This window comes from Phascolarctos cinereus, unplaced genomic scaffold (assembly GCF_003287225.1).
Source record: "Phascolarctos cinereus isolate Bilbo 61053 unplaced genomic scaffold, phaCin_HiC Scaffold_4;HRSCAF=312, whole genome shotgun sequence".
Lineage (NCBI taxonomy): Eukaryota > Metazoa > Chordata > Mammalia > Diprotodontia > Phascolarctidae > Phascolarctos > Phascolarctos cinereus.
Window position 1 is genome coordinate 644,114,068 of NW_027555847.1, and position 1,054,799 is coordinate 645,168,866.

Here is a 1,054,799-nt window from a genome sequence, read left to right on the forward strand (position 1 = left end):
TTCATCTTTCCATCTGAGTTCCTTTCTCTGGGACCCTGCTGCATCTTTCAGCCATCAGTCCTACTGCTGACTCCTCTTGCTAGGTGCTATCCCAACTCTGTCCTCCACTACCAGTGTCAGGAGAACAAAAAGCATGGCTCCCTAGCTCTTCAGCCCAGCCCAGACATGCTCACATTCCAAGAAAGGGCTTGATTGTCCTTTCCTGTTGAAGTTTAGATACAGGCCTCAAACCTCCAAACTTTTCTGATATCCCATGAATAAATATACTACTTTACCTTTGTTAGTCATTGATGTTAGGGGCCAAAACACTTTTCTTTCTCAGTTTCTTCCTGAGTGAGCCTTTTGCCTCTCTGTTACCTCCTCCCTCTCTTCACTTTTTCTCTTGCTTTCTTCCCCTTTTCCCTTTTTCATTCTCTCTCTTGCTTTTCTCATTCATCTCTCTCTCTCTTTCCTCTCTCCCTTTCCCTTATTCATTTCCCCTGCCTCTATTTCTCTCCTTTTCCTCTCTCCTTTTCTCTTCATCTGTTCTCCCTTCACAGTGTCTTCTCTCTCTTTTTTTCCTTCTCTTTCTTATCTTTCTTCCCTCTTTCTCGGCTTCTCTCCCTTCCTCTCCTTCTTCTCTCCCCTTTCACTTTATCTCCCTTTTCTTACCATCTTTGCCTCTCTTCTATCTCTTGCTCTTTCTCTCTCCAGTTTTCCACTCATTCATCTCTATCCCCCCACTTTTCTACATGCTCTTCCCTCCCTCCTTATTTTTTTCCTCACTGATCTCTTATTCTCATAAAATCTCCAAGTGAAAAATCCGAGCCCTTTAAAAGCACATCATGCTGATTCCAAGCACTGCCCCCCCCATTTGTTGTTCAGTCATTTTCAGTTGTACCTGACTCTTCACGCCCCCATTTAGGGTTTTCTTGGAAAAAATACTGGGGTGGTTTGCCATTTCCTTCTCCAACTCATTTTACAGATAAAGAAACTGAGGCAAACAGAGTTAAGTGACTTGCCCAGGGTCACATAGCTAGCAAGTGTCTAAGGCCAGATTTGAACTTAGGAAGAAGAGTCCTCCTGACTCCAGGCCCAGCACTCTTATCTACTGCATCACCTAGCTGCCCTCATAGTGCACCCTCTAATTTACTCCCCCAGCTATTTTTTCAGATTCCCAGCTTTGTCCTTTTAGCTTACTTAAATGACCCCCTCATACCCCAAAAGGGCTCTATATTGCAGGATCCTTCAAAAAACCCTCCCACCCCACCTCTCCCCCACTATAATGCATTCAGTGAGTTAATAACCAAGGACTCAACCTGACCCATTGGCCTTGGGGCCCTGGATATTGACGTCATTTTTTCTTTTATTGGTATTGCTGCATTTGCTGAAGTTTTTCCCCCAAACACCACACCTCTCCTGCTTCTGGATTTGTTTCCTAAGTGTATTTAAGCTCTTTGGACTCCTGTTAAATGAGCTCCAGTCAGACTTACTTCATACCACTTTACATCAGGCCTTCTTGCAAGCCGCAGAGAGAAGATTGTCTTTACAGCAATTAGCCCATTTCATCACTCTCTCCCTTTTGCTCATCTCCTTTCTTTCCAAGAGGGATCTCTGTCATATTGACCCTCTCCTTTCCACTGCAGACACCCTAATGCAGACCTTCAGGACCCCTAAATAGGATTATTGTTAACAACCTTCTAATGAATCTCCCTGCTCCTCTCTCCAATCCATCCTTCCCTCCTCGTGATGTCTTCCTGAGTGAGCCTTTTGCCTCTCTGGTACCTCCTTCTCTTCCTCCTTCCTCTCTTGGTAATTCCGTATCCACAGGTCCAAATCCCACATATTCGGAGACAAAGAAATGAGTTCAAATCCTTTTTCTCTTGCTTTCTTCCCCTTTTCTCTCTTTTCATTCTCTCTCCTTCCCTTCTTGCTTTTCTCATTCATCTCTCTCTCTCTTCCCTCTCTCACTTGAGCCTGCTACAGAACCCTTCAGTGGCTCTCTGTTGCCCAGAGGAGAAACTACAAATGTACGAATGCCCTAATCTGGCATTGGAGGCCTGGCACAATCTGGATTTCACTACCCATATCTCTTATTACATCTTCTTGTTTCAGCAAAACCAGACTGCATTATTCCCGAACTAGAGGTCTGGGGTTCAGGTCATGCCTCTGCTACTTATACTTATCTAGGATACTATGACTCTTTATAATCCAACATTATTCTACCATGGTTAAAATGAATTTCCTTTCTCTTTACCTATTTAAATCCCTCTTTCTCCAAAGCTCAGTTCAAATGCTGTGGTTCTCCATGAAGTTATCCTTAATTTCTCCAGTTTGAAGTATTTTCTCCTTCCTCAAAGTAGCCTGGTTTTGAGGACTTTGCCTGGCTCTCTCCTTTCAATTAAGCAAGCAACAAGAATGTATGTGGTAAGCACAAGAATTACAAATCCAAAGAATGAAACAATTCTCATTCTCAAATGAGTTTTGTCTACCTTGATCTCATTTATCTGCATATATTCCACATCTCTCTGTCACAAACTAGATGAGGATGAAAGCTGTGTCCTTTTTTCACTTTTATATCATCAGGCCTGAGCCTGACAGAGCCCTCATACACAAAGTTAGCTTAAATTGGGGGTGGGTGAGAAGGGTTGATCGAGGAGCTCCTTAATCAACTTGATAAGCCTACCTGGCAGGAGGTGAAAGCACCTCAGGGGAATTTCCCAATCAACTACTCTTACTTAGACACTTAAATGTTGGTTGAATTGAATTGAATTAAAAGTTGACATCTTGGATTCCTCCCTCTATAGATAAAGAGCTGGGAGGAACCTCAAGCCATTCATTCCAAACCCCTCATTTTACAGATGAAGAAACTGAGAGGGTCAAGAATGAATATGACTTGCCTAAGGTGCTTGGGTAGTAAACAATTGATTTAGGATTTGAACTCAGGTCTTTGTCTCCAAATTTGTGGGATCTGGACCCTCAGTAGGGGATTACCAAGTGAAAGAGTATAGAGGGAAAAGAGATCAATACCTAGGACAGATAAATGGGGGACACTCACAATAAGTGGGCACGCTAGAGATGAAAATCCAGCAAAGGAGACATATCAGGAATGGTCAGACAGATAAGAGGACAACTAAGGGAGAGCAATGTCACTAAAACCCAGAGAAAAGGAAGCACTCAGGAGGAGAAAACAACCCCATTTGAGTTTTCTTTGGAGCAAAGATACTGGATGGTTTGCCATTTCCTTCTCCAGCTCATTTTACAGATGAGGAAACTGAGGCAAACAGGGTTAAGTGATTTGCCCAGGGTCACACAGGTAGGAAGTGTCTGAGGCCAGATTTGAACTCAAAAGAATGAGTCTTCCTGACTGCAGACCCAGCACTTTATCCACTGTGTCACTTAGCTGCCCTTTAGAATCCTTGGCTTCCTTCAAGTTCAAACATTACCTTCTTCAAGGTGTAGTTCTCAGTTACCCTAGCCAGTAGCACTTCTATGGCACTCTATGACTCTAGAGTTGCCTCTAAGGTGACTTTCCATTTACTCTGTATTTATCTTGTATGCACTTTACTGTATATGATGTCTCCCATTAGAATATAAGCTCAGTGAAGGGCGAGGGTTCTTTTTGCCTTTTCTTTGTATCTTCAACCCTTCTTGGGGCCGTTTTCAATAGAGTGCCTCAGCCTAAAGAGATGAAGCTCTGTCAGTGAAATATCAAGCATTTTGGAAAGGAATTTAAAAACTACATTTGCTAAAGAGAGGTTGAACTAGATGAATTCTTCCTTCCCTTCCATTAAAAGAGTCTATGATTTTTTTTTATGGGAGAAACTAGGTGGTGCAGTGGACAGAGTGCTGGGCCTGGAGTGAGGAACTCATCTTCCTGAGTTCAAATCTGGACTCACACTCATTAGCCGTGTGACCCAGAGCAAGTGACTTAACACAGTTTGCCTCAGTTTCCACATCTGTAAAAAGAGCTAGAGAAGACAATGTCAAACTACTCCAGTATTTTTTGTCAAGAAAACCCTAAAAGGGGTCATGAAGGGTCAAACATGACTGAACAACAACAACCACAACCACTACCATGACAATAACAATACCAACAGCAACAAGATTTTCATATTGGCCAGCAGCAGGAGACAAGGTTGGGTAGATAAGGTAGATTATATCATGGTGGGATTCGAATGGTAGAAAAATTTTGATTTTGATCCAAAACACAGTAAAGAACCATTTTAATACAATCCTAGCCCTCATGTGAATGGTAAGGTTCTCTAGATGAATATATCAAGCCCTCAATTAGTACGGAATTGCCTGGATTCATATCCTGTCAAAAAGAGTTCAGCCTAACTAGTCACGGAACAAAAACCAAGTAGATGAAGAATGCCTGTGGTCTAGATCAGAGGTCAGCAAACTACAGCCTGTTAGCCAAATCCAGCCCAATGACTGTTTTTTGTATGGCCCATGAACTAAGAATGGCTTTTTATATTTTTAAATAAAATTTTATAGCATTTAAAAGTATATTAAAAAAAAACATTCTTAACTTGCAGGCCAAACCAAAATAAGCTTGGCTCTCAGCCTGTAGTTTGTCCGCCCCAGTCTAGATTATGATGTGCAATTAAATGGACAATCTATAGAGCTTATCCAGTTTGTGGGGGGGAGGGTTCCGTGGGGGGAACGTGTCTGGAGCAGACTATACATATAAATAATGTACATGTGTGTGTGTATATATATATATATATAATATTTATGTATGTATAAACATACACACAAATGGAAAACTTGGGCCCAGGATTAAACAAGAGGAAGAGAGTAGATTCTTTAGAAAATGGCAAAGCTTCTTTAGTGACCCCAAACTTGTCTCAAAAACGATGGCTTATATTTTTCATGCCAGTATTCTACTGGTGGTGTATGACTGCAAGTCACAGAATTCTATGCTCTCTAAAGAACTAAAAAAAAAAAAAATGAGTGTCTTCTGAAGGACAACTAGGAAGGACATGGTAGGTGATGGCAGGCTGCAATGCATAAACAAGGTACTTTGAAGAAAGCCTGGAGTAAAGTTCTCAACAAAGAAATATGTAAGTAAAAAAGAAGATGGGTTAGTGAGGTGGTGGGAATAAGGGATAACTTTGTGTGGCCCTTTTGCCATGAACTGATGTTGTTGATGATGGTGGTGGAGGTGGTGGTAGTGGTGATGGTGATGCTGGTGATTGTGGTAATTGTGATTGTGACGATGACGATGTAGATGTTGTTGATGCTGATGATAATAGAGTTCTCTAAGGCTTGTATATATTTTGCTTAAGTTTTCTGATTTGATCAAACTGAATTTGTGGGAGGACTTGATAAGAGCCACTTGAGATCAGCAGGTGGCCATGCCTCTGGGTTGCAATTTGCATTGTTGGAAAAAATCCCCAAATCAGTGAAAACACAGCTTCACAATACCACTACTAGGTCTGTATCTCAAATAGATAAAAAAAAAAAAGGGATGAACCTAGTTGCACAAAAATATTTATAGCAGTCTTTTTTTGTGGTAGCAAAGAATTAGAAATTGAGGGGATACCCGTCAAATGGGGAGTGGCTGAACAAGTGATTATAATGCAACACTATAGTGCTGTAAGAAATGACAAGCAGAATGATTTCAGAAAAATTGAACAGACTTATATGAAATGATGACGGGTGAAGTGAGCAGAACCAGGAAAACATTGTACAAAGTAACAGCAATATTGTACAATGAACAACTGTGAATGAGTTAGCTATTCTCAGCAATACAATGATCCAAGACAATACCAAAAGATTCATGATGAAAACTGTTATCTGCCTCCAGAACTAATGGAGTCTGAATGCAGACCAAAGCATACTATTTTTCACTTTATTGGGAGTTTTATTCCACAAGATGATTAATATGGACATACGTTTTACATGATTGCACATGTATAACCTATATCAGATTGTTCACTATCTCAGGAAGGGGACAAGGGAAGGAAGAAGAGACTTTGGACCTCAAAATTTTAAAAAATGAATGTTGAAAATTGTTTTTTCCATGTAACTGGGGAAGATAGATAGGTAGATAGACAGACAGACAGACAGACAGACAGACAGACAGACAGACAGACAGACAGATAGATAGATAGATAGATAGATAGATAGATAGATAGATAGATAGAGATATATATAAAGAGCTTCATTTGAGTCTCTCTCATAAAAGTAAAAATAGAAAGAGGGTCAGGAACTAGACCTAGGATTTCATTGATATAGGGAGCTCCAGTATGAGAAAATTCCTGCTACCAATGCAAATTGGCACTTAAAAAAAAAAAAGCAATTTCTTAGTCTTAAGGGAGTTGCCTAGGGCACTCAGGAATTAAATGACTTGCCTAGGACCACACACCCAGTTCCAGTCCCGCCCAGCTCTGAGATCGTTCTTCTATCCACTAAGATCCTCTACCTCTAATACAATAAAAATGACACTTTTACAGTTTTCAAAGCACTTTATATATATTTTCTCATCTGAACCTCACAAAAATCTTGTGACATTGGTCAAGTAGCACTATTTTCATGGTTTCTGTAAAAAGGGGATAATAATAACAGAACTGGGATTCAAATACAGGTCTTCAGACTCCAAATCCACTGATATTTTATGTGGCTTCATCCTAATTTCAGAATAGCACCCCCTCCCATCTTGGCAGCTAACTCCCAGGGTTGTTGAGAGAATCAAATGAGATTCTTTACAAATTTACAATTGTAAAGCCATTTGAAAACTTTAAAGAGCTATGTGAATGCTAGCTACTATTATTAGGGCAGTGAGGTGGTGCAGGAATAGAGCTGCAGGCTTGAAGTTAGGAAGTTGCTGCTGTTGTGACCCCATCTGTAGTTTTCTTGGCAAGGATACTGAACTATTTCCTTCCCTAGTCATTTTACAAATGGGGAAACTGAGGCAAATAGGGTTAAATGATTTGCTCAGATTTGAACTCATGAGAATGAGTCTTCCTGGTTTTAAGCCCAGTGCTCTATCTACTACACCATCTAGTTGCCCAGATTCAGGAAGACCTGAGTTCAAATCCAGCCTCAGACTCTCACTAGCTATGTGACCCTGGGCAAGTGACTTAATACCGTTTGCCTCAGTTTCCTCATCTGTAAAAAGAGCTGGAGAAGGCAATGGCAAACCACTTAAGTATCTTTGCCAAGAAAACCCCAAATGAAGTTACGAGGAGTCAGATCTAACTGAAACAACTCAACAACAATGACAACAACCATATTAGGATGGTAGTTGTTGTTACAGGGGAGAAAACTGACATTCAGAGGCAAAGTGATTATCCAAGGTCTCACAACTAAGAATTAGCTAAGGTGGGACTCAAGGTCAAGTCTTCTGACTCTAAAACTAGTTCTCCTATATCACTTGCCAGTCAATCCATAAGCATCTATTAGTTGCCTACTGTGTGCCGGATGCTGGGCTTTCTCATAAGAAGTCCTTTATGTTACAAAAGTTCTTCCCTAGAGTCCACATGAGTCTTCCCTGACCCCTCCTACTGCCAGTGATATTGGGTTTCCTGCAAGGAGGCCCTCCTTCGATTCCTAAACAGGCTGTCTCCTATAGTGTCGCCCATGACACTTATTTTCCTTAATATATTCAATTCCCACAGAAAGAAATAATTGAACTAGGTCAGAGATCTAATAATAACTTGAGCCTCTATCTTGGCATCATCTTCATTTAAGTCAATGAGCTCTTCATCTGGCTAAGGCTTTGAGGGGAAACTTTCTGTGGCCCAGTGAAGCACACTCCACCCCCAGGCTGTGCAGCCATCCCATCTTTGCAGATCAGCCATTAGAAAGCTATGCCCTTGCAGTAGGATCATAGATATGACTCTTAGAGCTGAAAGAGAACTAAGTCCACACTCCTCATCCTTTTACAGATGAGGAAATGGAGGGTCAGGATAAAATGACTAGGCTATATATATATATATATATATATATATATATATATATATATATATGTATATATATATATATATATATGTGTATATATATATATATATATATATATATGTGTATATATATATATATATGTAGCAAAATGGGGATTCAAACCCAGGTCTTCTGACTTCAGTCCCACCAATACTTTATGGGACCTTGTCATAATTTCAGAAGATTGCCACCCCATTTTGGCAGCTGATTCCCAGGCATGACAATACTTCCAGAACAAAGATGGAATATTTTATGAGAATCAGAGCCTCACTATCATTCCCCGTTGCCTATTTGGTCATATCAAAGCTCCTAAGTTTGGTATTCTAGGACGTATATGATCTAATATCACTCTATAGGCTCATGGATTGGTAATAGGAGCATAGAGACACAGGATTACATAGTGGCTAGCAATCTAGATTGCCTAGGCTCAAACCCTGCTACTCTGGGCCAAAAAAAAAAAAAAAAAAAATCACTTGCCTCAGTTTCCCCATCTGTAAAATGAGGACTTTAGACTAGATGATTTCTGAGGTTTTTTTTTACCTCTATGTCTAAAATCATCTCTTCCTCTTCCCCTTGCTCCATTAATAGATAAGAAACAGAGGCGTAATGTACTTTGCCCAAGATTACACAGCTAGTAAGTGGTAGAAATAGAACTCACACCCAAGTCTTCCATACTCCAAGTCTAGCACTCTAGCCACTATACCACACTGTCTCAACTTGTCTATCAAAACTACTCTTCTCTCCCTAACACAGACTTTCCAAAACACCCAGTTAAACCATCTTCCAGGTTTCGGCACATTAATTCTCACCTCTAGGCATTTGCCCAGACTATTTTTTATCACCTAGGATGTCTTCTCCCTTCTTTCTGCCCCTCTAAAATTGACTTATTCTTCAACTAAAATCCCCTCTCCTTCAGAAAACTTTTTCTGACCACTCTCTACTATGTTTCCCTACTTACCTTTCCCTTTCTTGATTTCTCTGAACCAACTAATAGTTGTTGATGCCAATACCTTCAGTTATCAGACTGATATATTAGTCTTAGATGTAGAATACTTAGATTTTAGCAAGGCATTTGATAAAGTAATCACCCCTTTGCTCGCTAATGCTAATCAGCCGTCCCTTTCATAACATAGAGATTTAGGAGCCAGCATGGCTTTGTCAAGAGCAGGTCATGCCAGACTAATCTCATTTTCTCTTTTGGCGGTTACTAGATTATCAACTGCTTTGCTGAAATCCAAATATACCGTGTCTAAGATATCCTTCTGATCTATCAAAGTCTCTCACACCATCCTGAAGAAACCTGGACCACTTTGTTATACAACTAAATAGATTAGAAACTGGACCCATAGAATGGATTGATGCTAATTTAGAGGAAAGTCTCTAGTGGAGCGCCTCAAGGATCTGCACTTGACCTTGTGCTGTGCAATACGTTTATCAAACACTTGGATAAAGGTATAGAGAGGACATTCATCAAATTTGCAGATTACACAAAGCTGGGATCCATCTAACCTAACGAAATCACCAGAATTGAAATCTAAAAAGATCTTGACAGGCTAGAACAATGAACTGCATTTGACAAAATGTAGTCATACAACTGGATTTACAAAGCTTGATTTACAAGTACAAGATGGCAGATGCATGACAAGGTAGTGGTTCGACTGAATTGAGTGACAAAGAATTTGGGGTTTTACTTACAAAATACTTTACCTACAAAAATAATAGTAGCTAGCACTTAAATCATACTTTAAGTTCTGCTAAGCACTTGGCAAATATTATCTCCTTTGATCCTCATGGAAAACATGGGAGGTAAGTCCTATTATTATCCCAAGTTTACAGATAAAGAAACTGAGGCAGCCAATGGGTAAGCGACTTGCCCAGGGTCACACAGCTAATAAGTAGATGAGGCCAGATTTAAACTCAATTCTTCCTCACTCCAGGTCTAGCATTCCACCCACTGAGCCCCATAGTTGCCTGTTCAAGTATTTGAAAGTCTGTCCCTGAAATACTGTACAGGACTGTGGGGTGATAGTGCTACTACCCTTTACCCTGAAGTATTGTGTTATAGACAAGCTGAAGAGCATTTAGAGGAGAGTGATCAGGAGACTGAAGGGCCTCCAAAATATCTCACCATAAGGATCAGTTTAAGTGCCTGGCAATATATAGTCTGGAAGAAGACAAGACCTGCATAGAGGGCATTATCTTGGTCCCCAAGGATCTGAAGGAGACGTGCATTTTCTGACTGTGGATTTATTTTGTTCGCATATATATTTGCTACAAAAGAATGTTTTTATTCGGGGGAGGGCTGGAGACGAGTTAGTGAGTAGTGATAGAGAGGCAAGAACAAGAAAGAAGCATCAACTAAATATTAAAAATACACAGAAGAGTGAAGACGTTCCAAAGAGGACACAATCAGGACAATTTTGTTACTACCTTGGGAGATGTAATGTCTACTTTAACAAAGTAACCACATAACAGAAATTCACAGTTCCATTTGAAATTCCCTTTTTTGTTCTTTGCATATTGAAATACTTGTTTGTTGATGATTGTTAAATCCATAATAAAAAGGAAGATTTATATAATAAACTCATTAGAGTTTTTCTGCTTGGCTCCAAAGGCTCCAGAACTAGGAATAGTGAGTACAGTGTAAAGAGGCAAATTGAGTTCAATATATGGAAATTTTTTCCTGACAATTTGCTCTATAAAGGTACAAGGAGTTTTCTGCATTCCCGTTCCCCAGAGGTTGGATGACCATTTATTGGGTATGATGGAGAGGAGATTTTTATTTAGATATGTGTTGGATTAGATGACCTCTGAAGAGCTTCCTGACACCAAATGCTTCCATTCTATGTCTGGGGGATTAGACCTGTTCTTTCTGGTCCCTAAGAATAGAATTCAGACCAAGGGGCAAGTAACAGGGAGGAGCATTTTGGTTCAGCGTAACAAAAATCTTCCTTAGAGCTAGACGTTTCCTCAAATGGAATGAGTCACTTCATCAGGTGGTGAGTTTCTGGTCAGTGGTGGTATCCAAGTGGAAGTGGGTTAGAAAGGAATTTCTCCTGCAAGTAAGGGTTTCTGAGGTCCCTTTAAACACAGATTCTCTGACAACTTAAGATCTATGTTTCTCTATTATTCTCTAATAATACCGAATGAGATGTTTGCAAAGCTAATATTTTAAAAAATAGCACAATGCCTGGAACATAATAGATATTTAATAAATGTTTGTTCCTGTCCTCTAATTGCTTAATGGAAAGTGCATCTAGCTCTCTAAGTAAACTGTCTCTTTAAAGCCGAGGCATCCTGCTTTTGACTTTTATATCCCCTACAGAGTCTTGAACAGTGCTAGGCATACTGTAGAGGCTTAATAAATACATATGGAATGGAAGGGAAATGGAATGTAATTATAATGGCACAGGATCAAATATAATTAGAATCAAATGAAATAGAATTCGAAAGGAATTGGAATGAAATGGAATATAATGGAATTCAGTCTAGTTTCCTCGTTTAGTATCATTCTCGGTACCCTTAAAGACATAGGTGTCAACTCACTTTGGTTTGAGGAATAGTATTAGGGTTCCTCGATGGGGTTTCTCTCTCTCTCTCTCCAGTTCAAGTCAGGGTTGGCTTTACTTATAAGCAGAATGACTGCTTTATGTGCCATGATTTGAAGCACATTGACTCATCACTAACCCCAAATTATCTGGCTTGAAACTTCCACTGCTAGAAAAATTTCTCTGTCTTAAAGTATTGTGTCTCTAGAAGGCCACTGTTACAAAGCAATTTTGTTGATTAGAATCTGTAACACATTTAACAAGTCAGACTATTAAGGCCCATTATCACCCAAACACAGATTAGTTTATGAGGTTCTAGCCTAGAGGTTGGCCCTGAGGGAATGAAATTTGGTTTTAATTGAAAGGGGAGTTCCTAGGAGGCTAGGAACAGCAGATCAGTTAGGATACTTGAGTTGGGTGAAATGGTATGCTGGGAATGAAAAGAAAATGGGGCCAGTCTATGCTCAGCCAGGAATCTGTTGTGCGGCCTTAGGCAAATTCTTTTCCCTCTCTGGACTTGTTTTCCTCATCTTAAAGGGAGTGGGTTGGATGCTCAGGTCTCCTCCAGATCTACCAGTTTATGTTCCAAAATCTTTTCCAACTGTAATTGTTACATCTTAACATCCCTTTCAACTCTGTTGTTCTAGGATTGTAGGGTTCCTAAATATTTCCTCTGCAGATGGTCTCTCCCTCCATCAGCTCAGTCTGTATATGATGATTTACTGCTAGTTAGGAGAGGAGACCAAATTACATGTCTCTTCTGGTTTCCTTGGCAACCACGGGCACCTCATTATCTCTCAATCAGCCCGTGGCTAATCTTCCTCTCCACCCCTCTCTTGCCCTTGCTACTGAGGGCATGGATCACCTCTCATTCTGGATCTCCTGACCCATCAGGCAGGCAAACAACAGAAGGATGCCAACTTTGTCAGGTCCCTCATTCTGCTTTTGTCTTCTCCTAGGCATAGACCTTCAGTGGCTCCCTATTCCTACTGGGTCAAGTTTGAATTTCTGCCACACATTGTAGAGTTGCTCGACAATGATGCGTCACCCTGCCTTTCTAGACTTCTCTCTTAGGTTGCTCTCCCTCATATACTCTAGAAAGCTAGCTCACTTTGTGTGATAGGCCTCTCTCACTGTGCTGTCATCTCTCCCTCACCTTCACCTTCCTTGTGAAGTTAGAGGAGACTGTGGATTGTATTTTCAGGGGCAGAGGAAACTTTCCCTCTCTCTACCCCTCCCCTAAAAAAAACAGGCCACAAATATTTCCTTGCTGATCACTCGACCGAAGTCCACTAAGTAGGACTTACCCTTCACTACATAATGAGAGAGAAGGCTTTGAACACCGGTTGTCCTAGGCGAGGCCATCCATTGGGAATTTGAGGAGGCCAGGATGTCCCTAGGTGTGTCTGGGACCCAGAGTCAAGCCTAGACACTCTGAGGGACTCAGAACAAATCCAGAGAGTGACAGTAGCCCTGGGTATACTTAAGGAGCTTGAGCACTTAGTTTAGTACCTGACACATAATAAGCACTTTATAAATACAGGAATCAATGTTTATTTATTGATTGATTGAGGAAGCCAATACTATGCTTAGGGGAGTGTGGGGCCTAGGGCATGGGAGTATGTGTATCCAGAGCTGTTTCTAAGGGTACTTAAGCTAGGGATGGGCAGCTAGGTGTTGAAGAGGATAGAGTGTCAGGGCTAGACTCTGTCAGAAAGACTAATCTTCATGAGTTCAAATCTGGCCCCAGATACTTACTAGCTATGTGACCCTGGGCGAGTCACTTAACCCTGTTTGCCTCAGTTTCCTCATCTGTAAAATGAGCTGGACAAGGAAATGGCAAACCACTCCAGCATCTTTGCCAAGGAAACCCCAAATGGGGACACGAAGAGTCGGGACATGACTGAAACGACTGAACAGCAAGAAGCATGGAATTCTCCCCAGGAAGATCATCCTGGGGGTCTCATTTTTTCCTCAATGTTTGTATTTGGGTGAAAACCATGTTAACAATGCCTTCCGAAGGTTACCTAGAAGTCATAGACTCCCTGAGCCAGAAAGGACCCCGGAGTATAGCTAGTCGTTACCCCCACAAGAGCAGGAATCCTCTCTGCATCAAGTTAGCATCCAGATGATGCTTGAAGACATCTAGTGATGGGAAGGGCAGCCCCTTCCACTTTGGGGAAGCTCAGGTTGTTAGACTGAAATCAGTCATCACTCTCCTCCTCAACCCTCCTCCTTCCCCCCCCCCTGCTCTGAGCTCTGCCTTTTGGGGCTAAGCAGACGAAGTCTAATCTTTTTGCCCAGGCAGGCCCTGTGGAGAATCCCTTCCCACAGTTGCCAGCCACGGTGCTAATTTATGCGCCAACATTCTGGGGTCTGCACATGGGAAGAATATTTATTCTCACATCCCCGCCTGCCTGTTCCGTGGCTGGGAAGCTAACTTGATTAGGGAATGCAGATGAGGTCCCATCATTATGCAAAGCCCTTCTCCCTCTTCTGTGAGTACATGATATGGGGTGGGGGGAGGGAGGGAGGAGAGACAGAGAATCCCTCCCTGTACCAGCAAGGCTGACCCTTGAAGAAGAGGGGAGAGCAAAAAAGAAGCAGAACAACTTGGAGTGCATCTCTAGAGAGCATTGGAAGTGTTGTGTTCTTGGGGTCAGGTCCAGGCACCACATTCAGACAGTGGAATTCTAGAGATGCAGCCTGCTTCCCTAAGGTGGCCACAGCCCAGGTCTGTGGAATACTCATCCAAAGATAAGCCCCAAAACTAGAGGTGGCACCTCAGATCTCTCAAGTGGCCACAGCCAAGGTCTGTGGAATGCCCACCCAAAGGTCAACCCAAACACTAGAGGTGGCACATCTGATTCTTGGGGTCAGTCCCCATGGAATGGTCCCTAACCACTGCTCGGAGTGACCTTACACATAGGGTTAGGGGGAGGAGTGAACTATAAAAACAAAGGGCTGAGACATCCCTACCTTCCCCAATGTATGGACTTCCCAGGCTAGAAATGTCACCTTATGAAATTTAAGACTTTAGCTTCCCAGGGAGTATTTCTTTCTGGCTGGGATGTTAATGACTGTTAAAAGGGCTTAATTCTTAACCAGTCCTTGAGCACTTTGCATCCCTATGGGGGACCAAAGCAAGGGATTATCTCTTACCTTTTTCTTTTTCTCCCCTCTCCTCAGGGGAAAGGAAAGCTTTACCACTGCACTTGAATTCAAAAGATTTGAACTTCATCACTAAACTCTGCACTAACTAGTTGTATGGTCAAGCCATTTTTTTTCCCTTAGCCTTTTTCTTCGTTAGGAAAAGGGGAGAGCCTCTATGTGGAGAATATCTAGAATAATAAGACATTAGATCCTGAAGGCACCTCAGAAATCAATCCACCCTCCAGGCAGCATGAGTCTTACTATGACATGATCCTATACAGTAATCTTCAGTGACTCCCTACATCTAGAATTGAATATATAAGTTCCTCTGCTTGGTATTCAAAGAACTGAATCCGGCTTCAATTTACCTTCCAAACTTTATTACCAAGGTGGAAACAGTAGAGGCAGTAAGGTGGCCTTATTAGATTAGATAGATCTAGGTTCAAATTCTGACACAGGTCTGTATGACCCTGGGCTAGTCATTTTAACTTTTCATAGCCTCAATTTCCTCATCTGGAAAATGGAAATAATAATACCTACCTCACAAGGTTGTGAGGATCAAAGGAGCTAATTTATGTAAAGTACTTTGCAAACCTTAAGGCACTATGTAAATGCTAGCTATAATTATCTCTAAGGTCCCTTCTAGCTTTAACATTAAAAAAAAAATTTTTTTTTGTTCTGAAACACCAAAAAAAGTGAGTATTTCAATATAGGGAGCAGAACACAAAAAAAGTAACTATATGAAGCCATTAATCTTCATTTCATACCATTTGCTTTAAACATCTAAATATAAATATATAATGAATTGCATGAGTTACTTTCAAAACTGTCCTGCTTGGCTATGGGTCCTCCTAAATTTCCTTCTATTCTCCTCAGTTCAAATCCTGCCTCAGACACTTACTAATTACATCACTCTGGGTAAGTCACCTAACCTCTCAGCCTCAGTTTTCTTATCTGAAAAAGCGGGCAGCTAGATGGTGAAGTGGATAGAGTACTAGGTCTGAAGTCAGGAAGACTCATCTTCCTGAGCTCAAATCCAACCTCAAACGCTTACTAGCTGTGTGACCCTGGGCAAGTCATTTAACCCTGTTTGCCTCAGTTACCTCATCTATAAAATGAGCTGGCAAAGGAAATCACAAACCACTGTAGTATATCTGCCAAGAAAATCCCAAATGGGATCACAAAAGAGTTAGACACAACTCAACAACAACAAAATAGAGATAATGATAGCGCCAACCTCTCATCAGGTTATTGTGAGAATCCAATGGAATAATATAGGTAAGACCTTTGCAAAACCTAGAATGACACATTATAATTGTTATTACCTCCATATTCTGCATATCCCTAAACATGTAAATGTCTCCCCTAGAAGAATATAAGCTCCACAAGGGCTGAGACTATTTCCACTCTCATCTTTGTGTCTCCAGCACCTAGCACAGGGGGAAAAAATTGATGCCCAGAGTGAGGAAGTAACTTGCCTTTAGAAGGAAGCAAAGCTGGGTTATTCAGGTCTTCTTACTAAACCTAGATGTCTTTCTAGGGAGATCCTCATCTTTGTTCTACTGAAGAAACTGAGTCCCCAAAAGGTAAGCTGACAGTCAAGATCCTTAAATATCTGGATGAGCCAGAATGTTGGGCCAAATCTAATAAGATGGAATTTAAATGGGCAAAACATAAAGTATTGAACTGATGAAACTGCTTTTTGGAACTCATTTGTAAGATCCAAGACACATGGGCAGGCAACAATTCCTCTGGAGGGAAAAAAAAAGCGGATGCCTTTTTTATTTTGAAGAATATTTTTAGGGGCAGCTAAGTGGCTCTGGCCTTGGAGTCAGGAGGACCTGAGTTCAAAGCCGACCTCAGACGCTTGACTCTGGGCAGTCACTTAGTCCCAATTGCCTCACCAATATAAATAAATAAATAAATAAATAAATAAATAAATAAAAATTAAAGAATGTTTTTCTTTTATTTTTTTCTCAGCTACATGTAGAAACAATTTTTAATATTTTTAAAATATTTTTTCAGTTTCAAATCCCATCTCCTCCCCCCTCTTTGAGAGGGCAAGCATTTTGATATAGCTTATACATATGCAGTCATGTAAAACATATCTCCATATTAGCCATGTTGCAAAAGAGAACATAGGCAAAAAGAAATAAAGAAAAAGAGAGGAAGAAGGAAAGACAAACAAGAAAAATAAAGTTAAAAAAAAGTCTGCATTCAGAATCCATCAGTTCTTTCTTTGGAAGTGGATTGCAAAAAATCTGGTGTTTTAGTGGACTGCAACTTCAACGAAAATGTTAGTATCTCAGGCTCCTATTCACATGCTGCAAGCTGGAGAAAATCATGAAACATGTGCTAACCGTGTCTCTATAACTATATGTCACATAATTCCAACTGGACCCTGACTGAGGCAAGGTAATCCTTTTATCCCTCCTGACTTGATTCACTCTTCCATTTACCACCACTGTTTTGCCAATCCAATCCAATCCAAGAAATATTTTATTAAGTAACTGCTAAGTGCCAGGCACTGTGCTAAGCACTGGTGAAACAATAAAAGAAAGAAAATCTCTGCCCTCAAGGAGCTTACAGTCCAAAGGGGGGGGGCAACATACAAAAGGAGGCAGGAAAGTGGGGCTCAGGTCAGGGCTGGCGGTCAGGATGCAGTCGAAACCAGGAGGAGCAGCAGATGCCAAACCGGGGGAGCCAAGAGTCCAGTTTCTGCCCTCTGTAAAGAAGGCATAGAAAGTAGTTTTTGGTACTCTTCCCTCCAACGAGAGGAGAGAGGAGCCTGAGGGAGGAGGTGGAAAATGTTTTCCAGACCTTTTCTTCCCTTCTCATACCTCCCATGGTCCTCCACCGCACTCATCTAAAGAAGAACCTTACCTCTTTAGTTACTGAAAAAATTGAGGTCGTTCACTGAAAGCTACTTCTCCTCTCTTCTTCATTTCACATAAATCAGATGCCTTCCCCCACTATCTTTTCCTTCGTCCCTGTCTTGCACGAAAGGGCAGCCCTTCTCTTTGCCAAGGTAAACATTCTACACACACAAGCGATCCCATTCCTCCTAGTCTTCTCCAGAAGATGGTCCTCCTCCACTGTCCCCAACAACATCATCAGCTTCTCAATATTCATAAATGTCTTCCTGTCTACCAGTTGCTTCCCATTTGTGTACAAACATGACTATGTCTTCCTGATCCTCAAAAGTCCTTCACTTGATCTGACCTATATCTCTCCTGCCTTTTTATCGCTAAATTTCTTTAGAAAGTCATCTAGAATAGGTGGCTCCACAACCTTTCCTCCACATCTCATTCTCTTATTAATTTTCTGCCGTCTGTCTTCCAGCCTCATCACTCACTTGAAACTATTCTCTCTAAAGTTACTAATCATCTTACATTTGCCAAAACTAATGGAATTTCCCCAACTCTCAACCTGGATCTCCTACAGCCTCTGACATTGTAGATCACCATCTTCTTGACACTCTTTTTTTCCCCACTAGGTTTAAATGACATTGCTCTCGCCTGGTCCTTCTTTTACCTGTCTGACCACTCATTCTTGGTCTTCTTTATTTCATTTTCATCTGGGGCTTATCTACTAATTCTGGGTGCCCCTCAAGACACTGTCTTGTGCTCTCTTCTCCCTCTATACTATTTCACTTAACGATCTTATCAGCTGCCACAGATTCAGTGATCATCTTATAAAGATGATTCTCAGATCTGTTTATCCATCTCTAACCTCTCTTTATTTCATGTCTTGTATGTTCAACTGCCTACTGGACATCTTGAACTGGATTTGAATAGCCACCTTAAACTCAACATGTTCAACTGAACTCATTATCTTTTCCCCCAAATCCTCCCCTCTTCCTAATTTCCTTATTATTGTCAAGGGTACCACCAACCTTCCAGTCATGCAGGCCTGTGGTTAGGTGTCTCCTCAACTCCTCTCATACTCTCAGCCCATATATCCAGCCAGTTGCCAAGTCCTGTCAATTCTACTTTACAACATCTTTGGTATAAGCTCCCTTCTCTCCTGTGACACCCTCATGCAGACTCTTATCCTCTCATGCCTGGACTCTTGAAATGGCTTTCTGGTTGGCTTCACTCTCTCAAATCTCTCCTTATTCCAGTCTTTCAAAGTGTTCTTCCTAAAGAACAGGTCTTACCATAGCACCCCTTTATTCAACACACTCCAGTGGATCCCTATTTCCTCCAGGATCAAGTATAATTAAATCCTCTGTTTGGCTTTTATAGCTCTCATAACCTGCCCCTCTCTCACCTTTCCAGTCTTTTTACCTTACTCTTCTCCACATACTCTATGATCCAGTCACACTAGCTTCTCTGCACACTTCCCCGAACATTGCACTCCATCTCCAGACTCTGGGCATTTTCACTGATTGTTGTCTTAGTCTGGAATACTTTCCCTCCTCATTGATGCCTCCTGGATTCCTTCAAGTCTTAGCTAAAAAAATCCTACCTGCTACAAGAAACCTTTACTAGTCTCCCAAAATGCTAGTGCCTTTACTCTGTGATCATCCCCATTTTATCACATATGGATGCATATGTGCATCTATTACAATATGTTTTATATATAATATATACATATATCTGTATCTACATATCTCACAGTAGTCTTCATGTTGCCTCTATTAGACAGTGTGCTCCATGAGCGTAGGGACTGTTGTTGCATTTTTAAAAAAAATCTTCATAGTGCTTGGCATACAGTAGGTGCTTAATAAATGCTTGTTGGATGACTTTTCTTTGTGGGAGAGTATGCTCTGAGTTTCTGGGAGAAGAGTTTTAGTTTTTGCTTTTACCTCGCCATCTTCAAAATGTCTTAGTTATTGTTTTTATCACACTATATAAATGACCTTGTTTTGAGCTGATTGTGCTTGCTGGCTGACTGTAAAAGGAAAGACCACTGGTAGAAATTTATGAGTAGAGTTTTTTGGAATGTGGACCCACGGAGCATTCCCTAACAATCTGGGGTAGTAGTAGTTGACCCCCAAGGGATCTAATCCAAAAACCTGAGTGTCCAGTTTGGGAAGTATTCCTAGAGACGGTGCTTCTGAACAGAGGAGAAAACAGAGTTTCAAAGAGGTCAAATGATTTACCCAAAGTTGCCAGGAAAGAGTAGGACAGATGGGACTCAAACCCCTACCTTCTGACTCCAAGTACAGCAATACCTATAAACTTTATCTTGGGATGGGTGCTCTGTTCACAGTAGGCATTCAGAAAATGTTTCTTGAATGATTGACTGAATAGTTAAGTAGAATTTCAGGCATTGGCAAGTGATGTATTTTGAGGCAGAGAAACTTTTCTTGAATCTCTCAAAATCCCATTCTCTAGGCTGGCCCTGCTTTTGCAGTTAGGTGGGTATATCTCAGTAATAAGTTCAGGGGCCACTTCTCCAATCACAGAAGCTGAAGGTACTCCTCTCCATTAATTAATTGGAAATATAAATCATATCTCAGGACCTCAGGGAACTCAAAGTCTGGTTGGGCAAGCGAGTCATGAAATTGACTAGACAGTGTATAATCAAGGACCAGGTTGAGTGCTAAAAACAGTTGAGAGCTATAGGTGGTTAATACAGGAGGAGGGACAGTGCAGGGATGTAGGTGATCATTGGCTTTTGCTAGGAGGAAAATTAGGCTCACAGATACGAAATTATCTTACTCAAGATTCCATGGGTAAAGTTAGTAGGATTTGAACTCAAATTTGCCTCCAAATGCACTCTTCTTTCTTCTGCTCTTCACATCTTTCAGGGAAGGTTCAATGGAGAAGTAGAGACGCTACTTGATGTGGTTTAAGAAAAAAAAAAGTTCTGGACCTTGAGCCAGAAAACTTGGGTTTGAATTCTGGTTATGTCACTTGCTATGATACTACTTGTAAGCCTTAATGTCCTCATCTTTAAAATGGATATGCATGCATGCATGCATGCATGCATGTATGTATACACATATATGTGTGTACACATATGTGCACATACATATATATACATGCACACACTACCTACATGCATACATACACACACACACTTGCCTTACCTATCTCATGTGGTTGTAAAAAGCAAATAAGCTCATGGCTGTGAAAATGCCTTATAACCTTAACATGCTGTACAGATGTGAGTAGTTATTTTTTACTATTTTCCTCAACCCATCAATTTATGTCGGGAGGCCTGGACTTGCTCAGAGAAAATTCATTTTCCCCATACTAGCAGCATTAACCTCAAATAGAATCAAGCACCACTATTCTGCATCTGACTTGCTCACACCACAGAACTTTAAAAACCCAACTGAGAGCGACTAATAATGACATTTGGTGGCTGTTCCTGCTTCCAAAGCCCCACAGGATTTCATTACGGTTAATGTAATTCTCCTGTCCTCTAATGATAAAAACATACTCTTCAAATCATATTTATTTCCTTAAATACACACTGTACCAATGAGCAAAGTGAGGTGGCCATTTAAATTACCTGGAATTCTAGAGCTGGAAGGAACCCTAGGATATGAACAATTAGGACATCAAATGTTAAAGACAGAAGAGACCTCAGAACACAGAATATTAAAGCAGAGCAATGTAAGAGCTGGGATGGACTTCCGGGATCATCTATCCCAACTTTTTCATTTTGAGGATGAGGAAACTCAGGCCCAGAGACCTGTGCAAGGCCACACAGAGCTAATGAATGGCAGAGCCAGGAAAAGGACTCATGCCTTCTGACTCCAAGCCCAGAGCTCATTGTCTTCCTTTTTTTTCAATTGGTGCTCCATCTTACATCATTTTCACTGCCTGATAATTTTCCCTTCTGTAAGGAGGTTCCCCAATGAAGCTAAAGCAAAAGATGACGGTCAGTAGAGGCTAAAAGGCAGAGACAATGAAAGGGAAAGGGGAAAGTCTTCGGATGCAAAATAGATATTTCATTGTAGAAAGGATGGGAGGTTTGAGGAGTTTTATGGTTTAGCCAGGGGCCATCAAGTGGTTGAGCCTGTCTCCAGGGCACAGACTGCATTCACACCTTGGTCCCTAGCCATTCATCTACATTAGATTCCCAAAGAAGAAATGTGACAGATAAAAATGAGGGACTTGACACTAATCACCTTGGGGGAAGAATTTGCTGATAGGAGAGGCCAACTTTCTCCTATCTCCAGTCTAGAAATTACTAAACAGCCTCAGAGTAGAGACTCTAAGAAAATCAGTCAGTCCAGTCCCTCAATAAACATATTAAGCACTTACTACATGCCAGTCTGTGCTAAATGCTGATACACACATACGTATATGTCTGTCTGTCTGTCTGTCTGTCTGTCTGTCTGTCTATCTATCTATCTATCTATCTATCTCTGCTCTGAAGGGGCTCATAGTCTAATGGAGAAGACAACATGCAATCAAATATATACAGAGCAAGCTAAAAGCAGGATAAATACAAAGCAAGTTAAAACCAGGATAAATTGGAAATAATCAATAGAAGGAAGGCTCTAGAATTCAGAGGGTTTGGGAAAGACTTCCTGTAGAAGGTGGGATTTTAGTTAGGGCTTGAAAGAAGTCAGGAAAACCAGGAGGTTGAGATAAGGAGGTAGAGTCTCTTAGAAGCCTTCCTCAACCCCTCTGTTAATTATTTCCCATTTGTCCTGGTTTTAGCTTGTTTTGTACATATTTGATTGCATGTTGCTGCTCCCACTAAATTGTAAGTTCCTTGAGGACAGGGGCTTTCTTTTGCCTTTTTTTTTGGGGGGGTATCCCCAGCGCTTAGCAGAGTGCCTGGCACACAGTAGGTGTTTAATAAATGTTTATTAATTATTGATTGATTAAAGAATTCTAGGTATGAGGGAGAGCCAGTAAAAATGTTCAGAGTCAGAGTCAACAAACATTTATTAAGTGCCTACTGTGTGCCTACTTAGGCACCCTCCTAAGCGCTGGGGATACAATGAAAGGCATAAGACAGTCCCTGCTTTCAAGGAGCTCACAATCTAATGGGGGTAGGGGAGGGGAGGGAGGGTACCAGGTTGGAGGGGAAAGGGGAGATGATGAACTTATGCAGCTGGGGTGGGAAATGATTGAAGAGGTTTCAGTGTATGAGTTGATTTCATCTTGCAAAATGAAGTTTCTAGAGCTGATACAATCCAGGAAAGTAGCTGAGTGGGAAAAGATGAGATTTCCCCAAATGCCAGCCTTAAATGGAGGAAATAGATGGATTTGGGAGATATATGTGTTGTGGCAGAAGACGAGTGGGGAAACTCCTCCCTGTCAAGAACTAAGAGTTTTTCTCCTGCCGGAAAGGACTTTGTAGCACTTTAGCTCAGAAGATAGCAAGCAACACTCTAGTTGAAATGCACCCAGCCCAGCCAATGACTGACGGTAGAAAAAGACTTCAGCTATCCACTGAAGTGAGCTTCCCAAATCCACCCAGTTGCACCCTCAAAAAAGTCCAGTGACCAAGTAGCCTGCCTGATTCAGCCTGGCTGCAATCACCCAGCAGCAACATGCAGGACCGGTCCAGCTGCCAGCAGCAGACAGACCTGGCTCGTTCTTGCAACCATTGCCCACTTCCTGCCTGATTCCACACCTATTGTCTACTATTTCCCTTGAGGAGAGGTCGGATGCGGCATGTTGCCCTAATCATCCATCAGACTTCTAGATTCCTATTGTTGTCCTTCACATTATTGTGATCCTTATGGAAATTGTTCTCCTAGTCCAGTGCTCTTCCCATGTTGCCCTCTCAAAACCCTTAATTTTACAATCACTGTTTTCCTAGTGGAACTCTGTGGCAATCCAACTGATCCATTCCCCACTATCAGAACAAGTTCTGTGCACTCTGGCTCTGTGTCCAGTGCAGATAAGGACCCTCAGGGCTGTTTCCATTCTCCTCCCCTCACCATACTTTGCTGTGCCAGAGCAGCCACCCATAGGCCTTTGCTTCTGTCCCTCAGGGCCCAGGGGTTGGAAGACTTCTCCAGGCTGCCTTTTCAACCTGGGTCTCTCTCACTCCTCCCTATCTCTGCTTTCCCCTATCTCTCTCATTCTCTCTCTCTCTCTCTCTCTCTCTCTCTCTCTCTCTCTCTCTCTCTCTCTCTCTCTCTCTCTCTCTCCCCACACACACACGTCTCTCTCCCTCTGTCTGTCTCTCTGTGTCTCTATTTCTCCCTCTCTGTCTGACTGTATCTGGCTCTCCAATAGCTCATCCTAATTTTGAATAACTCCTTTCTTCACTTCTTTAAGGTTTACAAGGGTTTTTTCCCCTTCATAGTATGAAGTGTGAGTATTATCATCAACCCCATTTTGTAGATGAGAACACTGAGGCTCTTCGCCTATTTCCACGTGGATAGTAAGAGTCATAGACAGTCTGGGGAAAGGAGTGGAGAGATAGACCTGAAAATCAAAGTGGTGTTAAGAAAAGAGATGTCAATTTTTAAGAAGTCAGTCAGTATTCAAATCCAGGTTTTCAAGTGTAGAGTTTTTCCACTATTGTGGGCCATTTGAAGCCAGCATGAAGTCCTCAGGGGCTTTTTTCAGATTGTTTTCTGCAGGGAAATGAAGATCTGGTGTAAAAATAACAAAGAAACTTACCAGATGCAGGAAGTTTGAAATACTGAGCTAATTTTCCCTGGTAATGACAAGAGGACCTTTCTTACAGACCAGAGAACACTAGAACATAGGATATTAGAGCTGAAAGGGATTTTGGAATATAGAATGTTAGAGCTGAAAGAGCAAATGACGTTAGAATAGAGAATGTTGGAGCTGAAACAGACCTTTGAAGCTTAAAAGAACTCTAGAATATAGAATGTTGGAGATTAAAGATACCCTTGGAATATATTATGTGGGAGCTTAAAAGGACATTGGAATATAGCATGTTGGAGCTGAAAGACACCTTGGAATACAGAATGCTGGAGCCTAAGGGGACCTTGGAACATAGAATGCTAAAGGAGAGCAAACTCTTGAATTTCATTGGGCCAATGAGAGGGGAATATTTTGTAAACTGCAAATGAGCATCTCTTCTCTTAATTCCTAATGGTCTCTTTACTAATTTCCCTCTCCATTGTTTTCCTGAGAGGCCTGCTGGATACCTCTAAACTTGTTTTGTTCTATGAGATGGTGTAAGCATTAATAATAATAAATTATATATTTCCATATCACTTTACTAAGCCCTTTGCTTACAATAATCCTATGAGGTAAATACTAAATATTTGTGGAAAGATTGAATATTTTGAAGTCAAGGATCACATCCCACCTGAAGAAAAGAAGACTTGGGGGGATGGATTATCAGCTCTGTCTCAATTATTTGAAGGGTCATCAATTAGAGAAGGAAGTAATTTTACTTTGCTAGGCTTCTTGTTAAAGAGAGGCAAATGTTAGCTCATTATGAAGGGCTCCAAAACAAATGAAGCTGTCCAGTAGGAGAATGGGCTGCTTTGTGAGACTGTGAGCTCCCCATCCCCAGAGGTGCTACCACAGAGGTGATTCCTACAATCGACTTCCATTTTCTAGGTGTTACTGTTACCTGCTCTTCCTTCTCTTGCCTCCTACGTCCAATAATGAATGGGCTACTCATCCCAATTCCTCTTGCTCCCTCTCCAAGGCATTCTTCCCATGCTCCAGGCCAGTTCTGCACCTAGATAATAACTTCCTTTTATTCAGGTGCCAGAAACCTAGTGCATGCCCAACCTAGCCCTGGGCACAGCGCTGTGGGGAATATGAGAGAAGACTATTTGCTTCCACTGGACTAAGAGTCAGCAGATCTTGGCTGTGCCATTTAATTGCTACATTATCTTTGGACAAGTAATTTTGCCCTTCTGAGCCTCAGTCATCTCAGCTGTGAAATGGGCAGGATATTACACTGCCTCCCCCTCAGAGTAGCTAAGGAAAGGGCTTGGTAAGCCACACAGTTCTGTAGGAACGTGAATTCTTTTATGCTGTCAATGGGAGTGCTGGGAACAAGGCTTGTGACAACGGTCTTGAACAAAGATGGCTATGAGGTTACTTTGTTCTTCCTGTAGAATACTGTGGATTCCTCAAGCCAAAGAGGGTCAGGGCCAGACTCTGAAACTATACCCAGCAAAGCACATGGACAACTGTTGTTGTAGCAAGGTAACAGTTTTATTTGGATAGTTGAACTTAGATGGGACCCATATTTACCGAGAGCAGATGTTCTGAGTGTTACAACAAGCAGGACAATAGCCTTTGTTTCCAGAGAGGGCCAAGAGCCCAGGATAATCCTCATCTTTAGCTTAACCTCACTGCTGTGTCCTCACTCTGCTAAGGGCTCCATCACACACTGCATGCATGGGCTCTGGTTCTCCCTCAAGAACCATTCAAAAATCCTCTCTACTACTGAAGGAGGACAAAGCCATATCTCTGTGGGCAGGGCAGGGCAGGGTAATATGGCCAGAAGCAGCATCAGAAGATGCTTTGCTTGGGGAGAATGGTTGAAAGTGGGCCCTGATAGGATTAGATGCTATAGGTGAGACCCCTACTTCCTCTACACTAACAGCTGGCTTCTGCTTCTGATAAAGGTGCCTAGAAAGCAAATGCATCAGTGGGTTGGGCCCTGAGAATGAACTGGGGAACAGGAACAGGAAAGCCTGGCTTGAGATTTTTCAAATTTACTAGGTGGTCTCGTTTTAAAGTTTGCTAAGTACCAGAACAGGAATGTGGCTGGGTGAGGCTATGGGAGGTGAACAGGACAGGGGCCCGAGAGGGTGGGATATGACGCCATCAAAAAAGAGACTATTCTCATCCTTCCTTGGCTCTGAAGCTTGGCTGAGCAGGGAGCCGGGACAGGGCCCTGGTTTTGTTCAGAGCTCTCCCATCTGCTAATAGTGGGTTCCCAGAGAATGAGCCCTTTCTAGCACTGTGAGGTCCTTGCCTTTGCCTCCTGACAATGCTCAGAAGGACTTTTTGTTTCTTTAAACTGGGGACCTTGAGAGTCCAGCTAAGGCAAGCACACATCTTCACCGTTCCATGTGGTAAGTGTAGATTACGTGTTTTTCCCTCTATTGTGAACATCGAATTATTCAGACAAATCTGACTACAGTAAATGAAACCCCTCCACTTTCCCTCTCCCAGACCACTATGTATTTTTACAGAAAGTAAAAGGAAAACAAAAATATCTGGAAAAAATGAATATCACAAGGGCTCTGGAAGTAGTGGCTAGATCTACTAGGCCAATTCTGTAGGAGGCAGGTTGACATGAGGTTGCCAAAGCCATGTTATGCTCAGATGGTTCCAGAGGGTTAGGTGTTAGGGCAGCTTGGTTCAAACAAAGTGGTCTTTTCTTTTTCTCACACAAACATACAAATATAGTAATCGTGTAACATCTAGTTAAGGTCAACAGGACCCTTATCCACATCCTTGAGTGCTCCTGCCTCCCCTGGGCACCCAGCAACTAGAGGCATAGTTCCGGGGGTGGAGAAGCTGCAGCCTCGAGGCCAATGTGTCCCTCTAGGTCCTTAAATGTGGCCCTTTGACTGAACCCAGACTTCACAGAACATATCTGTTCTGTGGCCTCAAGGCCACAGGTTCCCCACCCCTGCGCCTAGGCTCTACCCAGGGAGGGAAGGCCCAGAGACAGGCCTTTGTGGTGGAGGGAAAACTGTTCTTATTGATAATAACCTCTCCTCCCCATTAGATGGCATAAGGACTCCCACAATGACTGGTTAGCTGTCAATCTGGAAGAAGTCTGAAATTATCTAGGGAAGCCCTGAACTTTCCAGGGAGAAATGAGAAGTGTTTAGCTTGATTCCTTTCTCTGGGAAGAAGCTGCTCTTCTTTTAGGTGTAACCCCTAGGGAAGCTGCCTTTAGAAATGACCATCGTGCCCACCCCAACCCTCACTCTGCCTTTTCTCTGGGGCTCTGCAGCCCAAAGGGCTGCTTGTCAGTTGGGAGAGTAGTTTCTGCCTAGAACCAAGCAACAGTTGGGGTCAAGGAGGTGTAGAAACACCAAGGCCCTCTAAGGCTAAAGCTATGTTTGAGCTGGCTAATCGCTTGGCCATGGCAGGCTCTGGGGTGATCCCCTAGCCCGTATTTAAAAAGCTAAGGCAGGCAGCCCCGAGTTTAAAAGGCTGAGCCCTAATTCTCCCATCTCAGGGGTGTGGGGTGATGTGTTGCTGACCACACCAATGCAGGGCATAGCCCATAAACAGATTCCTCAGGCTATGAGCTAGAACAGCATTGCCCTGCCGCCAGCATAACTCAGGGGCTAAGGATATTTTGTATGAAAATGCAGAAAGGAGGAACAAGATATAACCCGCCTGTCACTTTGGGTAAAGATTGAGAAACCCCAGGGTAAGGGGACAGGGACAGAGATGGGGTTGGGATGGCAGTCCACCTTCTGTTCCTTCATCCTGGCTTTCAGAGAATGCTTGTGTTGGGCAGAGAGGACCCACGTGCGTGTGCACCCTTCAGAACATGTGGAGTTTGGGGACAGGTTACTGGTGCAGCTGCCTCAATGACAGACTTCTCTTACTGCCCTTTTTAAGGATGTTGGGGACAGCCTTGGGAAGAAATGGAGGTTCAGATGTCAATGTGGGGTCCAAATGGCATTTGGGCAAGGCAGTTTCCAGGCTGCCTGAGCCCATGTGATCTTGGCCTTCAAGCCTGGAGGTCAGGCCCTTGGGCTCGGATGTGGATGCTGGGCAGGCAGAACCAGGACAACGGCAGCTCTTTACTGGTGGTGTCTTCGTGGAACTTGATGTTTAGATAGAAGTCACCGGTGTAGAGGAAGAGGAGGGCGCCCAGGCATACAGAGTTTTCTGTTGGTCGAACCTGTTGTGAGATCAAAGATGGAGCCTGTTGAAATGCTACTGTAACAATTAATACAAGTGCCCAGATGGTGTTTTAGAAAGCATTTTGCATATGATACCATGGTAAGTTTTAGACAAGCAGGATTACTCACTGCTCCCGCCTGCCCTGTAGGAAACACTTAATAGATGTTTGTTGACTGACTCATTGACTGTTCCTGAATTGTCTCGCGCTCTCCAGTCTATGTACATTAACACAAGCCATCTCCCATGCCTAGAAATGTACACCCTTCTCCTCTCCACCTTTTGTAATCCTTTTTTGCCTTTAAGACCCAGCCCCATGAAGCCTTCTCTGATTCTTCAAACTGAAAGAGACCACTTCCTCCTTCAATTTTCTTGGCAGTCATCAGAATCTCTTACAGAATCTCCATATCTTAGCATAGTGCTTAACACTTAGTAGGTTTCTTAATAAGTGACTGAATGGATCCTTCCCTAACAGATGAGAAAATTGAGGCTTATAGAGGTGGAATGATTTGCCCAAAGTCATAACCTCATGGAATTTTCATTGGAAGGAACCTTACAGATCAACTTGGCCAATCTTTCTCATTTTATAGATGAGGAAAATGAGGTAAAGGGAAGAGAAATGGCTTGTCCGAAGTCATACAGCAAGGAAGCAGAAGAGTCAGGACTAGAACTCAGAGCTCTTCACTGGCCTACAGGGCCCAAATCTCTTTCCACATACAACAAACTGCTGTTCGCACAGTTAGTGAGTGACCACAGCCAGGACTAAAACTCAAGTTTTCTGATACTAAGTCCAATGCTTCTTCCAAAGGACGCCATGACTACTCTCACCTAATTCATAAGAAAGAATTGGTCCAAATGGTCTAAATCATTGAATGTTAGAACTGGAAGGGACTCTAGGGATCATATGTCCAAATTATTCATTCTAGAGAGGAGAAATGACTATTCCAAGGCCACATGGTTAGTGATTGGCAGAGCCTAGGTCTCCTGATGACTAGTCCAGGGCTCTTTTCATTACGCCATGTTGACTCTTCAGAAATATCACCACTGGCTTCACTCTGCATTTAAAACCAAGTTTCTTTTAAGAAATTCAACCAAGAGGCAATTAATTTGCACCTCAAATTGGGATCCAGCTTCACATTTCTTCCTTCATAAAGGATTGAACTTTTGACTTCTCAAAGTTATTAAAAGGGATAAAAAAACCTTTGTGAAAATCTAAACAAATGTGATTCCATTAAAAAAGAAAAAGATGAGATCTGAGCCAATCTCCCTTTAGAGCATATCATACAGGCAAATATAAAGGGATCAACGAGAACAGGGAAGGATGACCAAGATCTCAAGACAAATATTTCTCTACCTTCTGTTGGTTTCAGTGGTTTGGGAATCAAGGCAAATTACTTCCCTCCTCTGAGTCTCATCATCTAAAATAAAGGGGCTGGATTAGATAAGGTCTCAGATTACATCCAGAACTAACATTCTAGTCCTTTCCAGATCTTCCATTCTAAAGGCAAATCATTTCAACTTGCTTGGTCACAGTTTCCTCATTTATAAAATGGGGAAAATAATAGCACCAACTTCACAGAGTGACTGGGGGGGATTCAAATGAGATTATATCTATCTATCTAGTTTATGTGTGTGTATATATATATATACATACACATACATACATACACACACATACATACATACATACATATGTATGTATGTATGTATGTATGTGTATGTATATGTGTATATGTGGTTCTTGGCAAACCACAAAGTGCTATATTACTGTTAGCTACTATTATTGTTCTACCAATGAAACTTTCATATTATGGGAGCACATGCAAAAGAGTCACAAAGTTGCTAAATTAGGTATTAAGACTTTGAATTTATGACTGATGGCAGGACTTTGTTTTGGGGAGTTAATCCTTTTTTCCTCCTTTATTATTTTCTAAATGTAAAGTTCAGTCTAGTAGATGCCACTGATAAAAATTTATTTTACATGTGAGAATAAGCATAGATGGGTTGTTATCTGAATCACTGAAGAGAACTCATGAATAAATGAGATCATGGACCCATGTGGAGTAATTGTATGACTTATGCCCTAAGACCCCATCCAATCCAGTTCTAATGTTCTCGGATTCTCATTTGGAGGAAATGAATTTTGTTGTGGTGGGAGGAATCAGAGGAGTCAAGAAAAATTCTAGCTATTCTTTTCAAGCTGGCAAGTTTCAAGTATGTGTCCAGTGTTAGACACGTGGAGTCTGACACCAAAGATAAGTCTGGCTAATGACAATGATAATAATAAAACTAATAATTAAAGCAACCACTAAGCATTTATATGATGTTTTAAGGTTTGCAAAATGCTTCACAAATATTACCTCATTTTATCTTCAAAACAACCTTGGGAAGCAGGTGCTAACATTATCCCTATTTTACAGATGAGGAGAATGAAGCAGAAAGAGGTGAAGTTGACTTGCCCAGGGTCATACAGATGGTAAGTATCTGAGGCCACGTATGACTTCAGGTCTTCCCTACTCCAGGCTCAGTGTTCTATCCACTGCACTACCTAGGTGCCTTAGAGAGGCTCATTACTAGAAGAACGAATGCAAGTTTTGTTCAGACACTCTAATATTCCAATAAATCTGTGATCTCATTGATGGGTGGGATGTAATTCCCTCCATTGATGCAAATGACAACCCAACCATGCCTAGCTATCTTGTACGCCTCTCATCCATATCTTCCCATGTGTTCCCTAGAAGGGCATCTGTCCAAAGTGCTGGGAGACTTTCTTGTTTGCTCTTGTCATTGGGAGAATGCCAAAGGAGCACATGGGCTGTCCAGGCAGGAATATACTTCCACCTATTTTTATATTTTCTTTTGGTTTATTTTAAAATAAAAGAACAGATCTTTAAAATAGCATTATATTAAATCAGTCACCCCAAGCAGAATGGAACACACTGCTGCTCATCCTTTGCTCTCACTACATGATCCACCTATCTTCTTTTTCAGCCACATATTTCTTTGATAATATCCTTTTCCTTTGTAATTCCTTATTCATAATGTGTTGTAGGCTGCTGATTCCCACCATGCCCTCTCCTTTTTAGCATCCCAATAGGTGATCATCCTTTGCAGGAACTCTTTCAGTGTTATGGAATTCATTACTGCAAAAGGCATTTTGGATAGCTGTGACTGTTAAATTCTTCCTTCTGTTAGGTGTCCCTATAACTTCTACTAAATGGTCCTAGTTCTTACTCTGGAGGCAGGGATCAAATCTGTTTCCTTTTCCCCAGTCCTATCTGCACACATTTGATGGCAGCAATTATGTCTCTTCTAAGTCTTCTCTTTTTCAGGCTAAACATCTTGGTTCTTTCAAATAATTCACACAGCATGGTTGTCAGTCCCCTCACTACACTTCTTTGGACATCTTCCTGTCTGGCACTGTCATTCCTGAAATGTGGTGACCAGACCAAACTACTTTAGATATGGTCTTACCAGACAACATCAGGATGATCCCCACCATATATCTTGGTGGAGTCTATGATTCAATTAGTGTTTTTGTTTTTTAAGAAAAAGCTGCCATTTCATATAGTTGATTCATATCAAACTTGTCATCTCTAAACCCTTTACATCTTATCCTCATGTAATGCAGATAGAGGCACCTAATAAATACTTCAGGAAGATATAACAAATCTATGATGGGAACTCTTCAGGCATGGGGACATTAGGTGAAACTAGAGAGCAGGGCTGGTCGTACAAGGTCAGGCACCTATAGTTAAAGTGAATTCTGTTCTTAGTGTAACTTACGACCATGATTCCTGAAGCTCAGGCCTCACCTCTTCCTCACCTGCTCTAAGACCCTGTTGTTATGATCTGTGGTTTTGACCTTGTGGCTATTTCTGGCACAGACTCTTACATCTCTACCATTCGTCAGCTCCGTTCTTATCCACCCTATCCCCTTTCCCCCATCAGCATGCACAGAAACTTCTGGACTAATAATCTCTTTCCTTACTCTCTATACTGAATCAAGGCCAATCAGCACCATGGATAGCACTCAGTTCCATCCTTTATTGAGACTTCAAAAGGTACAGTACAGGAACATGTTGTTATGTGACCTTGAAGACTGATCTCCCACAGCCAAGATCCAAAACTTCTTTCTGCAGTCATTTTTTCATCTTCCTCGTCTATTCTGGTTGCATGGCAGCAACATGTGCTGCCCTTTCCTCTTGGTCTCTTTTTGACCTTCCCTAGGTACAGTTTTTGTTCTTTACTTCTCAATTTCTGGTACCAGTGCCTCAGCATTGGCAGTGATCCATTTCAGGAGCCAAACAGCTTTCTGAGAGACAGGACTTTGTGCAAACTTGTGGTAAGGGCTTTGGTCTCATTAGTCTAGCAACACACCTGGCTTTACAAAAGGTTCTTCAAGAAAATGAAAAATAATGAGGCAGGGCTTGAGCTGTAGATGACTACCCTCTGCATCAGGCATGGATTTGATTAGATGACCTCAGAGGCTCCTTCCAACTCAAACATTATATGAATCAGTGCCTCTGTGATTCTAAGATTCTACAGTTCTGTGATTATAAAATTTCAAGTTCTATAACTGAAAAATTCTATGTGTCTTGGATTACAAAATTCTATGCATAAGAAGATGAGAATTCAGGACTAGATAGAGCCATGGAGGAGCACTGGGCCTAGAATTTTTTTTTCTTTCTGTTTTTAAACAGAACAAACCAACTCACCGAATCAATGTAGAAGGTGTTGGAGCCCACAAAGGTGATGGCATCTTGAAGCTCATAGTTGTGCACACCATTCTGGTAGTCTTGATAGGGGATCACCGTAAGGGCAAAGGGTCCCACATTTCGCTTGCTCCAGTTGGTTAGCCGTACTTCAAGTGGGATGGGGTCACCGACTCGGCAATCTGCCACAACGTCACAGTCACACAGCTGTCCATCCACTAGCACATCTGGAAGGCAAGATGAGAAAACCGCCAGTGGGTGAATAGCTGCATGAATGCAAATCAGTACATCTTTACTGAGTAATCACCGTGTATCTAGCCATATGCTATGCGCTGGGGTGGGAGATATGTAAGAGGGAGGGCAGAATCAGAGGATTAGAAGAGATAGTCCAGGACGTCCACCCATATGGAAGAACAAATCTTAACATATGTCAAGCAGTCAGCCTTTATTGGACATAGGACTTGACTTGTTGAAAAACAGACCCCTAAAATCACATTAAAAATATGTGCAGTTATAAAATTTTTTTTTTATCAAAAAGTGTCTCACATGACACAGGGTGTCAAACTCAAACAGAAACAGAGGCATTGCACTTTACAAAAAAGATTCCTGCAAGCTGCATATTGACTTAGAAAACTACATATTAACATTTTCTATGTTCTACTGTATTTTTATTTATCTTGTTAAATATTTCACAATTACATTTTAAGGTGGTACGGGCAGCACTTGAGAATGTTGTGGGCTGCAGGCTGGTTGTAGTAAGCCAAGTGTCTTACACCTCTGCTGTATGTGGTGAGAGTTTAGTGAATCCTTTTTTTTTTTTTGGTGAGGCAATTGGGATTAAGTCACTTGCCCAGGGTCACACAGCTAGTGAGTGTTATGTATCTGAGGCTGGACTTGAACTCAGGTCCTCCTGACTCTAGGGCCAGTGCTCTATCCATTGTGCCCCCTAGCTGCCTCATAAATCATTTAAAAAATTAATGACAAATGGGAGCAGCTAAGTGGGCAAGTCACTTAATCCCAACTGCCAAAAAAAAATTAATGACAAATATAACAATGTAATAATACTATAGACCTATCTCAATCAAAATCATATGTTTACTAAGTGACCTTTTTTGTGCTAGGCACCGGAAGATAACAAAACATAGACTAATAATAAATGACATTTACTAAGAATATAGATATGATCATTGTTGTTGTCGTCATTCAGTCTTGTCCGACCCTTTGTGATCCCATGGACCACAGCACACCAGGCCCTTCCAAACAGAGGGACTCATCTATTGATGTCATATCTTTTAGCATTTTAACACTGTAGTGGGGTTTTCTTGGTGAAGATACTGGAATGGTTTGTCATTTCCTTCTCCAGTGGATCATCTTTTGTCAGAACTCTCCACTATGATCTGTCTGTCTTGGAAAACCCTTCTTGGCATAGCTCATGGTTTCATTGAGCCAAGCAAGCCCCTTCACCAGGACAAGACTGAGGTTTAAAGTTTATAAAGAACTTTACATACATTATCTCATTTAAGCATTACAAATATTTGTACCTTAAGTATCAGAAGAAGGATTGGAACCTAGGTCTTCCTAATTCTAAGTCTATCCTTCCACTATACTAGATAATTGATTATACCTAAGTTTTCCAGGTATTCTCTATGCCATGCTGCACATAATTCTTACTTTAAAGAAGCTAAGAAGGTGAGATTTACATGCATAAAACAATGAGAGAGTAGTTAGGGACTAGCTGGTCTAATGGAAAAAGTACTGGATTTAGTATCACAAAATCTGGGCATCAGCTTTGGCTCTATAATTTCATAGCAGTATGACCACAGACAAGTCACTTTACCTTTCTGAGCCTCAGTTTCCTTATTTGCAAAATATGGATTGTAGCTCACATTTCTAAATAGTACTAGGTTTCCTCACTATAACCCTGTGTTGTGGCTAGTGCAACAATCATATGCCATTAAACAAACAAAAAAACCCACTGGCATTGGGAAGGCCTGATGAGGAACCTCCTTCTATCAATATGAATCAGCACCAGTTCTGCAATTTTGAGGCAGATGCCTTGGGCACCTAGAAGTTAAGTGATTCACTCAGTATTACACAGCCACCATTTGTCAGAGGCAGGACACTGAACTCAGGTCTTCCTGACTTAAAGGCTGACTCTTCTTACTATCCTACAGTGTTGATGATCCCCATTGCAAAGATGAGGAAACAGGGGCCATGAGAAGTGTCTTGCTCAAGGTCATGTAGCAAAGAAATATTGGTGATAGTAAATACTTGTGCTGTTGTGGGGGCAATGAAGATAATGTAGGTCAGCTGCTCTTTAACCAAAATGTACTATAAACATCTGCAATTGTATGAACTACTATTGAGTCTAAGTAGAATAGGGCAGAGAGGAGAGGATAAAAGGGCATTGGGTACTTGGAGGAAGATAAGCCAAAACTTCACTCATTTTACAATTGTGTTGAGCCCTGGCCCCATTTTATATCTCTAATGCTTACAGTTCAATGCTTATGTCTGAAAGTAAAATGTTTTGAGATCCCATTGGTGATAGACTCCAAACTGAATTTAGGGTAACCAGGGAAGCAGAGAACGAACTTCATTGTTTTACTTTAATCTACTCAGAAAATACAGCCTTTTCTAATGAGAATCATTTTACTTCTCATTTTTCTTGACAATGATTTTATATGGCATTTAGATATGGCTTGGACTCAATACCTGGATCTGCCTTCTCCTTTCTACTCTCATGACTACAGCTCTAATTCAGGTATCATTTCCTCTCAATTCATTCAATTATTATGATACCTTCCTAATCTGTCTCTAACTTTGCTCTTTTCTAATCCATTCCTTATGGCACTACCAGCGTTATCCTGATGTGGAGGCCACTGTTTAGATCCAATGTCTTCAGTGGTACCCCACTGCCTACAGGAAGGAGAAAATGCAAATTCCTTTGCCTGGCATTCAGTGTTTTCTATGATCTAACTCCATGATTACTTTACACTTCAGGTATTCTCTCTTCAGGCTGTATGCACTACCAGATATTCTTTGATTTTACTCTACCCTCTCTAGCCTTGGTGCATTTTAAGCACACAGTACCCCCTGGGATGGACTCCTTCCACACTGAGCCCCCTGGCATGGACTCCCTCCAATCACCACCTCTTGAAATCCTTCCCTTCTTTCAAAGCCCATCTCACAGGCTGCATCCTTCAGGAATCTCTCCCTACAGCCCCCTGTTAGAAATGATTCTTCCCTGTCCAATTTCTCATAATCTCTCCTATTCACTTACCACACTCTGATTGTATTGTACTTCTTTTTTTATGTCTCATCCTCATATCAGATTTTAAGTTCCTTGAAGGGTAGGGATTTTGCTGTTTTATAATCTTTGTATTCCCTGTGCTGAACATAGGCTCTTTAACATATCAGGTTTTATAGTCAATGTTTGCTGACTCGTTTGTGGAACTGAGTTCTCAAGACCTATGCTTGTGAACTGAATGTATTGCAACCAAGTCCAGCATCCCAGCCTTCAACGACTGCCTTCTTAGGGCTGATCAGCTGGTAAACCCAAGAAAAATCATAAATGGACCTTCTGTATGAAGTATTTCATTTTTACTGATGCAGGTCACTGAATTTAATCTGAAGTAACCAAAAAAACCCCCTTTTTGTTGCTTAGATGGGCAAGCGTCAGTTATCTGGAAAAGCCCTGTTTTCTGACAGCACTGGGTAAATGAGGTTTGACTGTGTTATGTGTGAATGGGCTAATTTTATATTTGTTGACACAATGCTCTGTAGTCATTCTCAAGTAATTTCTTATATTCATGCTTTGTTTTCCTACAGACTCCTCTGGGGAAGTGAGGAAAATCATCACAGAATCCTGGGATCACAGAGTTGAAAGGAACCTTAGTGGTTATCTAGTCCCACCCCTCCCTGATGGATGATGCTTTCTACAATACCTTTGACCATGGCCACTCCATAAATGCTTGCTGACGGTGTTCTCCAAAAAGTAGCAGCTTAGGCTAGGAATGATGATTAACCTTGTGTTGACACTCAGCTGTGGTGCCCCTGCCAGCATACCAGAATGAGAATGATCTTTGAACTCGAACTCCAAAAGCTGTACTCAGAGGGGGTAGGAGGGGGCTCAGATTCTATGCAGGGATGGAGTTAATTACATTTGTGGCTTCTGCATCCAGAGCTCCTAGGAGGAAGTCAGGCCCTGCAAACACTCTGCAAATGGAATTGGCTTGCTTGGAATGAAACTGATTTTTGCTTATGTTATTTATAGATCTCCTTCAGCATTTCTTTCCCTGGAAGGAGGCTGAGAAGGGGAAGGCTATTAGGGCTATGTTAAAGTCAGTGTGGTGTAGTGACAAGTGTGCTGGATTCAAATCATGACCCTGTTATTTGCTACTTGGGTAATGTTAGGCAAGACAATTTGCCTCTCTAGGTCTCAGTTTCCTTATCTGTAAAATGAGAAGACTGGGCTACATGACCTTTAAGGTTATATCTAGCTCTAGATTCTAAAATACTACCTTTTAGCTCAGGAGACTGGGTCTATCTTAACACACCCTCTGTCCAAGGACCATGGTGGGGAGGCAGGCAAATGTTGGTACAAAACAGAGGAAATTAATGCTGAATTGCCACACAATGTATGTTTATACACACACACACACACACACACATTTCACACTTAATTTCTTAGAGGAGAAAACATTAGTAGCAAAGAAATTTTCTCATTGCAGCACTATTCACACCAGGCAGATCTTCTGATTTCTAACCTGGGTCCCAGTTTGGGAAATGCTGCTCTGCAGCCCTGCACCTGTCAGCAGGAGCCTTGGATTGGTGGCCTCAGCTCTACCACTTACAGTTGTGTGACCTTATTTACCACTCAAGTCCCTTCAGCAGTGTGGTGCAGGGGAAAGAACACTGGATTTGTAGTCAGTCACTGGGTTTGAATTCTGTTCCTTATTACCTGTGACCTTTGGAAATGGATTTTTTTTCTCTTGGTCTTTTTTTTTTTTTTAAAGACTGGGGGATTGATTGGATTAAATGATCCTGTAATACTTTGGTGGATGCGTGATCTCATCTGTGTTGGCAAGGACTTTCCCCAGCAAGGAAGATCAAAAGCCACCCAAGTCTTCTTTATCTGTGAAGCCCTTGTCTACGTCCTCTAGCAATTCCTCCACAAGGGGTCCACCTAACACTGAAGGGACCTTCCTTGAGGTTTCTTGACATTGCATAGGTGTGAGTGGAGTGTAAGGCTCCATTGTCACACCATGCTCTCATTACAGGACCAGCCCACATACTTTTTGTTCATACATATATGAAGATATCTTGCCTATATGTCACTTGCACAGTGTAGTCTGCTTTCACTTACCATGTGCCTCCCCAGTGCTTTCTGAGTGACCCAAAGCTTTAATCCTTCAGAAACCCGCACCAGAACAATACCCGTATGGAAAAAATCCTGCTCTAGAACTCATAAATTCTTTCTTGTTGAACCTCAGCTTTCTAATCTGTAAAGTGAGGATAATCATTGGACAACCTACCACCCAGTAGTGCCGTCAGCTTGCGTGACATAATAGCTGTTAAAGCAGCAAATTTGTAAACATAAGTTGTGATATAAATATGAGATATAGGAATGATGGTATCACCCAGGAAGACAAGCCAAGGTGATAGTCTGTGTGAGTGGGATTGTACTGAGGTACCTTTATACAGGGACCATGTTTTGAACAGTGTGAAGAGGGCATCAAGGGCCACAGTAAAGTCGCTGTCTGTGCCTTGTTATCATCAGGCAAGCAGACTGAATGATGATAACAGCTGGCATTTATATATTGCTTTAAGGTTTATAAAGTGCTTTATTTAACATCATCTCATTTGAAGAATGGTGGTTATTGATACTGTCCACAGATAGTGTTTGCTTCAAAATCTTGGAAAGGCCTAAAAGTCCTGGCTATAAAAGTTATAGTTCTTCATTTTTGTTTAGTAATTTATAGTTTAATGACACATTTGCAGAAGGACCCTGACAAATTGGAGCATGTATTCAGAAGAGAACCAGGATGGTGAAAGGGTTGGAGACCAGGCAACATGAGGACAGACTGAAGAAACTGGAGATGTTTAGCCTGGAAAAGAGATTTGTTGGGGGACATGGCAAATTTCTTTGAGTATCTGAAGAGTGTTCACAGAAAAGAGAGCAGCTTTATTCTGCTTGGCCCCAGAAGGTACAACTAGGATGAGTAATGGGTGGAATCTGGTAGAGAGGTTGATTTAGACTACGTAAAGAAAAAAAATCTTCCTAATGATCACACCTGTCAAAAGTGGCATAGGTTGCCATTCCAGGGAAGTGGTATATCACTTCGTGCAGTGTTTAGATAACCACTAAGATCAACTAAGATGACGATGATGATAAAAACAATAATATTTACATTTTTGTAGTATTTTAAGGTTTACGAAGCACTGTACCAATATTATCTCATTTTATTCTCATAACAACCTTTGGAGGTAGGCACTATTATTATTCCCATTTTATAAATCAGGAAACTGAAGCGGAGTAAGTGACTTGCCTCTGGTCACCCAGCTAGTAAGTTTCTGAAGCCAGGTTTGAATTCAGGTCTTGTCTCTAGGCCCAGTACTCTATCCTCTGTGCTACCTAGCTGGTGTAAAGGGGATTCCTTATAAACTATGACTGAGGTCCCTTTCTTCTTTGCTATCTTGATTCCAATCTTCTAAATCCATCATTTTATTTGACTCTCACTGCAATTCAGTGAGAGGACATAAAGTAGGGTTTCATATTGTCTCAGAGAGGTGAGGTAACCTGGACAATGTGACAGTAACAGGGTCTAGGGAAAATGACTATATTTTTAAAAACCTAATTTTATTTTAAAGGAAAAAAGCCCTACCCTTTCAGATACGCTGTTAAATATTAACTTGCCAGGCAAATACAGAGTTAAAAAGCCAAGCCCTAGAGAAGACAGTATAAACCTCCAAAGCTTTTCTGTACAGGCACACTTAGCCAAATGGAGGCTGTCCTGTCCTGTCCTGACCAACTGAGTGATAATGCAAGTCATCTCATTCTGAGGGGTCTCAAATTTTAATGTCTTCTCTAGGTTTATGCTTGTCTCTTTTCAAATCAGAAGCAGATTCTGAGATCTTTCCATTCCAGATATAGCAAGCTGATCTTATAGAAGAGCTTAGCTAATTCCCAGTGCTCAAATAATCAAAAGACAGATAGAACTGCTGTTATATACTCATACAGATGGAAGAAATTGAGGCTGAGAGAGGCTGTGACTCTAAAATCACAGAATTTTAGAGGTGGAAGGGACCTTAGAGGTTGGTCAAACAGCTTTCATGAGCTCGTTAGGAATCCCCTTTATAGCAATCCTGACAATCTTCTAGCTTGAAAACCTTCAGAAAACTCACTAACTCCCAAGACAACTTATTTCACTGTGAGGCAGCTTGGCGTGTTATGAAATTCTTCCTTGTGTTGATCCAGAACCTGCCTCTTTATGATTTTCCCTATACTGGTGCTAGGGCTACCCGCTGGAGGTGTGCAGAGAACATCTAACCCCTCTCCCACATGCTTTACAAGTAGCTCTAAAAAATTCTCAAATCATGAAAAACTGTGAGGAACACGTCATCATTTCTACTTCAGTCAGTGTTACTACCCCCTGCAAATGGGGCCATGATGGCCACACACCTCAGGAAAACTTAGGGGACGGACAACAGATCTGAGGGAAATAAATTCAGATCTCTCAGTTAGCCACAAATCTCACTGCAGGATAGATTAGGAACAGTCCAGTAACAGTTCATTTAACTGGGCCGATTAACCATCTTCAGATACACAGTGAAAGAACATCAAAAGCCTAAAATTCACCTGCAACACCATCAAATGCAAACTTTAAATACCCTTATTTTCATTCCTTTGTTCTTGAATCTAAGCACAAAGGAGTTCTTCTTCCTCCCACCTTATACAATGCTTCCATCTTTGCTATACATTTATCGTGTCCATGTCCTATCCTTCAATTACAATTATATATACTCCGTGAGTGCAGGGAACTTGCTCTATTTATCCCTCTCATTTCCACACATACAAATGGTCCTAGTTATTGTCCTTTGCCATGATCAGACTATACCTGTGTTCAGTCTGGGGACTACATTTTAAGAGGGATACTGACAAGCTGGAGTGTGACGGAGGTGATGGGGAGGGTGACAAGCACAGTAAAGAGGTTAGACAACAAGTCATTCAAGGACTGACTGAAGGGGAGGCAACACAGTATGTAAGAGGCATGGACTCTTGAGTTAGGTGACGTGGGTTCCAATCTCACCTCTGTAAATCACTTACTTTTCTGTGCAATGGTTTCCTCATCTGCAAAAGGAGGTTGCTGGCTTCTCTTGTATATGGTTGCAGAACCGTAGCAAACAGAATTTATGGTACTAGACAGAGATTAAGAAGAGCTTACTGGCAGGGTGGTGAAGTTTGAACTGCTTGGGCTACCTGGACATTGTGATTCTTCTAGATGATGGAGAAAAAAATGAGCTCAAAGCCTAATTCCCAGCTAAACTGTGAGATATTCACTTCTGACCACACCTTCCTTCCTACTTGGTTTTGGAAGGAAGAGACAGAAGGAGAAACAGAGGTCTGTCTGTCCCTCATGACTGCTAGCCCAAAGCAGCCAGTGCTCACTTATTTATTTCTGACCATACCCTTCTGCATTCTTATATATGTCAATGCGTCTGATAAATGCAAATCTGGCAGCCACCTAAGAGAAATGAGGGGGTTGGACTGAATGGTCTCTAACAGAGTCTCTTCCAGCATTTAAATTCTAACACCTATTAGTTTATATTTAGTTTGGAGTGGAGAAAAGAAGACTTAAGGATGACATGATAACTGTCTCAAGTGTCTGAAGTGCTGCCATGGAATAGAGAGATAAAATTTCTTCTGTTTAGTGCCAGAGGGCAGAACTAAGGGTAATGAAGTCACAGGGAGGAAGATTTCAGTTGTCCATAAATGGAACAGGTACCTCAGAAGGGAGTACTTCAGTGGCGACTGGTTAGGGATGTTTTATGGTGGATCGATTCAGGCTCAGGATGGACTTGATGACTCCGGGGAACCTTTCTAATTCTGAAATTCTCTGGATATGAAATACTGTGCTTCTCACTTCAATGATCCCTTTGATTTCACAACTTTAAGAAAGAGCTTTTGACTCTTTGTCGGTAGACCCTGATTCTAATCCTGGCGCAACCACTAATTGCCCCACTAAATGTTCCGAGAACTCCTGATTCCAGTCTGAGGAAGGAGGCCTGAGAGACGACCTTACCCAGTTTCCAGTCCTCTTTCTTTCAACATCCTAAACCCTTTTTTCCCATTTTTTATGTATTTTCTTCCCTAAACCTGTTCCTTCTGCTCCCTCTTCATAGCTTCCCCCCTTTTCTGACTCCTCCAGCAGGTAGCAGGCACTACATCTTCTTTTCACTCCCTGAATGGAGGCTTCAGATCACATACACACACACACACACACACACACACACACACACACACACACACACCCCAGCCTTGCTCTATTTGTTTGCCTATTCTAAGCTTGCCAATGTTTTTTTTTTAATTGTAAATTCAATTCAAACAAAAGACAGACATGATAGCTGTCAGCTTCAGGTGTCTCCCAGGGACGGTCACCATGCACATGCTGAATTAGTGTTATTGCTGTCCTTGGTTCCCGTCAGACAGCTTTGAGCACAGAGCAGGTCCTCTGGCCCAGCCCAACACCTGCCCTTTGTACTGGGAGACAAGGGCCCTAACAAGCTCACTCCACAGCAACTGCAAATATTGTCAATGGAGTCACCGAGCTGGTCATAATTGAGCATCAGGACTGGAATCTAACTCTTCGCATAAACACAACACTAATAATAATAACTAACATTTCTAGGACAGTTTACAAAGCACTTTCACAGACATTATCTCATTTGATCTATGTTCTAATGCCCCTTCCAGTGCTGACATTCTATGACTCTATGGGCTGAACTGCGAGCCTTGGAAACAAATGCCACCCGCTCCTTATTAGTACAGCTTGATCACTAGTACCTGACAACAGACATATCAATCGACAAGGAATACGGTGCAATTGATGGCAACTAAATGTTTCTTTCATAAAGGGAGCTTCAAAGGTGCTAGATGGGGTGGGAATCAAGAAATGAATACAGCCACAGTCAGGAAATGGAAACTGATGCCTAAGGGAGGTCAAGATACTCCTGTGATTTATCATGATCTCAGAGCACAAACTAGAGGGGTCCCCTCCAGTTTTAACATGATACATTCTATGATTCTATACGGAGAGAGAACCATCAGACAAACTCAAGAGTCGGAAGGGACCTCAGAGGCCATCTAATACAAGACGGATCAGGAACACTCAGTACAACATCCCACGTGAGTGATCATCTAGTTGCTGCCTGATGATCCCTAGTAATGAGGAACTACTACTTCTCAAGGTAACCCAGCTCATGAGGGACTACTTTGATTGTCAGGAAGTTTTTGCTTTTATCTAGTGGAAATTGGCCTTCACATAATTTCTATTCATTGTTCCTCTTTCTGCTTCCTGGGGCCAAGAACAGCAAACATAATTCTTCTTTCAAATGAAAACCCTTTGGATACTTAAAGACAATATTTGCCCCCACCTCTACCCCTGCCTCCCACTTCTTGGCTGGAAAGCTGTAACTATTGATTATAGGTCTAATGATATACTGCATGAGGATTGTTTGAGGACAAGCCCAGCTAGGTTTGGAGAGGTTCATCAGGTTGGCCCCTTGCAATGATCTTTTGGGTCTTGATAACTCACAGAGACCATCTACTAAGTTAAAGACTGGTTCTGATCTTCGTTGGTGGAGGGATCATCCATACAGATAAAATTATAGTTTCCTCAAGTATTGAAGCATGTAAGACGAGCACTTTTGTTTGCCATTTAACATCTATTAGTGGAACTGTAGTTGAGATTCTTTTATCAGGTAAGACATTGGACTAAATATTTTCTGAGGCCCCTTCTAAGTATAGGATGCTATGACTCCCACTGTAGGTAGTACTCTCAGAGATGACCCACAGGTATACATATGGTGCACTACTTCTTACCCTACCAAGCCTCTCCCATGTGTGCAGACAGCTTTAGAGTTTAGATTTAGAGAATCAATTTAGGAAGGGATTCTTGGAGATCAGTTGGTACAATACTGTCATGTTGCAGATGAAGAAACAGAGGCTCAGAAAAGGAGTAAGTTTTAGCAGACCCTAGGTCTTCTGAATCCTTAGTCTTCTATTTTAGACCTTCCCACTCTTTTCACTGCACCTCACTGCCTCTTATTGGAAGCCAGTGGATTGACCTTGATATAGGAAAACAAAAGCCAGGTAAGTCCTGGACCAGCACTACCACCAAGGGAAACTCAGTGAGCTTAGATGCAGAAGCAACAGAAAAGGAGATCTAAACCTTTGCTCTCAAATTTTTTTCATAAGAAAAGGCACAAGGCAAAGTTGAGTTACTTGCCCAAGTCTATAAAGCCAGAAGTTCTGAGAAACCAAAAGCAATAATTCATATTTCTATAGCACTCAACTGTTACAAATTGTGTGCATAGGCATAGATAGTATCATTGATTCTCACAGTTCTCCTTTTCTGAGTTTTCCTAGAGAACTATCTCTGGATTTCCCTTTTACTTTCTTCCCAATCTACCTTATGTCATTTGTTTAAAATGGACATATAGAATGTATGCTCTTTGAGAGAAGGATCATAGATAGGATCACGCATGTAGATCTAGAAGGGACATTAAAGGTCATTCATTTCAACCTCCTTGACACCTTTTCTTTTACAGATGAGGAAACTAAGGCTCAGAAAAGTTAAGAGATATGCCCAGGATCACACAACTTGTAATTGTTGGAAGCACGACTTAACCCCAGGTCCTCCTAACTCTAATGTCAGCATTCTACCCACTGCACCATGTCTTTTTTCCCCCTATCTTCTTATCTCTCAAAGAGATACACACAGCCTACAGCCTAATAAATATTTTTTTTCATTGAATAAGCCTATAAAGTAGGTATGGCAAGTATTGTGTCCCCCATTTTACAAAAGGAAAAACCTTACTGAACTGAAGTGGCTTACCTTGGGGCAAATAGCTAGTAAGTGAATGAGCTGGGAATTGAACCCAAATCTCAGGTCATCTCTAAGAGAGGCTTGAGTCTCTAGTAGAGAAAATAAAATTCATCCATCAACACTCAGAATCTTTGGAGGGTCATATACCAGATTATTTTTCTCCTACTGCAGGCTCTGCTACATGTTGAATCACTTTCCCTAGAGCTTCCTTAAGGCAAATGTTGGGTGGCCATCTCCTCTAGAGTGTCCATCATTTGAACAAATGGCAATGGAACAGTTCTGAGGATGAAGATATGTTTATCTTTTGCCACACTCACGCAGAGTAACTGGTTTCTTAAATCTGCCTCCATCAGAAACTCTGACTAATCTTGACCCTCTCTCTCTGAATCCCTAGAATATTGATCTACTAAGCCACAAAATTTCATATTTGATTCTATGCCATCTTTCTTGTTTTCTAATCATTAAATATCCCATCACCCTAACTATAACGAAAATCACTTGAGAGAGGGAGAGTCTGTCTTCACCTTTTTTTTTAGGAAGGCAGCCAGGTACAGGATTAGTGTAGGACAAGAAGTCAGGAGCCTGAGGCTATGGTCTTAGTTCTGGCACTGTCTTGCAGTGTGATGTGAGGCAAGCCACTTCATTTTTCTAGGCCTCAGTCTCCACCTCTGTAAGATGAGAGAGTTGAATTCTTTGATTCCTAGGTAACCTTTAGGATTTAGAGATGGAAGGAGTTTTGGAAATCATTCTAGTCTAACTCCCTTGAGTTACAGATGGAAAAAATGAGCCCAGAGTGAATTGTCTATTATCACATTACCAGCTCACTACCAGTGCAAGGATGTGACTCAAGTTCCCTAAATCAGTGCTCCTGCCAGAAAATTGTGGTTTCTATGAGGAACTTTGAGTACGGTGCCTAGCATAGAGTAGATGCCTAATAAATGCTCAAGGAATATAACTGAATATGCTATAAATTGGTCACAACAGCCACCACATGTTTTGTCTCTTTCATTAGAACATAAGTTCCTTGAGGGCAGAAACCATTCAATTTTTGTCTTTGTCTCCCCAGAACTGAGGAGAATATCTAATTCACAGTGAATGTTTAATAAATGCTTATTGATGGATGGATTACTTTGGAGCTTTTTAGCTCCAAAAACATTTCACATTTATTACTAAATTTGATACTTAGAAAAATTTATGCATTTATTGGGACAGCTATCCTATCCAATCCAATCAGCATTTATTAAGTGTCTATTCTGTTTAAGGCTCTGTTACACACAAAGATAAAATGAAAAACAGTCCTTATTCTTAAGGATCTCATATTCTGTATCTGAAGAAACTGAGGCTCAGATAGAGCTAAGTGACTTGCCCCAGGTGACTGTCAGACCTGGGATTCGGTCATGTATCTTCTGACTCTAAGACCAATGCCCTTCTCATGCTACTACAGACATTACTCAAGGCAACAACTTCAGAAAACCAAATTCCCCTAGTGATCTGGTGCTACTTTTCTCCTCCACTGCTACAAATGGATTCCTCTGTATCATGCTCCTGGAGACTTGCTCAGATTTCATGCTAGGTCCAAGGCTATAAAGGTCATTTGATTCTTCCTGACTTTTTCTCCATCAAGGGAAAGAAAAGACAGCAACAGACTGAGTGAGCATAAACAGTTCAATAAGAAATAGATTTCACTTGAACTTTTTCAAGGAAATTCAAGATCTGCTTGATACCGAGTTCCTGACTTTGATACTAACAATGTGACCCTAGGGACACAACTTCACATACTCCTCCTCCCTACCCACCTTACAGAACCATCATGAGAAAAAGCACTTTGAAATCTTACAGCCCCATTTAAGTGTGAGCTGTTATCATTGTTATTCTTATGACACTCCATTTTATCTTCAAGGGAAACGATTGGTTTTCCATGAGATAACAGTATAGACGGCAGCTGGGACAATTTGTGGTTGGTTCTGAGATAATAAACAATTAATCACAATATCCTGGCCAGACCCTATGTGGAGTAATGTGTCTAGTCCTAGATGCTACATTTCAGGAGGTAAACTGTCAATCTGGAGTCTGCCCAGAGGATGGTGAGGAGACTAAATCTTACTAGGATTAGCTGAAGGAACCAGGGGTGTTTAGCTTAAAGAAAATTTAGTGGAAACACAATGGATGGAAGGTCTGTACTGAGAGGAGAACGCATTGTCTTGTATTGTTTCAAGGAGGATAGTTGGAAAGTTCTAAGGTGGAAATATAGGCATATTTGAGTTCAACAGAATCAACCAGTTAATTAATCAATGAATACTGACTGTCTGCCTTCTAAGCCAGGAGGAAGAAAGTATTTCCCAAGAAACTGAAGAAGCTCAACAACAGGAGGGCCTCAACCAGGGAAGAGTTTCTTGTTACTTGAAATATTTAAAAAGAGGATGGGTAACCATCTGGCAGGTATGGACTTACAGAAACTAGACCACAGGACCTTTCAAATGTCTTCAAGATTTAATGTGTGGCTTTTCTCTCTGTTGTGGGCCTTCTCCCTCTTTCTATTTGAGCCTTTCCACTGTAATGACCACGTTCTTGTAACTTCATGTTGAGTGCGATTTAGCAGAACCGAGGTGGTTTTGTTTACTTCTGGCTGGCACCTGCATCCTGGAACGCTAAGGCATTCTGTCATGGGGGAGGGGGTGAAGGAGCTGGTGGGGGATACAAAGTCAAGTAACTTACACAAACAGGGAACATGGATAAAATAGACTTGGAACAGGAAGGGGCCACAGTGGTAATGTTGGCCACCCTCAGGTAGATAAAGAACCGCTTGAAGTTACACAGGTACTAAGTGGCCATGTAAGGATTCAAATCTGTTTCTGCTTACAAATCCAGCGCCCTTTGATGACACCAGGTTTGGAACAGAGATATAAATGCCGAAAACAAAATGTTACCACTTTCCCCACAAATGGCTGCTCTCCCCACTAAACAATAAGCTGGCTTCCTCAAGTCCAATTTGTTTACTTGTATGACCTAAAGTCCAGCCAATCAAATTCAAAGAAGCTTGTCTGGTCACCTGAATGAAAAGGAAAGAGCAGGTGTCACAGTCTGGTTTGTCGTTGCTGGTTCTATTAAGTAAAAAACACAGTCACGTGCAAATCAGTGGAGGGTGGCTGGATCATCGAGCCTTTTTCTCCTAGGAATTATTTGTGTACTTCTGAGAGGCAGAGAGGCCTGGGTCATCAGATTATCTGCAGAACAGGATACTCACAACTATTGGAGATTGGCGAAGCCCAGACACTACATTAGAAGATATAGTGATACCTTATTAACCCTTGACCATTCACTGTGGAGTTAACCAATGATTTATCTGGATGCTAGGAAGATGAGAAAGGGATCTCTAAACCAGAGGAATTTCAGTTCTCCTTATAAGTGAGGCTCAAAAATGATGTCTAGAGAGCAAGGACCATGGCTTCCATTTCTTTTGAATGGAAGGTGCCTGGTATATAAAGGTACCTAGTAACTCACATTTATATAGCACTTGTAGGTTTAGAAAACACTTTATTACAACCCCATAATGCAAGTAGCATAATTAATGGAATTATTATTATCCCCATTTTACAGATGAGAAAACAGCCTCAGAGAGGAAGATGTTTGCCAAGCACCACATACCTAATAAATGTTTGTGATGGGATTTAAACCTAGGTCTCCTGACTCCAGGATTCTTTCCACTACACCATGTTAACTCTCTAGAATAAGAAGGTTGTTTATTCCTGTTTCCACTTCTTCAGTCAAGCTAATAGTTTCTTTAAGATAAAGGTGTACCTTCCTGTGCTCTTTGTGCTCTCAAGATAGCTTCTTTTTAATTTGAAAAAAAAAATCTTAACTTAAGAAACATCAAATAAAAGGAGCATTTCCATAGACATGGAAAAGAAACAAGAGAAGATTGCATATGAAATTATGAATCCATATGTAAAGCTTGTTTTTATTTTTTGGTATAAAATAATTCAACATGTAATTTTCAAAGCTGGACTTCTTTCTGTTCTCTTCTCATTTTTCTTTTTTGAACCCCCTTTCCTCCCTTTTCCTTTCTCTCCCACCTCCACCAAACTGAAAAGCAAAGTAAAGCAAAACTCTGTTAACAAAAATGCACAAACGAAACAAATTCCCACACTAGGCATATCCCAAAATGGATGATGTGTCATTCCACAACTTGGGTCTATCACCTCTCTGACAGGAGGTGGGTAGCATACTTTGTCTTTGGTACTGGGGAAGCATGATGGCTATTCCAATGACGAAGGTTCTTAAGTTCAAGATAGCTTCACTACAGTCTCTGCTAGACAGACTGAGTTGAGAATGCATAAATTCTGGGATCTGCTTAAGGAAGAACCTAAATAAGCTAAAGATGGAACAGGAGGGTGACTAGGATGGTCAGAGGCCAGGCCATATGATTGTAAGTTGAAGGCACTGGGAACTTAGGCTAGAGAATATTTAGTAGGGGGCATGATTGCTGTCTTTAACTATTTGAAAGGTTTTAAGGTGGGAGAGGGAGCAGAATTAATAGGTTTTTAAAAAAAATTATTTTCAGTTCTGAATTCTCTCTCCACCTCTTCCTCACCCATTGAGAAAGTAGAAATATGATACCCATCAAATATGTGAAGTCACGTCAAATATATGAAAGAATTATTCTGTATGTGTGTAGAGGGTAATTTGTAGGGAAGCAAATGTTATTTAATCTAAAAATGAGCTACCTAAAAATTAGAACTGATCAAAAGTTTCTGCCTCTGGATGTAGTATGTTCTGTGTCCCTGGAGGTGTTCAAGCAGATGTGGACGTTCTCTCATTGGGGCATGTCTTAGAAGGAAATGCTTCATGAGAAACGGGACTTTGAGAAGTTGATATCTCAAGTTCTTCCAACTCTGTGCTCATCATTCTGATTCTAAAATGAATGTCTTGGCCCAGAAGAGCCTCACCATCTTTCCTCAGGTTAGAGAACAGGAAAAGAAAAACAATATCGTCTAGGGCAGAAGTTCTTAACCTCAAGTCTATGAATTAGTTGAAAAATTTTTTACAATTCAAAATAATTGGTTTCCTTTGTAATCCTATGTATTTTATTTTATGCACTTAAAAATATTACTCTGAGAAGGCATCCATATAAGTGTCACTAGACTGCCAAAGGGGTCCCTGATACAAAGGATGAAAAGGACCCCTGGTGTAGGGGCAAAAACAAACGAAAGAAAGGAAACAACAGTCTAGGCAAAAATAATAACTCAAGGGGAAAAACTCCAGTTCTAATCCTGTCACCATGTCCCTTCTGTAGGTAGCACCCTTTCCCCCTATTGGATTCTCCATAGTGTTTCCAGTAGAGCTCTGGGAGCCACTTACTGCACCACGGAATATGATTCAGGGCGCCCACTGTGCTCCTGACTTAATCTCCCCCTCCCCCCAACTCCAATCTGTGAGTTTCAGGGGGGTAAGGAAGTGTGTTTAAATTTTGGATTTCTTCCTGTGTTTGGCATGGACTCTGCATGGAGTGAATGCTTGTTGAATCTGGACAGCCTCCTTGATCTGTAGGGATGTGTGAACCTTGGCTAACTTTCAGACCCAGTTAGGCCCCTGCTTAACATTCTGCTGGCTGGAAAACTGCTTTGTCAGGGCAAAGGTCTATTTTCTCTGACACATCTTTTGGTCGTGATTTATTAAGAATATCATGGCATTCTCCTCTGGGGCCTGCAGAGTTCTCTCTAAGAAGTACAGTAAAACCCACATGAGCATTAATAATAATAGTTCCCATTACTTTTTCAGGTTTAAAAAGTGTCTTCTTCACAACAACCCTGTGTGGGAGGATCATAGGATTTACAGCTTGAAAAGACCTTAGAGATCCTCTGGTCCTAACTCCTCATTTTATAACTGAGGAAGTTGAAGCCCCGAGGGCAAGTGACTTGCCCAAGGTCATAGAGCTGCCAAATGGCAGAGCCAGTTTTTCTAGCTCCAAATACAGTGATCTTTTCATAAGAGCATAAATATCATTATCTCCATTTTCCCAATGAGATTTCCTTGGCTGGGAAAAAAATTTGATAACTCTATTTCCACATAATTGTTTTCCTTGCAATCCAATGTGCTTTACTTCATGCATATAAAAACATTAATCTCATAGGTGGTTCGTAGGCTCCCTTAGATTGCTAAAATAGCTCATGATACAAAAAAGGTAGGAACCCCTTCCTTAGGGAATAGAATGCTAGAGTTGAAAGGAATTTTTGAAAATAAAATGTTGGACAAGATGATCTCGAAGGTTTCTTTCAGCTCTAATAATCTGTTGATCACAGACCACAGGAGGATTGCGTGTAGCCTTTTTGTTGACAGTAGGTTTTATTTGTCCAGCCTGTGGGTGGATGGAGGGTAAACAAATTACCAGGGGTTTCTAATGAAGCCAGACTATAGATTCTGACACCTTGTAAGAAGTTTGACATTTTACACCCTTCTTTCCTGCAGCCCTCTGGGTATCCACAAAGTAACGATTTGGAGTCCCTGTTGCTTTTAGAAAACAGCGGTCAGCACAGGTTTCATGCTTTCTGGGTCACCTCCCGCTTTGTGTCTGACCAGAGCATGCTCCTTACTGAGAAATATGAGTGATGTAAGGCACCCTGGTGTAGTGCAAACAACAGTGGCCTGAGGTCAGGAGACTGGGGTTCAGGCCCTGGCTCTGACAGCTCTTGTGAGCTGTTCAGGGCCTAACAATCAGAGACATCCCAAGGTCAAACGATTTGTCTGAGGAGTTAGTGAGGAGAGGCCACGGGTGTCTCCACATTGGAGGCCTTCCATCAAAAGCTGGATGACCACTTGTTAGGAATTTTCTTGAAGGCATTCTTATTTAGGTATGGGCTGAATTAGACAGCCACTGACATTCCTTCCAGTTCTGAAATTCTGCGATCCCAGAAGTATGGACAAGTCACTGAATCCTGCTATGTCTGAATTTCCTTATCTGGAAAGGGCACATAATAACATTTGCAATACTTATCTCACAGGGCAGTGAGGGTCAAATGACATAATGGTACAACAGCTCTGTTGTTACTCCTGCTCCACCATCCGTATGGGAGATCCAGAGAATGTGCCTGTGAGGAGCTCACCCCTAGGGACCGTGATTCTTTGGGCCTGGCCATTTTCTGCCCTGCTGCAGTACAGATCCGGCACATCTCATTCTGCCCCCACCTCCACTCCCCTTGCTCTGAGAACTGTAATTCATTCAACACTACCACTGCCTTTGGAAGGGGGATGTCAATGGACTGTTATATTGTTCCATTTATAATCCCTGGAACTTGCGAGACCAAAACATCCTTCCTTGTCTATCTTTCCCCTATTTGTACTGTCTCCCTTTATTAGAATATAAGCTCCATGAGGGTAGGAGCTTTATAGCTTTTGTAATTGTGACCCTTGTTCTTAGCATGGTGCCTAGTAGATAGCAAATGTTTAATAAATACCTTTTCATTCATCTATGAATTCATTAATCGATTTATTATTTCAACAGAGCTATGACCTCACCATGTGAGTATTCTCTCCAGCAGTGAATATCATAAATCCTTCAAGACTTTCTTATTCTACATGGTTCTTAACCATGTCTTTCCACAAGTCCTCCACAGATAATCTTACCTACCACATTATTGGCTTTTTCAGGCAGCCAGGTGGTGCAGTAGTTAGAGCACTGGGCCTAGAGTCAGGAAGAGCTGAGTTCAAATCTAGTCTCACACACTTACTAGCTGTGTGATCCTGGACAAGTCACTTAACCTGTTTGCTTTGGTTTTATCATCTATAAAATGGGGATAATAATAGCACCCTTCTCCCAGGGTTGTTGTATGGAGCAAATGAAATAATATTTGTAAAGCATTTAGTATAGTGCCTAGAATAAAGTAGGTCCTATATAAATGCCAGTTATTATTATTACTATTATTATTATTTCTCAAGTTTTTACAAATAGTGTGAATATCAGTGCAACACTCAGGCTATGCATTTGTTATTCCTTATTCTTGCTACATTTTTGCTCCAGTTATACTCATTCTTAATGATGTAATTTATTCTACTTTGTTACACAGACACACACACAAACATATATGTGTATGTAAGTTATTATCAAACTGCAGAATTATGGAGGCAGCACAATAGGGTAGAAAGTGCACTAGGTGTGGAGCAATGACGGCAGGATTTGAGTCCTGGCCCTGCCACTCTGTGTGATCCAGGGCAAATCTTTTCTCCTCTGTGGGCCTCAGTTTCTTCCACTGTGAGGACCTCTTTTTAAGATCAAAAATTTTCAGAGATCCTCGTGTGATTAGTAGTTGAACTATGATTATCTGTTCATTAAAATCATGATTCCAAAAAGCTATCACAAATTCAGTGTTATTTTTCAATTAATGTGTATCCTAGAAATTACAATAGCATCTACATACATTTGAAAAATAGCAAGACATAAATATATGCACAAGATGTTTATTCAGTTCTATGGAAGGTATGTTTGCTTATCTATTGTGCTGGATCCTGCTACATATTTTGATAGAGCTAAACATAGATAAAAACGACACTTAATTGTGTGCATATGTTTTAAGTATCTCTTTTGACAATTTGGAACCCCCTAAGATCAATGACGCCCTCATTGAGGCCCACTGGACTTACTGTTTCTAAGATCCCTTGCACCTATACTATGCTCTAACTGGAAGGTACCTTCCAGGCCTGACCTTCTAAATTCTAATGCCTCTTCCAGTTCTAACATGTCATCTCTATATTCTAACAGTCTATATTTTAGTGTCCTTGGCATTCCCATCATTCTTTGCTCTAAAGTCTCCTCTAGCTCTAACATTTCCATGATTCTCTGAACATTTTGTCCATTGCTAGGCACCTGAAGCTATCTGAATCAATCTCTGTGCAGAAGAGACCAGGAGGAGCATCCAGGGTGGAAGTTCCTGGGCTGTCCTGTGAGAGTCACAATGCTCCGTTTTCCTGAGGGACCCTCTCTATGCTTGGCTACAACAATTACCACTTGACATGATGAACTTGTAGTTCTGCCAAGGGAGCCTGCACTCTACTTTTCCTTTTCTCTTTATCTCATAGCCACTCTCCCAGTCAATGGAAAGGTTTTCATCATCCCAGAAACCTGATTTCTGTTTTGGACAGAAGGATCAAACAGCAATCCATGGTCATGGGCCATGCACTCACAGGCCTTCACTAAGGCAGCTAATGGCATAGCCTAGTTTTAGCTGGATGTTTAACTACTACCCCTAGCTTTAACTGGGGTTGAAAACATGAAGGAATAAATATCTTTCAAAGTTGAAGGAACATGACTAACAATTGCTTAGTTGTACTTCAGTAAATATATGTTAGGAAGGCAAATTTCAGCTCAAATAATTAAAGTCCAACCAAGGAAAAGGCAGTATTGAACACCTTGTCATGGGAAGTATTCAAGGACATGTTAGATGAGCACTTGTCAGGAAGGTTTTCTTTGGGATTTCTAATAATTCTAGGATTGTTTGATTCTATGATTTTGTAATAATTTGCCATATAACTTTGGGTTTCCACATCCCTATCAAATCAGGATTTGCCAGATGTCACAGCGCTACTAAGTGGAAGATTTGAACCTGGGTCTTGTCTTTTGACTGTTTTAATTTCAAGCCCACTGCTTTTTCTACTATACCTTGTTTCCTTGAACTGGAATGATTTAACATTTCCATAGGGACAGTGAAGGAACGTCATGATTTTACAATCCATTACTGACACTATGAATAACACATTTTAAAACTTTGTTAAGTGACTAACCTAATGGCCTCGGAGGAGGTTCCTTCTAGCTCTGAGATTCTATGATTTGTTACTCACAAAAAACCTCTCAGGGGCAGGTATCATTATTATTTCCATTTGGTGGACATAAAAACTGAGGCCTGGAGAAGTTAAAAGGCTTCCCTAAAGTTTTACAATAAGTTAATACAGAATCATAGACCCTTAGAGTTAGAAGAGGCCTTAGAGGTTAACTATTTTAACTTCCTAGCTTGCTTGTGAATAAATCTGTATTGCATCACTGAGAAACCTGTTTGAACATCACTGGTCCATGCTCAATCTAGGAAACTTGCTTCACTGTGAAACAATTGGGTTATTTTTCTTTATTTTGATCCACAACATTCCTGCCACCCCTAACTACAACTTCTCCCCATTAGTCCCAGTTTTGCTTTCTAAAGCTATTTTGGGTACATTCAATCTCATTTCTATAAACGTGGCAAGTAGCCACACAGAACACTAAAAGTTAGAGCAGAAAGAAACCTTAGAGATCATCTAATCCAGTGGTATCAAACTCAAATAAAAATGAGGCCCACCAATCTGTAGATAAAGATGTCTGTGGGCTACATATTGACTTAGCTTTAAAATGTAATACTATCTATATTTTATTATATTTTTATTTATCTTGTTAAATATTTCTCAATTAGATTTTAATCTGGTTTGGGCTGCATGGTGTCTTCAATACCTCTGACCTAATCTAATCCCCTAATTCTAAAGATGAAGAAATGAAGGCCCAGAGAATTGATGTGACTTCTTACCTGGCCAATGCCATGTTCAGGCCATGCTCCTGCACTACAGACTCTACCTCATCGTCTCGGGTTAGTGCTTCTAATTGGTGATCCTTTATAATTTTGGTCTGTCCTAGAACCCTACACTACTGTTCCCAGGCTTCCCAGGCTGCCTAAGCCATCTCTACACCCTGTGGTTGCAAGCTTACAGTACACTCTGCTTTCCTGAACCCTTTTATATCCCTTATTCTAGGAATGATAATTAAATCAATACTACCGGTCCTGGAAAAAGATGTGCCAATCAATAGTTCTATGACTCCATTCTGTGATTTCCCTGACCACAACATTCCTCCCTGGTCAGTAACTCCAGTATTTTAACACACACACACACACACACACACACACACACACACACACACACACATACTTTTTTCCCTTACCATTAGAATGCAAGTTCCTTAAGGGCAGAAACTGATTTGCCTTTTCTATTTGTGTGACCAGGACTAAGCATATAGCAAGCAGTAAGCACTTAATACATGCTTTTTCTTTAATTAGTTAATAATTCAAGGTCACAAAGTGAGTGGTTTTATTTTCATTATCATTTCCCACCTGGTACTCCTCTGGATTTCATCATACCCCAGGAACCTCCTCATCCTGCAAGATCACATCAAAACTGGAACTCACACCTCATCAGTACCCCTGCCCCTAGGGTCCTTCTGTGTCCATCATTGGAGAGGGTGGAAAGTAAAGAGCTACTTCCAGGTTCTCCATTTAAGAAGGGCGCCCAGCCAGCCAGCTGCATCCTGACCCGGTATTCCAACCACCCCCCATCACTTTTCAGCATCTTTTTATGTGTTGTCTTCCCCCATTAGACTGCGAGCTCCTTGACTGCACAGACTGTCTTTTGCCTCTCTGTATCCCCAGCCCTTAGCACACACTGCCTGACACATAGTTGGTGCCTAATGAATGCTTATTGGTCAACTAAAATGGCAGAGCTGGTACATGAACCCGAGTCTTTTGCAAGTCCAGTCCTTTTCCTACCATACTAGGCTTCTTTTAAGAGGGATGATTTACTGTTTTCAGATGGGACGGTGAGGATATGCCACGTACTTAAAATTCATTCCCAGCAGTTATCAAGAGAAATCTTTAAATAGCTTGATGTTTACTCTTCTTTTCCTGAATCTAGTGATAGAAAAAGTAGATTCTTTTCTCTCTGATTTCACATAGTGCTTTACATGCATCCTCACTATAAGTTCATCTTAATCTATTTCTATTTATTAAGCATCTTCTTTGTTAAGTGTTGGGCATACAAAGAAGGTGACAATAGCCTTTGTCCCTGAAGGCCTCATAATATATTTGGGGAGATAAAATGCAAACAATTATTATATACAAACAAGGTAGATACAAGATAATTTGGAGATAACCACAGAGAGAAGGCACTAGTACTAAAGGGGGGCAGCAGGGAAAATCACTGCATTAGGTGAGATTTTAGCTGAGAATGGAGGCACGGGTAAGTAGGGAGAGAATTCCAGGGATGGGGGACAACTGATGAAAACATACAGCTGGGAGCGTCATGTTGGTGGAACAACAAAGCCAGGGTCACTGGATCACAGAGTACTTGAGGGTAAGTAAGGTATAAGAACATCAGAAAGGTGTTGGGGGGGTAGGGGTGCAGGTTGTGAAGGGCTTTGAATGCCAGACAAAGGGTTTTATATTTGCTTCTGGAGGTGATAGGAAATCACTGAATTGGGGATGGGGGTGTTACATGTTGAGACCTGTGCTTTTAGAAGATCAGTTTGATAGCTGAGTATAGGATAGACTGGAGTAGGAAAGAGATTCGAGTTTGGAAGACCAACTAGATGGCTACTGCAATGGTCTGAGAATGAGGCGATAAAAGACCTTTGGAGGTGGGGGTGGGAGAGTCAGAGAAGAGAAGGGGGATGAATGAAAGATGTTGTGAAGGGAGAATCAACAGGATTTGGCAACAGGCTTGACATGAGAAGGGGAAGAGAGAATGAGGACTCAAGGATGACACTTAAGCCTGGGTGACCAGGAAGTTGATGGTAAATCTCAACAGTGATGGAGAAATTAAGAAGACAGGAGGGTTTGAGGAGAAAAATCAGTTTTAGACATGTTGAGTTTAAGATGTCTATAGGACAGGCAGTTCAAGATGTCTAACAGGCACTTGGAGATGCGAGACTGGAGGTTAGGAGAGGTGAGAGCTGGATAAATAGATCTGAGAATCATCTGCACAGAGGTGATAATTGAATCCATGGGAGCTGATGAAATCACTAAGAGAAATAGTATAAAGGAGGAAGAGAAGAGGGCTCAAGACAGAGCCCTGGTGGACATCCACAGTTAACAGAGTGCAACCTGGGTGAAAATGCAACAAAGGAAAGGGAGAAGGAGTAGTCAGATGGGTCGGAGGAGACAGGAGAAAGTAGTGTCAGAAAAACCTAAAGAGAAGAGAATATCAAGGAAAAGGTCATCAACATCCCATTCACACTATGACTTTGGTTGAATTTCTTCTCATAGGAGTATCATATTTAGAGATAAAGGGGACCACAGAAATTATTAAGTTAAACCTCTTCATTTTATAGTTGAATATTAAAACTATTAATAATAAAAGTGACTGACATTTTTGTGGCATTTGAAGGTAGAACAAAGCACTTGAGCCACATACCTTTTTGTATTAATGAAAACCACTCATATTTACATTCCACTTTAGGGTTATAAAGCACTTTATATATTATTTAATTTGATTCTCACATTGAACCTATGAGATAGGTAGGTAGTAAAAGTATTTTTTTCCCCAGTTTGCAGATGAGGAAAACAAGCTGAACTGAAATTAAGTGACTTATAAAGAGCAGAGGGAAGACTCAAAAACCCATGTCCTGTGACTCCTAGCCCAACATACTGGGACACAGAGCTGGAGCCTCAAACTCTTGTTTCTTAAGTGTTTCTCTTCTTTCCTTTGCTCTTTCTATGCCAGTGAGCTAAAGAACTAACCTGCTGGTAATTACAGATGAATACAAGTTCCAAAGAAGCGTGTATGTCGTTTGATCTAATTTGAAATCTGTGGACATCTTGATGGTAATTCCCGGAGGAAGTGAGGTGATAGCCACTGCCAAGTGAGAATGACAGGAGAGCACCGATCACCAGGTGTTAACTGCAGAAGGCTTTCATGTGAGCAAAAGAATCATCGCCATAGACAGTCAGAGAAAAGACAGGCACATTTCAATTGTCAGATGGAGGGGAGCATCAAGCTGCAGCTTCAGACTGAGACGACAGTAAAACCACGTGTCTCTCCCTTACGTGATTAGAGAAGATGTCTAATCAGCTCAGCTTTGGAATTTAGTCTGTCTTGACTGACGGATGAGTGAGTGAAGGCACAGGCCATCAGAGCAGACCACGCTTCACACACCACCGACCTACCCATCTTGCCATCTTCCCCATGTGGGCATCCCTTCACGCTCCCTCAACTTTCCACCTCTTGCTCTGAGCTCAGTAACCAAAGCAAAACAACCGTCTGCCCTATGGATCAACTCATCGTCCAAGGGACTCATCAAAACCCTCCCTTCCTGGGCCACCATATCCATACATACGTTCTCTCCCCCATTTGAATGTACGTTCACCGAGGGAAGAGGGACAATCTCACGTCTGTGTTTGTATCTCAGTGCTAAGCATAATGCTGAGCACACAGTAAGCCCTTGAGAAATCCTTTTTCATTCATTCATTCATTCATTCATTTTGTATGTGCTCAACTTCCTAAAACTGTTCCTCTCCTGCTTAAGAACCTACAGAGGCTCCCCATTGTCTTATCTCTCTGGCTGCAGTATCCTCATCTGTAAAAAGGAAGTGATTAGACTACATGAGCTCTATGGTCCCTTGCAGCTCTGGCATTCTATGTTCTATGGTCCCTCATTAGCATCTAGTATATTGTAAGATTTGATGAAATCAAATCCTCTCTAGTAGCACCCAAAAACTACCTTGCTTATTCAACCTTTTCCTCCAGTGCTCCAGTTAGGTTGTTCTGCTCAATCCCAAATCTAGATAGAAAGGTAAAGCATCTGGCAATGTAAATATATGCACACAAAACAAGTTCCTGTCCTCACAGTGCTTACAGTCTGAGGAGCGGGGCGGGGGGGAGGAGTGAGAAAGACAATACATCATGATAAGTTAAAGCTGGAAAAATAAAGTGAAGACTTTTTTATGAGAGCCCAAGATCTCTGGGAAGGAGCCTAAGTTTGCAGGACAGGGAGATGAAGAATGTGGCCAGAGGATAGGTGGCATGGTGAGGAAACAATTGGGAAGTCAAAGCCCATTCTAAACCTATGCTTCTGCCCTCTCTGGAATTTTTTCTCTTCCAACTATGTTAGTTCTATACATATTTCAAGTCCCAGCTTAAATTCTCATTTTTTTTTCCTTTTCTGATAACCTAAAGCTAACCATTGTCAGCTCTCCACAATTGACTACATGTATTACTTGCTATCTGGATTTCCTATTTTGGTGCTGGTTATGTGCAATGTAGCATCTTACTGATGCCATACTATGCTACAAATCCTCTTTCATGGGTACTGGTATTGCTTCCCCAGTTAAGACTGGGTGTGCTTTGAGGCTGCTACACTGCCTTCTACTCCCCTTGCCTACCTAAAGTTTGGTACCAGAGGACTCGAGTCTAGGTTCTGTCACTTACTACCTGCATGGTCTTGGGGAGGTCACAGCCCCTGTAGGCTCGGTCTCCTGCTCTGCAGATTGTGGGGGATGGCCAGAAGACTCCTTCCAGCTGTACATCCCTGAACATAACATGATCCATTGCTTAGCACAGGGCTTGGCACACTTGATCACTCAGATTTACATGATGCCTTACAGCTTCCAAAGTGCTTTCCTCACAACAGTCCAGTTATAACATGTAAATATCACCCTCCCTATTTCATAGATGATAAAACTGAGACTGAGATAGGTGAAGTGACATCGTGGTGGGTTACATACAGAGAGTTTCCAGGAATAAAAAGAATGATAAGCTGCTGAACTCTACTTTGTTCAGAGCACATCAGGTCTAAGAGGCTCAGTTTGGGGGCATTACATTTTAGGGAGGGCATTGACAAGCTAGAGAGTATCCAGAGGAGTTGTGTCTTAAAAGAAGTGAGGGATTCTGGGAGGTGGAGGTGAGGAAGGAGTATATTTCAGGCATGCAGGCTGCCTGTGCAAACGTATGGAGAGAAGAAATGGAGTGCCGCTTAAGGAACAGAGAAGGAGGGTCTGATTGGACTGAGGAATGTGGGAAGAGGAGTACTGAGGTGGCGAGGACAAGCCAGGGGAAGGCTACAAAGGGCCTGCAGAGTCAAAGAGAAGTTTGCATTTTATCCTAGAGGCAAACTGAAGTTTATTGAGTAGGGGAGTGACCTGGTTTTTGATATATACTTACAGGAAACCACTCTGGAAGCTGTTAGAATAGAGAATGTTAGAGCTGGAAAAGACTAGAGACACCATGTAATCTAACACTCTTCCATTACAAATAAAGAAAATGAGTCCAGAGAGGAAAATACTGTAGCAGATTCTGGGTACCAGCCACTGCACACATTAGAATGCTTATTTCTACAGCTTTTGTTGATTTTTAATTACATCCTATGTGTAAGTATTGCCTGCCCAATAGGATGAGAAATTTCTTGAGGGCAGAGAACATGTCTGATTCTGTATCTTCACACGGTAGGAAGGCACATAAGATTTTTTTTTTCCCATGGAAGTGGGAGGAGTTTTCCCCTGGAAGCAGGGAGAATCCAGACCTGTGGTGATGCACTATGTATCAGCACAAAGCTGGCAACTCATGTGTAGCCTGCAAGAGTTGGTGTCAAGAAGTAATGCCACTTTGGAGGAGGCCAACTCTCGGAGAGCTGGTCAGCCCACAATTACACAGCTTATGAGCACACAGTCAATATATGTCCGAGGCAGGAATAAAACACAGGTCCTTCTGTCTTGAAGGCTGCCTTCTATCCAGCATGATTTTTCACCTCTTATACCACAGATGATGTACAAAAGTCCTCTGACTAAAGGAATTTTCATGGCACAGGAAATATGGTTGTATTGAGAAGTGGAGAACCTATGATCATAGATCTAATCCACATTTCTAATGCTCCCCCTAACCACTACCCCAGAGTGGCATGAGGAAGCACCTGTAAATCTGTGATCCTAAGGAATAATGGACAAATAATTAGGAGGTTTGGGTTCAAGTCTCACTCTTCAGTAACTCACCATAGGATCTTGGGCAAATCACTTTCCCTCTCTGTGTCTCACTCTACTTAGGTGGAAATAATTTCTAGAGTAGCAGTGTGGCACAGTGGATAGAGGAACGGTCGTGGAATCAGAAAATCTTGGGTCTAAATCCTGACTCTGACACAATGAGACCGAGGGCAAGTCACCTTTCAGCACTCCTAGACAACTTTCTAAGACTCTAAGTTATAGGAAAGGTGCTGATATATATCAGAAGGAGTTTCCAATCAGGGAGATCCCCCTATCAAAAATGAAAAACAAATCAAAAAACCTGACCCTCCTAGCTTACCTACAGTATAAAGTTTGATATGAAGAAGAAACATGTGCAGGAGGACTTTGAAAAGTATTATGTCCCATGTAAATTTTATTTTTAACTACTCATATGATAGAAAGCTAGAAGAGACCTTAGACTCCATTTAGTTGTACAGCTGAGGAAGCTGAGGCCCAGAGAGGTTAAGTGATTTGTCCAAAGATACACAGCTATTAAGTAGCAAAGTGAGGTCCTCTGACTTTGAATCTAGAGGTCTTCCAACTACACATGCCTCTGCCACAAAAGGATCTGAACTTTGCATCTGTATTAAAATGGCTTTCCTGCAAAGCTCCAGAGGTGACTTTACATTGTTCTTGCCAGAAGTTCCACTTTGGGAAAGCTTCTGCCTAGTGTAGGTCAAATAGGACAGACTGGGAGATAGAGTTGGTCCCTGTACAGCCGGCTGTTAATCCCCATTGCAAATAAGAAGATGGCTGTATGTATATATATTCTCTTCAGATCTTTCATGAAGAAGTTGTGTTCTGATTTTTGGTAAGGAGTGGAGGGCAGGTAAGGGTGTGTGGGGTGGGGAAGGTATGGTTAAACAAGCAAAGGAATGGGAAGGGAAGGGAATGAGCATTTACATAATACATAATATGTGCCAGGTACTACTGTGCTAAGTGCTTTTTACACACATTGTTTCATTTGATCTTTACAACAACCCTGTAAGGGAGGTGCTATTATTGTCCCCATCTTACATTTGAGGAAAATGAGGCAAAGATTAAATTACTTGACCAGGGTCACAGAGTTAGTAAATATTTGAGGTTAAATTTGAACTCAGATCTTCCTCACTCTGGGCTCAGCTCTACTCACTGTGCCACCAGCTGCCTCACAAGAGGCAAAAATGAACTTAACTGGAAGAAATTCCAAAGATCAGACGGGCCCTAGCCTTCATCACTACTGCAGGCCGTATCAGACAGTTTACCTGAACATCTGGGTAAAGAATACTATTCTTAGAGCCAGATATTCTGGTTCTGACACTAGCCAGCTGTCAAGTCACTTAAAATTTTTGAGCCTCCTTTATAAAATGGGATACTACCCACCTTACAATTTGCAAATTTTAACACTCCTACAGAAATGTGTGTGAATATTATTATTGCTGTGGTGGTAGTTGTTGTTAGCAAATTCTGATCCAAGGCATCAGCACCACACTGTGCTCCTGGGCAGCAGGTCTCAATTTGGCCCCTAGACTGGGGTCTCAGTCTCTTAACCATTATGGTCACCCTTACCTGTCAACGTCCTTCATAAAATATGACCACAACGCTCCCATAATTTACTTAATTCTCTTGATGGCATATGATCAGGACAGAGAACGGTGAGTCGGAAATGGCATGAGATATCATTCCCAATGTAAAGTCTGAGAATCTAAGAGAAAAGGCGATCACAAACCATACATCATACAAATGTCTTTCATACTGGCAGGCCTCTCTCAAACCTCCTCTTCTTCTTGATGAATCCCTATTTTTAGCATGCCATCAGCTGCCTCTAACTAACATCTTTCCTATTGACTCTGCTGTTTTGGACAAGCTGACCTCACAGTCACTCAGCTGAAGCCGTGGGCCCTGAACATGGGCAGCTGAACTCTGTCTGGAACTGGAAATCACACTAGGCTTGTCACAGTGTCTACTTTCTGAGGCGTGAGGAGACAGACTCATGTTAGGGAACTCTTCCAGGCCCAATGCAGCCTAGGGAAGATATGATCTTAGGAGGAAAATCTTGGTGTCTATCTATACAGAAAGGGCTCCATTTAGGACTTAGAAACAGTAGAAATGGGGCAGGGATGGTTGGTAGGGGCAGGGATGGAGACTAGGACTAAGGCATAGGTCAGGCAGGAGGGCTCTGGCATTAGTAAGAACATATTAGCTTTCTTTAAGTATTTGTAGGATTGTTATAAGGAATAATAGGGATTAGACATGTTCTACTTGACCTTAGAGGGCAGAACAGAAGCAATGGGTGAAAATCGAAGAATGGCAGATTTTGGCTCAATGGAAGGAAAAACTTCCACTGACACTGCCCCAAAGTAGAATAGGCTATTTCATTAGGCAGTGAGCTTCTCACATCCAGAAGACTTCAAATGAAGCCTAGATGACCAGTTGTGGATATTGTGGAGGGGATTCAGGTGACCATGGAGGTTCTTTCTCATTCTGAGATTACGTAACCAAACAGAACTAGATAGAATCTAGGAAGGTTGGAAGAGCCAGAAGGGGCAAGGCGAGCCCCTAAGACAATCAGGTCATAAACCAAATCCAAAGAGGATTAGGAAGGTTTGAAAGTTGGCTTCTAGAGTCTGGGAAGTGAGAAGCACAAGCAGAGGGGAATGAGAAAGGGAACTCAAGTCTCAGCTCAACAATTTTCCAGCTCTAAGATCTTAGATAAGTCACTTAGTTTCTTTGATCCTCCCTTTTTCTTTCTGGAAATCGGAATAATAATACTGGAAATGACTAACCTCTTAGGGTCATTGTGAGAATCAAGTGAAATAAATGGATATAAAATACTTTGTGATTATAAAGCACTAGAGAAATATAAGAGCTCACTTAGAGTAGTGAGCAGGAGGTCCCAAGATAAGCTCTGATGCTGGTGCTGCTCTCTGTTCCCTGACATATGTTTTTGCCAGGTGTGGGCTAGGTTTGGTTTCTAGGTGTTCAACAAGAGTTGGGAGGTTCTACTTATGTACAAGATGCAGAGCTGGAAAGGACATTAGAGACCATTTAGTTCAAACCTTTCATTTTAATGAGAAGGAAAATGAGCGGTCTAATTAAATTAAATAAACATTTATTAAATACTTACTATATGAAAGGCACTGCGCTAGGTGCTTGGAGCTATGAAGACAGAGCTTATCTTGTTCCATCTTCACTGTTTAATATAATTCCAAGATGTTAAATGTCAGAATGGTCATATGTGATGAAGTTTCAGAAGTGTAAACAAGATAGTTTTCACCTTGGGATCTCTTTATTAAATATGAATCCCTCTTTAAGTAGGTTAAAAAGGGAACACCATGACTGGCTGATAATGCAAGCCAACCATACCCCTGAGACTGTAAACAGCAGATAAATTTCAAGAGTGACTTATCTCAGCATTGTCCATCAGGTTCCTATTCCTTGAGGAGAAAGACTCTTGTGCCTATATCACAGACAAAGAGTGTGTGTGTGTGTGTGTGTGTGTGTGTGTGTGTGTGTATGCGTGTGTGATCCCAGAGGAAATGCTACACTCCCTCCCTTCCCCACAACTGACCATGTTATTGAGGAGACTGGACCAGTAATAGACACTACATCCAGAGGACACAATGAGAATCCAGGACTAGACAGATAGAAAAAGAAACACACACACACACACACACACGAGGAAAAAGCTTCAAGGATCTTAATCCCTACCACTAGGGAAGAATCCTGGCTGCGGATTCAAGAAAGGACTGGTTTACCCTGTGGTCACATGACGTCTCTATACTCTCCCATTCTCCCAAGCATCTGTGTGTCCTTGTGTCCTTCAGACTTCTGCGAGGGTGTTTTGTACCAATTATAATTACTATTTCACCTTTTGGTAAATCCCTTAAAAAAACAGTAATTGAAGTCTGATGGCTTATGTTAATGGGAAAAAAAATTGTAGGGCCTCGTGAATGACAGTGATAGAAACTCATCCTTTTAGGGTTACCTCTAGAGTTGTAATGGGAATAGTGGTCGGTCCCCTGCTTGAGAGCTGGCCGGCTACTGGGAGTGCAAATGGAGTGAATGGCCTCAGAGGAGATGTTGCCTAGAACCTACAAAGGCTATATTTTTTTTTATAACATTGCTGTGAGATTGTTATGTAAGTATTATGCTCCCATTTTACAGATAATGAACTTGGGGCTGAGATGAGTTCAGTAGCTTGGACCAGGTTATATGTCTAGCAGAATCAAGACTCAAAATTTAGGAACCATGACATTAAGGGCAATGTTCCCTCCATGAACCACATTTTCTCTGAGTTGGGGGTGGGACAAGGTCCTTCCTTTACTAATCATTTTTCCTATTTCTCTGGAATTGCTGACTCTTAATTCATACTTCAGTACAAGAATGTTTATGCAGGCAAATCTCATATTGTGAGGGTGCCCTGGGAAAGGATTAAAGCCTCTTATTTCGGAGCATTAAACTAGGGCACAGATGATGTTTTCCTTCCCTTGTTCTCTTCCTGTTTAATATTAGCTAGCTATAGACTCCACTTTGTCCTGCATAAAATTCCTCCTGAAAATCACTGCCATGTTTATGCCACAGCACAAGAGATAGTTTTGTAAAAATACCCTGCTCTAAACAGATAATGAACTCGAGAAAGATGCTGGTCTTGATCCCTTTTCTCTGGGTAGGGAAGAGTTTGGCTTTTCCTGGCATTCTTCTTTGTTTCCTCATGTTCAGGAATTATACCAGAGGACAGGATTTGAGGAAAAGGCTTTCTGTGGATCTCACAAGCTTAGGACTGGAAAAGCTCACAGAGGCCCAGTCCAAACCCGTACCTCAAGGGGGAACCTCTTCTTGGTCTGTGTTGTCAGGTATGTTTACAAACAGGCTAGGAAGCAAGGCCCCCAGTGAAAAACTCATTATGAAATAGTAGTAACAATAACAGTTAACATTTATATAGCATTTTAAAGCTGGCAAAGCCTGTTTCTTGCAACAATCTCATGATGTAGATAGTATGAGAACTCACACCTCCATCTTACATTTGAGAAAACTGAGGCACAAAAATTGAAGTGACTTGTTCAAAGTCATGCAGTTACTAAATGTCAGGGCTTGGACCTTATGTCTTCTGATTCCCAGCCTGATGCTCTTTAAATGATAACATAGGCACCAAGAACTCCCTTGGACACTGGCCTGATTCTCCACAGCTTTTCCCCACTTACCTGACCTGGTCTGATTCCAAGATTTTCCCACTGCCCTATTCACCTCTGTGTGGGGATCAGGCTCTTGGCCAGGTTCTTCACATCTGTGATGTACAGATGTGAGTCTTTTGGCAATCATTCCAGAAACCCCAATATTATGGTATACTGGAAAGAGGAGAATGGCAAAAAGCTTACCTGTATGTCACTGGTCATCTGCTTTGCCAGCTGTTTCTCATTCAATACAGCAAATATTTATTGAAAATCTACTATATGATACAAACAAGACCATGTCTGCCCAAAGGGAGTTCACCATGTAGTCAGGGTGATAAGATATGGGCAAAAGTAACTAGGATAAAAACAAGAGAGATTCTTCGGATCCCGGCAGAGAGGTCATGTTGGGATCTTGAAGGCCATGTCAGCAGAACTCAAAAGCTAAGGGAGGTTTGAGCAAGTTTTTAAAGATTGAGAAGCACAATTCATCACTGAGGACCAGCTTAGCAAACATGGAAGCTGGAAATCTGGGTGGCCACCAGGGGATATTTTGGCCATAGCCAGAGAAGATGAACTGACTGAGGTGTGGAGGGGGTTGTGATCAGCATGGATGAAGGGGAACCTCAAATGTTGGTGGTGAAAAGGACCTAAGAGATCATGTAGTTCAATCCTCTCATTTTATAGATGAGGAAACTCCGGCCTAGAGAGATCAGTGAATCGCCTCCCCCAAACAGACACTGTGTCCCCACGCGTCTGTGGTTTTGTTCAGCCAGGTCCTTTTGTCTGGAATGTGTTCTTGTTCCCGTCTGCCTTCCTCCATTCTGATCATCCCATTAAAGTAAAAAAAATCATGACACCGTCTCCATAAGGCCTTTCCTAGTTCTCTAGGTCTTTAACAACTTTCTTTCTCAAACCTCTCATAGCATTTTATTTTGTGGCTCTGATGTAATATGGGCAGCTAGGCGGCCAAGTGCCTACAGTGCTGGGCTGGGAGTCAGGAAGACCTGACTTCAAACCCAGCCTTAGACACTTACTAGCTTCTACTTTTTCCTCATCTGTAAAATGGATACATACTGAAGAAGGAGATGTCAAACTACTCCAGTATCTTTGCCATGAAAATCCATGACGTCACATAGAGTTGGATTGGACTGTAGGACTGAACAACAACAATAAAATTATTCAATACAGTGATCCGGGCCGGCGTTTTAACCCCGCCCCAACCCCACTAGAAAATAAGCTTCCTGAGGTCAGGGATTATCTTACCTAAACTTTATTATCTCCCCTAGTGCTCAGCATTGTGCTCTATATTCAACAGTATCTTGCTAAATGTTTATTTCATTATAATAGATTATGCGAAGTTACATAGGAAGAAGTGGCAGTGTCAGAACTTGAACCCAGTGCTCCTTGAGTCTTAGACAGTCCTTTTCATAATATCATGCTGACTCTATAGACAAGGATAAGTACTACACAAAGTGTCATGCTAACTCAGAGGAGGGAAAGACCATTTCCAGCTCTTGGAAGGAGAAGAGGAAACTTCTTAGAGTAGGTAATATGAGTGGAGTTAAGGATGGGCAGGATTTCAATGGGTAGTAATAGTGGGGCATATCACACAAAGGGGCAGCTTGAGACTGGGGTAAAGGTGGAGAAGTTAAGGAATACATTCAAGGGAGTGTCCATAGTGCAGTCTGGCTGGGGTATAGGATATAGTAGGGGAGGACAGAGCACTAGGCCAAGAGTCAGGAAGACCTGAGTTCAAATCCAACCTCAGACACTTACTCTGGCCTACGTGATCCTGGGCAAGTCACTTAATCCTGTTTGCCTCAGTTCCCTCATCTGTGAAATGGCAAATCACTCCAGTATCTTTGCCAAATGGGGAAACAAAGAATCAGACAAGACTGAAACTACTGAACAACAAAAGAGGAGCATTGTCTCCCACTTGATTCAATTTCTTTGGTTCTACTGTCTGTCCACAGACTACACGTACTCTCCTTGAGGTTCCACAGGACTCTGGGATAGGCAGGCCTTATAGAAGATAGTGTGTTGATAAGGGTCAGGAGATCTGAATTTGAATCCCACCTCCTATGCCTATTATTAGTATCACTTCTCTGAGCCCCAGTTTCCTAGGATGTAAAATGGGGTTAATAATATTTGGGAAATCTACCACCTACAGTTGTTTTAAGCAAAGCTTTTTAAAAACTTTCAAGGCTACAAACATGGGAAATGACAATTAAAATGCTATTTATAGTGCATCTTGCACACTACTCCATGGCATGGCACTAGCTGTGGCCAGCCCCCTTTAGCGCAGTTGCAGGGAGTACCAAGCAGGGGCAGAGGACCTTTGTAAACAGGCCTCTTGAATGAAGGAACTGAGGCTTCATTATCCATATTACACCTGAGGTCTCAAAGTAGACACAGGAATTCTGCAAACAAAGTTCCCCTTAAAAAAAAAAAGTTGGGGCAGCAAGGTGGCACAGTGGATAGAGCACTGGCCCTGAATTCAGGAGTACCTGAGTTCAAATCCAGCCTCAGATACATAACACTTACTAGCTGTGTGACCCTGGGCAAGTCACTTAACCTCATTGCCTAGCAAAAACAAAAACAAAAACAAAACCAAAACCAAAAACAAAACAAAAAAAAGTTTAAAAAAGTTAGAAGTTCTCTTTTGCTAACATGGCCTGAGACTGGAGTGAGAAGACAGAAGGAGCCAGGGAACAAGCCAATTTCTCTCCCTGCCTTCAATTCTGCTCTCCAGCCCTATAGTGACAATGATACTTACATCTTAACATTTTTTACATTGTTCAGGCTGTCCCCTGTGTCTGACATGCCCTTCCTTCGTTGTTGTTGGTGTTTTTTAAAAGGCAATTGGGGTTAAGTGACTTGCCCAGGGTCACACAGCTAGTAAGTGTCAAGTGTTTGGTCTGAGACCTGATTTGAACTCAGGTCCTCCTGACTCCAAGGTGGTGCTCTATCCACTGCGCCACCTAGCCGCCCCTTGTTGTTTTGTCTACTACTGAATTCCTACCCATCCTTTGAAGTCCACTCATTTATTTCCTTCTCTAGGAAACCATTCCTGATCCCCTCAGTTGACTTCATAAATAATACTAATAACCCTGATAATGACAGTCATAATGTGTTAGGTAAGGAGTTTGCAGATACTACATGAATGATTTCACTTGAATCTGCAAACTGAGTTTCAAAGGGTGACTTGCTAGTAATGTCAGAAACAGGATTTGATCCCAGGTGTCTCCTGACTCCATGTCTATACTCTTTCCACTGTACTATGATGCCTCTCACAGAGCAGTGGGCTTGTACCTCTTTAATGTTCTCATCATCTTAACACTCTGCATTATAGATATCTCTGTAGGTGTATCTTATATGACTGTAAGCTCTATGAGGGCAGGCACTTCCTCACATAGAAATTTGCTATTTACTCTAGGTCCAGAGTACCATGTTCCATGGTGGGTGATCAATAACAACAACAAAAATTCACTGAAGACAGAACACATTCACCTCTCTCAATTTTTTAGAGCAAGGAGGGACCTCAGAGACTACTTATCACAACCCATATCTCAACAAAAACCCTCTCTGCCCTCTAGCTGAAAAGTGGCCATTCAGCCTTTGCCTGAAGACCTCCAAGGAGGTAAAAAGCCTAATTTACTTTTACTCCCAGCAAACAATAATGGTTATAATTTGTATTTGGACTGGACTGATTTGATTTGTATAGGCAACTCCCATTGCAAATGCAGATCAGTACTTCCTCTGCAACCTAGAGAGTCAGAGTTGCCTGGGGCACAAGGGGTAAATGACTCTCTTTCTCAGGGTCACATAGCCAGAAACAGATGTCAGAACTGGGCTTTAATGGACGTTGAGGCCTGTTCACTATTTTCTATGTCATGCAGCCTCTTATTGTTAACAAAACACTACCTTCCACAGTTGCTGATCAAAAAGGAAGAGGATAGCTAAGTGTTCTTAGAGAACAGAAGAAAAAGGTTTAAAAATGTGCAGAAATACTTTTGAAACCAATGGATCTCATTTAACAAGGCAGTAGTAAAGGCTGACAACAAGTATACGACACTGAATTTTTTGAATGCAAATGAAAGTGATCATTTTTGGATGGAGCCAATGAAACAGTGAAGATCCTAGAGTGGAATCAAAAGGTGCTCCATGGATGACATCCACATGAACTCAACCCAGAATATGTCAACCAGGAAGCACTGAACAAATGGTTGAGTCAAGCACATTTGCTTGTAAGAACAAAGAAGTTTATGATAGAGATTTAGGGTCAGGTCGTTGCTATCAAAAATCAAAAAAAGTTATCCTTAAGGAGCTTGGACTTACTGATCAGTGTAGATTATGCAATGAACTGGTGGAAACTGTATAAAATATGAATGCAGGTTGCAAAACTTTAGTTATCTAGTGGATATCTAGAAAGATAGGATCAGTTGGCAAGAATTATACACCAGAAGTTTGCAATCCTTTATAAATAAACAGATGACAAATATCTGTACTACAAATACAAGTCCCAAAATACCCCTGAGAATTCAGGAAATAAACGTCACTGGAAATGGATCAGTATTAGAACTATAACCTACAAATGCCCAGACATCCCAAATGATCCATAAAAACTTACCATTCCAAATACCCAATCTCTAAACTACAAGGAATGAAAGGCTCTCCAAATACAGACAATTCAGAGAAAAAATAAGACCATATGGGTATGGGAGAATGTGAATCTATGTCATCCTATCTGCAACTCAAGTTGCCTTAAAGATGTTTTCAGTAAGCCTATGATAAATGAGCTAAGACCCCAATATTCATTTGATTACAAAAGAGGTCATTTTATCCACCTGTGCAAATCAACAGAACAGTAAATATTAAAGACTAATGGTAGGAGATCAACTTGTCCTCAAATTTTTCTATATTAACGTCATAAAAAAGATAAGAACGAGACAGTCCTTTATACAGTGCTTTAAGACTTACAAAGCACTATGTACATTATTTTACATATTCCTGAAGTTTATAGGATGAGAATTATCATTCCTATTAGACAGGTGAAGAAACTGAGGCCCAAGGATATAAAGTGACCTGGGTAGAATATAAACATTATAGAGGGAGTTCTAGAATGGCACAGTATGACTTACAGCCATTATTTCTATATCACTTTGAAATTTAACAAAAAGCTTTCCTCCCCACAAAAGTAAGAGTACAAAGATTACGCTCCATTTACAGACAGGGGAATTGAGTCTCAGAAATGCAAAGCTACTTGTCTAAATCCACAAGGCATCAGGGTTGGTTGGGGGTGAGGGTTCTAAATCAAGTCTTTTGGCTCTAAGACCAGAGCTCAATGGATCATTAGAATCCATGACAAGTAGTGTTGGCCAGGGAAACGACATCAACAGTAAGCAGAGAAATGGACAGTTATTCATATCCTGTTTGCATTCAGCTCGTGTGAAAATACTAGGGTTTGATACTTCTTTATAAATGATCCTCACCATTTCAGAAAATCAGCCAGGGCTGGTTTTTAAATTGCATAGCAATCCAACTTCCTCAAAGTAGGCAATTAGGAGACAAAATTCACAGAACTAATTATCAGAGTGGAACCATAATGCTGTAAATGGAACACAGAGGGCTCCAATGTATGTCTCAGTGTGTGTGTGACTATTGACAATTCCTATAAGAATTCCATCATGGAACTCTCATTATGGTCTTTCAAGTAGGATTGAGAGTCTACTGTGTGTGTTCAGTACTGAGTAAGTTTCTGTCTGGAGATACATAACTCAAGATTTCCTGACAGTTCTGGGTATTTTGGTAAGGATATTAACAAATTGGGATGCACACGGAGGAAGGTAACTAAGATGGGAATACTGGAAAGCAGGCCCAATGAGGACTTGTTGAATGAAGTGAGAATATTTAGCCACAAGAGGAAATAGAAGATTCACAGATGGAGGGGCAGGGGAGAGGGAGAGATGAAAGTTGTCAAGTATCTGGAGAGCTGTGACATGGAAAAGCAGATTTATTCTGTCAGGCACCAGAGGAAAAAACTGGGACTGATGGGCAGAAGCAACAGGAAGGTAGATTTTTGGCTAAGTATGAGAAAGAACTTTAACAACAGGACCATTCAACATGAAGTATGAAGCCTCATAAAGCAGTGAATTCTTCATCACTGGAGGTTCCAGTAGGCTATACAACCACTTCTCAGAGAAGCAGCAGAGAGGATACATGCATTAGTTAGAGTTTGGACTAGGTGCCCTTCGAGGTTCTAGTCAACTCTAAAATTCTGTGATTTTGCAATCTTTTTAGAAAAAGAAGATACAGTCCTTTCTTTTGAAATTACAATTTGGGTGGGTGGTTGGAGAAAAACTTCTAAATGAGAGTCTGGGGGTGATTAGGGAATGGATAAATCTTTGTATTTCTCAGGGACTTAACATAATGCTTTGCATGCTCCAGAAATATTTGTGGATTATTGCTCTATGAAAAGTCATTTATCTAGGGGCAGCTAGGTGGCGCAGTGGATAGAGCACCAGCCCTGATGCCAGAAGGACCCGAGTTCAAATCCGTATTCAGACCAAACACTTGAAACTTACTAGCTATGTGACCCTGGGCAAGTCACTTAACCCCAATTGCCTAAACACAGAAAAAGTCATTTACTGAAATAGATTTCCTCATCTTTACCTGCAAGTTACATGGGGTTCAATTTAGAGACCACAAGACCTCAAAGGAAGTAAATCTTGATTAGTTGAGGGTAAATCACAGTTAAGTAGGATCTCACTCCTACTTAACCAGGAAAAAGTATTGCTTTTAAATTTTCAGGCCAGATTTTCAATAGCGTTCTTAATCACTTCTCTTTATATTGACAGCACTGAATTACTTGCTTTGTTGACACCAGGATCCTTTTCCTTTACATTTACTTTTCCTGACACTTCCTTAGAAGCAAGGACAACAACAGGGACCCTCCCCTCCACCCCAGTTCTATACCCACGCCCATATACTCACACATTCTGGTGGCTCATCAAATCTAGAGCTGGAAGTTCCTAGAAAGGTTTGGCATATGGGTAATGGATCGTGTTTCTGTCATGCGAACACCAGTCTAAGAGGCTCGTCATAAGACCAATCACCAAGTAATGAATCTTTTTGAACACAACAACTTCATAAATCATGAGGTGGCTTTGACTTGTACTGGTAGAAGAGGTACTGATAAGTCACAAATATTTCAAACTGTCAAAGTAAAGAAAAGTAGGGCCAATGAAATCAAAATCCTTAACCAGACCTCTGCTTTAGCCTGAGGACTGCAGTGGGTGGCAAGAATAGATAGAGCAAAAGTCAGGAATATAGGAAAGAGAAGCTTCTCAAAGCCACCTGAATCAGGTCTTCACCAGCAATGGCTTAGTTATGTGCTTTGAAGACTATTAGAAGCACTAATTGTAACTAAGTACAAAACCAATATGCCACTGGCCGCTAAACAATATTGGTCCATCTGCAGGCTGAAATTTTCTCTCATATCTGATTTGTATAAAAGCTAAGTCTAACCTATAACTGGTGCTATTTTCTAGTATATGTGTGTGTATGTGTACACACACCTTCCTTTATCATTTTAGGAGTGAGTGGCTTATGTTAGAAAAAACATACATAAATGGTTGTTGAATTATATGCTAATATGGTTCACTTTTATTTATTGAAACTTTTTTGGGATACATTTTGTTTTTTACACCAGTAATTCCCTAGCAAAACTCTTCCCCACTGAATCTCCTCTTGAACAAAGGGAAAAGAGTTATGCAAGCCCCCCCACTTTTCTACCAAGAAGAGGGAAGCTTTATCATCTGTTCCTGGAACCTGGCTTATGTTTACTAAAACTTTTCCTGGATTCTAAGCAAAACAAGATATTTAAAGTTTTCTTTGTAGTGCAAGAAATCAGTAATAGGCAACATAGTATGATGGAAAAAGCAGTGGATTGGAAATCAGGATACCTGGCTTCTAGTGTTAGCAGTTATTTGAGTAGCTTCTTTCTGGGCCTTAGTTTTCTCCTTTGTATAGTAAGGGAGTTGGCCTAAAGCATGTTTAACTTTCTAGAATTCTGAGAATACCCTTGACACACCCCACTGCCCTCCTCTTCAGTCTAGTCATAATTCACATTGGGTCACTTGATCCAATGCCAGAAAGTACAAATGCAAAGTAAAATTAAAAAATTAATTTTGTTTTTTAAAATACATTATCTAAGGACAACAGAATCCATGTAAATTAATTGTGGACCCAGGAACTTTCAGAGTCATGTGTTCTGAACTTCCAGAGAGCCTGTTTCAGCTGAAGTATATTTAAATTTTAAACTCCCGGACACACACATTTCCCTTGCCAACATAAATCTTCAGCAGGTCTCCATTCTTAAACTAAATTTTATTCCAGCAAGGTTTGCCTTTGGAGTTAATCAAGAGGCTTTGTCATATTCTAGATGAGGCGAATGTCGTGTTTCAGGAGTTTAATGAAGAAGGCCATACAAAAAAACCCAAAAGACAAAAACCAAAAAAACAAAAACAGAAAACAGAAAACATGGATGGAGAGTTAGAGATGAGAGATGGGGGATAGGATCTCAGACCACTAGCTCATCGCTATAAATCCCATAGTACCGTCCCCTTCCACTGAAGGAAAAACAAAGTTGTTAATCTCTATTGGGGAAATAAGACTGATTCAGCATAAAATCCATGAATATACATCTTAGGTGGAGCCCAAATTGCCAGGATCAAGCCCTTGGTGGTCTTCAAGGGATACCAAAAAACTAATTGTTTGTCACTGGAAATGTCCAAGATGGGGTGTAGTATTCTCCAGCAGAGAACAGATTTCTGCTTTGGGCAGATGCAGGACTAGATGACCACTCTGGTAGCTTCCAATCCTGGGACTGATCCAGTCATCCAAATCAAGCAAATCCAGAGGGTGGGGAAGAAGGGGATGGAGAGGAAGACAGTTTGGCAGTGTGTAGACAAAACAACTGGGAACTAAATGATCACATAACTTCTCTAATTGTACTTAGGTTGTTGGATACACAACATTTAATGATACAATAAATACTTCAAGACAATAAGGTCTAGAATTCAAGGGTGGGGAACCTGTGGGCCTCAAGACCACATGTGGCCCTCTAGGTCCTCAAATGTGGCCCTTTCACTGAATCCAAACTTCACAGAAAAAATCCACATGTGGCCTCCTGGCCACAGGTTCCTTACCCCAGTCTAGATCATCAATCTATAAGTGTGCATATTGCTTGGGTATGAGAGGTCCTGGGTTCTAGTCTTAGTTTAGGAAAGTTGGCTCCCATTTCTGGATCACAATTTCCTTCTCTGCAAAATAAGATAATTGGTCTTGATGATCTTTAAACTCCTTTCAGCTTTAAAATACTATGGTCTGTGTTCTAATATTTTGCATTCTAAGGGCCTTTATAGCTCTAACACTATGCTTGAAGACCCTTTCCCTTCAGAGTGATAATATGAAGGAACACAAAAAGATAGCAGACCTCTGAATAATCTCTCCTAGGTTCTGGGAACTCAATCTCACACACACACACACACACACACACACACACACACACTTTTTTTTGTAAAAGTTCTTATAAAATTGTCCAATTTCTCTTTCATTAGCAGGTGATAAGAGTTGATCAGATCTCCTTCTTATCCTGTCTGGACAATACCTTTGTTGCATTTTGAACAGATTAGGAAATCAAAGAGACGCCTGCTTAACATAATTGCTACATTCTGGAAACAACCTGAGCCCACGTTCCTAATGACAGTCTGACAAGGCATGATATGCTGAGAAGAGAGAAAAACAAGCAAAAAATACTTTACTCTTTGGGGCAGTGTATGTTGGATCCCATCTTGGTTTGGAGATGAGGGCGAGTCTAAGGAGTGAGTTTTCTAGATTTCTGACATCCTTTGGAAGTGTGGAGTGAGACGCAAGTTGTTTAATCTCTACGACTAGCTGGTCTCTAAGCTTCCTTCCAGTTCTAAATCTATAATCATGTGATCTAAGTATAATGTAGTGGAAAGTGGACTGACTTTAGGGTCAAGAGACATGGCTTTGAATCTTAGCTCTGCCACTTACTGGCTATTCACTCGTGGGCAAGGAAGCTCTGGAGTTTATTTGCTCATCTGTAAAATGGGAGCATTAATCCGTGCCCTCCATCCATCTCGGTCGGGGCTATTGTAAGGACTGAATCAAATGATGCCTGTGACAGAATTTTGAATATCTTAAGGCAATATATAAATTTCAACTATGATACTTGTTAATTTTTGGGAGGGGGGCAGGGAGCATGTTCTGTCAGAATCTGAACTGATGACCACTAATGAATCTGTTTCTCTTGGGGAGGTGGGGTCGCTAAGATGTTTGCTTTAGGCCCTAACTGAACCTATTCTCTTTTGACAGAGGTGAAAATTTAGACCTAGGGAGTTTTAAGTGACAGGCTCATTTTCATGAGCTACTTCATATCAGAGCCAAGAGAAGAACAGATGAGATCATAGATCACAGAACCACTAATTCTAATGCCAAATACTAATTTCAGGACCTGGTGCTGGACAAGGGATTGGTCAATCAATAAAGTAAGTAATAAATTAAGTAAGTGCCTACTATGTGCCAGGCACTGTACTAAGTGCTGAGGATACAAAAAAAAAAAAAGGCAAAAGACAGTCCTTGCCGTCAAGGAGCTCGTGATCTAATGGGGAGACAACAAGCAAAAAAAAAAAGTACAAACAAGCTATATAAAGGACAAATAGGAAATAACAGAGAGAAGGCACTACATAGTTAAAGGGGGTATACATATGTATAAATACACGTCTTCACATATATGACATACATATGTTTTATATATACACACATGAATGTAAACACCATGCCACAAAGCACCTTTAACAGTCTTTGACTTATTAGGAAGAAACTTGGAAGCACCGACAGCCCCACACCATGCATTATAGACCATTCTGTTCATTTTAGTTTTGTATATAGCCCATGTCTATCTGCAGTGACTGTTAAAGATTTCCATAGTTATGATCTAACTCAATGGTCTCTTCATTCAACTATGTGGCAAAGCCTAGAGTATCAGGCCCAGTGCTCATGGATCTCATTTGAGCAGTCATGGTCTCACTGAGGAGGCCCTATAATATTTAGCAGTTTGATGGAAATAATGCTATGTCATCCACAGACAGAAGCATCTGGAAGATGTCAGCATCTTTAGCAATGGTTTTTAACCTGATGTCCACGGACTCCCAAGGAGTCCCATGGGTGGATTTCAGGGGATGTTCAAACTTGGATGGGAAAAAAAATACATCTTTATTTCTATGTAATTATTTTCCTTGGTAACCCAATGCATTTTATTTCATATATTAAAAACACAATTCAGAGAAAGAGCTCATAGGTTTCATCTGGTTGCTATAAAGTTTCATGATACAAAAAGGTTAAGAATTCCAGATTCCCTCTTCTAATTGGAAGCTGGGCAAGACATCTTCTGGGAAAGTAGTTCACAGCTTTGCTGGACACAAATCTCCTTGTTATTTGTCTTTCTTCTTATCAAGAATCACAGGTTTGTTGAATAAAATATCTGGGTGGTGGCATCCATTAAGAAAACAAGCACAATCTTAACACATTCAGATGAGACACTTTGTTGGAAGATAACCTTTAAGGTTGTGTTTTGCTCTACTGAGTCAAATGTTACTTGATAATCAACCAGCAGTAAGCACAGTGGGATCTTGTATGCTCTATACCTTTCAGTCAACTGCATGACTGTGAAGATGTGGTTCACTGGAGAAAATCATTGACAAAAGCCTGCCTGTTCCTTTCTCATATTTTTTAAAGAATTTTTTAAACACTAATATTCTTCTAGTGATGCTGTATGGCTCTAAATTATGAGACACAAAAATTTCTTAATGATCAAAATTGTGGGTGACTGGAAGGGCAATAGAAGGAGACATGACAGGCAGGCATAAGAAGGTTGTCTCAAGAATATTACCAATGCTAACTTGTGGGAAGAAGTGGCAGAGAAGATATCATCCAGGAGTGTACGATCAGAAAAAGACATGGGTCAATCACAGAATATGAACAAGGGGTAACAGATGGCCAATCTGAGTGCTATACTGCTGCTTCCAGAATGTAAAAAGGCCTAGACAAAAGCACCTGGCACATTGGAAGGATCCTCTGTGGAGAATTTATGAGAGGAGATGGACAATGAAAACTCAGAATAAAAATATGTCAGTGGGCTGTGACTGGTATTCTGGGTGTGGTCTATATCATGGATCCACAGAAGTGTTTAATTCAAACACCTTTGATAACATCTGATGTTGAAAAGACACTACCCTGGAAGCCTGGACAAATGGGGAATAATTGTATACAGTGTTGATTACTTGGCCATATTACTGTCAGCTAGAGATAGTACCAGAAGCTACCACCAATATTCCTGCTAATCAATCCTTTCCCTTTTTCCCTTCTTGGCTGGACACTGACTTCCAAACAGAATCCACAATCCCCTCCCCCATCTGTTTCCCCAGCATCATCATCAACTGCTACTCATGGGGCAGGAAAGACCCCCTGAGAGAGAACCAGGAGGTAGCACATAGCAAGCAAGTCAAACCAAACCACCATCCCTTGGACCCTGGTGAAGACAGTCCAGGGAACTGCAGTACCTCCAGTCCCTGGTCCTGCTTCCAACTTAGCCCCCACAGCCTTCATTAAGGGGAGAAATCCTGCTGAAAAATGGACCTGTCAACCCCACAACCATCAATATAAACCACTGACCAGTTGCCACGGACAGAAAAGTAAGACCCAAAGCCCTGGGAATAGCAAATGCCTTCCTACAACCATCATTCAGGATCAATTCTTGTCCGATTAGACTTGTCACCAGTCTGTATATTCTGCAAACCCATCCTCCTAAGCAGCCACAGCTACTGAACACCACGAAAAGAAAGTTATTTCCACTAAAGCCCTTGGCATTGTCAAATGGTTCAACGTCATAGATAGAGGTGTTTTATATCAATGGAAATGAGATGAAAGAAGATGCACGACTCCCTGCTTTGCTGTTGTATTTGAAGATCACTGGGCCTTTCCATTTGACTTGAAGTTGAAACCTCCAAAAAGGGTTATCTCACGTGAGCTCCTTGAAAACAGGGCTTGTCTTGCTTTTCTATTTGTGTTTCCTCAACTTAGTAAAGTGCTTTACACATAGTAAGCACTCAACAAATGTTCATTCATTCATTCAATGTTAATTCAGAGGGAGGTCTCTAGTGCCTGACCAAAAGCTCTGACTTCTCCTTTGCCCTCACAGAATCTTAGAGTTTGGAAAGAGCTTCAGAGATCATTCAGTCTAGGCGTTACCCAAATAGGAACGTTTGCTGTAGCATCCTTGGTAAGGGGTCATACACCCTGACAGGGAAGCAAGCTCATTTCTAAGGGAGTTCAATTTACTGAACAGGTCTAATTGATGGGAAGGTTTTTTTCCCCCTTACATTGAGCCAAAATCTGATGGTGGTAACTTTCACTTGTTACTATTAATTCTTCCTGATGTGGTCAAGGAGAATCAGTTTAATCCTTATTAGGATTATGTGGAACAGTGGATAGAACACTGGGTCTGTAGTGAGGAAGATTTGAGATCAAATCTGGTCTCAGGTACTTACTAGCCGTGTGACCCTGGGGGCAAGTCAAGTAATCTCTACATGCCTTATTTTCCTCAACAATAAAATGAAGACAATAACAGCACCTACTTCTTGAAATTGTTGTGAGGATCAAATGAGATAACATTTATAAAGTGCTTATCACAGTGCCTGGCACATAGCAGATGCTTAATAAATGAATCCTTCCTTCCTTCCTTCCTTCCTTCCTTCCTTCCTTCCTTCCTTCCTTCCTTCCTTCCTTCCTTCCTTTTCCTTCCTTCCTTCCTTCCTTCCTTCCTCCCTCCCCTCCTATCACAGCCTTTTAAAAATCTTGAAGACAGTAATTATGTGGCCTTTGTCTTCACACCTTCTGGTTTCTCCAGCAGAGCTGTTGCATAGTAAGGTCACAGGACCAGAGGTTCATAGATTTAGAAGGGGATCTTGGAAATCATCTAGGCCAGTGCTTCTTAAACTGTGGGCAACTCCATATGGGATTGCATATCTGAACATGGGGTGGGGATTGTGAAAAATTTGGCAACAGTAAAAGATTTCTGGTTCAAATTCAGCCTTAGACATGTACTAGCTATGAGACCCTAGGCAAGTCACTTGACCTCTGCCTTAGTTTCCTCAACAGTAAAATAGGTTTACAAATAGCACCTATCTCCCACGGTTGTTGTGAGGATCAAATGAGTTATTTGTAAAGTGCTTAGCAGAGTATCTAGGCACACAGGAAGCACTATATACATGTTAGTTATTATTGTTATGAATTAAGAAATTACTAAAAACAAAAAAGCTAATGTCATGGAAACTATATGTCCACTGGCACTGCTGATCTGATTGAGTCTATTCTTCTCAAAGTTCCAATATTATATGCTCATGAACTCAAATCTTAAGGACTTGTACAAAATAGTAGAGTAACAGGAAAGACATTTCCCAAAGAAAGGAATTTTACTACCCTCTCAGTGTTGATTTTGCTTCAATTAAGGCTGTCCTGTCATTCCTGAAGTTGTTAGCTGTGGGACGTTAGCTTCACAGGGTACATATATCTCACTTGGCCAAGATATCACAGCAAGAGATGTGGATGTAATTCCACTGGCTAAATGTAATAGATGTAATCAAATGTGTCCTGCTCTGGAGAAAGCTAGTGCTGCTTAAGTGGGGGGAAAAGGCTCCCAATTAGTCTTAAATGGTTCTGTTCTGTTTAAGAGTTCACCAGAAATTTCATTGTCTCAATGACTGAATAAAATTAAAGGAAGTAAAATATGTGCAGCTGGGGGAGACTCTGGAGACGGTGAAATCATAGTCCTCTGTTTCACAGCTAGATGGTGTAGTAAGTAGAGTTTTGGATTGGAAGGCAGTGAGATGTGAGTTCATATTCTACCTCAGACATGAACTGTGTGATCCTAGTCAAGTCATTTCTCAGTCTTAGTTTCCTCATCTATCAAAATGGAAAGAATAATAGTACCAACCTCAAAGGACTGTTGTGAAAATTGAATGAATGAGTTAAGATTTATGAAGCACTTTGTATACACTGAAGTGCTCTATAAAAGTTTTTATTATTATTATTATTATTATTATTATTATTATTATTATTATTATTATTGTATTACCATTGCAGATGAGGAAATTGAGGCTCAGGGGAGCAACATGCAGAGCCACGCACAAAGCTCAATGTTGTACCTAGGTCCTCTGACTCTAGTTCTGATGTTCTTTCTTCTCTTCCACACTGTACATACTTAAAGCAGATCTCCAGGACCCCTTATAGCTCTAGCATTCTATGATTCTAAGATACATAGATTCTAGTTCTAATGTTCTTTCTTCTCTTCCACACTGTACATACACTTAAAGCAGATCTCTAGCATTCTATGATTCTAAGATACATAGTTCCAAGGCTGGAACCAAAGTCAGAGGACATGGGTTCAAATCTTGGCTTTACTGTCTACTACCTTATAAAAATATAACTTCTTTGGGCCTCAGTTTCCTCAATCATAAAGTTGGATTTGAGGATCTCTAATGTCACTTCTGAACTAAGTCTTGGAATCTATGATTCCAGGTTCACTGAGGGGTCAGTTGCATGTCATATTCCTTCTATTCACTATGAGATCTAGACCTGGGTTTGGGTCCATGCTTCACCACTCACAGGCTGGATTACTTTAGCCAGGGCTCTCTATCTCTGAGTCCGAGTTTCCTTATGTGTAAAATGAGAATAATGATACTTAGACCACCTTTCTGAATAGTGGTGTTGTGAAGAGAGTGTTTTATCAGTCTTAAAGAAGGAAGTATCATGGTATCAGGATACCATGGTATCATGGATTTGGAGTTGGAGAACATAGGTCCAAATTCATACTCTGTTACTTATTACCTGTATTTCTGGGGCAATCACCTCACCTTTCTGGGTTTCAATTTCCTTATATAGAAAATGTAGGGGTTGGACTAGAGGTGACCTGTAAGGCCCCTTCCAGCTCTAAATATCAGACCCATGATACTCTACATATGAGTTATTACTTACACAGACCATTCATATAGTATAATGAATGGCCTACATTATATAGTGTAGTATCCTGAATAAAAGTAGTCAGTGTGTCTATATATAGTGAATGGACTAATAATACATATTGATGGGTCCATGATTGCATCCTACCATCTGTACAGATTAGAATTAATCTATATCTTTTCATTCTGTACAATTCTTATTAATGTCCTTCCATGAATGGAGTATCTCAATACTCATTCATTTGGTAAGCTCATAAGCTCCCATGGTTCAATGATGATCTCTATGGAGATGACTCCAAGACTGATTATATATAATCTTTCTCTTGAGCTCCAGTCTTCATCACCCATTAGGCCCTTCAAACAGGATATCCCAAAGGCATCTCAAACTTCTCCCCTTCTTTATTGCTGTCAAAGCCACTATCACCCTTTTAATTCTCCACATTTACCACATTATCCTAGACCTCACTCACTCCAGATACAATCAGTTGCCAAAGTTTGTTTTTATCTCTACAACATCTTTTCTATATATCTCCTTCTCTCTATTTACCCTGCCACCCCTCCCCCTGTTTCAGGATATCATCACTTCTCATCTGTTCTTGTATAAAATATAACAGCCTCCTAATTGATCTCCCTGCCTCAAGTCTCTTCCTATTCTGATTCACCCTCCACACAGCTGCCAAAGCTCAAGTCTGACCACGTTACCCCTTTCCATTTCCTCCCACTTGCCCTAACTATAAACTCCAATGGCTTCCAATTACCTCTGTGCTCAAATATAAACTTCTTTGTTTGACTCTTAATGGAATCATTTCAAATACCATCATCTGTAGGAGACTTTTCCTGTTCCTCCAGGATGCTAGAGTCTTTCCCTCTAAGACTACTTTCCACCTACTGTATATGTATCTTTTATATGGAAGCAGCCAGGAAACTAGCAGATAGCATGCTGGACCTGGAGCAGGGAAGAGCTGAATTTGTGCTAAGCTTGCATTTGATGGCACCAATCTCAAAGTCCTACACACTTTTCTCCATTTGGTTGAATACTGTAAAGAACCATAGAATCCCTGATTGTTAAAGATGGAAGGAACTTTAAGGATTACATAGTCCAAACCCTCATTTCGCAGATGAAAATACTTAAGGTGTGAAGAGGTCAAGAGAATGTCACCAAGACTGCACAGTAGTAAGTAGTAAGAATTATAAATCCCTTTCCTAAAAGAGACTCTCAAGAAAGGATGTAAAACTCATTCCTGCTATTGTGTAAATAACAGAGAACAGTATCAAGTATGTCTTCTCCCATGGCTACTGGAATTTTAACAGGGATCAAACTGTGAACATTTTTTTGTATCATGGAACTCTTTGGCAGTATGGTGAAGCCTATGGACCTTGCCTCAGAATAGGGCTTTAAGTGTACTGGAAAAAAAAAAATCCCAAACAACAAAAACATAAAACCAAAAACCAAGTGTCCAGATCCCAGGTAAAGAACCCTTGATTTAAAGGTATGAAGCTCATATGGTGGGATTTCAGGGATAAGCAGATATTCAGGGGGATTTGGGAGGGAGAGGTGGAGAATAAAGACTTCCAAAGGGCCCTAAAATCATTCTCTCTAATCCTCTGTCTTTCTTTTCCCTTTACTCTTCCCCTTGCCCTCGCCTCTCTCTTTCCCTTTTTTTCTCTTCTTCTCACTTTTTTTTCCCATTAAGTTTTTTTCTTTTTCTTCAAAAGTCTCTTTTATGAGTATATCTTATCATGAGTTTCTTTAGATTCACCCTCACATCTCTCCTCCATGGTCTCCTCTCCTCCATCCCAGTTCCTCAGGAAAGGGTCAGCAACTAATACAGACTGTAGGATAGGGATTTAATTGGGCATAAAGTTGCTTTGCAGAGGGTAAGGGCAGACACTAGAAGTGACTGTAGGAATCTGTAACTGATCAGATGAGTAATGCAACACCAATAATGTAAAAGTAAGAAAAGTACAATTCTGCAATATTACAGTTAGAAGGGATCTTAGAATACAGAAAATTAGAACACAGAATATTTGATTGAGGAGAGACTTTAGACATCATCTAATTTGAATTACCTAGTTTAAAGATGACAAAGTAGGGCTGAAAAAGGCAAAGTGACTTGCCTAAAGTCAGTCAGTCTCTGTCTCTCTGTCTCTGTGTGTGTGTGTGTGTGTGTGTGTGTGTGTGTGTGTGTGTGTGTGTGTATTAGATCTATAGCATATAAGAGCTTAGTGGCAAAACTGGGGTTAGAATCCAGGTCTTCTGACTCCCTATTTAAGATTCTTTTGACTACAATATAAAAAAAAGAGATGCTTTTCCTGGGTGCCCAAATCCAGTTTGACCTTGATTTCAGGAACACCACAGAAAGAAATCCATCTCTCTACCCGGGAATGGAACTTAGTGCAGTGGAAAGAATGCTAGATTGAAGTTAACAAACTTGGGTTTGAATCCTGGCTCTGCCACTTATATCTTATATGACCTTGGATGAGTCATGAGGCCCTCTCTGGGTCTCAATTTACTTAACTAGAAAATAAGGGTATTAGACTGAATGACTTCTAAGGCTCCTTCTAATTATAAATCTACTGTATGATCTGATCTAAGACAAGAATTCTAATTTTGATTCAGTTATTCAATTGTTGTATGATCTTGAGACTCACTTCCAGAGTGGGTCTCAGTATCCCAATGTGCAAAATGAAGGGGTTGGTCTAGATGATCTTTCTATGTTCTTTGTTCTTTCTATGCTATAAAGGCCTTCCAACTCTCATTCAACAGTTCAACAAACATTTTCTAAGTGATTATTATAAGGCAATGTGCTAAATATGAGGAATACAATGAAAATGGAACAATTTCTGCCCTGAGGGCATATACAATATAATATAATATAATAGTATAATTCAAGGTAGGAAGATAGGGGTAAAGGAACAACAAAAACCCCCTAGGAATATTTATGTTCTGTATTTTCTTACATTCTATATACTAAGGTCTTCTCCCAGCTCTAAGGTACTTTAGTATAAATGGACTTTGTTTTATACATCTATAACTTTAAAAAAAGAAAAGAAAAAGAGAAGTCACTTTATTTGAGTAGCAAAGAACAATAGAGAAGAATGATAGATGGACTCAAATATGGTGTGTGATCAGGTAACTGAAGAGGCTGGGTACACAGCTCTTTCTGAGAATCTGAAAGCACCAGGTGCCTTGTTTTAATGAGTAGGTGTGGAAAAGTAGATAGAGTCCCTATCACTGGACAGGCCTAGGATAGTGTAACTGTCACACGACATCTGCCTGGGTCAGGCCAGTTTGAGATGTTAGGGTTCATTGATCAATAAAAATATATTAAATGCCTATTAGGTCATCACTTCTTAGGGATGTGGTGGAGGATTCCTCTTCAGCTACAATTTGGACTAGACTCTTTCAACTTGGATTCTATTGACTGCTTTCACCTGAGTATGTGAGTAGAGGGCTCAGGAATGGCTTTAAAGAAGAGGGGGCACCTAAGGGGCCTTGAATCATACTTGTATTACTCTACCCCCAGGGGTGATATTAAGAAAATATTTTACCCCCCAAACAACTGAAATTAAATCAGAAACATCTTCAGTTTGGTTTGGGGAAGAGAATTTCAGTGATAACTGAAGTGAAAGTCTGCCTCTGACAAATTCATTTGTATAACTACTGAACCCATGAGTGGAAAAACTTCTACCTGCAAAAGTGTTCCTTAAACTTTAGAAAAAGTAACAAGATCAGATAATCCTGCAGGTCAAATGTAAATGATTTTAATGGGGCTCTTACACTTTTACTTCTCCCTATATCTGGGTCCTGCAGTCTTTTCTGTCAGATTCGTGTCTTCCAGACTACAGGCCATTCACCTACAGTTGGTAGCAAACAGTGGGTACCAGCCAATATCCCCCCATCATCCCTTGGATGCAGCCTGTGCTCAGTTCCAGTCAACCTCCTCTTTGGGACCTTCTTGAGTCAGGGACAGCTCTACGCCCCTTGCCAGCAGGAAGCAATTTCAAAAGCCAAGACCTTTGTCCCTTACCCCAAAAGAATTTGGGTCCCATTTGTTTGAAGGGGGAATGATAAGGATGGGATTTGAACCCCTAAAAGGAAAAGATCATGTCTTGTCTTTGGAATGTGGCACCCCAAAAAGGAAAAACCTTGGACTTTCCCACCTGGCCAAATCTCTGGCATTCACCCGAGGCTATAATCCTACCAAATGGCCTTTCATTGTGGCTAAGCCTCATCTCCCAATTCTGTTTCTTAACTCCCAATAGTCGCTGGCCACTTCTCACCCTTAATCCTATCTAGACTCCATTCTCCTTTGGATTCCGAGATCTCTCCTACAGTCTTTCTTGTCTCCATTAAGGTACTCAGATTCCTAAAATCTAGCCACTAGCTCAGATTCTTAAAATCTGGCCCGCTTGCATTAGCGATACAAATGTTTAGATTCCTTAAAAGAGTCTGGCCAACACGGTGGATGTTCTAATAAACCTTGTCTTCGGCGGAAAAAAAAATTTTTTGTTACCTGCAAACCTTTATTAAAAAATGAGGAGCTGTGATCATCACGGGGCCAGCTCTCTGCTTTCAGGTTGGACTGGACCAAAACCAGGTCTCTTAGCAGCAAGGTCTTTCTGCTATATCAAGAAAGCCAAGGTGCTTAATTTTTCTGGGCAAGTTTCCTTATCTGTAAAATCAGGTCAAGGGGTTCTCCCAAGGGAATCTCTATGGTGCTGCCCAGCTCACTGCTTTGGATAGTTCTAGACTGCAGAGACTGGGTGAAATATAGCAATAGCAACGAATATATTTTATCTTCCCAATGATCTACTTTTTGACATGTGAAACAAAACCTTCATTCCTAATCCACTCAATCATATGCATATTTAACAATTACTGAAGTACATAATTAGTTCAGAAACCCCCATGCCTCTTACTGCTTTGCAAGCAGGCAGAGTGCCGGTGGAGATATTTTTAAAAGGTCTGTATAAGTGTAATTACCCTCAAGTCTAGGACTACTCCTCAGGAGCTATTTGGATCTCTTGGGTAAATAATTTACTTTTACAACTTTCCATTAAAGATTAAAGGGAATTAAATTAACATTAAGATGCATTAGAGTTGGAAAGGAAACCGGAAACAGAGCTGAGAATTGCACTACTTATGGCATGCTACTGGTTCACTCTTGCAAAGATACTAGTTTGGAGCTAATTCCCAGATCTGACAATAATTTTTCCACAGTGTTAGCAGCCCTCTTTCCTCTGGCCGTTACCAAATAGCTTGAGATGTGAACTTCCTTCCATAAGGGAGAAGTAAAGGTCAAGGATGACTCAGGCTGTGAAACTGTGGGACCAGAAGGATATCCTGGTGGTGTCCTCAAGACACATAGCTTAGCGGATGGGAAGGGTTTTTTTGAGGAAATTTGAATTTGAGATCCTGATGACATATTTAGATTAAGATTTCCAGCAGAGATTTAGCAAGAAGGGGCTAGAATCTGGGAAAGGGATGAGAGTTAGAAATATAAGTTTCAGAGTCATCTGTGTAGGAAAAATAGTTTAACATATTGGAGCTGGTAAAATTACCAGGAGAAATGAGACACACATACAGAGAGAGAGAGAGAGAGAGAGAGAGAGAGAGAGAGAGAGAGAGAGAGAGAGAGAGAAGGGGGGGGCAAGCAAGAAACAAGCTTGGGGAATGCTACTTGTAGTTGATGCAAATTGCATGATGACCCAGTAAAATAAGAGTTGGACTGGTAGCAGGAGAAGCAGGAGAGAGGAGTGCCTTAGATGCCATGGAAGAAAGGAAGAAAGGAATAAGAAGTGATGGACAACAGCAAATGCAAGTAGTAGAGAGGAAAAATGATGATAAGAGAAAAGCCCATCAGATTTAGCAGTTGAGAAAACAGTTTTAGAGAGTGATGGGACTGGTAGATAGATTATAAGGGGTAGATAAAATAGAAGGAAGTGAGAAATGGAGACAATGACAGCAAAAGGAGAATGGTGAGCCCAGAGTAGGAATGATGGACTAGACGAGGAAGTGGTGGAGAGATACGAGGTCACAATGAGGACATAAAGTTGAAAGAATGATGGAAAGGGAGAGGTGGAGAACAGGGTATTATTACCAGAGACTATGATTGCATTGAAATATTATGTAGGAAACATAGTGCCTGTCACATAGTAGGCAATTAATAGCTGTTTTCTGATTGATCAAGTGGGTGGCTGAGATAGAGTGAGAGTTGAGGCTGATAAACTAGGAGGCAGGGGTATTAAAAAGATGTCAATGGGCATATTGAAGCACCTGTGTTTGAGTGTAGGAGAGGAAGATGGTAAATTAAATATTGGACTCCTTATGAAAGGAGGAATCAGAGGACCTGCCTTCACAGTCTAACTCTACTACTTATGTCTTGTGTGACTTCAGGCAAGTTATTTTAATTCTCTGGATATCAGTTTCTTCATCTAAAAAAGAAGGGAATGGAACCAAATAACTTCTAAGATTCCTTTCAATTCTAATTCCTATTCTAATTCCTAATCCTAATCATCTACAGTCCTGTAATGATTATGACAAGAATATTAACTGAGTGATATAGACCAGAGGTGTCAAACTTGCAGCCAGGAGTGAATCCTGCCCAAACCAGATTAAAATGCAATTGGGAAATATTAAAAAAAAATAAATCAAAATACAACATAGATAATGTTAATTTGTGATTTTCTAAATCAATATGTGGTCATTTCTATTTGAATTTCACACCATTGATATAGGCTGAGAAAATTAATGTCAAAGGAAGAGAAGCTATTGGAATTATGGTCACAGGATGGTCTGGTTGTGACAAGGAGAATCTAGGAGAATACCTAATTTTGTCGTCATCTCAAGGACAAGAGAGGAGTTCCAGACTTAGAGATGGTGGCCAAAGATGCAGGGTCTCCTGGAAAGAGCTAGGTTTCCTTGAGTTCTACATGGAAAGAATATGTGATTAAACAAACAAACAAACAAACTAGGATTAAGGGGAATTTATGAACAGCACAGTGGAGATTTCAGAGGCCACAAAAGAAAGTGAAGGCAGAGAAGGAAATGGATTGTGGATCAGATAGAGAGTGTGTAAAGAGCTTTGTAAATCCTAAAATTATATAAATGCTAACTATTACTATGGAGAGAAATAGCAGAGGAGAAAGAGTTTTGCCTTGGCAGACAGTGATTCTGAATTGTAGGGATTAGAGGAACAAGAGGTGAGATTCAGAATGGAGGAAGAGCCAGTTGATCAAAAGTATCAACACCGAGGGTCCAAAGACGACTGAACAGAACTAGCAAAAGTAAAACTAGTTTCTTTCTCAAGAGAAGTAATCCACACATAAAATAATCTTCTGATCACCATATTAGGGACTCCAGTCAAATACCTCACAGGGATCCAGCAAAAGGAGACAGTGGATTTGTCCAAATCCAGCCTCAGATATTTACTAGCTGTGTGACCCTGGGCAAGTCATTTAACCTCTGTTTGCCTCTGTTTCCTCAGTTGTAAATGGGGAATAATAATAGCACCTACCTCTCAGGGTTGTTGTGAGGATCAGATGAAATGATACTTATAAAGTATTTAGCACAATCCCTGATGGCACACAGTATGCCCTATATAAATGCTCCTCATCATTACATCACCTAAATTGTGTCAGTTCGAGAAGCAGAAATTCTAAGAAGCCCTCTTCTGGTAAGTAGCAGCTTTGAGGTGACTTCCCCAGTGCTGATGATTCGGTTATTGTCTGAGAAATACTCATAGGATTTAGAAAGGTAAGAGACTTTAGAGATGAACTAGCCAAGTTCTTCATTTACAGAAGAAAAGACTGAGGTTCAGAGAAGGGAACTGATTTGGCCTTGGTCACACAGATAAGATTAGAGAATTTAGATTTGGAAGAGATATCCAGTTTCCTTTCATTTTACAGACAAGGAAAATAAAGATTGTGGAAAGAAGAAATGAATTTTCTAGGGCCACACAGGCACTATGTAGAAAACACCAAATTGAAACCCAAATTTATTCTCTGATTCCAGAAACAATGGGAAATAATAATAATAATAATAATAACTCACATTTATATCTATTTATAGCCAGAAATAATTTTCTATCCACTGTCTAATTGCAGTTCGATTCAACAAGCATTTCTTAAGCACATCTTCTGTGCCAGGCACTGTGCTAGGTGCTGTATATACAAATAGTGAAAATGAAACAGTCCCTGGCCTAAAGGAGTTTTCCTTCCAGTTTGACTAGTAGAAATAAAACATGTACAGATATGAAAACATAAAATATTACAAAATAAAGACAAAATGGGGTGGAGGCTAACAATTGGGTAAACCAGGAAAAATATCTGAAAGGAAGTGGCACTGGGACTGATCTTTGAAGAGATCCAGGGATTATGAGAGATGGAGGTGAGAAGGGAGTGCACACCAGGCATGGGGAACAGCTAGAACAAAGGCATGGCTGTCAGATACAGAAGAGCAGCAGCCCAGTTTGGTTAGAATTAGAATGAAAGGCAGTAACTTGTGATCACCGTGGAAAGATAGACTGCAATCAGATTGTAAAGATAGACGTGAACCAGAAGAGCCTGTATTCCACCCCAGCAGCAATGTGGAGCGACTGAGGCATCTTGAGCAGGACAGTGATACGGTTAGAGCACGTGCTTTAAGGATATCAATGTGCCAATTATGCGAAGAATGAGTTTGAGAGAGGAAATGGATCCAGGTAGACAGATTAAGAGGCTACTGCAATAGTCTAGAAAAGAGGTGAGGAGGATCTGAATGAGGCGATTGTCATGTGAATGAAGAGATGTTGATAGACGTGAAAGATGTTCTAGAAGTAGGACTGACATGACTTAGCAGATGGCTGGATATGGGGGTGGGGCAGGGAGTAAACATAAAGAATTGAAGATGACTCCAGGGTTACAAATCTGGATGGCTAAAAGAATGATGGTGCTTTGATAAAAATAGAGAAAGTAGGAGGAGGGGGTGGTTTAACGGGAAATTGAATGATCTCCCCAAAACCTCTCTGAAGTTGTCAGGGTAGGAGCCCTTATTCCTATTTGAAAGGGGAGGAAATGGATGCTCAGAGAAAGTGATTTACCCAGGGCCATACAACTGCTCAGTGGCACAGCTGCACATCGAACCCAGGTCTTCTCATTCCAGTGTTCTTTCCATTCTATCTCACAAGAAAGAACACAGGTGGGTATCTAAGAATGTGATGTCACTGAATGATCTTTCTCCAGTGCCCCAAATTCCACCATTCCTCATTCCTAAAGGGATTATTACTAATTCCAGGGCTAGAAAGGACCTCAAGAGGTTATTTACTCTAACCTCTTACACACTATAGAATCTTCAGTAGCATCCCTAACAACAACAACTATCAACCATAATAATAGCTATCATTTACATAGCACTGCGTGCCAGACACTGTGCTAAGAGTTTTATAAATATTTCATGTCATCCTCACAACAAGTCTGAGAGGTAGGTGACATTATTATTCTTATTTTACAGAGAAGGAAACTGAGAAGTGACTTGCCCAGGGTCACATTGCTAGTAGGTGTCTGAAGCCGAATTTTGAACTGAAGTCTTTCTGTCTCCAAGTCTGGCGCTCAATCCGCTGTGCCACTTAACTGCCTCAATCCCACCACTTCATCGTGTCTCACTATTTCATAGCCTAGGCCTGCCATTACTGGGCAGCTCAGATGATTAGAAAAATCTTTAGGACAAGCCAAAAAATGTTCGTCTCTACATCTTCTACCCATTCACGGTTTGAGGTTCTGTCCTAGGGAGCTACTTCTAGATGACAGTCCTACGATATTTGGAGACAGAGATCTTGTCATGGCACAGTGGAGAGAATGCTTCTGATTTAAGAGTCAGAAGATGGGTTCCAGTCCTACTCTGTCAGGTACAAGTTGTATGGCTTCTCCTGGTGCTTCACTTTGCTCCTCTGTGAAATGGACCATAAAAGAGGAGAGGGAGATAGGGACTTGTGTAAGAAATCCCATGAGAAAACTAGGAGATTCCACTTAATTCTAGAACATTTCTCTTTGGAATGCCTGTGATTTTCCTTTAGATGGTCCAAATACTCAGGACATTCCCTTGCTTTACAACGCGCCGGCAGCATAAGGTAGTGGAAGGGACACTGGCCTGGGAGTCAGTCAGGAGAACTAACTAGGTTCTAGTCCCAACTCCTCCAATAATTCATGACATATTTCTGAGTACATTACTTCATGTCACTGGGTCTTAGTTTATCTAAGCGGATTGGATGAAATGATCTCTAAGGTTTTTTCCATTTCTCACATTCAATGTTAGAGCATCCCGTTCAGCTCCAAGTACTATGATGTTGTGATTCTACAGCCACTTTTGCAAACAGTTGGCTCAATTGAAGCCCTGAAGATAATTTATCTCCTTTTGTCTGCTCCCTGCCAGGCAGAGCTCCAGCTTCCAAATGAACCTTCCTTAGGTTGCTGGCAACCCTCAGTCGTGCTAATGCAAGTCATCCTTTTCTCCTTGTTGGTTCTGATTCACCTCCTCCTCCTGACTCACCAAAGTCCTCAGGGTAGGGGGACATGGAGAGCACTTTTAAAAAAATTCTGTTGTGCTAAGAGATGGGGGGAAGGGTTATAGGAGGACACAATATATAGTGATTTAGACAGAATGAAGAGTGAGCTTCCCTATGGGATAAACTGAAGTGGGGAGAGTAAGGTTTCTGACAATGATTATGCCATTCAGTCCTTTTAACTTTTCAAAGCACTTTTTCATCTACTAGGTCATTCCAATCTTGTGATTTGGCAGAGCAGATATCATACCCATTATACATAAGATGAAACAAGGTGGAGGGAAAGGTGTATGGTGTAGTAGAAAGCTCACTAGGTTTGGAGTTAGAAGACTTGGATTTGGGATAATAAGATCTGGATTCAAGTCCTGGCCCTGCTCCTTACTAGCTGTCTGAGCTTGGGTTACTTACTTCATTTCCCTGGGCTTCAGTTTCTTCTCTACGGCATGGGAAGGGGACACTAAGTGATCTGTGAGGACATTTTCAGTTCTAACATTTTGTAATTCTAGGGAAGTTATATGCCTAAGGTCATAGAGGACATTAGACTCAAATCTAAGACTAGAATCCAGGTTCCTGGCCCATTGTTTCAGTATGTTGTACACATCTCAATCAACCAGTAAGCATTTTTAAAATGCATCCTCTATATGCCAGGTACTTCATCAGATGCAGTCCCTGCCTTCGAGGATCTTACCTTCTACAGGAGAAACATAACATGTTCACAGACAAATACAGATAGACATTTACCAACCAAATATAGGCATTTACCAACCAAATACAGAGTGATTTGAAGCTGGAGAAAATCAGGAAAAGTCACTTGAAGAAAGTGGCACTTAACCTGAGCCTTGAAGGGCGCAAAGAAATGGAAGTTACAAAAAATGCAGGTGAGGAAGCAGAGCATCCCAGGAATGGGGGATATAGCCTATACAAAGGCTACAAACCTGTATTCTTAAAAATATGAGCAAGATTATGAGGATCATAAGTATTCTATGTAAATTATGAGTCAGTTGGCTAAAAATGAGGACCTATCAGTCCTTTTCTACAGAGTACAGAGCAAGCGTATCCAAGCTTGCCTTTGTGAATACTACTTGAACAATTCAGAGGCCTGGTGCAGGCATTTATTCCAGATGGCTAAAGACTGTTGGAAGCTTCATCTTCAGATCAGAGGGTAGCACTTTACTTGTGGGACTGTGATGTGAGAGATTAGGTTTGTCCTATCTGGCCCCTGAAGGGAGGACTAGGAGCAAAGTGGAGAAGTTGTGAAGAGAGAAATTTTGGCTCATTTAATGAAAAACTTCCTACTCACTTACTGAGAATAATGTAGAAAGAGTTTTTGTGTAGGGCAAAGGATTAGACTAGATGCTTTTTGAAGTCCATTTTTAACTATGATATTCTGTGATTCTAAAACTCCACAGGTTTAAGACTAGAAATCTAAGTCTAGGATTTTATGATTTTAAGGCTCTGGGATTCTAAATGCCTGATACTTTACAATTTTAAGATTCTTTAATTCTAAGTTTCTATGCTATTAAAGACATCTGACTTCAAGGTTCTATGCTTCCAAGGTCCTAAAAGTTTATATTCTAAAATTCTTTGAGTCTAAGATGCTAAGAGTATAGAATTCTAATTGGTGAAATTTTAAGTTTCACAACACAGTGATAAAATTATGCGTATTAAACTGATAAATTTGAAAAGCCATTTGCACAAGATCCAATAATGCCCTTTCAATGGCCTGCCACCCTGAACCATTCAATGGGGCAACTAAGTAAATAAATACCTTCTCGTATGGTTCTTATGTTCCACTGTGGTAACTTCTTTTCCCTACATGAGAGAAAATGAAGGCAACATTGAAAATGCATATGTAAAATAGAATGACCAGAGTTCGGACAATGAGTCACATGAGCAAAGCTTGGGTAAGACATTTTTAAGACCTATAGACCTATATTAGGTCTAGAAATTATGTCCCTTCCCTCTGCCCACCTGGGTTTATTACCCATAGGAGGGTGTATTCACTGCATCACATTACTTTACTTAACACAAAATCAATCTCTATGGGCCACAGAGGCAAGATTTCACAGCATTAAAATTATGTGCATTTATAAAGAGTTCTAAGAAGAGGTATCTCTTGTTCTCCCCCGACAATTGCAATGTATGGTGGCTGCCTATCTTGCTTTATCTTTAGCAACAAAGCTGCAAATGAAGATGGGAGAAAAGACCTATGGGGGAGAGAGGGATGGGATAGGGAGCAAAATTATCTTCAAATATTTGAAATGTGATGGAAGAGGGATTAGATTTGTTATGCTTTGTCCCAAAAGCATAAATGCTGAAACACATGGGGAGAGAGAAGGAAGAGCCTTCTGACAATTCAAGCTATTGCAACAATGTAAAGGAATCCTTCATAAGATAGTGAGATCCCTATCAATGGACATGTTCATTGGACAGCTATTTGTCAGAGATGTTCTAGACACAATTCATGCTTTGGATAATGATCTGAATAAAAGATGTCTGAGGTCCTTTCCAACTCTGAGATTCAATGATTTTATATGTGGGTAGTTGGTCCTGGGAAAAAATATCCAGATCTGAATCATCACTCCTGTGTCATCCTACTTGTTGCAAACAAGTCCTCCAAGTAATATCAACGATCATCTTTTTCACATTTTTATAGCACTTCAAGGTTTATGAAATACTTTCCTTATATTAACTCTGGGAGACAGATAGTGAAAATACCATCATCTTCACTTCACAGATGAGAAAACTGAGGCTCAGCTAGGTCACACCAACTAGAAGATGTCAAAGGCAGAATTCAAACTCTGATCTCCTCACTCTAAGTGCAAGATGCTTTCTTCTCCCTCGTGTAGTCTTTGGGCTCAGGAGAAGCTGCTGGGGCTCTGATGCCTCACATGCAGGCAGAACAGCTGATTAAATTATGAGACAAATTGATGTAATGTGAAAAGATGGGAGCAATTACCCAACAAGCAGGCTCTGAAAGATCTCGAGTTAGAGAGTGTCTTCAGACCAGTCTAGGCCTAAGCACTCTCACAGGGCGGGAAATGAAACTGGCTAGAGTGTACTGAATGAGGCTGTGATATTATGGTTATTAATAAGAGTAATAATCATAATTATATACAACACTTAACAATGTGTTGAGCCTCATGCAGCAGTTAGTGAATGGTTTCCTGGGAATTCATGCTCACCTATGTGAAGTGGATGGATTGCTGCAGGGCCTCTGTGTATGTATGTGGGTGTGCATTTAATCCAAGTGCATTTGATTTTATAGAGTGGACCAGTCTTTGAAAAGCTATTTGCAAAACACATTTGGGGAAGCCAGAGTATCCTAGAATGAACTTTTAGAGATCATCTAGTTTAGCCCCTTCATTTTATCTGTGGGGAAACTGAGGTCCATAGAGAGGAAGACTTGTTCAAGGGCCTACAGCAACTAAATTATAGAATTAGGACTCAAAATCAGGTCTTTTGACTCCAAATCCAATACTCTTTTCATTCCACCCTCTTGCCTCACTAATTCAGATCAAGAAGGGCAATTCCTGAGATAGACCCTACTGAATTGTTCATTCATTCAACAAACATTTATTGAGTAACTGCTGTGTGCAGAGCACTGGGAAGGAACTACAATAATTATGAAACTGCAGCTCATCCCCTCAAGGAGTTCACAGGCCTAGCAGGAGAAGCTAAGATCTGTATAAATAACTAACGCAAAGATTAGAATGTGAAAAGCCTGAGGGATAACACACAGCTAATAAACGCTGATTGATTGATGAGCCCAGAAAGTCCTTCTAGCTTGCAGGGAAAATTGGGGAAGTTGTCATAGGATGAGGGTTGGAAGGGACTTTTGAGATCAGTTGTCCAAGAGCACATAGCTTAATAGTGGGCCTGAGATGTGAGCTCAGATACTCAGATCCTCTGAATGAAGTCGCTATTTTATTTGGTTCTTACGGAACAGACAGGATATAAGCAGGGGGCTGAGAAGTGAGATAGGAAGAGGATGAAAGGGACAGGATTAGAGTAAAGTTTGAGATGCATGGGATAGAGAAGTAGGCAGTTTGGTTGAAGCACACAGTATGTGAAGAGGAATATTGAGGGATGATGCTGGAGAAGTAGGTTGGGGCTACATTATAAAAGTCCTTGAATGTCAGCACTCAGTATATTATAGGAGCTTAAGAAATATTTGCTGAATAACTAAATGAACAAATATTTAATTCAACTGGGTTGAATGCAGGTCTTGAGCTTTTGAAATTCTTTTCTGATTGATGTTTAGTTTGCTGTTAAAGTACTTTAACAATTTATGAAGTCATTCAGTTGCCCAGGAGAAAGCAGCTTCCTATTCATCTGTTCTGACCTGAATCTATGCTATGAAAACCCAGAAGAAGATTGATCTTTGATAAAAGCATAGAATTCATTATAGAACTTTTTGGTTCTCAAAATAGAGCCTAGCTTCAGAGAGGGGAAACAATTGTAACCAGCTACTGTTAGATACCTATATGCCAAAACCTCAAAAGATTGGCCAACTGCCTAGTAGTAATCTCTTGCCAATGGCATTACCTGTTATGAATTATTAGTGTTATTATTATACCCAGCATGGCCAAGTGAATAGAGAATCGGCCTATGAGTCAGGATGGCCTGGATTCAAGTACCGCCTCTGACACATATTTCTTTGTGACCCTAGGCAAGCCACGGAACCACTCAGTGCCCCCAGGAAGCTTTCTAAGATTGTAAATTGCAAAGTAATTGCCAATCTGCATTGGTAGAGGGAGATTCCTCACCAGAAATTCCCAACATCAATGAAATGCTTTATATGTGTATATATTTTTTAACTTTCCCAAATGCTTTCATGCCTATTATTCCATTTGATGCTCATAACACCCCCTGTTTGGTAGGCAGAGCGGGGAGCATTTCTCCAACTTGACAAATGGTACAACTGACTGATATTCATATGTTGAGGCCCGCTCTTTATTTGTTGAAAAAGTTTTCATTGTGTGAATATTGCCACTTCAGAGACCACTTGAAGGAAGTGGAAATTTTGAGAAGAACTGGATATGTGATGACATCAATCATGCCCTTCTTATGGATTTTCATAAAGAAATGCAATTAAATGCATCATGTGTTGCTTCAGAGGACAGAACTAAGAGGAGTGGGTAGAAGTAACTGGTAGTGATCTTTTATCTTAATAGAAGAAAGAAGTCTCTAAAAATTACAGCTATCCAAGAATAGAATCGGCTGCCTTGTGAAGTATACTCTCCACAAGGAGAGGAAAGGAGAGGAGAGGAGAGGAGAGAAAAAGAGAGGAGAGGAGAGGAGAGGAGAGGCTGAATGACGCTTGTTCTCCTACCTCTCCCTGCCAGTTCTCCTCCAGATTCCCCACACCCCAACCAGGGAAATCATGGAGTAGATTCTTGTATGAGGTGAAAGGTTGGTCTAAGTAACTTCTGAAGTCCCTTGGAGTTTTGGAACTCTTGTGATTTCATAACTTCCTGAAGGAAGGTGTCTGGTGACGTAAGGGAAAATGAGATTCAGGGAGAGGAAGCCAGTCAGCACTGGTAGCTTTATAGAAAGGAATACTAAAGATGCTGTGTTTGGTCACCTAACAAATATATCATTCAATGAGCTAAGCCTGGACACGCTCTCTTTAATGAGGTGACCCTGTGACTACCCTATGTTATACTTAAATCTCAAGACTGATTCTGTCTGGGTTTATTATTTGAAATAAAAACTGAACTTTTGGTCCTGAACATATGATCAGCCAAAATAAAATTTTCAGTGGCAAACAGAAACATGTCTGTCTGTATCTTAGAAGTCAGTTAGCCAGATCAGACCTTCCTCTGGAACTTCAAATTTCTACATTTGATATTCCCAGATGCGTGTCTAATGGGCACCTCAAAAATCAGAACACACAAAACATAACTTATTTCCCCTAAACCTGCTCCTCCTTCTGGTTTCACTATTTCTACCTATAACACTAACATTCACAACTCTCCAATGTTCACAAAACTGAGGCTAAGACTTCCCTTTTCCTCCTCTCTCATAGTTAATCAATAAACAGTAATTATGGATTCTACCTACTTAATATTTCAGAACCACAGAATGTTAAAGCTAGAAGGCAACTTAAGGGTTTTTAATTAGACATAATGGGGAAAAGAGAATTTTAAAGAAAGTTTTCTTTTTAAAGTCAAATATTTTTTAAAAGAATGATCAGAGAATGGATAGGGCCACCGGATATAAATGAGATTTTGATGATAATAGGGATGCTATGATAATGATTATGAAGAAAAGGTAGAGCTGTTCAACTCCTTCTCTTTTCTTCTTTTCTTTCTTCTTTTCTTTCTTTCTTTCTTTCTTTCTTTCTTTCTTTCTTTCTTTCTTTCTTTCTTTCTTTCTTTCTTTCTTTCTTTCTTTCTTTCTTTCTTCCTTCCTTCCTTCCTTCTTCTTCCTCTTCTTTTTGGCTTCTGTTTATCTGTAAAAGAGCATGCTCTTTGGACTGTAAAAGACAGAACGAAAATGACCAACAGGAAGTTGATACTCAAGTAAAAAGATGGAGAACACCTAGCTGCCACTGATGAAAAGATCAAGTCATTAGACCAGAATTAACTGTAACCCAGAGTGCCAAAAGTGATGTGATTGCTGATCTACCCATAGTAAACTTTGAAAGATTACAGGGACAATGAATAAGTGGTCAAAAAATATAAACAAACTATTTTATAAAAATTAAAAACTTTAAAAAATGATATCCAAGATTGCTCTAAAACATGAATAATATGAGGAATGAAAGTTGAAATAATTCTGTTTTCATCATACACCCAGCAAATGAACAATGATGAAAAAAATGGAAAGAATCAACATTAGAGGAAATACAGGCACACTAGTACACTGTTGGTGGAGCTGTGAACAGGAACAATTATTTTGGAGAGCAATTTGGAATTATACTAAAAGAGTGATGAAAATATCCATAGCTGAACATTCCACTGCTAGGCATATAGCTTAGAGAGGTAAAATCCAGAAAGCAAAGTCCCATATAATAATAATTATAATGATAATTATCATGATAATAGCTAACATTTATATAGTGTTTTAAGGTTTGCAAAGTGCTTTACATGTATCATCTTACTGGATCCTCACAACAACCCTATGGCAGGGTATTGGGGTGTGGGGTGGGGGAAGGAAGCCAAGATGGAGGCAGGGACCCACCTGAGCTCTTTCTCAAACCCCTACAAATGTCTTTTAAAAATGATTCTAAACAAATTTTTAGAGCAGCAGAACCCACAAAAAGACGGAATGAAACAAATTTCCAGCCCAAGAGAACTTGGAAGGTTGGCAGGAAAGGTCTTTTGTACCAGGGTAAATGAGGAGTGCAGTCCATCACAGGTCACTGGCCCCAGCAAACCCGGAGCAGGCCTCAGGGTGACTGAATCACTGGCAGTAGTGGTGGTTTCCAGACCTCTCAGTCCACAGATACCAAAGACAACTTAGAAGGTCAGCAGGAAAGGTCTGTCACACCTGCCTGGGTGAGAATGGAACACAGACCAGCACAGGCCATGCCAGCACAGTCCCAGCCCCAGAAAACCAGGAGTAGGCCTTGGAGTGACTGAATCAGCAGCGGCAGTGGCAGTGGCTGCTTCTAGAGCTCTCAGTCCACAGATGGGAGGGGTCCAAAAAGCTGGTCAGAAAAAGATTTCAGGGGTCTTTTTGCTAGCTCTGCGGCAGGATTCTGTTACTTTGCCCATATCTAGATCTGGGTTGCAGTCCTGGGTGGCAGTCTCAGGGAAAGGAGGAGCACTAACACAGCAGAACTTGTGGCCACGGTGGAGGGAGGATACTCCTCACAGTTCCAGGGCAGAAAAGAATGCTTATGGTCGCTCACAGATCAGAGCACAGGCCAAGAGAGTAGTAAACACCACTCCTCAGATCATACCACCTTGGAAGAACTGAAAACTTACATATCCCTAGAAGTACTTCTGAAAACAGCTGCACAAAACCCCTGAAGCTTGGAATAATTCATCCTCCATCCTGGAAGCAGAGCCTCACCTTAACAAAGAGGTAAAAAGTAAAGTCTTAGGCTGGGAAAATGAGCAAACAATGGGAAAAAAACCCCTCTGACTATAGAACGTTACTATGGTGATAAGGAAGATCAAAACACACACTCAGAAGAAGACAAAAAAGTCAAAGTTCCTACATCCAAAGCCTCCAAGAAAAATATGAATTGGTCTCAGGCCAGAGAAGAGCTGAAAAAGGATTTTGAAAATCAAGTAAGAGAAGCAGAGGAAAAATTGGGAAGAGAAATGAGATTGATGCAAGAAAATCATGAAAAATGAGCCAACGGCTTGGTAAAGGAGACACAAAACAGACTTGGCCAAACGGTAAAAGAGGTCCAAAAAGCTAATGAGGAGAAGAATGCCTTAAAAAGCAGAGCTGGTCAACTGGAAAAGGAAGTCCAAAAGCTCACTGAAGAAAATAATTCCTTAAAAATTAGAATGGATCAAATGGAAGCTAATGACTTTATGAGAAATAAAGAAACAATAAAACAAAACCAAAAGCATGAAAAAATAGAAGACAATATGAAATATCTCACTGGAAAAACAACTGACCTGGAAAACAGATCAAGGTGACATAATTTAAAAAATTATTGGACTACCTGAAAGCTATGATCAAAAAAAGAACCTAGATATCATCTTTCAAGAAACTATCAAGGAAAACTGCCTTGATATTCTAGAACCAGGGGTAAAATAGAAATTGAAAGAATCCACCAATCACCTCCTGAAAGAGATCCCCAAACGAAAACTGCCAGGAATATTATAGCCAAATTCTAGAGTTCCCAGGTCAAGGAGAAAATATTGCAAGCAGCCAGAAAGAAACAATTCAAGTTTCATGGAACCACAATCAGGATAATATATGATTTAACAACTTCTACATTAAAGGATCAGAAGGCTTGGGATATGAGGGCAAAGGAGCTAGAATTAAAACCAAGAATCACCTACCCAGCAAAACAGTATAATCCATGAGGGAGAAAAATAGACATTCAATGATATAGGGGAATTTCAAGCATTCTTGAGAAGAGACCAGAGCTGAATAGGAAATTTGACCTTCAAATACAAGACTTAAGAGAAGCCTAAAAAAGTAAACAGGAAAAAGAAATCATAAAGGGCTTATTAAAGTTAAACTATTTACATTCCTACATGGGAAGATGATATTTGAAACTCATAAGACCTTCATCATTATTAGGATAGGTTAGAAGGAGTATATATAGACAGAGGGCACAGGTGTGAGTTGAATATGAAGGGATGGTTATCTAAAAAATAAAATTCAGGGGTGAGAAAGGAATGTATAGGGAGAAAGAGAAAGGGAGAGGCAGAATGGGGTAAATTATCTCACATAAAAGAGTCAAGAAAAAGCTTTTACAATGGAGGGGGAAAGGGGGGAGGTGAAGGGGAGTGAGTGAACCTTACTCTCATCAGAACTGGCTCAAAGAGGGAATAACACATACACTCAATTGGGTATAGAAATCTATCTTACCCTACAGGAAAGTAGGAGGGAAGGGGATAAGAGATGGGGAGGTAGAAAGGAGGGCAGATTGGGGGAGGGGATAGTTAGAAGCCAAACACTTTTGAGGAGGGACAGGATGGAAGCAGAGAGAAAATAGAATAGTTAGCCATAGTGAAAAAAAATTTAAAGCAAGTTTCTCTGATAAAGGCCTCATTTCTCAAACATATAGAGAACTGAGTCAAATTTATAAAAATGAGAACCATTCCCCAATTGATAAATGATCAAAAGCTATGATCAGTTTTCAGATGAAGTAATCAAAGCTATCTATAGCTATATGAAAAAATACTCTAATTCACTATTGATTAGAAAAATTCAGATTATAATAATTCTGGGGTACTACCTCATATCTATTAGATTGGCTAACAGGACAGCAAAGGTAAATGACAAATTTTGGAGGGGATGTGGGAAAAATGAGACATTAATACACTGTTAGTGGAGTTGTGAACTGATTCAATCATTCTGTAGAACAATTTGGAACTATGCCCAAAGGGCTATAAAAACACGTATATACTTTGAGCTAGCAATACCACTATTAGGGCTGTGTCCCAAAAGAGGTTAAAAAAAAAAAAGGAAAAGGACCTATATGCACAAAAATATTTATAGCAGCTCTTTTCTGAGTACAAAGAATTAGAAATTGAGGGGATACCTATCAACTGAGGAATGGATGAACAAATTGTGGTATGTTTTGCATGACTACACATATATAATCTATATCGAACTGCTTGCCTTCTCAATGCGGGGAGGATGGGGAGGGCAGAAGGAAAAGAATTTGGAACTCAAAGATTTTAAAAATGAATGAAAAAAATTATATGTAACTGGGGGAAAATAAATCACTTAATAAATTTTTATTAGAAGAAAAAAACCAACCCTATGAGGTAGATGCTATTACTATCCACATTTTTACAGATGAGGAAGCTGAAGTTCAGAGATGTTTAGCTACTTACCCAGAGTCACATGCTCTCACCTGAGGATGTGAACTCAAGTGTTCCTGACTACAAGTCCAGTGTTCTACCCACTCAGTACCCATGCACCAAAACATTCACAGCAGCATCCTTTTGATAGAATTTAAATGGAAACAAAGTAGATGCCCATCAAATGGCATATGGCTAAATAAACTGTGGTATGTGAATATATTATTATGCTATAAGTCAAATTGATTAGCATTTATTAAGGCTTACTACATGTCAGGCACTACACAAAGAGCTGGAGATACAAATACAAACAAAAAGAAAGACAGTCCCTTCCCACCAAGAGCTTGCATTAGAATTGGGGTAGGCAACATATAAAATGGAGCTTAGAAGTGGGAAATAGGAGGGAGTTGAGAATCAGAAGAAGAAATGGAAGAGGAATGAAGGATGGCAGGCCTGGGTCCATTCTCAAGATGGAGGTTTCTGGAGTTTATCAATGGGAGAAAGGGGGCCCTAGGGATCGAGGGATGTTCTAGTGTGAGATGGCTACAGGAGATGAGTGAATTTCCAGGGTGAGAAGGTAACTGAGACATGGTAACACAGACCAGAGAGTCAGAAGCAGAAACAAAAGAATTCAGAGACACAAGATAAGGTTTATTTGAACTCATGCAAAATAAAGAAACCAGGATCAGGAAAACAAGGTACATGATAACCACAGCAATCCAAATTTAAAAAAATAAAAATTTATATTCAACATAAGAGATGATAAAATGCACATTAGAGACTGAAGTCCCATAAACATAGGAATCCAAGCTAGTTTAGCCCATAAGAAAAGATGAAAAAAATTGTACCTCCTTCCCTTCTTTGAAGAGGATTTGGAACACTATATATGCTATTAGACCTAGTTTATGCATTAATTTTGCTGAACTGTTTTTTCCCCTCTTTCTTTTTTGTTTTCTACTACAAAAGATGGCTCACTGGCTAAGAAAAAGGGAGGGATATATTGGAAATTAAAGTGATGTTAAAAGATATCTTTATCTGTCTCTATATTTCTTTCTAGCCATCTAGTTTTGTGATAGGATTTTGTGAAAAGTTCCCTTGAAAGAATCACTGCGTCCATTACTAGTTCTTACACTGATTCACCCAATATTCTCTCCCTGTAGAGGCGTAGGACATCTACACCTGTCTCTTGAGGGAATCCTTCTAGTCCTACATCTTCCCTCATTTCCAATTTGGCTGGGGCTTTGCAGCCCATCGTCAAATACCTACCCCATAGACAACTTAGGACATCAACCTGCCCAGTGATAGGGATCAATCATCCAGTCACAGATGCCTTGGGTGATTTTTTGAGATGAAGATTCATTGGATATAACGCGTAACCCTATTCCTGCTGAGTGAGAAGAACAAATGTGCCAGAGATAGCTCTCCTAAAAGCACAAGGTCAGCCCTTCTAAAGCCGCTAAGGCTCTTATCTGATGATTCTAGCAAGAGAGAAATTGCATGTAATTACGTTCAATTAATAATGAGATTACCTAAATTGCTTAAGATCCCCTACTTCCCCTTCACAAATTCTTCCCCACCAAGGACCATTGCCTCTGTAGTAGAATATTCATCCTTCATTGAAATGTCTTGAAAGAGGATTAACAGAATTGACAACTATTAGGATAGACATACAACGAACATTTAACTATAGAACTATCTATCTGTCTATCTATCTAAAAAAGAGTAGAGGGCAGGAGATATGCTGTAGGATTAGAAAAGGGCAAATCTTCTTATTTTCATAAAAGGAAAGAGAACAGATTCTGCAAACTGTAAGTGTCAATTCCTGGCAAAATTCTAGTGTGTTATTAAAGGGAGAGTTGATGAACATCTCAAAAAGGAAGCATTATAAAAAAGCAGCAGTGCTTGATCAATCAATCAACTGATGATCGTTATCGCATAACTGCTCTGTGCCAGGCATTGTGCTAAGTGCTGGGGATACAAACACAACAGCGAGATAATCCTCGCCCTTGTCTGGAAGACATGAATTCAAGTTCTGCCTCTGGCACATACCAGCTGTGTGACCTAGGGCAGGTCACTAAACCTCTAAGTGTGCCATACAACTCAAACGGTATGAGTTGCAGAGAAAGTCCCAATCTTCATTGATAGAAGGAGTTCCTTATCAAGAACTCCCTAAGTTGGTAAAATCATAGGTTCAGTAAAAGAAGAGTGCTGTACATGCTTGTATTATGGTAGTCAGAACCGTGGTAGCCAACTAGCTGAGAACTGAGGTAGGCAGGTAGACATAGACAAGTGACTTATTCTGAGTAACATAGTAATTGTTGCAATGTAGAAGCGGAAGGAAACACCAGTCCTCTCAAAGTTACAGATTTTTGAGGTATTGGCATGATGAGAATAATAGTAAGATCATAATCATCATAATCTCTATATCAGTTTATACAATATTTCTCTCTCCATATACATATATATATATATACACATATATATGTATATATAATATACACACACACACATATAATCTCATTTGATCCTTTCAACCATCAAATAAGTCAGGTAGCCAACAGATTAGTTTGTCAACAGATTGGAGTGCTTCTCTATGCATGAACAGTTTGTTGCTAACTTGGAGGGAAAGACAACCCAACACACAGTTTGCAGCAGTGGAGCAAAAGAAGAGTGGGCAGCTTTCACAGATTTGGTGTACAGCACTGCATTTGCTCATCTGGGCCACAATACTTGCAAACATCAAGACTGGTTTGACAAAAATGACAGGAAAATTCAGAAGCTGGTAAATGAAAAACGAGAACTCCACGGGGTTTACCAAAAGAATAGTTAATCTGTCTCCAAGAAGGCAGAGTTTAACTCCAACAAAAGTAAAGTGCAAGAAAAGTTTAGAGATGAAGGATCCTTGGCTCAATAAGAAGGCACATGAAATTCTATTTTACACTGATAGTAACAATCCAAAGTGCTTTTTTGATGCCCTGAAGGCTATTTATGAGTAAAAAACCTATGGTGCATCTCAACTACTCAGAGCTGATGAGCCACATTGATTAGTGATAAGGATGTGATCCTGGAGAGATGAACTGAACACTTCCATAGTGTTCTCAACAGACTGTCATAAGCCAATGCTGAAGCCATTTATCATATACCTCAGGTTGAAGTCAATCCCTCTCTAGCTGAATTTCCAACTGGAGAAAAGGTTTTGAATGCCACTGGGTTCCTTTCATATGGCAAAGTGCCTGGTGCTGATTCTATTTAAGCTTAGGTTTACAAGACAGGGTGTCCACTGCTCATACAAAGGCTGACTGAAATTTTCCAGGTTATAGGCAAGAAGAGGCTATCCTTCAGTTCAAGGATGCTTCTATTGCCCATCTCTATAAAGGAAAAGGAACTGGTTGTCCTGTGACAATCACAGGCGTGGTGTGGGGTGAGGCATCTCTCTTGGTCATTGCTGGCAAGTTTGTAGTCAGAGTCCTCAATAGGTTGATCCTTTACCTGGAAGATGGTCATCTAACTGAGAGTCAGTGTGGCTTCAGAAAGGGCTGACAAATGGTGCTGTGCTGACTGCCCAAAAACTCTAGGAGAAACAACAGGAACAGAACAGAGGTCTGTACACAATATCTGTTGATTTGACCAAGGCTTTTGATACTGTCAGATGTGAGGGCTTGTAGAAGATTATCGTCAAATTTGGTTGCCTGGAGAAGTTCAACAGTATTGTATGCCAGTTCTACGATGGCATGCTTGCACAGGTTCTGGATAATGGAAAATGTTCTTACACTTTCCCAGTCACCAATGGAGTGAAGCAGATCTCCCTTCCTGTGCTTGCTCCCATGCTTTTTAGCATGATGTTTTCAGTGATGTTGTCTGATACCTTCAATGGGACAAAAATGGCATCAAGGTCAGCCACTGATGGTAAATTATTTAACTTGAAAAGGCTTACAAGCCAAGACTAAAGTGGAAGGAGAGTTGGTGCGCAATTTTTTGTTCTCAGATGACTGTGCCCTCAATGTAGTCTCTGAGGACAAGATGCAACAGAATATGGATTGATTCTTGGCCACTTGTGCTAATTTTGGCCTGACATTTAAGGGGAAAAAAACAGAGAAAGAAAAGAAAGAAAGGAAACAGAGGTTCTCCACCAGCCAGCTCTGCACCATCCGTATGTGGCTCCACTGCTTATAGCATATGGAGAAATTCTGAATGTGTTGGATGAGTTCACTTACTTTGGCAGTATACTTACCAAGGATGTACACAGAGATGATGAGGTTGACATAAGCATTGCCAGAGCTAGCTCAGTTTTAGGAGGCTTCAAAGGAAAGTGTGAGAGAGAAAAGGTAATAGGCTGCCTACCACACTGAAGATCTACAGAGCCATTGTGCTGACCTCATTGTTGTATACCTATGAAACCTGGACAGTATACCAGTGCCATGCCAGGAACTGAATTGCTTCCATTTGAATTGTTTTAGGAAGATTCTGAAGATCACCTGGAAAGATGAGGTACTGAACATTGAGGCCTTTTCTCGAGTTGAATTGCCAAGCATTCAAACTCTACTGCAGAGAGTACAACTTCGATGGGCTGGCCACCTTGTTCAAAAGCCAAATACACATTTGACTAAGAGAAAATTTTATGAGGAGAATGCACACAAAACAAGCTCTCATATGGAGGTCAGAAAAAGTGACAAAAGAACACTTTCAAAGTCTCACTGAAGAGCTCTGGAATTGATTATGAGACATGGGAGACACTGGCATAGGACCGCCCAGCATGGTGTGTCTGCATCAAAGAAGGCTCAGGGCTCCATGAGCAAAGCAGAATTGCAGTAGCTCAAAAGAAGCATGAGATGTGCTAATTTAGAGACATCTCCATTCCAAATGTTGATATGGACTATTTGTACCTGTTCTATAGCAGAGCCTTCTGATTCTGTATTGGTCTGATTGACCACAGTCAGACACACTGTACTACTGATGTCAGCACTGACATAGTGCTGTCATTTTAGTCCTCTCTGAGCATGAAAGACAACAACCAAGTCAAGTAGTTCAAAAATTGCTGACTCCATTTTACATATGGGCAAACTGAGACCCATGGAAGTGAAATGACCTGTCCAAAGTTACATAGCCAGAAAATGGCAGTGTTAGGACTTGAATCCAGGTCTTCTGACTTTAAGATCAGTGTTTTTTTTCCATTACATCCCATTACTCATCTTATGACTGCTACTTTTGGGTGCTTAATTCCTTGGGTTTGGTGCTAAAAGGCTCTGGCAAGTGATTACAAATATGGCATCACTAGAAGAGGGCTCATTTTTTATGCTAAACAAATGTACCCATTGTAATTGTACAGGGAAATGCTATTTCATCCTTTAGAGAATGCTGCAATTAGAAAATGAATTAAAAACAAATTAATCTTTGCCCTCTCCCACTTGGATTGGGCTCATAAGTTTCACAGGGGGACACATGCTTCACCAAAGAGCACCCTTATCCATCCAATAAATCTGGGATTGGGCAGGGAGGTAGGTTTACATATTACACTTTATTTGCCAGCAAAAGGCAGGAGCAGAGGCCAATGCCTTCCTTGGGCCCAACGATAATTTGAATTGCACTGCCGAGAACTGAGCTAAAAAGTTTTTGTCTTCCTGGCTTTTAAAGTCTGAATTAAGTGGCTGACATTTAATGAGAACAAAAAAGGGATTCTGGTCACAAACAGTAACAGTTCCAGTTTTCATAGTTCTTCGCAGTTTGTAAAGTTCTTTTTTTTCCTCAACAACACTGTCAGATAGGTAGTATAAAGATTATTACCCCCATTTTATAAATGAAGATACAGAAGGTCAGGGAGGTGATCTGAATTGCCAGAGGCAATAAGGGTCAATATCAATAAGCGGCAGAGATGGGAATTGAGCCAAAGATTCCTAGGCCAGTGCTCATTCTGTTACACCACACTGACCTTCAAGCACGCCACACAAATTCTGGAATTGCGTGCTGAGGAATACCGGACTGGTAGTCAGAGGAATCACAGAATTTCAGAGTTTAAAAAAGTTTTCAGAAGTCATGCAGTCCAACCTACACCTAACAAAGCACCAACCAATCCACAAGTATTTGTTAAGCGACTTCTATGCACTGGCCTCTGTGCTGAGCTCCGGGGATACAAAGACAAGGAAAAAAACAATCCCTGATGACAAGGAGCAACATCGGAATGGCGGAGACTCTATGTAAGCCAACATAAAAGATACACACAGAGTACAAGGGAGTTAGAGGAAAAGCTCCAGCAGCTGGCAAGACCGGAACAGGCCTCCAAGAAAAAGGCTGTATCTGATCTCAGTCAATAGGAGTCATGCAATCTTTCCTTAAAAAGGTCCAGTGTCTGAGAACTCATTGCTTCTTGAGACTGCACATTTATTTCACTTTTGGACGATTCTAATTGTTAGCATATCTTTTTCTCTAGAGAGCGAAAATCTTTCCCCCTATGACATTCATTTGTGCACTTCTCCCCCTGGAGCCACAGAGTAGGTCTGTTTTTTCTTCCATATGACAGTTCTAGCAGCAACCAGAACCCAACTTGCTCTGATGTCTTCTCTATACTACACAGAGCCTGGCCCCTCACTGTCCTGGTCACCTTCCCCTTTGCTGTTTTGGTTTGTCTAAGTCCTTTCAAATGTGGCACCTAAAACGGAACACAATATTCCAAATAAGGTTTTGCTTTCAGGGTCTAGATTAGGTTATACTCTTAGTTCTGTCCCTAAGTCACTACATGAAACTGAGTAAGCTTCATCCTTGATAAATCAAGGGAGCTGACCTAGACCTAGAGCATGGGTTCTTAACATTCTGTGTCATGGATCCTTTGTCAGTCTGGTGGAGCCTATCGAGCCTTTATCAGAATATTTTTAAATACACAAAATATATAAGATCACAAAGGAAACCAACTGTATTGACATATAGCTATCATATTATTTAAAAACAAAAGCCAAAAACTTCATGGACCCCAGTCTGAGAAACCCACTGTAAGGGATCTCTAAGGCTCTTTCCACGAGGAAGAAAAAATCTTAGCAGAGAAGTGAGGTTGGTGGCAAATTGTTCAAGACAAGCTGGGAATTCAATAAGAAGTGAAGAAGTTTGGATTTCATTCTGTGGTCACTGGAAAGCCATGATTGAAATTTGACAAAGGGGAGAAACTGGAGAGAATGTTTAACGAGCAGGTCTATTTTACTGAGGTAACAAGCTCTTAGGGAAGATCTCAAACTGTCTTTGAATGATAATGTCAGGTAGCAGGTGACTTTTTTGGGATTTCACCTGCAATACTGAAAGCCAATTCCTCTTTTCGTAGCAAGTCTTATTGTCCATTTTTGTCTGAGGGTTCAACCCCAATTCTGAACTCTCCCTTATGTTCTCAGTTCCTGCAGTAATAACACCACCATGTAAATATCCAATACAGTCTGGCACCCAGCAGAAAAATGAGGCGCTTGGGTTGCTAGAATGGACTTTATCAGATCCCTTTTGGTAACTCTGGACAATGCCTAAAGTAGCATAAGATAGAATTGTGAAGAGCTATATATGAAGAATTACAAGTTAGTGGAAAGAACTGGCCCAGGAAGTAGATTTCGGTTGAAGGTCTAGCACTGTCAGGAACTATTCATATGAACATATTCAAGTCACTTCTCTCTGGACCTCAGTTTCCCCCTTTGTAAATGCAGAAATACACTATTTTCATTTTATGGGTGGGAAATTTGAGGCGAAGAAAGATGAAAGTACTTAACTATTGGCCAGATCAGGTTCCACTTTTTCCTGTGGCAGTGTGTAGAGATGCTGGACTTGGAGTCAGAAAGACCTTAGTCTGAATCCTGCCCTCAGACACTGACTCCTGAGACAATATTCACATATGTTAGATCATGGATGGACCCAAGCGCCTTTTATTTAAGCATGTGTCCTCAAGAAGTTCATGAATTCAGTCCGGGTGGGAGAAGGAAAAGATTAATTAGTTTTTAATTCACTTTTGATTTATAACATTTTCCAAAAGTATTAAATAGTATTTCCCAGGACAGCTATAATGGGCATAAGTATTACTGTCCCTATTTTACAAATGAGGAAATAGAGGTTCAAAGAGGTCATGTGAGCTACACAAGGTCATGCAGCTTCAAAGTGGCTGAGCTGGGACTTAAATCTAGATATCCTGAGTTCTACTTTTATGAGCTGTCCTCTACTATACTGCAATTTTCTCCTTTTTTTTTTATTCCTAAATGAGATTCCCAAATCTCATATTATGATTCCCGAAGCTCATGATAAATGAGCTTTCATCACAGTTGCTTTGGTTTTCGCTTTGTTACACATATGGAAACACAACCTTTAAGTGCTACCACAAGATGCATCACGTTGACTTATAGGAGGCGTTGCAAGGAGTACAAAAAAATGAATGTCACATTATTTACTCTTCTCTCCCTTTGGCTCTCCAGCTTAGGAACTGGATCAAACTATTTAGAACAAAAGCCCATTTGAAAATACACGTATTATGTATGGCATACAGTTTTTTGTATTTCCTCCACAGGGCCATACCATAAGGAATGGAAATGATGGTTTAGTAGCCACACACATTTAGAAATGGCTTTTTCGAACTGTGGAGAGCACTTCCCATGAAAGCATCATGTCTAGAAAATATGTGATAGCAGGACAGTTTACCTACCCATGACATTCAGATTCTGGATAAACATCATCAATTAAGTTCTTCAAGAAGAATCTGGATGGCAACTCATCCAGGATGCCATATAGAGGATTCTTATTTCAGGTCAGAATAGAGGACCTTGATATCCCTGTCAATTCTGATAGTCTACGATTTAGCAAAGGGATCTAACATAGCTAACATTTATATAGGCTGTTTATCACGCATAGGATGAAGGCCTTTCCTCATGTCTATCAAAATTCTTAGTGCTTCACCTTGCTAGGTCTGTTTCCTTATCTGTACAAAGAAGGGATCAGACTATATACTAGAAAGTCCCTTTTAACTCTAAACCTATGATCCTATGATCCCTTGATCTTTCTTCAAGGATCAGCTTGGGTGGTACCCCTTCTGTATAGTCTTTCCTGATTTCTTCTCTCCCTCCCCTGTCATACTGCCCTCACCAAGCCATTGTTATTCCCTCTCTCCTCAAATATTCCTATAATACTTTTATGTTAGAGCTTTCATTACTTAACTGTATTACATTCATTTGTTTATGTCATTCCATCCTCCACCTGCCCCACTCCCAGAATGTGAACTCCAGAATGGCAGGGATGGTATCATTTTGTTTATGTATTCCCAGTACAGAATTTTCTGCATAATAAGCCCTTATTAAATGCTTGTTCAATTGAACTGAATAGAATCTTAAGAACTGGAGAAGATTTCCTAGGTCATCCAGTCCAACTCATACCTAGGCAAAATTCCCATATCAGCATTCCTTGATAGTCTCCACAGTAGAGTGGTAACCACTAACTCTGACTGAGGGGAGCCAAGGACATTCCCCTTCCTCAATCAATCCTCATTTCCCCATTGCCCAGTTCTCACTGTCAGCTAGATGCTGACCCCCCACATTCCCACCTCTGCTGGAGGTATCTCAAGGCCCAATCCTACTCTAACCTATCCTCTTCATAGAGGACTGTCTGCCCCGTCATTGCTCCCCAAATACTCAGGCCTTGCCATCTGACCTAATGATTTCTCTGCTTAAATGCTACCTAGCATTTTCATCTGCCATGAACTGAACATGAACCCTTATTCATATGCTGTCTTTACCATATAAGCTTCTAGAGATGAAGGATTGTCTCAAATGTCTATTTGTATCCCCAGTATTAGCACAGTGCTTTGCATACAGTAAGCACTTAATAAATGGTTTTTAATGCAATTTCATTCCATAACAACCCTTTCCCCTTTTAGCTAGCTCGAAGTGTTAGAAGAGTTCAAAAAGAGCCAAAGTCTATCTTTGAAACTTCCAGTTCTGGCCTTTGGGGTAAAGTAAAACAAGCTTAATCTCTCTTCTATAGGACAATCCTTTAATACTTGAAATGTTATCCTGTCCCCACTAAGTCTTTTCCAGGACAAATATTTCCGGCTCTTTAAATTCGTCCTTGTGTAGGACTAGTTTGAGTCTCTTTTAGAGAAAGCTAGGTAGTGCAGTGGATAGAATGTTGGGCCTGGCATCAGGAAGACCTGAGTTCAAATCCAACTTCATATACTTACTAGCTGTGCGACCCTGGGCATTTAACTTAACCTCTACTTGCTTCGGTTTCCTCAACTGTAAAATGGGGATAATAACAGCACCTGCTTTGTGTGATTGCTGTGAAGATCAAATGAGATCCTCAAGTAAGATATTTGTTGAGAGTTCAGCACAGTGCCTGGCACAAAACAGGTGCCATATAAATGTTTATTCCCTTTCCTTCTCATCCTGGTTGCCCTCCCTTGACAGTATTCCAATTTGTTCCTAAAATGTATTTTTCCTAAGAAGTAGCACCTAGCAGTAAACCTTAATATTGTAGAAATGTATTCTGACTGAGGTAAGAGTATAGTAGGACTATCAGACCCCCCTGTTCTGTAACACTATCCTTCTATTAACGGAACAAAAAGGTGAATTAGCTTTTCTGGGCTACTCCTGTGCATTCTGTCTGTACTAAAAATCCAGGGCAAAGTCTCTGTATGAGTTTACTTTGGGGAAAGGGAATATCTCTGGGGAGCTCACACTACTCTTGTCTGTCTGCTGATTACAGGATGAGATTGAGCAAGAAACCAAACTTGTTTACTCCTCTTAAGGGGTTCTGTTTCCTGTCAGGGCCCTGGGGAATATTTCTAGGAAAGGGCAGCATGTTTACTGTGTCACCTGGCAAGTTTCCTTTCTGAGTCTCTGCTTGTCTATATGTATCTAGGTGGGACTAAACTTGTCCTAAGCTAACCAAGACACGAGGAGTTGGAACCCAGAAATGAGAACAGCCTTAGGCTGGTCTTATGGAGGGTACTGGGGTGGCTAGGTGGCACAGTGAATAGAGCGCTAGGCCTGGAGTCAGGAAGACTCATCTTCCTCAGTTCAGATCTGATCTCAGACACTTACTAGCTGTATGACCCTGGGCAAGTCACTTAACCTTGTTTGCCTCAGTTTGCTCATCGATAAAAGGAGCTAGAGAAGCAAGTGGAATATCCCTCCAGCATCTTTGCTGAGTAAGCCCCAACTGGGATCACAAAGAGCTGGACACGACTGAAAACGACCGAACAACAATGACAACATGTGAGTGCTGCTATCACTCAGCTATAACCTGTAATAAGAAATGGAACCCAGGCTTGGCTATGTAACAGAAAATTCATTAGTTTCTGGTGAGGTGATTTTTGTCCTTCACAGTAAATGTATAAAACTGGAAAGAAGGTGGTTTAGCATATATTCTCTATAAGGCTTTTTTTTTTTTGGCATAGCTTCCCATTGTGATGTTCCATAATGAATGTAGCCAGTTCTGTTTTCTCCTTAGAGTAGCCTCTACAGAACTGAGAAACTCAGGTTCTATCTTCAGAGTAACTAGTGTCAATATAAACAGTAACGAATAAAAGATCCTTGTTGGTCTTATCATTAAATAATAACTCACATTTAGGTTAAATATTAGAGAGTATGAAGGGAAGTAACATGCAATAAGGTTAGAAAGGTAAGGTGGGCTTGGACTGTGAAGATCTTTAAATTCCCAAAAAGGGAGTTGATATCTGATCATAGTGTCAATGACCTGAGTTTAGTAGGGGACTGACATGTTGATGTCAGCATTTTACAAAACTCATTTTGGCAGCTTCAGTTGCTTCTTATATAGCATGACCTCAAGGTCTATCAACAACCTGATTGCTCTCTAGCTTACATATATCCTTCCTACAATGGTTCCCAGAAGTGAATATAATACTCTTGATGGGCTGTGACCAAGGCAGAGTACAGAAAGACTATCACAGCTCCTTATTTCTAGATAATATAACTCTCTCATTGAAGGCTAACTTTCTATTATTATTATTTTTTTTTTTAGCTACCATGTCACACACTATTAACTCAAATTGAGAACACAGTCTATTAAAAAACACTTGATATTTTCAAAATTAACTACTTCTAGGCATGACTCTGCCACTTTATTCTTGTGAAGTTTTTTTTCTAAATCATAGATTAAAACTTTACATTTATCATTATGAAACAAAATGTAGAACACAGACATTTAGAGTTGGAAGGGGCTTAGAGTACAGGATGTCAGGAAATGGAATGTTAATTCCTGGATGACCTTTGGCAATCATGGCATATTAGAACTGGAGAATGAGAGATCTGAGGTAGAGTGTAAGTGACTTGCTAAAGGTCATACTGTAAAGTACAGGAAGAGTGAGATTAGAATTAGGGTCTCCTACATGCCAGGCCATTGCTTGAACTGGAATGAAGTCAGTTTCTCTTCCAACCACATATTTCCATCACTCTTAGTACCCATAATCTCACCTCTTATACATTGGTCTGTTTCAGTAAACTTTAACAGTGATTTTATGCTTTTCCTCCCTGGCAGGAGCAAACATTGCCTCAGCCCCTAGTCTGAAACCATAAAGCTGCTGTCAAACTGAAAGCTGATATTAGCTCTGTGGAGGTCCTATGTGTATCACCTACACAAAGAGCAGACAGCATATCATTGGCAGGTGGTTGGCCATTGGCCTAATGGTGAAGATTGTGGTTATTTAAGTTTTAAAAGCCTGCTTTCACCCCTAGTCAGTGTTCAAAGATGCTGGGAAGAAAAATGACCATAGGCTCCATGCCAGGCCTTCTCAGTACTTTGCTCTGCATGCCCAGAAAATGCCTTGATGGACAAACAAGTACAGTCCATAAAGAAATAAGAATTCACTGATGCAGGGTGTTATGGACAGGGCCAGTGGTGGCCAATTCAATTCCAAGAACTACATCACACCTAAATATAGGAACATGGAAGAAAATGATGGCTGGAGTGGTTAAGGGGAATGTGTATCAGACTGGAAGGCAGGAGACCTAAGATTCAGCCTAGTCTGCTCTGTTGCCTTCAGTAAGTCTGGGCCTTAGTTTCCTCATCTGTGAAATAGGGATGTTGGAGTAGATGACCTCCAGAATCAGATGAGGAAACTGAGGCTTGGTGAAGTTAACAGATTTGCTCATGGTCACAGGGAAAAAACGTATTAGAGGTAGGATTGGAACCCAGATCTCTCCTGATCACAAGTCCAGGGCTTTCCCCACTATACCATGTTTGCCCTATTTCAGGAAAATTAGATTTGGAAGCAACTTATCTAAGATCACAAAGCTAGAGTCAGAGCTGGAATTAGAATCCAGGTTGTGATTCCCAGACTAGGGCTCTGGATTTCTCTCTTCATTATTATCACTGCAGTATTATTATTCATTACTGAGCTATGGAGTCTCTAAAAATATCATGTTTCTCTAAGGAAGGACACCCATGTCTTTTATTTGGAAATCAAGAGCAGAGAAAGCATTTCCAGATGACTAACTGCCAATCAGGAGAAGAACAAAACATGATTCTGTTTCTTCCTCAAGCAAATCCCTCAAAGCAGAGCCATTTGTAACATGGCGCTAATGAAATAAGCCACAGGGAGTCTATCCATTTGGTGCTCAGGGTACTGGGGAGGATACTGAGAACAACGTGTTCCTCCCTGCGGCACCCACCTTATGAGGCCTATTCTTCTCTTTCCAGTAACAAGCCTGTCAAACCACCTACAGTGAGATGGCCACACCTGGAACCCTCCTAGAAAATGTCCTGAGTTGTTCCAGGGTTTGCTACTTGAATGTAATATGCTGTGTCATAGGATCACAGAATGTTAGAATCTGCTTAAGTCTTAGAACACAGATTGTTACAACAAAGAATGTATGGACCTTGAAATATAGAATGTTAGCATATGGAATTTAAGATCTGGAATATACCTTAAAACATAAGATCTTAGAACATATAAAACTGAAAGTTAGAGCTGGAAGGGACCTTGGAAATCAGTTAGTCTAATCCTCTCACTTTAGAGATTAAGAATTTGAGGTAAAGAGAAGAGGTGAGACTTTCCTAAGGTCACACAGATATAGATGTGCAGAACCAAGCCCTAAATTGAAGTCCCCTGACTCCCAGGAGAGTCTCCACTATGCCAATGTACTAAATCATAAAATATATAAAAATCATTACATATATGTATATATATTCATATACATATGAAATTATCTCTACAAAGAGTTTATAGTTTAGTGATATGTATATTGTACATAGTGTAATATGTATGCTACATATATACATGCACATATAAACACATACACAATTAACTAATATAGTGTGTGTGTTAATTACCATAGAAGAGGCAATGACAAAATCAGACAAGTTCAGAAATGGAAGACATCACAAACTACCATCTAGGGATCAAGGAAGGCTTTCTGGAAGAGGCATAACTAGAGCTACATCTTGAATAATAAGACAAATAGCTAACACTTCTACTGTACTTTGAGAATTGCAAGGCAGTTTACAAGTATTATTTCATTTTATCCTCACGACCACTTGTGAGGTACATAATATTATCTCCATTTTGGAGATAAGAAAACTGAGGCTCAGAGAGACTGAGTGATTTATCCAAAGTCACACATCTAGTATCAGAAACAGGATTTGAACTCAAGTCTTTCCTTAACTCCAAGTTCAATTCTGTTTCCACATTTTGGATCTTGTCAGGCAGAGATAGTATGAAATTAAGTCAAAAAACATTTGCTAAGCACTTATTGTGTGCCATGTACTGTGCTAAGCATTGAGAATGCAAACATAAGCAGAAAGGCAATCATCTCTGCCCTCAAGGAGCTTACACTTTAATGGAGGAAGACAGAACATTAAAAGGAACTGAAAAGGGGTGAGGAGAAAGTACCCAAATGGAGGTCCATTACAGAGAAAGTCTGGAGAGTCAGAAGCAGAGCTTGGAGAGGAAAGAGTGAGATGCATTCTGTCTGGAGAGAATGATGAGAGCAAATCCATGGAGTTAAGCATGTTTACCCAAAATGATGAGTATAACATCCTGTACATAGCAGTATGGTACCTAGTACAAGCACCAAGTGCTTATTACGGTCTTTCTCCCCATTTATACTATCACTTCCTTCAAGAGAAGGGCCATACATAGTTATAAAAATATTGATTACAAACTATGATTCAGCCCAAAGAAATTAGAAGTCCTCTGTACATTATTACGGGCCCACAAGAAACATATGGATGATAGATTTGTTATTGGCTGGAGATAAAAAAATCTAAGCCCTTCAAAAGTTTCACTTAGTCATCAGCTTCTCTAGTTCTCTAACTACCATCACAGATTCCAGCAAATGCTATCTCTACATATTTGTCACCATCCATTCTCTACTAGCAAGTCAGTCCCAATTATCCTTCTTAGAGAGTACTTTCCTGGGACATACACATGAACACTATCTGAAATCATCAGGCAATTTCATGATACCATACTACTCATGATACCATAACTCAGTTTATAGGAATAATTCTATAATTGTCAATTATATTTCTAGATAGTCAAATTTAGACTAAAATAACAGCTCTTTCAGAGACCCAAAATTAATTTTTTAAACAACCAAACCAACTCTTTGCTTCTATTGGTAGGTGAGTAAGAAAGAATGACTCCCTATATTTCCCTCTGTTTTCTGCAATTAGAGGTATGGGTTTAGGGGTGGCGAGAGGGAAAACGCTCAGGCTATACTTCCCCAGCTACTAAAGCTTCTGGGGAGACCGATGCAGGGCAATACAGAAGCCAAAGCAAAGAAGATGCCCCTTAGGATTGTGTTAATATCATCCCATGATTGCACAGGTACTGGGTTTTTTTATGATTGGTTTGATTATTAAAGCCCTATGGACTACTCTCTGCTTTGGAACAATCAGAATGAATGTGACTGAATGAGTGAAGAAAGCATTTATTAAGTGCTTGTTATGTTCCAGGAACTGTGCTAAGTGATGAGAACGCATATGTAAGCACATATAAGCTTTCAAAGAGTTTACAATCTTATAGAAGACAACACATACAGAGGAATGGTGGTCAGGGAGGAATGTTCTGGACAAGGAAGTCAGAGGGATGGTGAATGGAGTCACATGCCACTTTATTGAAATATCCCTTCTAAGAATGGCGAGATTGATTTGATTACTGTTCTTAGCATTTGAGTTAAAAAAAAAAAACCATGGCATGAAAAGGAAGGGTTTGAGTGTGACAGCATGGCAGCAAGAAGATGCCTGGAAAGTAGCATGGTGTGTCTGGGTTAGGTCTAGATATGGTGAATGACCAGTAACAAAAAAGGCCAAGGTTTCAGGGAAGGAGCTGGAGTTGCAGGTGGAGACTAGGATGAAGGAATATGGTAGCATTAAGATGGCTGAAGAATGAATCAGAAGGTGAAAAGTATTTATATCTCATAGAATTAGCTTCCCTTACAGAACTCTAGTTACTGTATCTTGGAGTGGGGCATTCATTCATGCTTCCTCAGTTCATCCAACAGACATTTATTAAGCACAATTGTGTACAGGGTATCATCTTAAGCACCATATGGTACTGCCATAATGCAGCTTAGTCTAGGAAATAACTTACATTTCAAGAGGACTTAAAACTTAGTATTAACTTACAGGCTTCATCAATCAACTAGCATGTATTACAGCTGAAAAGGATGTCAAAGGTTATATACTCTAATTGCTTCATTTGACAGACCAGGAGACTGAAGCCCTGAAATAGAGAAATGAAGTGATTGGCCCATGGTTGTACAGCCAGTAAGTAACCAAAGAATTTCCCCCATGATAGCTCTTGGAGGTAGGTAGTTTAAGTACTATTATCATCCCTATTTTATAATGGAACAATTAGAGGCTCAGAGTACCAAAGGTCCCTAAGGTCTGAAACTCAAGCCCAGGCCTTCTCACTTGGTGATGATGTATAAACAACATTGACTGGTACAACCTGACTTCAGAATATAACTGTATTGGACAATGGGATCAGTGGAAACTCTCCTTGTTCTGATATTGGATATATAATAGTCAACAAGAGGTGGTTTCTTGACAAGGCGGGGGAGCAAAAGTAGAAAACTTCTAGCTTCCTTCTAAGGAAGAGAAATCTTTTTCAGAAAGGTGATTGGGAAGTATATCTCACTCCCTGGGAACATTCCAAATTATTGTTGCCTTCTACTGTTGGGACCTACTTTGCATTCCCTAATGTGCTGACTTCTACTCCTTTATAGGAAATGGAGACTAGGAGGATACCTCTGACTCCATGGGACAATGTGGAACAGCTATCCTTCTGGAGATACCGCTTCAGGACAGATGTTTCTATGGCTATGATTTCCAAAAGGAAAACAAAGTGGAAATACATTACCTGTGTCCCTGAGGATGAGTAACTACCCAATCTACACCAAATTATCTGCTGTCTACCAGGCCAAGAGGAGATGACTCATTTTCTGCTGACTCAGGGCTGGATAAGGAAAGAGGCTGCCTATAATATAAATGTGTTCAGAATTAGCTTACAGAATGTTAGAGCTGGAAGGACCCTGCCAACACGAAACAGAGAATATCAGCAATGGAAGAGACATTAGGAAACAGAATGTTAGAACTTAAAGGATTTTAAAATAAATACTACTAGAAGGATAGAACAAAGAATGTTAGGGCTGGAAAGATGTATGAACTGGAAGAGAATTTAGAATATAGAAAGCTAGGACACAGAATGTTAGCACTGGACGTGGGCCTTAGAAATAATTTTATCCAAATTTTCATTTTATAGACAGGGAATGGAGACACAGAAAGGGGAAACTACTTGCCCAAGCTCACAGAGTAACAGAGTGAGGACTAGAACTTATATACCCTAAATGTCAGTCTGATCATTTTTCTGCTATAATCCACTGTTCTACTCTGTTCTCAAAGAACTAACAAGGACTTCATGACATGGAAATGAAAAGCAGTTAGTGTCCAACTAAGTAGAAATGTTTCTTCAAAAATGTAAATGGAAACAAAAATCTGGGAACTGACTCAACATTTTTTCTTAATTTTTATTTAGCTTGCCATGTATCTATAGTAGCCCATATTAAACTTAGAATGAGGAGACAGGTTATAAACCCAAGCTGATTACCAAGCCACTGCTCCTCTCTGAGGCTCAGGCTCCTCTTTCATAAAACAAAGGGGTCAGATTAGAAGATATCTAAAGTCTCTTCTACCTCTAAAATGTTATGATTCTATTCTGTTTGGACAAAGAGAGTTAAACTAGAATTAAATGAGAGAAATCAAAGGGAGAAATATTACAGTTGCAATGTCTTTTCCTTTATATTTGAAAGTCTTTCTCCTAGTTGCTCGCAAAAGATATTGTTTGTTATCAGAATTATTAAATTTAACCACTATTTTCTTGTAGTTTGAAGTGTATGGCCCTTTTTTTTTTCTGAAAGTGATCTATGTATCCTTTAGATTGGCACTTTTTCCTGTATTCAGAAGTTCTCAGCACTTTTCTTGTTTTGTTTCTTGCATTATGGAATTCAGGTTTTTTGACTTACCAGATTCTTCTAGGGAGGCCTATTCTTAAGATGCCTTTATACATCTTGTATTTGAGAGCAATGTGTTTTACTTGTATAGAGATCTTTTAATGTTATTACTTTTTTGGTTCTCTGCTTACAAATTATTCTCCACTTCAGTATACTTGCATTGTCAACGTGTTCTCTTTTGCTTCTTTGTAAAAACTAGCCACTATAGATTCAAGTTTTCTATTTTTAAATTCTACTAATTATTTCTGCTTTTCAGGACACAAATTCTGACATTTGTTCTCCTATAAGTTGCTTTTTCAACTTATATTATGATTTCAACTTCCATTATGATTTCTCTCTTGAACCATTATGAAACTTGCTGCTGAGGTAGCATGCTTTCTTGGGATTCCAGGGAATTCTGTTGTACCACTTTCCTTTATCTTGTAAAATTTATTTAGGGATGTTTGTAATCTTTTAGATGTCTTGTTACTCATCTTCCCTAATTTTGTTCTTTTCCCTATTCATTTATAAGACTGTGATTCAATTTCATCAAAACCTACTTCTTCCTACCAGCGTCTTTGTGATTATACTTCCTACTATGTAGTAGAATTGACAATGTTTTATCTCTTTATCAAAAGTTTTTAATTTAACCCATTGGAAGAAATTTGTTATTGTATTGTGGAAATATAGCTCTGATTTGCTAAGAGAAATTGAAAAAAATACAGGATTAGTTTTAGAGAAATTAACCGAGACAACTTTGATAGAAGCCATCTATTTTCCAAAGAAATGGATCTGTATTTTCACTTTTAAAAACCATAAAATTAAGAGCTAAAAGGGATCTTATCAACTCCTCTTATTTTAAAAATGAGGAAAGGGAGGCTAAGAGAGGTTAGGTGACTTATTAAACATCATAGGATTAATAAGTAGCAGAAATGGATTTTGGACTGACTCAGATAAATATTTTTTCTAATCTAATCTAATCAAACTCAGGTCCACTAACTTTAAACACAATCACAGAACTTTTGGAGCTAAAATGATCCCCAGAGCACCATGTCCAATGGCCTCATTTTGTAAATAAAATTCATTCACAAAGTGACTTTTCCAGGTCGTACAGCTACAGGAAGAGTCAAGAACTAGAACCCTTTCTCCTAATTCCAAGTCTAAATATTCCTCCTAATATGCTTACTATATTAACACTTAAGTGACACATCCCTCTTCAGTACACTCCAGTAGCTCCCTATTACCTCCAGAATCAAATTTAAAATGCTGTTTGGCTTTTAAAGCCTTTCATATCTTGGCCCCTTCTTGCCTTTCTAGTCTTATTACCACCTACTCTTCTGCATGTACTCTGCCATTCAGTGACACTGGCCTCTTTGCTGTTCCTTGCATAAAACACTCTATTTCTAAACTGAATGTTCTTAATGGCTGTCCTCCATGTCTAGAATGCTCTCCCTCTGCATCTCTGCCTCTTAGCTTCCCTGTTTTTCTTGAAGTTTCAGGTTCCACCTTCTGCAAGAAGCCTTTCCAGGTCCTCTTTAATCTTAATGTCTTCTCCCTTTTGATTATTTACCATTTGTCCTATATATAGTTTGTTTCTACATAATTATTAGCATGTTGTCTCTTTCATTATACTATGAGCTCCTGGGGAACAGGGACTTCCCCTTTCTCTCTTTTATTTGTATCCCAGAACTCAGTATAGTGCCTGGCACACAGTAGGCACTTAAATGCTTATTGATTGACTAAACTGAGTTTTCTCCCTCCTGAGATTTTTTTATTTTAGTCTTGTTGCCCCCTTATATTTTTCTGTTGCTCACTTTCTTACTCTTTCCCCTTTGATGGTAGGTTCAAAGCTGCCTAAACCTTCTTCCATATTGGGTAATTTACTTTTCACTGGCTTTGGTTCTTGCCTCATATAACTTGTAGGGGGACAGGACTGGGCCCAGCTAGATGCCAGTTCCCTTTCCCCTAACCCAAGTATATCTGGGGCCCTTTCAAGCAGGGCCCTTGTTCCAATTTCATATGTGTTTTAATTCTCTAGTTGGACCAAATCAGTGCTGCTACTTTTTGTGGGTATAAGGGAGGGTGGAATGAATATTCTGGGAAGGGTTTCCTTGTTGGGTTCCCTAATGTAGGGGATGCCTCGGACAGAGTATGGGTCATCCCTGGATTTTTCCCTCCTCTGTACATGGCTGGGCAGAATTGAAGCTCACTGCTTTTTGCCACAGAATGTGGTCAGGGGTGATGTGCTGTGGCAAAGACTGCAGCAGGAGGGAATTTCCAGAGTGGGACCCAAAGCATGAGTTGATGGATACATTTGTGTACCTCGTTGGAGAATGAAGGATGGTGGGGGAAGGGTACTGAGTAAGAATTATAGATTATTGTTCTCTGCTATCAATTCATAAGGCTGTTACATTATTGAGCTTCTTGCTTTCTTATCCAGTGGGGCCAGTTGTAATTGCTTCACCACAAGTGCATAATTTCTCTTTTGAGGCTTTTTTTTTAAAAAGAGTTAATGGGAACTAAAGAAAATATCTCCTTCTCCATCTTGCTGGTCACATGACCCAGAAGTCTGATTTCAACTCAATAGAAGGAAGAGCTTTTTAACAATTAGAGCTTTCTGTTGATCAGACCACTAATGTAATGGGCAAGCAGACATTTGTTGATCATTCATTAGGACTGCTTTTGAAGAATATTATGCTTCAGTTTGGGGATGCACTACTAGATGATTTTTAAGATCCCTTTCAATTTTAACATTATGTCATAAGGTCCCTTCTGGCTCTAATATGCTACTTTCAATATCATATGCCCTCAGATCTCTCCCAGCTCTAGCATTCTATACTCCATTTCAATGTCCCCTTTTATCACTAACATTCCATGGTGCATAATGCTTTCTGATTTCTGGTACTTGTCCCCAGATCAGGCCGTTGGAAGAAATGTGTTTGGCAAACTTCCATACTTCCTTATGAACACCACTCTCTTTGCTTTTGCTTTTTCTACCTATGTGGCCCAGTATCCTACTTCCACTTCCCACACTGCCTCCCTGACCCATGGTGCTAAGCAAGATATGTATGTGTGTGAGTAAATAGTTTAGGATCATTTACAAATTGCCTATCTGTTGTCAGCATTTATAAGGGTGCTTATTTATGTACCTAAGGGTAATAGGAAATAATTTGTTCTTTTCAGGAGCTTAACCATTACTCCTTCAATTCAATTTATATTCTTAATATACATTACCATGAAGGAAGCAGGGAGAAAAGTTTGTAGTTCATGTGAATGGTGGCTAACTTGCTGGTGGTCCTGTGAGCTGATATTCTGATATCATAATGGAGTTATCAGCACAACAGACAGGAGGACGCTTTTAGCTTGTTAGAATTTCTGTTATATGAAGTTGTCTAAGTTTATTATTACATCTTGTAGGATAAAGAGGCTATCAACTTAGCAACTATTAATGACTCCTCCTCCCTTGTCAAATCCAATCCAGCCTATAAATACCAACCCAAGTTCTATCTCTTTCAGGAAGTCTAACCTGACTATTCCATGGTTCAAATTGATCTCTCTCCTTTTCTAATTCTGTTAACATTCATTCCATTGAGTCACAGAATGTTAGAGCTTGAAGGGATCTTAGAAACCACTTAAGCCAAAGCACATATTTTATAAAGGAAGAAATTTAGGGCCAGAGAACTTAAGCGAATCATCTAAAGAGGTAGCTTAGTGGTGCAGTGGACAGGGTGTTGAGTCACAGAATGTTAGAGCTTGAAGGGATCTTAGAAACCACTTAAGCCAAAGCACATATTTTATAAAGGAAGAAATTTAGGGCCAGAGAACTTAAGCGAATCATCTAAAGAGGTAGCTTAGTGGTGCAGTGGACAGGGTGTTGGGCCTGGAGTTATAAAGACCTGAGTTCAAGTTCAGCCTCACATACTTAACTAGTATGATGCTGGGCAAGTTGCTTAACCTTTGTCTACCTCAGTTTCCTCAACTGTAAAATGGGGTTAATAATGGTATGCATTTTCTATGGTTCTTGTGAGAATCAAATGAGGTAATAATATAAAGTATTTAGCACAGTGCTTGGCATATAGTAGGTGCAAAATATATGCCTGTCTCCTCTCCCTTATTCCTCAAGCTAATAATCACCGGAGCTTACTTGAACTCAGGTCCTCAAGTTCAAGATTCCTCACTCAACACCACAGGTGTTGGCTTAATACGAGTTAACAGATGATAACTATTTATTTGAAGGCATCTAGCCATAAAAAGCGAAGAATCAAAACTGGAGGGGGGCAGGTATGGATAATGGAAGTAAAGAAGAAGTATGATGAAAGAGAGCGAATACTGGCTGGCGCATTAGGAGATGTATTATAGTCCTGCTTTGCACCAACTTGTATGACCTTGGGAGAGTAAGCCCCTTCCCTTTTGGGAATTCAGTTTCCTCTTCTGAAAAATAAGGTTGTTGGACTAGAAAATCTTTAAGGTTTCTTCCAGCTCTGAAAGGCTATGAAAGCGCTAAATCATGGTGAAAACCAGGAAAGCCTGAGAGAAAGGAAGTCATAAGATGTTATGACAAAAGGGGTCAAACAAAGTAGAGGTAAGAAAACGTTAACGGCAGGTTTTCACAATGGAATAAACACACAGGATTGGGGCTTAAGAAAAAAAACCAAAGCTCAATGGTGCAGCAAAGTTGAAAACACCAAAGAAGTTAACCAGCATAGGAGGCTCAGGGCTGTCAAAAGATCAGTTCCCTTTACTCACTGTATGTTCCTGTCCCGAGTCATTTTAATAACAACTCACATTCATGTTGTATTCAAAGTTTATGAAATGCTTTCCTTATAATAACTCTGGGACATAGTCAGTACAAGTATTATAATTTCCATTCTGGAGATATGGAACTTGAAGTTCAAAGATGTGAGAAGACCCCACACGTGGGCACATAACTAAAAATTATAGTGGCAGAGGTTTGAATTCAGGTTTCCTGACTCCAAGTCCAGGCCCCTTTTCACTATGCCATGCTTCCTCACTTACATTGGAGCTAGGGCCTTATTGGCCACACAGTCTTCTGTCCCTTAAAGATGAGGCTTATCAGAAGTCAGAAGCCAATTTTGTATCATCTGTACTACACAATTTAACAATATTTAAATACATAGGATATTAGAGGTTAAAGAGAACTTAGAACAGAGTATGTTAGCAATGTGTAAACTGGAAAGAACCTTAGAACAAGACTGTCAGTGCTATAAAGGGCCTTGTTAGAGCACAGAATATAGAACATTAGAACTGGAAAAACATGTTAGGTATCATCTCATCATATCTCTCCATCTTATGGTTGAGACAACTGAGGCACAGAGAATCAAATTGATTGTCAAAAGTTATAATGATCTACATCTTCATATTGTTCTTTGTTGTTTCCAGTGCGTTAATCTGCTTTTTCCCAAAAAGAATGCAATCAAGCAATCAATGAAGAAGTCTTTATGGAGTGCATATTACTTATGTAGCTCTGTTTCAGGCATGTTTGTTGACTGAGTGTGGGTACGACCTACTGCAATGCTTTCTTTATATCCTCCACAGTACCTAGCATTGAGGTCTAGTGGATGCTCTGTAAAAAAGAATGAACTATAGGTGGCTTGTTTGTACCTAGTTATTTATGTGTTGTCCCCCCCATTTGATTACGACCTTCTTGAGCACAGGGACTATCTTTTACCTTTCTTTTTATAAAAATGTTTGTTGACTGAATGACTGATTTGACTTACCTGATCCAGAGCATTGTTAAAAAACAAAAGCTTCCTAAGTGGTTAAGTGCTATAAAAACATTAGCTGTTATCACATAGGTTATGTTAATAACGTACTTTTTTTATTTAGGTGGGAAGTACCTCCAGTTAAAACTTTATTCATCCTGCTATTTGAATTAAGATCATTGTTAGGGATAATAACCTTTATGAAAAGCATTTCTTTAAAATTTGAGGCAGTTTTAATTTTAAGTTTTTGCTCCTAACAACAATATGTTGGCATCAAAGAATCACAGAAACTAAAAGCTGGAAGGAGATCTCAAATATCAACTAGTCCAACATATCCCTGACTAAGAGCACATTCCTAGGTCCTATGATTACTCCTCTCATCTGGCATGCACTTCACTGCTCACAGTTTCCTGAACACAGTCCAGCTTAGATAGCTATATAACCTTACTTTGATACACAGCCTTAGTACTTTAACAGTGTTAATGACAATGGACATTGATACATTGTGTTAAATGTTGTAGTGCCTTGAAGTTTGTATGATGCTTTATTTTCCTTAACAATTTATTTATTTTTAATTTTGAACATTCACTTCCATAAGATTTTGAGTTTTAGATTTTTCCCCCTTCCACTCCTCTCCCCTCTTCCAAGAAGGCGTGCAATCTGATATAGGCTCTACATATACATTTATATTAACTGTATTTCCCCATTAGTCATGATGTAAAGAACAATTAGAACTAATGGGAGGAACCACGAGAATGAAGCAATAAAACAAAACAACAAAGGAAAAGGAGAGCAAATAATATGCTTCCGTTTGCATTCAGACTCCATAGTTCTTTCTCTGGATATGGATAGCATTTTCCATTATGAGACTTTTGGAGATGTCTCAGATCCTTCCATTACTGAGAAGAGCCAAGTCTACCAAAGTAAGTCATCCCACAATGTGGTTGTTACTGTGTACACTGTTCTCCTGGTTCTGCTCATTTCACTCTGCATCTGCAGGATGCTTTAAATTTGTGATCTCATTTTAGCCTCATTAGTAAGTTACAATAGCAAGAACTTTACAGATCAGGAAACTGATGCTCAGAGAACATGGTCACAAAGCTTGCAGCAGCCAGAAGTAGAGTAGAATCTGAACCCAGGACATACTAATATAGGTCCCTTGTACTCTGCCATGCTTATGTTTGCAGTTTCTGTTAAAGAATAGTAATAAGGGGAAGTAAAAAGAGCTAAATGAAAAAGTACCTTCTCTTAATTGGAGAAAAAAGCCCACTCACTTGTCAGTAAGATAACCTATATGCTAACAGTTAGCATTTTTATAGCACTGAGGTTGTATGCCTAGGGGACTAGAAAGACGGTAGTACCCTTGACAGTAAGAGGGAAGTCGGGAAGGGTGGATAGTTCTGGAGGAATGATTTACATTGTGGATATGCTGAATTAAGATGTCTACAAGGCAGGATATCCAGTTCAAGATGTCTAAGTCAGTTGGAGATGTGGGACTAGAGGGAAGTAGAGAGGGTAGGGCTAGATAAGTAGATTTCAGAATGATCCCCACAGAGATGATCCATGAGATCACCAAGTGAAATAGTATAAAGTGAGATGAGGGCCCTGGACAGAGCCCTGTGAGACACCCATGGTTAGCAGGCATGACATGGCTGAAGATGCAATAAAGGAAACTGAGAATGCACAGTAAGAAAGGTAGAAGAAAAACCAGGAGAAAGAAGTGTCCTGAAAACTGAGAGATGTGAGAATATTAAGAACAAGAGGGTGATTTACAGCATCAAATACTGCAGAGAAACCAAGAAGTACTTAGAATGAAGAATAAGGAAAAACAACTATATTTAACAATTCAGAGATCATTGGTAACTTTAGGGAAAGCCATTTCAGTTGAACAGATGAGGTCAGAAGCCCATTTTACAGGTAGCAAAATGGGTTTAGAAAGTCTAAATGACTTATCCATAGCCTTTTATATAGTAAGTATCCAATTCACAATTTGGTCCTTCTGAATCTATGTCCAATGTTCCTTGCACTCTTCCACATTACCTGTCCTGGAGTTATTTCTTTTTCATGTTTCCTCCTGAAAAACACTGGATGGAAATTTTACACTATCCCTCTATTAGGGCCTAGGGCTATAAATATGAAAGAGAGGAAATCCCTGCCCTCATGCATGAGAGGTAGTAGTGTACAATAGCCTGGAAAGATAATCTAGGTCCAGATTATCAAAGTTCTTTAAATGCCAAATAGAAGATCTTATCCTAAAGGCAATGGGAATCATTGAAGCTTCCTCAACAGGGGAATGCTATGATCATCCCTGTGCTTTAGATTGGAGAGGGGAGGTGATGAGGGCCTGAGATTGTGGTGAAATCAGAGATTAGGGAAAAGATGTGAGATATGTTGAAGAGGTAAAATCAACAAATTTTGGCAATAGATTAGATATGTGCCTGGCACATAGTAAGTGCTGGCTGACTGGTATCTGACTAATCTCTCTGATTAGTTTCGGAGAAGCCACAGTACTATGATTAGGGGACTCAAAGCTGCTGGCAGTGGAAAGACTTTAGACAAATTACCTGACCTTTCTTTCTATGCATTAGTTTCTTCACAGATTAAATTAAATGGTTTGGGCTACAAGATGATCTCTAAGGCCCTTTTAGTTACAATATTCTGCAACCTTATGATTCTCTACATGAGAGAGGATATTGATGTCATACCAATGTGGGACAAAGAGAGCTAACAAAAGGCCCAAGAAGCTTTAGGAACCAATTTAAGAATCATGGTATTATAAAAGAGTTTGATCATAAAAGTCTGTGTAAAATCAGTATTAGCTTAAACTGTGATTTAATGAATCAAGGATTAGTGAAACAGGTAATGAATTTCAACTTACTGTTTATTTTAGAGATTATTTTATAATATTCTGCTTTCCTTAATAAATCCAAAATTGTTTAATAACTTTAATGGAGTTATAGGACATTTTTATAATAAAGGTCAGAAAAAGCATCTTAATTTTCAATAGAATACCCCTGTTTTATGAGAGTAAATTGTAAGCTATTTGGAGGATGGTTACATTTTTGTCTTTGTCACTCCAGAAACTAGTACCATGGCTAGTTCATTGTAGAAAATTTAATTAATGTTAGTTAAATTGAAAAAAAAAATTGCCTTAGTGTAAAGACTTAGTAAAGACTCCTGTGTAAACACAGGAGGTGATAGTATACTTCTACTACCTGATGGTTGTGAACCTAAACTATAGGGTTAGTTTATTTCTGAGAAACAAATAAACATTTTAATAGTAATAATACCTAGCTTTATATAGAGCTTTATGGTGCTTTACATATGTTATCTTGCTAGACTCTCATAACAACCATGTGAAGTAGATATTATTATTATCAGCCCCATTTTTAGATGAGAAACTGAGGCTGAGAGAGGTTTAGTTACTTGCCCAAGGTCATACAGCTAGAAGTGTAGGAGACAATACTAGAATTTAGGCTTTCCTGACTTGTCCAGTGCTCTATCCACTACAACACCTAGCCAAAGCTAGGTGCACATTTAAACACTAACCTGAATTTCAGGAGATTGGCAATCTAGCACTGGTTCTTTTAGTAAAAGAACTGTGTAAGTTTGAACAAGTCCCTTTGTTTCCCAGGGCCTCAATTTCCTCTCTGTATAGGCCCCTGTTACGTCTCAAACAGGGACTTGGTTAAATTTGACATTCTGTTCTTAAGATCTCTTACTGTTCTAATGTTCTATGTTCTAACCTTCTATGTTCTCAGGCCCTTTATAGTTCAAACATTCCACGTTGTAGCACTTTGTATTCCAGGTTCTAACATTCTATGTTCAAAGGTCTCTCCCAACTGCAACATTCTAAGATTCTGATTTGCTCTGAGTAATGGCTCTATCTGCACTTACAATGGTATAGAAAGTTTCAACAATCTACTAATCAATGTACTTTCTCAGTTTGCCTATTGTAATGGAGGCAGAATTAAACCAATGAGCAATAACTGCTAGAGTCGCAAGTGAACGCTTACATTTGTTAAGTGCCCAGAGGAAAAAGTACAGGCTAATGAGCAGCCTAACTGGTATCTGCATATACTTCCTTTTCTTTGGACTTAGGAGCAGAAGGAAGATCAATATGGAGCTGTACCTACAGATGATCTGTGGCACAGATTTAAAATCTCAGTTATATCTGAATCCTGAGCATAGATATGAGGGTTGTGTTGACCCTGGGGAAATCTTTAAGCCAGAATATTGAGGTGACACCCAGGGTGGCTGTGCCATGTAAAATCCTGACTGTGAAAATCAGTGCTGTGGTAAAGAGGCCTATGGAGCCCACAGATGAAGTCAATGGGATACACTTCTAATTGTTTTGTATATAAGAAAGCAGCTTAATTCCAGGGGATTTTCAGCTATCTCAGACAGAAATATTTTGGGACAATTAAGGTAAGATAAGGAGGCTGATGATGGGAACCAGAGGCATTGAATACTCAAAGACCATCTGGGAGACTTTCTTTTTAGTAACCTGTTATTAGAAAGTTTTGTCATTCTCTGGATTTTTTATAAGATCTTTTTTTTCTTCCCTTTTAGCCATATAATTTTACAAACTCTGCACATTCAAGACTAAGGGGATGAAATGACTGGCCTAAGGTGTCTCAGCTAACAAAAAGAACAGTTGGAACTTGAATTCAATCCTCTAGTTTCCAGTTCTCAACCTCTCTCTTTCAATGTCTTCTTCCTACTCCCCTTCCCTTCATCCCAAACTATGAGTTGTGGACTATAGGCAGAATTCTTTTTTTTTTTTGGTGAGGCAACTGGGGTCAAGTGACTTGCCCAGGGTCACACAGCTAGTAAGCATCAAATGTCTGGTCTGAGACCAGATTTGAACTCAGGTCTTCTTGACTCCGGGCTGGTGCTCTATCTACTGCACCACCTAGCTGCTCTGGCAGAATTCTCATATAAAATGAAGAAGACCCAATTCCCTCATGGACCTTATAGACTAATTACAGGGGATAAGATGCATATGTAAATATACCATTCTAAATAATAATAACGAAGGAAGAAAGGAAAGAAGGAAGGAGGGAAAAAAGGAAGGATGGATGGACGGATTTCTGAAATGTCTACTATGTGCCAGACACTTCACTAAGGACTTTACAAGCATATCTCATTTGATCATCACAACAACCCTGGGAGGTAGGTGTTATTATTATCTCCATTTTATAGTGGAAGAAACCAAGGCAAACAGGTTAAGTGATTTGCCTAGGGTCACACAGCTAGTAAGTGTGTGAGGCTAGATTTGAACTCAGGTCTTCCTGACTGTAAACCCAACATTTAATCCATCATACTACCTAGCAGTCTCTATGTCTTCTCTTTAGTAGTAGTCTTTAGGAAAGGCTTTATGGAGAAGGTGGGCCTTGAATACTATCATCTATGATTTAAAGAGGTAAAACTGCAGTAGGGCCAGACTCATGGGGAAAAATGGAATTTCCAAAAGTAACTGATAAATGTACTTTCAGAGACAGTTGGATGTGAGAGATTGCGGTGAATACCAAAAAATGTTTAGATGGGAGTCAGTAGTTATTGTGGTTAGAGTTAACCAAATGTGCACAGGAAAAAGACAGGTAAATGTTGGGAGGTGAAGTGTGATGTAGTTGGGATAGTACTCGTGGTGTTTGGCTGTGGGTCTGCTCCCCTTATGTCATCACTATGGAGTGTGTGTGTGTGCGTGTGTGTGTGTGTGTGTGTGTTTACAGGTGATTGTTTTGGTTTTGGTTCATAGCTTGGGCTGCTCTAAAACCTACCCTGCAGAAAGAAGCATTACTGAGAATTTTGACAAGATCCTCTTTTTGCTACTGTCGTTCAGTCATGTCCAACTCTTTGTGACTCTGTGGACCATACCATCCATAGTGTTTTCTTGGCAAACATGCCAGAGTGGTTTTCTGTGTCCTTCTCCAGTGGCTTAAGGCAAACACAGGTTAAGTGACTCGCCCAGGGTCCCACAGCTATTAAGTGTCTGGGGCTGAATTTGAACTCAAGTCTTCCTGATTCGAGGCCCAGCACTATATCCACTAAGCCACCTAGTTATCTCTGAGATCTTTAGTTCTGTTTATCTGAATTGAACCAACTGAACATGTTTCAATTTCCTATCCCTAAAGAAAGATACAGTGCGTGCAAGTACCAACAGAGGTAACTGCCCTGGTCTCAGCCAGAACTGCTATCCTGGGATATTGATATCTCCCAAGAAGCCCCAAGTGACTCACAGTCTGTCCCAGACTTGAGAATTTAAATTCACTTTTTCTTCTTAGTTTAATCCTTCCTCTGGAAGTTTTATTTACACTATTTAGTTCCTTAAGTAAATAGAGATAATGCAGAGAACTCAGGTCTAGGTTAGAAAGATCTGGTACTTTTTGAATTCACTTAAGAACTACATGCCCTTGGGCAAGTCACTTAATCTGTGGTTCTTCAAAAAAATCAAACAGGCATGGTATTGTGGCTTCTGCCTCCTTCCCACTGAGAGGATCAGATGAGATACTGGGTATTAACACCGTCTGAAAAGCATCAATTAAACTATCATTATGATGATTGTTCACCTGGCGGTAACAATAGAAAAGAAAGCACAGGTCTAGGAGAGAGATATGCATTGGAACCCCAACTCTGCTGTCATTTACTAGCTGGCCGCCCTTGGGCAAACCCCCGTTCCTCTCTGCAACTTAGTCTCTTCTACAGAATAAGGATGATTTTCCCCGCCCTCTCTTTCTTACAGGGTTGTGGTGAGGAGCATCAACTGACATAACGCCTGCCTAGAAAGCATTTTGTCAGTTACTGTGATTTTTAGTCATAAATCTGAAATTGGTTGAGGCTAAATTGCTGCAGATTCCTTGGCCATCTAATACCTGAAGACTATATCGTCCCATTTTTCATTGAAGGCATTAAGGCTTCCTGATGATAGAAACACAGGCAACAGCCCAAGAAAAATAGTGAATTTAAACATACACAACACACACACACACACACACACACACACACACACACACACACACACGTCTCTTTCACAGAAAGGACTTATTTTCTTCTGTAACCTGCTGATAAGTGATAGGTCAGTTTTCATTATCTTGGAAATGCTGAAGAAAGATTCAACATCACCTTAAAGCTCTAGGACAATCAATACTCCATGCTGTACCAGAGTCTAGAGGCCAGATAAACACATACCACATTTTCTAGGCATAGTAGGATTAGGCGCTTCTGGCCTTTGCCCTATCTTGTTTTCAACTCATCTTTCAAGGTAGGTTTAAATTAACTATAAATAGCAATTTTCAGTTTTTAATTGGGAGAATCCCTTTTTCATAGATTCACAGAATCAGAGGCTGAGAAATGACCTCAGAGTACAGCATACTAAAGCTGGTAGGTACCAGAATATACCACAGCATATTATAATATAAAATTCTAAATATTGTGGCTTAAGGAGATATTAAAAAGAAAATAGAATGTTAGAACTAGAAAGGATCTTAGAGATAATCTTGCTCTATCCTTTCATTTTTCAGATTACAAGAAAGAAGTTAAGGGACTTGCCCAAGGTATTATAAGGATTCAGTGGCAGAGCTGGCTCCCAAAACAAAGCTCTTTCTAGTCATTTAAAGGAATGAGTTTCCCCTCCCTCTTCCTCTCTCTTCCCAGTCTCAAATTATTGCCTAGGTGTTCAACCAATTCATCAGTCAAGAAATCTTTACTGAGTGTCTCCTATGTGCCCAGCATTGTGGGAAACAGAAAGCAGAACATTCCAAATAAGTCATCATCGAGCCTGTGCTTGAAAAACTACAGAGAACTCACTGTCATATAAAGTAACCTATTCCAATCAGTTAGAAATCTGCCTCCCTATAATGTTCACCTATCATTCTTAATTCTATCTCTTAGACCAAACAGAACAAATCCAATACTGTTTTTACACAACAGCCCTTCAAATGTTTGAAGAAAGCTATTATATATCCCTTAAGTTCTCTCTTCTCTAGACTAAACATCCCTAATGCCCTGAATGATATATTTCAATACCCTAATCATCCTGGTCATTCTCTTCTGAATGTGTTTGAGTTTATCAATGCACTTCCTAAACTATGACCCTGAAAAGAAAATCTATATGTACAAAGATTTTTACAGCAACATTACATGCAATCCCCCCTCAAGCCCCAATAATAAAATGGCTAAATAAACTCTGGCATGTTGAGGCAGTGGTATACTTTAATGTGATTGCCTGACAAGTATGAGGTATATAAATATATCTGGAAATATACTCTTTATGAAATAATGCAAAGAAAAAAAAGCTAAACTCTAAGAATGATGTACACACAAACCGTGGTTACACTAACAGAGAAAAGTGAATGAGAAGGAATGCAAGCTAATTCTGATAAAGACTTAGAGATAGTAACAAATGTATTGTGACATTTTCAGCTTGGAAATTAATACATTTAAATGCAAATAGTTACTAAGGAAGTTTAGTAGGCTGTATTGACATTCAATGTAAAATTTTTATTAAAATATTTTAAAGCTGTGTCTCTGAGACCTAAACTAGAGTATTAACTATGCAATATTCCTCTTTAGTAACATCAACCTACAACATCAGCCCGGAATGTCTGGTTCTTTTTGTTTTTATGTACTATCTACATATGGCCCTATAAAAAGAGAAAAGATTAGTGTAGTCTTCAGAAGAACTGTTAGCAGCTGCTGCATCAGCACTCTCACAGCTCAGCTGCCATGGTATAGTAGTTACGGTTAGTATAGTACAACTAGATCCTTGGGGTCTACTTAGTTCTTATTAGTCCCATAAAGAGATGTCCAGTCTGTAAGCCCATTGAAGAACAGAGACCTCCGGGTTTACATACTTCTAGTTTTTTCTCTGTGAGCAAGAGGAAGAAACCAGAGAACATATTGAGAGAGGAAGCAGTCACTAAAGAGAACTGACTGCAGTCCAGGCTCCGTGTCAGCACCATGGACAGGTCTGCAGCAGCCAACTTGGACGCAGTGAGAGTTAGCACTTTGATAAGGACAACACTGAGCAGAATTCTAGAATCTGAGAAGCACCCAGTTATGAAGAAACAAGAAGATGGGAGATTTAAGGGGGAACAGTGAACCATACTGATGTTTGCACCAGACTAGCTACTATTATGGAGGCTTGTGAAAGATTCTATCATTTACAAAAAGTGATTCAGATCCAACAAATACACTGTGATTCAGTGAAGCTTCACTGTGATTCAGTGCAGCTGCACTGTGATCCCTGGGAATCTTCTCTGAAATGGGCATTTCTGCATATTTCTGGTTACATCAACACATGAGAAGATGGTTAGGGCATTCATGTGTATTGTCTCTTTCCTTTTTGATGTCTTTTTGCTGGGCTGAGGACCTTAGGGGTCAGTCTTTTGACACCTGTGAACCAGTGACAGGGTATTCCTGAGACAGTCTAGGCTGGATTTCTGATATACCTGAGACCTTATTCTATCAATCTGTGGTACAGTTTAAGAGGTCCAAATATAATCTCTACTACTTCATTTTCACAGTCCCTCCTGGGGAATAAGTAAGCAAGAAAATACCTGTGATTGTTTCTGAGTTTTGATAGCAGTCATGTTAGGGCAGAGGAGAAGGGGACAAAATACTGTAGAGAGGATAGATCCTGAGTTTGTAAGTGGAAGTCAACATTTCTGAAGAATGCTATTTGTGGACCCTAACTCAAGCTTTCACCTAGCAATATGGTAGGAGCAAACAAACCAAGCAACAATTGGAAAATGAACAGAGTTTTACCAATGAATATCAGCCTCTGTGTTTATTGGCCATTTCAATGGGTCTTCAAGCAATTTCCCTAACACTCAAATTGTCTGAACACTCTCAGACTATTTACAGCTTGGATAAAGCAAGCTATGCAGGGAACCATGTATTACCTCTTATTTGGTCTGTGCCAACAAATATCAGATATTGCTTCCACAGACCAGCCCTGCTATATTCTGTCCCCATTTACTGTTCTCCTCAACCACTCTTTCAATCTTCCAGTTTGAAGAATGTTAGCTTGAGGGCCATAAAATGTTTTTTCCCCAATCTCGATTTTTACTGATGTTGTTATTAACAATGTCTTTCTTTCCCAACCTTGTGATTATATCTAAATTTTTCATTAACAGTCTAAGTCCACAGTCTTCCTGGAGTGCCTGAGTCGAAAGGTGAAATGGTGACCTGGTCTGGGACTGAGCTAACACAAAACTGAAGAAGTAGGGAATATAAGGGGCTGACACAAAAGACAAAAGCTTTAAAGAGGTAGTTAAGTCAAGTAGATGGCCAGCTCCTTCAACACACCCTATATCTTGATCTAATGCTGACCTACCCAGCAGCCTCATTTTATAGATGAATCTCTGTTCCTACAATCATTTTTTTTTCCACTTGTTTTAATCCCTTGGATTTGGATGCTCTAAAGAAATCCAGGTATTGGCTAGCTGGAGGCTTTATATTTATGTGGATCTACATTTTACCTGTCACCTCTCTTCCCCTCACTGTCTGTCCTCTCCGGCCCCCAACTATGAGGATCACCTTTCTCCCTATTTAGCTAATAAATGGCAAATGCCAGACTTCCCTGGGTAGGATCATACAACAGACCTTTAAATTACAGGGAACTTCTATTTTCATAATCTCCATATTTTCCAGCTTCCTCCAATTACCAAAGGCTATATGAGGGGACTGTTTTCTTCCTAAGACTTTTTTTTTTGATGAGGCAATTGGGATTAAGTGACTTGCCCAAGGTCACATAGCTAGTAAGTATCAAGTGTCTGAAGTCACATTTGAACTCAGGTCCTCTTGACTTCAAGGCCAGAGCTTTATCTACTGTGTCACCTCGCTGCCCCCTTCCTGAGAAATTTCAATAAATGCAACTTTATTTGGATTAGTCCTAGCTCTGCAACTAACCAAGCTATATAGCTTGGAGTACGTCACTTCACCTCTCTTGGCTTCAATTTCAGCCTCCACAAAATGAGGGGGTTGGGTTAATTGACCTTTAAGTTAGCTTATCTTCCAGCTTTATGAGTCTATGACTCTTTCGCTGTAGCTGAGACCAATAAGTGTAGATAAAAGTTTTAAGAAAGCAGATTTCCATTCAGTATAAAGAAAGACTTCCTAATTAGAGGAGATATTCAATAATAGACTTCTCTTTCTGGAATGTTCAAAAAGAGATGCGAGATTGATCTAGAAAACTTGCCAAATTACATTCTTCTTTTGTATTCTAGACTATTTACACATGGAAAGACTTGAGGGGAGGTGTTTTAATTCAGGGAAAATTATTTTCTCTTGCTCAGCAAAGAAAAAAGGCAAAACAAACCAAGATACATGCATAAAAATGGAAATTCCTTGGGAAAGGGAGCAGAGACATGAAAGAACAAGATCTAAATCTACTCTTTGGCAAGGATTAGGAACTTCTAATAAAAGCAATGGCTATGTTAGCCTAAAATCAATCGAAAAGAGATAAACACTGGCATTTTCCTTCAGAACTACTTTGCACTTCAGAGGAAAGCAATAAGCCCCACCTTGCACTGATAGCTCACTTTCTCTTCAGAATACTATCTGTCTAGAAAGATATGAGTGCAGCCACCAATGGTTTTATTATTTATGAACCAATGAAGCATCTCTTGGGTGAGTAAGAGGAGTGTGGTTGATAGTTGCTGAGCAAAGCTGACAGAGGCATCAGGATAAATCCTAAAGGCATCATAAGCCTTGATAGTCTGTCTCTTCCAGATCACCTAGTTCAGAGAAGTTAAAGTCACACAGCTAACAGGTTCTGGAGCTCTAACTCCAATTCCAAGAAATCTGACTCCAAGCCCAAGTCCACTTTGCCTCCCTCAATTCCAGGACCTGAAGTGATGGTGGGTTGAGAGGTAAAGGTGACAAGTCTATCCATAAAGTCCACAAAACAAAACAATGAACTTAAAGCCAATAGAAACCTGGAGCTCAAAAACTGATTCTGACATCTACTAGTTGCATGACTATGGGTAAATTACAAACTTTCTAAGCTATAGAATCTTCATCCATAAAATAGGGACAAATGTACCTGTAATACCTACCTTACTGGTCAAATGAGACAATACGTAGAGCTATTTGTACACATCAAAAATTGGTTTAAAGGCGAGCTTCCTATTTCTTTCTTTCTGCCACCACCAGCAAATAATAAATAATTGTTTGGAATTCTCTGCAATTGTATACACAATGGCCTTGTAAGAAATCATCCACAACTATGTGTATGTATTTGTGAGTGTAGTAGGAGGGATCTGTCAAATACCTAGTTTGAGAAACAATAGAGTATAGTTTTTTTTATAGTAATAGATGATTCTACATTGCCAGTAACCCACAAAGGTGGGTGAATGTGTGTGTGTGTGTGTGTGTGTGTGTGTGTGTGTTTAAAGAACACATAAGAGGCAAAGAATACTTAGAACAGTTATAAAATTATAGATAATAAAAAATAAAATGTTAGAGCTGGCAGGGACTTTGGACCTTACAGAGTTAGAACACAAAACATAGACTATTACAGATGAAGGAGACAATAAATGTTATCTAGTCCAATTCCATCATTTTAAAGATGAGAAAATTGATGCCCAGACAAGGTAAATGATTTTCCCAAGATCATAAAGACAGTTAGGGGTAGATATGAGACTACTAATACTACTACTTAAGAATAACAATAACAAATGTAATTTCTATAGTGATTCTATAGAGACAAAGCACTTTACACATATTGTCTCATTGGATCCTCACAAGAACTCTTAGAAAGGTAATGCAAATATTATAGTTTCCATACTACAGATGAGGAAACTGAGGTCCAAATTAGGGAACTGACTTGTCAGAGGTTACACAGGTAAGATCGTAGCTTTAAACCCAGAAGAATCCTTAAATGTCATGTACCCTCTCATTTTATAGATAAAGAAACTGATGCCTGGAGAGGCTGACTTTCCCAAGGTTCCACAGGCAGTAAATAGCAGGGCAGAGATTTGAACCTAGGTCTTATGACTCTAAATCAAGTGTTCCTTCTATCTCACACTCACTTCTACAGCACGAATATGTATTATATTCTAGATGTGCCTGAGATCAGAGATGAATAGGTTAATGGTGACAAATCCTTTGATGAAAGTTTCATTCTGATGTATGAGCTGGATCCCAGTAATCAAGGTTAAACCACTACTACACATGATATGAAGATTCAAATGTTGCTAATAGCTATCAATTTCTTAGGGCTCACCAGGAGTCATGTATAGCTTACTGATGAAATCAGTTGGAATTAAGACATAATACAATCATTTATCAAACCAACTGTGTGTGTGTGTGTGTGTGTGTGTGTGTGTGTGTACGTACACATAAACAATTCCAGGGAAAGCCAATATCAATGTTAGAATGTCAAGTTTCTATGAACTGGCCTCAAAAGACCCATTGATATAGTTCTCTCCAATGCCATAATCTTATTTCTTTCTAACTTAACTGAACACTTTACTTGATTCACACCAAGTCTAATAACTCACACTGTGGGGCTAGAGCAGACAGAGGACACTCTTTACAATCATCTAAAGGATGACAAGCATGGAAGGCAAAACAATAAACTAACCAAAAAACTAGACTCAGAATCTAAAGGCTGAGGTTGTAGACCTGGGGCTACAACTAATTTGCTGTGGAACTTTTGGGCAGGACATTTCACTTCCCAGAGTCTCAGTTTCTACTTCTATGAAGCAACAGGGTTGGTCACTCCCAGTTCTGCCTCTAACTAACTGCATTCTCTTGTCAAATTACATGAACACTCAGACTCCATTTTTTCATCTATAAGATGAGCAGGTTAGATCAACTGATCTTAGAATTATAAGCATTATGACTTGACCTCAGAGATCAAATAGTTTTGATTCCTCCTTTTAGAGGTTAGAAAACTCAAACCTAGAGAACTTTGGCAACCTGCCCGAGGTCATATAACTGTAAATGGCAGAGTAGGGTCCAGCCAGGAAATTGAGGCAGAGAGAAATGAAATGACTTGCCTGAGATCACACAGCAATTTGGTGGCAAAAAGAGATCTAAAATCCAAGCAATTCTGACTGATCACTCCTTTTGCAGCTCTGGTTTCCAGATCTAGTATGCCATATTTTCAGATTCCTTCTAGTTCAGAATCCCTTCTTTCCTTCAAATTTCAGTTCAGACAGCAGCTTCTCCATAAGACCTTTCTTGCTCCTCCTAGCTGCTAATTTCTTCCCAACCAAGATGACCTTGTATAGCCTTATATACATGCTATCTTCCCCTATAGAATATAAGTTTTTTGAAGGCAAGTATTGTTTCAGTTTGTGTCTGTATCCCCAACATAGTGTTTGGCACATGGTAGGTGCTTAATAAATTATTGATTGATCAGTGAAGATCAAATGGACTAGGAGTTGAACTAGGTACTTTTTAAGGACCCTTCCAACTTTAGGGTTCTATGACTGGCTGACTAACTACTGAGCAGAGTTGTGCTATTCTCTTGAGATATTAAAAAAAAAAGGCATGAATCAGAGCTCCTCCCCTCCAGAAGCTCTCAGTATACTTGTAGAGATAGGACATATGCATAAAAAAGAAAAAACTAGGCTGGAAGTGATAAGTGGCAAGTGTGCTGCTTTACAGAAGCCACAGGACTTCATAGCCACATGCCCAACATGAGAACCACAGAAGACAGAGCTTCCTCCCCTGGACTGTCTGAGTGAAGTGAGATACTTCCTGGCCCGTATCCAACTGTTGCTGTGATGACATAGGTGCCCAAAAGGCCTGTGAATATCAAGGCTACGGAGATGGGGATGACATTACAACAGATGGATGTCTACAGGCCAAAAATAACTCTGGTTAGACCTCTGCCACTTCCTGATAAACAGAGAATAAATGCCAAGCTAGCTGCATAAGGCAATAGTAGTTTGCTCGCTTTGGGATTCACGAACAATTTACCATTTTGTTAGCATTTTCTTTCTACAAAATAGGCCTTTCCTGGCTATCCCATTCTGATCTCTTCCTCTTCTGACTTCTTTAAGAACTCACTATATGAATCATGGAACCAGAGGAACTCAGACTTGGAAGGCCATTCAATTCAACTCTTCTCCTGATGCATGAGAATGAGTGGGTCATTAATCTCTTGAAGTCCTTCAAATAACAGAAAGTTCACTATGAGTGAGGTCAGTCTCTTCCACTGGGGCTTGCTTGGGGTAACACAGCTAATAAGAGTCACAGGCAGGATCCAGCCCCCGATTTTCTGAATCCAACTCCAGTACTCTTTCACTATAACCATCTTGCTGCCTCATTAAAGAAGGAAGAAGAAAGACACTGGAACAGGTAATGAACAGTCAAATATCTGAGTTCTGCTCCCGAATTTCTCACTAATTCACCCTCTAATTAATCATGTGCTTGGAGAAGTTACTTAGCCTAGTTCTCAATTTAATTACCTATAAAATAAGGAGTTTGGATTAGATGATCCATAAGTTCCTTTTCAGAACTCAAATCCTCTAATTCTACAATTCTAGGGTCACATGACAAGATAATGTTGATAAATGTCATTATGATTTTCAGAATCTTTTACATGTAAAGCTATTTAGAATGTCCAAGGATATATAAAATTTCATTCGCATCCAACACTAACCCTGTGAATTAGCCACAGCAAGGATTATTATTATTATTCAGATTTTCCAGATGATAAAACTGAGGCTTAGGTAGGCTCAACAAAATGCTTGAGGTCACAATTAGTAAGGTAGCAAGTGGTCAGTATAGTCATAATAGAAAAAAGCACAACACTGAATTCAGACTTAGAATCCCTAGGATCTGAGCTTGGTAACACCTCTCCTAGTTCTGTGAGTAGACAAGTCATTTTATCACACCAGCCTTGATTTCCTTATATTTAAAATGGAGATGCTACTTGCACCTTAAAGAATTGTGAGGAAAATCCTTTGTGAAAACAAAGTGCTTTAGAAATGCCATTATTATTATCATGTGCTTGCTGCCTTCATACATGAATACAAACATGATATGAAAAACCCATTTGTCTTGGATGGAAGGTTCAGGGCATGGGTTACTTCAGCTAAATAAAGTGATGCCATTTCTTCTCTAAGAATACAAATCTACAGAAAACTGCTCCAAAGTAAGAGCACCCTTTCCCTTATTCACTAAATGATATCAACTGATGTGCCTCCCACACACACAGTGAAGGAAGCATCATCAGAAATGACCAGCTGGCCAAGAGCTTCTGAAAAACGACCTGCTCCCTGCAGCGCTGTTTGCTCACTGAACCAGATGGACAACACCACATACTGCTGAAAATCAACCTCCTCTCCTTCCAAAACCAACTGACAGATTTGGAAAAGCCTGTGGATGTCTGCCAAGCTGACTGGCAATTCTGGTCTGAGGGTAGTCTCTTCAGTGGCCCCTGCCAGGGGAGTTGTTGGGGGCGGAATAGGATAATAACACATCCTCAGCCAGTACAACCCAAATTACCCCTTCAGCCAATGGTTTAAATGGCTGTGCCTGGAACAGGATTGTGGGCCAATGAATGATTTTAGGCATTTTTGTCCAATCAACATTCTTAAATAGAGTTTGCATCACGCCCAAAAGCTTTACCTACATACTTATTCTCACTCACTTATGCCCATCTTCAAAATATCTACTTAAACATCTACCCATGCCCTCACTTTCACCCCCTGACACATCTCCTTATAAAAAGTCCACACACACACACTTTCATACATGTGCCCACGTATAGACATAATATAATACCTAGCCTCACAGCTATACTCCCATCTCCTCACTCATTGATTATCATACCTTTTGTGCAGCTGCATACAAAGATATATGTATATGTATATATACATACACATATGTACATATATATAACACACATACTTATACACTTTTGTACGTGCTTTCTCTGTCTCTCTGTCTGTCTCTGTCTCTCTCTCTCTCTCTCTCTCTCTCTCTCTCTCTCTCTCTCTCTCTCTCTCTGTCTCTCTCTCTCTTCATCTCTCCCTTCTCTCCTTTCTCTCATGCAGCCCCAAATCTCCTCCCATAAGTACTCCTCACACCTGCTAATATCCATCCCCTAACATGCATACTAACCTGCAACCTCACTTGTATGCACAAAACCATGTTTTCATAGGCATACACTCTCTACCCTCCTACCACTGTCCCTCCTTCCCTCTCCCCACCAAAAGAAAAAATAAACAGATAATTCAAGGCTTTGAATGTTGTGGAAATGAGTAAATTATGGGAGGGTGGGGGAAAGAGACAGCAGGAGAGGGAGATGAAGGGGAGAAGGGAGGAGTCAGGACAGTCTTAGGATAAACATTTTAACTATGAAGTTTCTATTTCATTTCACTGAATCAAAAAAAATATATAACCTTAGAATTTGAGATTGAAAAAAGCCTTAGAAGATAAACTTTAATCAAACCCAATCCCTAACTACAACATCCCTAACAGAGAGCCATTCAGACTTCATCTGAACACCTCTAGTACCTCTAGTGATAGAGAATTCAGTGCTTTCTGCACGTAGGCAATCCATTCTACTTACGGATGTATATCTATTAGGAAGATTTTCATTGTTCTGAATTTTAATCTGCCTTTTCCATAACTTCCTCCTATTTATTTCCCTCATTCTTTCCTGTAGGGGATGAATCTGCTCCCTCTACCTCAAGAGAGCCCTTCAAATGACTGAAGGCGGCTTTTACCTACCTTCCCCTACCCCTCCAAAGCTTTCCCCTCTTCAGACTGAAATATCCCCAAACTCTTGGCCATCCTTACATGGAATGATTTCAAAGCCCATCACCATCTCAGACCAGAAGCTAGGTCTCTGGACACTCAGTCCTCTGATACCAGTGCTAGCCTGAGAACTTCCCTTCTGCCCACTCTGGAAGTCAAAGGATTTCTTCACATTCCTGCACAACAGATAATTGCCTGTCCCCTCAGAGTCAGCCCTTCACCCTTGGGCCTTGACCCTGATGACGCTAGTTTATGACTGATATTTCTTTCAAAATCCCTGCAGGTTGGCTTTGTCCCAGGCACGGTTACTGGAGATGTTGTCTTGCCTTTGATGCTTACTAAAATAGCCCAATGCCTTCGTAGGGCCTCTGATTTTTATAACAGACCCTGCTTTCACACCAATAACAGAGATCGGAGGGCAGATTATCAGTTATTTTAAGATTCTCCAGGGGCAGACAAAAGTTCAGCTCTGAGCGTGCTTTGTTTGCTAATCTCAAAGACCCTTGCACAGTCAAAGAATCATAGAATATAGAATTTTAGTGCCTAAAAGGACTTTAGAACACAGGTTGTTGGAATAAAAAATATTAGGGCTAGAAGGAAGCTTCTATAACATAAAATGTAAAAATAAAGAATGTTTGAGCTGGAAGGAACTTGAGCAATATCGTAGATTAACTCCCTCCTTTTGACAGAGAGCCCAGAACGATTAAGTCATTTGCCCAAAACACAGCAAGGTGGAAGAATCAAAGGTAGAACAAAGTTAGTATCCTGATTCTTGGGCCAGTAATTTTTTTCAACATGTCATCTTTCCCATTGTATGGAATTCACTTTATGTCTCACTGAAGTATCATGACCTAAACTTGAGTTCAGTGATCACTTTTGTGAAGACGGTCCTGAGATCTAGATATCCAGTGCCAGGCTCTCTTCTGAACTCCAGTACTGTATTACTGCCTATTGAACATCTAGAACTGAATGTTTTATAAGCATCTCAAACTCAAAATATACAAAACTGAACTTGCCTGGACTATCACAGTACCCTTCTGGTTGGTCTCCCTGACCCAAAGCTCTTTCTGCACTAGTTTATCCTCCACTTAGCTGCTAAAGCGATTTTGCTAATGCCTAGGTCTGATCATGTCATCTCCCTACTCAGTAAACACCAGTGAGTCTCTATTACTTCCAGAATCAAATATAAAATATTCTATTTGCCATTTGAATCTCTTCAAAATTTTGACCTTTCTGTCTTTCCAGTCTTTTTACACTTTACTCCCTTCTGCTTTGGCCAATGGGGTGTCACAGTGGATGCCTGGTATCAGGAAAAACTGAGTTCAAATGTGGTCTCAGAATCTTACTATCTGTGTGACCCTGGGCAATTCACTTAACCCTGTTTGCCTCAGTTCCTCCTCTACAAAATAAGCTGGAGGAGAAAATGGCAAATCACCCCAATATCTGCCAAGAAAACCCAAATTAGGTCGTGAAGAGTTGGACAAGACTGAACAAATGAATAACAATCCTTCTGCTTACTCTATAACATAGTGATTTCAGTTTATTCCTTTCTCTTGGCACATCATCTCCCACCTCCACATCTTTTCACTGGCTGTCCATCATTCCTAGAAGGCTCTCTCTCCTCATCTCTATCTACTGGCTACTTTGGTGGCCACCGAAATTCAGCTCAAATCTCACCTTGTGCAGATGGCCTTTTCAGGTTCCTTTCCCTATCACTACCTAGTTTCTCTTCTCTGAGATTACCTTCCATCTATTCTGCATGTATCTTGTATGCACAAAGTTGTGTACGTGTTCCCTCCCCCAATAGAATATGAGCTCATTAAGGGTAGGGACCATGTTTTGTGTCTTTCTATATCCAAAGCTCAGCAGAGCTCCTGGCTTATAGTGCTTAATAAATGGTTGGTGACTGACAGACTGATCATGTTACTCTGCTGCTCAAGAAACCTAGTGCTCCCCCTTGCTTTAGATACAAACATCCCTGTTTAGTTTTTATATGGCTTGAGCTTATCTTTCTAGGACTATTGTATGTTATTTTCTGCAGCCCAGCCCTTTTGCTCTTGTCCAATAGGCAGAAAAGGATATTACTTGGACCCTAGGTGAGGGAAGGAGTTGTAGCCTAAACAAGATACTGTCCATACTAGTACAATCATTTCGACCCTTCAAGGATAACCTAGGAGGAATGGGAAAGGACTAGCAAGCACAGCTGGTGTGTTTCCCTCCGTGTCACCTTGTTTGAGCACTACTGTTGCTGCCCTCTCCTAGAGAAGGCATCTGGTACATTATTTTGTGTCTCTTCCCTTGGCCAAGTCTTGACTGTCCATGTCAGTAAACTGCTTGGGAGTTCAGTCATGCTATAGCGATATGGAAGTGGCACACGATGAGATGCATCCCTGCAGGCACAGCTGATTGCTCCTTGCCTGATATTTTTTCCCAAGAGCATCCTTCCTTTCCCTAAGAACATGCCTACTGTAGAGGCCACAGACTCTGATAGCATCCATATTTATTCTGACTTTACAGAATATTTTGCATAGTTCTTATGCATTTATTATTTTCTATTTTACATGCTAGACTTGTATATAGGTATAGTATCTCCCTTAATAGACTGCATGCCCTTTGAGAATAGGGAATATATCTCAATCAACTTTGTATTTTCCATGCAATACAGTAGGCACTCAATAATTGCTTGGTAGCATAATGAATAGAGTGCTGGGCCTGAAGTCTGAAGACATCTTTCTGAATTCAAATGTGGTCTCAGACACTTAACAGCTGTGTGACCCTCAGCAAGTCACTTAACCCTGTTTGCCTCAGTTTCCTCATCTATAAAATGAGCTGGAGAAAGAAACAGGAAATCATTCCAATATCTTGCCAAGAAAACCCCAATGAAGGGTCACAAAGAGTTGAACATGACTGAAAAGACTAAACAATACTGAATTCAGCTACAAAACAAATAAGATGAAGTAGAGGCAGGACATTGGGGTAGAAAATACAGTGGACATGAAGTCAGGAGATCTGGGTTTGAGTCCAATCTGTGCCATTTACTGTATATATGTCTGTGGGTATGTTACTTAGCACTTCATTGAACTTCAGTTTCCTTATGTGTAAAATGAAGATAATAATACTGGCACTGCTTAACTCACAAGCTTATTAACTATGTGTCTTTGAGCAAGTTGCTTAATCTTTTGAGCCTTATTTTCAATATTTAAAGGATGTAGATATCATCTGTCCCGTCACCCTTAACTAGATCATTGCAAGAGTCCAATGATTTGATGTATGTAAGGCACTTGGTAATAATAATAAAGCACTACACAAATGTCAGGATTATGGCACCTTGTCTGACGTCTCACTGTGTCATGGAGGTGACACGGGGTTCTCAAAGGCTATGTCTATGTTGGAAGGTCTCAATCTCCAGAGAGTTGGCCATCAGGGGAAGAATCTGCTTTGGTTCTGACAATTTGAGAAACCATGCTTTCAGGCGTGGCTGATTTCTGATCTAGGCAGGTGAATGGACTCTCTGCCCCAACAAAGTCATAGCTCTTTTAAAGTATTATGACTAATATTAGTAATCATGAGATAAATATGATTCAAAAAATAAGTAAACATGCTTGCCAATTTCATTACTGATGAAATGATATTTGGAACCTCCCTAGCTTCCCTCTGTCCTCACAGATCATGCATGTCCCTTGATTTCCCTACTAACCAACCTCTGTGCTTGCCCAGGTCCAGTGAGGACTTATTGCCCACATTTTCAGCCATGTGCCAAGACATGCTGGGCTGGCTTGGCTGCTGATTTCATCCCTCCTGGTCTGCCCTGTCCCCCTGCTATCCATGACCCTCACTATGCTGACACTTCACTCTACCTAGGGATGGATTAATTTTTAAAGACAATTTGCCTTCCTTTTCCACAGGGGAAAGGAGTACGGACAGCTTTCTAAATTTAGCCCAGCCTGTCATAACGATTAACTATCACATGGGGCAGGGCAAGGGGCTGATCCAACAGGGAAAGCAGCAAAGAAAGGGAAAGGCAAAGAAGTGATGAGGAGATAAAGTCCACCCTGCAGCTGGACAAACATCTAAGCCAGATGGCAAACATACCCAATTAGGGAGTGTTCTGATGAATGTCCGTGGCAGAACCATGAAAAATAGGAATTTCATAGCTCACCATTGTCACACTTGAGTAGCAATCACTCGCTGTGCCAAATGGGGGCTCTGACAAATCTGCATCTTCCCACAGGATTAGGCATATTCACAGATATGAAGGTTGGAAGGGACACAATTATAACTGTATATCCTTTGTGTAGCCTATGAAGATGACCTTTGCTTTGCAGAGCACTTCTAAAGTAAAAACTTGCTCACTGCTTTCCTCAAGTAAACTCTCTGTTTCTCAGGGTTTTTTGTTTTGGGTTTTTTTTTCCCCTCTGCAAGATGAGAGGTTGGGATAGAAGCTCTCTTAAGCATCCTTTTAGTTGGAAGGGACTTCAAAGGTCATCTGGGCCAACTCTTAAGTAAGGCATGAATGCCCTCTACAAAATCCCCACTAAGTGCTTGTAGACCTTCCATAACAGAGAACACATTAATTATCAAGGATGTTTAATTATTTGGAGGCTTTTTCATATACTAAACTTCATATAATCTGCCTCTTGTTAAATGCTACTACATTACTCTTAGTTCTGCCCTGTGGGAACAAGCTGAATCAGTATAATTCCTATTTTACATGAGATCCCTTCAAAAACCTAAAGAGAGTTATCATGTTTCCCCTAAGCCTTCCCTTCTCTGGGATGAACGCTTTCAGTCTCTTCATGGCCCTGCTTCTCCACCATGATAATGATAACTGATGTTTCTATAGTGCTTTTAAGGTATACAAACCACTTTCTTTACAATTCTGTGAGGGAGGGACTATAGATACTACCAATCCCTCCCTCCTTCCCTTCCTTCCTTCCTCTTCCCCCACCCACCAGCCCTCATGAGAAAACCAAGAATCAGAAAAGTTAAGTGATTTGCCTAGGATGATACAAAAAAGCCAATAGGAATTTGAACCTGGGATCTCTGACTCTAAGTGTAGGCACTTCTTCCAATATAGAACAGTAACTTTCTAATAATAAGCCATAAAAGACGGACCAGGATTTGGGGAAGGTATTAGGAAGGGGACTCCTGAGCACAAGTATTAGAAAGGAAAAGAAAGGAAGAGGGAGAGCATCTGGAAAATGCTCATCTAGAGAGATAGCTCACTTAATTTTAGAATGGTAATTTTAGAATGTGTCCAAATAAATTACTCCAGACATTAAATAAAACTGCATAGAACAGTTCACTCAACTTCTCCCAAGCCTTCTGAGATGGCCTTCGAGGTACATGCCTGTCCCTGGAACACTGGGGAAAAAACCAGAAAATCAAATTAATGGGATCCTTACTTGAGGAACAACTGCCAAAGTCTATCAGTTTGTAATAACAGAGGGGATGCTATGACATGAGCAGGGCGTGTTTTGCCAGAATGGAGATTTAGGGAGATGAAAGTGATCACAGGAATTAAGATGGGATTTGGATTCAAATCCCAGTCCCACCATGACACTAGGAATCACTCTACCTCTCTGGACCTCAGCTGAGTCATATGTAAAGTGAGGGAGTTAGACTAGTTAATCTTTAAATCCCTTTCAGATTGTGCAGTTGGAATTTAGGATTATTCTTCCTAAAATTTCCTCTGATAATTTTTTTCCTAACAAAATGTAGTCTTATCATCATTGAGTACCCATCATAGTTTTAGAAGTAGAGTTGACATTAGAGGAGATCTGGTAGAAACTTCATTTTACAGCTGAGGAAACAGAGGCACACAGATTAAATGGTTTATCCAAAGTCACACAAGGAGTAAGTCAATCAGAATTTATTAAGCAGTAATTATCAAAGGAAGGATTTAAAACCAGGTCCTCTAAATCCAGAGCCTTAAAAGGTAATTGCCATGTGGTATCACAATGAATGGCATGCTGGACTTGAAGTCAGCCCTGAGTTCAAATCTTAGTATCTACTTAGCTGTATGACAATAGACAAGTCTGTTAAACAAAGACTGCCTTGATTAATTTTTGCGGTTTCCATGACATTTTCTCTGTTACATATATAACTTGTAATATGTTTGTTTCTTAGAAGTTAGTAAACGTGTTGTGTCTTTCCTCTGGGAAATGTAAATGAACTAATATTGCTTCCTAGAGAATATATATATGTATATACACATTTATACATATGTATATTAATAATCAAAATTTCCCCCCTCCTCATTAGGATCTTTGTACACTAAAAGTTAATTCCCTCTCTTTTCTCCTACACCACCTCAAACAGAATGTTAACATTCACTTGTACTATGGAAAAGGAAAAAAAGTTTGAAGTATCTCTATCAGAGCCCTTTGATCCTTACCTGAGAGAGTAACTCAAGGTAATCTTCGAGACAATGGTCAGACCATTTGGAGGCAGAATTCCCTAGAAAGACTCAAGCCAATGCTAATTGGCTACTCTATTTTTGTATAACCCTATCATTTTAATTGTTTCTTGCTTTTGTTTTGCTTTTCCCCCTAAAACAAAGGAAGGCTCTCCAGCCCCACTCCCAGTTTCTAATATCATAACTGATATATATATGTTGACTGGAGAGGACAAATGGTCCCTATCACTCCAAGAATTACAGATAAGATCCTCAACAATTCTCGTTACCTCATCTCAAATATATTGAAAAACATTTCAATCCAGTAATTTCATCCTACTTAGTCAATTGCTGAGCTCAAAGATCCCAAATTGTGAATCTGGAAATGAAGAAAACAGATAACACCTTACTACCCCAATTAATCAACACCCTGGAACTCTTGAAACAGAGAGAGTACCTCTCACATGCACCAGAGATGAAATTTTTCCTACACAAAAAGGGAAAGGTGAGAGACCCTCTTTGGAGCTATGACAGCACAACCACAAAGCAGATGCAGATTTGGAGGACAACATCCCTACTCCCAATTCTAGCTAATTTCTAACTTGACTAATACATCTAAATTGGACATGCAAGGCTTGTATGTGTCTTCTCCTTTTTCCTTGTATATGTTTTTCTCCAGACACAGAACTACCATGTAATCATGCACTGGTGGTAAGTAGCCCTAATTAGACAAGTCTCTTAGCTTTTCTGAATCTCTGATTTTCATGTCTGCAAAATAGGTATAATACTGCTTGTGTTATGTAGCTCTGAGTTGAGAGGAAAACACCTTGTATACTTTAAAACACCATGGTATTGTTAGCTCTTGGTATATATGAGCCTAGGGAATTTTACAATGATCAATAAGCCAAAATTATTACAAAATACATTATTGGAAAACACAACAAATACAATATACAACAAATACAATAAGATAAATGTTAAAACCCTTAGTTATGCCACTTTTACAGAAACTGTTGCCAAACAGAAATCACACATTCAACCCTCCTTCCAATGGTGTTTAAACAATTTCAGATTAGATGAATCCTACCTAAGTCTAGGTTATTTCACTGAGGTAACCAGAGTATGATAAGACTAGTACATAAAAAGTGCTTAATAGACGTTGGTCAATTGGTTGGTTGGCTTTTCAACAAACAAATCAGCTTTTCCATCAAGCAATATGCCTATCCCAATGTTGCTGACAAAGCTCAGAGTACATCATCACTGCTTTTTAGGACCTGCACTTCAGGGGTCGATGCAAGGCCTCCTGAAGCCATCAAGGGTGATGGCTTATTCTCCCATTAGGATGGACTTAATTTTTGGAAGGAACCAAGAAGTTATTTGAAGCCAAATCAAAAATAACAAATATGGAAGGGAAAGAGATGGAAGGGGCAGTAACATAAAATCTCAAAAGGGTTCTCAAAAGATATCTAGTCCAATCCATAGCTAAACAGTAATTCCTTCTACAATTTACCCAACAACTAGACATTCAGACTTCACTTGAAAAACTTTGCTAAAGGGAATTCCCTACTTCTTGAAGCAGACCATTCTATTTTTGGAATCATTTGGAAGTTTTTTTCTTAATAGAACTTAAATTTCCCTTTGCAACTTCAATGGATTATTTGTAATTTTTTCCTCTTGGGTGAAGCAAAATAAGTCTAATCCCTAGTCTTCAAATACTTGAACATATAGGTACTATGTTCTTTCCAAGTCTTTTCTTCTCTAAGCTAAACATACTTTATTCCTTAAAGTGATCTTCATATAGCATGATCTCAAAGGCCATTCACTACCCTATTCACCATCCTCTGTACACATTCTAACTTTCAAATGTAATTCCTAAAATGTAGCAACTAGAATTGAATGCAGTATTTCAATATCTCCAGTCTGATGAGGGCCAGGTACAGTAGAATTATCTCCTTCCTAGTCTTAGATAATACATCTTTCTTAATGCAGTCTATGATCAAATTAGGTTTGTTAGCACCCATATCAAACTAGTATCTTACACTGAGCTTGCACTTCACTAAAATCAGAGATCTTTTTCATATGACCTGCTACCTGCTATCTTGTACCTATAAAGCTGATTTTTTGAATCCATGTAAGACTTTACATTTATTCTAACTAAATTTCATCTCATTAAATTTACTCTAATTATTCTAGCCTATTGAAATGTTTTTCACAGAATCACTGAGACAGAAGGGATCTTGAAAGCAATCTGGTTCAAGATATACCTGAAATATGACTCTTTACTAACCTACCAAAAAAAGTAGTGATACAGTTTCCACTTACATACCTGCAAGGATGGGAAAGTTATGACATAATAAGGCAGTCCATTTAACTGTTAGATAACTCTGACTTGTAGCTGATTTTCTTTACATATCGCCTTTTAAAATTCTTTCATATATTAGCAATCCCTGTCAATCTTTATTTTTTTTTGTCATTGGCAAATTGACAAGCATATCATCCCTTTAACAACATAGAATTTTTCATTGTGAAGTTAAGTATTAGAACTAGAAATTGGAATGGAGAATATTAGAGGCAGAATAGACTTTTAGAACATTAAATCTCCATATATAGAATATAGAATGTCAGAGCTGTAAAGCAATTTAGAACACAGAATGTTAGAACACAGAGTACAAAAGAACGCCCAAACTGGAAGAGACCTAGGAAATCATGTGGCTTAGCATCTTACGTTTCAGAATTGAGAAAACTGAGATCTAGGAAAGAGAAGTGACATTCCTAAGATCAGACAATTGGCTAGAAACTAAGCTATGGCCAGAACCCAGGTCTGCTATTCCTCAGTCAGGGCACTGTGCCTAGTAAATAGCAGTAATTTAAATAAATGTTTGATGATTGATTGACCTACTCAGTATAACGGTGTTTTTCTGGTAAATAAGGTAGCTGATTCATGGAATAATACTACTTTGGTCTAAAATGAAGTATAAGTATAACAAAACTGTTTTTCTTATATATTATAATATTTACCTCATAAGGTTATCATGAGGATCAAATGAAATAATGTACGTAAATTTAAACTTTACAATGATATACAAAAGTAAGCTATTATTGTAAACTGGCTCTGATAGTCATTCCTCTTCCCTCCCCCTAACAAATGAGTTTCAAATTTTTTTGAGTGTTTCTTTGAAAAATTAAGCTAATCTGAAAGTATAAAATTTTGTATTATAGCAAAGCCTGTCCATACAAAACTTCTGCCAGAGGAGAAGGGTGAAGGCAGGGGAAGTAAAGAAGATACAATCATGTTATTACGAGACAACAAGAGTATAACCTTATTGAATGGGGATCTTACTCTGTGACTAACACATTCATTTTATTAACAGGCCTGAATTGGTACATTTGAAAACAGTAATCTGATTAAGCCAGGCTGCCTCTCTCCCCCCACCTCCTGTGTTAAGGAAATTATTTTGTGTGTATCATCTTTTCCAATAATGGTTTTTTTTTTCCATTGCCTGGTTGGAGAACATTAAAGTCCTGCCTTGCTAAACTGGAACACCAGTTGTTTGGGGCTATATTTGTACAAAATGGTAACAGTCCAATCTTCAGATCAGGACAAAACACACAGTTGTGCATGCACACAGACATGAACACAGCAAAGACAAGGGAAAATTGAATCTTATCACTATTTCATGGAGCTAACACCTATCATTAGGTCTCAAACACAGTATGTCTTCCAGGAGATAAGTTTAGCCCTGTTTGAACAGAAAAATGAAGTGTCGTTAAAACTGATTCTAAACTACTTAGTAGAAATGGCACTAGATTCAGAAGACTTGGGTTTGAATTCCAGCTCTGCAAGGCATTTAACCTTTCTAGGCTTCAATATCCTCTTCTGTAAAATGAGGAGGTTGTATTAGATGCTCTCTGGGGTTCCTTCCAGCTCCAAATCTTTTGTTAAGAACTACCATATAGTCTCCAATGTTACCAGGTCCCTAAACGGTACACAGGAAATAGAACCTGAGAAACTCAAATGCATTCTTACAATTCAACTTGGCTCCATATAATTGTCTTTCTCCTTCAATGCAATGCACTTAATAGGAATTTTAATAAATGGTTGGATAAATGAGTCAGGGAATGAAAGCTCCAGGTAAATAACAGGTAGCCACTTAAATACCTTCCTCATCAATTCCCTGTGTTTAACTTAAATCCTGCATAGACCTGTTTCTTACTGTCTATATTGCTGATTGGTAACTTTAATGGTGACAGAATATTTTGAATAAAAATAGAGATAATTACCCTAATAAACAGAAAATTCTACTTGCAGCCTCCTCCAACATCTGACTGTGGCATGGAGGTGGTTTTAGGTCTTCAAAGGCTAAGGCAGCAGTGGAATACAAGCTCTAGCTTGTATTCAGCTCAGAAGCTCAGAAGATTTCAGATTTAGGCCCAGTAATGGACCCAATGGGTAACTCAATTTACTTTAATTCAATTCAACATCTTGACATTTATTAAGTGCCTACTAAGTGCATGTGCAAAAGACAGCTAGGTAATATAGTAGATAGAGCCCTAGGTCTGGAGTAAGGAAAATCTGAGGTCCAATCTGGCCTCAGATACTTGCTAGCTGTATGACCCTGGGCAAGTCACTTAACCCACATTTGCCTTGGTTCTTCATCTGTAAAATAGGGACACTGGAGAAGGAAATGGCAAACCATTCTAGTGTCTTTGCCACTAAAACCCCACGGACAATGTTTATAGGGTCACAAAGAGACATCACTGAACAAATTAATGACCGTAACAAACCACAAGGCATAATCTTTAGGGATAAATCATTTTAAAGAAACTTACGCTTAGAACACTGGCCACCAGGTGAAGTCATAAGGCCATTTTTGGCTACAAGTCATAAATCCATTAACTAAGGTATGGCATGGGCAATACTAATAAATGACATGTATATAGTGCATTAAGGTTGGCAAGGGGTTTTACATATGTTAGCACATTGGAGTCTCAGAACAACCATGTCAGATAAGTACCAAGAATACTGTAATCCCTATTTTAGAGATGTGGAAACTGAGGCCCAGAAATATTAAGTGATTAACCCATGTTCACAGAACCAGTTAAGTGTCAGAGCTGGAACGTAAGCCTAGGACTTCTTGATTCCAAATCCATCACTCTAACCACTATGCCCTGGTACCCCTCAATATGGGCAGGAGGATTAGAGAGGCAGTATGGCATTGGCAAAATAAATAAATAAATGGATGAATGAATGAAAAGGTCACTGGTCCTGGAGTCAGATGATTTGGATTCTGCCTGAGACATTTAATACTTGCATGACTTCAGACATGTTATCTTCCCAGGTCTCAATGACTTCACTGAGGTTGCTTCCACTTAAAAATCTACTGTTCTGTGTTCCTAGGATTATCTGCACTTGCACAATTATGAACCCCTGGGGTACTGAAATAAACAAAGATAATTACCCCTAAGAAACCTAAAGAATACATCTATAAACTTCTTAAGTGGCAGTCTTTAGTAGTTGTCCATAACCCTATATATTCTACCATTAAAAATACCACCCAAATAGCCTTTTAATTGGAGGTGAGCCAGAGGATTAATGACTGACAGACTCTCACAGTTGGAGAGAAATCAGTCTTTCTACAAATCCAACTCATATGTATTTTTTTTCCATAACATTTAAAAAATTTAACATTCATTTTTAAAAATTCTGGGTTCCAAATTTTCCCTCTCCCCTACCCATTGAAAAGGTAAGCAATATGAATCAATTATTGCATGTACTTTTTATAACTTCTTGAAAGAGTATTGATCCATTCTCCATTAGAAGACCTACAATGAAAGCAACTCTGATGGGGCAGCCCATACTACATTGGCACAGATCTTTTAGGAAGCTTTCCCTTTCATCAAACCTAAATATTCACCTTTGTAACTTTTCTTTGCTGTTCCTAATTCCATTCTCTAAGGACAAACAGAATAGGTCTAATCCCACTTCATTCCACTTCCATATTATAGTTATGAGACTCCTACAACCCTGACATAGACCTTCTCTTCTTCTGACTAAATATCCTTAGTCTTTTAACTGATTCATTTATGGCATGGTCTCCAGTCTTTTCATTACCCTGACTGTCCTACTATGGACATTTTCTAGCTTATCAATGTCCTTAAAATGTGATAACCAGGTCTGAACATACTACTTCAGTTGGAGTGTGATGAGGGGAGAGGACAGTTGGAATTGACATTTCCCTCATTCAGGAGGCAGGGCTTCTGTTATTGAATGAATGATGATGCATCCTCTGGGGAGGAAAGCATACCTTAAAAATGCAAATTCCAAAAGCTCTTCTATAGTTGTTGGCTTATCTGATTTGTAGCCCCACAAGAAGAGGGAAACAAAAACTCTTGCCAAATATTGAAAAGGAAAAGAAATGAAGTTTGTCATCTGTTATCCAATTATGCCCCTGTCTGACTCTGCTGGATAGCCTTCTGGAGACAGCCAAATGAGGAAAAGGCCAAGGCCACTTCAAACAGGTCACCTCAGGCCATAGTCGTGTAGAGCCAGTGTGGTGTGGCAGAAATAATAATAGCAGCTCACATTTTTATAGTATTTTAAGGTTCATCTAGAGTTTTGCTCAAAACTTAACTATATGAAAAATAATACACAAGTACCCTACCCATTTTGCAGAATAAGAAGCTGAGGCTTTGAGAGATAGATTAACTTGCTGTTAGTTACAATGCTAGTGTTAGAACCATGATTTAAACATGAGTTTTCTGGCTTCAAGGTCAGTAATATTTCCATTACAACCAGGAAGTCAGAAAATCTAAGCATAAGTTTCTGATGCTGTCACTGCAATATTTGCTGCTTCTGCATTTCTTCTCCAAAGGCTGTTGTGTGCCAGTGCAAGTGGTATGGAAGAGAAGGGTGAAGCAACAAGCAGACAGATGTTTAGAGGCAGTGTGGTACAGTCGGAATGGGAAGAATACTAGAAGTGCTTGGAGTCAGGAGGCATCAGAAAAGTCCTCATCACTCCATAAACCCCTCCCCCCCAACAAACAAACAAACAAACAGAATTGTTCATGGAGGACAATATTCCAAGGCACCATAAAGATAGAAGCAGATTAATATCTGGAGTGCCCAATCAAGCCCCTGAGTCATTAACAACATGGTGACTATTACAGTGGGGTTCCAGGAAAAGACATACACTCAAGTGAGTTTTTAAAAATGTGTTTGTCTTATTCTTGACTTTTGCTTTCCTAAAACAAAAATAAAGTACTGATTCTTGCTCGACATTAGTATATACAGACTAGGTTGGTCTCCCAAGGTAGTTGTGTCTTCCCCATGCTCATTCCCAACTCCAGAATGCCCTTTCTCTGAGTGTAAAATCCTACTTTTCCTACAAGGCCCAACCCAACTGCTACCTTCTCCAAGGAGACCTTCTTGTCTGCTCCAACCCATGTTTATCTCTCTGACCTCTTCTAGAAAATCCTGCTGTGCTAGTTACTGGGACAATGGAAAGCTGATCACAGGATTTGAGAATTGGAAATCATTTTAGAAATGTGCTAGCGCAATTTCCTTATTTTGCCTGATAAGGAAAATGAAGACCAGAGGCTAAGCAATCTGTCCCAAGTTTTGTAGATAGTTAATAACAGATCCAGGATTCAAACTTGGCTTGTTTGACTCTGAACTCTATTCTCTGCCTCCATAAATTTACAATAAGTAAGGTGGACATCTATAAAAAAAATTTAGCATTACATATAACTGTACAACAAATACAAAGGAAAATAAAATGTGTAGTTTTATCAAAACATGAGATTCAAAAAGTGTGATTCAAAGTTCTAAGAAGAAAAGTTAATATCCAAATGAAAGGAATACAGGAAAGCTTCCTGGAGGAGGAAATATCTGAATTGGGTCTTGAAGGGTATGGCATATTTGCAGTGACAGATTAGAGTGGGGAGAGGATTTTGGGCATGGGGGAATAATTGTAGAGGAAGGACCATGAAAGTCTGCCAAACAAGAAGGATTATCTAACTATGCCATGTGCTACTATCTTGTCTCCATATTATGCTTATTGGGGACAAGAAAACTGTTTTATATTCATCTTACTATTCAATTCAATTCAATTCAATTCAATCAACATTTATTAAGCACCTGGGATGTAAGAGATGTTCAATGAGGTCTAGTACCTCTAGTGTGACAGCTTGTGAGAGCCCTTTTCAAGGCTGTTCATCCATCCTTGGTGCCCACCTTCTCTCTTGGTGTCCACTCAACTCTCACCTGTGGCTCCAAGAAGTTGTAGCATATACCATGACCGCACACTGGTAAAACTGGGAGGGGCTAAATAAACCAGGTTGAGGATAACCAACAGGCTTCAAACCTGTTAGTGAGTTGGGGGGATGTGTATCCGAAGCATGTGAAGACTTTTCCACATGGAATGGGTAGAAGAAAACAATTTGTTTCAACAGCCATGAAGGTGGCTGAAATGGGCACTGTAGAGCACTTAGAGCTTGGTCAGGCATCAAAGATACCAAGGTTATCCACTGTATTCTGGGTCATCACCACTTGTGTTGACTTTTTCCTAGCCACTGAACTTCCATAATTCAGGAAGAGGGTTGAAGACTCCCTGCAACTCTGCCACACTTAAATCCAATTCACAAGCAAGTCAAGACATCATCCTGTGAAGTCATTGATCCTTTTCAAAAATAAAAGACAAATAACAACTAAACACCTACTATATACCAGGTACTATGCTAAATGCTAGATATGCAAAAAGAGGCCTCAAGGAGCTTACAATCTAAAAGGGAAGACAACATGCAAACATATACAAAGCAAACTTTATATAGGATAGATAAGAAATAATTGAGAGGCAAAAAGTACTGGAATTAAGAGGTATTAGGAGAGGCTGTAGAAGGTGGGGTTTTAGTTGGGATTTAAAGGAAGCCAGGAAGTTCAGCAGTTGGAATGGAGGAGGGAGAGCATTCCAGGCATGGCAGACAGCCAGGGAAAATGCTTTGAGCAAAGGACTAAACAAATAGAATATGCTCAATAAATGTTTATAAAATTCAATCACAGAACCATATTAGAGCTGACAGGGCACCTTAGAATATTGAATGTTCCAAGGTCTGAGAAAGCACCAGACTAGGTTTGCCAAAAGTCAGGGAGAATAAAGCAGCTACAAGGACATCTGAGAGTGGCTGCTCTCACCAGAGAAATCCGTAAGTCAGCCCATTGGTTTCTGCTGGACTAGACCTGTAGTCCATCAGCCAGTATTACCCCTTTCTTCATTTTAATCTAGTCTCTTTGATGGCAGTCAGCTTTGCTAAAATGGAAATGTAAGATGACTTTGTAGAAAGGGAGGTTTAAAAAAAAAAAACAAAACCAAAAACTGAAGACAAAATGTCCTAAAGTTTATAGCCAATGTAAGTCCTTAAGTAGATACCATAAGTAAATATCTTATGAGGACTGAATGGTGCATAGCCCTATTCATCTTCTGGGCTACTCATGGATAATAATGGATGACCAAAAAAAAAAAAAAGGTCATTTTAGCTAATATTTGATGACAGAAGCACAAGTTCCAGTTAATTTTCTTTGAAATCGATTGCAGTTCAAGAGTGCAGAGCTGTGGAAGAGCTATGGGAAAGGTAGCAAAGGAAGGATATGAAAGAAAATAACATGATGTGGTAGAAGTTATGTTGGAATGTGTGGCAGAAAACCTGGACTCAGGTTCCATCTTCATCAGTGATTAGGTCAGCTTCCCCTATGCCTTAATTTCCTTAGCTGTAAAATGGAGATAATAATCTCTGCCCTGTCTTCCTTATGGGGTATTGCCAGGAAAAGCACAAATTGTAAAATGCTATGGAAATGGAGCCATTAATGTTGTTGTGTCAATGGCAGACTGAATCAATCCATCCATAAGTGTTTTTATGGGACAGGCACAGTGCTGTCCTCAGGGAGCTTACATTTTAATGGAGGAGACAACTAGAACAGATTTGAGTATGTACAAAATGTGTACAAGGTGATTTTGTTGGGGAATCAGGAAAGGCTGTCTGCAGGAGGTGACATGTGAGCAGAATTCTGATCTATTTATAAACATCTGCCATAGTCTGTGGCTCTTCACAAAGAAAGCTGAAGACACAAAAGTGACTTTAGTATCCTCACAGCAGTGTCTATTTTAAGAAGGTGAAATCCAGGGGCTAGAAACCTGGACCCCAGCAACTGTCATATCATAATAATGTCTCTTTATGAAAACAAGGTCCTCTTCCCCAATTTTGCCCCAGACACAGAGATCCTGTCTCTTCTCAGAGGGATCTTCCTGTGCTCCAGCCTTTTTTCAGAGCCAATGTCTGGCAGAGTTCAGGATGTTCAACAGGTTCTCTGGGCTGCCCATTCTCTCTCACTGAAATTCTCAGACTTCAAAGAGATTCATTCAATGAAGCTGAATTAAGCATCCACTTTAGGAAAGAATGAGACATGCTGGTGGCATAGTGGAGAGCTGGCCTCAGAGCCTGCCTCTGATACATACTGTCTATGTGACTCCAGGCAAGTCACTTAATCTCAGAGTGTTACTCAGAGGCAACTCTTTAAGTCTATAAATTTTAGAGACAGTGCCAACCTAGACTGGCAGAGTCAAGACTGGTCCTGGTTGTTGTCCTTTGTTCTCAAAGAGGACCAAAATGACATCATTATGTTGGGGTCACGGTAAAGCGTGTCTACCTGCTTGATCACACCAGAAGAGCTCAGAAGGCTCTACCACAGAGCACAAATGGCACAAACAGTCTGTGTCAACACTTGCAATGGAGATGTCTCTAAATTTCTACATCCCATATTTCTTTTTAGCTACCGCAATTCTCCTTTGTTCACAGAGCATAGCACCTTCTTTGATGTGGGCACACGATGCTGGCAGTACTGTGCCAGTGTCTCCCATGTCTCCCAAGACTACAAGGATAAGAACTGGTCCCTGACCTCTTTAAACTAAGAATCTAGTGATCCAAGAATAATAATTTACAGACCATCTAGTCCAACTTTTTTAGGGGGGTTGGAAGAGAATAATAGGAAAGTGCTTCATACACCTTTTTTTACACTACACCCTGCTGCCTCTGGCCCTTCAGCCCTTCACAACCCAGCCCCTTCTTACCTTTCTAACCTTCTCACACTAAACTCCCCTCCATACACTCTACTTCCAACCATCTTGTTCTACTTGCTGTTCCTTACACGGGATCCTCCATTTCTTGGCTCCAAACCTTATTGCTGGCTGTTCTAGTGTCTGGAATGCTCTCCCTCCTCACCTCTAGCTCTTGGCTTCCCAAGCTCCCTTCAAGACAGCTCAAATGTCACCTTTCCCAGTTCTCTCTATACACCCCACCCCGACTCCAGTGTCTTCCTCCCTGAGATTACTTTCCATTTAGACTGGATATATCATATATATCATATAGATGTTATATGCAGTACATATAAAGCATATATACACATCTCTAATATACAAGCATACATGTATATATATATATATATGTTATATGTGTATGTGTGTGTGTGTGTGTGTGTGTGTGTGTGTGTGTGTTTTCTCTGGAAATTTCTAGTAAGTTTGGGTCCTTTATTTGCACATATTTTCCCTTTGGGAGCCAAGCTGTTTAGTGTGAGATTTTACACACACACAAGCAAACATACAGACACACACATATACCTACATATATACGAATATATTTATATAAACATATAGACACCCCCTCCCACAGAGTTATTTGCACATTCTGTCTCTCTTACTAGGAAGTTAGCCCCTTGTGGGTGGGAACCACTTTTTTTGGGGGGGAGGGAGCTTTCTTTGTATCTGCACTGCTTAGCATGGTAAGGCACATCGTAAGTATTTGATGTTTTCTGACTGGTTAGTGTGAACATTGGAGGCAATTTATAAGCAACCTCAGAACACAGAATATTAAAATATAGGATATTAGCACTAGGAAAGACCCTCTGAGATCCTCAAATCCATTTCTTTCATTTAACAGAGAAAGAAACCAAGGCCCAGAGCGGCAAAGGCATTTACCCAATATAACACACAAAATTAGTGGCACAGTGAGGACTACAAAGCAGCTTACCGACTCCCAGTACAAAGTTTGTGCCATTACAGTACACACTAGTTTTCAAAAAGAAGATACCAAGGCCACTTCAATGAGGGCCAGGAGTAGAGACTCCTGGACAGCCACAACCAGTGTTTTGGTAGGATGGAGTGGAGGTGGGGACAGCACTGGCCTCCAATACTCCTCTACTGGGAAGCACAGCCTCTGGTACAAAAGAATACTTAACAAAAGGATGCATCCCATTAAAATGATAGAGATTCAGTCCTAGCTGAAAAGAAGCTTAGACTTAATTTAGTCCACACAGATTACTTTACAGATGAGGAAACTGAAGCTCAGAAGGGTCACCTGACTTGTCCAAACTCTAGTGGCCAGCAAGTGTTGAGGCTGGAGCTTGAAATCAAATCTAGCTCAGAATTCAGCTACTCTGTCCCTTAGAATTCTGTAATTCTGTGATACCACTTACCACATTGCTTCTATACAACTTGGCAGAAAGCCACGCAGATTCTCAAACAGCGAATCTCAAAGTCATATCTGACCTCAAGGGAAAATGCCTGGGTGATTTTTATCAGCTTCTATAAATAGATTCCAATTGAAATGCAAACTTGAACCAATTAAGGATGACTCCCTTTCTCCAGGAAATCAGGGACTGGGCACAGAAGCAGGTGTGGTCTGCCCTCCCCTTCTCTAACCAGGCAGACAGTATACCAAGGCAGCACCACCTGTCTGGGCTATGAGTTAAAGTTCTCATTAGCCAGAAAGGATTTCCTCCCCCATCCCTAGGAAACTTCAAAGGAAGTAAGAAAAAAAATTACACTTTTAAAAAACTGCTATTTAATGAAAAGCCAATTTTGTATGTATAGTGTATCTGAAAGAACACTGGACTTTAGCCAGCAAACCTGAATTCCCACCCAGCAATGCCATTTATTAGCTGTGTTGACCCTGGCCAAGTCTAATAACCTCTTTGTCCCTCAGTTTCTTCATCTATAAAATCAGGATAATACGAATAGTTACTATTAACCCTGCAAAGCAGTTGTAAGAAAAGCATTTTGTAAACCTTAATGCACTACAGAAGTGTGTGTGTGTGTGTGTGTGTGTGTGTGTGTGTGTGTGTGTGTGTGTGTTCTCTGGCAATTTCTGGTAAGTTTGGGTCCTTTATTTCCCCCTATCTTCCTTGGGGAGCCAAGCTGATGGCTGGCCTGGTAAAGGACAAGATTAATGTAGCTAAAGGGAATATTAATAATAGTAATAATAAGAATACCCACGACCACCATCCAAAACACTTTTAAAAATTCAGTGAGATAGGTAGCCCAAGTATGATTGTACCCTTTTAAAAGAAGTAAACTGAAGTCTGCTATCACTTAGCTAGTAAGTGTTAAAGTTGAGATTCAACCCCATATCTTAGGTTTCTGAGTCTTGTGTTCATGCTGCCTCCAGGCTCCCAGGGAAGCAGGGCCTGGGAAAGGAATGCTTCTCTGGAAATTAAAACACCGAGGAAACCCTCATATAGAGTGGCCTGCAACAAGAAGGCATGTTGTATACTCTAGTTTCTCAGAGCAGGGATGGAGAAGGACAGGAAATAAGCATGTGTGGCAGAAACAAACCTAGGTTCATATCTTTACAGCTAGAAGGGATATCAGTGGTCATCTAGTTGAGGCTCAGGCAGCTTGGTGGTACAGTGGATTAAGACTTAATTTCCCCGAGTTCAAATTTGTCCTCAGACACTGCACAAGCCACTTAAGCCTGTCTGCCTCTGCTTCCTCATCTAAAAAATGAGCTGGAGAAGGAAATGGCAAACCATTCCAGTATCTCTGCCAAGAAAACCCCACGTGGGGTTACGAAGAGTCAGACACAACAGAAATGACTGAACTACAACAGCTGAAGTTCACACTTAAGTAGAAATGGGGGCCACTAACCCACATATAAGGTTCCCCATGGATATATATAAATGTGGAAAACTACATGTTAATATTATCTCTGTTTATTGTGTTTTTATTTTTGTTGAGTGTTTCCCAATTACATTTTCACCCGGCTCAGGCAGCACTCAGGAGTGTTGCAGGTGCATGTGGCCTGTGGGTTGTGGTTTTTACATATCTGATATGGTCCCATCTTCTCAGGTTACACAAGAGGAAACTGAGGCCAAATGGAGGGAAATGTCTTGCCCAAGGCCATACGGGCAGTAAGAATTAGAGGCAGAGTTTGAACCCAGGTCCTCTGACTCCAAAGTCAAGGATTATTCCATTGTATCACAGAGAGGTGAAAGGATTTGGATTTTTTCCTGCAGCAGAGGATAAATGTTAGTGTTGTTAGCAGCACTTGCTTGGAGATGACATTATCCTAGGGCCAGATGGGGCTACCCTACTTCTAAGAGATCTGATGAAAATTTGTTGAGGACTTGTTATTCAGGAGGAAGTGCTGCTTTAGCAAAAATACACAGATAAATTCAAGAAAGTTTAGAGGAAACACTACCACCAACAAACTTGGGAAGCCTGATTTATAAGCTTTCTTCAGGTAAGCTCAAGATGAATAGCTTCCCTGAGCAATGATGAAAAGGGAAGATGCTTTCGTGCAAATGTATGAAGGATGGGGAAAAATAAATAAAAGAAATCTCAGTGCGGGGAAACTGACAAGGGCAGCTGTGAAGAGGAAATTCTAGAGAACTTGTACCACACAGTATCTGTGCCATTGTTTTCTGACTGGTGCATGGCCACAACAGTAAGAAATATAATAATGATAATTGTAATAGCTGCATTTCCATGGCATTTTCTAATTCATTGGGCACTTTCCTCACGAGCATGCTGAAATAGACAGTGCTCATGGTTCAATGATTTCATATGAACAATTACAATTAATTTTTCTAAAGTCCTTTGAGATTTACCAAGTTCTTTTTCCATCATTGCCCTATCAGGTAGTATAGTGTGATTATCTCCATTTAATCCTTAACCTTTCACAAATCACTTCATTTTTCTAAACCTCAGCTTCCTCATCTGTAAAACAGAAATAATAACTCATATTTCTAAAGTGTTTTAAGGCTTACGAAGTGCCTTATGACAATACTTGCAGTTATGACCTCAGGGATGTTCTAGGGGTTCAAAAGAGACAAAAAGGTATCTATAGATGAATATTGCTACTGCTCCTACCTTCCTTCAAGACCCAACCCAAATACCCTAGTCTTCTTTGATCTTCCTTGGGAATTGGATAGATAAATGTCTATCAATTGGGAAATGGCTGAAAAAAATGTGGCATATCAACATATGAATATTATTAAAAGAAAAATTACTTCAATTATATTATTATATTTTACAATCATATTATATTAGAAATACTGTTATAACAAAATAAGCAATAAATGTAGAGAAATCACAGAGATGTGGGAAGACTTTTAATAAGCGATGCAGTATGAAGAAAACAGAACCAAAAGGATAACAGATACGATGATTACTATAATGTAAATCACAATAATACTAAAAAGCAATCCAACTGTCATGAATAATACTGGTCCTGGAACACTGATAAGGAGATATACCTTGCTCCTCAGAATGGAAAGGTGAGGACTACAGACGTTGAATGTAGTAAACATTGTTAGAAGAGGATATGGAGATTGACTTTATTTAAGTGTTTTTCTTTGTTACCAGGAATGGTTCAATAGTGGTGATGGTAAGTGGTTAAGGAGAACTGGCTATGATGTAAAAATAAAAGGCAGCAATAAAAGTCTTAAAAAAAATTAATTAAAATGTAGATGAGGAGACAAGAAAATTGTTTGAGGTCACATGGGCAGCAATAAGCAGAACTGGGGTAAAAACCCAATTCCTCTGAATTTGAGGCCACTGCTATTTGTACTATTATTGCACAATATCTTTCTTATCCATCCTCTGTCACAAGTAGATAATCACTTGCTAGGGATGCTAAAGAGGGGATTCTTTTTTTTTATTTATGCATTAGACTATCTGTCTGTGATTGTGGAGGTGCCTTTCAAACTCTCAGATTCTATGAGTCTATGTGTTAGTGACTTGTTTGAAACAATAGAGAATACTGGATTAAGACCCAAAACCATGTTAAAGCTCAAGCAGACTTCCAGACTATAAGGTTCTTAAGGGCAGGCACTCTAATTCATGCTTGTATGCCTCACATCAAAGAATCCTTATAGGCTGGCCCTTACTAGCTGTGTGATGACAGGCAAGTTGTTTAACCTCTCTAGGACTCGGGCATATCATCTATAAAATAGGGACAATAATATTTATACTACCTATCTCAACTGGTGGCATTGTGGAAGGTGCTTTGAAAACATTAAAGGACTCTAGAAATGTGATTTGTCATTATTATTACTACCTTCCCAGGGCCTAGTATAGAGTCATGAACACAGGCAATACTTCCCAAGTGTTTGTTGATTTAAATTGAAGACTCTAGCCAACAACACAACAGAGTGAACACTGCTTTGAGCCCTAGGGAAGAAAAGTGCTCTAGAAACCTAATAAATGAGCAGCAACGTGGCTAACATCTATCATTGTGTCTAGATACTTCCAAATCAATCCATTAATATAGCATTGATTGTATTCATGTAAAAACTTGGCCTTGCTGGGCCATGCTTTATAGGATCAGCATCTTATTTTTAGATGGCTTAGGAATCTAACATTTTCCTTCAGATGAAAATGTTTGGCAAAGGAAGATTACAGACACTCCTGTTACAGGAGTATAGCGAGAAAGTATGCTGCAAATACTAAGGAATGCCCATGATGTATGAGGGCCATGCTTCTCTAGCACTTTGGTCAGAGTGGGTTCTAGGCTAAATGGGTAATACTGGGGTTCGGTGTCATTTCACATTCCTCTCTACAAACCCTTCCTCCCTTTCAGTACTTTTCTTAAGCCTTCTTCCAGGCACGCAGTGCCTTCATATTATCTTATCTCCCGTTAGACAAATTGAATCTATTCTCTGGGACAATTTCTTCCCCTATAAAATGAGGGGGCTGGATTATGTTATTTCTAAAGCCTCTTCCAGCTCTGACATTTTATGATTTATCATTCTCAATCTTTAAGTCCCTTCCAGCTCCAATGTTCTCTTCTGAATTCTAAGGTTTCTTCCAGCTTTGACATTGTACATTCGGATGGAGAGGCAGCCAAGGATCATGGAAAGAATGGGCTGATCAGGGGACAGAAGGTCTGGGTTTGAGTCCAAGCTCTGACACTTACAAGCTGTGTGACTCTCACACTTAGCTATTTGGATATGACAATGCTTACAATATTCAATTCAACAAGCATTTATTAAGTACCTACTATGTGTAAGGCACTGTCCTAGGCACTGAGCATACCAAAATAATGAAGTTATCAATCTCACAGGGGTGGTGTGAGGAAAGCACTTGTAAGCTTTAAAGCATTACAGAAATATGAGTCCCAGGTAGTTAAGCCCCTCTCAGCTCCAAAATTACAGGATTTATACCATTTAGAAGTAGGTTATACTGAATGCATACTTTATAGTACACACTGCTATGCCTTACTGCTTTCTAATTATTTCAAGTGTGTTTGGGTTTTTTCTCCTTAAAATACGCTAGTTTTTTGTGGAGCATCACTGCAAGCCTTTCTGAACTTTCCCAAAGTAGTTAGTCCACTGCTATGGATACTCCATAAATGCTTATCGACTGCAGTGAAATATAAGCACACATTTTTTTAAAAAAGAACCTTTTTTTGTTTTGTTTGTTTCAGCAGTGCTCACGGACAGAGTTTTGAACACATGTCTTCTAAGAAGCTGAAGCCTGGATCAATATCTAGCCCTTCATGATTTAAAAATACCATGGAAGAATCAAATAACCCTCTCATTTTCAGCTGTGAAACTTCCAGGGAATTGAAGCATCAAACTGTAGGGAAGAGGAGTCTGACCTTATAATCTGAGGCTCTAGTTTATCAGTGAGGAAGAAGATGTGGTCATTTAGCAAACATGGTCATGTGGACATGTCATTTAGCAGACTGACTGATCTGCTTCCAGTACTTTCCAAAATGTGGCAAAAAGCAATTGAGGAATGGATCCAGATGGGATCCCAATTTCAAGGAAAACAGTGAAGGTTTCTAAATGCTGTACGGCATTTAGATGTTTACTTATGTAATAAATTCATTCCCCTTTTCTCTGCATCACTCACCACCACCCACCTCACCACTATGACCCCAGCCTCAACAATAATAGCTTTTATTTCATTTCAAACACATCAATGTCTTTGGATCCCCCTCTTTGAAGCAGCACCTTCTCTATTTTAATCTTCTTCCTTCATGGAAAATGGTATTGGAATAACACTTAAGCACACATCTGTGAGAGTAGAATAAATCATTGTAAAGACTAGCTTACTATGTCCTCTCTCTCTCTCTCTCTCTCTCTCTCTCTCTCTCTCTCTCTCTCTCTCTCTCTGTCGCTCTGTGTGTGTGTGTGTGTGTGTGTGTGTGTGTGTGTGTGTGTGTCTGTGTCTGTGTGTCTGTCTGTCTGTCTCTCCTCAATGTTGTTCCTCTCTTAGCTCATTCCTGGAAACAAAAAGAACCTAAACATTTCAGAATTAGAAGGGACCTTAGAGATCATTTAGTTTGCCATCCTCATGTTATAGAGGAGGAAACTGAGGCCCAGAAAGATGTGTCTTTCCCAAGGTCACACAGCTTGTGTGGCAGAGCCAGGGTCTCCCAATTCCCAGTCTAGGATTCCTTCTGCAAAAACATAACTATATTTGCCACCCATTTCCTAGACTTGAGATGTCTTTGTGAACAAGGTCAGAGTGAATCTATCTTTGTAGTATTCCTTATACTGGGCACATGGTTTTGTACACAGTAAATCCCTATACATTTTTACAGAACTGAAGTGAATTATCCCAAGCCAAGGCAGGAAGATGGGTTCTAAAATGGGCTATCTCATACCACAGCCCCCAACCAGAGTCTTCTTCCTTTCCTCTATTTCCCTGAGCTATCAGAATAGGGGAGGACAATGACTCATCTCCATCTCTGCATCTCTTTCTCTCTCTCTCATAATGGCAACTGGAAGGGATTTTGTAGAATACACATTCTAACTCCCATTATTTTAAGGATGAGTAAACCGAGACAGAAAACATTTAAGTGATTTGATAGAAGTTATATCACTATTGAGTAGAAGTGGCAGAATTGGTATTTGAACCCAGTTCTATCTCCACATCCAGAAGTTTAATGCTGCCCCAGCCAGGAATGGTTTAGTGTAGACACTCCTTTCTTTCCCCTTAGTGTACCAGAGACAGGAGATTGCTTAGTGACTAAGGGAAAAATTTTGTTCAAATAAATTCAACAAACATTGATTAATTTTCTACCATGTATAAGGCAGTGTGTTAGACAAGGTAGCTACAAAGACATAAGGAAACAGTAATCTCTGCCCTCAAGGTACTTGCATTTTACTGGGGAGAAAAAACAAACAAAATGAAAAAAGAACCAAACGTGTCAACCATAGATTCTAAGGTCCTCTTAAGGTGGCCTAATAGAGAGCAGTTTCCTGAGATAATAAACCTTCTTTCCATTTGGTTAGCCTTTATATCTGGCCTAGTCAGAGAACAGCCACCATGCTTTACCTGGAGAATCCTCAGCATATCCTTGACCTGGATGAATCAAACCTAACTCTCAGTTCAGTGAATGGAGTGTTTGAGCAATTACTGATTCCAGATCTTTTGCCACTACACTATATTATGTGTAAATCAGGATAACTGGGAAAAGGTTGGCAGAATTCTGGGTTATCCACATATTTACTGAATTCTAGATTTGTTGGGGTTGAAAAGTATTTCAAGAATTTAGTCCCATTTTTTAAGGACTTTGACATTTCAGCCCTCTGGAGTCCTATCCCAAGATCAGACTTTCACACAATTATCATGTATCATTCAGTATTATACTTATCTATTGTCATAGGTAATAAGGCCTAAAGCTGAAAAAGACCTTTGAGATCATTGAATCAAATGCCTCCAATTTTATAGGTGAGGACACTGAGGTCCAGAGGAGAGAATGACTTATCTAAAGTCAAAGGCAATAAGATATCTAGCAAAGATCCAAACACAGGGCTTCCCAAAATCAGAGAATTTTACAGATACAAGGGACTGAGACAAGCAATCTAGTCCAATCTGCACCTGAACAAGAACATGTCTACAATAAATCTAAGAGAAGACAGCATGACATGTTGGAAAGAGGGCTAGAACTGGTCATGGGAACCTAAGTTCAAATTCTAGCTCAACTATATACTGTTTCTATGACCTTGAACAAATCATTTAACTTTCCTATCTCTCAGAGATAACCAAAGAGGGAAGAAATTATCTAAAAACTCACAGAGAAGAGATGAACATTTGGCTACACAGTTCATACTTGGATGGATATGATGTCATTGTTATGGGCATTCTTTCTACTGGTGCAAACTGCCGCCCATCTTTCCCTTTGAATCCTACATGCCTTTCCTTAAATATTTTCTAGAAGCTCCACACCTGGGTTGAAGCCTTTCTCTGGCTCTTTTCACATCTCAAAGACAGCACAGAGCCACAGAATCATCTAAAGTTACATGTTGAAAGGGACCTCAGAAATCATCTACTTCAACTCTACCTGAATGAGAAGCCTCTTCAGCAACCCTGATGAGAGGTTGTCCAGCCTCCACTGGAAAGGCTACCAGAGTACTAGTCAAGCTGTCCATTTGTTGCCTCTGATTCCTGATAATGACTGGCCCATCAATTGGCTGCTGGTTTTTAGTATCTAAAAAAAAAATCTCTGTTCTTTTGATTTTATATAGAGAAGATATTTCCTACATGGAATAGAAGATTATGAGTTTCTATAGTAGTCTATAATACTATAGGGGTTTTCAGAAGAAGTCTACTTTACATACAGACTGGTTTAATTCCTCTCCTACCCTTATTCCAAATGATTCTAACTGCATTGAATAGTGTTTCCTGGGCTCATTCCAATGAACATCATCTTCAGTTTTATTTTAGTTCTTATGAATTGTTGTAATAAATTTATGCTGCTATTAAAAAATCTTTTGCTCTTCCCAAAATATGCTAGTAAATATGCATTAGTAATTACAGAAGCATCTAGTACATATTAGACATTTTGAGCATCAGAAGAATTAGTGACAGAAGGGAGTGGGATTCTCAATTGTCAAGGTAAGGAGTCAAATCTGCAAGTTATTATTTGATCTTCCTGCTGCAATGATCAAGATATAGGAAAAGGAAATACTTCAGAAGGACACTCTTAGTTCTATGCTAGTCAGCAGAACCTGGGGCCAAAATATCATTACTGGAAATTCCCCTTCACTATCATTGCAGGCAATTTCTGCAGTGATTTTAACCAACCCAGGTCATGTTCCCAGCTAATCCCTACAAGCAGCAGACAAGCGAGGCTGGTGTATCTCCAGAGACTGCCATCTTCCTTAAATAGATACTAATAAGATGAGATATCAGAAGTTTGCATACCACAAAGGACCACAGCAATGCACAAAGGAGGCAAGGAGAGAACTAAAACCCACAGCTAGTATAAATGAAGAAGTGACTCAGAATCCTATATCTAGTCTCAGTTTTTTATCTCTGAAATGTATTTTAATGAGGATCTAAAGTGCTTTATCTTTGTTAATTGTCAGAGGTAATGAGAGACTGACGTTGCTTTTTACATATTATCTTTAATCACCACTTGAGGATGTAAATGAAGTTAGCTGACCTCAGACTTTTGGTTAGTATTTTCCCCATTCTTTTGGGTTTCTTTTAATGTTTGGTGCTCCTGAACTATTCTAAGGATGTTCTAAGTTACGATTGTACTCTTTTTACCTGTATTCCTGACAGAGGCCAAGGAGAAAAATCCAGAATGTAGGTCAGATTCTAGCATGGACCAGATAGAAGAGGAAAGCTCAAATTCTCACAAAATAAGGGCCAACAGAATGCAGTCAACTTTTGACCTAGCCGGGATTTGAAACCTTCTCATATTTGTCTTTTTTTTTTTCCTAGAAGATTTTGTTAAATGGTACACCAGAAGGGCTTCTTACCCACTTCTTCCCAGGCTTCTAAAGGTGTCAGCCCTTCATTGGGTACTGCTAATTGTAAAGCTCTCACCTGACCTACTCTGATTCATCCAGGACACTAGACACAATCAAGTGTCTCAAGAGACTTAAAATATCTCAGTGTTCAGTGGGAAGAAAAGGAACTAGGTGCACATACAAACCAGTCCTAAATCTGAAGTAAACCTTAATGTTTACAAATCGTGAAACACTTCAGTTTTTTTTTTAATACATTTGTTTGATTCATTTTCACAAAATAAGGTTAGCAACTCATCAATATCACACACGGTGCACTTAAATGGTATTAAGATGGAACGCAGAATTAATCTCTTGTTTGTAAGAAGCTTTGAAATGCTCAATAAGCAAATCTAAAAAACACTGTAATTTGCAGTTGGCAAGACTCATTCCATTAAAGCAATTTTCCCAATTCCAGGGGTGGGTGAGTCCCCTGAGCCAAAATCCATCAAAGTTCGCTTTGCTGACATTAGCACCAGCCTGCAGGAGGACCTATGCAGAAACTGCATCTTTGCCACTTGGGTGATTTCTTAAAGGACATTCATAAAGTATAGACTTAAGTGAAGAAGTGAGGGGATCTTGGCAAGAAGATCTGATCCCCACATTTCACTAGCAGTTGGGGCTGCAGTGAGAATAACGATAACCTTTTTTGAGTTATGATGTCAGGTGAGGCATTAACCAAAGAGACAAACTTATCCAAAGTGTTAGGGAGGATTTTTTTTTTGCATGATTTAAAAAATAGAATTTGCTATGGAAGGTAAGGCTGTCCAGATAGTCTTTTTTCAAAAGAATCTGGTAATAATTGAAAGAAGCTCTGAATATTAGAAAGCTTCTTCAGTGAAATCCACATTGATAAGAAAGAGGTCTTTTTAAACATCTAGAGTGCAAAACCAAAATGGATGAAAAACACATCTCATCCAGTCTATGGCATATGGTACATGGATTTCCATTGAATTACTATAGCAATATATCTATCTTAGACAAGCCCTGAAGACAGACAGTAAGCTGGGCCCTGAATTTAGTAGTAGGGTGAGAAAAGGAAAAAGGAGACAAAGCTAAATTATATTTGGGAAATTGCATAGCGTTTTAAATGATCTCAAGTTGCTGCTGAGAAACTTGCTATAAAGTTTTTTTGATATTACTTTGATGTTGGATTCTGGTTCCTAATCCATTCTGCTATCTACTTCTGTTTTATGGCTGAGAACATCCCATTCACATTCAAAATTATGATCATTGTGTATCTCCCTCCAACCCATTTTCATTTGTTTAGCCTCTCTTTTTATCCTGTTCCTTCTCAAAAGTTTGTTTTGTTTCTGACCACTACCTACTTTGATCTGCCATCCTTTATATCACTGCCCCCACCTCCTTCTCTTAACCCCTTCCTCTCGTATTTCCTTATTAGACAAGACAGATTTCTCTACCCAACTGAGTGTGTGTACATATTCTTCCCTCTTTGGACCAATATCAATGAGAGTGAGGTTCAAGCATTGCCTTCTAGCTCTCCCATTTCACCCTGCAATGTAAAAGCTCTTCTTTGCATGCTTTTTATATGAGAATTTTTTTCTTATTCTATCATGTCCCTTCTCCCATTGCATCCCTCTGTCTCATCTCTCCATTGTTTTATGAGTTAATTTCAATATAATCAACTTACACCTACGCCCTCTATCTATGTAGACCTTTTCTAACTGCCCTAATAATGATAAAGGTCTTAGGAGCTACATGTATTATCTTCCCACATAGGAATGTAAAAGTTTAAATTTATTGAATCCCTTATGATTTCTCTTTCATGTTTACCTTTTTATGCTTCTTCTGAGTTTGTGTTTGAATGTCAAAATTTCTGTTTAGCTCTGGTCTTTTCATTGGGAATGCTTGAAAATTCTCTACTTCATTGAATATCCATTTTTGCCTCTTGAATTATACTCAGTTTTGCTGGGTAGGTTATTCTTGATTGTAATACCAGTTTCTTTGCTTTTTGGAATATCATATCCCAAACCCTTTGCCCCATTAATGTGGAAGTTGCTAAATCTTGTGTGATCCTGACTGTGGCTTCATGATATTTGAATTGTTTCTTCTGGCTGCTTGCAATATTTTCTCTCTGCTTATAATATTCCTGGGAGTTTTCAATTTGGGATCTCTTTCAGGAAATGATCAGTGGATTCTTTCAATTTCTATTTTACCCTCTTGTTCTAGCATATCAGGGCAGTTTTCCTTGATGCTTTCTTGCAAGATGATGTCTAAGCTCTTTTTTAAATTATGGCTTTCAGGTAGTCCAATAATTCTCAAATTATCTCTCCTCAATCTATTTTCTAGGTCAGTTATTTTTTCTGATGAGATATTTTACATTATCTTTTTTTTTCATTTTTTGACTTTGTTTTATTATATCTTGTTATCTCATGGAATCATTAGCCTCCACTTGTGTAGTTCTAATTTTTAAGGAATTATTTTCTTCAGTGAGCTTTTGTACCTCTTTTCCATTTGGCTAATTTTGCTCTTCAAGGAGTTATTTTCTTAAGTGAATTTTTGGACCTCTTTTTTCATTTGGCCTATTCTTTTTAAGTAGTTCTTTCCTTCAGTGAATTTTTATGCCTTTTTTTTTTAACCATTAAGTCAATTCTGCTTTTTAAGGAGTGGTTTTCTTCATTATTTTTTGTGCCTCTTTAACCAAGCTGTTAATTTTCTTTTCATAATATTCTTGCATTACTCTCATTTCCCCCCCATTTTTTCCTCTAGCACTCTCATCTCTTTCTTTAACTCTTCCAGGAATCATTGTTGGGTTTGTGTCCATTTAGCAGTTTTTCTTTGAGGCTTTGATTGTAGTGGTTTCCACATTTGTTGTCTTCTGAGTTTATGTCTTAGTCTTTCCTGCCACCATAGTAGCTTTTATTAGTCAAGTTCTTTTTTTGTTTCCTTGTTTGCTCATTTTTCCAGCCTATTTCTTGACTTTGATCTTCATAATAAAGTTGGGCTCTGCTCAACTGAGAGTGAGGAGGCAATGTCCCAAGTTCATGCTTTTTTGTGCTGCTGTTTTCAGAGTTAGTTCTGGGTGTCTACAAGATTTTAGTGCGTCCATGGTGGTATAATCCAGGGAGAGGTATGGTCACTGCTCTCCTGGTCTTCTCTCTGGTCTTTACCCAAGAAGGCCCCTGCTCCCCTGCAGCAGTAAGCACTAACACTCCTCTGGGCCCTGAAACTGTGACCCAGAACTGTGAATGGGCAATAGAGCTGATTGGCAAATCAGCATCAGATACACCTAGTCCCTATAAAAGAGTACCTTGTAATCTCCTTCTGACCAGTTGTGTGGACTGCTCCTCCCCCCTTTACTATCTCTGGGCTAAGAGCTCCAGAAGGTGCTGCTGCTGCTGTTACAGTCACCTTGAAGGCCCAGGCATGAGCTCACTCTGGGCCAACCCCCACCTTAATGTCACAAATCTCTTCTGCTGACTTCCTAGTTTTCTTAGGCTAGAAAAATATCTCACCCTGACCTTTTGTTGGCACTGCTGCTCTGAAATTTGATTTGAGGTGTTATTTTAAAGTTGTTTAGAGGCAAATGTTGAGAGAATTCAGCTAGGTGGCTGTCCCTAATTCACCATCTTGGCTCTGTCTATTCAACAATATTCTATTAAAGCTAGATGGATGTGGATCATGAAATACTATTATCTTAGAGGAATTAAAATGACAACCCCCAAGGAGAATGGGAAGACTCAGTATCTAGGCTGTAGCATGCTATCAACCATCACTTGTATATGAGAAATGGCATAAAAGGCATTGAATTTAAGATTGGAAAGGATTTTCAACGTCATCTAGCATTGATAATACATGACTGGAAAAGGAGGTAAGTCTCCAAGTTGGTAATGGCCTTTTCCACCTTGGACCTCACAAAGAACTTTATTTTTACCTCTCAGATGTACTTATCACCTCTGAGTCTAGATGATAACTTATTTCCTTTGTGTTATGCTATGAGAGGTATTGTGGGTTATTGGTTACAGAGCTAAGGCTTCAGCCAGAAACACCTAGGTTCAAATCTATCTCTGACACCCCAGCTGTGGGACCCTGGGTATCTCTCAGTGTCCCACACAACTCTTTAAGGCAATAAGTAGCAGAGCACCTAACAATCTATGTCAGTAAAAGAATTTACTATGCCAATGAAATCAAAGATTTGGTACAAAAGGAGTTATCCTCCAAATGGAATGTAAGCTAAATGAGAGCAGAGACAATGCCTTATCTAAACTTTTTCTGTTTCTCAGAAAATAAAAAAAAATAACTGGATATCTTTTGACCCAGCAATACCATTATTAGGTCTGTTTCCCAAGGTAAGCAGGGAAAAAGGGAAAAAAATTCCTATATGTTCTAAAAGATTTATAGCAACTCCCTTTGTGCTGGCAAAGAACTAGAAATTGAAGAAATGCCCATCAATGGGAGAATGGCTAAATAAGTTGTAGTTTATGATTGGGATGTAATACTACCGTGCTATTAAAAAATGATGAACTGGTTGATTTTAGAAAGACATGGAAAGACTTGCATGAAATAATGAAAACTTAAATGAGCAAAACCAAGAGAACGTTGCATACAGTAACACTGATATTGTTTGAAGAACAACTGCAAACAACCAAGTATTCTGAGTACTATAAATACTCAAATCAACTACAAAGGACCTAAGAAGGAAGATGCTATCCATTTCCAGGAAAAGAAATGATAAATAGAAATATGCGTAGTATGGTTTTACATATATTTATAAATCTGTGTCAAATGGTAGCCTTCTTTAGTGCAAGATGGGGAGGGAGGGAGAGAGTCAGTTCAGAACTTAAAATGTAATAACAAGAAATGTAACTTAAAAAAATAAAAAAAACATTTCAATAAAAAACCATAAAAATTAACAGATTAATACTATAAAATGCTACACTTGAACCATTTCCCCCTCTCCATAGTAACAAAATAAGAGAAAGATCTTCATTGCAATAGGTAATTCCTTTATGAAGGATTTATGGAAAAATGTGGACAAGAACCACACAGGATTATGAGCCTTGGTTTGAAGAAGTTGAAATTTGCAACAATTGAGGAAATGTGAGTGAGGTTTCCTCCTGTGGCCCTAAATTCTTCTATTCTGTTAACTCTTAAGATGATTTTCTCTATGCCTCTGTTCTAGCAGCACATTAAAAAAGTTTACACATAAATTTCGCACAATAACTTAAGTTACATTAGGAAAGGTGTGGAAACTATTGTCAACATAAAATTCTCTTTGCCTTATGTCCTTGTAAGCTGTAGGCAAGACAAAGACTCTCCATGAAGAAACTCAACTCTTAGCATCCAAGGTTACAGAAAGGGAAGATTTCAACTTTAAAAGCATCAGTCTCAGAAATCTGCTCAAGAGACCTCAACAAAAGCTAGGGTTCCAGGGCAACCTCGATTTGGGTATCAAAGAAGTACAGAATGCAAAGAACTACTAGTAGTTGAGTGGTTGAAATCTTGGGATATAAACTCAAGGACCCATTTTCCAGCTGCCCCCATGCTCCTCCTGTGCCACCCCATCTTCAACTCTCTCTGTTCCCTCATCTGGCCATTAACCTCTGCCATGACTAGTAGACTTGTTCCACATTCTTGCATCATCTTAGAATTAAGGGAGATGAAGAAGGAAATACTCAACTGTGAAGAAGGAGAAGGCAAGAGACCGGATGACCTGGGGGACAGGTATCTCATTCCCCCACCATAAGTTGCTCATAGGAAAGCCCTGAAGGAAAGCCAGGTAGGAGAGCCTTTTAACATCTAATTCTAGTGATTCTCTTTTCTATTTTCAAGGCTAGTATGGGGTTTCTCCTCAGGTCCTCCCATCACCTTACCTCAGGAGCCAGAATTCCTAGTTACAGCTCTAGATATGGCTACACAGCAATATTTAGCTCTTGCTCATTCACTCAAGTGAGATGCCTTCCTGAAACAGGAAGATAGAGTTCTTCTGGCTATCTGAAGAGTGTTTGCTCTTTACAATGCATTGTAAACTCCATGCCACTTTTGGATGGCTCTGATTGTGAGGGAATTTTTCCTGAGGTTGAGCCAACATCTGATTCCTTCCAGCTTCTACCTAGAAGCTTGTCTAGGGCCCAGCAGAAGGAGCAAAGTGGTGACTCACAACATTTGACTCTACATTTTTACAGTCTTTTCAGGTTTGCAAACCCTTCATGGTTTTCATCACTGCAGTCCAGTGAGGGAAGCAATGACTATTTCCATTTTGCAGATAAAGAACTTAGAATTCAGAGGAGCCCAAAGTTACATAGTTAGTGTGGTATGATACTGAGATTTAAAACTGGTTCTTCACATTACAGATTGTGTTCTTTCCACCACCAAAACACACTGCCTTCTTGAAATTCTCCTTCAAATGCTCAAATCCAATGATCGTGTTCCTCCCTAGACTTCTATCCTCTTGGCCAAACATCTAGTTCCTTCGACTGATCCTTATTTGGCACATCCTTCATGCTAGGCATTCGCTCTCTCAACAAACTGAACTGCAAAGAAGCACAACCAAAAAATAAGAGAGTACCTGTGAAATTCTGACTTCAACTCCCCAGAGATCTGGTGGTCCTCCCCATGCCAGCACTAACTAGCACACCTCCATGCTTTGGCAGACTGTCTTGAGAGTGGCTGTGGTAAACAAAGTCATCACCCTGATACCCTTAGAATTAAACTAGGCTGTTCTCTGAATGACTGAGACCCAGGCCCTGGGCCCTTCCTGGGCCTTTCCTACCTAGGAGACATGCCAGCACATTATGAGGCATCAGATAAAAGGACTTTAGTGTCCTAGAACAATAATAAAACAATGTGCCTTTGAAGTAAGAGCTGCCTAATATAACATTAACTCTAGCTGGGACAGTTCTCTTTAATCTTTTCTTCTGTTTTTATATGTGTCTATCAAGAATAGAAATGTAAAAAACAGCTAGACTAGCTTGCAGTAGTTATTGTTTTCCATAGCATATATAAAAAGAATGCATGAATATGTGGGCTCCTTTCAAAGGAACTCATTTTTCCTACTTAACCCTGGTTAGGTATAGGGACAGAACACACTTCTTTTCTTACATGCTAAGGCCCCAAAGTCTCCATCTGGGAGACTTCATCTCTATGATGGCAATGATGATAACAATTTTTATTTCATCCACCCACAATGTGTCAACTAAGAAGCCAGAAATTAGTCCCATACTGTATCTTCAGATAGGTCTCTAATATAAAACTTTTCACAGATAACAACTCTCGAAAGGTGATTAAAGAACAAAAACCTCAAACAACAACAACAACAACAACAAAAGTCTCCTACCTACCACCCCTATGTGTTTATACAGACAGAGCACAGGGTCAGGTAATAATCTCTTAGGAAATGAATCTTACACATTTGAGAGACTGGAGGAATCTCTACAAAGGTCTTCCAAGAAACAATTTTAATTGAGTCATTTGTACTCTTCGGGTGGGAGACAAGGTAGAAGCACAGAGCTCTAGGCTTTTAAGACCTGGATCATCCATTCAAGCGGATCATCCATTCAAAAGAACATAGCTTTAGAGCTGGAGGGGACTTTAGAGGTCATCTAGTCCAAGCCCCTCTAAGGCCTCAGAAGTGAGGTGACTTGCCCAGAGCCATGAAGGTGATAAGGGGCAGAGCTCGCATTCTGACTTGGATTCTCTAACTTCAAATCCAGTATTCTACCCACTGTGCCAGATTGCCTCTAAAGAGTATACAAAACCCCTCATTTTACAGAAGGGGAAAGTGAGGGGTCCCAAGAAGGGAAGTGATTGTTCAAGGTCATGCAAGCTAGAAATAGAATACAATAGCCTCATTTCACCATTAATAGGCACCATTTATTAATGTTGTTAATTTGAACATAGGATCTTAAGGAACAACTAGTCCTACCCTCTCATCTCATAGATGAGAAAACTGAGGTTCATAGAGAGCAGTTACCTGACTTGATGAGGTCACACAGCGTATAAGTAGAAGAACCCCATAACTTACAAGCTGTGTGATTCTAAGCAAGTCATTTAACCACTTTTAGCCTCAGTTTATTTTTTTTCATCTATAAAACAGGGATAACCATAGCCTCTAACAAGAATATCATGAAAATCAAACTAGAAAATATATGTAAAATATTTTGCAAAATCTTAAAGTGCTATAATAAATGTGAGCTATTTATTATCATTTCTCATGATATTGGCAGCTAGGTGGCCCAGCAGATAAAGTGCTAGGTCTGGAGTAGGAGACCTGAGTCAAAATTCTACCCAGACACTTACTTACTAGCTGTGTGACCCTGGGCAAGTCACTTAATCCTGTCAGTCTCAGTTTCCTCATCTGTAAAATGAGCTGGAGATGGAAACGGCAAACCACTCCAGTATTTTTGCTAAGAAAACCCCAAAAGAAGGTCACAAAAAGTCAGACACTTCTGCAATAACTGAACAACAACTCACAGTATTACAAAATAATATTATTCTTTACATCAATTTGATTTTAGCACTTCACTGAATAACCATGGAAAAATCTTGACTCTCTGAATCACAGCTGCCTCCTTGACTGCCTGAATCACTATAAGGCCTATAGTACCAATCTCATAAGGATTCTTAACCTTTTTTGTATTTGGGATCCCTTTGGCAGTCTGGTAAAACCAATTGACCTCCTCTCAGAATGTATTTAAATGCATAAAATAAAATAGCATTACAAAAGAAATCAATTACAGTGAAAAGCAATTATCAAGATAGTTTTCCCATCAAAGTTCATGGAACTCCCTAATATCTATCCATGGATCTCTTGGTAGGGGGAGGGGTCTGTGTATCTCAGGATGCATATAAAATAATTTGAAAATCATAAAGTGCTATATAAAGTCAACTATGATTACTACAATTGAGATACTACCATTGAAAGTATAAATATTTATATTAATGACTCTCTAGTAATAATCAATTTTAAAATGCTCCTGTAAGAACCACATCTAATAACCCAGGGTTTCTTAAGTGATCTCTGTAATGATATGCTGAACACTGAATCTGCCTAGGAGAGTTTTCTTTTAAAATCTGTCACAGTTTCAGCATGTCAGAGTGATGTCTCATAGCTCATCCAAAGACTTCAAATTATGGGATTAAAAGCTCTACAAGCCAACTGATCTCAGAGTTTGGCTCCCTACCACCATCGCTGCCAAATAGCAACACACTTGCTTTTAAGATGGTAGATTTTTCTTCCTCTCAGAGATAGAAGTAAGCAGGCATTTGCTAAAAGTACAACACCCAGGTCTAAAGAATAACAATAAGACTTCACATTTACATATTAAGGCTTACAAATCATTTTACTTATGTTATCCTATTTGATCCTTATAATAACCCAGCAAAGTATGTTCTCAATTTTCAAATGAAGAAACTAAGGTTCAGAGTGGTTGTGTCTTGCCTAGAGCTATGGAGTAGTAAGTGTTTGAGGCAGAATTTGAATCCAGGTCTTCCTGACTCAAGTCCAGTGCTATGTCCACAAGGCTATGCTTCCTTTCTACTTAGTTACTTCAAAACTCTGCATTATGCCATACACCTTTTATGTCTGTCCTAGTCCTCAAAAGGACCTCAAAGATGATCTCCTCCAACCTCCTCATTTGACAGTAAAGGAAACGGCAGCTCATGGAGGCTAGGTCATTAGTCTAAGGGCACACAGGGCATAGGCATCCAAAACTCCAAGCCTCTGACTTCAGAACCAGTGTCCTTTCCCCCATACCCTGCTGCCTCCCAAAGTCCAGCTAAGCTATTCTAAATAGTACCTACTCTATCACTATACTGGGCAGCTAGGTGGCGCAGTTGAAAGAATGCCAAAGTTGGAGTCAGGAAGATTTCTCTTCCTGAGTTCAAATCTAGCCTCAGATACTTACTAGATGTGTAACCAAGGGCAAGTCACTTAACCTTGTTTGCCTAAGTTCCTTCATCTGTTAAATGAGTTGGAGAAGGAAATGGCAAACCACTCTAGTATCTTTGCCAAGAAAACCCCAACTGGGGTCATAAAGAGTTGTACATGTCTGAAAACAACTGAACATGACTAAACAACAATTATTACTGTACCTACAAGGGGTATTGCTGATGACAGCAATATACACATGCTTACTCAGGGCTTGTAACAATAATTCCTTGCATCTGAACAGCACTTTATACTTTTCAAGTCTCTTATAAATACAACTGTCTCATCTTAAACAACACCAGGATAGGAACCATTATCTAATCTAAACCAGGGGCAGGGGCGAAGAACTTGCAGCCTGGAGGCCACATGTGGCCTTCTAGATCCTCGGGTGTGGCTTTTTGGGGATTTGTTCTGTGAAGTTTGGATCCAGTCAAAGGGCAGAACTTGAGGCCCTAGGAGGCCACAGGTTCCCCACCCCTGATCTAAACTTTTTCTCCCCTAAGATCTCTTGGAGACTTTTCTCTCAATGGCCCCTTAAACTGAATTTGCTGAATGGAAACTCATTTGATCATCACCACAAGCCTTTCAGGGTTGACAGTCATTTTACCATTGAAGAAACCAAAGCCTGTACAAAAGCAAAATGGTTTGTTTGGTGCCACACAGTGTGTTAGCTGTGAACTAGAACTCTGGGCTGCTGACCCTAGCCTTGTGCTCTTTCCATTCAACCATAACAGTTCCCACTCATGGAGGGCATAGAACAGAAACAGAAGGACAATGACTATAGTGATAAAGAGGCATCTGAGAGTGTGTATAAAGGTTATTGTCAGGATACAATATCTACATTATATGAAAATTCCTAAAAATAGAGTTTGATTTATGATACCAATAAGAGGTTTTTATGTAGCACAGGAAAAAAAATAGCAATTGCTTGAGAAGAAACACCAAACAATAATGTTTATTTTTTTCCTCAAAGAGTAAAATGTAAAACTAATCAAAAATAGCAATTATGTATAATGTCCTGCAAGAAATAAGATGAGCTGCAATGATTATTCCCATTTCTATCGAGCTCTAAGATTTGTAAAATACTTTCTTCACAGTAACACTATAGGGTAGGTATGAGTATTCTTATCCTTGTTTTATACATGTTCAAATTGAGGCTACTCCCCCTCCATGTTCTTACTCTGTGATCCAGTGACATTAGCCTGGTTGCTGTTCCTCACACATGAACCCCCTCCCCCCCATCCTTGGATTCTGTCTTTTCAGCTTCTTGGTACTTGGAATGGAATGCTCTCCTTCCTCACCTTTAGCTCCTGATTTCCTTCAAGACTTCAAGTTCAAATCCTCCCTTCTGCAAGAGGACTTTCCTTGTCATTCCTTCTCCATGCCATCTCCCCACCCACCCACCCCCACTATGCCTTCTCTCTGAGATTGTCTCTCGTTTACACTGTAGATATCTTATATGTTCACAGTTGTTTGGATGCTGTATCCCCCAACAGAATGTGAGCTCCTTGAGGGCAGGGACTGTGTTTTTACTTTCCTTTTTATCCCTTGTGCTTAGTCTAATATCTGGTACAAAGGAGGCTCTTAAACGCTAGTTGACTGGCTGACTGACTGACTTGCTGACTGAGTAGCTGACACACTCATTTTACAGATGATGAAACTGAGGCTCAAGTGACTTACCTAAGACAGTGAGTGTTAGGGCTGGGATTTAAGCTCAGGTCTTCTAAGACAAGTACTATACAAATATCTAATCTTGGAACAAAGTAGAACCTCCTATTAAGAGCAATAATCTCAGAATTTTTGGATTCTTTTCTGGAGATGACTAAGCTTACATGCTCATCCACATCTTGGGTCCAGGCTCTTCAGGCTCTATGCTGCTATCCAAGGCAAATTAATATAGTGGAAAAAACATTGAGTTAGAGTCCAAAGACCTGAGCTATGGAAAATGGGCTTGCATTTGTAGTCAGCAATTTCTAGGGTGAGGATAGAGGATGGACTGAAGAAAGGAAGGTCCATCAGCTGGTGTCACAAGTGACTTGGGATGCCTTTATGCACATATACATACCAGAAAATTAAAAAGAACCCAATCTAGAATACACTTATACCATCATATGACAAAAATGAGTATCACCACCAACCCCTCTCATCCCCTGCCTTTCTAACCTGTCAGGTCACTTATTTTTCCTTTTAAATGACAAAAAAACAATAGAATAAGCTCACATTTCTACAAAACTTGACAGTTTATAAAATGTTTTGTTAAAAACAATCTCAGGTGGTAGGCAAACATCATTAGCTTCTTTTAAAAACATGAAGAAATTGAGGCTCAGAGATGCAGCTGACTTTGAGCCTCAAACCTAGTTAGTGATCATTCCATTTTACTGCACTATCTCATAAGGTTGCCCCTGATATTCACTATAATTTGCTATGGCAGGAACCAACACTATCTTATTATCCTCTGTTAACATCTACCTCCAAAACTTCATCATGGAATGAAGATGACTTGTGAGGCTTTAAGGCTATGCCAGAAGAGTACAAAATGGTAGATTCTAGTATGCCAAATCAAGACATAGCAAATGACTCTTGTGTCCGTCACCTGAGGTACATCCTAGCTAAATTTGGAGATGCTTGTCACCAAAGGGTTGGTCAAGAGATGACAATTTATTTCAGACCCAGAAACTCACAAAGACCATTTCCTAAAGCACTAAAGGGTTACAATCTGGATATGTAGAGGGAGGGCCTACACCAATGATATCATACTTTTTTTTGTTTGAAGTTATAACAAAAATAATTTTGACTATATAGAGACTTATAAAGCATTCTCCATTAATCCTCAAAATGGTCTTGTGGAGAAGACAGGGCAAGTATTATTAAGCCCATTTTACAGACAATGAAACTTAGGGTTGGGGTAGTACGAGGAATAACTTAATCAAGGTTATATGGTGAATGAATGGTGGAATTAGGACTCAGGTAATCTACTGCTCATCTCACTATTTTCCCATAGAACAACGTATGTGCAACTAAGTAGAAGAAGGAGAAGAGATAGTGGCTGATCTATGGTGTGAAGATGTGTACTAGGACTTTGGATTCCAAGTGAGAAAAAGAGGTCATTCAATACTTTCAGGCCTCCAGAGTCCTATTAAGGATTCCAGAAGACTGCAAATCCTTTCAATTTGCCAGGACTTGCCAGATCTTAGACTCAACTGGCACAGCCATGGAAAATTTGGAGTTCCCTCCATGCCACCAGGAGGCATGGGTAGAGAACTTTCAAGGAGGTCAATAATACATCGGTCAAAAAAAGATCACAATTTGAAGAGCTAATTTCTTGTCTCTGACCCCACAGCCCCTGGTATGAATTTGCCAGACTGAAGCTAAACTCTATTATATAGGTTGTACTTGTTAGCTCCATTCTTAAAACCCTTTCTTCTTAAACTTTTGGAGGGCCAATTAGCAAACAAAGAGGATTTGCCACGCACACACGTACAGTGAATGTCAACCACCACAAAGTGATTGTTCAGGCTGTTAAGCAATTGCTACTTAAGTAACCTTTCTAATCAAAGATATTTACACTCAGAATTCACTAGCAGGCTAGAAAGAATTGACTTTTTCTTTTCAATAAGCCCATTGCTAGCATGGGAAAGAACCTTTACCACCTAAAGCCTTCTAAAGAGAAGCCAAATCAAAAGAACTGAACTACTGCAAATACATCAGACTTAAAAGATAATTGGCTGCTCGACTTGCTTATCCTTAGGTATCCTCATTCCTCCATCTTCAGGCCAATCATGCAACAAGGAATACCATGGACAAAATATGTCTTGGCAAAATATAGAACCCTACTTTTCAAAGAAAGAAGGAACAATAAGTATGTCTGTGAATTAAGTTCTATTCCTCCAAGAACATACCCTTCTGATGCCTTTGTGTGCTAAGCAAGTGGTCCTGGCCTCTTACATCTGGGACTGGTGACATCAAGCAGTTTCTACTAAACTGGAAAGAATTAGCCCTGCCATACACTATGTGTCTGTCATCCAGTGACTGGCCTAGATAGCTGGGCATGAAGAAAAGAACATCTGAATATTAGCCTCCAGGGGATGATTTGTTTTTGGTTTTTTGTTTTTCACTACTGCAACTCATAGAGGCTGTCAAAGTGTGGATGAGTTGCAATCTGCATCAGTGGCTGGAGTATTCCCTAAATGATGAAAGTATGGCTCTTCTGAAGTACTGACACTCATAATTCAATAATTGTACACAATAATCATGTGTTATTTTAACTGAGGACTTATGCTTCAATAACATTGCAGTAATGGAAAGCGTTGGCTGAATACTGTTCCCGCTGCTCATTAGAACATAGACATTTTAAAATCAATATGTCAAAAATTCAACTTATTATCTTTTCCCCAAAAGCCTCTTCTGAACTTCACTATTACTGCTGAAAGTACTACGGATCTTCCCAGTTACCCAGACTCACAACCACAGTGAGTCATCTTCAACCTCTCACTCTCTCTCATTCCCCATTATTTAATCTGTTGCCAAGTCCTAACATCTTCATAACATCTCTTATACACAACCCCTTCTTTCTTCTGACACTGCCACTACCATGGTTATAGGTCCTCATTATCTTACATCTTTGTTATTGCAATAGCCTGTTCATTGTTCTCCCTGCCCCAAGTCTCTCCCTACTCTAGTCCATCAACACTCAGCTGCTGAATTAATCTCACCTCCCTATCAAGAAACTCCAGGGGTTCCCAGTCACCACCACAATCACATATAAAACCTTCTGTTTGGCATTTCTCCAAAGTTACTGCTTTGGTAGAATGTATGTAATTGCTCTACCTCTCATTATGGTACTGTAAGAACAGATAATGGACTTTCATTACATTCTACTCGCTGTAGAAAAATCTGTAAATGTGGAACAAGAAAATCTAATCTATAGAGTTGTTGGGTGATCCTGTTGGTGAGAATTTTTAGAAAGTTCAAATTTCTGGCAGTTGGTATTTTCTAGATGCTCCCCTGTCCTAATTCCTGTGGAGCTCCACCTTGTGAAATCCCTGACAACTTCTAATCCTACCAGGACAGTCACAAAACAACCAGAGGACTGCAAAAACAGAGGGTAGGTTTCACTATGGTCCAGAAGCATTCCAAGCACATACAAGGCATCTGAAAAGATGGTAAGAAGGAGGCAAGTAGAGAGAAGAAGGAATGCTGACTTGGAATCTTGAAAGACAAATTGGCTGGTCTGGGGAAAGTGATAAGAGATGATGAAATCAAATAGCTGGCATCTTAGAAATCTGATTGGACTAGATGAGTCCTAGAATACAAATACTGACACACACAACTGTCTCTGGATTTATCCATTTTCTCTAGCAAGCACAGCTAAGAAGGCAAAAGAGAGATTGTATGTTTGAAACATATCTTGGTGATTATTAGAGTGCTATCCCACGAGTGTTGGGGAAATACCGATTAATTATACTGCTTTACAATAGGTGGGAAGCAGAGTGGGATATCAGGAAGAACACTGACCTGGGAGACAGGTGATCCAATTCCTATCTTAATTCTCATAAAAACTGTTTGGGTAACTCTCAGCAGCTTTCTTTGCCTTTCTGATTCTCAGTTTCCTCTTCTGTAAAATGAGAGGGTTGGACTAGACTGAATAAACTCTCCATTTCTTTCAAACTGTAAGATTCTATGTCTATTTTAGAACTCTTCTAAATCTAATATATGATATTCTGTATTCTAATACGCTCTATCTTCTGAGATCCTTTCTAATTCAAACATTCTAGGATTCTGTTACACTTACTCATAAATGAGGTTAACTCCACTAAGTAAGCTCACATTGGGAAGAGAAACTACAGAAAGAGGCTCTGAAAAGCTCTGGCAAAGCACACAGAGCTACATCAGAGGTTGGCCACTTTGCAAAGAAGGATGTCAACATTCTAACCCTTTTCCTTCTGGCATGCCAAAGAAGGATGGGGAAGGAATGCTACAGATTGACTCCTGGCTCTAAGGAGTGGGAATGTTTGTTGGAAGTAAGGATAAAGTGTGGTGGAAGGTCTTATCAGGTCAATAAAAACCAGCAGGCATAATCTCCTGGGTTCAGATTCCAGAAGCCTGAGCTATATTCCAAAGCAACTTTAATTTCCAATTATTTCTTTATTTTATATCATATCTGATAACTCAGGAGGGTGGCCAGGAGCTTTAGTTTCCATATACACACTATAACACAGCTCATAGGCTGCAACCTTGCAAGGTCTTATTTTCACTCAGATTTTATAGACGAGGAAACAAATGTCAGAGAAGCTAAAGGACTTGCTCAAGATTATATAAGGAGTAAGTGGACTACACAGTGCTCAAACCAGTCTATGCTGTCACTCACAAATGTCCAATATCCCACACAGACTCTACATTTGGTCAAAACCACATAATTACTACCAATATTAGGAAAAAGGTAATTTTTAGCACCAACCCTTGGTTTCCCATTAATTCTTAGAAGTTCTGATAAAAAAACATTTATCTCTCCTTTTCAGTTCAAATAATTTCAATTCAACAAATCTTTATTTAATGTTCACTTTGTTCAAGGCACTAAGCTAGGTGCTAGGGATACAAAGACCAACAAAACAAAACAATCTTTCCCCAAAGGAGCTTGCATTCTATTAGGTGGATAGAATTTATATATTGCTACATAAATGCAAGTTGAGAAGGGACAAGGCACTCACAACTGGGAGGCCCAAAGATAAATGAACCATGCTATCTCCCCTGCGATTGGCTATGAGGGTAAGGAAGACACTAAGGAACTGAATAGTAAGAAACTGTAAGATATAGTGGAAAGGACCCTCCACCTAGAATCAGGAGACCTGGATTCAATTCCTAGATTTAACATACACTAATTGTGTGATCCCACCCCATTCTTGGACCTTTTTCTTTATCTGTAAAGTGACTAGAAATATACTTGTAGAATCACTACTAGGAATTATCTTACCTGGGGCAAAAACATTTGATGGTGGGCTATTGGTGACAGTTCAGTGTGGATGGGGGCCAAGATGCCAGAGTTTCGTACACTGGAAATTCTCACAGCGCAGGAATGAGGCATGGTGGCAGTGAAAAGTACAGGTTGTACAACCATGAGTGCAGTCACACCAAGAAAAACTATGGCTTGTATTCCAGAGAACTTTCTAAGGGATAAAGGAAAGGCTGGTCCTGGAAATGGGGTTCTGCAGTGATAGAACTCTAAGGGTGGTTGCCACGGCCTGTATAGCTCAGGCCAGTGGAGAACTGTACATCACAAGGTGAAGTCAAGAAACTGTCCCAAAGAGGAGGTGATACCCTCCTTCCTTCTCATATTGGTGCCGTGGGAAATGCTCTAGTCACTCCATCCAATTGTAACTCTAAAGACCTATACTCCCATCTTCATTGGGCTCTTTTGACAAAGGCACTTTACAAACTTGAAAGCATCATATAAATGTGAGTAATATTAAAGTGAGGGCAGGAAGAAGAGAAGGAGAATGATAACCTTCTCTCCTGATTCTTCTTTGGGATAACTCAGTGATGCCTGTAGAGAGAGGGGTTCAGGAAAGCTACCTTTTCTCCACTGTGCCAAATGTTTCCTCTTCTGAAATCAGCAGGGGTGGCTTGAAACAGCTGCAGGTGTGTGTGGCAGATGGCTTTCCACATGGGGCCCTTCCCTTATTAAGTAAGGACCTTACAGATATGACTCCCATAAATCAGGGTTAGTGTAGATTGATTCATTGAGGAGGCTAATTGGTCTAACAGGTGCTGAGAATGATTCATTCCCAGCCTCACTAGGTCCCAGCAGTCTCTTCTCTTGTTCATGGACCTTTGAAGGTACCAGGCAGAGTTTTCTAACTCTTCCAGCAATGAAGGCTTAATCTCACTAAATTGAGGCTCTTGCTTTTCTGAAGAGCTGAGATTTAGGGAAGGAAGAGGCTCTGTACTTCTCATTTAGCAAAGCATTCCCAAATTCATTTAAGCTAGATCTGTGTCCTTAAATATAAAGGGTAAAAAGGTAACTTCTTTTAGTACTATCTGTAGGTAATATCCAGCATCAATGGCTTCTTTGCTAATATAGTAATAAGAAGAATAATAAAATGGTAGCAACAGTTCACACTTATATTGTAATTCACAGTTTATGAAATGATTTCTCTATGACAATTCTGCTATAACAACTATTAAAATTAGAATCTTGAGAGTTGGAAGGGGCCTTAGAGGTGGAACGAACCACTGAGGTTATTAAACCATCAATTACTGAAGAGGAATACCTTGTACAATATCCCTGACATGTAGATAAATATCTTCTCTTCTCCAACCTAAATATCTTTGGTTTCCTTAACCATTTGTCAGGTACAGTGATTTAGGATTCCTTCCTAATTCTGGTCATTCTCCTCTGGACACATTCCAATTTGTCAATGTCAATGTTCATTTAACACTTGATCAATACCTTTTTCTCCTCTTCTTCCTCCTCATAACAGCTAACATTTATAGATGTTATATCTATAGGTAAGCCCAGGATCATAATCAGTATAAGAGTCTGAGGCAGGATTCAAGTACTGGTCTTTCTAACTACAAGTCCAGAATTCTTATCTATTATACCACAATGTCTTCTATTCTGCTATATATTGTAATTATTGGTAAGAAACAATTTCAGACAAGAAAGGTCTCCTTAAATCCAATACATTTGGATTCTGGCCATTGGATCTGGAGTAAAAAATCTGGGCGCAATCTAGAAAGATAGTAATCAGGAACCATGAGTGAGTTGAAGGGTCATGTCAGGGCTAGTGGTCAAAGAGGAAGATAAATAAATATCAAAAGAGGTGGGAAAAAAAAGTCATGAGGAAAATTATAAACTCTCTCTCTCTCTTACACATGCACACACACACACACGTCTAGAATGTAAGATTTCCTCATAGAACACTTTGAGATTAACAATGCAAGTACTATTATCCCCATTTTTATGAGGAGTAAGCAGTCAGCAAGATTAGAAGATCTGCCCCAGGTCATAGACTTAGAAAATGGTGGAGCCAAGACTTGAGTCCAGGTTGGAAGATCATAGGAGATGGAAAATTAGAGATCATTTAATCAGACTCTCTCATTTTATAGTTAAGGAAATTTAAGACTAGAGCAGTGAAGTCCTAGGTCACAAAGGTAGTAAGAAACAGAGCTGGGATTATAAACCCATATCTTCCCAAACCAAGTCCACTGTTATTTCCAGTACAAGATAACAAATTAACTCACAGAGTATCCCATAGCAACAGAGAGACCTCTTTCCCCAACTTCTTCTGTCTTTAATCACCTTTTCTCAGCACACACAACTAATACATGAAAAAGAGGAGACTGAAAAGGCAGGTGTAGCCAGGGTCTTGAAGGCAAAGTCACCCACTTCAGTGTTTGGTCAAGAATTGACTTTGGCTATGATTTTTGGACAAGATCAATCAATAATCATTTATTAAGTTCCTCCTATGTACTCAGGAACTGAACTAGGCACTGGGGATACAAATGCAAAATAATGAAACTATCTTCACTGTGGTAGGAGCAATACCCTAACCCTTTCTTCCATGCAAGTTAAGGATAGTTTTTTCTTAAAAGGTATTTTGACAATCCATCACACTTGGTTGGTTCAGAAGACCTAGGGAGCACCAGGTGTTCTCTGATGCTTGGCTGGTGGATCATATGAGACAATTAAGGCAAGGGAAATTCACTCAGCTGAATCCACTGGAGGTGTCCTCAATGCCTTATCCTCATTGAATGTCCTTTTCCTGCTATGGCAAAGTAAATCTCTTTGTCTTAACTTTTGAATAACCTAGGTGTCTCATTTTGTTCTAATATTGAACCTAAACCACCAAGGGAATGCTCTGAGAGATACTGAGGCCAGAATACCCACTCACAAGGAGTTAATAATGGGGAAGACAACAAGGAAATAAGTGCATGCAGGATAAGCATAAAGACAATAAATGCAGCTAAATACAAAGGAGTTAGATTCAAGTTATTTTGAAAGGGAGGGCATAAGCAGTTGAGGGAATCTGGAAAGACTTCATGTCTTTCCAGATAGAAAAGAGGCAGTCATTCTATAAGGCAGAGGGGAGGAGAGAGCACATTGCAGACACGATGGAGAGCCAGTGCAAAGGCATGGAGATGGAAGATGGAATGTCATGTGACAGCAACAGAGAGAAGGCCAGTCTGTCTGGATCACAGAGTATAGGAGGAGGAGAAGTGTACAAGACTGGAAAGATAGGTTGGGGACAGACTACAAAAGGCTTTAAGAGCTACTCAGGGCAGTTTATAGTCTATTCTAAGGGCAAAAGGAAGCTGTTAGAGTTTGAGTAGGATAGTAGTGACCTGGCCGGAACTGTGCTTAGGGAAAATTACTTGGCAGCACAGTGGATAATGAACTAAAAGTGGGGAGATACTTTAGGTAGCAAGATCAATTAGGAGACTGTTAAAGTAATCTAGGAAAGAGGTGATGAGAGTGAACTAATGTGGTAACTGAATGAGTTAAAGAGCAGGTCAGATGTGAGAGACATTGTGGAGGTAGAAAGAGGAAGATTTGACAACTGACTGGATATATGGGAAGAGGAGTAGAGAATAATATCATGGTTAGAACATGGGGAGACTGGAAGATGGTGGTGTCTTCAACAGAAATAGGGACCTTCAGAACAAGCATGAGGAGAAAGAATAAGGTGACAGTGAGAAGTCAGGCAAAGAAGTAGCCCTTCCTAAAAATTCCCTAATATGTAGCTGTAAATGGTCCCATCTCCCACCTCATTGGTCCCTTGTTCCTTCCCGTCTCACATATCCTTAGGGGTTGAATACCAGTTAATCAGTCGACAAGCCATAACAAGGACATATATAGGTATAGACAGAATAAATATAAAAATCATAAAATAAATTCAAAGTAGTTAAATATAAGGTAGAATGAGCACCTTATGCCAGGTATTGTTTCAGACACTGCTGATACAAAGGGGGAAAAATAAAATAAAACGATCCCTACTCTCAAGGGGATTCAGTTCTATCAGGAGAGAAAAAAAGTGAATTATAGATAGATAGACTTTACACATACATAAGTACAAAATAACTGTGATAAAAACAAGGGAATTATGAAGGGCACCAAGAGTTGGGAGAAGGAAGGGTTTCATATAGAAGGCTGTGCTTGAGGTAAGTCTTGAAGGAAGTTGAGGGTTCTATGATCAGGAACTGAAGGAGTGAATTTCAGGCATGGGAGATGACTGGTGCAAAGGCAAAGAGAAAAGAGAAGCACCATCTTTGAGGAACAGAGAGAAGACCAAATTTGGCTGTCCCACAAAGCATAAGAAAGAGAATAATGCATGATACAATGAGGTTAGAAGGGTAGGTTGGGGCCAAGTGAAAAGCACTTTCAAATCCAAACACTGAAGTTGTATTTGATCATAGAGGTAATAGAGAGCTATTGGAGTTTATTGTGTAAAGGAGTAACATGACTAGATCTGTATGTAAGAAAAATCACTTTGGTACTTCAGGCGGAGGATGGATTGGTGTAGAGAGAGATATGAGGTATCAGAATGGTAGAGGTGACAGGTGATAAGAGCTTGGAGTAAGGAGAAGAGAGAAGGGTTAAGTGTCAAACCAATGTGCATGTATGTTCATTTATGCAGGAGACCCACAAGCCCTCAGTGTCAAAAATAAAATTGTTGTAGTAAAAATCACTTTTAAATGCAAAAAAAGACATTTTTAAATTCACAAAATTTTTTTAAGAACAAGAGAAACCTCACAAAGTCTGAATCTAAATTAAACAGCAGATTTCTTGAGGTTAAATATTATTCCAGAGGAAGGAGACCAGCGGAGCACAGAGATTCAACTAGAGAGAAGTGTTACTATTTTTAAAAGACCACTCACATCACCATAGCAACCCCAATAAACTTCTTAGAGGCCCTATTTTAAAAGCCTTTATTGGTTTTAGCTCTAAGATAGTCATGTATTTTATAGTAGAAGGAGAATTGGGCCTGAAGTCAGAGGACCTAGATTAGAGTCCCTGCTCTGTCCTTCACTACATGTGGGACTTTGAGACAAGTCACTTTACCTTTCTTTCTGAGTCTCTAGCTTTTTCATCTGTAAAATGGGGATACCTGTATTACCAACTTCCCAGAACGTAAATTAGTTATGACTACAGTACCTTGTCAACTATTATCAGGGCTACAGAAAATATTGCTATTATTCTTCTTTCACTGTCAAGGCTCGTGCTTGTTTTCACTCAAAGCCAATCACTGGCCTCTTAAGCCAATTGGTCTTGTAAGTCATTGATTTCTTTCTTTGATTTACTGAATCCCTAATGAAAATAGTGAAACAAACTGATTACTACAGTGCTAACAATACACAGGCACTAACCATTCCACAGACTTTTGCAAGCATGGGCAGAATCAAGGTCTCTAGTTTTTGGAAAGAACAGTAGACTGGGAATCTTGAGACTTGGGAGAAGCCTAGGCATTATTGAGAAGTTTCCATTAACCAGAATACCCCAGTCACCAGCTATGGATAAATATCCTTTCTGTTTCAATTAGTGGGAACTATATATAGGCATGGCAGTAAGTATGATAATATGTAAAGGGGACAATAAATAACTTTAGAAGACTGTCTCCTAAGATGGAAGTAGATATAACCTGAAAACAGAGGAAACACCCAGATTTAGGATATCACAATTCTATCCAATTTGACAAATATTCATTAAGCTTCTCATGGTATAGCAATGAATACTCTAATGGGGTCTCATGACTTCCAATTTGTACTTATATAAGGAACACAAGATACCAAGGATACAGACAAAAAAAGAAACAGTCCTTTCAAGGATCTTAATTCTACTGGGAAGAAATAGCACACACTCAAGTTACATACAAGGTATAGTGAAAGGAGAGATCCAGAAAAAAAAAAATTTCAGGAAAACACGAGAAAGGAGCCAGCATTAAGAACTGGTGGGTGGGGTGAGGGCATAGAAGCCTCCACAGAAGAGGTGGCTCCTGAGCTGAACAACCATTGAACCCTGGGTCCTGCACACACAAGTCAATTACTCAACATTTGTGGAGTAAAAGTATTTATAGGGGAACGGAAAGAACACTGGACTTGGAGTCAAAAGACTGATCTTGTAAAAGGTATATGAGAAGGGAGTACATGTGGATGAAGGGCTGGAGAAGTATTATTAGTCTAATCAATGGCTAGGTTGCAAAGTATAGCTGAACAATGCTAGAGAAGCTCAAAGAAGAAAGGCAGTAACGTGGGCTGGAAGATGCTTTAGGAAAGGCTTTATAAAGGAGGTGAAAGTGGGAACTGGTCTTTGACTATGTGATATTCCCAGATGCTAGTACCTTCAAAGACATTACTGTTGATATTTTTTTTTGTTTCAACATATTGCTTCCCTCCAATAGAATAAGGACATTTTCCTTTTGTCTTTATATTCCAAGTACCTAGCATAGTACCTATTCTAGCACAGTACCAGGCACACAGTAAATACTTAATAAATGCTTGGAAAATGAATAAATGATTAGTAAAAAGAAGAGAGATAAAGTAGTAGGCTGGGATAATCAAAGAAGGCCTCACTGTCCTCATTTTTAAAGCAGACTTGATCTTCATGGTTCATTTCAGTTGACATTATAGGATCCTCACAACAACCCCTCCATCATACAGATATATCCTCTCCATCATACAGCTGGGCAAAGTGAGGCCCAGAAACAGGACATTTGTTGCATAAGGTCACACAGTTGCCACATGGTAGATCCAGACTTGAGCTGATTAGTTTCCTAATTACCAATATCTAGTTCTTTTTATTTTACTATATTGTTTGCTTTAAAATTATAAGTATATCATAAAGGTGAGGTATTATTGAGGGAAAAGGAAAGGAAAAGGAATGTCTTCATATAGTGCCTACTATGTGTCAGGCATTATGTTAAGAGCTTTAAAACTATTATTTTATTTCCTCCTCAAAACAATCCTCCTCACACTTGCACTCACTGTTATTATCCCAATTTATAGTTTAGTAAATAAAGGTTAAGTGACTTGCCTAGGGTCACACAGCTAATAAGTATCTGAAGCCAAATTGGAACTCAAGATTTCCTGACTCCAGAGTTAGAGCTCTATCCACTTTACTGCTTACCTGCCTCAAATAATAGTTGTACATTATCTATTGAATTTTTGAACATAATTTACTGGGGGTATGGGGAATGGAAGGGAACAAATTCTTATATAGCACCTACAATGTGTCAGGCACTATGCTAGGCACTTTACAAATATCTCACTTGATCATCACAAAAAGCTAGGGAGGAAGGGGCTATTATTACCCTTATTTTACAGTTGAGGAGACTAAGGCAGATGGAGGCTAAATAACCTGCCCAGTGTCACAGAGCTAAGAAGTGACTGAGGCTGGATCTGAACTCAAGGCATGCTGATTCCAGGTCCAGCGCTTTAGCTGATGTGCCACCTAGCTGCCTCTTCTTGGATGAGTTCTGCATGCCTACCGAGCTAGTTCTGTCCCTGGGGAAAACATTAATGGCATTTTAGTAAGAGCAGGCTCTTGGGAAGCGGGTTGGTATTCAAACATGCCCCATTGCCTAGAGCTAGGCCAGACCTCTGCATGTAGCAGAAAGCCTGTCATATGATAGGAGAAGAAACAAAATCTTTCAGGCCCCCCAAATGAGTGAATATTTATATCTTGCTGTGAAATGTCTGCTGTTCAAGCCCTAGGGAAAACTTTTAAATAGATGCTGTTTCTGAAACAATCAGTCTTAACCATAGGGGCTATTGTGAATTGCTCTTTGTTTGGAAAAGTAAGAGAGATTTTGCCTGTGCATGTGTGTGTTGGGGGGTGGGGTGGGGGTGGGTAGAGGATCTGTCTTTTCCACTGTGCCGATCCACCTGAAGTCTTAATTCTCTTCCTGACCTCACAATTGGCTGCTGGGGGACCAGATAAGCAATTAGGATGTCAATCCCACAGGACTAGGGCTGCCTTTCAGAAGAAGCAGCAGGTGTGCATGAACTTTCTCAGCCAAGATGCCGTTTCCATGCCAATGACCTTCCTATCAGGAAGCTGAGGAATGAAGACACATGCTACATGGATAGCCTGAATACCAAGCTGTGTAAAAAGAGGTAGAGCGATTACCATTGTAAAGGCAGAAGGGAGAACCTACAACAGAGAACACAGAATGTCAGGGTTCTAAGGAACCTTAGAATGGATAACATAGCTCAAAGGGATATACAATACAAAACATCATCCAGCACTTGGAGGGGCTTAGAACAAAGCATGTTAAAGAGACACAGGATGCAGAATAAAGAATATTTGACATAGGCCTTCAGAACATAAAATGTTAGAAACAGGAATCATAAAACATGAACTATAAGAAAAGAGAAAATAAAATGATAGAGGTAAAATGGGATCTTCGACATAATTTAGCTTAATTCATTAGTTTTGTAGAGGAAGAAAACAGGCTTAGGCATTAGAAGTGACTGTCCTAAGGTCCACCATATGCTGGTAGCAAAACCAGGAAGCAAAATCACTTTTCAGTTTGGTTTATTGGGTGAGTGTTAGCAAGAATGAAAATTATCAAGAGCAGACTCCATCCAAAGAGCACTGAGGGCATTAAAGGCTCTTATCTCCTGGCTCAGTTCACATAATTCTCTGTTGAACACTGCTTCCCCTTCAAAAAAAACCACCAGAAATTTTAAAAAAAAGAAGCTTTCAGCTCCACACTGCCTACCAAATAAAACCCAAGTTCCTTAGCTTGCTATTTAAGGTCTCTACAATCTGTCTTGACCCTATCATCCCAATGCTCTTTTACATTAGTCCCTAGTATAACAGTTCCCACTCCACTCACACCAATTTGCTGCCTGTCCTCAGAATACAACATTTCTATTCTTCTCATTTGGTACAGCTCCTCCTTCCTTAATCTTAATCATTTAAATTTTCCTTGTTCATTTCTCCTCTGCTATGGAGAACATATCAGTCTATACAGATTTCTGCTTCTTCCATGATCCTGTAATTCAATTCAATTCAACAAGTATTTGTCACCTGTTTTTTTTTTTAAACAGGGTCTTGTAAGATGCAAAGGTTATATAAATCAAGCCAAAAAATCAAGTTGACAAACATTTATTAAGCACCTACTTCATGCTAGGCACTGTGCAACACACTGATAATGTGGGGTCCCTTGTTCTCATGCTGCTTAAAAGGTGCTTTCCTTATACCAATACAGTGAGTTAGGTAGTACAGACATAGTTATCCTATTTGATAGAGAAAGAAACCAACCTCAGAGAAGTTAAGTGAATTGTCCAAGATCACACAGCTTGTTAGTGGCAGACACAGGACTTAAATATAAGTGTCCTGACTCCCAGTTTACATAACCTCCCACTCCAGTCCTCTGGTTCTGTTTGCATAAGGAAGCAATGGAAAGGAAGGAGGAGTGATGCTCCAACTTTTTAATATCACAAAAAGCTATTGCAATGATACTGAAGGCAAAAAAAATAAAGCCAGGAATTGCTGCCATGCCCATGATCTAGCTCTAAAATCATTCAAAGCATTTAAAGTACACAATATGTGCATTTTACACAGTCCTATAACTAAGCAAATAAAATTCAAAGGTGCCATGCTAATTAACCTCAGGCCATTTACTTTATAGAAAAGGCTATTTTCTACCAGTTGCTGTGAAAACGATTCAAAAGGAGACTGCTATCACTCTATCAGTGGGCAGGCAAATGTTCACAATGACTTGTGCTCCAAATCAGGTGACTCCTCAGACACTCACTTTCTTATGCTGATCATGAACTCCAGGAAGCTAATGGCTCCTGATGCTGCCCCACTAATCGCCTTCTTTCTTATTTCTTTCCTGTGAGAAGACAAGAGCTTTGAGATATGGAGCAATGGAAGGGCAATAACTAACGAGTATTGAAAATGGGCAGTATCCTTAATTTTAGGGAGAAGTAGACTACGATAGTAACTAATCTGAGGACATTATGGTAATCACACAATAATAAGGCAGTAATACAGTGCAAAAGAGCAGTGGTCTTGGAATGCGGAGATGTGACTAAGAGTCCTGGCTCAGCTACATGACCTGGATAAGTTACTTCAGTTCTTGTGACTCAGTTTGCTCATCTGTAAAATGGGGTCGATAACAACTGCACTATGTAACTCAAGCAGTTGCTGTCAAGAAAGAATTTTTGTAAATAAAGCTATATATAAATAAGAACTATTATTATTACACTTAGAATCACATGATAGAGTTGGAAGGAACTTCATGAACATCTAGTTAGGACACAAAATTCATTCAGATCCTGGACAGATGGTCATGAAGTCTTTTCTTCAAGATCTCCTCTGTGGGCTAACTCAAATGTCTATCCTACTATTGGACAGCTCTGATGATTATGAAAATTGTCCTTCCATTGAATTGAAATATGACCCACTGGTGCCAAGCAGAATAACCAAATGCCTCTTCCACATGGTAGCTCTTTAATATTTAAAAACAAAAATTGTTGTAGTCCAGAAAAACAAAACAAAACAAAACCGCTCTGGATTTCCTGTCTGCCTTTTCTGTGCTCTAGTTGTATCTTCTTTCTCTGTTTCCTAGCTAAATGATGTCTCTCTGATGGTGACTGGAGAGTTGGGAAAAGAAACAAGTATATGTAGAGGGCTGTGGAAAGCACAGGGCTTCTTGCTATTGTGAATTTTGTAAACTGATTTATTACTTTACAGTCAGACCTCATGTATGCATTACAGATACATCTTTCAACACCCAGGTCAAATAGTACTGGTTGATTGGAGAGAATACTGGCTCTAGAGTCACAGGAGTTGGGTTCAAAACTTACCTCTAATGTTTACTACCCATGTAATTTGGCCAACTCATTTAACACCCCTGGGCTTCAGGGAAAGGGTTGTATTACATGGCCTCTGAGGTCAACAAGTCTATGATCTTATTATCTGTTGCTAGAAGCCTTCCCTTATCCCTCCAAACTGAACTGATTTTTCCTTTTTTAGGCTTGGCACTTGGTACCTTTCACCCTTTTCCTGGGTTCAGACAAGGAAAGCACTTTGCAAACCATAAAGTACATGCAATTAGAGCAGGGTTTTATGGTTCACTAAGTACTTTCTTCACAATAATCCTGTAAGGTAAAGAGCATAAATGATATCCCCATTTTTATAGAAGAAATGGATATTTTGAGGAATTTATGTGCTTGCTCATAGTCACAGTTATCTAAAAGACATTAAAACTATAATAAGAAAAAAAGCTTCAACATTTGGGGTAGTTTTTGTATGGAAGAGTTATGTAAAACATGGGCAGAAATCATATAGCATGAGGAGATGGGCTTGTGACCTACTTTGGCGGAAGATGAGTTAGCACTGGTTTTTCAAAGTAGCATCACAGCAAAGTGTTATGCAGTTACTGCTTATATGACTCTATGTACTATTCCTACTTCTAATATGCAGGCTTCATAAAAGTAGGGGTCAAGTCTTCCTTTGTCTGAACATACTTGAATAAGGATAGCACGGTACTTAATCAAATGTGAAAGAAAGAAAGTAGGGAATAAGGGAAAAAGAGAGATATCAGTTTCCAATATTAATATCAGCAATTTACTTGTCTCTCCAGAACTCATTGATTTATGATGTCATTGTCAGTAGGATCCTTAGAAAATAAGATTTTAGATTTAGAGCTGGAAGAGATCTTAGATCTGCTTTACAAATAAGGAAAGTGAGGTGCAGGGAGGTTGTAACTTGCCTAAAGTCACTCAACTCCATGCATTCTGATCCCAATCCAGTATTCTTTTGAGTATTACTATGTTGTCTGTCTATGAGATCTTTGGACATTTTTTTTTTGGAGTAATAATATATATTTTTTATTTTTTATTTTATTTTATTTTTTTAATATAAATTTATTTATTTTTAGTTTTCAACATTCACTTCCACAAGTTTTTGAGTTCCAAATTTTCACCCCATCTCCCCCCCCCCAAGATGGCATGCATTCTCAATATCCCTTCCCCTAGTCTGTCCTCTCTTCTATCTCTCTCCCCTTCTCTTATCCCCTTCCCCTTCTATTTTCCTGTAGGGCAGGATAGACTTCTGTACCCCATTTCCTGTATTTCTTATTTTCTAGCATGTGAAAACATTGTTTTTAAACATATGTTTTTAAAACTTTAGGTTTCAAATTTTCTCTCTTCCTCCCTCCCCACCCACCCTCATTGAAAAGGCAAGCAACTCAATATAGGTTGTACAAGTGCAGTTATGCAAAACACGGCCATAGTAGACATGGTGTGAAAAACTAACTCTATTTCTGCCCTCCCATTTATTCTGTTCTTTCTTTTGACCCTGTTCCTCCTCAGAAGTATTTACTTCTGATTACCCCTTTTCCAATCTGCCCTCCTCTCTATCATCCCCCTGCTCTCTTGTCCCTTCTCCCCTATTTTCCTGTAGGGTAAGACAGATTTCCATACCCAATTGAATGTGTATGTTATTCCCTCCTTAAGCCAAATCCTATGAGAATAAGATTCACTCATTCCCTCTCACCTTCCCCGTTTCCCCTCTACTGTAAGAGCTTTTCTTTTCTTTTTTTTGTGAGATAATTTACCCCATTCTACCTCTCCCTTTCTTCTTCTCCAGTATAATCCTCTCTCATCCCTTAATTTTTTCTCCAGATATGACCCCTTAATCTTCAACTCACCCTGTGCCTCTATCTATCTATCTATCTATCTATATCTATATCTATCTATCTACATATATTTTTTTCCTCCAACTACCCTAATACTGACAAAGGTCTCATGAGTTATAAATATCATCTTTCCATGCAGGAATGTAAACAGTTCAATCTTAATAAGTCTCTTATGATTTCTCTTTCCTGTTTACCTCTTCATGTTCCACTTGAGTCCTGTATTTGAAAGTCAAATTTTCTATTTAGCTCTGGTCTTTTCATCAGGAATGCTTGAAAGTCCTCTATTTCACTGAATGACCATTTTTTCCCCTGAAGGATTATACTCAGTTTTGCTGGGTAGGTGATTCTTGGTTGTAATTGTATCTCCTTTGCCCTCCAGAATATCATATTCCATGCCCTGTGGTCCTTTAATGTAGAAGCTTCTCAATCTTGTGTTATCCTGAGTGTGTTTCCACAGTACTTGAATTGTTTCTTCTGGCAGCTTGTAATAGTTTCTTCTTGATCTGGGAACTCTGGAATTTGACTACAATATTTCTAGGAGTTTTTCTTTGGGGATCTCTTTCAGGAGGAGATCTGTGGATTCTTTCAATTTCTATTTTGCCCTCTGGTTCTTATCAGGGCAGTTTTCCTTGATAATTTCTTGAAAGATGATGTCTAGGCTCTTTTTTTGATCATGGCTTTCAGATAGTCCAATAATTTTTGAATTCTCTCCCTTGGATCTATTTTCCAGGTCAGTTGTTTTTCCAATGAGATATTTCACATTGTTTTCTAATTTTTCATTCTTTTGGATTTGTTTTACAGTGTCTTGATTTCTCATAAAGTCACTAGCTTCCAATTGCTCTATTCTAATTTTTAAGGAAGTATTTTCTTCAGTAATCTTTTGGACTTCCTTTTCCATTTGGCCAATTTTTCTTTTTAGGGCATTTTTCTCCTCATTGGCTTTTTGGACCTCTTTTGCCATTTGGGTTAGGCTATTTTTTAAGGTGTTATTTTCTTCAGTATTTTTCTCCTTTAGCAAGCTGTTGACTTGTTTTTCATGATTTTCTTGCATCACTCTCATTTCTCTTCCAGTTTTTCCTCTACTTCCCTTACTTGCTTCTCAAAATCCCTTTTGAGCTCTTCCAAGGCCTGGGACTGATTCATATTTTTCTTGGAGGCTTTGGATGTAGGAGCTTTGACTTTGTTGTCTTCTTCTGGTTGTATATTTTGATCTTCTTTTTCACCAAAGTAAGATAATATAGTCTGACTTTTTTTGCACTGCTTGCTCATGATCCCAGCCAATTACTTGAGTTTTAAACTCTTTGTTAAGGTAAGAGTCTGCTTCCAATGTGGAGAATGTATGTCCCAAGCTTCGGGGTTTGTAGCTGTTTTCAGAGATACTTGTAGGGACCTGTAAATTTTCAGTTCTTCCAAGGTGGTATGATAAGGGGCGAGGTGTTTACTCCTTTCCTGGCCTGTGACCACAAGTATTTTCTGTCCGTAACTGTGAGGAGGGGTTCCTGTCCACAGCCACTACAAGCTCTTCCATGCCAGCATTCCTCCTCACCCCAGCACCGCCTCCAGAACTGTGACCCAGATCCAAATACGGGCAAAGCAAGAGATTCCTGCCTCAGCACTGGCAAAGAGATCCCTGCAATCCCCCTCTGATCAGCCACTGGATTCCCCCTCAGTCTGTGGGCCAGAAGCTCAGGAAGCAGCTGCCCCCCCCCCCAGGGCCATGCTCTTGGGGAATGGAGCTGAGACCCTGCCTTGCTCTCTCAGCACTACCCACTGACCTTCTAAGTTGTCTTTGGCATTTGCGGATTGAGGAGTCTGGAAACCGCCACAGCTGCCTGTGATTCAGTCCTCTGAGGCCTGCTCCAGGTTCACTGCGGCCTGTGCACCCACACTGTGCTGCGCTGCGCTCCCAACCCGGCGCAATATACCTTTCTGATCAATCATCCAGGTTGTCTTGGGCTGGAAATTTGTTTCACTCTGTCTTTTTGTGGGTTCTGCTGCTTCAGAATTTGTTTAGAGCCATTTTTTATGAGTATTTGGAGGAGTTTGGGAGAGAGCTCAAGCAAGTCACTGCTTTCACTCCATCATCTTGGCTCTGCCCCATCTTTGGACTTTTCTATGCTACCACATTATTGAAATTTACTCTCAAAGGCTTGTCATGACCACAGGCTATGAATGTCTTGACTATCCATATGACCATGTAGAAGTCAACCATGTCAAAGTAGTCATTTCCTAGCTGCATGGCCCAGGAAAATCACTATATGTGCTTGAACCTCAATTTTCTGTATGTGTAATATGGGGATAATTACACTGAACAGACAGTTCCAGGGACTGGGAGAAAAGTACTTAATGCATTTTAAAGAGCTATAGTGAGTGCCCTTAGCAACCATTCTGCTTTATAGACAGGAAAACTGAGGCCAGAGAAGTGAAGGGACTTGTCAAAATTCACCTACAAAGTTAATACAGATGTGGAATGGATAATAAGGTTAGCTCTTGTGGTTTGTGGTTACAGGCATTCAGCATTTGCATGAACATATCCCTGGAATTGACTCCTATAAAGCTCAATTTTTATATCATATTTTTGGAGCAAAATGGACTGTGTGTATTTTAGCCTACAACTGCATTGCTTTCACTTGAATTTAGTCGGTTAAGGAGTGGAGGAAAGGGAGGTGCTTACTAGTACAAATTTTTCAAGGGACACACTGATACTGGTAAAAAGCCCTTACCCCTGTTTTCTCTGTGTTGCCTTCCTAACCCCATCTTTATGTAAACTTTCCTGCTTTTGACCCTTTTATCCTAAATTCTGAGCACATTTTCCTTCTTACTCCTTTGTTTTGGTTACCTGGTAGATTTCTTTTCTTTTCTTTTCTTTTTAATTTGGACTGTCACATCACCGGTCACTTGATCCCTGGAGCCAAGCATCGTGCTTGGACCAGCCCTACTCTCTAGGACTTCTTAAAACTCTTTGGCCTGTCAATCACCCACCACTACCAACTCCTCTACCTCCTCTCCAGCCCCCTCCCTCCAATAACAAACACTGACAGCTACTCCATCCTACAGGAACCATACATTTCAGAAAAATGAGTTAGTAAATTCCAAAACAGTATGTGATTTTGACTTTGGGAAGAGATAGCAGTTTAAAAATAGAAAGTTTCTTCTGCCTAGTGCTCACACTGGAAACCAGCTCTCCATCCTGTTCTCACCTTGAGACTCCCAATGGAGTGCAAAGAGTGCTTTATACAGCTAAGAAACACAAGGGAACGAAGGCACAAGAGGGGAAAAGGGTTAATAAAGTTCACCAATGAGAAAAATGTCACAGAATCCTGTAACGACACTGTTGTTTATTCAACACTCAAGAGCTCTGTATAGGAGCTTCTGGAAATTCAAAGAAGGATAAAATATGGTCCTATACTTAAAGGACTCATAATCTAGTTAGGTGTTGGGGTGAGGAATAAAATGTGAACGTAAAATATGTATTGAATCCAAAAGTGGAAGAGAACATTTATGACAGGGAGAACGAGGGCAAGTTTTACTGATGAGGCAGCATCTGAATTAGGCCTTGAAGGAGATGTAGGATTCTAATGGAGCAAAGACTTGGGGGATGGAAGAATTAAAGATGTAGAAAACAACATGGGAACAAGTAGAGTTCAAAACATAAATAGGATATAGAGAACATTCCATAAGGATTAAACTTGTTCTCCTTAGCGTCAGAGAACAGAAGTGGGACCCATGGGTAGAAGTTACAGGGAAAGAGATTTTTGGCTCAGTGTAAAGAAAAACTTCCTAACAATCAGGGCAGACAGAGTAGATCAACAATGGAATGAGCAGCTTCAAGAGACAGTGAGCTCCCTGTCAACGTAGTGAAAATTTTCACTGGATAACCAGTTGCTATGAATGATGTAGAAGACATTTCTGCTTCTAGAGGGGATTGGACTAAATGATTTCTGAAGCCTTTTCCAGTTGGAGGATACTATAATTCTCTTTGGCTGAGTATAGAGTAAACGACACAAAGTAGTGGGAGATAAGGCCAAAAATCAATTTTAATATAACGGAGACTGAGAGGTTTTTTTGGTGGCCAAAATACCACATCAAAGCAAAGGAGTCTTGTAGCTGAGAGATATGCATAATAAAAGACATAATTCTACATTAGGTGGTAGGAGGATTATGGACTTGTCTCTTTATCCTACCTCCTTTTGTTCAGGATCAAATTCATTTGTATGCTAAACATGAGAGGATTTTTAGGAACGTATAATTCTAAATTAGATAGTTATCTATAACTTAAGGGATCTCCATAGAGACATAGGTATTCGAAAGACTTAATCTTTGCCTAGGGACTTTTGTTAGCTGGTTTATTCCCTATTACTAAAGAGTTGTTGGCTGGTCCTTGACAAGGAGTGGTTCTAGCCACTCTATCCAAGCAAACTGAAACAAAATATTGCTAGCAGGTGGCCCTGAAGAGATGAGACAAGAAGTTGGTAGCAGTGCCAAGAAAAGTTTACATGCCCAGGAGATACCAGGTACCAAGAGACTTAGGAAAACAACATAAGCCTATGCCAAGCAGTTACCACAAAATTAGTTAGGGACGAAGAGAGCAACTTGCCCAATAGTCTAATCAGACCTAGACAGGAGCAAGGCCAGTGAAAAAATGGAGCAATGACATCACCAGAAAACAATGAATCAATTAAAAAGCATTTAGTAAGCACTTACTGTGTGCCTAGCACAATGCTAAGAACTGGGTTATCAGTGGTGCTGAAGATTTGGAGGTATGAGTTGTCTACTACATTTGTACTCCGCTCACATGTAAATAAACAGCTAGCATTTATATAGTGCTTTAGGTTTGCAAAGCATTTTAAATATGCTAGCTCATTGGAGCACAGTCCTATCTGTGTGCCCCTTGCACGTGATTACTATGGACATCTACTCTCCCCAGTGATAGTGGGTAAATCTGTGGTAGAACGTGCCCTAGCTTTATGGGGAGAATATTCCATTATAATTTTCTTACTATGCTATTTCATTGTTTCATTAAAACCTTTGTTCTGAATTGTGTCCTTTGACTCACTAAAGAAAAAAAAGCAAACACATCAGCGGGAGGCTTGTGAGCTATGTTTGTGAATGGATGCAGACTTACAGAGTATCTTGAACATGATATATATTCTGGGATCTCTATGTGTAAGAGGTGGGTGCCCCAAGTATTACATGAATTGATTCATTATTACTGATTGTTTCCTAACTTTGTGTTCTAACACTAACACTAAGTATTGTTCATTAAGTGAGGAACTTATCAACAAAGAGGCTGAATAAACTAAAAGCCGCTTGTTGAACGGATTACCTCAGTTACACTCTCAGAGTTGAAAGGGACCTCAGAGACCTCATTTAGTCCAATTCAACAGGAATTCCCTTTACAACATCCCTCACAAGTAGACTCTCACTTTTGCTTAAACATCTTCAGTAATGGACTTTCAGCCTCCTGAAGCAGGATCATCCACTTTTGGACTCCTCTGGTAGTTCGGAAATTTTTTCCTTACAACAAGCCTAAATCTGCCTCTCTCACTTCTACTGATTGATTTTAGCTCTGCTTGCTGGGGAGCTAGCAATAAGTCTAATCCAGGGGTGGGTAACCTTGGGGCCACACTAGAGGACCCAGAGGGCCACACATGGCCTCAAGGCTGCAGGTTCCCTACCCCCGCTCTAGTTCAACTTGAACCTGAATAAAGAATGTCCTTTACAATATTCCTGACAAGTAGCCATTCAGCCTTTGCTGGAAGGGACATAAAACCCCTCAGCACCAGAGAAGGACTGGTTACTCGATATATGAGAGTTATGTCCTGCTATTGATCTCTACTTCATCTGGTTATTCAGGGTTTCTCAAACTCCTAGAGCAAGAATCAGGGATTTGAACTGATTATGATGAGAGGATTAATGACCAGGGAGATCCTTCTACTGTCTCTGAGGGAGCTGCTGCTAAATGCCAGAAGTACCCTATGCCTCCTTAAAATAAATAAGTCTATTTCATTTACTTATTTGTCTTCTTTTCAGAAGTCATTAATACAGCTCTTTTGAGGGCTGACACCTCCCTTGACCTAGAACTTATGTTCTTGGGCAAAACAAAGAGTGCGACACTGGACCCACATTTGAATCCTTTACATTTTGGTGGGCCCTGACACAGCTCCCAAACAGAAGACACAGCCTTTAAGAACTCAGGGTTACTACTATATCATGATTAGGCATCAAAGCAGGTCTTCAGGAAAGGATTATTATTATTAATGAGAGAATGAATGTGAATAATGTGAAAATACTTTGTGATCATAATAATCTAAGTAAAAGTCAGTTATTTTTGTCATACTGATATTTTGTGAAAGGTTACTTTTTATTTTGTTTTGTGTAATATCATTGTTGCTACTGCTATTACTATCTCATTAACTAGTGCGGAGAGACCTTGTTGCAAAAGGTCTTTACTACCTGAAAAACCAACACTGCCACCTCATGGTAACAACCACAAACTGCAGGGTCCAGGTTAGCTGGGATGAGGAGGAGGCTTTGAAGAATGTGCCTCACTTCAGTGAGACAAACACTTCAGTCACATGACTACTAAAAATGAGTGATACAGTCTTTGGTGAGAGTTAACTCTCCTCTAGAATCCACTTGGTACAGTTCTTCTAAGACATCCTTTCGGTCCTCTATTTCTAAAAGGGCCAGTACTATAACCTATATGAATCCTCTTTCATTTTTTAAAGCACTGGATAGTCTATATTTTCTAGTTCTCAGAAAGGAAAAATTATTATTGGATGCAGTGGTTAAATTAAAACCACAAAAATAAGAAAGAAAAAAAAAAGAGAGTTGGGGAAACAAATGGCAAAACTTTTTGCAAATATCTTGGCACTGTATTTTTTTAAGTGTTGAAACTTGATTTGCTACAAACCTGTCATCAAAACTCTCAACCTTTACTTCAAAGTGTCTCTATGTGCAATCCCTATGGGATCAATTAATCTTCACAATAAAAATGGAAATTTAATTTCCATAATAAGTTCTAAGGAAAAGGTCAGTTGTACCTCCCAAGGGAAATTCATTTCCCTAGTTTGTTTTGTTTTAGATGGCCTTTCAAAGACATGTGAATGAAGACAAATATTTTATAGTTAAATATTTTGGGGTTCCATTCATCCCCAAAGAAAAAAAATTAATTTCAAGAAAAAAATCTCTTTTCTGAAACACTGGAGACTTTCTACTTTCTATGCTGAAATCTGTATAAGGAGGGAGTCTACATCTTAGCTTCTCTAATAATTCACTCATCAAGTATTCTTTAACATTTAAAGGCAATGTAAGATAATGAAAAGAACATTGAACTTGAAGTTAGAAGATATGTGTTTAATTTCTTGCTCTGGGGGCAGCTAGTTGGTGCAGTGGATAGAGTACCGGCCCTGGATTCAGGAGGACCTGAGTTCAAATCCAGCCTCAGACACATAACATTTACTAGCTGTGTAACCCTGGGCAAGTTACTTGATCCCATTGCCTAGCCAAAAAAAAAAATTCTTACTCTGACAATGATGAATTGTATGGTTCTTGGCAAGTCACTTAACCTTTCTTAACCTCTTCTGCAAAAAAAGTGATAATGTGAGTTACTGTTATTGCTATTATTACTGTCTTCTGTAATACCCAAACAACTCAGTATCCATTTAAACAATTTCCCATTTCCTGACTTTTAAATAGAGGAACTTTTTAATTTTTTAAAATACAAGAACCATATAAAGAAGAAAATCTTTAGGAAAACTGAGTCTAGTTGAGTGAAGATTCAAAGTCATAATGAGATGTATGATTAAGGCACCTGGCATATTGGAGACTGGAATACTGAGAGGAAGAGAAGGTCAAGGACAAACTACTAGGGAACATATACATTCAGAGATAATGAGGTATTGAGAGAGAAGAAGCTGTTAAAGATATGAGTAGAGTATCATATCTTTGAAATGGAAGGAGAAGTTATTACTTAGAAGTGGGTCAGCAATAGTTTCAAAAGCTCCAGAAAAGCAGAGGATGCTGAAAAAAAAAAAGATTATTGGGTATGATCACTAGTGATCTGAGATAGTACAATATAATTGTAGGAATAGAAGGCCAATTTCAAGGAGTTGAGGAGAGAGTAGAAGGTAAAGATGTATGGGCACTGGGGATAGATAATTTTTTTAAAAGAATTTTAACGAGGAAGAGGGAAGAGAGAGATAAACTAAATATGCATATCTGGGCAGTTAGGTGGCACAGTGGATAGAGTACCCAGCAAGAAGTCAGGAAGATTGCTGTTCCTTAGTTAAAATCCAATTTCAGACACTTGTTAGCTGTGTGACCCTGGGCAAGTCACTTAACCCTGTTTGCCTCATTTTCCTCAACTGTAAAATGAGCTGAAGATGGAAATGGCAAGCTACTCTAATATCTTTGCCAAGAAAACCCCAAAAGGGGTCACAAAGAGTTGGATATAAATGAAAAGCAACTAAACAAGAATATGTATATAAGTAGAGGAGAAGAAGTTGGTGAGAGAAAATAAAGATGCATGAAAGAGAAGGGTTGACTATAGGAGCAAGATCTGGGAGAAGGCACAAAGGAATGAGATCAAGATGAAAGAGGGATTGGCCTCAGTGAATAATATTATTTATTTTGTATATATTTACATCATTAGCTTTGAGCCCAGGAGGAAAGGATGGAAGCTGATGTTAAAAAATTTTAAAGGAGAAGGAAGGAAGGTGATGGAGTTCATAGTTAGAAAATGTCAAATAGTTGTCTCTAGGCTTCTTTCCTCTGGATCCAGTGTTCTTTCTTCTATAGTATTCTGTCTCCCAACCCAAATGGGATACCACCCCTTCACAGGATGTGAGGAAGTTCTTCCTCATAATGGTCTGAAAACACTCTAAAGAATTCAGGGAGGTTTTGGTAACTCACATCTAAAAAATATTTGGAAAAATGACTGTTTTCCACAGCATGACTATGAAATATGTCTCATCACTGACATTTGAAGACTGTGGAAACTAATATCCAGAAAGATTAAGTGATTTGTCTGAGGTATAATGACTCAGCGGAATAGTTAGACGTTAAACGCCAGGACAGCTCAAGGACTAAACCCTGGCCAACCAAATCTCACTATGGATGAAGTGTCTATGCCTGTGTTTAATTGGGAAATTATGACAGTGCTGCAAACTCTTCCAAAGAAAGGATCATAATAAGCCCACTCAACAGCACGCAACTTGAGTAAGATGAGAGGCCCTAATTATGGACCAAATGGATAAGAATGAACTGGCTCTTGCAACAGCCATTAGTAACACAATGAAGGAATACTTTATAAGTATTCTTCAGCCACAAATGTGAGAAATTTCATTAAGAGCATGGTACGAAATTGCTGCAGCCTTTCCTGACGCCCACGTCTCTAAGTGCATCAGTTATTTAAAATGCCACAAAAAGAGCTTATTATATTTACTGGCACCGACCAAACCTTGTCAAAGTTATTTGAAGAGTTCTCCATGTTACCTGTAGAAGTAAATCTTGGGCCACTTTACTTAGCAGAGAGTTACTGCTAATTAGATTCTTGAGATGAGAATCTCAGCTTTGGAAGGAACCTAAAGTTTACCTAATTCAAGTCCTGGTTAAAGTGCAAAACCTACATAGATATTCTTGCAATTTGTCATCCTGTCACCACCTGAATACTAGCAATGTAGAACTCAATCACTTGTAAGGCAGCCCAGTCTACTGTGGAATATTTCTGATAGTTAGAAGTTCATGCTAGCACTGGCCTAAAATCTAACTTCAATATTAAACATCTAATGTACAGACCACTCTGCTAGACACAGGGGGAGACATAAAGACTGGATAAAATAGAGGTTCTGCTCTATTGTAGTCAGCACTGTCAAACAATAAAGATAATTCCTCACATTTTTATAGTACTATAAGGCTTACAAAACTTTACTCACAACAACTTTGTAAGGTAAATAGAGCACTACATTAGAAAGAATATTATACTTGCAATCAGGAGATATGTATTTAAATTTGGGCTCTAATACTTACTAGCCATGTGACAATGGGTAAATACAAAACCTCAAATTTCCTCATTTGTCAAGTGGGTATAATAATCTTTGTTCCTCAAAAGACTGTCATGAGGAAAACATGTTGTAAACCCTAAAGTCCCATATAAACATAAGTCCTCATTACTCATGGAACTTCTAATCTGGAAAGGGGTTAGTAATTATACAATGTTTTTAGGGGTGAGGGGGAACTGGATCTGATTTTATTGGTATAGTGAAATCCCTGTAAGAAAACTCGTTCCACCAGCATGGAACAGCACTTGCTTTGCAACCTACAGTCTTAAAAGACTGTCTGCAGCTGGAAGAGGTGAGGTGATTCATCCAGGACCATAAAACTAGTTATGTGTCAGAGGTGGTGCTTGAACCTAGGTCTTATAGATTTTGAGGCCAGTTCTCTATTCACTACATCAAACTGTGTCTCTGTGAGGTAGGTAAAGAGCACTGTGCACAAATAATTGTAAAACAAAATAATATTATGTGGTTGTGAAAAGTGCAAATTTCCATGCACAGTCTGACAGGGAATGGAGCATGCAGTGATCAGGAAAGCTTCCTGGTGGAGAGGACATTTAAGCTAGGCGTTAATTTCACAGTACTCCTATGGTATCATTCACAGTTTAAGATTGAGGCAACAAATAATCCAAAAGATTAGATGATTTAAGGCAGGTGGTTTCTGAAATTGGGAGAAAGACTACTACCAAGTAAATTCAGTGTATTATCAAGCAGGAAGAAATATACCCGAGGGGTAGACAACAGTCTGGTTTTTCTAAGCATAGGGTAGGTGGAGAGAGCAATATGAAATAATGCTGAGAAAGTAATATGGCATTAGATTATCCATGGCTTTGAATACTAGACAAAGTAGTCTGAACTTTGCTCAGTAGGCTAAAGGGAGTCACTAAAGACTTTTAAGCAGATGAATGATGTGACAAAGTCTTTACAAAAGAAAAGGTTCATCTGCTGCATATACAGGAAGGAGCCAAGGAACAAAGAACAGAGGTAGGCTGACCAGCCAGATAGAAGGCTACTATAATAATCTATCCACTTGTCTGGTTTGACCCCTGGACTGTGCAGAATATGTCTAAACCCTCTTTCCCATGACAACCCTTTATATTCATGTCCTAAACTGCCTCTTCTCTGAGGTTTAATAAACATCTCTTATAGATGGGTCATGCAAGGATTGACCCATCAGTGTATATGATATTGATAACATACACTGACAGAAAAATGCTGGACTCAGCTATTTAGAAGTTTCCTTGCTGCTCTGCCCACTCTAGTACATTTTCCACATTTACCAGGGTAAACATTGTTTAATCAGGTCATGTTTCTGATAAGGATTCCATAATAGCTACTCATTGCTTATTGGAGCAAATTAACTTTTAAGCTGAGCATTTAAGGTTATATATCAGTTTGTCCCATCTTGGCTATACAGGTTCATCCTTTCCTCACCTCCCAATAGAACTATTTATTCTATCTAAGTCTGATACAATGGAAAAAATACTAGTTTGGAATCAGAAGATTACAGGGTGATAGGATTTAGGGATTGAAAGGAACATTATGAGCAATATGGAAATATGTTTTACATGACTGCACATATTTAACCTATATAAAATTGCTTACTGTTTTGGAGAGGGAAGAGGGAGGGAGAAAAATTTGGAACTCAAAATTAAAAAAAAAGAATGATAAAAACTGTCTTTACATGTATTGGAAAAAATAAAATATTATTTAAAAACAAGAAAGAAAGGAATGTTATAGGTCATTTAGTCTAACTTCTCATTTTACAGATAAGGCTCAGAGAGGGAACAGTGATATACCCAGTGACACAGAGGTAGTATACAGCATTCATTCCTTTTAATAAACAAACATTTATTAAAGGCCTTACTGGTATGCAGTTCTGGCCTAGGCACTGGGGGAAAAAGTTCAGAAAAGAAAGTCTTCTCTCACAAAGCTTACAGTCTAATTAAATTAAGATACAAACATAGACAGCTATAATAAACATTACATAACAAGTACAACAGAGTTGCAAAATAAACTGTTAAGCCCCCAAGTTTATCTTACCCTATCTACTAGTTCTGTCCCTACTGCCTATACACATGCCAAATTCTCCCATCTTTAAAAACAGCAACAGCAGCAGCAACAACAACCACCACCACCACCACCACCAAACAAACTTCAATAGATTACTGGCCCCTTTAGTTACCATCCTATCTACTTTCTCAGCTAATTTCCTTGAAAATGTTGTCTCTACTCTACTTCTCTGCTCTTAGCTCCTTCTCAATCCTCTGAAATCTGGCTTCTGATGCCATCGTCCAACTTAAACTTCTCTTTCCAAAGTTATTAATCATTTCTTAATTGCCAAACCTAATGGCCTTTTAAAAATCTTCATCCTTCAGGAACTCTCTGAAGCAGGCGACACTGCCAACCACTCTTTCCTCCTAGATCTCCTCTCTGGGTTGCATGACACTGTTCTCTTTTGGTTTTCTTCTTATATGCCTGACTGCTCCCTTTCAGTGTTCTTTGCTGGATCTTCATCCATGTCCCTGTGCTAACTATCCTTGGCCCTCTTCTTTTCCTCATCTCTATTCTTTCACTTCGGCATACTCATTACTTTAAATGAGTTTAACTGTTTTTGCTATTCAGATGACTCCAAGATCTATATATGCAGCCCTAGTCTTTCTCCTGAGTTCTATGATACCACCAACTGACTACTGGAATTTCAGATGAGATGTTCTATGATCTCAAATTCAACATGTGTAAAACAGAATTGATTTTTTTCTTCCCAAATCTAATCCTCTTGTGAATTTCCCTATTTCTGTTGAGATCCACACCATCCTTCTAGTCACCCAAGTAAACAACTTCAGTGCCATCCTAGATTCCTCATTCTCACCTACCCCACACATCTACTCATTGTTTCTATTCCCATAGCATCTTTTGAATACAGCTCCTTCTCTCTGCTCACACGCTAGTTGAGACACTCTCTACCTCTTACCTAGAATATTGCAAGAGCCTCCTAATTGGTCTTTCTGTCCCAGATGGCACCAGATGGCATAACAGAGAGAGCACTGAAACTGAAACTAAGAAAGTCTGAGTTCCAATCCTAACTCAGATGCTTACAATGTGATCCTGAGTAAATCAATTAAGTTCTTTTAGACTCAGCTTCCTCACCAGTAAAATGAGGATAATGCTAGAATCTTCTTCATAGGTTTATTGTGAGGTTCAAATGAAAAAAAAATTATGTAAAGCATTTTGTATACCTTAAAGTGCTATGTAAATGCTAGCTATTATTACTGAGTCTCTCCTACTATAATTCATATTCCACAGAGCTGCCAAAATGTCTTTTTTAAAGCTCAGGTTTAGTCATTTCATCCACCTACTCAATAAACTCCAATGGCTCTTTATAACCTGCAGAATCAAATATAAACCTTTCTCTTTGACACTTAAAGCTCTTCACAACCTGGCCACATCTTACTTTCTCATACTAATTACACATTCCACACACTCTACGCTGCTACCAAACTGAACTTCTTCTTATTCTTCACGTACAATGCTCCTTTTTCCATCTCTGTGCCTAAATACTGGACTAGGCCTGCTGTCGACTCCCTTCCCACCTCCTTCTCTTGCAATTTCTGGTTTCTATCTAGACTTGGCTTACATATCACCTTGCGATGCCTAGCTGATAATGCTTTCCCTTTCAAGGTTACTCTGCATCTGTTTTGTACATGTTTCTGTATATACCTGTATATTTTGCAAACATATGTGCACACATACACATGTGTATATATACATACACACATACATATACTGCATATTATTTCCTGATAGCATGTAAGCTCCTTGGTGGCAGACATTGTTCCTTTTTTGCCTTTGTATGCCTAGAGTCTACCTGACACATAGCAGGTATACTTGTGGACTTATGAAAAGGAGAAAATTGTTGTGGAAAAATTTCAGGATAGAGTAGTATTTAAGTTGCCTTTATCAGATGAGTAAGAATTCAACAGATGAAAAAGGAGAACATTCTATACATACATAATGTTGCTAAAAATAAATAATCAAAGTCATGGAGGGTCAGAGAGTAGAATATTTTGGCTGGAACATAGAATATGTGGAGCATAATAATATGAGATAAATCTGGGTAAATAGGATGGCAACAGGTCAGAGTAAACTTTGAATGCCAAGTAAAGTAATTTGAATTTTACTTGGGAAATGATGAAGAATCAATTGATGATTTTTGAGTGGTATAACCAGCTCTCTGCATAAAAGAAATTATTCTGGCAACAATGAAAGAAATATATTAAAAGAGGCAAAAGTCAGGAAGAGGAGTCAGGTAGATCTATTACAATAGTTCAGGCATCTGCAAAATTATCAATATGGAGAGCTTGTGTGAGGGTGGCAGGTTCTGTGAATCAAGAAGAACCCATAGAATTTTTTAAGTTGATCATGTATGAGAGATGAGAAAGAGGGTGGGAAGACTCAAAGATAATCCCAAAGTTGCAACAAGAGAGACTTGGGAAACAAAAATAATTTATTATTTACTATGTGCCTAGTATTGTGCTAAGCATGAGGGTCACAGAGAGAAATAATGAATTCAATAGAAGGGCATGTTTTTGGACATGTTGAGTTTGAGTAGTTGTGGGACATCCAGGAGGAGATGATCCAAAGACAGCTGTAGGATTGATCTACATAGATGTGACAATTGAAATTCCGAGAATGAGTGTGATTTCCAAAGGAGAGAATGTAGCAAGAGAGGAGAAGAGGGCCAAGGAAGAACTTTAGGAAAATCCAAATTAAGTAGTCAGAAAGAAGAAGAGGAAGCAGAAGAAGGGTGGGAAGATATGTAAGATAAAAACTTTCAGAGTGCCCCATCTCTGAAGATAAGAAAGAAAAAGTTGAAAAGAATGGTCAATTGGGTTAAAAATAGCAGAGGTACCTAGGACGATAGGGACTGAAAAAGAACCATAAGATTTGATGAAAAGGGAGACAAGGTGGTCCTTTGAGAGAACAATCCCTAAGGAGAGTATTGGCTGGAAGCCAAATGAAGAATTAAGGAGGTAGTACTGGGTGGTGAATAGTGGAGGCACTTTGGAGAAAAAACTTAAAAAAAAAAACTAGCAGTGAGAAGGAAGCTAGAGATGGGATAACAGCTAGATGGCATAGAAGGATTCATGACAGTGGATCTGGAGTTCCAATACAGATCGTGTCACTCACCAGGACAAGGTCACCCTGTGTGACTTTGGGTTCCCAGTTCCTCAATTGAAAAATGCAATATTGGGATGAAATTACTTCTGAGCGCCTGTCTGGTTCTAAAACTTTAATTCTACTTTTTTTTTAATTAGAGAGAACTAATAAGTATTTTTTGGCAAATTAAGTTGGTCAATCAATAAACATTTATTAAGCATTTCCTGCATTCCAAGAACTGTGCTAAGGGCTGAGGGTAGCAATAAGAAATTTAAGAAGTCTTCCCTGACTTTCCTTGACCAAGGGTGACTACCCCCTTGATCTGAGTTCTTAAGTATTTTTATTTGTCTGTATATATTATCCTTTGATTTTAATTCTGCAACAAGATGGCCCTCAAGGGATAACCTCTTCACTTCTAAACTCACCACTAACTCAAGCCTTGATTAACTCAACCTCCCTCAGTCTCCTCTCCCCTCAGATTAAAGGGCTGGAGGGCAGAGTACTAGACTCCTTTCTATGCCTTCTCTTACAGAGGGCAGAAACTGGACTCTCAGCTCACTCCACTTTGTATCTGCTGTTCTGTCTGCTTCAACTCCCTGGAACAAGATACCTCAGAGCCAGGTACTTGCTGATAGAACCCTTACCCTGCTTTCCTGCTTCCTTTTTTATGTTGTCTCCCCATTTAGAGTATAAGCTCCCTGAGGACATGGGCTATTTTTCAAAAATAATTTTATCCCTACAGGCCTGGCACATAGTAGGTACTTAACAAATGCTAATTAGATTGGACTGGATCTTTTACTAGGTTGTAAACTACTTAAAGCTAAGACTTTCCCATGGAATTTAGCACAAACTATGGGAAAGAGGTGTTTCTCTTTCTCTCTCTCTCTCTCTCTCTCTCTCTCTCTCTCTCTCTCTCTCACACAAACACACACATATACACACAATTATTAGTTGATTACTTATGATTTCTTATATTTTTATTCTATTTTATTGATAAGAAGAATTTAAAATTTCTTAACAATAATAAAACCCTTTGTTTCTTTGGCACTGAGGGAGATATGAAAAATCAATAAACCATAGTACCTGCCCTCAAGTAGCTCATAATCTCTTGTGGGCATGGAGCTAAGGGAGAGATAAGAGAACTAGCCAGGCAGGATAAGAATGAAAGAGAAAGAGAATAGAGGTAGTTTTGATATATAGATTTGTCTTATCTCCAAATTAGGCTGTGCTTCAGAGGAGGGATGGTTGGTTTAATGAAGTAGAAAAGTGCTGGGTCCTAATGCTAGCTTTGCCATAAACTCATTGAGTGACCTTGAGAAAGTCCTGTCACTTTGCCTGACTGATTTTTTTTTAAAGAGTAAATGAATGAATGAGAGCTTATGATGCTATACCTGATAAATCTAATGACTTTCACCACTTCAGAAGTGATATTTGTTACTATAGAATCACACTCTCCTCCATTCTCTCACAGGCCAGTACCTCTTTTCTCTATAGCTACTCTTCACATTTGCCACTTAGGGGAATGAGTCATCACCACCAATTGTGAAGTATTGGCTGACTGGAGGCTAAGGAAATCACTTTCCAGCCCTGTATTGTTAATTCTGAGATACAATGAATGGTGAAGGTTAGATAAATATTCCTGAACTGCAAGTAGAAGATATATGTATGTATATATGCATGTATGTGTATGTGTGTATATGTATGTATATATGTACATGCGTATACCCACATATAATTATATTTATATGTAAGATATATGTAATATATATATATAATATATAATATATATGTACTATATATATTCTTTTACAGATTCATCAGTACTTTTCATTTTGTTCCATTGTATTTTTCCAGAGAGACCAATTGGATTGATTTGTTGACTATTGAAGCCAAAGACCTTGGAGTAATATTGGGAAATCCTGGGGCTATCTTTTGAACCCAACCTCAATGTTCCTGGATCACTGCCATTTCTTCCATTTTATTGATGGAAAGAATCTAAAATTTCATAAGGGTACTTAAACCAACCTAAGAAGCATGATTTCTAAGGAGCTAAATAATTTTAAACTTAATTGCTTACATAGATGATTTCTACTTTCTACATGCACTCATCCTCAAATCATGGAATAATAGCATCTGGAGTTACAACAGACACTAAAGAGTATCTTATCTAACCCATGCCTCCATAAGAATTCTTCTACAATACCATCAACAAGTGTTTGCATAGCCTTAACCTGACAAGGTTAAGTGATGGGTGATTTACCATCTCCCATGGTAGCAATTCTACTTTTGGACAACTGCAGATACTAGCATCAAAGGAGCTAAAATCTTCCCTCTTCTAACTTCCACTCAATTCACTGGTCCTAATTCTACACTCTGGGGCAAGCAAAACAAATTTAATCTTTCTTTCATAGGACAGCCCTTCAAATATTTTGACAAATATCACCCCCCCACACATACACACACATACACACTTCCTGACCCTGACTGGAGTGAATCTTTTGGCAAAACATCTCAAATTGAAGAAAGTAGTGACCTTTTCTCAATTCCAATCCTATTTGACCTCTCTGTAGTTTTTGACACCACTGACCACACTCTTCAAAATATTCTCTTGAGAGAACACTGAATTTGGAGTCAGGGAGTCTGATTGTGAGTACTAACACTGTTACCCTGTAACTCACTAACCACTCTTTACCTTTTTCACCTTGATAAGGCTACTTCCTATTTTGTAAAATGGAAACAGCTTCACAGGTTTGTTATGAGAATCAAATGAAATAATATACTTAAACTCCTTTATGATTGCATTCTACAAATATGGTGTCTTCACCATGATCAAGCATTATTATTATTTTTTAAAAGAGCCATTCATTTGTCAATTTTTTAAATTCCTCCAAACTTTTCTAGATATTAGAAAGCACTCATTCAGGATATGCCAATAAATTTCTAGGATAAGAAAAGATCAGGTCAAGGTTTAATCTTCTCAGTGACTTTCCCTCTTATGAACAGAGCAATTATAGCTGAGAAATCTAAATATAAAGGTCAGAAATTTAGAGTGCTAATCCTAGCTCTGACAGGGACAACACTCAATTGGATATTTAAATTCTGGCTCTTTGGTTTAAAAAAAATAATTAGTGACCTGAAGAAATTCATGCTTCCTCCTTAATGCAGCTAAGAACTCCTTCAGCGTTTATGAGGGGCTGGGGGAGAAATTTAATAATTTCTTATCCTTACCATGATTAGTGTTGGGAACAGTATCTTTCTTTTTCCTGGAAGAGCTCAAAAAGGATTTTTATTTTATCTTAAATAGTATTTTATTTTTCCCCAATTACATGTAAGGACACCTTTTAGCGTTCGTTTTTTTCTTAAATTTTGAATTCCAATTTTTCTATTTCTTCCCCTCCTCCTGCTTCCTAAAACGGTAAGCAATTTGAAATAGGTTATGTGTGTGCACTTATGTAAAACATTTCTATATTAGTAATTTTGTGAAGGGAGAAACAGACCAAAAGAAAAAAAAACATGAAAAAAAATTAAAAATTGTATGCTTTGATTTGCATTTAGACTCCATCAATTCTTTCTCTGGATATGGACAGCATTTTCCATCATGAGTCCTTTGGAACTGTCTTGGATCATTGTATTGCTGAGAAGAATTAAGTCATTCATAAGCTGATCATTGCACAATGTTGCTGTTACTATGTACAATGGGGAACAGTATCTTTCAATAGAGGGGACTGCCATATATAAAGCATGGGTTGGTGGATAGATTCAGAGAATGGGAGCTGGAAGAGACCTTACACACAGAATATTAGAGTTGAAGAGGACGTTGGCACATAAAATGTTACGGCAAAGAACACAAAGAGGGAACCTAAGAGATAATCCTAACTCCCTCACAAAAAACAAAAAAAAAATCCCAAACTGAGGATCACAGAAAAGGAATGCCTTACCTAACGTCATACAATCAGACTCACTTACCTTTCTAGGATAGTTTTAGTATCAGAACTTTAACCTGGATCTCCTTATTACTGCTCTAGTATTTACTGGTCCACAATGTAGGTATAGGTGTGATCACATGGGCACTTGGAATCTTTTACCCGAAGAAATATCAACTCACCTCTTTTTATGAAACTTCCCTAGCAAAGAGCCCTGCATTTGTTTGTTGAATTGAATCTCTCTTAATTCCCTCCAAAATGTTGCCTTTGAATACCTGAGGGTACTGATTTCTTATGGAAGATATTGTTTTCTGCTATCCATTTTTTTTCACCTGAATGCAGTGTCACAGAAGAGCCACATGCCAGTCTATAAATAAGACCATGATTATGTGTTCTGACATCATAAATATGAAAATTCATGCAGAGTTAAGCTGAAGGTTGACATCTGAAGATAATGGTTAACATTTTCTACTAAGTAGGTCAAAGGTAGGGCCTCATTGACAAAAAGTGCAAGGAAATCAGGAAATGTTTCATTGAGGCAACATCCTGCCATTTTTCAGTATGCAGGTGGCCAAGTCAATTAATATTTATTTACTGAGAATCTGTTATGGGTACACAGCACAGGGACGTAACATAATGTCCAAGGCCTACCAGGAAAGAAGCATTTTGTCATACTCCTGTTAATCACCACTATGAAAACCCAGTGAGAACAAATCTAATAGGATTATAAATTGGTTTGACAAAAAGTTATTAAATAATTACAATGATAGTTAATAATCCGCATTTATAAAGTGTCTTATCATTTTTCAGCACTTTACAACTATTATCCTAACGTCTTTTAAACATTTTGGCCACATTACACTTACGGGATTGTAATACCATGAAGGAATCCACCCTTGTCAGTCCAGGGTTCAGAAGGGGAGAGATATTGGGGAATCCTTGAGCAAATGAAACAAATTAAGCCTATTTTTACACTGAAAATTTATCACATGCAATAAGTGTTTTATATATATGCTACCATTAATATATTAAACATGAACAAAATATCATTTAAAATATTTCAGAGAGTACACCATCATTATTATTGAAATATTTTTATTGAATCATATTATACTTGACATTTAATAATAGCATTCTTTGGAATTTTTTTCCCAGCCTCATAGTAGTCATGTGAAGAAAGAAAAGCAGGGATTATGATTACCATTTTATTGATGAGGAAACCGAGGCTCAGAAAAATTTACTGACTTGTTTATGGTCCCATAGTCTGGAATTGAATTCAGATTTTCTGAATGAATGTCCAATGATTTTCCTATTTTATGTTGCTGCCTTTCAAAGATTCCTGAGTTTAGCAAATGTGACCATTACATTTCATAAATTCACAGTCCAGTTGGGAAAATAAATAAATAAAGTATATGTGTGTGTGTGTGTGTGTGTGTGTGTGTGTGTGTGTGTGTACACATATGCATGTGTGCATATACACAGAGACTACAAAAACATACCACATATATCTGAATTTAGAGATGGTAGGAGTAGTAGTGTGAGGCTGCAGAATGCTTAGAATTGGCTGCCAAAATTGCACTGAATTTGAGTTTTTTTAAAAAAAAACCAGATGGTTAGGTAGATTTTGAAACTACATGGCATTTCTTTAATGCAAGAGTAAACTCTATTATGAATGAAGCTGTCACCCTGAATGGCAAGCTATCTGATTTACTGTTATTCACCTTCTGCTTTTCCCAGTTCCTTTAAATTGTTTCAGATAAGCTAACACTACTATGGGTGTGTAAGTCTCTGTTCAAATCTTTAACAATGACATATATAAAGGATGTGAAAGACAAAAAGAGAGATGGAAAGAGAATGCAGGAATTGGCTAAAGAGGAAATACAGAAAATAAACTGTTGATGTGAACAATTAAGCTCCAAGTAATTATTTAATAGAAGAGACAGGATACAAGGTCTTTACCTTTACTAAGGTCATAGCACGTCAGAGCCAGAAGGAATCTTAAACAAAGAATGTTAGACATGGTAAAAAATAAAACAAAACAATATCAAGCTCCTTTAGTCCAGGGGTTCCTAATAGGTTTTGCATCCTGAAGTTCTTTGGCAGGCTAGTGAAGCCTATGGACCTCATCAAGACTAACGTTTTTGGTGTTCAGTCATTTCAGCCTTGTCTGACTCTTCATGACACCATTTGGGGCTTCCTTGGCAAAGACACTGGACTGGTTTGCCATTTCCTTTTCCAGCTCATATTACAGATAAGGAAACTGAGGCAAACTGGGTTAACTGACTTGCTCAGGGTCACACTTAAGTGTCTGAGGCTTCAGATGAGACTTTCTGACTTCAGGCCCAGCATCCTGTGCCACCTAGCTGCTCCAGCACATCAATAAAATATATAAGATTATAAAGGAAACTAATTATATTCAGCTGTAGTTATCAAAAAAAAATTGATTCTGTAGTCTAGTTTAACCCGTTGTAGAGATGATAAAAGGGAGGTGGAGAGAAGGAAGTAACTTGCTAAGCACATAGTCCATGTAGTAGTAATAGCAGCAGAATTTGAGGATGGTGGTTGGGGCCAAAAGCAATTTAAAAAACATAAGTTGAAAGAACACAGATTCTCAATCCAACATTCATTCCACTATACCACACTCTGCCTTTACTTAAGATGTTCAGAGTATCTGATAAATTCTTGCTGTACCTTGCTGACAATTTTGTCTTTCATAGAGTGAGCTCCCTGTCATTGGAAATGCTCAAGGGAAAAACCATTTTGTCAAGCATGGTGTAAAAAGGATTCTACTACTAGATGGTGTGTGTGTGTGTGTGTGTGTGTGTGTGTGTGTGTGTGTGTGCACATGCGCGTGTGTGTGTGCACATGTGTGTGTGCCCCCACGCCTGCAGAGGGGAGGATGGAATAGATAATTTAGGAGTTAGTAACAAATCTGTTATAGAGTTCGAAGGGAATTCTGAGAGCATTTAGTACAAACACTTTCTTGACAGGAATACTTTTTACAGAATTACTGACAAGTGGTACCAGAAGGCTAAGGGAGGCAAGCAAATCCCAGGAAGTCAGCCAGCAACCAGGGATTGTGTAGTTACTGAGGGGATTGGGACCAGACAGAAGGAAGGAAGACAGGGCACAGATTGCAAGGAAAGGGCCCTGAAACTGAGGCAACTCACCAGCTCAGCCTCAGTTGCCTTTATTTTCCTCTCCCTCCAAGAAGTCCCAGTATTTCTTGACCGTGGCTTAGAGGCTTACAGAATGAGAAGGGAAAGAGCTGGCTGGATAATATGAACATGAAGGAAAGGATATGGGAAAAGAGAAAAGACAACTTCCTGACTCCCAAGCCTTAGCATATTACCTGCCAATAAAGGCACACGATCAACTTTCCCTACCTTTCCACTCCCCAGTCAAACACGATCCACCTAAAAGTAGGGAGAGATGGTAAGAGAGGTTCTGACCAACTCACATCATGGATGTGAGGAACAAATGATGAGAAAATATCTTGAAAAGCAGAAAGCTCTGTACAAATGTGTGGCATTATGAATGTAAAGTAGAGGTACAAAGATTTAGAAGTGGAATCTATCTTAGTGGTAATCCAATCCACCTTCCATTATATTCACATGAGGAAAATGAGCCCGAAGAGGTTAATAGACTGTTTACATAGGATACCAATAGCAGAGCCACAATTTGAACCTCATGAGGTCTTCTGACATCAAATCCAATTATCTTTCACTTCACCATGATACTATAATCGTGGTGAAAGGGAAAGGGAAAGAAAAAAGGGAAATAAATTAAGCTTTGAATCCTGGCTCTACCATGCATCATTTAGGTCACTTTGAGTAAGTCAAGAAACATATCTGAGCCTCAGTTCTTCATCAGAAAAATGAAGGGTTGGACTAGAAGACTTCTAAGCTCCCTTCCAGTTCTCTGTCTATGATTCAATGAAGTTTTAAGGGACCTTTTGAGTATTTCAGAAACTTGATGATACTTTGAAGGAAAACTGACCCCAGCATGTCTGTAATGTAGAACCACTGTTCCCAGTGCAGCAAAGAATTGTAAGTTAATGGTTACCAGAATCTAGAATCAGTGATTAAGACAGAGAGAGACCTTGGATTCTTTCCAGCTCCCCCTGGTCCACAATGACCTTTTAACTGGGATCTCAGATAGCACTTATTTTTACATTTTTCTGCTTCACTTACTCCATAAACTGTATTGTACTCATCTGAGTTTGTGCTTGATGCCCTGGTGAACTCTATGAAAGCAGGGACTATATTTTATCTAAAATCTATTTCTTCATTACCTAGCCCAAGGTTATGGCCAGACATGGAAGGAAAGTAGACAGGTGGAGGAGAAGGCAGTCTGGATTAAAGGAGACTTGAGAGGTATCTTCAAATGTTAAAATGGTTGTTGTGTGGAAAATGTTAGATACATGAGAATAACCTTAGAAGGCTTAAGAACTCTCATCAATGCAATAACCAGTTGAGAAGATGGATGCTATAGCATGCCCCCTGTCTCTAGAAGACAGGTGATGGACTAGAGGCACATGTTGGGCACAGTCAATGTGTGAAAATGTTTGCTTGAGTATGCTTATGTGTTACAAGGGAGGGCTTCTATTTGGGGGTGTTTTAGAGTGGGGAAAGTTATTGTGAGAAGAGTTTTTGGATAGTGATGTTGAAGCAAAAAAAGGAAAGAAAAAAGCATCCATGAAGCATTAAAAATACACAGATGAGAGCAGAAGGAAACTCAAAAGCAAGCAGACAAGCAGGGCAGTTTTGTTATTATTATGTCAAATTTAATACGTATACTGGAAAAACACTTTATAATAGTTTACAGTTTCATATTAAATTAACTTTTCTCTCCTTTGTATACTGAAATGTTGATATTTGTTGACATTTATTAAATTCATAATAAAAAGAAAATTGGTATAAAAAAGGGGGGAGCTTAAATTTCTTCAGTTTTATCTGGGAAGGTGGAACTAGGAGCAAGGGAGTAGAAGTTGCAGAGAGACATATTTATACTTAATAAAGGAAAATGACCGAATGAGAAGGGAATGACGAATGAATTTTGAAAAAGAAAGGAGAAAACCAACCTGCATTGAAAGGTATTACATATATATAATGCTCTTTAAATTTCCTATTGAGAACTACATCTAGGAACTAGCTTCTTTGGGTCCCCATAGTGAAAGAGGCATCACAGAAAAGCAAAGGCCTGAAGAAAAAAACTGACAAATGGGTCTTTCTTCTCCCAGTCTTGATCCATAGAGACCCTTCTGCAGCAACTGGAATGGCTGAGCAACTTCTCCTTCTGGAAATTCTTTCCAGGTTTTTGTAATATTGTTATGAACTGACAGAAACTTCTAGGTTTCCTTCACTAGTTCTCCCACCATCCAGGTCAAGCTCACTAATTGTCCACACAAGGTTCTGTCCCATGCCCTCTTTTCTTCTCTCTTTATACTGACTCACTTGGTAAACTCATGGTTCAATATCATTTAGCAGATGACTCTCAGAACTATATATCTAGCCCTAGTCTCTCTCCTGAGTTCTAGCCCCACATCACCAGGCCTGAATAATCATATTAAGTTTGAATCAAAAGATTTCTACTAATGGTGGAAATCCTCCATAGCAGGCATAAGGAACTTCTGAATGGTGGCAGAGGTCAGGTTCTGAAACCCTCAGGGGCACTGGGATGAAGTACAGTGTGGAGATTGTGTAGATGTCAATGCAAGGCAAGGACAAGTTTCTTATAAAATAGGACCCCTTGCCTTAATCTGAGGTGCTGAGCAATAATATCAATCATACCTGACATAAAGTAATAGTTTGCTTAATTTATATAATAAGAGTACTGTTCACAAAGTGCTTCATAGATGTCTCATTCAGTCCTCACAACCCCACAAGGTAGGCAATTCAATCGTTGCCTACTTATCCCTTCTTTCCAGATGAGGAAACTGGAGCTCGGAAAGGTTTTGTGACCTCAACTGCATTCAACAAATAGTTAAGTGACTATCATGTACAAAGCAATATGTGAAATACGAAAGATAAAAAATGACAAAGTTCGAGCCTGCAAGAAGTTTATAATCTACTACAATAAGGGTAAGTGCATGCCACATTTATACAAATAAACATAGTAGAGAGTGAGATGGAAGCAAAAGAGCCAGCCAAAATTTTCTGAGAAAATTTAAGAAGTAAGAATAGGAAAGGCTTCCTGGATGAGGTGGTACAGTGAGCTGAATCATGAAAAAGAGGAAGCATTTCTATAAGTAAAGACAAGAAAAAAACAGATTACAGACACCAGGTATAGGGGGTTGTAGGTGGGGGGGGTGGCTCATTTGATAAAGAAAAGAAAGACAAAGCAGAATATCTGGGAACATAGTACATAGTGCTTAGAACATAGACTAGAAAATAATGATTCTGATGGGGAGCAGTATAAGAGAAAGCTACAAAGGTGAGCTGAAGCTAACCCTGAAGGAGCTTAAATGCTAAGACAAAGAGTTTATGTTTTATCATGGAGGCAACAATAGGTTCACAGAGATAGTAAATGGCAGAGCTGGGACACAAACTAGCTCCTAACCATTATGGAGTAGGCCTAATTCTCCAGTAGCCTCACCTAAGTTGTCCTACCAAGTCTGATATATCCTGGGCACATTTTCTAATCAAAGTACAAAATGAACTCCACTTCTTGGCCTTCTTGCAAAAATAGACACGCTTGCATTGATAACATCTGATTACCATCCGACTCTGAGAATGTTTTTAATACTTAAGATCTGACAAGGCTTATACAACACAGAGACAGAATGCTCAGAATATCCTGGCAAGACTGGCTCATGGAGCTGTGATTTCTTTGGGGTGGCTCAGGGGCTTGAGCTTGAGCAATGTAGGGGTGGGGGTGGAGTACTCATCTAGTTGTAAATTGATTCTTTTCCCCAAAACAGACCCAATGCCTATTTTATTTGGCCAGTGTTGATGAATTAGTAAATACCTCCTCAAGAAGCTGATGATGATGATGATAGTGAAAGGTATTATTATAGTAACAAGATTTATATAGCACGTTTCAGTTTTCAAAGTGTTTCTTGTACAAGTATGAAATGAATGCTTGTTGAATGAATGAATGGTCACTTGACCTTCACAACCCTGGTAATTAGGTAGTATAAATATAATTCTCCTCATTTTACAAATGAGGAAACAGAGGTTCACCATAGTTAAATGACTTGCCCATGATAATCATGACCATGCTCCAGTATTGGAGCTGGGCTTCAAATATAGGTTTCCCCCAATTCCATTTTCACAGCCAATTCCACTACTACATGCTGCCTCTCAGTGAAGTTTGGTATAATGAGAAGAGCAGTGTGCTTAGGATTAGGAGAAAGAGGTTCTTAATAGTTCTTCCATTGACTTGAGGCCAATTGCTTCTCCTCTTTGGGCCTCAATTTCCTGATTTGTTAAATAGGCAGGTGGGACCAACTAGGTGATTCCTGCCAACTCTAATTTTAATTCAACAAACACGCATTAAGTGCATACTATACTCAACACACTTGAGGTCGACTCTTAGGAAGCATGTTGTCTCATGGGCTGAAAGGATACATAACTAAATAAATGCAATACAAAACAGAGTGAGACAAATGCCTCCTATTTGAGAATAGGCAAAGAGCTAGGATTCTACAGGACAGGCAGCTAAGGACAGGATTAGCATACAGCCCAGATGGGAGGGGAGCATGAAGAAGGGATCACTTCTGCCTTCTGGCTTCCTTAGCTTCCTTCAAGTTCCAGTTAAAATCTCACCTTCTACAAAAAGCCTTTCCAGATACCTCTAAATATTAGTACCTTTCCTCTGAGATAATTTACAATTTAACCTCTCTTGTTAATCTTGTTTGTACACAGTTGTTTTCATGTTATTTCCCCCATCATATTACAAGTTTATTGACAGCAGGAACTCTCTTTTGCCTTTCTTTGTATCCCCAGCACTTAGCACAATGTCTGGCAAATAGTAGGCACTTAATAAATGCTTACTGACTGACTGAAATGAGACTATCAATTATTCAATTATAATTATTATTATAGCAGTCGAGATTTGTATAGTTCTTTGCTGCTTTCATCCATTATTTGATTTGATCTTCATAGCCCTATGAGGTAGGTAGTGTAAATATTGTCCTCATTTACAGATTAAGAATAGAAGGGCAGTATGGTATAGGAGAAAGAGTACTGGATCAGGAGTTAGAGGACCTGGTTTTGAGTCTGAACTTTACTTTTTAGCTGTATTTACTTTGGGCAAATCACTACCAATCTCTGGGCCTCTGTGTCCTAAGCTGTTGGATGTGAGGGTGAGTAAAGAGCTGGGGTTCTTAATCTGGGGTTCATGGATATGTTTCAGGGAGTCTGAGAATTTGGATGGGAAAAAAATTACCAAACACCTAACTGAAATTTAGCATTTGCTTCCACTACGTTTAAAAAACATTATTCCATTGGCTTCCATAGGCTTCACTAGACTTTCACAGGGGTCCATGATACATAAAAAGGTTAAGAACCCCTAAACTAGAGGATCTCTAAGATTCTTTCCAGCTCTAGGTCTGGGTGTGCCCAACCTCTGAGGTTCCATTCAACTCCAAGAGTCTACAATTCTCAACTAACTCTCCATCCTTCATATGCTTCTCTTGGGCCAGTCTTGTGGACCAAAGATCTGCCAGAAGCAGCAAAAGGCCCCTGGAAAATGAAGCCACATCCTCTTGAAAGCAGGCTGGCTAATTTGGAAGCCCTCTGCCTTCCCTGGGATCTGTCACTCCCTGTGGAATAAATTGGGTAGGTGGTGCATTTTCAGAAAGAGCTCAGATGAAAATAGAAAGCTCTTTTAATAGAAAGAGAAACTTGAAGGAGGTCTCAGCACATCTTCCCATGCTGAAGAGCGAGTGCTATTTACTTTTTAATTAGAAGAACTGAAAGGCGGGCTGCCTTAATTGTTTTGTTTTGGTTTTTTTAGCCTCAGTCTCTCTGCACATTCAGAAACTTGAATGTGGGGGTTGGGGGAGGGGAAACAGAACATTTTGTACTTGGGCTTACAGTAGATAAGGATAACATCGTGTTTCCATAGTTACCTTGGGCTCCCGTAGGTTAAGTGATTAAACTGGCCAAGCTGGATTTCCCAATATGACCTATAACACTGCTAAAAGCCCTGGTTTATGATTCTGATTGACTCTGAGGTAAGTGGTTCTCTTCTTAGATAGTAAACTCATCACTGGCTACGAGGGGACAATCAAGGCAATTCCTTGGTATTGTAGGTCTAGCTCAGAAAGGTTTTAGCCAAAATTATAAGAATGATAATACTTAAAGTCATATAAACTCAGAGCAGAAAAAGAACCTTTAAACACAGAAAGTCAGAATACAGAATGTTGGAGTTGGATAGAATCCTAGAACACACAATGTCATCCAAGAAGAGAATGAGAGTATTAGAACTAAGAGGGGCCTTAGAATTCATCTGGTTTAATCCTTTCATTTTATAGAGGAAGACAATGTAGCTCACAGACAGGAAGTTACTCCACCAAAGTCACAGTCAATTAGTGGGTGGACAGATGACTAAGACCCAGGACTCCTGGCTCCTGATCAAGAGCTCTGTGATCCGATATAGTTTCCCTTCTTGTCATTCTTTCTAACCGAGTTGAACCTTTTGATCTAGTCATTCCCAAATATCTGGTCACCTCCTATAGTTTCTTTTCCAACTACTTCTCTAGACCTACCCCAGAGAAACTTCTACTACGTGGCCCTATTCTCCTTGCTGGTGACTGCCTCTCTGAACACTTTTCAAGAAAAGCCTTAGCCATGCTTTACTTCAGTCCTTCCTCTCTGGCTACCTCCATAACCTCCTTGACAATCACCTTGTCTTTTGGAACCACATACTCTGAGCAAATCATCTCTACCATTATCCCTGGATGAGGTATATAAATCTAATCTCCTGTGGCCCCACTTACCATTCCTATAAGTTTCTGGACAAAAGTGCCTCCCTCCACTGTCCACCATTCACTCACTCAATCAACAAGCATGCCAGCCTAGGTGAAGCAACAGAGAGTCCTTTTGGGGAGAAAGAGGAGGTGACCTGTCAGGTAACTCAAACAACCAGTATCACTTTAACCACCTCCCACTTCAAGATCCTGATGGAAATAGCATAAGGGCCTGAACCAAGAATCCTGAGAGTAACAGTGACTCCCAGACTACCAGCCCAGTTTCTAGCCTGCCCCCTGCAGTCATAATGAGGAGCGAAATCTCTGTAGAGAAGGTGCCCTCTTTTCTCATCACCAATAGTAATTACTGTCCAAATTCTACCTATGGACAGATAATCCAAAAACTCATGGGAATGGCAGTGCTTGCCCCCAAAAGCATTGGTCCTCCTTTCAGCTCTCCAAGCCCAGCTATAAAACCATCGTTCTGGAAACCAACTACTGCAGAGATAGATGGGAACCGGAAACTGCTTCTCTGTAGGTGCTGAAGGCACCATCTCCTCAATAACCACAGCTACTGAAGTTCCAGAAAACAAAATCCTCAACATTCATGTCTTTGGCACTGTTAAATGGTTTAACATAAAATGTATACATGATTTCATCAGTGGAAATGACATTAAAGAAGATACATTACCATCTGCTTTGCTTCTGTACTCCAATGATCATGGTAAGCACTTAGTAAATGTACATTTCTATTAAGCAAAAAAACAGCCCCTGTTGTAAAGAGCTTAGATTCTATCGGGGGCATGGGAGGTGTTACATGACAGCATACATAAATGAGAAAATAAATACAGAGGGGTGGAAGGTAACTTTAGAGAAGATGGTACTAGTCAATGAGGGGACCAGGAAAGGTCTCCTGGGGCAAATGGCGCTTGAGCTGAATTTTATAGAAGTCAAGGATTCTACAAGTCAGAAGTTGGGAGGGAGAGCATTCTAGGCCTAAAGAATAGACAGTACAAACACATGAAGTCAGGAGATGGAACACTGTATGCAAGGACCAGTCAGCAGGTATGGACTTTTAGGTTACAGAGTGTGAGAAGGGGAATAGAATATAAGAAGCTTGGAAGAACAAGAAGGGGCCAGGTGCTGAAGAGCTTTAAATGCCAAACAAAGGACTTTATTTTTGATCTAAATGGAATAGTCATAGGAATTTATTAGCAGAGGGGTCAGTACATAGTCAAATCCAGACTGTAGGAAAATCACCTTGACAGCTGATGAAGAATTAGAATGCGTAGAGTTGAGGCAGGGGGACCATTTAGAAGGTTAAGTGCCTCATGTATTTTCCCATTAGATTATGAGTTCCTTGAAGGAAGGGAATGTCTTTGTTTTTTGTATTTGTTATCCCCAGAGCTTGGCATGCAGGAAGCACTTAAATGCTTTTTTTATTCATTCATTTGGTCATTTATTCATTCAGTGGGTGTTCTTCAATCACACCAAACTCCCTTTTTGTTTTGGGTCTTGGCTTATGCTGTATCTGGCATGTCTGTTTTTTCTCTCTGTGACTTTAACTTTATCCAATTTTCAAGGTCTACCCAGATCTGCTTCCTCCAAGAACCACATTCTAGTCTATGCTGATTCTTCTTTTTTTTTTTTGAAACTTCCAGAGCACTTAGAATCTATAGCACACAATGTAGTTCTCAATTTAATTCAAGAATCATTAAATGCTTACTACATGCAGGCCACAGATTGAATATTGCTTGTACTCTTGTACTCTTTTCAGTTGTCCCATATGAATATAAAGTCTTATCTCCCTGGCGGTACTAAGCACCTTTTGGACAGGAAATGGGTCTTTGACTTCCCGGATGTCTTTTTTTGTTTGTTTGTTTCTTTGTTTTGGCTAGGCAATGGGGTCAAGTGACTTGCCCAGGGTCACACAGCTAGTAAGTGTTGATGTGTCTGAGGCCGGATTTGAACTCAGGTCCTCCTGAATCCTGGGCCAGTGTTCTATCCACTGGGCCACCTAGCTGCCTCCTTCCCTGATGTCTATGGGCTATATAAAAGATTTTTTTCTTACTAAAGTGGATTCAAAAACAGTTATAAGACTTATAAGTTACTGGCTGGCTGTTCTGTTAATTTGTATTAGTCTAGACAGTATTAATTTTAATAAGTTGTGATATCATTGCTGGCTAGCCTGATACTGTCTGAAAGGTCAGCCAGTTAATGACAGGGAAGGAGTGTTACATGACATTTGACACACCTTACCCTACCTCAGTCCTCCTGTGATTCAATACAACAATGTGTATCAGGCAACTATCTAAGGATTCAAAGTGAACCTGAGTTCAAAGTATCTACAACACAAGTAACAGGATGTGAGAAGCATGGCTAGACAGTAGTTTGCTTAAAAACATCTCCACTCTGCATCTGCTGCTCTGCCTGGTTTCAAGTCCACCGCATAAGACACCCCTTTGATCTCCTCTTGCCACTTTCCACCTCTTTTTGTGTGTTGTCTCTTCCCTGTGAGATTGTAAGCTCCTTGAGGAAAGGGACTGTACTTCTTGTTATCACTTGTATCTCCAGTGTTAAGCACAGTGCTGGCACATAGTAAGTGCTTAATCAATGCTGACTGTTTTGGATTGGAGTTTTACTAGCATGCAAGTCCAAAATGAATGAATAGGAAGATTTGGCAGTTAAGAAAGCTAATGTGAACTCAGGATGAATTAAGAGAAGAATAGTGTCCAGAACTACAGAGATGACAGCTCCACTATTCTCTGCTCTGGTAAGACTACATTTGGAGGCAACACTATCTTGCTTTGGAATGAAGAAAGCCCCCAGCAGGTGGAACTTCTCAGCTAAATTCAGCAAGGGCAATGAGAAGCAGTTCTTGGCTTCCTACTACAGGAGCCAGGGACAGAAGTAATAACAGATTAATTAGATGGTAATGATTCTATCAATCTTGGGGGGGAAAAAATCTCTTATTGTTCATGGAAGACAGATTTGCAAAACAAACAAACAAACAAACAAACAAAAAACCAAACCAAAACCAAAAAGAATATTTCCACTGAAGCTGGCTCCAAAATTCTGCATTTCCTCAGAATCCACTTAAGGACTCCTTAAGTTTTAACCGAAAATTTTTCTGTGCAAAGCAATTCTGTATACACAAATGAAGATATGTATGTATGTGTGTATGTACATATACATATATGTATGTATACATATATATATTTGAGAGTCCTAAGCACAGAGATGATTAAATTCATAGGAACTGTTGAGCTTATCAAGTGAGAGAGTATAGAGGAAAAAAGAAAAGATGCCCAGAACAAAGCCTTGGAGTACTTCCAAAGTCAGTGGGCAGAAGAAAGGGTCAGAAGATAGGGAGAAATTAAAGACTGAGGATAGGAGATGGATTTGATAAAGAAGGCAATCTGCTAGAGAAGATGGTAGTGGATAGAATCAAGCAAACATGTACAGGGATCTGCCTTGGTGAGAAGTCATCTCATCAGATACTAGAGTAAAGGAGGATATATTGGGGGACAAAACCAAGGACTTGTGAGGTAAGAAGAGGAGAAGAGGAGTGCTTTTCAAACAGTCTGAATTTTTTTTTTCTGTAAAGAATGAAGCTAGGTCCTTAGATGAACAGATCAAAGAAGGCTGAGGAAAGAAGAGCTCTGGAACAGCCCCAGTAGTGAGCAGGATAGAGAATTAACTGTGAAGAATTATGAGAGTAACCTTAGTACGGTGAGGGTACAGCTAAGAGAGGACAGGATAACATAAAATTTTAATGCACTTACAGTAAGCATGGCTCTGAGACTTCTTCCAATTCTGTTTTAGTAGCACATAAATAGGAGTGGAGGACACAGATAATGGGAATAATCTAAAATTGGGGTGTGGCAGAGCTTTATCAGAGACAGGTCTAGGGAGCAAGGGTTTTGGGAGTAAAGCTTACTGCAGAGCTGAAACCATTCATTAATGAGTCAAGACTGGGAAGACAAGGAAGAGTAGGTAGAGTAGGGAAGATGGCTTTGGAAAGAACTGACAGCTGGAGAAATTGAAGGTCATGGTGAGGATGAAGACTAGGTTTAGGAGAAGTAAGTCATAGGAAGAGATGGAATGATGGGAAATTATGATCAGATCATGGAAGTTCAGAGTATTTAAGGAGGTGGGTGATGGAAAAATCAAGGGCATGACCATCTCTCTGTACGTATCTGAGGTAAAGGAATAGATCACGGGAGTTGAGTTGACTGAGAAACTGGAGTGTTAAGGCACTTAAAGAAATATCAACATGCATACTGAAGTTCCCTAGAATGAGGGCAGGAGTTGGGGCATAGAGAAAAAACACTGATGCACTGAATTTCAAAAAGGAAGGAACACGTCTTTTGGTTGTGCAGATGATATACACCAAAATCTGGATTGAGTGATATATTTGGATAGAATGAACCACAAAGGAGGAGAGAGTGATGGCAGTAGAGGGAGGTAGGGGGCAAGGAGTATCCATACTGTCCCTCTAGGATCAGTAAGTCAGTAGTACAAGAGGAAATATGGCTTGTACTGGAAAAGATGGTCATAGATGCAGTGTCATCTGGGGAGAGTCAGGTCTCAGTAAATGCAAGAGGATGAAAGGGGGGAAAAAGGGAAGAGGTCTAAAATAAAAGTAAGTTTGTTGATTAGAGAGAAGAAGTTCCAGGGAGCACAATAAAAAGGGTAGGCAGAGTTGGATTGGAAGGGAAGTTTGTTGATTACAGAGTAAAAGTTCTAGAAGTCACAGTGGAAAGGGTAGGCAGAGTTGGATTGGAAGGGAAGTTTGTTGATTACAGAGTAAAAGTTCTAGAAGTCACAGTGGAAAGGGTAGGCAGAGTTGAATTGGGACATGGAGGAGGTTGCAGGATTGAGGTAGATGCGGATGATGGAGCAGCAGCAGAGGCTGGAAAAGAATGTTTGCTCTTGGGAAGTTGAGAATGCAGTTATTACAAGGACTGAGAAAGTAAGAGGGAGAAGGAGTTTGCTAATTATTGGAGAATGAGTCCAAACATAGTATCAGGGGATGGGAGGAGTTAGGCTGAAGAAGGTAGATAAATAAAATATTCAAGGTCACAGCTCAGCCTCACAGGCCCCTGCCCCTGAGTCAGGAACCTTTTACCTCATTTCCCAAGATGACTTGGCTCTATCTGTCCAGTAGCATTAGCCTACTGTGTTGTTTGTTTGTTTGTTTGTTTGTTTGGGGTGGGGTGGGGGGAGGGATTTCTTTTTTTAATTAATTTTTTTTTGCACATGAAACTGCAAATCTATTATGTATAACTTGCTATTCCTTTTAAATATATAATAAAGTTATCATGCAAATTTCTTTTTTTTGCTTTTTTTCCCTCCCCCACTCTGCCCTAGAGACAGCTACCATTAAGACACAAATATCTACATATAAGGACATATGAAGGAAGCCTGCTTTCTAAAGTCTATCAATAAAGAACTTCTAGCTTAAGGCAAAACAAGTCTTTAAGAAGAGATTCATATTTCAGGTGGCAATTAAACTAGATCATCTCTGAGGCTCCAGGATTCTAGGTCTTTTACCAAGGACATACAGGTAATAAGCAGCAAACCTATGCTCTGAATCCAGAACCTGACTGCAAATCCATTGCTCTTCCCATTGTGCTTGGGTTGAAGGTGGGGGTTTTGACAAAATTACTTCAAAGGTTCCTTCCGTTTCCAGAATTTTATAATGTAATAACTAACAATTCCAGGATGTTTGGTAGAAAAGTGAGTCCAATTAGTTCAGTTGCTGGAAATTCATTAACTCTTAAAATGGCATCAGAGATAACTGACAGGCTTACAAAAGACAGGTTTTTTTCCATTAAACTTGAGATTGATAACAGCTGTCAAAATAAAATGAGGTGACTTCAAGCCTCATTTGGTTTCTAGAACTGCGCTGGAAAATTAGAAGTTTCTTTATTAGAAAGCCTACAGAAGTCTTAAAAGGAAATAAACAGATATGAAATGCTAAAGAGCTGATTTAACTCATATCCCAAAGTCACCAGAGGGGGAAAAATTTGAACGATTGTTGTCAGCCCCTCACACTGACATAATTTCTATCAATGGGAGCAAAGACATTACAAAGACAATCTGTCATTCACAAAGTGGCCTGTGTTCTCCCTCTTGCAGGTCTTTCTTTGTTCATTCTATTTCTTAAGCTCAGAAAAGCCTCCTTTCCCTTGTTCAGCCTGCTGACTCCTTACTTAGCCTTTTTTGATGAATCTTTTCTGATATCGTCTTCCTCAACCTTCCCCAGTGACCAGACATAGAAAGTTGCTTGTATCTCTCTAATACACTTGTTATGTGTTATTTTAAATTTAGATTTATATTTGACTATAAAATAGTGGTAGTCATGGCAGGTGTTGGCCAGTAAGGGCCCAATCCCTAGATTCCATGCTAGGATTTGCCTTTTAGAAGGGAATAGGGATATATATACATAAAGTGCATATGCAAATATCCTTCTTTGATTCTATCTAATCCAACACATGGAATTTCTGGCCATGAGTGACTAGAGGGGCTAGGACTATGAGATGGCTTTCAAATGGCTTCTAACTATAAGAACTAATGACTCAGGGGAAGCTGAAGTGGAGCTGAATGTACATACAAAAAGTCAGGATGATTATCTCACTCTCTCCTGGTGGATTTTGAATGAGGAATGCAGTGAGCTGTTGGGTGGGTAAAAGAAGCTGGCTAGTTTTTCTTCCTTTCTGGTTGTTAGGTATCTCTGAGAACATGGAGCCTCTGTTTTGTTTTGTTTTGTTTTTGTTTTTGTATGTTTATTCTTTCCTTTTCTTAGGTGAATGTTTATCTTGATGTAGGGCTACCCAGGTGGCCAGTGTATTTAGGAGATACTGAGGTCCATCAGAGATTCCATCAGCAATCAGAGTCAGTACTGGAGTCTCCTAGAGTCTCTTAGAGTGATGGTGGACAGATAACATTCCCATAGACACAGAAATGTAAAGACCATTCCCCCAAGCATGGTGGTAATTTCAGAAATTATGACCTTCCTTGATAGAAATACTGGCTGTGGACTTCAAAAAGGCACCAATTAATCAATCAACATTTCTTAAGCACCTACTATGTGCCACACACTGTACTAAGCAGCAGATCTACCAAGTCCAGCTACATTCAAGGGAAACTTTATGAGACTCCATGAAAAAAGAAAAGGACTTCCAGGATCAGGAACTGGGAGATCACTTTGGCCACTACTCTTTACATGTGTTCCTCATTACCATTTTACTTTAAGTTTGAGCCCACTCTTTCCAGGAACCTTATGCGTAGAAGGGAAGAGTGTGTCCCTGGGTTGGGGGGAATGTTTTGTATATAGCAAGAATTGCTGTTGTTGCTGTATCTTCTCAGTAAATCCCCTTTCCTAAAAGCTAACAGTTGTATTGGTTGATTGATAGTGGGGATCACATTAGATGGGGATTCATATGCAACAATACTGCAAAACTACAACTCATCAGAGTTATCCCTAAAACCCAAAAGAAAAGTAATTATTAGTAATCCCCTCTGTGAAATGAGGAATAACAAAATAGCACCAAATTCACTGAGTTGTTGTGGGGGCCAAATAGGATAACATAGGTAAGGTGCTCTGTAAACCTTGAAGCAATATATAAATGTTAATTATCATTATTATCAGTATTATCATTATCACCATCACCACCATCACCACCACCACCATCGTCATCATCATCATCATCATCATCATCATCATCATCATCATCATCATCATCAGTATTACCATGAAGAACATCTCCTAAGGTAAAGAAGAATACCCTCAGTGGACGAAGCACCCATACTATTAAAATCCTAGATGTTTTAATATGAAGTATCATCACTTTTTTATTTTTCATATCCCTCTATTATAAATTCCATGAGAATAGAGATCATGTCTTTTCTAAATTTCATATTTTCACTCAGAACCTAGTACAGTGCTCTGTACATAGAAAATACTTAATAAATATTTATTTAATTGATCTGTTGAATTAAAATTGAGTCCAACTGGTAACTATGACTAAATATCACATGGAAGGGCAAAAATGCTAAGAGCAACATGGTGGTAATGGTGGGGGAGGGGCAAAGAGAAAATGTACCCGTCTTCCAGAAAGGAACTGAATCTAGAAAGAAGACCACATTCCTGGCAACTATTCAGAGCATTCTGCTGAATTCCCCTGAGCACAGGCCAGGGTTCCGAGAAATGCCGGTTTATTCATCATTTATTGTAAAAGGCTGTTTCAGGAGATGGCTTTCAATGGAACCTATTTCATTTTGTCAACTAAAGCACATATCCTTTTAAAAAAGTCTTAATTTTTTGTTGTTGCTGTTGTTGCAAAAATGATTATGCCATAGGCCACTGGGGAGTTCCAAGAGGCGCTACATTCACTACTTCCTCTCCTGCGTATTTAGTTCTTCTTTTGTGGAAAGAAATCATAATAACAACTCCCAATTCTATAGTGGTTTACACAGTTCTTACCTTTGAAAAATAGATGATGCAAAGATTGTTATTTTCTAGAATGAGAGAATGCTAGAATTAGAAGGATACAGATTATTAGAATATAGACTCTTAGAGCTGGTAGGGGTCTTAGTATGTAGAATGTTAGATGTGGAAAGCGCCCTAGAATATGAGCTGTGTCAGAACACAGAATGCTAAAACTGGAAGACACTTTTGAGATCATCATCTGACCACTATCACTTTATCAGTGAAGGCATGGACGAAACTTGTTTAATGTCTGATAACTTTAGGAGGGAACCTGAATTCAGGTTTTCTGACTCAGTCCAGTGCCCTCTCCATGATATTCTCTTCCCAAACACAAGAAATCCATCAACAAAATCAGTTTCCTTTTATTTCTTCAAAAAAGTCTTTATTGGGAAACTCAGGGAGATTTAAGTTGCACATCAGGCTTAAGTAATTTATATGGAACAATAGAAAAAGAACTAATATGCGTTTTTCCCCAAGGCTACATATTGCTATTCACTTGCTATCTTCTAGATTCCGTTAAACTCAATGGTAAAATTGATTATCCAAGCTGATATTAAAGATTCCTTTTCTTTTATTTTAATTTAAAAGATCCTCTGAGTCAGCCAACAATATGTCTCTATGTTCACCTACATCATCAATAATATTTTTAAAGTATTTTGAGCTTAGGGCCAATGCTAAAGGCGAATACTCTGGCCAATGGAGGATGCAGAGTCTGGAAAAAGGAGTCTTTATTTAGAAACACAGAATCACCCCAGTGGAAACACAGACTATTAAAGATGGAAGGGCTTTGAGAACATAGAATGTTAGAGCCAAATGGGTCCTTAGATAATTTGATCCAACAAGCATTTATTAAAAAATCTACTGAGAGCAAGGTGCTGTATTATATTAAGTAATGTACAATTAGGTAATGCTGTATTATATTAGGTAATGGGGACACAAAGACAAAATTTAAAAAAAAAACCAGTTTCTGCTTTCCAGAGGCTTTGCAACATAAGTAAATAAAAGAGGTTTTGAGGAGGGAGGTAACACTAATACCTACAAGGGGATTAAGAAAGCCTTTTCATAAGAAGTGTCACCTAAGTTACTCTGAAGGAAGTTAAGGATTATAAGAGATAATGGGGAAGGTCATTCTAAGCCATAGAGGGACAGACTATCAAAATGTCCAGCAGGGGTAGTAGATGGAGTGCATATTAATGTTAATGCTGGAAAAGACCTTAGTACATATACTATAAAACATTAGGTCTGGAAGGGATTTTAAAACATGGAATATGGAATTTTAGAGTTGGAAGTGAATTTAGAGATTGCTTAGGTCGACCACATCATTTTTACAAAGGGATTTTTTTATTTTTTATTTTATACTCTATTTTACAAATGACTGGGACTTAAGAAAGAGAACTGAATTGTCTAAAACCATGTAGGGGGAATCATTCTGAGCCTTTGTAAATTCTCACCCATAGGAAACTGAACTAAGCACAAAAAATAGCTGTGTCATTTGGGAGGAGAGGGTGGGGAGAAGCCAAAACATCATTTACAATACTAGGACTTTTTTTTAGGATAGTAAAATTATCCTCAGCTTTCCTTAGAGTAGGGAATTAGTACTCAGAATTCTCAAAGAAGGATCCATATTGGCCCAGTGGCATTTTTAAAATGGTTCTAAAGGCATTGATGGAGAAGTCATACAAATGCAACAAAACCAAGAACTATAGGATTTTAAAGCTGGAAACTCAGGAGTAAAATTATTTGTTCTACCACTAATCTACTGTATGACCTTGGATAGGTAACTTCCCCTCCCTAAACCTCAGTATTCTCATTTGTAAGGAGGAGAAAAATATAATGACCACCTACTCCACAGGGCTGCTAATAGGAACAAATGAAATGCTGGATGTGAAAATGCTATATAGAGTGTAAAACATCAGAAAATTAAATATAAGGTGATATTAACATTATAATCATTCAACTTAACCCACTCAAAGGCATAAGGATCACAGAATCATAGATTTAGAACTAGAAGGGGCCTTAGGAATCATTTTGACATCAGAGGTGTAAAACACACCTGGCCTAATGTGTCCAGCAACATTCAACCAGATTAAAATGTAGTTGTGAAATATTTAACAAAATAAATAAAAATGCAATAGAAACATAATTATTTATGGTGTGATGGTTCTGTTTCTACTTGAGTTTGACACCACTGGACTACACTAAACTCCTTCCCTTGACATTTTACAGATGAGGAAAATGAGCCCTAGAGAAATTTAGTAATTAGCAGAGTCAAGATCCAGATTCAAGCCTTCTGACTCCAAATCCAGCAGGGTATCACAGGGGCATAAAGAAACAATGAGATCAGAGAATGGAGGGTCAGAGGGCACACATTCATTTTACAGATACAGAATCAGAGTCCTGGAGAGATTAAGTGATTTATTCAAGGTCAAACATGTAATAAGAAGTAGAAACAAAATATGAATCCAGATCCGAGGCTCACATGACATGACTTAAAACTTCAGTACAATAAATACTTATCAGGTGCCTACAATATGCAGAACTTCCTAGGAAGTCAACCGCACTTTTAGGGTCTTCAGGTATTTGTATCCTTAGGTAGGATGCAAATATGTACCAGACACGGTCCCTGCCCTTTAATAACTTTTAAATTGAATAGGGGAGAGGTGAAGTAAGGGAACAGCAAAAATGCTAGAGAGGCATGAGGGTACATTGGAAAGAACACAAGACTACTTGGGCTTTAATCCTAGGTCTGTTACACCTTAACTCTGTGACCTTGAGTTAGCTACTCTCAAGGCCTCAGTTTCTTTGCTTATGAAACGAGGGCTCAACTAGATGGTTTCTTCTAGCTCTAACATTCTATAACACGGGGAGGTGATCAGGGAAGCCTCTAGATCTCTTAAACTGGCATACCTGCAACCTGGGAATGTACTGTGACTCCTTTCTGGGGGAAATATACACAGGCTCTTTGATGAAAGGAAGAACCCTTGCAGAGATGACACAGCAACTCTTGATTCCATTCTCTTTAATTCAGCACAAATTCATATTTACTAGTGCTTACTCTGTGCTAGACACTGTACTTGGCACCAGGAAGGTACAGAGTTTAGGTAACATACTGACCTTATAGAGTTCACAGTCTAGTAAGGGGTATCACTCACACACACACACACACACACACACACACACACACACACACCCTCTAAAATAACGCATGGCAGAGGCATTAGAGAAGTACAAAACAATATGCCATATGAGGTCCAAAAAGGAACGCTGTTTGTAATAGAAGAGATCTGAGTAGGCCTTTCTGAAGGAGGTAGTATTTAAGAGGGTCTTTGAAGAAAAGCATAAAAATTAAATAGGCAGAGAGGGGAAGGAAGGACATTCCAAGTCCAGGGAATAAGATCACAGATTTAGAGATGAAACCAAATATAAACTCCACTGGCATTTAAAGCCCTTCATAACCTTGCCCCAACCTACTTTTATAGCCTCATTATACTTTATTCCTCTTCATGTACTCTAGAGCCCTGACAAACTGGCCTGAATACAAACAACTACACTTCTGGTCTCCATGTCGTTCCATTTTCTGTCTCCCTAGCCTCATCTCTATCTCTTAGGATCCCTAGTCTCCTTCAAGTCTCACCTGATTTCTCCCAAGTCACCTTTTATCTTACCTCTACTGTACAGCTTGTCTCTCTTGACAGACTGCAAGTCTCTTGGGGTCAGAAGCTATTTCATTTTTGTCTTCTATCCCCAGAACTGAACAGAGAGTATAGAGCAGGTGCTAAATAAATGCTTGTTGTTTAGTTAGAGGTAGCACAGAGTACTACAGGCATGAATGTTTCCCCTCAAGCCTCATAAGATACACTTGAACTTTGGACTGTGAAGACCAGGAGAAGGAAAGGAAGATGCTCTGGTCAAATCCCATCTGCAGTATTTTGTTCAGTTGTGTGTATCTCATTTTAGGAAAGATGTTGACAAATTGGAACATATCCAGAGGAGAGTGGACAGGATGGTAAGGTGACTAAAGTCTTACAAGGACTGTTTAAAGAAAGTGGACATTTAGCCTGAAGAAGAAAAGACTTGAGAGAAATATCATGGCTATTTTCAAGTACCTGAAAGGCAGCAGTTCTCCAAAAAAAGAGGTTAGACTTGTTCAGCTTAGCCCTAAGGGGAAGAATTAGGATCAATAACAGTGGTGGTGAGAGTTGAAAGGAAATACATTCTAGCTTCAAAAAGAAGTTTCCTAACAATAGGAGACATTCAAAAGTCACAGCAGGTACTGAGAAAGTAGTGGGCTCCCATGAGAAGTCTTCAGATGTAGGCTGGACAATCACTTACCCTGTGTGTTGTAGGGATTCTTATTCAGATATGGATTGGGGAAGGGAAAAAGGAGAAAGGGAAAGGTAGGAATAATCACTTATATAAAGTGTACTATGTGCAGTCAGTCAATGAATTTTTATTAAGTGCCTACTATTGGCCAGGCACTGTGCTAAGCACTTTTACAAATATGATTTCATTTGTACTGGACTGTCTGGCCTCTAAGGTCCCTTCTAGCTCTTGAAAGTCTAAGAATGGAGCCCCTAGTTAAGGTGGCAGCAGCAGAATAACTGGAATAGATGTTTAGAAATCTAGATAACAACAGAAAGGACAAGAATTTGGCACCTCAAAAGTTGGGTTTTTGAGGATCAGGGAAAATGCAGAAAAGAGCAAAAGGTAAAAGCCATGGAACCAAAGGCAAGAGTTCCTCTGAAGGAGCTCTAAGGAAGATGAATGCCCTGGGGAAGTAGCCCCAAGCTCTGGTTGCCAGAGAGTGAGGTTCTCTGAATACTTTTCTATTCCACTACTTACTTGACATTCAAATCTTTGTATAACTGCTGACTTAAACTTTAAAAAAGTAATCCTCAAGAGGATTCTGGGAAGATGCTGCTGGTTGTGGGCACTTACAGGAGGCTGGAGGTCTTGGTTTTGTTTCCAGGCCAGAGGGGAGAACTGAAGGAGGATCTGAGGCAAGAGGCACCATCCCCTATACCTTAGGATTAGAGGTGACTACAAAAACTAAGCAACTACAAATTATAAAAAAAAAAAATGCACAGGCAAAGAATCCAAACATAGAGAGATTGAAGAAAAACTTAAAAAAAAAAAGAGACAGAGAGAACAATCCAAGGAAAATGATAAGATTAAGAAAAAAAGTCAATCAGTTAGAAAAGGAGATCCAGAATCTTAAGAAAGAAAATGACTCCCTGAAAATCAGAATTGGTCGGGAGGAAGCCAGTGAAGTTATAAGAGATCAAGAAATAATAAAACAAAATATAAAGAATGGAAAAATAGAAGAGAATGTGAAACATCTCATAAGAAAAACAACTGATTTGAGAAAAGATGAAAAAGATAAAATATAAGAATAACCAGACTACCTGAAAGCCATGATCAAAAAAAGAATCTTGACACAAGAAATAATTAAAGAAAATTGTCCTGAAGCATTAGAACAAGAGGGTAAAATAGAAATAGAAAAAAATTCACTGATCACCACCTGAAAGAGATCCTATGAGGAAAACCCACAGGAATATTATAGTCAAATTCCAAAGCTCGCACCTCAAGGATAAAATATTACAAGCAACATGAAAAAAACAATTTAAATATGGTAGTGCCACAATTAGAATCACATAAGACCTAGCAGAGGCAACACTAAAAGACCACAGGTGTTGGAAAACCATATACTGAAGAGCAAAAGAACTGGGGTTCTGGCCAAAAATATAACACTCAGAAAAGCTAAGCATAATCCTGAATTTAAAAAAAAAAAGGACATTTAGTAAATTGTCAGACTTTCGGGACTTTGTTAAAAAAAACAACAACAAAATCTGAACTTAGTAAAAGATTTGACATACAAGAGCTAAGAGAAATATAAAGTACATACCAAAGACTAATTACAAGGGATTCATTAAGGACAGATTGTTTACCTTTTATGTATGTAAAATGTAAAATGTATATCTAATATTGTTATTAGTAATTGGGTAGTTTGTAAGACAGACTGGGTTATACCTGAGTATGATAAGACTTTAAAAAGTAAAACCATTTAGGAACAGCTAAAAAGGATAATTATCTTATATAAATGAGGTGTGAAAGGAATTAGATGGGGGAGGAGGGCTGTTAGTTCTGGAAACCTACTTTCATCCAGAATGGGTTTAAGAGGAACAATACATATATATCTGGAAGAGGATAAAAGTCTTCTAAATTCAGAAAGAAAAAAAATGCTAAGGGGATAGGGAGGGGGGAGGGAGGGTGAGAGAATAGGCTAAAGGTGGGTGTAGAATGGTGTTTAGATTAATGGGAATGGGAGGATAAGAAAGGGATCATGGGTGGAGGGTGCAGGTTAAATAACAGGAGGGAAAGGTAGTGGGTAGAAGTAAAATAGAGGAGTCAGGAAGGATAGGAAGTAAGGCATACCCATAAACATAAAAACAAAGATTAGGAGTAGAATGTGTTAGGAAAAGTATATATCTATCTATGTATGTATGTGTATATATGTATATGTGTATATCTATATCTATGTCTATATCTATATCTATATCTACATCTATATCTAAATATATCCATGCTCAGTTGTAGCCTGGTGGGGGAGGGACAGAACAAAGTAAAAAGTGCATAGCAGACAGCTCTCAACACAACATGTAATATTTATTATATAGGTTTCTGGAAATGGAAATTTATTGCTACATATTTCGAATCCTCTCTTACATTCTGCTGTGCACATGACACTTTTTTTCTTATTATTTAAGTTTTAATATTTAAGTTTATAATATGTCTCTTTTTCTTTTCTCTATTACGCATTTAAGTTTTAATATTTATGTCAAAAAAAAAAAGTAAACCTCTTCCCCAGCAGCAATTTCTGTTGACCTGCTAGAAATTGGTCCTAACTTGTGAAGTCAAAGACTGGATATTTATTGGCCACTACCTAGTTCCTTATCTATGATGCTGGAGGCCAGGGAGAAAATTGGTTCTTTAATGCTATAAAAAGTCAAGACAACTGTGGATAGTTGAGGTGTCTGTGGTGGAAGCAACAGGAACACAGATGTTCCACATATCAACTAGAAGTAAATCATGTCAATTTTACAGGAACTGGGTGTGCTAAATCTGAGAGGCCCCTTCAAATGACCATCATTCACTCTTCATGTTGTGGTCTGATGACCACCATTCTTGGAATTCTGTCTACTGACTCCCCTAGCGACCTAAAAGACCTAATAATATCCTTGTGCTAAATCCCTCTTTCCTAATTGACCCTATTCTCCCATGTCCCTAGGCATTCCCTTGTGTGGCTTAAATACATTACAATGAAGGCTCATTGCTTTACCATCTCATCTTGTTCTTCCTGAAAATTTCCTAGTCCCTGGGGAAAACAAGAAATTGATAAATTTCAAGATGGCCTAAGATCCTGAGTAGGAGTTTTCAGTCCCTGTCCTAAAATTCTCTCTTCAGAAATAATTATGTGATGAAAAATATTTTAAACAATTCAGTATCTCTCCTGCACCCTACAAAGAGCTTTCCAAGATATTCCTTGGCACAGAGATTTAGGTCATAAGCAGGCATAAGAAGAAAGAAAAATCCTGGGATAACGGTACTTCTGTGGAATAGTTTAGATGGTGCTTTTTGTCTCCAGATGGGAAGAGTCAAGAGTGAAGGGTGATAAGATGAAACAAACTGATGTCCGAGTTCCTAAGCAACCCCTCAGACATAGGCACTCATTTAAAGACACCATCTGTCATGTACAGCAATAAAAATACCTTCTATAGGGTTGAGCTGCCAAGTCACTTCATGCCAACATTTTACTTCAACTAGCTGGGGCCAGGACCCAGCCGGGAGGCAGTCATAAGTGAAATGAGATCAGCCCCACTGCCCCTAGTCAACATTTACCATAGCATAAACATCACCTTATTGCCACAACCAGCAGGCTTCCCTGCAGGGCTCTGCTCAGTCTTGTGGAGAAGCTTGTACAGGCACTTCTTGTCCACTGAATGGTTCACAAGGCATTCCATAAAGCAAGGATTATAAAAGAATTCTTCTCTCAAAAGATTCTTCCCAAAATGAATAGAAGTCACATACATCAGGATGACATTCACGTAGGTAACATGGTAGAGTCAAAAGGAAAATGACTTTGGTCTTTTCACAGTCTTCATCCTTCTTGACCCCTCTGCAGTATCTGATATTATTGACCACCTTGAACGCTCTAGCCTCTCTGGGTTTTCATCACACTACTGTCTCTCGGTTCTTCTCCTACCTAATTGTTTTTTATCAGTCTCCCTTTTGCTAGAATGTCATGTGTGTGCATGTGTGTGTATGTATACACACATACACATGAATATTATACATGTATATATAACATATCAATAATACATAATATATGGAATTTATATATACACATATACATAGATGTGTGTGTGTGTGCATATATATGCATATGTGTATGTATATATATATACATATATATTTTTATATATATATACATATATATATATATATATATATATATATATATACATTGTGTGTGTGTGTGTGTGTGTATCCATGTCCTACCCCCTAACTGTATACCTAGCACCACAATGCCAACTGTCTATTGAACATTTTGAACTGGATGGCCCACAGGCGTATCAAAATCCATCTGTTCAAAGAACTCATCCTCTTTCCCCAGCTCCCCAAACTAGCCATCTTTCAAAGTCTGTAGACTTCACAATCTTTCCAAGAATTCATATTTGCAAACTTGCTGGCAAGTCAGGTGGCACGGTGAATTGAGCACTAGATCTGAGGTCAGGAAGATGTGAGAGCAAATCCATCCTCAGATACTTACTAGTTGTGTATCATTTAACTTCTGTCTGCCTCAATTTCTTCATCTGTAAAGTGGTGATAATAACAGCATTACTTTCTGGGGTTGTGGTGAGGATAAGATGAGATAATATTTGTAAAGTGGTTCGCAAACCTTAAAGTACTAAATAAATGCTATCACCATAATCATTATCCTTAACTCTTTACTTTCACCCCAGTCAATAAGCAACTAGCATTTATTAAACGTTTACTATGTGACAGACCAAATATAAGCAAATAAAACCCAAAAACCCCAGCCCCTCCCCCGAAGGAGTTTACATTCTAATAGAGGAAGTCAATACATAATGGGGAGCTGTCCTGGCCCTCGACAACTGATATAACTTAAAGCATTCTCTCCACAGGACAGAACAAAGTCTAATGGGTAGAAAGTACAGAGAGGTAGATTTTAGTTCAATGTAAGGAAAAACTTCATAATAATTAGAGCTGTACCACCAAGGAATATAGTGAACTTACTACTCACAGTGGAAGCATCCAAGAAAAAACTGTGTGAGCATTTAGGAGACAAGAGACTCTTCTGAAAAGGGGCTGAACCAGGGAAGCAGTGTGGTATGATAGAAAGATCATAGGATTTAGAGTCATGTCATGGGTTTAAATCACATCTCTGGGACCTTAGGCAAGTCCCTTAACTTCTGGGGGTCTCAGTTTCATCATGTGTACAGTGGGAGGTGAACTAGAAATGGCCTGTCAGGTCACTTCTAGTTCTAAGTCTATACTCTTAAATGCCCTTTGAGATCCCTCATGTTCTCAAATTCTTTGGTCAAGGCTCTGTCTCAGAGATTCTATATTCTAATGCTCCACAGTCTAAGATTTTGGTTCCAGAAGGCTTTGTTTCCATGATTCCTAGGTTTATTGGACAGCCGATGCATGAAATGATACTGTTCTTTGTTCACTCCTCTGATGGCTTCCTGCTGTGTTGAAATTAACACTAACTGGGCATCTTCTGTTCATGTCCCAGCCAGCTTCTTGGCAGTGTGTTTTCTTTCTTGTGATTATTTATCGCCACATTTTTTTCCTCCAGTCAAGCATCTCCATTTTCTGGTGCTGGAAATACTCTAATCCCGTCATTTTCAATGGAATATTTTGCATATTTTCAGCCAGCAATCTGACTTTCATTCACAATCATCACAATCATGAGACTGAGAAAGGAACTGAGACAAATTTGCTTAAGTAAGCAATTTCATTAAACTAGGGCCATCTCTAGGACATAGGGCTTAAAAAAATCTATAGTTACCATAAAATTGACACTTAAGTAAACACATTTTATATGCTACTTATAGCATTTTAGACTACTAGAGGATTTGGGCTAATCCATCTTTGGCATGGCTACTTACAGAAATTTATTCTAGAGCTATGTGGAATTTGATAAAATGAGATTCCTCCATACAACAAATTTACTTTTAGGGGAAAATTATTCTTATGGTGTATAAAGAAATTCACTAAAGTCATTCAAGCAAGGGTATTGTAGAGTGAATTATTTTTCAAGTATCAAATGGACTATGAATAAAGAGGCCTCTTTCAATACTGACATGCTGTCATTAATATTTGATGAGAAATTTGATTACAGGTGAAAAGACATTGCAATGAAAAAGTTTATTGTACTTAAAATCCAAAGTCCTAGATTCAATGCCTGGCTCCACTACTTACTTTCTAAGAGATCTTTGCAATCATGGAACCTCTCTGGGCCTCAGTATCCTCATCTGTAAAATGAAGGAGTTCAGCTCGGTCATCTCTAAGCTTCCTCTAAGTTTCCACCAGAACGCTCATCCTGTACCTGGAGACCCTACGCTCTTATAAGAGAATCTTATCTTACCCAGAACCAGGCCACCACACCATCTGCCAGACATTCCTTACTGTTCCGCCTAAACTCTGGTAACCCTCCTCTTCACATCAGGACTCAGTCTTAGTCCCTGGGACCCTGTGATCTCCCCAGCCTCCACCTTTCACCTTCTACCTTTCACGTACTATCTTCTCCTGTTAGAATGGAGCTCCTTGAGGGAAGAGACAATCTTGCTTGTTTGCATTTGTATCCCTAGCACTTAACACAGTGCCTGAATTTAATAAATGCTTTTTCATTTTTTCATCCTTCCTTCCTTCCTTCTTTCCTCCCTCCTATGATTCTGTGAAAGGCAGTTTTATAGGAATACTGTTATAAATGGATGATTAGCTAGAACTATAAAGATTTCCAATATTGTAGTTAATTTAGACAAAGGATATTAGCAGTATTATTATGATATGACACTTGTTGGAGCAATGTCATACCAGATAAGCCTGTATCTTTTCTTAATGCATTCCCTTACACCTGGAATGTGTTTCCATACCTATTACTTCCCTTTGCTAAAGTTCTAGTACCCTTCAAGAACTTGCTTAAATATCACCATTTGCAGGAAGTTTTCCCTAATACTTGTAGTCAGAAGTAATTGTTCACTCCTCAGACTTCAAAGGGTACTTTGCTTAAATCTCAATTATCTTTTTCTCAGTTCATAATGGCATTAAAGAAATGGCATTACTACCTGCCTTGATGCTGCACCCTAAGGATCATGGGACCTTTCCATTTGACTTGCAGGTGAAACCTTCCATATGTGTTGTTTTTCCCATTAGAATGCAAACTCGTTGAGAGCAAGGACCATCTTAATTTTCTCTTTGTATCTCCCATGCTTAGCACAGTGTTTTGCACAAAGTAAGCACGTAATAAATGTCTCATTCATTTTTTTTATTCACATTCCCCTTTGTATTATATGTCTGCTCTGCTACATGCTCCTGTTTCTTATCTAACTCAGAATTTCCCTAAATTGCCAGGCACAGTATTCTTTGCACATAACAAATACCATATGAAATATATGTGTGTGTGTGTGTGTGTGTGTGTGTGTGTGTGTGTGTGTGTGTGTGTGTGTGTGTGTGTGTGTATATACATATATGTAATTGAATAATAAAAAATTGTGGCTGGTATCTATACTTCTTTATAACTCCCAAAGTGTTTTCTACCTGTTAACATCACAGAATCATTTCTGTTATGGGATTTACAGACCTCCCAGATCAACCTGTTTAATCCCCACTTTGGACAGGGAAGAAAATAGAGACCTAGAGATGGTGAATGATTTGCCCAAGGTAATTGCCACTGCATTTCTATGAGACAGAGAGTATATGTACCGTTATCCATACTTGACAAAGGGAGAAACTACAGATAAGGAAGGATGAGTGACTTGTCTGATGTGACATAGCTAATAAATGTCATTTCTGGGAAGTTTCCTCAGGTGCTCAGGGACTTCCTCTTTCAATCTCCATGCACTGTTGAATGGATGATTAATAGATGAATGAATGGCTATATGGATGCTCCTTCTTACTCTAAAACATTATGACTGTTTCAATGTTAGCTTACATACTCTCGTATGATGGCTCAACCCTGAGCATGGCATTCAAACTAGCTACACAGAACAGATGGTCTCTTCATAGCATACACAATGACATTTATTTGTATCTAATGGTCACTACCTCTGACACTGGGATTTCTAGGACATCACTGACTAATATCTGGGATCTGGATGAAGTGAGTTATCTCTAATGCTCATTTTTCTCAGTCACTTGAGGAAAAGATTTAAAATAAACAGAACCAACAAGCTTTCTGCCTTACTTAAATGTAACTCAAAGGCAGTGTCATACAAGAGGAAGAGTCATGGATTGGGAATCACAGGACATGGGTCTATTGCTGTGGCTTTGCTATCCTTAAATATCTCACAACCAAGCATAATGGATCCTATCAATTGGGGGAACAGAGACACTGAAAGAGGAGAATCACTTGCTTTGCTGGGCCCGGTCATAAAAATTAAAAACAAAAATTTTTTTTTTGTTTAGAGTTTCTGTCTTTGGGTCTCAGTTTCTATATTTGTAAAATGAGAAGGTTGAACTAGATGATCTCTGAGGTGTCTTTTAACTCTACACCTCATGGTCCTATAACATTCAAATGTAATACTCAACAGTTGCATAAAGGTCATAGATAAAGGTGAGGAACTGTGGTCTGCTATGGGATATAAAACTATTTTGCTAGACATTGGATGTTACATTTCTAAATGCAAGTCAATTAAAAGACATTTATTAAGAGCCTACTACATGCATAATAATGTGCTGACAGCTGAATTCAACAGCAAATTCAGCAAATATTTGTTAAGTGATTTCTGTGTATAAGCCTATTATGCTACACCTTGGGGGAACAAAAAGAGATTAAAAAAAAAATCTGGTCCCTGCCCTCATATCTAGTAGGGAGATAACATAACCATAAATATAAAATATTATAAAATATATCAGAAAAGTACAGACTACTCTGTGAGGTCTTATATAGGGGCCTGTAGCAGCATTGTGGTACATAGTGGTACATAGATTGCAGATTAGGGCAAGGCTGGGAACCGGGGCAGCTTTTTAATCATGTGCTTTTGATTATTCTTCTATCATGAAGCCTTGAAGGAGTTTATGTGACTCTTTCCTTCTTTAGGATTTAGATCAGGAAAGAGGTGTCTGTATGCTATCCAGTAAAGTACTGATTCCTAGGGAAGAATACAACTGGTCTTTTCTATCTGGGAACTCAACCAGAGTCAGATAATAGAAAACAGGTGTGGGAATTTGACTATGTTAAGATGTGTCCCAGAATCTGCAGACTAATATGTACCTTAGAGTGTCTTTCTATGGGGCTCACTAACCTACTTACAGAATACTAGCAGGAAAAGAGAGCAGTAGGAGATACCTCAGGCCAACTCAAAGGCCAATTTATGGGTCTTCCCTTATTTTCTTTCACATTTTCTCAAATATGACTAAGTAGAAGTGTTTTTCACCAGCCACCCACTTTTGGGGAGAACAAATGTTTTTATGGCTGAGATGATCATGATTTTGAAGTTCCAATCCCTTAGAAGTTTGCTTTTTGTTGAGAAACTGCAAAGACTGGGAGGGAATGAATTTGTGTATGGTATTTGGAAGACTGCATTAATAGTGATGGAGCCTCCTGTTCCAGATCATGAACTTGCCACCTCCATCTTCCTAGCCCCACAGCAACAATATTTCTCTCAGCCTTCTTTCCTTGGCACCCACCAGGATACCTATTAGCACAACAGGGGCTGCTCTGGCTAAGGCAATCAGGAAATAAATTAACACAATTAGGATCAATAAACCCACTGTGCTCCCTCTCTGATTTATTAGCCTCATTTTTTAATCCACCAAATATGAAGGTTTCTAAAAGGTAATTTGATATATGATTCAGTGCTTATCTACTAGAACTACAATTACTTTTTTATGTAAAAGTAGGCACACTGTGTCTGAAGGATGTATGTATTTTAAATGTTTCACATTCTTTTTCCTTCACGTAGGCCCCCAAAGTATTAAACTAAGAATAAAAAAGCAAAAGAATCAAAGAATGTTAAAGTTGAAATCCTCTTAGAAATCATCTAATCCAACTACTCATTTGGGACAGAAGGAAACTGAGGCCCAGAAAGAGGAGATGGCATCCAAGGTTACATGACTAATAGCAGCACCATGAACATAATCTAGTTCCTCTGATTCACAGGCAAGGGCTCTTTCTATTATTCTAATGCAAAGTACATCTTTTCTAGTACTTTGAGTTTTCAGAGTATCTTCTCTTCACCCCAATTGCCTAAGTGTACTTACATTTTCTCTGTCCAGGCCAAACCATCTCAATTGAAATATGCCCTCAAGAAAGGATTTGTTAAAGGCACTGACACTTAAGTTTAAATGTTTGACAGAAGTTTAATAAGTTACTTCTGCAGGGCAGGAGAAGTATTTAACTTACCAGCAGATTTTCCAAACCTTTTTTATCCCTCTTCAAGCCCCTATAGCTCCCCTATTCCACCCTCCAACTCAGCTGAGAACCTTGCCTCATCATTCACTGAAAAAAAAGCCATTTTCTAAGAGTTCCTTCTCTCCTCCTTACTTCCCAGCATTCAGATGCCTTCTGCTACTTTCTCCTTCTTCACCACTGCCTGACATAATGAAGGGGCCCTTTTGCTTATCTAGGCAAATCTCTTTACATGCCCAACTGATCCCATTTCATCACATCTCCAGCAGATTGCCCTTTCTATCATCTCTACTTTCTCCCTTACCTTTAATCTCTCTGTTTATTGGCTGCTTCTCTACTACCTACAAACATGCCCATGTCCCCTGCATCCTCAAAAAATCCTCAAGTGATTCACCCATTCCTGCTAGCTATCGATCCTTTTGTGACTAAACTCCTTTAGAAGGGTATCTACTGGGTGCCTCTACTTCCTTTTCTCTCACTTTACTCTTAACTTTGTTGTCTGGCTTCCAACTTCATCATTTAACTGAAATTGCTCTCTCCAAAGTTACCAGTGATTTATTAATTGCGAATTCTAATGACCTATTCTCAATCCTCATCCTTCTTAATCTCTTTACAGCTTTTGACACTGTTGATAACCCTCTTCTCCTCGATATTCTTTTCTGTCTAGGTTTTCATGACACAACTTTCTCATAAGGTGTCATTCAATCTGTCTGATTGCTTCTTCTCAGTCTCCTTTGTTGTGTCTTTATCAGGGTCATATCTTCCAACCATAGGTGTCACCCAAGGCTTTGCCTTGGGTTGTCTTCTTTTCTGCTTCTATACTCTTTCACTTGGTTATCTCATTGTCTCCCATATATTCAACCACAATCTCTATGCAGATGATTCTCAAATGTATTTGTCCAGCCCTAACTTCTGTCTTTGCCTCCAGTCTTACATTTCCACTACAAACTGTAAATTCTTGAATTAGATGTCCACAGATTATTTAAATTTGACATTTCTAAAAGTGAACTCATCTTTGCTCCCAAACCTTCTCTTCTTCCTATTTTCCCTATTACTATCGAAGGTAGTGGGACAAAAAATTTTACATACATTACCATCTCATTCCATCCTTTGGATGATCTTCTGAGGCAGATGCTATATTATTATTATTATTATTATTATTATTATTATTATTATTATTATTATTATTTCTATTTTACATATATGAATGAGACCTGAAGACGTGAAGTGATTTGCTCATGGTCACACAACTGGTCAAGAAGTAGAATGCAAATTCAAGAGCCAATTATGTCTCCAGAGGACTGACTGATATAGCATTTCACCTACTTCTAGGTAGAGGGTGAGGGAATTGAGATGCAAGCAGTCAATGAATAGCTTTGTTCTATTTGACTATCAATACCCATTTTCACAAAGTCATGTTTTTTTTTTAATTTGAATGGGGGGGCAAGTTCCAAGGGAAATGAGTAATGTTGGCAAAAAAAGAAAAAAAAAGAAAAGAGGGTCATTGAAGCATTTAAAAATGCACAGAAAGAACAGATCCAGAAGGAGACATGGATAAGAAGAATAGCTTTTAAAACAGTTTGAATTTATAATTTGCTTTTTAAAAAGCAAGACGTAATAGAGATATGTGATTTCATATACAATCTTCTTTCTCTATATATGGAAATGTTCATATTAACTAGTATTTACCAAGAGCAGAATAACAACTTTTTAGAAAACAGAATTCAAATTCAGGTCTTCCTAATTCCCAGACCAACACCTTTTTTGTCTACTACATTCCGACTACTTCTCCCTCCACATGCAGTCAGAGGGCTCTGGAGTTTTGAAGGTAGATAACTAGAAGGACAGTGGTGCCGTCAACAGAAATGTGGGATTTAATCCCATACCTGGCATTTAAGATCTGCATGATCCAAGGCAAATAATATTGCTTCTTCTAGCCTTGACACTTAGTAGTTCTGTGAATAAGAACAAAGGTGAGCTGTTGTTAAGTGCCTAAGCCTCAGTTGTCTCATCTGTAAAATGAAGATCATTATCTTGCTCTACATAACCCACAGATCTATTGTGTAGAAAGTGCTCTGAAAGCATTAAAGCTCTAAAAAAATCTGAATTACATTATTTTTTAAAACTCCTTTTAAATACCTAACATAGGAAAGGAGCTCTTGTCTGCCAGCACAGTAGCAAATTAAAAGCGAACAAGAGTTTATAAGGGGGAAAATACTTCTAACTCCTTTTGAGCTAGATTCTGGCTTCGATCTGCTCATACATCCCCCACTGAGATCCGTCTTAACAGCAGGCCTGGCAAATAAACAAAAGCAGCAGGCATCTCAACACATTTGTAAATTGAATCAGTGCCTTGGCTACTCTTGCTACCTGGGGCCATGACCACTAATTCCCTAAGAAACCACTGAGGAGGTGAAGGCAGTGACAGTCAGCAAGGGAGGCCAGCAGCCCACCTGCAGGGAAGAGGACAAGATGACAGCCTATCTACCTTCCAAAAGCCCAACCACTCCAAACCTCAATAGAGAGAGACTTCATGTATTGTTATGGCTGGAAAAAACAAAAAACAAAAAACATCCCCTAAGAGTTAACCCTCTGGAAACGAGTCTTTCTGTACTTAACTGAAGTTACCCAGTTTATCCTTGTGGTATTGTTCAGTCATTTCAGCTGTATCTGACTTTTTGTGATCTCATTTTGAGGTTTTCTTGGCAAAGATATGAGAGTGATTTATCATTTTCTTCTTTAGTTATCTTACAACTGAGAAAACTGAGGCAATCAGGGTTAAGTGACTTGCCCAGGTTCACACAGTTAGTGTTTTGAAGCCGATTTGAACTCAGGAATATGAGTCTTCCTGACTCCAAGCGTGGCACTTTATCCACTGTACCACCTACCTGCCCACTCTTTTATCAAACCTAAATCTGCTTTTCTGTAACTTCCAGATGTTGGTCTGGAACTAAGCAGAATAGGCTTCATCACTTTGCTGAAAGATAACCCTTCAAATATTTGGAGACTATTATTATGGCCTTCTGAAGTCTTCCCTTTCTAGATCCTTAAATTGATCTTTGTATGGAAGGTTTCTGGTCTCCTTACTATCCTGGGTATTACTTACCCTCCTCTGAATTAAAATGTAACAACCAAAATAGGACCAAATATCACAAATGCAGAGTATGTTCTGATCAAGACAGAGTATAGAGAAATTACCTACTCATGTAGTACCTACATTACTGGGTTGTTATGGGGACCAAATGATGTAAGAGGTGTAAAGTCCTTCATAAAAGTTAACATGCTAATTAATGTCAACTATTATCGTTGCTGTTCAGAGATTTTCTGGAGGTACTACCTTTTATGCTAGTAAGCTAGTTCTACAATTCAACAACAGTTTCATTCTTTCAGTTCCTAGCCCATGATACTCTATCTCCCAACTCTCTTCCTCTTCACTGGCTGTCCCCACCCCCATGCCTAGAATGCTCTCCTTCCTCATCTCTGCTTCCTGGCTTCCTTTAAGTTTTAGCTCAAAGGCCATTTTTATGCCAGAAGCCCTTCTTAGTCCATGCTACTGCTAGTACCTTCCTTCTGAGATAACCTTCTATTTACCATGCATATGTCTTGTGTGTAGCAGTTTTTCATATGTTGTCATATATTCATATGTTATTTCATGTCATATTCCCCATTAGAATGTGAGTTCCTTTGGGGCAGAGATTGTGTTTTCACCTTTCTCCGTATCTCTAGAGTTTAGCACATGCCTGGCACATGGCAATTGTTTAATAAACACTTGTTGATTGAGTGTGCACTTCACCCATGCCCTTTGCTCTTTGCTATATTTTGCTTAATTTCAAAAAATTTAAAAGTATGTAAGTCTCAGGCACTTGTCCATTTTGGTGTTTAGTGAATCTGCATTTTCACCTTGTTAAGCAACAATGAATCCAAATGAAGGAGTGAGTGATTACTGTTAGCAAATGGTAAAACTATAGAACATATCACATAGAAAGGAAAACTCATTTACTATGAAATTCTGAATTAGTAGTATTGCAAGGGACACCTCTTTACCAGAAACAATGTCCTTAACCATGTCTGATTTAAATAAATGAAAATGTAGAAGGAGGAAAAAAAAACCAAATGAAGTAGGGAGAGAGAGAGAGAGAACCAGAGGAAAGGAGTAGGGGAAGGGAGAAAGAAAAAAAAGGAGAAGAGGGAGGGAAGAAGAGGAAAGAGGGAGAGACAGGCAAATGAAAAATAAAATATAGAAGAACCACAAAGTGTTACCTTTAAATTATTCATGCTAATAAATGGGAATGATCAACCAGGTTTTTAATATATATATAGATAGATAGATATATAGAGATATAGATATAGATATAGATATTTATAGATAGATAGATAGATATAGAGATAGAGATATAGAAATAGAGATAGATAGATAGATAGATAGATAGATAGATAGATAGATATCTGAGCTGGGATTTGAAATATATATATATATATATATATATATATAAAAGAGCTGGGATCTGAATTCAATCTTCCTGACTCTGTCCATTGCAAGGCCCAGTTGATAGACCATTGAACTTTTGAGTCAAGAAGACCTGGGTTTGAATCTGCCTAAGACACTTACTAGTTGTGTAATCTTGGACAAGGCACTGAATCTTTCAGCCTCAATTTCTTCATCTATAAAACGGGGAGTATATCTCACAGGGTTATTGTTAAGGACCACATGAGATAACACATGTAAAAGCACCCTGCAAACGTTAAAGTGCTATATAAATGCTATTATTATTATGAATATCATTACTCTTATGACTTCTACCTCACAAAGTTCTTCTGGGGATTAAATGAGAAAACATATGTAAACTACTTTGCAGACCTTAAAGCACAATATAAATGCTAGCTAATATTATACCATGCTGCTTATGTTAGCAGAGAATATAAGGCTAAGGAGATGTCAGTAACCTACTTTACTCTAGAGGGAAGGATTAGACATCTCTGTCTCATCAAGACATTCCATCACCTTTTTTTTTCTTTCTCTGAAAAATATAGTGGCAATTAATTTCACCACCAGAAATGTCATGTGGAAGTTTATCTTCTTATATGTCACAAGAATATATGGATAGCAATATTTAGACATATTAGAGTTGGGGTTGACTGAAAATTCTTTCTTTAGAGATGTGGTTCTTGCCTATATGGCCCAAATCCAGGAAAATCCATACTTTACTTATTGAATAGAGACATGCACCACATTCCTCACCTACCATGAGAGACAGCTCTTTCAGTTTTGATGCTTGGCAGAGGAATGGGACACCTACCCCCTAGCATGCTTCCTCTTAACTTTTCCTAGCTCCTTGTCATGATGGAGATAGATACATATTGCACAGCTGGTAAAGAGATCTCCCTTTCTACCACACACAATGCACGTCTAGGAGAGGAAGTTAAATATGTCAGGCCAGAGAAAGCACTTAGGCACAAGTGCAGGTCAGAAAAACAACAGTAGTTACACAGCTGTTTTCATTAACTCACAGCATTTCCTTTCCTCTAACCCTATGAAAGCCATTAGTCTATAAGAACACGGGCAGGGGCATTCTGACACACGTGATATGACTCTGACACTATTATAATACCTGGTGCGTTGTAAGAGCTTAACAAAGGTTTGTTGATTGATTGGGTGAGACCAATTACAACCATAGGAAAATAGGATTTAGAACTAAAAAAAGACCTTAGAAGTCATTTTGCACCCCCTCCCTATTTTCCAAGTAAAGAAATTAAGGCCCACAGAAATAAAATGATTAGCCCAAGTCTTAACCATGTGTTGTTAGATTTTGCAGGTGGTACACTCAAAGACCAGCACGAAACAGGGAATACTTTGCCTAAAGGGCTGGAATTCCACCTCCAATTAGTTGGTTGATATTTAGTTAATTAGTTGATATTTCTTCCTTGGAACCCACATGTTTGGGTTTAGGTATCTGTCTGTGTTCCTGGGTTGAAGATTGGAAGGATCCAGATGAATAAGACAGACTAAAAACAAAATACATTTGTTAAGACTTTATCATTACAAGGAGCTTTAATTATTACAAAGTGTTTTGCCTATACTACCTAACTTCATCCTCACAACAATCCTTGAGGTAATGTAATATAACATCACTATTTTATAACTATAATTCTTATCTTTATTTTTAAATTAGGGCAATAAGGACCAGAGAAAGGAAATTACTTGCCCAAGGTCAAACAAATAGGAAGGCCAAGAATCAAACGTTAGTCTTCCAACTATACTGTGACTGATATATCCCCAAGTAAAATTCACAATTATGTCTGACATTCCTATAGCACTGTATGGTTTACAAAGCCCTTTTGCAGATACACAATTTGATCTTTAAAACATCCCTGTGAGGACATCAATGCAAGTTTTATCACCTGCATTTACAGATGAGCAAACTCAGGATGAGATGTGAGGTGACTGGCCCATGTTTACATAGCTACTAAGTACCAGAATCTCAACGGTGCCCCAGTCCATTTGACTCCAGGCTGGGGCTCCATCCACACATCATGCTACATCTCAAAGAAACACATACCCCAATACCAGCTATGTAGAGATCATATGTGTTGTCTGTGTTGAAAATTTAAATATTTTGGGTTAAACACAAAAACCCAAACAATTGGATATTGGCTCCTCAGCTAGCTTTTGCTGTTTGAGATTATGCTGACTTCACATACAGAAGGCCAGGTCATTATTTACTATGTGGACTGGAACTGGATGTGCCATATAATGCTGGAGACAGATTTGCTACATACTAAATATTTTGCAAACATCCGAAGTCGAAGTTAAAATTATATTGGAAAGGTTTCGCCTCATCAATTCATAACTTTTGATGGTAGATTTCAGGGCATGATACAATCCCTTCAAAGGGAAAATGTGGCTGGATAGAAGTTCATAAGATAAGATCTGTGGCCTTTGGTTTACTTCAAGATCAATGTGTGTCAATAATGTGATATCAGAGTAAAAAAAAAAGTAATGCAAATTTAGGCTGCAATTAAGAGAGGCATAGTTTTCATTCCAAAAGAGGTCATGAATTTTCAGTCAGACCAAATCTGGTACATTGTGTACAATTCTGGAAACCACATTTTAGGGGACACTGACAAGCTGGAGCACATTCAGGAGGTGAGTAGGATGGTAAGGGGCTATAACTCCTGCTATATGAGGATCAACTAAATAACATTCAGCCTAATTAAAAGAAGAGACAGGTGAATACATCTTTTCAATTATTTGATGGGTTATAAATAATGTAATATTTATTACACACTTACATTGTGTAAGGCACTGTGCAATATACTTAGGTTACAAATGTTAAGAAAGGCAGTCCCTGCCTTCAAGGTTAGATTCTAAACAGAGGATGAGAAAACATAAAGGGCAGCCAAAGCTGGAAGGGGTGCACCATGGATGGTGTATTTGTGGCAACATGGCTCGTGGGTCTAGAAATGGGGGGGGAGGGAAGGGTTTAGCTCAAGAGCGCTGGGGCACATTGTGGAGAATTTGCATTCTCACTGGGAAGCCTAGGAAGAGGCAAGAGTGCAGAGAAATTTGATACAAAGATTTTTTTTTCTTTATTTGATCACTTTCCTTCTTATCCTGTTAGGTACATTAATTTTGTCTGTGCAGTAACTTTTCAGTTTCAAGTAACTGGAGTTATCTATTTTATCTTTTGTAATTATTGCTATCTCTTCTTTGGGTAGGAACATATCTCCTACCAATAGCTTTAAGAGTAACATGATCTGTTTCTTTTCTGATTTTTTTATAGTACGATTTTTAATATTAAGGTCATATATTCACTTAGAATATATTGTGGACCATGGCATAAGATGGTGGTCTAAGCCTAATTTTTGTCAAACTGCTTGCTAATTTTTCTTGCAGTTTTTATCAAATAAGTTTTTTCCTAGGTAATTTATGTTTTCCACTTTATTGAACTGAAATATTTTTGATTCTCCCTTATCTAGTCTGTTCCTTTGACGTAACTCTCAATTTTTTAACCACTACCAGACGTACTTGAGGACTGCTGCTTTATAATATATTTTGACGTCTGGAAGAGCTATTCTTTCTTCATTCCTACTTTTTTCATCATTTCTCTTGGTACTGTAGAACTTCTATTTTTCCAAATGAATTTTATTATTATATATAGTTCTATAAAGTATACTCTTGGCAATTTGATTAATATAGTATAAAATGTGTAAATTAATTTTGGCAATACTCTTAATTTTATCACATTGGCATGGCTTAGCTAGGAGCACTGAATATTCCTCCAGCTATTTTAGTTATTCTTTATTTCTTTACGGACTACTTTGTAATTGAATTTATACAAGTCTTTGGTGTGTTTGTAGATTGATACCCAGATAGTTTAGCATGTTGTAAGTACTTAGAAGGGGATTTCCCTTTCTATTATTGCTTCTTATATTTTGCTATTATCATGTAGAAATGCTATTGATTTCTGAGGATTTATTTTGTAGTCTGCTACTTTGCTGAAATTATTAACTGTCTCATTTAGTATCTTTGCTGATTCCCTAGGATTTCCCAAATAAACCATTATGTCATTAGCAAAAAGGAATAGTTTTAGTTCTTCTTTACCTATCTTTATGTTTTAAATTTCTTTCTCTTGTCTTATTGCTGTTGTTAGCATTTCCAGAGCTATACTGAATTACTTTGGGGGGAGCAGACATCCTTGCTTTACTCTGTATTTACTAGAAAAGGTTCTAGTGTATCTGCATTGTATACAATGCTTTTAAAAAAAAATTTAGATATGATACTTTAAAAGGTCCTTCTATGCCTATAATTTGCAGCGTTTTTAGCATAAAAGAGAGTTGTACTTTATCAAAGGCTTTTTCTGCATCTATTGAAATGATAATATTGTTTTAGGTGTTTTGGTTTATAATGTAATTATAATGTTGATTGTTTTCCTATAGTTGAATCATCTTTACATCCCTGGTATAAATCAACTGCGGTCATAATGAATTATTTCTTGGACAAATCATTGGACAAGATTTTGTTTAAAATTGAGTCAATGTTCATTAATTACATTGTGCTATACTTTTCTTTCTGTGTTTCATCTTTCCTTGGTTTAGGTATTAGAACTATATTTGTCTCAGAAAAGGATTCTGGTTGGGTGTTTTTCAATTTTTAAGAATAATTTCTGAAGTATGGGTACCTATTTTTCTTTAAGTTTGATCAATTCTTCTGTGAATTAACCAGGAACAGATTATTCATTTGGTAGTTCCACTACAACTAGATCTATTTCTTTTTCTGAGATTGGATTATTTAAGATCTTTGTTCTTCTGATAATTTTAGGATTTTACATTTTTTATTCTTTAAAAATTCAAAATTGATTTTTAAAGGTTATTTACTTATTTAAATATTTTTTAGATTTTGAGTTCCAAATTCTCTCCCTTTTCACTTACCTGTTGAAAAGGCAAGTGATATATCAATTACGCATATTAAATCATGCAAAATATATTTTATATTAGCTATGTTGCAAAAAAAAGAATAATAAAGAAAGTGAAAAAAATATGCTTCGATTTCTACTTATAGTGAATCAGTTCTTTCTCTACAGGTGGATAGCATTTTTCATCATGAGTCCCTTGTAATTGTCTTGGGTCATTCCACTGATCATAATAGCTAAATCTTTCCGTTAGTTTTTCAGTTGATTCTCTAGGGTTTCCTTAGTAAACCATCATATCATGTACAAATAGTGACAGTTTTGTTTCCTCATTGCTATTCTTATTCTTCAATTTCTTTCTTTTTTTGTCTTAACTGCGATATTTAGCACTTTTAATACAAGACTGAATAACAGTGGTGATAATGGACATCTTTGCTTCACCCCTGATCTTACTGTGAAGGCTTCAAGTTTACGCCTATTAGAGACAGCTGCTCTTCATTTTAGGTATATTACTTATCAGTTTAAAAAAATTCCATTTCTTCCTATGATTCTTTGTGGTTTTCATAGGATTGGATGTTGTAGCTTGTAAAAAAAATTCTGCATGTATTGAGATAATCGTCTGATTTTTGTAGGGGTTTTTTGTGATTATCACGATCAATTAAAATTACAGTTTTTCTGATATTGAACTAGCCCTGCATTCCTACTATAACTCCTGCTTGGTCATAGTGTATGATTCTTGTAATACATTGCTATAATCTCCTTGCTAGTATTTTATTTAAAAATTTCGCATCAACATTCATTAGGGAAATTGGTCTATACTTTTCTTTCTCCGTTTTCATTACCCTGGTTAAGGTGTTATAAACATATTTGTATCACAAAAGGAACTGGGTAAGATACTTTACCTATTTTTTCAAATAATTTATATAGTGTTATAATTAATTATTCTTTAAATGTTTGGTAGAATTCCCTTGTAAATCCATCTGGTCCTGGATATTATTTCTTAGAGAGCTCCTTAATGGCTTAAATTTCTTTTTCTAAGATAGGGACAATTAAGTTTTCTATTTTCTCTTGTGTTAATCTGAGTAATTTATATTTTTGTAAATATTCATCAATATAATTTGCATTGCCAGGATTTTTTGGCACACACTTGGGCAAAATAGCTCCTTATAATTGCTTTAATTTCCTCTTCATTGGTGGAGTATTCACTTTTTTATTTTTGATATTGGTCATATAGATTTCCTATTTCTTTTTAAAAATCAAATTAACTAATGGTTTATCCAGTCTATTGTTTTCCCCCATAAAACCAAATGCTGGTTTTATTTATCTGTCCACTATTTTTTACTTTTAATTTTATTAATTTTTCCTCTGGTTTTCATGATTTATATTTTGGTGTTAAATGGGGATTTAAAATTTTTTTCTAGGTTTTTTTTTTAATACATGCACAATTCATTGATATGCTCTTTCTTTCTTTCAATGGTATGCGTTTAAAGATTTTTTAAAAATCCCCCTTAAATTATTGCTCTGACTATATCTCACAAATTTTCGTACGTTGTCTCACCATTGTCATTATCTCTAAAGAAATCATTGTTTCTGTGATTCGGTCTTTGACCTACTCATTTTTTAAAATATTAGATTATGTAGTTTCCCATTAACTTTTAATCTATGCTTCCAAGAACCTTCTTTGAATGTCGTTTTTACTGCACTATGGTCTAGAAAGGGTGCATTTGATATTTCTGCTCTTCTGCATTTGGTTGTGGTTCTTGCATTGTGGTTCTTTTTATGCCCTAATACATGGTCAACTTTTGTGAGGGTGCCACATACAGCTAAGAAAAAGGTAGACTCTTTCTATTCCTATTTAATTTTCTCCTGAGATGTATTACATCTAATTTTTCTAAAAGTCTATATCTCCCTAAATCTTTTTTTATTTTATGATGGGATTTATTTATGTCTAAGAGGGGAAAATTGAGTTCCCCTACTGGTAAAGTTTTACTGTTTATTTCTTCCTGTAACTCATAAAACTTTTCCTTTAAGAATTTGGATATTTGGGGCAGAGCTCAGGCCTTGGAGTCAGGAGGACCTGAATTCAAATCCGACCTCAGACACTTGACACTAGCTGTGTGACTCTGGGCAAGTCACTTAACCCCAATTGCCTCACCAAAAAGCAAATAAATAAATGACTAAATAATTAATTAAATGAAAAGAATTTGGATATTCAACTATTTAGTCCAATTTATGTATTTCCCCTCTAATTTTTTACATCTTCTCTTTGTGCTTATTTTACTTTTGCTTATTTGTTGACTTTCTAATTTTTTAAATGCATATTCAGTTCATTAATCCCCCCTTTTTTGTATGTTTGTAAGGATATAGTTTCTCCCTGAGGATTTATTTAGTTGCATCCCAGAAATTTTTAAATAGTTTTTCACCATTATGATTTTCTTTTAAATAATTATTAATTGCTTCTAGGATTTGTTTCTTGACACACTCATCATTTAGGATTTCATTGTTAAGTCTCCATTTGGGTCTGTACCTTTTGTTTATAGTCCCTGACCAATTATTATTTTTATTGCATTATGCTCATTAAAGCATGTACTAAGTATTTCTGCTGTTTTATTTCTGTTTGTATCATCTCTGTGCTTTGGTACACGGTCACTTGTAAAAGTTTCAAATGGTGCTGAGAAATATGCATATTCTTTTGCTATCACATTTACATAACGTATCTTTAAACTCTAGTTTCTCCGGCAAACTTTTCAGTTATTTTTCCCTTTTTTTTTTAATCTTTCTTTCGGAGGAGGGATACTGAAGTTTTTTGTCACTATTGTGATTCTGTCTATGTGTTCTTGAAGTTCAGATAATGTTTACTTTATGGATTCAGTTGCTAAGGGATTTGTAATGTATAAGTTTATTATTGATATTAGTTTGTTGTCTATTATAACTTTCAGAATAATATAGTTTCCTTGTTTATTCCTTTTTGTATTTTAAATGTTTTGCTTTTGCTTTGTCAGACAGCATGATTATAACTCTCATTTTTTGGATTCACTTGATGTATAATAAATTTTTTCCATTTCCTCAGTTTTATTTTGTGTATGTCTTTGTTGTTTGTTTGTGTTTTTTAAATGAGTTTCTTGTAAGCAGCATACTGTAGGGTTTGGGTTTTTTTCCACTGACAATTAAAGTTATGACAGTATTTGTCAAACCCTCCCTATTACAGAGAATAACACTAATAAGATTAATTGATGTGATGTGATACATTCAAAATTACAGTAAGTGAACCCAGGTCTCCTAACTCCCAATACTCTTTCCAATACTCTCTTTCTACAGATGAGGAAACCGAGGCAAACAAGGTTAAGTGACTTGTCTAGGCTCACACAGCCAGTAAATGTCTGAGGCCAGATTTGAACCTCCTGACTTCAGGGCTAGCACTCTCTCCACTGTACCACCTACCTGCCATCCAGTAAGGTGTCTTCTAAGGACCACATATGTAATTAGCATATTATAATGCTAGGCCTAAAACCCATGTGCTCTATCATGCTGGGTACTGCCTGCATTGTATTTAATGCTGGGAACCACATTTTGGCAAGGAAATTGATGAGCTGCAGCACATTCAGGAGGTGACTAGATGGTAAGGTGTTATCATCAAAACCAAACTTATTAAAAATCTAAATGTTATCGAAGTGCCTACTATTTAGTTTCTCCGTTTTCTTTACTGTAGCTATTTTAAAAAATTCCTGGGAAATCCTCATTATTAAAATTTTAGTCTGGAAATATTAATTTTCTAGAATTGTAGACTCTTAGGGCTAGAAGCAACTTCAGATGTCATTCAGTTTGATTATTTGTCCAAAATAGACGAATTAATTCTATAATATCTCTCTGACAAGTGGTCATGCAAACTCCAAAGCATAATTAACTTTGCTTTACCATCTTATTTCTAATTTTGTATAAATCTTGACATTTCAAGTGTGTTTCTCATAAACAATATAATTTTTGGATTCTGCTTTCTAAATCATTCTGTTGTCCTCATTTTATGAATGAGATCATCTAATTCATATTCACAGTTATGGTTGTTAATTGTGTGTTTCTCTACAATTTATCCTCTTGTGTTTTTTCCTTTCTCTCCCCAACCCTTCCTTTCAAAGAAGATGGTGAAAGAGTTCTTAACACTAGTGGTCTATAATCAAAGTAATCTGTTTCTGCTTTCCTTTTCCTTTCTTACCTTTACCTTCCCATAACAGGTTTTTATTCTTTCCTTGATTCTTTTTAATCCCTCCTTTGTGATCAAGCTTCTGATAGTGGATTTTGTATCATTTATGATTAATTTTCTATCTTACTTTACCTCTTAATCTCTTCCCAACTTATTTCTAAATTGAATTTGACATATTTCTGTATGTGTGTATGTGTGTTCCAAACTCCTCTGCCCAATTCAAATGAAAGTGAAGGTCATATTTAGCCTAATTATTACTACATATTGTATAATTTTCATCTACGCACCTCTATTATATGAGATAAGTAAGTTTTACTTCTTTACTTCTCCTTTATTCCTTAATACATTTCATTTTCTTTCTTCTCTGAATACTAACAAAAAGCCTGAGCTTCTCTGTTTGTCTTATTTAATTCTCTTTGCATGTTTTGATAACATTAGAGTTTCTAATGTTTACTTGTTTCTTCTCCCTCTACTAAGAGGTAAGTAATTTATCATTACACATCCCTTTTCAAATGCTCAAATTTATTTACCTTTTTATATTTCTCTGATTCTTATATGAAAATTTCAAATTTATCTTTGGCATTTCCATCAGACCTTCCTGAGAGTCTTCCATTCTATTAAAGACAGATTTTTTTCCCTTTAAGATTATAATGAATCAGGGGGCAGCTAGGTAACGCAGTGGATAGAGCACTGGCCCTCAAGTCAGGAGGACCTGAGTTCAAATCTGGTCTCAGACCAAACACTTGACACTAGCTGTGTGACCCTGGGCAAGTCACTTAACTCCACCTGCCTTAAAAAATATATATATACTAAATCCTTGGCTTAAGGAAAGAATAACATACACACTCAATTGGGTATGGAAATCTATCTTACCCTACAGGAAGCGGACAAGAGAGCAGAAGGATGATAGAGGGGAGGGAAGATTGGGGGAGGGGATAATCAGAAGCAAACACTTCTAAGGAGGGACAAGGTTAAAAGAGAGAGTAGAATAAATGGGAGGGGCAGATAGGATTAAGGGAAATACACTTAGTTTTTCACAATATGATTACTATGGAAGTATTTTGCATGACTACATATGTATAACCTGTATCAAGCTGCTTGCCTTCTCAGTGGGGGAGGGGGGGAGGAGGAAGGGAGAAAATTTGGAACTCAAAGGTTTAAAAACAAAAATTTAAACAAATTATTTCGACACGCAACTGGAAAATAAGATATACAGGAAATGGGGTATAGAAATCTATCCTGCCCTCCAGGAAAAATGAAGAAGGGGATAAGAGAAAGCCGGGAGAGACAGAAGGGAGGGCAGATTTGGAGGAGGGGTATTCAGAATGCATGCCATCTTGGGGTGGGGGAAGGGACGAGACAGGGAGAAAACTTGGAACTCAAAATCTTGTGCAAGTGAATGTTGAAAACTAAAAATAAACTAATTAATTAAAATATAAAAAAAGTTTAAAAAAAAAGATTACATGGGGGCAGCTAGGTGGCGCAGTGGATAGAGCACTGGCCCTGGATTCAGGAAGACCTGAGTTCATACCCGGCCTCAGACACATAACACTTACTAGCTGTGACCCTGGGCAAGTCACTTAACCCCACTGCCTAGCAAAAACAAACAAACAAAAAAAGATTATACGAAATCTTGTAAGGTAAGTTATTTCTGGTTGCTACTCTTTATCTTTTACCTACTAGAATGTCATATCTCTATTCATAAAGGTAGTAACTATGAAGTCTTATGTGATCATGGTTCTGGTTACTTGATATTTGAACTCTTTATTTCTGATTTATTGTATTATTATTATTATTATTGTTTTTACCTAGACTTTATCTATGACATTTCTGAGAGTTTTCATTTGAGAGTTTCTTTTGGGAAGTGATTGATTGGTGGATTCTATTTTCACTTTTCCCACTTGTTCTTAAAAATAAAACTTGCTAAATTTTTATTTAAGATTTCTTGAAATAGAGTTTCTAAGCTTTTATTTATTTTTAGTCATGATTCTCAGGGATTCCAAAGATTCTTAGATTAAATCTCCTTAACCTGTTTTCCATGTCATTTGTTTTTAATAGTATATAATCTTTTATTTTCTTCTTTTTAAAAATCTTTGATTTTATTCAAATATTTCTTGTTGATTAATGGGGTTGTTGTTTTCTGTTTGGCCCATTCTAATCTACTCTAAGCAATTAATTATTCTTTACAAACTTTCTTCATTAGCTGACATTTCAATAATTATGTTTTATATCTCTTGTGCTTTTCTTTTTTTAAAAAAATTTTCCTTTATTTATTTTTAGTTTTGAACATTCACTTTTATAAGATTTTGAGTTCTAAATGTTTCCCCTCCCTTCCCCCTTCCCAAGACAGCATGCAGTCTGATATAGGCTATACACATACAATCATATTAAACATATTTCCACACTAGTCATGTTGTAAAGAGGAATCAGAACCAAAGGGAAAAAACATGAGAAAGAAAAAACAAACCAAAAAAAAGAGAGAGAGAGAGAAAATAGTATGCTTTGATCTGCATTCAGACTCCAAGGTTCATTCTCTGGATATGGATAGCATTTTCTATCATGAATTATTTGGAATTATCTTAGATCATTGCATTTCTGAAAAGAGCTAAGTCTATCAAAGCTGGTCATCACACAATGTTGCTGTTACTGAGTACAATGTTCTCCTGGTTTTGCTCACTTTACTCAGATGTTCATGTAAGTCTTTTCAGGTTTTTTTGAAATCTTCCTGCTCATCATTTCTTATGGAACAATAGTATTCCATCGCATTCATATACCATAATCTGTCCAGCCATTCTTCAATTGATGGGCATCCTTTCAATTTCTAATTCTTTGCCACCACAAAAAGAGCTGCTATAAATATTTTTGTACATATGGGTCCTTTTCCCATTTTTACAATCTCTTTGGAATACAGACCTAGAAGTGGTATTACTGGATCAAAGGGTATGCACGATTTTATAGCCCCTTGGGCACAGTTCCAAACTGCTCTCCAGAATGGTTGGATCAGTTCACAACTTCACCAATACTGCATTGGTGCTCCAATTTTCCGACATCTTCAAAATTTATCATTTTCCTGTTTTGTCATGTTAGCCAATCTGATAGGTGTGACGTGGTACCTCAGAGTTGTTTAAATTTGTATTTTTCTAATCAGTAGTGATTTAGAGCATGTTTTCATATGATTTTAGATAGCTTTAATTTCTTCATCTGAAAATTGCCTATTCATACCTTTTGACCATTTATCAAGTAAGAAATGACTTGTGCTTCTTTTCTAAACCTGATTTCTTCCAGGAACTCTTGTAGTCTTGCAGTCCTTTTGATCAGGTCAAATTTTTCTCTAAGGGTCTGCTCAGACTTACTGAGTTATGCTCTTCTTCTGTGTTTACTTCTTGGAGTTAATTCTATCCATAGCATGTCTTTATTGTGTTGGCTGCTGCTTCTGTTTACTTATACCTCCAGCTTCAGCTTCTGGATTTGGGTCTTTGTGTTTGGGCCAGACTTAACCTCTTCTTAATCTACTCTTAGAGAGTGTGGGCATATCCTACTTGTTCCTGGATGTGGTGGCTAAGCCTAGAACAGGGGTGGGGAATCTGTGGCCTCGAGGCCACATGTGGCCTTTTAGGTCCTCAAGTGTGGCCTTTTGACTGACTCCAAACTTCACAGAACAAATCCTTTTATTAAGGGGGATTTGTTCTGTGAAGTTTGGACTCAGTCAAAAGGCCACACTCAAGGACCTAGAGGGCCACATGTGGCCTTGAGGCTGCAGATTCCCTACCCTTAGCCTAGAACCTTCCCTATGCAAGAATTATTGAGTTTTAATTAATTCTGGTCTCTTAACTTTAGGGTTAGCCTTGACCCCTGACCTATTGTTCTTTGTATAGTTTCTAACCCAAAGTTGTCTCTGTCCCTTGCTGTGACTTTGCCAGACTCCAACCAGATGTCATTGATTATGCTGTTAGCAGGCCTAATGCAAGCATCCAAGTATTTTACTTCTAAGGTACTGTCCTGGCTCTTTCTCCTGCTCTGTTCCTTGTTGCCAGGGCACTAAACTAACCCTGTTAACTGGTGTGATTCAGTTGCAGGTTGCCTGGACTCTGGGTTGGAAATGGGCTCCCTAGGTGCTGGTGTGGTCCTATATAGCCATCAGCTGTCTGATCTCTGCATTGTTTGTGTCCTAGTCTGTCCCCATCTCAACCCCATCTCCTGCTGTAATCTAGTTGGGAACTGATCTTGCACTATTTTACCCCTGACTCATGCTCTATCTCTGAGATGTTGCGTGGGCTCTACACAGGGCACTGATTTGACCTTGCATCCTGCTGTGTCTCATGTGGGATTGTCTGGGTATGATGCTATTTGGGTGCTGGTCTGACTCAGTTCTCAACTGGGTGCTGGACTAATCACACTTCTTCCTAGAGCTCTGGAATAAGATCTCTGGGGTAAGTACCAGGCACTGGCTTGGCCCTGTATCCTTCTGTGGGTCTATGCTGCTTATAAATTATGCTTTCAGCCTACCCTACCTTGCCTCTGTTCAGAGCCCCCATGTGTTTCTGGCAACTTTCTTGTGCCCAGACTGAATGAGGACATTAGAGTTTCTCTGGTTTTATTTATCATTGTTGCTTTAGGTGCATTTTAAGTTTTGCTGGAGTATTTGTTGGGGATTGGGGTTCTTTGAGGTCCTAACATGTTACCATCTTAGAAGGCTAAATTAGCTAGAAGGAGATAGAGAAAGTAGACTGAGGAGGGGTTAGACAAGTAGGAAAACCAGGATATAGTAGTGCTGTAAAAATTTAGAGAGAAGAAGGTATCAAGCAGAAGAGGGTGGTTGACAGTGTCATCAGCTGCAGAGACATCAAGAAGGATGAGGATTTTTAAAAGACCATTAAATTTGCCAATTAAGAGATCACTGGTAAATTGTAAGAGAGTAGTTTCAATTGTTACAATTATATTTGCCAGTCCATGAAAGCTTGTCCATTTGTAAATATTTCATATTTTCATTTGCAAACAAAACAGTTCCTCTAAGTTGCTGTTCTCAGATTCATCTTTCTCTTTCAGTGACCCTTACTTAACTCCATAAAAGCTCAGGTGGTATGGAGAAAGGACCTAGTTTTAAGAAACAAATTTCCTCAGAGAAAAAAATCTTTCTTGACATTCATGGCTACATAACGTGTCTAGCAAAGAATTTCTTTTGGTGTAACCAATAAAACTAAATTATATGGACCAGACATCTAATAATTAATTTGGTATGATTTAGTCCAGTGAAAGCAAGCACTTGTCACCCTGCCTGATTGCGTGACCAGATGTGATTTGTTTATCACTTAAAACAGGGGGAAAAACAATGGCCACAGCTGCATAAGTTACCTTAGATGGTAGTCAGTTATGACTTTTTTTTTCAATCTTTAAATAAGCTAGTTCATTCACTTATAAAAATTAGAGGGTGAAAAGCTGAAAGGTCCCTTGCCAGCTTTAGCATTCTATGTTCTAAGGTACCTTGGAGACAATATGGTGTAGCAGATAGAAAATAGGACCTGATCCCAGGTCTCTTATTCACTAACAGTGTGATCATGAGCAGATCATTATTGCTTTCTGAAAAATGAGGATCATAATATTTGTACGGTGTAAACCTTAATGTGAAATAAAAAAGTGTGCTATATTGAGGCAGCTAGGTGGTACAGTGGATACAGCACCGGCCCTGGGGTCAGGAGGACCTGAGTTCAGATCTAACCTCAGACACTTGACACTAGCTGTGTGACCCTGGGCAAGTCACTTAACCCCATTGCCTAGCAAAAAACAAACAAGCAAAAAAGAAAAAAGTGTGCTATTATTATTACATGCCATTATTCCCACTCTAATATAATTTTCTAATGTACATCTTAGTTTTAACATTCTATGTTATAACATTCTATATTCTAAGTTCATTGTCAGTTCTTAAATTCTATGATCTAAGGTAATAAATAGTCTATGAACTTCTATCGACATTTTAACATTCCATGTTTTAAAGTCCAGCTCTAACATTCTGTGGTCTTTGTTCTAACATTATTTGTTCTATGTCCTAAGGCTCCTTCTAGCTCTAACATAACATTCTATCTTCTAATGCTAGCATTCTGAAAGTTATCTTTTTCTATAAAAATACAGTTTCTGTCAAGACCTGAGAATTCTTTTCCATGGCAAATCAATATGTAGAAATCCTTTAACTTGTATATCATTTTCAAGGGCTCAAAGCATAAGTAAGAGAAAGAAACCTCAGGACATAGAATATAAGAACAAAAAATGTTAAAGCTAAAGGAACCTTAGAACTGAGAGTGAGAGAGCAGGCAACACAGGATGTCTGAGTTAGAAGGAAGTTTACAAAATGCCAGAGTAAAACCCCTTTATGCTACAAATATGGAAAAAAATGTTTAATGCTAAAATTCTACTAAACTCAACTTATTCAACAATATATTTCATGGTCTAAAGGGAAAAATGATTTACTTAAGACTACTGTGATAGTTAATGACAGAGCTAAGAATAAAAATCTCTAGATCCTAGACCAGTATTCTTTCCACAAAGTACATCAGAATAGAAAAGATAATTTTTAAAATTGCTTTCACATATATTATCCCATCTAATCCATTCACCCAGGGTTGCTGCAATACTTCAGATGGACACATGACATACACAGAAGAGTGGCTGATTAGCATACTAGTGAATACCCACTCACAAGCACCTGCTTATTCCTTTGGTTTACAGTTTTTGTGTTGTCTCCAGCTTACCTCTTATAGCTGTCCAATAACTCTCAGGTTTCTTCACTTGTTCATCATCCTCCCTCTCCAAATTCTGCCTTGTATGTTTTAATCACATCCCTGTTCCCTCCTCAACCCCATGCCTTGATGGTCCAAATTAAGAGGGAAGGAAGAAGGGAAGGAGGGAAGGGGGGAAAGGGGGAAGGGGGGAAGGGGGAAAGAGGGGAAGAGGGGAAGGGGGAAGGGGGGAGGAGGGAGGAAGGGAGGAAGGAGGAAGGAAGGAAGGAAGGAAGGAAGGAAGGAAGGAAGGAAGGAAGGAAGGAAGGAAGGAAGGAAGGAAGGAAGGAAGGAAGGAAGGAAGGAAGGAAGGAAGGAAGGAAGGAAGGAAGGAAGGAGGGAAGGAAGGAAGAAGGAGGGAAGGAAGGAAGGAGGTCACACAGCTAGTAAGTGCCAAAGTTGAAATCAGGTCTTTCTTCTTGACTCCAGACCCAATACTCTAACTACTGTGCCACAGCCTTGGTAGCTCTGGCCTGGTTCTGGTTCTGCCCAGTAGGTACTTGAGGTGGCACAGTCAATAGAATGCTGCGCCTGGAGTCAGGAAGATGTGTTCAAATATGGCCTATAAAATTCTGATACCAGTAGCACCTACCTCCCATGGCTGTTGTGAAGAGCAAATGAGATAATATTTGTAAAGAATTTAGAAGAGTATCTGGCACATACAAGGTACTTAATAAAGCCTTTCTTCCTTCCTCCTCACCCCAAATGCTGAACATATAAGGGACATGCTTAGAGAAAGTTTTCTAACACTCAGTTTTGAGACTATGAAGATTCAGATGCTGCTTTTCCAGTCAAGTATATCCTGAGCAACAGGTAACATAGCCCAGGGCTGTGAATCAGTCACCCAGGTTCTCTTTTGTCTACAGAGAGGGGATTCTTCAAATTCATGAGAGTGAGAGTGGTTCTTGGATCAGAGGTCCTTATGTGGCCTCTCAGCACATTCCTTGAGAAAGAGGAACTTTCAAAGGCTTCCAGATCCTAAGGGTCTGTCTGGGGAAATGCTTCTATACACAATATTAATTCTAAGAAAGGGATAGTAAACTACTCAGGAGCTGTGAGACCAGAAACAATCACCTAGACCCCAATCCACACACCCCACCTCCCCAACAGGATCACTTTTCCGAAGTGAATTTGCAAAAAGAGACAGAATTCCTAGTTATGACTTAGCTAATGAGACTCTAGTCTATGGGTTCTACACCTTATATAAGCAACAGTATTGTCAACAACTGCTGATTTTCACACAAGTCTTAGTTCTTATCCTTACTTAGTCACACATTAACAGGTAAGGATAGGTATTATCATCCCAATCTTGCAGTTGAGAAAACTTTAAGAGTTTAAATGATTTGCTCAAAAACACAGAGCTTGTGACAATGTTAGGACTAAAACATAAATCTTCTGACTCCTAGTCCATTGAGGTATTTTCTCCAGAATACTCTAAATGGGCCAGTGGGCTTTAGCATCATTCATAGCATTATAGAATGTTACAGCTAGGGGAATTATCTTTACAATCATTTAGTCTCTCATCTCCCAATTTTTCAATAGAGGAGACAAACTCAGAGAGGGAAATGTACTTGTCTACAGTCAGACAAAGAGTCAGTGTCAGAGTCAGGATGAAAATATAGGCCATATGATAAGAGAATTTAAAGTTAGAATGGATCATAGTCATAATCTAGGTGAATCCTCCCATTTTACAGAGGAGAAAACTTTCAATGACATTCAGTGATTCAACAAATGCTTATAAAAATTTAATATCTGCAAGTCACTGGGCTAAATGCTGAGGTCACAAAAACTAAAAAAAAAATAAAAAAAGAAATATATTTTACAGGGAGAGTCATACGTACAGCAAGTAGCAGAAGCAGGATTCAAAACCAATTGGAGTTCTGTGACTCCAAACAAATACTACATAACACTGAGGCCCAGACAGGTGTGGTAACCTGTTCCAAGTTACACAAAAAATTAGCTACACAGTCAGGATTAGAATCTGGATGGAGGCCAAATCCCTGGTCAAAAGAGTTCTGAGATTTCCATATGACTAAAAAGGAAGTTAATGGCAGTACAAAAGTTGGAGTGCCATAACCTTTCCAATCCACCACTCTCCACCCCCATAATGGTTACTGCCCTGCAGCAGACTTTGTAAAGAGGATCTCTGGCTCCAGCTGCTTTTTGATCAATCACCTTTTACAAACAATTGATGCAGTCGTACTCAAGTCTGCGTGTCAATTATTAAACCATGATTTGCTCAACTCCCTGATGGGAGGGTGGAGAGGGGGTCTATCTCCTCCACAAACACACCTGGAAGACAATGAGATCTCCCAGGTTACCCAGAGTTACACTCTATGGCTACCCAAATAAATAAAGAAAGTAGAAGCAAAGGCTGCCAATCTGAGAACATCAAACTAATAGGCCAGGGAAGTGACTTGAGGGCAGCCAAATATTTATTTTGCCTGGCAATCAGGTGAGTTTACACTAGAGAAGGGTGAGGGTGGAGGGGATGCTGTAGACCTTCTGTTTGGATTCCCAAGCTTTCTATATTCCAACCCCACAGATGGGCTCCACAATAATATACAACAGATGATTGCCTTGCCCCCTTCTCTCCTGAAATGTTTCAGGAGATCTGCCAATCTTTTTTTTTTAAATTAATATTCCCTTAATATTGTTGCTCTTGTGATTTTGAATGTCCTAATGAACAAGTTAGTCAACAAGCACTTATTAAGCACTTCCTGGATCTTAGACCTGGACCCATTGAGATCAACCAGGACTGGGATAACATGCATCATGACTTGGAGCGAGAAGTATAAGGTGGGATAGGTGAATGTTTAAGAGTAGTCTATGCATGCATGTTGCCGCTCTGCCAATCATATGAAAATAGGAGACAGAATGTTAGAATACAATAAATCTTAAAAGTAATCTAGTCTAACCCGAGTTTTTCAAAGTTGGGAACTGAGGCCTAGAAACATGAAATCACTTTTTGTTGTTCAGTCATTTGAGTTGTATCCAACACTTTGTGACCCCATTTGGGATTTTCTTGGCAAAAATACTGGTGTACTTTGCCATTTCCTTCTTCGGCTCATTTTACAGACGAGGAAACTGAAGCAAACAGGATTACTTTCTTGATTCTTCTTCTTGCCTCAAGTGTCTCTGCACCCTATTTTATCCTCCCGGGAGCTGCCAAAGTGATTTTCCCAAAGCACAGGTTAGAACATGTTGACCCATCCCTTCCCCCTACCCCCACTCAACAAATTACAGTGGTTCCCTCTAAACTCTAGGTCAGATAAAATATAAGATACTTTTTGGCATTTAAAGCTTCTTACAATTCCTGTATCTTTACACATTATTTCCCTCCTCACACTCTGCAATCCAATCATATTAGCCCACTTGTAGTTCTGCATTCTCTTCCCACATCAGTCCATCTCCTGTTTCTATGCACTGGTTGTCCCAGTGCCTGGAAAGCACTCCTGCCTCACCTCTTGGAATGCCTAGTTTCTTTTAAGACTCAGCTCAAGGGTCACCTTCTATACGAAGTTACTCCTAATCACACAGCTGCTACCTTGTTTTCATTTTGAATACACAACATAAATACTTAAATATGTTCATGTTGTCTTTCTCGTTAGAATGTAAGTTCCTTGGGGTTTACTTTTGTTTCGATGTCACCAGCATTTTAGAACACAAAGTAAGCACTTAATAGCTGCCAATTAATCAGTTCTTTCCATTTCACAAATAGCTGGTTTCCCAAGTGTGAGCACTGCCAGAGTTGGTAGGTATGCTACACACTTTTTTTTGTTAATAAATGCCTCCTTCATCTAGCTAGATACAGATCACTGAAGATTTCACTGGAGGGGATGAAGGAAAAGAGCTGGAATTGCCAGATCATGTTGAAAATGAAAACTAAATAAATAAATAGATAAATAATTAAACAAAGCAAAAAACCCAAAATGAAACCCTACCACTCAATGAAGCACTGGAGTAGTAAGAGGAAGAGTAAGAGCAGCAATAAGAGGAAGTCAAAATAGCACAGAAATAAGAATAATAATCCCTGATATTTCTACGTGTCAGGGCTACGGGACTTGTGCACTTTGGGTCCCTTCTAATGAGCTGCTTGCTCTTTCCCTCATTTCAATATGTGTCAGCATCTTACCTGGACAGGAAGAGGAAGTAAATCTTAGAGAATATTAGAGTTATAAAGGCCCAATCCCCTTATTTTACACAAGAGAAATATAGGCCTAGAGAGGTGAAGCTACTTGCCCATGAACACTCAGCTAGGAAGAACTAAAATACGAATTATGATTTGACTCCAAGTCTAGTATTCGTTCCATTATACAACACTGCCTCTCTGGTCAGTCTTCTTGACTCCTTAGACTCGTAGGATTCCTGAGCTGGAAGGGTCCTTTCAGATCAGCATTTTTTTTAAAAAAAGTTTTATTAATGCTTTCTGTTTTTCCATCATATTTTGGAGTACACCTTTCCTCCCACTGCCCCATACCTGTGAGGCTTCCTTGGTAACAGGAAAAAAAGAGCCTGTCAAAATAACTATGATGAATTCTTTCTGACAAGGTATGAAATATAACCCATATTTCTGAATGAAAACCCATGAAAATATGAAAATCTATATTTCTCGGCCTCTTTAGATCATGTAATAAGTCAGTCAATAAACATTTATGAACCATCTACAATGTGCCAGGCACTGTGCTAAGTGCTGGGGACACAAAAAGAGGCATAAGATAGTCTCTTCTCTCAAGGAGCTCACAGCCTAATGAGCGAGACAATATGTAAACATATACAAAACAAGCTATAAATAGGATATATAGGAAAGAATTAACAGGGAATGAAGAGGGGCTGGGAAAGACTAGACATGTGGGTGAGTGACAGTAAGAAGTTGAGGATGACACTTCCTTGTGAGTCTGAGGGACTAGGAGGATGGTGCTGCCACTGACAAGAATAAGGAAGTTGAGGGGGAGTCTTCTGGGGAAAAGATAATGAGTTGCACTTTTGATGTGTTGAGTTTTAAAATGTCTACTAGATATCTAGTTCAAGAAGTCTGAAAGGCAGCTAGAGAGCAAGATTGGAGGTCAGCAGAGATAGGTAGGATAACAATAATTGTAAAGTACTTAGCACAGTTCTTGACACATAGTAAGCATTATATAAGGTAGATTTATATAAGGTAGATTTAAGAATCATTAGCTTAGAGATGATAATTAAATCCATGGGACCTGATGGGATCACTAAGCAAACAGAATCCTATAGACACCTATAGTTTGAGTGTGATCTGGATGAAGATCCAGCAAAGGTGTGGTCAGATAGGTAGGATGAGAAATAGGGGATAGTGGTGTCCCAAAAACCTAGAGAGAGTAACCATAAAATAATACCTAACGTTTATATAGCATTTACTATGTGCTAAGAGATTTGTAATTACCTCATCTGTCGTCACAACAACCCTAAGAGGCAGTAGGTGCTATTATTATCTCCATGTCCCAGATGAGGAAACTGAGACAAACTGAGGTGAAGTGACTTGCCTAAGGTCACATAGCTAGTCATTGTGTGAGACTGTATTTGAATTCAGGTCTTCCTGACTCCAGGCCTAGCACTCTTATCACTTCACCACCTAGCTTTGCCTCAAGGAGGAGAGTGATCAACAGTGTCAAAAGCTTGCAAAGGGATTGAAGAGAATGAGAACTGAGAAAAGGCCACCAGATTTAGCAATTGAGAGATTGCTGGCAACTTTGGAGTTTTGATGGAATCGTTAGGTCAGAAGCCAGATATGTTAAGAAGAGAGGCAGAGGAGAGACAATGGAAGCATTTAGTGGAGAAGGCTGATTCAAGGAGTTTGGCCACAAAGGGTGGGGATTGGAAGGAGCAAGTGGAGTTTTCCAAGGATGTAGGGAGACATGTTTGTAGGCAGCAGCGAAGCAGCCAATACAGAGAATGAAGATAAGGGACAGAGTGAGGGTGACAGAGAGGCAATCTATTGGAGGAGACAGGATGAAATGGGCTCACTTTTGCAGGTAGCCTCAACTTCTAGTCTCATTTTTTTTTCTTTTAGAGAAGTTGAAATTGAGACCCAAAGAGCTGAAGGGACTTAAAAGCCAGAACAACATAGCAGAAAGCACAACGGACAGAGCACTGCAAGACTTAAGTAAAAATCCACTTTGACACTGAGTAGAACTCTGCGACAAAGTCACTTTAGCTCTGGGAGCCCCCCTTTCCTAATCTGTAAAATCAGGATAATAATACTTACACTATGTTCCTCACAAGGTTGTTGTGTGAAAAAACACTTTTAGGTTTTAGAGTGCTACAAAAATGTGAGCTATTATTGTTCAAGGTCACAGAGTTAACTGAAAGAATAAAAATCTGAATACTTTGAAAGTCCTGACTTTGATACTTAGTTGCTATATGACCTTAGGCAATACCTCAGTTTCCCTATCTATAAAATGGGCAGATGAATCCCTTCCTTGCTTAGTTATCAAATTTTTTGTGAAGGTTGAAGGAGAACATATATCCAAATGCTTGGTGAACTATAAAGCTCTACTAAGATATATGACTATTATTACAACTACTAGATAATAGCGTTGTACTGAGAAATCAGCGAGCGAGACCCAGACATAATTTAAAATGTGGATTTATTAGTGCACGGCTGCCAGGGGTATGCACATCCAAATCAAGCAGCCGCGATCAGAGGTCAAGCTAGGGTTTATATGGAAAAGAGTATGGGAAAGAAATGCTAGGAACACTGATGAGGTAATCCAAAGGTGCAGGTGTCTTTAGGGGCTATGGATGGGAAAGTACAGGGAGTATACCGGACAGGGAGGGGGATGGATCTTTGGAGTCTGGCAGGAGGAAGAGTTCTTGGGCTGGTCAAGGACATGCCTCTCCCTCTGTCTTGGTGAGAGAATGCTCTGCAACAAAGGAAAGCTTTCTCACAACTAAGGAATTGGGAGGCTCCCAGAGACATGATCTGAGGGCTGGGCCTGAGCAGCCAGATAAGGGTCGTGCTGAGGCCTATGCATGAATAACTGCTAGGCACAGTGTCCTTGGGCTGGGGAGTGGTTGTCAGAGACAGTGTTTCTGAGACTAGGGAGACATTTGGGGCACAAGTACAAGCACAAGCACCTGAGCACCCCATCATTACAGGTCAGATCACACAAACCAGACCAGGTGTCCTGGTCTCTGGTGTAAACATAATTATCTAAAGCAATTATATTGCAAGCTTTCTTATCCATTTGCGTTGGAGGTACTGGCTATGCTGAGCTATGCGAGAGTACATTTCACCATTGTTTAAGATTTAGGAGGAAAGAGGTCTGGGGAAGATTAAGCACCAACTTTTGCTTTCCATGGCTTAAAGGGCCCTACTACCTAAATGGCAAAATAATGTTCTGCATTACAATAGCAGTGTCAGAAACAGAACTCAAGTCTCCTGATTCCCGTCTAGGGCTCTCCCTACTACGAAGAACAGTAGCCCTCACATTTTAATACCTGTAGCAAAATGACTTGTGATATTACATCTTTTCCTTGTACCATATTACTATTAGAAGTATAACTAATTTTGTTTTAATCTAGGACAAAAATAGTTGTGGCTAGAGTTGGGTGGTGGTGGTGGTGATGGTTTAGAAATGAAATTGGAAGATAATGGCATGAACAAAGGACATTCTCATTTCAGGTGCAGTCAGGTCAAGACAGGGGTGTCCCCTCCCCACATTCTTCAATTCTTTTATCACCTGATTATCTGACTCTATCACTTTCTCCTAACACTCACCTTTCCTCTCAGCCATAAAAATTACAGCTTGATTATCACAGACAACCAACAGCAGGACAATAACTTTGTATTTATTTTATATATTTGTATACATGTTGTTTCTCTTTGATACAATGTTTAAGTTCCTTCAGAACAGGGATCGTATTATTTTTGTTTTTGTATCCTCAGCACCTAGTGCTTGGCACACAGTGGGTGATTAATAAATGCTTTTCCCTAGATTGATATTCAGCAGTTAACATAGTGTTTGGCACATAGTAGGTGCTTAGTAAAGGTTTATTGAATTGAACTGATACCATCAAGCCCCAATGTCAAACACCGGCTTATTGTAAAGAGTAAGAAAAATCAACGATGATGTAGCCCTTCCATGACCAGAGCTGGGGCCCAGCTGCAATTGCTACATTGCTAGAGCCTCTCCTTGCCATGAAACAGAACCTGATGGAGCTGATTACTAGAAAAGGTGATTATCAATTAACAAGCATTTACAAAACACCAACTATGTGCCAGGCCTTATAGTGGGTGCTGAGGATACAAGGTCAAAGCATGAAACAACATCCACTTCTAGACATCAAGACTGATGTGACTGTCCAAGTGGGGGCCCAAGGTAAGAATATCAAAAATACTTCATTTCTTCATAATTACTGAGCACAGAGACACCAGGCTTCTAATCCCAAAGACTCTACAATAACTAGAGTCTCAGAAACCAGAGGCCTTGTCACATTTAACCCTATGGCCTCCCTCGGATAACAGGCCCAATTAGAATCCAAGGCCTTCGTCTTATCACCACTCATGCTTTGCCAAAACCCACTACTGACTCCTCACCTTCACCTGCATTCTCTACTCCCAACTGTATTCTTCCAAATATTATTGAATGAAATCACTCGGTCATGAGACTAAGACCACTATACTATAATGTTATTTAACATCAATTGGACCTTCACTGCTGCACTGTAATCTTTTTATTTTTCCCTAAATGACTCTACCACTCCTTATAGCAGCTTTTCCAAACCTCCAATATTACCCTGCCTTGTCTCTTTTAGGAAAGGACCTTGCCATGTACTTTACCAAGAAAACTGGGAATAGTTGTTGTGAACTCCTTCCATTTTTACCATAGAACCCCTTTAGATCATCTCCTATTTTTCTCACCTGCTTGTATTGCTAAAATATTGGTATTAAAAATTGATGATTTATCCTAATCCTTTATTCTAATTCTCCTTCTCTGCTTCAGTTTCTGACAAAGAAGTGACCATCCATTCTTTCAACTGTGGCCATTTTCTCTACTCATATCCTTGGCCTCACTTTCTGGTTATTCTTGCCACCTCTCAGATCTTTGAAATCTGGCTTCTGACATCACTCAGCTGAAATTCTTCTCTCTAATCTCTTCAATGCCAGATCCAATGCCCTTCCTCAGTCCTCTTACTTCTTGGTGGCTCTACAGCTTTTGATGTTGTTGGCTAATGACTCTTCCTGAATATTCTCTTCCCTCTGCTTTCATGAAACTTTTGTCTCATGGTTTTTCTTCCTATCCCTTTGTTGGATCATCACTGGTGTCCTTCCCCTAAGTTTCATTTTCTTAAAGACTCTATCTTGAGCTCTCTTCTTTTGATAATCTTCCCTAGGTAATCTCTTCAGTTCTTGTGAATTCAAGCTTCATTTGTAAGCACTTGACTCACAAATCTACCTGTGTAGCCCTAATTTTTCTCTTGAGCTCAGTTCCACATCACCAACCACCTGCTGGGCTTCTCAACTATAATATCTTCTAAGCATTTCAAACAAAAAATGTCCAAAATGAAATTCATTACCCTTCCCTCAAAACTTTTGCTCCTTTAAACTTCCCTTATTTTTTGAGGGCACCACCATTCTTCCAGTAACCCATGACCTCAAAGTATTCCTTGAGTCTTCCCTCTCCCTCCTCTTCCAGATCCAATTAACTGGCAATTCTTGTTGATCTACTTTCACACCATCTTTCACATCTATCCCCTTCTCTACATTCATCCAGCCACTATCCCAAGTTGGACTCTCATAACCTCTCATACAGAATATTACACTAGCCTTCTTGCTAGACTCATGGTTTGTAGCCTCTCCCTGAATAATTTTAATTTAAACCTAGGTCTTCTGATTCCAAGTCTAGTGAAAATAGTAGGGTAGGATAATGGCGGAGAGTGAATCAGATTTGGAATCAGAGTGCTTAAAGTTTGAATACTGGTTCTGCCGCTTACTCTCTGGGTCCTCTCCTGCTTCGAAACCTATAAACTTTCCACTATACTCTGCTGTCTTCTTTAATCAAATTCATTTTTCAGTTTCCCTCTTTAGTAGAGTAAAATAAATATTCCTCATTGTTGTAATAATTCAGAGAAACATTTTAAAAGGTTTAACATCAAGAATACACATATCCTTAGAAATGCATACTAAAATGACTAATGGTGAATCATGTTCAAAATCAAAGAGACAATGCCACCTACAAAAAGTTGCCATGTAAGTTTCCTTGATAAATATGAATTAATGATCCTCATTATAACACCTGAGGGATACTGATGAAATGCCTTTTAAAAAAACTGTACAGCCAATAATCAGGGACAATATTTGCAATGATGGTGATGACAACAATGACGGCAGCCTGGGATCTTATGGATGGAAGGGGATCTTAGAAATCATCTACTGAAGAGAACATGTGGTTCACAGGTGATGCAAAGATTTTAGGGGTGTCTGTATACTTTAAAAAACCTTTTCTTGGACAGCTAGGTGGCAGGAGATAGAGCATTGGGCCTGGGTCAGGAAGAGCTGAATTCAAACCTGGCTTCAGACATTTGCTAGCTGTGTGAACCTAGACAAGTCACTTAAGCTATTTGCCAGAGTTTCCTCATCTATAAAATATGCTGGAGAAGAGAGTGGCAAATCACTCCAGTATCTTCACTAAGAAGACCTCAAATGGAGTCACAAAGAGTTGGACAGGATGAAACGACTGAACAGCAAAGCTGTGAGGTTGGCTAATTGCTTGGGGACTTCTACTTGGGACTGCTGCAGTCAGTATACTGATGAATGATGGACATCAGGAAGCCTACAGGTGTTTTTAAACAAAACAAAACAACAACAAAAACTTTTTTTTCTTTTTGACGGCATTTCGATATAATTGCTTTCCTTTGCAATCTTGTGTGTTTTATTTTATGTGTTTAAAAACATTATTCTGCAAAGGGGGCCCACAGGCTTCACCAAAATATAAGAGGGGTTCATTATACAAAAAGGTCAAAAACCTGCAATCTAGTGTAATCCCCTCATTTTACAGACCCCATGTAATTGGGGCCTCAAAGGATTAAGTGACTTTGACCAGGGTAACATAACTATTACATATCACAGCACAGCTGGAAAGAGAATAATCCCAGATGGTCTGATCCTGAATAAGATGAACCTTTCCCTGTCTAATTTACCTGATGGCTCTTTGTGGCATATAAAAATCCTAGGTTCTTGAAAGCTACTCCAGGTAAAGACACACTCCAGCAAGACCTACTCAACTAGAAAGGGTCAGAGTATGACCTTATGATGGTTATTGTTCCTCCAACCAGACTAAGTTCAGAGAGGTTCATTACTAAAACTTGGCTACCTGGTGATAGTTTTTATTTTTATTAGCTACAGGAATTCAGAAAACATTATTAACATAAAATGGGCTGCAATTTCTGTCAGCATAAGGCAGACACACTGATGCAACCACAGATAATAAAGCACTTAAATATTAATAGCTGCCTGCACACTTTGTGATTGCATAGTATTTGTTATTTATCATGTCACTTTCATGATCCTGTGAGGTATGCTCTGTATTACCAATATCTTTGTTTTACTGATGAGGGAGAAGGCTAGAGACGTGAACTGATTTGTCCAAGATCACACAGCTAAGTGTGATTGATTTGGATCTCACATCCAGGACTCTGATCCCATAGCCAGTAAAAAACAAATTCACTGAACACCCCCTGCAATTAAAATAATAAAGCTGATGGATTTTCTTGCTTTCTCTCTGATGTGGATTTTCAGACATAATTTTCAGGCATTAAAAAAGGCAATCCATTCTTCAGAGAGCTAATTGTTGATCCTGTCTAAAGACTATTTCCACTGTGTGTGTCCCTACAACAGAATGCTCTGTAATTATCACAATTGTGATGGGAAATCATTATGCACCAAATATATAATACAGTATCTCATTTTATAAACTGAATAGGAGACTACAATAAAATACAGTAAATGACATCCCTGTCCCAGCTTTTCCTTCCCAGAAACAATGAGGTTTTGCAAGCAAATTACTCTCCTCTCCCTCCCCCCACCAAAAAAAGAGAAACACTTAAAGCATGATTTTTAGGTTAAAATAATATTGAAAATTATATAAAATTATCTAGTCATTATTACAAATAAAAAAAATTTCCCTGCATATCTTGCATATCCCAGGTATTCAACAAACACTATTGATAGAATCATGAAATCTCAGAATGACAGAACTTTATATTTGCTAAATCAAACATGTAGAAAATAGAGGTAGGATTCAACTGGGCCCCCAGACTCCAAAGTCAATGCTGTTCTGCATACACCATGAGGCCTCACAGACCACATCCTCTGTCTCCTACTAGAACTTGGATCCCCGAGGGGAGGGACTATCTTATTTTGCTTTGTGCTTTCCACAGTGCTAAGCAAGGGCCCTTCCATATAGTTGGCAATGAGCACATCTGTTAAATTGATTAAAAATTCATATTTCTAAAGCACTTTAAAACTTAAAAAAGGCACTTTAAGACATTTGTCTCAAAACAATCTTTTGAGGTGGGAAGCATATTATGATGCTTTTTTGAGAAATAAATGAGCTGTAGCTTAAAGAGGTTTAATAACTTGTTCAGGGTAGCAGAGGTGGTAAGTATCAGAGCTGGGATTTAAAGTGAGGTCCAGGGCTTTTCCCTTTACACAATGTTGCCTTTTGGTGGATAGGCTTCTGAAGGACAAATGAACATTTGACTGAAGCAACATAAAAATCACCAGTGCCCGTACCCCACATCGTCCTTCTCTCTTCTGAAACCGGAGTACCTGACTGCCATGTGGGTTAGTGACAGCTGATGCTAGGGATTGAGTCTAATGAACCATACAAGCCAAGTGACTACAACCCTAAAGCTACATCTTGTCAGTGGTATTTCCTTTGGATAGAATGAGTAGGAAGAGAAAGAGACAGAAGATATCTAGATGTGCCATGTGACTAATGGCAGCCACTGACTACTGTTTTGGCTATTGTGCCTGAGGAACTCTCAGCTAGCAACAAAAATACGTCTCATGCCAGCTCTGCAATAAGGTACCAGACTGTTCTGCATGAGAGTACAAGGAGAAGCTGATACTTCCATGACTCTTGCCTGCCCATGAGAAAGTGAGGCAATTAATCCACCTCCTTGTCCTTTCCTATTTCTATCTTACTTGCAGAGAAGCCCCTCAGATGGGTCTCAAACATAAAATTCCATCACTTGATCTTTCCCATGGCAAGGGGATTGGGAAAATACTTCAGAACTGTCCTGGTACTCCAATATCTCAAGAAGGAACGCTGGGTGCAGTTTGAGGATATTATTGGGTATGAGGAACGGTGTTCATTGCAATTTTATTATGTTTAATAAATCAAGTGGCTACAGAAAATTGACTAATTGTAAGCTCCTGCTAGAATGTGTAATCCTTTTGTGAGTGCGATTTGTTTCACTTATTATATTTGAATCTCCAATGCCTAGCACAGTATAGGCATTCAATAAATGCTTGGTAATTGATAGATATTTGGTCAGACTGAGAGAAGAAATTCCAGACACAGGGCCAGAACAGAGTCACATGTTTAATTACAATTTTCAAAAAATCCTGAGTAACATTGCATTTTCATCTCCTACTGTATATTTTTAATCTGGAGGGTTTCTATCTTGCCTAGTACTTGGCAGTAGAGATGGAATCAGAAACTTGAGCAAATATGTTGGAGGGAATCTTCTGCTCAGTGTCAGACAAATATGTTTGGGACCACTGAGCTAGTAGCTTGACTACACTGCCACCTTGACCGTCCATCCCATTCCACCTGGAATATTCTGTTCCCTTGTTGGTTAGTTGATAGTAAAATGATATCCCATCTTTCTTCGGGCTAAGAAAAGGCAAAATATGAGCTGAAGTGGGCTGCTAGGGCACCTGCTACCTTAAGTGTCACCTGGCATATCCACCAAGTTCACACACAGCCTTTTCTATGGTTACGTGATATATGAAAGTAGGAGCTAAGTCCATCTAGGAAAGTAAGAGATCTGCAATTAGATGAGACTTCCCAGGCACTTCTAAATTCAAGAGGAATTAATATACCCTATTTCTAGCAAAAAACTGATTTATGAGAGGTTCTTATAATGCATCCCATCTTTCAGATTTCAAGAATCTCAGTGATCATAATGTCCAGGCTTAGACACGAATGTCTTTTACAACACATCTGACGAGTGATCATTCAGCCCCTGTGTGAAGATTCTTGCGAAGGGAAATTTGACCCAAACTATTGCATGTTTGGATAGATCTAACTGTTAAGAAGTTTTTTTTCCCCTGAGTTTGAATAGAAATCTCTTTGCAACTTGCACCTCTTGCTCCTACTTCTCCTCATTTTTGTCCAAGAAAAACAAGATAAATCTTTTTCACACGACAATCCTTCAAGTACTTGACAGGTACTATGTCATTCTTAAATCTTAACTAACCAATTCCTCCAAATGATGCTTATAAGAGGCATGATAACTCCAAGGGAGTGCTAGAGTTCAATCTTAAAGGAACTGAGAAGGGAATGGATTCCAGGCATGAAGAACAACCAGTGAGGAGGTATGGAGATGGGAGACAGAGCTTTATGTATGTGAAACAGGAAGTAGGCCAGTATGGCTGGATCCCAGAGTAAAAAGATGAGAAAGGCAGGGAGCGGCTAGATTATGAAAAAAGATAAAAACCATACAGAAAAGATTATACTTGAAGCAGTAAATAATAGGGAACCACTAGAGTTTACTGCATAGGAGGATGACATGGTTAGACCCACATCTTAGGAAAATCACTTGTATGGTGTATGGACACTGGATTGGAGTGAAGAGATGCTTGAGGTAGGGAGACCAATTAAAAGGCTATTGCAACAGAGATAATGAGGGCCTGAACTAAATTGGTGGCTATGTGAATAGTAAGAAATATGAGCTGTTTTGTGGATTTCGAAATGAAGATTCATTAACTGATTGAATATACAGGGAGAGTGAAAAGTCAAGGAGTCTACTTTCTTACCTTACAAAGTTACTTTTATGACTCAATGAAATACTACAAGCGAATATGCTCTTTAACTGAACAGGTGACAGGGACAGGGACATTTCACCAAGTTTAGCCCATTTTCTTCAACTTACAGTCTTAGAGAGCTACCTAAGGTAAAGAGAAGTTGAGGGATTTTCCCAGAGTTACAGAGCTAGCATGTAGCTAGTCAAAGGTAAGACCTGACTGCAGTTCTTCCTGGTTCCACAGCCATCTCTACATTCCCTATGTAACACTGCCTTTTCTTAACTGAATAATACTATATAAATATAAGGAATTCTTATCATCACTGTGATAAAAAGAAGCCATATAATCTTTCACAATTTTCAGTATCTTTAAAAAGGGTATGTTTCATTTAGGGATGGATTTTCTTAAATCTTTGCTTTCTTAAAAAAGTCAGTGTCATAAGCAGAAGCCTAAAAAATATACAGTATACTAGAATACAGAACGTAACATTTTGTGTCTGGAAGGGACATTTAATACAACCCCTTCAGACTACAGAAGGAGAAGCCAAGGCCCAAAGAGTTGAAGCAATTTCCACAAAGTCTCTCTCTTTCTCACACACACACACAGCATGAAGGTGTCCTAAACTTTACTCTTGAAAGGGACCATTCAGTGCCCAGGAACACATCATATTTTTGTGGATTTTTTTCAGCCTTAAGGTAACTGTTTAATGGAACATCCTGAGAAAAATTTCAATTTATCAAAAATAGTCAAAAATTTTCAAGGAATTTGTCTGGAAAGTTAAAAATCAGTTCCATGGTCTCTTTCAATGGAACGACAGCTGCTATCTTTGACATTTTATCCCTGTGTTACATTTAAGGCCACAGATTTTCATTGTGCGTTTGGGACCTTGGAGACAGAGTGCTCTGATCATTTTGTATCGGAGTATTATTTCTGCTAGTGCTACCCTGAAGCTGGCTTGTTAGCACTTAGAATTAAAATGACCTCTTCTGCCAAATTCCATTTACGAAATAAGAAGCTACCCCAGGAAGAACTGCTAGCATTTGTTACATGTCTGGGAAATATTTCCTAAACTGGAGACCAAATAGCCCAATCTAAATTCTGATATTACAAGTTGGCTTACACACAGTAGGTGTTCTATAAATAAGAATAAGACTCTTGTTGCTAGTAATAACAATATTTAAAATTTACATATTTCCTACCCAGCTGTACTCCTTTTGACTTTTCCATCATGCTTCTAGGAATCTCATCATAGTGAAATCTCATTATCCTGCAAGATCAAATAACTATTGGTACTCACATCTCATGAGTATTCATTGTCCCTCTGACTGAAGGGCAGAGATGAGCTCCCAATACTCTATTTTAGGAGGGGGTCCAGGCCAACCATCTTTTCATTTTCCATCTAGCTTCGCTCCTTTGGACTTCTCCATTGTGTGTACCATCCCTCTCAGCTTCTTTTTATGGATTGTCTTTCCCCATTAAATTGTAAGCTCCTTAAGGGCAAGGACCATCTTTCTTTTTCATATTTGTATTCCCAGCACTTAGCACAGTACATGCCATACAGTAGGTGCTTAATAAATGTTTATTGACTTATATTTTATAATTTACAAAACTTCTCATATATAATTACATTTGTTTTTCAAAATAATACCATGAGACAGTCATTATAAAGATTATAGTCTCTTTTTTTACATTTTATAATGTATATTATATTATATATTATGTTATAATTACATGTTTTATGTATTTTTCTATTTATATTTTTATATACTATATTATGTATTTTACATATAAGGAAACAAACTAGAGGGGCAAAATGGTTTGTTGAAAGTCAAATAGCTAGCTTATATATTGTGAAAGCTGGACTCAAACCCATGACTATGAACTTACTCCAAGAATATGTGGAAAAGGAATCTGATTTGTGCTCCTTAACCCAAAGGGTAAAATAAGGAGCAATAGGAAGAACACTGAGCCTCCTAATCTCATGGGAACTTTCTACAGTAACATTAAAATGTCATTTGGAATCAATACTTACAAAATTCTAGATATACATTCATATATATGTGTATATGACAGAACAGAAACTAAAGGAGTTGAGCTAGAATCTTGAGGACAAACTAAAGTAGTGGATAATTCTTCTTTAGCCAAGTTTTCATAAATAAAAAATTTATCCATCCAGCATAAAGTTTTCAAGAAGAAAGCTCTAGTTATATATGTTAAGAGACTACAGAATCTTAAGGTCAAAGCTATATGTGAAAAAGTCACAAGCAACTGGCAACCATGCAATATCATTCTTAACACATACTTTTGGCAGCATAAATGATAAATAATGGATTTAAAATGTACCCCAAAAGATGAACATTTCCTCATCAGAAAGGAGGAAGATAATTGTTTTTGGAGCATACACCAAACAAACTAAAATTTTGCAGAAATGGCTTTGGAACAAACTGACCTCTCTCCAAACTCACTGGTTTTGTCTAATGTAACCAAAAGTGATTTATCTCTGGACACAACCTATGAAATGGTTAAGACTCAAGAGTGGAATTAAATTATCCTCCATTAGAGACAAGGACATGAACTCAACCTAACAATTTGTTGATAAGGAAATGTCAAATAAATGACTCATCTATGCTGATTCTGATTTATTTAAAGGTATTTCTGATTTATTTAAGGGAATGAGGTTATCCTTAAAGAGACTGGTATTAGTAACCATGCACATAATGTAATCAAATGATGGAAAATTAGCTCATTTCTGCAGGTTGCAAAAATTTAATATCTATTAAAAAGTTTGAAAGATATGATTAGGTGGCTACAATTATATACCAGAAGATCATTCTCCTTTATAAACTAACATATGACAAATCCCCATATAACAAGTTCAATCCCAAATTGTCCTTCAGAGTTCAGCAAATAATATATTGGAAGTACAGTTTTATCACAGATAAAACTATTGCTCATGACCACTCAGATCTAACACTGATCAATAAAAATTCAAGAACATTTTAATAGATGACACCATACCAAATATTCATTATATCCAAACTACATTCAATGAAAAACATTAAAAGTATAGAGACTTTGTGAAAGAAACTGAAATCAAGAAGGAACAAGACACTGTATATGTCATCCCCACCATCCTGTCTGCTACTAGAGCTCTTCCAAAGGTGATTTGGGGAATCTACAAAACACAGGGTTTACAACTTGATATTCTTATTATAATATTTTTATCTCAGTTACCAAAAAAGTAGTCATTTTATTTACCTGTGAAACACTTTACAGAAAAATAAATATAAACTAACAGGACAGTGAGTTGTTCTCAGATTATTTATATTTGAACCCTATAAAAAGATGAGAAGAGGAAAAAAAAGATGAGAAGAATGAAATAACAGAACTAATACTAATAATAAATTGTGTCAATGGGCCTTATTGGAAGAGTATTCATAATTGCTTTAAACTAAAATAATCTTAAATACTAAACAGCTTTTTTTTAAACTTCTATTGCAAACATGCTAATACCTAGTACTTTGCAGAATTTAAAAAATATTAGACTGATGCCATAATTTTTCAAGTTTGACTTATTTTATTCCACAGTTCATAAGATTTAGACCTGGAAAAAATTATAGTAATCATCTATTCCAACCACCAATTTTACACAGATGTAGGCTAAGTCCAGAATAGAGAAGTGACTTGCCCAAAGTTACACAGCTAGTAGGAAGCCATAGACAATTAAGCCCCAATATATTAACTCCAAAGTCAGGGCCCTTGTCAAAATATCATTTTGTTTTTGTGAGGAATGCAATTTCAGAATGTTTTTAAATGAAACAAACAACAGAACCTCCCAGACCAGGGATCTGGAGTTCTCTCTCCCCCAAAGTGGCCTCTGCTTTGGGCTTACATGGGCCAGATTCAGTCCTGAGGAAGACTGACGTCTAAACAAAGTGGTGAGGCTCTTTCTTATCATCTTTGGCTTTTCAGATCTTTACTTTACTCTTTATATAAGAATAAAGATCTCTTTGCTAGTTGCAAATCACTTAGAACTTAGAAGATTTGGTTCCTGTCTAGGTCTTCCTCAAAAGGGTACAAGATATAAAATGTAGGTCAGATTCAGGATGGCTTTGTATTTCCTCCACACAAAAGAAAATGATTAAAATCCAGACAGTGCATAAACAAGTCCTGACAAAGAATTAAAACTTAATATGGTTTCCTACAACTTTTATTATACCTATGTATATATGTATATATACATACACATATACATTGATACTTAAAACATCAGAACAGGAAACATTTTATGGGAATGCTAAACATCCATTTCACCTTTCCATCAGCCCTGCACCTTCTACTCCTTCAAAGTCCATGTCTTGTGGCAAGCCAAAGTCCACCTGGTGGTGGCTGTTTTCTTTAGAAAAGGTAGAGCTGCAGAAATCTCCTGCTTCTAGTTAGTTCTGCCTGAAGTCCAGGCTCAGACTTGCCTAGGCACACCATGCACTCAATGCCATGTTTCAGCAACTGCTTCTCCATCTTCATACAAAGTCCAAAACAGCAGCTTTATATATAGAAAAAGGGAGTATCAAAGGGCAGAATAACATCTTTTAAAGACTAATGAGTGGGTCTCTCTTCCTGGATCAGTTGTACTCTTAGACAAAGAGTGCCTTGTTCATGGTATAGGGGGTGGTGAGATCGAAGAAAGAAGCACATCAAGTCACGTACTTCCTTTAGGCAGGGGGCTGAAACCCCTCATGAGCACAAAGTACGTGCTCCAATGAGAGTGCTTCTATTACAGCGATAATGTTGGCAAAATGGGGGTTAAGAAGTACACTTTGAGTAAAGTAGGAGTCAAGAGAGACAGGAAATAAGAGATATGCCCAAATATAAAAACAAAGATTAAGAGTAGAGTCTATTAGGGAAAGTACATGTTATATATGTGTGTGTATATATGTAATTGTGTATGTATATATTTACATCTCTGTATAAATATATCCATGCTTAATTGTAGCTTTCTAGGGGGGTGAGGAGAAGGGGGGGGAAAGAACAAAATTAAAAGTGTACAGCAGAGAACAAAAGAAAACTTATAAAAGAAGCAAAAGATGGTTCTCAACACAATGCATATTATTATGTAGGCTTTTTTGAAATGGAAATTTATTGCTATATATTTTGAATCCTCTTTTACATTCTGCTGTGCAATGATATCTTTTCCTTTTCTTATTTGATATTTAAGTTTTAATATTTAAGTTTATGTTTCCTTTTCATTTCTTACCATGTATTTAAATTTTAGTATTTAAATCTAAAATAAAATGTGAAAAAAGAAAAAAAAAGAATTACACTTTTGTGATTTCTGTGGGCACTTCAACCCTGAGGGCAACCTTGAAGTCAGCCTGTTGGCAATAATCACCATCAAGATCATCATCATCATCATCATCATCATCATTATTATTATTACTTATTATACAAGTCCTATTTCTTTCCCCTACTGCGTCTGTGATCTTGAGTAAACTATTTTACTTCTATGAGGCTCAGTGTTGTCTTCTGGAAAATGGACCTAATTATTATATTTGTATAATATTTCATCGGGGTAGGATAGTATAATAAAAGGAGTGCTAGACTTAGAGTCAGATGACATGGGTTCAAATCCTGGACTGTATTTATTAACTAGCTCTATAATTTGGGGCAACTCATGAATCTTCTCTGGTTACTCATTTCCTCATAATACTTTGCATTGCTTTCAAAGGGATTTCACATTTTTCTTATATCCGATTCTCAAAAAAAACCCAACTCCAACTTGGTAAAAAGGCAGTTCTTCTGATTGCCAGAGCAATACCTTTCCTACTATGTCTTGTTGTCTCTGAACTTGACTGTCACACTAAGAATGCTCTGAGGCTTTGGGTTAGACTAGATGACTCCAAGATCCCTTCTAATACTGACCATTAATGAATCCTTAATGACTTGTGGCAGGTCATTAAAGGATGGCTTAATGGAACAGGGATAATTCCATTCAGAAGAAGAGAGCCTGAAAGCACATCTGCTTACACTTCAGCCTGACTCTTTGGTGCTATCTCAGAACATGTACTTATTTTTTAAAAAATTAATTTATTTATTTTTAGTTTTCAACATTCACTTCCATAAACTTTTGAGTTTTAAATTTTCTCTCCACCCCTCCCCAACACAGCATGCAATCTGATATAGGCTCTACATATACATTCCTATTAAACATATTTTCACATTAGTCATGTTGTAAAGAAGAATTAGAACCAATGGGAGGAACCACAAGAAAGAAGAAACAAAACAAAACTGAAGAAAAAAAAAGAGCAAATAGTATGCTTCAATCTGCACTCAAACGCCATAGTTCTTCTTCTAGATGCGGATACCATTTTCCATCGTAAGATTTTTGGAGATGTCTTAGATCCTTGCATTGCTGAGAAGGGCTAAGTCTATCAAAGTTAGTCATAGCACAGTGTGGCTATTACTGTGTACAATGTTCTCCTGGTCCTGCTCCCTTCACTCAGCATCAGGCCATACAAGTCTTTCCAGGTTTTTCTGAAGTCTGCTTGCTCATCATTTTTTATAGCACAATAGTATTCCGTTATATTCATATATCACAACTTGTTCAGTCATTCCCCAATTGATGGGCGTCCCTTCAATTTCCAATTCTTTGCCACCACAAAAAGAGCTGTTATAAATATTTTTGTACATGTGGGTCTTTTCCCATTTATATGATCTCTTTGGGATATAGCCCTAGAAGTGCTATTGCTGTGTCAAAGGGCATGCACGTTTTTATACTCCTTTGGGCATAGTTCCAAGTTGCTCTCCAAAATGGTTGGATCAGTCAGAACATGTATTTCATGCTTAGATCTCATCCATTATTTTCATTTAAGTCCTCAGAAAAGATGGTGGTTGGGGAACCACATCTGAGCACACACTTATCACATACTGCCTACCTCTAATTATTTGTATATATATACATGAGAACAGCTTGCATTTCTATAGTGCCTTAACTTTAGAAAGAATTTTCTTGACAACAATTAAGTTGTATTATTACCCCCATTTTATAGATGAGCAACGAGAGAGAATTAAGTCCATGTAGTTTTCAGAGGAAGAAATTAAAGCTATCTATAGTCATACAAAAAAAATGCTCTAAATCACTATTGATTAGAGAAATGCAAATCAAAACAACTCTGAGGTACCACATCATACCTATCAGATTAGCTAACATGATGAAAGAGGAGAGGGAAATGCTAAATGTTGGAGGAGATGTGGAAAAAATGGAACACTAATGCATTGTTGGTGGAGTTGTGAACTGATCCAGCCATTCTGGAGAGCAATTTGGAAATATGCACAAAGGGCTATAAAATTGTGCATACCTTTTGACCCACCAATACCTCTTCTAGGTCTCTATCCCAAAAAGATCATGAAAATATGAAAAGGACCACATGTACAAAAATATTCATAGCAGCTCTTTATGTAGTGGCAAAGAATTAAACTGAGGGGATGCCCATCAATTGGGGAATGGCTGAACAAGTTGTGCTATATGAATGTAATAGAATACTATCATGTTATAATAAATGATGAACAAGCAGACTTCAGAAAAACCTTGAAAGACTTATATGAACTGATGCTGAGGAAATGAGCAGAACAGGAGAACACTGTACATAGTAACAGCCACATTGTGTGATGACTGACTTTGACAGACTTAGCTCTTCTCAGCAATGTAGGGATCTAAGACAACTCCAAAAGACTCATGATGGAAAATGCTATCCACATCCAGGAAAAGAACTATGGAGTTTGAATGCAGATGGAATCATACTATTTGCTCTCCTTTTTTTTGCTGTTGTTGTTTTGTTTTATTTTTTCTTTCTCATGGTTCCTTCCATTACTTCTAATTCTTCTATACATCATGACTAATGTGAAAATATGCTTTAAGTAAAGCTTGCATCAGATTACATGCCATCTTGGGGAGAGGAGGAGAAGGACGGGGAGAAAATTTAAAACTCAAAATCTTATAGAACTGAATGTTGAAAACTAAAATTAAATTATTAAAAAAAAAAAGAAATTAGGTCCATAGCAATAGAATTTCCTTATTTCCTCTATTGTGACTGAAGCAATCTTGACAAGCTCAAGGTCATGCCATTGAGGTTTTCTTGGTATACCAGCATGGTTTGCCATTTCTTTCTCCAGTGGATTAGGCAAACAGATTAAGTGACTTGTTCAGGGTCACACAGCTAGTAAGTACCTGAAGTCAAATTTGAACTCGGGTCTTCCAGACTCCAGACCCCATGCTCTATCCACTTACATAGGGGCATAGTAATACCTCCCACTTCACAAAGTTGTGAGAATCACGTGTGATGTTCAACGCACATCCCTTTGCAAACTTTAAAGCATTCTACCTGATGATGTTGTTGTGCACAATATGCCCCACTGTGAGAGAATGTAAGCTCCCTGGGGGCAAGGCCTTGTTGTTTTTATCTTTGTATCCCTAGCACCTTCCACATAATAAGTATTAATCAATGCTTTTTTATTGAATGCTTGACTTCCTGGAAGAACTGACACCTGAGCTGTGTCTTAAAATATAGACAAGGCCAGACCCCTGAGGACTGCCCCCGCTCCCAATGAGGCCATTTACCTTGAGAGAATATGCCCTTCCTTCCTAACCCCATTGAATTGCCTGATTTTCTTTCAAAGGCTGACATGTTTTGAAGTTGGAGTTTCACCACAGAGCATCAGGTTTGGTGGCAGTTGCTGCTCGTGTAGGTTGTAGCTAAGAAGGCTTGCTAATGAAGAGCTCATCAGCCTTGACGAGAGTCTATTTATAGTAAGACCATTAGGGCATGCAGCTGTTCTTTGCCACATTCCATCATGAAGCTCCCAGTTTCTGTCAGCAGCAAATGATATTTTTAGCTGCAACGTTCAAACTGAGGTAGAAAAGGTTACAGAGTGAGCTGGGGATAAGTATAGTATTGTACTGTTTTGTCTGCCCTCCTGTCTTCCACTGCACCCCCAACCTCAGTATCACTGCTTTTCTGCAGGAAAAATAAAATCTTAGAACCGGAAGGGACCTCCGACGTAACATCTATCTGAAACAGGAATTACTTTTACAGAATCCACAGTAATTATCATCTAGTTTCTGCTCTTTAACAGAGAGCTCTTTACCTCCCAAAGTATCCCTTTTTACTCTTGGACTGCTCTGATTTTTAGAAGTTCTTTCTTCTACTGAGTCAAAATGTTCTTCTGTGTAACATCCTCTCACTGGTTTTCATTCTGCCCTCTAAGGCCAAGCAGAGTAAGTCATATCCCTCTCCCCTGTGACAGCTCTTTAAATATTTTAAGACAACAATAGTATTCTTCCTTATCTTCTTTCTTTCCAGAATAAGCATCAGTTCAATTTCATTTGAAAATAACCACAACAAAAGCGGATTAAATGCCTTCTGTGTGAAAGCTATCTAGTTTTTTCAACTTTTCTTTACATATTTTTTATTTCCCTGGCCATCCTACTTCCCTTCCTCTGGAACACCTGAGTTCAAATCTGACTTCAGATACTTACTAGCTATGTGACCCCGAACAAGTCACTTAATCTGTTTGCCTAATCCACTGGAGAAGGAAATGGCAAACCACGCTGGTATGGCAAGAAAACCTCACTGGCATGCTATGGTCCATGGGGTCAAAAAGAGTTGGACATGATTGAATTGGCTGCACAACAACCTCAGCACAATCAGATCTGAGGATAAGAGAGATCACTAACAAGTGGAAGGATCTAGGCCATTGTATGCACTTATTAAAATGCCTTGTATTCTATTTATGCATAAAGTAACATTTAACATACTATTTGCAGCTGGGGAAACTGAGGCAGACAAAATTAAGTGATTTGCCCAGGGTCACACAGCTACTAAGTGTCTGAGATTCTGTTATTTTGAGACATTAGATACCTCCTTGGGGGAATAGGTTTTCATTCCCCACTTCACTGGGCAGACCCTTTCCTGTCTCTGTTTTGTGAAAAAAGACAAAAAGTCTTCTGAGTTCAAAGTAGATGTCATCAATAAAAAATGGACTGGCTGATGTTGCTCAAAATATTTAAACCAGTATTATAAGCATTCAGGCACCTTTAGGTGCCTGACATCTAACACCAAATACCTTTAGGGAGGCTGGATCATATGAAAATAGTGAAATATCTGAACACTGGCACTTCTCTGCACTATACACTTAAATACCCAGGAATTTACACCAGAGTATGGAATAGCATTGCTGGGACGATGGATTAATGTCATAACCTTGAAAAAGAGAAGAAATATCTTTTGTTCTTACCCACAACAGGAATGGGCAATTTAGGAGATAGTCTCTGAATACTTTTCAAAAAACATCCTAATGGAGCATTTACCAAATCCTAGATTCTTAGGATGGTAGAGCTGGAAGGAACCTTAAAGGACTCAATGTTAGAGCTGAAAGGGATTTCCACACATAGGATTTTACTTGAAAGGATATGAGGACATACAATTTTAGAACACACGATGTTAGAGCTAGAAAGGACCTTAGAAGAGAGAATGTAAGAACATGGAGTATTACAGCTGAAAGGGGGAACTGAGTATATCATCTAGCAAAGCCCCATAATTTAGCACCTACAGAACTAACATGGATTACCAAGTCTGCATGGGTCATTAAGGGCAAAGCTGAAACTAGAAGCCAGGTCTTTTTACTCCTAGCCCAGTAAGTTTACTAAACATAATCTTCTTTCCATTTACCAATGACTGTTCTAGACTTTCTTTTTCTCTTTTGCTATTATTTCTTTTGGTTTTCTCTTTTCTAATCAGACCTGTCTTTTTACAGCTTAGTACAATTCTTTTACCATCTGTTCTATTTTCTCATTAAAAGAAGCTCTATGTTCTCAGAGAAGAATCACATCAATGCCACTGAGTTATCTTCATAGAACTGCAGAATGTTAAGAGCAGGAAAAGAATATGGAATCAGAGAAGATGAAATGTGACAACTGAAAGACACCTTGGAATATGGAATGATAGAGCTAAAATATTTACAATCCCCCTTTATCCTAGGGATTCTTTCATATGCAAGGTTCCCCATACTAATACTTATGCATTCCTTCAATATGTTTAGAGCCATACTTGGTGGTCAAATGAATTCAGAAATGCACTGGGTGAGTCTGATCTAGAACCCAGAACCCAGAATGGTGGCACTTGAAGGGACTTTAGAAACAATCTGGTCTAATGACATCATTTTACAACTGAAAAACATCCTCAAGGGGATGTTAAAGATATCACATGTAGTTCATGGCAGATCTGTAATTAGAATCTGAATGATATATAATAAAATTATATGTAATTGGATGATATATCATTTGATTTTAATAACGGCCTTTTTGTCATCACAACTTATAATTCTTATTTTCAAGATGAAGAAATGGAGATTTAGAAAGGCTCAATAACTTACTCCACATTAAATGGCTGGTTAGAAGTGGAATTGAGTCTAGAAATTAGATGGGTTCCCTAGTTGTGGGTAAGATAAAAAGGTAATTGAAGTACAGCTCCTATTCTCAAACAATACGCAGTTTATTAATAACAGATAAAACCGGCACAGAAGTAACTTTAATGAAAATTAGAATATTTTAAATATGTGAATGGTATACAAGGTTCAATGAATTAAGAGGAGAGAGAAATTACTACTGGCTAAGAATCAGGCAGAGCTTACTGGAGAAGGTAACACTTAATTTGGGTCTGGAAGGATGGATAAATGGACAGGAGTTCAACAGGTGGAGAGGGCAAGGCAAGAATTCTAGACATGAGACAGAGTAAATAAAAAGTTTAGAGGAAGGAAAGTATGAGACATGTGCAAAGTATGTATATTTCAGGCTGTCTGGAGCGCAGAGTACATGTTAAGGGGAAAGGGTAGTGGTGGGATATAAGGCTAAAAAGGGTAAATTGGAAAGGGCCTTGAATGCCCAGTTGGAGAAAGTAAGAGAGCTGGATCCTTTTCTTAGTTCTTACCTTGGGTTTCAGTTCTCACGCTCAGTGCCTCTTGACCTTTAATGGCCCAAACGATCTCTGATGCTAACAAGATCAGTAAAAGAATAGCTCCAAAGTAAGGTACTAAAGCAAGGTAAATGAAAAAAAATCAGAATAGATTAAGAAATGAAAAATGAGAGATAGAATTAAACAAAGGTCACTAATATAAACCCTGGGGAAAACAGCCAGCATAACTTGGACCTGTTAAAAGAACAGTCAACAAGAAAAGAATTATAGGAAGTAAGTGACTGGCATTTCAGAACCACATTGAAAGGAAAGAATAAAAGAGGTGTGAAGAAATTAAAAGAATATCCACAGAGGAAAAAGGAACAGAGGTTAATTGAGGCAATCTCATGTTATATAAAGACTGAGGAAAATGTTAGAGACCTTCATTCATTCGACAAACTTATTAGATTCTTAAATCCTTAGAATCTTAGAATCACAGACTCTTAGAGCATAAGAATTACAGGATCATAGTATTAGAATAATATTTTAAAAATCATTTAAATAGAGCTTTAGAATAAAAAAAAACCTCAGAGTGGGAAGGGGGCTCAGAGATGATCTAATTCAAAACTCTACCGTGCTGAATGAATTCCTGTATAATGTCCTAACATTAGCTACACAGCCTTCACTTAGAAGTTTCTGGTGATAGGACAGTATGCCTGAGGCGTACTATTTCATGCTGTGATTGAGTCATTTTTCAGTCATGTCTGACTCTTTGTGACTTCATTTGGGGTTTTCTTGGGACCTGAAGAATACAAAATTCCTGCATATTGAAAACTTCAGAGACTACCCAAAAAAAGCCCATAATTAGGGATCACCTTCCTTAGGAAATAACAATCAGACTTCACACTGAATGCTCTAAGGTGGGACTGGAAATAATGGCAAATCCTTATACTTTTCAATTAATTCAATCAACAAACATTTATTAAGTATCTACCTTATTTCAGAGACTGTGGTAGGCTCTGGAGATGAAAAACAAAACCAAAATCAAATAGTCCTTGCCTTCAGAGAGCTTACCTTCTATTGGAGAAAATACATACAAAAAATATACAAGAAAAACACAAAGTGATTTCTTTGGAAAAGGCATAGGTCTACTATGAAAGGCAGATTGTAACAGAAGAAGATGGATTCCAGAGGGGACAACAGAAGGACAAGAAAAAGAGGGATGGGGAAACCAAAGAGATGGAATTGGTGCAGATGCAAATGAGAGAATAGAGAGTGGTAGGAAGGGAGCTTTTGGCCACTCACAACCTAGTTAATGGTAGAGCTTAGATTTACAGATTCACAGAAAAGGTATCAGGGGTAGTCTAACCAAGTGCCCACATATGAAGAGGTGAAGTGATTTGCCCAAAGTCACATAAATAGCATTTAGCAAAATCTTAGAACTCAGTAACTGGGACCAGGTGTAGGAAAGATGATGATGGAAGGGGGAAAGCGATGATCAGAAATTCTTCTTAATGTGACTTATAAATGAACTTTTTTTAATGCAAGAAAATTACACTCTCTCTGGAACTATGTCTATGGGGGGGGGAAGAATTCAAATGACATGTGTTAACAGTTTTGAGGGTTTTTTTCCCAATGTTTCCAGTCGTCTTGCACCTTATTTCCCTCCCTTTATTTTATCTGGTAACAATGGTCTCTTTACTATTCCTCACACAAGATGTTACAACTCCTGACTGTGCATTTTCTTTTCTTTTTCTTTTTTAAAGTTTAAGTTGATATATTGTATTTTTATCACACAACTATAGCTTTCCCAGTACTCCCCATTTTCCCCAGAATTCTATTTGAGAAATAGTATTTTTAAAGACAAAAAAAGGAAAAGGAAAATATCAGCATAACTGACCAATATATCAAAAAAAAATCTGAAAATATGTGCAATGTGTCACACTTGTGAACTTCAACTCTGCAAAAGTTTAGACAATGACTTCTGAAACCTTGTCTTTTGAGACATGCTTCTTCTATATAATTTTGCAACATTCACTTTTGATTTGTGTAGGTGTGTGATTGTTCTTTCCATGTATACTGTTGTAGTCACTGTGTATATATTGTTTTCTTGGATCTACTGAATTTTGTATCAGTTGACTTAGTCTATACATACCTCTATATTAATATCATTCATCATTTCTTACAGCACAGATTATATAATCCATTTAAAGTCATGATAATATTCCATTGCATTCATATACTCTAATCGAAGGGCATCTATATTTTTTCCAATTCTTTGCTAAGGGCAAGGTCAATTTAGTTACTTCATTTACATAATCCCAAATTGCTTTCCAAAATGATTGGACTGATTCACAATTCCACCAAAAATGCACCAGTGTGCCTAACTTCTCACAACTCTTCCAATATTGACTATTTCTACCTTTGTCATCTTTTCCAATTTGCAGGATGTAAGGTGAAATTTCAGAGTGATTATGATTTGCATTTCTCTTATTTTTAGTGATATGGAGCACTTTCATGTGGTTGCTAATAGTTTGCAGTTCTTCTTTTGAGAATTGTATGCTCATATCCTTTGACTACTTATCTAATGGGAATGGCTATTGGTGTAATAAGGTATTGGCCTAAGTCTAACTTGGGCCATATTGCTTTTGAGTTTTCCTGGCAGATTTTATTGAAAATTCTTAACTAAGTAATTCACATTTTCCACTTTACCAAACACTGAGTTACTGAATTCCATTTTTTTCTGTGTCTCTTTTGGCTATTTTGTTCCATTGATCTACCTCTATTTTTTAACCATTACTAGATAGTTTTGATAACTGCTTCTTTATAACATAGTCTGAAGTCTGGAAGTGCTATTCTCTTTTTGTCTGTACCTCTTTTCATCATTTCTCTTGGTATTGTAGAATTTTCATTTTTCCAAATGAACTTTGTTATTATTTTATCAAGTTCTATAAATGATTCCTTTGATAATCTGAATGGTACAGTATTAAAAATAAAAGTATAATTATACTTCGATATGTTGTCATTTTTATTGTACTGGTATAGCCCAGCCAGTATTCTAGAACATTCCTCTAATTATTCAAGTTTTTAAAAAAAATTTTTAAGGAACATTTTGTAATTTAATCTGTATAAGTTTTTTTTGCATTTTGGTAAATTGTTCCCCAGATACTTTATGAATATTGGAGATATCTGGAATGGGATTTCCTTTTCTACGATTCTCCATTAGATTTTGTATTATTATATAGAAAGACAATTGATTTTTGAAGGTTTATTTTGTAAAGTGAAATTTTGTTGAAGCTATTGTCTCAATTAGCATTAGCATATAAGGATAGTTTTATCTCCTCTTTACCTACCTTTATGCCTCCTGCTTTTTTGGATTCACTAGACGTATGGTGATTTTTTTCCCATCCCTTTGTTTTTATTCTATTTGCATCATTGCTTTTAAAATGTCTTTCTTATAAGCAGTGGATGGTGAGATTTCATTTCTTACTGAATCAGTCACTATTTCATTTTACTGGATTGTATAATCCATTTAAAGTTATGAGATTTAGCTTTATATTTTCCTCCATTTTTCTCTAACACTGATTTTTTCCAAATTGGGATTTTTCCTTCTTCTTCTGTAAACACGGTTTTATAACTTTTCAATTATATTAGCTTAATCTATTTAAAGGCTATCCTACTTCCACTGGCGCTCTTTCCCTCAACCTCTCCTTTCTGCTGACCTCATTTGTTACCCTTTTCCCTAATTTTGGTGTTTTGCTTATTAGTTTCTTTTTCTTTTCTGATTTTACATAGTTATATAATTCTTCTATTTTTCTCCCCTTTCAGTTAAGCAGTCAAGTAAAACTCCCCTTCAACTTGTTTTATCTGTTAGGGTTTTAACATTTCATTTTCTGTACTCTTTTCTAAAGAACATGGAAACACGGATCCCCCCACATTCTCTTCAATGTCTTCCCTTTCTGATGACTCTAAACTTTTATTCTTTTATCCACGGCCTTTATGCCAATTAAGTTCTTCTTTAGTCTCTGTATTCTTCATGGAATTAAAGGTATGAGTTCCTCCTTCTAAACTTTTTCTATATTATCCTGTGGGTTTTGCTCTCTGGCTCCCTTTTTTTCTTGTACCTTCCTCTTAGAAATACCAACTCCAGCAGGGGATAGAGAGAATGTTGTCCTATCGTAAGATTTTTCTTGTGTCCCATTCTGTGCCATTCATTATTGACCTTTGCCCTCACTTTGATCATTTCTCCCTATTTGCCTCAAAATGTTCTTCATGAGAGATTAGAGGTGTTATTTTCCTTTCACTATTCATCTTTACTTGATTAAACTACATCACATATTCCTCTTTGCCTTCTTTCTCCCCTTTCTTGTTTAATATGCACTTCTACTTGGGAATTTAGTGTACTGGCTCTAAAACAAAACAAAACAACATAAAAAATTGATTCATTTATAGGCTGAGTTTGTGAAGTTTGGCCCATGTTTCAAGTCTGTTTCTTCATCTTCACTGACTTTTGCTTACACTCCTGTCTTCTCATGTACATTTTAAAAATCATTTTAAAAATATTTATTCATTTTGAACTTAAAGACAAAAAAAAAGAAGAACATTTCCATGTACACAGCACAACATAAAAAGATGATTCAATATAAAACCATGAATTTCCATTTTAAACTATTTACTCCTTTTGGAAATACTATGTAACATATAGTACACATAATTTCAAGGCTATCCTGCTTTTCTGGGCTTCCTTCTCAGTTTTCTTTCGTTCTCTGCTGTGCACTTTTTATTTTATTTTTTTTCCCTCCCTCTCTCCTTTGCCCTAGAGAAGGCTACCATTAGACACAAGTATGCATGTACATGTCTATATAAAACCATACTATACTTACCTCTACTTATCAGTTCTTTCTCAGGGTGTGGATAGCATCTTTCTTCATAATAGGTCCTTTGTAGCCAATATGAGCATTTATAATATTCAAAAAGACTTAGTCATTCAAAGTTGTTCTTAGAACAATATTGTTGTTACTGTGTACAATGTTCTTGTGGTTCTGTTCACTTCATTCTTCATTATTTCATGCAACTCTTTCCATGGTTTTCTAAAATTAACCAGCTCATCATTTCTGATATCAAAGTAGTATTCCATCACAATCATATACCACATTATCCAACTGACAGGCATCCCCCTCCATTTCCCTCACATACATTTAGCAATAAATTTCTCAACAGACTATTTGCTCTTTTTTTGTTGTCGTTGTCCTTGGTTGGTGCATTTGTTTACCACTCTTGTTCTTCTATTGTCTGAGGATATTTGAGAACCAAATAATCTCTCCAAATCTGGTTTTCCTTCTAAGAATATTTCAATTGCTTCTTTATTGAACATCTTTATTTTTTCATTTATGATTAGGCTCAAATTATAGGGAGCTTCATCTTGAGCGCCTTTGCTTTTCAAAACATATTCCATTCTCATCTGCATTTTCTATGGTTTCTGGTCAGTGCAGAATAGTCTTGTTTTATTCAAATTTCTCTTCTTTTATATTTGAAAGATTTCTTCTGGGCATTTGCAGAATTTGTTTTTGTCAGTGGAATTACTGAACTTTACTATGTGTCTTGGAATTCATAGCATAGGTCTTATCCCTACTCCACCACCAGACCTAATCTGTGGATTCTATCAATTGGCTCTTTGTATTCCACGTTCAGAAATTCTGGGAAGTTTTCTTGTATTATTTCCTGCATTATGGTGTTCAGGATTTTTGATTTATGTTCTTCTGGGAGCCCTACACTGCTTAAGTTATCTCTATGATCATTCTTCCAGATCAATATGTTTTGATAGCATGCAGATCATTAGTGTTTGCCTTTAGTTTCTCTTCTTCCAAATTGTCCTTCACTTCCAAGTATTTACATTTCCAATCAGTTATTCTATCTTTTATTTCTTTGATGAGATGTGCCAACATAGATTAAATTTTTCTATTCTATCAATTATATCCATTGTATAGGCTATGCATTCTACTTTTATAATTCTTATTTCTCCTTTTAAACATTCAGGAACATCCAGTTATAATTCCATGCTCTCCTGGGAATCCATAAGGTCCTTTATCTCATAAGTGTTGATTCATTTTTTTTGCCTTTCAATATTTATTTCTAAGTGCCTGAAAAATATTTTAACCTACCTGTAGAACATATTCCCTCCTGCTATTGATTCTTCCTCATTGCTTCACCTACCTACGCTCAAAGTCTTTAATGGAGTTTTCTTCCTCCTGAGGTCTTTGGTAATCTCAGCATTTTTTTTACCCTTATTTTCTCCTATGTTCATTTTCTTGCCTTTGAGGGTGGTTTCCCTGAGGGCTAGACCTCAAAGCAACTCAGCCTCCTCCCATGTTGGAGAACTAACAGTTCACCACCCTCTGTCCTGCCCCTAGTGACATCTGGGGAGACAGATGTGTTCCCAGCTTGATGTTGGGCTCTTTTCCTCAGACCTATTGGACTGTCACACTGTCATCTTTTCATGTGTCCTGCCCCCTTTCTCTCTATTCCTCCAAACTCTGTTATATAGAACTGTCATAGCTTGAGCAAATTTCTGCTTTTTGAATCTCTGCAGCACTGGGAGAATGGGGAAGGGGTGTCATGGTGTAAAGTTGACTTCCGCTGCAGGTAGGTAGGTTGGGGTTGGCTTTGCAGCCATGCTTGCAGGAGCACTGCGGGTGGTAAGGGAGGAGGGGCTGAGGATGTTAAGAGTTAGGGATTAGCCTTCTTTGTGGTTAGTTTGTTGGGCTGTTAACTTATTTGGGTTACTGGTAACCCAGAACTATTGAGAAAGCTGATATTAGTTTATATCTTATGCTTATTGGTAGGCATGAGGATGAGAGACAATGTCTAGTCCCCACTGAGCACCACATGGTAGGTGCTTAATAAATTCATGTGACTTGATTTTGCCAGGAACACACAAGTGTCTTGCATCATCTCTGACTTTACTTGGGTCACAGGATCATAGTTTGGAGCTGGATAGGACCTTATAGGCCATCTAATCCAACACCTAACAGGTAATGCAAATGAGACACAGAGAGATTAACTGACTTGTACTTAGTCACACAGTTATTAAGTGATTGAGCTTGGAATCACAATGGGAGCTTTCTGATTCCAAGCCTAATGTTCCATTGTAATTGTGTAGTGAGGAAAGAGGATAGTGAAGTGGAATGCACCTTGCAGTAGAAGTTAGGAGACCTGGACCTAAGTACTATCTCTGAGACTAACTAGATTAAAGGACAGGTCAAGTCACCTTCCTCCCTTTTGTCCTCTTTAAATTGCAATAAATAATGCCTGAACTACTTCACAGGTCTTTGATGAGGATTAAAATAGGAAAATATCCAGAAATAATTCTGTAAACCATAAAGCAATTATAAAATGTAAGACTGTGACATCGAGTCTAAAAATCTTCCTGGTAACTGTGTAAAAAAAATATGACTTTCTACTCAGTCTGTCAAAGGCATTTATGTGCCTACTATGTGCCAGGCATTATGCTAAGTGCTAGTAATACAAAGGGAGCTAGGTGGCACAGGACATAAAGCGCTGGGCCTGGAGTCAGAGAGAATCATCTTCTGGCCTCAGACACTTACTAGCTGTGTGACCATGGGCAAGTCACTTACCCTCCATCTGCCTCAGTTTCCTCATCTGTGAATAAGCAAGAGGAGGAAATGGCAACACTCTGATCTCTTTGCCAAGAAAACCCCAAATAGGGGTCACTGAGAGTCAGACACGACTAGGACAACTGAAAAACAACAAAAGGGATACAAATCATGGCAAAAGACAGTTCTTTCTTTTAAGGAGCTCCCAGTCTAATGGAGGAAACAACATTTAAACAACTTTGGACAAAGTATGTACAGGATAAATTGGAGACATTTAATAGGAGAAAGACACCAGCATTAAAGGGGATAAGGAAAAACTTCCTGCAGAAGGTGAAATTTAAACTTGGACTTGAACAAAGCCAAGAGGAGCAAGATGAAGAGGGAGAGAATGCCAAGCATAGGAGACATCCAGTGAAAACACACAAAGCTGGAAATGAAATGTCTTTTTTGAGAAATAAAAGGCCAGTGCTTCTGGACTGGAGAGTACAGGAGAGAAAATAAGGTATAAGAAGATGAGAAAGGGGAGGGGTACTAAGGGCTGTATTTCCAAAGAGAGGATTTCATATTTGATCTTGGAGATAATAAGGAACTATTAGAGTTTACTGATTATAGCAATAATGTGGTCAGACTTTTGCTTTAAGAAGATCAATTTGAAAATTGAGTAAAGAATGGCCTAGTTGGGGGAGAGACGTTAGGCAAACAGATCAACCAAAAAGCTATTGTAATAGTGCAGGTGTAATGTTAAGTTCAGGTGGTTGTATTAGAGGAGAGAAGGAGGCCTACACAAGAGATTTTACAAAGGCAAAATAGACAGGATTTAGAAAAAGACTGGATAAGAAGGGGTAAGAGAGTGAAGAGTTGAAGATGACACCTAGATTGTGAGCATAGGTAACTGGGAGGATGCTAGCCTGGAGATTAGGAGAGAAGTTGGGGCTGGATAAATAGATCTGAGAATCATTAGCAAAAAGATAACTGAATCCGTGAGAAAGATCATCAAGAAAAACATTATAAGCAGAGAAGAGAAGAAAGCCCAAGACAGAAGAGCCCCAGAGGATACTCACTTTTAGTGGGATGAAGATCCAGAAAAGGAGAGTGAAAAGAATTGGTGAGACAGGTAGAGAAGAGTGAGATTAGAATAAGGTCATGGTGACCTAGAGAGAAGGGAATATCAAGGAGAATGGGGTGATCAGCAGTGTCAGAGGCTGAAAAGAGGTCAAGAAAGATGAGGACTGATAACTGGCCACAAGATTTGGCAAGGAAACCGCTGAGAAGTCTAGCCTATCAATGTTTCAACTGGAAAGTAGTTTGCAGCCAAACTAAACATGCCATGTGCCTCTAACCTTTACTTATATATAACATAATAACAGAATGATTAATCAATGACTTTGTAAGTTAAATCATCAACTTGGATTTCATAAAGAATAAATCAGAGTATTAGTTGGTTGGCCCTTCTGTTTTGGAGAGGATTTAGCATGTCACCATACAAAAGTAACCTGTCTATGATATTCACTCCCTGAGAACCTTGGGCAAGTCACTCGCTCTTTTGGGGCCTTAGTTTCCTTATCTGTAAAATGAAGGAGCTGAGCTCTGATGAACCCTTTCAGCTCTAAGTCCATGAGTCTTCATTGTCAGATGAAATAGGGAGTCATAGGATGTCAGAGTCAGTTAGAAAATGCCATTCTGACCATCCAGTCCAAGCTTTCATTTCAAAGGTAGCAAAAGTGAGGCTTAGAGAGAAAGCAATTGCCCAAGGATATAGAGCAAGTCAGTGGTAGATCCAGGACCCAACCTCAGGTCTTCTTCCTCCAAACGTGAAGCCTATTTTTTCCTCTATAATGAGCCCATTAATATTTGGATTTACATTACATACCAAGTCATTTTCTGTGGCTCTAACCCCTGTAAAGCTTCTAATAGAATCAGATCTCAAGAACTTCTGGCAAATCTTTCGTGTGTGACTGACATTAAATCAGCAGGGCAGATTTCCAAGAAGAGACAGGTTTTATTCCCAACCATGCAACTTTGGACAAGAGACTTCCAGCTGCTTCTACAAAGAAGAGTTATGATTCCATTCTATTTAACTAGCATTTGTTAGGTGCCCATACTGTGTGCCGATAGGTGTCAGCGTATTTGCATGTATTCTTTTACACCAGACCAACGGTCAGATTTTGAATTGGAAGGAATCTTAAAGGTCATTTTATCTAGTCCTCTGTCTGATGCTGGAATCCTCTCTACAATTACCTCTATGCATCTCTTAAGTCTGTCCCACTTCTCTTGGTCTAAATTTGAAGGGACAAAGAGTGTTTCTTGGCAGCCCTGTTGGCTTTTAATATCATGTCTCAACCCAGGCCCGGTCTGTTGGAAGGTACTGAGAAAATTATTTTTAGCCAAGTATTATTAGTTCTGTGCTTATCTGAGGTAGATAACCTGGCATCTGTCATGCAGAGGTTTTAGACTTCCAGCCTCAGCTTTTTCATAAAACTTAAAGGATTTTCTCCCCTTTCCCTATTGATATTAAACCTGAATGTTTGCATGCTGTATAAGCAGTTGTATTCCATCACATAACTCCTGGTCACTTTACAGAGCAGATGAGAAATTCAAATCTCTTGCAATGGCTCCTAATAATGGAATAAAAAGCAATAGTTAAGATTGTTATTAAGAGCCTTAGGGAAACAAGACAAGCACTGGACTAGAAATCATGGGATCAGGGTTAGAGTACTGGCTTATAACTTACTAGATCTGTGATCCTGGGCAAGTCATCAACCTGTCTGTATCCGAGCTTCCTTCTCTGCCAAGTAAAGGGATTGGGTTGCATGATCTCTACAGTTCCTTCAGGTTCTACACACTTATGTCCCAAGGTCCTTGTCACCTCTAATATTCTACATCCAATTCATTTAGTTGTTAGGCTTATTATACTCATCCCTAACCTCCAAGTAAAATACCATCTGAGACAGGGATGCACACTGCACACTGCACACTGCACACTTTAGAGAGTTTACAATCTTTAGATTATGATGGACAATGTCTTGATTTTTTTTAAATGTACTTAATCAACCAAAACTAATTCATTATTTGTTAATAAATGACAGAAGTGCTGACTAATATACTCACAGAGAACAGATGTTTGGAAATATCTAGGGTACAGGAACAATCTACATCACATCACAGTTACTAAGTAACCCTGGGAAGGAAACAGAGGGTCACCTGGCAAGTTGGGCAGGTTGTATACAGTAGTACCCAGCTGTTTACTGTCCAACAATGTCTAGCCTAAAATCCAATCAATCAAGATTTTCTCCTTTTCCTTGCACACAGGAAGAAACAGATAGTGGTAAGGAAGGAGACAAGTGGTTCTTAAGACTATATTATCAGTTTTGTTTTGGTTTGGTTTTTTTGGCTTCACTAATCACAACTTGACTTCTTCCCCATACTTCTTCAGAGCTTCTCCTAAAATCCTTTATAGAGGTCAGAAGAATTTCTAGGGAAACTAGCCCTACTCTCATCTACTTAGGCATAAGACGATGAAATTATCAACTGCCAAACTGCCTTAATAAGAACCTCTGATCTTGCCTCTCTGGCTATTTCCAACATAGATTGGTGAAAACAACACTAGACTTTGAATCAGAAGACCTGAATTTGAATTCTGGCTTTTCTACTTACTAGCTATGTGACCTTGGGCAGGGCAGGTCACCTATCTATTAAATGAAGTGGTTAGGCATGATCTATAAGATCTGTTCAAAGCTTTAAATTCTAGGAGCTTTCATTCTTGACCCCTCCCAACAACTTCCAATGTCAGAACTTCTAGGGGCCATTAGTCTTCTACATTAGCATGGTGTTACCCATTTCCCAGTGTTCCAAATGGATGAGATTTAGCTCGCACATTTTCTCCCAAGGAAGCATCCATATGAGGCACCTCATAAAGTTACATCAATTACTTCATATATAGTGAGACTAAAGGATGATTGGTAGCCTGTGTGCTTCATTGGCATCCATAAAATTCCAAGAGAATTTGATGAAGGTCTCAGGAACACTAGATGAATCCCCTGTGGTGAACTTATCAAAGGATATACCCAAGAGTCAGGAAAGATTTGAAGGCAGTACCCAGATCAGTAAGATCACAGATCTAATGGAGTACTGGAGTATGGATTACACTCTTAATCATATAAATTCTGGTCAATTGTAAGAGATGGGTCATTTCTACACAAACACACCCATATACATACCTACCTAATCATTTTAATTTTGTTTTGGTATTGCAGAATTATCCAGTACAAACTCAAAATTAAAAACAAAGATTTGTAATTTGTTCGTTATAATTTCAAGAAAAACTCAAGTTTATATTTTATAAGTACCATTTGTCTAGGGGAAAAAAACTAAACATTTCCAGTTTTATCCTCAGAAGCTTGTGGAATAATGAATAAGCTTCCTAGTACTACCATAAATCAGATACTGTAACATACAAGCTTTGACTTTAAAGCTGACATTTAGGCATAAGCATCTAAATTTGTCTCAATCTAAAAATAAGAGTCATCTTAAACTTTATTTAAAAATTTAAAAGCCATTCTTAGCTCATGGGCTACACAAAAACACATGACAGGCTGGATTTGATCAGTAGGCTATGGTTTATGGACTCCTACTCTAGAATACAAGATCCTGTACCCCAGCTATGTCAAAGTACACAGAATGCATCCTCTTCAATAACTACTTTCAATAAAGCTAAGCAAGGGAGCTAGTCAGATTACCAGCATCAGAGGCCCACTGATGCTGGGAAACATCCAACCTAACTGCTTCCACCTTGGAAAAGAAATAAATGAGAATGAAGTTCCATCTGGGTCATCTAAATATATCCACTCTTTCCTTCACACCATACCTTCTTTCCCCTACTATGTACTTGCATCCTTGCTCTCCCTTTCTTGGCATCTCTGCTGTAAAGGTCATTTCTGTTGACAATAATCATGCGGTAGGTGTGAACTTATCTGATATTTTATTAATTTGTTCATTTTCCACCAGATGCCTGAATTATAAAACCCCAAGGGAATTCTGGCACTGACTTCCATCTACTGAGATTATCATTTACAATGATCTGTAACTAAAAAAGGACAAAGAAAAATGCAGTGACATCTGTTGAATATGCAATTTGATACTGATAATACATTGCTTTAAAAAAACTAGATAATAAAAAATAAGCTGAGTTTTCTGATTTATATGTATTCCCCTGCTCTCCAACTCCATCTTTCTTCTAACTTCTTCAAACTGAGAGAACTTTCATCTTTCTGGTCTCCCCTGGTCTTCTGCAACAGCCTGCTCACTTGTCTTCTTTCCTCCAGTCTCACCTCTTTCCAAAATATCCTTGTCATTGCAAATTGATATTCCTAAAACACATATATGACCATAAAGAAGCATGGCATAGAGGACAAAACGTCAGCCCTCAGCAAGGAAAAGCTGGAGTCAAATATTATCTCTGACATATACTGGCTGTATAATTCTAGGGGAGCATTTAATCTCCTAGTGCCGCAGGTAATTTTCTAAAACTCTGAACTGCAGAGAAGACACTAATCTGCATTGGTAGAGGGAGTTTCCTCCCTGGAATCTCCTTATGCCAATCACAGGCCAGATTTTTTAAAAAATTAAATTTTTTAAAAGGCTAGCTCCCAATGGCCTCTAAGAAAAAACTCCTCTCTTTGGCATTTTAAGTCCTTCATAATTAGCCTCTCTTTCCAGGCTTATTTCATATTATTCTACTTCATGAATTCAATAGTCCAACCAAAATGTCCTATTCACTTTTCTCTGTATCCAGCAGTCATATCTCATCTATGTCTTTGTACTAGCAGAATACAGCGAATGGAATGAACTTCATCTTCACCATGTCTCATAGAATCCCTAGTTTCCTTCAACGTTCAGCTCAAGAAAACCTGCTATACCATGCTACTCCATTTCCCTTACCTTAAATCCTTTCCCCCCACCCCACCCCAAGGTACTAGTGCTTTTACTTCAGAAATTATTTTGTATATATTTTGAATTTAATGATCTGTTCTCATGTTATAGTCTAACCAACAAATAAGTCCCTTGATGGTAGCAGTTGTTTTGATTTTTGTCTTCATAGTCCCAGATCCTCGTGTAGGGCATGGAGAAAGCCCATAGTTGGTGCTTAATAAATATTAGTCAGCAAACCTGACAGATAAATATTGTGACACTGGCCACTAGAAGGACATATTTTAATCCTTGCTAATAAAAGGAATAACAGGTACTTACAGAGTATAAAAATCTTCATTCTATAGGTTCTGTGGATTGGTAACTAATGATGTAGGGAAGAAAAATGGTTACAAATAAGAAAGGTGGCAGCACATGGGAATTTGATGGACTTCTCAGTCTCAGAAAAGGATATTGGAAGAGGTCAGGGGCAGGGGTGAAGTTGGGATGTCAGAGTGTAGCAGGAGGTGCTTTTCCTGAGCCTTTTCGACAGAGTAGACAAACCTAGTTCATTAACTAGCTAATGGAGAAGAGGCTATAATTTACCTTCTTGTGTTTTCAAGGTTTGGTTTTTTTTAAACAACACAGGTTAAAAGACTCAATCTAAAACAGGTTCGTACTATGACAGCATCATATCAAATGAATACACTTAGAAAAATTACTCTGACTTCAAAGCAGTGTGGTATGTTCTCTTTTCACAAAGAAAAATAGAGCATTCATTGCTTAGAAGAAAAAAAAAAGCCAGACTGCAATATCTGTTCCTTTATATGCCACCAGGTAAACCTTTAAATGAAAGGTTAATAATAATGAATGAAAGTAGAAATAGTCATAGTTTCTGGGCTGTACACCCTTATTCAAGTCACTTTCAAAAAAGGTGCTTTTGTATACTGCCCATAAAAGTGAACAAGGAACCTCATTTATCCTAACATGATTTAAGCTCAAGAAACTATGACTACTGGTTGCAAATTCAAATGAAGCTACTTGACCCTTCTGAGATTACTTGTTACAGGCCTCATTCAACATAATCCCAAAGATCAGTATACACTACCCACATATCACACTGCAATAAACTCCAATAACATATCCAGAAGACAAGCTTATTAAGAAATCATCACCTGCCTTTTTGTATCAAAAGTAAAGCCTAAAACACAAACCAAACAAAGTGTAAATTGATATCTTTTGTTAGAAAATCAAATGTTACCCAAAGTAGTTAGTACCTTCAAAACACTGAGGTAGAACCAAGAGTCAAAAAGTTCAAACCCAGGTGAAATGAAGACTTCTCATTGCTCAATCAATAAACTTAGCTAGTATAATTTCAGAGGCCCAATTGTAATAAAATTATCTTCTGGTAGCTTCTTCCACTGTAAAGGTTTTTAGGCAGTGTCACCTGAATCTTTGTGGTTTCTCTAACAACTAACCTTTAAATGATTGATAATTAAGTTAAGGAAACAATGTGGATCCAAGCAAAACTACTTTATCCTTCAGAGATTACTCACCCCACTGCAGAGGAGCCAACTGGAGATGCTCCAGGACCAGCTGGTTGAGGATCCCCTCAACACTTGCTTCGCCATGTCGCTTCAAAGATGGGTAAGTCAAAGTTAAGGAAAACAGAGGTTCTTAATGAGAAGTTGTCTACAAACATAAAAAGGCAGACATTTTACATACTATTGAATTTGACCACAGGGAAATAAAATAAAAAAACTGATGATAAAAACATAAAGATGCTCAACTACATAGAAGTTAAAAATAATCTCTAAAATGACAGTGAGTCAGGGAACAAAAAAAAAAACAATGAAAATACAACCACATATTAAAACCACACATTGAAGATACAGCCATAACTTTTTCCAGAGGAAAAATGACACTTTTAAATATGAATAGAGAGAAATAAGAAATATAATCATTAATCTGCACTTGAAGTCTTTGTAAAAGGAACAAAGCAATATGTCTACAAATCATAGAAAGAGTAGGAAAAACAAAGTCAAAATAAGAGCAGCAATAAGGTAAGTAAAAAAACAATTAGACTAATAAATGTAGGGGAAATTTCTTTAAGGTATGGATTGGTCTAGGTGGCTGTTGATGTCCCTTCCAAAACTCAAATTCTGTGATTTTAGAAAATCAATAAAATCAAGTCTCTGATAAATCTTTTCCTCTAAAAGACAAAAACCCCACAAATTACCAGAATTTGAATTAAGAAAGGAGAACAATGAATAACAGGGAAATGAAAAAAATCTGGATCATTCAGAGTAACGTAGGAGTGGCATATGCCACTCCTACGTTACTCTGAATGATCTATGATTTAATTAGCAAGGGTGTACTCTCCACTGATGGACTACACAACTCTCCATATTATAAGGGGGCAGGGTGAAGAAATATTTATTAAGTGTCTACTATGTACCAGGTATTGTCCTAAGCACTTCACAAGAATTATCGCATTTTATCCTCACAACAATCCTGTGAGGTATGTGTTTTACTATTCTTCATTTTATAGCTGTGGAAGTAGCTAAGTGGCCCTGGAGGCAGGAAGACCTCTGTTCAAAGATGGTCTCAGATACTTACTATCTGTATAATCTTGGGCAAATCCCTTAACCTTATTTGCTTAGTTTCCTCATCTGTAAAATGACCTGGAAAAGGAAATGGCAAACCAGTCTAGTTACCAAGAAAATCCCCAAAATGGGTCACAAAGTCAGACACAACTGAAAACAACTAAACCACTACCACAACTGAGGAAACTGAAGCAAGGGACTTGCCTATGGTCACACAGCTAATAACTGTGTGAGGTCAGATTTCAACTTAGGTCCTTCTGATTTCAGTCTCCAGGAATACTTACCTCATTTCACATAAGCACATCAGGGACCCAGATCTTGGTTAAATAAAGTAAACATGCATTAATAAAGTACTTACTATGTGCCAGGTACTGTGATGAGTGCAGAAAATACAGATATAAGCATAAAGACTGTCTTTGCCCTCAAGGACCTTACATTCTAATAGGAGAAGATAACATATGAAAAGGAGCTGAAAAGTAAGAAACTATCCATGAGTGGACATGTTGGAGAAAGTCCAGAGAGTCAAGAATGGAGTCCAGAGAGGAATGAAGGCATGGTTAGCTTGGGAACTTGCCTTAAAATGGAGGTTGTGGAAGACCAATGAATCAGAGAAAGGGGGCACAAGGATGGAATGACTTTCTATGGTGAGAAAGCTGATATGACAAGGTAGAAGGAGTCTAAAGGGTCTGGAGCAGAACCTGGAGAAGAATTGGCTTCCTTTCAGGAGTCTAGAAGTAACCCTAAAAGATTATGGAGTTTTCTATAACTTTATTGGCTTGAGCCCCAATTCAAGCGTGTCTCCTCCTCCACCCCCCAAAAAATGCAATTGTTAGTGCCGGTTAACATCACAAAATTAATACATTTGATTAATTAACAATTCAACCAATTCACATAATTTGGCTTTTATAAAGAGATATTTCCTAAGAAGATACAATGAAAACACATGTATACAAACCAGGAGCAAATTCTTCCCCTACCACCTCTGGCCCTGAGAAGGATGGGCTCAGATTGAAAGCATTCATATCAAGTTCACTTTCCAAATGCGGCATCATTAGTAGTTGGAACTGTTTTCTTGCTGGCAAGACTTAGCATCTTGGTTTGCTGAGTCAGTTCACTGTTGGGCTGGACCCTTATAGTTCATTCTTTGGGGCTATGCTCCTCACCAGGCTGAGTTCCTGGCAAACTTTCATGTTTCTTTCAACCTTTGGATGTCTTAGAAGTCCCTGTGATCAAGGAAAGAAGACACAAACAGTAGGAGCCCCATCCTACATATGGACAGCTCTTCTAAGGGAAGCCTGGGGACAAAGAGCACACCCACCTCCTGCTGGCCCTCCAGAGTTCAATCATCCTTACATCTCAAGGTGTAAATCTCAATACTACCCTTGTGACCTTGGCTAAGTCCTTTGCCCGAAGTGACCCTCAGTTTTCTCAGCTATCAAATGACGAGGCACAGACTAGATGATCTCTAAGGTCCCTTCCAGTTCTTGCCTCTTGTGTTCTATAATCTACAAAATCACTTCCCAGCTTAAAAAAAAAACCACATTAATCATGTAATTTAAAAACAATCTACATGAATATTAATAGTGCTATCAACTGTAGTAAGAGCTCACATTTCTCTAGTGCTTTGAAGTTTACTGCTGTCCTTATGATAACCCTGTGAAGTATGGAGTAGATCCTCATTTTACAGATGAGGAAAATGAAGTTCAGAAAGTGCATGTGACTCCTTCAGGGTCACATAGCCAATAAGAGGCAAAGCTAAGTTTGAAACTCAAGTCAAAAAAAGTGTTCCTTTTAGCATGCTGTGTGGTTTCTAGATATGCTATATCCCCTTTTGCTAAGACTACTCCGTTAACCTCTGATGCCCCTTCATGGCCTCTCCAACAATCAGAAGAAAGCTCTGGTTTTATGGAAACAATGGAATAATTCAAAGTCAGGAAAACAGTCTCTGAAGACAATGGGATCACCATCTCAGACTAAGCTGGTTTAATGCTGCAGCAATAATGTCACTATGAAAGTAGATAGAAGCTTTCTGGGCTCTGTTACCTTCTACAGAAACTTCTATTCCACCCCTTTCCCATTTTACTCCTACAAAAATTGAATCATATGAGGCAGCTAGGTGGCACAGTGCATAGAGCACCGGCTGGATTCAGGAGGACCTCAGTTCAAATCTGGCCTCAGACACATAACACTTACTAGCTGTGTGACCCTGGGCAAGTCACTTAACCTCCTTACCTAACCAAAAAAAAAAAAAGCTGAGTCATAGAGAGGGAAAGGAATTTGCCCCAAATCATACAATTATTTTTTTTGTTCCCATGGGAAGTTGGTGCCCAAATATGACATTCATATTTTAAGAGTGAGTTTTATCGGAAGCATAGAATCTTAGAGCTGAAAGGACCCTTATAGATCACTGAGCCCAAGTCCCTTATTTTAAAGATGAAAAAACTAAGGCCTACAGAAGGCAAATAAATTGCTCAAGACTACACACCAAGTCAGTGAAAAGTGTTGAGACTAGAATTCAGGTCTCTTGACTAATAACTAGACTACTATCTTCCATTTATTTATGGACCTTTAATAAGGAAATCTAGAGTTAAACTTTCTAAGAATTAGAGCCATCCCAAAGTGAAATGAACTACTGTAACACAGGAATTAGTGGAGGTTTCATAGCACCGTAAATTTTCTAGTAGCAACCTGATGACACCAGTTAGGAACACCATAAAAGAAAGTCTTGATAGGGTTGGGTTTGTCCTTGAAAGCCCCTTCTAATTCTGACAATCTGTGATTGTGGTAAAGTGAGAACTACCTGAAAATTCCTCAAGAAGAAGGTGTGGTAAAGTAAGGCAAGACTGTAAGAGCCAGGCCATTTTGTGTATGAAGAAAAGCTGAGTGCTAACTGGTCAGATATTAGGTTTTAAGAAAGGGGAAAATACACAGATGTATTCAGGATCTCTACATTAAGGGTGGTGGGAAGAAAAAAAAAGCCCTGGATTTGGAGTCAAGAAACTTGGGGTCAAGACCTAAATCTGGTGTTTCCTAATGGCATAACTAAGAAAAAAGTCATTTAACCCTTCTAAACATTAGCACTTTATAAACCTGTAAGACAGAAATATGAGCTTATTAATAGCTTCCCTCCCTGACTTTTTTAAACAAAAATTTAAATGCCCAGGTACTTAATCTCATTTACTTCAAGACCCTGCTCTCATAACACCTCCTCCAAGAAATCTCCACTAACCCATCAGATCTCATCAAATCCTATATTCCTCTTATGCGCTCCTCACATTCTATTTTGTATTACCCTTGAGTGTTTCTCATTTTCCTCAAACTCTGTGAGGGCAAGATGGAATCTTATCTTTCTCTTAGCTTTTTCTAACACCAACTTCATGTATTTTAAGGCCTTGAGGACCTCCCTCCTTTATAAAAGATGGCACTAAAATGTCAGATGATCACATTAATTGTACTGACTGTCACCTGACAGTTTTCCATTGCAGAACCCCTTCTTCAATTTCAACTTCAAAATATCTATGGTTTAACTGGTGTAGGTCCTCCTTCCACATAGCTTATGAGTCGTTTTTGCCAAAAATATTACCTGTTGGCTCTTTGTATCCACAGAGTCTAGCACAGTCCTTTATAAGGTGCAGCAATTTAACAAGCATTTGGGAATTCAATTGAATTGAATCTATTAAGTCATGGAGGGGTTGTGATCTTTGTGAAGGGATGAAACTGCCTTGATGAAGAACAACAGAAACATTAATAATACTATAAATTTATAGGTAGCTTATGATTAATGTCAATATTAATAATTAACAATATGACTAATATTAATAAATCATTAGTGGATAACTATATTTTTCTGCACTTCTACTAAGAAGCAGAGGCAAACTGACCACCCACCTAGCTATGCGACCCTTGGCACTTCTTAATTTGAAAGTCTGTTGTGAGAACTAAAAGACAATATTAATGTAAGCTATCAACATTAGTCTTCACGATATTCAAACCTAATATGGGAAGGGAAATGGAGATCCATCTATAGACTTCATCTCTCTTTCTTTGTCTCTCTCTGCCTCTAGTCCCACAGTTATTAATATATTTGGCTGGGATTAGCGGTATGTCCTAAGACCATTAAAAAGTTTGATTATGGAATTAACAGGCCCACATCAGAATGGAACCTATGATGCTGACCTGAGAAGCAGAGTCCTCTATCTAACTGCGCAAACAAATTACAACAATTTAGTGTATTCTTTACATAGATACAGTGGTTCAATAATGATAATTGCTCCATAATGCTATATTATCCTCAATGATATGGTCTTGAAAAGGCAGCATTGAAGAGCACTATATTAGGGATCAATGAGTACTAGTTACATCTTTCACATTTTTGGTATAACTTTAGTCAATTTAAAATTTTTTATGTTTAATTTACATTTAATTAAGTGATATATTACAAATTAATTTAATTAAATTCACAATTAACTTTCCCTCAAACTTAAGGGGAGAAATATTAAACAAAATAAAACATAAACTTTTCTTCAAATCTTTGGAACAGAATTTATGAACCAATTTTCTAAGACTGGCTTTGTGTTGGAGCTCAGAGGAGACCTGTCATGTAATAACAAGGTAGCTATTTAACACCAATCTATTATGAAAGGATAAAGAGTTAACTCAATAGTTAGGAAGGGACACAATTGAACTCAAAGAAACATACCTATTCTCCTTTTACCAACGTCTGCAGGTTTTAGGCTGCAATTTTCAAACTTTTATGTTATGAGTGGCCAGAATATGGGCTCTTTCATCTGAAAACCACTCATTTAGATTCAGGTAATTTAAAAAAATAAACAACCAAGGAATTTATAAAATGAACAAATTAGATTAAGTAAGATTTTAAGCCTGAATTCACACACATATGCAACTGGTAATTACTGCCAAGAATTCAATTCAACTCACCTCACGAATTATTTATCAGGTGAATGTCCAGGAATATAGAGCACTTTGTCTAGTATTAAGTGAGAAATAAGTATAAATAATATAAAGTCTCTGTTCTGGTCTCAGTTTACCTGAATATATCAAGCATTTTGTTGTAGTGAACAAGGAATTCTACAATATCAGAAGAATAAATATTTGGGGTAACCCAATGTATGGTACACTGCAGTAATACCATAAATTATTACAGATGAATTTTATGGAGAATTTTTACTATCAGGGACTATCAGAAACATCAAGGACATATATCACTAGAAGAAGTAGACTGGTCATGTATTTGGGGCAGCTAGGTGGCACAGTGGATAAAGCATTGGGCTTGGAATCAAAAAGACTCATCCTCAAGAGTTCAAATCTAGCCTCAGACACTTACTACCTGTGTGACCCTATGCAAGGCACTTAATCCTGTTTACTTCAGTTTCCCCATCTGTCAAATGAGCTGGAGAAGGAAATGGAAAACTACTCCAGTATCTTTGACAAGAAAACCCCAAATGGGATCATGCAGAGTTGGACACAACTGAAACGGCTGGACAACAGCAAAAGTCATGTACTGATGGTGATAGGTAACAGATGGAAAGCTAGAATGCTAAACTAGAATCAATGACATATTAAAATAACCAGATGAAGACCTATGATGTGATAGATATTCAATAACTGAGAGCATATGTAGTTTTGGTTTTAATCACATGGCCACAGATCAATTCAACAATTCAATCTAGCCCTCAGTTTATCTTCAAAACAAAGGGGTTGGAGTAAATGTTCCCTAAGGTCATTTTCTGCTCTAACATTCTTTGAAGGTCACGAACAGTAGATGAATGACTAAGGCAGAGCTCAGTACTCAGCCTTCTTCACTTCAACATTTTTTATCAATGACTTAGATGAAAACACAGATGGCATGCCTTTCAATTTGCACATGACGTGAAGCTGAGAGGAACAGCTTATATGCTGGATGACAGAAACAGGATCCAAGTATGACTGTGATGAGGAACAAATCTAATAAGAAGAAGGAATTTAATAAAGAAAAAGCACATCAGTTAAAAAAAAACAAATATTCTGGTATGAGATAAGGCAGATGTGGCTAGACAAGAATAAGCGTTCCAGTGGACGAAAAGTTTAATATAATAATAAAAATTAATTGTGATGCGGTAGCCATATAAGCTCATGTGATATTAGGTTATATGAACATAAGCATATTATTCAGACTGAGGGAAATAATGATCCATTGTCTTTTGCTGTGGTTTCAGTAAATGTGGAGTGCCATTTAGGGATCTAAGTATTGTATTTTTGGAAAAATACTGAAAAATGTCCAAAGGAGGGGATAGTAAGGATTAGAAACTATGTCTGTCATATGAAGATTAGTTGAAGCACCTAGGGATGTTTAACTTGGAAAAGAGATGACTTTAGGACAATGTGATCACTTCCTTTTAATGTCTGAGAAGCTATCATAGGGAAGACATATTTGACTTCTCCTACCTGAGCTCAGACAGCAGAATTAGAACCAACAGGTACAATTATAGGGAGATAAAATTCAGCTCAATATAAGCAAGACCTTCTCACAACTAGAACTGCCCAATTATAGAACAGGTTGGCTCAAGAGATTGTGGTTTTATTTCATTAGAAGTTTTTAAGAAAGGGTCAGGTGACCACTTCTGGGAAATGTTATATAGAGAATTAATATTTCAAATATAGGATGGACTGAAGAACCAGATGATCTTTAAGACAGGCCAGTAGGTTGTGCTATGGATAGTGCCTTTAGGGAATCAGCAAGACATGAGTTCAAATCCAACCTCAAACATTTGCCCTGTGACCCTGGGCAATTCACTTAATTTGCCTGAATTTCCTCATCTGCAAAATGGAAATAATAATAGCACCTACCTTTCAGGATAGTTGTGAAGATCAAATGAGATGATATTTGTAAAGCACTTTGCAAACCTCAAGGCATATAAATGCTATCACTATTATCATAATGATCATGATCCATTTCTGGTCTAAAGCCTATAATTCTATAACATCCTAGGTCTCAAGATACTTACAACATAGAAGGACGGAGGACAAATCGTTACAACAGCAACTATAATAGAATAGAATAATAACAACAGTTGGCATTTACGTTGTGCTTTAAAGTTTACAAAGAACTTTTCATATTATATCATCTGAGCCTGACAACAACCTGAAAGGTGGTTTTATATTTATCCTCATTTCACAAATGAGAAAACAGAGGTTAAGAGAAGTTATGTGATTTGCCCAGAGTCTCACAGCTAGTAAGTGTCTGAGATAGGATTTGAACTTAGATCTTCCCAACACCAGTTCAGCACTCTATTCACTATGCTACCTTCCCATTCAATGGCAGGAAGTGAATTATGCAGAGGGCTGAGAAATTTGAAGTGAAACGGTTCTGTTTTCATCTTGGAAGGTTATTAGGGACTGCATCAGAGAAGACTTTAAGGAAAATCCTGACATCTAAACTGGAACTCAAAATTTGGGAGGGACTTCAGCAGCTGGAAATGAGGATAGGGTGAGGTGAAGGGGAGTCTACTCCAGATAGATGTGGAATGCTATGAGCAAAGGTAATTAGATGTAAGAGGACAATATGACAAGGGGGAATGGAGAGTATGCACTATAGAATAGGTGAAATGGAACAATATAAATATGGGCAGGTGGGTTAGAGCCAGTAATGTGGAATTACTATGTCTATTTTGGTATGATTCTCTCTATGGTTATTTTGTGGACAGTGTTTTTAAACTGTTATGTTGTATATAAATCAGAGCTACCATTACTGATAGAGTAACACATATTTTGTTATGTGTACAATTATATGGTATATAAAAATAGTACTGTTAAGATAATATAGACATTTGGGATGCCATTTTCCTTCATTCTTCTTATGACTAGCTTTCACTCTCAGGGTACTCACTGTATAGAAGAAATGAAATTATTAGTGGCAAGCTCAAAGGTGAGATAGATATAGTTAATATTAGTTATTTGTTGTAAATATTAGGAACCAAAAGCTCTTTACACAAACTCGGTAAGAAGATAAGGCAGCTAAAAAGTAAGTCTAAATGGATGCCCAAAATAGCAACCTTGAAAACTGCAGGTTTCCAGATACACCAGGATCTCAGTCATCTCATCCCATTCTTTCTCCACACATCCCAAGACCTGAGTCAAAGTGACAGAGATAAGCCAAATTCTGACTTTTCCTTGATGAACTGAGGGTACAAGGGTCTGACTGAACATCCAGTCATCTCTAGATCTGTAGCCTAAACTCAAATCCAGCCTTAGAGCTTTGCTACCTGTCTGACCTTGGGTAAGTCATTTAACCCTTACTAACCTTAGTTTCCTCAACTATAAAAATGGATAGCATAATAACACCTACTTCCCAGGGCTGTTGTGAGGATCAAATGAGATAATATTTGTAAAGTGCTTAGCACAGTGTCTGGCACATAGTACTGTTTAATAAATGCTCGTTCCTTTTCCTACATTCTACCAAAAGAATAGAATATTTAAAAGAGGGAGATAAAGGTTTTTATTTACCCACCTTAGGAAAGAGGAAAAGAAAGCAGAGGAAAAAGAAAACTACAGTCTCCCTGTTTCTGTTATGATAAAAATAGACACACTGGTCATCGTTCCCAATTAGCAAGGTGTCTTTGGAATGTGTCAAAACACCCACATTTTACTGATTTACTTGGTAACAGCGCATGATGTCCAGAAACATAGAGTCTTTGAGATTCAGGCTACCTCTGATGGTACATGTCTGCTTCCAGATGGCACCATCATTGCTGTGCTTATGAAGAAATCTAACAGTTAGCCAAGAGACTTTAAAAATGCAGTTGCCATGGGCTTAATTCACTGAGAAGTCTGAAGAAACCTTGGAGAAGCATGTGTATAAAAAGACAGGAAGTGTAGAATAGTTAAACACACTGGCCATGGGATCAGAACTGCAGTTCATGATTAGCTATTAAAATACTGTTTAACTTTGAGCAAATATTGAAGCCTCTTTGAGTCTCAGTTTCCTCATCTGTAAAGTTAGAGGTGGGGCTCACTCTCTAAGGTCCTTTTGAGCTCTGATGTTCTATGTTCTAAGATCCCCAGCAATATAAGAATTCTACGTTCTCATATTCCTCGTACTAAAATCACTGTAGTTATTCTATGATTTATTTGGTATAAGCCAAATAAGTGTATGTAGCAAAAAGGCTCCGTACAATCATCTCCTTGACTGTAGATTTTCTTGTCAGAATATGTTGACATATGTAAGACCGAGGAATGAGTGATCAGAATATGTGAAAGTTACTAGTAGTTCAGACAACACTCCTAGAAAAGTACAATTAAACATGAACTCTAAATCATATAACAGATTTATAAAGGCCATTCAGGATCATCTAGTTCAAGCCTCTTACTTGGCAAATAAGGAAGGTGGACATAGTACTGTGCCTATAGTACTTGTTGCTGGGGAAACTGAAGCTGAAGCTAAAGCTGGTAGATTGCTTGAGTTTAGGAGTTCTGAGTTATGGCAAGGCTAATGCTGACTCAGTGGACACAAAATCCAGTCCCAATGTGGTAACCCTCTGAAAGCAGGAAAGAGGCATCAGGATGCCTAAAAAGACATGGAACCAACTCAGGTAAGAAAAATACAACAGGTTAAAGTTTCAATGCCACACCAATAAATACTGAGTTATAGTCTGTGATTGGTCACTGTACTTCCAGCCTGGTGAAGCTAGGGAGACCCAGTGCCAAAACCAAAATAAAACAAAACAAAAAGATAGATGTGGAAAATGATGTCCAAGAAGGTAAGGTGATTTGCCCAAAGTTACATAGCTATTAAATGATAAATATTGATAAAAATCCAGATCTTTTGTCAAATCTAGTTGGCTTTCAACTATTCTACTCTTATACCCTCATTATTTTGCAATTAAAACATTCCTTGATATTTTAATTGTGTTCCATCACCAACAAATATGTAGCACTTGATGGGAATATAACAGAATTCGGTCATTATGCACAATTACTGGTTATTCCTCCAGTCACTCATTGTGATCACTACTCCATTCAACATGTTCCTATTATCCAACAGTTACTGACACATAATCTGTGTGACACTCTGTGTTAGGCTTTGTGGGGAATGAAAAGACATGACACTCAAATTTAATGGAGAAAATAATACATGCAAACTAAAATCCTAATATAAGAGAAAATGTGGTAAATATAATATGAATGAGTCATAGAAAATTGCAGGGGAATTAAGAAATAAGAAAACACTTTGGGAGAGGGGAGTTCTAATAGGGCAAGTGAAGATAAAAAAAAGGAAAGGAAGGTTTCATTTGAACTGGTTGTGTGATTTGTCCTTCATTCTCAAAGAGGGCCATGACATTAGGATGATGATGCCATGACTTGCAACTGAACTGGATTTGAGGGAGGGAGGGCTGTGCAAAGTCATCAGCCTTACTTTCTCTTCCAGAGCCATCTGGGTCCAGTGGCCAGATACAGATCAGGACAACTGGACCTTTAAGTTGGTAAGCTGGCAGCAAAGGCCAACAAATCATATGTAGGTAACAATAGATATATTCCAGTTTGGCTAAGACATAGGGTTTCAATGAGGAAGTAGTGAGAGATAAGGGTAAAGGAGCTAAGTTATTTGGATTTTCCCTCCCTGAGACATCATAGCTGAATCTTCATCCTTCCAACTACACTGGCATCACTGCTGCTGCTCCTCCACTCTCCAACTAAACCTTGAGTGAATGTGCTTGGGGAGCTAAATTATTCGGTTCTGCCCTCTCTGGGACATTACAGCTTCCACTCAGATTATTTCTCTAGCTGTTTCCTCTGCCCACTCTTCCCATTTCTACCTCTTGTTCTGAGTACAGCAATCAAAACAACACAAACATTGTCTCTGTAAGGAGCACATCAAGTGTCTGTCCTATTATTCTATTTGTCACTTATATGATTTCACAGAACTTAATTCCTTTCTTTTTTCTTCATACTGGCCTATATGCAGTCTCTTCCACTAGAATATAAGCTACTTGAGGCCAAGGTTTGTCTGGCCCTGGATCTGTATTGCTAGTACTTGGCACATAATAAGGCTTAATAAGTGATTTTCATTCACCTGAAATGCTAGGCCAAGCAATATGGACTTTATTCTTTCACACACAGACACAGACACAGACACACAGACACACACACACACACACACACAAACACACACAGAGGAATGCGCACTCCAACACACACATATATATACACACTAATGGAATATATCTTGGGCTAATTATTAGAATATGGCACCATAAGACTACTCTATCCATCCTACCTTTATTTTTCCTTCTCCTTTTGAATAAGGCATTCCTTTCTAGAGTCATATTCCAGTAATAGTTTTCATGCCACTAAGTCTCAATGATATTTATAAGGTCAAATTTGCCTCCTTGTTTTAAGTTCTCTAGTTCACCTTGTTATGTTCTGAGTGGATAGGATGAATATGGAATGGTGTGGAGATACAATCTACAGGCTGTGATAATTGTATGGACATGAGAGGTAACAGAGGGAACAGCCAAAGATTCAGTAAGCATATAGTACCTCATATATCAGGCACTGTTCTAGGCAGTGGAGATATAGACACTAAAACATAAAGTTATCTCTGACTTCAAGACGATTCTATTCTATTGAGCACAGGAAGTCTAGGTCAATGGTGGTACCACACAGAACGTCAACAAGTATTTCTTAATCACTTGCTATATTCCAGGCACTGTGCTAAGTAATGACACAAACAAAGGCAGGATTATCATTAAGAACATTTTTCTGTGCCTTGCAATTCTGTGAATCTTGGATAGAAAATAGTGTTGGCAAGTGCCAGTATTCTCTATGGAGAGCGTGAAAGCTAGGGTGGACTTAGGCTGGATTGCAGGAAGCAGCCTCAGAGAAGCAAAACAGCTGGTGGCACAGTGAATAAACCTCTGGGCCTGGAGTCAGGAAGACCTGAGATCAAATCTACTCTCAGATAGTTACTACTTGTGTGATCCTATACAAGTTACTTAATTTTGGCTTGTCTCAATTTCCTCATCTGTAAAATGGAAGTGATAACAGCACCTCCCTCAAATGCGATAATATTTGTAAATCACTCAGCACAGTTCCTAGCACAAAGCAGGCACTATATAAATATTACTTATTTCTATTTTTTTCTTGGACCTATAAACTGTTTCATTAGTCCTTATTTCCTGAAGGACTTCCTATAAAGCCATTTGCATATGAGGACATTCAGAGGAAAACCGTAATGGAACAGTTGCATGGTATGGTTTAAAGAATATCAGTTTTTCCATCTGTAAAATGGTAATGCTTTGACTACCTACCTTCCTCAGTTGGTGTGACAAAAGCATTCATAAACATTAAAGCACTATGTAAAATGAAATTAGGGTCTAAACTGATACCTTATTTTTTCCCTATATCCAATAATATCTTCTGGAAGGGTTAGTATATAAAAAAGGCAAGGTTTCTAGTAAGTAAATATTTTATATACAGTACATCATTATAGAAACTAACGAACTTTATATCTATAGATATAGATATACATATACATATAAGTTATAGAACTTTATTTACATAAACTGCCACCCAGGTGTAGATCCGGGCGGTAGATCTACACCCAGGTGTAGATAACATCACATCTGGAATATTAGATTAGCTTGTTGATCTGCCTTAGGTCTCTCCCCTCTGCAATCCATCCTCCACTTAGCTCCCAAAGTGATCTCCCTAAAATGCAAGTCTTACCATATCAACATGCTCCTCAGTAAATGCCAGTGGTTCTCTATCACCTCCAGAATCAAATATAAAGGCCTCTGTTTGGCATTCAAAGCCCTACATAATCTTGGCTTCTTCCCAACTTTCTAGCCTCTTCACACTTAGCCTCATATACTCTTCAATCTAGCAAGATTGGCTTCCTTGCTCAAACAATGAACTCCATCTCCTGACTCCAGGAATTTTCAATGTCTGTTCCTCATGACTGAGATTCTCATTCTACTCACCTTTTGTCTCCTGGCTTCCCTGACTCCCATCAAATTCCAGTTAAAACCTTATCTTCTTACAGGAAGACTTTCTTAATCTCCCTTAAAGTCAGTGCCTTCCCTCTCCTAATCCTTTTCAGAATATACTGTATATGGTTTGCTTGTACAAAGTTGTCTGCATGTTGCCTTCCCATTAAGCTGTGAGCTCCTTGAGGGCAAGGATTATCTTTTGCCCCTCTTTGTAGCCCCAACACTTAGCACTGTGCCTGTCACATAGTAGGTGCTTAATGAATATTTATTAACTAAATATAGAGATGGAAGAGACCTTGGAGTTTATCTTATACAAACCCGTGGTTTTATAGAGGGAGAAATCGAGAGGGGAAACAATGGCTGAGGTTTGCTAATTACTAGAATTACCAGAAATGCCAGGACTAGAATCTAGACCTCTTGACTCTCAGTGCCAATCCTCATGTGATCCTTAGCATATAACTGAGGATAACCAGGATAAGGATTATTATGCCCTATTTACAGACAAGGAAATAAGAGCTCCGAGATAAAAAATGATTTGTTCAAAGTCACATATCTAGGAAGTATTGAGTCAAGACTTGAGTCTAAATCAACCTCCAAGTCGAATACTTCCATTGTATAACGCTGCCTAAAGGACCTCCCTGATTCTAGAGCAAACATTTTAAAGGCTACCTTAAAATCACAAAAAGGACGGGCATAAATACATAAAGAAATATAAGTAGTTCTTATGTCCAGTTCTCAGATACATGTTTTCTGATAAGAAAGCTGATTTCTTAGACATCTCTTTGTTTTGAAAGAGAGACTTCATGCTGAGTGAAGTGAGCAGAACCAGGAGAACGTTGTACACAGATGACTAACGTTGATAGACTCAGCCCTTCTCAGCAATGCAAGGATCTAACACATCTCCAAAGGTCTCATGATGGAAAATGCTATCCACATCCAAAGAAAGAACTATGGAGTTTGAATGAATATCAAAGCATACTATTTGTTATTTTTTTCTTCTGTTTTGTTTTCTCTTTCTTGTGGTTCCTCCTATTGGTTCTAATTCTTCCTTACAACATCACTAATGTGAAAATATGTTTAATAGGAATGTATATGTATAGCCTATATTAGATTGTACACTGTCTTGGGGAGGAAGGTGGCAAGGGAGGGGGAGAAAAATTTTAAACTCAAAAGCTTATGGAAGTGATTGTTGATAAATTAAAATAAATTAAGCAAAAAAAGAAGAAAAAAAGGGAGACTTCAAAATAGGAAATCATAGGATCACAGATGTAGAGTTAGAAGAGCCCTCCAGGGGCCAAGTAGTCTCACTTCATTTTACAGATAAGGAAACTGAGGCCTAGGATAAGAACTGTATCAGAGATGAGATTCCAACCCAGATCTTCTGACTGAGCTCTTTTATTTAAATCTCATTGGACAGAAAATAATTTAGTAAATTAAAAACTGAAGGCTTTATACATAATCTCACCTTGGCTCAGAGATTGTAAGTAGCATCTAAAGCACTCTGTCAGAATAAGGGAGCTTCTGTGTAATTACATTAAAAGGCAAGCAACCATGGTCATAATTATAAAGTTGTAAAACAGCATTATGGCTTTGTAAATTGGCCAGTGGCACATTTCTATACTCATTTGTTTTGTGGGACACAGGACATTAAAAGTACACAGCTGAACTAATCAAGTTAATTATGTGACTGGACACCCTGTCTCCTCCAGACCCACAGATGAACAAAAAGGTTTAAGTACACATTTACATACACAACTGGTATAATCACTAAATTAAGTAATGCTAGTTTGCAAATTCAGTCCATCAAACCACAGAGGCAATGTGGTGAAGTAGACATGAACTGGATGAGGGATCAAAACAAATGAGTTGCAGCCCTGACTCTGCTACTGATTTGCTGAGCAACTTTGAACAAGTTCCTTCTGCTGAACAAGGCTCAGTTTTCCCCTCTGAACAATAAAAAAGTCAGCTAGATAATTCCTGAGGTTACAAAATCAGAGGATTTGGAACTGAAGCAGTCATCTCCAACTATGACCATGGCTCAAAATCCATAATAACAGCTGACATTTATATAAGGCTTCTGAGTTTACAAAGTACTTTAATTTAATACTCTGATTTGATACTCATACCAACCCTGAGAGAAAGGCAGAAGAGGTTACTATATATCTCCATACTGCCAATGGAACTCAGAGAGGTTACTAGGGTTACAGATAGTAAGAAGGGCTGGGATATGAACACAACCATCTGACACCAAATTCCACAATCTTTTTAGCATACATTATCTCTCAAACTTACCTAAAATAATTCAGCTAGTAAAGTGCACAGTGAAGATGGAACTAGAACTCCAGTCTCTTAACTTCAAATTTAATCTTTTTCTATTCCTCTGAAGCTTCCTGTGTGCATGGCCTGATGCTGTAAGCAAGCAAAAACCTGAAGGAGCTTGCTCTCTCCATGGTGCTAAAAAAATGTTCCTTGGTAAGATACCTTCTGACATTCATAAATTGAGCACTTATAAAGCTCTTCTTTCCTATTCTCTCAAGGCATAGATTCACAGACAACTCTTTTTTTCTTAGAACCAAAGGGAAACCTTCATAATAAATATGAATGTTCTCAGAACAAATGATTTTTTAAAAGTTGAAAACATACAGAAATGCTTTTGCAACACATGGGCATCACTTCATTAAGCAATAACAAAGGACAATAAAAGTACACAGCTAAATGTAGATTTGCTAGAATTTGCTGAATATAACCAAAAGCATTTTGCCATCCTATGGAGCCTATGAAACAGCTAAGATACGAGAATGTAATCAAAAGGTTGTCCATGGGTGACATTCATATGAATTAAACTAATAATATGTTGACAAAGAACACTGAAAAAATGGGTAACATGGATTTATTTGTAAAAAAGTAGAGGCCTGAATGGCAATTCAGAACAAGACCAATGTCATCAGAAATTTCAAAAGAGTTATCCTTAAGGAACCCAGATTTAGAGAGCAATACAAATTATACAAGAAATGATAAAATCTATGGATCACTTCAGGCAATAAATATTTAGCACCTACTGAATTCCTAGCAGGGCATGAACTGCTGGCTGGAATTATACAGCAGAAGCTCACTCTCTTTTATGGACTGAAAGATGACAAATCCCCATACTACAAATACTGATTTCAAAATATCCTTTAGAATTCAACCAGTAAGTACTGGAATCGGACCATTATAGCAAACCAACTGTTGTTCACAATTGTCTAGATATAACATTGATCCATTAAAAAAATTAATAAGGCTGTTTTAATTAGATGTTGCCACATGAAAAACTCATAACTTCCAAGCTGCATGGAATAAGCTTTTAAAATATAGAGAACTGGTCAAAGAAATCATGTGTGTGTGTGTGTGTGTGTGTGTGTGTGTGTGTGTGTGTGTGTGTGTGTGTGTGTACACAATGAGGTAACCCCCATAATCCTGTCTGCTAATGGACTTGCTTTCAGTGAGCCTACAGAAGATGAGTTTGCATTATAATACCTACCTTTGCAAAACAGTCTATAGAACATTAAGTATAAAAGAATAATATCAGGATAGTAACTTGTATCGGAATTATTTCTATTTTTACTACATATACTTCATCAACAAGATGAAAATGAGATAATAATCATAATGATCATAATCATAATGTAGACACCTGGAAAAAGAAATCCAAATTATATAGGAATAGGAAGAGGTAGACAAACCTCTACCTTCAGCTGCTGCTTCATTTATCCCAAAGGTCATTTTTGTGTTCCTGCAGAAGCTTATAGCCTAACATTTTTATTCAATAACAAAAAGCACTTATATTACCTCCCTTCAGCAAAGTCTAAAGAACATTAAATATAAAAGAACAGTAACAGGGTACTGATTTGACCCTGACTGTTTCTATCTGAATGCCACTGAAAAACCCAAGAGCTAGAGATAAATAACATCAACAGTAGTTCAGACACTATATGGAAGTTCACAGTTATAAAACCCCTGGAAACTATTCTCTCATTAAATTCTCATAACAGCACTGTGAGGAGGGAAGGACAAGGATTATTCATCCCATTTTACAAACTGAAACTCAGAAGTACAGAGACTTACCTAAGATGCTATGTTGAATGAATGATGGAAGTAGGAATTGCCCAGGATTTCCACAAAATACATGTGGAAACTGGGTAGAGGAAAGGATATCCCTGATGGTTTGTAGATCCTAAGTGAGAAAAAAATCTTAATTCTTTCAGTCCTGTAGGGTACTATCATAGCTCAAATCTTTTTTAGCTTTTTAGGATTATTTAAAATTTTTATATCACAGGCAGTCATCATCAAAATTCCAGGGCCACCTCTATACTATAAGAAGGAATGGATGAAAAACTTTTATTGAGTTTAACAATACATCCACTAAAAATGGATCACATATTAAAGAAACAATTTTAAGACTGGGTCATCAACACCAGAAGTGACAGATACACTATCCTTATAGAGCCTGAAATTACTCAGTGGAGCTTCTGCAAGGAAAGTATAGAACATATTATCACAGGTTGCAAAAATTTAGCACCTGCTGAGTACCTATCAAAACATGAACAGGTGGAAAGAATTATACATTGAAAGTTTGTTATCTTTCACACACCAAGAAATAACATTTTTTGTATTACACACCAAGACTTCAAAAGCCTCCTGGAGAATTCAACAAATAAACTATACTGGAACTGAATCATGAACACAAATAGAACTGTTGCCCAAAATCGCTTGGACATACCAGTGATCTATGGAAATTTCAGAATAACATTTTACATACATGCCACCATACCAAGCACTCATGATCATCAAGCTTTATGGGAATATAAAGCTTTCAAAATCCAGAGACCATCAGAAGAAATCAAAATCATATGGGAACAAAATGAGGTACATATCACCCCCCCAATTGTCCTATCTATCACTGGATTTATCTCAAAGATGCTACCAGTGGGCCTACTGAAGACGAACTTACAACCCAGTACTCTAATTACAAAATGCAATTATTTTATCTTAGTGTCTAATGGTCCAGAAAACATTCAATATAAAAGAAACAGGAGGAAAATGAATTGTCCCAGGATAATTCCTTTATAAACTCCATCAAAAATAGATGAGAAAAACAAGACATTACTAATGAAAATTTTTCAAAATCAAGAGACCTAGCAGAAGAAATCAAAATTATGTAGGAAAGGAAGCAGTATATATCAGCATTGTTTTACCGTCTGCTACAGGATTTGCTCTGAAGATATTTTCAGAGTCTAAAGAAAAGGGGCTAAAAATTTTGTCTAAGTGTAAAATATTTTGTGAAATACTGAACACAAAATAATAAGAGTAGTATAGCAACTTGTCCTAGGACTACTTCTATCTGAATTATTTTGAAATGTAAAGATAAGAAGAATTAAATAATAACAAAAATCTGCATTCCCTCTGAAAAAAGATGAGAATAAAATAATTATAATAACTTATTTATACAAAATTTTGAGATTTGTGAAACATGTTTTTCTAAACAACCATGTTAGACAATAAATGTAAGTATTATTGTCACTATTTTGGAAATGAGGCTCAGGGTGAAATAATGTATAGGATCACATAGTGACGTTAAAACACAAGTCTCTAAGATATTCCCCTGCCCTTGATGGAAAAAGGTTCTGAAACAAGACAGATGGAGGAGAAATAAAATGACTAAAAATGTCTCTAAATAAAATTATTGCAAATTGGCTCTAAACTGCATTCTGTTATATACTTAGTTTTTAAAAACAATATAAGAGATCTCACTTTACAACATTTAACAAGTTTAATTCAAATATCCTATGAGAGTTCATATTTTTTTATTTCTCTCAGAGGCAGTGTGGTCCAGTTTTAAGACAGAATTTCAGATGAGGAATGGACCACAGAGGCAGGGGTGGGGAACCTGTGGCCTCAAGGCCACATGTGGCCCTCTAGGTCCTCAAGTGTGGCCCTTTGACTGAATCCAAACTTCACAGAACATATCAGTTCTATTTCTTTAATTTTTTTGTTTAAAACAGCAAAGACTTTTTTTATTCTTTTTTTTAGGTCCAAATTTTCTCCCTCCTCCTACCCCTTCCTTCACCCAACGAAAAAACATGAAAAATAAAACTTATTATAAATATGTATAGTCATGCAAAATAAGTTTCTGTGTTACCCATGAATGCCATTTCTTAGTTATGTCACTTAAGGCAAGTAACAACCTCTCAAGTTCAGTAGAGGCTTTTCTTTTTTCTTTTAATTTATTTTATTCTAAACATAAGAAATGAAATAAGCATTTCCATAACATAGAATAAAAAAAAAAGATGATTGCTCATGAAACTGCAAGCCTATTATGTACAAATTGCTATTCCTTTTAAATATATAATAAAGTTATCATGTAACTTTCCTTTTTTTCTTTTTTTCCTCCTCTCCTCCAAGCCACCCTAGAGATTGCCACCATTAGACATAAATATTACACATGTGTAAAATCATTCTATACATACTTCTATTTATAATTTCTTTCTCTGGATGCAGATAGTGTCTTTCTTCATAGATCCTTTGCAATTAATTTGGGTATTTATAATAGTCAAAATTACTTAGTCCAGGGATGGGGAACCTGCGGCCTCAAGGCCACATATAGCCTTCTAGGTCCTTGGGTGTGGCCTTTTGACTGGGTCCAAGTTTTATGGAACAATTTTTTTATTAAGGGGATTTGTTGGATAAAGTTTGGATTCAGTCAAAGAGTCACACTTGAGGACCTAGAGGGCCATAGCTGGCCTTGAGGCCGTAGGTTCCCCACCTCTGACTTAGTCACTCAAAGTTGTTCTTAAAACTCTATTGCTGTTACTATATACAATGTTCTCTTGGTTCTATTAATTTTGCTTTTCAATATTTTGTGCAAGTCTATCCATATTTTTCTAAGATTACTGAGTTCATTATTTCTTATAGCACAGTAGCATTCCATCACAATCATACACCACAATTTGTCCAGCCATTCCCCAATTGACAGGCATCCCCACAATTTCCAGTTCCTTGCCACCTCAAAGAGCTGCTATAAATATTTTTGTATATGTGGGTCCTTTTCCCATTTTATGATCTCTTTGGGATACAGACCTAGAAGTGGTATTGCTGGGTCAAAAGGTATAGGCAGTTTAATAACTCTTTGGGAAAATTTCACATTGCTCTCCAAAATGGTTGGATCAGTTCTTATTTCCACCAACAGTAAATTAGTGTCCCAATTTTTCCACATCCCCTCCAACATTTGTCACTTTCCCTTTTGATCATTTTAGCCAATCTGATAGGTATAAAATGATATCTCGATTGTTTTAATTTGTATTTCCTTAATCAATAATGATTTAGAACATTTTTCATATGAATAGCCAGAGGCTTTTGTAATATTACATAGGTCATAAGTTGTAGGGTTAAAACTCTGAGTCTCTCACTCTTGCAACCACACTATGATTTCCGAATGAAAATTTTAGGAGTGTGGCATGGCATAGTGGAAAGTCGTGAATCTGAAAACAGAAAACCTGCATTATAATGCCAGTTCTGTCAATTACTAAGCATATGATCTTGGGAGAATGAATTAATATCTTAGATCCTCAGTTTCCCTCTCTATAAAATAAGAAGGTTAGACTAGAGAACTTTTTGGGTTAATTCAATCTGTAAATCCAGTGATTTGGTTCTCATAAAGGCCAGTTAAACTGTGCTTTGTTTGATGGCCGAAAGCTGCACCAACCCCAAACAGTCATCCGTCAAATACATTAGATCACAGAATGTGGACTGCTAGAAGGGATAAGAATATAACGATCATCCATCACAAAATCACAGTGTTTCAGAGAGGGAACAAATGCCAGAAGCTCCATAGTTCAAAGAATTGCCCCTACAATTTACCTCACACATGGTTGTGCAGTTTTTGCTTAAAGACGCCCTGCATAAGTATTAGTAAAGTCTCAAGAAACATAAGAAATAAAATAGTCCCCCTGCATAAGTACTAGTAAATACCCCAGGGCAGCACATTCCACTCTTGGATAGTTCTACCAGTTAAAAAGATTTTCCTCATATCAATCTAAATTTATCTCTTTGTAAATCCAACTTGCTGCTCCTAGTTCTGCTTTTTAGGGCCAAGTAGGGAAAGTGATACAGAATATATGAAGTTACTTGCTTCTTCAGCATAAGAGTTCTTCAAATACTTGAACGCTGCCTCAATCTCTCTTGCTCATAGATATATAGACAGTAAGCACCATAAGGGGGACATTAACCCAAATCTTCCAATGCCACAGTCAAGAACTCTCAAAACATGGTTCCTGAACTTGAGAGATTTGCAGACTAGATGAGAGACAGGAAAAAACACACAGGAAGGGTAATCAAAGGGAATGATGATGACATAAATAGTCAGGTTTAAAGCTAATTCTCATTTTCCACATATTTCCAAGGTCCAGAGTTGTAGCCCTTGTCCTGTTTTCCCCTTCCTACTTTGGAACACAAATGCATGCATTATATGTATACTCATATGTATGGACTAATTTATATATAAACCTGATGGCTGACAGCCTGGCTAACAGCAAAATGGCAAATCGCTTTCCATATAATGTGTGCTCTTTTCAATTCATCATGCCCAGAAGGTATTTTGAAGAACCATAAAGAAGGAAACCCAGGTAGGAAGTGAAAGAGGATAGACCAAACAGAGAGAGATGCAGGACCATATATTTATAAACGGTTTTAAGGTTTTGATGGGGTTGAGATCTGGACCCCAGAAAGGAAAAACCTGGGACTTTCCCACATGGCCAAATCTCTGGTATTCACCTGAGGCCATAATCCCTTCAACTGGCCTTTCATTGTGGCTATACCCAATCTCCCAATTCTCTGTTAGCCTTAACCTAGCCTAGCCCTCCATTGTTTTACCTCCCTATGGCCCTCGGCCACTTCCCACCCTTAATTCTAGCTAGGCTCCATTCTCCCTTGCCCAAGTGGCTCAGGTCCCTGGCATTCTATTACCTCACTGTCCTTACAAACTACTTGGCCACTCCTAGATCTCTCTTACACACAGTCTTTCTGTATATAAGGTCCATCTTGTCTCCATTAAGATACTCTGATTCTTATAATCTAGCCACTGCTCAGATTTTTACAATCTAGCCAATAGCTCACAGATGCTCAAATCCCTTAAGAGTCTGGCTAATATGGTGGATCTTTAATAAACCTCGTTTTTGGCTGAAAGAAGGCTTGGGTCGAATTCTTTTGGGCAGGACCTGCATGTCATGATCTCAGGGTCCCAGCACCCCTAAACCTCTAGACCTCATCACTCCCCTCTCCACTAGAGGGTTACCTCCTTTACTTTATAGTGTATCCTCAATGCCCAGAAAGGTGTTTTGGCCAGAATAGGTACTTGAGCAATGTTTGCCAAAATGAGCTGAACTCTGACACTAACTTCAGGGTTCTTTTTACTACAAAAGAATATGACCTATTCTTTTAAATTGGGGGGGGTGGGAATAGGATGAAAGATGATGATAGGATGAAGGATGATAAGAGCAGTCTGGAAAGGAAAGAAAATTTACAGGCAGATAAGGTTTAGAGACTTAGAGCTGGAAAGGCCCTTTAAAGGTAATTTACTTCAACCCCCTTGTCTACAGGTGAAGTAACTGAGGCCTGGGTGGAATTATTTTCCAAAGGTGACAGATTCAAGATTAGAATCCAGATCATCCACCTCCAAGGCCAAAATCCTTTCCACTGCACTATATTGTCTGCCGGAAGAATGAACTGCAGAAGCAAAATCAGAGTGGCAAAAAAGATCATTGGGCATGATAAAAAGTCAGGTAACTAGTCCAGTTTCATTGAAGGGGTAGTTTACATGTGGTAAGTAGTGAAAGATAAGACTAGAATAGTGATAGGTTGAGGCCAGATTATAGAAGATATTGAATTATTTTCTTAGCTGAAAAAAAAAACTCAAAGGAAAATCTATCAAGTTAAAACACACAACACACACACAGCACACACACACACACACACATACACACACACACACTTCTCAGCTTCTTTCTAGGCCATTAGCAGAGAAATATTGAGTAACACAGCCCAAGCAAAGGGTTTTACAACATTAAGCAATATTTTACTAAAATTAAGCACTGGAAACTAGTCCATTATTTGTGTAACTTAAATGTACTCTGACCTGTTTGGCTACTATAAGGAAATGTGACTGATCAAAGAAGAGTCCTCCCATGGGCAAGATGAAAATGAGGAGGGCTTTGGCATTAATGATAATCTTTCAAAGAAGAACGAATAGCTTACATTTCTATAGCATTTTTCAATCTATAAAGCATTTCCTTATAGAAATATGCTATTGAGTAGGTAATAAAAGTATTATTTCCATTTCACAGAGCAGGAAAGTGAGGCTCAGAATGGTAAAGTGACTTACTTGAGGTAAAAATACCTAGTAAATAACAGAGATGGAACTTGAACCTGGGTCTTCTCATACCTAGTCCAAGGTTCTTTTCACCATAATATACGACCTCCAATTACCATCTTAAATCATCACATTCTAGATATTAAAAAAAAAGAACTTTTGAGTCACAAAGAGACTCTCAGCACTGGGTAATGGTAGACCTGGAATCAATCAACCATTTGGGCATTTATTACACACCTACTCTGTAGCAGCTGGGCAGCCAGCTGGCACAGAGGTTAGAGTGCTGGACCTAGTGTCAGAAAGACTCATCTTTCTGAGTTGAACTTCAGCCTCAGACACTTACTAGCTGTCTAGTGTGGCCCTGGGAAAGTCACTTAACCCTGTTTGCCTCAGTTTCCTCATCTGTAAAATGAGCTGCAGAAATCAAAGCACACTATTTTCTCTTTTTTTTCCCTTTCTTGTGGTTTTTCCCCTTTTGTTCTGATTCTTCCTTCATAGCATGACTGATGGGGAAATATGTTTAATATGATTATCCATGTATAGCCTATATCAGATTGCATGCTGTCTTGGGAAGGCAGGAGGGAGAAAAAAAATTGGAACTCAGAATCTTATAAAAGTGAATGTTGAAAACTATCTTTATATGCAATCAGAAAAATAAAATGTTAAGTGGGGGGGAAGCAAAAACAAAAACAAAAATAAGTAAATAAAATAAGCTGGAGAAAGAAATGGCAAACCACCCTAGTATCTTTGCCCAAGGACACCCTAAATGGGTCATAAAGAGTCAGACACAACTAAAACAACTGAACGACAACAAAAGTAGCAGCTAAGTTCCAGAGATATAAATAGAATAGTAAGGCAGTTCCTGCCCACATGGAGTACACATTCTACTATTTGGGTAGGTAGCTTAGAGGAATATTAGCCTGCCTGCTTATGCATTCTAATAAAAGGCAATATGGCATTGCGTCAAACCTTCCTGCAGCCTGGCTGATTCCTGAAACTACTCTATGTGTCAGCTTCTTCCAGAATGCAATATTTCAAATGTGGTTTGGTGAGACAATATCAACAGTATTGTGTTTAGTTCTGGGTAATGTATTTTAGAAAGGACACTGAAAAAGGCCCAAACTGGAATAGGTCCAAAATTGGGGAAATAAGATGATAAAAGAACTGGAGATATTAATATAAAAGCCTGGAAAAGTCTAGCAAGAATGTGTTTGTTGTCCTAAAATATTCAAAGGGTATCATGTTAAAGAAGGATTAGGCTTGTCTTGCTTGGTCCTGACGGCAGAACTTGGGGGAAATGGGCAGAAATTAGACGGAAGTATATAGAGGCTCTATGTATAGGAAAACAACCTTAGAGATTTCCCAAAGTGGAAAAGGATACTTCAGAAGATAATGAGTTCCTGATAAGTTTATATTTTCAAGCAGATGATAGATGACCAATTGTTAGGAACTATGTAGAGGAGAACGATTACACAAACCTGAGAGGGATAGCTAACAAACTGGATGACAGAATCATGATTAAAAGAAAAAAATCATGGTCGACTTAGAGCACTGGGTTGAAATTCATAAGATGGAATACAATAGGAATAAATGGATACCCAAAAAACTCAACTTCATAAGCATATGAGGAAGAAGCATGGTTAAACAGCAGTTGTTCTGAAAAAAGATCAGGGGGTTTTAATAGACTGCAAGTCAACACATGTCAGCAATGTGGTATGGCATCCAAAAAATTAAGTGGATTTTTGAGCTTCATTTAGAGCAGCACAGTGTCCAGAAATAAGTATGGACTGTCCCACCAGGGTGATAGCCCTCCATCAGACCGCATCTGGAGTACTGTGTTCAGCACTAGGCACCATGGTTTAAAAAGGACATCAATATGCCAGAATATCTAGAAGAGCAAAACTAGGCTGGTGACAGGCCTTGAAGTGTTAGTTGAAAGAACTAAGCATGTTTGTCTTAGAAGAGGGAAGACAGGGAGGAAGGAGGGGTAGGGACAGGGGTGGCGTCAAGATAGCTGCATTCAATTATATGAAGGGTTGTCATGTGAAAGAGGAAATATATTTGTTTGGTCTGGTCCCAGAGCCAACAATTGTAAACATACAAATTCAGGCCTATCTCCCCTATCTTATGAAGGGGGATTTAGGCTGATTCTCTTCGGTCCCAGAAGGCGGACCCAGAAACAATTAGTTGAAGTGTCAAAAAGGCAAACATAAATTTACTGTTATTAAGATTAGAGCTGTCCAAGAACAGAATGGGTTGCCTCAAGAAATTAGGGGTTCCCCCTTCTTGGAGATTCAGAGACTGTATGACAACTTGGTGGGTTTGTCATAATAGAGTTTCTCTTCAGGCATGGTTTGGCAGAGAAAGCTGCTGTCATTTCGAACTCTCAAATTCTGTGATCTTAGAAACTGAGAGAGTCTTCACTGCTATGATCAAATGACTAAAGGAAAGGGAATATTCTTCTAAGTGATTAAATCAAAAGGATGGGCTTTATGGTGCAAGAGCGGAGAATGTTTTAAAATTTCTCATTTTCTTGTCCCTTAAAGAGACTATCACTCCTCTCAAGATTCTATAGTCTAATAATATGCATGAGCTCAGAAGAAACAAAGATATGATTTGTTTGCCCCCAAACCTCAGAGGGACTAAAGGAGTATAGTATAGAACCTCTAGTAAAGTGCAGAGGGAATTTTTGTTGGAACTTCCTCCCAAAACTAGAAGTAAAGGGAAACTCATGAATGGACTTTCTGTTTTACACTCTGCCAAGCTAATAGCTTGTTGCAGGCTTCTGTTTTCTCCTACCCTACACCTTGAACTTCAAGCTAGGTATCTCTATGTTCTCTCTTTCTTATAAAGGACAATTCTCCTTTTTCCAGTATTCCTTGTTATCCTATACCAAAGCAGGCCAAACTTCTTATATCAAACCAAAATTTACCTCTGGGCAGCCTCTGCTAGTTGCTTCAACTTTTGTCCTCAGAAGCCAAAGAGAACATATCTAACCCTTCTTCCATCTGGCAGCCCTTCAATTTTTTGAAGGCAGTTATTCATCTCCTAAGACTTTTCTTGCAATGGCTAAATATCTCTAGTTCCTTCAATAGATCTGCAAATGGTACATACTCAGAGCTCTTCAATATTCTGGATGCCCTTCTCTAAATACTCTTTAGAGTCACCCTAAAACATGTTGCTCGGAACTAAACACAATCCTCCAGACAGGACCTAACTAGGGCAGAATAAAGTGGGGCTAACACCTCCCTAGACCTGGAAATTATGCCTCTTGTAATACAGCCCAAGAGAAAACTAGCTCTTGTGGTTGTCATAGCATATTGCTGTGTCACACTGAGTTGAGAGTCTGCCAAAATCTCGATTTTTTTTTCCAGATAAACTGTTATGTCTACTCCACATTGTACTTGTGAAGCTGATTTTCTGAATCCAAGCATAAGCCTTTACATTTATACCTATTCAATTTCATTTCATTATAGAACTAGTCAATGTTGAATGGAGTTGTGGAAAGACAGGGATACTAAAACATTGTGGGTGGAGCTGCAAATTGGTCTAATGATACTGGAATGCAATTTAAATTATGTAAAAAAGTGAAAAGAATGTCTGTCTTCTTGGATCCAGAAATGCCACCAATAGATATATACCCTAAGGAAGTTGAAAATAAAAACAAATGTCACACACACACAACACACACACACACATACACACGCACACACACTTTTTATGGCAGCAAAGAACTTAGAGTAAATTACCATTGAATGGGGAAAGACTAAACTAATTATGGTAAAAGAATGTAATGGAATATGACTTTGCCACATAAAACAACAAATATAAACAATTCTGAGAATCATGGAAAGACTTAAAGGAACTGATTGATACAAAGTGAAATAAGCAGAGCCAGAATCAGTAAGCAGAACAATGATAATAATATAAGTGAAAAGAAAAACAAAACAAAACTTAAAAATAACTAAAATGACCATTACCTATGACCTAGAGATGCCATTAGGGTTTTTTTAATTTCAACTTTAATTACACAATAAGAAAATAAAAAGAAACATATCATAAACTTAAATACAAAAGAAAAAAAAAGTATTGCCATGTACATAGAACATAAAAGAGGATTCAAAATATATAGAAATAAATTTATATTTCAAGAAAACCTATATAATAAATACTATACATTGTGTTCCAAGCTGTCTATCTTTTGTTTGCTTCCTTGTAAGTTTTCTTTCGTTCTCTGCTGTGCACTTTTTACTTTGTTCTTTTTTCCCCTTCCTCTTTACCCTCCCCTAATTAATCGCAACTATGTGTGTGTATATATATATATATATATATATATATATACACACACACACACACTAACATGTATATATATACATATACACATATACATATATACACATATATACTTGCATACATATACTTAGATATCTATAATCATATACAGACATATTCATTCATATGTATCCATGTAAAACAGTACTATACTTGTTTGTCTTATGTTTCTCTAAGGGTGGATAATTTCTTCCTTCATAGGTCTAAATCTTTCCAAGTTTTTCTCAGTCCACCAACTCATTGTTTTCTAAACCACAGCAATGTTCCAACCTTATACTGTCTGGTTATTTTAAATAGTCTAAAACAATATTGATTAATATGGCTGACATATAGGGTAGTTGCCCTTTTTTCCCTTTTTTCTCTTTTGATAAAATCTGTTTTAGCTTTAACTTTGTCTGAGATCACAATTACTACCCATTTTTGTTTTCCCTTAATAAATTTTACTTTTGATCTTTACTATATGTTTGTGTGTATCTCCTAATTCCTATCCCTCCTGATTCCTGTACTTTACTTCTACCCACTACCTTGCCCTTCTATTACTCAACCTAATCCTCACCATAGATCCCTCCCTTATCCTCTACTCCCACCCTGAAATCCCTCCCTTATCCTCTCCTCCTTCCCCACACCCTTAGTCTTTCATTTCTTTCTGAATTTAGAAGACTTTTATGCCCTTCTAGATAGATATGTCTTGTTCCCTCTTAAAACCATTCCCAATGAAAGTAGGGTTCCAGAACTATCAGCCCATCTCCCCCACCTAATTCCTCTGTGTCAGTTCTTCCTCTTGCACCTCATCTCTGAAAGAAAATTACTCGTTTTACCCTTTCCTAGATGATTTACTTTCTAGTATTGCATAATACTCAGCTCTACCCCAATCTTTCTTTCAAATTACTTAATTACTAGTAACAATCTTAGACATAGATTTATATTTCCTTACATAAAAAGTAATCAGTCTGTGCTTATAGAGTCCCTTGTAATTAGTTTTTGATGTTGACCTTATATTTCTCTTGGATCTTATATGTCAAATTTTCTATTGATTCAGATCTCATTGCAACAAAATGCTGAAAGTCTGGAAATGCATTATATATCCTTTTTTTTTCATTCAGGATTATGCTTAACTTTGCTGAGTATGAGTGCCATTAGGTTTCTGCCCTTACCATGAGAAGGCTATTCGTAAGAAGAAAGTCCACATATGCAATAAAATATTTACAGCAGCACTTTTTCTCTTAGCAAAGAACTGGAAACAAAGTAGATGCCCATCAACTGGGGAATGGCTAAACAAACTGTGGCACATGGGAATATAATGGATTACTGTGCTGTAAAAAATGATGAAAGTGAAGAATACAGAGAAGTATGGAAAGATCTATGTAAACTGATGCACAGTGAAGTAAGCAGTCCAGAAAACAATGTATATAATAACTTTTACGTAAATGGAAACAACCCTCCCAAAAATCAAAAGCGAATGTTATAAAAAAAATAATCCAAGTTGGATTTTTTTCAATCATTGCTTAATGTAATAGTTTTTCTGTGTTTGTCTGTACTTAGCACAGTACCTGGCACACAATAAGCACTATATAAATGCTTATTCCCATTACTCCTTCCCTCCCACCCTTTGCTAGATATTAACCATCTCTTTAGCAGTATATTACAACAGTATATACTAATAGAATTCAGCCAGGACTTTATAGACCTAAAAACACTGTTTTTGTGTGTCCCCACCTATTTTTTGAAGATTGGATTTGCCCTTCTCAAATCCTGTGGTCTCTTTCCCACTCTCCCCAATCATCTACTAATTCTTCAGGACTCAAGGATGTATTTCTACTGTATTTCATCCACACCTAGAAACTTAAACTTATCAAGGGTGGTTAGGTTTCTAATTCCCTTTATTCCTTTGTGTTCTGTACTCCCCAACCCAAAGGCCATTATCTCCTTTGTAGAGAAAAGAGAAGAAAAGTCAGAATTGAGTTACTCTGCCTCCTCTTTATTATTATCTATCAGCCTGGAGCAGGAGTTCCACCGTTTCTTTATCATTTCATTCTCTTTTTTTCTCAATCTAGTAAAAAAAACCCTCTTTTGTGGTCCCTTATCTACCTAATTAGCCTCAACTCATCCTGATCTTTAGCCTGGTGGATACTATTCCTACAGCAGTATGCAGCATATCTGTATTTGTTCCCTTTTCCCCTCCAGTTTCTATCTTTTATACACATCTTTTAAACATCTAAGTTGGCTGGTGAGTTCCCTGTGTATCCACATCAGTCTCTTCAAATGACTTTCCCTTTATTCTTCTCATTAAAATTATTTTTTTATCAGAATTTCATTTTTAAGAGCTTTCCATCTTTACCAGTATGACTTCACTTAGAGAAGTCCCCTACAACTTGAATATTCCATGTCTTAAGGTCTCTTATAGATTTTTTTTAAAGGAAATGGGGTTAAGTGACTTGACCAGGGTCACACAGCTAGTAAGCGTCAAGTGTTTGGTCTGAGGTCAGATTTGAACTCAGGTCCTCCTGACTTCAGGGCCAGTGCTCTATTCATTGCACCACCTAGCTGCCTTCTTATAGTTTTTAAGATAACATTATGTGCTCTAGGGGCTCTTCAAGCTATATTTTGTGCATGATCCTATGATTTGAGATGATTTAGTTCAAACTTTACATTTTACAGATTAGTAAATTGAGGCTGAGATATGTGGATGTTCACACTAACATTCAGCCTTTTAGGATTTGGTCTGAAAGGAAACTGATATGGAATTTTCCAGAGTGGCATCAAGTGTAAAGCTTTTCCTTTTTTTCCTTCTTCTCAATTTAGGCATCCCACCATGAAGATGAGTTCTTGCCACTGCACCTGTCAATTTCTGTGGGAATAAATACAAGCTGGAAAATGCTTCCTAGTCCCACTTCAGCACAAATAAATTAGAAAATTTTCATAAATAGAAATTACACTAATGGAAAAACTGCTTTAAATGATTAATGAGCACTCTTTACCATAAATCGACTGCCTAATTTGCATCCTGAACTTTCAGAATGCTGATTTAGTTATTATTCCGACCTCACTAAGTGCACTATTTCAGGTTGTAAAATACAGTTCTACCAAGTTTCCCAGTGACCAAGAAAAAAATGAACAAAACCTGCTACACAGGCACTAATGAGATGACCTCCAGGTGATAAAAAGTTTTGTTCAGTATCTCCTAAATAAGAAAAGGAAAGGACTGAACTGTGCCTTGGTGGATAGAGGTGCTGTACTGGAGAAATTGGAGAACTTTTGAAATATCTTACCCACAAACTATCATTCAACATTTGTTCTCCCTTCCTCAGACAAACTTCTTAAAAAATTAGTTCATGCTTGTTGCCTCCATTTTGTCTCCTTTCATTTACCCATCAACCCTTTGCAATCTGGTTATCAACCTCATCACTCAACTGAAATTACTCTCTCCAAGATAACCAATAACTTCTTAATACCAAATCTAATGGTCTTTTCCTCATTTTCCTCAATCTATCTGTTGCATTTGACAGTTGACCTCCTAGATGGTGTCCTTTCTGAATTTTTGTGAAACTCCTCTCTCCTGGTTCTCCCCCTAACTCTACATGCTCAGGGTAACCCTGTCAACTCCTATGTGGATACAGAGGGAGAAGATAAGCAGGACTACAGGACCTTGGTGAACACCTACAATTAAAGTATAAGGATGCTAAGTCAGCAAATGAGACTGATAAGGAGTGATCAGACAAAGAGAAGGAGAACTATCTACAGGATAGCAATGAAGGGCTGCTTTGCTGGGTTAACCATTTAGAATTTTAATTGATCTCTAATAGCATCCAAAGTCACTAAACAGATTGGTCTCACTGTCTATGTAGGAAAAACCAAGTAAAGGAAAATTATTATTGTTTAAATATGCATTTCAATGAGCAACCTGCTAAATTAGTCCATTAATGAATATATCTGGAATATGTCAAGTGGATAGCATAATGGGGACAGAGATGACTAGAAGGAAGAGAATGTGGAAAACCACATTTGAGAAACCATTTAGGTCTTTCAATGGTCCCAAAAACCTCCCTGCCACAAACACCTATCTTTAATATCAACATTCTCCCAACTGCAAGTTGTATTATTTTGCCAATGATAACAGGTATACTAAATATTATTTTGCCAATGATAACATGTATACTAAGTATACTAAGACATCATCATGATGTATGTGAATAGAATAGGAGACAGGCCAGTCATGTAGAGAGAATGAGAATTCATCAATTGTTAGTGATGAAAATTTAAAAAAAAAAACACTGAAGAAAGCCTTCATGAAATCTTCTATGATCAATGTATGCCAACACAAGGACAAGATCAGATGCTATATAAGGCAACCTGTACTGGGAGAAAGAATTCATTGAGATCATGGATTTATTGAAATGTTCAAATAAGTGCAAATGAAAGGAGTACCTGGATTGCAAATACCTGGGTCTTGGGCTCAGCTCTGCAACTAATTAGTTGTGTGACTTTGGGCAAGTCTCTTTCTTTACCTCTCAATTACAGTTTCTTCATGTACAAAAGGGAGATAATTCCTGCCTCACCCACCTTATCAGTTTGTTTTAAGGATCAAAAGCACCATATCAATATATGTGTATCAATATGAAGTTGTTGCTATTGTTCAGTCATTTCAGTCACATCTGATTCTTTGTAACCCCATTTGGGGGAGTATAAATGTAAACTGTACTCATATAAATGTGGCATCATGAAAAACGTGGCACTAGGAGGAAATACATCTGAGTTCTTGTCTCCATTCTAACATTTAACAGATGCACGATTGTAGTGAAATCACTAACTTTCAAGGGATTAAGCTGACATTCATTTATTCATAGTGCAAACATTTACTAAGTATTTGATAAGTTTACTACACCATTCTAGGTGGAAGTGACAAACCAAGACATAGCTTTTGCCTTCAAGAAGCTTATAAACTAGTAGAGAAATTATAATACATGCATATAAATAATGAGTACAAATTTAAAGATAGGGACAATTATTTAGTGCTAGGAAGACAGTAGAAGAAAGTTCATAAGGAGACTCAGACGAGCAGAAAAAAATTTGTTTCTACTGTGGTAAAATTAATATACTTAAAAAAACTAAATGTAACTAAAGTTAACATTTTCATACACATTCTTTTCTATCCTTTTAAACTGAAATATTTGTGGATTTGTTAATATTTGTTGATATTAAGTTCATAATAAATTTTCTTAAAAAGAACTTGTTATGATCCTCCAAATTAAAGCAACATTATCTATATTATTCGGTGACTTCTATGCAAAAATAGGCAAAGGGGAGGAAGGAGAAAAATATAGCTCAGGATTAAGAAATGGAAGAGGACAAAGACTTGCTCCTCACACAGAAGACTCAGACTTACACATATCATGAATGTTTTTCAGGAAGGAAGTTGAGAAGAGCTGACATGTTGAGCATGAAATCACATTTAAAAAATTAAACTGACTATATTTTAACATACAGAAGACAACCAAATGCAGGATACTGATGTGGGAATATTTTCCAAATAAGCTAATCTGTATGGTCAGACCACTGACTTGTTAGAGCAGTAAAGAACAAAATTAGCAACAAATTGGGAGACTTAAAATGAGCAGATTGGAAGTGCAATTAAAACAACTTCAACCTGACCTACTTTTTAAAATGTCAAAAGTAGAGATACATATCTCATATACTACAGCAAGCATTATGAAGGAAGTTTGTCTATTTTTAAAAATCTTTCTCTATTCAAGATAGTAACTCACAGCACATAATAGACATTTAATACATTTTGGTTCAATCGAATAATTGGAAAAAGGTATGTTAAGGACAGAGGCCACATCATACATAGGAAGTGACCACAATCCCTCCCTTCATCTAGCTCAAAATAAGACACAGGTATCGCAGCAACATGAGGAATAGAAAGTCAGAGTATGACCCTTAATAAAAAGAAACACAGACTACAGAGTTAGATAAAGTATTTGGAGGTCACTGTGAATGTTAAGGCAAACTGACACCTCTCAGTAAAGTCCTAAGTACACAGATAAGAGCTGCTTGAGAGGTGGGAGCAAAGCCACATGAAAGGCCTTTAAGAGCCGAATATATGTATCCTGGCACTTTTTGATTCTCAAACAGTTCTCAGGGCAAGCTTTCTACTTTGGACTGGCATCAAAAAACAGAGATAGATCAAGGAATGATAGATAATATAGGCATACCCCATGTTAGGAGTCCCTTTTCAACACTGTTTTGCAACACTGTTATTAATAGATTATAACCAAACTATATAATAAATTGCAAAACCACATTGTAATGGTGGCTAATCTCAGGAGCTCTAAGATCTTCTAATTTCCAGCTCTTAAGATTCTACAATCTCATTGCTATATATGTTTTTAGGAAAATCTATCTATCCATCTATCCATTTATCTATTTATTTATTTCTGCTCAATTATACAATTTCCTTAACTATTAAAGGGGGATAACAACTACTTGCATGCTCACATTGTTGTCATGAGAAAGGTGCTTTTCAAAGCTTAAAGTGAGGTATGCCCTGTAAGCATTTCCATTTTACATATGAGGAAACTGAGGCAATACTTTCATAGATCATTTGCAAATGAGAAAACTGAGGCCATGAGAATCTAAGTGATTTACCCCTGGTATCAAAGCTGCTAAGTATATGAGGCAGGATTCAAATCCAGCTCTATTATTAATTCCCAGTCCAGGGTTCTATGATGATCTAAAATTCCACGGCTGGTGAGAGACTGGCCAGTTTTACACAGTCATAAACTATATAATAGCATTTACTCAGTGGGAACTGTTTGAATTGCAAACAAAAGTAACAGAGTGGGGGACGCTGAGGTTCCATGAATACCATAAGATTTTCTTATAGGTTGATAATTACAAAGGAATGACAAGGTTGAAAACAGAATGTATAGGAAAGGAAAAAGGAAGGCTATATTTTTTCCGAAGGTATTCACATGTCAAAGAAACACTGTTTTCAGGTTCCAAATGGATAACCTTCTTTAAGCACAGACCATAAACTATGCAGGATTAAACAGATGTTATAAACGAGCATGTTCTTATCCTAAAAGAGAAGTTCAAGCTGGAAAACTGCTTTTGAAACATAACAAGCCTAACTTCAGCAATAATAATTGGGATCCATGTGTAATTCAGAACTACTTAAGAGAGTACTGATGCTAATTATTTTAACACATGGACAAGGATAATGTTTTCGCATCCATAATGTCATTTGAACCTCATAACAAAGTCATAAGGTTGGAAATAGAAATACTACTTTTTCAGAGTAGTTATTAGCAAGTATGACAAAGAACTAAAGATTTCACAGCCAGCAGGGATTTTTGAAGTGACTTGCACAGAATGTGAAACATCTGTATTTCTGCAACAGGCAAGTGACTATAGTTATCTATGTTCAAAGTTCCTGCTCATAAGGAGAATAGAAGGGCTTGAGGCTTCTCCACTCTCCAGGTTATTAGGAAGAATCAAGAGCTCAAAAAACAAACACAGAAAGAAGTTATAGTAAGAAATCAAATTAACTCCACTGGTTGCAGGGTTTACTGTAGAGGGTGTAATTGACCAGGTGGTACTAGTCACTGCCCTCTTCTCTCTATTCTTTTATCTCTAGAGATTTGACTACAGGATCAAACATAGACTCCACTTTGGCACTTTAAGCCTTTTGCAATATTGCTTTAAGCTACTTTTCCTGGCTTACTTACAGATTATTCCCTCTCCCATACTCTATACTCCAGCCAAATTAAGCTTCTCACTATTCCTCATACATATCACTCCATCTCCCATCTCTGTAACGTTTGCACCAGCCATGTCCAATGCCTGCACTCCCACTTCACCTGGCTCCAAGAATCCTTAGCTTCCTCCAAGATTCAGTTCAATTATCACACAAAGCCCTTCCTAACCCTTCCCCCCAACCATTTCTTCCTTCCCCTTTAAATCACCTTTTATCTATTTTGCATATAGTATACACGTGTGTGTTCTCAGTCCTGGCTACAATGTAAGTTCCATGGGGGCAGAGACTTTCATTTTTGTATTTGCATCCTCAGTGCCTACCTATCACAATGCCTGGAAAATCGGAGGCCTTAAAAAAAGCTTATTGATTGATAAAGGGCTGTTACGAATATCAAATAACAAAGTATGCACATCACCTTACAAGCCTTAAAACACTATATAAATATCTAATATTATTACAAAGCTGAGATTCTATGGTTCTGCTACTATCCTCATTTTACAAATGAGAAAATTGATACTCAAAATGTGAATTAACTTGTACATGGTCACATGATTCATAAGGATCAGAGCCCTGACTAAAACCCATAGTCTGTTGACTAGAGCACTACCAAGCTGTTTCTCTTGGATATATTCTCTTCCAAGCTGTCTGCCTAAAACATAGTATGATGCCACCTTTTTTAAGTCAGGTTTAACAGAAACCAAGAATTCTTTGAATTCAAATGAAAAAGAAGCTTATGTTAATATGGCTGTATCAATGAATGGATTTAAAAGAAGGATTTATTAAGCAGTCATTTCAATTATTCATAGCATATTTATAGCAATTATTATAGCATGGTAACAACTCTAGTTACTTTACTCCATTGTCACAAATTGTATCCTCACCTAGAATAGCCACATTACCAATGCAAGCATTTTTCAAAAAGAGAGCCAGACAAGAAAGTACGGCTGTATCAGTGTAAGCACTTGCATACTGCCAATGACAAAGGACTGACATTTCCTCCAACAGAAAAGCCAAGATATCTTTTTGTTTCATATGGTTTAGATAGGGAAGAACACTTAGAAATCACGCATTCTAACTCTCTCATTTTCTCAGTGACAAAACTGAGGATTAGAGGGGTTAAGTGAGTTTTGTAAAATCACACAGGAAGTAAGTAGGAAGAATATAAATCCAAAACATCTGACTCCAAATCTAGCATTCTTTCTATTCTAGTATGTTTCTGGTAAACACAAGTCAGCATGGCCGAATGGGAAGAGAGCCAAATCTCAAAGTTGGAAGCCCTTAATTTGAGTCATGCTTCTGATATTAACCACATGACCCTGAGCAAGTCACTCAAGTTCTTGATTTATTTACGAGGTGACAATAATTACCCACTAAATATGACTGTTGAAAGAAGCTTTGTAAATTTTAAAGTGCTATGTAAGTGTTGTTGTTGTTGTTATTTGCCTCTCTGAAACTTTTATATTCAGCAGACATCTCATCCCCTTATACAAGAACAAGTAAGAGAAAGGAATTTAAAACACACCAGGACGTGCACAAACACTTGGTTTGCAAGACTCAACAGCACCATATTTGTTGAATAGAAAGGAGGCATATGCTCACCGATGGCATTTGGTTACTGCCTCCTATCATCTAGGTGTATGACATAACACCATTCGGGTTTGGATTTATGGGAACAGTGTCTTAACTGTTCCCAGGACAAGTGGGCTCTTTTGGAAGAGGATATGGCTATTTGTGAGCAGTAAAAGGGGACCAGGAGGTTTTCCTCAGCTGCTCAGATTATGAAGAATATCTACTATTTATGAAACCTGGGTGTATTTTTTCTCTAAGACACCTGATTTAAATTTAGTTCAATATTTAATCTTTATGCATGATAAACAGGAGAGCTGTAAATACCTAAATGGGGCAGCTAGGTGATGCAGTGGATAGAGTAGAGGGCCTAAAGTTCAATTCCAGCCTCAGACAACTATATATCTGCGTGACTTCGGGCAAGTCACTTAACCCAGTCTGCTTCAATTCGTCAACTGTAAAATAAGCTGGAGAAGGAAATGGCAAACCAGTCCAGCATCTTTGCCAAGAAAACCCCAAATGGGGTCACAGAGAGTGAAAAACAACTAAAATACAAGTATCTTAATACCGGCTTTTGAAAAAGCAACATGAAGGACATTCATTAATTTTGGTGGATCTGTAGGAGTCTCTTCACCTTAGAGAGAGGATATATGAAAAGATACTCTAGTCTTCTACTTAGCTATCAAACTGATCTTCCTAATGGATAGGTCTGATCATATTACACACACATCATCTCACTCTGATCCTCAGGCACTAAATTCCAATGGCCTCTCTTATCACCTCCAGTATCAAATACAAAATCCTGTCTGGCATTCAAAGCCCTTCATAACCTATACCCTTCCTACCTTTCCACTCTTCTTACACCTGATTGCTCCCTAAATACTTTGCAATAGAGTGACACTGGCCTCCTTGATGTCCCTTTCATAAGACCCCAAGCACTTTCACTTTGAACCTTTGACTGGAATTGTCTCCTTCTTCATTTCTATCTCCTGGCTTCCTTCAAGTTTCAGCTAATATCCCACTTTCTACAAGAAGCCTTTCTTGATCACCCTTAATGCTAGTGCCTTCCCTTTGTTGATAATCTAATTTGCTTGAAACTATCTTGTTTATACATAATTATTTACATGCTGTCTCCCCCCTAGAATGTGAAATTCTTGAGGGCAAGGACTATCTTCTGCCTTTCTTTGTATTCCCAGTGTCCTAGCACAGCACCTGGCACACAGTAGGCACTTAATAAATGCTTGCTCACTTGATAGCCTTAGCTTACTTGTTATTCCCCAAATGGAATCCCTCATTTCCTGCCTCTGTGTCTTTGCATGGCCTCTTCTGTGTAACTCAAATACATGTCTTCCTCATCTCCTTCTCTTAGGATCTTTACTTTCATTTAAGGCACAGTTCAGGTGCCATCTCCTATTTGAAGCATCACCAGTTGCCTTTCAGATACCTAAAACTGGATGTCCTATCTACAAGCAAATTTGAAGGCTCCTAGCAGAGGTAAAAGACAATATACTGACCCCCCCCCAAAATGGAATGTGTTCATCATTTATTGAATCCTTATTGTACATTTAAAACTAGGGCAGAATGGGCATGTATTACACATTAGACTTGCTCTTGACATTTAAAGATGGCATTTTGTAGTCCATTTAGAATAACAGCATCCTAGAATATCAAGTGAAAGGGACTTAATTATACCTATTGTCAAAGCTGGAAAGGACCTAAAAACATTCAATGCTTGTATTACCCTGAATATTGATTGTTGTTGGTAGTGGCGGTTGTTCAGTCGTGTCTGACTCTTTGTGACTCCACCTGGGGTTTTCTTGGCAAAGATACTGAAATGGTTTGCCATTTCCTTTTCCATTTTACAGATGAGGAACTGAGGCAAATAGGGTTAACTGACTTGCCCAGGGTCACACTGCTAGTAATCTGAAGCCACATTTGAACTCAGGAGGATGAGTCTTCCTGACTCCAGGCCCAGCACTATGCCCTTTATCTGCCTAATATAGATTATTAGCACTCAAATGGTATTTAGGAAATAGAATGCTCAAGCTAGAAAGGACTTAGAACACAGAATACTAGAACATACTATTAAAACACGCAGAGTATGAGGGCCTTTTTTAATAAAAATTTAGAACTTAACAATATTTGAACATGGAAAATTAAAACAGGTTGTTAACTCAGTCCAACTCTTCCTTTTTACAAATGAGAAAATGAAGGCTCAGAGAAGTTAAACAACCAAATAATGGGATTACAGATTCCTAGTGCCACTGTTTTCTTAAAACAAGTTAGGGTTTTTTTTCTCTTTTCTGTTCTTTGCCCAGTTGTTGAGTAGATGGGTATATATCTACCTGTAATTTTAATAACAGAATTGCTAAAATGGAATTTAAAAAAAAAACTCTTAAGTAGCCACCTTTATTTATTGGTCTAATTTGAAAATTTCTAAAATAATATATAGATGTCAAATTACATTCAATTTTTAAAAAACCTAAATATTTGGAAAATATCATTAAAAGCACATGATGAAATTATTGGCCAATTCAAACTTTGGCTGTTCCATCTGTTTGAATTCTGACTTACAATAACTAAAGCTGACTGTTCAGTCAATACCAGATGTCACTCCAGATGCTAAAAAGAGAAAGACAGAGATCATGTTCTTAATGTAAATTATCTCAACGCTCCTTAATTAAATTCACTCTACAGCTTTTCTTAATGGAAAGAACACAGCAGTCAGGTTCTTCTAAAGAGAAAGCCTCTCATGGCTGTTGGCCTTCATTGTCTCTGGAGTTTCCATAGTTAGTAAGTTTATAGCTGTAACAAAGAAAGGAAAGGAATTTCTCAAATCACTTTAAGCTGGGGTAAGGAAGTACAGGAAAAAACTTCAAATGGACTTTTCTATTTTCTTTTTGAAAGCAAATTAAGAGCTTGATATTCAAATTTAATTGGCTTTTAATACAATTCAAGTACTTAATGACCATATATTATGTGCCTGGCATTGAATAGAGTCCAAAATCAACATCACCTTTGTAAGGTAGTGACCTAGTACACATAGCAATGTGCCTGAGAGTCAGGAAGACTTGAGTTCAAATCCAGTTTCAGACACTTACTAGCTATATGACAATGGGCAAGTCATTTGTCTTCTGTTTGCCTCAGATTCCTCATTTGTAAAATGGGAATAATAATACTTCTCAGGGTTGTTGTGAGGAGAAAGTTGGATATTTGTAAAATGCTTTGAAAAATCTTAAATGCTATATAAATGCTATTTTTATTACCAGAGAATTTTAGAGCTGATAAGATTGTTGGAAAGCATAGGTGCTCTGAGCTGGAAAACACTACATAACACATAGTGGTGCTGTGATATAGAAAATTAAGACAATTAGAATATTAAAGTTTGAAGGTAGCTTTATAGATAGATCACTCTGACCAGCCTTCTCAATTTTGTTGTTGTTCAGTTGGATCTGACTCTTCATGACCTCATTTGGGGTTTAAGTGGCAAAGATACTGGAGCGGTTTGCCATTTCCTTCTCCAGTTCCTTTTACAGATGAGGAAACTGAGGCAAACAAGGATAGGTAATGTTAGAGTTAGAAGGGCTTATGTTTCCACAGGTAGAATAATGCAGAGATTTAAAGAACATATCCAGGAAGTGGTACACTGTAGGTGGGCTCGGGCTTAGCCAATAAAAAGTGGATTGCTCCAAAAAGACCCCAAAATCAAGATAAGGGTCGAGCCAGCTCAGACCAGTTAGGGTCAACCTGAGGACACCTGACTGTTATCTGACACACCCCGCATAAAATTAGAACCTCATTAACGAGTCATGGGACGTATGACCAAGGGAGGGGAAACATACTTGAGCATATCAAGGGGAAACATGTAAGGAAGGGTGTAACCTGGGAAGGGTTGGACCAATCCCTGGGAGGTTTCGTGAGGAATTCAACTGCATAAAAGCACACTTTCCCTTGCACTCAGGGCCCACCCCTCCTGAAGACGGGTGGAACCCGCTTCTGGCTAGAAACGTCTAAATCCTCTGGACTTTCTTTATGATAAATTTTCGATACTAAATTTTTGGTGTCAAGTATATTTCTAACAGGTAACTTGCTTATGGTCACTTAAGTATGTGTAGCCAGATTTCAATTCACAAAGATGAGTCTTCATGACTCTAGCCAGCACTCTATCCACTGTGCTTCCTGCTTCCTACTTCTCTCAATTTACAAATGTGTAAACTGAGGCCCAGAAAAGTAAAGTGGAAAAAAAATAAAAATAAAAAAAGGAAAGGATTTGCTCAAGGTCAAAACACTAGTGACAGAGTCAGAATTAGAACACAGACTTTCAGAATGTTAGTTTTGCATTTTTTTTCCCCATTATGCCATTTCTCCTGAGAAATATATGACACACTCTTTGTATTTTCTCTAAGTATATTAGACTTGCAATTCTCAAACATACTAAAAAATACTCAAACCTAAGACTCAAGCTAGATTGTTTTATCCAGGAAAAATACATAAATCATCATTTAATTTCCTTCTCTTCCATGGCCTCGGACTGATTCATATTTTTCTTGGAGGCTTTGGATATGGGAGCTTTGACTTTGTTGTCTTCTTCTGGTTGTATGTTTCGATCTTCTTTGTCACCAAAGTAAGATAATATAGTCTGACTTGTTTTGCAAGGTTTGCTCATGATCCTAGCCAATTACTTGAGTTTTAAACTCTTTGTTAAGGTAGGGGTCTGCTTCCAGTGTGCAGAATGTACTGTCCCAAGCTTCGGGGTTTTGTGCAGCTGTTTTCAAAGATGCTTCTAGGAACCTGTAAATTTTCAGTTCTTCCAAGGTGGTATGATAAGTGGCAAGGTGTTTACTCCTTTCCAGGCCTGTGCTCTGATCTATGAGTGACCACAAGCATTCTTTTCTGCCTTGGAACTGTGAGGAGGATTTTCTTTTCACCACCACTACAATAGCCACCACACCAGCACTCTTTCTCACCCCAGGACCACCACCCAGAACTGTGAACAGATCCACGCATAGGCAAAGCAAGAGAATCCTGCCTCAGCACCAGCAAAGAGATTCCTGCAAAACCCTTCTGATCAGCCACTGGATTCCCCCATCAGACTGTGGGCCAGAAGTTCAGGAAGCAGCCACCGCTCTAGGGCCACACTTGGGGACTGGGCCTGGGACCAAGCTTCTTTCTTACCACAGACTTTTCCTACTGACCTTCTAAGTTGTCTTTGGCGTTCATGGGTTGAGAAGTCTGGAACTCGCCACAGCTACCTGTGATTCAGTCCTCTTGAGGGTTGCTCCAGGTTTGCTGAGGCCTGTTTTGCCTGCGCATCCACGCCAAACTGCGTTCCTCTCCCAGCCCAGCAGGATAGACCTTTCCAATCAACCATCCAGGTTGCGGTGGGCTGGCAATTTGTTTCACTCTGTCTTTTTGTGGGTTCTGCTGCTTTAGAATTTGTTTAGAGCCATTTTTTATAGGTATTTGGAGGGGTCTGGGGGAGAGCTCAAGCAAGTCATTGATTTTACTCTGCCATCTTGGCTCTGCCCCCTTGGTAGCAGATTCTAGATGACCACCTGTCAGAGATTTTATTCAGGGAGGGATTCTCAAAATAGCTCTGAGGTCCCTTCCAATTCTGAGATTCTAAAATTCTTTAATTCAGAGATTTATGGAATCATCAAGTTAAAAAGAGCTTTAGAGATCACTTAGAGATAATTGGATGTATTATCCTTTAAGCTCAATAATTCTGTTAGATCACTAGGGTTGCATTTCAGGGAATCATAAACAACTTACAAGATAATAGTAGGAATACTTGGCTAATACAATTAATTTCTATTTTCAGTTTTCCGGTAAATAAAAAAGGATGAAGATGTAGAGAAGCAGAGAGGAAGGAAGAAGGAGCCTTAGTTGTTTGCATGTTGTCTCTCCCATTAGCTATGAGCTCCTTGAAGGCAGGGACGATCTTTTACCTTTCATTGTATCCCCAGTACTTAGCACAGCACCTGGCACACAATGGTTGTTGTCCTTCATTCTCAAAGAAGAACAAAATGACATCACTATGTTGGGTCAAGTTACAGTGCATCTGACTGTGGCCGATCAGACCAATACAAGATTGGAAGATTCTTACCATAGGTCAGGCACAAATAGTCCATGTGAACATTTGGGATGGAGATGTCTCTAAATTTGCACATCTCATGTTTCTTTTGAGCCACCTGGCACATAATAGGTGTTTAATACATTTTACTGGCTGACTACGGAAAGCACATGACATACTTACAAAATAATGAGTGGTTCAGTTTGGCTGTAACAGAAGCTTTGGATAATACTGGAGGCTGCATGGGGTTAGTGGAAAGAAAAACCTGGTCTCTCATCTGGTCCCATCATGAACTAAGGACATGACACAGGGCAAATCATGTAATCTTTCTATTCTCCTCACCCATAAAGTTAGAATAATAATGCCGGGCCTATCTACTTCATTGGGTTATTGTTTAGACAAAATGAAATAATTGATATGAAAGAGGTTCGCAAACCATCATTTCCCACAAGTAAAGTGACAGGAATTAATAAGATATGCCCCAAACTTCAACACTGCGTTGCTCATATAATGTGTCTCTTCAATCCATACTCACTTTCTGATGAACAAAGACAGAGGAACAACCAAGCTAAGCAGGTACACCACCCATTATGCTATATAATCTTGCCTGGGCTCTTGGTGAGGCAAAGTAATCCTTTGACTCATCTCTAATTAATTCTGTCTCCCCACAGAAGTTATCCAAACCTTCTTTTGTCAAGTTTCTCAGGCCTCCTTTCCCCCTAACATTCTCAGCTGGAGACCTCACTTCATATTTTCCTGGGGAAGTTGAAAAAACAGGTTTTGTTTTATTTCTTGTCTTTGCATCCTCAGCATACAACACACTGACACACACATATTAGGCACTTAACAGATGCCTGCTGATTGACTGAGGAAGTTAAACACATCTCCTACAATTTCATCTTTATCAGATGAAGCAAATTGGTTTCCTTCTACCCCTATTTCTGACCCAAAGCAGTACATCTATAAATTATTCTAACTGATCAGCAAGAGTGATATTCTTCAATCTGGAATTAAAGGCTCTCCACAATCTAGACAAACCGTCCCTGCTCCTCTCCACATCTTTATGCTTTAATCAAGTTACAGTATTGACTATTCCATGAATATGTACTATACTTAGGCCACTGCTTATGTCAATCACTTATACTCAGAACATTCTTTCATTCCATCTGGACCTACCGAAATTCTAACCAACCTTCAAGAACCAACTCAAGTGCCAACTGCTTCAGGAAGTTTTTCCTGATTTCCCTAAGTCAAAAATGCACCCTCTGTCTTAGGAACTTGAAGAGTACTTTGTTCCCCTCACATATACACTTTTGTACTTTTATTATATTCTCTTTTTCCTTACGTGAATCATAGAATCTTAGCATTAAAAGAGACTCTTAAAAGTCATGGTAACCACGTAATCACAGTGGTCACACACACACACACACACACACACACACATACATGCATGTATATATGTACACATATATGTATGTATATAAGTATGCATATAACGTTTTACAAGTTTTCAATATACTTGATGCACATTATCTCATTCAAGTCTTGTAGCAACTTCATGAGCTTGATACTATAGGTATTACTGGGTATTATTCCCATTTTACAGATGAGCAAACAGATTCACTGAGGTTAAGTGACTTGTCCCATCACATAGTTATAAGTATAAGAAGGAAAAATTGAATCCAGGCCTTTCTGATTCCAAGTCTAACATTAACCACTATAAGAAACTGCCTCTCTATTAACAGACTATTTCTCTCTTCTTCATCAACTGATGGACAGCTCATCTGAAGACCTCCAAGAAAGGGAAGCTCACTGTTCTGTGGGAACCCATTCAATCTCAGACAACTCTAATCAGTAAGAAGTTCTTGCTGATATTTAATAAAATCTGCACTCCTAGAGTTACCCTCAGGAGACAAGGAGAACAAATGTAATCCCTCTTTGTGCCCATGACTTATCTTGTTTACTGTGCAGAAACCATATTTCATTGATCATTTTATCTAATCACTTAGCACAAAACAAAGGCCCTTGTTCACAGTATTGAATTTTCATGAAACATGTATTCATCCCTATACTAGATACTATAGGGAAAAGAAGAAAAAGAGAAGGCAGAACTTATAACCATGAAGAAAAGGACAACTGGTATAATGGAAAGAACACTACACTTAAAGTTAGGAGTCCTGGATTCAAGTTCCTTGCTGTGATTCATGATAGCTACGTGACTTCAAACAAATCACTTTCTCTATGCCTCAGTTTTCACATCAGTGAAACAGGAATCATTATACCTATCTATCCCACTGGGCTATTGTAACAAAAGCACTCTAACTATGATGCTCATGTAAAAATTAGCTAGTATTGTTCTTAGTGGATATGACAATGGCATAACCATATGACATATGACCATTTAACTTTTAAAAGACCCACTTTCCCCCTTTGTAAAATAGGGATAAAAACACCTACACTACCAACATCCCGGTGTTCTTGTAAAGAAGGTGTTGTGTAAACCTTAAAGGACTATGGATCTGGTCTCATTATTATTTTTTGGTTTCTTTGGCTAGCAATGGACAAATATCTGTAAATCCATTGCATACTATGAATCCAACCCAAGCTCTGCATGCCTGGAAACTACTTCAGGTACACTTCAATCTAAATGCAAATGTTCCATGTTTTCAACAAGCTCCTAAGAGATTGACTGGATCCCCTCAGCTCAGGGTTAGCTGAGTTCAGAATGAAGAGTGTTGCACCTCAAAGAAATTGTTTCATCCTGTATGTAGGCTCATGACATTTGCAAGTGTTATACCAACCTAGACCAACAATGCCCATCACACGGGACCTTGGAGTTCAAGAGTAGTTAGGAAGCCATGAAAAAATTTTATCTATTTTTTAAACAAAGAGACCAGAACCTTTTTCCAAGGACACCTTCTGTGAAATACCCATGTTGAAGTCATATCTTGATTCAATCAATTCTGTCAGTTTATACTGTGTCTGGACTCTTCTCTGGGAAGAACCTATCAAGAACATTATTGAGTCTTCCAAATATCCTCAATGGTTGCAGATCTTGACTGTGCCAATCCCTAAAACTATGGTCCCACCCACCAATTCCTCTTTGATATCAAACATCTATGAAAAGTTGTCTATGCCTCCTGGCTACACTTTGTCACCTCTTTTATCACAAAATAACCCTTTTTCTTATCCTTAGCTTTCCTTGCCAGCTCATTCTGAGCTTTAGTATTCCTTACTATTCTTAGTAGGAATACTACAGTAATCCCCATACTATTCTTATAGGATGAGTCCATGCTATGGTGTTATAGTCATTCTCTGCTACCTGCATCCTCTGTCACCTTTTGTACATTATTTTTAAAATAAACATTCTAATTTTTTAATTTTTAATACAAAATTAAAATTTTTTAAAACTTTTTAAGTATTACCTGTATCTTTTCAGATCAATCCCTTCTCATTCCATTTCAGAATTATTTCTCTGTGAGTTTAGAATTTCATTCTTGAGACCCAATCAACTACCAAATCCTACTGGTTCAGCCTCCAAAATACTTCTTCTATCCATTCCCTTTTCTTAAATCTTAATACTACCACCCCAGTTCTAGCCATATTACTTCTTGCTTGGACTACTCTAATAGTCTCCTAATGGGTCTTTCCATCTTTAGTCTTTTCCTCCTAAGCTATCTGTCACACAGCTGCCAGTTATCTAATGCGCAGGGCTGCACATCACTGCCCTGCTAAAAAAACCTTCAAGGATTCCTCATTGCCTCAGGAATAAAATACAAAGTCCTCAGTCTAGAATTCAAGGCCCTTCACAACCTGGCTCAAATCTGTTTCCATCTTTCTTTCACCACTCCCCTTTATTCACTGTATATTTTAATTAAAATGAACTACAAACCATTCAGTGATCTCATCCTATGTTGTCCTGACTCCATGTCTTTGCATATATTTTCCTATATGCTTAGAATGATGTTTCCTGCCACCAGCAGCCCCCTGAACTCCCCTCCACATCATTCTCCCTTGCCACATCCACACTTCCTTCAAGGCTAAGTTCCTTGAAGTCCACCTCCTCCATGAGGTCTTTCATGATCCCCGGCTGAAAGTAATATCTATTTTCTCAAATATTTCATATGACTCCATTTGGACCACTCCAACAGAAAATGTATCACATAGTTCTAAGGGCATGCTTTATCTTACTTCATAGCTTGTAAGCTCCTTCAGAATAGCAATTATTGTTACATTTCTTCATCATCAGCACCATTCACGGTGCATTGTATATAGTAAGCTCTTAATAAGTGTTTATTTTCCATATGGCATTTTTTTTAAGAGTTAAAAGACATCTGAAAAATAATTACAAGGATAAGGTCTAGAAAAGACCTTTAGAAGTCATTCCATACATCCTTTGTTTTACAGATGGATAAACTGAGTCTTAAAAAGGGAAAGAAACTGAGCCTAGATGGAGTAACAACTTTTTGGAAAAGCCAGTGGTAGGACTTAGACTGATAATTCCTGGTCCAGTAAAGCCAAACTTAGTGAATTAAATAGATTACTAAACCAGGTCTTCATTCTCCCCACGCCCTCCCTTCCCAAGCCAATAATGACAAAATAAATTGTGACTATAATTTAATGAGACCTATTATTGTGACTTGAAATCAACAACAAGGTTTATTCCCAAGAAGGAGTCAAGACATTTTACGAGCAACAGCAGCAGTACCCAAAGTGTGCTGCCTCCAAAAGATACTGTCTTCAAGTCTCACCCACAGAGAAGGGCGCATGAGCCCTGGTGCTTTTGTTACATAGTCTATGTCACTGCATTTTGACTAGAAGGTCTTTGATGGCCTTCCCAGGCTTAACATTCATTGAGTCACTGAATGTCAGGGCTTAAAGGGCCCCTAGAGTTCTTCTGATCTAACCTATACTTGGCAAAGACGGTCCTCTGCCATATTACTGAAGAGGGGCTAAACTAGCTCCTGTCTGGAGATCTCTAGGGATGAAGACCATTCTGTTTGTGAACAGCTCTCACTCTTGCAAGGTTTTTCCTCATATCCAACCAAAAGCTCTCTACAACATCCTAGTTTGATATCTAAGATCAAGCAAAATAATAATCTTCCAAAAGACGCCTTCAAATGCTTGAAGACGGTTATCATGTTCCCTAAGTCTTCCCTTCTCCACTTGAGGAATCAAATGATATTATGTATAAAACACTTTAAAACTTTAAAATGTAGTTTTTACAATTATTATCATATTATGGCCAAATCTTCACCATTAAAATCTGTTCTCATATATGCGTTCACCTACTAACAGCTTCATTTCTCAGTTGTTGCATGGGGGTTATAGTTGGCTCTTAAAGGACTAAAGAGATTAAATGATTTAAATTCCCAAGGTCAATAGATCAACAAAGGCTGATGGGACATTAGAGATTATCTAGTCCAGTCTCCTTGTCTGAAAGATTAGGTCACTGAAGGCAAAAGAGCCTAAGTAATTTTTCAAGTGTTACATAACTAGTTGCAGGGTTCTTGTCTTGGTCAAATGCTTGTTCCCCTTTACAATGCAGCCTTCCCTCCCTGAAACCACAGAGAAGACGAGTGACTAATAGAATCAGAGAATTTCAGAATTGGAAAGGACTTCAGAGGCAATCCAATTCCAGGCATACCTGAACCAGGACCCCCTTGACAACAAATTGCTAAAATCAGAATTGGCAATAATTATTTTTCTCTAAATCAAAGAGACCATAAAACCCCAAAAGCCCTAATCAATATTTCATTATGTGCAGCCTTAAAAGTGTTATGATTTAAAGAAAAAAAACATCTATTTTATTCAGACCTCCCCATTATGGCATTTCTGAGCTATTTATGGCATAAGCAATAGTTAGGAATCTATAATTAAGTAGCTTATTTCGTCTCCCTTTCAAGAACCCGAACACTCATAAAATTGGTATTAAGTTACCAAGTAAACTGCTGAAGCATTTTTCATTAACATTCTGTTCTGTCATCTCTCAAAGGATATGATATTCCAGTGGATGTCTAACTTGCTGTTGATCTCCAAACCCCGGGTTTCCTGCCTCTCCTCTTCAAGTTGTTTAGGGTTCGTAAATTGAGTCCTTTCTGCAGGAGACTCTGGGAAACTCTCAAAGTTGAACTTGTCTACTTGAATTGCCATTCTGCAAGAAAGGACAGAAGGAGAGAAAAAAAACTAATCAGTAGGGTTATTTCCCCTAAATGTCTTGAACCAATTGGTCCAGGTCAGCATGAGACAATATGATGAATTGTTATGATCATTCACAGAATAAGATAATTTGAGAGTTAGAAGGGACCTCAGTGGCAATCTAGACCAACCTATATGCCATTAAGGATTCCCTTCATAAAACACACAAAAAGTGATTTTCAAGTCTCTCCTTGAAAATGTCAAAGGAAGAGGAACACAATATTTCTCAAGGTAGCCCATTCTACTTTTATTAATTCATAACATTCATTTAAATAATAAGAAATAAAAGAGCTACCAATCATGTCTTAACCTTACCCTTGGGTCAACTGAGATCCTATTTGGAAACTAAGATATATTTAAAGATTCACACTTGGGAACTGATCTGTGATTAAAGAAAACACCAAAGTACCAGAGTAGTTTCCTCAGAGTAATCTCCATTTTGCAAAGAGTAAAAAGATACTTCACCTTATATGCTTTAGATACTTCAAAGAATCATGATTTTGTCAGTGGGGGCACCACCTCCTCTGACAGAGATCATAATTCAGCAACAATAAAAACAGTAATAGCAACCCATGTAAATATATTGTTTTAAGGTTTATGAAGCACTCTCCTTGTAACAATCACATTAAGTGGGTAGTTAGGTATTATTATGCCCTCTTGTTGATGAGAAAAAGGGACTTGCTAAATAATTATCACAGAGACAGGTTTTAAACCCAAATAGCCCAATTCCCATAGCCGGTACATCTTCTATTATATCATGTAAGACCGTGCATCTTGTTAGACTCTTTTCTCTCTTCCTTTTTGAATTCCTATCCATTCTTTAAATCCCAAAGTGAATGTCACCTGCTCCCAAAAAATATTTCTGATGCTCCCCAGTGGGTAACAATTTTTCCCCAACACAGGACATTCTGATTGCATTTCTCTGATGAACCTATAGTATAAAAGTATATTTACTTTGGTCTGAGGGAGCAGTTAGGTAACATAGTGGACAGAGTGCTGGCGTTGGAGTTAGGAAGACTTGAGTTCAAATTCTACCTCAGACACTTAAATAGCTGCAAGACCCTGGGCAAGTCACTAAAACTCTCCCAGTCTCAGTTTCCTCACCCACAAAACAGGGATAATAATAGCACTTACTTCATAGCATTGTTGTGAGAAGCAAATGAGATGACTTATGTAAAGTGCTTTCTAAACCTTAAAGCACTATATAAATGATAACTATTATTATCATTATTAAGGTTCAAAGTATCTACTATTAACTGCATTTATAAATGCAGAGGATTGAGATACCTAATAGATGTAGGATACCAGGATGGCAGAGATTCACTTTTATAAGACTGTAATGTAATTATCATGTAATATTTTGTATTAAAGTTATTTGTTATCTTAACAATAGCTCAAACCAGAAAGTATTATAGGTAGTATTGCTGTTACTGTGCATTGGATTGTGGCTGGCATTGATGGAAGAGTCCAACAGTTATTTGCCAATATGTCAACCCAAGATACCTCATATTCAATTCAATAAACATTTACTTAGCACCTACTATGTGCAAGGTTCTGTCCTAGGAACTGTAAACATTAAAACACAAATTAATAAAAGATGACATAGAGGATGGAATTTTGGAATCATGAGGACCTAAGTTCAAAATCTACCATATATAGTTCAATATAATTCAAATGTGTCAGATACAATGAAAATGACTGAAAAACAAAACCCTTATGCATGGAATGCTTTCCCTATTTATCTCTGCTCCCTTCTTCCCTTTAAGACCTTGCTCAAACCCTACTTTCTACAAAAAGCACTGTCCTTCCAATTGCTCGTGCCTTCTCTCTGAATTACCTACAATTTATCCAGCATACATATACATATACATATACATATACATATACATATACATATACATATACATATACATATACATATACATATACATATACATATACATATAGCTTGTGTGTACACAGTGCATATATTGTGTGTATATTTTCCCCTTCTAGAATATGAGTTCCTTGAAGGCAGAAACTGCTTTCTTATATTTCTTTGTTTCCCCAAAACTTAACACATTTGCTTTTCACATATTAGGTGCTTAATACATGTTTGTCGACTGATTTTTAAGATGTCCCAAACAGAAATTATTACCTTTCTCCCCAAAAAGCAACCTTCCACAAACTTACTTTTTATGGTTAATAGCAATGCCATCCTTCCCATTACCTGAGCTCAAAACCTCAGTGTCATGCTCAGCTTTTTACTATCAGCTGACATAAGTACACAATGAATTGCCAGACCTTACTGTTTCTTTGTCTAAAATGTCTCTCACATACATCTCCATCTCTCCATTCACAAAGCCACTGTCTAGTTTAGGCCCTCATCGTTTCTTGCCTGGATTGTCATAATAGCTTCCTAAGTAATATCCACATTACAAGTCTCTCCTCAGTCCAATCCATCATCCACAAAGCTATTTTCCCAAATGACATCTCTGATAATGTAACTCTGCAACCCAACAACATTCAATGACTACTTATAATCCCAAAGATCAAATATAAGCTCTTTTGACTGCCATTTAAAGCTCTTCACAACATCTTTTTACTATCTTTACACATTACCCTCCATGCATTCTATTGTCTAGCCATACTAGCCCACTTGCTCTTCCTTTCACATGACTCTACATGTCTTATCTGTGTGACTTTGTACTAGCTGTCCCTTCACTTCCATCTTTACCCCAAATTAAACCTCCCCTTCCCCTCACCTCTGGCCAATATGCTTTTGCTCCTAATTCCCACCTCTTGGTTTCCTTTAGGATTCAGCTCAAGGACTACTTTCTTCGACTGGTTCCTTCTTACCTTCTTTCCTGGTTCCCAAAGGTGCTGATGCCTCCCATCTATGGTTATATTCCATTTAGTGTGTGTGTATGTATATATGTATATATGTGTATATTATACATATATATGTATGTATATATACAATACATGTTATATTTACATGTATACAATACATATATATATACAATATATTAATATTACATATTATAATATACATGTTACCTCATCCACTAATATATAAGCTCATTGAGGTCAGAAGCTGTTTTTACTTTTTCTTTGTATCTCCAGTTTTTAGCAGAGTTCCTGGCACATAATAAATTTATAATATGTACTTGCTGATTAATTGATTAATATGACAGCACTATGAACACTGAAATGAAAACAAGAAAATTAGTGTTCCAATCTAAGTTCTCTACATATCACTGTATGCTCTGGAGTAAGTCAGTGTTTCTCTTTGCGCATTTCTTCCTATGTAGAGAAGTAGCATGAGGAAAACAGCACTGGAATTAGAGTTGGTAGATTTGGGTTCAAATCTTGGCTCTGCTACTCACTAGAGAGGTGGTCACTGGGCAGCTATTTAACTCTTACAGACTTTCAATTATCCATTTATAAAATAAAGGGATGGGACTAGATGAACTTGAAGCTTCCTTCCAGATCCCTCCCCAAAATAACATTCTACACTTTTAAGTCTTTGAGCTCCAATATTCTAGGTTCACCAACAACTCTTCTGATTTCGAATAGTTTGTTTTAAGGTTCCTTCCACATTTCACTTTCAATGATTTTAAATTTAGACTCACAAAAGAGATGTCAATAATCACAAGAGTTTCCTCAGTCTTGGTTCTGTGTCAGTAAATCATTACGTCTCAAACAGAGTATGGTATAGTAACATGCTTCCCCAAAGTGAAAACTCTTGCTGACAAACGAATATGTGGAGGCCAACAGGGATTGGTTTGATTCAGTAGCAAACAGGAAACTCAGCTCCCCTCCTTCTCTAAAGAAGCAGGTATTTTCCATCGTTCTAAATATGAATATAAAACATGGAACTACCCTAAAATAAAGGTCAGAACATGTCCTGTTTCACTAAAAAGGTCAAGATAAGTTCAAGACAAGACCTCTACTATGAAGTCCAAAAGGAACTAATGATTTTCACCTTTCAATCACTTAAAAATGTATTCAAATAAAGGTTCTCTTTTCTTTTTTTGTTTTTCTTCCAAAAGTAAGTTAAGAAAGGAAAATGCTTGGCAATTGCATCAATACATTTAGAGCAGAATTACAAATTGGCTGGGGAAAAGGTCATATTAGTGTTGTTTTTATTTCTGTGATACTTCTTGCTATAATATTTTGATTAATATCACCCATGTAGGAGTAATATTACAATAATCATTGATATTTACATAGCACTTTGTGGTTAAAAAGCCTTTGACATGAATTTCCTCATTGGTCCTTTTAGCAACCCTGTGTGGCAGGTAGTCCAAGTTTTATCCCCATTTTATTAAAGAGGAAACAACTTACAGAAGTAAAATAACTTACCCTAAATCACATAGCTAGGACTTGAAACAAGGTTTTCTGATTTTGGACTAGAATTATTTCTATTTCAAGAAGAGATAGATTCAAATTCTGCCTTTAACACATACTAGTTATGTGATCATGAACAAATCACTCAACTTCTTCAAATCTCAGTTTGCATATCTATAAGATGAGGATAATAATAACACATGGTCATTCTCTCAGGTTGGTTTTAAAGCTGACATGAAATCATGCAGGTAAAGAATTTTATAAACATTAAAGTGCTACAAGGATGTTAATGATAACTATGTCCATATGTTCCCAATAAACTGGACTTCTTTGTCCTAGTCTGACAAGGAACAACTATCACCAATATTAAGTGAATTTCAGCTCATCATAAAGATATTTTAACAACTGGAGTTGTCCAAGAAAGAAAAGAGATGTGTGCTTTTGAGATAGTGAGCTCCCCATCACTGGAGATCTGTAAGGAGAATATAATAACCACATCACAAGCATGCAACATAGCAAAGATTCATGCATTGAGTTAGAAGTCAGGCCCAGGGATGAGGAACCTTCAGCCTCAAGGCTGCATGTTTCCCACCCCTGGTAGATGATCTAGAAAGGCAGCATGGTGTAACAGAAAAAGAATTAGACTGGGATTTAGGAAGACCTGGGCTCTATGCCTGCTAACTGTGTGACACTCGGAAAGCGTCAACCTCTTTGGGTTCATAAAAAGAGGAGGTTGGATGCCATGACTTGTAAGATTACTTCCAGCTCCTAACCTGTGATCCTAAGGCCTCAGATGTTTGTTTCTACCTCTGGAGCCCCATAATTCTTCAAATTAAAGATATGAGAATTATGGGTTATTGAGTTGCTATTAATAATTTAGTTTTGTAAGCTTTTAGGCTGGTACATATTTGGCAAAGCATAATGGTTTCAAATCTGAAAGAGAAGGAGTATATAGTAAAAACAATGGGTCAGCAGAGAGAAGAACTTTCCCAAACTGAGGGATTGTTGGCCACGTTTTCCCATAAATCCTCTAAACAACAATCCAAAGTGCTGGAAGCCTTCCTCTGATCCCCTAAAATGCCAGGGTCAATAATATGTACTTCAGGCTATCTTTCATTCTAAATACATGACCTTCCTCTCCTTTGCTAGTGTTTGATGGTGTCTTTCTTTCTGTTTCTTTCATATAAGCCATCCTTTTATAAAAGGTTCAGAGTATTTATGCCCACTATGTCTCCATTGTTCTTTGGATTATTTATAATCTGAATTCTTCCAATTCACTAATTTAACAAGAATTTATTAGGTCCCTATTATTTAGCATAGACAATGTGCTAAATTCTGAGGACACAAAAGCAGAAGCAAAACAGTCACTTCCCTCAACTAAATTACATTCTCTTTGAAAAGTATGATGTTCCATGATTTGTAGCTATAATGCATGAATAACAATATAGACTTCTGTGGTAGAGAGAAAACTGTGATCACCGTAATCATTTAGCAGCTTCACAAATGTGATCCAGCCTAATCTCATCTTCTGACTCAGTTCTCAGCTCCTGTAGCACTTATGCAAAATATACATATCAATGCACTTTCTAAAAAGTTTTCTGAGCCACAGATTAGGAAATAAGTGGAAAGTTTTTTATTCATTTTGTTTTTCCACCATGGATAACTAGGTTAATATCTAACCTATTGCTTGTGATTTTTTTTAACAACAACAAAAGAAACCAACCAATAGCAATAACAAAAAAAAAATCCTACCAACTACTATAATTTATAACAAGAACAAAATGTTGCTATCAACACAAATATTACCCTTGAGTTAGAGGTCTGAGATTTTAGACAATTTAAACTATGAAACCAAACATTAGAAAGGTCCTGTTCCTTTCCTTAAAATGAAGTTACTTTTTCCAATTCAAATTTCCTTAAGAAGGTAAAGACCCCAAGCCTCAGTGGACACAAACATTCCCTTTTTATTTATTTTCCCTTTTCTGAAAGATGAGGGAATAGAAGAACTGTGCTGGTCATAAGTAAGCAACAGAGTATGCTCTGATTTAAATGATTTAAACATAAGATAGAAGGAAAAGATATTACCAAGAAAACGTATCACTAGAAAAAGTGAGAATGAGATTGTCCCTGGAATGAAAAGAATGTGAAGAAGGCTTCTAGCCCACTGGGTGCATCTTCTATGCAGGATTTATGAAGAGACATTGCCAAGAACTGCAAAGGATAAATAGGTATGAAGAAGTTATGATTTATTTAAATGAAGGAAGAATTAATTCAAGAGACTGAAGAAATCTATCAAACCATCAATGTATTTGGATTGCCAATCAACTCATGCTCCTAAAACTCCCATTTCATCAGTCTAAGACACAATATGGCAAGAGGATGAATAAATGGGTGGTCAATATGCTAGGGCCAGAGCCCCTAGGCTGCTCCTTCTGTCTTCATCATGGATTGCAGATAGTGTGATAACCCCATCCTGGCATGGAAGAATTTATAGTTGATATCCCAGTAATGTAGCTGGAAGGTGAGGTGTTTTGGCAGGGGTTAGACAGGGAATGAGAAAGAGGAAGTAGCTGATTATACAGGGACAGGATGAGAGGGAGGAAGAATCTGGACTTCTGGTAGATTTCCAGACTCCATTGTGCTACTCTTCTGGCTCTCTCTCAGTGAAAATGCAGGTGTGAGTGCTGGCTTAGACTCTGGAGGTGGATGTACTGGTAGTATTGGTGGGTATGTAGTCTCAATTTGGAGGATTTTAGATAATGGCTCTGCTGCTTTGTTGTACTCCTTAGGAGAAACGGAGACTGATCTTTTCACCTGCCTAGCAGAGCTAAGCTAAGCAGATGGTTTCTTGGGTGGTTGTGCTTGCTGCTGTCGCTACTTCCATGCTGACTGCTGGTACCTCTTCTGTTCTGATTGTGACTGTTCACAACTTTGAGACTGCTCTGACTGCTGGACTGCTAGGCTGAGGGTATTTGAGGTGCTAACTGAAGAGATGGTGGTTGCTGCAACTGAGAAAGAGTATGACTAAGCATCTGCTATTCGCCTTCAGAATAATGATCCAAGATCTGGTGACAGCTATCTTCTACTATATCAACAAGTACATCTTGAATTAACTGTTGCCACTACTTCCTGTACACTGGTGTTGCTTTTCCATGCTTGTATTTCAAAATTACACAAAAGGATTCTTACTCATAAAGAGCTGATATCCTTACATAGGAGACAATAAGAAAAGAGACCTGTCCAAGGTCATAAAAGTAGAAGGTGGCACAGTGGGGATCAAATCCAGCTCCTCTGACCCCAAAGTCAGTGACCTTTCCATCATACAATGTTGCTTCTTCATTTGGAAGCCATCTCTTTTTCCTTGAATCTGTAATAGCCTGCTGGACATTTCCAATGAACTGATCATGTTTCAATTTGTAATATCACTATTTGTCCTCATGACTATCTTTCCCAATTTGATTGCAAATTTGTCAAGGGCAAATATTGTCAATTTATTTACTCCTACCTCTTCCAGGACCCTGTACTGTGTCTTACGTGTAATAGATACATTAAAATGCTTGCTTAAAATGAATTTTTAATTCTAGCATTTGCAGAAAAATACAACAATAACAGGCCACAAAACTTGGTTTGCCAACTTTTTTTATACCCATTACCTCACTCGATCCTCACAATGACCCTATGAGATAAATAATAATTACTCAGATTTCTATACCATTTTAAGGTTCATAAAGGCCTTTCCTCAGAACAGCTATTTAAGTTAAACATTACAAATATTATATCAATAGATAGATATAAATATGTAGCTATATATTTGCAGATAGGAAATTAAGGCTAGGAAAATTTCAACCTAAGATCTCACAGCCAGGCACAGCCACCACTTGAACCCAGGTCCCCTGACTGCATTGCTCTTTCAAGTACACTACAATAATTCCAAAAGGCACATTGTTAATGACAATGTCATCTAGTCTGCTTAAACACATAAATGCACCTATGCACTTAGAAAAGGGGGGCTGTGGTTACACAGAAGCCTTCTTTACCTTGCAAATGGTGATAGGTTCTTAGAAGAGATAAGAGTTTTAATAAACCATGAGCCATCTGAATGAAAAGGATGAATTATGCAAAGCAATATTCAAGGCCATTGATACTCATGAGGGAAAGGAGAGCTCTGTTTCTTTCTGTGCTCTAATGGATAACCTTGCTAGTGATCAGAAGGGGGAATTGACAAGACTTTTAATGAATAATGAAACAATCATGTTTTGAGGCCATTCACTTTGCTCCTAAAATGAGCCTGTCTACCCATGACAGTTGTTTGAAGGAAAGTAAAGTATTACCAGCATGCAAATAATGTAAAATACAAATGAGTAAATGAGGAAGAAAGAAGGGCCAGCCCAGAAACTACTGATGAGGCTTCAGAACAGCTGGATGTCACTCATCAAAGTCACTTAAGGAGAACAAGGCTTGGCACACTCTTGAAAGCAGAAGGTGACAGGAGTGATTAAGGATAAGTATAAAATCACAGGATATCAGAGAGAGAGGGACATTAGATATCATCTATTCCAATCATTTTGTTCTATAGGTGAGAACACTGAGACGCAAAAAAGGCATGTGATTTGCATGAAGACACAGTGGTCGAGCTGGAAACCTCCCAAGACAGTGATCTAGAAGACAGAGCTAGGGATATGCAAAAAAGCCAACCCACTTGGGAAAAAGCATGACTAAGTCAAAGTATATAATGTAAGGGGTGGGGGAATATATTAGGGAAAGAAATTATGTGCAATAATTTCCATAACTGTGGAAGTTCTCAACATGAAAAGCAGAAGAATTAATACTAAAAGACCATGTGATATTGCATTTTCAGACAAACCAGCCCAATATAATCCAGAAATAACAATTACCACTATTATTAATGGTCTACAAGGTCCTTTGCTTGCCACAGTCCTGTGAGGTAGGAAGTGCAAATGTTATCATGATCATCGTCATCTCTATTTTGGCTTGGAGCAGCTTAAGTGACTTTTCTAAGATCACACAGATAACAAAGAGCAGTATACCAATCAAGGCCCAGCTGAAGCCCATCCCCTCCATGGAAATCTTCACCAATTACTTTAGCACAAACTGATCTCCCCCTTCCTTGAACATCCACAGACAGCACTTATGCTCTCGGACTGCAGAGTTTAGTATTTGATTGCCTACTGTCTCATACTGTTCTTTACTGCAGCCATATGGTCTCATTTCCCTAACTGCTCTCCTCATAGTAACACTGTGAGGCAGGTAAAGGCAGCAGCACAGAATCACGGGAATGTTAGAATCAGAAGAGAATTTAGTCCAACCACCTCATTTTATAGGTGAGGAAACAGAGGCAAAGAGAAGGGAAGTGACCTCACAGAGTCACAGATTTAGAGATAGGTAGGACCTTAGAGGTCATTTAATCTAAACTTCCCATTTTAAAGATAAGGCACAGAAAAGTTACCCAAGGCCACACAGGTAGTTAGTTGCAGAACCAGAAAGGAATCCTAGTGCTCCTATAACTATACTGTGAAGGTACTTGTGCAAAGTGACATAGCTAAATGAATAGCAGAGCTAGGACTTATTAATAGGATCTGGGGTCTGATGACTTAGGTTTGACTCACAGCTCTGCCCTGTACCACCTCTGAGACCTTGAGAAATTTACTTAAACTCTCCTGGCTTTAGCTTCCTTATGTACAGATATATGAATCCTAATGTCCCTTCCTGGTCTAGATCTATGATCTTAACATACTATAATCCAGGTTCTGATCCTCACTCTGTCATTTACTACCAGTATGACCTCAGGTAAATCATTAAACCTCTCTCAGTTTTCTCATCACTACAAATTTAGGTTATCTACTCCCAAGTAGATTCTCACTGCTGAATGACAATTCTTTTATCCTTCTCTGATGGAACTTCTATCACAGTCTCTGTAAAGGCTATTCCAAACATCTCCTCTGCTTCAGATCCTTTACATCATCTTCTCTTGTCAAGGAAGTGACCTTGCCTCCTAATTTACTGAGAATATAAAGGCCATCCAGAGCAAGCTGTCTGTTCTCCCCAACTCCAGACCTCAACATTCCATCATCCTCCATTTTCACTCCCTTTTGTTCTAGTCTCTAATAGAGATTTCTCCTTGCCAAGGCTGACTCCACTTATCTTCTTTATCTCATACCCTCCTGTCTCCTGATTCCAGGAACTTGCCCCAGAATGAATCCCTCTCTTTCACTCATTCTCAATCTCTCTATCTACTTATATTTTAGGTTTCCAACCTTGGAGTCATCCTTTGCTCTCTCCTCAACATCCATATCCAATCAGTTGTTCAGGCTAATAAAATAGATCCTACTTACACTAATAAAATAGATCCTATTTGTACATTTTGTTGTTGTTCAGTCATGTCTGACTCTTCATGACTCCATTTGGGGTTTTCTTGGCAAATATACTACAGTGGTTTGCCATTTCCTTCTCCAGCTTACAGATGAAGAACCGAAGCAAACAGTGTTGAGGGACTTGCCCAGGGCCACACAGCTAGGAAGTATCCGATGCCAAATTTGAACTCAGAAAGATAAGTGTTCCTGACTCTAGGCCTGGCATTCTATCCACTGCACAACCCAGTTGTCTGCTTTATTTGTACAACCTCTACTATAAGTCAGGCTGCCATGACCTATACTATTGTAATAGCCTCCTAATTGGTCTCCTTGACTCAAATTCCTGCATAGTTGTTAATTTGACATTCCTAAAAAATTCACTCCCACCCAAATAAAAACAAAACAAAACAAAACAAAAAACTTCAATAGTTTCCTATTACCTCTAGACTAAATTTTAAAAAATAAAAATCCTGGTGTTTAAAAACCTTCACTATCTGGCTCTCATTCTACCTTCATTCTTATTTAATTTTACTTGCCTTCAAACTCTCTCAACAATTCCCATGGCACAGCCTCAAAGCTATTCCATAAATGGTTCCCAATGTGGAGTACTGTCTCCCTCTTCACTCTTACTTTCTAGAATCCCTAGCTTCCTTGCAAGTACTCCTCAGTTGCTACTTTTTATAAAAGGCCCTTTCCTTATCTCATGAGTTATTAGCCTTCTCTCCATGTGACAAAGTGACTTTTAATACAATTTATATGTGCTTACTTGTATATATGACCTATCCCTCCAGCAGAATGCAAGCACTTTCAGAGCAGAGATAATTACTTATTATTATTTGTATACCTAGAGTCTAGCACAGGGATGTGGAAATAGTAGTCATTTAATAAATGTTTGTTGAAATGAACTAAATTAAAAGTCAAGGTTCTTCATTATTAAAAATATCACCTAGGAGTAGAACAATGCCTGCCTTTTAAAAATGAAATCACTTGTTGGTCTTTGAAACTCAGGAGTTAAATGGAATCATTGCTATCACTGAATGCCAATTTGTATGTTTAATTTTGTACCTCAATATGAAAATAACTGTCAACAGTTGGCACTAAAAAAAAGTCTCTTATTTCTGAAAGCTCTATAAAAAGGTGGATTTTAATATCATGTCATATGATTCAGTCTTTAAACAGCTGATAAACTCACCAGGGAAGTCATAATGATGACATTTCAATACAAATCAAAGAGCTGGATTTAAAAGGGACCATACACACTTAATTAAATTGAACTTTCATTTCAAGATAATTGATAGCTATATGGTAGCTATTTTAAATTACTATCCAGCACCATGTGGGTCTCTTTATTTGACTATTAAGAATATCAGCCCATTTTACATTTTCTAATGAAATATGATTGTAAATGGAAATGACCTGGGCAGCCTATAGGAATGATCTGCCTTTCTAAGTCCAAACCTGACTTCATGGGGTGGGGAAAAAAAGGATTAACACTGATATCTGAATCACGGAGGAGAAAAGATAACTTTTCCATTAATCCCTTAAAGGTTAATTAAATTCACAAAATTGTACTTTTACAGCTTAATTATTTATTTAAAATAACTGAAGTGAAAGATAACCTCGACTTGTGAAAGTCAAAGTTTCTGAAATTCAGTAAAAGCCTCCTCAGTACCAACAAACCTGATGCTAACATCTACCCAGAATTAAAACTGTGGATTTGTAGAAGAAAGTCAATGGTTGCATAGTAGGAAGCAGCTGATGTACTGGAAACTATTAAAGGACAAGAACCATATCTCATGCAAAGACCTAACATGGGATAGTGGAATAGCAACTGGACTAGGAGTCAGAAGTCCTAGAGGTGAGTCACTTCTGTACCAACTACTATCTGGAAGACTTCAGGTAAGGTACTTCAGCATAAAATAAGGAGATCTGAATGCTAGGTCGAGAAGAGGCTTTAAAATAATTAATTTTACAATATGAAATTCAATCCAATCAGTGGTTAGAGCACTGGATCAACAAAATGGATAAAGCATAAGACTTGGAGTCAGGAAGATGCGAGCTTGAATCCAGCCTCCGACTTAATAGCTGTGTGGCCCTGGGCAAGTCACCTCACTTCTCTCAGCCTTAGTTTTCCCATCTACAAAACAGAAACAATAATAGCACCTACATTCCAGGGTTGTTATGAAGATAAATTACAATATTTGTTAAGTATTTTACAAACATTAAAGAGCTATAGAAATGCTAGTTATTGTTGTATTGAGTAAGCTCTTACTTCTATGTGCTGACTTCCCCCCATTAGAATATAAGCTTATTGAAGGCAGGGACTATCTTTCCTTTTGCTTGTATTTGTATTCCCAGTACTTAAGACAGTGATTGGCACATAGTAAGGACTTTATAAATGGTCACTCTATCTATCTCTGAAGACTGAGGAGCAGTTAGAGACAGGACGAGAGAGAGAGAGAGAGAGAGAGAGAGAGAGAGAGAGAGAGAGAGAGAGAGAGAGAGAGAGAGAGAGAGAGAGAGAGAGAGGAGAATCAGGGAAACCCAGAAACGAGGGAATATCCAGTAAGGGAAAGTTGTCAGAAGTCAGATGCTACAGAGAGGTCAAGCTGGATAAGGATTGAAAAAAGACCATCAAGGCTGGCAATTAAGCTAACACTGGTAACTTTGAAGAAAGCAGTTTTAATTCAGTAGAGGCAACTAGGTACCACAGTGGATACAGCACTGGACCTGGAGACAGGAAGGTCTGAGTTTGAATACAGCCCCAGACATTAGCTGTGTGACCCCAGACTTAAACTTAAATGCCATCTGCCTCAGTTTCCTTGACTGTAAAAAAGGAATAATAATAGCACCTACATCCCAGGTTGGTTGTAAGGATAAAATGAGATAATATTTGCAAAGCTCTTAGCATAGTGTCTAGCACACAAAGGTACTTAATAAATGTTGACTTCAATTTAATGATCAGGAAAGGCTTTACGTTCGAGTTATCAATTGACCCGAACTTAGAAAGAAACTAAAGCTTCTAAGAGGTAGAGATGAGGTGGGCATGGAGGGGCAGGAGATACAATGCCAGATTTAGGTATGGGCAAGTAGAATATCAGAGACTGAACACAGAATGTAAGAGATGGAATGAACATTAGAGAATAGGACACCAAGGATCAGAGTAATGAAGGGACTTGCCCATGGTCAGCATCATTGCAGAGCTACAATTCAATCCTGAGCCTCCAGCCCTGCTGGTTTTTTCACTACACTATACTGTCTCCTAATCAGTGTTTCTTACCACAATGTACCACCACCACCACTACCCCCCCATACACACACACACACACACACACACACACACACACACCCCACCACCACCATCACCACCAAAATATTTAATGTCGTTTTACAAATAAATAAACAGATAAAGTTAACTGACTTGCTGAAGGTCACACAATCTGTGACAAAGCTGGGACTGTAACTATGTTGCCTGACTTTCAGTTCAATAATCTTGTTGCCTGCTGTTAATAATGGTTGTAATTACTTCTGATATCTATTGTGCATTAACAATAAGTAATAAAATACCCTCACTGTGAGGGGCACACCAATTCTAGTGAAGTCAATAAACCATTAAAATTCAACATCAATGTAAATGGGATGAACCAGACAAGGCACCCATACCCTGAAGAAAAGGCTCCCAAATAAAGCAATAAGACTACAAAGTTTTGGATCCAGATTAACAGTATCATTTTAATTTAAGGCTGAAGGCATCTAATGGGCAGGCAATTAAAATGTGCTCCAAAGAAATTAGCTCAAGAATTTTAGATCAAACAGTCACAACATCCTAACCAATATGAAATAATCAAAAAACACTAGAGCTCAAAGAGACATAGCATTTTAGCACGCTAGCCCATAGATTATCATGGACTAAGGGGTCTAGCCTCTCACTGAACTGAGAAGGAAATTGAGGTTCAGAAAAATTCAAAATTTTTTCCAAGATCCTACTGCTAAAAGAGCCAGAACTCAAAACAAGGCCTTGTGACTGGTAGTCCAGTCTTCTTTTTCAGCATACCACACCTGACTTTTTCCTTTCATTGCTGCAGGTGGACATTTATTTATGGTCTTTACATAATTTCCTTAACATGAGGAAATGGCATTTAAAAAAAAAAAGGATGTTGTTTGCATTTAATGTTCCTCTACCTATCAAAGCAATGTTTAATAAACATTTATCACGTTCATGGTGCCAAACAAGGTGCTGTAGAAACAAAGACACCAGAATCTTCCCTGCAATTAAGGAGATTACATTGGCAGGCAGAGTGGTGAGACATAAGAGATACACAAGTAAATATATGGTATATGTAAAATCATGAAAAGCTAATTTCAAGAGGGTAAGCACTTCCAGCAGCTATCTTCCTGCTACAAGAAAAGGCCAAGTGAGGATCACACTCTTCACTTAATTCAGTGTCTAGTGATTTCCCCGGAGTAGTTTCCCAGGGGAGGGATTTACCAGTTTACATAATGTACCCCAAGACCACCACCAGACCAGAATGACCTTCTCTTGAAGAAGGAATTAGGAACAATCCAATTATTCCATTCAGAAAGACAACTGAAAAGAAATCTGACCACACCTTCATCATTACCTACTTCTCTAACCTTGGGTTCTGGGTTCACAATCCTTAAATCCAAACCTGACACAGCCCCATTCATAGCCCCCCAAAATAATGACAGCACCAATAACTTCTCACCATAATGAAGTATTTTAAGACTTCCAAACATTTTCCTCACAACAAACCAGTGAGGGGAAGGGAAGGGAAAGGGAAAGGGAACAAGCTTTATTAAGAGCCTACTATGTGCCAGGCACTGAGAAAATCTTTACCAACATTATCTCAGTGAGAAGGTAGTGCTTACATTACTATTTTCATTTTACAGATGAAGAAAATGAGGCTTAAAGAGGTTAAGTGGCTTGCTTATGGTAATTCAGGGACATTTAAAGAGGAAAAGACAAAGGCTTCAGTCATCATCATTTTTAACCTTTCTATCTTTCTCACTAGTACTGGGGAAGTTTCACATGGAGGAGAGAGGACCTTGGGGGACACGATTAAGGACTTCAAATATTTGATCAACTAATATAACACACATAAAAATCTTTGCAAACCTTAAAATACTACATAAATGCTAATTATTACTATTAGTGATAGTAGTGCAAGAGTTGTATAAGGGAAAGCAGGATTAGACAGATAAAAAGACATTTTCAGTGTATATTAGGTGCCAGGCCCTATGCCAAGTACTGGGATTACAAATACAAGACAATACCTTACCTCCTTTCTTCCTTCTAAGGCGTAAAGTCAACACAAAAAGGGAGTCCTAGAAAGAGGAAGGTTTATAGGTGTATGGTGAGACTAGAAGTTATAGAGAAGCACTGTAGACGTGGGACATCTTGAGGATTCAATCAGGTCCAACCCTTTACAACATGTACTCATTAAGTTTCTGCTCACTTTTTCTCTGGACTCCTCATGCACTGGTAGGTGAGTGTGTCACAGGTTTTTTGGAGGATCATTTGTACCGACTAGAATCCCACACTAAATCACTATTTCTAAAAACTAAATGAAGACTAATTAATTGGTATCAAGTGATAAGCAAGGAAGGGAGAAGGGGAAACAAATTGATGGGAGCCTGTGAACTATACAGTACAATGCCTAGAACATAGTAAGTGTTCAATAAAACCTTATTGAACTGAAGTCCTGGCCCAAATGAGGCTTATAAGTATTATCTGTACAAGAAATACTTGTAACCAGATCCACGAATCTTTCTCCTCCATCTTCAACACCATAACACCGAGAACTGAACAACATTCATGTCTTGCTTCAGTGATTACCACATTAGGCTTCTCTCTTCCTTTTGTGAGGAAGAGAGAAGGTATGCCAGGTGAGGATTAATGTCTCCGTGTTTCCTCAAATCATATCCCTTTGCATGAAAAAAATCCCTAAAGCATTAATGAGTGGGTCTGGATCATTAATAGTAACACCTACTGAGGTAGATGTTCCTAAGCTTTGTAATTCCCTTAAAGGAAAAACTTTGTCCTATATATACCAAACTCTGGGCCTCTTTTATATCATTTTAAATTACTATGCAAGTGCTTCTAAATATAAAGGGAGTTAGGGTTTGGAGGCTGGTGAGTGAGGGCAAGGAAAGCGGAAGAAGTGAAGTCTAGATTTCAAAGACTGAGACTTCTTTGCCCTCACAGGATTACAAGGACAGAGAGAGTCAGTTAGTCATTAGCCACCCTTGTAAACACTCAAAAATGGCCATTATAAAAGCAAGTTCTCTGTTCAAGGGCTTCTTTTTGGAAAAAGATAGGGCCACCAAAGCCACACATGTCTCTATGGAGCAACTCTTGTACAGTTATCCCTTGCACATTAAGGGAGTCATACCACAGAAAAAGTCTGATTTTTTTCTTTTATGGGGTGTTTACTGTACTTTATTGTAAAATTTGGGTTAAATATTTGGCCACAAGCTATCTGCTGGCCTTTGTGTGTCTGTGTGTGGCTTCCATAACACTCCTTAAAAATTCCTATTTATTTTGTTATGCCAACCCATAATATGTCAAAGCTATGCTATATCAAAGCTGCAGTGGGGAAAGGTGAGATGTGGAAGGGATAACTGTACATGGAATACAAATTTAGCCTCCTTGGGTACAGCTGCAAGTATCAGTAATGCGTGGTTGAAAACAGGTAAAGCATGTTAATGCTGCTCAAGAGTAAATGTCCTCTGAACACAAGGGTTCAAGGTCTAAGCAAGAGTCATACCAAGGATGGGACTTTGGGGAAAACCAATCAACCAATAAATACTTATTCAACACCCAATATATACCAAGAATTGAGGACAGAAAGAGAAAATGCCCTTAAGAAGCTCGAGATGATTGGATTGAAGGGCATTCAAGATCCCTTCCAGCTCAAAATCTATGATCCTATGAACACACAAAGGTAAATACAAAATACCTACAAAGGAAATTAAGGCAATTTTAAGAAGGTGGGGCCAATAGTCAAGTGCAGGGTTTTTTAAAGATTGGGGGTGGGGGCTGGGTTTGTTTGTATATAGTAGGAAAGGTGCCAGTAGATGGAGAGACTGAAGTTCGAAGAGGGTAGGGATGATCAATCATCTCTACTACCCCCCCTACAATTTACCATTGAAATCGTATTTCCATAAACATTTGAATTTATAATAATGATGATAATAATTACTACTGCTACTTAGCTGAAGATAGTGAAAAAACACCTTGTTCATAACAACCACTTGAGGTAGATCGAATTTTTAAAAATTATTATTATCTCCATTTTACAGATGAGAAAACTGAGGCAAATAGAAGTGACAGCTACTATATATGAGTGCCAAGACTTGAACTCTGTTCTTTCAACTATATGATTGATTCTCTTTACACTTTATCAGGTTGGTTCTAATATTCCACACAGACAGAATTTATGGGGAAAAGAAATAACAACTGATCAAATAAGACCTCAGCTGACTGTACTTATATAGCTAAGGTAGATTTTCAGAGGATGAAACACAATCCTTCCATTGCCCCTGCTACACAACAATCCTGTGAAAGCAATTAGCCTACAAGGATTCACATCAGGCATAGCTTGATGCCTGTGATATGTTTCTAGACCTTAACTGTATAAAATGTTTCCAGTTTTCACAGTTGGAATTCTCCCAGGTCCAAGTAATCTAAGGAATTCATTGCCTGGTGTCAGAACATCTCCTGTTTCCCAGTTGTGTATGATGATGAAACCTGTCCATAAACTCTGGATCTAGGGAATCACGTCTTAGTCTTTGTGCTCCAGGGATAGTTGGTTCCCCTGGCTAGGAGCCTTAATTAAACTGTACTGTCTATGAGCAACAGGAATAAGACAAAAATAACGTTGATCAGATAATTAAAGAAAGATGCTGTTGAAAAGAAGTAGCATCAGACTCAGATACATAGGCTCTTGTTAGAGACTGCAACTTTGAGACACTTTCTATTGTTAGTCTCCAAGCACAATGGCTTGGGAATCATAGAGTACTCCACTTGTTCAGGACTTTTTTCTTCTTTAAAAATGTCCCAATATAAGGGGCAGCTAGGTGGCGCAGTGAATAGAGCAACGGCCCTGGATTCAGGAGGACCTGAGTTCAAATCTGACCTTAGACACATAATACTTACTAGCTGTGTGACCCTGGGCAAGTCATTTAACCCCATCGCCTAACCAAAAACTAAAAAACTAAAATAAAATAAAATTTAAAAAATAAAAATAAAAAAAATGTCCCAATATAGACAGCATCTCCATTTTTTCCCACTTATTGTCTCAAGACTTATTTCCTAGCCCCTAACATGCAACCTGGAATAAAAATTGCTCTGATTCTCCACACTCTGGGGATGGCTCTGGGTTCCAGAATCCAAGAATAAAATATATAATCTTGTAATCAAGTGTGTGTGTGTGTGTGTGTGTGTGTGTGTGTGTGTGTGTGTGTGTGTGTGTATTTTATGGATACTTTTTGTATGCAGTTAAAAAAAAAAGAAGGCATAAGAAAATATAGAAGGATTTTAGACACCCTGATGTCTAAAATAATGAAACCTTCCCATGTGGTCTGGACATCTGGATTTAAGAAAGTACATGACAGTTTCTCTCATCAATCTAATTAAGAGGAAAAGAATGAGCATGGTTAAATCCTAAAATAACTTCCTGAGTACAGCTACAGACAGATTATAAGAGTAATCTGATTAACACACATTGACAAGGCTCCTAGTCCTGTGACAATTTCGATGGCAAACAAAAAAATATATATTTTGCAACATACAAATGTAGTGAGATTTTATTGATTCAGTATTGTTAGGAAACATAAATTTCTAATCAGTGAATTTTCTAGATAATGAAAGCCTGACCTTTAAAAAAAAAGACAGCAACATTTAAAAAATAACAAATTATTTTAACAAAATTCTTACTGAAATGTATTACACACTTCCCTTGCTTCTCAAACTAAGCATTCAATGTAATTATAAATTTCTCCCTCATGATTGATAGTCTTCACTTAAAAAAATAAGGAAATATCAATAACATCAATGGCTCAATTTTCTAAAACAATCAACACTTTCCATATCACTGCCCTGTCAGGTAGGAACAAGTATTATTATCCCCACTTTTTAGATGAACAAACCAATGTGAAGTGAATAGAATCCATTGTCCAAGGCCACACAGCTATTAAATAGCAGAATTAAGATTCAAACTCAGATTGGACCAGATGATCCCTTCATTGTACACATGAGGAAATAGAAGCCAGAAAGACTGAGTGACTTGCTCACTATCCCCACAGAACATGAGGCACAAGGGTAGGACTGGATCCCAGATTTTTTAGGTCCAGACCTAGTGATCTTTTCCACAGTGCTGTGCTGACTCTTATCCATTCTTGTCTTCATTTCAGAGTATCACGTTTTATAAGTAATTCAAGGAGTTGCATAGGTAGCAAGGTGATAATATGAAGCATACCCAGGAAGGGAGTAGGACTGAGAGGCAGCATATTATCATACAAAAGCAAGGATCAACTGAAGGAACCTGGGGCACTTAGCTCAATGACTATGTGGGGCTTGTCAGGGTGGGGAGGGATTAGGAAGGGAAGACAGAAGTGTTGTAATTTTGAGGAGGATAGATTCTCCTCTTTCTTCTTGGCACTAAACAGGAAGACTAAACCAGTGGGGGAAACTTGCAGAAATATAATTCATTTCAATGAAAGAAAAGACTTCATAAGTATAAGAGGTATACCAAAATGGAGAGGATTGCCATGGGGAATTTAAAGTTATAGAAGGTCTGCAAGAAAATCCTGAATGACCTAGATTATTATAAAGATTTTTGATTTGCGTAGCAGTTGGACTAGATGACCTCTGAACTCTCTTTCAACACCCTAAGACCATGATTCTAATTTAACAAACATGGTAGGGCCTTTGTGGGAAGCTTTTCTGGAAGTTAATCTTTCAGAACTGGGAAGGAGGAGGAGGAGGAGGAGGAGAAAGGAGAGGGAGGAGGGAAGCAGGAGGAAGGAGGAAGGAAGAGAGGGAGAAGAAGAACAAAAACAAGAACAAAAGAACAAGAAGAAGAAGCAGCTCATGTAGCAAAGATGATAGACAACAGAGATCATCTGATTCACAAATTATATCCTATAGACCACAAAGGGCCAACCAGTACAACGAAAATTCAACAAAATAATAGCCTTGCTACTACAGAGCATAGATAGAAATGATGAGGGTGTAACAGTCACTTCTAATATTCAATAGATTGCTTGAAGGAATTAAGACTGTTTAACATGGAGAAGACAAGATTTAGAGGAATCATGATAACTGTTCTCAACTATTGAAAGGACTGTCTTTCGGAAGATCAATTAGATGTGCCCTTCTAGACCTCAGAGAGCAAAAGTAAGAATAAGGATACTGACAATGAGTTGAGAAGATTTTTGCTCACTTTCCAGTGTTTTTCCAAACAAATTTAAGAAGGGATCTAATCAAACATTCAATAAGCTCCTTGAAGAACTAAGTAGATTCTCCACTACTAGAAGTATTCAAATACAGGCTGGCTAATCATTTGCTGAATATGTTACAGAATGGATTCTTATTTATGCATAGGTTAGAAGAAGTGACCTCTGAGGTTCCTTCCAACTCTGATTCGGTGAGTATCCTCTCCAGAAGTGTATCCCTTGTTTGTATGTCTTGAAGGTACCAAGAGAATGTTTTTAATTGTTGATGCAATAAAGAAAAGAAAAATAAATAATGCTAAGCTATAAATCAAAGGAGAAAAACAGTGAAGGGCTCTTTTATTCCTATTTAATATAATTGAATTTCCCCAAGGGATTTACAAATTGGAAATTGCCAAATTATCATCTAATAGGCAGAAACAACATAGGCGAGACCAATTAAGTAAGAGGCAGAAAGTTGTACTACACATGTAATTAAAAGCAATCCTTTTAGAAGATGGAAATTGGATTCACTTTCCAAAAGGCCAAAATTAATTCTCCTCAGCATGGGAAGGAGATATGGATGCACTGCTTAAATGAATGTTTGGAGAATGTGTTATTAAAAGACTAAAACTGCACTGGAGATGGTTAGCATTGTTGTGGTCCTTTCGGTAGAGCAGTTGTTTATGGTAAACCAACCTATTAAAATAAATCATTATTAGATGGGCAATAAAATAAGCACACATTAAAAAAAAAAAGATGTCCCTTAATACTATGAGCTTCCTTCCACTTCACAATAAACATATTAGCGTAGCGAAAAAGTGGGCAGCAGGGGCCAACAATCAGTTTTTAATAACCTTTAATTTGACTGTTGGTACTCTAAATGATCTTCTCCAATGACCAGTGAGTAGAGATATTATTGGAGAAGTTCAATCATATAAATCTTGACATTCTTATTATAAAGAAAGCTAGAAAAAACAAAGAAGTTGCTGATTAAAAGGAAAGATGGCTTACAGGAACTCCCTAGAGAAAAATAAAAGGATTTGTGGAATAGGCTTTATTGTACATCCAAAGGCAACAAAGAAAGTTACTCGATGGGATATTCTAATGATACCTATTTTCAAAAAGATTACATAGATAGATTTGGACTTTGTCCAAAGAAAAAGAATATATATTAAATAGTAGGAAAAACCTTGTTATCAATGTGGGAGTTATCCCTGAATCAGCTATCTGTTTAGTCAATGCATCAAGTTCTCAGAGCTAAGCTTGGAATTTTTTTAAATGAGAAGAAAATAATAAATGAGTGAAAGAATTAAAAAAAATCAATCCCCCTTAACTTTTATTCAATTTAGCCCATTGTTTTCTAGCCTATCAAGATCTTTCTAAAATATTCTTTCTGTTATTTAAATTGTTAGCTGTTCCTTCTGGCTTGGTATAACTTCAAAATTTGATAAATGTCATCTATTTCTTTATTCAAAAAATATTTTACAATATTGAAAAGAACAACCCTGGGAAACCTCTCTGGGTCAACTTCACCAGGAAGGAAAGAAGGAAGGAAGAAATGGAGGAAGGAAGCAAGAAAATATATTGCACCTTGAAAAAAAAATTTACCTTGAAATATTTAAACAAGTAATTGAAAATCAATAATGAAAAAATAAACACCAGAAATGACATCAACGCAAATTATAATAATTTTATACAGAAATTTAACTGCTGCAAGTTGTTGTTGTTCATCCCCCATTTTTGAAGTAGACCAATGACATCATGAGATGATGTCATGACGTATACATGAATTGGACTTAAGTGAGACAGAGTTGCACATGGTTCTCAGCCTTGCTCTCTTCCAGAGTCACTAAAGAGAAGGGGCAAGACAGAAGTTGGGACAACTGGTGATGACTCAGGATGCAGTGAAAGACCTTGGTGTCTTTGACGTCTGACCAAGCTCCAAACACTACATAGGACCTCCTTCAGCCTCCTCCATGGCCACTGGAACTAACTGTTCTCATCCACCCATTCTGCCAGGGAACACCCCATATAACCCGAAGTAATTGCCATAATAAGGACACATAAAGAACCCAGAAAAGCCCGAGTATGTGACTTACTTGCCAAAAAGAGATATATGGCTGTCAAAGACAATACTGTATTAAAATATAAACTGATATATAATATTTTACAAAGAAAGATGATGGACTATTCTGACCAGTATCATCATTTCATAATTCAAGGAGATGCAGTGGAAAATAAAATCAATTTAAAGAAAGCTCAGCATAGTAGTCAACTAAATAAAGTTATCCCAAGGACATTCCAAGATGAAAAATAAAAGAGGACTTCAAAGACAAGTGGGAAAGAAATGCAAAATAATTTTTAACAAACTATTTTTGCCATCAAGGGCAATGTATCCATCACACTTAGACCCTAACATTACTCAATTCCAGATGTTTTTAAGTGATGTAGAAGGAACACTAAAGAGAACTAAGACAGGGAAAGCAGCCAGATAGGACCAAGTACAAATAGGAGAGAACTGTGCTGGAGGCGTTACAACTGTGACGACACTGAGGAATCAACATACAAGTTACATAAACTAGGGGAAGTTACCAAAGGCATGTGGAGGGTTGGGGGGGGGTGGAATCTCAGACCTTATTCATGTTGAAAAAAGGTGACTGAGAGAACATCAATAACTACCAATCTATATTCCTACTCACTCATCCACATAAAATCTTTATGAGACTCAGCAATACACAGATAGAGAGCATCCTTGAGGAAAGTATTTGTAGAGAAAAAGCAGGCTTTCTCAAGCAATATTCAATAATGGACCACATCTTTACCATTTCATAATTAACTAAAAGGCATAGATGGCATAAGATCCCAGTTGAGCATCAACAGCTGATCATAAAAAAGCACGTAGCTTACAGGGTCTTTTACAAAAAGGTGTCTCCTATCCATATAGCAAAATCATTCAAGATCCCCTAGAAAATATAACAATAGAAATACCACTATTCTACAACACCCTTTGACAATAAATATCAAGTGAGGAATAAAACTTTCCCCCTCTTCCTTTTAGACTTTGTACCCCTCAGAATCAGTTTAGGGTTTCTGTCTGGTCTTTTCTTTGTTCTTTTCAGTTCTAGGTGTAGGCAATGGAGTCCCCAGACCTGGAGGCTTGAGAAATGGCAACACTGGAGGCAGGATTCCAGGACAGATGTTGCTGTAGGTCTAGCAAGGAAGTCCTGAGAAGCCAGAGGGCCAAGATACAAGCCAGGGACCTTTCGACTTGAAAGTTGGTGGGACTATGCTATATAGGAAAAAATGTGAAACTATTGCTCCTCTCTACTCCACAAAGAAGTAGATAGAACAAGGGGGGATTATGTCCTCTGTGAGGGTAATGTTTGTACATTTGTCCTTGCTACTCCATCGAAGTAAATATGCCTCTTCTAAAGTTAATCTGAAAGTTAAATGATTAATGGAACTGCGGTTTAAAGTACCCCTAAAATTTGGGAAATAAAATCAGTGGGGACTTCAGTCAATGGCACAGACTAGAAACTCTTAACCCCTTTCAGAGTAACAGAGATCCCTGGGGGAAATAGGAAATGTAACCAACCTGGTATTGAGACTGTAGTGGTAAGATAAGGACTGTTACATCTATTCATACATGTAGGTGGTCCCTTGAAGCCTCAAGAACACATGGCACCAACCCACAAATGCAGCTCCCTTGAGACAGGAGAGGCAGTACAAGAACATCAACCAGGGATGACTGCAGTTATCTAAAGGAGTTTAACAAATGCTGGCACCTGCCTCAGGGACGATGAGGCTTAGTCTTGAATCCACACTCTGGCTGCTCATCTCCTCTCCCTTGTGGAGAAATAATAGTACTTGGATTTGGAGTCCTGTTTTGCTACAGGTGAGCCTCCCTTGTTTAGTCAATACATGACTTCTCGAGACCTGTGAATAAATTGAATTTGTGCAAACTGAATCATAGCGCATAGTAAGAGCTGGTCATTTTAAGAAGCCCTGCACAGGATCCTCATTGTGAAGTAAAGGATCCCTTTGGAAAGCTCTGGTATTGTGAGCCAAGCTCAGGGTGAGCTGGAGGAGAGAGAATCTGAGTTCCAGTGCCAGCTCTGCCATTTACTAACTGTGTCACCATGGGCAAGTCATGTCACGCTCCCAGAAACAGTACAATAACATAGAAGCTGTGCTGGATTTGAAGTCAGGAAGACCGGGTTCAAATTGTTCCTTTGATTCCCTGATTTTCTTCAAGTCCCAGCTAAAATTCAACCTTCTGCAAGAAGCCTTTCCTGATCTCCCTTAATGCTAGTCTTTTTTCTATGATGATTAGCTCTGATGTATCCTGTCTATGTCTTTTTTGTATATAGTTATTTGTATGCTGTCTTCCTTAATGGACTGTCACTCCTTTTGCCTAGGCACTAGGGATTGTTTTTTGCCTTGCTTTGTATCCACAGTGCACAGTGCCTGGTGTATATGCTTAACAAATGCTTAGTGACTTAGTGACAAAGGTATTCTTACAACTCAGGACATCCAGTGCACAGTTTAAGTTGAAAAGGGATTTCCTATGAGGTTTAGATTCTTGACATACTTCTTCTTTGCAGATGACACTGTACTGATTAGATCAAGCTCTAAAATGCTGTAGAGCCTCCTAGAAGAGATGTGTAATCACCTAAAGGACTTCGGCTTGTCCACACACACAGGAAAAAACAAATGAATGGAGAATGTCGATTGTCAGATGGCAATAGGCATTTAGAGTTTGTTCAACAGAATGTATGTATAAGCAATTATTTCACATGACTTCCTTTCATACATATTCCAGTTGAATTGGAATTTCTAGCATTTCCCTGACATCATTCAACTCCATGCATTCTGGAAGACCTAAGCTGTAGCATTCACAAAGGCAACATCCTGGTGAAACCATCTCTGCAGACAGGCTAAACCAGGTTGAGGGTACACAATGGGCCTCAAACCTGTAGGTGAATTATGGAGGTGTCTACCCCAAATATGTGAAGACTTCACATGGTGTAAAGAGAGAATAAGAACTACTTGTTCCAGAGGCCATGAAGGCAGATGAAGCAAGTACTGTGGGGTGTTTAGAGCTTGGTCAGATACCAAAGACACCAAAGTCATCTATTGTATCCCAGGCCACGGCCAGGCCACTGACATACATCAAGACATCACCCTGTGATGTCAATGGTCCTCTTCAAAAATGAAGGATGAACAACAACAATTATGAGACAGATAAAACAGATGGATAACGAGTTGGGCCCAGCTCTGAAAAGGAGTAGAAGAATGTTACTTTCAAGAACACACTAAGCTCTTCTATTCACCTAAAGTTTTCTGCAAAAGCAAAGGCCCATCTTTTCAACACTAACATTCTATCCAGTTGATATAATGGCAGCAAGACATGAGACCTACTAAGGAACTAGAAGTTAGTACCAGAGAGGGCAATGAAGGAAGCATGGTGGGAGTGAACACACTGATATGCCATAACCATTGAGGTACTCTGAAGGACAGGAGTACAAGACATCATCAAAGACTTGTATGGGAGGAAGGGAAGATGGATAGTCATGTGCCAAGAATGGAAGCTGAGGACTGGACAGTCAGAGTGCTTCACTAATACCATCTCAATGTCAGGGGAAAGTGAGAATGGACTCTCACATATCAGGTAGGCTTCTGAAAATGTTTGGGAGGATGCAGATGATAGTTGTACAAAATGGAAAGGCAGTCCGTGAAGGAGAAAACTTCCAAATCAATGACATCACAGATTCATTTGAATGTTCAATAAAATTACACACACACACACACACACACACACACACACACACACACACACAAACACAGCCTTTATTTGGATCACACTTCATGGCTATACAACTCTCTAGAAATGACAGCTCACTTAAGTCTCACAGCAATCCTGGGAGGTAGGTAGCACAAATATTATGTCCTCCATTTTTCAGATTAGGAAACTGAGGTTCAAAGAAATAAAATGAAATGACATTCCTAAGGTCAGGAGAGAAACAAGACAAAGAAGATATAAATTGTAATTCTGACACGTTGGGCAAATTTGGATACTAAGTAGCAAGGTAGTTCAGTGGAAAGAGCCCTGGGCCTAGAGTCAGAAAGACCTGAGTTCAAATCCAGCATCTGACACTAGCTATGTGACCCTGGGCAAGTCATTTAACCTCTGTTTGCCTAATCCACTGGAGAAGGAAATGGCAAACCATTTCAATATCTTTGCCAAGAAAACTCCAGTTGGTAGTATTGGTATGAAGAGTCAGTCATGTTTGAACAACAACAATGAAATATTAGATAGAATCTCTATAGGCCCTCTTGAGGAACTGGCTCTGGGCATCCCATGTGGCACAAGCCTAGGCCAGGGGTGGGGAACTTGCAGCCTCGAGGCCACATGGGGCCTTCTAGGTCCTAGGGTATGGCCTTCTGACTAAATCCAAATTTTACAGAACACATCTTTTTATAAGGGGATTTGTTCTGTGAAGTTTGGATTCAGTCAAAGGGCTGCACTTGAGAACCTGGAGGTCCATATGTGGCCTTGAGGCTGCAGGTTCCCCACCCCTGGCCTAGGCCCTGTGGTATGATAAAAGAAGTATACTCCAGGTTGGGAATAGATTTTTTCAATAGGCTCACAGTGGTGAAAGGCAGGCTCAGGAGGGAAGGGCATGAAAAAAGTACAGAAAAAGGGAAGAGGGTAGAGGCCTGCAGCTGGGGCAGTGGCCCTGCTTATTGTAGGCAATATGGAACTTGTAGAAAACCACTGTGCTCCCTAGACTCAAGGCTATTTGTCATGAGTTACATATAGCTCTGTGCAAGGCAAAGACATGAGTTCAAGTTTACTAATTCCAAGTCTGGTGCTCTTTCGACTTCACCTTAATGTTCAATAAAAGCAAAAAAAAAAGAAGAAAGAAAGAAAGAAAAGGTGGGGAGGGGAATGGGGGAGGAAGGAATCAGTTGCCATCTCCCTAATAAAGTAATTAAGAGTTGAGGCATAATAGCAGTCTTTAAATATGTGAAAGTGTCCCAACATAAAGGAGAGATTTGGCTTTTCTTTTTCAGGCTTTTCTGAAACCTGGTTCTCCAAAACCGTTTTCCCTGGCAGAAGTAATCGTACTGAAATCCTATGTAGTGCATGGTAGCTGAATGAGAGGTAACTGTGAGTGTAACTGAGAGTTTGGCTTCAAACACAAGACCACTGCACTAGGAGCCAGAACGTCAACAATGCTTCCTAGCAACGTGCCACTGAACAAGGAAGTTCTTGCCTTTCTTCCTGCCTCAGGCTCCTCATGTGTAAAATCAGGGTGCTGGACAGGATGACCTGTAAAGTTCCTTCCTGCTCTAAATTGTGTGCATGAGTATGAATGAGTGGACATAGGAAGGGAGACAGTATACAGCGGAATGTGTTTTTAAGCAGCTAAATGCCGCTATTTTGTTAATAAAATGCCTTAATCACACTAAATCAGTTACCATTAGCAGAAGAGTGCTATTAAATCTAATTACACATTTCATTTATTACAAGTTAAACTTCACATTTACAATTAATGCAATAGGGAAGCAGACAGGAAACATGCAGATTCCCCTCACAAACTACCAAAGAGAATATAGTAATGTGTGGGTGGGCGAACACAAGTAAAGCTCTATGCTGTTCCATGAGACATTCTGTTGAGAGAGAGACTTCATTCAATCTTTGATCTACAACAGCCCTCTCTACATCACCCCCCATGGACCTCTAATCTAATCAAGAAAATAGTCAGGCATTATTAAGTGCTCATTGTATTCCAGGTACTATGCTAAGTGCTAGGGATAGAAAGAAAGACAAAAATCGTCCCTGTCATCAAGGAATTTACATTTTAATGAGAAGACATACAGTCTCTTTACTGTCAAAGGTGAAACAGGGATGTATACTTATGGCTGTTCTATTCAATATGTTTGTCAGTAATTTTGAAAAAAACATATATGTTTATCCAATTTTGAAGTTACATAAAGCTAAAAATTAAGGGAGAGTTAACAATTCTAATGACTTACACAGTATCCAAAGAAAAAATCTTGACAGACTAGAAACAATAGGCAAAGTCTAATAAAATTTAGAATGACCAATTATAAATTCATGCATTGAAAAACAATTCACAGGTAAAAGATTTGTAGGTCTTAATGAACTGTAATCTCAATTCGGATCAACAATATGACGTGATGGCCAAGAAAAACATAACACAATCTAAGGCTGAATTGAGATGTACAGTGTCTATGACAAGGCAAGCGATTGTCCTCTTATAATATTATATCTACTTCTGCACATCAGATGATAGGAAAGAAAGTCAGAGACTAGAGTTACCAATTGCTTTCCTGTTTGTTAAAACAATTTCCATTTCAGTATTCGAATTATTTGGTGATCACTATGTCTAATGCTATTCAACTCTCTTCTAAAAAAAAATGCATGGGTTACACGTGTGAGACGGAGACTTCTCTATGATTTACAAATTACTGCCCTCTCTTATTTTGTACTCACATTTTTTATCTTCTTCCTCCACGCTAACTTTTGCAGAGAAGTTACTGAACACTAAAGTAAAGGTTGATTTAATTTGCATAGGGTTTTTTTTTAGTTCTTTAAGGAATCCCTCTGTTTTGTCATCTACTGTGACAGGTGTTACTGACATTGTTTTCATGGTGATATTTTTGCAAATGAACACTGCAATACATGTTTCCGATTGTCTGTGGACAAATAACTAAGCAAATACCGACTCTTAGATTTGTCTTTCCAAGGACAGTCGATGAGCAAGCCTTCCATTTAACTTTGACTTCCTTGTCTTATGATTTCATTTATAATGAAAACATCAAGATTAACATGACTTAATTCCTCCAGCAGAATTTTTACTTGTTGAATCTATGAGGAGCTCACATTTAGAGTAAAGGTCAACGTCTACACTGAGGTCTAAAAATGATGTTGTTCCTACCATCCTCTGTCCCATTTTTTTTTAGGCAATTGGGGTTAAGTGACTTGCCCAGGGTCACACAGCTAGTGAGTGTCAAGTTTGTCTGAGGCCAGATTTGAACTCAGGTCCTCCTGACTTCAGGGACAGTGCTCTATCTACTGTGCCACCTAACTGCCCCCTCTGTCCCATTTTTTAAGTTGTCCTCTTAGAAGCACGTATGGAGCTGCATACATCTGAGCAGCACCTCACTTTTATTTCTGTTTCATGAGTTACTTGTGACTGAACAATTTTTCAACAAGTGGTCATGAAGAGGTCTAGGGGTTCTGGGGTGCTGGGACCCCAAGATCGCAGTACCGGGCCCTGCTGAATGAATTCAACTCAAATCTTCAGCCAGAGGAAAAGTTTATTAGTGATAAATTACACTGACCAGATGACGCCCGTAAAGACTAGCGGGCATGAGAGGTTCTCAGCCTTTTCAGCATGAGATTCTCAGCATCTGAATGAGGGCCAAGGTGGATCTTAAATACTAAAGTAACTTTGGGTGGCCAGAGAAGGGGGTTGGGGAAAGGGTCTAGGTAAGAATTCTGATTGGGTAGGTCAGACAGATTGAATAGACAATGGGAATAGATAATGGAGGGAACAGGAAGGCAGAAGTTTGAAAGGCATCTGCACAAAATCAAGGTGGGGCTAGGACTTTCAAAAGTAGATAAAGGAAGTCGATAAGGAACAGTTTGAGACCAGAGAAGGCCTTTCTGGGGCCTATAGACAAGAGGGAGCCTAAGGGGAGTCGATTAGGAAATTTGAAGGTTTAAGGGTTTTTCTGGGTCCTGTAGACAAACAGGAGCCAGATTCTATTCAGGGCAAGGGTTGAAGGTGCATCTGAATAAGATCTAAAGGTAAGCTAGGGCTTTCAAGGGAGATGAGGGTCTGGGGCCTGTGAGTCAGATTCCCTTTGGGGCAAAGGGCAAAGATCTTGGCTTGGGTCCTGCCCCTATCAGTCAGAATTCTGAACAACTGGCAGAACTGTAAAGAACCTCAGGAGTCACCTCCTTCCTACAATAAGGCTTCAGAGCAGAATTAGAAGTTCTTTGAGGTCCTCCTTTTAAGCAGGATAGTGATTCCAAAGAATGGATTCCTACACTGGATAAGAGATTAGACACCATGATCTTCTTTTTTTGCTTCCATCTCTGAAATTCTGTGACAACAATCTGCATGGATTTATGAATAGCCTCTCCATTTGAAGATCTCAGCAGGTTGTTCATAATGTATGCCTCATAGAGACTAATTCTACATTTCATGAAAGCCCTTAGTCAAAACAAGACAACGAAGGAGCACATCATGGTGCAAGATCAAATAGAATTCACCAGGTCTCAGAGGTATTTAATGTTTTGGATATCACCAAATAAAACACCAAGAGCTTTTCAAAATTGCAGCTAAATGACATTTTCAGAAGAAATTCAATTCAACTCAACAAAAACACCACATGTCATTCCATAAAACCAATACTCCAACTCCAAAACAGAGAGGAAGAATGGGAATGGAGGAGTGAGGCAAAAAAAAAAAATTGTAATGGAAAAAATAAACGTGAACACTAGAAAAGGAAAATCTGAACACTAAGAAGGGGTGGGGGGGGGCATGGTATGAAAGGGGAAAGAGAAAAGGAAGTAAGGAATAAGGAGAGAGGAAAGGGAGATAAAGATAGAGAAAGGGGAAGGGCAGAGAGGTTGAAGATAGAGGAAGCATTACAGCCTGGCTCTCCCTCACAGCTACACAACTATTCTAACAAAGATCTAGCAGTAGTGGTCAAGTGACTGAGTAGTGGTCAAGAATTCAAAGGAGAAGCCACAGTAAGGCACTTTTTCCAGCACAGTTAAGCTTAGCGAGACATCCAGGGATCTATAGGCACTAAAGAGGGGCGTCTTTCCAGGAAAGCTGCACATGCATGGTCTTCCAACACAGGGGCCTGCAACTATAATACGTCAAGAGGTGGTTGTGATTTAACAGGGACTGGACTTATAAAGTAATACTGTGTGGTGGGTAGGGACAGAAGCCTGATCACAGTTATGTTCCCATAACTAGTACATATATACCAAGTAGACTGAGGAATGGACTTGCAGCAATGACCAAGTCCAAAGCTCAGACCCGAGATTGTGTACTAGGGGAAAGAAAATGAACATAAGTGAGTAGCAGACATATGGCTCCGACCTCTAAGCAGGATAGTGGATTTGGCCAACAGACCCAGGTGGAGAAGGGAGTTCAGGTCTCTGTCCTAAGCAGTCCTTAAAAGCCTTGAAAAACAGAGCACCTAATAGTAAAAGCATCTACAGGACTTCAGAGAATACATATCAAATACGGTTCTAGCATTTCCTCAAGAAGTGTGCAGAGGCCGCCCCTAAAACAAAGGCCAAAATCTGGAAGTAAGACTACAAGTAACCAAAAAAGACCCCCAACACATACAGATATGGTGCCAGAGACAACAAACCCAGAAGAGAAGAATAATTCTAAACACTTAAAACCAAAATTGCAAAGAAAAACACAGCTTTGCCACAATGTCTACTAGAATTCCTGGAAGACATGAAGTAATGACATAAACGAAATGAGTGTCTTAGAGAAAAGCATGAAGACATGGGAGGATTTGTGAGAAATGAGATCTCTACAGAAAATATATGGAAGGAAAATTAATTGCTTTATAAAAGAGGCATAAAACCTTGCCCAAGTAACAAACTCCTTGAAATTCAAAAGGGATCAAATAGAAGTTAATGACACCATAAAACAAAAAAGAAATATTAAAACAAAGTCAAAAGATTTTTTAAAAAAGAAAATGGAAGGTATTTTCCATCAAATGAGATGAAAAGCAGATCAAATACAGATAATTTATTAATTACTATGCCACTTAAAAACCATAACCTAAAAACAGATATCATATTTCAAAGAATTGTGAAAAATTACCCAGATGTATTAGAATCAGAAGACAAAAAGAAAGTAGAAAGAAGCAACTAATAACTTCCTGAAAGAAACCCTAAAAACCTATAGGTCATGGTCAAAATGCAGACTTTTGGGGTCTAAGAAAAAGAAAATGTCTGAAATCAGAAGGAAAGAGTTCAGGTACCAAGGAGCCATAGTGTAAGTGAGACAGGATTAGGCAACAACCACCATAAAGTAACAGAGAGATTAGAGCACAATAATCCCCACAACAAAAGACACAGGCTTAAAAATTAAAAACATTATTTTTCTAGATAAACTGAATATAATACTTGAGGGGGGGAAAGAGGATCTTTAATGAAATAGGGGACTTCAAGAATTTCTGATTAAAATACTAGAGAAAAGTTGATATTTTGAAATATTAACAAAGTAGTCAGAAGAAACATAGAAAGCCAATGAATTAGTAAATAAAGCAACGATCTTTGGGAGAAACAATAAAATAGGTAAAGCATCGGATAATTTGATTTAAAGTAAAGGAAAAAATGAAATTATCAGTATAAAAATGAAAAAAGGGGAAATTATTAAAAAGTATTATGGCTAACTATATACAAATATAACAGAATACTGAAATGAAATCAATTAATATTTTCAAAAATATATAAAATACCTAGGGCAAAAAAAATAGAGAATTTAAATAACTCAATATGAGAAAAGAAAAATTGAATAAGCCACATAAAAACTCCAAAAGGAAAAAAGCCCCAGGACTAGATAAATTTATAAATGAATTCTACCAAACGTTCAAAAAACAATTCCAATTGTAAACTGGTGGCGGGGGGGAAGAAAATCAGGAATATTACCAAATTCCTCCTAATATAGATATGATTTTGATATACAAACAAGGGAATTTCAAAACAAAGAAATACCACAGACCACTATTTCCAATGAAATTGATGCAAAAAGTTTAAATAAAATTTTATCAAAGATAGCAAGTTTATACATTATGATCAGATTGGAACCATACTCCAATTTCCAGAAGGCCAAGGCTTATGTCACAACTAAACTTTGCCTATTCTATAGCACATACTTAGTTCTATTATTAGTTCAGTAGCCTGTACTTGGGAGCTATTTAATAGATGTTATTATTTAATTATTGAATAAAACAAATCTAAAAATCAAACCCTTCAGGATCCTTTAGACACACAGAGAAAGAAATGATTTCCTTATAACGGCGGGAATGCATTACAGAGGTCACCAGCTGTACCTGATTTTCTCCAGTTATTGTTATTTGTCCTTCACTAGGAATAAGACCAGAACTCAGCAATGTACCATATTTTGTTGGATGACGTCTGCCTGTGGGTAGCAAAGATGACTGCTATCATTTAAAATTCCCATAAAAGTCTCGTACATTAAGAATACACACCAGGCAGGTAGGTGGCGCAGTAGATAGAGCACCGGCCCTGAAGTCAGGAGGACCTGAGTTCGAATATGGCCTCAGAACAAACACTTGACACTTACTAGCTCTGTGACCCTGGGCAAGCCACCTAACCCCAACTGCCTAAAAAAAAAAACAAAAAAAGAATACACACCAGAGGATATAATCATGAAACTTTTTTCACTCCAATCCTCTAGCAATTCAGAACTTAGAATCTTTTGACTATGGCACATTTAACAGCACATTTCACAGTAAAAAACAAAAAACAAAACAAATTTTTAAAAAACCCCACAATATAATTATGAAGGTATAGGATCAAAATATAAACTAATAACGTGTACAGAGACAAAAGAGTGGGTTCAAGCCCATTCTCACACTTGTTCTAAGTATAACCAAGGGAAAATCATTTCCCTTCTCTTAGGCTCCATTTTATTAACCATTTCTTTTAGTAAAACAGAGATACTCCTGTTTCTACTCTCTAGCTGTTGTGTTTCAAAAACTGCAATGTGAAGTATAAATGTAAGTTATTATCATCACTTTTTTAAAAAATGTCACAGGGGGACAACATTCAGATACCTGAACGAAATGTGAGGCCCCTGAAGAGGAAACTAGGGAGGTTGGAGGTCCTAATGATAAATTCAGTCAATTTCAAACTGTACCTACAGACCACTACCACCTGACTTATTCTTATTAGATACATGCATGTGATTTAAAATACCTGGATTTATTTTTCCACAATCCAATTAAAATCTAAGCTTGTCAAGAGCCATTATGTGAGAGGTGCTAGTGAAAACTCCAGGAAAAGAAACCCTGAAATAAGATCTGCACACCCCAATTTCAACTGAAAATACCTTATGACTAAGAATAGTCAGAACTATTTTTTCTTGCAGGGCTACCAATGTTGATATTACTGCTAAGTATTAATTTATGCCATGTTCTTATCCCATTCTATGATCTTTGGGTGATTTGGGGATATTTACAGGAAGTAATTATGTCCCCATACATAGTACCTTGAGAAAAATTGTGGAACAAAGGGCTATTTTTCTTTGCTGAAGACACCTGCATAAAGAAATTCTTCTGATAAATCAGATAAAAATGCTCATAGCCCCTATCAAATGTATGGCTTCTTCAAGAAACATGGACAATACTACCTGCCATTCTGTTAGCACTCGAAAAGTTTATAAAGTGGCTACTCACAACAGCACTGACATATGGAGTACAGGAATAATTCTCTCCATTTTAAAGGAAGGTAGGATTCAAAAAAGATTAAGTATCCTGATTAGTATCACATAGCTCTTACATGTTGGAGCTGAGATTGAAATTTTTGTTTTCTGACTCTAAGACTAGTGCTTTTTCCACTACGATAGAGAGGTAATAATCCCACTGCAATTCTGCCTATCAGACTTCATCTGGAGTATGGTATTTAGTTATGGGCATCACAATTTACAAGAGAATGCATGGCAGAGGGCACCCAGGATGGAGAAGAGCCTTGAGTTCATGACACGTGTGGTTTGAATATGGATGAAATTTTACAAACACAACACTAAATCATACAAAACAAGTGAATGAATCAAAAAGAGGATGTATTGCATATTAAAAGTTTTTATAAAGATATAAAAAGTGTTATGTGAAGATTTGTTATATAAAAATAAAGATACATTTTATAAATAAATGAATGTAATTATTTTACTTTGTCCCAAGTAATCATCAGCACACTGTCGTAATCTCAGAGCTCTTTCTATATCTAGTACATTGTAACACCTCCTTTGCTAATGGCAAGTGAAGCAAAAAAATACTAAAATACAGAATATAAACAGATTAGTAAAAGCAAATGAGGAGAGAAGATAATAACCTTAGTAAATGATAAATTTATACCATGATGCTTTATATTTCACAATAATCAGTATTAATCTTAAAAACCAATTCCAGCACAGGAGAACACAAATATGTGCTCTAATTAATACAAGAGAGGCAGTTCTACCTACAGTAGATCTAGGTAGATTCATCTACCTAGTGGACAGAGCCTCTGTTGGCTTTCTCTTTTTTTTTTAATATTTATTTTCTTTTTAATTTATGGAATAAAACAAGAATTTCCATAACATAGTATAATTTCAAAAAGATGATTGCACATGAAACTGCAAATCTGTTATGTACAATTTGTTGTTACTTTTAAATATGATAAAGTTGTCAAGTAAATTTTTGTTTCTTTTTCCTTTCTGTTTCTTCTCTTCCCCCACCTCTGCTCTGGAGATGGCTACCACTAGACACAAATGTGTGTGTGTGTGTGTGTGTGTGTGTGTGTGTGTGTGTGTGTGTAAAATCATTCTATACACGCTTCTTTTTATCAGTTATTTCCCTAGACTCAGCATCTTCCTTCATAGGTGCTTTATAGTTAATCTGTGTATTTATAATAGTTAAAATGACTTGGTTGCTCAAAGTTGTTCTTAAAACAATATTGCTTTTACTGTATACAATGTTCTCTTGGTTCTGCTCATTTTGCTCTTTATTATTTCATGCAAGTCTATCCATGTTTTTCTAAGATCATCAAATTCATCATTTCCTTTAGCATACCATAACATATCATTTCTTATCACATACCATAGCTTGTTCAGCCACTCCCCAATTGGCATCCCTGCAATTTCCAGTTCTTTGCCGCCACAAAGAGAGCTGCTATAAAAATTTTAGAACATATAGGTTCTTTTCCTTTTTCCCTAATCATCTTTGGAAATTAACCTAACAGTGGTACCCTGGGTTAAAGGATATTTCTTACCAGTAAAGTGAGGCTAAGCATTCTTACACCTTCTGTCTCATGCATCACATTTGTAAGTGAAAATGTTTAGAAAAGTTGTGTGATGTGAGGAGAGCATTTTTTAAACCCTGAAGAGAAAAATCAATAAGAGCAAACTACTATTTTTATTGCTTCCTGGATCTACTCTGGTTTTATCCAATCAAGGACAAAATCTCAATTGCAAGTAGAGGTAGGTTATCTAAGAACCATAATCCAGGAAGTGAGTTAGAAAATCATGGAATATTAGAGCCAGGATAGATGCTAGAGGTCATCTACACCAGTAGTGTCAAGCTTAAAAAGAAATGGAGACCCACTAAACCATACAGAAGGATCCCTGCAAGCCAATACTGATTTAGAAAACCACATATTAATTTCATTAATATCCTATTGTATTTTATTTTGCTAAATGTTTACAAATTACATTTTAATCTAGTTTGGCACAGGGAGTTTTGCTGATCAATTTGACATCTCTGATTGAGACCAATCTTCTCACTTTGGGAAACGATATAAGAGAGTGTAAGTGATTTGCCCATGGTAGCATAGCTAATAAGCATAGCTCTCCCAAACTTGGGAGAGAAATAATATTATACTATTATATTAATAACTAATTATTAATTTGAATCCACCCTTTCCCTTATATTTCTGTTAAAACCCAACTCCTAAAAAGGTCCTTCAGCCTCTGAAGGGTATGGCTGAATGATGAGATTGCTCCTGGCCCTTAAGGCACAAGCTCAATTTTGGGTTGGATCCCACCAAACTAGGAGGCCTAATGTCAGTTACTATAAACAGAATCCAGTCTGGGCAAGCCCTTATCCTGAGGGAAGGAACCCCTGCCTTTTCTAAATCTTCTCCATTAGAATTTAGGGCGACTTAGCTCATAAAGCAAAAAACCAGTCAGAGCGGTCCAGATGGAAATGGTTTCCCCTGCAGAGATTACTGGAGGCTGCTGAGTGTCTCATAATCATGCTAAATTCTTCCCATCTCTTTATCAAATGTCCACCAATCAGTGCTGATTTTCACTTGTCAGGGGAGTTCCCTTTCAGAACAGATTTAAGGTATATCAGGGTCTTGCTTGGTATCTTTAGTTACCGAGAGAAATCACTGACCATCAATTTACTGATTGTCAGCTAGCCTGATTAATAAATTGACTATTAATTACCCAGAAACTTTTTCTCCTGGGGTTTTCATTTGTCACACCTGGAATTTCTGATTACAAGTTCTGTACCTGTGTTAGCATGGGGCCAGTTCTCATCGATGGCTACATGAAACTTCAGAGGACAGTACAGTATGTGGAAATTACAGGGAGGCAGATACTTAACAAATCTATGGAAGAATGCAACAATTAGAGCAATTCAATGAGTTGGGTAATCTCTCAGTCAGTGAGTTTTTTCTCAATGGGAGCTCCATCCAGCAGAAGCTGGATAACTCCTTTGCAAGAACACTATAGAGGGGACTCATGTATTCGTTAGAAGACTGAATTAGATGACCTGAACAGTCTCTTCAATTCTAAAATTTAATACTTGAGAGAACAGAGAGAACAATGTAGTCTGTAATATCAAGAAAGGTTCAGTGGAGCATGTAAAATGAGTCTTTCATTTATAAAATCATAGGTCTAATGGGTGATAGGATCTTTGGAGGGATCTAAGGAGTCACCTAGCCTAATATCTTCATTTTGCAGATGAGGGCATAAATCAGAATACAAGTCTAGAAGTTTAGCAGGGTGGCATATGCATATGGAAATCCATAAACCCAGGGCTACTCAACTCTAGACTATAAATCCTGAAGTCCTTTGTCTCTTTTAGGGCAATCTACACCACAAAAGCCACTTCTCAGGCGACCTCCTCCTCTCCTGGTCTTCATTTCTCCTTAGGGGCAAGGCAATTCCTCTTTTGTTTTCAATATGACAATGAATTAACATTTTTTTTCATTACAGATACCCTGACAGGGTGTTGAGAAAATGTCACACTGCTATAGTGTGCCCCCTCCCCTGTCCCAATTCAACATACACAGCCAATACTCAACATTCATTGTTTAACTTTTGCAACTTCAAGCATTTGTGTGATTTCATTAGTAACCTCGTTTTCACTTTCTGGTTGGCAACCACATACATTTATGGCTATGCACAGTAGAAAAAAAGAAATGTGAAGTGTGATGTGCCAGCACTGGGTGGAGTTGAGCTCCAATAGGGTGGGGACTCAGAGGCATGTGCTTTTCAATTCCAGAACAGTTCAACCACCCTCAGAAAGGAAGATTAGAGGCGGCACCTTGCTCTTTTTCCCTTTTCGACCTTGGGGTTCTTTTGACACTGTTGGCCTGCTCCTCCCTGTCCCTCCTGTGTTGCCTCTCTCCCCTGCATTTTGTAGGTGATTTCATAGTTACTATACTAGGAAAAGAGTGTATTGCTGGAATTAATCTTTTATTATAAAGAATTATATGCATAAAAGTATATTTTCAGCAATCTCTAGCTAAAGATTACAGTTTTTGGTAGTCCTGTAAACCTAACTCCCTATTTCCCACAGGTTTTACTTTTGGGCCATTTTCTAGGAAGTGAGAAAATTGAGAATTGACTCTATATGCATTCAATGAAAAGCAAGTTGCCATAACAAGCCCAGCATAGCTCAGCTCTTAAAAGGATTCTGTTTTGTCCAATCTGCTCTCAAGAAGTCAAGCCTCCTTTCATGGCAAAGTAGATGCAAAGTCTGTCTTTCTCACCACTTTTCTCTTTTAAACCATAGAAGGTAGTAAAAGGAGACCAGGCATCAGTGAGAAGTTTTCCCTCTTAAGCTGCACACAGCTACAGAGAGCAATGAACACAGAGAGCTCTTAACCCAATAGTGAGATTGAGCTCTTCTTATTAGCACCTCAGCTGAACAGCTCTTGTAACTGAGTCAGCCTTTGTACTGTAAATCAGCAAAAAAAAAAAAAAAACCCAAAACATAAAACTTTACTTTCACTCGGCAGGCTCCCATCATAGCAACTGAAGTATTAACTGTCTTCTGTTCCCAGCTTCCTGTGATTCCTCCTGTGATCGCTTGACTTTCTTGCTTCTTTTTCTTTTGTTTCTTCCTACAGTTTCTTCTCTGGCTTCTTATATTTTCTTTTCTTGCTTCTTATATCTTCCAATTAGTCTCCCAATGGCCAGTGACGCATATTTACCTTACGAGGTAAACCTCAAGAAATCCACTGTTCTGTCCGGTATAAATCCAACAGTCCTTATACAATCTTCCCACAGAATGTAAGCAATTGTGTGACTTACAGTTTTTTAAGTTATAACCTTTAAAACTCGAAAAACAGTCACATGTAAATAAACTAGTGAACAATAACGGCCTACAGCCATCATTATGTCAGCCTTTACTCTTCATGGTCTTCTCAGTACCTTCATCTGAGAGGAAATTTTCTATCTGGTCTTCAGAAGAATCTATGTCTTTCCTCAACATTTTATCTGGTTGGCTAGGTTGCTTCACAACTTGATTCCTATCAATTTTTCTAATACAAATGTTCTTATGTACTTTTTCTGTCCCTTTCAAAACCAAAGTGACCACATATAAATGAGGTAACACCTACATGTATCGTTACCCATGTACAAGGTGTCCTAAAAGTCTTAGTGCAGTTTTAAGCTTTAATATCTTTAAATTGCATTAATTTTTTTGAAAAACCTTTTATGTACACACATATGTATGTGTATCTGCATGGACATATTTATTTCTGTATTGCTTCTGTGTATACATTTCTCCTGACAAAAAATAAGCTCACTGAAGACAGGGACTATTTCATTTTTGTCTTTGTACTCCAAAAGTTAATATAGTTCCTGGCACATTATAAGCATTTAATAAATGTTCCTCAACAACTTGATGATTTTTCTAGGGAATTAGAGAAAACTGTTCTTTCTCATTATCTATTATAGTATCAAAGGTAAATCAAAGTGGGAGGAGAAAACTTTCACCAGAAATGTTTTTCTTTAAAAAAAGCAAACAAATGGAAAAGCTTCTAAGCAGGGATGTTTACTTGAATAAGAGCTAGATGGAACATGCTGAATTGCTAAAGATTCTTTAATGATCCATTTAAATGTTGCTTTATCCATGAACCCTTCCCTGATAGGCCCTAAGGATAATGAATTTCCTCTAGTGTGGTACTTTTTTCCATGCCTTGGATGGAGTTAATCAATATTATGTATTATGGTTATCTGTTTTTGTGTCTTATCCCTTTACTAGATTGTAAATGATTATAAATTGTAAATTACTAAATTTTAAATTGTAGAGGAAGGAGCATATCCTCCCTCTGTGCTTTTTATCTCCCTGGTGCCTAGCACAGTGATTTTTTTTCTCTCAGTAGTGACCTAACACATATTTACTGAATCAATGTTGACATTATTATAGTCTTCAAGTATATGAAGTGCTGTCATATGGAGAAGAGATTAGACTTGCTTGGCTCTGAAAAATGGAGCTAGAAGAAACAGGAAGGTACAAGAGTTAGGGTTCGCTCAATATAAGTAAGAATTTATTGACAGACTTATTCTGTAGAAGATCAGAGTATCTCAAAAGACCAATAGTGAATTTGCCAGTCATTAGAGAAGAGGCTTGGGACAATCACTAGTTGGGGATAATATGTAGTATTCCTGTTTTAGATATGAGTAAATATTTTTTGCCTCTGAGGTCTCTTCTTAATCTGACAGCCTTTCATTTCAAAATGTTAAAAAGAAGGCAGAAATATACTGGGATGAAATACCTACCATTTAGAAGTTTACCTACCAAAACAAATCCAGGAACTATATGAACACAATTACAAAACACTTTCTTTAGGGTTTAGTTTTCCACCCTCCATAAAATATGGGGAAATCAAATTAAATGAGCTTTAAGATCCTAACTCCAAAATTCTCTTATAAAGTCACAAAACGATAGAAATTCAGGGTTTCAAGGGACTCCAATGGCAGATGAGAACAACTCATATGTGAAAAAGAACTTTGTCTCCAATACATACCTGACAAACAGTCATTCAGTCTTTTCATGAAGATCTCCAACGAGGAGGAAGCCACTACCTTTCAAGAGATCCCATTCCAATTCTGGGCAACTTTAACTGTTAAAAATTTATTACCTGATGTCAAGAGGAACTTTGCCATTTTACAACTTTAACCTGTTTCACTGACTTCTGCCTTCTTTGACCAAGTAGAACAAATCTAATCCCTTTTACAGGTTACAGCCTGTGACCTCTTATGGATTCTAATGATTCTCGTCTCTATAAAACCCCAAAACACTTTCAAAGTTACCAAAGAAAGACTTAGATAAGTTAAATACAATTTTAGGCTGCTTCAATTTAATTTCATTTTGCTGCCATTACAAATCGTTTATGTAGGTATGCTGTTTATCAGAACAATTAACCAAACATTTCAATAATCAAAGCACTTCATTGCATGATCATAACAGCTAATAGTTTATCATGCATTGAAAAAAAGTAAAAACACTGGTCTGCATCATAAGTCCTGGGTTCAAATTCTCCCTCCATTAGTTGGTTCTATGGGCCTGAGTAAATTACTTCCCCTTTTTAACCCCAATTTGTCAAATGGGAATAATAATCCTGGTTAGACCTACCTAGTAAAGTTATTGTGGGTTACAAAAAAGCTTACTAATAGGAAAGCACTTTGTAAAATGTACAGGGCTGTAAACTGTGAAAGATTAGGAGGTTTTCCTTAACATAAGAATAAGAAGTAGTAGAGACATCAAATGCTTCCTTTTTTTCCTTAAAGGCAATTGGGGTTAATTGACTTGCCCAGCTACTAAGTGTCAAGTGTTCCTGCTCTGAGGCTTGATTTGAATAAAGGTCCTCCTGACTTCAGGGTCAGTGCTCTATCCACTGCACCACCTAGCTGCCCCCTCTCTTTTTTTCTTAAATTTATGAGTATTTGCTGTCTTGTATTCCAAGCAGCACTATCATCATCTTCCTTTCACATTTCATACTGTAACTATCTCACAAAGCCAGATGGAAGGAAATGAAAAATCACAAAGAAAAAAAGTCCTAAAAAAAAAAAGAAAAAAGGCAATGAATGGGACCATTTTTAGCAACACTGCTGTAGCGAATCTACTTTCTCACCTCCCCAAACCTGAACATTACGGCATTTCTAATTTTAAGAAAAAAATTACTAATATCATGTTTTGACTTGACAGGTTTTATTTCATATAACTGAAACCCACAAGGCTAGCTTGCGTCAGCCTGGGTATTTGGTGAATGCAGTTCTGATAAATGCCATCAGGCATATGATGATATCCGGACATTGGCCTCACAGTCCATAATGGAAGATACAATTAAATCAAATATTGACTTTTTAAAAACAAACTTGTAATTTCACTGGTTTAAACAATTCCTGATGTAGAAGTTCTTCATGAAGAAACTCCCTCTACCAATGTAGCTCTGTACCTGCTCTGAAACTTAGTCTTAGGGAGTTTAGTTGCCTGGGGATACTGAGAAGTTAAATGATCTGTCCAAGGTAGAGGTATGTCAAAAGCAGACTGAAATCCAGGTCTCCCTGACTCCAAGGCTAATTCTCTATCCATTATGCTATGCTTTTAGGCCACTTTATATTTTAAAATAAAGTCCTTGTATTTTGTTAATGGTTATTATATTATAAATCATCTATTAAGTGATGGTTTAGTAAGCTTTAATATAATTAGAGTATACAAGTGATTAAATTGTTATTAATAACACATTTAAATAGTACTTCACAGTTACAAAGCACTTTACACATTATCTTATTTGATCCTCATAATAACTCTGTTGATATTGATAGTTCACATATTATCACTTTGCAGATGAGAAAAAAATTAAAGTTTACAGAGATGAAGTTAGTCAATAAATATTTTATATGCCTCATATGTGCCACACAGCTAGTAAAGAATGGAGTTAGGTCTTGAGCCTGACTCTCTGGAAAACAAGTCTTATACTCCTATCACTAACGCTATACCATCTCTCTCATGAAAACTCTTGGAAACAATGATATTGCTTGTTGTACATTTACCATATTTATAAAAAAACAATGTTGAATGAAGAGAAGATTTCAAGAAATACACATAGCAGGATGACAAAGCACTTCATTCAATAAGATGATGCTGTAATTAGTTATCCCAAAATCTATAACTAATACTCCCTAGGCCTAAAGCTTGAATATGTCTCGATGTCCTAGGAATATCGTCACAGCAAAGAAACTCTGGTTAGGTTTTCCTTGGACAAAAACCTATAGCTGCTGTTGTAGTACATACTATGGGATAGATTCTGTCCTAATCCTTATTCTACCTGGAGAAATGCTCAAACCATTCCACAGTCCTCATACAAATGCATGAAGTTTTCCTGAGAGCAAGCCCAGACTGTTCTCTTAGCTCTTGAGGTAGCTGCATATGTGTGAGAAGCAGAGATAGATGAACAAAGAGATTGTCCACGATGCAACTCTACCTGCAAAAAAGTCCCTAACCCGACATCTCATTTAAAGTCAGCACATAATTCTCTGAATCCACAGTTCTTTTCCTGAATTTATGAAGAACGTTAAAGTTTATTCATTAAAATAATAATAATTCAAACACATAGAACACAATTCACAACATTTTGCAAATGGAGACAAGGAACCTTGGCAGGTACGGTAATATGCCCAAAGTCACACAGTTAATAAAGGTCAGTACCAGAATCTAGGCTGAAAAATCACTGCTTAAAGTCTAAAACCTCTTTCTACTGCACCACACTGCCTTACTTCTCATTAAACACTAAGCCCCAATTTGGATTCTTCCTACAAAACATTCATTCCAATGGAACTGTTTAAAATGCATTATTGAAGTGATTTCTCTATGTGTTTAGTTGATTTCAAGCTCAGTACAAGAAAACAATGAAACATTGTTGTCAGGAGAGCTAAAATATTATTTGGCTAAACGTGTTCAGAACTAGAAAGGGGGTGGTCCTGATTTCTTCTGTCATTGTCCTTCTCTATTAGGGATATTTTGATCAGTTGTGGGCACCATATTTCAATACATGCACAAGCTGGGGGGGTGGGGGTGTGGAGCCAAGATGGCTGAGTGAAAGCAGTGACTTGCTTGAGCTCTCCCCTAAACCCCTCCAAATACTCATAAAAAATGGCTCTAAACAAATTCTGAAGCAGCAGAACCCACAAAAACACAGAGTGAAACAAATTTCCAGCCCAAGACAACCTGGATGATTGATCAGAAAGGTGTATCGCGCCACGCTACAAGCGCAGCGTGGGTGCGCAGGCCACAGCGAACCTGGAGCAGGCCTCAGAGGACTGAATCACAGGCAGCTGTGGAGGTTTCCAGACTCCTCAACCCACTCATGCCAAAGACAACTTATAAAGTCAGTGGGAAAAGTCTGTCTGTTGGTGCTGAGAAAGGAAGGCGGGGTCTCAGCTTCATTCCCCAAGAGCATGGGGGGGTGTGAAGGCAGCTGCTTCCTGAGCTTCCACCCCACAGACTGAGGGGAAATCCAGTGGCTGATCAGAGAGGGATTGCAGGGATCTCTTTGCCAGTGCTGAGGCAGGAATCTCTTGCTTTGCCCATGTTTGGATCTGGGTCACAGTTCTGGGCGGTGGTGCTGGGGTGAGGAAGAGTGCTGGCGTGGTGGAGCTTGGAGTGGCTGTGCAGAGAAATCCCCTCCTCACAGTTACAGGACAGACAGGAGTACTTGTGGTCACAGGCCAGGAAAGGAGTAAACACCTCGCCCCTTATCATACCACCTTGTGAGAACTGAAAATTTACAGGTACCTATAAGTATCTCTGAAAACAGCTGTACAAACCCCTGAAGCCTGGGACAGTACATTCTCCACATTGGAAGCAGATTCGTACCTTAACAAAGAGTTTAAAACTCAAGTAATTGGCTGGGATCATGAGCAAGCAGTACAGAAAGAGTTAGACTATATTATCTTACTTTGGTGAAAAGAAGATCAAAATATACAACCAGAAGAAGACAACAAAGTCAAAGCTCCTACATCCAAAGCCTCCAAGAAAAATATGAATCAGTCCCAGGCCTTGGAAGAGCTCAAAGGGGATCTTGAGAAGCAAGTAAGGGAAGTAGAGGAAAAACTGGAAGAGAAATGAGAGTGATGCAAGAAAATCATGAAAAACAAGTCAACAGCTTGCTAAAGGAGACCCCAAAAAATACTGAAGAAAATAACACCTTAAAAAATAGCCTAACCCAAATGGCAAAAGAGGTCCAAAAAGCCAATGAGGAGAATGCCCTAAAAAGAAAAATTGGCCAAATGGAAAAGACTACTGAAGAAAATACTTCCTTAAAAATTAGAATAGAGCAATTGGAAGCTAGTGACTTTATGAGAAATCAAGACACTGTAAAACAAATCCAAAAGAATGAAAAATTAGAAAACAATGTGAAATATCTCATTGGAAAAACAACTGACCTGGAAAATAGATCCAGGAGAGAGAATTTAAAAATTATTGGACTATCTGAAAGCCATGATCAAAAAAAGAGCCTAGACATCATCTTTCAAGAAATTATCAAGGAAAACTGCCCTGATATAGTAGAACCAGAGGGCAAAATAGAAATTGAAAGAATCCACAGATCTCCTCCTGAAAGAGATCCCCAAAGGAAAACTCCTAGGAATATTGTAGCCAAATTCCAGAGTTCCCAGGTCAAGGAGAAAATATTACAAGCTGCCAGAAAGAAACAATTCAAGTACTGTGGAAACACAATCAGGATAACACAAGATTTAGCAGCTTCTACATTAAAGGACCACAGGGCATGGAATATAATATTCTGGAGGGCAAAGGAGATAGGATTACAACCAAGAATCACCTACCCAGCAAAACTGAGTATAATCCTTCAGGGGAAAAAATGGTCATTCAGTGAAATAGAGGACTTTCAAGCATTCTGATGAAAAGACCAGAGCTAAAGAAAATTTGACTTTCAAATACAGGACTCAAGTGGAACATGAAGAGGTAAACAGGAAAGAGAAATCATAAGAGACTTATTAAGATTGAACTGTTTACATTCCTGCATGGAAAGATGATATTTATAACTCATGAGACCTTTGTCAGTATTAGGGTAGTTGGAGGAAAAAAATTATATGTAGATAGATAGATAGATAGATAGATAGATAGATAGATAGATAGATAGATAGAAGGCACAGGGTGAGTTGAAGATTAAGGGGTCATATCTGGAGAATAAAATTAAGGGATGAGGAGGATTATACTCGGAGAAGAAGAAAGGGAGAGGTAGAATGGGGTAAATTATCTCACAAAGAAAAAACAGAAAAGAAAAGCTCTTACAGTGGAGGGGAAGCAGGGGAAGGTGAGAGGGAATGAGTGAATCTTATTCTCATAGGATTTGGCTTAAGGAGGGAATAACATACACATTCAATTGGGTATGGAAATCTGTCTTATCCTACAGGAAAATAGGGGGAGAAGGGACAAGAGAGCAGGGGGATGATAGAGAGGAGGGCAGATTGGAAAGGGTAATCAGAAGTAAATACTTCTGAGGAGGACAGGGTCAAAAGAAAGAACAGAATAAATGGGAGGGCAGAATAGGATTAAGGGAAATAGAGTTAGTTTTTCACAACATGTCTACTATGGACGTGTTTTGCATAACTGCACATGTACAACCTATATTGAGTTGCTTGCCTTTTCAATGAGGGGGTGGGGAGGAAGGCAGAAAATTTGAAACCTAAAGTTTTAAATACATATGTTTAAAAAACAAGTTTTCACATGCTATTGGGAAATAAGAAATACAGGAAATGGGGTACAGAAGTCTATCCTGCCCTACAGGAAAATAGAAGGGGAAGGGGATAAGAGAAGGGGGAGAGAAAGAAAAGAGGTCAATCTAGGGGAAGGGATATTCAGAATGCATGCCATCTTGGGGTGGGGGGAGGGTGAGACAGGGTGAAAATTTGGAACTCAAAAACTTGTGGAAATGAATGTTGAAAACTACAAATAAATAAATTTATATCAAAAAAATAAAAGAAATGCCAAACCCAAAAATAAATAAATAAATAAATGAAATGCATAAACATAAAAAAAATATATACATGCACAAGCTAGAGAAGAACCTGAGAAGAGTGACTAGGTGACTAGGATGATGAGGAAATCTGAATCATTTCACATGATGATTAATGGAAGGGAACTTGGGGGAGACAATTTAGACTAAAAGTTGTAAGGTCATACATTTAGAGGTGGAAAGGGCTTCAAAAGTCATTTAGGCAGCTAGGTGAAGAAGTATGGATAAAGTACTGAGCCTGGAGTCAGCAAACCTGAGTTCAAATCCAACTTCAGGCACTTATTAGGTGTATGACCCTGGACAAATCACTTAACCTGTTTGCCTCAGGTTTTTTCGTCTGTAAAATGGAGATATAACAATAGCACCTACTTCCCCGGGTTGTTGTGAGGGTCAAATCAGCTAATAATTTTAAAGCACTTAGCACAATGCCTGGCACATAGTAAGTGCTATATGAATGTCAGTTGTTGTTATGATGATGATGATACCCAACTCTCATTTTACAAATAAGGTGAAGCCCAGAGAGGAATTTCCCCAAGATCAGATACAAAGGAAGTGATAGGGCTCAAATTTGAACCCAAATTTGAACTCCAAAATTCACCATTCTTTCCAATAAAACACTCTTACTTTCATATATTTCTATTTGACATGATAGTTGCTTTCAAATATTTGTAGGTTTGTCATACAGAAAAAGGAAGAACTAGAACCACTGGGTTCTGTAGGAAGATATATATATACACACACACACACACACACACACACACACACACACACACACACACATACACACATACACATATATATATACACACACATATATATATACACACACATATATATGTATATGTGTATATGTATATGTATATGTATATGTATACACACACAGACAAGCCTATAGGAAGAGTTTAAGATGAAGAACTTGCTAACAATCAGAGCTGTTCCACAACAGAACAAGATGCCTCCTTAAGCAGTAGGTGTCATTGTATGTTTCCAGTCCAAGATTCCTTAACTACTTGTTAGAGATGCTACAGGTATAATTCATCAAGTATACAGAAAGTTGTATGCCTCAGAATAGCAGATGTGGAAGGAAATTAGTGGAAAGGGCAACAGCTTTTGAATCAGAGAATCTGGGTTGAAATCCCAACAGTTACTCCCTACGTGACTCTGGACTTCATTTTTACCATCTGTAAAATGAGAAAGTTAGACTAAATGCCCTAATTCTGTATTCTGATGATAGCTCATAACCTAATAAGGACAAGGGTATTGTTTCATCAATGAAATTCAACTTCATTAAACAAACATTTATTAAAGGCCTGCAATTATATACAAGGAACCAGGCTTGGGTCTGAGGATACAAAAGTGAAAAAAAAAAAAGGGCATGGATCTTAAGGAGATTCCAATCTCCTAAACTTTATAGCTCCCCCCTGAACTGAGCGTTATATTATATGGTATATACACAGTATATGTTTAAATGATTGACTTTAGAAGTTATTCATTCATTCAACATTTATTATGTGTCTCCTGTAAAGTATAAAGTACCATGATCAAAATATCCTCAGGAAGATGACACATACAAATAACATCAGTTAGTCAATAAATAATTATTAGGTATCTACGATGTGTCAGGCACTGTGCTAATTGCTGAAGATATGAAAAAAATCATACAGCCCTTTATTTCATGGAGCTCATAGGCTAACAGGAAAGACAATATGCAAACTACATGCAATCTAGAAACAGGATAAATTGGAAATAATCAACAGAGAGAAAGTACTTGAATTAAGGGGCAATGGAAAAGACTCCCCAGATAAGAAGGGATTTTAGCTGGCACTTGAAGGAAGCCACAAAAAACAAGAGGTGGAGAAGGGGTTGGGGAGAGAATTATAAGCATAGGGGACAGTCAGTGAAAAAACTAAGACTGTAATTGATGAAAGGTTAATTGTGAGGTACAGAAATACCCACGCACACATAAACATACATATACACACACATACACATATATATGTGTGTGTATATATGGATATACATATACACACACATACATATGTTGGTATACATATAAAGTAGTTGCTATATATGTACATGAAACTGCAATCCCAAAGTTTAACCATTTTACTGTTTGAGAATAAACTAGATCTATTTACACCAAACTATTATCTTTCTTCAGTGAAATATTAGATGTCTCCTGGCTGGAGTGTGTACAGATGAGATGTGACAAAAGCCTAGAAAATCAGAAGGAACAAATGTCCTAGTAAAGCTCTTGCAGTTCTTAATTTCAAAGATGTCACAGGCCATGAGCTTCTTAGGAACCAAGTTTCTTTGTCTCCTCAGGGTTTTGCACAGAGCCTTGCACATATAAGTTTGCTGACTAACTTGATCAACTATAAAATGAAAAGGTTGGATGAGATGATTTCTTGGGACCCTTCTGGACCCAAAATTACAATCTTATATGAGTCTGTCCTATAGACAAAGCAACCGATCTCAAGTGAAAGCATGAAGATGGAAACTTTTTTTTTAATAGCAAACTATCTCTAGATGAAAAGCCTTCTCTATCATCATGCCTGTTCTCAGCAACCACTATGAAAGCTGGCACTGTGTTGTGATGACTAGGAATCCAAGGGCATGCACATATCAGACAATAAATCGCTGAAGGACATGAGGTGAAAGTGAGTATCACTGTTCTTATTTACAGATCAGAAAACTGAGGCCCAAAGAAGTCACATGACTTACCCTGGATTACTTACTTTAAGCGATCAGTTAGGTGTAGTCAGGTAGTATAAAGGACAGAGCTTGGGTCTAGAATCAGGAATTCAAATCAACCCTCAGAAAGTGACTGGCTGTGTGGCTCTGAGCATGTCACTCACCACTGTCTGCCTCAGTTTCCTCATCTGCAAATGGGGAAAATTATAGTACCTACCTCTCATGGCTGTTGCGAGGAGCAAATGAGATAATAATTTTAAAGCACTTAGCACAGTGCCTAACACTTAGCAGGCCCTATATAAATGTTAGCTATCTTCATCAGTAATTTCAGTGATCCATGATTTCAGCCGCATGGGTATATCCTCCACAACAGTGTGGTATCATAGGAAAACCTGTGATCTCGGTGTCACCACGCCTGGCTTGGAGTACTCTCCCCAGAGCTTACTATCTGGGTGACATGGAACATGTGTCTTCACATCTTTTATTGATTTGTCAAATACATGAGACTTCTACTTCTGAACTCAAAGAGCTATTATGAAAAATACAGATGAATGATGATTAAATAAATGAACATATTCATTAATGGCAAATACACACCATGTGCAGTGCTTAACGTGGAGATTAAAAATACAAAATCAAGATAGTCCCTGACCTCAAGAAGCTTCCATTATAATCAGGGAGACAACACATACAGAGTTGTGGGTACCAGGGAAGGAGAATTCTAGTCTGGGAAGTCACAAAGATGGTCAATGAAACAACAGGGCAGCCAATTGACACTAGCTTTCTAGAGGCTGTGATAGTGTTTATTTGATTATAGTTCTGGTGGCTGGAGGGGACAGTACAGGGTAAAAAATGGGCCAATGAAGAGAATTATGGATGGACTCAAGGAACGAAACCACTGGTTTGGCTCATCCTAGGCAGAGTCTCACAAGGTCTGCTTGCGAGGGTGGAGGGAAATAGTTGGGTGAAAAGGAAATGGCCATCATAATATCTTCATAAATTTGAGCTAAAAACAGAAAGGCTGCCTACATAGGTAGTGATCTCCCTATAACTGAAGTTCTTCAAGCAGAGAACATATGACTTTCCTAATCCTAAAATGCAGCCTTTCTAGCAAACTCCTAATCCTACAAAAAGCTTTTCCTGATATACCTATTTTGATGATTTCTTGTTTTTCTTATTACTTTGTTCTTCCTGGAACCTCCATATTAAGGAAAATGTCCAGGCCAGTCATGTTCACCTCCTTCTTCCTTTTTCTGTGGACTCTGGATCTCTGAATCTTCCACCACAATCCCACCTAGGTAGCTTCTTCTCCCCCCTTTCCAGCTCTCTATTCGGAATGGGTTGTCCTCCTTCATTCAACTATAAGCTCCTTAAATTTAGGCATTGTATTTTTGCTTGTATTTGTATCCTCAGCATTTAGCAGGTGTCTGACACATAGTAAGCATTTAATAAATGTTTGTTGTCTTGTTTACCTGACTGCTACTTTATATTATATTTATTTGTCTGTGTCTGATGTCTCCTATTTAAATGTAAAATGTTATATTCTTGCTTTTTTTTTTCCCTCATGGCATCCACAAGTACTCTGCACGAAGGAAACACTTAATAAACATTAGGGCAAGGAACTGTTTTGGTCTGAAAGTTTTGAAATTTGAGGAACAATGCTTACATACAGGGCGGGGGGGGGGGAAATTGTGGAGAAAAGGATGGACTGAATTAATCAACCAGAAATGGCAACACTTTAACAACAGAATGTATCTAAAAAGAAGGCATCAACCAATCAACAAGTGTTTATGTAGACTCTACTATGTGCCAGCAACTGTACTGAATCCTAGGGATACACAGACCAAATTAAAAAGTCCCTGCTTTTATTGAACATTTGATCTGTTTGGGGTGGGGGGAGACGACAACATTTAAATATGTAAGTATATGTAAGAGTCATACAAAGCAAAAAAAAAGTAACCTTGAATGGGAAGGCATTAGCTGCTGAGGGGACTAGGAAAGGCCTTTCTATAGAAGGTGGCACCTGGGCTAAGTCATAAAGGAAGCCAGTGTCCACAAGAAGCAAAGAAGAGCATCATAGACAAGAGTGATGGTCAAAGCCCAGAGGCACAAGAGAGGGGAGATTGAGCATCACATATGAGGAACAGCAAATATACCTTGTGTTCCAAATGGCCATTCTTGACTATCTTTTACACCCCAATTTGTGCATAGATCATCACTGGCAATATGCTACAGTGTGCTTTTACCCAGACTGTTTTTCTCCATTGCTCTCTGGGTCATCCACAATTTTGATTCTTCAGAGACTGTGACACTCCAATATTTATAACCATACAGCATTACCAGGAGGATAGTGATATTATAAAGCTAGGCTGATGTGTCAGCAAACAGCCTGGGGGAGCAGAAAGCATGGTACAATTTTCCCATATACCTCACCCTTTTCCTGTTATTTAATTCTAGGAGCACCTAATATGATATATGAAATACACACCTGAGATATATGCATTGATATATTAACTTGATGGACTGCCAAATCTATATATCAGTCAGAACAATAGTTTGCTGTGCTTTTTTTTTCATCCATTTGTTGGTAATACACTCACTGTCCTCATATAGATTTTTAAAGATGATCTCTTTGTAGTAGTTATCAATATTATGGAGGAGGCACTGAAATATTACAGGACCTGACACTTTCAGAAGCATCTCCTTGACCCAAAGCAGAGAAACTGATAACTTTTTGATTTGCATTTACGAAAATCTGATCCCTCAAAATGTGAAGTAACTAACAAAGAGAAAGCCTACTCAGGATCTGATTTCCACTAAAGGGAAGAAATTAGTTCCTAAGGACCTAGTTCTTATTTATCTAGTCCTTAGTTATCAGTAAACTGATAACTCCACACAGGGGAAACAAAGAGAAGAATGCCAAGCAGTGTTTATATAGTTCCTGGGTTTGTTTCAGTAGGTAGACTCCAAAATATTTTATAATGTCTACAGTTGCTTTAAATAGAATTTCTCTTTCTATCTCTTGGTGTTGGGCTTTGTCGGTAATATCTAGAAGCATCGATTTATATGGGTTTATTTTATAGCCTGCAACTTTGCTAAAGTTGTTTATTTTTTCAAGTAGTTTTTTACTTGATTCTCTAGGATGCTCTAAGTATATCATCATATCATCTCCAAAGAGTGATAGCTTTGTTTCTTTTTTGCCTATCCTAATGCCCAATTTCTTTTTCTTCTCTTATTGCTAAAGCTAATATTTCCAGTACAATAATCATACTCCAGAAAGTATAATTTGGGCTGAATCTTGACATTGTTATCTTATTTTGTTCATTAATATTTTTATTAATGATTATACAAGGGCATTGATGTCTTGCCTAGCACATCTGCAGATGACATAAAACTAGGAGATCAAATAACTAATAATAATCAATGGAGGACTTAAGTTCTGGTTTTCTGATTCTAAAAGAATACTTTAGACAATACACCACTTCTCTGGTCTATAAACAACTAGATGGCCATACCTCTCCAATTCTACCATCTTCAGAGGCCTGGAAAGTGAGATTGTCATATTCCCTAACAAAGCCAATCTGGCTACTCTGATGGTTCTGATAAAACATTTCTATTAATAACAACCTATGAAATAAATTTCTATGAAAGACTGTCACAGGAGTGTGGAAAAAGCATCAGATTAGTAGTTAGCATACTAAGGTTCTATTGTCAGATCTACTATTAATTAGCTGTGTAACTTTGACCATGTCATTTTCCCTATCTGTGCTACAGTCTCCTCATCTGTAAAATCAGAAGTTCTGTCAGGTTCTAAAATATTCTAAGGTACCTTAACATTCTCTATGCTTTGTTTTAAGACTCTTCAAGCATTAAATAAATGTGTTCTCATTAATAACCCAAGCCCTACCATTCTCTAATTATACTCAAGAAAAACTTTGTAAAATTCCAGCTATTGCTACATGATGGATGAAAAATAGTTTTTCAAGTTGAAGAGGGGGAAGAGATTGGTTATAGATATGTTTTCCATATAATGAGGAAATAGGTCTAAATAGACTTTTATCTTAGCATGCTAATGAACTTAATTCAAGTCCCAAATTTGGCTATCAGTGTTCTCTTAGAAAAAGTTTTTTGCTGAAAATTCTAATCCTACATTTAAAACATAAAGTTTTTTTTTCCCTGCATAAGCTAAAAATGGCAGCAACAACAAAATTCCAATTAGTGGCAGTAGCAACAATAACCTCTGTCAAGATAAATTTGGGGTGTAAGGTTCAGTGATAGTTGCTATAGAAACAGGGAGCACTTTGCAAGGTACCATTAATGAGAATGGCAGCAACTGCCACATAACAAATCAGATGGCTTTGGCAGCCTGACTCTCTCTTTGAAGGGCCATCCTGTAATGTTTCCTTTCTTGCTCTGCTCAAAAATAAATAAATAAAAACAGGGAGGGAGAAGCAAGAACCCAAAGAACTACAGGGCTACATCTTGCTTGCATTTTGGATCTAAAAATGCTTTCTCAAAATATCTTCTTTAAGCATCATAAAACAGAGCTTGGGGAAAATGAATTCTTAGATGACCGTAAGCTGTCTTTAATAAAGTACTATCCCAGTGCCTCGCTGGGGTGTGGAGAAGACCCTGGGTTCTCAAAGACTATTCAAGTAGAACATAAACTCTGAGAAATATTAGCAAGCTAGAATGACTTTGGACAAAGACTCTGTAATGGGCTGTATGTATGTTGTCTGGAATCAGTCTAAGTGTGAAGAAGTTCAACACCAGAAGATGTAACCACATGACAAATTTTTTTTGGCCACAGCTACTCATGATGATCATGAATTAAAGCTAGAAGGGTTGCAATATGTGTTGATAGAGAAAGCATTCAAATAGAAAAATGGAAAAAAATCATAAATTCTTTAAATATATAAAGTCCAGAATGCCTTATAATAAAAGGGAACATATCAGCCATATGTGAGAGAAAAGACTTATTTGTGCTGCCTAAGTGCAATAGAATTTGTTTTTTGAGATAACTTGGAATGTCAAATTAAGATCACAGAACAAAGTGGTAAGTCAGTTACCAAAGGCCCAGGGACCTTTGGAAAAACTCTTTGGACCTCTCCCCACATCACTCCAGTCTATGGCTACATATAACTTAAAATGAACAACCAAAGGAGTTTTGTTTGCCTGGGGTTGTGAGGAATCAGAGAGAGATGAGCCCTGGACCTGAATTTAAGATACTGGTCCAGAATAAAACATGTGAACTTTTAACACAGAGGCAGAAGGGGTCAGGCCACAAAAGTTTGAAGCATAGACATTTGTGATGAAAAACCTATAGCTAACATTTTTCTTCACCTTGAGAAGCTATGGTCTCTATGGCTTCCTCTGTTGTTGCTGTCATGAGTACCTCTCTCTGTTCCTGGCTAGATGCATTGTTTCTTCTGGTTTAGTATTTCAGATGCCACGGTCATGAATGGAGGAAATAAAATAAAGTCCTTTGCTCCCCTCCCACAGAGAGCAGTTCCTTTTCAAGAGTTTCATAGGTCTCATTCTGTACTTCTGACTCCAACTCTCAAATTGGAGAAATGATAAAAATTCAAACTGTTATTTAAAGCCTGCAGAGAGGAGATATGGATAGAGAAGGGTCTTTATACTCCCTTCTTAACCTAACCAGAAAGGTCTGAACCCTAAAAAGAGATCACCCAGGTACAAACTCATCTTGTTTAAACATTAAACCTTCACCAGGTGTTAAAAACCTCACACTTAACAGGTTATGATTATAGCCTGGGCTCTGATTAGATTAATAGGGTTCCAGGAGCAGGATACCTTCCCTTTCAAAGGTAAGAGGTAAAAAACACTTGGTGAGAATGGGAGACTGAGAAGATAATGCAGGGGCTTGAAAAGAAAGCTTTCGCAGTCTGATTCTCTTGAAAAGACTAGACACCAGGACTTAACACAGCCTAAAACTATGCTTGATTTTTTTGATTACCCAATTACACTGGCTAGCTAGGTAAAGTGGGGCAAGATTATGGCACTGCTCTCCACAGTTTTTTAATAAGAAAAAGGCTGCTGCATATGATCATCAAAGGTAACATTTTAGTGGGTGCTGGCATGACTGCCCAACTACCATCTTGAGAGAAAAAACCCAGAAAGTTGAGGATATGGATGGTAATAGTTTTTCCCCTCCCCAGAATTAGAGGTTTCCTTTAGGGGAATCAGAAAATTGAAAGCTCAGTCTCTAAATAAGCTTTCTATTATACAGTTGTATAAAGATTGAAAATCCCACAAAGGTTTCAAGATTCATATTGCCTCAGATGTGACTCAGGGAGAGGAGGGTATACATAGCATTTATTCAAAGATGTCTGAACTTTAGAAAATGCTAAGGTGGCACAGACTGATACTGAGAAAATAGAAGACAACTCGTTAATGGTATCAAATTCACATCATTCCCAAATAACAAAATGTGAGGTAGAAGAAAAATCAGGCATGTTTGAGAAACTTAAGGTAACTTAGAACATCAAATAAAAGGTTCTCTTTAGAACATGTACCATTGAAGACATATATGGATGTGGGGGGGAGAAGAATAAGTATTCATTAAGCACTTATTATGTACTAACCATAGTGCACCCTACAAATATTCTCATTTGAACCTCTCAAAAACTCTGCAAGGTAGGTGCTATTACAATCACCATTTTACAGATAAGGAAACTGAGACAGACAATGGTTAAGTGCCTTGCTCAGGGTCACATACCTAGGGAATGTTTGAGGTTGGATTTTAACTCTGGCCTTCCTGACTCTAGGCTGAGGATGCTATCCACTGCACCACCTAGCTGCCCCTAGTCATAAGAAACTTTGATATTATGTGGTTGAACACTATTTCACAGAAAGGGAAAACAGAACTTAGAGATTTGTTCAGGTCACACATATAGTGAGTTTTCATTGGATTACATATTTATAACTGGAAAGGACCTCAGAGGTCATCTAGTCCACCTCTCTCACTAAAGAAATGAGGAAATTGGGGACCAGAAATGTTAACCAAGGTCCATAACAGCAGTATCTGAACAAAACTGACAACTCTTTACAGATCCAAGACTAGAATCTGGCCCTCAATTCCCAGCTAAATACTCTATACTGTACTAAATGGAAAAATTTCACTTTTCTAAAAGTAACATAATACTCGGTTTTGAAAATGAATCCATATCCCAAAAGGTGGGAACATTTTATTAGACTGAACATTTGTTGTTGACAAGTTCCTGTTATTTTTCATCTTTTTATCTCAGCATACATAATAATAACAGCACAATAAGCTACACACAATAGGTTTTTAATAAATACATGTTGTGTTGGATTGAGTTGATTAAACATTATAAAGCTGACAAGCAGGAAAATGAATAAACCTGGGACACAGAAAAGTAAAGGAGATCAAACTGTCTTGATTGAAAAACAATATTTTTAAAATGTGATCTTGGATTGATTCTAAATATTGGGAGGATGGAAAAAAAATGGGTGAAGTCTCCAGGTGACATAGATAGAATAAAATGAATGATAACAATATATCATATTTCTATGATAGGATACAGATAGGTTAAGTGATTTACCAAAAGCCAAAGACTCTCTAAGAAGCAAAGCCAGGACTGGTCTCATGCCTTCTGCCTCTAACTCATATTTGTTCTAAAATCACATTCTGTATGAACTGCATATAAAAAATAATTTTTTGTTAGAAAAATCAGAAAAGATATGAACAAATTCAAAAGAGACGAAGAGATTACTGCTAATAATGACATTAAAAATATTCAGCATCACTAATTATCAAAGAGGTATCAGCTCACACCCCAAAATTGGTTAAAATGGTCAAAAGCAACAAAATTCAATATCCATGAGGTTTCAGAACAGGTATACACATTTTTTGTTGTTGGAAATATAAACTTAGATAACCTTTGAGGAAAAAAAATCTGGCAGTATACAGTAAAAATTATTTAAAACGTAATTATACCATTTATCTACAAGTCTTACCAAAAAGATCTGCTCAAAGATTTTCACAGCAGAATTATATGTAATTGCAAAAACAAACCTAAAAAATTCTGGAAATAATCTAAACATCTAATAGTGAAACAGTTAATCTACAGAATATTAATATACTGAATATTAAGATTCAGTTAAGAAAAACAAGCATGAGGTACAGAGATATATATGGAACGGTTTTTATAAAATGATATAAAGCAGGATCAGAAGACTTTTGTATATATTAACTATAAAAAATAACATAATGTTTTGAATTAAATATTTAAAACAATGTTGAACATCACAGAGCTAACTAAATTCACTGAGTAACTGTTAACATTTAAATTAATTTCAATGTATAAAATATAATAATTTTCAGTCACTTCCTCTGTCTTCATATCTTTCTAAGAAAAGTGTTTCTTAGCAAGATGAATTAAAACAGTTCTCTCAAGAAAATTCTCTTCATCTTCCTTCTTTCTGTACCTCACTCAGTGTCTTTTAAGCCATGACAGGTAATTGTCCAGAATTCAAGTTAAACTCTCACTCTCCTAACAGCTTCCTCAAAAAACATGAGTTACACTACCACTGTGCAATATTCCATTATTACACATCTCTCTCCCCGAAAACCTATGTTCCAGTCAAATTTGGTTTACTTGACATTCCTTGAACAAAACATTTCATCTGCTATCTTCATGCCTTAACACAGACTCTCTGCCAACCATGGGGAACAGGGCATTAAATGTACTCCTCGACTATGTGTCATGGAATCCTTGGCTTCCTGTAAGATTCAGTTAAACTTAGTTGCTACTGCCTACAGCAAGCCTATCCTGATTCTCCTCTCCTTCCAGGGTTAATACCCTTCTCCCATTCCCCTAGAAATGACTTCAAAAATGTTCCATACTGAATTTTCTGTATACATACTCTTCTCACATCCCTTAGAAAGCATGCCTGCTCCTGGAGGGAAAGAGTTGTTTTGTACTTTTGTATTTCTATCATCAAAGCCTAGCACAATGCTTGACACAGTTTAGGTACTTAATAAAAGCTAGGTGAATGAATGAATGAACTAATTTTTCTAAGAAAAAATCTGGACTTCAAGCAATATGGCTAAGTTAAAAATTGTTTATATGTCCTGGTCTTTCTTACTCAAAGTACCTAAAAGTGCAATAAAGAAAAGAATTTAAAAACCTAAAAGAAAAAAGAAATTCTTACAAAGAAGTCTACAAAGGGGGATAGAGTGGGTTCCCATCAGAAAGACAAAGAAAATTAGGTAACAAAAACAAACAAAAAACACAAACAAAAGAAAATCACAGGATAAAGCTCAAGAAGAGAAAGTTTCTATAAAAACTACTGTAAGAATCCCAGAAAAGAGAATGGAAAAACCACAAGAACTCCCAAGAGTGATGGGAAGTCCTAATTAAAGAACTAAAAGAAGAGATAAGGGGGGAAATTAGAGCTCATAATGAAAAATTTAAATTCAGAATAGACTGCTTAGAACAGAGGTTGGAAAAACTTAGCAAAGCAGCAGGCAATCTGAAGGGAAGAAGTTAAGAGAGGGAACTCAGAAATTCAATGATACAAAAGAAAAATATAACAAAGACAAAAGATAGCAAAAGTGGAAGGGTACATAAAATATCTACTATTGAAAGCTACTAAACTAGAAAACAAAAATTAAGGAGATAATTTCAGAATCATCAGTACCCCAGAAAAATGATAAAAGAAAGAAAACAAAAACAAAAAAAAGTGATTACCAAATTTTAGAAAATCACAAAAGACAACTGCCCAGAAATACTGGAACTACAAGGAAAAATATAAAGCAAAAGAATCCACTTGTCACCAAGTTTAACTTATTCAACAATGTGACCACAAAGCTCCAGAGTATTCCCAGTGAATGTGAAAATAATATAAGAGTCTAGAAAGAGACAGATCACATAAAATGGAACTCCAATCAGACTCGTACAGAGAATTACATCAAAAGTAAGAAAGGAAAGGAATATGAGAGAGCTAAAGGCAAGGGGAAATGGCTTGACCCTTAAAGTAACATATAGTGAAAAGTTCAACAACCTCTAAGAAAAAAAAGTTGGATCTTGAACAGAAATAAAGATTCAAAAGCACACTTTTCAAGGGGAAAAAAGAGACTTTGGCAGTTTTTGAAATGTAAATACAATGGGGAAATAAGAAAGGCAAACATATCCAAATGGCTCAAAAGTGACAGTTAATGATCCAGTGATAATACTCTGGAAAGAGGACAAAAGACTTGTTATTTTGTAGCTCATACCATTTAAATGTCTTAGAGGAAAAGCAAGAGAGGCTTGAGCGCTCAAAAAATATTACAGAGAGACATATAGGAAAGGATGAACTTAGCCTTTCTAGTATTTGGGGCTCTAAAGGTAAAGGTTGTTCAAATATAGAGGTGGGAATCAGGAGAGAAAGAAAAGTTTTCAAAAAACTATTGTGAGCAATTGTATAACAAAGTAAGCAGGGACCTTACTTTATGAGTAATGAGAGGGGAATGAGCGGGGAGAAAGTGGGAAAAGTGATGAGAAAGAGGGAAGTGGAAGAGAAGAGAGAGTAAAGTGGAAAAAGAAGGGGAGAAGACCCAAAAATAAGAGACAGAAGAGAAGAAAGAGAGGGAGAAGGGAGGAGAGAAAAGAAAGAGCAAGAGGGAAAAGGTGTTTTTTTTTAACATCATTCCCTGTATGCATCATCTTCAGCATTTCTTAAAGCACAGCAATATTCCATGACATTAATGTTCCATGTTTTTTTTAAAGTCATTATTCAAGCAATGTTAATCTACTTGGTTTCCAATTATTTGCTGCCACAAAAAAGTAATGCCATGAACATTTTGGCATATGAGAGCCTTTAAAAAAAATCAATTAGCTCTTTGCAGTATATGCCAAACAGTGAAATATCTGGGTCAAAGGTACAGACATTTTACCCAATTAATTTGCAATGTTTCAAACTGCTTTTCGTAATGGTTATGCTAATTCACAACATCACCAATCGATTAATGTGCCTATCTTTCTACATGTTCTCCAACACTACTCCCATCTAGGTATCCAAAAAATACAATATCATTTTACATTTTGAGTCTATTATCTCTCTATCAGGAGATGTATAACTTTCTTCATCATCAATGCTCTATAATCACAATTGTTCATTACATTGATCCGAGTTCTTAAGGTTTTCAAAGTTTGTTTCTAGATTTCTATTGTGATTCTATAAATTTTTTCTTTTGTTCCTTCACCTATCACTCCTGAAACCATCTTTCTCTGAAACCATCATCTATCATTTCTTATGGCACAATAGTATTCCATTACAGTCATTTACCATAATTTGTTCAGCTATTCCCCAATTGATGGGTACACCCTTAGCTTCCAATATTTTGAGACCACAAAAAGAACTACTATAAATATTTTTGTACATATGGGTCTTTCTTCTCTTTCCCTGATTTCACTGTGGTAGAGGCTTAGTAATGGCATCACCAGATAAAAGGACATATGTATATAGTTTACAGACTAAGTTTAATTCCAAATTGCTTTTCATAATGGGTAGACGAATTCACAGCACTACAAAGAGTGTGCTAATGTGCTTCTTTTGCAAAACCCTCTCAAACATTTGTCATTTTCACCAATCTGACAGCTATGAGGTAGAAACTTGGGTTGTTTCAATTTGCATTTCTCTCACTATTAGGAATTTGGAACATTTTTTTTTCAAGTGAAGTCAACAAGCATTTAAGTGCCTGTGACGTTCCTGACACTACTCTGGGGACATAAAGAAAGGCAAAAACACATATTCAAACCCAGTCCTTGCTCTCAGGGAACTCACAATCAAATTGAGAGATAACACAAAAGAACCACATACAAACAAGATATATAAAGAATAAACTGGGTACAACTACAGAGAGAAGGTACTGAGATTAAGGAGAGTTGGGAAGGGCTTCGTGAAAAACAAGAGACATTAGCTAAGACTTAACGAAGATAAAGAAGTCAAAAGGTAGAGATGAGGAAGGAGAGTGTTCTAGGCATGGGGAACAGCTAATGAAAATGCACAGGGTTGGAAGATGGAGCATCGTGTTCAAAATATTCAAGGACACTAATGTTACAGGGTTGCAGATCACATGGAGGTGAGTAAGCCAAAAGAAGACTAGAAAGGTAAGAAGAGGCAAGCACATGAAAGGCTTTAAAAAAACAAAGAAAAGATTTTCTTTTTGGTCCTAAAAGTAAAAGACAGACATTGAAGTTTTTTGAAGGGGGTAGGGGGAAGTAGTAGATGACACAGAGACATGAATAAACCTGTATTTTTAGAAAGTCTATTTGAAATCTAACTGGAGAACCAAGCAGAATGGGGAGAGGTGTGTAGCAGGAAGATTGTCCACTAAGTTATTGCAATAGTAAACTGTGAGTTGATGAGGTCCTACACCAGGGTGGTGGTAGTTTCAGAGGAAAAAAGGAGGTATATATTTTTTAATTTCTTCTGGTTTTATAGGAATTTCATATTGCTCTTTTAAAATTTTGTTGATTTTATTTTCTACCCTCCCTCTTTTTAATCAGATTGGCTAAAGATTTATCAATTTTGTTAATCTTTTTTTAAAAAATTAACTTTTAGTTTTACTATTTCTATATTCTTTTTTGTCTCTTTATATGTTTCTCCAATTTTCAAGATTTCTGATTTTATACTTGTTTTAGGTTTGTTCAGGTTTCAAAATTTTAGAATGCATATTCAATCCATTAATCCAATTTTTTTCTATTTTATTAATGTATATTTTTAGGGATAAAAGTTGTTGCCTGAGAAATGTATCCCAGAAATTGTGGTATGTTGTTTCTTCATTATAATTCTCCCATGAACAATAATAGTTTCATAATTTGTTCTTTGATCCACTCATTGTTTAGAATTTCACTATTAAGTCTTCATTTGGGTTTGTGTCTTTTGTTTGTTTCTTCCTTTACTGATAATTATTATTGTGTTTTGATCTAAAAAAGTTATTCCCAATATCCTTTTTAGGTCATAACACAAAGTTACAAAAAATATGCCATGTATATTTTTGTATGGTACATTTTTATAAAAGTTCTAAAAATAAATGAATTCTTTAGCAGTTCTATTCAGAAGGGCATATGTCCTTTAGCTCTAATTTCTCTAGCAATTTGTTCAATTCTATATTTTCCATTTCTTTATCTTTGTTAGACTTGCCTAATTCTAAAAAAGTAACATTAAAGCTTCCTATAATTATAATGTTACCTTTTCATGGTTTTTATCCAATTCAGTTAGTTTTTCCTTTATGAATTAAAATTCAATGCCACTAGGATCATATAAGTTAAATATTAATAGTGATTTTATTGTCTGTTTACTTTCAGCATAATTTCATTTCACTATTGATCATGATAATAAGTTTTATTTTTCCTTTGAATGATAAAATGATTGCATTTCCTACTTTTTGGGATTCACCTAATGCAGAATTAATTTTGTTCTTTCCTCTCAGTTTCATTCTGTGCATATTTATACTTTTTAATATGCTCCTTATAACAGATTGTGGCATTTAATTTTCTTACGCAATTTGTCATTCTCTTTCATTTTATTGTCTAATCCATTCACATTTAAAGTTATAAGAGGTTTATTTTTTTTTGGATTTATGCCATACTATATGATTTCAAAGATCTCATTTAGTGCTATCATGCTATTCTGTTTTAATATTCTATATTAAAACTTCCTTCAAACTGATACATTCCTTGTTCAAGGTCCCTTTTTTTTTAACATTTTATGTCAGTCAGTCAATAATCATTTATTAGGGCTTCAAGAGGCAAAAGACAGTCTCTGCCCTCAATGAGCTCACAATCTAATGGAGAAGAACAAAACCAAACAAATCATGTGCAAACAAGTTATATATCAGATAAATAAGAAATAATTAAGAAAGAGGAAAATATCAGAATAGAGGGCTGGGGCTAAGAAATGCTTCCTGTATTAGATGAGATTTTAGTTAGGATTGGAAGAAAGTCAGGGAAACCAAGAGGAAAAGATGAAGAAGGACAGCATCACAGGCACAGGGAACACCTGGACAATATACTAATAGCTGGCAGATGTAGTGTCTTGCTCATGAAACAGCAAAGAGGCCTGGTTCAAAGAATATGCAGTAGAGAGTAAGGTATAAGACCAGAAGGGGAGGCAGGGGAGGTGGTGGCTATAAAGTGCTTTGAATACCAAAAAAGGATTTTATATTCATTCCTGAAAATGATGAGGAACTACTGGAGTTTAACGAGTAGAGGAGTTTGGGGAGTGACATGGTCAGACTTGCACTTTAGGAAAATAAATTTGGTGGTTGAATAAAGGATGGGTTGGAATGGGAAGAGACTTGAGGCAGGAAGAATCACCAGCAGGCTATTAAAATAGTCTAAGCAGTAGATGATGAAGTCCTGCACTAGAGTGGTAGCAGTACAGAAGAAAGAAGGGGGCATATTCGAGAGATGCTGCAAAGGTTAAAAACTACTGATCTTGGTAAAAGATTGGACATGGGGAGGTAGAGGGGTAAAAGATTGTGAGGAACCTAGGTTGTGAGACTGGAAACATGTTGGTACCCTCAACAGTAATAGAGAAGTTTGGAGGGAGAGAAGGTTTAAGGGGAAAGATAATGAGTTCAGTTTTGGACATGCTGAGTTGAAGACTTTTAGGGAACATCCAGGTTGAGATGTCTGAAAGAAAGCTGGAGACATGGAACTAGAAGTCAGCAGAGAGCTCGGGGAAGGATTTTTGTTGTTGCTTAGTCACGTCCAACTCTTCAGGATCTCATTTGGGGTTTTCTTGGCAAAGATACTGGAGTGGTTTGCCATTTCCTTTTACAGCTCATTTCACAGATGAGGAAACTGAGGCAAACAGTGTTAAGTAACTTGATCAGGGTCACACAGCTAGTGAGTGTATGAGGCCAGATTTGAATTCAGGTCCTCATGACTCTGGGGCCCACCACTCTATTCACTGCATCATATAGGGAGATTTAAGAATCATCACATATACATGGTAATGAAATACATGGGAGCTGATGAGAACACCAAAGGAAGTAGTACAGAGGGAGAAGAAGTCCCAAGACAGAGCCTTGAGGGAAACCTACAGTTGGAAGGCATGACCTGGATGAGGATCTAGCAAGAGACTGAGAAGTGGTCTGATAGACAGGAGGAGAACCAAGAGTGGTGTCCTGAAAACCTCGAGAGTATCAAGGAGAAAAAGAAAGCAATCAAAAGTGTCAGTGGATGCAGAGAAGTCAAGAGAATGAGGGCTAAAAAAAGGTAATTAAAAGATAAATGGTAACTTTGGAGAGAGTAGTTTCAGAGGAATGATGAAGTCAGAAGTCAGATTATAGGAAGTTTAAAAAAAGTGGGAAGAGAGAAAATAGAGGCATCTAGTGTAGATAGCCTTCTCGAGTTCAGCCACAAAGGGGAGAAAAGATATAGAATGACACTGGAGATAGAAGGATCAAGTGAGTTTGGGGAAAGAGGAGGCATAGGCATGTTTGTAGGTATTAGGAAAGGAGCCTAGGAAAAGACTGAAGATGGCAGAGAGTAATCTCTTAGAAGAGGAAAGATGGAATGGGATCTCTTGGCAGGTGGAAGAATTTGCCTTTGGTAAGGAGTAAGACCACTTTTCAGTGACAGAAGACATCTGAATGAGATGAGGAAGAAGGAATCTCATGGCAAATGGCCTCAATTATTTTTTTCTGTAAAATATGAATCAGTTCTCAGCTGAAAGGGTAGAGGGAGCGAGAGTCATGAGAAGTGTGAGGAGGAATGAAAATGTTTAGAACAGCTTCTGTGGAGAATGGGATAATGAGTTGATAAAGAAGGTATAGATGAATTGCCTAGCGATAATGAGGGCCAAATTCAGGCTGTGTAACATAAATTTTTAGTGGACGCAATCAAAATGGATATGTGATTTTCTTCACCTTCGTGAAGTAGTACATGTGAAGGAGCAAAGGCAATGGATGTTGGAAGTGATCTAAACTGAGGCTCAGCAGGGCACAATTGTCCATATGACAGGGAAGGCAGGGACTCAGCAGGACAGTGTAGAGATGAACTGTATCACCAAGAGGCCCAAGATGTGGAAATGAGGAGACACTCTAGAGCAGGGGTGACAATCTGGGAGAGAACTGAGGAGTCGAGGTGTGGGTGAAAAGTAAAGATTGATAAGAGAAGGCAAAAAATTAGCCATATTATGACCATGTTATGGTCAGGTAGAAAGATTTTGGAACTCTTGAGCATGGCCATGGTGCATTTGTGGGTGATGATGGCAAGATCAAGGCTATGGTCATCTTTGTATGTGGCCAAAGTGAGGTGGAAGAATAGGTCATGGGAAATGAACAGATGGAGGAATTGAGCAGCTAGGGTGTTTGAGGGAGAGTCAGTTAGTCTGTCCCCTTGTAGGGCAAGATATGGGGAGGAGAGAAAAACTGTGAAGAAGGAAAGAGAGTGACCTGGAGGTCTATAGACAACAACGGATTGGGTGGTAAATATGGAATGTTAGCTCTAACATTGTGTGAATGCACTGGATTTGAAATTAGGACAAATGAAGAACTGCCTTTATGGTTACATTAAATTAATTAGAGGCTGTGAGAGAAACAATTGCCACAATGGCTATAGAGCTTTAAGTGTCTAGTCTATGTTTGGAATAACAACAAATATTAATAACAACAAAATTATAGTACCTTCAGTTTGGAGGATAAGAATGTTATTCTAGGTAAGAATGGCACTACTATTTAGCACATAAAATATTCCTGGAATAACATACGTGTTATATTGGATTTTTCATTTCCTTAAAATAGTGTAACTCTCTAACTTAAAAGGTTTCATTCCAACACTATTACTATTTGTGGAAGTGCTTGGTTTAAAAAAAATTTATATAAACCAGAGAGGAATCAAGGTTGTCCATAAAATTATTCTAAAAGGAACTAGCTCATTTCAATCTCATTGAGCACAAATGGCATCCTCACTTAAAAATTGATCCACTGGAAAAGGTAGTAGGATAAAATAAAACCTATTATATAAATTTAGCACATGAATCTGCCTGCAAAATCTCTGGCAAGTGGACATCCATCTTACTGCTTGAATATCACAGGTGACATGGAACTCACTATCTTATAAAGCAGTCCTTAAGAAGTTTTTACTTATGATGAGTCGTAAATGCCTTTGCTGTAATCACCCCCTAGCATTAGTTCTGCTTTCTGGAACCATGTAAAATAAGTAATATTTCTTCATGATATACTTGGAAAGCTCAGCAGATTTAGAATCAGAGAATCTGAATTTGAAACCTGGTTCTTCTTATTTTGCATAACCTTGGGGAAGTTACTTAAACTCACTGGGCTGTAGTTTCTTAATCTAGAAAATAAAGGAATGGACCATCAGAAGGGCCCTTAAAATTCTAAGTCCTATGGTTCTATTAAAAAAAAGTGTTTAAGTAACATACATACATCAGATTCAGGACAAAATTTGATCCTTCTCACCAGATACCTTGCCATACAGACTTAATAGAGTTGAGGGGAACGTCTACCGAAAGAAACACATGCATTTTACCCATAGTATATCCTAGTTTCCAGAAACCAGAAATTTTGACCTTGGAAAGGATCTGCCCACTCTGAGAAGTCACATGAGGCTGAGATTCAGAGAAGCCACATGGAAAGATGGAAACACTCCAGCCTGCCCAGACTTCAGACAGCTCTGGTCCCCCTTAACTTCTCTCATTGAAAGGATGGGGAATTAGAAGACTGGCTGGTGCCACTGTGATAGAAAGTAAGGAAAGCAATAAGAACTGATGGTATCACAGAAGATTCATGGAAAGGATCGTAGAGTATGCATTGAGTGGGGCAAGAGGGCAAGAAAAAAGGAACAGGAGGAAGGAGAGAGGGAAAAGAAGACACTATCAGATACAGGTAATAGGGTTATAGCATCTGTCTTCCCCTTGCTTTCCTGACTGCCCAGCAAAACAAAACAAAAATCAGAAAAATAGCTCTACTTTAATGAATTCCAAACATTTCACCTCCTGCTTCCCCTCTGACCACTTGGAGGTGGAAAGAGAAAGGATTTCAACCCCTCAGCTTTAACCATTATGACCTGCAAACAGAAACTGATTCCTTTAAATGCTTATTTACATTTTCTATGTCACTTGAATCTATTAAATTCTATGTCCATTTTCAGTTATTTATGTTCAGGACTGAAGGGGGATGGGAGTGAGGGAAGGTGACAGTGGTGAAGAGCTGAATAGAGAATGAATTTCTGCAAAATTTAGTGGCTGCTTGGAGACAATGTACCTCTGTGCTCATACTCTGCCTAACCCAGGAATATCCACACCTAATCAAATCTGTCCTTGTGCCACCAGAGCCAATCTTTAAGGTCCAATTCAAATGCTACTTCTTCTTGAAGGCTCCCCTGATTATCCACAACAAGGACTATTGTTTTTCTCCATGTGACAAATAACATCTTGAATTCTTACTTATCACAATCTGGAGTTCATTAGATTGGATGCTCCAGAGAGTAAGAATCCTAGTTTAATTACCTTTATATCTACCCCAGAATTAAGCATAGGCCATTGACACAATAGGTATTTAATAAATGTTTGTGGAATGAATAAATGTACCACACAAATTTCAATCAGCTCAGGAACTGGTAAGGAAGGATAGGAAAAGTATTTTGGTTATCAAGTGGTACTTAAGGCCAACTGTGACATCGTTCCAAACTACATTTCCAATTGTCATTCAGTCATTTTTCAGTCATATCTGACTCTCTGTGACCCTATTTGGGGTTTTCTTGGCAGAGATGCTGTAGTGGCTTGCCATTTCCTTCTCCAGCTCATTTTACAGATGAGGAACTCAGGCAAACAGGGTTACATCACTTGCCTAGGGTCACAGAGCTAGTAAGTATCTGAGAATAAATTTAAACTCAGGAAGAGGAGTCTTTCTGATTCCACCTCCGACACTTCATCCATTTCATCACATTTCCAACTTATTTCTTTTTCACACACTCTACACTGAAACAAGCTGAGCTATTAGCTATTCCTTGAACTCATTCCACCTTGTCCTACCTCCATGCATCCTCACGAGTCATCATTGTATCTGGAATGTACTTCCCATTCTTGCTCTTAGACTCAAGGATCCTTAGAATCTCATAATCCAAGAACATCAACGAACCACATACACCATCCAATCAAATTTGAACCTGTCCAAAAGTTAGTCCTACAATAATGTTAAGAAGTACTCATCCAGAATCTTTTGAAGACTTGTAATGTGAGAAGAAATTTACTGTTTCCTGGGGCATACAGTGCTTTTGTTCATCTCCAGTTGTCCAAATTCAATTGCTCCCTTCATATGAGTCATATATCTGAAGATTACTATCATGTTTCCCTCTTCTCTTCTCCAGGATAAACATTCCCAGTTCATTCAGATGCTGATTTCATGCCATGAGGTTCAGATCTTTGACCATCCTGGTTACCCTTTTCTAGCTAGAGCATGGCTATGTTTTTCAGAAAATGTGATACAAACATTACTTCTGCTTCTTCAGTTATCACCACTACCTTGGGTTCCTGGATTTTTTCACATTAGTATAACCTCTAAATATATGTGTGTGTGTATGTATGTATGTATATGTGTATAAGTATATGTATGTGTGCGCATGTATTCAGAGTGCAGTTTCATTGTCCCTTTTGTGGTATATTCTTCTCCTTTTGAATAAGGCATGTATTTCCATAACCATATTTTTTTTTACATGAGTCCCATTACACTAGTGCTCAGATATATGAGGTCTTTTTTCATTAGTACCTCTAATTTATCCTGTTTATTACTAATATTTCATGCATTTGTATAGATATCTCCAAGGTGATAGATTTTTATTGTTGCTTTTCTTCTTGGATGTGTATCTCATGAATTACTTTTGTCTTCTCTTCTGCTATTTTCATGCTGCACCTTCTATTCTCAGCTTGGCAATTCTATATGGACAATTTTCAACTTCCCCTTCCCTTTTAGTATAAAGCATTGCTCATATTTACAAAGACGTATTGCTAAATGCTTATTGCCTTGCCTCCATCCCTGGCCAAGAACTCATTAAACCCAAATACATTCATAGATACACTCTTTTTAAAAACCGTTAAATTCACAAATCTGCCTTTCTTGTCTCAAACCTCTCCCCTCAACAGACAATAGAGATGAAAACATGAACTGTATGCCTATTTTCCCCAAATAACTTCATAATCCTTAGAGACAGCTCTTACTTAGGTCAAGAGATGGTAAGATAATGACAGGAGGCAGCATGTACCAAACACGTCAAATCACTACCATATTCTTGACCACCATCTCTCCTCAGACATTGGGGGTAGTCTAGGACCCTGAACCGAAGAGCTTTGGAGATAGCAATGCATATCCCCAATTTACAGATGAGGAGATAGACTCAAGAGGGGGAAATGAACTTCATAAATGCACATGGCAAATCATAATGGCTCACAATTATACAGTAGTTTATCATTTGCAAAGCATTTCATATTCATTATTTAATTTAATCTTCAAAAAAAACACTATGAGGTAGACAGTACAATTATTATATTTTATGCTAAGATAACTGAGGTTCAGAGAAGAAAAATTATTTGCCCTAAGCCACACAGCTACAAAGGCATATAGTTATTATGTGGCAAGACTAAAATATTTTTTAACCACAATTCCACATAGTCTTTGACATCACAACATTCCAGGCAAAGAATTTTGTTAAATATGTTCAAGTTTATAGTTTAAAAATAAACAGACCAGGGGCAGCTAGGCGGCACAGTAGATAGAGCTCCAGCCTTGGAGTTAGGAGGACCTGAGTTCAAATACGGCCTCAGACAGTTGACAGTTACTAGCTGTATGACCCTGGACAAGTCACTTTACCCTGATTGCTTCACCAAAAAAATAAACAGACCACAAAAATGAATTAAATTCATTTCAACAAGCATTTATTAAGTGCCTATTACGTACATGTGCCTATGTGCTAAGCATATAGGAGTTGTGGGGAATTCTAGATTCCAGTAAAGCTGGAAATTTAATCAGAAATGATTGAATCAAGATTAAATGTTAAAATCAAGAGATGACTCTACATCTACTTGTTCCTCGGTAATCACCCACCTGGCATCCCTTAAGTAACACTGGTGGATCCCACTGCCTATCAGAATTCATAAACTACCAAAATCTCTGCTTAATTACCCAGTTATCCAAGAAGAAAAGAATATAAGCTCAATACAAATTTTTAAATTGAAAAACAGAATTGAAAAAGAAGAATCACAGAAGCTAGAAAGAAAAATATGAAATAAGGTATCTACACCATGCTGCATGCAGAAGCAGGCTCTAGACAGATGCAAAATTGCAAACGAATGAATTTCTCTCAATCTAATCACTGACAAAGAGAAAGACAGAAACAGGACAGCTGGCAGCTCTGAGTACAACGGAGCTGCAATTACCCATACCTTCTACTAAATTCAATTTAACTCAACACACATCTCTTAAGCTCTGACTAGGTACAGTCAACCGGCCTCACCATTGAAAATACAAAGTTACCATTCGTGAAGAACATCTGAACAAATAGGGATGATACTAGGTAGTATCACAAGGGAGAAAAAGAGAGATCCAGTCCAGCCAGAGATCAGTGTTTGCCCAAGAGCTGAAATTAGGTAAGTTTTTGCTTTTGGTGACTGCTCCCCCATAAGCTTCTGCTGGGGCCCAGCCACCCCCGAGATCCCATTATCATGAAGCCCTCTCCCCAGTATCCATCTTTTTCACCAATTAGGCTATAGGCTAGCTTCTTTGGGGGAACTGCCTGTTACCTTTTCAAGGATGAATACACTCTTCCTCCGCCCCTCATGTTAAGTTGGATTGCCCTATGTACCATGACCATTTACTGCTTCCCTCAATACCTCATATAAATTTGTCCCAGTAGTTGATACTTAAGAAAAACAACAAAATAATTTAAGAGACAACATTCTTGATGAGTCTAGGTTGCTAGGCTCGTGTGAACTAAATCCTAGAGTAAAGAAAAGGCTAGTAGATGGGAATGCAAAGCCAATGTCAGTAATCACTGAGAAATTAGAGAGAACATAAAAGATACTTCAAGACTGGAGAAGAATGTTCCAATATTTCAAAAAAGGAAGGAGACTAAAGTTTGTAAACAATAGGTTATTGAGCTGAACTTCCTATTCTTGAAAAATTCTTGGGACAGCTAGGTAGCGCAGTAGATAGAGCACCAGCCCTGAAGTCAGCAGTACCTGAGTTCAAATGTGGCCTCAGACCAAACACTTGACACTTACTAGCTGTGTGATACTGAGCAAGTCACTTAACCCCAATTGCCTTAAAAAAAAATCTAGGATATATTATTAGACAGTTAATGAATATCTAGAAAAAGGAGTAATCATAAAGAGCTTTCACAGCTTCATCAAAAAAAGTTTGTGCCAGATTAACCTTATTTGTTTATAACTGGCATGTTTAATAAATCGAGGGAATGCGATAAAAATAATTTGCCTAGATTTTAGCAAATCTGATCCAATCTGACAAGCATCTATCTAATGAAATGGCACTTTCTCTCCCAGTTCTGCTCCTTGCTATCCAGGCTTTTGTACCTCTTTCCCAGCCACACTCTCCTCAAGAAGATAGTTTACTGGTCTCTGCTCCAGGGACCAGCCCCCTCATCCCACTGGGGAATTTCAGCCTAGAACCTCCATCTGAGGAACTGCCTGAGAACATAGCTTACTTCTTTTCCAGCTTTACTACTGACTCTCCAGATTTTTTCCACATTTTCTCCTTCCGATCAAAACACCCCCCATTCCTCCTCTGTTTGTAGCTGCCTTTTATGCATCGTCTTCCCCCATTTTGAAATGTAAACTCTTTGAGGGTAAGAATTGTTTTCCCTTTTGCTTGTATTTGTATTCTTGGCACTTTATCACTCATTCAGTCAATAAACATTTATTAAGGATTTAATAAAGCTCTATTTAATATCTATCACCCATCTAAGTCACTCCCAACTCTCAAGGAGATAACATTATAATAGATTCAAGGAGTCTTAAACTTTTATGTCTCAGGACAACTAAGTGGCACAGTGGATAGAGCATGGGCCCTGAAGTCAGGAGGACCTAAGTTCAAATCTAGTCTCAGATACTTGACACTTTACTGGCTATGTGACCCTAGGCAAGTCACTTAACCCTAATTGGGGAAAAAAAACAAGGAAAAAACAAACACCTTTTAGGTCTCATAGTCTCCCCTCTGGCAGTCTAGTGAACTTACAGACCCCTTCCCAAAATAATGTTTTTAAATGCATAAAATAAAATGCACAAAAGAAATCAATTATAATGAAATATAATTATCTATCAATGTATAAATGCATATTCACATATGTGTATATATGTATATGTATGTATTATATATAAATACACATATACATACATACACACATATGTATACGTGTACACACACACACACACACAACACACACACACACACATATTCATGGACTCCAGATTCAGAATTCTATTTGACAAAGTTGCTCAGGCTCTGTTTTGGGGGAAACATTAAGAGAAGTGGTATATATAATGCTGGGGATTCAAAAATAGAATAGTCCTTAACAGTTTTATGTCTGCTTAGAAGGAGATCTCCCGTAAAATGCTATATGGAAGGCAGTATGGTACAATGGAAAGACTGAAGTCATAGGTCTCGGATTAAAATCTCACCTCATACTTAATTACATATGTGACGCTGGGATTGATAGTACAACAGCCTAATTTGGAGTGACTGTTCATTTCCCACTGTGTATTTTTTTTTAAAGCAAAATGTCTGCCTGATCTGGTGTCAGAAAAAAAGACTCAAAAGGTTTCAGATTAAATCTGGAATCCATTATTTATGAGCCAGGTGACCCCAAGCCTTACCATGTTACGTCTCATTTTTCTCACCTATAAAGTGGGCTAATAATACCCATATCACCTACCTCAGAGTAATGTTACAGCCATTAAATTAGTCAACGTACATAAAGTACTTTCAAACCTATAAAGAATGGATTCACAGATTTTGATAAGGCTGGGGGGAAAAACCCTCACTTTTTAAAAGTGGTACTCTAAGAACCTGAATTCTACGAGAATGAGTTGAGAGTTGTGGCAGTTTTCATTAAAATGCTTCAAAGGAAGCAAGATTCTCTAAGCTTTTAACTTTTAACAACTTTAATAAGCTTTGAACAGAAAGAAAGCCCTCTTGCCAGTATGAAAATTGAGATCCACTAGCAGACCTCTTGATTTAACAAACCTAAATCACTCTCTTCCCTTACAGGCCATCTGAATTCTATGTGGAATTCAACTGAAAGCAGAATGAACCTAAAAAGGCCACTGCGGAATGCAAAGGCAGAGTGAGACCTGGCAGGTCTTGCTGAAGAGAGCATGATGGCATCTCATTTTCCATTGCTAAGAACTTACTATCTTTCTTCTTTCAGAGGAGAAAGAGAATGCAGACCTCTGAAGAATGACATACAGCTGCCTCTGAATTACTACCTATTCCTTGCCTTAAAAAAAAGTAAAAGATCTGCTTTGGGGTGAAAAAAAAGAATCCTGGTGTTTTGAAGTTGTCTTTCTTTCGATTTTATTCCCTGAACAAAAAAAATGACTTTCATTTAGGTCTTGTACTTTGACGTTTCTGGAAAGTGCTCTCTGATAGATGATTCCGGGTGATGTTGTGGAAAGGATGCTGGACAGAAATCCAGGAGAAGTACGCTGGATTTCTGTCTCTGCCAAACAACTATGTATATAATTAGGCAACAGGGAATGCAAAGCAATTTGCAAACCTTCAAGGGTATATAAATGTCAGCTCTTATTGTTATTTTTATTGTTGTTATTATTATGAAAAAACATTATTTTCCTTCCCCGGGCCTCCTCTTCAGTAAACCAAAGGGGTTTGGATAATTTTAAAGATCCCTTTCCGATCTGAAATTCTACAATTCATTTGAAAATGAATAAGCTATTTTTATCTAAAGAGAATTCAGAAGCAATAAAACAAACACTTATTAAATTCCTACTGTGTGGGGGTGGGAGGGTGGGGAGCAGTATGGTCCTTGCCTTCATGGTAATTTGATTCTAATTGAGCTCCCCCATTATTCTCAGGCCATGTGGCAAGAGAACAATTTTCTCATATTAATCAAACAACTTCTACAACAAAGATCAATGAATCAGAGAATCTTCTATATAACAGGAAGGAACTTTCAAGTTCATCTAATTTAAACAATTCATTTTACAGTGAAGCAATCACAATAGTAAGTTATTATAATGATAATTGTATATAACAAGAAAAGAACATCTATAGTAAGCTATACAATAACATCCATAAACTAATAAATAATACTTCAATACTTTAGCCTGAGACAAAGGATGCATTTCCCTGAGAATGTAATATTTGAACAGAGAGAGGTTTAGAAGGACAGGCATAGAATGTTAGAGGTAGAATGAACTTTAGAACATAAAACATCTTGTCAGAGTTGCAAGGGACCTCAGTAATCACCTTGTCCAACTCCATTTTACAGACCAGAAAATTTACACCTAGTTAGCTAAGAAACAAAAAAGAAATGTCCTGTCACAAACAAATACAACTTTAAAGGTGGACAGGAACAAGACTGGATCAGCAACTTTAAAAAAAATCTTTACCCTAGCACCCTTCTCAGGTCATTGTTGCCAGAATCCCAGAATCTGAGCTTTTAAAATATGACCTCTTTTCCTTTTAAAAACATCATAAAATAGGTCTTAAGACAAGACTGAAAAAATGTGCCTGTGACGTGTTTGGTGTTACCCAATGGGTTAGGTTGAAAAAACCTAGGCAGGGGGCTTCTCCCCAGTTTTTTATCTTCTTTCTGTCAGGGTCTGAAAGGTCGATACACTCAAATTAGTTTGTAAGCTAGTAAGAAGAGTAGGTTTCCTGGCATTTCTTATGACTTAGAAGGTAGAATCAGAAGATGTCTTAGTCTAGCACCTTCATTTTACAGATTGGGAAAATGGAGGACCAGGGAAGTATTTGCTCAAAGTCATCCAAAAGTTAATATCAGAACCATGACAGAATCAAGATCTTTTTATTTCCAGATTACAGCTCTTTACACTACGTGAGGCTGCCTCCCATGTGTACATAAATAGATTGAGGAAGAGACAGTAGCAAAAATAGATTGAAGGGACAAAGAGAAACTGTTTTATGCTTCAATAAAGGCTAGGCTGTATAAAGTGAACATCTTTCCTCTGAAGTCACTTGTTTGGCCTTCCTATTTTGTTCAGTTTCCTAGTAGCTAACAGTTAAAGAGAGCCATTAACATAACTACACAAACATTTTCTGAACTAATACTAATTAAATAGCTCCATTATATCAGCTTCATTTCACATGGGCTTGCTCTCAGGGGGTCTAATCGGCTTGCACTTTACTACAAGATATTGTCTTGTTAGCCAACTGCCTTGACAGTTTTTGACATTGAAGCATGCCTTTCATTCTATAAGAAAACGATATTGTTCAGCCCAGACACAAGAAAAGAGATAACGATTTCTCTGGGCAGTAAATCAAAGCTCTGAAAAATTACAGGACACATTAAACAAGATCTGGACTGCTGGGGAAGAAAACCCTCTGAGTGGCCCAAACCTTTGCCGACATTTCTGTCACCCACAACCAACTGTAATTCTTTCTTCCTCAAAAAGGAAGCTGTAATCAAACAAAACTGTCATAGTTCACTTATTTTTTTTCTTCAGTAAATGTGTTGTCTTTGAAGAATATTATAATACTTTAGTACTGAGTACTCATGGATCATTCTTTTTTTCTCCCACTGAAACTGACAGATCCCTTGCAAATTAGGCATCTAAATGACACAGTGCACTGGGCTTGGAGTCAGGAAGACCTGAGTTCACATTTGGTCTCAGAAACTTACTAGCTATATGATTCTGGAAATCACTTAACCTCTAATTGCCTCGGTTTCCCCCACTGTGAAAGAGGGACAATAATATGACCAAATCTCAGGGTTACTGTGAGGATAAAATGAGATATTGTTAAGTGCTTAGCACAACACATAGCAAACATTTAATAAATGTTTCCCTCCTTCCTTTTGTTCTTCCTTCCTTAAACTAAAAAGAGAATACAATTTCTTTGCAGCCCAAATTCATTCATTCATTCATTCATTCCACAAATACTTATTTAAGTGTCTAATGTGTTCACAACACTGTGATAGGCATTGAGGAGATACAAAACTGAGAAAGACAAAGCCTTGATCTCAAGGAATATACCATATAGTAGGTGTACAAGACACACATAGACATAATATCATAATACAAATACATAAATACATTAAAGAGGTACAAAAATGCTTAATGAGGTCTAAAAAATGAGGGGGACCCAAAAACCCTTCTTGAAAGAGGCTGCATTTGAGTTTGACTTTAAAGAATATTTAAGCAAGAATTGTGGGAAGTCAAATTCTCCAACAAGTTCTGGAAAACGCACCAAAAGGAACCATGATAAAGAAAACAAAAGTGAATTATCAACAAACTCTTTCCTTTAGTCTAGGACAAAAACAAACAAACAAACAAACAAAAGACTGTAAGGATGGAGTGATCACCTCCACAAGTAGGTGGAAAAGTAAGCCTAGACCCTCATCAGAAGATGGGGCCAGACGAGGGACTGAGGTTCATCATACTCATCTGTGACAGGAGACCAGCCACAGGAGCACCCTGCTTGGGGAGGGGAGATCTCTTGTCCTCATTACCTCCCACAGCAAGAAAAAGAGCAAGACCAGCATCCCGGGAGCCTGTGCCCCACCTAGAATCTTGTACAGCCGGGCCTAAACCACAACAGGAGCCAAGAACACACAACTCCATAACTCCTGATGCAAGCGAGGCTTACTACCAAATTCAGGATATATCATTTAGGCATATAGTAGCAGAGTTTTATAGAAAAACAAGCTCCCAATTCAGAAACTGAAACTTGAGATTTGAGTAAACAGAAAAAAACACCCACCATAACCATCAAACACAATGAAAAAATATCTTGAACTTAGACAACCCTAAGGGTTAAACTCAGGAGAAGAGAGTAAATTCACAAGGACAAGTAAAAATTGAGAGAAAAGTTGGCTTGGCTTAAGTACCTAGAAGAAATGAAACAAAAGATGTTAAATGACTTTGACATGGTGGAAAAAATGGTATGGACAATCAATTAACTTTGCCCAAGAATTAAATTCCATGAAAATTAGAATGGGTCAAATAGAAAACAACCTTTTAAGAAAATAAGAAACTTTAAAACAAAATTAAATGATTTTTTTAGAAAAGAAGAAAATGTAAGAAAGTATAAAAAACAACTGACTTGGAAAAGTCACAAAAATTAATTAAGAATCATCCAGTTGTGTGGGACAGCGAAGACCCCTACCCAAATTGACTACTCAGGAGTCACTCCAAGTAGGGTGCAGAAAATTTATTAGAATCTCATGAGAAGTGGGCAGTCCCACTGCCAGCCGAAAGAACAACAGAAATGCTCACAGCAGGAGGGCCGCTCCCCTGAGTGCGTGTGTAGTTTTATACATTTTAGACAAAGAACCCCGAAAATTCCACCTTCTATACATTGTGATTGGCTAAGTAAACTTTTCTTTCCTTCTTCGGACAATGGAAGGCGGTGACTGAGGTAATGGTATAGTTCCTCTGGCCACATATATTCCAATTCCTTTTTAGGACAATGGCATGCAGCCCAGTCCTTATCTAACATCACATGACGGAGGCCTCCAGGCTTCAGCTAATCCAGCTAACAGTTACCTATTAGTACATACCAGACTGTGAGTTCTTCACCTATCTCATACACAGTTAATTGAAAAATCATTTTTTGCTTGAAAATCATATTCCAAGAAATCATAAATGAAAACAGCCCAGACCTATTAGAATCAGTGGTCAAAGTGACAGAATCCAACCTCTTGAAAGAACCTTTATGATGAAAAATTCCAGTAACATCAGAGCCAGACTCCATAGTTTTCAGGTCAAAGAAAAAATGCCGCAAGCAGCCCAAACAATAAAAAGAGGTTTAAGTACAAAGGAGGCACAGGATCACACAAGGCTTGGTGGGTGCCACCTTAAAAAAGAGGGAAGTTTGAAACAGCTGCTATGTATATTTTTGTACATGGTCCTTTTCCCATTTGTTTGATCTCTTTGGGATATAGCCCTAGAAGTGCTATTGCTGGGTTAAAGGGTATGCACATTTTTGTAGCCCTTTGGGCATAGTTCCAAATTGTTCTCCAAAATGGTTGGATCACTTCACAACTCCACCAACAATATATTAGTGTTCCAATTTTCCCACATCTTCTCCAACATTTACCATTTTCCTGTTTTGTCATGTTGGCCAATCTGATAGGTGTGATGTGTTACCCCAGGGTTGTTTTGATTTTCATTTCTCTAATCAATAACGATTTAGAGCATTTTTTCATATGACTATACATGGCTTTAATTTCTTCATCTGAGAACCATCTGTTCATATCCTTTGACCATTTATGAACTGGGGAATGGCTTGTGTTCTTATAAATTTGTCTTATTTCTCTATATTTTAGAAATGAGGCCTTTATCAGAAAGACTGGTTGTAAAAATTCTTTCCCAATTTTCTACCTTCCTTCTAATCTTAGTTGCATTGGCTTTGTTTGTGCAAAAACTTTTCAATTTAATGTAATCAAAATTATCCATTTTGCTTTTCATAATGTTCTCTATCTCCTGTTTGGTCATGAATTCTTCTGTTCTCCATAGATCTGATAGGTAAACTATTCCTTGTTCTCCCAGTTTACTTATGGTATCAGCCTTTATATCTAAGTCTGAACCCATTTTGACTTTATTTTGGTATATGGTGTGAGATTTGGGTCTATGCCTAGTTTCTGCCATACTCTTTTCCAGTTTTCCCAGCAGTTTTTTTCAAAGAGTGGGTTCTTATCCCAGAAGCTGGGGTCTTTGGGTTTATCAAATAATAGATTACTATAGTCATTGACTACTGTGTCTTGCATATTTAACCTATTCCACTGATCCACCTCCCTTTCTTAGCCAGTACCAAGCAGTTTTGATGATTGCTGCTTTATAATACAATTTAAGATCTGGAATTGCTAGGCCACCTTCCCCTGCATTTCTTTTCATTAGTTCCTTTGATATTCTGGACCTTTTGTTTTTCCAAATGAATCTTGTTATTATTTTTTCTAACTCTATAAAATAATTTTTGGTAGTTTGATTGGTATGGCACTGAATAAGTAAATTAGCTTAGGTAGGATTGTCATTTTTATTATATTAGCTCGGCCTACCCATGAGCAACTGATGTTTTTCCAATTATTTAGATCTGATTTTATTTGTGTGAAAAGTGTTTTGTAATTGTGTTCATAGAGTTCCTGGGTTTGTTTCGGAGGTAGACTCCTAAATATTTTATAATGTCTACAGTAAGTTTAAATGGGATTTCTCTTTCTATCTCTTGCTGTTGGGCTTTGTTGGTAATATATAGAAATGCTGATGATTTATGTGGGTTTATTTTATAGCCTGCAACTTTGCTAAAGTTGTTTATTATTTCAAGTAGTTTTTTACTTGATTCTCTAGGATTCTCTAAGTATATCATCATGTCATCTGCAAAGAGTGATAGCTTTGTTTCTTCTTTGCCTATTCTAATGCCTTCAATTTCTTTTTCTTCTCTTATTGCTAAAGCTAAGGTTTCCAGTACAATATTGAATAACAGTGGTGATAATGGACATCCTTGTTTCACCCCGATCTTATTGGAAATGCTTCTAGCCTGTCCCCATTACATATAATGCTTGCTGAAGGTTTTAGATATATGCTATTTATTATTTTAAGGAAGACTCCATTTATACCTATGCTTTCTAGTGTTTTTAATAGGAATGGGTGTTGTATTTTATCAAAAGCTTTTTCTGCATCTATTGAGATGATCATGTGGTTTCTGTTGGTTTTGTGTTGATATGCTCAATGATGCTGATAGTTTTCCTAATATTGAACCAACCCTGCATTCCTGGTATAAATCCTACCTGGTCATAGTGTATTATTCTTGTGATAAGTTGCTGCAATCTACTTGCTAGTATTTTGTTTAAAATTTTTGCATCTATATTCATTAGAGAAATTGGTCTATAATTTTCTTTCTCTATTTTGACTCTTCCTGGTTTAGGTATCAACACCATATTTGTATCATAAAAAGAATTTGGTAAGACTCCTTCTTCACCTATTTTCCCAAATAGTCTATATAGTATTGGAATTAATTGTTCTTTAAATGTTTGATAGAATTCACATGTAAATCCATCTGGCCCTGGAGATTTTTTCCTAGGGAGTTCATCAATGGCTTGTTCAATTTCTTTTTCTGAGATGGGGTTATTTAAGTATTTTACTTCCTCTTGGTTAATCTGGGCAATTTATATTTTTGTAAATATGTATCCATTTCACTAAGATTGTCAAATTTGTTGGCATATAGTTGGGCAAAATAATTCCTAATTATTGTTTTAATTTCCTCTTCCTTGGTGGTAGCTTCACCCTTTTCATTCTTGATACTAGTAATTTGGTTTTCTTCTTTCTTTTTTTAATTAAATTAACCAAAGGCTTATCTATTTTATTGGTTTTTTCATAAAACCAGCTCTTAGTTTTATTTATTAGTTCAATAGTTTTCTTAATTTCAATTTTATTAATTTTTCCTTTGGTTTTCAATATTTCTAATTTTGTTTAGTTGAGGATTTTTAATTTGTTCTTTTTCTAGTTTTTTTAGCTGTATGCCCATTTCATTAATCTCCTCTTCTTCTATTTTATTTATGTAAGCATTTAGAGATATAAAACTTCCCCTAAGAACTGCTTTCGCTGCATCCCATAGTTTTGGTATGTTGTCTCATTATTGTCATTCTCTTGAATGAAATTATTGATTGTTTCTATGATTTGTTGTTTGACCCAATCATTTTTTAGGATTAGATTATTTAGTTTCCAATTATTTTTTAGTCTATCTTTCCATGGCCCTTTATTACATATAATTTTTATTGTGTCATGATCTGAAAAGGATGCATTTAATATTTCTGCCTTTCTGCATTGGATTGTGAGGTTTTTATGCCCTAGTACATGGTCAATTTTTGTGTATGTGCCATGTACTGCCGAGAAAAAAGTATATTCCTTTCTATCCCCATTCAGTTTTCTCCAGAGGTCTATCATACCTAACTTTTCTAATGTTCTATTCACCTCCTTAACTTCTTTCTTGTTTATTTTGTGGTTAGACTTATCTAGTGCAAGAGGGAGGTTCAGGTCCCCCACTAGTATAGTTTTGCTGTCTATTTCTTCCTGTAACTCCCTGAACTTCTCCTGTAAGAATTTGGATGCTATACCATTTGGTGCATATATGTTTAGTAATGATATTACTTCATTGTCTATGGTGCCTTTTAGCAGGATGTAGTTTCCTTCCTTATCTCTTTTGATTAGATCTATTTTTGCTTTTGCTTTGTCTGAGATCAGGATTGCTACCCCTGCTTTTTTACTTCAGCTGAGCATAATATATTCTGCTCCAGCCTTTTACCTTTACCCTGTATGTGTCACTCTTTTTCAAATGTGTTTCCTGTAAACAACATATTGTAGGATTATGGTTTTTAATCCATTCTGCAATCCATTTCCGTTTTATGGGAGAGTTCATCCCATTCACATTCACAGTTATGATTACTATCTGTGTCTTTTTCTCCATCCTTTTCCCCCATTTATGCTTTTCTTTCTCCTTTTTCCTTTCCCCCTTCACTAGTGTTTTGCTTTTGACCACCCTCCTTCAGTCCCTCCCCCTTTTATTATCCCTTTCCCTTTTCTTCCCCTTTAGTCTTACTGCTTCTTCCCTCCCTTCTTTCCCCCCTCCCTTTTCTTTCCCCTTTTCCCTCCTACTGCCTATAGGGCAAGTTAGATTTCTATACCTAACTGATTATATTATGCCCTTCTTGAGCCAAATCTGATGAGAGTAAGGTTCAAACAATGCTCCCCCCCTTCTTTCCCTCTGCTGTAATAGGATTTTGTGTCTTTTCCTGTAATGTAATTTACCCTTGTCTGCCTCCTCCTTTCTCAGTACATTTTCTAAGATCAGATTGATCCACTTATTTGGATCCATTTAACCCACTTGATTAGATTTTTTTTTATCATTACATCAAAGTCAACTAATATCCACCCTCTTTATGTATACTCCTTTAACAAGGTGTAATAACAATACAGTTCTCAAGGGTTGCAAGTCTCATATTCCCTTGTAGGGGTTTAAACAGCCCCCCCTTATTAACAACATATTGTATCTTCTGTCCCATTTACCTTTTTAAGTCCTTCTTGAGTCCTGTACTTGAAGATCAAATTTTTTGTTGAGCTCTGGTCTTTTTATCAGGAAAGTTTGGAAGTCTCCTATTTTTGAATATCCACCTCCTCCCTTGAAAAATGATGCTCATTTTTGCTGGGTAATTGATCCTTGGCTGCATTCCAAGCTCCTTTGCCTTAGAATATCATGTTCCACCCTGCGTCTTTTAATGTAGAAGCTGCAAGGTCCTGTGTAATCCTGACTGTGGTTCCATGATATTTAAATTTTTCTTTCTGGCTGCTTGCAGCACCTTCTCTTTCATCTGGTAATTTTGGAATTTTGCTATTATATTCTTGGCATTGTCAATTTGGGATCTCTTTCAGGTGGTGATGGTGGATTCTTTCTATGGTTATTTTCCCTTCTGGTTCTAGGACTTCTGGGCAGTTTTCCTTTATGATTTCCTGAAAGATACTGTCCAGGCTCTTTTTTTCATCATGATTTTCAGGTAGTCCAATAATTTTTAAATTGTCTCTCCTGAGTCGATTTTCCAGGTCGGTTGTTTTACTGATGAGGTATTTTACATTTTCATCTATTTTTTCATTTTTTTGTTTCTGTTTGACTGATTCTTGCTCTCTCATAGAGACATTAGTTTCCATTTGTCCAATTCTAGTTTTTAACAGATTGTTTTCTTCTGTTAGTTTTTGTACTTCCTTCTTCAACTGGCCAATTGTGTTTTTTAGGGACTTTTTCTTCAGTGTACTCTTCTGTTAGTTTTTGTCCTTCCTTCTTCAATTGGCCAATTGTGTTTTTTAGGGACTTGTTTTCTTCAGTGTTTTTTTCCAATTGGCCAATTGTATTTTTGAAGGACTCTTCTACCTCTCTCATTTGACTATTAAAATCCTTCTTGAGCTCTTCTAAGAAGGCTTTTTGGGCTTCAGACCAGTTCATATTCCCTTTTGTTGTTGCAGATGTGGGTTTGTTGACAATGTTGTCCTCTTCAGAATTTCTGTCTTGATCTTCACTCTTCTCATAATATGAATCTATGGTGTGTTTCTTTTTACTCATGGTGTTTCTTTATTCCCTGGCCTTTAAAGAGATTGAGCTCTCCTGCTGGGGAACAGAGGGTACTGACCCAAGCTTCTTGTGTTGGGAGCCTAGGTCTTGGTCACTGGCTTTGTGGGCTGGGGCCTCTTATGCTGGCAATTGGAGGCTGTAGGTTTCTGGCAGGTTACCTTGTGTTGGGCTGGAATCAGCAAGGCTGGAACTTTCAGGCAATTCTAGGTTGCCTGCTTTTCCTTTCCTTTAGCTTTCTTCAGCTCCTTTTAGATGGGTGCTGCAGGTGTTTATCTGCCTGGGGCCCCTGCAGTGTTGTCTCCCTGTTTCTGCTAATGCACTGGGAGATTCCTTTGCGGTAGAGTGCCTAGGCACCTAGTGGTTTTCTGAGCTGGTTTCCACCGGTTCCCCTCTCTCCCCCCCTCACTGAGGCACTCGGAGGTCCAGGTGTTGGTGTTTGCCTGCTCTACCACCTGGGCTTCAGGATTTCTTCACAATTGGAGGCTGCAGGGCCTACAGCTCACCTGGTGTTGGGTTGGAATCAGCAAGGCCAGGGCTTTAGGAAGCCTTTACGTTGTTTTCTTCACCTTCTTTCAGATGAATGCCTGCAGGGTACTTATCTGCCTGGGGTCCCTTGTAGTTCTGCCTCCCTTATTTTTGCTGAGGCACTGGGAGACCCGTTTGCTGAGCTGCTGCACTGCTGTTCCCCATCTTTCTTCCAATTCAGCTGTTCCAGGGTTTTTTTTTCTGGGGTGATTATTCTCTGGGTTTTAAGAGGTTGATAGGGGAGAGTGAGAGGGACTACTTTTTCACTCCACCATCTTGGCTCCCGGAAGTGGAACATGTTAAAATCTTTCAAAATACAAGCTTACTCAGCATTCTCTCATTAAGCATTACACATGAGATTCTGGATACTGTTAGAGGAATAGAAGTATTTATGTAACACAAATTTCTATGGGAATGCCTAGTGGTCCTAACATGGAGTTGCCTTTGAGAAGGCCTTTTGAGTATGCCTAGTTGGCTTATGGAGCCTACCATATCCCATACAACACAGGTGGGGTTCATTTTCATTGACTGTCTGCTTGTATCTTTAAAATTGATGGAATATAAGACATTTGTGTTCTTTCTTCTGCTCACTTTTCTGTAACTCTTATCTGCTATGTCCAGAGGGTGAAGATTCCAGTTCACCCACAGCAGGGATGACCTGATACGATCAGGGATGAACTGATAAGAGGTAAAGGATTTTCCTTCCCCTGATTTCTAATTTTCATGGTTCTGAGAAATGGGCCTGAAGGTGTGTTTGTTTCTCTTCTGTATTGTTTGTCCTCAACTTCAGGTGCTGAAGAAGATACCCATTAGACCTGGGAGTTCAAGTGAGGGCAACATTTGAGCCAGGACTTTAGGCAAGATGATACAGTGAATAATCCCAGCAGGGAAGCCTTGAGAAGCCAAGGACTCAAGCCAAAGGGGGAGTTTCTCAACGTGGAACTAGGACTGGGCTCTACAGGAATTGAGCTAAGTTATGAACCTAATTCACTTCCCCTAACCCAAGACTGAGGTGATACAAAGGGAAGAAAGATGCTTCCCACATGTTGGGCAGTAAGTCTGTATATCTGTGACCACATCTTCTTAACTAAATGTTTCTGTGTAAAAGCTAATCTGATTTTTAGCTGTTAAATGGAACCAAGGTGCAGGTGACCTACCTACACTTAAAAGAATAGCATTGGTGGGGCATGGAGCCATTTACAGAGAGACTAGATACTCTGAGCCTTATTGAGGGTACCAGAGACCCCTGGGAGAAGAGCAGAAATCTAATCTACCTGGCCTTCAGGTGGTAGGGGCCAGGATAATCTATATTATACTTAGATTTTAGAAGAATTTCCCACCCTACTACTCCTGCCCAGAGCTTATAGGAAAGACAAAACAAGATAAACCAATTATCATCCCATTCCTAAAAAGTATCATCACCAGGAAATGGTATTCACACCTCATCAGTGCCCTCAGTAGCATCTTCCCCTGTGACTAGAGGGCTAAGCAAAAAATTCCACCCCAAAGTCTCTATATAAAGAGTCTTCAGAAGCCTCCCATCAGCTGTACTCCTTCCATCATGCCCTCACCAGGTATCCTCCCTCTCCCCTCCATGCCTTTCAGCTTTGTTTTTTTCCGTGCTGTCTTCTCCCCATTAGATTTTCAAATCCTGGAGGGCAAAGGCTGTCTTTCTTATTTTTATCCCATGTTAGCACAGTGCTTGGCACATAGTAGGCATTTAATAAATTTTTATTACATTGTACTGTAAATATTCCAATGCTTCCATCTAAATTAACCACAAAGTCAATGACTTGCTGTGGTGGTGTTGGAAAACAAGACCACAATAATTCCATTTCTTTCTAAGAGGATACAGTACATTTATTCCTGAGAGATATATTTTGATTAAAACAAATGGTCTGACATGAGAGTGACAAAGACAGAATAAGAACGAGAACTAAAATGACTTTAAGAACCAAGACTAAATCGTCATCTTTTTCTTATTTGAGGGCAAAAACTACTCTAAGAAGAAACAATCTCTCAGTTATACAAATAGTTTACTATCACTTTTTCAAAATAAGAATGGACTACCTTGACGGATGTATTTCTTTCTAAAACTATATAGGAAAAATAGTTTAGGATGGTAGTACTCCTGACATACAGGAGAAGGTAGTGGAATGAGCAATGACTGAAATCAGAGGACTTGGCTTCAAATCCCTCTTATGTGAATGACCTGGGTCATGTCACTCAACCTCCACAGACTTGGCAAACAATAAGAAATGGGTAGAGAGGAGAAAAAGATAACTATGAAGTTTGCTGAGTCCTCTGAAGAATCTGAATAACTAGAAGAATAGTGAAGCCTTTTGTAGAAAAAAGGCAATGATAAGAAAGGGCTGGGATATAAAGCCCAGTCTCTAGACTCCAAGTCTAATATTATCTATGCTAGAATTTTAAGATTCTAGGATTTCATGACCAACCACTTAATGAACCTAAATAGGTAACAAGTAAATTTAATTGCTACCACTAAATATAATAGAGTGAATGAACACCTTTAGCTTCTTTGACTAGATTGTAATCCATATGCTTTTCAGCACTACCCTCTCACAGCACATAGAGATTGGCCTACTGTCTGAAAAGGTTACAAATCAGAGTAGTCACTTTTGTACCAAGCTAAATATAAAAATGGGTGCTTTTGGCTAGGATCAGATTAAAGCAATTACTTTGTGATATAATATTTTCTACCAAATCTCAGCTACATTAAAAAAAAAAACTTCAATGAAGCTCCTCAACAAAGGGCCAAGACTTAACCAAATAGCCAAATAGCTCATTTTTAATAAAAAAAAAAAACTAGGGCCCTAGTTGAATTTAATTTCCTTTCATTTCCCACTTTTTATCCACCAGTGAAATTGCCAATTGTCATGCAAATGAAAAATAGAGTAGAAATTGAGGGTCTGAAAATTTCCACTGGTATTTTTCAGTAGCAAAAAGAGTACTGGACAAGAAGACTGTAAAGGTGGGTTCTAACCAACTAATTATCCTCTTTAAAATGAAAGGACTAGAAAAGATCAAACAATCAATCAATTAACAAGAATTTAATTATCTATTATTTGTCAGGCACTGTGCTAAACACTGAGAACACAAATAGCAAAGTGAGACAGTGCTTGCTTCCAGGAACTTAATTCTACAAAGATACACAATGCTCACAATAAAGGGTGTGTGTGTGTGTGTGTGTGTGTGTGTGTGCGTGTATAAAACACAAATACACCTTGAAGGGTGAGTTGGTACTAATAACTGGAGGAATCAGGAAAGGACTCTTGAACAAGTTGGAACTTGATCTGCACCTTGAAGGGATGTAGGAATTTTAAAAAGCAGAGACAAAGAATGAAGGCATTCAAAACATGGGGGACAGTGGAAGCAAAGGCATATAGGTAGGAGACAGAAAACCAAGAATGCCAGTTTGACTGTAGGATAATGTGTATGATGCAGAGCAAACAGTAATCAGTCTAGAAAGACAAGCTACAGCCAAAATGTTCAGGACTTTGAAAGATCAACAAAGAAGTCTGCTTCTCAAAAAGGCACTGGGAAGCCAGTGAAGCTTCTTGAGTAGATGAGCAACATGATCAGAGTAGGGCACTAGGTGCCTTGATTCATCATGTATGTGGAGGATAGATCAAAGGGGATATTGGGACACAACTGGATCCACACAGGAGAAGGTCTCTTCTGGTTCTTATGATCTATTGTATGTTTTAACATTCTACATGTTAAAATACCATATAATTCTAATACTCTACATCTTAAGGTCTCTTCCAGCATTACCACTGTGTGTTATAAGATCTAATGCTTTATATTATAAGATCTCTTTCAGTTCAATCTATGCTTTGTGTTCAAACATTCAGGAATCTAAGATATGTCCTAACTCTGGTACTGTGCTCTATGCTCCAACACTGTCCCCCATGTTTTTAATGCTTTTATTCTTTGTCTCTGCTTTTTAAAATTCCTACATCCCTTCAAGGTGCAGATCAAGTTCCAACTTGTTCAATCCATGTTCTAATACACAATGTAATAAAGACCCTTACAATATTATCCATGTTTTTAATAAGGTACTTCCTGAGTCTAACATTTTACGCTCTACACTTCACTACAAATTATATCATCACAAAACTGGGGCAAGAAGCTTCTGAAAAGTCTAGATTTTACTATAAAAGGAAAAAGGAGAAAGATAATGAACTTGAACAGGGAATCTAAGCCAAAGTAATAGAAATCTGTTTTTGTCTTATATTGGAACTATCTTTCTTTAAATTCTTTATCTTTAATGTCTTGGCATGTGCTGCACTCAGCTAAAAACAATATACATACATATTTAAAAAGAAAAACTGATCACCCTGTCCTCATTTCATATATATATATATATATATATATATATATATATATATCAGTTAACCAATAATGCATACAAAGAAACACATGGCTAGAGTCCTTGATGAGGAGTCAGAAGATGTCACTGATTCACTGTAAACTTGGACAAGGGCAAATCATTTCAGTCTAGACTTTTGTTTCTTCATCTGTAAAATGGGGAAAAGGTGCTAGAATAGATAATTTGTTATCCCTTTCATTGCAATAAAGTCCATAAATCTATAAATTTATATGTCTATAAGCTAGTTTTCAAAAAACAATGTCATAGAGGAACTTCTGGGAAATTGGAACACTAACACATTGTTTGTAGAGTAGTAAACTGATTCAAAGATTCTAGAGAGCAATTTGGAACCCAAGCCCAAAGGGCTATAAAAAATGTGCATACCCTTCGACCCAGCAATACCACTTCTAGGTCTGTATCCCAAAGAGATCACAAAAATGAGAAAAGGATGCACATGTACAAAAATATTTATAGCAGCTCTTTTTGTGGTGGCAAAGAATTGTAAACTGAAGGGATGCCCATCAATTTGGGAATGGTTAACAAGTTGTGGTATATGAATGTAATGGAATACTACTCTGCTATAAGAAATGATGAGCAGGCAGACTTCAGAAAAACCAGGAAAGACATAAATGAACTGATGCTGAGTGAAGTGAGCAGAACCAGGAGAACACTGTACACAGTAACAGCCACAATGTGCAATGACTGACTTTGACAGACTCACCTCCTCTCAGCAATGCAAGGATCCAAGACAACTCCAAAGAACTCATGATGGAAAATACTGCTCACAGACAGAAAAAGAACTATGGAGTCTGAATACAGATAGAAGCACATTATTTGATCTCTTTTTTTTTCTTTTTTCTTTTTTTGCTTGTTTGTTTGTTTCTTCTTTCTCATGGTTTCTCCCATTGGTTCTAATTCTTTTTTACAGCATGACTAATGTGAAAATAGGTTCAATATAAATGTATATGTAGAGCCTATATCAGACTGCATGATGTCTTGGGGTGGAGGGAACAGGAGAGATGAGGACAAAATTTGGAACTCAAAATCTTATGGAAGTGAATGCTGAAAATGAAAAATAAATAAATAAAATTTTAAAAAAATCATTAACCATAACTGCAAAGGAAGAATTTTGACATATGATAAACTCTCTCTGGACAAAGACGTGACAGACTCATGGTGCAGAATGAGACAAATATTTTGGATATGCGCAATGAAAGAATTTATTTTGATTCTGTATGTTTATTACAAGAGTTCAGCTTCTTTTTTCTCTTTTTTTTAAAGTGGGAATGGGGGTAAGACATGAAGGTGGCCAGGTATAGAGTTGCCAAAAGAAAAAAAGAAGTTTGTTGAAGCACTTTTTTAATTCACAGAAGAAAGACCAGAATGAAAAACAAGCAGGACAGCTTTGAAAGTTACATGTTAAATGTATCATGTACTTAACAAGTAAAGATTTGTAGTTTTATAAACAATAACTTTATTTTCGTTTTCTGTTCTACTTTGCATTTGGAAAACATATCTTATTGGTATTTGTTAAGTCCTGAGTAAAAAAAGAAATATTCAAACTCTTTATTTAACCAGGATATTCCAAAAAAGGCATTATGTGGATTCAATTCTATATGAATACCTTGGGGACTGATCTAGAAATACTATTAAATGATTCCAAAATAGGCTAGCACTCATACTTCTTTTCTCCACAGCTCCAAATCTTATCTAGGAAAATCCATTTTTTTCTCGAATGAGTGAGAATTTTTTTTTTGGGGGGGGGGTCAAGTCATATATATAGCTACCTCACAGGGCTATTAGTCTATGAGGAAGACAACTAAAGAACTATAAAATATGAGTTCCTTTCATTTTTAATTAAATTTTTTCAATTAATAAACATTTATTTTCTTTATCCTCACCCCCCTGCACCCCTAGCCCCTCTCTGGTGAAAAAAAGAAAAAGAAAATCCTTGTAACATTCCTATGGTGTCCATATCCAAAAACAAATGTCTCATTTTTTCTATTTAGTTCATCACCTCTCTGTCAAAGTGTAAATAAAATCATTCATCATTAGTATTCTGGATCATGCTAGGTCACAGTGCTGGTCTTAGTTCTTAAATTTTTCAAAGCAATCCATATTTACAATGTTGTTATAGTATAAATTGCTCTCAATTCTGCTCATTCATTCTGCATCAGTTCATATAAATCTTCCCAGATTTCTATAAAACTGTCCCTTCTGCCATTTCTTAAGTCACAATAACATAGGGTATGTAGGGTGGGGAAGGGTTAGTGGAAGAGATAAGAATGATGCCCTGAGCTTAGAGAACACAGTAAGGTGATAGCCCAGAGGTAAGAGAGATATTATTCAACAAGTGTTAATTTACCAATAAGTGGTAGAACTGGGACCCAAATCCTAAACATATAACTAAATTCAGTGCTTTATCTATATGGATATTCTTTCTTCTAAAAATAACTCATCTCTGCTGAGTTTATGTCCAAGACTCGATATTTCTGGATTTAAGTTACCTATACACAGGCCATCATCCTAATTCTCACCACCAGCACCCATTCCTAGCCCTGTGGTCCTCTTGCCCCTGGTTCTCTACTATGTGAGCTTTCACTTTATGCTACCCAGAATCAGGTCTCTACCTCAATTCCTGGCCAGCTCAAAATGACCCACCTCCTCCCTGGTTTCCAGCTCCACTTTCTGTGAGAATGTAAGTTCCTTGAGGCCATATTTGTTTTAGTAACTCTAGTACTTCACAATGTGCCAGGCACGTAGTAAGCACTTGATAAATACTATCTAACCATTTGTCTGTCCATGCATCCATCCATTCATCTGTCTCATCTCTCTTATCTATCTATCTGTCTAATCTGTCTGTCTAACTTTGTACTGCCCACATCACAGTCCTGTTGTGAAGAACAAATGAGACCTTCCTAACTATATCATACTGAATAATCCAGAGCACCACGTTCAATCCAAGATATCATTGCTTAAGAAGAGTATTGATAAGAAAGATAGATAGTATATCAAGAAAGACATGCAGGACACTGATGCACTTTGAGACCATGCCATATGAGAATTAGTTGAAGGAACTGAACATGTATGACCTATAGCAGGGAAAACTTGGGGGGAAGACAAGGAGGATGGGCAAGATAGCTGTGTTGACATGTTTGATGGGTTGTTACATGAAGGAGGGACAAGATTTGCCACAAGAGGACATAATCAGAAGGAAAAGGGATAAAGTACAAAAAGATAATTTTAGGTATGATGTCAAGAAAAACTTCTTAACAAGGAGAGCTGCCCCAATACTTCCTCCATGTCCATATCTGTGAAGAGCTCATAGAACACCTCAGTTCGAATCACAATGTGACAGTGCCTAGGTACATGATCTTAAAAAAGTGATTCTAATTTCTTAAATTTTAAAATGAAATCCTTAATACCTTAATTATTTTCCTCATAACATTGTTGTGAGGAATATATTTTATAAACCTTAGAGTACAATGAATGTGATATTGTAACTATAAATTTAATTCTCACAACTACCTGAGAGGTAAGTGATATAGTGATTCTTATTTTACATATGAAGAAACTGAGGGTAAGAAACATTAGGTGACTTTTCCACAGCTATTAAGTGTTAGAGGTGGGATTTGAACTTAGGCTGTCATTATTCTAAGTCCAGCATTCTCTCTCCTACATCATTTAGTTGCCTAATGTGCCCCTGAGAATTAACTTGACCTCAATTAATTAATAATCTATAAAATTAACTGGATGGATTAGATAACCTTTAAGTTTCTTTCCAGAATGAAATCTATGATCCTGCAAAATCAAAATCTATGATAAGACTGAAGCAACTACAACAGTTATGTGGAAATCAGTAAAAAGCTATGTGATGTTAGCAAAGTCACTAACCTCTCTGAACCTCAGTTTTCTCATCTGTCAGAAGAGAAGGGGACATTGCTCCTAGTAATTATAAATTCCTTTCGATTTTTTATTCTCTCAGAGCCTTGATTCTTCTCCTCTACGCAGTAAGATAGTTAAGACTACACAATCACCAAGGTATCTTCTTCCACTTTTAAATTTTATGATGTCCTAGGCATCTGAAACTGCTTCAGCTGTGAATGAACCCTCCTTGAACATGCAGGGAGCTCAGCATTAGTTTCTTGGCTTGTCCAAAAACAAGCCTGACCTCCCCACCCCAACCCCCAAATATCAGCAAACACTAGTTTATTTTCATAATGGTTCAGGCACCATTATGTCTTGGAGTGTTTCTTGGAAGTCCAAACATCTACTGTGCCTCTAATATCCTTTCAACTGTACCAGTACTCCCTATGTTTTTCTTCCTGGGCAGCTGTTAAAAACGATGAGCCATAATTATCTGACTTGAGTGTTGATCTAAGGCTGAGATCACGCAGGAAATAGTCTAATCACTCTCCAAATTTCAAACAGTAAAACATATTTGCTTTTAAAAAATTGCATAAAAAGGATTGGTGGATTAAAATAGATAATAAAATGTGACATTATGGATCTCAGCTTGCTCCTCAAAAAATATAAAAGGGATAGAATATTAATAAAAATAATAACTTACAAGACAACAATATATTATTGCCTGAGGAACAAAAAAAAAAGAAAAAGAAAAAGCTGCTCTTCTCTCTGAAGATGGTGTCAGCATTATTTGAACCTATCCCTGGAGGGAAGGAGAAAAAGGGTTGATGTCTCTTTCCTCACTCAAGGCAAAATGATGAACTGTGAACATATAACAGCTGAAGAGGATGTACAGACACAGGTGAATTTGACCCTGAAGTTTGGGACCCCTAGGTACCTCTTGTGTTTTATTTCTTTCCTTATGTATGTAATAAAACAATAATCCTAAAATCCTAAAAAAAATCCATAGAAGCCACCTTGTAAAATTCAAGAGGTCCAGAGTTTCTGAATCTTCAAATAACTGACAACTGCACCTCACGAAGTGCTTACTGGAGATGACTCTTTCTGGAAAATGAGCCCAAACCCACCCAATCTGGCTTTACTTAGTGAACAGCTCAGTTGAAATGTAAAGTGTTTATCTAGCAGATCCTCAAACTACATCACATCTAGAATTAAGTATCAACCTCCAAGGGGAGTATAACAGTAGTCACTTTATCGTCGTTGCTTCTTTTCCATTTTTCTATCAATGCACACTTATAAGTCTTATGTGTATTTAGCATTTCTTTTGAGAAGAAGAAATAAATAACTGTCTTCTACCTAATTTACACTATACACTGGTACTCTTCCATTCAACTTTTTGAGGACACTTAAACACAAGTCCAAACTTAAGGTTTAAGTAATTTTCATTTGGGCTCCACAGTGTAGGTGTAAGGAGCCAAAGGGGGCAAAAAAAGAGACATGCTTTTTGTTTTTTAAGGTAGTCAGGCTCCCCAAGAACTGAAGTAAGTCTCTGTGTATGAAGCAACAGTTGAGAAGGACCTCTTGGTAAACAGGAAGAATGTTCAACCTCCATTTCTCCATATCCAACAATGATTCTTATTGTTACACAAATATAGAAATAAGAGCCAAAGCAAATAAATGAATAAAATTTGAAAGTGAGTATGCACGATGAAACACATAAAAGCAAAGAGATTTTAAATGTCTTACCATGGATCTTTAAACCTGTGCTACTTACATATTTTTCATCTTAGTCTCCAAAGCTGTAAATATTGAATAAAGTATACTAGTAACTACATCATCTTCCTTAATTCTTTTTAAACCATTTTTGTCAATCTGATATGGATTTGTTGTCATTTTGTCTTTTTTGAACAACTATGTATTTAACACAATGGCTTCCAAATTTCATACAGTGCTGTCCCCCCTTTCAACAAGAACATCACTGAGGTCCTGCAGTTTTCAGGACGGACGGACGGACAGAAGGAAGGAAGGAAGGAAGGAAGGAAGGAAGGAAGGAAGGAAGGAAGGAAGGAAGGAGGGAGGAGGGAGGGAGGGAGGGAGGGAGGGAGGAAGGAAGGAAGGAAGGAAGGAAGGAAGGAAGGAAGGAAGGAAGGAAGGAAGGAAGGAAGGAAGGAAGGAAGGAAGGAAGGAGGAAGAATCATTCCCTTTATTGATTAGCAGTTAGGTGGCACAGTGGATAGAGTAGTGGCCTTGGAACCATGCGGCTTTTTTTCTTTCTTTCTTTCTTCCTTCCTTCCCTCCCTCCTTTGCTCCTTCCTTCTTCCTTCCTCCCTCCCCCTTCCTGCTTTCCTTCATTCCTACCTTCCTTCTTTCTTTTGTTATTTTAGGAATGGGGCCTCAGTAATGTTTTGGTTAAAAGGAGGGACAGCCACATATAAAATTTGGAAACCATTGCATTAAATTTAATTCTGCCTCAGACATTTACTAGATATGTAACCATGGTCAAGTCACTTAATCTCTCTCTACATCAGTTTCCTTGTCTAGAAAATAAGGAAAAAAGTAGCACCTACCACACAGAGTTGTAAGGATTATACACACATTCACATATATGTGTGTATACATGTGTACACACATGTAATTTATATATCATTTGAAGATTTGCAAAGCACTTTACAAATATTATCTCATTTTTTCCTCACAACAAGGTAGGCACTATTATTATGATCATTTTCATATGAGGAAACTGGGACAGAGAGAGGCAACTTGTTCAGGGTCACAGCGCTAATTAATTGTCTAAGGCAAGATTTTAACTCAGATCTTTTTGAGTCTAGGTCCAGTGCTCTATCTACTGCTCCATCTGGCTGCCAACGTCTATTTGTCTGTATATGTAAAATAATTAATAGTTGTACAATTAGAGGCAGCTAGGTAGTGCAGTAGATAGAGTGCTAGAACTGAAGTTAGGAAGATTTGAGTTCAAATCCAGCCTCAGACACTTACTAACTCTGTGACCCTAGGCAAGGCATTTAGCCTCTTTGTGCCTCAGTCTCCTCAGCTATAAAATGGGGAAAATAAGGTACCTATCTCCCAAGGTTATTGTGAGGATCAAATGAGATAATAAATGTGAAGTACTTAGCACAGTGCTTGGCACATAGGAAGCACTATATAAATGCTAGCTATTATTGTTGTTATAAACACATATACATATGTGTGTGCATATATCTATATCTGTCTATCTATCTATATATATCTTTAAAGGTATTTATCTATCTTTAAAAAACTGCATTAATGCAAGCTATTATTATCACAAAGTCCTGCCTTAATTCAGTACCCATGACTAAATTATATACTGTAAACACATGAAAAAGAACCAAGTAAGATAAGGACACAAGGATATTTAACGTATATCTGGAGTATTTCTTTATTTTCTTTTTTTTTCTTTTTTTTCTTTTTTTAGGCAATTGGGGTTAAGTGACTTGCCCAGGGTCACACAGCTAGTAAGTGTCAAGTGTTTGGTCTGAGGCCACATTTGAACTCAGGTCCTCCTGATTTCAGGGCCGGTGCTCTATCCACTGCGCCACCTAGCTGCCCCATTTCTTTATTTTAAAAATGCCACCAACACAAGAATGTTAGGAGCAAGTGATTTAATACAGCATTTTTCAAGAAGACAGTTTAAGTCTGCATGGTTCTCCCCAGCCTTATATACATTATCATTTCTCCAAATAAGAAGTAAACATGGCTTCCAAGGTGAAGGGGCTGTCAAACTAAACAACAAATTAACCACTCAATGTAAATGGAAGATAGCAAGCTACATGTCTTCACATAGATACAGATATATACACACACACACACACACACACACACACACAATCTAAACAGTGCTTTCATCTTGTGGTATCTTTCACCAACGATATCACATTGTCATTTGATTTTACGGTTATAAAATTGTCAACATGTCAAGGAAAGACAGAGACTGAAGGCTTTGAGCCTGAATATGGAGATCAAAATGAACCAACAGAAAAAGGTGATGTCGACCAATATACCCTGATATTCTCCAGACACAGCCAATGTAAAATGTAAAGGAATAAGCTGTGGCTGAATCCATTTAGAGACTTACTAGCACCTATAATTAAAATTCAATGGGAACAACATTTTTAAAACAATTAAAAAACAATGAAAGATTAGTTTGGATGAATAATTTTAAATAGGACCATAATGGATTTGGGAAGTGTCCTAACACAAATCTGTATAATACTGATGAAATATATGATTCATCACCCTAAAGCAACTTTAGAAAGATTAATTTCTCACCAAAAAGGAGGAACAGAATTGATTGCATTCTCAGGGCACGATAACCAGGTCAAAAACTTACAGAAATATTTATGGAACAAGGAGGCATCACTTCATCAAACAATAGTGAAGTTTAAGAATAGATATAAGCCAATGGATTTCTCTAATATACCTGAAAAAAGAGTGGCCAAGATCCAATAGTACAATCAAAAGGTCCTACATTAACGTCATCAACCAACAATGTTTACAAAGAAGTGTCAAACAAATAGGTTGAGTCTTGCGTTTTTTTTCCTATGGAAATGGAGATTAGAAGAGCAATTCAAGACCAGGTCGTTATCACCAGAAATTATAGACAGATTTTCCTTAAGGAATCTAGACTTAGTGATCAATCCTGATTATACAAGGACATAGTAAGAAACATTGCAGCACACTTCTATAGACTCCCCAAATTTAGCATTTACAGATTAACCTGGCAAAATACAACTTGCTGGATGGAATTATACAGCAGAAACTAACAATATTCGATAAAGTAAAAATAAGTCACTGTACTACAAAAAGAGACCTCAAAATATCTTTGAGAATTCAAAAAATGAACTGCACTAGAACTGGAACATTATCATAGAAAGAACTGTTGCCAAAAAAAATTGCCCAGGAAGAACAATGATCCATAACAATTTAAGAACGATGGTTTTTAATAGATATCACCATACTAAATATTCATAACATCCAAGCTATGTAAAACAAAAAGACTTCAAAAATAGAAGAGGTACTATTTTAATGAAAAATAATCTTAATATAATGCTGGTCTGGCCTCCTGTAGCATCTCCCCACATGGGCAGGCAGAGGAACCTGCTTCCCTGAATGGAAGTGCCTTGGGGAAATTGTAGAGTAAAAGTATACATTCTGCATATGGTTCTAATTTGCTAAAAACCATGTAGTTAGAACAAGCCCTTGTTGACTGGCTATAAATCTAGAACTGGAGATGTTTTCAAAAAGGCCTAAGTCAGGAGCAGTTAGGTGGTGCAGTGGATAGAGCACAGGCCCTGAAGTCAGGGGGACCTGAGTTCAAATGTGGCCTCAGACCAAACACTTGACACTTACTAGCTGTGTGACCCTGGGCAAGTCACTTAACACCAATTGCCAAAAAAAAAAAGACAAAAAGGCCTAAGTCACCTTTGCCCTAGCCTCAAAGGCTATTTCCTCCTTGGCTACACTTTTGGTAGATCTTTTGGACTGCTTAGTAGATGGCATCTGGTAAGAGACAATGCTGTGAGAAGGGAGGCCTCCCCCCAAGGGCACCAGGTAGCATTGTGAACATTGGCCTGGGTTTGTTGCCTGACCTGGGTGCTTGTTGTTAAGTTTTAAGTGAAGAGAAAGCGTTGTTCTGATGTCCAGGTGTTTGTAGCCAGCCTAGCAATGATGCCATGAAGAACAAGAAGTGACCTTGGGAGTGATCTTTAGGATCCATCCCAGGGTAGCTGTGTGACAAGGACTCCCCATCAGTCATACCACATTGGGACATCAACTTGGAGTGGTTAATATTATGTAGGAACTCTGCTACGAATAAGGCCACTCTTTTCAGAGACAGGGAACGGTGTGCCATCAATGTTACAGAAAAATTTTGAACATTTGTTCTTGCTATAACTTTCACAGTAAATATCCTTTTGTAAAGTGTAATTGATTTTAAATAGTTAAATGGAACTAGGGTGGTCAAGTCACTGGCTATTAAAAATGAGGGGAACACAGACAATAGGAGACTTGAGCTAACAGTATTAAAGGAGAGAAATCCAAACCCCTGAAGGTACCCCACCCTCAACCCTGAGAGCAAATACAGCAGCTTGGTTCTGGGAGAGCAAACCAGAGCATACTTGCCGAAAATGGTTTGATGTAATGGAAAGTATATTGTGTTAAAGGCGGGAAAATCTTCCTAAGCATTGGGGTGGGTTCCCCATCAATGGAAGTCTTCAAATAGAGAGAGGATGATCACTAGGAAAGGATTTTGTAGAAAGGACTCTTATTCAGATATAATTTAGATTTTGCATCTTTTAAGGTTATTTCCAAATCTGGCCTCCCTTGATTCTGTAAAGAAATCTAGACTCAGGTATAAGCTAAGACTCTTCAAAATTATAGCTCTATTTAAAATAGGAAGGGACCTTAGTAGCCATCTAATGCAGCCCCTACATTTTACCAAAAAGGAAACTGAGGCCCAAAGAGGCTAATTACTGAACATCACCCTAAGGAGAAGGAGAAGGGCTTCAATTTGAAGCCAGATTCTTTGATTTGAAATACAGTGCTATTTCCACCATACCACATGACCTTGCTTTCCTTTACTATGCCAGAATTTCCTCATATATAAAATGAGGAAGTTGGACTGAATCATGGATTCTTAATGTTTTTTTATGTCACAGACCCCTTTGGCATCTTGTGAAGTCCATAGGCCACTTCTCACAACAATGTTTTTAAATTAACAAATTAAAATGTGTAGGATTATGAAGGAAATCAATCATATTCAAATACATTTATCAAAATATTTTTTAAACAAGTTCATAGATCTAAAGTTAAGGACTTTTGGACTGAATGATGTCTAGGGATCATTTCCACTTCTAGCATTCTGTGATTCAAAATACTGAATTTGAAGTCGAGACCTGAGTTTAAATCCCAGATGCAATACTTACTATCTATGCAATTGACCTTGAGAACTCAAATGACATAATCTCCAGGGACCAATTTCCTGGTCTAAAAAATTGTAAAGTAACACTCACATTATCTCTCTGAAAGGATTTTTGATGTTCTCAAAGTCAAGTAGAAACAGATCCCTGGGATCTGCATGTTGACTTAGAAAATCCCCAGCTAACATTATTTATGTTGTATTATGTTTTTATTTATTTCATTAGAAATTTACCAACTGCATTTTAATCTGGCTCAGCACACTCCTCTAGGGTATGCTTTCAGCAATATTGCTCTAAAATTCTCCTCACTTCTCTGACTCAATGATACCACTGTCATCCCAGTCAGAGACTCAGAATGTCACGCAATCATCTTGGATGCCTTGCCCTCTTCCCTTACCCCTCCCATATCTGATCAGTTGCTGTCAATTTTAATTATACAATGGAATATAAATTAATTTGACTCAGTTTGTTACATGAGTAACTACATCTGTAAGATGTGGTGCTATTTCATGTGCCTACTATGTGCGAGGTGATTTACATATCTTATCTCTTTCATTCTTCTTAATAAGCCTTTAAGTAAAGTACCAGAAGTATTTTTATCACCATTTAAAAAATGAATTTGAGGCTTAGGGAGATTAAGTGTCCTACAGAACCGTCAGAGTTGGAAAGTACCCCAGAAGGAAAATAATCTTACTACTTTTTACAGATGAGGAAACTGAGGTACACAGAGGTTAAGAGATTTGGCCATAGTCAGAGCTAGTATGTATCAGAGTCAGGATTTAAACTCAGATCTCTCCTAACTCTGAATTCAGGATTCTGTAGGGTGGCAGCAAGCATACCCTTTCAAAGGAAGTGTGAAATAGAATATCTATCCAGTGGTAGCCTCAACAGGCCACCACAACCAAACTGATCCAGGAAAGGAGGGAGCAGGAGGAGTCAAAGATGATTTCAAAGACTTAAGAAGTAGGTTAGCTCTAGGCCATCAGGTTTCTTTCCAAGGAATCATCATTTGTCCCACTTGCCTGAGAACTTTCCATAATTCATCTGGATGCAAAACCAAGATTCATCATGACAGGGCTGATATATTCAGATCATCATATAAATAAATCTTTCTACTGATGACAATGTTTGGAATCCTTCAATGCCAGACATGTTGTGTGCAGAATGTTAATGCAGAATCACTAAGGGATAAGTTGAAGTGAACTGGGAATTTCAAGCCATGTAATGAGATACTATCTATTACTATAAATCACAAAAAATTTATTCATATTACTGTTATCATGAAATTTAATTTTTACAGTTTGATAATCATAGAAGAAACAATAATTACTATATCTAAGTTTTTCAATAAATTAAAGCAAATGCTATTGGCATTACATTGTATTTTTTTGAGACAGTTCATACAGCTTCTTTTAGAAACTCCTGCTGTTGTGCTTGGCCATCTTTAAAAACTGTAAATTAAATGTCTAATTAAAATCATAGGATCATGGAATATTAATGCTGGAAGGAATTTTTGAATAGAGATATCAGAATTAAAGCATTCCATGGAGATCAATTAGTACATAACTCCCTCATAGTACATACAGATGAGGAAACTGAGGTCTAGACAAGGGAAATTATTTACTTGCCTAGAATCTTAAAATATATGCAGCATGGTATATGAGCCAGGACCAAGACCTGGGTTTTCCAACTCCTAATCTAGCACTGTTTCAACTATACCAAGCTACCTCATGTAATTACTCAGATATACAGATTGAGCAGCTATTGAGAGTTACTGTACTATCTCCTTTCATTGGTACTATATTCATTAATGACTGCCAAAGAGTCTTTCAACTCCATAGAAAGATAATATTCCATTTCAGACTGGAAAAAAAGGAAAGTATTGCTGAAATTATTTCATGCATATGTGTACATAGTTATATCTTAGCGTATGACAGTAGGAGGAAGGGGTAGAGAAATCACTCATGAAGTATCACTTTTGAAGTATAATTTAAATCAAAAGGAGCACTAGGTTTTCTTGACATTCAGTTCCACTATCAGGACATCAGCAATGAACACAAGAGAAAGAACTATGATGACAACAAAAAAGAGGCTCTGCGATTCATGCATTCAACAAGCATTCCTAGTATCTACAGTGCTTGGTTATAGAAACCTAAAGATAAATGACACAGATCTTGTTCTCAAGGAGCTTAAAATCTAATAATACAGAAAACCATATATATCAATAACTGTTTCAGAAGGAGAATGAAGTAAGTACGAAGAGAGATGCAGGAAAGTGCCATGAGACACTTTTAGAGAGAAACCTCACCTTCATCTGAAGACTTCAGGGAAGACTGCATGGTACTTGAATTGGATTATGTGGGGAGGATCTTCAAGACATATAAATAAAAGTGGGAGAGTCTAGTTCAGACATGAGAGGTGACATGGACAAAAGTCAGGGAATAGGAGAGGACAAGGCAAGAACAAGTGATAGAGAGTGGTCTAGTAGTATTTGAAGGGAAATAATATCAGATAAGGCTGAAAAGGTAGGTTGAAGATATAATGAAAAGGACCTTGATTGGTATTATCAGAAGTTTATATATTATTCATAATCACATAGAAGGGGGGGGTTGCACATAAGGCATCAATAAGTAATTTTTTTTTTAAAAGTCAGTACCAGAATTGTTATCAGTTACATGTATGCAGGCAACTCAGGAGCATCACCAATGAGTTGTATGGATGAGAGATCAGGTGCTTTTCCATGTGTGAATTATCACCTTGTGGGCTTGTATGTTTTTCCCCCATTTGGGTAGAAGTAAAAGGGGCTGACCTAAATGACCTCCAAGGACTTTGCTATCTTTAATATTCCATGTAAGCCCCTTCCTCTTCTAACATACTTATGTTTTAAAGATCCTTCTAGCCCTGACATTCTATGATCCTAAGAGGAATAACCATTTAACAGCAGACAGCAAATGCTGTTTTATTTCAAAGGCAAGAATGTTTTTCTATTGCTATATATTATCTCCATGACATCTAGACCCCAGTATGGGTACTTTTATGTAGTTTCCCATACCTTATTAATTTCTTTCCTCTGTCTTTCAATTGCTGCATTTATTAAGCACCTACTACGTTGGTGGCACTATGCTATGCCCTGAGAATACAAAGAAAGGCAAAAGAAGTCCCTGTTCTCAAGGAGTTGACAATCTAACGGGGAAGAAAACAGGCAAATAATGATGTACAAAGAAGATACAGATGTGGAGACAATCTCAGAAGAAGGAACTAAGTTTAAGGGGACCAGGAAAGGCTTCTAGCAAAAAGTAAGAATTTAGCTGAGACTTGAAAGAAGTCAGGGAAGCTAGGAGGCAGAGATAAAAGGGTATTTCAGGAATAGGGAATAATAGCCAGTGAAAATGCTCACTCAAGAGATAGAGGATAGAGGCATATAAGGAACAGAAAAGAAGCCAGTACTGATGGATCACAGAGAAAGCAGAAGAAAAACAATGTTTAAGAAGACTGGAAAGGTAGAAAGGTGCCAGCTAATGAAGGGCTTTGAAAGCCAAACAAAGGATTTTATATTTGATTCTGGAGTAATAGGGAGTTTAAATGGTCAAAACTCTGTTTTAGGTAGATTAGTTTGACAGCTGAGTGGAAAATGGATTGGAATAGAGAGACACTTGATGCAGGAAGGCAAAGTAACAGGCTACTGCAATAATCCAAGCATGAGATCATGCACCTTCACCAAGGTGGTGGCGCTGCCAAAGGTGAGAAAGGAGCATATATGAGAGACATTATGAAGCAGAAACATTAGTATTTGACCACTTATTCACTATGGGAGGTGATAAAAAGTGAGGAGTTGAGGATGACACCTAGGTTTGGAACAAAGGTGACTCAAGAAGATGGTGGTACACTTAACAGTAATGGGGAAGTTACGAGAAGGGAATGGTTTGGTAAGGTTGTCTAATGCCCTATTCTCTGGCATGTGTTTTGTGTTTTACCTAGTATTAAATGCTCCAGAAAGGTCAAGAGGAATAGAACTGAGCAAAGGTAACTTTGGATAAACCAGTTTGAATTGCTAAGGGATACTGGTTGGTAAGACCAATCAAAGTCATGGTCACAGTTCACTGTTATTGGGAGGAATTTTTAAAGCCCACAAAGACCATTTGTCTCATTACTCAGTTGAGAAAACTGAGGCCACTCGAAGGGAACTGACTTGCTAAATTCACAAGGTCATTTGATGGCAGGGTCAGGAAAAGCATTATGACTGCTAGAACTCCAGCGAAATTCAATGCTTTTTCTACCAAATACCATGAGCACAACTACCATCACAGGCTGGTTTCACCAACTGGGAACTGAACCAAAGTTAATCTGAGATCCCATATTTCTTACAAGCCTCAGGAATCAAAAGGGATTACTGACAGCCCTGGAAGTGTCAGACGGTAAGTCATTTCAAGAGAGGTGATCTAGGGAGGAATACAGACACATTTTCCAAGAGGGGGAAAAAACTGCCCCATTCTAATCTAAAAGGAATAAAAATTACACTTAGCTAACCATTTTCTTTTTCTACCCAACTCCTACCCTTAAACTAAGGGCCTTTAATATCCAATTAGAGGTTCCCTCAAACTCTGTAACTTTACAGTTCCTTAGCCTCCTTAAATCTCATAGTCTTTGTTAAACCTCAGGCACAAATAAGGATGATTACATGCTATATCTCTCAATCATCCATACATGTTCCATTTCCTAATTAATTATCATAACTTCCCATCATTTCACATCTTTCTATGTTTAACCCTTCCTACACATCTTTGCCTTCTCCACCTATTCTTTGTCCTTGCTAAGACATCTGATTCCCTCCATCTCCTGCTCTGACTTCACTTTGCTCATTGCTAAACCTTAATCCAATACTTAGCCATTTCAACTCCACACAGTCCTCTTCTCTTGAATCTCCTTGTCATTTGTAGCATTGCTGCTCTTCTCTTGTCAAACCCAGCCTGAATTATTTTCCCTTCTGCTTGCTCAACTCCTACCTAACAGCTATTAAACACAGCTGAAGGAAAATCTCACAACCTTGTTAACTAGGTACATTACAAAGTCATGTTATTTAACTGCAATTGGGCCCTCCCTGAACAATGAAGTCTTTTATATCTCCCTAATTGATTCACTAGCTCACTCTCAATAGAAGCTATTCCAAAGTGTCGCTGCCATCTTCTAGCCTCCCACACCTCCTCCTTCTCTCTTTACTCACCTTCCCCATAAAGACCTTGCCTCTTTATTAAAATCATTCAAGTCATTCAACATGAGCTTCTCCAGTTCTCTTCATCTAAGAATTCCAATGATAGAAACTCCCACTCTCTCCTCCTTTTCCCCAATCTCTGATAAATCTTCTTGAATTGATTGCATCCTCAATCATCTCCTCTCTCTCAAATATTCAGACTCTCCCTATCAGCTGATTTTTTCCCTATTGCAAATAGGTCCATCTCACCCATCCTTAAAAAACTTGACGAGCTCCTAGCATTTCCTTCATCTACCACTCTGTCTCTCTTCCCTTTCTCAGCCAAACTCCTTGAAAAAGCTAGCTTTGTGGCCTAACCATACCAGATCTAAAACTGTATTAGAAAGCAGCAATCATCAAAACTATTTGGTACTCAATAAGAAGCAGAGTGGTGGATCGGTGGAATAGATTAGGTATACAAGACACTAAAGTCAATAACCTTAGTAATCTACTGTTTGATAAACCAAAAGCCTCCAACTTCTGAGACAAGAACTCATTATTTGACAAAAACTCTGGGGAAAACTAGAAAATAGTATGGCAGAAACTAGGCAAAGACCAACATCTTACGCTGTATTCCAAGATAAGGTTAAATGGGTACATGATTTAGATATAAAGGCAGATACTAAAAGCAAATTGAGAGAGCAAGGAATGGTTTACCTGTCAGATCTATGGAGAAGGGAAGAGTTTATGACCACATAAGAAATAATGAACACTATGAAATGCAAAACAGATAATTTTGATTACATTAGACTAAAAAGTTTTTTACACCAACAAAGCCAATGCAACCAAAATTAGAAGATGAGCAGAAAGCTAGGAAACAATTTTTACAGCCAGTGTCTCTGATAAAGGCCTCATTTCTAAAATATATAGAGAATTGAGTCAAATTTATAAGAATACAAGTCATTCACCAATTGATAACTGGTCAAAGGATATGAACAGGCAGTTTTCAGATGAAGAAATTAGAGTTATCTAAAGTCAAACAAAAAATGCTCTAAATCACTATTGATTAGAGAAATGCAAATTAAAACAACTCTGGGGTACCACATCACATCTATCAGATTGGCTAACATGACAAAATGGGAAAATGATAAATGTTGGATAAGACGTGGGAAAACTGAAACACTAATGCATTGTTAGTGGAGTTGTGCACTGATCCAACCATTCTGTAAAGCAATATGGAACTATGCCCAAAGGACTATAAAACAGTGCATACTCTTTGATCCAGTAATACTACTTCTAGGTCTGTATCCCAAAGAGATCATATAAAAAGGACCCACATGTACAAAAAATATTTGTAGCAGCTTTTTTTGTGGTTGCAAAGAATTGGAGATTGAGAAGATGCTCACCAATTGGGGAATGGCTGAACAAGTTGTGGTATATGATTGTAATGGAATACTATTGCTCTATAACAAATGATGAGCAGGCAGATTTCAGAAAAACCTAGAAAGACTTACATGAATTGATGCTGAGTGAAGTAAGCAGAACCAAGGAAACATCATATACAGTAATAGCAACATTGTGCAACGACCAACTTTGATAGACTTAGCTCTTCTCAGCAATGCAATGATATAAGACGATTCCAAAAGATTCATGATTGAAAATGGTATCCACATCCAAAGAAAGAACTATGGAGTCCAAATGCAGATCAAAGCATACTATTTCTTCTTTTTTGTATTTGTGTTTTTTCTTTCTCCTAGTTTTCCCCTTTTATTCTAATTCTTCTTTTACAACATGACTAGTGAGGAAATATGTTTCATATGACTGTACAAGTATAGCCTATATCAGATTGCATGCCATCTTGGGGAAGACAGAGAGGAAGAAAGGGGAAAATTTTAGAACTCAAAATCTTAGAAAAGTAAATGCTGAAAACTAAAAGTTATCTATGATCACTACCTTCACTTCCTCTCCTTTTACTCACTTTTCAATGCTTTGCAATTTGGCTTCTAACCTCATCTGAAATTTAGATGAAATTTAAAATTCATCTCTCCAAAGGCACCAAAGATCTATTGGGTTTTTTTTCTCTCAGTATTAGTCCTTCTTGATCTATCTCCTTCATTTCACACTGTTGACCACTTGCTCCAATAGGATACCTTTACAAACTCTGAATTTTTCTGACATTATTATCTCCTGGTTCACTGCCTACATGTCTGATTGATCTCTTTCAGTCTTCTTTTTGGATCATAATCTATATCAAAGCCCCCTACGCGTGGATTTTCTGCAAAGTTCTATCCTAGGCCTTCCTTTCTTCTCCATCTACACTCTTTTTCTCTTGGTAATCTCATAAGCTCCCATGAGTTTAACTATTAGTTCTGTGCAGATGACTCCCAGATACATGTATCCAATCCCAGTTTCCCCCAAGACTCAGTAGGGTATCACCAATTGCCTATTATGCATTTCAAACGGGATGACCTGAAAACACCTTAAACTTAACACGTCCCAAACTGAACTCATTATCTTTCCCACTAAGCACCCCCTTCTTCCAAACTTCCCTGTTTCTTTTGAGGGCACAACCATTCTTCCAGGTTCATAAAGTCACCATGATCCTGGACTTTTCATTCTGTCTCATCCAACACATCTTATCAGCTACCAAATCTTGCTATTTTGACCTTCACAACACCTTTTGTGTTCAATTCTGCTTCCTTCTTACAGCTACCACCTTCATTTAGGTTCTCATTACTCTTACCATGATTATTGCAACATTTTCCTATGGTTGACCTTGCCTCTACTCTTTATCTCAGAACATGCTACATACACACTGTTGACAAAGTAATTTTCCTCAAAAAAACAAAAAAGTCTGACCACGTGACTCCCCTATGCAATCAAATCCAATGTCTTCCTGATGCCTCCAGGATAAACTATAAACTGTTCTGCTTAGCTTTTGTACCCTACAACAGCCTTGCCCAAACTTATCTTTCCAGCCTCATTATACATGAGGCTTCCATACTTGGTGATCCAGCCAAACTGGCCTTGTCTCTATTCCTCACATACAACACTCCATCTCCTATCTCGTGCCTTTGCAGTGGTCTTCTCTCATACCTCTTTACCTCTGCCTATCAGAGAGAAATCCTCTCTTCCTTTATAAAGTAGCTCAGGTAGGGTATTCTTTCCACAATTTCCTCAAACGTTAGTGTCCTCTCTCCCAAACTACCCTGTCTTTAACTATATTGTACATAACTGTTTATTAACTTTATGATGTGGTTGACTTCTGCCCAGCAACAATGAGAGCCTTGCTAAACCTGTATCTGCTCAGTAAGAGGGGGCCCTATCTGTCGACAAGAAGACTTGTTATTTTCTGTGTACATGACTTACCCCTAATGTTTATGCCCATATCCTTGAATGTTGCAAATTAAGTTCCCTGCTTTATGACCACATCTCTGAACTGTTTTGTAAAGTACTCCACACACCTGCATCTCCTTTCCTGCCTCCCCTTACATACCTGCTTCCCCTTTCATGACATGCTTCCTTGTGGGTAACCACCCATGTAGAAGCATACCCCACCCCCATCACTAGCTGAGTGCCCAAAACTTGGGTATAAAAGTAAACCCCTGTCTTATTCCAGGCTGTTAGTCTTCCCCTAGGACTAGCTCACCACTTGTGACAATAAAGTTCTCTTGTCTAGGAGAACCTCTGCCCCCTGAATTTTTCTAGACAACTCAACTCCAAACATCACCTACTCTTCACTTTATATTTATGCTGTATGTATTTTTATATGTACTTGTTATTTCCCCAATTAGAACATCCTTGGTACCTGTGTCTCAGGACCTAGAATGGTGTCAGGACCTAGAAGAGCAGCAATAAGACAAAAGGAAAAACAGTTTACTAAATACTTGCCAACTGAGTTATTGATTTATTAACATAAAACAAAAGCTGATGTTCAGATAGCAATTTCTGGGTCACTGAATTTTCCTCAGAACTCTCCTATGAGGAAGACAGGACAGATAAAAACGTTTGCCATTTTATAGAGGGGAAAAAAAATGAAGAGCAACACGAATGAAGTGGCTTCTCCATACCTGGTAATTTAGAGCTGGGATTTGAACCCAGATCATCTGAGCTATAAGTCTGGTGCTCTTTCCCTTAAAAATCCACTCCCCCATTAGCTCCTTAATTTGGGTAAAGATGAATTTGATGAGAAAGAATGCCTAACCTCAAGATAGCAAGGGCAAGAAAAACTTAATTTTTAGTTTTGTGGTCAGTAAGTAGCATAGGTAAATTGAAATGCTCCAGGCCATGTTTCATTCATTAGATTTGCCTGAAATGAAATAAAGTGATGGTCTTTGATCAAAGAAACAATTGCCTAATAGGACCTTACAGAAAGTCACAGGCAGAGAGATGAGTCACTGTTATAGAAAGGACCTTTGAAAAAGAATCTGTGAAGGTAAAAGGTATTTTCTATGACATAACTGTTTAAATGTTATTAAAAAAACCAAATCTCATTAATATCAAACACCTCTGCCTAGGAATTATGCTTGCAACAATGAGTCAGGAAAATTTGAGAAAAAAACCTTAATAATGGTTCCCATTTCACTAACTTTAAAACTGCTAAATACTTTTCTCCCAACAACCCTGCAGGACGGTAGTGTAGATATTACTGTCCTCATTTGATGTGAAGCTGTGCTCTCCTGGGGACACAAATGATACAGTGCCTTCCCCAGTTGGAAGCAGTAGTTACATTTCTTATTAATGTCTTGCTCCTCGAGGTCTTAAGCTAACTTATATGTAAGCTCTTTAAAGGTTAAAAAAGTGCTTTATCGACATTTTCTTATTTGATCATCACAATAAATGTTTGAGGCTGGTACCACAAGTATTTTTATCTTAAAGCAGTCGGGCAACATGGAGGCAGGAGCAGCAGACATAAAGTTTAAGAAAGATCCGAGTTCAAATGATGCCTCAATTATTAGCTGTGGGACCCTGGGCAAGTCATTTGACCTCTCTCTCATTTTCAATTTCTGTAAAATGGGGATCATAATGGTACCTAGGCTGTTATGGGGCATGAAGTGAAATAACATATGTAGGAAGCACTTTGTAAAATTTTATTGTTATTCTTATTGATTCAAAATTCAATTACTGAAACTGAGAATTAGAGAGATGAAGTAAAATGCCCATGGTCCTGACCCTCAAATTTAAACCTCTTTCCATTACAACATATGTACTTTTAAAATTTTTATAAAATATATGGTCTTCTCTACAATCCCATATGAACTGTTGTTCCTCATAATGGAGGGCCTAATTATTTGAAATCTGCAGATAATTTCCAGGCCTCGTTTGAAAATCCTCTCATTACCAAACTCTACTTGAGTCCTTGCAGGTGGGCAGATTGTGCTTATTTCCTCTCCTCCATCAGCTCTGCCTCCCCTATGGCAGAGTTCTTAATTTTCAAAGAATAGTCAAAGTGTATCTATTCATTTGACCTTTTTGTTCAGTCCTGTACAACTCTTTACGACCCCATTAGGAGTTTTCTTGACAAAGATACTGGAGCAGTTTATTATTTCCTTCTCCAGCTCAGATGAGGAAACTGCGGCAAACAGGGTGAAGTGACTTGGTCAGGGTCAGCTAGTAAGTGTCTGAGGCTGAATTTGAATTCCTGACTCCAGGCCTGGTGCTCTATCCACTGTGCCACCTAGCTGCCCCAATTTGACCTTTACTTCCAAATAATATAAAGATGAATCTGGATTTGAATTCTGAATGATAAAATCTTTATTTTGAAGTAGTGTGTGAATAGTTGTAAGAACACTGGATTTGCGGACAGGATAACTAGGTTCAAATTTTGGCTTTGAAATTTACTAGCTGTGTGACCCTGTCCAAATCACTTAACCTCTCAAATCTGAGAAAACTTTCTATGACTGTAAGGTGCAAAGCAGCTGCAGATCTGCACTGATAGATGGAGTTTGGAGGGGAAGATGTATGACATACTAGTTAAATCACAGGTCTGTACCAAAAAAAAAAAAAAGTACCTATCCCATGCAGTTATTATGGGAGGGCTTTATTAGTTAAGGCCTTGGTAAACCACAAAGTATTACATAAATATGAGTTGTTAATATTATCCTGGAGCTCAAGGGGAACAAGTGTTAGGGAACTTACATATCAATTGTTAAAATCTGCTAAGTTCTGGTGGCAGAAAGCATCCACTCAGCCTGAATACCCACAGAAATGTCCCATACCCCATTGTTTTAATCTGTAAATGGCCTCCAATTCTTATGGAAGGAAATAGATTATAAATCTTAAATGAATAACAGAATATCTATTAATGGATGAAGCTTATTTTCCTGAGGCCATGAATGAAATGGTTTATTATTATTTATATTAATAAAACCACAATTATAAAATGCCTTAAAGTACTTTCCCTTTAGCAACCAGAAGAGATAAAAGCAACATTATACTAAAGTTCCCATGTTAGAAATGTGGAAATTGAGAAGGTAAGTGACTTGTCTACATGCCTACATATATAAGTTATGTAAGTATAGGTACTGTGTATTATTATGAACCATGCCTTCAAGGATCAGAAGGTATGATGCCACAAAGATCACCGAAGGTCATCAAAAGGGCATGAGCCCAGCAACTTCTGACCATCCCCTCTCTGGATGATGGAGTCCCTCTAACTTGCTTCCAAATAGTAGCTTCCCAGATACAGTGTGATAAAGTGAAGGAGCACATGAGAGTAAGCCCTGAACATATTGGTATTTTGTATAATCTTGTCCCCAAAAGATGGGACTACTAGAAGGGTCTATATGGGGGATGGCTCAGCAAGAGCCAGATCTACCTCCTCCTAAGAACTAGGGATCTAGTTTTATTGTTTTGACATAGAGGTCAAACACATTCTTTCCTCCACCAGATGTTGATTGCTTAGTGTCCTCCAAAGGGCCCCAGAGTCTGAAAAACTTCAGTAACGAATGGAGCCAACTTCTATAGAACTGTCTGAAGACCAAGAGTGTCTGGAATCTTTTGGGAAATGTCCAAATGGCTCCAAAAGGAGATAAAGTCTGCTATCCTCCTGGGAGGCACAAGGAGCTGATAAGATCCTTTTACCAAGCTGAGAGAAGATAATCCAATGTTTAGGACAACATGAAAATTATTCATGGATCTCTTCTCCCAAGGGATAAACCAGAGACCAGGAGGCCTTCATATCATCCCATTTAACTGATCAGACTGTACATCCCTTAATTTCTTCATGAGAAACAACCTTCTATTTAAACAATAAAGAGAAACTGAACAACCCCTTTCAACATGTAACTTCTAAACTCTGGATCTTTTCACACCAACAGGGACAAGAGATCATCAGAGGATGCCATGTACCTTTCTGACCCAAAGATAGCACATAGGACATGGAATAGAATATCCCTGCCCTGGTGAATAAGTTGGCTGGGGAAACAAGGGAATGGGCAGGGGGAGATATTGGCTTATTATTCTTGAACAAAAATTATTATACACTTATTATTTGCAAGATGCTATTCTAGGTGCTGGGTAAACATAGCTATTAACTGACCACAGTCATCCAGCAACATAACCACATAAAGTCTCACCTCTGGTTATGGCTGAATTTGTAACAGTTATTCTAGCATTCCTTCAGGTTGCACAACTACAGCTAAATCTGCACCATGAGGAAGTCTGTGAAACTTGGGGAACCAGGTCTAGACTTTATATCAAGGCTTGAAATAACTAAATAACTAGAGGCAGGAACTCAGGAACTATGTGGTACTTGTGCTCCCAACACTGCTAGAAGAAATTCCTGGAACAGATGTATGACACATCCAGTCCTAGCCTCCTGCCAGACCCTAAACATAGCTCTTTCTCCAAGGCATTAATCACTACACAACTGTGCAACTAACCCAGTTATAAGAGCACAACTTTTGTCTAACCAGATAAATTCATTAATCAAGACAAGAGATATTACCTGTAAATAATTTTTTGCAAAAGATTTGTCAAAAGGTCAACATGTATCCCTTTGCCTGACCACAATAATATCTGCTGAGAAAAGTAGAAAGTTATAGCTCTGTCAAAACAATGTCACTCAATGCCATCATCACTTGAGACAAGTTTCCAATGAACCTGATACCTAACCTGATGCATCAGCTAGACTAGTGGTATTCACCAAATTAAATATTTGGGGGAAATATAATGTGATCCGAATTCAGGGGGGAAGAGAGAGGAAGACAGCCTGCTTGACCTAGCATGGTCTTCATAAAGACAGGGGTATTCTCTTCCATATAAAAAAAAAATAACCTTGAATTTGTTCAGAGATTTATGAACTGAAGATTTCAAGACTTGCAAAAAACAAGCTGGTGTGCTAGCGACTCCACCAAGCAGGCTGGATTGATCTGAACCATCCTATGGCCCTAACACCAACAACAGCTTTTTGACAGGTTGTAGAAATGATCATTTGAGAGAGCCAGAATTTCTCTATCACATGAGTCTGGCAGGGAGGTATCGTGGGTGTGTAAGGTTGAGGCTGTACTAAAATAGTAAAGCCCTACATCAATGAAAGATGTATGTACAGTGGGTTCCTAATTTTTTTTATTTATTAGCATTGCTTCATTCCTTTACTTTTTTCTTTCTTTCTTTTTTTTTTTGGTGAGGCAATCAGGGTTAAGTGACTTGCCCAAGATCACACAGCTAGTAAGTGTCAAGTGTCTGAAGCCAGATTTAAACTCGGTTCCTCCTGACTCCAAGGCTGGAGCTCTATCCACTGTGCCACCTAGCTGCCCCTCTTTTACTTTTTTCACTGACAGCTCTTTTCAAAGTGCAGAAAGATCCCAAGACATTCAAAATATTTGTTGAACCTAATTAATGTCACATGTGAAAACATATTCAATTATCTGAAGTACCAATTTATTTCTACCCTTATTTTGATCTACTCAGGCCCATAGACTTTTACAGGCTACATACAAAGCCCACCAAACATTTGCCAATGTGTTCAGAATATTCAGTTATATCTGTAGGCAAAGGACTCTGGGGATAACCAACACACTTGCTACAATCCCTGACAAGTCCTTGCAATGCCTGAGATAGATGGGCTTGCTTCACATCTCAAAGATATGATGTGAATCTGGTGACACTAGAAAGCTTAATTCCTTCCCTTTGTTGGACCTCCCTCCTCCTCCTTCACTGAAGCCACCTACCTGTTGCTGAAATAAAATATTAGGCTCCACAGCCTTCTTTGTCATATTACCTCTGATCAGAGCCCCCCAGTTCTCATTTATGAATGCTATCTATGATTCTCAACTAAAAGCAACGCTCTTTTTTTTTTTTGCTTTTAGGCAATTGGGGTTAAGTGTCATGTTTGGTCTGAGGCCGCATTTGAACTCAGGTCCTCCTGACTTCAGGGCCAGTGCTCCATCCACTGCACCACCTAGCTGCCCCTAAAAGCAACACTCTTAATAACATATTAGATCGAGTCTAGCAGGCAGATAAAAGACAAACTGAAGCCAGAAACAGTGTCTCTCATGCTTTCTACCATCAAGACTACTGTCTCAACTGTGCATATAGCATGGAATGACACCATAATGGTACTGATTTATCTAGCCAAAATGTGAACTATAGTTTGTCTCCAATTTTTTTCCCTGCCTTATCATCTGTACCGCTATTTACATGGTCAACGATTACTTGGGTGATTTGGAGCTTTCCAAAATATACCCTGTGGGAAGGCAATCAACATAAGAATAGAGAGGAAAGGGCAACCACCATCACGTCCTCAAGGAACCTTAGGAATAAAGGATGCTTTCATTACCTGTAGAACCAACAAATCTTTCTAGAGGTTGACAAATCCTTTCCACTAAGCCAATGGTGAGGCCATAGCCTACCAAAGATGACGGCTATCCTGCCTACGTAACTATTTTGTATTCTACCCATCATCGTGTCGAATCACCTTAACTCCGAACAATACTCAAAGAATCCTTCAAAGAGAAAAACCTAAACATATGCAAAAAAAACCCTGACCCCTCCAATATCAGCTAGATTGTCAGGTCTCAAATTGAAGCACTGTGTGAGAACAGACTGTGCTATCACTGTCATCTACACTTTTCCCTGTATAGTGTGTTCATTCAAATAGACACTTGATTTGGCACTCTAAACACTTTTAGCTTGACCCAACACAGGCTTTTAACTCTCTACACTTCCGCATTTCTTGGTGAAAATGGCAGCTGGCAGTTACTACCATTGATGTCTATCCAGGTCTGAAGAAGCAGTTGGTATGGAGACTCAGAGCAGCTGCATCACCAAGGGAAAGCTGCTTAGGAAACAAGAGTGCTCAGGTACTAGATAGCCTGCCTCTTGAGGAAACAAACCCTTTTCTCTAGCACAGATGAACCATAGTTTCTGGAAACTCTTCTAGTCCCTAATGACTAAGAGGGATACCACCACCAGTGTCCCATCAAATTTACCATCCTGTTAAATGCCTGAATCCTTGGTACTGATATGATACCAAAAAAAGGAATGCTCATTAATGTTTAGAAGCACTTACCTTTGACATTCCCCAGCATGTAGAATGAGCTCTTCATTGTTCTTAGCACTGATAGTTAGCTCATGCTCTGTAGAGTTGAATACATCCAGAAGCAGATGGCATTGACGGGTACTGGGTGGAAAAGATATAGACATATTACTAAAAAAGAATCATATTCATCTTTCACTCTCAAAGAGGAAACTGAAAAATTGTTAACTTTTTAAGCCATTGTCCTTCCCTTGTCCTCTCATTCTTGCCTACCTCCTCCTCCCCCAAGAATATTGCTTCTCTTAAGGGACATATGCAGACCAGAAATTTAATTTTTAAAATATTAGCTATAAAGTGAATTCTACCAAGCTAACATCAGGCTACACTGTTAAGTAGAATCATAGAATCTCACAATCAAAAGGACCTAAATGAAAACTAGTCCAAAAGTCAACAATCAAGAATCATTTATTAAGTACCTACTATGTACCAGGCATTGTGCTAAATGTTGAAGGAAGGAAGGAAGGAAGGAAGGAAGGAAGGAAGGAAGGAAGGAAGGAAGGAAGGAAGGAAGGAAGGAAGGAAGGAAGGAAGGAAGGAAGGAAGGAAGGAAGGAAGGAAGGAAGGAAGGAAAGAAGGAAGGAAGGAAAGAAGGAAGGAAGGAAGGAAGGGAGGGAGGGAGGGAGGGAAAGAAAGAGAAAGAGAGAAAGAGAGAAAGAAAGAGAGACGAAGTCCCAGAGTAGTACAGCCAGGTGAGAATACATACATAAACAAGAGTTCCTGTTACAATATTCCAAACAATCAATCATCCAAGCTCCACTTAAAATACTTCCAATGACTAAGAAAGCGCCATCTCTTGAAGTAGTTGTAATTGTTAGAGGCGCCTCTTCGTGTTATCAAGCCAAAACTGATTTCTATATAAATTACACCTACTGTTTCAGATTCTATTCTTTGAGGCCAAACAAAGCCAAGCTAATCACTTTTCCACATGATAACTCTCAAACTACTAAAGAAAAATATCAAGTCTCCTAAATATTTGATTTTCTAGGCTCAATCTCTCAAGTTCCATTAGCTATTCCTTGAAGCAAAGGCTTATTGACCACTTCTAGGGAGGGTGGAAAGAGATGGCCTCATAGCTAAGAGCTGGACTAGATGGTCTTTGAGGTTCTGATTTTGTGATGCTATGAATGGCAGTTTCCAGTCCTCTTACAATCTTGGTCACCAGTTAGACAAAATCTAGACTAAGAAGTATAAATAGATCTGAGAATACCATTGCCCAAAAGAACCAGGTGAAAAAAGATCTGTAACAGATAAACATCCTTATTGGTGACGTAGGAGAAACAATATACCTTGTCATTTCAGCAAAATGTAGCTGCCAGAGATTAGAAATAGAAATTTAAGCCATTCTCAGATTCCCACATTTAAAAAGTCAAGGTGAGAAGTCAACTGTTCTGCATATAGGAAGAAGCATTCCTTTTCCACTGTGAACAGCTTTCTAGGAGGCAGCATAACAGTGTAAAAATGCAAGGCTTTAAGTCAGAAGAGTTAGGGTCAATTCCCTTCTACTTAGGAGGCACATAACTTTTGGCAAGACACTTTCTTTCTATGGAGTTTAGTAAATCAGTCAGTCAACTAGCATTCATTAAGCACCTGCTATGTGCCAGGCATTGTCCTAAACACTGGAGATACAAAGAAAGGGGAAAAAAAAAAAAGAAAAGAAAAGAAAAAGAAAAACAGTCCCTCCTCTGAAGGAGTTCACAGTTTAATGGGGAGAAAATTCACAATTATGACATAGATGAACTATAGACAGAATAAACTGAGATCACCTCAGATGAAATGGATTAAAATCAAGGAGAATCAGGAAAAGAAGTCTTGTAGAAGGTGGAACTTTAGCTGAGAAGTGGAGGGTTGTGTTTGAGGAACAGCAAAACAGATCATTGTCACTGTACCAGATGGAAGAAGAGTGGTAATACACAAAGATACTAGGTTATTAAGGGCTCTAAGGAGAAACAAAGCTATCACTCTTTGCAGATGATATGATGGGTATACTTAGGGAATCCTAGAGAATCAAGTGAAAAAATTACTTGAAATAATAAACAACTTTAACAAAGTTGCAGGCTATAAAATAAACCCACATAAATCATTGGCATTTCTATATATTACCAACAAAGCTCAACAGCAAGAGATAGAAAGAGAAATTCCATTTAAAGTTGCTGTAGACATTATAAAATATTTAGGAGTCTACCTGCCGAAACAAACCCAGGAACTATATGAACACAATTACAAAACACTTTTCACACAAATAACGTCAGATCTAAATAATTGGAAAAACATCAGTTGCTCATGGGTAGGCCAAGCTAATATAATAAAAATGACAATTCTACCTAAATTAATTTATTTATTCAGTGCCATACCAATTAAACTACCAAAAATTATTTTATAGAGTTAGAAAAAATAATAAGAAGATTCATCTGGAAGAACAAAAGGTCCAGAATATCAAGGGAACTAATGAAAAGAAACACGAGGGAAGGTGGCCTAGTCACACAAGATCTTAAATTGTATTATAAAGTGGCAATCATCAAAACTGCTTGGTACTGGCTAAGAAATGGAGTGGTGGATCAGTGGAATATGTCACGTACACAAGACACAGTAGTCAGTAATCTACTGTTTGACTACAGTAATCTACTGTTTGATAAACCCAAAGACCCCAGCTTCTGGGATAAGAACTCATTATTTGACAAAAACTGCTGGGAAAACTGGAAGAGTATGGCAGAAACTAGGCACAGACCAAAAATCTTACACCATATACCAAAATAAAGTCAAAATGGGTACATGAGTTAGATATAAAGGCTGATACCATAAGCAAACTGGGAGATCAAGGAATAGTTTACCTTCAGATTTATGGGGAACAGAAGAAATTATGACCAAAAAAGAGATAGAGAACATTATGAAATGCAAAATGGATAATTCTGATTACACTAAATTGCAAAGGTTTTTGCACAAAGCCAATGCAACCAAGATTAGGAGGGAAGCAGAAAACTGAGAAATAATTTTTACAACCAGTGACTCTAAGGGCCTCACTTCTAAAACATATAGAGAACTAAGTCAAATTTATAAGAATACAAGTCATTCCCCAATTGATAAATGGTCAAAGAAAATGAACAGGCAGTTTTCAGAGGAAGAAATTAAAGCTATTCATAGTCATATGAAAAAAATGTTCCAAGTCACTATTGATTACAGAAATGCAAATCAAAATGACTCTGGGGTATCACATCACACCTGTTAGATTGGCTAACATGACAAAACAGGAAAATGATTAATGTTGGAAAAGATGTGGAAAAATTGGAACACTAATGTATTATTGGATATATATTAAAAATAAGTATATAATTTTGTTGAAGAAGTTATGTGGAAGATTAGTTAACAAAATCTAGTGATATATGGTAAGTATCAAAAGATCAGGAAAAGCAATAGGTATTAGAGGAAGTCAAAGAAGGGAGAGATTATTATGGAGCAGTATAGTGCTATAAGGCGTGACAATAGAAACAGTGTTTTAAAGTCTGAACAGGTCAAAAAACAAAAAATGTTAACACTAAAACTAACACCTCAAAGGTCATCAAGTTTAGTACCAACCTGAAACAAGAGTAATTTTTACACCAGCAAGTGGTCATCAAGCCTCTCTCTGAAAACTTCTACCTTTTAAAGTACCCCAATCCATTTTTTGAAAGATTCGTACTGGTAAGCTTGCCCTTATATGGAACTAAAATCTACTTCTTTGTCATTTCTGCCATTGGTTTCTACTCAGTGGCACCAAACAAATAAATTTAATCCCTCTTTCCCATAATAATCATTCAGATAATGGAATGCATGATTACATAGAAATGAGACAAGAGGGAAAACACAGATGGTATTGACGGAATCCTAATAAAGCTGCCCCCAGTTTTATTAGGGGCAGCCCTGACATTCTAACTTCCTTATAGGCCCCACAGAACAGTAGGCATGTCCTGATTTATCCACATAATCTGGCTTTAACCACACCTCAGGCCCCCAGACTCAATATAACCACTGTTCTTAGCTAGCCACTGCCCTCAGATACAATTCACATATTTGAACAGATGTGTTCTTGTACTCAACCACAACTACATCATCCATTTAGCCCAAGATAAGAACACAATACTTAACATCTTGACCAGACAGGACCACAGTAGCTAGCCAATCAGAAAGCAGCATGAGCAGGATGTCTGACCACTGAATCATAGAAGGGACCCCTCCCCTATTACTTAATACCTTAACAAACCCCTCCTGCCTTTTAAACATTCATAATTTTTGTTGTGTAATCAGCATCATTACACTATAAATTTACCTGTGTTGTCTTACTAAGTTGTTGGTTCCTATTGGAACCTAGCCTGCTTCTGAGGGGCATCAATCCTCAATAAATGCCTGTACTTGGATCAGAGATGGTCTGATTCTGAATTCTTTGAGATGGTACCACCACAATACACCATGAAACCGCAACAGTGTTAGAAAACAATAAGAGTTAAAAAGTTGGTATGCATCAGAATTGAGACCTGAATCCAGAGCCCCTGACCTCAAATGTAGCACTCTATTTTCTTTCTCTATTTCTGTAATACTCCATTTTCTTTACTTCCATACTTAGCCAAATGATTTACTAAAAAAGAGGTTCTTGTCCAAGAATACTGAGCATGCAGTTGGGGCCACACTGCAGGCAGCACATCATTAACATGCCACAAGATATTCTTGGAAAATCCATTTTACAATCTATTACAAATATGAACTCTTTTCCAGGGAAGCAGGTGAATACCCTATCCTGCTTGACTGCATGTCCTTAAAATACTCTTTCCTTAAGGCTGTATATTTGAGTTTAACTCTAGAAGGGCGGGGTGGCCTACTCTAATGGAGTTACAGTGAATGTGAGACAGTCATTCATTCTGACAGCCATCAACGCCCAGCCTACTCAATCAGCTCAAGGCAAGCGAAGCCTTGAAGAATGAAGATCTATTACACCCTTGTCATAACTTCATGAAATCTTTAATCACAGCAAAATCTTTCATCAGTAAAATGAACTTGTAAAACATTTATCGGGGGAAAGGAATCCGAGTTAAACTGAGGGAAATGAAAAAGCAAATTATTACATATAAAGCAAGATGCATACAAACAGTAATATATTTTATAAATATTATAAATGTATATGTATGCACACATACATATGAATATCTACACAAATACAAATTACATATATGCACATAAATGATATGTCCATATGTAAGTACATATGTACATGCATACATATAGTTGCATAGATGGGACCATGGCAATTTATGAAGACCACATACTAAGGAATGGAAGGATGTAGTCTGTATTGATAAGAAGGTTTGTACTGATGAAAGAACAGATTATTAAAGTATTAAGGAATGCACTTCTATAAATATCTATATACATCTATCTATATACAGATATCTATACATATATTTATATATACATATATACATTCATATACATACACACATAGATTATGTTTCCCCTTGAAACCACCAATTAGAAAATTTCATGGAAGTTAACAGATCTAATACAACTTTCAGATAGGTCTTTCCTTTTCCTTCTTCTCTTTTAATACTTAGGGGCTACCTCTATGTAAGGTTTTTATTCATTCCCAAGAGTGACATTTCCATTTCACTATAGGTCCTCACTTCCTAACACATGTTCAGACACTAACCTTTGTCCCATATCTGCCAAAGCCCTGGCTGGTCCTTTAAGAATCAAAATCATAGAATTACAGAATCCCAAGTCAAAAGAAGGCCATCAGAGGCCATCGAGTTCAAAACAAATCTGACCAAAAATCTTCTCTACAAAAGTCAAAAATTAACAAAGGAGAAGTAAGGAGAAGTAACAAAGGAGAAGACAACAACTGGATCATTCATAAGAGATGCAAGTATATTTGTGGCCCTAGTATGGACTCCATTGTAAATTAAGCAACCAATAGGAATATATGCACTACCAACAAAACAATGCCAACTAATTATTCAATATTAAAATAACAGAAGTACAAGGAATCTATAGTTTGGCACTGTGAGAAAAATATCTTTAAAATAATCATAACATCAAAAAAGTATGCTTTCTTTCTCTTTTCCCCTGAATTTTCTCATTTGGTTATTAATTGTTGCCATCCTACCTTTTAGTCTTTGTCTAATATTTGACTGCTCTCTGTCCTCAAAACACACTCTATTCTCTCTTCCTGTTTGCTCATGCTATTCCCTATGCCTGGAATGGCTGTCCTTCCTTTCTTTGTTGCAGAATTTCTACTGATTACCTGACACAAAACTCAAATGCCAGCTGGCTCTGTATCATCATTCACCAGGCTTCCTTCATAGAAAAGTATGATAAAATCTAGTGCAGCAAGTTTATAAACTGTTGAGATTTCTTAAATGAAACCTTCCACAAAGACCTGGAATTACCAAATAAGTGTTTATCATGCACTCATGTCTAGAATACCACGTATGCACCTGTAGGGAACATAAAGATGAAATCACTGTCATGACTATCTTCAAAGATCTCATAGTCAGATAATAAGTTATGTGACCTATTTTTAAGAAATACATCCTAACATGCATGCCAAGTAAGGCTTATCCTTCAAAACAGTCCAATAATAGAATCATTGCTATTACTCAGCCTCTGTTTTAGAAAAGGTCATCAGAACCAAACCAAAAGACTTGGAAAGAAAAGTCTCACCCTTCTTCTGCAGCAGTTCCTTTGTGACTTGATTCTTTCTTTCTGTTGCATCACCACTGACTCAGTCTGCCACGCATGCTACCTCTTTGTTATTTTTGATTCTTCCCTCATCCCTCACCTCTAATATTCAAGTCCTGTCAATACCATTTCCATAGCATTATTTTCACTTGCCTGTTCTCTATTTCTACTACCACTACCATATTCCAAGCCTTCCTTACTCTCACCCAGAAAAGTGTCAAAACTTCCAAATTGGTCTTCTCTCTTCTCCTATTCTCTCTCCTCCAATCTATCCTTCACCCTACTGCTAGAATAATATTTTTTGCACATAGCTACACCGTGACATAATTCTGCTCATCTTGTTTAATGAATTTCTATTTCTTCAGGTAAACTTTAGACTCCTTTGCTTGTCATTCAAGATTCTACACAAACTGTCTCTACTTTGCCTTTTAATACTTTCTCACACTGGATTGTTATCTATACTCAAAACATGCCTCCTTCTCTTGGTTGCAGAATTTCTATTCATTATTTCAAGCAAAACTCAAATGCTATTTCTATGAAGTTTTTCCCAATTTTCCTCAGACTTCACAGGACAGTTTATTCTGTCCCAAGCCAATGGATTTATTCAGCTCACTTCAATTTAATTATAGTATATTATAATTATCAGTGACTTATCTCTCTAATTAACTATAAGTTCTATGACTGAAACTGCTCTTTCCATGGTGATTAATGATCTTAAATTGTTCCTCATTTTTCAAAATTTTGATAATTTATCCATTAATTTCTCATTCACCATAAGCTTCTTAAGGGGAGACACCCTGTCTTACTGAGTTTTCTATCTCCCCCAAAATCCTTCTATACAATAGGCAAGAATGAATGATTGCTGAGTGAAATACAGATAGAGTAGAAATGGTACTAGCCTTAGCATAAAGAAGACTTCATATAATAATCAACGCTTCTCTGACTATAATTAAGTCATGTATACTTTCTTAGCCCCAATTTCCTAAACTGTAAAGTGAGAATAAAAATATCAACTAACTTAAAGGGCTGTTGTGGGAATTAAATAAGGTAATACACAGAAATCACTTTGCAAATCTTACAATGTTACATAAATTTTAGCTGTTATCATTATCAGAGTTTGATATCCCAGAAAGCAATAATAATGAAAATAATGGTTATTGAGAATAACAATAACTGACATTTATGTGGCACTTTACAGTTTGTTTTGTATACACTGTTTCAATAAGTTAGTGTAATTTAGCACCTTGCTCCCAGGCAAAAGCCTCATTTGCTATTGTTTATTTTCTGGTATATTCTAAGCTGTAGAACTCATAAAACTTCTGTTTTCAGTTTTGCATGGAGCAGTGGGTTTCCTTGCTATTGACTATTTCTGATGGTCTTTTGTGTTATCAGCACATAGTAGGAAGGGGCTGATCTGCAAGTATAAGCTAAAGGCTACCCTTTCCCCTTAAGAGTGAACAGAGAAGAATCTTTCCTTTTGAATCCAAACTTGTACCCCAACTGACAAATTTAAAGGGGATGATAAAGATAATCCCAGCCTGATATCCCTCTCTGAAAATGAAGAAAGGAGTGCCCAACCTCACTAGTACTCCTGAGGCCTACTTGCCCTTTCTCCCTAGCCAGAATACAGATGAAGACGTTGGCTCCACTTCTTTCTCCAGATGTGGGCCTGGCCTCAGGTCATATCAACCATGATACCTACTGGCTATAATCCATACATTTAGATAACCCATGTAGATGGATTAATTTTATATAGGCAAATTAGTTTGAACTTTACTTAGTAAGCATGACATGCACAATAACTATTATATCATTTACATGGTATAATGTGGTGTGCATATATACATATATATATATATATATATATGTATGTATGAGAGGTCCACTAAAGGGGGATGAGACACTAAGGAGGGGAGGCTCACTTCTAGTACAAATGTTTTGACCTTTTCCATATCTATTATGCTAGATATTTTTCAGGATGCCATGCTTCCAGAAAGGACTATTACTCAATATTAGGATAAATAGATTTTTTTTTGCAAGTCATCATAAAATCTGAGACTTGAATCCGAGTCAATCTTCTTTTAAAAAATTAAAAATAAAAACAAACACACCACATAAAATCACATTCATTCTTGATGGGGGTTTTTTGGTAATGAATAGACTAATATTCACCTTTGCAACAGCTCTTTAGTTATTCTGTTTTCTCTGTTTGAATGGGTAAGAAGATTTCAGCATGTGTCCACAGGATTATGCTTGTTAAATAAATCTGTTCAGAAATCCATGCCCAACATTCTCTGGACAAATAATGAAACTATTTTCTGGATATAGCACATAGACATCACTTACCAAGGCCAAAGAAGATGTAGTATTTTAGTTTAAAATGCACAACAAAGATGTTTAAAAGAATAAAATTTACAATTTTCTGGTTTGTGAGTGTGAATGTGACCAGAATCTTATAATAGAAGAGTGGAAAAAGAACGTAAAACACATCAGAGAAAGTGATCAATTCAAACATTTATATTAAGCTCTTAATATGAACAAAATACTATATTAAGCACAGGATATACAAAGATTTTAAATGACACTATCCCTATACTCGAGACACTGTGAGAAGAGGGAGATAACACATACAAAGATAGATAATAGAAGGTAAAGAGTAATAGCAGCAAAAGAGAAACCCAAAGTCCTCTGGGGAAATGTGAGGAAGGAGAGAACACTTTCAGTTGAGAAAGTTAAGCAAAAGCTTCATGGAGAAAATGGTATGTAAAATAAGAATGGATAGAAAAAAGACAGAAAAGTAGTCATTGAGACAGAAATGAAAGAGGAGTACATTCCAGACATTAACATCTACAAAAGCACAGTTACAGGAAATGACATCAAGTTCAGAGAAGAGCTAGTCCATTTTGGTTGGAATTGGTAATTCACAAAAAAATAGAAACATTAAATAAGACTGGAAAGATAGATTAGAAAAAGATTATGAAGGATCATAAATTTCAGCTAAAGGAATTTGCATGTTATTCTGCAGGCAATCAGGAAACACTGAAAATTTTTGTACATGTAGGTCCTTTTCCTTTTTGTTTTTTATCTCTTTTGGGATACAGACCCAGCAGTGGTATTGCTAGGTCAAAGAATATGCATAGTTTTTATAGCCCTTTGGGCAAAGTTCCAAATTGTTCTGCAGAATGGCTGAATCAGTCCACAAGTCCACCAACAATGTATTAATGTCTCATTTTTCCCACATCCTCTCCAATATTTCTCATAAATATGAAGTAGTACCTCAGAATTGTTTATTTGCATGAAGAAAAAATGTTCTAACTCACTATTGATTGGAGAAACGCAAACAATTCTGAGATACTACCTCATATCTTTCAGACTGCCTAATAGAACAGAAAAGTAAAATGAGAAATATAGCTTTGATTACTTCATTTGAAAACTGTTCATATCTTTTGTCACAACTGGGGAATGGCTCTAATTTTTATAAATTTGAGTCAGCTCTCTATATGTTTGAGAAATGAGGCCTTTATCAGAGAAACTTTGTTAAGAAATGTATTTAGTATTTTATTTCTCACTCTGCTTTTTTTTTGGGGGGGGAGTGAGGCAATCGGGGTTAAGTGACTTGCCCAAGGTCACACAGCTAGTAAGTGTCAAGTGTCTGAGGCCACATTTGAACTCCTGACTCCTAAGCTGGAGCTCTATCCACCGTACCACCTAGCTGCCCTTCACTATGCTTTTTAAATTTCCAAATGGGCATAATCTTCCCCCATTAGATTGTAAATTTCTTGAGGACAAGTATTGTCTTAGTTTTTCTTTTTATTTGTATACCCACAGCTTAACACAGTATTTAATAAATATTTATTGACTATTGATTGACATCTCAAACTAAATGCCCCACAGGTGTGTCAAACTTAACAAGTCCAAAACAAACTCTTGATTTCTCTTCTACTCTCCTGCAAACACTCCCAATTTTCCCCACTTTCCTTTTACTGTAAAAGGCATTTTGTTTTTCTTAATTTTTCAGTGGGAGGGGAGATAAAGTAGATTTTTCTTAATTGAAAAAAAAGAAATTGAATGTTTAAAAATACTGTCAAGGGTACCACCATTCCTCTAGTTACCCAGGCTCACAACTTCAGTGTACTCTTCACTCCTCATTGTCATTCATTTCCAATTCACAGCCAAATCTTCTCACTTCCACCTTCACAATGTTTCTCCTATGTCCCTTCTCTCTACACACATAGACACCCCTCTGGTATAGGCCCTCATCATTTATTGCCTAGACGATTGCAACAGGCTTCTGATTTGCCTTGCTGCCTCTTCTCTCCCTACTCTTAATTCATCTTCCACTTCTCTGTTAACGTGATCTTCCCAAAGGCATAGCTCTGCCATGTTACTTCCCCTTACTTAACAGACTCCAAAGGTTCCCTGTTACCTCCATAATCAAATATAAAATGCTTTTTGGCATTTAAAGTCCTTACCAGTATGACTCCTTTCCACTTTTCTATACTTCTTACATATATTCTCCTGTAGGTAAGCAGTGAAAATGGCCTCCTTGCTATATATGGTACATGGCACTCCATCTCCTGACCCTATGGCTTTTCACCAGCAGTCTACCAATGCCTGGAAAGTTCACCTGCCTTACCTGTGCCCTCCTGGTGGTCTTTAGGAGTCAACACAAATGCCACTTTTTACAAGTAGCCTTTCTAGGTATCTTACACATGCACACACGCATACACACACACTGCTAGTACTTTACATCTGAGATTACCTTCCATTTACACTGTATCTATCTGGCATACACATAATTATTTGAATGTTGTCTCTCTCATTAGAACATGAGCTCTTTCAGGGCAGGAAATGTTTTTGCAGTTCTTTTTATGCCCAGCACATTGTCTGACATGTAGCAAATGCTCAATAAATGCTCAATGACTGAAAAATAACTAAGATTAAACTCTTTGCAAGTAAACTCACATCTCCAGAAATACTTTGGTCTTAGCCATCATAACCAAAAATTAATGATTACCACATGGCCACTTGGTATGGAGCCCCAAACATGATGCTTTACTTTGTAAAAGTCTTTCTCATTCTTGGCATTTAATAGTTCCTTCACTGCTTACACATAAAATCCAAACTCCTTAGCTTGGCACTCAGGGCCCTCCACAATCTATCACCATAATATTTTTTACTCTTATACCATACTACTTTCCTTCCCTCCACCTAATTCCTCTATGCTCCAGACAACATAAACTATTTTTGTACCCCTACTTTTCCACTGATATATCTTTGTTCATATTGCTCCCATCTACAATACCTGTACTCTGGCTGTTGAAAGTCTACTGATTCTTCAGAGTCCAGGTGCACAGCGTGAGCTTTTTCATGAAGCCTTGTCTAATCCCACCCCCCGAAAAAGATCTCTCCCTCATGATACAACAGTAATTTGTACTCCTATGAGTGCATCATGATCTCTTTTGTACGATGGTTATCTGAATACATGTAGTATATCTTCTTTCAGATTATAAACACCTTCACAGCAGGTACTATTTCATTTTTCATTTTTGTATCCCTTCACTGCACATAGTGTAATGTTCTATTTTCAAAATATTCTTTTAAAAAAATACTTAAGGAAGGAATGAACAAACATATTAATTAATAAGCCACCAGACTTGGATTAAGAATATTGGTCCATTATACATGCTCCATTCTTTTCTGTAGAAAACAATAATCCACTGAAGACCTTAGATGTCTTATCATGGTATTCAGATGACCTTGAAGCTCTCTGAAGGCCAGCAAAGCACAAGTATTTGCATATCCTACTACAGTACAGAAACTCATGAAGACTTTCTACTGAGGTATAGAGAATTTGTGATTTGCCTTATAGTAGGACCCCCATTAACAAAAGCATGAATTCCCAATAATAATGATTATCTCCAATTTACACAATATTTTATAATTTTGAGGCAATATCACGCCTTTTATCTCATTTGACTATTCCAATGGTCCTGTAAAAAAAAAAAAGCAGGGTAGAGAGTGATTATGCCTATTTTACAGATACAGAAGCTGAGGTTCACATACAGAATAGTCTAATAGAAAGAAAATAATTTTTAGAATCAGAGACTATTTAATTGAAACCTACCTGTCCTATTTCCTATGGATATGACAATTCAGCAAATCATTTCAACTCTCTGGACATTAGTGTCATTAGACTGGAGCAGAGATTGATAGAATTCCAGAGTTTGGAAAGGCCTCTGCAATGAACTACTCTAACCCATATCCAAAACAAATGTATCCAGCAAGTGACCATCCAGCTTCTGTTTAAAGACCTCCAAAGATTCTGGGAAGATGGCTGAGTAGGTCAGAAAACTTGACTCTCCAAATTTGCTCCACAGAAAAAAACAGAACATTGCCTCAGAGGGAAATGAACAAAAGTCAATGTAAAGCAGTTGTTCTCCTAAGACAAGCTAAGAAGACTCCAGCAAAGACCTGACCTCCAGGGGCAGAGGTTCAACCTGAGTGAAATGCAAACACCTCCAGGCCAACTCTGCTGAATCCACAAACAACAAGCCCTGGGGCGCAGCTGGGGCTGGGAGGCAGACTGTGCCTTACAAACTTTTATCTCACCAATGGGGGGGGGGAGAGACAGAATATCTGACGGCTGAGGAGGAGAAGACTGCAGGATCTTCCAATATCAAGGGATAACAAGCACAGCTGTGCTGATCAGACCCATCCACAGCCATGGCTGCCAGCAGAAGGAGCTAGCACATACCTTATAAGTGCAGTAGCAGAGGAGAAGGGACCCTGCTTGCTGTAGGAACTTTCAGGACAGCAGAGTCCCTAGTTTCAGTTCCAGGGAAGAGAGGACAGCTGTAGTTTGCAGCCCCAAGATGGACAGCAGGGAGTACAATCATCTGTGGGACAGCTTAATGGGAGCCCTAGTGGTGTCTCAGAAGTGGAGAGGACGGCCCAAGGTTGAGCCCTGGGAAAAAATAACAGTTAAGAAGGATATGAGGCTTGGGGCATTATTCCCCATACCTCTGGACTAGAACTTGATCACACTAATAGCTACAAAAAATAAAATGAGCAAGCATAGGAGAAAGAACAACAACCACAGATAACTATTATGGAGATTGAGAAGATCTGGGTTCATATAGGAGAAAGATAATGGAGCTAAAAAAAGCTACTCCTTTTTCAACGATAAACGTCAAATGATCCCAAGCACAAAAAGATTTCTTAGAAGAACTTTAAAATGACTTAAAAAATCAGAGGATCAAGAAAAAATTAGAAAATAATTCCTTGAAAACTAAAATTGGGCAAAGGCAAGCTAATGACATTCTAAAACATAAAGGAATAATAAAAATTGTCCTGAAGTTCTATAACAAGAAGGCAAAGCAGAAATAGAAAATAGAAACAATCCACCAATCACCACCTGAAAGAGATTCCAAGAATATCATAGACAAGTTTCAAAGCTCCCAGGTTAAGGAGAAAATATTGGAAGCAAGATAAAAAAAATATATAAATATTATGGAGCTACAATACATACTACACAAGACTTATCTGTTACTACGTTGAAGGACCATATGTCTTGGAATACTATATTTCACAGAGTTATGTTACGGTTTCATAGAGTTAGGTTATGATCAACGGTAACTTACCCATCAAAATTAAGTACAATCCTTAATGGAAAAAAAATGAACATTTAATAAACTAAAAGACATTCAGGTTTTTGTGAGAAAAGCAGCAGTACTTAAGGGAAATTTTGACATATAACATCCAGAAGAAATATAAAGTAAATTTTAAGGACCAATTATATGGGACTCAATAAGGTCAAATCATTTACTTCTCATATATAAAAATATCATCAGTTCTATTATGCCATTTTTTATTTGGGTAGTTTGAAAGAAAGGCTTGAGCTGAGCTAAATATGATGGAGTGATTCTAAAAAAAAAATGAAACTATATAGGGAGAGATAAAAAGGAGCAATTATCTCATACAAATGAGGCAAAAATAAAATAAAAGACTTCCAATGAGTGAGCAACAAACTACCTTCCAAGACAATGCATTCTATTTGTGAATAACTCTAATTGCCTCTTTGCAACTTCCACCTTCTAGTTCTTCCTTCAGGGCAATGTGGAACCTATCAACCAAAGGATCATACATCTAAAGCTGAAAGGGACATCAAAGATCATTTAGTCCAACCCTCATACTTTATATGAGAGGAAGTCACCTCGTCATTCTACATAAGGTACTTCATATGTGAGAAGAACTATCATATTCCCCTTGAGTATTCTATTCCCCAGCTCTAGGACGGCAAATCAAGGCCATTTGCCATTCCAATTGCCCTCTTCTATTTTCTCTACCTTATCAATGTCTTTCCTAAACCATGGTTCCCAGAATTGTAAACACAGTAGTCAAGATAGGGTCTAAGAAAATCAGAGAATATCAGGAATAATACCCCTTCTATTGCTGGAAGCTATGTCTCTCAATGTAGACTTAAATCCTCTTAGCTTCAGTGACTACCATATCATATTGCTAACTCATACTGAGCTTTTCAGTTCACTAAAATCTCTAGATCTTTTTCAGACAAACTAATACCTAAGTATGCCATCCCTAACTTGTACTTTCAACTATGTAGCTGATTTTCAAACTCAATTGTAAGATTATATTTATCCATATTAAATTTCACCTTATTAGATTTAAACTCAATAATCTAGCCTATCTAAATCTGGTCGGATCTCAACTCTGCCATCCAGGGTGTTAGCTATTCTTCCTAGTGTACTGTCATTTGAAAATCTGATATGTTCTATCTATGCCTTTATCTAAGTCGTTAAGAAAAAATGTTAAATAACACAGGAACAAGCATGGATTCCTGGGGCACATAACTGAAGGCCACTCCTTCCAAGACGGCACTGAACCAAGGACTCTTCTTTGAGCCTGGCCAGTCAAACAATTCCAAACCCATCAAACTTCCAAATCTATCAAAATCTATCATTTGGTCACATCTTTCTTTCTTTTCCAAAAGAATAATATGGAATACTTTAGCAAATGCTTTGCTAAAATCTAGATAAACTTTAGCATTCTCCAAGTCCACCACTTTGGTAATCCTGTTAAATACGGAAAGATGGCTAACCTGACAAGACCTGTTCTTGGTGAAGTCATGCTGATCACTGCTTCCTTTTCTAGATATTCACTGTACATGTCTTTAATAATATACTGGAGAACTTTCCTAGGTATCAGGATCAAGCTCACTAATCTAATGTTTGCATATTCCATTCTCTTCCTATTTTGTAAACCAGGAAAACATTTGATCTTCTCCATATCCACAGCAGCTCTTCTTCTTTCCATGATCTTTCAAACACGACTGACAAAAGCACACCTCCCAGGACTTTTGGTACCTGAGATTATAGTTCATGTGAACAGGTGATTTAAACTGATTAAGAGCAGAAAAGTGCTCTCTGATCTCCTTATCACTGAGATCATTAGTCATGTTTGTTCTGTGTCTCCAGTGCATTCTCCTCAACAGGGAAAACAGAAGCAAAAAGCTTCTCTCTGGTAGCAGTCATCATCATCCCATCCACCCCAGGAAATTGATACTTTTCCTTCGTTGACCCTCAGTTTCTTTCCAGGATAGCTAAAACAGTCCTTTCTGTTTCCCTCAATTATCTTTGCAGGCAGCAGCTGGTTTTAGAGGGCAAAGTGGATAGAGTGACAGCCTTGAAATTAGGTAGACCTAAGTTCAAATCCAACCTCAGGCACTTACTAACTGTGGTGGCCTTAGGCAAATCACTTGACATCTCTAAGCTTCGGGTTCCTCATCTGTAAAATGGGAATGATACTACCTTTTAGGATTGTTGTGAACATCAAATAGGATAACATGTAAAGCACTTTCCAAACCTTAAAGCACTGTATAAATGCTATTATTATTCTGTGATTTAGCACTCTGGATAATGTTCTTATAGTACTGTGCCAACTATTTTGTAGTCATCCTTTTATAAGAATGAGAGCAGGAAAGGAACCTTAGAGGTCATGAGTGACAAAGCCAGGCTTGCAGCAAAAGGCAAATCAATCTCCCCCTTTTTCTGGAGAGCGATGTTTCCTCTTATTACCTGACCTTGCTTCTCACATCTATCCATTTCATTTAACAACCTGGAATGACCTCAAGGAGACTTCCAGCTCCAAGTCCATGAACCTAGCTATGATTCTAAGGGACGTCACATAACTATACAGAATGAAGCTGGAGTTCAAACCCAAGATCTGTATATCTAAGTCAAAGACGCCTTCTATGATGCCATGCTGTCATAAAGATGTTAAAAAATACAGTGGTGTCTAAACTGTCAAATTATTTTAAGAGCTATACGGGATTAGGCTTAGTCTGTACAGCTCTAGTAGGTAAAACTAAAGATCTTTTCCTGTAAAAGATGTTTGATAAGTATTTGTTGAACTGAAGTGAATAAATAGGGATTAGAAGAAGGCAAATTGTCACTCAAAGAAAGACCTTCCTCAGAGTTAACAGTCCTAAAATGAAACTTAAATTACTTATTAAAGGAGTCATTTCCTCATTGCTAAAGGTGCTCAAGTAATATTCAAAACACAATACATGGAAAATGATAAACAATGTGAGAGATTGTGTTTCCTTTTACTAGGTGACGAAAGTCTATCTAGAATAAACCCTAACCGTCCTTTTACTTATCAAATATATATGACCATGTGGTTCCACACCAAGTAAAGCAGATTCTGTCCTACTCTTGGGAGAGTGGAGAATGCGGGGGGGGGGGAATTGTGGGGAGCAGAAATGGAATTGATTCAACTGGTTGCTTCTAAGTAGCTATAGTTGCAAGTGGCATTATTATTAATATCAGTAATAACTACTACCACCTCCACACTGCCCTGTGACTATGCTATGAAAATGGATTTGCCATCCTAACACAGAAAGGTTGATAACAGATTTTAAGGGGATCTTCCTATATGCTCATTTTTCATGGAAGGAACCTTGGACCAATCTATTAAAATGTATTTCCTAACAATCTTACTGTTTTGATGTTGTGTAAACACTTAATAGCAAAATAATACAGGATTTTAATTAAGTCAGGTGATGTCTGTTTGTATTTCTGCAAGGGAAAGCTCACAAACTCAAAATAGTAATAAAAATACATTGTCAACTCTTCTGTATTCCTTTTCTTGAATGTCCCACCATATGATATCTTTGCCTCTTTGACATCTCACCCATCTGTCAAGGTCAAACTAACAGAATCAAAATATCCAAGAAGCTCAGATTTGAAAGTTACCTAGGAGGATAAGCTCCAAAAAGACCAAACAGCAATCTTCTCCACAATATTCCTGAGCAGTAATCATCCAACCTTTACTTAAACCTTCAGGAGAAATGCACTGGCTCCACAGGCAGCCAGTTCTCCTTTTAGATTTCTCAGATTCTTAGGAAGTTTTTCCTTATAAGGAGTCTAACTCTATCTCTCTTCCAATTTCAAACCACTGCTCCTAATTCTTCTGTGGCCAAGCAGAACATGTCTAATCCCTTTCCTATATGACAGCCCTTCACATATTTAACAAAAGCTATAATTCCAACCCACCCACCGCAACCCTGCTCTGTATTAAACCTCTTCTTCAGCCTAAATTTCTTTAACTTATTCCACAGATCTTTATCTGGCTTGATACAAGCATAATCCCAATTACCCTTCTCTGGAATGTCAATATCCTTCAAAAAATATGGCATCTCAACATGAATATAATATTTGGGATGTATTCTGATGATGAGAAAAAGCTAATGTTTGTCACTTCCCTCATTCTAGACACTCCACCTCCACTTATGCTGATTAAAATCAAGTTATCTTTTTGTGGAGGAGAAGAGGGGTGCTGTCATGTCACACTGCTGATATATATGGAGCATGAGGTGAATTAAAAAAGCTCATTTTTTCCCCCGCATGAATATGGTTAGTCATACCTATCTTATCCCATACTTCTGCAGCTGATTTTTTGAACCTATATGTAGAACTTTATATTTATTCTTAGTAAATTTAGTCCTGACAGACAGTGCGGCCTAAGAAATAAAGAGGTGACCTTAGAGTAAGGAAGACCTTGATTAAAGACCAGAATCTCACACATTGGCCATGGGACTTAACTTCTCAATACCCTGGGCAATGCCCTAGGAAAGGATTTTTTCAACATACCACATGACTTCTTCAGTAAGGATGTGCCTGCCATACTATGGCTAAGTGGCACAATGACAGAAGGAATAAATGATAATTCACAGTGAGAGAACAAACAGAAGGATAACATAAAGTAGACTGAAGAATTATAAAAGCACAATAGTCTGGGGTCACTGACTTTCAGAACAAACAGTCCCTCACTCCTCAGTACTTGAGAGCATAACCACATTAAAAGCTAGCAGATTAACTGAATTTCTTAATGGTGATTCTAGTTCATTAATAAAAGGTTAAATTCTCTTCAATGTACTCTGATTAAATGGTATATTATACATTTTATAAGGTTCCATCAAAGAAGGCAAAATGAAATAATTTTAGATATTTAAAGGATCCAATTCAGTTATCTGGAAAATTCAATGGTGTAACACTTCTTTCCACAATGATGTTGAATACTGGTTAAATTATGCCTCAGAGAATGAGAAATTAAAGACCTCTTGGGTTCCTTTGGACTTTAAAATTTCTATGAAATATTCTAAAAGGCAGCATGATGTGACAGAAAGATTACTGGCCTGAGAATAAGGAAAATGGAGCTGTAATTCTACTTATGCCACTAACTCTCTAGACCTTTGGCTAAGTAATCACCTCTCTGGACCTCAGAAAGGTCTTCATTTATTTTCTGATAAATGAAGGAGTTGAATTAGAAGGTTTCTAAAATCTCTTGTAACTTTGCTGACTTCACCTTGCCCAATTCTGATTTTCAAGGAGTCATTTTCTTCCTTAAGATTCTGTATAGGGGCAGCTAGGTGGCACAGTGGATAGAGCACTGACCCTGGAGTCAGGAGGACCTAAGTTCTAATCCAGCCTCAGACATTTGACACTAGCTGTGTGACCCTGGGCAAGTCACTTAACCCCATTGCCTAGCCAAAAAAAAAAAAAGATTTCTGTATTTTTCAAAATTTTTCCTCAACCTCTCTCATTTGATTTTAAATGTCTTTTTTAACTCTTCTATGAATTCTTTTTGGGTAGGTGACCACTTGATTACTCTTTTGGGTAGAAGAGGGGTTCTTTGCTTCAGTATCATCCTCTGAAGATGAACTGGTCTTCTCTATTCCAATAGTAACTCTCTATGGTTGGATTCTTTCTCCTTTGCCTGTGCATTTTTTTTTTTAGTAGCAGCTTAGTTTTGGTAATCACCTCTAGTTCTGGGGTATAGGGCATAGTGCCTCTCACCTCAGATCCTCCTTCAGTTCTCCCCTCTGGCCTGGAACTGAAACCAAGACCTCCAGCTTCCTTTAAGTGTCCACAGCCAGTGGCGTCATCGCTCCACTGCTTCTGCACCTAGTACGTGTCCTTCCTTCTCGCCCCCTGCTGCATCTCTTCAGCACAGCTGGGTCTGGCATTCCTTGTCGGCAGAGGTTCCTTCAACCTTCCTGGGCTCAGACGCCTAATTCCCCTCACTGTTCCAGGGGTAAGAGTTCCTGTGGCTGGGGCCAAGGCAGCCTTCCAACCCAGCTAACCAAAGGGTTTGCTGCTTGTCATTTACGCAGACCTAACCTGGAGGTGTTTACTCTTCACAGGGACCAAACCTCTTCCCGAGATTTGTCTTCAGATCTTCCCTGGTTGTGCCAGAAGGACCACTATTCTGCCCCTACTTTTATTTATTTTTACTGTTCTACGTTTGCCCTGAAGCCTTACTTTATCTCATTTGTGGAGAAAATCTGGAGAGCCTGGACTTTTCAAACCTACTCTGCCATCTTCCCAGAACCATCCCCTGTGCTCTACTCTTCTCAGAATATTATGCTTACTTCTGGGTACCATAGCTTAAGAAGGAAACTAGTGAACTAGACTATGTCTAGAAGACAGAGTGTAAAGTCTTAAGTCCATGTCACATTACAATTAGCTGAAAGAACTGAATGTGTTTAGCTTAGAAAATAAAAGATACAGGGAATATGACAGATTCTTTCAAGTATTCTGAAGTATCTCCTTCATGTGGAGGAGTGCTAAAGGACAGAATCAGGAAAAATGGATAGAAGTTGAAAAGAGGTAAATTTAGGTTCAATGTCAGGAAACATTTCCAAGAATCAGAGATGCTCAAAAATGAAATTAATTGCCTAGAGAGGTAGTGAGTCCCCCTCCTTGGAAGTCTAACAGAGGATGAACTACCAAGTGGTTGGATATGCCTATAGCAAACCATACAGTGAAGCCTTCTATGGATTATTTGGACTAGATAGCTGAAGAGGTGCTTCTAAATCTCAAATTCTGTGATTCTAGGTACTCTCTCCAATGATGAAGGCCAAAAACCCTCCATGATCTTATTGTACAGGGGCTCATGAGCTGCTGTGGTCAGAAACAAAATGTATCAGTCACATGCTGGCCAGCCTCCCAATCATGAACTTCTTTATATTTAGGTAGGTTGGTCTTCCAATGTTGGAAAGTTATTGATTCATATGAATATTAATTAGAGAGTGTGGCATACTGTGTACAGAACTGGTTTTGGCTACAAGAATACCCCTTTAACACACATTGGCTGTGTCACCCAATATAAGTCACTCTCAGTGTTCAAGGCAACTTGCTAAAACTATGAATGGCAGAACAGTTGCTGATCTGCATTGGTTAGAGGGAGGTTCCATACTACAAGTTCCCTAAGCCAGTGAAATCAGACGTCAAAAATAATCTACATTATTAATACTATTTTAAATTTGCATAATGGTAAATCACTTGGGAATTATCTCAAAGGTATCTTCTAGCTCTATAAATATATGAGTCTTTTACGCCAATTCTACTCCTTTGCCAAGGTGGGAGATCTATGGAAGTGGAACAATGAGATGCATTGATCAATTTTGTTGTGGTTTTTTTATTTTCTTTAAAAAATGAAATTTGTTATATAGGATAACTCTTTCAAAGGAAGAGGAACACTGGAAAAAATCTAGTGACAAAAATAAAAAGATGTCAATAAAACTTATTTTAAAATGTCTTTTATCAGTAACATGTAATAGATCTCAAGGAGTGTGTTATGATAAGATTCTAGAGTAATAATAATTATCACTAACATGTATGTTACACATTTAAAGTTTTACAAAGTGTCTTACTACATATCTCATTTAATACTTAAAACAATCCTGTGAGAAAGTATAGATATCATTATTCCCAAATTAGAAAACTGAGGCTCAGAGAAAGTAAATGACTTGCTTATCATCATATGGTTGATCAATTTAATGAAGATGAAATTCAAACCTGGATCCCTTTAACCCCAAACTCAAATGCTTTTTCAACTAGATGATGCCATATTATGTTTTTCAGTCATTTGACTGGGCTTCAAAACTACTCCAAATGAAGGGCAAAATTCTTTAATGTCAAACTCAGTGGTCACCTCCCCAATGATGCCTTCCAAATCACCCCTCTCAACTTCACACAAGCTATACCCAATCTCTCTCTCCTCAAATTTCTTATAGAACATTTGTGGACCTCCCCTTTTTCCTTGTCACATTTTATTTTCTCTTATTTTTGATTATGTATCTGATTCTCATGGCTAACTGCATACTGCAGAACGATGGTACTGGGGTGAGAGGGGTTACATCTTTATATCTCTAGTGCCTAGAACAGTTCTGGACACACAGCAGGCACTTAATAAATATTTGTTTATCAAACTGGAACAATTAGAAGATGAGTATTTAACAGATGACTAAACATGATGAAGTTAATAAGGAAAAAGAGTTCTGAGGGCTAAGTTTACCTTGTTGCAGGCAGTGTACTAACTCGAGTGAAAAACACGGATGGCTCAGCTTCCACATGAATCCCCAAGGACAGGTTCCTGTAATACCCATCAACATGGCCTGGGCCCCCTGAGTATTTAAAATTCAGGATGGCTTCTAGTGTCTAGAAGAGAAAAGAAAGAAACCAGAAAAAAATTAGAATTAAAATAAAATTTAGTAGTTAAACAGTTAATTAGTATTATTTCTTCAGGATGCTGAAACCTTATAGGCAAGATGTAATTTGAAAAACTTTCCTCATTGCACCAGAATTTCCCAATTAATAAACCTAAGCTAAGCACTGCCATGATTCCCTACCACAATCCCCTTTACAAGTCACATTCTTAACTCTACATCTGTGACCAGAAGCAGGGATCAATGACTAACTCAATGTAACCCACTGCCCTCTTAGGTAAAGCTTTCCATACTTAATCATCACTGTCATTAAGTTGTTACACAAAGGGCACCTAAAACTCTGACACTATACTTGGAGATAATCTATGTTTTTTTTTTTTATTTAATGGGGTTTTTCATTTACCCACACAATTGAGAGTTATATTTGTTCAAGAATATTCAGGAATTTTCAGGATTTTCTAGTGCCTTATCCCAAAGAAATTATTGGAAATTTACTTTGTATTCATTTTTATTTGTACATGTTCTTTCCACCCAGAAGACTGTAAGCATCTTGAAAGAAGGGATCATTTCATTTTTGCTCTGTATTTCCAGGGCCTAGCATGCAGCAGGATCTTGGTGGTTGGTTGCTGTCATTCTTACTCAAAAATGATCAAAATAATGTCACCATGCTAGGGTTAATGTACAATGTGTCCAACTATGGCTGATCAGACCAATATGAGCTCAGAAGGTTCTACCACAGGTTGGGCACAAAGAGTCCACAAAAGGCATGGTGATGTCTTTTGACTCATGCATAAATTGGATTAAAGTAAGGCAGGGTTGTGTGAAGTCACTGACTTCTCTCTTCCAGAGTCATCAAAGTCCAGTGGTAAGACAAAAGTCAAGAAAACTGGTGATGGCTTGGGATACAAAGTCTGACCAATCTCTAAGTGCTCCACAGTGTCTGTCACCTTCATGGCCCACTGGAACAAATTGTTCACATCCTCCTATTCCTCTGGGGAAGTTTTCACATGCTAGGGGTAGACATCCTCCCTGCCCAAACTCACTGAAGGATTTGAGGCCCATCAGTTACCCTTAATCTAGTTTAGTTATCTGGTGAAATAGTTTTTATCAGGTGTGTTGCTGTACATGCTACAGCTTCTTGGAGCCACAGGTAAGAGTTGGGTGGTAGGTGGATATCAAAGGTGGAAAGCAGCCTGGAAAAAAGGGCTCAGCAGTCCTCACACCAGAGGTACTACTCTTCCCTAAACACCTATATGCCCCAGTAAGATCTTAATAAATGCTAATTGAATGAATGAATAAAACAACAAAATACTGTGTGAAGGCAAAGGTGGGCAAGTCATAAATAAATGAGAAGTTCAAAAAGGGTTTCATAGAGGGACAGCTAGGTGGCACAGTGGACAGAGCACCGGTTCTGGAGTCAGGAGTACCCAAGTTCAAATCCAGCCTCAGACACTTCACAATTACTAGCTGTGTGACCCTGGGCAAGTAGCTTAACCTTGATTACTTTGCAAAAAAAAAAAAAAAGTTTTATGGAATAGGTGACAGTTGACTTTTTTTGAACCTAAGTTCAGAATTTTACATTGATCCCAAGTCCCAACCTTGGCTAGATTTATGCCTAAGTTGGTCATTTGCTGAGGATCATAGGCTTGTAGAATTTATTGCTGGAAAATAATTTAGAAATTATCTATTTCAAGTCCTTCATACATATGAGAATACTAAAACCCAAAAAGGTTAAGTAACTTTTTCAACATCACAAATGTAATAATTAGTCTGGCCAGGTCCTCTGACTTCAAATATGGTACTATTTGCATTATGCAATACAACCTCCAATATGGTAATGTGTTCGCAGAGATTCTAAGAAGAATCCCAGATCCTCATGATAAATTAAAGGGCCTCATTTCCAATTAAAGATAAAGCTTCCAAAGGTAATACCTCAAGCATAATTCCCACTGGCTTTCCATTTCCTAGCACGTAAAGGGCTCTTATGACTCTTTTCTATGAGGAAGTTTTGACTGAAAGATGGGAAGAGGAGAAGAGACAGGGGGAGTGTGGGAGTATCACTGAGAAAGAGAAAAGGTGGGAAGGGGAAAACTGTGGGTATTGAAGAAAAAAATTTAATAAGGCCGCAATTTTATAAAAAGCCTTGGCATTTCATTTTTGCTCTTAAGTATTTTTATACTCATTCTAGCTTCTCCAACTCAGAAATAAATTCTTCAAGGGCAGGAGTCATACATTTGCTAAGTTTTGGAATAGCAATATTAAGAACTGCCATTCTCATAAAACTCATAAAGCATTTTCAAATTATTTTTTTTATTTACTAGTGTCAGCAACCACATCAAATAAGGAAAGAGCATTAGATCTGGAGTCAAGAGAACTTGGGTTCAGATCCTAGTTCCATTCTTTACTGTGATATCAAGCAACTTGTTCCACCATTCTGGGCCCAAATGGTCTCATTTGTAAAGTGAAGAAGGTAAATTAGATTATCTTTCAAGATATGTAGGAAAGGCAGGCATTCTTTCTACAATTTTACAGAGAAAGAAATTAAAACTCTAACAGGTAAAATGACTTAACTAGGGTCACGGAAAAATGACATAACTTGAAGTCAAACTCATATTTTCTGACTTCAGATTCACACTAAATCACTGCCTCCGCTGCCTCCCAGCGTGGTTCAATGACCACAGCTCACATTTCCATAATGATTTAGAGGTTCACAGACTGCTTTCCTATAATAACCCTGTGAGGAAAGTAGTGTAAATATTATTGTTCCCAGCTTATTGATGAGAAGAATATAAACTCAGTTTGTATTTCAAACAATCCAACTAGGATCTGATCTCCAAACTCTGGCTCTCTTTCCACATCTGGTATTCTGAGGAAAAACAAAAACACAGCACTCAAGCTCAGAGGACAATGTAGCCATGGCAGCACAGCAGAATACCACCAGTGCATTTCTCATTCCTCATAACCAAATGCTAGAATCACAGAACCATGAGCATGAGCTGCACAAATTTAGACAGCTGACACTGCCTTCAACAAATGTGTCACTTCAGCCAGAACATCAACATCTGATTGAAAATGTGAATGATTCACCCTTGCCCCTCCGCATTCAGGGTTTAAAATTCAGTCAAACATTTCAAGCAAGAGGGTGTGAGTTTGTTTTGTATTGAATGTTTTCATTGATTTCCTTCTTCCTAATTTGTAATAATGCAGGCAGGGTCAGAAGAGTTTCAAAAAGAAACAGAGAGAGACACAGAGAGAAAGGGGATGGGGTGGGGGGAGAAGAATCAGTCAGTGAATGAAGAGGGAGAGGAGAGATTTTTATCCTTCATATTCTGATTTCTTAAAACCACAGAATGTTAGCAATAGAAGGGATCCTAGAACACAGAATGTCAGAATGAAAGGATCCATAGAACTGAGAATACATGAAATCAGAACATAAAATAAAGAATGTTTAGAATTGGAAAGGACCTTAAAGATCGTCTTTTCTAATACCAGCATTATAAAAAAGAGGTTGAGATGTGACATAAAGCTAGTTAGTCATTATTCAAAGAAGTCTAGGCAAAATATATAATGGACTACAAGTGACTCTCTTTCTCTTCCTAGTACCTATTACCTATTAATTAAATATGTGTGCATACCCACATGGCTAAGAATCTGTGTATGTATAGGGATATATATTTGTGTACTGGCAGATAGGAGGAAGGAGGGAAGGAAGAAAGAAAGGAAGGAAAGAAGGAAGGAAGGAATAAAGGAAGGAAAGAAGAGAGAGAAGGAGAGAAGGAAGGATTAAGTGCCTACCATGTTCCAGGCACTAATTACTATCTCATTTGGTCTTCACAATAGTTCTGGAAGATAGGTGCTATTTTTAGCCCCATTTAAAGCAGACTATGCCTACTAGGTTTCCCATTTTGGAAGTCATTAACATAAAGAAGGCCTCTCTAGCATAACACACATATACTTTTAAACTTAACTTCTATTTATCAGAAAAAATCTAAACTGAATTGTCCAGTTAACTTGTAGGTACTATGCATATCTGATGACAGTATCAGGCTCCAAAAAGCCCTGACAGGCTAGTCTGAACTGAAACTAATAAAATGAAAATTAATAGAAATAAAAGTAAAAGTCTTGCATCAAAAATGCAAATACAAGATGTTTAATAGAGAATTGATATAAGTGAGGAGAGGGTATGAAAGCAATTAGATACCATCAATGAGCTCAAGACCCCAGGCCCAGGAAAACTATAGCATTGGAATCTCAATGTCAGAAGGGGCCCCAAAGGCCAACATACATGCGACGGAGAATCTTGCCTACAATATTCCTAACAAGGGATGATTGAGCTTTTGTTGGAAGATCTCCAGGAAGAGGGAATTCGCCAGTTCAAGAGGTAGCATTCTTTGTGGTAGCGCTAATTGTTAGGAAGGTTTTATGTATATCAGACCTAAATCTGCCTGTCTGTGATTGCCACACATTGGTCCTGGTTTTACCCTCTAGAGACAAGAAAAAAAGGTTTACTCTATCTTTCACATAGAAGTTCTTCAAACACTTGTCCCCCCTTTCTCCATGTTAAATATGTCCAGATCCTTGAATCAATATTTTTATAGCATGATCGCCAATCCCTCAAATTCCCTGGATGAAATAAGAAATACTATTATCATGTTTATCCCCCCTCTGAGTTCTCTCCAGCTTATCAATGTCTTTCTGAAAATATGCTACTCCCCATTATCATCCCTCCTCCATTCCATTTCTGCCCAGGAGAGCAAATAATAAATTCTCTCTTTTCCCGAAGTGAAATCTGCATTTAGTTCCAATTGTAACCTCTAATCTTTGGAATCATACTTACTGTTTCTATAGAATTTTTTTATAGGAAATTAGGATTATATATTAATCAATTATATAACTCAATCTGTAAGGGCTCATAAGCATACAATTTTTTAAAAGTTACAAGGCAGTTCCTCACAACACCTTGTAAGACAGATAGTGCAAGTAATAAGAGTCTCATTTGAAAGATAAGAAAACAGGTCCAGAGAGTGACTTATACATATTTACAAAGTTAGTATCAGAGCCAGGATTCAAACTCAGGTCTCCTAGCTCTACATGAAGGATTTTCCATGATGCTACATATGCCTTGGGTTTTAATCAAGATTCTATGAACTTACTTTTGAGAAAAAAAAACTAAATTTCTACTCTCACAAGACCTTATAATCATGTTTGGAAGTACAAAGAAGAGAACAGTATGATAAAAATTGTACTAAGACTTGTAGAAGGGTTCTGGTTGCACCTACTGAGAAAGAGACTGGGTATGGGTTTCTGTTGTTGTTCATTGCTTGTTTTTCCCAAAATCTACAGGATGACTTGGATCAATCTGTAAGAAAAGCCTAATCTAACACAACCATATTTATGGGAAATATAGACTTCCGGGTTACTCAGGCTTACCCCAAACCAGTAATCTCATCATAACTGACCCAAGTGAGAGTTTCACTGAATTAGAGGAACAGTATTACATGGAAAATAGCCTCATTCACAAAGATTTTTTAAAATCATCACAAAAATGAAGACAGAGAAGTTATTTTTTCAAAGCCAATCACAGGAAGGCAGTATGATGCAATGGAAAGAATTCTGGGTTTTGGTTTTTGTTTGTTTAGTCTTTGTTTAGTTTTGCATGATCAGCTCTTTTGCATAGTCCCTTCAGAAGAAGTCCTTTCCCCCTCTCTAAGCCAGTTTCTTAATTTGTAAAATAAGGGGGCTAGACTAGGTGACCTCTAAGGTTCTTCCAAATGTGATTCTAAGATTTTGTTTAGGGAGAAGGAATATAGTGGCAAACAACTGACAAATGACTGTAAAACATTTTGACAGCAGGACGTAAGGCCTAAGTATCAAGGAGGGGCACAACCAAAGGGAATGATTCTGTGTTTTCATTCTTTGAGTTAGTTGTTTCTAGACACTCGAGAGAATGAAGAACAGAAGATGTAATTACCAAGAAACATATCAGTCTAATTTATAAAAATCACAAAGGGAAGAAAAAATTTTGTGAAGTTAGGGAGACTATTCTTCGCTTTTCCTCCTTTCTAAAATAATGAAATAAAAAGCGCACCTAGCTTCAATAAATTTAAATATTTTAATAAAGCCACAGGAAGGGTTTGAAGGCAGAAGGTTGTTTTGCTTTTATTTTTTCCTTCATAAAGTAACGAGTATCTGCGCACTAATCTGTCACAAACCTTCTATTTCCATGTATACATTCAACTTCTTGTTTTAAGGAAAAAGAATTAGAAAACCAGCAACAGACTGGGACTTAAAGGCTTAAATAAAAACTTAGGGTTGTAATGGAGATTATTTATATTTTTTCACAAATCATCTTACACTGAAGATCACCTTTCAAGGGATGAAGGTAGTAATCTTGGGTTTTCCAAAGTTATGCCATTAGATTACCAGCTCCTCCAAATTCTACCAGTTCAATTCAAGATACATAAATGCCTACATTGTACAAGGTCCTGGACCCCACCCTAGACAAACAAATATGAAAAGTGACATGGTCCTTGACTCTCAAGGAGTTTACAATCTAACAGACAGAACACACAGATAGGCATAACAGAAAATAGAGGGTGCTAGATAGGTCCAGCTAGGACGGGCAGGTAGGTGGATAGAGCGCCAAGCCTACATCCAGGAAGATTCATCCTCCTGAGGTCAAATCTGGCCCCAGACACTTACTAACTATGTGACCCTGGGCAAGTCCCTTTATCCTGTTTGCCTCAGTTTCCTCATCTCTAAAATGAGCTGGAGAAGAAAATGGCAAACCATTCCAGTATCTTTGCTAAGAAAACCCCAAAGGCAGTCATGAAGAGACAGACATGACTAAAATGACAGAACAACAAGAGATATGCTGAGAGAATATGCTCTATGAAAAATTTAGGTGGGAGAAATCATTTGTAGCTACATCAATCATGGAAGGTTTCATAAAGTAGCCCCTAAACTGTGGCATGAAAGAAGAGAAAGGTTTCAGTGGTCAGTGAAAGGAAGTATATTGTAGTACAGCCTAAGACAATGTATGAAGGAAGAAAATCAAAGCATGATTTTTAAAAAATAGGTCAACTGTTGGCACCAACAAATAAGGCCTAAATGAGAAAAAAACAAGAAGGCATAAAAGTGAGACAGGATTCCAGACACAAGGAGCAACATGGGGTAATGTGCTACCCTTAATGGTTTCAGCCCTCTTTCAGAACAACATGCTGCCTTACAGAAAAGAAAGATAACAAGATACTGATGAGGGTATAACAGGTAGGATGTGGGTCAAAGTTATGTTCTAGGAGAAATGAGGATAAACCATGTATAACGCAAGCTACCATGAAAACTAACACAGTAATTATTGAAATCTGAAGAGAAGTTTGAGATGTAGCAGATTCTTTCTTGGTGTTTGGCATTGAAAGAGAAGATGTGAGAAATTAGAGGAAAAACTGTTGGGGATACTAGGGTCAAATGAAGGAGTTTTGTATCTGTTTTCATTTTTTCCCCAAGGATGTGGTAGAACTGGGCATGTTTGTAAGCAGCAGGGAAAAAGCCAATAGATAGGGAAAGAGAGAAGATGAATAAAAGAAGGAGTGATTGATGAGGAAAGCTCTTGTAAGAGACCTGGGTGTTATGAGATTAAGAATACATAAGGAGAGGTTAACACCACATTCTACACTCTATCTGTTGGTAGGAAAATTGTGTGACATGGCCTTGATTTTCTTAGTAAATTGAGGGAAGGCCCTTTATTGGGAGAAAGGAAAAAGTTTCAGGGGTGTGAGGAGAGAAGGAAAGGTTTAGACCATGCATTGAAAGGAGTAAGACCATCAATCAATGAAGAATCAGTTTTTCTATACAGAAACGAGGGCCCCTAGAGACTAGAGAAGAGGAATCTGAAGTGCACCCAGTAAGCACAGTTACATAACATCCTCCAAAGGCATTTAACAGCTCAAAATATGAGTTAATAAGGCAGATTTTGGAAGACCCAGGGTGAGGATTAATAGGACACTAATAGCAGGAGGATAAAAGTGAAAAGGAGTCAAGGGTGAAGGACAATGTGTAATCAATAAATTGAATCACAGATGGAGTATGGGATTTAGACTCAGGAAGACCTGAGTTCAAATTCTGCCCTGACACTTCCCAGTTGCATGGCCCTGGGCAAATCACTTAACCTCTCTCAGCTTCAGTTTCCTAATCTATAAAATAGAGAAGTAAGAAGAAAGAGAATGCATATTTATTAAGTGCCTACTATGTACCAGCCCCAGGTAATGGGGCTGGATTTATAGATATGAGTCATATAGTATAGAAGATAATTACATACAAAACATCCTGAAATTATCCCTTTTTTATTTAGTAAAGTAAGGCTTGAAATGTGGCAAGAATAATAACTTCAATTTGATCCACTCAGTAACTTTGAATTTAAGGGACAAAAGTTCAGCCATTAGTTGGTAACCACAGGATTTGGTGTGGCGCCAATTTCCAGTGAATGTGATTCTAACAGTTTGTATTTAAGGTCAGTAAAACATTAAAATGAAAATAATGCCATTACTTTCCACTTAATTAGCACCTTAGAAAAAAAAAGAGAACACTTTCTTAGTGCTAATTAAACCTTATAAATGTCAGATAACTACAAATTAAAATGTTCCAACTAGAATACCATACCTACAATAATATAAAAGGATGATCAATAGCAGTCTTCACCTGAATTCTTACTAAGAAATAGCCACATCATTAGATTTGCTATTTTGGTTAAAGGCAATGCAAGAAAGTTCATTCACATGGAGTGAGCCCAATGCAGGTGTAAGAATCAAACCGTAAGATGGTGATTTCGAACCCTTAATATTGACTATTAGGGAAAATACTAGCACCAAAAATGAATGTTAGAGCTTGAAAGAACCTTAGAATATAGAATGATATTACAAAAAATCTACAGCTGGAAGGGAATCACCAAAGTTAAAACTGCAAGGGATCTCAGAGGTCCTCTAATCCAAGTGTCTACTTGGACGGAAATTTCCTCTACTAAATTGCTGACAAGTGTTCATCAGGATACACTTAAACTAGACCTCCCTTGAAAGGGAACTCACCAGCTCTTGAAACAATCTAGTCACCTATATGTAGTTTTATTTGTTAGGAAGGTTTTTCCCTATATCAAGCCTAAAACAATGTTAGCACATAAAATATAAAGGGTGGAAGAAACTTAAAAATATAGGAAATCAGTGCTAGAAGTATAATATAGCCCAAAGAATGGCAAAATTGGAGGGACTTAGAACATAAAACAATGTCAAAAATGGAAGGTAGTTAGATAATAGCATGTTAAAGGTAAAAGATACCTAGAACACATAACACAGCATTTTTTAAATGAAAAGAATCTCGCGTAAAAGGATGATAAAGTTGAAAGAAATCATATTCAGGCTCTTGGACCAGACCAGTACATTTAAGGGGGAAAGAGAGCAGCGCACGGATAGGGGAAGAATCCTATCTAGTTTTCCTAAGCAATCTTTAGTCTTCCTAAATTATAGGTGACAACAGCAAGGGTAAGGTGGGAAGGAAATCCTTCCAGAGACAGATGAATGTACAGCAGCCAGAAGTCATAAAGCCATAAATCATTATGGAAGGAAGACACACGACATATTTAGTTCAACATCATTTTACAGACCAAGCTGCCGACAAAGGAAGGAACAGAGCCACTAATAACAAAAGCAAAGCAGTCTGGCAATATTAAATAGTGACAAAAAGTCCTCTCTAGATATTTAAGCAACTTCACTAAGTATCATTAAAAGATTGTAAATTTAAAAAAAAACATTAATGAATAACTTTAAGTTTTTAAGAAGAGGTTAAATTACAAACAATCCTATACTGTACATTTCAAACAAAATAGTTGAAATAATGTTTTGGCACAAACTAGTTGGTTGATAAATTCAATTACGTGATCACTTTTGCTCATGGCAGGTGATTATCCAATTTATTACCAAGTCCTGTAGAGCTTACTTTGAAACATGCCTCCCATGTGACCCACCCCCACTTGTCTTTTGACACTACCACCTCTCATTACTACAGTCTATTACAGTAGACTTCTGGTTGGCCTCCTTGTCTCAAGAGTCTCTCTACTCCAATCTACTCTCCACCCATTTGTTAAACTGATCATCCTAAAATGTAGGTCCGACCATGTCATCCACTTCTCCCACTCACAAAAGTCCAGCAGTTCCCTATTACCTCCAGGAAAAAATATAAAATCCTCTATTTTGCATTCAAAACCCTTTATAACCTGGCCCCCATTTACCTTTCCAATATTCTTTATATCTTATTTCCTGCCACGTATGCTATTCTTTGCTATGCCTAAAACAAGACACTCCATCTTCCAGCTTTGGGCATTTTCGATGTCTATCCCCTTTGCCTAGAATTCTCTCCTTTCTCACTTCCATCTCCAGGCTTCCTTTAAGTCACAAATAAAATCCCACCTTTTTCATAAAGCCTTTCTCAATCTCACTTAATGCCATTGCCTTTCCTCTAGTGATTATCTCCAATTCATCCTAAACATATTTTCTTTGCACATAGTTGATTGCTTGTTGTCTAACCATGTAGACTCAGCTCCTTTGAGAGTAGGAACTGGCTTCTGCCTTTCTTTGTATCAATCCCTAGTGATTGAAACATAGTGTTTAATAAACGCTTATTTACTGACAGACTGATGACGACAACGACGATGATAATGATGACATTGTAGACTTTACAAAGTGCTTTCCTAAAACCAACTCTATGAAGTAGTAAAAATATTAGATTCATTTTATATTTAAAGACACTAAGACTCATAGAAATTGAGGTTACTGTAGCTAGAAATTACTTGTCTATGACAGTACTAGAATATGAAAACAATTGATCTTTGTCTTGGATCTTCACACTTAATCATAAAGAAAGAAAGAAAACCACAGACTTAGAGAAAGTCAGGGTTGGAATGGGTCACCAAGATAGTTTAGTTCAAACTCTTCATTTCACCTGAACAGGTGAAGAACTGCGTCCAAGGTCACATCACAAGGTAACTGCTGAGAAAGCACTTAAATCAAGGCCTCCTGCTTTCTAGTCCCAAGCTCTTTCTATTCCATCATTATCTCCACTTTGGTGATCTCTCTCCGAATGAATGCCTCATCTAGTGTCATTATTCTTTCACTCTTGACTCTTCATACTCCACCCCAGACTCTCAGAATTTAAGAGACTTTAAAAGATAGAGTCCAACCATGTTATATTTCAAATGAGGAAACTAAGACTCAGTGAAATGAAATAATTGACTGTCCCAAGCTCATACAGCTATAAGCAGCAGAGGCCAGATCTGCACTTGGGTGTTTGCTCCTTAGTACTTAAATTTACCTTTTTTTTTTCGGCCTGTCTGATTACAATTTGATATGGTCTAAGGTGAATTTAAGTGGAAACTCAAATACCACACCCACCAGGTACATTTAGGTAAGATCTGAGATGACTTTCAGGGAAAGGTACTAAATTCAATTAAATCATCCCATATTTTTTTTTGTATGTATGCCTGGAAGCCTGGAGGAGGGGAAGGTTATAATTTTAATAAATTTAACAAAACACAAATAAATTTTAGATTAAATTATGCTGCAGTGATTTATTAGTAATCAGCAGAGTTGTACTTAAATTCATACATTGTTAGAAGCAATGAGCAATTAGTAAAGTTTCCATTTATACTCATTTAGTAATGGGAATCACTATCTGCCTACATTAAGTAGTCTTGCAGATGCTGCTTATGGAAAATGTCAAAGGCATACTCTTAAGTACCATGTTAGTCCCAAATTGGATGTGCAGGCCATCCAGAGTCATATAATTAAAATGCCTGGGAGGAATAAATACTAGCATGTCATCAGTAAAGTAACACATTGAGAGCAAGGCAGAAATGCAAAATGACCTCCTCAAAAGAACTGAAAGTTCCCATTAGCAAAGCTAATACATGGTACCAAACAACTCAATAGTATGACTGATGTGCCACTGCTGAAGTCCCACAAACGTGATTATGTGTTTCAAACATAAGAAGAGATCTTCTTTATAACACTAAGATCTACATTCAGTGCTCTGTCTAGCCTCTCTGTGCCCAGTAAACTGAGGCATGGACTATTTATCAACTCTATTGGTTTAAATCAGTGGCAATACAGGAGGTAGTATAGCATAAAGCAAAGATCTGTAACAGGTTTGGAGACAGGAGAGAACTGGGTTCAAATCTTAGCTCTAACACATACCAGCTGGGCAACCTTGGAAATATAATTTATCCTTTCTGAGCCTGCATTTCTTTATATGTAAAACGGGATTAACACACTTCCCACTTCACAGATTTATTATGAGAAAATACCTTTTTTAAAACAATAAAGGGCTATATAAAGGTGAGCTAGTATTAATGGAAAGAGCAAGACCCCTTACCACTTTGGGCATCAATGCATTCATCCATAAAAAAGGGGTTGCACTAGATGAATGCAAAAGATCTGATACATGATATTCTATGTTTTAATCTTCTTTGTTATAAAGCCCCTTCCAGTTTTAACACTGAATGTTCTAACATTCACACTGTGAGATCCCTTCCTATCCAACTATGGCAATGTATGATTCTTTTTTTTTTTTAATTTTTTTTTTTAGTTTTCAACAATCATTTCCATAAGCTTTTGAGTTTTAAAATTTCTCCCCCTCCCTCCATACCTCCCTCCTCAAGATGGTGTGCAATCTGATATAGGTTCTACTTAGACATTCCTATTAAAACATATTTTCACATCAGTCATGTTGTAAAGAAGAATTAGAACTAACAGGAAGAATCACAAGAAAGAAGAAACAAAACAAAACAGAAGAAAAAAATAGCAAATAGTATGCTTCGATCTGCATTCAAACTCCATAGTTCTTTCTCTGAATGTCGATAACATTTTCCATCATGAGGCTTTTGGAGATGTGTTATATACTTACATTGCTGAGAAAAGCTAAGTCATCAAAGTTAGTCATCGCACAATGTGGCTGTTACTGTGTACAATATTCTCCTGGTTCTGCTCCCTTCACTCAGCATCAGTCCATACAAGTCTTTCCAGGTTTTTCTAAAGTCTGCTTGTTCATCATTTCTTATAGCACAATAGTATTCCATTACACTCATACACCACAACGTTTTTAGCCATTTCCCAATTGACAAGCATCCCCTCAATTGCCAATTCTTTGCCACCACAGAAAGAGCTGCTATAAATATTTTTGTACATGTGGGTCCTTTTCCCATTTTTATGATCTCTTTGGGATATAGCCCTAGAAGTGCTATTGCTGGGTCAAAGGATATGCAAATTTTTATAGTCCTTTCGGCATTGGGCCAAATTGTTCTCCAAAATGGCTGGATCAGTTCACAACTCCAACAACAATGCATTAACGTTCCAATTTTCCCACATCTTTTCCAACATTTATCATTTTCCTGTTTTGTCATGTTAGCCAATCTGATAGATGTGATGTGGTACCTCAGAGTTGTTTTGATTTGCATTTTTCTAGTCAGTAGTAATTTAGAGTATTTTTCATATGACTTTAGATAGCTTTAATTTCTTCATCTGAAAACTGCCTGTTCACATCTTTTGACCATTTATCAATTGGTGAATAACCTGTATTCTTATAAATTTGACTTAGTTCTCTACATTTTTTAGAAATGAGGCCCTCATCAGAGACACTGGTTGTAAAAATTCTTTCCCAGTTTTCTGCTTCCCTCCTAATCTTGCTTGCATTGGCTTTGTTTGTGCAAAAACTTTTCAATTTAATCAAAATTATCCATTTTGCATTTCATAATGTTCTCTATATCTTGTTTGGTCATAAATTCTTCTGTTTTCCATAAATCTGACAGGTAAACTTTTCTTGCTCTCCCAGTTTGCTTATAGTATCAGCCTTTATATCTAAATTGTGTACCCATTTTGACTTTGTTTTGGCATATGGTGTCAGATTTTGGTCTATGCTTAGTTTCTGCCATACTCTTTTCCAATTTTCCCAGCAGTTTTAGTGAAATAGTGAATTCTTATCCCAGAAGGTGCAATGTATTACTAAATGCCCTTGAATAAGTCCTGATGCCCAGTCTTCTCACACAGTCACTGATGACTCATATCGCCAGTGACGACTCTTATCCTCAGATGAGAAAAGATTGATCACCAGATCCCAGGAAACACGAGCCATGTCCACAGGCAGCTAAATAATCTGTGGGAATGAAACCCATCATCCATGGTCACAGCTCTGCACAGTGGCTCATATCAAAGATGACTACTATTCAGGTTTGGGCCCTTCCATCTCCTCTTAACAACTATGACTTCAAACAGCTTATTGTGCTAGTATTTTATTGACCTTCCTTGTTAGGTCTCCATGTTCTCCAATATCTTTCCTCTTCTCACATGGGTTTCTATTCCTTATTTGGCATTTGATTTGGCAGCCTCAATCTTTCTAGTGAAATTCAGCTTTAGAGTGCCAACTGCCTGCCAGATGGTTCTACCTGCCTGGCCCTCTAACACCTTAACTAAACAGCTAAAACTAAACTTGTCATCTTCTCCACTAATCTGCTACTGCCTCCCAAAAATAAGATTTCAAGTGATGGTACCATCATCTTTCCAATTCAATTCAACACACAGCCAGCTGGAAACCTTGGATTTGTTCTTAATTCTCCCTCCTTCTTCAACCTTCACACAACTCCCACTACTCCCAACCAACCAATGAAAAGCCACAGAGGCAGTCTGGAGAACTGGACAAAGCACTCACTGCATGTAGATCTTAGAGGACCTGAGCTCACTTACTGCCTCAAACACTTGCTAGCTGTGTAAATCCACACAAGTCATTCAATCTCTATCAGCTTCATTTTCTTCATCTATAAAATGAGGGAAATAATAGCTTCTACCTCACAAAGCTGTTTTGAGAACCAATGAGATGATATATGTAAAGAACTTAGCAAACCTTATTGCACTATATAAATGTTAGCTGTTACTGAACCTACATAATCATATATTAATACCCTTTTCTCTTCTCCCCAGGCCATAACCCAGGTTCAAGACATCATCACCTCTCACCTAGACAGTTCTCTGGATATAGATCTATTTACTCAAATCAGATTCTTCTCTTCAAATATACTCTGTTATACAGTCTGGCATTTGCCATCCTCATCCTGGGCATCTTCATCTGAATAGCTTACTGCCACTTCATATTCAGTATGAATAAAACTGAATTCATCATATTCTTGTCACTTCCTCCCACCCTCTTGTGGGGAAAAAAAAAAACCTAATCATCCTACAAACGGTAGCCTTTCCAAGGATGGCACTGAGATCCTCTTAAGTTACATCTTTGACTCTCCCAACTAACTCACTTCTCCCTTTCCTATAATAACTCCCATTGATTCTATCACTTTTACATGGTTGATGCATTTATCTGAATCTATTATTTGACTGATAAGAAACATTAGATTACTCCCTATTCCATATAAGATAAAATATAAACCCTAGCCTAGCTTTTAAGCCACATTTAAGTTACAGTGGCATAAGGGGAACAAGTAAGCTTTAAGAGTACCTAACCTCCAACTTGAAGGAAGGTAGTAGAATAAGTGGAGATTAGAAGGAAGTGAATTCCAGCTAAGTGATTGACTACATAAATGCACAGAAGAAGGCGATAGTAAGACAAAATCAGGGAACACCTAACATTTTATTCTGACTAGAACCTATGGGGCACCGAGGCAATAAAGCTCAAAAGACATACTGGAGAGCATCTTAAAAGTTCAGCCAAAGAATTTTTATTTTATCTTAGAAGCAATAAGAGAGTCACAAATGATTTTTGAATGGGGAAGTGATATAACCAGGTTTGTGCAATAGGATTATTAATCTGGTAGCTATGTGAGGAATGCTTTGAAAAGGAAAATGGGAAGCAGAGAAACCAAATAAGCTACTAGAATAATCAAAGCAAAATGGAAAAAAAAGGTCTTGAACTAGGATGCTTGCATTAGAAATGGAGAAAAAGGGAACAGATTACAGAGAGAGGGCTAGGAATTTACATTTGGAAGTTATCCTCACACAAGTTCACTGAAGCCATAAAGTGGATGAAATCAGCAAGGGAAACTGTGTAGGGAGAAAGAAAAGAAGAGAATTCAGCTTAGGACAGACCCTCAGGGTCTACTCAGAGTTAGAAAACAAAAGAAAGGTGAAACTGTGGAAGAAATTGAAAAGAAACAGTCTCTAAGGTCAGCCTTAGCTCTAAACTCAAGTTGTTAACATTCTATGTTCTCCAGCATCTTCCAGCTCTAATATTTTATGTTCTGAATTGTAAGGTCTCTTACAATTCTATCATTCTATACTCTCAAGTCCACTTTATCCTCAATAGTCTATAATTCTGTAATTCCTACCTAAACCCTATTGTGTCTTCATTAAAACCCTAGCCTCTCTATCACTTCTCAGTATTCAAATACAATGTTGAGCAAAGCTCTTCCTGGGCCTGTCATTCTTAATAGGCATTATGATGCTCTTATCTGATTGCAATAGGAGGAAAATACCATTTTCATTCATTTAAACTGAATTGGTCGAGATTCAATTATAGCTTAACCCTCTAGAGCTGCATAGAAACATGAAGCAACTCCACAAATACCCCATTCTGGTAGGAGAACTAGACAGGGGCTTGGTTTCAGAGCTGGCACTACACCCAACAGGATAGGAAAGATCTCATTTTCCTGAGATGTTCACGCCGCTGAAAGGGTCGTCCGGGGCTTGGTTGGCTATAAATTAGCTCCCCTCTCTATTCTTGTCAGTTTCAGCTTCCATCAACAGCAAAATAGAAACAGGAACAAGACTTACAGCAAGGAAAACACACTAAAGGGATGCAAGTCTGAGACAGAGGTTCACATGAAATGAGCAAACAATAAAAACCCACACTGTGAGTGTGGGAGACTTTTATAGTACTGGTTGGAGGTAGTGTAAGAACGATTCTCATTTTACAAATGAAAAAAGAGAAAGAACTCGGAGTAGGGAGGTGACTTTGCTATGTTCATCCGACTTAGAATCAGGATATGAACCCAGGACTTACAACTCCTAAGTGCTTATCAGCAAGAAATATGGGAGATACCATCAACTTGGCAAAGAAAAACAAAAACAACTACCCTAAAAAATCTGTCACATATTCAACCCTCTCACATTTAAAGAGCCTATGTGTCAGAGGTTTGAAGTCTATCCCTCAAATGCTTTTTTCTCAGCACCAGATTTGGAAGTGTCTTAAAGCAGTGCAGTGCCCCTTAGAAAAAGCCTCCAATTGTATGGGCTCTCTCTGTTCCTGACTCTTGAATAGCCCTTGATTTAATTTGCTTCTGATGCTCTTTTTCAGTTATTCAATCCCTTTCCTCTCCCATGGCCTTTCACCTCATGTCCCATCATTGGCAGTCTTCCTCATTAGGTCAGCAGACAAAAACTTTCCAGCTTCCAACATCAGTTAGAAAATTTCTAGTCTAATGGGAACACTGACTTCATGGCCAAAGGCTATTTTGTGTGTGTTGAGCTACTGTGTTCTAAGGTGCCTTTTAGCTCTAATATTCTAAATTATGTGTCTGCAACATCCCTACCATCTCTGACATTCTATGTGCTAAAGGTCCTTTCCAACTGTAATAGCCAATGTTCCACTATTCTGTGTTCTTTGTTCTAAGGCCTATTGAGAATATCTGGTCCTCAGAAGAAGTGCAGAGACTTTGTACTTCTAGGAGGTCTAGCTGCTCAGCTGAAGGCAGGCTTTGTTATTATATTCAGAGTGGCCAGTCCCAAACATGATAGATAGATAGATAGACAGATAGATAGATAGACAGACAGACAGATAGATAGATAGACAGACAGACAGACAGACAGAGAGAATGTATAAGAGAAACAGAGCGCCAATTTCCCTTTTTATGTATCCATAGCTTTTGGAACATTGTAAGCACTTAATAAATACCTGTTGATTGATTGGTTGGAATTAATATGAAAGAGAGGTAAGCAGTGTCATGAAAAATATGAGGAAAAGATGATCACTTTCACCTTTCAGGGGTGCTGAGAAGGATCTGAAATTTTATGGAAGAAGTAGCACATGAACTGGGCTAACAGTAAGATAAGGTCGCAATTTTATCAGTAGAAATCATATACTGAGAATTAGGGGAGAGGAGGTAAAACTGGAAGCTTAAGGAGAGGAGTTCATGAAAGTTTAAAGTCAATGGAAGACAAGGAAAAAAAAAAGATGCCTAAAAATAAATGGGTGACCCACAGGCATGGACTTTCAGTCATTCTACTTATTAGAATGTGAGTTCCTTAAGCTTATTGTTACTCAGTACTTTCAGTTGTGTTCAATTCTTTGTGACTCCATTTGGGGTTTTCTTGGCAACGATAATGGAGGGGTTTGCCATTTCCTTCTCAAGCTCATTTTACAGATGAGGAAACTAAGGCAAACAGGGTTAAGTGACTTGCCCAGGGTAATATAGCTATTAAGTGTCTGAGGCTAGATTTCTGACTCCAGGTCCAGTGCTCTAACTACTGTACCACCTAAATGCCCTTGAGCTTAGCGACTTGTTTTTTGCCTGTGTATCCTCAGCCCCAGGCACATAAGCATTTGGTAGATTCATGTTGACTGATTGAGTGAATCAAGGTATGAGAGAGAATGTGACAGAAAAAAAGGATAGTTAGGCAACATGTCATGAGAAATTTGACAATGGCAGTCTGAGAAGTTTTCATGAAAGAAGTAGCACTTGAGTTGGACAGGAAGATAACACTTCAATTCTCTCAGTAAATTAGAAGTCAAATTCTGAGAGTAATGGGGAGAAGACATGGAGCTGGACACTAACTCATGAAAGTACAGTGTCACAGAAAGAAGGTATCAAAAAAGGAGTGATCCGTAGATCTACAGAGTGATTCAAGACACAGACAGACTTGGAACTTCAGTCATGTATTTATTAGAAATGTATTAATCACCTAACACACACACACACACACACACACACACACACACACACACACACACACACACACACACACCCATACATTCATACAGATTAAAAGATATATTCTGTGAATGTTTCTTTAGACATTAGAATCACTGAATCTCAAAGCAGAAAGAGACCTCAGACACATATGGTGTAAAGCCTCCCTGACACAGTAATGCCATATCTACAACAACTTATCCAGTGTCCCCTTAAATATTTCCAATGATAAAAATTAAAAAAAAATATATATATATATATATATAATAAAAACAGTCTATTCCATTTTGGAGCATCACTAATTGTTAGTATAGAGAAACAAAAAGGTTTTGAACTGGCTAAAATGTGATATCAAAGATATGGGGTTTCAAAACTGAAATTTATACATAATGATAGTAAGAATATGGGCTAAGGAGGGAAAGAATAGTGACTAGTTTTCTTATTTCCTTTCAATTTTGACTCATATTCCTCTATATGCCAAGTCAAGGAAGATGCTCAAAATCTCTAACCCTTAATCAGTCCATTTCCAGGGACAAAGAAAGCATTGTAATCTTAGGCGCAGAGGTGGAGGGTTAAGACAAAGATTTAATATTGGCCTACAGGTGCTTTGTCTTGCTTTTATGAACTGAATATAGACTACTATGACTAAAGAGCTATCCACCTGCCCTCATCAGGGAGAGGATTAATTGCTGATCTGCTCCCACCGCCTGGCTAATTCATCCTTGCAGTGTTTCTCCAATCTGCGACCTTCTCTCCTCTCTTACTGCTACTGGGGGAGACCCTCATTATCTCACACTTAGGCAGCTGGTGGGTGTGCCAGCCTCAAGTGTCTCCCCACTTCGCTAAGACACAGGTCCAATTATGTCAACTTCCTACCCAATAAACTCCAGTGGCTTTCTGTTCCTCCAGGATCAAATGTAAAATCCTCTGTTTGGAATTCAAAGTCTTTCATAGCCTATACCTCTCCTACCTTTCCAGTCTTCTTACACATTACTCTCAACCACATACCCTTCAATCCAATGACACTGGTCTCCTTGCTGTTCCACAAACAAGATACTCCATCCCTCAGCTCTGGCCATTTTCTCTGGCTGTCCCCCATACCTGGAATGCTCTTCTTCAACTCTACCTACTGCCATCCCTGGGTTTCTTTAAGTCTCAACTAAAATCCCATCTTTTACAAGATGCCATTCTCAATTCCTCTTAATTCTAGTTCCTTCCCTCTGTTAATTACTTCCTATCTATCCTGTATATAGCTGTTTATATAAATTTGTTTGCATGTTCTCTCCTCCATTAAATAGTGAACACAGAGACCGTCTTGTTTCTTCTTTGTATTCCCAACACTTAAGATAGTGCCTGGCACACAGTAGGTAACTAATAAATGTTTACTGTTTGAATGATTTCTAAGCACTACACCACAGCAAACCAGAGAAAAATGGCTTGCAGGCATTACTGAATAGATGGAGAACAGACATTGGTAGATAAGAGTATTCTCTTGAAACCATAAGACCAGGAATAAATGGAAAACAGAGAAGTCCAGTACTAAGGAAGAGGTGGGAAATGCAGGGACATACTGCCTGAGCATGACAGAGAGGGAAAGAGAGAGCAGTGAGATGATATCATCAGAAGCCATAGTATCAGAGCAATGAGTTGTTCACCATATGTATGCCCCAATCACATCACCTCTTTCAAATGATCCTTTAAATAGTTGAAAACAGAACTGGTGTTGTAATATTATTGTGATGTCAGAAATGACAAGAAGGATGATGTCAGAAAAACTCGGAAAGATTTACACGAACTGATGCCAAGTGAATTGAGCAGAACCAGGAGAATGTTGTACATAGTAACAACAATACTGTATGGTGAAGAACTGTGAAGAACTTAGCGATTCTCAGCAATACAATAATCCAAGACAATCCCAAAGGGCTAATGATGAAAGACCCTATCCATCTCCAGAGAAAAAACTGATATGTTGGAATACAGACTGAAGAACGCACATAATGCATGTTGATTGAATTGGCTAACTGAGAGCACACAGAATGAGGACAACTTTGCACATATAATTTTAAAACATGCAAGCGAAAGAGGAGTGTAAGTCAAAGGAAAAGAAAGACAGAATTCAAAAGCTAAAAATATAGATCTCAAAGGTAGAAACAGCATGGATTTTAGAACACAGGATGTTAGAGCTGGAAGATATCCTGAAACACAGAATATCCAATTTAGAAGGGATTAGAGATCATCTAGTTTAAACCACACATTTAACAAGTAAAGAAACTGAGATACATAGGGGTTAAATATCTTGCCCAACATGAACTGTCTAGTCAGCATTAGAGCGCAGACTTGAACCCAGGTTACATAACTGCTGGTCTATTACTCTTTGTAATATACCATGAAGCAAGAGCCACATTAGGGGCAATTGGTGGCGCAGTGGATAGAGCACTGGCCCTGAAGTCAGGAGGACCTGAGTTCAAATGCAGCCTCAGATCAAAAACTTGACACTTACTAGCTTTGTGACCATAGGCAAGTCACTTAATGCCAATTGCCTTCAAAAAAAAAAAGTCATCTAAGCACGAGTTCTCCCATAAACATTCAGCCCTAACATCAGCTCTGTATAAAAACGACTTCTATATTTTTAAAGCACAAAGACAAAGCACCAACAGGTCCAAAATAAGGAGGAAAATGAGGAGCAAAGGATGGAAGTTACAGAAAGGCCGAATTTGGGCTCCATGTAAGGAAATGCTCCCTACGAATTAGGACTGCACAAAAAGCAGAAGAGGCTGCCGAATTAAGTAATAAATTCCTCCCTGGAGTTTTTTAAGAAGAGGGTGAATGACCACTCATCAGGAATTTCTAGGGGAGACTCATGATGAGATACAAGTCTGATTTAATAACCCCAGCTCCCTTCCAACTCTCAGATTCTAGGATTCTATGAATTGAGTGCCTCTGGGAGAGATACTCACGAGCACTAAAATTTAAAAAGCAAACAAACAGCCAAAATAGAAAAAACAATGGACTAGAAATCAAGAGACAAGGATGTAAGTCTGAGATCTAGCATTTACTAGAAATTTAAGTTTGGACAAATCATTTTACCTCCTTCTGCCTCAGTTTCTTCATCAATCAAATGGGAATAAGACTACCTATCTCATGGGACTACATAAGAACTTTGCAGGGTGCTACATAAACGTGAACTATTATTATTTCTGGCAACACTCACCTAAGATTATATTTGCTCTAAAAACTAAGAATTAAATACTCTAGTTTGCAGGGCAGTGATATTTTATGTCAGCAGAAAAATATAAAGAAAGAAGTACAGCTGAGATTAGTGGTTAGTCAATTAAAAAAAACTCAAAGAATCATTAAGGAATAAAGGCAGAAGAACAATGATGAAGTATAAAGGTATTTGGGTGAAACAGACCTACCTTTTAAAATGGCATGCTAATTACTAAGGGAATATTCATTCCTAGCAAAGTTTGGGATCTTATGTCAGTCACAGACTGACCAATTTGGACTTCTTCAAGCCGAGTTACACTGGAATTTAATTCACTTCAATTCGATTCCAAAAACATTGAGTCTACAATGGGCAGGGCCTGGTGTTCAGTACTGATGGAGATTAGAGCCCAAAGAATAAAACACAATCTCTGACCTTTTGGAGCTTCTAGGGGGGGGGGGGGGGAGGGGGGAGGAGTAGAATTAGCAATTCACAGACAAAAAATAATGCAAATTAGAATAGGAAGAAGAAAAGGAGGAAAAAGAGATGAAGAAAGGCTCACATTTACATAGCATTTTACAAAGTGTTTTATGTATATTAGCTATCTTAATTCCCACAAATAACCCTATTAGGTAGGTAATTCACGGAATAGAACATCTTAAAAAAAATTGGAAAAACTAAAAGTATTCGTTACTTCCAAGGCAAAAAGCCAAGCAGTCAAGATAGAGTGAGTTCACCCTAAGAAAAGTAAGTACTTAAGGAAGCAAATTATTACCTTGCTCTTAATAATCTCCCCATCCTCAAAGAATCTGCAGATTAGAAGGGACCAAAGAGGTCAGATTCCAGTAAAGAGGAGGCTGAACAGGAATCCTCTCCATAACATCTCCTGCAGAAGGCCATCAAGCCTCCACATAAATACTGTCATAGCTCTTAAATTGTACATAATTATAAGTGCACTGGCCAAAATGTTAGGAGACAGAGGGAAATGCTAGTTCTGCCACTTACTAGTCATATGACCTGGCAGAAGACACGTAACCTCTTTCAGCTGGTTTTCTCATCATTCAAATATTAATTGCAGTCACTACTTTTGTATGCCTTAAAATTTACAAAGGGCTTTCTGCAGTGCAACTGTGTGAGGCAGGCAGTAGTACAAATATTATCATCTTTACTTTCAAATAAGAAAAATGAATCTCCAAGAGCTGGTCTGACCTGCCTCACATTACACAGAAAATAAAGGAAAGAACATTTTCAAACCCAAGTCTCTTGATTCCAGGTCTTGTGTTTTTGTTTTTATTTTGTTTGTTTGTTTTAAACTAAATCAGGCTATCCCTGAGGCTAGTCTAATAACACCATGAGCTCTCCACCTTGAAACACCTAACAACAATCATTCTCTTTGATTAATTTCCCTTTCCAAAATGCAGCTTTCTATCAATATTATTCTATTTAAACAGACAAAATTAAATGCTAAATCAATGAGACTGGGATGTGAATTTTGCTAATATTCTGACAAAACTGGTTTCCCATAAATCTACTTTATTATTCAAAACATTAGAACATAACAAATAACATTTCTGCCAGGGATGTGCCATGGGAAAAGAATGAGAATACCTAAGTTACCAGCTGCATGGCCTTCAGCTTTAGTGGGCCGGTGAGGGGAAGGAAAAAAGAAAGGACACATCAACAATCACCAGGACCTGGCTTTTTTTCATGAGCCAGGTAGGGCAGCCCTGCAAAGCTCCAGGATCCACCACAGATGAGGCAAAAGCTTCTGACCCAGCTTGTGTCTGGGACTGACCTTCACACCAGAGATCACTAGAGCCTTGATACAGAGGAACAAACTGAAGTTCAGAAGAATTAAAGAACTCACCCAAGATCACCACAGAGCAAGTTGTCTTAGACCACGCGTGTCCACATCTCAGCACTGCATAGGGGATGGAGAGAAAAAGGAGAGAAGAGAGAAGGAGGACAGAGGAGGGAAAGAAGAGTGGAAGGAGGAAGAGGAACAGGGGAGGGGGAAAGATGGGAGGCAAGGGAAGAGGAGAGGGCGGGAAGAAGAAAAGGAGAGACGGAGGGGAAAGGGAAGAAGATGGAAAAGGAAAGAGGGGAAGGAGAAGAGGGAAAGGGATAAAATAACCCCTGTGTCTCATAAGCACAATCAAGGAAAACAAATTTCCACATAAGAAATGCATTTCTTATGCTGTATATTTGTCCACCAATCTCTTTGTCACATGGTGGATGGCATTCTTCTTCATCAGACCTCTGGAATCATGGTCAATCAGTTAATTTGAGTGCAGTTCTTAATTGTTCATTTCATGATACTGGTGTATAAATTGTTCTGGCTTTGTTCACTTTACTCTGTGTCAAGTTTATACAAGTCTTGTCTCTTTAAAACTTCTTTCTCATTTCTTACAGCAAAATAGTATTCCATGACACTCATACATCACAATCTGTTCAACCATTTCCCAAATGATAGATACCTATTTAGTTTCCAATTTTTTTTCACCACAAAAATATATGCTATAAATATTTTTATACATATAGGAACTTTCCGTCTTTCTCTGATCTCTTTGTGAAATAGGCCTAGCAGTGGTATCTCTGAGTCCAAAGGGCAGAATTTGATAACTTCTGGGGCATGATTTCAAATTGCTTTCCAGAATGATTAAACCAATTTACAGCTCCACAAACAGTGCATCAATGTGCCTGTTATCTGGAAGCCTTTACATTTTTCTTTTCTTTTTTTCATCAACCTCAGAATTTTATCACCTCAGAACTGCTTTAATATGTTTTTCTCTAAAAATTAGTGATGTGGAACATGAATAACTTCAGTTTCTTCCCTTAAGAACTGCCTATTCATAACCTTAAACCATTTATCAATTGGGGAATAGCTCTTGTTCTTATAAATTTTAATCAATTCCATATATATATTCTGGAAGTGATGATCTTTATCACAGAAACTTTTTTTTCTTTTTTTTCTTTTTTGGCGAGGCAATGAGGGTTAAGTGACTTGCCCAGGGTCACACAGCTAGTAAGTGTCATGTGTCTGAGGTCACATTTGAACTCAGGTCCTCCTGACTCCAAGGCTGGAGCTTATCCACTGTGCCACCTAGCTGCCCCACACAGAAACTCTCCGTAAAGATTTTTCTCCCCCAATTAACTGTTTCACACCCCCTAAGTATACTAGATTTGGGGGGGGGGAATTTTTATTTTTATGTAAATCAAAATTGCCCATTCTATCTTCTTGGATTCTCTCTACTCTTTCTTTGGTCATGAAGCCTTACCCATCAACAGATCTGAAATGTAATTTCATCCTCATCTAATTTGTTTACATAATCTTTTATTATCTAGGTCACGTATCTATTTAGAACTTATCTTGATAGGGCATGAAGAACTGGTGTATAACTAATTTATTCTGTGTTGCTATCCAATTTTCCCAGCAGTTTTTAATCAAATAGTGAGTTTTTACTCAAGGAGCTGAATTTATCTAACACTAGGTTACTAGGTTTGTTTGCTTCTATATGTTATATATCTAATATATTCTAGTGACTAACCTCTCTTTTTTAAAACTATTCATGCTGAATTATTTTGAGAATTACTACTTTGTAGTATAATTTGAGATCTGATATAGCTGACATTCTTCTTTCCCACTTCATTCTTCATTGAGATTCTTGGCCATTTTTACTTTTACATGAATTTCATATTTTTCTATAAAGTAATCCTTCTGTAGTTTGATTGGTATAATATTTAATAAGCAAATTAATTTAGGTAGTATTGTAATTCTTATTATAATGACATATGAGATCAATAGGAAATCAATATTTCTCTAATTATTTAGGTCTATCTGTAATTGGTGTTTTGTAATTTTATTTATATAGTTCTTATTTAAATCTTGGTAGCTTGATCCATACTCTATAGTTAGGTAAGTGGAACTTCTATCTTTTCCTTGCTAGGTTTTATTGATATTATAGAGAAAGGATGATGATTTGCATAAATTTGTTTTATATCTTGTAACTTTGCTGGGGTTTATTGTTTCAATTAACTTTCAGTTGATTATCCAGGATTCACTGTCAGTATTACTTAAAATGAAATTCTGTAAACATTCTCCTCTTTCTTGACCTCTTTGCAGCACTTGAAACTGTTGCTCACTATCTCCAACCAGTTACTCTCTGCCATCACCCCTTCTCAAGTCTCCTTTGCTGCTTCTCCATCCATTTATACACACACGTACATACACACACACATACATACATACATACATACATACATACACACTCACAAGGCTCTGTCCTGGGACCACTTCTCATTTCTCTGTATACTACCTGACTTGGTGATCATATCACTTTTCAAAGGTTCAATTATCATCTCTATTTAGATGATTCCTAAATTTATATATCCAACACAATTCTCCTGAGCTGCAGCTTTGTATTAACTGCCTTTTGAACACAGAGAACTAGACAGCCTGGAAGTATCTCAAACTCACCACTTCCAAAGCAGAACTTTTACTCTTTCCCCCCACTCACTGATCCCTTCCAAATTGCCCTATTACTTTCCAGGGTACAACTGTCTTAACAGTCACACAATCCACAACTTCAGTGTTATCCTCTAATCCTCCCTCTCACTGACCCCACATTTCTAAATCTTCTTGTTTCTAGCTTCACAACATCTGTTATACATGTACTCTTCACTGAGCCAGCCATCACCCTAATTCAGACTCTCATCACGCCCTGACTACTGCAATAGCATTTTATTCTTCTCCCTATCTCATCTCTCCACTCTCTGGTCCATCTTCCACTCAGCTACTAAAGGACCCTTACCCAACCTCCCTTTGCAGTTCTGGAACTGTAACCAAATGAACCTCACCACAGCTACCAGGAGAGATGGGTTAATCTACTCCTCCATGGCCCCATTCACCATCCCAATAATGGGAACAAAGTTCCTGTCCTTGGCCATAACTCCCTTTGATATATTGTCTCCCTATATTTGAAGTAAGCTCCTTGCAACCAAGGACTGTCTTTGCTTTTGTATATTTCCACAGCACTTAACACTGTCTGACAAGTGAAGGAATAGAATAGGCATAAATATAAAAGTCCTTCATTAGGTTCAAAATTCAACTACATATAGGTTCAGGTTAGGCTAGAGAAGGCTAGGAAATGGTTTAGGTGAAAAAAGGTGGGGCTTGCTTGTATTAGGCTGCAAGCCTAATATTAATTAACCATGTGACATGCTAATGAGCAAAAGAGCTAATGGGACTATTGGATAGTAGACTAATAGGACTACTGGATTAGTAGAATTCTAATATCAAAAGTAACAGGTGACAGAGCAGACATCCTCTTACTTGATCAGATCACATCTGAAGTTTTATCTTCAGTTTTAGGCACCAAATTTTAAGGACATTAATAAAATGGAATTAGAGGAAATTAGAAATGATGTCTTAGAAAAATCAGTTAAAGGAAGAGGTCATGTTTACCCTGCAGATAAGAAGACTTACTGAAGAACAGGATCTATGTCTTCAAGTATTCAAAAATTCATTATGGGTAAGTGCAATTAACTATTAATTAAATATATTATATATACATATATATACATCTGTACATATTCATACACATCTATACATATATAAAATTAGCACTACTTTGTTTGTTTGTGTTGTTTGCCTAGTCTTCTGACTCTCTTCCACTAGAACCATGGGCTCTTTAACCTTGGACTTGGCCCTTGGGACACTGGTCTTTGACAAATGAACTTTCCCCACATCTTATCCCAAACCAGGCCTCCCCACATCTTCTCTGCCATTTCAATACCAAGCTGCCTTGTACTAAGACCATTATCTTCATTTACTTGCCAACAGAAGCTTGGGACCCTGGGCTCTGACAGCTGAGCTTTCACCTGATCTTGCTCGGAAACAAGCACAAAATAAATTTACTTTCTATCTATCTATCCCCCTGAATGTTTGTTTGCCTGTCTGTCTATCCAAGCCCACTTGTTTCCACCATACCTTACTGGGAGAAGAATGTTAATATTAATATCCCTGATTAGGTGACAGGAGAAGAAGATATCTCTACTGGTTGCATTTCACCAGACTGTTGATAATTCCAGAAAATGTGATATAAGAGAAAATGGGGAAGGAGAATCTCTCTCTCTCTCTCTCTCTCTCTCTCTCTCTCTCTCTCTCTCTCTCTCTCTCTCTCACACACACACACACACACAGACACACACACACACACACACACACACACACACCCCATCCAGTGTGGCCAATCAATAACACTTGATTCCTGCCCCTCCTGAGGATATTCTTAAATCTTTAGGCAAGAGCCCTGTGAAGGCCCTGTTCACCACCAGCCCCACAACTCTTTCTTACCATCCTGTTAACTCCTTGATCCTCTTCTCAGGGGGCCAATCTCTGGGCATTTAAAGGGGTTGGAAGGCAGGTGTTCTCAGTGGGGGATTTTTCTTCAACTATTCTTTGAATAATCTTCTGATGTTATTGCTCAATGAAATAAAGCCCCAGGGGGTTCTCTCACATTTCATATATATATATATGAGAAAAACAGCTCCCTAAATATACAAAGCAAATTACTGGGTCAGGGAACAATTTTCTTCCATCTTACTGAGTGGAGGGCAATGTGGAACCACCTCCACTAGCCCTGCCCCTTGCTCCTTTCACCCTCACAGCCTCCTGTCATCATCGTTCTTGTTCAGAATGAAAACAAGCCATTTTTCTCACCTTTTTTTCATTGCTATAACATTTATCAGGAAATGAATATTTCATGCCTTCTCTCATTCAATTTCTTGAAAATGCCTCTCTATTCTGAGGAGCCTGAATAGAAATTTTCTATTAGCCTCTATCATTTACAAAGACAACTCTCTTAGGCAACCCAAATTCACAAAACCATACATGTTATGCTTCAAACTACAGAAGAACCTGACCACCTTCAGAAAATCTTGTATAGACTCTGCTAATGTTTCAAAATGAAAAACAATGTGAAGCCCTCTAACAGTAATAGCTCAGTGCAACTTGAGCTATAAATAAAATGAGGGGCACGCTTTGCCATTCTTATTGAGGCAAAACAAGGACATTGGAAATCACACTGGAAAGGGAGAAGATAAAGAGTTGAGTTCTGACTCCTCAATAAACAGCATTCAAGGAATCAGTAATGATGGAAGGAATGTTTTTTTGTGGACCCTTATAGTTCAAGGACTCCAGGATTCTCTGTCTTACTAGCATTGTGATCTTGGATAAGCCACAAGGCAGTAAGGTGCTTATAAGAGCAATGGATCCAGAGGCAAAAGGCTTAGGTCCAAATCCTGGCTCTACTATTTACCACCTGTGTGACTTGGAATAGTATTTCTATTCCTCAGTTTCCTTTTCTCTAAAATGAGAATAAATGTGGCTACCATGGCACTCTTCCAGGGCTGTTGTCATTCACTGATTCAAAAAGCATTTATTAAGTATCTAACATATGCAAGGCACTGTGGTAGAAGTCAGGCTACAAAGACAAAATTTAAAAATACTCCTTAGTGTGCTTCTAACTCTCTGGACTTTGCCACCATGATTCAGCTGGCTTCTCCTCCTAAAACCTCCTTCAGTGTGTGGGGCCTTCTCATGTTGGGACATCCTTCTACCATTTTAGTTCCTTTAGTTCACTGGTAAATTCTTCCTGGAGGCTTCCATTTTGGAGATGGGCCCAGGTCAGCCATGCTTCATTCTTGCTTTTACAAGGAGTGAAAAGGCTGAAGGGAAATGTGAACATAGGGAATAACCATTTCCTCCACTAAGCACTGTAATGCCCTCAACTTATGCCATTGTGGGAGGAAGAAATGACAGGCTTCCTACAGGGAAGAAAGCACAGAGAGGGAAGAAGGCAGGACGGCAGGACTCAGTCACATCCAGGGACAGCTGTTCTCAATTACTCCCTAACATTGCTCGTTAGGAACAGGGTTTTTAAAGACAGCATCAGGGAAAAGGCTAATTCTGGTCATCATTAATTGAGTCAACATAGTTCTGGATAAATCAGAGCAATTATACTGTAGTACAACAGAGGATTTACAGTTCAGTGAATTAGGATGGACATATAGATAAAGGAAAACTTCTGCATCAACAGCGGCCTTAGAATTTCTGCTCTGTCCTTAAGTGTGAACTGTTCTGTGGGTCAATGAAACCTAGAAACTTCTTTCCTTAGTACTGGAAGTTATAAGTTATATATATATAGGCAAGCCCATACAAACACACACATATACCTATGTACACACATATGCAGAGACATATATATTTGTTACATAAATATCTTCATTATAATATAGTACATATATATGCATTTGTTTTTGATGGGATTGGGAATAAGACCTTATTCAACAATTCATTTAAGCAGACATTACTAAAAGGCAAGGCACTATGCTAGGTGCTGAGTACACAGAGACAAGAAAAAAAGACAGAACTTGCCTTCAGAGATATTAAATTTTATTGTGGGGCTACAGCACACATACACAGATGTGTAAACACATGGGTGTTAGAGGAGGAAAAGAGTATTAATAACTTGGGGAAAGGGATATGGAGGCAATATTGAAGTAACAGGTCAGAACCGAGCCTTGAAAAAAGGCTAAGATTCTGAGAGTCAAAGAGGAAGAAGTACATATACGTGAACCCAGGAAGATGGCTTGTGCCATTGCACAGAGACAGGATGTAGAACGCTGAATCTGATAGCTTAGCTTGGACAGGAAACTGAATGCATCAAGGGGAGTAATGTGAGATAAGGCTGGATTGTGGAGGCCCTTAAATGCCCAAGAAAGCAAGAACACTGATGTGCCAGCTCTGTCAGGTAGAGCCAAGCTGAAAATAGCTGGAATGTCTATTGTATGAAGAACAGTCTGGCTAAACTTGATCGTTTTTGCTGCCACAGCAACTCACAAAGATCATTTCCTAAGGCATGAGGAGATGCTGATGAAGTACTCACATATATAACAAAATCACAGGTCCTTGAAAGACTAAAAGGAATGTTATTGTAAGTACTACTATAGCTACTATTGCCATGTCACAAACCTCGTAATTAATGGCAGAGCAAAGACTAGAATCCTGATTTCTTGACTCAGTGCTCTTTTCACTAAATGAAGACTTTTTAAGATGTCTATGCCTTTCTTAATTAGGTTCTAACTCACCTAGGATCTTGATTCACATAGTCTAAGAAGCAGAGCCAGAAAGAGCTCCACAAAATGGGGAAAGACACTTCCAAGATTTGCTGGAGTTTGTTCGTGGTGTGGTTAAGTTATGGGAGAAGCACATTTAGTACACATTCAATGCACCACAAAATGTTTACCCAGCTCATCCATCTCCCAGTCTGTCTTGCTGAGCCACTGAGCAAGGAAATTGCAGCATCCCTTGGTAAAATAACACAATGGCAGGGCCCAGGAGCTGGAGCTAAATATAGATAGCTCTAGCAGTTAAATAATGCAGGGCTGCCTGTCAGAGGGTTGGGTTGTTCCCCTCCCCACCCCCACCTCACCCCCAGATCAGACCACTCAGTAGAGAATTCCTTTCAGAAACACGTACAGCAGCTCAATAAATTTGCCTGAAGCTTAGGAGGCAGATTTTAAATTTGAACGAACTAAAAATAGCCTTTTTATAATGAGAGTGAAAATGTGACCAGAATATTGGACCATGTAAAAAGCATTACCAGTGCCCTATGGCTCCCTGCACAGTAGCCAATGGGGTGAAATGAGGGTCACTACTCCACAGAGATATATAGGCCCATGATGCAAATAGAATACCAAATCATGGCCTCCAGGATAAAGGAGACTGAAGATTCTTCTCACAGGAGGAGAAAAACAGTAATTGGCAAAGATCACCTTTCATCACTTTTTAAACAGGCAGTTAAAAATGGACAAATGCAACTACTACTAAACTGGTGAAGGAGAACCAGGACCAATGAGGGAAGGAAGTAGTGATGATGAGGCAGCAAATAATCATAGATTCCCAGAACTGGAATGGACCTTATAATACAATATAAATTATTAGCTCTTGGAACACCAAATGTTCCAACTGGAAGGAACCTTATACTACAGAAAGTAAAAACACAGAACACACTGCATTTTGCTGTGTTATCCTCAAGTAGAATGTAAACATCTCCGAAGAAGAGTTCCATTTCTATTAGCATTGTAATACTTCCAACACCAGTCAAACAATGGTTGCTTAAAAAATATCGACTGACTCAGCATGCCATCCAAACATGACACTAGCCCTCTTCCTGATACCACATTTCATCAGTGAACAGGTTTAAATAACTGAGAAGCATATTTCATTGGATCTGTGGCTATAACTCAATACAGAGCCTTGGGAAGAAAGAAAACTGAGACTGAGGGGAAAACGCAAGGCTTTTTCTCCCCAAATAAATAGACATTTTTCAGTCTGGGTTTCAACTATCCCATTATTTCAACATAAATGTACTTCACAAAGTTAGATCATTTAATATAATAGTCCTTATGTTTCAAGACCTAAGAAAAATGGGCTCTGCTCCTGCATCAGACCATTAGCTCAGTAAATGCTATATCTAGCCTTAGCTAGTAGCTAGTGATATCACAAGATGACATAATCATATAATGTCAAAACTGGAAGGGATACTTGAGGTCATCCAGCTTAATACCACCAACTAATGTGATCTCTACCAGAAATCTTCCAAGGATGGGGAGCTCTCTGCCTTATAAGTAATCCCAATATATAGTAGGACAATTCTAAATAGTTTTAAAAATCTTTATATTAAGCAAAAAATTCCTTTCCTGCCTATAACTGCACTCAACAGATTTAGTTCTGTACTATCAGGCTGGGCAAAACACATCTAATGCCTCGTAGACATGATACATGATACACCCAAAGTCCTAATGAGGCAACTCATCAGAAAAAGATTACAGAAGACCCCTGTGCTAGCACTATACACAGGACTGGCAATTCCATTACCTATATCCACTGCTGGTTCCCAATGCAAGGACAGAGACAAACATTTTCAGTCAAGAAGGAGCAATACCACTTTTGGTCACAAGGGCTCAGGGATCCTGAAGAACAATATCACTTGCAATCCGAAGAGTCTAAGGAACAATATCACTTCTGGTTCCAACGGAGCAGGGGTCTTGAGGAGCAACATCAATTGCAATCCCAAGGGATGGGGGTCCCTTATGGGTAATGAGCAGGGTGCAGACCAGGAGAGCAGTGACACCACCTCTCCCCAGATCATACCATTTTGGAAGAACCAAAAACCTCGCAACACCATCTCCCAGATTAGCTCTGAAAACAGCAATACAAAAAAAGCCTGATGCTTGGGACAGGGCCCCTCTGCCCTGCTCCACCCCACATATACACAGAGCCCAACTTTAACATAAAATTCAAAGTCAAGAAATAGTCTGGAAAAATAAGCAAACAATAAAAAAAAGAGCCTGACCATAAAAAGCTACCACAGTGTCAGGGAAGATCAAGAACAAACTCAGAAAAAGACAATGATGTCAGAAGAGCTACAACTAAAGACTCGAAGAAAAAGAAAAATGTGAACTGGATGAAGGCCTGACAAGATTCCTGGAAGAGCTTTAAAACGTCATTTTCAAAATCAAAAGTGGTAGAGAAAAAATTAGGTAAAGAAATGAAAGAAAAGGAAGAAAATTATAAAAATACAATGAACAGTTTAGCAAAAGAGGCACAAAACTGAAGAAAAGAACACCTTAAAAAAACAAAATTGTCCAAAATGGAGAGGTTATAAAAAAACCTTCAATGATTAAAATAACTCCTTAACAAACAGAATCAGCCAAATGGAAAAAGAAATACAAAAGTTCACTAAAGAAAATAATTCCTTAAAAATTAGAATTGGATAAGTGGAAGCTGCTAACTCTGTGAGATATCAAGAAGCAATAAAACAAAGTCAAAAGAATAAACAAAAAAAATAGAAAATGTGAAATATCTCATTAGAAAAACAACTGACTTAGAAAATAGATTGAAAAGGGCAGCTAGGTGGTGCAGTGGATAGAGCACCAGCCCTGGATTCAGGAAGGACCTGAGTTCAAATCTGGCCTCAGACACATAACACTTACTAGCTGTGTGACCCTGGTCAAGTCACTTAACCTCATTGCCTAGCAAAGTAAAAAAAGGGAAAAAAAAGAAAAGAAAAGAGATTGAAGAGGAATAATTTAAGAATTATTAGACTACCTAAAACCACCATCAAAGAAAGAGTCTGGACAGCATATTTCAAGAAATTTTAAAGGAAAACTGTCCCAATATTCTAGAACATGAGGGTAAAATAGAAATTGAAAAAAAAAAGAATGTACTGATCACCACCTGAAAGAGATACCAAAATGAAAATTCCCAGGAATATCATAGCCAAATTCCAGAGCTCCCAGGTATAAGAGAAAACACTTCAAGCAGCCAGAAAGAAACCATTCAAAATCATGAAGCTCCAGTCAGGATCACAAAAGACTTAGCAGCTACTTACTATATTAAAGGAGCAGAAGGCTTAGAATATTATTATCTGGAGGGCAAAAGAGCTAGGATTAAAACTAAGTATCACTTACCCAGAAAAACTGAGCATAATCCTTCAAGGGAAAAATGGTTATTTATTGAAATAGAGGATTTTCAAGCATTCCTGGTGAAAAGATCAGAGCAGAATAGAAAATAGAACTTTGAAATACAAGATTCAAGAGAAGCATAAAAAGTAAACTTGAAAGAGAAATCATAAAAGACTCAATAAGGTTAAACTGTTTACATTCCTATATGGGAAGATGACTTCTGTAACTTATAAGACCTTTATCATTATTAAGACCATTAGAAGAAATACATCTACACACAAATATATATAGATATTTGTGCATATATATATATATGCACACACACACACACACACAGATGTGTGTATGCATGTATATAGGTATGTGTATACATATACAGAGAGAGAGATGCACACACACACACACAAACAGAGGACACAGGAGTAAGTAAATTATGTTGGGATGATGTAAAAAAAATAGATGGGTAAGAAAGAGGAGTGCCTAGGGGAAGGGGGAAGAGAAAGGAAGAATGGGGGAAATTATCTCACATAAAACAGGGACACAAAGAAGAGCTTTTACAGTGGATGGGGAAAAGAGAAGGGTGGCAGGCAACGTTTGAACCTCACTCTCATCTAAATTAGTTCAGAGGGAAAATACACACACACACACACACACACATACACACACACACACACACACACACACACACACACTAATTAGATATACAAATTTATCTTACCTAACAGGGAAGTAAGAGGGAATGGGATCAGAGAAGGGGGAGAGATTATGATAAAAGAGAGGGTGGATAAAGGAAGGCAGTGGTCAGAATTAAAACAGACATTAGACTGTAAAACTATACCAGTGAGGGACCTCAAATTTCCCATCTCAAAGTTAGATGAATCTAATCATAAAATAAATAAGAAAGAATTTAAAAAGATGAATACAATCTTAGAAAAGTTAGATATGATAAATCTCTGGAGACAAATGAATGAGAATAGAAAAGAATATACCCTTTTCTCAGCATAAATAACACCTTCACAAAAACTGATGTATTAAGGCATAAAAACTTCACAGCCAAATGCAAGAAAGCTGAAATATTAAATGCACCCTTTTCAGACCATAACACAACTAAGAATGACATCCAATAAAGGGCCATGAAAGCACATATTGCAATTTAATTGGAAACTAAATAATCTAATCCTAAAGAATGAGTGGGTCAAACAACAAATCATAGAAGCAATAAGTAATTCCACTAAGAAAATGAGAATGAGACACTCTCTAAAATTGGTGGGATGCAGTCAAAGCAGTGCTTTGGGGAAAATTTAAATCTCTAAATGTGTACATCAATCAGAGAAAGAACAAATTAATGAATTGAGCATGCAGCTTAAAAAATAATTTTAAAAAACCTAGGAAAAGAACAAATTAAAAATCCTCTATTAAATTCCAAAATGGGAATCCTAAATATCAACAGAGATATTCATAAAATTAAACGTTAAAAAAATTGAGTTAATAAATAAACCTAGAAGCTGCTTCTATGTGGGCAAAACAATAAAATAAACCACTGGCTAATCAGATTTTTAAAAAAAAAAGAAAGCCAAAAGCCAAATTACCTGTATCAAAAATTAAACGGGTAAGTGCGCCACCAATGAAGATGAAACTAAAGCAATTATTAGGAGTTATTTTGCCCAATTATATGCAGGAAAACTAATAATCTAAGTGAGATGAATGAATATTAACAAAAAAAAATTGTACAGCTTAGCAAAAGAGGAAATAGAATACTTAAATAACCTTACTTTAGAAAAAGAAATTGAACAAACCATATATGAGCTTTCTAAGGGGGGGGGAAAACTACCCAGGGTCAGATGGATTTACAAGTGAATTCTACCAAATATTTAAGGAACAACTGATCCCAATACTATATAAATTATTTGGAAAAAATAGGTAAGGGGTCCTACCAAGTTCCTTTTATGACATAAATATGGCAAAAAAAAAAGGCGGGGGGAAGGTGAAGGACCTATTTGTACAAAAATATTTTTAGCAGCTCTTTTTGTGAAGGCAAAGAATTGTAAATTGAGGGGATGCTAATCCATCGTGGAATGATTGAACAAGTTGTGGTATATGACTGTATATATGATTGTGATGGAATACTATTGTGTTATAAGAAATGATGCACATGATGTTTTCAGAAAATCTGGGAAGATTTACATGAACTAATAAAAGGGAAGTGAGCAGAACCTAGAGAACACTGTACACAGTAACAGAAACATTGTAACAATGATCAACTGTGAAACATTTAGCTACTCTGATCGAGATAATGATCCAAGACATTTCCAAATGACCCATGACGAAAAATGCTATCCACCTCCAGAGAAAGAATTAATGGAGTCTGAATGCAGATTAGAGCATACTTTTTAAAAACTTTAGAGTGTGTGTGTGTGTGTGTGTGTGTGTGTGTGTGTGAGCGCGCGCCTGTGTACACGCATGTGTGTGTTTTCTTTTGAAATAGGGCTCATATGGAAATATGGTATTGGAAATCAAAATATTAAAAATGAATGTTAATGTTTTTAACAAGTAAATGGGAAACATTTAACAAAATGAATAAAAACATATTTGTTAAAAACAACAACAAAGATCATTGTGCTCTGAAATTCTCTGATTCTATGAATCTCAATGTTGTTAGGGATCAAGCTTTCTATTTCCTTTCCATTCCACCAGTCTCTCCTACAGCACCTAATATACAGAGCAGCACCAAGTAGGTCATAAATTAATGGGACTGATTTACTGGTAACAGGACAATAGCTCTGCCCAGTGTTCTCCTGTGCATATGTCAAGGCTCACCTGTTTTCCTACCACTTACTTTTTAAAAAGTGATGCTAACTCATATCATTTAGTTTTATACAATGCCTGTCCATACATGTCCATTCCTCCTGCCCTATCTGAAGAGCTACTCTAAGTAACTAACCAACATATTAAGCAAGTCTGACAGGATATGCAGTGGTCCACAATCACAGTCCCCAACCTATGCAAAGAATGAAGCATGATGCATTTTCCCATCCCTTCTTTGGGACCAATATTTCTCATATTTACAAAGAATTCCCTTTGCTTTGTTTTTTTTGTTGTTGCTTCCATTTATATGGTTGTCATAGTTCTCTATCTTTTGTGGCTCTGCTTACTGCATTTTGTCACTTCATATAAATCATCTGGCATGTCTTCATCCTCTTTATGTTTGTTTCCTACGATGGAGTCATATCCCATTACATTCACATGGCACAATTTGATTAGCCATTCCCCAATTGATGGGTGTCTACTTTGTTTCCAGATCTTTGAGACTACAAAAAAGTGCTGCTATTAAAATTCTAGTATATATGGGCCTTTTTTTCCTCCTAACTTTAACATCCTTGAGGTATGTGCCAAGCAGTAAGATCTCATTGCCAAAGAGCATGAATATTTTAGTCCCTTTCCTAGCATAATATCAAATTGTTTTCCAGAATTGTTATAGCACTCCACACATCCATCAACAGTCAGATTAGTCAATAAGTCAACAAACAATTATTAAGCATTTATTATACACCATGCACTATGCTAAGGTCTAGGGACATATACACATACATTTTTAAAAAAAAACAATTTTTGCCCTCAAGGCACATAGTCTAATATAGAGAACATATAAATAACTAAGTATATTAAAGACAAGAGACCAGATAGAAGGTACTCCATAAGGAAAAGCATTGGCATCCGCAGTGGGCAGGGAGCTTGAAAGGGGTCTGTGGGGTTGGAGATTGAAAGAGAATAGAAAAGACCTTCAGAATGTGGGCTTTGACACTGAGTCTTGGAGGAACTCAGTGAAACCAATAAGCAAAAGGGAGAAGACACAGCATTCCAAGTACTGGGGACAGATAAAGTAAAGACAAGGGCATGGAAGATGAAGTGCCCTATGGAAAGAATTATAAGTAGGCCAGTGTGGCTGGATCATGGAGTGTGAAGGAAGTATGAAAAGACTGGAAAGGTGAGAAGGGACTAGGCTGAGAAGAGCTTAAAATTCCAAACAGATGATTTTATATCTTATCATGGCTAAAATGGGGAGCCACTGGCCCTCACTGAGGAAACAGGTGACATGGTCAGATATATGCTTTAGAAAAATTGTTTTGACAGCTGAATGTAGTGTGGATTAGAGGGGAGAGATATTTGAAGTGGGCAGACCAGCCATATGACTATTACAGTGGTTCAAGAAAGAAGTGATGGGAGGACCTGAACCAAGGCTTTAGTGGAAAGAATGAGGTAAATATAAGAGATGTGAAAGTAGAAATGATAAGATCTGGCAATAGACTTTACACATGGGGTAAGTGAGAATGAGGAGTTTAGGATCATCTCAAGGTTCTGAACATGAATGACTGGTAGGATGGTGGTATATCACCTTGACATAATAAAGAAGTTAGGAAGAAGTTAGGAATGGCAGGAATGGGGGGGTCTAAAAATCCAAAATAGAATGGGAGATTCAAACTGGACCTCACAACGAAGACCAGATTGGAAAAATAGAACTAGGAATTATCTGAATAAATTTTTAACTAAAACTATGAGACCTGAAGAAATAACCAAGACAGTATAAAAAGAAAAGAGAAGAGAGCCCAAGAAAAGTCTGTAAGTATGACAATGGTTAATAGATGTGAAACAGGAAAGCAGAATGAGAAGGAGCAGTTAGACTGGAGGTGAACTGAGATAAAATGGTGTCATAAAAACCTAGAGGGATTAGAGTACAGAGAGGGAGAAGATGAAATGTGACGGAGGTGTAGCAGCTCCAAATGTCGGTAGCATTCACAAGGAGATACAGGATGATAGCTGTTAGGGATGGCCAGATCCAATCAGGTTGTTGGGGTTTTATTTTAAAGAATGGGAGAAGAGACAGGTAGGTGACACAATGGACAGAGCGCTGGTCTGGAGTCAGGAGTATGAGGGGAGGGTAGGGGAGGGGAGGACAGAGAATAGGGAGGATAGCAAGAGTAATGTGCTGAAGATATTGGAAGGAGATGGGATCAAAGGCACATGTAGAAGAATTAGTCTTGGCAAGGAAACAGGCTGTTTGTTCACGCAAAACCAGAGTAAAGTATGAATGATGAGAGATGATGAAAGGGAGAAGTAGGAGCTCTTAACAAATGATGTCAATTTTCTTCAGTGAGTTATGAGATGAGGTTCTCAATAAATAGGGTAGGGGAAGTGGATGCCATAGAAGGCTTGAGGAGAGATGAGAAGATTTGGAATGACTATGCAAAGTGGAATAGAAAATCAATTCAGGAAAAAAATAATGTTTATCAGGCTGCAGTAAGGGTCCAGTTGATATTACATAACATAAATTTGTAATGACCCTAGTAAATGACAAGGTTCTGTGATTTTCTCCAGTTCTGTTCAGTAGTACATGAATAGCAGTGAATGAAGCAAATAGCTGGAGTAATCCAAGGTTGGGATTTGGTAAGGCATGGTTGGCAATAGGAAAAGAAGGCAAGAGATTCTAAGGTAGAGTACAGGGTAGAATTGAGTAAGAGACTGAAAGAGAGAAGGAGGTAAACTGTAACTAGGGCAGGGGTGATGGCCTAGAAAAAAGAACAGGAAGATGAAGGCTTTGGAGGACACAGTGAGAGCAAAGAACAGGGTTAAGGATAATAAAGCACAGGAAAAAGTGGAATGATAAAAGAGTGTGATAAGATAAAGGAATTTCAGAGTTTATGATCAAGGGTATGGAACATTTATGAATGATAGCAAGAATAAAGGTGATCATCTCTTTGCATAGCTAAGGTAGAGCAGAGGAGTTAAGTAATGGGAATTGAGCATACTGAGGAACCAAGAAGTTAGTGTACTTGAGGGGTAACAACATGTGTATGTTCATGACCCTTAAGGTAATGTCAGGAGTTGGGGAGGTGAGAAAAAGGTGAAGCACTAAGGGAAGGAAGGAAAATATCCTAGAGGCTTTGACTGGCATCAGCTACCAGGATCTGCATTGGGCAATGAATGAATGAATGAATGGCGTGAACCTCAAAGGAGAAGGGGTTGCTTAGCATAAATAGTAGAGAGAGACTCTGGAAAAGGAAATGGGGAGCAAAGAGTATTTCAACTCCCCTATCTGAATAGTTAGTTTCAGGAACAGTGTATGAAGAATGTCTAGCCAGTACTTGAAAGGGTGGAAACAAAAGCAGTGACATCAATAAAGAGCCTTATCTCAGTGAGGGACAGAAGACGGAAGGGCTGAGAAAAAAAAAAGGTTTAAGACAAATTAATTACGGAGCAGTGTATCTATGTGCCTGTGTTTTCATAGCTTTCCCCACCCACCCACCCACCAACTGACGATTCCCATCTTTTTTCACTGAAGATACAACAAAGACAGAGAAAATTAAGGCAAGAGAACCACAAGTGTAACTCTTTGCCTTCTTAACACCTAGTCATTCTTCAAAACCCAGTTCTGTCAGCTCTTCCTTGAAGTCTTCCATAATCTCTCCAGCTGGAATTAATTCATGTGGTCTCATTGATATTAGGGATAAGAATAGTGATTTCACTGGTATAGGTAAAGAATCTCCCTCTACCAATGCCGGTTCTTTCTTGAAGAGCTGCCTAGAGTACTGAGAGATGAAGTCGTTTGTTCAGAGCCACACAACTTATGTTAAAGGTGGGACCTGAACTCAATTCCTCCTAGCTATGAGCCAAGTTCTCTTTCTATGACTCCCTGCCACCTCTCTATAATAATTATCATTTAATTATCCATGAACATGTATTTATTCCCTTATTACTTAAGCCCCATCATAGCTAGGACAATATCTTAATGATCTCTATAACAACCCAAGCAGCTGGCCCAGTATTTCCATATAGGTGGCATTTAATAAATGTTTATGTAACTCATGGGGGAAAGTTGGCAAATGAGAGCCCAACCCCTGGAGCATGCAAAATTTGCTCAGCCTCATATTAACCCATGCAGAGACTTAGTGAGCTTGCTTCTAAAACTGTGCATTGGAGGCGCTAAGTCCTTTCTTTACTTTCCTTATTCAAAGCATGTGCAAGCATCATAACCTTCCTTTCTACCTACTTTGGAATTACTAAAAGCCTTTTTAATTGGCTCCTAAACTGGAACTAACAGAAGAACTCCCTCATGGCCAGCTTTTGAGTGAGCAAGGGATAAATTCTGTGGACCTCCAAAAGCAAGCAGTGCTGCGGGCCTTACCTCTGCAGTCAGGCCACTATGTGGTAGTAGCAGATTAATCTAACAGTCTGTCCTCAAAGTAAGGGAATGATTCATCCATTAGTTACACCACATATGGAAGTGAAATTGGCTGGGGGATTGTTTGTAGTCACGATTTTAAATTAAAGTCCTGTCTCCCCACGTATACGAATAGTAGAGGAGAGTGGGCTCCTGCTTTTGTACTTTGATTGTGGTTTTATTTTTTAACTAGCTATCCCTTTGCAAAAGCTAACTGATATTAAGCAGTTAATTGATATTAATCAAGGGCTATTGATATTAATTGATATTAAAGGCTAACTGATATTAAGAGCTTCATGAGCAACAATATTAGAGAAAGCCCAAGCCCTGAGGGTTACTTCCTAAAACTTAGAGGGGAAGACACAATCTAGCCTTGCTCTGAGGTTCAACACATAAGTATAAGAAAGGGTTAGGATAGTAAGCCTAGAGCAAATATGTGCCACTTTTTTTAATGAATAGAATTAGATTCAGAAAACCTGGGATCAAACAATGGTTCTACCATGCATGAACCTGAACAAGTTAGTTATCTGCTTTCAGCCTCGATGTCCTCTTTGCTTGAAAAACAGAGAGAATTATATCTATCCACTGTCTCTCATAGTGTATCTGTTAGGACCACATAAGATACATAAATACTTTGAGGAATTTATAATCTCAACTGATGTGAGGATTCTCCTTAATGGTGAAGACCACAACTCATCCAGACCTCAAAATCTGTCATTCTTGCTCACGTTATCCTGTAAATTCTCTCTATTCAACCAAATATGCTATTGTGGGTCATCCTCTACATTTCTTGTGCTACATTGATACTAATGGAGTACGTGCGCTATCCATAGCTTGTCACTTGCTTTTGCTACAGGGTAATTAGTGATATTTTACTCAGTCACTTTTTTTTTTGGAATTAATTCCAAATCTATAAGATAAAGTTGAAATTACTAAAATACTACACAGAATTATGGTATTAATAATGCTATCATTACTATTAATACAGTCTATCAGAGCACAAAATCAGTCTTTCTGGGGTGATACCTGCCCACAATTAGAACTCAAAAATTAATTCCCTACAGCAGGCATCTAGTATTCACAGGAGATTTTACACACATGGGACCTCAATCATGCAGGTCACACAGGTGCTTCACAAGATGGCTTGGTTATCTGAGAAATATCATCTACTGAAACTACTAACCAAAAACAGAGTTCTATGATATCTGAAGGCTATTATGTGGCCTTAGTGAGCTATTCATAAGTATATAAATCCTAGGTAGTGAACGTATCAATGTATCTATGTGTTTTTAAGGATCAAGGGATATTGAATTAGGGGACTTTTATGTACAAATACTTCTTATACAATTTGTTAATGAGTTTGTACAATAATGGCTGATGAAATGCAAATGAACAGGAATTCAATTAAATAAACATTTGAATGCAGTAGTTCTACCATCGGTAAAGCACTGTATTCAGTCTTAGAGGGGAAGGTAAAGTTATATAAAAATCATTAAGACAAATGAAAACCACTAGAACAGAATGAAGGGTAGAGGAGAGGCTGAGTTTCTTAATCTGTAAAAAGAGAAAGCTGAACTAGATGACTTCAAGAAGAAATAATCCTTTCTGTACCATGCATATGAGGCCACACAGTGGAAATATTATAATGAGGAGGCAATAGGTAAATAACTAGATATATATAAGGTATATACAGAGTAGATGGAAAGTAATCTAACAGCGGAAGGCACTAGCAGCTAGGGGAGCAGGAAAGGCCTTCTGTAAAAAGTGGAATTTGAGCTGAGTCTTGGAGAAAGTGCGGATATCTAAGAGGAGCCAGATGAGCATCCCAGACATAAGAGATAACCAGTGCAAAGGCACAAAAAATGTAGTGTTCTGTAAAGTGATAGCAAGTGGCCAGTGTAGCTCTAGATAAGAGTTGATGCAGGATAGGTAGTAAAGTGTTAGGAGACCTGAAAGGTGAGATGGCCTATTTAAGGCCCTATCAGGTCCCTCTCAGATATAATATTCAAGATCTTTTTACAATCTGTGGTCCTTGTGAACGGAATCTCTGTTGTAAGATCCCCCCTACAGGTCTAGATTCTGAGTTTATGAACAGCTCAGAGATGAAACCCATTATGAGAGGTCAATTACTGTTTTTTAAAAAAAAAAACCACTTCAGAGTACAAATCTTGCACAGATTTTTTTTTTTATTAAATGTATCATTAAGATAATCAAGCCAATGGTTAGGTCCATCTTTCAGTCAGATCAGAGACTATCAGCTTTCAGCAAAGCAACATGTCTAGTTTTTACAGTAGCTACTAGGTACTATTTGGAATGTGCCCCTTCTCCAATGCCAGCCTTTCAGGAAATTTATCTTCCTTCAAGGCTGTAAGTAAGGTGAATTTTAGTGTGTGTAAAGTGGATTTTTTGTTATTCTTTCTTACAGTTTTCTTCTCAGGATCCACAGCCATAACAATCTCTACTTCCCAGGTGTTAGATATGAGTTCTCACGATCATGGTTCAAAACAGTTTCTACCACACTTGCACAGTAGATATAGGGATGAAGTGACGTAAAATTCTGAGGCTATTGCTGGCAACGTGCCTTCTTTGTCTGTTGCCCTATAAAGCAAGTGGCACTGGTCAGTGACTGGGGACCCCCATAGGGGTAATTGTGCAGGCTGAATGCCTGATGAGAAGAACAGCTCAAACAAAAGAACAAGAGTAGAAATTAAGGGTAGTTTTACCTTCACTGAATCCTATTAGCATTTATATACCTTTAAAGTTTACACTACACCTAGAGGAATATTTACAGTATGTTACAGAATCAGTTGCTGAATTGACATCTCCCTTGCAGAGCCAAACTGTTATTTATATTCTAGGTTTTAGGGAGACTGGGGAAGAGAAGGAAATTATTTTTACGTCATCAATGGTAATAATTTATATCTATAATGATCTGAATAGACTGATGCCTGAATCTTCTAAAAAGGAGAAAATCCCAAGAAATCAATGTGAAAATATTCTGTGATGTGTTCATCACTATTAATGTACCATTAGGTTCATTATGAGCTTAAAGTAAATTATCGCATTTTTTTAAAAGTACATCACTTAGTTGTAAACCTCTCAAGACTTAAACTGCCACCATTTAGTACACTGAGCTGTACTAAATGGTACGTTGTGTTACTTCATTCCTACATCCCTGTTTCCTTCTGGGAGCCAAACACAAGTCCCTGGATTCAATTCCCAGGCCAAATTAAAGGTATTGTTTAGACAGTCCTCCATGGCTTATCTGGTAAAAGCAGTAGCTGTGTAAGATTTTTTACCAGTGTGAAACACAAATCTCCTTGCTAACAGAATCGCAGACTTGAGAATTTTAGAACAGGAAGAGCCTTCAAAGAACATCTATGCCAAACCTCTGCCTGAGCAGAAGTCTCCCGTATAACATTTCTCATAAGGGTAGTTTCATTCTACTTGAACATTTCTACTGACTGACTTCCTATCCAGGCAGCCCATGCCATTGTGAGATAGTGCTCACCGACTGGAAGCTCTTCCTTATGCTCAGTTAAAATCTATCTGACTGGGACTTCTACCCAGCCACCCGAGTTCTGCCCTCTAGAACCAAGAAGAACAAGGCAAATCCCTCTGTCTTGTGTCAGCCCTTCAGATACTTGAAAACAACAATCACATTTCCCTTGAGTCTGTCAGCTGAGCACAGGATAACAGGGTTACAGATAGAGTCAGAAGAGAGCTAGACCAGGCCTCCTATTTCATAGATAAATCAGGTCCACACATAGAATCACAGAGTTAGTCCTAGAAGGGCTCTCAGAAGTCATAGAATTGAATCCTCTAATTTAACAGAACAAAGGACAAAAGAGGTGATGTAACTTGTCCAAAGACACACAGGCAGTAAAGAATAGTGTCAGTACTCCAACATAGATTCTAGGACTCAAATCCAGCCTGCTTTCAGCAATGTCTGGCACCTCTCCTCATCTAGCTTCTTTAGTCTCCAACCCCCTCTTCAACCCATTTGCCTTTTACTGGACACCCTGCAGCTTATCATCATCTTTCCTAAAAATCAGCATCAAGAACTGAACATAGTACTTCAGATATGTTCTCAGCAATTGTTTCTGTTTTTGCCAGAAACCCTGAGGGTCTTCCCCTCCCGGATTGGTATTTTTTTTTTGACTAGGTAAAAAGGGCCATTCTCTGCCTCATTTCAAATCCAGCCTTAATCATTGAATGGGCATTGCCTCAGTCAAACTGAGACCTGGGAAAGACCTGAACTTAAAAAAAGGCCACAGTCTTCACTGCACCCAGGGCTATCCTCAGTCGTCCTGATCTGTATCTTGCCACTGGACCCAGATGGCTCCAAGGGAGAAAGTGAGGCTGGTGACTTTGCACAGCCCTCCCTCACTTAAATCCAATTCACTTGCAAGCCACAGGATCACCTTCTTGATGTCACAGTCCTCTTCCAGAATGAAGGGCAAACAATATCCAAGCAGAAGACAGTGTGAAAATTCAGATTTTACGCTTAATTTCCTGTTTTAAATTAAAAATTATGATTCAACAAAGCCTACTACGTGCAAAGTACCATGCTAGGCATGATAAATACAAAAACAAAAAGCAGCCCCTGCCTTAAAGAAACTTCCATTCTATTTAAGATATGTAATGCATAAAAGTATATAATACAAGAAAAATACAAGAAAAATCATCTGAAGCTCAGAGAAAGGAACTACAGAGATCATCAAATACAATGTCCTAATTTAAGAGATCAAGAAACTGAGGCCTAAGAAACTTGCTCCAGGTCACATAAATACCAAGTTGAAAAAGAAAGTTTCCATTTCAAGATCTTGAACTCCAAATAACAATAGCTAGCATTTATATAGTATTTTAAGATTTGTAAAATGCTTTACAAATATCTCACTTTATCCTTATAATAATCCTGAGAAATGGTGCTACTATTATCCCCATTTTACAAATGAGGTAACTGAGGAAAGAGAGGTTAAATGACTTGCCCAGGGTCACACAGCTAGTATCTGAAGTCACATTTGAACCCAGATCTTACTACACGACCAGCCTCTACTGTTCTTTCCATTATGTCACATACTATTATTCAGAGGCATTAGGAAAGGCTTTACATAGGGCACTGAACATGAGCTGATCTTGAAAAACAAGGATTCTGGGAGAATAAAGAAAAAGAAAAACAAGGAGCACATTGTAAGAAAGAGGACTAGATTGTACAAATGCACAGAAAAGGGATCTACAGTGTCAAGTTCATAAGTCTCTACCACAGGTCTGGCACAAATAGTCCATAGGAGAACTATTAGGATATTAGAGATGGCTTGCAGATCATGTCTAAGGTCAGACAAAATCTGTTTATAACTTTCCTCTGCTCTCCCTTTTTTCCTCTGCTCCAGCACAACCTTCTCATGTTGATATTTAAACTTTCTCTTATCAAGCAATCAATCAGCAAACACTTATTAAGCACCTACTATGTTTCCAGCAGTGTGCCAAGCACTGAGGATAGAAAAAGAGGCAAAAGACAATCTCTGCCCTCAAGGAGCTTATGATCTAATGGGGAAGTCAACATGAATAAAAATGTATACAAAGCAAGCTTATCCACAGGATGAATAAGAGATGATTAACAGAGGGAAGGCACTGGAATTAAGAGGGTTTAGGAAAGGCTTCTTGTAGGAGGTGGGATTTTAGATGAGACTTAAAGGGAGTCAGGGAGGTCAGTAGTCAGAATAAAATAGAGAACGTTCCAGGCATGGAGGACAGCCAAAGAAAATACCTGGAGCTGAGAAAGGGAGTGTCTTGTTTTTGAAATAATCAGGAGGCCAGTGACGATGGATCATAGAGCACATGGTAAGGACTAAGATGTAAAAAGACTGGAAAGACAGGAAAGGCTAGTTACAAGAGGCTTCAAATGCCAAACAAGTCATTTTCTATTTTGATCTCAGAGGCAATAGGAAGTAAATGGAGTTTACTGAAATGTGTGAGGGAGGGAGGGTTGGGGGAAGGGGACATGATCAGAACTGTGCTTTAGGAAAATCACTTTGTGGTTTGAATGGAGGATAGACTGGAGTAGGGAGAGACTCACCAGCAGGCTACGGCAGTAATCCAGGAATGATGAGGGCCCATAACAGAGTGGTGGCAGTATCAGAGGAGAAAAAGGAAGGGGGCATATACAAAATATGTTACAAAGGTAAAATCTTACATGAGGTGAAGAATGCCACCATAAAAGCCTATTATTTTATATATTATTGATCCATATGATTTTTTTTTAATGAAACCTTGTCTAAATCCAAAAATTACCATAACAAATTAGGATAATATTTATTTTCCTCTCTTGCCTCTGATTCCTATACCAGTTTCACATTTCCTCCCAAACATTTAGGATTGGATGTTTAAGTATTTATTATTAAATTGGAGTAATCAGTAATTAGAGCAATTAGAGCAAACAGTTATATCATACACTGAGGAAGCTACCTCTTCAAAACAGGCAAGCATTTCCTTCACTAAAAATCATTCTATGACATCTCACAGAGGTGAACCTGGATTTTCAAAGGTTAATCCATCAGAGTACAAGCTTACACATCATGCCATCATCTGAGGATCAACCAATTTAAACCTGGGAGATATCACCAACCTGGCAAAAAGGTGATGATTTTCCCCCCCACAGATATAAGACCACCTTTCTCACAGAAGAATAGCGATAGTCACCAGTGGATGAATACTCACACTGATAAAATCATGAATCCCAGTAGCACTGAATTTTACATTTAAATATTTAAATATGCTTTGAGTAAGCATTCTTCTCATCTAGCCATTCTCCTCAGACACCTTCTTACCACTGATTCTGCTACAACAATCTCTGGACCACAAGACCTCCAGAAACCATGCTCCAGGAGATTTAATTCATTCAGCTTTGGAACCCCCGTCCTGGAGCTAAATTATCTTTATTGGTAAGTGCAAACTCCCAAGACCTATTAGACTGAAATCAGACCATGCCTCAGATGCCATCCAATCGCCCAACCTGCTCCAATAGAAAACATGTAACCCTTCCCCAACTCCTTGAAATCTGGAAATATAACTGAATCAATACTAGTATTGCTTCTAGAAAGGATCAGTTATTCAACTCATCTATAATTCAAATCACCATGATTATGACTTCTCAGACCAAATCACCCTTTCCTGTTCAGTGCTCTTCTATATTCATTATCTATCCCCATTAAAATCTAAGTTTTGTGAGGGTAGGAACTGGCTCATTTTTGTATTTGTAACTCCAATGCTGAGTAAAGTATTTGCAACATAGTAAAAACTCAATAAGTGCTTATATCCTTTCATGTACTTATTCGTCCACTTTCTCTGCTTTTATTCATTACTAAATGCCGCTGGGAAAAGTTATTAAACTCAGTAACTCGGTCCACCACAAATTTATGTTGCCTAATCTCACTGAACCTTTTCTGTGGTCGTGGCGATTCCTTTATGCTCCCTGACAGACTATATTATATTCCCAGTAGCAACTATTTGAGATCTTCTCTTCCAGAGTTCCTCCCTGCTTTTTTCTCAGTAGAAGATCTTGCCTCCTACCTCAATGAGAAAACAGATACTTTGCCATAAGCTCCTTCTTCTCCTCTGTTCCCCACCTCAAAACTTCTTGACATCATCCCTTAATCTCCGCTCTCTGTCCAGTCTCCTGAAGCCTTCTCCTCCTATTTTCTCCAGGAGTTTGCCATTTCAATTGCTTCACTTGCCTATCTAATCATCAAGCTCTCCTTAGGTTTTGGCTTCTTCCCTGAAATCTTGACTGGATATATCCCATTCTTTAGAAATGTTCACTTGACCCTGTCACCCTCCTCAAGCACACATTTCATATTTCTGTTCTCTTTTCATAGACATTCTTCGACAAAAAGTTGTCTAGTAAACAGGCATTTTTTTTACATGCCTGCTTTGTACTAGGCACTGTGCCAAGCACTAGGAATACAAAAGGGAGAGAGAAGAAGAATTCCTGCCCTTACTTCTCAATCCCAAGAAATCTGATTTCCAACCCCACCACTCAAATGAAACTACTCTAAAAGGGTACGAATAATCTTTTAACTGCAATAGCCAATGGCTTTTCCTTAGTTCTCATTCTATTGGCCCTCCCTATGGCTATTAACACTACATCACACCCCTAACAAATAGTTTCTCCTCCCTCATCTTTCATAACACTTATTTTTCTTGGTTCTCTTCAACCAATCTTTCAGACCATTCTTCCTCAGTCACCACTGCTGGATCATTATCCATCTCTCACCAAGCTTAGGTATCTTCCGAGGCTCTGTCCTGGGCCCTCTTTGTATTCTCTTTACACTCTTTCTAGGGGATCTCATTAGCTACCATAGATTCAATTACAGATAAATCTATATATTCTAACCATTCTCCTGATCAAAAGTCCCCATATCACCAAATGCCTGGGGATATCTCCCCCACTAGGTATCTCAAAATCAGCTTGTTCAAAAAAGAACTCATTATCTTCTTCCCCTAAATGCACAGCTACTCCAAACTTTCCTGTTTCTATTGAGAATATTACCATTATTCTAGTGACCCACATTCACAACCTTATAATCATCTAAATTCTTCCCTCTCTTTTACTCCCCCCACCTTCACTATTCATTTAGTTTCCAAGGCTTCTCCATTCTACAATCAACACTGTATAACTATTTTCCACAATCTCACATCTCCCCAATTCTCTATTCATATATCACTCATGCCAAGAAAGGGAAGATCCAGGGCCCCTTTATGACTCCAAAAGAGAAACTTGGTGTAGTTATTATGTAACGGAAAGAATTTTGGAGTCACAAAGTCAGTGTCTAAATGCCACTTTGATCTTAGTAAAATCATTTTATCCCCATGAGTCTCAATTTCTTCATTTATAAAATGGAGATAAAAGTACTTATACCATCTACCTCATAAGACGTTTTGTGGAGCCCAAATGAGATGATATACATAAAGCTAATATACATACAGTAGTATACACAAAGAAAATGAATATACATAAATAACATGTTAGTAAATACTAAAACCATATATTAAGGTCAATTATTATTAGAATTACTAAGCAATGTCAGACCTAGAAGAGTTTTAAAAAGCTAAATTTTTACAGAAAACAAGAGCCTTAAAGATCACAGAATTTTAAGCTAAAAAGATCACCTCATCACCTCATCCAATGATTTGGCAAATTAGAACACTGGAGTTCAACTATGCTGCACAGGGAAGCAAGACTGTCAGAACATCATGTATTAGCATCTAATATTAAATACTACAAAGAGAAGCCTCAACCATGTTGGATTTAACCCAAAGGTTTTTAGCACAAAAGGCAGCATATTAGGGGAAAAGCCCTGACCTTAAGACTCAGAAGACTTAGAGCTAACTCAGAGCTACCTAGAACATTTACCATCTATGTGATTTTGGACTAGTCACTTAGACCTCTTTAATTTTCAAAGTCCTCATCTGTAAAACGGGAAAATAAAATTTGTTCTCCATAGCTCACAATGTTGTTATGAGGAAAGTGCTTTATAAAATATGAAGTGACACAGAACTACAAACTATTTATTTACTATTTTTATTATTAGCCTATTGGTCCCCATTAAATCCCATATTCAAGGTTATGACAAGTCATGGAATTGTGGGAAAACTGTACAGATGCTTGGAATTCCACCTGCTGTCTCTCTGCCTTTGCAAGGACTAACCCTATGTACACAGAATGAACCCCCTTCTCCTCTCTGCAACTTAATATCCTGCACTTCCTTTAAGGCTGAGCTTGATTGCCAACTCCCTCATGAAGTTCTTCCTGATCCCTTCAGTGCTCAGTGCTCTCTCCTCACCCCCATCTCCAGTAAGCTCCTATAGGAGGCAAGAAATACTGTATTTTTTTTCCTTGTATTCCAAGGGATGAACATAGCATCTTGCAAAAAGTAGCCTCTTAATAAATATTTGTTGAATTAACAAAGACCACAACAGGTCAGAGTCATAATCTACATAGAAGGAGAGATTACTCTCTGAAGATGAGGACTCAAAGTTAGTATGGCATCTATTTGTTGATTCATTGATGAACAAAAATATTAACCATGATGGAGGGCACTGAAAGTAGAACATATAAATAATGCGATGTTTTGGAGTCTTTGAAAGAGAAACGATAATGACTAGGAGATGCAGGAGTTCAGCCGCCTCATTCTATATGGCCACAGATGGCAGAAGCAAGATCAAAGTGAGAAGTTACAAGGATGTAGAAATCAGAGCATTAAAGGAAGAATTTAAGACTAAGAGTTGTCCCACAATGAAATGGGCTGTCACAAGAGAGAGTGAGTTTCCTGTAACTCAAGATGTATAAGCAAAGGCTGGATGACCACCTACTGGAGATGCTGCAGCACAGCTTCTCACACATGGTACAGGAGGTGGAGCCAGAAGACCTCAACGGTCATCACCTGGAGGATGAATCAAAAAACAATACCTTACCTCATACAAAATCATGGTGTGCCCATACACAGAATAGCACGTGTGTGTGTGTGTGTGTGTGTGTGTGTGTGTGTGTGTGTGTGTGTAAACAAATGTCTGGTCAGTGTATCTCTTAGGAAGTTTCAGCCAAAAAAGGTCCAGAGAAGGACATCTAAAATGATCAAGGTCATGGAATGTGATATACGAATTCAGACTAATGCTCCCAACACAGATCAATTAAAGTAAAAAAGCAGAGGTTACTGTTTGCCTAAGTCCACAGTCCAGAATCTCAAAGGTAATAGAGTTAGCATTACTAAACTAATGAACAAGGCTGTTAAGAATGTAGGGTATAATCTCTCTTTCCCCTGTTCTGTCTGACACTTCCTGATGGGTACAGGTAGCCTGCAGTTCAAAGGTATTTATTACCACTAGGGAATCTCAGAAGCGCAAATGATTTCCATTCCTAACTGAGGCAGGGATAAAGATGACAGGATGGTCTCCTACATACTTTAAAGTAATTTTTCAAAATTCCAAGCAAACAATGGCTTCTACAGCACTTCAGGAAGAAAACTTATGTGATTCTGACTAGAACAATTTTGACTTTCAAAGAAATATCAAATACTTCCTTCTACAATGTGCATTCTACATGCCAATTGAAACCCATCCAGTGAAACTAGACAGAACCAGAAAGCCAAAGAAGATGATCACCTGCATTGTGCAAATATGGAATCAAAATGGATTAATTAATCCATTTATTTTCTACAGTCAGCAAAGTCTAATTAGTTTATCGCAAACAGCACTATTCCGGACACTTGTTCAATCCTCATTCATTGCAATGCTTCATTTGCCATGACAATACAGCTTTGCCTAATAAATTAAGTCAGTGAATATTAACTGTCTGAATTATGCATGAACCTCTCTGTGTCAAAGTGAGTTTGATTATTTAATCTGTGCTGCTATATATTGAGTAATTCACCCTTGAGTTTCATTTGTATCTCTGATACTTTTTTCTAAAAACCAGAATAATATTTAAAAATGGAGGAGAAAATTGCTTTATGAATGTGCATAAACATTCAAGTATGGCATAAAGTTCACTCACTGGCATGAACAGAAAACAGAATTCTGAAATGTCAGAGCTGGAAAAGACCTTCGACCATTGACCATTAAAACACAATGATAGGGATGAAACCTTAGAACGAGAATGTTTGGACAAATTACAAAGTAAATTAAAGTCTGAAGGGATCTAGGAACATGAGGTGTCAGTCTCAAAAGGGATCTTAAAACAAAGAAACTCAGAGGTGTATACTGTAAGAATTGGAAAAGGCCTAATAGGTCATCTCATCTAATCCTCACATTTTATAGATAAACAAAATGAGGCCCAGAAAGGTGAGGGCCCCAGAGTTACTGGCAGGGGTATAACATGAACTCAGGTCTCCTGACTCCAAGTCCAGTGCTCTCTCTATTACAATACCCTGCCCCATCTCCCTCCTTTATCCTTCCCAAGTTAATACGAACCAAGAACAGAAAAATTACAAGGTCAGCATACACTAAAAACAAGAAGATGAGATGAAGTCAGGATCAAGGAAGAAAGACATAGGAAAGAAACAGAGAACCAAAGCAAAAGCCATTAGTCTTCTGAGCTCCAATGCAATTGGTCTCTCACCCCAAAAGAGTTTTAAGCTTGTGCATTGGATAAGGTTATTAACAGACAACTGCTGAGAAGAAAGGTAAAGAGAGTGGATGAGTTTTTCAAAGAAAAGGAATACAAAAATATAAAAGCAAAAGATTAAAGGGCACCTGAAAATGAATCCAGGGAAGCCAATAACAGATGTACAAACCCAAAAACTGAAGAATGGGAGATGTAAATGAAACTGCTTTACACTTAGGTGGTGAAAAGGAAGAAGGTAGATTGGGGTTTAAAATGACTACATTACCATAATTGCCCAGGGAGAAGAGTTAAGATTATGCAGATGAAAACACCAATATCCAACCAGCATTTCCTCTGATAATTTCGGGAAGTTTTCAGAGACAGCAGGAATGATACAGTTTATGGAATACTAGTCTGGAAGTCAAGGCCTAGGTCCAAATCTTTACCACCACTGAAGGAGGTAAGCCTGTCATTTAACCTCTTCTTTGCCTCAGTTTCCTTATTTGTCTAATGAGGTTATTAGAAATTTTTAACATTCCCTCTAGCTCTAACATCAATTCTTTTTTATGAGAAAAGTGCTTAGCAAACTATTCTATAAATTTAAGCTGTTATTATCATTATTAATTAGGGTGGGAAATAATACTGTTTCAGTAATATAACTTATAAATGTGTTCCTCCAGTCTCACTAATTATCCAAATTCTACCCATTCTTCTAGGCCTACTTCAAAGCCGAACTCCTCCAGGAAGTCTTCTCTGATCAACCAGTTTACCCTAATCTTTCTTCATTCTTGAACTCAACAGCACTTCTTACCTTAACAAGTTCTTCAACCACATATTAATTTTCTTTTAGGAGTTATCATCTGACTGCTTACATGTCTATGCCCTGACAGAAAGACTGTAAACATCAGCACACATTCCTGAAACAGCTTCAGGGGAGTCTGATTATGTGATGAGTGCAGTAAAAAAGAAAGGGGAAAAGAGATTTTGGCTGTTTGGGGAAAGCCACATCATCTCATACAGTGATACATGATGGAGCAGCTGTTATAGGAAAGCTGACATCTCAAGCAGGAAGAAGCAGCTGTTTGACCAATACCAAGCAAAGCAGTATGTGCAAACAAAGTAGGAAAAGGCAGAGTCAGTGAAATCACTATGCCCAGTGGCAAATGAATAATGAAAGGACCCTGCTGGCACATTAGTAAGATGAAGTGGGAAGCAAAACAAACAGGGCCCACAAAGAAAATGAATGCTTTGGGGAAACAGCATGAGCCAGGCAAATGATCAGCTATCAGCCATTATGTGCACCTCACTTCTTGATCAAGTACTGATGTTCTGCCCCAAATCTCTGTTCCCATGCTAGGTTTTCGAATTCATCTAAACCTGATGGATTTTAGCATTCTGAAGACCACCTGGTACCAATCCACTCTGGTTTTTATTTATGATTCCTCACATCTCCATTTGGACCCAAATGTTGAAGATAACCCAAAAGCAAGGGAGATGTGAATGGTGGTAATGGGCAATCTAGAACACATTACAAACAAGGAATTATAGAGGACAAACAGTATAAAAGATGACATCAAAGGCATGTATGATAAGAATGAAAACAAAGTAGATATCTGTTGAGTGAAAAAAAACTAACAGACAGCCTTTGTGCTTCACTAGAATTCTCTTAATTTCAGAAAGACTCAAAGAAGACTCCTAGTATAATGGGTGGATCTCCTGAGGCTAATTTGAAGGAGGACATGGATAAGAGTCACATAGAATGGGCCGGCTTATGATCTGCAATTTTGGAAGGAATATCTACATTGATAAAATAAAAAGGTACTTTTGGAGTATGGAAAATGAAATTCTGAGGTGTCCATGTCTCTTATCAGTATGACATCTAAGCAATAAATAAGCAACCTCATACTAAGGCCCTTGAGGTTAGGGACCATCCTTTCAACTTCTTCCCATTCCCCACTCTATCAAGAACAGAACTGTGCACATACCATGTGAGAGTGAGGGACAGTAAGAAGTCAAGGCTAACTACTAGGTTGTGACAAACTACATTTGTTTATCTCCATTTAATTACCTCTAAATCATAGTGGAATGACTTGTAACCTGATCTCCAAAGCAATATTGAATTGAAACTGTTCTAAGATTGCCAATGATTTTCTACCTGAAAAATACAAGTACTTTTTTTTTTGGTCTTCATTCTACTTGACCCTATCAGCTTCTGACACCGATGACCATATCCTCTTCTTGAATAGTCTCTCCTCTCTTCAGTACTATAACACTTGTTTTTGTCTTCTTCCTACTTGTTTCACTACTCCTCAGTTTCTTTTGCTTGTTATTATACATTTCTTGCTTGATAAGTGTAGATATTCCTGAGGGCCCATCCAAGAGCCATTTCTCTGACTACATTCTTCCTAACTGACCTCATAAGCTCCCATGGATGTAATTATCATCTATAAGCATATGACTCCCAAATCTTTGATTTAATCTGTCTCTTGAATTCCAGATGCACATCAACAACTTTCTGTAGGAAATCTCCATTTCTCAAACTCAAAAAATTCTTATCCTTTAGATTTCTGTTGTGACACCAAGATCGTTCCAGGCAGACATGTTCAGAGCCCCACTTTTCTCTTCTCCTTTGGCCCCCTTGTCCAGTCAGCTATCTAGTCTTGTCAATTCTACCTCCAAATATTACTTTCATCTATCCCCTTCTTGTAGTTTACTCATGCAATAACAACTCTAATTCAGGCTCCCATTATATCTCACCTTGACTATTGTAAAAAGTCTCCTAATTAGACTGCCTGTTTCACATATAACACTTTCCAATAAATTCTAGACATAGTTACCAAATTAATACTCCTAAGGTGAAAGTCTGACTATATCACCCTCCTACTCAAAAACCATCAATAGTTCCCTACTGCCACTAGAATAAAATACTAATTCCTTTTCCTGGTATTTAAAGCCCTGCTCACTCTGGCTACCAACCACCTTTTTAGACATTTTGTAATATTTTCTTTTACACATTCTACAGACCAGTTACTTGGCCATTAACTCTTCCTTGAATGTGACACAACATTTCCTATCTCCACGACTTTGTACAAGCTGTCCTCCATACATACATGGCATTCCTTCTCACTTCTGTCTCTAGCTTCCTTAAAGATAATGATAGTAAGCTTTATGAAATTCCCTCCTCTTTGGTGTAATCTCTTCCCTCCTACCCCAATCCAGAACCCTCGACCTAGGTTACTCTAGATTCTCTCCCTCCTGAAATTACTGCATATGTTTGTCTCTATATACATTTAGATTCCTCTCAGTAGAATGTAAACTCCTTGAAAGCAAAAGCTGCCCTTGTTTTTATCCCCAACACTGAGTACATCATAGGTACTTAACAAATATTTGTCCATTTGAAGTAAAACTGAGTTCTAAATCCTATAGAGCTAAGTGGAAGCAGCTCCCTGCCTCAGTGAAGGGGCCCATTAGATGCTTTATTTAGAGTGACAGCAGTGGAAGGGAAATGTCATTAGAGGAAAACACACACACACACACACACACACACACACACACACACAGAGTTAGAGGACATGGTTTAAATCTCTGTTTTGCTACCTATTATGTGATACTGGGAAAGTCACAGAAACTCCTTAGGCCTGAGACAGCCAACTGGTAAAATGACCACAGTCATAAACCTGGAACAGACCTGAGGTCATTTAGTTCAACCCTTCATTTTGAAGATGAATAAACTAAGGCTCAGAGACATTAAGTTATATGTCCAAGATTACACAGCACATGAAAGAGCTAGGGTTCAAACCTAGGACCACTGACTCCAAATGTAGGGCTCGCATTTGCTGCCTCCTAGATAATCTCTCAGGCCCCTTTCATCTCTAAATTCTATGTGTATAGTTTAGTTTTATTTTGTTTCTAACATTCAAAAAGTACTTTCAATTGACTTCATAACAATCCTGTGGGGCAAGAAATTCAGGGATTATTATTCTTATCTTACAAAGAAGGAAACTGAGACCCAGCAGGGTTTACTAGCTTTAAGTTAACTGAACAAACATTTATTAAGAACTAACATGTGTTGGCTGCAACCAAATGTGCAGTGCATTATATTGGGACAAGTGAGCACAAAAGTGCAAAATGACAGAGTTCTTGCCTTCAAAATGAAATATAAGAGGACACTATTTGTACAAAACTACATGGAGGTTTTCTCCCAAAAGTCTGTAAAGATTTAAAATTAAAAGTTTAAAACGGCACTAATATTTTTGAGTCAGCCTGTATAATATGAGGCTGTCTGTGATCAGAGCAAAGACCTGGAGATTATCATAAGGCGATGTTGGCCATTTATGCAAAACAGACTCACCCTAATGATTAAAACAGCATTCTGATTAATCTCACCACCTCTACTCTCTCCCTGCTCCAATCCATCCTACACAAAACTGATTATCTGAGTGACCTTGAGTAGGTTATCAAAGTGCTAGGCCTCACCTTCTTCATTCTCACCTAGGTTACTCAAAGGATCTTCACAACACCTGCATGAATTAGATACAGGAGGGATGATATCAAGAACAGTACTATGGTATAATGGAAAAAACACTAGATTTACAGTCAGAAGACCTAAGGCTAAAACCTTTTGCTTTTATACTTTGTAACTTTAGAAAAGTTCCTTTACCTTCTGTATCTTCCTTTCCTTAGATATAAAATAAAGTGCTCTGATTGGATGATCTTTCAACTCTACAATCCTATGAAATCCGAATGACCCTATGAGGCCTATGATTATTATATCTCCATTTAATAAATGAAAAAAAATTAAGACCAGACAGGTAAAGTGATTTATCTAAGGTCATATAGCTAATGGTTGCCATAATAGGAGTGTGAGTACTAGTAGTTGTAGTACAGGTCGTAATTATAGTCATAGTAGTAGTAATCAACAGGAAAAAAAAAACCTTTAAAATAATTGATTACAAACACACTTACGAACATCATTTTAATGAATGTCATCCTAACAAAAATATTCATAACCTCCAAGCCAAAAGGAACTAAAAACTTTTCTATTTTGAAAAAGCCTCCCAAAAAAAGGGGGAAAAAAAGCCTAGGAGGCCAAGGAGATCAAAAAGCCCTAGGAGGTCAAAATCATGTGGGAAAAAGATGAGATACGTGTCATTCCTATTATTCTGTCTACTACCAGAGTTTGACTAAGTATGCTTTCAGTGAGTCTATAGAGATGTTTTAGTTACTTGTGCAATAATTCATGGTACACCAAATGTAAAATAATACTAACAGAATAGCAACTTGTCCCAGGTCTGTTCTTACTTGAACTCCAATAAAAAAGATGAGAAGGATGAAGTAATGAAAATGATGATGATGATGATAACCCACATTTCTACAGCACTTAAATATTTTTTTAAAAAAACAATTTCTTCCCAATAACCCAGAGAAGTAGACAATACAAGTATTATCATCCATATTTTACAGATGAGGAACTTAAAATGATTAGATAGAAAATAAGTGACTAACTACATGACTGAACCTGGGCAAATTTCAGAATTGGAATTTGGACCCAGGTTTCCTGAGTCCAAATCTAGTCCTCCTTCCACTACCACACACAGTTGTTTTTCCCCCAACTAATGAGAGGAATTTAATTCTTAACTAAATATCAGTGAGCCTGGTCCAATATTTATCTTCCTTTGATGAAGAATATGCTTAACTGAATGGTTCATCATTTATTCTCCTCCTAAAGCTAAGTCAATTAATGAACAGGTTAATAACTGTCCCAGTTGGAAATAATATTGCCACATCAGCAGCTAGCAAACACAACAGTCTGATGTGACAAATACTGAAGGGAGGTGAAAGACATCAGAGTTGCCACAACTTAAAATTTCAACATGCTTTAGAAGCTCAAAGTTAAGGTTGTGACAACCATGCAAAAGTAAGGAGATCAGAAAATCAAGGATTAGCCACCACTATACATAAAAATACTACTCACAACTGTCTGGTCCTCGACAGACTGAATTATTAACTTGGGCCTTTTTTTTTTCCAACTAGGCATTTCAAATTAATTTTCCTTGTAGGAATAATGCTTTTAAGCAAGAGCATAGAACACATTCTTTTTTTAATGGAAATAAATAAGAGACCATGGAGGTTACAATCATGTACATTTTATTATGTATCACATACCATATTATCTCTTTTGATCCTCACAACAACCCTGGATGGTAGGTGCTATTGAGGAAACTGAGGCAGACAGAGATTAAATGATTTTCCCAAGGTCATACAACTGGTTAAGTGTCTGAGGGCCAAATTTAAATCCAGGTCTCCCTGACTTTAAGACCAGCACAGTAAGAGGGTACTTAATTACTTTTGCTGAATTTCAAGCATTCATGCATTGCAAAATAATATGGTAACATGGTCTTCTTAAGGGTCTTAAGGTAATGGTCTTATGGTAACAAGGCAGTATTCTTAAAAATCACAAGAATGAATTTAAATAGATTTGCCCAATACATAACGTACGGATACTTAAATGGATACTTAATGAGATAACCAATAGACACATGCATGCTTAATTCAGAAATCAGTAGTTTTAAAATCACATATAATGGTTTATCTTCAAAGAAAATTATATTCTTTAAACAAAAGCCCTGATGCCCCAACTGAACTCTGTTCTCCAAATCCTGTAAACACAGACAAAATAACCTTCCCAAAGAACACCTCTGACAATGTCACTGTCATTTTCTGAAACCTATCATGGAGCCCTAGCATTTTAAGATAAAGTCCAACCTCTGCAGACTTACACAGTTTGATGCCACCTTTCTAGGTTCATCACTTACATAGTTGCCATTCGCTGGACACTGGCCAGCCTATCAATTTCTTTCTTGAGCTATAGTGCCCAGAACTGAAGACAATAGTCTGAAGACAGGGTCTGAAAAGGGTAGGATGCTACTGCCTCCTTCTTCCTGAAAACCATGCTTTTCTTAACAGAGTGTAAGATGGTATTAGGCTTTGTTGGCTGACTCATATTATAAACTCATATTGAGCCCCCAATTCACATAACCTGCTACCTAACCATATAGCCCTTATCCTGTACTTGCAAAACTGATTTTCTGAATCTAAGTATGAGACTTTATAGTTTTGCCTATTAAATTTCATCTTATTTAAACTCAGCCCAATATTGTATTATGTTAAGAGTTTTCCACATCCTGCCACTGTAATAGAGGGCTAACTATGACTCCCAATTTTATATCATCTGAATTTGATTAGTATGCCATCTATACCTTTTCTTTTTTAAATTAATTTACTTTGATTTATCAACAATCAATTCCATAAGCTTTTGAGTTTTAAATTTTTCTACCCCTCCCTCCCCAAGAATGCTCACAATCTGATATAGGCTATACATATACATTCCTATTACACATATTTTCACATTAGTGATGTTGTAAGGAAGAATTAAAACCAATAGGAGGAACCATAAGAAAATGAAAACAAAACAAAATGGAAGAAAAAAATAGCAAATAGTATGCTTCAATCTACATTCAAACTCCACAATTCTTTCTTTGGATGTGGATAGCATTTTCCATCGTGAGGCCTTTGGAGATGTCTTAGATCCTTGCATTGCTGAGAAGGGCTAAGTCTGTCAACATTAGTCATTGCCCAATGTGGCTCTTACTGTGTACAACATTCTCCTGGTTCTACTCACTTCACTCAGCATCCATCCATACAAGTCTTTCCAGGTTTTTCTGAAATCTGCCTGCTCATCATTTTTCTTTTTATGTCTCTCTTGAGTTTTGTATTTGAAAATCAAATTTTCTGTTGAGCTCTGTTCTTTTTATCAGGAAGGTTTAGAAGTCCCCTATTTTTTGAATGTGCACCTCCTCCCGTGAAAGATTATGCTCATTTTCACTGGGTAGTTGATCCCCGGTTGCAATTCAAGCTCCTTTGCCTTACAGAATATTGGATTCTACGCCCTATGATCTTTTAATATAGAAGCTGCAAAGTCCTGTGTAATCCTGACTGTGGTTCCATGATATTTAAATTGTTTCTTTCTGGCTGCTTACAGTATTTTCTCTTTAACCTGGTAATTTTGGAATTTGGCTACTATATTCCTTGGCGTTTTCAATTTGGGATCTCTTTCAGGAGGTGATGGGTGGATTCTTCCTATGGCTATTTTACCTTCTGGTTTTAGGACTTTGGGGCAGTTTACTTTGATGATTTCCTGAAAGATGCTGTCCAGGTTCTTTTTTTCATCGTACTTTTCAGGTAGACCAATAATTTTTAAATTGTCTCTCTTGGATCTATTTTCCAGGTCAGTTGTTTTACCAGTGACGTATTTTTTCATTCTTTTGTTTCTGTTTGACTGATTCTCACTCTCTCATAGAGTCATTAGCTTCCATTTGCCCAATTCTAATTTTTAACAAATTGTTTTCTTCTATTAGATTTTGTATCTCCTTTTTCCATTTGGCCCATTTTGTATTTAAGGAGTTCTCCTCAGGGGGGTTTTGTGTCTCCTTTTCTGTTTGGCCAATTCTACTTTTTAAGGAGTTGTTTTCTTCAGTGTACCTTTTTTCCATTTAGCCAAATGTATTTTTAAGGACTTGTTTTCTACAGTTAATTTTTGTCCTTCCTTTTCCAAGCTACTGACTCTCTTGTATATGTCTAATTTCTTTTCCCAATTTTTCTTCTACATCTCTCATTTGACTATTAAAATCCTTCTTGAGCTCTTCCAAGAAGGCTTTTTGGACTTGAGACCAGTTCATATTCCCTTTTGAGGTTGCAGGTGTGGGTTTGTTGACAATGTTGTCCTCTTCAGAATTTCTGCCTTGATCTCCACTGTGCCCATAATAAGAATCTATGGTATATTTCTTTTTGCTCATGGTGTTTGCTTCTTTCTTGCCCTTTAAAAAAAATCGATCTCTCCTGCTGGGGAGACACTGACCCAAGCTTCTTGGGTGGGGAGCCCCTCTCCCTGCGCGTCTTCAGCTCCTTTCAGATGGATGGTTCTCTGCCTGGGCCTTTCCCCCTTGAAGCACTTCCCAGAGTTTTGTTGAGTCACTGGAAGACCTGACTGCTATAAAACACCGAGGCCCATGGTGATTTTCCGAGCTGGTTCCACTGGTTCCCCTGTCCATACTGAGGCACTTGGAGTCCTGGTATTGGTGTTTGCCTGCTCCACCACCTGGGGTTCAGGATCTCCCCCTGATATGGGCTTTTCACTGGCTTGCTGGTATGCCTCCCGTTTTGTACTGTTCCCCTTCCCCAAGGGCAAGCAGGGCCTTTCCTGTTAATCCCTTAAGCTATCTGGGCTACCACACTGCTGTACCCCATCTGTCTTCTGGTTCAGCTGTTCCAGGGTTTTTTCTGGGGCCCCATCTATACCTTTTCAAAAGTAATTGATAAAAACATTAAACATCACAGAGCAAAGAATAGATCCCTGGAGCCATTAGGGAGGCCTTGACAAGTGGACATTAAACTATTAGCAACTACCAGTTTTGCCATTTAACCCATTCCAAATCCAAAATGCTTCTTTGCTATAATCTAGGCATACTGTTTGTATGGCATCCTTGCGGCCTTCTTCTTTAAAAATCACGTCCCCTAAAAGAAAATAAGACTAGGCTAGCATGAACTACGCTGGCTTTTTGTAATCATTGCTTCCTTTGTAATCTGTTCTCTAACTCTCTCTTTAAAAACCTATATCAGAATTTTCACAAGAATCAAATTTAAGGTCACTAGACTATAGTTTAGAATCTGTTCTCTTTTTTGAAAATTAGATTTTCAAAAAAAAATTTAACCAGAAAAAGCTTTGCTGTCTCCAGTCCAACAGTACCATTCCAATTCTCCATGGTCTTTCAAATCACTGAGGCAGTGAGTATGCCTCAACAACCACATCACCCAGTTCTTTCAGTAAGCAAGGTTACACTTAATCTGAGTCAAGAGACATGAATTCAGCAAAAGTCATTAGGTGCTCTCTTACTTTCTCTTCTATCTGCTACCTGGAGACAGCTAGATGGGCAGTTGGAGTGTTGGTCCTAAAGTCAGGAAGATTTGAATTTAAATTTGACCTCAGACTTAATCAGTTGTGTGACTTGGGAAAATCACTTAACTTCTATCTGCCTCAGTTTCTTCAATAGCACCTAACACCCAGAATTGTTGTAAGGATCAAAAGAAATAGTATTTTAAAGTGATTAGCACAGTACCTAGTACATATTGGTGCTTGATATATGTTTGTTCCCTTCCTCTGCCTCATCTCTTGTCTCTGTAGTGAGTTTCCTATCAACGAAACTCTTTAGGAAAAGCCTATATATGACCACTAGTAAGGAATGTTTTATAGAAGATTCCTATTCAGGAATTTTGGTATGTTCATACTTCCCAAGTCTCTTTAAACTCTGATAGTGCAAAAAAAAGTTCTCTTGCCCTACAGCTACCATTCCCCTCTATAACACATTCATGCTGCCTTTCCCAGCTTCTGACTGCTACTAGGTACTCTGTTCCCACCACTTCCTAGGAGGTCTGTAGAGTTCATTGCCCAATGAACTCTGATGCACAGAATTATGGAACATTAAAACTTAGAGCGACTTTAAAGATCAACAACAACAACAAAAATGCACTGGGAACCCCCAGGGTAATTTAATATACTACTTATGATATTCTTTTAGATTTATTTATTAAGTACTTATTAATAACTATAATAACTTTGCCCCCAAAAGCTCCAAATTAAAATGTACATTACCTAATTATAAAACATAAAATTGTCTTCTACCTATAATTATGAAAGTGCTAAATATAAATTTATAAAACTCTAATTGTAAAATAATTATGAATGTTTTCTATGGGACATTCTGAAAGATATATTCCAATGTACTCTAAAAGAAGTATTCCAGCAATATCTCATAGGCTTATTGTTATCTGCAAAACATCACGTAAATTCTTTTTATTTTACAAAAATTCTTTAATATAAATAACATTTTAATGAAACAAGTTACAACCTGAAAGATGTTTAACACACACAAACCTAATTTCTATGTTGTACTTTTTTACTTGAACAAATATTTGGGATATTTGGCTCTATACCAAATAAACACAGTCCTAAAATCTGTTTGCAACATAATTGGCTGATTATTTACTGCTTATGGCACCATTAAAGAATTTTTAATATGAATTAATCCCTTGAAACATCATCTTGAACTCACAAGAGGGTCCTGAATTACTAAACAGTAAACACCGATCTAGCCCCAACGCCCTCATTTTACAAATTATAAAAACTAAAACTCAGAGAAGTTACATGCTTTCCCCAAGCTTCTAAGTGGCAAAGCATAAATTTGAACCAAAGTCTCTTAGATTTTAAGCCAGTGATCTGTCCAGTTTGAGGGTAATATACTGCATCCTGCATCCATTCTCTTAGAACACATTTCAAAGTATGCTTTCTTTCCCACGAGGTTTCTATCTCTATGCCTTATTAATTACCTCTAATCATTGGCATGGGACAGTTTGATCTTCTCCTTCTACCTATGCCTACAAGGAGTAAGAATTTTATTAAAACCATCTTATTCATGTTCTCCTAAATATGCTGCTGATAATGTCTAGCCAGCCTTTCATGCAAGAGTTGTGGCAAGAGATGGTAGGATCTGCATTAGGGTAACAGCACTGGGGTGGAAAGGAAGGAATGAGTCTGAGAGATACCAATAAAGTAGAATTAAAAGGACTGAATGAATGAGAGCTAAGAGAAAAGAGAGACTAAGTGATGACTCTTTATGTGGCAAAACGAACAGAATAATCAAGTGAGAAAGTCCATTCTAGGCTTTGGGAATGGTAAAGGCTCAGACGGAGGAAAAACCAACATTAGTTTGCAGAACTGCAAGGAGTACCTTATACCTGGATATGAGTTCTAGTTATGCCTTCCAGCTGTGTGATCCTGGGAAAAAGATTTTTGTCCCTCTGAGCCAGAGTAACTTCTTCTACAAAATGGAGAGATTAGTACTTACATTTACTATTTCACAAGAATGTTGTAAGAACCAGTGAAAACAAAAATGTGACCCATACCTGTTTTTACTACTACAAATAGTACTGCTCCCACTATTGGTTTGTTGGGCTTTTTTTAATGCCTTCTTATTGAGTTATACTCTCCCAAAGTAATGGACTGTGTCAGGTTTCAAGTTGGGCACTAACGATTAGTCACTTCATAATTATCTAAAAATTAATTACTTACATGGTGATTTCAAATTAATTAACAATTGATAGAACTCAACTTACTGAAAATATGTACTTTGTGGACACTCTGTATGGTCAGTTGTAGCTTTGCTGATATTTCAGCTCTGGGATGCAGAGAAAACTTTCAATAATCAAAACCTTTGCCACCACTCATACTCTAAAACATGTTTAACTAACAATGAATTCTCACCAGTCTAAGAAGTTATGACAGTTCCCAGTCTTAAATGTGGAGCAGAAAGAACAGAGTAGGATGAGGGTTTGTCAATTATGAATCACACAAGAAAATTGACATCAGTACTTTATAATCACATCTTAGTTTTGATTCATGACATATTCCTTAGCTTGCTTACCTTCATTTACCAGATTTCCCATCATTAAGTTCAACAAGCTTACCAAACATTTATTAAACATGTAATAAAAGGGGATTTTGGTGTGAGGCAGTTGAGTGACATAATGGATAGTGGGCCTTGAGTCAGGAAGACCTGAGTACAAATCCACCCTCAAACATTTACTAGCTGTGTGAACCTGGGAAAGTCACTTAGCCTCTCTGCCTCAGTTTCCTCAATTATAAAAGGGAGATAATAATAGCACTTACCTCCCAGGCTTATGATGATCAGATGAAATAATATTTGTAAAGAGCTTAGCATGGTGCCTGGCACACAGTAGGTGCTTACTAAATATGTATTCCTTCCCTCTAGTTAAGATGGTTGCCTGAAAGTTAGCTCAGCTCTCTCAAAACTACTCCAAGAAAAACCTAAAAATCACACTATGCCAAAAAATTATAAAGAAATCCACAGAGAAAGTACAAATGAATTTTCCTAACCAAAAACTGCATAAAAAGTCAGCCAGCCAGAAGCCTACATGTTTACATACATTCACTCACACACACACACACACACACACACACACAATATGAATTACTGAGTGTACACAAACGTGCTCATGCTCACCAAATTCAACAGAGAAACAATAAGAGATGTTTGAGGGGAAGACAATAAAAAGGGAAAATGATGTCAGAAGCAAAACAAATGTCCTGATTCTGAAGGAGAGATTAAAAGGTGGTCCATGGTCACAAAGCTAGCTAGTAGTCAGAAAAAGGACTTGAACCCAAGACTTACAGCACTTAGCTCTATCTAGTATTCTCTCCCATATGTAGTACACCCTCTCTGGAAGATAGGGTAGGACAATGCCTGGGAGCAGCTTGATTGGAACATTCTAGTCCATGAATTAAATAAGACTCAAGAAATAACTTGAAGGAAGATTTCAGAGGGCATTAAAAGCAAGGCTAAAGAGTATACATTTTATTCTCAAAGTCATGAGGAAATATTATAAACTTCTGAGCAAAAATGTGAAATGATCTCACTTATACATTTGGAACAATATTTTGGCAGTTTTGTTTAGAAGGAGTATAGTAAAGAAAATGTGGAGGCTGGTGATCAATTGGTAGGTTATTCATTCAATTAAACAAAATTTTCTTCAGTGTCTTTCACTTAGACAAAGTTGACGTTAGGTACTGAGGATGAAAAGATGAAAAATGGCACCATCTTTGCTCTTAAAAGTTTTCATTCTAATAAAGGGTCAGAAAAGTACACAAGTAAGCGTAATACAAAGTAGAATGAGCTAAGTGCAAAGGAGGGGTCTAGGTAAAGACCAATGAGAAACCTGAAGAAAGGAAGGTCCCATGGGGGGAGGGGAAGTAGTGTTTAGGGAAAGGCTTCATAGAAGTTGTGGACCCTGAACTGATGATGAAAGCCATTGCAATAGCCTAGTCAAGAAGAAATTAGGGTATGACCAAGAGTGGTGCAATGCAAGATAAAAGGATGGGACATAAGTAAGAGATGCTTCAGAGGCAGACATAAAATTTAGTTACTTCCAAAAGTTAAATCCACTCTCAAAGAACAAAAGTTTGCCACTAATAAGAAGCCTAAAAAGAATATGCTACAGTTTCATATGAAATTTTTCCTTCTGTGTTTTTTTTTCTATATGGAAATGATCGTGCCTGTTGGTGTCTGTCAAGTCCCAAATTTAAAAAAAAAAAATTTAAAGAACGTGCTACAGGATCTGGAGACAGTTCCCCAAGAAGAATCCACATGAAGTTTGAGCAACAGCAATAGTATGAGACTCCAAATATAAATTCACAAGAAGATGGCTCTAAGGGAATCACACTATTCTGGTCTGTTGGACACAGACCCAAAAGTTCCTCTAGGCCTGCCTTGGATCTTGGGCCTTGGGAGAGGAGCCTATAACACTAATTTATCTTTCAGCAAATGTTCCATTACACCAGCATATCTCTTCTGAGCGCCTTATCCTAAGGAGATAAGGATGTCAAGAAAATTTAAAAAGCAATATTCAACTGGATATATTCTGGTCATTGCATGCTAATTGGTTCACCCTAAATTGAAAGTGTTTAGACTTCAAGGTAAGATCACAAGCCCCACAAAAGGGAAGAGAGAAGAGAAAGAACCTATTATGTGTAAATTGAGATACATTTACCAATATAGTAAAGCCTTAAATAATCTATTATCGCAGAGAAAACCATGGAGTTTTTGAGCTGAGAGAAAACTTTTAAAACGTGACTTCCAATAACCTCATTTGACTTGCTCAAGATCAAACAGGAAGTGAATAACGTAGCCAAGCTGAATCCAAATCATCTGCTCCTACTATATTGCTCCGCCTGTTATATAATCTAGAATGATGAAATCATTTTCCCAAGGTCACATGATGAGTTTATGGAAAAGCCAAGACTAGAAACCAGATCTGTAGTAAAAGGTTGCTTAGATTATACCATAAAGCCTTATTTTATACTCAATAAGTCAAACAGATTCTTCCTAAGAAAAGAGGGAGAACAAAGCTATTTATTTTTATAGTTTAAATCAAGTACTTTCATGTTCTCCTTAAAAACTTAGGCCATTGTTTGAAGCATCTTACAGATTATATGCATATATGTTAACTTCCACTCTATGTCACCCCTAATCACTATTCAATTAACATTCCCAATAAACATCTCTCTTGGTTTTCCAAGGGTAAGGTCTTCCTTCTTGATGTGAAAAGGGAATTACCAACACTTTTCAAACAAAAACAAGGGAAGAAAGTTGTCAAATAACTAATGGATTAAAACTCTATGCCTTGCTCTAAGGGATTTGCAGCCTCCTCTAGGAAGAATATGACCCCTTTGCTAATTCAGATCTGTTTCAAGAAAGACTATCTCTTTCTTCAGTTGTGTCTTCAGTTGTGTCCACTTTGGAGAGGGAAGAAGCCAATAACTGGGAGGTATTCAGTGAAGAGGTTCCTTCCCCACCCTGCTTATACTAATTTAGATGAGAGGTATCACTGAAGGGAATGACTGCCAGAACTAGAGCACTGCACCCCATGACAGTCTACCTAGGCCACAGCCCAGAAGTCTGTCTGTGTCAATGCATCACCTCGCATTTATCTCATCTGACTAGTCTCACTCATTGTTAAAAATAAACATTTCTTCAAAGTGCCAGCAGAACTCACTCCAAAGACAACTGCATTTCACTCTCTTAATCCTCTCTTTCAGAATGACTGCAGTTCTGTAAAAGGACAAGCTGTTAGGGTAGATGGAGTGAGTCAGCTCATTCCTCCATATTCAGAGATAATAAAAAGCCTCTTTTCTAACTCTAATATCCTACCGCCACAACCAATAACATAGGGCCATCTTGCAAATAAGCAGATTCTATCATGATCCTGGAATCTTTAAAAATGTAGCAAAGTTATTACAAACAATAAAGGAAGCAATGGACTGAAATAATGTTATTTTCCTCCTTTTCCTCCCCTCCCCAACAAACATTCAACAAACATTTATCAAGTGGTTTGCATTCATTCTACTATATTATTTCATCATATTCCCATAAAAAATTCATAGACTTTTGAAATTTTAGAGCTAGAAGGCACTTTAGAGATTATCTACTTAAGGAAAATAGAATTGGAAAGCTGTAAGTAGCTTTGGAACATAGAATGTTAGAGCTGGAAAGGACCATAGAACAAAGCATGTTAGAACATATCAATATCAGTGCTGTCCACAAAGCTTTGCAATTTTAGCTCTTAAGATAATACTGGAGGCTGTTCAGAATAACAAAACAATGACTTTGTGTCCATATGCCTAACATGAAAATGTTTTTATATTGTGAGTATTTTTCTACAGGACATGACTTAACCTTCACCCAGAGAATTTCCAAAATGATGCCATAATGAGTTGTTTCCTATTAGAAGGGAAAAATGAATCAAGACCATCTTTAATTCTTCTCTAGTTGACCCTACCTTCCTAACCTTGTGCTCAGCTTGTGAACTATTATCTGCAACTCCATCTTAAAAATCAATAATGAACATTTGTTTTTCCCGGAGTAAAATAATTTCTTTAGAAAAACCCACTGCCAGGAAGTGTTTGCTCTTAAACTGCTGCCTTTCTGAACTTCCATTAAATCTCTCTCCTTTCAAAAGTTTTATTCAACAATTTTACAAAGCATGATTGGGGAAAGTAAAGGAGGGAGAATGTGGCATAGAATTCTTCACTCTATTAAAATTTTTAAAAGAAAGAGAATAAATAGTTTACTATGTCTCAGGAATCATAAGGAATAATGTTCTACTCTAGTTCTCTTTAGCACAAATCTAGCTAAAAGAATCAGGGGAAGACTTCATGGAGGTAAAGGAAGTTCAGCTAAGACATGGAGAATGTGCAGGAATTCAACAACTGGTGGAGAGAAAGGTCATATTTCAGGCAGAAGGAATATCATGTAGATGGGAAGAGTGAATCAAGATCAATTGTAATGCTTTTCTCTAGCCTTCCCTATCCTCCTACCTTTTTTGCAAAACATGTGAACAATTAAATAGCACCCTCATCTCTTTGCTACAAAAATCTTCAATTTAATCTTAGGCTCTGATGGGTGCCTTCTGGCCTTTTACTGACTGAAGCAGGCCTCCGTGTTAGTTCCCAATCGCCGGCTCCAAATGACTTCTAGACTACTAGCCCTTTCGCTTCAACCCACCTTTGAATGTTATCTTCCTCATTAGATTATAAACTCCCTGAGTACAGAGACTGTAGTGCCTACATGTATTTGTATTCCCAACACTTAGAACAGTGCTTGAAAAAGAGTGAAAGCTTAATAAATTATATATGTGTATGTGTAAATATGTGTGTTTGTGTATGTCTGTGTGTATGCACATATGTACATGTGTGTATGCATACATACATGTATGTATGTGTTGTGTATATGTGGGTATACCTATATCTAAGCTAGCTAGCCTGCTATCAAATAGGGCTGGAAAACAAAAATGCAGATTTTGTGAAGGGCCTTAAATAGTACTAAGAAGCTGCCACTTTACATTAGAGGCAACTTGGAGCCACTGAAGATTTTTGAGTAAGGGTACAACAGGATCAGTTATAAGACTTAGAAATATTATTTAGTAGAGGATGAATTGAATGGGGGAGAGAACCAAGACCAGGGGAGCAAATTAAGAATTTACTAAAATGGGAGCAATATAAGTAAAGTTAAGGGAAGAGATGTGAAACATGTTTTGGAGATCAAATAAATTGGACTTGGCAACTAATTAGATATGATAGAGGTAAGGAAGAGGGAAGATTTAAAGACAACTTTGAAGTTTCAACTTTTAAATGAAATAGAGAAGTTTAAAGAAAGGATAATTTCAATAAGTAAGATAATCAATTAAGTTTTAAATGTGTTGAATTGGGGTGCCAGCAGGACATCAAAATAAAGGAATCTAGTAGGGATTTAGAGATAACAAGATAGGAGTTCAGGGGAGAGAGAAAATGAATATATAGATTTGGGAATCATATAGATGGAATTGGAGAATTATAACAAATAATAGAAAACAAAAATATACAATTCAGTCATCAGCAGATAGATGTGAACATAGAAAGGGGTACTCCAAGTATCTGTTTTTCATTCCCATGATGATTAATTTCTTTTTTCAGTGACTTGCATAAAGCATATATGGTATCCATATCAAATTTATAGATGACACAAAGCAAGAAAGGATAGCCACCCTTATAGAAAAAAGGATTTACACACATACAAGATATATATATAGACACACACACACACATAGATAATAAAATTGGCCAGAATACCATACCAAATCTAAACAGATAAAAATAGCAGTAAAAGTCTTAAAAATGGAAACCAAAAAGTTAGCTTCACAAACATAGAATAGGGAAGCATATGGCAGTTTGTTTAAAAAGTAGTCAGAAGAGTCATATATTTTTAAGGCTTAAGCTCCCTATATGACTCAATAGTTAGATTTGGCAGCCAAAAAAAAGCTACTACAATCTCAAGATGCATTAAAGAGGCATTGTATCTGGGACAGGATCTCTATTGCTATACCGTGTGTGTGTGTGTGTGTGTGTGTGTGTGTGTGTGGTGCGTGCGCTACTTGTTGTCCTTCATTCCCAAATAGAACCAAAACGTCATCACTATGTTACAGTCAAGTTACAATGCATCTGACTGTGACTGATCAGACCAATAAAAGCTAGGAATGCTCTACCACAGGTGAGGCACAAATGGTCCATGTGAACATTTGGGGTGGATTCTCTAATTTTATGCATCTCACATTTCTTTTGAGATACTTCGATTATGCTTTGCTTGCAGAGCACAGCACCTTCTCTGATGAGGACATACCATGCTGGGTGGTCCTGTGCCAGAGTCTCTCCCATGTCACACAATCAATTCCAGAGTTCTTAAGAGAGACCTTGAGAGTATCCTTTTATCACTTCTTCTGACTACCATGTGAATGCTTGCCCTGTGTGAGTTGTCCATAAAATAGTCTTGTATGTGTATACACACACACACACATATACACTACACAATATATTGCTATATCCTGTCCTTGCCAGAAAACATTTGTAGCACTGTGTTCAGCAGAGGATAGTACATCTTAGGAAGATAAGATAGAGAGTGTCAAAAGGAAGGCAACTAGGATGGTGAAAAGCTTCAAGGTGATATCACAGAAGAATCAAGTAAAGAAAGTAGGGACATTTAGCCCAGAAGAAATGACTGAAAGAAGATATGATAACTGCATTCAAGTATCTGGAGGATTTATTATGTGAAAAAAAGATTAGACTTACCATGCTTGAGCTCAGAAAGCAGAACTCAGGGGCAATGTGAGTTGCACAAAGAAAAATTTGGTTTCCATGATATGAAAGACTTCTTCACAATTAGAGCTAACAGTAGAATGGGCTTCCTCAGGAGTATGATTTCACCTTATAGATCTTCAAGCAAAGGCAAAATGGTCACTTGTATGAAATGGTATAGAGAAGATTCTTATGCAGTTATGCTGGAAGAGATGATAACTGAACACATAAGAGCAGATAAACTCATCAAAGGTGATAAATGGGGGGGGGGAGGGTGCGTGGCAGCTGGGAGTATCCAAAAGACCTCAACAACTACCACTTCAGTAGAGCTAATATCCCTGACCTCTTTAATCATCTTTACTGCCTTCTTCTGAACTCTTTCCATATTTGTTCTAGATTGTGAACTCTGCATTTGATAGAAGACTGAAGTTCACAGGATCACAGGACCACAGGATTTGTAATTAGAAGGAAACATCTACTTCAACCTCTCATTTTACACATGAGAAAACTGAAGCTGTATGTGTGTGTGTGTGTGTGTGTGTGTGTTGTGTAAATATACACACACTTACATAGATAAATACACACACCATTGTGACAATATGCCAGGTATGTAATAAGAAGACTACCTCACAGCACTAACAAAATTTTCTTCCACAAATGTGGACCTAAACCCAAAATGCTTAGTTATTTTTTAACTGACTCAGCAGAAATACACCTTTTATATTGAAGGCATTATGAAAGACATGCAAACAAGAATTGGTCCCAACCCTTAAGGATTTTATAGCCTAGAAATAATAAGACGAATGAATCATATTTCCATACTATTTTGCATTTCCCAAAATATTTCATCACAATAAAATGGGGAACTATAAGGCAGAGTTATACATATTCCTACTTGACAGATGTGTAATATAGAAGTTACACACCCATGATCCCACAGTGAGTCAATAGCAAACCCAGAACTAAAGCCCCTTCTTCTGACTCTAAGTTCAGTAATTTTTCTACTACACCAGGTTACTCTGTTGGAAAAGATTAGATGTATACATAAATAACTAAAATACAATGTTACACACACATGGGAAAGAAGAGATACAGAAACTTGTAATAAGATTTCTAAGAAGTCACTTTGAGTTGGAAGGATGAGGAAGTCTTCAAGAAGGTGGTGATATTTTAGTAGAATCTGAAGAAATAGAGATAAGGAATGAGTCATTCCGAACACCAATAATGACTGGATACAGTCAAGCAAAATGGAAAAAAAAATAATTATAGGTAGATTTGGATCCCAAAGGCTTGTGGTTACTATCTAGGTGATATTGAGCAAGCGCTGTCATTCTTCTCTATCGTGGTTTCCTTTATTGGCTTTGGACCAAATATCGCCCCAAATTCCAAGCTACTATGAAATTCTACAACATTATCCACTGTGACCATCAGGTCTGTTCACAACTATACATGAAGTCCATTCCTCCCAATCTTATATTTTTGCAGCTTGCTTTTCTTCATTAACTATGGGCCAAGAATGTGCTCATTTTTAAACTCAAAAGCCCAGATACATCTGTGAAAGTTATACATACATGTTACCATTAAAAGTAAAGACAATGACACCTTGAATATTTATGATCAGAGACAAAGCTCACCCATGGGGCGAGATCCCTCAGTCACAAGAATGTGTAACAGTTAAAACTGGGTGAAGAAATGAACACATCAAATTGCAAGTTTCTAAATGTGCACCTGACAGATGTTGAATTAACATTGAAATGATCTTCTCAGTACTTGATCATAGCAAAACAAATTAAATCATCAATAGAGCAAAGCCCTTTCAACATTTCCATGTGGCACCTGCTAAAAATGTGATGATCAGTTACATTAATTAACAGCAATGTCTGTTTCAGACAACAGCTCATAAAAAAAGAGGGGAAGAGAAAAAAAGATAATGCGACTAGGGGGTATGTTCAATTATTAGTTTCCTTCAAGTATATGTGTGTGTATAAACATAAATATTTCCTAGTGATGCTATATGACTTCAAACTATAAAGTGCTACAATTATACAATGGCATCTGGTGATCCAAAGTGTAGTGGAAAGATACTTGGTGGACTACAAGTAAGATGCAATATGTTAATAGCAATAACTTGCCTACAAGAAGTGGTATAAAAGATACCATTAAGGATGTGAAAAACTGGAAAGGATGTGAGCTAATTATATACCATACCACATGTAACAAGTGCTGTACTGTTATCCATGGAATACTGAAATTTGCAGAGAAATGTTTCTAGTATACTAGGAAGGTCTTCTAAAAAAGATTTCAAAGGATTGAATAAGAATCAGGGAGGATAGGAACGCAGGGATGGGTCATAAGCTTCACTGGATAGAGAAGTATAATAATTGATGTTGATCAGATCCCAGATCCATTGACATAGTAAGTATCATTTTCAGTTTTAAGTTCTCTAAAGATACACAAGTAACTCTGGAAATCTCTTGCTAATGCCATGGAGAAAAAAAGTATAAAGAGATCAAATTGGTTTGCAGAAGGGTAGAGGGGGAAGCCAGAGGAGGACTCATAGAATTACAGAATCTCAAAAGTTGTAAATTACTTCAGAGGGCAAAAAGCACAACCCCCACGTGAAGAATGCATCCCCTCTCCAACATTCCTGATATCTGGTCATTCGTGTTGCATCTGAAGACCTCCAATGACAGGGAAACAAAGATCCCCTTCCCCTCAAATATATATTCTGTTGTGAGAGAGCTTCAATTTTTAGGAAGTTCCTTCTTTTATTAACCTAAAATATAATTCCCATACATATAATAGGCATTTAATAAATATTTGCCAATTAAATTAAGCTACAGCTTCCAATTATGAGTACTATTTCTGCTTTCTGGTCCCCAGAAGACATAATCCCTCTTTCCTGAGATACCCCTTCAGGTAGTAAAGATAATCATACTTGCAGAGATCCTATAACCAATAGTGTCATGATCATGATATACTCTTGAGTCTCTTCACTCTCCTGGTTATTCCTCCTTCTCTGAAACCCATCCATTTTGTCAATGCCCCTTCCAAAATGCAGTGGCCAGAAATGAAAACAGCACAGGTGACCTAACCAAGGACAAGACAAAAATCCCAGAGACAGTTACCTCCTTCAAATTTCTTTATTCTGGACTTCAAGAAATGCAATCTTGATAGAGAAAATATTCATTGTTCATTCTAAAAAGTATTAACTATTGAATCCTACTGGAACCATTCACTGATAATTCTTGGCTTTTTTTTTTCCATTTGCACATGTAGAAATATGTGTAACTGCCTAGGTACTTTTAGCCATATGATAACCCAGAACTAAAAGGATTTTGGGTGTTTTGGTATGAAATAGCAAACCCTGAAGGAAATCTTGGCTCCTTACATCTTCTCTTCCCCACTTCACTCCCTATTTTACCAAAGGCATGGAATGAGGTTGCTGTATCAGTTAAAAGAGGAGAGAGCTTTTAGCATCATCATCATCATTGTGATGGGTACCATTTATATAGAAAATAAGGTTTGCAAAGCACTTTACAGATATCATCTCATTTTATCCTTTAACAACTCTGGGAAGTGGATGACATATTATTAACCCCATTTTATAAACTCTCCACTGTAGCAAGTAACATGTTTTGTCTCAAGACACCCTGTGAAGTGGGTGGGTAAAGTGGGAGAGGAATGAGTTATGCTCTTTGGGCAGATGAATTCAACTAGGTAAACTGATAGCTAAAGCCCTAGATACCTCTTCTGCTTTTTCTTTCCTTTCCTAGTGACTAAAACCCATCTTTGAGAACAATGAGTTCAGGCTTAGTTTGAGAGGTCTGGAGATCCCTTGTCCAATGAATGGAGCTTACCGGTAATCAAGGGAAAGTTCTGTGCCATAGACAACCACTGACAAGAGGATTAGCCCAGGCCTGGCCTGTTTGAACACGCAGCACCTAAAAGGAGTGTCTTGTACAGTGAAGAGTAGAGGTGAAATATAAATGCCTAAATCAACAACCCTACAAACTTCTTTTGTTCTGATGAAGTTTAACAATCAAACTCCTAAGAGACTTTAATCATAGTTATAAGCTGAATAACTGAATTCTGTTCTAAGTTTTGTCAATGCATGCTTATGGAGTGTTCAATGTTTCAGCATTCCATACACACACACACACACACACACACACACACACACAATACATATGTATGTATGAAATAATACCTGTCTCATACCTCAATTACCATATATAATAAGTACCTTTCAATGTTCGCTTGAAATAATTTGTATCCAAGGTCCTAGAGTGGGGGTTTAATGAAGCGACAAATGTAATAAAAGGTAGTCTTGCCTAGCTCTCATCTCATCAAAGACCAGACTCCCCCAGGAATAAGTCTGGTCAGAATACCTACAAGGGTCTAGAGCAGATGAGCCCTATGGTAAAAATTTAGAAGTTAGGCTTCCACAGCAGAACAAGGGAATTCCAAGATCTTGTGGGTAGTCCCTCAACCAATCAGAAAGTGCCCCAAATATTCTGCAAACAACTAGTTCCTTAAGAAAGAGCCCTGCAGGCTAAACCCCTTGCAACCTGTCAGGATCAAGGAGTGGACAAAGGCTTTTCTCTACTGGGCTGGCTTAATAAGCTAATTGAATATTAACTGACACCCCCCGAGGGCAGAGATAGCCGCCATTTTTGCACATGGAACGCATGAATTGAGAGGGTTTAGCATGAGAAGGAGGAAGAGTGTAACTCAGATGAGACGGACCTACCTTAGCTCTGATAGGAGGAATAGGATCACGCCAATAGTATAAAAGCTGGCTCTCACTTCTGTATAGTGTGCCTCTCCCACCAGGGGAGGCACCTGATTCTTGCAAGAACTGTAATAAATTATTTCTTTTTTCACTCTGGACTTAGTTTCATTATTAAGAGTAAGACTCCACCCAGCATTGCAACTGGGAAAGCAATGGGCTGCAGGCAGTTTGCCCTGGCTAATTTCCCAACCCTGCTGAGGGGGTTCAAGGGACTCTATTTCTAACGAGCCCCTTAGTAGAAAAGAAGTGAACATGGTACCCCAGCCTCTGTGAACCAAGTTTAATATTACATTAGAACATTAGATTGTTGGGGCTGTACAGAACCTCGGTTTTAAAGAATCTTGCTTGTGTTCACTAAGGTATTTCATAAATAAGGTTAAACTTGACGGGATGGTTCCTTAACTTAGGGTCTGTTAAATTTGTTTATTTTTTAATATCTTGATAACCATATTTCAATATAATTGGTTTCCTTTGTAATATTATGTATTTTATTTTAAGTACTTAAGAACATTATTCTGAGAAGGGGTTCATAGGCTTCATCAGACTGCCAAAGGGGTCCATGATACACAAAAAAAGGATTAAAAACCACTGCTTTAGAGGATTTTGTGAAATGACTATTTTTTTATAAGTTAAGTTTTTGTGATGAAGATATTTCTGTATTCATTTTGTTTCATCTTCTATCTCTGAATAAAACTTTCATCATACCCTGGAGGATACCATTAGTTCCCAAGTGTAATGGAAGTCATTACCAAAAAGTGAGTAATACAGTTTATGCATTGAACAAATTTTTTTAAAAAGTTTTTATAATTACAAAGGCTTGACAATCCTTAGTCTATCATGATCACTTACAGATGCAGCACCTTGAAAACAGGAAAGTCACTTAACCTGGTTTAAAATGAGAATCATGTATTAAATAATCCCTAAGGTCCCTTCCAACCCTAAATTCAACAGTGGAGGAAAGGATATGTAAGTGTCAATTGTTTCTGCTAGTTGCTAATGACAGTAAACCACACAAGAATTGGTTACTCTATCTCAGTGGTAAAAAAGGAAGATGTGGTCAGCACACTTACAACAAAACTAACAGCCTTCTAATGATTCTTTCTTTAACTTTGAGCACACAAACTTTTATATCTCTCCAGTTACTCCAAGCCTGAGGCTACAGTGCTTGATCAAAAATAATTTGGGGTGGGGGTGGGAAGAAGAATAACTAGACATGAAGTTTCCAATCTACAATTAAGGAAGAGAGAAGAGAAAAGACCACAGGGAGGAAAAAAGTATAATTGAATACAATAAGGCCTTGGTTTCTTTTCCTCTTCCTGCTGAGTCACTGGCCCCTAGCTCCCCTACCAGAGATGAATCAGGGAAAAGAATGTGAGAAAAACTCAAATAAATCAATTTTTCTCATTGTCAGTAACATAAGTAAAAACTGCATTTGGAAAGAAGTATGTAATATTCAGATAAAAGAAGGTTAGTACAGTTAGATCAGTGGAATTTGAATAAGGAAATTTGGGTTGAACTATTGGTTCCCATACTTACAAACTGAAATAACTTCATATATGTAGGCATCAGTTTATTCATCTATAAAATGGGAATAATAAATAGCACTATCTACTTCAAAGCATTGCTATAAGAGAAATACTGTGGGAAACTATAAAATATGAGTTATCAGTATGTAAGCAGTGATTATTATCTTCTAGATGTGCCTTACATGGAGATATATTATAGACAGACTCCCTAATATGTGCTCTCAAAGGTAAAACAAAGAGTGCTCCCAGGGCTCAAAAATTTTAGATCAAAGCATTCCATTCTACTTATCCCTTAATGCCTGGAATTATTATAACAAAGAAGGAACCTTTCATTATAGAATGAAGTTTTCCACTCTGTAGAAAAGTAATAGTGAATTTAAGGAGCTAGTAGGGATGAAGCTTGGCATAACGAAAAGAGCAATGGATTAGTGATTAAAAAACATAGGCTTGAATCCTAGTTCTGCCACTAATTGACTGAAAAATTTGCACAAGGTACTTACCCTCCTTGTTCCTTAATGTCTTTAACTATAACAGAATTAGGAGGTTGAACTAAATCAGGAGTTCTTAACCTGGGGTCTGTGAATTTAATTTAAAAAAATATTTTGGAGACTGCATCTCAACATAAATGAGGCAGCTAGGAGGAGCAGTAGATAGAGCAATGGATCTAAGGTCAGGAAAATATGAGTTCAAATCCATCCTCAGATACTTACTTAACTCTGTGACCCTGCACAAGTCACTAACCTTTGTCTGCTTCAGTTTCTTCATCTGTAACACGGAAATAATAATAGCATCTATTTCCCAGGCCAGTTGAAGATAAAATAAAATAATATTTGTAAAGTGTTTTATAAATAGTAAAGCAATATATAAGTGCTAACTAGTAGTAGTCGTAGTCATAGTAGTCATCATGGCTGTCATCGTTGTTGTAGCTGTAGTAGCAGCAGCAGTTAACAGCAGCAGTAGCAGTAGCAGTAACAGTAGTAGTAGCTGTAGCAGAAGCAGTAGCAGTAGTAGTAGCAGTAGTTAAATGGTGATAAAAATAGCATCTACATCCTAGGGTTGTTGTGAGGACAGAACTAAATTTTTTTAAAGCATTTTGCAACCTTAAAGTCTTACATAAATATTAGTTAATATTATTATTGGTTTCCTTTGCAATCCTATGTATTTTATTTTATACATTTAAAAACATTCCAATAAGGACTCTATAGGATTCACAAAGGTGTCAAAAGTGTCCATGATACAAAAAAGGTTAAGAACTGCTGACTAGAGAATTGCTGAAGTCCCTTCCAGACCCAATATTCTGTGATTCTAATTTCTCTTATAGTGACAATATTCTATGGCCTAACATTCTATGCATATATCAAATTTACATGATTCTACAATTCAATGATTCTAACTGAATATATATATATATATATTAAATGACAGATACATAAATGTGCATATATATTTTTGGTATACATGTACATGAATCTATATATAGTGTATGTATGCATATGTGTTGTACTTTATATTAATACATATAGACATACATCCAAAAGCGATAACATTGTTTAGTTACTCTGATCATTAACATAAATTCATTCAAATAACATTTTAAGGTCCCATTGGGATCTATTTCTCTGTGTTCTAAGAACCTTGTTTTAAGTATGAACTTGGTCTATATTCCAAATGCAACAGGAAATCAGAAAAGGGAGTGATCACTGTGGGCAAGAAAAGCAGGAAAAGATTTTCATGTAGGAGGAAGACACAAGTGACCTGAAGGTGCAATGACTACCTCCCTACAAAATTATTGCTGTCCATGTTATTCAACTGAACCTTCTCTCTCCAAAGTTACCAACTGTGTCTTAATTGTAAAATATTAAGGCCTTTTCTGAGGCCTCATCCTTCTTGATCTCTCTCTGCTGTATTTGACACTATTAACCACCTTTCCTCCAGAATACTCTCTCCTCTCTGGGTTCTTTTCTTACCTGTGAACACTCTTCAGTCTCCTTTGCTGAATCATCTTTCAAAAACATGACCCCTAACTGTGAGTTTATACCAAAGGTCTAACCTGGGCTTTCTTCTTTCCATTCACTCTTTCCTGATCAGTTCACATGTGACTATCATCTCTCTTCTGATTTCCTCGTCCCCTCAGCTGCTAATAGCCATCCCACTGAAGTTTCCTTATATCTAGTGTTTATATACTTACCTGTACATTCAGTTTCCCCTTGCTAGACTGTAAGCTCTCTGAAGTCAAATTTCATTTCCACTTTTGTCTTTGTACCCTTGGCATACAGCAAGTGCCTGACAGATAACCAGTGTTTAACAAATGCTTGTTTATCAACTGATTAAGAGTTAGACCAAAGCAATCTACTTATTCTCACAGTACTCTTTATGTTGAAAAGATATATTCATTATTATTTTATGGATGAGAAAACAAAGGCATAAAGAAGTAAAATGACTTCTTCAAATCCATGTACAAAAAGGAAGTTAAACTGCAGAGTAAGGGGAAAAAATGTAGGTTCCCATTAGATTCCATGCTGAACACATTTCATTTAGTGATGATTGATAAGGGGGAAAAATCCTCTTGGGCACAGATCAAGGATAAATACAAATAAAAAAGTTATAAATGATGAATTACCCAGGAATCAACTCAGCTTTTAAGAATGAATACAAGTTTAGCCAGGAAGTGCCCAAGAGTTACCCAAAGCCATCCCAGGCTGGTTGTGAAATGTTTCTTAATGAACTCCTTCTGCTTGAAAAGAGTCATACTGCTCCTATGAAATGATAAACATGAAATCCTATGCAGTAAACACATTATAAAGCATTATACAAATGCAAGGGATTATTGCTTGACTGGTCCCTTACCCCAATAAAAAGAAAAAATGTGCATTATCAAACTAAGCAGGGCTTCCAAACTACAGAATTTCAAAGGTTAAATTTCTGTCTGTAAAGTCTTATTCCAATGCCTCATCATGGTGTGGAGGTAACCCTGGATTCCTAATGGCTATGCCAGTCCAGTATAAGCTCTGATAGGCCCTATTAAGCTACAAAGGTGTCCAATAAAGTCCTAACAACAGACTGTAACTACCTTCCAAGGAATAGCCTGGCTAGATACAGAGAGGCTCATCACCAACAGAATGACCACAGATGATTCTTTGGTCATTAGCAACCCTGAAAAAAAAAGAAAAATTTAAAAGTAGCCTTGTATCTTGTGTAGTTCCCTTCTGTTCCCACAGCAACTATAGTGGAATGGTGAAAAGGCAATGAAGGATGCTAAGAATCACACAGTATTAAGACTATCTGTAAAAGTTAAATGAACTTTAGTTGTTCTAAATGTGAGGTCTTCACCCAATGGAGCTATAAACTGATAAGAACTGAAACACAAAAATTATTAGTGAGTCCTGCAATAGTGATACTAAAAAACAAGAAAACAAAAGAATTGACAGAACTGATTACATCAAATATACAACGACAAAAGAAACCTCATTTCATGAGACACTTGGTCATTCCATCTTGCAGTGTTCATAATGAGGATAAGACCACCATAAATACAACACACACTCATGCACCAACATCTATTGGAGAAATGAAGAGTTAGAAAAATTCTACAAAAAACTGATGAGTTCCACAAAACACCCACAGCCAACATGCACTTTATTACTTAGTGACTTACATGAAAAGGTTATCAAAGGAGAAGATGACAAAAAGCATACTGAAAAACATGACTTGTGTCTGGGAAAAGAAAGACAACAAAGACAAGTAGGCCATTCTGAAGTGTCATGCTTATGCATCATGAACATGTATTCTAGAAAAGAGCTGGAAGGTGATGGGGATAGCTAGGATTTTCTTGATCAAGAACTCTAAAATGTTTCTATTCACTTATCACCTCCTATCATTCTATCCCTCCCTATACCTCAATCTTCCTAAACTTTGACTTCATCCTTACCTTAAATACCCCCAGCTCATCATCTCTGCTTCACCTCCCTTTCGAATCCTGACTCTATAGAGTTAACAAGTTCAACTTTATATTGCACTCTGCTCTCAAATGCTTTAGAAACTTTGTCCTATCACCCTTCATACCTTGTCAAATCACCAATTCTGAATTACCTTCACTATCTACCTCCTCAATTTCTACTCATATGACACTGATGAAAAAGCCACACAACCATACTGACTAGGTCTGATAAATTTTAATGTTGTCTAATATCAATTTAACCATCAATGTCATAAGGTAATCCTTCTTTCTGACTCTATCTATGATAGGATGACTATTTACCAGTGTTTCCTTGCAATACTGGTTAGCCTCAGGCCTCCTTCCTTTTTGAGACAGAGATTAGTTTTCCCAAACAGAGAGAAAGCTGGCCCTAGGACCCAAATGGCCTTGTCTTCTCTAACATGGTTTCTTGATCACCTAAAGTCATAAAAAGTCCCACCCACAAGAAGTCTAAGCCTCTCAGAACTGGTGGGTACCTGAGAAAACAGAAGGCACTGTATCCTGATGACATGCTGAGCAGAAGCACCTCCACACAAGGCCACTGTATCTTTGCTGCATATCTTTATTCTGTTAGGGCAAAAACTGTCTTTTAACTGTTCAATAAGTTATGAGTACCTACCTCCTTTCATTCCAAAAGTCAACCTAAACTAAGAGAGTGCTGATGTTAGACCCAACTCCAACACTGTTGAATGCCCCACAGCTGCTATTCCAAACCTCTTCTCTCCTCAAGTCTCTTACATCATTCCCTTTCCCAATCCTCTCTGCAAAAGACCTTCCCTCACATTTGCTAAGAAAATGGCAGCCAATAGTCCATAAGCTCCATCTCCTTTCCTCTACAATTCAAAAACCCTTGACATCATCCCCCATGTTCTCCTTATTTACTCTAATTTCTAATAAAGATGTGGCCTTCTCTTCACCAAGACTTGTCAACATGCCCCACAATCACCTTTTCCCCTAATTTTACATCTTTCTTCCTTGGATCCTTACCTGCTGCCTATAAACATACACATGTCTCTCACATGCAAGAATATCTTCATTCAATCCCACAATCCTCTAAAGCAATTGTGCTGAATCTCTCCTCACTTCCACACCCAGGGACAGGGACTAGAGCTATGATTCAACATGGAAATAGTATGGTACAATAGAAAGAGCTAGCAAAGTAGAATCCTGCTTCAAACATTTACCAGCTTTATGACCATAAGAAAGCCCCTTAATCTCTCAGCCTCAAAAAGGATGCATACCAAAAACAAAAATATCACCTCTTCTCCTAGTATCCCAAACTTGGCAGCTATAGATTGCCCTCATATTGAGGGATAGCTAATCAGACTGTGAAAGATAGCTATGATAGAATATTATTATGCCATAAGAAATAACAAAAAGGACGGTTTCAGAGGAAATTAGGAAGACTTACATGAAATGATGCAGAATGAACAAAACTAGGGAAAAAATATGACATTCTAAATAAAAACAATTTTGAAATACTTTAGAACTCTGATCAATGCAATGATAAATCATAAATCCAAAGGAATAAAGTTGAAACATCTCTAGCCAAATGTGATAAACTTAAAATGCAGAATAAGACACATATGTTTAAACATTGCCAATGTGGGAATTTATTTTGCTAAACTATGCAAATTCATTACAAGGATTTTATTTTTCTTTGTTGCTGTTGTTGAAAACATTATTGTTGTTGCTTTTATACCATTTAATAATGCTTGATCTTTTGCTATTTAAAGCCTACACCCACTGACAGACTTCCTATTAAGCTTCTGTTTCCAAAAACCTTAATTCTCAGCCCATATGGAAAGCTGGAATTGTGGAAAGACCTTTGGAAAATAAATATGTTTCCCCAACCAAATTTATCACCTTCACCCACTTGCTATGTTCTTATTTGAATGAATAATTGTTCAAGTGCCCTCCCCTATCCCAACACTTCAACCTGAGAAAAAACTTTAAATTCAGAAAATATGTATTTTCTAACACCTAATAGGTAGGCTTCTAACCAAACAAGGACTTGATATAAATGTAAATATAATACAAGCCCTGTTCTTAAGAAACTAAAAAACAAAAGCAGCTAAAGGACACATACACCAATAACTATGATATAACAGAAATAAGAGAAACACAAAGGAAAATAGTAGCAACATGTTATAAGAAATGTTATGTTAACCCAGGGGGCCAGGAAATGGCTTCATGAAGGTGACAAGGGACAGTGTTACTTTGGCAATTGGGGGGGGCAATTGGGGTTAAGTGACTTGCCCAGGGTCACACAGCTAGTAAGTGTCAAGAGTTTGGTCTGAGGCTGCATTTGAACTCAGGTCCTCCTGACTTCAGGGCCAGTGCTCTATCCACTGTGCCATCTAGCTGCCCCTGTTAGGCTTTCAAAGAATAGAAGTTCTTCAACAGACATGGTTTAGAGGAAAAAATCCATTCCAGAAATGATTAAAGGTAAAGCAACAAGAATGAGAAAGAGAATAGAGTCCAGTTTGGCTGTAATGAAAAAATGCATGAAAGAGATTAGTATGCAAAGATGCTGAATGGGGAGAACAGATCTAGACCACAGAGGGCCTTGAGGTCCACAGTCAATAGTTATACTTGATTCAATAAGAAGTAAAGAAGAACCACGGAAAATGTTTGAGTAAGGGGGTTTCAGGAAAATAGCAATTGACTAGGAAGATTACTCAGAAAGTACATACAAAATGCTTTCCAGAGGGTATCCAATGGAAACAGGAAGACCATTTAGCATCTCATGACAACAGTCTAGGAGATAAAGAGAAACACAGGCCTGAATTAGCATGGGTACATCAGAAGTAGAGAGGAGGAAGGAATAGGACAGAGGCAAAAAGGACAAATTAAGAAAACACGATGGGGGAATGAGTTTTGTCTCCTCCAAATATTTGAAGAGCTGTGCCAAGGGACACAGGCAAGCTTTGTTTTGTTTGGTCCCAGAATCTAGAACAAGGAGGAATGGGATGACATCTACAGGACCAGATTCAGTCTCAATGAAAGAAGAAACTGCCTAACAACAAAACTATATAAAAAGAGAATAAGCTACCTTAAGACAGAGTGCGTTTTCCCTCAAAAGAGATCCCCTAGAAAAGGCTGGACGGCAACTTCCTGTGTGCAATGGTGGACATTCCATCCATTAACTGAGATGAGATGCCATTTAAAGTTCCTTCCAATTCATAGATTACAAGAAACCTCAGTGGAAAGGCTTGATGAAATTTTATCATAAACATTTAGAAAGATGGTAATAGGAACAATTTCTACCCACAGTCAGGGAAGGCACATTTCAACTCTGGATCAAACTGTAAAAATGGAAAAGTCTAAGAGGGACCAGTGAAGAAGACCAGCAACGGAGTCCCAACATTTTCTCGAGGGAAAAGCAGGCATCTCTTTTGGTTCTGAGGTAAAAGCATGAAGTGATGATGACTGGCAGCATTATTTGTGACTCCTTCATAGGGAAACATACAGGCACATTATCAGACATGTGATGTACCAAAAAGATTAATGGTTGACAGAAAAATAAATGAATAGATAAAACTTCTGAAAATATTTATAACTTTAAAAGTGATTAGGAAAGGAAGGATGCTTTACAGAGGAGGAAATCTGTTCACATACTCTATCAAAGGTGACAGTTTAATAAGGTAACTGCTGAGGAAAGCTGAAGAACAATCACTATGGGTAAGACTTGGCTGTATTGTGCTTCATGAAATATTCAATGATTTTGCTAGCAAAGAATACCTCAAAGGGGCCTTTCTCCATCAAAGCTGATAGGATCTAGACAAGAGAGTGCAAAATCCAGAGTCAGAGGATGGCTGTTCAAATTTCTGGTTTACTATTACTACCTGTATGACTTTAGGTAAGTCATGCTACTGTTCTGGATCTCAGTTTCCTCATCTGTAAAATAACAGTTAGCATTTATATAGCACTTTAAGGTTTAGAAGGTGTTTTACATATGTTATCTCATCTGATTAAAATGAAGGGTTTCAGACCCAGATGATGTCTAAGATCCCTTCAACTCTAAATCCTATGATTTTATGAAGCTCTGTCAAACTGATGTGGTTGTATAATTATTCTTTATCCAACATCTGGCCTAAATAACAATGATAATAAAAATGGGTATGCTAATAGCTAGAATTATTTGCCTTAACGAAAAAGCAAAAGAAAAGAAAAAGACTTGGCAAATTAAGTATTCAATCATTTAAAATATCATAGAATGGACAAAAGATGAGCTTTGTTTTTGTCCTAGGACATTTTCTTTCATTCAATAAAAATTCCCCCAAAAAATGTACTTGACATTATACGAGATTCTAGTGAAGTACCACTTTCAATTATAGGTTGATGACTTAGTCAGCAAAGGTCATCTCTGTTCCTATATAGATCATAACCCCTCAGAGCTTTCTCATCCTATAGAATCCTTATCAATGGTTTTTGAAATATTCTCTGTAGAGGGATCTACTCAAGTTCTCCTCTGATTATCTTAATACTTTATGTCACTCTGGCTTGCATCTCTCTCTGTACATGACTAGCTCAAATCCTTGCCCAGCCATTTTTATGTTTAACAAGGCATTTTAGGGCACCTAGGTGGCACAGTGGACAAAGCATTGGCCCTGCAGTCAGGAGGACCTGAGTTCAAATCCAGCCTCAGACACATAATATTTCCTAGCTGTGTGACTCTGGGCAAGTCACTTAGCCCCAATCACCTCATTAAAAAAAAAAGGCATATTACATCATTTCTCTTGAGTAAATAATAATTCACAATATGCCTCATCCTACTTATACCCACCAAGAATCTTTCCATTGCCATTTAATCCATCAGCAACATTTTATCATGCCAAGACAACCTGGAGTACATGATTTTCAGCCATACAGCATCACCAAGAGACAAAAAGACAAACAATAATAATAGCAGCTCAAATGCATAGCTATAAACTATTAAAAATACTTTACCTAAAACATTCACATCAGGTATACAATGTTAGTATTATCTATAAAATGGAGATACATGTGAATATTGAGATAAGACTAAGACAGTCTTGATTAGAAATTGGAAACTGTGAGTTTTTAATCTAGGACTTTTGACATAAACACAATAAACTCTGCATTACATTTTGAATTTTTTTTTTTTTGGTGAGGCAATTGGAGGTTAACTGACTTGCTCAGAGTCACACAGCTAGTAAGTGTTATGTTTCTAACTCAAATTTGAACTCAGGTCCTCCTGACTCCACTGCGCCACCCAGCTGCCCCCAACTCTGCATTATATTTAATTACCTCATTGAATAACATGCAGTCCTTAGCCTCAAGGAACTTATATCAGGGAAAAAAAGAGAAATGCAAAAAGCAACTATAATAGAAGACTGAATGATATGAGTTCTGAAGTATATTAATGAGGGAAAAATTAGCAGATGTGAGAAAAGCACTAGATTTAAAGTGGGAAGATCTAGATTCAAATCTTGTCTCTACTATTATGTCCATGCTCTTGGGCTAAAGTTATACTTCTCAGCATCTTGGATTTCCCCTTTGTAAAATGAGGAAGAGGGGTTAGAAAATCTCAGAGATCTCTTCCAGTTCCAAATCCTATGTTCCTGTAAGATATGATACCTAGCAATATCTCAAAGGCCCTTTGAAACTGACTATGGGGAATGGGCTCAGGCAAAATGCTGGGGCAGAGTTGGTTCAGAATGTCTCAAATATGAAATTTTTAAACTATACAGGGGAGAGTGAACAGGAGAGACATGGATACAAAGGTTATGGCCATAGAAAGATTAAGGATTAGATTTGTCCTGCATGACCACAGAGAAGAATTAGGAACAGGAGGGTGGTATGGACAAAGTGATTCAGGTCAGTGTATGAACAGACTTTCTAATAACTTGGTCTAACCAAAGCTGAATGGTGATGCCTCAGAAAGTCAAGAGGTCTCTTTTTACTTAGAGGTCTTTAAGGTAAGACTGGATTTAGGTAACCTGCATTCCATTCCATTAGCAAGGCTTTATGTATGACTATATAATTGTAGTCTAGTGTTAAAGAACTAAAGAAAGTTAGGAGGGTACATAGCACAACTTTTGTAATAAAGGTCCTGGGTTCAAATCTCAACTCTACCTCTGTGTAACATGGATCAAATTCTATCCTTCTCTGGACCCCTAATTGCTAATCTAGATAATGATGATTCCTAAAATCCTGTCTGGTTCAAAATCCTATGATTCAATGTCTTAGAATCCTAAGATCATGACACCTCCAATAAGGAAGGTGAGATTTTTTTAAAAATAAGTTTATAATAGGCAGCATAAGGAAATAAGTGGATACAAGTCCATCAATGTCAAGGGAAAGGTCAAAACCTATAATGGGAACTATTATTTTAATGTCAATTATTTGACTTCTCTTTAACTTATACTTGAATTAAGTATGATCTGGAACACTTATGTTAATATAATTACCCAGTGCACTTAAGTGTAAAGTCCAGGCTCTGGCACTTGTAATTAATCCTAAGGATGCCATCCATCTCTAATAATTACTTTCTAGGAACAATACAACACTTTACATAGACACAAAGAATAAGAATATAGATAAAATGTATATTATTATGACAGCAAATAATAAGCTATTCATTTGTTAGAATGTATAATGGGAGGACCAGGACACAGTGTGACTAAAGTCAGTCAGTAAATCAATACACATTTAGTTAAGCACCCACTCTGTGCCACACACCTACTATATGCCAGGCACACAGTAACTTTGGGCTTTGATTCAGAATCCCAGCTGTGCCATCTATCAACATTAGGAAACTGAGGAGCATCCACAAGGCAGGAAGCAGGGAAGAAATGGTGGAATGAATTGGTGACTTTTGGCCTGAATAAAAGAAGGTTTGAAAGGAAGATGACAGCTTCCTTTAGGATATGAAGGGTTCACTTCCAAATGGAAGAATAAGGAGCAGTAGGTGAAATTGCAGAGAGGCTGATTCTAGGTCAATGAGAGGTGGTGAAGTCTCTATCACTGGAGATCTTCAAGGGGAGGCTGGATACCTGCTTGTCAAAGATGGCTGAAAAGGGAGATCCTATGTAGATGCATGTTAAAGTGGATAACCTCTGAGATCTATGCCAGCTTACCAATTCTATGGTTGATTACCAGACGGAAAAGGGGCAAATGGATTCATGGCTCCTGGCACCAGTTAACTCATCTTTAAATGGTATGACCAACCAGCATATAAGAAAACAATGTGCAAATCTCTCTACCCAGCAAAGTCATGTTAAGAGCTACGAAGAAGCTTGCGGGGGGTGGGAGAGGAAGAGAGAAAGGGATATGGAGCAGGAGTAATTGTGCTAGAGGGCATTATTAATTGAGGGAAAAGGAGTTGAGTAAATCTTTAAAAAAAAAAGGTGAAGAGTAACTGATAAACTGTCTGACTGCATTCCAAAAGAACAGATTCAGTTGATTAAAAGCCTAACAATTTGGAAAGATAAGCCAATGGCCCAATTATCTGCACAGAGATGGAAGGGTATAAAACAAGATCATCAATGTGGTAAATTCAGTAGACTTGTTCTCATTGTGCAGTTCCCTTGACCTGTGAAGCTCAAGAGTAATGGATGAATAGTAATGATAATAACAACTAATATTCATAAGGAGCTAAATTTAGGAAGACATACACACACACACACATACACACACACACACACACACACACACACACACACACACACACACACACACACATATAATCCTGAGTCTAATAGTAGCCTTGTGAGGGCAGATATTACAGGTAGTGTTATGCCCATTTTATTGATAGAAGAAACTAAGGCCAAGAGAGGTCAAGTGATTTGCCCACCAGTTAGAGTCTCCTGTCCACTAAGCTGCTTGGCTAGCTATGTTACTTAAAATACTTGCATTAGCTATCTCACTGTGTTACTGTGAACAAGGTGATTAGGAAACTATTAAGGGCTGTATAAACACGAGCTCCTATTTTTATTGTTGTAGGAGGATCAGTTATCTTTCAATACTGTCTACTGAAATCTAGAGCCAAATATAACTCCTAATCTTCTGGACAAAGAAGAAGGAAAAGTGAAGGAAGACAAAATAAACCAAAGCAAATGGACACATCATAAGGGGATAATTTTTGATGACTCAGAAACCTTGATATTTCACAACCTATATGAATAATGTTACTATATAACTTAAAGGCCCAGAAATCACATCAACAGGGGAAGATATATTTTGCTAGCACCTATGAGAAACTATGAAGAAACACTCTGAAGCTCATGAAATCCTTAAAACCTTATTCAAATTCACTTATTACGCAAATTTCAGTAAAATTCACCAGAGTGTGGATGAGCATTACATAGAACCAGAGGGATGGAGACCACTCATTTGTTTGTTTTTTCAAATGATTATTATATTGTAGCTGATGCCTGTCATTTACAAATTTTAGGATGCCATTATATACTGAAGTGCACACCTTGCAAGTACTAAAACTGATTCACAATTGTATTGCTTTAAAGGAAATAAATTCATTCTGGACTTGTATGTAAATCTAAGTACAAGAAGCACTTACATTTAGGGCATATCCATGAAAGCTCTAACCAAAAAAGGGGTTGGGGACTGGACAGTGTGGGGAGAAGGGGGAAGAGGAAGAAAGATAATAAAGGAGAAAGAAGGAAAGCCCTAACATACAAACCAGTAGAATTCAACAAATGGCTAAAAACTACAACAAATCTACAAGTCTTTGGATTTAAGAAAATTGGATTTTATTCTTAGCTTGGCAACACACTCACTGTATGACTACTTGCCCAGCACAGTGCTAAACACAGGCTACAAATAAACAAGAAAGACAGATCCTGCTCTAGAGAAGCTTACATTCTAATAAGGAGAAGACAACACATATTGAGAGTTGTAGTGAAGGGAATACAAAGAGTCATAACTTGGAAATAGTGGTGTGACAAGGCCTGGTTCTGAGCAAGGTAAGGGGAAACACTCACCTATCAGAGATTAGGGTACTTTCAGGGCAGTGTCCAATATTTCTGTGATGAATATGGAGAGATTGGGAGGATGTCCAGAATGCAGACTGCATACCTGGTGAACTGTAGCTGGAAAGTATTCTCCTTCACTCTGAAAAATTCTTTGTTTTTATATATAAAGGTTCCAGAATATAAATTTCTTAAGAGCAACAATTGCTTTGCTTTAGCCCTTATATCCCCAGAATTTGGCTCAGTGTTTTGCTCATTGTAGGAATTTAATAAATGCTTGTTAATGAAAAAAACAAACAAACCCTGAAATGTAGTGACCAACTTAAATGAGTTGATAAGTACACTGAACACAACAATTCATTTGACCATGTCTAATTCTTTCATAGTAACAGAATCATAGAATCAGAGAATATTTGGTATAAGGAAATATTTAATCCACTAAAAGATCTAGTTTTACAGAAGAAAAAATTGGGGCTCAAAGGAAAGCAATGATTTTCACAAAATTATACAGGTGTTCAATAAGCTTAGAAACTTAATGCCCTGACTTCTAGTCCCAGGACTTTCTACACTGCCTCCCTCAATGCATGAATTCTTTGCTCAAGAATAAAACAAGTATCCAAAACCAAGTGCAGCTCTAATAAAGTGTCATTTCAGTATTTTTAAGAATTCTTTATTTCATTTCTGTGGAGACTACAACTACTGATCCAGAATGCACCATCTCCAGACCTTAGAAGATGGTTTCACTAAGAGGTAAGATTAAAAAGTTAATTACCTGGTAACAAACTTTTTGGTGACAAGTCTCTCTTCATTTAGTTAGGCTGATGTAAAATTTCTCATTTATATGGGCTGTCTCAAAGTCTATATGACCCAACAGAGGTTACAGTCCACTGGTCTAGTCTGTCTTCAAAATTCCAGGGTCACTTGCAAAATCATTAACAAAAGGAAAAATTCTATGGCAAATGCCCTACCAATGGTTCAACTATTCTTTAAAGCAACTTAGAACCACCTCTGAAAAGTAACTAAAATGTGCATACCCTTTGAGTTAGAGAGATTATTACTAGGTATATACCATGAAGACATCAAAGTCAGATGGAAAGGGCCAATGTCTACAAAAATATTTACAGCAGTACTTTTTGTTGAGGCAAATACCTGAAACCAGGGTGGGTAGCTATCAGTAAGGAAATAGATGAACAAATCATGGTACAAGAATGTAATGGAATGTCATTATTCCAATGAAAAATGATGAAAGGGGCAGATTTCAGAGAAGGAAGATCTGAACTGATATAAGGTGGGCAGAACCAGATGAATAATTCACAAAATCACTATAATAATGTGAAGGAAAACAATTTTAAGTGACTTAAGAACGCTAATCAATGCAGTAACCAATTATGACTCCAAAATACTGGTAATCAACTATATTTCTTACCTCCTGTCAAGGAGGTAAAAGACAAGAAGTGAAGAAAAAGATATGAATTTTCATACTCCCCCAATGTGTACATTTTTTTTTCCTTGGCTATACTAATTTAAAAGGGAGAATTTTTATTTTGGGGGAAGGAAAGTTGCAGGTTGAGATGAAGAAGAGAAAAGTAGATAGCAATGGTAATGCAAAACAAAAGATGAAAAGACAGTTAATTAACAGATTAATAGAAGATTAAGAGATACACAGAAGACAGGAAAAAGTCAGAAGGGGACACAGACAAAATGACAGCTTTGTTACTATCAAAAACTGCACATATTATTAATTCTTAATTTATTTGTACAGTGAAATATTCATACTAATCGATGTTCATAATTTTAAAAATTAAAAAATTAAAAGCAAAAAAGAAAATGACAAATGAATCATAAAATTAATTTTAACATATGTTAGTTATATTTTTAAAATACATTTACACACTATGCCAAACTTCATGGGAAGGTAACAAAGACATGGAGAGCTCCCAGGAGAAATATGGAAAGCATATATAAACAGAGGAAAAAGCTAAATGTAGTGCTGTACACAGAACCAAAACACACAGAGACATGGCTATTTAGAGAGAGATAAAGAGGAATATGTACAAGAGGTGGAGAGAAATGCACAAATACAAAGAAAGAGAGATTTGCACACGAAGATGGACAGAGGTGTATACAAAGACAGAAAGAGAAGGCACACATACATAGCGCTACATGCAGATAAAGACGCACAGAGAGACAGAGAGAGAAATGACAGAAAGAAATACATAGAGAGAGCTATACATAGAAACACAGAGACAGATGCATTTACACAGAGATGGTGACACAGGCAGAGGTATATATGAACACACAAAGACCAACAGACAGACACACAAAGGCACATATACAGGTACAGGGAGATACACAGAAATACAGACAAAGATGGAAAGAAATATGCACAGATAATGAGATGAGACATAGAGAGGCAGAGAGTTAAAGAGAGACAGACTGATAGAGATACAATCACATGCAAAAATAAAGAGACAGAAACATAGAGACAAATATAGGAAAAGAGGGGAGGGAAAGAGGGAAAGAGAGAGAGGGAGGAGAGAAAGAAAGAGAGAGAAAGAGAAAGAGAGAGAGAGAGAGAGAGAGAGAGAGAGAGAGAGAGAGAGAGAGAGAGAGAGAGAACAAGAACATGCACATGGTAATAAATGAAGATGGATGATAACCAAACACACCTTGTACAAATATATTTACACTATATCCTGTTTGATCGTTAAGTATGTCTTTTAAGTATCAAAAAAGGGATAGTCTTTTAAAAACCTGCCAAGGGACCATAAGTCTACCAGAAGAGGCATAAATAGATTCCAGAATTACTTAGGCTAATGTTGTGCACGTCCAGCTCAGTGGCTGTGAGAGTCTTAAACTCTCCCTCCCCAGGAATGCTAAGGCCAGCTTAGTTCCTGATACCCTGCGCCAAGCAGTGAGAGGCAGGGAGACAAGATGGTGAAGCTCCATTTATTCAAGGCACAGGACAGCGTTTTATATCTTTGACTCATGGGAACATACCCCAAAGTAACAGCGGACAAAGCAACAGTGTTTACATATCTTTACCACCAAGAATTTTTCTCATGCGAATACCAAAGTATCAACAAGTATATTTCTTTGCAACATTATCCTGACTGTGTCCTTCTCCCGTGCTGTTCCCATGAAGACACCATGTACTTCTTGTTCCTGGAATGTCCCAATACTTGATTACATGAACCAGTAATACTTGATACATAAGTTAGCAGTACTGGATATATCTTTGTGCTAGAGCTAACTGTGCTTGATCTAGCAACATTGTTTTATAGTTTGAGCTTGCCTAGCATCAGAGTTTTGCTGACTGGGAGGTGCAAGGTCCATGGACAGAGAACCGAGCCAGGATATTCTGCTCATGTACTAACACCCAAGTAGGGTCTCCGCCCATCAGTGAAGTCTCATGAACAGCCTGTGGCCCTCGACGTCCTACAGATCCCTAACAGGCTAACTCTCTATAATATTGTACCAGCAAACTTTCTTTACAATAAAAAGCACACCGTAATGTTATGAAATCCCTACTGCAATATCTTTTATTAAATCAGCTGAGATAAAAATGGCACAGCTGGTAAAAGGCTGAGCACCAACTACCCTTAGCACCAATTTGCTTACATTCTTATTTATAATATTCCCTTTTGAACACTATACTGCTTACCATACTTGTACAGAACCAGTTGATGATGTTAGGAAAAGGTATGCCTATAGAAAAAAAATATATATTTCAACACAGAGACTCTTAAGGTCTAAATTATTATCACTTTTGTGAGGATATTAATGAAAACAGTAACAATAACCCTCTACATTCTTCTTCTGATAACTCATTATGGCATGAAGGTATAGGTTCTCAAAGGTTGTGCCAGCGTAATACAAGCTGGAAAGGCTAAAAGCCAGCTTTTAGTACAAGCTCAGCAACAGTTGATATGTCTGTTGTTCAAAGAACATCAGAAGGTATCAGAAGAAACTTACCACCAGAAGAATGACCATGAAGCAATAAATTCTTTTTCAGGCATAATAACCCAAGAAGACCATGTGCTAAATAAAACTTGGAAGTGTGGTGATCTACATCAAAGGAAGGACCACCTACATTAATGAAACCAAGAATCTTCTGAATTACAAAAACAGCAATAGTAGTCAGTAGTGGTTATCAGTGTGCTATTTGTATTTATAAATGATTTGTTTCATAATAACCCTGTGAAGTACATAAAGCCTATTTAGAGTAACTTTAATGCAGCATTTACTCTTTTAAAAAAACACACCTCCTCCAAGCCACAAAGCCTTTGTTGTTGACACCCAATAGCTTTTAGAGACTTCCAAAACCATATCTATTAAAGCATTGTTTTGGCAACAGCACTCATATTCATGGAGAGAACTTAATATTGGAGGAATCTTAATGCATTTATAAAGATGAGGAAGGAAATAAAAATGTAACAGTAACGAAAGTATTGCTTTACAAGATTTATATTCAGCTACCAGGCCCCTAAAGATAACAAAACGTCAGCACACATAAAAGTTAAAGTGATTTCACAGTACATATACACATGTGTGTATATGTATGTATGTACACAGACATGACACTTAGAATTACGCTTAAGGAATATCAATTTGGCAGCTGTGTAGAGGATGGATTGGGGAAGGCAGAGGCTTGAGGCACAGACCAGTTAGGAGGCTATTAAGCTTCTCCAGGAAGGAGGTGATGAAAGAACCACGAAAGAAAATGATTCTTAGAGTAGAGATGAAACAGCAGTTACATTACAAAAGCTTGGAGAGGATGGAATGGACAATAAGTGAGCCAATTTGGCCAAAACTTAGAGTGTATAAAGGAGATTAATATGAAATATTACTGAAGAGGCAGACAGGACTATGGAAGGCTTTAATTACCAGTGTGAACTGTTTATATTTCACATATCCTTCTGCCTTCCTTTACCAAACCCCACTTTTCATACATACCATAAACTCTAATCACTCCAATCCAATTATGTCATTTATTTTCAGTCTCTCCTGGTCTACTGACTCCTTCTCTATTGTCTACAAACATGCCTCTGTCTCCTCTATCTTCAAAAAACAAACAAAAAAACTCTTAACTTAATCCTGGCATACCTGCTATCATTCTATATCTCTTCTGTCTATGGTTAAACTCCTTGGAAAGGTCATCTACAACAGGTGTCTCCAGTCACTTTCTCTCCTCTCACTTTTTACAACCTTACAATCAGACTTCTGATCTCATCACTCCAGCAAAATCGTTCTCTCCAAATTTACCAATGATCTCAATTGCCAAATCTAATGGCCTTTTCTCAATCCTTAATCTCCTCAACATCTCTGCTGTCTTCCATACTGTTGATCATTCCTTCCTCTTTGATACTCTCTTCTCTCCAGATTTTCAGGATACTACTCTCTCTTGATTCTCTTCCTAGCTATCTGACCCTCTCAGTCTCCTTTTCTGGATCCTCATCTAGATCACACCATATAACCAGAGGTGTCCCACATTCTGTCTTGGGCCTTCTCTTCTTCCTCTATACCACTACACTTGGTGATCTCATCAACTTCCATATATCTAATTATCATCTCTATGCTGATGATTTTCAAATCTATCTATCCTGTCAATTTATCTAAACTCTCTAGTGACCTCTGATCTTGCCTCTCCAACTGCCTTTTGGACATCTTGAAGTAGATGTGCAGTAGACATCTTAAATTCAACATGAAAAAAAATAGAATTCATTATCTTTCCCCAAAATAGTCCCCTGCTCCTACCTTACCTATTACTGTCAAGGGCAACACCATCCAACCAGTCCATCATGCTCACAACTTGACTCCACAACGATCTCAAATACACCTGCCTCCTTCTCTCCTCCAAAACTGCCACCACTCTAGTGCAGGCCCTCATTACCTCATATCTGGACTATTGCAATATCCTGCTGTCTGCTTGTCTCGAATTTCTCCCCACTTCAATCCATTACTCATTCAGCCACTGAAGTGATTTTCCTAAAGTACAGGCTCAATTATGTTACACCCATACTCAATAAACTCCAGTGGCTCCTTATTGCCTCCAGGATCAAACACAAAATGTTCTATTTGGCATTGAAAGCCTTTCACAACTTAACCCCTTTTTACTCTTCCAGTCTTTTACATCTTATTCTCTCGCACATACTCTTCAATCAAGTGACACAGGTTTGTTTTGCTGTTTCATGAACAAGACACTCCATCTCCCACCTCCAGGAATTTTCTCTGGCTATCTCCCATGCCTGAAATGTTCTCCCTCCTCATCTCTGCCTTCCCTGGCTTCCTTTAAGTGCCAACTAAAACCCCATATCTACAGGAAGCCTTTCCCAAATCCTCTTAATTCTAGCACCTTTCCTTTCTTAATTATTTCCTATTTACCCTATATATAACTTGTTTGAAGCATTCTACTGGAGTAGAAAAGAGAAGAATGCTGTAGTGAAAATAACACCAAAAATGGAGTCAAAAGACTTCCATTCAAAATTTCATTCCTGCACTTTACTGGTTGTATGACTCTTGCCAACCTAAAACCTCTAAAGTTCTATTTTTTCATTTGCAAAATATACCTAACAATATCATCATTGTCTCTATCTATTCTCTGTTTCTCAGCCAAATTCCTGCAGTAGAAAGTACTATATACATTCTTTGCCTTCATTTCCTAAACTGACTTCAGTTCAACTGAATTTGCCCTTTCCAAAATCACTAGCAATCTCTTAATTAAATATTATTGATTTTCTCAATCTTCATCCTCCTTGATCTCTCTACAGCATGTGTCACTATTGACCACCCACTCTTCCTAGACGTTGCTCCACTTTTGGTTTTTGTGATACTCCTCTGCTTTGGTTGTTAGAGTCTGGTAAGGCAGAAGAACCACTGGATTTGGAGTCACAGGAAATGGGATCAAATTCCAGACTCAGCACTTACTGCCTTCTAGGATCTTGGGCAAAGCTACTTTTCCTCATTGGATCCAAGTTTCTGGATTAGAGATGAGAGATTTCTCTTGTCCAATAGTCTCTAAAATTGTCTAGCACTTTGCATAATTCTTAGCACATAGTGAGGAACAAATGCTAGTTGATTGATTCTTTCACCTCCTGATTTTCTGACCATGCCTTATTATTCTCCTTTATTAGATTATTTTTTACCTGCATTCATACATACATACCCACAACTGTCCAAAGTTCTGTCCCTGGGTTTTAGATTACCTGATCTCTTTAAATGACCTCAGCACTTCCCATTTAATTATTATTTCTATGCCGACAATACACAGACCTACATCATAAGCCCTAGTCTCTCTCCCCTGGTCCAGTCCAGCATCATCAGCTGCCTATTAGACATATCAAACAGAATACTCTGTAGTCATTTCAAATTCAAAATATCCAAAACAAAATTCAGTATCATTATCATTTCCCACAAATCCCTTTTCTGAATTCCCTATTTGTCAAGAGATTCACTATCCTTCTAGTCACTTAGGCTTACAACCCCAGTATCACCCTGACTTCTTAGTCTAACTCTCATATCCAGTTGCTTGTCAAATATCATCTCCTCTTGCATTTTTATTATTCCCTCCACTCATAGAGTTTCCATTCCCATTCACTATCTTATCACTTATCACTTCTTGCCTAGCTCTTATGGTAGCCTCCTTATTGATCTCCCTGCCTTCTCTCATCCCTCTCCAATCCATCTTTCACACTGCTGCCAAACTTTACGAAAATGCAAATCTATGTCACTACCATACTCAATAAACTACAGTGGCTCCCAATTACCTTCAGGATCAAATATAAAGTGTTCTGCTTTAGCATTTAGTCTTTCACAACCTGGCCCCAACCTACTTCTTTAACCTTGTACATAACTCACATTTTTCAACCCAGACAAACTAGTCTTCTTGCTATTCTTCATACAAATATTCCAGCAAATACCTCTGTGCCCTTCCACAAGTTGTCCCTCATGCCAAACATACATTCTCTCCCCATCGCCATCTCTTTGAATCCCTAATTTCCTTCAAGGCTCAACTCAAGCACCATTCCTAACATATTCAGCTGCTAATGCCTTTTGCTCAAAATCTTCTTATATCTTTTTTGTATATGCCTATATTGGTGTAGTATACTATGTGTATGGGGGCAAATAGGTGGTGCAGTGAATAGAGTATCAGGCCTGGAGTTAGGAAGATCTGAGCTCAAATCTGGCCTCTGATGCTTACTAGCTATGTGACCCTAAGCAAGTCATTTAACCCCTATTTTCCTTAGTTCCTCATTTGTACAATGAGGACACACTGGAGAAGGAAATGGCAAACCACTCCAGTATCTTTGCCAAGAAAACCCCATGGACAAGTCTATGGGGTCACAAAAAGTCAGACATGACTAAACAACATATCAGTGTGTACTGTCTCCCTGGCTGGACTGTAAGCTAACCGAGGCAAAGATTGATTAAACTTTCATCTTTGAGTCCCCATTGACAATCACAGTGTCTGTCACACAGCAGAGACTTAATAAATGCTTGCTGATTGGCTCAAAAGGTTGTTATGAAGAAAAACTTCTTTAAACCATAAAGCAGTATATAAATGTGGCAATATTATGATTGCCCATAGCACCAATGAAAATCAATTTACTCCTAACCTTGATTTATTCATCCATTCAACAGTTATGTAAATGCTACCTGTATAAAGAACACTGTGCTAGGTAGGTATAAAAGGGTACTTCAGATGTGATCCATGATAACTGCATATTTCAACCCATCCACGCCTTCTCATCCTGTGTGATTCTTTTCCATATCTTCCTATAAATTCTCCATAGGTGGTCCACTCAATGTAGTATGGAACTTATTCTACACCCTCTGCCATTGTTTTGATATCACTATGGTATAAGGGCTATCCATAAATTATCCTTCACTCTTGGTAAGTGATGGACCTCATTACCTTTTCAAAGAATAATTCTTGTCCTCATGGAATATGGTCAGACAAAAAACCAATATTAGTGCCCCCACCCCCAGCCTCCAAACATTTCCCTAAGTTTGTTACATTTAGTATCACTTTTGCATTTATAAGTTCTATTTTTCCTTCAGGGATCTAAAAGTCTTTTCTCATTTTCCCATTTCCTTGCTCCAACTAGAAATTATTTTTCTTCCCTAAAACCTAAAAAGGTACTTTGCACTTCTCTCATGCACAAATCTTACTCTATTTTGTAGTTATTTGTCTATATGCTATATTTCTACTGTTGGACTCTAGGCTCCTTGATGTCTCATCGCTTCTTGCCAAGATTACTCTAATAGTCTCATATCTGGTCTCCCTTCCTCAGGTCTCTCACTACTTCAGCCCATCCTACAAACTAATGTCAAAGTAATTTTCCTTAAGTACAGATCTGACCATTTGAATACCCTGCTTAATCAATTCCAGGGGCTCTTTACTGCCTCTAGGACAAAATATAAATTCCTGTTCAGCTTTTAGAGCCCTACACAAGCTGGTTTCCAACCATAATGCACTTTATTGCCCTTTTGTGACCCCTATAATCCAGAAGAAAATGGCCTTCTCTCTGCTTTTTACGTAGAAAACCACATCTCCTGTCTCCATCAACTTTGCACTGGCCACTCCACATGCTTGGAATACACTTCCTCTTCAATTCAACCTTATGGAGTCCTCCTCTTAAATTAAGATGCAGATCAAGTACCATCTTATGCATGAAGTCTTTCCTAATATCCCACCCTCCAACTTCTAGTGCCCTCTCTCCCAAACTACCTTGCAATTCACTGCTTTGCACATGTATTTGTATTTTTTGCCTTCATAGTTATACTAGATGTTTTCATATAGGTACTCATTTCCTTTCCCACTAAGCTGCTTGTTAGTAAGGTTGGTTTCATTCTTTGTATTTCTAACCTTAGCACCCAGCAAAGTTCCTGGCACAAAACAGGCACTTAATCAATGCTTGTTGATTGACTGATTCAACTTTGTATCTCTACTCCACCACCACCCTTCTTCAGTCCTAACATATAGTAAGTTTTCTTTTATTAAAGGTGGGGGAAATGGCTGAACAAGTTATGGTACATGAATGTGATATAATTCTATTGTGCTATAAAAAATAATCAAGGGGATGTCTTCAGAAAAACTAGGGAGACTCATATGAGTTGATGCAAAGTGAAGTTAGCAGAACAAGGAGAGCAACCTACACAGTAACAGCAATATTATAAAGATAATCAAATATGAAAGACTTAGTAACTCTGATCAATACAATATTCCATCACAACTCCAAAGGACTCATGATATAAAATGCTATGCACCTCCAAATAGGGCGCTTATGGACTCAGAGTGCAGAAGGAAGCATTTTTCCTTTCTTTATTCTTCTTGCTTTTTATTTCCAGAACATGGCTAATATGAAAATATGTTTTACATGACTTCATATGTATAATCAGTATCTTATTTCTTGTCTTCTCAACGGGTAGAGAAAGGGAAGGAGTTTCACGAAGGAACTGAAAATAATTTTTCTAAAAGGTGGAGAAGAGTGGTCTTTGTTCACTCATTCAAAAAATTCAGTTTTTACAACAGCAAGGAAAACAAATTGAAAAGATCTGTTTCAGGTAGGAAGAGAGATAACACTCAGAGTTCAAGCCTAAGTTTTGTTGTCATGCAGGTGTTTGTCAGTTACATCCAACTCTTCATGACCATATTTGGGGTTTTACTGGCAAATATACTGGAGTGGTTTGCCATTTCCTTCTCCAACCTTTTTACAAATTTTACAAATGAGGAAACTAAGGCAGACAAGGTTAAGTGACTTATGCAAGGTCATACAGCTAGTATGACCAGATTTTAACTCAGAAAGATGAGTCTTCCTGACTCTAGGCAAGGCACTCTATACACTACACCACCAAGCTGTCCACCAGCCAAAAAACACCTTCCATTAATTTTTTTATTCTCTAATAATCTAACATCCCTCTGTCTTTGCTGCTCCTAGTTCCATCTTAGACTATAAGGAATCCAGATTATCCTAGAATTTCTGACCTAAGCAAAGAGTAAAAAACCTTTCTGTCCCAAATCCAACTTACAACATCAGGACTTTAAGTTCACTGAATATTGGAATCTTAGAGCTAGGAGGAACCTTGGAACATAATATTAGAATCTAGAATGTTAAAGTTAGAAGTTACCTTAGAGTTATTCATGCCTAAGAAAACAGTGGCTCAGAGAGGCTTGCCAATGACTTGTCTTGCTAATGGCAGAGTTGTAACTTCAATTCAGATTTTCCTGGCCCCTACTCTAGTTTACTTTCCACTATTCCACAATTCCCAGTGAGGAAGCATCTAACAAAGTACTCTTCCTAGAACTTAGGTGCACACTCAGCTTTTTTACCCTGGAACTTCCCTTCTCCTCTCGTAATTTTTTTTTTTTTACCCTGGATGATCACACCATCCCTGCAGCTACTTCCTCTGATAGGTTAGTTCCTCCAGTCACCTAAGGAAAATTCCTAGGATGGTCATATTTAATTCATTCCTCTGCAGGCTCTTGTTTCTGATTCTCTGAACTTTTATTTTCCCTACTCTACTCCTCCATCCACTTTTGAGGTTCTTTTTTATGTTTTATTTTCCCCAGCAGAATGTAAGTTCCTTGAGGGTAGGGACTGTCTTTCTTTTTGTTTGTATATGTATTCACAGAGCTCAGCACAATGTCTGGCACAGTACATCATGAACATTTTATAAATGCTTGCTGACTTGCTTTGGATCTATGTATGTGTGTGTAAGTAATAACACCATTTAAAATCAAGCATACAGGATTTTTCAAAATAGGCTTTCTTCAACTAACCTGAATCTGACTTATATGTACCTTAACCGAGACTATTAGATTACTCTTAATATTGCTTCCTTTATTTCTTTTTGTGGTTGATTACCCTTCCATTATTAGATTAATCAATACCAAAGAGTTTCATCCATCCTTCAAAAACGAAGACCAAATATCCATATTAGTACAGATTTTTTTAAATTACAGAACTTTTTAGAAAAACAATGTTTGCTGTATTTTTCAATTTCTCCAGCAAATTTCAAAAGAATTATTATTAGTAAATGATGTCTAATCTGCTGCACTGCACTGACATACTTAATGATTTTTTTAAAGACACTGGATAATACACTAATTTTTTTCTCTATGGAAAGAATAACCATACTTAAAAAGCTAGGCCAACCAATTCATTTATAATCAAAACAAACATGAATTAGTGAAATTCATCACTCAAGCATTATTTTTCAACTTTGGTGCCAAACCAAAAAGCCTAAAACAAAATAGTTTTCTAAATGTGGTCTGAATGAGGTGAAGTACTATAGGACTATCGCCTTTCTCACACAGGATTCTGTGATTCTAATGATGAAACCTAAGAGCATGTCCTGATCTGAGCCTCAGTTTCCTTGTCTATAAAAAAATGCTTCAGGCTAGATGTTCTCCTTTTTGGGGTATATAGTCTTGGAAGATGTAAGGACAGTTATGGCTAAGAATCACAACAATGAGAAAGTGTAGAATGGCTCCGTTCTGCACCAAATGGAGGGTGTGTCCAAATCAATAAGAATACAAATTCACTAAAGGAATGGAATAAGATTACATTCAGGTTTTTTGGCTGCCATGTCACATAACTGACTCATGATGAGCTTGCAGTCCATTAAAATCACAAGTCTTTGTATGAACTAAGGAACCATTTTTCCCTTATCCTGTGCTTTTGTCTGAACTCAAGTGCAAGGCTTTACATCTGTACACAAACAGTTCATCTGATTAAGGAACCTGTGTAGTATACATTGCAGAAGGAATGCTGGCACTCCTACTGATTTGTGCTAGAAATTCTTTTAAATAAGAAGCTAACTTTTTTGCAAATGCAGAAAACCTTCCGTATTCACAGTAATTAATAGTATTTCCTTTCATTTATCATTTTACTTCATTGTTTAAACATAAAATGCACTCATTTTTTAATTCTCTTATTTCTTGGCAAACTGGGCTGGGGCATTCTGCTAGAGTCCCTTGAAAAAAAGCACATGGATTTATAGACAATTTCATGGCCAAAGGGTTAATGGTAACCATGGTAACTCCTTCCAAGAATAGAATCATCTGTAGCAGGACTCATGCTGTGGCAGTTGACAGAATGGTTATAAATATACCTATTAGAAGCCTGGGATGAATCTTTAAACAGCACTGTTGGGAGGGGAGTTGGCTAAAAATAGCTCAACAATATCGCACATGAACACTTGTCCTTAGAAACACTGCTTCTCTCTCTCTCTCTCTCTCTCTCTCTCTCTCTCTCTCTCTCTCTCTCTCTCTCTCACACACACACACACACACACACAAGCACACACTATCTCTGCTGAATTTCCATTTTCATTGCTTCATGTGACTGAAAGTGAGCACCCACAGCATACAATCGGCAACATGACATTTTCCGACCTTCTTTTCCCAAGACAACACTCCAAATAGAAACAAAGAAATCTGAAGAGACAACTGTTTGAGCCCCAGGCTCTAACTGTATATATACCTTCAAAGCAGTGAAAAAGTTAACATTATCAACCCTAAGAAAAATGCTTGACTAGCAATTAACACTGTTCACAATTGCAATCTTTTCAATACACAAATGAAAGATTAATTTTGTGCAATAATTTCAGTAAAGTCAAAAAATGGATTACAGGAATAGCCAGTAGTACATGGAGCCATTTACCAACATTTGCATTGTATTATCTTAGAAGTGGAAGGGACCTTAGAACACACCAAGAAACACAGAATGTCACAGCTAGAAGGAGTGCTTAGCCTGGCACATAGGAGGGACTACATAAATGCTTATTCTCTTCTCAGAAAGTAGCCATAAAGCCTAGAAGTGATAACCTTCAAATCACAGAGCATATTACCTAAAAAGATATCCCATCCCATTGCTGGCCACCTCTCCATGGGGAAAAAAAAAACCAACAGAGTATTATTCTACTCCTGAAAATCATTAACTTGTCTTTTTATTTTAACATGCTTTGAATTTAAACAGAACTTTAGAATCCTGAAGGCACCTCAGAGGGCACATCTACTCTCATCTCACCTAAAAAAGAATCCCTTCTACAACATGCCCAACAAGTGGTCATTAAACACTCTGCATGAAAATCTTCAATAACAAGGAACCACTAATTCCTGAGGCAACTCCTTGCCATCTTGGACAGCTCTTGGCGTTTGTCCTTCATTCTTGAAGAGGACCATGACATCACGGAAGTGATGCCATGACATGCAAGTGCATTGGATTTAAGTGAGGGAGGGCTGTGAAAAGCCACACAGCCTCACAGGGTCCAGTGGCAAGGCATAGATCAGGATGACTAGAGATGGCCCTGGATGCAGTGGGAAATCTTGGCCTTTTTAAGCTAAGGTCTTTTAACAGGTCTCACTTTGACTGAGGCAATGCCCAATCAGTGATTAAGGCTAGGTAAGAAATGAGGCAGAGAATGGCCTCTATTACCTAGTCAAAAGAAAAAAAAATCAATCTGGCAGAAGACCCTCAGGGTTTTTGGACAAAGCAGAAACAATTGCTATACATTCACTCTGAGATAATCAGGTTCCAAACAATGACCAAGTAGAGCTTGGCCTGGGATATACTATTGGTCAATCAATTTTGAGTACCTGACATCAAGCCTCAATTTGCCTCTTTGAAACATCTATTTATTGTTCCTAGTTCAGTTCTCTGAGAAGAAACAGAAATTTATTTAATCTCTCAGATGTAGCCTCTTCAAAACCTTGAAGATAGCTGTTATGCCACTGTCCCCTCCAAAGTGATTCTCCTCCAAGCTAAACTCCAATGAAGTCAGTAGAACCACATGAAAGTTTTATTTCAAGGCCCTTCACCATCCCAGTTGCCCTCCTCTAAATATTGCCCATTTTATCAATTTCCTTCGTACCCTGTGCAAGGCAGAACTGAACACATTATTCCAGATTGGTCTGACCAAGGCAGAAGACAGTAGAATGATCCCCTCTCCAGTCTAGGACACTGTGACTCTCTTACTGCAGTCCAAAATCAGTTAAGCTTTTCTGGCTGCCATTTCATACTACTTGCTTATATTGAGGTGGCTGTCTACCAAAATCTCCAGAGATTTTTCAAAAAAAACTGTCTAGTTATGCCTCTCCCATCATGCACTTGTGAAGCTGGGGGTTTTTTTTAATCCAAATATAAAACTTCACATTTGTCTCTGGTAAATCTTGGCCTATCAAAGAGGTTTGGGTTAGTTTGTATTCTGGCTCTATCGCCCAAGGTGTGAGCAATAGAGTATAACTTTTAAAGGGGGGAGAGGGGCAAATTCAATAAACATTCCATCTGTGCTTTTTTTCAAGTCACTAAAAAAAATCTTTTTTTAAGCAATAACAAAAATTCTTTTTTGTTTCTCCTCGTCCAAATGAAAACTTAAATACAGAGTTTTGAAATGCAAAGCACAGAATCAAAGGCTAAGAGTTGGAAGGAAACTCAGATTTAATCTACTCCAACAAATAATACAATATCTTCATATCTTTGAAGGTTCCACTCACTCCTGACCATCAGACCTTTCTCTCCCAAGCCAAAGAAGCTTCCTAACCCTGGAAGTTCATTCCATCCCTAGAGTTTCCAAAGTTTTTCATTGTGAGGCAGTTCTGATAATTAGAAAATGTTTCTCTATACAGAGCTTAATTTTGTTTCCCTAAGGCTTCTTATTCTACTGAATGCAAGGTTCATCAAATCCCTCTACCACAAGACTGGTAATTAGCACTCTAGGCTTCTCAGTTTCTAAAAAATTATAAGGAATGTGACATTATTTTTCCTTTTGTCATTGTCAATCTCTCACCAAAGTAGCTGTGATGGGTATACATTTCAGGAAAGCTTAAGGGAGGCATGGAAAATCTGAGAGAAATTATGCCTCCTAAGGAGTCATAAATTGCATCTCATGATGAATTAGGAACACTCTAGAAACAATTTACTTCCCTGAGCTGGCAATCACTTTCACATATAAGGAAACATAATAAAGTCCATTACAGACAACATCAAAACCAAACCTATATAAATAATATCATGTTCACCCTCTATATCTGACTCTATTACTGAAGAAGTTATTTTTCCCTCCTTATATTTCCCTTGTCATTTTGTTAGGACTTCTCCTATGCAGTTATCTTATTCAATTTTGTATTCTAGTTGTTTTCATCTATACGTTACTCCTATTTCCCCATGAGACTGTAAGTATTGCAGGAGAGTGACTGTGTGTATCATTCACCTATGAATCCCTGGAGACAGGCATGGTGTCCTACACATACACACAGTAAGAGGCACCCAACACATATTTGCTGAATTTCTCTTCTTAATGACAAACATTCCTTATATCTGTGATCTCACTGAAGTAAATGGTTAAAAAAAAAAACATCTACATTCGAATCCATCCATACCCTCTTATTCTAGGGAAGTAGAAGTGATGCTGGTTTCCTTCATTCCTTGTGACCCTTACCTATATCTTCTAGTAAATCTTCCACATGAGGTCCAGGAACATGCTGGGAGGCTTATTTTAGTTATTATATGGATAGTCCTGGAGTATATAAGCTATCTGCCAGTTATCACTCATTTTTGCCAAGCAACTGATCATTCTTTTTCAGGCACATATCTCCAAGTCCTCCTTAATCTAAGATTTTCCCTTGGAGATTATTTTCAATTGAGATATTACATAGAGATAAGTAGATAGATATATTTTATATTGCATATAACTTTTTGCATGTTGCCTCCCCTATTAAACTGTGAGCTCCTAAAAAGCAAGATGTTTTGATGGGGTTTTTGCCTTTTTTTGTATCAGTGCTTAACAAAGTGCATGGCACATGGAAGATACTTAATAAAGCATGTTGACTTGACTTGATTACATTCTTTATATCAAAGGTATCAAATTCCCAGTTTGACTGAGCCAAATTGAAATATAATTGGGAAATGTTTAATGAAATAAATTTAAAAAATGTAATACAACATAGACAACGTCAATTTGCGGCTTTCTAAGTCAATATGGCAGGGATTGGTTCCTATTTGAGTGTGACATCATTGCTTCACCCTATTTTTGTCCCAATTCTTGGTGGGTAATGTTGTTTATTCGTAATGCCTACTCACACCCACTGCACAACTCTTCTTTGCATTTTCTTTGCCAAAGATCAACCAATCAATAAGTATTTATTAAGTATCTATTATATGACAAGGACTTTGCTAAGGACTAATTATACAAAGACAAAAGCGAAACAGTTCTTGCTCTCAAGAAGCTTATATTCTAAAAGGGGAAACAATATGCATCAAATAAGATAACATAGGTAAAACACATTGTGCCTCTGAAAGCTATATAAATGCTAGCCATTATCATATTATGTATAAAGTACATACATGTACACACATGCATACATTATTGCACACCATATATTACCACATACATAAATGTGTGCATATTACATACAAATATATCATTGCATACTAATACATATATGCACTGCTATATGTAATACATACATATTATTACGTAAATATATGTATATTATACATAAATAATGTTATTTATGAGGGTCAAATGAAAAGAGTTGAGGGATCAAGCCTAGTCCTTTTTGTTGTCTAAAACCAGAAACTGTTCTCAGGTTAGACCAGAAGAACAGAGTCTCAGGTGTCTTTCTGCCTATCGATCAGTTCCTGGGTTTATTGTAACAGAGGTATTTTATATACAATATAAATATAAAGTAGAAACCAGGTAACAGAAGGGATGACACAAGCAGCCAAGGGAAACCAGCCGATTGTGATGTTCAATGTCTCATGATCATGCCGTGTCTTTAAAATGCTGTTGTTAAAAATTCCTACAGAAAGCCCTACTTTGATTTCTCATCGTGGTGTGTAGATGACTCTCTGTTCTAAAAGTCCCTTCTAGCAAAGAGTGAACTCTGGTTCAGGTGGTGCCATGCTACAAGGCTTCAGTAGAGTCCTGGAAATTGTCTCCTTTTCAAGGAACACACTAGCTACGAAGAGAAAGAGTTATCAGAAGGCTGGCCACAATAACAAATTTTTTAGTAATGGCAACACAACCCATAAGGATAAATACTAATATCTATAAAGAGCTTTACAGTAACAAAGTGCTTAACTTATACTCTATCTCCTGTGTCTCAACAATACTGTGAAACAGGTAATGGAAATATAACTATCACTATTTTACACATGAGGAAAAAGCCTAGATTCAGGTTAAGATAAGGGATCTGCCACCAAGTGGTCAAGTAAAGATTCAAACCTGGGTCATGTGAATGAAGCTACTTCACACTGCTTTCTTTCTTGTACACCTCATTTTATCCAGCTACTTCCTGGAAGAGCATTTTGTCCAAAAGTTTCTACCATTCTCACCTGAGTGTTCACAATTAAGCCAAGTCAAGTCAACAAATATTTATTATTTCTTTGTAGTCACGCACTGTGCTAAGTTCTGTGCTAGCACACAAAGGAAGGCAAGACAGTCCTTGGCTTCAAGGAGTCCAATCTGATGGGGAACATAATATACAAGTAATGTTGTACTCTATGCAAATAAGATATATTCATGATAAATTGGAGATAATCTAAGAGGGAAAGCAAAAGCACTAAGTCACAAAATATATGATGATTTATTACATAAAAACTGGGGGGGGGGTAGTACAGTGAAAGAAAAATGGGGTTGAGTCAACATGCCTGTCCTCTAATCTTGACAGCTGAGGGGTGCAGTACATAAAGTGCTACACTTGAAATCAGGAAGACCTGAGTTCAAATCCTTCTTCATACACTTACTAGCTGTCTGACTTTAGGCAAATCAGTTGATGTTTTTGTGTGTCATTTACGTAATCTGTAAAATGAAAATAATAATAGCACCTATATTTCCAGTTTTCTTATCTTACTCTTCTTTACATATTCTGCAATTCAGTGACACTGAATTCTTGCTGTTCCTCCTACAAGACATTTCCATCTCCCAACTGCAAGCCTTTTCAATGGCTGTTCCCCTTACCTGGAATATTCTGCCTCCCAGAAGCCACCTCATCATTTCCTTCCCTGATTGATCACTTGGACTTCCTCATAATCTATAGAAACTCATCATCTTGCAAGACCAATTCTGAAGTTCACACATCCTCAGTATTCCCTGTCCTTGGGACCTTTGCTCCTTCCCTCTGACTAAAGAGAGTAGAAGGTGAACATGTGAGAGCTCTTTGCAGATCCTCCTTTAAGGACAGTGGCACAAAGGATAGAGCACTGGTCTGACTGTCAAGAAGTCTTGTCTTCCCTCTTTAAATCTGTCTTCAGATACTTCTTAGCTGTGTTACCCTGAGCAAATCACTTAACTCTATTTGCCACAGTTTCCTCGTCTGTAAAATGAACTGAAGAAGGAACTGGCAAGCCATTCCAGTATTTTTGCCAAGAAAACCACAAATGGGGTCATGACGAATCAGACACAACTGAAAAGAACTGGACAACAGTTGACTGACTACCTCCCAGGGTTGTTGTGAGGTTCAAATAAGATAACATTTGTAAAGAATTTTGTAAGCTTTAAATTACTATATAAATACTAGTTTTCCTTATTATTGTTGTTATCTCTATGATTTCTCAAGTTATATGACATTTGGCCAGTAATTTACATTCGCTGGGCTTTAGTTCTTCATCTATAAGATGAGAAATTTGGACCAGATCACCTCCAGGGTTCTTCTGCATTCTGGCAGACATTTTTACTTTATTATAAATCAGGTTTTGCTCACGCTTTTCTAGATATTGTTAACAAGTATGAAAATGTGAATCTCTCCTTAGTGAGAATATTCAAGAAGTTTGCCTAAAATATATTTTAAATAGCCATGAAATGAATATATTTATATTATCATGGGCACATTTTCCATTCAATTCTGTGAACAATTAATATTCACACATCTGGACAGCTTACAGTAACTGTTATAACTGGAGGCAACTTCAGAGGTCATCTAAGCATAGTTAGTCATTTTACATACAAGGAAGCTGAGATTTAAAGGGAAGATGACATGCATATGATCAAATAGCAAATCGTAATACAAGATAAATGTTCTGAGCCCTTCACTTCCAGGGCAAGTACTCTTTCTACTACAGTCTTCCTTGTCCAGGTTTTATTCTGATACTTCTCAACATTTCTTGAGTGATAATTTCTATTCCTGTAGATTAATTTATCCATTTGGATGCTAGATGCATCTTGGATATAGCAACTAATTTTCAATGTCAAGATTTATTGTGCTGGAGGATCAGCCTCCCTAATCTCCCTAACAGATCTCTGCTGGAATCTTCATCAGTTTTACACAGAAAAAGTAAAGGATTGTCTAATTTTATCATCACATTCTTATTGATCCAAGATCTTATTAAAGTTATGCTTAAAAGGGACTATCTTCAGTTCAAGGAGGTTGCTATGACTTCAGCAGATCATGCCACTATCCCTTAGTTACATGAAGTCTCACACACTTGTCACAATGCACCTGTGTTTTTTTGGCATCAGCAGCTACCTGGACACAAAAGGAACCTAGAGAGGTATTGATTTCGGGTTCTGGCATACTCTATCTTACTCCTGTTCAGAAGTAATGTCACACATATTCGCTTATGGAATCAAGCCCAACAATGTTTATATTTATCTACCTACAACAAAATTTTGGGAACAAGAGCATTTGGTTATCAGCACAATTTAACAAACAAATTAATAAAACTCTTGAACAGAAATATTCACACTATTTCGGCTTATATTTTATATTAGCAAGTGGCCATCAATTGATACCTTTAAATTCATCAGTGATCTTCCTTGTGTTCTATTTGGATCCTGTCAATCTGCTGCTCAAAAACTTTCCACAGTTGCCCATTATCTCAAGCAGTAAATTTAAATTCTTAACCCTGGTATTCAAGGCTCTCTACAAATTAGCTCCAACTTTCTAGCTTTACCTCATCTCACATTATTTAATTTTATGTTATCTATTTTCCAAGTGAACTAAACTATTCATGGTTCCTTGATTTTATCCAACATTTTTCTGACCCTATTCATACTTCTGGATGTGCTTAGGAATGGACTCACTCCCTTTCTCTCTCCAGTCATTTATCTATTGAAATGTTTCCTTTCCTTCAAGGTCCAGCTAAAGTGCTACCTCCCATATCAAGAATTCCCTGATCTTCCCAGATATAAGTGATCTCTCCTCCACTGAAACCTTCATAACATGTTATTTTGATCTTTGATTTTGATCTTTTGCTCTTGAGGTAATTCCAATATTTTTCCCTCTGGAGAATGGATTATATCTTTGTCTCTCTGGTTAATGTGGTACGGTATATTTCTACATCTTCTTCTCTGGTGCCCCCTCTCACAGATAGCTCAAGTTGAACATCCTTCACTAGAACTGCCCATTCACCTACCTCTAAGTTGAGGATTTCACCTTATATTTTAGTAAGAAAACAGAGACCATTCACAGTGAGCTCCCTCTACTTCCCCACTCTACATATCAAAACTTTTTGATGTTATCTTCTATTTTCTTTATTTATTCCAGCTTCTGATGAAAGGGCGACTCTTCTCACAAGGCTAACTTCTCTTTCTGCAATCCTCATAAATCCCTTCCCATTTTCTCTAGCAGATTACCAACCAACAATTATCTCCCCTTCCCATTCTTTAATCTTTCCCTATGTATTGGCTCATTCCTGCTGTTTACAGACACGTCCAAGTCTCCAGAGCCCTTTTTTTTTAAAAGTCACTTGACTCTACCATCCTCTCAAGCTGTTTTACCTCCCTTTTTCTGAATAGCTCTCCTCCCTTTCTCAAACTATCTCCTAGAGAAAAAGACACTTAATGCTTCCATTTCCTTTCTTCTCATTCACTACTCAAACCCTTATAATCTGGCATTTGATCACATCACTCAACTAAAACTGCTCCCTTCAAAATTACTAATGGCCTCTTAATCGCCAAACTCAATAACCTTTTTTCAATTCTCACCCTTCTTGACCTCTCTTCAGTATTTCACACTGATAACCACCATTTCTTCCTAAATACTTTCTTCTCTTTGTCTTTTTTTTTTAATTTTTTGCTAGGCAATGGGGTTAAGTGACTTGTCCAGGGTCACACAGCTAGTGAGTGTTACATATATAAGGCTGGATTTGAACTCAGGTCCTCCTGACTCCAGGGCCAGTGCCCTATCCACTGCGTCATCCAGCTGTCCCTTGTCTGTCTTTTCTTCTGCCTTTAATGACCCAATTTTCTCTTGGTTCTCCTCCTACCTATCTGACATATCCTTGTAAGTTTCTTTTACTGAATGATAATCATCTACATCCCTGACCTTAACTATGCATGAACCCTAGAAAGCCCTGGGCCTTCTTTTCTCTTTACATCTTCCCTCAGTAACCTCATCAACTCCCACTGGTTATATTACCTATTATATAAACAGATAACCTCCAAACACATTACCCATATGTTTATGTTTTATGTATATCAACATACATATATGTGTATGTACATTTATGTATGTATATCAATATACATATATACATGTTATACACACATACATATAGGACTACTAGCTTCTCTCGAGTTCCAATTCTGCATGACCAATTCCCTGTTATATATATTCCACTATATGTGCTAAAGGTACCTCAAACCCAACATGTTCAAAACAGGAATTATTACATTTTATCCAGAAACTACCCCTCTTCCAGCTTTTGCTATTTCTGTCAAAGGCACCATCATGTTTCCAGATGCAAACTGCACAACCTTAAAGTCATTCTCAACTTCTCATTTTCATTTATCTTATATATCCAATCAGTTGCCAAGTCAATTATTCCTCAACATTCTATGCATCACCCCTTCCTCTCCATTCATACAACCATCACCCTAGTCTAATCCTTCATCACCTTCCACCTGGACTATTTTCCTTCTCTTATCCAGTCTCTACACCAACTGTAATATTCATAAACCAAGCTGTCACCATATCACTAACCTACTCTATAACTCCTATGCTTCCCTCCTGCCTCTGAGATCAAGTACAAAATCCTCGGTATGGCATCTTTGAAACTCTGGACCAACCTGGTTCCAATCTTCTAAAGCCTTATTCTGCATTAGTTCTCTTCAAGGCATTAATTTTGTAGAATTATTGGATTGTATTCTCCAATCTGGTCAAACTGGCCTTCTTAATGTTTCTGACACAGTACTCCGTATTCCATCTTGGCATCTTTAAGCAGGCCATAACACAGGCTTAGAACACAGTACTTAATCACATTCACTCCTTAGTATCCCTAACATCTTTAAAAGTGGAGCTTAAGTACCAGCTTCTATGTGAGGTCTTTCTTGATAACCCCAGATGCTTGAACCTGCCCTACCCAAAATTGAATTTAATTTTGTACATACTAATATGAGTACCTCGTCTCCCCTAATAGGATGAGAGGACAAGAAATGTTTTAGCTTTTATCTTTCTGTCCTCAGCACCAAACATGGTACCTGTTGACATTTGGTAGGTGCTAAATATTCTACATAAATATCTATTACTTCCATCATTTCATGTCTGACCTATTTCTTCTAGGGAAATCTCTAAGTCCATTCCCTTGCCCCCCCAAAAAAGGGTAGAAGAGACAATAAGAAAGGATAAATGTAAACACCTGTATTTGAAGTTTTAAATTATCAACTAGACAAGTTAGTCAGACATGGCCTTGAAGAAGTTTGGATTACAAAGGCCCGCATTTTTTGTTGTTGGCAACAAGTCAGTCTTACGTGTTTTCTTTTGTTTTTTAAAGCACTAGATTTGGAGAAAAAAGACTGGGTCTTCCCTGTATGACTTTGGACAAGTCACTTGTCCTTTTGGAGAGTCGATTTCTTTATCTGGAAAGTGAGGGGTTTCTATGAGATGATCTATCATATTCCTTCCAGCTCTCAGTTCTATGATCCTATGCCTCCCCTATCAGGGTTGATAGAGCAGCCAGTTATTCTGAACTTTATCCCCCTCTACACAATCTACATATCTACCCAGGCCTACTAGCTATCACTAACACAAGATACTCCATCTCCTATCTCACTGACTTTGCTAGTCTGACCCCCACTTCCACATCCTAGTTCTCCCTGGTTCCCTTCAAGACTCAGATCAAATCTCACCTTCATTAGCAAGTTCTTCTCAACCCCCAGTTGCTAGTATCTTCTGAATATATAATGGTTTTCTGAAATATATCCCATTAGCCAGATTAAAAATCCTGATTAGGTTGTATTAAACAGTATTTCTTTCATTTCCTTGGACCATAACAAGCCAAACTTCAGATTGGATGCCACTTAATTCTGTTCAGAATTCTAGAAATAGTCTATATCTATACCAGAAGAAAAGTAACTATTTTGTAACAGGAAAAAATTTGCTTAAGAGATATTAAAGTAGTCCTTTTTCTGTGCCCTTGAAGACATAATCTCAGGCTCACTACAGGCCAAGCAACAACAAGCAACTTGGGGAAAAATAAATATATGCACACATGCACATACACATACACAGAAAATATTATGTCCATGAATGTGATAAAAAGAACTATCATCCTCACATTGGTTTACAACATACCAGGGACAGATAAAACATTCAGACACATATAATATGATATATGAGATTGCAAATGCCTCTGAAAAGATTCAAGAGCATAAAAATTAGAGCTGAATAAGATGCTCAAGATACAATTCTAAGTTATTGATCCAGTTTGAAGGCAAGAATTCTAATCACAGAATTAGACAACATCTTAAAACATTAGATTGAAAGTTCAGCAACTACTACTACTAGGTCTACATTTCAAAAAGGTCAAAAAGGAATAGGAGTCATATTTTAAAAAAATATATAGCAATTCTTTTTGTGGTAGCAAAGAATTGGAAACTGAAAGGTGTCTATCAATTAGGAAAGGCCTAAAAAAGTTATGAATGTGATGGAACACTATTCTGCTGCAAGATATGATGAAAGGGATAGTTTCAGAAAAACTTAGAAATACCTGCATGAATTGATAAAATGAAGTGAACAGAACCAGGGGAGGAATTTTACAATAACAATAATATTGTAAAGATGATCAACTCTGAAAGAATTAGCAACTCTGATCAACACAATGACCAACTATAATTTCAAAGGATCATGACGAAACATGCTATCTATCGCCAGACAGAGATCTAATGGATTGAGTACAGTTTGAAACATATTTTATTTCTTTTTTTGGAGAGGTAGGGGTGTGGGGAGGAAAATAGCTACTGCAGGAATTTATTTTGCATGACTATATATATTTGTAATAGGTTTTGTTTTTCTGAGCTTCTAAATGCTTAGGGTGAGGAAACATGGAGGGAGAGATTTCAGAAATAAAAATAAAATAAAGTTCATTTTTTTTAAAGTTAGGCTATACTGGTTCCTTCAGATTAGAAGTGGACTCAGAAACGAAGTTCGGTGGTATAGTGAATACAGTGGTAGACCTGGAGTCAGGAAAACCCAAGTTCAAATCTTGCCCATGATACTTACTAGCTCTGTGTCCCTGAGCAAGTCACTTAAACTCTCCAGGCCTTAGTTTCTCATTGATAAAATGAGAAGCTTGATCCCCATAGCCTCTAAAGTCCCACTCATCTCCAAATCTATGATACTTTTATCCTCTAAGTTTTACTTAGCTGATTCTAGTGCCAGGAACCTGGAAAGATCAGTTAAGGGATAAAGTTTTTAGCAAGAAGACACGCATGTTCTCCTTGCAAGACAAGGACATAGGATATTCAGAATCAGTTGCTAAAAAAATACATGTCATGGACTCCTGATCTTTTTGAGAGAAACTTCAGGAGATTCCCTTAGCTGTAATAGGTCTCAGCACTCATACGAACGAAACATTGGTTAGTGATGCCCAAAATGGAGCCCTTTGGGGGAGAAGAAGATAGGAAAGGTGAAAATGCCAATTTTAAAAGGAGAGGTTGCTGCTTAGGACTTTAAAATTTATGCTGTTTTTGTTTTCATACTAAAAAGTGCATTTACTCCACTTTGTAAAAATCTGAACTTCTGCCATTAACTTACTGTATTACTTTAGGGACACCACGTCAACACTCAAAGACTCAGATTTATCCTCTGTAAAATAAAGGGATTGGTCTAGATGAACTTCCAAGGTCTTTCCAACTCTAATAGTCTACTAATCTATGATTAGATAACCACTAAAGTCACGCTTAGTTCTAAAATTCTAAGATTCTATTATTCTTGGCCACAAGAAATAATTGTATATTTCATTTCTCTGTTCTTGAATTTTCTTTTTCATTAAATTTAGTATTGTATCTATTACAGGAAAAAAAAAGATATTATTTCACCTAATTCTCCTCCTGCTGAGCATAACAATGGACTCACTGGAAATTCAGAAGAGACAAAAAATTCTTTTAACAATTCCAGGGTGAGGACAAACTATCCCAGCCCCTCAGAAATGCAAAGTTTCTCTTCCAAAGTTTACATATAATAATCTGACTCCAATACTCTTTCCTCCCTCCAAATTAGAAAATTATGCATACAGCAACCTGACATACAATTCTCCTCTTATTCCACAGGTCAGAGACTAGTCTAAATATTTTACTCCTATGGCCAAAGGAAAAGTTAGCACTGTGTTTAGAGTATAGCAGAACAGGATATTTTCATTTCTTCTGAATGTACCACCTACCACTCAGTAAAAATGAGAGGGAAAATCAGTTCTTACTACTCTTCTAGTTCAATAGAAGTCACCAAAAATCATACACACAACAGAGAGAAAGAAAGAAATGCCACAACCAAACAAATGAAATACTCAATTTTCAGATAAACTATTTTTAAAGTGCTATTTTTCGAACCACTGAAATATGTCCAGCTGAACAATGCACTGAATAAGGGCAGCACTCTGTGGTGAAGCAGATGAAGTGCAATTTCTTAAATTACTAGAATCTTCAGAAATGATACATTCAGAAATGTTCTTAGCTTGCTTGCCTCAATTATACAAGCTTCTGCCACAAGTGATATAGATATATGTACAAATATAGTTTAGATAATGTTCAGGTGTAATGGATATGGATTATATTGCTCTCTACCAATACTTGGCCTCTTCAACATCTCAAAAAATTTGAATTCAGATCATTGCTTTCCACAGACTCTGCCAGGGACTACTTCTGTAAGCACCAGGGAGAATTTCTTTAAGCATCACAGAATTTTAAGATTCAGTGGAACCTTTGAGGTCATCTGGCCCAATCACTGGCCTTAAGAAGTAATCCAGCCCTAAAATACACTCCAGAAACAATTGGTCAGCCTGTGACTGAGCACCCTCAAGGACAGAGAACATGAAACGGAGCCTGTGGTAATCTTAGACAGTCCCATCTCTTACAAAGTTATTCCTTAAACTGAGCTGTAATCCACTTTCCAGTAAAATTCACCTTGTAATTCCAGTTCTCTCCTTTAGAGTCACAGAAAACAAGTCTAATTCTTCTTCCCTGTGACAATCTTTCCTAAATTAGGAAACAGGAATCCTCTCTTCTTAGTCTTCTTTTTAATTTCTCCATTAAAAGAAATTATTCTAAGTAGAAGAAAAAAAAACAGGAGATACATGAGTGGTCCAGTTCAGTCCTGCTGGCCAGAATCCTTGGCCATGAGCACATCCAGTAATGATTATGATTTGTCAAGTGACTAAAGGGGTTGAAGAATAGGACCAAATATCCAAATATAGTATATGTTCCCTTGGGGGAGAAAAATTTAGATTTGTTAACCAGTCAGAACAGGGAACATAGCACAAAGGTCTAGACCTACAACCCCAAATAGAAAGACAGAAAAAAGGAAACCTCAATTCCTGATACGCAAGGTGTGACTCACGGGGATGGATAAAAATGACCTTGTGTTCATCTAAAGCTTTATTTCCTATTACTATACACTACATTGTCTGTCTTTTGGTCAAACACACACACACACACACACACACACACACACATACACACACACAGAATTTACATCTGTAGGATACAAGAGAAACTCAGAAGATTGTTTATAGAAGCACTACACTAAAACAGCCTATACATGCAAAAATACTGGTAGGCACTACAATATGCCAAAATTATATGGAAAAAAGAAGATGGATGAAAAATACCTTCTATACCCGTGGTTTCTTAACTTGAAGTCAAAAGACTGAGGTTTGAATCATGACTCTTTCAAATTTACTATCTATGCAACATTGAGCAAATCTCTCCCCTTTTCTGAGGCTCAGTTTCCTCAACTGAAAAATGAGGTAGTTGGCCTAGATGGTGGCTGTGATCCATTCTACCTTTAAATCTAGGGTACTATGATCCTCTTGAAAAACTCTAGTAATGATCAAACCACTGCCTCCAGAAACGACCCATTTAACTTCCAGGAGTTCTAATTCTTAGGCAGTTTTTCCTTAAGTCAAGGGTCAATCAGTCAATCTATACAATTTCCAGACCACTGCTCCCACCTCTGCCCTTGGGGTCAAAGCAAAAAATGTCTAAAATGTACTTACACATGATAACTCATCTGATACCTGAACACGGGGATCACATCACCATTCCCCCAATCACCCCCTCAGTACAAGTCTTCTTATCTCCAAGTTAAGCAAAGACAGTTTAATTGATCTTAAAAGGGCATTGTTTTTACTGTTCACCACATCCTGCATGTAACTTCAACAAGCAACATCATTCCCTCAAATGTAGGGCCAAGGTGGACACAGTCCTGCAGATGCAACATGCCAAAGACCAAGAACAACAGAAATATTCTTGCAGAAACTAGGTTTGTACGAAGGCAGATGAAGATCCCCTGGGCTTCTAAAATATCATGTGATACTGAGAATTCATTGAGTTTGCTGTCCAGTAAAAAACCTCAACCCTTATTAAACTGTTAGATATACACTTCACCATCTTACACTTTTCTAGCTGTTTATGTGAACCTAAATCTGAGAGTCACAGTTTCTAGATGGATACATCTCACCCCTGTCTGCTACCCATATGAAGAGACTCACCAAAATCTCTTCCTTTCAGAAAGGTGACCAAAGGTGCAACTCTATCACTTAGACCACCTGTGATCTTGCCTATGTCACTCAACTTCTATGAAAAATAGGGCTAATGATATTTGCACTAAGCACATAACAGAGATCATTTTGTGGACTGAAGAAAATGATGGATACAAAGGGTTCAGTAAACTTTAAATGACCAGAGAAATGTGAGTTATTATTTTACAGCACCTTGCAAATCTCATCTTGTATAAAACAGGCTCTCAACAAATAAGCATTTACATTTTGGTTTGAAACTTTAGCAAATATATCTATTCCTTTATTTCAAGGAGAGAATGAATCAGTAAAAATGTACCTATTTGATTGTTTTTATAATAACTCTCATTGAGTTCTCAAGATTAGGTATGAAGCACTTTCTTCACAGCACCTCTGTGAGACAGATAGCACAAGTACTATTAATACTATTTTACAGGCGAGGAAACCAAAACCAAGAAAGGTGAAGGGACTCATACATCGTAATACAGTATATAATTGGTTTGAATCTGAATGTATATCCAGGTCTGACTCCAAGCTCTAGGCACTTGCCACGACATTATGCTGACTTGGTCTTTTTTATGAATAGTTATTCATTTCATATATTTTAAAGAAAAAGAATAATATACTGATCTAAGAGTATGCTAATCAGTTCAGATTACAGAGACAGGATTAGGACAACTAAAAATCACAGTAAGTCTATGGCATTCAGCTGAGACTGAGAAAGAAAGAAGAAAGATTTTGCAATTAAAGTAAAAAGAATACTCAGAGTCCATTAATAAATGGGCACGAAGACAAAATCAATAAAGAATCCCAAAATACTTCAACTAAAAAAACCTGCTATCTTACATCTTTAATGAGAAAAGTGAAGTGTGGGAAATAAGAAGGAAAAGAATCTTAGTATTACATTTACTGATAAAAAATAAGTGAACGACTCCTGGGGAAACAAGGTCCACAGGCCAGATTGACACAGAACCACAGAATGTCAAAGCTAGAAAAGTCTTCAGAGAGAAGCAGACCCAACACGACCATTTTACAAAGGAAAAAAATGAGTCCCAGAAAGAGAAAGTAATTTTTCTATTGCCAGATGGATAGCAAATAAAAGATAGGCATCTAAAGAATATTGTTAATGAATTTATGCCCAATCTGGGATGCCACATTTTTAAAAAAACACAAAACAAACTAGAATGGGCACACTGGAAAGCAACCAGACATGTGAGTGGACTCAAATAAGTACTACAACGAAGAATGGTTAAAGGAAACAAATGATCTTACCCAAGAGAGAATATAACTTGGGAAGGTGGAGAGAGGAAGGGGAAGGGAACTTAGAGTAGCTATCTTCAAGTATATATCAAAAGCAATCAGATGACTTTTTCTGCTTGGTGCCATGGAACACCTCATCCTCAAATAGCTTATATAATACTCGGGGAAAAAACAAAAAACAAAACAAAACAAAACAAAAAGACAGCATAGTACAAAAGAAAGAACACTGGCTATGGAGCGAGAGGATCTGGATTCAAATACAGTTATCCCTTCCACATCACCAGGGTTAGGGGCACACAGCCTCCAATGATGTGGAAAAACCATGTGAAATTTTTTGGCCCTCCCTACATACCAGAGAAGTCAGATTTTTTTCTTTTCCTTTTATAGGGTGGTTATAGTACCTTTTTGTAAAATTCGGGTTAAATTTTTGGACATAGACACTATGTCTGTCATCTGTTGGCCTTCATGTGTCACCTGCAACTTCCATAAAACTCCCCAAAAATTCCATTTAATTTCTTATGCTGACCCACAATATAGCGAAACCACAATGTGGAAAGGTGAGATATGAAAGGGATAACTGTATTCCCCCAGTCACTTCCTGTGGAACCTGGGGCAAATCATTTCACTTTTCTATGCTTCAGTTTCCTAATCTACAAAATGAAGGGTTTGGACTAAAAAGCCTCTAGGGTCCTTTATATTTCTAAACCTATAATCCTATGATATAATGGGTAGAAGTCACAAAACAGAAAATTTAAGCATGATATGAGGAAACTGTCTAACAACTGGAGCTATCAAAAAGTGGAATGGATTGCCTCAGGAGATAATGGGCTCCCTCTCTCTCAAACTTTACCAGCAAAAGCTAACTGGTACCTGTTCTGGTATGCTCATGATTAGGCTGCACTAGATGGCCTCTGAGGTTCCTTCCAAGACTGAGATTCTACGACACTGTGAGTGGGCCAAACTTCAGATAGGATTTCTTTATGTAGGATTGGTCCAAATCAGTACAACCTAGCTTTATAACATCAGGAAAAGCAACAAAATCCAAAGGATCAATACCCAAGGACCATAAGAGCTGACTAAAGGACACTTAGGGCTGTAGCAACACAAAAGCACACTGCATGCAGAAAGAGGTGGGAAAAAGTCTTTACAGTCATATTTCATTATGAACAGTCATCTCTATTTCTGTTTAGCCTAAGCAATCAGGTACACCAACATACAGGGGTATATCAGGCCAATAAAATTCTGCTGCTTTGCTTCCGGTAATGTCCCCACATCATGACTCCATCTCTCAACACTGATAGGTGGGTCTATTACCCAACAAGAGCAATATTAGTGAGAATATAGAGGCATTAATGAGTATGACATATTTCTGAGGCAATGAAAGAACTAGGCCAATCAAGAGGAAGAGACAAAATGTGGAAAATAAGAATGGACAGGAGGCGGGTAGGGGGATGCAGAAAATAAATATATTAGGGAGGGCATCCAAGCCAGACTGATCATTTCTAACTGAGATGCAAGGAACTATTGAAATTAGTGACCTGGGGGATGAGAAGATGCTTAAAAAAAAAAGATCTTTCAGAAAGATTAAGCTGGTAATGAAAGGAAAAGATATAGCAATCAGGGCAACCAACTAAGGGGCTGTTGGTACAATTTAGGTATTGAGGCCCTGCACTAGGATGTTGTTCGTGGGAAAAGAGGTGAAGACACATATAAGGGATAGGAAATGGACCTGGGATTTCAATGGGATGAGGGACACCAGGATCAGGGAACTCCTTCTACTTATGAACATAAGTACTTTGTTTGCAATTTATAGTCCTACAATTAAGACTACTGAACAGACAGATGTGACTTGCCCAGGGTCACACAGACAGTAGGCGCCAGAGGCAGAACTTGAACCCAGGTCTCCCTTGTTCCACAGATTCTACCCAAAATTCAGGAAAGACTAAAAACACACAGTTGAAGAAGAGCTTATGCAGCAGTTTGTACGTCACTGCAGGAAAAAAAAAAAGTCATCAGGGCAGGTAGGCAGCATAGTGGATAAACCACCAGCCCTGGAGTTGAGTACCTGAGTTTAAATCCAGTCTCAGACATTTACTAGCTGTGTGATCCCTGGGCAAGTCACTTAACCCTGACTGCTTAATTTAAAAAAAAAAAGTCATCAGGAAAAGAAATTCTTAAACTCAGCAGGATGCATGTCCTGCCCCAAAATCAATCCTGTCCAGGTAGTCCCTACCACTACAAATTTCAATGGCTTTTTCCTGAAAGTTCTACCAAAGAAAATTCTGTCCCCACCCTGGGGCCTCTGTCTATGTCATTAACTTCTCTCAGTGCAGACATGGAACATGATTGATGTGAGAGACACTTTGAAGGAAAACTAAAGAGGCTTTGACAATTGAATGACTCATTGGAAATGGGGAGAGAAAGGAAGAGAGGAGTCAAAGACGATTACCAGGTTTTGAGCCTGGGCAGGGAGAATAGTGGCACCATTCTGAGTAACAAGATAATTAGGAAGTAGAGCTGGTATAGAGAGCAAGATCATTAATTCTGTTTAGACACACTGAGTATGAAGTGACAGACAACAAGACATCCACATAAAAATGCTCAGTGGGCGACTAGAAATACAGTCATGGAAATAGAGAAAACAGTCCTGATTTATAATATGCAACATTTTGTTAATGAAGGAACATGCATCTACTGGTAATATTTTTTGAAAATGTGAATTAAAAGTTTCTGGAACACAATAACTTTGATACTTTTAAAAAAAAAGCTATAATTACATGAGAAAGTTTTCAGGCTTCTAGACTAAAGAGAAAGTTTCACTTCCACAAAAGTCTAAACTTGTTTTAAAAGGCCACCTGAGTTCACAGGAAGTCAGAATATGGATAATATCAAAAATAACTATGAGTCAAATCTAAGGCCACCACTCATGAAATTTTAGCATTATAAAATTAATACTAAGATAAGAATACAGAGGTTTTGTTGTTGAATTGCATTGAAAGAAAATAACAAAAGAAAGGAATCAAATAGATTCTAAAATGTGGCTATCTAGTTGGGTGTTTTAAATTGTTTTATTTTCTTCTCAAACAAGAACTGGAGTTCATAAACTTGTTATTTGTCCACTGGACACAATGTCTATCAAGGCAATTTGCAGTTTTTTAATTTCCATGGCAGAAATGGATAGAAGTGTTACATAACAGCTGTGGATAAATATATAAATTTGTCTATATTTACTATATGATATAAACAAATTATTACACATGAATGTTAGAAAGACATAATAAAGACAGATGTATTCTCTTTCAACACTACTTCTCTCATGGACTCTAGTTCTAGCCAAACTGGAACATTTCCTATTCTTCAGTTTCATCTCATTCTCCCACCCCCATGTATTTATTCAAGCTGTCCTCCATCCCTAAAACACATATCCTTATTTTAATTTCAATGAAATTTCAGCCTATTACAATTCTCCTCTTCCTTCCAGATTCAACTGAAGCGCCTCTTCTAAAAAGGCTCCCCAGGTAAAAATGATCTCCCTCTTCAGATTCTTCTAGAGTCCTTGGTCTGCTTCAGGCCAGACTCTGGAGTCTTTGCATCTTGGTTTTACACCTTACATATCATTTGCCTAAATGTTGCATCCTCTCCCCACCACACATTCACATTAGATTATAAATTTCCCAAGGGGTTCCTCCAAGCAAACTCCCCAGGAAAGGGGACAAAGGGAAAAAGCCACAAAAAAATTCCCCTCCCCTCACCTACCCTTCTTACTATATTAACTTACAACAAGGATTATTACAACACCTACCTACCCTTTACCTATCTATCTCTTTATGAGGTGCTAAAAATACAAAGATAACTACTAAGACGAAGATAAACATGAAGTAAGCATGAAAAATGATTTCTCTTGGTAATCTGGGTCTTGGAGACTCAAAGTTCCACCCTGCCAGCCTTCTGCTTCAAAGTTCTTCAGAAGGACATCCCATGATTGCACTGAATCTTCTTATCCTGGTCAAATCCAACCCAAACCTGAATTGATTTTATCCTACTCAGGCTTGGGTGGAGACAGATATTACTTCTCAGATGGAGGCTGGGAGTGTCCTGGAATGATGGCGGGTTGATATGAGCCCCCTCTGTGAAAGGGTATTTAAACGCTGTACCCCAAAAGCCCTTTCAAGTCAGTTCTCAACTGGCTCCCTTAGGGGGGCTCAGTTTTGGACTGAACTCCCATGCAATGCATGTCAAGCCAGCTTGAGAGAAATTAAACCATGGTCACATGTACCCCAATTTCATTTGTCTCTTTCTTAGAATAAATAAAATGCAGTTCAGGGTTCACAGATGATACAATATTAACTAGATTAGTTGGAGTCTTTTCTTTTGTCTCCTTTGGTATAAGAGAAAGAGTGTTAGATAATGGAGCTGAAGTACCTACGTTCAAACCTGGATCTGCCTGTGGTTATTTATGTGACCCTGGACAAATCACATAGCCTTTCTTGGCTTTAGTTTCTTTATCAGTAAAATGAAGAGATTAGGCTAAATAATTGTTCAGGTTCCTGCCAGCTATAAATCTATGATCCTATTCTTTCCCTGTCCACCTTATTTTCTCCCTCATAGTCATAACACATTAGAATAATTAGGATATTATGTTATTCCACTAATGATCAAAATGTAGGATGTGGTATAAGATATCATTCGGGAACTAAAGAAATCTGAGAACCAAAAACCAACAAGGACTAGAAAAGAAGTTGAGTTGATCATGTTGCAAAAGTGAGCTATGAGGATACCCACAAAATGCAAAAAGACCTAGAAGAAGTTTCAGCACATCAAATAGGTCTCAGGTGAATGATCTGTGATGGAAAATGGACAGAATCAGATCAAATAAGAAGGCATAAGTTGTGCTATGCACAAAGTGGGGAGAGTCACATTCTTGAGATTATAGATCTATTGAAACAAGATGTGTAAGATTCTAGATGACATTGGGCCAAATCTAAAAAGATGAAAGCTAATGCAGATAAATGTCAAGTCTTAAATTTGGGTTTAAAAAAACCCCCAATTTCACAGGCACAAGATGAGGGGAAGGTGTAGTTAGATAACAGTTCAAGTGAAAAACGACATGCAGATTTTTGCGGCCTGCAAACCTCAATAAGGATCAGTAACAAGATATGCAACCTTAGGCTGCATGGTGTCCAGGCCCAGGGAGAAGACAATCGTGAGTCTCTCTCCCCAAGCCAGACAACATCTGGTATGCTGTGTTTGGTTCTGGGTACAATATGTTAGAAATGACCCTGATAAACGAAAGTGTGCCCAAAAGTAAGTGGTCAGGATAATAAAAGATCTGAAATTCACCAGATAAGGACTGATAGAAGGAATTGAGGGAGTTACCCAAAAGAAGAGAAGATTTAGGTTGAAGTATCTGTAAGGCTAATATTAGATAGAGGAATTGGATTTTTTTTTTCTTGGCCTTCAAGAACAGAAATAGGAGTGGAGGCAGAAGTAGCAATGAAGCAAATTTGGGTTGTATAAAAAGCCAGCAAGATCTGGGTTCAAATTCTGCTTCAAAAACAGTGGCTGTGTGACCCAGGACAAATTACTCAACCTTTCAGTTCTATAGGTAACTCTCTAATATTCTAAGTTGCAGAGAAAGAGAGGTAGAGAGAGGGAGTTTCTTTACCCATGAATTCCCTATTCCAATAAAATCACAAATATATTTACTATCTTTATGTAAGGAAAAACTTCCTAACTATAGTTATACAAAAGTAAAACAGGCTATGACAGAAATGAAAGGGTTCCCGGCTTCCTAGAAGTCCTCAAGAAAAGAAAGGATGACAATACGCTAAGAATGATGTAGAGGGGATCTTTGTTCAGGATTGGACTCATCTATACAGACTTTGAAATCTGTTCCAACTTCAAGATTAGATGATTTACTCTCAGTGAAGGAGAGAGAAAGTAGGGATATGAAAGGGACACAGACCAATATAATGGAAAATGGAGCTGAAGTCCATAAAAGCACTATAAAGTACTATGAGATTAGATGAAGGAGAAATCAGTGCCAGATGGAGAAATCAAAGAACACTTGTTAGAGGAGTGGAATTTGAGCTTCACCCTTGAAAGTTGGGTAAAATATAAATAGGCAGAAAGACAGGGCATTATAGACCAGAGTATGTAAGCAAAGACACAAGGACAGGAAAGCAGGGGACAATGTAGAATAAATTTTGGCTCGTAACTTTGCATTTTAAAAGAACAGTATCATTCACAACAAATACCAGCATTTGAAAATCCACCAAATACAGAGAATCATAATTGATTTTAAATGATTAATTTTTCAGTGGAAAGGGGATTCAGTAAACCAGTAAAGGGAGAGGTTTTTTCCTACTTGGAGCAGGAGGCCATTGTATCAGTCTTAAAAGCATCTATAAAGATAGCTAATTAATTTATTATTCAATTAAGAGGGCAACAATACAGCTCAATTTAAATGCCTGCAGAGATTCTTAAGATAGGCTCGCTCATTATTATCTCTCAAGTTAATCATGTAACCAACAAAAGAAACTGATCTCAATGGGATTAGAAAATTTAATACAAACTTCTACAAAATGAATTCAATTTAGTGATAAGGCCAATCTCAGGAAACTAAAAAGCAATTTGGTTTCTGACACAGGAAGGCCAGACAATATGTGAACATAAATATACCTTGAAAAACTGTTATTCAATTGTGTCAAATTGGAAAGTAACTTTTAAAAAGAAAGGAAAGTGAAATCTTGTGGTTAGCAGATATCTTGATGATAGTTCACATTTTTAATCATCATTATGACTTTCAAACTTGTCTTTCTTCACAACAACCTTTGGGGTAGAATGGGCAAATATTTCCCCATTTTACAGATGAGGAAATAATAGCAGTTGAAGGTTTTTAAAGCACTTTATAAATATCTCATTTAATCCTCACAACAAACCAGTAAGGCAGGTGCTATTATTATCTCCAGAGATGAGGAAACTGAAACTCAAAGAGCTGAAGTGACTTGCTCTCACAGAGCTAACAAGTATCTTGAGGTAGAATCTAAATCCACTGTACCACCAAACTGCCTCAGACTTGAGTTCAAATCTTAACTGGATGAGTAGCTTCCCTTTCCTTGGGCCTCAGTTTCTTCATCTTTAAAATGAGAAAGTGAATCAAATATAAAATCCTACAATGCTAATCCTATGATTGTCATTATTACAAGCTTAGAAAAGGACAGAGCCAAGAATTTTAAAAAAAAAAAGGTCTTCCAAATCCAGTTGGACTGCTTTTACTTTTAACCTCCGGTGTGCAGAGCACTGCTGGCAACAGGATTTCCATGAGAAAACTTAAGTAAATAATGTGTCCATGCTACTGCTAATAATTACAGAAAAATTCACAAGTGATGGACCGTAATTTATTGTGCTTGTATTAAGTACAATGCATTATGTGAGGTATGGTGGATGGAAAGTAGGTTCAGATCTGAGCTTAGTATAGACCTAACAACATGCTTCCAAAGCCTAGTCTACCCCAGGAACATTTCAATGTTAATCTGTGTGAAAAATGAGAATCAGAGCTTCCCTCATCCCCCTTCTTCCAAAGTTCTGACTTTAAGTTCAGTCTTTCTTCAGAAGGACATTTCTGATAATGAGATTGCATTGACTCTTCTTATCCTAGTCAACCCCCAACCCAAACTCTCAAGTAATTTAATCCAAGGTAGGGAGGCCTCATTGTGTTCTGCTCAGGCTTGGGTGGAGACAGATTCTTTTATCTAGATAGCCCAGATTTGGGGGGGATGGGGAAGAGGGAAAATGGCACAAATTATGGGGAGGGGGGTGATAGAAAAGGTATTTCCTCTGTCCAGAGACAAAATGATGATGAAATTATATCAGCCCCTGTTGAAAGGGTTTAAAAACTGTGCACCCTAACCCCAAAATGACCCCAGTTCTTCACTGCAGTAACACATGACCACCTGCTTTTAGAAAAATAAAACTATGGATACAACCTAATTCAGTTTGTCTTTCTTAGGCCAAGCACTGAGGTTGACATCTGTTTTCCACTTATTCCAACTAAGTCACTACAATATTATACCTTAGGAGACCAGTTCCATAATAACTGTACAATTTTTTGTTTCAATTTCATAGATATTTGAGGGAAGGACTAATGTAGCTGTGACTTCATAACCAAAGAGATGACACCAAATGACACACTGTTAGTTATTAAAAGGCAAGGAACAGGAAGCATTCTATGCAGATGGATCAACTGAATGATATATTTCTGAACAGGATGTCCCAGTGAAGACTTCTCGGTGTAATTAAGGTAATGAGTTCAGAAGGTAGTGTGAGAAATGAACTCTCAGAAGTGAAGGCTCCTCAAAGGGTCAAATAATTCTTGATTATTACTTTCAAAATCCTCCCCCACTTAGACCCAGTTTTTAAGCACTTAACAGAAAGAATAAGCCCTGCCCCACCCCCAACCTGAGCTCTTTCCTTGTCTTTGAATTTCCAGCTTAGAATGTAAGCCCACCCCCAGTTAAGGGGGTAAGGGATAGTGATGGGTGGAAACTTGTTTGCGTGGTGGGTGGAGATTTGCTTTCATAAAGTGGCCCCTGTTATTCCATCTCTCTCTCCACATTGTAATAAAGGTAAACTTTACTTTCCACCTTGAGAAGTCTCTGAGTTTAATTTGGCTTAGGGTCGCTGTCCCACACACTTCCTTTAAGTGTCTTCTGATAATCATTTAAGATCAATCGAGCTCCAATAAGGGCCAAAAACCTGAATTAATCTTTTCTTCATCAGTGAACTGAGAATGCTCCTTCCTGTGACAAGAGCTAAAACTGACCAAATGCATTCTTATGTTTTTGACCACTAAGGCGCCTTTAACCCAGACACTACCTTGATGGTGGTAAAGGAAACACAGATATCCTGCATCTGACATCTGCCCATCTTATTTAAATTTCCTTTGTCTTACTCTGCTGAAACAAACAGAGGTCATAAACTGAGTAACACAGACATCCTGAATCAGGGTTTAAGTGTCCTCCAAAAATTGCTTGATTCAGTCAGAGTTAAACATCTGCCTCCATGTAACATGTTACATGATGCTACTTAAAGGGAATAAAACAATATGGATTTACTTATCATCTAGCTTGCTGTCTCTTTAACCAACTTTCAGGTCGACACTTCCCGTTAACCAACTGATTACATAAGTGGAGGATTTCCATTCTAAACACATATAAATGTCAACCAGTTAGCCAAATAAATTCTTATTCCATTTTATTATTAAACTCAAAAGTCTCCCTGAAAGAGACAATGTCCTGAAAAAAAAAACACATCAGACTGACTGCTCCAAGATGAAATGCTAGCCATCAAAGAAGTTGCACTACAGGACATAAGTGAAAACTTGGGATTGTAATACTTAGATCTGGATGGGACCTTAAATATCATCTAGTACAAATCCATTATTTTACAAAGGAGGAAACTGAAGCCCAGAAGAAATAAAGGGACTTAGCAGAGGTCACAGAGACAATAAGTAGTAGAGCCAGAATTCAAACCTAAGTCCACTGATCTTTCCCCAATCTGCCAATCAAAGCTGTTTTTGGAATGCATCAAAGGAGACAGCATTCCTGATCACTAATATCACAGACCACAAGCTGGAGGAGAGCTTAAAGGCCATTTAGTCTAGTCCTCTCATTTTACAGATGAGGAAACAAAGGCCTAGAGAGGTCAGGCGATATGCCTTAAGTTACAAAGATATCAAGAAAATAGTTGAGGCAGGCTCTCAGGATCCAAGTCCTGGGCCTTTCCACTATCCTACAGAATACAGAATGTTTCGTGCTTGAAGTGAATTTTACAAAGTCTTCAAGCAGAGACTATAGGAATCAGATGCAATAATGCAATCTCTGAGTTGGAATGAAATTCACAAGCCAGCTGGTCCAATCCATAGCTGAACAAAAACCCCTCTAAAACAAAATCCAAGTGGCAAACCACATATGGAGTACTGTGTTCTGTTCTGCACCTCCCATCTTAGGAAAGTCATTAAAACTGAAAGCATGTCTAGAGGCAGTTAAGTAAAGATGGTGAAAGAAATGAAGACCATGTCACACAAAGTTTAGTCAGTCAGTGGGAGTATATTAAGGACCTATCATGTTCCAGATACTGTGACAAAGGTCAAATGAAGACATGGACCAGGGAGATTTAGCTTATAGAACAAGGGATTTAGTAGCAATGTGACAGCTGCCTCCAAGTATCTGAAGTGCTGTTTTCTGCAACTGGAATTGGATTTTGAGTAGCTGGATAGCACTGTGGATGGAGTGCTGGGCCTGGAGTCAGGAAGACCTGAGTTCAAATTTGGCCTCAGACACTTACTAGCTGTGTGACCCTGGGCAAGTCACTTAACCCTGTTGCCTTAGTTCCTCATATGTAAAACGAGCTGAAGGAAATGGCAAAACCACTCCAATGTCTTTGTCAAGAAAACCCCAAACGGGGTCACAAAAAGTCAGACACAACTGAAATGACTGAACTAAAACCACCACAAAAAATGGGGATAATAATAGCATCTACCTCCCAGGGTTGTTGTGAGGATGAAATGAAATATTTGTAAAGCACTTAGCACAGTGCCTGACACATAGTAAGTGCATCATACAAATGCTAGCTGTTACTGTTGTCGTTGTTAGTTCTGTTTTGCCTCTGAGGGCAGATCAAGGAACAATAGTCAGCAACAGCACAGAGGTAAATTTTGGCTTGATGTGAGAAAAAACTTCCTAAGCATCAGACCTATCCAAAACTGCAATCAGATGCCTTGATAGGTAATAAATTCTGGACAATCACTTGTGGAAGGTGCTGTAGAGGTTTTCAGTCTAGTATGAGTTTAGATTAGAGAGCCTCTAATGTTCCTTCCAACTAGGAGTCAATGATGGCCAAGACCAGGCTTCTTTCCACCATATTCCAGCCTTGCTAGACACACACACACACCCCAAAAAATAAGAATTCAACTCTGAATTAGAAAAGAGCCAAATTAGATCATTTAATAAATATCATATAATAAATATTTGAAATAAAAACATTTTATTCTGGCACACTAAGAGAGTACAACTTTAGTACTGGTAGTGGAATGGCGGATTGGGGTGGGGGGGACAGACTTGTGGTGCAGAGCATGGGGCTGGGAGGTCAGAATTTGACTTCGGTGGACTACTAACTCTCTGTGCAGTCTAAAGAAAACCACTGCATACCTTTTATCCACAAGTCTTCTATCTGTAAAAGGAAGATATTAAACTGGCCAATTTCTTCTTCTAGCACTGATATTCTAGATTCTAATCACCAAGCCTGGATTAAGGTACAGACACACACACACACACACACACACACACACACACGCACGCACGCACGCACGCACGCACGCACACACACACACACACACACACACACACACACACACACAATGCAGAGAGTTGACCATGAAGCAAGGAAGATTTCAGTTCAATTCCTTCATCTGACAAATATTACCTTTGTGCCTTTAGGTAAGTCACCTAAACTCTCAGCACTCTAAGCAATTCTCTAAGTCTATAATTTGCAGACAAGATGCAGACCTGCATTGCTAGAGAGATTCTCCATACCCAGGAGTTTCCTGAGTCAATGAAATCAGAGATCCATTCCCCATCCCTATCTTTTATATACACATCTATATGTATTCACATTTGTGCATACCCATGTTACATGTATGTATAAACAAATATATATATATATGCATACAAGCTTAGGTCCAAAAAAAACCTTTCCAACATTTTTACCATACCAAATTTTCAAAATGATCAAAAGAAGCCCTCACCTTGCAAGCCCTAGGAACAATTCCTACTACACTTACAAAAGTAGGTAGAGGCAGCTATTTGGTATAATGAATAGATGGCTGGACTTTGAGTCAGAAAGTCTGAGTTCAAATCAGCTTTAGACATTTAATAGCTATGTGATCCCTGGGCAAGTCATTAGCCTCTGTCTGCCTCTGTAAAATGGAGAGAACAAATAGCACCTGCTGTCATAAGGATAAAATGAAATATTTTAAAGTGTTTTGTAAACCTTAAAATGCTATATAACATCCTTAAAATGCTATATAAATGTTATCTATTATCATTATTAATATTAGATAATTAGATAATTAAGCTATGATAGTCTCTATATTAAGTTCCCTCCAATTTTAATATTCTATCATCCAAAGGTATCATTCCACATTATATGTTCTATGTTTTAACATTCTTTGTTATCAACTCTCTTCTGGCCTTCATATTCCATATTCTAAATGCTTTTCATCACTAACATTCTACAACTATAAATTTGTGGTACAGACATAGACAAAAAAAAAAATCTAAACTTACTCATTGGATACAGTTGAAATTATTACCCTGGAATCTTAGAAGGGTAGAATCATGGAATCACAGAGTTTCATGGGACTTCAGTGGACTTCCTATCCAATCACTGCCTAAACCAGAATTCCAATTACATGTAAATGTTTATAATTGTTGCAGCAGATACTGGCGATGCTACTTTATTGAATATAATTTACTAAATTGTATAACTACTTTATACCATCTATGACTTCTTCAATCTATTTATTCTATTATCTATTTATTCCATAGATACATTTTGTAATTCTTCCATAATTTAGTACATATTTTCCTGAATTTCTATGGCCAAAAAGACATTAACTAGTAGTCAATCTTTATATCACAGCCCTCTGGAATTAGTTGTGTTCATCCTCAGATGAGCTACTGGACTTTATAGACTCTGCCAGGACCTACATTCCAATGGGAAAGTTTTCTAGAAATGGATTAGGACATTTAGCTTCTTCAAAACAACCATAAATCACATTTGCAATGCACTCAAGATTTAAAAAGTATCTTCATAACAGTAACCTTTTAAGTGTATTATTTATTATTCTCTTATAATACATGAGGAAACTGAGACTTAGAAAGTTCTTTCCACTATAATATACCGCCTTTCATAGCATATCGTTTCATATGAAGGATAAAACAATAGGCTTTCCAAATAATCACTTTATACTAGACACTTTATAGAATTGATTATGCTAGTAATTTTTTTGTTTACTATACGTATCCTCCAAGTTTTGTTTGTTAAGGGGAGCTGAGGGGGAAAGGGAGGGGACACAGAGGTTGCTAAACTCTAACCCTTTACTTTTATAAGCTCTGACCATGAGAATTGCTCAATGTTTTATTTAACAGTTTATCTGCCATAACAAAAGGCTATCAACCTAATTGTTATTGCTGCTACTGTTGCTCCTGATAATTAAATTAAGTTTATTACTACTTGAGTTTCTATTCCTACAACCATTGTCTACGTACCTGGCTAGCCCATTTCTGGGTAGACTGACTGTTGGGCAGAGATGAATGTGATGACTAACTGCTCCTGTGCTGGTAATTCTGTCTGACCTGCAAAACTAATGGTACTTAATATTGGCAAGGCCATGTCCTTGCTGCTCAGAATACAAAAAGGAAAAACTGCAGCCTCTGCCCCCAAGACACTTACAACCTAGTAAAGGGATATAACATACACAGATAAGTATAAAACTAGACTTAAGCTAATGAGGACAAAGGCTAGAACCAACCTTTAGGCAAATTTAAAGAGGGAGAAAGCACCTACTATGTGCTAAGCACTGTGCTCTATTGTAAGGAAATTGTTCTTAAGGTTCAACTCAAATGCTACCTTCCCCTCATCTGTCCAATTACAAACAAGTATCATGTGCTATTTTATATTAGGGTTATCTCAGTGAGTATTATATCCTCACACCCCAGGTAATTCTCCTAAGAACTTAACTTGGGTCCATTTCTCTTCTTCCTAGTTTCCCAAACCTGCAAACTCAATGTTATCCTTTACTCCTCATTTTCACATATCCAATCTGCTGACAAATTTTGTCATTTCTACATTCACAACATCACTTCTATATGTCTCCTCTCCATTTACATAGCAACAACCATGGTACAAGCCTTCATCACCTCTGGTCTACATACTATTATAATAAGCTTCTAAATTGTTTCCCATCTTTGAGTCTCTCTCTACTTGAATCCATCCTCCACTCAGTGGTCAAAGTGATTTTCCTAAAATGCAAGTCTGACCATGTCATTCTCCCCAACCCCAATAAATGCAAGAGACTCCCAATTTGTTCCAAGATGAAATATAAAATACTTTATTTGTCATTTAAGCTTCTTCATCACCTATTCTTTTCCCATCTTTCCAGTCTTGTTATACTTTACTCCCATCTAAGTACCCCAAAATTCAGCTATATTGACCTTCTTCCACTCCACCTCCCTCCTCCATGCATTTTCCAGGCATGGTGGTCCCCCATGCCTGGAGCACTCTCCCTCCTTCACACACACACACACACACACACACACACACACACACACACACAGAGCTAGCACTTTCCATTCACTATGGTACTATTAATTTATGCTTCAAGTGGGGACTGAACTGGATAATCTCTTAAGGCCAGCTCTGAGATACAGCTGTTCAAGGAAGCAGAGGACTAAGAGTTAGAAGGACCCTGAGAGATCACCTAAATCAAACCCACTAATGATACAAAAACACAGAGAGGACAGATGGCTATAATTCATATGTCCTGTTCATAGTTTCTGTAACTTATATTCTATTATGTCACAAGAAAATTTTGGATTGTTTGTCAGAAAATCACATCATCACATCAGAGTAAAAGGGACCTCTGAGATCATGTAGCCAAATGTACTACCTTAAATATATCCACACTGGTAAACTCATTTTGCCCAGCCTCCTAAGACACTTTCTTTTCAACAGTCTTGCTCCACTCCTGCTCCACTCCTACACAATGATGGCAGCTTAAACAGGTTTTTTTTTTAATTCCTGATTTTTATTTTTACACTTATATAAAACATATTTATATTCAGAGTATAGCAGAGAAAACTGGGTAATCGATCTAATGTACTACAATGCTAGAATGCTAAAGAAATTCTGTATCCCACACAGATGGCTAATCCTACAAAGCTATTTTAACTAAAAACCAATTTTGCATTTCATAAATGTAGACCCAAAATGGAAAACAATTAAAATTCAAGATTTATTACAAAAAGAATAATGGTGGTAACCACTGAGACATATCTGCTTTAGCACATACCAAGAGCAGCTTAAAAAGTAACTTGTTTTCCTGAAGTGCCAAATCATTCACAAAACTAATTTAAATGACATTTCTTTACAAATCATCACCATTTTGGGGGTGAGGGGGTGGTTCTCATATGAAAACAGTAAATCTGGTGAGGTCCTGAGATGCCAGCCATAGAGCTGCATAAATTGCCCAGAAGCTGAAGTCAGAAAAAAACAAGGTTAAAATTCCAGCTCTATCATTTACTAACTGCATGTCCCGAGAAAAGCCCTTTCACTTCTCTTAGGGCCAAGGTGGTTTTGTCTGTAAAACAGCAATAATAATATACATCTATATTTCAGAGTTATTATGCTAAGAGCACTATCTAAACCTAAAGGTACAATAGGAACCTGAATTCTTAGTTTAGTCATCTTGTACACCAAATTTCTCCAAACAAAAGCCATTCTTTATCTCCAAATTGGCTTTGTGGTCCTACAATCACATTCTTAATAAGAGAATGGGAATGAAAGTTTGGTTTTTTTTAATCTATAAAAAAAGCTTTGATGATTGAAAAAATCATTACTTAAATTCAATGAAATGTGCAAAAATTATACTAAATAGGTAAGGTAACCTCGCATTGTTATTTTTCAGTGGACATATGTGTGTGTGTGTATGTGTATATGTATATACACACACACACACACACACACGTTTACACATACATACATGTATAACAATGTTTTTTGAATATATTTTATTTTAGGGGGAAGCTTTGAAATTATTTTGGTAATAAGAAACAAAGTAGTTATTAAAAGACCTATGGAGTAATCTTATATAAGTCATCAGGTTACAACACTGACTGGAAATATTACAGCATCATAGAATCTTGAAAGTTAGTTAATGAGAGGTCATCTACACTAATCCATATCAGAAGTATTCATCTCCTCTCCAAAATCCTTGACAAGTGGTCATGTAGCCTCTCCTCAGGCCCTCCAGTGACAGAGAATTCTATATATTATAGATAATGTGGAATGACAGTGAAAAGAGTTACAATAGCTGAGTGATCCTGGATCTGTAAAAATTATGATATATCAACTATGTTGTGGCTGCGGGCAAGTCACTTATTCTTTCTGCACTTCATTTTCTTCATTTGTAAAAACAGAAGCGTTTGACTAAATAATCTCCAAGGTCCTTTCAGCTCTAAATCTATGATCCTATTGTTATCATCTAGTCTCCATGTGGAACACCCCTAGTGACCATCTCATGAGACAGCACATCTCATTTTCAGACTAATTACTGCCAGGAAGATTTTTATTTTACTAAGTAAATAACTGCCTCCCTTTAACTTCTACCTGTTGCTTCTAGCTCTACCCTTCAGGGACAAGAACAAAAGAATCTCATCCATCCCTATTCCACATGACATCCTTTCAAACACTTGTAATCACATCTTCCCTTAAGTCTCCTCTTCCCAGGTTAAATATCTTCAGTTCCTTCAACCATTTCTTAAATGAGAGGCATCTGTTGTTCAGCCATTCACTCATGTCTGACTCTTCATGACACCATAGACCACAGAACGCCAATGCCGTCCATAGGGTTTTCTTGGCAAAGATATTGGAATAATTTGCCATTTCCTTCTCCAGTGGTTTGAAGCAAACAGAAGTTAAGTGACTTGCCCAAGGTCACACAGCTAGCATCTGAGGCCACATCTGAATTCAGGTCTTCTTGACTCCAGACCCAGCTCTCTATACAGTGAGCCACCTGGCTGCCTTCAGGTATATGAAATGCCAATTTCATAGCTGGAAGAAGTTGCCCTTTTCAGGATACATTGTTCTTCTAATTGCTGTTCTCTGGACAGACTACAGCTTCTCAAGGTTCCTCTTTAAAAGTAGCACAGAAAATTTGGTGCTAATTTCAAAGAAAATAAAGAATAGGTTCACTGCCCTCAAGCAAATAAATGGAGAAAATGGCACTAATGATAAATAGGAATAGCACAAAGAATATATTGTGCATAATTCTACACAAATATTTTCTCATTTGATCCTCACAACAACCCTGGGAGGTAGGTGCTACTGTCATCTCCATTTTCCAGTTGAGGAAATTGAGGCAGACAGGTGAAGTGACTTTCCCAGGGATACACTGCTAGTGTTTGAGGCCTGATTTGAATTCAGTTCCCACAGACTTCAGATCCAGCATATTATTTACTGCACTACCTGGTCAAAAATCATAGGTGTAAGGTATGTTGAGTTTAAAATGCTGCTGTCACTAGATGCAAATATTTTACAAGCACTGCAGGTTGAGGTATGGAATACCATTGAGAAATCAAAGTTTGAGATGTAAAATAGTAAGTTTCTTGGTCCTTTGCCCCATCACTACCTAATCACAGAATGTTAAAGCCAGAGGAAACTTCAGAAAATACTGTGTACAAGCACCTCACTTTATAAATGGGAAGCCTGAGGCTCTTAAATGGGAAGTCACTTTCTGAAAGTAAAAGAATGAAGAACAAGACCTAGTATTAGGATTACAACCAGTGCTTTCTATTACACCACACAGAATAATTATTTCACTTAATGAAATAATAGCTAATAATAATAGTGAACATTTACATAGTACTTCAAGCATTTGCAAAGCACTCTAAACGCATATCTCATTTGATCCTCATAACAAATCTTAAGAAAAAAATGTCCATCATCTAAAGAAACAAAATGCTTCTACCAAAATTCCTCCTCTATTATATTTCTCTTCCCCATTCAGATTTCTTTATGGGAGATTTGGGGAGTAAATAAAGTCACTAGAACATCATTTTGCCCAGCATGTGTATATTAGGGGATATTCTTGTACCAAAAATCAGGAACTGCTCAAGACAGAAAATTCTACCCGAAGACTTTGGTAGAAACAGTTTTAGAGTTGGAAGAGACCTTAAGGGTCATTTGCTCAGTTCCCCTCTCTTCTACAAAGCATGTCCTGCTTACCTCCACCCCTAGGTCTTGGTGCTCTCACTGTTCAATTACCTTATTTACTTATCTGGGTATATGTTTTGTTCCTCACCTTAGGAGAATGTAAACTCCTTTGGAGTTGGGACAATTCTGGTTTTGTCTTTTATCTCCAGCTCCAGTGCGTTATGCATATATTCACTTAATAAGAATTTCTTGGATTCATCTGGGTCTAATCTAATCCATACCTGAAAGAGAAATTCCTACAAATTCCCCAATAAGCAATGATCCAGCCTTCATGGGAATTCCTTCAGTAATAGCAAATTCTATAATTATGAAGGTAGTTCAGTCCATTTCTAAACAGCTCTAGTTGTTAAGAAGTCATTCTTCATTCAACTTTTCCTTTGCTATCAAATCTTAATACCAATTTTGTCCCCTGGCCACACAGATCTAGCCTAATCATTCTTCAACATGAGTCTCTGGGGAAACTAGTGCTATTATACACAACTTCTCTGGCCTTCCACTTCCATGACTCAACTGACACTGCTCTCTCCAGGGTGACCACTAACCTCTTTACTGCCAACTCCAAAGGCCTTTTCTCGATCTCCTTTCATGACCCCTTTGCAACCCATGACACTTCTTGGACAGCCCCTCCCTTCCAGAAAGTGTATCTTATCCAGGTTTTCCTGACGTTGTTCTGTATTACTCTCTTTCTTTCTGTCAAACTGATCCTATCAGGCTCCCTTACAGCCATCAATCATGTCTCTTTCCCTATCTATGAATGTACTCTGGAGCTCCAAACAGGACTCTACTGTCTTCTTTCAATGATCTCTTATAATCTCAATTCACGTCATTCCCAAAGTTGTTTGTTCTGCTATATCTAGTCTCTCCCGAACTCTCTTCCCGCAATCACCGACTGCTTTCCAGACATCTCCTTCTCATTGTCCCAGAGTCTGTTCAAACTCAACATATCCAAAACGGAACTCACTCTCTTTTTTCCAATCTCTATTTCTGTTGCCTGCCATTCGCCCTCCCTTCCCCCACATCCAATCAGTGGCCAAATCTTAATGATTCTACTCCCTAGACTTCCCACACTCAAAATCAGCCCACAACACCCTTTTCCTTGACTACTGCGAAATCCCTCATGTTACGCACTGGAGAACAAAATGAGTTTGTGGGATCATAGCTGCAGAGCTGGGAAGGATCTTACCTCATCAAACTTTGATAAAACAATACTGTCAGCCAGACTGGAACCAGCTTCTAACCGGTGGGTGGGTGGAGCTACACAAAGCAGGTGAGAGTCAGGATACAAATACAAGTTTAATTAATTTGAGAGTGAGGAAAATGGCTTTTGCAAAAAGAAGCCCAGCCCTTCCGAAGAAGGAGGGCTTAACACTGCTGATGTTGGAGCCGCTTACGTACACGAAAGGGGTTGGACTACGACGTAATCATTCTTAAGTCTTGAGACAGTTTCAATGTTTGGCATTGCACGGTGGGACAATACCGGTGTTCTTGAGACCCACGGGAAGTCATTGTCACAAGTCTTGAGGGTTGTGGATCACTCTGAGGGGTACAGAACCAGAATTCTGTGAAGGGAATAGGAGTTCAGTACCTGGCAGTTACAAGCAACAGGAATTGTAAACATGCAATGGATGGCTCTGGGAAATAAGGAGAGCTAAATTCCTCAGTAACACCTGGTGCTGGTCCAAGCAATACAGTTTGCCAGAAGGTGATATGATCCAGAGTACAAAGGATTATTGTTACGCCAAGCTCAGGCCACAGCCTGCTTGCTGGGCCTTAGCTCTGGGAAACAGGGTATCTCCAAAATACAATACTAAATTCCACTCTAACATTAAATGCCTAAGACTAGACGATAGGCAACTAGATGGTTCAAGAGATAAAGTGCTGGGCCTAGCATAAGGAAGACCCGAGTTCAAATCTGATGTCAAACACTTACCACCTATGTAACCCTGTACAAGTGATTTAATTTCTGTTTTGCCTTAAGAAGGAGAAGAAAATGGCAAACCACTCCAGTATCTTCACCATGAAGACTAATGGACAGTAGGTTCCATGGGGTCACAAAGAGTAGGACATGACTGAACAACTGAATAATAAGACCATCTGAGCTCCCACTCTTGAAAGAGAGGTCATCTAGTCTACCCCCTGATTTTAAAGATTTGGAAACTTATTAATAAGATAAGTGACACGTCCAGGGCTAGTCCTCTTTCCATTATCTCACCCTTCCCCTGGACATCCTGTTGTTATTCAGATGTGCTCATTTAATTAGTTCAACTATCAGTCATTTATATTTATATTATATTCCTAAGCAGAGGAATGAAGTTCCAGGGAAAATACAGCATCCCATACCTGTAGTTCCCCATGCATTAATCCTGGTACAGTTAACAGACCACAGACCAGAAGCTCAGCAAGAGACCCATCACTAAGCAATCCTTGATAATGAAGACTGCAATTGCCCAGGCTGCTCTACAAACTGTTATGCTTTAGTGAAGAAAAACTCTAAGCTCATTAGCCTTTATCTGACTACCCAGACCTATACACTTCACACTCCTGGAGATGTCTGTGTATTTTTAAAAACAGCAGGCAGCTGATTAAACTAAATGCCCCAAAGTGTAGGATTGTGATCTGAATATATTTCCACAGTTGGCAAGCAATGATGAGATTAAAACCTTCACATTGAGAGACATTAATTTGGGTTGACCTTGATCCTGAAAATGAGAATTCTTGTTAGTAGATAATTGGGAACCTACTTTCTAAATGGAATCAACTAAATATTTAGTCAACATTGACTATATTCTGTGGGAGATACAAACAAGTATAAAGGACAGTCACTATCTTCAGGACCTCACAACCTTGTTAGGCCATCTATACTAAGGCAAAAAACAACAGCAGTGAATAATATGCAGTAATATATAATAATTAACTTCTGATTTGTAAGGCAACATGGCATAGAAAAAAAAATGATGTGGAATCAGAAGAACCAGGTTCAAATTCCATTTCTACAACTTATTACCTCTGTGACTCTTCTGGGCTTCAGTTTCCTGATCTGCAAAATGAAGTGCTTGGATCAGTTCAATGGTTCTTAACCTAGAGTCTAGGAACTTTTTTCTTTTATTTACAACTACATTTCAGTATTATTGATTTCCTTTGATTTCCTACATATTTTGTGAATTTAAAAACATTATTCTTAGAAGGGGTCCACAGGCTTCACCAGACTGCCCAAGGCAACAGTGGATAATGTCAAGCATGCCCAGGCTCCCTCAAGGCAGCCAGCATCTTCATTTGATGGCAGAGGCAGAGAGGACAACAGTAACCAAAGAAAGACAGGTCTAGCTTTAAGTGAATTTTCCCCACAGCAATCTATCTAGGTGTCTGAGAGTGTGTCTCCCTCTCCTCTCTAATTTCTCTTCCCCTCTCTCATTCTGTCTGAAAGACATTTAAATCCAAAGTATCCTGCTTCCATTTTAAGACACTTTCTATAGTTTAAATTATATTTTAAAACCTGGTTTCTCTAGATAAAAGATAACATTGTTTTAAAAACACAAACACACAAGAATCCCAAAGGGGTCCGCAACACAAAAAGAGTGACGAATCCCTAGACCAGATGATCTCTGGAGTCTGCTCCAGCTCTAATTCTAGGATTTCATGATCCAAGGACAGTAGAGATCAAAAGGCTACAAAGGGAAGGATGATTTTGTATTAAAGTAAAAATAATGTCCTTTAATTAGTTCACCTATCAGTCATTTATATTCATATTATATTCCGAAGTTCCAGGGAAAATACAGCATCCCATACCCATTTATATTTCTTTTTCTGGTTTATAAAGTACTTGTCTTATTAACAACCTATAAAGTAGTTAGTATGATTATCCTCATTCCACAGACAAGGAAATGGAGGCACAATGAGGTTAAGTGATTTGCTCAGGGAAGCACAGCTAGTTCATATTAGAGCTGGGACTCAAACTACTGCTCTCTCTATAGCCAAGAAGCATTAAAATGAATACTGACCTCTAGGCAGGGTTTCATAGAGTGGGTAGGACATACACAGGTAGAGTAGAGGTAAGAACACTCTGACATGCAGCTGCCCTGTATTCGAGCACTATTTCCGCTACTAACTAGTGTCTCCTATCCAGCTGATAGAAATTACTTTTCTTTGAATGTCAGTTTCTTCTTACATACAGAAAGGTAACAGTTTTCACCTTTCAAACGAGATATTTGTAAAGAACTTAGCATAGTGCCTGGCATTTAGCACCTGCCATAGAAAAGCCTATCCCTTCACTTTCCCTTTGTTCCCCATTCCCACAATTGTAATCCCAGAAGGCCCAGACAGCTGGATTGAATCAATTAATCAAAAGTGTAAACAATGTGAGAATAAGTTGTTAATCAATCTGAGAGGAATAAAGTGCTTCTACCATTGGATAAGGACAGACAACACCAAATGAGAAATACTTTGTGACTGGCTGAAAGAATCAGACAAACTTCTGGGCATATGTATAACCTAGCAGGACAGGTCAGAAATTACACACCCTAGCAGCAAGCCAAGCAAGCGGTAATCAAATCCAATTGTAAAGGACTGCTGAGAGAATTATTTTTTATTGAGAGAGGGTGGGGAAAGAGAAGTTTTTCTTCTCCCCCCTCCACTTAAACCAGGTGACAACCTTGTAAACTCAAAAATTTGGAAGAGTTGGAGTTGAAGTGGGCATCAGTAGCAGGACCTTGACTAAAGGCAGCATCTCTCAAGACTTAAGCACCAAAGAAACACTGCATGAAGAACATGAGCCCTTGGGGCAGAGAGAAGTGTCAGCAATGGACCCCTCTAAGGCACTAATCCTCAAAGCCAGCAGAGAGCTACAGCTAAAGAGGTCTTGTTCCTCTGATTTGGGGAGATTGCTTTTGAAATAAAAACCCCTATTATATATTTTTTGCAAATACCTTTTGTGAAAATGAATAAAGTTGGGCTGATTATCAATAAAAAGGATACTGACAATAGCTTGTGAGTACTAGAAAACTTCAGGCCCACAGTTACCCTACAACCCTGAGCCTGAGTAGTATCTCCTTACAGTAGAAGTACAAAGTTAAGAGTCAACCCAGAAGGAGGTATTAAATGTATAACAGGCTAGATGGCCTCCAAGATCTATGATTCTATGGAATTTGAGGCAAGCAAAACAGTCGATGCAAAGTCATAGATGTCAGATGCAGTACATAGGAGCAACACAAGTGACTAGAATAGAGAGGTGGGGTTGTTTGGGGAAGCCTTAAGGCTAATAAAATTCAAAATACAATGAGACCAGATAAAGAATATAAGAACTGGAAAAGTGGAGACAAATTAAATATGCTAAATGTTCAAAGCATAAAGTTTACTTGATAGCAACTTTCATTTCCGAAGAGTTTTAGTAACAATTAGCCTAAAATACAAAACCTAATTATAGTTAAACCCAATTCACAGACAGCAAAACAGAATGAGGAAGATGAAGGGAGATTCAGGTTACACATCCTAACAACTAGAAGAGTTGGGCCTTGGAGCCATTTGTTCTCCCTCTCAGTTCAGGGTGCTTAGGCAAGTCAAGAAATCACCCTCGGGATATCACTCCTCCTCTTGGAGAATGAAAGAGAACAACAGCAGCAGCAGCAGTAGCTTTCCCATATGCCACAGCTGCCCCTCATTCAAAAAAACCCGTCAATAATTTAATTGCATACCTACTGGGGAAGGTCTTCCCATCAGTCATATCTTAATAATGATAAGCCGAGGTACACAAAAAATAATGATGTAGAAAGGAAAGCTAGAGTGAGACCAAGGTATATAAACAGATAACAGATGTATGTTGTTAGATATTGCCACAAGCAACATTTCTTACAATAAATTAAGCTATTATAACCCAACTCAATCCTTAACTTTGAAGAAGTCTAGGGGTTTTGGGGTGCTGGGACCCCAAGATCGCGGTACCGGGCCCTGCTGAAAGAATTCAACTCAAATCTTCTTCAGCCAGAGGAAAAATTTATTAGTGGTAAAACATATAGGCCAGGTGACACCTGTAAGGATGAGTGGGCATGAGAGGTTCTCAGCCTTGTGGGCCTGAGATTCTCAGCATCTGAATGAGGGCCAAGGTGGATCTTAAATACTAAAGTAACTTTGGGTGGCCAGAGAAGGGGGTTGGGTAAAGGGTGTAGGTACCAATTCTAATTGGGGAGGTCTCAGAGATTGAATAGACAATGGGAATAGATAATGGAGGAACAGGAAGGCAGAAGTTTGAAAGGCATCTGCACAAAATCAAAGTGGGGCTAGGACTTTCAAAAGGAGACAAAGGAAGGCCTTTCTGGGGCCTATAGACAAGAGCAAGCCAGATTCTATTCAGGGCAAGGGTTGAAGGTGCATCTGAATAAGATCTAAAGGTAAGCTAGGGCTTTCAAGGGAGATGAGGGTCTGGGGCCTGTGAGTCAGATTCCCTTTGGGGAAAGGGTGGAAGAGCTTGGCTTGGGCCCCGCCCTCATCAACTTCACTGTAATGATATTAGATCAATTACATCAAACCAGATGAACTAAGTTTCCACTCCCCAAAGGCTTATCTCAAAGTTAGAAGGGGCCTAAGAGACCATTTAATCCAAGTAGTTAGTATAAGAACAAGAAACCCATCTAAAATAAGGGAGCCAACAAGTGGTCAACAACCCTTTGCTTAAAGACTCCTAATAAGGAGGAACCTGTTCCTTCCGGTCTTCTAACTCTTTCCTCTTCCTTTGCTGAAGATATTTGTAAAAGCACTTAGCATAGTGACAGCACTTAGTAAGAGCTATGTAAATGCTTTATTCCCTTCTTTCTCTCCTCTTCCCTTTTGGAGCCTGTGTTCCAGACCTCCCACATCTCCCCAAAATCTGAAACCAAGTCCTAAACTGCTTTATAGTTTCTTTGCTTTACAATCTCTCCATTAAGTAGTTAATGATCTATAAACAACCAGAAATCCCATTAAAATGCATAGTCACCTGCCCAGTTTTCCCCTCAGGAAACAGGACCCAGAATAGGCAAATTTAGTACCAGTCAGTAACTTCCAGGTGGATAACATTATTTTCCTAACATATAAAATATCTTGTTCTTCACAACAACCTTATAAGGTCCTTTGTATAATGTCTCTATTTTGTAGATGAGGAAATTAAGGCTGAGAGAGGAGGAAAGAATTGTTCAAGATCGATCGTAGGACTATAAAGTGGCAGGGCCAGGTCTAGAATCCAGATCTTTTGACTTTAGGATTATCAGTCACAATGACTGCTAGCCACTTTCATCTAAAAATAAGCAACGGTCAGCTGATATATCAGGGAAGTACTGAGGGTATTTTATGCTACACAACGGGAGAAAAATGTAGGGAGAGGGCTGCAAACTGGGAGGGAAATAGGATGAGAAACTCCTCCAAAGCCTGAGGATATCCCACACTAATATTTAGTAGTTTAGGAGGGAGAACCCCAAAAGAAGACTGGTTGGGGAAGGGAAGCACTGCTGGGAACCTTTGTTTACATCCATATTCTGCCCAAGGGCTGTGCTTTCAGACTAATGACCTGAGTACAATTCAGAATTTCCAAATAGCAATAATAAATCACATTTCTATAACAATGAGGTTTACAAAGCACTTTCCTTATTTTCCACCCCGTGAAGGAGGTGTTCTAAATTACTAGCATGCTCATATTACAGAGAAGGAAAATATTTTTAGAAAGGTAACTCTGCCATGCTCATGAGGGTCAGCCAGAATTCAAACCCAAGTCGCTTGATTTCAAACTAAGGAAAATGTCAACTTCCTAAAAAATCTATCTAAGCAGGTATATTTTAATATTATTAATAATTTAACAGTCTGATTTAATAATTATTAATTTACATTTCTTGCTATCAATTTTTTAGTGTTAACACATTAACAACCTGGTCAATAAATGCATTAGTAAGATTAGAGGATCCAAACATAAGTTTTGTAGATTTCATTGATAAAAATATGAGAAGAGACATTAGAGATCATCTAGCCCCAAACATTCATTTTACAAGTGAGGAAACTGAATAAGAAAATAACAGTTAAGAAAATAAAAACCTTGAATTAAAAACCAGAACTGGCGTAATGTTAAAAGAGGCAAAAAAAAAATTCACTGAAGAAAAGAAGTCCCTAAAAAACAGAATAGATCAAATGGAAAAGGAGGTACAAAAATTCACTAAGGAAAACAACTTCTTAAAATGCAGAACTGGCCAAACAGAAAAAGAGATACAAAATCTCAGTGAAGAAAAATAATTTCTTAAAAATTAAAACTGGGCAAGTGGAAGCTAATGACTCCATAACTCATCAAGAAACAATAAGCACAAAGTCAAAATGATAGGGGAGGGGCCCAAGCCAAGATCTTCGCCCTCTGCCCCAAAGGGAATCTGACTCACAGGCCCCAGACCCTCATCTCCCTTGAAAGCCCTAGCTTACCTTTAGATCTTATTCAGATGCACCTTCAACCCTTGCCCTGAATAGAATCTGGCTCCTGTTTGTCTACAGGACCCAGAAAAACCCTTAAACCTTCAAATTTCCTAATCGACTCCCCTTAGGCTCCCTCTTGTCTATAGGCCCCAGAAAGGCCTTCTCTGGTCTCAAACTGTTCCTTATCGACTTCCTTTATCTACTTTTGAAAGTCCTAGCCCCACCTTGATTTTGTGCAGATGCCTTTCAAACTTCTGCCTTCCTGTTCCCTCCATTATCTATTCCCATTGTCTATTCAATCTGTCTGACCTCCCCAATTAGAATTCTTACCTAGACCCTTTCCCCAACCCCCTTCTCTGGCCACCCAATGTTAACTTTAGTATTTAAGATCCACCTTGGCCCTCATTCAGATGCTGAGAATCTCATGCTCAAAAGGCTGAGAACCTCTCATGCCCGCTCGTCTTTACGGGCGTCACCTGGTCAATGTGATTTATCACTAATAAACTTTTTCTCTGGCTGAAAAAGATTTGAGTTAAATTCATTCAGCAGGGCCCGGTACCGTGATCTTGGAGATTTTGCAACACCCCCAAAAGTCCTAGACCTCTTCAAAAAGAATGAAAAAAGAAAAGAAAATGTGAAATATCTCATCAGAAAACTGACCTGGGAAACAGATTAAGCAGAGATCATTTAAGAAGTAATGAATGTAAGAATTAACTGAAAGTTATAATCTTTAATTTTATTATTATGGGTACTCATTCTGCTGATATAGATCATAACTCCTTCATGTTTTTCAGGATGGTGTTTGAGAGTTGCTGGGTCTAAATAATAAAACAGCCACAACAACAACAAGGTCTCCACCATCCAGTGACCATTCTGATTCTGAACATTTTCAAATTTAGTTAAGCTGGTATTCAAATGACAGCTCCTCTTAAGCCTTTTACATTCTATTCACTGAAAATCCAGCTGCTGCAGTGGTAACCTGAAAAGGAATAAATCAAGAACAAGAACTTCAGCACACCCTCTAGGAAGGAGCCACAGAAAGACATGGACAAGAAGTGAAGAGGATGAGAAAGTCTGAGGAGGTACATTCTGTCCTGGTAAAAGTAACCACAAAGATGAAATTCTAGACCTGTCAAAGTAACATCTAAATAGTATTACCACTACAAAAAACCATTTTGAACTATCTTTACAACAGACAGCATACCCTATATTACTTAAGCTGGGTGTCAAACAGACTGGGCCACAGAAATGCTGCCCAATTTAAATGTGTAATGTAATTAAATTTTAATGCAATTAAAATATGATTTTAATGAAATGTAATTGGGAAATATTTAACAAAAGAGAAGTACAACAAAACACTCCAGGGTAGCTAGGTGGCATAGTAGATAAGAGTGCTAGGCTTGGAATCAGGAAGACTCATCTTCCTGAGTTCAAATCTGGCCTCAGACATTAGCTGTGTGACCCTGGGCAAGTTCACTTAACCCTGTTGGCTTCAGTTTTCTCATCTGTTAAATGAACTAGAGAAGGGAATGGCAAACCACTCCAGAATCTTTGCCAAGAAAATCCCAAATGGGGTCACAAACCTGACACAACAGAAAAATGACTCAAAAATAACAATAAAACATAGATAATATTACTGTTTGGATTCCTAAATCAACATGCAGCCCCTAGGAATCCTTATGTATGGTCTTCCATTCAGGTTCAACACCACTGACCTAAATCTTCCTTCAGGAGGACAACTGGCAAAAGTTGACTGCAAGGTTCATTTGTAAAAATTGACTTGTGGTCAGTTACAGCTGTCACAGTCATGACCCCAAATTTCTCCTGCTGAAAATATAGGCACTTGACCTAAGGTTTGCAAAACCATTCACCAGCCTTCCCTGACTGAAACAAGTTGAAATCCTGTCTTCCTTTTTTGTCCCCAAAGCAGCCATAAAAAGTCTTTTTTTCCTGTAAGTATATATAAGATGAGCTCTCTGGGGAGGTACCTAGTTTTCTTTTTGGAAGCTCTGCCACCTGCCTGGCAGCAGGCCCAGCAGTTTAAGCATCTTGGCCTAGATCTGGGTTAGCAAAATTGAGTTTATCTATTTGAGGGACTGGTTTGGAAAATAAATGGGAAAAGTAAACAAGAATCATCTTAACTATTAAGGCTTATTTTTTAATTTAAAAAGATAGTATCTCTATCTGCAAAAATTAAAGAAACAGTTAACATTTGTTGAATGTCAATCCTAAAAATAATGTCCCATTCAAGATCTTTAGCACAAAGCCATGCAACAGTGAACAGGAAAATAATTGTTTTCTTCTTCAAAAGTAAAAATTAATAATACAAGTACAAAAGCATCTTAAGACAACATAGGAGAAACCAGTTATAAAAACATTTTAATACTAATTCCTCTTCCCCCTTTAAGTGCTGTACTCATTTCTTTATAACATTTTTTTAAAAAACACAAAAGGAAGCCACTGGTGTTTTAGGTAGACTTCTTATACTAGATTTACAAAAAGATACGGGGCAGAATTTCACAGATGAGAATAATTCAAACTTAAAAAAATGTAGAGCTGGAAGAGGTCTTAAAGACTACATGGTTCACTCCTATCATTTTACAAATGAGATAAAAAGAGATTGCCACCTACATGGATGTAGTTAGTATTTACACCAATGTTCCACCTGAACTAGCCTCAGACACAGATGTAAAATACAAACCACATGATTATTCTACCATTTTAGAGAGGGCCACAATATTTCTATAGATACATTTTTTTTTCTGTAGTGTGTCTTCAAATGTCTTATATTAATTAACTTACCAAAAAAGCGAAAGTGTTTTCTGATTTTCCCTTTGGCATCATTCAGCTTATTATTGCAACTACTCTCTTGCACTTAATAAGCACATTGAATAATAAAAAGGAAACACAAATACAACAAAGTCTGGATAAATCACTTTGGTTGCTGTGGGCCACTGCTGAGCCTTATGATGCCAAGTTCTAAAAGGTTTTCTCCCGAGACATTTGCAAGGGATTTCATTTTGCTCTCCAAAGGTCTCATAACTCTGAGAGGTGCCAATTCATCCCACCATTCATAGCTGGAAATGAGAATTTCTCATCCTAGAGTAAGTATTACAAACTGGATCCAGGACAAGTAGCATGAAGGGCTCTCATAATTGAAGGGGGAGAACACTGCATAGAGGGAAAAAGACTGAAGTGTGGACTGCAAGAGTGGGGAAGGAGGAGGGTACAATATATAATGACTTTACCCCAATCTGACATCTCATACCTTCCAATTCTAACTAATCATATTTCCCACCTGGTACATTCCTGGTCTTCAGATCTACAAAAATTCATCATTAAGCAAGATGAAAACAACTCTGAAACTGCCACTTTCTCAGATCATTTCCCACCCTGGTGGCAGTGGTTCATCATTCCCCAGCACCAGGTAGCCTTCTCTCAACCACCACCCTGCTTCTCGGTGCCTAGAACATAGTAAACACTTCATAAATGTTTACTGATACTGATTCTGCTGCAATATACACTAGGTCCTTAATATATGCTAAATTGAATTTGATAGTAAGTGCTTAGTAAGATATTTAATTGTAATTGAATTTTTAAATAGGTAGCTATATCTCATATTTTGAAAAACTTACAGATTAAAAGGTTTCTTTGAGGTCACTCCATTTATACTGGATAGAAATAATTCTATATTGCATCAATTCCTACTGAAATTATTGAAGAATTATTTCAAATTAAATTTTATTAGTATAACTTAAAAATTAGCAAATTCCACATTAAAAGGTGGAATATGAAGGATTCATTGTTGATCTTACTGGTCTCCATTAAGTTATTAGGCAATCTTTTCAATAATTTTCTGTTATATATGAAATGCACTTAGATACATGTATACTTGTGCACCATTTAGATATGTTGGAAACAAGGAGGAATAAAAAAATAATCTCTGACCTCATGGAACTTATAATCTATTAAAGAAGATTAGACACATTCACAAATAATTATGATACATGGTACCATGTAAGAAAAAATATAATAGGGATATAAAATTTCTATGAGGCCCCCACAATTCTGCTGTAATGTTCGCTGTCAGAGAGGCAATCAAGAAACCTAAGTTAAATCCTAGTTCTGCTACAAACTTGCCACATGACTTTGGACAAGTCACTTCTCCTTTCTTCCCCCAGTTTCCCGCTTCATAAAATGAAGAGTGTGAACTGATCTGTGAGCTCTAACATTTCATAACTCCAGGTCAAGTGCTTTGCCTAAAGTCAGACAAGGGGTCACTGGCAGCCAGGACTACAGCCTGCCTCAGAATTCCCCAGTTGCTTCTACTATAACACCCTGCTTCTTTTCTTGATTTTCTTTTATTTTTGTAAAGAGAAGGAAAAGAAAACCTTTAAAATATTGCCTTTTGTAGGGACAGCTAGGTGGCACAGTAGATGGAGCTGGACCAGCCCTGGAGTCAGGAGGACCTGAGTTCAAATCAGGCCTCAGACACATAACACTTACTAGCTGTGTGACCCTGGGCAAGTCACTTAACCCCATTGCTTGGAAGGAAGGAGGGAGGGAGAAAAGAAAGAAAGAAAGAAAGAAAGAAAGAAAGAAAGAAAGAAAGAAAGAAAGAAAGAAAGAAGAAAGAAAAAAGAAAGAAAGAAAGAAAGAAAGAAAGAAAGAAAGAAAGAAAGAAAGAAAGAAAGAAAGAAAGAAAGAAAGAAAGAAAGAAAGAAAGGAAGGAAGGAAGGAAGGAAGGAAAGAAGGAAGGAAGAAAACATTGCCTTTTGTCGATCATATACCAAAACCCAATAAAGTCCCTCCTCAATGATTGCTGTTGCTCCTCTTTCCTTCTTAAAGAGGACCCGTGACATCAGGAGGGTGACATCTTGACTTGCAAGTGAACAGGCTTGAAGCGAGGCACAGCTGTGCAGTCTTTAGCCTTACTCTCTCCTCCAGGGTTATCAAACTCCAGCGGCAAGAAGGCAGTCAAGATGACTGGCAACGGCCCAGGATTCTACATTATGGATCAAAGATGGTCCAGATTTCTTGAAGCCTATGCTCTTAGAACACAAGGTGTGGAAGGTCCTACCATGCTAAAAATCTAGGCCTAAAAACAAACTCTGGGGGCAGCTAGGCGGCACAGTGGATAGAGTTCTGGCCTTGGAGTCAGGAGAACTTGAGTTCAAATCGGCACTCAGACACTTGACACTTACTAGCTGTGTGACCCTAGGCAAGTCACTTAACCCCTCACCAAAAAACAAACACACAAATTGTGTCTTTTTCTGAGGACCAGCTTAATTGCAATGAGACTAATTTCTGTAGGTTTTGCCCTCAGAATGAATTTTTGTTGTTGTTTTTACCAAGTTATGAAACCATCAACTAAAGTATAGAAAAGTAATGATTAGCATAAGCAAGAGGGAAAACCTACCACCATAAAATTGCAGTTCTCTGAAGAAATACAGTGAGTTTTGCAAATAACTTTGAAAGACTTAACTCTAACCAACCACAGTTCCAAAGGATGTGATGAAATATCACCTGACAGAGAGGTGATGGGCTCAAGGTACAGATCAAAACAAATATTTTGTGGATAGGGTCAATGCAGGAATTTGTTTTGCTTGACTATATATATTTGTTACAGGGTTTTATTTTTGTTTTTCTTTTTTGCAATGGGGGTTAGCAACTGAAAAGGAAGAAAAAAGATTTTTTTTGACTGAAAAAAATAAATTTAATTTTAAAAAGAAAAAACTAAACTGAATCTTACATTACAAGCTGGGTGAATAAACACAAAAATATTTTCAGCTAAAACCAAATGGACTGTGATTCTCCTTTTTTCTTACCCAATTTATGCATTTTGCTTAACTGGCAAAGCAGCAACAAAACTGTGTTCAATCAAACACAAAGCATAAAATCATAATGATGCAATTCAGATTAAATTCTATGCATAGAAATGTTATTGGGGGGAGGTGTTGATTTTAAAAGTGAAAGCACCTATCTATGAAAACATTCAAAGTTGTCAGTTGGACACTCCTGTCCAACACAATTTTTCAAAATTAAGATTAATGGCAGGGCAGTACATGAATTGCATATAACATACAGATCTGAAAAAGCTGACAAGCTGCTAGGAAAAAAAAAACCTGTCCATTTCTGGTAGACCCATAAACTCTCTGAGGCTGCTTTTGGCTGGCTGGCTGGCCAAAGCTTTACACCAATTTCAAACACAATACTTGAGTGCATAGTTACAGCTGCCTGAGGAAACAAAGACAAAACGAACATGGTAAAAAAAAAATGGGCACTCTGATTTCACCCTTGGTTGCCTTAAAAATTGGTGAATTCAGTTGGATCAGTAATGTAAAATTATTGATGATAATCAACTACATCAGCTTTCGAGGAACAGATGAAAAAATCAGAAAATGATTAGAATGAATGAGAAAAAAAGGTTAGCAGGTCAAGCACAATATTAATTATCATACATACTAAATGGCATCTTCATTCCCCAAGGATTCCAACATGGTTTAAATGTAGCCCAGGCTAATAAAAAGTCACATGCTCAGGCAAAAAAAGGAAAAATATCATCTCTCTGGCAAACCCTGTCAATATGAAACTATGTCCATCAATCCTGAAATATTAGGACAAATATCTAAATAAAAAGCCATTGCTGAGTATAGACCTTAGACCTACAGACTCTAACTACAGATCTGCTTCACTTCATTACATAGCTGTCTTTGCTCTACCAGTTTTTCAAAGAGCAACTTATATACTACCCCCTCTAAGAAGACAACTGTGGAGGGCACTGGATTTGGAATCCAAATATCTGGCTCTATTATTTAATACAAGGATGGCCTAGCAATTCTAGGCTACTTGTGCTACTTGCTAACCATGTAATCTTAGCAAAGACACTCCATTTATCTGAGCCTCAGTTTACTTATCTGTAAAATGAGAATATTACTACTTGTACTATATTCTTGACAGGGTTATCTCACCTACAACATCACTGATAAAGGGATCAAAAGAATAAAGAAGTTATAAAATATTAAACAAACGCGAACAACTATTACCCTCTGAGCATCTAAACTAAAATTATTTATCACACATCTGATCAGAAAGCACTTTATACTCATATTTATAAGCATAGTTTAATTTCTATCTTATTTATCTGTATATACTTTTTGTCTTCCTCTAGAGCCTTGTAAATAGTTAGTGATAAATAAATGGTTGTTGAATAACTGAGTGATAATGGCTACACACATTTTTAGAGGGCTTTCTAAAGGTTTAAAAAAATACTGTTCTTATAACATTGACAACAGATTGTTTCTTTCTTTGTACTTATAGCCCCACTGTCTGGCATATAGTAGGTCCTTAATAAATAGTTGTTGATTGATTGATTCACCAAAAACTCAACATGATTCAACAATGTGACATGACATCATCCTCACATCCCCTAAAAAAGGAATACAAACTGGGGCTGGACATCCAAACTGAGATAGAGATGTCCAGAACCTTTGAGGGGAAAGATCCATTGTCTTCTTTCCGCAACACATGCCTTCTACAGTACTGTGACCAGGAACTGGACATCATATTTTAAGAAGGTGTCAAAGGCTGGAAAGTATACGGAGTTGGGCAAAAAAAAATTTTCAATTTAATTTTAATGAAGAGGGAACTAGAAACCATACTATAAGATAATTAGTTAATGAAATTGGTGATGTTTATCCAAGACTTAGGGGGAGGACATCAATGGATAAACTAAATATGGATACTACAAATAAGACAGAATTTTACTGTATTACAAGAAATAACTAATGAAAAATTTGGGGAGACTTGTATGAACTGATGTTTTGAAGTAACCAAGGAGAACAATTTATAGAAAGACAACAATAATTTTTTTTTTAAAAAAGGCTTAGGTCAATGAAGTGACAAATCATGACTTCAGAAGACTACCCATAAAGTGTGTTTCTGGCCTTCCATCAAAAAAGTGAAAGACTATAGTTGTGAAATATGGCATACATTTTCAGAAGTGAGCAATATCTTTTTTTTTTCTGCTGGACTGTACTTACTTGTTACAAGAGAGAAAAGGACTCATGATGAAAAATGCCATTAACCTCCAGAGAAAAAACTGATGTTGTCTGAATACAGATTAACGTATACTACTTTCCTTTCTTCCTTTCTTTCTTTTTTGAGTCTTCTTACACAAAATGACTAATATGGAAATGTTTTACATGATTGCACGTGTATAACCTATATCAGATTGCTTATTGTCCCAGGAAGCAGAGAAGGGAAGGAAGGAGGGAGAGATTTTGGAAATCAAAAATTAAAAATAAAAACAACAAAGGTTCAAATTTGTTTTTACATGTAATTGGGGGAAAATAAAATGTTAAAAACAAAAATTGTTACAAGGGAAAGTTCTTTTGGAGTTTGAGGTGGGGAAAGAATCTCTGGGAGGTAATACTGACATAAAAAAAGAAAAGAACATAAACAAATTTTAAAAAATAGGAACTTCAAAGGACACCAAGCTACTCTTGAGTCACTGTCATGTGCAAGAAGTAACCTTGGCCCAAGGAGGCTCCTTCTTACTCTCCTTTGTTGGATCATCAAACACATCATGTCCCACAAGGCTCTGTCCCGGTGCCGCTTTTCTTTTCTTTGTAAAATCTCTCTCCTCATCACCTCATCAGCTCCCATGGGTTTATCATCACTATAAAGATGATTCACAAGTCTATATAACTACACCTGTATTTATTCTGTGCATACATATGTGTGCACTGTGTCCTCTGACAGAATGGGACAGCTCCTTGCAGACGGCTTCTTTCACTTTTTTTCTTTCTATTCTATATAGTACCTATCACAAGTGTTTACCATTCAGTAGGCCCTTAATAAATGCCTGATGATTGTTTGATCAAGCTAAAAGTCATGGGTACAAATTATTGCAAAGCACGTTTCAAGTCTAACTATGGAAAAATTTCCAAATACTTTGAGTTTTGCAAAAGTAGAATGAGCTACCTCTGGGAAAGAACTGAGGACAAAATAATTAATTCCCAACCATTTAGGTCTTCTAACAAAATATGGATAACTACTTGTTGGAAATGTAAGTAACACTCCAAGAAGCAACAAGGCTTAATCTCAATGTTACCTCTGAGGTCTCTTCTAACAAGTTTCTCTAATTTTAAGTAGCCTACAGACAGTTAATTAATGACACTACCTTCTCCTCAAACCCTTACTCCTACCTCTAATGTTTAGTCTTAGCAAATAAGAATCCTTCTATTTTGCAAAGAATGAAACCAACTAACATTAAATACCTATAATCTCTGCACATCTCAAAATGGCACTGTTTATACTCCTGTTTTTGTTGTCATTCAGTTGTTTTTCAGACATCTCTGATTCTTTGTGACCCCATTTGGGTTTTCTTGGCAAAGATACCGGAGTAGTTTGCCATTTCCTTCTCCAGCTCATTTTACATATGAGGAAATTTAAGGCAAACAGGGTTAAGTGACTTGCCCATGGCCATACACCCAGTAAGTGTTTCAGGTCATATGTGAACTCAGGAAGATAAGTCTTCTTAACTCCAGGCCCAGCTCTCTTTCCTCTGTACCAACTAGCTGCCCTGTTATATTCCTGTACTTCTCCTTACCTCAGAGGAAGAGCTGTCTCTGCCTTTTCACCAAGGCTAACCTCCTACTCTGAAGACTTCTCAAGTTATGGTATAAACCCTAAGTTCTTAATAATTAAGCCAATGGGCTGCAAGCTCTGGCAGCTCTTACAAAGTCCTGAAATACAGAGTCTAATGAAAGACTGATTTTGTCACTGGAAGACCTGCCTTCCTATATGAAGAGGGATTAATCAACAGAAGGCTGGTCACCATGAGATGAATTTTTCCAGCTACAGGAATTCATGAAATTATCTTCTACAGCATGGATTCGTTTCAATATGAAATGGCAAAATGAGTACTATGTAAATTAAATCATAAATCCTTCAACTACATAATATTTGTTAGAGTATCCAAAAAATATCATTAAGTGCTATCCCTCTAGGGTCTCAAGTACTGAGTCTGAAAACTGATTTTTTAAAATACTCTTTTTTTTCTTCTTGGTGAGGCAATTGGGGGTAAGTGACTCGCCCAGAGTCACACAGCTAATGAGTATTATGTGTCTGAGGCAGCATTTGAACGCAGGTCCTCCTGACTCCAGGGCTGGTGTCACTGCGCCACCCAGCTGCCTGAAAGTAAAATGTGGGTGAGGGAGATATAGCTGACCAGACTTGCACAACTTGTAAACTTCTTCTTTGGGCTACAGATAGGTTAGACTAGAGACAGGCTAACAATGGTTGGTTGCCACTGGTCACAAGACAGCTGCCCAACCTCCTTTAATGGGCCTTGTGCTGTGTAGGCCTGTAATAGACTCTTCCTTGGACCTCACATTATATTTTGTTTTTCATCTCTCTAGTGCATTTATCATCCATTATTGTACACTGTGATTACTGATGTATATACATGTATTTTAAAGACTATTGTATGGGGAAAGCAGCAGAATAAAATGGAACTTTTAACATGATTCCAACATTTGATAGCTTATGAAAATAAGTTACTTATTCTCTAAGCTTTAGTTTCTACATATAAAAAAAGAAGATAATAATATTTGTATCACCTATCTTAATGGATTGTTATGAAAAAGGCAGTATGTAAACCTTAAAATGCTAAATAACCATTACACTTTATATCTCTCCTAGAGGCTTGTTTCCTCTTCCATAAAATGAAGGGGTTAGAACAGATTATCTCTATCTAAAGTCTTCTCCAGAACTAAAAGTCTACGAGTCTCTGAAATGTTTACTGAGCTGAAACCATCAGACGTCACCAAAACAAAATCTGTGATGAGGTCAGAAAGGCTTCACTCCCCCTTCTCTCTTGGCAAACTCCACTACTGTTCGGAATTCAAAATTGCTTTTCAGCAGGACTCAAGCAGGTGTGAGGTATTCATAGAGTTATATCTTAAAAAGAGGGAAACAGAACAGAATATATTTAGAAGCTAGAATACTATAAAAAATGGCAGTGTTGAATATCAAATATTGGAGACTCATCAGTAAGCAATCAGTATAACCAGTCTGAAAGCTTTATGTGTGAGTATCCTTCACAAGACCTGAAAAGAACCTACTCATGAAAAATAGGAGACACTAACTGTTCAAACTAAAACAGAGAAGATTTTTCCTATGAAAAGTTTTGAATTTGCCTCTTACAGCCATTCAAAATTACAATCACAGAATTGAAAGGGGCTACAGAAGCTACTGTAAAGATAAGGAAAATTGAGGCTCAGAGAAGTTAGGAGACTTGTCCAAATTGACATAGCTAGTAAACAGCTGAGGTAGAATGTGAATTCAGACTTTCTGACCCAGAGGCCAATACCGTTTCTACCAAACAAGGCTGCTAACAGTGGTCAATAATATTCAAGATTAAACAATTAAAGTTCCAATAAGTAAGGAACTATTTTAAGATGACTCTGGAAGACTAACTCATTTAAGCGCTCATGCCAGAGCAAGATGTAAACAAAACTCACTAGAAAAGTATCACACCTGCTTTCTCACTAAAGAAACTGAGAAGATGCTGGAAGCTACTATATAATCTCATCTTTCATCTCTCTTATTCTAAAAACACTTACCAAGTAAACTGTAGTAAAGCTGAGATACTAACAGCAAAAAAAAAAGAATACCTTTCCAAATTATCCTTCTTTAGCGCATCTTCATTGCTATTACTATTTTCTAAGATTTAGAAATCATATTTACATATAATCACATAGTTGAGTATAGTTAGATAAATTTTCTGTACATGCTGTAAAAATAGTGGTGTCTTTCTAGAAAAAAGCAGAATACACTTCATTTTATTTCTGAGCCATTCTTTATAAGGTTTAGGAAGGTTTTATACATATTTGTTAAATGTTTCTTATATAAAGGACATTAAAAGGAGAATTTTTTAGAAGCACCAGTTTCTTAACTATTAAAACTAAAGATTATCGGAGGTGAAAGATGCCTAAGATAGCATCTAATTCCATCTCCTCCCCAGCAGAAACTTCCCTTACAGCATCCTCGCAGGGAACAATCTCCTCAGGTGCTTTCAATGAGGAGCTGGACAGTTCTATTTTTGTGACAGTTGTGCCTTATATTGAGCCAAAATTCATCTCCTCTAACTTCCCTCACCTTGGTCTTAACTTCTGCTCCCTCCAGCCACAAAGAACAATCAGTATTTTCCCTTTTTCATAATGACAGCCTTTAAATATTCTTAGAGACAGCTATCAAGTTTTCAGTAAGTCTTCTCTATACAAAGTATCCTTTCTTCATTGAGCTCTTCTCATGTGTAATCTATTATAACTGATTATGCAGACATATGATGATATACTTAGAAAATCCCAAAGAATCAACTAAAAAGTTACTTGAACCAATTAATTTTAGCAAAGTAGCAGGATATAAAGTAAATCGACATAAATAATCAGCATTCCTATATATCACAAACAAAAGCCTGCAAGAAGTGATAGTAAAAGATACTTCATTTAATATAACTCTACACAGTGTAAAATACCTGGGAATACACCAGACAAAACAAACCTAGGAAGTATATAAACCAGATAAAAAAAATTTATACAAATAAAATCAGATTTAAATAACGAAGAAATATTAATTGTTCATGGGTAAGCAGGGCCGATATAATGAAAATGACAATTTTACCTACATTAATTTATATATTCAATGTCATCCCAATTAAATTATCAATAAATTATTTTGCCGAATTGGAAAATATAATAACAAAATTCATTTGGAAGAACAAAAAGTCAAGAATATTAAAGGAACTAATTTTTTTTAAATGTAAAGGAAGGAGGTTAGCAGTACCAGAAAGTAAAACTATATTAGAAGGCAATAATTATCAAAATTATCTGGTACTAGCTTAGAAATAGAGAGGTAGATCGATAGAACAGAGCAGACATACAATTTACAGCAGCAATTAAACATAGTAACCTTGTATTTGACAAATGTAAAGACTTAAGATTTTGGGGTAAGAATTCATTATTTGGTAAAAAAAAAATTGTTGGGAAAACTGAAAGTGGTATGGCAGAAATTGGGCATAAACCAATACCCTATACCACTTACCAAGATGAGGGCAAAATGGATACATGATCTAGATATAGAGATATCACAACAAAATTTGAAGAACATCAAAGATATTACTTATCAGACTTATGGATAGGTGAACAATTTATGAATAAACAAGAGACAGCAAGAAGAATAAGGTGTAAAATGGATAATTTTGATTACATTAAGTTTTAAAAGGTTTTGTACAAGTAAAACAAATGTAGCCAAGATCAAAAGAAAAGCAGAAAACTGGCGGGGAGGGGAATTTGATTCTCAGATAAAAGTTTCATATTTCAAATATATAAAGAACTTTGTCAAATCTTTAAGAATAAGAGTCAGCTTATTTTAAATGGCAGTGCACATGTAAGTAAAAATTTGAAGAAAATATACAGAATTCTCCATTTTGACAAGTTAACTTTGAATAGTATTAATCTCAAAAAATGACCTCCTCGAGAAAATGGCTGACCTGGAAACCTAGTATCTCAGTGCCTTTTTACTGACTAAGAACTCAAGAAGCAAGGATTAAGACAAACTCTAATGGACTGTCATCAATTAGCCAAGTCATAAAGCCAGAGGAAAGCCAACGGCAGGATAAGCTTGAGGATTTCTCCCCACAAGTACACTTCAGTATTATAGATGGAATACTGACAAGACTTAAAAAAAGATCAGAGGAAGTTCAGTAGAACTACTGTATCTGACTTAAAATCACACCTCTGATACATACCAGCTATGACTCTGGACAAATCATTTTCAATGTAATTCTCTAAAACTATAAGTTATACTACAACGACTGCAAATCTATATTCACAGAGCTCCCTTCAACAAGGAAATCACATGTTTAAATAAACACACATGCATAAAGGCCCAGAGTAGGATAGCGATAGAAGTACTAAACCTAGAGTCAGAAGACCTATATTCAATTCCTGACTCTAATATTTCCTAGCTCTGTGACTATAAGCAAAATACTTAACTTCCCAAAGCCCTGGTTTCCTTACCTATAAAATAGGGGGAAAGTATTTATACTATAAATCTCACAAAATTCTTCTAAGGGCAGCACTTCATGGTCGTTAAAGTGTTATAAGGGTATGAGCTGTTTGTGCTACTTTCGGGATCCAATTATTTTCTATCCATTCAATATGCAAGATGATGTCCCCAAGGGCACTTAAGTGGCCCAGGAGATAAAGGATCAGACCTGGAATCAGGAATACCTGAGTTTAAATCCAGCCTCACATACTTATTAGCTTAAATGGAGATAATAATAGCACTTTCTTCCCAGGGTTGTTGTGAGAATAAAATAATATTTATAAATGTATTTTTTTAAAAAATTTAAATACTATACAAATTCTAGATTTGATGAAGAAGAGGAGGACAACAATAAGAAGGAAGAAGATAACAACAAAATGTTGACATTCATGACAGGGAAAAATGGAAAAATCTTTAGGGCCAAATTCAACTTAATTCAACAAATATTTAATAAATGCTTACCATGGCCAGAAATAGAGCCATTTAAAGTCTAAAAGCCAGTTCTCTTTAGTCCAAATGCCTCTATATTCGAGTTGCTCTCAAATATAAGCAAACTCCCTAAAACAAGATCTAGTTGGAAGGTAGCAGGGTGTGTGTATGTGTGTGTGTGTGTGTGTGTGTGTGTGTACAATGAAAAATGATTAAATAAAATTATTATAAATTAAAGTTATTAATTTACTGAGAAAGGTCTTTTTGTTCCTTTTTTTTTTTGCATTTCTTTTTATTCCAATCAGGATATTCTATTCCTTTTTATCACTGCCCTTTCTGTCTTAGGTCCCATTCATCACCCTTCTCAAAGGCCATACTCAAAGTTTGTTCAAATCCAGGGTAGGAGTGGAAGTAAGGGTGGGAAAGAGGGAAGAGGAAAAATTTGTCCTATTTTCAGACCAATAGAGTAGGTTTCATATCTGAAGGATAAACTGTCCAAGTCACAAGACACTAAAGCTTGATAGCAATTACTTTCTTCAAATTTATAACAGGTTCAAAGGTTGTGAGATAACAAGTTTTGCCACAGAAAAGTAATTATATTATAATACACAGATTATTGCCTGCCTCCCAGTACCATACCCCCAGCCCCAAACAAACTTTGCCTGATAAAAATTAATAGAGACACAAAAAGGGGTAAGCTGCCCAAATAAAGGTATCTCTCTTGTCTAGAAATCACTTACTTTTACATGGCTGAAATCACCAGCCTTGCTGCTTTCCGGGGGATTCACTGGTTTGCTCTCAACTCGAGGCTTGACAACCTGTCGAAAAGGACTGGAAAGAGGAAGACCACTAATGCTGATTCCATCTAGGAAAAAAAGGAGGAAAAACATGCTCATGAGTCTCAGGCACATAGGATACATTTTGGCTCACTTACTTACAGTTCTCCCTACACAACATTTCCTCTCCTACACCTGTATCTTTACAGAGGTCATCCCCTATATCAAGTATTAATTTACTCCTCATCCCCCTTCTTGAGAGTCCTAGCTTTTATCAAGATTCAGCTCAAGTACTCGCCTATATGTGACCTTTCCTAATTTCCCACACAGTGTTTACAACATCTTTCTGGCCAGAAATAATTACTTTGTACTTACTTTGTATATTTTATTCACTTATCTGTGCATGTTTGAGAGAGAGAGAGAGAGAGAGAGAGAGAGAGAGAGAGAGAGAGAGAGAGAGAAATAGAGAGATAAAAAGAGAGAGACAGAGAGTGTTTGAGAGAGAGAGAGATCTATCAATCGATCAGTCTATCTGGACAGGGTTTCCAAACATGAACAGATATTAGAGAGCTTCAAACATAGGCAGATAAACAGACAGATACCAATCTATCTAAATATGTTTGAATCTCTCTAATACACTTATAATACTATATTATACTTGTTTCTAGTTCCCTACCAATTGGTAAGCGCTATGACAGCAGGGATTGTTTGTTATCTAAAAGTTGTATCTCTCCTAGTACTTGGAACAATTTGTAATTTAATTTACATATATATATATGTATGTATACATATGTATGTTATATATACATATAGGTGTATTTTGTTGTTCAGTTGTTTTTCATCACGTCCAACTCTTCATACCCCATTTGGGGTTTTCTTGGCAAAGATACTGGAATGGTTTGCCGTTTCCTTTTCCACTCATTTTACAGATGAGGAAACTAAGACAAATAGGGTTAAGTGCTTTGCCCAGAGCCATACACAACTACTAAGTATGTGAGACCAGATTTAAATTCAGAAAGAAGAGTCTTCCTGATTCCAAGTCCAGTGCTCTATCTATTATACAACCTAGCTGCCCCCATATTTCTCTCTCTTTCTCTCTCTCTCTCTCTCTCTCTCTCTCTCTCTCTCTCTCTCTCTCTCTCTCTCTCTCTCCCTCCCATGTTCCCTTCTCTCTCTCCTCTTCTCTCTCTTCACATATATGTATATATACACATATATACACAGTCATGTATAATCACACATATATGCAAACAAAATAGACATATAAGGCATAAACATGTACATATACATACACATGAGAGATACATACATACATACATACATACATACATACATACATACATACATACATACATACACACATAGAGGTCCCTGGGGGCAAGGCCTTTTTTCCTTTGTAGCCCCAATACCTAATATACAGGAAAGGTTTAATAAATGTTTGATGAATGAATGAATGAGCATACGAAGAAAACACTTTACATAATGAACAGAGGGAGCCTTTAGTGGGCAATAGTAAGAATGCTGGGGTAACTACCTGTACTTGAGATCAGTGTTTAATGTTATACAAGTATTTGCAAGGACACAGAATGCTTAGAGCAGAAAGCAAGCTAGTCCCTGGATGGGTGTTGTTGTTTGTCCTTTCATTTTGAAGGGGACCAGTGACATCACAGGTGATGTCTTGACCTCCCTGGGAATTGGATTTAAGTACGGCAGAGTTACACAAAGTCATCAACATCATTCTCTCTTCCAGAGACACTGAAGTCCAGTGGCAAGACAAAAGTCAAGAGGCCTGGCAATGGCCCAGGACACAGTAGATGAACTTGGTGTCTTAGATGTCTGACCACGGTCTAAGCACTCCACAAATGCTTGCTTCAGCTGCCTTCATATCTGTTGGAAAAAATTGTTCCCATCTGACCACTCCACCAAGAAAAGTCTTCACATGCTTCAGGTAGACTCATCGAAGTATTACCTTTGGTTACCCTCAGCTTAGCCCATCTGCTGAGATGGTTTACCAAGGTGTGGCCACTGTACACACTACAGCTTCTTTGGAGTCAAAGGTGAGAGTTTTGTGCCAGGTAAATGAGTGCCAGGTAGATACCAATGGTAGAGGAGCAGCCCTTAAAAGGGCTTGGTATGTCCTCACACCAGAGGTTCTTGTCCTTCTTGAACACCTCATTCACCTCCTAGGTGGGTCTCCCAAGTATTTATATCACAAAGCACAGAAGAGAGAAATCTGCTGAGGTAGATGTAAGGATAATAATGTACAATGGTGATATGGAGACCTGTTTAGCTCTTACTTTTTCTTGGGGTTTTTTTTTCCTGCCAAGGAGAATGACCTTTGGTTCAGGAAAGGCAGAATTTAAATGGCTAATAAGTAGTTAAAACTCATGATATGTATGGAGATCATCAGAAAGCATTTAGCTGCCTTTGAAGAGTTCAAGTTATCAGTCCCAAAGTACCAAAAGAACTGAGAGATGTGTTTGCTGAGCTACTGTCAGTGATCTTAGAAAGATTACCAATAGCATGAGAAGTGCTAAAGAGTTAGAGGGCAAGAGTTGCAACAGTTTTTAAAAAGGAGAAAAGAAAGAAGACTTTACTAGAGTCTATAAACCATGGACCAATTCCTTGCAAAATTTGAAAATAAATTATTTAAAGAGATGGTTAGTAAGCATCTAAAAGAGGGAGCAGTAACTTCAAAAGGTCAGAATTACTTCATCCAGATCAGTAGATATGACGCTAACTTATTTTTTTCACAGTTATTACAGTGGTAGATCAGGATAGTTTAATTTTGACATAACACTGAACAAGCCTCCCACACTTTTTGTATGGAATGATACAAAGATAAGGGTTTTTAAAAAAAAAGCACAACTGCTTGGATACATAACTAGCTGAACAGCCAGACCCAAAGAGCAGTCTTTAATGGTTCAGTGTCAACATGGAAGGAGAAACCTACTGTCCCACAGATTTGTGATTGGCACTAGTCTTGTATTTGAAAGTACATTTTTGTCATTGTCTAGGGAATGAAATGAATGGCATGCTTAACAGATTTGCAGTTAACTCTGACAGAAAAGAAAGAGCTAATACACCAGATAATAAGATCAGGATCTAAACAGACCTTGAAGAACCATACTAGCTAATTACAATGAAACACATCATCAGAAGGTTGTCCAACTAATGGGATTTTGGCCATAGTAACTCATTAAATCACATAATAAGGCATGAAAACTATAATCTGCATCAACAGAGGGAGTAACTGCACCCATGTCATTACAGATATTTGAAGTTCTTTAATGTCAGAAGAGAAAACACTGCTAACATAATCTTTTTCTTTCATATACAAATCCTATTGATTGTGGCATAGAATTGTAGGGTTCAAGAGAACAGTTTCTGCACTGCTAGTTTCTTGCTTTCTTCCACTATTTATATAATCTGTATGGTTTCATTAACCTAAATGGTGTTTGCCTAGGATTATTACCTCCAGATCATCTGGGTGATTTTCTTTGTACAAGTTCTAGCACAGATTCATTCAATTTAAATCAGTAAGAATTAAATGAATATAGTTATATGTAAAAGGCATTATACTTGTAATGGGGGAGATAGAGAGATAATAAGATGTGGTCTTTTATTTCAAATACGGTAGTGAAGATGAGACGTGCCCATACCTATAATACCAGGTAAAATGTTTCTAAAAAATTATAAAAAAGTGAAACAAAGGAGTTGAAAGAAACCTAACTTCTGGCTCTAAGGAAAAGAGAAACATTTCAGGTGGACCTAAAAGCATTGGAAGATTATAAGAAGCCAGAAGATACAGTGAGAAGAGCACTGGATTTGGAATAAGATAACCTAGCTTTAAATTTTGGCTCTGACATATGTCTTTGTAACCTTGAACAAATGAAATAATGTCTCTAGGTCTCTGTTTCTTTGTCTGTCAAAAGAAAGGGTTGGGAAAAAAAGGAAGTTGGAAGCATGCCACCTCTAAATCTATGATTCTATAATCTTAAGAGACAGAGATTCAGGGGAAGATCCTTTCAGGTTGAAAGAGTAGTGGACAAAAACAAAGAGCTTTAAAAAAAAATTAGGCATACTTAGGGAGTGGCCTATTGTTCATTTTAATAGGAACATAGGATAGCTGATGAGGAAGAGTGAGAAAAACAACTGGAAAGATAAGTGAGGGCCATATCATAGAGGACTTTGAATTCCAGGCTTTGAAAATAAGACTTCATATAGCAAGCAACAGGTAATCACTAAAGATCCATAATGAGAACAGCTGCTTGATCAGAATGATGATTTAGAAGAAGGTTGTTCCAATTGTGGTATGTAATCGGAATTAGAGATGTGAAAGAAAAGATGAGAGCAAAGACTAGTGATAAGAAGGCTAAGTCAGGAAACTATTGCAGTAGTTTTTTGAGTAAAAAGTAATGAGCCATAAAACAGTGCAGTAACAAGAGGAATGAAAATCAGGGGTGAGATGCGAGAGACTTACAGAAACTATAGAGGCAGCACGGTACAGTGGAAAGAACAGTGCAGTGGAGGAAGAGGACACGAATCAAATCTTGCTTCTTCTACTGCGGCAAGTCACAACCTCTCTGGGCTTCATTTTTATGATCTGGGCTCAGGGCTCCCTCACTAGGTCTCTTCTAACTCTGAATCTATGAACAACAGAAATGGACTAATAATTCACACTTATACAGTGCCTTCAGACTGACAAAACACTTCTCTCAGAACAGCATTGAGTAGCACAAGTACTATTGTCCTGATCCATAAGATGCAGACTCCAAAAGGCTAAGCAGCTTATTTAGAACTATATAACCACTGAATATTAAAGCCAGGATTTGTATAATAAAAAGTTGCTCCTGACTCAAAGTCCTGAAGTTTTTTTGCAAAAACATGCAACCCCCTGTAGCAATCCAAGGACAGTGGACAAAATGGATAGACAAGACAGAACTAATTAGACAATATGGACAAAGGAAAAGGAAGACTTAGGGATGAATTCACAATCTGAAGCCCAGGTAACTGAGAGGGCAGCACCATTACCAGATAAGGAAAATAATAAAAGATATATAATTTTTGAGGGAAATAAATAACTTTTTGAAAAATAATGTTTTTAGAGCATATAGTTCTATAAATTTAAAAAGTGGCACTAAAGCACAGCTAACTGGAATTCTTGCCCAAATGGCTGCCCTGTAGGAGACAAAAGAGCTGAAAAACAGAGGTAATTAAGAAAATCGGAGGTTGGCTCAGACTTCTCATTTTTCCCTAAACACTGATCTCAGTTGTTACCAGGGCAGGAAGCCAATATCAAATGCACCAGTTTGTTTAGATTTGAGGCAGCTAGGTGGAGCAGCAGAAAGAGCACTGGGTCTGGAGTCAGGAAGACCTGAGTTCAAATCCCACCTCAGATACTTACTAGCTGTGTAAACCTGGGCAAGTCACTTAATCCTGTTTGCCTCAGTTTCCTCATCTGTAAAATGAGAATCATAATAGCACTCCCAGGATTGTTGTTGTGAGGATCAAATGAGATAACAATGTAAAAGCACTTAGCACAGTGCCTGACACACAGTAAATGCTAAATAAATGTTAGCTATTATTAGCTATTGTTATTTAGGTTCACTTTGCATGTTCTCAAAACAGTCATACAACCAGTGGCTCCTGTTTCCAGGAAAAGGAAATAATCAATACTAATGAGGGGCCCCATATAATACTTTCACATGAGGAAATATGTTAAGAAAGAAAAGGCCTTAAAAAATATTGATAATTTAGTACTAATAGTGGTAGTAGGAAGAGTGGTGGTGGTCATTGGAGGGCTGCCTGTTGAAAGATGGAAAACAATTTAAGTATAGTCCCAGAAACTAATTCAGTATTTTAATCTGAAGATCAGATTCAATAGTTCAACTGAAAACAACAAATTGCTAAGGTTCTTCAAAAATCTAGCTGTATCAATTTGGAACTATGCCCAAAGGGCTATAAAACTGTGCATACTCTTTGATCCAGCAATACTACTGCTATGTCTATATCCCAAAGACATTAAAAAGAAAAAGAGAAAGGGACCTATTTGTACAAAAATATTTATAGCAGCTCTTTTTGTGGTGGCTAAGAACTGGAATTTGAGGGGATGCCCATCATTTGGGGAATGACTAAACAAGCTGTGGTGCATGATTATGATGGAATATTATTGTACTATCAGAAATGATAAGCAGGATGATTTCAGAAAAACCTGGAAAGACTTACATGAACTGATGCAAAATGAAGAAAGCAGAACTAGGAGACCATTGTACACAATAACAGCAAGAGTGTTATAATGAACTATGAATTACTTAGCTATTCTCAGCAATACGATGATCTAAGACAATCCCAATGATCTTATGACAAAGCATACTACCTGCCTTCACAGAAAGAACTGATATTGTTTTAACACAGACTGAAGCATGCTATTTTTCACTTTCTTTCATTCTTTTTCTTTCATTTGAGTCTTTTTGTGCAAAATGACTAATATAGAAATGTTTTACATGATGGCACCATGTATAACCTGTATCTAATTGCTTACCATCTCAGGGCAGGAGAGAACGAGGGATAGAATTTAATGCTCAAAACTTTTTTAAAAAGTCAAAAAAACTGTTTTAACATGTAATTAGGGGAAAAATAAAATACACATTTTTTAAAAACTAGCTTTATCCTACATTTCCACAATTATTTCATATTACTTCCCTCTATACCACTGACATACCAGCACAACTGAACAATTAATTTGGGTACAGAGGCAGAGTGGGAGTAGAATACTGTATCAAAGTTAAGAAAGCTTCATCACACCCCAGGGAGGAATTTTTCTGCAACAGTTCATGTAGATCTTATATTTAATTCAATTCATTAAACATTTATCAAGCATCTGCTATGTGTCAGGCACTGTGCTAAGCACTGGGGATACAAAGAGAGGCAAAAAGCAGTCTCTACCCTTGAGGAGATTACAATCTAATGGGGTGTATAAGATGCAAACAAATATATACAAAGCAAAATATATTCAGGATAAACAGGAAAAAATTAACAGTGAAGGCATTGGAATTATAGGGGTTGGGGAAGGTTTCCTGTAGGAGGTGGGATTTTAAGGGGAGCTTAAAGAAAGCCAGGAAGGTCAGTACTCAGAGTAGAGGAAAGAGAGTATTCTAGGCATTATAGAAAGGGATATAAAGTACATTGAGAGATGGAGTGCCAACCAATAAAACTAGATTTTTAAAAATTATGCCAGTAATTATAATCTTAATTGGGGTCCTAGTAGTGGCAGTGATCCTAACAGTAGTTACCATAGTAGCATCATTGTCACAATAGTAGTGATCAAGTCATAATCATCAAATAGACCCTATTTTTAATGGGATTACTGAACTGATAAGTTGGGGGCATTTACCTAGACTTTAGTGAAATATTTAATAATATCTATATTTTTGTGGAAACAATGGAGAAGGAAGAACAAAATATCTGCATGGCTTGGAACTGGCTGTATGGCCAGAATCAAAAAGTAGTGATTAGAGGTTCCATGACAACTTGGAAGGAGGTCTCCAGTAGACTGCCCAGGGATATCTGTTGGGCTCAGTACTATTAAACATTTTTATCAGTGATTTTGACAAAGACATAAATGGTATCCTCATCAATTTTGTAGATGACACAAAACTTCAAGGGATAGCAGGAAGAATGGATGTCAAGCATCAGGATCCAAAGAGATTGTGCCAGGCTAGACTTGATTGAACCTAATAGATAAAATTTCATAGAGATAAATGTAAAATCTACCACTTCAAATTTTAAAAATCAAGTTTATAAATGCAAAATGGAAGAAGAATTATTAGATAGTAGTTTGAATGCAAGTTGTTGAATGCAAACTCAACATAGGATAGCGAAGAAGTATTTCAACAACAACAACAAAAAAGTTAAGCTATCATTAGGCCTCACTAAAAGAGTCCTAGCTTCTTGGAATTAAGAAGTAATAGCTCCATTGAATGCTGCCCCAGTCAGACCTCATGTGTAATTCTACTTCAGTTTTGGAAATCATATATTTAAAAGGATATTAGACAAGAAGACTTGGGAGAGATTTGATAGCTTTTTCAAAGTATTTGAAAGGCTATCCTACAGAAGAGAGATTAGGTTTGTTTTGTTTGGCACCAGAAGACAGAGCTAAGTACATTGGGTGAAAATTGCTAAGGGGGAAACTTAAGCAATATAGTGAAAAACCTCCTAAAAAGTACATGTATCCAAAAGTATAATGAGCTGCCTTGGAAGGTATTGGGTCCCCTCATTAGTGGTCTTTAAGCCAAGGCTACAGGATTATTTATTGAGTATGTCATGGAGGGCACTCCTTTTCAGGAACTACTTGGATTAGATAGCCAGTAAGGTTCTCTTCCACTCTTAATAATGGTGATTGTGAGAATTCTCATACTATTCCTTATTAAATATATGACTAAGTAAATGACTTAATCATCCAACAAGAATTTATTTAGAGCCTATTATGTAGGATTTTTCTAGATGCTAGGGATTCAAAGAAAAAAATGCAGTTCTTACCCTTGAGGAGCTTACATTAGATCAGAATAAAATATGTGTTCGTGTATACATATATACACATATAACATGTGTGTATATGTTATAGATGGTCAAGGTAAAAACAAGGTAATTTAGGTGTACCTGGGGAATCATGAAAGGCCTTAGGAAGTAGCACTTTAGCTGAGTTTAAAGGAGGCCAGAGATTCTAAGATGTTGGGAGGCAGGGCATTGTAGGTATAGGGGACAGCCTATGCAAAGGCATAGACATTGGTGATGGAATATCCTGTGTGAGGAATAGTAAGAAGGTCAGTTAGCTGGCTGGACCATAAAGAATCTGAAGAGGAGTAATATGCAAAAACCTTGGAAAGATAAGGTAAAGCCAGGTGAAAGACTTTAAGTGACCAATATTTGTGTCTGATCCTAAAAGCAAAAGAGAGTCACTAGAGCTTCCTGAGCACAAAAATGACATGGTCAGGATGGGTTAGAGAGGGAAAAAACTAGACACAAGAAGACCACTTAGGAAGCTATTGTAATTGTACAGCTAAGAGGTGCCTGAGCACCTGAAATAGGGGGGTGGCTATGTTAGAAAAGATGTGAGAGATGCCATGAAGTTAGAACTGACTGCCTCTCTGGGCTCTAATTTCCTTATGTGTAAAACAAAGGGTTTGAACTAGGTGACCTTTGATGTCCCATCCAGCTCTGAATCTATGATCTTATAACCAAAAGAGCAGTCGCTAACGGTCTAATGTCAAGGTAGGAGGTATCTACTAACATCTCCCATGAAGTTGTGCTTAGCCCTATGCTTTCAGCATTTGTATAAAACAGATAAATGTGTTAGTTTTAATGTTAATAAAATATGCTGATAAAACAAGGAAAAAAAGTAACAGCACATAGTTAATAGCTAGTTATAGTGCTTGAAAGCTTATAAAGTACTTTACAAATATTATCTCATTTTATCTTCACAACAACACTTGAAAGCAGGTGCTATTATTATCCCCATTTTTCAGATGAGGCTAACAGAATCAAGAACCAAAAAGAACTTGATAAACTGGGACAAGTGTAAGACTTTACATTTATCACTAGTAAGAATAAATTTAATCAGGGTAAGTATAAAATCTTACATGTGGATTAAAATAATCAGCTTCCCCAAGCACAATATTTGAGGAGGCATGACTAGAGAGCAGGCATCTAAAGAAGATGGGGGGCGGGGTGGAGGTGCTCAACAGGAGTCCACAATGCAATGTGGCAGCTGAAAACATGCTAATGTAACCATGAGCTACGATAAAAGAAATATCACTTCTAGCAATAAGGAGTTAATTCTGACCTGCTCAGATCACATCTGGAGTATTATGTTAATGATGGGCATCTCAGTTTAGGAAGCCCACTGAAAATTTAGAAAGCATCCAGAGGAAGGCCCCTCAAGCTCCGCAAAAAGGAAAGGGAATGATCATGCCATACAGGGAATCAATGAAGATGCCTGAAGAAGAAAAGAATAAAGTGGAACACAATAACCATTTTCAAGTATTTAAAATATCATGTGGAAGACAGATTAGGCTGGTTCTACTTGGCCCCAGAAGGTGGAACTAGAAGCAAGAGTTTTCAAGTGACAAGAGGTAATTTATGACTGTAACAGGTAGTGGAAAGAATACTGAATCTAGAGTCAAAAATCTGGGTCTGAATCCCAACTCTACCTTTTTTTTTTTTCTGAAAGTGAAAAAAAAATGTGCTTCAATCTGCCCTCAAAGTTTATCAGTTCGCTCTGGATAAGATAGCATTTTTCAACACTCTAGGTCCTTTGGAAATGTCTTGAATCATTGTCTTGATCACAGTAGTTATGTCTTTGAAAGTTATTCATCATTACAATATTAGTGTTACTGTGTACAATGTTCTTCTAGTTCTGCTCACTTCTCTTTGCATCAGTTTATATGTCTTTCTAGGTTTTTCATCTTGCTCATCATTTCTTATAGCACAATAGCATTCCATCACAATCATATACCACAACTTGTTCAACCAAATTCCCAGTGGATGGGCATCCCCTCAATTTCCAACTCTTTGCCACCACAAAAAGACCTGCTATAAATATTTTTGTGCATAGAGGTCCTTTTCCTTTGATCTCTTTGAGATGCAGACCCAGTAGTGGTATAGCTGAGTCAAAGGATACTCACAATTTCACTGCCCTTTGGGCATAGTTTCAAACTGCTCTCCAAAATGGTTGGATCGCTTTACAACTCCACCAACAATGCATTAGTATGCCTATTTTTCCACTTCCTTTCTAGACCTTACCATTTTCCTTTTCTGTCATATTAGCCAATCTGATAGGTATGAGTTAGGACCTCAGAGCAACTCTACTTCTTATAAATTTGGTGATGTTGGACAAGTCACCCTCTTTTGCCCTAGGTTTCTAGGTCTGTAAAAGAGAGATATTAACCCTAAATAACATCTGAAGTCCCTCTGAGCTCAAAACTTCTGATCCTAGGATACTATTACAGCTATACAAAAAAGAAGAATGGGCTGCTAAGGAAGTAATGGGTTTATCCTCAATAGAGATCTTCAGAGAAAAACTAGATGACCAGTTGTAAAATGTACTGTGGACAAGATTCTAACTTATGTAATTTAGGTAAGACAGTCTCTGAGGTCTGTCTGGACTCCGAGATTCTTTGATTTTATAAAGTATACTGTAACTATAAAAGCATCTTATAACATGGGCTCAACATAAGAAAAGACTTTCCAAAAATTAGAACCTCCAAATGAAAGAATGGGCAGCTGAAGGAAATAGTGGATCTCTCTTATTCTCCCTTCAGATGAAAACAAGATGACTATATGTTGAGTATGTCAGAGACTCTTCATCTGGAATAAATGGTTACAAGGGAGCTTCTGGCTCGGACAGTCTGTGATTTTCAATTATATCCAACCATTGTGTTATACTGGCTATAAAGGAAACTTTACTGCACAGTTGCTAGATAAACTTTTCATTTTTCAGCAAACAGCCACAGAAATTAGGTCAGGCTGAGCTTGTAGCCAAGGTGTATGCTGCTGAACCACACAGAGTGTTCTTGTTACCTAAGGTCAATCTCAGTTGAATAAACATGAATTTTGCCAGGAGAGAAAGAATGCAGAATGCTTTATAGTGGGATCAGTACAACTAAAAACGGTCACAAATACGAACCAAAAAATCAATTTTCTAATCAAGCTTTTTAACAGGAGGCAGTATTCCTATAAAATTTACCAGAAAGTAATGACAAATACTGTTGCTCTCTCTCATTTAATTTAGAATTCATAATTACAACAGCTTGCATGTTCATCATGCATTATGATTAATAACAGACTAAAAAAAGCTCCATGAGGGCAAGGATTAAATCTTCACTAAACTCTGTATTTCCAGCACTGGCAGAGGCACTTAATAAGTATTTAGTAAACTGAATTTGTTTAATTGAATGAAAAAGTGTTACTATCCCAATTTTAGAGATGGAAAATCTGAGACAAATATAGAAAGGCTAAGTGACCCAAGGTCAAACCTATATATTACCCTATGCCATCTTTCATATAATACTTACATAACAAATGAGGTAATATGTATAAAGAATATAGCACAGTGCTTGACACACAGCAGGCACTATTTGAATGCTAGCTATCATTATTATTGTTGTTATTAAGTCTGATTTATAGATACTTATAAGTTGAAAATAAAGAACTTTTAAAAAATTTTATGTAATCCTTTGAGAAAAAATAAAACTTACAACTAACTCCATTTCAATTTCAGAAAGAGCACTAATTTGGTAACTTTTATTATAAAATCATATCATTTTATACATAACGCAAGCATTTTTAGATACATGAAAACAAATGTTTCATGAATGTTTCATGAAAACAAAACTCACTTTAAGTTAACTTCTGCACGGTCCAAGATACTTAATTCAAAGCTGAATATCATAACATGCTATCAACCTACCCTAACATAATTTAACAGAAAACAAGGTCTCTCCAGGGACTGTGTCACACTATGAAATCTGTTTTGAAGGGAATCTAGTATTGGGGAAGGGGGCCAAGCCTAGGTCCAACAAAAGAGAATCTGAAAAACACAAATCAGGAAGCAAAGAATCACATGATTTCATTCAACAGAGAATGCAGTAGCCATCTAACCTAACCCAGGCCTAAAAGTCAAGTCAACCAGCAGTTATTAAATATCTCCCATATGTCATACATTATGCTAAGTGCTGAAGAAACAAAGATTTAAAAAACAAAGTGAAACCAGCCCCTGATCTAAAAGAGCTCACAATCCAATGGGAGAAACAACTTACAAACAAGATATAGATGGGATCATTTGGAGACAACCAATGGAGGGACGACACTATCATTAAGGGGCATTGGGAAATGCATGTTGTAGAAGGCAAGATTTTTACTGGAACCTGAAGGAAGTCAGCAAAGCTAAGAGGTGGAGATGATAATGGAAAAATTTCAAGGTATGAAACAGCCAGTAAAAACGGAGCCAGGAAATGGAATATCTTGTGCAAAAAACAGCAAGGAAACCAGTACCACTAGATCACAGCAGCTGGGTGGAATTTACTGAAGAAGAGGGACCGACATGGCAAAACAGGGCTTTAGTTAAGAGTCCTTTGCTATGTAGAATATGGTTTGGAGAGGAGAGAAACTTAGGTGTGAAACCAACCAAAAAGGCTATTGCAATAATGCCGATGTGAGGCGATAAGGGTGGTGGCAGTATCAAAGGAGAAAAGGAGGCATATGAGAGAGTTGAAAAGAAACCTAAAAGATAAAAAAGAGTAGTTTGTCTTTTATTATAGAAGCAATAGGAAGCCTCTAGAGGTGTCTGAGTAAGAGGGTCACTTGGTCAGATCTGCACTGAAGGAAAACACTTTGGAAGGAATGTGTAAAATGTACTGGAATAGTGAGAGACTTGAGGAAGGAGAATCAGTTAGAAGGATGTTGCAAAAATCTAGGCAAGGGGTAACAAAGGCCTGAAATAAGCAGTAGCTGTATGAGTGAAGAAAAGAGGTTGGATGTGAGAGATATTGTAAATATAGGAACTGCAAGATTTGTAAAAGGATATGTAGCTGAATAGTCATGAAAAATGTTCTTTTTCAATATAAATTTAAATCTGTTCCTTATAAATCTTAGAAATGAGACCTTCATTAGAGAAATTTGCTGCAAAGATTTTTTTTGCCATTTACCTGTTTCTCTTCTAATATTAGTCACACTGCTTTTGTTTGTGTAAAAAAAATTTTTAATTTCATGTAATCAAAACCATTCATTTTACCTTCTGTAATCCTCTCTATCTCTTGCTATTCCTTTATCCATAGACCTCACAGGTCATTTCTTGCTTGCTCTTCTAATTTGTTTATATCATCAAAAATATCCTTGATACATGTTTAAATGGTTATCATAAAGACTTTATAAATATGAAGAATTAGCCATATATGTCAAGAGTTATAGAGGTTCTAACAATTACTTTCTGGGAACATTAATATAGGCTACTTTTCCCCCATTTTTTGGTATCTTCCATTCCTCGAGATAACTTTTAAAATTATAAGAAATTAAAGAGAGACACATGTACGTGTGTATACATATATAACTTGTTAAACTGGAAAAAGTAGCACTTCCCTGAAATTTCCCAATCAATCAGTAAGTATTTATTAAGCATCTCATATGTCAGGCATTATACTATCTATTTGACCTTTCTGAGTACTAAGTTTTTCATTATTTTAAATGAAGATAAGACATGTACATACTACCTACCTACCTCATATCTGTACATATGTGTATGTAGCTTTAAAGCAGAGTTAAATTAGCAGTTATAAGAGAGAAGGATGAGTAAGAGGTGTTGTTATTGCCCAGGTCTTAACTTCAAGGATAAAAGCCTTGAGTTCTTTGTATATGGCACTAAAATTTACATCTAAAATCTGAATCCTTTCCTGGTCTCTAAGCAGAGCCATCTGAGAACACAGAAAATGTTAGAGTTGGAAAGTGCCAGAGAAATTATCTATCCCCATAACCCTCATTTTACAGCAGTGGGAACTAAAGCTAAAACCCTAAAGTGATTGGCACTGACCTACAAAGCATCAGAAGTAGAAACCATATCCAGGTCCTCAGACTACACAAATGCCAGGGTGCTGCTAGAAATAGCTCAAAATTCCAAGACAGTCAGAAATAACAAAGGCACCATAACAAGCAACCTAACAACTTGCCTACTCTCAGCAGGTTTTTGCTCTGTTGTCAGTCCAAAGGGAATAGGAAGGTAGAGTCTAAATCGTAAATACCAACAGATGACTGCTAGCTTGGGTAGGAGGCAGAAGAGAAAGCATGCTTGCTAAAAGGATGGGAAGAAGCAGAAGGAGGATAGAAGAAACAGAACAAAATATGTTCAAAGGAGGGCTTTTAAAAATGGACAAATAGCATGGAATTACATGGAAGGAGAGAAATAGCAAGAGGTTTTCAGGGGGAGAGGGAAAGAGTATCATATTCAGTCATTTAGTTCATTTCCCTGCCAACACAGCTATCACAAATAGAACAGAGAACAGACTGAGATGGCAATTAATAGGAAGGCAGAACAGAAAAGGCAACAGACAGATGAAGGCAGCCTACAAAGAAGATCTAAGAGTTTAGTGGGCTTATCATCACAAGAATATGTTTATTGTATTTGAGTCTGTGAGTTTGTCATGAATGCCACGGAGGTTTTTATAAAAGTGTGTTTTTCATTTCTTGCTGAGATCAAGTAATTTCCCTAATAAGCATAACTACAAAGATGGTATTTTAAGAGAAGTGGAAAATAAAATATTGTAGAACACACCTCTGGATGAGCATAACTTCACAGAATCCTAGAAAAAGAGCTCAGAGGGCATCTAGTTCAACTATTCATTATACAGACAAAGAATCTGAGGCTCAGAAAAGTTGTGACATTCTTATGAATACACATCTTGCTAATAACACTACTGAAACAGGAACCCAAGTCTTGTGTTCTTTCCACTAATTCACTATTCAGATACATAGAACAAAGCTAAAGGCCAGGAGGGAATCAAAACAAACGAACAGCAGCGAAAACATAGGGTTATCCATTAACTATGGCTATACCACACTCCTAAAACAGCTAGTAGAATCTTACTCAATGCCTAGTTATTTTCACTTTACACAGAATATTATATCTCCAAAGGAACACATAAATCAGAATAAGAAAGGGACTGTGATCCTGGGTCATCAAGAAAAGGCTAAATGATATTCAGTTTCCAAAGCAATGAAATAGAATTTTTTTGCAAATATTTCCATTAATGGGTTAAAATTCTGAAAATTATGGTGCTTCAAGGTATTAACTCTAACAATCCAGAAATTTTCCCTATCCGGAATAACTCCTTTCCCCCAAGGATCTGAAACAGCAAGATCTTTATTATATTCAATCACACTCAAGTATTTACTCATCCAAAATACAACCTGAGAAACTGCTTTTAGTTTTATAAATTTGAATCAGTTCTCTATGTAGCTGATAAATGAAACCTTAGAGAAATTTGCTGCAAAGTTTTCCCCCACATTTACCTGCTTCTTTTCTAATTTTAGTTACCTTCATTTCGTTTTACAATTTTATATAATCTAAACCATCCATTTTACCTTCTGTGAGTGATCTTCTTCATTGTTGGGTCATGAACTTTTCTCCTAACCTTTAAACAGATCTGACCTCTAATTTGTTTATGACTGTCACCCTTTATGTCTAAGTCATACTCATTTAGATCTTTTCTTGGTATATGCTCACAACACCTTTTAAATGTCTTCAAATTCTTACTCTAGGACAGAGCATGGTACAGCAAAAATAAACAAACAAAAAACCCCAATGCCTCAGGAATGACAGACATGTGCTCAAATCCTGTCTCTAAAACTCACTACTTGGGAAAGTCACTTAACCCCATAGGCTTCAGTTTCCTCAGCTATCAAATAAGAAGGGTTGGACCAGATGGCCTATGTGGTCCCTTCCAGCTCTTGATCTATTATCCAGTGAATTTTTTATGGCCATATTTCAACAAGCTAGATTTGGAGATGGACCGTAGGGAATAGCATGAGCAAAGGCCAAACTGAGCAAAAGTGTGCTATATGTACATTACACAAAATATTTTTCTCTACAACCAAAACCCATTTATGTCTAAGAAAAGTACATGACAGTGAGAAGTGAAAGCTATGGCTAGAAAGGTATACCATTGATCAAGTATACTACAGCACGCTAACTACTGATTAAGTGACACATTGAATGTTTTGCAGTAACAGTCAATCTATTTGTAGCTCAATACCAAAGTAAATGTCTTTGTAATAACAGTGGTCCCTGCCCCTGGTGCTCCTCTCTCCTTCTGATTACAAAAGGTTATTAGTGGACATCTGGAACTCCTCCCAGATCCTCAATGGGAGGAGGGCACTGTGGGAATTTACCTCATCTTTTCCTATCTGGCTGCTTTCTGGGATTTCATGACCTCTAGAAACTCATCATTCTGCAAAGTGAAATAAACTCTAAAACTATCACTTCCTCAGATCATTTGCCACTCTACAGCAAGACAACCTTCTTTCCACATTCCTACCTCCACTGCTACCCTAGCTTGCCAGCTTCTTTTTATGTGTTGTCTTTCTCCACTAGACTGTGAGTTCCTTGAGGAATCTAATCAGCAACTGCCTCTTTCATGGAGTTGTCTCAGTCAAACTGAAACCTGTTAAAGACCTTAGCTTAAAAGGGCCAAGGTCTCCTCCTGCATCCAGGGCCATTTTCAGTCATCCTGATCCATGTCTTGCCACTGGACCCAGTGAGGCTGGTGACTTTGCACAGCCCTCCCTCACTTAAAATTCACTTGCATGTTACATGGCATCACTTCCCTGATGTCATGGTCCTTTTTGTGAATGAAGGACAAACAACCACCTCTGTGAGTACTGCAACTGACCAGTTGGGCAGCTTTCCTTCCTTCCATCCTTTCTTCCTTCTTTCCCTTTTCTCTATCCATATATGGCAGAGGTTCCCAAACTTATTTGGCCTACCTACTCCTTTTCAAAACAAAAAAATTACTTTGTGTCCCCCTGGAAATCTACTTCCTTTAACGATTTTGTGTGTTTATTTGGATAATAATGTAATCACTACAACTTTAACTTGTTAAACAACAGATAAAACATGTACAGTTTTTCAATTTTCCTATCTTTTCTTCTTTCCTTATGCTTCCACTGCCCTTTTATTTTTATTCAACGCCCCCCAACTGCACTTGAGGCTATTACCACCACCCCCCATCATTCCAGTGCCCCCCAGGGGGCAGGGTCACCCACTTTTTGGAACCTATGCATAGGGTATCACACCCATACCTGCCAGTGCTCTGCTCAAAGGAATGTAAATTTTTGATCACTGAAAGCTCCCTTACAAGGTATCTTGGGGTTGGTTTACAGGCTAGATTTCTTTCTTAGGGACCATGCCTTAAACCCAAATTACTCTGGCTCTCATTGACTGGTCCCAGGTCAAGCCCACTTGGTCGTTGTTTGGATGCTGATTGCCTCAGAGTGAACGTAAATAGCAATAGTTTCTCTTTTGGCCAGAAACCCTGAGAATCTTCCCCCACAGACTGCTTTTTTTTTTCTTTTTTTGACTCCATAGAGAAGCCATTCTCTGCCTCATCTCTTACCTAGCCTTAATGACTGAATGGGTATTGCCTCTGTCAAACAGAGACCTGTTAAAGACCTTAGTTTGAAAGGGCCAGGGTCTCCCACTGCCCTCTGGGCCATCTCCAATCATCCTGATCTCTATCTTGCCACTGTACCCAGATGGCTCCAGAGGAGAAAGTGAGGCTGGTGACTTTGCACAGCCCTCCCTCATTTAAATCCAATTCACTCGTATGTCATGGCATCACCTCCCTAAAGTTATAGTCCTCTTCATGAATGAAGGACAAACAACAAACCTCTTTCATAAAATGGGCACAATACTATTTGTCCTATCTACATCATAGGATTGTCATAGGGAAAAGATGGGGCAGGCAAGGCAGGCTACCTGAAGTAGCAGGACACCCTAAGGGAAACTTGGGAAATCATAGTGCTAGGTGCCATTGCCACCTCAAATTCCACTGAAGACCATCTAGGACACTGAGCCCATAAGCCCCTGAACACCATCCCTCCTTCCAACCTAGGCCCCATAGTCATCACGCTGGAAAACAACTCTTTTGAAGAAGGACCCCATCATCTCTACAACCAACACCAAATGGAAAAATAAGTCCAAGAGCACCAGGAATAGCAGCTTTCTCCAGGCTACCAGTTTCCATTCTAGCCAAGAGACCAATCCATGTGGAGATGTGACCCTGGCAACAGCCTCTGCAGGGGCTGTAGCCTCTGCAGAGGCTGTAGCCCCTGTGTCTTCAGCAACTACTGCTACTAAAGATCCTGAAAAGAAAGTTCTCACTATCAAAGCTCTTGGCACTGTCAAGTAGTTCATCATCAGAAACAGATAGGGTGTTATTAATGGAAATAACACAAAAGAAATTATCATCTATCTGCTTTGCCACTGTATCCTCAGGACCACAGGGTCTTTCTACATGACTTGCATCCGAAACTTCCCATAAATTGTCTCCCCCTATTAGTATGTGAGCTTGAGAGCAGGAATTATTTGTCTTTTCTATTTGTATCCCTAGTTGTTAGCACAGTGCTTTGTACAAACTTAAATGTGTTTTCATTCATTTTATTCATTCATAAAGTTTAATATAGTATATGAGGTTAAGGTTACAAGACAAATAGAGCCAAGGACAAATTAAAAAGAAGAGCTTACATTTTGTTATCTACATTTCATAGATGAGAAAAGTAGTTGAGTGACTTACCCACATTTATACAGACAGTAAATGGTGAGGTTCTTGAACTCGGGTGTGTTAACTCTGTCTAGTAGCTCTTTTAATTACACCACACAGCCTCTCTAACACTTGTAAGAGTACACTGGGAAGGAAAAAGACCCAACTTGACAGACTAAATAATGGAGAGTATAAATAGAGACCACTCTTCTTTAAGATCTGCTCTAGGGAGGGCACTTTGGCACCTTTCCCTTTACTCACAGCAGGCATGAGTGTTTGGGGCAGATGCAAGGGCACATGTGCTACTTTACCTCTCTCTGCTCAAAATGCCCCTCAACACTGCCAATCAGACTTAGGTAGAAGGCCAGCGGGAGAAGCATGACAGGATGGTAACTGTTGAGAAAGTCTATTAAGCCGTCAGAGTCAAAAAGTAGTGAGCCAAGCAGGCTGCTCTGGTATGCCACCTGCTGGTACTCAAACAAGGAGATGCCAACTCTGGCTCCAGACTTATTCATCAAAAGTGAGAAAGATGATATGAAAGCATAAATTGGGCAGTTATATGAGTTAAAAATAATCATGATGAATGAATATCATTTATCTCCCTTTTAAAAAATAATTATATTTTGATTATTTAAACAAAATTGATCAAAAGAACAAAACTCCATTTCAATATTGACAGAGGGCTTTTGCCAAAGTTCACTTTCAGGGATTTTTGTTTTGTGTTTATTCTTCTGTAGCCAGATAATTAGAAAATATTTAGCATTCATCCACAAAATCAAAGGAGGAAATGTGGCAATAACGAAAGGAATGCTCAATTTGAAGTCAGAGTTCTACGTTCTAATTACCATCAAATAGTAGCTTTTATACTTACTGGATACATGTCTGGGTGACCACTTGGCTAGCTTTAGATGAATGTTTTGTTCACTAGTAGATTACACTTAGATGGCCTCTGGGGTGCCTTCCAATTCAGATTGTGAGATTCTGTAATGAGTCATTTTATCTTTCTGGGCTTCATTTAACTCATCTTAACAATGAAACAATTGAACTAAATCATTCCTAAGTCTCTCCAATTTTATGTTCCTGAGTGTAGCTGAGACTGAAACTTTTAAGATACCACAAAACCCATCTACTCCAATGTTAAGCCTTCTCCACAAATATTTTTAAAGGGACAAATGGATTTATAAGTAAATTACATTAAATATTTAAAGTGTAATTAATACATACATACATTATGCTCAAATGTAAAGATAGAAGGCATATTACCAAACTCCTATTATATATATGATAACTACACCCTGATACCCAAACAAGGAAGAAACAGAGAAAAACAACAAAAGTACAATCTCAGTACTGAATATAGCTGCAAAAATTTTAAATGAAATCTTCACGAGACAACAGCAAATCCAGAAAAATAATGTACTATGAGATAATATTTGTAAAGTGCTTAGCACTTTATGGTAAGAACTTAATAAATGGTTGTTTCCTTCCTCCCTCCTCGCTTCTCATGTCCAAATTGTTTTTTTACAAGGATGCAAGGATGGTTCAACATTAGGAAAACAATTAACACTCATCATGTAAACAACAAAGATAAAAATCACATGATTATTTCAATAGATGCAGAAAAAGCCTTTGACAAAATAACAACTGCTGCTATTAGTAGAAATAAGGACCAATTTTTTTTCCATATCTTTGCTATCTTCCTCTCCTTCAGATAACTTGTCAATAACAACGTCACCTACAGCACAGATCTCTCCTATGTACACACACTTGGTCTAATCTGGCTTCTTTTCCAGAATTTGTTTCTTACTGCCACTTTTACCTCCTATACAAGTACATCCTGCACAGTGACATGTGATGATTTTACCTTCCTTGATGGTGAAAAAGTTCATTATAAAAATCTTAAAAGGTATTTTCCATTTTCATCCTTAAATACCCTCAGGATGACTTTGTTTAATTCGGTCTCCCAGCAAGTTTTCCTTTTTAAAACTTCCACAGCTTCTTTGTTTTATAAGGTGACACTGCATATCATCTCCCATCATCTTTCTTTGTTAATTTTCACAAATGTGTTTATATTCTAAATGGTTATAAGTCTTTGGCCACCATCTCTCACCATATGATAAACAAAGTGTTTGCTGATTTAAGACATTTTTTAGGTTCTTTTGGCCTCCAAGTATGTTGATATACATCAATTAAACCTCTGTATAAAATAATTATAACTGGTATCCATGTCCTTTCTACCCTCTATTACCCATTTTTATTAATAACTTGCTTGAACAGGCAAGAATTGAATTATTTCACATCATATTTTTCCTATTCTTTTTTTTATACATTCTTTTGTAGATTAGCTTTGATTTCATTCTAAAAAGTTAGTGATCAGGCAATGCATACATAACTATCACGTTAGTATCAGTTCTGTACCTGTAAAAAAGATGCTCAATTTCATTTTTTGTGATAATCTTAGATGCTCATCATGTTCAAAACCCCAAAAAGTGAGGTATGGAAGAGTTCTTTAATAGGACCAATAGCAAACACTGAAATCAAGAGCTGTTTACAAGGCAAAAGCACTAGGAATATTTCCAGGACAAAGAGACATGAATCAAGGATATTATCCCCACTACTGTATATGAAATTAAATTGATTTAACTTATGAAAATTAAAGGTGTAGGCAGTGGCAAAAAGGAGTTAAAATTATTCCTACATTAGATAACATGATCATGTACTTAGAAAACCCCAGAGAACCAACAAAGAAATTAATTTAGATGAATTATAACTTCAGCACTGTAGCAAGAAACAAGGCCAGCCTTCAAAAATCATCACTATTTCTGTTTGGTACTTTAAAAAAAAAAAGGAAGCATAGTAATAAAAGTAATTCCATTCAAAATACCTAAATATTGTATGAAATATCTAGGAGATAATACTATGATATATATAAGATTCATGCAACAGCAAAACAATAAATAAACAACAACCAAAAAAAGGGGTACAAACCCCCATGATTAGTTCCTCCACTCTACTTCAGTTACATCAAGAAATGGTCATAGCCTTCCTTGATGTTGCCATCACCCACAAATATTCTACTTACATGTCTAAGAATTCTGAATTTTCCTTATCTGATCAAAATATTTTATTTTTCCATCTCTCTATATGCCTTATTCCTCATAAACCTGTTACTCCTTGTCCACACCATGATCTCCAACCCCTTCATTCCTCAGTACTATCACTCTTGCTCTGGCTACACTATCCTTTATTCCTAATCTTGACCTCTTGACAAACCAGTTCAACTCTATACTATCCTTTACTCTTGAACTCTGTTCCATTGTCCTGCATCAGAGCATGTCTTGCCAAATCCCAACATTGGATGATTCCCACTATCAACCTATTTTACTAATATTCTTGAATAGAACTGAAGGAAATTATGAAAGCTTGCTAATAGTGTATATCACTACTTTACACAAGCTAACTTCAATTGAACTTTTACTATTGCAAGGCAATCCTACTACTCCTCCCTAACTGATTCCCTATACAATTTACTAAGCTATTCCTAACATTTTCTTTTCTCCTCAATCCTGCCCACACCCAATCTCTCTCACACCCACCCTGTATCCTGAGGACCTTATCTTGTGTTTTGCCTAAAAATTTGGGCCCATTCATCAACTAAACATTTATTATGTCTTACTCTTCCTAAACCTATTCTTGACTTCACCATGACTATCTCTTTACCTCTTGGTATTTTCTCAGACAGTTGTGGTTACATTTTCCTCCCTTCCCAATCTTATGACTTCAGTGAACAAGTTCAAAAATATCATCTATTCATGAATCCCTTGTCCCTCTTGTCCCTTTATTGCTTATGCCCAGACCCATCATCTACCTCCTTCACTCCTACTTATGTGATACTGAACAAATGTGCTGACTAGATCCACCACAAATTTACATTATCTGATCTCAACTGGGTACTCACTGCAGCAAGACAAATCTTTTTACTCCCCCTAATCCTACTCTCCACAACAGCTGTTCTAAATCTCTTCTTTCCTTAAACCTCTCACAGTACTACTCCCTGACCATCTCAGCTGAAATCCCAACCTCGTATTGAGATTCCTCTTCTCTACTCTTCATCTCACAAAAACCACTCATCTCATGTTTTGACCTCTTTTCCTACAGTCTCTGAGGAGGAGGTGGCCCTTCTCAGCAAGCCCAACCTCTGTATTATATCCTTGATTCTATTCCATTCCTTTTTGTCCAAAGGATTTCCCCCAGTATCCTTCTCAATTTCTTCCATATACTAGTTCCTTCCAACTACCTACAAATACATCCAAATCTCCTCCACAGTCCCTGCTACCTATAATCTTAGCTATAATCTCTCTTTTTTTCTTAGCCAAATTTGAAAAGGCTATCTATTCTCAGTGCCTCCACTTTCTGACCTCTAAGATAAAATATAAACTCCTTTCATTTTTGCCTTTCTTTATATCCCAATCATTTAGCAAAGTAACTAGCACAGAGTAGATACTTAATAAATGCTTGCTGTTTGATTCTTAAAGTATTTTTCAACCTGGACCCTTCTTACTTTTCTAGTCTTCTTCCACATTTTTCTCCTTAATGCTCCTTACAGACCAGCCATATTGGCCTAATTATTGCTTCTCATATAAGACAGATTATCTCCCAACTCCACGCCTTTGTACTAGTTGATTCCTATGCCTACAATGCAATCTCTGCCTCTCAGAGACCCTGATTTCCTTCAAAACTCAGCTCAAGTGCTACCTTCAACATGAAGTTTTTCCCATCCCCCAGCTGCTAGTATCTTCCCTAACAAAACTACATTACTTTTATTTTGAATAGACTTTGAATACACACACACACACACACACACACACACACACACACACACACACAGAGCCTCTCCCATTGTGACATAAACTCCTTGAGGGCAGAGACTGTTTCACTTTTGTCTTTGTAACCACAGCATTTAGCATAGTGCCTAGTACATACTAGGGGCCTAATAGATGGTGAATGATTGACTGAATAATGTTAGGGGTCCATCACCAGTTGTCTTCACCTATGTCTTGCCACTGAACTCAGATCACTGTGGAGGAGAGAGAGACTGATGACTTTGCACAGCCCTGCCTCATTTAAATCCAATTCACTTGCAAGATGTCATCCTCTTCAATAATGAAGAATTTACAACAACAATGATTAATGTTATAGATAATGAAGGAGGTAGGGCAGCAGAACTGAGTTGAGCACAAACTAAGCCATTCCCTCACTGGGCCATAAAAAGTGAAGAATAAGGCTGCAAAAAAATATTCTTACATCTTAAAGCTTTTGAGTTCATAGGATCAGCAGGGTTTCAAATTAAGGAAACACAGAGATCATTTGGAGGAATGCTCTCATTTTACAAATGAGGAAGCTGAGGTCAGCAGAGACGAAGTGACTTGACTAAGTCAGAAGACTGGGAATTAGTACCCAGGTCCCCTGGCTCAGAATCCAGGGACTTTCCAACTACACCATGATGTCTTTTGTTCTTTGTCTCTGGGGCCATCCCTGTAAGGAAGAGTGACCAGATCTAACAATAAAGCAGAGGGTTTAGTGGGAGATGTGTGATACTACATGTACTTCGTTGGTCCATTTTTCAGAGAAATTCCTTCAGTTATTCATAAAAATTCAGACACCAGAAATGCCATCTGGTTGTTGTGAATTTTCCTCAAGAAAAAAGAAATGCAAAAACTTAAGTCAGTATGAGCAGTTGGCTGGGAACTCAACCAATACATGTGGCTTATTTCCATAAGGAAGAGAATCTCAGCCATTCAAAAACTTTAGCAAACTCACTTCTAAGGGCAAAATAAATATAGATAAAGAAAGAACATGTAATGTCAACAACCAAAGGGAAGTTATAGCCTCCCAAACCAACACAAGCCCTGGAATGGTGTGGCAAAAATCTAAAAAGCACAATACAGGACTTCTGATAGTTTGAAGCAGTGATCATGCCCCATGAAACTCCAATCTAAACATTATTACATAATTGTCAAAGCATTCATTCTATTCAAATTTCCAGTGATAAAACTGGTAGACCCTAGGGTCTATGCCTGACTCAGTAAGTGAACTTGGACAAGTCACTTCCTTTCTTTGGTTCTATATTTCACTTATTCCATAATAGAAGTCTGGGATATACACAAAGTATCTGGGACAGCATCCCTCCATGTAAAGAACTTGAGAAGCTTGCTTCTGGGAGAATCAGGATACCATGTAAAGAAAAGTATGTTGGTGAGAAGGACTATGGAGTACAAGAGACAAACCATGAAGCAGGCATAGACATTCCATAACTGGTTCCTATCTAACATGTTAAAAAAAAAAAAGATGGGGGGAGGCTCTTTAATTGACTGTAAAGGCAGTCAATTAAGCTAAGGTTCAGCTACTATCTCTTTTGACTCGGTGCTCTGGGAGAAGTTCAGGTGTCTAAAACCTTGTGAATTTAAAAGGTCCAGAAGACTCCTCAACATCCCATTGCAGAATTCAGATTTGCAGTAAGCATAGTGTCAACGACTCCAAGGCATGAAGGGACTGAAGCCTCCTTCAGCATCCTAAGCATCCTAGAATGCACGTTTGCAGCCAGTGCAGCACAATGCCTCAAGGAACAAGGAGTGACCATCAGGATCCCAGCCCAGCAGTCTAAGACAAGGATTCACCCAACAGTGATGCCACCTCCTGACGTGAATGAACTTGGCAAAATCAATACTGTGTCAGAAAGGGGCTAAATAGAACCTATTTCCCAAGAGAGTGAGGAGAATATGCTTCCAAACTATGGGGGAGGTAGAATACTTGGACTTTGTTTTTTCTATATCTTCAAAATAAATATCCTTTCGCAAAAACTACCCAACGTTAAGTGCTTAAGTGGAACTGGAATACTAGTCACAGGCCCCTAACAAATGGAAAGAACATTGCAAGTATGGGGCCTGAGCAAAATTAAGCAAAGAAAAATACACCGGGCAGCTAGGTGGCACAGTGGACAGAGCTCTGGCCTTGGAGTCTGGAGGACCTGAGTTCAAATCCGGCCTCAGACATTTGACACTTACTAGCTGTGTGACCCTGGGCAAGTCACTTAACCCTGACTGCCTCACCAAAAAAAAGAAAGAAAAAAAAGAAAAATACACCATATCCCTCAGCCCTAGTACCCTGGAACCTAAGAAGAGATATAGATCATTCAGGCTTGAGAGATTGCGGCCAGAGTGTATATAATACAATTGACAGGTGAAGTTTGGACTAAACAAGATAATATCTTAAGTTCTGACTGGCTCTATGGTTACATGAGAGTGTGGCAGGCATATGTAGACTGGCTCTTCTTGCTGTCTCTGTTTCTCTTTCTGTCTGTCTGTCTGTGTCTGTCTCTGTCTCTGTCTCTCTCTCTCTCTCTCTCTCTCCGATTTATTTAGGCCACCAACAGAGAGGTGGCCCACTTGCTTATTCACCCAACTGAACATTCAGTGAAACAATGAGGGCTAATCCTTTCCTACTGCTGCACACAGAAGATCCTGAACTACCACCCGATGTGCTTCCCCTTTAACTAATCAGCCAGCTGACTCCATCAACTTTTTTTTTGTCAAGCAATCAGGGTTAAGTGTCTTGCCCAGGGTCTCAGAGCTAGTAAGTGTCAAGTATCTGAGGTCACATTTGAACTCGGGTCCTCTTGACTCCAGGGCCGGTTCACTATTCACTGTGCCACCTACCTGCCCCTTCCATTAGCTCTCAGTCAAAACATTTACTAAACAAAAAGAAAAGCATGAATAATTATGGCACAACATCCAACCCATATACCTGGGGCACACGCTCTCTCACTCACTTTGTCCCGAGGGAGACTGAGCACAAACCTGGAGCCCATGTGCAGCTCACAACTCTGGAAGTGCAAGCCCTGATGCCCTTCCTTTTTGTCAGAAGCATTTGCACAAAATGGCATCACTGGGGAAAATAGGAATTCAATATTGACTTAGGCTGCTTCACAAACACTGCAATGTGATAAGAAAACCTTTAATTAGGAGTCAGGAGATGTAGATTGGAATCCTAGCTCTTCCACTAATTATTTAACCTTAGGCAAGCCACTTCACTATTCAATGCCTATTTCCTCATTACTAAAATGAGGCAGTTGTACAAGAAGATCTCAAAGGCCCAAGGGAGCTTCAAAATGTGATGATTCTTCAGGTAGTGAGCACTCTGTCACTGGAAGTATTTTGGCAGAAATTGCCTGACCATTCATTACAGCATTACATTAAATGACTTCTAATGTCTCTTCAAACTTGGATTCTAAGACTTAAGCTATTTTCCAGTAAGGGGAAGAAAATGATGGGAAGGTACTGAACATACTGTCACTGTACAGCCCCTCTTCCCCTTCATGACATATATCCGTAGGCTGGGAAGAACAGCAGAAATTTATTATACTATCCTGGAAATCTCCTCTGGCCTATTCCTCCCTCAGTAAAATATCAGCAGCTTGGAACAATAATAATAGAGATGGTTTGCTAAGCACTTTACATATGTTAACACATTTAAGCCTCACAATATGAGATAGGTACTATTATCCTCATTTTGCAAATGAAGAAACTGAGGCAGAGAGAGGTTAAGTCACTGGCACATGGTCATACAGCTAATAGATACATGAGACAAGATCGGAAACCAGGTCTTGCTGATTCCAAGTCCCACGCTCTATCAACTCCACTACCAAGCTGCATAAAGGAAAGTCAATAGCTTACATTAGTATGTAAAAGAATTACTAGCTCAGTCTGACTATTCCTATCGAAATTCAAACATGCTTCCAACCTACATACTAACCTACATACTAACTCTGAGGTACATGAAAAGGCAGTGCAGGCCTGGGAATGCTAACAGGCAGTCTGAGGCAGAGGCAGTCCCCTTTCTTCCTTCATCTGTGCCCTGTAGGGCTAACACCAGAGACTTCCCAATGGACCATGGGAAAGGTCAGAGTATACATAGGCTGGGCCCCAGAAGAGACTGCCTATGGCAATATGGATGTTGTCCTGCATTGCTGTCCTTTAAAGGGTCATCCAAAATTTTATTGCTCATTTCACTAAAGTTTCACCAGCACAGACCTTGCTGTCTCCTCTCTCTCAAAGTACCCTGGTCCTACAGCCCAGACAGTCTGTTTGAGGTCAAATTCAGTCTCCTATACAGAGATAGCCCACTTGGAGCACATGAGGTACAGCCAGCAGCAACATGTCTTCATCTTAACATTCTCAGGATTTACTCTTCCTCTTCTCTCACTATGACTCTCTGCTAATCACTGGTATGCCTAGCAGTGTCATGTTGTGCTCCCCACCACCAGTTTCCTTCTCCTTCAGTCCATCCTCTTCTCTGAGAGGCACAGAAGTTAAAAAAAAATAATTTGTAAATCTTAAAGTTCTATATAAACAACAGTTATCATTATTCATAAAGCACTTTACATACTTTATCATATCTGGTCCTCATAGCTAGCACCCCTATAAAGTAGGTGGTACTAGACTTATTCCCATTTTACTTTGAGGAAACTAAATCTCAAGGAGAATGGATTTTTAGAAAGGGGGGGGAGGGAGATAAGTAGTGCTTCTATTTTTGTTTGATCAGAGTTCCTTTCTAAGAAGGAACAGAAATGAAGACAAGGAATGTGAAGGACAGAGCCTTGGTCTAAATAAAAATATGGGTTCACTCCCCATTGAGAGGAATAAATAGAGCAACCAAGTTAAAAGCTTGGTACATCCGTCACAGCAAGATTTTCCGTAATGATTTTAGAGCTGTAAAAGTGCTGTGCATTCCTGAAAGACCAAGAAAGTAATTATTTCTTCATTAAACAATCAGTCAGCCATATCACTAAAGTTACAAAGCTGACAACTTCAGGATGGAGTAACAACTTTAAAAAGATTGCTTCAATGCAACATAGGGTTGATTTCTCAGGACAAAACCCTACTCACTATTTATGCTATGAATTTTTTCTTTTCTTTTTTTATTAATTTATTTTAAATTTAAATACTAAAACTTGAATACACAATAAGAAAAAGAAATATGTTATAAAATTTAAATGCAAAATAAAAAAGGAAAAAAGCATTGCCATATGCCCAGCAGAACATAAAAGAGGATTCAAAATACAGAGAAATAAAATTCCACTTCAAGAAAACCTATATAATAAATAGTACACATTATGTTCAGAGCTGTCGATCCTTTCTTTGTTTCCTTGCAAGTTTTCTTTTGTTCTCTGCTGTGCACTTTTTACTTTGTTCTTTTTTTCCCCTTTCTTTCCTCCTTCCCCCAAGAAGGCTACAATTAAGCACAGAGTATATACATATATATGTATACACACACACACACACACACACACACACACACACACACATATGCATCTGTGTAAGACCATACTATACTACACTTTGTTGTCCTCTGTTTCTCTGAGGGTGGATAACATCTTCCTCGATATGTGAATTCTTAATGAGAGTATTTTTACTAGCCACTTACAACCTAATCTTGAAAGAATCAAACCACAGAACCCAAAGAGCAATGAAAGGATACATGGCTGGTATGATCAGAGTACAGCATGGCATCCATGATGACTACTTCACAAGTGAGACCCCAAATTTAGTCTTTCCATTAGACTACACTGACTCTGACCAGCTTTGTGGCCACCTTCTTTCCAACTTCCCAGCTCTGCTACAAACCCATAAAAATGCCTAAAGCTATCAAAGTTACAGGATCACATGATTATAGGATCATATATTTAGAAATGAAAGGAACCGTAAAGGCCTTCTAGTGCAACCCCTTCATGTTACAAATGAAAATACTAAGATCCATAGTTTAGTGATCTGTCCAAGGTCACAAAGATACCAAGCACGGTAAAGCTTATATTTGACCTCAGATCTTACCAAATCCAGTGCTCTCTCCATTTGCACTATGCTGCCTCTCAAAACACTCTGGTCAAAGACAATGAGGTTTGGAACAGAAGTCATTGTTGGCCAGAAGAACAGGTGTTTCTCTTCCCTTGTCCATCACAATACACACCTCCACTTTCCCTCCACTCAACTCTCTTCTTAACCCCTTACAATCCAGCTTCCAACAACATCATTCCACTAAAACTATTCTCTCAAAAGTTTCCAATGATCTAATTGCCAAATCCAATGGCCTGGTCTCTACCCTCATTCTCCTCATTCTCTGAAGCCTTTGACACTTCTGATCACTCTCTTTTTCCCTGATACTTTCTTCCCTCCAGATTTTTGAGGCACTACTCTCTCCCAGTTCTCCTCCTACCTATCTGATCACTCCTCAGTCTCCTTTGCTGGATCCCTATCCAGATCATGCTCTCTAACCATAGGTGTCCCTCAGGGTTCTGTGCTGGGCACTCTTCTCTTCTTCCTTTATACTACTTCACTTGTTGATCTCATAAACTCCCACGGATTTAATTATCATGTCTGTGTGGTTGATTCTCAAATCTACCTCTCCTGCCCCAGTCTCTCTGCTAACCTCCAATTTCACATCTCACTCTTCTTTTCAGGTGTCTCTAACCGGATATCCAGTAGAAATCCAGTTTAAGACATCTTAAACTCAACATGTCCAAAACCGAATTCATTATCTTTCCTCTAAAGTCCTCCCTATCCCCAACTTTCTAATTACTGTGAAGAGCAACATCATTCTCCCAGTCTCTCAGGCTCAAAACCTAGGTATCATCCTAGACTCCTTACTATTTCTCACCTCCCACATTCAAAGGCCTGTTGACTTCCCTTCTGCAATGTCTCTTGTATACACCCTGTTCTCTAACACTGACACCCCTCTGATACAGGCCCTCATCACTTCATGCCTGGACTATTATAATAGCTTGCTAGAGGGTCAGCATATCTCAAGTTTCTTCCCTACTCCAATCCATCCTCCATTCAGCCACTAAAGTGATTTTCCTAAAACCCAGGTTGGACCATGTCAACCTCCTACTCAATAAATTCCAGTGGCTCCCTAATTGTCTCCTGGATCAAATACAAAATCCTCTGTTTGGCATTCAAAGCCTTCCATAACTTAGCCCCCTCCTACCTTTTCAGACTTCTTTTGGGGGGGGGTGAGACAATTGGGGTTAAGTGACTTGCCCAGAGTCGCACAGCTAGTAAGTGTTATGTGTCTGAGCCCAGATTTGAACTCAGGTCCTCCTGACTCCAGGGCCAGTGCTCTATCCACTGCACCACCTAGCTGCCCCCTTCTCAGACTTCTTACACCTTCCTTCCTGACACATACTCTTCAATACAATGACACTGGCACCCTGTCAGTTACACAAACAAAACAGTTCATCTCTCAGTTCTGGACATTTTCTCTGGCTGTCCCTTATGCCTGGAATGTTCTCCCTCCTCGTCTCTGCCTACTGATTTTCCTAACTTCCTTCAAGTCCCACCTTCAATTCTCATCTTCTACAGGAAACCATCCCCAAACCCTCTTTATTCCAAGTGCCTCCCTCTGTTAATGATCTCCTATTTATACTGTATATAGCTTGCTTTGTATGTATTTCTTTGCATGCTGTCTCATCTATCAGAATGTAAGCTCCTTAGGGGCAGCTAGGTGTCACAGTGGATAGAGCACCGGCCCTGAAGTCAGGAGGACCTGAGTTCAAATCCAGCCTCAGACCAAACATTTGAACCGCACTAGCTGTGTGACCTTGGGCAAGTCACTTAACCCCGACTGCCTCACTAAAAAAAAAAAAAAAAAAAAAAAAAGAATGTAAGCTCCTTAAGGGCAGGGACTGTCTTCTGCCGCTTGTTTATCCCCAGGACTTAAGCACAGTGTCTGGCACACAGCAGACATTTAATAAACATTTGTTGATTAATAGTATGTTACCTCCTTAAATTATTTCCTCTTTATTTTATATATAGTTTGTACAAATTTGCTTGTTTTATGCATTAGATTTTGGGCACATATCACAAATGTAATTGCTTTATGAACTAGTAATTATTGTAACAAAAAAAATCATTAGCCTGTGACAAATCTGGTAGTGATCCTCTGGTCCTCTGACAAGAGACATATATAGTCCATCCCTCGGGTTCATCAGCAAATTAGCTTTGGACATTACAATGCTAATAAAATAACCTAAGATCATATTATCATTTGTGGCAAAGATTCCATACTTTTGACTCATGCTTCCTGCAACATGAGTCAACATAGTCTATAATTCTATGATTCAACAATATCCTTATTCACTGAACATTAAGAAAATCCTTTGTAGTTCTTAAAAATATACTCATACATACACAAAGACAAAATTCTTACTTCAAAGACTACAACTTCAGACTACAACTATGCTACAACCTGATAGTCTTTGAGAGTTGTGGGGACAAAAAATTTCTTCACTTTAAAAGCAGCTTAGCAAAGAACCTTTCACAACAATCAGGAGGGCTGATCCTTGGACAATAGAGCCTATCACTGAACTTGTACTCAAAGCCTTCACAGACTTGTAGGACTTTCCAGATCTTTGATTTTGCTAGCCTTATCTTCAAGAATAAAGGCTCAATACCACCTGTGTGGGACAAGTGAAAGTTTCTCATATGAAATGGAAGCTATGCCCCAAAATTTAGTTAAGGCTTAAAGCACTAGCTAGGCCTAAGTTTCATTTTCCTGTAAATCATGTGATCGGGTCATACATCTGTTGTCCACCCCCTCCTTGTTTGGTAACCACCACCCCAGCCTTATCTTTGCCAAATAAGGAAATCTTCTAGCTCCCAAGTTTGTTTTGGGTAAAATGTATCTCTTAGTTTCTGGGGAGAATGTAAGGTCTCTTACCTCAACCAATGAGGATAAAGAGATTGAGGTAAACGGGGGGGGGGGGGGGGGTTTCTTAGAGTTGTTTGGCTAAGGATATATAACTGCTTGTTTGCTGCCTGTATCTTGCCTCCCTACTGCAGTCCGCCATGGGTAGGTGATGCCCAATTTTCACAGGAGACTTGCTAGAAAAAAACTTCTGTTTCTACCAAGAGAAACCTCTGAATTTTATTTGGGTAGGTGGTCTCAATCCCACTTACCACCAAACAACTAAGCCCTGAAGTAAGGCTTTCTTAGAATCAGAGGGTACTTAAAGGGTAAACAGATCTTAAAGGATACCTAAAAATCAAATTCGACCTTCACATTCCAAAGATAAAGAAAAATATGACCCAGAAGGGGGAAAAAAAGCTATTCATAATCACACAAATACTAAAGTATCATAATCTGGATTTGAAGCCAAATCTTATGAGCCTGAAAACCAGGGCTTTTTCTATTTTACCATACTGCAGCATACCTCTCTACACACACACACACACGCACCTGGCCTCATCAATTTTCGCACAAGAATTATGTTAAAATATAAGCGTCATAAATTTTCTACTTAAACTAGTGTTTCAAGCCAATCATGCATGTCTCTTGCTTACAATACATGTAAAGGAATTTCCATTATCAGGCCTGGAGTATAACTGAATGTCTTCCATTCATTAAACTTCAAAAGGAATAGTTGAGAAAATGTAGATAACATGATACATAATCAGTTTATACATGAGTATAAAACAATTTTTTCAAGTTAATCAGGGTGGGTGAGTAAATATTATTATATTATTATTATTATTATTATTATTATTATTATTATTTATTATTATTTAAAAATGCCTGGGTTTGCATAAAGCTTTATGGTTTGCAAAGTGCTTCACAAATATTATTTCATTTTCTCTTGTGAGGCAACTGCTATTATTATCTCTATTTTAAGATGAGGAAACTGAGGTAAAAACAGAGGTTAAGTAATTTGCCAAGGGACAGAAAGCTTGTAAACGTCTGTGGCAGGGTTTGAACTCAAGATTTCCTGACTCCAAGGTCCACACTCTATGTACCACCTAATAGTATGATTCAGTATACACATCAAAACCCATTCATTCAATATTCACTAACAACTGACTTTGAGAAATACACTGTAGTAGGCAGAGGAGATATATAACTTAGATAAGACACAACCACCCACCTCTATGAAGCTCAATAATTTAGCAAAGCAATAAGACATAAACACAGATAACTAAACAAACAAAAATGTATTGTAGTAGAGGAGTTGTCATCTGGGTTGAGCCTTACAGGATGGGTAGAAGTTCAATAAAGAAAGGAGAAAAAGAAGGACATTACCTCTGAAAGTGATTTTCTTAGACTTTTAAAAAAAGAGGAACAATGAGATTCCGAACTTTTTAAACAACTGCTGTTAAGAGCTTGGAGAAATTCACTTGTTAATATCTGAATAAAAGAGAAAAGCAACAAACCTACCGGGAACCAATTTCTAAACTTTACAAATCTCCACAAACAAACAAACAAACAAAAAAACCCAAGGCAAAAACAACTCTGAGAACTCCCTTTGCTTGGATTATATTGTTTCATGGTTATAAATCAGTTTTTCCTCTGAAAGACAAAGCTTTTCAGGCACATTTGAGCTTTAAATAAGCATTCTTGGCAGCAATGGTATAATAAAAAGAATGTTGGACCAGTTAAGATAGGAGCATTTGAGCCTTGGTTCTTCCACTAATTAGCCAGGTGACGCTGAGCAAGTAATTTCACCTCTTTGTGCCTCAGTTTAATCACTTGTAAAATAAGAAGGGGGGTGGGGGGAGTAGAAGGGGATTAAATTATATCTAAGGTCCTTCCAGTTCTTATATTCTGATTCTCCAGTTTTAGAACCATTGGTCTAATCCAGAATCACAGCAACTCAAGCCTAGATTACTAGAACAGTTAGACATGATTGCCTCATTGACTCCAGATTCTTCCTTTTCTAATCTATTCTGTTTCCTTATCAAACTAATATTCCTTAAACACCAACTTGATATTACCACCAGCTCATAAACAATTATGGAATCAAGATTCTAGGATTTTAAGTATAACATTTTGTTATATTTATCTAAAATTTGACATTACTGCAAAGGGTTATTAACTTGAAAAACTACTATTATTCCCACCCCTAAAACCACGGGTGATGTTAACACCCCAGTTCTACCAGATGTAAAGGTCCTCCTCAAATGCCACCCAAAGCTGCGGTTGTACCCAGGCAGTGGCAAGACAAGATGCAGACCAACAAGTCATAGTCTACTCTGACCACTTCCAGGGACAAAAGGCATCAGCGGCTGATGCACACTGCCCAGATGTTTGACTGTGAAGAATTTGAACCACACATGGCAAATCCAGACCATTCTGAAAACACAACTTCTACCACAACAACAAACTTCCAGAGCATGCCCTACATCATATCTAGGACTAAGGCTATCAAAAGATGTTGCAGACACATGAGGAATGTTTGTGCTTGTTTGCTGGAAAGAAAAAAAAAAGGAGGAGGAGACAGGAAGACCAGATTGATGGTTACTAGAAGTCTCAAAAAAAGGGGTGGGGGGAATTTTTTATCCACCTTTGTCTAGCAATGAAGGAGATTACACAGCATAATTGACTTATAAGAACTGGACTAGTCACTAAAAAGAATCCAAATGAGAATGGAGATGGCACTATTTGGCAGACATTAAAGTTAAGAATATGAAGCCTTCAAAAAAGGATGGCATCAGGAGCAAAGAAGATGATGAAGGTGAACAGACCAACAGACAGTAAGAGGAACGAAAAACAAAATAACTTTTTGCACAGTTGAAACAATAACATTGATGAAGAAAATAAAAGACTACTAATAAGATTTTCTTTCCTATACAAGATCTAGGTATCTTTTGGCAGAACAAAGAAAAGCATCTACTGCACTCACCTTGCAGTATCCATTCTCAGAATGTGCCATTCTTCATCAGTTCCCTAACTTTGTGCCTTCCTCACCCAGAAATTTACCCCATGTGTCTTTCAACTCTGTGTCACCCTCATTTTAAAGACTGTCTTCTCAATCTAGATCTATATGACTATAAATTAATCAGCTACACTCAGCTCAGTGAGCATGGCTATGACACCTGCTTACATACCCATGATTTAGTTCTTTTCTTGGGACCTCAAGCAGTAATAAAATTTGCCTTGGCTAAACCAGAAATGCCAATAATTGTTCCTTATTTAGTAGCTTACCAAGTCAAAATTTTTGTCTCTGCTTCTTAAGATCCTTAGTACAATACAATGTCAGGGCTAAATGTGACCATAAGATTACTTAATTAGTTTAAATTTCCTCTTTCATTTTATAGATGAGGGGAGTGAGACTAAGAAGACCTAGACTGAAATCTGACTTTACTATTTTTATAACCTCGGTGACCTCAGGAAAGTCATTTAAATTCTCTAGCAGTCAGTTTTCTCATCTATAAAATGAGAGAAGAGGACAAGGTGATTTCTAAAGTCCCTTTACATCTAAATTCTCTGACACTAGCTATCAGAGGCAAAGAGCTAGTGAGTGGCAAGCCTGGAATCAAATCTGGGTCTTTTGACTCTCGGGGATCAAGGACTCTTTCCACTTGATCTTTGGTGCTAGAGAACTGGAATTTCAGAGTTGGAAAAGACCCAGTTCAACTTTCACCTGAATAGGAGTTTCCTCTACAATAACCCAAAAAGGGGTCAACCAAGCTACACTTGAAGATTTCCAGAGATAGGAAAATCACCTCTTCCAAAGGCAGCCCTTTCCACCATGGAACAGTTTTGATAGTTAAAAAGATATTCCTTATATTTATACCAAAATCTATCTTTTTTATTTACTGTCTTCTGTTTCTAGTTCTGTCCTCTGGAGGCCAAGCAGAAAAGGTTCAACTGTCTTCAACACAAAAGTCCTTCATGTACTTGCAGACAATAATCATATCAAGATTCTTAGGCAACTTTCTGCCCTTATGTCCCAGAATGCAATGTTTGCCCAAGTCAGACTGGGCTCCTCATCCTCCACTAACAGGATCATGTTTATTTCTATCTCCAAATTTCTGTGTATGTTTTTTCCCCTAACTTCACCATCCTTTCCCTTTTCGTCACACCTATGTAAAACTGAACAACCTTTCAAAGCCCACTCAAACATCACCTCCTCCAGTGCTCAGAAATCATCTCTCCCTCAACTACATCTGTCTCAGTCTGTAGCACAACACAGAACACTCAAATTATATAGAGAAGAGTTCAGTCTTCCACTATGTTTGCATCTTATCTTTCCAGCTTTATCATAAGCTCCTTAAAGATAAGCAAGAAACAGAGTCTTACCTTTCTTCTATATAAAGCACAATAAGAACGATGAGACTGAGTGGAGTGGGGTGACTCACTCCAGGTCATACAGTATAAGAGCTGGAGAGGCATAAATATAAATGAGGGGCCTCCAAATAAAAATATTCAAAAAGGTTCCCTTAACTGAAAAAAGTATACAATAAAGGAAACCCCAGGAGAAAAAAATTGGGGCCTTCATGAAATACTGAGACTTTATGAGTGGTATTTAGAACTGTTGGCAAGAGAAAAAAGTTGGCAAGGGTTATGTCCATCCTTGTACTCCACAGACTTTTCTACCTTATTGTGGCTCAAAGCCATATCACCTTATCATCTTTATACAGAGTTTCTCTTTGAAATTCTAATATTTTGTAAGATCTGTGATTTCACCAGAATGGGTACTCCCTTATACAGATCGCATTCCATCCACATCTTTTTTTTAATTTCTGACCATCATTTCTTCCTTCCCCTATAATTTCTGGAGAGAGCCTCAACTATGAAATTGCTGGAGTTCTTTCGTCTTATTCTTTTAGCGTGTCAAGGGCCGTGATAAAATCATAGAATTTTGGAATTGGACAGGGACCTAACATATCATCTAGTCCAAGCTTTATCAAAACTTGAAAACACCAAATGAAATACTGCCAGTGATCATACAGGTTCTTCTTGAGGCTTTCCATAAAATCATCCTGTGGACAAGTCTATACAGTTTAATAGAATCATAGGATTTTAGAGATGGAAGTAACCTCAGTAGACACCAAAGCCAAGCTATAGTCTACGTGAAAAAGAATCCTTACTATCACTTATCTACCAAGCTGACCTCCAACCTTTGCCTGCTGAATACTACAGAGGTACAATCCAATCTCATTTTTGGATAGCTCTAATTGGTAGGAACTTTTTCCTTACATCAAGTCTAAATTTGCCCCTGTTACAATTTGTACCCTTTGCTTCTAGTTTTGTCATCTGTGGTTAGGCAGAACAAATGTAATCCTTCTGAAGTACGTGTTTCAAGACTAGCTTGCCTTGAGTCTTGTGTTCAAGGGTACAGTGTTCATTAAAGGTTATCGTTTCATTCTCTGGCTAAATAAACAACAAATGAATTTGTGGCCAGTTTGAGGTCAGCCCTATATCATATACAATATATGCAATAACTACTATATAATATATAATATTATATATGTGATACATAATAACTATAAAACAACTACTGGGTGATAGTTTTCTTAGTTTGTACAATACAATCCACTAACACAGTGCTACTAAGTTCCAAGTCCCAGGCAGAGCTATCAATTTGCTTGGTCAAAAAACATTTTTTTTTGGCCTCTTTGGCATGACTCCCCTGTTTTTACTTTCCAAAATCAGTTCTGTCATCATTACCAAATTCACATAGTGCTTTATAAGTTGCAGTAAAAGGTTAAGGATAAGGAACTGGTTTCAAGCCAAAAAGGGAGAAGAAAAGAATGGACTTTTATTAAGCACCGCTATGGGCAAGGCACTGTGCTTAGGGCCTGACAAATATTATCTCATTTGATCCTCACAACCTTTTGAGATAGGTACTATCATTATCCCCATTTTACAACAGAGGAAACTAAGATAGTCACAAGTTAAGTGATTTGCCCAGGGGTGGGGAACCTGCAGCCTCTCAAGGTCACATGTGGTCTTCTAGGCCCTCGGGTACAGTGTTTTGACTGGGTCCAAGTTTTATGGAACAAATCCTTTTACTAAGGGGATTTGTTCTATGAAGTTTGGATTCAGTCAGAGGGCTGTACTTGAGGACTTAGAGGGCCACATGTGGTCTCAAGGCCACAGGTTCCACACACCTGGACTTGCCCAAGGTCACAAAGTTAGAAGCATCTAAGGTTGGATTTGAATTCAAGCCTTGAACTCATGTCTTTCTGACTCCAGACTTAGAGTTGCATATGCTGTGCCACCTAGCTGCCCAAAAAAGAATTTGCTTTCAAGTCTTGTCTGACACATATTTCCTGTGTGACCCTGGACAAATCACTTAGCATCTTGACTTAAGATAATTCTTTAAGACTAATCGTAGAAAATTCAGCCTCAGACACTTGATACTTATTAGCTGTGTGACCCTGGCAAGTCAAGTCACTTAACCCTGACTGCCTCAACAAAAAGCAAAAAAAAAAAAAAGACTAATTGCAGAAAAGGTGCCAACCTGTATTGATAAAGAAAGTTTTCCCACTTGGGAATTCTAGATGTCAAAGAAATCACAGGCCTAATCTCTATCTTTAAATTTTGCAATTTGGCTCAATAATTCTGTTTTGCAATTTGGATTATAAAATTATATGAGAGTAAGTATCTGGACATAACTATAGTTGAGATTTTGTGACCATAAAACACAAATGCTTTCACTGATAGACTATATTTCATCTTATGAAAACAAAAAGGAAAGAAGTTATGAGAGTCAGGCCAACTCTCAAGTATTAACTTTAGGAGACTTACTTCAGGTATTGGAGAGCAAGTATATAACATGACTAGCTCTTGGTGAAACATCCTGTCTAAGCTCTCCATACCACAGGAAGGTACCAGCTGACCACGGAGAGCAGTATACTGCAAGTATTCTTTTCCTCATTAGACAGACATAGTTTTCAATTCTCTCTGATGACAACCCAGCCCATTAGTTGCAGGATGAATCACTGGCTGAGTTAGTGAGGCCAATTGAATTGCCAAAGAAACATTTGGCTTCCCATAACTAGAAAATTGAGATTTAGGACCTGATGTTGTTATAGCTAGCTGTGATTGCCTTTAAGATGTTTCCAAGGTTCCAGGTGAATGACAAACACCTGAATTTGCATCCCAACTCTCTGGGGTAGTTCCTGGAGTTATTTTTTCACCTGACTTAGAGCCAGAGATCTGAGTCAACCCTCACACCTGCAAGAGAAGGTCTGGCCTCAGGGTAGCTGCACTTCCACAGACCATTAAACCAGTCAGTGTTGTCTGCAATTTAGCTAAGCAGAGTCTCAGGGCTTTCTGTGATCCTGATCTCCCATCCCATCACTATCACCATCACTACCATAACTCACAGCTGTATAGTTGATAATCTGGGGCTTTAGGAGCAGCTGACCTTTCCCTTAGCTAAATTGGCCTTCTGATAAATTATCATTTGTGACTCAGGAGTCTTAGAGGTGGTGTGGCCTAAATACAACACCCAGCAAAGCCTGAGGGTGAATCATTAACTTTCCTTTCCTTTGCAATATTGAAGTAGAGCCAAATAAACCACTGGGCACAACACAAACTCAATGAGTAATCTGACAACTGAACAGAATGGAGAAATGGCTTTTTCTGTAATCCCAGGAAAAGCCATTTCTCCATTCTATTCAGTTGACAGGCATTAGCAACAACTATAATGTTTAAAAGTTACTAAAAGATTTGAAATTTTCAAACAGGAGTTCCACAAAACTAGATTTCTAGGTAGATTGCTGAGAAAAGATCTGCAATTTTCTAATCAAAAGGTGATTTTCACAGAATCACAGAAGTTGGAAGAGAGTCCTCTACTTCAACCTATACCACCCCCAACTTCTAAATCTCTTCTGAAATATTCAACAAGAAGTCATTCAGTCTTTGCTTAAGGACCTGCAGTAAGGGGAAAAATAATGTCTCCCAAGGCAGCCTTTTTTTGTTTTTTCTAATTATTAGGAAGTTTTTCCAGATATCAAGCTAAAATTGCCTCTTTGAGATTTCTACCCATTGCTTCTAGTTTTCCCTTCTTGGGACAGATAGAACAAGCCTAATCCTTCTTCCATAAGGAAGCCCTTACTATAATACAATAATCATGTTCTTCTGGGCCTTCTTTTCTCCAGTCTAAACATACAGTTTCTGCAAATGATCTTTAAATAGTACAAATTAAAGGCTCTTCCCCATCTACGTCGCTATCCTCCAGACAGATACAGCTTCTCAGAGTCCTTCCTAATCTGTATGGCCAGAACTGAACACAGTACCCCAGTCAAAGTCTAATAAGGACACTATCCAGCAGAGATATCACCTCCCTATTTTTCTAAGCTATGTTGAGTCATACTGAGCTTGTGACACAGTGGATAGAACACTGGACCTGAAATCAGTAAAACCCAAGTTTAAATTTGACCTCAGATATTTACTATGTGACCCTAAGCAAGTTACAACTTGAGTCTGTCTCAGTCTCCTCAGCTGTAAAATGAGGAAAATAATAACACCTACTTCCCAGGGTTGTTGTGAAAATTAAATGACATAATATTTGTAAAAGTGCTTAGCATAGTGCTTGGCACATAGTAGGCATATATAAATGTTTATTCCATTTCCCTGCTCCTCAGACTACCAAAGTTCCTAGATGTTTTTCAGAAAAAATGACTATCTAAAAATGCCTCCATCTTATAATCGTGCAATTGATTTTTAAACCCATTATCAAACTTTATTAAATTTAAACTTATCAGATGCAGCTCAATGTTCTAACTTGTTAAAATATTTTTGGATGCTGACTATCATTCAATAGGTTAATTGTCCCTCCTAACTTTATAGCATCTGCAAATTTGGTAAGTATTCCATCTAAGCTTTTATTGAACTTATTGATAAAAATGATAAATAGTGCAGGGCCCAACACTGATCACGAGAATATTCACTGGAAACCTCCTTCCAAGATACATTAAACAATTAATAATTACTCTTTGTGTCTAGTCATTTGGTGAGCTCCAAATGCATCTAGCTGTATTACTGTCAAATCACTCCATCTCTTCCACAATAAGAGTAAGAGAAACTTGGAGACTTCACCAAATGCGTCCCTAAAATTTATCTAATCTAAATCTATATCATTCTCCTAATCTACTACTTTAGTAATATGGTCAAAAAAAAAGGAAATAAGGTTAGCCTGGCACATGTTCCTGATGAAACCATGCTGGTTCTCTGTAATCACCACTTTCTTGTCCAATAGCCATCTTCTTCTCAACATTCTAAAATGTTGCAGAGATTTGGAGCCAAGGTCATTGTCATATGTTGTTCAGGTTCTATTCTCTTCCCTACTTGGAAATGGTACAATATTTGGCATGTACAATCCTACACTGTGTCTTTTGTCTTCCATGATCTAAGATTAGGAACAGGAGATCTTTGACAATATCTGCTAGTTAATTCATTATGCATGGATGCTGTCCCTCTGGGTGAGATGACTTGAACTCATTGAGAAGAGCTAGAAATCTCTTTATTTCTCCTCACTTGTCTTAGGTATCACCTACTTTTGTGTTGTCCTTTCCAAGTGAAAGGTCACTCTTCTTGGCAGGGAAAATACAATGAAAAAAAGAACTGAGCAGCTTTCCTGAGTCTCTGTGGTCAGTTATCACTGTGCAATCCACCACAAGTTCCATTCGATTTCTCCTCCTTTTCTCTCTAAAATAGCTCAAAAAATTCTTTTTGTTGACCTTATCTATCCTCAGCAGTCATTCTGCTCATTCTGAGCTGTTACTATTCTTACAATACCATGTCACATGTTTCTATTCATCCTCTGTTAGTTGCCCTTTCTTCCATGCCTTTTAAAAATCTAAACTGGTTGGTGAATTGGTTTGTATCAACATCAAACTATTCAGAAAATTCCCCTTCTGTTTCACCAGAATTGTCCCTCTTCTCATCATAATCTCTTTTGTAAGAGCTTTCCATCCCTCCTGGGGTGACTTCTTTAAATGATCACTTTTAATGATAATGACAATAGAAATACATACATATACATATACATATAGGTAAGGAGACTGAGATAGGTAAAGTGACTTTCTCACAGTCACACTCAATGGCATAGCAAAGTATTAATAAGAGCAATCCCCTGGAGAACAATAACAGATTGACTAGAAAACAAAAATGATTTTCCATCGCCAATGAGAGTTTTTAAGGAATTGGTATGGTACAAACCAGTCAGTCACTGGGGACCTGCTTGCATGAAGGGAACATATGGTGGAGGCTTCTCTTTTATCAGATTTGTTTTATGTGGAAAAGGTCTTTCTCGAACCTTGGCAAACTATAATATCCTTCTTCACATGAATATATCCTACTATACCTGGAATGGCCTTCTTCCCATCTCCCCATCTTGGCCTGCTGACATTCTATCCATCCATCAAGCCCCAGCTACAATGCCATTTCCATCATGAATGCTTCTCTGCTTCCCTAAGGACGTGAGTCCTTTCTCATCTAAAAGTATTTTATATTACTTTTATGTATTTATCGTATTCTAACTTGTGCTGCATTTATCACCATTCCTGTCCTTTTTCTCCTTCTAGATTGTAAGCTCCTTAAAGCTAAAAGTCATGCCTCATTTTCCTTTGTATACACCATTGCCTAGCCCAACATACTACATCTATTAAACACTAAAAACTATTTGTTTCAATAAAAATTTGCTATTGAACAACTGACCTAATCTTGAACAATTCTATATTTATATTCTGCATCATAAATTGTTAGGTGATGATAAAACAGTGCTGGAAGAAACTTGAGAGATCATCTAATACTACTCCCTCATTGTACAGAAGAGGAAACTAAGGCCCAGAGAGAGAAAGTGACTTAGCCAATATCACATAGAAAATAAATGGCAAAGCTAGGATCTAACCCTAAAACTTTTCACTACAAACCCTCTATTCTTTATTCTATGTGATGCTGCCTTCCTGACCTGAACCCTCAAAGTGCACTCAAAAGGCCTAGTTAAGCTAACTTGTATTTTTGTTGATCCACTATCAGTGAAGGAGATTGGTTTAACAATCATATATATATTGATTATATATAAGCTAATGATACCAGAAATGAGGCATGGAATGCTTTCCACCTATAAGCTATTTGATGACCATCATCCTAAAGTTATTCAATACCCTGTATTTTAAGAGATATAAGAATAGATACGGTTCTTGGGCTGATAAACCTAGCTCCAGACTGGTCCCCCCAAATCCACAACTAAAATGGTAAAATGTCATCTGTGAAACAGAAAACAAACTAGTCAGCGAGTTCAGATTTCTGCCTCCCAGAATTCCAAACTGCATCCTGAAGACTAAAAATATGACACAGATGGCCAGAAAGGGAAGCCACCATCACCTTTTCCTCCGTTTCTCACATCCAAACCTTCACAGTGGGAAGACCATTTGTCAAGACCTACCACCTGGGAGAGTAACTAATCAAGCATTCCCAGGGCAGGTGTCAGTGCTATTTATTCCAAACACCCCTCTATACATAACTCCCTCCCCCTCCCCCAAACTCTTAGTAACCTTCTGTCTGCTGATATGAAAGTTTATTTAAACATAGCATAGTAAAAAAGTTTACAAACACTGTGAGGGGAAGGGAATTATTTCAAATCCTTTTAGAAGGTCTGCTCAAGGTTCCAGAATAATGTTGTATCTTTGATTGTTCTAGGTTTCAATATATTTAGCAAAAAAAAGGGTTTCCCCTAATTCTTTCAGAAATATTTAAGAACACTATTAGATTAATATTAAATGTAATATCTACAAAATTTGAGTCTTAAAAGTTATGTGTTTTGTAGAATCCTAGAATCCCAAAAAAGGAAAAGATTAAAAGATAATCAAGTCCACAACCCAGGGCTAAAGTATCAATTATGGATATGACATCTCAAAAAGTGGTCATCCAGACTCCGGATGATAGGGAATTCACACTATCACAAGAAAGCTCATTTTATTTCTGAGAAGTTCTAATAGTAAGTGTTTTCATCTATTGAACTTTTTTCGGAAGATAAAAAGTACTTAACAAAAATGTTTCAATTTCTGCTTTATCTTTCAGGAAATATAGCGAACAACTCATGATCTGTAGTTTTAGTAAACAATTCATTTCAGGTGCTAGGTTAGCACTTATCAAGAATAAGATGGTTATCTCCAACTACTTATAAGGCTATTAAGTGGAAATTGGATTAGATTTGTTGTTCTATGCCTGGAAGTGCAAAACTAGGACAAAACAAAAAAATTAAGAGTTTAAAAAAAAACTAGGAGTACTCTTCTACTACGGTAGAAGTTGCAAAAGGATAGATTTTGGCTTGATTCAAGGAAAAACTGCCTAATAATTAGGCCTGTCCAAATGTGGAATGGGTTGCCTTATAAGGAATGAGTTCCCTCAAAGCTGGAAGTATTCAAGGACAGCCTCCCTGACCACTCACCAAGAATCCTGACAGGTATGGGTTTCAGTTAGGAGCTAGACCTGATTCCTTCATTCCTTTCCAGGCAGTACTCCTGACTCTCCTGGACTTTCTCTAAAATAGCCCTAGGAAACTCTTCACCCTCAAAGTTAACTCTACCCCTGGACTTCATAAGAAGGATACAACCACCACTCCCATTCCCGCTACCTCTAATTGTCTGGTTCCCATAACCTCCCTTTTAAGAAAGAGGTCCAGGCCAGACATGTCTTTATTAGTCTCCAGGCTGCACTCCTGAATCTCTGGACTTTCTCTACAGTACCCCCCATGCCTGTTATCCCCAAGCTGAGCAGCTCCCCTTTGATATGTCTTCTCCCACTGGAATGAATCTGCTTAAAGGCAGAGGCTATATTACCATTTGCTTGTATTTGCATTCACATCCATCACTTACCAGAGAGGCTCAAACATACACACACACACACACACACACACATACACATAAGCCATATACAAGATGAATAGGAAATAATTAACAGATGGAAGGCACCAGAATTAAGAGGTTAGAAAAGATTTCCTGTAGAAAGTGGGATTTTAATTAGAATTTGAAGCCAGGGAAGCCAGTAGGCAGAGATGAGGAAGGAAAGCATTCCAGACATGGAGGACAACCAGAGAAAATGCCCAGAGCTAAGAGATGGAGTGTTGAATTCATGAAACAGCCAGGGGGCTGAAGAGTATGTGGTGGGGAATAACGTATAAGAAGACTGGACAGATAGGAAGGGACTAAGTTATGAAGAGCTCTGTATGCCAAGCACAGGATTTTGCATTTGATCCTGGAGGTGAAAGGGAGCCACTGGAGTTTACTGAGTAGGAGAGTGACATTGTCAAACTTGGCAACAGTGTGGCTGTCTACTTACCACCCTCAAAGCATAAAATGATTTTGAGCCAGGAGGGATGTTAAAGATGATCTAATCTAGTTACCTCATTTTACAAAATTGAGGCCCAGAGAAGTAATTTGCCAAAAAAAGAAGTATAGATAGAATTTAAACATATATCCTCTTACTTAATTTTTTTTTATTTAAAACTTTTTAAAGTTTTTTTTTAATTAAAACTAGGTGTTCTTTCTATAATAAGACTAAACAGACCAGAGTTTGGGTTTGTCTCTGTCACTTACTAGCCAAATGACAGTGGGCAAGTAACTTATTCTTTCTGAGCCACAGTTTTGTCATCTTTACAATGGAAATATTATAGTCACAAATTACATACATAGATTTAGAGCTTGAAGGATCTCTGAGGTCATCTAGTCCAAGTCCCTCATTTTATACATAAGGAACTTCAGGCCTAGAAAGAATAAATGACTTGCCCAAGGTCACAAAGGTGGATGAACTGGGATTCAAGCCCAGGTCCTCTGACATAAGGAAACTCTTAATTAATGAAAAATAGAGATCAATTAATTAATTTATATTAATTAATAAAAAATAGAAAACAGGTATTCATTTTCCACTTTTTTTTCCTATATGGATAGTCAAACAAGCTCATCTGGATGATCATGGACCTGTAATAATAAGGGACTCGATGCAATCAGTAAATGTCACCTGCAGATGACAGCATCTAGAGAACCTCACCATCTTTAAGGAAACCCTCTTTGCCTTAGACTCTGTGCTGGGCCTCCACCATGACAGAGACAAACACCTTTGGTGAGCATATAACTCCCTGTCTTAATCTTTGCCTGATAATAATCAGAGGGTCACTGAACAAAGTTACCTCTGCTTCATTTTTCAAGGTATTTTGTATGACTTTGACATGTAGGTAGACAACCTATAGAGCTCATCTATAACTACATATCTCTGGGACAGACACTGTAAACTGACAATCAACTGGACTCTGGATTGAATAGAAAGATGAGGTTGGGAAATGGGACAGTTCTTTTAGTAACTCCAAAATTCACTTTGGAACAAATACCCACTTTTTAACATCAGCATTCTTCTAGGCATGACGTATGCCTCAGCCAGAAGACAATGGAGAGCAAGCTGTAAGCTTGGTCAAGCTACAACAAATTACAAACCAGGAATTATGGAGGAGCAATGAGGTGAAGGACATCAGAGAAATGTGTGACAAGAAAAGAACAAAAACAAAAAGATGGTTCAGACTGCAAGACCAAAAAACTACCAGTGGACATAAAGAGTATGCTCCTCTTGGTATCCATGTCCTATGAAGAAAATTGGAAGAAGGCCCTCTGCATACTGATTGACTCCCCTTCTATCTATCTTTGCACAGTGTCTATCTATCACAGAATCTAGCAATGTAACATACTTTAATAAATGCTTATGAATTAACTGAAGTAAAATGGGCAAAGGAGACTTACCATCATTGAGATCTTGCAGGAGATTCTCTTGACAGGAGAAATCCAATTTTACTTTGATATTTACAGTGAATGTTGCTGTCTTTCCTGGTTGTAAGGGAAACTGAGAGAGTGTTTCTTCAAGTTTCCAACTCAAAAAGTCACCATACAGCTTTTCTAGAAAAGTAAAGTACACATGATAATTTTAGGGAGGAAATGTATCACTGTTTTAAAATGACCAAGTAAAATGAAAGATTATTTTATGCACAGGGAAGTCTAACTCAATTTAACAATCATTTATTAAGCATCACATATATTTCAGGCACTATGCTGGGCACTAGAGATACATAGATGAAACATAATACAGAATCCCTGCCCTTAATGAACTTATGATCCTAAAGAAGGAATAGGAAGAAAAATTTAAAACCGATACTCCCCCAAGTGCTTGGAAAAGTGGACGCTACCCAAAAGAATTTAAGGGAGAACTAGAACCAATAAGGAGACATTAAAGAGAAGCAAACAAATACTCTAAGAAAAAAATGTTTTTAACAAAGGGACAATCAACAATGGAATGAGCTACCTCTGTATATAATGAATCATCCCTGGAGGTCTTCAAGCAGATGCTAGAGAAAATAAGACTTAAGGGGAGAATGAACGCTGTCTTAAAGTATTTGAAGGGCCATCATCTAGAAGAGGGATTTTTATTTTTCCATTTGTACCCACAGGTCAGAACTAGTAGCAATAAGTAAAAGTTGGAAAGAGGTAAATTTAGACTTGAGGAAGAAACTTCCTAACAAAAATAGTCATTCAAAAGTGGAATGGACTGCCTTGGAAGGAAGTGGATTTTTCCTCATTGGAGATTTCCAAGAAAGACTTATATGACTGACCCCTTGTTGGGTACATTTTTTTAGAAAGGATTGTTGTTGGGCCAAACTAAATGGCCACTAAAGTTTCTTTTAAGTCAAAAAAATCTGTGATTCTATAACTTCTTGCAAATGTTGTGCAAATAATTAATATTCTTATATGAAATTGTAGGAACAACACCTAAGATCCCTTCCAATTCTGAGATGCTATGATTCTTATGAACGGAATGAACTGCCCTGTCTGTAACTGGAAGTCTTCAAGCTTGAGATCCAGGCTTCAAGTAAGAAAAAGATTATAAAACAAATATATCCAAAAGAGGAATGGGCTGCTTCTAGAAGTAGTGAATTCTCCCTTGGGGGAGATCTTCAATCACAGTTTGGATGGCCACTTTCAAAGTGTTGGTTAGTTTACTCAAACTGTTTCTCTCTGTGTCGCTCTCTGCCTGTCTGTCTCTGTCTCTCTGTAATGTGGGATGCCTCTATGGGAGGCAGAGGGGGAAAGAAATGGGAAAGGATATATTGGAAAATATAGGTGATAACAAAAAAAGGCATAAACATTTGTGAAGGCAGGTCAGTATGTGAGCTGGGGTTTGAAGCATAACTGAGCTTCTAATTTTAAGATTCTGAGTCAATGAATAAAAAAGTTATTTCATTCATTCATTTATTCAGCAAACATTTATAAAGTACCTACTATGTGCACAGCACCATGCTAGGTGCTTGGGAAAATATAGAGTTTAGATAAAATGTGGTCCCAGTACACAAACAACTATGCTACAAACCATTTCATGAAAATCTAAGAAAAATTCAAACACAGTGTTACCTGAGCGCCAAGAAGAGGAAAAGTCTTTACCAAAAAGGGAGGGGGGTGGGAAGAAAGGAACAGAAACTCATGGAAGGAGGAGGTAAGTGATAGGAATTCAATAAATAAAGTGGAGAAGGGTATTTCAGGCATAGGGAACAGCCTGATTAATGAAATGGAGGCAGGAATCAATCAACAATTATTTATATTTATACATGTGTATGTGTGTGTATGTATATACATATATATGTGTATATGCATATGTGTATGTATATGTATGTGTATACATCTTTGTGTGTGTGTGTGTGTGTGTGTGTGTGTGTGTGTGTGTGTGTGTGTGTGTGTGTGTGTATTTGCTGTGCTAAGGGCTGGGGTTATAAAGAAAAAGTAAAAACAGTGCATATACTCAAGGAGTTTATATTTCCACAGGGAAGACAGCATGGACATGAATCAGTATATAAGAAGATACATACAGAGTCCATAGTAGACAAACTTAGAAGAGAAGATACTATAAGATGAGAGAAACAGGAAAGGTCTCCTGTAGAAGGTGGAACTTGAGCTAAGTCTTGAGGGAAGGTAAGTAACCCAAGAGGCAGAGGTGAGAAAGGACAGCACTATCTTTGGCCATTCATCAAGCACTTACTAAGCACTTACTTTGTTCTGTGCACCATGTTAGGCACCAGGGACATAAAGAAAGGCAAATCCACTGTTACTGTTCTCCAGGAGGTCACATTATGACAAGGGGGACATGAAAAATAACTAAATACCTTCAAGATCTATACAGGAGAAAGACAATCTCAGATGGAGGATGATAGTAGCTGAGGGACCCAGGATAGACTTCCGACAGAAAATGCGATCAGAGCTGAGTCTTAAAAGTAGCCAGGAGTGGTAACAGGTGAAGAAGAACATTCCAAGCATGAAGGACAACAAGAGTAAAGGCACAGGTTAGGGAGACAGTGCAGCAGCAGTGGTGGAGCCCCACACCAGGGTCCTCCGGTCCAGGCACTGAAAACTCTCTGGCTTCAGTGTCTGCACAGGTAAGGAGGGAGTGGGGCCACTCAGAACCCCGGGAGAGAGCAGGAGGTCTGCAGAATGATCCATTTCCATTATGCAGGAACTAGTACAGCTTGATCACAGAGTCCCTAGAAGGGAGTAAATATAAGAAGACTAGATACATATGAAAGGGTTGGGTTGGGAAGAGCTTTCATCGTCAAACAGTGGACTTCGTATTTGCTCTTACAGGCAATATGAAGTCACTGAAGTTTACTGAACAAAGTAACACGGTTGGACTTGTGATTTAGGAAAATAACTGGCACCTAACTGTGTGGGGGACAGATTGGAGTAAAGAAAACACAATTCAAAAGAAGTATGCCCAGAACAGAATCCTGTGGTCTACGTGCTTTAGGGGGTGGCATATGGATAGATAGCCAGTGAAGAAGACTGAGGAAAAGCAATAAGATAAATAAGAGGGAAAACAAGAGAGAGTAGTCAGGAAAGGGTAGACAGTATCCTTGAATAAAGAGTGGTCAACAGTGTCAAGACAAAAAAGATGAGGACCGAGAAGAGATTACCAGGTTTTGCAATTAAATGATCTTTGGTAACTTTGGAGAAATCAATGTCAGTCAAATGAGAAGTAAGAAGCCAGAAAATGATGGATTGAGGAAGGACTTAGAGACATACAGGTATCAATGGTAGACAACTTTTACCAGCTTTGAAAAGGAGAAATATAGCATCATCCTGACATACAGTAGGTGTTTAATAAATACTTGGTTATCAACTGATAATACTGACAACACGTTAAAGAGATAGTTCAGTCCAGTAAAGGTTTTTTAAGGCTGGAAGAGACATGGGCATGTTTTTAGGCAGCAGAAAATGAAACAGTCAATAGGGAGGGACTAAAAATTAGAGGGGAAGGAATGAAATGGTTGCAAGAGTGATATGGTAAGAGAAAATGGGAGGGAATGGATACATGTAGAGAGGTTGGCCTTGATGAGAAGAAAGGCCACCTCTTTATCCAACTTGGGTAAAGGACAGAATCCTAATATGACATCTCCTAACCCCTTTTCTAGTAACTCTGCTCTAAGCAGGCTCTAGTCTGTCAACTTCATCCAAACAGCGACACCTAGAACATGACACAATACTAAGTATTGTCTGGCCAGGGCAGAGCACAGCAGGATTATTTTTTCCCAAAATATGGAATATATAAAAATACTTACATATATACATCAGTTAACAAAATTTGCATTTCCTTTTTTTTTTTAATCATCCTTATCACACTGCTGGCTCACATCAAGCCTGCTAGCAACCAAAGTCCTTGGATCTTTTTCATGTGGACCTTGACTAAGCTAGGTCTCAACAATCTCACACTCAAGCAACTAACTTTTCAAATTCATATTTTAATATGATAATGATTAATTCAAATTTATGTCATATGTTATAGCTTTAAAAGTATTCTGTCTTGAATATATAAGCTCCTTCAGAGTAAGGATTGTGTCATTTTTTTGTACTTGTATCGACAGCACCTGAGTACAGTGACTGACACATAATAGGTGTTTGATAGATGCTTGTTGACTGATTACCCATCTACCACATAAGGTAAGGACTTTACCTTATGATTATTATACCTATTTTGTAGGTGAAAAATCTAAGGCCTAGAGAGGCTATGTAATTTTCCCATGGTCAGACAGCTAGCAACTGTCAGAGAAGACTCAAATCCAGGTCTCACAAGACCATCATTCTTTTGACCCCACCTTTATGGGTTTATACATGCAATTAAATGTACTGTACTTCATCATACACAGATGTTCTGTTTATCCTGCCACATTTTAAGTAAGTGGTACAGACTAAATATTTTCTATAATTATTTACCATAGGCACACAGCATGACTAACTACTTCTCAGTGCCTCGAAAATGTATACAAAATTATACAGTGGAAACAATGGTCAGAGCCGAAGACCTTAGTTCTACTCCAAGCTCTGCTAAATGATGCCTAATTATACTCAAATCACTTCACATATCTCAAACTCAGATTCTTACTCTATGAATGGAGAATGGTAAAACTTGCATCATCCAGCTCTAAGGGTTATGAGATTGATCTGTAAAACTTAAAGCGCATTAGATATGGAAAGAATTATTATTCTCACGTGTTTGCTGATTTGACGGTAAAAGTTGTGAGCATGTAACATTACCTTTAATCTAATGAAATGTAGCTTTTCACTCCATCACCTAATCACCAAACAAGTTAATGCAAGATTGAGATAAATGGATGCCAGACTACATGAACTCAGGACATAAAAATGTTTGGACAATTATCCCTGGGAGTTCTGCCTTCCCCAGAAAGAGTGGAAGTACATACTGAGTTTGGTTTTTCTAAACTATCTATCCATCTGTTAGGTTAATACTAGTCAAGCCTTATCATGAGGCACTGATGCCAAGAGCAGCAGGCTTAGACCAGTGCACAGCAAAGGTCCCCTCTGACACAAGACTCTACCCACTGAACTATTTCTGCTAACACCGGCACTATGTGATTGCTTGTACTTAATAAAAGATATTTGGTCATTCTTGGATGATTTATCTAAATACATACATATGCCCCCATGGACAAATAAGAACTTGGGGAACGGGGAGGAATGTTAAGGGAAGAAACAAAACTTGTAGGAATTTATCCAGCTGCTAACAAGAAACACTGGATATGACATCAAGTGAAAGGAGCTATTAAATATAGTAGGAAGGCAACAGACAAATGATTCAGGAGGACATGAGTTCTGCCTTGAACAATTCATGTGATTTAAAGAAAGTCACTTAACTCTTGTGGCCTCAGTTTTCCCATAAGTAAAATGAAGGGGTTGGATTTAATAGTACCTGAGGTCCATTTCAAATGTCAAATAATTCATATCAGTAATAAATCACATTTGCAAAGTGCTTTGCAAACCTTAAACTGTTTTTCTCACAAACCCATTAGGTATTACAGGTATCATCCCAAGAACCAGTTAAGTGACTCAGAGCACTGTGCCTAGAGTCAGGAAAACCTGAATTCAAATCTAGCCTCAGACACTGACTAGTTATATGACCCTGGGCAAGTCACTCAACCTCTGTTTGCCTCAGTTTCCTCAACTATAAAACGGAGATAATAAGGGCACCTACCTCCCAGGGTTGTTATGAGGACTAAGATGTGGTAATATTTGTAAAGGGTGCCTGGCACACAGGTACTTAATGAATTCTTATTTCCTTCCCACTTTGAAAAGGAGAAAGCTGAGGCAGAGATTAGATGACTTATCCTTGTCAGAGGTAGATTTGAACCCACTTCTCTCCTGACTCCAAATCCAGTGGAGGATATCCAGTACATTACATTCCTTCCTATCCGACATTCACAGTTAGCAAATTTTACTACATTTCTTTTTTGATATGACACCAAACAAAAGTTACAATAATAATAATATCTACAATTTCCACTCCCAATGTTACTATCCTAAATTTTTTTTTTAATTCTCTCAGAAGCACATCCATTAGAATGCTCCAATGGCTATAAACTAGCATACATTTTACTTTAAGAAAAAGGAAAGGAAAACATCTGGTCTAGAGCATATATATATTCATTATGATTGGTCTCTTCACTGACTTACCTTACTTTGAGCTACTCCTAGTCTTTGAAAAATTTAACTCACATCAATTAAATTTAAAAAAAAAACAATTAAGTGCCTACCATGTGCAAAGCATTCATCTACAATAAACTTATGACCATAACAATTATAAGAGAACTGATATCTACTGAAAGGAAAGTGAGTGCTGAACAGAAACATATCATAAGGAATATACATATTTTAGAATATCACTTTGCTTTGATAATTCTGAGTCATCTCACACACTCCCTAAAACCAAGCTGGCATATAAGGGATGCAGTAGGCGGGCTGGACTTGGAAATCACAGTCCTAGGGGCAAAAAAAGAAGAAATTCTGTTTAATTCAGCCAACATATGCCAAGAACATACTTAACGAAAGAAACTGAAAATCACCTCTTCAACTACCAGACTTATATCTTGTACAAATGAATGACTCACCTAGCAAATCTGGACCATTCTGAGTTCAAATGAGACACAATATAGGATTTAGAGGTAGAGGGTACTATAGAGATCAGAGAGTCCAACCCCCTCATTTACAGAAGAGGGGGCTGAGATTCCAAAATACTGAGTGAATTGTCCATCACCATACAGCCTAGTACATGGGAGAGCTGGAACGTGAACCAGGTCTTCTGACCTCCAAATCCAGCACTCTTTGCTCTACAAAAGGATGTCTTAAAAAGAAAGAATCAACATTAAAGAGTATAATTTCAGCAATGTTCCTGTCTGTTTAAATTGTTTTTCATTTCAAAAAAGAAGTGTTTCAACTGTGAGATCAACTATATTTAAATGAATTATTAGATGTTCTCCAGGATTCACTAGTGTCTGCTACTAATGAATGATACCCAAGGCTAAATCAACCTTAAACAAATAGATTCAGACAGCAGTTATTTTTTTAATGAAGGACTGAAATTAAAAAAAAAATATCAGCTATTGTTTCAATTTGGCTGCCAGGGACACATACCAAGTAAGATACCACCCCTACAATTCCTCCCCAAAATATAAGCAAATTTAAATATATTTCAACTACAATTACATCATTACAACTGCTTAAATACAAAATTAACAAAGAACTCAGTATGTTAGGGCTGTCAAGGCCTTAGAGATCATCTAATTCAACCCTCTCATTTTTTAGATGAGGAACCTGGGAACAAAAGAGTATCATGTTCCAGTTTTAGAGTCACATTTTAGGAAGGATACTGAGAAGGTGTCCAGGACAATGGGAGGGCTAGAGATGATACCATATGGGAATCAAAGGAAGTAAATGGGAGTGTTTAGTAAGAGAAGAGAAGACTTAGAAGATACGTGGCAGTCAACTTTTTAAAAGCCTGTCACATGGAAAAATAATGTATTCAGATGTCTCCAAAGGATAGAACTAGGACAAATGGGTAGAAATTGCTGAACTTAAGATTTCAGCTTAACATAAGAAAAATCTTCCTAACAATTAGAGCTGTCTAAGAGTAGAATAGAAAAAGGAAAACTAAGGTCTACCTCACTGGTGATTTTCAACTAAAGATAGGATAGCCTCTCTTGTGGGATACTGTAGAACAGTATCCTGTTCCATTTAACGGTTAGGCAAAATATCTTCTGAGGCCCTTTTCAACTTACAATCTGTAAGAGGGGAAGTGACCTGCCCAAACTTATGTACCAAAAGAAATTCGTTAAACCAAAGGAATCAAAAGAAAGAAGAATTACTATATGATCAAGAGAAATAAATCACAGATTTAGAGCTAGAAGGGACCTTATGGGTCATGTAATCCAATTCTCTCATTTTACATGCAAAAAAACTGTAGTTTCCCCCTGGTTAAAATGTAGCACCAAAGGAATCATGTTTTGTCCCTGACAGATGTAGCTTTTAAAAAATGCAGGAAGACCTTTTGTTATTCCAAATGAATGTTGTTATTATTTTTTCTAGCTCTATAAAATAAATTTCTTGGTAGTTTGATTGGTATGGCACTGAATAAGTAAATTAGCTTAGGCAGAATTGTCATTTTTATTATATTAGCTCAGCCTACCCATGAGCAACTGATGTTTTTCCAATTATTTAGATCTGACTTTATTTGTGAGGAAAGTGTTTTGTAATTGTGTTCATATAGTTCCTGGGTTTGTGTCAGTAAGTAGACTCCTAAGTATTTTATAATGTCTACAGTAACTTTAAATGGAATTTCTCTTTGTATTTCTTGCTGTTGGCCTTTGTTGGAAATATATAGAAATGCCAATGATTTTTGTGGATTTATTTTATAGCCTGCAACTTTGCTAAAGTTGTTTATTATTTCAAGTAGTTTTTTACTTGATTCTCTAGGATTCTCTAAGTATATCATCATGTCATCTGCAAAGAGTGATAGCTTTGTTTCTTCTTTGCTTATTCTAATACCTTCAATTTCTTTTTCTTCTCTTATTGCTAAAGCTAACATTTCTAGTACAATATTGTAATATATGAAAATATGTTTAATAGGAATGTGTATGTATAGCCTATATCAGATTGCACACCATCTTAGAGAGGGAACAGGAAAGGGAGAGGGGAGGGGAAGAAAAATTTAAAACTCAAAAGCTTATGGAAGTGATTGCTGATAAATCAAAATAAATTAATAAAAAAAATGCAGGAAGAAAGGTTAGGTAGATGGAGAATTATGACCTTGTCTCCTTAGTTAAAACTTTTGGTCTGGACTGAATAAAGTTACATACGAAGGCAAAGGAGATCTTGGGAGTATCTCATTCTAAATTATCTAGTTATCTGTAACAGAAGGCTCCAAGTTACACGCTGACATAGGGATTAGGGGAAAAAAGATTTAATGGAGGGATGGGGAATTCTGCCTGCTTTTATTAATAAGTTGTAGTGGTTATGACTAAAAAGCTATTACCTTGTCCTTATCCTTAAAAGACTCTAGCCACTATACTCTGAGATTGAAGATGAGATGACAAAAGTATCCCTGAAGAGACGGGGCTAAGAGAATAAGAATAAGCACTCTGTAAATACCTGAGCAAATTCAGTTGACACTGCATGCTCAGCAGTGACTAAGGGAACCAATGGAGACTACTTGCACTGTAGATATTAGAAGATAAGCAGAGGCCTGAGAAGATTGCTCAGAAAAAGTTTAGTGAAAACAGCTTGATATCACTAAGAAGACATTTTAGCTCTATAGCATCAGAGGAGTGGCCTAACCTGGACCTTATTCCCTGACCCAGTACCAGGTACCTGGCACCCATTGATATGAATGCCCCTTTGTTTGATTCCTAGCATACGGGGCCCATTAATGGTGTATTTATAAGAAAGTGTGACTTCAGCTTATGATCTGTTAGCAGTTTTCTTACCATGCTATTTCATATTTTCACCTTTCCTATGACTAACTGGAGAAAAACATTTGGCAGGGTGGATACAGTCCCACAGAGAACTTTGAACAAAAAGTACCTATTTTGGGAGTCTAACATGGAAGGGAGGGCCGTCTTGAGTGCTACGTAAAGATGAGACTGAGGGCCAAAGAGGCATGATATAAAGAAAATAGCAGGGTAACATATAGTAGAGACCTGGAAATGGCATTCATAATTCTAAAAGTTGTAATGGTCACTGTGCCCGTCATCCTCACCTAATCTACAATTTACAATGAGTTGTGCATATAAAGCCCCATGGTATTAATTAAAGTGATTTCCCTTTGCCTGAAAATAATTTATTCTGCATTTGCAGCCACTCTCAAACTATACAAATATTCAAACCATAAACCTATTTTGGCCATGTCAACACAGGACCATTAAATGGACTATATTACAGAATATTTTTAATGTACCTACAAAGTACTATCACTATTGAAGATAACAGCAATACATATTTACATTGTACTTTAAGGCTTACAAAGCATTTTTCCTACAATGATCCTGTTATATAGTTCACAGGATCATAAGAGTTAGAGCTTAAAGCAACCATAGAGATAATTTAGTAAAACCCCACTTCAGGGTTATACAGGTGCTAAACAGCACAGCTAGTATTTGAACCTAGATGCTTCAACTCCACAATGCACAAAATAAAACACAGAAGATTACAAAGGAAGCCAATTATTTTGAAATGCACTTATTAATACAAAACCAAAACCAAGTTTATAGATCCCAGCTTAAGAATCCCCACTTAGGATAAGATACAAACTCCTCTGCTATTTAAAGACCTTAATAATCTGGTTCCATCCACCTTTTCAGGCTTAAAAACTATTACTCTCCACACACTCTTATGTTCCAGCCCCTTGTCCTACTTGGTACTCATATAATCATACATTTAGAGCTATAGGGGACCTGAAAGATTATCAAGTGCAATCTCCTTATTTTACAGGAAGGAAACTGAAGCTGAGAGAGCTTAAGTGACTTAAGTCATTCTGCTAGTAAGTATGTGAAGCAGATTCAAAACCAGGTCTTCCTGGCTCTGGCTCAGTGTTCTATCCACTAGAATACTGCCCATATGACAATGCACAGGTTGTCCCCTTTGCCCAGGATGTACAACCATACCATCACCCTTGCATAAATTTCCTGACTTCCTTCAGGAAGTTTCAGATGATTCCCCTCATCCCCCAGAAGCTAGCACACTCTTGCTAAGACATATATTTTGTATTTAGTTTTCTGTGACTATGTTGCTTTTCCCCAAAGAATGGAAGCTTCCTGAGTACAGGGATTGCTTTATTTTGTGTTTCACATCTTCAGAACTGAGGCGTAGTACTTGGTATATTTTTTCCCCCAGATCAGATCTGTGATTTCATTTGCACAAGAAACTCCCATAGAGAAATTCCCTCTACACAGATTGGCACCTACTCTGCAATTTATAGTCACAAAGAGGTGTCTGGAAGCACTGAGGTGTAGAGTGACTTGCCCAGAGTCACTAAGCCAATGTGGGTCAGAAGGAGGGAAGACTAGAACCCAGCATTTCCTGAATCCAAGGTCTTATATCTACCTATGATGGATGTCAATGTGCCCATTTGAGAGTACTTTACAACTCATTCCTACTTCAGTGAGGATGACTGATTGTGGCAGGTTCAGATTATTATGGTTCAGAATCATCCCTCTGAACTTGGCCTATAAAAGAGACCAGAAAACTACAGTGGTGAGTCCGAAATAATCAAGGTGAGAACTGAGCAGATACCAAAAAAAAAAAAAATCTAAGAAGAGACCTAGATCCAGGAAAAGGAAATGGAAAAGGAGAAGTTTACATATCCCGAAAGCCTTCTCCCTGGGATATTAGTGGCAGTGTTAGATGGCCACATTACAGTTGTACATACTCTCACTTACAACAGGGACAGGGAATGTTCCCAAACCTCAATGGGATTCCTGTGTCTAGTCATGGACAAGCCATTGCAAAACTTTCAGTCCAAGAGATGGTAGCCATGGAACAGAGAAAACACAGGGCCAGGTGATGGAAGTGCCTGAACCCAAGCCTTCTGGGGAAGTATCAGTGTGTCCCAGACTGAGATTCATTCTAGCGTGTGACTCCAAAGTCAGAAAAACAATAAGGGACTGATTTAAATTGGTACAAATATCTAGAATCTGTCCTCAACTACTACCATGAGTATTTCAGATACCATAAATTGCTCTTTAGCAGCCCAAGTTCATTTCTTTATCGTGGAAATGAGGGGTAAGGAAGAGAAAATGCAAGTCTGTAGAACAGTTATCAAAAGGCAGGAAATCAGTATGAGGCCCAGGGATGAATCCTGGGACCAGTCCCAAATATCTAGTCCCACTAGAATCTCCAGAGGTCCAAGTTCGTTTGCCTTCTAAAGGGAGTCCAAATCAAGGTGGGGCTATGAATCAAGAGGACTTATCTCTGAGGAAAAGGTGGGACAAATTAGAAAAAGAATTATATTTGCATCCCTCGTTTAATTTTGCCCTATAAAGCAGAATAAAGTTGTCCTGATACACTATTCTCTTGAATGTTCACATGTAAACTAAGGCCCCTTTACCTATATTTGTGGAAACCTACACAAGAAAGCTATATTCTGAAGTTTATGGCAGAAACTCTGGGAAAGGACAAAATGAGCCAAAACTGTGCTATGGAAGTGGGGAGAGGAGGAGAAAGACTGGAGAAAAAGAAAGAGAAGAGGGTAAGGAACCACCGAAAACTGAGCCTGATTAATCTAAACCAAAAAACTGTAGCACTATTCTATGGGTCACACATACAATGTATATAGCTATTTTTACAGGTATCTCATTCTCCTAACTAAACTATAAGCTCTCTGACGGAATGAATCATATGCTAACTAAATGGTATATTTCACCCAGGATGCATTTAATTTATTGTTGTCACCCCAACTCAACAGTAGTTTTGTAAAGGGCAAGGTAGATGTCCAAAACACTTGAATATGCACTCAAGCACTGGATACAAACTTGGTGCTAACAAAAGTGGGCAAAGTGAGGAGGTTAGAATGTGTTTATCTAAAACGTATTATTCTAGTTCATGTCTGTCAATAATGGGAGCATGAAAAATCCAGAATTCCAAAGCAATGTTAAACTCAACGGAACTAAAATAAAGTTGATACCTAGATGGTAAGGGACACTGTTGTAGTTCTACAATTTAATTTTATATTGTCTCTGCTGCCCTCCCCTGCTCAAATAATCAGTCTTACTCATCTTCTCAGCTTAAGATTTTAATTTCACAGCTTCTTCTATTTTGCAGTCCATTTATTAATGCTGACAGTTTTTTGCTACTGTTGAACTTAAATGACAGGAATTACTCCCTTTTGTATATTTTGGAAGCAGATGGTTTATTTGCATGAATTTAATTTCATAAGAAAATTTATTACATCTTGGGACTTGAATAAAATAAGAATGCTTTAATTTTTCATTTAAAAATGCACTTGTTTGAAAATGTTGACAACTTCATAGATTTTTCCACACATACATACATGTACAAGGATTAAGGCAGAATGATTCAGTATAAAACATGAGGAAGATGAGGACTGTGGGCTCTAACTATATGGACTTAGGCAAGTAAGTCTCTTCCTAACCTTGAGTTTCAGTTTCTTTATCTATAAAATGAAAGGACTAGACATATGCTAAGGATCTTTCCATCTCTAACATTATCAGTCAAGAAGCATTCATTAAATGTTTACTATCCACATCAGCTACCATTCCAAGCACTAGAGATAGAAAGAATGGCAAAAAGAGAAAATAAGCAGCTAATATTCTAATAAAGGGGACACATGGAAAAAATGAGGTATGGACAAGCTTTATACAGAGTAAAGAGAAGGCAATATAAATGGGAAAGGCATCAGCAGCTAGTGGGACTGGGAATAGTCTCCTGCAGATAGTGGGATTTGAGCTGAGTCTTGAAAATGCCTGGGAAATTAAGAGACAGACAAGTCAAAGAGCACTCCAGGCATGGGGAAGAGCACTAAAACAGGAAGGGAGCACCATGTTCAAGGAATTGCAAGTAGGCCAGTCTTGCTGGACTGTAGAATGTGCAAAAGAGAATAAAGTTTAAGAAAACCATAAAGGTAGGAAGGGGGAAAGGCTACAAAAAGCTTCAAAGTCAAGAAGAAAAGATTATACTTGATCCTAGAAATAAGATGGTACTATTGGAGCTTCCTGAGTAGGGAATTAATGCAGTTAATTCTTGAAATTCTTAGCTCTTGAAAAAAACGACCTAATCAAAGGATGTGAACAGACAGTTCTCAGATGAAGAAATTAAAGCCATCTATAGCCATATGAAAAAATGCTCTAAATCGTTATTGATTAGAGAAATGCAAATCAAAACAACCCTGAGGTAACACATCACACCTGTCAGATTGGCAAACATGACAAAACAGGAAAATGATAAATGTTGGAGAAGATGTGGGAAAATTGGAACACTAATACATTGCTGGTGGAGTTGTGAAATGATCCAACCATTTTGGAGAACAATTTGGAACTATGCCCAAAGGGCTACAAAAATGGGCATACCCTTTGATCCAGCAATAGCACTTCTAGGGCTATGTCCCAAAGAGATCAAACAAATGGGAAAAGGACCCACATGTACAAAAAATATTCATAGCAGCTCTTTTTGTGGTGGCAAAGAATTGGAAATTGAGAGGATGCCCATCAATTGGGGAATGGTTGAGCAAGTTGTGGTACATGAAAGTAATGGAATACTATTGTGCTATAAGAAATGATGAGCAGGCTGACTTCAGAAAAACCTGGAAAGACTTATGTGGTCTGATGCTGAGTGAAGTGAGCAGAACCAAGAGGACTTTGTACACAATAACAGCCACGTTATGCAATGACTAAGATTGTTAAACTGAACCCTTCTCAGCATTATGAGGATTGAAGACATCTCCAGAGGCCTCGGGATGGAAAATACTGTCCACATCCAAAGAAAGAACTATGGAAGTCAAATCGCTATCACTTACTTTTACCTTCTGTTGAGTTTTGTTTCATCTTTCCGATGGTTCCTCCTATTGGTTTTAATTTTTACTTACAACTTCACTAATGTGAAAATATTTTTAATGGGTATGTAAATGTAAAGCCTATATCAGATTGTGCACCATCTTGGGGAGGGTTGGGGGGAGAAAGGGGGAGAAAAATTTTCAACTCAAAAGCATACGGAAGTGATTGTTGATAAATCAAAATAAATTAATAAAAAAATTTTTTAAATGACCTAAGCAGCTAAGTGGAAGATGGATTATACTAGGGAGAGACTCAAGGAAGGAGATGAGTGAGAAGGTTATTGCAACAGTGCTAATAATCGGTGATGAGTGTCAAAACTAGGGTTGTGGCTGTGTGTGTGAAGTAGATATAAGAAAGATGTTGTGATGGTTGAAAAGAAAATAATTGGCAACAGATTGAATACAGAGGGTAAACCTGAGTGAGGAGATCAGTACAACATTAAGATTTTTAGTCCGGGACATCCAGTTTGGAGTGGCCAAAAGATAAGTTATAAGTCCCAATCTCTCAATGCCTCAAGTGTCTTACCTATACAATAGGGATGATAAATGTCTAGCTAACTTTCCTCATGGGGTGAAGATCAGATAGGAGTTTTTAAAATGGATTCAAATCCTGGCTCTGCCATCTACAACCTGTTTGACTTCACGAGCAAGTTATTTAATTTCTCTGGGACTCAGTTTCTAAATCTGTAAAATGAAAGGAGGAACTAAAGTTACTTTTAGCTCTGTCTTTATGAGCCCATAATGCTACATAAACACAATGTATTTCAGAACCACAGAACTTTAGAGGAAAAAGGGAGCACAGCAATGATCTAGCACAGCCCAAACTCAAAATGTAATCCTCACAACAATGCACCCAACAAGTGTCATCTAGTCACTACTTAAAGACCCCCAGGAAGAGGGAACCTACTACCACTGGAGGAGGCTCACATTTTCTCAAGACAATAAGACAACAAGAGGCAGCCCTCCAGTATACTGGATGGATCCTCCTAAGCAAATTTACACAAAAAGGTGGACAAGAATCACACAGGATGAAATATAGAGGGGTCACAACCTATACCACTGAATGAGGCACCTGAAGCAAGGACTTAACAGGAGAAATGAACTTTAAAGAGCATTTCAGCAAGAGAAAATAATTAGAAAATAAGGCAGGAATGCATGTTATAAGTATAGAGATAAGGAAATGACCAGAGAATCATGCAATGAAAGAGAAAATCTAATTTAGAAAGGATCAAGGAGGTCAACTAGCTTTATCAGCATTACCAACAGACCTCACACCCCACAAAGCAGGAATCTCAACAATATCCTTGACAAGTCTAACATCGGCTTAAACATACCTACTCACTGTTTCTCAGAAACACTTCTAGCTTTTCAAATTTCTCAGATGGGGAAGGAAAGGGGGAGAAATAGTATAACTTTCGCAACTTTCTGACTTTTTTGTATTTGTTTAATCAACTTTAAAATAAAAAGCATACATGTAGGCATTGACATTGAATGGCAACTAGTCAATAATCCCTTCTCAATCTTTATGAAACAACCTAGTAAAATGGGGGGAAATGGACCTTGCAGCTCTGACACTAGATATACTGAATAAGTCACTGAATCTCTCCAAGACTCAGTTTCCTCATTTATAAAAAACAGAGATAATAACACTTGTACTCCCTATCCCACAGACCTGTTATAAGAAAAGTATCTTGTAAACCTCATAGCACTATATAAATTGGAGCAGTTATTCTTTTTTTTCCCCTGGGGCAAAGGACTCATTACTTTCTCTTTTTTTATTTTAAATTTATGGAATAAAATAAGCATTTCCATAACACAGTACAATTTTAAAAAAGATGACCATCCATGAAACTGCAAATATACTATCCACAACTTGCTATTCCTTTAAGATATAGAAAATTATCATGTAAATTTTTTTCTTCCCTCCTCCCACCCCTTAGCTACCATTAGACATAAATAAGTATATATTGCTTTCTAAGAAATTGGGTTCTACTACCTATTTGAAGGTATGGCCCTCCAACCAACTTTTCTACTTTTTTCCTCACTGTGACTTGAAGTCAGAAGACTGGGTTTTGACCCTAACTTCAATGCTTTACTGTGGATCATTGCATTTGGTTACAATTTCTCCAGGCCTGTTTCCTCATCTGTAAAATTGGGAATAGGACCTATGCTACCGTACTCATAGTGTATTTGGGAGGAAATATGGTTGTAAACTACAATTCATGATATAGCTATGATCATTATAATTCAGGGTAGCAGGAAGGAATTTCAGAGAGGAATAGACTTTGCCCTTCCCTTTATACTGCAAGACCTTCCTCTATGAAGGAGAATATACTAAAAGGCTTTAGTTCTGCCACTCTCTTCTCCAGGTCTTTCTGAAAAGTTTTGGAGAAGTAGAGCGGGAGTCAGAGCTGAAGTCAGTCCAATAGTTTAATCTTCTACAAGATTTTGAAGAAGATCAGAGAAGTTGGCCCAGTACTCTGCAATTTCTGGAAAACAATCTAGGGTAAAATAAAAAGTAACCCAATGATCTAGGGAGGAGAGAGAAGGCAGAAGAGCCAAAGGGAACTAAAGATTTAAGATAGTTGAGTGCCTGGAGGACCTGGAGCCATTCAGAACTGAATTCTGGAATGCTGGATAAGAGTGGAGCCATGGAGTATTAAGGAGCTATTAAGAAAAAGACTTTCCAAGGAAACAGAAAAATCTTGCCACTTTATGCTGTGTGGGGGTCTCATTCAGGGAAGCAGAATAAGGCACAGGGAACATATAGGACCCTGGAAAGAGTAGCCTCCAGAAGAGGTTGGAGACTTTCTCAGTTTTCTGTGGGCTCCTATGTGAATGTTTTAACTGTGCAAATAAAACCCGTTTTATGCTTGAAACCTATGAGCCCGAATGTTTTAAGGGGAACGGAATGTTACCACTGTAGGAGTGCCAGATAATGCAGTGCCCAGGCCCAGCCTAGGTAGAGGTAAACAAGTATATGTGAGAGGTTCAACAAAGTTCACCTAGGCTCTTATGTTAGGAATCTGTGAAAAAATATAAATAGACCAATTAGTCTAGAGCAGTTATTCGTATAGTTACTGTTATTACTATCATGAACAAGGAAGCCAATTTTGTCGTGAGGTCCCTCCACAATACTTTCCTAATACTGAACTGAATCCCAATTCTCTGAAGTTTGTACCTACTGGTCCCAATTCTACCCTCTGGGGCCAAAGTAGACAACATGCACACGAATTTGGCTCCAATCCAGGTTAAGCAGCACTTATACCTGAGGACTCTAATACTTTCTTTACAATTAGGAATTATCTTAAGCATACATGAAAAATAAAGAAAGATTACCTCAGTCTTAGAATTTCCAAAGCAAATGTTTAAAACCTACTGCAAACTAGTTAATAATACCATGAGAGAAAAACCTTGGTGAAATGTCTGTGGGACTGAATATAATCTGAATTTATATTTCAAGATGGTATATTTTACAATACCATAAAGTATAAAAGGTACAATGGAAGATCTTTAAATGCAGAGCTCACTATAAAGACTTAGGTACACTAGGGATCATTCCCCTATTTTCTCTCCCTATCTAAATCCTACCACATCCTTCCAGCCCAAGCTCAAGTCCTACCAGATCCACAAAGCCTGTTCTAGATAGCCAAGTTCCTAATAATTGCTTTCTTTTCTTAACAACTACAACATTTCAACAAGTACCACACAATCCAACACTGAGGAGCTCTATAAACCCTAAAGCACTCTATAAATGTACATATAATTATTATTGTTATAGTTGTTGCTGCTGCCATTACCTTGTTATTCTTTATAATTTTATAATTTCCCCAGAACTATACTGCTCTCCTACTATTTCCAAATATAATAGTCCTATGCCCCTCCCCTAAAGTAATAACTCACTTTCACACAACTGAAACCCACCCTCAAAGTTATTACGAGAGAAACTTTTATGGGCTATGTATTTGTCTGTATCTAGGAAGACTATTGACAGTTTCCCAGGTTCCTATGATACTGCTCTTGATCTGGGTTCAATCCAGCTTCAGATAATTACTAGCAATGTGACTCTGGGCAAGTCACTTAACTTGTCTGCCTCAGTTTCCTTATCTGTAAAATAGGGATAATAATAGCACCTACCTCACAGGGTTGTTGTAAGGATGAAAGGACATAAAAAATGAAATAATAAACATAATACCTAGCACATAGTAGGCACTATGTAAATGCCAGCTGGTATTAGTATTACTTCTGAAAAGAAGCAAGAAGGTAGTCACCGGCAAAGAGTAGTCTCCATCGTACCTGAAAAGAAACTATTAAGTGTTGAGGAAGAAGTAGCAGTCTTGTTGGAGAAACTGAAGGCAAGGAGGAGGCCCCAGCTACATCTTTAATTGTCTAAGCAAGGAACTGAACACTGGCCAGTGGCTGTCATTCAAGCATTGAGTGGAGATCGTGGAGCCTAAGGCATGGAGGACAGTGAAGTGGGGAAAGGCCCAGACAAGATGAAATCACAAGGTGAATGGGGCCATCTGATGACCATTTACAAGCCAGCAAAAGAGAATAAGGAAACTGGTAGACACTGGGGCAGGACAGGAATATCAACATGGTCGAAAGCACCTTTCTGGTCCCTTCTCCTCCTATACTTTATAAAATGCTGATGGCCACCACCCTGGGTTGAGGGGTGGGGGGAGGGGTTAGGAAGTGATTTGCATACAAACAACAGGCTTTACTGAGGTCTTAGAAGCCTACTTGATATTCATTTTGTTCTTAATACATTCTCCCTCTGAGGTAACACAAATGGACTAGGGTAAAAAGATTTGGCAAAAGTCATAACAATTGAGCTGCCAGGTTGGAACTCAAATTAGTCAACAAGTCAGTCAATAAATATTTATTAAGCACCTAGTATGTTCCAGGCACTGTGCTAATGGGGATACAAATAAAGGAAAAAGAAAGTCCCTGATGTCAAGGAGCTTACTGACTCTTCAGATCCTGACTCCAATGTCCTGTACATCACATGTGTTCTTGTTCCCCAATGAGAATATCAGGTCCTTATTCAAAGAGACTATCTCCTTCTTCTATGTGTTTCAAAACACATAGTCCTGGGCCCATGCTTGGTGCCTCATATCCTGATTGATTTAAAGTTGGCCTGTAATTATTATTAGGGTAGGGAAGAATAAGAGAAAGGAATTCCCTCTCTCTCCATCATAAAGAGCAATGATTAGAGGGAGAGGGCCTGGAAGCATATGCTGGCTCTGTTAGCTTATTAACTGTGAGATTAACACAGCTAATATCACAATGATTTTGCCAAATCACTTAACCTCTCTGGCTCTCAATTTCCTCATCTATAAAATGTGATGATTGAACTAGATGACTTTTAAGGTGCTCTTCAGTTCTAAAACCTATGATTCTAAGAACACTAAGTATTACATAAAGAAACAATATGGGGCTTTGAATCAGAAAACTTAAGTTGGAGTCTCAGTTATAACTGCTACATAACTGAATCGTAAGATCATAGATTCAGAGCTGGAAGAGACTTTGGAGGTCATCAAATACAACTCTCTCATTTGACATATGAGGAAACTGAAGCCAAGGCAGATTAAATGACTTACCCAGGGGCATGTGGCTAGTTTATGTTTGAGGTAGAATTTGAACCTAGGTCTTGTACGTCACTTGAGGATAATGATATATCTGCCCTATTTAACATGTTCTACAGTATTATAATTATGTCTCTAGCTCCAAGATATCCTTCCACAACATATTAAAACTTGCAGAGGGAAATATCTTCACAAAAGTCCTCTATATATTACTCTATTTACTGTTGCTAGTAGTAGTATATAGCCTAACCACCTTAATTACCTTACAATGTTCTCACATTTGGATGACCATATTCCTAGGGAAAAATAGAGAGCTTTGTAGGCCTACAAAAGGACATAGGTAAAGATTCCAATAACAACTTGAAAGTGAAAGAAAGATTGGACTCATTCAGTTTTACACTATGGGGCATAGCTAGCGTTACAAGGCAGAAGTGACAAGGAGGCAGATCAGTACTGAAGACAAAAGAGCTTCCCAATAATTACTACTATTCTAATAAAGGAAAGCTCTGTCTCATAAGGCAATGTGTTGTCTATCACTGAAAGCACTTAAGCAGTGGTTCAACAACCACTTTTCTGGCATGCTGCACAGAAACTCACACATAGGTTGGAGGTTGGAGGTTGGAATACAGAGTATCTCAGGTAGCCTCCAACTAAGGCTCTGTTGAGCTATAAACCCTAATTTTATGGGGTTGAGAGAAAATGAGAACTATTAATCAATCAATAAACATTTATGAAGTGCCCACTATGTGTCAGGCACTGTGCTAAGTGCTGCACTGTACTAAAGTATGCAGTGTTTACAAATCTTTACAAACCTCTTAGTGTCACTATCCTCTCCACAAAGAATACAGGATTGGGTGGATTTTGATTTTGACTTGACATGACAATTTTTACCTGCTAAATGTTCTATATATCTTAAGTGTTATGCTTATTTTGTGACAGTCAAAAAAGCAAAATTGTCAGTTTGAAAGATAGTGCTAACTCTGGGCAAATTCACTGACAGCAATAGGGCGTGATGGTCTTAGAATTTATTTTTGCTTGGGGAAGCATGGGGAAATTATTTGTGCTCCTCTGCGGAGAACTAGGATGTGGGATCTGGCCATTGAATCAATTTGGCTTGTTAGCAGTTTCTAATAATGTAATCTGAGATTATGCAAGCCAGCAGACCTTTGGTGGTAAGAATTTTTGATGTGACTTCTAGTTTCTCCAAAGGTTCAGTTCCAATGTTTTCCAATTTGATGTCAAGTTGTTGGGTCTCTCCATTATAAAGCTGGACAGACACATTAGTGGAGATTTCATCCCCAGAGGCAGGCTGCAAAGTGCGGGCTGACCTAAAACAGAGAATAAAACAAAAGACTGACTCAGCATTTTAAAATTTATTCATATCAAAACATACTAGAGGCATTATAAAATGTGAAGAGAAATTAAGACACATGAAAATAGACTTTAGGATCCAACCAATCAACAAAGGCATAAAAAATATGAAACTATCCCTAATCTATATGTCCTTAAAATTCAGTTAGCTCAACAAAATTCATTCACATTTTTAATGCAATACCAACCAAATTCCCAAGGGGATAAAATATGGAATTTGATAAAATACCAAAATTCATTTAGAAAAACAAAATATTTAGAATATTAAGAGAAATTATTAAAAGAAGTAGGGATAAGGAGGAAATAGCACTGCCAGACCTCAAACTATACTACAAAGTAGCATTCATCAAAACTATCTGTATTGGTTAAAATATAGAGAGGTAGAAGGTAGATCAATGGAACAAACTAGACAAAAAAGAATCAGAAATAATAGAACTCAATAACCCAGTATTTCATAAAATGGAAAACATAAATTACCTAGGAAAAAACTCCCTATCTGATAAAAAATTGCTGGGAAAAATCGAAAGCAGTCTGATAGAAATTAAGCTCAGACCAACACCTTAAACCATATTCCAAAATATAGTCGAAATGTGACCTTAATATTAAGTTATATTATAAAAAAAACTACAGATCATATGCTTCTCACAGTTATGCGTAGGAGATGTATTCTTAACCAAAAAAGAGACAGAAGCAATTACAAAAAATAAAAGAGATAACTTTAATTACTTGAAGCTGAAAAGCTTCTGCATAAACAAAGTAACATACCTAGGATAAGAAGGGAAGCAGTTAAATGGGGAAAAACAAAGCCTTTGTATAAATTTTCTCTGATAAGGGATTCATATCCAAGATATATAAATAATACACACACGCACAAACACACACACACACACACAAATAGACATTTCCTAATATATTTGTGTTCAACGGATAAAACGGTTCTCAAAGGAAGAACTGAATAGCATTTACAACCACATGAAAGATTGCTCAAAATCACTAATAAGAAGAGAAATACAAATTAAAACAATCCTGAGGTTTTACCTCATAACCAAAATGACCACACAAAAATGGCAATATGCAATGTTGGAAGGTTTGTGGAATGATAGGCATGCTAATACATTGTTGGTGGGGCTATAAAATAGTATAATTACTTTGGAAAGCAATTTGAAATTATGCAAATAGGGCGCAGCTAGGTAGCTCAGTGAATAAAGCACCAGCCCTGGATTCAGGAGGATCTGAGTTCAAATGTGGCCTCAGACACATAACACTTACTAGCTGTGTGACCCTGGGCAAGTCACTTATTCCCATAGCCTAGCCAAAAAAAAGAAAGAAAGAAATTATGCAAATAAAGTGACTAAAATGTGTATACCCTTTGAACCAGAAATTCCATTAATGGGCTCATGTCCCAAGGAAGCCACCAATAAGAAGTACCCATATACTACAAAATATTTATAGCAGCACTTTTTTGTGATATCTAAGAATTGGAAACAAAGCAGCTGCCTGTCAATTAGGCAATGGCTAAATAAACTGTGGTAGATGAATGTAATGGAATATCACTATGCCATGAGAAATGACCTGTATGACGAATATAGAGAAACATGGAAAGGCCTGTATGAAGTGATGCAGAGTGAAGTAAGCAGACCCAAGAAAATAATATACAAAGCAACGACAACAATGTAAATGTAAAGAACAACACATCAAGGTATCAAAAATCAATGTGACAAAATGATGAAGATCAAACAAGACTCAAATGAAGAGATGTGAGAGGACATCACCAAACCATCTCATCACGGAGGCGAAAAGTCCACAGGTGTTGCATATTGCACACATTTTGGGACTTTTCAATGTTATCAATCAGTCATGTGGTTTTTGTTTTTTCTTTCTCTAAAAAATACTACTCATTATATGGAATGGTTCTCTGGGAGGAAGAAAGGGAAGAATACTTGGGAAAACTATGATAATGTAATAAAGAGAAGATATAAATGAAAAACTTACTTTAAAAAATAGAAATTTAGGGGGGCAGCTAGGTGGCACAGTGGATAGAGCACCAACCCTGGAGTCAGGAGGACCTGACTTCAAATCCGGCCTCAGACACGTAACACTCACTAGCTGTGTGACTCCGGGCAATTCACTTACTCCCAACTGCCCCACAAAAAAAAAAAAATAGAAATTTAGTTAACTTAGAGTTTCCATCATCTGCTATAGACTAAAGATAGAGAAAAAATGAGTTCATGACTTACAATGACTATATAGATGACTAGCTGTGTGACCACAGACAAGGCAATGAAGCGCTCTGAGCCTCTGAAGTTCTCTGCAGGGATAACACTCACATAAGATTATGCCAGGAAAGCCTAATGTGAAGTTGGGATTGTGGTTATTGCTCTCACTATTACAACTGCCCTTCTTAGTATATATTCTAGACAAACCTAAACATCCTCAGCCTGCACTCTTCAGTTTCAAGGCCTTTCATCACCATCTCCTATACCTGAAATGGGCTCCTCAACTTTAAATCCTCAAATCTTACCTTTCCTTCCAGGCCTAACTTAGATCTTTTCCTCAAATAAGACTTCCTTAACTCCACAAACTAGATGTAATCTGTCCTTTTTGGTTTCTTTCATAGCACTTTCTTTAGACTCTTCCATGAAATTACACATTCTTCTCATCTCTACTTATTAGACAGTAAGATACTTCAAGGCAGGTATTATGTCCTATCCATCTTTGTATCACCAACACCTGGGCGTAAGACCTTATTTGGAAGATATTTCTAAATGTTAGTCAAAATGAATAGTTGCCTACTTCAATACTTCAATGGGTCCATGATTCCTTTGGGGTAGGTATCTCCTTCTACAAACACAATTTCAACCAACCCATTTCTTCTAATCTTGTGCAATTCTTGTTTATGTCTTTTCATAAATCCTCTGTAAAGAATCTGTTCAACATGCCAGAAACCTTCTTCTGACTCTTTTAATATTTCACAGATACCAGTGAAACACAATAACTGTTCATCTGCTATCCCTCCCTTTAGAGTCTTGTACAATACCTAAAAAAAAAAACTATCACAAACTGGAAAGCACCTTAATAATGGGAAGAGGAAAAAAAGACACATGTAGACTAAAACTCATATGCTAATTTATTACAGCAAGATCATTTAAATAGGCCACTACATATAACAGAGTAAAAATTACATTAAAAACATGTATAACAAACTCTATATGCCACTGACGAAAAATGTTAGGAAAGTCTACAGCCATTGAGTATGATAAACTAAACAAAAATACGAAAGGGAATTCACAATTCTTAACACACGACCTCCTGGCAGTGGGTCCATAATGTCACCTTTTATGTACAAAGGCTGACACATTGATTAAACATAATGGATTGCCAACATAAACTTTAAAAAAGAAAAACAACTGTGAGAGGGTGCCATTTTTTCCAAATATTGCTTGAGAGTCTCTGTGCTAAATATTTTTTTTAAAAATAGGATTTACTTTAAAGTAAATCTCATTTTAAGTATACTTAGCACTTTCTCTCTCTCATAGTTATACATTTGAGAAGACTGATTTGCTTCTATATGATGGCTAAGAGTTGATTGTTCATGCAAAGAGGTCATATACTTGATTTCTAATAAGGATAGGGATAAGTAATAGACCAGTGATTTCACAAATATATGGAATTCTCAAATGAGGACGCTCCCTCTGAAGATGTACGCTGGCACCTTCTCTGTACTTAAAGACTTAAAGAATTGCCTACAACATTGACAGATGAAATGACTTGCCAACAGTCAGATAACCAGAAGGTGTCGGAGCTCATCCTAGATCATTGGCCAGCTTTCTATTCACTACAAGATGCTCTCTATTTATGAGTTTAAATACTACTGTACAATAGGACCTCCAACTAACTTTCTCTATCTTATTATCAATTATTAAGAACATTTTCTACAAAACAATTGTACTTATTTTGGTAAATGGGTGGATATGTCTCAAAGCTGATACCAGGATATATCCAAATGCAGTAAAGTCCTTATTCCAAATCTGCATAAAGTAGAATGATGGCCCTTTACAGTAGGAAGGGGCCGTAGAGATCCTCACATCCTATCCTCCCAACTGACAGATGGGAAAAATTGAAGTCCAGAAAAACTAATCGATTTATTCAAGGTCACACAGGTTAACAGTTAGTGGCAGAATCAAGACTGGAACCTAGGTCTCCAGAACTTTTTCTAATATACTTTCTGTAACATTGACCCAAGGTTGCTTTTCCCTAGGGAAAAAAGAAGCACCAATTGACATTCTCATTTTTGGAAAATTTCTACATTTATTAGATTTCAAGAAGTAGCATGGAGTGATCAAAAGAACATTAGACTTGGAGTCAAAAGATACTTAAATTCAAATACCTCCTCCAACACACTTAGTGGCTTTGTGACCTTGGTCAAATCACTCCCTCTCAGAACTCCAGTTTCCTCATTTATAACATGAGGTTAATAATGACTAAATTTTCTAATGATATAAAGTAAATAATGAACTTTAGCAACCTTAAAACATTTTTAAAATGTCAGTTATTGTTCTTATTCTCATCATCTATAAATACTATTTATAAAACATCTTCACTGTGTTAGTAAATTATAATGTATTTAAGTATAAAAAAAAATTCCATGTCTCAGAAGTATAGTGAAGGGGTTGGACTAAACAATACAAAGTCTCTTCCATCATTGAAATCGTATGATTAAACATTTATCTTCACGTAAAATTATGCTAGGTGCTATAGATAAAGAACCACAAAGACAAAGTTCCTCTTCTCTGGGAGCTTAATAAAATCATACAGTCTATACAAATATAAAGCTTATTATGCAAAACTCTCTTTTACTGTTATTGATTCCAAATTTAATTCTAGCCACAATCTCTCCAATGAATTCCATTCCAAAATTTCCAAATACCTGAGAAATAGCTCCACTGAGATGTCCCAGTGTCAAACTCAAAATCTTCAAAATTAAATTCATTGTTCCCTCCCCCAAAACCTTTCCCCCCCCCCACATCTTGCTGATTAAAGCAATCAGAGAAATTAGACTGCTGTAGCTACCTCCCATAGGTTTTGGTATGCTGTTGTATTGTTGCAGTATTCTTTAAGGAAATTTCCTATTTCTATAATTTATTCTTTCACCAATTGGTTATGATTAAATCATTTAGTTTACAACTAATTTTAATCCTTTTCCCCCCAAAGGCCCTTTATTGAATATGTTTACTTCACTGTGGTCAGCAATGAATATGTGTAGTATTTCTGCTTTCATGCATTTGTTTTTGAGGATTTTATGTTACAATATATTGTCAATTTTTGTAAAGGTGTCATGCACATTAAAGAACTATGAAGGAGCAGCTAGGTGGTGCAGTGGATAGAGTACTGGCCCTGGAGTCAGGAAGACCTGAGTTCAAATCCGGTCTCAGATCAGACACTTGACACTTATTAGCTGTGTGACCCTAGGCAAGTCACTTAACCCCAACTGCCTCACCAAAAAACAAAACAAAACAAAACAAAAAACTATGCAAACTCCTTTCTGTTCCCATTAAGTAATCTCTATCTTTCTAATCTCTACTTTTTTTCTAAAGTTCTACTCAGGCCCTTAACTTCTTTGTTCATCTGTTTGCTAAGTTTGTCTATGTTTGAAAGGGGCACATCGAGTTGACCCCATATGTCCTATGTCAGGTCCTTAACTTCTCTGTTCATCTTTTTGCTATGTTTGTCTATGTTTGAAAGGGGTACATTGAGTTGACCCACTAATATAACTTTACTGTCTATGTCTCCCTGCAATTCAATTAACTTTTCCTTTAAGTATTTGGATGCTATGCCATAATATAGTAAAGATGGATTATTTGACATCTAGATGCCCTTAAGCAGACCTGCACAACCGTGGCAGTAGGTAGGGACCAAAATTTAACTTGGCTAAACTACTTCAGGTCATGATAGGTTTTTAGTGGCTCACTTTCCAGTAATGGTTATCAGAGACAGACTAACGATAGTTGGCTGCTGTGGGTCACATGACAAACAGGAGAGCATACCCAGTGGCAGCCTACCCACCAAGTTACATAATGGGCACAATAGTGACTAGTGGAAGGCAGGTTAAGAGGGGCATGGACAAAGCATTCATTATATCTTAATTCTAGGTCACACCATTGTAGGTTCACACCATTTCAGTGTTCACACCAAGGATCGGAATGTAATAACACACTCATCAAACATAAAATACAATAAAAATGGCTTTGCCTATAACAAAGGATTCAAAATATATAATTACTAAAAAACAAACATTTCCCATTTGATGTCTTCCCATTCATCAAGGCAACAAGATAGAGTCAAAAAGACATACTGCAAGTCAATGAGAACTCTGCCAAAACTCATGAACACTAATTCCTCATAAGCTCGGCATTTTATATCCCTAGTACTCCATACCAACTAAAGACTAGAATGGGCTCCTTGCCTCCTTAAATGGAAGCCATCCCACCCCATGTAAAATAAATGTTATTTGTATGACAGAGCTCAATTTAGGTATTAGGAAGAGCCTATACAAAGTTAAAGAGATAAGACAAAGAATGTCAGAGGTATAATAAGTAGACCAGTTTGGCTTCAACCTAGAATGCATTAAGAGGAGTAATTTGGAAGGGAACCAGCCCTTGGTGAGCAAACTCCAAGTTTGCTTTTTAATTATTTTTTTTTCTTAATTAAACTTGAGAGGTTTGAGGAAAGCTTCTTTGGTGCTGCTCCCACAGACCTCGGCAGCCTATCCTTTGACACACACACCCCCCGCCACTTCCTCTCCCCCATGCCCTGGGATTTTGTTGTAAGTGGACAAGGGATGGCAACTCTGGCCACCACCTCATCCATTTGTTGGGAGGAAGAAACAAAGGAACTGCCCCTTTCCCACAAAACCAAGCAAATCAACAGGGAACAGGTCATTCCTGCAGTTACCTTTTTAAATTTTATTTTATTATTTTCCTCTTGTTAGAAATAAAACTATTAGCAATGAAAAAAAAGAGGAGTAATTTGCAATAAGTTTACATAGGTAGAATGGAAACAGATTATGAAGGGCTCAAAAACAGTAGTTTCCATTTCTATTCTAAAATAGGAAAATACTTTGATCTTTTTAAGCAGGGGAGTGACATGTTTAAATATTTGATACAGGAGTATCAATTTGGTAGTTGTATGAAGGATGAATTGGGAAGAGGAGTTAAGGCAGCGATATCAATTAAGTGGCTAGTTCAATAGTCCAGTTGCGAGATGCTGAAATAATAATCTGAGTTAGTGATCATGTAATAGTGGAGAGAAGAAGATAGATGTAAGCAAAGCTATGGAGGTAGAATCACTAAAGGTTAACAATTGATTGGATTCAATGGGAGGAAGATAGAAGAAGTCAATGAGAGAGTGTAGTGTTGAGAATGACTCCATGACTGCAAACCTGAGAGACTAAAAGAATGATGAAACCAAGGAATTCATAAGAGGGGTGGGTTGTGGAAAAAGATAATGAGTTTTGTTTTGGATACGTTAAGTTTGAGATACAGGATATTCAGTTTGAAACCTCCAATGAGCCTACATCATTGCATATTATATCACTTTTTTCAACAGACTGATTAGTTTTTGCTATATTTTTTTCTTCTCTTCCTTTATAAAAAATTTCTTGTTATAAGGGAGAGCTCTCTGGGAGACGGAAGGGGAAGGATAAAGGGGAAAATCCAGGTGATGTAAAAACAAAAAAGATCAATAAAAATCTATTAAAAAGAAAAAAGAAATCTCCAATAATTAATTAATGATGCAAATTAGCACTCAAGAGAGAGACCAGATATATAGAGAGATCTGGGAGGTATCTGTATAGAGATCATAATTGAATCCATAGGAATATATTTTAAAGCATGTCTACAAATAATTATGAGGATCCTAAGGCCTAAAAGTCTATGGGGAATTTGGCTCAAGAGGAATGGAAGCTCTCAAGAATGAAATTCTAATAACACAAGCATAAACATTTTCAAAGATGAAGAAAAGTAGAAGCTATATAAAGATATCAGAGTGAATCTATAGCCATCATTGACCAAATGATAATTTTAAAAGATGTGTAAAAGATAAGAGCAGATAGCTAAAGGAGAATACAAATGAGTGATGAAATCTTATCAAATAGTGAGTATCAGAAAGGCTAAAGCTCAAAATGAATTCAAGTTGGCAATGGATGATAAGCACATGAAAAATAGCTCTTTAATTTTTGATGGGTATGAGAAGAGGATTAGAAGATACAACTGCTGATACAGGTGGATACAATAATGATGAATGCCACTTAGAAAACAGCAAGAACTCAAACTATTAATTTTACTTTTGTTTCCTATGTCAAGGAAAATGATCTTCTGGAGTAGGATGGATAGAACAAAAATTATTAGGAGACACCTGAAATGTGCAATAAATAAGGAGATTGTAAAAGAGCAGCCATGTGCCCTTAAAGAGGACAGGTTACTAGGCCAAGATGAAATACCTAAGGAGATGAAAAGGATTGATGGATATGATTCTGATCTATCATTAATCTTTGAAAAATGATGGTAAATGTTAGCAGTACAACTGAAGTAGAAATAGAGAAATGTCCTCATTTTCAAAAAAAGAGAAGACAATAGGGTCTTCATTCAGACCATATATCTGTGAGCTTGACTTCAATTCCTGGAATTCATTAAAATTCAGCTATATAGGTGCAGTATGGGGAAAGAAAGACCATGAAAAGGATCTAGGGGTTGAGATTTTAATGGAATACAACATAAATAGGAGTCAACAATGAGACATGACAGTTTAAAAGAAACACTAACATAAAATTAAGGTACATTAAAAAAAGGCACAAAAAAAATTAGTGTTCAGAATACAGGATGTAATAGTCTCAACTCAACTCTTTCTTAGTGAGACCATATGTTAGAAATCTGTGTTCAGTTTGGGGCACCATATTAAGGAAGACACAACAAACCATGGCAGCCTAGGAGAATAAAATCAGTAGGTTGAAGGAGTCATATAGGAATCAGTTGAAGGAACTGGGAATGATTCATGTGGAGAAGAGAAGATTTAGCAGAGACATGAGTGTTGTCTTCAAATTCAAGACAATCACAGGAAAGAGGATTCACAGATCTAAAGAGAATAATTAGAAGCAATGGATAGAAGCTGGAGAAAGGTAAATTTCAGCTTGACACAAAGAAAAGTTTCATAACAATCCAAAAATAAAATGGCTTACTTCAGGACAAAAAAAAATATTTCTCACAAAAGGTCTATGAGGTAGATCACCACTGTTCAATGATGCTGTAGAAGAAATTCTTATTCACTTACCATTTTTATTAAACAACCTCTGATGTGCCTTACAAGTCTGACATTAAGTGAGTTTGTTTTAAAATTAGGGAAAGAGAAAAGAGAAAAAAGAGATTGGGGAGAAGTTATGAAGGGGAGAATAGTAATTAGATTGTAGTCAACAAGTACTTAACTGAGTCCCCACCATGCGCCAAAAACTGTGCTGAGCATTCGAGATACAAAGAAAGCCCCCCCCCAAAAAAAAAAGCAGGGAAGAAGGGAGGGAGGAGGGAGGGAGCAAAGAAATTAAGGGAGAGAGGAAGGAAAGGAACAAAAGGAGGGAGGGAAGGAAGGAAGGAAGGAAGGAAGGAAGGAAGGAAGGAAGGAAGGAAGGAAGGAAGGAAGGAAGGATAGATGAATGGATTTATTAAGTGTCTATTCTGTGCTAGGCATTGTGCTAAGCACTTTACACATATTAGCCATTTATACTCAAAAAACTCTGAGAGGTAGATGTTATTTTTATCCCCATTTTACAGATGAGAAAACTGAGGCAGACAGCAGTTAAGTGACTTGCCCAGAGCCATGTATCTATTAAGGCTAGATCTGAACATACATCTTCCTAACTACAAGATTAGCATACTAACCACTGCATCATTTAGCTGCTCCTAAGAGCTCATAGTCTAATGAGGGAGAAAACATGCAAACAATTATATACAAACAAAATATATACATTTTGTTTAATTGGGGGTTGTCTCTGAGGAAAGGCACTAAGATTAGGAAAGGCTTCTTACAAAAGGTAAGACTTTTGCTGAAACTTGAAGACAGCCAGGAGGGGAAATGAGAAGGAAGAGAAAGTTCTGGGTATGGGAGACAGCCAGAGTAGAGAAAGAGGAAGCGATATGGGGGGAGGTGAATGGGACAGTGCCACGCAATAACATCAATACCTTATGCTAAACGACATGAAGATACTGAAGGTGACATAAAGAGCACTAGGAATCAGAGAACTCCCATACTAACTTGGTGAACTTCATCAAATTATTTAAATTATCTGGCCTTGATTTTCTTACCAATAAGATGAGTGGTCATGCTAAATATTCTGTGAAGTTTCTTCTTGCTAAGATATTCTATGATTTTTGCCTCTCTTGTAGGTTCATCCATATATATAACACAGTAATACTGCTGCTACCTTTGTAACAATTGTTGGTATTTATTTTCACCTATTTCATCATAATGTATTAGAAATTAACATAAAATACCCTAGGAACAAAGGACAGAAATACTCTGACTATATTCTTTTATCTCTTCTGATGATTTTTCTTTGGTACAAACCTGCGATTTCACAGGTTTCAGGAACTTACAGTAAGGAAACTCCAATGTCCATTGGCCACTTGGGCAATTTATAACCACTTAGAGGCTGCATGACTTGCCCAAAGTCACACAGCAAAGAGGTATCAGATGCAAAACTTGAAACCAGGCCTTGCTGACTCCAGGACTAGTTCCCTATTTACTATGCCACCCTGTCTCATCTGATGATTTACAAGCTCAAAATCAAAAAAGAGAAGGGAAAATTTTCTTTATGTATTTCCTAAGTAAGAATTCCAAATTCTGCTTTACTCGTTTTAAGTCAGGCCCCATTCTTCCCAAAGACTACAGTTCTAGAAACACAGCGCACGCTTTGTTATGATCTTTATTGGCCACACATCCATCCAATAACATTTCTAACAGCATTAACCAAAGCCTTGTCCTTCTTAACAATCCTAAAATAATCCTCCATCCTCTCTTTGATCAAGAAAACTATAGATTTTATCAGTGAATAAGATTACACTTGCCCTCTGTGTCACAGGCAGACAAAACATTTAAAAACTAAAGTTTTCAAAGCAAGAATTCTTTTTTTTTTTAATGGAAATCTAAGTTCTCTTCTCTGCTTACCTGGGTAATGAAGTGCTTATCTGCAATCTCGGCAAAGCAGGAATGACTTCTACTGTGGAGCCATTGGTCTTTATTCCTGGCAGGCTGTCCAGCAAACAATCACTAAACACCCCAAAAACAGTAGTATGATAACCTGAAAAGGGAATTTTAAAAATCTCAATGGATCCTGAAAGGTTTCATTCCTGAATTCTTCTGATCAATAAGAAAAATCACTGCATGACTGCTTCAGTACTCCACATTACCATTTGCCACACAAAAAATAAGAATGAAGCAATATTTCTCTCCAACACATAATAAGGTCTAACAAATATTGTATAAATGTTTTGGAATGCTTTTAGATACAGGAAAGCCCAATGACTAAGTATTGTTCTTACAACCAGACATTTGTAAGTTGACAGAAAGAGTGTATTTGGAAACTATAAAAATATATGATTTCATCAATCCAGCTATGCCTTGATAAAGAGTTTACAAATGGTTCTGGCAGAAAAAAATTAAGGACATAATGGCTAAAATTCTGGAAATAAGCTTTTACATACTAAGATCTTAGATAGCATATACACCAGACCAAAATTCAGCCAATATCTTAAAATTTTCCTGCTTGATAGACCCTGTGAGAGAATGCTCCATGGGCATAGTCTTTCAGGCTCAAAGGTCACCTCTCAAACATGACAAGGTATCAAAATAAGACTTTAGTGGAAGAAGAATATGTACAAATACTGTAATTCAAAGCTAAATAAATTCCAAAGTATTTTTAAGATGAGATTGTTAACAAACATGCAAAGTTACAGAATAACAGAACAGCAAACTGAGAAGGAACTTCAGAAGCTACCTAGTCCAAATGTATCTGACTGAAAATCCCGTCACTTAATCAAAAATTAAAATAGGCTATAAACTTAAAAGAAATAATTATTATAAACAATGTATATCCATAATCAATCAACCTTTGGCTAAATGATAATGACTACTTTTCCTATTTTTTAATTCAACTGTTACCTAAAGATATAAAGATTACTATTTATAAAATAGGCCTTTTTATAGATGCATTGTCTCAGCTTCTGTCTCTTTAAAGAAGACCTCAACTTCAAGCATTCCCAATGTACTTTTGTTTTCTTCTTTTCAATATGTTGGGTTTGGTTTGGTTTTTTTAATTTAACTGGCAAACACTTCTCTCAACCAATCATTTCTCAACCAAACTTTCACTGCTACCCATTCTGGTATATTCCCATGTGTACCATCAGCTACTTCCATCTGTTCTTTTAACCATGTGATCTTTGGCAAATCCTCAAGGAGCCTCAGTTTACTTGTCTACAAAATGAGAGAGCTAGGCTAGCTGCTGTCTAAAGTCTCTTCCAGTTCTAAATGCTCTATGTTCTGCATTGTAATATTCTGTATCTAAAGGTCCTTTCCAACTAGAACACACAGTATTTGAAGGTCCCTTCTCACTGTAACATTCTACATAAAATCCTCAGACTTTACAGATGGAAGGGGCCACAGAGATCATCCAATCCACGCCCTCAATTCTAGAAATAAAGAAAATGAGGCTGAAGGAAGTTATGTGACTTGTCTACAGTCACAAAGGTAGTGAAAGGATCTATATTTGCAGTCATGAGCTATTCATTCCTAATGCAGTGCTCTTCTTTTATTATGCTACGCTACTTCTAGCTCTTCTAGCGTATGTTCCATGGTAACGTATATTCCCTCCAGCTCTAAAATTGCATGACTGATGAAGTGACCTTCTTCTTTAAATTCATCATAAACTTCATCATTTTCCTTGCCCTTTGTCAAAAAAGATTAACCAAAAAACTAAAAATGATTCAATATATTAAATCTCCTTTATTCTGGCTACTGATGAGATGGTACAGTAGATAGATTGCTGAGCCTAGAGCCAAGAAGATTCAAGCTCAAATCCAGCCTTAGACATTTACTAGCTATGTGATCCTAGGTAAGTCACTTAACCTCTCTTCACCTCAGTTTCCTCAACTTTAAAATGAGGATGATAATAACACCTACCTCACAGAGTGATTGAGAGAATCTACTGAGATAGTTATAAAGCACTTAACACAGTGCCTGGCACACAGTAAGCAATATATAAATGTTGGTTATCATGATTTTTTATTATCAACCTTGCCTGAAAGGGCCATAAGAAAACAGTATTTTCATTGCTGTATGAATGTCAGTCAACAGGTATTTGTTAAATATTTACCATATGTCAGGCACTGAGCTAAGCACTTGGGATAGAAAGAAAAGCAAAAATCAAGTCCTTGCTCTCAAGAGCTCACATTATAATGGTGGGGACAATATACAAATAACTACGTATCCACCAGATATATAGAATGTAAATGGAAGGTAGTAACAGAAAAAAAAACATACTGAGGAAGGGAGGAAGACAATAACTGGTTTGAGCTGAGTCTTGAAGGAAGCTAGGAGTCTGGGAAGAGGAAGGAAACATGTTCCAAGCATGGGACAAGCAAAGCAAATACATGGATTCAGGAGATGGTGGACTGTTGTGTGCAAGGAGAAGCAAGAACAATGCAGCCACATTGTAGAGTAAACGGATGTGAGAGAAATGATTATTAATAACTAATGATTTGGGAAAGATTCAGAGTCCCCCCTTTTCTCTATCCTTATTTCAAGACCTCAGTGTCTGAAGGTTGAGCTAACCTTCTCCCCTATCTGACCCCACCCAATCTTACAAGGAATCTCTAGTCTAAGGTGAATTCCATTCAATCAAGCTGGGGGGGGGGGATGTGCAGGGACAGACAGACCCTTTTATCTAAATTGCCCAAGGCTGGGGTGGTCTGCTTAGAGATAGTCTCTCCATCCAAGGGTGACATGATGTCACTCTCTGCCACTCATTGGAGTAATCCCACTTCTCTTAGTAAAGTCAACTTCTCATTAATTGTTAGCCAATCAGAGTTGACTGACATCCTTTTGAACACTTGTCTTCCAAAAAGACAGAAAACTATGTGCTCACTGCCATGACTGTCTTTGGTCTAAGACAGAGAGAGCCAAATGACCATCCTCTATTAAGGTGCTGGCATTATTAATAAAATTATTAAATTACCCAGAAATTAAGTCTCTTGAGCCTTTTCCAACGCCACAGATGTGGAAAAAAATTAATACACCTGGAAAGGGAAGAAAAAGCCATGTTGTCAAGGGCTTTAAAAACCAATAAGAAGACTTTGTATTTGGCCCTAGGGGTAACAGAGAGCTGTTAGAGTTTGCTGGGGGTGGGGAATGCAACATTGTCAGATATTTATTAGGAAAAGCAATTTAGTACCCAATGGAAAGACTGATTAGAATAAAGAGAAGCTTGAGACAGTGAAACCAATTAAGAGGCTATTGCAACAATCAAAAAAAAGGGTAATGAGGGCCTGTAGTAAGGTGATGTCTATGTGAATAGAAAAGAGATACATAAGAGAAATGTTGTGAAAGTATAAAGATTTAGCAACTGATTGGATATATGGGATGAGTACAAGTGAAAAGTCAAGAATAACACTGAGGTTACTGTAAGCTTGTGTAAATATGAGAATGGTGGCACCCTCAACAGTAACAGTAATAGGGTGAAAAGGACAGGAAATTTAGGGGGAAATATGAACTCTGTTTTGGAGATGTTGAGTTGGAAAGACCTATGGCACTTTTAGTTTGAGACGGCCAAAAAAATTTGTAAACGCCACACTAAGGCTCAGAATAGAGACAAGATATAGATACAGCATTCTTGGAATCATTTGCCCAGAAATGATAGTTGAATCTAGGGTAGCTGATGAGATCACCAAATGCGATCACACTGAGTGAGAAGAGTACCGTACAGAATCTTGTAGAGTGAAAAGACTAATGGGTATGATATACATAACAGGTAGTAGGAGAACCAAGATGGTATTTTCATGAAAACCAAGAGAAGAAAGAGCATTTAAGAGATGCTGACCAACAATGTCAAAGCCTGCAGAGAAATCAAGGATGAGGATGGAGTTATATTTGGCAACTGAAAAATCATTGGTAACTTTGTAGAGAGCAGTTTCACTTAAATGATGACACCTAAAATCAGATTTCATAAGGGATAGGAAATGAAGACATCTAGTAGATGGCTCTGTCAAGGAGTTTATCCAAGAAGAGGAGGAGAGATGTTGGACAACAATTAGTTAACAGAGATGGTTGGATCAAGCCATAGGTTTTTAAGGAAGGGGAGACATAGATATGTTTATAAGCAGCAGAAAGGGTTAAATAAATAGGAAAAGATTGAAGATTTAATTAATCAACATTTATCAAGCACCCACCATGTGCCAGGCACTGTGCTAAGCACTGGGAATTAAAAAAATAAAGAGGCAAAAGATAATCCTTGTCTTCAAGGAGCTTACAATCTAATGAAATGAAAAGAGATTAGGAAAAGAGTAAGGATGATAATAGAAACAATATGCTACAGAATATAAAAGGGTGTGGGATCAAAGTTTCATTTGGATGGCTTTGCCTTGGCAAGGAGAAGGGCCAGCTCTACATGAGACACAAGGGAGAAGGATATAGTGAAGCAAGATATCTGAGTAAGAAGTGAGAAGGGGAGGAAGACTAGAAGAAAAGGAGTTCTGTACAAACGGCATCAGTTTTTAAAGGACTGACACTGATCTATGTCATAAGAATAAGTTATAAAATATATTATTAGAGTTCAAATGCCTTTTAGCAACATGTATAATTTGACTAAGTTAAATTCTGCCTTTATTAAAATGATCAATGCCAAGCAAGAAAAGTGTATTTCATTTTTTAAACTACATATATTTTATAAAAAGAACCAAAAATGAGGGGGGGAAGTATTCACTAAGTTAACTATGTGCCAAGTACGTTACTAAAAACTAGAAATACAAAATCAAAGGCATTCCCTGCCTTTTGAGCTCCTTAAGAGCAGGAATTGCTTTTTTGGGGTTGTTTTATTTTGTTTCAGCCTTTCTTTGTATCCACTAACATTTAGCAGAGTGCCTGGAATATAGTAGGTACTTGTTGACTTGCCTTGACTTCTTTTTTTAATTTTCAACTAATAAATGATTATATTTTCTCCTCCTAATTTTCCCTCCTACTATATTTGTCATTTTCATCTTTTGTCATCTTTGCCAAACAGGTAGATGTTAAGATGGAATTCTAAAGTTACTTAAATTTACATTTCTCTAATTATTAGTGATTTAGTATATTTTTTCATATGGTTGTTGATAGTTTGGGTTTCTTTCTCTGACAAATGCCTCTTCATGTACTTTGACAATTTATCTGTTAAGGAACGGATCTTATTTTGATAAATTTGAAGATATTATTTGTGTATTTTAGATTTATTACCTTTATCAGATAAACTTACCATGAAAATCTTTTTCCCAATTATCTTTTCCCTTCTAAGCTCAAGTGCATTGGTTCACTTCAAGCAAAAATTTCTTAATTTATTCAACAAAACTTGTACATTTTCTCTTCTGAGATCCATTCCATTCCTTGGTTGGACATGAACTCTTCCTCTGTTCATAGTTCTCTTCTTCCTTTTCTTTAATTAAATTAGCCAAATTTTTATCTATTGTATTGGATTTTCATAAAACCAGTTCCTAGTTTTATTTATTAGTTCCATGGCTTGGGTTTCTTAAAATTTAGTTTTAATTTTAGCAATTGCTCCTTTGATTTTCAGAATATCTGTTTTGGTGTTTAACTGGAGATTTTTAATTTGTTCTTTTTCTAGGTTTTATTTTTTTTAGCTGCATGCCTAATTAATTGGGCATGCAGCTAAAAAAAATAACCTAGAAATTGCTAAAATTAAAACTAAATAAAAAAACCCCCACTAACATTTAGCAGAGTGCCTGGCATATAGTAGGTACTTGTTGACTTGCCTTGACTTCTTTTTTTAATTTTTAACTGATAAATGATTATATTTTCTCCTCCTGATTCTCCCTCCTACTATACTTGCCATTTTCATCTTTTGTCATCTTTGCCAAATGGGTAGATGTTACCCCCTCAAGTCTGTACTGCTTCCAACCACTGCCTCTCTTAATCTGCTCTCCCTTTCTCTTATGTCCTTCCCCTCCTACGTCCCTGTTGGGTAAGATAGAATTTTATACCCAATTGAATGTTTCTGTGCGTGTGTGTGTGCGTGTGCGTGTGTGTGTGTGTGTGTGTGTGTGTGTGTGTGTGTGTGTGTTCTTCCCTTTTTGAACAAGTTCAGAAGAGAATGAGGTTCAAGCATGGTGCATTCCCTTCCATTTTCCCCTCCACTATAAAAATTTTTCCTTGAGCATCTCTTTTAGAAAAAAATAATTTTCCCCATTCTTCCTCTTCCTTTTCCCTTCTCCTAGGATATTTCTCTTCCTAAGCCTTCTATTTTGCTTTTAAGATTATCCCAACATAAGACTCACATTTATACCCCATCTAAGTAGATTCTTTCTAACTTCCCTAATGATGATAAAGTTCTTAGGAGTTACATGTATCATCTTCCCATTTGGGAATGTAAACAGTTTAAATTTATAATTTTTCTGTGATTTCTCACTTTTGTTTACCTTTTTTAATGCCTGCCTTCAATGTTTGAATGTCAAATTTTCTATTCAGCCCTACTCTTTTCATCAAAAGTGACTATAAGTTCTCTATTTAATTAAATTCCATTTTCTTTCATCTGTAGGATTATACTTAGTTTTGCTAAATTGATTATTCTTAATTATAATCCTGGTTCTTTTGCTTTTGGAATATCATATTCCAAGGAGCCATGGTATTTGAATGGCTCCTTTCTGGCTGTTTTCATTATTTCCTCCTCTTCCTGGAAGCTCTGGAATTTGGCTATAGCACACCTAGGAATTTTCATTTTGGGGTCTCTTTCAAGAAGTTATCAATGGATTCTTTCCATTTCTATTTTGCCTACTGATTCTAAGATATCTTCCCAGTTTTCCTTTAGAAATTCTTGAAATTTGATGTCTACTCTCTTTTTTTGATAATGACTTTCAGGTAGTCCAATAATGTTTAAATAATCTCTCCTCAATCTATTTTCCAGGTCTGTTCTTTTTCTGATGAGAGATTTCACATTTCTTTCTATCTTTTCATTCTTTTAACTTTGTTTTATTGTTTCTTGATGTAACATAGAGCCATTAGCTTCCATCTGACCAATTCCAATTTTTAAGGAATCATTTGCTTCAGTGAAAATTTTTTTAACTTCTTTTTCCATTTGGCCAATTTTGCTTTTTTCATTTTCTTCAATTTTTCCTCTACTGCTCTTTTTTGACATCTTAAATCTTTTTTTTTTTTTGGTCTTTTTAAAGCTCTTCTAGGAATTCTTGTTGAGTTTGTGTCCAGTCTGCATTTTTCTTTGAGGCTTTACTTAGAGCTGTTTTCACATCGATCTCTTTTTCTGAGTTTGTGTCCTGCTCTTCCTGTCACCATAGAACCTTTTTATAGAGAGCTTCTTTTCATTTGCTCATTTTTCCAGCCTATTTTTTGACTTTCAACTTTTGTATTAGAGTTGGGTTCTGCTCATCTCTGGCAGAGGGGAGATATCACTGTCCCAAACTTCAGGATTTTTGCCACCAGTTTTGGGGGCTTCTAAGTTTTCAGTACTTCTAAGGTGATGTGATACAAGATGTGTGATCACTACCCTCCTGGTCTGTGCTCTGGTCTCTACCCTGGTACCCTCTCCCTTGTAACTGATAGCAAGCACTCTTCTCCACAGAAACTGGAGTCCTTCCTCCCTTGTGACTATGAGCACTCCTCTTCACCCTGGAACTGTGACAAGCAACTGGGTAACGGTCAATGGAGTTGTCAAATGACACTCTATTCTATACCTAGCGCTAGCGCAGTGGTCCTCTGTAATCTCTTTCTGACCACTGTATCACTAGGTCAAAGGGGAAACAGCTGAGCAATTTGGGAGGCATAATTCTAAACTGCTTTCCAGAATGGCTAGACCAATTCATTGGTTCACCAACAATGCATCGAATTGTGTCTGTTCTCTCACAGCATCTTCAACATTTGTCAATTTTTATTATTGTCAGCTTTATCAATGTGATGGATGTAAGGTAGAACCTCAGAATTCCTTTACTTCTCTAAATATTAGTGATTTGAAGTACTTTTTCATATGGCTATTTGATGGCTTCAGTTTCTTCCCTTGAAAATTGCCAGTTCACATTACTTAGGGTCTGTCTATCTATCTATGTACACACACACATATACGCATATATAATAATACATAATTATATAATATATGTAAATTTGAATCAATTACTTATATATCTTGAAAATACCTCCTATTCTTTTTTTCTGCAACGCCTCCTCATACTCCATCAGCTTTTCACCTTCCTTTTCTGTGTTGTTTTTCCACATTAGAATGTAAGCTCCTTGAGGTCAGTAACTCTCTTTCTACATGTATTTGTATTCCCAGTGTTTAGTACAGTGCTTACAACTTAGAAAATGCTGAATAAATGATTACTGACTTGGCTTTAAAATGAGACTTTTATCAGAGAAACATGTTGACAGATTTTTTTTTCAAAGTTACCTGTTTAGACAGGAAATAGAAATCTTAACTATATTACATTCACTTATACAGAAACTTTTAAATTTTATATCATCAGGATTGCCTATTTTATCTTCTGTGATCATCTCCCTCCCTTGTTTAGTCATGACCTTACACCTTTCCTGAGATCTGGAAGGTAGTTTCTTCCTTATTCTTCTAAATTAAGAGTCAGAAAACTGCTGCCCATCACCTGTTTTTGTACATCTAGTAGCTAAGATATTTTTATATTTTTAAATAAGTTTGCATTTAAGATTTTTATACAAATATAAAATGTAAAAACCATTCTTAGCTCAGTAATTATACAGAAACAGGCAGAGGGAAGAATTTGACCTGTGGGCCATACTTTGCTGGTACTTATTCTAAATTGTCTTTCATATGACCTTCTAGAGCTAGCCTACGTATCCATTTGCAGCTTATCTCAGTATATCACGTTAGCTGGTTTAAACCTAATTTCTACCAGACTGAAATAGGTTTCCCAGTAATCTTTATCAAATATCCTTACCCCAGTAGCTGAGTATTTGGGGGTTGTTGAATTTCTGTATGTTGTGCACCTACCTGCTCCATTGATACATCTCTCTATTTTTTAACCAAATCATTTGATTGATTACTGCCTTTTAACTATTTTGAGATCTAATACTGCTATATTCCCTATTTCCTACCTTTTTTCATTTTATCCCTTGAGAATACTGATTTTTTGTTCCTCCAGATGAATTCAGTTATTCCTTTTTCTAGCTCTATGAAATAATAATTTGGCAGTTTGGAATGGTACTAAATAAATTAGTTAGGGTAGTATTGTCATTTTATTATATTGATTTGGCCTGCCTGTGAGCAATTAATGTTTTTCTAATTATTTTGGTATGTCTTTATTTCCATAAACAGTGTTTTGTAGCTTTATGCCTGTAAGTTCTTTTGAGTTATCAAGGTAAGTAGATTCCCAAGCATTTTCTAGTCCTGTTATTATTTTAAATGCAATTTCTCTTTCTAGCTCTTCCTACTGGGTTTTATTGACATCATATAAAAATTCTGTTGATTTGCATGGATTTATTTTACATCTTGCCACTCTGCTGAAGTTATTACTTGTTTCGATTAATTTTTATTTGATTATTTTCTGCAAAAAGTGGTAATTTTGTTTCATCTTTTCCTATGCTTATTCCCACAATTTCTTTTTCTTATCTTATTACTATACCCAACATTTCTAACACTTTGTCAAATAGAAATTATAAGAAGGACATCCTTGCATCACTCCTGATCTTACTGGAAAGGACTCTACTTTATCTCCATTACATATTTGCCATATAAAAAAAAAGAGGTCCGTTTATTCCTATGTTTCACAGTGTTTTTCAAAGAAATGGGTGTTATAGTTTGTCAAAAACTTTGTCTGCATCTGTTCATGATTTTACTGACTATTAAAGTGGTAGATGTTTGAGGTTTTTTTAATATTAAGTCAACTCTATAGTCCTGGAATAAATAAGAACGGTAGTATATAATCTTTGCGATATGATATTGTAGTCTCTTTGCTAATATGTCATTTAGATTTTTACATTAATATTCATTAGGGATAATTGTCTCTAGCTCTCTTTCTCTGTTTTAAGAGTATACATGAGGGAGACAAATACATGTAAAAATATACACAGGATGAATAAAGACTTACTAAACAGAAATGCATAAAAAGCAATTAAATTCTAGGTAGTTTGAGAGGGAGGGCACTAGCAGTTATATGATTTGCCCATTGTTAAATAACCTATGTACAAATAAACTCAGATCTAAATAATTGGAAAAACATCAGTTGCTCATGGGTAGGCCAAGCTAATATTAAAAAAAATGACAATTCTACCTAAATTAGTTTACTTGTTCAGTGCCACACCAATCAAATTACAAAAAAAAATTATTTTAGAGAGGTAGAAAAAATAACAAAATTCATCTGGACAAAAGGTCCAAAGTATCAAGGGAATACTGAGTTCAAATCCGGCCTCAGACACTTGACACTTACTAGCTGTGTAACCCTGGGCAAGTCACTTAACCCCACTGCCTAACAAAAAAAACCAATAAAACCAAAATATCGAGGGAATTAATACCAAGAAATGCAAGGGAAGGTGATCTAGCCATACCAAATCTTAAATTGTATTATAAGGCAGCAATGATCAAAACTACTTGGTACTGGCTAAGAAATAGTGGTGGATCAGTGGAATAGGTTAGGTATACAATACACAGTAGTCAATGACTCTAGTAATCTACTATTTGATAAACCCAAAGACCCCAGCTTCTGGGATAAGAACTCACTATTTGACAAAAACTGCTTAGAAAATTGGAAAATAGTATGGCAGAAACTGGGTATAGACCAGTATCTTACATCATATACCAAAATAAAGTCAAAATGGGTATAAGATTTACACACATAGGGTGAGACTATATGCCAACTAGAAGAGCAAGGAATAGTTTACCGGACATATTTATGGAGAACAGAAGAATGTATGGCCAAACAAGAGATAGAAAATATTATGAAATACAAAATGGATAATTTTGATTACATGAAGTTGAAAAGTTTTTGCACAAAGCCAATGCAACCAAGATTAGGAGGGAAGCAGAAAACTGGAAAAGAATTTTCATAACCAGTGTCTCTGATAAAGTCCTGATTTCTAAATATATAGAGAACGGAGTCAAATTTATAAGAATACAAGTCATTCGCCAATTGATAAATGGTCAAAGGATATAAACAGGCAGTTTTCAGAGGAAGAAATTAAAGCTGTCTATAGTCATATGAAAAAATACTGTTGATTAGAGAAATGCAAATCAAAACGACTTTGTGGTACCACATCACACTTATCAGATTGGCTAACATGACAAAACAGGGAAATGATAAGTGCTGGAGAAGATGTGAGAAAACCGGAACACTAATGCTGGTGGAGTTGTGAAATGATCCAACCATCATGGAGAGCAATTTGGAACTATTGTGTACACCTTTCAACCCAGCAGTAGCACTTCTAGGGCTGTATCCCAAAGAGATCATACAAATGGGAAAAGGACCCACATGTATAAAAATATTTATAGCAGCTCTTTCTCTGATGGCAAAGAATTGGAAATTGAGGGGATGCCCATCAGTTGGGGAATGGCTGAACAAGTTGTGGTATACAAATGTAATGGAATACTACTGTGCTGTAAGAAATGATGAGCAGGCAAACTTCAGAAAAACCTGGAAAGACTTATATGAACTGATGCTGAGTGAAGCGAGCGGAACCAGGAAAACACTGTACACAGTAACAGCCACATCATGCAATGACTTTGATAGACTTATTTCTTCTTAGCAATGCAAGGATCTAAGACAACTCCAAAAGACTCATGATGGAAAATATGTCCACATCCAGAAAAAGAACTATGGAGTCTGAATGCAGTCAGAAGCATCTTATTTGCTCACTCTCTCTCTCTCTCTCTTTTGTTTTTTGTTTCTTCTTCCTTGTGGTTTCTCCCATTGGTTCTAATTCTTCTTTACATGACTAATGTGAAAATAATAAAAAATAAAAATTTTAAAAAACCTATATATGCCAGAGACAGGACCTGAATGCAGGTCTTCCTGACTCTAAGGCCATCTCTCCATCCACTTTGTCACAGTACTTCTGATTTCTGATAGGAGTAGGTGTTTAACAACTATCTAATTAATTTAAGTGAATGGCAGAAGACAGAGATAAAAGACTAAGAGGTCTAATTTGGAGAGAAAATTTTAAGAATCAACTTAGAAATGATGACTGCAATGAGGAGAAGACAGGTTCTCCAAAGGAGTGAGCATAAGGGAAAAACAAGAAGAAAACCATGAACATGGCCTTGAGTAACAGAGCAGTAAGAAAAGAATCCTGAAAAAAAACTAGGAAAAAGGAATCGAAGAGGTAGGAGAACAATGAAGAGGGCAAAGTTTTACAGAAACATAAGGAGGAAACAGTTTAAGAGGGAAAATAGTGACCCAGACTGTCAAATACAGATACAAGAAGTGAGAAAAATCATTTCATAAGTAATGACAACCTTCAAGGCATGGCAGTGGGGAAGCCAGAAGCCAGACTGAAAAATGTTCAGGATGGACAGAAGGGGTGGTAATGACATTCAGAAAGTATAAATAGTACACCTATACTAGTTACTGATTCATTAAAAGTAGAAGGGATAGGGTCAATAAAAGGTTTTATCAAGGTAAGGTGACAGACATTCATGAACAAAGAAAATGGCTGAGAGGGAAAGACTAAGGCTTTTATAAGAGCAAAATAAGAGTTGAGGTAATATCCCCTACGGTACTGGTCAAGGAGTCAGGCTATCTGGGTTCCTGTCACAATCTGTGCCCCTAATGAGTTGTATGAAGGTAGGCGAGTCGCTTTTAGATCTGTATTCAATGGTAAAATAGGGGTAGTTACAGCAATACAACTCTAAGAATTTATAAATGAAGTTCAAAGGGATGGCATGAATAATACATTTCATAAAAGGCTGAAGGATATGAATAGGCAGTTTTCAAAAAAAAGAAATCCAAACTATCAAGAGTCATATTAAAAAATACTCCAAATCGCTAATAATTTGAGAAATGCAAATTAAAACAATTCTAAGATTCCATGCAGCCACACAACTGGCAAAGATAACCCAAAAAAGAGAAAATGGCAAATGTTAGAGGGGCTACAGGAAAATAAGCAGATCAATGCACTGTGAGTAAAGTAGTAAACAAATACAGCCATTTTGGAAAGCAATTTGGAACTATGTACAACAATGCACTAAACTTTTAAACTCACTGATACCACTACTAGGCCTATGTTACAGAGATCAAAGAAAGAAAAAGATAAGTATGTTTTAAAATATGTATAGTAGCACTTTTCATAGTGTTAAAAAACTGGAAATTAAGGAGGTGTCCATCATTTAAAATAAATTATGGAACCTGAATTAATGGGATGCTATTGTGTATAAGAAATGACAAAGGTGATGGTTTAAGAAAAACCTGGGAAAACTTGTATGAGCTGATGCAGAGGGAAGTAAGAACCTATACAATAACAGCAACACTGTAAAGATAATCAGCTTTGAAAACCTTAATAACTCTGATCAATGCAATGTCCAATCATGATTCCAGTGGACCAAGACTGAGAGGTGAGTCTCAAGATGCAGAATGAGAATTGTAATTTTTGGACATAACCAATATAGAATTTTTTTTTGCTTAACTATGCATACTTGTTATGAGGGTTACTAAATGAAAAAATTTAATTTAATTTAAAAAAATACATTTTAAAGCCAGGCAGAAAGAAAAAAAAATAACATCAAGGTGACAAAATGTTATATTCAGCTTGCCATTCCTTATGGCAAAAAGTCCATAACTAAAAAATAAGTGGCATGATAAAAATCATGAATCTTATTCTTTGTCATTTTAGGGGTGTATCTTCAAGATGATACAACTACTTGGTCAGTCTCAAAACTCAAAACCTTGATATTTTGACCCTTGCCCCCTCCGTCTCTTACATCTCACCTTTAAATAAGTCCTATCACTTCTCCCTCTATAATATCTACTCCCTCCTCTCCCCAATTCCAATCAATTGTACAGTCTCCCAAATTTACCTTATGAGCCAATCATATTACTTCTCTGCTCAAAATTCTATGGCCTACTGTAGGAAGTCTGAGCTTACCAGCTTGACATTCAAGACCCTCCACAATCTGGCAGTACCTTTTAAGCTCTGTGTGATATGACACACCTCCATGAATTCTGTGTTCCAGTCAAACAAAATGGCTTGTCCTGCCCATTTACACACATTACACTCTCCTAAAACTACAAAGCAAAGAGTCCTTACCATTAATAGTAATCTGCCCTGTGCTCCGAGGGACACCAACCAGTGTCACTGGATAAAGTCCAGATTCAGCAGGGAGAGAAAGAGCTGCAGGAAGAGATTCGAATTCCACTCCACTTGTAAGGAGACCCTAAAACAGAGAAAATTATATAAGCACACAGAGACAATACTTATATCTGTTATAATTTTGTTCTACATTGAGCCTAGTGGTAAGATGATTTATTAAAGCTGAAGATCTGTCAAAAGATGAATAAAAATAATAATCTGAAAGATTTTTACAAGTATCTACCATTATTAACGATGAATAATGAGAGCTAGTATTTACATAATACCATAAGGTTTTTAATACACTTTTTAAGGTACTTTTAACAGAGGTTGAAATTATGATTAACACAAAATAATTCTTCCATCCTCTCCTAACTTTGCCTGTTGACAGCCTAAACATTCTACCATTCTCTCAAGCTAATATATATCCCCATCTCTTTCACAGCTAAAGTCCTGGAAAAGGCTGTCTACACTTGTCGATGCTTTCTCACTATCCATTCATTTCTCCAGACCTTGCAATCTGATTTCCACCCCCACACTACTCAGCTGACGCTGTTCTCTCCAAAGTTATCAATGATTTCTTTGTTGCTAAATCCAATGGCTTTTTTTCATCCTTCATCCTCTTTGCCTTTCCACAGCATTTGGCACTGTGAACTACTTTCTCCCTTCTGGATAATCTTCCCTGCATCACCTCCTCTATGACCAATCCTTCTCAGTCTCCACTAAAGACTCTTCATTCCATGTCCTGCCTCCTATGCATAGGTAAACCCCAGAGTTCCATCCTGGACATTCTTGTCTGTTCTTTTTCACTGATCAGCAGCTCTTACGGGTTCATACGTCATCTCTATGCCTAATCTGTACAACCGTCTTTCAAATCTCTCCTGAATTCCAATCCTCTACCTCTTTGATACCTGGGTGACATATCCACATGGATGTCACATAGGCATCTCAAATACATATGTCTAAAACCTTAATTATCTTTCCCCCTTAAATTATCCCTCCCCCTAACTTCTCTATTTTTGTGGAGGGTACCATAACACAGGTTCATAACCCACTCTTCATTCTCATTTAATTGTTAATCTAATCAACTGCCAAGTCTTGTCGATTCTACCACCACAACATCTCTCACAAACACATCTCTCTCTCTCTCCACTTACGCAGTTTCTTATAATCTTTTATCTCAACTATTAGCTTCCTAATCGAAGTCCCTGCCCCTCAGCCACTTTCTTGTACAAACTGTCCTCCTCACAGCTGATAAACTGATACCCTTAAAGCAAAAATCTGGCCAGATGAATGTGGCAGGACACACCTGAGATCTCTGCTATTGGGGAAGTTGAGGCTGGCAGGTATATATTCCAAGGAGGTAAAAGACAGGAAGAAAGGTCCTATATACACTTATCCCTTCCACATCACTGAGGTGAGGACCACAGTGCCCCTGCAATCTGGAAAACTTGCATAAAATTTTTGGCCCTCCCTTTGTACCAGAGAAGAAGACTAAATGTTTCTTTTCCTTTTATGGGGTGTTTATAGCACCTTACTGTAAAATTGGGTTGACATTATGCAACACTATACTATATTTATGCATTTCTGAGTTTCTAAACTTCTTCTGTATCTCCTGACCTTCATGCATCATCTGCAGCTTCTGCAAAAACTCCCAAAAAATTCTCATTTAATTTCTTATGCCAACCTGCGATATATCAAAATCACAATGGAGAAAGTGGAAGTCGCAATGTGGAAGGGATAAGTATAGAAAGATGGTGTTTTTTATAGTAACTAAGAACTCAGTGGAAGTTGGGTATTCATAGATTAGAGAAGGCCTACAGAAAATGGAGTACATGAATATAATGATATCGCAATATAATACTATTGTAAAATAAGAGATAATGAATAAAAAGAATTGAAAGAAATTCTGGAAGATTTAAATGAACTAATGCAGAGTCAAGTAAACAGGATTAGTTGAAAATCTTAAACAGAGATCACAAAGGAAGGCAATACTGAAGGACTTCACAATTCTGAACAATGCACTAAGCAATCATAACTTCAGAAGACTGAAAGTGAATTATGTCCCTCGACCCTTTGGCAAAGAGTTGGTACGCAGATGGAGAATAAGACAAAGATTTTCAAACATGGCCAAAGAGATGATTTGTTTTATTTGACTATACTATGCAAGTGAGGGCTATTTTATGGGACTGTGGAAATACCTGGCTTTGACTGTAACTCCACAATAAAGCCTCAGGCAAAAAACAAAAAACAAAAAATAGCCTGGTATTTGCCTATATTCTATAGGAGTACCTGGAGGAAATTAAAGACAAGATAAAAAATGGAAAAGCCAGGGAAAAAAAAGAACAGCAAGGAAAATTTCTGACTCAAAAATAAATGCTCTTAAAATTAAAATGAGTCAGGCAGAAAACAATGATTCAACAACACAATAAGAAATAACAAAACAAAATTTAAAATTTTTAATTTATAAATTTTAAGAAATAAAATATCAGAAACAACTAACCTGGAAAACAAATCTAAAGGAGGTAATCTATGAATTCTTAGACTCTTTAAAAATCATGACCAGAAAAAAGTCCAGATAGCATATTGTAGAATATTATGAGTAAAAATTACCCCAAGTTCTTAGAACCAAACGGCAAAGTGAAAATAAAAACAATCCAACAATCACTTCTAGAAAGAAACCCTAAAATGAAAACTCTCAGAACTATCATAGCCAAAATCTAGAGCTTCCAGGTAAAATTAAAAAATACTCAAAGAAACCAAAAAGAAATTCATATACCAAGAAGCCATAATATGTACCATATAAAACAGCATTTGCCACTATAAAGAAGAGGAGAGCTTGGAATAGTATATTCCAAAAAGAGAGAGATAAAGAATTTCAACCAAAGATAATCTATCTTCATGGCAAAACTGAGTATAATCCTATAGAAGGGAAAATGGATTTTTAAAGGAAGAGAGGATTTTTAAGCATTCCTGACAAAAAGACCAGAACTCAATAAACATTTGGAAATGGAAATGGAGATATCAAGAGAAATACAAAAATGTACATGTATTTTTATAATTTAAAGTTAATATGTGAGAACAAATTGTTTACTCATTAATGGGTAGTCAAGAAATAAATGTCTTGTAAGAACTCTAATATCTTTCCGTGTAATAGGAAAAAAACATAATGACAATTTCTGTGGGTGTTTTTGTTCTATGTAATGGTTTTAGGGGAAAAAATTTTTAAAGGACAGGGGACTTACACTACTGGAGAGGAAAGGAGAACGAAGGGGAAGGAAATCATAACGAGGTTCATAATATGAAGAATATACAATCATAGAAAAGGAGGAGGGAGGAGGAAAAGGCATTCCATGATTCTCACTTTTATCTGAATCAGATAAAGGAAGACTGAATACAATTACACACAGAGAGGTCTCAGTATAGAAATATATTAACTCAAAAGAGAAATTGGAAGGGACAGGGGCAAGGGGAAAGGGAGGTGTCTAAGAGGTAAAGCAAGGTAGGTAAATGAACAATCATAACCAAAACAAACTCAAATGTTGGCAGAAAGAACATGAAGGAATGATTAAAGGAAAGAAAGAAAGAATAGAAACCTGGGATCCTGAGGCAGGAAGATATGACTACAGCTATAACAGTGAGAACACAAAAATGCAATCCTCTTCAGGATTTATCTCCTGGGAGACTCTAGGCCTAAGAATTTCCACAATCCCATAAAATAACCCTCACTTGTACAGTCAAGTAAAACATCAACTCATAGGCCACGTTTGAAAATGTTTGTCTTATTCTCCACCTGCTTAATTGCCAAGGAGAGGAGAGGCATGCTTCACTTTCAACCTTCTAAAGTTATGATTGTTCCCTGCATTGTCTACTTAAGAGATCACAAAAATGGGGCAAAATCCTCTCTTCTACCACTTTCTTCTTATTTGTGAAGAGGGAGGTGGGAAGAAACAAAGAAAAAAGCAAAAGAGACCAGGATGAAGGTAAATACAAAATTAACAGTTAGAACCATGGATGTGAATGGAAAAAATCATTCATGATACAAAAACAGATGGCAGACAGGATTAGAAAACAGGACCCACCAAAGAGTGTCTATAAGAAATACACTTGAAACATAAAGATGAATATGGAGCTAAAATGAGAGCCAAAACAAAATTTATTATGCTTCATCTGAACTCAAAAATGCTGGAGTAAAGATCAATTTCATATTTGACTATAGTAAATATGGAAAAGATTAAGATATAAGCAGGGAAATTATGATAAAAAAGCGCCATAAGTATTGAATCATTATTACTTGATTTATATGTACCTAATAACATAGCATCTAAACACTCAAAGGAAATGTTATTTGAAATGGGGAGAGAAATAAATAACAAAACTATAATATTAGAAGAGTTTATTGTATCCTTTTCAGACCTAAAAAAAAATCTAAACAAAAGATAATAAGGAAAGGAGTTAGAGACATGAATTGAACTTTAGAATATTAAAGATGATGGGTCTCTGGAAATTAGTGAATGAGAACAGAAGGAAATGATATACTTCTCAGCTGTATATGGAACCTTTCCAAAAAATTACTATGTGTTGAGGCAGAAAATCATCTCCAAAAAATATAGAAAAGCAGAATTACTATAAAATATCATTTATTCATCATAATGCAATAAAATATTATATTCAATAAAGGGCCTTTAAGGGAAGAATTTAAAAATAACATGGCTCTAGAGAACAGATGGGTCAAAGAACAAATTATAGAAACAATAGAAAATTTTACTTTAAAAATGGTAACAAGGAGACAACATACTAAAACTTATGGGATGCAACTAAAGCAATTCACAGGGAACAATGTATACTTCTAAATCCCTAGTCCTCAAACTATGTACTACTGCCCCAAAGGGACAAAGTGAACTCACAGGGGCCCTCTGGGATATATTAAACATTCAAAAGAAATACAGCAGTACTCAACATCTGTCAGACATTGCCTGAACTACTACTAGCTCAAAGTAGTTCACAGTTTCACACTAGATCTTGCTATACTCCTTTTGCTGATATTCTCAAATATCTGGAATGTGTTTTCATGTACTTTTATCTTCTGTTAGGTCAGGATTACTTTCTTGTTTGTGACATCATATCTTTGCAAAACTGAGTTTTCACTGGTTAACTGGGTTGCTGTAAAAAAAAAAAAAGCCAATACCACTTGAAAATCAATGTGGAACAGGAAATAAGGATGGAGTCAACAATCTGATTCCAAGGTTTGAGAAAGTATACAGTGACCAACAGGTGCAAATATCTCACTAATAAAGTAACTGTGGTTATTTAAGAATGAAATAAAAATAATTTCTTCTTTCAATTTATATCCATAATTTTTTCAAATGGCTACTAACTTGTTAGTACATAAATACTTAGTAAGCTATTTGAACCTAACAACTAATAAATGGAACTGTTAGGCATTTCTCTTGGCCTAAGGACACCAAGAAAAAATTACTGAGACACTAAGGGCACTGTGAACTTCCTTGAGGTGCCATTAAAAAATAAACAATTACTGACACTAAAGATGTCATGAACTTAGAAAGTTTAGAAATCTTTAGTTTGGGGGAGCTCTAAATGTTTTTATCAACAAAAGGAAAAACACAAATCAATGAGTTGGGCATGCAACTTTTAAAATTTGAACATCAAAAAATTTGAAATTACCAACTAAATAACAGTTAAAAATCTAAAATTAAAGAAAAATTTAATAGTTGACATCAAAAAGACCATTAAATTGATAAATAAAACTATGAGTTGACTTTTTAAAATTAAACTGGGTTAAATATTTTTTTATTTTTGAAAAGGAAAAGAAAAATCAAATTATTTATAACAAATGTAAAAAAGGAAAATTTAACAAGAATTTAAAAGGAAATAAGAAGAAATCATTTTATATAATTGTGTGTTAACAAGCCTGATGACTTGTAGGAAATAAGTGAATGCGTACAAAAATACATAATATCCAAATTAACAAAAGAAGAAATAGAGTATTTAAATAAGCCAATGTTAGAAAAATAAACTGAACAATGAAAGACGTAAAACCATAGGAAAAAACCTCTAGGACTAGATGGATTCATAACTGAAATCTATGAAACATTCAAAGAAAATGAATTTCAATATTACATAAACTTTGCAGAAAAAAGTACCCTTTAATCTCTATGATACAAATATTGTCTTTATACCTAAATTGAGAAAAACAAAGCTACGAAAGAAATTCATAGGATATTAATACCCTGAACGAACACTGATGTAAAAAGTTTAAATGGAATATTAGCAAGTAAGCCAAAACAAAATGTTAGAAAGACTATAAACTGTGACCAGTTTGGGTTTTTATCGGGAATAGAGTTATTTCTAAATAAGTCTATAAATATGATAAATCGTGTTAATAATATAAAGAATACCTTTACTATTCAGTAGAAAACTCTTGTATCCACCCCAGTACTAAGTATAGCATGATACAGTTATGGGATGTTCAATTAATATTTGCTGCTTGATTTAATTCTAAGAGATTTGCACATATAAAATCATTGAAATGGAAATCAAGTGGCCTGGATTCTAGTCTAAGCTCAACCAAATGATTCCTGAATGACTCTGAGCAGATTACTTGGCCTCCATTTCTTTATAAAATAAAGGATTTTGACCAGATGATCTCTAAGATACTTTGCAGCTTTTAACATTCAATTAACTTGTGAATTTAAAACCCATAAATAATCTACAGGTTGACTCTTCAGTACTACCATCTTAGTTCTTTCTCTTGTCCAGGAGACAGCTAACAAGATAATATATGTAAAGAGCTTTGCAAACCATAAAACACTATATAAGTGTCAGCTCTGATTATTTTTACTGCATTCATTTCCTGGAATTCTAAGAGTTCAGATGCCAAAAAAACCCCACTTTTTTTATTTCAAGAAGGAACAATTCACATATATACGAATTTATGGTTAACAGAAGTACTTTCCTCACAACAACCCTGTGAGGTCAGGGCCAAAAGAATTATCATTTAGCATTGTACAGTTAAAGGAACTGAGGCTTACAGAGATTAAATTGGTTGTCTGTGGTCACACAACTATTGTGTTATCAAACCACGATTCTGTTTCTATTCTGCCAGTGCCTGGCTTCTAGAAATAGCTGATTATTCGCCAGGATAGCACATCCTGCCCTTTTGAACATCTGTGCACTTGCTCACAGCATGCCATGTAAGCTGTCACATACTTCTCCCACAAGTCTTCCTGATTCAACTCAGCTATCACTTGCTCCATAAGACTTTACAAATTCTCCCAGGTAGAAGTGATCATTTCAATTTCTCAGAGCCTTTGGTCTTGAGCTCTCCTGGGGATTCAGCAGAATTGATTTTGCATTATATGTATGTGAAGGGATGATAGGATCATAGAGCTGGAAGAAACCTCCAAGGTAAACCTTCCTCATTTTACAGATGAGGAAACTGAGCCCGAAGAAGATAAAGGGATTGGCCTGAGGTCACACCAGTAGTAAACATGCGAAGTGGGATCTGAACCTACATCTGCTAATTTCAGAGTCAGTTCTTTCCCCTAGACCAGGACTTATTCCTAGGTAAGATTTCAAGGTACCTTGGGGACAGGGGCAGCATCATTTTTCAGCTTTCTATCCCCAGAACCTGGTGCTGTGACATAAATAGAAATTGCTTTTAAAATATTTGTTGAATTAAATTTCATCTGTGACCTGCTATGCTGATTCTAAACTATAACAATGCCTCAGAGCCAAAAAAAAACACAAACGTATATTTGCTGTGCCCCTAAATCAGCATGCAACATTAGGCAAACTATCTTTCCTCCCTGAGCCACAATTTCCTAATCTATAAAACAGGAGAAGCAGGGAATGGCAGTGCGGAGGATAGACTAGATGATCTCTAAATTCTGTTTAAAAAAAAAAAACCAACTATCTTCTACATTTTATGATGTAACGGAGAGGCAGCAAGAGGTAATAAAAAAAAGTGCTGAGTCAAGAGAGATCCGAATTCAAATCCCACACCTGACCATTATCTATGTAACTGCAGGAAAATTGCCACATTTCCCTAAGTTTGTTTTCTCATTTGTAAAAAAGGAGCTGAAAGGGGAGGGAAATAATTCGAGTTGTTGTGGGAATCAAATTAGATAATGTAAATCAAATTAGTTAAAACACTGTGTAAAGCTTCATACCTTATATAAAAGTCTGCTATTATGATGATTATATTCCTTCATTCAAAGAACCTAATATAATTCTAGGAATACTCAGTGAATGTTAACTGAATGAACAAATGATGCTTATGATGGAGCCAATGACAAATTAACCAGAAGACACATACTATATAAAGGAAATTGATTTTTAAGGAAAACATCATTAAGGCAAACTGTCTTGTGTTTCATCTCGACTAGAGCATAGGTCTATTAAAATTATTTGTTGTCCCTCCTTTGTTCTCAAAGAGAACCAAAGACATCACAAGGGTGATGTCTTGATTTTTCAATAAATTGGATTGAAGGGAGGCAGAGCTCCACAAAGTCATCAGCCTCACTCTCTCCTCCAGTCATCAAAGTCTAGTGGCAAGACAAAAGTCAAGATGACTGGCAATAGTCCAGGACACAGTGGACTTGGTGTCTTGGATGTCTGACCAAGCTCAAAGTGCTCCAGTGGACAAGATAAAAGTCAAGATGACTGATGATGGCCCAAGATGTAGTGGGTGACCTTGGCCTTTTTAAGCTAAGGTCTTTCCCAGGTCTTAGCTTGGCTGAGGCAACAGCCATTCAGTGATTATGGGATAGCTTTTGCTTAACAAACATAAGAGCAACGGAAATTGTAGAGAATTTTAGTCCAAGGAAACACATAATTTCCAATATAAGGAAAAACTTCTTAACAATTAGAGTTGCCCCAAAATAAAATGAGCTGCCTAGCAACTGGGGCCTAGACTAGATAACTTTTAAAGGCCTTCCAACTCTAAGAGTCTACAATGTAAATTTTCACAGTAGCCAAGTTGTTCAATTACTTAAATTTTGGGGAAACAATTTCTTTCATTTATTCCAAATCCTAAATCTGACCAGTCCTCCTCACTTTGAAAGTTCATATATATTAAAAATAAAGATTTAAAATAATAATGATAGATAGCATTTACATAGCACTTCAATGTTTGCAAAGCACTTTATGAATATTATCTCTTTTGATTTGGATGTTTATTGAGTGTGAATAAAAAATCTGTGTGGTGTTGCGACATAATATTTCATTTCCTAGTAAAACAGCCTTATGGTGAATTTCATGAGTTCATACCAAAAACAAGAGCTCATCTCCACAAAAATTATTCCAGAGGATGTTGCTTCTTTTTCTGTTTTAACAAACATTTGAGCATAAAATTCAAGCAGCGCCCTTTGAAAGGAACTGGGATGCCATTTAACTAGATAAAGGGTGCCCTCAACAGCTGACAGAGTGGTACCACCGTTTGGCTTGCTGCTTTATTTGTTAGACAGATTTCTTTGGGTTCCTTTTTTTTCTTTTTAAAGTAGGCTGGAACCATTTCTATGAAAAATCACAAAAAGCACATATATTCATTCCCCTTTAGGAAAAGGGGAAAAGGCCAACTCTACCTGACAATTTTAAATTTAACAACCAAGTTCAAAGGGTTCAAATATGAAAATAAAAGCACTTCTGTGAATATCAAGAAGGCATCGAAAGGCTATTCTTTCATCCCTTACTCCTGCTTTTCATTCATATCACAGGTCCCTCAAGCAAGAGGCTGACTTTCAAAAGGAGAAAAATTTCCTCTAGTAAAACTGAATTTTAAAAATGAAAAATCTGCAAAATCATTCCTGAAGCAAGCTCCTGTTTACTTGGAAAAATCAAATTTTGATGAGCAATACAAGAATCATAGAAGTCTCAAATAAAAGGGGACTTCAAAATTATTTAGATTTCTCTTTTTTTATAGATGAGGAAACTGAGGCTGAAAGGCAAAATGACCTCACCCAGTAAACAGAGAGTAAAGGTCAGTTCATCTGACTCTTAAACCAATGCTGTCTCCAATCCTCCCATGCCCCCCTTTCCTATTTCATAGCACATAAGCCTTATAGACAGTATTGCAAATAGATGATTTCACTCACTGCCACATAATAAGCACTTACTAAATGTTTAATAATTAATTAACTAGTTCTAAATCACCCCTTGGCTAAAATTCTAAAAGTTAAATCACTACTAATACTAAGAGAGTACTTGCTGAGTATATACTACTATATTGACCATTATTTGTTAGAAGAATTATAGAATATAAAATACAATTATTGGGGCAGCTAAGTGGTGCAGTGGATAGAGCACCAACTCTGAAGTCAGGAGGACCCTGAGTTCAAATCCAGCCTCAGACACTAGCTGTGTGACCCTGGGCAAGTCACTTAACCCTTCTGCCTCAAAAAAAAATACAATTATTACTCTGAATGATGTAAATCGTAGAATTTTTGGACCTAAATTATCCTAGATAACATCTAGCCTGCCCCACTCCCTTTTTGGCAATAAAGAAACAGACTCAGGAAGTAGAGTGCCTTGCCCAAATTCATTCAATAAGCCAGAGCTAAACCTACAAGACAGTACAGGAAAGTAGAATGAGCAGCACACTCAGCTCAGAGTCAAAAAACCTGATTTTAAGTCTTAACATCTGCCATTCATTGCCCATGCTGGTTCAGTCTTCTCACCTGTAAAATGAAAGGATTGGCTCTCTAAGGTTCCTGCTATCTCTGATAATGTATGATTACATTATCTGTACTTTACATTATTCTGTACTTAGCTGACAACAAGAAAAAGACAATGTAGCTAATATGGTATGTAATCGTTATTATGGAATACATATACACATTTTTTTGTACACAAACACAGATGGTATCACATCAAGTTGCTAAGTCCTCATGAACCACTTCATCTTAGTAAACATGTCTGTGTCTATTTGGCCTTTTATATCATAGGACAAATTTTATATAAAACAAAAAAAGACACTAGATACGCATTAAGGTGAATTCTACTACAGATAACTCACAGTCATATACAATGCATTATGCAAACGTCACAAGAGCTCAGCTCAAAAGGGATATGTACATTTTGTATTATCATTGACCTAGATCTCTAACCCATAAAACAGAGGTCAAGGTTAAAAAAAAATGATGAAAAAAGTTGTCTCCCCCATTTGGTAAAGAAAGGGATGTCTTTCCTATGCAGATACAAACTATAGCAGTTATACTCTGACAGAAACCATTTGAATTTTTTTAACCTATTTCTACAGGCAATTACTTTGAAGTGTTGCAATTTCAAAACTTTCAGCATAAATTAATACGTATACTTACACAGATGTAAGAAATGATGAACAGGATAGTTTCAGAAAAACCTAAAAAGACTTATACATCATCTGATGCAAAGTGAAATGAGTGGGAACCAGGAGAACATTGTACACAGTAACAGCAATATCGTATGACAATCACGAGTGAACGACTTAGCTATTCTCAGCAATACAATGATCCAAGAAAATTCCGAAGGACTTAAGATGAAAAATGTTTTTCCACCTCTAGAGAAAGAACTGAAGGAGTCTGAATGTAGATTGAAACATATTTTTTTTTGCTTTCTTTTTTCTTTTTTCTTTTTTTTTGGTCTGTGTTTTCTCTAACAACATGGCTGAGATGGAAATATGTTTTGCATGACTGCACTTGTATAATCTATATCAAACTGTTTGTCTTCTCAAGGAGGGGAGAAGAAGGGAAGGAGGAAGAAAATGCACAACTCAAAATTTTAAAAATTTTAAATTTTAATTTTTAATTTTAAAAATTTTAAAAACAAATTGTTTTATGTAATTAGAAAAAAATTAAATATAAAAATAAAAAATAAAAAAGTATACATACACAGTGAGCCTTCCTCTAACTAGAGACACATGTATACTATTTTAAATCATCATATTGAAAATACTGGCTAATTTTCTAAAACCAGAAGAAATAAAAATAATTTACCTAAACAATAATAAAATATTCTAGGTACCTTTAAGTTAGCCTTTCCTGATACCATCTTCCACCTCTGACCCCATACTTTCCTTTATCCCTTTGGCTCACTTAGAACAAATGTCGAAGCAATATGTTTGTACCTTTTTTACATAGTTTTCACATTCTGCTCTGAACTATAGCTATATCCATATATTATCTTGATTATTAAGACTGTAAATTCAAGGACGGCAAGTCACCTAGAATCAGTAAATATGTAAATAAACGTTTATTAAGCACCTACTATGTTCCAAGCACTGGGGATACACACACACAAAAAAAGCTCCTGCCCTCAAGGAACTTACAATTACAATGTAATGAGGAATCACATTTGGGAGTGATTTTTGATTCTTCCGTCTCTCACATCCCGCACATCTAATGAATTCAGAATGCCTATAATTTTTACCTCTGGAAAATGTATCATACATCTATATCTTCCACTTACTTTCCACTCTAACCACCCAAATTCTGGCCCTATGTTTCCCCTCAGCTAATCTATAGTACCATTGCTTCTGGAAAGGGCATATTAATGTAAAACACCCCTACACTTCTCAAACCAAACACTTTACTAGCTACTTCTCCCTTATGACTGTTGGCTCCCTAGAACAGCACAGCTCTTTGAGGGTAGGGACTGTTTTGTTACTAAATTCGCATACCTCATGGTTAACACAGCATTTGGCATATACTAAGTACTTAATAAATGCTTTTTGGAGCAGCTAGGTGGTGCAGTGGATAGAGCACCAGCCTGGAGTCAGGAGGACCTGAGTTCAAATCCAACCTCAGACACTTGACACTTACTAGCTGTGTGTCCCTGGGCAAGTCACTTAACCCCACTGCCAAGCTCCCTCAAAAAATGCTTTTTGTTCATTCATTCACCAATAACAGCCTCCTAAAATACCTTCCTATTTATAATCTTATTCCTTTTATCTTCTTTCCTTCAACACCTAAAAACATGTCCCCTCAAAAAGTATATTCTGATGGATCTATGACCTCATTCTCATTCTGAATATTGCCTCCAATGATGCTGATCACAATATCTCACCATTATACAAATAGCCTCACCATTCTGCAAGCTATTTGTCCATATGTTACCAAAGGACCTCCACCCAACACGAAGACAAAATCCCTCAGATGCCTTTGTCACAAGGTAGATACCAACAGGACATGTGGACTGTCCACTGGTTTTACTTTGCCATCAGTAAAAAAACTAGCTCTTCTATTTTTGATCATGCAACTCTTTAATTGCATCTTTTGCATTATTCCTCTCATGTAATTCCTCGTTTGTAATATGTGGCAGCCACCTCATGCCCCCGATGTATCTCTCTTTTGCTTTTCACCTTGAACTCTTCAGATATTATAGTATTCATGACTCATATCCATATAACATTACCAAAAGAACACTAACATTAAAAAGACGTGTGGGATTCTATCTCAAGGAAATTGAGGTAAAAAAAAAACTTTGCAATTTCCTTAAGGCAAACTCTCTCTATCTTCCCCATTCAATTCTGGGCCCACATTATTATCCATTTGCAGTGTCTATCCAAGCTATAAATGTTGAAGGATAAGCTCTATCCATCCATCTATATAGCAAAGTTTGGTTTTTCTTGTGTGGGAAGAGTTAAAACCAAACTCTTTGGAGTGATTATGGATCTCATTTGGGAGACTCTGTGGTTTCGTGAAATTAGCACATTACCTACAAACAGAAACATCAAGAAGGACCTCACCACCTATACACAATGCCTCTTCAACTAGGATCCTGCATTAAACTCCTCTCTGACAGTAATGAACATCTTTGATGATCAAGTACCTTCCAATTTTATGTCTTCCTTGCTGTTAGTAATCAGTGGGGAGCTAATATTATCTCTCTTATCTTTCAGATAATCTTGTTTGAAATATTAAAAGTTTGAAACTATTCATGATAGACTGTTTGTTAGAAGAGAGCCTTTAAAATGGAACTCTACCGAATCAACTTATTTTTTTATGGTCAACAAGCAATGTGGGATCTTGAATTATCTTTAGATTTCAATCAACTGTGTGCTGGTAAAATGCGATCTGTTGCGGAATGTCATTTCTAAAAGGCTTCCTATGCCTTTCTGTTACTCTTATTAAGCACACCTTCAATCAGGCATAGATCATTCTCATTAAATTGTACATAGATAGGAAAGTAGACATAGTGGTAAGTAGTCACTCATGAATCAACCATCTCTAAACAGATCTCTCATTCATCAGAGCAAAAATTAAAAGTAGTAAAAAAAAAAACTACAAGAATAAAAATGAGAAAAAGAAATGGCTTACAATGAAAACAAATTCAACTTAACTCGTTTAAACAAATGACTGAAATACTGAAAAAATGGAACTAAATATAGGAAAGGACACCCAAACTTATTAAAACAGTTGTGCAAAGAAGTTTAACTGATGCACATTAAATGTCACAACATGGAGAATAAAATATCCTAAGAATGATCTCAGAAAACATTTAATCTACTTACTGCAGCAATGACCTGACAGCTGAAAGCAACCTAGGTTAAGACAACAAATTAATTTTTAAAATATTACCAAAAAGATTGGGAAATGATTAAGAGAAATTATCACATCATAAAAGAACAAAAAGTAGTGAAAAGATAAACAATTTTAAAGACAGTTTGGTGAAAGCCTTAAGTTATCCAAAAAGCATTTAAAGCATGAAACCAAATCGGAAAAAACAAACAGATAAAAGACAGAAAAGATCTATCAACAATCATGAAGCCTCCATTTTGAGATGCCAGGATCAAAGTACTAGATGTGCTTCCTAAGGAAACAAATGTACTGAAGAAAAGAAGATGAGAAACGAAGCTAGAGAAGAACATGAATATATAAAGGAGGCCTGGGGTTGAAACAAGACAATTTTTAGGGCGTTTGCAAAAGATCAGTTCTCAAGATCCCTGAAGAAGGGGAAATTATCAATGGCATACAGGAAAATTTAAAAAAAAACCCTCAGATCTGATTTTTATTTTTTAACAAATGAGTGAAAGAATATCAATGAATACTGACTCATAGGCCCAGAGTAAGTACTCAATAAATGTTAGCTAAAATAAATAAAAATGAAATAAGTCAATTAAAAAGTTCATTTATTATTTCAAATACATGTAGTAACTCAAATAAAATTTTTATGGTGAACTTGCTGTAACTTATTTATAATTACCAGCATCTATCTGAATACCTTTTTATTATATATTAGTAATTATTATTATTATTCAACATAACATACATTTACATAACACACAGTATATTTTTACAAGCACTTTCATCCACATTCATCCTCAAAATGTCCTGGTAAAGTAGTTGGTACAGACATTAATATCATCTTCTCACAGATGAGGAAACTGAAGCCCAGGGATACAAAGTACTTTGTCCAAAGTAATACAAATGCAGTGCTCTTCTCATCACACAACCTTTCTTCTAACCACAAAGGTTCAAAAGTTCTTTAAAAACCAATTTCTTCTTTTAAAAGTACCTTTTTGTGGATAGAGCTCTGGGCCTTGGAGTCAGGAGGACCTGAGTTCAAATTTGACCTCAGAGACTTCACACTAGCTGTGTGATCCTGAGCAAGTCACTTAACCCCAACTGCCTCACTAAAAAGCAAAAAAAAAAAAAAACCTTTTTTATACAAAATGTACCAAAAATAAACTTTACTTCTGACCAGGTTAAAGAAGCACAAATCTGAAATTAGTAAACTCAGAATGAATGTGGCTCAAGTGCATTAGTGGGGTTTCATAGTACATTCACAGCTGCTGGGCTGCACATTTAATTTACCCAAGAACATAAAAATCATCTTGCGCAGTGTTTACTGAACAATATAATCAGGCTTTGTAGCTATAAATACTAATTCCAGTTCAGCCAATACTTGTTCTGTAACCTTGGGCAAATCATTTCTGTCTTAGGTTTAATTAGCATGTAATCATGTGGCTAATACTCAAACATCCATGTTAAAGGAGAAAGAGGCATAGGCCTAATAAATGAAGTACTAAAATGTCATGTGCCAAACAATCAGGGATTTTAAAAATCCTGAAGATAACAATCAAGCAGGAAAAATTAGACACAAACACTGGAAAACATGGTATACTAAAAAGATCATCAGAATGAGCATGAGATCTGGATTCAAATCCCAACTCTGCTACCACATCACTGTGAAGTCCTTAAAAACTCATTTCCCCTTCTCTTGTTGTTGTTTAGTCATTTCAAGTTGTGTCCAACTCTTCATGACCCCATTTGGGGTTTTCTTGGAAAAGATACTAGAGTGGTTTGCCATTTCCTTATATAGCTCATTTTCCAGATGAGGAACTGAGGTAAACTGGGTTGAGTGACTTGCCCAGGGTCACACAGAGAGTAAGTCTCGAAGACCACATTTGAACTCAGGAAAAAAGAGTCTTTCTGACTCCAGGCACTCTATCCACTGTGCCACCTAGCTGCCCCTCCCATCTCTAGCCCTCAGTTAACTCAGCTGTAACATAATGGAGTCAGACTATAATGTCTCCAGGATCTCCAACTATAATGTTCTATGCTCAAATCAACAAGCCAAGAAACATGTAGAGAATATGTTACATAGAGAGACCCAACATCCCTTGCTCCTGCCCAGTGCAAAGAAGCCTGGCTCCAAAGTTTCATTCCCTCCATCAACAAGCTAAGACACACTGGAAGGGTAATAAACCTCGTAGAAGTATACACCAAAATACAAAGTTCCAAATTCTCTCTACAATAAGATTGACTATCCTTTAAAAAAAAAAAAAAACTTCAGGTCTGTTGAAGAAGCACACCCTAGATATATAGTTCCTGTGACACTGTCACTCAGTACTCCCAGTTTCCTAGTCTCACTACATTAGATGTGCAAGCAGAATGCAAATATTCTCTCCTGCCAAACCCTAACCTGATGCAATATTACTCTGATTGCCCTAAAGGCCCACTATGACCTGATTCACTCAGAATTTTGTATTTGACATTAAGAATTTCTGAATTTGAATCCCTCTCCAGATTCTTACTACTTACTACTTTATGACCATGGGCAAGTTACTTAAATCCTTCTGGGCCTCAGTTTCCACATCTGGAAAAACTGGACATTAGAGTTGACAGCCTCTAAGGTCTCTTCTAAATCAATGATGTTATGAATAGCCCGCTCATTCCTTTGGAACACTCGACTTTATGATCAAATTCTCGTATATCCTAAGCTTTTCATAAAAATTCCTTACACTTCACCTTAATAAAAACTGTCTGTCCCTGGAAGATTCCTTATTTCCCTTGGAAACCCTTTATATTAGTGGCTAATCCTTCTCCCACTACTCTTGACAGAGAGGTCCAAGAGAAATAATAGACATACACCTAGGTCCCCACTGCTACTCCAAATTCATTCTTCTACCAGCATCTCTCAGTGACCTTTGTTGAGGTCCATCCTATCCACTGGTATGACAATCTCCCACCAAGGCCTCAGAGGCCATGATGGGAATTAGAAAGACTGAGGTGTCAGGAAGTAGGCTTAGTGATACCCAAACCAGGACCACAGATTCCAAACTAAACATCAAAGAGATCAATAAATAAAATGCCTGCACTAGGGTGGTTGTGAGGAGTAGAAAAAAAGGAAATAACTGTGGAAAATGTTGAGAAGGTAAAATCCACTAAACTAGGCAACAGAATGGGCATGGGGGAAGGGCAGGGTGAATGACAGAGAGAAAGTACAATTAAGGATGTCTCAAAGGTTGTTCATCTAGGTTACTACATAGATGGGGATGCTCTCAATAGAAATAAAAAGGTTAGGAAGAGAGATGAGTTTGGGTCAAAAGATCCTGTTTTGGATATGTTGAATTTGAGATAGCTATTGGCAGATAAGACTTCTGAACTAGAATGGGACGCTCAAGAACATTAATTTTTAAAAAGGCTTAATACACTGATATGTATGCTGGCTCCATCTCAAAAGCACTGAACTGGTCCAAATAAAAGCCAAACTTTTCCCCCTCAAAATCTTGTTTGTATAACATCTGAGCGAAGCCTATAATCATTGCCATTTCTGAGCGGATATCTGTGTTTTCCCCCTTTTAAAAAGATCTCATTTAATGGGTGTGACCCAGATTCAGGTTGTTCAAATTCCACAAGTCTTAATGCTTCCCAAGGAGGCCTAACTCATCAAATATTTACATGTGCTATTAGCTCTAATCAAGGCAGAAAGTCTTAAACAAATAATTAGCTTTGACTGTAGAATTACACACAAAAGCACTATTGATGACTGTGCCAACAGTTCTTCCTTATGGTAACCAATACCTGGTTCTTGAGTCAGAAAGGTCAGAAAATTTGTATTTTTGACTTAATTTTTTCAATATAAGAAGCTTGGATGAATTTAGTTCAACTTTCTTTTCCCTTGCCTACCCTGAAGCAGCACACTTGCAGAGCATTTTACAATTTATAAATTACTTTTAGCACTACCACCCTGTCAGATGGGTATCAAGAAGATTGATCAATCAATCGATAAACATTTATTAAGCACCTACTGTATGCCAGGCACTATACTAAGCACTGGGGATAAAACCAAGAGATAAAAGATACTATAACTAACTTTACAGAGGATCAGAGAAGTAAAATGACTAGCTCACAATCACACAACCCACCAGTAGCAGAACTAGTAAATGGTAAATAGTAAATCTGGGATACAAACATAATTATTCTGATACCAAATCCAGTGTTTTTTCAACAGGTCACTTTTTTTTTAAATCCTATTTGAACCTCTCTCACCTTTTAGAGTTTTAAGTAATCTGCTTCTACATTTCTTAGTGGGTTACTCTCTTTGGGGGAAAGTTCAATAATAATAAAAACTTATTTTATACTTATTCTGTTTCTTGTGTGTGTCCTTTCTCCCCAAATTCCCTGCATAAATTATCTTCACAATGAATTTTTGTCTTGCTTGTAATTTAAGTGCAATGAAATATCCCAATCTTCATTTGACTATTACACTGGAGAATTTCACATGCTCCTCTCTAAAGGTAGAAATGGTTTCATTAAGAGGAAAAAATACATTTCATTTATGTATATCATACAAATGCTTAACCACAGCTTACATCTATAAAGTGCTTAAATTTAGAATTTTCGAAAACAACCTTGTGAGGCAGACTTGTCTATTTGCAAAAAATCATCTCTCTTATTTTGGTAATGAGGAAACTGAGTCTCAGAGTCTAGGTCTCAGACTTTTGAAACTCACATAGCTAGTACACCATAAAATTTAAAGATCATCTCATTCAAAAAGATAGGAAATGAGGCCCTTGAAAGGGAAATGGCTTGGTGAAGGCCTAAAACACAGGCAGGAAGTAGCAGAGTCAGGGATGAAACTGATGGCTTCTAACTCCAAATCCTCCATTTATTCTGAAAGCATTACTGCAGCTATTAGTAAGTTGCCTACTATCAATCTGATGTTTCATGAAAAAATTCCTAAACTAGTTTTCCTTACTAGTATCAGGGAAGAGACTGATTTTCTTTGATGGGCATAATGCTTTGTCAAGTCGGCGGGGTGGGGGGAGGGCAGAGGGGCGCAGAGGGGAGAAAAGAGGCACAAGGCAAAATCCAAGTCTGAAACTCCTGTGACTTTACCACAGGCAGTAAATATTTCTGTAAAATTAAATCAAGAATCTGGCAAGTCCTTCATAAGAACATAAATGATATACAGGTACCTCAATGAAACCTCCCATTATCTTCCCAGTCTCCTATGAGCTTTCATAGTACCTTGCGTCTCTCTCATTACACTTTCATAGTACATTATGCATCTCACATATTTTTGTACGTCTGGGCTCCTCTTCAAACAGCTAGTTCCTTGAGGGCAGAGACCTTATCTTATATTGTCCCTTGTCCATAGTAAGTGCCTAATGAATTGAACAAACATTCAGTTGCAATCTAATTTTTTCCTTTTGATAAACAAGTACTCAATGTCCACTACACACAAGCAATTATGCTAGGCACTATAGGTTACAAAAGTGAATTGTAAAATGGTATCAAAACTCAGATCATGAAGAGAGAGTATCAAATAATTAATTTCTTCAGATAGTTGTCACTTTGCCATATTTAATTTAATCAAGACTCTTAGGACAATGTACATAATGAAGATATGACAATTTTTGAAAATGCAAAAGCCAAAGAAAACAAAATTCATAAATAAATCAAGAGAAAAATATTAATAATACAGCAACAATTATGTTTTAAGTCCTGATCAGAAGATAGAGGGTAAGGTCTCTCAGCCACCAGTCAATGTAAAAGGCCCACCAAAAAGTGTTCAGTATCTTAAAAACTTGTCATGTTAATAAAGGATTATTAGGTTTATTTTGTATAGCTCCAGAGGTCACCACTAATAAATACTATTGGATTAAAGTTACAGGACCCAGTTTCAGCTCCAGAAGAATTAAATTTTTAATGACTACAGATGTTCAATGATGGAAGGGATATTCTGAAGATATAATGAGCTCCCCATCACTGAAGAAATTTGAGCAAAAGACCCATACAGATGATTCTCATTTGAGGTGGGAATTGATTCAGACAACCTACAAATGTGACTTCTAACTCTTATTCTGTAATTAAATACCCAAGAAAAATTTAAAAAGCCATTCCACTGACAGGATTTAAAAAGCAACCTGGTATTAGAAGTCTTTAAAGTATAGTAAACATCTGTCACATCTTAAAGGAAGTCTATGTTAATTAGATTATAAATCCCGTAAGGGCAGAGACCAGGTCTTGTTCATATTTGTACCTTCTCCCAGCACCAAGCACAGGGGTATTATTGCACATAAAATAATAGAAGTTAGAGGACCAGGGTTGAAATCTGCTACCTCCAATTTGGGTAACCTTGGTCAAGGCATTTAATAATTCTGGCAAATAAGCCTAGGTGAAACAGCAAGGGGTCTTGAGGAAGAGAGAGGAAGTACATGACAGACCAGTCAAAAGACTACCACTACACCCCCATCTCCCTTCACACCCCTAGGCAACTCAGAACTCAGCCTAACACCTGTTGCCCACCTCCACCAGTTCTGCTTCCACACTGGGCTTACAGCCATTATCCAGAAAAGCCATCCCAATGGAGATAGGGCCTGCATTAGCCACCCACACTGCCAAGTAGAACGTGAACTCCTTGAGAAGAGGGACTGTTGCTTTCCTACGTGTATCCCCAATGATTAAGATATTGCTTTGCACACTTTAAATGTTCAAAAGCTTTTTCATTCACTTATTATGTGTCTCAGTTTTCTCATCAGGAAAATGAGAGAGTTAAACTAGATAACCCTTGAGGTCCCTGCAAGCTCTAAATTTATGATTCTATGATCTGGTAAACACATTCAATTAATTTTGAGGCAGTATGATATAGAAAAAAATAAATAAATAAAATGAACTGCAGTTAAGGGTCAGAGAACAAGAGATCAAATCCCAATCAGTTCTACCACTTGCTAGCTTTTGTTCCTGAGCCTGTCATGTCTGAAGCCCAGTTCCTTCATCTATAAAATGGGAACAACAGATTTAAAACACAAGTAGGGTGTAAACAAATTGTTTAAAGAAAAAACAAGAAAAGAGGGGAAAAGGAAAGTATTAGTGTAGAAAGGGCAAAAATGGGGGTAGAACTTGATATTTTCCATAATTTGGGGCTTGTGAGAAATAAAGTACACAAATATAAAGGAAGATGTGGAAATAGTGGTACCAGATGAACCTCACTCTTTTCTGTAATGGACAAAAGAGGACTGAACACACATACACACACACACCACATACACACATACCAGTTTGATGTTCAATACATCAGATTCAGCAGAAAAACAAGTGGAAATTGGGGGTGAGGTTTTAGGAGGGAGGATAATACAGATAAAACAGAACAGTCACAAGCAAAACAGACTCCTTGATCATGCCAGTGGAGAGGAGGGATTAAGACATGGAGAGGAAGAAAAATGGAAGAACTAGAATCTAACGGTGTGCCTTAGTTTACCTCTTAGATAACTGGCAACTGCTAAATAAAGAGTGGTATATGAAAGTATTGCCTCATATGAATTGAGCCAACAAAATATCCGAAAATCCTGGAAGAGTATGAACCGATACAAAGTGAAGTGAGAAGAATCAGAAGAACAATTTAGACAAGAACAACAGCACTATAAGGAAAAACAACTCTGAAAGACTTCAGAGCTTTAATCAATGCAATAACCAATCATGTCTCCGAAGGAACTGTGATGAAGTATGTTACCATTTTCCTGGCAGAGGTCAAGGACATAAGATACAAGAGACATACATTTTGGACATAGCCACCAGACAGATACATTTTGCTTGATTAGCCTTATTTGTTACAAGCTTGGGGTGCGTGCGTGCGTGCGTGTGGGTGTGGGTGTGGGGGTTGTGTGTGTTTCTTTCTCTTGTTTTTAACTGGGGAAGTAGCAATATTGATGACCTCTCCCCCCTAACAAGACCATGGAAAGATTTTTTTTTTAATGTACAAGAGAGAACAGAAGGAAGTTCAGGTGAAAGCATGGATGAACAGGGCAATTTTGAAATTTGAAAAATTTGAAAGTGTACAGTTTATTATGTAAGATGGGTGGTACGATAAAGCCCTGGGCCTGGAGTGAGGAAGACCTCAGTCTGAATCCATGCCTTACTAAGCCATGTGACCCTGAGCAAGTGATTTAACCTCTGCTTGCCTCAGTTTCCTCAACTACAAAAAATGGAGCTAATACCACATACTTTGCATGGTTTTAGTGAGGATCAAATGAGATAATCCTTATAAAGTAATTAGTACAGTGCCTGGAAAATAGTAAGTGCTATATAAATGTTTATTCTCTTCCCTTATCCTTACCCACTTTTTAAAAAACTAAGTGGTATGAAGTGGAAACTCACAGTTTCATATGGAAGCCTATTTTTGTGTTCTGATGTGTGTCCTGAAATCCTCATTTTATTTTTAAGTTTAAAATTTAAAAATCCATTGGTAATGATAAATGAGTCATGGCACATACCATATTCTCCACACGAAGTTCAAATGGCATCGGATTATACACCATCAGTTGGACTTCACAAACATCTCCTTGAACCCACTGGAAATCTACAGAAAATACAACCAAAAAAAAAAAGCATTAATTTTTATATCTTTCTACATTTAAAATGGTTTTCAGGATTTTGCTTTAGCCACCATTTTTTCCTAATAAGGCAGACAATTACAATCACCATTACAGAAAGAATTAAAACTAATTTTTCACTAGTTCTCTCCACCATAGAGCAAAGTGGGATATACAGTACCATCTTATGCCTGACATTTCAACAACAATCCAACCTTAAAGAGGTCTGTCATACTTAATCTACATTAGACATTCATTGGAAACAGGTCCAATACACAACAACAACATGCCAGTCAATAAAGGAGTAGGCACCAGCCAGGATGAATAGTCCTATACTACAGCAGGGTCAACAATCTATACATAGGGGCCAAAAAGTATATGAATGATGATTCTAGAATGGCTTCTTAAGTCATCTGCATTGCTCCTCAAATAAGATGCCAGAGTCACTGGCCTCAACTACCGACAGCCTCGAAGAATAAGAGAAAACAGAATGGAAGAATGTTAAAGTTGGAGTAAAATTAGGGATCACGTACTCCAACCTCCTAGTTAATTTTTGGTTTGTTTTTAACAATTTTCATTGATGCTTTCTGCTTTTGCATTAAATTAATTTCCAAATATATCCCTCTTTTTCTTCTCTGCTCAGCAAAATTTCCTCTGTAACAAAGATTTAAAAAGAGGGGAAAAATCAGCTCATAAAAATGAACACATCCCCAACATCTCACAATATATGTAATGTTACACACCTATAGTCTCTCTTACTCTGAAACAAAAGTTTCTTAATTACTCTCTAAGATCGAGTTCTGCTTACGGGAGAAAAGATGGCACAGAAGTAAGGCATTCTCATCCTCTCTTATTGACCTCTGAAAGCCCAGAAAATATCGACCCAGGAAAAACCCTGGAACAGCTAAGCCAGAAGAAAGATGGGGCGCAGCAGTGTTGTAGTCCAGGAAGCTGGGGGAATTAACAGGAAAGGCCCCTCTCACTATGGGAGAGGGGGAGCAGTATAAGACAGGAGGCATCCCAGAAAGCCAATGACAAGCCCCACCTAGAGCCTCAACAGAGGCAGGGAAACACGGGCTTGGAAAACCACCACAAGTGATGGCATTCTCCAGCAGCCAAATCACCAGGTGCCTGGGCACAACACTGGGAAGCAAAACTACAGAAGTGGGTTAAATGGATCAAGGTAAATGGATTAATTTGATCTAATTAAGGGATTGTACTTGGAGAAAAGGAAAGGAAGAGGAAGACAAGGGTAAATGAAAAGGCACAAAAACCTAATACAGTAGAAGGAAAGAAGAGAGGGCGATGAGCATTGTTTGAACCTTACTCTCATCAGATTTGGTTCAAAGAGGGAATAACATAATCAGGTAAGTACAGAAAACTAACTTACCCTATAGAAAGTGGGGGGGAGAAAAAAGAAAAGGAAGAGTGGAATAGAAGGGAGGGAAGAAGTACAAAAGGCAAAGAGAAAGAAAAGGGAGGGGGTGGTCTAAAGCAAAACTCTAGTGAAGAGTGAAAAGGAGAAAGGAGAGAGAAAAGTATAAACATGGGGGGGGAAATAGGATGGAGAGAAAGACACAGATAGTAATCATAACTCTGAATATGAATGGAATGAACTCTCCCATAAAATGGAAGCAGACAGCACAGTGCATTAAGAACCATAATCCTACAATATGTTGTTTACAAGAAACATTTGAAGCAAAGGAATACAAACAGAGTAAAGGCAAAAGGCTGAAGCAGAATATATTATGCTTCAGCTGAAGTAAAAAAAGCAGAGGTAGCAATCATGATCTCAGAAAAAGCAAAAACAAAAACAGATCTAATTAAAAGAGATAAGGGAGGAAACTACATCCTGCTAAAAGGTACCATAGACAATGAACTAATATCATTACTAAACATATATGCACCAAGTGTATAGCATCCAAATTCTTAAAGGAGAAGTTAAGGGAGATACAAGAAGAGATAGACAGTAAAACTATACTAGTGGGGGACCTCAATCTCCCTCTCTCAGAACTAGATAAATCTAATCACAAAATAAACAAGAAAGAAGTTAAAGAGATGAATAGAATTTTATAAACGTTAAATACTGTTGACCTCTGAAGAAAACTGAATGGGGACAGAAAGGAATATACATTTTTGTCAGCAGTATATGGTACCTCCACAAAGATTAAAAATGTCCTAGGGTATAAAAACCTCACAATACAATGCAGAAAGGCAGAAATGTTAAATGCATCCTTTTCAGATCATGATGCAATAAAAATTACATGTAATAAAGTGCCATGGAAAGATAGACTAAAAATTAATTGGAAACTAAATAATATAATCCTAAAGAATGAGTGGGTCAAGCAATAAGTCATAGAAACAATCAATAACTTCATCCAAGAGAATAACAATAATGAGACAACATACCAAAACTTATGGGACGCAGCAACAGCGGTCCCCAGGGGAAGTTTTATATCTCTAAATACTTACATGAATAAAATAAATAAAGAAAAAAATCAATGAATTGGGCATGCAACTAAAAAATCTAGAAAAAAAATTTTTAATCCCCAATTAAATACCAAATTAGAAACTGCGAAAACCAAAGGAGAGAGATTAAGAAAACTGAAATTAAGAAAACTATTGAACTAATAAATAAAACTAAGAGCTGGCTTTATGGGGGAAAAAACCAATAAAATAGATAAACCCTTGGTTAACTTCATTTAAAAAAAAAAGAAGAAAACCAAATTATCAGCATTAAAAAATGAAAAGGGTGAATTCACCACCAATGAAGAAGAAATCAAAACATAATTAGGAGGTACTCTGCCTAACTGTATGCCAATAAATTTGATTGACAATCTTAGTGAAATTGATGAATATTTACAAAAATATAAGTTGTTCAGATTAACAGAAGAGGACATAAAATGCTTAACCCCACTTCAGAAAAAGAAACTGAACAAGTCATCAATGAACTCCCTAAGAAAAAATCACCAGGGCCAGATAGATTTACAAGTGAATTCTATCAAAAATTTAAAGAACAATTAATTCCAATACTATATACATTATTTGGGAAAATAAGTGAAGAAGGAATCCTACCAAATTCTTTTTATGATACAAATATAGTGCTGATACCTAAAGTGGGAAGAGTCAAAACTGAGAAAGAAAAATTATAGACTAATTTCCCTAATGAATATAGATGCAAAAATTTTAAATAAAATATTGGCAAAGAGATTACAACAACTAATCTCAAGGATAATACACTATGACCAGATAGGATTTATACCAGGAATGCAAGGCTGGTTCAATATTAGAAAAACATCAGCATAATTGACCATATCAACAACAAAACTAACAGAAATCATATGATTACCTGAATAGATGCGGAAAAAACATTTGATAAAATACAATACCCATTTGTATTAAAAATACTAGAGAGCATAGGAATAAATGGAGTCTTCCTTAAAATAATAAATAGCATCTATCTAAAACCTTCAGCAAGTATTATATGTAATGGGGATAAGCTAAAAGCATTTCCAATAAGATCAGGGGTGAAACAAGGATGTCCATTATCACCACTGTTCTTCAATATTGTACTAGAAGTGTTAGCTTTAGCAATTAGAGAGGAAAAAAGAAACTGAAAGAATTAGAATAGACAAAGAAGAAACAAAGCTATCACTCTTTGCAGATGATATGATGATATACTTAGAGAATCCTAGAGAATCAAGTGAAAAATTACTTGAAATAATAAGCAAATTTAGCAAAATTGCAGGATATAAAATAAACCCACACAAATCATCAGCATTTCTATATAATACTAACAAAGCCCAACAGCAAGAGATAGAAAGAGAAATTCCATTTAAAGTTAGTGTAGACATTATAAAACATTTAGGAGTCTACATGCCAAAACAAACTCAGGAACTACATGAACACAATTATAAAACACTTTTCACACAAATAAAGTCGGATCTAAAAAACTGGAAAAATATCAGTTGCTCATGGGTAAGCCCAGCTAATACAATAAAAATGACAATTCTACCTAAATTAATTTACTTATTCAGTTCTATACCAATCAAACTACCAAAAATTATTTTATAGAGCTAGAAAAAACTATAACAAAATGCATCTATCTGGAAGAACAAAAGGTTCAGAATATCAAGAGAATTAATGAAAAGAAATGCAAGGGAAAGAACCTAGCTGTACGAGGTCTTAAACTGTATCGTAAAGCAGCAATCATCAAAATTACTTGGTACTGGCTAAGAAATAGAATGGCGGATCAGTGGAAGAGGTTATGTATACAAGACACAATGGTCAATGACTATAGTAATCTGCTATTTGATAAATCTAAAGACTCCAGCTTTTGGAATAAGAAACCACAATTAACAAAAACTGCGGGGAAAACTGGAAAATAGTATGGCAGAAACTGGCATAGATCAACATCTTACACCCTATACCAAGATAAAGCCAGAATGGGTACAGGATTTACAAACAAAGGGTGAGAGTATAAGCTAATTAGGAGAGCAAGGAATAGCTTAACAGTCAGATCTATGGACAAGGGAAGAATTTAAGACCAAACAAGATAGAGAACATTATGAAATGCAACATGGATAATTTTGATTACATTAAATTGAAAACCTTTTGCACAAACAAAGCCAATGCCACCAAGATTAGGAGGGAAACAGAAAAATGGAAAAGAATTTTAACAACCAGAGTCTCTCATAAAGCCCTCATTTCTAAAATGTATAGAGAACTGAGTCAAATTTATAAGGATACAAGTCATTCACCAAGTGATAAATGGTGAAAGGATATGAACAGCAAGTTTTCAGATGAAGAAATTAAAGCCATCTATAGTCATATGAAAAAATTCTCTAAATCACTACTGATTAGAGAAATCCAAATCAAAATGACTCTGAGGTATCACATCATGCCTATCAGATTGGCTAACATGACAAAATAGGAAAATGATAAATACTGGAGAAGATGTGGAAAAATTGGAACATAAATGCATGGTTGGTGGAGTTGTGAATTGATCCAACCATTCTGGAGAGCAATTTGGAACTTTCTCTACACTTCAATCTATCCCCACTCAGCTATCAAATTGATACTCCTAAAGTACAGGTCCTACCAAGTCATTCCCCCTTAATCCTCCATTCAGTCAACCTCAGTGGCTTTCTATTATTTCAATATATCAAATATAAAATCCACTGGCTTTTATAGCCTTCCATAACCTAGTCCCTTCCTACCTGTGCAGTGCTTTTACACCGTATTATATCCATTCACAACCCACCCATGTATGCTGCAATCCAGTGACACGGAGCTGCTTGCTATTTCACCTCCTGACTCCAGGCATTTTCACTGGTTATCACTCATGATTGGAACTTTCTACCTCCTCATCTATGCCTCATGGCTTCCTTCAAATCTTATCCGAAGTCTTATCTTCTGCAAGAAGGCTTTAGAGATCTCTCTTAATTCTAGTGCCTTCCCACTGCTGATTATCTCCAAATTGTCCTGTTCGTATCTTGTTTTGCTTATCGTCTCCCCCCCTTGATGGTTAACTCCTGGAGAACATAGGCTGTTTTTTTCCTTTCTTTGTATTCCCTGTACATAGTCCAGTGCCTGGCACTTAGCAGTCATTTAATAAATGCTTACTGATTGACTTGTTGACTCCATCCAATACCTCTTATTACCACAGAGGTGACTCTAGGTTCTTAAAGATGATGAAAAAAAAGAACATAAATATTACCAAGCTAGAAAGGGTTCAAGATTGGCCTGGCGATGATAATTTACCCAAAGCTAAATTCAGTGAGGCGCAGAACCTCAGATTGACTACTCGGTAAATTTTTTGATTCCAGAAAATTTCTAAGACTCTTTCTAAGTAAAGCAACAGATGCAATTTCATCACCTTGACAAAATTACAGGGCCTTGAAGTCCTACAGTATTACTAGCCTTGCACTATCTCCTTCAAAAGGTTGATATAAAAAAAGCACTTTGTAAATCATTACAAGGAAACAGAGATGTGAGCTATTATTGGAGACATCTCTGGTACAGTAGAAAGAGCACTAGATTTGATGTCAGAAAACTGGGGAATCAACATCGAGGGATAAAACCCTTGGATCATATGCCTCACCCAGGCTAGCTGTGAATTAATTACATTATAAACCACAAAATGCTATATGCATGCCAGCTGATCAATAGCTTTTTTGTTGGTTGCTCCGGATTTATGATTTCATTAATGTTTGGAATTCCTAGTAAGGGAATTCCTTCTGGCACCACTTCTACAACTTGTAGCCTTAAAGACTTAGGCAGGGCACTGAGAGATTATATAACTCAGCCCAGATCACACAAAGGCAGGACTTAAACCTAAGTCCTCCTGACCCTGAGTCTAGCTCTCTACCCACTACCCTATGGTGCTACTTGGCATACTCACTAGTTGTTGTTGTTGTTGTTGTTGTTGTTGCTGCTGTTGTTGCTGTTACTAATAGGTCTGGGAAAACCAGAATAGCTACCAACTAGCAAAGCCAACTTTTTTTTTTTAGTTTTGGATTATTCTGGACTTGACAAACACCAACAAACCTAAACTTTTCTCTTTAAAAAAAAAAAGAACAGAGAAAGAGCATTGTATATGACACTACTAACCTCATTATGTACAGTTAATTTTTTGTTTTGAGTTCTTTAAAGAATGTACTAAATTCAGCATGCTACCTCCAAAAGTTATATTGTTTGTGTGTCCCTCTAAAATTCCTTTTGTTCACTTCTGTACATTTTTAAATGATTCACTGATGCTTTTTTTTCATATTAAGGCCACTACCCCTTTTGATAACTCCAAAAAAAACTGTTTAATCTTCCTTGTAATAAGTTAGTGTAGTCATGCAAAAAATCCATTTATTGGCCATTCTAAAAATATATGCCTCGTTCCGCATCTCTAGTCCATCACTTCTGCCAATAGGCAGGAAACATGTCCATTCCTGGTATTCTGGAGTCATGATTAGTCACTGCACTCATCAGAGTTCTTAAGTAAGGAGAACTCTTAAAAGTCTCTTTCCAGATTAGGCCAAATCACCTATTTTTTCCCAATGTACATGGAAAATCTCTCCTGTAACAATCTACATTTCCAGTTTTCCCCAAACCATGATTACTGGAGTCAACAAGTCAAAGAGACATGAAACTTAAGAAAGTCTTCAAATGTCAACAAAGGAAGACTGCATGAAAAATTGCTTTTAAGGATTCTTATTTATTACTACTTAGCAGTAATGATAACTTCAGTAATTATAACTCACTCAGGTATACACTGTTCATTTAATAGAGAGCGTGAGATAGAACACACAGATGTGTGATTCTAAAAACTTGCAGGCTAGTATTAGTGATAAGAGTATTACCAAAAAAAATACTGTTAGTACCAAAATAAAAATGCTACATGTTCCAACCTTGGACATAGTACAAATAAGGGACACATGTGAAATTTAAGTAGCAAATGACTAAGCCCAAGTTCCATGACCATGGGGCATAAGGGTGGCCCTGCTTTTCAGAGTCAAAGTCAATCAATCAATCCACACATGTATCAATTGTTCACTATGTCTAGGCACTAGGGACACAAAAGACAAAAGTGAGATAGTCTCTGCCTTCAAGTAGATTGAATTCTCCTATGGAATAAAACATGTTTACAGATAAGCAAATACAAGACATACACAAAATTAATACACGGTACTCAAACAAGGTCACCAAGGGAAACAGGAAAGGCTTCCTGAAGCAGGTGGCACTGGGGTCAAGCCTCCAAGAGCCAGAGCTAAAGAGGGAGAGCATTCCTAGGAAAGGGAACAGAGAGAAAAGATGGAAGGACATGGCCAAGGAAGAGCAAGCATGAGGGTTTGGTTGAAGTACAGAAAACAAGAAGCACAAAGAAGGAGAGGAATATGTAATCAGGATGGAAATACAGCCTGATTCAAATAAGAGAGAAATCTACAGTTTAACACGGAGGCAATAGGGATCAACTGAAATTTCTTGAGCAGAAGACCACATAGAAAGACTTTTATTTTAAGTTATAAACTTGGTAGCTATTTATGAGATGGATTCAAGAAAGAAGAAATTGGATATAGGGGAAACCAATTAGAAAGAAAGTTACTGTAATGCTGTAAGCAAGAAGGGATGAGGGCCTGGACTAGGACAGTTTTAGTGAGTAGAGAAAGAGCAAATGTGAAAGATATCGAAGAACAGTAAGTGACAAGACTTGGTAACTGATTGTATTGCATTTTTGTTACTATTGTTGAGTCACTGCACTCATCAGAGTTTTTTCAGTCATGTCCAATTCTTCATGACTCCATTTGGAGTTTTCTTAGCAAAGATACTACAGTGTTTTGCCATTTCCTTCTCCAGATCATTTTACAGATGAGGAAACTGAAGTAAACAGGGTAAAGTCAATTTCCAGAGGTCACATAGCTAGTAAGTGTCTAAGGCCAGATTTGAACTCAGGAAGGAATATTCCTGACTCCGGAGCCAGCACTCCACTCATTTCACACCTCCTACCTGCCCCACTGGATTGGATACAGAGAGGAATCTGGAAGGAGGGAGCACTATCAACAGAAAGAGGGAAATTAGGAGGAGGGGTAAGGTTAGAGAGAAAAAAGAATTGTTTAGGGCAGGTTAAGCTTCAGATACCTACAGGACATCTAGGTAGTGATGCAGAACAAACAGAAGTGGAAGGAGGTCCACAGGACAAAAGACAAGGACAGTGGGAAAAGACAGTGTAAACTTGAACTGGCTAATTTTTAAAGGATCAAGATTATGAAGATAAGAAAAGGAAAAACAAAGTAGGAGCACTGGGTGAGGAAAGCAAGGTGGAGTACAACTATGGAGGGTTTCAGTGAGGACAGAAAATGAGTTTAGCAGAAGGGAGGCACAGAGAGAGCTTGAAGGACAGGAAATTATAGTCAATACAGAAATATTAAAGCCATGGACTGTGGATAGTGGGAGATGGAAGGCTTCAAGTACAGACTAAGCAATGGGCTGGGTATCCATTATCCAAGTACCAGCCCCTAGTACTACAGCCCAAATCAATATATATAGCTAGATATGTGAGTAAACAGTGTAACACACTGATGATAATTATTAAGTAATACTACGGACCTATAGATCAGGCAAGAGGGAAACCCAGAAGAGAACAACTACGAGAAGAGCCTAAGGGGAAAAATAGTTTGGCCAATAAGACTACAAGAGTTCCTGGAGAGAAAAAGGAAGTTGAGGAGTTATTTATTTAGAAACAAGAGTAGGTCCCTCTAAGATTCTGCATTTCCATTACAACATTACTATAATGACAACCCAAATAACCATGCCAACAACTTGACTTAATCAATGACCTCACTGCTAAAAAATATCTGATCCATCCATTATATCTATCACAAAATTTATCACTTAAATTCTGGTCAATGAATAATTATTAAATGTCTAATATACACAAAGCCCTGTGCAAGGCACAGTGGGAAACAGAAAAATAAATAAAATATGGTTCTTGTCCTCATGGAATTTATCTTACATTGTTACCTAATATCTCTATTATTATGGATCATAAAAGGAGTTCTCTTAGTAACAAATGTTAAATTTCCATTTTTTTTTCCTGAAAGGGACCTAAAGAAATAATCTAGTACAGGAGTGGGGAACCTGTGGCCTCGAGGCCACATGTGGCCTTCTAGGTCCTCAATTGAAGCCTTTTGACTGAGTCCAAGTTTTACAGAACAAGTACTTTTATTAAGGGAATTTGTTCTATGAAGTTTCGATTCAGTTAAGGCTACACTTGAGGACCTAGAGGGCCACATGTGGCCTCCAGGCTGCAGGTTCCCCACCCCTGAATTCTAGTCCATGGTTTCTTAACCTTTTCTGAGAGATGGACCACTTTGGCATTCTGGTAAAATCTATGAACTCTTCAGAATCATGTTTTTAAATACATAAAATAAAACATACAGAATCACAAAGAAAATCAATTATGCTGAAATATGGTTATTAAAATATTAATAGCTAGCATTTATTGAACATTTATTAAATATTTTAAAAACAAGTTTAGAAAGTTAAGAAACCATGGTCTGGTCCACCACACTCCCTAAAACATAAACTCTTTTTATAAAGTCATGTAGGAAAGGAATGAAACTTCTCTAGAATGACAGAACTAAGAACACAGTGGGTGAAAGCTGCAGAGAGGTAGGCTTCAGTTAAAAATAAGAGAAGTCATCTTAACAACCACAGCTGTTCAAAACTGGAATGTCTGAAGGACACAGTGGGTTCCCCATCACTGGAAGACCCCAGGAATGGATGACCACCTACCAGGGATGATTTAGAGGGGAATCCTTTTCAGATATGAGTTGGCTTAGATGCCCTCTGAAGATCCCTCCAACTCTGTGAATTGCTGATTCAGGACAAGTGGTTATTCATTCTCTACTTGAAAAAAATTTCAAAGCAGGAAACTTCTGACCTACTGAGTAAAGTTCATTCAAAGAAATTCAACAAACATTTATTAAATATTGGCCAACAATATGCCAAGTACTATAATAAAAAGCTAAAGATTTTATCCTTGCCCTCAAGAAGATAACCATCTACTAGATCAGCTCATTTCATCTTTAGCCCAGATTATTAGGAAGTTCCTTCCAATGCTCAGCAAAAAAATGTCCTTCCTATAATTTCCATCCATTGGGCCCAGTCCTACCTTGCCCTACTTTCATGAGAATAAATTAAGAAGAAAATAAATGGTAGGGTGGGGTGGGGTTAGGTAAAGATATAAGTTTAGCTAGAAAAGATCAGTTCACCCTAATGAACTCAAAGTGGATTAAGTACAGACAAAACTGCCTACCATTTAATCTATTGTGTTTAGAATAACTGGAATACATTGCATTGTATCTGTTTCCCTGGCAATCATACCAATTAAGCTGGCAAACCATTTATCAAGGGGCTGATTAGGTTCATTCTACTGTAGATGATATAGTTATTATATTAAATGCTCAGAATAAGTTTCTTTGAAATGCTTTTAAATTTAGTAACACCAGGAAAACAAGTTGGGATTTAAATGAGCAATCACGAACATTTGCATCATCTTTAGACCGATTTCAATTTAGATCTGTGAATAAGTTTTTAAGGCAAAAGCTGTGTCTGTTTAGATATGGTGTCAGGTTCAGAGACTTCTAACTTCCATAAATGTGACACAAGCAAACTTGAGAGAAAAGGGTAAAGTCTCAAAAGGTGCCATAAAGGACACAACCAATACTGACCTTATGACAGAATTCTCATTGCCCAGTCTCCCTTGATGTATCCCAGTATCCCTTGATGTAAGCCTACAGTACAGACCACTACAAAAGACTGTAACCAGGAACATGCAACAAAGAAAAACAAATACAGAGACCTATGGAAAGCCACTCAGGTACCCAGACTCGCATGGCTCAGCCACATATAAGGCGTAACCTGCTCTTTAATTCTTCTCCCTGTCAACAAAATCATCTCCTAAATTTAAGAAACACTAGTGTAGGTCAAAGAATAAAGAGGTCATTTTCAAAAGATGAAATTTGAGCCATCAATATTTATATCAAAAAATGTTTGCAATCACTTAATGCAAATTAAAGCAACTCTGAGTTTCCACCTCAAATCCAGTAAAATGGCAAAGATTCCAAAAAGATCCTTAAAAAATGTTGGATGGATTGCAGAAAAACAGGAACATACTATTGGTGCAGTATGAATTGGTTTAGCCACCATAGAAAGCAATTTAGATATATCTCTAAAAGTAATAAACCACACATTAACCATAAAACTACAACTAGGCCAAAATCCCGAAAAGATCAAAGAAAGAGGAAATATATGTACATGCATGCATGTATGTATGCGTGCATACAGACAAATACACACACACACACACACACACACACACATATAGTGGGTTGCTTTAGGTTTTTTTGCAGTGGCAAGAAACTAGAAACTAAGTGATATACATTACTAAGGAATAGCTAAGCAAAGTATGTTAGGTGAATGTAATGGAATATTATCACACCATAAATAATTGTGAAATTGTGCTGAACCAGAAAACTGATACTACTTGTATGAACTGATGCAAAGTGAAGAGAACCAAGAGAACAATTTATATAATAACAACAACACTGTAAAGACAAACAACTTTGAATAAGAACTAATCAATGCAGTGACCAATCGTGATTCCAGAAGGCTGATGATACAGCACGCTTACTATCCATCTCCTGACGAAAAGGTGATAGACTCAAATTCCGAATGAGATACATATTTTTGAATATGGCTAAATTGAGAATTTGTTTTATTTAATTTTGCATATTTGTTATAAAGGTTTTGTTTTTCTTCTTTTTCCCAAGGGAAGAGTTGGAGAGATAGGAGGGAGAGAAAATATATAAATGCTTATTAATTTAAGAAAATTCAAAAGGAAAAAAAAACCAGTCCCCAAAATAGGATTAATTTTGCTTTTAAAAACTGGCAACAACAAACACCCTGGGAATGAGAGAAATTGATGTTCCCATTAGGGCTACTGACAGCAACTACTGTCTTTTTGCCCCATAGCTCAATTACTCTGTCTTTTTATATACACACACACACACACACACACACACACACACACACACACACGGTAAATAAATTCAAATAAGCAGGTTTCGTTGACCATTAGGTCTGTCCTGCACACAATGGGACAATACAAAAGAGGAAGATAGCAAGGACCCAGTCTTCAGGGTGCATATATTCTTTATGTAAAATAAGACTTATACATATGAAATAATTAGAAAAAGATGTGATATTGAGTTTCATGAGGGCAAGAAACCTTTTTTCATTTTTTTTCTTTCTCCTATTCCCAAAGCAAATTTACCTCTTAGTAAAATGTACCAATCACGCTTCTCCCCATCGAATTCAGGGACAATTGGCAGCTGAAGCATAACTAGTGGAGGATGCACCCTGATTACTCAATTAATCAATAAGCAAATGCCTATTATGTGCCAGATACTAAGTTAGGTGCTGGGGAGACAAATCCAAAAATAAAACAATTTTTCCACTCAAGAAGATTATATTCTATCAGAAAAGAAATATGCACAAATATAAGTAAATGCAAAATACATTCAAAGTAACTACAAGGTAAATTTGAGTGGGCAGTTAGCAGTAAGAAGAAATTCATGAAGAGGAAAGGAAATAATAATACACATGTGTAGTCAGAAGGAAGAAAACCTAAGGCATTGAATTCATATCCATACCATCATGTTTGTGGACTAAAATTTTAAAACTAGGTAGCTGTATCTAGGAACTTGAGAGGTAAAGATAATGATTTCTGTTTCAGAGATGTTGAATTGGATGTATCTATGAAACACTCAGTTAGAAATGCCCAATAGACAGTTGGTGGTAAAGGGGCTAAGAGATTAACACTAGATACAGAGATTTGAGATGATAATTAAGACTGATGATAATTAAGATTGACCTGAGATGATAACAAAGAGATGATAATTAAACCCACAAGATTAATGAGGTCAGCAAAAGGGAGAGTATAAAGAAAGAGGGGAAATAAACCAATTTCACTGTGTATTTTACAAATCATGTCTATATGCAAATGCCTTGCAGATTGACGAGACATCTAAAGTACTGTAGAAAGTCTACAAAAGGAATGCATGTACAGTACCACTCATTCAAATCAAAGGGGGAAAAAAAAGGTGAAGAAAATGCAAATCCCAAAACATGGTTCATACAGCTAAAAACACCCACCTATTTTCTTGCTTCGCTCTTCTCCCCGGTTATGTGCAATAATTGGAGAGTAAATGAAGGGGCTCTTGGTTGACATGTTTTGACCCAGTAAGCTTTTCATTTTCTGAGGCCGAAGGCTGGCTGGGAGGTTCAAGAGTTTCACACGCCTATTGATTCAAATGGAACAAAAAAATTACAAGCTGTTTTTTCCATTCAATTTCAGGTTAAACATGAAGAATTACATTTGTACAGGAAAAATCATTTTAGCAAAGTAGTAGAAAATAATAACAATAGCAATAGTAGTAGATAATAATGATGATAATCATTCACAATTAATGACAATAGCAAAGTAGTAGATAATAATAATAATGATGATGATAATCACTCACATTTGTATCTATCACAAAATGCTTTCCTCACAACAACCCCAGAAGGTAAGTAGGAAAAATATTATTATTGCCTTTTTACAGATGAGGGAAGTGAGGCTCAGAGACAATGCCATATAATTACAGAATGCTACAACTGGAAAAGACCTACAGGTCACCTTGACCAAGTAGAAAAGAAATAATTCAAATTTGTGTCTTCTCATTTTAAGTTGATGATTTTTTTCCATCACACCCAGTGAAACAAAAACCAAAGGAAGTGCTATAAAACAATAACACAAATCAAGGTGATGTTATAAGAACTAACAAAATTTACTAATGAAGGAACAAATATAAGTCACGAAATAAAAGCCACCATACTGAACAAGGGTGCAGCTACCTGCTAGCTCTTCTGTGCTTCATCATCATCATCATCAGTGTCCCATCCCCTAATTATGGGTGTGCCTGTGTTGGCACCTTTTCTTTATACTCTCTATTCCTTCTGCCTTGATGACTGTATTAGCTTCCATGGGTTCAAGTATCTCTAAGAAAAAGGCTACCAGATCTCCACATGCAGTACTAGTCATTGTTCTAAATTCCAGTCTTGCACCACCGACTTCATTCAAGCTCCTTCTGTGCACACATCCCACAGACATCTCACATTCACCATGTTTCAAACAAAACTTTATCTTTTTCTCCCAAATTGAACTTTCTTCTTAATTTCCCTATTCATGCTGAGAGTATCACCATCCTTCCATTTACCCAGCTTCAAAACTTTGGAGTAATCCTAATCTCTTCATTCTCCCTGACCCTTCACACTCAATCATTTCCCAATTCTTGGTGTGTCTTCCCTCATATCTCTTGTATCCACCACCTTCCTTCCATCCACACAACCACTTCCCTAATTCAGTCTCTCCCCAGCGCTCACCTGGGCCATCGTACTAAACTCCTAATTTGTCTTTATCCTTTCCAGTCCATCCTACATATAACTTCAATACGGATATCTCTAAAATACAGGTCAACCCATATCACTTTCTTGCTTAAAAAGCTTCAGTAACTTCCTAGTTAGCAGAATGGGCAGAGTGCTAGGAGATCTGAGTTCAAATCTACCTTCAGACACTTATTAACTTTGTGATGCTGGGCAAGTTACTTAACCTGTGCCTTCCTCAGTTTCTTCAGCTGTAAAATGGAGATAATAATAGCACCTACCTCCTGGGTTGTTATGAGGATTAAATGAGATACAGTTTGTAAAGCACTTAGCACAGTGTCTGGCATATAATAGGAGCTTAATAAATGACTATTTCCTTCATTCATTTTTTCCTTCCTTTCTTCCTTCCACTGAGATCAAAATCTATTTGAAATACAAAGCTGGCTCTAGCCTAACTTTGCAGGCTTACTGCACCTCATTGCCCGTTGCAAACCCTATACTGCAAATCCTAAAATAAAAGCCTGACTATGTCACACTACATATAAAAAAAGCCTACTTGCTACTCTCCCTATACAACATTCTATCTCCTATCTATATGTCTCTGCACATTGCATTTCATCTTCAGACCTTTACATATGATTTGTCTGTCATGCCAAGTATACTTCCTTCTCATGTCTCCATCTGTCACATCCTATATAAAGACTTACCTTTCTCCTCCGCTCTCACCCCCCCAACCTTCCTGCCAGCCGTTAGTGCCTCCCTACTTCCGGAAGTTACGTTGTATTTACTTTGCATATTTTTATTTTTTTATCTATGTACCTACTGCTTCTTTGACTGATTATAAACTCCTTGAGATCAAGGAGCATCCATTATTTTGTCTTTGTTTCCCCAGTTGTTATTCAGTCATTTTTCAGTCATATCTGACTCTTCAAGACCACATTTGTGGTTTTCTTGGCAAAGATTCATTTATTAAACTTCAGATATTAAATATAAGACATTTGTCTTTTCCTTCTCCAGCTCATTTTGCAGATGAGGAAACCGAGGCAAACAGGACTAAGTGACTTGCTTAGGGTCACATAGCTAGTAAGTGTTGGAGGCTGGATTTGAACTCTTCCTACTCTAGGACCAGTGCTCTATCCAATGCACCACTGAGCTGCCCTGTACCTAACAAAATCACATCATAACTAAAGTATACAATAGGTGCTAATAAGTGTTTATTGATTATGCTAATTTTTTGAAAGAGAAGCATAGATTATCATGATGTCCTTTATGTGTAAACATAATATAAGAGAATCACCATTCAACAGAGCATGTGCATCCTAAGCTGCTTTTTGAGCAGTGGTTATAGACATGTGCTAATTCTCCCATATTCTCAAGACGGACTCCCCAACAACCTGTATTTGTAAGATAAATGTTGATAGTCAAAAATGTGGTGAATGGTTAAAGGTCAAACTGCCTAACTGGTCCAACTGAGAATTCAGCCCATGACTTCAGCTGAATATGCATGGTATATAATTAAGTACTATGAACAGCTTCTAAGATTCTCAAGACTCTATATGTGAGAGAGCACGCAATTCACTGCTATCACTCATAAATACAAAAGGAGATTTCAGAATAAGTTGTTCCCAATCAAAATTACTTCATCATTTGATTATACCTTCAGACCACAAACCAAAGACTTTGAAGAGAGGGTTTAAAGGGGACATGATTACTGCCATTGAATAGCATGGTAAAGAAGAATACTTAGACATAAGGGAGAGAACTAGAACCAAGTACAAAGACTCAGATTTCTGCTCTAATTACAACCAGAGATTTCTAACAAAGAAACAAATGGCTGCCTTGTGAGTAATGAATCTCTGTCACTAAACATGTTCAAGCAGAGAAAACTATTGTAAAAGGGATTCATGTTTCATGAAGAATTTGGAATAACCTTGGAAGATAATTCCAAGTAAAAGGTCCTATGATTCTATAAAGTGATATAGTCACCTGGCAGATTAATGTGTAATAACCTGGTATACTGGCTTTAAATAGCTTCCTCCCCTATGACATTCTCTGGATATACGAGATTATAAACTCCCTCAGAGCAGAAATTAAGTTTCATTTAATACTTGTATCCCTTCTCTCCACAAGGGCTGAGCACAGTGTACTCTACATAGAAGATACTTAAGAAATATTAAATGAATTACATGAATTATTAAAGTAAATTAATGATTCTGACTCTAACCTACCATAATCACTGAATTCTGATATACAAGAAGCATTTAAAGGAATAGCACATAAGACTCTTTTACGGTCAGGAAAGAAAGCTACATATTAAGTGAACATGAGCACCTGCTCCTATTTGATCATTTCCATAAAATGTCATCTGATTATATTTAATAACTGAAGTATAATAAATGAAGAATAAATCTTTGTTGGAATTGCCAGTAAAAGACCTAAGACATTGGAAAAGTAAATCAATACTAATATAGAACAAATAAGACCACATTTGGTATATAATTATGCTAATGGTAACACATAGTTTGAAGAATAATGTTTTCAAAGATAAGTTATTTTTAGAAGTTCAATATGGAAAGTGTTGGCATTTTTAAAGAGCTTAAAAATAGAATCAAGTAACACTCCTCTAAATGTAATATTTAATTGGAATCGAGTAAAACAAGATTAGAACACTAATTAGTGAAGAGTCATGTAAATCTGAAAGCAAATTTATTGAGAGGAATAACTCAAACAAAATACTTTTGCTTATTTGATTCTTAATTTGTTGATCCAAATGTTTCATACATGGAAATTAATAGATGCAGTTGATTCTCTAACCAAACTGCATCACTTGTAAGTCACGATGCAGACTCCATGCCATCTCACTTCTCTCCTTTTGTTGAGACTTTCTCTGAAATACCTTCTCTTCACATCTCCAGCCTAATGAAATCCTAGCCATACTTCAAGTCACAATTCAAATGCTACTTCCTCTAGGTACCTTTCCTTGACCCGTGATCCTGAAATCAGAAATGTTCTTCCCGTCCATAGACATTTCTAGGCTACTTGTTTTGCTTCTACATAATTCACTTAAAACATTCCACTTTGTATCATTATTAGTTGTGCATACATTGTATCCCCCTACTAGGATGCAGCTAGGGGCAACTAGGTGGCACAGTGGACAGAGTGTTAGGCCTGGAGTCAGGAAGACCTGAGTTCAAACTCAACCTCTGACACTCACTAGCTGCTTAAGCAAGTCACTTAATCCTATTTACCTCCGTTTCTTCATCTATAAAATGAGCTGGAGAGGAAATGGCAAACCACTCCAGCATCTCTACCAAGAAGACCCCAAACAGGGTCACAGAGAGTCAGACGTGACTAAAACAACAACAATAACACTAGATTGTAAGCTCCTGTAGAACAGATGTTAACATTTTTTTTTACTTTTCTATCTTATCCAGTCCCTAGCATAGTGCTCTGTGATTAATAAGTATTTACTGAATTGAACTGATACCAGGCAAAATAAATAAACTATATGGGGTATTAACTCCATAAAAAATACCAGTTAGTCATACTCAGCTTTCTATCATATTTATATGCACATAAGTTTGTATATTTCATAACCTATTAATGTATAAATTCCATGACTGTAAGAACCATGTGATTTGTTATCATTATACAGCCACGACAAAACAAAGTACCTGATCTTTAAAACAACTTAATGACTATTTGCTGAATTTGCTGAAAAAGGGGAAAGAGAAGTAACAACTGGAATCATTTCATAACCAGTGTATACCATCAGACACTCATCAAAGGTTCTAAATTCCCAAGAGGAGGATATGTCATACCAGATACTAGGAAACACAGTCCACAATTACATAGTACATTACAGGACCTTGTTGTTGCTCAGTCGTGTCCGACTTCATGACTCCATGGACCACAGCAGCTCAATGCTATCTGTAGGGTTTTCTTGGCAAACATACTAGAGTGGTTTGCCATTTCCTTCTCCAGTGGATTAAGGCAAACAGAGGTTAAGTGACTTGCCTAGGGTCTCTCAGCTGGAAAGTGTCTGAGGCAGGATTTGAACTCAGGTCTTCTTGATTCCAGGCCCAGCGCTCTATCTACTGCACCACCTACCTGCCTATACAGGACTTACTTCCTTAAAATCCTACATTTGACCTTAAGCATCTCAGTCTATTGTCCCCTATCTTTTCTTCTTTCCACAAAGCTTTGATCATACTTTAGGTTGGCATCATCTCTAGTCTAGACTACAACAGTCTTCTAAATGGCTTCCCTGTTTCCAGTCTCTCTCCTCTCCACAAAGCTACTAAAATAATCTTTCCAAAGCCCAAATTTGACAAAGATGACAAAATAGTTTTTCTAAAACTTATATATGACAACGTCACGCCCTGCTTGAAAATCTTTAGTTGCTCTCTACTCTCTCTAGGATAAAATAAAAATTTCTCAGCCTGACATTTAAAGCCCTCCATAGTCTGCTTCCAGCCTACCTTTCAAGTCTTATTTCACATTCCTCCTCAACAAACAATCTATTTACCAGTCAAAGTGGCCTACAAACAACTCACCAAATTTTACATTCTGGCTCCCTTCTCTGTCAATGCATAGCTGTCCCCTATGTCCCCTACAGTGGTTAGCGTTCTCTCCTCCAAATTATCTTGTATTTATTTATCAGTGTTGTTTTTTAAATCTGATCACAGATTTATGCTCTCTAAAAAAAAAAACAAAGGAACTGGGTGATTGGTTTTTTTTCCCCCTGAGTTTAGCAAGGTGCCTGGGAGATACATAGTGCTTAACAAATTTTTTGAATCTATTTAATAACTATTTAATTGATCTCTTGGATTAGATTGGATAATCCTGTACAACATACAGCTGAAGTATGATTATCTTCATTTTATAAATGAGGTTAAGTGAAGTTCTGAGCAGTAAAATGACTGCTTGAAGATCATATACCTAGTAAAGAAAAATGGAAAAATCTGGATTCAAACATGGTTCTCTTGACTCATGCACTACAACACAGCCTTCACTTAAGAAATAGGAATATGAAGGATAAGGAATAAGAACCTAATGTCTCCCTAGGATTTAAAGTCATTATAACTGAGTAGCTTACTAAAATCCTTTAGCAAATGGGGAAGAGGCAGAGAATATCATAGTATGCAATTCAGTTTTCACCAGGATTGCTATGAAATGTGTCACATTAATAACTGCAATACAGAGACAGAAAGGAGGAAATTTGTCTCAATGAGCTGAAAACTGGCTATCAGCCAAAGAAAAAAAAAGCATAAATATCTTATTCTGTATCTAGAGAATGAGAAAAGAAGTTCTATTCTTAGAACAGCAACATGTCTTGTAGCATTGTAAGTAGTAATGAGAATCCCACAAATCCAGATTTACAACATATGTATGGAGTTAGGCATTCTACAAAAAGATTTATCATCTTATACACATTTTTACCATAGGAGACTTTCCAAAGGCAAACTCCCCCTGGTGAATTTAAAACAAGATGTGATTATAATAATAGTAACAATAATAATAATAATGGCAGCTAGCATTTATATAGCTCTTTAAGGTACACAAAGCACTTTACATGTTCTTTCATTTGAAACTTATAAAAATTCTGGGAGATAAATGCTACTATCATCCCCATTTTACAGATAAGGAAACCAAGGCATGGAATATTAAGTGACTTGCCCAGGATTACACATATATAAGTGTTCAGCAGAGTGCCTGGCACATAGTAAGCATTTGATAAATATTTAGTGATTGAACAAGGCAGAATTTGAACTTAGGTTTCCTGACTCGAAGTCCAGCATTCTATGCACTGTACCACCTAGATGCCTAAATGTTGCTTTCAAGTATTTGAAGCAGTATCAGGTAGAAGGATTAAAGTCATTCTGTTCATCCCCAGAGGACAGAATTTGCAACAAGTTGCAAAGAGACAGCTTTTAGTTCAATGTAAGAAAAAACTTTATAACATTTAGGACTATCGAAAAGTGAAAATCGATGGCACAAGATATAATTTCTCCTCCACTGGAAGTCTTTGAGATAAGGCTGGATAGCTATTTCTCCTGGATGCTGTAGAAAGGATTCCTATTGCAGTTTGGGTTTAGAAACCTCTATAGTAGCTTCCAGCTACAGATTCTGTGATTTTTGAGAGAAACAAGTGATAAGCATTAAAGAATTGGGGCAGGGGTACGTGTAGGAAGGGGAGGATCGAATGTAAAAAGAACAGAAAGGGGGTCAGGGCATGTTAAGAAGAGCTTTTGCCAAAGATAGGTTTTTATATTTGATCCTCGAGGTGGTAGAGAGCCACAAGAGTTTGAGTAGGTGGTGACATGGTCAGCCCTTATTAAGATCACTGACAGCTGAATGAAAGATGGACTGGGACGAGGTAAGACTTACTACAGGGAACCCAACCAGCAGGCTATTGCAATAGTCCAGGTGTGAGGTGGTAAGAGCCTATAGCACCTGAGTGGTGGCAGCGTCAGAGGAGAGAATGGGGCATATGTGAGAGATGTGACAAAAATAAAATCGACAGGCCTTAGCAACAGATTGGACGTGGGGGTGAGAGAGTGAGGAGTGATGGAGGACACCTAGGTTGTAAGCTGGGGTGACTAAAAGTATAGTGGTATCCTCAACAATAATGGGAAAGAAAAGAAGCCAGGGGATTTAGGCGGAGGTGGGGAATAATGAGTTCAGTTTCAGCCATATCAAATTTAAGAAAAGAGAAGTTTGAAGTTAAAAGTGTTTGTTGCATGATTTCTCAAATACAACACAGCTTATTCTCTTCTTACTATTTAATCCTAGGCTTACTGGTCAATTCACCATTCACTTGGGATGATTGTACAAGATACATGTATTGAGAGATACACTATGGGTTGTCCAAACTGCATAACAGCCTGGATAATTAGTACTCTTTAACTACATTTCTTTTTCTTTATGAATAGTTAAGCCAAACTTTTTTGAATGATTTTGGATATTTAGAGGGTTTACAATTTTTATGGCTTAGGGAAATCAGTACAATGTCATTGGCAAATAGGAACATCCACAAGAGAATTCCCTTTCTATTTGGACTGTGACCTCCACACCCTCTGCGACCACACCAAATACCTTTGCTGAGTATATACCTCTATCTTACCAATCAATATAGAGTAGGGAAGGGATAGGGGGTGGACTTATGATTTTATTGGTATAAGTAATTTCTTGTAAGGGATTTCCTCTGACATTCAGGTCAGCATCTTTTCAGCAATTTGTAGTTCTAGTTGTTAAATTGCCTAGTATCACAGAGACAGCATATGTCAGAGTCAGGACAGAAACCCAGGTCTTCAAGGCCAACCTCCTATCCATTTCACTAGGCTGCCTCTCCTTTAGTAGTATTAATCAAAAAGTCAAAGTTATCTCTATTGTATCTTTCCAGGAATCTTATGATTATAGCATAAACATGGAATAAATATTAATGAAGAAAAGTTTGTAAGGTAGTATTTTTGTTTTACTAGATTGAATGCACTTTTTTCTGTTAACAAGTAGTATTATGAGGTTTTACATTCTCTGCACTTTTCTGAATTATATGACTATAGTTCATGGTCTACTGTAGAATATCATTGGCAAAAGCCTGCTTATTTCCTTCTCATAACTTTATTAAGTATATCTCCCACATTTGTATCTATTATTCTAATAACAATTTTATAGATAATAAAAAAGTAGACAAATGAGTTAGTAATTTTAATATTTTCTCAGGCACCTTTTTTTTTTTGTAATAGAGCTTATGTTCCACTGGAACAACCTTGCAAAACCCAGGATCACATCCATCATACATGAGAAACAGGGCTTTTGAGGCAGCTAGATGGCGCGGTGGACAGAGCACCAGCCCTGAAGTCAGGAGGACCTGAGTTCAAATTTGACCTCAGACCAAACACTTGACACTTACTAGCTGTGTGACCCTGGGCAAGTCACTTAACCCCAACTGCCTAAAAAAAAAAATAAGAAACATGGCTTTTGTGAAGAGTGTAGGACTTTACTGGAAAGACAAACATAAGATATCTTAATGATTAGAGCTATCTAAAAATGGAATTGGTGAGTTCTCCAGCACTAAAGGTTTTCACAAAGTGACTAAATAGCAACTTGTTGGTGATACTACAGATGTACTTCATGTTCTGAGTGAAAGTTCAACTTCTGGAATTCTTCCCAATTTTCAATTAATTACTAAGGGAAGTTGCAACTGTAATAAAGGATGGCACAGTGGAACTCAAAAGGGAATTCACTGTAGATGTTTCTGTTTACAAATGACACTGTGTTACAGATGACACTGTGATGACTGCACTAAATCCTGGAACATGGTACAGCCTCTTGATATCCGTAATAGTTTAAAAGAATTTAGCATAACTAACCACAAAGAAAAAAATCAAATTAAAAAGTACGTATCATCCAGGCTGATATGCAGTCGAACAACCCCCAGTATTTATCAGTTATCATTTATTAGGCACTCACTGTGTGCCAGGCTCTGTGCCAGAACAACCCCTGCCCTGGAGAAGCTCACATTCTAACGAGGAAACAACATGCAAACAACTAGGTTCAGACAAGATACGTACAGTCTAGATCGGTGGTGATCTCAGAAGAGAACTAATAGCAGTAGAGTGGAAGAGGAAAGTTCTCTGGAAGAAAGTGAATTTCAGCTGAACATTAAAGGAAGCCAGGAGGTGGAGAGCAGGAGGGAGAACATTACAAGCACAGGGTACAGAAGCCAATGAAAAAAACAGAGTTAAGAGACGGAGTGCCATTTGTGAAGAACAGCAAGAAGGCAGAGAAATATATTTCACTTAACAGAGAAATAGGAGGGAAAGTGGAGAAGAAGTGAGGGGTTATAAGACAGAGGGTAAATTAAGGGAGGGATTAGTCCTAAGCAAAACAAATTCCAGGGATGTAAAAAATATTTATAACTATTTTGGAATGGCAAAGAACAGGAATCTGAGAGGGTATCTATAAATTAGGGAATGGATGAACAAGTTATGGTATATGAATGTGATGGAATACTATTGTGCTATAAGAAATGATGACCAGTACTATTTCTGAGAAGTCTGGTAATATTTTATGAACTGATGCAGAGTGAAGTGAACAGAACCCAGAGAACAATTTATTCAATGACAACAATATGGTAAAGACATGCAACTTTGAAAGAATTGGGAACTCTGACCAGTTTAATGACCAACTACGGGGCAGCTAGGTGGCACAGTGGACAGAGCACTGGCCCTGGAGTCAGGAGGACCCAACTTCAAATCCAGCCTCAGACACATGACACTCACTAGCTGTATAACTCTGGGCAAGTCACTGTACCCCCACTGCCTCACCTAAATTTTATTAGATCTAATTCTGCATTTTTATCAGGAGGTGGTTAGCATGTTTCTCCAATTCTGCCCTTTTTTCTCTATGAGCTCCTTGAGGGCAGGGATCATCACACTTTTCCTTATCTGTTTCCCTAGTGCTTAGCATAGTGTTTACTACATAGTAAGTGTCTAATAAATGTTTACTGACTATTGAAAAAGGCTATAAGCATCTGCTACCCAACTTGAGATCTTTCTACAACTATTAACTCAGTACAATAACTCTATTCAGTACTGCCAGCAATACAAAAATAAATAATACGCAGTACCCAACCTCATAGAACTAAGTCTAGTCAGAGAGATAAAGCATAAATAACAGCTGCCATTACTATAGCTCTTTAAGATTTGCAAAGCGATTTAAAAATATTATTCCATTTTATTCTCACAAGAACCCTGGGAGGAAGGTGCTATTATTATTCCCATTTTACAGATGAAGAAATTGAGGTACAAAGTTTAACTGACTTGCCCAGGATCACGCAGCTAATGTCAGAAGTAGGATCTGAACTCAAGACTTCCAGGCCCTGGATGTAGTGCTTGATCTGTTGCACCACATAGGTGCCTCTGATAAAAATAAAAGCTAATACTAATAGCTAATATTTATTAGCTTTAAGGTTTGAAAGGTGTTCTATATTTATTATGTCACTTGATCCTCACACTTGACCTTCCTTGCTAGGGAGGTGCTATTATTATCACCATTTTACAGATGAGGACCCTGAGGCACAGACCACAAATAAATGGCTTGCACAGGTTCACACAGCTGCTAAGTACCTGAGGAAAACCTTGACTACAGATCAGCATCTTACAAATTTGATTAAAATGAGAAGTACAAAGTGTTATGAGACAGCAGCACTGGACAGCAGAATGAGCAATGAACTTGGAGAAAGCAGAGACCTGTGTTCAAATCCTGTCTCTGATTCTGATACATGTATGACTCATCTTTCTGGGCCTATGCTTCATCTAGGTAATGAGACGCTAGCTCTCTGCAAACCGTAAGCTGTAAAAATGTCAAATATTACTATTCTTCAATCAGATGAGAAAGAGAGAGAGAGAGAGAAAGAGAGAGATCAGAGTAAGCATCATGGAAGAGGAAGCATTTGAACAAGTCTTGGGTGAGGGCGGGAAGGCAGAAACTAAAGAGGCTGAAGCATTCTAGGCAAAGAGAAGATCACGAGCAGAAGTGGAAAAGTACCGGACACGTGCAGGAGACAGAGTCTTCCAGTTTGGCTGGAGGACAACTTCCTAAAGCTTAACTAATGTTGTATGCTGGGGCAAAGGCAAAGCACAACTAATTCAGAAAACTACATTTAATTTTACGTTGTTTTTGAGACACGCTCCTTTCCTTTCTATTTCACAACAATGTTATAACATTGCTCTTAAAGAAAGGTTTGAATTTTGTTGGACAAACTAGAGCAAAAGTTGGCAAACTCCACCTCAGCCCAAATCCCACCCAGAACCTCTGTGGCCAGAGTTGGCTGACTCGTGGCCTAGAGTATGGTGATTCAAATAAACAAGCCTCTCGTGGACCAGATGCTGCTAAGTGTCATCATGGACAGAACACTGGCCTCCCAGTGACAATATGAAAATCCATATGACAATCCTGCCTCAGGCAAACTCTGTCACCTTCAGTTTTCTCATCTAGAAAATGGGGATAATAACAGCATTTACTTCTGAGGGGTGTTATGTGAATAAAATGAAATAATATATGTATAGCACTTTGTTCAATTTAAAGCACTCTGTAAAGTTAGCTATTATTAGCTATTAGCTATAAGGAAGCAAAAAACTTGAAATGATTTTTGGCGCTTATAAGGCACAAAATACCAACCTTGTTTTCACAAATTCTGGAGTAATCACTTAGGAGGCTTGATTTACAGTTTAGATGATCTACCCAACACACTGCAGCCCTTGTTGCATTTTTTAATATTTCTACGGCATCATAATACTCACACAATCCATATCTCAGTCATGAATCTTACTCGATAACCAGCCATTTCCCTTTCTAGTTATACATGTGTCCTCAATAATATTTTGTCATTAATCATTTGCCATTCATCACGGATACTATGTGGCAGACTGTTTAAATCCACCATGTCTCCTTTGAGTACTTTAGCAATTTCACTCTTCTGGGATCCGAACATTCCTTGTTTTGCAGCTACTGAGCTGGGATCAGAGAAGAGGTTTTTTGGCCAATAAGCTGCCTGAGGAGAGAGGGGATGAAGCATTTTTTTTTTATTGTAAATGTATTTTTATTATGTATTAATAATGAAAATATTTATGTACTACTAATTTGTTCAAATAGTAAATGGTGACTTAATAAAATCTGTCCACATTGATGTATTCGTGTGCTACTTTGGAATCTGCAAAGATCCTGACCTAAAGAAACAGAAGTAACTGCACAACAGGGACCCAAAGGTGTTCTAGTGCTGCTTGTGAACCACAGATGTCTTCCATTTAACCAAATACACCTTCGGCAGTTGATTGATTGTAAGCTTTAGAAACAGTAGGCAAATATACACTAAAAGAATCACTGAAAGTTTTTTATATGAATTACAATAGTATCCAACATAGCTGTTACACACTGGACAATATGTGAGGTCAAAAGCACATCCACATGTTCTTCCAAATGATGCTTTAGGTCCTACTTGCCACCACTCTTTACTGCCAGCCATTCAAGTGTCATCTTATTTTCTTCTTCTACTGTTTTATCGTTAAGCCTTAGCTAATTCCAACATCTCCTGTACTACAGATTCACTGAGTGCATAATGTTCACTGTAGTTCTGAAATGTCAAATTTAGTATCCAACTCTTCTCATGCAAATTTAGCAACATTTTCTACTCTATCTCATTCTTCTTATAGTTGCTAGTAATGAAGTAATAATGTCTGTTCAGTCCATGAACTGATGTCTGGAGAGATGGCTTGTTTAAGTGATCCAGATTGGAAGTTGTTTGTCTGGGTTCATGTCCCAAGACCATCATATTACCTTTCCTTTGACATTCTGAAAGCACCATGTATTTAACTAGGTGGGATCAAGCCCTTTCTCCTCTACCTGATTCTGACCCCAGGATATCTCCAGTGTCTACGCAAGGTAAACAAATTAATGTACTAATTTCAAAGGCTGTCCATTCAGCTGTATGTCATAGTTGGGCAATATTTATTTTCCATATACTTAGTTTTACCACTGTATATGGTTAAACCAATCTCTTTTACATTCCTATGAATTTTGCTGAGGTGGCTTTGTCATCTCCTGAGGCGGCTTTGTCATCTCCTGAGGCTGAACGCAACTAATACAATTTCATCTGCAAATACAGCATTTAGAAAACTATGCCACAAATAAGAGACTTTTATACCATGCAAGCTGACATGCGACATATACTGAACACCATAGATGAGTATATCTCTCCCTATTTTACACTTTGGTCAATGTTGGTACTCAGCAGAATAATAAACAAAGTCACACAACTAAGAGACAGAAGAGACAGATCTAGAACCCTCAAGTGTGTGACAGCACCAGGGCTAGAACCCAGGTCCCCTGACCTCTACTTTGGTCTTCTTTACCATTATATTCCATCTACCTAGTTTGATCTCTACTCCATTCCAATAAACAAATAATAAACAGAATAAAATAAACAAATAAACAAACATAGTTGCATAGTTGCATCTGTAAAATGAAACTACACATGTGAGGGATGGGAAATGTCTTATTTGAGGAGAGCCTTTGAAGTGGCATTTTGTTCTATTCAGTCATACACCTTTTTTAATTTAAAAAATAAAAGATACTTCAGTATCTTCTATTTTCTGTACCATTCAATCACTTGTGTGACTTTAAAGACAAGGTGAATGCCAGTCTGTTCTCTACTCATAATTTCATCCCAATATCCATGCAAATCATTCGTATAAAGATTTTATAGAGATGATCAAGCAAACATACAGATTGGCAGTTATGTATTTATGTATTTTCAGTCACTTAACTGTTCATTCCATTTTATTTTGAATCATTCTGTCAAATTTTTGTATCTTGAAAAATCAATCTCTGAATGCCTTTTAAAATGTGTCAACTCCACTATCAATTCCTTCTGTATGTACTTGGTCAGATCTGACTGCTCTTCCTGACTTCATCTTAAGTGCCAGCGACATTCCTTCATACTAGGAGTATGTAAGGCACTGAAGCAGGAAGATACCAGTGGGCTGAGTTCTACATGACCACCAATGACAAAGAGTAACTATAAAAATGCCAGCAAAACTTTTCCATTTAAGGTCTTATTATTAAACTCATTCCAGTGTGATCTATTCCACTGCTTCATGATGGCACATAAGTAAAAGTTTCCCTTTTTTTAATTTGTTTGTTTTTTCTTTGTTTATGATCAACAGCTTTTAAAAGCTGTGCCACTGAAGCATTCACTATGGAAGCTTCTACTCAGACAGAAAGGCTTCATGAATGAGCTTAACAACAGGCTGTCTTCTGGACCAATCCAAGCACAGGAAGCTCACTGCCAAAAGGTACGGCCATGGAAATATGCACACATGCGCATGCACATGTACACACACACACACACACACACACACACACACACACACACACACCCCTTGATGGAGGCAATGTGGGTTTCAGTTTTACCTCTGACACACTACCTAAGCACAGGCAAATTACAACCTGACTTCTAGGCAACTTACTAAGACCTTTCTATTAAACTATAGACAAGCTGTGATATTCATTCCAAAGAGTCCCCAAGCCAACAAAATCACAATCCTTCATGAACCAATACATACCTTCATATTCAATGACTTCAATATGAAGTGGACACATGGAATGATAAAAGCTACGTTGTAAAATATGGTTCAGAATCAACAAATGAAAGGCCAAAGCTTACCAGATGTTTTGCACCCACATTCCATTAATACTTCCCTGAAAAAGAGAGCTAAAAGGTAATGAAGGCGCAACACTAAGGAATATCACAGAAAAGTATATGTTGTTATACCTGAAATGGACAAGAAATGTCTGGCAGTAGACATAACTGTCATTTCAGAATAAGTTGTATGTACTTGGTCAGATCACAAAATGGTTAATGGAATGGTCAAAGTAAACACCAAATCACAGTAAATACTCAATCAAGACAAAGAACATGGTACTACACATAAGATTATAGCAACTCCAACCCAACCTGTTTAAACAATCTGTTGATTCCAAACTAGGAAGAAAATGACACCAATTTAGAATGAAAGCTCATTTGCATAACATTACAGATGCAGATGACAGATGATTATCAATAGTAGTATGTCTCAAAACAGTGAAAAGAAGGTGGGGAGCAAACAAGTTTGGAGAGTTTGGTGTGGGATCCTACTAAGCTGTATCATCCTTTACATGGTCTACATTCAAACAAACGGAAAATCTCTAAGGATAAATCACACATGTGCCCAATCAGGCTGGCATTTCTCTTACCTTACAATGGGAAGTTTTGTAAATGGGACAGGAGGCAAGTTTAGTCCATCTGGGAGAGAGAGAAGCTCCATTGTTCCTGGGCATTTTGAAGTGTAACTTTCTAAGCTCTGCGTCACATCCTTTTTTTCTAAAGAGGGGAACAAAAGGAAGTCAAGATCTGTCACACAGAAATAATACCAATAGATTTTCTAGGGCACAAAACACAGAGAACCTTAGAATGATAGAACAGTAAGGAGTATGTAGCCTAACTTCCATTTTTACATTCTGAAACCAGAGGTCTAAAATCACACAACTAGGAGACAGAAGAGACAGATCTAGAACCCTCAAATGTGTGACAGCACCAGGGCTACCATTACATTCCATCTACCTAGTTTGATCTCTACTCCATTCCAAACAAGCTGCTAAGGAGAAATGGAAAAATAATGTGTTTTACAACATAAAAATTAAGGCAATGATTTTAGAGAATTCAGAAGTGTAGTTTAATCGGTACAATTAAACAAATTTCTATAATGTAATTATTGGTGGTGGTGGTAGTTGCTGTTTTTTGATGAGACCAGAAAAGCAACCACACTTGATTTTGAGTACAGTAGTTAACTTGTATATGGAAAAAAGCATGAAACATAATAATAAAAATTTTCTTTAATGTATACATAAGTCTGCCAAAGAGTTCCAACTGCTATCATGTAAATTATCTCATTTGCTTAATGTTAGGTATATTAAGTTTAATTAGATAGGTTATATTCCATTACGCTGTCTCCAAGAATTCTACAGTTATCAAAATGAAAAGAATTAACCTATTGGTTATATCCGATGCATTTAACTTTCAAGAGATTCATAGTGAAGTGTAAAGAGGACTAAAACAGAAGTTCAAAGACCTGATTTCTAGCCCTGGCACTGCAACACACTTGAGGGCAGGGATTGTCTCCCTATTGCATCTATAACTCCAGGACCTAATACACTGCCTACAATTTAGTAGGTGTTTAATAAATACTTATTGACTGATATATTGGAAAAGACATTTCATCTCTCTGGTCATTTTTTACTAGACCCCCCCATCGTTAAATTGCTCATCTAACTTCTAGTCAGGCTGGAGAATAAGCTTTATAGAAGAGTGACAGTTTTTACTCAATTGAAAGTGTTTGTAGTTTTTAAATTTTAGGGCTGTTTTAATTCATTTGTCAAAACCAAAATTTGACAAAAATGTATGACCTATTCAAGCTGACACTAATGAAGTTCAGCCTTTCTCTCTCATTCTATAAGATATGTTCATATAAAACATTCAAGCACTTTTAAGGTTTGTTTTTAGTTTAACTTTTTTTTCCTTTGGAGCAAAATATAAGGTTGTTGGGTTTGGGGGGTTTTTTGGAAGCAAAATAAAATGATGATTCTGTAGAACAGTATAGGAAATAGCAACAAAGGTGCTGAAGAAATTCAATTTCCAATTTTTTCAGTATCAGTTTTGCAAATTGGAGGCAAAATTCCATCTGGTACTTTTCCTCCTCCTCCTCCTTTTCCTTTCAGCAAGATGGTATAAGGCTCACTGGATTCACCAGTACTACATTGGCGGGGGGGGGGTTCCAAGTTGCTTGTAATTTTAAATGTCACACAAAAATCTCAAGATACAACTTTAAAAGTGTTAAGAGGGTAAGCTTCTCAGGATGTAAACAGCCATTTCTAAGACAAAGGACTTAATAGTGAACTTTCTTACAAGTCTTAGAATCATAAAATGTTAGTGCTAGGAAGAATCTCAGAATATTAAAACATATATAACATTAAATTTATAAGGGACCTTAAAGAAGATAATGTATTAGAGCTAGAGGAGACTTTATAGATTATCTAGTCCAACCAAAAAACAAACAAATGAGAAGACTTAAATCCAATCAGGTTATATGATTTGCTAAAGGTAACACAACTAGGTTATTAGAGATCACTAGAATTCTAACTCCAATTCAAATGTTCTCTTTTTTCCTTTCCTGTTCTTTGAAATATATGGAATCTAAAAGGCATGTTTTAGACTACGTTTAGATCCTGGAAAAATGTTCTGGGGGCAGCTAGGTGGCACAGCGGATAAAGCACTGGCCCTAGAGTCAGGAGGACCTGAGTTCAAATCTGGCTTCAGACATAACACTTACTTAGCTGTGTGACCCTGGGCAAGTCATTTAACCCCATTGCCTAGCCCCCACCCCAAAAAAAGTTTGAACACTTCAGTAGAGTTTCATACCAACTCACTATTACAATTTACCCAAAAGTACAATGTATCAAAACTTATATGTGGTTGGTAAACAGACTGCCATCACAAGGCAGAGATTTTAAGAAGCCTGAGTTTGGGGGCCTACTGGCGCTAAATCACAGCAGGAGGCTCATCGGCTTCTGAGCAACTTGGTGTGAAAAGTCCTTAGATATCAACACAGAAACATTAATTTGGTCCCTTAGCGATTTCAACTGATATTTATTGTAAGGACTTGTTACTAACACACAAAACAACAGCTAAGTATGCTAATGATTCCTCAACTAGACCAAAACCAAGTTAATGTTTGTGATTAATTCTTTTCACAACTTTTAATGCTCCTTATTTCATATGACTTGGGGACAGTAATGGTAATTTTTGGAAGTAATTTCTATAATATTTAAAGTTGGAAGGGAGCTTAGAGGTCATATATTGAGCACACTAATTATACAAATACAAGTTCATTTGAACCCCATCAAGCAGAAGGCACTTGTCTAGGATTAAAGAATTTTCACAAAGGGGAATCTTTCTGATAATATTTACATATAATTTCACAGGTGCAGATTTATAAAGACTCACTCAAATCACCAAACTTGACAACAGTCAATCAACAAACATTTCTTAAATGTTTACTAAGAGTCAGGTACTCTGCTATGCAAAAATGATCCTAATTATTACAAATGTAATACAAAAATGAGGAAATATGCATATATTATTTAATCTGTGTAAATAAATTTAACCCTTGTATTCAGAATGAAGTTGTAATTACAAACTAACAAATGGGTATGCTATAAACTAAGCTATTTTTATTGGATCTGGGGAAAAAAAGGTTGGTTGACAGCATGGGTAACTGAAATTTATTTCAAATAAAAATTAGTATACCTGAGAATGACTGCAATGGAGGAGAGAAGTCAAAGCCTTCTAATGGATTTATCTAGAAATGTTAATTTAGCCTACTTTTCAAAATAACAGGATAGATACTGTTCAAATTTTCTTCAAAGATACACTACACTAAGCTGGTATCTAAACCTAAACATCTCAAGAGATTTATTTTTTCTCTAGAAATTTAAGAGTGCATACAAGTTTAAAGAAAGCCCAGCTGCTACCCTTAGCTACAGGGTTCATTAGAAAAGGGGGGGGGGGAGAAGTGCTTATCAAAACTTCGATCATAAATAATTCACAACTGGTCTGCCTTTCCTAGGGCTGACATTTGCATGAAAATTGGTTCAATGTTATTTCACAGTTTATCTGTTCTTGTTTCTTCTAAGTAATAATCTATGACAAGCACGACTACAGTAAGTCAGCTAAGACGTTCTGAATAGGTAGAAAATAGAAGACAGGAGAAACTAAACATATGTGTATCATCACAGACCCATCAAGACTGTCCTGCTAAAGAACTCTAACAAAAAAACCCAAGCAAGAATACAGACTAATGTAGAAAAAGGGGATGTTTCACCTGTTACTCATGAATAAATGATTCTCTATATTAAGTAATAATCATAGTAACTCCCTTAGAATAGCAATAGTTGCAAAGCCCTTTGAATACATTAATCTCATTTAAACTCCAAAACAGCCCTATGAGAGAGGAAAAGCAAGAAGTATATCCATTCAGGAGATGAGGAAACTGAGATTCAGGAGATAGAGTCACTTACAGTCATACACCTGGAAAGTGACAAAACAGAGACTTAAATTCAAGTCTTCAGGGAATAAGCCCATACCTCTTTCAACTAAAATTTGCAAGCAATAGTAGCAGTACTATGCAATATAATTTGACCATGGCAAATCATCTAAATATATCTGTGTACTGAAAGAATACTTAAAGTAGCTGATTGGGGGCTGAACCCAAAAACTCGGAATATAAATACAGTGATTTTTCCAATAACATTCTCTTAGAGCATATGATAACGTGGATAGAATTTTGGACTTGGAATCAGAAAGGCTTGGGTTGAAATTCTGCTCGTAATACTTATTAACTGATATTTCTTCATTTTCCACCTTGGTGCATGACTTGGGGACTTCTCTATCACACTAGCACAGCCCAGGAACCGCATCATTAGGAAATCCCACCAGCAAGATCAATTCTGCCTTGTTACACCTCATTAATATCCTCTGCTCCTCTGGAAGGGCAGGACCATGAACTCTAAAACTTCCATTAAGGAGGGGCACAATCCCCACAATCCACTATGAGGCCAAACATCTCATCATTTCCCACCTTGCAGAACTACTTCGGGACTTCTCACCACGTGTCCAAGTTGAGTACCTTCACTGCCTTCCCCCCCAACCCTTTTCAGCTTTTGTGTATTGTCTTCCCCTATTAGAATGTAAGCTCCTTGAAAGCAGTCATTATCTTCCTTTTTTATATTTGTGTCCCCAACACTTAGCACAATGCCGGGAACATAATAATTTTTGACTAATTTATTTACTGATTACTAGCTGTGTAACCATGGAAAGGTCACTTAGATTCTTTGAGCTTCATTTCTCTCACCTGTAAAATAATAATAATGCCTACAGTACCCATCTCACTGTGCTGTTGTGAAGCTCAAAGCAGATAAAAAATATATAATAATTTGAAAACTTTGAAGTATTATATAAATGCCTATTATTATTATTTATTGGGGGGGGGGGAGTCCAGACCTGGGATTCCATTTATGTAGGGAATATGGTGAGAAATTTCCCCTATCAAAGTAGCAATTACTCTTTTACAATTTATAGCCTTAAGAGAGGTGGCTGGGCACTGAGACCTTAAATCACTTGCATAGTCACACAGTATATGTCAAAAGAAGTACCTAAATCCAGGTTTTCTTGACTCTGAGGCCAAAACAATCATTTTCCTAGAATGATAATATCTCTTAATGGGAAGAGATCTCAGAGACTGTCTAGTCTCATCTATAACTGAACAAGAATCTAGCCTCTGTTTGAAAGGCTTACGGTGAAGTGAGTGATAAACCAGGTGAGGGAAAGTACTCTCTTGGATTCGACAATACAAAGACAAAAAAAAGACAACAGTTAGAATGAAAGACATCTGAGGGGTTTAATCACCTGCAAGGTCAACTTATGTCATCAGTGTGAAACAGTAGCCAAAAAAGTTGTAAGCTGAGGTCATGTTAAGAGATAAAATGACAAAAACTAAGAAAACAGTACTCCTGTATCCTATTCTAAGAAGAATGGATTTGGAGGGCAGGGTTCAATTCTGGGTACCACATTTTTAAAAAGACATTAAGAAATTGGAGTCCTTAGGGCCTTCAGATAAGGAGGAATACAGTAGGGTGGGGAGAGGAGTCTGATACTTTTAGCCAGGAAGGCAAAATTAGGGGGAAAATGAGGGAAGGCTGGTTATGGATACCTGTCTTCAAAATCTGAAGGACTGTCATGAAGCAATTTCTTCATGTCTATTAGAATATAAAAGACATCTGGTCAAAATAGAGGCACAAAAGGTTGCAGAAGAGGTCAGGCCACCCACAAGTATGCCAGAAAAGATCTAAAAAGATCACTGGACCAAATAACGATCAAGAAATCCAAAGAGAAGCTATAGTAAGTGCCTTCAACCAGCCCAGGACTGAACAAAAAGATAGCCACAAACTTGCAGGTACTGAGAAAGAGATACTTCAAGGAAAGATACACACAAGTTAACAATGTGTTAACAAATGAGCACAAGTTAACAAGCCAGAAGCCTTCCAGCACTTAGACCAAAGATACTCCAAAGGTACCTGAAGTCTACAACACACTGTACCTAAAGAAGTTCAAAGTGATGGGGAAAGAAAGCTGCAAGAAGGGCAGAAACATGTAGAGTTTTAACTTCTCTGACCAAAGGTTGGGGAGCCAATGGAGTTCTAACTGAATGCTCCAGGGAGGCTGGAAGTCCTCAGAAATCTGACCCAAGATGCTCAAAGGGGCCCTGAAGACTGCTATACTCTTAACTCCAGATGTTCCAAGAGGGGCTGAAAACTTCCACCCTACTGACACACCAGAAAAGGTTAAAATCAGGGGCAAATGCTCAGGAAACAGATCTCAGGACAGAATAAGGGCTGATCATCCCATCTAGAGTGTAGGAGAGGGCTGAAACCAGCCTTGGCATAAAGTACCAAACAGTACTATACACCTACGATGTAAAAGAGACCCTAATAAGACATTAAAGGTGATGACTATTAGCCATAACATTAGCTATCAGGTACAAATGAAAGTGCCAAAAGGAACTTGAAGTTTGGGATAATAAACTGAAGGTTACAAGGGTCCAGATTATATTGTCCTCCTTGTTTCTTACTAAAGGCAAAAGATAAAAAAAGAAAAAAACTTATTTAGAAAGTGAACAGCTAAATAGGAAAATGGTAGGTGAATATAGGATTTGGATTTCTGGACTATAAGCCTAAAATATAGAATTTACACATTCCTAACCAGAGATGGAATATATCTAATTAGAGCTGGCAAAAATGTATTTGCCTTGTGTTTTACAAACCTAATTAAGTGGACTTTGAAATAAAAGAATGAGGTAGGGAAAAAACTATTTATGTGTATACACCAAGCTACACATCATAGATAAGCGCTACAATGAAGGAATATTAATAACAGCTGAAATACCCAAACATTCACAGGAGTTAAAACCCAAGAAAGAATCAAGAAATAAAACCCCTGGCCTCAAATATTTACACATAAATACTCAAAGTTTAAGCAACAAACAAGAGGACTTACAGTTCCAACTACAAGGAAGCAAATTTGACCTCAGTTATCACTGAAACTTGATGGGATAGGAGTCATGACTGGAATATCCTCTGGATGAGTACACCTTATTAAAAAAAAAATCAATGAATAAGCATTTATTAAGTGCTTACTTGTGTCAGGCACTACAGTAGGCATGGTAGACTACTACAGTCCCTAGTCTCAAAAAGCCTACACTCTATCATGGAAGATAACATAAGAAACAATAAAAATAAATATAATAGAGTTTAGGGAAGGAGGTTGTTGGCAGCTAAAAAAATCAGAATATGTAAAAGAAAGTGTGAGAAGCACTGAAAATTAAGAAAAAAATACTCATGTGAGGAAATCCAGAAATTAAAAGGATGCAACCTAGAATTGAGGAAAGCAGATTTTGAATGCATCAGGATAGTTAAGGCCCAGTCAATTAAAATTCTGTAAGGGAAGATAGTCCAAGAGGGCTAGGAAACTCATTAATGAAATTCTGAAAATGTAAAAGGAAAATAATTCCATTAAAGAGTAAAAATGGCAGTTTTCTGTAGAGAACAATGTGCATGCACAAGCATCTCATTCATTAACCAATCTAGATTTTTTTAAAGCTATGCAGGGAATAATAAAAAATGAACACAAAAGTATGCCATGATCCTAGAAAAACAGTGACAGGGGTGATAAAGCTCAGATTGAGTTGATGCCAGCAGAGGAACTACAGGATTTCACAAAAGAGCAAGGAGGGTTAGTTATATTGGGGAAAACAGGCTAACCCAAGAAGGGACCACTGCTCAGGGCAGTGCTATGAGAAAAGGAAGAGCTGCTGCAATCTTATTTTGCTTCTGTTTTGTCAAGAAGAATGACACTTACAATGGAATAATAGAGCAAAAATGACTACTTGGAAACTGATATTAAATTGTGAGCTCCTTGAGGATAGAGACTGCTTTTTGCCTCTTTTTTATATCCCCAGCACTTAGCACAGTGCCAGGTATATAGCAGAAACTTTATAAATGTGTATCTACTACTGACTGATATGCAGAATAAACAAGGGGAAAGTAAGAAAGCACCTAATTGTCCTTGATGAACCGAATTCACCTGCATTAGAGGAACTACATACTCAGGTACTGAAAGAACTGGAAGATGGGACTACTACACCATTGTCAGTGATATTTAAAAGATTTTTGGAAAAGAAGAAAAGTACTACAGGACTAGAGAAAAGCAAATGTTGTCTTGATTTTCTGAAAAAAAAAAAAAAGACAATAGAGTCTGCAAACAATAGGCCCTCGAATTTAACTGTGATTCCTGGAAAAAATTCAGAATGGATCATTAAAGACGCATCTAGTGGACATACATACAGAAAAGAAAGTCATGGAGAAGTAGAGCTAACACGGCTTCATCAAGAACAGATCATGACAAACTAATCTTGTTACCTTTTTGGACAGAGTTATTAAACTGGTAAATAGAAGAATGCCACAGATCTAGTTTACCTAGACCTTAGCAAAGATTTAAATCAAATACCTCATACTACTCTTTTGGGGGAAGATGAAGAAAGCTATGCTAGAAGAGAATACAACTGGATAGATTCAGAAGTGGTTGACTGGTCAAATTCAAAGAGTAATGATTAATAGTTTAATGTCATTTTGGAATAAGGATTCCAGTGCAGTGCCCCCTCTACTATTTAGCATTTTTATAAATTAATTGGATAAAGGCTAACCAGCTAGCATGCCCATCAGATTTATAAATGACACAATCCTTTAGGCTGCTAATACACTGGATTAGGGAGTCAGGATCCAAAGAGATCTTAACAGGTTAGAGAACTTGTATAAATCCAATAAGATAAAATTGAATATCGATAATCCTCCCATCACCATCATCAACAACAACAACACACACACACATCATCATCATCATCATCATCATCATCATCATCATCCAGTTCTAGAATCATGATCATTTCAACTCTGCCATTTTTCCTGGCCAGAGTGTGTCAACCTATTCCCCTACTCCCCTACTCACCATCTGTAACTTTCTGGAACTTTTAAAAGCACTCCTCACTGGCCACCACTCCTCTAGGTGTGGTCACACCCTTTTGAAATATAAACTAGAAGACAAGGGCTGTTTTATTTTCTTTTAATTGTATCCATGGCTGTTACCATATAGCTTGTTATGTATTAAGTGTTTTTATGTAAAATTCCTTTTCATGCATTCATAAATGTAAAATCTTATAATTAGTTCAAGAAATCAGCTTCACAAGCAGAAAGTGAGGGATTATAAGGACCTCAGTAACCGCCCTATCAACTATACAAAGAAGCTGGGAGAAGCCCAAATCCCTCAACTGACCCAAAGCAAAACCTGCAGTAACAAAAAAGTGCCTTTTTCTTGCTGGGGAATTTGAATATCAACTGGCTGCCAATTCCCCAGACATTACCTCAGCATGATTCAGCACTAGTCCCCAAACTATGGCCTGCACACCAGGCCCGGTATCCCTGTGCCACTTCCCAAATGTCTTGTCCTGCTTGACCCAAATAAAAAACCCACTGGGCTCTCGTGGTTTTCGCACCCTATTCCACCAGGGAACCCTAGACAACCTGACCTGTTTCCATCCTTCCTGATTGCCCCCTCATATTATGGATATTCCCTTCTATAAAGCTTCCTCTCATTACTTTCAGAAAGCTCCCATCTCAGGTTATGTTTAGTTCCGTGGTGCTGTATCTCTTAGCCACAGAAGCATCAACCATTGACCAGGGTTGGAATTAATGGTCTTGGCAGCTGTCCCTACTTCACAAGCCATGACTTAAGCAATGTAGAACACAAAATGCCAAGAAGTCCAAGTGATAGACTAGGGCAGTGACCATAGTCTGCTCTGAACCTTGTGGCCCTCAAGTTCTATTCCTCGGTTACAAAAGAACAGAAGGGAGATTGCTATTACTTCCTTGTACTGTATTTTAGAATCCTGAACCCCACTCCATCTCATTAAGACAGAGAGGCATGGTTAAAGAGCAGTTTGCTAGAAAAAGATCAAGGGGTGTTAGTGGACTATAGACTCAATATAAGTCAGCAGTTAAAAAGAACCAGTGCAGTTCTGGGCTGCATTCATAGCTATATAAGTGTGTTATTATTGTTGTGATTGTTTCTGTATTGAATGGTTCACAATACTGATCACATTCTTCATTCAACTAACATAAAGTTCCTACTGTACAAGTCACATCCTCTGCTTGAGGTATAAAGAGAAATAAGACAGGGCCCCAGCCCTCAAGAAGCTTACAGTCTAGTAACAGAGACAAGATATGTACACAAATAACTATAATATAAATTACAAAATCCTACTTCAATCAAGGCACGAAGGGGATGCTTAGTATTTGAAAGTTAACAATAGCAGAGCACAGATTCTAACAGGCCCAACCCAAGTAGAAAGTCTAAGCAGGGCCTCTACATCTCCCTTCTTCAAAGCACTCTTGCAAAGTTCAGAGAGGATCATCTTCAGAAGTCTGAATTCTATTGACCATAGTAGCTCATGGACACTTTCTACTAAAGCATGCACCAACACACACTTATTAAGGAGGTATCCCTTTCGTGAAATCATGTATCCTTGAGGGATTAAAATATATATGAGAAAATACAATGGCATAAGAAGGGTACAAAGTGCCAGGAATTTAAATGAAATAAGGAATGCTACCAGATGATAGGACTGCCAGGCAGCCAGGGGTGGGGAGTGGGAGAGAGGCATCACACAAAGCTACAAACGGATTCCTCTACCATGAAAATTACTGCTGATGACTATGTGTACACGAAGTTGCCAGAGCACAAGTAATCTTCACCAGTCATAATAAGCAGAGCATATAAGAAGTAGAAGGAGCCTTGGAGGTGATCTAATATGACCCCTAGTCTGGCTAAATAAGTTTTATCTTACACAAACTTACAAATGTATACGTATTTCCAAAATCTTAAGATAGAAACATGGGAATAAAGTAGAAAATGACAACAGTACATATTTTACAAGTGAATCAACACTTTGCAAGGTTTTTTTTAGAAGGCACATATCAAAAAAACATCATTTTGAAGAAATCATTCATACTCCCAGCCAGTAAAAATGAAGGAGAAAATGCACATTTAAATAAATAAATCTGAAGAAACTACCCTAGCATTTATAAGAAAATATTTTGGGAGTTGTTAGGTTCCCATCACCAGAGGTATTTAATCAAAGGATGAACAGTCACTGTGTAGGGGATTTTACAGAGGGCATTCACAGTAGGGCAGGGAATTAAACTTAGCCTCTAAGGCTCTCACTCTAGAATTCTATGATTCACTTTAAAGGAATTACATGATATGACACCAAGAATACTATACTTAAAGAGTCGGAAGATTGTATTCAAGTACTATCTCTACCACTGTGCGCGCGCACGCGTGTGTGTGTGTGTGGTGTGTGTGTGTGTGTGTGTGTGTTTCACTTAAGAATCCAATTCATGTAGAAATTTACAGTTTATAAAGCACTATCCTCATAACAATCCTATGAGGTAAGTATTCAATTATCCTAATCTTGGGTGAGAAGGGCTACTGAAAGGTCATGGAGTCCAATCAGCTTAATTCATGAAAAAAATCTCCTGAAAAACATCCCTGACAATTAGTCATCTAGGCTATGCTTGAACTCATATTATAATAGAAAAAGCATGGTCTGTGAGTCCAGAAACCAGGCTCCAGATGTGGCATGGCTACGTAGCAATTGTGCAACATCAAGCACCAGACCCAAACTCTTTTCATAATGCTAATGCAAATCCAGATCTTCCAACTTTTAAATTCAGGACTATACCACCCCACTTATCTATGTAAACTTGAACAAGCCACAATCTCTGAACAATGATATTCAGAAATGTGGGGGGTGTAATTGCTAAACTACCGTCCATGTTATCTGAAAGACAGAAAAGAATGAGAGAGATACTACAGGACTATGGAAGAAAAGATGCCATCCCAATTTTCAGAAAAGCAAAGAGAACAGTCTGCAAACTAAAGATCTTCAATTCTTGGGAAAATTCTATAATGGATTATTAAACAAAAGATTAGTGAAGAGCTATAAAAGGAAGACATGATTCCAAAGAGCCAGCCTGGCTTCATCAAGAACATGTCATACTAGATTAACCTCATTTTTTAAAAATACGGTTTACTAAGTTGGTAGATCAGGAAAATTCTGTAAATATCATTGCCTAAATTTTAACAGTGATAAAATACCTAATGCTATTCTTTTGCCAAATGTAGAGAGAGGTCGGCTAGGTGATAGTTCCATTACATGGATTCTGAACTATCTGACTGTCCAGACTCAAAGAGTTGTCCTAACTAAATCCATATTAACCTCTCCTCTCTTCTCAAGTCTCTTGCTGCAGTCTCACCCCTTGCCCTCTCAAAGAGGACCTCACCCCATACTTAAAGAAGAAAAGTTCTTGGCCTAGAGCTCTCTCTTCTATACTCCTCCCTTCTTCAAGGCCAGCCCCATTCCATCTAGATATGGTCCCTCCCACTCCTCCCCTCTTCTCCAGCAGAATGTCTCCACTATCATTTCCCTTCTCTCTAATCTTCATTCTCTCCCTACTAAACCGATCTTTCCCTGCTGCCTACAGTATAAACATGTCCAAGACTGCCGCATCCTGAAAATCACCTCACTATATTCCACCATGCCCACTAGCTATCCATCCTCTCTCTCTGCTCTCTTTCTCAGCTTAACTCCCTAAGAAAGACTTATACTCTGAGTGCCTTCACATGCTCTCCTCTCACTCACTTCTGAACCTTATGTAATCTGCCTTCAAACTTCATTACACAAATGAAAATGGTCTCTCTAAAGTCACCAATTATCTCTTGTCAAATTGCTTCTCTGTTCTCATCCTTCTTGACCCCTCCGTAACACTGACATTATCAATCGCCCTCTCTCCCTGGATGCTCTCTTCTCTAGTTTTTTTTGTGACATTGCTTTTGTTCTCCTGTCTGAGCATCGCTTCTCAGTCTCCTTTGCTGGATCCATGTCACACTAACTGTAGTTATAGCCCCCACCCAAAGTTCTGTCCTCTTCTCTTTTCATTCTATACTCTCTCATGCAGTGACCTCATCAGCTCTGTGGCTTCCATTATGTCTATGTAAATAACTCCTAAATCTACATATGCAGTCTCGCTTCAAGAGAGCTAGGCTTGCATCACCAACTTCATGTTACACATTACTAACTAGATGTTCACATCTCAAACTCAGCATGTCCAAAACAGAATTATCTTACCCCCCCCAAACCCACTCCTCTGAATGTCCCTATTACGTCCCTATTGGAGAGCATCACTATTTTTCTAGCCACCCAAGTTCACTGCCTGGGTCTCATCCTAGGACCCTCACTCTCATTCATTTGACATAGCCAATCAGTTGCCAAATCTTGCCATTTCTATCTCCATCACATTTCTGAGATATGGCCCCCCAACCCCCCCCCCACACACACACACACTCAATAACCAACTCCTATGATCAAATGTACAATCTATTTGGCATTTTTAAAGCCTCCTACTTTTCCAGTGTGTTTACATATTACTCTTCTCCACACTGTCTATGAGAGCAGAACACAGTGGCTTACTTGATGTCCCTCACACTCCATCTCCTATGTTTCATTCTTTTGCACTAGCTGCCATGCCTGGAGTACTTTCTGGCCACATCTCCACCTCATGGAATCCTTGGTTTCCTTCAAGACTCAGGTCAAGCGCCACCTTCTGCATGCAGGCTTTCTTGGTCTCTCCAGCTATTTGGGTCTTCTCCTTGCCTTACATTTGATTTGGATTATGTCTGCTATAGAACTATATATGTACACGTTGTCTCCCCAACTGGAATGTAAACTCCTTAACAATAGAAACCATTTGATTTTGTCTTACTATGCCAGTACTTAAGTAGAGTACCTGCCACAGAGAAACCATTTAACCAATGCTTGTTGATTGAGCAACTGGAAGAAAGTCTTTAATGGAGGGTCCCAATGATCTGCGATTTTCTCCAGGTTAATATTTTTTTAATCAATGATTTGTACAAAGGCATAGGTGGAATACTTAACAAATTTACCAATGACACAAGTGGGAAGGAGAGCTAAGGCACTGGAACAAAGTTAGGATCTAAAAAACTCTTGGCAATCTAGACAGCAGAACCAGAAGGAGAGGGTAGAAAGTTACAAAAAGGCAAGTTTAAGCATAATGTCAAGAATAATTACTGAACAATTAGTGCTATCCAAAAGGGTAATAGGTCTGACTTTGCAGGGATTCTCCCTCTATAAATCTTCAAAATTTGCTTGGATGAACATCTATCAGGTACGCTCTAGTGGAAATTCCTTTTGCCCATAGCTTGGATTAAATAGCCAAAGAGATCCCTTTCAACTCTAAAAGTCTGTGTTCTCATGTATAAAATCTATGCCTAATATACAAGTTTCCTTAGACATGCATTCATTCAATAAAAATTTACTGTGAGACTCAAATGAGGTAGTGGACTTAAAATATTTAGTTATCAGGAAACACACTATACAAACACCGGGGATCCTGCAGATGGGGGAAAAATCAATTTAGCCTTTTTTTAAGTCTGCATATGGCCAGGTCAGGTGATCATCCAAAAACACCAACAATGAAACATTATAGTACCAGACTAATGGCAGGAAAAACTATAATATACATATTAAAACGAGACTTGTAATGTAATGTACTTGTCACATAATAGGAAAAACAAATCTTCCTCTCCATACAACTTTGATTAACTAGAGAAGCATGCAATGAAATAAGGATAGCAATGTTAACTGCCTCCTATCAACATTACTTAAACTATTTTTTCACTTAATTACCACAGTGACAGTTTAGATTCCTTGATAAGCAGTCACTCGGGCACACTGCGAGATGAAATATTTTTCCTTAATCTATTCAAGCATATAAACACAGTCTGCCAAACTGAAGAGCAATTACATTAAGCCACTAACTATTATATAATCTTCAGTTCAATCACTACCTGGAAGATTTTTTTCAGAAATATCTTGAGAAATTTAATCATAAGCCCCAAAATAGGTGAGAGAAAATGGAGACATATGATACAAAAATAATAAAAATATAACAAGAATTCTCAAGTGGCTGTTGTGTGCAAAGCTTTTGGAAGATAAAAAGTTTAGATAAGCCATGGGTCACACTCTCACAGAGATGAGACAATCTAATAAAAATAACTCTGAAACAAAAAACAATGATCAACAAGGGAAAAGTAATTTATTTTAAATTAAAGGTACCTGTGAAATGGTGGTTGGAATGTTAAACTGGGTTCTACCTCTGGCTCTACCACTAGCTGTATAACCTAGATCATATCTATTCCCCACTCTGGGCTTGAGTTTTCTCCTCTATAACATAAAGGGGTTAACTAAATGATCTTTAAAGTTGTTTTCTTGTTCTGTGACCTCTATTATCTAACCTATCCTCATCCTCAGAAATCTGGAATAGGTTAGGTAAACATCATCTGAAAATAAAGGGATGAACCAGATATGCTCTCAAGGTCCATTGTAGGCACATAATAAATGCTTGTTGGCTTGATTTCTCATCATTCCAGAAGCCTTCTTTTTCAATGTATGGATCTATCTTGTGCTATGCACCAGTCACATTTCTTACTATCTATGAGATATCTCCATTTAGATATTCTGCCAGTACCACAAACTCAAAATGCCCAAAACTGAACTCATCTTTCCCTAAAAACCTATTACTGATATCAACTTCCTTATTTTTGTTGACATCCACCCAGGACTGAAACTCTGGAGTCTTCTTTTACTCACTTCTGTCCCTCAACCTCTCCATCCAATAACTTCCAAATCTTGTTGATTCTGTCATTACAAATTCTTCTCCTTCAACTCAACTCTTTCTCCTCTTTCACAAGAGATTTGACAGAAGTGTTGACTTCCTTCAATCTCTCCATATCTATTAGTGTCAGGTCTTGTCAATTCTATCTCCACAATATCTTATTATCATCTTCTTCTTTCAACTCACATAGTTACCAACCTACTCCAGGCACTCTTCACCTCTCATTTGGACTATTGTAATTGCATAACAGATCTTCCTGCTTTCTACTTCTCCCAATCCTCCACATAACTGTCGAAATAACCTTATAGGTCTAACAGGTCAATTTCAGTGGCTCCCTACTGCCTCTAGGATAAAATACAAAATCCTCAGCTTGCTATTTGAAGCCCTTTACAAACCAGCCTAGCTTTCCAGCTTATCTTACATTATTCCCCTTTCACACAATCTATGTTCCAGGCAAATTGGCCTCCTTGCTGCTGTTCCCTGAACTTGGCATTGCATCCTTCTACCCATATTTTTACATTGGCTCCGTCTCCTAAAGGAAGCCTTTCTTGATTGCACTAGTTGTTAGAGCTTCCTCCTTCCTCAAATGATCATGTATTTAACTTATTTGTTTACATGCTATATTTCTTAATAAAGGGTAATTCTTAACCTGGAGTATCATGAAATTTTTAAAATATTTGGATAACTATTTCAATACAATTGGTTTCCCTTATACTATTATAAATTTTATTTTATGCACTTAAAAAGATTATTCTGAGAATGCAACTATAAATGCCCTAACTCTAACCCTAAATACCAAGAAGTTCCATGATACAAGAAAGTTTAAGAACCCCTGCCTTAGTAGAATACAAACTCACTGAGGGAAGAAACTGCTTTTCATGTTTTACTTTTTATGACCAATTCCTAGCAAATGGCCTTGCACATAAAAAGTACTTAATATTTGCTGAATTTATACTGAGGAAGATTAATATTACGCTGTATTATTTAATAACTGATATTATTCTGTGATTCATCTTTTTCCTCATTTTTGTCAGACCCCACTTCTGAAGGCAGTTTCAGAAGGGCTAAGTGAGGAATATGAACACTCCCAACCCCCAAGGTATTAGACTCCTTAACCAGCTAGAGCTGGGCCCCTCCCAAATTCTCCCCCTTCCATTTACCCCTTAAGCATAGAACCAGCTTGTTCTAAGCCCTCCCCAGGGGATATGTCCCTTGTCTTTGCTTTTCCTTTATCAAAGTTAGGGGTGGCCTGGTCTACAAGAGGGAGATAAAACCATGGAGATTCTGACTGGGGTGGATTTTTTAGTCAAGATTGCTGGAGGCAGCTAGGTCTCATAAAGAAAGTAGCATTCCTTAAGTGTCAGAGACAGGCATACTCAGCCACATCTGAAAGTCAGCCCACTTTCCCTCACTACAGACTTTCACTTTTCTTTCACTTGAGAATTAGTCTGTACCACCTCCCCCTCAAGATGAAAGAATAGGGAGGAGCTAAGAACTATTAACCCAGCCCCTTATTAAAATGTCCACTAAGCAGGATTGCCTTGCCTTTGCCAGGGGAGGTCCAAATGACATACAGTCAGGCCAATCAGAAGGAAGACACACCTAGGTTTGAAAAGCCCTGTGGGCAATCACTCCTAATCTTTTAGCACAAATGGAAGCAGGCCAGAGACCCCTTTATTAGTAGTTTTGGTGCCCCCAAAATAAACTGTTATCTTGCTCAGAAAATTGTCCCAATTTGCCTTTTTGTTAAATTCCACTTGAGACAATTCATTAAAAATGTTCCATTCTTCCTCCTTTGCATTTGGTTCACTCTTACATAAATATAACACATAGTAGGCTCTTAATGTCTACTGAATTGAATTGTTAAAATATTGTGTCTACATTTTAGATTATAAACTTCTAGAAAAGAAAATATATATTGTAATCTCCCTGGGTCTCACTTTCTTTATCTATAAAATGTGAGTTGGACATGATGACCTTTAAAATGTCTTCCAGCTCTTTACATCTACAATCTTAGTATCTATCTCTGCATCTCTAATACCTAGCACAATGCCTTGGGCAAAGTAAGCATTTAATAAATATTTCTTAAATTCAATTTATGCAACAGATATATTGTATATAAAAAATTTTTTTAATAAATTTGGGCGAGCACTAGGCAAAATAATTTTATTATGAATCTTTTTGTAATTAAAAGAAAACCTTGACCAACTTTGCATGGTCATATATACATATACATATGCATATACATATACATATGCATATGCATATACATATATACACATACACGTTAATACATATATACATATGCATGTATTTGTATATGCATACGCATATGTATGTGTATGTGCACACATATACATACACACACACATACATACACATATTAATCTGTAGTTTTCTTAAATCAAGACACACATTTTGTCAGCAACACACTTTCCCCTGTGCAGATGGTTGGGTATTGACAGATGGTAAACACAACCACATGAGCTCAGTGAATCCTATATCCCCAAAATAAGAACTTAAGTTCACTTGTGTTAAGAAAGGATAAATGAGAATGGGGAGAAAAAGAAAGATGCAATTGTGGGCATGAAGCAAGGACAAGTTCATAGGATCACAGATTTTGAACTGCCAGAGACTGTGAAAGTCATCCAGTGCCAATCTACCCCTTTTACAAATGAGAAAACTGAGGGCCAGAGGCCAAGAGACTTCCCCAGAGTCACTCAGCTAGGAAATGTCAGACAGAATTTTAACTCAGGTCTTTCTGCTCTCAGTCCAGTGCTCTCTGTACTCTACTATGCTGCTTCTCACAGATAGCTGACATTTCTCTCACCACCACCCAACAAGTGGTTCCATAAAAATTAGTGGGGGGATGCGTCCCCCTTTTTATGCATTTTCTTCCTCTATTAGAATATAAGCTCTGAGAGCAGAAACTGTCTTCCTTTGTTTCTAATAGTATTTTATTTTTTTCCAATTACATGTAAAGACCATGTTTATACTCTTTTTTTAAAATAAAATTTTAAGTTCCAAGTTTTCTCTCTCCCTCCCTCCCACCCTCTCTTTCTCTCTATCCACCCTAAGACAGTAAGCAATCTGATATGTTATATATGTTCAGTCATGTAAAATATATATCCACATTAGTCATGTTGTAAAAGAAGAAACAGAGCAACAGGAAAAAACCATGAAAAAAATAATAAAGTTAAAATAGTATCCTTCGATCTGTATTCAGACTCCGTCAGTTCTTTCTCTGGATGTGGATAGCATTTTCCATCATGAGTCTTTTACACTTGTCTTGGATTATTGTATTGCTGAGAAGAGCTAAGTCAATCATAGTTGGTCATCATACAATGCTGCTGATACTATACAATGTTTTACTGGTTCTACACACTTCACTTTGCATCAGTGCATGTTAAGCCTTTCTAGGTTTTTCGGAAACCCACCTGCTTGTCATTTCTTATAGTACAATAGTATTCCATTACATTCACATACCACAACTTATTTAGCCATTCCCCAATTGATGGGCATCCCCTCAATTTCCAATTTTTTGCCACCAAAAAAAAGCTGCTATAAATCTTTTTGCACATGTGGGTCCTTTTCCCTTTTATATTATCTCTTTAGAATACAGACCTAGTAGTGGTATTGTGGATCAAAGGGTATGCACAGTTTGATTGCCTTTTGAGCATGAACTGTATTTCTGATTACTTACACTCTATAATTCCAATGCCTGGCATACAGTACATGTTCATTGAATGGCTGGGGCTGGTTATGTAGTCTGGTTGTCTGCCTCTTCTTCAAAGGCAAAAATTAGTACTGAGTGAAATTCAGGTAGACTTCACAACTGGCAAACTGCCAAAACTGAGGAACCTATGAATGCCCACGCTAAGTGTCAGACTACCATCACTAGATGTCTAAATGTGTGAGTTTTGGGTTCCCTTAAGAACTTATCCATTTGGGTTGGGCTCATAAACCTGTCTCATCCTGCATTCTGTAGAGAGATTACTTTGCATTTATCTATGAACATCAGGAAGAAGTCAGAGTGCTAACCAAAAGTAGTCAGATTACAAAAGGAAGTCACCATATTAGACAGGTAAACACACTGACTACGCCATTTCTTAGGTAAGAGACACAGGAGGGCTTCTAGCACCTGTCTCACTAGCAAGTTCGCTTTTGATCCAGTCAGATAAGAAGACAGGAATGGAGTCATAATAAGTTACATAAGCTTTCTTTATTCTAGTCTAGTCTTCTCAAAGGGAGTTTACTGATAATGGGAGCACCAACTCCAATAGCATTCTCTAACAACCCTTCTTGCAGGGGCCAGCATGAATGGGGCGCCACTACCCCTCCATCTCGATGGGGTCAATCAAGACCAGCACAATTTGTGCACTCCCCTCAAGCCTCAATGGGGGCTGGTTGGGACAAACACACAGATTTCCCCTCCCAAGCTTTGATGGGGGTAAACCAAGGCATGCGCTGCATTCCAGCTTATGCATTCACCCCTAAGGGAGTCCCTGGTCACTGACCAGTGCCTACTTGCTTTATAGAACAACAGATAAAGAAGGCATATTGCCAGCCACAGCCTTACAATTTTACATTACTTCATCCCTATATCTACTGCAACCACGCAATAGAAACTGTTTTGAATCATGATCATCAGAACTTATATTTACTAACACCTGGGAAGTAGAGATTGTTATGGCTATGTATCTTGGGAAGAAAACTCTAAGAAAGAATAAATCCACTTTACACACACTAAAATTCACCTGACTTATACACCGTTAATGAGATCTGGCCCTATACCATGCTAGAGATGTTTTAGCACACATAGCTATTAGCAACTCTCATCTTTATTCTTTAAGAGACAGAGTGGCACAGGGAGTGGAGGATTAATCTTGAACTCAGGAAGGCCTGAGTACAAGTCTTGTTTCTGATACACAACAGCTGTGAAAGCATGAGAATTCATTTAACTCTTCAGTATGCCCAAGCAACTCTCTAAGACTATAAATTAGATTTTACCAATCAGCATAGGTTGAGAGTTTCCATGCTGGGGGTCTCATATACCAATGAAAGTACAGGTCCAGAATCCCACTAAAGTAAAAAAAGTTCTTTGTACTTGACAGCTATAAACATAATTACAAGGATTACTACACAATTATTATAATATTCATTATATAATATAGTATTCTGTTGTAATTGTTATATTATCTATATAAAATATTATATTATAATCATATTATCATTATAATTATCATTGTGATTATTATTATGGTTACCATGTGTAAAGAAAAATTTTTGAGGGGTATACGAGACTTCAGTGTGGAGATTTCTCAACCTATCACATCAGTAACTGGTCTCTAATGTATATGTGCATGTGTGTATATATACACATATATATTAGGTATATATAGTATCTATCTATATTTATATAGAGATATACATCATATATTATATGCAAATATAGGCAATGTTTCTATATACCATATAATTATAATTATTCTTATAATTACAAGCAACTTAATATTTATATAACACTTAAAAAATTACTACAAGCTTTGTTCAAAACAATCCTATGAGGAAAGTAGAACAAATCCGAACCCCATTTTACAGATACAGAAACTGAGATTCAGAGTCATATAGCTAAGAGGTATCAGAGACAGGATTCAAACCCAAGTTATCCAGGGCAGTGAACTTTTGCACTTCTAATATTTTTGTCTTTAATCTGGTTCCAACTAACTTTTCCAGTCTTGTTTCCCAGACTCCTCTTATGCACTATCAAACTATATATTCACTATTCACTGATTTCATCCTCTCCCTTCCCACCTCTATTTTGCTATTCAGTTGTCACAGTCATGTTTGACTCGTCATGACCCTATTTGGGGTTTTCTTGGCAAAGATCCTGGCGTGGTTTGCCATTTCCTTCTCCAGCTCATTTTATAAAGGAGAAAACTGAGGCAAACAGGGTTAAGTGACTGGCCCTAGGTCACATTGCTAGTAAGTATCTGAGGCTGGATTTGAACTCAGGTGTTCCCGACTCCAGGCCTGGAACTCTATCCACTGTGCCTCCGAGCTGCCCCAAATATCATCTTTCCTGATTGCAAAAGCCTCCTTCTATATATCTTCTTACTGAAGTTATTTTTTTTCTTTATGGGTCAACTCACATGCTGCTTCTTTCATGAAGTATTTTGTGATCTCCCCCAAATATTGACTCTAGGTGTTCTAGCCCTACTTCAAAATTCTCAGATCACTCTGACCTCTCTGATGACTTTATTACAGCTCTTGGTATTGTTGAACTTAAAACTGGAAGAGGTCTTAGAAATCATCTAGTCCAAGGGTTCTTAACCTTTTTGGTGTGTCATGAGCCATTTTGGTTGTCTAACAAAGCCTTTAGACTTCTTCTTGGAATATGATTTTAAATGCATAAAATAAAATCCATAAGATTACAAAGGAAATTGATTATATCAAAATATAGAATATAGTATTCAAAATATTTAAGAACATTTTTATAGATCCCAAGCTGAGAACACCTACGCTAGTCTAACGCCCTTATTTTTACAGAAGATGAAACTAGGAACCAGATGGGTTCCCTGACATGCCCAAGGTCACACACAAAGTAAACCATAGAGGTAAAATTAAAACCCCGGTCCTTCAAATCAAGTGTTCTTTACATTTGCTCAACTACTAGATTCTAACCCCCTCAAGTGCAAAGATTGTGTTATTTTTCATCTCTGCATAGAGATGCCTAGTATTCACTCTTTGTGGTTCTTTTTTTTGGGGAGCGGGGAGAGGCAAGGGAGTATAGGGTAAAGAGGAAGGTCCTTATATGATTTTCAGGTACTTCTCTAAGGAGAAATGTTAGCAATGTACATGTGCCTATACACACACACATATCCATCCATACATACACACACATGTGTGTCCTGTTAGTGCATGTGTATGTTTTAAAATTATTTCTGGTTTTGGCCCCCCAACAATCCCCAACACACACACCTCCTTCTAGTCAGGATAATAAGATTATAAGTAGCTATTATAAAACAGCAATAGCAGGAAGATTGCAACGGGGAACTTAGAAGTCATATACAAACCATCCCAAAAGATAAAAATTTACAAATTTTATCACATATTGATTAAAAAAAAATCACACCCTGGTAATATGTACTGAATCAGAGGAAGCCATCTAGGCTTTGCTGTTAGGGCTTCTTGGTTCTGTGATATGCAAATCTCAGTCAAGTTCCAGACATCCACAGTAAGACTAAGAGAAATGATTATTTCTCTCATATTTTAATAGCCAATTATTATTGAGGAGATCAGGATTTTTTCCCTTCCTATTTCCTCATTCTCTACTAGGTCAAATCAGCCCCAGAAGAATAAGGCTGATGAGACTGGATTTAACAGTCTCCAGAATCTTGTTCAAACCCCACCCAACTGGGGAAGACTGGTTCTGTTTAAAGAGTAAAAAGAATTTAATCTAGGTGAATTCTGGCCCATTGTATTCTACTAGCGGGGTGGGAGTGGATTCCTTTGTCTAAATTGTCCAGGCTAGGGGTGGTCTGGGAAGAGATAAGTAAGAATGACTCATCCAGCTTCTCATTAGAATAGATCCACCTCTGATTATAATATTCATTATTCTCATTAATTTTTAACCAATCAAAGTTGATTGCTGCCTGTCAGGAACCCCCACTCTTCCAAGGGAATATAAGAGTCAAGAGGCCCTCATGATCGATCTTTGGTTTATGAGAGACAGCTTTTATACTAATCCTCAAGTGAAAGGACTAGTCCATAGCTAAGAAAAGTGGGCTGGCCTTCAGATGTGGCTGATTATGTTCCTTTCTGACACTTAAGGAATTCTAGTTGCTTTATGAGACCCAGCTGCCTCCAGCAATCTCGGCTAGAAAAACAAAAGCCATCTTAATCAGCTTCTCCCCAGTTTGGTCTCCCCCACTTAGATGACTTCACCCCTAACTTTGATAAAGAAAAAGCAAGGACACAGAAACTGCCTGCCCTTCAGAAGTGTGGTCTGAAAAATAAAAAAGATGAATCACAGAATAACATATTGGTTACAAATAATACTGCACAATATTACTTTTCGTCAGAGTATATATGTCCTATTAGTGTGTGTGTGTGTGTACACACACATATATACACACACACTAACAGGACACATCCTCAAGGATATACTCCTTAGAATATAAAATAAAATTCTTTCTGAGGCCTCTACAATTTTGATCCTGTAACTGGATGATCACAAACTATACTGCAACTGTACATCTTCTTCAACAGCTTTTTCAAAAGTTCCCAAACACATCTGCAACACAGCTGAGGGTTCTCAAGGAAGGATTGCCTCTGGCTAAAAACCTAGCTGTTTTGTAGTCAGAAAAAAACTGATGGAGAGTTAGGAAATAGAGGATACAGGCAATGTCAAAACTGAGGATTATTGAAAAGATTATACAATATGTGGTTTCCCACATTTTTCTTCTAGGAAGCACATTAAGAACAAGCCTGAAGGTCTAGTCAAGAAACTGACTCCAACAAAGCACCAACTCACTCTGGCGAAGCAAGACCTAATCAGCTGTGACGCTGATGACTGGCAAACTTTTCAGCATTCTCTTTTGGCTGGGTAGCACAGCAATGAACTGATGATGAAATGTAAGGGTAGCTGAATATATTAAATCTGGCATTTTCTATTTCTTCCAATCCTGGCTTCTCAAACAAGTGACAACTTTGCTTGACTTGATAAATAAACCTCCCTTGTGTAGTGACAAATTAAAAGGGTAGCATCTAATACAGACAAGCTGGGCTGACAACAGTCTAGCTAAAATATCAATATGGGACTCATACATTCAACAAATCACACTAGAACACCACTTTTAAGGTTTATAAAGTAGTGGAGGTAAGACTACTGTCCAGGCCTGAGCTCGGTCAAGTCAACAAGTGAACACACACCTATTAAGAACTTAGTATATGCTAGGCTACAAAAAACATGCAAAAGCAGTTCTTACTTTTATGAAGTTCATATTATGATGAGGGAAAATGACATGAAAATAATTATGTATATTCAAGATACACACAGGGTATGTTGGAGGTGATATCAGAAAGAAGGCATTAGAACACTGAAGGAGATTAGGAAAGATTTTTTGTAGGACAAATTTTTCAAAAAATATTATTACCATTTTGAAATGAGGAGACTGAGGTTCAAAGAAGTGAAGGATATTGCCCCAGGCCACAAATCTTGTCGGACAGGGACAGAATCTGAAGTTGGGTCTCCTGACTATGACTCCAGGTGCTTCCCACTCCATAGACTGTTGCAGGCATTTACTGACTAAACACCTACTAAAGCAGCTTTTATGCCTTTTCTATGTACTTGGAAATTATGTTCAAGTAGTTATCTATCTTATTCTTACCTTCTCACAAACTGTAAACTCCATGGATAACATGAGGTAACCATTTATACAAAATTCTGTATCTCTCTCAATATCTATCCTGGCACCAAGAACACAATAAGAGCATAATAAGCATCTGATGAATTTGCTGAACTAGTCAACGTTAAGGTCAGCAAAACAGAGGCCAGAAAATGAACATGATTTCCCCACAATCCTGTAGCTGCTTGACTGAACTAAGAAGCAGCAGGCTTATATTTGTGTTCTACTGCCACCACTATCTAGCTTTGCAACCTTGAACAAATCACTTTACCCTCTCTGGGTCTGTTTCCTCAATTGTAAAATGAAGGAGGGGCAGCTAGGTGGCAAAGTGGATGGAGTACTGGGCCTAGTCAGGAAGGCTCATCTTCCTGAGTTCAGGTCTGGCCTTGCACTTACTAGCTGTGTGACCATGCCTCAGTTGCTCATCTGTTAAAAGGGCTGGAGAAGGAAATGGCAAACACTTCAGTATCTCTGCCAAGAAAACCCCAAATAGGGTCACAAAGAGTCAGACATGACTGAAAAATGACTCAACAACCAAATGAAGGAAGTTTAATTTGGACTAAATGATCTCTATAACCCTGACCAGCTCTAAAATTCTGTGATTCAAGATCTATAAAATTCTCTAACCTTTAACAGGTTGCTGCGCTACAGAAAAAAATCATCACAAACCAGAAATATTTCACAGTGAATGTTGTTTATGCAGTACCCAAATAAAAAATAATAGAGACGAACCTCAAGTCTCTCTGTGTAAAAGCAACATATGTTGAAGCATTGCTCTGAGAGTCAGAATATACCTAATGCCTGAACATCTTAATTTAGTGCATGGCAAAGCAACTTCAATGATTTACTATAGCAAGAGACTGTTGAGCAAACTGAATGGGTGTGAGAACCAGCGATGTTTTGGGAAAGTGAGAGGAATTTAACACACGACTTAGGTAGACAAATATTCTACAAAACTGGACTCCTTTAAGAGGGGATTTGGGGGACTTTATACATTATTCATATTAACACAGAATGAGTAGCACTAGAAAGGACCTCAGAAAACACCCTCATACAAACATGCATGTATGTATCTAGTTACATCACTCCCTTCTCCATTTCAAAATGATGGTGTCTATCACGTGAAGTTAAGCTCCTTTGCCTGTCACTCAAGGAGTCCCTCAATACAGCAGCAACCTAATTTTCAAGCCTTATCTCACACTCTCCACCTCCATTTATTTTACATTCTAGCCAAATTGTACAACAAATACATGCCCCCATTCTTTCTGATCTCCATGTCTTTGCTTGTGTTGCTCGCTGGACCTGGAATGGTCTCTCCTATCACCACTGCTTATTGACCCTTCCTTTCTGTCAAGGCCCAGCTTATATGTCTACTTCTCCATGGGGCCTTTCCTATCTAGCTATTCCTGTTTTGTCCTTGTTAAGGATCACTACTGGTATGTTCAGCCCCAGGGAAAACAGCTAGGAACAATGAGGGCTGAAAAAAGGCAAATCTACGCCTGATGTTATGAAAAACTTTTGAACATCGACAGCCATCTCAACGTGGAATAGGCCTGTGACATAGTAGGTTTGCCCTGAATGGAGTCCTCAAAAAAGTATGGATGATCACTTGACAAGTGCTTCATCCATGGATTGGACTACGTGTCCTGTGAGATAGAAGGGATTATTTCTTCGTCACATTTCTTACCATACATTGTCTATAATCTTCATTTGCCCAATCACTTTCTTTTTGCATAATTCTTGTATCCACCTACTAGTCTCTGCTATCAAGGCAGGGACTGTGGTTTGTTCTTTTTTTTCATCTTTATATATTCAGCATATAGCACAGTGGTTTAAATATAGATTCTTAATAAAATATGTGCTGAATTGAACATATAATGTCTGAGCTGGAAGGGAACAAGAACATGTTAGATCTGGTAAGGACTTTGTAGATCACCTAGACCAAACCCCTCACATTTTCTAGAGAAGGAAAGTGTGCCTTAGAAAGAGGAAGTCGCTTGAGTGAGGTCATACATCCAGCTAGAGAAAATGGCAGAGTTAGAATAAGAACCCAATTCACCTAACTTCCAGTCTAATTCTTTCAAAAATCACTCAACTTCTTCAGGCCTCAGTTCCCGTAATGCCCATTGCAGCAGGTTATAATGAGGCTTACATGAGACTGTATATGTAAAGTGCTTTGTGAAGTGCTACATAAATGTCAGCTATTATTAAATATTAATAAATTGAGGAGTTGGGACCAGATGATCTCAAAGAGCCAGTCTACCTCTAAATCTACGATCCTAATGTTTAATTGGATCTCATAACCATTACTCTTTAAATTTTGTTGTGTGAAACTATGAAAGTAAACATCCTGAATTTAACACCTATATCTGCTACACCACTTAATTCTGACATGTTTAGGGCTTTAAACTAAAATGCAATAACTACATTTAAGAAAGAAGAGAACATTATAATCCATCACCCCAATAGCATAATAAGTAAATAGTATACTTCCCTCATTTGAATATGATCTTGCCTTAGCCATCTGGAAGGGTGAGAAAATCAATATCCACACCTCTGCCTGAGCCTGGGGAAAAGCTACGGGTGAATCAGTCAACCACACCTCAGTAGTCTATTACCATGAAGAGCAGAAACATCTCTCCCCCTACAGACACCAACATCCAGCCTTACCAAAGCCTCCATGCTTCCCCATGCTGCCCATCAAAGGTAGAACCCAATGTAGGACAAAACCGTGTTTGCTTACTAGAAAGAGTGAGACAAGCTACCATCCTATGACAAGCAAACTCTCCTCCTGTCGAAAAATTCCTCCTCCTGCTACTATTTCCTACTCCCTTAAGCCCATCTCCTTCGACTCCACTTCTCCTGAACCCAATCCCACTCTGCCTTCCCCTTACACTGTAGGGTACAAACTGCTCTTCATTTTGTATCTCTCCCGCTCACTCATTCTGTCTTCTTCCAATCATGAAAACCTGGCCCCCAGTCCTATCTTCCACCCCTAGTCACTCTCTCTAGTATGAGACACACTTTCTCTCATGCCTCCAGACACACTAGACCAAGAGAAAGAAAAGGTACACTCTCCATGTGCTTAGATGTCACGTATAGACCCTTCCCAATTGCCAATGTCACTTACTAACCTCTGCTCCTTTGGTCTATGTCACACTCTCCAGATTCTGATTGCTATTATACACCAACCTCCAGATCACTCTACCACCTTTCCCCAAGGAGTCCATCACCTGGCTCACAGTCTTCCTCCCCACCGTATTCTACATACATGTAATGGTTTCAAATCCAAATCTCCTAATACCTATTAGCTGTGTGACTAAGTATCCACTTAATTATCTATATAAGAAGGATAATATTTGTACTACCTATTTCACAGATTTACAAAACTTAAAATGCTACAGAACTAGGGACTATAATCATCAATCATATCACACAAAGTTTACATCAATACTTTCAACCTAACAAAAATTAGACTCCCTTTCTGCACATCTGTAACATTAGGTGTCAGCATGGCAGGGGTGAAACAGAGTAAAAAAGTGCTTACACTCTGCTGGAAAAGAACTAAAATACCAGATATGAGAAAGAATAAAGTGAATTTTCTCCCATGGAGTTCTAGAAAATAATTTTAGATTCAAACCAAAAACCAAAATGCTCTCCCTCATATTTTCTATAGCTTATTTGTGATTTTCAAAGGGATAATTAACTTCATTTTCCATATCAACAAAGTCTTTTGAGCATCACTTACCAAATATGCTCTTCAGAAATTGTTATCAAACTTGAAGATTGTTTTGTCCTTAGACAAAAGTACAACAATCATCCTTCTGTCCATACGAATAGGGAACAGCAACCCAGAGAGGAAAGGGCACTGGGCTTGGGACTCAGGAAACTGGTTTTCTGGTCCTAATTCTACAGGACACTGCTGTGTCACGCTGGGATGTTTCTGAACTACCTCTATGGGGCTAAGCTATTTAAAGATCCCTTCTACCCAACTATAAACTCCACAAGAACAGAGCAGACTTCTAAATTTGGAGTTCTCTCAGTACTCTAGAACAATACTCTCTGCATGTACTGGGGAAAAAACCGTCCTGTCTAGTGAAAGAGAATTGAGCCAAGCAATCTAGAATCCTAACCTGGCTCCAAAACCTACTGAGTTTGTGAAACACCTCAGTTTCTTCATGTAAAATAATAAAGGGATAGAAGGCAAGACGATCCCTATGGTCCCCTGTAATTATATATTCTATAATCTAATGACATAAGGCAATATGTAAATAGTATGGGCAGTAACAATACAAGAAAAGGAGAGATCCGGCACCATCCTAACCTTTAGGTATAACCATAGGTGAGCAACAACCTTGCAGGGCCTCACTTTCCTCAACTATAAAATATAATAGATGGACTATGGGATTTGGGCAGCTAGGTGACACAGTAGATAGAGCACTGGGCTTGGAATGAGAAAGACTCATCTTCATGAATTCAAATTCAGACTCGGACACTTTTCAGTTGTGTGGCCCTGTTTGCCTCAGTTTCCTCATCTGTAAAATGAGCTGGAGAAGGAAATGGCAAACTGCTCCAGCATCTTTACCAAGAAAACCCCAAATGGAGGCGTGAGGAGTCAGACACAGCTGAAAATGACCGAACAACAACAGCCAGACTAAATGATCTCTACGGGACTTCTAGCTCTAGATCTATGATTTAATTCTTTACACCTACTATGCCATTCCCAGCTAGACTAAGCCACTAGCCATTCTCTACATATTTCCTTCATTTTTTAACCTTGACGCCTTTTGTTCACACTGTTCCCTATGCCTGTTACATTACTAGCCATCCTTTAAATTAAAGCCAACTCAAATGCCACCTCCTCTAGAGAAAACTAGGTGGCACAACAGAGTGTCCAGTTTGGAATCATAAAGATATGAGTTCAAATTCAGCCTCAGTCACTTGCTAACTGTGTGATCTGGCAAGTCATCTAGAAAATGGGGATAATAATGGCACCAGAGTTGTGAGAATCAAATGAAATATGTAATAAATACTTGTTTCCTTCTTTCTTTCCTTCCTTCCTTCCTTCTTCCAAGAAGTTTTCCTTGATCTCTTCCATTGTTAATGATCTTTCTCTGCTGATACCCCATGCACCACTTTACTTACATATGCCTCTCTCTCATATTTCTTTATATGTAAAATATCCTCTCCAATTATAAGCTCCATGAGGAAAGGAAGCCTATTTTATCTAAACTGGGAATCTCCCTCAGTGTTTAGCACAGTGCTCTGTATGGAGCTGACACTTAACAATTGTTTGTGGTATAGCATTACTGAAGTAATCCAAAGCTATCATTCATAAATAGATAAGAAAGAGCTCACTGGTAGGTCAGTACCAATATAACTTTCATCCTGTAATATAAATGATGGTTCACAACTACAGCAGCTTATTTTATTTACCCTGTAATAGGAATAGTAAACTCTTGAGGAAATCATAAAGTTGGCTAATTTCCTTATTTCCTTAAGTGGGAATTTTGGATCATCAGGAAATTAATACAGAATTATCTGTCTCAGTTTCCCATCTCTAAAGATCTTCAAGAGAAAAGATGAAAGACTACAATTAGGGATTAGAAAAAATAATTTCCAGCTCTGGGTATAGGCTGAATTAGATTACCTCTATAATTCTATTTTTAACTGAAATGCTTCATAACAGATCAGTGAAATGTTTGTTATTATTCTTTTTCCATTTTTCCATTGCTCCCTTTGTATCCCTGTCATCACAAGGATGAGCAGAAAACCAGGGAGGCAACCAGGACACTGGTTGAAATTTCTGTGGCAAATTTAAGAAAGGAAAAGAGTCACACAAGATGAGTAAGAATGAATGAGTTGTGATGTGCACTTCTGAAAGAAATGTCTACATTAGTGAGATTACATTCCAGATTCACTGGAACTCTGAAGTCAAAGAAATATATACACATATATTTTTAGGAATCACAAAAGGAATGCCTAAGCACAGCTCAGGCATTATAAACATAAAAGATACTTAACAAATGCTTGTTGTATGTTTTATTGTTCAACAAAACTATAGTAGGAAATTATCTTCTTTTATCAGCACTCTTCTTACTATGAATAAAAAGTGTACTTAAACATGCCAAAGCCTACAATGTCAATTCAATTTCTCTACATTTCTTTATTTTTTTAAATTAATCTCATTCCAATGATATTAGGTCAACCCTTAAATTAAGTGTAAAACTTGAAAAAGTTGTACAACACAATATAGCATAGACCTATAAAAAATTTAAGAACAATATTATAAACAGATGTCGCCACATTGAATTCAGCCTACAAACTAATGTACTGAAAAGTAATCAAAACACAGAGTCCTAGAGAAAGAAATCAAAACCATATCTGAACAGGATGAAATACAAATCATTCCTATCATCCTATCTGCTACTGGAGTTGTCCCAAAGATGCCTACAGCCCAACACTGTACACAAAAGAATAATAGAAGAGCAACTTGTTGTAGGATTTGTTTCTGTGTGGACTCCATCAGAAAAAACAAAAGATAAGAACAAGATTAATAATTTATCACTGGGCATCAGGCTTGAATCCGGGGGGCACACTGAACCACTGGATGGAGGAAATGCCGATAAATACTTTGGTTCCTTCAGGTTAGACATACCAAACATAAAACTATCAAAGGGAAGGCTATGGCTTATTATGTTGAGATTTACTATTATCCTGAAATCAAAGTTAAATGAGAACATGTTTAAAGCAATTAACACCCATGAAATACCAATCTAAATGTACACATTCAGAACCATGAAATGAACCACAACAAATTTGGAAAGTTTGCTAACAAAAACCTACTCAATATTAATGAAAAATAAGACCCTGACCATAAGGCAGCTAAAGAAAGTTAACACTTCTGTGCCAGAAAAGGAGGAGGATTAGTAGACATTCTCGGTGTATACACACACGTTTAAACCTTCAGAAATTATTTTGGAAAAAGCACACATCACTTCACCATGGAAGAGCAAAAGCAAGTAATAGGTACATTGGGTTTTTGTATTGCAACCAAATGTGACTAATCTATAGATGTACCTTATCAAATCACTAAAATTCAAGAACAGAATCAAAAAGTCCTATATGGGCTACATCTGCATGAGCTCAACCAACAACATGTCCACAAAAACATACCAAACAAATGGCTGAGTTGTACAGATTTATTTGTGGAAACGAGTTTGTGAGGCAACTCAGGCCATCAGAAATTACAGAAAGGTCATCCTTAAAGAATTCAGACTTAAGCATCAATGTGGATTGTGCAAAGAAATGGTAAGACTGTAGAACACATCACTGCAACTTGTAAAAATTTAGCAACTAACAAATAACTAATGAGACATAACCTGGAAGCTAAATTGTTCATCAGAAGCTCACTATCTTTCATAGACAGACAACAAATATCCATACACATACACATCAAAATATCATGGAGAATTCCACCAATAAACTTCACTGGAATCATACCATTATCACAGAGCAAATTGTTACCACAGTCCCCTAAGCATAACACTGACATATGAAAATTTAAGAACAGTTTAATAGCAATAACCATAATGAATACTCATAATCTCCAATATACATGGAACAAAAAGCTTTCAAAATATAAAGACCTAGCAAAAGAGATCAAAATTATGGAGGAATAGAATTAGGAATATGTCATAGCTACTGTCCTGTCTGTTACTAGCATTGTACCAAAGACGTCTTCAGTGAGCCCACAAAGCATAACACTGTATTATAATATTTTGCTTAACTACAAAAAGTAAGTATCGTATTCACCTATGCTACAATTTATCTGGAGTGTGTGTCCATACTCCCTGCTAGATGAAGCATTTGCTACCATCTGAGTAGCTCTGCTTTAAAGTAATATGGTTGATGGAAGATAAGAAAAACTCTCTCTTCTCCCCCAAAAGCAACTTCTTCTCAAGGGCCCAGATCTTTCTCCACTTCTAGTCCCTGGCCTGGCATCCTCTCTCACTCTGGAATTGCTGAACATCATCCAGAACTTAGATATTTAAAATCCCCAGGGAGAAATGACTAATTTGTCTGCTTAAATAATCAAGTTATGCCCTTCTTGACTCAGAGAGGTATTGATGCTTCATTCATAAAGGGATCACAGGGTGTCACACACTGCTAATACATTAAAACTTCATCATGTGTTCTAAATCAACTTAGCTGGGGAATTTGGGGAGGGGTAGCAATAGTCATACCTTCCTTATACTCCACACACTGCCCTCTATCCCCGGTTAAATATTTGCTGCCCTAAACAAATCCACAATGGTGGGTTGTTTTTTGGTTCTGGTTTGGCTTTTTTGGTTGGTTGATTGGTTGGGTTTTTGTTTTGTTTTGGCAAAGTCCAGAAAGCACTGCAAACAATCTGGAAACTGGTATTCTTCCACAAGGATACAGGCCTACCCAGGCTAGTGGGCCTGGGCATTATGATAATGTTCAAATTAATGATTATAAAACTTGAACCAGAAAATATCATTTATAAAATTCTCATATAGCGCTTGCAAAACCTTCTCCAACCCAAAGATAATTTTTAAAAGAAAATCAACTTCCCATATCAGAAAGGAAGCTTGGTCCTGTGGCAGGTAAAAGATGAAATGATTAAGGAAAACAAAGGTTCAATCTTCTGAATATATCGATGTATTAAGCAATGCATGCCCACTGCCAACAAACCAGGACCAGACCTCCTCAGCCAAGGCCTAGACCTCAAATACAGGGGGTGAAAGACTTTTAACCATTAAAAACTTAACCAAATAAGGCCAATTAATGAAAAGGAAACAATACGACATTAGGTAATCTGATTTCTAATTGGATGAAAGATTAGGGACTTTCCAAGTTGGGAGGGGGAGACTGAACAGGTGTAATGCCCTAGATTCAGAAAAAGAGGTTTCCTATTCCCCTCAAGTGCCTGTAAACAATCAAAAAAACATGGAAACATGGAAACAACATCCTATCCTGATTGGTCACTACGGGGCCAGTTTTCAGAGAAGACATATGGGTTGCTTGAGATGGACAACTGTGAGAAAACTCTTTGCTTTAATTTTTGGATCTGAATTTCTGATCAGCATAACCTAGGTCCTTAGTTAATAGTCTCTAAGCAGTAAGTAGAAGTGGTCCAGCTTCTCAGCTACACAGAGGTAGGTTCAAACAGTGCAATAAGGTTTTTTTCCCAATTCCCACAAATGAATAAACTTTCCTCACAACACAGAATTTGGACTAGACCCATAATTGAATAGAAATGAAACTGTTCTAGCTCCAGAATTGAGTCACAAAACAGAGTCAGTGTGGTTCACTCAATTCCCACAATTAACCACTCACTGTCCTAATCCCCTTAATTCCTTCAATTTTCTCAATTCCTAAAGAACTACCAGAACAAACAGGCTTTCTCTACAGAGATTAGGAACCTGGGGTTGACTGGTAGTCACCTCCTTACCCTTTAAGTGAGAAAATAAACCACTTTGTCTTGGTGCTGGTATAACAACACAGACCCCTGGCAGGAGGGTGGGGTGGGTATTTTCCCACTTTTCCTCTCCCACTTAAATGACCCCTCTGCTCTGGGCTCACATAGATCCCAAGGGCTACAACAAACCAACACTGGACCCAGGAACTATAGCATTTACCCTCTTCTACTCCCTCAAAGGTATCCATCCTCTCTGGACTCCCTCACCCAGAAAGAGTTTAACCCTGAAGAGAATATGTGAAAATTCTTCTGGGTCCCTGAAATAAATAAGACATTCAATTTTTCTCCAAGGATCCCTACAACATATAGAAAATCCAACTAGAAGTCTGAACTCACCCCTTATTAGGACAAGCAAGCTAACTTTTTGTTTAAAAGGAAAACAAACTCAAGAGAAAAATTGGAGGGGATGGGGAAATGTAAATGTAAAGAACAACATAGATAGACAGAAGATAATGTCATGTGAGTATACACACTATCCCAAAAAATTTTAGTGCCGTTTTAAGCTGAAAGAGAACATGTGCAAGAGAGAATGAGAGCAAGTGGGAACATTAGAGGGAAAGGAGGTGGGGGGAGAGGAGGGAGGGAGAGAGAAGGAGGGAGAGAGAGAGAGAGAGAGAGAGAGAGAGAGAGAGAGAGAGACAGAGAGACAGAGAGACAGAGACAAGGCAGAGACAGGGACAGAGACTCTAAACTGGCCTTGCAATCATGACATCTAAGCTCTGATCCTGGCTGTGCTTTTTACTGACTTAGCCTGGACAAGTCACTGGACTTCTCTGAGATCATTAAAATGAAGATCACGACCACAGCTCTGCCTGCCTTGCAGGGTTGTTTTGAGGATCCCATAAGACATGTCAAGATGGGCTACCCCAGTGCGTGCACACAGGTCCTACCCTGTCTGCACTTCCAGATGCTGCCTGATCACACACCATATTTGGGACTAAACTGTCTCTGGTTGCATGAAATGTATTTTTTTTTTGCAGGTTTTTTTTTCTTTTTAGGAAATTGGGGTTAAGCAACTTGCCCAGGGTCACACAACTAGCAAGTGTCAAGTATTTGGTCTGAGGCCAGATTTGAACTCAGGTCCTCCTGACTTCAGGGCCAGTGCTCTATCCATTGCACCACCTAGCTGCCCCAAAATGTACATTTTTTAAATGTTCTTTTGATGTAAAAAAATTCCTGTAAATTAACTCATGATAAAATCTATAAGCTGCAAATAATATGGTGATAATGAATTTTGCTAAGGCTAGGTAAAGTACATGTGGTACAGGCTTACAGAAATCACAGTATTTTAGATAATGTAGTCCAACCTTCCTCATTTTATAAAGGAGGAAACTAAGGCCTAAGGAGTTTAGATGGTTTTCTTCTACAACCATTTATATTAAACATCTAAAAGAAAGAGCATCGTGTTAGGTGCTGGGGAGGATACAAAGTTTAGATAAAATATAGCTTCCTTTTCTCACCCCACTCCTAGAGTTTACAGGCTAGAAGAGGGGCAAGAGAAAGCACAAATAATTCTCATAAATATATCAGAGGCTGCAAAACAAAGTATGTGCTAAGGTGGGGAAAGGTGAGGTATTGTAAATGGAGTGAAAAAGAGAAACGGCTTAAAGGATGAGTCGAGGTTCAATAGGTCAAGAGCAAAAAGGCGGATATTTCAGAAAGAGGTAATAATGTTAATTAAGGCCACAAAGTTAGGAGGCTGCAAGACTGGAATTCCAACCCAGATCTTCAGTCCCTAAACCCAGTCCTCTTTCTACTGTACCATCCTGCCTCTCACAAGCCCCCAGTGCCAATCACAATGCCACTTCTGTCACAACATTCCTAGGAGGTAGGGAACACAAGGGTTATTAAAAACCTGAACCCCGGTTTTCTAGTTCCGAATCCAGGGCTCCTCTTACCACATAACACCAAATGTGTCCCAAGAAAAGAGTCAGCTTATGTGAGGTCACCATCACCTTGAAAGCTGATGTGTGGCCCGCTTAGAAACAAAATCTCTAAGCAGGCCATCTTGGTGTGTGGTAAAGAGGAATCTTTTAGCAAAGGCTCTGGGGCAACAGAGAACCCAAAAGTAAGGATCACAAGCCAAACCAACTTTGTAAACAGTAACTGGCACAGAAACAAGGGAAGATGAAGGTTAAGGAGCAGAGCCTACCCCAGAAGGGATTGTGGGTCATGCATCTGATTGACAGAAATCACTGCCAGTGCCTTCACCTTTAAATAGGAAGGACAGTGATATGTATGAGTCATTTCAAAACTTGTTCAGATTTCTGATAAGTTCATTGAAACATCCATCTACTACTTTAGATGACAAGAACCATTGAGGGGCTATCTCCAGAGTATATTACTGATGAGTTTAATTATAATTTTTATAAGTCAGACTATAAATTAGTATGGCAGGAATAACTGGAAGGAAGAGAATTATCTACTGGCATACTAGACACTCAAGTGTTTGGGGTGGGGGAAAAAGGGGAGAAACAAGGGGAGTACTACATCTTTATTTCATCATTTGTATAAACTGACCGTGAAAAATTATCAAAGGGCCCTGAAATTAAAAAATGAATATCTTCTCATAAAAAAAGCATACTCTATGTACAGGTAACTGGTACTGGTCATAGTAAAATTGACAGAAGGTCATTTCTAAATTGAGCCACTCCCAACTACCCATTTTTATGTCCTTCTAGAATTATGTAATCTTAGTAGTTGAAAAGTACCTCTGAGGTCATTCTCAACAATTACATGATAGATGAGACATTACCAACAAATGATCATTCAGCCTAAAGGTAAATATATCTAGCAGTAGGAAACTTACTATCCTGAGGTAGCCCTTTTTTTGGACAGCTTTTATTGTTAGAAACTTCTATATAATGAGCCAGATTTTTAACAACCTATAACTTTGATACTAATTCTGTCTCCAAAGAACTGAAGGCATCTGTCTTGTTCCTATTAAGTTTTCTCTTCTCCAGGATAGATACCCACGTTTCTTTCAACCATTTCCTTTGAGGACAGTTTTGGCCTGTGTCATCTGAATATTCTCTGCCCTCACAATGTCATTCTAAAATGTAGCTCCCAGAACTAAATACTAAGACTCCATATGAGATGTGGCCAGGATGACGCCTGGCATAGCACCTTAATTATTACTCAGTATTGAGTCCACTAAAGCCCCAGGTCTTTTTCACATGACCCATCATTTTAGTCATACCCCAAGCGCCCTGTAGCTAGATTACTGATTTTTTGAACTTATGTAAAGGACAGTTCATTTATCCCTACTAAATTTCATCTTCCTCAACTAAAATCCTTCTGCCCCTCTGGCTCAAACATCAAGGTAACCTAGGTTTTCAAAGGCTATACCAAAATGGGAAAGTTCAGGCAGATCCTACCAAACTATAAAGGCTCCAAATCTAGGCCTAGCAAATATGGGGGCATGGGGAGATGCAGTATGCATGCCCTAAGGTAAAGATTCTTCCCTATCACATTCCTTCCATTCTTTGTCCATTTGGGAATTTTTAGTTTACAGGGAGAGAGGAAAATATGGACTGGTATCTACCAACTTCATCTAAAAATATATGGTCCATATATACTTTTAAGAACACAGATTGGAAAGAAAGTAGGTAAGCATACTCCTTTAGCTTCTATCTACACCCCAATTAAAGGCAGGATATACAAACTGATCCACAATAGTGGACAGAATTAAGTTTACGTTAACATTAAAGTTACAAAACAAAAAAATAAATAGATCAACATTTTAATCTAATTCAAACATTTATTAAGCATCTTTTATGTGCAAAACACTGCAGTAGATATAAAGTTAAATGAAACAGTGCTTTTGCATACCTATAATGCTTTGTAGCCTCACATCTGCCTCTTAGAATCCCTAGTTTTCTTCTAAGCTCAACTTACGCACCACCTACTACATCAGGGGCTCTTGACCTGCAGTCCATTTTTAAAAATATTTCAATAACTGTATTTCAGTATAATTTCATTCTTTTCAAATAAAGTATATATATTTTTTAATTGCCTTGAAAGGCTATGGAATTATAAAGCCTTTCAGAGCTGGACTTCCATGGAATTTTACAGGTCACCTAATCTAATTTCCTCTTTTAACAGATGAGAAATCAAAGACCAAGAAAAGGGAAGTGACTTGCTTAAGGTCATCCCAGACCTATTTTCTGTTCTGAAAGAAGCCCAAGGAATGCACTGGGAGGAATGTAGGTCTGTTCACCTCAAAAGAATCCCTAAATCCTGGGGCAGCTAGGTGGCACAGTGGATACAGCACCAGCCCTGGAGTCAGGAGAACTTGAGTTCAAATCCGGTCTCAGACCAGACACTTGACACTTACTAGCTGTGTGACCCTGGACAAGTTATGTAACCCCAACTGTCTCCCCCCCAAAAAAAAAGAATCTCCCTTAATAAGTAACAACACATAAATGGCAAAGCCAAGATTTGTGTCTTCAATATTACAATCTAGAAGATGTAGAGATCTGATGATTAAATGTTAAGAGTCAGATTAACCTTTAACTGTTTTTCACAAGAAAGCATTTTTATTTGCACATACACCCAGGATGTCATATTAGTGAATTATCAACTTCAATAATCCAAATTAAATGAAACAAATTTAAAAAAAGAAAAAAGAAAGCCAACCCTATACCCTAACTGTAGCCTTGCTGTAAACACGGGCTTTGTTATAGGACAATCTTACATCTTCCAGTAACTAATACTCCAGAGCAGTTTGTTTTGATACTAAATCCCTTTGACAGAGTTTACTGATACTTCAACAATGCTCTTAACATAAAGCCAGAGATTAACCAAATTCATAATTTACATTCTGTTCTGAGATAACAAAGATCACAGCAAATTTCTAATGTACATAAATTATAGCTTTTAAGAAGGATATAGTTTGAATGTAGTTCCAATGTAAATGGAAACAATCATCTATACCATTATGAGGTAAGAATACTAGCTGGTATCAGTGCTTTTTTGTATGATCTCACCATAGTATGGATTAAAAAGTAGACAATTCAAAATGGCATCATTACATCTAATGTTCAAGGAAGCTAAGTGGACTTCCATGTGTTACAAGGGACTGAATATATTACTGTAGTTTAAAAAAAAATTGGTAATGTGAATTTGAAACAGCCCTGAACTTTTTGTGGCCCAAACCCTCTGCTTAAAATCTCGCCTTCATTCTCAATGGCCACTAGTTACCTGCCCTGATGAAACTGAGGAGGAAAGAGAAAGATATCAGCATTCAAAGTATTCATTCAGTCATCATGCTAATGATCATGCTAATTAGCATGCTAGCATCATGCCAGGTGTATCTGCTAATAGTTGGAATAATAACCAAAGTAGCACTCACTACTTCCAGGTACCTACCATGCAGAGATCTCAGCACATTAAACCATACCATTAAGAAGGTGTCAGTGAGGCAATTTCTTACTCTCACTCAGAAATTCAGTGTCAAATGTTAATTTATATCTGTTGCCCTGCTCAATCTGATTAATTAATCCTTCATTTACCTCAACACCTAAATCAATAAAGATATGTTCCTAAAATGGTTTGTTGTTGTTTTTTTTTATTATCTACTAGAACCGGTAACTTCTGCCATTAACCTAAATGACACTCTGAAGATCAAGTAGAAAACATTAAAGTTTTGGCTGGAAAGTGAGCATCACTGAACAACTTACTCATTAAAGTCAAGAGAATCAAAAGAAAAAAAGCAACAAATGTCACAGTCATTTTCCTTTTTACCTAAACTTTTCTACCCACAACAATGAAATACACATCTTAAAGTAGGCAGAAAGGGTAATGAATGGCGCCTACGGCAGGCCATGAAATCTCTAACTAGAAATAATTTTTATGTCAGTAAGAACACACAGCCTATTTTACCACCAATGGAATCTCCACTCTGACATTTTTTTCTCAAATAACCAAAAGAGTACACTTTGGAAAGGTGTACATCTGTAGCTTTTTTAAAAAAATCCATCAACCTAAAACCAATAAGTTGGACTTGAAATCTGGATCTTCAATATTCTTTCTGCCCTTAACATCAGAAAGATCAAAGTCCAAAGGAAAAAAATGTAAAACTTCCCTTTTAATGCTATTCATTGTAACTGAAGGCAAAAAGCATTTGTGTGAGTCATTGCTAAAAAACATACTTGAACTCATGTTTGCATACAGAAAATTAAAAATCCATTAATTTGGATTATGTTTATACTTCGGTCAACTATAATCATTCCCTTATTTCAATTGAGACTTCTTTCCATTTCTCATCTGATAAAAAAGTTATAACAATATCAATAAAGCAAGCCAGGAAGCATTTTATTAAGCACTTATTATGCACCACTCACTGTGCTAGTAACTTGGAACAGATGGAAACGAAATTGTCCTAGCCCTTCGAAGTTCACATTCTACTAGAAAAGACAGTAAGGACATATGTAAATATACACAAGAGATTCAAAATAAACACCGAGGGGACAACAGCAGCTAGGGTACACAGCAAAGGTTTCACGTAGAACAGGTGTTCTTAACACCTTTTGGTTTTATTTTTTTCATCATGGACCCCTTTGACAGTCTGGTGAAGTCTATGGACCCCTTCTTAGAATCATGTCTCTAAATGCATAGAATATACAGGTTTGCAAAGGAAATGAATTATATTGAAATATAGTTGTTACCAAAATATTTTATAAAATAGACCACAGATTAAGAACCCCTGATGCAGAAGGTGGTATTTTAGTTGAGCTCTGAAGAAAATTAGGGATTCTAAGTAATAGATGTAAAGACAAAAAGCATTCTAGGTCTCCAAAGGCACAAAGATAGGACATGCACCATCATGTGTGAGGAACAGAAGGCCAATTTGACTGTTCCCTAAAGTGTGTGAAGGAGAGCAACATCAAATAGGGATAGAAAGGAAGGTGGGTTCCAGTGGTGAAGGCTTTATGTGCCAGTCTGCATTTAAGCCTAGAAGTAAGTGAATCCCTGGAGTTTACTAAGTAGAGAGTTAACCAGAACTCTCATGTTCTGCCTGTCAATAGATAGGGAGCTAAATCAAATGGCCCAAGGCAGGAAAGTTGGAGATCACTGAGAGGAACAAAAAAGATCTTTACTGCACAAAGGGGCATTCACGCAGGTGAAAGCTCACTAGGAGCACAGGAAAGGCTCAATAGACAGGTTAAAGCCAGATTATAGAGGGCTTTTAGCGCTGGCAAAAGAGTACGAAACTCCAGGGGACATGGGAAGCGCAGGAGACTTTTTTTTTTTAAACAGAGCAGTGTTATGAGTATAACTATATATTAAGAAAGTCAAATCTGGTTTTCATAGGTAGGATGTGTGTGGGAAGAGGGTTGCAAGTAAAGAGTAGTGAGGATCTACCTGTACTACGGTGACAGCTGTGAGAATATGCAAGAGGTGCCACAGAAAGAGAAACCGAGTCAATTTAACTCAACTTGACAAACGTTTGTTAAGTATCATGTGCCAAACACTGGGGATAAAAAGACAAAACAAGGAGTGTCTATAATACTAGTGGAGTACAATATGTACAAAGATGAGTAAAATAAAGAAACATATACACACATACAAACATAAAGTAAATTGAAGATAGAGATAGCACTAACAACAGGGGAAAGGCAGAGTCAAAAAAAAGGCCCTAAGAGATGGAATAGAAGGAGTGCATTCCAGATAAGGGAGACCACCCGTGCAAAGGCACAGAGGTGGAAGATCAAGTCAGACAATTTCACTGGACCAAAGGGCACATTAAAAGAGCAACAAGAAATAAGACTAGAAATTTAAGTAGGGTCTAGGTTTCAGATGATTTTAGATGCTAGGCTGATGATTTTATTTCTTATCCTAGAGGGAAAGAGAAAACCACCAAAAATCTCTGAATGCAGGACAGCTAGGCAACCTGACAACTGACTTTATGTGTGGGGTTACGGCATGTAAAAAGTCAAAGCTCATACACCGAGATTTTAAATACAGCTGACTAGGTGGTGCCACTAAAAGAACGGAGGGGAAAAAAAGGAAAGATCTGAGGGAAATACAATAAGCTCATTTTGGAACACACTGAGTTCGAGGTCACAGTAGAAAAAACAAGTAGCAATGCACTATAAGCAGTTTGACATGCAGATGTAAAGCGAGGGAAAAAAGGTCCATTTCCATCTACCCATGGTTCCATATAACCTATTTCAAGGTGTCTTTACATCAGGATTGTCAAGAAAGCAGAGGAAAAGGTAGAGAATACAAGAATGGTACAAGAAGGAGGCAGAGGCATCATAGGCAATTAAATTGTAGTTATCTTAGAATATGTGCTACAAGTTTATAAAATACTCCCTTTCCGAACCTCGTGCATTCTAGATAACACAAAAGGGAGTACTTGGTGAAAACCATCAACATGTACCTCTGCCATGCTCCCACCACCCTAGCAAAGACACACACAGATAATGGAAGAGCCTACCAAATGAGATCGAAGGAATACTGTGCTCAACAGGTTTACCCAGATGGCCCACCGGCATCTCAGACTCAACATGTACAAAATAAAACTCTTATTTTTCCCCTTAATGCACAGGTTACATAGGCACATTCCTTTTTTTTATCTTTAAAATTATCCCATGAAGTAAATGCAACAATACTTTAAAGATCTATAATTTTGGTCAATCTGGGCATCCCCTTCTACCGCTGCAGGCTGCAATCTCTCTATAACTTAGTAGGCGGTCCTTGAAAGCTGCCGTGATAGAAAAATTCACCACTTTACAAAAGGTGTGATGATGAGCCTCTCCAAACGGAGCCAGGCTGGTTCTTGGAACGACCAATTTACCATCAGGAGCTTGGACTCAGTCAGTATAGCCTCTGAGAAAACAAAATAACCTCCACATCACGATGAGGTAGGTATAAGAATAGGATTCTAATGGTAGTGAGGTAAAAAGCAAAGGTATTATTAACCCTACTTAAAAAGAGAAAATAGAGTCTTAGAAAAGATGAAGGGCTTTCCCAAGATCTGCTAGCTGTAAGGAACTCAAACCAGAGTTTCTAATCTCAAATGGTCTTTGACCACTACATTTTTACATGAGGTGAAAAAGCCGAAAGAAAGTCTCAGGGCAGCTACAGGGTGAAGCGGATACAGCACCAGTCCTGGATGCAGGAAGACCTGAGTTCTAATCTCACCTCAGACACTTGCTACTTATTAGCTGTATGACCCTGGGCAAGTCACTTCACCCCACTGCCTCTCCAAACCAAAAAAAAGTCTCTCCAATCCTACCACTTAATCACGTTATTGCTTAAATTCTACTATTAGAGTAACTGAAAATGTTAATTATAAAGTCATGTGCTTAATACCATAAGCCATGACTGTAAAATACTTGTCTTAGATTCAGACTACTAGGTTCAAGGCCCAACTCTTTTTCTCACCAGCTGTGCAATTAGGAAACTATATGTACACAGGTGAGAAATTCAAAATAGACAACCTGTCAGCCTCAGCTTTTTCATCTACAAAATAGAAACAGTAACACCTGCACTACCTACCTCACAATGTTGTTGTATAGAAAGCATTTTGTAAACCTAAAACACTTTGGAAATATGAGGTTATCATATCATAAAAGTAATTCTAAATAATAATACAATACAAATTGTATTTGTATTGCAATACAAAAATAACAGCCCAATTTTATAAATGAAGAAACTTTATAAAGCCCATGAAGAATTAAACTTTGTCCAAAGTCAAGCTAGTTACTGTCAGGCTGGTGGGAAGAGAACCTTCTAGACCTTCTGACTCTGTCCTTTTCCAAAGAGATTTCAATTAAACTAACTACCATTAACCTAAAGATCTTTAAGGACATTCCTATTGGTTCCATATTATTAAATGGCCCAAGTGCTTCTGCTTTCAACCTAAGTGCCTTTGAATCATTAATTAATATGACCTCAAAGAGTCAACATAATGCTTTAACATTTCATATGAAAACACATCTGACGTCTCTGCAACACAAAGACAGCACTATCATTGTGATTAACCTCTCTTCCCAAGAGCACAACTGAGGGTGCTCTATGAAAAAGATATGCTTTATTATGAGGCCATATGAAAGCCACCTTCTTAGAGGGAAAAAAATCATGTTAAATAGGAGGAGGAATTCATAAAGGAAGAAGACCTGGGGTCAAAATCTAGCACTGACGCTCAACATCTGAATGGCCTTGGGCAAGTCACTTAACCTCCATGAGTCTCAACTCTAAAGTTCCTTCCAGCTCTAAATCTATGAACCTATATTCAAGATAAGGATGACAAATTCTCATATATTGATGAACAGTAAGGTCACCAAATCTGATGAACAGTAATATATTATATTATATAATAATTATACTACTATATTATAATAGTAAGATACCTTTCAACTCTGAGATTTTTTAAGAGGTTGTACTGAGAGAAACTCTTGTAATGAAATCATTGGACTTGGGGAAAGAAAGGAAAGTGGTTAAAAAAAAAAGAGAAACCTAGATTCAAGCCTGGTTTTAGCTTGTATTACTTTGTGAGATCTTGGGAAGTCACTCAACCTCAGGAAGTCAATTCTCTGAAACTCAGATAACAATACTTATCTTGTAGACTTCACAGAATGACTGTGTGGCTCTTATGATATAATGCATATGAAGCACTCTATAATCATAAAAGACTAGTGAATATAAGTTGTACTTATTAATTCCAGGATTCTCAGCTTTTAATAATACTCCACATACATAATAAAAAAGGAAGAAAGGTGAGAGGAAAGGAAAAGACAAATAGAAGGGAATAGAGATAGAGAAGAGAGAAGGGAGAGAAAGAGAAAAGCTGAAAGGAAAGGAAGAAAGAAAAGTAGAAAAAAATCATTACCATTATGGAAGCATTTTTCTTTTCACATAAACTGCTTGATTGAAAAATATAATTTAATCAAGTCTAAGTGTTTGGCAGCTACCAGAACCGAGATGATGAGGCTCTTCAAACTTTAAAAAAAAATTATGTGAATATCATGGAAAGAATTCTTACTAGGACAGCTTAATTCAAATTCAGATTTAGAATTTATTTATTTTCCCCTCCAGTACTTCTGGGAGATATCACAAAAACATGTTTTCAAGACCTAGGTGTGAAAAGAGCACCACACTAGGCACTGCAGAGAGATAACACCAAGGAGCCAAATGCAAATTCCTAAAAACTCCCAGAAGGATAGTGAGTGATTTGGGAAATACAGAAAGATCCACAGATGGCCACAGCTAAATACAGAACTGGTTTTTCTTTTAGCACTCACTAAAGCAAACACTAAAATCACAGATTAACTGAAAGGGACCTCAGAGGCCACAAAATCCCCGATGTTTTACAGCTGAAGGAACTGAGTCTAAAGTCACGTGGCTAGTGTCTGAAGCAGAACATGAATTGGGTCACCTAGCTTGCCTTACTACAAAGTGTCTAGTTAAACCATGTGCCAAATGTGGATGAAGTATCTACAAAATTAACTAATATTTTATCTGTAATAGTAAATAAGCATGAAAAGATACTACAGATCAAAGAATGTCACCACACGGATTCAGACCAATAATCAGAATTTTCCTTCTGGCAGTAACTAATTATTATTCACGGATAAATTAAAATGATAAAAAAACAGGGACCTCCTTCTTGGAAGAACTAAAGAAGGGCAGCAACAAACAGCAATAACAAACTCCAGAAGAAGTTACTGTAGGAGAGATTATCAACATCCTCTGGGGGAAAAAAGACCCCTAATATTCAAGATTGTGGGTCTGTAGGAATTTACCCAGAGATTAGAAGTAGATGACAGTTGGTCAATAACAATAATAATAATAATAGCAGCTAGCATTTATATAACACTTACCATGTGCCAGGCACTGTGCTAAGTGCTTTACAAATATTATACAATTATATCTCATTTGATCTTCACAATAACCCTGAAAGGTAGGTTATTATAATTCCCATTTTACAAATGAGGAAACTGAGGTAAACAGAAGTTAAATGACTTGCCCAGGGTCACACAATTAGTGTTTAAGGCTGGATTTGCACTCAGGTCTTCTTAACTCCAGGCCCAGAGCTCTACCCATTGTACTACCTTGCTACCTAGTAGGTGTCTATTTATTAAGAGACTGTTGGGGGTGGGGTTAGAGTGTCTATTTTGTTTTCCTCAGTCATTCAATAAAACTTTTCTTCTTTAATTTTGTAAACAAGATCTTTGAAAGGGAAGAGAGAGAAGTTGTATCAGAACACTGAGTGGTGTCAGGTAGTGATTTTCTGAGATTTTCTAAGTGGAGGCTATAAACCAGAGAAGTTAAAAATCCTCAAATATGTAACATACCTTTAATGCTGTGAGAGCCAAAGATAGAAGGGCTATTATAACGACTTTGATGAAGATGATTCCCAAATCCAGATCTCACACCTCAACCCCCACCCCACATCTCCACCAAACTCCAGATACACATTTCCAACTGTCTGCTGGTTATTGTCACCTAAATGTACCAAGAGCACCTCAAATCAGACCTTTCCCAAAACAAATTCACTCCCTTTCCCCCGGTATTTGCCACTTCTCCCAAGTTCTCTATTCCTACTATCCTCCCAGTCACCTAAGTTGAAAATGTCAAAACCATCTTTGACTTTTCCCTCATTCTCCTCTCCTATTATTCAATTCATCATCTTGCCCTATTTTATTTGGCCTCTGAGATATCTCTCAGAATTCCACCCATCTTTCCATTCATCGCCTCTCATTTGGAATAATTTGTCATCTACCTCTAGTCTGTCCTCTCTTCAATTTATCCTTTCATACAGTTGCCTATATAATTTTCTTAATGCCTCACTCAAGTCACATCACTGCCTGGAACACAGTAGGCATTATATAAATGCTTATTCTCTTCTCTTCTCACCCTGTTGAAAAACCAGAAATTGTTCCCCACCACTTACTCAAAAAAAGGTATGTGTCTCTTATGTGTTAACTTAAAACAAACACCCTGAGGCCACAAATGCACACAGCTAAGCATAGCCTGCTGGACAGCATTTATTTACTTCCCAGAACAATTCCTGAACTGAGGCAGAGAAATGGCCAGCCTGTTTACCTTGGTTCTCAACAATTATTCCAATTGTCCAAGTATTAGTGTGCTTTAAAAAGAAAAATGAATTTTTCACAAACTTTACTCACCCTGATCAGACAAAAAATCCAACATGGTCTGTAAAAGGAAGGACAAATGTCTGACTGAGAGCGCAGGATTCCCCATTCTTCTGGAGGCATACACTAATTCATGAAGTAAGCGCATCTGCACGGCTGCCCATCCTCTGTGAGTTCCTGCAAGAAAAGAATCAGAATAATTTTAAGCATTCAAAAAATGACAATTAGCCTTTTTGGAAATGCATAATGATAAACTATGTAGAAACTTGGTGATTCAAAAAAAATGCTTCAACTATCATAGCATCACAGGATATACAACAAGAAAAGGTCTTAGAGATAACTGATCCAAGCCATTCATTTTATAGATACAGACAGTCATGTGGATAACAGAGTCTGGATTCAAAACCAATGTCCAAAACAGATTTCATTATGTTTCTCCCAAACCCACCCTTCTTTGAACTTCCTGTTTGTTTGTTTTTTTTACCAAAGGTACCACCATCATTCCCAGGTTCACAACCTCTGCATTATTCTCCATTCCTGATTCCTTCACCTGACACCCAATCAGTTGCCAACCTTGTCCTTCCTACCATCACAACTCCAAATCCAACATACTTTCCACTACATCATATTCCCTTCACCAAAAAGAAAGAAAAATCATGGATTCTAGACATATATGCCATGTGGAAGAGAATACTGGGATTCAGCATATTATCAAGGTCTTCAGCTACATGCCCAGCATCGTCTAATGGAAGAGTACTTGACTTGAATCCAGATGATCTAAGCTAAATCCTGACTTCCTGGGCAAGGCCCCTTCTGGACTTCAGTTCCATCATCTATAAAATGAATTTGAAACCTTCATGAAAGCTATATAAATATAAGCTATAACTAAATACAAACAATTTAAGAAAAGCCATTTTGCAACTGAATTATTACAATAAATTTAGGACAAGAGATAAGCATCGACTCTTTCCCTATGAGGAATATAAATATCTAATTTGTAAAAATCTGATGATTTTCCCCCCCAGAAACTTGTGATATCTTCCAGGCCTTCAACATCATTAACCCAACACTGACTTCAATACTTTATGGATCTATGATTTTGTCAATATAAATATCCTCTCCAACAAAAAAGTTTATAATCTCTCTGATCCAATCACATTCTATCTTGTATTATACTTATTTGGGTATATGTTATATTTCTTCCCCTTCCCCCCAAGAGATTGTGAGATGCCTGAGGGCAAGAACTATTATTTTTTCATGAACTCAGGTCCTAAGTTCCCACAAATGCCCTTTGCACTAAGTCACAATGCCTACTGGTCTCTCAGGAATCCTTTAAAATACAAAAATAATAGCATAGTACCTTTAATATAGCAGTTACAGGTAAGAAAAAAGGAAAGTCCTCTAAAATTCTCAGTAGAAGCAGAGGCACAAAAAGCAATGCAATGAGGTTTTTTTAGAGGTTTAATAAATGTTGTATCTAATTTAGTCATGAATTCAAGAAGATCCAATTAAACTAACTTCAATGCTATCCTATTAAGTCTATTTTCTAATTTTCAAATTGGACCAAATATGGCATTGCTAAATTAAAAAAAAAAGCATAATGATCTAGCTAGCATGAGAGACGATTAACAACAAGTAAGCCGGGGTTTTACGGCACTGCTAAACATTAATATTGACTAAGCCATAATTTCTATAATTCAAATTACCCTTCCTGTAAAATAAAAAGACTTTTTTTTTGTTAAGACAGATCTGCAACTACAACTACAAAAGTGTATAAGCCCAATAAGCTGCCAAAGTGATAAATTTTTCCAGCACAATATTTTTAATGCTTAAAAGTAAGTTTTCTAGTTTTAGAGTTTATTGCAGCCACTACCTTGGCCATTAACAAATCCATTTGGTTTGTAAGGCTCCTGTCCTTAAGGGTTCCTCGCAAACATGTAATCCCTCACAGACAAAAAAGGCAGAACAGAAAGACTGCCCAAAAAGCCATGCAATCTCAACATGAACAAAATAATAATAACATGTATGTATATGTGCTTATTATGTGCCAGGCACTGTTCTAAGCCCTTTACAATTACTACCTCATTTGATCCTTTACAACAACCCTGGGATGGAGGTGCTATTATTATGCCCATTTTACAGATGAGGAAACTGAGGTAAACAGAAGTTAAGTGACTTTGCCCAGGGTTACAAGACTAGGAAGCATCTACAGCTGAATTTATACTCAGGTTTTCCTGATGCCAGGTCCGGGTGATATAAGCCACCTGTCTCATTAAAAAAAATGATAATAAATTTTTCCTTATAATGGAGAACATATTGGATTCTGAATAGAGTGTATGACTGTTCCTATCTATAAAGTAACCTATCACCAGTGAAAAGGTTCATTTTAAACAATTCTGTAGCTTATTACTCTTAAACAAATTGATATAAGAGTGGCAGCGTGGCATAATGGATAGCAGCTGGCCTTAGAGGCAAGAAGACCTGGATCAAGTCCAGAATTTTACACATCCTGGATGTGTGGCCCTGGGCAAGTCACTTAATCAACTCAGTACCCCACGCTACTCTCTATAAATGGACTATAAATGGAAGTGCACAGAAAGTTCTAACCCACTTGGTAGAGGAAGCTCTTCACCAGGAGCTCCCCACATCAATTAAAGCACAGGTCTGAACTTTTTTTTTTTAATCTTTAAAAGTACATTTCTCCTCAAGTACAAGTCAATTAGATTCCAGTTACTCATTATTTTTATAGGATAAAATATTTTGAATTATTTACCATTACAAAGCATTTTCACATAAATTATCTTATTTGATTCTCACAACAACTTCATGAGGTAAGATGGGTAGGGCAAAAAATTATCTCAATTAATAGACTGGAGCATAGAGAATTTGAGGGACTTTTTGAAAAGTATACTGCTAGTAAATGGCAGGGCTAGGACTAGAACCCAGGGTTTTGACTGTAAAGCACCAGTGGTTTTGTCACAGAATTAATTTGGGGGGGTTAAAACCTTGGATAAATGCTTAGCACTGCCATGTATGATTCTATGAGCTGCCCTTCTCATTTTCTCCCCACCTGCATCACATAATTCAGAGACTAATGACATCTGTTTGTATGAAGGGTTATTGTGCCAAAGAGGGGAAAAAAAGGGATAGAGGAAAAAAAAAGAAGTCACAGACTGGCACTGTGGAGGGGCAGTATGTCCCTTCATCATCAAGTAGAAACCAGGTCTCCACGAGGATGATGAGGCTTTTCTGGCCAAAAGAAATTAATGTATTTATATTTAAAGGTATTTCCAATTCAACCTTCCATTTACCTGCCAACACCAATATATACTGACCATCTAATCCCCACCCCCTACACAAAACTCCCTTAACAAGCCTGTAGCAAAATCAAAAGTTCCAGGAAGAATTCCTCCTAGGCTACTTTATAATTCCAGTCAATAAACAAACACAGCTTTTCTCCCTCCTGGAAATATTATATTGTATTACAAAATCTTGCAGACAAAGAGTTTTTCTCTAACTATATACACCAAAGGGTCAGCAGTAAATGAGTTGACAGCAGACAACAGGAGTGCTTAGTGTCTTAACCATCTTCAGCCTATTAATGTATTGAGTATACCCAAAGCAGAAAGAGTATTTGCTGGTATCAGAGAAGCTTATCAGGAGAGGGCCACATAAATCTTTCTTGGCCATTTTTTATTTTCCTGTTGCACCTCACTTGCCAGAATAAAATGCTGCAGCACCAACACATTTATGAGTCTATACAGTTTACAGGTTTTGTTCTAGTTTGATCATTTCTTTCTCCCAGAATTCAGACCTACAAATACATCAAGGAAGGTGTTTAGAGCCACGTTGTGATAAAAGCACCTATGAAGTTGGGAGTTTAGGGACCATGTCACTCTGTCAAATAATTCCACATCTGTAAACAAAGTACACTTGAGCTATACAAAATAACTAGACTTAGTTCTTCCCAAAAAGATAAAACTAAAAAAATAAAAGGGCACACACACTGAGAAAGTAGAGTTGCTGGCATTTTTTCCTTCAAGAAAGAGGCCGTTATTGTAGGAAGTACAATGTAAAAACCCCACAAGTATGCAAAATATTCACTTTTTTTGACAGCAAAAACTGGAAATTAGGGGGATGTCCACTGACAGGGGAGGGAATACCTGAACAAACTGTTGTATAAGAATGTAATGGACTGTAATTTCACCATAAGATTAAGTGGATAGGTAGAATTCAAAGAAGCACCAAAAGAATTGCATAGCCAAGAGAAGAACACAGACAATAAGATAATTAAGATGAATGCTGAAGAACTATGAAACTAATTGAAGCCCCAGAAGACAGATTAGGAAACAAATCTTCCTTTCAGTAAAGAAATAGGGAAATTTTGTATACACTGTCAAACTTGATCACTCTGGTTTCTCTTAAGAGTTTTCTTTGTTACAAGGAAGATTTCATGGAGTAGGAGGATATCCAAGATAAACACAGAATATGGCACAAGATATAAGCTATAAAATTTGTTTTGAAAAAAAGACAAAATAAAGCACACAAGATATAGAGCTCAAGTCCCTTCCCAACCATTTCCTATCTGTGTGACCTTTAGCAAGTCAGTTAAATGAAGTCTCAGTTATCTCACCTATAAAATTTTGCCAGCACTATCCATATTATCTGCTTCATAGGTCTGTATCGTAAGGATAAAATGAGAATGCATATAAAAAGCATTCTGGAAAATTCAGAAGTATTTCTCCATAGCTTCTTTCCATTATTTCCATCACATGAGTCACTGGAGAACCTTCCTAAAATGGAGGCTTTGGAAATACAGAGCTACTCTTTTTCTTCTGCCCTCATCCTTGAAGTTAGTAATTCACCAAGAATTCAACAAATATCTATTAAGCCCCTAGCACAGATTAAACACGACTGGTTCCTAGTCAGGGATGGAGTATAGCTAAACAAGGGTTGGAAAGAACATTACCTGCTTAAAGCCCAAAAATTTCATTTTTTTACAAAAGGCTTTAAGCAAAGGGGTAGAGTGCTGGGGGAACTGCCTACATGTATACAGTAAACTAGATACTATAGGGCCTAGCCACTCTGTAGGAAGCAGAATAGTAATAGAGATGACCAAAAATTCATAGCAAGCATACTCCAAGGAAAGAGCAAGCAATAAAACCCGCAGACAGTGAATATAGACCAAAAACACAAAATAAAAGTTACAAGCAAGAATCAGACAGCCAAATGCAAGGGGGCAAATTTGACCTCATAAGTATCACCGAAAGTCAGTGAGATGAAACCCATGACTGAAATATGATTCTGGGTGGGTATGCTTTAGTTCCAAAGTAACAAATAAATGAGGGGAAGTAATATTCTATATCAAGAAGATAAATTCATGGAAGGAAATCCAGGAATCAGAGCAGAAAAATTTCTGGATAAAGATCATTACAAGAAGAAATAAGGTAACTGTATCACCAGAGTATACCACATGCCAACTAGACAGGAATGAAAAAACATATGACAATTCAAGAAAAGGATCACAAGCTTTGGGCAGAGGCATGATATGGCAATGACTGGGTTGGGAGAGGGAGAGGCTTCAATTATCTGAGACATCTCCTGGGGTTCTCACTGCAAAAAAACAAAAACAAAAACAAACAAAAAACCAAAACCCAGCTAGACCTTCTGGCAAAAAAGTGGATTGTGACTCCCAGCCCCACAATCTCCAAAAAAAAAATGCATCCAATATATATTAATTAAAATTGGAGCAAGAATATGAAAAGTTAAGAAACACTTCTATATAATGAAATGCCTTCTGAAAGAACAATGAAGGACTCTGTGAAGGCACAGCTTTCCTTAATGGCTCCCAACCTGATGCACACTTATCATGACCAACCCTGATAAACCTACTTGAGGCAACATCCACTAAGGTCCCTGTCACACAGGGTAAACTAGTTTTCCCTTAAAAGGTAATGAAACTATCCTTGAGACTTAATTGGCCCAGAAGTCTAAGGTTCAAGCTACTGACAGATGATTTAGAATTCCTTGGCTACCATGTGAGTCAATACTACCTCCTAATAGGATGCATCTCCTTCAAATAAATTAATTAATTCTGTGGGATCAACAGCAAGGAATAGTACTAAGAAACTCTAGTATGATTGAAATGAGAATTTTAAAAATAAAATAGAATGAAAATTAGTGCAAAAATTAAAGTTCTCAAATAAGAAGTCAATAAAACAAATAATTAGAAATATGACATGAAATCACTACAAAATAGTCTTTAAAAAAAAAGAATGACAGGTTTTGACTTCAAAAACACAAAAACAGAAGAAAATTTGACTGATAAAAATCAAAATGCAACAACACTATCAATATACACAAGCCAAAGTAAGCAGCCTTGAAGACAAGATGCACAAAGATAATTTAAGAATCATAGGTGTCCCACAAAAACATGACTTTAAAAGCCTGAATATCATATACAGGGAAAAATATTTAAAATTATCCAGAAGTTCCCTGTAAACAGGGAGCAAAGTATTGATCAATAAAATCTATAGACTGTCAAAAGGTACAAAGTTCAAGTTTAAGTCATCAAAGTGTGAAATATTGCATATGACATGATAGCTCAGTCAGTTTTGCTTACCTGTTTTGATTTGTTACAAGGAAGATTTCAATCAATTCACACACATTTATTAAATACTTTTGTGACAGGTACTATGCCTATTAGGCAATAAATGGCCTCGAGTAGCTATTATCTACCAGAGAAACCAATAAGATACACACAGATAAGTGAATAAAAATATATTAAAAATAAAAACAAAGGGAGGGAAGGGAGCAACTGAGGCAATTTTTCAACAATGTTTTTCCCATGCATATTTTAACAATCATACAAGATCCTTGAAAGATATAACAGAGGTAGCTTTGTTCAAAGACCCTCTCATAATATTAATATCAAAAGAAGCTAAAAACAGGGAAACTTACACTTGCCAAGGTACTAGCCACTGTTAGGGAGAAGTTCAGAACAGTGTTAAAACTGAAGAAAGAATCCCTAGAAATACTGAACGCCCTGCCACAGGACGCTCCTATTCAGATGACATTGTATTGATTAAATCAAACCCCAGAGTATAAATAATGACTACGTGTGTGTGTGTGTGTGTGTGTGTGTGTGTGTGTGTGTGTGTGTATGTGTGTGGGTGTGGGTGTGTCAGTAGGTGCGTATGGAACAACTTATATAGTTCATATACCAATATGTGTGTATACATATATGTATATGTGTGTATGTGTGTGTACACACAGTGCAAATGGACAATAAGCTGGGCCCAGAACTGAACAGGAAGTAAACGGGCCAGATTGTCTTTAAAATGTTGTACAATTACTAACAAAGCCCAACAGCAAGAGATAGAAAGAGAAATTCCGTTTAAAGTTACTGTAGACACTATAAAATATCTGGGAGTCCACCTGCCAAAACAAACCCAGGAACTATATGAACACAATTACAAAACACTTTCCACACAAATAGTCACATCTAAATGGAAAAACATCAGTTACTCATGGGTAGGCCGAGCTAATATAATAAAAATGACAATTCTACCTAAGCTAACCTACTTATTCAATGCCATACCAATCAAACTAACAACAACAAAAAAAAATAACGAAATTTGTCTGGAAGAACAAAAGGCCGAGAATATCAAGGGAATTAATGAAAAGAAACACTAAGGGAAGGTAGCCTAGCTTTACCAGATATTAAATTGTATTATAAAGCAGCAATCATCAAAACCATTTAGTACTGGCAAAGAAATAGAGTGGTAAATCAGTGGAATAGGTTAGGTATGCAAGACACAGTAGTCAATGACTATAGTAATCTACTGTTTGATAAACCCAGACTCCAGCTTCTGAGATAAGAACTCACTATTTGACAAAAACTGCTGAGAAAACTAGGAAATAGTTGGGCAGAAACTGAGCATAGACCAATATCATACATTGTATACCAAAATAAAGTCAAAATGGATACATGGTTTAAATGGGTACATGACACAAAGGCTGATACCATAAACAAACTGGGAGAGCAAGGAATAGTTTACCTGTCAGATTTGAAGAAAATGGAAGAATTTATGACCAAAAATGAGATAGAAAACATTGTAAAATGCAAAATGGATAATTTTGATTACATTAAATTGAAAAGTTTTAGCACAAACAAAGCCAATGCAACCAAGATTAGGAGGGAAGCAGAAAACTGGGAAAGAATTTTTACAACCAGCACATCTGATTAAGGCTTCATATCTAAAATATATACAGAACTAAGTCAAATCTATAAGAATACACATAATTCCCCAATTGATAAATGGTCAAAGGATATGAATAGGCAGTTTTCAGATGAAGAAATTAAAGGTATCTATAACCATATGAAATGCTGTAAATCACTATTAATTAGAGAAATGCAAATCAAAACAACTCTTAGGTACCATAACATACCTATCAGACTGGCTAACATGACAAAACAGGAAAATTATAAATGCTGGAGAAGATGTGGGAAAATTGGAACACTAATGCATTGTTGGTGGAGTTGTGAACCGATCCAACCATTCTGGAGAACAATTTGAAACTATGCCCAAAGGGCTATAAAAACGTGCATACTCTTTGACCCAGCAATAGCATTTCTAGGGCTGTATCCAAAAGAAATCATAAAAATGGAAAAGGATCCACATGTAAAAAAATATTTATAGCAGCTCTTTTTGTGGTGGCCATGAAATGGAAATTGAGGGGATGACCATCAATTGGGGAATGGCTGAACAAGTTGTGGTATATGAATGTAATGGAATACTGTTGTGCTATAAGAAATGATGAGCAGGCAGACTTCAGAAAAACCTGAAGGATTTATATGAACTGATGCTGAGTGCAGTGAGCAGAACCAAGAGAACACTGACATTAACAGTCACATTGTGTGATGACTGACTTTGATAGACTTAGCTCTTCTCAGCAATACAAGGATCTAAGACAATTCCAAAAGACTCAAGATGGAAAATGCTATCCACATCCAGAGAAAGAATTATGGAGTCTGAATGCAGATCGAAGCATACTATTTGCGCTCTCTCTCTCTCTCTCTCTCTCTCTCTCTCTCTCTCTCTCTCTCTCTCTCTCTCGCTCTCTCTCTCTCTCTCTCTTTTATTTTTTTTGGTTTTGTTTCTTCTTTCTCATGGTTCCTCCCATTTGTTCCAATTCTTCTTTACAACATGGCTAACGGGAAAATGTTTAATAATAATGCATATGTAGAGCCTGTATCCGATTACATGCTGTCTTGGGGAGGGAGAAAGAGGGGAGGGGGAGAAAATTTAAAACTTAAAAGCTTATGGAATTTAATGTTGAAAACTAAAACTAAATAAATTAATTTTTTTAAAGGGGGGTGGGGTTCTACAGGTGTTCTAATGACTCCACGCTTCTCCCTGAAACAAAGTCCCATTTTGATAACACCAATATACTTTCAGTGATGTTGTACAGTCATGTACAACATGAGTGAGTCATAGAATACTATAATCTCAAAAAAAGGGAAGCTGAAGGTCACCAAAAGAGTAATGAAGAGGCACATGGTAGGCATAAACAAGTTAAAACACATTCCAAATAAGGAATTATCCAGAAATGAGGTAAAGGAAAAATGTATAACCACAAAAATGGATCTGCTGGTCACGTGGTAAAAATGAGAAATAGCAAAATGGACAGTCAACATGTTGTAATGGTACATAATGTTTAAAAAAGCATGAGGAAGCTCCCCAGCATTTTGAATGGACCCCCTATGGTAGCTTTGTGAGAAGTCATGGACAAAAGTCACAAAAGATGAACAGATATATAGGAGTTATAAGAAGTGCCTATATATAAACGAGTTTACCATTCCTTGGAGCATCTGAGTATTACTCTTAGACTGAGACTTAGTAGCACAGGATCCATAATTGGGATATGGCTGTGCATAGTTATACGTTATCTAAAATGAACTAGCTAGATAAAAGGGCAAGTCACTTAAATGACTGCCTGCCTCGGTTTCTCATCTGTAAAATGGGGATTATAATAGCACTTACCTCCCAGAATTGTTGTGAGAATAAAATGAGATATCTGTAAAGCAATTTGCAGGCCTTAAAAGTGCTACGTGTACTGCAAGCTATCATTATTTTTTTATTACTATTATTAGGAGAGCAGCAATATATACTAAGGAAATTTACTCATGTAGAAATCCAGTGGGATGGGGAAACATGGTAGAGAAAGTTTAAGTAAAGAAAAAGAATGCTGGGTGTAACCTGACAGATACCACTGATTCTGTGAGAACAGATTTAAGAGTTCAGAAAGGATAAATGGAATCCTATGGCTTAAAATTCTAAAGGAAAAGTCAGCCCAAGAAGGATAAGGAGCTATCAGAAATGAAATTCTGAAAACACATGAAGAAACAAAATCCAATAAGAAGGAAACTGGAAGGCAGAACAGCAAAGTAGAAAGAGCACTGAAACTGAAATCAGCAGATCTGGGGCCAAATTCCAATTCTGTCACTTATTATCTATGTGACCCTGGGCAAGTCACATCACTTTTCTAGGCCTCAATTTCCTCTTCTATAAAATGGAAATGACAGTACCTACCCCATATGATTGTTGTGAGGGTCAAATGAGATAATATTTGTAAGGCACTCTGCACAGTGCCTGGCACATAGTAATATGATAGATAGACAGATAGATAGATAGATAGATAGATAGATAGATAGATAGATAGATAGATAGATAGATAGATAGATAGATGGTTGATAGATAGAAAGATGCTTATTCATTTCTCCCTTCCCTCCCCCTCCAACTCTTATCCCCTTATCCTAGATGCAAGATTATGTTTGCAGACCAACAAGCAGGCCAGTTTGGCTACAGCATAGTATGTGAAAGAGAGTAATATTCAACAAATCTGGAAAGAAAGACAAGCCAGGGTAAGCTCCTTTATGTCAGGATGCTAGAAGAAAAGACTTTTCTAATCTGAGTTCCTTCTCTTGCTCTGTGACTCTTCAGGGCTGACAAGAAACTAGTAGTGGCTTCTGGAAGAATAGATGCTCAGTGTGGTTCAGTTGCCAAACCCTCCTGGAAGACAGGACATTCAAGATTCATAAGGTGACTCAAAAACCCCAGCAGAAAGTAGAAGAAGAAAAAAAAAACTGAAGCATCAAGATTGCAGAGAGAGGTGGTATGAAGAGATCAGAAGGATAAAAAGAACCTAGAGCCAGTCTGGCAGAGGCCTATCCAGCTTTTGCTGTGACCATCTAATGGGAAATTTTCAACCAGGAGCAGATTAAGAAAGGTAAACTTCTGGCTGATCTGTCCAAATGCCTGGACTTGAGTCATGTGATCTACAATGGACCAGAAACTGTAAAGAAGCTGACAAAAGACCAGTTGATTGGCAGGCGCTTTGATGGCAATGGGGAGGTTGAGGAATACTTCCAGGCTTTAGCTGCACCAATGATCAGTGTCCAACTTGCCCTGCTACTTTGAAAACCTCCTCACCAACTTCCTACCCCAGAAAGCCCCTGATGGAAAAGACTACTTGCTATGTCTGCCCTTGGGTCATGTTTCAATGGATGAGATGATAGTGGCCAACCAAGGCTGAAGTTGCCAGAAGAATACGTTTATCGAAACACTGGGCTTGACACCTTCAAGCACTCAGCTACAAAGTACACCTCCCTCCTCTCTGAACACAGCAGAAAGACTATACATGGTTCTAAAATCTCACCTGACGAGTACAAGAAGCTTGACTTGGCCCAGGACCTGACCAATATAGTCTATTTCTACACCATTAATCCAGACCAAGATGTGGAACTGACCATGAAACTCAACCCTAAGGCCAGGACTCTGAACAGTGGCTCAGAATAGCACAAATAGGCCTCTGAAGACCTGAGAATACCTCTGCTGCTTCCCTCCTACTCTGCCATCATAGCCCAAGCATCATGATGGAGGAGGATACTTCAAAATGGGAGCAAGTAGCCCCTGTTGGCTTTTGTTTTTGGTTCTTGGGTTTTTTAAAGCCGCTGTGCTTAGCCTCAAATCAAACCTTCGTGGCTTTGTATTTCAGAATTCAACATTTCTTATTCAAGTATGATGAAAGCCTTCATCAAAAACACCACTTGAAAAGTCAGCCAAAAATCTTAATGACAACTAGAGCTGCTTCTGAAGCAGTATAGGCCATTCAAATAAAGCCCCTTCATCATGAAATAGTTGCCGGTCTCCACTGCCTAAATGGAAACTACAGTGAGTTCTATTGTATTTAAATACCATTTACCTATGCATCTCTTTGACATGTTTCATCCCTTCCAAAGCTCAAGCAATACAAAGCAAACTATATGTCTGTAACTACTGTTATCAAAGGCAAAAGTAAAGCAGCTAAGAATAATATTTCTTATTTTCCCCTTCTAAATATTTTTAAATTAAAATCCATACAATAAACATTTTATTACATGTTGGAGACTAGTAAGCATTCTTCTGAGAACATTACATGATATTTACTTAGAGAAACTGGAAGAGAAGACCAATCTGGTCAAAATAATTTCCCCTGCCCTTCAATAGGATGACATATTTTAACATTTCCCCACCTTTTACAATAATAATTTCCTCCCAGAGAACCAGATGAAAAATTACCACTCAACTAGTACTAAATTTAAAATGTCAAAGATTTTGAAAATGGATTCAAATAAATTAAAATGATTTGGCTGTAGGCATCATTACCTTTCCAAGTCTCCATTTTAATCCAAATTAGGATACAATTCTATCACACCAAATAATTTCTAAGAATTTGCAAATGCCATTTTATTCTTCATAACCACCAAAGAAATTTTGCCTGCAGTTACCTCCATGATAAGATGTAATGATAGCTTCCTCAAGGGCAGGCCACGTGTATTACGTACCTCTCTAACTCGAGGGCTCAGTCTAAGGGGAAGATGCTCAATAAACATTTGATCATAATAAGCTGAAAAGCTATGAATAGGCCAGACAAGTTTTAAATAATGAAGGTAAGGAGAGCCAGAAGAAAATAAGCCATTTCATCCACTAACTTGTAAACAGTTCAGGCAGCAGGGAAAGTATGATGTGGTGGGAAAAAAACATTGGACTTGAAACAAGAGCTGAGTTCAAGTATTAATTCCTGTCCCCATAATGAAAGGCCAGCCATCTCACTTCTCTGTGACCCTATTTTCTCATCAGTAAAACAGAAAGACTAATACTCATTCTACCAACCTTACTGGGTTGTTGCAATAAAAGCATTTTACAAACCACCTAATACTGTATAAACAGGAGTTATTATTGGGAGTATTATTATCATGCTGCAACCCTGCAACACCAGTAGCATCTAGTTTAAAAGAAATAAATCACATAACCTGGCTTTTCCATCTCTGTGATGCTAAATAACTAACTTGACTGATTTTTTTTTTCCTCCGCACCAAAATGACCAGTCATTTTCATACTTCAGTCTAAGCCTTTCCCTGCTATGAGAGTAGAGGAAAAAAATATCTCCTCACTTTTTGGGGCCATCCTCTGAGCAGAGGCTGAAAAGGTAAAATATGCTCCAAGTTAAGCAGGGCCAAAGGCACAACTAGCATCAAGGTACAAAAGCTTTGGTTTCAACTTGGAACTAGTCCTAAGATCCCTTTCAGCTCCCACATCCTTATTTTACGAAAAGGCACAATGCAATTCAACAAACATTTATGAAGCACCTACTATAGTCAAGGAAAGCACCATACCATGCTTTGACTTTAGAAAATACAAATGTGCATATCACTATAAATACTATTAAACATTTACTTAATACCTAATATGTGCAAGGCAACCTAAGAACATTAAAAAATTTAACTGCACTTAAAATCTGATGATTTAGATTTCTTCAATCACCTCTGTGAAATTATTTTCTCACCTTGAAAAATTCCTTGAATAATTCCTGCCTAACTTCCACACAGGATAACTGAGATATCAAAAGAGATCATGGATATGAAAATTTTTTGTGAAATGTAAAATGATACAAATATTAGTCATAATTTTTATCACCAATCTATATAACTGGAGAGAGAATTCTGAGGTTCTGATTCCTTTGCCCCAATTTTTAATAATAATAATAGCTAATATTTCTATAGTGCTTTAAGATTTACAAAGTGTTTTACATATACTACCTCATTGAATCCTCACAACAACCCTGTAAGGTAAGTGATGATATTATATATGTTTTAGAGATGAGCAAATTGAAGCAGAGAGAGGTTAAGTGCCTGGCCCAGTGTTACAAAGCTAACAAGAGTCTGAGGTAGGATTTCAACTCAAGTCATTCTTACTCCAAATCCACTGTTCAATCCATAGCACCACCATGATGCCTAATCAAGATTTATAATCAAAGACTGCTTTCAGTTTCTTTCTTTCTTTCTTTCTTTTTTTTTTGGTGAGGCAATTGGGGTTTGCCCAGGGTCACACAGCTAGTAAGTGCTATGTGTCTGAGGCCACATTTGAACTCAGGTCCTCCTGACTCCAGGACTGGTGCTCCATCCACTGCACCACCTAGCTGTCCCCTCAGTCTCATTTTAAATAGTGAAAGTATTTGATTAGAAATTTTAATTTTCAAACTGAATAGGTATTCCCACATCACTCAAAACTGAGGTCAAAGAACCAACAACCAATGTGTCTACTAAACCCTTGAGGGCAAGACCATGTATTCTTTATCTTTGTATTTCTATCTATACATTAGTCATATCTATATATTAGTAGTTCCTACTACATGCACAGCATGGTGCTGGGCAATGGGAACCAAAGAAAACCTGAATTCAGTCCTACCTCTGATGCAGACTGGCCACGCAACCCTAAGGAAATCATTCATCTCTTTAGGCAACTCTCTAAGACTTTAAGTTTCAGAAAGAATGCCTACCTACATTAGGAGAAGGAGTCTCCTTACCTAGGAGTTCCCTATAAAAATGAAATCACTAGTCCAGTTCCTGTCCTATGTATTCACAGAGATATATACACACCTAAGGGTGTATGAAAATATATACAAAGTATCTCAAAAGTCTTAGTACATTGTTAAGTTTTATTATTAATTAGCTTTGTATACTCAGTTTTAATAGCCTAAAACTTTACTAGGTCTTTATCACACCCTCTATGTGTATTTAGATACATAGAGGTAATGATACAGGCTGCTCTGAAAAAGGATTGTACTCCTAAAGCTGTTATCTCTTTGTAAGGAAAAAGATACACACACACACATAGACACACATACACACTAGATGTCCTCTCACTGCTACGGCTCTCCCTCTGTGACAACCTTCACTTTACCTGCATATCTCTTGTATGCTACAGACGTTTGCAAGTTGTCTCCTCTATTCAACTGTGAGCTCCTTGAAAGCTCGAACTGTTTTTTGCCTTTCTTTGTATCCCCAGAACTTAGCTGAGTGCCTGGCACACAATAAGTGCTTAATAAATGCTTGCTGATTTGTTGTTGACACTAAAAAACAACAACAACAACAACAACAAACAACCCAGCCATCATAGTTTGCACTCAGGTTTCATACAAACTGGATACGAATAAAAATTGAGGCCATATTCTTAGCAATTAGTGAATTCATAAATATCTTGTACTCCCACAGGATTAGAATTTACCTTTGTTGAAGTCCTTGGGATCCAAGGACAAGCTATAGCCAGGAAGAGTCTCCAAGAGCAGTTTGTAGCAAGCCCTCCACCCAGGCTCTGCAATACTGGGGGCCACGCACTGCATTGCTGCTACCCGCTTGAAGAAAGCAGATTTGCGATGGAAACCAATGAGCTCGTAGAGCTCAGAAAGAATGCTGTAACGCTGGATCTTCTCTTCTTCTGAAAGCTGAAATACAGAAAGAAACAAACAAAATTTGTACAAGTTCTGCATGAATAATGCAGAGAACACACATAAAATGTTTATTTTCCTTTAAGGACAAAAGAAAGATATGAAATATCATAAAAAATAAGATCCTTGATACATACATTAATACATTAGTAATGAGTAGAAATATGACACTGATTTTTGCCCCATGTCAAATTCTAAAAACTTTTCTAACACCTACCTCCTGAACTTTGGCCTTTCTTTTCTGCTAATAAGGTCTATATTCCTCAGTGTATTCATAAGGTATATATTCTGAAAGATAACTATTGTAATACAAGGCATATTATAAATAATACCATTTGTTGATTCTTAGAAAATATGATAGTAAAACATTGTGAGAGATTAATTCCATAGGAACAATGTTTAGCCACATACAGTGAACAATATGGTGTGTGAACCACAGAATCAAGAGACTGTAGGAGATCTTTAGACCACCTCACAGCTGAACAGGAATCTTCTCTATGACACCCTTGGATAAGTCATCATCCAGCATGATAGGAACCATACAGTAATGAGGAACCAATTAATTTCACTTTTACATGTAACAGTCCCTCAAAATACTCGAATACAGTTATCAAGTTGTCCTCCTTCATTCTAAAATCTTATAATGCTATGATACTAATAAAAGAAAGCAGTATATCTCCAAATAAATACAAATGCACATTAGAACATGAAAGGTATGAAGGAGAGTTTCAAAAGTTCTTGGAGACATACAACAAGGGACTAAGGTTGGGTAAGGTCACTCACAGGAATGGTTATCAAGAAAAGCTTCATAATTGAGGTAGCCTGATATGGACCTTGAAGGAAGAAAAGGATAGGTAGAAAAAGGAAAACACAAATGGGTAAAGGCATAAAGACAAAGAAAGGACAGAATTAGGGAGGAAACACAGGAGGTCGTCATTATCCAAGCATAATTAGTATAGGGGGAAAAAAAACACTCAAAGTGAATCCACTTAAAAGAGGATACATTTCACCATAAATAGAGAATAATGAGTATGACTTGGAAATGAAATCTAAAATTAAAATAAGTTTATTTGTCCTATGTTTAACAAAATATAGATAATTTTATCTTCTAATTCTTAAAATAAAATTTTAATTCTTATCATAAAAATACATCAAGTGTTGTTTGGTTTGGGAATTATAATTTTATTACAAAATTATATGGTAACACAATAAAAACATCCTTCAGTCCATGTCTGACTTGTATAACATGATAATAAAGAGGTTTATTGTTGCAATAATATTTGAGGGCTTCAACAATTTTCTAAGGGCTTCTCTTTTGAAGCACCTTTTAATAATCAGCAAGAGAAACTGACCTACAAAGAGTGGATGGGGACAAAAGCTAGTGTTAAGCAGGGACACTTGTTTGAACAAAGGCTAATTTAATAAGTGGTCGGTTCTTTAGTGGATATCTTCATACGATGGTGACTTTTACTTCTCTATATGTCATGAAGAAGCAGTGTGGTACAGTGAATAGAGAGCTAATCTCCAAGCTAGACTGAAGAGACAGCATGGTGTCTTGGTGTGACCTAAGCAAATTACCTGACCTCAGTAACTGTCCAAAACTAGAAGGTACAAAAATGCTGCCCATTTGCATTTGTGGAAAGAGCTTCTTCATTAGGAATTCCACACAATGGTTAAGTCACAAAAATAGGGCAAAACAACATACAACTTCATGGTTATAATGACTTAGATTATAAGAAATCTCGGGAGTAAAGGTTGTCCAGGATACAGAGTGGATGCTAGGGAGAATTATGAATTAAGGCTAGAAAGGTAGACAAAACCTGTATGACAAAAAGCCTTGAAATCAGTGTTTTATTCAGTAGAGAACCACGGATGATTTTGGAGCAGGACAGTGTTTATGATCAGACCTATGTTTTCAAAAGACTATAAACAGAGCAGTGTGTAGGAAAATTTAGAATGCAGAAAGGCTGGGTCATGGGGAAGTTAAGGGGCTAGAAAAATAAAACATGTGAGAAATAAGAGCCTCAATGAAGGTAATGACTGTAGGAGTGGAAAGGAATTATTAAGACTCAAGACAATCATCAGTTCATATGGATTCAATTATCATCTCTATGCTGATGGTTCTCAAATCTACATATTCAGCCCTAAACCTCTCTGACTTCCACTGACTCCTCTCCCACTGCCTAATGGACATCTAGAGCTGGATATCCAAAGCTGAATTCATTATCTTTGCCACAAACCCTCTCCTCTTCCTAACTTCCCTATGACTGATGAGTGTACCACCATCTGTGCAGTCACCAGACATGCAACCTAGGTGTTGACCAAGACCTGCCAATTTTGCCTTCATAACATCTCTCAAATACACCCCCTTCTCTCCTCTGACACTACCACATAACCCTGGCACAAGCCCTCATCACCTCATGCCTAGACTATTACAACAGTCTACTTGTTGGTCTCCACTCCAATCCATCCTACACTCAGCTGCCTACCTGATCTTCTTAAAATACAGGTCTGACCATGTCACTTCCTCTACTCAATAAACTCCAGTGATTTCCTACTACCTCCAGGATCAAATATAAAATGCTCTATTTGGTGTTCAAAGGTCTTTGTAACCTGCATCCCACCTACTTTTCCAATCTTCTTACACCTTACACTCTTCTCCCCCCACATACTCTTTGACCCCTTGCTGATCCTCAAACAAGACACTCCATCTCCCAACTGATTATTTTCACCAGCCAGCCTCCAAACCCCATCTCTGCCTCCTGGCTTCCCTAGCTTCTTTTAAGTTTCAGATAAAAATACCACTTTCTATAGGAAATATTTCCCAACCCTACCCCCCTCAATTCTAGTGCCTTCTCTTTTTTGATTATTTCCAATTTATCCTACTCAGTATCTAGCTTTCTGCACATAGCTGTTAACATGCTGTCTTTCCTATTAGACTGTGAGCTCCCTCAAAACAGAACCTACTTTTTGTATTTCTTTGTATCCTCAGTACTTAGAACAGTGCCTGGCACAGAGTCGGCACTTTTTAATTAATATTTATGGACTGACTGACTACTTAGAGAACCCAACAGAGTCAACAAAAAAAAAAAAACTTGAAACAAATTCAACAAAGTTACAGTATATGAAATAAACTCAAAAAAACCCAATAGAATTTCTATATATTTGATCAAAACCCAGGAGGGAGAGATGGAAAGAGAATTTCCATTTAAAATAACTACATATTATAAAAAATGTTTGGGAAGCTACCTGCCAAGACACACACAAGAACTATGTGAATACAACTACAAAATACTCTCCAAAAAAGAAAGACACTTAAATAGAGAAATAATAACTGCCATGGGCAGGCTGCATCAATATAATAAAAATGACAATACTTAAATTTGACATACCAATCAAACTACCAAAGAATTATTTTATAAAATCAAGAAAAAAATAATAGCAAAATTCATCTGGAGGAACAAGAGCTCAAGAATCTCATGGGAAATAATGAGAAAAAAGGGAGAAAAAAGGGAACTTAGCAATACCAGATTTCAATTTATACAACAAAGCAGTACATTAAAATAATTTAGTATTGGCTAAAAGTAGACTGATCAGTGAAAGGTTAGGTTTAAAACAAACTGAAGCAAATACAGTAGCCTGATGTTGAATAAACCCAAAGACTCAAAGTACTAGAATAAGAATTCACTATTTAACAAAAACTGCTGAGGAAAATGGAATGCCATCTGGAAGAAACCAGGTATAGACAAATATCTCACATTTTATACCAAGAAAAGTTCTAAATAAATACATGACCTAGATGACATCATATACAAATTAGAAGAGTAAGGAAGAAATTATCTTTTACATTTATGAATAGGAGATGAGTTCATAACCAAACAAGGGATAGAGAGGATCACAGAAGATAAAATGGATAATTTTGATTACATAAAATTTAAAAGGTTTTGCATAAATAAAACCAATATAGCTAAAATTAGAAGGGAAACAGTTAAATATAAGAAAAACCTCTAATAAAGGTCTCTTAAGACATAAGGAGCTGATTCAAATTTGTAAGAATAAGAGACATTCCCCAGTTGCTAAATGGTCAAAGTATATGAACACACAGTTCTCAGGAGAACAAAATCCAAGCTATTTATAGTCATAAGAAAAAATGCTCCAAAATCACTAATTAAACAAATGCAAAATAAAACCACTCTGAGATTCTATCTTATTCCACATCAGACTGGCAAAAATGAGGGGGAAAAAAGTAAATGACAAATATTGGAGGAGCTTCAGTAAAACAGTGCATAGCTGGTAGAGCCAAGACCTGGTATAGATAGCTATTCTAGGAAACAATTCAGAACTATGACTCAAAAGTTACTTAATTGCACTTACCTTTGGCTCAGGAAGTATTCAGTCTGTGGCCTATATGCCCCCCAAAGGGATCAAAGAAAGAAGAAAATGATCCATATTCACAAAAATATTTATAACAATTGCTTTTTTACGGTGGCAAAGAACTGAAAACTAAGAAGGTGTCCATTACTTGGGGAATGGTTGAGCAAATTATGAGCTATGACTATATTAAAATATTATTGCATTATAAGAAATTACGAAAGGGACAGTTTCAGAGAAACCTGAGAAGCCTATTATGAAATGATGCAGAGTGAAGTGAGCAAAACTAGGAGAATAATTTGTAGATTAATAATACTTTAAAGACAAACAACTCTGAAAAACTTAGGAACGCTGATCAACACAATGACTAAACATTATTCCAAAGGACCCACGATGAAGCATGTACAAACCTCCTGAAAGAAAAGTGATGGACTCGAGGTACAAATTTAGACATTTTTTTTATACTTGGTCAATGTGCAAATTTGTTTTGTTTGAATATGCCTATTTGTTACAAGAGCTTTATTTTTTCTTTTGGAAGGTAATGGGGGTCAGGGGAGTAAGACGAAAGAGAGAGAAAATAGATTTTGACCTGCTCTGTTTCCAATCTGATTCAATTCATCTTTCCTCAGACAGCCTGGTGGTCCCCCACTCCCAAGGGCTGGTACCAGACTTATTGTGGACATCCAAATGGCTTAGCCCATTACAGCTCAGAACTCAAGAGATCCATCAGTCTCCTCCTATGTAGTAGGGATTAAAAGCATGCACCACCCATCCCACAAGAATGAGAGGTTGTAATCAAATAGTAGCTTAAGAAGTGTTTGAATGAAGGGTTTGAGAAGTGAATTAGTCTCAAGAACATAGAGGCAGCAAGAGTAGATAACTTCTGACAGCATTTGACAGAAGAAGAAACTAAGAATCAAAGCCACACAGCTCATTAGTGGCAAACCAGGATTAGAACAGAGGTCTCTGAAGACTCAAAGCCAATGCTCTTTTCCATGCTACACTGTTTCCCCTATAAAGTGTGTATATCTGAAAAGTTAGGTTGTTAGGTCCTTATGGACACTCAATACATGGAAACATGGAGATCATAAAGTGATCTCAGATGAAATATCAAGGCAAGAATTTCATGAAGAAGTTTTGAAGGAGTATCTAATTCCACAACTCATTTCCAACCTGCTGTTCTTTTAAGAAATATTAATCACCACTTCTTTGTTCTAATTTTTCAAGAGGCTGCAGAGTCACGAAGTATGAGTCCAAGGCCCAGATGCTTACAAGAAGGCAGTGTTTCAAAGATCACTTAAGACAAGTAATTTTACTCACAAGATGGATTATCTGGGGAACCTAATTAGAAATTCACCATTTCATTTCCAATCTAAAATTGTGCTTTCACTTATTACATCTTCCAAAAATCTTTATTAAGCACCTATTAAGCATGAAGCACTGTGCTAGGCATCAGGGGTGAAAAATTGAATACAATAGTGTTCCTAAGCATAGAGAGCTCACAATTAGTAAGAGATAACACATATAAATTATTCTAATGTAATACTTTTCATTCTATTAATACTAAAAAAAAAAAAACAAAATAACAGGCACTGTGCATGAAAGATAGTGTGATTCATCTAATTTTCAACTGTGGCTCCAAGAAGCCGTAGCATGCACAGTGGCTACATTCCAGCAAACCATTTTGGTGCACAGGCTAAACCATACTGAGATTAACCAAGGAGTCTCAAACCCTTCAGTGAATTAGGTGGGTGTCTACCCCAAGCATGTGAAGACTTCCTCTGGTGGAACAGGAAGAAGAGAATAATTTGTTCCAACAACCACGAAGGCAGCTGAAGCAGGTGCTGTGGAGCGCTTAGAGCTTGGTTAGATATCAAGGACACCAAGGTCATCCACTACATCCCAAGCCATCACCAGTCGTCTTGACTCTCTCCTGGCACTGGACTGAGACAACTTTGGAAGAGTGAGGCCAACAACTTCAAGAAACACTGTCTCACTTAAATTCACTTCATGCATGAATCAAATTAATAAAAAACAGCCTCTCCATCTCACCTCACCTTCCTCAGGAATTGGGGCTGTAAGAGACCACTAGATATCATCAGCCCAGCCCTCAATAAGTACTTATTGGATTATCCAAATATCTCAGCCTTATTTAGGACAGTTTAGTATCACCTCCATTGATGAAGCATGAGAAAGAGCAAGTCATTTATAAGACAAAGACGATCATGTAAATGAAGGGAAAGCAAAATTCCATCCAAGGATTCCTTAGATCCACATAGGAAGTTTTCTTCCAAACAGGCCACTGACAAGGTACTGAACAAGCTCATTTTCTCAGGTCACTCTAAACACAGTAAAATGTCAAGTGGTACTTTGGAAAATACATCTAACAATCTCCATCACAGGGAAACAACATTTCTGAAACTATAGTAGCTTTTTTATAATTTCTAATTATATTTCTCTCTTTAAAATAGATGTTACTTAGCTAGTTACCCAAATACAAAAGCAGCTAGGTGATACAGGGGATAGGGTCCTGGACCTGGAGTCAGGAAGACCTGAGTTCAAATTTGGCTTCAGATACTTACTAGCTGTGTGACCCTGGACAAGTCACTTAACCTCTGTTTGCCTCAGTTGCGTCAACTCTACAGTAGGAATAATAAACCCCCAGGATTGTTATAAGGATCAAATGAAATAATACTTGTAAAGCACTTGCATAGTACCTGGCACGTAGTAGGTGTTATATAAATGCTAGCTATAATATTGGTATTAAATACAAATCTTTTCCCCAAATCAATGAACTAGATTTAAAGTGCAACAGTATATCCCAGGGGTAAGGAACCTGTGGCCTTCTAGGTCCTTGTGTGCTGCCTTTTGACTGAGTCCAAGTTTTACAGAACAAATCCTTTTATGACTAGGATCTGTTCTGTGAAGTTTGGATTCAGTCAAAGGCTGCATTAGAGGACCTAAAGGGCCACATGTGGCCTCAATGCCACAGGTTCCCCACCCCTGCAGACATTTCAGTCACCTCTACCTATTTTACAAAGATACCTTGTAGGGGGAAAAAAAAAAAAAGGACACCTTGACATACACTAACACAACATACTCAGAGGCTTTTAACAATTTCTGGTAAAATTATTCTTATTCTATTTATTTATTCTATTCTATTTATAACTTATTTTAATTTATCTTCACATAAAAAGGTGTTAAATATTTGGTGTTTGCTACATTTCCCAAAATACATTTTCTAGAAGGTAACTGTCTGGAATTGACACTTAAGACAGGAAGGACTTCATCCATCCAATAAATACTAGTTAAATGCCTAGGTGTGGGGAGGAAATAAGTAATTAGATAAGATAGTCCCTGCCCTTCGGAGCTTACAGTCTACATGATCACAACCACCCTAGAGCTCCATTTTCTCAAATGTAAAATTAAGGGGTTAAACTGGATGATTTCTGCAGTCTCTTCCAGATCTAGATCTATAGTTTCAGGGTTTTACAGTTTAGTGTATACTCAAGTATAGATGCAGGATAAAAAACTGCTCACATTTCTAGAGCACTACATGGTTTACAAAGTGCTTTAAAATCTTTTATTTCATTTGCTCCTCACACCAATGCCATGGGACAGGGAGAACAAGTATTGTCTGTTTTACAGACACCCTTTGAAACCAAACTCCTTGAAAAAGCCATCTATAGTGAGTGCCTCCACTTTTTCTCCTCTCATTCTCTTCCAATTCCCTTAAAATCCAGCTTCTGACCTTACCATTCCACTGAAACTGCTCTCTCCAAAGTTATCAATGACCTTAGTTGCCAAATCCAAAGGGCTTTTCCCAGTCTTCATTTTCTTCAACCTCTCTGTAGTCTTTGACACTGTTGATATCTTCCTTTCCTTCTTAATAACACTCTCTTCTCTCTAGGTTTTTAGAATACCACTGAGTCTCCTGCTGCCTATCAGACCACTTCTCTTCAGTCTACTTTGCCCTATCCTCATCCAACCTCCTCCATGCCCTCTAGCTATAGGTGTCCCAAAAGGTTTGGCCCTGGACCTCCTCCTCTACCTCTATACTATTTTCCTTAATGATCTCATGAGATCCCATTGATTTAATTACCATCTTTATGCTGACACTTTTCAAATCTACCTATCATGCCCTAATCTCTCTGCTTATCTCCACTCTTGCATCTCTTGCCTTTCAAATATCTCAAATTGGATTTCCAATAATCCAAAACTGAACTCATTATCTTTCCCCCTAAACACTGCATCTCTCCTACCTTCCCTATTATTATAGAGGGCACTACCATCCTCCCAAGTCCTTCATCTTCAACTCCTCACCAGCTCTCACTTTTCCTATTTAATCTATTGAGGAGGCCTGTAGACTTGAATTTTGCAACATTTCTCAAATATGCCCCCTTCTCTTCTCTAACACTGCCACCACCTTGGAGCCTTTGTCATCATACACCTGGACTATTACAATGGTGGGTCTGCCTGCCTCAAATCTCTCTCCATTCCATTCAGTCACTAAAGAGGCTTTCCTAAAGCCCTATCCAACCATGTTATCCCCCTACTCAACAAATTCCAGTGGCTCCCTATTGCCTCCCGGATCAAATACAAAATCTTCTGTCGGGCACTCAAAGATCTTCATCACCCTGCCCCCTCCTACCTTTCTAGGCTTCTTACACCTTACTCCCCCAACACATACTCTTTGTAACACTGACCTCCTGGCTGATCCACGAACAAGACACTCCATCTCTCAGACTCTTTTTCTGTATATATTTGTTTGCTTGAATCTATCAATTACCTCAGGACAGAGATCCCAAAAATAAAAACTCCAAGGAACATTTTAGCCAAATTTCAGAACTATGAGATCAAGTTAAAAATACTACAAGTGTCCAGAAAGAAACAATTCAAATATCGGGGAGTCACAATTAGGATTACACAGGACTTGGCAGCAGCAACATCAAAGGATGAGAGGTCATGGAACATGATATTCTGGAAGACAAAGGAGCTAGGACTACAACCAAGAATCACTTACCTGGCAAAATTAAGCATAATACATTAAGGGGAAAAATGAAATAGAAAGATTTCAAACTTTCATAAGGAGAAGACCAGAACTAAACCAAAAATTTGACCTCCAATATCAAGACCCAAGAGAAGCATAAACATGTAAAAAGGGAAAAGAAAACATAAGGGAACTAAATAGAATTAAACTATTTATATCCCTACACAGGAAGATGATACTTGTAATTCTTAAAAATTATATCACTAATAGTATAGCTAGAAGGAATATACATAGACAGAGGGTACAGGTATAAGATGAATTTGAGGAAATGATATAAAAAATAAGAGATGAGAAAGAGGAGTACAATGACTGCATAAGGAAAAGAGAGGTAGAATGGGGTAAATTATTTCATATGAAGAGTCATGAAAGACCTATTACAGTGGAGGGGAAGATGGGAGGGTGGGTGATGAGCATCATTTAAACTTCACTCTCATCAGCACTGGCTCAAAGAGGGAATCATATACACAATCAGTTGAATATAAAAATCTATCTTACAAAACAGGGAAGCTGGAGGGAAAGAGATGAAGTAAGGGGGTAATAGGAGGTGGGGGGGAAACTGCTAGAAGGAACAATATATCAGGGGAGTTGTACAGAAGCAAGACACTGGTGAGGAGGGAAAGGGTAAAAGGAGAGAGGGGACGAGCATATCTGTTTGCTTGCTGTCTCCCCCATTAGACTGTAAGCTCCTGGAGGGCAGGAACTGTCTTTTTCTTCTTTTTGTATGCTCAGCACTTAATACAGTGCCTGGCACGTACTAGGTACTTTATAAATATTGATTGACTTTGTAAATGTTTACTGGCATTAACGAACTGAATCATTTAAATTAGAGCTCGAAATGACACTGACACCAATACATTTTCCACTAGGTTGTACTGTTTTGGCTCTCTATAAATTGAGAGGAGTTTGGTCCTCTACTCTCCAGGCCTCCAACCAGAGCAGAGGAGGAGGCTGAGGAAGACGGTGTCGCTCAAGGCTTGAGGTGCCAGCTGTTGGTGCGCTTATCCTGGGATGGGGCATCTTGTTCAGCGCAGCAGACAAAGAGTGAAGATCCAGCAAATAAGACTAAAGAGGAATTACTAGATCCTAAGGAGGATGCACACAATGAGAAAGCAGTGATCATGAACCACAGAGGAAAGACTATCCAAGAGACGGACTTGATTGGCCATGAAGGACGAAGACTAAAAAAAGCAAGATCTGGCAATTAAGCAACTACTGCTCGTCAACAAGAGACTTTAGAGAGAGTAGTTTCAGTTAAACACTAAGGTCAGAAACAAAAATGAAGAGGATTTCAACAAGAGAAGAGACTGGGAAGAGGTGGATAGCCTTCTTGTGAAGTTTAGCTGAAGAGAGAAGAGATACAGGATGGTAACTGCTGGCAGTAGTCAGAACATAGCCCAGAGACTTTTCATGAATTTTCTATAGGGGAAACATATCCACATTCAAAGGCAGATATTGTTTTGAGAATTTTAAGTACAAATATAAGTAAGTATAAGTTTGGGGGCAGCTAGGTGGCTCAGTGGATACAGCACTGGCCCTGGACAAAGGGGAATCTGAATTCAAATCCAGCCTCAGACACTTACTAGCTATGTGACCCTGGGCAAGTCACTTAACCCCAATCATCTCCCAAAATAAATAAATTTTTTTTAAAAAAAAGATAAATATAGGTTTACGGAATTTTAAATAATTTAAGAAAAAATATAAAGTTAGAAAACTAGTTTGGATTTTTTTTAATATCCTCAAGAACGAATCATCTCAATTCCTATTTTTGCTCTCAGGAATCAAAAGGCTTCTAGTGCAAGCCCTTCATTTTGTAGATGAGGCACAGAGTAGTGAGCGAATTGTCCAAGGTCACTGAATGATTTAATATCACAGTTATAACTAAATCACAGATTTCTTATTCTCTTCAGAATACTATAGAATTAGAAGAGACAAAACAAAGAGAAAAGACAAGACAAAAATTTGGGAGGATAGAAAGGAAGGTAAGTTAAAGAAAACAGTCATTCTTAAAGACAAGTAAGTTCTGAAAATCAGAGTTTATATACCGCCTCAAAGTCAGTCATGCTATCTCAGAATCTTTATAGTAAGACTCCTAGACTGGAACTAAGAAAACCTGGGCTCTCATCCCAACTCTACTACTAAGAAACTAGTAGATGAAATTCATGATAAAGAAGTTTCTATTTGGCTGGCCTCCAGGGAGCCCAGGATGACAGAAGGCCACATTTGGGGGGTGAAGAGGAAGTGATAAGGGTAGGCAATGTTTAAAGTCATAGGGAAGTTACATTAGAAAAACCTGAAATAGCATTGTAGTTGAAGAAACATTAGCCTCAAACATCCAAAGAACTGAGTTTCAACGCCAATTCTGCCATTTACCAACAATGTGACCATAGACAAGTCACTTAAACCTCTGTAAGTCTCAAAGTGCTCATTTATAAAATGAGAATAACACTACTGATACTAGCTAACTCACAAAGTTGTGCTAAGACAAGCACCTTGTAAGCTATCAAGTTTTGTATCTAATTCAATTCAACAAGCACGATTTATGTTCCTAACACGTCAGGCACTTAGTGATAGAGATACAAAGACAAAAATGAAACCATCTCAGATCTCAAGGTCATACTTTCTCTACTATATAAATGTAAACTATTATACACCACAGTTCATTTCAGTAAGCACTGATGTTGTGGACATCTATGCATTAGAGTGGGCCACATTATGTATTCCACAGACTCTCACAGAACATTAGGAAAAAAATGTATTGTCTTTAAAAAAACAAACTTTTTTCATTGAAACTTAATCTCTTTTTTTATTATTTTTATTCTCAGTCCTAAATTCTCTCCCTCCCTCTACCCTCTCCTCTACCCACTGAGAAGGCAGGAAATATGATACACATTTCCACATTAACCATGTTATAAGAAAAAAAGCAAGAAAAATAAAGTGAAAAAAAGATGCTTCAATCTATACTCAGAGTTCATAAGTTCTGTCTCTGGAGAAGGACAGCGACATTTTCATTGTGAATCGATTGGAACCGTCATGAATCACTGTACTGATCAGAGCAGCCAAGGTTTTCACAGCTGATTATCATTATGATATTGTTGTTATTATGAACAATATTCTCCTAATTCTGCTCACTTCATTTTGCATCAGCTCATACCATCTCCCCTTTGTTATTTCTTACAGCACAACAGTATTCCATCACAATCATATACCACAACTTTTTCAGCCCTTCCTCAATTGCTGTGCTTCCCCTCAATTTCCAATTCTCAGCCACCACAAAAGGAGCTGCTATAAATATTTTGTAGATACAGGCCCTTTTCTTTTTTCTTTGATCTCTTCAGGATACAGAAGTGTAGTGGTTTTTCTAGATCAATGGGTATGCACAGTTTTATAACCCTTTGGGCATAGTTCCAAATTGTTCTCCAGAACAGTTAAACCAGTTCAAAACCCCACCAACAATGCATTATTGTATCTATTTTTCCACATCCCCTCCAGCATTTGTCATTTTCCTTAGTCACATAATCATATACATACTAAAATTACTTAATTTTAAGTAAAGGGAGGGGAATCTATCTTCCTCAAGATAAAATATATTATTATGATATAGTCGAAAGAATTCTGAACTTAGAATCAGGGAACTTGGGTTCTAGTCCTGATTCTGTCAATAATTTTCGATCTTTAAGCAAATTATGTCAACCTTCCTTAGTACTCTAATTTGTACTATGAAGGGATTGGATATATGTTCTCTAAGGCCCTTCCAGCTCTAACACTATGTTCCAAGGTTCCTTACACTTAATACATTCTATGATGCTTCATTTCATTTCAGCTATAGTAGAAAAAGCCTGCAAAGTGAATTCAAACCCCATCTCTAATTCTGCTTAATAATAAAGCACCTAATTCAGTCCACTGGATGCCACTTATCTTTCAAAAGCAGGCTTTGGCCTGTTACCTTTACCTAGTAGCCTCCAAATTGGATTATTGGGAAGTATTCTACTTGGAATTACAAAATTGTTTCAGCTGTTGTAGAATGAAAAATGTAATTTGTTTAAAATAATTCACTGAATGTGCCATAGAGGTAAATACTGATTAGTTAAAATGTTTAGAAAATAGGGGATTCTGGTTCATTAAATTTCTAGTTAACTCAGGGTTAACCTGAAAAACACATTTCAGTATAAGATGCTAAAAAAAAAATTTATACAATAAATTAGCCCATTTTCTTCTGACTTCTGTATGACTTTATTTCTTGAGTTTCACCAATTCATTTCTCAGGAGTATGGGATTTTTTTTTAAGACAAAGGTGATTCCATATTTCATTCTTATAGGGAAGACTCAGTATTATAATTTCCTTTCCTCTGTAACTTACTGTCTTAGAGCAGGAGTGGGAAACCTATGGCCGTAAGGCCACATGTGGCCCTCTAGGTCCTCAGGTGCAGCCCTTTGAATCCAAAGCTCTGTGAAGTTTAGATTCAGTCAAAGGGCTGCACCTGAGGACCTAGAGGGCCACATGTGGCCTCAAGGCCACAGGTTCCCTACCCGTCTTAGAGTATTAACCTAAACGGTTAAGTGACTTGCCCATGGTCACAAGATCTGAGCAGTAAGCCATAACCTATATGAAGACATATGTGATGAGACTCTTATAATTAAAGACATCTAATTTTTTTTATCTGTTTAACTTAAATAACTAGTACATTAAATAACATTTTCAGAATAAACTTAAAGCCATAAATGCCTAAAATATGCCACTGCATCTTATTTACCCACCCTTAACTTTTCCTTCAATTCAAGATATTTTCCTCTTATCCCTGTACTCAGCTGCAAAAGGGAGACTAGGCTCCTTTCATTTACCTACTTAATTTTTTGTCAAAACCCTCCTGGGGCTTGTGCCTGGCTCTTTCTAACTCGTCTTCAAAGACTAGGCTGACATTAAAGTCCCTCCACGTTTGCTTATCTATAAGCTGCCAGTAGCTTTGATTTTTTTTTTCTTTAGGAAGGGAAAGTCCTTTCTATGACTGCTTCCTTTAAACTTCTCTTCCCCAGCAAGAAGTCATGTCCCTATCCCTAGCTTTCTTACTCAGCCAGCAGTTTCTTTGTTCTCTCTCTCTCTTCCTCTCTCTGGGCAAGAGCTCCATTGCCTCCTATCCAAAAGCTGCTTCTATTGCGAAAACCAAGAAGCAAGGCACCAGGCATGTTTTCCCCTACAAGTCATAAAAACACCAAGTGATTCTGTTAACTACCCTAAGAAACTTTCTACCTTTAAAACATCTCTGTAGTTTTTTTAATTTTTTATTTACAGAAGTATCTCAGAGAATGTTTAGAAGTTTCTGGGAGAAATGGAAAGTAACCAAGAAATCGTCAACCCTAACTCTGCCCCTTTTTTCCATATGAAAAGACAGACAGACAGACAAGTGATAGAACCAAGGTCCCAAAATGCTAGTAGAACCTGGATCAAAGCCCAGGTCTCCTAACTCTCAGTCTAGTGCACTTCATAAATTTCCATAGTGTAGAGAAATATTAAATTACTATCCTGGATTACCTGTTTAAATTACTGTCCTGGATTACCTGGATCCTCTACTCCTAATCTAATTATACCTAATTGCCACCTAAGTAAAGGTGGTAAATACTTTTACATATAAGTACCTTTTACTCAGTCGATATTTTCCTGTAAAGCCCTGTATTGAACGGTTGAGTTCACCATCACTATGTCTTTCAGCAAGATCAAGGACATTCTGAGGGAACTCATATTATAGTATAGGGTTGAACTGGATAACCTGTCAGATCCCTTCTAACTTCAAGATTCCCTCCACAAATGCAGATCATAAAATCTCCACTCCTCTTTCCATGCAACTGTCATCCATGTTCTCCCATAGAAAGACTCCACACCCATCCTATCACACTGGGGACCTTCATCTCATTCTTTTAGTATCTCAGAGATTACAGATGTACCACTGGCCATTTGTCGATTCTCATTCTCTCTGGTGGTACAGGGGCTGCACACAGGCCCAATCCCATTCCTGAGTGGCCCAGAAGCTTTGACCTATCTAACTTGGCCAGGGCTTCTCCCCTCCTTAAGCAGCCTGATCACCACCATAACCACCCCCATTTTAGAAAACTCACCATGCTGATGCTGAAATTAGCACAGACGAAAGCTCAGAACTCCTGAACTCAAGAGATCTGCTTGATTTACCAAAGACAACATATGCAAAAAGACTATCTGGCCAAATACATAGAAAAGAAATTTATTCTGTAGATTAAACAGTATTCCGAAAAGGCACTCAAGCACTGATTCTCAAGATATTTCAAAGCATAGAAGATTCCAAGAAGCAAAAAATATCAGACTTTTACCCTACCACCAAAGGTAACCTAAAAAATATATTCAATTAATATATACATATATCTACTTTTTTATCTCTATAAAATTCACTCAACAAGCATTTATTGTCTACTATGTTCCAGGCATATGAAAATGGACTATGCACAAATAAAGCTAGTTTTGTTGAAAACCCGAGAAGGAAAAATGTGCCTTTGCACAGATAACTTTTTACAGTGAAACACATCTTTACAATCACATAACTACTGATGGGTTGAAAAAAACAGGATTCCATTCTGTTCATTGTTTACTTAGTTGTTTGTTTGTTTTTTTAGTTTTTAAATTTATCTTAAACTTAAATACAAAATAAGAAAAGGAAAAAAAAAACATTGCCATATACACAGCAGAACATAAGAGAGGACTCAATATAAAGCAATAAATTTCTATTTCAAGAAAATCTACATAATGAATACTATTTTGAATAATGAAAATTGATTTGAATTTGAAATAATGAATATTATTTTCAAAGCCATCCATCTTTGCATCCTTGTATGTTTTCTTTTGTCCTCTGCTGTGCATTTTACTTTATTTTCCCCCTTCCTTCCCCACCCCAGCAGGCTACAATTAAACATAAATACATATGTGTGTATATACATATATATGTATATATACACATATAAACTTACATAGACAGAGATCCATAAACATACACATATACACTCAAATGCATATACATAAGACTGCATTATATTTATTTCCACTTGTCATCTGTTTCCCTGAAGGTGGATAGCATCTTCCTTTACAAGTCCGAACCTTTGCATATTTTTCTAAATCCACCAGCTCATCATTTCCTACACCACAACAATATTCTAACCCAGTCATATTCTATCTGGGAGAGTGTCTATGAGAGTTTTTTCCCAATTTTCTGCATTTCCTCTATTCTTGGCTATACAGGTTTTATTTATACAGGATGATTTTAATTTAAAATAATCAAAATTGTCCATTTTGTACTTCAACACTGCTCTCACCTTATAATATGCTTTAAGGTCTGATACTACTGAATCCAGTTCCTTCATATCTTTTTCCTCTGGTTTCCTTGAAGTTCCTGACCCTCTGCTCTTCCAAATGAATCCTGTTATTATTTTTTCTGACTTAGTAAGTTGATTTTTTAGTAATTTAATTGGGATGGCATTTCATAAACAGATTAATTACATAAAATTGTCATATTTTTCTTATGTTAGCTTTACCTACCCCAACACAATAAATACTACTTCAACTGTTTAGCTCTAACTTTGTATAAAAGGTGTTTTGTGTTTCTATTCATATAGTTCCTGTGCCTTTTTTGGCAGATATACTCTCATTTTTTTTTATGCTGTCTAGTTATTTTATGTGGTCTAAAACTATTAATATGGCTGACATATAGCATAGTTTCCCTATTTTTCTCTTTTAATCAAATCTGAATTTAGCTTTAACTTTGTCTGAGATGATTACTATCCCTGATTTTTTACATAATAAATTCTACTCCTGACCTTTATTTTATATTAGTGTATATCTCTCATTTGTAAAGCATTTCCTGAAAGCAACATATTGTTAAATTCAAATTTTTAATCTAGTATCAGTTTCCATTTTACAGATAAATTCATCCATTCACATTCTAAACTATAATTACTTGTATATTTTTCTCCTTCCTATTTTCCTCACTATCCTTTTCATCCTATTTCTATCCCTCTTCATTCCTCTACTTTACTTCTACCTGCTACCTTGCCTTCCTATTCCTTAATCTACCGCCCCTAGAATCCCTCTCATATTTTCCCCCTCCACCCTATCCCCTTACCCTCTTATTTCTTTCTGAATTTAGAAGATTTTTATACCCTCCTAAATATATATGTTGTTCCATCTTTATCCCATTCCTATTAATCTACATACCCTTCTATACCCCCTATCCTACTCCCTATCCCTCCCTTATCTTCTCCCCCCTCCCTCCCCATCCCTTTACCCTCTTATTTCTTTCTGAATGTAGAAGACTTTAATACCCTTCTAGATATATATGTATTGTTCCCTCTTTAACCCAATCCTGATGAAACTAGGATTCCAGAACTATCTATCCTCCTCCCCCATCTAATTCCTCTACTTCAGTTCTTCCTCTCACACCTCATTTGTATGAGATAATTACCCTTTTTATCTTTTCCTACATCATTTTATTTTTTAGAATCACATCATACTCAGCTCTACCCCACTCTTTCTTTCAAACTACCCAATTACTAATGACAATCTTAGATATAGTTTACATTTCCACATAGAAAAAGTAAACAATTTGTCCTTATTGAGTCCCTTGTAATTAGTCTTTGATATTTACCTTATATTTCTCTTGGATCTTGTACATCAAATTTTCTATTAAGTTCTGGTCCTTCTGCAATAAAATCCTGAAAGTCTGTCAATCCATTGAATGTCTTTTTTTTTTTTTTGCTCAGGATTATACTCAATTTTGCTGGGTATGATATTTTCAGCCACAACCCCAGTTCTTTTGCTCTTTGATACGTAGTGTTCCAAGATCAGCAGTCTCTTAGTGCAGTCAGTACTAGGTCTTGTGTAATTCTAAATGTGGCTCTGCCAAATTTGAACTGTTTTTTTCTTGTTGTTCGTAATATTTTCTCCTTAACCTGGGAGTTTCAGAATTTGGCTATGACATTCCTATAGGTTTTCCTCCAAGGATTTCTTTCAGGTGGTGATTGGTGGATTTTTCCTATTTCTACTTTCTCCTCTTGTTCTAACACTTCAGTACAATTTTCTTTAATTATTTCTTGTATTACTGTATCAAGATTCTTTTTTTGATCATAGCTTTCAGGTAGTCTGATTATTCTTATGTTTTCTCTATCTGTTCTCCAGATCAGGTGTTTTTCTTATGTTTCACATTCTCTTCTATTTTTTCATTCTTTATACAATGTTTTATTATTTCTTGGTCTCTCACCACTTTGCTGGCTTCCCCTTGCCCAATTCTAATTTTCAAAGAGTGATTTTCTTCTTTAGATTCTAGATCTCCTTTTCTAGTTGGTTGACTTTCTTTTCATAATCTTGTTTTTCTTGGATTGTTCTTACTTTTAAAAAAAATATTTCCTCAATCTCTTTTATTTGAGTTTTGAAGTCTTTTTTTGAGTTTTTCTATGAATTTTTTGGGGGCAGGTAACCATTTGACATTACTCTTTGGGGTAGGGAAGGCTTTTTTAGCTTCAGTATCCTCTGAAGACAAACCATGGTCTTCTCTATTCCCATAGTAACTGTCACTGGTTGGGTTCTTCCTCCTTTGCCTGCTCGTTTTTTTTAACTTTTAGCAGCTTGTTATTATAATCACCTCTAATCCTGAGGTGTGAGGGATGGTGCCTCAGGCCTCAAGTCCTTCTTGCTGTTATTTTTTTGAGCTTTGTCCTGGGCCCAACCTCTGCACTCCTTTTCCCTCCAAGTGTCTCAGCAGCACAACTGGGCCTGGCATCCCTTGTCAGCAGAGGCTCCCTCAATCTTCCCCCACCAGATACCCAACTTCCCACACTGTCCAGGAAGTGAAAATTCCAATGGCTGAGATCAAGGCTACCTCCCAAATCAGCTGCTCCCAGGGCTTGCAGCTTGCTGTTTCAGAAGAGCTAGCCTGGAGGCATTTACACTTCACTGGGGCCAAACCTCCCACAAGGGATCTTTCTTTGGATCTTCTCCAGTTGTCCCAGAAGGACCACTGTTCTGCCCCAACTCTTGTTTATTTTTGCTACTCTACATTCACCCTAAGGAACTATTTTGTTTTGTTTGTGGAGGGAATCTGGAGAGCTTGGAATTTTCTGACCTACTCTGACATTTTCCCAAAATCCTCTGTGTTTACTTATTTTTTAAAAAAGTATTTGACATGGTTAAAAAAAATAAAATGAACATTTGGAGACCCAGACAAAGTCTCCCACCAGAATGTTAAAATCTGCTGAGTATTGATATCAATAATGGTGACACTTATGTTTACCTAATACCTACCTCGTGGGTAATGTGCTATGGAAAGTTCCAGCAAAAGATGTATTCTCAAAAATGCCTTCATTTGCAGATGACATTGTACTAACTCCAACAAGGCCCAGAACGCTAAAAAAAAGTCTAAGTGAAATTCATAGCAATGAGAATGAAATCAGTCTAATCATTTACACAGACAAAACAAAGTGGATTAAAAACACATATTGTCTAGGCTATAAGATGCAGCTGTAAAGGCAGCTTAGCAAATCACTCCATCGATATGCATTTATTAGACAAATGACACAATGAACTGAGCCCAGAACTGATAAGAAGAAATGGAAATAAATCACATTTGGAGAACTACATAGGGCTTCTAATGATTCCAAAGTGCTTGTTCCTTAACCCCCAATATACTTCTGGTGACGCGACGAGATGTTTGTGAATCATGGAATGTCACAACTAATTCTCAAGATAATTAAAATTACAAATAACCCAAGGGACGATAGAAATATACATAACAGGTGTATGCTGGGTATAGCATGTTACCAACAATGATTTATCCACAAGAAGTGGCATAAAAGCCTTTTAATACACTAAAATTCTATGAGTCTGTTAAATGTTTCCAGAGCTCTAGGGGAGCTTGTTATTTAAAAAACACCTGCAGTGAATTCTTCTACAAACTGAAGAATAATTTTGAAACACAAGTTAATTAATATGTTGCTATCATTTCATAATTTTTGCATGCAAAGACCTAAAGTAAGAAAACCTATAATGCTTAATCATACTACATTTCTTATACAAATTTCCAGTCTATTAATCAAGTCATCACTGGAATAAAAAAGTCAAAATCTTGTTCTCAAAAAGGATTCATTTCTACAAAGGAGCAGACTTGATCAAAAATCAAAACCATGTTCTATTTCAGAAAGTCACTTCCCTCTTTCTTTTTATTATTCAGTCCCATCAGAACTCATTATTGTCCTGACTGTTTATCTGGCAAGCATACAATAAAATAAGCCAACCAGAGAAAAGAATCTTGCTGGGAAAACTGAAACACTGTTAAGATGAATTTCAGTTTCACAGTCCAATACAGTACAGAAACCAAAGATACTCATCTGTTACAGCATTACACCACTGACATCTAGTGTTGAGGAAACGTAACAGAAGAAATGAATCAGAAAACAAGCACCAGAAAACTAGCCCACATATTGCAAATGGAAACATATTATTTTTATACAATAAATGCAGTTGTACACCCACACACGAAAACAACTTCACAGCATGCCAAGAGTTTTGATGCTAATTCCAAAAGGCAATTCTAGTCCTTAAGTAAGGTCACCCTCTAAGATCAGACACGCATAGCAAGTCACTTAGGGTAATGATCTGAGAGGCCTACAGAGAAGGTGCATCTGCCGCAAAATACCCCCTCATACAGATACCATACTGCCTGAAATTCTGGTAGCTTTTTATTGTTTGCTTTACATGTTTTCTTTTAAAATGAAAAAAGGTGCAGAAGCCTTGTGTAATGAAAGAGTACTGGCCTTAAAGTCAGGATACATGGCTTCAAGTCCTAGGTCTCATGACCCATGACTCTTTGAAACAGATAACACTTGTACTTCTTAGCTCAAGGAGTTATAGTGAGAATCCAGTAAGAAAAAAATAACATACCATAGAGAAAATCTTTTGTAATGATTAAGAATTTTGCAAGTGTAAGCTTTATTTTTAGCATAAAAATAGTAGCAGCTAACATTTATATGAAGTGTCCCAAAAATCTTTATTGGATTAAAACTTAACTAAGACTTTTGGCACAGTTTATAAAGCATTTTAAAGTTTTCTTTTTTTTTTTTTAAAGGCAATTGGGGTTAAGTGACTTGCCCAGGGTTACACAGTTAGCAAGTGTCAAGTGTTTAGTCTGAGGCCACATTTGAAGTCAGGTCCTCCTGACTTCAGGGCTGGTGCTCTATCCACGCCCACCTAGCTGCCCCTAAGGTTTTCAAAGGAAACAGCATCTCCTCAGTCTCCAGCATTTTTAAGAAATGAACCTTCCAGGTAATTAATGCTTACCTTTTTAATTGCCAATGATTTTTCTTTTAATTTAGCCTAGATAGAAAATATTCTAAATTATATTTATATATTTCTCTGTCTTCCAAGACAGAGGGTAGGGGGGTAGAGTTAGAGATTGGCCCTGTAATTTCACAGACCTAAAGAACTTCCTGATGAGGAAACTCCCTCTCCCATTAAAACTGGCACCTTCTCTGCATTTTATTGCCTAGTCTTGTCAATTCTAGCTTCACAACATCTCTCTTATTTTCATCTTTTTTTTTTTTGGACATTACCACCACCCTAATGAAGGCCCTCCTCACCTCACACTGGGATGACTGAAATAGGCTCCTGGTGGGTCTGCCTGCCTTGAGTCTCTCCCCCACTCTAGTCCATCCTCCATTCAGCTGCCAAAGTGATCTTCCTAAAGTGCAAGTTTGACCATGTCACTCCCATCTGCTCAGTAAGCTCCAATGGCTCCCTATCACTTACAGGAAAAAATACAAAATTCTCTTTTGTTCTTTCAAAACCCTTCACAACCTGGCCCTTCCTACCTTTTCAGTTTGGGGGATTTGGGTTTGGGGTCTGTTTGGTTTTTTACGCCCAGTGTAATACAAAAGGCTTGATCCTTTGAAAAGAAAAGAAAGAAAAAGACAGGAAGTCAAACAAATATGAGTCTGTTTCAAAACTCTACCACGGTAAAATGCTTGCCTTACCTACAAAATGGTTTTGAGAGGGTGAAACAGGGCCCATCTCCCAACCCCTTGCCCTTGGTAACATCCTCTATCCTTTTTGTTTTATTTAAGCACTTTGTTTAAATACCTTGTTTTGTACCTCTCTAATGTAGCACATGAAAACCAGCGATCAAATATTAAACCACATGCCTACAAGACTAGCTATGGGTCCTTCCAGTGGCAGAATTTACCACAAAATAACATCGTAAGTTAAAAGGCATTTAATTATATAGAGTGAGTGGTGAATCCACGAGGAAAAGGTGGTATTAGATTCATCAAGAATGTGTGAACACTGTATTTTACTCCTCCATGCTTCTGTTTTCACAGACAGGTGGCATTCGTCTGCCAAAGAAATACTAATAATTTTAGTGTATCTCATTCCTGGAAAACCTTAGAACATCTCCCACATATTATCTCTAAAAGAAGATGCTCTAGGTCCTACAAAGGAAGAGTATGAAAAATGGTACGTCTCTGAACACAGCAATCAAGCACAGTTGACCAATATTCAAAATAAAGCTCATGACCGAACATTATGGCTTGGCTAATGTTCAAAATAAGTTAAAATATTCACTAAGAGCAATCACCTCTTCAGTTTCACGATTATATCTTTCATGAATGACCTCCCCTCTGCTGAACTCACCCAGGTAGGGCTGTGATGTCACTAGCTCCCTTCCAGTTACCCAAGGTCACAACCTCAACACCATCCTCTACTCCTCTCTGTCACTCACCCTGTGTATCTAATCAGTTGCCGAATATTACAATCTCCTCTCTACGACATCTCTCACATAATTCCCCTTCATTCCACTCACAAAAAAACCACTCTAGTTCAGGCCCTCATTACCTCTCATCTAGACTGTTGCAAAGACCTTCTGATTAGTCTTCCAGCCTCATCTCACCCCATTCCAATTCATACCACACACAGTTGCCAAAGTGATTTTCTTAAAGTATAGATCTGACTATGTCATGCCCCTACACAACAAAGTCCAACGGCTCCCTACTATCTCCAAGATTGAATATGAAGTATTTTGTTTGATGTTTAAAGCTCTGCACAATCTGGCCCCTTTCAACCTTTCCAATTTTATTATGTTCTCCTTCCCTCCACACACTCTACAATCCAACCATACTGGTCTACTAACTGTTCTTCACTTAAGACACTCCATCTGGTCTGTGTGTCTTTACATGGGCCATTACTCACACAATGCTCTCCCTTCCCAACTTTTGCCTACTAGAATCCCTGACTTCCCTCAAGATTCAGCTCAAATGCCATCTCCTCCAGGAGGTAGTCCTAGTCACTCCAGGTACTAGTTTCTTCCCTCTAAGATTACCTTCCATCTTCTCTGTATTTATCTTTTGTGTTCTGATTTATTTAGGTTGTCTCCCTGAATAAAAAATAAGCTCCTTGATGGCAGGGGCTGTTTTTGCTCTCCTTTTGATCCTCTGGTCTTGCACAATGCCTTGCACATAGTAATCACTTAATAAGTGATTGTTGACTAAGTCACTGGTAAATTCAATTTCACCCCATGGAGGGCTGAAAAGATGAATGAATTATAGACTCATAGATGATCAGAATTAGAAGGGACTTCAGAGGTCATCCAGTCCAACCACTACCTGATCAGGAATCTATTCAACAACATCCCCAATAATCCAGGCTCTCTTTGAAGACCTCGGGTGATGGGAACTTAGTAGGCTAAACCTTAAATAAAGAGCTATATAAATGCGAGAAGTTGTTATACCAATCTTAATTTTGGACAATACTAATTGTCAGGAAGTGATTCCTCTTGTCCACTCAAAATCTTCCCCCTGCAACTTCTACAAATTGCTACTGGTTCTGCCCTCTAGGTTCAAGCAAAGCACATCTAATCATCTTCTAAATATTTTAATAGATTCAGCATGTTCTTCCAAAGTTATTCCTTCTCTAGACTAAACATTCCTAGTTCCTTCCACAAATCCTCCAGTGGGATAGTGTATCCTTCTATAGGGTTAGTTTCTACTTTCCTCATCATCCTGCCCTTTTCTCAATGTGCCCTAGCTCACCAAAGTCCTTTCCAAAACTCAATACCCAACACCGAATGTAATATTCCATGAGCTCTCACTAGAGCAGAGAACACTGGGTCTATCACCTCCCTTATCCTGGACACTAACTATGCTTCTGTGAATGCTAAGATTAAATCAAATTGGGGTTTTTTGGCTGCTATTCTTCACATTGTTGACCTATCTTGCCTTTGCAGTCCCTAAACCCCACCTCTCTCCTCCAGTATTTTTCACATTAACCATAATCTAGTCATGTCTACCTCAGCCTGTATTTGAAAACTTGATTTTTTAAACCCATGTATAACACTGTAATTTTATTCCCACTAGATGATATCTTAATTCAATGTTGGAACTAAGATGAGCCAAAGTTTTCTAAAGTCCCAAGATCTTTCCAGTGTGCCACCTAAATTTTCCAGTATCAGAAACAAAATCAAAACACTATCTTAAAAATAATCATATTTTATTTCAGAGTCAAAATATCTGATAGACTTTATTTTTCTTGGCCCTCTCTAGTGCTAAGACCAGGAAGGAGACATGCATTCTACTTATGATAAGCTCTCTGTATTTTTTAATCTATAAACAAGTTCAGTGCTTTCTGATTCTGAAGTTAACATGATTATCAATCTATTAAAGAAAATTTCATTAAACAAGTCCATATTCTCATTCAATTAGTCAAACCATATTTTGAAAGGATGACATCAAATTTTGAATTCTAGAAATTAAGTACTAGAAACCTAAGAGACCCACACATTATTGTTCAGTATTTGTATTTTGTATCATTTCTAACCATGCTGGAAGACATTTTGGAATTAAGCAAGAAAAAAAAATCACTGAAGAATTCCTATCCTATGGCACTTTCTCTACTGAGCATATAAGGCAAGAAGGCCAAAAAGAGAAAAAAAGTATCACATATGTACAATTATAGAAATGGGGCAGCTAGGTGGTACTGCAGATAGAGTTCCAGGCCTGGAGTCAGGAAGACTTATCTTCCTGAGTTCAAATCCAGCCTCAGACACTTACTAGCTGTATGGCTCTGGGCAAGTCACTTAACCTTGTTTGCCTCAGTTTCCTCATATGGAAAATGAATTAGCGAAGGAAATGGGAAACTACTCCAGTATTTTTGCCAAGAAAACCCAGAATGTGGTCATAGAGATTTGGACACAACTGAAAACAGCTGAACAACAACAACGGCAACATAGTTAGAGACAGAGATGAAACAGACATATCAATAAAGATTTTTTAGCATAAAAAAATCTGGAAACAAAATAGGCATCAAATGATCGGAGAAAGGCTAAATAAATTATGGTATAAGAACAATGTATGATGCTCTATAATACCCTTATTCATAGAAACATGGGAAGTCTCATGTAAGCCGATTAAGATTAAAATAAGAAAATAAAGAGAACCATATATGCAATAATTAAAATAATGAAAAAGTAAACAACACTAAAAGGCGAACAAACTCAGATTCATTTCAATAATCAATCTTGGTCAACGAACATATAATGAAACACAGCACACTCTTTTTGGAAGAGAGGTAAGGAACCACAGGAAAAGGATGTCAAACATGCTGTCAGATTCAATTAATTCATTGGTCAATTTTGCTGAAATGTTTTTCTTTGTTACAAGGACGAATTAAAATTGGGGTAAGAAAGAGAAAAATCAGGAAACAACCCACAGTACAGAAAATAACAGTCATGATGAATTCTTTTTTAAATACTGTAAATGTCAAGTCATGCTGAATTAAACACTTTAAATTGCATCAAACAACTGACGGCTTCATTTTTTATATTATAATTTCATTGGCTTTAACTAAGCCAAATCAAATCCTGATACGCAACAATGAACCATAAGTGCATCAGCATTCGGAGCGTGGATGGAGTATCAATACTACTCCAGTACTACATCAGCCTTAACTTAACTTAACCTCGGAATCGTTTTATTTGTATACAGTTAACTAACAATGCAAGATCACAGATATCATTACATCCTTACCTGGCGAAGGTTGATATAAACAGCATTCTGGAGAAATTCTGATGCTTCCATGCTCCTCTTCTGAATTGCAAGGACTCTCACTGCTTTGACACAAGCTTCCAACTCAATTACACCAGCATTCTTATACTGAAGGACATGAGAGAGAAACTTAAGAAAATTCTAACAAATAAAAGAGGCTTCTGACCTTTTAGACTTTAAAACCACCAGTTCTGCTCAATAAGACATGACAATTCTTTTTGATTAGCCTAAAAATGAATTATTACAATTGAACAATGGAAGATTAATCAAGTGTACAAAATGTCATTATCATCATTGCTCACATTTTTATAGCACTTGGAGGTTTGAAAAGTATCTTCCTCGAAACAGTCCTAAGAGATAAGTAGTAGAGCTGTAACAATCCATTTTTTCTTTTATAAGTAAGAAAATTAAGACTCAGAGAAGTTTCCTTGCCCACAGTCACCCAGTCAGGAAGTGTCAGAGGTAGAATTCACCCCCAGGTTCTCCTGGCTCCAAAGGTCCAGTTTTGTTTCTATAAAAAAGGGCAGGACACTCTAGAGGAGAGGACTCTGTCATAGAGCAAGTATCATCTGCATTTCCCAGACAATGAAAATGAGGTTCAGAGACATGCAGCAACTCATCCAAGGTCATATTAAAAACAGGCTAATTATCAAACCCACTATGCAGCTTGAGTGGCAGCACACCACAGTGGGTAAAGGGCAAGCCTTAGATTAGGAAGACTTGGGTTCAAGTGCAGATTTTTGACATATTCACTGTGTAAACTTGGCAAGTTACAACCTTACAGTGCTCTGGGCAAACTTTCTAAGACTATAAGCTGGAAGGACAATTGCTGATTTCATTGGTGGACAGCATTTCCTCATTAGGCATCCTTTACAAGGATGAAATCACAGGTATGGATCCAAATAAATAAATAAAAATTTGGGGCCTAACAACGAATGTCTACAAGACAGGGATTAATTTACAATGTAGCTAAACCATTCACAAGTTATGAAGCAAATATATAATTTGGTCACCTTTCCCATTCAATTACTTAATAATGTATAAGGCTGAGAAAAATTTCATGATTAAAGATCTATAAAGGGTAACTCTGTCCATCTTCTCTTCCTCTTCAATATATTTAATGTGCATCTAATTTGTATTTTTATATATCTTATTAAAAAATCTAACTATTTATACTTAAATGACTACCAATACATAAACCAAAAGTCTATCAACTTTTATATAGTAATTTAATAATACAATTTCAAAATGTTTGGTCAGAATAATACCACAAATATTAATGGGCTTCATTTTTCTCCAAAGCCCTTAAGAGGGTTTCTATCAAAGTAAGAATGAATGTCAGTTGAGTTTCCCTCCCTCTCCACCACCACTTTCTTGCTACCAACTGACCACAAAAAAAAAATTATACAAGCAATGACAAAAAAGACATTTGTCAAAATTGGGCCAAGATATCACAAAAGGACTGAAAATTGCCAATCTAGAAGAACACAAGGTTAGAAGCCAAGACCAAATTCTTTTTTAAACGATAACACTATCATTCATTTGTGTGATGCTAGGTAGAAGAGACCTCTGCTAAATGCTTCCTCTGAAGTAAAATTGTAGCATGGAGGTGACCTTGGGTTCTCAAGACTATGTCAATGAAGCTGAAGCTCTATCAAGTCCTCCAATGACACTGGAAAGGTCCAGATGGCATATCTGTTGTCCAAGGACCAGTAAAGTTAAGTGCAAACAAAGTCAGCACCAGAAGGTTGGCTGCTACCTATTTAGGTAAGGAAGGGTTATACTCTACATCAGTAAAGGAAATTTTTTTAAAGAGAATATACACACCAAAGAAATCATAAATCTTCTGAAATCTTAGGGAAAAAAATCTTTATAATTGAAATTATCATTGAACCACTTTTCAAAACATATGGAACCTGAGGGTGATCTAGAATACAGTTTGGAAACACAGCTTGACAGAACTTGTTACTCAGTGGCAGGTGTTTTATTTTATGTTGGTTTTCCAGATATTACTCTAGTATATTGTTAAGAGTATTGTACTAAACATTCGGAGACATATATTCCAATCCTAGTACTATCACTAAGTGTATGACATTTTGATGAGCAGCTTAAGTTCTCTGTCTCAGTTTCCTTATCTATGAAATGTCAGCAACAGAAAACACTTATTAATCACCTATGTGAGCTAGGTACTGGAAGAAATACAAAGTATGGGATAATACATGCTCTCAAGAGATAGAGATAATACCAACTACCCTTGCCTAATCTGCAAAGATGCTGTGAGTGTGAAATAAGACACTAAATGTAAACTGTGTTCTGAAGATGTATAAATGTATAAATTAAAGGGACTGATACAAAGATATAAAAATAAAACTAACAGACCTTTTTTTAAAGAGGGAACATGCTATCATGTCAAGTCAAAGTTTCTATCTGAAATGGTATGATAAAATGAAAAATTTTATATTACAGGAAATCACCTTGCTATAATAAGAAATTGCTTCTTTATATTTGTCAATGATGTCTTCAGGGCTAAGACAGTTCTTGGCACGTCCTATTTCTGTACTGGTGTCTGCATTTATGCCATTAGTGGTAAGAGCACCTGTAGAAAGGAAGGAAAAGAAATAATGTTATACTTTTTCTGTTTACTACCATCATCATTATTAAAAACTGATGGTACAAATATGATTAGCTTTCATCATATCTGATAGAAATTTTTAAATCTCTTAACAAATTTTAGTGGCCAGATCTTTTTAAAATAATGCTTTATCATCAGACCAAATGAATTAACAATAATTCAGAATAAGTTTTCATCCCTAGTAATATACATGAAATTCATTAATGGAGGTAAGAAGTTTACAACAGCTAACTTAAATGTCCTTAAGATAATGACAAAATCATCATGCTTCATTCTATTTTTATAGCCCTCAATAACCAAAGGCCATACTACATGCAATCAACAGCTGTAGGCTGAATTTTACAGAAGTTTCCTTACAATTTTGCCAACTTCATATAAACATTTAGCAGAAGGTAACAGCAAAATATTTAAATTTTTCAGTCACATAAAGCAAAAGAGGATCAAAGAAAATATAGCACACATGCATATTCCACTTAAGTGAAGGAAGAAAGATCACACTACACATGACAATGAAAAAAAAGGCTATTTATTTATTGGTATTGTTTTCCCTTTTATGACTTTGTGAAATAGTTAAACCAGGCTCAAGCAGGAAAAGATCCACTGGTGGTAAGAGATGGGAATGCCACACTACATTAAGGAAGGTTGCTGGATGCCATGGCAAGCTCAGTGAAAGATGGGATCATGACTAGCTTATCTCCACCATAATAGAATGTCATCAAGGGCAGGGAAGCCACAAGAGAACAGAACAGGTCTCCCTCCCCTCCACTACCCCTTCTCCCTTCTGTAGAGCTTTTACTCTCAAATGCCTTTTCCAGCTTTGAAACCATTCCTACACATTCCATTTCCTAGCTCACTCTTTGGCTATGGTACTCTGGTAATCTTTGGCCCAACTTAAACTTGGCAGGAACTCTGGTTTACTTTAATGATAATCATGTCTTCCTTTCCCCAAGGTAATTCTTCCTGGATCCTGCCAAAAGGCCTTAGTGGAAAAGTGTGAAAAATGGGGGTAAGGGTAAGGGGAGATAACAAGGGGAAGGAAAGAGCAGAAGGTTTCTTCTTTTTTAAAAACTTGACAGGGACACCAATGGCATTCCTTTCTGGTACTTAAATTTTAAAATGCTACTTGTAGGGCCATTAGCTAATCAAAGTATTCCTTTATTGTCCTGGGAACTCTAGTGATTAACAAAAGCTGCTCTTATTTTACATTATTCATATCTCTCATATGACAAACACAAATTTTTCTTTCCAGCACAAATTAACAATATCAAATAAAATATAGGCATTATCCTATTGTTATCTCAAAGCAACTTAATTCCTTCCATCAGCTGTTATGATCTGAGCACCAGCAGCAGCCTAAGGCAAACACAAGGGTGGGTGAGCCTGATGAGGAATACTTTAACATTACTTACTATAAATGTTTATATTTTTACTGCCCAAAAAAATCCTACTCTCCATGGCACCAAGGCATTTATTTTGCTATGTCAACTTAACAATGAACAGTAACAGTTAGGGGGTGCAATTTTAAAACATTGTCTAGGATGTGCAGTTGCTTTGTCCTGGACTTTGGGGTAGTGGGCAAAAAGTGTTTACTGAAGTGCTACTGAAGGTTTTCCTTCAGGAACACATGATGATAAAGGTGCTCCATGGGGTCTTCTGACTAATCCAAATGGTCCATAAGCCAAATAAAAGGAATTTAGATAGCTGTGTTCTAAAGAATTCTACAAAGACAGGAGTTCCTTAAGATTATCAAAGAACAACTGTTCTAAATAAAGAAAGGGAGCCACTGGTAAATAGAAATTAGTCAATGATCATTTTAACTTCAATATCTGGGTAGATATTACAAAAAGGCCCTAGAAAAATTACCTAGAACAGTACAATCTGTAGAAGGACAATAATCAAAATAGCTCTAAAAAGAAAATCGTGGTAAGACCAATTTAATTTCACTCAGTAATAAAGTAATAGTCCACATAGACAAGTATAAGCAATAAAGGAAATCTGTCTCAACTTACATGGCTTTCAATGGCATTCAATAACACACTCACAGTTAAGGTGTTAAGGTACTTATTTAGTCCTGAGTGCTGACTTTCAGGGCTAAACCAGGGACAGGCCAAAAGCATAGGTTAAGGGAAAGGAAAAAGAAAAGGATCAGGTAGGAGAGCACCAAAAACAGAGATGAAATAAAAGAAAAGTTGAGAGAAAATGAAGCAGTGACTAAAAGAAAGACAAAAGACAGAGAAGAACAGAGAAAGAGAAAGAACCATGTAAATGCTGTTCCTATATCTAGTCTGGTGAGCAGAGAAATGGGACCATCCATGGCAATCATTTATCCATATTGTACCCCAGGTGGGTCAACTGGCTGAAGTGCTAAGACTATGTTCAGTAAGTGTATAGATAACACTAGGAAGAACACCCTGAAATACATGAACATAGAGAAAAGAATGTTAGCACTACAAGCGACCTTCAAGATCATTTAGCCTAGTAGTATCAAACAAATAGAAACAGGTGTCACTAATCCCTACATAAGAACCCCTACTGCCACATCTTGACTTATAAAACCACATATTAACATCATCTATATTCTGTTGTATTTTTTCTGTTTTCTTAAATATTTCCCAATTACACTTTAATAGGGTTTGGGCCTTACTTTGCAAGGCTAGCACATTGTTTGATATCTCTGATTTAGTCCACCTCCACTTATTTTACAGATGAGGAAACCAAGACCTGTGTAATCCTGTAACCCTTGTTCTCGAAGAAGACCAATGATATCAGCATGTCTTGACTTGCAAGTGAATTGGATTTAAGTAAGGCAGAGCTGTGCAGAATCATCAGCCACACTGGGTCCTCCAGAGTCATCAGAGTCCAGTGGCAAGACACAGGTCAAGACGACTGGCTATGGCCCCAGATGCAGTGGGAGACTTTGGCCTTTTTAAGCGAAGGTCTTTCCCAGGTCTCAATTTGTTTGAGGCAATGTCAATAAGTGTCAGAATTTGGTTTCCTAACTTCTGATCTAGTTCATTAAATATCCTGCCCCTGGCCTATCAGAAAGATACTGCTTACCAAACCTGAATACGACATATAAGTATTCTGCTCTAACATCACTCAACATCTGCTAGATATGCTGTCTTGGTGTACATTTTTTTTTGGTTTGGTTTGGTTTTAAGATTCATATACAAAACTAGAGTCTAGAGGACCAGCACAAAAATTATAAGAGCAAGAGAAAAACCAATCCTAGAGAAAAGATTAAATGAATTGTGGCTGTATAGGCTAAAGAATCTAAGACAACTCCAAAAGACTCATGATGGAAAATGCTATCCACATCCAGAAATACAACTATGGAGTCTGAATGCAAATCAAAGCACACTATTTGCTTTCTTTTCTGTTGTTACTTTTTTCTCATGTTTTCTCCCATTGGTTTTAATTCTTCTATACAACATGACTAATGTGAAAATATGTGTAATATGAATGTATATGTACAGCCTATATCAGATTGCATGCCATCTTGGGGAGGGGAGGGAAGGGAGGGAAAGAAAATTTAGAACTCAAAATCTTATAGAAGTGAATGTTGAAAACTAAAAATAAATAGTTTTTTTAAAAGAAGAAAATGGAAGGAGGTAACAAAATATTGTACCAAGCTAAGTCCTGCAGGAAAAACATAAAAACAAAAACACACAAAGGTTTATGAAGGATTTTATCAGGAATAAATACTAGGCAGAGGCAGCCAAGCACAGTGGACAAAGAATTGGTTTAGAAACCAGGAAGACCTGAGTTCAAGCCCCATCTCTAACACACATTGGCTGTGAGACCCTGTGCAAAATCACCAAGCCTCTTAGTGATCCAGGCTACTCTCTGTGACTATAAATTTTAGGGAATGTACTGGCTTAAGCTGGTGGAATAAATTTCCTCATCAAGAGAGTTCTATCTATGCCAATGCAGTCACATAGCATGTAACTCCTATCCCTAAATATTAAGCCCTGAGGCAATGCCCAATAAAAAGCATAAAACTAGTCCAATACAATGCTTTAAATACACATAAACACAGAAGAAAAGATGGGAGATAAAAAGGTATATGAACATATTTCACACCTTCATTAAGATTTTAAAACTAAAGCCAATTGTAATGTTGCAGAGTCTGAATGGTGGCTCTTTATTCTTCTCATGCTCACTGTCCCCCTTCACTCTCAGAATCAAAGAACTGCAAATCAAAATGGGCCTTGGTAAACATACAAACTCCTAAGGCAGTTCATTCTCTTCTTCAACAGTTCTAATTAGGACATTCTTCATTAAAGCTAAAATCAGCTTTCCTGTAGCCTTTACTTATTGGTCATATGCTAATCCAAACAATCAATCCATAAGCATTTATTAAACCCCTACTATATGCCAGGCACTAGGAATACAAAGACAAAAGTGAAATAGGCCTGCCCTTAAGAAGCTTACAATCTATCAGGAAACAGCACGAACATAAATAGTTATAACTAAAATAGACACAAGGTAACTGTGAAGAAAGGCACTAGCAGCTGAGGAGATCAGAAAAGGCTTCATTTATTCTCTGGGGTCAAGAAGAACAACTAATTCCTCTTCTACATTATAACTCTTCAAATATTTGAAGAGAGAAAACGTGTCCCCATGCTATCAGCCTTTTCACCAAGATAAATCCAATACTTTCAATTGATCCATAGCTTCTGGTCCTTTCACAATCTTAGTTAACCTCCCTGACATTATCTCCAACTTGTCTCTGTCTTTTATTAAATGCGGTAATGAAAACTGGAAACTTTACATGGTCTGCCCAAGGCAGAGTATGATGAGACTATCACCTCTCTTTTCTATAAACCATACTGGTACAAATGCAACCTAAGACTGCACCCACAAAAAACCACTGGCTTCTATGCAACACTAAGTTATATTGAGTAATCAGTCCTCAAAAACTCTGTCTTTTGAGGCAGGTAGGTGGTGTGATGGATAGAGCACCGGCCCAGAAATCAGGAAGACCTGAGTTCAAATCCAGCCTCAGACCAAACACTTGATACTTACTAGCTGTGTGACCCTGGGCAAGTCACTTAACCCCAATTGCCTAAAAAAAAAAAAAAACCTCTGTCTTTTTATATGAACAGCCATCTAGGCACTTCTCCCCAATCCTTTAATGTGCAACTCATTTTTTTAACTGAAGTACATAACTGTATATTCACCTCTCCTTAATTTTACCCTATTAAAATTATTCTATCATTCCAGTCTGTTCAGATCTTTTTTAGATCCCAATCTGTCATCCAATATCTTAACTATATCAACCAATTTCTTGGGAACGATGGACTTGATAAATATGCTATCTGAACTTTCATCCAGGACCTAGTAATCACATAATAAATGTTTGTTGAATGAATTAATGAGAATGTTGAATAGAACAGTGAGAGATCCCTGGGATCCCTGGGACCTTCCTCCAGAATGACATGATCTATAAACAACTACCTTTTGGGGTTCGTTATCTAACAGGTTCACAATCTACCTAACTGTACTATTATACAGTCCACAATAATGTTACGAGAGATTTTATGAAATGCCTTGCTGGAATCCAAGTACATTATGTCCGTGCTATTCCTCTAATCTATCAACAGAATAAAAACCCTTTTCTTTCTAACTCTCCCTCCTCCAATTTCTTATTCTTCCCCTTCCATACCTTCTCTTTCTAATAATGTTTCCATGGTACTGTCTTCTAACACTGATTCAAAGCAGGGACTATATTTCACTTCTTTTTTGTATTCTTACTTCTTAGTACAATGCCTGGCACATAGTAGGTGCTTAATAGATGCTTACTGACTAATACCTGATTAACATCATGTTTTTATAGAACCAACTGTGGGTTGGGACCTATCTGTACAAGAAAGAAGTAGTGAAATAATTGTCAGTGAAACATTAATTTAAAAAAAAAAAACAAGCACCTAGATATGTCTAAACTTGTCGTACATTGGAAAAAAAAAGAGCAGTCTTGCCAAATTTCTAAAGAAGCTGATACAATGATATTAACTTATGCTTCCACAGCTTTTTATGACTTACAAAGTACCTTTACAACCATTATCTCATTGAAGCTTCAGAAAAAGGCTGGAATTATCCCCATTTTATTGAAAGGAACACTAAGGACCACAGAGCTAAAAAGACTTGCCCAGGGCCATACGGCTAAGAAGGAATATAGAAATACAACCAGAATATGGATCTTCTATTTTTCCAGGTACACCATGCTGCAACATTTTAAAAATCTGAAATCTTTCTCAATAATTGCAATAAATAAACTCTTAAAAAATAGGGGGGGGAAACTAAACTATAGTCAACTCCAGATGCAAAAAGAGGAGGAAAACTAGAAATCACAGTCATCCAAGTCTGACACTAACTCAATGTAATGAGAAAAAAATCTATACCTCAAAGACATTGGAATTCTGGGCATAAAACAGATCGAATTCAGTCCAAATTGTGCTAGACAGAAGGGATGCTGTTTTTTAATAGAATTCTAAAATTAACAGATGGTGGAAAAGCAGAAAATGCTATATAAAGGGGAAAGGAAATGAGTTCTTTCTTCCATGAAACACTTATATTACTTTTCTCCACCCCTCTCAATTTCAGGGTCCCATCCAAAAAAGTTGAGAAGTCTGAAAGAGACCCCAGAAATTCAAGGATTCTATGGGAATACTAACACATGGTTATTTAGTTATGGGTACTAATTGTTTTCATCAAGACACCTTGATTAAATGCTACTTCTCATACTACCTATGGAACCACAGACAAGTCATAATCACTCCTTAGTTTCCTCATCTGTAACACAGACAATACCTATAATACATAACTCACAGAGATATTAAAAGAGACAAATGAGATGTCACAAAATGCTTTCTGAAAATTACAGTAGTGCAAAAATGTTAGCTACTTATTATTATTAATATTGTTATTATTATGTACAGACTTAGAGTCGTGGAAAATTCAGGAACAAAGTTTAATATAACAGTGTGAAACCAGCATATTTTCTATTGATGGATGCAGATGAGTGGGATTTTCTACATAGTTGAACAGTGTTATGACCCTGAAATCACACACACACACACACACACATACACACACACACACACACCCCCTCATATGATACCTGGAAGTGAGATGGCAATGTAAAGGCCACCATGGAAAAAAAAACTGCTACTAGGAAAAGCAACCCATTTCACTTTTGGATGTAAGGAAGAGTACTCACCTGAACCAAAATTTGCCTCTCTATTTCACTTTTTTTTTCCATTCTGCACTCAAGCATTTCACAGAGCAGGTGTCAAGAAGACCCAAGCTTAAATTTGGCCTCAGATGTTAGCTGTATAACCCTGGGCAAGTCCCTTTATGTCTCTTTGCCTCAGTTTCCTCAACAGTAAAATGGGGATAATAATAACACTTGTTTTGAGGATCAAATGAGAAAATAACCGTAAAGCACTCAGCACAGGGCCAGGTATACAGTTAAGTGCTTTGGAAAGGCTAGTTATCACTATTATTATTATTATTGCTAAAGTCTCCTGCAATACCAAAGTATTGCCTACTGGTGACTAAGTCTTCACAGGCCATGCCGACAGAGCACAGGCTTTGGCAGCCCCTACCAAGCCCAAAAGGATTTGAAAACAGCTCATCACCAAAGCTGACCACTAAGTGATGAACCTTTTCAGGCACAACAGCCCACAAAGATTATCTAAGGTGCACACGGGCTTTCATCTAATTTGCTAAAGGAAGTCACCCATACCAAGGAAATCACAGACCTGTGAAGTGCTGAATTTAATGTTCCTTATGCAAGGTTGAGGCGAGAACAATCAAATCAGGTTTGCCCTGAAAAATCATAAAATTATTCTCAATCAGTGTATTTACTTTGTATCTATTTGTAGCAACTAAAATGACCTATAGGACAATTACACTGAATATTTTCAGCTTTCACTACCAATCACTAGAAATGGGCCTTGTGGTGATGTAAACAGGTCATTAGCACTAGTAAAATAATGAGAGACTGAAAGACAAAAAGAAAGATAAGGACAGAGGAGAAGAAGGGCAGAGGAAGAGGCAGAAGGGAAGGGGAGGGGAATGGCCTCATACACTGGTCCAGTGTTTTTATATTGGCCAGGCACAAAATAAAACTTTCTTTCAAACAATGATATCCATTTATCTCTACTAAAACTACAGGAATTTGGTTGGCTGGTTTCTCTAAGTTGGCCAGCCAGCAGGCTTCCCAAATCCCATGACAAGTGAAAGATCTGGCATTTCCTCCAGTTTATATAATGTAGAGAAAAGGATGAAGGTCTTCGAGTCAAAAGGAGCTATGTGATCTTGTGTAAGTTGTTTCATCTCTCTGGGACTCAATTTTTTTATCTGTAATTGTCCTCACTACTGCCACTTCCTTTCCCTCTCACTCATTTCTCAACCCTTTGCCCCTTGTCATTCAACTGAAACTGTTCTCTCAAAGTTACCAATGATCTACTAATTGCCAAATCTGACTGATTTTTCTAAATCCTCAAGCTTCTCAACCTCTGCAATATTTGACACTGCTCACCATCCTCTCCCCGGGATACTCTCTCTTCTCTAGGTTTTCTTGACACTGCTCTCTCTTGGTTGTCTCCCTATGTGTTAGACCATTCGTTATTCTCTTTTATTATAATAATTATTATTGTTGCTGTTGTTGTTATTTATTTTTAGTTTTACCATCCCCTTCTTTTATCCCCTTCCCCTTCTATTTTCCTGTAGGGCAGAATAGATTTCCATACCCCTTTGCCTGCATATCTTATTTCTCAATTGCATATAAAAACAATTTTAACATTTGTTTTTAAAACTTTCAGTTCCAAATTCTCTCCCTTCCTCTCTTGCCATCCACTCCCACTGAGAAAGCAAACAATTCAATATAGGCTATACATGTGCAGTCATGCAAAACACTGCCACAATAGACATGTTGTGAAAGACTAACTATATTTCCCTCCATCCTATCCCATCCCCTGTTTATTCTATTCTCTCCTTTGACCCTGTCCATCCTCAAAAGTGTTTGCTTCTGATTACCCCTTCCCTCAATCTGCCCTCCCCTCTATTATCCTCTTGCTCTCTTATCCACTTCTCCCCATATTTTCCTGTAGGGTAAGATAGATTTCCATACCCAATTGAGCATGTATGTTATTCCCTCCTTAAGCCAAATCCAATGAAAGATTTATTCATTCCCTCTCACCTCCCCCCTTCTCTCCTCCACTGTAAAAGCTTTTTCTTGACTCTTTTATGTGAGATAATTTAGCCCATTCTACATCTTTTCTCCTTCTCCCAATACAATCCTTTCTCACCCCTTAACTTTATGTTTTAGATATCATCCCTTCATATTCAACTTACCCTGTGCCCTCTGTCTCTGTCTCTATCTTTCTTTCTCTATCTATCTATCTATCTATCTATCTATCTATCTATCTAATCTATCTATCTATATACACACACACATATATATATATAATATTCCCTCCAACTACCTTAATACTGAAAAAAGTCTCATGAGTTACAAATATCATCTTCCCATGTAGGAATGTAAACAGCTCAACTTCAATAAGTCCCTTCTGATTTCTCTTTCCTGTTTACCTTTGCATGCTTCTTTTGAATCTTATATTTGAGAGTCAAATTTTCTATTCAGCTCTGGTCTTTTCATCAAGAATGTTTGAAAGTCCTCTATTTCATTGAATATCCACTTTTTTCCCCTGAAAGATTATACTCAGTTTTGCTGGGAAGGTGATTCTTGATTTTAATCCTAGTTCCTTTGACCTCCAGAACATCATATTCCAAGCCCTCTGATCTCTCAATGTATAAACTACTAAATCTTGTGTTATTTTGATTATGTTTCCACAACACTTGAATTGTTTCTTTCTGGCTGCTTGCAATATTTTCTCCTTGACCTAAGAACACTGGAACTTGGCTATAATATTCCTAGGAGTTTTCCTTTTGGGATCTCTTTCAGGAGGTGATTGGTAGATTCTTTCAATTTCTATTTTACCCTCTGGTTCTAGAATATCAGAGAAGGTTTCCTTGATAATTTCTTAAAAGATGATGTCGAGGCTCTTTTTTGATCATGATTTTCAGGCAGTCCAATAATTTTTAAATTCTCTCTCACGGATCTATTTCCCAGGGCAGTTGTTTTTCCATGAGATATTTCACATTGTCTTCTACTTTTTCATTCTTTTGGTTTCGCTTTATAATTTCTTGATTTCTCCTAGAGTCATTAGCTTCCGCTTGTTCCATTCTAATTTTTAAGGAATGATTTATTTCAGTGAGCTTTTGAACCTCCTTTTTCATTTAGCCAATTCTGCTTTTTAAAGCATTCTTCTCATCATTGGCTTTTTGAACCTCTTTTGCCATTTGGGTTAGGCTATTTTTTAAGGTGTTATTTTCTTCAGTATTTTTTGGGGTCTCCTTTAGCAAGCTGTTGACTCATTTTTCATGATTTTCTTGCATCACTCTCATTTCTCTCCCCAATTTTTCCTCTATTGCTCTTATTTGATTTTCAAAATCCTTTTTGAGCTCTTCTATAGCCTGAGACCAATTCATATTTTTCTTGGAGGCTTTGGATGTAGGAACTTTGACTTGGTTATCTTCTTCTAGTTGTATGTTTTGACCTTCTTTGTCACCAAAGTAAGATTCTATAGTCTGAGTTTTTTCCTCTGTTTACTCATGTTCCCAGCCAATTACTTGACTTTTTAACTCTTCAAGGTAGGGGTCTGTTTCCAGTGTGGAGGGTTTACAGTCCCAAGCTTCAGGGGTTTTCTGCAGTTGTTTTCAGAGATACTTCCAGGGACCTGTAAATTTTTAGCTCTTCCAAGATGGTATGATCAAAGAAGAGGTGTTTACTCTTTTCCTGGCCTGTGCTCTGGTCTACGAGTGACCGCAAGCACTCTTTTCTGCCTTAGAACTGTGAGGAGGATTTTCTCTCTACCACTGCCACAAGCTCTACTTCTCCAGTGCTCCTCCTCATTCCAGGACTGTCACTCAGATCCAAGCACAGGCAAAGCAAGAGAATCCTGCCTCAGAGCCAGCAAAGAGATGTCTGCAATCCCCCTCAGATCAGCCACTCGATCCCCCCACTGCTTGTGGGCCGAGAGCTCCAGAAGCAGCCAATGCCGCTGCTGCTGTGGCTGCCATCCCAGGCCTACGCTAGGGCCAGGACTGGACCACACTTCTCTCTCACCCCAGTCCGACGGACCTTTCCTACTGAGTTGTCTTTAGTGTTAGTGGGTTGAGAAGTCTGGAAACTAGCTCAGTTATCCATGATTCAGACTCCTGCGCCCTGCTCTGTCTTCACCTGTGTGGCCCACACTAAACTGTGTGCCTCTTCCAGCCCAGTGCAAGAGACTTTTCCTATCAATCATCTAGGTAGTCTTGGGCTAGAAATTTGTTTCACTCTGTCTTTTTGTGGGTTCTGCTGCTCTAGAATTTGTTTAGAGTTGTTTTTTACAGGTATTTGGAGGGGGGTGGGGAGAGTTCAAGCAAGTCACTGCTTTTACTCTGCCTTCCTTATTCTCTTTTGCTGACTCATATAATGCCATTTAACTACAGATGTAACTCAAAACTCGGTCCTGGGTCCTCTTCTTTCACTTAGTGACCTCATCAGCTCCCATAGGTTTCATCATAACACCCATGCAAATGATTCCCATATCTATGTATCTGGCCATAGTCTCTCTCCTGAGCTCCAATTCTGCGCCTACAACTGACTATTAGATGTTTCAAACTCTATGTCCCTTAGTTATTTCAAGTTTAAGACGGTCAAAGATGAACTATCCCCTCCCCCCAAAGAAAAATCCCACCTAACTTTTGAACTTCCCTATTTCTTTTGAGAATACCATTATCTCTTTCCCATCACCCACATTCATAAGTTTATCATTATCTCCAATTCCTCAATCTCCCTCAACCCACACAGCCAATCCAGTTGTCAAATACTATAGTTTCTACCTCCACAATCTTGCTTACATCCATCCTCTCCTCCCAACTTATACAAGCTTCCTCTTAGATCCAGCCCTCATCATCTCTCAAGCAGACTGCTAGAATAGCCTCCAAATTGGTCTCCTTTCCCCAAGCCTCTCCCCTCTTCAATCCATCCCTCACACATACACCAAAGAGATTTTCCTAAACAGATCTGACCATATAACTTGCTTATTCAAATTCTGATGGATTCATATTATTTCTAGGATCAAATATAAACTCCTCTATTTAGCCTTTAAAACCCACAATGTACATTTTAAAATACAATTCTATTCCATTTCCTTTTCTGCATTCTGAAGTGCAATCAAACTGCCTTTTTTGTGATTCTTCACACGTGATGGTGACACTTTTATCTCCTATTTCTACATACTTGCACTGGCTGTCCACCATACCTACAACACATTCTCGCCTCACATCTGCCTCTAGGAATCCCTCTTTCCCTCAAGAGTGTTTAAGAGACATCAACTACATATAAAACTCTTCCTCATCTCCCCAGGGGCTAATAATCCCCTTCAAAAAAAATTACTTTGTCTTTATTTTGTATGTACTTATACATACTTATTGTTGTCTCCCTCAATAAATTGTGAGCTCCTTGAGGGTAGATATTGTTTCTTTCTTTCTTTTTGGTCTAAATCCCCATGCTATGTTTGCCTGATACATGGTAGGTGTTTAATAAATACTTGCTGATTTACTAAATCAGTTCTCTTCCCGTCTATTAAAACACAAATCAATCCAATGATACCACTACTTAGCCTATATATCCCCAAAGAGATTAAAGAAAAAAGAAAAGATCTTATGCACACAAAATTATTTAGAGCATCTTTTTTTTTGTGATATGTGAATGGAATGGAATGCTACTGTGCAACAACAAAGGAACAGTTTCATAGAGATCTGGGAAGATTTGGATGAAGTAATACTGAGAAAAGTGAACAGAACCAGAAGAACAACTTATACACTAACAACACTATAAAAGTGAACAGCTTTGAAAGACTTAAGAATTCTGATCAAATGAAACAATCTACTATGATTTCCAAACGACTGAAGATGAAGAATGCCACCTGCCTCCAAACACAAAGGTGATGAACAAAATGTGCAGAATGAGACACATCTGTAAGGGTATGGACAATAGAAAAATGTCTTTTACTTGACTATACACACTTGTTATAAGGGTTCTGTTTTCCTATTTTTTTTTCAGTAGTGGGGGAGGTGGTAGGGAATGAAAATAAAACCTTGATAATTGGAAAAAATAAATATTTAATTTAAAAAGATTAAACAGAGCAATAATATACAGAACCAAAGAAAATGTTTTATAATCATTATTTAATTCCATCATATTTTATAGGCATTTTTAACTCACATATTAGTCAATGTATAAATGTACATGTCTGTGTATATAATGTATATATACACATATAAATTAAGTACCTAGTATATCTAAAGCATAATTATAAGCAGTTAAATGGTATAGGAAGACTAAGAAAACATCTATCCTCAGGGAGTTCCCAATCTAGCTATAGAAACAGACTACAGACATAAAAGGATAAATAACAATACAAGATAGCATAGTCTAGGGACCAAAGAAGTAGGGGAGACACTGAATATGACAACAGCTCAGAGAAAGAAGAGATTACTATAGACTGTGTTGATCAGATAAGGGCTAAAAGACTTATTTTGGTCATATACTGATGTAACCAACAACTCATTATTATCACTGTTTTCTTGGCTAAAAGGTCATTTAATTTTTCAATAAGAGAATGCTCCAACTGAGTAGCTCTAGAACAGATACCTATTTGCTTGTGAAAGAGCTCTCAGAAAGGGGTACTCTCTCTCTCCTACTCTGTCCCTTACCTCCAAACTCCAACTATACCCTATAAACTGAACCATTTGCCTGAATGAAATGATTCAACATTGGTATTAAAACAAATCACTATCCTAGCTGCATTCCTAAAACATTTCATCTTCAAAGACAAGACCTAGGCTAAGTTGAATTCAAACTCTGAGTTAAACAAAAAGTCTACATTTTTATGGCTAAATAGGGGACTGCTTTCAAACAAAGTCTTCATTGGTTCCCCTTTTTAAAACTGATTTTTTCCTCTTTATCATTTTCTTAAATTAAGCCAGTTCTTCAATTTAAAAAAAATGATAGTTATATTCACTCAGGAACAATTTTTAAAATCTTTAACATATGAGCTGAAAGGGACCTTAGACACAATCAACTTCTGTCTTTTGAAAATCAATAAGGCTCAGAGAGGTTTAGTGAATTTCCCAAAGTCACATAGCAGCGAGGTCTTGTAGCTCCTAATCCAATTTTACTTCCACTTTGCCATATAAAGAAGAAAAAAAATCAGTGACAAAAATGACAACTACCTCAAAAAAAGAAAAAAAATTTTTCCCTGTGAACAATGCATTTATATGGAAGTATTATGTGGATTTGCAATGGTAAATTCAAAATTCTATCACGAAGTGGCTTATAAAATACCAGAAACAACATCATAATCTTCAAAGTTCCAAGGATGAAACCATCATTTCAAGAGTCACTTTTTCAGGTTAAAATAGCATAGAGCTCAAAAAAAGAAAATTAAATAACATAGCACTTAACATACATTATCTCACTAACTTGATCCTCATAACAGCCCTAAAGATACCACTTTATTTTACAGATAAGGATACTAACAAAAGAGAGCGATTAAAAATTAATAACAGATGGTAATAAATGGACACATAAACCTGAAGGAGACTTAGAGGAAGTGAAAAATGTCTCAACTTTTACTCTTTGAAATTTATTTGTCTAAGTGTAAATGTTGCAAAGCAAGTTTGATAATACTGATACTTAATATCAAGTCTATTATAAATGATTTTTTAAGTAAAATAAAATGAATTGTCCTGGTCACAAAACTAATAAGTGGCCAAGTAGAACGTATCTCTTGTGTTAAAGTTCAGCATTCCAGTACTGGGATCCGGAAAACATGAGTTCAAATTTGACCAATACTGACTAGCTTGTATAACCTTGGGCAAGTCATTTAATCTGTCTCCCTCAGTTTTATCACCTGTAAAATGGGGATAATAATAGCAACTCCCCCCCAGGGCTTCTGTGAGGATCAAATGAGATAATATTTGTAAAGCACTTAGCACAGTGTCTGACACAAAGTAAGCATTTAATAAATACTTGCTCCTTTCCCTTCCCTATACCTCCCAGTCTTGCAAATTAAAATATTTCTTGTGATTGAACTGAAAATAAATCATTGAACTGAAAATGAATCAGCCCAATCTGAAGAGAATGCATGCTAAGATCATATAAGAGGAAAAGTGAATGAGAATGAATAGACAAATGAAGAATGTTAAAGGAGAATTAGAGTGACTAAAAATTTTTTTAAAAAAACATTTTATATGCTAAAATTAATGTAAATAGTTACTAAACAAGTTTAATTAGTTGTATATGGCCTGACATTAACATTTTTATAAATTTTTTAAAAGAAAATAATTGGCCTATCAACATGCTTCATGCAAAAAACAAAATGAATTAAGCTTTAAGTCTCAAATCACATACTTAATGCATCTATGGAATAAATCTTTCTTCTTTAACAAACTGAGGAAACAACTATGATGCCTCGCCAAAACAGAAGAAAGAAAAATCTGATTTTTAATTTTCCCACTTTAAAAACACCTACATTAACCCCCTTCCAAGATCACAATAACTCACAATCCAGAAACATTAACAATTCACAGCACCATAAAACAAGCACTTTAAAAAACTGAAACAACAAAAACCAAGCATAGAGATAGCGTGTACCTGGATCAATGAGAACTTCTTGTGCCCCTGGAAGAAAGAACAGATCATGACCTTTCATTTTGACAAGAAAACTACTGTTAAATAAATTACTATAGCACAGTTAAGTTTATCTTTTAAAATTGAAGATGCTGCCATTAAAATAGCAATTTATAAATAGCAGGTAATAGAGAGTTACTATGTGTTTAACTCATGATAAGGACTTCTCAGTTTCAGAGGAAACCCATGGAAAAACAATTAAAGTATCCAAAAAAGACCCCTTCATTTTGTTATCAAAAGCTTTTTTAAAAAAATATCAAGCCTTCCTCAAACTGTCCAAATATGGATATCTACTAAGGCCATACTGCAGAAATTAATTTCTCCATCATAACAAAAAATACAAAAGCAAAAGGTACTATCTTCAAGATTCAAATTCATTATCAATTACCAAAAAAAAAGGATAAACATACTAATAAGGTACAAAAGAGAATGTTCTACTCCTATGTGTTATTTGATCAATTATTCCTATGCAATATTTTCATTATGACTGATGTTTTTACTTAATTGATGTCTCATGTACATTTTTTGAGATGCAAAACTAAAATCAAGTTGACACAGTATATATCTTCTAAACGTCTAATCTAACAGATACAGTTATTCTTCTCCTTTCTATACAGTAAAATCTTGAGGGAATGAATTACTACAGATTATCACATTTTCCAGATGACTGAGGGACTTACCACTTCAAGCATCAAAAAATTTTTTTTAGTTTTACCCTTTGATATTATTTTTTATTGTATTAAAAACTTACTGCCTCTTGCCTTTCAAGGCAGAGCAGACAATATAATAATCTTTTTTTGATGATTATGATCATTAAGAAAATGAATGACTATAAATTATCATTTTGATTTTCCAACAAACCTGTGATTTAATCAGTGAAAGGAACTCCAGCTAAGGAAACTTCTGCTAATACCTAGTGGCACCTACTACTCTGCCACTTAGAGCCTTAGCCAAATGCCTGGGACAACAAGGTTAAATGACTTACCCAGGGTAACCCTACCAAGTATGTATCAGCAGTGAAAACTGAAGCCAGGTCTTCCTAATTCTAAGGCCAACTCTCTGTCTGCTATGCCATGATGCCTCTCATAAGCTATTATGCAGGGCCACAACAAAATGATGACTCAGAAGGCTTTTGATAAGGACATTTGCCCAGCACTAACTAATCCCAGATAACAGTACTTCTTTTTTAGTTCTTTTGTCTGCAGTTCTGGAATTTGTCTTTTCCCTTGCTGTCAGAAATCACTTCCTACTGCTGTTGATGAGCCTGCTAAAACCAATTTCTTCTCTTCTCATTTGCTGCTTTTAATCTACTATAGGTTTGAAACTCAAATCACCCACCTCATTAAAACTCCGTACAAAGTAAGAATAAACAAATTACATGTGAAGTGCATTAGCACTTATTAAAGTACATGGATTTCTGAACATACATTTTGGCTATTCAAGGCCTTTTTTGGCTTCAAGGTCTCTAGCTATGTTCTCCACAGGTTGCCAGATAATCAAGAACCCAGTAAGTGAGTTAACTTTATTAGGCACATACATGAATATGAACATCTAATCAATCAAATTTAAAAACATTCAAGTTTGGTATTGGGGTAACATGCCTCTGCACAACCAACAATATAAAGAGCATCAAGATCTGCCTAGGAGGAAAGAGCAGGGAGGGCAACTAAAATAACTTAATAATGCAGCACAGAAGCAAGCTCTAACATACATATGTACTGCAGCAGTACAGTGGTCTTAATAATGCACGCAGACATCATACATGTAGATATTAGAACCTGCCTCTGACACATATCAACTAATTAAAGTTTGTAGGGAATCTGCCTTCTTCACTTTACTGAGTGTGGATCCAAATTTAAGTAACACAGCTGGAATTTGGAAATCAGTAGGTATAAATCTGCCATGTAAATGCTAAACTCAATTTTAATATTGAAAAAGGGTCATTTCTGGAGGTGCCACAAAGATATGAGCAACACTTCCATCTGTAACAATGCTGTCATATCTGTCTTGAAGCTAAGCAGTGTCCATTCAATTCTAGTGAACATGCAAACTAGAGGGGTGATCTTTGTGGGAAGGCAATACAAACTCCACAAAAATGTTATGCTACATGATCATCCATATATATGAAGTTATTTTTTGGAGGGAGAAGTATAGAAAGGTGACTAAATTTTGAAAAAGAATAAAAGTCTCAGGGAAATGTCATAGGAGTCCAAGTCCTACAACAGGAATAGCAATCAGATGCTTAAGGAACATTATCAAATCCTCTGGCACATTCCACCATATTCAACAACCTATGTGGATTTGGTGATATAAATAATTGGGATGATGGGGAGTCTTCCTTGTGAGATCGTTTAGATTGTTCTTGAGCACCACTCCAATCTCCATTGACTCTACAAAGCCAAGAGAAAGAATAAAGCTCCCTGATTCTTTTTGTCTTCAGAAGATCAAAGCTAACTCTATCACCCTAGTGCCAGAGCTATTGAAGGGTCATGGACTAATACTCTTCTTTGAAATGTTGTGTCTTATTTACACTACTTCATCACCAAGAAATTCAGTAGCTTGAAAAATGGTAGAAAAGCAGCTTTAAAATGCCATTGATATTGCTTCTAAATCTTGGATGTAATAACGTTCATTCCACCACAGATATCTGATTCATATCTTACGTAACTGAACTTTGCTACAAAACTATTTTTTCCATTGTAATTCTATAATAGCAGTCAATGACTCCAATATCTGAATACAAAAATAGATTACTAATGGGTTCTGTGATAGAAAGGACTCAAATATGCTTTTCAAATTTCAACGGCAGCCTAAAGACATAGATATAAATTAAGGCGCTATCTATCAATATGCTAAATAATGCTAGAGTGAATCTAGCGATTAGGTTTCCAATAGAAGAGTCTAACTTCTATTGCTGCTATTCTTAAGGTATGATATCTGAATTATTTCACACAGATTAATAGGATAGTCATAGAATTAAAGACTATTTATTATGATCAAAAAGGGGCTTTAGCCTGTTCTAATCCCTACTGCCTGTTCTAATCCCTACTCTTTGCTTTGTAGAAGAGAAAATGTAGGCCCTAAAATGCAAAGTTGTCAGCCCGTGGTCACTCATTTAGTTCATATCAGGGCCAGACATAGATTACAAGTCTTCTAATGCCTAAGACCTTTCTACAACAAAGTGGTTACTTCCTATAGTTATCTCCTAGGAGATAACTATAATGGTACTTTCTTCGCCTCCACATCTGGTAGGCAAACATGAGATTTAGAAGAAGAAAACAAGCAAATCACCTGGAAGTTACTTATATATCTTCTCATTTTTCACATCTACCTTTAGAAACAAAAAATTTCCAGCTCTTGGAAAAGTAGTATTTAAAATATTAAGAAGGAAGCAGGTATAGAATCAGATACAACAGCACCATCTATGGCTGAAAATTAAAAAGTTATTATGCAATAAAACTGAATTTTTGTAATTGAGAAAGATCAATGAGGAATCCAAAAAATAAGATGGGGGTGAGAAGAAGGTAGAATGTTAGCAAACCAAAGATTATAGTTAATAGCCTTTGGTTTTCAATTCTAAGCCTAAAAATACTAAAAGATGTGGCTGTAAGGTAAACCTCTCTATGTTGGAACTAGAAACTTCTTTATATATTTAGTCTAGAACCTTTTTTCCTTGTACAGATAAATAAATCAAGGCCCAGAGGAAAAAGTGTCACTTGCCATAGCAAATGACAGGGTCAGGACTAGAACATAAGGCAGACTCCCTAAAATCAAGGTCTCTTTCCATTCAACTAAAAATACTATGAGACTCTAAAATAACCCTATATTTGCAGAAGTATATTCTGTCATTTCCATTTGTGCTGTAAAGATTTTTTTTAGGAGTTAGTCTAGATAACCTCTTCCAACACTAGGATGCTGTGATTAAGCATCTTACAAATATTTACCAAAGTATTTATGACAACATAGACATGTAACTTGGAAAGAAATAGTTATTTTCCTTCACCAATATCCTCCTATTTTAACAAGAAAGGAAAATTGGTACATGTAATATAAAATATTGCAATCTTAATTTATTTCTTTAGTAAAATATAAGTATATAACAAGAGAAAAATAAACTTTCTTAAAATGACAAGAGGAATCTAATTCTACCCCTGGAAAATAGCTAAAATATGACTAAAGTTAGGAGATTAAATGGCAACTGTCAATGGACTAAAAGTTTGAAAGACTGAAAATCACTGAAATGACACTGTGGATTTTGAACAACAAAATTATATTTCCCTCACTGGGGAAAAAGTTACTGAATCATCCAAAAATAATTCTCATGTACCCTACAGTATAAGTACTCTTTTTAATACAAAAAAAAAAAACAAGTGTTTCATCAAGACTTAACCAAATGATAAATGTATGCACCTAAATTTCTTAAATAAGTGCATATGTATATACCTGTAAATGCACATATGTATATGTGTATCACCATCTACTATATTCTGAGATGAAGCTCTTTATTAATCACAGTCTGTGCAAGGTGTGGCCAAACAGACCACCACAAGACCATTTGTCCTTTCTATAATGAGCAAAGCCAAACACAAACCAAAGGGAAAAGTTTATATTTATTTTCAATTAAAAAAAAACACATTATAGATTTTGGCTTTCTTTCAAGAGGAAAGTCATTAATTTAACGAGTCTTCCCACACACACATTAAAGGAACACACAAAACCAAATGAGAGTCTTTAAAATTTCTCTTATTAACAAACATCACGGGGAAAAAACATAATGATCAAAATCATTAGTTACGGTTGAGCTGTGATCCACCTTCTGCTCTGCACTGTCAACTTGAAATGCACTTCTTAAAAAAAGAAGTACAGCAGTGCAACAGAGCAAAGAGTTAAAAGTAGTTAGGATTTTTTTGTGTGTGGTTAAATAACAAAAACGCACAACACTTCGCTCTTTGATGCTATTAATTCTCATGTTTTCACTGATATCTCCTCCAAAGACTTGACTAAATTTGACTAAAATACAAATATCTAAAATATCTGCTATTTCTAAATCACTCTACCCAGCAAACCTGTTAAAATGCAGGAAATGAGTAAAAGTGAAAAAAGCATAGAAGAGACATCACTGGATGTCAACAATTCAGTTGTCTTCAGAAGTGATTCTGCAAAGTCAAATTTAGTATGAAATGAATACAGGTTTATTCCCTGATCATTTCTAAGTTTATGTACCAGGAAGCTCTATTTCAAAGTCCAGATTAATGAAAGATCAACTCTAGAGTTTAATGAAAGCTCAGTCAACTTCACTTTCAAAGACAGTTACATGATAGTATAAAGAAGAAATAAAGACTACAGAATTTTAAGTGGATATTTGGATATGATTCTTAAAAGTATTCACAAATGCCATAATACAGGTTGCCTTACCAGGGTAGAAGTTTTTATTGTGCTAACTTCCTTCAACTGTGTGGCTGACTCTAGTAATTGCCAAAATTCCTTCACTCACAGACAAGGCAGTGAGCTAAACTAATAGCCTGACTGCTCTCAACTCCAGAGTTAATGCAATAAATTCCAAATGTACAATTGGGATTTCTGCAAACTATGTGATCTTAAAATTAATACCCAAGGTAAGATCTGCTCATATTATCAAGCCATTTAATGGATTTGGGAGATAAGCAACCTCAAGAGTTACTACAATAATGATGAAGCCTCTGAATGAGACAAGATTTGCTTTCTAAGTTTTCCCTTGGACCCTCCAGGCTGAGCTTCTCTCGAGTCTGTGTTCAACTGCAAAAAGTTCCTCAGATTCTTCACACCAGGCAAAGCTACAGAAAGACATTTCCGCTCTGCAGACAAGGTGGTTTTTAAACCTCTTTGCCTACATTCAACAAGAAGAGAGAGACTGCCTCCTAATGAGTCTCTCTAGAGAAACTAAAAATCAAATGAACACAGGAACATGCTTTTACAAGATAATTCTTCAAATCATATCAACAGACAAAAGGACCAGCAAAATCCTTCCAGATGAAAGGCACTTCTGGAAATGGAGAAGAAGGAAATAAAAACTTATTTTTAAAGAAGTACTTTCATTTTTCTGAAGGTTCTTGAGGATTTTGCAATTAGAACTTGACTTGAGATAACAAGAAAAGTTAAAATACGATCATATCATACCAAAATTAGCAATTATAATAGTAAGCTAAAAGCAACTGTGGTGAATACTTGGACAAAATGTACACAATGTCATGAAAATCAGTAAAGAGGAGGAGAATAACTGGTGTAATTCACTTCTGAAACGTGCATATTTTATAAATGACATCTCAGTCAACTTCCCCTTCCATTCAAGAAAGTGGCACTCAACCAAGATCACTAAGAAATCTCTGCTGAAGAAGTCTAATCGGGTTCAAGAAGATTTGACAGAGCTATAAAATGCAAATGATTAAAGGAAGGTATGTACTGACTATGACCACTGAAACAACACTAATTTGTTCACAAAAGCTCAAAAGTCCTCTATCTACATTCCTTGCTAGGTGCTGGGGGACAAGTTGAAAAAGGCAAATGAGAAATTCAAGGCATTCCAACCAATGTGTGAGCTAGAAGGGGCCTTAGTCTAACACTCTAATTTTACAAATGAAGAGACTAGAAGCCAGAGAAGTGAATTGACCAAGGTCACTCAGACAGCTAGGGGGAAATCCAGGACTAGAGTTCACGTCTCCTAACTCCCAGTCTACTGTTCACATTTTTTTTGGGAGGCAAGAAGGGCGAGAGAGAGAAAGAGAGAGAGAGAGAGAGAGGAGAGAGAGAGAGAGAGAAGAGAGAGAGAGAGAGAGAGAGAGAGGCAATATTTGTACATAATACTGATAAATCTACATATTAATATGATGCACATAAAGCCTTGGCCTTTGACATCTCATCAAAAAGAATGAGACCTTTATGACAGAACTGTTCTATTCTTTCAATATAATTATTTCCTGAAGCACTAATTAGGAGCTGCCTCCCTCTTTGAAAGGAAAACTAAGAATTCACTAGTTTAATATTATACAGCGGCAAAAGCTTTTTTTTACTCTTCTGCAGCATTACAAAAGTAATTCACTCAAACTTTCTAAGGCAATAAGAACTTGATCAACCAGGGAAGAAACAAAGCCAACATGCCCTGAATTAAACGTCATTATCAGTGGCTCTGGATTCACAGTTTTCTGTGCTTACTTTCATCTACTAATTAGAAGTGATGAAAAAGACTTGGTATCAAAACCTTTGGTTATGACTCACTTGCCATAAAATTTTATGCAAATATTCTAGAATTCAACCAGGCATTCTAATCAGTCTGTACAGGGCATTAAAGTGGAGCTGAAAGAAACTCTGTCTTGCATGCAAGACTGCTAACTCAACAAATCGGGAATTCAGCACAGCATCCTGTCCAACTCAAAAAGGGAAGAGGGGATGAAATGCTATCCTGCCTCTCTCAAAGCCTGAGAATTACTACAAAGCAAGGACAAGCACTAGACCTACCTGGTCGGTGCCGGTTGCCTGCATCAGTAGGAAGGGAGCTACCTTGCAGCCGTCGAGCTCCAGTTTTGCCCCCTGTACCACCAGGATAGTGATAAATAACAGACGCAGAACACAAGCCTTCGAGGGCAGCTGGGCAGCAAAAAAGGAAACAGCATGCAATCAGTGGAGTAGCACATTCATCAACTAAAATTGCATTTGGAATTGTAACTCCTATACTTGCTATCAATTACATAGTTGCTGAAATGAACAATGATTTTAGCAGTTCGATTACTCATAAATGCTAAGTTTTCCTATGATAGTAAAATGTCAAAACTGAAGGCTACAGTACTTTGTTATAACATATCTATGTTTATATGCATGTATACATATACATACATTTATATATGTGTGTATATATATAATCTAAGTATATATATGCATGCATGTATGTATACATATATACATGTGTGCATATACATATATGTACATGTATGTATATACACACGTGTGTACACACACACACACATATATATGGGGCCTCTCTCAACTAGCTGAGTCCTAGAATAGGATGAGATCAGGAAGTTTTGCCTCCTCTGAAGATAAAGATAAAGATTTTTCCCTGACCTCTTCTTTCTCCCTGCCTATTCTTCCCTCTCCACAATAAAGTTGTTCCCATGGGTTCTTTAAAAAAAAAAAAAGGCATGTTATACACACACACACACACACACACACACACACACACACGGTGGGGAAGAGTAGCCCCCTCCGAATTGACAGAGTGTCCCCTACTATTGTACAGCATGTGGCTCAAGAGACCACACTATAGGGGCAGAGGCCTTTCCGTAACATGTCCCCTTAAAAACTATGGTAGCAATGGTTGGCAAGCTGTTTGAAGGCTGGCCTCTTCATCTCAAAGATGGCTCCACCTCCACTAATAGATATAGAATTCCACCTCTCATTGCTTCACACTTGTTTGTCCTGTCAATGGCTATTATTCCCTAATAATCTTAAGTAGGGCCATTACACTTCAAGTTTGAGCAGTTTACAGGACAGAATGGCCCCCCCAGGAGACAAGGTGCACAGGTAAGCAGTGTAAGTAAAATGCTTTGCAAACTTGATTATCATTATTATTCTTTAATCACTGGATATGTCTAAGCAGAGGCTGGATACCATTTGTTAGAGACAAATTTTTTTGGTGAGGCAATTGAGGTTAAGTGACTTGCCCACAGTCACACTGCTAATAAGTGTTATGTGTCTGAATCCAGATTTGAACTCAGCTCCTCTTGACTCCAGGGCTGGTGCTCTGTCCATTGTGCTACCTAGCTGCCCCCATTTGTTAGAGATATTTTAGAGGGTAATTACTGTTCAAGTACCATTTGGATTCAATGTTCTTTCCAACTCTGCTTTATAAAACAGCTAAAATAAATATATTATTATACTTTATATTTATGTAATGTTTTACATAGTAGAACTGTTTCATTTCTGTCTTTGTATTCCCAGTGTCTAACACCTGTGCCTTGTACCATCAGCAAACAATGAATGGTCAACCCAATACTATATTTAGCATCTCATGTAATTATAAAAATCTGAGCGCTTCTCTCAACAATGAAGAATAAAATCAATGATAAAAACCATTAAGATGCCACACATCTTAGTCCTTGGATGCACACACAATCCCCTCTCCCCCTTCTCATTTGATTAGTAGAAATTTGGGATATAAATTCCAAACAGATCTTTATAATCACTCTTAACAACACTAATGTTCAGTTTTTCAATCACTACTCTAGTCGCAAGCAACACTACCAAAGCAGAAATCCCCCATTAAAAAAAATAAATGGAATCACTATTTCTTGAGCACTTACTATGTAAAATTCATTGTGCTAGGGGCTATGGGTGATACAAAGAAGACAGATAGATAGATAGATAGATAGATAGATAGATAGATAGATAGATAGATAGATAGATAGACAGACAGATGGATGAACGGACAGATAGACGGACATATAGACAGACAGATAGACAGATAGATGTCTCCTGGTTGTTGGTACTGCTACAATGACATTATCCATGTCTTTTCCTGTATTAATTAATTTTTTTTTAAGAAGACCATTCTTTGCCTCATTTTTAAAGCCTTAATCACTGAATGGGTACTGCCTCAGTCAGACTAAGACCTGTTAAAAGACCTTAGCTTGAAAAGGCCAAGGTCCCCTACTGCATCCTGGGCCATCTCCAGTTGTCTACTACAATGCAATGTCTCTTACAGAGATAGTGTGGTATGCATACAGAGGCCCTGGACTCAAATCCTTCTTCTATTGAGTACTACTTGTGTGACTCAGGGTTACTCATAATCTCTCTGTGCCTGATTCCTCATCTTTTTTCCTTAAGCTAGATCTATGATATCATCAATATCAGGAATTTGAGAGTGGAAACTCACTTTACCCATGTTATTCAGTGACCAATCCTTAACCACAATCTTAAAAAAGCTGAGCAGGGAGCTGAAAAGCTGTGCTCTGTCCACAGCTAATATTTGTTAGAGGCAGGACTCAAATCCAAGTCTACCTGACTTCAAGGCCAGCTTTCCATCCACATTACCTCTCATCCTCATTCTTCTTTTATAAAATGGGAAGACTTAAATGGAAAAGGAAGGTATCTGAAGTGGAAAGGGGGAGACCTCACACTGTCAGGAGGTTGGAGGTTGGATAAGTGCTAATATAGAGGAGAAAAGAGAAGAAAAGGGACAGTTCATACTTCAGAGTTCCAAAAAAGATCTGACAACCACTACTAGGTCAATCTTTACCAAAAAATCAAATGAAAAGGAAAGGGACCCATATTTACAAAAATATTTATAGTAGCTTTTTTGTAGTGTCAAAGAACTGAAAACTAAGGGAGTGCCTGTCAGCTGTGGAATGAACGAATAAATTATGGTATATGAATGTAATATTATAGTGCAGTGAGAAATGATGAAGGGGATAGATTCAGAGAAAATCTAGGAAGACTTATAAGAATTGATAAAGAGTGAAATGAGCAAAACCAGGAAAATAAATCATACAGTAACAACAGCATTGTAAAGACAAACAACTTTGAAAGAACTCTGATCAACACAATGACCAGCAATCATAATTCCAGAGGTGACAGACTTAAGGTGCAGATGGAGATACATGTATATTTTTTGTATGTGGCCAATATGTAAATTTGTTTTGTTTAACTGCATATCTGTTAAAAGGGTTTTATTTTTCTTGGAATGAGAAGGTGCAAGGTGGAAAAAAGAGAAAACAGATTTCTGTTCATTGAAAAAATAGAATTTCATATAAAAAGAAAGATGTGAGACACTTCCTGAAGAGGAATAAGCTGTGTGCTCTGAGGAAGAAGCAGTTTTATCCTCCAAAGAATGCTATAGTAGAGCCACAGAAGCTATCAAGTGAGAGATCACTCTGTAAAGGTCAGAGAAAAAAGACAGCAATGTTTTCTCAAAAGAGAAAAAAGACAGGACTAGTTTGAGTTGGCTATTACCTGCTCAGGCAAACAAAAACAACAACAAAAAAAAGCTGGTAACAATTGAGAGATCTACTTTATTCTAAGAATAAATATCCAAGATATAACAGTCATATGAGAAGTATCGAAATACATGACAACTATCCATTTCTACTGTTTCAAGTGGGCATCAATGATGCTGTCAGAAGAAACCAAATTTTATACACACATACGATTTTGAAGTGAAGTCTCAGACAAAAAACTCAAGACATGAGGGACACAGGTTATGTTTCCAACACTGCTGACCACTGAGGCAAAGGAGGCAAAAGAAAAAAACCAAAATGAGAAATAAAACTGGGCTAAGAATATGGTATCTGAGAATGGGATTTAGACTTCTGGACACAGCTTAAAATATAAGCATCACAGATTCCCTACAAGAAATAAAGTACGGGGGCAGCTAGGTGGCACAGTAGATACAGCACTGGCCCTGTAGTCAGGAGGACCTGAGCTCAAATCCAGCCTCAGACACTTAACACCCATTAGCTGTGTGACCCTGGGCAAGTCACCTAATCCCATTGGTTCAACTTTCCCTCCAAGTTAGCAACAAACTGTTCCCACTCAGAGAAGCACTCTAATCTGCTGACATTAATTCTCCCAGTAGTCATTTCGCCTCAGGGCCGCCACTTTTATTGTATGCAAATATTTAGCTTGGAGAGGATAAGTCTATGATCAGTCCAGCACTCTGCCCTACATGTTGTCTTTGTCACTCTTACATCCTGTCTGTCTCTTCTCCTTACAATCACATAGTCCATTCAATGCCAATGTTTGCTGCAAAGGTATTTCCATAAAGTTTTACTTCACTTAGGTAAAAGAAAGACAGTGTTGGGTGATGAGGTCATAAGATGCATGAGTCTTCTGTAGCAAGTGATCACTGCTGTTGCTGTTTTCAACTCCATTCCTCCCAAGGACTCCCTGCCATGTCTGGTAGTCTCAGCCTACTCCAGCATTATAGTCACCCAGAATTATATAAGCCTGTCCTCTTCTGCCACAACTGATGAGGGTCTCCAGGTCTTCACAAAATTTTTCTTTGACCTTGTCAGGGTTCACCATGGTAGAAGCATACACACTGATGATGATGGCATGACATTTTCCTGCAAGTGGCAATCACATTGTTATGAGCCTGTCATTCACTCCTTTTGGTAGGCATATAAGAGCTTACTGACTAGATTAGTTCTGATTAGAAAACGTATACTAGCTTCAAGGCACTCCCCACAACAAAAGCTGTTCGTCTTTCAGATCTACTGGATTTGGTGTTGTCTATAAGTGTGCACATATTCTGAGTACTGATGGTGAATGAAACCATCTTTGCAGAAGTTTTTGTACTTTGTTCGTGTTTTGACCACATGGTGGGATCCCCTCCTGCCACGGTAATCAGGCCAGTGTTAAGTAAGCAGACAATTTTTAGGGCACCTTTTCTAGCCCCTTCCTCACATCAGGCAGTGAGCAGCGTAATCCTTAAAAGGCTGCTCAGACACACAGGGGACTGCCAAATCCCACTTCTGCTTTCAGTGAGATGACCCTATCACCTGGGCTGCCTATGTGCAAGGTTGTGACCTCAGGTCCCAGTGTATCCATACCTGCTGCTTCATCACTTGTCTGTGGCCACAGGGCTTTGAAATAGGTAAAAAAAAAATGGTAAAATGGTATGGGTGATGTCTTTTGATTCATGTGTAAATTGTATTTAAGTGAGGCAGAGTTGCATGAAGTCATCAGCCTCACTCTCTCTTCAAGAGTCATCAAAGTGCAGTGGCAGGATGACTAGTGCTGGCTCAAAATGTAGTGGATGATCTTGGTGTCTTTGATGTTTAAACAAGCTCTGAGCGCTCCACAGTGCCTGCTCCAGCTGCCTGCATGGCCATTGGAACAAACTGTTCTCATCTGCCCAGTCCACCACCGGAAGTCTTCACATGCTTGGGGCACGCCTAGCTCACTGATGGGTTTAAGAACCTCAGGTAAGTTAGCCCATCTGCCCTCAGGGAAGAAGCCCTCAATTCATATATTTCTTTACAATGACTTCCATCAGATTTTGTATAACTATGAAGGTCAGCATACAGGTCTGTAGTTATTGATGTTCTCTTGGAAGCTTTTTTCAGTATTAATAAGGTATGAGATTTTTTTCCATTTATTTCCCTCCTTCATATACTTTGTATATTGCTCCTTCAATGCCCTCACAATTGAGCCACCTCTAGCACAAATCATTCTTATTTACACTTAGTCTAATCCAACTGCTTTTCCCATCTTCTTTTTAGTTCTAAATCCTGCTTCTTCTATAAGCACATCCAAGAATGTGATGTTAGGGCACAAATGTGGTAGTTCCACTGACTTTGATGAAAAAAAAAATTTTTTTGGAAAACAATTCTTGTAAATATTTCCATTTTTCTTCCACTTCTAGTACTTTCATTTTGATTCTGGAATGACACGACCTTGGATGACCATGACAAGCTTTCTTTAAACTGGTTTTACCCACCATTATTTCTCTGATTTGTGAGATGATGTTGCTATTAATCTTCTACCATCTTTCTCCACATTATTTGACAAATGTGTTTTTTTGCTTACCTGGTGTTGCCTTTGACATCCATCTTTCTCTTGTAAGGCTAATGTTTGCTGACTAAAGCTTTTTCTAGGCTTTTTAGGCCTTCTTTTTGTGAGAATTAATTTACATCAGTTTAGCTTCTGGATGAAGTTATAATTGATGTAATCTCTGTTGTTCATTTTCCATTTTTCCAGTTCTAAAAGGCTATGCCAGTAGAGATAGGCTCTGGTAGGTTTAACAGCATGAAAAAGCTTTGTATGGCCCTGGTAATAAACCAAGCCTGTTCTCAGAGGAATAACATGGCTAACTACAGAAAGATACATCACCAATAGACTTCTTGTTGTCGTTCAGTTGTGTCAGTCATGTCCAACTCTTCTTTACCTCATTCGGGGTATTCTTGGCAAAGATACTAGAATGATTTGCCATTTCCTTCTCCAGATCATTTGACAGATGAAGAACTGAGGTTAAGTGATTTGCCCTGGGTCACACAGCTGGTATATGTCTGAGGCCAGATTTAAACTCAGAAAGATGAGTCTTCCTGATTCCAAGCCCAGTGTCCCCACTGCACCATCTAGCTGCCCCCACAAACAGAATAGACACCTGATAATTAACTTTTTAACCATGGCAAGCCATGAAACAAATAAAAATGTAAAACAGTCCTCAATCTTCGATCCTTAATCAAGTGTGACCCACTTCTACTTCTGCAGGGGCAGAGGCAGAAAGACTGGAAAGGTGGCAGCTATTGCTAAGAATAACCATTTTTAGACTATCAATAAACTTTAATTTGGCTACTGTACGCTAAATGTGAGATCCTTGTCCAGTGAGTGGACATATGTGTGAAGGAACTGAATTATATCAATCTTGACATTATTGCTAAGTTAAATCAAAAGGAGAAAAGTTGAGGGTAAACAGAAAAATGTCTTACTTCTTGGAGAGATAAAGAAAGGAGGTGGCAGACTGGGTTTCATTTTACTCTTAAAACCAACAAGAAATATTACTCCATAGGATATTTGGTAATCACTCATTACAGTGCTAATTAATATTTGAAAAAAAAAATAATTGCAGATTATGCACCAAATTTGGTTGTAAAGAATAAAATAGTGGAGAAATTCTAAAAAGAACTTAATAAGACCTTTACAATAAATCAATATACATTCTGAGAGTTAGTGACTTCAATGTAAAGGTAGGCAAAGGTGTGAGGACAGAGAGAAACACGCGGAAAATATGTGTGAGAGAGGCCAAAGACTATAAAAACAGTTATCAAGAGTAATAAGGCTCAAAAAGAGCTAGGACTGCCAAGAGAAGTTAAAGACAAAGAAAAAAAGGTTATTAGCTATATTTGGAAGAAAAAAAAGTAGTATCAAAGAAAAGCTATTATCTTTGCTTGCAGTGGACCTAACAATGATGATTGCCAAAAGAGAAAAGGCAGAGGTCTTCAAATCTTATTTTTTTTTTGTCTATCAGAGAAAATGATTTTTACCTTGGAAATGATAGACAAAAATGGCAAATACGAAGTTGACACTGAGGTTAAGTAAGGAGATGGTAAGAGAACACTTAGTAGCCCTTAACAAATTCAACTGTAACCCATTTAAACAAGTGAACTACTGTGGCCTAAGTGAATCTTGAGGTTCTGAAAGAACAGAAAGATGGGACTGCTAAGCCTATGTTAATAATATTTGAAAGATCATAGGAAAAAGGGAAGTTTCACAAGATTAGAAAAGAAAAAACACAATTTTCAAAAAAAGGAAGAGAACAATCTGCAACTATAGGCTTGACTTCAATTCCCCAAAAAACTCTAGAACAAATCATTAAAGCTGTGGGATATCCAGAGGGAAACAGTAATTACCAAAAGCCAGAATGGCTTTATTGAGAACAGGTCACATCAGATAAATCATATTTCAGTTTTTAAAGTAACTAAACTGGTAGATAAGAGGAATGTTTGTTATAGATATACTTTACCTAGATTTTAGCAAGCTTTTGATAAAGTATCTCATACTATTCTTGTGGAAAAAATGACCATATAAGAAATAAAAATTACAATTAGATGGATTCAGAACTAAATGACTGGCTAGATTAAAGAGAGATGATAAATGATTCATCGTCAATACAACAGGAAGTCTCCAGTGGAGTGCCTCAGGTATCTTAGCTTTGGCTACATACTATTTAACATTTTACCAATGACTTGGTTGAAGTCTAACACACTGCATGAAAAGTCTAAATCCAAAAAGATCTTGGCAGGCTAGAGCACTGGGCTGAATCTAATAAAATGAAATACATTAGAAATAAAAATAAAGTTTTACACTCAGGCAAAAAAATCAATTTCATAAGTACAAAACTGAGGGAGTAGGGGCTTAATGATTCCAAGCTCAATATGAATCAGTAGCAGGATAGGTACAACCATAAGAAAAAGCTAATGGAACATTAAGAGAAATACTTCTGGGAACAAGGAGGTGACAGACCCTCTGTCTCTGCTCTATCCAGACTATGTTAGGTTCTGGGCACCTCATAAATAAATACAAGCTAGTATCTCACATTTTGTATTACAATATAAAAAATACAGCATAACATTTCTTCTACCAGATGCTAAGCTCCTTCAGGGCAGGGCCTATGTTTTATTCATCCTTAAATCTCTTGGAATCTTATTCCTCTGGATCAATAATAAACTTCTCTACTCTACATACTGCCCCTGTCCTGCCTCAGACCTCAAAATGCATTTTGTTTTACATTTGTCCACTGCATTTATGAAGCCCTCCTTCAATACCTCACTGTGACATGGAAATGATCCCATATTTCCAAAGCCTATGCCAGCAAGGTACAGGCCTGGGCAGGTGATATCAGGTTATTTAAATATAGGTCTAGAGATGAATTTTATATCTCTTTTCCAAGAACCAGCAGAACTAAGTCTAGAGAAACTTAACCACCAAGTTGGTCAGAGGGTAATGAATTTTTTGGCCATAGAAAATCTCAAAGACCACCTACTCAGCAATGGAAGGATTATGATCTGCACTGATGGAAGTAGTACTAATACCAATTAAATCACAGGTTCTTAATGCATTGTATCTTATACTTATGTAAGTGTTCCATTCTCTAGCAGAGCAGAAAGTACAGACATCAAGAACCTTCTCATCTAACCTTGTATTTACCAGTCCAAGAGCCCAGCACTGCATTCAGCACATAGGAGGCATGAGGTCTGTTGAATGTGTGGTTCTTCATTCTCCCACAACACCTAACACAGTCTTTTTTCATAAAAGATAGAGTTAAATGTTGCTGAAATCAAAAGAATTCCAAATGACAAAGAAAGGCTATCATTCCAATAGAACTTCATCAAATAATCTTACCTCCAAGCCATAAAAAGTCATTCACTGACCGCAGAAGCTCCACAGACATGTGGTAATGAACCAAGGAATCTTGTAGCATCCCTGCCTGAAGGCATAAGTCACCAACATGTTTCCGCATCCGCCCTTGACATCGCTTCTTATAGTGTCTAGAAGAGAAAGTGCAATTCAAGTGGATAATTATTCATCCAGGACCTCTTATCTCATAAGCACACTACTTAAGTACTCTTCTTCTAACTCACTCCTGAAAGAAATGCTAATAAGAAAACTTCACCATATCAGAGAATCATTAGATTAAGAGATAGAAGAGCCCACAGAGGTTATCCAGTCCAACCTCTACATTTTACAGATATGAAAACTGAAGCCTAGAGAGGTTAAGAGACTTGCTCAGGATCACACAGCTAGAAAGTCTAGGATGACATTCAAATCCAGGTCTTCCTAATTCCTGATTCAGAACTCTACGTACTACATCACACTGCTTTACCCCTATCCCATGCTTCCTCGACCTAGTATTCAGTCAGCAACAACTATTACCAACTGTTTTTTGATCGGGGGGGGGGGGGGGTGAGAGGGGGGTGGGGTGGATTGTCTTCAGGAAAGGGGCTCAATTTTTTTCATCTCTTCTGACAACAGCATATGCTCAGAAAAATGTTTGTTTTTTTCTTTCTTTTTAAAACCCATTGCCTTAACCATAAACAACTTCACTTAAAAATGACAGCTACATAATATCTATCTTTTATGGGGCAAGAGATTCCTCCTTTAACTTCACTACATACCTATCTTCTGGCCTCTGCCATGAGACCCTTGTCCAATACCATTTCACAACAGGGTCTTAATGGTGATTTAAGAGAGTGGATTCAATGGGACATCAATTGCTCTTTAAAAGAATCTTCACTGAATAATGCAAAGCCTTTAAAAATAGTGGCAGTCAGTGGAAAGAGCACCATACTAAAAGGTAAGAGACTTCTGTTCTAGTGCCCATTTCATCCCTTCCTAATTACATCACCTCCACCAAACCCCTTCAGTTCATCTGCAAAGAGCCTGAATATAGAAGCCTGGGCCAGCTAATGCCTTTGGGTTCCTTTTAAGATTTGATTCTGTGACTTTTACTAAAATGGACAATAAATTCCTCTGCAACTTTCTTGAAAGTTTTTGAGTGTGTTTTAGTTATATTAAAAACACAAATTTTTATTCTTAACAATATTCTACCAACTAAGGAATGGAGGAGCAGGGGAACTCCAAACCCTTAACTTTATTTCATCCCAACCATGAGGCAATACTATTTGTATTACTCCTAATGAATTCCTTAACGGCTACATTCAGAGCTGGGCCTTTGAAGGTTTGAGGATAAAGAACAGGTAAAGAGCTAGAAATGTGGCTAAGAGGCTAGTTATTTCAAAGCACAGTTATAAGAGGTAAGAAAACTCTTGAAGCTGTGTGACTATAGACAAATCATTTAAATCCTCTCAACTTCAGTCTCCTCTTCTGTAAAATGGGGATAATAATAACACCTACCTCCCAGAGTTGTTGTACAGATCAAGTAAGATCCTTTACATATATGAAATGCTTTAAAAACTTTAAAGCACCACATAAATGCTAGTTATTTTGAGGCCCAAGTGAAAAATATAATACGATGACAATAATTCACTAACACTTCAATTCCTACTCAAACTAGCTCTACCTTTACTTTTCCTTCTGCTGATGCCTAGACATACTTTTTTTGGTGTCTGTCTCTCTACCCATGCCCATTCTGACTTTGTCCCTTCCCAAGCCCACACTCTCACTGAAGACAGGGGAAATTTGACCAAGAATGAATAGTGCACTACTACCAATGGCTCCCTTAACACCCATGCAGAGTTCTCAAAGGACTATCTGAGCACTGCTTTTACAGTTTGCTGAGGACCTCTCCTCTCAGTGAGTCAAAAACATTTACTAAATAACAAACAGTTATGCTAAATGTGAACTCTCTGGCTGTGTTTGTCAGGACTCTCCTGCCAGTCTCCATATCTCAAACTGGGAAATCCCAAAAAACTATAAGGGTTTTTAGGATGGTAATACTGTCTTAGACTACAAATGCTTCAACAGCTGGAATTAAACTAAACAGAAGGAGGTTTGAAAAATAGTACTGTAATAGCAAAATGGTGGTTGGCCTTTTCCACCATGACTACCTACCTAAGCAAGGCTCCAGTGAAATAGGATGATGCTGGCCATGGACATCACTTCAACCACAACACCAAATACACTGAGATGAGTGAGACAGTAGAGAGCCTACATGGTGGCACCAAACAGATGTTGCTAATTGACTAGCTCATCCTTCCAACTATAAAACCATATCTGATTTTATCCAGATTCCCCTACATGGCCCATTAATCCATCTTAAAGCTCTAGGCTTTAGGGCAAGTCATTTGCATCAATGGCTGCCTACATAGCATGGTTGGGGAAATGCTGTACCTATACCCCAAAATACCTGACATGACCTTCTCCAACCCAGATCTGAAATTTCCACCATTAAAGTCACTCCTTTGGATTGGAAGAAACAAAATCAAGGTCATCGTTTCAGTGGGGAGAGCAAGGAAGTCAAATATATTTTCATTTATTCGGGGTACCTCCAAATAAGGTGCTCTTTACACCTTAGACTAAAATCACACGACTTAGAATTTTAAGTAACCTTAGAGGATACCTACCACAACTTTTTCATCTTACAGATAAGAAAATGAGTAGTAATATGGCCAAAATGTGCACCCAAGTGCTATAATTCCAAATTCAGCATGAGTAACAATAGTTAACATTTATATAGCCTTACAAGGTTTGAAAGTGTTTTAAATATATCATGAAATTTGATTCTTGCACCATCTGAAAGGTAGATGCTATTATTATCATCATTTTACAGAAAATGAAAGTGAGACAGAGAAATTAAGTGACTTGCCCAAGATGACACACTTGAGTATCTAAGGCAGGATTCAAACTTAGGTCTTTTTAAGTCCAAATCCAACACTCTATCCACTACACAACCTAGGTGCATCAGAACAGAATATGGCAGAAAACATATAATTTTTGCTTTGCAACAGGCACAGAATAACGCCCAGAATAATCCTGTAGACCTAGATGGCATGCTACAAGAGACTCTGGGCAGTGAGAGAATAACATAAGAGCACTAGATATCTAGGGTTTATTAGACTGAAAAGCAGAAGACGGCCTACAAAAGTAAACAGGACCTCCTTCCCACCAGATTTGCCCGGGTTTAGCTCAGCTTCTGGAAGCCTCAGCAAAATAGCAGCCTTCTGGGAGTCTTCCAGATACAGAGCCACCTAAGATCTCTGCAGAGGAGCTGATCCCTCCCCATCTCTCCCCAGCAGGTACACCCTACATTAAACCTCAATCTCAAGATCAAAACCAATCTCTAAAAAGTAAAGTAGATTTAAAAGGTAGAGAACTAATATTAGCTTAAGTATAGTCAAAGGTGTTCATTCCTCTATTCAGGATGGAATGACCTTTGTAAATATTTTTCACACACAAAAATAATTTACTATAAAAAATGTTTTCTTTAAAGCCTCTCCCTTCCAAAACAAAATATTTTTACTACCTTCTAAAAATTAATGCTTGACCAGCAGAAGTAAGTCTGCCAACTTGGCACTTTGCAATTTACGTGTATAGTAAAACTATGATTAAGAATGAAAAATCAGAACAATTCTGTGAAATGAGAAAATCAAATTGGTCAAGTTTGAAAGGTTTCAAGCAGGGCCTTGTGATAGCCTGCGTCTAGGCTGAATTAGAAGAGGCCAAAAGATTAACCACCGAGTAGTGAAAATTTTGGCCAAAACAATTCGACAGACTACCAAGGCATGGAATGGCTACGCTCTACATCAGTGCTGAGATCATGTAACTTTTAATTACTTACATAATAAATAATAAATATCTTTAACGAAGAATGGACCTTTTTAAAATACAGTTGGATATTATTTTATCAAGTCTAATAACTTCAGAGTCGGGAAGGCCCGGATTCAAGTTCTCATACAGGCTAGATGACTCTGGGCAAGTCTCTTAACCATTCAATGCCACATGAAACTCTCTAAAAGTGAAAGTTAAGGAAGGGCCCAGGCTCTCACCCTAGCAGATCGGCCCACAGTCATTAATGGCTTTAAAATGTAAGCTCCAGGGGCAGCTAGGTGGCGCAGTGGATAGAGCACCGGCTCTGAAGTCAGGAGGACCTGAGTTCAAATCCAGCCTCAGACCAAACACTTGACACTAGTTGTGTGATCCTGGGCAAGTACTTATCCCCAACTGCCTAAAAAATAAAAAAATGTAAGCTCCTTGCGGGTAGAGACAGTTTTGTTTTTGTCTTTCGATCCCCAGCACTTAGCATGGTGGCTGGCCCAAAGCAGACACTTCACAAATACTGGCTTAATTGAATAAAATGCAGTATAGTTGCCAATCTATACTCCTAAAGAGAGTCTTCTCCAGAAGCTCCCCATACAAAGGAAACCCCATATCTGAACAGACAGACACAAATGGAGAGCTAAATAAATTAATTTAAAAGATAAATAAAAATAGATAGAATATAAGCTCCTTAAGGGCAAAAATGAGAAATTTTGTGTACATATAGTTTATAAATCCAAGTTTTATAGCCAACAACATAAAAAAACTATAGAGTTCATATTTTAAAATATATATACACACAGAAGCTTCTCATTGCTATTACATGTGCATATACCATCTGGTACCTGTGTACATATAATGGATAAATGCCAGAGGTAAAACCTATCTTAAAATAAAATAATTTTATTATATGTAACTATAAACTCTAACACAGAGGTCTTAAATCCCTGAAATTAAATGCGTACAGACATTTAAACAGGAATTTTCCTAATAAATCCAGGTCTAAAACAATCGACTATATTCCTAAAAGCAAATTATATTCAGTTTCTGTTTGAAGAGGTTTATTCCATTCAAACATTCCACAATATCCCCTTCATGTATTGGTGTCAACTGTTGGCCAATATTTGGTAATAGCAGTCTGAGACACCTATGTAGTTATCACGAAGGCCGTGTGTGGAAGTGGGGGAGAAATCCAGTAGAGGAGTAAATGGAAGCAAAGATACTTGTAAGAAGCATCACAGAAAGGAGCCTTTCTTGGATACCGGTTGGCCTATATAACCTATGAGGTCCCTTCTACTCTGCATTTCTGCAACTCCATGAGCTGAAGAGGAATGCGAGCTGGGTGAGCTGGCTGGGCAAACCACTTTGCCTCTATGGGGCTCAGTTTCATCACCAATAAAATGATGGCATAGGACTAAATGACCTCTAAATCCTATGAACCCATTAAGTTCCACTTGAAGAGACAAAAGACATTCAAATGTGAATTTCTAAAGCTATAATCTGCCAGTGACATAACACAAAGCCTACACACCTCCTCATTGGGGCACCCTGTCCTTAACACTCCCCCACACTTTATCTTCATTTATGACAACACTGTACATCTCATGGAAACTCACATATCTCCCACTAGAAGCGGAGCTTGCTGAGCTGGTCCCTTCCTTTTCCCTCACCCATCACTCCATGGGTCAGTGTCCCAATGCTTGCAACAGTTCTGATGCTATAAGACACAGGGCTGAAACCTTGAACCAGGTGAGGTCAGGCTCAATCACATGTGCCAATGCTTCTTTTCAATGTCAGGAAGCATTGGATTTGATCATACTTCAAATGGCTAATGGGTACCTGTTCATCAATGATAAATAATTTTACAGAGGTTGCCTGTAATGGCTTTTATTTTCCACCTAAAACTTTATTTAAATGTCAATATGTGGCTATAAGAATGTAATGAAAAGAACACAAAAGCAGACTGAATGCTGGGCATTATAATGACCAAGGCTGTCCACAAAGAAGAAATGAGAAAATAAACCTCCCTCCCTTCTTTGCAGAGGTAGGAGACTCTGGTGATGGAATACCCCATACATTATCAGACGCCAGTGATGTCTGGGGTTAGTTGTACCTAAAAGCTTTTTTTTCCTCTTTTATTCTCTGATACAAGGGATGGATCCCTGGAAAGGGGAGGGAAGAAAAAATATATTCAGAAATGAAGATGATGTAAAAACAAAATATTTCAATAAGAATTTTTTTTCACATCAATGTGATCTGTTGGCACATCGAAAAGCTTCTCAAAAAGAATAAACATGTGAACAGTTTTCAGACAAAGAAAACAAAGCTACCTATAGTCATATGAAAAAATGTTCTAAATCACTACTGATTAGAGAAATGCACATTAAAACAACTCTGAGGTACCACCTCATACCCATCAGATTGGCTATAACATGACAGAAAATCAAAATGAAAAATGATGGAGGGGATGTGAGAAAATTGGGCCACTAATGCACTACTGGTGGAGTTGTAAACTAATCCAACCATTCTGGAGAGCAATTTGGAACTATGCTCAAAGGGCTATAACCTTGCACACCCTTTGACTCACTCCTAGGTCTGTATCCCAAAGAGATTTAAAAAAAAAGAGGACTTATATGTAAAAAATGTTTATAGCAGCTCTTTTTGTGATAGCAAAGAATTGGAAATTGAGGAGATGCCCCTCAATTGGGGCTGAACAAATTGTGGTATATGATTGTGATGCAATGTCATAGGAAATAACAAGCAGCAGGCTTTCAGAAAAATCTACAAAGACTTACATGAACTGATGAAGAGAAAAGTAAACAGAACCAGAAGAAAAATGTACACAGTAATAGCAATACTGTACAATGATCAACCATGAATGACATAGCTATTTTCAGCAATACAATGATTCAAGACAGTTCTGAAGGACTTAAGATGAAAAATGCTATCCACCTCTAGAAAAAGAACCGATGGAGTCTGCATACAGATCAAAGCATCCTTTTTTTTTAATTTCATTTTTCTTGGGTTTCTTTCTGTTTTGTTGGTTTTTCTGTGTTTCTCTTTGGGGTTTTTTTGTCTGTGTTTTCTTTACAACATGACTAATATGGAAATGTTTTGCATTACTGCACATATATGACCTACATCAAATTGCTTGCCTTCTCAAGAAGGGGGAAAAGGAAGGAGGGAAAGAATTTGGAACTCAAAGTTTTTTAAAAAATGCTAAAAATTGGTTTTACGTGCAATTGGAAAAAAATAAAATATTTTTAAAAAGAATAAACACAAGTCTTGTTTACTACTCTGCCAGCATCACCAGATGTCACTTTGATGTGCTAGCAGCCCTAAAGAAAATAACAGCCGATAACTAAACTAAATAATCAGGTTAAAAAACAGAAGTTTTAACACTTCAGCAGTGACTCCTTTATCAAATTTTCCCAGAGCACTCCGGATCCTTCTTAAACCCATAGCTATAATATCTCCCCCCTCCTTCAGTGGAAAGTAAAGACTGAGTAAGTTTTAATCTTCTTTATCTCTAACAGTAAGGAAAGAGTGGAAGAGGGAAGAGAAAGGCTCACAAAAAATGGGCACTCAATAAATGTGTATTTGTGTGTTGAACTGAATCTACTATTGGTAACTGGAGGCAAGCATTAATCTCAACAAATAAAACCAGTTTTTTCCTCCATAAAACTTAGGAGTTGGACTACATCACTAAATCCCTTCCAGCTCCAATATGATTATGATTCCTTTAAATCAAAAATTAACTTTTGATATGACAATCTATAACAATACTGGGCCTTTCCCAAGTTTGACTTCCTAGGCTGGAAATATAAAAAATCCAACATAATATGAAATTGTCCTAAGTCACACACTAGAATACTGTCCAATAAAGACTTTCTATAATTTATTATCTACGTGGCCTTGGATGTCATTTAACATCTTTGGGCCTCAGTTTCCTCATCTCTTTATGGTTGAAGAATTGAGGCCCAGAAAGAAAAAATTAATTGCCATGATTATGTATTTATTAGTGACAGAACCAGGCCTAGAATCCAAATCTCCTGGCTTCCATGTAGAGGACAAGATGGCCTCGAAAGTCTCTTCCAACTCTAAATCCATGCTCTTATGTACAATGGATAGAATGAGATTATCTTTGCAGTATGGGCATAGCTTTGACATGCTAAAAGCAACTAGCATTTTACTGAGAAAATGGAGATAAAGTGTACCCAACTAGTCCTGTCACAAAGAATGGGCAAAGGAGTTCAGCTCAAGTTGAGGAAATCCAGGGGGCAGGTTGAGGTGCATTATTTTGGGGTTTTTTTCTTTTGTATTGATTTGGAATTGGATATTTCATTCAACTGTCAATGCCAGAAATTCTTCTCAACAGACCACAGAAGAAAATTCTTAACAGATACAAAATACATAAGCCCACACAAAAATGAAACATAAAAGCTTCAATGTTTCATTAAGACTTTCTACCACTTTCATTCACAAGCCTTCAGGCAAGAGACAGAGAATGTATGAAGGCTGCCAGGCTTTCACAGAAAGAAATAAGGGTGATCAACCCTCAAACCCTCACTCAGACCCCAAAGGAATTACTTCCTTTTCACCCAGCCTAAAGGGATGTTTAAAGGTGGAGGGAGGGAGTGGTACGTGATTGCAATGCTTGCTTCAGGGAGGAATAGAAGGACAAACATCACTCCCAGGAGACATAAATTACAGTCATAGCTCAGCCTCTTACTCAACACATATCTTTAGGCAAATTACATGACCTCTCTGGGTTTCACTTTTTTTATCTGAAAAAAAGAGGGACAATTTTAGAGAGCTGGACTAGAGGACTGCCAACATTCCTTAATAGTATGCTATTTTTAATTGTCTTTTAGGGTCTCCAAAATGCTTTACATATATTATCTCATTTGATCCTTAGAACAACCATGTGGGGTAAGTGCTATTACCAAAGTGCCCTGATTTTACAGATTAGGAAGCAGATGAGACTGACTGATTGAGTGACCATCCTGGAGTCATAGAACTAGTAAGCCAGGGAGTCTTCCTGACTCCAGGTGCATGAATCCACCTAATGTCACCTCCACGGCTCCCTTCCAACCCCAGAGTCTAAAATTCTGTGCCTGTCTCCCTTCTCTCCTCCATCCCACTCAAGAACACAAAGGGTCTGCTACAGTCCCATCTTCACAAGAAAAAATTTGGCAAAGGGAGATTGAATGGTATGGTAATGTAAATGTAGAACACAATTTAGTGCCTCAACTAACTACTAACTTTCAACTATGAGCACACTGTCTGACTATGCTCAATTGTATACTTATTAAGCCACATCATGCATATAATATATCAACAGCCATAAATCACATGCCTAATAGATGAAATTAAAAGATTCAAATGAAGCCAGGCTCAGTGACCTTCCTAAGCTAATATGACCCACTAACACATTTATACACCTGAGAGAATTAGCATTTCCCACCTTTAAAAACAGAAAAAGTAATACAGATCCATAGTGCTAGCAAATTCTAAAGACCAAGCACGATCCCCAAAGCAAGTATTTTAATATGTATGAAGCAACAGCAGTGGCAAAAGGCAGAAAGGCCAAAAAAAATTTGCTAAGTTAACATATGGGTCTAGGCAGCATTAAGCTTTGGTTATATATATATACATATATATATATTTAGAAGCAGTGAAGAGCATGGGAAGACAGCATAGATAGAAATCTAGCTAGGTTTTAAATGCATTGTATTCACAGCCTACCTTTTCAGACCCAACAACATACTCACAGGGCAGTATGATAGAAAGAAAAAGAAAAAAAAGAAAGGAAAAAAGGAACAAGCAAAAATTAGAAACACACAAGAACAAAAAATTTTACTAGCTACAACACAACCCAAACCACAAAGAATCTACCACCAGCTTGCGTGTATGTATTTGGGGGCGGAAATTTAGTTCCAAGTAAAGTACATCAGTAAGACAATCAATCAGATTTACAACAGAACAGACTAGAGGCTAGTCACTGGAATCAAAACTTGATGAGAGCTGAGAGAGTTACAAGAGTCAGGATTATTTCAGACTGAATGTTCAAAGGATAACAGATTTAGATCTGAAAGATCATCTAGTCCAATCCCCAATTTACAAATAAGAAAACTGAGGTCTAGGGAGGTTACGTGATTTGCCCAAGGTCACACAAGTGGCAAAGCCAGGGAGTTGTCATCTGACTCCACATCTACCATTCTTTCCAGTGCGTCATGTGTATAACTGTGTTGGTTTTTTTTTTTGGTGAGGCCATTAGGGTTAAGTGGCTTGCCCAGGGTCACACAGCTAGTAAGTATCAAGTGTCTAAGACCAGATTTGAACTCAGGTCCTCCTGACTCCAGGGCCGGTGCTCTATCCACTACACCATTAGCTGCCCCTGTATAACTGCTGTAGAGAGGGTACCAGCAAGAGCTAAAAATCAAAGAGTCTCCACTCAAATCATGTTTTAAAGTAAAAAAAAACTTGATAGTGAAAATGGTGGGACAGTGAAAGAAGGAAAAGTTTACCAAGTACCACACAACAATATAATTGGCTTGTTGATTTTATGCACACTGAAGGTACTGTATTTCCCACCCCAAAGCATGAAGGCTTGATGATGAAAGTTGAAGGGGGCTGATACAATTTGCCCTCAGAAAGCAAAGAGGGACATCAATACCTCACCCCCTGCTACTTCAAAAGAAATAATAATAGCTCCTCTTTCCATAGCACTTCATGGTTTCAAAGACTTTTAAGTGCATTACATGTCCCATGATCTTCACCACAACCTATGAGGCAGGAAATAGGCTGGTTATACCAAGAGTGTGGCCCCTTCTTACAAACCAGGAAGCCAAAGCTCAGATGGTCAGTGACTTGCCCAAAGTCACACACCAAGGAAGGCCATGGTGGAGCTTGGACTTGAATTCAGATCTTCTAGCTCTGACTCCAACACTCCTTCTACCCCACTGCTTTTCAAATAAAAAAGTAGCATTGAGGGCTATTTCACTTGATACTCTGGTGTATTTAATACTCATAGATGGATTTGTGGGTTTTGCCCCTTTAAAAAGGTTATTATGATTTGTTCCTCACAACCAACTCATAAAGTAAGTCAAAGTAAATCTAATCTTTTCCAAGTGAGGAAATAAAAATTCTGTCCAGTCTCATTTATTAAGCATTTGTAAAGTATCTGCTGTGTGCCAGATACTGTGCTACTAGGCCCTTAGGGATACAAGACAAAATTGAAAATAGTCCCTAGTCTCAAGAAGCTTATATTCCACTGATTTCCATGGCAAGAGGAGAGGCCTGAATTGCTTTGCACCAGACTCACAATACTGTTGAGCCCAGTTTCTCTCACTCCTGCCTACACTTTCAGCTCAGGATTTATCTACAGCCCCAGTATGCCTCATTTGAGCCGGACCAAAAGGATCATCCACATTCTTCCACTTATGAACTCATGACCCCCTTTCACTATAAAGCCAAGAACTGATTTCAACAAATGAGAGAGGAAAGTCAGATGATGGAAGAAACTTCTTCAGGTAGGAAGCAAGGCTATCACTATAACAGAAAGTCTGAATCCTTCCTTTCCCACCCATCACACAGCCCTTATTACAATGGGAATAGAAACATACAGCAAACTTTAAGATGGAAAAAAAATACCATTAGCATTTTAGGGTCTAAGCATTGACATCTCTGACACGCATCATGACAACTTCTACAAGTGTAGAGGTGAAGACTAAGACACTGTGCACATTAGCTTTGGAGAGGCAGGGCACTGAATAGAAAAAGCAGCAGACAAAATCAAGAGATTCAACTCTAGTCCTGCCTCTAATTCACAGTGTGGTCTTGGGCAAGTAATGAGAATCCCTCTGGGTCTCAGTTTCCTCACTTGTAAAATGAGAGAACTGAATCTGATCAGCATTTCCCAAATTAGGTTGTGTAGAGCTCTGGTGATCCAAACAAAATTTCCAAGAGGAAATATCTAGGTTTCATATTTTAGAGGAGTAAATAATAAATTTTGTTTTAAAATACTTATAGCAAGGATTTTTTTTTGCTATGAAAGTAGATTTAATTAAGTCTGTTCTTATACCAAAATTTCCCTGATACCATTTCCTGTCTCATCTTTAATCCCACAAGTATTTCCAACCTTGAGTTTCTCTGGACCTGAAGTTATGGGCTCCTATAATAAATTTCATGCACCAAAGTGTTCTGTGGCCAAATTAGTTTAGGAAATGCTAGACTATATGAGCAACATATGACTCTTCAAGCTCTCAAATTCAGTCACTACCCTTTTTTTAGAGAGGGAATTGCAAAGTATTATACCTCAAGGCTACCACTCCAATCTTGCCTCCAGGTAAACACAACTACTTACCTGCTATCTGTGTCCAATCCTACAAAGTCCTTCTTTTCAAATGGTACACACAGAAGAGGAATCTTATCTCCAGACTTATCAGTGGCTCGGTCTAAGCGTTTGGATTCCAGGACAATAAAAAGGGATTCAATGAAATCTTCAATTCTCTTCTCCACTGACTCACAATCATCATAATTGGGATAAAATGCCACATCTGTTCGAGGCTGCTCTGCAATCTCACCCTGCAGCCCAAAAACAAACAACCGGGAATCGTAGAGTGTGGAACCATAAATTTCCTTCTGGACATGGAACTTCTCAAAGGTTTGAGGCCAATCCTTCGCAGAGAAGCAGTCTGTTACTGTGATGAGGCCCACAACTTTTCGGTGGGTTTGGAAATCTCCCCATTCATTGTTCTCAGGTGGGTAATGATGCCTATAGCGGATGTACAATACTCGTTGTGAATCTCGCACATTTATCTGGCTCACAGATGAAATTCTTTTGTAGATCCTGAAGAAATTTTCCTCTGAGACAATCCCTACTGGCTGTACCACAACCAGCAGAGTTTGGTGGTCCTCAGCACACTGCATGTAATCAGGAACACTCATTGTGGAGCCACTGGACGCTATTCAAAAATAAAGAATAACTGATAAAGATCTCATTTTCTAGATACATAATGGGCTGATTCATATTTATAAGAATAAGAGCCACGTTCCAATTCACAAATGGTCAAAAGATATAAGGAGCCAATTTTCAAGGGAAGAAATCCAAGCTATCCATAGCCATGTGAAAAAATTCTGTAAATCACCAATAATTAGAGAATTGCAAACTAGAACAATTCTAAAATTTTACCTCATGCCCAATCAGATTGGTAAAGCTGACCTAAAAAGGAAAATAACAAATGTTGAAGGGGCATCAGGAAAATAGGCACATTGATACACTGCTGGTGGAGCTGCAAATTGATCCATCCATTCTGGAGAGCAGTTTGGAACTATATCCAAAAAACTCTTAACGTGCATAACCTTTGACCCAGTGATACCAATAATAGGCCTACACCCCAAAGAGATGAAAGAGAAAAGGATGTTGTATGTAGAAAAACACTTAAAGTGGGGGCAGCCAGGTGGTACAGTGGATAGAATACTGGCCCTGGAGTCAGGAGGACCTGAGTTCAAATGTGGCCTCAGACACATAACACTCACCAGCTGTGTGACTCTAGGCCAAGTCACTTAAGCCCAACTGCTTCACAAAAAAAAAAATACTTAAAGCAGTTCTTTTTGTAGTAGCAAAGAACTGGAAACTAAGGAGGTGGCCATCAGTTGGGAAATGGCAGGACAAATTATGGAATATGAATGTAATGAAACACTTTTATATTACAAGAAATTACGAAAGAAATCGGTTAAGAGAAACCTGGGAAAACTTGTATGAACTGATGTAGAGTCATGTGAGCAGAATAAGGAGAACAATTTATATTACTACAACATTATAAAAATAAATTTAAAAGACTTAAGAACTAATCAACTATGATTCCAAAGGAACAAAGATGAAGAATGCATCCCATCTCCTGAAAGAGAGATGATTGGCTAAATAGGCAAAACGGGAAAACATTTTTGGACACAGCCAATATGGGAATTTGTTTTGCTTGATTTGTTACAAGGGTTTTTATCCTTCTTATTTTTTTCTGGGGAAGGAGGAAAGGAAATGGGGGTGAGGGTTAAAACAAATGCTCGTTAATTGAAAAACTCAAATTTAATTTTAAAATAATAATAAAGAGAACATGAAATGCAAACTATTTCTGGTGCTTGTCCTCCTTTGAGATACACTAATTGTACTATTTATTACATAAGCATATCTTGAATACCAATAATCCAGCCAATGTTATTACAACTGAAGATAAGAAAAAAGCCTGGACCAGGTGATTTCACTAGTATAAAGAATTTCTTCTAAGATTGCAGGTTGGCTCCTACTCTGCAACTTACAAGTCTTTCCTGGCTTCGAGGGCAACTTTGTATCCACTACTCCATACCATTTTTCCATTGTAAATAAGCCCTACCATAAAGTGGAGAGACCATACTGTAACGTCATTCAGCTAGTCACCCTTTTAAGATATTGATCTTACAAGACTACTCCATACCAGCATGTAGTCTAAGACTGCCTTTTCACAGAACCAAGCTGGTACAATAAGGCGGAGTTGGCCTAAGCAAAATAATAACAATGATAGAGTTTATCTTTGGTATTCTCTTGCCTCTCCTTTCAGAGTCCCCATTTAGCCACTTTCATTGACTTCTCCCTCTACAAAAGTTCTCATGCTACTTGTGGTTCCTTAAAGTCCCATTCACAAAAGTATACCTAGGTTTATTGTCCTTGCTATGGTCTACACTTTTCTTTACCTCCCTCTCCCCCCATTAAAACTTAACCTGTCTTATGTCCCTTCCCTCATGGCCCTGTTCTCTACTAGATGACAATGGATGATGATGCATGGTGATGACTTGTGTGTTGGTGAACATGTGTTACAGCACCCCCAACATAATTCAGTTAAAATGCCTGTCTCCACAAGGACCATGATAAATCTATTGGAGGAAGCATTAGGCACCCAGGAAGACTGGTAAGGATACATGCTGTGGGTCACAGGGACCGTTTAGACTAGAAGGCAGGTGTCTACTCCACCCAGTGGCAGTAGTAGTAACACTGATGGATGTAAGTACTCACCTATATCTTCCAGACACCCCAAAAATAACACAAATAGAGAGATAAGAGTGAAAATAAACAAGAGGACAACATATGCAAAATAAATAGTCCTGGCCCTAGAAGTAAATTCCTATGAACTCTTAAGGTACGAACTTCCCACCAGTTTACCCTATATGATATCATTTTATGGCTGTCTCCATTGTCCATCTTTAACATAAATCTACAAGGGGCATAAAGTTGGACACAGGTGACCTCTAGAGAGACAGGTTGGTATAGTGGCTAGAGAGCTGACCCTGAAGCCAGGAAGACCTGGGTTCAAGGTCTACCTCTGAAACATAATGGCTATGTGTCCCTAGAGAAATAACTTAATTTCTCAGTGTTCTAAGCAATTCTCTAGAACCACATATTACAAAGAAGGTGCCAATCTATATTGGTAGAGAGAGTTTCCTCACTTGGAAGTTCTCTATACCAAAGAAATCACAGGTCCAGTCCCCAGATAGCCTCTAAAGTCTCTTCTAACTCGAAAATGAAAATTTTAGGATTTGGGTTCCAGACTCGAAAATTTTGAAGCATAAAGGAAATTATAACCTACATCATTAACAAACTACTTATTGTCATTTATCTTAGATGCCTCACATGCATCAAACATTGACCTAAGATAGAAACGCCAACTACATTAATGAAATTGAAGGCAAGGCAATGTACTCTGCGCTATCAACAAAAAAAAAATGTGTTTTGATCCTACAGGCAATAACAACACAGAACCCAGCTCTCTTAATTCTCAAATAGATTACTCAATTTAATTCCAGGCAACATGATACAGTAGGGGAGATGAACTCAACCAGGAGTCAGGACACTGAGTTCTAGACCTAATTCCTTAACTGTGTAAACTTAGCTATACCTCCATAAGCCTCAGTTTCTTTATTTGTAAAAAGAAAATGGATTAAATGATTTCTAAGGTCTCTTCCTTAGAAGTTCTAAAATCCTGGGACTCTATCACCCTACAAGCCATGCTATTACTTCCTACAATGTCTTTATTCTGTGAAGGTATTAATACCAAACACACAAACATATATTAAACTAAATTTCTGGGATATTTTGAGTACGCTTACCATTTGGTACAATAAACACCTATAAAAAGCACTGTGTGGGGAGTTCTGCCTGGAGATAAGGTAATAAGACAAAATGACTTCCCTGGGACCTTTCCAACATTATGAATGAACTCCAAGTTACAATGAACTCCAAAGTTGCCAGAATTTCAGCAAGTAACAAAACCCTAGAGCTACCCAGGTATTGACTGAATTGTCAGTTTACTTCTGGCCTAGGCCCCAAAAGTATGTCCCATGCAGAAGGAAACACCTCTCCCATAATTAGTTAAGCAACTGAAGATTGCTGACTTCCCCTGCTCAGAGTATGATGAAACAGAACCCACTATCAGTACAGAATACTAGTGTCCAGGCCCCAAATAGTAATAAATAGTATTTTTCCTTGCCCCAACACAAAATAACAGTTTTCTAAAAGTCTTCCCAGTTAGTACTTAAGACAGCAGCAGTCACTCACCTTCTAAATACTACCTCTCACATTTTCTTCCTTCATAAAAAGTATCAAAGTTTCCTTTCATTTGAACCTTCACCAATTTGAATTTCACAAGATCACTGAATGTCAGAATTGAAATGGACTTTAAAGATCATTTAGTCCATTACCCTCATTTTACAAATAAAGAAACCGAGGCCCTGAAATATTAAGTGAATCGCCCAAGATCACAAGGGTATGAAACAACAAAGCCAGGATTTTGACCTAGGCTTTTGATTCTAAACCCAAGGTTCCTTCAGTAGTATGTTAAGTTCCTTGAGGGCAAGGATGATTTCACCTTTGTTTTTCTGTATTTCTGTTCCTAAAATAGTGCCTGGCACATAGTAGGTGCTTAATAAATGCTTATTGATTGAATGATTGATTATGCAATGCTATGTTCCAAAAATAGTGCCTGGCACCTAGTAGGTGCTTAATGAATGCTTACTGAGTGATTATGCCATGCTATCTCAAACCCTTATTTTCTAAAAAGGAATAAAATGCAAAATAAAGGCCCAGTTCTTACACCAGAAAACCAGTGCTTAAAATATATTAAAGGTATTTCTTAGGACAGTAGGTCGGGGAAGACTCAGAATACAATTCAATAAAAAAAAGACTGAGGGAAGAAAATGGAATTATGGAAGGACTGAGAGTGACTTTCTCATTTAAAGCCTTTTCTGGAAATTGTTAAGAGTTTAAAGCAGAGAGAATTTCATCCCAAGTGTCTGCTGGCTCTTCACTGTTATTAATAACAACTCACATTCATGCCATGAGTAAGCTCATCACTTAACTGAAACAGCCTTCTCCAAGGTTAGCAATAGGCTCTGAATTTCCAAACCTAATGACATTTTCTCAATTCTCGTCTTTCTAGACCTCTTTACATCATTTGAAACTGCTGAGCATCCCCTCCTCTTAGATATTCTAGCTTCTAGAGGATCATGACATTGCTTCTTGATTCTCTTCCTACCTGTTGGACCACTGCTTCTCAGGATCTTTTGCTAGTTAATCCATAGTCTGGCCCTAACCCTGGGTGTTCCCTAAGGATCTGTCCTAGGCCCTTTCTCTTCTCTCTTTAGTTGATCTACTCAGATTCCATGGATTCAATTATCAGATCAATCCACCCTGGGCTCCAGTCCCAAAGCATCAACTGCCTAGTAGACAATGCCAATTAGATGAACCCGTGGCATCTCAAATTCAGTATGTCCAAAACAGAAATCATTATCTTTCCCCTAAACCCACCTCTCCCTAAATTCCCTATTTCTCTTGACTCAAGGACCCCACCATCCTTCTTGTCACCCAAGTTGGCAAACTTAGTCATCCTCTACTATTCACTCAAACTCACCCTTTCATCTCCAATCAGCTTTCAAATATTGTCTTTCTAGCTCCAGGACTTCACTCTGGTACCCTTCTCTCCACTCACACAACCATGCCTTACTTGAGACCCTCACCACTTCAAGCCTGGACTATTGCAATAGCCTCCTAAAATTGGTCCCCTGACTTCAGTTTCTCTTCTCTCCAATACACCAGCACACAGCTGCCAAAGTTATATATTCTATAGCACAAGCCTGGCCATGCTACTCTCCAGTTTGAAGCTCCAGTGGCTCCTACTGCCCCTAGCATAAAATACAAACTTTTGACATTTAAAGCCTTTCTTTCACAGTCTGGCTCCAGCCTACCTTTCCAAGCTTATTACCCCTCTGTCATGGACTCTGTATTTCAGCCAAACTGGTCCACTTGCTGTTCTTCACACACCACATTCCATCTCCCACCTTTCTGCCTTTATGTGTGCTGTAACCCATACTTAGAGTGCATTCCCTCATCAATCACCTCTTCCTGAAATTCCTAACGTCCTTGAAGGCCTTCCTGATGCCCCCAGGTGGTACTTCCTCCAACATACATCAAAACCACTTTATATTTTGTATTTACTTATATATGAACATGTTTCCCCTGATAGAATGCAAACTTCTTGAAAACAGAGACTGTTTTTTGTCTTTGGTACTACAATTCCTAGCAACACAGTAGACACATAATAAATGTTTACTGATTGACAGAGCACTTTAGGCTTGCAACTATGTACAAACAAGCTATACACAGGATAAGGTGGCAATAATCAACAGGAAGAAGGTACTATACATGTTCCGCACAAAAATTACCATCCATATGGAATTCAAACTCAAAAATGTCTAGTGATTCTTCCAAAGTCACATAGCTAGGAAAGGGAAGAGCCAAGATTCAAACCAGATACTCCTGATTGTAAATCCAGTGCTCTTTCCATCAAATAGGCTGCCTCCCTAAACTGGAAACACTTTAACCAAGAACAGTAGCCATCCTCCAGAGGAGGCATACTGTGAAAGGAATGTGAAAAGAAGTAGCTCCCTTTTAGACAGAGGTGTATACTGCAATACAGGTCACTGATAAGCAAAATAATTTCTGTCTCATCAAATGACTTAAGTTACCAACACTTGCTGAAATGGGTATAGTTCTTAACTGGTTTCCCCAGGAGATGGAATTGCTTTGGAGGCAAGTGGCAGAAGCAGAGAGCAAGATGGTCTAGAGCAAGGGTGGGGAACCTGCAGCCTCAAGGACACATGTGGCCCTCGAGGTCTTTAAGGTGTGGCCTTCTGACTGAATCTAAACTTCACAGCACAAATCCCCTTAATAAGAGGATTTGGTCAAAAGGCCACATGTAGCCTTGAGGCCAAAGGTTCCCCACCCCTAGTGTAGAGGATAACCCTAGACAAAGAAGAACCTGAAGCTGACCTATCTAAGGAATGTAAAATACTGAGAAGTACACTAGACAGAGAAAATCTAGGACTCCTGGTTCCACAACTTAATACTCACATGGACCTAAGTACCTCTCTGAACATCATATTCTTTATCTAAAAAATAAGAAGTTCAGACTTCTGATACAATGGAAAGACCATTGTATTTTAAATAAGACTTGGATCTGCTACCTTTGGTAACTATAGGCAGTGACCACAATGTCATATAATGACAAAAAAAAATTGTTACTGGAGCTGGATCACCTGGATTCAAATCTTGATCTGTGTTTTACCCTTACAACCTATAATATTAGACAAGTCATTTCTTCTATCTCAGCCTTAATTTCTTATCTGCAAAATTAGAGGATTAGTCTAAATGAGGCAGCTAGATGACTGCCTAGTCTAAGTGTTGGACTTAGAGTAAAACAGACCTGAATTCAAATCCTACCTAAGACACTTACTAGCTGTGTGACTTTGGCAAGCCACTTACTGTCTCTTAGCCTCAGTTTCTTCATCTGTAAAACAGCACCAACTTCACAGGGTTGTGGTGAGGACCAAATGAAAGAACAACACTAAAGCACTTTGCAAACTTTAAAGTGCTATACAAATGTTTTTTGTTGATGTTGTGGGGGCAGCTGGATGGCACAGTGGATAGACCACTAGGCCTGGAATCAGGAAGACCTAAGTTCAAATCTTATCTCAGACACAGTGTGACCCTAGGCAAGTCACTTAACCCTGTGCACCTCAGTTTCCTCATTGGTAAAATGATCTGGAGATGGCAAACCACTATAGCATCTTTGCCAAGAAAATCCCAAATGAGGTCCCAAAGAGTCAACTAACCAACAACAAAGCTATTAGATTATCTTTAAGGTCCCTACCAATTCTAAAATTCTATGATCTATAAAATAAAGACAGGATCACAAGATCATAGAAATTAGATTTGGCAGGGACCTTACAAATCATCTAATCCAACTCATTCATTTTATAGTTTAGGAAACTGCATAGGCTCACCTTCGATAAGTCACACACAAGTTTTCACTAGGCCTCAGATCCCTCACTTGTAAAATGAAGTAGTTAAGCTAGCTGACTCCAACTCTAAATCAGTGATCCTATGAGTGATAGTTACCCAAATTCCCCATACAGGTAGAAGATTATCAACAGAATCAGGGTTTGATCCTAAATTGTATCACTTGTACTATCTAACTCCAAGAGTTGTTGTGAAGAATTCACTTTGTAAAGGCATCACTTCAGTCAGGACTGTTGCAATATCAAAGCTCTTTATAACCTGACCCTTGCCCCAACCTTTCTAGTTTTCTTTCACCTTACTCTACTCCACAAACACTTAGATCCAGTGGCACAGGTCTCTTTGCTGTTCCTCAAACAAGACACACTCTCTCCCAACTCTAGGCATTTTCTCTGTCTCCCAAACCTAGAATGCTCTCTTATCGCCTCCTCCAGCCTTCCAAGGCTTCCTTTAAGTCCCAAGCTAAAATCGACCTTTCACAGGAAGACTTTACACACACACACACACACACACACACACACACACACACAGCTAATGCCTTCCCTCTGTGGATTACTTCTATTTTATCCTTCATATAAACTTGTTTATACATAGTTGTTTGCCTTCTGTCTTCCCCTTTAGACTACGAGCTCCTTGACGGCAGGGACCACCTTCTGCCTTTCTCTGTATCCCCACAGGGGATACTTAGCACAGGGTCTGACACATAGTAAGTATTTAATAAATGTTGACTGACTGACTTGAGGGCTACAGAAATGACGATAGTTATGTGGAATCTGGGCCACTTAGCCTTTCTCCACCTGTCTCGTTTTCTGTTAAATGGGAGGGGAGAACTAGAAGAGAAAAAAGTGGATTAGGAAGATCCCTTCCAACTCTAAATCTGTGATCCTATAAAGGGATAATTATCCAAAGTCATCCTACAGCTAGGAAAAAAATAGCAGAGGCAGGATCCGGTCACTCTCTACCTCACAGAGCTGTTGTGAGAAATGCACTTTTAAACTTGACATCAGCACCGCAGAAATGTCAACAGTCAGCTGTGAGCAGTCCAGGACAAGTCACTTCCCTGTCTGGGCGTCAGTCTCCCCATTTGTAAAATGGGGGCGAGAGTGGAACTCGTTTTCTGAGCAGATCCCTTACAGCTTGGCCATTCAGGGACAGCAGCCGAGGAGGGGAACAGGAGGAAGGCGGAGGGAGGGAAGAGAAGACATGAAAAGGCTGGGGAAGGGGCTGGGGCGCAGCATGCAGGGCTGGCGGGGCGCCGTGCCGGGAGGGGCCGAGCTGGGGCGTCCGGCGGAAGGCAGGAGCAGGGGCAGGTGCCCCAGGAGTGGACAGGTGGGGGCAGAGCCCGACACCCCCCCCTCCTCCTACTCCTGCCCCTGCTCCTCTTCCTCCTCCTCTCCGGCTGAAGGCTCAGGCCCCGTGGATGCACTTACACAGCCGGTGGCCCTGGTACCGGGCCGGGCCGGGATGGGACGGGAGGACCAGCCGGGCTGTCGGAGAGCGCAGCAGTAGCCTCCTCCGGCGCGGGCGGTCCCGGCGTGCGAGCCGCGCGCTCAGCTTCCTAGTTGTGCCCCAAACCCCCGCCCGCCGACCAGCTTCTGAGCATGCCCAGTGCAGACCCGCGCAGTCCGCGGAGCCCAGTCCCGGACGCCTCCGATCCGTTTCTCCGGGTTTTGGAGGAGGCCTCCAAATGGGAGGGAGTAGAGAGGCTCCCGCCCAGAGCAGCTGGAGACTCACACCTAGAGAGGGAGACCTTAAGGGTAGAGTTACATCTGGAATGTACCTCGGAAGCCATCTCTCTGGATCATCTGACTGCACATATTCAAGGTTCTTTCCTCAGAACGCCAGTGAGATAACCTATAAAAAATGCTTTGCAAACCTTCAAGAGATATGTGTGTACGTACGTATATACAGACACATATGTACATACATGCATGGCTATACAATATTTGTTGCTATTGTTGAGTCTTTCGGTCGTGTCCGACTCTTCATGATCCCGTATGGGGTTTTCTTGGCAAAAATATTAGAGTCATTTGCTGTTTCCTTCTCCAGCTCATTTTACAGGTGAGGTAACTGAGGCAAGCAGGATTAAGTGACTTGCCCAGAGTCACACGGCTAGTGTCTGGGCCCAGATTTGAACTCTAGTCGGACACAACTGAACACACAAGCACACACTTCACGACTCCAGACCCAGTGCACTGAGCCTCTAGTTGCCTGTTTAAAATATACACATACACAATAAAATAGGCCATAGTGCACCTGTTGCAAATAGTAGTTACTTAATAAATTTAATTAAGCGTTTATTATGAAATAGTGATGCACTATCCTAAAGACAATAGTACTTGCCTACTTCTGGTAAAGAATCAATCAACCAGTATTTATAGCTTTCCTAGAGTCAGGGATAGAGTATAACAGCCTCCTTTCTTAGGTTGGGAAGAGCTCCCCAAATCATTTGTAGCAAGTTCCTTGGAGCCCTTGGCTATGGAGGGTTCTGGGTTCTGTCACTGTTCCCAATAATCTACACTCCCTCCTTAAATGACCCTGGAGCACTACTGGGAAAGTTGGAAATGCTTTGTATACAATATACACATGGATGGATATATAGATATATATGATATACATGCCAACTATCATTATTTTGCAGATAGGGAAACTAAGGCTCAGTCATTGCTCAGGGTCACACAAAAAGTGGCAAAACTGGAATTTTAAACCAAGGTCCTCTGACTCCAAATTAGAAAATTTTGCATATGGCATTTACTGTCTGGGCAACTGGGTGGTACAGTGAATAGAGAGCACTGGACCTGGAATCAGGAAGACTACCTTCCTGAGTTCATATCTAGCCTCAGACACATACTAATTATGTGACTTTAGGCAGATCATTTAACCTTGTTTGCTTCAGTTTGTAAAATGATCTGGAAAAGGAAATGGCAAGCCACTCCAGTATCCTTGCCATGAAAAGGCCCAAAACAGATCATGAAGAGTCGGTTACAACTGAAAAATGATTCATCAACAAAATTGCAAAATAACATCACACCATCCTATCCCAACTCTGGTCATCATCTCCATCTCCTTCCCACAGGTACCTTGAACTCTACCCCTTTGGGTTCTGACAAAAGAGCTTTCACCTTAACTATGGTGGGATCTAGGCCTCCACAGCCTTTCCTGACATTTCCACACCCTACACCCACCTCCCCCACCTTTGCTGCCAGCCTCCCAGCCCCTCTTCACTCTACCCCAGGCTGGGGGCTGTTTTCTCCAAATGGGATGTAAACTCCTTTGGGGGAAGGACTTTCCTGCTCATTTGTGTTTGTATCCCCTCCACTTTCGGCCGAATCTGGCACAAAATAAGCACCTGATGCATAACAAATGTTTTGTCAATCTGTGAGCAGGGTAAGTAACCTGAATCCCAGGGACTCGCTCCTTGGGGTGGAGTGGTACGGAGCCAGAGTGCTCTACTCCCTCGAGTTTTATTCTTCCCTTTTTATAGAAGATTAGGAAATAGAGGCTCCTAGGCATGAAGGGATGGTTGTTTGAACAGAATTAAAATGAACTGAAGCAGCAGTATGGACTGAAACCTAGCTCTGCCCCCACGCTCAAAGCTCTTTGCCTAGCACACCACAACAAGCTCCTGTGGTTACTCAGTAGTTCAGTTATATTCGACTCTTCGTGACCCTGTGTGTTTTTTTGGCAATGAAAATAATAATAACTTATTTAAATTTTGATTTCTAGTTTACAAGGCTTTTCCTCCACATAATCTCATTTTAGCCAAACAATGACCTTGTGAGGTAAAAAGAACAAAATTATTTGTTACCATTTTACAAATGAGGAAACTGAGGATGCAAGGGATAAAGTGACATGCCAGGTAGCACAGCTGGGAATGCACCAAGGGTAATCCAAGTCTCATGGCCAGGTGGGTCCAGAGCTCTTTCCACTACACCAGGCACCCTGACTATACCATTTGTGACACTGTCACACATATGCCATCAGCTAATTTGGGGTGACATCCTTGACTAGGTAGCTTCCTTCAACTGAAAAGAGGTTTACTTTGAAACTATCAAAGGATATGGAGGATCATAGGGTTGGAAGGATATCAAAGGATATGTCATAGGATTATAGGGTTGGAAGAGCCCTTAGAAGCCATCTAGTCTAACACTCTTTTTACAAATGAGGAGACTGAGGCCCAGAAAGTTTAAGTGATTTGCCTGTGATTGCACAGCTAGTAATCATCAGATTGAACCCGTTTTCCTGACTGCCAGTTTAGCCATCTACATATTAATCACTGCTGCCTCTTAGCTCAGCAATATCTGTACAAGGTTTGGTGCTATATGATTAAACTAAAAGGTAACAAGATCCCAAGGTATCCCGAGTGTCCTCTTTATTAGACCATGAATGAATTACTTAGAGGCCCCAGGATTTTAACTTAATGTTCACTTGCAAAGAAAAAACCAAATCTACCTGTCACTTTTGCCACAGTGCACCTGTTACAAATAGAAGATACTTAATAAATATTAAAAAAGTACTTATTAACACCTGCTATGCATCCAACACTTATTGCTTATTTATTCTTAAAAATTTTATGAAATAATGATGCACTGTCCTAAAGATATTATTTGCCTACTTTTGGTAATGAATCAATTGACCAATATTTGTTGAATTGCTTTCTTGGAGTTGGGGTGGGGGGAAGGGTAATATAGCCCCTTTTCTTAGCTTGGGGGGAGCATTTCAAATCAAGTAGAGTAAGTCCCATGGAGCCAAGACACTATGGAAGATTCTGGTTCTGGCACTGTTCCCAAAAATCTACATCCCCTCCTTACCTGACCCTGGGACAGTATTTAGGCAAGATGGAAATTGGCTTGAGAGGACTGTCAACTGAAGAAGCAATTCAATTCAGCTTTAATAAACATGTATGCTGGGTGAATCCTTTACAGCTACTGGAAACATAAGCAGAAAAGTGATACCATCACTCTTAAGGATCACAGAATCATAGATCTGGAGCTGGAAGGAACCTCAAAGGCCATCTAGTCCAGAGGTTCTTGGAAAACAAGAGAGGTAAAATGAGATTGGAAAAGAGTCAATGCTGTCCAGGTTTAAAAAAAAAAAAGAGAGAATGGAATCTATGAATTCTAGGCCAGTGAGCTTGACTTACTTCATTCCTAAAACACTTTGGAATGGATTATTAAAAATATGGTGGGATAGCCCCTAAAAGGGAAGCAGCAATTACAAAGAGCCAGTCTGGCATCATCAAGAACAGTCATGCCAAGACCAGCCTCATTTCCATTTTTAACAGCATAACTAAACTAAGAGATGAAGCCAATGCTGTAGATATTTGCCTAGATTAGCAAAGCATCTCCCATTATTCTTTCAAAGAAGATGGAGAGGAGATTCGACAATAATACAATCAGGATTCAGAACTGGTTGGAGGACTAAAAGCATCATTGTTAATGATTCAAGATCATTGTGGCAGGGAGTCAATCAGTTAGTCAAGTAGCATTTATTAAGTGCCTACTAAGTGTGCCAGGCATTGTGCTAAACATTAAGGATACAATATTACAAACAACCTCTGCTCTCAAGGAGCTCATACTCTTATGGGTAAGCCAACATGCCCACATAAGTACAAACAAGATATATTCAGGATAAACTGGGGATAATCTCACAGGGGAGGGACTATAAGGACTGGGAAAGGCTTCTTGCAGAAGATGGGACTTTAGCTCAGACTGAAGAAAACTAGAAATGAGGAATTCTAGACATGGGGAATGAAATGCCCTGAGTCAGGAGAAACACAGTGAAAATGCACTGTCAGGGAATGAAAAGGAAGGAGTCCAGTGTTACTGGATTGTAGAGTACTTTTTGAGAAGAAAAGTGTAAAAAAAAAAAAGGAAAGAGCAGAAGGCACCAGGTTATAAAGAGTTTTGAAAGCCAAACAGAGGATTTTTATTTGATCCTGGAGGTAATAGGCTGCCAGTGGAGTTTTAGTGAATAAGGGGATGATATCGTCAGACTTTCCTCTTAGTTTGCCAACTGAGTGGAGGATGGGCTGGAATGGGAAAGAGACTTGAGACTGGGAGACCACTCAGCTGCCTATTGCAGTAGTGATAAAGGTGATAAAGGCCTGCAATAAAGTGATGGCAGTGTTGTTATTGTTTGTCAGTCGTTCTAGAAGGGGACCCATGACATCAGGAAGGTGATGCCATGACATGCAAGTGAATTGGATTTAAGTGAGGGAGGACTGTGCAAAGTCACCAGCCTCACTTTCTCCTCTGGAGCCATCTAGGTACAGTGGCAAGATATAGATCAGGATGACAGGAGATGGCCCTGGATGCAGTGGGAGACCTTAGCCTTTTTAAGCTAAGGTCTTTAACAGGTCTCAGTTTAACTGAGGAAACATCCCATTCAGTGACTGAGGATAGGTAAGAAAGGAGACAAAGAATGGCCTCTTTTATCTAGTCAAAAAAAAATCAGTCTGGGTGGGGAAGATCCTCAGGGTTTCTGGTGGCAGTCAGAGGAGAGAAGGGGGCATATAGGAGAAATGTCATAAAGATGGAAGAACAAGGACTTGACCACTGATTGGATGGAAGGAAGGGTTAGAAGAGAGAGTACAACACCTAGGTTGTGAATTTGGGTTCTGAAGTTCTCCAGCAATCGATGAGATTTAACATTTTTACCAATGACTTATATAAAGACACAGATAGTACGTTCATCAAATTTGCAGATTGACACAGAGCCAGGAGGAAAAGCTAATATACTGAATGACAGTCAGGATCCAAAAGCATCTTGACAGGCTAGAGCAGGGACTGGCAAACTATAGCTCATAGTCAAAATCCAACCTGCTACCTATTTTTGTATGACTAGGGAGCCAAGAATGCTTTTTACGTTTTTAAATGGACATGTGAAAATTATATTAAATTCAAATTTCAGTGTCCATAAATAAAGTCTTTTTGGAACACAAGCATACTTGTTCATTTAGCTATTGTTTGTGGCTGCTTTTGCACTACAAAAGCAGAGTTGAGCAGTTATGACAGCGACCATATGTGGTGCTCTCATAACTTCAAACTGCTGCTCAGTGCACTACAAATCACAGTGACACAGTTAAAACTAGATAGCCTTTTGAGTACCATAGGTATCACCATAAAATGATCATTTTTTTTCCTATTACCAATGCATACCTATCACGTCAAAACAAAAGGAAAAAAAGGGGGGAAAAGTTTTATTACTTTTTTAGCTTAGGTCTGAAACTGAAATTTTTTTCTGAATAAGAAGAACCATCCTCAACCATTATTATTGAACACTGAATAGCTTTGGAAATTAGCTTTTGCTTCAGGCTTGATAGTACTTCTAAATGAATTTAAACCAAAATTATGAGGCAAAACAGTGGCTATATACAAAACTTATACTGCAGTCATGTAAATTCAATGACAACTTGTTTGAATCACAAGTAATGTCAAGCTGTTTTATACACTTCCCATGCTGCTGAAAGTTAAAACAAGATGTAAGATCTCCATTCCTACACAAATTTGCAATGGACATATTTTCCAAGTTCAAACTACAGTTCCAACAATGTTTTTCAGACTTCAATATAAGTGCAAAAGAAATTCACATCTTTCAAAATACATTTAGCTATGCAACTGAGGAGCTTCAACCTAACCTTCAACTGGAAATGGTTAATCTGCAACATAATGACCTGCTAAAAAGAAAATATCAAGAGAAAAATCTAAAAGAATTCTGCAAATGCCTTCCAAGCAATGAATATGCTCAATTAAAATCATATGCTCATGGATTAATATCAGTATTTGGTAGTGCTCTATCTGTGTAAGAAGATAAAATATATAAAATCTCATTTACAGATAAGTACTTGCAATCAGTTTTGAAGCTAAGGAATACGATGAATCCTAATTAAGTGAAATATTATCCCCCAAATAAACCAATTCCATTCTTCTCATTAATAGACCACTATTACAAAAAAATTATACTCAGTTATTATGTTTCCAAATTTCCTTATTACTGTTGAAGGCACCACCACCCTCCCAGTCCCTCAAGTTGGTGAAGGTTCTCGTCACCTTACACTTAAGACTATTTCAATAGTCTTTTGATAGATCTGCCTGCCAAAAGTCTCTCCCCACTCCAATTCACCCTCCATTCAGCTGCCAAAACACCATTCATTTTCCTAAAGCACAGGTCTGACCATATCACACACACTCACACACAAATACAAAATCCTCTTGTTGGAGTTCAAAGTCCTTCCTAACCTACCACCCCCTTTTCCAATGTTCTTGGAAATACCTTAACCTTTCTCATGTACTCTTCAATCCAGTAACACTTCTTTGCTGCATCTCCAAGAATTTTCTCTGGCTGTCTCCTGCCTAGAATGCTCTCCCTCCTCATCTTCACCTACTGGCTTCCTTCAAGTCCCAACTAAAACCTCATCTTCTACAGGAAGCCCTTCCCAATCTCTCTTAATTCTAGTGCCTTCCCTCTATAAGTGATTTCCCATGTATTCTATATGTACGTTGTTCATACGGACTTGTTTGCTTGTCTCCCTCATTAGATTGTGAGTTCCACAAGGGCAGTGACTGTCTTTTACCTCTTTTTGTATACCAACCACTTAGCATCATGCCTGGCACATAGAAGGTGCTTAATAAATGTTTATTGACTGACTGACAAGTATCTCCTGCTCCTGACCTGGTTGAATTAGCACTACCTTTTCTGGTTCTTCTCAGTCTCCTCCTCAGTTACAAGAGAGGAAGAACATCAGCAGGTCAGAGCAGCATCAGCCCCACCAGGATGTTCCACTTCAAAATGCAGACCTAGCATAGTCTGCACATCACTTCCTTGATATCATTCTCCACTCTCCTTTTCTCCAAATCTCTGATGACAAAGTAACCCTTCTCGTGTGCACTTGGTCCCATTCCCTTCCATCTTCTTCAGCAAGTTGTAACCTCAATTGGTCTACCCCTTTGAATCTTCAATTTCTCCCTACCATTGGTTCTTTCTCTATTACTTTCAATTATACCCACATCTACCTCATATTTCACCTGTAAAACAACTATACTACATATTAGCTCATCAGTTATCATCTCTGTCAAACATTTTTTTTTAAAGTTTATTGTGGGGAGATGTTAAAAAAAAAAAGTCTGTCAGAACCTTGCCTCAACCTATCCTTCCAATATCTTTACCTATTACTCTCCTTTCATTCTGTAATCCAGCCAAAATAGTTTTCTATCTGATCCTCACAAAGAGCACTCTCTCTCCCATCTCTGTACCTTTGCAGTAGGGCTGAACTCTATGACTGGAATGCTCTCCCTGTTTACCTCTGCTCACAGAAAACCTCTCTTTAACAGCTAGCTCAGGTGCCACTTTCTACAATTACATGAAAAAAAATTTTAATACCCTCAATTGCAACTCGTCTCTTTCAAATTGCCTGATATTTCACTATTTTTAATTTTTTTATTTAATTTTCTTCTCTATATATTCTATATATACTTATATAGGTACTTGTAAACTCCTTTCAAATAGGGATTGCTTCATCTTACTTATATTTCCACTTTATAGCTCAATCTCTGCCATATATTAGGTACTTAATAAATATTGTTGATTGATATTTAACCCGGAGAACAGAAGACTCGAGGCACATAGTAGGTGTCTTCTACCATTTGACGAGGGATTGTACTTGTTCTGTTGGACTAGAGAAGGCAGAATCAGGAACAATGAATAAGTAAAAATTGCAAAAAGGTTTGAGGTCAGGAAGTAACTTCCTAACCAGTAGAAGAACCATTCAAAAATGATTCCGCTTGAGTTACCTCAAGAGATGGTAATGGGTTTTCTCCTTGTTCAAACAGAACCTGGACAAACTTTGGCTATGTTAGAGTGGGGACTGGGTGAGGGCAGGGACTGCCTTTTGTCTCTTTTTGTAATCCCAGCTCAGTCCCTGGCACAAGGTGGGAACTTAACGTTTATTGACGATTAGTACTGACTAATTTGCAGCTTTCAAATATTACGATCCTGATATAAATGAATGAATGAATGAACGAATGGATGAATGGCGCCACTCTGGGACTACGCTTTCTTATCTGTAAAATGAGAAATTTTGATTAGATATGTCAAACGTCTCTTTCAGGGACGTTCACTTGGAGAATGGATATTCAGTAGAAAACTAGAGCCCCAGGCTGTAGTCTCTAGAAGACTCCAAAGAGATACAAAAACTAGAAACCAGTCGCTTTTTCCCCAGCCTCAGCCCACCCCGCCCCGCTGGGTTCCTTGGGTTCCAGCTAGAGGGCGGAGCCCTACCGGCCACGGGACTGACCGCCGCAAAAATCCGGAGCGGCATAATCCAGATGGCCCGAATGATGAAGACTGCGCATGCCCAATAGCAACAGGGTCTCAAGCGAAGACTTTTTTCTCCTCTCCCTCTCCCCTCCCTTCCCCCCTGATCCTGAGGGAACTTCGAATTTGAAAGCGACCGCTGGGGCGTGAACAGAAAGTAAAACTCCACCCCTTGGGTATACACCCCCCATTCCCAGCGGTAACGACCTTAATCGGAACAGCCCACTCACTCCACCCGCCCCTGGCCATGCCCCGCGGGATAAAAGAGAAACTGAAGCTCTCTATCAGAACCACTGTGAGTCACGCTGACCGCAGGCAGAGGGGAGGGAGCGCGAGGAAAACAGCCGGAAATGACGCACGACCGAGGTGACGGCAGGGCAAGGGGAGGAAAAAAACAGGTCTCGTTGCCTTGGAGACCGTTCGGCTCGCCTGCGTCAGGTGTGCGTTATTAGGCTGTTCTGGCCCCGGCGGCCTTGACGTTGTGACTCGTCCTAGGCTTCCCTCCTCCTTCCCCCTCCACAGCGCCGGCCTCCAGCCCTAGCTATTATTGTTCGGATCCATCGAGCTGGGGCGGGGGTGGGGAGGCGGCAGTGACCTTCGGGGATGCTTTACCGACGTCCGCACGGACAAGGGCTCCGCGTTTATCCAGTGTTTAAAGTGGAACCCGTCTGGTCACTACTGGGTGGCTAGTACTGAACCTGAGTTCAAATGCCGCTTCTGTCGCTTTACTCTGTGTGTCCCTGGGCAAATCATTAAACTTTTCCCAGCCCCAGTTTCATTCATCAGTTTATAAAAACCTGGAGATGATGATAGCACCTTACTCCCAGGGTTGATGAGATGACATATAAAGCGCTTTGCAAAACTTACAGCTCTATATAAATGCGGGTGTCATTATCCCCCGTTTACAGATGAACCAAGGAGCGCTTGAGGGGTGAGGAGACGAAAGGATTCTGCAGTGCTCTCGTTAGGATCAGCTACAAGCTCCCGGTTGTTGCTTGAAGCCCTTCACCACCCAGTTCTTGAACTACCTTTCCAGGCTTATCACACGTCATTCCCTGCCATGTCAAATCAGTAAGCATTTATTAAGCACCTACTATGTGGCAGATACTGTGCTAAGAGCTAGAGATTCAAAGAAAAGGAAAAAAACTATACAGTCTAATGAGGGGAAAACACATGCAGATAGCGGTGTACAAGCAAGATAGATATAGGATAAATTGGAGATCATCTTAGATGGGAAGCATGTAAGGGAGATAGAGGAACAGTTTTTATCTGGAATCTGAAAGAAGCCAGAGAAGCCAGGAAACAGAAATGAGAAGGGAGAGGGTTCCAAACATGAGGGACAGGCAGTGGATGGGGGGGGCGGGGAAGAGCCCAGAGATAAGGGAGGGGGGAGTAAATTGTAAGAAGACTGGAATTCCAGGTAGGAAGGAGCCAGGTTATGAACAGCCAGAAAAACAAATAGGCGGTTTCTATTTTTGATCCTGGAAGTAATTGGGGTCTATTGATATGGTCAGACTTGAGCTTTAGGAAGATCAATTTGACATCTGAATGGAGAATGGGCTGGAGTGGGGAGAACGTTCAGGCAGGAAGATCAGCAGGCTGTGTTACAGTAGTCCAGGCAGGTGTTAAAGGCCTGCACTAGAGTGGTAGCGGGTCAGAGGGGAGAACGGAGCATATTGGAGGGATTTTAGGAAGGCAGAATCCACAGCACATAGCAGCTAATTGGATATGAGGAGTGAAAAGGTTAAGAGTTGAGGATGACACCTAAGTTAGGTGTCTGGGTGACTGGGAGGATGGTGGTACCCTCAACAGTAATAGAGATTTTAGGAAGAACGGATGGTTTGGAGGGGGAAATAATGAGTCCTATTTGTTCATGTTAAGTTATAGATGCCTATGAGACCTCCAGTTTGAGATGTCCAATAAGAAGCTGGAAACGCAACACTGAATGTCACAAGAGATGTTAGGGCTGGATAAGATCTGAGAAACATCTGCCTAGAAAAGATAATCCTGTCATGCATTTATCTCAAAGGCCACCTTCTACGTGAGACCTTTCTTTCTTGATCCTCCTGGCTTCATCCCCAGCAATCAGCTTGCATTTTTATAGTGTGTATGTATCTCTGTGTGTAAAATATGTGGCTGCAAGCTCTGGTAGGTCCTAATCAAGTTGGAAAGACTGAGTATGGTCCCAGGTACAGACAATATCCTATGAGGACCAGCCAAACTAATATGGAGAAGCTCAGAACCAGGCTTCAGATAGTTCTAAGGTCATTTACTGATTTGTGGTTTGCAATCTGCATTGGTAAAGGGAGTACCTGCAATGATGAAAAAATAAATCTTTAGAGCAGCACCTTATGCTCATATCTCATGCCACCTATCTCAAAATTCCTAAGTAGCTCCCTATTGCCTATGAAGTTCAAACTCCTTTGTCTGGCATTCTATAATCTGATGTCATCCTACCAACCCATTTTTTCCCTCATACTCCTATCCTCTACTTCAGGCAAACTGGACTATTCTATGTCCCCCCAAACATACTATGTATTTTCCCAATTCTGTGCCTTCACTTATGTTATTCCTCATGTTTGAAATCGTCAACCTAATTGAATTTATCATTTGAAATGAACCTATCATTTAAAGCGCAATTTAAATTTTACCTCCTTCATGATTCATTTCCTGATCCCTCCAATCGGTAATGACCTTCTCCCCTCACAAAGCACTTTGATTTTTTTACTATTCTAATGCATTTTCATGTATTATTATTTATTTTGTTTCTATTATGACACCTGTATAGGTGTCATCTTAATAAACTGTAAGTTCTATGAGGACAAAGACCATGCCTTCTCTAAACTTTATATCTCCCCAAATATCTACCACAGGTAGAGAGCTGGAATGGACCACATAGACCATATAGTCCACCACCCTCATTTTACAATTGAGGAAATTGTTGCCCAGGGAGATTGAAAAAGTTGCTCAAGGTCACATAGGTAGTTAACATAAGTGTTTAATTGATGCTTATTTATTTGAAATGAATTATTATAGTTTGACTTTTATTGTTACACTTGTATTGGGACTTCTTTTTGACACAAAGGGAATTCCTAAACTTCTCTGACTCGATTTGTCCTACCTAAGCAGAACCTGGGAACTTCAATATCCAGCATAGTCTCCCAAAGGTAGAAGTCAGCTCTTCTTATAATTATTCAGGTTCACAATGGATCAAACAAAGAGCTAGTTTTATTTATACAGTAAAGAGCAGAGGAAAAAACTCATATTCAAGTCCCCAGAGAGCTATACGGTTCCTTCAAGAGTACTTTACTGGTAGGGGCTCCAGGTAGGCAGAAAGTCTCCTATTGTTCATTATAATAGCTCCTAGATGATGTTATGGTCCTTCTTGATGTTCACTCTTCTTCCCAGAAGATGGAGGAAGGAGGTCAGAGGTCAGGATACTCTTTAGCCATCCACCTTTTCACCCAGGTCCCATAGCTTCAACTTCTAGGTGGCCTTTTTCTACTGAATCTGTTTCCCACTCCTTCACCATTAGAGTGAAGCCCCAACATTTATCTTTTGCTTTGGCCAGTGCCTAGGCAGTATGCCTCTTGCTCAGATAGTGCTTTCCAAAGAACTTTCATGGGGCTCAGAAAGGAACTTCTACTATTTATTTTTGCCTTTCTCCTCCCATCTTCTTCCAGGGCAGCTGAGCCAGGGATTCAAATGGGCCCAGGGATACCTTGAAGAAGCAGTAGAAAGGGGAAGAAAAGATTTACTCTGCTCCAGAGGCAAAGGCAAAGGCAGCCTTCTTTGCCTATTGAGATATAGATTAGGAGGTGAAGCTAAAAGAGAAGGTCTTCATAAGCTTCTCTGGCCCCCAGCCTTCGAATGTGGACACTGTCAGCCAGGTCCAATGACAGCTTTCCTCTTCTCACCAGGCAATTCCTATTCCCTAATCAACCCCCATTGACTCTACCACTGAAGAGAACTTTCTGAGGGGAGAATGAGACTTTAGTGAATGAGGCAACATGATCCGAGACCAGCCTAATCAGTGACATCAAAAATAATGTTTGGCTCATTTTAACCTGTGGGCAGAAAACCCCTAGATCCAGTTTAGTTCTACCTTTTGGAAGTTTATAAAATTATAAATAATCAAACCAATAAAATTTTTAGTTCAAAATACCCAGATAGGACTCTTTGCCCCTACGCCCACCCCCAAATCCCTACCGCTGGAGACAGAGAGCTTCTGATTTCCTCCATGTATACCAATTCCAAGACGTTTTCTCCTTCCCTCAAAACACCTTCCTCACAATTAAGGACATATGTGAGTCCAAAAACAATTAAGATCAATCATATTTTTATCTAGAGAAAGCCCACTTTGGTACTAATTAAAACAGAAGGTATAAACATAGCTTTAAAGGACAAGGGGAGAAATCTTTGGAGTAAACATCTTCTATCTCAAGCAGCAGCAAAGGGAGATGGGAAATAGCCACTTTTCTGTCTGTTACCTAGTCTCCCAAAAGGAAAATAAGTGACCACTGGCGGCTCAGATACCTACTCTGACCACTGAAAACAGAGATAACTGCACCTCCCAGGGGCAGCAGCTTCCACAAGAACCTGTGGCCCTGTTGCGTTCACCTTCCCAGCCTCCAATTTCCTGCACCAAGTATCACTACTCTATGTCCTTACTGCCACCACTTCTGCTGAAGACCCCTCCTGCTTTTCTGTTGCTGTTTTCCTTATTTCTTCATATGTCTTCTTGAGTAACCTATGTAAGCTATGAGGATTTTTATCCCAATTCCCACTCTCACAGGTCCTGGAGGGAGACAACATCCTTCCATAAGGTTTTTAGAAATACCTCTAAGGAGTCAAGGGTGATTCATTAATGCCACTGGCTCAAACCTGCACCAATGTGCTTTCCTATACTTCGATCCCCTTAAATTGTCAACTGAGAATCATTTTAGTTAGCCAAATATAAGAGGCATTTAGGGGTATTCACTAAGGTGGTAAAGTCAGAGCCATTATTACAAACATCCCACCAAAAGTCTTCAACAGCCTCTCTGAAGTACAGATAGAGTGTAGGGGAAATTGGGCTCAAGGTCAGAAAAGCATAAATTGCCAAAAAATAATTCACAGTTCTGTGTTGGTGGAACTCCTTTTCTCCTAATTGAGGGGTGCTCAAGACATTCCCTTAAAGCATAGTATGGTTTCAATACTGGTCTCTCCATGGACCCATAAACTGATTTCTGATCTGTCCTTGATTCCCAATGTAAACACTCCAGTTAGCTGATGTACCACCATCCTACTAGTCACCCACGCTAAAAATCTAAGTGTTATCCTTGACTCTTCACTCTCTCTTACCCCACCGCATTCATATTCAATCTGTTGCCAAGTCTTGTCAATTTTACCTTTGAAAAATCTCTCCTCTAACACTGCCACGATTTGGTACAATCCCTCATCACCTCATTCCTGGACTGCTATAATAGCTTGCTGGTTGGTCTCCCTATAAGAAGATTCTCCTACTACAATCCATAATCCAGTTAGCTATCAAATTGATCTTCCTAAAGCACAAGTCTGAGCATGTCATCCCCCCATTACTCAGTAAACTGCAGTGGCTCCCTATTACCACCATTATCAAATATGATATCCTGTTTGGCTTTCAAAACCCTTTGTAATCTGTGTCCCCTCTACCTTTCCACTCTTCTAATAACTTACACTCTCCATCTCCCCACCCCCTTACCACCATCCTGTACTCTGCAGTCCAGTGACACTGACATCCTTGTTGTTCCTTAAACAAGACACACCATCTTCTGACTCGGAATTTTCGCTAGCTGTCCCTCATATCTGGAGTGCTTTCCCTTGTCATCTTGGGCTTCCTTCAAGTCCTAGCTAAAAATCTCACCTTCTAAAGGAAGTCTTTCTCAATCTCTCTTAATTATTTTAGCATCTTCCCTCTGTTCATTTTCTCTCTGTCTCTCTCTCTCTCTCTGTCTCTCTTTCCATCTCTGTCTCTCTCTATATATGTATGTATATGTGTGTGCATGTATCTATCTGTCTGTCTGTATGTATGTCTATATGGAGAGAGAGAATGGCAGCTAGGTGGCTCAGTGGATACAGTGCTGGGTCTGAAGTCAGAAGAGCCTGAGTTCAAATATCTACTCATATACTTAATTTAACTCCTGTTTGCCTCAGTTGCCTCACTTGTAAAATGAGGATAATAACAGCACCTACCTCTCAGGGTTGTTGTGAGAATAAAATGATATAATAATTTTAGAGCACTTAGCACAGTGCCTGGCATAGAGTAAGTGGTATATAAATGTTAGTTATTATTATGTATATATTATTTGTACATAGCTGCTTGTATATTGTTCCCCCATTAGACTATGAGCACCTTGAGAGCAAGGACTGTCATTTGCCTTTCTTTGTGTCCCTAGCAATTAACACAGTGTCTAGCACATAGTAGGTTCTTAATGAATGCTTATTAACTGACTGATTGATCCAGGATATAACCAAGATACTGTGGGAAGATGGGAAGTCCAATATTCTCCAGACCTTTCAAAGCTCTGAAGGTATTCATTCCTCTGGCTCAGGGTGGGAAGGAAGGAGGCAAAAACCTCCCCTTCTTTCCCGAGTCTGTTCCTCTTCAGGGGTTTGCTAGAACCCTACCTCTTGGCTTTCCAGTCACTGGAACTTATTAAATCCATCTAACTCAATGGACCCCTGAGTGATAAAATCCCTCAGCCAATTGGAATAACTTCCTACCTAGTGTCATTACACTGCATCCAATTTCTTTCAAAGACTTTTTGCACTTAGTCTAAAGCCTATAAAGGAGATATATTGATTGATTGAGCTTTTCACTTATGTTAAGTGGGGTGATTTGATGAATAAATGTATTGAATAAATCAATCATCACTCTGACCCTTTACCTTTAATACTACATATACCAGAAACTCAGACAGTCAGGCTCCAAACATTTCTCACTGCCCACAGAAGTCTGTCTCAAAATGTAGTTACTCAAAGATTCATGTTCCTTCTTCATAAGTAAAAAATATAAAAATATAAAAAAGAAAATGGTTGATAGAAAGGGATTGTAATGCCAGACATGACCACCAGGTGCCATAACAAGTTAAGTAGACACTGTATCTACTATACTGAATTACTCAGGTAATTGCCTTTATACTCCCTTTCACTCACTGTTTTACTGATAACCAATCCATTTGGTGATCCATCTCCCTCAACAAATTCTAGACTAGATCATTTGAGGAGGGTTTGTTCAAAGTTGGTAGATAATTTAGACTTTTTTTTTAAAACCTGAATTACTTAGATTATAAATTGACCCTTTTTTTTCCCCTCTTGGGAAGTAGAAAGTAAAGAATCCTTAGTTGTTAATGCTTAAAACAAAATTCTGACCATTTCTATGACTTCCTGAGTTTGAAGGTCTTAGAACTTCAGGGCTCAGATCAATTTCCTATCTCTTGATGACAGGTTGTAGAGTTGGAAAAGTTGTTTCATGCATTTTACTTATCTAATCTCACACTTTACTTCCAGTCAATTGGGTTTTATTTCAGTTCCTTCAATTACACTTGAGTTTTTCCTTTGAATTTTGACATTTCAATATGGAAGCAAATAAATACAGCTTTGAAAATACCCCTGCTTGTTTGTACTTCTCAAAAAGTCACTGGCTGTTTCCTCATCTGTAAAATGAGAAGGTAGATGAGCTGATCTCTAAGGTCTCTGTCTTTCAGCACTAACACTTTACATTCAAGGATTCTAAGCATTCCCTTGGCTTTGATTGTTGAGACACAGCCTCAGGGTGCTTAAGCTGCTGCCCAAGTGTATGGATGTCTGTTTTACATCCTTCCTCTTTGGCACAGACCTTGGGAATCCGGTTAAAACTTCTTTGCCCTAGGAAAAGATTATTGCCCTTTTTTTTCTTTTACATGGAAATAAATAGAGTGTCAACTCATACACACATATGTATACACACATATACACATCACATTCAAACACACTTAATTAAATGTAAATTAATTACATGAAGTAGTTAATTAAAGAACTCTAGGAAGAATCTCTCTGCATAAAATATACCCTTAAATCCATCATTGCTTTGGGTTAAAATACTAAGGAAGCAGGGAGGAATAGTAAAAATAGCAATGAATTTAGGGTCAGATGACCTGGATTTGAATCTCTATTCTGCCATTTAATACTATGTGATCTTGAACAAGTTGCTTAATCGCTCAGTGTCTTCACCTTTATGTAGTGATTATTCTGGACTCACTGGCCCAGACTGGTTACATATATCCCTCAGATATCCTTGAGGAGTTAAGGGGGATAATTCTTTTCAATCTTCTTGAGCTCCCATTCTGGTGTGCTACCCCCCACACTAACCTTCAGTGATTATCATCTCTATTCAGAGGCAGCTAGGTGGTTCAGTGGACAAAATGCTAGGCCTAGAGTCAGGAAGACCCGAGTTCAAAACCAGCCTCAGATACTCACTAGTTGTGTGACCCTGGGCAAAATATTTAACCTCTGTCTGCCTCAGTTCCCTCCTCTGTAAAATGAGGATTAATAATAGCACCTAATTTCCAGAGTTGTTTTGAAGATGATGAAATAAGATAATATTTGTAAAGCACTTAGCGCAGTGCCTGGCACAGAGTAGGCACTTAATAAATGCTTATTCTCCCTTCCTAGTTAATTTAACCAATTAACATCAATTACAATACTTAACAGGGAAAGATGACAAGTACAGAAATACAAGCATTTCTCCCCTTCAACAGCTGGGGGCACACTTTCCCCTATCTTGATCCCTGGAGAAAACAGGCTTAAACTTAATTTAGTTTCTAAACAGCATTCACCCAGCAGGTTTACTTCCAAAAGCAGCCCTCATTTCAGTGACTAAAGGGCTAGGTCCCTCAGGTCATTCTCCAGGACCTCAATGCTAGGCTGGCTGGACACAAAACCTAGCATGGACTCTAGCTCCTGGACCTTTGGTAGCTAACCTTTCTGATCTTTCAAAACTCATCACGTCCAATCTGTTTTTGATACTCAGAGACAAGCAGGAAAGAACAAATGAAAAAGGCAAAGAACAGAGGTCTATATTCATGAACACATGTTGGCTTTGATGGGGAAAGCCTGAGGCCTCTCCCTTACATTATTTTTTCTTTCTCACCCGAATAGCCACCAGGCAGAAAATGGGGAGTGTTTAGAAAAGAAAGATCAAAAGAAGGAAGAAAAGGATCCATATGTACAAAAATATTTATAGGTATTCCTTTTGTCCTAGCAAAAAATTGGAAACTAAAGGGGTGCTCATTGACTTGGAGGATAGCTAAACAAGAAAATATGAACGTAGTAGAATATTATTGTTCTGTAAGAAGTGATGAAGCAATGGTTGCAGAAAAACTTGGGAAGGGTCATTATTATTATCATTGTTATCGAATGGACTGATAGAGAAAAAAGTGAGCAGAACCAGGAAAACAATTTATATTGTAACAATAACATTGTAAAAATGAACAACTCTGAAAGACTTATGAACTCTCATCAATGTAGTGACTAGCTATAAGGACCCAAGATACCTTCTGACAGAGAGATATGCAGAATTAGCGCACATTTTTTGAATTTGTTTTGCTTGACTATGCATATTTGTTACAAGAGTTTTGTTCTTTTTGGGAGGGTAGGGGCAAAGGAAGAAGAGAAAATAAATGTTGGCTAATTTTGAAAAAGAAAGATCATCTGCCTCTTTGCTTTTGTGAAGATAACGATCCACCTTGGATGATTCCTAGTTTCCTTTTAAGCACAACTCAGATGCTAACTCCTACAAGAGGCCTTTCCTGATCCACAATGATTAGTTTTCTCTTTCTTGATGTTACTGTATAGTACTTTGTATACATATATATTTACTTCTCTATGTATGTAGTATTCTCCCAGTAGAATGCAGGCTCCTTAAGGGCAAGGCTGGTTTTGTTTTTGTCTTTGTTTCCTAAGAGCCTAGCACAGTGATTTGTACACAGTAGGTGCTCACTACTATGAGCAGAAGAAAGATCTTTCCTTGAGAGACTTTTTTCTTTGCTGGTTAGATAGGGCCATGAGCCTAACTTAAAAGAAATAAGCAAAAAAAAAATTGAAATAGTCCTAGATATGGGCAGTCTTATAAAACCCGCAGCCAAAGGCAGCTTTAGCAGAGGGCAGCAGCTCAGCAGGTAAGAGTCAGCCTAGGGGAAAAAATGGCAGCAGCTTATTTGCTCAGACAATGACTCAGGAGCAGAGCAGATTATAGCAGCATCTTCAAAGGAAGCAACAAGAGGTAGCTTTAGAAGCACAGAGGAATGGCAGTTGCAGAGGCTGAGTGGGGCCACAGTGGACATGTTCAGTAGCCATGATGGTAAGTTGTCTGGGTGTTGTCCCCTCTCCTACCTATGGTGGGAATCTGTAGATTGTACTCCTTTGTGTCTGGGGAAATTTTCCTTTGTGATTTTCTATATTATTCTTTCTTAATTAAAAGCTTCGCAATTTGATTTATGGTTTCTCTTCTGTTAGAGTACACTGGCTTGAGGGCTTAAGCCATAATTGAACAATGATGACTACCCAAACCATTCCATTCTGAACTTGGTGAGTAGCATCTGTTGTAGCATCAGATTGCTCACAGTGAAGAACTACATTGCTCAATTTGGTCATAGCAATGCCAAATTGGCTCAGCAGGCCCAGAGCAAGGAGAAGACACTGCAGAAAATGATCGCATCAGGGCTGATAGAAAAGATTGTTAGCAATAAGACACTTTCACATATTGGGTAAAGGTCAGGTAAAGAAGTTTTATTGTTATATAAGCCAGGCAGAGGAATATTGATAGCATTCCTCTCTCAGGCAAGTGAGCTGTGAACTCAAGTTCCTAGCAATGTAAAAAATGTAGGAAGAAGAAAAAATGGAGAGTAGCCAGTGCAGGTCTACAGAAGACCTTGGAGTTGGCTCAGAGCCTGTTATTGGCCTTAGAGAACCAAGGTGAAGTTGTTTTGCTCTATGTCTAGTTACCAGGGGAACTGTGGAAAGGCAAGAATATGAATGCAGGGGGTGATGGTGATATGACTGATCAATTTACATTCAAGTGGAGGTCATTTTAGAGATGGAGTCACTCATATTGGGAAAGAAGAGATACAGGGTCCCTCTCTCTTTGCCTCTATACTACTCATGCTACATGCATAGCTATGATCATGAGATCATAGATTTAGAGCTGGAAGAGATCTCAAGGGCCATTTAGTACAACCTCTCCAGTCAATAAGTTGGTTAACAAACATTTTTGAAGTGATTACTATGTTCTGGGCACTGTGTTAAGTACTGGGGATGCAAAGAAAGGCAAAAACTCTGTTCCTTCAAGGAGCCTACATCCTAATGGGAGAGACAACATGTAAATGAATATTTATACAAAATGTATATAGAGGAAACATAAGGTAATCTGAAAGCAAAAGCACTGGTAGTAGTGAAGATTGGGATAGCCTTCCTGTAGAAGGTGCAATTTTAGTTAAGTTTTTAAGGAAGACAGAGAAGCTAAGAAGCAGAGGAGAACTGGAAGTGTTCCAGGCATGAGGGATTGACTGTACAAGGTACAGAGGAGTCAGGAAATGGAATGCTATGTTCAAGAAACAGCCAGGAGGCCAGTGTAAATGGATTGTAGAGTGTATGGAGGAGAGTGAAGTATAAGAAGACTGGAAAAGTAAGAAGGGGCTGAGTTACGTAGGGCTTCAAATACCAAAGAGACTTTATATTTGATCCTGAGGGTAATAGTAAGCCACAGGAATTTAATGAGTCAGGTAGGTACTGTGGTCAAACCTGTATTCTAGGAAAATCACTTTGGCAACTTAGTGAAGGATGGATTGGAATAGGGAGAGACTTGAGGCTGACAAATGAAAAGGTTATTGTAAGAATTCAAGAGAGAGGTGTTGGGGGCCTGTACTAGGTCCGTGGCTATGTGAGTAGAGAGAAGGGGACCTACACAAAACATTTTGTGAAGGTAGAAACAAATAAGATTTGACAGCAGATTGTCTAAATGGTAAGAATGAGAATGAGAAGTCAAGAAGGATTACAAGGATTACAAGCCTAGATGGCTGGGGAGATGGTGGTACTCTTGGCAGTGATAGGAAAGTTAAGATGCAGGGAAAGCTTGGGAGAAAAGATTGTTGTTCAGTCATTTTTCAGTCATGTCTGACTCTTCATGACCCCATTTGGGGTTTTCTTGGCCAAGATACTGGAGTGATTTGCCATTTCCTTCTCCAGCTCATTTTACAAATGAAGAACTGAGGCAAGCAGGGTTAAGTGACTTGCCCATAGTCACACAGCTAGTAAGTGTCTGAGGCCAGATTTGAACTCAGGAACATAAGTGTTCCTGAGTCCAGGCCTGGCACTCTATCCACTGCACCACCTAGCTGCCCCAGAGAAAAGATAATGAGTTCTGATTTAGATATGTTGAATTTTAGATGAGTATGACACATCTAGTTTGTGATATATGTAAAACTGGAACTCAGGAAGCAAACTAGGCAAACCTGAGAATCATCTGCATAGAGGTAATAACTGAATCCATGAAAACTGGTGAGATAACCAAGTGACAGGATAAAGACAAAGACAAAGGATAGAACCTTGGAGAGCACCCAGAATTAGTGGGTATGGCATGGATGAATATCCAACAAAGGAGACTGACTGGAAAGCAATGGTAGGACACTTAAGTAGAAGGAGAACTAGGAAAACATAGTGTCATGGAAACTTAGAGAAGAGAGAGTATCTAGTAGGAAAGGGTGATCAATAATATAAAAGGTGACAGAGGAAGCAAGGTGAAGAAGGTGATGTTTCCCAAGGTCATAGGGCTAGTAACTGCTTAGACGTGGGATGTGAATCCAGAAAGACAGAATGGCATAGTGGATAGTGAACTAGCTTCAAAGCCAGGAGGACCTGACTTCAAGTTCCCCTCTGAAGTACTGGCTATGTGACTCTGAGCAAGTCCCTTTACTTTTTAGTGTTGTAGGCAACTAAAGCAACTATAAATTGCATATATATGCCAATTTGTATAGGTACAGGGCATTTTTTTTCATTCAGGATTTCCTTATACCAGTGAAATCACAAGTCTCTTTCCTGTACCTGTCCTCTACCATGCTTTCTGCCATGCCACTCAGAGTTATCACTCTTGCTCATACAACCTCCCAACCAGATCTCCAGCTCCTGTTTTGGTTCCCTGAGAGTTCATTATATCTAACCAACTGGAGCCACTGGAACATGCCATCTTCCTGCCATGTCATTGTGCATATATTCTTTCCACTTTCTATTAAAGGAACAGTAATCAAATTAGTCTATTGTTTCTAGAAAGAGTACCTTATTCATGTACATTTATGGTTTCTCTTCTGTTAGAGTGCACTGGCTTGGGGGCTCCATTCACCATCCAAGTGACTTCACTCTTCTCTGGCCACGATTCCCCTACATTTATTAACTCCTTCTATTAGAATACAAGCTCTTTGAGGACAGGAACTGTCTTTCATTTGTGTTTGTGTCTCTAGCATTTAACTGCTCATTTATTCATACAAACATAAATATCTATTGAAAGGGTCACTGTAGGAGTAGTAGTAAGTCTTATTATCTTGATGAATTAAAAAAAAAACTGATTGGTGAAGTGGAAATGATGGGAACAATGGAATGTAGTGACCAGACCATCTTGAACTTCATGATAGACTTTCATAGATTATTAAAAGCAAATGAGACCTCAGAAAGCCTTCAGCCCAACCCATACTAGATTAGGAATCCCCTTTATAATATCTCTGAAATATCAGACCTCAAGTGATTCACTACCTCCTAAAGCCAACTATTCCCCTCTTGGATAGCTCTAATTATTAGAAAATTTATTCTTATATCAAGACTAAATTTGCGTGTCAGCAACTTCTACTTATTACTCCTAGTCCTGCCCCTGGGGTCTGAAAGTTCCTTATTTCTTTTGAGAACACTAGCATCATTCCAGTCATTCAGGTTTGTAACCTCAAAGTCTTTCTCACGTCAATCTCTTTCATTCCACGTGTCCACTCACTTGCCAAATCTTGTTGAACATACCTACAAAACATCTCTCACTTCTGTCTACTCACATGACCAGCATCCTAGGTTAAGCTTTCATCATCTCTTGCCTGGATGATGGCAATATATGCCTAATTGATCTCCCTACCTCAAGTCCCCCCACTCCAATCTATCCTCCAGACAACTACTAAATATTTTCCCTTAAACAGGGGTTTGATCACATCACTGCCCTGAATGACTTCAGTGGGTCCTTACTGATTGTAAAATACAGCACAGAACTCTTTGGTTTGCTATTTAAAGCCTTTTGCGACTTGCTCCAACCTACCTTTCCAGCCTCATAATATATTGCTTTCCTTTACACAACCTACAATTCAGCCAAACTGGCCTTCTTGTTGCTCCTTGCTATCATGTATCTGTGCCTTTGGCCTGGCTGTCCTTCACCTGGAATGTAACCCCTCCTGATCCTGCCTCTAAAAATCCCTCATTTCCATCAAGACTCAGCCCAAGCTCCATCTTCTACCTGAAACCTTTTCTGATTCCCTCACCAACTATTACTGCCCTACCATTATTTTTTATGCTAATGTAAGTTTCTATGCTAATATAAGTACCTATATAAATATAGATAGATGCTTAAATATACTTATATATAGGTATTTAAATATAAGTATCTATATATTTTACACATATACATACATATATGACATACATGTGTTACACATACACATATGTATATCTGTATATGTTATATATATCTATATATGGTACATCAACATAACATTTTATATATATATGTATATATATATGTATATATATATATATGTATATATATATATATATATATATATATATATATATATATCTCAGATCTGCTGTCTCCCCTGAGAGAATGTAAGCTCCTTGAGAGTAGGGACTATTTCATTTTTGCATCCCTTGATCATAGAAGACACTTAATAAATGTTTGTTGATCGACTGATTGGTAAAACAAAGATAATCATTCTTCTGCCTTTTAGATTGTTGTAATGTCTCTTTTAAGTCTTCCCTTCTTCAGACTAAATCTCTCCAGTTTTCACTTACCATGGTTTTTACTCTTCTCCCCATTCTGGTCATCATTTTCCTTTGGATGTATACTGATTTTGGTTTTTTGTTTTTTTTTTTAACGTCCTTCCTAAAATGTGGCACCCAGAACTAAGCACAACATTTTCAATCTAGTCTGACCAGGCCAGAAGACAGGAACATTATCATATGCCTCTTTTTGGACACTATGAATAAATGAAGCATTTTTAAAGTGCTTACTTTGTGCAAAGTACTATGCTAAGTGCTGGGGATACAGAAAGAAAAATAAGACAGCCTCTACTCTCAAGAAACTCCCATTCCAGTACCTTTATTAATGTAGTCTAAAGTCACATGGAACTACTTCCACTGATGAAGATTAGCAACTCATCTATATAATCAATAACAATAATAGCCAACATTTATGGAGTGCCTACAATGTGCCAGGCACTGTGCTAAATGCTTTTCAAATATCTCATTTCATCCTCACAACAAATGTGGGAGGTAGGTGCTATTACTATTCTCATTTCTACAGATGAGGAAACTGAGGCAAATAGAGTTTATGTGACTTGCCCAAGGTCACCCAGCTAGTAAGTGTCTGAGGCCAGATTTGAACTCAGGAGTTCCTGACCCCAGGCTCAGTGCTCTCTTCACTGTTCCACGTAGTTGCCTATGATCTATATTTTATAGTCCAAGTCAGGAAGACCTGGGTTAAAGTCCTACCTCTGACACATTGGCTGTGTGATCCTGAGCAAGTTTCTTAACCTCTCAGTGCCCCTAAGTAACTCTTTAATACTATAAACTGCAGAATAACAGCCAGTATGCATTACTAAGGGGAGTTTCCTCAACTGGAGTCCCCTGTAACAATGAAATTACAGGTACAAATTCCACCCACCTCAAAAAAAAAAAAGAGAGATCACATGACCATTTTAGCTTACTTGTCACATTGTTGACTGCCATGAAACCAACCTCTACAAAAGCCCTGTGATCCTGGGGTCTAGCCACACCTTCTCCAGCCTATTCTCATGTCGGTGACATAATGAATGAAGTTAAATTCATTCCTATAAATTTCATCCTGGATGTGGCCCATCATTCCAGTGTGTTAATGTCTCAGTCTATACCATCACTATGTTTGTGATCCTTCCCAGCTTCATGACATCTCCAAATCTGATAAGCATGCTCCCTAAGCCTCCATCCAAGACACTGCTAAAAATATAGCATGACCCAGGATCAAGGACAGAAACCTACATCCCTCTGCACAAGACCTCATGCTAAGTTATCACTGTTACTGACTATTCTTCTGGGCTAGACATTCAACCACTTCTGAACCCACCTAACTATACCAACATCATATAGCCTTTACCTCTCCATTTTGCCTCAATATCATGAAAGACTTTGACAGCTACCAAAAAAAAAAAGTCTGCTATTCCTTCAGCCTTCTCCTGATCTACTTGTCCAGGAGGACAGGCCTACATCTGTGATTTCATGGGAACCCCCAGGTAAGGAAACTCCCTCTAGTAGTGTAGGTCAGTACCTCCTCTGCATCTTAGAAAGTTGCCTAGAGCCCTGAGAGGTTAAGGGTCTGGCCCACATGGGCAGAGAGACAGGTCACCCTGGCTTTGATGTGAGCTCTATCCATTACGTAAGACTATCTACCTCTCATACCAGTCTAGTAATCCTGTTAAAAAGAAAACGAGATTAATCAGTAGTCATGGTCTGAACTATACCCTAGATTTTAGAAGAATGATTTCAGAGTTCAGAGGAAGGATGCCAATGAAATATATTCATAAAGCATTTTCCTTGTAACAACCCTGTCTGGGAGACGGTACAAGCATTATAATCCCTATTTTAGAGATGAGAGAACTGAATCACAGAAGGTATTAGTGACTGGCTCACAGTAAAACAGATAAAAATGTTAGGGCTGAGACTCAAACTTAGGTTTCTAAAACCAAAACCTGTGTTCTTTCTAATAAACTACTGTAACATGAGACTCTATGAAGGGAAGTCAATGGAGAGATAGGAGGCCCTCAAGAACAAAATTCTGGTGACAGTCACAAATTATTCCTATGAGAAAGAAAGGAAAAGAGAACTATATCTAAAGAAACCACTGCACATTCCAGGAGGGGGGAAGCATACAGGGGGAAATTTAGGTGATGTAAAACAAAATATAGCATTAAAATTTTATTTAAAAAAACATAAAATTATCTTGTTATCTAACTCAAATTTTACAAGAATATGCAAAAAAGATGGAAAAGAGAGCAAGCAAGACAGATTTATACAAGAGTGGCAAATTCCTGTAAAAATAATTTCAGAAAAGCTAAAGTCCTGAGTTGCAGAATTTCAGAATTGGAAGATACCTTAGAGACCACCTAGTTGAAACCAGACATGAATATATATCCATTTGATAACATATGGGATAAGTAGTCACTGAGCCTTTACTTGAAAATTGAAGTGTGGTATAATAACAAGAAAACAAAGAAGGAAGGAAGAATGGAGGAAAAGGAAGAAGGAGGGAAGGAAGGAAGGAGAGAAGGGAGGAAGGAGGGAAAGATGGAGAGAGGAGAAGAAAAGGAAGGAGAGAAAGAAGGAAGGAAGGAAGGAAGGAAGGAAGGAAGGAAGGAAGGAAGGAAGGAAGGAAGAATTTATATAGCACGTACTATGTGCCAGGCACTGTGCTAAGCACTTTACGAATATTATTTTATTTGATCTTCACAACAACCCTGGGAGGTAGGTTCTATTATTATCCCCATTTTGCAGTTGAAGAAATTGAAAGTGACTTGCCCAGGGTCACACAGCTTGTAAGTATCTGAGATCAAGTTTGAACTTAGATCTCCCACTCAAGACCCAGCACTCTATCTACCATAACACTTTTTTGGAGGCAGAGGGCCAGATTTGTAGCACCTAGGTAACCTTTAGCAAGTTACTTAACCTCATAGGTTTCAGTTTCCTCATCCATGAAAAAAAGATGGGAAGAGCTTGGGTTGCAGATTTATTAAAGACTATGCTGAAATTACTAAATCACCAAATGACCTCACTTGTGCATATATGACTAAAGACACCCAGGAGTAGAAGGTCAAGAAATGTAAAGTTGTCTTGAAACCTACAAAGCCACATAACTAGATATTCAAAGACTGAAGTCAATTGCTCTATACACATACCAGTGTGGTCTACGCAGATCCAAGCAAGCCTTTTGTCCTGCATGCAGATGCTTCCCTGGAGGGCATAGGAACTGTCCTATACCAAAGGACTGATGAGGGCCAGAAACAAAGTGCATTTGCCAGCAGAGATTTGACTGACAGTGATATTCTGTGTCCTACCCACATACTGAAGTTATTGGCTTTGAAGTAGTCTATCCCTGAAAAGTTCAAACCCTATGTGTGGGGAGCAAAATTCTGAGCATGGACTGACAGCAATTCACTGACACATTTGTCAATATGAGAGATTGCTCATGTTAAGTGTACATTGCATACAATTGCACATTTACTTTTACATATTAGTTTTATTATTTTGTACTTCTATTTTGTTGTTTTGTAGGCAGGTTTATTTGCTTATGTACTTGCATTATGCTTATAATATATTAAAACTGTTAGCTATACACTGTTTTCCTTGTTTATTTGCATATAAAACAATGATTATACTTTTACTTGTTCTTTATAGCCCTGTTGATAGTATTATACTTAGCAAACTTTGTTTTGCCATTTATGATTATTTGCTTGTGGGCTATGGATATGAATGTACTCTGAGGATAGATACTTTGTACTATATAATATAAACATTTACACACTAGAGCACTCGGTCAAGTGATACCTTTGTAATGCTATGTCTATTGCACGTATTCTTAATGTACATTCCTTCTCAACAGTAACATGGGATAATTATCTGGAACACAAGGCTAAGCAACCTTGTTATTACAAAGTCTTGATACTTATTTTTATACTTGTGCTATACTTGTGCTGTGTAATTACGTATTTTAAGTATACCCTGGCCAATTTTTGTAAAGGACTGCAAATTTTCTGGCCCCAGGGAGGACTGTAACACCTGCATTGTGAATGCTGCTATGGAGACAAGAGACTCAAACATATGCTATCCCAGTGTTCACCAGGTGGCGATATCTTTGAATTTATACTTCTGGGACTATAATTTGGATGGCTTCTGAGAGAAAAAAAGCTGGAAAGTGGAAAGAGCAGCCATTCTTCCTGTTACCCATTATAAGAAGAAGAAGGCAGGAGACTTGAGATGGGCCCTCAACCTTTGGGTGTCAGAGTTCTTTCCTGCAAGAGGCAATAAGAATTGTCTGCTAAGGAGCAAAGGCCACTCTTTCCCTTTGTCCAGAAGCTGAAGAGCGTGTGGTGGTGAGACTGTAAAGCAAATGATAGTACAAAGTATCTATCCTCAGAGTACATTCATATCCATAGCCCACAAGCAAATAATCATAAATGGCAAAACAAAGGGGGTAGGGGGAAGGAACCATTGGTACAAAAATATTTATGGCAGCTCTTTTTGTGGTGGCTAAGAATTAGAAATTGAGGAGAATGCCCATCAATTGGGGACTGGCTGAACAAGTTGTGGCATCTATTGTGATGGAATGTTATTGTGCTACAAGAAATGACAAGTGGGATGATTGCAGAAAAAACCTGGAAAGCTTATATGAACTGATGCAAAGTGAAGTGAGCAGAACCAGGAGAACATTGTACATAGTAACAGCAATGTTGTACAATGAAGACTGTGAATCACTTAGCTATTCTCAGCAACACAATGATCCAAGACAACCCCAAGGGACTGATAATGAAACATGCTATCTGCACCCAGAGAAAGAATTGATATTGTCTGAATACAGACAGAAGCATACTATTTTCCCTTCCTTCCTTCCTTCCTTCCTTCCTTCCTTCCTTCCTTCCTTCCTTCTTCCTTCCTTCTTTCCTTTTTTTCTTTCTTTTTCAAGTCTTCCTGTACAAAATATGGACTAATATGGAAATGTTTTACCTAATTGCACATGTACAGCCTACACTGGATTGCTTATCATCTTAGAGAGGGGGGTAGTGGAGGGAGGGATAGAATCTGGAACTCAAAACTTTTTGAAACTGTTAAAAATTGTTTTCGTAAGTAATTGGGGAAAAATTAAAATATTAGTATTTTTAAAAATTCACCGTGGTATTACTTTAACTGTGATGCTTCCTGGGGCCTGCTTTCCCAGAATTTTGTTTGTACATAACTTTTCAGAGGATTATCCTGCATGTAAAATGAGTCATGCCTGTACCAATATACCTTATTTGCATCCTTCCCCTTCATTCCTATAAGACCTGACTGTGTGTGGACTGAGCGAATGATCCACATAAATGAAATCTCCGTTATTATGGCGTATAAATGCTTTAAATATAGCACTTTGAGGTTTGCAAAGCATTGTATTTCATTATTTAATTTGAGCTTCACAACAACCCTGTAAATACTAAACATATTATCTCTAGTTTACAAATAGGGAGACTGAGGCTCAGCAAGGTTAAGTGACCTGCTTGTGGTCTGACAGGCAGTGTCAGAAAGAGGATTTAAATCCAGGTCTTCTTCTCCAGATTCGGTATTCTTTGCATTACACCTTGCTACTTCTTTTTTTACATTCTTTCTATACCTCCTGGAACATATATGTATGCTAATCATTGCCACTTCCCTCCCCGCCCCCAATTTATTACTTTCCACTTGGATTATTATAATAGCTTTATAACTGCTGCCTCTGAGCCTAGAGTCAGAAAAATGTGAAAGTAAATCCCACCTCAAACATTTACTAGCTGTGTGACCCTGGGCAAGTCACTTAATCTCTGCTCAGTTTTCTAAGCTGTAAAATGGGAATAATAATAACTACCTCCCAGGGTTGTTGTGAAGACCAAATATGATAATATTTTAAAATTGCTTAGCACAGGACCTGGCACATAGTGGACACTATGTAAAGTTCCCTCCTTTCTCTAAGCAATCCTTCACATACCTGCTCAAATTACCTCCCCAATGCACAAGTATAATCATATCATTTCCACTTCTCAAAAACCTTTGAAGGCTCCCTATTTCCTGTATGATAAAATAAAAACTCAAATGGTATTTAAGGTCTTTCTCAATCTGGCTTTAATGACCTCTTTAGCCTCATTTTATTCTATTCCTATTTACTCTACATTCCACTTATTCACTGTCTATTTGTCTATTCATCTCATCCTGCCCTCTTGTGCCCCATGCATTTCTGTTGGCTATCCCCATGTTTGGTATGTACTCCTTCCACATATCTGCCTGTTGAAATCTTTTTTTTTTCCTTTAAGGTCTAGTATAGAATGGAAGGAGCATTATATTTCATGTCAGAGGTCCTAAGTTCAAATCTCAGGTCTGCTACATCCCACTTAAACAAAGAAATTAGCCTGGGTGACCTCTAAGTTCTATTTCAGCTCTAAATTTATGATCCTATCACCAAGTGCTGCCTCTTCCATGGAGTCTTCCTTTATCTCCCTCCTCAAATTTCTTAGAACATTTTGGACCTCTCCTTTGCCCTTGTCACAACTTACCTTGAAACATCTTCACTCATGTCCATATCCTTTCGCCTGCTCCCTCTCCTCAATTCCTCACACTTGTCCTATTCAGTCCTATCACTGCCTTGTACGTATCCTACTCTGACCTCTTCTTCCATTGTGTCCTCTGCAACCTGGGCTCCATTGTGCACTCTAATTAGGTTTTAGAGTTACCTACTCTCTTATGTGATCCACATAAGGTTTTCACATCTTAGGCTGCTACTTAACTCATTACCATATGAATCCTCACCTTCCCAAATTCTAAGGTAATCCAGAAATATGTTTAATATTTCTACATCAATTACTAAAACTGTAACTTCTCTCATTAATTATTTATCTTTGAGCCCACCCCAGTCTATAAAATATTATTCCTTTTAATAAACTAGAGAAACATCTTTTCCCATAAGCAGTTGCTCATCTCTCTCATATCAGAACTTCTAATCTCCTAGGCTTAGAGAAACATCAAAATTACTGGCTAGACAATTGATTAATGGTGTAACAGATAATAAAACAGCAACATAAATAATTATTTATAATGTTTTAGCTGTGAGAAAGATCATGGCTGGAGTCATCTCTAACATCAGTTGACTCAAGTTCATTTTGGAACATAGTCCTACCAAGTAGTTTTCAGGATATTAGCCAAGGTCTCTTAAAAATTCTCATTTATTGATAATATGAGGGTTATACTCAACTTTCTCAGAGGATAACTTCTTTCTTTTTATCTTCTCAATCTTTTTCTAGCTATGATAGGTAACTCTCCAGAACTACAGTCAAACAGTCTCTTTTCACAGATCTAACACAGAATGACAATTAGACTCTTCACAGATGACCATTAAAACTCACTCTTTTTATGGATGACAGTTAAAACTCTCCATCTCCTTATAGAGGAATAACCATCAACCTATCACTCTTCAAAATTCCACTGCCTTTTAAAGATATAATAGCAGTGTCTATAGTTTCTGTCGAAGAGCTATTAAAGGTTGCATCATGATTGTTAATGAACTGTCCTTTGTATTAGAATTCTTCCTCTGATGTTCCTAGTCTTGTAGTCATGGAAACCAGCCTCCCCCAGAAGGCACTGAATCCATGGATACCCTCTCCAGTCAATACCTACACACACTGGACCAGAAGGAGGAGTAGGCATACTGCTTGCTCTTCTTTGACAATCCCAGACCTTCCCCCTGTTGCCATCACTTAGCAACCTTTTCCTCTCTGAGGTTCACTTCAATCAGACATCCGTCTATCCAGATTCTTGTGGCAGTTCTGTTGGCCCCCAGGTTGTTCTCTCTTTTCAAGGAGTTCAGTTACTGGCTCATAGTCAACTTCTCCTTAACCTCTGCCCTCATATGTGGGCACTCAATAAATGTGTAATGTCCTTTCAAACAGCTTGGTTTCTTAATTCACAAACTTCTTCAGTTTCCATGACCTGTAGCTTTAATTCACCTTAGCTGCACAAAGGAATGGTTGTCATGACCCATAAGAGATTCATTTGCACAATCCACAGCTCTGGAATACCTCAAACTGGCCCAAACCTCCTAAACATCTAACTTTCCCTGTTACTCACCTCTCTAAACCTATTCTTCTACCTCACTATAACCTACAGTTTTTCCACACCTCCCGGCTTTCCTAATCCGGTGCCCTTTCTCTGGCCTAACCTTCCTCCTTCTGAAAGCTTGGGACTATAATTAACCTGTTAGTCAATAAACCTTCATTAAGTACATTCTATGTTCCAGGCACAGTGCTAAGCATTGGAGACACAAAAAGAGACAAAAGGCAGTCCCTGACTTGAAGGAGCTCACAAACTAATGGGGGAGAAAACAAACAAACAAATATGGACAAACAAGCTACGTATAGGACAAATTGTTGTTGTTTGTTCTTCATTTCAAAGAGGACCAATGACATCACAGGGTGATATCTTGACTTTTGTATGAATTGGATTTAAGTGAGGCAGAGTTGCACAAAGTCATCAGCCTCACTGTCTTCCAGAGTCATTGAAGTCCAATGGGAAGACAAAAGTCAGGGTGACCGGCAATGGCCCAGGGTGTACCTCAGCATCTTTGATGTCTGACCAGGATCCAAGTGCTCTATAGCACCTGCTTCTTGGCCAAATTGTTCAAATTGTTCTCAACTGCCCATTCACTGGGGAAGTCTTTACATGCTTGGGGTAGACTCACGGACAGGTTTGAGAACCCTTGGTTACCCGCAACCTGGTTTAGCCTGTCTGCCAAGACACTTTTACTGGGGTGTGGCTGCTGAGTATGCTACAGCTTCTTGGAGCCACTAGTGAGAGTTGGGTGAAGATGGACACCAGAGGTGAACAAGCAGCTCTAAAAAGGGCTCAGCAAGCCCTCACACCAGAGGTGCTAGTTCTTCCTAATCACCCCATACACCCCACAGGATAAATAGGAAATAAATAAAAGCAGGAAGGCACTAGAATTAAGAGGGGTTAGGAAAGGCTACCTATAAAAGATGAAATTTTAGTTGAGATTTAAAGGAAGCGGAAGTCAGTAGTTGGAGATGAGGAGGAAGAGCATTCTAGGCATGGGGGACAGGGAGAGAAATTGCCCAGAGCCAAGAGATGGAGTATTGTGTTCATGGAACAAATAAGGAGTACAGTATCACTGGATCAAAGAGTTTGTGACAGAGTATACGATGTAAGAAGATGGGAATGGTAGGTCAGGGCTTGGCAATGAAGGGCTTTGAAAACCAAATAGACAATTTTGTATTTCATCCTGGAGGCAAAAGGGAACCTACTGGAGTATAGTGAGTAGGGTATGCCTAGACTAACAGAACAAGGAATAGAATATTTAAATAAGTCAGTCTCAGAAAAAGAAGGTCAACAAACCATAAAAGAACTCCCAAAGAAAAACACCAGGATTGGATGGATTTACAAGCAAATTCAACCAAATATTTGAAGAGTAATTTATTCCTACATTACATAAATTGTTTGAAAAATAGAAAAAGAAGGGATCCTACCAAATTCTGTCTATGATACAAATATAATATGTAAACCAGGGAGAGTCAAAACAGAGAAAGGAAACTATAGACTAACATTCCTAATGAATATTGAAGCAAAAATGCCAAATAAAATATTAACAAGGAGACTATGTCAACATATGACAAAGATTATATGCTATGACCAGGTTGGAATTATGCCAGGAATGCAGAGGTGGTTCAATAGATAGAAAATTTTAAACATAATTTACCACATTAATAACAAGAATAAAAATCCTATTATTATAACAATTGTTGCAGAAAAAACTTTTGACAAGATACAGTCCATTCCTGTTAAAAGTAGAAAGCATAACCCAGGAACTATATGAACACAATTACAAAACACTTTTCACACAAATAAAGTCAGATCTAAATAATTGGAAAAACATCAGTTGCTCATGGGTAGGCCAAGCTGATATAATAAAAATGACAATTCTACCTAAGCTAATTTACTTATTCAGTGCCATGCCAATCAAACTACCAAAAAATTATTTTATAGAGTTAGAAAAAAGAATAATGAGATTCATTTGGAATAACAAAAGGTCCAGAATATCAAGGGAACTAATGGAAAGAAATGCTGGGGAAGGTGGCCTAGCCATTCCAAATCTTAAATTGTATTATAAAGCAGCAATCATCAAAACTGCTTGTTACTGGTTAAGAAATAGAGTGGTGGATCAGTGGAATAGGTTAAGTATGCAAGACACAGTAGTCAATTACTATAGTAATCTACTGTTTGATAAACCCAGACTTCAGCTTCTGAGATAAGAACTCACTATTTGACAAAAACTGCTGGGAAAACTGGAAAAGAATATGGCAGAAACTAGGCACAGACCAAAATCTCACACCATATACCAAAATAAAGTCAAAATGGGTTCATGATTTAGATATAAAGGCTGATACTGTAAACAAACTGGGAGAGCAAGGAATAGTTTACCTATCATATTTATGGAGAACAGAAGAATTCATGACCAAACAGGAGATAGAAAACATTACGAAAAGCAAAATGGATAACTTTGATTACATTAAATTGAAAAGTTTTTGCACAAACAAAGCCAATGCAACCAAGATTAGAAGGAAAGTAGAAAATTGGGAAAGAATTTTTACAACCAGTGTCTCTGATAATGGCCTCATTTCTAAAATACATAGAGAATTAAGTCAAATTTATAAGAATACAAGTCATTCCCCAATTGATAAATGGTCAAAGGATATGAACAGGCAGTTCTCAGATGAAGAAATTAAAGCCATCTATAGTCATATGAAAAAATGCTCTAAATCACTATTGATTAGAGAAATGCAAATCAAAACAACTCTGAGGTACCACATCACACCTATCAGATTGGCCAACATGACAAAATAGGAAAATGATAAATGTTGGAGAAGATGTGGAAAAATTGGAACGCTAATGCATTGTTGGTGGATTTGTGAAATGATCCAACCATTTTGGAGAGCAATTTGGAACTATACCCAAAGGACTATAAAAATGTGCACACCCTTTGACCTAGCAATAGCCCTTCTAGACCCAGAGAGATCATACAAATGGGAAAAGGACCTACATGTACAAAAATATTTATAGCAGCTCTTTTTGTGGTGGCAAAGAATTGGAAATTAAGAGGATGCCCATCAACTGGGGAATGGCTGAACAAGTTGTGGTATATGAATATAATGGAATACTATTGTGCTATAAGAAATGATGAACAGGCTGACTTTAGAAAAACCTGGAAAGACTTGTATGGTCTCATGCTCAGTGAAGTGAGCAGAACCAGGAGAACGTTGTACATAGTAACAGTAATGTTGTGTGATGACTGATATTGATAAACTTAACCCTTCTCAGCAATACAAGGATCTAAGACATCTCCAAAGGCCTCGTGATGGAAAATGCTATCCACAAAGAAGAAAGAACTATGGAGTTTGAATGCAGATCAAAGCATACTATTTGCCATTTTTTTCTTCTGTTTTATTTTGTTTCCTCTTTCTGATGGTTCCTCCTGTTAGTTCTAATTCTTACTTACAACACCAGTAATGTGAAAATATGTTTAATAGGAATGTATATGTATAACCTATATCAGATTGTACACTATCTTGGGGAGGGAGGTGGGGAGGGAGGGGGAGAAAAATTCAAAACTCAAAATCTTATGGAAGTGATTGTTGATAATTCAAAATAAATTTTAAAAGAACTAAAAAAAAAAGCAGAATGCATAGAAAAAAAACAGATCTTTCCTTAATATGACCAGCAGTATCTATCTGAAACCAAGTGCCAGCATTGTCTATAATGAAGATAATAAACTAGAAACTTTTCCAGTAAGATCAGGAATAAAACAAAGGTATTCATTCATCACTGTTACTATTCAATATGGTGCTAGAAATTGCTAGCTAAAGCAATAAGACAAGAAAAAAAAATTGGGGGAATAAGAATAGGCAAAAGGAAATAAAAGTATCACTTTTTGTAGATGCTATGGGGGTTTACTTTCATGACCCCATTTGGGGTTTTCTTGGCAAAGATAATGGAGTGGTTTGCCATTTCCTTCTCCAGTTCATTTTACAGATGAGAAAACTGAGGCTAACAGGGTTAAGTGACTTGCCCAGGATCATACAGTTAGTAAGAGTCTGAGCCAGATTTGAACTCAGGAAGACAAGTCTTCCTGATTCCAGGCCTGGTGCTTTATCTACTGTGCCACCTAGCTGCCTCAGCAAAACCCTAGAGAATCAACTAAAAATTAATTAAAACAATTATTAACTTCAGCATAGTTGCAGAATATAAAACATAAATCATTCATATTTTTGCATATTATCAACAAAATTCATCAGGAAGAGATAAATTCCATCAAAAAAACACAGAAAGTTTGGAACACTTGGCAATCTACCTGTCCAGATACACACAGGAACTTTATGACCATAATTACAAAACATTTTTGGACAAATAAAGATAGATCTAAATGTCTGAAGAAATATTAATTGCTCTTGAGTAGGCTGAGTCAATATAATAAAAATGACAATACTACCTAAATTAATGTACATACTCAGCACCATACAAATCATACTATCAAAGATTAATTTTTTTTAATAGAATAATGGAAATATCAAATTTTAGGCCTGGAAGGGATCTCAGAGGTCATCTCATCTCTCATTTTACAGCTGATGAAACTGAAGTTAAGTGATTTACCCTTGGCCATACTACTATTGGGAAAACAGGGACTTGAACCAAGGTATCCTGATTTCTTGAGGTGTTTTTTTAAATTTGTTTTTGATTTTTGGAGGGCCAATGGGGTTAAGTGACTTGCCCAGGGTTACACAGCTAGTAAGTGTCAAGTGTTTGAGGCTGGATTTGAACTCAGGTCCTCCTGACTCCAAGGCTGGAGCTCTATCTACTGCGATACCTAGCAGTGCCAGTGGAGCTAATCAACTATCCATCAGTTACAAAGAACGATTTTTATAGAGCTAAAAAAATAATGATAATAAATTTATCTGGGATAAAGGGTCAAGAATCTCAAGTAATTAATTCAAAAAAGTGGGAAGGAGGGGGGCCTTAGCAGCAGTACTTGATCTCAATCTATAATACAAAGCAGTAAAAATAAAAATAATTTGATGCTGCTTAAGAAATAGAGAGGTTAATCAGTGAAATATGTTATATACACACTATAAAGAAGCAAAGGAGCACAGTAGTCTAGTGTTTGATAAACCCAAAGATCCCAGTTATTAGGGTAAAAGCTCACTATTTGATAAAAACTTTTGGGAAAATTGGAAATCAGTCTGGTAGAACTTACGTATAGATTAATATTTTACACTACAAACCAAGATAAGCTCCAAATGGCTATATGACTTAGCCATAAAGGGTGTCATTATAAAGAAATTAGAGAAAGAAGACATTAACTTGTTGGCTCTATAGATGGGGGAGAGTTAACGGCTAAACAAGGGATAGGATCACAGGAAGTTAATGGCCAAATTTGATTATATAAAATTTAAAAAGTTTTGCACAAACAAAACCAATGCAGCTAAAATTAGAAGAGAAACAGGGAAGGGGGAGGGATTTTCACAGCAAATTTCTCTGATAGAAGTTTTATTTCTAAAATATACAGAAAACAAATACAAATTTATAAGAATAAAAGCCATTTCTCAATTCACAAATGGCCAGTGAATATGAATGGGTAGTTTTCAAAGAAAGAAATTCAAACTATCAAAGCTGTATTTTTAAAAATGCTCTATATCACTAATAATTAGAGAAATGCAAATTAAAAGAACTCCGAGGTTCTACCTCATATCTATTAGATTGACAAATTTAATAACAAAAACTTTTTTTTTTAAAGAAAATGAGAAATGCTGGAGGGACTGTGGAAAAACAGGTACATTAATGCACTGTTGGTGGGATTGTGAATTGGTATAGTCTGGAAGTGGTTTGCACTGTTGGTGGGATTGTGAACTGGTATATATACTGGAAGTGGTTTGCAACTATGCCTAAAAAGCTATTAAACTGTGCATACCATCTGACCTAGTTATACCATTACTAGGTCTATATCCCAAAAAGATCAGAGAGAGAAGGAAAGGATCTATATGTAGTTCTTTTTTGTATTGGCAAGGAATTGAAAAGTAAGGAGAGCATCCATCAGTTGAACAACTTATATATAAATATGATGGAATACTATTAGTCTATAAGCAATGATGAAATGCATAGATTCAGAGAAAACTTGAAGGACTTTTATGAACTAATGTAGAGTGAGGAGAGCCAAACCAAGATAAACTATTTATATAGTAACAACATTGTAAAGAAAAATAACTTTGAAAGACTTAAGAATGATGATCAACATAATGTTCAACCACAATTCTAGAGGATTCATGATGAGACATTGCTCTTAGAGAGGTAATAGACTTAGAGTACAGACTGAGATATTTTTTAAAAAACATAGACAATTCAGGAATTTACTTTGCTTGAGGTAGAAGGGAGAGCATGAAGGTTTTTTGCTTCAAAAATTTTTTTTACTAAAAAAAAGTAATTGATAATAAAATACAACTCATGCCACTTATATTTAAATGATTAATAGTAATAATAATTATAAGTAAAATTATGATAAGGAAGTGATTTAATAAATAAATAAATTATTAATGATTAGTAAATTAATAAAATCTGTTTTCTTTTTAATGTTTTTATTTATCAGTCACAGTAAAGCAAATGTAATACATTTTCTCCCTATAGATGGCAACACTTGTACAACTTACTTTATCTTTTCTGGTTTAATCTTTGATTCTACTTGGGAGAAAGCATGTTGCTACAAAAGGAGGAAGAAAGTGGAATTTAGAAACAGAATCCTTTAATTTCAGAACCAAAAAGGACCTTTAATAATGTGTTGTTAGATTCACAGGACAAAAAATGTTAGCAGTAAAAAGAGACTTTAGAGATGGCCTATTCCAACTCTCTTGTTTTGTAGATACGGAGTAGAAGAAAGAAACTCTTCAGAAATATCTTCACACAAACTTAAAACATAAAAGTGTTCACTTAAACCAACTCTGCTTATAAAAAATACCTTAGGAAGCTGACTTTAAAATTGTTACATGTTGAATGTTATGTAAATAGGAACACAGAAACATCAGGAGACTTAGGTCGAAGACAAAGGAAATATTGTATGGCTCTGTCATGTAACATGCTCTGATTTGGGAATGATGGTTAATGCCATCCCACATCAGAAAAACATTCCAGAACCACAGATCGTGATCCTGTTCCCACCTCTCTCCTTAGGCTGTCTTGACCATGCATCCAGCACAAGCTAGAACATTTCAGCCACTGACCGCAGGTGGGAAGACGCTGAAATCCTCTGTACTGAATTCATGGTGAATCAACATGACTTTAGAGCTGGGGCCCAGAGAGGCTTAAGGAACAGAAAACACATCCCTGGGTATTTGGTTGCTGTGAAGAAACCACACTCCTTACTGAGGGTTGGCCTCTGGCTCTCACAGTTCATTACATGCCAGGGTTATGTGGTTATCTTCTAACCACTTTAAACCACACCATATGGTAATCCTTTCTTGGCCTGCCAGGGTTTATACAAAAAAGATAGAGAGTTGGGAGCAAGGCAGTTGTGATTTATTTACCCTTTGTCTGTGATTGTTGAGCTATTCATTCTTTTGGGGAATTTCAACCTCTAAAACGCCTATTTCTTATATTTACTATACATGGGTTTTTTGTGTGGGTTATTGGGTTGTCTTTTTTTTCATTTTTTTTTCTATTCCTTTTAGATCACTTAAAATGAAATACAAACATCAGACAATTAGATCCCTGGAACTTTGGTTCCCTTTGTTAAAAATTTCTGCTTCCAATTGAATTGGATGATGTCAATTCTCGGAACAGTCTGTGCTAGAAACAACTGTACCTCTAAAGTCTTGGGAGTCGAACAATGTGAGTAATAAATTTCATCTACCACATCACTTCTTTTTTTTTAAGTGCTCATTTAGAAAGGCTTTAGGCAAAAGAACAAAGCCAAGAAAACTCGTCATTCACTGCTTGAGCTTTTTGTTCAAATTCAGGCAAAAGACATGATGAAAAGATGAGCCTTTCACATTAATTCTAGGATATCATCTTTTGAGCTACAAAAGGAAAGTGAATGCAATAAACAGTTGCAGCAGAGTAAAGACTCTTTCCTTGTGGGAGAAAAGGTCTAGGGAGAGAAAGGGTTAATATAATCTTACCAGCAGGAGGAATACTATTTACAGCAGAGTCAAACACCCAGCCAGCTAGTGGCTCACAGCACTCCTAAGTATAGCCAGAGCCAGATTAAAATGTAACTGGGAAATATACAAGAAAATAGATAAATATACAATAAACAGAAAATGTTAATTTGTGTTTTTCTAGGTCAATATGTAGCCCCCAGGGATCCTTAAGAATTGGTTAGTAGTCCACATTGCCACTTGAGTTTGGTACCATTCATTTAGGGCACAGTATGCTGAACTAAGTAGAAGCAAAATTTAAGGCGGAGAGTCTAGCGAACAGGGTATTGTAGTTACTGTGGGAGATGACCAAATCTCAGAGTGAAGAGAAAAAATTTTAGAGATATTAAAAAGACAGAAAGATCATAACTAGAGGAAAGAACACTGTATTTAGGGTCAGAAGACTTGGGTTTGAATCCTGTCTGGCCTATTTATTGGCTATGTAACCTTGGACAAGTTACATAACCCCTTTGGGCAAAGTTGGCTTATCAGTGTGCAATTATGGCTCAAGCCCCCACCCAAGGTTTCCCCTTGGAACGTGAGAATTTGGCTTATTCTTAGGATTCATCAGAAAGGAAGCCCTCAGCTCACATGAAAGCACTAACAAGGCATCAAATATATGATAGGCTTTGCTTAATCTAATGGAAAACATAAATAATTCGTACCTGAATCCATAAATAGTCAAGTCAAGACAACTCTTCTTAGAATGTTCTCATCTCTCCCAGGAACTTATATAGTTCACCTAACCATAACTATGTACTTGCATGATAGCATTTTTTAATATAGCACATTATGTTTTGCAAAGCACTTTGCAAATATTATTTCATTTTATCCTCCCAACAACCCTGGAAGGTTTTATTATCTCCATTTTTATAGATGAGGAAACTGAGGCAAAGACAGATTAAGTGACTTGCCCAGAGGCACACAGCTAGTAACTGTCTGAGGCTAGATTTGAACTTAGATTTTCCTGACTCCAGGAGTAGCATGCTATCTTCTGTGCCACTTAGGTGTACCAGGGAAAGAATAGGTCTAATTTAGTTATCCTCCTGATCTTGACTCCTTGACTTCTAAGGAACCACACAGATGCTGTGGACTCTCTAGAGAAGCCAGTCTATCCAAAATCTGTATCTCTACTCCTGATGGGCGAGTCCATAACTTCTCCCCAATGTTGGGTCTCTATTTATTACTCTACTACGCCCCCTCTCCTGGGAAGTGGTGTCATTACAAAATGCGGCTCTATGGCCATGTGTTTATCATCAATGTATTGTCAGCTCATTGGTCCTTATTGCTGATGCATCTCTGTAACTATGAATTTCACTAATAACTGAAAAACAGATTGCGCCAACAGAGCAATAAAGATTCCACACCTTATAAAAAAGTTGGACTAATCTAAGGAACTTCATATTTGGCACTTTGTTCAGGAAACAGGAGAAGAAAGAAGGGCTTGCCTAAAGGTGATTGGGCTAAACAATCTCCAAAGCCCGTTTCCCAATCTAAATCTTATAATTCACACAAGATACTGTCACTGGCTTGATGAAAGTCAAGTCAACAAGCATTTATTAGGCAAATGTTATGCCCCAGGTACTGTGCTAAACTCTTGGGGCATAAAGAAAATTTTAAAAATAAAGAGTCCCTGCCCTCTAGGAGCTCCCAGTCTACTCAGGGAAACCACATATAAATAGCTTGTACAAATCAGATAACAAGATAAACTAGAAATAATTTCAGAGGAAAAGAATTAAGATTAAAGAGGACCAGGAATGGCTTCTTCTTCTTTTTTTTTTTAACATTGATAGAAAAATTTTATTTCTTTTATTTTTAACTTATGGAATAAAACAAGCATTTCCATAACATAGTATAATAAAAAAAAGATGATTGCACATGAAACTGCAAATCTATTATGTACAACTTGCTATCCTTTTTAAATATAATAGTTATCATATAATTTTCTTTTTTTCTTCCTCTTTCCTTTTTTTCCCCTTCCTTCCCCTGCCTTTCACCCTATAGATGGCTACCATTAGACACAAATAGGCATATGTGTGTGTGTGTGTGTATGTATATGTGTGTGTGTGTGTATATACACACACACACATACATATACATATATGTGTAAAAATAATTATTCCATACATACTTCTATTTATCAGTTCTTTCTCTGGATGCAGATATCATCTTTCTTTTTCTTCTTCTTCTTTTTTTTTTTTTGGCAAGGCAGTTGGGGTTAAGTGACTTGCCCAGAGTCACACAGCTAGTAAGTGTTATATGTCTGAGGCTGGATTTGAACTCAGGTCCTCCTGACTGCAGAGCCAGTGCACCATCTAGCTGCCCCAGCATCTTTCTTCATATGTCCTTTATAGTTAATTTGGGTTCTTGAAGAAGGTGAGAATTTAGTTGAGACTTGAAGAAAGTCACAGAAGCCACAAAGCAGAGTTGATGAAGCTGACTTACCTCTTCATGTCAGCTTATTGGAGATTGGTATCCCACAGTTCCTCTGATAATGGGCCTACATGACTTCTATTTTCCTGCCATCTGACACCTTGCCTCTTACTGCTCTGAGTGATGATTACTCTAAGGTTCCTTTCAATTCTGAGGCTCTGTGGTGCTGTGTATCACCGTGATAAGAAAGGCAGGGCAAGATGGAGCAGGAAGGCAGTAGCTGTGGCTAATTGCCTGAGGAGAGCAGCAGCTTCTTCTGCCCTATTGGTGGTAGTTAAAGATCTGAAGAGTCTAAGCCATTGGGCTAATGTTTAGTCAGTGCAGTTTTAAGCTATTGGAGCTATCAAATAGCTACTGTGGTTGGTAAAGTTTTTTGTTTTGGAAAAAAGGAAAGAAAGAGAGGAAGCTCGTGGTAGAGCAGTATAACTGTGAGGAGTCTGATTCCATGGGAGGCTTTCCCCACTTGTACCCATTTGCTTTATGTCCCTAAGGAAATGATTTATCATTGGACTTTGCTATAAGCTGCTTGAATTCTTGGACACAAAATACACCAACAGGCTGAGTTAATGATTGACTCTGTGGCACAGATCAGTGATAGCTGCATCCTTAAGAGTTCGTATCTCTATTCTTTTGGATGCACCTAGGTGAAAGTTATGCTATTGTTAAGTCGCTTTTCAGTCTGATCTGACTACTTGTGGCCCCATGTAGGGTTTTCTTGGCAAAGATGCTGGAGTTGTTTGCCATTTTCTTCTCCCTCTCATTTTACAGATGAGGAAACTGAGGCAAATAGGGTGAAGTGAGTTGCCCAGGATCACATAGCTAGTAAGTGTCTGAGGCCAGATTTGAACTTAGGAAGATGAATTTATCCACTGTGTCACCTAGCTGCCCTAGAAGTTATAGAACACTGGTAAAAAGCAGTCAAAAAATTGTGGCAGTATGTTATAAAAATCTATCTCATTCATGAACCATGAAAACAATAATAATTAAAAAACTTTGGTTAAAATATATCCCAGACTCTTTTATATGTGCTCAGATAAAATTGTTTGGGACATTTACCTTATTTAATGACAATGTGAATTGAAACCTGGATTTGCCATTCTGGGGACTTATTCAAGTTCTTCCCCCTCTCTGGACCTCTTTTTCCTCCTCTGTAAAATAAAGGAGTTGGATTAGGTGAATTGTACTCTTCTTGTTCAATCTAAGATGCTATGACTCAATGAAAGTTTCATCTTAACGGCATAATTAAAATCCCTAATCTCTTAGTTTTTACTATTCATAGCATTTTTAATCAACTAGTATTTATTAATTATATCAATTAATCTCACAACTAGTATGTGCCAGACAGTGTGCTAATTATTGACGCATAACTGAGGAGAAAATAGTTTTCTTTTCTTTACTTTGAATCAATGAATGAGCATTTTTCACTTTACATTTAAAATTTTTACTGCTATCTTTTGTTTTTAATGTTATTTTTATTCCTCCATGTATCCCTTCCCTACTACTTTGCCCAAAGTCATGCCTTACAAAAAAAATTTTTTAAGAGAAAGAAAAGCAGTTTAACAAAACTAACCAACTTTGCTACAATAATTAGCCTCTTTTAAGGCTATGGCAACACACTGGCCCCTCAGGTCCACATGGTTCCCTCCTCTGCTGCCTTAAAGAGTTTATATCAAGCAAAACAGTAGGATTATAAATCACAATCACTCAGAGTCCTGAGTTAGGTTCCTAACATTTAGGCAGAGGTTTGGCTCTCTGTTTTAATTTAAATTTATATTTATCTCTAGCTGATCTCTTTGTGGTTGAGGCAATATTTAGGTTACCAGAAATGTGGTGGTAAAGAAATGAGCAAAGTGTGTTACAGTGTCTGTTAATAGACAAGCACTGGGAAGGGAACACTGGGGAAAGAAGAATCTTTTTCTTGGAATTTCCCTCAGACCTTGAAGAGGTGGGTAGAATTGAGGGCTTCTTCTCTGGTAGACCCTCTTCGGTCACTCCTTTTCTGCCCCAGGTCAGTCATACCTGTTCTTTCTTCTTTTGCCTATTGCCTCTGCGCCACCAATGTTTTCTGGCTCAGCTCTTGAAGTCTCCCTTCCTTTTATATCTCTGGGTTCTCAACTGGTCTCCTATTTTGTACAAAACCCACAGGACCACAGCAGTGTCTCCCCAGATAATAATAACACCTTTCCTGTATGACATCATCAAAGGCCTTTTATACCTCATATAAATCCTTTGATTGATTCCATAGAGATGTTTAGATCTTGCTAATAATAGTAACAATAATAACAGTACTATTAATAACTTTCTTGTCAAATGCTTTGTGCTAACTTGTTTGATCCTCATAATAACCCTGTGGGACAGGTGCTATTATTATCCCCATTTTACAGATGAAGAAGCTTGAGGCTGAGAGATGTTCAGTGACTTGCCCAGGGTGACACAGCTGGTAAGTGTATGAGACTAGATTCAATATAGATCTTTCTGACTCCAAGCCCCTGTCTATTTCCTGACCTACCTCTATACCTAGTTTATATCTCTGAATCAAGAAGCCCAGAAACTCTATATTTACTGAGTAGGAAATATGTGATACCTTCTTATAATACCATGAAGCATTTGTCCACAGAGTGCTTCATCTAATAATATCCCAACAATCTCCTCTTAGCTTTTTCCCTTGGGTGTCAAGATAGCTTGAAGCACTCATCACCATCCTCCACAAATTATCAGAAAAGATCAAGGGAAGGGAATGTATGACTGGGACCTGCCCAATTCTGGTCAATTCTGAAAGCAAAGAGGAAACAGAGAAAGGCAATGAGACGGACCACTCTTCTTGCTTTCTCTGTTTATTGGGAATCCCAGAAGTGGTGTGTCTATCCTACTAGTCCTATTCATCAGTTACACCTCCAGTCTTGGGGTTGGCTTACTTCTCCCGAAATAGCACTGGCCTTGGTCCAATTGTCTGAATCCTCAGAGTCAATGGCTAGCTTATGTGGCACTCAATAGCTCTGTCTTCCTCTGGTAGGAGCCAAGCTCTCTCTCTCCCCAGTGGTGAAGTAGGAAGAGTTTGAATCTCAGGGGCAACCAGTGGAAAAGAAAGCCTCCAAGAAAGCTTTTATACCAGCTTCATTTTCCTGTCTTGAGTAAACATTCTTAAACTGCCATTATCCTGGGCCCCGGGACAAATAATAATTAGGGGGGTAGATCAGGACGTAGCATAAGCAGTGGTTATATGAAAGAGGTAGGAGCAGTTGCTAGAAGAAAGATAGTATTTCTCTCTGTTAACTACCTGGCTAAACCTAAGCCTGACCCCCATTGAAGAAGTGGATGTAGCACGGAGTAGCAAAAGTAAACTGAATGAAATGGTAGAGTCTGCAAGGTTAAGAGGAACAAACTATTAGACATAGAAGCTTTGTGGATACAAAGGCATATAGAGTTGTGGTGAGGCCAGTAAAAGGAGGAGCTGGAAGAGAGTTTAGACTCTGTAAGTGGAACGCCCAGAGAAGGGGAACACATGGTTACTGCCACTTTGGAATTCCTCAGTCTCTTCATTCTCTGCTGCTTATACCCTGCTAATCTCCAGCTTTCAGCACCAGCCACAGCAGGGCTCTGCCCTATCACAGTAAATTTAGAAGTATTTGAAATCCCTTAATGTCTTGAACAGTAGAGATTGACATTTGGCTATTGAGAATAATTAGCTACAATAGGAAGCTATGGCACTTACTTGGTTGTGTGATCTTAGGCAAATCACTGAACTTGTCTGAACTTCAATTACTTTATCTGTAAAATGAGGATAATAATGACCTCACAGAGTTGTTGAGAGACTCAAAGGAAATAATGTATGCAGAGTGCTTTGTAAACTTTAAAGCACTATATTTTGTTTGGTTGTTTCAGTCCTGTCTGATGCTTCATGACCCCATTTGGGGTTTTCTTGGCAAAGATACTGGAGAGGTTTGCCATTTCCTTCTCCAGTTCATTTTACAGATGAGGAAACTGAGGCAGAGTTAAGTGACTTGCCTTGGGTCACACAGCTAGTAAGTGTCTGAGCCAGAGTTGAACTCAGGAAAATGAGTCTTCTTGATTCCAGGCTCTGTACTCTATTCACTTTGCCACTTAGCTGCCCCAAATCACTGTATAGGATCATAGATTTGGAGCTGAAAGCGTCCTCATCAATCTCCTAATCAACCACACCTTTACAGATAAGGAAACTGAAACCCAAGAAGGCTTGCCCAGGTCACATGGCTATGAAGTGGGAGAGCTGGGATTTGAACCTAGGATTTCAATTCCAGTTCTATTCCCACTGTACCATGCAGCCCTTCAAATGCAAGCTACTGTTATTATTGTTACATTCATGTTCCCTCAACTGTCTTCTCATACTTGACTCTTACAGCCTGAAACCACCTAAAATCTTGGTGTGAATCTCTATCTTCTTCCTCTAGCTATTTCCTTTCTACTCACTGCCTTGTATCAGTAGATTGCTCTGTTCATCCAAGTTTCAGTTTCACATGACTCTTCACTCCCTGTTCCTAAAACAGGATCAGGTTTGACCTGAATTTATGAGTCCTGCCCAAACATAGTTCTCATCCAACGGCATACCTAGCCCTACCCTGAAGGCCAGCCAGAGAGGCATTATTCCATATAGTTAGAATTCACATTATATCCTTGATATGTAATCAACACCTTCTCTAGTGTATAATTTCCTGTAGGAGCTTCAAACAGGTGTTAACATTCCTTTTTATTCAGTAAACTACTGTAACAAGGGACTCAAACCTATTTCATAAGACTTTCCTCATTGGTAAAGATTGGTTTTTCAATGCTTGGTCTTATGCAAATGAGCTTGAGCCCCTGGTTACACTATTTTCCCCTTTCCTCAATTGTGCCCAGCTAAAACTCCTTCCATCTCAGCCTGCATTGACACTACAATTACAGTGTTATTCACTAGCATCGGATCAACAACATATGTGGTCCCATCATCATATAAGGGAATGAGTATAGGACTTGGAGTCCTAAGTAAAGGCTCTGAGTCCTATTGATGCTAAGATAATTATTAGCTGTACGACCTTGTAAACCCTGTCCCAAAGTCCATTAGGACTCTCCTTTTTGGTGGAGTTGGTGAGAATGAGAAAGCCTCACTTCTCATCCAGCTTTCTTCAGGATTCCTTGAGCTTCATATCACTTCAGGCACTTCTGGCTTCCAGCTTAGAGAGAGAGGAGATGGAAGAAGCCAATCCCACTTCAAGTTGCTAAGGAAAAGACTCTGGGAAGGCATGAGAGAAGCTAACAATCTCTATCACGACTCCGTCCTAGCTAGCTATAGTAGAGAATTTGGGGAATTTCTGCTTGGGTGAGATTCAAGACTCTCCCTTGATTGAACTGAATTACCTCACTCCCAGTGGGAGAGCTCCTTCACTCTATATTGCAAGTATATATTCCCCTATAGTACATAGATTCTCTGGTTCCTCTATTGCTGCAATTTGGATAAATGGGTTTCTTTGCTATTCACTGTGTGTTGCTTGTAGAAAAAGGGAAAGGGGTCAAGCCTTGGATATAAAGCTCAGGGTTCTCCTTCCCCCCCAATAATGATGCATGGTGATCAGAAGTTAGATCGATCCTGATCATATCCCTTAGGCTAATAATATTTAAGGGAGCAGATAGATGTAACTCCAACCTGGTATCCCCTCTCTCTGAGGAGAGCAGAGTGGAGGCTTCTGGCCCCAACTTCCTCATTTCCCTCCTGGCAGGAATTAAAGTCTCTCTTGAAGAAGTGAGAGGGGAGAGAAGTTAGACATGTCTATTCTATCTCTCTTTGGGTCATATAAAGGCCCCCCCACAGGGGATGGCCTTCACCTAATGTGGGTCCTTTCCACAGATGGGAGCTCTGTACATAGAAAGATAATTTTTGGTCACTTATTTTGCTAGGAATTGTGGTTTGGGGGGATTTTTTTATTTAGCAAAGAAAACCGTTTATCCAAATTATAGCGAAACAAATTAGAGAATCTATACATAGGAGAATATATATGTGCAGTAGAGGGTGAAGGAGCTGTCCTATTGGGCATGAGATAACTCAGTTCACCCAAGAGAGTCCTGGATCTCACCCAAAGGGAAACTCCCCAAAGTCTCTACTGTAGCTAGTGGGGAAAGGGACATGACAGAGATTGCTAGCTCCTCACATTTGCTCCCAGAGTTCTTTTCCTTCAGTTACCTGAAGTGGGGTTGGCCTTATTCATCTTTCCTCTCTAAGCTAGAAGCCAGAAAGTGCCTGAAGTGACTTGGAGCTTGAAGAATCCCAAAGAAGACTTGACAAGAATTGAAGCTTTCTTTCTTGTCAACTCCACCCTACCTCTCATGCAGGGCACAGCATTCATCTTCACCAATATAGAAAAAGTCCCATACTAATAGACTTTGGAACAGGGGTTACATTTGGGTAAATCACTTAACCTGTCTGAGCCTCCAATTTCTTATCTGAATTATAAAGATAATAATCCTTGCACTACTTACCTGTTGAGATGAAAATGCTTTGTAAGTGGTACATATTAACTATATAAATGTGAGCTATTTCAAAAGTCAAGCTATAGGAGAGTGGTGGGTTGAGGGATGAATATTATAGAGTCTTAGAAGGTTGGTCTAAATATTAAGTGGCTGATCCCATAGTCCCATAAAATAATCTGCTCAGTTTTTAAGATAAAGGAGGGAAGGGAAGGAACTGAGTATTTATTAAGCACCTACTATGTGTCAGGAATTCTGCTAAGTACAAGTATTGTTTCATTTGATGCTCACTACAGAAGGTAGCTACTATCATTATGTACCATTACAGTTACAGAAACTGAGGCAGAAGATTGAGTGACTTGCTTAGAGTCACTCAGCTACTGAGTGTCTGAGGCTAGGTTTAAACTACCGTTTTCTTGACACTACGTCCAATGCTCTATCCACTGTGCCATCTAGCTGTCTCTTAGAGAAGGCAGACAGACAACCAACCACATTCAGCCGAAGAGGCTTCTGTGTCAGCATGAAGTAAAAGTGATCCTTTGACCACTTACTTGATCATGGTTTGAACAGGTTGTAGCCCTATATACCTCCCTATAGAGTTGTCTTTATCTGCTATGTAAGTCAATGAAATGAGAGCAGAAAAGTATTGGTATTTTTATATCTCAAAAAAATAAATTTGCTGTGTGGAAACATGCGATCATAAGATTTGGTTGTTGTCTTTCATGCTGGAAGAGGACCAAAATGACACCACTATTTTGGGGTCAAGCTACAGTGTGTCTGACTATGGCTGATCAGACCAATACAAACTCAAAAGGCTCTACTGATGAGGATGGGATCTAGACCCCAAAAAGAAAAATCCAGGGACTTTCCCACATGGTCAAATCTCTGGCTTTTGGCTGAGGCTATAATCCCATCAACTGGCCTTTCATTGTGGCTATACCCAATCTCCCAATTCTGTTACCCTCAACCTAGCCTCCATTCTTTTATCTCCCTATGGCCCCAGGCCACTTTCCACCTTTAATCCTATCTAGACTTCATTCTCCCCTTGGCCAGGTGGTCCAGGTCCCTGGAGTTCTATTACCTCATAGACTAGGCTACTCCTAGATCCCTTCCATAGTCTTTCTGTACATAAGGTCCATCTTGTCTCCATTAAGATGCTTAGATTCTTAAAAGCTAGCCACTGCTCAGATTCTTATAATCTAGACAATAGCTCACTAATGTTTAGACTCGTTAAGAGTCTGCCCAACATGATGGATGCTCTAATAAACCTTGTCTTTGGATGAAAGAAGGCTTGGGTTGAATTCTTTCAGACAGGACTCACATGTTGTGATTTTGGGGTATCAGTACTTCTAAACCCCTAAACCTCAACACTACCATGAGTCAGGCACAGATAGTCCATGTGATTTTTCAGAATGGAGAGGGCTTTGAATGTGCACATTTCACATTTCTTTTGAGCTATTGCAATTCTGCTTTGCTCATAGAGCACTTTCTTTGATGTAGCACGCCATGCTGGGCAGTCCAGTGCTTGTGTCTCTCATGTTTCACAATCAATTCCAAAGTTCTTCAGAGAGACCTCGAGGGTGTCCTTGTATCACTTCTTTTGGCCTCCATGTGAGCACTTGCTTTGCATGAGTTCCCCTTAAAATAGTCTTTTAGGCAAATGTACATTTAGCATTGGAACAAAGTAGCCAGTCCACTGGAGTTGTGCTCTCCACAGTAGAATTTGAATGCTTGGCAGTTCAGCTCAAGAAAGAACCTCAATGTCTGGTACCTTATCTAGCCTGGTGAGCTTCAGAATCTTCCTAAGACAATTCAAATGGAAGCAATTTAAGTGGAAGCAATTCAGTTTCCCAGTATGGTGCTGGTACACTGTCCAGGTTTCACAAGCGCACAACAATGAAGTCAGAACAACAGCTCTGTAGAGTAGACCTTCAGTTTGATAGGCAGCCTAATATCATTGCTCCCCCATACTTTCCTTTGGAGCATCCCAAACACTGCTACATCCCTGGAAAGTATACTACCAAGGTAAGTGAACTTATCCACAGCATTAAAAATCTGGTCTCAGACCAGATACTTGACACTTACTAGCTGTGTGACCTTGGGCAGGTCATTTAACCCCCATTGCCTTGTCAAAAAAAAAAAAGTAAAAAGGGGGCAGCAAGATGGCACAGTGAATAGAGTTCTAGCCTTGGAGTAAGATGAGAGTAAGATTCATTCATTCTCTCTCATCTCTTCCCCTCTACTGTAAAAGCTTTTTCTTGCCTTTTATGTGAGATAATTTACCCCATTCTACCTTTCCCTTTCTCCTTCTCCTGGCACAATCCTCTCTCACCCTTAATTTTATTTTTTAGATATCATCCCTTCATATTCAGCTCACCCTGTGCCCTCTATCTATCTCTATATATTCCCTCCAACTACCCTAATACTGAAAAACGTCTCATGAGCTACAAATATCATCTTTCCCTGTAGGAATGTAAACAGCTCAACTTTAATAAGTCCCTTCTGATTGCTCTTTCCTGTTTACCTTTTCATGCTTCTATTGGGTCTTGTATTTGAGAGTCAAAGTTTTTATTCAGCTCTGTTCTTTTAATCAAGAATATTTGAAAGTCCTCTATTTCATTGAATATCCACTTTCCCCCCCGAAGGATTATACTCAGTTTTGCTGGGAAGGTGATTCTTGATTTCAATCCTAGCTCCTTTGAACTCCAGAATATCATATTCCAGGCCTTCCAGTCCCTTAATGTAGAAGCTGCTAAATCTTGTGTTTCCACAATACTTGAATTGTTTCTTTCTGGCTTCTTACAATATTTTCTCCTTGACCTGGGAACTCTGGAATTTCACTGTAGTTTTCACTAGGAGTTTTCCTTTTGAGATCTCTTTCAGGAGGTGATTGGTGGATTCTTTCAATGTCTATTTTACCCTCTGGTTCTAGAATATCAGGGCAGTTTTCTTTGATGATTTCCTGAAGAATGTTGTCCAGGATCTTTTTTTGATCATGATTTATAGGTAGTCCAATAATTTTTAAATTATCTGACCTGGATCTATTTTCCAAGTCCGTTGTTTTTTCTAATGAGATTTTTCACATTGTCTTCTATTTTTTTCATTCTTTTGGTTTTGCTTTATAATTTCTTGATTTCTCCTAGAGTCATTAGCTTCGCTTGTTCCATTCTAATTTTTAAAGAATGATTTACTTCAGTGAGCTTTTGGACCTCCTTTTTCATTTAGCCAATTCTGCTTTTTAAAGCATTCTTCTCATCATTGGCTTTTTGGACCTCTACTGCCATTTGGGTTAGTCTATTTTTTAAGGTGTTATTTTCTTCAGTATTTTTGGGGTCTCCTTTAGCAAGCTGTTGACTCATTTTTCATGATTTTCTTACATCACTTTCATTTCTCTTCCCAATTTTTCCTCTACTTCTCTTACTTGATTTTCAAAATCCTTTTTGAGCTCTTCTTTGGACTGAGAACAATTCATACTTTTGTTGGAGGCTTTGGACATAGGGGCTTTGACTTTGTTGTCTTCTTCTGGTTGTATGTTTTGATCTTCTTTGTCAGTAAAGTAAGTTTCTATAGTCTGAGTTTTTTCCTCTGTTTGCTCATGTTCCCAGTCAATTACTTGACTTTTTAACTCTTTGTTAAGGTAGGGCTCTGTTTCCAGTGTGGAGGGTTTACAGTCACAAGCTTCAGGGATTTTGTGCAGCTGTTTTCAGAGATACTTCCAAGGTGGTATGATCAAAGGAGAGGTGTTTACTCCTTTCCTGGCCTGTGTTCTGGTCTATGAGTGACCACAAGCATTCTTTTCTGCCTTGGAACTGGGAGGAGGATTCCCTCTCTACCATTGCCCCAAGCTCCTCCTCACTCCAGGACCACTACCCAGGACTGCGACCCAGATCCAAGCATGGACAAAGCAAGAGAATCCTGCCTAAGTGCCAGCAAAGAGATCCCTGCAATTCCCCTTTTGATCAGCTACTCAATCCCCCCACCATCTGTGGGCCAAAATCTCAGGAAGCAGCTGCCACTACTGCCACCCCAGAGCTGTTCCAGGGCTGGGGCCAGACCATACTCCTCTCTCTCCCAGGTCCGACAGACCTTTGCTACTGACCCTCTAAGTTGTCTTTGGAATTTTGGGTTGAGAAGTCTAGAAACCACCACAGCTGCCAGTGATTCAGTGCCCTGAGGCCTGCTCCAGGTTTGCTAGGGCCCCATCTTTGCCTGTGTAGCCTCCTAAATTGCACTCCTCTCCCAGTCCAGCACAACAGACATTTCCCATCAACCATCCAGGTTGTCTTGGGCTGGAAGTTTATTTCACTCTGTCTTTTTGTGGGTACTGCTGCTCTAGAATTTGTTTAGAGTCATTTTTTACAGGTATTTGGAGGGGTTTGGGGAAGAGCTCAGGCAAGTCACTGCTTTCACTCTGCCATCTTGGCTCTGCCCCTGGCATACAAGCTTGTTAACTAGATTAGTTTTGATTGCAAAACCTACACCAGCTACATGGTGCTCCCTATCACTGCAGCCACTCTAGAGAAACATGTATATAGCTCTGACTTCAGTAAGCTAGCCTTCATTTGCCAGCCTTGTTTCACTTAGAGCTACCATTTGGATGCAATACCTGCCAAGTTCTCTCAACAAGAGTTCTACTGCACTTCATGTTGTTCGTAAGTGTGGGCACATTCCATGTATTGACGGTGAGTGGAATCATCTTCACAAAAGTTTTCATACATTTTTATGTGTTTTGAGGTAAGCTGGCCAGGGTTAGATAACGTGAAGCAGGCAATTTTGGGAGCACCTTTTCTTCTTCTTCTTTTTTTTTTTTTTGGCTAGGCAGTGGGGTTAAATGACTTGCCCAGGGTCACACAGCTAGTAAGTGTCATGTGTCTGAGGTCACATTTGAACTCAAGTCCCCCTGATTCCACGGTTTGTGCTCTATCTACTATGCCACCTTGCTGCCCCTAAATGATAATTTTTTTTTATTTTTAGGCAATTGGGGTTAAGTGACTTGCCCAGAATCACACAGCTGTTAAGTGTCAAATGTTTGGTCTGAGGCTGGATTTGAACTCAGGTCCTCCTGACTTCATGGCTAGTGTCCTATCCACTGCACCACCTCGCTGCCCCAGAGGCACCTTTTCTAGTCCCTTCTTCACACGAGGAGGTGAGCAGTTCAGTACTTTTTTTTAAAAAGCTGCTCAGGCACCTAGAGAGTTGTGGAAACTCTTTGCTGTTTCAGTCCAGCCAGAAGATGACTCTATGGACTTGGCCACCTGTGTGCAGACTTGAACGTTAAATTGGATTTAAGTGAGGCAGAATTGTGCAAAGCTGTCATCCTCACTCTGTCTTCCAGAATCATCGAAGTCCAGTGGCAAGCAAAAGTCAAAATGACTGGCAATCGCTTGGGTTGCAGTTGGATGACGTTGGCATCTTTGCTGTCTAACCAAGCTCTAAGCACTCCACAGTGCCTGCTTATACTACCCTCGTGGCTGATTGGAACAAATTGTTCTCATCTGCCTATGCCTTCACATAGTTGGGGTAGACTAGTAAGTGTGTCAAGTGTTTGGTCTGAGGCCGGATTTGAACTCAGGTACTCCTGACTTCAGGGCCGGTGCTCTTTCCACTGGGCCACCTAGCTGCCCCCTGAGGTGTCTTCTTTACACTCAACCTGGTTTAATCCATCTATAGAATCAGTCTACCAGGGTGTGGCCACTGTGTGAGCTATAGCTTCTTAAGGAGCCACAGGTCAGAATTGGGTGAATCAGGTGGAAAACAGCCCTGAAAAGGGCTCAGCAGCCCTCACACCAGAAGTACTAGTCTTCCCTGAACCATACTCCCCATCATAAGATTTAGAGCTGAAAGGTAAATTAGAGATCATTTACCTTTAGAGATAAAGAAATAGAGGCCCAAAGAATTTTAGTGAGTTGCTTAAAATCAAATAAGTAGAAAGAATTGGTAGTGGAACCCAGGTCATCTGACTCATAAGCATCCAATGTTTTTGCTGTTATGCTAAGCCGCCTCACATATTGCAGATGAACTCTGCTATATCCAAGGGGGATGCCCAGTTTTATAGAAGACAGTTAGATAGTACAATGGGTAAAGCTCTGGGCTTGGAGTTAGGAAGACCCAGTTTCAAATTTAACTTAGACACTTGCTAACTCAGTGACTCTGGGCACATCAGTTAATCTTTGTTTGCCTGAGTTTCCCCAGCTATAAAATGGTGATAATAAGAGTACCATCTCCCAGGGTTGTTGTGAGGATCAAATGAGAAAATATTTGTAATGCTCCTGCTAAATAGTAGTTGCTTAATAAATGTTTGTTTCCTTCCTTTACATATTTTTACATTGCTTGTACTTACCAATTTTAATTGCTTTCCAAATCGATTCACAGCTCCGCCAATGATGGAGCTTACTGTACTTGTCTTCCCGTGATCTTTTCAACGTTTAATTTTTTGTTGTGTCAATTTTGGTAATATATATCTTTTGCAGATCTGTTTCCTTTAAGTTTTTCTATTTGTTAGAATATAGCTTTGTGTACTGCTCTCAAGTAATATTTTAAAGTTCCTTTCTGTTTGTTTTGATCTTTTTTATTTGTAATTTCTCAAGTGGTTTTTTTTCTTCTCCTTTTCTTGGATTGCTTGCTAATAGTTTGTCAATTTTATTAGTCTTTTTTAAAAGTTTCTAATTTTATTCCAACTCAATTGTTCTATTCCCTTTATTTCCACTTTTAACTTTGTAATTTCTTTTTTAAAAAATTACTGCTGTGGTCTTTCTCTAATGCTTTCTATCATAGTATTATATCATTCAGCAATACAAATTTGCCTTTAAAATTATTTCACTATATAACCCGTATCAAATTGCTTGCCTTATCAATGAGGAGGGGGAGAAGGGATGGGAAGGAGGTAAGAGAGAATTTGGAACTCAAATTTTTTTTTAAAAACCAAATGTTAAAAAGTTTTTATATGTAATTGGGGGAAAAAATAAGATATTAAATCCTCTAAAAAGGTTTGCAAAGCAACTTCCCCAAAATACCCAAAAATTATTTTGCTACAAATTGTAGATTTAGGTATATGATATTGTCATTTTCTCTTTTTGGAAGAAAATCAAGTTAAAATCAAGCTAAAATGTGTCTCTCTACAACCTCCACTCATGATTTAGTTCAACCCTGAGTAAAACAAATCTAGCCTTACCTCCTCAATGATAATCATTCAAATACCCAAAAGTAATTGTCATTTCACACAATCACCAAATTTCAGATTTTTCAAAGTTGGAAGAAACCTTGGGAGCCATCTAATCCAAAGGTCTGTAAACTTAAATGGAAAAAATGTTGTATATTTATTTTCACTAACATTCAACTAAAATTTAGCATTTCCTTCAATTATGAATGTAGGCAACAACACGTAATGGTTCATAGGCTTCACCAGACTGCCAATGTAGTCTATGATCCTGAAAAGTGTAAGAACTCCTGATCGAGCCCAACCCATACTTATCCATCTCATCCAATTACCATACCCAGTTCCTTCATTTGAATTCTTCACATCTTGTTTTTCAAACACTCTTAAGCTCATTGTTTCAAAAATATGATTCTGAGAATTTAATTCAACTGAACAAGAATTTATCAAGTTCTTATTATGTGCCATTTAATACTCTAGCCTGGTCTGATCAGGTGGGACTTTCACACCCTTCATTCTGGCCCACATATGTCTTTCAACAGCCTAAGATGGCATTAGTTTTTTTTTTGTTATTGTTGTTTTTTTTTAACTACCACTGCACTTTGTTAATTCACATTGAGCTCATCCTATGTCATCCAACATACTGATTATCTCTCCCAGCCGTGTGCTATCCGTAACCTTGACAAGCATGCCATCTATGCCTTCATTCACATCGCAAATACAAACATGGAGAAGCACAGAACCAAGCACTGATTCCTGGGCCACTCTGAGAGAGACTTCCCTTCAAATTGACATCGATCCATTAATCACTACTCTTTGTCAGCGCTTAATGCATTGCTCTTTAGTGGCTCCCTAAGGCCCAACCAATTAAGTTTGAATGACTTTGTGTGGCATCTCAAATCCCCCCATAATCTGGCACCACCCTAATTTTATCACCTTTTCTCATACTCTTTCCCTTCACGTAATCTACCTATTAAGTCATCGAGGCTACCATCTGTCCCTGGAACAAGCCCTGCCCATTCTCATTTCTAGAATTTCATTCAGACATTCTCCTTCCCCACTCCTACTGGGAAAATTCCCATACCAGTTAAAATCCAACTGAAAGCCAAAATCCAACCCTCTTTCACGGACCTTTCTTTGATCCTTCCCAGTTAATAATGTCCATTTTCCCCTTGGACCTCACAACACCTTCTGTTTTGAGCCTCTTTAATGCACTTGTATTATTCTGTGTTAAATTCTGCCTACTAAATTCTGAATACAACGAGGGCAGGAACCATGCCTTATCTAAATATTGTTTCTCCTTTAGCATCCAGCTCTGCACACAGTAGGTGCTTAATGTTTTTTTGGATTGAATATTCCCAGAGTTCCTTCTCAGATCCTTCACTTGAGAAAATCACCTCTAACTAGTCTCAGCTCTTATTTTTCCAGACTACTTTCCCACCTGGGCTTCAAGTAGGTACCTGGAGGTGGGTACCCTCCCCCACCCTTTTCTGCTCCTTTTTCTAGGTTGTCTTCTTCCATTAAAAGCCTCAGGGACTTCCTTTTTTTTTTTTTTATTCTAGGCACTTCACATAGTGCATGGCACATAGAAGGTGTTTAATAAACGCTTCACTCATTCTCTTTGCTCCATTGAGGACCTGCTTCTCCAGTCCCTGGATGAGCCTCTTGCCTTGGGTTCTCATTTGTTTTGTAGTTCATGTTTATTATTCTAGTAACTGACCCTTTTGATTCAAGTGACCCAGCTTTTGCTTCTAGCAAGTGTCATGATCTGAGATTTGATCACTACAGACTTTCCTGTCTTAATTAGGCCAGCCAAGCTGACCTCATACACTTAAGACCTTAGCTAGCATCATAGACTAAGTATCCTCATCCACAGATCCTGCCAAGTTGTCTTCACAGGGAACAGAATGGACCTATATTATGTGATATCTGTTATCTAAGTAGACACTTTTTAATGGCTTGCTTTGTGATGCAGGCAATAATAGATACCATATTAATAGCTAACATTTATATAGAGCTTACTATGTGCCAGACACTGCACTAAGCACTTTATAATTATTATCCCATTTGAGTCTGGGTGGTAAGAGCTATTGTTATCCTCATTTTTACAGATAGGAAACTGAGTTAAACAGAGGTTAAGTGACTTGCCCAGGGTCACACAGCTAGTGTATGAGGTTGGATTTGAACTCAGGTCTTCTTGACTCCAGGACCAATGTTTTACCCCCCCCCACCCCATATATGACCTAGCTGCAAGAAATAATAGAAGATCAAAGAAAGATCCTATCACCCTACTAAGCAACCACTTCTGTCTCTCTCCACACCCTCCCCTGCCTTTTTTCTCCTAGTATGCTCTCATTTTCTGTCTAGAATCTATGGAGTCCCAGACCTGTGATATTCACATATAATATTAGTAACACCACCCCTTTCCCCCCAAATATAAAAGGGGGGGTCCCTATTACTGCTAGGCTCTGGACTGGGGGCTTTTACCTTTTTGTGTGTCATGGACTTCTGGTGAAACCTAGGGATTCCTTCTTGGAATATTGTTTCAAAATGCATAAAATAAAATACATAGAATTAGAAAGGAAACCAAAGATTAGTGAAAATAAAGATGTCTTTTTTTTCCCATCCAAGTTCATGGACCACCTAAACTCTATCCATGGACTCTGTGGACCCCAGGTTAATAACACCTGCTTTTAGACACTTTCTTTAGCTCATCTTTGCTGCCTGCTCCCACTGGCAAATTCTTATCCTTTTTTGAAGTCAGCTGTTGCTCATAAATCATTTAGCCCACATCAGTAAGGGCCTGAAACAATTTACTTAAAGCGGTAAGCACTGTGAGATCCAGGAAATCTATCAGTGGAAAGCACTTTCAATCTGCATGACCCAGACAAGCCATTTCAGGACGATGACTGGGCCCTGTCCCCAAAGTTGGTCTAGAAAAAGACGGAAGTGTTGGGACAGCAATTTGCTGCTGCTGCTGCTGCTGTTATTGCTGTTTCTCCTTCATTTTCAAAGAGGACGAATGACATCGTGGAATGACGTCAGGACTTATTCGTGAATTGGAGTGAATCAAGGCAGAGTTGTACATCATCAGTTTCACTCTTTTGGAATCATCGAGTCCAATGGCAAGACAAAAGTCAGGATGACAGCCCAGGATACAGTGGATAATCTTGGCATCTTTGATGTCTGACCGAACTCTAAGGGCTCCAAAGCACCTGCTTTAGCTTCCTTTGTAGCCTTTGAAAAAATTGTTCTCATCTGCCCATTCCACTGGGGAGCACCCCAAAGTAATTGCCATAACAAGGATACTGAAGAACCCATAAAAGCTCCTGAGTTAGTAACAGCAATTTGCATAAGAAAAAAGGAAAAGTGATTCTCAAGAATTAGCAAGCCATGGCTCCTTGACCAGAAACTGCTGTCACACAGAGGTATGCTCACCCCAGAACATGAGTTGCATCAAGTCTACAAAACAGGTATCACTAGATGCAATGAAATCTTGTAACACCACAGCAGAATGACTATATCAGCCTTCAGTGGCCAACCTCTTTAGAAGAGGAAGAGAAATCTCAGAAATCCCCCTGGACAAAAGCAACATGTGTGTCTGAAGTCATGCTGGCCCCTCAATCCATTTTTCCCCTCCCTCTCAATGTTCCTTTCAAAAATCCCACCTCCATGTGCTTAACTTTGTGAGTCTTCAACCAAGGGGCCTATGTATTTCTGCGGGAAGTATAAATGAAGCCATATTGAAGCATTAAAGTATTGGCAAGGTACCCAAAGGCCCCTCTTACACATTTCTTAGGGTGCTTTCCTCATCCTCACTAATTTAAATTCCATTAAACATTTGTTGAGTTTTTGTTAAGTACCTATTTATCAAGTACCTATTCCATGTAATTACATTTCCTAATAATCTATATTATATGTATATATAATTATAGTCTACCTCACTAAATGATCATTTTCTCATGATTATTGCATATTTCCCACTATGGAAGAAATTGTTAAGACATGGTCCAAGATCTTTTTAATCTCCTTGCCAATTCCATCCTGAAGCCAGCAAAGTTTAGCTTTATAAATCTGGCTTTTATAATATAAGAATGAGCTTCTTAGCAATTAGCGCTCCAGGGCCATACTTGGTAGATGGTAGTACACCTGCCTCTCAGCTTCTGGCTTCCTTATTTGCCCCAGGACTTTCTCCAGCAAAATCATTCCTGGGACTACATCCAGTCACCAACTTCCCAGTCATCTTTACCAGGGCCGTTTCCAGCATCCCAGTGGCTGTACCTAAGATCAGACCCAGGCCACTCTCTTCTAAGCTTCCACAGCCATATCCCCCACCAGGACCATGGCCTCATAGGACACCCGCCATGATTGAACCCAAAGGGAGGACCTTGAACAACCTAATCACCTGCCTCTTCCACATGGTCCCCTCCAATCACCATATTCTTGCCTGGACACACTCCTCAATGGTTAGCACATTCCCACTGCCCTATCCTTTCTGATTCTGAACTCCTAGCTATTATACAAACTGAATTTCTCTTTCCTCATTGCCTACTCAGCCCAACCATATCTATCCCATGCCATATCTCCACTGTGGTTTCTAGAATGCCTATTTCGTAATGAATAAACTTCCTTTGATCCTAAACCTTTCTCACTCCTTCTATCTTCTGGCACTCATTGAGACTTGGCTCCCTCTGGATGATGCTGCATCCTTGGCCATCCTGTCCAGCACTGGTTGCACTTCACTCATAATTTCAAGTCTCTGATCATGGATGGGAAGTTGGAATACTCTTTGCTTCCCTTTGTCACTTCCAGACTCTCTCTCTCTCCCTCCCCCCATCTTTAGCAACCTCTCCTTTGGGTTTCATTCAATCCAAATTTATTATCCAGTTAAAATTCTGGTAGCTGATAGATCCCTAGAATGTTCCTCTTCCTTTCTCAATGAGTTCAGTACCTATCTCACAGTCTTCCTCTCTACTCCAATTCCTTCCCTCCAAATAGAGTATTTTAGAGTATTTCAGTATATATACTGATGCTCCCTCAAATATCTTAAGTGCCAGTTCTTCAATCTCATCCATTCCCTTTATCTATGCCTCTGCTCTTTCTTACATACACAGAGAAATAGTCATACCCTGGATATTTCCACAAGCCACAAGTATTCTATTTCCATATTCAGGGATTCTAGAATTCTTCTATCTGATCACAATCATATGTAACTCTAGCTTTCCCTCTGATTTATGACCCCTAACCCTGTTCTTTGTCCTTACCTCCAATCCCTTCATCCCTCAGTTCTTTCCCAAACCTTCACATCTGCACTGGTTACACTTGCTTGTGTCTTCTCTCTTGACCCTGTGGTGAACTAGTTCAACTCCATAGTATCCTCTACACTGCAATCTTTTGCCACCCTTTCCTGATCACAACTAAGCTTATTCCCATCATCTGCTGCTTTAACTGTAATACACATGCCTCAATATGGAGCTATAGAAAATCACAAAACCCTGCTGATTCAATCCAATACCAGTTTATGTTATATAATCATAACTGGGCTGTCACTTCAGCAAGGCAATAATTTTGTACCTCCCTAATTACTTTGCTTTCTCACTTATCACAATGCTTATTCCAAACCTTTTTGTCCCTTATCAAGCTTCCCACTGCATCTACTCCCCCACCTTTTCAGTTGAGGACTTCATCTCATACTTTATTGAAAAAATTGTAAATAACCCAGAGCACCATCTTCTCCCCTCTATCTCAGGTCACATCACTCAAACAGTTCCCCCTCCCCACTATGTCCTCTTTCACTCCTGTTTCTAATAAAGAGGTAGCCCTTCTCCTTGCCAAGGCAAATATCTCTAATTGCACCTTTGATCCCATCTCCTCCCATCTTCTCCATTAGATTGTTCCCACTATCATCCTCATTTTCTATCTTTTTTTAAATTAATTTATTTTGATTTATCAACAGTCACTTCCATAAGTTTTTGAGTTTTAAATTTTTCTACCTGTTCCTCCTCCCTTCCCCAAGATGGTGTGCAAACTGATATAGGCTATATGTATACATTCCTACTAAACATTTTCACATTAGTGATGTTATAAGGAAGAATTAGAATCAATAGGAAGAACCACAAGAAAGAGGAAACAAAACGAAACAGAAGAAAAAAATAGCAAATAGTATACTTCAATCTGCATTCGAACTCCATAGTTTTTTCTTCTTTGTGGATAGTATTTTCGATCATGAGACCTTTAGAGATGTCTTAGATCCTTGCATTGCTGAGAAGGGCTAAGCCTATCAATGTTAGTCATCACACAACATGGCTGTTACTGTGTACAATGTTCTCCTGGTTCTGCTTACTTCACTCAGTATCAGTCCATACAAGTCTTTCCAGGTTTTTCTGAAGTCTGCTTGTTCATCATTTCTTATAACACAATAGTATTCCATTACATTCATATACCACAACTTGCTCAGCCATTCCCCAATTGATGGGCATCCTCTCAGTTTCCAATTCTTTGCCACCACAAAAAGAGCTGCTATAAATATTTTTGTACATGTAGGTCCTTTTCCCATTTGTATGATCTCTTTGGGATACAGCCCTAGAAATGATATTTCTGGGTCAAAGGGTGTGCACAGTTTTCTAGCCCTTTGGGCATAGTTCCAAATTGCTCTCCAGAATGGATGGATCATTTCATAACTCCACCAATAATGCATTAGTGTTCTACATCTTCTCCAGCATTTATCATTTTCCTGTTTTGTCATGTTGGCCAGTCTGATAGGTGTGATGTGGTACCTCAGAGTTGTTTTGATTTGCATTTCTCTAATCAGTAGTGATTTAGAGCATTTTTTATATGCTTATAGATAGCTTCCCCGCCCCCCATAATGCTCTGGGGCTTGATGTAATCAACACAATATTAGCCACAAACAGGAACATCAGACAACCTGACCTCCACTTTTACTTTGCATAGAACATCTTCCATGACAATGACATGTACCTTTTGTGAGCATCCCGCTTATGTTTTATGCTTTATTTGATGTTCATAATTGAAGTGCTGTTTATCAGCAGCATCTCTGATTGCATTCATCAAGGAATCTTGCATTAACATACGTATGAGAGACTCCTCATTGGAAGACAGTCCTTAAGTGGTTGTATTTAATCTGGGAAGTCAAAGGCTTCTTTAATGTCCAAAAAACCCATAAACACAGCAGAATCTTGTTTTCTCTGTACCTTTCAGGGAATTGGGTGACAAAAGATATATGATATGCTGTAGGAAATCTTTTGTGAATGCTGACAGGGTCATAGTTTTAAGGTTCCCTTGATATGTGTGTAGATCATTCCTGCAAAGACCTCATAGTAGTAGTGTGTGTTTCTTCCTCTTTTGGTTCATCTCATTTTGTCCTTCCTTGTGACTTGAACTGGATTTTTGTTTGGCATTGAGGGACCATAGGGGCCAGCTATACATTGGGGCTGAGGGTGTTAGCCATGGAGTCAAGACAGAGCGAGAGCAGTAAAGAGGCTGAAGAAGTGATGAAAGAGGGGCAGCTGGCCTCTGAGGTCAAAGTTCACCACAAAGTGACTCAGTTCATCATGAAGGCTAGTGTCAAGCTAGGGATGCCATCCATTCCAATTGCCACAGCCTGCACCATTTACCATAAATTTTTCTGCAAGACCAAATTAGATGCATATGACCCTTACCTCATCACCATGTCAGCCATCTACTTGGCAGGTAAAGTGGAGCAGCCATACCTCAGGAAAGAGACACCATCAATGTCTCTCACAGGCATTTAAATCCCAAGAGTGAACCTTTGGAGTTAGACTCCTGCTTCTCGGAACTGAGGCACATCATTGTTCAGTATGAATTACTCATGTTGAGAGTTTTGCATTTCCAGGTCTCCTTCCAGCATCCCCACAAATATCTGCTCCTCTACCTTGTTTCTTTAAAGAATTGGATGAACCATCATAGTTGGAGAGGACTTCAGTCTCTCTGGCAGCCTGGGCCATGCTTCAGGACAGCTATTAAAGAGCATTGTGCTTTTAGTGCCCTGCCCAGCATGTAGCTGTAGCCGGGCTCTATCTTGCCTTGCAGTGCTACAGAGTGGAGGTGCCTGCCAATTCCGAGGCAGAAAAGCCGTGGTGGCAGGTTTTTAGTAAAGACCTTACTAAGCCACTCATTCATAATATTATGTCTGACCTGATTCAGATTTACACAATGGACACAGAAATTCCTTAATTGCTCTAGGGCCATCCAAGGAGAAGCAAACATTGGCTTTGTCTGAGGGCTGGATTTGACCCAATAAAATGGGTCCCAACTTCAAAAAGTTGATAAGTCACAGGTACCGGCTTTGCATTAGCAAAGGGGGACTAAACTTGGGCTGCTTTCTGATTGCTCTTTGGTATCTATGTGGTGGCACCCTCAGCAGGTTTGAAGCTAGTTTTTGGATATGAATAGGTCCATGTTGAAAAAGGAATGTACTGTGTTCAATTGCCTTTTGTACCTTGGGAATTTTTTAAGATGAACCTTTTCAATTTGGTGCAGATTATATTTAGGCATCTCTTCATTAAAACAAAAGCCAAAATAGAATACTTGATCATACCCTTTGGGATATCTTTTCAAGCCACATATAAGCTTAACCTTCCAACATATGAATAGTATTTTATTTTATGTAACAAAAGATAAACTTTTTTTGGTAAAGATGTCAAAATAGGCACATAGTTTAAGAGCTTTCAATATTCTGTGGACCACATTGGGGATAGGAGAGTGATATTAGCCATAATTTTTTTCCCTTTTGTGTTATCTTCCTCTCCCTAAAATATATTATAAAAATATGATCATCTTGTCAACAGAAATGTTTTTCCAAGAATCCTATATGTTCAAAATCTTGGAATGCCTTGATCTCTAAAGAATCAAAGTTTTCCTGTAAATCGTGGGGCAAATAAGAGGTAAGTAGTGGAGAAAAGTATGCCTGTTTCCACTGATGCCTATGATCAAGAAATGGTGTAAAAGGGAAAACTATGATGGACCAGTCATGTAGCAAACATGTAATAATGGAAAGATAACATAACTGATGGACTGGGATGCACAAAATATAAAAAGCAGAGAAAGGCATCTAGTATACTAGGTAGCCATGTGGAGAATCTCTACAAGAGACCAGGGAAAAGAATCAGAGGAAGAGACAGTAGAGATGGGTTACTATCAGCACCAATAGAGGGAATGCCCTCATGAGTGATGTCATGGATTGATTGAAGTGTTGGGAGAGTAGCAAAAAACTTTTGCAGTTAAGGAACCAGGGCCTTATTGCCAACAGTTGGCCAAAAGAAACAATTCATCTTAAGATTTTCACTTAAGTCATTTCCAGAACAAATTTGCTGTTTATATATTAAAACTGTTTATTGGTTTTCTAATAAAACTTTTTTCCACATTTAAAAAAAATCCTTTGCTTGATCTTATGATTTCATTCTATCTATACCTTTTCTCTCCTCAGCTCAACTCCTTGACAAAAGCTAACAGCCCTAGCTGCCTCCATTTCCTCTTGTCTAACTTCTAAACCCTTTGAAGTTTGTCTTCTGACCTCATCATTCCATTAAAGCTGCTGTCTCTAAAGTTACCAATGATCTCTTAATTGCCAAATCTGATGGCTTTTTCTCAATCTTCACCCTTCTTATTGTCTTTGCAATCTTTGACATGGTTCATTACACTCTACTCTTAGATTGTATCTCCTTTCTATAAACCCTCTCCAAGACTTTGATTGCTTGGTTTTCCTCTTACTTGCCTGACCATTCCATCTGAGGCTCCTTTCCCAGAACTTCATCTAACTCATGCCCACTAATTATAGCTATCCCTCAAGGCTCTTTCCTAGGCCTTCTCCTCTCCTCCCTTTATACTATCTCACTTTGTGACTTTATGAACGTCATAGGTTCAACTATCACCTTTATGTAGATAATTCTTAGATCTAATATATTTAGTCCTAGTCTTTCTCCTGAGTACCAGTCTCCCTTCACCAACTGCCTTTTAGACATATCAAACTGGAGGCATTTTAAACTCAACATGTTCAAAAGAGAATTCAGTATCTTTCCACTAAAACTCTCCCCATTTCTAAATGTCCCTATTGCTTTAGGTACTAGTAGGTGGCACAGTGGCTAGAGTGCTGGGCCTGAGGTCAGGAAGACTCATCTTCCTGAATTCAAATCTGGCTTCAGACACTTCCCAGCTGTGTGACCCTGGGCAAGTCACTTAACCCTGTTTGCCTCAGTTTCCCTTATCTGTAAAATGAGCTAGAGAAAGAAATCTCAAACCACTCCAGTGTCTTTGACAATAAAATCCCAAATGGGGTCAAGAAGAGTCAGACACAACTGAACAACAACAACAAAATAGTACCATCCTCCTAGTTGCCCATGCTCACAACCTGTTATTCCTGAGTCCTCATTCACATTCACTCCAAACATCTAATCCATTGCCAAATCTTGTCTTTTCTGCCTTCGTAACACTGTTCACAGACAGTCTTCTTCTCTCTACTCACACAGAGCTGCTACTTCAAGTCCTCATCCCCTCTCATCCCCAATATTGCACTAGCCTTCTAATTGGAATCCCTATTTCAAGTTGTTCCCCACTCTCATTCATCCTCCCCTCAGTTCAGAAAAAAGTAATTTTCTCAAACCACAAGTCTGAACATGTCGCCCACTCTCTTCTCTCCACTCACTAAACTCTGGTGGTTTTCTAATACCTCCAGGATCAAATATAAAATCTTCTGTTTGAATTTAAAGCACTTCACAATCCAGTCCCTTCCTACCTTTCCAAATTTATTCAGTTTTATTCCCCTCCATGCATTGTATTCTAATAATATATAGCACATATGTATATATAATATACATATTATATTATATATATAATGTATATATTATATGTAATTTATATTATGTGTGTATACATAACATACATATATAACATATAACACATATCATATATATACATATACATATATAACACATAGCATATATATATATATGTGTATATATATATATATATATATATGTGTGTGTGCCAGGTGCTGTGCTAAGCACTATACAATTATCTCATTTGTTTCTTGAAAGAACCCTAGGAGGTAGGTGCTATTATTTTCTCCATTTTTGACAGATAAGGAAACTGAGGCAGAGGTTAAATGACTTGCCCAGGGTCATACTGCGATTAAGTGTCTGAGTCTGGATTTGAACTCAGGTCTTCCTGACTCCAGGCCTGGATATTTAACTGCTTCAACATCTACCTTCATTGGCCTACTACTTGTTTCTCATGCAGGATACTACTTCTCCTGATTGCTTGGTTGTCTCCTATGCCTAGAATGTTCTGTTCCCTCACTTTGGCCTCTCAGGTTCCCTGGCTTCCTTCACAACGTGACTAGTAAAGAAATACGTTTTGTGTGATTGCATATGTATAACCTATATCAAACTGCTTACTGTCTCAGGAAAGGGGGTGGGCACTTCTTCAAAATGAAGGAAGCACTTCAAATTAGGAGATTCTCTATCACACCTTAGATACATTCCCTGGGATAGAATCAAGTTCACAAACAGATACCTTAATTCCCCCTAACAGAGAGTAACCAACACCCCTACTTTTCCTTTTTCTGACCATTACTAGATGTTCTCTCACCCAAAAAATGCCTATGGACCTATCAGTGCCATTCTCTGGGCCTCCATTTCTTTCCTTTTTCTTTCTCTCTTTCTCTCTTTCTTTCTCTCTTTCTCTCTTTCTTTCTCTCTTCCTTTCTTTCTCTCTTTCTTTCTTTCTTTCTTCTTTCTTTCTTTCTTTCTTTCTTTCTTTCTTTCTTTCTTTCTTTCTTTCATAAAATGAGAGGGTCAAAGCAGCTGATCTTGCCTATCTAATATTCTTTGATTTTATAGGTCTTCTGATATACATCTCTAAGCTTCTTTGGCCAATGCTTGGCTTCTTTCTTTTCGCATGATCCCAGGAGCAATAAGATGTGAGTGGCACAAGTTGAAATTCAGTGCCCTAGTGTAACCACTTCATAAAAACCTCCTTTGTCTTTTGTAAATTGCAAACTATGATTATAATCATAACAATTCACATTCATATAGGGCCTTAAGATTTTTGCAAAGACCTTTTCTCGCAATAATCTTGCGAAGCAGGCAATTATTATTCCTATTTTACAGATGAAGAGGGTGTGTGTGTGTGTGTGTGTGTGTGTGTGTGTGTGTGTGTGTGTGTGTGTGTGTGTGATTCCTGAACTTTTTCCTTCCTTTCTCTCCCAACCTCCTACTGTTTCAGGGGTTAAGTTAATTAGTATTCACACATATGATAGCTGTGGAGATGGCTTGTTTATACGTTATTAACCCTGATTTCAGGTCAATCTGTATAATTATAATCTCTTATATATTTAATTTTATTCTAGCTCACTAAATAATCATTATTCTCATCATTGTTGAACACTTCCCGCCATGGAAAACATCGATATGACATAATCTTAGATCTTAGCAATCTCCTTCCCGATTCTAACCCGAAGTAGGCAGAGTTTGGCTCAAAATAAGGAATAACTTCCTAGCAGTTAGAGATGGAAGACTGCAGGTACAGAATATTTCCTATATTGTTTCTTTTTTTTTTTCTTAACTGTTATTATTACAAGAATTGGTTTAATCAGTGTAGAAATAATTGAATAAAAAATTAAAGACATTTATAAAACTAATCCCCCCTCCATTAGAGTGGTCCAAAAATGGAAGAGCTTACCTCAGGAGTTGATGACCTCTCCATTGTCAGAGGTATTTAAATAGGAACTAGATGGTAACTTCCAAGGAATGTTGAAGGAGAGATTCATGCATTAGGGAAGGTTTTGGATTTGATAACCTCTAAGTTGTATTGCAGCCTTATGATTTTATTATAACTCTTAACCTCAATAGGAAATATGCCTTTGAAATTTTCAAGTGACATGATTAAACTTCTATTCATTTATAATGAATAAATATTTTAAGATCACTAATCTTTGAACTCAGACTTGGAAAAGATTTTTTTTCATTTTAATTTCTTTTAATGTTTGTTTTGTACAGAAGTAATTAGGTTAAAATATATAGGAAATATAGGATTGATTTGAAGGGAAAAAGAAGGAAGTACCCAAATGATAACATTCAGTGCTCCCCATAGAGGGCCCAGGATTTTTCATTTTCTTGCTTTTTTTTCATTATATTGCCTGTTTTTTTTTGCCTTAATAAATTAGTATAATACTGTTAGAAGGGATGACATTGGTTCTGGTTTTTAGCAGCATTGTCCTACACGCAGCCCAATGATCTCCTTCCCTGTGAAATTTAAAAAGCTGTCCCCTTGTTGTTAGTGCTGATATAAAATTGTAAAATAGAAATCTGGTGGGGTTTGTTTTTTGTTGTTTTTTTTTAAAAAGGAAAAGTCCTGGAGAGTTTTAAAAATGTTGTTATTGTGAACTTGACAAATATCCATAAACATGAACATGTCTACATATTAAGAATAGAAAAAGAGGATTATATATATCTATTGTATATGAAACCATGATTGGAGTTTCTCTCCCAACCCCTATTCACACTGACAGGCTAGGTCCCCAGCGGTAACTGCCTCTTGTCCCTGAAGATTTCTAGGGGTTGCCTTAAGTGGTTGGAAGTGGTTTTCTAGGTTTTCAAGCCCCTACTCAAATATTTCTCCCAGTGATTGTCATTGATATCAATTACTCACTAAGCTTAATTAGATTTTAGAAATGGGTATTTTACTAAAGCAGTATAGTAGGAAGTGTTAGTAGAGTCAGACTAGTATAATAAGAACGTCTCCTATCCCCACCTCCAAATACATTACATATTTTCCGACCAGTGTATACAAAGCCCAAGGGGAAGTGGCCTCAAGCTTAGAGGACACATTTGGCAAAGGGTAACTCATAGCTCTTGGTTACTGGAAGTCCTTTGCCCCTCTTTGTAGAGTATTGTTGAAGTTCTCTTTAAGCACACTATAGCTTTTCTGTGGGGCTCTTTGTAAAGTCTTGTAGCTGCCCTTCTGCGGTGTATCTTGGCTCTCAATGTGGACACTACCCCCAGTAACTGCCATTCCAGGAAGGCATTCTAGGATGCCTAAGAAAAGTCCCAAATCCTCTGACCCTCCAAAGTTTACAAGTCCTCTGGTCAAGGTGGGGTAGTCAAGGCACTCTGCTCCCCAGGCGATTCCCCCTCAAGGACTCTGATAGACTTTTTAAATAATCAAAGACTTTTGGAACCTTTGATTAATTAATTGATTCAATATCTAGGGCTTGTTCACACTTAATTAATAACTTTGACTCAGTGATGGTCTCCCTTTATCATAAAAGCATCTGGGCTAGTATTTACTTTAAGAGTGTGTGTGTGTGTGTCTGTGTGTGTGTGTGTGTGTATGTGTGTGTAATTTTATTATATGACTCCACCATTACAGAGACAGTTCATTTTTCTAAAGAATACAACACATTTTAAAAAGTTAGTTCTGTACATGGAACCATCGTTACAACAAATGGAGAAGTTTTGAATGCTGTGGATAAGCTCACTTGCCTTGGTAGTGTACTTTCCAGTGATGTACACATTGATAAAGAGGTTGATATATGCATTGCCAGAGTTAGCTCAATGTTTGGGAGGCTTCGAAAGAAAGCATGGGAGAGAGGAGGTATTAGACTGACTACCAAACTGAAGGTCTACAGAGCTATTGTGCTGACCTCATCTTTGTATGCCTGTGAAACCTGGACAGTATACCAGTGTCATGCCCGGAAACTGAATTGCTTCCATTTGAATTGTCTTAGGAAGATTCTGAAGATCACCTGGCAGGATAAGATACCAGACACAGAGGTCCTTTCTCGGACTAAACTGGCAAGCATTCAAACTCTGCTTCAGAGAGTGAAATTCCAATGGGCTGGCTACCTTGTTTGAATGTAATATGTACACTTGTCAAAAAGGCTATTTTATGGAGAACTCACATAGGACAAGCATTCACACAGTGGTCAGAAGAAGTGTCTCTTAAGAACTTTGGAACTGATTGTGTGACATGGGAGATGCTGGCACAGGACCATTCAGCGTGGTGTGCCCATATCAGAGAAGGTGCTGTGCTCTGCGAGCAAAGCAGAAGTGAAACAGCTCAAAGGAAACACAGGATGCACAAATTTAAGAATCCTCCCCAAATGTTCACAAGGACTATTTGTGACTGACCTGTGATACAGTATCCAAGCTCATATTGGTCTGATCAGCCACAGTCAGACACACTGAAACTTGACTCTAGCATAGTGATGTGATTTTGGTCCTCTTTGAGAACAAAGGACAACAACCAACAACTCTCTCTTAACCGAGAGAGTTACTAAAAAGAAGACAAAAGACTTTGGATTTGTTTGAAGAAAGTATGAATGGTAAGGAAAATTTTACAATGACCTGCAGAGACTACTATGTTCATATTTCTACCAGTACCAAGTGATTGGTTATTGATGTTTGTGCTCAAAGAAGACCAAATGACATCACTACATTGGGGTCAAGGTACAGTGTATCTGACAGTGGCTGCTCACGCCAATGCCAGTACATAGTTTCAAAGTATAAGTTGCTATTTGACCTAAAGGAAATAGTAAAAGGGTTAGAAGATTGCATCCTTGTTTTCCAAGTCATGGGAGACAATGAAAGAATAGAAGAGAGGTTTCAAAGAAGAAATATAGAGGAAAGAAGAGGAATGGTCCTTAAGAGGAGACAATAATAAGTATAATATAGTGCTTTAAAGTTTGCAAAGTGTTTTGCATATATTAGCTCATTTCACCTTCACAATATCCTTAGGATGTAGGTGCTATTAATATCTATTTCTTACAGCTAAGGAAATTGAAGCTGAGAAAGGTTGCGTGCCCAGCTAATAACTGAGATACGATTTGAACTAAAGACTTTCTGACTCCTAATCCAACATTCTATGTATTTCATATCCCAGCTAGAATGTTTATTTTTCTGGGAGGTGATGAATCATTCAAAAGTAACAGAATGCGTTAAATGGACAGGGGAATAGACTTGTATATTAAGAAGATAAACTCATGTAAGAAAATTTAGGAACCCAGATACAGCAGGGAGATATGATGGAGCATCAGTCCTTGAGGATCAACACAGGAAGAAGCAGAAGAGATAATCAGTGTTGTTATATTACAGACAGCTCAGAGAGAAGGAGAAAGTATAAGAGGAAATATATGACAAAACTCAAATAGAGTCATGATATTAATAATAATTGCTGTTGTTGTTCAGTCATGTCTGATTCTTTGTGACTCTGTGGACCATAGCATGCCAACGTTGTCCATGAGGTTTTCTTGGCAAAGATACTGTAGTTGTTTGCCATTTTCTTCTCTGGTAGATTAAGGCAAATAGAAATTAAGTATCTTGCCCAGCCTCATACAGCTAGTGAGTATCTGAGTCCAGATATTAATTCAGGTCTTCCTGACTCTTTGCCCAGTGTTCTATCCACTGATCCACCTAGCTGCTTCCATTATAGTAATAGGGTACTTCAATTATCTGGACGTTGGCTGGAACTCTCTGCCAAAAATAGAGTAGCTGATAAATGAGTGTCTTGCCTTGCTATCATTTTATCCTTCAAAAAGTAGAAGGGATAATGTTATTCTGAACCTTGTTCTGACCAGTGAACAAAAACGGACTGCTTAAACAGTAATAACAGGAACCTTGGGGTCAAGTGAATATTCCAAGTGACCACTTTGTGACTGTGATATAGACCAGGAGTATTATATGTACCTTAGCTATTAAAGAGCAGCTTTCAAAGGGCTCAGTGAAGGGACAGTTAGGATTCAAGGGCCTGATGTTTTGTAGGAGAAATTGTGACAATAAGGATGAAAAGATCTCAAGAGTAAAATTCTGAAGATTTTATAAGCAAAAGTGATTCTGGGAGAGGATTCTGGGAAGATGGCAGGGTAGAACAGAAAATACCAGGCTCTCCAAATTTCCATCACAAGCAAGACAAACATTGCCCCAAAGTGAACTTAGAGGGCAGAAATAATTAAAATTCAGGGTAAGGCAATTGTCCTCCTAAGACACCTTAGAGGACCTTAGGAAAGACTGGACCTCTAGCGGTGGAGGTTTGGCCCCACTGAAGTACAAACCCCTCCAGGCAGACTCCACTGAATCAACAAACCTGAGGACAGTTTGCTGGGGAGGGGGCACTGCCTAGGCTTCAGGAACTTTCACCTCATGTACAGTGTGACAGTTGGATGCCTGAGCAGGGGAAGTGTGAAGGACCCTCTACTGTCTTTGTCTGCCAGGCCCAGTTGTACCGATCAGACATGATCCGAGGCTGCAGCTATAGGCAAGGAGGAGTGAGCTCATGCCTGGTGAGGTGTGTGGTTCCTGTTCCAGGGCAGAGGAGAGAGTTGAAGTACACTGCTTCACAACCCCGGGAGGGATCACAGGGAGCAAGAGTGTTTTCAATGACTTTGTGCCCTAGCCATGGCACAGGAACAAAGAGGAGTGGCAAAGGTCAGGCCTTCAGAGAGTGCTTAGATAACAATAAGAAAACTTGAAGCCTGAGGCATCATCCCCCACAATTTGGGAGAGGAGAAAGACAAGGAGAAGGTGGTTGAGGAGGAAGAACCTGGGTGATGAGACCTGGCCTTGGCCTAAAAGGAAAAGACCAAGTCTTTGAAAGCAACCCGGTCCCTGAATTTTCCCATACATTTCAGCCTCCGAGATCACTGGCACCCATCCAAGGCACCTGGCCCACCCCACCTCACCTAAATCACCTAACTAGCTAACTTTACATTCCTTTCATTGTTTTACTTGGCCCACCCCAGACTACTTGTATATACCTACCACTCCTTAATCCCACCTAGATCACCTATTTAGCCTACTTAATATTCCTTTCAGTGTTGCACCTGACCCATCCCAGACTACTTAGCACTCCTTAAACCCATCCAGATCCTTTCTTCCTCTTTTTTTTGGGATGGCTAGGCAATGGGGTTAAGTGACTTGCCCAAGGTCACACAGCTAGTAAGTGTCAAATGTCTGAGGCCAGATTTGTACTCAGGTCCTCCTGACTCCAGGGTCAGTGCTCTATCCACTGTGCCACCTAACTGCCCCTCCTCTGTCCATTTGTATATAAGCATCAGTCTCATCCTCATTAGTTTGCAGGTTCATTAGGAATTCTGCCCACTTTTATTGGCATTACAATAAACTTTGCCACTTGACTGGAAGAAGGTATGAGTGCATGAATTCATTCCAGATAGACACAGCCTTGTACCCTGACATTTCAGGGTTTCCAGCAACCCCAAACTACCTCATGACCACAGAGAGCTACTATGGGGATAGAGAAGATCCAAGTTCATATTCAGAAGAAGATAGTGAAGTTAAGAAAGTAACTCCTACTTTAAAGAAAAATGTCAAATGGTCACAAGTCCAAAAAGAGTTCTTGGAAAAGCTTAAAAAGGACTTTAAGAGAAGTTCAGGAAAAATTAGGAAAAAAAATAATAGCAACCCAAGAAAATCAAGAAAATCATGAAAAGAAAGTCAACCAATTGGAAAAACATCCAAAAACATAAAAAAAACCTCCTTAAAAACTAGAATTGGGTGAGGGAAGCTAATGATATTATAAGATACCAAGAAATAATGAAACAAAATCAAAAGAATGAGAAAAAAACAGACGAGAATGTGAAATATCTCATTAGAAAAACAATTGATCTAGAGAACAGATCATGGAGAGGCAATATAAGACTTGTTGGACTACCTGGAAGTTATGATTTTTAAAAAAGGATTTAGATATGATATTACAAGAAATCATTAAGGAACATTGCCCTGCAGTTCTAGAATGAGAGGGTAAAATAGAAGTAAAAAAAAAATCCATCATCACCACTTGAAAGAGACCCCAAGATGAAAACTCATAGGAATATCATAGCCAAGTTTCAAAGCTCCCAGGTTAAGGAGAAAATACTACAAGCAACAAGAAAAAAAAATTAGACCATGAAGCTATAATCAGGGTATCACAAGATATCACTGTTTCTACATTGCAAGACCAAGGGGCTTGGAACATTATATTTCAAAGAGTAAAGGAGCTGGATTTGTAACCAGGAATAACTTACCCAGCAAAGCTGAGTATAGTTCTGAATGAAAAAAAAAAGGGGACATTTAATGAATTGAAAGACTTTCAGGTGTTTGTGACAGAAAGACCAGAACTCAATAGAAAACTTGACATATAAGATCTAGGAGAAACATAAGGTAAAAATTAAAGACCAATAACAAGTGACTCAATAAGGTCAAACTGTTTATCTTTTATGTGGGAAAATGTTATCTGTATTATTAACAATGTTATCATTACTAAAATGTCCAGGTACAGGGCTGTGTCCACCTGGAATGAATTCATGCACTCAAACCACCTTCCAGTCAAGTGGCAAGGTTTATTGTAACACCAGGAGAAGTGGGAAGGGTTCCTAATGAACCTGCAAACTAATGAGGATGAGACTGATGCTTATCTATGAAAGGACAGCAAAAGGATCTGGATGGGATTAAGGAGCGGTAGGTAGTCTAGGGTGGGGCAGGTGCAACAGTGAAAGGAATATCAACTAGGCTAACTAGGTCATCTAGGTGGGTTTGAAAGAGTATACATAGATAGAAGGTTTGGGGTTGAGTTGAGTATGATGGGATGATTCTAAAAAATAAAATCAGTAAAAGAAAAAAGAAATGGAGCAATTATCTCATACAAATGGAAGAACTATTACAGTGGAAGCAGGTGGGAGCGGAAGGCTGGTAGCCGGAACCTTATTCTCATCAGAACTGGGTTTAAAAGGAAATAACATATACATCTAGAAGGGTTTAAAAGTATTCTAAATTTACAAAGAAATAGGAGGGTGAGGGGACAGAATAAGGGAGGGACTTTTAGCAGGGTGTGTAGATCAAGAAATAGGAGGTTGAGGAGACAGGATAAGGGAGGGATCCTTAGAGGGATGGGTAGATTAAGGAATAGGAGGGTAAAAAAGAGGATATGAGAGGAATCCTTTAAAACAGTGTGGATTAGGGACCTAGTAGTTAGAAGTAAAACAAACATGTGAGAAGGGATAGAATATAATGAGAGGGTAAGAAGGATAATAGAGAGGAAAAATAGGATGGAGGGAAATATACAACTAGTAATTATAACTTTGAGTGTGAATGGGATAAATTTACCCCAAAAAACAGAAATGGATAGCAGAATGGATTAAAAATTAGAATCTGACAATATGTTGTTTACAAGAAACACATTTTAAAATGAGAGATATACACATAGTTAAAATAAAGGTATAGAGTAGAATTTATTATGCTTAAACTGAGGTTAAAAAAAGGCAGTGGTAGCAATTATGATCTCAAAGTTAAAGCTAAAATAGATTTAATTGAAAGAGAAACAGGGAAACTATACTATGATAGAAGGTATCATGAAAAATGAAGTAATTATCAATACTAAACCCATATGCACCAAATGCTAGAGCATCTAAATTTTTAATAATTAATTACAGGTGGAAATAGATAATAATACTACAATAGTGGGGGACTTTTACCTTCATCTCTCAGAATTAGATAAATCTAACAAAAAAAATAAGAACGAAGTTAATGAGGTGAATAGAATTCTAGATAAGCTAGATGTGATATGTATCTGGAAAGAATTGAATGGAATAGAAACAAATATGCCCTTTTCTAAGCAGTATATAGTACCGTCACAAAAATTTACCATATATTAGGGCATAAAAATTTTTTAAATTGGAAGAAAATTTTTATACACAGTTTCTCAGATAAAGGTCTCATATCTCAAATATATTAAATAACTTTGTCAAATTTATAAGAGTACAACTAATTTCCCAGTTGATAAATGGTCAAAGGATATTAATAGGCAGTTTTTTGGTGAAGAAATCAAAACTATACATAATGCTATAAATCACTATTTATTAGAGAAAGGCAAATTAAAACAACTTTGAGAAATCATCTTATACCTATGAGATTGGCTAGAATGACAGAAAGCAAAGGTGACAAATGTTGGAAGTGATATGGAAAAATTGGGACACTAATTCATGTTGGTGGAACTGTGAACTGATTCAGCCATTTTGGAGTGCAATCTGGAATTATCCCCTTAGAGTTGTAAAACTATGTGTGCCTTTTTTTGACCCAGCAATTTCACTATTAGGTCTGTTTCCCAACGTGATTGGGGAAAAGGAAAAGAATTTACACATTCCAAAATTTTTATAGCAGTTTTCTTTGTGGTAACAAAGAACTGGAAATTGAGGGGATGACTCTCAGTTTGGGAATGGCTAAACAAGTTGTGGTATATGATTGTAATGGAATACGATCATGCTATACAAAATGATTACCTGGTTAATTATAGAAAAAGATGGAAAGACTTGCATGAAATAATGAAGAGTGAAGTGAGCAGAACAAAGAGAATGTTGTGCACAGTAATAGCAATATTGTTCTAAGAAAAACTTTGAACAACTAAGTCATTTTGAGTATTATAAATGCTCAAATCAACTACAAAGAACATACAAAGGAAGATGCTATCCATATCCACAGAAAGAACTGATAAATAGAAGTATGTATAGTTTGATTATATGTGTGTGTTTGTGTCTACATGCACATACACATATACACACATTTTTGTGCCTAATTTTGTATCACATTTTTGTGTAGCCTTCTCTGGGGCAGGGTGGGGATGAAGAGAGAAAAAAAAACTAAAAAGGCACAGCACAGAACGAAAGAAACATAGAAGGAGGCACAGAAAGGTAGGATAGCTTTGATAATAATGTGTAGTTTTTATTATATAGTTTCAAAAAAAAGTAAACTGGGAAATGAAAATTCATGGTTTTACATTGAATCCTTTTTTGTGTGTTGTACTGTATAAATGGAAATGTTCTCTCTTTTTTTGGTCTCTTTGTATTCAAGTTCAAAATGAATAACTTTTTTTTAATTTGTAAAAAGAAAAAAACAAGAAGTGATGCTGATGAGGAAAAAGTAAAAGGGAACTGCCCAGTGTGGATGCACAGAGAACTGATTGACCAAGTCAATTTCTTTTTTTTTTTTTTTGGCTAGGCAATGGGGCTAAGTGACTTGCCCAGGGTCACACAGCTAGTAAGTGTCAAGTGTTTGGTCTGAGGCTGGATTTGAACTCAGGTCCTCCTGACTTCAGGGCCAGTGCTCTATCTACTGCACCACCTAGCTGCCCCTCCAAGTCAATTTCTTAAAAGATATGCATATAAGATGGAATCAAGGGTAAATAATTGAAGATAAATTCAAAAGAGTAGCACAATCTTATAAGAAAAGAATAGTGTCCAAAGTACTTAAGCCCAGAATGAAAGTGGGCATGAATGCTAAAGACAATAAAGAGTTGTTTTTGTTGTTTTTAAGCTATGATGGGGAGGAGAGGCAAATAAAGAAAAGATCGGATGTGAATGGGGGTCCTGTTTTCTTTTACCAGAATGATCTTTGCACTGGAAAGAGCACAACAAAAAATGGTGAGTAGAGATGGAAATACAAGATAAATAAGAAGATAGTAAGATGATACAGCTGCCTTTAATGATTGCTGGTTACCAGACTTAGACATCGTAAGGTGCTGAAAGATCTAGATGCTACTACTGCTGAGCTTCTCTTTGAAAGATCTTAAAGAATATGAGACATATCTTAAGACTAAAGAATCCCTTCCCCAAGTTACCTTGTATTCATTTTGCATAATGTTATATTTACTTCTATATGTGTTTATTGTTTCCCTTAAAAACAATAGATTGTAAGACCTTTGAAGATATTTACTCTTTAATTTTTGTCTTTGTAGGCCCAGTACCCAGCACATAGTAGGTGTTTAGTAAATGCTTTTTGATTGACTTGAGAAAGAGGAAGAGTGTAGAAACGGCAAATCATAGGCAAGTAAATACTAAATGAATCAGCAGTGTATAAGTACTATAGGGTAGAAAATTGACATAGGCCCAAATGTTCACACCCAAAAGTTTTTATCTTCTCTTGTGAAGGTTTATTTTATTTTGGGAGTGAGGATGGGTAGAATATCTTACTGTTGTTGAGCAGTAAATGTTTTCCATATATATGAAATAAGAAGGTAGCAGTCTCAGATTACTGAGCTCCTACCTCATGAGTAATTCTCATAAAAGGATTAAGAAGATTAGTCACAATAGTACGAGACCCTCCTACTGAGTTAGAAATGTACCCTATATAGAACATTGCCTATTTGTCAGGTTTTTTAATGTATTGATCAATTTTCTGATTTTTTTTCTCTTCTTTTTTAAAACAGCCATTATTATATGGGATGGCTCCCTGGAAGGAGAAAGGGGATATGATTCAAGGGAAAACTTAAGTGATATGAAAATAAAAGTTATTAATAAAAATTATTTTAAAAAATTAACTGCATTTTAAAAGGATGCACAATACAAACAAAATATTAGCTACAGATTTTTTAAAAAGTAGAATTATTCAAGTAAACAAAGGACCCCAAGATATAGTAGAAACAAGCACAGAATCAGAATTGGAAGGAACCTATTGTTCAGCCCATGCTCAAAGAAAAATCTCCATTACAACATCCTTGACAGGCAGTCATTTAGCTTTTGCTTGAAGTCCTCTAATGAAGAGGAACCTACTACCTTCCAAGGCAGTTCTTCTACTTTAGTATAGCTCTAATTCTTCTTTGCCTCAACTCTTTTAATACTTTTATTGTTGTGCTTTGTTTTAACACCACAGTCATTTCTCTTTAAACCTACCCTCCTTCTAGTAAGATTGAATTCTTCCTAATAACAACAACAACAAACCCATTTACACAAAACTAACTTACAGGGTCACTGCATCTGGCAGCAAAAACTTCATTCCATATCTTTAGTCTCCACTTCTCTACTTAAAAGGAGGAAGATTATCAGTTTATAGGTCTAGTTCTTAGAAAGTTTTTTTTCCTTATCTTAAGCCTAAATTTACCCTTTGCAGCTTTTACCCTTTATCGTTCCTAGTTCTTCCCTTTGGGGTCAATTTCCCCTATCACATGACAATCCTTAAAATACTGGAAGACAGTTATTATATTTCCTCTAAGTCTTTTCTTTTTCAGATTAAACATGACCTGTTTCTTAAACCAAATTCCCTTAAGAGAGCCACAGTATCTAGCACTAGGATGTAATGGTCCTCTTGGACTTATTCGTTAACCATACTTGGACAATCATATTCATTTCTGGGTGCCACATGTAAGGGAGGACATTGATAAGTTAAGAAGTGTCCAGAAATGAGCAACCAGAATGGTGAAAGTGCTTAAGACCATGCCAGATGATGATTGATTGAAAGAACAGGGGAAGAAAAGACATAGGAAACAGGATCACTGCCTTCAAGTACTATGCTATCATGCAGAAGAGAATTTTGGCTTGTTCTACTTGGTACCAGGGGACAGAATGAGGAGGAATGTGTGGAAATTGTAAGAGAGAGAGAGAAGTTTAGGTTTAATGGAAGAAAAAACATTCATAATATTAAAGCTACACAAAAATGAAATTGGCTGCCTTGAAGGAAGTTGGTTTCCCTTTACTACAAGGCTTTAAGAAGCAGCTGGTTGGCCACTTGTCATGCTATAAAGATCATTTGTGCTCAGACCAGATGATTTCTGAGGTCCTTTTCAATTCTTAGATTTTATGATTTTGTGATTCTCTGGGTTTGCCTGTTATTCCTGGTAACATGCTACAACTGTTAAAAGCATGTTATCTGAACCTTTAGAAAAAGGGCAACACAATGACTTCATTAAGAATAAGTCAAAGCAAACTAACCTCATTTCCTTTTTATCACAGAATCATTAGATGGTGGGGGTGGGGAAAAGGGATTGTTACAAACATAATATGCATAGATTCCAGTAGAGCATTTGACAAAAGTTCTCATGTTGTCCTTGTAGAGATATATAGGATAGATTATTAGAATGGTTAGGTGGATTTGGAACTGTTTGAATGACCAAATCCAAAAAGTAGTCATTAAGGCTAGACATCACCTTGAAGGAGGTCTTTGGCAAAGTACCCCCAGAGATTGATCTGTTCTTTCTCCTGTACTGTTGCAATGTGTTTTTTTTTAAATCAAAGACCAAGATGAAGCCATAGATAGCCTGCTTATTAGATTTAAATATGATACAAAGCTAGCTAATATATTAGGAGTCAGAACATGAATGCAAAAAGTATGTTGACAGTCTCGAATGATGGCTCATAACAAATGCTATAAAATGTAATAGAGATAAATGTAAAGTTCTACTCACAGTCTCAAAAAATCAATTTCACAAGTATAGAATGGTAGAGAAATAGCTTGACAAACAGTTGTGTGAAAAAGATCTGAGGCTCTTAGTGGACTGCAAGTTCAACATGAGTCAACAGTATAAGATGGGAGCCAAAAGAAATATTAGTGTACTAGGATACATTAAAAGTATGGTGTCCAGAATGAGGAGGGTGACTGTACCACTTATATTCTGATCTGGTTAGAATCTGGAGTAGTATTCAGCTCTGGCTGCCACATTTTAGAAAGGATATAGGCAAGTCAGAGTCTGTGCAAAAGAGGGCAGTCATAATGGTTAGAGTACTGGGAAAAAAACCCCCATCAGATCAGGATTGACTGAAGGAACTGGGAACGTTTAGCTAGGAAAAGAGAAGACAGAGGAGACATGATCATAATTGCCAAATTTTCAATGGGCTCTCATGTAGAACAGAAATCAGATTTGTTCTATTTCACCCAGAGGGCACAGTTAGAAGTAAAAGGTTGGAATTTCAGCAAGGCAGATGTAGGCTTGATGAAGGATCAACTTCCTAGTAATTAGAGCTGCTTAAAAGGGGAATGGACTGCCTCAGGAGGGAGCCTGTTTCCCCTCTTTGAAGGTCTTCACGCATAGGGCTGGATGCCCATGGAGCGGGGTGGGGAGTAGAGGAGGTATTGTAGAAGGGATTCTTGATCCAATATGGTTTGTACTATATGGCCTCTGTGGTCCCTTCCAGTTTGTGATTCTGTAAATTATTTGTTGAAAATGCAGCCTGACAGGTCTGTGAAAGGTGGGAAAGGAGAGTTCTTGATAGTCAGCCAAACCCATTCAGGCCTGCCCAAGTTGCCTTGGTGATGGGATGGGAGGGGGAGGAGGCGGAGGAGGGAGCAGTGGAGAGAGAACAAGAGGGGTGTGATTAAATAAGAGCCTCAGGTCTTTTTAGCTTTCTCTGAAGAGGCCACCTTTTTCTTCTCTTCACTCTGGCTGCCTCTTTTAACTCTCTACACAGTTCCAGCTGCCTACTCCCTAAAGCAGCTTGGGGTCTCCCAAAACCTTTGGCTCAGTTTGTAACATCTTCTGCTCTGGCAAATACATTGCATGGAGGTTTTGAATAGATCACTACACAGTCTATGAACTGGTTTCTATAAAGCTTTTAAATATGTATGAAAAACCTACTCAAGTTAATATCACTCGCAAACTTTATTCTCAATTTTTAAAAAATCACTAATAAAAATACTTTAAATAATGTTGGCCTTAAGATAGATTCTTCAAGAACTTGAAACCATAACATGGGAGATTTGGTTTAGCAGAGGAGTGGTCAGATCCATGTTTTAGGAAGATTCTATTTGCAGCTGTGTAAAGGATGGACTTAACAAGGGAGAGATAGGAGTCAGAGAAATCTCTTGAAATAATACGAGATAACATATTGCCTGGGCCATTGCAATTGCCTCCTAATTGATGTCCCTGCCTTTTGAACTAGGAAAGAATGGAGAGGTGAAGGATGCAAGAGGTATCATGGAATGTAAGAAGCATGCCTGGGTAGGCAGACTCCATGTTTTCTCCAGACTACATCCCCCACAAAGCTTTGGGGCCCAGAGAGCTATGCTGATTATGAGAAGTTCCTAAACTTGAAGTACTAGGGATCTGTCTGACTGTGGGAGAAGAGCTAGGAAGTGGAAACAGGAAGAACAGAAAGATTATGGTTTAATTAATATGTCTAATTCTGGCCAAGACTGATGGCAAGATTTAGCGTTAGATTCCCTCTCCAGAAAGCTGCTCCTGAAGTTGCTGGGCCATGCCAGTGCAGTGCATTCCTGGTAGATGTAGCACTAGGATGCTTTGCTCCTCACTTGTGATGCCTGTCCAGAGAATTCCTCATGTCAGACTTAAAGCTTTTCCAATCCTGAAATTTCCAGAGTACATTGAGAGCTGAAGAAAGGTTTCTTGTAATCTTCCACGGATGACTGAGCTACTCCCCTCCTCACAAAGGGCAAGGAGAAGGACTGTTAGGGAATTGACACAACTTGAAAATTGCCTCCATCACTTTTTTCTCATAGTGCAAAGAGGCAAATAGGAGGTGATGAGGATTCACAAAAGGGAAATGGGGAGGTAACTTGTGGAAATCTATGGGAGGGAAATTTGGGTGTATGTGAGAAATTTTCCTTACCTATTTATTATTTTGCTCCACTATATATCTTTTGCTTTCAATTCATGTGCCTTCTGGTTGGCTTAATAGTGAGGGTTTATGAGCTATGGTTTTGAGTAAATGCTGAACCAAAAGGTGCCTGGAGGCAGATTTCAGAAGGCTCAAAATTGAGAGGCAGCTAGGCAGTGCACTGGGCCTGGAGTCAGGAAGGAGAGCTGAGTTCCAATACAAACTCAGACACTTACTAGTGGTATGACTCTGAACAAGTCACTTACCCCCATTTGCCTCAGTTCCTCATCTGTAAAATGGGGACACACTGTGGAAGAAAACAGCAAACCACTCTAGTATCTTTGCCAAGGAAAACCCACGTGGTCACAAAGAGTCAGATGTGACCGAACAACTTGGTCTACAGATGTAGAACTGACAGTACTTGGCAACTACCTAGTTATGTCCTCTCTCTTCTTTAAGACCGTGCTCAATACTTTTTTCTTTTGTAAACCAAGCAAGTGGGAGGCACAGCTCATAGAACACTGGAATTGGAATTAGGAAGACCTGGGTTTGAATCCTGCCCCAGTCTTACTAGCTTTGTGACTCTGAGCAAGTCATTTAAACCTCTTAGACACTTCATCTGTAAAATGAGGAGAATAATAGCCCTTACCTCCTAGGGTTGTTGTGAGGGTCAAAAGAGATAAATATAAAATCTTAAAGCAATATGTATATGCTATTACTACCTTATATTGCTTTGTGTGAGATTTAATTTTTTTGGGGTCAATGTTCTATTTTATACTTTTATTTTGGCTTTCCCATTATACTATATACTTGTCAAGGGGAGGAATTATGTAATCCATTTCTTCTGAATCTCTGCATAAGGTGAGTACTATTTTAGACTAAATAGACTAGATCTTTTGATTATCTTTGGTCTACTGCGCATTTTACTTTAATAGAAGGAAAAAAATCAAGTAGAGACTGAATGATGACTTCTTGGACTTTTTATGGTGGGTATCCCTTTGGGGTTTATGGATTATTCTCAGAAATGACTACTGACTCTTCAATAAACATGTCAATTTCTTACGTTCCCAGTTGTTAGTCTTTCCTCCTTCCAGTACTACCCTTTCATGTTATTGTTATTCTTTCCCCTAACAATGTAACCTAATGGAAAAAATAGTGGACTTAGGACTCAGGAGACCTGGTGCAGTGCTGCAAAGTACTTTGCAAAAAGTAAAGCATTATTATATTATTATATATTATTATGTATCTATCAATTGCAACTTCTGCAAGTATTTGTCCTGAGAATGTTTGTTAGTGTACCTGTAAGGCTCTTTTGGTATAGTGGAAAGTCCTCGGTTTGAGTGTTGGCTGAAGTCTTCCAAGCTCTGCAACCATGCATGGGCAAGTAGTCTAAACCTCAATTAAAAAAAATCTATAAACAGGGAATAATAACACTTGTGCTAATAAATGTTTGTTGAATTTGTTATAAGAAAAATTCTTTGCAAACCTTAAAGGGCCATGTAGATCATCAAGAGGCATAACAGCTACAGAATCACTCATCAGCTCAGACTAAGAAGGTGTCAATTGACGGGAGTAGGACAGGAGGAAACTTGCCCCCACCAGGTGTTCCCTTGTCTGTCAGCCTTCAGTGAAGGGTATTCCAATCCTGGGTTTTCTGCCCTCTTCTTTTGTCAGCCAGTCAACAAACATTTATTACCTACCCACTATTTACCAGACATTGAGGTAAGCACTGGAGATACAAAGAAAGGCAAAAGACAGTCCCTACTCTCAAGGAGCTCATGGCCTAATGGGGCAACATGTAAACCACCATGTACAAACAAGCTAAAAAAAGGATAAACTGAAATAATCAACAGAAGAGAGACACTAGAATTAAGGGGGATTGGGAAAGGTTTTCTGTAAAAGGTGGGATTTTAGCTGAGATTTTAAGGAAGCTAGGAAGTAGAGATGAAGACAGAAACCATTCCAGGCATGGAGGACAGCCAAAATACAGAGATGAGTACCTTATTTGAGTGAAAACAAAGGAGGCTAGTGTTACTGGATCAAGGAGTACATGGAGGGTGAGGAGGGCAAGGTGTAAGAAAACTGGAAAGGTGGGAAAGGGCCTGGTTATGAAGGGCTTTGAATGCCAAAATATTTTATATTTGATCCTGGAAGTGATAGGGAGCTTTTAGACTTTACTGAAAGTTTGGAGGGGGTGAGGTAGGGGTGGTCACAAGGTCACACTTTAGAAAGGTCACTTTGACCTTAGAGGATGGACTGGAATGGGGAGACCAATCTGCAAGTTAATGAAGTAGTCCACGCATAAGGTGATGAGGGCCTGTACCAGGATGTGAGAGATGTTGCAAGGTAAAATCAACAGATCTTGGAAACCGATTGAATGTTGGGGGGAGGGGAAGGCGCAGGGGAAGAGGAGGGGGAAGGGAGGTTTGAAAGTGAGGAGTCAAAGATGGCACCCAGGTTGTAATTGTAGGTCACTGGGAGGATAATGCTACCTTGCAACAGTAATAGGGAACTTAGGAAGAGGGAAGGTTTGGGGTTTTTTTGGGGGGTGGATAATTCAATTTTTGACATGTGGAGTTTAAGACATCCACCTGACATCCAGTTACCCATGTCCAGTAGGAAGTTAGAAATGATACTGGGGGTAAGCAAAGGTTAGGGTAAGTGGATTTGAAAATCCTCAGCATAGGTATGATAACTGAATCCCAAGAAAGTTGATAAGCTCACTAAATGGTATAGTATATACTACATAGCATATACACTACATATGTAGCATACTACATAGTATATATCACTGAGTGAAATAGTATAAGGAAGAGGGCCCAGGACAAAGTCCAGTGGGTCATCCGACGTCAGTAGACTCTGACCTGGATGAAAAGCCAGAAAAAAGGAGAGAGCAGGATCTGCCAGATATGTGGGAGAACCGCGAGAGATAACTTGATATGGTAACTTAGAGAGGACTGAATCAAGAAGAGTGTGGCTGACAATGTCCGAGGATAGAGAGGTCAAAAAAAAAAAAAGGATGAGGATTAAGAAAAAGCCATTTAGATTTGGCAATTAAAGAGAACGTTAGTAACTTTGGCGAAAGCAGTTTCACTTGAATGTT

At 38.0% G+C, this 1,054,799-nt stretch overlaps 1 protein-coding gene, 1 long non-coding RNA gene and 2 pseudogenes across 4 annotated transcripts; 3 read left to right on the forward strand and 1 right to left on the reverse strand.

Annotated features, from left to right (window-relative positions):
* Positions 1-25,689: 25,689 nt before the first annotated feature.
* On the reverse strand, positions 25,690-968,284 carry TRAPPC9 (trafficking protein particle complex subunit 9). 3 transcript variants are annotated; one of them, XM_020967021.2, is made up of 23 exons: positions 968,121-968,282; positions 958,675-959,275; positions 946,434-946,579; positions 937,053-937,181; positions 929,526-929,552; positions 913,590-913,711; positions 911,098-911,223; positions 884,381-884,597; positions 868,803-868,946; positions 821,026-821,152; positions 804,958-805,103; positions 791,152-791,237; positions 768,111-768,237; positions 753,810-753,942; positions 742,392-742,555; positions 720,996-721,148; positions 673,082-673,206; positions 508,414-508,556; positions 485,806-485,916; positions 368,911-369,064; positions 318,746-318,836; positions 33,097-33,320; positions 25,690-28,379 (listed from the first exon to the last, which is right to left on the reverse strand). In XM_020967021.2, exons 2-23 carry the CDS (start codon positions 959,256-959,258, stop codon positions 28,206-28,208), a joined length of 3,453 nt encoding a protein of 1,150 aa, XP_020822680.1. In that variant the 5' UTR covers positions 959,259-959,275; positions 968,121-968,282; the 3' UTR covers positions 25,690-28,205. The 3 variants fall into 3 exon arrangements, with proteins under 3 accessions (XP_020822680.1, XP_020822685.1, XP_078009887.1); XM_020967026.2 differs by lacking the exons at positions 25,690-28,379; positions 33,097-33,320; positions 318,746-318,836; positions 368,911-369,064 and adding an exon at positions 320,682-321,018 and having other exon boundaries at positions 968,121-968,284; XM_078153761.1 differs by lacking the exons at positions 25,690-28,379; positions 33,097-33,320; positions 318,746-318,836; positions 929,526-929,552 and having other exon boundaries at positions 368,867-369,064; positions 968,121-968,284.
* Positions 879,603-880,630, forward strand: LOC144457207 (nmrA-like family domain-containing protein 1 pseudogene; annotated as a pseudogene).
* Positions 968,285-977,014: 8,730 nt separating the features above from the next.
* Positions 977,015-979,351, forward strand: LOC110194608 (uncharacterized). The gene is made up of 3 exons (XR_002320741.2): positions 977,015-977,442; positions 977,913-978,075; positions 978,886-979,351. It is a non-coding gene; the product is annotated as an uncharacterized LOC110194608 (long non-coding RNA).
* Positions 979,352-1,031,819: 52,468 nt separating this feature from the next.
* On the forward strand, positions 1,031,820-1,032,567 carry LOC110194602 (cyclin-Q-like; annotated as a pseudogene).
* The last annotated feature ends 22,232 nt before the right edge of the window (positions 1,032,568-1,054,799 follow it).

What these genes read in the sequence shown, in the direction of transcription:
- TRAPPC9 (XM_020967021.2), bottom strand. Translation starts at nt 959,258, where the DNA reads ATGAGTGTTCCTGATTACATGCAGTGTGCTGAGGACCACCAAACTCTG. An exon ending in AGGGCAGATTACTATTAATG is followed by an intron (nt 753,943 to 768,110) that starts GTAAGGACTCTT and finishes TTCCCTTTTCAG; the next exon opens with GTTATCATACTACTGTTTTT. An exon ending in ATAAGCACTTCATTACCCAG is followed by an intron (nt 742,556 to 753,809) that starts GTAAGCAGAGAA and finishes TCTCTGTTTTAG; the next exon opens with GTCAGCCCGCACTTTGCAGC.